The sequence below is a fragment of the Rutidosis leptorrhynchoides genome, chromosome 3 (assembly GCF_046630445.1).
Source record: "Rutidosis leptorrhynchoides isolate AG116_Rl617_1_P2 chromosome 3, CSIRO_AGI_Rlap_v1, whole genome shotgun sequence".
In the NCBI taxonomy this organism is placed as follows: domain Eukaryota; kingdom Viridiplantae; phylum Streptophyta; class Magnoliopsida; order Asterales; family Asteraceae; genus Rutidosis; species Rutidosis leptorrhynchoides.
Window position 1 is genome coordinate 81,155,624 of NC_092335.1, and position 1,153,433 is coordinate 82,309,056.

Sequence of the window (1,153,433 nt, forward strand, 5' to 3'; positions counted from 1 at the left end):
TAGTCTAGGATCTTTAAGATCTAACAAAGATCTAAGTTCTACAACTTAAGATCTTGATTATTTAGTTTACTTTCAAGTTTGTAGCTTAATATTATTAGTAGAACACTTGTATGTGTCGGATCTAAGATCTTGATGTAACTTTGGTTCAACAAACTACATGCAACCCTTAATTGTGTTGTGCTACATATCTTAGACTTGCACTAGTGTTATGATGGTCAAAACTTGGTAAATATAATGTAAACCCATCAACGAGTTGTACACTTGAAGCTACAAGCATCAAGGATGAGAACCGTGATGAGCATCAAGCACCAAGAACCCACCGGAACACTTTACCTTCTGTTTTATGGGTCTGACCTGACCACCTGGGCTACTGTAAAGTTGATTTTAAGTTATCTCTGTTCGATTAGATAATTTTTCGTTTAAGACTCATCTTAATCCGAGTTACGGTTTAGGATCTATGGCCCTCCGAATGTCACTATGTCCTTTTAACGTTGTGCTGAAAATTCTGACCTACTCGCACTTAAACCGTCACCACGGTCAAACGAAGACGAGCTTGGTTCTGGAAATTGGTCAGCCTCTATGGGACTCATATACGGAGCCATGGCCACTGGTCTCACCTCAATTCAGTTTGTTTAGAGGCCGTGGCGACTGATCGAAGTCATCCTTTGTTTTAAACCTTGTTCTTTGAATGAGACTTACTTTACACTTTTTGTTTAATGATGAATGATGATGATACTTAAGACCTAATTTATATACTTATAAACCTATTGGGACGATTTACTGACTTAGTAACGTTTTACTTAGGTTGAGGACCTTTTCGGACAAACATACTTGCTTACCTTTCCCGTGTCAACTTTACTACTACTTTACCACTGTGAGTTATAGCATCCTTTTTTACTTTAACTATTTGGGACTGAGAATTACTTGCGCATTTTACATTTTACATACTAGGCATGAGTACTTAAACTTTATATATGTTTGGGTTATACAACGGCATAAACATTCCCTTTAGCTCGGTAACGTTTAGTCATTGGTTTTTGAACCGGTGAACGCGAATCTTAGATATGGATCCATAGGGTTTGACATCCCCACTCGGGCTAGTCGCGCTAGCATTTAACGGGTGTTTAATACTTCGTAAACATACGCACTCGCCAAGTGTACTTTTAGGGGGTTATAAACGTTAAGTTAGTTACCAAGTGCCCACGGTTAAACATATACTTCATCATACTGTTTTGAAACGCTCTTTGTAGCACTGAAATCTCGTGGCCTACCTTACATTACTGTTATACTTAAACTATAGCTCACCAACCTTTGTGTTGATGTTTTTAAGCATGTTTTTCTCAGGTGCTTAAGGTTGCTTGCTTCCGCTGTTGTACTAGTCATGCCTAGTAGACTCCGCTGCGCTTTTATAGAGATGTCACCGCATGAAACATTTTATCTTGCATTCAAACTTTATTACTTTTGAACAATGATTTGTAACGACCTAAGGGTCACGTATTATTATCTTTGCTTCTATTCATAGAAGCATACTTTTGGTTGTAAAACGTTTGACGTTGGTTATGACGTCACCTTTTATCATGAATGCAAACTTGTTTTAAAAACGCATATAGTGTTTGACCTTGTAATGATCCTGTTGTTGATGGTCCGTACATGTTGATTTAGTACGAGACGTCACATTTGGTATGCTCATGTTTTGGAATATGGACAAAGACCGAGCACCCAAATATTCGAGGTTCAATACTAAATGAAGTCGGAATAGTATAGAATTGGGAAAGAGTATCTTTAGGGGTTTTTGTGCTCAAAACTTTGGTAGGTAAACGGTTGATAAGATAGGTAGCGGAAGCAAGGGCTTCGGGCCAAAAACTCTTCGGAACTTTAGATTCAATTAATAAAGCTCTTGTCATTTCTAAAAGTAGTCGATTTTTTCGTTCGGCTACACCATTTTGTTCGGGAGTATGAGCGTAAAATGTTTGGTGAATAATCCCGTTTTCTTCGCAAAAATGTTTCATTGAAGTATTGACAAACTCACTCCCATTATCGGATCTCAAAATTTGTATATTTTATTAAACTGGGTTTTATCATTTTATAAAAATGGGAAAATTTTTCAAACACTTCTGATTTCTGAGTTAAAAAGTAAATGCAGGTCATGCGTGAATGGTCATCAATAAATAGGACAAAATATCGAAAGTTCTTCCCCCCAATAACCGGTGCAGGACCCCATACATCCGAATGAATTAAAGAAAACGGTAAATCTTTCCTTGTAATACTCGGTTTAAAAGTACTTCGGTGGCTTTTAGCAAAATACAAGTTTCACAATTTAATTTAACATTTGATGGAAAAAGACTTGGAAATAAGGCATGTAAGTATCCGACCGATGGGTGACCCAACCTTCTATGCCATAACCAAGCTTCCCTCGTAGGTGTTTCGTGAGCAAGCATCACGGTACCTTGTTGGGTTACTTCATTTACATAGTACAACCCGCCCCGTTCGGTACCACGCCCAATAATCACCCCAGTTCTGATATCTTGAAGGATACAGAAAGTGGGATGTAATAAAACAGAACAGTTTAATTCTTTTGTAACGTGACTCACGGATAAAAGTTTATGGGACATGGTTGGAATATATAAACAATTAGATAAGTTCATAGTCAGAGTAATTTCAATTTTCCCACCCCCTTCTACTTGTACAACACCTCCATTGGCCGTTTGAATTTTACTAACCCGAGGTTGTGATTCGTCATAAAAGTCGGATTTTTCAAAACTCATAGTGTGGGTAGCACCGCAGTCAAAAATCCATTCGTTATTTTTATTGTTATTTGAAACGGTATTAGCTTTTCCGATAAAACAATCGTTATGTTTATTTTCCAAGAAAAAAGAGGTTTAGGCCTGTTTAAGGTTGTTAATCATACTTTGGCTCTGGGTTAAATCACAACAAACTTTTCTGGTAAGCCCATTTTGTCTATTAAACCCATTCTTATTTATTTTATTTTGGGCCTGATTGTTGTTAGACAAACATTGGGCTGTTTTAAAACTATCCACTTGTTCTTTTTTCTTAACCCACTTCCTTTTATCTCCATTCCCAACCGTAATTTTATCCGAGAACACCTTATTTCCACTTGTATCGATGAAACCCAAATTAGGGTTCATCACAGTCGGGTTATCTTTCTTTCTTAATTCTTCTGGGGTTAAATTGGGTTTTAATTCTTCTTCTTCTCTAATCAGTTCCTGTAAGCAACTAAATCGATTGTGATTTGTTACTCCCATCGGTTTACAGTGGTTAGGGTTTACCCTAATCACTTTAATCGATTATTTTGATGCAATAACAGGGTTTGAAGGTTTTACCTTCACCCACGTGTTCGATTTATGAGGTAAATTGATGGTAGTGTTACCTCGTGTAGTTGCCGTTGCAGGTGACCTGTGGTTGCCGTTGCAGGTGACCGGTGGTTGCCGCCGGTGACTATTCGACTGCTGCCGGTTTCCTCTGCCATCACACCTCTACCAGGTTCCGGTTTGTGCAACCATTTGGGATATCCAAGAAGTTTAAAGCAATTGATTATCGTGTGTCCTGGAATTCCACAATAAACACAACTCAGATGGTGGTTTGTGATGACGGTTTCAGTTTTAGTTTCAGTTTTGGTTAATGGTTGACAGAGAATATCCAGGTAACTTCTTCCATTATATGTTGAGCTACCGTCTAAAATCGACATGGCAGCTTGATTTACTGAGCTACCGTCGATTTGAGACATGGTGGCTTTATTTTGGTAGATGATTGAGCCATAAATCGTTGCTATGATCAACAATCCCGCTCTGATACCATGATAATTTTGAAAGAATTAACAGATTTCTGAATGTATTGATCAGTTTGTATATAATAAACTTGAATTAATTCTTTACAGATCCATTTACAAGTGTGTTTTATAAACACATTACATAACCGTCTAAAGGGAATGGGTCCAATTGTACTTTGGAACCTCCTTTTACATATATGGAAATAAACTGTTTTTACTTGGTTGTTGTAGCCGTTGAACTCACTTATGTTATCTTGTGACCTTCCATAAAGGGAAATGATGAAGTCAACACTTCTGATCCCAAAGTCAAATTACCCAAAAAAGGTAATTTGACACTTGACCTCAATTGATTTTGTTATTCTAACATGAATTATATCCGAAAAAATGTTTTTTGACAACTAATAAATCTATTTCACAATTTGCCTCTGGTATATATTTGTATGAAAGTTCCAATAGTTATAATAAACAAAAATCACACCAGAAATTAGAATAGATGATTATTGTAATTAACCAAGATAGTAACCTTCTTTCTGCTTTAAATTAGTGTTCAATTCCTCAAAATGGTCACCGAATTTGGCACCACAGTTCTCTCCACATATCACCAAAATCAAATTAGTAACAGGTTTTATTATTAAAATGGTATTTTTAATATTGAACTGACAGGATATATAAATCAATGTTAGCATTACTTTTAACCAAATGTAGTGAACTTATATTCTAACAACGAGATTCTAACATGAGTTATGCTAATACTAAATTCCTAGCAGTTGTCTTCATTTTAAACATGTTTGGCAGATACTTTAGCGTCTTTGAAAAATAATGATCCATAATCTTTGCGCCACCACTTCACGTTCTCTCGGAATGTATGTACAGTTTCGTGGGATTCGTTTTACTGAGTGATTGTGTGTTTTTTGTTGTACATGAAAATATATAAAATAAATTTGTTTTTGAAGAAGAATAAATTGATGTATAAAAAAGACGTTAGGCTGTAATGCCTTGAAGGCTTGAAACAATAGCATCGTGACTCGTGGCAATAACTAGCGTCAATATTGCCTTTGTATAGGGGCCTCATTTTCGCTGTTTTTCGCCAGCTCTGAGGCATTTTTAAAAAGCACCGGTTATAAGAAGCAGTCTAGCCCCACAGCACCTAACTGGCCTATGCTCAACCCCTAGTCGAGAGATAAATTATGAGGGGAAGACTTCTATTTCTTATTGATACTAGTACTAGTATATTTAGTTATTTACGTCTCCTACTCTCCTATTATCCTCCTATAAGTTTAAGTTGGGCTTTGGCTCAAATATGGTTACAGTTTGCAACATAATATGGGCCAGGGCATTACACCATTAATGCATCGTCTCAAAACTCACAATTGTATTCCGTATTTAATTAAAGCGATCAGGGGTTTTAAGCAATTTTAAGATATTTACGTGTTTTACATTTTCAAGCGATCAGAGTAATCAATCTTCAAATTTATTTACTTCAAGCGATCAGGGGTTTTGAGCAATTCAAGCGATTCTCTAATTCCTCTAATCTTTGATTTGATCCGTTTTGGTGTCTTGATTTGCCCTTGCCTTCAGCAACGATGAGAAGTAAGACATTGAGAAGCATGACGGTGACGGTTTTGAGCTCTGACGGGTCAGCCTTGCCTACTCAAGTCACCGTGACTGTTCCAATAAAAGGAGTAAACAACGATCTTATTCGGGCTTTGAGCACCGCCTGTTCTTTGAGAGACGATGAAACTCTATTGGTGGCTATGGTATGTACCATAAGAAGCCTTATTCTCCGAGCTTAATTAATTTTGGGGTTTTTTTTCAAAGATATGACAAGTTTATAAGTATAGTATAATTATTTTTTTCGTGTGTGCAGACATTCCTCAACAGCATAACTCATTTCTTGGATAGATTAGATGAGTCATTAGATGTAGTCTTGGATTCTAGAGTGCTCGTTGCTTATAGGCTACTTAAGAATGAGGATTCATGGCCCATGGTCGTGTTTATACATAATAGTGGTGAATATCTCGAAAGGTTTGGGATTCCTATGGTAGCCAGGATTCATCCAGATCATTGCAACGGTGTCGAGATGCGTCCGAAATTTCTCGAGTTAGTCAATCCATTTCATGTTGGAGAAGCATCATCTTGTGTAAATGAAAGATTTGAATTCTTTATGACTATCGACCGCTTTACTTTAGAAGTATCAGACACGGTGATGGATAATGAATTATTAGTGGTCCCATCATCTGGTGAAATTTGTGTGTTTGCTGCGTGGCCTGATGAAATGTTGAAACAATATGATACTGAAATTCTTAGCCATTCACCTCCAAACGATGAGCTACCAGATAATGTGGTATCATTGTATCAATGTCTTGAAAGGTTGTTGAGGGAAACAACTGAAAGTAAAAAATCTTTGGAGCAATCGATTGATGGCAATGATACCGATTTGGAACTAAACGAGTGGTGGTATTTGCAGAGTGTGAAACATCAAAAACATATTTTGATTCGTGGTGATTGCCGATTTATGTCGATTTATGTATTCGTGGTGGGTTTTTGTCAAATGTTGCGATGCAGGCTTTTTCGTTTAGATTGCTTCGAGAGTGAGTTTTAGAATCGTGGATGTTGTAGTTGTCAACTAATCTTGTATTGTTTTAGTTGATTCGTGTTGAAGTCATTACGTTGTAGAATGTCGGAGGTCGTGTTATGTAATCCCTAGCATCTTGCTAATTTAATTAATTTAATATAATTATTGCCTTTCGAAAAAAAAAGATGCTTGAGAAATGTATGAGAAGAGAAATATATTTGGAAAAAAGGGTGAGTGAGTTAACTCGAGTTGAACACAAAGAGGAAGGTGAACATGTGTTAGAGGAGTTGTATGAAGCAAGCAACACATCTTTGGTTTTAATGGAAACTTGTAGAGAATTATTATTTGAAATGCAGATGTTAGAGGTCTATCATAACTGGGAAGTTCACCAAGGAGCAGAATCTAAAGATGAGATACAGAAACTTAAAGGTTATTTAACTGAAGCAGAGTGCTTGGTTGAAAAATATCAAGACAAGTGTTCGGAACTCGAGGATGAATGCAAGAAGGTGATTTCGGTTGAGAAAGAGGTTAATGATGTTAAAGTTAAGCTACAACACGCAGAGGCATGCCATGAAGCTATTAAGGATGAGAAAAACATGTTACGCTCTGCATTTGAAGAAATGAAGAAGAATAATAAATTTTCACAATTTGAGGCGAAGAAGGAAATTAGGTCAGTTACGGATAGGATTAAAAGCTTAGAGACGACTTTGCATCGAATGGAGGAAGCCAGCAAGGCATCTGCTAAAGACACAAGTCTTTGCAGTAAAATGTTGACATATGTGGTTATGCATCAGATGTCACTTGAAAGAGAACGACAACAGTAGCAGGTTCAAATATAAATATAATGCACCACACATACTCAGTATTGATTTATTTTCTATTTTTTCCATTATTATTATCAACAAATTATGTACGAATGCTGAATGCTGATATCTATGTTGAAAGATGACAACTTTTTCTTGGTGAATAGCTTAAAGAAAACAGACCCAGGTCCTGAATTTTGGGCAGCTGGCTCTTCGAAAATTTTTGGGTCATCATATTTTTTAATACACACACTATTATCACACTTTAGACACTTTCAATCATTCTAACTATTCAACTATAGCCAACTTCTTTCCACTCGTATGACCCATAAGTGACACACACAAACCAAATTATTCTATTCTTAAGCAAACGGGTCAAAATCACATAACTAAAGATATGATCATCTCCTGAGTAATGTTTAAAGGTTTTTGTTACCATTGTTGAAAATTCCGAGTCATGTCCAAAATCCAAATGGTAATTTCAAAACTACCCTTGTATACCCTGTAATGTAAGAAGCTTTGCCACTGGCACTACGAATCACAACCTGGGGCGGACTTAAGTGGGGGCAGGGGGCGCCCGCCTCCAGTTGATTTTGAAATTTTAGTGGAAAAATTTTGGATTTTTCGACTTTTTCCCGGGGTTATCCACCCCCCCCCCCCCCTCTCTCCTCTCAAAACATATATATTTTGTCCCCAAACCTTAAAGTTTTTCCCAAAAATCTCTAAATTTTGCCCTAAAACCTTCAAATTTTGTCCACAAACCTTCAAATTTTACCCAAATAACTCATATTTTACCTAAAATGTTAATCGACAACTAAAACAATCTATTTGACAATTTGCCTCATGTAGATATTCGTATGAAAGTTCCAATAGTTACAGTAAACAAATCCCACAAGAAATTAGATTAGAAAATTATTGTAATTAACCACGAAAGTAAATTTTTTTCTGCTTTAAATTAGTGTCCAATTCCTCAAAATCGTCGCCAGAATTTGGCACCTCAGTTCTCTCTCCACATATAACCAAAATAACACTATTAACATAGGTTTTAATTTAAAACGGTATTTTTAATTCTTAATAGGGACTATCACTAAAATGCTCATTTTTGTTCACCTTTTTGCGTTGGAGCCCAAATTTTTTTTTTTTTTGCCAAATTGCCCGCGCAAGGCGCAAGGTGCCTTGCGCCTTGCGTCCTTGCACCTGGGGGTGCCTATTGCGACCTTGCTTCCCGGGGACGCAAGGTGCCTTTTGCGACCTTGCTTCCGGGGGACGCAAGGACGCAAGGTGCCTCTTGCTCCTGCCTGATCGTTTTCCTTCAGACATTTCATCGAACACCTTATTATGTGCATGCACAAAATGTAAATGTAATGCACCACACATCTGCTGCTAAAGAAACAAGTATTTGTTGCAAACTGTTGACGTATGTGGTTATGCATCAGCTGTCACTTGAAAGAGAACGCCAACAGTAGTAGCAGGTTCTAATATAAATGTAATGCACCACACATTGTTAGTATTGATTTATTTTCTATTTTTTTCATTATTATTATTATCAACAAATTATGTATGAATTTTGTTGCAAACTGTTGACGTATGTGGTTATGCATCAGCTGTCACTTGAAAGAGAACGCCAACAACGCCAACAGTAGCAGGTTCTAATATAAATGTAATGCACCACACATTGTTAGTATTGATTTATTTTCTATTTTTTTCATTATTATTATTATCAACAAATTATGTATGAATTTTGTTGCAAACTGTTGACGTATGTGGTTATGCATCAGCTGTCACTTGAAAGAGAACGCCAACAGTATGTGATTTATCTTCCACGCCTTGGGAAGGAAGACTTTCGATATAAGGCACCATGGCTCCATTATCGTTGGCACCACGCCTAGCTCTGATGCCATTTGTAAGATCGCATAGTCCAAACACAATATGTGTGCAATATAAGCCTAAGAGTCCATCCTTTTCTAAAACAAATTGGTATTAGAGGGACTTCCCCTTTGACTTATATACATACATTTGTTTTTGTCTCCCTCCTATGTGGGATAGGTTTGCACCCCAACAATTTATGTTGAAACATGACAACTTTTCTTGGTGAATAGCTTAAAGACAACAGACACAGGTCCTGAATGATGTGTTGGTTATTTACTGGAATTATTATGCAGTATTTCAGCTTCTTGGTTAAATAAGACACGCAACATGTCTGTAATGCAGTCCACTGAGACTATAAGATACATTCAAGGTCAACTAATAGGTGTACTTCAAGAGTTCATTGTCAAGGTTCGTTAAGTCTAGGTAATTCATATAGATGGTTTTGGGCAGCTGGTTCTTCCAAAATCTTAGGTCATCATATAATTTTGTAATACGTATTATAATCACACTTCAGCTGATTTTCAAGCATTCTAACTATTCAATTGTAGTGAACTTCATTCCACTTATTTGACCCATAAGTGACAAACACAACCCAAATTGACACATACGTCGCAAGATATTTCAGTGGCTGGGGCCTGATATCCTTGCAAGAGGTAAGGTTTGAATCTTGTAGTGGCCAGAGAAGGGTAAGAAACAACGTACATTATAGTATGGGGTTGGATTCTCACCCTTTCGGCTAATCTGAACGGGAAAAAGCTTATAACTTTAAGCAAACGGCTCAAAAACTCATAACTAAAGATTTGATCCTTATCCGAGTAATGTTTAAAGGTTTTTATTACCTCAGCAGAAAATTCCGAGTCATAGCCAAATGGTTTTTCCGCAACTACTGTTGTATACCATGTATTGGAAGAAGCTTTGCCACTGGTACTAGAAATCACATTTACAACAATGTTGATTGACAACCAAAACAATCTCTTTGACAATTTACCTCCTGTATATATTTGTATAAAAGTTCCAATAGTTTTAATAAACATATCACACATGAAAATTGGTTAAAGAATCACACATGAAAATTGGTTCAAAAAATTATACTAACTATCAAAGAAAGTAAACTTCTTTCTGCTTTTAAATTAGTGTCCAATTCTTCAAAATTGTAACCGAAATTTGGCACCACAGTTCTCTCCACATATAGCCAAAATCACATTAGTAACATAGGTCTTATTTTAAACAATTTTTTTTAATATTGAACTGAAAGCCTATATAAATCAATGTTAGCATTACCTTTAACCAATTGTTGTGAATGAAAATTTTTAACAGGAGATTCTAACATAAGTTAAATTTCAAGCAATCGTCTTCATTTCATATTGCTTGAATTTGTACAATTTTTTTTATCGTAACTTATTCAAAGTATGCTCACTAACTTGATTACTATTCTCGCCTCTAATTTTAACATGTAATATGCGCATATCTGCACATGCGGAATTCGAGCAGATAATTACGCTTAAACGCAGTCAAAGGTATTTGGCGCGCAAGTTGTTCTTATTTATTGCACGCCAGTTCACCAATATTACATGAGCGTGTATTTCTCATGCGGTTGCGTGGCAGGCGCACATCACCTGTTGAGTCGGTTAACAATTTTTATTCTGGCGAAGATACTTTTTATAATTATACTCAAATATCTTGAGAGTTTGTTATGGATGGGATATGGTTGTTTGGATGGTTCTAGAATTAGAGTTTGATTATGAGTATGAACCTTAGACCTCCACAAAACATACAACAATCGACATAGCTTTTACTCTATCAGATTAACTTAAAATTCCAGGTTTCTCTAAGGTTTCTAGGTCAGTCACTCTTGGCGGTAACTTACTAACCGTTTCTTGGTCATTGGCCAACGAACGTTGTTAATGACGGGCTTAAAATTTAACCACCATATCAATATCTTCATACCGTTTTGGCCATCCATGATTTATGAACTAGAAAGTTAAATCTTAAGATACTTAAATCCGACATTGCAATCAAAGATATATTTGCCCTTCGACAAATAGTTAAAATACATTCTTAATCAACATGTCTTGTGTCAGGCTTATGTTGACATGGGTTGTGATATAATACGAACAACAAATTATTAGGGGAGGCTTGTGTTTATTATTAGCATATTCACATTCTGCAATGTAAATGAGCCTAAATTACGAATGGAGTCCAGAATATGGAAAATTGGTTAAAATGACCCAATTTTTGAAAGTGTTTAACAATATAACTTCAAAAATTGGAAATTGTAAAAATGCTCTGTGACCACGCATCACGCACCACACATGATGCGTGTAACATGGTGTGTGATGCTTGTATACGAGATAATGACCGAGACATGAATTTTCCTCACGAACACGCACCACGTACGGTGCAAGGTGCTTTTTTTGCTTTTTGGTGCAAAAATGTCATATCTTTGAATGGTCGTATCTTTTAACTCGTAGCTTCGATTTAGTCACTGTTTTTTTAAAATCATGTATTTTTTCGAACACCTTCAGTTTTGCTATTTTTTTTTTAAAAAAAATTTGATATTCAAACGTACTTTTGACCGCTGATATTTTGATATAAAACATACTAGTTTGTGATTCGTTAATTGTATCACCAATGTATACTCAAAGTACATGAAAACGGCTTGTTATCAGCGGTCAAATATGCGTTTAAAAGTGGATAAAAAAATACAAGATTGAAGGTCTTCGAGTTGTCGTTTCGAAATTTTTGGGGACAAACCGACTACGACAGTTTGCCAATGGATAGATCTCCAAAAAAAAATACATAAATTCAAATTTTGAGACAATTTTAGTAAACACTTTCGGACGGAAATGAGGGCATTTTTTCCCGCGGTATATTTACATCTCTTATTATCCTCTTACAAATTTAAGTTGGGTTTGGGCTAAACAAGGTTACAGAGCTCGCTCAATGTTTTTCTACTGAAGGAACATCTTTATGAGATGAACGTAATCTATATATCTCCTTTCTGAACAATTCAATAGCTTGCTTTAGGGGGCTTAACATCGAATCACACATAGCGAGCGGCTACTACTTTCTTTCCTGTAGCAGCTTCGCTTTAGGGGCCATGGCATTACACCTATAATAATGCATCGTCTTCGACGAAAACTCACAATTCTATTCCGTATTTCAAGCGATGAGGGGTTTAAAGCGATTTACGTAATCCAAATTTCCAAGCGATCGGAGCAATCCTTCTTCATAATTTCTTCTCTTCAAATTTTTATTTGTATTTATTTTTTCGTACTTGTATTGTATTATATTTTTGCTTAAATAAATAAGAAGCACTATCTTAACTTTGATCCGTTGTCGTGCGTGTCTTACTTTGACATTGATTTCAACAACGAAGACGTATAACGTTGATGGTTTTGAGCACTGATGGGGCAACCCAAGTCACCGTTACTGTTCCCTTACATGGTAAAAACATGGATCTTATTAGGGCTTTGAGCACTGCTTGTTGTTTGGGAGATGATGAAACTTTATTGGTAGCTCGGTATGTACCATAGATAATCTAGTTTAGGATTGATATAATTACCTTTTATAGATTATCTAGTTTCCTTGTATAGTGGCTAGTCAGTTACATATTATGTACGATGATGTTTCATGGATAACAGATTCAAGAGTTATCCTCTAATAAGAAGCCAAGTTCTTCGAGAGATTTTGTGTGTTTCCTGTTAGACGGATTAAGTTAGGCCCAAGTTCGTTTGTGGGCTTGGGTCCATTAGGGTTGAATTAGTTGCTAGGGTTTATATGTACACTATAAATACGCTTCGATAATGAATAAGAATTCACGGGTTTACATTATTCAACATGGTATCAGAGCTTTCGGGATTTCGCCGTTCGGACTGCGGGGGAGTGTTAGACGGATTAAGTTAGGCCCAAGTCCGTTTGTGGGCTTGGGTCCATTAGGGTTGAATTAGTTGCTAGGGTTTATATGTACACTATAAATAAGCTTCGATAATGAATAAGAATTCACGGGTTTACATTATTCAACATTTCCTACTATGAGAAATTTATCATGCTTTTTTGTGCAGATATTTCACAGCCGCATAATTGAATTCATGAATGAATTAGAGGACTCATTACGTTTAGTCCGTGATAATTATGTGCTTGTTATTTACAGGCTACTTAAGGATGAGGATTCGTGGCCCTTGGTCGTGTTTATGCATCGTTGTGCACAGTAAGCATTTATTTCTCTGTTAGTATAGATCTTTAAGATCACTTACTTGGGTCGGGTCGAAGGTAATAGAATGTTGGTTGGGACTTCGTGTTTGGTTGTTGACCTACCTATATATACAGTTACACCTACACGAACGGAATGCGTGTTAAAATACAATGCAAATTTAATAATATGGATATAGAAAATGTATAAAAGAAAATTCTAGATAGTAGAATGTAAAAGAAAAATCTAGATAGTTGTATATGGTAGAAAAATCTAGATATTTTCATGTGTAGGAAATATCTAGATATTTATATATCCATGGAAATATCTAGTGTCTAGAAAGTTCCATGGAGTAGTATAGATATGGGTGGAGTTTTCATTTGTGAGGTGTGAAGAAGTGAAGTAAGAGTTGTGAGGAAGTAAAAAGAGTGTGAGTTAGAGAAGAAAAAACTTATAAGTAAGTAATATTGTAATTGTATTTTGTATTAATAAAAGCGTTCTTTGTTAAGTTTCCCGGTTAAGTCTTAGTTCGTGTTTAAGTTCTTAGTGCACTTGTGTTATTTTTATTATATGGCGGCTCTGCCGCCTAAGTGATATATGGTCGGTTATACCGCCTGAATGATATATGATCGGCACTGTCGCCTAAGTATTATTGTGCACTAAAGATTTATAAAATTAAAGGCTAACCAACGTCAAAGTGTTGGTGTAGTGAGTCTAGTATAGTCTAGATCCTCAATAGTGGGTGTGTTGGACTCGTCGAAGCTTCTAACAATTGGTATCAGAGCAGGTCGTTTCGGGACCTTTTCTAGTGGAGGAAATCGGTAAACGTTAGACGTTTACATCGACTTGTTTTCACCAAGGCTCTAAGGGAGATTCTGTCGGTGCACAGTTAGGAACTGTGAAAGCTCATCGGTCAGGGACCAAGCTTACTGGACGTTGGACGTCATGATGACAGATCTTGCAAGTACGAGCAGTGGAATCAAGAGTCTCAATAACCACAACTATGGTTATTGGCGGACCTGTATAGAATCCTACCTACAAGGACAGGATTTATGGGAAATAGTTGCTGGCAGTGACACAACGCCTCCACCGAAAGAAAATGCCGAAGCCTTGAGAAAATGGAACATCAAGGCCGGGAAGACTTTATTTATATTGAAGACTACAATCGAGGAGGATCTATTGGAGTACATTCGTGACGAGAAAACACCAAAGGCCGCTTGGGAAACTTTTGAAAAATTATTTTCAAAGAAGAATGAAGAACGCCTCCAGCTCTTGGAAAATGAGCTTGCGGGTATCTCACAAGGAAGTCTATATATTTCTCAATATTTTACCAAGGTGAAATATATTTGTCGTGAAATATCTCAACTTGCTCCTGAAGAAAAAGTGTGTGATGCAAGGATGAAGAGAATTATCATCCACGGCTTAAGATCCGAGTATAATGGATTTATAGCCGCTGTGAGAGGATGGCCTACTCAACCATCATTAATAGAGCTGGAGAATTTATTGGCTAATCAAGAGGCAGTAGCCAAGCAGATGAATGAAGTAACCATAAAAGACGGAGAAGATGCACTCTTCACCAATAAGAAGAAAGCAACATCTCGAAGACAAAAGGCGATGAAAGAAAGTAAGGCATATGGGTGGAAGGGTCACCCAAAATCAAAAGGCAACGCTTCAGGGGGAGCTCAACAAGGAAGAAGAGATCATCGCAAACAATAATGGGAAAATGATAAGAGAAAGAATGGTGAATGCTTCAATTGTGGTAAGAAGGGTCATTTTGCTCGAGATTGTAGATTCCCTAGAAGGCGAACTTTCGAAGGAAATGTGGCCGCCACAAGAGATGAGAAGAAAGAGGTCACATTCGAAGAAACCATTAATGAGGAAACATGGGATGCAGAAGTTGGACTCTCTGTTGAAGCTGACATAGATGATCAAGCTCTTACAACAACTTTAAAATCAAAAATAAACTACAAAGATGATTGGATCATCGATTCTGGGTGCTCAAATCATATGACCAACGATGGAACGAAGCTACAAGAAATGGAGGATTACAAAGGAAAGAGAGTCGTGTTGACAGCTGACAAATCAAGGTTGTCTATTTCTCACATTGGAAAGACAATAATTCCAAATGAAGGCGACTCTCATAAGCTCTAACTCGAGAAGGTGTATCTTGCCCCTGACTTAAAAAAGAATTTACTCTCAGTACCACAATTAAGAGCAGAAGGGAACTATGTGCTCTTTGGACCAGAAGATGTGTTCGTATTCAAGAGAGTAAAGGTAGTTGGCAATCCAATTATGCAAGGAAGAAGAATAGAGTCGGTCTATGTACTATCTGCTGAAACGGCATATGTCGATAAGACTCGAAAGAATGAGACGGCTGATCTTTGGCATGAACGTCTTGGGCATGTGGGCTACAACAAGTTAAAGGAGATATGGTGAAACACATAGTAAATGGCCTTCCTCAAATTGATATCCGAACAGATACAATATGTGCTGGATGTCAATTTGGAAAATCTCACCAATTGCCATTCAAGGAGTCACAACATCAGTCTAAGACACCACTAGAGCTCATACACTCAGACATCTTTGGCCCAGTGAAACAAACATCAAATGGAGGAATGAAGTATATGGTGACATTCATTGATGACTTCTCAAGGTATGTGTGGGTTTACTTCATGAAGAAAAAGTCGGAGACTTTTCAGAAGTTTAAAGAGTTCAAGAAGAAGATAGAAAGTGAGCTCAATAATAAGATTAGGTGCTTACGCACAGATAATGGAGGAGAATATTTATCGACTTAGTTCAATATCTATCTTGAGAAGCACAAGATTAGAAGACAATTAACTTGTCCCAATACTCCACAACAGAATGGAGTCGCAGAACGCAAGAATCGTCACCTTGCCGAAACTTGTAGAAGTATGCTTCATGGTAAGAATGTGCCAGGAAGATTTCGGGCTGAATGTATGAGAAAGACATCATATGTGATAAATAGGCTTCCATAAACAAAGTTGGGGCATATTTCACTTTATGAAAGATTTTGGAAGATCAAGCCAACCGTCAATCATCTCAAGGTTTTTGGATGTGTATGCTATGTCTTCATACCGGATCATCTACGAAGCAAATTTGATAAGAAGTCAATTCGTTGCATTTTTGTCGGTTATGATGAATCAAGAAAAGGATGGAGATGTTGCGATCCAAATACTGGAAAGTGTCATACTTCAAGAAATGTAGTATTTGATGAAGCTTCTTCATGGTGGTCACCTCAAAAGATAGAGCTTCTAGAATCTCATGGATTAAAAGAAGTTCCAGAAGAAAAAGAAGAACGTAAAGAGCAAATAGTGGATCCAACTAAAGAAGGAGAAGAGTTGTACTCTAAGGAAACGAGTCCATGGAAAACTGGTGTGCATCAATCTGTATCCGAGGAGGTTCGTCCAAGCCAAATGGATATAGAGGAGCATGTACAAGAATTACGGAGATCAACAAGACCGAGGCAACCTAATTCGAGGTATGCCAATGCTGCTCATGTGGATGAATCAATACCTATTGAGCCTTCCACTTATGAAGAAGCAGCACAAAGTCGAGAGTGGCAGAAAGCGATGGAAGAAGAAATTAATACACTAACAGAAAATCAGACATGGAATTTAGTTCCAAAGCCAAAAGATGTGAAACCAATATCTTGTAAGTGGGTTTACAAGGTGAAGACTCAATCCGATGGCTCCATTGAAATGTATAAAGCTCGACTTGTTGCTCGAGGATTTTCTCAACAATATGGGCTGGATTATGAAGAAACATTTAGTCCGGTGGCAAAGATCACAACAATTCTAGTTCTACTAGCTTTAGCTGCTAGCAAATCTTGGAATTTGTGGCAGATGGATGTCAAGAACGCTTTCTTACATGGAGAACTTGACAAAGACATTTATATGGAGCAACCAAGAGACTTTGAGAACAAGATCCATCCTGAGCATGTCTGCAAATTAAATAAGGCACTATATGGCTTGAAGCAGGCTCCAAGAGATTGCTACGGGAAAATTAGTGAGTTCTTGGTACAAAGTGGTTTTACAGTTGCTCCTTCAGATTCTAGTTTATTTGTGAATCAAGATCAAGGAAAACTAGCTATAGTGCTAGTAAATGTGGATGACTTAATCATCACGGGAGATCACTATGAGGAGATCCAAAGAACAAGAGAGAATCTGTCTATCAGATTTCATATGAAGGAGTTTGGAGAACTCAAACATTTTCTTGGACTCGAAATAGAGCAGAAAAGAGAAGGATTATTTCTGGGACAACAGAAATATGCGCGAGATCTTTTACAAAAGTACAGAATGCTTAATTGCAAACCTATCTCAACTCATATGGATCCGAATATAAAACTACGAGCAGATGAAGGAAAAAGTCTAGAAGATGTTACTATGTATCGAAAGTTGGTCGGAAGTCTTATTTATCTCACGTTAAGCCGACCAGACATATCCTATGCAGTTGGAGTGGCTAGTCGATACATGAGCAATCCAAGGAAGCCTCACCTTGATGTTGTACGACGCATCTTAAGGTATGTTAAAGGCACTATTAACTTTGGCATTTTGTACAAGAAAACAAAAGATTGTCACGTGACTGGATATTGTGACGCCGATTATGCTGGAGACTATGATATGTGTGACCACCCGGGAATTTCCGATCAAATTTAAACTTTATCTTTATATTAATTCGACACGATAAGCAAAGTCTATAATGTTGAGTCTTAAAAATTTTGAAACTATGTTTCATATATTCAGTTACCCTTTGACTATTCCCGACGATTCACGAACATTGGTGTGTAGATAAAATGTATATATATATAAATAATCAAGTTGTAATTAAAAAAAAGAATCTATATATATAAATATATGACTTCTATATATAATTATCATTATATGTATATTTTAATATATGTTAGAATATATAAAACTTAATACTTACGATAACTTATTATATAATGTATAATATAAAGATGTATTGCCGAAACAATAATATATAATATTAAAATATAAGATTTTATTATAAATATAGTTATTATAATAATGTTATTATTACCTTCAATATTAAAATAAATACTAGTGTTATTAATATTATCTAAATATATGAACTTGATATATAAGTTGATATAGTATCATTATTATTACTAATATTATATTATTATTATTATTATTATTATTATTATTATTATTATTATTATTTTTATTATTATTATTATTAGTATTATTATAATTAGTATTATTATTATTATTAATATTATTATTCATATAAATTGTATAGCTATTATTATTATCATCATTAATAATATTATTATTATTACTAGTATAGTATTATAAATTTTTATTATCATTATTTATAAAACTAAAAGTATTATTAAAATAGTTATGTTTAATAATTAATAAGATTTATTATAAACCAAAAATAGAGATATATAAATATGGATTTATACAAATTATATAAATACATATATATGTACATAAAATACTGAATATAACACGTTTATTCCATCTCATTCTATTTTTATTTTATTTTTAGTTTTCCTCACATGCTTTCTGTTTACCCGTGAGGAGTTGTAGAAATAATTCAGGATACAAACAAGGCCATCAATTTTTAGTACTACCAACCCCATTGATCACTTACTTATAATCGATTTATGCAAAACAAAATTGATTAATAGAATTTTTTTTTATAAAACCCGGCGGTTCCTCTGTATTCCATTTTTTTAGCCAAAAATTCAAAACAAATCAATTATCCAAATCCTTAAATGCCTTCATGTTAGGAATCATCTGTTTAATCTATCTGCAAAATATGAAATTCCAATTCTTCAAATCAAAGATGAATTTTTGAAGTCAAAGTTTATTTTCTAAAAAGTCAACCTTGTGTTCATCCCAAAATTCGAACCTGTTTCGGTGTTTCTGATGAATTTAACGATACATAAAGTTTTTAATGATGAATTACAACACATTTCATGTTGTAAATATTATGTAAAACATCTTCAAAATTTGAAAGCAATATTTTTTTTAAAACGCGACGGGCACAGCAACATGTATTTTTTTATTTTATTTTTTTCTTTTCTATTAAGTTCAATCACATATTATTTTTTCCTTTTCGATTTCACAGTCTATTTCAAACCTGAAAATTTGCTAATATGATTATTGAAAATATTTCCAGTCGATTGATTTTGAGGATGATGAAGGAGAAGATAGAACACGAATGTGGGTTAAATAAATAAAAATTAGGTTATTATAACAGAAAGACAGAAGTGGTCGACTGGTGTCGAATGTTAGGGGTGTTCGAGAGGTCTCGGGTTCAAGTCCCGGCATGGACAGTTTTTTTTTTTTACACATTCCAATTAAGGTAGACTTCTTATTATAGTTTCATCATTATTATTATTATTATTATTATTATTATTATTATTATTATTATTATTATTATTATTATTATTATTATTATTATTATTATTAGTATTACTATGATTATTATTATTATTGTTATTATTAGTATTATTGTAAATGCTATTATTAATATCATAGTTATAAGAATTATAGGTATTACTAATGTTATTATTATTATCATTAAAGGTTATGAATATTATAACTATTATTATAATTATTACTATCATTAGGTACTAGAATTATAATTATTATTAATATTATTATTAGTATTATTATAAGTATTACTAAAAGCATAATTTTTACCATTTTAGTATTTTTATCAAAATTATGATTATGATAATTATCAACATGAAAATAATACACAATTATTATTATTTTCGTAAATATTAGTATTAGTATCTGTTTACAAATAATAGGATTGTTAATATTAACATAAGTATTATTATTATTATTATTATTATTATTATTATTATTATTATTATTATTATTATTGTTATTATTATCACGAGTATTATTATTATGTAATTACTAAAAATCAATATCATAAATATCATTAACAATAAAATTAATATTTTTACAAGTATTATTATTAATATCATTATTATTATCACTAATAGAGCTATTATTAACATAAGTATATTATTAATGTTATTATCATTATTTTTTTACTAATATTTACTTAATATAATTTGAACTACTATTTTGATAAACAAATGAAATACATAAATATATATATTTAACACACATAACATAACACAATGTTTTATTATATAAAAGGAATATAGGAAATATAAATATATATTTAATATAAAAATAATATCATTAATAGGTTATATATATAAACTTATTCGACTACAATTATGTGTATTAATATATATACACGAATGATATAGGTTCGTGAATCCGAGGTCAACCCTACACTTGTTCAATGTTGTTCTATGTATTTTTACTACAAAATACATTAGATGAGTTCATTTGATTCCCTTTTACTCTTTACATTTTTGGGACTGAGAATACATGCTCTACTTTTACAACTGCTTTATTAAATGATTTTGAAATACATTTTGAACTGCGAATACATGAAATGCTTTTATAAATGTTTGACGAGATAGACACAAGCAAAACATTCCTCGAATGAATTATGTGGACGTGATAATTGCCACCATTAAATTATGTGGACGTGATAATTGCCACAATTGATATGAATATTTTTCCCCTGATTATTATTGCTTGGTAACCTAAGAATTAGGGAACATCACTAATTTTGAGAATTAGTGCACGCCTAATTGACGCGAATCCTAAAGGTAGCTACCGGGTTTAACACCCCCACCCAGAATGTTCACTAGACGGAAGGGCTAGTGGGCGTGGTGTTTAGTACTTCGAAGTTTATATGATTATTATACAGACGAGATGTTCTGTTTTGGGGATATTATTATGCGCATTATATGTTAAGGTCGGTTACCAAGCCAAACTATGAAAGCAATGAAAAGTTAATGTTATGTATCGAGAGAATGATTTTATACACAGATTATGTGTATGTTATTTTTGTGCACAAGATATGTGTACGGTTACTAAGATTTATGAAAGATGATTTCGTACACGAGAAAGGTGTACTGTATTTAAAAGATATCGCATGTACATTACAGGTGGGTATAGGATTCGAGCCCATTTGTACCATACAGGATTTAAATCTTGTGGTCTATCAAATTGATGAATTTTATTGTTTTATGATAAACCTATGAACTCACCAACCTTTTGGTTGACACTTGAAAGTATGTTTATTCTCAGGTATGAAAGAAATCTTCCGCTGTGCATTTGCTCATTTTAAAGACATTACTTGGAGTCGATCATCGCAATGTGACCAGATGTTGATGACTTCGTCCAAATGGATTAGGACGGGGTATGACATGTGGTATCAGAGCGGTGGTCTTAGCGAACCATGTCTTGCATTAGTGTGTCTAACTGATAGTTGTTTAGATGCATTAGTGAGTCTGGACTTCGACCGTGTCTGCATGTCAAAAGTTTTGCTTATCATTTTGTGTCGAAAATTACCTGCTTATCATTCTTAGGGAATCATTTGCTTATCATCTTAAGGTCTAGACACGTCTTACTGCCTCTATTGCATAGACAGTGTATAGATAAATTCATATCTTAGCGTATCTGTTATTGTTACCTTTGCCTGACAGCTTCAGTAGATTTCTCCGTAACTTATGGAATTTTAGTATTATATATGCATATGTAGATTATGTATTGTAGGGTACTAATCTACATCCTATAATCTATTTCTTATCAAAAATCCTTCATCTGATCGTACGAGATGAATCCCTCAACCAGTTCGAGTCCCTCAGATTTCGATAGCTATTCCGATAGTTATTCCGACAGCTATTCCGATATGGATGTTCACCTAAGCTCCGAAAGCAGCGTCGCCAGAATGAATCAATCAATCAGCCATCCCTAATTCATCTGATGGGGTCGTAGTCGACTTAACCGATGGAGACGAGAAAAAGGCGATCCTTTCCACCCACCAACCTGCACTCTTGGCAAGGAACCTGGAGCACTTACCGGCGAACCTATTCGAAACATCATTTTCATATTCCTTTCCAGAGTATATCACCACGATTATATTCTATCTAAAATTCTAGATCTTATTCATCCGCTCGTCCGAACCGACAATCATCCCGGAATAATGGAAGAAGTCAACGAACTTCGCGCTCGAGTAATCAATTTGGAAAACGTGGTGCAAAACCTACCAGCTTCAGCAACAACACCGGCAACACCAGTACCACCAACAACCCAAGTTTCAACATCACACGCCTCAATATCACCATCTGTACTTCGAGTATAATCTTCGTTCTATGCATCGTTCTACCTCATTTATCTTTATTAGAGATTATATATATTCTCGTTCTAACGGTAAACTAAATGAGTTTAATATCATATTGACTCATTAAATCCATGATTACATATGAAGAAAATATATATGTATATATGTTTTAATAAAGATGGTAATTAAAAATTATTTTGTACAAACTGTTAATGGTGAAAATATTTTAACGGGTAGGTAATACCCGAGGAATATTTAGATTTCACATTAATAAGTTACACTGTACATTCTTTCAAATCTGATTCAACATGCATTTATTATCCTACTTACATCTACAGAGATACGAATCCGTTCACCGCAGAATAACCATATTCATCCAATTTCATATTTGGATTTTGATTTACCAGAATCCAACAAGTGGCATAATGAAGAAAACATTGGGCAAAATATTTTTTTTTAGAAACAAACGAATTAACTATGAGAAATTTTGTTAAGAATCCACGCTAATTGTTCCTAGTTAACTGTTCCTAGCTAACTGATTACATTTTAATTATCACAATTTATATTCTTGTAATTTTATTTATCGTCATTTAATTTCTGTTATTTATTTTACGCACTTTAAATATCGGGACACGTATACAAAGTTTTGACATATCATATCGACGCATCTATATATATTATTTGGAATAACCATAGACACTCTATATGTAGTAATGCGAGAGTTAGCTATACAGGATTGAGGTTAATTCTACAATAATATATATAGTTTGAGTTGTGATTGAGTCTGAGACATGTACACGGGTCACGATACATATAAATTAATTCGAATATTATATATTAAACTATATATGAATTATTGGACTTTCAACTGTGGACTGATAATATTGAACAATTAAAATGAATTAAAATATTGATTATAACATATGAAACTAAATATTTCTTCAAGTTTGCCACTTGATTTCATCTTAAACCTCATTTGTATCTTGACGATTACAATCTGCGTTCAAACCTTTCATAATTCTTGAAAACACCTCAATTGAGAGGATGAACCAACTGCACCTCATCTACGGAAGGAAAGATTTATGCATATAGTTATGCACCTGAAGAACTCTCGGAACCTGAGTAAACATTTAACACGTATCGGTACTAGCTCCTTTGGCATTGTTATTTTCAAAAATAACAATGCAAATCCTTTTCAAATTAGTCAATTTTGTCACAGCTCCAACAAGTCAACTTCGACTTTTCGTTCGAAACCATCTTATTATAACCTTGATGTATACGTTTTTTTTTCCGTCACCATTACTGAAGAACCGTTTATATCTCACCAGGTTAGCAGTAAACTTACCAACAACTTCGTTAATCTTTGAATTTCTAAAAAATCATTATATTCATCGAAACCCTATCATATATTCACTCGCACCCTGCAACGAGAATTGCCATACCAATTACCAGTAATCAGCAATCTGTATTTCGAATCTCGCAGCATTTCTACATCAATAGTTATATGTATACATATAACATTTATCTATTAGAATTATGATCTTCCATTATGAAATTTTGAAAAGCACCCAGTCTACGAATCAATACTCGGAATGTTGAAAAAGCTAAATGAAGCACTAAAAAAAAAAACTGTAAACAATCTTAACAGCCAGAAGTTTGATAATAAAGAATAGTATGTTGGTAAAGCTCAGAAAAGTGGGAACTGGAAAACGAATTGAGCAAACCATGAAGGAGGTCGTGGACAAATCACAAGGGCTAAACTTGTACATAAAGAATCCAGATAATTCTGTATCCGATGAAATCTTTAGAAAATACCTTACTCCTGACTCTAAACTCTTGTGGACAAATTTTCTTCATCAACCTTCGATTTTAGAAATTCCAAAATATCGTCATAAATATCTACGATATTTCTGAAGATATTTTCATAACTATCCTTATCTGAAATCATTTATTTTTTCGTGATATCAGTGTTACATCATATAGGAAACTGTTTAGTTTCTATATTCTATAAACTTTCTAGTTTAAACTATGAATGTTTTTGAAGTAGTGTTGGGAACTGATGCACGAGTTAGTATAATATAATGACACTTGATCAACGTGATTATATTAAAGTAAGTCATGCTGAGTTTCTAGTGAAACGTGATGATTCACAGACTATAACGTCATCATGTGCCATGTTACACGACTCTTACATTCTATCTAATCTCTAAACATATCAAGAACATATCTTCCTGATAGTTCTATCTTTTATATTAAATTCTAATAATTTAACCAATCAAGATCGTGCTGTTACAATCTCTCTCTTAGAACATTAGTCGTGTCCATTCGAAACTCCATACCTATGAATTCTGGGCCATTATCCGCTTGACTTGAAGCCGGGAAGAGAAAGCAAGAGCATGGAGCTCCGAAATATAAAAAGAAATATAAAACTCAACAATAATACAGAAGTTACAAACCGTGGATGTTAATACGAATAGCAATATAAAGACACAGTATAATCAAGAATAGTATCACCCCAAGGTAAAAGTAGAAGTAAACAGATTTTTCTGGTGAAAGATTAAAAAGAAGGATGACAGAAATGATAACTAGAAAAATATCAAGGATTAGAATGGGATTAAGCATTTTCACAATCTTTTGGATGTATGAACTAAGAAAGAAAGTATATGAATGGTGAGAATAATGGAACGGAAGACTTTAATTTATAGTGGGAATATCAGACAGAGTAATCGAGGCAAGATGACCGCATTTAATTAAAGAGATCTTAAATCCCTTAAATCCCGAAGAATCAGATCTTATAGATTTCGAAGATTTTCTTTAATTCCTTGAATTCCGGAATTCAACCCTGACTCTGTCAAAAGTTAAGATGAATCTTTACTTTCCTATTTCAATCTTTAGTGATAGCTTCATTCGTACTCTTCGAATAATCGAATTATTTTTATCCATATTACTCAATGATGATAAAACTCAACTTATCAACTCATATTCGTCATGAAAACATTTTTATTGTTATCAATGACCATTCCACTCAAATTTCGGGACGAAATTTCTTTAACGGGTAGGTACTGTGACGACCCGGGAATTTCCGATCAAATTTAAACTTTATCTTTATATTAATTCGACACGATAAGCAAAGTCTATAATGTTGAGTCTTAAAAATTTTGAAACTATATTTCATATATTCAGTTACCCTTTGACTATTCCCGACGATTCACGAACATTGGTGTGTAGATAACATTTATATATATATAAATAATTAAGTTGTAATTAAAAAAAAAGAATCTATATATATAAATATATGACTTCTATATATAATTATCATTATATGTATATTTTAATATATGTTAGAATATATAAAACTTAATACTTACGATAACTTATTATATAATGTATAATATAAAGATGTATTATCGAAACAATAATATATAATATTAAAATATAAGATTTTATTATAAATATAGTTATTATAATAATGTTATTATTACTTTCAATATTAAAATAAATACTAGTGTTATTAATATTATCTAAATATATGAACTTGATATATAAGTTGATATAGTATCATTATTATTACTAATATTATTATTATTATTATTATTATTATTATTATTATTATTATTATTATTATTATTATTATTATTATTATTATTATTATTATTATTATTATTATTAATATTAATATTAGTATTATTATAATTAGTATTATTATTATTATTATTATTAATATTATTCATATAAATTGTATAGCTATTATTATTATCATCATTAATAATAATATTATTATTACTAGTATAGTATTATAAATTTTTATTATCATTATTTATAAAATTAAAGTATTATTAAAATAGTTATGTTTAATAATTAATAAGATTTATTATAAACCATAAATAGAGATATATAAATATGGATTTATACAAATTATATAAATACGGATATATGTACATAAAATACTGAATATAACGCGTTTATTCCATCTCATTCTATTTTTATTATTATTTTTTTTAGTTTTCCTCACCTGCTATCTGTTTACCCGTGAGGAGTTGTAGAAATAATTCAGGATACAAACAAGGCCATCAATTTTTAGTACTACCAACCCCATCGATCACTTACTTATAATCGATTTCTGCAAAACAAAATTGATTAACAGGATTTTTTTTTATAAAACCCGGCGGTTCCTCTGTATTCCATTTTTTTTAGCCAAAAATTCAAAACAAATCAATTATCCAAATCCTTAAATGCCATCATGTTAGGAATCATTTGTTTAATCTATCTGCAAAATATGAAATTCCAATTCTTCAAATCAAAGATGAATTTTTGAAGTCAAAGTTTATTTTCTAAAAAGTCAACCTTGTGTTCATCCCAAAATTCGAACCTGTTTCGGTGTTTCTGATGAATTTAACGATACATAAAGTTTTTAATGATGAATTACAACACATTTCATGTTGTAAATATTATGTAAAACATCTTCAAAATTTGAAAGCAATATTTTTTTTTTAAACGCGACGGTCACAGCAGCAGGTATTTTTTTTATTTTTTATTTTCTTTTCTATTAAGTTCAATCACATATTATTATTTCCTTTTCGATTTCACAGTCTATTTCAAACCTGAAAATTCGCTAATATGATTATTGAAAATATTTCCAGTCGATTGATTTTGAGGATGATGAAGGAGAAGATAGAACACGAATGTGGGTTAAATAAATAAAAATTAGGTTATTATAACAGAAAGACAGAAGTGGTCGACTGGTGTGGAATGTTAGAGGTGTTCGAGAGGTCTCGGGTTCAAGTCCCGGCATGGACAGTTTTTTTTTTTTACACATTCCAATTAAGGTAGACTTCTTATTATAGTTTTATTATTATTATTATTATTATTATTATTATTATTATTATTATTATTATTATTATTATTATTATTATTATTATTATTATTATTATTATTATTATTATTATTATTATTATTGTTATTACTATGATTATTATTGTTATTGTTATTATTAGTATTATTATTGTTATTATTAGTATTATTGTAAATACTATTATTAATATCATAGTTATAAGAATTATAGGTATTACTAATGTTATTATTATTATCATTAAAGGTTATGAATATTATAACTATTATTATAATTATTATTATCATTAGGTACTAGAATTATAATTATTAGTAATATTATTATTAGTATTATTATAAGTATTACTAAAAGCATAATTTTTAGCATTTTAGTATTTTTATCAAAATTATGATTATGATAATTATCAACATGAAAATAATACAAAATTATTATTATTTTCGTAAATATTAGTATTAGTATCTGTTTACAAATAATAGGATTGTTAATATTAACATAAGTATTATTATTATTATTATTATTATCACGAGTATTATTATTATGTAATTACTAAAAATCAATATCATAAATATCATTAACAATAAAATTAATATTTTTACAAGTATTATTATTAATATCATTATTATTATCACTAATAGAGCTATTATTAACAACAACAACAACAACAACAATACCCAATTCCACTATAGTGGAGTATGGGGGAGGTTAGATGTAGACAGTCTTTCCTCTACCCTAGAGTAAAAGGGAAGTCATTCCTCCCCCCACGGATACCTATCGGTCCACGGGTAGAGGAAGTCGTCCCTCCCTATACTATAGGGCAGAGAGGCTGCTTCCCAAGGACCTCCGGCCAGAAGAACCATGAAATCCGTTAAATGAAGTAACTAAAAGCAAGTAAAGTAGATAAAAAAGAAACCTTAGCATGTAAAATGTAAAGATAAATATGGCATGTAACAAAGTAAAGTAAAAGAACATATAAGTGAAAAATGTAAGTGTCAAATATGCAAGTATAATAAGTCGTGTAAGTATAATATGTGTATGTAAGCATGTAGGTATAAAGCAGGTAGTTATAATATGCAGTATAAAACATATAAGTAAACTATGTAAACATAAAGACATGTAGCATGTAAATACGTGTAGTTTAATGTGATATAATGTAATGCAACATGTAACGGTATAGTGCAATAACACATGTAAATAAGTATAATGTAATGCACACAACAAATTGCGAAATGCTACAATAAGTATAAGTATAGTATGTGAAAAAAAAAAAAAAAACAAACAAAAACATGGAAATACAAAGCATATATGAAGCACAAAAGCAAGTAGGCAAAAAGTCATACGATAAAAATATATAAAACTAATTAGAAAATTAAAAATAGGAAAATAAAATAAAATAAAATAAATATACAACCTAGTCATCAATCCTAATTCTACTCCTCCACAAATTTCTATCAGAAGTCATGTCCTCGGTCAATAAAAGCTCCTTCATGTAAAGCTTCAGTCTATCCTCCAACCTACGTGTAGGTCTACCTCTTCTCCTTACGCCGCCAACCGTGAGGGCTTCCACTCTCCTGACCGGTGCTGTGGGTGGCCGCCTCCTTACATGGCCAAACCATCTAAGCCGTCCTTCTCTCATCTTGTTGACGATATTCCCAACTTTTAAGTTCTTTCTAAAAATTTCATTAGGTATCATGTCTAGCATGGTCTTACCACACGTCCACCTAAGCATCCTCATTTCTGCCACCTCCATCCTCCTCTCTTGGGCCTTCGTCATTGGCCAACACTCCGATCCGTACAACATGGCCGGTCTAATCGCTACCTTGAAGAATTTCCCCTTCAATTTAAGGGGTATCTTCTTGTCGCACAAAACCCCTTTCGCAGCTCTCCACTTCAACCATCCTACTCTTATACGGTGAGACACATCCTCATCTATCCTTCCCGATTTGTGTAGCATTGATCCTAAGTATCTAAAGGAATCCTGTGGATGTAAGACCTGATCCCCAATACGAATATCCACAGTATCATTGTGATCTTCGATCCTCCCATAGTCGCATCTAAGATACTCCGATTTAAGTCTACTAATCCGCAGTCCATTTTGTTCCAGGGCATTCCTCCATTGCTCCAGCCTTCTGTTTAGCTCATCCTGGGATTCCGATACTACAACAATATCATCGGCAAAAATCAAGCACCAAGGGATACTCCCTTGTATCCTTTGAGACAGGTCGTCTAAGACTAAAGCGAAAAGAAAAGGGCTAAGAGCAGATCCTTGATGTAAACCTACTTCTACTGGGAAATACTCTGTGTATCCTACTGTCGTCCGAACGCGAGTTTTCGCCCCCTGGTACATGTCCATAATAGCTCTTATATACCTACCTGGGATACCTCTACTATTAAGGATCTTCCAAATCAACTCTCGTGGGACACTATCATAAGCTTTTTCCAAGTCTAAGAAAGCCATGTGTAGGTTCTTTTGTTTCTCTCTATACTTCTCCATAAGACTTCTAATAATGTGGATTGCCTCCATCGAGGAGCATCCTGGCATGAACCCAAATTGATTCTCTGACACCTTTGTCTCGCGTCTAAGCCTATTCTCAATCACTCTCTCCCATAGTTTCATGGTATGGCTAAGTAACTTTATACCTCTATAGTTACTACACGTCTGCGCATCCCCTTTGTTCTTGTAAATGGGAATAACCTCGCTCAGTCTCCACTCCATTGGCATTTTTGCGCTTCTAAACGTCGTGTTGAAAAGGTTTGTCAACCACCTAACCCATCATTGCCTAAGCACCGCCACGCCTCTATAGGGATTTGGTCCGGTCCTACTGCTTTGTTTCTCCCCATCTTGCGTAGGGCCACTCTAACTTCCCCATGGTTGATCCTCGTGCAGAAACAGTTGTTTTGGTATTGTGGGGCCATATCATAGCCATGTGGCTCTCCATTCCTAGTCCTTCCCCCATCGAAAAGGGATGAGAAATATTCTTCCCATCGTTTCCTAATTTTGTCTTCCTTCACTATGCTTTAACCTGCTTCATCCTTGATATATTTGATGTTAACCAGGTCTCTTCGCCGACGTTCCCTAGCTTTGGCTATCCTGTAGATGTAGTTTGCCCCTTCTTTAGAGTCTAGTCTCTTATATAAGTCTTCGTAAGCTTTATCTTTTGCACGTGTAACGGCGATCTTTGCTTCTCTCTTGGCTTCTTTATAACTATTTTCTATGCTAGTTCTGTCTACTAGTGTACCCCCTCTAAAGGAGGTGAGCTCCCGAAACCTCACTTGTTTAAGCGCGACTTTAGTTTGGACCTCGTCGTTAAGCCACCATGATTCTCTACAACCATTTTGGGCTCTCGACGTCCCAACTGCCACTCCCAAGGATTCTTTTGCCACCCCTCTAATAGTGGACGCTAGGTTGTTCCACATCTGATCTGCATCAATAAAGGCTACATTTTCCATTTCAGCACCCATTCTTTCAACAACATTAGCTCTAAAAGTCTCCGCCTTCTCTCCATTTAAGTTCTTCCAGAGGATTCTGGGTTGTTGTACCTCTCTCGCCCTCCTGTTTACCCGTCCCTGGGTACCTAACTCCATGACCAACAATCTATGCTGGGATGAACAAGTCCAGGTTGGGAGGACCTTACAGTCCTTACAGTTCCTAAGGTCACCCCTGCGAAGAAGGAAAAAGTCAATTTGGGTACTATGACCCCCACTATGGAAGGTGGCTAGCTGAGCATCCCTCTTCTTGAAGAAAGAGTTTGCAACAACCAGATCATGGGCAATGGCGAACTCGAGAATTGAGCGCCCTTCTTCATTTCTAACCCCATACCCAAAGCCCCCATGGGCTCCCCTATATCCCTCTACCTCCGCTCCTATATGACCATTAAGATCGCCCCCTATAATCAATCGATGGTCCGCTGGACATCCCCTTACAACCTCATCTAACAATTCCCAAAAACTCTTCTTCTCCGCTTCTCCTAAACCTACGTGGGGTGCGTAAGCGCTAATGACCGTGAACGTCTCCTCATTAATTATAAATGTAACCGACATAATCCTATCGCTAAACCTACCCACATCAACAACATGATCCTTGTGTGTTGGACCTAAAAGGATTCCTACTCCATTTCGAGCTGTCCTAGAGCCCGAGTACCACAACCTGTAGTTATTAATGTCCACCGCCTCCTGTCCCTTCCATCTAGTCTCTTGAACGCACACTATTTCCACCTTACACTTAAGAAAGATATCCACAAGCTCAATCCTCTTGCCCGTCAAAGTTCCTACGTTCCAACTTCCCACTCTAATGTTATTATCATTATTTTTTTACTAATATTTACTTAATATAATTTGAACTACTGTTTTGATAAACAAATGAAATACATAAATATATATATTTAACACACATAACATAACACAATGTTTTATTATATAAAAGGAATATAGGAAATATAAATATATATTTAATATAAAAATAATATCATTAATAGGTTATATATATAAACTTATTCGACTACGATTATGTGTATTAATATATATACACGAATGATATAGGTTCGTGAATCCGAGGTCAACCCTACACTTGTTCAATGTCGTTCTATGTATTTTTACTACAAAATACATTAGGTGAGTTCATTTGATTCCCTTTTACTCTTTACATTTTTGGGACTGAGAATACATGCGCTACTTTTACAACTGCTTTATTAAATGATTTTGAAATACATTTTGAACTGCGAATACATGAAATGCTTTTATAAATGTTTGACGAGATAGACACAAGCAAAACATTCCTCGAATGAATTATGTGGACGTGATAATTGCCACCATTAAATTATGTGGACGTGATAATTGCCACAATTGATATGAATATTTTTCCCCTGATTATTATTGCTTGGTAACCTAAGAATTAGGGAACATCACTAATTTTGAGAATTAGTGCACGCCTAATTGACGCGAATCCTAAAGGTAGCTACCGGGTTTAACACCCCCACCCAGAATGTTCACTAGACGGAAGGGCTAGTGGGCGTGGTGTTTAGTACTTCGAAGTTTATATGATTATTATACAGACGAGATGTTCTGTTTTGGGGATATTATTATGCGCATTATATGTTAAGGTCGGTTACCAAGCCAAACTATGAAAGCAATGAAAAGTTAATGTTATGTATCGAGAGAATGATTTTATACACAGATTATGTGTATGTTATTTTTGTGTATGTGTACGGTTACTAAGATTTATGAAAGATGATTTCGTACACGAGAAAGGTGTACTGTATTTAAAAGATATCGCATGTACATTAGAGGTGGGTATAGGATTCGGGCCCATTTGTACTATACAGGATTTAAATCTTGTGGTCTATCAAATTGATGAATTTTATTGTTTTTTGATAAACCTATGAACTCACCAACCTTTTGGTTGACACTTGAAAGCATGTTTATTCTCAGGTATGAAAGAAATCTTCCGCTGTGCATTTGCTCATTTTAAAGACATTACTTGGAGTCGATCATCGCAATGGGACCAGATGTTGGTGACTTCGTCCAAATAGATTAGGACGGGGTATGACAATACGCGACGATCAACAACTGGATACATGTTTAGTATTGGATCGGGAGTAATATCATGGTGCAGCAAGAGACAACCAACAGTATCCTTATCAAGCACTGAAGCAGAATATCGATCGGCAGCATCAGCAACACAAGAAATTATGTGGTTGAAGCAACTAATGGAAGATCTTCATCAATCAACAGATTATCAAGTAAAGCTTTTCTGCGATAACCTATCAGCTATTCGTCTATCAGAGAATCCAGTCTTTTATGCAAGAACAAAACATATAGAAGTGCACTATCACTATGTTCGCGAGAAAGTCCTTGAAGGGGAAATCAAGATGGTGCCTACAAAGACAGATGAACAAGTTGCAGATATATTCACTAAGAGTTTAAGTAAACCAAAGTTTGTAAAATTTAGAGAAGCACTTGGAATGGTCTGCAAGTCACCGATGGAAGAAAATTTGTATTGAGGGGGAGTGTTAAAATACAATGCAAATTTAATAATATGGATATAGAAAATGTATAAAAGAAAATTCTAGATAGTAGAATGTAAAAGAAAAATCTATATAGTTGTATATGGTAGAAAAATCTAGATATTTTCATGTGTAGGAAATATCTAGATATTTATATATCCATGGAAATATCTAGTGTCTAGAAAGTTCCATGGAGTAGTATTGATATGGGTGGAGTTTTCATTTGTGAGGTGTGAAGAAGTGAAGTGAGAGTTGTGAAGAAGTAAGAAGAGTGTGAGTTAGAGAAGAAAAAACTTACAAGTAAGTAATATTGTAATTGTATTTTGTATTAATAAAAGCATTTTTTGTTAAGTTTCCCGGTTAAGCCTTAGTTCGTGTTTAAGTTCTTAGTGCACTTGTGTTATTTTTATTATATGGTCGGCTCTGCCGCCTAAGTGATATATGGTCGGTTATACCGTCTGAATGATATATGGTCGGCACTGTCGCCTAAGTATTATTGTGCACTAAAGATTTATAAAATTAAATGCTAACCAACGTCAAAGTGTTGGTGTAGTGAGTCTAGTATAGTCTAGATCCTCAATAGTGGGTGTGTTGGGCTCGTCGAAGTTTCCAACAATGCGTATTCAAGCATGTTGTTTTGTACTGTATATTTTTTTTAATCTTTTGTATATTGCTAAAAAAAATGAACTTAACTAAAACTTAACAAGATGATCAAGATACTTGAATTGAATAATGTTAAGCGGTATGGAAATGTTGGGGTGCAAACCTATCCCACATAAGAGGGAGACAAAAACAAATGTATGTATATAAGTCTAAGGGGAAGTCCCTCTAATACCAATTGGTTTTAGAAAAGGATGGACTCTTGGACTTATATTGCAGGACATTGTATTTGGGCTATGCGATCTAACAGGAAATGCCTTGGCTTATATTTAAAGAGATGAATGTTGGATCAATCCCTTAAATACCTCACATATATATTAGTTTGAACTAACAATAAATAAGTAAAAAACGAATGTTGTGTTTACACAATTGTGATATGCAATAAATATGAAGGAATTAGTAACCAAAAATCACTTCTTTATTCACAACTGACCAAGGCCAAAAATTACTTGTTTGAAATATACACTATAGCGTCTGTAAAAAAAATAAAAAACTAAAATAAAAAAAAAAATTACAATATAGTTTGGGTTAAGTAATAATAATAATAGATTCAAATGAAAACGAACACACATGATTCTTGCAATTAATCAATTAATTGTTTACATTTGGTTATAGATTCAGATCAACGGTAACAGAGTTTTCACTTTTCAGAGGGTTTGGGATTCCTATGGTATCCAGGATTCATCCAGATCATTGCATTGCAACGGTATCGAGACACGTCAGAAATATCTCAAGTTACTCAAACCGTTTCGTGTCCTAGAAGCATCTTATATATATGAAGGCTTTAAATTCCATTTGACACCCGGCCGTCTTTCTTTAGAAGAAGTATCCGAGATGGCAATGAATGAAGAATTATTAGTGGTCCCGTCATCGGGTGAAATTTGTGTGTTTGTTACGTGGCCTGATGAGATGTTGAAACAATATCGTACTGATATTCTTAGTCATTTACCTCGAACTTGTGAGCGGCTTCCAGAGTCGTCAGTATCGTTATACGAAGAATATGATGAAGATTTCTCTAAGGATGACCCCACCAATTATGAAGAAGAAGCATCTCTTGAGTCCAGTGGTGTTTCTGAAAAATCCTTGGAGCAATCGTTTGAAGAAACCCTAACGATGAGGCTGCACTTGTTACAAGGACAAGTAAATTATGCTAACAGGAAGGTGAAGGGGTGTTAGAGAAGTTGTATGAAGCAGACAACACATCTGTCGTCTTAATGGAAACTTTTAGAGAATTATCAGATGAAATGAAGTTGTTACAGTTCTATCTTCACAGGACAGTTCGCCGAGAAGCTAAATTTGAAGATAAGTGTCGGGAACTCGAGGATGCGCGTGAGAAGGTGATTTTGGTTGAGAAAGAGGTTAATGATGTTAAAGTTAAGCTACACCATGCAGAGGCATGTAATGAAGCTATTAAGAATGAGAACAGCATGTTACGTTCTACAATTGAAGACATGAAGAATAATAAATTTGCACAAGTTGATGATGTAATGGAGGATAAGTGTATTCTATGTTCAGAGTCAAATGCAGAGATGAAGAAGGAAATTAGGTCTGTTACGGATAGGGTTAAATGCTTGGAGACGTCTTTGCATCAAATGGAGGAAGCCAACAAGGCATCTGCTAAAGACAATAATCTTCAGTACAGAAAACAAAGAAGTTTGTTAGTTTCTTGTCATTTGGTAACTTTGTTATTGGCCTTTGCTCAAGTTCTGCGTGTTCAAAAATTAACAAATACTGTGTAGATTGCTCGAATTCTTTTAAATTTGTTAACATTGGGGTCTGATTAATCGTATATGCAGGGGCGAAAGTGTGTAGGGGCAGAGGGGGCGGCCGCCCCCAGTGGATTTTTTTTTTCAGTGTAAAATTTTTGGGTTTTTCGACTTTGTCCCCGGCAAATTTTTTTTTTTGCCCCGAAAACTACAAATTTTGCCCCAAAACCTTCAAATTTTGTCCCAAATTCTCCAACTTTTGCCCCCAAATCTCCAACTTTTGCCACACAATCTTCGAATTTTGTTTAAAAAAATTGCTACGGTTTAATTTTTTTTGTGTGCCCCCGGTGAAAAAAATCCTAGTTTCGCCTCTGCGTATATGTCTTTATGTTTTCATTCAATTTAAGTGCGTGTAAGCATGCATGCCAGTAATTACTGAATGATATGTTTGGTCATTTACTGGAATTATTATCACGTGGTATGCAATGTTTATAGTAGTATATTATGCAGTATTTAAGCTTCTCGGCTAGACAAGACATGCAACGAATCTATAATGCAGTCCACTGAGACTACGAACCACATCTGCAAAAATGTTCATCGACAACTAAAACAATCTATTTGACAATTTGCCTCTTGTATGTATTTCTATGAAAGTTCCAATTGTTTGTTAAAATACAATGCAAATTTGGTATTATAAAATATGGAATTAATAGATGTATATATGTAAAATATCTAGATATTAATATGTATAAGAAAATATCTAGATATTATAATATAAAAGAAAATTTTAGATAATTTAGATATTTATAAGTGAAAGAAATATCTAGATATTTATCCATGGAAATATCTAGTGTGTAGAAGTTTTTATGGAGTAGTATAAATAGAGGTGAGGAGTTCATTTGTTAGTTGTGAGAGTGAAATAAGAAGTGAGTTGTGAAGAAGAGAAGAAGAGTGTGAGTTAGCGAAAGTAGAGAAGAGAAAGCTTGTAAGTAATATTGTAATTGTAATTTAATATAAGTGTTTTTGTTAAGTTTCCCGATCAAGCCTTAGTTTGTGTTTAAGTTCTTAGTGCACTTTTGTTGTTCTTATTATATGGTCGGCTCTGCCGCCTAAATAATACATGGTCGGTTATACCGCCTAAAGATATATGGTCGACACTGTCGCCTAAGTACATTGTGCACTAAGGATTTATAAAATTAAAGGCTAACCAACGTCAAAGTGTTGGTGTAGTGAGTCTAGTATAGTCTAGATCCTCTATAGTGGGTGTGTTGGGCTCGTCTAAGCTTCCAACAATTGGTATCAGAGCCAGGTTGTTCGGGACCATTGCTAGTGGAGGTACTCATCGGTAAACGTTGGACGTTTACATCGTCTTGTTTACACCAAGGCCCTAAGGGAGATTCTGTCGGAGCACAGTTAGGAACTGTGAAAGCTCATCGATCTGGGACCAAGTTTATTGGACGTTGGACGTCTTGATGGCAGATCTTGCAAGTACGAGCAGTGGAATTAAGAGTCTCAATAACCACAACTATGGTTATTGGAGTACTTGTATAGAATCCTACCTACAAGGACAGGATTTATGGGAAATAGTTGCTGGCAGTGACACAACGCCTCCACCGAAAGAAAACGTCGAAGCCTTGAGAAAATGGAACATCAAGGCCGGGAAGGCTTTATTTATACTGAAAACTACAATCGAGGAGGATCTATTGGAGCACATCCGTGACGAGAAGACACCAAAGGCAGCGTGGAAAACTTTTGAAAAATTATTTTCAAAGAAGAATTAAGCACGCCTCCAGCTCTTAGAAAATGAGCTCGCAGGTATCTCACAAGGAAGCCTATCTATTTCTCAGTATTTCACCAAGGTGAAATCTATTTGTCGTGAGATATCTCAACTTGCTCCTGAAGAGAAAGTGAGTGATGCAAGGATGAAGAGAATTATCATCCATGGCTTAAGATCCGAGTATAATGGATTTATAGCCGCTGTAAGAGGATGGCCTACTCAACCATCATTAATAGAGCTGGAGAATTTATTGGCTAATCAAGAGGCATTAGCCAAGCAGATGAATGAAGTAACCATAAAAGACGGAGAAGATGTACTCTTCACCAATAAGAAGAAAGCAACATCTCGAAAACAAGAGGCGATGAAAGAAAGTAAGACATATGGGTGGAAGGGTCACCCAAAATCAAAAGGCAACGCTTCAGGGGGAGCTCAAAGAAGAGATCATCGCCAATAATACGGGGAAAATGATAAGAGAAAGAATGGTGAATGCTTCAATTGTGGCAAGAAGGGTCATTTTGCTCGAGATTGTAGATTCCCCAGAAGGCGAAATTTCGAAGGAAATGTGGCCGCCGCAAGAGATGAGAAGAAAGAGGTCACATTCGAAGCAACCATTAATGAGGAAACATGGGATGCAGAAGCTGGACTTTCTGTTGAAGCTGACATAGATGATCAAGCTCTTACAACAACTTTAAAATCAAAAATAAACTACAAAGATGATTGGATCATCGATTCTGGGTGCTCAAATCATATGACCAACGATAGGACAAAGTTGCAAGAAATGGAGGATTACAAAGGAAAGAGAGTCGTGTTGACAGCCAACAATTCAAGGTTGTCTATTTCTCACATTGAAAAGACAATAATTCCAAATGAAGGCGACTCTCAAAAGCTCTAACTCGAGAAGGTGTATCTTGTCCCTGGCCTAAAGAAGAATTTACTGTCAGTACCACAATTAACAGTGAAATGTCCCGTTCTTATTGATTAAAAACGTTCCATATTAATTGATTTTGTTGCGAGGTTTTGACCTCTATATGAAACGTTTTTCAAAGACTGCATTCATTTTTAAAACAAACCATAACCTTTATTTCATAGATAAAGGTTTTAAAAAGCTTTACGTAGATTATCAAATAATGATAATCTAAAATATCCTGTTTACACACGACCATTACATAATGGTTTACAATACAAATATGTTACATCAAAATAAGTTTCTTGAATGCAGTTTTTACACAATATCATACAAGCATGGACTCCAAATCTCGTCCTTATTTAAGTATGCGACAGCGGAAGCTCTTAATAATCACCTGAGAATAAACATGCTTAAAACGTCAACAAAAAATGTTGGTGAGTTATAGGTTTAACCTATATATATCAAATCATAATAATAGACCACATGATTTCATATTTCAATACACATCCCATACATAGAGATAAAAATCATTCATAAGGTGAACACCTGGTAACCGACATTAACAAGATGCATATATAAGAATATCCCCATCATTCCGGGACACCCTTCGGATATGATATAAATTTCGAAGTACTAAAGTATCCGGTACTTTGGATGGGGTTTGTTAGGCCCAATAGATCTATCTTTAGGATTCGCGTCAATTAGGGTGTCTGTTCCCTAATTCTTAGATTACCAGACTTAATAAAAAGGGGCATATTCGATTTCGATAATTCAACCATAGAATGTAGTTTCACGTACTTGTGTCTATTTTGAAAATCATTTATAAAACCTGCATGTATTCTCATCCCAAAAATATTAGATTTTAAAAGTGGGACTATAACTCACTTTCACAGATTTTTACTTCATCGAGAAGTAAGACTTGGCCACTGGTTGATTCACGAACCTATAAGAATATATACATATATATCAAAGTATGTTCAAAATATATTTACAACACTTTTAATATATTTTGATGTTTTAAGTTTATTAAGTCAGCTGTCCTCATTAGTAACCTACAACTAGTTGTCCACAGTTAGATGTATAGAAATAAATCGATAAATATTATCTTGAATCAATCCACGACCCAGTGTATACGTATCTCAGTATTGATCACAACTCAAACTATATATATTTTGGAATCAACCTCAACCCTGTATAGCTAACTCCAACATTCACATATAGAGTGTCTATGGTTGTTCCGAAATATATATAGATGTGGCGGCATGATAGGTCGAAACATTGTATACGTGTTTATGGTATCTCAAGATTACATAATATACAATACAAGTTGATTAAGTTATGGTTGGAATAGATTTGTTACCAATTTTCACGTAGCTAAAATGAGAAAAATTATCCAATCTTGTTTTACCCATAACTTCTTCATTTTAAATCCGTTTTGAGTGAATCAAATTGCTATGGTTTCATATTGAACTCTATTTTATGAATCTAAACAGAAAAATTATAGGTTTATAGTCGAAAAAATAAGTTACAAGTCGTTTTTGTAAAGGTAGTCATTTCAGTCGAAAGAACGACGTCTAGATGACCATTTTAGAAAACATACTTCCACTTTGAGTTTAACCATAATTTTTGGATATAGTTTCATGTTCATAATAACAATCATTTTCTCAGAATAACAACTTTTAAATCAAAGTTTATCATAGTTTTTAATTAACTAACCCAAAACAGCCCGCGGTGTTACTACGACGGCGTAAATCCGGTTTTACGGTGTTTTTCTTGTTTCCAGGTTTTAAATCATTAAGTTAGCATATCATATAGATATAGAACATGTGTTTAGTTGATTTTAAAAGTCAAGTTAGAAGGATTAACTTTTGTTTGCGAACAAGTTTAGAATTAACTAAACTATGTTCTAGTGATTACAAGTTTAAACCTTCGAATAAGATAGCTTTATATGTATGAATCGAATGATGTTATGAACATCATTACTACCTTAAGTTCCTTGGATAAACCTACTGGAAAAGAGAAAAATGGATCTAGCTTCAACGGATCCTTGGATGGCTCGAAGTTCTTGAAGCAGAATCATGACACGAAAACAAGTTCAAGTAAGATCATCACTTGAAATAAGATTGTTATAGTTATAGAAATTGAACCAAAGTTTGAATATGATTATTACCTTGTATTAGAATGATAACCTACTATAAGAAACAAAGATTTCTTGAGGTTGGATGATCACCTTACAAGATTGGAAGTGAGCTAGCAAACTTGAAAGTATTCTTGATTTTATGTAACTAGAACTTGTAGAATATATGAAGAACACTTAGAACTTGAAGATAGAACTTGAGAGAGATCAATTAGATGAAGAAAATTGAAGAATGAAAGTGTTTGTAGGTGTTTTTGGTCGTTGGTGTATGGATTAGATATAAAGGATATGTAATTTTGTTTTCATGTAAATAAGTCATGAATGATTACTCATATTTTTGTAATTTTATGAGATATTTCATGCTAGTTGCCAAATGCTGGTTCCCACATGTGTTAGGTGACTCACATGGGCTGCTAAGAGCTGATCATTGGAGTGTATATACCAATAGTACATACATCTAAAAGCTGTGTATTGTACGAGTACGAATACGGGTGCATACGAGTAGAATTGTTGATGAAACTGAACGAGGATGTAATTGTAAGCATTTTTGTTAAGTAGAAGTATTTTGATAAGTGTATTGAAGTCTTTCAAAAGTGTATAAATACATATTAAAACACTAAATGTATATACATTTTTACTGAGTCGTTAAGTCATCGTTAGTCGTTACATGTAAGTGTTGTTTTGAAACCTTTAGGTTAACGATCTTGTTAAATGTTGTTAACCCAATGCTTATAATATCAAATGAGATTTTAAATTATTATATTATCATGATATTATCATGTATGAATATCTCTTAATATGATATATATACATTAAATGTCTTTACAACGATAATCGTTACATATATGTCTTGTTTAAAAATCATTAAGTTAGTAGTCTTGTTTTTACATATGTAGTTCATTGTTAATATACTTAATGATATGTTTACTTATCATAGTATCATGTTAACTATATATATATATATATATCCATATATATGTCATCATATAGTTTTTACAAGTTTTAACGTTCGTGAATCACCGGTCAAATTGGGTGGTCAATTGTCTATATGAAACATATTTCAATTAATCAAGTCGTAACAAGTTTGATTGCTTAACATGTTGGAAATATTTAATCATGTAAATATCAATCTCAATTAATATATATAAACATGGAAAAGTTCGGGTCACTACAGTACCTACCCGTTAAATAAATTTCGTCCCGAAATTTTAAGCTGTTGAAGGTGTTGACGAATCTTCTGGAAATAGATGCAGGTATTTCTTCTTCATCTGATCTTCACGCTCCCAGGTGAACTCGGGTCCTCTACGAGCACTCCATCGAACCTTAACAATTGGTATCTTGTTTTGCTTAAGTCTTTTAACCTCACGATCCATTATTTCGACGGGTTCTTCGATGAATTGAAGTTTTTCGTTGATTTGGATTTCATCTAACGGAATAGTGAGATCTTCTTTAGCAAAACATTTCATCAAATTCGAGACGTGGAAAGTGTTATGTACAGCCGCGAGTTGTTGAGGTAACTCAAGTCGGTAAGCTACTGGTCCGACACGATCAATAATCTTGAATGGTCCAATATACCTTGGATTTAATTTCCCTCGTTTACCAAATCGAACAACGCCTTTCCAAGGTGCAACTTTAAGCATGACCATCTCTCCAATTTCAAATTCTATATCTTTTCTTTTAATGTCAGCGTAGCTCTTTTGTCGACTTTGGGCGGTTTTCAACCGTTGTTGAATTTGGATGATCTTCTCGGTAGTTTCTTGTATAATCTCCGGACCCGTAATCTGTCTATCCCCCACTTCACTCCAACAAATCGGAGACCTGCACTTTCTACCATAAAGTGCTTCAAACGGCGCCATCTCAATGCTTGAATGGTAGCTGTTGTTGTAGGAAAATTCTGCTAACGGTAGATGTCGATCCCAACTGTTTCCGAAATCAATAACACATGCTCGTAGCATGTCTTCAAGCGTTTGTATCGTCCTTTCGCTCTGCCCATCAGTTTGTGGATGATAGGCAGTACTCATGTCTAGACGAGTTCCTAATGCTTGCTGTAATGTCTGCCAGAATCTTGAAATAAATCTGCCATCCCTATCAGAGATAATAGAGATTGGTATTCCATGTCTGGAGACGACTTCCTTCAAATACAGTCGTGCTAACTTCTCCATCTTGTCATCTTCTCTTATTGGTAGGAAGTGTGCTGATTTGGTGAGACGATCAACTATTACCCAAATAGTATCAAAACCACTTGCAGTCCTTAGCAATTTAGTGATGAAATCCATGGTAATGTTTTCCCATTTCCATTCCGGGATTTCGGGTTGTTGAAGTAGACCTGATGGTTTCTGATGCTCAGCTTTGACCTTAGAACACATCAAACATTCTCCTACGTATTTAGCAACATCAGCTTTCATACCCGGCCACCAAAAATGTTTCTTGAGATCCTTGTACATCTTCCCCGTTCCAGGATGTATTGAGTATCTGGTTTTATGAGCTTCTCTAAGTACCATTTCTCTCATATCTCCAAATTTTGGTACCTAAATCCTTTCAGCCCTATACCGGGTTCCGTCTTCCCGAATATTAAGATGCTTCTCCGATCCTTTGGGTATTTCATCCTTTAAATTTCCCTTTTTTAAAACTCCTTGTTGCGCCTCCTTTATTTGAGTAGTAAGGTTATTATGAATCATTATATTCATAGATTTTACTCGAATGGGTTCTCTGTCCTTCCTGCTCAAGGCATCGGCTACCACATTTGCCTTCCCCGGGTGGTAACGAATCTCAAAGTCGTAATCATTCAATAATTCAATCCACCTACGCTGCCTCATATTCAGTTGTTTCTGATTAAATATGTGTTGAAGACTTTTGTGGTCGGTATATATAATACTTTTGACCCCATATAAGTAGTGCCTCCAAGTCTTTAATGCAAAATCAACCGCGCCTAATTCCAAATCATGCATCGTATAATTTTGTTCGTGAATCTTCAATTGTCTAGACGCATAAGCAATCACCTTTGTTCGTTGCATTAATACACAACCGAGACCTTGCTTTGATGCGTCACAATAAATCACGAAATCATCATTCCCTTCAGGCAATGACAATATAGGTGTCGTAGTTAGCTTTTTCTTCAATAACTGAAACGCTTTCTTTTGTTCATCATTCCATTCAAATTTTTTCCCTTTATGCGTTAATGCAGTCAAGGGTTTTGCTATTCTGGAAAAGTCTTGGATGAACCTTCTGTAGTAACCAGCTAGTCCTAAAAACTGGCGTATGTGTTTCGGAGTTTTCGGGGTTTCCCACTTTTCAACAGTTTCTATCTTTGCCGGATCCACCTTAATACCTTCTTTGTTCACTATGTGACCGAGGAATTGAACTTCTTCCAACCAAAATGCACACTTTGAAAACTTAGCGTACAATTCTTCCTTCCTCAATACTTCTAACACCTTTCTCAAATGTTCACCGTGTTCTTGGTCATTCTTTGAGTAAATAAGTATGTCATCAATGAAAACAATGACAAACTTGTCAAGGTATGGTCCACACACTCGGTTCATAAGGTCCATGAACACAGCTGGTGCATTAGTTAAACCAAACGGCATGACCATAAACTCGTAATGACCGTAACGTGTTCTGAAAGCAGTCTTTGGAATATCATCTTCTTTCACCCGCATTTGATGATACCCGGAACGTAAGTCAATCTTTGAATAAACAGACGAGCCTTGTAGTTGATCAAATAAGTCGTCAATTCTCGGTAGTGGGTAGCGGTTCTTGATGGTAAGTTTGTTCAACTCTCGGTAGTCGATACACAACCTGAATGTACCATCTTTCTTTTTGACAAACAAAACAGGAGCTCCCCACGGTGATGTGCTTGGTCGAATGAAACCACGCTCTAAAAGTTCTTGTAATTGGCTTTGCAGTTCTTTCATCTCGCTGGGTGCGAGTCTGTAAGGAGCACGAGCTATTGGTGCAGCTCCTGGTACAAGATCTATTTGAAATTCAACGGATCGATGTGGGGGTAATCCCGGTAATTCTTTCGGAAATACATCGGAAAATTCTTTTGCAATGGGAACATCATTGATGCTCTTTTCTTCAGTTTGTACTTTCTCGACGTGTGCTAGAACAGCATAGCAATCTTTTCTTATTAGTTTTTGTGCCTTCAAATTACTAATAAGATGTAGCTTCGTGTTGCCCTTTTCTCCGTACACCATTAAGGGTTTTCCTTTTTCTCGTATAATGCGAATTGCATTTTTGTAACAAACGATCTCTGCTTTCACTTCTTTCAACCAGTCCATACCGATTATCACATCAAAACTCCCTAACTCTACTGGTATCAAATCAATCTTAAATGTTTCGCTAACCAGTTTAATTTCTCGATTCCGACATATATTATCTGCTGAAATTAATTTACCATTTGCTAATTCGAGTAAAAATTTACTATCCAAAGGCGTCAATGGACAACTTAATTTAGCACAAAAATCTCTACTCATATAGCTTCTATCCGCACCCGAATCAAATAAAACGTAAGCAGATTTATTGTCAATAAAAAACGTACCAGTAACAAGCTCCGGGTCTTCCTGTGCCTCTGCCGCATTAATATTGAAAACTCTTCCGCGGCCTTGTCTATTCGTGTTCTCCTGGTTCGGGCAATTTCTAATAATGTGGCCCGGTTTTCCACATTTATAACAAACTACATTGGCCTAACTTGCTCCGACACTACTTGCTCCGCCATTACTCGTTCCGACACCATTTGTTCCTTTCGTTCTATTAACCCCTGGTCCGTAGACCTCACACTTCGCCGCGCTATGACCATTTCTTTTACACTTGTTGCAAAATTTGGTGCAGAACCCCGAGTGATACTTTTCACACCTTTGGCATAGCTGCTTCTGATTGTTGTTGTTGTTGCGGTTATTATTGTTGTTGGGATGATTGTTGTAGTTGTTGTTGTTGTTGTTGTTGTTGGGCCGTTTGTTGTAGTTGCGATTGATGTTGCGATTGTTGGGATAATTGTTGCGATTATTGTTGTAATTGTTGTTGTTGTTGTATTGGTGATTCTTATCACCGTTTTCCGCCCACTTTCTTTTGACTTGCTTCACATTGGCCTCTTCAGCAGTCTGTTCTTTAATTCTTTCTTCAATCTGGTTCACTAGTTTGTGAGCCATTCTACATCCTGTTGTATGGAGGCGGGCTCGTGTGAACTTATATCTTCTTGGATTCTTTCCGGTAATCCTTTCACAAACGCGTCGATCTTCTCTTCCTCATCTTCGAATGCTCCCGGACACAATAGGCACAATTCTGTGAATCGTCTTTCGTACATGGTAATATCAAATCCTTGGGTTCGTAACCCTCTAAGTTTTGTCTTGAGCTTATTGACCTCGGTTCTGGGACGGTACTTCTCGTTCATCAAGTGCTTGAATACTGACCACGTTAGTGCGTACGCATCGTCTTGTCCCACTTGCTCTAGATAGGTATTCCACCATGTTAACGCAGAACCTGTGAAGGTATGTGTAGCGTACTTCACTTTGTCCTCTTCAGTACACTTACTTATGGCAAACACCGATTTGACCTTCTCGGTCCACCGTTTCAATCCGATCGGTCCTTCGGTTCCATCAAATTCCAAAGGTTTGCAGGCAGTGAATTCTTTGTACTTGCATCCTATACGATTCCCTGTACTGCTAGATCCAAGGTTATTGTTGGTATGTAGAGCAGCCTGTACTGTGGCTATGTTTGAAGCTAGAAAAGTACGGAATTCCTCTTCATTCATATTCACGGTGTGTCGAGTAGTCGGTGCCATTTCCTTCAAAATAGTCAAATGGAACAAGTTAATCATACAAAATATTAAGAGTAGTTAATAGTATTTCGTAGCATAATATGAACTCATTTATAAAAGCTTTTTCTTCATATTAGCGTTTTATAAGTTTAAATTCGGGTAGTACCTACCTGTTAAGTTCATACTTAGTAGCTAATATACAATTCAACTACTACAATTCTATATGAAAAACTGATTATAATAATATTTCGCGTTCAAACTTTTACACAATATTTTACAAACTTACAATACCGCTTATTTTACATATAGCATGAAATATAGCACATAATAAATTTGATACAAGATGGTTGTGAAGATAATTGTAGCTAGTACACAAGTCGTTCAGCAAAGGCAATAAAGACACGTAATTCATACGTCCAGAAACAAGTCATGCATTCTGGTTTTACTAGGATTACTTCCCATCCTTGGTCTTGTGGAACATAACCGTTATGGCCGTTGATAAGACAGCGTGTTGTAACATCGTCAAAGGGACGAGGGTTACGTAGTGTCCAACAGTCCCGTAACAATCTAAAAACCTCATTTCTTACCCCAATTACCGACTCCGTCACTTGTGGAAACGTTTTGTTTAATAGTTGTAGCCCGATGTTCTTGTTCTCACTTTGGTGAGAAGCGAACATTACTAATCCGTAAGCATAACATGCTTCTTTATATTGCATGTTAGCCGCTTTTTCTAAATCACGAAGTCCAATATTCGGATATATTGAGTCAAAATAATTTCTTAACCCATTGCGTAAAATAGCATTTGGGTTCCCCGCAATATATGCGTCAAAGTAAACACATCGTAACTTATGGATTTCCCAATGTGATATCCCCCATCTTTCGAACGAAAGCGTTTTATAAACCAAGGCATTCTTGGAACGTTCTTCGAATGTCTTACAAACTGATCTCGCCTTAAATAGTTGTGCAGAAGAATTCTGACCGACTCTAGACAAGATTTCATCAATCATGTCTCCGGGTAGGTCTCTTAAAATATTGGGTTGTCTATCCATTTTGTGTTTTTATACTGTAAAATAGACAAGAGTTAGATTCATAAAAAAAAAATACTTATTAATACAAGCAATTTTTACATATATCATAAAGCATAAGCACACTATATTACATATATTACACCACACGAATACAACTATCTTATTCCGACTCGCTTGTTTCTTCTTCTTCGGTTTTGGTTCGTTTTGCCAAGTTTCTAGGGATATATGATGTTCCCCTAATACGAGCCGTCGTTTTCCACATTGGTTTAGAAAAACCTGGTGGTTTAGAGGTTCCCGGGTCATTGTTACAACTTAAGGACTTCGGGGGTTGACGATACATATAAAGTTCATCGGGGTTGGAATTAGATTTCTCTATTTTTATGATCTTTCCCTTATTATTTTCTTTTGCCTTTTTAAATTTAGTTGGGGTAATTTCTATAACATCATCGGAATTCTCGTCGGAATCCGATTCATCGGAGAATTGGTAATCCTCCCAATATTTTGCTTCCTTGGCGGAAACACCATTGACCATAATTAACCTTGGTCGGTTGGTTGAGGATTTTCTTTTACTTAACCGTTTTATTATTTCCCCCACCGGTTCTATTTCTTCATCCGGTTCCGATTCTTCTTCCGGTTCCGATTCTTCTTCCGGTTCCGACTCTTCTTCCGGTTCCTCTTCGAGAACTTGTGAATCAGTCCACGAATCATTCCAATTTACATTTGACTCTTCATTATTATTAGGTGAGTCAATGGGACTTGTTCTAGAGGTAGACATCTATCACATAATATCAAACGCGTTAAGAGATTAATATATCACATAATATTCACATGTTAAAAATATATAGTTTCCAACAAAATTTGTTAAGCAATCATTTTTCAAGTAAACACGGTCGAAGTCCAGACTCACTAATGCATCCTAACAAACTCGATAAGACACACTAATGCAAAATTCTGGTTCTCTAAGACCAACGCTCGGATACCAACTGAAATGTCCCGTTCTTATTGATTAAAAACGTTCCATATTAATTGATTTCGTTGCGAGGTTTTGACCTCTATATGAGACGTTTTTCAAAGACTGCATTCATTTTTAAAACAAACCATAACCTTTATTTCATAGATAAAGGTTTTAAAAAGCTTTACGTAGATTATCAAATATTGATAATCTAAAATATCCTGTTTACACACGACCATTACATAATGGTTTACAATACAAATATGTTACAACAAAATAAGTTTCTTGAATGCAGTTTTTACACAATATCATACAAGCATGGACTCCAAATCTCGTCCTTATTTAAGTATGCGACAGCGGAAGCTCTTAATAATCACCTGAGAATAAACATGCTTAAAACGTCAACAAAAAAATGTTGGTGAGTTATAGGTTTAACCTATATATATCAAATCATAATAATAGACCACAAGATTTCATATTTCAATACACATCCCATACATAGAGATAAAAATCATTCATATGGTGAACACCTGGTAACCGACATTAACAAGATGCATATATAAGAATATCCCCATCATTCCGGGACACCCTTCGGATATGATATAAATTTCGAAGTACTAAAGCATCCGGTACTTTGGATGGGGTTTGTTAGGCCCAATAGATCTATCTTTAGGATTCGCGTCAATTAGGGTGTCTGTTCCCTAATTCTTAGATTACCAGACTTAATAAAAAGGGGCATATTCGATTTCGATAATTCAACCATAGAATGTAGTTTCACGTACTTGTGTCTATTTTGTAAATCATTTATAAAACCTGCATGTATTCTCATCCCAAAAATATTAGATTTTAAAAGTGGGACTATAACTCACTTTCACAGATTTTTACTTAATCGGAAAGTAAGACTTGGCCACTGGTTGATTCACGAACCTATAACAATATATACATATATATCAAAGTATGTTCAAATTATATTTACAACACTTTTAATATATTTTGATGTTTTAAGTTTATTAAGTCAGCTGTCCTCGTTAGTAACCTACAACTAGTTGTCCACAGTTAGATGTACAGAAATAAATCGATAAATATTATCTTGAATCAATCCACGACCCAGTGTATACGTATCTCAGTATTGATCACAACTCAAACTATATATATTTTGGAATCAACCTCAACCCTGTATAGCTAACTCCAACATTCACATATAGAGTGTCTATGGTTGTTCCGAAATATATATAGATGTGTCGACATGATAGGTCGAAACATTGTATACGTGTCTATGGTATCTGAAGATTACATAATATACAATACAAGTTGATTAAGTTATGGTTGGAATAGATTTGTTACCAATTTTCACGTAGCTAAAATGAGAAAAATTATCCAATCTTGTTTTACCCATAACTTCTTCATTTTAAATCCGTTTTGAGTGAATCAAATTGCTATGGTTTCATATTGAACTCTATTTTATGAATCTAAACAGAAAAAGTATAGGTTTATAGTCAAAAAAATAAGTTACAAGTCGTTTTTGTAAAGGTAGTCATTTCAGTCGAAAGAACGACGTCTAGATGACCATTTTAGAAAACATACTTCCACTTTGAGTTTAACCATAATTTTTGGATATAGTTTCATGTTCATAATAATAATAATTTTCTCAGAATAACAACTTTTAAATCAAAGTTTATCATAGTTTTTAATTAACTAACCCAAAACAGCCCGCGGTGTTACTACGACGGCGTAAATCCGGTTTTACGGTGTTTTTCGTGTTTCCAGGTTTTAAATCATTAAGTTAGCATATCATATAGATATAGAACATGTGTTTAGTTGATTTTAAAAGTCAAGTTAGAAGGATTAACTTTTGTTTGCGAACAAGTTTAGAATTAACTAAACTATGTTCTAGTGATTACAAGTTTAAACCTTCGAATAAGATAGCTTTATATTTATGAATCGAATGATGTTATGAACATCATTACTACCTTAAGTTCCTTGGATAAACCTACTGGAAAAGAGAAAAATGGATCTAGCTTCAACGGATCCTTGGATGGCTCGAAGTTCTTGAAGCAGAATCATGACACGAAAACAAGTTCAAGTAAGATCATCACTTGAAATAAGATTGTTATAGTTATAGAAATTGAACCAAAGTTTGAATATGATTATTACCTTGTATTAGAATGATAACCTACTGTAAGAAACAAAGATTTCTTGAGGTTGGATGATCACCTTACAAGATTGGAAGTGAGCTAGCAAACTTGAAAGTATTCTTGATTTTATGTAACTAGAACTTGTAGAATATATGAAGAACACTTAGAACTTGAAGATAGAAATTGAGAGAGATCAATTAGATGAAGAAAATTAAAGAATGAAAGTGTTTGTAGGTGTTTTTGGTCGTTGGTGTATGGATTAGATATAAAGGATATGTAATTTTGTTTTCATGTAAATAAGTCATGAATGATTACTCATATTTTTGTAATTTTATGAGATATTTCATGCTAGTTGCCAAACGATGGTTCCCACATGTGTTAGGTGACTCACATGGGCTGCTAAGAGCTGATCATTGGAGTGTATATACCAATAGTACATATATCTAAAAGCTGTTTATTGTTCGAGTACGAATACGGGTGCATACGAGTAGAATTGTTGATGAAACTGAACGAGGATGTAATTGTAAGCATTTTTGTTAAGTAGAAGTATTTTGATAAGTGTATTGAAGTCTTTCAAAAGTGTATAAATACATATTAAAACACTAAATGTATATACATTTTAACTGAGTCGTTAAGTCATCGTTAGTCGTTACATGTAAGTGTTGTTTTGAAACCTTTAGGTTAACGATCTTGTTAAATGTTGTTAACCCAATGTTTATAATATCAAATGAGATTTTAAATTATTATATTATCATGATATTATCATGTATGAATATCTCTTAATATGATATATATACATTAAATGTCTTTACAACGATAATCGTTACATATATGTCTCGTTTAAAAATCATTAAGTTAGTAGTCTTGTTTTTACATATGTAGTTCATTGTTAATATACTTAATGATATGTTTACTTATCATAGTATCATGTTAACTATATATATATATATATATATATATATATATATATATATATATATATATATATATATATATATATATATATATATATATATATATATATATATATATATATATATATATATATATATATATATATATATCCATATATATGTCATCATATAGTTTTTACAAGTTTTAACGTTCGTGAATCACCGGTCAAATTGGGTGGTCAATTGTCTATATGAAACATATTTCAATTAATCAAGTCGTAACAAGTTTGATTGCTTAACATGTTGGAAATATTTAATCATGTAAATATCAATCTCAATTAATATATATAAACATGGAAAAGTTCGGGTCACTACAAACAGCAGAAGGGAACTATGTGCTCTTTGGACCAGAAGATGTGTCCGTATTCAAGAAAGTAAAGGTGGTTGGCAATCCAGTTATGCATGGAAGAAGAATAGATTCGGTCTATGTATTATCTGCTGAAACAGCTTATGTGGATAAGACTCGAAAGAATGAGACGGTTGATCTGTGGCATGAACGTCTTGGGCATGTGGGATACAATAAGTTAAAGGAGATGATGGTGAAACGCATAGTAAATGGGCTTCCTCAAATTGATATCCAAACATATACAATATGTGCTGGATGTCAATTTGGCAAAGCTCACCAATTGCCATTCAAGGAGTCACAACATCAGTCCAAGACACCACTAGAGCTCATACACTCAGACGTCTTTGGCCCAGTGAAACAAACATCACTTGGAGGAATGAAGTATATGGTGACATTCATTGATGACTTCTCAAGGTATGTGTGGGTTTACTTCATGAAGGAAAAGTCGGAGACTTTTCAGAAGTTTAAAGAGTTCAAGAATAAAGTAGAAAGTGAGCTCAATTATAAGATTTGATGCTTACGCACAGATAATGGATGAGAATATTTATCAACCGAGTTCAATATCTTTCTTGAGAAGCACAAGATCAGAAGGCAATTAACTTGCCCAAATACTCTACAACAGAATGGAGTGGCAGAACGCAAGAATCGTCACCTTACTGAAACTTGTCGAAGTATGCTTCATGGCAAGAATGTACCAGGAAGATTTTGGGCTGAATGTACGAGAACGGCTTCATACGTGATTAACAGACTCCCACAAACAAAGTTGGGATATATTTCACCATATGAAAGATTATGGAAGATCAAGCCAATCGTCAACCATCTCAAGGTTTTTGGATGTGTATGCTACGTCTTCGTGCCAGATCATCTCCGGAGCAAATTTGATAAGAAGGCAATTCGGTGCATTTTTGTCGGTTATGATGAATCAAGAAAAGGATGGAGATCTTGTGATCTAAATACTGGAAAGTGCCATACTTCAAGAAATGTGGTATTTGATGAAGCGTCTTCATGGTGGTCACCTCAAAAGATAGAGCTTCCAGAATCTCATGGATTAGAAGAAGGTCCAAAAGAAAAAGAAGAACCTAAAGAGCAGATATTGGATCCAATAAAAGAAGGAGAAGGGTCGTACTCTAAGGAAAAGAGTCCATGGAAAACTGGTGTGCATCAATCTGTATCCGAGGAGGTTCGTCCTGAAATGTCCCGTTCTTATTGATTAAAAACGTTCCATATTAATTGATTTCGTTGCGAGGTTTTGACCTCTATATGAGACGTTTTTCAAAGACTGCATTCATTTTTAAACAAACCATAACCTTTATTTCATCAATAAAGGTTTAAAAGCTTTACGTAGATTATCAAATAATGATAATCTAAAATATCATGTTTACACACGACCATTACATAATGGTTTACAATACAAATATGTTACAACAAAATAAGTTTCTTGAATGCAGTTTTTACACAATATCATACAAGCATGGACTCCAAATCTTGTCCTTATTTAAGTATGCGACAGCGGAATCTCTTAATAATCACCTGAGAATAAACATGCTTAAAACGTCAACAAAAATGTTGGTGAGTTATAGGTTTAACCTATATATATCAAATCGTAACAATAGACCACAAGATTTCATATTTCAATACACATCCCATACATAGAGATAAAAATCATTCATATGGTGAACACCTGGTAACCGACATTAACAAGATGCATATATATAAGAATATCCCCATCATTCCGGGACACCCTTCGGATATGATATAAATTTCGAAGTACTAAAGCATCCGGTACTTTGGATGGGGTTTGTTAGGCCCAATAGATCTATCTTTAGGATTCGCGTCAATTAGGGTGTCTGTTCCCTAATTCTTAAATTACCAGACTTAATAAAAAGGGGCATATTCGATTTCGATAATTCAACCATAGAATGTAGTTTCACGTACTTGTGTCTATTTTGTAAATCATTTATAAAACCTGCATGTATTCTCATCCCAAAAATATTAGATTTTAAAAGTGGGACTATAACTCACTTTCACAGATTTTTACTTCGTCGGGAAGTAAGACTTGGCCACTGGTTGATTCACGAACCTATAACAATATATACATATATATCAAAGTATGTTCAAAATATATTTACAACACTTTTAATATATTTTGATGTTTTAAGTTTATTAAGTCAGCTGTCCTCGTTAGTAACCTACAACTAGTTGTCCACAGTTAGATGTACAGAAATAAATCGATAAATATTATCTTGAATCAATCCACGACCCAGTGTATACGTATCTCAGTATTGATCACAACTCAAACTATATATATTTTGGAATCAACCTCAACCCTGTATAGCTAACTCCAACATTCACATATAGAGTGTCTATGGTTGTTCCGAAATATATATAGATGTGTCGACATGATAGGTCGAAACATTGTATACGTGTCTATGGTATCTCAAGATTACATAATATACAATACAAGTTGATTAAGTTATGGTTGGAATAGATTTGTTACCAATTTTCACGTAGCTAAAATGAGAAAAATTATCCAATCTTGTTTTACCCATAACTTCTTCATTTTAAATCCGTTTTGAGTGAATCAAATTGCTATGGTTTCATATTGAACTCTATTTTATGAATCTAAACAGAAAAAGTATAGGTTTATAGTCGGAAAAATAAGTTACAAGTCATTTTTGTAAAGGTAGTCATTTCAGTCGAAAGAACGACGTCTAGATGACCATTTTAGAAAACATACTTCCACTTTGAGTTTAACCATAATTTTTGGATATAGTTTCATGTTCATAATAAAAATCATTTTCTCAGAATAACAACTTTTAAATCAAAGTTTATCATAGTTTTTAATTAACTAACCCAAAACAGCCCGCGATGTTACTACGACGGCGTAAATCCGGTTTTACGGTGTTTTTCGTGTTTCCAGGTTTTAAATCATTAAGTTAGCATATCATATAGATATAGAACATGTGTTTAGTTGATTTTAAAAGTCAAGTTAGAAGGATTAACTTTTGTTTGCGAACAAGTTTAGAATTAACTAAACTATGTTCTAGTGATTACAAGTTTAAACCTTCGAATAAGATAGCTTTATATGTATGAATCGAATGATGTTATGAACATCATTACTACCTTAAGTTCCTTGGATAAACCTACTGGAAAAGAAAAAAATGGATCTAGCTTCAATGGATCCTTGGATGGCTCGAAGTTCTTGAAGCAAAATCATGACACGAAAACAAGTTCAAGTAAGATCATCACTTGAAATAAGATTGTTATAGTTATAGAAATTGAACCAAAGTTTGAATATGATTATTACCTTGTATTAAAATGATAACCTACTGTAAGAAACAAAGATTTCTTGAGGTTGGATGATCACCTTACAAGATTGGAAGTGAGCTAGCAAACTTGAAAGTGTTCTTGATTTTATGAAACTAGAACTTTTGGAATTTATGAAGAACACTTAGAACTTGAAGATAGAACTTGAGAGAGATCAATTAGACGAAGAAAATTGAAGAATGAAAGTGTTTGTAGGTGTTTTTGGTCGTTGGTGTATGGATTAGATATAAAGGATATGTAATTTTGTTTTCATGTAAATAAGTCATGAATGATTACTCATATTTTTGTAATTTTATGAGATATTTCATGCTAGTCACCAAATGATGGTTCACACATGTGTTAGGTGACTCACATGGGCTGCTAAGAGCTGATCATTGGAGTGTATATACCAATAGTACATACATCTAAAAGCTGTGTATTGTACGAGTACGAATACGGGTGCATACGAGTAGAATTGATGATGAAACTGAACGAGGATGTAATTGTAAGCATTTTTGTTAAGTAGAAGTATTTTGATAAGTGTCTTGAAGTCTTTCAAAAGTGTATGAATACATATTAAAACACTACATGTATATACATTTTAACTGAGTCGTTAAGTCATCGTTAGTCGTTACATGTAAATGTTGTTTTGAAACCTTTAGGTTAACGATCTTGTTGAATGTTGTTAACCCATTGTTTATTATAACAAATGAGATATTAAATTGTTATATTATCATGATATTATGATATATAATATATCTCAGTATGATGTATATACAGTTAAATGTCATTACAACGATAATCGTTACATATATGTCTCGTTTCGAAATCATTAAGTTAGTAGTCTTATTTTTACATATGTATTTCATTGTTAATACACTTTATAATATATTTAATTATCATTTAACATAATTAACCAAGTGTATCAATATCTTAATATGATTCATATGTACCTAGTAAGACGTTGTTATAACGATAATCGTTATATATATCGTTTTCGAGTTTCTTAAATTAATAGTCTCATTTTTATGTATATAACTCATTGTTAAAATACCTAATGAGATACATACTTATAATAAAAACATGTTAACTATATATATAACCATATATATGTCATCGTATAGTTTTTACAAGTTTTAACGTTCGTGAATCACCGGTCAACTTGGGTGGTCAATTGTCTATATGAAACATATTTCAATTAATCAAATCTTAACAAGTTTGATTGCTTAACATGTTGGAAACATTTAATCATGTAAATATCAATCTCAATTAATATATATAAACATGAAAAAGTTCGGGTCACTACACGTCCAAGCTAAATGGATGTCGAGGAGCATGTACAAGAATTACGGATATCAACAAGACCGAGGCAACCTAATCCAAGGTATGCCAATGCTGCTCATGTGGATGAATCAATAACTATTGAGCCTTCTACTTATGAAGAAGCAGCACAAAGTCGAGAGTGGCAGAAAGCAATGGAAGAAGAAATTAATGCACTAAAAGAAAACCAGACATGGAGTTTAGTTCCAAAGCCAAAAGATGTAAAACCAATATCTTGTAAATGAGTTTACAAGGTGAAGACTCGGTCAGATGGATCCATTGAAAGGTATAAAGCTTGACTTGTTGCTAGAGGTTTTTCTCAACAATATGGGCTGGATTATGAAGAAACTTTTAGTCCAGTGGCGAAGATCACAATAATTCGAGCTCTACTAGCTTTAGCCGCAAGCAAATCTTGGAAGATGTGGCAGATGGATGTCAAGAACGCTTTCTTACATGGAGAACTTGACAAAAACATTTATATGGAGCAACCAAGAGGCTTTGAGAACAAGATCTATCCTGAGCATGTCTGCAAATTAAAGAAGGCACTATATGGCTTGAAGCAGGCTCCAAGAGCTTGGTACGGGAAGATTGGTGAGTTCTTGGTTCAAAGCGGTTTTACAGTTGCTCCTTCAGACTCTAGTTTATTTGTGAAACATGATCAAGGAAAACTAGCCATAGTGCTAGTATATGTGGATGATTTAATCATCAAGGGAGATCATTATGAGGAGATCCAAAGAACAAGGGAGAATCTTTCTATCAGATTTCATATGAAGGAGCTTGGAGAACTCAAACATTTTCTTGGACTCGAAATAGAGCGAAAAAGAGAAGGATTATTTCTTGGACAACAAAAATATGCGCGAGATATTTTACAGAAGTACGGAATGCTTAATTGCAAACCTATCTCAACTTCGATGGATCCGAATACAAAACTACGAGCAGATGAAGGAAAAAGTCTTCAAGATGTTACCATGTATCGAAAGATGGTAGGAAGTCTTATTTATCTCACACTAAGCCGGCTAGACATATCTTATGTAGTTGGAGTGGTTAGTCGATACATGAGCAATCCGAAGAAGCCTCACCTTGATGTTGTACGACGCATCTTAAGGTATGTTAAAGGCACTATTAACTTTGGTATTTTATATAAGAGAACAAAAGAATGTCGAGTAACTGGATATTGTGACACCGATATATATATATATATATATATATATATATATATATATATATATATATATATATATATATATATATATATATATATATATATATATATATATATATATATATAAATGCGCTGGAGACTATGATACACGACGGTCAACAACTGGATACATGTTTAGTCTTGGATCGGGAGTAATATCATGGTGTAGCAAGAGACAACCAATAGTATCCTTATCAAGCACTGAAGCAGAATATCGATCGGCAGCATCAGCAACACAAGAAATTACTTGGTTAAAGCAACTAATGGAAGATCTTCATCAATCAGCAGATTATCAAGTAAAACTTTTCTGCGATAATCTATCAGCTATTCGATTAGCAGAGAATCCAGTCTTCCATGCAAGAACAAAACATATAGAAGTGCACTATCACTATGTTCGCGAGAAGGTCCTCGAAGGGGAGATCAAGATGATGCCAACAAAGACAGATGAACAGGTTGCAGATATATTCACCAAGAGCCTAAGTAAACCGAAGTTTACAAAATTCAGAGAAGCACTTGGAATGGTCTGCAAGACGTCGTTGGAAGAAAATTTGCATTGAGGGGGAGTGTTAAAATACAATGCAAATTTGGTATTATAAAATATGGAATTAATAGATGTATATATGTAAAATATCTAGATATTAATATGTATAAGAAAATATCTAGATATTATAATATAAAAGAAAATTCTAGATAATTTAGATATTTATAAGTGAAAGAAATATCTAGATATTTATCCATGGAAATATCTAGTGTGTAGAAGTTTCCATGGAGTAGTATAAATAGGGGTGAGGAGTTCATTTGTTAGTTGTGAGAGTGAAATAAGAAGTGAGTTGTGAAGAAGAGAAGAAGAGTGTGAGTTAGCGAAAGTAGAGAAGAGAAAGCTTGTAAGTAATATTGTAATTGTAATTTAATATAAGTGTTTTTTGTTAAGTTTTCCGATCAAGCCTTAGTTTGTGTTTAAGTTCTTAGTGCACTTTTGTTGTTCTTATTATATGGTCGGCTCTGCCGCCTAAGTAATACATGGTCGGTTATACCGCCTAAAGATATATGGTCGACACTGTCGCCTAAGTACATTGTGCACTAAGGATTTATAAAATTAAAGGCTAACCAACGTCAAAGTGTTGGTGTAGTGAGTCTAGTATAGTCTAGATCCTCTATAGTGGGTGTGTTGGGCTCGTCGAAGCTTCCAACATAGTTATATTATAATAATAAACATATCACACTAGATAAATTAGTAGATCGGAAATATTTTGTAATTAACCGAGAATACCTCTTTCTGCTCGGCTATAAATTAGTGTCCAATTCTTTAAAATTGTCACCCGGATTTGGCATCACAGCTCTCTCCACATCTCACCCATATCTCATTAGCATACCTGGAAAACGGGTCAGGTTGAGTTGGTTTGGGTAACGGGTCAAAATGGTTTTGGGTTGAAATGGGTCATGGGTCAAACGGGAAAAAATTTAAACGGATCCAAACGGGTCAGGTTGAGTCGGTTTGTGTAACAGGTCGAAACGGGTAATGGGTCAAACTTGTTGGAAAACAAGGTAATTTGAGCACTACTTGTTTGGGAGATGATGAAACTCTACTGGTGGCTGAGGTATGTATCAAAAAAGCGTTGTTCGAGATCTTCAATTTAGGTGTTTCCTTATATGAGAAGTTTATTACTCCACATATTTTTTGTGTGCAGATATTATGCAATGGCATACTCCATCTCTTGGATGAATTAGAGGACTCATTAGATATAATCACGGATTAATTGTTTACGTTTGGTTATAGATTCAGATCAATCAGACCAGGGGGTTCACTTCATACAAGGTTTAGGATTCCTCTAGTAGCCAGGATTCCTCCCGATTGTAGCAACCGTATTGAGACATGTCAGAAGTATCTCAAGTTACTAAAGCCGTTTTGTATTCGAGAAGAATCTTGCGTAGACGCTTTTGTAAATGGAAGCTTTGAATTCCATTTGACACCGGACCGCCTTTCTTCTGTATTATCTGAGATGGTGATGGATCAAGTATTAATCCCGTCATCGGGTGAAATTTGCGTGTTTGTTACGTGGCCTGATGAAATGTTGAAATGATATGATACTACAATTCTTAGCTATTTACCTTCAACTACAAGCAAGCTTTGAGAGTCGGTATCTTTATATAAAGGTCTTAAAGCTTTATCGAAAGAAGAACCGTTGGGGCCTGAAGACATGTGGTACGTCATGCTACTTTCATTTTATTGTTACTAAACCTAAAGGCTGCCATTTTGTCACATTTTGTTTATACTGATGGCTCAAATAAATGAATTAGTCTGAAAAGGGAAACATGTCAAATTGGTTAGAAGTTGTCAAAGGTGCATTGGCCTTCTATTATCTTTTAGTAACAGATTTTAAGAGCTTATTAACTACTGTAATTGATTATCAGTAAAAAATGGACAAAAGACGTGTGCTGGTTAACCAAAGTTACATTGGTTCGTCTATTTTGACATTTCCAGATACATGTTTTGACACAAAACCGAGGGGTTTGTTACACAACATTATCGGCTCGACTTTTTTGCCACCTCTACTGAAGTCTTTTTGATGTGGTTGGTACATTTCTTGTGGGTAATACTTACGGTGAATTTATGTTTAATATATTCATATTGTCCTAAATGCGAGATACATCACCAAGTTAGCATAAAGTTGAATCTTTGGCAGCTAAAGCAACTATTTTCACATTCTACTCCTGTTTATCTCAATCTTGAAACTATTGAATTTCTTTTTATATAGAAAACTCTCATATTGACACTGATTTTTGTTTGGATAAGCGTCTTCATAAACACAAATATATTATATTTAGATATTAAGAGGAATCCCAATGGTGGGTTCCTCCCCTCCGCCCAACAATCCGTCCGGAAGGGCACCATTGGCAGCAAGGATTGCTGCTACTCGCCCAGGTGCCGCGCTTCACGGTCGCCCTCCTCAATGTGTTTCTGAAGCATATCTCATGATGGAAGAGTATGTTAAATGTATGATATTTTTTTACTTCTTTACTTGTACATTTAATTAATTAATTAATATAGTGGGTACCAAGTTATTTGAAGAAGTATGTCATTGTTGCTAGTGTTTAGTCCTGAGAAGGAAGTGCTGATGTGACGTTGATGTGTCAGCTAGTCTTGGGGATCACTCTAAGAAGTGTATGCGTTAAAACTCAGTCGCAACTCGCAATATACTTGCAAACAAACTGGTCATATGAAGAACAATCAAAGTATCTAATACAATTTTTTATGAATTAGACATGGTTTTTACGGCCTAGTTTCTTGCAACTCTTGATGATCGTCAACGTTGAGATAGTTTTGCAAACTTTAATCATTTTAATGAAAAGTTATTTAGATAATTAACAACAGAACTTTAGTACCACTAATCTTGTATAATATGAAATCAGATAAATGATTTTGTGCTGCATGAATGAATTGAATGCAATGAAAACAAATAATTGGAAAAATATTTTGTGAACTTTAAAAACCTTTAACACTCTGTTTCGGCTATTATTTGCAGAAAATATGGAAAAAATTGTGACCTTTTAGCATTGTTTATCTCAATCTTGAAACCATTGCAACTCTTGACTGTGTGATTCGGCTATTATTTGCGGAAAATATAGAAAAAATACGAAGCTGCCGGGGATCGAACCCGGGTCACCAGCGTGATAGGCGGGAATACTTACCACTGTACTACAACGACTTTTTGTATTTTATTTGCTTTGCGGACTATTAGAGTAGTGGAGTATTATATTACGCTTTTAGTTTATAATCAATAAAATCAAATTTATATTTTAAATGTAAAACTAATACAGTAACATTTTCAGTCAGAAGATAGGTATTTCAACTGAAATGAAGATGTTTACAACTACAACAAAGAAAGAAAGGTATAACATAAACAAGTAACAGTTTAAACATGTTCAAAAATTAAAACTTATAACTATTCAAGTTTGATTGAGTGGCCACCGAGTTGCCCAATGAAGCACACCATCCGGGTTTAATTCCTGGCTATGCCAAATTATTCAAAAATGGAGTGTGACTAGAGGGTGCGTATAATGCGCAATTCACCCGGTACCATGCCTTGCGCTCGGGAGGTTTGATTACCCGAGGTTTTACCTTCTATGGGGGAGTCAATATACTCGTTCATAGGAGAGTTTCCTCGCTTACAAAAAAAAAAAAAAAAAAAAAAAAATTAAAACTTATACTGAGATCAATCAAATAAAAGATCCAAAATACTACTAGAAGATGGAATAGTAATAAAAGTATGAATCTCAAAAACAAATTGCTCAAAAGTATATCAAGGCCTATTTTGAACTGTTTCAGCAACTCAAATGCTCACACCGTCCCAAAAGAAAAAAAAAAAAGGTGTTTTTCGATCCCAATCACTTGCAATCACAATCTGAGGTGTTTTTCTATCCCAATCACTTGCAATCACAATCTCATGGTCTCCTATTTATTTGCTGTTTGTTACTAATCTCTATTCTGTAAATTAAGGCCAAATGGTAGTCTTTTGTAAATAGAGTAATACGCATCACTCAAATAAACCCATAATAAAAGGACTGTTGCGTTTTGATGCTTCCAAACTTGATAGATGAATCCATCCCTCCATAAATCTCCTCCACTAGATAAATTATCGTCTAGGCTTATAAATCATCTTTGGTAAGGTATGATTTAATTTTCATGCTTAAACCTATGTGTGTTTTATCCATTTTTTATATTATGTTTTCCAGAGGTCCTTCTGAAAGTAGTATCTATGCCCTCAGCTCTCAGATAGACGGAGGATGACTTTTTCTACTCGTAAGTAGAAAATTGATTTTCTTTATCTATGAGTGACTAGAGGGATGACTTCTCCTTTATCTACGACTCTATGATGTGACGACCCGGAAATTTCCGACTAAATTTAAACTTAATGTTTATATGATTTCGATACGATAAGCAAAGTATGTAATGTTGAGTCTAGAAAATTTTGAACTGTTTCATATATTCAATTGACCTTCGACTGTTCTCGACGATTCACGAACAACTATTTGTAAATAGATACATATATATGTGCGTGTATATAAATGTGTATATAAATACTACTTGGAAATATATAAAATAATATTAAATCTATTTGTTTAAAAATATATAATATATATTTATGTGATAAAACTTGTTATTTAAAACTGATTATATATAGAGAGAGTAAATGGAAAATGGGAATGATTTCGAGCTTAATTGGCAAACGTCGGTAACACTCGGTTGATGTTTTGTTAGTTTTAATATAGATATTGTACATGTTCATGAAGGATTGAAATAAAAGTTGAACTGTAAATTGATTACGAAGATTTTAGATTAGTCAAAAATATTTTTTATCTTTTTAGTTTAAATTTTAGTACCCCGTACATGTTATTTGGTACAGAAAATAAATAATTACCGAACCCTTTTGATCAGGTTTCAAACAGTTAATGAGTGAAATAATTAAATATATTTAATCTAAAAATTTAGGATTTTTAGGAACACTTTTAGACGTTAACTGTTTAGCAATGAGCACGATATAGCCAATCCGGAATAAACTGTCGGTAGCATTCAAACACTTAAAAGTCACGGGAATCAAAAGTTGTTACTAGTTTACTGTATTCAATTAATCACACAAATTATGATTAGATTTTAATTAAATATTATATTACTTTATTTACTTTATATATTATATATATATATATATATATATATATATATATATATATATATATATATATATATATATATATATACATTACCATACTGCATATTGAAGGTATACTCATATGCAATGTGTTTTTCTGTTCGACAAGAGTCACAACATCACTACACCACCGTGACATCCCTCACCACTCAACCGGTCGTTCATCATCTTCCCCATCACCACCACCTCCGGTCACCATCTCAACCGCCACCATCTTCTTGAACAAAACACCTTCTTTGCAAAATTGATCGACAAACACTAAACCCACCATAAACCCCCACTATCACCAACTTTAACCACATACTATCAACATGGTAAACCCATTTAAAACCCACCTTCACCATCACGTCCATCCTGCAAACCTATTACCATCTCACTTCTCCTCTCTCTCTCCCTCTCTAATTGTAAACCGTCACCACCTTACCAAATTTTTTTTCTTCTGAAAATCACAAACCACCAAGAACCCCTATCACCGCAATCGAACTTCACCACCACCCAACTCATCGACAACCTGCTACAAACCGCCACCTACACTTGCTATTTCTGTTTTAATGTATAACCAAACCGATGTAACTCTTTCCTTGTTTCTTCTATTTCTTTTTCTGTTGCAAACAACTCAAAACCAAATCCATACATCACCGTAAATATTGCATCTACTAGCTCATGTTTCGCTCCTATAATTTTTTTTTTTTATGTTTCAACCGTAAATCACCAATAAACTACTACAAGTTGCTGTTAATGCTATATTACTGCTGCTACTGTTCGAATATAGAGATAACAAAGAAGAATATGCGAAACAATAAAATTGATAAATAAGGAAGACGATGAACAGTGATGTTTCTGTGAGGAATAGCTGCGAACGACGATGATAACCTGATGATTAGATGATGATTCATGTTAAAAGAAAGATGATAAGAGAAGGAAGAATGATGAAGATATTAGTCGATGTGATGATATAGCGAGAAGGACCGACACCCTTTTTATTTATTTAATTTTTTTTTCTTTTTCTCACGACCTCTGCTATTCGTGAAACTACCTGGACACCAAAACCTAAATACATCCTGGGCTGGGATCCGTTCTCTGTTGGGCCGAGGTCCATTGTATGAATTGGGTTGTTGGGCCGAAAAGAAAAGAAGGAGGGTTAAATATATTCGGGTATGATATATTTCAACAAGTAACCAATGGCTCGACGGTTAGGGGTGTTTACGTAGAACGATAGGTCTCAAGTTCAAATCTAGGCAGTGACACATATATTTTTTTTTACATGAAAGCTACAACACACTTAAGGTAGTAATATCATTATTATTATAGTTACTATTGTTATTATTTGAATTATCATTATTATCACTAAAAAGATTATTACTAATATTAATATTATTATCATTATTGTTATTGTTAAAATATTAAAAGTGTTATCATATTTAAAAAGTATCATTTTCATTAAAATTAACATTTTTATTAAAATTAACATTTTTATTAAAATTAACATTTTATTAAAAATTGACATGTTTATTAAAAATATCATTATTATTAACATTATTATTATATTTATTATCATTATTATTATTCTTATTATTATTTTTAAGATTAATATTATTATTCATATTATTATTATTATTATTATTATTATTATTATTATTATTATTATTATTATTATTATTATTATTACAATGAATTATTTTAGTATTATTATAATTATTTTTTTTACAAATAAAAAGTATTTATAAATAAAATGAATATAACTAATTAACTAACAAATTAATAATACAAGAAGTATATTAATAATATTAATATATAAAGTAGATAATTGTCATTATATGTTTTAATATATATATATATATATATATATATATATATATATATATATATATATATATATATATATATATATATATATATATATATATATATATATATATATATATATATATATATATAGGTTCGTGAATTCGAGGCCAACCCTGCATTTTTTCAGTTGTTCATTATCGTCATATGTATTTTTACTACAAAATACAATAGGTGAGTTTCATTTGCTCCCTTTTTACTCATTACATTTTTGGGCTGAGAATACATGCAAATGTTTTATTAACTGTTTGACAATATTTATATGCGTGAGTTTCATTTGATTCCCTTTTACTCTTTACATTTTTGGGACTGAGAATACATGCGCTGTTTTTACAACTGCTTTATTAAATGCTTTTGAAATATATTTTGAACTGCGAATACATGAAAAGCTTTTATAAATGTTTGATGAGATAGACACAAGCAAAACATTCATCGAATGAATTATTATGCAGACAGAAGTTCTGCGGTTTATTATTGAATTATGTGGACATGAAAATTGCCACCATTGAATTATGTGGACATGATAATTGCCACCATTGAATTATGTGGACATGATAATTGCCACCAGTTGATGTGAATGTTATATATCGTGAGAATGATTTTATACACAGATTATGTGTATGTTATTTTTGTGCACAAGATATGTGTACGGTTACTATGATTTATGAAAAATGATTTCGTACACGAGAAAGGTGTACTGTATTTAAAAGATATCGCATGTACATTACAGGTGGGTATAGGATTCGGGCCCATTTGTAGCATGCAACATTTAAATCTTGTGGTCTATCAAAATGATAAATTTTAATGTTTTATGATAAACTTATGAACTCACCAACCTTTTGGTTGACACTTTAAAGCATGTTTATTCTCAGGTATGAAAGAAATCTTCCGCTGTGCATTTGCTCATATTACATGGAGTCGTTCATGGCATATAAAGGTCAGAACCTCGCAATGGGACCAAGTATTGAAGACTTCGTCCAGATGGATTAGGACGGGTCATTTCAGTTGGTATCAGAGCGGTGGTCATTAGTGTGTCTAACTGATAAGTCGTTAGGATGCATTAGTGAGTCTGGACTTCGACCGTGTCGGCATGTCAAAAGTTTTACTTATCATTTAGTGTCGAAAATTAATTGCTTATCATCCTTAAAGTCTAGACACGTCTTACTGCCTCTATTGCATAGACAGTGTATAGATAAATTCATATCTTAGCGTATCTGTTATTGTTACCTTTGTGTGACAACTTCCGTAGATTCCTCCGTAACTTATGGGATTTTAGTATTAGATATGCATATGTAAATTATGTATTGCAGGGTACTAATCTACATTCTATAATCTATTTCTTATCGAAAATCGTTCATCTGATCGTACGAGATGAATCCCTCAACCAGTTCGAATTCCTCGGATTCCGACAGCTATTCCGATATGGATGTTCACCTAAGCTCCGAAAGCGGTGTCACCAGAATGAATCAATCAATCAGCCATCCCCAATTCATTTGATGGGTTCGTAGTCGACTTAATCAATGGAGACGCGAAGAAGGCGATCCTTTCCACCAACCGAATTCACCTCTTGGCGATGAACATGAAGCATTTACCGACGAACCCATTCGAAACACCATTTTCACACTCGTTTCCAGAGTATCTCGCCACGATTATATTTTATCAAAAATTCTAAACCTTATTCATCCGTTCATTCTGACCGACAATCATCCCAGAATAATAGAAGGAGTCAACGAGCTTCGTGCTCAAGTAATCAATTTAGAAAACATGGTGCAAAACTTACCAGCTTCAGCAACATCACCGGCACCAATAGTACCATCAACAACCCAAGTCTCAACATCACATGCCTCAACGACTCATTCTGTACTTCGAGTATAATCATCGTTCTACATGACGTTATACGTCATTTATCTTCGTTCGACATGGAGATTATGTAATCTCTAATGTTTTAGAGATTATATATATTCTTGTTCTAACGGTAAACCAAATGAGATTAATAGCATATTAACTCATTAAATCTATATTACATCTGAAGAAAATATATATGTATATATATTTTTTCATAAAGATTGTAATTTAAAATTCTTTCGTACAAACTGTTAATGGTGAAAAATATTTTAACGGGTAGGTAGTACCCGAGGAATATTTAAATTTCACATTAATAAGTACACTGTACATTCTTTCAAATCTGATTCAACAGTCAATTACTATCCTACTTACATTGATATTGCTCAATAATATTATATATATCTATCGCAATATCGTGTAAAATACTCTCGAATCAAGGATAATGAAAGCGTTTCTACAAGTGATAGGCCAAGATATGCAAATTTGTATCGGAGAGTGATTTGTAAAGAGTTTTGATGATTTATGACCGTGGTTGATCCCGATATAAGTTAAGGTCAAATTAGCGCTCTAAAATGGTAAAACAAGGCTTCAGATGGTTGGGACTTCGTCCATTTGAAGTGAGATTGCAAGAAAACGAAACAGTAAACTTCAGTACAATGGGACGCCGTCCAAACACATGGGACGCCGTCCAGATTTTCACACTTGGACGCCGTCCAAGATTGTGGGACACCGTCCAAACCTTAACAATGGGATGCCGTCCAAAAGCCAGGACGCCGTCCAGAAGTAGGTTTCAGCCTACTTTTGACTTTCTGACCTACTTTCTCCACTTTAAAAAGCTACTGATTGAAGACCAGTTTACCAGTTACGAACCAGAGAGTACAGAGACGAATTTTGGAAGCAATATTGGAGAACTCCATGCTCTTGGAAGAGGCTCAACATCAAGGCATCAAAGATCAAAACCTTCTTCATCCAAGAACTCATTGTTCTTGTAGGTTATTTCTTGTTCTAAAGCAATGATTTCCATTGATAATCTGATTGTTATGTTGTCTGTTACCATGATTGTTGGCTAGTTTCTATAATGTTTGTCTAGATTAATAACCGAGGTATTGGATGTAATCTTATTGATTGGATGTACTATGTGTGAAAGATTGAAGCTTGATTTAAAGAACCATGCTTATTGATGTTTAATCATTTGTATCTAGTTAATTGATGTGTTGTTGATAAAGAGAACTCTTGTTGATGTATCATATCGATTTATAATCAACTTGTCTTAGATTGATTGTTTACTAAACCGGACCAAAGGGTAAATTAGATCAATACGATTAAACGATATAGGAATGAATTGTGTAGAGCGAACGCAAAGACAATTGTTATTTAAGTCTTTGATCTTGCTAATCAAATAGTCACAAACGAAAAGGTCTAGGTAATAGGGAACCCTCACTTAGTACTTCTAGTTTGAGTACTCGCTAAAGAGAACTATTGGCGGGTCGATTTAGGTGATTAGCATATTTCATAGTTATTTGATTACAAACACAAGAACTTTAGAGAAAAGGGAACCCTTGATCTTGTAATTATGTTTGCGTGTTTATTTAAGAGAACTCTTAGTAAACCTATTAGATAACTTACACACATAATCATTCAATCGGGCCTTAATAGCAAAACTTACATCCAATACCGAGGGTAAAATATCTAGATGAACATTTCATCTCTTTGATCCAAATCAAACTATCTTACTTGCTTTCTTTGCACTTATTTTCATTATATAAACTTAAAAGACCAAAAAAAAATATTGTTTTTACTTTTTAACCTTCTCTGATTTGGCTAAATCGTTAAATAGCCACAAAAATATAATATCTTGTACCTTTAAGTTTCATTTACTTAGTTAATCATAATATAGTTTCTAATTCTAGTTTGGCTAATACAACTGTCCTTGGAACGATACACGAAACTAAACCATTATTTATACTACTACACGATCGGGTACACTGCCCGTTAATGTGTAACAGTCTTTTTAACCGGTATTTTTCCATACAATAATTTATATACCTGATTTCGCACATCAAGTTTTTGGCGCCGCTGCCGGGGACAGTTTTGTGTCAAAATTAGAATTGTTAAATAATTTGTGATTAAGTAGTTCTTAATTATTTTAAATTATTAATAGTCTTTGAATTTTAAACTTATAGAATCGGTGCATTTAATAGTTTTGTTAGTTGTGTGATTGACAGATTTTAGGTTGCATATGCCACATACCCGAAGTTCAGATTCTCCATTACTTACACCGCTTACGGAACCTGATAGAAAGCTTGGTAGGATCCCGAAAGAAGTACTTGAACTTTTTGAATCTTCATCAAAGCAGAAAACTTTTGAGTCAGAATCAAGTACAACTAAGCCGAGATATTCTGAATTTGGTGAGCCCGTTCCTCCTCCAAAATTTGAAATGGAAGGAGAAGCAAGACCGGTGGTACAAAGACAATCAATGGCGGCCAAGATGAAGGCAACCCGAACCGGGCAAGGTAGTGCCATTACTCTGCCCACTGGTGAGGTAAATTTTGAAATAAAAGGACCTATTCTCCAAATGATTAATAACAGGTGTCAATTTTGTGGTGGTTCAAATGAAGATGCAAACGAACATATTCGTCTCTTTCAAGAGATATGTCTTCTTTTCAAACTTAAACCAGACACTGACCAGGCTATATTTTTAAGACTTTTTCCATGGACACTCCACGGGGAAGCACGAAGTTGGTTAGATTCATTGGCAGAGGCTACGATAGAAACTTGGGATGGTATGTTGGAAAAATTTCTTAAGAAATATTTTCCAGCATCTAAGTCCGCGAGACTCCAACACGAAATTACTCAATTCTGTCAAAAGCCGATGGAAACCTTGTACGAAGCATGGAATCAATTTTCCAAAATGCTAAGAGGTTGTCCAAACCATGGTTTGGATACCTTCCAAAAAGTTCAAATCTTTTACAAGGGTTTTGATGTTGCAACCCGAATTTCCATTGATCAAGCGGCCGGAGGTTCACTCATGGACAAAATGAGCAAGAGGCTTATGAGATAATCGAGAAGCTAGCCGATTATTCTCATGAGTGGCATCAAGAATGACCAATTACTCGTAATGCTCAAGTCCAAAGCGCCGGTGCTTATGATGACCTTAGTTCCCTAAGTGTGAAAATAGACGGTGTTGCTCGAAACATGGACAAAATCACCAAGGAAATTCATAGTATGAAAGTAGGTTGTGAATACTGTGGTGGACTCCATTTAGGAAAAGATTGTGATGCCGGTCTAACAATGGCTCAAAAAGAAGAAGTAGCTTTCATAAGCCAAAGAAATAATAATCAATTTCAAGGAAGAGCTCAATTTAACCGAAACTTCAACAACCCCTACAACCCTAAAGATCAAAATTCTAATTACCAACAAGAGTCAAGTAGTGGGTTCCAATAATAAACTCTGGGTTTTTATCAAAAACCCCATCAAGAAGAGAAAAAGTCAAATATGAAGAGTTTGTTGGAGAAGTTAATTGCATCTCAAACCCAGCTTGTCACCAATATAAGTCAAACAAACGAGAAGAACGAACACCAATTTAAAAAACCAACAAGCTGCGATTCAGAATCTGGAGAAACAAATGAGTGGTTTAGCTAGTTTACTTAGCGAAAGAAAACCAGGGAGTTTACCGGGGGATACTAATAAGAACCCCCAAAATGAACACGCCAATGTTATCACCACACAGAGTGGTCTAGCATACGAAGCTCCAAAAATGCCCGAAGATTCTGATTTCAGTGTTCCGTTGAACAAAAATAATGACCCGGTTAAGGACCCAGAACAAGTGGTTGAGAAGGAAGAACGGGAGAAACCCGTAGTGAAGCCATATCAACCACCGCTCCCATACCCAAGAAAGCAACAACAAGAAAGGCTCGAAGCCGAAAGGTTAAAATTTCTAGATATGTTTAAACAAATTAACATAAATATGCCTTTCATTGATGTGATTTCTGGTATGCCCAAGTATGCTAAGTTCTTGAAAGACTTACTTACTAACCGCAAGAAGATGGAAAGCGTTTCGTCAGTCATTTTAAATGCTAGATGATCAGCGCTGGTGTCCAACACACTTCCTGAAAAGCTGCAGGATCCAGGTTGTTTTACTATTCCATATCTAATGGGTGACCTCGACTGTATGAGGGCATTGGCCAATTTGGGGGATAGTATCAATTTAATGCCCTATTCGATTTACCTTAAACTAGCCCCTGGGGAACTCAAGACCACACGAATGGCTATTCAACTAGCTGATCGCTCTATAAAATTCCCTCGAGGAATCATAGAGAATTTGTTAGTTAAGACCGGGAATCTGATTTTTCCGGCAGACTTTGTGGTTTTAGACATGGAAGTTGATGAAAGAATACCAATTATTTTAGGTCGACCATTTTTGAATACTGCTAGGTGTGTCATTGATGTTTATGACCAGCAGTTGACCCTTAGAATTGGTGAAGCTAGTGTGATTTTTGCAATTGACAAGTCATTAAAATATCTCGAATCTTCAGATGATACTTGTTATTTTATGCAAAGCATAGATTCGCATTCTGAGTTCTTGCAGGAATTTCCCGAATCAGATGAAACAGGTGTATACGATTTGGCGAGTGGAGAAGAAGCATTTTCTGTTAAAGAAATGGATGTGATGGCCACTTTGATGGCAAATGGGTATGAACCAACTAGGGAGGAGATAGAACAGATGAACAAGGATAGCGAGTACAGGAGTAAATCCTCAATTAAGGAACCTCCAATTTTAGAGCTTAAGCTGCTCCCTGATCATCTTGAGTACGCTTTCCTTCAGGAAGATTCGAAGCTTCCGGTAATTATCTCCTCACTTCTTTCTGAACATGAAAAAGAACATCTTGTTTCCTTGCTACAGGCCCACAAACCGGCCATTGCATGGAAAATCCATGATATAAAATGAATTAGTCCTTCTTATTGCACACACAAGATCTTAATGGAAGAAAATTCCAAACCAGTGGTGCAACGTCAAAGGAGACTAAATCCTCATATGCAAGATGTTGTCAAAAAGGAAATCATTAAATTGCTAGATGCAGGTCTAATCTACCCAATCTCAGACAGTCCGTGGATAAGCCCGGTCCATTGTGTTCCTAAAAAGGGTGGTATAACTGTTATCACCGATGATAAAGACGAGCTTATCACAACACGAACAGTCACGGGGTGGTGAGTTTGTATAGATTATCATAAGCTAAACGATGCCACGAGAAAAGACCATTTTCCGCTACCATTCATTGATCAAATGTTAGAGAGATTAGCAGGAAATAGCTTTTATTGTTTCCTAGATGGTTTTTCGGGGTACTTTCAAATTCCCATCTCCCCCGAAGATCAAGAAAAGACTACCTTCACGTGTCCCTATGGCACCTTTTCATACCGCCGAATGTGTAACGACCCATCAAAATCGCTATTGACGCAGCACGTTAATCATTGATTCCACAGTGAGGTTTTGACCTCTATATGATACGTTTTGATAAAATATTGCATTCATTAAAATAAGTGACTTTCTAAACATAGAAAGTTATAAACATGTGGGCGAGTGCTTAGGTATAAGCAAAACCCCAAAATACATAAGTCTTTAATTTACAGGTTGACTTCACAGTCTAATTATTTATTACACAACGCAGTTTTATTTTGAATACAATAAACTTTGTACAAAGCATGAGAGACTCCATGCAGGTAACAAGCACATCACAGCGGAAGCAGTCTAAGGACCTGAGAATAAAACATGCTAAAAAGTCAACACGAATGTTGGTGAGTTATAGGTTTAATTGCTCGAGTCATAAACATATATAAAGATAGACCACAAGATTTCATCAAAAGTTTATCAATAGATTCTACGTAACAGAGCACCCTGGTAACTAAACTCAACGCTATAGTGCTAATTACCCCATTCGTTTTAATACGCGCAAACCAACGTGTCTTAAACTCAAATAACATACGTCCGTTAAAAGGCTAGCGCTCTAGCTCGGACGGGGATGTCAAGCCCTATGGATCCATATACAATTATTCGCGCCCACCAGTCCATATCCTATGTACTAGCAGCTACTAGTTACCAAAGCTAAGAGATTTTCGGTTTAACTTATTGTAGAATTTTGTATGTACTTGTGTCTTATTGCGTTTAAAATAAATTGCATGTATTCTCAGCCCAAAAATATTTAAAGTATTTAAAAAGGGAGACTATAACTCACAGTTCAATATTGCGATTCAATATTGTAGGCAAATTGCGTAGACGTAATGATGGTAAACGACTGTATGGTTGGTCTTGGATTCAAGAACAATACCCCGAACAATACCCAATATTTCCTTATTTTAAAACGGTTTGAAACGCGAATTAAAAATACCCTCTAATATACTTTATTATTATTAAACTTAAAATTAAAATTATAATTATAATTATAAATATAAAATTTACATACAGAAATGATTATGAAAAATTCGTCGAGCAAAACTGACCTTTTATAGTACTTTTCGATTTACTGTAACTCATGCGATCGCATGAGTTTTCAGTGTTTTTGCCATGCGATCGCATGGCCGCCTTTTCCATTTTTGTTTGCTAGTTCGTCGACATCAAATAGTATTTTACTGTAGCAAATAGTGTTTACTGTAGCAAATAGTGTTTACTGTAGCAAATAGTGTTTACTGTAGCAAATAGTGTTTACGGTAGCAAATCACTGTAGCAAAGTCGTTTTCACTGTAGCACTGTAGCAAAATAGTGTTTTACTGTAGCAAAGTCATTTTTACTTGTACACATATATATATATATATATATATATACATATATATATATATATATACATATATATATATATATATATATATATATATATATATATATATGTATATTTACATAGTATTAAATCATATAGAGAATTGGTTTAAATTAGTCAAAATTTTCCGGGTCATCACAGAATGCCCTTTGGTCTATGTAATGCTCCCTCAACATTCCAAAGGTGCATGATGGCCATTTTCTATGATATGATTGAAGAATGCATGGAAGTGTTTATGGATGACTTTTCAGTCTTCAGTGACACGTTCGATTCATGCCTTCTAAATTTGGATAAAATGCTGATTAGGTGTGAGAAATCAAACTTAGTGCTAAATTGGGAAAATGCCACTTTATGGTAAAAGAAGGCATTGTATTGGGGCACAAAATCTCAATTGTTGGTATTCAGGTGGATCCAGCAAAGGTTGACGTCATTACCAACCTTCCACCTCCTTCAAATGTGAAGGGTGTTAGAAGTTTTCTTGGGCATGCCGGATTTTACCGGCGATTTATTAAAGATTTTTCAAAAATTGCAACGCCATTGAATAAACTTCTCGAAAAAGATGCACCCTTTGTTTTCAAAAGTGAATGCACTAAGGCATTCAATGTTTTAAAACAAAAACTTGTCAACGCACCAATAATCATAGCTCCAAATTGGTCACTACCTTTCGAGCTAATGCGCGATGCATCGGATTTTGCAGTTGGTTCAGTTTTGGGCCAACGGGTTGAGAAACGTTTTCAACCCATTTATTATGCAAGTAAGACTTTACAAGGAGCTCAATTAAACTACACAACCACAGAAAAGGAGCTCCTTGCTATCGTCTTTTCTTTTGACAAATTTTGATCATATCTTGTCCTATCGAAGACAATCGTCTTCACCGATCATTCGGCATTGAAATATCTTTTCTATAAGCCGGATGCAAAACCTCGATTGCTAAGATGGGTCTTGCTTCTGCAAGAATTTGATATTGAGATTAAGGACAAGAAAGGCGCCGAAAACCTAGCAGCTGACCATCTTTCTAGACTTGAAAATCCCAATCTTGAAGTGCTCCATGAATCGAGTATTAAAGATGATTTTCCCGGTGAATTCCTCATGAGAGTAGAGAAGGTGGAAGACCCGTGGTAAAAATACGGTTTCACTGTAGCAAATAGTGTTTTACTGTAGCAAAATAGTGTTTTACTGTAGCAAAGTCATTTTTACTTGTACATATATATATATATACATACATATATATATATATATATATGTATATTTACATAGTATTAAATCATATAGAGAATTGGTTTAAATTAGTCGAAATTTTCCGGGTCATCACATAACCTCCCCGTTAAAGAAAATTTCGTCCCGAAATTTTGAGTAGTACCTGTTTCATGAGCGATATCAGTGAACAAATGTGGATACTTTTGCTTCATTTGATCCTCACATTCCTAAGTAAACTCGGGTCCTCGTCTAGCTTTCCAACGAACCCTAACTATCGGTATTTTGCTTTGTTTTAATTGTTTGACCTCACGGTCCATGATTTCAACAGGTTCTTCGATAAAATGGAGTTTATCATTGATTCGTATTTCGTCAAGAGGAATTATGACATCCTCTTCAGCTAAACATTTCTACAAATTTGACACGTGAAATGTGTTGTGAACACTACTAAGTTCTTGCGGTAGCTTTAATCGATAAGCAACTGTTCCAACTCTTTCTGTGATTTCAAAGGGTCCTACGTACCTAGGACTTAACTTTCCTCGTTTACTGAATCGTACTACGCCTTTCCAGGGTGACACTTTCAACATGACTTTGTCGCCCACTTGAAATTCTAGCATTTTCTTCTTACATCAGCATAACGTTTTTGGCGACTCATGGCCGTTTTCAATCGCTGTTGTATTTGAATGATCTTTTCGGTGGTTTCATGAATAATTTCTTGTCCAGTAAGTTGTCTTTCTCCTACTTCACTCCAACAGATAGGAGATCTGCACTTTCTACCGTAAAGTGCTTCAAATGGCGCTGCGTTGATGCTCGTATGATAGCTGTTATTGTATGAAAATTCTGCCAACGGTAAGTGTCGATCCCAACTGGTTCCAAAGTCAATCACGCATGCCCGTAATATGTCTTCCAATGTTTGTATTGTTCTTTCACTTTGACCATCTGTCTGTGGGTGATAAGCGGTGCTCATATCTAATCGAGTTCCCAATGCTTTTTGTAATGACTGCCAGAAACGTGATGTGAATCGGGTGTCGCGATCAGATATGATATAGATGGGTACACCATGCCTGGAAACTACTTCCTTCAAATATAGGCGTGCTAATTTCTCCATACTGTCTGTCTCCTTTATTGGTAGAAAGTGAGCTGATTTAGTTAGACGATCAACTATCACCCAAATAGTATTATGACTACTTGCATTCCTTGGCAATTTCGTAATGAAATCCATGGTTATTCTTTCCCATTTCCACTGAGGAATTTCTGGTTGTTGCAGTAATCCTGACGGCTTTTGGTGCTCAGCTTTGACCTTTACACACGTTAAACATTTGCTTACATAAGTAGCAATTTCTGTTTTCATATTAGGCCACCAATAGAACTTCTCGAGATCGTGGTACATTTTTCCATTTCCTGGGTGAATTGAGTACCTCGTTTTGTATGCTTCATCCAGTACTAGTTGCCTTAGGTTACCATGTCTTGGTACCCATATCCTACCAGCAAAATACAGGGTTCCATCGGCTTTTACTTCAAGCTGTTTTTCTAACCCTCTGCTCATTTCGCCTTTTTCATTTTCTTCTTTTAAAGCTTCTAACTGTACTGCTTGAATTTGCTTTGTGAGATCGGTACGAATTGTAATATTCAAAGCTCGGACCCTAAGAGGTTTTACTCTTTCTTTTCGACTTAGGGCATCAGCTACAACATTAGCCTTTCCGGGGTGGTAACGGATTTCACAATCGTAATCGTTTAACAACTCTACCCAGCGACGTTGCCTCATATTGAGTTGTTTTTGATCAAAAATATGCTGAAGACTCTTATGGTCGGTGTACACTATACACTTGGTGCCATATAGATAGTGTCTCCATATTTTGAGTGCAAAAACTACAGCTCCAAGTTCCAAATCGTGTGTCGTATAGTTCTTTTCATGAATTTTTAGTTGTCGTGAGGCATATGCGATAACTTTTGTGCGTTGCATTAATACACATCCTAAACCTTGGTGCGAAGCGTCACAATAGATCACGAAATCATCATTTCCTTCTGGTAATGACAAAATGGGTGCAGACGTTAACTTCTTCTTTAATAACTGGAATGAGGATTCCTGTTCCGTGGACCAATCATACTTCTTTCCCTTTTGAGTCAATGAAGTTAAGGGTTTGGCGATTCTAGAGAAATCTTGAATGAATCTTCGGTAGTAACCAGCAAGACCTAAGAATTGGCGGATTTGTGTTTGAGTCTTCGGTGTTTCCCATTTACTAATGGCTTCGATCTTGGCAGGGTCAACTTTAATTCCATGTTTACTGACAACATGTCCCAAAAATTGTACTTCTTGTAACCAGAAATCACACTTCCAAAATTTTGCGTACAATTCTTCTTTCTTGAGTATCTCTAGTACCAGTCTTAAGTGTTGCTCATGTTCTTCCTTGTTCTTCGAGTAAATCAATATGTCGTCGATAAAAACAATGACAAATTTGTCTAAATACGGTCTACAGATGCGATTTATTAGATCCATGAATACTGCTGGAGCATTAGTCAATCCAAAAGGCATGACTAGAAATTCATAGTGATTGTAACGGGTTCTGAACGCGATTTTAGGAACATCTTCTTCCTTCACTCTCAGCTGATGATATCCGGAGCGTAGATCAATCTTGGAATAAACACCTGATCCTTGTAATTGATCAAACAAATCATCAATCCTCGGTAATGGGTACCGATTCTTGATCGTTAATTTGTTTAATTCTTGGTAATCTATGCACATTCTCATAGATCCATCCTTCTTCTTGACGAACAGAATAGGAGCACCCCAAGGTGAAAAACTGGGACGAATAAATCCACGATCCGATAATTCTTGCAACTGGTCTTGTAATTCTTGCATTTCTGAAGGTGCAAGTCTATATGGAGATCGGGCTACAGGTGCGGCTCCTGGTATAAGATCAATCTGGAATTCTACACATCTGTGTGGAGGTAGCTCGGTAATTCTTCTGAAAATACTCCAGGATATTCTCTTACAATCGGCATGTCATCAATGCTTCTTTCTTCAGTATCGATCTTCTTTACGTGTGCCAGAATAGCATAACAACCTTTTCTTTTAAGTTTCTGAGCCTTCATACAGCTGATAAGGTTCAGCTTCGAGTTGCTCTTCTCCCCATAAATCATTAATGACGTTTCATCCTTTCGAGGGATGCGGATCGCTTTCTCAGCGCAAACAACTTCCGCTCTTGTTTTGGACATCCAGTCCATGCCAACGATTACGTCAAAACTTTCTAATTCTACGGGTATCAAATCGATTTTGAAGGTTTCACCAGCGAGATTTATTTCGCAACCATGGCAAATTTTATCGGCTTTTATCAGTTTACCATTAGCTAATTCAATAGTATATTTATCGTCTAGAGGCAATGATGCACATTTTAGTTTAGAACTAAAGTCTTTACATATATAACTTCTATCAGCACCTGTATCAAACATAATAGAAGCTAGTTGATTATTAACGGTAAACGTACCCGTGACAAGATTAGGATCCTCACGTGCTTCACTGGTACTAACATTAAATGCCCTTCTACGTGCGGGTTCTTTGTTCTTCTCCTTATCAGGGCATTGATTTATAAAGTGACCAGACTTCCCGCATCAAAAACATTTCTTGACATCGGTCGGTTTTGTCTTTACTTCAGAAACGGTGGCATAACAATCTTTCGCCACATGTCCTTTCTTGTTGCACTTATCACAGACCACTTGGCAATAACCTGCATGATGTGTGTAACATCTTTTGCAGAACGAATGGGGTCCCTTATAGTTTGGACTAGCAGTTGCCCCATCTTGTTTACCTTTAAATGTTTCTTGTTTCTTCAGTTGAGTACTTTTACCCTTATAGTCTTCCCATTTCCTCTTTCCTTCAGTTGTCTTGACTTCGGTAATTGGTGCCTTAATCGAACTCTCTGTGATCTGGTCCATGAGTTGGTGTGCCATTGTCATGGCTTCCTGCATCGTATTTGGTTTGGACGATGTAACATTTCCTTTGATATTGATTGATAAACCGTCAATATACATTTCTATCTTTCGTTTCTCATTTGGCACCAATTCGGGTCACAACAAGGCTAGTTCCATGAAACGCTTTTCATAGTTATTGAGATTCGCGCCGATAACCTTCAGATTACGTAACTCAGATTCCATTTTTCTGATCTCGTTTCGAGGACAGTACTCCTCGATTAGCATCTTTTTCAGTTCTTCCCAAGAGATATCATATGCCGTATCTATTCCTTCTGCTTTAGCATAATTGTTCCACCAAGTAAGTGCACCATCTTGCAACGTGCACGAAGCATACTTTGACTTGTCTCCGTTCGCACAATTACTGATTTTGAAAACGGACTCCATCTTTTCAAACCATCGGGTTAGACCGACTGGTCCCTCGGTTCCACTAAACGTCTGTGGTTTGCATCCTTGAAAAGTTTTGTATGAGCATCCATTTCGTGAGTTTGTGTTTACGGCTGCTGCTTTGGCTGCTGCTTCGACTGTTGCTTTTGCTGCCTCGGCTGCAGCAATTCTTTCATTCACACGTTTCTCGACTACTTGCTCAAACTCAGCATCCGACATTTGAGAGATGTTTTTTCAATAAACACAACAGATATAATTTAATCATATAGAATATTATAGGTAAAATGAGTTGTCAATAGTTAATCGTAGCATATTAATAATATGAACCGATTATTATAAAAGCCTTTTCTTCTTATTAGCATTTTATAATTATTTCTAGGGTATTACCTACCTGTTAAGTTCATACATAATAGCTAGTACAAGGAATTAACTACTAAAATCCTAATAATATTCCACTATGAAAAATTATAGCGAGTTACTACGTTATTATGTAATAATAATAATAAGTATTAATAATACAAATAATCATTCCATGCATTTATTATTAATAAACCAAAATAATACAATACCATACAATACCGATATTTTACATATGATTATTCTACATAACAAGATAGAGTAGCACACATAAGCAATAGAATAGCGCATGGAAGATTTATGATTGCGAGGTCGTTTATTCAGAACTATCAGAAACTTCTTCCCATTTGGTTCTCTCTGCCAATTGTTTGTGTGCACATGGTCCGACCGATATTCTGGCAGTGTATTTTATTTTTGGTTGGGGTTTTGAGGTACCCGTTACCTCAGTGGGTTTAATACAATAAGGGTGGTTACGGATCGAATGGTCCTGTTCCTTTTTAATAATTAAGGACTTTTTATTATTGTGGTTGTTTTTATTATCTATAGCAAGTTGGAATTTCTCCTTAGTGATCTCTTTTATTTCATTAGCGAAATCCTCCTCCTTACTGATCTCATCTGATGACGAACTGTCTGAGTCATGTGTAGGAGAATATGATGACGAACTGCGAGAATATGTACCGGTGGTCATGAACCGAAATCTGCCAGGCGTAATCGGCACAACCCGACCGTCGGCGGTATATCTGGACCAATGTCCATATTTGTTTAGAAATGGACGATCCTCGTTTACTCCAGGGATCATGGGTCCATGCCAACGATACTGTGGCTCCGGAAAACTAGAGTTGGGTGGAGCTGCAACCTCCTCTGGGTTTACCGGGAGTTGAGATTCCCCGGCTAACACAATTTCTTCTTTAATAGGTATTGGAACGCCCTTTTCAGTTGTGGATAGAATAGATTCAGTGTCCGATTTCGAGTCGTACAAAATGATAGGATTAGAAGAAGTCATCTATCACATAATTGAAACAACAATTACGTTAGCATATAAATATATCACATATAATGTTTTTGACCAAATGATAAGCAAAATTCAGTAAAAACAAATATGATCATAGTCGAGACTCACTAATGCATCCTAACAATTACCAGTTAAAAACACTAATGTAATTTCTGGTTCCCTATGACCTCAAGCTCGGATACCAACTGTAACGACCCGTCAAAATCGCTATTGACGCAGCATGTTAATCATTGATTCCACAGTGAGGTTTTGACCTCTATATGATACGTTTTGATAAAATATTGCATTCATTAAAATAAGTGACTTTCTAAACATAGAAAGTTATAAACATGTGGGCGAGTGCTTAGGTATAAGTAAAATCCCAAAATACATAAGTCTTTAATTTACAGGTTGACTTCACAGTCCAATTATTTATTACACAACGGAGTTTTATTTTGAATACAATAAACTTTGTACAAAGCATGAGAGACTCCATGCAGGCAACAAGCACATCACAGTGGAAGCAGTCTAAGGACCTGAGAATAAAACATGCTAAAAAGTCAACACGAATGTTGGTGAGTTATAGGTTTAATTGCTCGAGTCATAAACATATATAAAGATAGACCACAAGATTTCATCAAAAGTTTATCAATAGATTCTACGTAACAGAGCACCCTGGTAACTAAACTTAACGCTATAGTGATAATTACCCCATTCGTTTTAATACGCGCAAACCAACGTGTCTTAAACTCAAATAACATACGTCCGTTAAAAGGCTAGCGCTCTAGCTCGGACGGGGATGTCAAGCCCTATGGATCCATATACAATTATTCGCACCCACCAGTCCATATCCTATGTACTGGCAGCTACTAGTTACCAAAGCTAAGGGATTTTCGGTTTAACTCAGTGTAGAATTTTGTATGTACTTGTGTCTTATTGCGTTTAAAATAAATTGCATGTATTCTCAGCCCAAAAATATTTAAAGTATTTAAAAAGGGAGACTATAACTCACAGTTCAATATTGCGATTCAATATTGTAGGCAAATTGCGTAGACGTAATGATGGTAGACGACTGTATGGTTGGTCTTGGATTCAAGAACAATACCCCGAACAATACCCAATATTTCCTTATTTTAAAACGGTTTGAAACCCGAATTAAAAATACCCTCGAATATACTTTATTATTATTAAACTTAAAATTAAAATTATAATTATAATTATAAATATAAAATTTACGTACAGAAATGATTATGAAAAATTCGTCGAGCAAAACTGACCTTTTATAGTACTTTTTGATTTACTGTAGCTCATGCGATCGCATGAGTTTTCAGTGTTTTTGCCATGCGATCGTATGGCCGCCTTTTCCGTTTTTGTTTGCTAGTTCGTCGACATCAAATAGTATTTTACTGTAGCAAATAGTGTCTACTGTAGCAAATAGTGTTTACTGTAGCAAATAGTGTTTACGGTAGCAAATCACTGTAGCAAAGTCGTTTTCACTGTAGCACTGTAGCAAAATAGTGTTTTACTGTAGCAAAGTCATTTTTACTTGTATATATATATATATATATATATATATACATATATATATATATACATATATATATATATATATACATATATATATATATACATATATATATATATATATATATATATATATATATATATATATATATATATATATATGTATATTTACATAGTATTAAATCATATAGAGAATTGGTTTAAATTAATCGAAATTTTCCGGGTCATCACAGAATGCCCTTTGGTCTATGTAATGCTCCCTCAACATTCCAAAGGTGCATGATGGCCATTTTCTACGATATGATTGAAGAATGCATGGAAGTGTTTATGGATGACTTTTCAGTCTTCAGTGACACGTTCGATTCAAGCCTTCTAAATTTGGATAAAATGCTGATTAGGTGTGAGAAATCAAACTTAGTGCTAAATTGGGAAAAATGCCACTTTATGGTAAAAGAAGGCATTGTATTGGGGCACAAAATCTCAAGTGTTGGTATTCAGGTGGATCCAACAAAGGTTGACATCATTACCAACCTTCCACCTCCTTCAAATGTGAAGGGTGTTAGAAGTTTTCTTGGGCATGCCAGATTTTACCGGCGATTTATTAAAGATTTTTCAAAAATTGCAACGCCATTGAATAAACTTCTCAAAAAAGATGCACCCTTTCTTTTCAAAAGTGAATACACTAAGGCATTCAATGTTTTAAAACAAAAACTTGTCAACGCACCAATAATCATAGCTCTAAATTGGTCACTACCTTTCGAGCTAATGTGCGATGCATCGGATTTTGCAGTTGGTTCAGTTTTGGGCCAACGGGTTGAGAAACGTTTTCAACCCATTTATTATGCAAGTAAGACTTTACAAGGAGCTCAATTGAACTACACAACCACGGAAAAGGAGCTCCTTGCTATCGTCTTTTCTTTTGACAAATTCTGATCATATCTTGTCCTATCGAAGACAATCGTCTTCACCGATCATTCGGCATTGAAATATCTTTTCTCTAAGCCGGATGCAAAACCTCGATTGCTAAGATGGGTCTTGCTTCTGCAAGAATTTGATATCGAGATTAAGGACAAGAAAGGTGCCGAAAACCTAGCAGCTGACCATCTTTCTAGACTTGAAAATCCCAATCTTGAAGTGCTCCATGAATCGAGTTTTAAAGATGATTTTCCCGGTGAATTCCTCATGAAAGTAGAGAAGGTGGAAGACCCGTGGTATGTTGACTTCGCCAATTACATTGTTGGGGGGGTACCTAGAAACCGGTTGGTCACATCAGAAAAGAAAGAAATTCTTTAGTGACCTAAAATACTATTTTTAGGAAGACCCTTATCTATTTAGGCGATGTGCGGATGGAGTTATTCGCAGGTGTGTTTCAAGGAAGGAATGCACAGAAATTCTGCTTGATTGTCACCTTGGTTCAACAGGTGGGCACTTTGGTCCCCAAATCACGGGGAGGAAAATTTATGAGGCCGGTTTTTAATGGCCTACAATATTCAAAGATGCCTACGCCATTTGTAAGGCTTGTGACGCGTGCCAACGGGCCGGTCAAATCACTAAACGGGATGAAATGCCTCAACAAAGCATCCAAGTATGCGAGGTGTTCGATGTTTGGGGAATTGACTTTATGGGGCCCTTTCCAAAATCTCATTCTTATCTCTACATATTGGTTGCCATAGACTATGTTTCAAAATGGGCGGAGGCAAAACCTCTCCCCACAAATGATGGCTGAGTTGTAGTAACCTTTTTGATGGAACTTTTCTCAAGGTTTGGCACACCAAAAGCCCTTATCAGTGACCGGGGCACCCACTTTTGCAATAAGCAATTGGAAAAGGTGTTGAAAAGATATGGAGGATCCATAAAATTTCAACATCCTATCATCCCCAAACCAGTGGGCAAGTGGAGAATACCAACAGGTCGTTAAAACGCATACTTGAAAAGACCGTTGGTGCGAATCCAAAAGAGTGGTCATTTAAGTTAAATGATGCATTGTGGCCTTTCGCACGGCTTACAAAACACCCATTGGAACCACTCCTTTCCATATGGTATATGGAAAAGCATGCCATCTCCCTTTGGAGATTGAACACAAAGCGCATTGGGTGCTAAGGGCATGTAATTTGGATTACCAAGAGGCGGGTCGGTTACGTTTGACCCAGTTAAATGAATTAGACGAGCTGAGGCTTGAAGCCTATGACAACTCTCTAATTTACAAAGAAAAAACCAAACAATGGCACGATAACAGATTGAAAAATCTAAAGGAATTCATGGAAGGAGATTGTGTCCTTGTTTACAATTCCCGTTTCAAGTTATCACCCGGAAAGCTTAAGTCCCGATGGACGGGACCATTTGTTGTAAGAAAGGTGTACCCTTATGGTACAATTGAAATGGTGAACTGGAAGGGTGATACTTTTAAAGTGAATGGCCACCGGGTCAAGCACTATGTTGATGGTCCCCTGAAAATCGAAGATGAGGTTAGCCTCAACTTCGACAACAAAGCATAAATCGATATGGGGACGAGTTGGGTGAACGACTCGTTAAAAAAATGGTTCACAAGTGTAAATATTTTGAATTGTGTGTACGATTGTTTTTTGTTTTGTGCAAAATGATTTACGTATGGATTTTAAACTGACGAGTGTCGAAAAATCAGGACAGTAAGTTGTAGTTCAATTGGACGCCGTCCCACCTGTCTGGATGCCGTCCCATTTTTCAAACTTGGACGCCGTTCCAAAAATCAAGACACCGTCCCACTCTTCAAAGTTGGACGCCGTCAAGCAATCTGGACGCCGTCCAACACGTCTGACTCAGAAAAAAAATACGCGTTTTAAGGGTTATCCAACCCATTTTTCATCCACAAAACACACTTCTATCATATTTTCTCTGCCAAACACGAACCAACTCCCCAAAACCCTAATTTCTTACTTCAAATTCGTGATTTCTTCTATCAAATTCCAAGCTTCAATCATGTTTTCTAGGGTATGATTACTTCATTTTCACACTTTTCTTTCTCAATTACTTGAATTGTATGTTTATATGTATACATTGGTAAAAGATAAGTGTGAGGTGTTTGATTTTCATGATTTATGTTTAGATTAACATACCTTAGTTGTTTAATTACCCATATTGTCTTGATTTTGCAAAAATTACATGTTTTTAGGGGTATGCTCATGATTATAGGGTTTGTAGTAATTGAATCCGAATTTAGGGTAATTAAGTCAAGATATTGAGTTAGTGTATGATGTTAATGAAGCTTGTAAAGTGTTTAATTGTTGTTGGTGATATAGATGTCAATTTGGCCGGGTCATAATTTGAATGTTCTTGAATTTTTAGCATTTTTTTGAATTGTAATGAACTTATGAAATATGTATGCTTGACTTTCACTTGTTTAGGCCTGTTGAAGTAGATTGATGGTATGGAATTCTATAATGTAGTGGCGTTATAATGGTCCTTTTGAGCTAAAATTGTGAAAATTTGTGCTATGATTTGTGATAAATATAATTTGAGTACAAGTTTAAATGCTATGACCTATGAACGCAACATGCTTGAGTCCTAAGTTGATGCTAAATTGTGAATTTGTGATCTTCATTTTTTTGAAAGTGTATTAGCAAGTTTATGTTGACTTTGGTTAAAAATTTTGAACATACGCTTTTGTTTAAATGAATCATAATGCTTATGAACTATGAATGGAATGACTAAGTGCTCTTGCTATCCGGTTATGTTTTTAGCTAACATTAACACAACGGTCCTTATGTTCTTTTGGTTTGGTGTTATTATGTTTTGCAGGGACAATCTAGCCGAAGAGGACAACCAAAGAGAGGCAGGACCTCAGGTTTGGTTCCACCACCACCACCACCACCACAACAACATTCATCATCATCATCTGGCGAAGAAGAAGAGGAGGATCTAAATGATCCTCGAGTTTGGTTGAGTCAGGTTCAAAACGACAACGATTACGCAGAAACATTTGATAGGATAACCAGTAGGCCTATAAATGCCACGTGGTACTTTATTTGGGGCCCATTGGATGAGGCAAATATGCACCAACATGTTTCCCGTTTACTAGCCATCCCCTACGATAGGATCGTTACCTACGCATGGGAACACATTTTTAGCATCCGCGAACCAATTTTTCCGGTGTTGCTAAAAGAATTTTACTCAACTGTACGGTTTAATAATGTTCGGGATTATTTGTCGAATGATTTTCTTCGATTTCGGTTAGGGGACGAATATAGAGGGATAAGCAGATTTGAGTTGTGCAGAGTGTTGGGGATTTTTGAGGAACTTACCGACAACCAATTGGGTGATTACTTGCGGGGTTCCGATTACGTTTGTCGAGTTCCCTTTAATGAGATTGCTTATTGGCGAAGAATTTGTGGGCCAAATGAATCTACACCATTCAAATCGAGCAGACACAGGTATAATGAGATTGCATCCCAGGATGATAGACTTCTTCATCGACTTATCGCATGCACTTTCAATGCAAGAGTCGAAGGCAACGAAGAGGTTAAAACGTTGGATCTATAGATAATGGATCAAATAAAACGGGGTTGCTATACTGATATTCCTGGATTGATAGGAAACTATTTTTTGGCCATCGCTACCGAGACACGGAGAGAAAAGCTGCTTCTTGGAGGCCACTATATCACGAGGATTGCTCGTCACTTCAACATAGATTTCAGCCAATTGATAGAGTGTACTAACGTCATGAAACCATTAAAGAAAATTTCTTATATCAACGCTGAAATTCTTATGAAGGATGGAAATGGGCATTTAGTGCCTTTTGTGGCAGGTGGCGCGAGTAGTAGTGGAGCAAACGTGCAGCAGGAACAGCAGGCAGAGGAAGAAGCAGAAATGGAAGCCCAGACAAATGTTCAAGGTCAAAGTCCTTGGTATCCGTCTCAATCTGGTTGGGATGATTTGGTAAACAGTATGAACAATATTAGGTTGGGTTAGCAAGATATGGAGCAATGCCAGATTGCTCAAGTACATAACCAGGGATGGAACAGTTATGGTATTGATTGGAATAACCATAACACCGAGTTATATTATTCCAACCCCGATCAGTACTATGGCACAACACGTCTGACACCCCAATACTACACTGATCCAGAACACCCACCTCCGCCTTACCCAATTTATAATACTAACGATGCGATGCAGGATTCCAGGAGCCGATTTGAGCAGGAATACCCACGAGGACGCCGAAGCAGAGATGGCTCAGAAAACTACTTTTGGCCTTACGATAACTGAAGGCCTGCGAGCCTTTGATCATCTTGTTACATTTTCAAACAATCTAGTTATTTGTTATGGTGTGTATTAAAACAATATTTGGTTTGTAATATTAACTAATCGTGTAGTTTGATAAACGGTTGTGGTTGTAAAAAAACCGTTATTTTTATTATTATTTGTGTAGTTTGTTATTTTGTGCAGCGTGGTTGAACTTCAAAGACTGGCATTAAGTTCAGCAACATTTGATATTATGATGTATGTATGTTGATAACCGAGGAATGGACGATGCTCTTATGCTGGCAGTAAGTTCAGCGGCATTCGTCTACATGTTCCACGATTTACAGGTCAAAATTTTGATAATTTCTAAAAACACCCTATCACTTTGCCCTCTAAATTTAATCATTTTTCTGATTTCATGCAATGAGGGCCTTGCATGATCTTAAGTGTGGGGTGGGAGATAGAAATTTATCGGGAATTCGTTTTACAAAAATTAAGGTGTTTATGATAAAAATTTTAAAATTTTCAGGTAGCCTTAGAAACAAAAATGGTCCAAAACCATTTTACATACATTGTGTTCTAAAACTAGAAAAGAAATGTTGAGTTATGTTTTAAATTATTAATAGTCTTTGAAGTTGTACTATCATTCAATTATTTGAATGAAAATCCTACTAGTTTAGTAGAGCTAACTTGTAGGTCACTTGTACCAAAACGAGTGTAAACCGTGAGTGAGCAGTGATTGTATAGCGTGGTCGGAAACCGGATCTCGCGCCAAATCGAAAACCCTAAGGACGATCCTCATTGTTTCTCCTAACAAGGACAATGTTGCATCCGACCACTTCTTATGACCAATAGGATGTATCTATTTCATCCTCAAGGAAGTAAAGTCTTCCGAATGACACACTTACTGATTCAATTCAGAAGATGTAGTCCAGACCAGTTGTAGGGTGACGAAAAATCTTGAAAAGTCATTGCTAAAATCGACTGGAAATCTACCAGGCCTCAACATCAAACAGGGAAACTGGTAGTCAAAGCTTTTCTCAATGAGGGAGAATTGCTGGCCAAATGGGAAGCGCACCATGATACACAAAATGTTAGTGAATTGATCAGATTCCCAGTGGATAACCTCCGGAAAGGTAAGATATCAGCTTTTAAGCCTGATGAGCCTCAATATTTATGATTGATTTAACGGATTAGATGATTACCTCATAATTGTCAATGATATCCGGACGTAATGTGTATCCTCCTAAGCACATTATTTTCTTACCGACATCTCATGATGTTAGGTACCGTGGGAGGGATTGGCTTGACCAGTAGCGGGAAACCCGCACTCATTTTTCAAAAATTCAGAAAATGTGAAAAAATCGGAAAACGTGCCTAGTATTAAAACTAGCATGATATTTTCAAAACCATAAAACGTTTTCATCAAGGTCCTGATTTTCCTAGGATCAAATTTTTCGGATACCTGGCTCTAATCTCTCAAAAATGTGTGTGTGTTTTCATTATGTATATAGCGTGAGTGTGATTACAATAAAGGTGTTTTATACTTAAAACGTGTGTTTCATATAGCGTGAGTTGCGTTTCAAAAGAACGTGTGTGTTTCGTGTGCTTCGAGTGATTTGTGTAATGTTTGTAATCTATATTATGTGAGTGTGTGTGATATTGTTCTACTTTGTAAAGAAAGAATTGCTTGAGGACAAGCAAGGTTTAAGTGTGGGGTGTTTTGATATTGCTCAATAATATTATATATATCTATCGCAATATCGTGTAAAATACTCTCGAATCAAAGATAATGAAAGCGTTTCTACAAGTGATAGGCCAAGATATGCAAATTTGTATCGGAGAGTGATTTGTAAAGAGTTTTGATGATTTATGACCGTGGTTGATCCCGATATAAGTTAAGGTCAAATTAGCGCTCTAAAATGGTAAAACAAGGCTTCAGATGATTGGGACTTCGTCCATTTGAAGTGAGATTGCAAGAAAACGAAACAGTAAACTTCAGTACAATGGGACGCCGTCCAAACACATGGGACGCCGTCCAGATTTTCACACTTGGACGCCGTCCAAGATTGTGGGATGCCGTTCAAGCCTTAACAATGGGATGCCGTCCAAAAGCCAGGACGCCATCCAGAAGTTGGTTTCAGCCTACTTTTGACTTTCTGACCTACTTTCTCCACTTTAAATAGCTACTGATTGAAGACCAGTTTACCAGTTACGAACCAGAGAGTACAGAGACGAATTTTAGGAGCAATATTGGAGAACTCCAAGCTCTTGGAAGAGGCTCAACATCAAGGCATCAAATATCAAAATCTTCTTCATCCAAGAACTCATTGTTATTGTAGGTTATTTCTTGTTCTAAAGCTATGATTTCCATTGATAATCTGATTGTTATGTTGTCTGTTACCATGATTGTTGGCTAGTTTCTATAATGTTTGTCTAGATTAATAACCGAGGTATTGGATGTAATCTTATTAATTGGATGTACTATGTGTGAAAGATTGAAGCTTGAATTAAAGAACCATGCTTATTGATGTTTAATCATTTGTATCTAGTTAATTGATATGTTGTTGATAAAGAGAACTCTTGTTGATGTATCATATTGATTTACAATCAACTTGTCTTAGATTGATTGTTTACTAAACCGGACCAAAGGGTAAATTAGATCAATACGATTAAACGATATAGGAATGAATTGTGTAGAGCGAACGCAAAGACAATTGTTATTTAAGTCTTTGATCTTGCTAATCAACTAGTCACAAACGAGAAGGTCTAGGTAATAGGGAACCCTCACTTAGTACTTCTAGTTTGAGTACTCGCTAAAGAGAACTCTTGGCGGGTCGATTTAGGTGATTAGCATATTTTATAGTTATTTGATTACAAACACGAGAACTTTAGAGAAAAGGGAACCCTTGATCTTGTAATTGTGTTTGCGTGTTTATTTAAGAGAACTCTTAGTAAACCTATTAGATAACTTACACACATAATCATTCAATCGGGCCTTAATAGCAAAACTTACATCCAATACCGAGGGTAAAATATCTAGATGAACATTTCATATCTTTGATCCAAATCAAACTATCTTACTTGCTTTCTTTGCACTTATTTTCATTATATAAACTTAAAAGACCAAAAAAAATAATATTGTTTTTACTTTTTAACCTTCTCTGATTTGGCTAAATCGTTAAATAGCCACAAAAACATAATATCTTGTACCTTTAAGTTTCATTTACTTAGTTAATCATAATATAGTTTCTAATTCTAGTTTGGCTAATACAACTGTCCTTGGAACGATACACGGAACTAAACCATTATTTATACTACTACACGATCGGGTACACTGCCCGTTAGTGTGTAACAGTCTTTTTAACCGGTATTTTTCCATACAATAATTTATATACCTGATTTTGCACATCATACATCCACAGATATACGAATCCGTTCATCACAAAATAACTATTTTCATCCAATTTCATATTTGAATTTTGATTTATCAGAATCCAACAAGTGGCATAATGAAGAAAACATTGGACAAAATAAAATTTGTTAGAAACAAACAAATTAACTATGAGAAATTTTGTTAAGAATCCACGCTAACTGTTCCTAGCTAACTGTTAATTCCGTGTTATTTTTTTATTATTTATCGCAATTTAATTATCGCAATTTTATTTATCGTCATTTAATTTCTGTTATTTATTTTACGCACTTTAAATATCGGGACACGTATACAAGGTTTTGGCATATCATATCGACACATCTGTATATATTATTTGGAATAACCATAGACACTCTATATGCAGTAATGACCGAGTTAGCTATACAGGGTTGAGGTTGATTCTACAATAATATATATAGTTTGAGTTGTGATCGAGTCTGAGACATGTACACGGGTCACGATACGAATTAATTAATTCGAATATTATATATTAAACTATATATGAATTATTGGACTGTTACTGTGGACTATCGACTGTGGACTAAGAACATTGGACAATTAAATTGAATTAAAATATTGATTATAACATATGAAACTAAACAATTCTTCAAATTTGCCACTTGATTTCATCTTAAACCTCGTTTGTATTTTGATGATTACATACTGCGTTCAAACCTTTCATGATTCTTGAAGACACCTCAATCGAGAAGATGAACCAACCGCATTTCATCTACAGAAGGAAAGATTTATGCATATAGTTATGCACATGAAAAACTCTCAGAAATTGAGTAAACGTTTATCACGTATATGTGCTAGCTCCTTTGGCGTTGTTATTACCAAAAATAACTTTGCAATCCCTTTTAAAATTAGCCAATTTTATCACAGCTCCAGTAAACCAACTTCGACTTTCATTCGAATAAACCTTATTATAACTTTGATATATAAGTTTGTCTTTTGTCATCGTTACTGGGGAACCTTTTATATTCCATCATATTACCAGCAGACGTACCAGCAACCTCTTTGCTCCTTGGCTTAAAACTCTCCAACAAATCACTATATTTATCTATTGAAGTCTTATCATGTACTCATCCGCATCTTGTAACAAGAATTGCCATACCAATTACCGAAAATCAGTAAATCTGTATTGTGAGTCTCGCAACGTTTCCACAACAACAGTTATATGTATCCATATAACATTTATCTCTTAGAACTATGATCTCCATTCTGAAATTCTGAAAAGCACCCAGTCTGCGAATTAATACTCTGAATTTTGAAAAGTTGAATGAAGCAACAAAAACTATAAATGACCTCAACAGCCAAAAGTTGATGATAAAGAATTGTATGTTGGCAAAGCTCAGAAAAAGTTTGAAACTGAAAAACTGATTGAGCAAACTACGAAGGAGTCTCTGAACAAATCACAAGGACTAAACTTGTACATTAAGAATCCTGATGATTCTATTTCTGATGAAATCTTTAGCAAATACCTTACTTCCAACTCCAAACTCTTGCGGACAAATTTTCTTCACCATCCTTCGATATAAGAAATTTCAAAATATCATCGTATCTTTCATTATAAATATCCTCCATATTTCTGAAGATATTTTCATAACTATTCTTATCTGAAATCATTAATCTCTTAGTGCTATCAATGTTACATCATATAGAAACTGTTAGTTTCTATATTCTGTAAACTCTCGAGCTTAAAATATGAATGCTATTGAAGTAATGTTGGGAACTGATGCATGAGTTAGTATAATATAATGACACTTGATCAACGTGATTATATTACAGTAAGTCATGCTGAGTTTCTAATGGAATGTGATGATTCACAGATCATAACGTCATCATGTGTCATGTTACACGACTCTTGTATTCTATTTAACCTCAAAAATATCAAGAAAATATTTTCTTGATGATTCGGTCTTTTCCGGATATTCTGGTAATTTGATAAATCAAATCGTGCTAATGCATTCCTTTCTGCTTAGAATACTATAATCATTCGAAACTCTATATCTACGAATTCTGGACCATTATTCGCTTGATTTAAAGTCAAGAAAAGAAGACAAGAGCATGAAACTCTGATATATAAGGGAAAATACAAAGCCCAACAACAACACCGAAATTACAAACCGTGGATATCAGTGCGTATAGCAATATAAAGACACGGAAGGATTATAAATACAATAATCACTAGAGCATAGTAGAAATAAACAGATTCTTCCGGTGGGAGTTGGAAAAGAAGGACGATCATTGCGATTGTCAGAATGAGAACAAGGATGAGAACCGGATTAAGCATTATTATAATCTTTTGATATATGAACTGAGAAAGAAAGTATAGAAGTGATGAGGATAATAAAATGGAAGAAGTTAATTTATAATGGAAACATCAGACATAGCAATCGAGACAGATGATCGCATTTAATTATAGAGATCTTAATTTCCTTAAATCTCGAAGAATCAGATCTTATAGATTTCCAAGATCTTCTTTTAAATCCTTTGAATTCCGGAATTCAACCATGACTACGTCAAAAGTTAAATCTCTATCTAAGTCTTCTGTGATAGCGTCACACGTACGCTTCGAGTAATCGAATTATTCTATAAATATTACTCAATGTTGATAAAACTCCATTTATCAACTTGTATTCTCATAAAAACATTTTTATTGTTAGCCATGACGACCTCACTCAAATTTCGGGACGAAATTTCTTTAACGGGTAGGTACTGTGACGACCCGGGAATTTCCGACTAAATTTAAACTTAATCTTTATATGATTTCGATACGATAAGCAAAGTATGTAATATTGAGTCTAGAAAATTTTGAACTGTTTCATATATTCAATTGACCTTCGACTGTTCTCGATGATTCACGAACAACTATTTGTAAATAGATACATATATATGTGCGTGTATATAAATGTGTATATAAATACAACTTGGAAATATATAAAATAATATTAAATCTATTTGTTTAAAAATATATAATATATATTTATGTGATAAAACTTGTTATTTAAAACTGATTATATATAGAGAGAGTAAATGGAAAATGGGAATGATTTCGAGCTTAATTGGCAAACGTCGGTGATGTGCGTAGAGGTGTACTAGGAAATGGTATTATTTTTACAATGAAATACTATTAAATATGATACAATTTTACACAAGATATTTATTTATTTATAGAATGGATATATCTAAACCTTGCTACAACACTTATAGGCAGTGTACCTAATCGTACAGTAGTGTAGTTTTTAGTAAGTCCGGTTCGTTCCACAGGGAAAATTAAACAAGCTTAACGCTATATTAGTTTTAACTTATAAAAATACAAATATATATAAGTAATATTATTATTATAAAGGGGGTTTTTACCGTTTAATGACCGGTTTGTTGATTTTAAAACTTTAGTCGCAGTTAAAACCTAATGTAAAATATTAAAAATAAAAATAACTTAATTTAAAGCGTAAAGTAAATAACGATAATGAAATTGCGATAAATAAAAGTGCGATAAAATTGCGATAATTAAAAAGTACGATAATTAAAAGTGCAATTAAATACAATAACAATAAATAAAAGTGTGATAATTAGAAGTGCAATTAAATATGAAAATAAAGGAATTATGCTTATTTAAACTTCCGTAATCATGATGTTTGACGTGTTGATTTTAGTTTATTTCCATGGGTTAATTGTCCTTTGTCCTGGATTATTTAATATGTCCGTCTGGTTTTTGTCCATAACAGTCCATTAGTCATAAATATAAAGTGAGAGTGTCCTCGTCAAATTATCCTTATATCTGAAGTCAAATATTCCAACTAATTAGGGACTTAAACTGTAACAAGGTCTTAATACTTTGTTTAATAATTACACCAGGATATCGACTGCGTGTAACCCAAGGTTTTAATACTTTGTTAACAATTACGCCAAGTGTCCTTGTACATAATTTTCACCCCTATTTTAATAAGTCTATTAACTATTAATCCATTCCCGTGTCCGGTTAAATGAACGATTATTCGTACTTATAAATATCCCGCCCATCGTGTCCGATCGAGTGCATATGGTTATTTATAGGTACGTCCAATTGTAAATCTTTATATTAAAATTAACAAACTATCATTTAGTTAAACAAATATAAAGCCCATTAATAGCCCATAGTCTAATTTCCACAAGTGTCGTTCTTTTGTTCAAACCCTAATTATGGTACAAAGCCCAATTACCCAATTTTAAATATTTTAGTCCAATATCATGATTACTTCGTTTTAAATAAGCATAATAATAACTTAGCTACGAGACATTAAATTAAAAATAATATTAACCATAACTTACAGTGATTAAAAATAGCGTAGCGTTACACGGACATAATTTCGACTTACACCCTTACAACATTCGCTAACATACCCTTATTATTAGAATTTAAAATTAAAATTAAAATTAAAATATAATATATATATTTACGTATATAGATAGAGAGATGGATGGATATTTGATAAAACTGAGCCAAAACCGCGAAATTTATAGCAACGCTATATAAAAAAAAAAAAATTTGGCGCAAAACCGACAAAAATGAGAGTAACATCAAGTATTTTTGGCGCCGCTGCCGGGGACACTAAAACACCGAAAGCGTAACGCTATATAAAAAAATTAAGTTTTAGTTTACTTTTATAAAAATACGCTTTTGTAAAAATACGTTTAAAAAATATATATATACGAAAATATAAAAAGAAAAACAAAAATTATATATATTTAAGAGTTTGTTACATATATATATATATATATATATATATATATATATATATATATATATATATATATATATATATATATATATATATATATATATATATATATATATATATATATATATATATATATATATAATTATAAAGTTTCTTTATCTTTATTTTTAGTTTTTAAGAATTAAGTTTTTATTTAATTTATATAAATATTTATTTATTTTAAAAACAGCAAAACAAAAAAAAATATAAAACTACTCGGCCCATTACTGTAGCAGCCCAAAGTTTGGCCCGAAACCCTTATCCATGCGACCGCATGGATTTTTAACGTGAGGACCATGCGATCGCATGGCCCTGTCTGACACGCCACATTTGACCTAAATCTGCATTAATTACGGAGTATTATTTATTATTATTACTATAAAACCTAATTAGGGTTATATTTTTATATTATTTAGTATTAGTTTTAATTAATTTGTATTTTTAGTTTAATTAGTTTAATTACTTTATAAAACTTAATACTTTTATGAAATAATAATATAAAAATAATATTTTTATAAAAATTGTACTTTTTACAACTTTAAGATTATTTTTAGCGTAATATTTGTATTTTTTTTGCTCGTATTTAGTTTTAATTCATAGTTTTTGCCAGAGTTTTTTTTTAATTCTAGATTTTTAGGATTTGCCGTAAAATCCCTTAAGTGCTTTTTCTTTAGACTAAGATTTAAGTGTTTTAGAATTTTGCGATGCCATTTTAAGATTTTAGTACCTTTTTAAGTTATTGCCATTTGGGATATAGTATTTCTTTTAAGCTTTAATATTTTTAGACGCAACTTTTAATTCTTAGTTTTTAGTTCCTTTTTAAGTTTCGACGCGCTACTTTCTTATTTTTATTTTTCGACGTTTTTCGACGTGCTCTTTTTCTTTCTTATTTCTCGACATTCTAGTTTTTAGGACATAGAATTTTCTATTTCTTCTCTAAAATTTCTTTAAAATTCAACGAAAAATTATTTTAAGTGGTTAAATGGATAGACATCCAAATTTTCTGCTTCGTAGAAATAGTTGAATTTGTTAGTGGCTGAGTTGTGAGCTTCCGATTTAAAGGGTTCTGGCTCCCTGCTGCATCTATTGGCTATTCGAAACGTGGGCAAAAGCAGAAAAGTCTATTATTTTGATAACTTATATAATTTTTATTTTTATAACTAATAGGATATTCAGTGAATGCACCGAGCAAAACGTTCACCACCTTTTTTACGTTCACCACCTGTAACTCGATCAAGACATCTAGCAAATATTGTCGCCGTTGATTTTTATTTAGAATCGTCATCCAGTCAACCAAGTACTCCAATTCAAATTTCCGATAATCCATTTTTTGAACCCGACCTCACAATTGAGAATCCGGAGAATATTCAGGGACAATTCATAGATCCTGAACCACTAATCTTTCATCCGGAACCACCAATCATTCAAACAGAGATTGTTGAGGAACCAACCATTAAATCAGAATCCTCTAGTGATTCAGATTTAACAAATTCAATTATGGAGAATCTGGAACCTTTAAGTATGGAAGACCGAATGCGAGCTAAACGCACTGGCCAAGGTCACGCAATTAGTCAACCAGACATTAATGCGCCAGATTATGAAATCAAAGGACAAATTCTACACATGGTGACTAATCAATGCCAATTTAGTGGTGCGTCGAAGGAAGATCCAAATGAACATCTTCGTACATTTAATAGGATCTGCACTCTATTTAAAATTCGAGAAGTGGAGGATGAACAGATATATCTCATGTTATTTCCCTGGACTTTAAAGGGAGAAGCCAAAGATTGGTTGGAATCGTTACCTGAAGGGGCGATTGATACATGGGACGTTTTAGTTGAAAAATTTCTTAAACAATTCTTTCCGGCATTTAAAGCCGTAAGACTTCAAGGAGAAATTGTTACGTTCACGCAAAAGCCAAACGAAACTCTATATGAGGCATGGACAAGATTTGGAAAGTTATTAAGAGGATGTCCGCAACATGGTTTAGACACTTGTCAAATAGTACAAATATTCTACCAAGGATGCGACATCACTACAAGGAAAGACATAGATATAGCAGCTGGTGGTTCCAATATGAAGAAAACAGCAACTGATGCTTACAAAATTATTGATAACACTGCTTCCCACTCACATGAGTGGCACCAAGAAAAAGATATCGTTAGATCATCTAAAGCAGCTAGAGCCGATTCTAGCCATGACTTAGATTCCATTTCCGCAAAGATAGATGCTGTCGAGAGACGAATGGAAAAGATGACTAAGGATATTCACTCAATACGAATTAGTTGTGAGCAGTGTGGAGGACCACATTTAACAAAAGATTGTCTCAGTATTGAACTAACAATGGAACAAAGAGAGAATGTTTCATACATAAACCAAAGGCCTGGAAATAATTATCAGAATAATTATCAACCGCCAAGGCCGATCTACAATCAAAACCAGAATTATAACCGAAATGTTCCATACAACAACCAACAAGGTTCTAGTAATCAACAAATATCCAATAATACTTACAATCATCAAAGACCTAATTTTCAAAACAAACCACCACAAACCGATGATAAAAAGCCAAATTTTGAAGATATGATGTCGAAGCTAGTTGAATCTCAAACTCAGTTTTTCACATCGCAGAAACAAACCAATGAACAAAATGCTCAAGCATTTAGAAATCAACAAGCTTCTATTCAAAATCTGGAACAAGAAGTAAGTAACCTAGCAAGGTTAATAGGTGAAAGAAAACCGGGAAGTCTACCTAGCGATACAAAAGCTAACCCACGGAATGAAACAGCTAAAGCCATTACCACAAGAAGTGGTATTACACTTAAACCACCTGAAATACCTGTAATTTCTGATGAAGCTATTCTTACTCCACAAGAACCACAATCTGATCAAGATAAGGAAAAAAAACGGTAGTTGAAAAGGTTAATGAAGATAACACAGTTAAGGCAAAACTTTATGTTAAACCATACCAACCTCCACTTCCTTACCCGAGTAAAATGAGAAAAGAGAGACTTGATGCCGAGCAATCCAAATTCTTGGATATGTTTAAACAGATAAATGTAAATCTTCCTTTTATTGATGTGATTTCAGGAATGCCTAGATATGCTAAATTTCTGAAAGATCTAATCACAAATAGAAAGAAAATGGAAGAACTCTCGGCTGTTACTATGAATGCTAATTGTTCAGCAGTGCTGTTGAATAAGATACCAGAAAATGAAATGTCCTGTTCTTATTGATTAAAAACGTTCCATATTAATTGATTTCGTTGCGAGGTTTTGACCTCTATATGAGACGTTTTTCAAAGACTGCATTCATTTTAAAACAAACCATAACCTTTATTTCATCAATAAAGGTTTAAAAACCTTTACGTAGATTATCAAATAATGATAATCTAAAATATCCTATTTACACATGACCATTACATAATGGTTTACAATACAAATATGTTACAACAAAATAAGTTTCTTGAATGCAGTTTTTACACAATATCATACAAGCATGGACTCCAAATCTCATCCTTATTTAAGTATGCGACAGCGGAAGCTCTTAATAATCACCTGAGAATAAACATGCTTAAAACATCAACAAAAATGTTGGTGAGTTATAGGTTTAACCTATATATATCAAATCATAATAATAGACCACAAGATTTCATATTTCAATACACATCCCATACATAGAGATAAAAATTATTCATATGGTGAACACCTGGTAACCGACATTAACAAGATGCATATATAAGAATATCCCCATCATTCCGGGACACCTTTTGGATATGATATAAATTTCGAAGGACTAAAGCATCCGGTACTTTGGATGGGGTTTGTTAGGCCCAATAGATCTATCTTTAGCATTCGCGTCAATTAGGGTTTCTGTTCCCTAATTCTTAGATTACCAGACTTAATAAAAAGGGGCATATTCGATTTCGATAATTCAACCATAGAATGTAGTTTCACGTACTTGTGTCTATTTTGTAAATCATTTATAAAACTTGCATGTATTCTCATCCCAAAAATATTAGATTTTAAAAGTGGGACTATAACTCACTTTCACAGATTTTTACTTCGTCGGGAAGTAAGACTTGGCCACTGGTTGATTCACGAACCTATAACAATATATACATATATATCAAAGTATGTTCAAAATATATTTACAACACTTTTAATATATTTTGATGTTTTAAGTTTATTAAGTCAGCTGTCCTCGTTAGTAACCTACAACTAGTTGTCCACAGTTAGATGTACAGAAATAAATCGATAAATATTATCTTGAATCAATCCACGACCCAGTGTATACGTATCTCAGTATTGATCACAACTCAAACTATATATATTTTGGAATCAACCTCAACCCTGTATAGCTAACTCCAACATTCACATATAGAGTGTCTATGGTTATTCCGAAATATATATAGATGTGTCGACATGATAGGTCGAAACATTGTATACGTGTCTATGGTATCTCAAGATTACATAATATACAATACAAGTTGATTAAGTTATGGTTGGAATAGATTTGTTACCAATTTTCACGTAGCTAAAATGAGAAAAATTATCCAATCTTGTTTTACCCATAACTTCTTCATTTTAAATCCGTTTTGAGTGAATCAAATTGCTATGGTTTCATATTGAACTCTATTTTATGAATCTAAACAAAAAAAAGTATAGGTTTATAGTCGGAAAAATAAGTTACAAGTCGTTTTTGTAAAGGTAGTCATTTCAGTCGAAAGAACGACGTCTAGATGACCATTTTAGAAAACATACTTCCACTTTGAGTTTAACCATAATTTTTGGATATAGTTTCATGTTCATAATAAAAATCATTTTCTTAGAATGACAACTTTTAAATCAAAGTTTATCATAGTTTTTAATTAACTAACCCAAAACAGCCCGCGGTGTTACTACGACGGCGTAAATCCGGTTTTAGGTATTTTTCGTGTTTCCAGGTTTTAAATCATTAAGTTAGCATATCATATAGATATAGAACATGTGTTTAGTTGATTTTTAAAGTCAATTTATAAGGATTAACTTTTGTTTGCGAACAAGTTTAGAATTAACTAAACTATGTTCTTGTGATTACAAGTTTAAACCTTCGAATAAGATAGCTTTATATGTATGAATCGAATGATGTTATGAACATCATTACTACCTTAAGTTTCTTGGATAAACCTACTGGAAAAGAGAAAAATGGATCTAGCTTCAACGGATCCTTGGATGGCTCGAAGTTCTTGAAGCAGAATCATGACACGAAAACAAGTTCAAGTAAGATCATCACTTGAAATAAGATTGTTATAGTTATAGAAGTTGAACCAAAGTTTGAATATGATTATTACCTTGTATTAGAATGATAACCTACTGTAAGAAACAAAGATTTCTTGAGGTTAGATGATCACCTTACAAGATTGGAAGTGAGCTAGCAAACTTGAAAGTATTCTTGATTTTATGTAACTAGAACTTGTAGAATATATGAAGAACACTTAGAACTTGAAGATAGAACTTGAGAGAGATCAATTAGATGAAGAAAATTAAAGAATGAAAGTGTTTGTAGGTTTTTTTGGTCGTTGGTGTATTTATTAGATATAAAGGATATGTAATTTTGTTTTCATGTAAATAAGTCATGAATGATTACTCATATTTTTGTAATTTTATGAGATATTTCATGCTAGTTATCAAATGATGGTTCCCACATGTGTTAGGTGACTCACATGGGCTGCTAATAGCTGATCATTGGAGTGTATATACCAATAGTACATACATCTAAAAGCTGTGTATTGTACGAGTACGAATACGGGTGCATACGAGTAGAATTGTTGATGAAACTGAACGAGGATGTAATTGTAAGTATTTTTGTTAAGTAGAAGTATTTTGATAAGTGTATTGAAGTCTTTCAAAAGCTTATAAATACATATTAAAACACTACATGTATATACATTTTAACTGAGTCGTTAAGTCATCGTTAGTCGTTACATGTAAGTGTTGTTTTGAAACCTTTAGGTTAATGATCTTGTTAAATGTTGTTAACCCAATGTATATAATATCAAATGAGATTTTAAATTATTATATTATCATGATATTATCATGTATGAATATCTCTTAATATGATATATATATACATTAAATGTCTTTACAACGATAATCGTTACATATATGTCTCGTTTAAAAATCATTAAGTTAGTAGTCTTGTTTTTACATATGTAGTTCATTGTTAATATACTTAATGATATGTTTACTTATCATAGTATCTTGTTAACTATATATATATATATATCCGTATATATGTCATCATATAGTTTTTACAAGTTTTAACGTTCGTGAATCACCGGTCAACTTGGGTGGTCAATTGTCTATATGAAACATATTTCAATTAATCAAGTCTTAACAAGTTTGATTTCTTAACATGTTGGAAACATTTAATCATGTAAATATCAATCTCAATTAATATATATAAACATGGAAAAGTTCGGGTCACTACAGTACCTACCCGTTAAATAAATTTCGTCCCGAAATTTTAAGCTGTTGAAGGTGTTGACGAATCTTCTGGAAATAGATGCGGGTATTTCTTATTCATCTGATCTTCACGCTCCCAGGTGAACTCGGGTCCTCTACGAGCATTCCATCGAACCTTAACAATTGGTATCTTGTTTTGCTTATGTCTTTTAACCTCACGATCCATTATTTCGACGGGTTCTTCGATGAATTGAAGTTTTTCGTTGATTTGGATTTCATCTAACGGAATAGTGAGATCTTCTTTAGCAAAACATTTCTTCAAATTTGAGACGTGGAAAGTGTTATGTACAGCCGCGAGTTGTTGAGATAACTCAAGTCGGTAAGCTACTGGTCCGACACGATCAATAATCTTGAATGGTCCAATATACCTTGGATTTAATTTCCCTCGTTTACCAAATCGAACAACGCCTTTCCAAGGTGCAACTTTAAGCATGACCATCTCTCCAATTTCAAATTCTATATCTTTTCTTTTAATGTTAGCATAGCTCTTTTGCCGACTTTGGGTGGTTTTCAACCGTTGTTGAATTTGGATGATCTTCTCGGTAGTTTCTTGTATAATCTCCGAACCCGTAATCTGTCTATCCCCCACTTCACTCCAATAAATCAGAGACCTGCACTTTCTACCATAAAGTGCTTCAAACGGCGCCATCTCAATGCTTGAATGGTAGCTGTTGTTGTAGGAAAATTCTGCTAACGGTAGATGTCGATCCCAACTGTTTCCGAAATCAATAACACATGCTCGTAGCATGTCTTCAAGCGTTTGTATTGTCCTTTCGCTCTGCCCATCAGTTTGTGAATGATAGGCAGTACTCATGTCTATACGAGTTCCTAATGCTTGCTGTAATGTCTGCCAGAATCTTGAAATAAATCTGCCATCCCTATCAGAGATAATAGAGATTGGTATTCCATGTCTGGAGACGACTTCCTTCAAATACAGTCGTGCTAACTTCTCCATCTTGTCATCTTCTCTTATTGGCAGGAAGTGTGCTGATTTGGTGAGACGATCAACTATTATCTAAATAGTATCAAAACCACTTGCAGTCCTTGGCAATTTAGTGATGAAATCCATGGTAATGTTTTCCCATTTCCATTCCGGGATTTCGGGTTGTTGAAGTAGACCTGATGGTTTCTGATGCTCAGCTTTGACCTTAGAACACGTCAAACATTCTCCTACGTATTTAGCAACATCGGCTTTCATACCCGGCCACCAAAAATGTTTCTTGAGATCCTTGTACATCTTCCCCGTTCCAGGATGTATTGAGTATCTGGTTTTATGAGCTTCTCTAAGTACCATTTCTCTCATATCTCCAAATTTTGGTACCTAAATCCTTTCAGCCCTATACCGGGTTCCGTCTTCCCGAATATTAAGATGCTTCTCCGATCCTTTGGGTATTTCATCCTTTAAATTTCCCTCTTTTAAAACTCCTTGTTGTGCCTCCTTTATTTGAGTAGTAAGGTTATTATGAATCATTATATTCATAGATTTTACTTGAATGGGTTCTCTGTCCTTCCTGCTCAAGGCATCGGCTACCACATTTGCCTTCCCCGGGTGGTAACGAATCTCAAAGTCGTAATCATTCAATAATTCAATCCACCTACGCTGCCTCATATTCAGTTGTTTCTGATTAAATATGTGTTGAAGACTTTTGTGGTCGGTATATATAATACTTTTGACCCCATATAAGTAGTGCCTCCAAGTCTTTAATGCAAAAACAACCGCGCCTAATTCCAAATCATGCGTCGTATAATTTTGTTCGTGAATCTTCAATTGTCTAGACGCATAAGCAATCACCTTCGTTCGTTGCATTAATACACAACCGAGACCTTGCTTTGATGCGTCACAATAAATCACAAAATCATCATTCCCTTCAGGCAATGACAATATAGGTGCCGTAGTTAGCTTTTTCTTCAATAACTGAAACGCTTTCTCTTGTTCATCATTTCATTCAAATTTCTTCCCTTTATGTGTTAATGCAGTCAAGGGTTTTGCTATTCTAGAAAAGTCTTGGATGAACCTTCTGTAGTAACCAGCTAGTCCTAAAAACTGGCGTATCTATTTCGGAGTTTTCGGGGTTTCCCACTTTTCAACAGTTTCTATCTTTGCCGGATCCACCTTAATACCTTCTTTGTTCACTATGTGACCGAGGAATTGAACTTCTTCCAACCAAAAAGCACACTTTGAAAACTTAGCGTACAATTATTCCTTCCTCAATACTTCTAACACCTTTCTCAAATGTTCACCGTGTTCTTGGTCATTCTTTGAGTAAATAAGTATGTCATCAATGAAAACAATGACAAACTTGTCAAGGTATGGTCCACACACTCGGTTCATAAGGTCCATGAACACAGCTGGTGCATTAGTTAAACCAAACGACATGACCATAAACTCGTAATGACCGTAACGTGTTCTGAAAGCAGTCTTTGGAATATCATCTTCTTTCACCCGCATTTGATGATACCCGGAACGTAAGTCAATCTTTGAATAAACAGACGAGCCTTGTAGTTGATCAAATAAGTCGTCAATTCTCGGTAGTGGGTAGCGGTTCTTGATGGTAAGTTTGTTCAACTCTCGGTAGTCGATACACAACCTGAATGTACCATCTTTCTTCTTGACAAACAAAACAGGAGCTCCCCACGGTGATGTGCTTGGTCGAATGAAACCACGCTCTAAAAGTTCTTGTAATTGGCTTTGCAGTTCTTTCATCTCGCTGGGTGCGAGTCTGTAAGGAGCACGAGCTATTGGTGCAGCTCCTGGTACAAGATCTATTTGAAATTCAACGGATCGATGTGGGGGTAATCTCGATAATTCTTTCGAAAATACATCAGGAAATTCTTTTGCAATGGGAACATCATTGATGCTCTTTTCTTCAGTTTATACTTTCTCGACGTGTGCTAGAACAGCATAGCAACCTTTTCTTATTAGTTTTTGTGCCTTCAAATTACTAATATGATGTAGCTTCGTGTTGCCCTTTTCTCCGTACACCATTAAGGGTTTTCCTTTTTCTCGTATAATGCGAATTGCATTTTTGTAACAAACGATCTCTGCTTTCACTTCTTTCAACCAGTCCATACCGATTATCACATCAAAACTCCCTAACTCTACTGGTATCAAATCAATCTTAAATGTTTCGCTAACCAGTTTAATTTCTCGATTCCGACATATATTATCTGCTGAAATTAATTTACCATTTGCTAATTCGAGTAAAAATTTACTATCCAAAGGCGTCAATGGACAACTTAATTTAGCACAAAAATCTCTACTCATATAGCTTCTATCCGCACCCGAATCAAATAAAACGTAAGCAGATTTATTGTCAATAAGAAACGTACCCGTAACAAGCTTCGGGTCTTCCTGTGCCTCTGCCGCATTAATATTGAAAACTCTTCCGCGGTCTTGTTCATTCGTGTTCTCCTGGTTCGGGCAATTTCTAATAATGTGGCCCGGTTTTCCACATTTATAACAAACTACATGGGCATAACTTGCTTCGACACTACTTGCTCCGCCATTACTCGTTCCGACACCATTTGTTCCTTTCGTTCTATTAACCCCTGGTCCGTAGACCTCACACTTTGCCGCGCTATGACCATTTCTTTTACACTTGTTGCAAAATTTGGTGCAGAACCCCGAGTGATACTTTTCACACCTTTGGCATAGCTGCTTCTGATTGTTGTTGTTGTTGCGGTTATTATTGTTGTTGGGATGATTGTTGTAGTTGCTGTTGTTGTTGTTGTTGTTGGGCCGTTTGTTGTAGTTGCGATTGATGTTGCGATTGTTGGGATAATTGTTGCGATTATTGTTGTAATTGCTGTTGTTGTTGTATTGGTGATTCTTATCACCGTTTTCCTCCCACTTTCTTTTGACTTGCTTCACATTGGCCTCTTCAGCAGTCTGTTCTTTAATTCTTTCTTCAATCTGGTTCACTAGTTTGTGAGCCATTCTACATGCCTGTTGTATGGAGGCGGGCTCGCGTGAACTTATATCTTCTTGGATTCTTTCCGGTAATCCTTTCACAAACACGTCGATCTTCTTTTCCCCATCTTCGAATGCTCCCGGACACAATAGGCACAATTCTGTGAATCGTCTTTCGTACGTGGTAATATCAAATCCTTGGGTTCGTAACCCTCTAAGTTCTGTCTTGAGCTTATTGACCTCAGTTCTGGGACGGTACTTCTCGTTCATCAAGTGCTTGAATGCTGACCACGGTAGTGCGTACGCATCGTCTTGTCCCACTTGCTCTAGATAGGTATTCCACCATGTTAACGCAGAACCTGTGAAGGTATGCGTAGCGTACTTCACTTTTTCCTCTTCAGTACACTTACTTATGGCAAACACCGATTCGACCTTCGCAGTCCACCGTTTCAATCCGATCGGTCCTTCGGTTCCATCAAATTCCAAAGGTTTGAAGGCAGTGAATTCTTTGTAGGTGCATCCTACACGATTTTCTGTACTGCTAGATCCAAGGTTATTGTTGGTATGTAGCGCAGCCTGTACTGCAGCTATGTTTGAAGCTAGAAAAGTACGGAATTCCTCTTCATTCATATTCATGGTGTGTCGAGTAGTCGGTGCCATTTCCTTCAAAATAGTCAAATGGAACAAGTTAATCATACAGAATATTAAGAGTAGTTAATAGTATTTTGTAGCATAATATGAACTCATTTATAAAAGCTTTTTCTTCATATTAGCGTTTTATAAGTTTAAATTCGGGTAGTACCTACCCGTTAAGTTCATACTTAGTAGCTAATATACAATTCAACTACTACAATTCTATATGAAAAACTGATTATAATAATATTTCGCGTTCAAACTTTTACACAATATTTTACAAACTTACAATACCGCTTATTTTACATATAGCATGAAATATAGCACACAATAAATTTGATACAAGATGGTTGTGAAGATAATTCTAGCTAGTACACAAGTTGTTCAGCAAAGGCAATAAAGACACGTAATTCATACATCCAGAAACAAGTCATGCATTCTGGTTTTACTAGGATTACTTCCCATCCTTGGTCTTGTGGAACATAACCGTTATGGCCGTTGATAAGACAGCGTGTTGTAACGTCATCAAAGGGACGAGGGTTACGTAATGTCCAACAGTCCCGTAACAATCTAAAAAACTCATTTCTTACCCCAATTACCGACTCCGTCACTTGTGGGAACATTTTGGTTAATAGTTGTAGCCCGATGTTCTTGTTCTCACTTTGGTGAGAAGTGAACATTACTAATCCGTAAGCATAACATGCTTCTTTATGTTGCATGTTAGCCGCTTTTTCTAAATCACGAAGTCCAATATTCGGATATATTGAGTCAAAATAATTTCTTAACCCATTGCGTAAAATAGCATTTGGGTTCCCCGCAATATATGCGTCAAAGTAAACACGTCGTAACTTATGGGTTTCCCAATGTGATATCCCCCATCTTTCGAACGAAAGCCTTTTATAAACCAAGGCATTCTTGGAACGTTCTTCGAATGTCTTACAAACTGATCTCGCCTTAAATAGTTGTGCCGAAGAATTCTGACCGACTCTAGACAAGATTTCATCAATCATGTCTCCGGGTAGGTCTCTTAAAATATTGGGTTGTCTATCCATTTTGTGTTTTTATACTGTAAAATAGACAAGAGTTAGATTCATAAAAAAAAAATACTTATTAATACAAGCAATTTTTACATATATCATAAAGCATAAGCACACTATATTACATATATTACACCACACGAATACAACTATCTTATTCCGACTCGCTTGTTTCTTCTTCTTCGATTTTGGTTCGTTTTGCCAAGTTTCTAGGGATATATGATGTTCCCCTAATACGAGCCATTGTTTTCCACATTGGTTTAGAAAAACCTGGTGGTTTAGAGGTTCCCGGGTCATTGTTACAACTTAAGGACTTCGGGAGTTGACGATACATATAAAGTTCATCGGGGTTGGAATTAGATTTCTTTATTTTTATGCCCTTTCCCTTATTATTTTCTTTTGCCTTTTTAAATTCAGTTGGGGTAATTTCTATAACATCATCGGAATTCTCGTCGGAATTCGATTCATCTGAGAATTGGTAATCCTCCCAATATTTTGCTTCCTTGGCGGAAACACCATTGACTATAATTAACCTTGGTCGGTTGGTTGAAGATTTTCTTTTACTTAACCATTTTATTATTTCCCCCACCGGTTCTATTTCTTCATCCGGTTCCGATTCTTCTTCCGGTTCCGATTCTTCTTCCGGTTCTGACTCTTCTTCCGGTTCCTCTTCGGGAACTTGTGAATCAGTCCACGAATCATTCCAATTTACATTTGACTCTTCATTATTATTAGGTGAGTCAATGGGACTTATTCTAGAGGTAGACATCTATCACATAATATCAAACGCGTTAAGAGATTAATATATCACATAATATTCACATGTTAAAAATATATAGTTTCCAACAAAATTTGTTAAGAAATCATTTTTCAAGTAAACACGGTCGAAGTCCAGACTCACTAATGCATCCTAACAAACTCGATAAGACACACTAATGCAAAATTCTGGTTCTCTAAGACCAACGCTCGGATACCAACTGAAATGTCCCGTTCTTATTGATTAAAAACGTTCCATATTAATTGATTTCGTTGCGAGGTTTTGACCTCTATATGAGACATTTTTCAAAGACTGCATTTATTTTAAAACAAACCATAACCTTTATTTCATCAATAAAGGTTTAAAAAGCTTTACGTAGATTATCAAATAATGATAATCTAAAATATCCTGTTTACACACGACCATTACATAATGGTTTACAATACAAATATGTTACAACAAAATAAGTTTCTTGAATGCAGTTTTTACACAATATCATACAAGCATGGACTCCAAATATCGTCCTTATTTAAGTATGCGACAGCGGAAGCTCTTAATAATCACCTGAGAATAAACATGCTTAAAACGTCAACAAAAATGTTGGTGAGTTATAGGTTTAACCTATATATATCAAATCATAATAATAGACCACAAGATTTCATATTTCAATACACATCCCATACATAGAGATAAAAATTATTCATATGGTGAACACCTGGTAACCGACATTAACAAGATGCATATATAAGAATATCCCCATCATTCCGGGACACCCTTCGGATATGATATAAATTTCGAAGTACTAAAGCATCCGGTACTTTGGATGGGGTTTGTTAGGCCCAATAGATCTATCTTTAGGATTCGCGTCAATTAGGGTGTCTGTTCCCTAATTCTTAGATTACCAGACTTAATAAAAAGGGGCATATTCGATTTCGATAATTCAACCATAGAATGTAGTTTCACGTACTTGTGTCTATTTTGTAAATCATTTATAAAACCTGCATGTATTCTCATCCCAAAAATATTAGATTTTAAAAGTGGGACTATAACTCACTTTCACGGATTTTTACTTCATCGGGAAGTAAGACTTGGCCACTGGTTGATTCACGAACCTATAACAATATATACATATATATCAAAGTATGTTCAAAATATATTTACAACACTTTTAATATATTTTGATGTTTTAAGTTTATTAAGTCAGCTGTCCTCGTTAGTAACCTACAACTAGTTGTCCACAGTTAGATGTACATAAATAAATCGATAAATATTATCTTGAATCAATCCACGACCCAGTGTATACGTATCTCAGTATTGATCACAACTCAAACTATATATATTTTGGAATCAACCTCAACCCTGTATAGCTAACTCCAACATTCACATATAGAGTGTCTATGGTTGTTCCGAAATATATATAGATGTGTCGACATGATAGGTCGAAACATTGTATACATGTCTATGGTATCTCAAGATTACATAATATACAATACAAGTTGATTAAGTTATGGTTGGAATAGATTTGTTACCAATTTTCACGTAGCTAAAATGAGAAAAATTATCCAATCTTGTTTTACCCATAACTTCTTCATTTTAAATACATTTTGAGTGAATCAAATTGCTATGGTTTCATATTGAACTCTATTTTATGAATATAAACAAAAAAAGTATAGGTTTATAGTCGGAAAAATAAGTTACAAGTCGTTTTTGTAAAGGTAGTCATTTCAGTCGAAAGAACGACGTCTAGATGACCATTTTAGAATACATACTTCCACTTTGAGTTTAACCATAATTTTTGGATATAGTTTCATGTTCATAATAAAAATCATTTTCTCAGAATAACAACTTTTAAATCAAAGTTTATCATAGTTTTTAATTAACTAACCCAAAACAGCCCGCGGTGTTACTACGACGGCGTAAATCCGGTTTTATGGTGTTTTTCGTGTTTTCAGGTTTTAAATCATTAAGTTAGCATATCATATAGATATAGAACATGTGTTTAGTTGATTTTAAAAGTCAAGTTAGAAGGATTAACTTTTGTTTGCGAACAAGTTTAGAATTAACTAAACTATGTTCTTGTGATTACAAGTTTAAACCTTCGAATAAGATAGCTTTATATGTATGAATCGAATGATGTTATGAACATAATTACTACCTTAAGTTCCTTGGATAAACTACTTGAAAATAGAAAAAAGGATCTAGCTTCAACGGATCCTTGGATGGCTCGAAGTTCTTGAAGCAGAATCATGACACGAAAACAAGTTCAAGTAAGATCATCACTTGAAATAAGATTGTTATAGTTATAGAAGTTGAACCAAAGTTTGAATATGATTATTACCTTGTATTAGAATGATAACCTACTGTAAGAAACAATGATTTCTTGAGGTTGGATGATCACCTTACAAGATTGGAAGTGAGCTAGCAAACTTGAAAGTATTTTTGATTTTATGTAACTAGAACTTGTAGAATATATGAAGAACACTTAGAACTTGAAGATAGAACTTGAGAGAGATCAATTAGATGAAGAAAATTGAAGAATGAAAGTGTTTGTAGGTGTTTTTGGTCGTTGGTGTATGGATTAGATATAAAGGATATGTAATTTTGTTTTCATGTAAATAAGTCATGAATGATTACTCATATTTTTGTAATTTTATGAGATATTTCATGCTAGTTGCCAAATGATGGTTCCCAAATGTGTTAGGTGACTCACATGGGCTGCTAATAGCTGATCATTAGAGTGTATATACCAATAGTACATACATCTAAAAGTTGTGTATTGTACGAGTACGAATACGGGTGCATACGAGTAGAATTGTTGATGAAACTGAACGAGGATGTAATTGTAAGCATTTTTGTTAAGTAGAAGTATTTTGATAAGTGTATTGAAGTCTTTAAAAAGTGTATAAATACATATTAAAACACTACATGTATATACATTTTAACTGAGTCGTTAAGTCATCGTTAGTCGTTACATGTAAGTGTTGTTTTGAAACCTTTAGGTTAACGATCTTGTTAAATGTTGTTAACCCAATGTTTATAATATCAAATGAGATTTTAAATTATTATATTATCATGATATTATCATGATATTATCATGTATGAATATCTCTTAATATGATATATATATATATACATTAAATGTCTTTACAACGATAATCGTTACATATATGTCTCGTTTAAAAATCATTAAGTTAGTAGTCTTGTTTTTACATATGTAGTTCATTGTTAATATACTTAATGATATGTTTACTTATCATAGTATCATGTTAACTATATATATATATATATCCATATATATGTCATCATATAGTTTTTACAAGTTTTAACGTTCGTGAATCACCGGTCAACTTGGGTGGTCAATTGTCTATATGAAACATATTTCAATTAATCAAGTCTTAACAAGTTTGATTTCTTAACATGTTGGAAACATTTAATCATGTAAATATCAATCTCAATTAATATATATAAACATGGAAAAGTTCGGGTCACTACAGAAAAATTATCAGATCCAGGAAGTTTCACAATTCCATGTTTTCTGGGTAGTCTTAGTTCAATAGAAGCATTGGCAGACTTAGGTGCTAGTATAAATTTAATGCCGTATTCACTATACGCTAAACTAGGCCTTGGAGAATTGAAACCAACACGAATAAGCATACAACTAGCCGATAGATCAGTAAAATATCCTAGAGGGATAATGGAGAACATGCTAGTTAAAGTTGGTACTTTAGTATTTTCAGTAGATTTTGTTATTCTGAACATGGAAGAAGATTCTCAAGTTCCTCTCATATTAGGAAGACCATTCTTAAACACGGCTAAAGCAATGATAGACGTGTTCGGTAAGAAATTGACCCTAAGTATAGAGGACGAGAGTGTTATCTTTTCTGTTGATAGAGCAATGCAACAACCGCAATCTGCAGATGATACATGTTATTATATTCAAACTATAGATTCACATGCAGAATTGTTAGAAGAATTTCCAGAATTACAAGGAACAGGAGAATGTCTTTAGGAGAAGGAACTGAACCAATTGATGAAACTGAAATGTTAGTTGCACTAATGGCTAATGGATATGAACCAACAACAGAAGAAATTCAAATGCTAAAAGAAGAAGACAGATATCGATACAAATCATCGATAGAAGAACCACCGACATTAGAGTTAAAGCCACTTCCTAACCATTTGGAATACGCTTATTTACATGGTGAATCTGAATTACCTGTAATAATATCATCTTCTCTTACTGAAAATGAAAAATCTCAACTCATTTCTGTGCTGAAAGCTCATAAACCAGCTATTGCATGGAAGATTCATGACATTAAAGGAATAAGTCCTTCGTATTGCACACATAAAATCCTTATGGAAGAAGGTCATAAAACGTATGTGCAACGCCAACGAAGACTAAATCCTAATATGCAACATGTTGTTAAGAAATAAATAATTAAACTGCTTGATGCAGGTTTAATTTATCCAATCTCTGATAGTCCATGGGTAAGCCCAGTTCAATGCGTGCCTAAGAAGGGTGGCATGACTGTCATTACAAATGAGAAAAATGAGCTTATTCCTACTAGGACTGTAACAGGATGGCGTGTTTGTATTGATTATAGAAAATTAAATGATGCCACCAGAAAAGATCACTTTCCCTTACCTTTCATTGATCAAATGTTAGAAAAATTAGCCGAAAATAGTTACTATTGTTTTCTTGATGGTTTTTCCGGATATTTTCAAATTCCAATAGCACCCGAGGACCAAGAGAAAACCACATTAACGTGCCCTTATGGTACTTTTGCTTACAAACGAATGCCATTTGGACTTTGCAATGCCCCTGCAACTTTTCAAAGGTGCATGATGGCGATTTTTCACGACATGATAGAAGAATGCATGGAAGTTTTCATGGATGACTTTTCAGTCTTCGGTGATACATTTGAATCATGTCTAGTTAATCTTGAACGAATGCTTATTAGATGCGAACAATCAAATCTATTTCTTAATTGGGAAAAATGCCATTTCATGGTTAAAGAAGGCATCGTTCTTGGACATAAGATTTTAAAGGAAGGAATTGAAGTGGATAGAGCTAAAGTAGATGTAATTGCTAAACTTTCACATCCCACTAATGTTAGAGGAGTTAGGAGTTTTCTAGAGCATGCCGGTTTTTACCGACGTTTCATAAAAGATTTTTCTAAAATTGCCACTCCTATGAATAAACTCCTAGAAAATGATGCTCCATTCATCTTTTCAGATGAATGTATCAAATCTTTTAATATTCTTAAAGAAAAACAAACTAATGCACCAATTATGATAACACAAAATTAGAATCTACCATTCGAACTAATGTGCGATGCAAGTGATTTTGCAATGGGAGCCGTTTTAGGACAAAGGATTGAAAAACGATTTCAACCTATATATTATGCTAGTAAGATGTTACAAGGAGCACAAACGAACTATACAACTACTGAAAAAGAACTCCTTGCTATTGTCTTTGCTTTTGACAAATTTCGTTCATATCTCGTTCTAGCTAAAACGGTGGTCTATACCGACCATTCTGCTCTTAGATACCTATTTTCAAAACAAGATGCCAAACCAAGATTAATCCGTTGGATCTTACTCTTACAAGAGTTTGATATTGAAATCCGAGATAAAAAGAGAGCAGAAAATCTCGCCGCTGATCATCTTTCTCGTCTTGAAAATCCCAAATTAGAAGTTCTAAATGAATCGGCCATACAAGACAACTTTCCTGATGAATATCTATTGAAGATAGATTATAATGAAATTCTATGGTTTGCAGACTATGTAAACTACTTAGTATGTGGATTCCTTAAAAAAGGATTATCGTACCAAAAACGAAAGAAATTCTTTAGTGATATAAAGCACTATTTCTGGGAAGATCCACATTTGTTTAAAAGTTGTCCCGATGGAATAATACGCCGATGTGCATTTGGAGATGAAGCTAGTCAAATTTTAACCATTGTCACACAGGACCAACAGGAGGGCATTATGGGCCTCAACTCACAGCAAGAAAAGTTTACGATGCTGGATTCTATTGGCCTACAATTTTCAAAGACGCACACCTTCTTTGCAAATCCTGTGATGCTTGTGAAAGGGCCTGAAAAATAAGTCAACGTGATGAAATGCCACAAAATGTCATTCAAGTATGTGAAGTATTTGACATTTGGGGTATTGACTTTATGGGTCCATTTCCAAAATCTCATAATAATCTCTACATTCTCGTTGCCATTGATTATGTATCTAAATGGGTGGAAGCACAAGCTCTCCCAACTAACGATGCACGAGTTGTAGTCAACTTTTTAAAACGTCTTTTTGCAAGGTTTGGAACACCGAAAGCTTTAATAAGTGATCGGGGTACTCATTTTTGTAATAATCAACTTGAGAAAGTTCTTAAAAGATATGGAGTAACTCATAAAATCTCCACCGCATATCATCCACAAACAAGTGGAAAAGTTAAAAATACCAACCGAGCTTTAAAACGTATTCTAGATAAAACCGTAGGATCAAATCCGAAGGAATGGTCCATGAAATTGGAGGATGCACTCTGGGCTTTTAGAACAGCCTACAAAACTCCAATTGGAACCACACCTTTTAGACTCATTTATGGAAAAGCATGTCATCTTCCAGTAGAAATTGAACACAAAGCATTTTGGACTTTGAAGACATGTAATCTTGATTTACATGAAGCCGGACGTCTACGATTAAGTCAACTAAACGAATTAGAAGAATTGAGACATGAAGCATACGAAAATTCGTTAATCTATAAATAAAGAATGAAGAAATGGCATGATAAAAGAATCAGAAGTTCAAAAGAATTTAAAGAAGGAGACAGAGTTCTTCTTTTCAATTCACGATTCAAGCTATTCCTGAAAAATTGAAATCAAGATGGTCTGGACCATTCATAGTCAAAAGAGTTTTCCCATACGGAACAGTAGAATTAATAAATTCAAATGGGATTGAATGTAAGGTTAATGGTCACAGAGTTAAACATTACATAGATAGTCCGATGAAAGTCGACAACGAAGTTAATCACAATTTCAACACCACAGCTAACTAAGTGTGGGGAGAATCAAGTCTTTAAAGGATAATATGTATTTCTGTTAAAGTTAGTTGTTCTGTTTTCGTGTAGTTCTCGAGAATGGAATCCGAATGGTCTTTCCCTAGCAGACCCTAAAGAACTAGTCTTCTCCCCCCATTCTGAATTTTTATTTTTTTTAGGTTTTACGAGATGAAGACTTCCTGTGAACTAAACCATGGTCTAATGCTACACGCTTTGATCACTAAACGTAATAATGACACCCTTCCAAGTGAATTGGTATCATTAATCAGAGGTAAATTGGACGGAGTAAGAAAAGAATCCAGGAACGAAAATAATAAGTTACATTTTGGTAAAGGAAAATCAAAATCCGCAGCGAAAAGAAGAGCACGACACCTTGAAAGATGTCACAAATGTGGAAAATGGTCACACGAAGGAAAATGCTCGACGAATCAGACATATTCCAATATCGAATTCGTTACTTTATGCAGAGATGGACCGTTCATATGTTTTGAAGAAAAAACGTTGAATGCTCGAGGTTATGCCTATGTAGCTATGGAAAACCAATTAGTCCGACTATCTTATGAGTGGGCTAAAACAGGTCACTGAGAATTCTATTTCACAGGTAAGTATGTACAGTTTTATTTTTTATTTTTATTGCTTTTAACCTTTTGATAATAAACGCTAAATCGTTCGCTATAAAGTATTAAATTGGTATTCAATAAAATTAGGTTTTGCGACCGAAATTATTGATATCATACAACAATTTATTACATCACTGCGAAATTTACCGTTTATTCTTAAGGTATAAATATCTTTAATCAATCAACCCAAAATATTACAAAAATTCGTCATGAGTTAAACTAGGTTATGGAACCGAAATTACTTTACCGAAAAGAGGGGCGTATATTTTTGATAATATTTGATTGATTAAAGTGGGATAAAAGACCAAAAAGATTTTTAATTTTATTTTTACTTTGTTTTTAAAATTAATATTAAATTCTTATTGTAAACTTTTTAAAATCAATATATTTAAGTTTGTAAATATTTGAAAAAATTAATATTTTTAATATAAGTTTGTATTTATAAAAACAAAAATATAATAAAAATTTGGTGTGAATTTTTAATTTTAATAATATGAATTTTTTGCATTTTAAATTTAAGTTTGGTGTGAATTTAAAAACAAAAATTTACTTTATTTCGCTAAGTTAAAAATTTGATTTTTAAAATTCGTCGTGAGTTGAAAACTAGGTCGTTGAACCGAAATTGCTCTACTCAAGGGAGGGACGAGAACTTTTATTATCATTATTTTTAATCTTATTGAATTAAAGTATGCCAAAAACATTTAAAAAAAACCAAAAACCTTTGCTTTTAAAACTGCGCTTAAAATTGACAAATTTTAAAATTTTGTCAAGGAACGGACTAGGACATCATTCCAAAACGCCCTCATCCTAAAAAGAAACAAATTTTTAAAATTTAATTTAATTATATGTTTTAAAAAGTGTAAGGTTTTATAAAAAATAAAAATAAAAATACCAGACCCATGTGATCGCATGGGTTTTGAACTGCAACTCCATGCGATCGTATGGAGCTGGATTCCAGGCCAGGAACAAAAGTCCCAGTCACCTGTTTCTGCACTCCACTTCACACACACATATACACACAAACACATACACCAATTCACCTCTAAAATCACCATTTTTTCACCAAATTCAACTAAATTTCTCACAAAACTTCACTACAATCATGCCTAGGTTCGGATTCTTCAACAAAAAGGTAAAAATTACACCCCTAAACTCTAAAATTTCCTAGTTTTTGTGATAATTACCAATATTTTACCTAATGCAATTTTGTTAATTTCTAGTGTAATTAGTGTTAAATTGATAGTATTTTATGCATGTATAACCTAGATTGATGCTATTTAACATAATTTGAAGCCAAAAACTTCAAAAATTTTAGAAATCTAGGGTTTGTGTTCTTGAGCAATTTGGGACTTTTTGATATAAACGGGTTATGCCGATTTTTGTCATGAATTATTGCTAAATTAAGCAGTGTAACATGTTTAGGTAGCTAAATGATCCAAACATTGATCCTAAACATGATTTTTGGAGATTAAAGTAGACTTTTTAGGTACAAAATTCATGAACTTGATTAATTTGATATAATTGTCATTTGAGACTTGTTTAATTGCTAGTAAAGGTTGTTTTAACATGTTATTTGAGTTGAATGCTTATGAACTTTGTAAACATTTTCATATATGCTTCTTTGAAAAAGTGCAGAATTGTAAAAAATGTGAAAATGTGTATAAGTTTAATTTTGATTGAACATGTTATTGTGGTTAAATTAAGTTGTTATTTTGCTAACACTAATGCATATTTGGATGCACAAATTTTGTGTTTAATATGTTTTGCAGAAAACCGATACTGCTGGTGCTTCATCATCATCTAGACAACCACAGCAGGAACCTGAACCAGAATATGAGCCGTAATACGAGCCAGAACCCGAACAAGAACCACAACAGGAACCACAACAACAACCTAATCAACACGTACCTTATTATGATCCGATACAGTCTGTTGATGACTTCATAGTATTTTCGAGGTATCCGCCAGTAGAATACCCAACGATTCCTGAACATACGTTGCATCCTAATCTGAGATTCGATAGAAGCTGGAGAGATTACTCGGCATATCAAAGTAATAAATTCAAATTAGTAACAAAAGAGGTAGAGGTGCCTAGGGTAATTGATTGGAATCCTTTGGAAACGGTACATCTAGCTGACCGTGTTAGGGAGCATCTGATTCAAAGGTATGGCAGTTCTTCTTTTTCCGATTGGGAACGTCTATTCACCATTCGTAGACCTGTATATAAGGAATGGTGTGTTGAGCTAATGAGTACTATAGCATTAAATGTAGATGTAGATAGATTAGATGATAGAAGTTTTCTTAGGTTTATACTTGGCCGTAGGATGTACAGGATGTCCATGCTGGACATGGCCAGGGCATTACAGATTTACACTCCTAGTGAATTGCTACTACCCGATTGTATGAGTTTGATTTATCGTAGTGAAAGGGTAGATAGGAATTTTAACGCAAACGCCGTTTGGAGGCGTATGTCAAACTATAATGTTTTTACACTGGGAGGAAAACACTCCTACTTACATATTAACAAAGCCGAACTTCGTATAATTCATAGATTTCTGGCTAACTCGATTACACAAAGAGGTCACAACAAGGAGAAAATGACCTTACATGATTTATTTTACCTAAAGTGTATTCGAGACCCGAGAAGCTTTGTTAATATCCCTTACTGTGTTGGTTTTTATTTATCTAAGATGGTTGAAGGAATACAGGAAGGGGTGATAATTGGAGGAGGTATTTTTGTTACTCTCATTGGAGAGTATTTAGTTGTAGATAAGGACCAAGGGGGTCCACTTTTGGAATGTAAGGAATAGGTTGAGCCTTTAGGATTGAGGGTTTATGCGGGTGCTAAGGTATTAAGGAGTAGACGCAACCAGGCAGTACCGTATGAAGGTAATCATCCTCAGGTAGAGAGAGGTTCAGACGAAGAAATGGAGGAAACGGATGACATTAGGGATGTCATTTGGGAGGCTATGACTGATGTCTACCAGCATATAGATGAGGTAGATATGACAAACGCGGAGAGATTTCGTCGGATGGAGCAGTGGCAAGCCCAGAATGATTACGAGCATTCCAGGCAACGACAGCATGATAGATGGGACTATCATCAGCGTCAGATTATGAGCCGGCTGTCACCTCAAGATCACTACGTTCCGACCCGACCAGCTTACTATCCTCCATACCAGCCCGAGATGAGACCGCCATTTACTCTCTACGACCCTAACCAGGCATACCAGTACACATATCACCAACCATGGAACCCGGACGACGACATGAACTGGAACCCCTATCCAGATTGATTTAGTTCCGGTTGGTAATTTATATGATTTTTAATTTTTATTATTTCTGTTTATTTATGTTTAAACACATTATATTATGATACTTTTATTGTAATGTTTAATATTTTTATTTGTTGTACTAATGTTTTATATTTGATTTGAAAGTGGGATTTTAAGTCCCATTTCAAATTACCATGCATGTTTATATTTGTATTGTATGTATATTGTCGATTGTACAAAACAGGGTAAAACAGCGCATTTTCAAAGACTGGCATTAAGTTCAGCAAAAGCTAGTACTTTTGACGACAAAACGAAAAATAAACATGATGTAACAACAAGACGGAATGAACAAATGATGTGCACCATTTATCATTCAGCATACAAACGCCAATATGTTTGAAAACTTTGGTAAAATTTAATAATTTTTCTACGCTAATCACCCTCAATAATTTAAATTGTTACTGATTTCTTGCAAATGAGGGCATTGCAAGATCTTAAGTGTGGGAAGGGGTTAAATTCTTTCAGATTTTTAAAATTTTAAATTTAACACTTGGTTACCATTAAAAATACTAGTAACGCAGTAGTTGTATTAGAATCTAGTGCTCTCTGATAATAAAGAACAGGCCTAGTTTTATATACTGACTACCCAATTCTAATAAAAATTTTCAAAATTTTCAATTAAATGAACTCAAAATCATGTTTATACATATTTATGAACGATAAAACTAGGTGTTAACACCGAAATTATTGTTACCTCAGAAAGGACATAAATTGAGAAACAAACCAAAATATTAGAATTCATTTAAAATGGAATAGAGGACAATAAAAAGGCAAATAAAAGAAAATAAAAGCCAAGTTTGAGAAAATTTACCAAATTATTTTGAACATATGTCACATATTTTTTGTAACAAATAATTGAAAATACTTTTGCTTTGGACTAAACTAATTAGTTTTACCCGATTTAATATAATATATTTGAAAGAATAGATGGATCTGCACGATGATCAATTCCATCATTAAAAGGAAGTAAAGTCTTCCGAAAAAGAAACGCGCTTCTTGATTTAGGTCATGAAGTTGTCGTTCAGACCAGCTGTAGGTTGACGAAAAATCTAGAAAAGTCATCTCTAAAATCAGCAGGAAATCCACGGACCTCAGCATCAAACTGGGTCGCCAAGTGGTCAGACTTATCCTAACCATGAGAGGATCTGTCTCGTAAAATGGGGAGGACACCGTGCAAATTAGCTGGATAAGACTAATGAATCAGACCCCCAGAAAAGGATAATCTCCTTAAAAGATCAAAAATTAGCTTTTAAGCCTGATATTACTCAATCCTTGAGATTGACCTTAAAGATTGAGAATTACAAACTCATGGAATTCAATTATATCTAAACTCGAGCTTGAATGAGAAAATATTTTGATCAAAATTACAAACCGATTTGTTTTCTGAAAACCCATTTTCAATGCGTTCATTACCATTGAACGTAAAATCCTAGGAATTCACCTGGAATTCATTAGGTCACCTGAACCAAATCGGGTGTCAACGTAAGAACGGTGGTTGCATAGTATGGTCAAAGACACGACTTTGTACCAGACCGGAAAATTATAAGGGTGAGCCTTACTATTGCTCCTACCAAGGATAGTAATTGCATCCGACATGTTATACACCATAATTAAAAGCATGTCAGGGGACATTGCCTTAATAGTTGCTTGTTCAACGCTTTCCTTTACAACCAGACGGTAGTTTACCAAAAGGTAATATACGGAGCAAGTATACTGGCCGTGTTGCTTTCCCAATACAAGGTTAGCAAGTGGGTGACACAAAACCGCAAGTTTTGAGCTAAAATTTTCAAATATGAAACCCGCCAAACCCACAAAAACATTTTACAAACATCGGTGAAGGGTTATTCCTGAAAACTTATCTAGTGTAAAAGCTAGATTGTATTTTCAAAAGATCAAATGTTTTCATAAAGATCCAATTTCCTTAAAGGATCTAAATTTTTATAGTCATGTGGGACTGTAAACCACATCGTTACTACCATTGTTTATACCGCCGTATAGAAATCACTGATGTACAAAGTGTGAAGAATAAAGAAGTGATTCTAGTATTTTTATTTCAAGACTATATTGCTTGAGGACAAGCAACGCTCAAGTGTGGGAATATTTGATAATGCTAAAAACGAACATATATTTCATAGCATTATCCCTCAAGACAGATAAGCTTTTAGTTGCAATTGTTCTATTTACAAGTGATATTCGTTTAAATAATAAAATGTGAAGACAAAAGATAGATTCGACAAATTGAAGACACAAACGACCAAAAATCTCAAAAGTACAAAATACAATCAAAGTGGTTCCAATTATTGATAAGAAACGTCTCAAAATTACAAGAATACAAGACACAAAACGCAAAGTACAAGATATTAAATTGTACGCAAGGAAGTTCGAAAAATCGGAACCGGGACCAAAGTCAACTCTCAACGCTCGACGCAACGGACTAAAAATTATGAGTCAACTATGCACAAGAATATAATATAATATTTAAATAATTATATAAATTATTTATATATTATATTATATATTATAAACGTCGGCAAACAAGAAAACAAAGGAGTGTGAGCTGTTACCTACCACCACGTGATTGCATGGCCTGTAGGCATATTTTTCATGCGATCGCATGGCCCTGAAAAGTTGGCCACATGCTATAAATTTCGCGGTTTTGGCTCAGTTTTATAATATATAATATAATATATAAATAATTTATATAATTATTTAAATATTATATTATATTCTTGTGCATAGTTGACTCATAATTTTTAGTCAGTTGCGTCGAGCGTTGAGAGTTGACTTTGGTCCCGGTTCCGGTTTTTCGAACGTCCTCGCGTACAATTTAATATCTTGTACTTTACGTTTTGCGTCTTGTAATTTTGAGACGTTTCTTATCAATAATTGGAACCACTTTGATTGTATTTTGTACTTTTGAGCTTTTTGGTTGTTTGCGTCTTCAATTTGTCGAATCTGTCTTTTGTCTTCACCTTTTATTATTTAAACGAATATCACTTGTAAATAGAACAATTGCATCTAAAAGCTTGTCTTTCTTGAGGGATAATGCTATGAAATATATGTTCGTTTTTAGCATTATCAATCGGTAACACTCGGTTGATGTTTTGTTAGTTTTAATATAGATATTGTACATGTTCATGAAGGATTGAAATAAAAGTTGAACTGTAAATTGATTACGAAGATTTTAGATTAGTCAAAAATATTTTTTATCTTTTTAGTTTAAATTTTAGTACCCCGTACATGTTATTTGGTACAGAAAATAAATAATTACCGAACCCTATTGATCAGGTTTCAAACAGTTAATGAGTGAAATAATTAAATATATTTAATCTAAAAATTTAGGATTTTTAGGAACACTTTTAGACGTTAACTGTTTAGCAATGAGCACAATATAGCCAATCCGGGATAAACTGTCGGTAGCATTCAAACACTTAAAAGTCACGGGAATCAAAAGTTGTTACTAGTTTACTGTATTCAATTAATCACACAAATTATGATTAGATTTTAATTAAATATTATATTACTTTATTTACTTTATATATTATTATATTTATATATATATATATATATATATATATATATATATATATATATATATATATATATATATATATATATATATATATATATATATATATACATTACCATACTGCATATTGAAGGTATACTCATATGCAATGTGTTTTTCTGTTCGACAAGAGTCACAACATCACTACACCACCGTGACATCCCTCACCACTCAACCAGTCGTTCATCATCTTCCCCATCACCACCACCTCCGGTCACCATCTCAACCGCCACCATCTTCTTGAACAAAACACCTTCTTTGCAAAATTGATCGACAAACACTAAACCCACCATAAACCCCCACTATCACCAACTTTAATCACATACTATCAACATGGTAAACCCATTTAAAACCCACCTTCACCATCACGTCCATCCTACAAACCTATTACCATCTCACTTCTCCTCTCTCTCCCTCTCTAATTGTAAACCGTCATCACCTCACCAAATTTTTTTTCTGGAAATCACAAACCACCAAGAACCCCTATCACCACAATCGAACTTCACCACCACCCAACTCATCGACAACCTGCTACAAACTGCCACCTACACTTGCTATTTCATTTTTTTGTATAACCAAACCGATGTAACTCTTTCCTTGTTTCTTCTATTTCTTTTTCTATTGCAAACAACTCAAAACCAAATCCATACATCACCGTAAATACTGCATCTACTAGCTCATGTTTCGCTCCTATATTTTTTTTTGTTTATGTTTCAACCGTAAATCACCAATAAACTACTACAAGTCACTGTCAATGCTATATTACTGCTGCTACTGTTCGAATATAGAGATAACAAAGAAGAATATGCGAAACAATAAAATTGATAAATAAGGAAGACGATGAACATTGATGTTTCTGTGAGGAATAGCTGCGAACGACGATGATAACCTGATTATTAGATGATGATTCATGTTAAAAGAAAGATGATAAGAGAAGGAAGAATGATGAAGATATTAGTCGATGTGATGATATAGAGAGAAGGACCGACACCCTTTTTATTTATTTAATTTTTTTTCTTTTTCTCACGACCTCTGCTATTCGTGAAACTACCTGGACACCAAAACCTAAATACATCCTGGGCTGGGATCCGTTCTCTGTTGGGCCGAGGTCCATTGTATGATTTGGGTTGTTGGGCCGAAAAGAAAATAAGGAGGGTTAAATATATTCGGGTATGATATATTTCAACAAGTAACCAATGGCTCGACGGTTAGGGGTGTTTACGTAGAATGATAGGTCTCAAGTTCGAATCTAGGCAGTGATACATATATTTTTTTTACATGGAAGCTACAACACACTTAAGGTAGTAATATCATTATTATTATACTTATTATTGTTATTATTTGAATTATCATTATTATCACTAAAAAGATTATTACTAATATTAATATTATTATCATTATTGTTATTGTTAAAATATTAAAAGTGTTATCATATTTAAAAAGTATCATTTTCATTAAAATTAACATTTTTATTAAAATTAACATTTTATTAAAAATTGACATGTTTATTAAAAATATCATTATTGTTATAATTTAGGAGTTTATAACTACCTTTGATGGCTTGGTTCTTGACAATAGATTACAAATATTAAAGAAGATAGAAGTAGAGAGCAAAACATAATTTTGTTCAAAATGATGGGGTGATAAATATGGTAGTTTACACCCATATTTATAGCAAATAAGTTATAGTACATGGTAGGTGATACAGTAATAAAATATATAATATTGTCAGCCACAATTGACTTTACAACACTCCCTCTTGGATAACAATTTTAGTTCATTATAGAGCAACTAGTACTGCCTCATTAAAAACCTTGCTAAAGAAAAACCCAGTGGGATAAAAACTTTAGTCAAGGGAAAAAGAGTGCAGTATAGAGTTGACTTCCCCTCAAGTAGATATCGCTTCAGCTGTTACATCTTTTGAACATGTCTCATGCAAATGTTATGAACGTGTGTTCTGAAAATAGCAGTTGGAAGTGCTTTGGTGAAAAGATCAGCAGAGTTTTTGTTGGATTGTATATATCTCATTTCAATCTGGTTGTCCTTAATGAGATTTTGAATGTATGAGAAGAATCTAGGAGGTATGTGTTTTGTTCGGTCACTTTTGATATACCCTTCTTTCATTTGTGCTATGCAAGCCGCATTATCTTCATAGATAGTTGTTGGACTTTTATCGCATTCTAGTCCACAAGAATCAGTAATGAGTTGTGTCATTGATGTCAACCAAAAACATTCCCGAGTAGCTTCATGTAATGCAATCACTTCGCCATGATTTAATGATGTTGCAACAAGTGTTTGTTTTTGAGAACGCCATGATATTGCAGTACCTCCATTTAGGAATACATATCTATTTTGAGATTTAGCTTTATGTGGATCAGATAAATAACCTGCATCTGCATAACCAACCAAATTTTGTTTTGATTCATTAGAATAAAATAATCCTAAATCAGTAGTTCCTCGAAGGTATCGAAATATGTGTTTGATCCCATTCCAGTGTCTTTTGGTAGGGCTGTGAGCTGAACATTGCCAACAAATAAAATGCAAAATAAATGTCAGTTCTTGTACAATTTGTAAGATATATAAGAGCCCCAATTTCACTAAGATATGGAACTTCTAATCCAAGAAGATCTTCACGGGGACGAAATTGATCTGTGTCAATATTTAGTGATCTAACAACCATATGAGTACTTAATGATTTTGTCTTGTCCATATTAAAATGTTTTAAAATCTTTTCTGTATAAGTTGTTTGATATACAAGTAGGTCATTAGACATATGCTCAATTTGCAAACCAACGTAATACTTGGCTTTTCCAAGATTTTTCATTTCAAACTCTTTCTTTAGAAGTTGAATGAATTCATAGATTTCTTTATTTAAGATAATTGACATAAATAACTACCATCACATATCCGAACATTTTTTTTAATAAAAACACATGTTCAAATAAGATTATTTGTATACCCTTTTTCTTATCAAGTAATCACTTAATCAGTTATACTATTATATCAACCCATATAAAAATCTTTGTGATTCAATGGAATACATTTCTTTGGGTTTTACATTAGATGTTTCTGATACCTTAAACCTTTCATGGATATTCATGTATATATCACTATCAAGTGATTCATTTAAATAAGTAGTAATAACATCCATGAGATGCATTTCTAAATTTTAGAAACTGTTAGGCTGATTAAGTATCTAAAAGCAATTGCATCCCTAACAGGAGAATAAGTTTTTTTCATAATCCATTCATGGTCTCTGACAGAAATCTTGAGTTACAAGTCTAGCTTTATCATGTAACTTCATTTTTTCTCATTTCTTTTTTTGATAAAAATTTATTTGTATCCCATACGTTTCACATCTTTAAAAGTGATAACTATTGATCCGAAAACTTTTCTTTTATTGAGCGATTCAAATTTAGCTCGTACTGCTCTTTTCTAATGATCCCAATCATGTCTATTTTTCATGACAGATTTTGGTTCTGGATCATCATGATCATTCATGATGTCATATGCAACATTATATGAAAATATCTCATCAAGATTTTTCATGTCATTTCGGTTCCATAATATTTTTTGAATGTGCATAATTGATTGCAATTTTCATATTGACATCATCAATCTCCTCTGCAGAAGGAGTATTGATTTGTGGTTCTTCTTGAACACTTTCTTTTACCTCATTATCAGCTGATTTTCTTTTTCGAGAATTTTTTTTAATCTTTGGAACCAATTGGTCTCCCACATTTCTGGCGTGGTAAAGACTCATGAGTGACATTATTGTCAGCTTTTAGAATTTCAATTCTAGCTGAAGCATTTACTGCTAGTATATATGATTTAGTCACTACTTTTTGTATCTGTAAATACATCGGGTAATTTATTTGCAAGTTCTTGCATATGTATTATTTTTGAACTTTCTTTTCGAATTCTTTTGTGCGATGATCAAGATACATTAATTTATGTTCACATCATGAAACATCTTTTTCTTTATTTTTCATTTCTCCCCCTAATATAGGGAACAATTTTTCATTATAATGACAATCAGCAAAATGTGCTGTAAAAATATCACCGTCATGGGTTCAATATATCTTATAAATGAATATGTTTCATATCCAACATATATTCTCATCCTCCTTTGAGGACCCATTTTAGAGCGTTGTGGTTGTGCAACTAGAACATACACTGCACAATCAAATGTCTTAATGGTGTGAAATATTTGGCTCTTGGCCAAGATCAAGTTGTAGAGGAGAATATTTATGAGTCGCACTTTGTTTAATGTGAAATAAAGTCGCAACATGTAAATTTGCATGTCCTCATATAAATTCTGAGAGTTATGTACTCATTTTTAATGGTTTAGCTATTAGTTGCATGCTTTTAATTATTGATTCAGCTATACCAATTTTTTTTATGCACATGAGCAACTGGATGTTCAATAACAATCCCTTTAGACATATAATAATCATAAAATGCTTGAGATGTTGACTCACCAACATTATCAAGTCTCACCCTTTTAATGGTGTAATCGATAAATGTGCTCTCAATTTAATAATTTGTGCAAGAAACTTTGCAAATGTCATATTACGGCTTGATAACACACAAACATGAGACCATCAACTAGATGTGTCTATTAGAACCATGAAATATCAAAATGGTCCACATGATGGATGAATTGGTCCATATATATAACCTTGAATTCTTTCAAGAAACATTGGTGATTCTTTCTCAATATTTTTTTCATTAATCACCATATGTGCTTTTCATTAATCACCATATGTGCTTTTTCATTAATCACCATATGCGCTTTTCATCATATATCCTTTTCACCATATGTGCTTTTAATCATATGCGCTGCGCTTTTCATCATATGCACTTTTCATCATATGCGTTTTTAATCATATGCGCTGTGCTTTTAATCATATGCGCTGCGCTTTTCATCATATGCGCTTTTCATCATATGCGCCTTTTTATCATATGCGCTTTTTAATTATATGTGTTGCGCTTTTTATCATATGCGCTTTTTACCATATCCATTATGATATATATCAGTGAAACTTAACAAATTTCTCTTTGATTTTGGGAGAAAACAAAGCATTTTTTATCAGAAAATTCGTACCATTTGGTAATATGAATTTTTTTTTCCTTTTCCGTTCATTATCCATAATATCATTTGTAGTGACCCGAACTTTTCCATGTTTATATATATTAATTGAGATTGATATTTACATGATTAAATGTTTCCAACATGTTAAGCAATCAAACTTGTTAAGACTTGATTAATTGAAATAGGTTTCATGTAGACAATTGACCACCCAAGTTGACCGGTGATTCACGAACGTTAAAACTTGTAAAAACTATATGATGACATATATATGGTTATATATATAGTTAACATTATATTATGATAATTAAACATATCATTAAGTATATTAACAATGAACTACATATATAAAAACAAGACTACTAACTTAATAATTTTGAAACGAGACATATATGTAACGATTATCGTTGTAACGACATTTAATGTATATATATCATATTAAGAGATATTTGTACATCATAATATCATGATAATATAATAATTTAAAATCGCTTTTGAAATTATAAACATTGGGTTAACAACATTTAACAAGATCGTTAACCTAAAGGTTTCAAAACAACATTTACATGTAACGACTAACGATGACTTAACGACTCAGTTAAAATGTATATACATGTAGTGTTTTAATATGTATTTATACACTTTTGAAAGACTTCAATACACTTATCAAAATACTTCTACTTAACAAAAATGCTTACAATTACATCCTCGTTCAGTTTCATCAACAATTCTACTCGTATGCACCCGTATTCGTACTCGTACAATACACAGCTTTTAGATGTATGTACTATTGGTATATACACTCCAATGATCAGCTCTTAGCAGCCCATGTGAGTCACCTAACACATGTGGGAACCATCATTTGGCAACTAGCATGAAATATCTCATAAAATTACAAAAATATGAGTAATCATTCATGACTTATTTACATGAAAACAAAATTACATATCCTTTATATCTAATCCATACACCAACGACCAAAAACACCTACAAACACTTTCATTCTTCAATTTTCTTCATCTAATTGATCTCTCTCAAGTTCTATCTTCAAGTTCTAAGTGTTCTTCATAAATTCCAAAAGTTCTAGTTTCATAAAATCAAGAATACTTTCAAGTTTGCTAGCTCACTTTCAATCTTGTAAGGTGATCATCCAACCTCAAGAAATCTTTGTTTCTTACAGTAGGTTATCATTCTAATACAAGGTAATAATCATATTCAAACTTTGGTTCAATTTCTATAACTATAACAATCTTATTTCAAGTGATGATCTTACTTGAACTTGTTTTCGTGTCATGATTTTGCTTCAAGAACTTCGAGCCATCCAAGGATCCATTGAAGCTAGATCCATTTTTCTCTTTTCCAGTAGGTTTATCCAAGGAACTTAAGGTAGTAATGATGTTCATAACATCATTCGATTCATACATATAAAGCTATCTTATTCGAAGGTTTAAACTTGTAATCACTAGAACATAGTTTAGTTAATTCTAAACTTGTTCGCAAACAAAAGTTAATCCTTCTAACTTGACTTTTAAAATCAACTAAACACATGTTCTATATCTATATGATATGCTAACTTAATGATTTAAAACCTGGAAACACGAAAAACACCGTAAAACCGGATTTACGCCGTCGTAGTAACACCGCGGGCTGTTTTGGGTTAGTTAATTAAAAACTATGATAAACTTTGATTTAAAAGTTGTTATTCTGAGAAAATGATTTTTATTATGAACATGAAACTATATCCAAAAATTATGGTTAAACTCAAAGTGGAAGTATGTTTTCTAAAATGGTCATCTAGACGTCGTTCTTTCGACTGAAATGACTACCTTTACAAAAACGACTTGTAACTTATTTTTCCGACTATAAACCTATACTTTTTCTGTTTAGATTCATAAAATAGAGTTCAATATGAAACCATAGCAATTTGATTCACTCAAAACGGATTTAAAATGAAGAAGTTATGGGTAAAACAAGATTGGATAATTTTTCTCATTTTAGCTACGTGAAAATTGGTAACAAATCTATTCCAACCATAACTTAATCAACTTGTATTGTATATTATGTAATCTTGAGATACCATAGACACGTATACAATGTTTCGACCTATCATGTCGACACATCTATATATATTTCGGAACAACCATAGACACTCTATATGTGAATGTTAGAGTTAGCTATACAGGGTTGAGGTTGATTCCAAAATATATATAGTTTGAGTTGTGATCAATACTGAGATACGTATACACTGGGTCGTGGATTGATTCAAGATAATATTTATCGATTTATTTCTGTACATCTAACTGTGGACAACTAGTTGTAGGTTACTAACGAGGACAGCTGACTTAATAAACTTAAAACATCAAAATATATTAAAAGTGTTGTAAATATATTTTGAACATACTTTGATATATATGTATATATTGTTATAGGTTCGTGAATCAACCAGTGGCCAAGTCTTACTTCCCGACGAAGTAAAAATCTGTGAAAGTGAGTTATAGTCCCACTTTTAAAATCTAATATTTTTGGGATGAGAATACATGCAGGTTTTATAAATGATTTACAAAATAGACACAAGTACGTGAAACTACATTCTATGGTTGAATTATCGAAATCGAATATGCCCCTTTTATTAAGTCTGGTAATCTAAGAATTAGGGAACAGACACCCTAATTGACGCGAATCCTAAAGATAGATCTATTGGGCCTAACAAACCCCATCCAAAGTACCGGATGCTTTAGTACTTCGAAATTTATATCATATCCGAAGGGTGTCCCGGAATGATGGGGATATTCTTATATATGCATTTTGTTATTGTCGGTTACCAGGTGTTCACCATATGAATGATTTTTATCTCTATGTATGGGATGTGTATTGAAATATGAAATCTTGTGGTCTATTGTTACGATTTGATATATATAGGTTAAACTTATAACTCACCAACATTTTTGTTGACGTTTAAAGCATGTTTATTCTCAGGTGAATACTAAGAGCTTCCGCTGTTGCATACTAAAATAAGGACAAGATTTGGAGTCCATGTTTGTATGATATTGTGTAAAAACTGCATTCAAGAAACTGATTTCGATGTAACATATTTGTATTGTAAACCATTATGTAATGGTCGTGTGTAAACAGGATATTTTAGATTATCATTATTTGATAATCTACGTAAAGCTTTTTAAACCTTTATTTATGAAATAAAGGTTATGGTTTGTTTTAAAAATGAATGCAGTCTTTGAAAAACGTCTCATATAGAGGTCAAAACCTCGCAACGAAATCAATTAATATGGAACGTTTTTAATCAATAAGAACGGGACATTTCAGTTGGTATCCGAGCGTTGGTCTTAGAGAACCAGAAAATTTACATTAGTGTGTCTTATCGAGTTTGTTAGGATGCATTAGTGAGTCTGGACTTCGACCGTGTTTTCTTTAAAAATGATTGCTTAACATTTTTGTTGGAAACTATATATTTTTAACATATGAATATTATGTGATATATTAATCTCTTAACGTGTTTGATATTATGTGATAGATGTCTACCTCTAGAACAAGTCCCATTGACTCACCTAATAATAATGAAGAGTCAAATGTAAATTGGAATGATTCGTGGACTGATTCACAAGTTCCCGAAGAAGAACCGGAAGAAGAGTCGGAACCGGAAGAAGAATCGGAACCGGAAGAAGAATCGGAACCGGAAGAAGAATCGGAATCGGTGGGGGAAATAATAAAACGGTTAAGTAAAAGAGAATCCTTAACCAACCGACCAAGGTTAATTATGGTCAATGGTGTTTCCGCCAAGGAAGCAAAATATTGGGAGGATTACCAATTCTCCGATGAATCGGATTCCGACGAGAATTCCAATGATGTTATAGAAATTACCCCAACTGAATTTAAAAAGGCAAAAGAAAATAATAAAGGAAAGGGCATAAAAATAGAGAAATCTAATTCCAACCCCGATGAACTTTATATGTATCGTCAACCCCCGAAGTCCTTAAGTTGTAACAATGACCCGGGAACCTCTAAACCACCAGGTTTTTCTAAACCAATGTGGAAAATTACGGCTCGTATTAGGGGAACATCATATATCCCTAGAAACTTGGCAAAACGAACCAAAACCGAAGAAGAAGAAACGAGCGAGTCGGAATAAGATAGTTGTATTCGTGTGGTGTAATATATGTAATATAGTGTGCTTATGCTTTATGATATATGTAAAAATTGCTTGTATTAATAAGTATTTTTTTTTTATGAATCTAACTCTTATCTATTTTACAGTTTAAAAACACAAAATGGATAGACAACCCAATATTTTAAGAGACCTACCCGGAGACATGATTGATGAAATCTTGTCTAGAGTCGGTCAGAATTCCTCAGCACAACTATTTAAGGCGAGATCAGTTTGTAAGACATTCGAAGAACGTTCCAAGAATGTCTTGGTTTATAAGAGACTTTCGTTTGAAAGATGGGGGATATCACATTGGGAAACCCATAAGTTACGATGTGTTTACTTTGACGCATATATTGCGGGGAACCCAAATGCTATTTTACGGAACGGGTTAAGAAATTATTTTGACTCAATATATCCGAATATTGGACTTCGTGATTTAGAAAAAGCGGCTAACATGCAACATAAAGAAGCATGTTATGCTTACGGATTAGTAATGTTCGCTTCTCACCAAAGTGAGAACAAGAACATCGGGCTACAACTATTAAACAAAACATTTCCACAAGTGACGGAGTCGGTAATTGGGGTAAGAAATGAGGTTTTTAGATTGTTACGGGACTGTTGGACATTACGTAACCCTCGTCCCTTTGATGACGTTACAACACGCTGTCTTATCAACGGCCATAACGGTTATGTTGCACAAGACCAAGGATGGGAAGTAGTCCTAGTAAAACCAGAATGCATGACTTGTTTCTGGACGTATGAATTACGTGTCTTTATTGCCTTTGCTGAACGACTTGTGTACTAGCTAGAATTATCTTCACAACTATCTTGTATCAAAGTTATTGTGTGCTATATTTCATGCTTTATGTAAAATAAGCGGTATTGTAAGTTTGTAAAATATTGTATAAAAGTTTGAACGCGAAATATTATTATAATCAGTTTTTCATATAGAATTGTAGTAGTTGAATTGTATATTAGCTACTAAGTATGAACTTAACGGGTAGGTACTACCCGAATTTAAACTTATAAAACGCTAATATGAAGAAAAAGCTTTTATAAATGAGTTCATATTATGCTACGAAATACTATTAACTACTCTTAATATTCTGTATGATTAACTTGTTCCATTTGACTATTTTGAAGGAAATGGCACCGACTACTCGACACACAGTGAATATGAATGAAGAGGAATTTCGTACTTTTCTAGCTTCAAACATAGCCGCAGTACAGGCTGCGCTACATACCAACAATAACCTTGGATCTAGCAGTACAGGAAATCGTGTAGGATGCACCTACAAAGAATTCACTGCCTGCAAACCTTTGGAATTTGATGGAACCGAAGGACCGATCGGATTGAAACGGTGGACCGAGAAGGTCGAATCGGTGTTTGCCATAAGTAAGTGTACTGAAGAGGACAAAGTGAAGTACGCTACGCATACCTTCACAGGTTCTGCGTTAACATGGTGGAATACCTATCTAGAGCAAGTGGGACAAGACGATGCGTACGCACTACCGTGGTCAGCATTCAAGCACTTGATGAACGAGAAGTACCGTCCCAGAACCGAGGTCAATAAGCTAAAGACAGAACTTAGAGGGTTACGAACCCAAGGATTTGATATTACCACGTATGAAAGACGATTCACAGAATTGTGCCTATTGTGTCCGGGAGCATTCGAAGATGAGGAAGAGAAGATCGACGCGTTTGTGAAAGGATTACCGGAAAGAATCCAAGAAGATATAAGTTCACACGAGCCCGCCTCCATACAACAGGCATGTAGAATGGCTCACAAACTAGTGAACCAGATTGAAGAAAGAATTAAAGAACAGACTGCTGAAGAGGCCAATGTGAAGCAAGTCAAAAGAAAGTGGGAGGAAAATGGTGATAAGAATCACCAATACAACAACAACAGCAATCGCAACAATTATCCCAACAATCGCAACATCAATCGCAACTACAACAAACGGCCCAACAACAACAACAACAACAACAACAGCAACTACAACAATCATCCCAACAACAATAATAACCGCAACAACAACAACAATCAGAAGCAGCTATGCCAATGGTGTGAAAAGTATCACTCGGGGTTCTGCACCAAATTTTGCAACAAGTGTAAAAGAAATGGTCATAGCGCGGCGAAGTGTGAGGTCTACGGACCAGGGGTTAATAGAACGAAAGGAACAAATGGTGTCGGAACGAGTAATGGCGGAGCAAGTAGTGTCGGAGCAAGCTATGCCAATGTAGTTTGTTATAAATGTGGAAAACCGGGCCACATTATTAGAAATTGCCCGAACCAGGAGAACACGAATGGACAAGGCCGCGGAAGAGTTTTCAATATTAATGCAGCAGAGGCACAGGAAGACCCGGAGCTTGTTACGGGTACGTTTCTTATTGACAATAAATCTGCTTACGTTTTATTTGATTCGGGTGCGGATAGAAGCTATATGAGTAGAGATTTTTGTGCTAAATTAAGTTGCCCATTGACGCCTTTGGATAGTAAATTTTTACTCGAATTAGCAAATGGTAAATTAATTTCAGCAGATAATATATGTCGGAATCGAGAAATTAAACTGGTTAGCGAAACATTTAAGATTGATTTAATACCAGTAGAGTTAGGGAGTTTTGATGTGATAATCGGTATGGACTGGTTGAAAGAAGTGAAAGCAGAGATCGTTTGTTACAAAAATGCAATTCGCATTATACGAGAAAAAGGAAAACCCTTAATGGTGTACGGAGAAAAGGGCAACACGAAGCTACATCTTATTAGTAATTTGAAGGCACAAAAACTAATAAGAAAAGGTTGCTATGCTGTTCTAGCACACGTCGAGAAAGTACAAACTGAAGAAAAGAGCATCAATGATGTTTCCATTGCAAAAGAATTTCCCGATGTATTTCCGAAAGAATTACCGGGATTACCCCCACATCGATCCGTTGAATTTTAAATAGATCTTGTACCAGGAGCTGCACCAATAGCTCGTGCTCCTTACAGACTCGCACCCAGCGAGATGAAAGAACTGCAAAGCCAATTACAAGAACTTTTAGAGCGTGGTTTCATTCGACCAAGCACATCACCGTGGGGAGCTCCTGTTTTGTTTGTCAAGAAGAAAGATGGTACATTCAGGTTGTGTATCGACTACCGAGAGTTGAACAAACTTACCATCAAGAACCGCTACCCACTACCGAGAATCGACGACTTATTTGATCAACTACAAGGCTCGTCTGTTTATTCAAAGATTGACTTACGTTCCGGGTATCATCAAATGCGGGTGAAAGAAGATGATATTCCAAAGACTGCTTTCAGAACACGTTACGGTCATTACGAGTTTATGGTCATGCCGTTTGGTTTAACTAATGCACCAGCTGTGTTCATGGACCTTATGAACCGAGTGTGTGGACCATACCTTGACAAGTTTGTCATTGTTTTCATTGATGACATACTTATTTACTCAAAGAATGACCAAGAACACGATGAACATTTGAGAAAGGTGTTAGAAGTATTGAGAAAGGAAGAATTGTACGCTAAGTTTTCAAAGTGTGCATTTTGGTTGGAAGAAGTTCAATTCCTCGGTCACATAGTGAACAAAGAAGGTATTAAGGTAGATCCGGCAAAGATAGAAACTGTTGAAAAGTGGGAAACCCCGAAAACTCCGAAACACATACGCCAGTTTTTAGGACTAGCTGGTTACTACAGAAGGTTCATCCAAGACTTTTCCAGAATAGCAAAACCCTTGACTGCATTAACGCATAAAGGGAAGAAATTTGAATGGAATGATGAACAAGAGAAAGCGTTTCAGTTATTGAAGAAAAAGCTAACTACGGCACCTATATTGTCATTGCCTGAAGGGAATGATGATTTTGTGATTTATTGTGATGCATCAAAGCAAGGTCTCGGTTGTGTATTAATGCAACGAACGAAGGTGATTGCTTATGCGTCTAGACAATTGAAGATTCACGAACAAAATTATACGACGCATGATTTGGAATTAGGCGCGGTTGTTTTTGCATTAAAGACTTGGAGGCACTACTTATATGGGGTCAAAAGTATTATATATACCGACCACAAAAGTCTTCAACACATATTTAATCAGAAACAACTGAATATGAGGCAGCGTAGGTGGATTGAATTATTGAATGATTACGACTTTGAGATTCGTTACCACCCGGGGAAGGCAAATGTGGTAGCCGATGCCTTGAGCAGGAAGGACAGAGAACCCATTCGAGTAAAATCTATGAATATAATGATTCATAATAACCTTACTACTCAAATAAAGGAGGCGCAACAAGGAGTTTTAAAAGAGGGAAATTTAAAGGATGAAATACCCAAAGGATCGGAGAAGCATCTTAATATTCGGGAAGACGGAACCCGGTATAGGGCTGAAAGGATTTGGGTACCAAAATTTGGAGATATGAGAGAAATGGTACTTAGAGAAGCTCATAAAACCAGATACTCAATACATCCTGGAACGGGGAAGATGTACAAGGATCTCAAGAAACATTTTTGGTGGCCGGGTATGAAAGCCGATGTTGCTAAATACGTAGGAGAATGTTTGACGTGTTCTAAGGTCAAAGCTGAGCATCAGAAACCATCAGGTCTACTTCAACAACCCGAAATCCCGGAATGGAAATGGGAAAACATTACCATGGATTTCATCACTAAATTGCCAAGGACTGCAAGTGGGTTTGATACTATTTGGGTAATAGTTGATCGTCTCACCAAATCAGCACACTTCCTGCCAATAAGAGAAGATGACAAGATAGAGAAGTTAGCACGACTGTATTTGAAGGAAGTCGTCTCCAGACATGGAATACCAATCTCTATTATCTCTGATAGGGATGGCAGATTTATTTCAAGATTCTGAAAGACATTACAGCAAGCATTAGGAACTCGTCTAGACATGAGTACTGCCTATCATCCACAAACTGATGGGCAGAGTGAAAGGACGATACAAACGCTTGAAGACATGCTACGAGCATGTGTTATTGATTTCGGAAACAGTTGGGATCGACATCTACCATTAGCAGAATTTTCCTACAACAACAGCTACCATTCAAGCATTGAGATGGCGCCGTTTGAAGCACTTTATGGTAGAAAGTGCAGGTCTCCGATTTGTTGGAGTGAGGTGGGGGATAGACAGATTACGGGTCCGGAGATTATACAAGAAACTACCGAGAAGATCATCCAAATTCAACAACGGTTGAAAACTGCCCAAAGTCGACAAAAGAGCTACGCTGACATTAAAAGAAAAGATATAGAATTTGAAATTGGAGAGATGGTCATGCTTAAAGTTTCACCTTGGAAAGGCGTTGTTCGATTTGGTAAACGAGGGAAATTAAATCCAAGGTATATTGGACCATTCAAGATTATTGATCGTGTCGGACCAGTAGCTTACCGACTTGAGTTACCTCAACAACTCGCAGCTGTACATAACACTTTCCACGTCTTGAATTTGAAGAAATGTTTTGCTAAAGAAGATCTCACTATTCCATTAGATGAAATCCAAATCAACGAAAAACTTCAATTCATCGAAGAACCCGTCGAAATAATGGATCGTGAGGTTAAAAGACTTAAGCAAAACAAGATACCAATTGTTAAGGTTCGATGGAATGCTCGTAGAGGACCCGAGTTCACCTGGGAGCGTGAAGATCAGATGAAGAAGAAATACCCGCATCTATTTCCAGAAGATTCGTCAACACCTTCAACAGCTTAAAATTTCGGGACGAAATTTATTTAACGGGTAGGTACTGTAGTGACCCGAACTTTTCCATGTTTATATATATTAATTGAGATTTATATTTACATGATTAAATGTTTCCAACATGTTAAGCAATCAAACTTGTTAAGACTTGATTAATTGAAATAGGTTTCATGTAGACAATTGACCACCCAAGTTGACCGGTGATTCACGAACGTTAAAACTTGTAAAAACTATATGATGACATATATATGGTTATATATATAGTTAACATTATATTATGATAATTAAACATATCATTAAGTATATTAACAATGAACTACATATGTAAAAACAAGACTACTAAATTAATAATTTTGAAACGAGACATATATGTAACGATTATCGTTGTAACGACATTTAATGTATATATATCATATTAAGAGATATTCGTACATCATAATATCATGATAATATAATAATTTAAAATCTCTTTTGATATTATAAACATTGGGTTAACAACATTTAACAAGATCGTTAACCTAAAGGTTTCAAAACAACATTTACATGTAACGACTAACGATGACTTAACGACTCAGTTAAAATGTATATACATGTAGTGTTTTAATATGTATTTATACACTTTTGAAAGACTTCAATACACTTATCAAAATACTTCTACTTAACAAAAATGCTTACAATTACATCCTCGTTCAGTTTCATCAACAATTCTACTCGTATGCACCCGTATTCGTACTCGTACAATACACAGCTTTTAGATGTATGTACTATTGGTATATACACTCCAATGATCAGCTCTTAGCAGCCCATGTGAGTCACCTAACACATGTGGGAACCATCATTTGGCAACTAGCATGAAATATCTCATAAAATTACAAAAATATGAGTAATCATTCATGACTTATTTACATGAAAACAAAATTACATATCCTTTCTATCTAATCCATACACCAACGACCAAAAACACCTACAAACACTTTCATTATTCAATTTTCTTCATCTAATTGATCTCTCTCAAGTTCTATCTTCAAGTTCTAAGTGTTCTTCATAAATTCCAAAAGTTCTAGTTTCATAAAATCAAGAATACTTTCAAGTTTGCTAGCTCACTTTCAATCTTGTAAGGTGATCATCCAACCTCAAGAAATCTTTGTTTCTTACAGTAGGTTATCATTATAATACAAGGTAATAATCATATTCAAACTTTGGTTCAATTTCTATAACTATAACAATCTTATTTCAAGTGATGATCTTACTTGAACTTGTTTTCGTGTCATGATTTTGCTTCAAGAACTTCGAGCCATCCAAGGATCCATTGAAGCTAGATCCATTTTTCTCTTTTCCAGTAGGTTTATCCAAGGAACTTAAGGTAGTAATGATGTTCATAACATCATTCGATTCATACATATAAAGCTATCTTATTCGAAGGTTTAAACTTGTAATCACTAGAACATAGTTTAGTTAATTCTAAACTTGTTCGCAAACAAAAGTTAATCCTTCTAACTTGACTTTTAAAATCAACTAAACACATGTTCTATATCTATATGATATGCTAACTTAATGATTTAAAACCTGGAAACACGAAAAACACCGTAAAACCAGATTTACGCCGTCGTAGTAACACCGCGGGCTGTTTTGGGTTAGTTAATTAAAAACTATGATAAACTTTGATTTAAAAGTTGTTATTCTGAGAAAATGATTTTTATTATGAACATGAAACTATATCCAAAAATTATGGTTAAACTCAAAGTGGAAGTATGTTTTCTAAAATGGTCATCTAGACGTCGTTCTTTCGACTGAAATGACTACCTTTACAAAAACGACTTGTAACTTATTTTTCCGACTATAAACCTATACTTTTTCTGTTTAGATTCATAAAATAGAGTTCAATATGAAACCATAGCAATTTGATTCACTCAAAACGGATTTAAAATGAAGAAGTTATGGGTAAAACAAGATTGGATAATTTTTCTCATTTTAGCTACGTGAAAATTGGTAACAAATCTATTCCAACCATAACTTAATCAACTTGTATTGTATATTATGTAATCTTGAGATACCATAGACACGTATACAATGTTTCGACCTATCATGTCGACACATCTATATATATTTCGGAACAACCATAGACACTCTATATGTGAATGTTGGAGTTAGCTATACAGGGTTGAGGTTGATTTCAAAATATATATAGTTTGAGTTGTGATCAATACTGAGATACGTATACACTGGGTCGTGGATTGATTCAAGATAATATTTATCGATTTATTTCTGTACATCTAACTGTGGACAACTAGTTGTAGGTTACTAACGAGGACAGCTGACTTAATAAACTTAAAACATCAAAATATATTAAAAGTGTTGTAAATATATTTTGAACATACTTTGATATATATGTATATATTGTTATAGGTTCGTGAATCAACCAGTGGCCAAGTCTTACTTCTCGACGAAGTAAAAATCTGTGAAAGTGAGTTATAGTCCCACTTTTAAAATCTAATATTTTTGGGATGAGAATACATGCAGGTTTTATAAATGATTTACAAAATAGACACAAGTACGTGAAACTACATTCTATGGTTGAATTATCGAAATCGAATATGCCCCTTTTATTAAGTCTGGTAATCTAAGAATTAGGGAACAGACACCCTAATTGACGCGAATCCTAAAGATAGATCTATTGGGCCTAACAAACCCCATCCAAAGTACCGGATGCTTTAGTACTTCGAAATTTATATCATATCCGAAGGGTGTCCCTGAATGATGGGGATATTCTTATATATGCATTTTGTTATTGTCGGTTACCAGGTGTTCACCATATGAATGATTTTTATCTCTATGTATGGGATGTGTATTGAAATATGAAATCTTGTGGTCTATTGTTACGATTTGATATATATAGGTTAAACCTATAACTCACCAACATTTTTGTTGACGTTTAAAGCATGTTTATTCTCAGGTGAATACTAAGAGCTTCCGCTGTTGCATACTAAAATAAGGACAAGATTTGGAGTGCATGTTTGTATGATATTGTGTAAAAACTGCATTCAAGAAACTGATTTCGATGTAACATATTTGTATTGTAAACCATTATGTAATGGTCGTGTGTAAACAGGATATTTTAGATTATCATTATTTGATAATCTACGTAAAGCTTTTTAAACCTTTATTTATGAAATAAAGGTTATGGTTTGTTTTAAAAATGAATGCAGTCTTTGAAAAACGTCTCATATAGAGGTCAAAACCTCGCAACGAAATCAATTAATATGGAACGTTTTTAATCAATAAGAACGGGACATTTCATCATTTTCCATCGATCTATCCTCATTCTTGTTACCATTTACCATATCATCATCATTAAATCTTGTTATCATTTAAGCACTAATACAATTCAATATTATTTGCATCATCTATGACCCACCATTATTTATAAATCATCGAAATAATAATTAAAAAATTATCGATTGACTATGTTGCATTTCAATTGCAAAAGATAGATTTATTTCTTTTTCCTTACCCCACTTAAAAAAGTTGACAACCTCTCCACTTGAAGTGAAAACTAAAATACAGAGCAATAATATGAATCAAGAAACAAATTTGAACCTCAAGTTTCAATATTTTTATTTTGCTATCACAAGTGTACCATGAACCAAAAGTAGAAGTAACAAAAACAAACGATAAAATGATATTCCTTCATTTGATTTAAATCAATGAAATATTTCTTATATTTGATCATAGTGTGTATGCTACCATTATCTACAATACATAGGTCTTTACACTTTACCCTATATTATATGCAAAAGAAATTGAGAGTGGAATTAATCAAGGACTTGTGGGTCTAACTTTAATCAATGATACGGAGTATATTATGAGGACAAAGGCTACTACGAAGAGGGATCGATCAACCACACACGAAGCAAAAATACTTTGCTTATATGTTTTTTTTTATTGTTGAAAAATGTATGGTTAAATGGATTTATGTGTTTCAAGTTTTATCAATATTTTATTTTGGGATTTTTTTTTATTTGGATAGCCCTCTTAAATATTATACGAAAGTCAAAACAAATTGTGACATGATTTTAACCGCTTCTTTTCCAGTTGCTTTAACTAATTATACACTTCTTTTACGTGTTTTCGTTTGATATCTTCTCAATTATTGATGTCAAACTCACTAGTCAATAATTCAATATGAACATCATCTTTTTTCTATATTTATATTTAAATGGCTATTTTCAAGATCTGAGATATATATATATATATATATATTTAGTGTATATATATATATTTAGTATATATATTTAGTATATGCAGCATAATAAATTTAAAAGTTATGTGTACAAATTAATATTTACTCTCCCAATAAATTGATGGTGTTTGTGATTATCGAGATAAAAGACGATAGACGACTGAGTGTAAATCTAGACAAACTAATTTAATTATTTGTTGGTCTAACAACTCAAACCCAATAGTTATCCTTGTGTATCCCTTTTCTCAATTGACGATTCAGTTTGTTTTCATATTTTAATTACATCAATAAACCAAAAATTATCTCATAGCTACAACTATTCTCTACTCCTCCCTTCTTGTATCTATTGAAGTGTTGGATGTATTATCTTCCCACAAAAATTCCTTTAAAAGATTGATAAAGGTGATTAACTGATTTATTTAATCTTTCTTTTCATTCATCGTGCATATTTTGAATTTTTAACAACTATTGTAAAAGAAATTCATGGTGATGAACTGACTTCTTCAACTTTTAAAATTTGATAGTTTAACTTTTTTTTTTTTTACAAACGATAATATGCATCTTCAGACTTTTAACAAGGTAATTTGTTCCATTTCAATATTCCATTTATATCTACTATTTTTTTTTTAAACTAGTAATCTTCTTTAGCAAACATCATGTTCCCTTCTTCAAATTATTTAACGAGCTCGAACTTTGTTTTACGAGTCGAACAAAATTTAGTTTAGATAATTAACGAGCTTATAACGAGTTATAATTCAGGCAGTATAACCGACCATATATAACTTAAATAACATAAATATAAATGTTAGTGAAGTTAATAAAAGTTAGATTACATAAATATAATTCAGGCGGTATAACCGACCATATATAACTTAAATAACATAAATATAAATGTTAGTGAAGTTAATAAAAATTAGATTACAGAAATATAATTCAGGCGGTATAACCGACCATATATAATTTAATAACATAAATATAAATGTTAGTAAAGTTAATAAAAGTTAGATTACATAAATATAATTCAGGTGGTATAACCGACCATATATAACTTAAATAACATAAATATAAATGTTAGTGAAGTTAATAAAAGTTAGATTACAGAAATATAATTTTACTTATGATGATAATAATATTTACCTTACTAATAAATAATAAAAGATATCGTTAAAGAATTTCTTACCTTGATTAGTGACTTGTGCTTGCTTAGATAAACCTTGATTATACGGAGCACTTCGTGCTAATAACATGTTATAATTTAGGAGTTTATAACTACCTTTGATGGCTTGGTTCTTGACAATTGTGACGACCCGAAAATTTCCGACCAAATTTAAACCTAACCTTTATATGTTTCCGACACGATAAGCAGAATTTGTAATGTTGAATCTCAAAAAGTTTGGAACTACATTCATGTAATCAATTACCCTTTGACCGTGTTCGACGATTCACGAACAATTGTGTGTATATAGATCTGTATATATAATATATAATAACTGAAAACATTAACAAAGTATTTGATATATATGATACTTTACATGAACGTATTTGTTTCGATATATTTATCGACAGAATTAAGAGATAATATCAAATGATTGAATTATCAGATACATTATGATATGATTACGGGCCAATGTTATGAGGTCCACTGTGATTTAAGAAATCTATTCTTTTTGACAATATTCGGAAAATGGTAAAGTGATCTATAAGTAAGAACGTGGAGTGTAAATAACTTAGATGTTGGATATCGACAAGTTAAGTAACTCGACATTTTTCATTAAGATGATTTCATACGTTTATTAAACCTTTGGACTTTATCCCATGCTTCACCAACAGACTGTAATTTAAAAACTTGAAACCTATTATGAATATATATAATTCTACTTTTCTAAAATGTTTTATGATATAACGATTTAAATTAATATTAAATATATTTATACGCGTATTATACGTACATAGTTTTATACTTTTACTATACTATAACTTTACCTTTACTTTACCTTTACTTTACTTTTACTTTACTTTTACTTTACTTTAACTTTAATAATTCACTTTAATAATTCATACTTTAATAATTCACTTTAATAATTCATACTTTAATAATTCACTTTAATAATTCATACTTTAATAATTCACTTTAATAATTCATACTTTAATAATTCACTTTAATAATTCACTTTAATAATTCATACTTTAATAATTCACTTTAATAATTCAAAAATCTATTATAAATAGAATTCAATAGGTTTTATTATTTCATAGAAACTTGAAAATATATTTCTCTAAACTCTCTCAATCGAATTACACATATATATTTTCTTTGTATTATTTCAAGATATTATTAGTATACATAAAATACTACGACGGAGTTATATTCAGACGATTTTAAAATAAGTTTTCAAACGGAATAGAGCTAAGGAAATTATGGGTTATAGCTATGGAGGTTATGGGTATTGATCGAGGGTATTGCTCGTGAGGTCAACCTAACATTTATCATTTTCGTTTCGTCTACGTACTTTCCTGCAATATTGAATCTCAATATTGATACGTGAGCACTCATAACTTAACTTTTATATTTCAATAGTGTATCCCTGACTAGTGCTCGAGTATATAGGATTATGCATGCTTGTACATTCGATATTGTCCTTAGATAGGTTTGTTGAATCCTGAATTAGATACATATGCTACTGAGATAGGGTATATGATATGCATGTCATTGGAAAGCTAGCAAAAAATTAAGAACTTTTCATTTAGATATCAAATGGTTTCGATGAACGGATTAGAAGTTATAGTCAACTGAATTTTAGTATTATTGTTAAAATGATTATTATTACTATCGTCGTTATTATTTTAATAGAAATATCATTGTTATTATAAAATATCATTATTACTATTATGTTAGTATTATCATTTTATCATAATAACATTTTTAGTAAATATAAATATTGTTATTTTTTTAGAATAATAATAATTATTATTACAAAATAATACAACTTTTACTTATTATTATTATGATCAATATTATTTTATCAAATAAATAGGGGATACAAAGATATTTTTCACCAAGCGTAATATAATTACATTAATAATACTTACCACTATAGTTTTACGATATTAAGTGAACTTTATAAATTTTACTACTTAAGATATATAAAAGTATATTTTATCATATATAAACGTTAATATAAATTTTTATTAATAAATGACTTTTATTATTATAAAATCTAATAAATATATTTAAATATATAAAATGACTATAGTTAAGTTATATAATAAACACGTATAAATTTTAGAAGTCATTTTGGGTTAAGTTGACTTTTGTTGACTTTTGCATATTAGTCTCGAGCATTAGGATTCTGGTACACTACGACTTGACCTAAATTGTTAGACAGATATTGACCAACATATAAATATATATACTTAATATAGGTTCGTGAATCCGAGGCCAACCTTGCACTTGTTAAATGACGTTATATGTATTTTTACTATGAAATACAGTATGGTGAGTTTCATTTGCTCCCTTTTATATATATTTTTGGGACTGAGAATACATGCGCTGTTTTTATAAATGTTTTACGAAATAGGCACAAGTACTAAAACTAATTCTACGTGGGTTTAAACCAGAAATATACCCTTAGCTTGGTAACATTAAACTACTTGTCTATGTACGGTAGGCGCGAATCCTAAAGATAGATCTATTGGGCCTGACAAACCCCATCCTGACTATGGGATGCTTTAGTACTTCGAGGTTATTTTAAACACACCTGATCTGGTGTACTTTAGAGGGTAAAACATGAACGTTAAGGCTTGTTACCGGGTGCCTACAACTTATAGAATACTTTTATACACTTGCGAGTGTACGGATATTTATAGAAACTGAAATCTTGTGGTCTATTACTATTACGAAAATGATTGATTATGATAAACTAATGAACTCACCAACCTTTTGGTTGACACTTTAAAGCATGTTTATTCTCAGGTATTAAAGAAATCTTCCGCTGTGCATTAGCTCATTTTAAGGATATTACTTGGAGTCATTCATGACACACTTTGAAAGACGTTGCATTCGAGTCGTTGAGTTCATCAAGATTAATATTAAGTCAATTATAGTTGGATGTAATATGAAATGGTATGCATGCCGTCAATTTTTGATGTAAAGAAAGTTTGTCTTTTAAAAACGAATGCAATGTTTGTAAAACGTATCATATAGAGGTCAAATACCTCGCGATGTAATCAACTATTGTGAATCGTTTATAATGTATATGAACGGATCCTTTCAGTTGGTATCAGAGCGGTGGTCTTAGCGAACTAGGTCTTGCATTAGTGTGTCTAACTGATAGTTGTTAAGATGCATCAGTGAGTCTGGACTTCGACCGTGTCTGCATGTCAAAAGTTTTGCTTATCATTTTTAGTCTGAAATCATCTACTTACCACTCTTAGGAAATTACCTGCTTATCATTCTTAAGTCTAGATGCGTTTTTCTACATTTATTGCATAATAGTGTATAGACGAATTCTTATCTTAGCATATCTGTTACTGTGAACTTTGACTGACATCTTTCAAAGATTCCTCCGTAATTTATGGGATTTTGGTATTATATATACATATGTAAATTATGTATTGAAGAATACCAAATCTAAATTCTACAATCTATTTCATACAAAAAAATTCTTTCCCTGATCATACAAGATGGATCCCTCAACCAGTTTGAGTTCCTCGGATTCCGACAGCTATGCCGATATGGATTTCCACATGAGCTCCGAAAGCAGCGTGACCGTAATGGATCAACCAATTAGCCATCATCTATTCTGGATGAATTGGGGATGGGTTCGTAATCTACTTAACCATTGGAGACAAGAAGAAGGTGATCCCTTTCATCCACCACATTGCCCTCTTGGCAATGAACCTGAAGCACTTACTGGCGAACCTGTCCGAAACACCATTTTCTCTCTCATTTCCAGAGTATCTCGTCATGATTATATACTACACCAAATTCTAGATCTTATTTATCCGCTCGTCCGAACCGACAATCACCCCGGTGTAATAGAAGAAGTCAACGAGCTTCGCGCTCGGGTAGTGGCTTTGGAGAATATGGTGCAAAGGTTACAAACACCAGCAGCATAACCAGTACCACCATCAACAACATCAACAGTACCATTACCACCACCAACAACAACCGCATCGCAAATCTCAACTTCACAATCTATCCCACGAGCATCGACGTCATACGCCATGTAGATACCAAGGAATACCACAACGATTAAGTATTGATTCATAACTTCATTGGGGAAACATTCTACGGCGATTATGTAATTTCTAAAGTTTAGAAATTATCTATCCTAGCCTTAACCATAAATCAAATGAGTTTAATTTAATATTAACTCATTAAATCTATATTACATCTGAAGAAATATACACATATATATTTCCATAAAGACTGTACTAAAATTCTTTTGTACAAAATATTAATTGTGAAATATTTTTTAACAGGTAGGTAATACCCGAGAGATATATAAATTCACAATTAATATGTTACATTCTTCAAATCAGATTCAGCAAATCATCCATTATACTCCCTTCTTTCACAACAATATACATTCTTTTATAGAAATCAAAACAACCATACTCATTCAAAATCTAATTACATATTCTGATTTTGAAATCTCAGAATTCGATTCAAGATATAACCGAAATCATCACTCTTAGATTTCTACATCTTTCAAAACTATACTTTGACTTCAAAACTGTCCTGGAACCTCATTTCTATTCATGGAACTCACAAAATATTTGTATCATTCAAAAATCTTAGAACATCATATGTATATTAACAATTACAATATGTGTTCAAACACTTCAAAATTCTTAAAGACATGCGAGATGATGATCCAACCACACATTACCCACTGTCATGCACCTAAAAAGCTCTCGAAACCAAAGTTATAGTTTAACATGTATCCTTGTCAGATCCTTTGATATTTATTACTAAATATAATTTTTCAATCTCTTTCCAAAATAGACAGTTTTGTCATAGCTTCAACAAATCACCTTCATTTGTTTATACGAATAAACCTTATTATAACAATTACCCCTTCATCATTGTTACCGGGGAACCTTTCATATCTCGCCACATTAGCAGTAAACTTATCAACAACTTCATTAACCTTCGACTTAAGCCTCTCCGAAAAGCCACTATACTTATTCATTAAAACCACATCATGTACTCACCTACATCCTGTAACAATAATTGTCACACCAACTACTGGGAATTAGCAATCAGTATTTTGAATTCCGCGACAATTTTACGTCAAAAGTTATATGTATACATATAACGTCTATCTCCTAGACTTACATACTTCGAATGTGAATTTTCTGAAAAACATCCCAAACTATGAACTAGTTCTCCGAAATTGGAAAAATGCTGATGAAGCAGCAAAAACTGTAAACGACTTTAACAGTCAAAAGTTTGATGATAAAGAATAGTATGGTGGTAAAGCTGAGAAAAAGAGAAGGTTTGATACTGGAAAACGGATTGAGCAGACCATGAAGGAGGCTGTGGACAAATCACAAAGACTAAACCTGCCTTCAAAGGATCCAAATGATTCAGTGTCTACTGAAATCGTTAGCAAACACCTTACTTCTTATTCTAAACCTTCACAGACAAATCTTCTTCATCATCCATCTATGTTAAGAATTCTAAGATATCATCGTATCTTTTATTATAAATATCTTCGATATTCCTGAAGATATTTTCACAACTATTCTTATCCGAAATATTCTATCTATTCACAATATCTGCGTTACAACATAAAAAGAAACTGTGTTAGTTTCTAAATTCTGAAGAAAAAAAAATTCGAATTTAAAATAGGAATGTTTTTGAAGTAGTGTTGGGAACTGAAGCATGAGTTAGTATAATATAATGACACTTGATCAATGTGATTATATTACAGTAAGTCATACTGAGTTTCTAATGGAACGTGATGATTCACAGAACATACCGTCATCATGTACTATTTACACGACTCTTACATTCTACCTAATTTCCAAACATATTAAGAACATATCATCTTGATAGCTCTATATTTTCGGATATTCTGGTAATTTGTCAAATCAAGATCGTGCCATTACGATTTTCTTCTTGGAACATTAACTATGTTCATCCAAAAATTCATATCTACAAATTCTGGACCATTATCCACTTGACTTAAGGTCGGGAAGAGAAAACGAAAGTATGAAGCTCCGAAATATAATGGAGAATATAAAGCCCGATAACAACCCCGAAATTACAAACCTTGTATATCAATGCGTATAGCAATATAAAGACACGGGAGAATGAAAAACACAATAACCCCAAGGTAATGGTATAAGAAAATAACTTCCTCCGGTGGTAGATGAAAAAGAAGAATGACAGATATGAAAGTTAAGAGTATATCAAGAATCAATACTGGATGAAGCATATTAACGAATGCTTTAAAGTATGAATTGGGGAGAAAGACTAGAAGGTGTGAGCTGTGAAATAAAGAAACGAAGGGGGTGGATTTATAGTAAAATATCAGACAGAGAAATCGAGACAGAATATCGCATTTAATCAAATAAGATCATGATTTCCTTAATCGCCGAAGAACCAAATCTTATTGCAAAGATTTTCTTTAAATTCCATGAATTCCGAAAATCAATCATAACTACGTCATCGGTTAAAACGAATATACGTTTACTCATTTCACTCTCTTGCGATAACTTCACTTATACTCTTCGCGTAATCAAATTGTTTTATCTATATTACTCAATGATGATAAAACTCTATTTATCAACTCATATTCGTCATAAAAACATTTTTAAAGTTAGCCATGACGACCTCGATCAAATTTCGGGACGAAATTTCTTTAACGGGTAGGTACTGTGACGACCCGAAAATTTCCGACCAAATTTAAACCTAACCTTTATATGTTTCCGACACGATAAGCAGAATTTGTAATGTTGAATCTCAAAAAGTTTGGAACTACATTCATGTAATCAATTACCCTTTGACCGTGTTCGACGATTCACGAACAATTATGTGTATATAGATCTGTATATATAATATATAATAACTGAAAACATTAACAAAGTATTTGATATATATGATACTTTACATGAACGTATTTGTTTCGATATATTTATCGACAGAATTAAGAGATAATATCAAATGATTGAATTATCAGATACATTATGATATGATTACGGGCCAATGTTATGAGGTCCACTGTGATTTAAGAAATCTATTCTTTTTGACAATATTCGGAAAATGGTAAAGTGATCTATAAGTAAGAACGTGGAGTGTAAATAACTTAGATGTTGGATATCGACAAGTTAAGTAACTCGACATTTTTCATTAAGATGATTTCATACGTTTATTAAACCTTTGGACTTTATCCCATGCTTCACCAACAGACTGTAATTTAAAAACTTGAAACCTATTATGAATATATATAATTCTACTTTTCTAAAATGTTTTATGATATAACGATTTATATTAATATTAAATATATTTATACGCGTATTATACGTACATAGTTTTATACTTTTACTATACTATAACTTTACCTTTACTTTACTTTTACTTTACTTTAACTTTAATAATTCACTTTAATAATTCATACTTTAATAATTCACTTTAATAATTCATACTTTAATAATTCACTTTAATAATTCATACTTTAATAATTCACTTTAATAATTCATACTTTAATAATTCACTTTAATAATTCACTTTAATAATTCATACTTTAATAATTCACTTTAATAATTCAAAAATCTATTATAAATAGAATTCAATAGGTTTTATTATTTCATAGAAACTTGAAAATATATTTCTCTAAACTCTCTCAATCGAATTACACATATATATTTTCTTTGTATTATTTCAAGATATTATTAGTATACATAAAATACTACGGCGGAGTTATATTCAGACGATTTTAAAATAAGTTTTCAAACGGAATAGAGCTAAGGAAATTATGGGTTATAGCTATGGAGGTTATGGGTATTGATCGAGGGTATTGCTCGTGAGGTCAACCTAACATTTATCATTTTCGTTTCGTCTACGTACTTTCCTGCAATATTGAATCTCAATATTGATACGTGAGCACTCATAACTTAACTTTTATATTTTAATAGTGTATCCCTGACTAGTGCTCGAGTATATAGGATTATGCATGCTTGTACATTCGATATTGTCCTTAGATAGGTTTGTTGAATCCTGAATTAGATACATTTGCTACTGAGATAGGGTATATGATATGCATGTCATTGGAAAGCTAGCGAAAAATTAAGAACTTTTCATTTAGATATCAAATGGTTTCGATGAACGGATTAGAAGTTATAGTCAACTGAATTTTAGTATTATTGTTAAAATGATTATTATTACTATCGTCGTTATTATTTTAATAGAAATATCATTGTTATTATAAAATATCATTATTACTATTATGTTAGTATTATCATTTTATCATAATAACATTTTTAGTAAATATAAATATTGTTATTTTTTTAGAATAATAATAATTATTATTACAAAATAATACAACTTTTACTTATTATTATTATGATCAATATTATTTTATCAAATAAATAGGGGATACAAAGATATTTTTCACCATGCGTAATATAATTACATTAATAATACTTACCACTATAGTTTTACGATATTAAGTGAACTTTATAAATTTTACTACTTAAGATATATAAAAGTATATTTTATCATATATAAACGTTAATATAAATTTTTATTAATAAATGACTTTTATTATTATAAAATCTAATAAATATATTTAAATATATAAAATGACTATAGTTAAGTTATATAATAAACACGTATAAATTTTAGAAGTCATTTTGGGTTAAGTTGACTTTTGTTGACTTTTGCATATTAGTCTCGAGCATTAGGATTGTGGTACACTACGACTTGACCTAAATTGTTAGACAGATATTGACCAACATATAAATATATATACTTAATATAGGTTCGTGAATCTGAGGCCAACCTTGCACTTGTTAAATGACGTTATATGTATTTTTACTATGAAATACAGTATGGTGAGTTTCATTTGCTCCCTTTTATATATATTTTTGGGACTGAGAATACATGCGCTGTTTTTATAAATGTTTTACGAAATAGGCACAAGTACTAAAACTAATTCTACGTGGGTTTAAACCAGAAATATACCCTTAGCTTGGTAACATTAAACTACTTGTCTATGTACGGTAGGCGCGAATCCAAAAATAGATCTATTGGGCCTGACAAACCCCATCCTGACTATGGGATGCTTTAGTACTTCGAGGTTATTTTAAACACACCTGATCTGGTGTACTTCAGAGGGTAAAACATGAACGTTAAGGCTTGTTACCGGGTGCCTACAACTTATAGAATACTTTTATACACTTGCGAGTGTAGGATATTTATAGAAACTGAAATCTTGTGGTCTATTACTATTACGGAAATGATTGATTATGATAAACTAATGAACTCACCAACCTTTTGGTTGACACTTTAAAGCATGTTTATTCTCAGGTATTAAAGAAATCTTCCGCTGTGCATTAGCTCATTTTAAGGATATTACTTGGAGTCATTCATGACATACTTTGAAAGACGTTGCATTCGAGTCGTTGAGTTCATCAAGATTAATATTAAGTCAATTATAGTTGGATGTAATATGAAATGGTATGCATGCCGTCAATTTTTGATGTAAAGAAAGTTTGTCTTTTAAAAACGAATGCAATGTTTGTAAAACGTATCATATAGAGGTCAAATACCTCGCGATGTAATCAACTATTGTGAATCGTTTATAATGTATATGAACGGATCCTTTCAACAATAGACTACAAATATTAAAGAAGATAGAAGTAGAGAGCAAAACATAATTTTGTTCAAAATGATGGGGTGATAAATATGGTAGTTTACACCCATATTTATAGCAAATAAGTTATAGTACATGGTAGGTGATACAGTAATAAAATATATAATATTGTCAGCCACAATTGACTTTACAACAATTATTATTAACATTATTATTATATTTATTATCATTATTATTATTCTTATTATTATTTTTAAGATTAATATTATTATTCATATTATTATTATTATTATTATTATTATTATTATTATTATTATTATTATTACAATGAATTATTTTAGTATTATTATAATTATTTTTTTTACAAACAAAAAGTATTTATAAATAAAATGAATATAACTAATTAACTAACAAATTAATAATACAAGAAGTATATTAATAATATTAATGTATAAAGTAGATAATTGTCATTATATGATTTAATATATATATATATATATATATATATATATATATATATATATATATATATATATGAATAATATAGGTTCGTGAATCTGAGGCCAACCCTGCATTTTTTCAGTTGTTCATTATCGTCATATGTATTTTTACTACAAAATAAATAGGTGAGTTTCATTTGCTCCCTTTTTACTCATTACATTTTTGGGCTGAGAATACATGCAAATGCTTTATTAACTGTTTGACAATATTTATATGCATGAGTTTCATTTGATTCCCTTTTACTCTTTACATTTTTGGGACTGAGAATACAGGCGCTGTTTTTACAACTGCTTTATTAAATGTTTTTGAAATATATTTTGAACTGCGAATACATGAAAAGCTTTTATAAATGTATGACGAGATAGACACAAGCAAAACATTCATCGAATGAATTATTATGCAGACAGAAGTTCTGCGGTTTATTATTGAATTATGTGGACATGATAATTGCCACCATTGAATTATGTGGACATGATAATTGCCACCATTGAATTATGTGGACATGATAATTGCCACCAGTTGATGTGAATGTTATATATCGTGAGAATGATTTTATACACAGGTTATGTGTATGTTATTTTTGTGCACAAGATATGTGTACAGTTACTATGATTTATGAAAAATGATTTCGTACACGAGAAATGTGTACTGTATTTAAAAGATATCGCATGTACATTACATGTGGGTATAGGATTCGGGCCCATTTGTAGCATGCAACATTTAAATCTTGTGGTCTATCAAAATGATGATTTTTAATGTTTTATGATAAACTTATGAACTCACCAACCTTTTGGTTGACACTGTAAAGCATGTTTATTCTCATGTATGAAAGAAATCTTCCGCTGTGCATTTGCTCATATTACATGGAGTCGTTCATGGCATATAAAGGTCAGAACCTCGCAATGGGACCAACTGTTGAAGACTTCGTCCAGATGGATTAGGACGGGTCATTTCATATGAGTGAGTAGAGGGGCGACTTCTCCTATAGGCGTATTAGTAATATAAAAAAAATAGTCAAAGTCCATTTGAATTCGAATTCAATTCTATTTCACAAGTGTTTTGACTAGTGACTAAAAGCCCAGACGTACCATGTGGCGGAACGAGAAATATTTGATTAGGTGGGCAAAAAAAAGAAGTAAATGTAGTACATTACAAAAGGAGTTAATGTACTACGGTGAAAACAGTTCGGTTCGACGGCATTTAAGCATTTTAAAATTATCAATAACAACAGGAGTTAAATTTTTCGGCAATTTTACATTCAACATATATCAACTTCAACTTCAACTTCAACTTTACTTTACAATGCGTAGTTGTTTAAGCTAATTCTTATCTTCAATACAGAGCTTTCACACACAACAGTCAACCGGTGTATTTTATTTTAAACAAAATATATCATACTCCACTAAAGACCCTATGTGGTGCAATCGTGACTCGTGAGCAAATGTTAACATATTCTGGGCTTAGGTTCGATACACAACTTTCAAGTAAAGAGAATCGAATATGAAGATAATTGAATATAAAGAGAATTGAATTGAACAAAGTAGTAAAAAGATACCCGAGTATTATAATTGAATTTTGGAATTGTCGTCTACTCGTCTTGTCGATATTCGATAGCAGTTTCAAGTTTGGAATTGGAAGGTGTATTTTGATTATTGAAGAAAACTAGTTGTGGAGCTCTCGCTTCGCGCCAGGGGCTCCGTTTTGAATGCGAGTTAAAAAAAAAAAGTCTTGATCTATTTTGTAAAAAAAAAATTTTTCGACATAACATTGAAGGCTGTTCCTTTTGTGAAAGTTGCTTCTTTTAGCGTTCAGGTTTTATTTAAAAAAAAAAAAAGTTAGTAAAGTGGGGGTTCGATTTGTATTTTAATAAAAGTTAGTGGGTTAAGTTTGTGAAATTTGAAAAAAACTTTACGTATAAAGTGGGGGTTCGATTTGTATTTTAATAAATGATAGGGGGTTAAGTTTGTGAAAATTGAATATTAGTAAAAAAAAAAGTTAGTAAAGTGGGGGTTCGATTTGTATTTTAATAAAAGTTAGGGGGTTAAGCTTGTGAAATTTGGGGAAAAATATACGTGTAAAATGGGGGGTTCGATTTGTATTGTAATGAAAGTTAGGGGATTAAGTTTGCGAAAGTGAAAAAATGAATAGTACTATTCCGTTTCACTTTAACTTTTAGATATAGGTATATAATACGTACGGTAGTTTACCAATTGGGGCTAATTAGATCAATTAAAAAATAAGGCTTGCAATTTAAGGAGGCCCATTAAGTTAAGATATAAATAATATTAGCCCATGAAAAATTATAAAAAGATGCCAACTTTATTTCCTCACACTCCGTTTCCTTTACAAAACCCCCTGAAACTCACGGTTGCTTTCTTTAGCACAATTTCAAACAACTGTAATCCAACATTATCACAATCATCATCAACAATGTCAAATTCGGATCTTAACCCGGATTCAACCTCATACCTCTCATTCGATTCATCTCTCCAAGACGGAACCACCCGAGTCATCACCACCCTCGCCGCCGCCGTTGAGGTCCGTTCACTTTCTCTTAATCCCCTCCGGCAACTGACCGGAAGTTTACTAGATATAAAGCAAGATGTAGTTACAGTTATACTCAATTGCAGAAAAGACATTTGGGATGATCATCAGTTGTTCTTATTAGTTAAAGATTACTTCGAACTCACCTTACAAACCCTAGATTTCTGCACATCACTTAACAATTGTTTGAAAGAATTTCGATCCACTTTATCAGTTTTTGAACTTGCGATTGATCGATACAATGCCGGTACTAATCACTTAACAACTATTGAACAATTCAAAGAATTTAAAGAATTAGACCGCCCGTTTACTAACGAGTTTTTCGGACGGTTTGAATCTGTTAATAACAAGCAAATTACTTTGTTAAAGAGTCTGCGAGGTCAAAGGGGTAAAGTTGATAAGAAATTGAAGTCAACAGAAAATTGGAGGAAATTGAGTATTATGGTATTTGCGATAGCGTTTATTGCGGGTTTTTTTTGGTTGGTGATGGTTACCTCTATTTCTGCACCACCTTTAGTGATGGCATTGATGCCGTTATTGATTCTGACAGTTGCAGCGCAGCTAGGGTGGTCGATGGGGAAATGGGTTAATTCGTTGTGGGATAAGTATGAAAAGGTGTTTAGGGATCAAATGGAAATTATTATTGCGATGGATGTAGGGAGTAATGTGGCGATCAAATATCTGGATAAGGTCAAAGTTCATGTTGATAAATTGGGCGAATATATGGAAACTATGTTGAAGAATGTCGATTTTGCGATTAACGACAAGGGTCAGGAGGCGATGGGGATGGTGGTGGATGAGATGAAGAGTACGATGAATGTGTTTGCGAAAACAATTGGGGATTTGAGTGAGCATTCGGGTAAGTGTATAAGGGATGTAAGGAACGCAAGAACTATGATTTTGAAGAGGATTATTAAGCATTCTAGTGAGTCATTTTAGGGTGATATGTTGTTTTCTAATGAAAAATCTTATGCATTAGCTATTAGCATAGATATGTTAGGTCATGAATAGTGTCTTTGGATGCTGGGAATCAAAAAGAGAGAACAATTACAAGAAAGTAGTTAACTTTGTAGATTTTATAGTTTGAGTATGATATGGTAAATCCGAGTAGGGGTTAGCAGCTAGCTTATTTCAAAGACAACATGCTCATTAAATGTTAGTTTACATTTTTAAAAAAAATATTGTACGATATATGTCATAATTTGTTTGGGTATGAAGATTGAAGAGGTGGTTATCAGTTAGATAACATGCTAAGCTAGAAGAGTGTGGATCAAAAGAACCAAAACTGCCTATTAGTATTTATGAATTCAACCAAATCCATGAGTTAGTTAAAATTACTAAAGATATATAAATAATACAGTGAATGAGTGAATTCTTTTTGCTAATTTCAGTCTCTAGCCTGAACTGATATTCATTTTTCTTGTATAGTAAATTTGATGAAGTTGTAAAAACAAAGTGGGAGAGCCATAAAATAGGAGAGAAAATAGAAGAGAATGTAGGTATTTGGGGGAAATTAGTGGGCAACATGCATTCCTTTATTTTAGTGAGTAATGCTCCATTAATTAGTTTAAGGTGATGAATATTCTTATTGCAGATAACCACACAACCTTAATGATTATTAAACTCATTCTCTAATGTTAAATACTCTCAACCAAGCATATGCCCGTTCTTGTTTTCAAATAACATTTATAGCAGATAGCAGAATAAGTAAATATTGTTCTTTTTCTCAAATACATCTGTTGGACGGTGGTCCAAATAAGTGACAAACATTTATTAAGATAAATTGGAATTGTCTTTTGCTAGAAAAGTTGAAAATTGCATTTGCATGAAATGCATGTGGCTTACTAATTGAGAATAGTGTTTACCAACCATTTTGGTGTCATGCATGTTGAAAGTCAAAGAAAGAAGGCTGATTTTCTTATAGCTTTTCACATGGGGTAGGTATGGGTGATAATTAGCGATGAATATGCATGTAAATGTGCATTATAAATAGAGGTTCATGCAGAAGGTTATATGCATCCAAGAGCGGGATCAAGTGATCCGGAGAGGATTAAAGTATCACAAAGGAAAACACAGTTGATCGATAATATTAACGGAGAGTGTGTATTTGTGAGGTTGAGAGTTTTATTCTTGTAAGGAGTGTAAAAGAGTGTACGAGAAACTTAGATTTTATACTAAAATCTAAGGGGCTTGGGTTTGGGTTTAACTCATATTGTACTTTTTTCTTGTACCGGATTCTTTTATATTATAAGAATAAAGGAGACTCTTGGGGTGGACGTAGGCAGAGTTTTGCCGAACCGCGTTAAATCGTCGTGTTATCAGTTACTTTATTTTGCATTATATTATTTCTCGCAAGTTTGTCTCAAACAAATTATATCCTAGCTTCCGCTAGTGTGAGTGCGCTAGACAAATTGTCATAACAAGTGGTATCAGAGCATCCAGGTGTTTCGGATAGTTTTTTTTGTTTGGAGATGGCGAGAAACGGCGGTATGCAATTTAAGATGGAGCCATTTGAGATGGCAGATGACGATTGGTATATTATTGAACACATGGATGTGTTTAATGGTCTGGTTAATCAACTTGAATAAGTTGAGGTTTAAAGGAGGAAGAAGATAAGACCCTTATTCTTCTTGCCTCTCTTCCCAGTTCGCAGGATAAGAGACGAAGATTCGATGACCGTTTTGAGCATGAGTTTGCTATGGTTGGTCATGGAAGGGGAAGGTTTGCCGAGAAGAGATCTAGTGATAACAGTAGGTCTAGATCAGGAGACGGCGTGAAGGGTATCCAGTGCTTCAAATGTCAAGAGTGGGGTCACTACAAGAAGGATGTCCACTCTGGAAGAATGGTGAAGGTAAATCTGGGGGTTCATCGGCTGCGGTAGCAGTTAATGTACCGGTGGGAGATGTTCTCACAGTCTTCAAAAGTTCTACTTCTGCTCAAGATGAGGTCCTGATGACGGGAGAGAAGTATGAGAGTTTATATCGCCTAGTAGCGAGTACAAGATGTACTCATGTCTCGAAGGTTTTGAAAGTATGCATGCGGGAAACAGGTCGGGAACATGTTGGGACATGTTTGACTGAGGTAGACGATGATGAGAAGGAAAATCCTACTGTAGTGGAAGAGGTAATTCGAGACTCCTCTCCTGTGTCAACTAGGTAAGTTGACAGGGTCAGCTGCTGTGACAACCCGAAAATTTTTGACCAAATTTAAACTTTATCTTTAAATGATTTAATGTTTTCGACACGATAAGCAAAGTCTGTAATGTTGAGTCACGAAAGTTTTGGAACTATATTCATGTAATCAATTATTCTTTGACTGTTCTCGACGATTCACGAACAATATATATATATATATATATATATATATATATATATATATATATATATATATATATATATATATATATATATATATATGATTTCAAGTTATTTAGTAAAAGATAGTAACATTCGATTATTGATTCGATTAATATTTAGATAAGTTAACTAAAACGTTTAAGACAAACCAGTAAAACACTAATTTGCTACAGTATTTTCGAATTGCTACAGTACCCTAAAAGCTACAGTGTTTTCGAAAATCACTATTTGCTACAGTAAAACTCTCAACCTCACAAATACACACTCTCCGTTGATATTATCGATCAACTGTGTTTTTCCTTTGTGATACTTTGATCCTCTCCGGATCACTTGATCCAAGAGCGGGATCAAGTGATCCGGAGAGGATCAAAGTATCACAAAGGAAAAACACAGTTGATCGATAATATCAACGGAGAGTGTGTATTTGTGAGGTTGAGAGTTTTATTCTTGTAAGGAGTGTAAAAGAGTGTACGAGAAACTTAGATTTTATACTAAAATCTAAGGGGCTTGGGTTTGGGTTTAACTCATAGTGTAATTTTTTCTTGTACCGGGTTCTTTTATATTATAAGAATAAAGGAGACTCTTGGGGTGGACGTAGGCAGGGTTTTGCCGAACCACGTTAAATCATCGTGTTATCAGTTACTTTATTTTGCATTATATTATTTCTCGCAAGTTTGTCTCAAACAAATTATATCCTAGCTTCCGCTAGTGTGAGTGCGCTAGGCAAATTGTCATAACAAGTGGTATCAGATCATCCAGGTGTTTCGGATAGTTTTTTTGTTTGGAGATGGCGAGAAACGGCGGTATGCAATTTAAGGTGGAGCCATTTGAGATGGCGGATGACGATTGGTATATTATTGAACACATGGATATGTTTAATGGTCTGGTTAATCAATTTGAATAAGTTGAGGTTTAAAGGAGGAAGAAGATAAGACCCTTATTCTTTTTGCCTCTTTTCCCAGTTCGCAGGATAAGAGACGAAGATTCGATGACCGTTTTGAGCATGAGTTTGCTATGGTTGGTCATAGAAGGGGAAGGTTTGCCGAGAAGAAATCTAGTGATAACAGTAGGTCTAGATCAGGAGACGGCGTGAAGGGTATCCAGTGCTTCAAATGTCAAGAGTATGGTCACTACAAGAAGGATGTCCACTCTGGAAGAATGGTGAAGGTAAATCTGGGGGTTCATCGGCTGCGGTAGCAGTTAATGTACCGGTAGGAGATGTTCTCACAGTCTCCAAAAGTTCTACTTCTGCTCAAGATGAGGTCCTGATGACGGGAGAGAAGTATAAGAGTTTATATCGTCTGGTAGCGAGTACAAGATGTACTCATGTCTTGAAGGTTTTGAAAGTGTCCATGCTGGAAACAGGTCGGGAACATGTTGGGACATGTTTGACCGAGGTAGACGATGGTGAGAAGGAAAATCCTACTGTAGTGGAAGAGGTGATTCGAGAGTCCTCTCCTGTGTCAACTAGGTAAGTTGACAGGGTCAGCTGCTGTGACAACCCAGAAATTTTTGACCAAATTTAAACTTTATCTTTAAATGATTTAATGTTTTCGACACGATAAGCAAAGTCTGTAATGTTGAGTCACGAAAGTTTTGGAACTATATTCATGTAATCAATTATTCTTTGACTGTTCTCGACGATTCACGAACAATATATATATATATATATATATATATATATATATATATATATATATATATATATATATATATATATATATATATATATATATATATATATATATATATATATGATTTCAAGTTATTTAGTAAAAGATAGTAACATTCGATTATTGATTCGATTAATATTTAGATAAGTTAACTAAAACGTTTAAGACAAACCAGTAAAACACTAATTTGCTACAGTATTTTCGAATTGCTACAGTACCCGAAAAGCTACAGTGTTTTCGAAAATCACTATTTGCTACAGTAAAACTCTCAACCTCACAAATACACACTCTCCGTTGATATTATCGATCAACTGTGTTTTTCCTTTGTGATACTTTGATCCTCTCCGGATCACTTGATCACTTGAAATAATAAAATATGTTCGATTGCCATGATAATTCAAATATAATATAGCTCCTGAAATAAATAATATTTTGAGTTTGATAAACTATAAACTCGTTCAATTATCAAGACTTATACTATGATAATAAACATGTATAGATTTAAAGATCATATTGGGTCAGGTTGACTTTTGAGATGACTTTTGTTAACTTTTGCATGTCGGTCTCGAGCATTAGGATTGTGATACACTATGACCCGACCTATCTTATTAGACATGTATTGATCAACATATGTTCTCTAGGTTGAGATCTACGATTAATTTTGCATTCCGAGTTTCGGTCACATTTCAGTGAATGACCTTATGTGCTGCTGATTGGTGTCGAAGGGCCGGTCAAAAATAGCCTAATTGCTCTACTTTAGATAGGGATTGTAGGATTCGTTCCACGGGAAGCTATGGTCAACTAGCAAGCAATTTCAGGATTTGTTTGTTTGTGATTAACTAAAATTAACTAAAGTAAAGACTAGATTAACAATTACTAAGCAAGTGTAAACTTTGAGTATTTAAGAGCATAAACAATGAGCTAATTAAAAAGGTTGTAATCAATTGGATGGAAGTCTTTATCCCTTCACAATCCCAATCTAACATGCATTCATTCAAACAAGTATTATGTTTAGCAAGTATTGATCAAATCTCATAGACAAGATTTCTTAGGCTTATCAATTCTAACTATCTTGGGATTGAATCATGCAACCTAGACACTATGTCTTTATCCTTAATCTAATTAACACTAAGTTGGATCAAGAACACAATGTTAAATCACTATAATTCAACTTGCAATAATCACAATCAATAATACTTGAATTGATCAATAAACAATTGGTTTATAATATCACAATTCAAAAGACATAAGTTTCATAACATTACAAACCACATAAACTTGAATGAAAAGAATACATGTATCAATTGTTCATGGAAGGAATAAAGTGAAAGAAACTAGCCAAGCATGTTGGTGATGATGATCATGGTTGCTTCTTGAAGTTGCATGAAGAACACTCCTTGAAACCTAGCTTGAATCTTGATTTGATGATGATTAATGGTGCGTTTTTGTGTGTTTGGTGCTCTAAAAACTGATGGAAGATGCCCCCAAATTCGTAGCCTAGGGTTTCTATTATATAGGGGTGAAATAGGGTAAACCCCAAGCATTAAATCCCTCAAATTCGGCCTTAAATTTTATCCAAAAATAGCTTCAGCCGCAAATTACGCTCACCGGGCGCCTACATGCGCCCAGCCGCAAAAACCAGCCGCCTCCTTTTGTCAGTTTTTCACCTGAAAGTGTTTTTGGTACCAGTCAGGCGCCTACATGCGCCCCCAGCCGGCTCCTTGCGGCTGGGCTTCAGTTTTTGCCTTTCTTGCTTGTTTTTACCATCGTTTTCGCGTTCTCGTCCCAAATCGTTACTCATTATAAAAACCTCATGAAATAACTTTTTAAACCTCAAATATACACATATTATTCACCTCTTAACATCAATGATGATCAGCTTTTAAGACCCGATCAACTCCCCCACACTTATCATTGTTTGTCCTCAAACAATTCCAAACAAAATCTTCGACTCAAACCTTTAATTAAGCTTTTTAACAACTGATAAATCTTCAAAGGATTGTATAAAATCGCAACGTCTTGAACTCAATGTGAAACATAAATTCTTCCGACGTGGCTCTCACTTAATCAACATTAACTTCTCGATTATGTGAACATCTCGTCTCGAGCAAATACTTCAAAAATGTAACAAAACTTCAAACTTGGTGATCTTCAAATAAAACATAAGTCAAGTGAGAGCCATCTGCCATATGAACTAGATAAAAGAACCATATACCGTCAATTCCATATTTTGTTTTAAAGGTTGGTGTGCCAGAGTGTCCGAAGACACCCTTTTTGGTTCTCCCGGTGTTTTAGGATCACGGCACTCATCTCATGCCCCAACAACTCCTCCGGTGACTCTCAGAGCAGGGTGGACAATCGACGAAGGGGCGTGGAATTTAAGTCCCACGTGACTTATAATGAGAAATAATTTTTGTGGATTTAGCCCCATCTAGCTCTATTTTTAGCGGTATTATACGCCCCAACAAGGCTCTCGTGTAAAAATATTTATCCAGCCCCTATGCTGGCTGTTTTATGGATTTGGCTCCATCGAGCTCTCGTTTTGTGGTTTTAGCCCCAAGCATGGCTCTCGTGTAGGAATATTTATCCAGCCCCTAAACTGGCTGTTTTGCAGCGAACTGCGGGTATGGCTAGTGTCATCCACAGCTAATCTTGGTTTTGGATAGCGACACAGAACAAGTTCAAGCACTAGCATTTGTTCCCGGTATCGAAACAAAATGTGAATGAACAGGAAATGACATTTTTTACCTTTCACTTTCGTCAATTCATGGGTAAAAAGCTGCACTAAAAAGTGCTTGCGAAGCGTAAATCGGAAGACTTTACTTTTTAACTTTACCATTTGAAAAATCTTTATTAATTTAAGTGCTAACAACCAACTTCTTCTTAATACCCAATAACACCATACCACTTCACTTATTCTTTCAACTCTTTTTCTTTTTCTTTTTTTTCACAGAAATCACACTTGATTTATTATAAAATTATGATTAAAAATTTTGTTCAATCGCAATAATCATAATGTTTTTAAAAATTAAGCTTCAAACCCCAAGTAATGTATCTCAAAAAGAAAATTTTAATTTTTCCCTCTCCCCCACACTTGAATCATGCTACGCCCTCGTACGCATGTGTAGAGTATTATAATATTTATGTAAAAAGTAAAAAGGGAAAATCTAACACATTACCGAGATAATCGCAAGTCATCCAATAGTAACCATCGCACATCATTTTGATTCATCATCACACATTCCATTTTATTACGTTTATCCTTCCATTACAACTTAGAAAAGAAAAACAAAAGAAAAAGTGTAAAATCTAACTAGCCCACTTTCGGAGGGATCCGCTTTAAACCACCCGATTCCCTCGGGTGGACAAGTTTTTTCTCGTGAGGGCTTGCAGTGAACATACCCACAAAGTTCATTTACCTACTAAATAAGAAAAATAAATAAATAAAATAAAAGAAAAGAAAAGAAAATTGTACATACGGATTTTATTACACACGGAGCACCGGACCTGAATTGAATCAGTGAGGCTCATCCCGTCCTATGATCGGGACCAAATACACTTTCGAAGATGGCTCTTGGACAATGCCGACATGTCAAACACACTCTTCCTTCCTTCCTCTCTAGCACGCTCCATATGGTCGGGAAGTGATTCCGGCTGTTGGAAAAATAACGGTGGGTCGATACACGGTGCAGGTGGTTCAACATACTCCGCTTCTTCAGGAAGAGATGAAGCATAGTTAATATAATCAACCGGCTCATAATAAGGAGTAACCATACGGCCATTCATTACATCGTCATATTGTCGTCTACGATTATCCCGAACATAATCCCGTTGCCTATAATACTCGGTCAAATAAAGTTGAGCCCGGGCGGTCTCAAGAGCTCTAGCACTATTCTCTTCCATCCAAATCAACCTTTCTTCCTCAATCATAACATACCGGTTTCTCCTTCTGCTCGTACCTTCCTCATTCGGGTCGTAATCCTCGTCACCCACGTCATCCGCTCTTGCTACACCTTCCCTAATACACTCCTCCGTACTCATTGAATGTGCTTCCTCATTATCCGATCCTAACACATAGTCATTCGCTAGCCTATGAATATGAATCTCCTCATTATCCCAATCCTCAATTCTATACACATTCCCTTGGTGGTTAAAAGTCAACCCAACAACGTTATCCCTCATATATTGTATCTTTGCTACGAAGGGTATTGTACTTGTTGGAACTCCTTGATTTTTAAACAAGAAAAACGACAAAAATCGGGCATATGGAATAATAGCCCTTGACTTCACCAAATCTCGACACTCCCAAATCCAGCACATCATCAATAACCTCAAGGATGGCACCACCGAATTAGTAACCATGGCATATAACAAAGGAAGCTCATACAACCGAACCTCAGTTAAGTCACTTCTTCGAGGCAGTATGTTACTTGTAATCACCGTTAAGAGAAGTTTGGGCACTATCTTTAACCGCTTCTTTTCTAGCGTGAACCTATGCATTAGCATACCCGGTGGCACATGGAACAACTCCCGAATCATTTCATCATATCTATCCGCTGGGGGTTCAAACAGTTGCTCCCTTGTGGGATAATCATATTCAGTTCGGCCTTGTAAATCAATACCCGCATCATATTGCAATTTCGAGTGTGCTAATTGGTTGAACGTCTCCATTATTAGTGGAATCTCCATGTTATTCACTTTCCCAACTAATCTAAGTGTCATAGGGAAATCATCTCCTTCTTCCCATTTCAACGTGGACATCCACTTAAGAACATGATTCGGATAACCTACATTATACTTGATCGGGATTTGATTGTCATCCCAACCACATATCACTGGCTTAAGTGCCGCCTCCCAACCTCACTTTTGAAAAACCGTAAAGACACCATACCTTCTCCATGATACCCGAGTTAAATCCCTCTCATATAACATCCCTTTTAACAACATGGTCTTTCTTTGCAAGTATAATTGGGCTTGTGCCTCATACGGTGCCTCTTTAAGCCTTGGAAAATCCGCCAAGTCCAAGTTAGAATTTGAAGCCTCAACTACTTCTTTACCTTTACCTCCTCGTGCTCGTTTCATTATTCCTGAAAAACAACACTTAATCACACAATTAGTATCCCAATAAACGTTCACTCTACATGTAGTTGCTTAAATAATAATCATTGAAGTTACAAAGCAATACATGCATTCTTAACTTTTATCTTCGAATCTTATTTCAACTACAATTACAAAATCATGCACTTTTAACTTCTAAAACACCCCACTTCATCACTTCTAAACTCCTAAAGCCATATACATCTACTTATTCATGCTTGCTTCAAGAGATATCATACTTATGCCACTAAATTTCTTTATCATCATCAAGGTATGCAATAAACACAAAAGAAACTCACAATACATAATTGATTTAATCTTAAGAAGTCAAACCTAGTCAACTACTATCAAGTAATTTCTCAAGTTCACCCTAAATCATGAAACAATTATGTAAACATAACCTAACACATGCTATTAAATAAAACAAGTCTAATTTAACAATGAATCAACAAAACACTAACAATTTCAAACTTAGACATACCCTAAAACATCCAATTAGACAAACAAAATTAAATAAAATAAGGCATGAACAAGCATACTAGTAAATTCGGACCTTACACAAACCCTAAACATAATTAACATCAACAATTAAAATTAAACAAAGAAAAAGAGAAAAGAACATAGGAATTGAAGTACCTTGATGAATGATTGAAACAAACTACTCAATTATTGGCAAAATTTACCCAAACTTGAAAACCCTTGAATTTAGGTTTAATTAAACCCAAAAATCTTTGATTTTGATGATAGTTTGATGTTTAGATGATGTTATGTTATGGTTATTTGATGGATTATAAGTAGATTTGGTGAAAAAAAATCAAAAATCTTGAGTTTTTGGGTGAGAGCCGTCGACTAGCGGTAGGATAGAAGTGGGTTTTAATTTTTTTTTTTTCATAAGAGCTGTCGGGATTAATTTTTTCTTTGACCCCCTCCCATACTTAGAGCAAAGCATTATCCTCAATACTATAAAATAGAGATAGTGCATAAGTTTAACCCGACTCCCTCATAAATGTGGTCCTTTTTCCGCCCGTATGTACGAAAAATAAAAACAAAAACAAAAATAAAGCTTACAAACTTTACAAGAGGGTGCGGTATTTATTTTCGAGTCGCGCACTCGACTCCTCTTCCGTATTTAGCAATTGTTGGGATCCTCGACTCCGGTGGTGCTAGAGCCGAATCCATCTTCCATACGGAGCGTGATCATGTTATCTTCATCTTTAATTATCAAAGTCCCCGTATCAAAATCTAGTGACATCCTTGCGGTTGCTAGAAATCCTCGTCCCAATACAATTGGAGTGTTTGCATCCGGTTCACAATTCATAATGAAGAAATCTTCTTTATAACCAACACCGTGAATAATGAAAAGAACATCTTCTGCAACCATGATTGGGTCATCAACCGTTTGATTTCCAAATCGAATACTCGTATTAGTTCGAACCAACTCCCGGATGCCTATTGATTTTGCAACCTTAGTTAGCATCATATTAACACTTGCACCCAAATCTAGCAAAGCCCTGTAAGTCTTTTTCTTTTTAAATTGACACATAACCAAAAACTCGCCCGGATCTCTATACTTAATGCGAGGTTTGAATTCACATTTTGGTTTGGATTCACTTTTTGGTTTGGACTCAACGTATTCAACTTCAATTGTCCACCCCTCATCATCAACAAAAGATGTTTTGGTGTTGTTCATGAATCTTTCCGTGTTTTCTTTTCCCCACATACTTTCAAGCGTCTTATAAATCTCCTCTATATCCACATCCGGTTCTTTTTCTACTTTGGGTGTTTCCGTAACCGTGTTAACATAAATGGTTTCATCTTTGCTCGAACCCTCATCACTCGTCGTCTTCAATTTTCTTTCCCAGTAGAGATGAAAAGACTTTTCTTCTTCAATTATTTCTAGAAGTACTTCACGTTCTTCCGGACTTAACTCGAACAATATCTTCTCGGTTAACTTGTGGTCACTCCTATCTTTCTTGAACTCCTTACACTTTTGTTTCATGGAGTCATACATAATTTTAGCTCGTTCATCTTCGCTTAACTCAAAGTCTAAGCGTTGATCGAAGCGAATACCTCCACACTCAACACTTTGATAGATTTCGTCCATGTCTATAGTATCCTATACCATTTCTTCACTAACTACTTTATTTGTGTTAACCTATTGTATCCCAAGCATCATACAATAACCCTCATCAAATTCTCTCTCAACTATATATGCCGAAGGAAAACGCATATTTTTCGAATTACAAAATCTAAAAGTTCCGTTTCCTCCTTCAAAAGTGATAGAACCTGCACCCGGGTCTATTTTACAATCCGCGGTTGCAATGAATCCACGCCCAACTAACAATGGAACATCTTCATCCGTAGGCATATAAAAATGGTGAATGGTACTTCAAGGAAAACACCTTTCACACTAACCATCACATCACGAAGTACACCAAGTGCCTGACACTTAGTATTGTTGCCAAGTGTGATGACCGCATCAGATTTAGTCAACGAACATAAAGAACATTTGTCATGAAATAATTGCTTGTACGTCACGTATGACATGATATTAATTGTAGATCCCGTATCGGCAATCACCTTGAATTCACGATGATTGTTAGCAAAGTGGGGTAAGACCCCAATGAAACTCAATTCGAACAATACTTCCCCTGGATCTTCTTCTTGACGACGGAACTCCGGCCTTACCTTAACATCTTCTTCCAATGACAACTTTTCATAAAACTCATCAAAACATTCATCTGAAATAACCTCAGACACCTCATCCTCGGGCGCATCATCAAATCGCCCATCATCATCCCAAACGTCACAATTGGGCATACGAATAATAGTAACATTTTGATCAAGCCACGCATCAATGTTCTCTTTACTAACATAATTCTTTGATTCATTCACCCGACTTGTTCTAAGTTGATGGACTTTCATGGGTTTAAACCGAATTGTTTCAACTACCCTAGCATCATCAAGCGACAAACCGGAAGCAATTTTCAATCGTTGCCCATTAACTAAGAACAGTTCCCCACCTTTTGGATCTTTTATTTCAATTGCCCCATACGGAGTAACCTTGGTAACCACATAGGGACCGTTCCACTTACTTCTCAACTTACCCGCAAATAACTTTAGCCTTGAATTAAACAACCACACATTTTGCCCCACTTCAAACATCCGTCTTACAATTTGCTTATCATGAAATGCTTTCGTTTTCTCTTTGTAAATTTTTAAACTTTCATAAGCATCGCGTCTCAACTCATCCATCGCCGATAGGTCTAACTTTCTTGCTTTTCCTGCCTCATCCATGTTCATGTTCACCTGTTTAATAGCCCATTCTGCACGATGCTCAATTTCAACAGGTAAGTGACATGCCTTCCCATAAACAAGTTGATAAGGTGAAGTACCAATAGGAGTTTTATAAGCTGTCCGGTAAGCCCAAAGTGCATCGTCTAGTCTTAAAGACCAATCTTTGCGATTAGGATTTACGGTTTTTTCTAAAATCCTTTTTAATTCCCTATTAGATACTTCCACTTGCCCACTTGTTTGGGGGTGGTAAGGCGTAGCAATTCGGTGATTTACCCCATAATCCCTTAAAAGTTTAGCAAAATGCGAGTTCTTAAAGTGCGAACCCCCTTCACTAATTATGGCCTTAGGTACACCATGACGACAAAAAATATTTTTCTTAACAAACTTTAGGACAACTTTGTGGTCATTAGTCCGAGTAGCCTCAGCCTCCACCTACTTGGACACATAATCAACGGCTACTAGTATATACTCAAACCCAAAAGAAGGTGGAAAGGGTCCCATAAAATCTATGCCCCAAACATCAAAGATTTCACAAACCAAAATTGGGTTCATGGGCATTTCATTACGCTTATAGATTCCCCCTATCCTTTGACACCTAGCACAATTTTTAACATACTCACATGCGTCTTTAAAAATGGTAGGCCAAAAGAAACCTGAGTCGAGTACTTTGTACCCGGTATTCTTGACTCTGTAGTGTCCTCTGACTCCGTAGTGTCCTCCACATGCAAAAGTATGACAATGAGCTAGAATGTCCTTATGCTCATCTTCCGCCACACATCTTCTTATGATTTGATCGGGTCCAATTCGGTAAAGAACCGGGTCCTCCCAAATATAATGCTTAACATGCGATAAAAAGTAATCCCTCTTGTGCTTGTTCCAATGTTCCGGTATCTTGTTAGTAACCAAATAGTTAACCATATGCGCGAACCAAGGTACCTGCACAACACTAAACAAACACTCGTCCGGGAAATTCTCCTGGATCGGTTTAGCAGGGTCAAATGGTGGCGGGGGTATCCTAGATAAATGGTCGGCTACCACATTCTCTATACCCTTTTTATCCCTTATTTCCAAATCAAACTCTTGTAGCAACAAAATCCACCTAATTAATCTAGGCTTAGACTTTTTCTTCTCAAGCAAGTGCCTTAGGGCACTATGGTTCGAAAAGACAACTACCTTAGACCCCCACAAATATGATCTAAATTTTTCTAAGGCAAACACTACTGCTAATAATTCTTTCTCGGTTGTGGTATAATTCACCTGGGCATTCGAGAACGTCTTACTAGCATAATAGATAACAACCGGTTTCCTATCAACTCTTTGACCCAAAACAGCCCCAGCCACAAAATCACTAGCGTTGCACATAATTTCAAATGGTTTGGCCCAATCTGGTGATTGCAAAATGGGTGCTTCGGTCAACTTACGCTTAAGGGTGTTAAAGGCCTCCTTACATTGGTCATCAAAGTCAACAAGTGCGTCTTTTAATAACAAATTACACAATGGTTTAAATATAACGCTAAAATCTTTGATAAACCTACGATAGAATCCCGCATGTCCCAAAAACGATCTTACCCCCTTAACATTGGTTGGTGGAGGTAATGTGAAAATAAGTTGCACTTTTACCCTATCGACTTCGAATCCCCGTTCAGACACAATGTGTCCCAAAACCACCCCTTCCCTTACCATAAAGTGGCTCTTTTCCCAACTAAGGACAAGGTTGGTCTCGGTACACCTCTGATGTGTGCAGAGGTGTATACGAAATAGTTATATTTTTATTTCAAAATACTATTAAATGCGATACAATTTTACACAAGTTATTTATTTATTTATAGAGTGGATATACCTAAACCTTGCTACAACATTTATAGGCAGTGTACCTAATCGTACAGTAGTGTAGTTTTTAGTAAGTCTGATTCGTTCCACAGGGAGCTAGCCAAGTTTAACGCTATATTTCTAAAACTATATTTGTGTGTATATATATATATATATATATATATATATATATATATATATATATGAGTCGTGTTATTATTATTATTATAAAAAGGGGGGTTTTACCGTTTAATGACCGTTTTGTCGATTTTAAAACTTAATTCGCAATTAAAACCTAATGTAAAATATTAAAAATAAATATAACTTAATTTAAAGCGTAAAGTAAATGACAATAATTAAAGTGCGATAAATAAAATGACGATAAATAAAATTACGATAATTAAAAAGTACGATAATTAAAAAGTGAAATAATTAAAATGACAGTAAATAAAAGTGCGATGAAATATGAAATAAAGGAATTATGCTTATTTAAACTTCCGTAATCATGATGTTTGACGTGTTGATTTTAATTTATTACCATGGGTTAATTGTCCATTGTCCTGGATTATTCGATATGTCCATCTGGTTTTTGTCCATAACAGAATATATATATATATATATATATATATATATATATATATATATATCCATCAGTCATAAATATAAAGTGCGAGTGTCCTCGTCAAATTATCCTTATATCCGAAGTCAAATATTTCAACTAATTGGGGACTTAAACTGTAATAAGGTTTTAATACTTTATTATCAATTACACCAAGGGTCCTTGCATGTAATCCACCCCTGTTTTAATGAGTCCATTGACTATTAATCCATTCCCATGTCCGGTCAAATGAACGATTGTTAGTACTTATAAATATCCCGCCCATCGTGTCCGATCGAGTGTATATGGTTATTTATAGATACGTCATATTGTAAATCTCTATATTAAATTAACGAACTATCATTCAGTTAAACAAATATAAAGCCCATTAATAGCCCATAGTCCAATTTTCACAAGTGTCGTTCTTTTGTCCAAACCCCAATTATGGTACAAAGCCCAATTACCCCGTCTTTAATATTTAGCCCAGCATCATGATTATTTCGATTTTAATAAGCATAATAATAACTTAGCTACGAGACATTAATTTAAAAAGGTTGAACATAACTTACAATGATTAATAATAGCGTAGCATTACACGGACAGAATTTTGACTTACACACTTACAACATTCGCTAACATAACCTTATTATTATTAATCTTAAATTAAAATTAAAATTATAATATATATATATATATATATATATATATATATATATATATATATATATATATATATATATATATCGTGAGAGAGAGATTGAAAAAGGAGTGAATAAATCGGCCAAAAACGTTGCAATTTATAGAATGTGGGCAGCTACAGGAGCTCATGCGATCGCATGACTTTTATTCCTCCAGGCCATGCGATCGCATGGCCTGCTTTTCCAGCTCATGATGATTTGTTTGCTAGTTTGCCGACGGTTTTATTAAATATATATAATATATATATATAATTTTAAGAATTATTTATATATTATATTTATGTGCATAGTTGACTTGTAATTTTAGCTCCGTTGCGTCGCGCATTGAGAGTTGGCTCTGGTCCCGGTTCCGGATTTTTGAACGTCCTTGCGTACAATTTAATATCTTGTACTTTGTGTTTCACGGCTCGTACCCTTGTAACTTTTAGACGTTTCTCATCAATAATTTGAACCACTTTGATTGTACTTTGTACTTTTTAGCTTTTTGGTCGTTTGCGTCTTCAATTCGTCGAATCTGTCTTTTGTCTTCACCTTTTATTATTTAAACGAATATCACTTGTAAATAGAACAATTGCAACTAAAAGCTTGTCTTTCTTGAGGGATAATGCTATGAAATATATGTTCGTTTTTAGCATTATCAAATATTCCCACACTTGAGCGTTGCTTGTCCTCAAGCAATATAGAACTTGAATATAAACATACTTGAATCACTTCTTTATTCTTCACACTTTGTACATCAGTGATTTTAATACGGCGGTATGAACAATGATAGTAACGTTGTGGTTTACAGTCCCACATGACTATGAAAATTTAGATCCTTAAGGAAATTGGATCTTTATGAAAACATTTGATCTTTTTGAAAATTCAATCTAGAATTTAACCTAGACAAGTTTTCCGGAATAACCCTTTACCGGTGTTTGCAAAATGTTTTTGTGGGTTTGGTGGGTTTCAGATTTGAAAATTTTAGCTCAAAACTTATGGTTTTGTGTCACCAACTTGCTAACCTTATATTAGGAAAGCAACACGTCCAGTATACTTGCTCCGTATATTACCTTTCGGTAAACTACCGTCCGATTGTAAAGGAAAGCGTTGAACAAGCAACTATTGAGGCAATGTCCCGTGACATGCTTTTGATTATGGTCTATATCGTGTCAGGTGCAATTACCATCTTTTGTAGGAGCAATAGTAAATATCACCCTATAGTTTTTCGGTCTGGCACAAGGTTCTGTCTTCGACCATGCTATGCAACCACCGTTCTTACGGTTGACACCTGATTTGGTTCAGGTGACCTAATGAATTTCAGGTGAATTCCTAGGATTTTACGTTCAATGGTAATGAACGCATTAAAAATGGGTTTTCAGAAAACAAATCGGTTTGTAATTTTGATCAAAATATTTTCTCGTTCAAGCTCGAGTTTAGATATCATCGAATTCCATGAGTTTGAATTCTCAATCTTTAAGGTCAATCTCAAAGATTGAGTAATATCAGTCTTAAAAGCTGATTTTTGATCTTTAAGGAGATTATCCTTTCTGGGGATCTGATTTATTAGTCTTATAAGCTAATTTGTACGGTGCCCCCCATTGTACGAGACAGATCCTCTCATGGTTAGGATAAGTCTGACCACTTGGCGACCCTGTTTGATGCTGAGGTTCGTGGATTTCCAGCTGATTTTCGAGAAAACTTTTCAAGGTTTTTCGTAGACTCTACAACTGGTCTGGACGACAACTTCCTGACCTAAATCAAGAAGAGCGTGTATTTTTCTCTCGGAAGACTTTACTTCCTTTTAAATTTCATTTATATTACAATAAACTGGGTAAAACTGATTAATATCGTCTAAAGCAAAAGTATCTTCAATTATTTGTACAAAAATATGTGACATATATTCTAAATAACTTGGTAAATTTTTCCCACACTTGGCTTTTATTTTCCTTTCTTTGCCTTTTTATTTTTCTCTATTCAATTTTAAATGAATTCTAACATTTTGGGTTGTTTCTCAATTTATGTCCTTTACGAGGTAACAATAATTTCGGTGTCAATACCTAGTTTTATCGTTCATAAATATGTATAAACATAATTTTGAATTCATTTATTTGAAATTTTTTGAAAAATTTACTAGAATTGGGAGTCAGTATATAAAACTAAGGCTGTTCTTTATTATCAGAGAGCACTAGATTCTAATACAACTACTGCGTTACTAGTATTTTTAATGGTAACCAAGTGTTTAAATTTAAAATTTTTAAAAATCCGAAAGAATTTAACCCCTTCCCATACTTAAGATCTTGCAATGCCCTCATTTGCAAGAAATCAGTAGCAATTTAAATTATTGAGGGTGAGTAGCGTAGAAAAATGATTAAATTTTTACCAAAGTTTCCAAACATATTGGTGTTTGTTTGTTGAATGATAAATGGTGCACATCATTTGTTCATTCCATCTTGTTGTTACATCACATTTGTTTTTCGTTTTGTCGTCAAAATTAGTAGCTTTTGCTGAACTTAATGCCAGTCTTTGAAAGTTCGTTGTTTTACCATGTTGTGTACATGAGATAAACTACAAACAATACAAATATAAACATGCATGTAATTTGAAATGGGACTTAATATCCCACTTTCAAATTACAAAAATAAAATATTAGTATACAAAATAATAAAAATATTAAAACTTACATAAAAGTATCACAATATTATATGTTTAAACATAAATAAATAAAAAAAATAAAAAGATAAAAATCATAGAAATCACCAACGGAACTATATCAATCTGGATAGGGGTTCCAGTTCATGTCGTCGGTCGGGTTCCACGGTTGGTTATAGGTGTGCTGATAGGCTTGGTTGGGGTCGTAGAGAGTAAATGGTGGTCGCATATCGGGTTGGTGTGGAGGATAGTAAGCAGGTCGGGTTGGTACGTAGTTATTTGGTACCTGAGGTGATAGCTGGCTCATGATCTGATGCTGATGATAGTGCCATCTATCATGCTGTCGTTGCCTAGAATGCTCGTACACATTCTCGGCGTGCCACTGCTCGTACTGACTATGTCTAGCCTCGTTTGTCATTTATACCTCATCTATACGCTGGTAAACGTCAGTAACAGCCTCCCTAATGACATCCCTAATGTCATCCGCTCCCTCTATTTCCTCATCTGAACCTCTCTCTACCTGTGGATGACGGCCCTCATATGGTACTGCCTGATTGCGTCTGCTTTTTAATACCTTTGCACCCTGATAGACCCGCAATCCTAAAGTCTCAACCTGTTCCCTACACATCATCAGTGGACCCCCTTGATCCCTATCTACACCCAAATACTCTCCAATGAGAGTAACAAAAATACCTCCTCCTATTATTCCCCCGTCCTGTATTCCTTCTACCATTTTGGACAGATAAAAACCAACACAGTAGGGGATATTAACAAAGCTTCTAGTGTTTCGAATACACTTAAGGTAAAATAAATCGTGTAAGGTCATTTTCTCCTTGTTGTTACCTCTTTGTGTAATCGAATTAGCTAAAAATCTATGTATAATGCGAAGCTCTGCTTTGTTAATATCTAAATAGGAGTGTCTTCCTCCCCGCGTAAAAACATTATAATTTGACATACGCCTCCAGACGGCGTCAGCGTCAAAATTCCTATCTACCCTTTCACCATGATAAATCAAATTTGTACAATCAGGTAGTAGTAATTCACCAGGAGTGTAAATCTGTAAAGCCCTGGCCATGTCCAGCATGGACATCCTATACATCCTACGGCCAAGTAAAAATCTAAGAAAATTCCTATCGTCTAACCTAACTACATCCATATCAAGTGATATAGTACTCATAAGCTCAACACACCATTCCTTATATACAGGCCTACGAATGGTAAATAAACGTTCCCAATCAGGAAAAGAAGAGTTCCCATACCTTTGGATCAGATGCTGCCTAACTGAGTTAGCTAGTTGGACCCTTTTCAAAGGCTCCCAATCGATTACCCTCGGTACTTCTACATTTTTCGGTACCAGTTTAAATTTGTTACTTTGGTACGTCGGGTAATCTCTCCAACTTCGATCAAATATCAAATTGGGATGCAAAAGCTCTTCATCAATCGTTGGGTGTTCTATTATTAGATGAATCGGAAATTTACGTAGGCATTAACATATTCTTGTTGCGGATCATAATATGGTATGTGTTGATCATTATGATATTGTTATTCTTGTTGTTGTTCCTGTTCAGGTTCTGGTTCATATTGTGGCTCATATTGCATTTCTGGCTGTGGTTCGTTTTCTGGATGATGATGCACCGCCAGATTCGGTATATTTCTGCAAAACACATTAAACATAAAATTTGTACATCCAAATATGCATTAGTGTTAGCAAAATAACAACTTGAAACAATTACAATGACATGTTTAATCCATATTAAACTCATGCTCAAAATAGTATTTTGATATCAATTCTACACTTTTTCAAATAAGCATATATGAAAATGTTTACAAAGTTTATAAGCATTCAACTCAAATAACATGTTAAAATAACCATTACTAGCAATTGAACAAGTTTCAAATGGCATTTATATCAAATTAATCAAGTTCATGAATTTTAGACTTAAAAAGTCCACTTTAATTCTCAAAAATCATGTTTAGGATCAAAGTTTGGATCATTTAGCTACCTAAATATGTTACACTACTTAATTTAGCAATAATTCATGACAAAATTCGGCCATAACCTGTTTATATCAAAAAGCCCCAAATTGCTCAAGAACACAAACCCTAGATTTCTAAATTTTTTGAAGTTTTTGGCTTCAAATCATGTTAAATAGCATCAATCTAGGTTATACATGCATAATATACTAACAATTTAACTCTAATTACACTAGAAATTAACAAAATCAAATTAGGTAAAAATTAGCTCAAGAACACTAAAATTCGAATTTAAAGAGTTTTAGGGGTGAAATCTTTACCTTCCTGCCTCCCCATCTGAATATAGGCATAATTATAGCGGATTATTGTGAGAAATTTGGTAAATTTTGGTGAAAAATGGCGAATTTTTGAGAGGGTTTTGATGGTTGTTCGTGTATGTGTGTGTTAAATATGGGGAAGACAGAAGCGCACTGGGACTTTTTGTTCCTGACCAGTTATCTAGCCTCATGCGATCGCATGAGGTTACAGGGTAAATCCCATGCGATCGCATGGGTCCCTGCTCTTTTTTTTATATAAAAACCTTATACTTTTAAAACAAATAATTATTTAAAAATTAAAAATTTTGTTTCTTTTTAGGATGAGGGCGTTTCGGATCATTATCCTAGTTCGTCTCTCGGCAAAATTTTAAAATTTGTCATTTTAAGCGTTGTTTTAAAAGCAAAGATTTTTTGGGTTTTTTTTAATGTTTTTTGACATACTTTAGATCAATGAGATTAAAAATAATGATAATAAAATTTCTCGTCCCGCACTCGGGTAAAGCAATTTCGGTTCAACGACCTAGTCTTCAACTCACGACGAATTTTTAGAAATCACATTTTTAACTTAATGAAATAAAGTACATTTTTGTTTTTAAATTCACATGAAACTTAAATTTAAAATGCATAAAATTAAAAATTCTTATAAATATCATTAATATTTTTATACATTAATTTTAAAAACTTATATTAAAAATATTAATTTTTAAAATATTTAAAAACTTAAATATATTGATTTAAAAATTTACGATAATAATATAATATTAATTTAAAAATAAGGTAAAAATTAAAATTAAAAATCTTTTTGGTCTTTTATCCCACTTTAATCAATCAAATATTAACAAAAATATACGCCCCTCTTTTCGGTAAAGTAATTTTGGTTCCATAACCTAGTTTTACTCCTGATGAATTTTTGAAATATTTTGGGTTGATTGATTAAAGATATTTATACCTTAAGAATAAACGGTAAATTTCGCAATGATGTAATAAATTTTTGTATGATATCAATAATTTCGGTTTCGCATACCTAATTTTATTGAATATCAATTTAATAGTTTATAGCGAACGATTCAGCGTTTATTAACAAAAGGTTAAAAACAATAAAATAAAATAAAAACTGTACATACTTACCTGTGAGATAGAATTCTCAGAGATCTGCTTTAGCCGACTCATAGGAGAGTCGTGTGATTTGGTTTTCCATAGCTACATAAGCATAACCTCGATTCTTCAATAGCTTTTCTTCTAAACACATGAATGGTCCTCTGCATAGAGTAACAAATTCGGTATTTGAATATGTTTGATTGTTTGAACATTTACCTTCGTGTGACCATTTTCCGCATTTATGACATCTTTCAAGGTGTCGTGCTCTTCTTTTTGTTGTGGATTTTGATTTTCCTTTACCAAAATGTATCTTATGATGATCTTTCCTGAGTTCTTTCCTTACTTCGTCCATTTGTCCTCTTATGAAGGATACCAGTTCACTCGGGAAAGTGTTATTATTACGTTTAGTAATCATAGCGTGTAGTAGTAGACCATGGTTCAGATCAAAGGAATTCTTCATCTCGTAAAACCTAAAAAAATAAAAATTCAGAATTGAGGGAGAAGACTAGTTCTTTAGGGTCTGCTAAGGAAAGACCATTCGGATTCCATTCTCGGAAACTACACAAAAACAGAATATCTAACTCTAACAGAAATATATATTATACTTAAAAGATTCGAACCTTCCCACACTTAGTTAGCTGTGGTGTCAAAATTGTGATTTACTTCATCTTCAACTTCCATTGGATTATCTGTGTAATGTTTAACTCTGTGACCATTAACCTTAAATTCAATCCCATTTGAATTTATTAATTCTACTGTTCCATATGGGAAAACTCTTTTGACTATGAATGGTCCAGACCATCTTGATTTCAATTTTCCAGGAAATAGCTTGAATCGTGAATTGAAAAGAAGAACTCTGTCTCATTCTTTAAATTCTTTTGAACTTCTGATTCTTTTATCATGCCATTTCTTCGTTCTTTCTTTATAAATTAACGAATTTTCGTATGCTTCATGTCTTAATTCTTCTAATTCGTTTAGTTGACTTAACCGTAGACGTCCAGCTTCATGCAAATCAAGATTACATGTCTTCAAAGCCCAAAATGCTTTATGTTCAATTTCTACTGGAAGGTGATATGCTTTTCCGTAAACAAGTCTAAAAGGTGTGGTACCAATTGGAGATTTGTAGGCTGTTCTAAAAGCCTAAAGTGCATCCTCCAATTTCATGGACCATTCCTTTGGATTTGATCCTACGGTTTTCTCTAGAATACGTTTTAAAGCTCGGTTGGTATTTTCAACTTATCTACTTGTTTGTGGATGATAAGAGGTTGAGATTTTATGAGTTACTCCATATCTTTTGAGAACTTTCTCAAGTTGATTATTACAAAAATGAATACCCCGATCACTTATTAAAGCTTTCGGTATTCCGAACCTAGCAAAAATATGTTTTAAGAAGTTGACTACAATTCGTGCATCGTTAGTTGGGAGAGCTTGTGCTTCCGCCCATTTACATACATAATCAATGGCAACGAGAATGTAGAGATTATTATGAGATTTTGGAAATGGACCCATAAAGTCAATACCCCAAACTTCAAATACTTCACATACTTGAATGACATTTTGTGGCATTTCATCACGTTGACTTATTTTTCTGGCCCTTTGACAAGCATCACAGGATTTACAGAGAAGGTGTGCGTCTTTGAAAATTGTAGGCCAATAGAATCCAGCATCGTAGACTTTTCTTGCTGTAAGTTGAGGCCCATAATGCCCTCCTGTTGGTCCTGTGTGACAATGGTTTAAGATTTGACTGGCTTCATCTCCGAATACACATCGGCGTATTATTCCATCGGAACAACTTTTAAACAAATGTGGATCTTCCCAGAAATAGTGTTTTATATCACTAAAGAATTTCTTTCATTTTTGATACGACAACCCTTTTTCAAGGAATCCACATACTAAATAGTTTGCATAGTCTGCAAACCATGAAATTTCATTATAATCTATCTTCAATAGATATTCATCAGGAAAGTTATCTTGTTTGGCCGATTCATTTAGAACTTCTAATTCGGGATTTTCAAGACGAGAAAGAAGATCAGCGGCGAGATTTTCTGCTCCCTTTTTGTCTCGGATTTCAATATCGAACTCTTGTAGGAGTAAGATCCAACGGATTAATCGTGGTTTGGCATCTTGTTTTGAAAATAGGTATCTAAGAGCAGAATGGTCGGTATAGACCACCGTTTTAGCTAGAACGAGATACGAACGAAATTTGTCAAAAGTAAAGACAATAGCAAGGAGTTCTTTTTCAGTAGTTGTGTAATTTTTTTGTGCTCCTTGTAATGTCTTACTAGCGTAATAAATAGGTTGAAATCATTTTTTCAATCCTTTGTCCTAAAACGGCTCCCATTGCAAACTCACTTGCATCGCACATGAGTTCAAATGGTAGATTCCAATTTGGAGTTATCATGATCGGTACATTAGTGAGTTTTTTTTTAAGAATATTAAAAGATTGGATGCATTCATCTGAAAAGATGAATGGAGCATCCTTTTCTAGGAGTTTATTCATAGGAGTGGCAATTTTAGAAAAATCTTTTATGAAACGTCGGTAAAACCCGGCATGCCCTAGAAAACTCCTAACCCCTCTAACATTGGTGGGATGTGGAAGTTTAGCAATTACATCTACTTTAGCTCTATCTACTTCAATTCCTTCCTTTGAAATTTTGTGACCAAGAACGATGCCTTCTTTAACCATGAAATGGCATTTCTCCCAATTAAGTACTAGATTTGATTATTCGCATCTAATAAGCATTCGTTCAAGATTAACTAGACATGATTCAAATGTATCACCGAAGACTGAAAAGTCATCAATGAATACTTCCATGCATTCTTCTATCATGTCGTGAAAAATTGCCATCATGCACCTTTGAAAGGTTGCAGGGGCGTTGCAAAGTCCAAATGGCATGTGTTTATAAGCAAAAGTACCATAAGGGCACGTGAAAGTGGTTTTCTCTTGGTCCTCGGGTGCTATTGGAATTTGAAAATATCCAGAAAAATCGTCAAGAAAACAATAGTAACTATTTCTGGCAAATCTTTCCAACATTTGATCAATGAAAGGTAAGGAAAAGTGATCTTTTCTTGTGGCGTCATTTAATTTTCTATAATCAATACAAACACGCCATCCTGTTACAGTCCTAGTAGGAATAAGCTCATTTTTTTCATTTATGATGACAGTCATGCCACCCTTCTTAGGTACGCATTGAACTGGGCTTACCCATGGACTATCAGAGATTAGATAAAATAAACCTGCATCTAGCAGTTAAATAATTTCTTTTTAACAACATCTTGCATATTAGGATTTAGTCTTCGTTGGCGTTGCACATACGTTTTATGGCCTTCTTTCATAAGGATTTTATGTGTGCAATACGAAGGACTTATGCCTTTAATGTCATGAATCTTCCATGCAATAGCTGGTTTATGAGCTTTTAGTACAGAAATGAGTTGAGAATTTTCATTTTCCGTAAGAGAAGACGATATTATTACAGGTAATTCAGATTCACCATGTAAATAAGCATATTCCAAATGATTTGGAAGTGACTTTAACTCTAATGTCGGTGGTTCTTCTATCGATGATTTGTATCGATATCCGTCTTCTTCTTTTAACATTTGAATTTCTTCTATTGTTAGTTCATATCCATTAGCCATAAGTGTAGCTAACATTTCAGCTTCATCAATTGGTTCAGTTCCTTCTCCTAAAGAACATTCTCCTGTTCCTTGTAATTCTGGGAATTCTTTTAACAATTCTGCATGTGAATCTATAGTTTGAATATAATAACATGTATCATCTGCAGATTGCGGTTGTTGCATAGCTCTATCAACTGAAAAGGTAACACTCTCATCCTCTATACTTAGGGTCAATTTCTTACCAAACATGTCTATTATTGCTTTAGCCATCTTTAAGAATGGTCTTCCTAATATGAGAGGAACTCGAGAATCTTCTTCCATGTCCAGAATAACACAATCTACTGGAAATACTAAAGTACCAACTTTAACTAGCATGTTCTCCATTATCCCTCTAGGATATTTTACTGATCGATCTGCTAGTTGTATACTTATTCGTGTTGGTTTCAATTCTCCAAGGTCTAGTTTAGCGTATAGTGAATATGGTATTAGATTTATACTAGCACCTAAATCTGCCAATGCTTCTATTGAACTAAGACTACCCAGAAAACATGGAATTGTGAAACTTCCTGGATCTGATAATTTTTCTGGTATCTTATTCAACAGCACTGCAGAACAATTTGTATTCATAGTAACAGCCAAAAGTTCTTCCATTTTCTTTCTATTTGTGATTAGATCTTTCAAGAATTTAGCATATCTAGGCATTCCTGAAATCACATCAATGAAAGGAAGATTGACATTTATTTGTTTAAACATATCCAAGAATTTAGATTGCTCGGCTTCAAGTCTTTCTTTTCTCATTTTACTCAGATAAGGAAGTGGTGGTTGGTTTGGTTTAACATAAGGTTTAGCCTTAACTGTGTTTTCTTCATTAACCTTTTCAACTACCGGTTCTGTTTCTTTCTCTTGCTCAGGCTGTGATTCTTGTGAAGTAGGAATAGAATCATCAAAAATTACAGGTATTTCAGGTGGTTTAAGTGTGATACCACTTCTTGTGGTAATGGCTTTAGCTATTTCATTTCGGGGGTTAGCATTTGTATCACTAGGTAGACTTCCCGGTTTTCTTTCACCTATCAACCTTGCTAGGTTACTTACTTCTTGTTCCAGATTTTGGATTGAAGCTTGTTGATTTCTAAATGCTTGAGCATTTTGTTCATTGGTTTGTTTCTGAGATGTGAAAAATTGAGTTTGAGATTCAACTAGCTTTGACATCATGTCTTCTAAATTTGGCTTTTTATCATCGATTTATGGTTGTTTATTTGGAAAAATAGGTCTTTGCTGATTGTAAGTATTATTGGATACTTGTTGATTGCTAGGACCTTGTTGGTTGTTGTATGAAACATTCCGGTTATAATTCTGGTTTTGATTGTAGATTGGTCTTGGCGGTTGATAATTATTCTGATAATTATTTCCAGGCCTTTGGTTCATGTATGAAACATTCTCTCTTTGTTCCATTGTTTGTTCAATACCGAGACAATCTTTTGTTAAATGTGGTCCTCCACACTGCTCACAACTAATTCACATTGAGTGAATATCCTTAGTCATCTTTTCCATTCGTCTCTCGACAGCATCTATCTTTGCGGAAATGGAATCAAAGTCATGGCTAGAATCGGCTCTAGCTGCTTTAGATGATCTAACGATGTCTTTTTCTTGATGCCACTCATGTGAGTGAGAAGCAGTGTTATCAATAATTTTGTAAGCTTCAGTTGTGGTTTTCTTCATAATGGAACCACCAGCTGCTATATCGATGTCTTTTCTTGTAGTGATGTCGCATCCTTGATAGAATATTTATACTATTTGATAAGTGTCTAAACCATGTTGCGGACATCCTCTTAACAACTTTCCAAATCTTGTCCACGCCTCATATAGAGTTTTATTTGGCTTCTGTGTGAACGTAACAATTTTCCTTGAAGTCTTACGGCTTTAGATGCCGGAAAGAATTGTTTAAGAAATTTTTCAACTAAAACGTCCCATGTATCAATCGCCCCTTCAGCTAACGATTCTAACCAATCTTTGGCTTCTCCCTTTAAAGTCCAGGGAAATAACATGAGATAGATCTGTTCATCCTCAACTTCTCTGATTTTAAATAGAGTACAGATCCTATTAAAGGTACGAAGATGTTCGTTTGTATCTTCCTTCGGCGTACCACTAAATTGGCATTGATTTGTTACCATGTGTAGGATTTGTCCTTTTATTTCATAATCTGGCGCATTAATGTCTGGTTGAGTAATTGCGTGACCTTGGCCAGTTCGTTTAGCTCTCATTCGGTCTTCCATACTTAGAGGTTCCAGATTTTCCATGATTGAATTTGTTGAATCTGAATCACTAGAGGATTCTGACTTAATGGTTTCTTCCTCGACAATCTCTGGATGAGTAATTTGTGGTTCAAGAGGAATGATTAGTGGTTCAGGATCTCTGAATTGTCCCTTCGGGTTCAAAAAATGGATTATCGGAAATTTGAATTGGAGTACTTGGTCGACTAGATGAGGATTCCAAAGAAAAATCAACGGCGACAATATTGGCTAGATGTCTTGATCTAGTTACAGGTGGTGAACGTATGAAAGGTGGTGAACGTTTTGCTCGGTGCATTCACAGAATATCCTATTAGTTATAAAAATAAAAATTATATAAGCTATCAAATTAATAGACTTTTCTGATTTTTCCCACGTTTCGAATAGCCAATAGATGCAGCAGGTAGCCAGGACCTTTTAAATCGGAAGCTCATAACTCGCCACTAACAAATCCAACTATTACTACGAACCAGAAAATTTTGGATGTCTATCAATTTAACCGCTTAAAATAATTTTTTTCAAAGTTTAAAGAAGATAAAGAAAATCTATGTCCTAAAAACTAGAGCGTCGAGAAATAAGAAAGAAAAAGAGTGCGTCGAAAAACGTCGAAAAATAAAAGGTCGAAAAATAAGCATCGAAAAACAAGCAGTCGAAAAATAAAAATAAGAAAATAAGCGTCGAAACTTAAAATTCTAAAAACTAAAAATTAAAACTTACGTCTAAAGGTATTAAAGCTTAAAATGAATTCTATATCCAAAACGGCAATAACTTAAAAGGTACTAAAATCTTAAAACGGCGTCGCAAAATTCTAAAGCACCTAAATCTTAATCTAAAGAAAAAGCACTTAAGGGATTTTACGGCAAAGTCTAAAAATCTAGAAATAAAAATAACTACGGCAAAAACTATAGCTTAAACTAATTACGAACGATAAATATATAATTTACGAATAAACGATTAAAAAGATACGAAATATAAAAAGATATAAAAAGTGATAAAATTACTTATTTTTATAAAAATATTATTTTTATATTTATTTTATAAAAGTATTAATTTATATAATTAATAATAATATTAAAACTTAATATTACTAAATATAAATTAAGACTAAATTTAAAAACTAATTAATTAATTAAAACCTAATTAGGGTTAATTAATAATAATAAATAATAAAACCCTACTGCGTAATAATTGAAGGGATCAGACCTGTCAGACAGCCTCATGCGATCGCATGAGTGTTATGTGGCTGGGCCATGCGATCGCATGGCTTCGGATACCAGGCCAGGTCTTGGGCTGCTACAATACCAGGCCCGAATGCTTATTTATATTTATTTTTTTACGTTTTACCTTTTTTTTTTTTTTACTTTTTAATCTTTACAAATTAATATAAGTAAAAATTTATTAAAGTAAACTTAAATTATTTTTTAAAAACTAAAGAAAAATACTTGTATACTTTTATAAAAATATATTTTCTTTTTATCTAAACACTTAAATATATATATATATATATATATATATATATATATATATATATATATATATATATTATTTTTAATATATTTTATATTTCAATATTTATATGAAAAATATTTTTACAAAAATAACTTAAAACTTAAAATATTTTTTTTATAGCGTTTCGCTTTCGGGTCCCCGGCAGCAGCGCCAAAAATACTTGATGTGTGCAGAGGTGTATGCGAAATAGTTATATTTTTATTTCAAAATACTATTAAAAGCGATACAATTTTACACAAGTTATTTATTTATTTATAGAGTGGATATACCTAAACCTTGCTACAACACTTATAGGCAGTGTACCTAATCGTACAGTAGTGTAGTTTTTAGTAAGTCCGGTTCATTCCACAGGGAGCTAGCCAAGTTTAACGCTATATTTTTAAAACTATATTTGTATATATATATATACAAATATATATATTCCACAGGGAGTCGTGTTATTATTATTATTATAAAAAGGGGTTTTTTACCGTTTAATGACCGGTTTGTCGATTTTAAAACTTAAGTCGCAATTAAAACCTAATGTAAAATATTAAAAATAATTATAACTTAATTTAAAGCGTAAAGTAAATGACAATAATTAAAGTGCGATAAATAAAATGACGATAAATAAAATTGCGATAATTAAAAAGTACGATAATTAAAAAGTGTGATAATTAAAATGACAGTAAATAAAAGTGCGATGAAATATGAAATAAAGAAATTATGCTTATTTAAACTTCCGTAATCATGATGTTTGACGTGTTGATTTTAATTTATTGCCATGGGTTAATTGTCTTTTGTCCTGGATTATTCGATATGTCCATCTGGTTTTTGTCCATAACAGTCCATCAGTCATAAATATAAAGTGCGAGTGTCCTCTTCAAATTATCCTTATATTCGAATGTAACACCCCGTTTTTCAGTTACGCGTTATTTTGGACATCATTCGAGTTACGAGGTATGTAAGCGTATATTTGGATCCCAAATAAAGTTTGAGTTGATGTTTCAAAACCTTACCATTAGAAAGAAAATCTCATTACGTTTCCAACGATATTTGATTCGTCGAAAACGGAGTTACGGTTTGAGAGTTACGACCAAAACAAAATGCTGCTTCTGTCCTAGTGCATTTGGACGCCGTCCAACCTTTTTGGACGCCGGCCAAAAGGCCTGACGGGCCCGCAACTGTATTTTACTTAAATTAAAGAGGGTACTTTGGTCTTTTCACTTGGGGTCGGTTTGGGATCATCAAAACTGATCTAGAACTCATTTGGAGCTCATTCTCACCCACACAAAATACTCCCATCTTATTTTAGAGAGAGAGGGTGAATGTTAGAGTGAGAAAGCTTGGTTTTGAGAAGAAGAAGTGGAAATCTCACCAAAGTGCTAGTATTATAGTTGTTCCTTTCGTTCACGGCTACATTTTGGTAGTGTTGGTAAGCTCTAACCCCGAATTTAATTGTTATGATTCTTGTTCATGTAGGGTTTGAGCTTGTTAGGGTTCTAAACCCCATTTCTCATGAAATTTGGGGGTTTTGTTGTATTGCTAGTGTAAGTGAACTCGATTATTGTGGGTTTAGGGTTAGATGACAAATGTGGAAGTATTTGTCAATGGTTTGGGCGTTAATCACTAGATTTTATATGTATTGGTGACTTAGATGTTCATAAGAACGTGTTAGTTGGTTAAAATGGGTGTTAACCTTGATTTGGAGTCAAACTAAGATATGAGGTCAAGATTTGATGAACCAAGTATATAAATATTTAATTTAGGTGTTAATTGGTGTTTTGAAATTATAATCACTAGTCGTTAGTGATTAAAGATATTTTTGGGACTTATGTCAAAACGGGTGAAATGAGATGGGTCAAATTTGGTAATGACTTTAATTTTGGATTAATTGGTTGATAAGCAATTTTGTTAAGACCTATGTGGGCTTAAATGGTGTCAAGTATAATTTTGGTTAAATTGTACTTGTTGGATGGGTCGAAATTACCACCCGTAGTGGTAATTGATAAAGTCCACTTTAGGTGTCTAAATGGGCGGTTTGTGGAGGTAGGTACAAACCCTTGGTTAAGGGTGTTAAAGTCGAATTCTCTCGTAGAGAATGTATGTTGATTGTTTGTATATCTATATGCACATTATAGGTAAAAGGTTTGCTCGGTTGTGTTTGGAGGCGATTTACATATATGACTTGTGCGGGCATTTCGAGGTGAGTGGAATGATTATATGCATATGTATGTAATGTATTTATTTGTATGCTATGGTATGAACCAAAGAGCCGGTAGTGCCATAGTATGTGCGGGCGTGCTATGATGTGAACCAAAGAGCCGGTAGCGTCATAGCACGTGTGTTGTAGTGGGAACCAAAGAGCCGGTAGCACTATTGCATGATTTGTTAGGGTGTGAACCAAAGAGCCGGTAGCACCTTAGCGTTGTTAGAGTGTGAACCAAAGAGCCGGTAGCACTTTAGCGTGAGTAAGACTCGAGTTGTGATGTGAACCAAAGAGCCGGTAGCATCACGACAAATGCGTATGGTGTGAACCAAAGAGCCGGTAGCACCATGATGCGAGAATGGTTAACCATATTGTGTGTGTTGTTTATTTAGCATTTAATATTGTGATGAATATATGCTATTTGTTATGCTAGCTTACGGTATGGGAGATTATTAGCTTTATACTTGCAATGGTATGCTAATTAGATTGCTAGCATGTATGCGGTATTTGTGTAAGTGTTTGCAGGTAAGTAGATTATATATGTATATGTATAATTATTGCATTCGCTAAGCGTTAGCTTACCCCTCTCGTTGTTTACCTTTTTTTTACAGGTAATATGGTTTGAAGCTAGCTAGCTTGTTAAACTAGATGCATAGTAGCGTTTGGGCTCGATGGGGTAGCTTTTGGATATTGAACGTGGATTGGGGATTTGGTAGTCCCCGGGATTGTGCTCTTGGTATCGGGTTGGGTTGTAGAGTCCTAATCCGTCTAAAGTTATAAATGGGTCGAAATCGCTATATTATTTGTAAAACGGGTCATTGTGGGCCCGGTGTTGTAAAACTTATTTTCATTGTGGAAATCTCTTAGTTTTACTTAATATGATGTGTTGTGAAAGTTGTTTCATTTAAAAGTGTCGGGAAGCGGGTTTTCCGCTCGCGTGAAATTGAAAAACTGATCAGGAACTTTTAGTTCATTTGGACGCCGTCCCAAGGGCTTGGACGCCGTCCAGTCCTTCAGAGCTGGAAGCCGTCCAGATGTACTGTCCCAGAAATTTTTTTTAGAGGCGTGTTTTTGGTAAAACGAAGTTGGGTTGTTACAAGTGGTATCAGAGCATAGTCTAAGGGAATTAGGTGACCTTGGAATAGGTGCCTAGTCTTAGACTTATTGACAGTTATGCATTATTTACAGGACTTGTAAGAATACGGGTCGGATTGAGAATTGTTAGTGCCTTAGAGTAGGTGACTAACTAGGACTTGTTTTTGTCCAAAGTGTGATTATGTGGGGCCTTATTTCGTGTATAAATTAGTGCCTTAGATAGCTAGTGCCTAATGTAAGTAGGTGAACTTGGACATTGTTTTAGTGATAGTCACCTAGGATGTAGGTTGACTTGTGGCTACGGTGTACTTGTGTACATTTATTATTATATTGTATATAGGTGTATATATACAGGTATCTTTTGTGCGGTATCCTAGGGATGAATCTATTGGAGAGATTTGTATGTTTGGCGGTTTTGAGTGATCAAGTTCACGGTAAGGACTTTGGTCATTCGGGTACTTGGAGTTATCTCGTGTTATTTCATGTGAATGTTGCGTCAGTCCGGGTAAAGTACTTTGCGTGACCATGTGAAACTGGTAAGGTACACATTTGTAATAATGACCGATCACCATTATTACGAAAGTGTATCTTGACATCAAGCATGACATGACGAGTACCAAACGGAGGAAACGTGGCATGGTTGGGGTAGATTCAGGATAAATGAGGAATCTTTATTGGTTCCTAGGTGATAGTTGTCTCGGGTGATGTGCTTGTTGTCATATCGTGTTCTTTGCGAGCCGGGAAGTGTTACGGTGGATTCGGTTAGTTAAGGTGAGTGAGCAAACTCACGAGTTCGGCGCGTACCTAGTCACCCTAAGTAGTGGGTGCGCTATTGAGACTGTTATTGGTTGTAGCTACTCATCGTAACTAGGATGACCGATTTATGTGCGTGCGTGTGTACGTCGATGGACTTGAATTCCGTAAAGGAATGCGACAAGTCTGATGATTGTAGTTGGGTTACACTCGGTAGAGTGTGTGTGGTTAGATAATCGTGTTAGGATTCTAATTGTGAGTCACCTTGGAATTGGCGAATCGAGGAGTCTTCGGGTCATTAAACTCATGGGAGTGGGACTCGTACGACGGTAATTGCGTTAGTGTGTTAGCGTGTTGTGGATTATAGAGTAACATTCCTAACGGAATATCCCTTGTAGTGGTGGATGTGTCGATGTGTGAAAGGGTGTAAGACTTGGTGTTATCAAGCATCTCTTTAGTGTTAGATGAAAGGTTTCGCGAGGCTATATCGTTTGGCCTTGTGGAGATTGCGGGCAGCGTGTGATCGCTAGGAACTTTTGATAAGACAATAAACCATAAGGTTGTCGGGTAAGTATGACTTCGGGTCATTATTATAGAGAGATGGGTGTATGGAACCTAAAGATCGATTTTCTAAAATTCGATTGATTGGGGTGGGAGTCTGCATGACACTGCGTCAGGTGTCTTTTTATACATGCTAGTGTAATGTTCAACTCCGGTAGTGGTGTGATCACTTTGTGCTTAGGGTGCCCGTGAAATTCCCTTGGAAGCATCGGAGATTATAATAGTGATCGACGGGTGATAGTAATTCGACAGTTGCGAAAGTCGAAGTTTAAGAGCATTGTGATGAATACTTCTTATGAAGTGACGGATGAACGAATCTTGTTGCTCTTAAGTGATGGATGGGTAAAGATGACCGGTGAGCCGGTGATGTACTTAATCTTCGGTTAGGCCGAAGATTATGATGAATTGTTGATATTGTGGCCGACGCAATTATCGTGTCGGATTGGTCACTCTTCACCATGAGAGTGAGCCATTGTTGATAAAGGTTCGTTGAGTGGAAGGTCGGGTGATCTCGAATGAGATGCACGACTGATTAAGCGGAGTGGCATATGCCTAGTCGTAGAGGCGTATGTGAGACCTTAGTGGAGTTTGCTTTGCAAACGATTAAGGACTGTTAATAGTAATTATGGTATGAAGGTGCCATGTTATCGCGTGTACGTCACTTCAAGCGAATGTGTATGTCGGCTCTGAGAGCCCGAAGTGATTTCGTGGTGATTTGGGGTGGATGACCAGTGATGAGAATGGTCATGTGTTTCGTGGAATTCTAATTCCCCAGGATGTTATCATCTTGGCGGTGAGAATGTGGAGCCACATTTCTAAGTGGGGGAGTTTTTACTGCCGCCCAAGGAAGCTCCGGTGGTGTTATATATAGCGAAGTGTCCGAGTGTACTGTGCTAAGCCTTAATAGGTATTCGGAGTTCCTAACGAGGAAGAGTGACGGGTTTTGATGTCGACTCGAGATCATGCATTATGATTGTGAGTTATTGTTTCAGGAATGTTATGCGTGAAGATTGTGATGATGGGATCGAAGGAAGTGTAAGACTTCCTATGTAAGGTGGTCGTATAGTACCAATGTGAGGTACGAGACCAAATGTGAATCTTGAGATCTCGGGGTGAGAGAATGAAGCTGTCATTGCGGGTGCTCTCGTAGTGAAAAATCTGGGTCGTCATGAAACCCGGATAGGATTAGTGGATGGGAACGAGTTCGATATCGTGGCTAATGCTGTATTTTCCCTGTCGGGAAAAGTGATCTTAGAAATTGTCAGTGGATCATTCCACTTTATGGACGATTGTGAGGCAGAGAGTGTCGGTTCTGACTGTCTCCCGTAGAGACACGCGGATGTTGTTTGTTTGCGAGAGTGTTTACCCTAGTGATGTGACCGTAGGTTGCATTGAAATGTCGAGGCTATCCTTAACGGCCGGTTAGGTAGGAAGGTTCACCCGGCGTTGGTAAATATTCTATGAGTCGTGTGGCGAACTGCGGAAATTTCGTGATGATAATTCGCCATTGACGGGATTCTAGTATACGATTAGTCTCCATGCTAGTACTAGGAAGCCGTCTTGTGTGGTTGTGTGGTGGGTTTTAAAGGAGGAACCCTGCGTCGAGTGTTGATGTTTTGCTCTGCACATGGTGTATTATTGTTGTCCTGGATTAATCCAGTGACGGATGGTCGCGTGCGGATCGATTGATTGAGTGATATGGTTATGAATGTAGCTTGTTGCGAGTTGTAGCTAGAACTTGAAGGGATATGTGGTGTTTTTCGTATTTTCCTAAATGGAAATTCTGGACGTTGAGTGTGTGAGATATCGCTTGTTGTGGTAGTGCACGCTAGTGATTATTAGCGTGTGGTGAGATCTTAGAATTCACGGAAGATGTTATGGATGTCGGTCTTGGTTGTGTTTCGTAGGATTGAAAGGCACGACGACTATGGTTGTCGGTGAAATGCTCTACTTTTAAGACGATTGTGAAGAGTATAGTACAAGTTTGGATACTCGGCGTAGGAGCAAACAGTTGTAGTTGTTTTGACTCGAGGGTTGATTACCCGATATTGTTGTTAAATGATTGAGTCAGTGCACAAAGTGAGAATACGGGTGCGTGATTACTACATGTGTGACTTCGCGTTGGAAGCGGAAATGTTCGAGGGAGAAGTGCTTAACTTCTAGTGTTGGTGCGGATCATGAGGACGTGATCTAATTTAAGTGAGGGAGAGTTGTGACACCCCATTTTTCAGTTACGCGTTATTTTGGACGTCATTCGAGTTACGAGGTATGTAAGCGTATATTTGGATCCCAAATAAAGTTTGATTTAATGTTTCAAAACCTTACCATTAGAAAGGAAATCTCATTACGTTTCCAACGATATTTGATTCGTCAAAAACGGAGTTACGGTTTGAGAGTTACGACCAAAACAAAATGCTGCTTCTGTCCTAGTGCATTTGGACGCCGTCCAACCTTTTTGGACGCCGTCCAAAAGGCCTGACAGGCCAGCAGCTGTATTTTACTTAAATTAAAGAGGGTACTTTGGTCTTTTCACTTGGGGTCGGTTTGGGATCATCAAAACTGATCTAGAACTCATTTGGAGCTCATTCTCACCCACACAAAACACTCCCATCTTATTTTAGAGAGAGATGGTGAATGTTAGAGTGAGAAAGCTTGGTTTTGAGAAGAAGAAGTGGAAATCTCACCAAAGTGCTAGTATTATAGTTGTTCCTTTCGTTCACGGCTACATTTTGGTAGTGTTGGTAAGCTCTAACCCCGAATTTAATTGTTATGATTCTTGTTCATGTAGGGTTTGAGCTTGTTAGGGTTCTAAACCCCATTTCTCATGAAATTGGGGGTTTTGTTGTATTGCTAGTGTAAGTGAACCCGATTATTGTGGGTTTAGGGTTAGATAACAAATTTGGAAGTATTTGTCATTGGTTTGGGCGTTAATCACTAGATTGTATATGTATTGGTGACTTAGATGTTCATAAGAACATGTTAGTTGGTTAAAATGGGTGTTAACCTTGATTTGGAGTCAAACTAAGATATGAGGTCAAGATTTGATGAACCGAGTATATAAATGTTTGATTTAGGTGTTAATTGGTGTTTTGAAATTATAATCACTAGTCGTTAGTGATTAAAGATGTTTTTGGGACTTATGTCAAAACGGGTGAAATGAGATGGGTCAAATTTGGTAATGACTTTAATTTTGGATTAATTAGTTGATAAGCAATATAGTTAAGACCTATATGGGCTTAAATGGTGTCAAGTATAATTTTGGTTAAATTGTACTTGTTGGATGGGTCAAAATTACCACCCGTAGTGGTAATTGGTAAAGTCCACTTTAGGTGTCTAAATGGGCGATTTGTAGAGGTAGGTACAAACCCTTGGTTAAGGGTGTTGAAGTCGAATTCTCTCGTAGAGAATGTATGTTGATTGTTTGTATATCTATATACACATTATAGGTAAAAAGTTTGCTCGGTTGCGTTTGGAGGCGATTTACATATATGACTTGTGCGGGCATTTCGAGGTGAGTGGAATGATTATATGCATATGTATGTAATGTATTTATTTGTATGCTATGGTATGAACCAAAGAGCCAGTAGTGCCATAGTATGTGCGGGCGTGCTATGATGTGAACCAAAGAGCCGGTAGCATCATAGTACGTGTATTGTAGTGTGAACCAAAGAGCCGGTAGCACTATAGCATGATTTGTTAGGGTGTGAACCAAAGAGTCGATAGCACCTTAGCGTTGTTAGAGTGTGAACCAAAGAGCCGGTAGCACTCTAGCGTGAGTATGACTCGAGTTGTGATGTGAACCAAAGAGCCGGTAGCATCATGACAAATGCGTATGGTATGAACCAAAGAGCCGGTAACACCATGACGCGAGAATGGTTAACCATATTGTGTGTGTTGTTTATTTAGCATTTAATATTGTGATGAATATATGCTATTTGTTATGCTAGCTTACGGTATGGGAGATTATTAGCTTTATACTTGCGATGGTATGCTAATTAGATTGCTAGCATGTATGCGGTATTTCTGTAAGTGTTTGCAGGTAAGTAGATTATATAAGTATATGTATAATTATTGCATTCACTAAGCGTTAGCTTACCCCTCTCGTTGTTTACCTTTTTTTACAGGTAATATGGTTTGAAGCTAGCTAGTTTGTTAAACTAGATGCATAGTAGCGTTTGGGCTCGATGGGGTAGCTTTTAGATATTGAACGTGGATTGGGGATTTGGTAGTCCCCGGGATTGTGCTCTTGGTATCGGGTTGGGTTGTAGAGTCCTAATCCGTCTAAAGTTATAAATGGGTCGAAATCGCTATATTATTTGTAAAACGGGTCATTGTGGGCCCGGTGTTGTAAAACTTATTTTCATTGTGGAAATCTCTTAGTTTTACTTAATATGATGTGTTGTGAAAGTTTTTTCGTTTAAAAGTGTCGGGAAGCGGGTTTTCCGCTCACGTGAAATTGAAAAACTGATCAGAAACTTTTAGTTCATTTGGACGCCGTCCCAAGGGCTTGGACGTCGTCCAGTCCTTCAGAGCTGGACGCCGTTCAGATAACTGGACGCCGTCTAGATGTACTGTCCCAGAATTTTTTTTTTAGAGGCGTGTTTTTGGTAAAACGAAGTCGGGTTGTTACATCGAAGTCAAATATTCCAACTAATTGGGGACTTAAACTGTAATAAGGTTTTAATACTTTATTATCAATTACACCAAGTGTCCTTGCATGTAATCCACCCCTGTTTTAATGAGTCCATTGACTATTAATCCATTCCCGTGTCCGATCAAATGAACGATTATTAGTACTTATAAATATCCAGCCCATCGTGTCCGATCGAGTATATATGGTTATTTATAGATACGTCAAATTGTAAATCTCTATATTAAATTAACGAACTATCATTCAGTTAAACAAATATAAAGCCCATTAATAGCCCATAGTCCAATTTCCACAAGTGTCGTTCTTTTGTCCAAACCTCAATTATGGTACAAAGCCCAATTACCCCGTCTTTAATATTTAGCCCAACATCATGATTATTTCGATTTAAATAAGCATAAAAATAACTTAGCTACGAGACATTAATTTAAAAAGGTTGAACATAACTTACAATGATTAATAATAGCGTAGCGTTACACGGACAGAATTTTGACTTACACACTTACAACATTCGCTAACATAACCTTATTATTATTAATCTTAAATTAAAATTAAAATTATAAATATATATATATATATATATATATATATATATATATATATATATATATATATATATATATATATATATATATATATATATATATATATATAGTGAGAGAGATATTGAAAAAGGAGTGAATAAATCGGCCAAAAACGTTGCAATTTATAGAATGTGGGCAGCTACAGGAGCTCATGCGATCGCATGACTTTTACTCCTCCAGGCCATGCGATCGCATGGCCTGCTTTTCCATCTCATGATGATTTGTTTGCTAATTTGCCGACGGTTTTATTAAATATATATAATATATATATATAATTTTAAGAATTATTTATATATTATATTATATTTATGTGCATAGTTGACTTATAATTTTAGCTCCGTTGCGTCGCGCGTTGAGAGTTGACTCTGGTCCCGGTTCTGGATTTTTGAACGTCCTTGCGTACAATTTAATATCTTGTACTTTGTGTTTCACGGCTCGTACTCTTGTAACTTTTAGACGTTTCTCATCAATAATTTGAACCACTTTGATTGTACTTTGTACTTTTTAGCTTTTTGGTCGTTTGCGTCTTCAATTCTTCGAATCTGTCTTTTGTCTTCACCTTTTATTATTTAAACGAATATTACTTGTAAATAGAACAATTGCAACTAAAAGCTTGTCTTTCTTGAGGGATAATGCTATGAAATATATGTTCATTTTTAGCATTATCAACCTCTTTAAAACTTTTTCCAACATATTCAAACATGACTCAAAAGACTTGCCAAATATTGAAAAATCATCCATGAAAATTTCTAAGGACTCGCCTATTAACTCTGAGAAAATACTCATCATACACCTTTGAAAAGTAGCAGGTGCATTACATAAACCAAAAGGCATTCATCTAAAAGCATAAGTTCCATAAGGACAAGTAAAAGTCGTTTTTTCTTGGTTATTAGGGTGAAGAGGTATTTGATTATATCCCGAATACCCATCTAAGAAACAATAAAATTTCTGACCTGACAACTTTTCGATGATTTGATCAATAAAAGGCAAGGGAAAGTGATCTTTTGAAGTCGCAGCATTCAGTTTCCTGTAAGCAATACATACTCGCCAACCCGTCACGGGACGGGTTGTGATCTTTTCACCTTCCTCAGTTTCCATTACCGTTATCTCAGCTTTCTTTGGCACTGTTTGCGTGACCCACTGACTATCTGAAATAGGGAAAATAATCCCTGCATCTAACCACTTGAGAACTTCCTTCTTTACAACTTCCTGCATATTCGGGTTTAACCTGCGTTGCGTATCATGAGCAGGTTTAACCTCCGGATCTGTAACTATCCTATGCATACACACTGAGGGACTTATCCCTTTCAAATCAGCTATCGTCCACCCTACTGCAACCTTGTACTTATGAAGCACTTCCATCAAGGCTTTTTCCTGCACACTTGTCAAATCTGAAGAAATAATAACTGGCAAAGTGCCGTCAGTACCTAAAAATGCATACTTCAAATGAGAAGGTAAGGGTTTTAACTCAAGAGTCGGTGGTAACTCTAGTGAAGGTCTCGTATTAGTATCAATGGATTTAGGTAGTGGCTCATATTTATGAGTCCACGGTGGCAACCTAGCATCCATTGTACTTGCTACTGCTAATTCTACTGCCTTAACCTCTTCACATTCAACATCCTCTTCGTCACCTAAGCAAAATATTTCTACTGGGTCATTGGTTATTAGGTGAGAAGTATGTTTTTCCACTAATTCATCAATCACATCTATCCGATAGCATTCATGGACATTTGAGGTGTGAAGAGAATTAAAGATATTAATTCTCGTTTTGCTTTTCCCGAATGATATGTCCATGGCACCCGTTCGACAATTAATGTGAGCACTAATGGTGGCCAAGAACGGGCGTCCCAAAATTATAGTGGGTTGGGCATCTCTATTCCTAGGTTCAATATCCATAACAACAAAGTCAACTGGGTAATAGAAATCCTCCACTTTTACAATCACATCTTCTAATATCCCCCTAGGCGTTTTGATTGACTGGTTCGCTAGTTGAATAATTATGTCAGTTCTTTTCATTAAAACCAATTCAAATCGGTCAACTAGACAAAAAGGTAAAATATTAATGCTAGCTCCTAGGTCCAATAACGCCTGTTTCACATTCACGTTTCCTACAGTCACAGCTATCAACGGGGTCCCTGGGTCCTTAAACTTAGGTGGAAGTATACCTGAAACAACCGCACTTAGGTTCTCGGTTAACTCCACCTTTTTGGGTAAAGTCGCCCTTTGCTTCCTCTTTTGAGTGCAAAGGTCCTTTAAAAATTTAGCGTAAGACGGGACTTGCCTAATAGCATCGAGGAGGGGTAAATTTATCTTAACCTATTTAAACGTTTCCCACATGTCCTCTTGTTGTGGTCCCTTTTTCCTATAAGGGAATTGGTTTGGGGACTCTAAGGCCTTGGGAAATGGGACGGATTTTGATTCTGTCTCCGGTTTCCCGGTCTCAATAACAATTGGGTCCTTATTTTTCACCCCTTTTCCCTGGTCATCAACTTCACTTACCTCTTCCTCATCAAGAACAATAAGAGACTTACTTGACTCTGGTTGCACTACCTCTTTTTCACCAACCTTATGTTCATACTTCTTTCCGCTTCTTAAGGTACCTACCATATTAACACTATGCCCTTTTCCTTGATCCTTATGATTTGGATTTAGACCGTGTAGCTTGGAATTGTACCTGGTTCCCTATTTCCCTTACTTTCCGCTACGTTACCGATCTCCTTAGCCAATGCACCAATCAACTTGTTTTGCACTTCTATCATTTTTCGCATTTCGGAGATGAACGCATTCATCTTACCATCCGAGCTAGATGGTTGATTGGTTGAAGTACTGTTTTGATTTTGGTTTTGGTTTTGGCCTTGGTTTTGATAATTGTTTTGGTTTTGGTTTCGGTTGTTGGGATAAGGATTTTGATAGTTTCTTTGGTAGTTGCCTTGGTTCTGAAAGTTACTGTAACACCCCAAATTTCAAGATATATTTCTAGTAATTAATAAGTAACTTTTATTAACGTTTTATATGTATGATCTAAGAATAAATGTAAAAGAAAGGTTAGAAGTGACTTGAAATATTATTATTTATTAATAATAATAAGTGTTGGTGGTCGTGGGCCAAAAATATTAAGTAGAAATGCTTAACGGTTAACTTTTCGATAAGTTGTCATTTTGGAGCTGTTTCGTAAAACGAGCATAACTTGCTCATATTTTCTCGGATTGAGGTGATTAAAAACCCAGACGTCCGTAATTAAATATGTGACAACTTTCGTGTTTTAATTTTTTCAAAATTCTGCTCCGATTGACGGGAAACGGGCCAAATACGAGTTAAAGTGGGGTTTGACAGCTTTTGTATATTGAGGGACTGAAAGTGTAAAATGCCTAAAAACGTTTTTGGCCATCAAAATCAGTCTTGAGAGCTCATTTTCCAGCTCTAACAACTTCTGGAAATTTACTCTCATTTTAGAGAGAGAGTGGGGCGTTTTTAGAGAGAGAAAGAGGAAGAACATGGAGAAAACAGAGTGATCTTGACTCACTTGACTTGGATTCTTGTTCTAGCTATCTAGGGCTTCAATTTTAATGCTTTGGTAATTTCTTAATCCGAATTTTATGTTTTAATTTTGTTCTTGAGGTTGAATTAGGGTTCTTGGTGAGTTAAACATCTAGTAAGTTGTAGTGTTGCTTCTTTTGGGGCATGCATGTATGGTATTTGATGAAATGCCTCAAAGAAGAGTTGATGTTGATGATGATGATTTTAATTGTTAAAAATGAATCTTTGATGATGCTTATGTTTAATTATTCATGAATTTGAGTTTCATAAGTGATATTATGGATTAAAGACTTATTGTTGTGATGTTAAAGAACATGACAAACTTATGCATATAAGGTGTTTGTTAAAATGCCTAAGAGAAGAACTAATAATGTTCATGATGTTATTAGCCATGTATGATGATTAAATTGTGTTAAAAATCATTCATAATAGTGTCATTAGTATATGTAAGTAGCTTGGTTTTGTTGGAAATGTTTTTGTGTTGAATTGACTTGAAAATGGAGTCAATGATGTCAAACCCGTCACTAAGAAAAACTGTACAAAACTTGATTTTGTAAAAATCATATAAAATCAACCGTAGCTCCGTTTAGGGCGTGTGAGCACTTTTCGGAAAGGACTTTGAGTGTCCTTTCCAATGAACAAGTCTTTAAATGCTGAACAGAGACTTAAATGGGTCAGAATATGCTGTGAATGTAGGGCTGTCCAAATGGTAGAATTGTGTAAAGTTTGTATAAAGTATTATTGTTTGGAATTTTGGGCATGTTGTAAGTGTCCATGTTATTAGGGAGTTATTTGGACATGAGTTACCACTTGTAGTGTAGTGGTTCAAGTTCCTTTCTTGAGTCAAAATCGGTCAAAAGCTTAATTGGGTTAAAATTAAGCTAGTAGACACTTTGATGCCTAATGGCGTTATGAGCGGATTTATGTGTTAAGCAAGTTATTAATGTGATTAGCATTGTGATTAGGATCTAATCAAGGGAAGAAAAGCGGTCAAGTGTGCAAAAGAGGCCAAGGTGAGTACATAGGTAAATTTATGTTCAATTAACGATTTAATTATGTATTCGATATTATGATGTGTTTTTCGTTGTATCATGAATATTGTGATCGAGTAGAACAAGTATTTTGTTTACGGTAAGTTATCAAATTAAAGATTTTGATGAAGTCAATTTTATTAGTTTATGTTACGGTTGTTAATGGGTACTTAATGATGAATGTGGTAGATGATATTATGATGTGTTAAGTTTGCTAATACAATTTCAAGATGTTAAAGAAGTCTTTCAAGAATTTTTTTAATAGCAAGGGAATTCGAGTAGAGTGACGAGATATGAGTCTATGATAAACCAATGAAGAAGGAATTACACCGTGACAAGCCGATCATGAGGGCCACGATAGGTAAGTGGGGATACAATTGTACATACATGGGTGCGCAAGGTAAGTATTATATGATTGATGATTTATGATTAGTGTTGAGTTCTTTTATGAATGTAATATGTTGTAGATATGTATTGTTATGATGTATTAGTGATGAAGTGTATGATGTGTTCGTGAAGCAAGGACATACAAACTCTCCTAAAAGAGAATAGTTACCAAGAAGACGGGTTACGAAGGATAATTATTGTTATTTATAGTGTGCCAAGTTTATGGACACTTATTCTTAATTCTCTATGTTACTCACTAAGCATTGAGCTTACCCATATTCATTGTTGTCATGTATGTAGGTTCTTGAAAGCGGCGAGAGATCATAAAGTAGACTTTTACGAATGTATTGGGACAAGTGAAGGAAACGGATCTTGCATGTTCCTAAAGGGTATATAGCAAGCGTCGAAGAAGTAGCGGTTTTGCAAGAAATTTAAGTAAGAAGTTAGCTCAAGTAAGTAAAAGCAACTTTCTGAATCTTACTTTTATTATTATGATGATCTATGTTATTGAATGCGGATGATCATGTGTTCAAATGTTCACAATTCAAGGTTGTTTTGCTTTAGAGTTTTCAAGTATGATCAAATTGGTTTTGTAAGTGGAATTGTGAGTCTCGAAATTGGATCATGCTTTAGGTAATTACATGTGTTGACGTTTTTAGTTATGTCCGTTAAACGTTTTGGAATAAACTAGTAGTCAAAGATATTGTAATAAGGTTAATGAAAGGCTTAAGTATGTTCAAATGAAGCGTGATAGATAATGGAATGAGTCGAAATGGATCAAGTTTGACATATAAGACGATATGGGTCCCGGAATAGGATTAAAAGATCCCGGAATGGGATCAAAGGTGATTTTCAAGAAATTTGATCAGAATCTAATCCCATAGTGGGATGATGGGATCCCGTAGTGGGATCTTAAAAAAAAAAATGAAAAGTTGGTATCAGAGCGGTGGTTTAAGAGAATTAGATAATCCACCTTAGGATTATTTAGACTTAAACCGAGGTATATTTATGCTTAGACATGTATGATTGCATGATTATTATGATTAACAGCTTTTAACTATTATTACTCTAAACGAATGATATGTGACTATATGATTATTAAATGGAATAAATTTTGGACGCATGAAGTTTAATTCAATAATGGTATGCATCATATGGAATAAGTTAACAAGGAGCTAGTTCCGAGAAGACTATGCACTTGTGATGTGATGTATGATAGTGGTTTGATGCACCCGAATTGCATCCGTGCAAGAGGGTGATGATCAAACCCACTAAGTGATGAAGCTTGGATCCATGTCAATGACGACCAGCTTGGACTTGTGTCCATGTCAATGACGATTAGCTTGGATTTGTGTCCATGTCAATGATGATAAGCTTGGATTTGTGTCCATGTCAATGATGATAAGCTTGGATTTGTGTCCATGTCAATGATGACTAACTTGGACTTGTGTCCATGTCAATGACGATAAGCTTGGATTTGTGTCCATGTCAATGACGACTAGCTTGGACTTGTGTCCATGTCAATGACGATTAGCTTGGATTTGTGTCCATGTCAATGATGATAAGCTTGGATCCATGGTAAAGTTAATGAGCTTGGACTTGCGTCCATGGTAAATTTAATGAGCTTGGACTTGCGTCCATGGTAAAGTTAATGAGCTTGGACTTGTGTCCATGGTAAAGTTAATGAGCTTTGACTTGTATCCATGGTGAAGTTAATGAGCTTGGACTTGTGTCCATGGTGATGTTAGTAAGCCTGAACTTACGTCCATATTCATGATGATGAGCTTAGACTTATGTTCATGTAAATTGTGATAAGTGTAGGCCATATGTCTATAGATGATATAATTAAATTAGATTTTAGAAGGAAACTTTCGAGTCGAAAGGTTATGATTATGTATGAAAGAATGCTTATAATTCTATCATGAACATGAAATATGATGTCATGAGTGACTTGATGCTCCCGAATTGCATCCGTGCAAGAGGGTGACGATCAAGATCACTAGGTGAAAAGCTTAGACTTATGTCTATGTTAATGTGATGAGCTTAGACTCGACATCCATGTTAAATTTTGATGAGTCTAGACCTTATGTCTATGGGTATATATGTTTAGCTTAGGCACAATCCTAGGTCATTGCGTCTATGGTGTGGTATGATCGGATCCGATACAAGAAAGAAACTTTCGGGTTGACAGGTTATGTTTTTGGTTATGATTATGCTAATGCTAAAAGTGCTCTTGGGTTTTTGTGACCACGAATTCTATATAGGATGATGTAAGTTGCAAGTTTAGGATGAACAAACACATGAATAGGTGTAAGAATTAGCGTGAGACTAAGCAAAAAAAAATTGAATGAATAGAAACTGTCATGTAAAGTAGTTGTCAAAAGTATAATGAATGTACCCTTAAGTGATGATGACTAATAACGATGTAACGATAATGTGCTAAACAAGTTTTGACTTAGTTGAATGGTGTTTAAGAACGAGTCGATAAGAAATGTTAAATGAGTTAAAGTTGTATGCTTGATAAAAAGTTAAAATTGTGAAAGGTAGACTTAAGTCTCTGGATGGCACCGAGCAAGGGATTCTTTATGGTTATACGAAAAGTCAGAGTTGCAAAGATATAAATGTTAATGTGGTCGTTAAATGATATTTATGTAAATGATGAAATCTAAGTTTTATATCAAAGAATACGTAAGGTGTAAGGATCATAAGGTGCAGGAACTATGAAATGCATAATTGATGGAGACAACTGACGGGCTCTATCGATCAGAGTATTAATGTTTGAAAGAGCTTTACTTTAAGTGTGGAAGGACATGTAATAAAGGACTACCAAATTCATGTCGTGCACACATTAAGCAAGGTTCGATTTCTTGTAAGTTATGTTAATTATTCATATGAATGATGATACGATTGAGAAGTATAGATAATGGTCATTAAAGCGCAAAGACAGGAACCTGCAATGGCTAAGTGAATGTGAATCCGTACATTTGGAACACTCAACGCGATGACAAGATAAGTAAATTTTATACTATACATGATGTTGATTATATGTATATTTTGATTTAAGAAAACCCGAGGGTTGTATTTATGATAAATATTATCACACAAGTGTTGTGAGATTACAAATGTTAAGAAAGTTTAGCATGATTAACGGTAATCATGAGATGAAGGAACTAATCACTAAACAATGTATATAGATAGACTTTTAACTAAAGGGAATACTGAGATAGAGAGGAAGTATGGCCTTAAGGTAGAATGGACTTAGAAATGTAATATATTATGCCAGAGAAGAATAAATATTATCCTTAAAATAAACGTGTGAGTTAACACGCCAAAATGCCATGATGGGTGCCCTTATTCTATGCTTACGCGTTTAATTTTAGGTAAATGAAGATAGTTAGCAAGATTTTCCTTAATAAATAAGAATGTTTAAATTGTCACGAAAGTTACATGATGAAGCTAAAAAGAAAACGGTGATTCCATAATTGAATATGATTAGTTGTAATTAATTGAAAACGAGTAAGAGTAGACGGGAAGTCACTTTAACGTTTCTGTTTTGATAGAACAGATTCAAAGAGGATGTACCACACGGTGTAAATGAATTTTATGCAAGTAATTGGGAAGAAATAGAGTGAGATAAATGTACGCTACCACAAATAAGAAAATAATTAAGTTATGTAGAGTCGTTGAACTAAAGTCATATTGTTGTAAATTGAAAGAAGTAAGGAAATACCAAGGAACTTGACGTATTTTTATGACATCTTTCGTGTATTTTCATAAGAAAATGCATTTGATAGAAATAGCTCTTAAAATATGGTTATTGATTGAGATGTTGATTTAAGAGAAACCGTTTAAAAGAAGAGAAATCATGATTAGCACAGTAAAAGTTATGTTAAAGACTAGTGAACAGTGTAGTGGTATAAAGGAAAGTGATGTGAATTCACTTCGTTTATGTGTAATAAATGATGGTTAGCTATGATTGGTATTATAGAATCGGTTCATGAGGACACAAACCATCCAACGAGGGGAGAGTTGTAACACCCCAAATTTCAAGATATATTTCTAGTAATTAATAAGTAACTTTTATTAACGTTTTATATGTATGATCTAAGAATAAATGTAAAAGAAAGGTTAGAAGTGACTTGAAATATTATTATTTTTTAATAATAATAAGTGTTGGTGGTCGTGGGCCAAAAATATTAAGTCGAAATGCTTAACGGTTAACTTTTCGATAAGTTTTCATTTTGGAGCTGTTTCGTAAAACGAGCATAACTTGCTCATATTTTCTCGGATTGAGGTGATTTAAAAACCCAGACGTCCGTAATTAAATATGTGACAACTTTCGTGTTTTAAGTTTTTCAAAATTCTGCCCCGATTGACGGAAAACGGGCCAAATACGAGTTAAAGTGGGGTTTGACAGCTTTTGTATATTGAGGGACTGAAAGTGTAAAATGCCTAAAAACGTTTTTGGCCATCAAAATCAGTCTTGAGAGCTCATTTTCCAGCTCTAACAACTTCTGGAAATTTACTCTCATTTTAGAAAGAGAGTGGGCGTTTTTAGAGAGAGAAAGAGGAAGAACATGGAGAAAAAAGAGTGATCTTGACTCACTTGACTTGGATTCTTGTTCTAGCTATCTAGGGCTTCAATTTTAATGCTTTGGTAAGTTCTTAATTCGAATTTTATGTTTTAATTTCGTTCTTGAGGTTGAATTAGGGTTCTTGGTGAGTTAAACATCTAGTAAGTTGTAGTGTTGCTTCTTTTGGAGCATGCATGTATGGTGTTTGATAAAATGCCTCAAAGAAGAGTTGATGTTGATGATGATGATTTTAATTGTTAAAAATGAATCTTTGATGATGTTTATGTTTAATTATTCATGAATTTGAGTTTCATAAGTGATATTATGGATTCAAGACTTATTGTTATGATGTTAAAGAACATGACAAACTTATGCAAATAAGGTGTTTGTTAAAATGCCTAAGAGAAGAACTAATAATGTTCATAATGTTATTAGCCATGTATGATGATTAAATTGTGTTAAAAATCATTCATAATAGTGTCATTAGTATATGTAAGTAGCTTGGTTTTGTTGGAAATGTTTTTGTATTGAATTGAGTTGAAAATGGAGTCAATGATGTCAAACCCTTCACTAAGAAAAACTGCACAAAACTTGATTTTGTAAAAATCATATAAAATCAACCGTAGCTCCGTTTAGGGCGTGTGAGCACTTTTCGGAAAGAGCTTTGAGTGTCCTTTCCAATGAACAAGTCTTTAAATGCTGAACAGAGATTTAAATGGGTCAGAATATGCTGTGAATGTAGGGCTGTCCAAATGGTAGAATTGTGTAAAGTTTGTATAAAGTATTATTGTTTGGAATTTTGGGCATGTTGTAAGTATCCATGTTATTAGGGAGTTATTTGGACATGAGTTACCACTTGTAGTGTAGTGGTTCAAGTTCCTTTCTTGAGTCAAAATCGGTCAAAAGCTTAATTGGGTTAAAATTAAGCTAGTAGACACTTTGATGCCTAATGGCGTTATGAGCGGATTTATGTGTTAAGCAAGTTATTAATGTGATTAGCATCGTGATTAGGAGCTAATCAAGGGAAGAAAAGCGGCCAAGTGTGCAAAAGAGGCCAAGGTGAGTACATAGGTAAATTTATGTTCAATTAACGATTTAATTATGTATTCGATATTATGATGTGTTTTTCGTTGTATCATGAATATTGTGATCGAGTAGAACAAGTATTTTGTTTACGGTAAGTTATCAAATTAAAGATTTTGATGAAGTCAATTTTATTAGTTTATGTTACGGTTGTTAATGGGTACTTAATGATGAATGTGGTAGATGATATTATGATGTGTTAAGTTTGCTAATACAATTTCAAGATGTTAAAGAAGTCTTTCAAGAATTTTTTTAATACCAAGGGAATTCGAGTAGAGTGACGAGATATGAATCTATAATAAACCAATGAAGAAGGAATTACACCTTGACAAGCCGATCATGAGGGCCACTATAGGTAAGTGGGGATACACTTGTACATACACGGGTGCACAAGGTAAGTATTATGTGATTGATGATTTATGATTAGTGTTGAGTTCTTTTATGAATGTAATATGTTGTAGATATGTATTGTTATGATGTATTAGTGATGAAGTGTATGATGTGTTCGTGAAGCAAGGACATACAAACTCTCCTAAAAGAGAATAGTTACCAAGAAGACGGGTTACGAAGGATAATTATTGTTATTTATAGTGTGCCAAGTTTATGGACACTTATTCTTAATTCTCTATGTTACTCACTAAGCATTGAGCTTACCCATATTCATTGTTGTCATGTATATAGGTTCTTGAAAGCGGCGAGAGATCATAAAGTAGACTTTCACGAATGTATTGGGACAAGTGAAGGAAATGGATCTTGCAAGTTCCTAAAGGGTATATAGCAAGCGTCGAAGAAGTAGCGGTTTTGCAAGAAATTTAAGTAAGAAGTTAGGTCAAGTAAGTAAAAGAAACATTCTGAATCTTGCTTTTATTATTATGATGATCTATGTTATTGAATGCGGATGATCATGTGTTCAAATGTTCACAATTCAAGGTTGTTTTGCTTTAGAGTTTTCAAGTATGATCTAATTGGTTTTGTAAGTGGAATTGTGAGTCTCGAAATTGGATCATGCTTTAGGTAATTACATGTGTTGACGTTTTTAGTTATGTCCGTTAAACCTTTTGGAATAAACTAGTAGTCAAAGATATTGTAATAAGGTTAATGAAAGGCTTAAGTATGTTCAAATGAAGCGTGATAGATAATGGAATGAGTCGAAATGGATCAAGTTTGATATATAAGACGATATGGGTCCCGGAATGGGATTAAAAGATCCTGGAATGGGATCAAAGGTGATTTTCAAGAAATTTGATCAGAACCTGATCCCATAGTGGGATGATGGGATCCCGTAGTGGGATCTTAAAAAAAAAAAATCGTTCTAGGGCGTTAAAGTTACCCTGGTTTTGAAAGTTGTTTTGTGGTCTAAGTTGGTTCCCCTGGTTAGCATTCAGAGCGTTTTTATTGCTCAAACTGAAAATAGGATGATTTCTCCAACCCAGATTATACGTGTTGGAGTATGGATCAAATCTCCGTCCCTGAACCTCGTTAACTTGTTCTTCCACTATGTGCTGATTTACCGGTGGAATCCCATTTCTACATCCGTATGCAAAGTGAGAAGGATCTCCACAAATCTCACATACTTCCTGAACCTGCGAAACATTACAAGCAAGACCCTAGTTTGGGTTGTTAAATATAAGCATTTTCAAATCATCAAATTCCTGCTCTAAGTTCCTAGATGAACCACCCGAATTGGAAACATGATTCACTCGAGAGGTACTAGGTTGTTTACGATTAACTGAAGCTTGGGTTTTTGAACCCTTGCTTAACTGTTCAAAGAACGTCCATTCATCATCACTAGACCAAGTTAAGAATGCCCCACCACTAGCAGCCAAAAGAAACTGCCTGTTTTGGGAATCTAAACTATCATAGAAAACTTTAACTAATTCTCACGTGGGTATCTCATGGTGTGGGCATGCCTTAAGTAACTCCTTCAGACGTTCATACGCTTAATGAAATAATTCACCCGGTAATTGTTTAAAAGATTTTATTTGCGTACGCATGTCTGAAGTTTTACTTATTGGATAAAATTCCACTAAAAATCGTTTTTTCATTTCCACCCAAGTATTAATACTCCGGGCGGGCAAGGAGAGAAACCAACTTTTTGCCTTATCCTTAAGTGAATAAGGAAATAATCGAAGACGTACCTCATCATCAGTGAAACCGTTTACCTGATTAGTAGTACATATCCCATTAAATTCAGTGATGTGTTCATATGGCTCCTCATTAGCTATGAATGAAAAACCAGGGGAACCAACTTAGACCACAAAATTAACTGATTAGTAGCACCTCTAAGTTAGTAGCACTTCCGAGAGGGATTTAACTCTGGTATCATGGAGAAGGTATGGTGTCTTTACGATTTTTCAAAAGTGGGGTTGGGAGGCGGCGCTTAAGCCAGTGATATGTGGTTGGGATGACAATCAAATCCCGATCAAGTATAATGTAGGTTATCCGAATCATGTTCTTAAGTGGATGTCCACGTTGAAATAGGAAGAAGGAGATGATTTCCCGAGGACACTTAGATTAGTTGGGAAAGTGAATAACAGGGAGATTCCACTAAAAATGGAGACGTTCAACCAATTAGCACACTCGGAATTGCAATATGATGCGGGTATTGATTTGCAAGGCCAAACTGAGTATGATTATCCCACAAGGGAGCAACTGTTTGAACCCCCAGCGGATAGATATGATGAAATGATTCGGGAGTTGTTCCATGTTCCACCGGGTACGCTAATGCATAGGTTCACGCTAGAAAAGAAGCGGTTAAAGATAGTGCCCAAACTTCTCTTAACGGTGATTACAAGTAATATACTGCCTCAAAGAAGTGACTTAACTGAGGTTCGGTTGTATGAGCTTCTTTTGTTATATGCCATGGTTACTAATTCGATGGTGCCATCCTTGAGGTTATTGATGATGTACTGGATTTGGGAGTGTCGAGATTTGGTGAAGTCAAGGAGTTCCAGCAAGTACAATACCCGGTTTTTGTGTCGAGATTTGGTGAAGTCAAGGAGTGTCGAGATTTACTAATTCCATATGCCCGGTTTTTGTCATTTTTCTTGTTTAAAAACCAAGGAGTTCCAGCAAGTACAATACCCTTCGTAGCAAAGATACAATATATGTGGGATAACGTTGTTGGGTTGACTTTTAACCACCAAGGGAATGTGTATAGAATTGAGGATCGGGATAATGAGGAGATTCACATTCATGGGCTAGCGAATGACTATGTGTTAGGATCGGATAATGAGGAAGCACATTCAATGAGTACGGAGGAGTGTATTAGGGAAGGTGTAGCAAGAGCGGATGACGTGGGTGACGAGGATTACTACCCGAATGAGGAAGGTACGAGCAGAAGGAGAAACCGGTATGTTATGATTGAGGAAGAAAGGTTGATTCGGATGGAAGAGAATAGTGCTAGAGCTCTTGAGACCGTCCGGGCTAAACTTTATTTGACCGAGTATTATAGGCAACGGGATTATGTTCGGGATAATCGTAGACGACAATATGACGATGTAATGAATGGCCGTATGGTTACTCCTTATTATGAGCCGGTTGATTATATTATCTATGCTTGATCTCTTCCTGAAGAAGCAGAGTATGTTGAACCACCCGCACCGTGTATCGACCCACCGTTGTTTTTCCAACAGCCGGAATCACTTCCCGACCATATGGAGCGTGCTAGAGAGGAAAGAAGGAAGAGTGTGTTTGACATGTCGACATTGTCCAAGAGCATCTTCGAAAGTGTATTTGGTCCCGATCATAGGACGGGATGAGCCTCACTGATTCAATTCAGGTCCGGTGCTCCGTGTGTAATAACATCCGTATGTACAATTTTCTTTTCTTTTCTTTTATTTTATTTATTTATTTTTCTTATTTAGTAGGTAAATAAACTTTGTGGGTATGTTCACTGCAAGCCCTCACGAGACAAAACTCGTCCACCCGAGGGAATCGGGTAGTTTAAAGCGGATCCTTCCGAAAGTGGGCTAGTTAGATTTTACACTTTTTCTTTTGTTTTTCTTTTCTAAGTTGTAATGGAAGGATAAACGTAATCGAATGGAATGTGTGATGATGAATCAAAATGATGTGCGATGGTTACTATTGGATGGTGAACTTACGAGTATCTCGGTAATGTGTTAGATTTTCCCTTTTTACTTTTCACATAAATATTATAATACTCTACACATGCGTACGAGGGCGTAGCATGATTCAAGTGTGGGGGAGAGGGGAAAATTAAAATTTTCTTTTTGGGATACATTACTTGGGGTTTGAAGCTTAATTTTTAAAAACATTATGATTATTGCTATTGAACAAAATTTTTAATCATAATTTTATAATAAACCAAGTGTGATTTTTGTGAGAAAAAAAAAAGAAAAAGAGTTGAAAGAATAAGTGAAGTGGCATGGTGTTATTGGGTATTAAGAAGAAGTTGGTTGTTAGCACCTAAATTAATAAAGATTTTTCAAATGGTAAAGTTAAGAAGTAAAGTCTTCCGATTTACGCTTCGCAAGCACTTTTTAGTGCAGCTTTTTACCCATGAATTGACGAAAGTGAAAGGTACAAAATGTCATTTCCTGTTCATTCACATCTTGTTTCGATACCGGGAACAAATGCTAGTGCTTGAACTTATTCTGTGTCGCTATCCAAAACCAGGATTAGCTGTGGATGACACTAGCCATACCCGCAGTTCGCTGCAAAACAGCCAGTTTAGGGGCTGGATAAATATTCCTACACGAGAGCCATGCTTGGGGCTAAAATCATAAAACGAGAGCTCGATGGAGCCAAATCCATAAAACAGCTAGTATAGAGGCTGGATAAATATTCCTACACGAGAGCCTTGTTGGGGCGTATAATACCGCTAAAAATAGAGCTAGATGGGGCTAAATCCACAAAAATTATTTCTCATTATAAGTCACGTGGGACTTAAATTCCACGACCCTTCGTCGATTGTCCACCCTGCTCTGAGAGTCACCGGAGGAGTTGTTGGGGCATGAGATGAGTGTCATGATCCTAAAACACCAGGAGAACCAAAAAGGGTGTCTTCGGACACTCTGGCACACCAACCTTTAAAACAAAATATGGAATTGACGGTATATGGTTCTTTTATCTAGTTCATATGGCGGATGGCTCTCACTTGACTTATGTTTTATTTGAAGATCACCACGTTTGAAGTTTTGTTACATTTTTGAAGTATTTGCTCGAGACGAGATGTTCACATAATCGAGAAGTTAACGTTGATTAAGTGAGAGCCATGTCGGAAGAATTTATGTTTCACATTGAGTTTAAGACGTTGCGGTTTTATACAATCCTTTGAAGATTTATCAGTTGTTAAAAAGCTTAATTAAAGGTTCGAGTCGAAGATTTTGTTTGGGATTGTTTGAGGACAAACAATGATAAGTGTGGGGGAGTTGATCGGGTCTTAAACGCCGATCATTATTGATGTTAAGAGGTGAATTTTATGTGTATATTTGCGGTTTAAAAAGTTATTTCATGAGGTTTTTATAATGAGTAACGATTTGGGACGAGAACGCGAAAACGATGGTTAAAACAAGCAAAAAAGGCAAAAACTGAAGCCCAGCCGCAAGGAGGCGGCTGAGGGCGCATGTAGGCACCTGACTGGTGCCAAAAACACTTTCAAGTGGAAAACTGACAAAAGGAGGCGGCTGGTTTTTGCGGCTGGGCGCATGTAGGCGCCCGGTGAGCGTAATTTGCGGCTGGAGCTATTTTTGGATAAAATTTAAGGCCGAATTTAAGGGATTTAATGCTTGGGGGTTACCCTACTTCACCCCTATATAATAGAAACCCTAGGCTACGAATTTGGGGCATCTTCCATCAGTTTTTAGAGCACCAAACACACAAAAATTAACTAGGTTCCCCCAAGCAACTACATGTGTTTGAAATGTTATAAGCCCCAATATTTGATCATCAGTGATGTGTTTGCAGCGGCGCCAAAATTTGATCGGTGTCGAAGGGCCGGTCAAAAATAGCCTAATTACTCTACTTTAGATAGGGTAAGCAGGATTCGTTCCACGGGAAGCTATGGTCAACTAGCAAGCAATTTCAAGATTTGTTTGTTTGTGATTAACTAAAATTAATTAAAGTAAAGACTAGATTAACAATTACTAAGCAAGTGTAAACTTTGAGTATTTAAGAGCATAAACAATGAGCTAATTAAAAAGGTTATAATCAATTGGATGGAAGTCTTTATCCCTTCACAATCCCAATCTAACATGCATTCATTCAAACAAGTATTATGTTTATCAAGTATTGATCAAATCTCATAGACAAGATTTCTTAGGCTTATCAATTCTAACTATCTTGGAATTGAATCATGCAACCTAGACACTATGTCTTTATCCTTAATCTAATTAACACTAAGTTGGATCAAGAACACAATGTTAAATCACTATAATTCAACTTGCAATAATCACAATCAATAATACTTGCATTGATCAATAAACAATTGGTTTATAATATCACAATTCAAAAGACATAAGTTTCATAACATTACAAACCACATAAAATTCAATGAAAAGAATACATGTATCAATTGTTCATGGAAGGAATAAAGTGAAAGAAACTAGCCAAGCATGTTAGTGATGATGATCATGGTTGCTTCTTGAAGTTGCATGAAGAACACTCCTTGAAACCTAGCTTGAATCTTGATTTGATGATGATTAATTGTGTGTTTTTGTGTGTTTGGTGCTCTAAAAACTGATGGAAGATGCCCCCAAATTCGTAGCCTAGGGTTTCTATTATATAGGGGTGAAGTAGGGTAACCCCCAAACATTAAATCCCTCAAATTTGGCCTTAAATTTTATCCAAAAATAGCTCTAGCCGCAAATTACGCTCACCGGGCGCCTACATGCGCCCAGCCGCAAAAACCAGCCGCCTCCTTTTGTCAGTTTTCCACCTGAAAGTGTTTTTGGCACCAGGCAGGCGCCTACATGCGCCCCCAGCCGCCTCCTTGCGGCTGGGCTTCAGTTTTTGCCTTTTTTGCTTGTTTTAACCATCGTTTTCGCGTTCTCGCCCCAAATCGTTACTCATTATAAAAACCTCATGAAATAACTTTTTAAACCTCAAATATACACATAAAATTCACCTCTTAACATCAATAATGATCGGCGTTTAAGACCCGATCAGCTGCTAAGGTGAGTTTCATTTGCTCCCTTTTTAATTGCTTTTGCAATCTATATTTTGAGCTGAGAATACATGCACTTTATTTTAAACGTAATGGATACAAGTACATACTAAATTCTACACCGAGTTTGAACCGAAAATTCCTTAGCTTTGGTAACTAGTAACTGCCAGTTATAAGAACTGGTGGGCGCGAGTAGTAGTATATGGATCCATAGAGCTTGATATCCCCGTCCGAGCTAGAGCACTAGCCTTTTAACTGACGTATGCTATTTGAGAAGCGTACACGTTGGTTTGCGTGTATTATTAAGATGATTATACAAAGGGTATAAATTATATATACGTTAAGTTTAGTTACCAGGGTGCTCAATTTCGTAGAGTATTTTGATAAACGTTTCTGGATGAAACAACTGAAAACTTGTGATTCACCTTTATATACAGATTATGCGAAACATTAAAACTATGAACTCACCAACCTTTGTGTTGACACTTTTAAGCATGTTTATTCTCAGAATCCTAGAAGTCTTCCGCCGTTTGCTTATACGTTATACAAGCTATGTGCATGGAGTCATAGATGCTTTATTCAAGAAAACTTTGCATTCACAAAATCATCACCATGTATCTTATTTTGACTGCATTGTCAACGGATGTAGTATTGTAAACTATTATATACGATGATTGTCTATACGTAGAAATCATCAGATGTCGAAAACCTTAGATTTATATATTCATTTATGGTATGCCTTTTCAAAAGAATGCAATGTTTACAAAACGTATCATATAGAGGTCAAAACCTCACTGTGAAATCAATGAATGATGTATTCGTCCAAGTGAATTTGGACGGGTCATCACAGTTGCAAATGGATATTGGCCAGTTTTATTTGAGTCAGGTTCAGGACCGAGGTGATTCAAGGTGTGTGTAGCGGTGGTAACGGAGGCCAATGGTGAAAATACTTGGTGTTGATATTTTCGATGACAAAGAAGATAAATGTTCGTCAAGGTGGAGATTGGTGGACGGTGGTCCAAATAAGTGACAAACAGTTATTAAGACAAATTGGAATTGTCTTTTGCTAGAAAAGTTGAAAATTGCATTTGCATGAAATGCATGTGGCTTACTAATTGAGAATAGTGTTTACCAACCATTTTGGTGTCATGCATGTTGAAAGTCAAAGAAAGAAGGCTGATTTTCTTATAGCTTTTCACATGGGGTAGGTATGGGTGATAATTAGCAACGAATATGCATGTAAATGTGCATTATAAATAGAGGTTCATGCAGAAGGTTATATGCATCCAAGAGCGGGATCAAGTGATCCGGAGAGGATCAAAGTATCACAAAGGAAAAACACAGTTGATCGATAATATCAACGGAGAGTGTGTATTTGTGAGGTTGAGAGTTTTATTCTTGTAAGGAGTGTAAAAGAGTGTACGAGAAACTTAGATTTTATACTAAAATCTAAGGGGCTTGGGTTTGGGTTTAACTCATAGTGTACTTTTTTCTTGTACCGGGTTCTTTTATATTATAAGAATAAAGGAGACTCTTGGGGTGGACGTAGGCAGGGTTTTGCCGAAGCACGTTAAATCGCCGTATTATCAGTTATTTTATTTTGCATTATATTATTTCTCGCAAGTTTATCTCAAACAAATTATATCCTAGCTTACGCTAGTGTGACTGCGCTAGGCAAATTATCATAACAACATCAGGTAACGTTATCGCACTAAAAGACAAGCAGAAACCTTTGTATATAATTAATTTTGACACCCTCCGAATTCACAACTTATATAGCCACATTTTTTATGCTTATAGTTGAATTGATCATTAACTCTCCAGAAATAGTACGAAACTGAGTGAGATTCGAGATCAATCGGGGATTTATAATTTAAAAGTATGAGTTATTTGTCGTGGGGTTATTGATGAATAATCATAAAATACTAGGTTAGTTTTATAGGGACCGATTAGACTGCTAATATAATTGGATTAGGAAAAATAGTTGAGTATCTTGATTCATGGCCCCAATCGGTGAGTATTCAAAACAGACTGGCATCGTGAGGGCTGACGTGTAATGCTTACGTGGTCATACTTAGGCTGACGTGTGATGCATCCATTTCATTATGGATCTCATAAGGTTTGAGTACGCAATTCGGGAGAGAGATATCGAGAAGATCAAGAACGTACGTGATACGTCAACTATGTAGGATCGATTTTAGCCTAAGACTGTTTCTAACCCCTGCCTGTGACATCACATGCAGATTTGTACTTTTTGGCTCAAAAAGTGCATCTGCCTGTGACATGGCAGTGTCAAATTTTGACTCCCCGATAACCCCAAATGTCAAATGCCAGTGTCAAATTCAGTAGGGTCCACCAGGTTTTTTGTTTTTTTTAAACAAACAAATGTATGCTTATAAGCCCAGAACCTCCCTCCATTACCAAATGGTTTTAGAGCACTTAGACACTCATTATCAAATTATTTTTAGAGCACTTTAGACTGTTTCCAACGCGGCGTCAGAAGGGCCCGCGTCAGACTAGCTGGCAGTAGGTGACGCCCCTGACGCCATTAACGGGTCGTCAGATTCTGACGCTTGGGGGCGTCAATCTAAGATTTGACTGAAAAAAACGGGCTTCAAATGGTGTGCTGTCTTCATCTGATTGGATGGGGTAATATATCCGTTACCCAACGGATATATACCTGTTTTTTTTTTTTTTTTTTAAATTCAATTTTTACTCCATTTTACTCCTATTTAAACCCCAACAATCATATCAATTTTCACACAATTCATTTTTACTTACTCTATTTTTTTCTACTTTTTTTTTTCTTTCACAAAAGTCTCTTAGTTTACAAATGGGTTCGAGGTTACGGGGGTCTAATTCTGACTCCGAAGATTTGCGGATTGTTTAATTAATTCAAGAAATAGAAGATGATGATTCCGAAGTCGAATCGGCACCATCTATTCCTAGAGTTAGAGGTTACATCCCTAGGAAACGGGAGGTTGCTGCACAACGTTTGTGGATTTAGTATTACTAATCATCGAGATCTGCACAACCAACTCACCGAGGATTTAGTCGAGCATATTTGGAACCTTCCACCGACTTTTCGCAATGCGAATTAGTTTTTTTTTTAATCTATGTAATCGTCAATCTATGTACTTTTAAATTCTTATCAAAAATTAATTATGCATTTTTTTTATTAATGTTATTTATTTTATTTTGTTGTATTTATTTACCATTTTAATGTAATTTTTTTATTTTGTTGTATTTATTTACCACTTTAAATCATTTGAAAATTTTTCGATGTGAGACATAATTAACCGATTAGCTTCAACAAATCACTAGGCTATCGTGTGAGCTATCGTGTGAAATTGTGAAAGTGTAACAAAAGCTCATTAAATCTAGTTATTCGAAAACATTGAAATATGTCATTACCAACTATATTCGATTAACATTCTTAGCAAAGCGCATTTTATGTATTTTGTTTTAATATATGAATGAACTAGGGACTAGGGTTAAGGATACTTCTGTCAAAATAAATTAATGGCATTTAAGGAGAAGTCTCATGTAAGCAGGGGCCGGCCCGTTGGGGAAGCAACATGTGCATTTTTTATTTTATTTTTTAACTAACTAATAAGCCTAGTACGTTTAATTGTTATAAACATTTATTTTTATTATTATTATTATTATCAAGCCTAAAGTTGAATACATATGGCCTAAGGAAATAAGACCAATCATCTACGATTTGTTATTACAGTCCAAGCCCTTTGAAATTTATAGAGTATTTTGTTTATATAGTCCACCGATGTGGGATCAAATGAATTATCTTAGAATTTAAAATTGAGTCAGTTACATGTGAATATGTTGTTACTAACTCAACAGATTGAAGTTTCGTGAATTATATATATTTTATAATTGTTATTATTTGATCAGTGCTATTGCTTTATAATTTCTTGTTGACATTAACAAAATGTATTCTAAGTTTTAGCCAACATGTTAAAATAAATTATATAATCCCACGTCATTGAGAAATACGTAATAAAAATAAGATTAATACAGTAATAGCGAAGCATGCGATTTATTATTAGCGGAAAACGATTTAGGGATGTTTGTTTTTAATGATGTATTTTTATGTTTATTGATATGACGTTTAGTTGTCGTTTTTTATATAGCTTATATTATTCGTTAGCAACTAAGGACCATTTTTCACATCGTCCTTGGTACTTAAATTCTCAGGACCAACCCTATTAGTACTGATTTTATTTGTCCCAACTAATGGCCCAACGAGTTTGTTTCAAGAAAGAACTAAGACATCATTTTAGGTATACTCCTTTAGAAGGGGGCCTTTTTTCTCGACTCGCTCAGGGCCTCGGATTCCATAGGACCGGCCCTGACTGTAAGGGCTAAAATTTTCGCTCAACAACGATTCACACCTTCAATATCTTATGTTAATCACCAAGACGATCATAACAATCAGCATTCAGACGAGAAAGCCAAGAGTTTTCTCCAAAATCGGTTGTATGGTGTCTTGCCTAATTACACCAATACTTTGAGGATTAATGGTGCAGGCAGTAATGGTGTGAGTTTTCAAGATCCAAAATGGTCTCAGGTTTATCATCAGGCGTCAACGACAACAAGTGCATTCTTGTTAGCGAGAAATATATATAATTTTTTTTTTTGGCAAAAATAACGAAAACTTTATAGATGGCACCTTCATCGAAAGATGAAGATCCAAATCGAGACATACAATATAAAATCCGGCGGGCTCGAAACTAAACGTCACAAATCGACATTAACTCCAACCGATCCACGCTATGACAACTAAACGAAATACCATTATAACCAAACCAAAATACCTGCCTAGCAAACGCAAAGTGATAAATCTATTACACAACAACAAGGACATAAAAATAAAAGGACACCGAAATTAAGAAGACATGTTACCATTCCTTTCGTCCGGTCGTGTAGACGATCTAGGACCTTAGATTAAACGGTATACCTAGAGTAGAGGCGGAAAACACTAAGCTAGGATGAATCGAATACGTTGTTCACTTTGGGATCAATCTAACCAATGAAATATTGATAGAATCGACGCCTAGATGATTGTATTCGGTTGGGGTATGGTCTGGGACAATGGTAACAGCGAAAATACGACAGCTAGAGGGTGTAGGGTGTGTAACCTCACAATGATACCCAACACCCGTATTTATATATAGTCACAGCGACCATCGGCCGGTGGTCTCTGACCTACGGCCGATGGTGATAGTCCCTCGGTCGATGGTCTCTACCATCGGTCGATGGTCTGAGCTGCCAACCAAACAGCTCGAACCATTTCACGTCATTATATTTAAACAATCTAAACACAATGTATTAATGAAGATATCCTTACACGACTGAAATAGTAAGCACAATACGAATAGAACATATTACATGATAGAACTCGGGATTATGCACCAACAAACTCCCCCTAAGACCTAGTTCTATATCAAAAGTCTTCAGTCGTCATCCAATTCATTCGTACGGATCGATTACCATGTTATTCAAGTAGCACAGCTTAGCTACTTTCACATATTGTTCAGCCTGCACCTTGTTCTCTCGTCGATAAAGCATACGATTATAATACAACGTGAAAATATCAGCCTCGGTACAGTTTCTTAACTAAATCGGATCCAACACACGAATGCACTCAATATCATCCTCTTTCATCTTATCCAAAACAATCACAGCTTCTTCAGAACGATCATCGTAAAACCACCATCTGAACCTCTGACTCCAATTTTGCGGCAATTTCCTCAATGGTACCTTCTTCATAGTCTTTGCCCGCTTGTACTTTACAATTCTTCGAGATTCACCAGTTCTAGAATTAACTTTGTAACTAATCCTAGGAAACTGTGGCCTAAAACCTTCCCAATTCTTTGAATTAAATGCAATTCGAATCTTCTTCACCAGTAACGAAGATCGATCGTTCATTCTACAATACAACATCCTTAACCTGGCAATCTGCATTAGCTCAAAATACGGTAGTGACTTGAATTCGTGTCCATGTTTAAAATAATCAACACCAAATTCTCGTTTAACTGCAAACATGTTGAATTCTTCAATATATGCCCAGGCTAGAATTCTCCCTTTCGCACTCTTTCTCAGATTAATCATCTTCAAATACTTCGGCTCAAGCTTCGATTTCTCATAATACTTTCTAATCCTCAAGATATCTCTCCAATCAGCTTCCAACTTCTCAAGTGATTTATCATTATATTTAACAGGTAAGAAACCTTCAGGCAAAACTTCAGTTCTCTCCTTCTCTTTACACCTTCTATTCAAAATCTCATCATTAGTCTTAAACAATTCATCAAAACCAGGAAGATCTTCATTCTTATCATTTTGATATGTAGGAAAATCTTCATGAGTAACATCCTCAACTAAATCACTTACATCTCTATCGCTAAAACCCTCTGTAACCTCAGGACCAAAAGAGTCATCCTCAGATGGAGGATCTTCGGACTGTGCGTCAGCTGCTTTAGCTTCTTCTTGCTCTAGACGCACCAGTTCGTCCAGCTCAGCTCTAGTGAAGTTGTGAGGGATCTCTCCCTCTTCTAAATCATCATAAACAACAGAATGCTTGAGCTCATCCTGTTTAGAAAAGAAATCACTAAAACTATAATCAATTTTAAGAGAAATTACTGACAGTGTTGTAGCTTTGGAGAGCCTCTACCAATCTGTTTTCAGGCTCATCCTCAGGCATCTCAACCAAATCAAACTTTTTTTCCCAAGCAGTCACCTTAGCAAGAGCTGATGCAGCCAACTCCTTAGCTTGTGAAGCTTCTCTTTTCGCATCAGTCAATAACAATGACTGATCACCAACTTTCTTTTGCAACAGATCAACTTGCAACGTTAACCATGCAACATCCTCAGACTTAACACGATTCTCCTCCTTCAACTGCTCAACCTTTTCATCCATTTCCTTTCTCATTCTCAAGTTATCAGCCATAGCTTGAATATATAAATCGTTCAAAGTATGAAGAGTCGAGGAACTAACACCTCCTTCTGCCCCAGTATGTAGAGGAGCATCAGGAGTTAGAGTAGAAACAGTCTCCTGAGACACTTGTTGTGCCACAGGCGGTGATTGATGAGTTGATTGGGTTTGTTGAAGTGGAGGTTGTTGTCCTTGAGTTTGTGAAGGTTGAGTTCCCTGGGTAGCACCAGTAGCAGATCCACCGGGATTTTTATAAACCAATCTAAACCTCTTCTTCGGTCTTAGCTTGGTTGACACCTGTGAACCCTCATCTTCAACCAATCTCCTTCGTTCACCTCTCGAAGCTTCCTCAACACCAACATTAAGATTAACATCACCAATCTCATCAACTAATCCACCAGCACATGAACCACCAGCAGCTTGAGTATTCACTGGTTGTTCAACTTCTTCATCACTGTTTGCCACCTCAAAATCAGGCTCTCGATCAGATAAACTATTTTCATTTCTCCACTTCTTCCCTGGAGGACATTGATAGTTCTCTCTCGCAAGATGACACACAAGCTTGCCATCATTAGCACTTTTCTTCTGATTCAGTCGATTGAAAGTAAGATATGTTATATGTTTCAACTCAATGATATCTTTTTTCAATCTTGGCAAGTCAACAGTTTGACGATTGATCATGATCTGTAAAAACCTCGGATAAATCAAATATAACTGGCTCGTCACATTCTCCACCAGTAGATCAAAGATAACCCCCGAGAAATTGAAATCAGCTTTCAAAACCAACGCATCAAACATTCCTTGATAGATCTCGCCCAGTTCATCAAACCCGCCTTGTAACAGACTTAAACATTTAACCACAACCAGTGATAAGTATCTGTATGGTGGAGTGAACCCACTTCTCTTGATTGTAGCTCGAGTAATATCACCAGTATACTTACACCTTAACATACACCCAGTAATCTTTGTCTTGGACAACTTCTTGGGCATATCCTCATCATCCTCAAACAGAAATGTGTTGCGAATCGTGTCTTTAGAAATCTTAACCTCTTGACCACACACAGAACTCACAATCACCTTTTGGTCATCTACAGTCTCAACTTTTGCCTTCTCCCAGAATTCTCTCTGATGAGAATAATAAGCAGTACACGGCATGGATACAGCTGCAAAGGTTCTAGAACGCTTTAGAAACTCTATCACTCCCTTGTATTTACCAGCATTCGGACCCTTATCACTCAGACAAGCAGTCAAGTTTGAACCATTGCAGGCTTTCAATCCTGGAAGATCAGCTGATTCTAGTCCACCTGACGATTCAGTTTCAGATCCATGGACTACCTGCTCTTGATCTATTTGAGCACCTGACAAGATTAACAATAACTGCAAACACAATTTCAAGTCAGTATTATATATTCATGACTTTATATATATCACAGTTTGATCATCACAAGAATATATTACATTAATCAGACTAACAGATCAAGATCCCGATTACACGATTACATGTCCAAAGTAAGATTATTACAGACATAGAATAGTGTATCAATGCTATCAAGCTAGCATCATCAAATTACATACCAAGCAGAAAATTCATAATAATAAAGACAAACACAAAAACATAAACTTAGAATCACTTATCCCACAATGGGATTCTCTGGCACTAGCTTTTCCTCATATTGAACCACACCAAGTTTCTCAAACAAATTATGCAATAAGGCTGCATAAGGAAATGGTTCTTCCATCTCAAGAAAATCTTTCATGACATGTATCACACCCCCAGTTAGGGCCTGGGCGAAATGTGACTTAATATCAAAATATACCAACATATTATAATAACGAGAACAATACTAAATGAGAAAGTTAAATTTTATGGAGTACGCAACGGAAAATGAAATGTCGTTACAAAGGAGTAAAGTAAATGTTTAAATGCAATGGTAATAAATGCGATAATCTCTTGATCCTATGTCCAAGTAGCATCACATAAGCAGTAGCTAAGTAAGCTTGAATCAAACAGCACCTGAGACAAAACATGCTAAAGTGTCAACCAAAAGGTTGAGTGAAGTTCATAGGTTTAACAAAGGTTTGACCGTTGTTTTAGACCACAAGATTTAGTTTGTAAAGTTGATCTCCCGCAGGATCAAAAAGTTATGCCAAAGCGTGATATGTAGACTAAACGTTCAAGTTTGCCCCATGACAAGTTGTGTCTGTCCTTGTCGGTTTAATTTCATTATCAAGTAATACAAAGACTTAGTCAAATGTATCGGGGATGTTGCTCCCGATAGGCCTACCCCCAATAATTAAGCATGCAGCAGCAATTAAAAATATCACTGTAGGGACTTAGTCGGACATAGCCGGGTATAGCATAGTTTAACAGTTTGGTACTTGTGTCTAAATTGTAAAAAGTAAAAACAGCATGTGTCTCACCCCAAGTAAAGTAAGTAAGTTTGCTAGTAATAAAGAGGGGCTATGAATTCACCTTAAATAGCAGTTGAAGTATTCCACACAAGAAGGAAAGTAAAGCAAGTAAGTGATCTGGATATCAACCTAGAGGAAAATAAAGAGGGGCTATGTTTATTAATATAGCAACTATATTGACAGTGACGATTTTCGAGAAAAGTTCCTATTTCTCAAAAGTTTCTATTTTTGAAAACTTACTAGTTATGGAAAACATTCACTTATAGTAAGCTTCTAGTTTAAGAATGTTCGGGTTATAATTCTTAACAAAGTTGTTGTACAATCTCGCCCAAACTTCATTGCTAACATGCAAGTCACTCGAATGATCTATTGTTACCGAGTGGCCCAGGATCTCTTGACCAGAATCTAACTCTTGGCATTCGAGATCCACAAGCGTCCCATAATGGTAACAAGGATCACCCTAGGCCACAAGTAGCGGTGATGTTTATAGTCTTTGTACGCTATCTTTAATTATAACCTTCGCGTTAGGTGCGTATATACATATATATATTCATTAATTCGATTTTAATTATAATTCCTATATATATTAATTCATAAAAATACTTTTATAATTTTTAGTAACATATATTACTAATTATAACATGTTATTTATTTTATTTTTAATTGCATATAATTTATAACATTATTTACATGTTTTGGTAAAAAAAAAAATAAACCGAAGTAAAAAGTAAAAAGTAAAAAGTAAAAATTAAAAAGTAAGAAAAGAATACTTACTAGTAGTAATTCTTCAAAGAGAGAATGAGAGAAATTTTAGTGTGAGTTTGAATGAGAAATGAGGGGTATTTATACTTGAAATAATTAGATAAAAAAATAAAATAATTAAAAGAAAAAGAAATATTTTAATTTTTAATGGGATTTTAAAATTCATAAATATTAAATGTTAGGTCATGGGATAATGCACAAAATAAAATAATAAAAGTAGTTTTTCCATTATAATTTTTTAATTAAAAAGTAATTTATTTTTTTCTTATTTTTTTTTATTTTTATTTAATTTATTTTAAGGATTTTTTTAATATAAATAAACAAATTGATTTAGTGCTTTTCCAAGAATATTTGTCAATATTTTTTTTTAATTAATAAATACAAATTTTGCATAAAAATAATAAATAATTCGGTATTTTGTATTTTTAATAATAATTATGATTTTAATTATTAAACTATAGTTTTAGTAAATTTGTAAATATTATTACATTTATATATAATTGGATTTATTATATAGTTAAATATATAATACATTAACTAAATAATAAAAGTGATACAAAGTTTATATACTTAGTTAAATTATGTCAAATTATATAAATTAATAATATATTATTTATTTAAGCGTACATTGTTGACTAAAAATTACTATTCGGTCAATATTTAATTGTATATAACAACCCTTAATACATATAGTCAGGCAGATAACCCTAGGGTTAATTCAGTAAATTTAGAAGTCGAAAAGTGAGGGTTGTTACAGTACCTCCCCGTTAATAAAAACTTCGTCCCGAAGTTTTAGGTAGACTTCTCGGATGCATCAGCGGTTGAGAAGAGATGGGGATATTTCGGTTTCATTTGGTCTTCACATTCCCAGGTATACTCGGGGCCACGTCGTGAATTCCAACGGATCTTAACAATAGGTATGGTGTTTTGTTTTAAGCGTTTAGCATATCGGTCCATGACTTCTACGGGTTCCTCTATAAAGTGCATTTTATCATCAATGCGAATGTCATCCAAAGGAATAACGAGAGTGTCATCAGCAATACACTTTTTAAGATTTGAGACATGAAACACATCATGTACTTGACTGAGTTCGGTTGGTAGTTCTAATCGATATGCCACGGGACCAATTCTTTCAGTAATTGTGAAAGGTCCAACATATCGTGGACTGAGTTTACTTCGTTTACCGAAACGGACAGCACCTTTCCAAGGGGATACTTTCAACATGACTTTATCTCCAACTTGGTATTTGATGTCCTTTCGTTTCTTATCGGCATAACTGTTCTGTCGGCTACGGGCAGTTTTTAACGTTGCCTGATTTGAACGATCTTTTCGGTAGTTTCGTGAATAATTTCAGGACCAGTTAAATGTATTTCCTTAAGTTCATCCCAACACAGAGGGGATCTACACTTCCGTCCATATAGAGCTTCAAAAGGTGCAGCTTTAATGCTAGAGTAATAACTGTTGTTATAAGAAAATTCATCCAAAGGCAGATGTCTATCCCAGCCTTTGCTGAAGTCAATAACACAAGCGCGAATCATATCTTCCAATGTTTGAATGGTTCGTTCACCTTGGCCATCGGTTTGCGGATGATAAGCAGTACTCATGTCGAGTTGAGTTCCAAGAGCAGTTTGTAAGGATTTCCAGAATCTGGAAGTGAATCTACTGTCGCGATCGGATATGATTGATATAGGAACACCATGACGAGAGACAATTTCTTTGATATACAGTTGTGACAATCTCTCCATCTTGTCGGTCTCCTTGATCGGTAAGAAATGAGCAGATTTAGTAAGACGATCTACTATGACCCATATAGTATCATTTCCACTAGAAGTCTTGGGAAATTTAGTAATAAAGTCCATAGCGATACATTCCCACTTCCACTGTGGAATATCGGGTTGTGTCAACAGACCAGAAGGCTTTTGATGTTCAACCTTGACTTTCAAACAAGTGAGACACTTACTAACATAAGTAGCAATGTCGGTTTTCATGTTAGGCCACCAGTAGAATTCCTTCACATCATGGTACATCTTACTGGAACCCGGATGAATAGAATACCTAGTCTTATGCGCTTCATCCAAGACTAGTTCACGGAGATTACCGAAGCGAGGAACCCAAATTCTGTTGCCAAAGTACCATGTACCATTAGCTTTCACTTGGAGTTGGTTTTCAAAACCAATAGGTCCTTCACCTTCGATAATTGTTGGTTTAATAGCTTCTAATTGAGCTTCACAGATTCGTGAGATAAGATTCGATTTGTTTTTTAGATTCAGAGCACGAACACGTTTAATGTCGTCTTTTTGACTAAGGGCATCTGCAACTACATTCGCCGTGCCAGGATGATATTTCAGTTCACAGTGATAATCGTTCAATAACTCGAGCCATCGACTTTGCCTCATATTCAGCTGTTTTTGATCAAAGATGTGTCGAAGACTTTTATGGTCAGTGTACACCGTAAACTGGGTACCATATAGATAATGTCTCCATATCTTTAATGCAAATACCACGGCACCTAACTCATGGTCATGTGTGGTATAGTTCTCCTCGTGTTTCTTCAACTGTCTAGATGCGTAGGCAATAACCTTTTCACGTTGTATTAAAACGCAACCAAAGCCTTGCTTTGAGGCATCGCAGTAAACAACAAAATCGTCAGTACCTTCAGGTAAAGATAGAATCGGGGCTGTGGTCAATTTCTCCTTCAGAATCTTGAAAGCATATTCCTGTTCTTCGGACCACTGAAATTTCTTCCCTTTTTGAGTTAGCTTCATAAGAGGTTTAGCAATGAGAGAAAAATCTTTTATGAACCTTCGATAGTAACCGGCAAGTCCCAAAAACTGGCGAATATGTTTCGCAGTCTTTGGTATCTCCCAGTTCCGAATAGCAGTAATCTTAGCTGGATCGACATGTATTCCGTCTCTATCAACAACATGTCCAAGGAATTGTACGGTCTTGAGCCAAAACTCGCATTTAGAAAATTTAGCATAGAGTTGTTCATTTCTTAAGAGTTCAAGAATCATACGCAAATGTTGCTCATGTTCTTTCTCACTCCTGGAATAGATCAAGATATCGTCAATGAACACAATAACGAATTTATCGAGGTAAGGCTTGCAGACACGATTCATAAGATCCATGAATACAGCAGGAGCATTGGTCAAACCAAAAGGCATGACACAGAATTCATAATGTCCATATCGAGTACGTGATAGTTAAAGCTAAGGGGTATAAAATACTATTAAATTTTACAAGGAAATACTATTAAATACGATACAATTTTACACAAGATATTTATTTATTTATAGAATGGATATACTTAAACCTTGCTACAACACTTATAGGCAGTGTACCTAATCGTACAGTAGTGTAGTTTTTAGTAAGTCCGGTTCGTTCCACAGGGAAAATCTTTAAACAAAGCTTAACGCTATATTAGTTTACTTTTATAAAAATACAAATATATATATAAGTAATATTATAATTATAAAGGGAGTTTTTACCGTTTAATGACCGGTTTGTCGATTTTAAAACTTTAGTTGCAGTTAAAACAAAATGTAAAAATATTAAATAAATAAAAGACTTAATTTAAAGCGTAAAGTAAATAACGATAATGAAATTGCGATAAATAAAAGTGCGATAAAATAAACTTGCGATAATTAAAAAGTACGATAATTAAAAGTGCAATTAAATACAATAACAATATATAAAAGTGCTATAATTAGAAGTGCAATTAAATATAAAATAAAAAGAATTAAATATGAAATAAAAGAATTATGCTTATTTAAACTTCCGTAATCATGATGTTTGACGTGTTGATTTTAGTTTTATGCCCATGGGTTAATTGTCCTTTGTCCTGGATTATTTAATATGTCCGTCTGGTTTTTGTCCATAACAGTCCATCAGTCATAAATATAAAGAGCGAAAGCCTTCGTCAAATTATTCTTATTCCCGAAGTCAAATATTTCAACTAATTGGGGATTCGAATTGTAACAAGGTTTTAATACTTTGTTTAATGAATACACCAGGTTATCGACTGCGTGTAAACCAAGGTTTTACTACTTTGTTAACAATTACACCAATTACCCTTGAATGTAATTCACCCCAGTTTCAACAAGTCTATTAACTATTAATCCAGTTCCGTGTCCGGTAAAATGAATAATTATTGGTATTTATAGATATCCCGCCCACCGTACCCAGTCAAGCGTATGTGGTTATATATAAATACATCGAATTATAAGTTTGTATATTAAATTAACAAGGTATTGTTTAGTTAATATAAAACCCATTAATAGCCCATAGTCTAATTTCCACAAGTGCCGTTCTTTTATCCAAACCCCAATTATGGTACAAGATCCAATTACCCAATTTTAGTAATTAGCCCAACATCATGATTACTTCGGATTAAATAAGCATAATAATAACTTAGCTACGAGACATTAAATTAAAAAGGTTGAACATAACTTACAATGATTAAAAATAGCGTAGCGTTACACGGACAGAATTTCGACTTACACCCTTACAACATTCGCTAACATACCCTTATTATTAGGATTAAAATTAAAATATAAATATAAATATATTTACGTATACATATATAGAGAGAGATTGAATTATGGATGGTTTTTGCGATCAAACTGCGTTTGCTTTTATAGGGAATTGAGTCCAGGTGAGCTCCGCGACTCGCGCCCTTTTTGCTCTTCAAACTCCGCGAGTCGCGGAGTTTGTAATTACAGCTCACTCCATTTTGGCTCTTTGTTTACCGACAGTTTTATTATATAAATATAATATATATATAATTTATATAATTAATTATATATTATATTATATTTATATACATAGTTAACTTGTAATTTTTAGTCCGTTGCGTCGAGCGTTGAGAGTTGACTCTGGTCCCGGTTCCGGATTTTCGAACGTCCTTGCGTACAATTTAATATCTTGTACTTTGCGTTTTGAATCTTGTACTCTTGTAATTTTGAGGCGTTTCTTATCAATAATTGGAACCTCTTTGATTGTATTTTGTACTTTTGAGCTTTTTGGTCGTTTGCGTCTTCAATTCGTCGAATCTGTCTTTTGTCTTCACCTTTTATTATTTTAAACGAATATTACTTGTAAATAGAACAATTGCAACTAAAAGCTTGTCTTTCTTGAGGAATAATGCTATGAAATATATGTTCGTTTTTAGCATTATCAAATATTCCCATACTTGAGCGTTGCTTGTCCTCAAGCAATATAGTCTTGAAATACTAGAATCACTTCTTTATTCTTCACACTTTGTACATTAGTGATTTCTTTACGGCGGTATAAACAATGGTAGTAACGATATGGTTTACAGTCCCACATGACTATAAAATTTAGATCCATTAAGGAAATTGGATCTTTATGAAAACATTTGATCTTTTGAAAATTAAATCTAGTTTTTACCCTAGATAAGTTTTCCAGAATAACCCTTCACCGGTGTTTGCAAATTGTTTTTGTGGGTTTGGTGGGTTTCAGATTTGAAAATTTTGGCTCAAAACTTATGGTTTTGTGTCACCCACTTGTTAACCTTGTATTAGGAAAGCAACACGTCCAGTATACTTGTCCCGTATATTACCTTTCGGTAAACTACCGTCCGGTTGTAAAGGAAAGCGTTGAACAAACAACTGTTAAGGCAATGTCCCCTGACATGCTTTTAATTATGGTCTATAACGTGTCGGACGCAATTACTATCCTTGGTAGGAGCAATAGTAAAGCTCACCCTTATGATTTTTCGGTCTGGCACAAGGTCCTGTCTTTGACCATGCTATGCAACCACCGTTCTTACGGTTGACACCCGATTTAGTTCAGGTGACCTAATGAATTCCAGGTGAATTCCTAGGATTTTACGTTCAATGGTAATGAATGCATTGAAAATGGATTTTCAGAAAACAAATCGGTTTGTAATTTTGATCAAAATATTTTCTCGTTCAAGCTCGAGTTTAGATATCATCGAATTCCATGAGTTTGTAATTCTCAATCTTTAAGGTCAATCTCTAGGATTGAGTAATATCAGGCTTAAAAGCTGATTTTTAATCTTTAAGGAGATTATCCTTTCTAGGGATCTGATTTATTAGTCTTATCAAGCTAATTTGCACGGTGCCCTCCCCATTTTACTAGATAAATCCTTCTCATGGTTAGGATAAATCTGACCACTTGGCGACCCTGTTTAATGCTGAGGTCCGTGGATTTCCTGCTGATTTTAGTGATGACTTTTCTAGGTTTTTCGTCAACCTACAGCTGGTCTGGACGACAACTTCTTGACTAAATCAAGAAGCGCGTGTCTTTTTCGGAAGACTTTACTTCCTTTTAATGATGGAATTGATTCATCGTGTAGATCCATCTCTTCTTTTCTTTCATCGGGTAAAACAGTTTAGTTTAGTCCAAAGCAAAAGTATTTTCAGTTATTTGTTACAGAAATATGTGACATATGTTTAAAATATCTTGGTAAATTTTCCCACACTTGGCTTTTATTTTCCTTTTTATTGTCCTCTATTCCATTTTAAATGAATTTTAACATTTTGGTTTGTTTCTCAATTTATGTCCTTTCCGAGGTAACAATAATTTCGGTGTTAACAACTAGTTTTATCGTTCATAAATATGTATAAACATGATTTTGAGTTCATTTAGTTGAAAATTTTTTAAAAATTTTACTAGAATTGGGTAGTCAGTATATAAGACTAGGGCTGTTCTTTATTATCAGAGAGCACTAGATTCTAATACAACTACTGCTTTACTAGTATTTTTAATGGTAACCAAGTGTTTAAGATAAAAATTTTAAAAATCCGAAAGAATTTAACCCCTGGAAAATTTATGGGTGAATTTGTACTATTTGACAGGTGTCTAAACCATGTTGCGGACATCCTCTTAATAACTTTCCAAATCTTGTCCACGCCTCATATAGAGTTTCATTTGGCTTCTGTGTGAACGTAACAATTTCTCCTTGAAGTCTTACGGCTTTAGATGCCGGAAAGAATTGTTTAATAAATTTTTCAACTAAAACGTCCCATGTATCAATCGCCCCTTCAGGTAACGATTCCAACCAATCTTTGGCTTCTCCCTTTAAAGTCCAGGGAAATAACATGAGATATATCTGTTCATCCTCAACTTCTCTTATTTTAAATAGAGTGCAGATCCTATTAAAGGTACGAAGATGTTCATTTGGATCTTCCTTCGGCGCACCACTAAATTCGCATTGATTAGTCACCATGTGTAGAATTTGTCCTTTGATTTCATAATCTGGCGCATTAATGTCTGGATGAGTAATTGCGTGACCTTGGCCAATGCGTTTAGCTCTCATTCGGTCTTCCAAACTTAAAGGTTCCAGATTCTCCATAATTGAATTTGTTGAATCGGAATCACTAGAGGATTCTGATTTAATGGTTCGTTCCTCAACAATCTCTGTTTGAATGATTGGTGGTTCCGGAGGAAAGTTTAGTGGTTCAGGATCTATGAATCGTCCCTGAATATTCTCCGGATTCTCAATTGTGAGGTCGGGTTCAAAAAATGGATTATCGGAAATTTGAACTGGAGTACTTGGTCGACTGGATGACGATTCTAAAGAAAAATCAACGGCGGTAATATTTGATAAATATCTTGATCTAGTTACAGGTGGTGAACGTATAAAAGGTGGTGAACGTCTTGCTCGGTGCATTCACTGAATATCCTATTAGTTTTTTAAAAAGGAAAGAAAAATTATATAAGTTATCCAATCAATAGACTTTTCTGATTTTGCCCACGTTTCGAATAGCCAAAAGATGCAGCAGAGGGGCAGGATTCGTTTGGTCTCAATATAATTGAGGACTGTTTGGCTCCAATAACCCGGTCCACGTACAAATCCAACTATTACTACGAACCAGAAAATTTTGATGTCTATCAATTTAACCACTTAAAATAAATTTTCGTAATTTTAAGAAATTTAGATAAGAAGTAGAATAAAAAATCTATGTCCTAAAAACTAGAATAGCGAGAAATAAGAAAAAAAAAAGAGCGTGTTGGAAAAAGATTGAAAAATAAAAATAAGAAAGAAAAAGAGTAACTTATAGAACTTAAAAACACTCGACTAACCCAACCTTATTACTATCACTAACTTAAAATTATAATCGTAAATTGAGATTACTAATTGAAATGATAATTGATGCATAGGTAAAAGGTGTCTAAAAATATTAAAGCTTACAAGTAAAACTATATCCCAAATGGAAATAACTTAAAAAGGTACTAAAACTTAAAAAGGCGTTGCAAAATTCTAAAGTACATAAATCTTAGTCTAAAGAAAAAGCATTTAAGGGATTTTACGGCAAAGCCTAAGAATCTAGAAGTAAAAAAATAACTATGGCAAAAACAAAGTTTAAAACTAAAAACTAGCAAAAAATACAAATATTACGCTAAACCAATTAAAAAGGGACAAAATATAAAAATATACTAAAAGTTGTAAAAATTACAATTTTTATAAAAATATTATTTTTATATTATTTATTTTATAAAACTATTAATTTTTATATATAATAAAACTAATTAAAATTTAAAATACAATTTAATTTAAAAACTTAAACTAATTATAATAATAATTAAGTAATTAGGGTTTATTAATAATAATTAATAATTACTCCGTAATTAATGCTGATTAGGGTTCCTGTGTGGCCGTGTCAGACGGCTCCGCGAGTTGCGGTATTTGAAGCTGCAAACTCCGCGAGTCGCGGAATATGAAAATTCAGATGACAGGCTGGTTTCGACAGGTTTCGTTTTTCTTTTTTTTTATATATTCTGTTTAAATATTTAAATAAAATATTTATAAAAACTAAATAAAAACTTATGTTTTAAAAACTAAAATAAAAATAGAAATACTTTATAATAAAAATCTTAAAACTAGATTTATATATTTATTTATTTATTTTTTTTTCGGTTTTTAATTTTATGTTCTAAATAAACACAAAATATTTAAATAAAACTTATATTTTTATAAAATAAAAATAAAGAAACTTTATAAAACTTAAATATTTAATAACTCTTAAAAATATTTATATTTTTGTTTTTCTTTTCTATGTTTTCGAATATTTAAAACGTATTTTTACAAAAACGTATTTTTATAAAAGTAAACTAAAAATAAAAATCTTTTTTTTTTTTAATATTTAGCGTTGCGCTTTCGGCGTTTAAGATTCCCCGGCATGGGCGCCAAAAATACTTTGATAGTTAAAGCTAAGGGGTATAAAATACTATTAAATTTTACAAGGAAATACTATTAAATACGATACAATTTTACACAAGATATTTATTTATTTATAGAATGGATATACTTAAACCTTGCTACAACACTTATAGGCAGTGTACCTAATCGTACAGTAGTGTAGTTTTTAGTAAGTCCGGTTCGTTCCACAGGGAAAATCTTTAAACAAAGCTTAACGCTATATTAGTTTACTTTTATAAAAATACAAATATATATATAAGTAATATTATTATTATAAAGGGGGGTTTTTACCGTTTAATGACCGGTTTGTCGATTTTAAAACTTTAGTTGCAGTTAAAATAAAATGTAAAAATATTAAATAAATAAAAGACTTAATTTAAAGCGTAAAGTAAATAACGATAATGAAATTGCGATAAATAAAAGTGCGATAAAATAAACTTGCGATAATTAAAAAGTACGATAATTAAAAGTGCAATTAAATACAATAACAATAAATAAAAGTGCTATAATTAGAAGTGCAATTAAATATAAAATAAAGAGAATTAAATATGAAATAAAAGAATTATGCTTATTTAAACTTCCGTAATCATCATGTTTGACGTGTTGATTTTAGTTTTATGCCCATGGGTTAATTGTCCTTTGTCCTGGATTATTTAATATGTCCGTCTGGTTTTTGTCCATAACAGTCCATCAGTCATAAATATAAAGAGCGAAAGCCTTCGTCAAATAATTCTTATTCCCGAAGTCAAATATTTCAACTAATTGGGGATTCAAATTGTAACAAGGTTTTAATACTTTGTTTAATGAATACACCAGGTTATCGACTGCGTGTAAACCAAGGTTTTACTACTTTATTAACAATTACACCAATTACCCTTGAATGTAATTCACCCCAGTTTCAACAAGTCTATTAACTATTAATCCAGTTCCGTGTCCGGTAAAATGAATAATTATTGGTATTTATAGATATCCTGCCCACCGTACCCAGTCAAGCATATGTGGTTATATATAAATACGTCAAATTATAAGTTTGTATATTAAATTAACAAGGTATTGTTTAGTTAATATAAAACCCATTAATAGCCCATAGTCTAATTTCCACAAGTGTCGTTCTTTTATCCAAACCCCAATTATGGTACAAGGCCCAATTACCCAATTTTAGTAATTAGCCCAACATCATGATTACTTCGGATTAAATAAGCATAATAATAACTTAGCTACGAGACATTAAATTAAAAATATTGAACATAACTTACAATGATTAAAAATAGCGTAGCGTTACACGGACAGAATTTCGACTTACACCCTTACAACATTCGCTAACATACCCTTATTATTAGGATTAAAATTAAAATTAAAATATAAATATAAATATAAATATAAATATATTTACGTATACATATATAGAGAGAGATTGAATTATGGATGGTTTTTGCGATCAAACTGTGTTTGCTTTTATAGGGAATTGAGTCCAGGTGAGCTCCGCGACTCGCGCCCTTTTTGCTCTTCAAACTCCGCGAGTCGCGGAGTTTGTAATTACAGCTCACTCCATTTTGGCTCTTTGTTTACCGACGGTTTTATTATATAAATATAATATATATATAATTTATATAATTAATTATATATTATATTATATTTATATACATAGTTAACTTGTAATTTTTAGTCCGTTGCGTCGAGCGTTGAGAGTTGACTCTGGTCCCGGTTCCGGATTTTCGAACGTCCTTGCGTACAATTTAATATCTTGTACTTTGCGTTTTGAATCTTGTACTCTTGTAATTTTGAGACGTTTCTTATCAATAATTGGAACCTCTTTGATTGTATTTTGTACTTTTGAGCTTTTTGGTCGTTTGCGTCTTCAATTCGTCGAATCTGTCTTTTGTCTTCACCTTTTATTATTTTAAACGAATATTACTTGTAAATAGAACAATTGCAACTAAAAGCTTGTCTTTCTTGAGGAATAATGCTATGAAATATATGTTTGTTTTTAGCATTATCAGTACGAAAAGCAGTCTTAGGAATATCGGATTCCTTGACTCTAAGTTGGTGATATCCGGATCTCAAATCAATCTTTGAATAAACACTTGACCCTTGAAGTTGGTCGAATAGATCATCAATACGTGGCAACGAATAACGGTTCTTGATAGTAAGCTTATTAAGTTCGCGGTAATCAATGCACATCCTTAACGTACCATCCTTCTTTTTAACAAATAGAATAGGAGCTCCCTGTGGGGATGAGCTAGGACGAATGAAACCTTTATCTAATAGTTCTTGGAGCTGGTTGGATAATTCCTTCATCTCGGAGGGTGCTAAACGATACGGCGCTTTAGCAATAGGAGCAGCACCAGGAGTTAAATCAATTTGAAATTCAACTTGTCGAGGAGGTGGAAGACCAGGAAGATCTTCGGGAAACACATCGGGAAAGTCTTTAACCACTGGTACATCTTCAATACGCTTCTCTTTCGATTCAATCATCTTAACGTGAGCTAGAATAGCTGGATAACCTTTCATAAGGTATTTGCGAGTTTTAATACAGGAGATGATATTGAGATTGGAACCACTCTTTTCACCTTGGATGATGAGAGTCTCTCCATTTCCCAATGGAACATTAACAGTTTTATCGTAACACGTGATATATATATATATATAAAACACTTTATATTATTAAGGAACGAGACATTAAATAAACCTTTTAGTGCACGATTCGGAAATAGAAATAGTTTTAAGGCAAAGCCTTTACATAGATAGAAAATGGAAAAATAACTAAAGAATATTAAGATTGAAGTAGTCTTCATGTCTCTTCTTCTCTTCCTCAAACTGCTTCATCACTCTTTCCATGTTATCCTTCACAAGTTTCTCTAGCCTTTCAGTTTGAGATTCGAGAGATTCTTTGATAAACTTATCATATCGCTCATTTTTTCCTTTTTGCTTTTCGTAGAGGTACTCGAGATTGTCGTAAAGGGTGGTAACACGACTGTTAATGGCATTGATGTTGTATTCCCTTAAGGCAAGTGGTTTGTCGACTCGGCTTCTCTCCATTTTCATTCGGAAGTTAACATCCTCCTGGAGATGAGCAAGTGATTGCTTTCCCCAACGAGTGTTGCGTTCTTCCTCGTACTTTAGGAGCCTTAATTCTTTTCTTAGTTCAACATTTTCCTCCACCAACTTCTTAATTTCGCGGTCCTTCTCATCCATACGAACCTCCATTCTCGCCACGTGGCGAAGCAAACCTTCCAAGTTTCTCTCGGTATCTTTTCGCAGGCTCATGATCTCATACTTAGCAGCATCATCATAAGAAGGAGATCGGACTCTTTTCCTTGACGGACTAGTTTCCTCAGGAAGTTTCCCCTTGTCTTCAGTTTTCGGGTTCATGTAGTGATCAGGAGAATTAGGTAAAGTATCCGGACTATAGTTTGGTGAACGAGGACCACCAAAGCCATAAGGTGGACTTTGAGCTGGTCTTTCAGTGGAAGACCATTTAGTATCTTCTTCGGTCGGCTTGAAAAGAGTCATTTTGTTCGCTTGATAAAAATTAGACATTCTAACATTAGGAAAGAGACTTCGATTAGCATTTTAAGCCAAGATTATCAAAGCAAGGTTGTTAAGATTATAAGGTAATCCTAAGTGCTTTAAGTCTAAGGCAGGAAAGGTTATAGTTTCCTAGATTGCTAAGGCACCCTAGCTAACACATAAGGCATACACAAAAATGCAATCATGGTTCTCTATAACAGTCTGGTTATGCTCTGATACCAATCTATCACACCCCCAGTTTGGGCCTGGGCGAAATGTGAATTAATATCAAAATATACCAACATATTATAATAACGAGAACAATACTAAATGAGAAAGTTAAACTTTATGGGGTACGCAGCGGAAAATGAAATGTCGTTACAAAGGAGTAAAGTAAATGTTTAAATGCAATGGTAATAAATGCGATAATCTCTTGATCCTATGTCCAAGTAGCATCACATAAGCAGTAGATAAGTAAGCTTGAATCAAACAGCACCTGAGACAAAACATGCTAAAGTGTCAACTAAAAGGTTGAGTGAAGTTCATAGGTTTAACAAAAGTTTGACAGTTGTTTTAGACCACAAGATTTAGTTTGTAAAGTTGATCTCCCGCAGGATCAAAAAGTTATGCCAAAGCGTGATATTTAGACTAAACGTTCAAGTTTGCCCCATGACAAGTTGTGTCTGTCCTTGTCCGTTTAATTTCATTATCAAGTAATACAAAGACTTAGTCAAATGTATCGGGGACGTTACTCCCGATAGGCCTACCCCTAATAATTAAGCATGCAGCAGCAATTAAAAATATCACTGTAGGGACTTAGTCGGACATAGCCGGGTATATCATAGTTTAACAGTTTGGTACTTGTGTCTAAATTGTAAAAAGTAAAAATAGCATGTGTCTCACCCCAAGTAAAGTAAGTAAGTTTGCTAGCAATAAAGAGGGGCTATGAATTCACCTTAAATAGCAGTTGAAGTATTCCACGCAAGAAGGAAAGTAAAGCAAGTAAGTGATCTGGATATCAACCTAGAGGTATAACGTTTGATTAGTTAATGTCTAACTAACATAAAGTATGTTTATTAATATAGCAACTATATTGACAGTGACGGTTTTCGAGAAAAGTGTCTATTTCTCAAAAGTTTCTATTTTTGAAAACTTACTATTTATGGAAAGCTTCCACTTATAGTAAGCTTCTAGTTTAAGAATGTTCGGGTTATAATTCTTAACAAAGATGTTGTACAATCTCGCCCAAACTTCATTGCTAACATGCAAGCCACTCGAATGATCTATTGTTACCGAGTGGCCCAGGATCTCTTAACCAGAATCTAAGTCTTGGCATTCGAGATCCACAAGCGTCCCATAATGGTAACAAGGATCACCCTAGGCCACAAGTAGCGGTGATGTTTATAGTCTTTGTACGCTATCTTTAATTATAACCTTCGCGTTAGGTGCGTATATACATATATATATTCATTAATTCGATTTTAATTATAATTCCTATATATATTAATTCATAAAAATACTTTTATAATTTTTAGTAACATATATTACTAATTATAACATGTTATTTATTTTATTTTTAATTGCATATAATTTATAACATTATTTACATGTTTTGGTAAAAAAAATAAACCGAAGTAAAAAGTAAAAAGTAAAAAGTAAAAAGTAAAAAGTAAAAAGTAAAAAGTAAAAAGTAAAAAGTAAAAAGTAAGAAAAGAATACTTACTAGTAGTAATTCTTCAAAGAGAGAATGAGAGAAATTTTGGTGTGAGTTTGAATGAGAAATGAGGGGTATTTATACTTGAAAAAATTAGGTAAAAAGAATAAAATAATTAAAAGAAAAAGAAATATTTTGATTTTTAATGGGATTTTAAAATTTAAAAGTATTAAATGTTAGGTCATGAGATAATGCACAAAATAAAATAATAAAAGTAGTTTTTCCATTATAATTTTTTAATTAAAAAGTAATTTATTTATTTATTTTTTATTATTTATTTAATTTATTTTGAAGGATTTTTTTTATGTAAATAAACAAATTGATTTAGTGCTTTTCCAAGAATATTTGTCAATATTTTTTTTAATTAATAAATACAAATTTTGCATAAAAATAATAAATAATTCAGTATTTTGTATTTTTAATAATAATTATGATTTTAATTATTAAACTATAGTTTTAGTAAGTTTGTAAATATTATTACATTTATATATAATTGGATTTATTATATAGTTAAATATATAATACATTAACTAAATAATAAAAGTGATACAAAGTTTATATACTTAGTTAAATTATGTCAAACTATATAAATTAATAATATATTATTTATTTAAGCGTACATTGTTGACTAAAAATTACTATTCGGTCAATATTTAATTGTATATAACAACCCTTAATACATATAGTCAGGCAGATAACCCTAGAGTTAATTCAGTAAATTTAGAAGTCGAAAAGTGAGGGTTGTTACAACATGAATGAGAAAGTGGCCCATATTCACTTGAATACCCTCTAGTAGGTAATACAAAAATATAGCTTCAGTACCAGACAACAGATTATCTCCTTCTCTCCTAAAGGTCACATTACTTTTGATTATTCTTAAGGGTATCTCATGTTGTTGTGACACCTTGTCATCACTAATCTCAACCCTACCAGCATTAACTACTTTCCCTGGTTGGCATAACCTTGCAATTATGTCAGACAGTTTGAATCTGTTGGAAATCTTTCGTAGATCTTTGCTAGGATATAGTATTTTAACCCCAGTGTAAGGAACATTCAACAGGTTTGAGAATTCCTCCATGGTCCACTTATACTGTTGATCAAATAAGCCTGAGTGGACAAATTTCTTCTTGCTATCTTCTAAGGCAACATTGGCATAAAATTCCCACAACAAATCAGGACAAAAGTAATCCCCAATGTCTAAGAATGCTTGACATCCAATTTGTTCCCAAAGGCTATAGGTCTGTCGAGTCGCAATGACCTTTTGTTCCACTAAGATGGGTCGTCCACTAGCTAGAATTCTCCTACGGTTGATGTTAAACATCTATTGCCCAACAAAGGAACCACCTGACATTCTAATACAGATTACAAGCACTAGCATTAGATATGCATAACAAAGATTATCAAAGACCTAAAATTCATTCAGATTAAACATAAAAACCCACCATCGGTTCAATTAAGTGACCATCGGTCGATGGACTAGACCATCGGTCCGATGGTCTAGACCTACGGCAGTTGGTCTAAACACACCACCAAAAATCTAACAACTGATCAACTTGGGGACCTACGGCCGAGTGTAGAGACATACGGCCGAGTGTAAGACACCATCGGTCAATGGTCAGAGACCATCGGCCGAGTGTAGTTCATCAGATCTGTTTTTACTCAATAATTTAATTCGATCAATCTGTTGTTTCTGGGTCAATTCCTGGTCACAATAGTCTCTAAAGGGGCCGATTAACACAAATATATCAACAATTTTAACAGATAATGTCCAAAAATCACTCGATTGAAAGTTTATACATCGAACATGAAATTAACGATTTAAAACAGATGAAAGCGAGTTAGAGTTCCTCGTTAACGGCGTTGGAATCACACAGAAAAGATGCACCCAACTATCGGACAAAAACTCCTTTCTCTTTCACTTGAAAATCGAAGGTAAAATCTCACAAATTCGCACAAAGTGACTGACCCGATCGACTTTGGCCCTTTTATACTCTGTCAGTGACCATCGGCTAATGGTCTAATCCTTCAGCCCGATGGTCCAGACACTCGGTCGAGTGTCAGAGTCCTTTGGCCGAGGGTAAATACAGTCGACCGGTGGTCTGATGCTTTGAAAATTTTAAAACTTTACACTTTTCTCATTCAAACTTTACCTTCTTTTTCACATTCACTCCCCCTGGGACTGATCTCCACAGTATAAAACAAACACGCTTTGTACCGTTAAGCTCTAAACAACTTGTTTTCAAATTTAACGAAAGACATAGGATTCCTTTTACAGTAAACCTTTCTGAGAACTGAGTTGTTAAGCTTACTATATGAAACAGAAATGCACATGCAACTAACTTATGAATGCAAACATTCTCAGATATGCATGCACATGCAAATACACAAAGCAAATTACTGTACAAGATCCAGTGTGTCATGATTAGCAATATTATAACATACATATTCAGTAACATTTAACCTTTTAGATCTGTAATAAATCAACTTCTAACATCAGTTTCATTAAACAATAGCATAAGAAGAGTATATGATATTATCAGCATAGGAACAAGTAATACTGCTTATCATGAATCACACTGCAAGGGGCACAACACATCTTTTTGTGAGTTGACATATCCAATTGATTAAATCTTTTGATTCGGGGATCAGAACTGAACTATATTGACATGTTATTCCACAGTTCATTCATTAACTTATTCGATAAAGCATATACAGAACAACTTTCAAATATATCAGTAAACGTTTACCAACTTTCACCCTAGACTTCGTTGATCATGTTATATTAATTACATTAACATTTTTCAATGTTAGATTTTGATCACAAAGTCAGTCCTCATTTAAGATCGCACGATGTTTTAGGTAGAACAATTGAGCACAACATGTTGACACTGTCCTCTTATCACATCAATGTACTTTCAATTTGATTGAACAGAACCATCTCACGATGTTTCTAGCAACCCTGTCAGCCATGAGCTTCTACCTTAAACTTACACTTTTCGTTTCAGATAACGTTGTTAATCTCAAATTTATTTCATACTTTGTTAAGGCGCATACCGGCCGCTATAAACCCCACACTTAAACGGAAATAGTATGATGTATGATGTTGGATGGATGGAAGTGATATATATATATATATATATATATATATATATATATATATATATATATATATATATATATATATATATATATATATATATATATATATATATATATATATATATATATATATATATATATATATATATTTGAGTGATGGAACGCTAAGATATCCTCCAGAAGATATTCCCTCTATCCAGGTCAATCAGTACAATCCCATACCACAGACAAAAGATGTAAAGTCCACCAAATGTGATGTGAACTGAATGATTTAAGTTCTCTATATCTAATGATCTGATAAATTCTCCCCCTCGAATGTAGATAACTAAATTGTCCAAATAATTCTCCGATTGGAATATCTGTGGTCTCAGACTTAGATAACGTAAGAATTTTCGAAGCTGTATTCAATTCTTGATCCATGATTCTCTTGCAGTAATGTGGTGCATCATGTTATTTACAACTTTAAATAAATAAACAGAGACATAACATAACTTGCATTTTTTTTTAAATAAATAAATGAATACAACTATACATGATGATGATGCACCACAGTCTTTGACTTTAGTAGTAACTGCACGGAAAACCAATCTTCTGATGTTGAAATCTAGAACCCGATGACGTTGCAATATACAAATCATTCTGTGTCTGTGATACAAGACTGCACTTCTCAACCCTTTTAGAGAAAACACCTCCCTTTGGGTACCCGATATGTATGTTGTTGAATTTCGGTCCAAGTAATAAAGGTAAATAGAAACAAGTATGCATCCTAGACAAAGTATGCTCACCTTGGGGACTTACAAAATTATCATTTGCTACCAAGTATAAATCGTAGTAGGGGAGACCTCAACCGTCTGTTGAGTTTCTGAACAATCATTTCTCAGTACATATTCAGTGATAAGTAGGTGACTACCCTTAACCGCTGTAAATCTTTCCATGATTTCCTCATCATGATATTTACGCTTTGTTAGTGTGATCATCTCTATCTAGAATTAGGCCAATAAAGTCTACTAACACATTATCAATCATCCTGTATTACTTGTTTTTCACAACTTACATGTCAGTTCAGTATTGCAATCACTTCCCCACAAACATAATAAGCAACTCATTTTCAGGCTTTTCAATTTTTTTTATGGATTTTCCATTTTTCAATTTTTTTTTGTTTTTCTTGTTTTTCTGATTTTTATGGCTTTTCTATTTTCTCTGTACAAAAGCATAAAACTATCTAAAAATATAAGCAAACATGCAGAAATATCATCAAATACTAATCTATCATGCAAATGGGAAGTAAACATGCAAATGATCTACAAACTACCATGCATAACTACACATACTATAAAAGCAGTTTCAATCCATTCACAACTCAGTCTCTTGGTTAGGTTCCTCTGTGTTAGGAACCTCAGTTTCAGGAACCACGTCAGTAAGTAATTTAATACCTATTTCTTTCAACAGAAAATCAAAGCGTGGTTTATCAAAAGCTTTAGTGAAGAGATCAGCCCTTTGAGCTGTAGTGTCTATCTGCACTACATCTATCAACTTTTCCTCATCGCAATCTCTAATGAAATGGTATTTAATCCCTATAAGTTTCGTTTTAGAATAATTTACGGGATTTTTAGTGACAGCTATGGCAGCTGATAATGCTAAAAACGAACATATATTTCATAGCATTATCCCTCAAGAAAGACAAGCTTTTAGTTGCAACTGTTCTATTTACAAGTGATATTCGTTTAAATAATAAAAGGTGAAGACAAAAGACAGATTCGACGAATTGAAGACGCAAACGACCAAAAAGCTCAAAAGTACAAAGTACAATTAAAGTGGTTCAAATTATTAATGAGAAACGTCTCAAAATTACAAGAGTACAAGACGCAAAACGCAAAATACAAGATGTTAAATTGTACGAAAGGACGTTTGAAAATCCAGAACCGGGACCAAAGTCAACTCTCAACGCGCGACGCAACGGACTAAAAATTACAAGTCAACTATGCACAAGAATAAAATATAATATTTAAATAATTATATAAATTATTTATATATTATATATTATAATAAAAACCGTCGGCAGAATGCAAACAAAGATGTGAGCTGGATTCCAGGGCCATGCGATCGCATGGCTAGCATGACCATTTTCCATGCGATCGCATGGCTAACAGTATCAGGTCAGGTCCTATAAAGTTCGCGAGTTTTGGACGAATTTTTACACAATATCCATCATCTCTCTATCTATCACTCGTATATATATATATATATATATATATATATATATATATATATATATATATATATATATATATATATATGTATTATAATTTTAATTTTAATTTTAAATTCTAATAATAAGGGTATGTTAGCGAATGTTGTAAGGGTGTAAGTCAAAATTCTGTCCGTGTAACGCTACGCTATTTTTTCACTGTAAGTTATGGTTAATGTTATTTTTAAATTAATGTCTCGTAGCTAGGTTATTATTATGCTTATTTAATGCTGAAGTAATCGTGATGTTGGGCTAAATACTAAAATTGGGTAATTGGCCTTTGTACCATAATTGGAGTTTGGATAAAAGAACAACACTTGTGAAAATTAGACTATGAGCTATTAATGGGCTTTATATTAACTAAATGATACCTCATTAATTTAATATATAGACTTATAATTTGACATATTTATATATAACCACATACACTCGATCGGACAAGGTGGGCGGGATATCTATAAATACCAATAATTATTCATTTTACCGGACACGGAAATGGATTAATAGTTAATAGACTTGTTGAAACAGGGGTGGATTACATTCAAGGGTAATTGGTGTAATTGTTAACAAAGTAGTAAAACCTTGGTTTACACGCAGTCGATAACCTGGTGTATTCATTAAATAAAGTATTAAGACCTTGTTACAATTCGAATCCCCAATTAGTTGGAATATTTGACTTCGAAAATAAGAATAATTTGACGAAGACTTCCGTATTTTATGATTATGACTGATGGACTATTATGGACAAATCCGTATGGTCATATTGAATAATCCAGGATAAAGAACAATTAACCCATGGGAATAAACTAAAAATCAACACGTCAAACATCATGATTATGGAAGTTTAAATAAGCATAATTCTTTTATTTCATATTTAATTGCACTTTTAATTATCGCACTTTTATTTATTGACATTGCATTTAATTGCACTTTTTACTTTCGTACTCTTTTAATTATCGCACTTTTATTTATTGACATTGTATTTAATTGCACTTTTAATTGTCGTATCTTTTATTTATCGCACTTTTATTTATCGCAATTTTATTATCGTTATTTACTTTACGTTTTAAATCAAGTATTTTATTTTTAATATTTTACATTAGGTTTTAACTGCGACTAAAGTTTTAAAATCGACAAACCGGTCATTAAACGGTAAAAACCCCCTTTTTATAATAATAATACTATTTATATATATTTTTTTATTTTTACAAATATAAGTTAAAAATATAGCGTTAAGCTTGTTTAAAAGATCCCTGTGGAACGAACCGGACTTACTAAAAACTACACTACTGTACGATTAGGTACACTGCCTATAAGTGTTGTAGCAAGGTTTAGGTATATCCACTCTATAAATAAATAAATCACTTGTGTAAAATTGTATCGTATTTAATAGTATTTCGTAGTAAAATTAATACTATTTCATATACCCCTCGCATAACATCAAGTATTTTTGGCGCCGCTGCCGGGGAAATTCTTGCTTAAACGCCGGAAGCGCAGCGCTATATAAAAAAAAAATTATTAATTTTTAGTTTACTTTTATAAAAATACGCTTTTGTAAAAATACGTTTTAAATATATGAAAATATAAAAAGAAAACAAAATATTTATATATTTTTAATAGTTTGTTATATATATATATAAAATTATAAAGTTTCTTTATTTTTATTTTAGTTTTTAAAATACAAGTTTTTATTTATTTATATAATTATTTATTAAAACAGAAAAACAGAAAAAAAAAAAAAAATATATATATATATATATATATATATATATATATATATATATATATATATATATATATATATATATATATATATATATATATATATATATATATATATAAAAGTTTACGGGCTACACTGTAGCAACCCAACCCCCTGGCCCGAAAACCTAGCCCATGCAATCGCATGAGCTCGAAGGCAAAATTTCATGCGATCGCATGAGGGGTTCTGACACGCCCTAATTGATTCTCGTACAACATTAATTACGGAGTAATAATTATTATAATTATTATTAAACCCTAATTAGGGTATAATTATTATATTATTTAGTTTTAATTTTATTATTTTGTATTATTTAGTTTTAATTTAATTTTATTAGTTTTAAAATTAATAGTTTTATAAAATAAATAATATAAAAATAATATTTTTATAAAAATTGTACTTTTTTCAACCTTAAGTTTATTTTTATATTTTGTATCTTTTTATTCGTTTTAGCTTAATATTTGTATTTTTCGCTCGTTTTTAGTTTTAATATAGTTTTTGCCATAGTTATTTTTATTTCTAAGATTTGCCGTAAAATCCCTTAAGTGCTTTTTCTTTAGACTAAGATTTAGGTGCTCTAGAATTTTGTGACGCTGTTTATAAATTTTAGTTCCTTTTTAAGTTTCGACGCACTACGTTCTTATTATTATTTTTCGCCTTTTATTTTTCGACGTTTTTCGACGCGCTCTTTTTCTTTCTTATTTCTCGACATTCTAGTTTTAGGACATAGAATTTTCTTTTCTTCTCTAAAATTTCCTTAAATTTCAACGAAAAATTATTTTAAGCGGTTAAATTGATAGACATCCTAAATTTTCTGGTTCGTAGTAATAGTTGGATTTGTTAGTGGCGAGTTGTGGGCTTCTGATTTAAAGGGTTCTGGCTACCTGCTACATCTATTGGCTATTCGAAACGTGGACAAAATCAGAAAAGTCTATTAATTTGATAACTTATATAATTTTTATTTTTTTAACTAATAGGATATTCAGTGAATGCACCGAGCAAAACGTTCACCACCATTTGTACGTTCACCACCTGTAACCAGATCAAGACATCTAGCAAATATTGTCACCGTTGATTTTTCTTTAGAATCGTCATCCAGTCGACCAAGTACTCCAATTCAAATTTCCGATAATCCATTTTTTGAACCCGACCTCACAATTGAGAATCCGAAGAATATTCAGGGACGATTCCGAGATCCTGAACCATTAATCTTTCCTCTGGAACCACCAATCATTCAAACAGAAATTGTTGAGGAACCAACCGTTAAATCAGAATCCTCTAGTGATTCAGATTCAACAAATTCAATCATGGAGAATCTGGAACCTCTAAGTATGGAAGACTGAATGCGAGCTAAACGCACTGGCCAAGGTCACGCAATTACTCAACCAGACATTAATGCGCCAGATTATGAAATTAAAGGACAAATCCTACACATGGTAACTAATCAATGTCAATTTAGTGGTGAGCCGAAGGAAGATCGAAATGAACATCTTCGTACGTTTAATAGGATCTGTACTCTATTTAAAATTCGAGAAGTTGAGGATGAACAGATATGTCTCATGTTATTTCCCTGGACTTTAAAGGGAGAAGCCAAAGATTGGTTAGAATCGTTACCTGAAGGGGCGATTGATACATGGGATGTCTTAGTTGAAAAATTTCTTAAACAATTCTTTCCGGCATCTAAAGCCGTAAGACTTCAAGGAGAAATTGTTACGTTCACACAAAAGCCAAATGAAACTCTATATGAGGCATTGACAAGATTTGGAAAGTTATTAAGAGGATGTCCGTAACATGGTTTAGACACCTGTCAAATAGTACAAATATTCTACCAAGGATGCGACATCACTATAAGAAAATACATCGATATAGCAGCTGGTGGTTCCATTATGAAGAAAACCGCAACTGATGCTTACAAAATTATTGATAACACTGCTTCCCACTCACATGAGTGGCACCAAGACAAAGATATCGTTAGATCATCTAAAGCAGCTAGAGCCGATTCTAGCCATGACTTAGATTCCATTTCTGCAAAGATAGATGTTGTCGAGAGACGAATGGAAAAGATGACTAAGGATATTCACTCAATACGAATTAGTTGTGAAAGTGTGGAGGACCACATTTAACAAAAGATTGTCTCAGTATTGAACTAACAATGGAACAAAGAGAGAATGTATCATACATAAACCAAAGGCCTGGAAATAATTATCAGAATAATTATCAACCACCAAGATCAATCTACAATCAAAATCAGAATTATAACCGAAATGTTTCATACAACAACCAACAAGGTCCAAGCAATCAACAAGTATCCAACAATACATACAATCAGCAAAGACTATTTTTCAAAACAAACCACCACAAACCGATGATAAAAAGCCAAATTTAGAAGATATGTGAAATGTCCCGTTCTTATTGATTAAAAATGTTCCATATTAATTGATTTCGTTGCGAGGTTTTGACCTCTATATGAGATGTTTTTCAAAGACTGCATTCATTTTTAAAACAAACCATAACCTTTATTTCATAAATAAAGGTTTAAAAAGCTTTACGTAGATTATCAAATAATGATAATCTAAAATATCCTGTTTACACACGACCATTACATAATGGTTTACAATACAAATATGTTACATCGAAATCAATTTCTTGAACGCAGTTTTTACACAATATCATACAAACATGGACTCCAAATCTTGCCCTTATTTTAGTATGCAACAACGGAAGCTCTTAGTATTCACCTGAGAATAAACATGCTTTAAACGTCAACAAAAATGTTGGTGAGTTATATGTTTAACCTATATGATCAAATTGTAACAATAAACCACAAGATTTCATATTTCAATACACATCCCATACATAGAGATAAAAATCATTCATATGGTGAACACCTGGTAACCGACATTAACAAGATGCATATATAAGAATATCCCCATCATTCCGGGACACCCTTCGGATATGATATAAATTTCGAAGTACTAAAGCATCCGGTACTTTGGATGGGGTTTGTTAGGCCCAATAGATCTATCTTTAGGATTCGCGTCAATTAGGGTGTCTGTTCCCTAATTCGTAGATTACCAGACTTAATAAAAAGGGGCATATTTGGTTTAATAATTCAACCATAGAATGTAGTTTCACGTACTTGTATCTATTTTGTAAATCCTTTATAAAACCTGCATGTATTCTCATCACAAAAATATTAGATTTTAAAAGTGGGACTATAACTCACTTTCACAGATTTTTACTTCGTCGGGAAGTAAGACTTGGTCACTGGTTGATTCACGAACCTATAACAATATATACATATATATCAAAGTATGTTCAAAATATATTTACAACACTTTTAATATATTTTGATGTTTTAAGTTTATTAAGTCAGCTGTCCTCGTTAGTAACCTACAACTAGTTGTCCACAGTTAGATGTACAGAAATAAATCGATAAATATTATCTTGAATCAATCCACGACCCAGTGTATACGTATCTCAGTATTGATCACAACTCAAACTATATATATTTTGGAATCAACCTCAACCCTGTATAGCTAACTCCAACATTCACATATAGAGTGTCTATGGTTGTTCCGAAATATATATAGATGTGTCGACATGATAGGTCGAAACATTGTATACGTGTCTATGGTATCTCAAGATTACATAATATACAATACAAGTTGATTAAGTTATGGTTGGAATAGATTTGTTACCAATTTTCACGTAGCTAAAATGAAAAAAATTATCCAATCTTGTTTTACCCATAACTTCTTCATTTTAAATCCGTTTTGAGTGAATCAAATTGCTATGGTTTTATATTGAACTCTATTTTATGAATCTAAATAGAAAAAGTATAGGTTTATAGTCGGAAAAATAAGTTACAAGTCGTTTTTGTAAAGGTAGTCATTTCAGTCGAAAGAACGACGTCTAGATGACCATTTTAGAAAACATACTTCCACTTTGAGTTTAACCATAATTTTTGGATATAGTTTCATGTTCATAATAAAAATCATTTTCCCAGAATAACAACTTTTAAATCAAAGTTTATCATAGTTTTTAATTAACTAACCCAAAACAGCCCGCGGTGTTACTACGACGGCGTAAATCCGGTTTTACGGTGTTTTTCATGTTTCCAGGTTTTAAATCTTTAAGTTAGCATATCATATAGATATAGAACATGTGTTTAGTTGATTTTAAAGTCAAGTTAGAAGGATTAACTTTTATTTGCGAAAAAGTTTAGAATTAACTAAACTATGTTCTAATGATTACAAGTTTAAACCTTCGAATAAGATAGCTTTATATGTATGAATCGAATGATGTTATGAACATCATTACTACCTTAAGCTCCTTGGATAAACCTACTGGAAATGAGAAAAATAGATCTAGCTTCAAAGGATCCTTGGATGGCTTGAAAGTTCTTGAAGCAGAATCATGACACGAAAACAATTTCAAGTAAGATTTCCACTCGAAATAAGATTGTTATAGTTATAGAAATTGAATTAAAGTTTGAATATGATTATTACCTTGTATTAGAAAGATAACCTACTGTAAGTAACAAAGGTTTCTTGATCTTGGATGATTATTTGGAATGGATTTAGAAAACTTGGAAGTAAACTTGCAATCTTGGAAGTATTCTTGATTTTATGAAACTAGAACTTTTGGAATTTATGAAGAACACTTAGAACTTGAAGATAGAACTTGAGAGAGATCAATTAGATGAAGAAAATTAAAGAATGAAAGTGTTTGTAGGTGTTTTTGGTCGTTGGTGTATGGATTAGATATAAAGGATATGTAATTTTGTTTTCATGTAAATAAGTCATGAATGATTACTCATATTTTTGTAATTTTATGAGATATTTCATGCTAGTTGCCAAATGATGGTTCCCACATGTGTTAGGTGACTCACATGGGCTTCTAAGAGCTGATCATTGGAGTGTATATACCAATAGTACATACATCTAAAAGCTGTGTATTGTGCGAGTACGAATACGGGTGCATACGAGTAGAATTGTTGATGAAACTGAACGAGGATGTAATTGTAAGCATTTTTGTTAAGTAGAAGTATTTTAATAAGTGTCTTGAAGTCTTTAAAAAGTGTTATGAATACATATTAAAACACTACATGTATATACATTTTAACTGAGTCGTTAAGTCATCGTTAGTCGTTACATGTAAATGTTGTTTTGAAACCTTTAGGTTAACGATCTTGTTGAATGTTGTTAACCCATTGTTTATTATAACAAATGAGATGTTAAATTGTTATATTATCATGATATTATGATATATAATATATCTTAGTATGATATATATATACAGTTAAATGTCGTTACAACGATAATCGTTACATATATGTCTCGTTTCGAAATCATTAAGTTAGTAGTCTTATTTTTACATATGTATTTCATTGTTAATACACTTTAAATATATTTACTTATCATTTAACATAATTAACCAAGTGTATCAATATCTTAATATGATTCATATGTACCTAGTAAGACGTTGTTATAACGATAATCGTTATATATATCGTTTTCGAGTTTCTTAAATTAATAGTCTCAATTTTATGTATATAACTCATTGTTAAAATACCTAATGCGATACATACTTATAATAAAATCATGTTAACTATATATATAACCATATATATGTCATCGTATAGTTTTTACAAGTTTTAACGTTCGTGAATCACCGGTCAACTTGGGTGGTCAATTGTCTATATGAAACCTATTTCAATTAATCAAGTCTTAACAAGTTTGATTGTTTAACATGTTGGAAACACTTAATCATGTAAATAACAATTTCATTTAATATATATAAACATGGAAAAGTTCGGGTCACTACAATATGATGTCAAAGCTAGTTGAATCTCAAACTCAGTTTTTCACATCTCAGAAACAAACCATTGAACAAAATGCTCAAGCATTTAGGAATCAACAAGCTTCTATTCAAAATTTGGAACAAGAAGTAAGCAACCAAGCAAGGTTGATAGGTGAAAAAAACCGGGAAGTCTACCAAGTGATACAAATGCTAACCCCCGAAATGAAACAGCTAAAGCCATTACCACAAGAAGTGGTATTACACTTAAACCACCCGAAATGCCTGTAATTTCTGATGAAGCTATTCCTACTCCACAAGAACCACAATCTGAACAAGATAAGGAAAAAGAACCGGTAGTTGAAAATGTTAATGAAGATAACACAGTTAAGGCTAAACCTTATGTTAAACCATACCAACCACCGCTTCCTTACCCTAGTAAAATGAGAAAAGAAAGACTTGAAGACGAGCAATCCAAATTCTTGGATATGTTTAAACAAATAAATGTAAATCTTCCTTTCATTGATGTAATTTCAGGAATGCCTAGATATGCTAAATTTCTGAAAGATCTAATCACAAATAGAAAGAAAATGAAAAAACTCTCGGCTGTTACTATGAATGCTAATTGTTCTGCAGTCCTGTTGAATAAGATACCAGAAAAACTATCAGATCCAGGAAGTTTCACAATTCCATATTTTCTGGGTAGTCTTAGTTCAATAGAAGCATTGACAGACTTAGGTGCTAGTATAAATTTAATGACGTATTCACTATACGCTAAACTAGACCTTGGAGAATTGAAATCAACACGAATAAGCATACAACTAGCCGATCGATCACTAAAATATCCTAGAGGGATAATGGAGAACATGCTAGTTAAATTTGGTACTTTAGTATTTTCAGTAGATTTTGTTATTCTGGACATGGAAGAAGATTCTCGAGTTCCTCTCATATTAGGAAGACCATTCTTAAACACGACTAAAGCAATAATAGACGTGTTCGGTAAGAAACTGACCCTAAGTATAGAGGACGAGAGTATTACCTTTTCAGTTGATAGAGCCATGCAACAACCGCAATCTGTAGATGATACATGTTATTATATTCAAACTATAGAATCACATGCAGAATTGTTAGAAGAATTTTCAGAATTACAAGGAACGGGAGAATGTTCTTTAGGAGAAGGAACTGAACCAATTGATGAAACTGAAATGTTAGCTACACTTATGGCTAATGGATATGAACCAACAACAGAAGAAATTCAAATGCTAAAATAGGAAGACAGATATCGATATAAATCATCGATAGAAGAACCACCGAAATTAGAGTTAAAGCCACTTCCAAACCATTTAGAATATGCTTATTTACATGGTGAATCTGAATTACCTGTAATAATATCGTCTTCTCTTACTGAAAATGAAAAATCACAACTCATTTCTATGCTAAAAGCTCATAAACCAGCCATTGCATGGAAAATTCATGATATTAAAGGAATAAGTCCTTCGTATTGCACACATAAAATCCTTATGGAAGAAGGTTATAAAACGCATGTGCAACGCCAATGAAGACTAAATCCTAATATGCAAGATGTTGTTAAGAAAGAAATTATTAAACTGCTTGATGCAGGTTTAATTTATCCAATCTCTGATAGTCCATGGGTAAGCCCAGTTCAATGCGTACCTAAGAAGGGTGGCATGACTGTCATCACAAATGAGAAAAATGAGCTTATTCCTACAAGGACTGTAACAGGATGGTGTGTTTGTATTGATTATAGAAAATTAAATGACGCCACCAGAAAAGATCACTTTCCCTTACCTTTCATTGATCAAATGTTGGAAAGATTAGCCGGAAATAGTTACTATTGTTTTCTTGATGGTTTTTCCGGATACTTTCAAATTCCAATAGCACCCGAGGATCAAGAGAAAACCACATTCACGTGCCCTTATGGTACTTTTGATTATAAACGCATGCCATTTGGACTTTGCAACGCCCCTGCAACCTTTCAAAGGTTCATGATGGCGATTTTTCAAGACATGATAGAAGAATGCATGGAAGTTTTCATGGATGACTTTTCAGTCTTCGGTGATACATTTGAAACATGTCTAGTTAATCTTGAACGAATGCTTATTAGATGCGAACAATCAAATCTAGTTCTTAATTGAGAAAAATGCCATTTCATGGTTAAAGAAGGCATCGTTCTTGGACATAAAATTTCAAAGGAAGGAATTGAAGTGGATAGAGCTAAAGTAGATGTAATTGCTAAACTTCCACATCCCACCAATGTTAGAGGAGTTAGGTGTTTTCTAGGACATGCCGGTTTTTACCGACGTTTCATAAAAGATTTTTCTAAAATTGCCACTCCTATGAATAAACTCCTAGAAAAGGATGCTCCATTCATCTTTTTAGATGAATGTATCAAATCTTTTAATATTCTTAAAGAAAAACTCACTAATGCACCGATCATGATAACTCCAAATTTTAATCTACCGTTTGAACTAATGTGCGATGCAAGTGATTTTGCAATGGGAGCCGTTTTAGGACAAAGGATTGAAAAACGATTTCAACCTATATATTATGCTAGTAAGACGTTACAAGGAGCACAAACGAATTATACAACTACTGAAAAAGAACTCCTTGCTATTGTCTTTGCTTTTGACAGATTTCGTTCATATCTCGTTCTAGCAAAAACGGTGGTCTATAATAACCATTCTGCTCTTAGATACCTATTTTCAAAACAAGATGCTAAACCAAGATTAATCTGTTGGATCTTACTCTTACAAGAGTTCGATATTGAAATCCGAGATAAAAAGGGAGCAGAAAATCTCGCCGCTAATCATCTTTCTCGTCTTGAAAATCCCGAATTAGAAGTTCTAAATGAATCGGCCATACAAGACAACTTTCCTGATGAATATCTATTGAAGATAGATTATAATGAAATTCCATGATTTGCAGACTATGCAAACTACTTAGTATGTGGATTCCTTGAAAAAGGATTATCGTACCAAAAACGAAAGAAATTCTTTAGTGATATAAAACACTATTTCTGGGAAGATCCACATTTGTTTAAAAGTTGTCCCGATGGAATAATACGCCGATGTGTATTCGGAGATGATGTAACACCCCAGCTTAACATGACCACAATATTGTCCGCTTTGCCCTTAGGCGCACGGCTTTTTTCTTGGCGACCACACACGAGAAGCACTTTCCCAGGAGGTCACCCATCCTAGTAGTGCTCTCGCCCGAGCACGCTTAACTGCAACGTACTCGCACATCTTCTCTGCATGTGATCCCAAAACGCGTTGTGTCATTTAAGCTTGAGTATTACCTTATAATCCCATGATCACTCATGTCTGTGGGCGATGTAGGATTTGCCGAGGGTGTTACATTCACCCCCCCTCAGGGACTCATCGTCCTCGATGAGGTTTGCCCCACCACCCCCAACGGAATATGAGTGGCTCTGATACCATTCTGAAATGTCCCGTTTTTATTGATTAAAATTCCATATTAATTGATTTCGTTGCGAGGTTTTGACCTCTATATGAGACGTTTTTCAAAGACTGCATTCATTTTAAAACAAACCATAACCTTTATTTCATCAATAAAGGTTTAAAAAGCTTTACATAGATTATCAAATAATGATAATCTAAAATATCCTGTTTACACACGACCATTACATAATGGTTTACAATACAAATATGTTACAACAAAATAAGTTTCTTGAATGCATTTTTTACACAATATCATACAAGCATGGACTCCAAATCTCGTCCTTATTTAAGTATGCAACAACGGAAGCTCTTAATAATCACCTGAGAATAAACATGCTTAAAACGTCAACAAAAATGTTGGTGAGTTATAGGTTTAACCTATATATATCAAATCATAATAATAGACCACAAGATTTCATATTTCAATACACATCCCATACATAGAGATAAAATTCATTCATATGGTGAACACCTGGTAACCGACATTAACAAGATGCATATTTAAGAATATCCCCATCATTCCGGGACACCCTTCGGATATGATATAAATTTCGAAGTACTAAAGCATCCGGTACTTTGGATGGGGTTTGTTAGGCCCAATAGATCTATCTTTAGGATTCGCGTCAATTAGGTTGTCTGTTCCCTAATTCTTAGATTACCAGACTTAATAAAAAGGGGCATATTCGATTTCGATAATTCAATCATAGAATGTAGTTTCACGTACTTGTGTCTATTTTGTAAATCATTTATAAAACCTGCATGTATTCTCATCCCAAAAATATTAGATTTTAAAAGTGGGACTATAACTCACTTTCACAGATTTTTACTTCGTCGGGAAGTAAGACTTGGCCACTGGTTGATTCATGAACCTATAACAATATATACATATATATCAAAGTCTGTTCAAAATATATTTACAACACTTTTAATATATTTTGATGTTTTAAGTTTATTAAGTCAGCTGTCCTCGTTAGTAACCTACAACTAGTTGTCCACAGTTAGATGTACAGAAATAAATCGATAAATATTATCTTGAATCAATCCACGACCCAGTGTATACGTATCTCAGTATTGATCACAACTCAAACTATATATATTTTGGAATCAACCTCAACCCTGTATAGCTAACTCCAACATTCACATATAGAGTGTCTATGGTTGTTCCGAAATATATATAGATGTGTCGACATGATAGGTCGAAACATTGTATACGTGTCTGTGGTATCTCAAGATTACATAATATACAATACAAGTTGATTAAGTTATGGTTGGAATAGATTTGTTACCAATTTTCACGTAGCTAAAATGAGAAAAATTATCCAATCTTGTTTTACCCATAACTTCTTCATTTTAAATCCGTTTTGAGTGAATCAAATTGCTATGGTTTCATATTGAACTCTATTTTATGAATCTAAATAGAAAAATTATAGGTTTATAGTCGGAAAAATAAGTTACAAGTCATTTTTGTAAAGGTAGTCATTTCAGTCGAAAGAACGACGTCTAGATGACCATTTTAGAAAACATACTTCCACTTTGAGTTTAACCATAATTTTTGGATATAGTTTCATGTTCATAATAAAAATCATTTTCTCATAATAACAACTTTTAAATCAAAGTTTATCATAGTTTTTAATTAACTAACCCAAAACAGCCCGCGGTGTTACTACGACGGCGTAAATCCGGTTTTACGGTGTTTTTCGTGTTTCCAGGTTTTAAATCATTAAGTTAGCATATCATATAGATATAGAACATGTGTTTAGTTGATTTTAAAAGTCAAGTTAGAAGGATTAACTTTTGTTTGCGAACAAGTTTAGAATTAACTAAACTATGTTCTAGTGATTACAAGTTTAAACCTTCGAATAAGATAGCTTTATATGTATGAATCGAATGATGTTATGAACATCATTACTACCTTAAGTTCCTTGGATAAACCTACTGGAAAAGATAAAAATGGATCTAGCTTCAACGGATCCTTGGATGGCTCGAAGTTCTTGAAGCAGAATCATGACACGAAAACAAGTTCAAGTAAGATCATCACTTGAAATAAGATTGTTATAGTTATAGAAATTGAACCAAAGTTTGAATATGATTATTACCTTGTATTAGAATGATAACCTACTGTAAGAAACAAAGATTTCTTGAGGTTGGATGATCACCTTACAAGATTGGAAGTGAGCTAGCAAACTTGCAAGTATTCTTGATTTTATGTAACTAGAACTTGTAGAATATATGAAGAACACTTAGAACTTGAAGATAGAACTTGAGAGAGATCAATTAGATGAATAAAATTGAAGAATGAAAGTGTTTGTAGGTGTTTTTGGTCGTTGGTGTATGGATTAGATATAAAGGATATGTAATTTTATTTTCATGTAAATAAGTCATGAATGATTACTCATATTTTTGTAATTTTATGAGATATTTCATGCTAGTTGCCAAATGATGGTTCCCACATGTGTTAGGTGACTCACATGGGCTGCTAAGAGCTGATCATTGGAGTGTATATACCAATAGTACATACATCTAAAAGCTGTGTATTGTACGAGTACGAATACGGGTGCATACGAGTAGAATTGTTGATGAAACTGAACGAGGATGTAATTGTAAGCATTTTTGTTAAGTAGAAGTATTTTGATAAGTGTATTGAAGTCTTTCAAAAGTGTATAAATACATATTAAAACACTACATGTATATACATTTTAACTGAGTCGTTAAGTCATCGTTAGTCGTTACATGTAAGTGTTGTTTTGAAACCTTTAGGTTAACGATCTTGTTAAATGTTGTTAACCCAATGTTTATAATATCAAATGAGATTTTAAATTATTATATTATCATGATATTATCATGTATGAATATCTCTTAATATGATATATATATATATTAAATGTCTTTACAACGATAATCGTTACATATATGTCTCGTTTAAAAATCATTAAGTTAGTAGTCTTGTTTTTACATATGTAGTTCATTGTTAATATACTTAATGATATGTTTACTTATCATAGTATCATGTTAACTATATATATATATATCCATATATATGTCATCATATAGTTTTTACAAGTTTTAACGTTCGTGAATCACCGGTCAACTTGGGTGGTCAATTGTCTATATGAAACATATTTCAATTAATCAAGTCTTAACAAGTTTGATTGCTTAACATGTTGGAAACATTTAATCATGTAAATATCAATCTCAATTAATATATATAAACATGGAAAAATTCGGGTCACTACAGATGAACCTTGTCAAATCTTAAACCGTTGTCACACAGGACCAACAGGAGGGCATTATGGGCCTCAACTCACAGCAAGAAAAGTTTACGATGCTGGATTCTATTGGCCTACAATTTTCAAAGACGCACACCTTCTTTGCAAATCCTGTGATGCTTTTCAAAGGGCCGAAAAAATAAGTCAACGTGATGAAATGCCACAAAATGTCATTCAAGTATGTGAAGTATTTGACATTTGGGGTATTGACTTTATGGGTCCATTTCTAAAATCTCATAATAATCTCTACATTCTCGTTGCCATTGATTATGTATCTAAATGGGCGGAAGCACAAGCTCTCCCAACTAACGATGCACGAGTTGTAGTCAACTTTTTAAAATGTCTTTTTGCAAGGTTTGGAACACCGAAAGATTTAATAAGTGATCGGGGTACTCATTTTTGTAACAATCATCTTGAGAAAGTTCTTAAAAGATATGGAGTAACTCATAAAATCTCCACTGCTTATCATCCACAAACAAGTGGACAAGTTGAAAATACCAACCGAGCTTTAAAACGTATTCTAGAGAAAACCGTAGGATCAAATCCGAAGGAATTGTCCATTAAATTGGAGGATGCACTCTGGGCTTTTAGAACAGCCTACAAAACTCCAATTGGTACCACACCTTTTAAACTCGTTTACGGAAAAGCATGTCATCTTCCAGTAGAAATTGAACACAAAGCATTTTGGGCTTTGAAGACATGTAATCTTGATTTACATGAAGCCTGACGTCTACGATTAAGTCAACTAAACGAATTAGAAGAATTAAGACTTGAAGCATATGAAAATTCGTTAATCTATAAAGAAAGAACAAAGAAATGGCATGATAAAAGAATCAGAAGTTCAAAAGAATTTAAAGAAGGAGACAGAGTTAAACATTACATACATGGTCCGATGGAAGTTGACAATGAAGTCAATCATAATTTCACCACCCAAGAAAACCTTCAAAATGAAAACATAAAAATGTTATCAACAACATATGAAAAATCAAAATTGGAAAATAGGGAGGATTCAAATTGGAGTGATGAAGAAGAATTCTTATACAAACCTCCCATTCCAAGAAACGAAGAAAAATGTTAACAATAAGTTCAATTAGAAGTGAAAGAACACTCGAAAAAGGTTTACAAACCAACTCGACTTCATAAAGCAGGAGACCCGGGTGAATTCATCATTTCTTGCTTGCTTAATGATGGTGATGTATATAATGGACTCGCAGATTTAGGAGCAAGTGCAAATATTATGCCTCTTTCCTTATACAAAAGATTAGGTATGGGTAAATTAAAACCAACCAAAATAGGTGTTCAATCATTTGACCTAACCATTAAACACCCGGTTGGAATATCAAATAATTAACTTTTTAACGTGGGAAGTTTGACCTTTGTTGCAAACTTCATAGTGATTAATATGGAGGAAAACCTTGATATTCCTCTGATTTTAGGTCACCCATTTTTAGCAACCACCGAGGCATTCATTGATGTAAGAGAAGGTAGAATGACACTTAGGGATGGTGATAAATCGATCACCTTTGTGAACCGAAAGTTTAGATTTCCACCAACCAAAACTGTTAGACCAATAAAAATACATAAGTGTGGGGAAGATGAAGAAACACTTAATGATGATCCGATCACAAAGAACCCCGTTGATAATAAGAAAATAGATGAACCCATTTTTAACAGTTCAACGAAGAAACTTTATAAACGGATTCACGATGCTAGAATTAAGGGAAACTTTAAGTTATGTAACCGATTAATATCCAATTTATCGCCAAAAGAAAAGGCGATGTTAGTTGAATTTGTGAAAGTTACGGAGCAAATCAACAAATGGATTGAAGTAAAAGTCAAAGATATACAAGTTGTTGATGATCCAATTGAAAATAACGTTAATCACAATTTTAACTAAGTGTGGGGAGGTTCGAATCTTTTTAGGGTAATATGTATTTCTGTTAGAGTTAGATTTTCAGCTTTCGTGTAGTTCTCGAGAATGGAATCCGAATGGTCTTTCCCTAGCAGACCCTAAAGAACTAGTCTTCTCCCCTCATTCTAAATTTTTATTTTTTTTAGGTTTTACGAGATGAAGACTTCCTGTGAACTAAACCATGGTCTAATGCTACACGCTTTGATCACTAAACGTAATAATGACACCCTTCCAAGTGAATTGGTATCATTAATCAGAGGTAAATTGGACGGAGTAAGAAAAGAATCCAGGAACAAAAATAATAAGTTACATTTTGGTAAAGGAAAATCAAAATCCGCAGCGAAAAGAAGCGCACGACACCTTGAAAGATGTCACAAATGCGGAAAATGGTCACACGAAGGAAAATGCTCGACGAATCAGACATATTCCAATACCGAATTCGTTACTTTATGCAGAGATGGACCGTTCATATGTTTCGAAGAAAAAACGTTGAATGCTCGAGGTTACGCCTATGTAGCTATGGAAAACCAATTAGTCCGACTATCTTATGAGTGGGCTAAAACAAGTCACTGAGAATTCTATTTCACAAGTAAGTATGTACAGTTTTTATTTTTATTTTATTATTTTTAACCTTTTGATAATAAACGCTAAATCGTTAGCTATAAAGTATTAAATTGGTATTCAATAAAATTAGGTTTTGCGACCGAATTTATTGATATCATACAAAAATTTATTACATCACTGCGAAATTTACCGTTTATTCTTAAGGTATAAATATCTTTAATCGATCAAACCAAAATATTTCAAAAATTCGTCATGAGTTAAACTAGGTTATGGAACCGAAATTACTTTACCGAAAAAAGGGGCGTATATTTTTGATAATATTTGATTGATTAAAGTGGGATAAAAGACCAAAAAGATTTTTAATTTTATTTTTACTTTGTTTTTAAAATTAATATATAAATATTAAATTAATATTATAAACTTTTTAAAATCAATATATTTAAATTTGTAAATATTTGAAAAATTAATATTTTTAATATAAGTTTGTATGTATAAAAACAAAAATATAATTTAAGTTTAGTGTGAATTTTTAATAATAATATGAATTTTTAATTTTATGCATTTTAAATTTAAGTTTGGTGTGAATTTAAAAACAAAAATTTACTTTATTTCGCTAAGTCAAAAATATGATTTTTAAAATTCGTCGTGAGTTGAAAACTAGGTCGTTGAACCGAAATTGCTCTACCCAAGGGAGGGACGAGAACTTTTATTATCATTATTTTTAATCTTATTGAATTAAAGTATGCCAAAAATATTTAAAAAACCCCAAAACCTTTGCTTTTAAAACTGCGCTTAAAATTGACAAATTTTTAAATTTTGTCGAGGGACGGACTAGGACATCGTTCCGAAACACCCTCATCCTAAAAAGAAATAAATTTTTAAAATTTAATTTAATTATATGTTTTAAAAAGTGTAAGGTTTTATTAAAAAAAAAAAAAAAAGAAGCCAAAATACACTGTACCCGAACTCCATGCGATCGCATGGGATTTGGCCTTCCAGTCCATGCGATCGCATGGAGCTGAAATTTTGGCCAGGATCAAATATCAGTCGACTGGTCTGTCTCCTCACAAACACACACACACATATCACGAAAATACACCCAAATAATCTCTAAAAATCGCAAATTTTTACCGTAATTCGTCAAATTTCTTGCTCTAATCATGTCTAGGTTCGGATTTTTCAACAAAAAGGTAAAAATTACACCCCTAAACTGATAATTACCAATATTTTACCTAATGCAATTTTGTTAATTTCTAGTGTAATTAGTGTTAAAATGTTAGTATTTTATGCATGTATAACCTAGATTGATGCTATTTAACATGATTTGAAGCTAAAAACTTCAAAATTTTTAGAAATCTAGTGTTTGTGTTCTTGAGCAATTTGGAGCTTTTTGATATAAACAGGTTATGGCCGATTTTTGTCATGAATTATTGCTAAATTAAGTAGTATAACATGTTTAGGTAGTTAAATGATCCAAACTTTGATCCTAAACATGATTTTTGGAGATTAAAGTGGACTTTTTAAGTCTAAAATTCATGAACTTGATTAATTTGATGTAAATGCCATTTGAGACTTGTTTAATTGCTAGTAATGACTATTTTGACATGTTATTTGAGTTAAATGCTTATGAACTTTGTATACATTTTCATATGTGCTTATTTGAAAAAGTGTAGAATTGTAAAAAATGTAAAAATGTGTATAAGTTTAATTTTGATTGAACATGTTATTGTAATTGTTTCAATTTGTTATTTTGCTAACACTAATGCATATTTGGATGCACAAATTTTGTGTTTAATGTGTTTTGCAGAAAACCGATACTGCTGGTGCTTCGTCATCATCTAGACAACCACAACAAGAACCTGAACCAGAATATGAGCCGCAATACGAGCCAGAACCCGAACAAGAACCACAACAGGAACAACAACATCAGCCTGATCAACATGTACCTTATTATGATCCGCTACAGTTTGTTAATGAATTCATAGTGTTTCCGATACATCCGCCAGTAGAATACCCAACGATTCCTGAACATACATTGCATCCTAATCTGAGATTCGATTGAAGCTGGAGAGATTACCCGGCATATCAAAGTAATAAATTCAAATTAGTAACAAAAGATGTAGAGGTGCCTAGGGTAATTGATTGAGATTCTTTGGAAAGGGTCCAACTAGCTAACTCAGTTAGAGAGCATCTGATCCAAAGGTATGGCAATTCTTCTTTTACCGATTGGGAACATCTATTCACCATTCGTAGACCTGTATATAAGGAATGGTGTGTTGAGCTGATGAGTACTATAGCATTAAATGTAGATGTAGAAAGGTTAGCTGATAGAAGTTTTCTTAGGTTTATACTTGGCCGTAGGATGTACAGGATGTACATGCTGGACATGGCCAGGGCATTACAGATTTACACTCCTAGTGAATTGCTACTACCCGATTGTATGAATTTGATTTATCGTGGTGAAAGGGTAGATAGGAATTTTGACGCGAACGCCGTCTGGAGGTGTATGTCAAACTATAATGTTTTTACACTATGAGGAAAACACTCCTACTTACATATTAACAAAGCCGAGCTTCGTATAATTCATAGATTTTTGGCTAACTCGATTACACAGAGAGGTCACAATAAGGGGAAAATGACCTTACATGATTTATTTTACCTAAAGTGTATTCGAGACCCAAGAAGCTTTGTTAATATCCCCTACTGTGTTGGTTTTTATTTGTCTAACATGGTGGAAGGAATACAGGAAGAGGGGATAATAGGAGGAGGTATTTTTGTTACTCTCATTGGAGAGTATTTAGGTGTAGATCGGTGTAGTGACCCGAACTTTTCCATGTTTATATATATTAATTGAGATTAATATTTACATGATTAAATGTTTCCAACATGTTAAGCAATCAAACTTGTTAAGACTTGATTAATTGAAATATGTTTCATATAGACAATTGACCACCCAAGTTGACCGGTGATTCACGAACGTTAAAACTTGTAAAAACTATATGATGACATATATATGGATATATATATATATAGTTAACATGATACTATGATAAGTAAATATATCATTAAGTATATTAACAATGAACTACATATGTAAAAACAAGACTACTAACTTAATGATTTTTAAACGAGACATATATGTAACGATTATCGTTGTAAAGACATTTAATGTATATATATCATATTAAGAGATATTCATACATGATAATATCATGATAATATAATAATTTAAAATCTCATTTGATATTATAAACATTGGGTTAACAACATTTTACAAGATCGTTAACCTAAAGGTTTCAAAACAACACTTACATGTAACGACTAACGATGACTTAACGACTCAGTTAAAATGTATATACATGTAGTGTTTTAATATGTATTTATACACTTTTGAAAGACTTCAATACACTTATCAAAATACTTCTACTTAACAAAAATGCTTACAATTACATCCTCGTTCAGTTTCATCAACAATTCTACTCGTATGCACCCGTATTCGTACTCGTACAATACACAGCTTTTAGATGTATGTACTATTGGTATATACACTCCAATGATCAGCTCTTAGCAGCCCATGTGAGTCACCTAACACATGTGGGAACCATCATTTGGCAACTAGCATGAAATATCTCATAAAATTATAAAAATATGAGTAATCATTCATGACTTATTTACATGAAAACAAAATTACATATCCTTTATATCTAATCCATACACCAACGACCAAAAACACCTACAAACACTTTCATTCTTCAATTTTCTTCATCTAATTGATCTCTCTCAAGTTCTATCTTCAAGTTCTAAGTGTTCTTCATAATTTCCAAAAGTTCTAGTTTCATAAAATCAAGAATACTTCCAAGATTGCAAGTTTACTTCCAAGTTTTCTAAATCCATTCCAAGTAATCATCCAAGATCAAGAAACCTTTGTTACTTACAGTAGGTTATCTTTCTAATACAAGGTAATAATTATATTCAAACTTTAATTCAATTTCTATAACTATAACAATCTTATTTCGAGTGGAAATCTTACTTGAAATTGTTTTCGTGTCATGATTCTGCTTCAAGAACTTTCAAGCCATCCAAGGATCCTTTGAAGCTAGATCTATTTTTCTTATTTCTAGTAGGTTTATCCAAGGAACTTGAGGTAGTAATGATGTTCATAACATCATTCGATTCATACATATAAAGCTATCTTATTTGAAGGTTTAAACTTGTAATCACTAGAACATAGTTTAGTTAATTCTAAACTTGTTCGCAAATAAAAGTTAATCCTTCTAACTTGACTTTTAAAATCAACTAAACACATGTTCTATATCTATATGATATGCTAACTTAATGATTTAAAACCTGGAAACACGAAAAACACCGTAAAACCGGATTTACGCCGTCGTAGTAACACCGCGGGCTGTTTTGGGTTAGTTAATTAAAAAATATGATAAACTTTGATTTAAAAGTTGGAAAATGATTTTTATTATGAACATGAAACTATATCCAAAAATTATGGTTAAACTCAAAGTGGAAGTATGTTTTCTAAAATGGTCATCTAGACGTCGTTCTTTCGACTGAAATGACTACCTTTACAAAAACGACTTGTAAATTATTTTTTCGACTATAAACCTATACTTTTTCTGTTTAGATTCATAAAATAGAGTTCAATATGAAACCATAGCAATTTGATTCACTCAAAACAGATTTAAAATGAAGAAGTTATGGGTAAAACAAGATTGGATAATTTTTCTCATTTTAGCTACGTGAAAATTGGTAACAAATCTATTCCAACCATAACTTAATCAACTTGTATTGTATATTTTGTAATCTTGAGATACCATAGACACGTATACAATGTTTCGACCTATCATGTCAACACATCTATATATATTTCGGAACAACCATAGACACTCTATATGTGAATGTTGGAGTTAGCTATACAGGGTTGAGGTTGATTTCAAAATATTTATAGTTTGAGTTGTGATCAATACTGAGATACGTATACACTGGGTCGTGGATTGATTCAAGATAATATTTATCGATTTATTTCTGTACATCTAACTGTGGACAACTAGTTGTAGGTTACTAACGAGGACAGCTAACTTAATAAACTTAAAACATCAAAATATATTAAAAGTGTTGTAAATATATTTTGAACATACTTTGATATATATGTATATATTGTTATAGGTTCGTGAATCAACCAGTGGCCAAGTCTTACTTCCCGACGAAGTAAAAATCTGTGAAAGTGAGTTATAGTCCCACTTTTAAAATCTAATATTTTTGGGATGAGAATACATGCAGGTTTTATAAATGATTTACAAAATAGACACAAGTACGTGAAACTACATTCTATGGTTGAATTATCGAAATCGAATATGCCCCTTTTTATTAAGTCTGGTAATCTAAGAATTAGGGAACAGACACCCTAATTGACGCGAATCCTAAAGATAGATCTATTAGGCCTAACAAACCCCATCCAAAGTACCGGATGCTTTAGTACTTCGAAATTTATATCATATCCGAAGGGTGTCCCGGAATGATGGGGATATTCTTATATATATGCATCTTGTTAATGTCGGTTACCAGGTGTTCATCATATGAATGATTTTTTATCTCTATGTATGGGATGTGTATTGAAATATGAAATCTTGTGGTCTATTGTTATGATTTGATATATATAGGTTAAACCTATAACTCACCAACATTTTTGTTGACGTTTAAAGCATGTTTATTCTCAGGTGAATACTAAGAGCTTCCGCTATTGCATACTAAAATAAGGACAAGATTTGGAGTCCATGTTTGTATGATATTGTGTAAAAACTGCATTCAAGAAACTGATTTCGATGTAACATATTTGTATTGTAAACCATTATGTAATGGTCGTGTGTAAACATGATATTTTAGATTATCATTATTTGATAATCTACGTAAAGCTTTTTAAACCTTTATTTATGAAATAAAGGTTATGGTTTGTTTTAAAAATGAATGCAGTCTTTGAAAAACGTCTCATATAGATGTCAAAACCTCGCAACGAAATCAATTAATATGGAACGTTTTTAATCAATAAGAATGGGACATTTCAGTTGGTATCCGAGCGTTGGTCTTAGAGAACCAGAAAATTTGCATTAGTGTGTCTTATCGAGTTTGTTAGGATGCATTAGTGAGTCTGGACTTCGACCGTGTTTTCTTTAAAAATGATTGCTTAACGTTTTTGTTGGAAACTATATATTATTAACATGTATATATTATGTGATATATTAATCTCTTAACATGTTTGATATTGTGTGATAGATGTCTACCTCTAGCACAAATCCCATTGACTCACCTAATAATAACGAAGAGTCGAATATATATTGGACTGATTCACAAGTTCTCGAAGAGGAACCGGAAGAAGAATCAGAACCGGAAGAAGAATTAGAACCGGAAGAGGAGGAACCGGAGGAGGAAATAGAACCGGTGGGGGAAATAATAAAATGGTTAAGTAAAAGAAAATCCTCAACCAACCGACCAAGGTTAATTATGGTCAATGGTGTTTCCGCCAAGGAAGCAAAATATTGGGAGGATTACCAATTCTCCGATGAATCGGATTCCGACGAGAATTCCGATGATGTTATAGAAATTACCCCAACTGAATTTAAAAAGGCAAAAGAAAATAATAAGGGAAAGGGCATAAAAATAGAGAAATCTAATTCCAACCCCGATGAACTTTATATGTATCGTCAACCCCCGAAGCCCTTAAGTTGTAACAATGACCCGGGAACCTCTAAACCACCAGGTTTTTCTAAACCGTTGTGGAAAACGACAGCTCGTATTAGGGGAACATCATATATCCCTAGAAACTTGGCAAAATGAACCAAAACCGAAGAAGAAGAAACGAGCGAGTCGGAATAAGATAGTTGTATTCGTGTGGTGTAATATATGTAATATAGTGTGCTTATGCTTTATGATATATGTAAAAATTGTTTGTATTAATAAGTATTTTTTTTTATGAATCTAACTCTGGTCTATTTTACAGTATAAAAATACAAAATGGATAGACAACCCAATATTTTAGAAGACTTACCCGGAGACATGATTGATGAAATCTTGTCTAGAGTCGGTCAGAATTCCTCGGCACAACTATTTATGGCAAAATCAGTTTGTAAGACATTCGAAGAACGTTCCAAGAATGCCTTGGTTTATAAAAGGCTTTCGTTCGAAAGATGGGGGATATCACATTGGGAAATCCATAAGTTACGATGTGTTTACTTTGACGCATATATTGCGGGGAACCCAAATGCTATTTTACGCAATGGGTTAAGAAATTATTTTGACTCAATATATCCGAATATTGGACTTCGTGATTTAGAAAAAGCGGCTAACATGCAACATAAAGAAGCATGTTATGCTTACGGATTAGTAATGTTCGCTTCTCACCAAAGTGAGAACAAGAACATCGGGCTACAACTATTAAACAAAACATTCCCACAAGTGACAGAGTTAGTAATTGGGGTAAGAAATGAGGTTTTTAGATTGTTACGGGACTGTTGGACATTACGTAACCCTCGTCCCTTTGACGACGTTACAACACGATGTCTTATCAACGGCCATAACGGTTATGTTCCACAAAACCAAGGATGGGAAGTAATCCTAGTAAAACCAGAATGCATGACTTGTTTCTGGACGTATGAATTACGTGTTTTTATTGCCTTTGCTGAACGACTTGTGTACTAGCTAGAATTATCTTCACAACCATCTTGTATCAAATTTATTGTGTGCTATATTTCATGCAATATGTAGAATAAGCGGTATTGTAAGTTTGTAAAATATTGTGTAAAAGTTTAAACGCGAAATATTATTATAATCAGTTTTTCATATAGAATTGTAGTAGTTGAATTGTATATTAGCTACTAAGTATGAACTTAACGGGTAGGTACTACCCGAATTTAAACTTATTAAACGCTAATATGAAGAAAAAGCTTTTATAAATGAGTTCATATTATGCTACGAAATACTATTAACTACTCTTAATATTCTGTATGATTAACTTGTTCCATTTGACTATTTTGAAGGAAATGGCACCGACTACTCGACACACCGTGAATATGAATGAAGAGGAATTCCGTACTTTTCTAGCTTCAAACATAGCCGCAGTACAGGCTGCGCTACATACCAACAATAACCTTGGATCAAGCAGTACAGGAAATCGTGTAGGATGCACCTACAAAGAATTCACTGCCTGCAAACCTTTGGAATTTGATGGAACCGAAGGACCGATCGAATTAAAACGGTGAACCGAGAAGGTCGAATCGGTGTTTGCCATAAGTAAGTGTACTGAAGAGGACAAAGTGAAGTACGCTACGCATACCTTCACAGGTTCCGCGTTAACATGGTGGAATACCTATCTAGAGCAAGTGGGACAAGATGATACGTACGCACTACCGTGGTCAGCATTCAAGCACTTGATGAACGAGGAGTACCGTCCCAGAACCGAGGTCAATAAGCTCAAGACAGAACTTAGAGGGTTACGAACCCAAGGATTTGATATTACCCCGTACGAAAGACGATTCACAGAATTGTGCCTATTGTGTCCGGGAGCGTTCGAAGATGAGGAAGAGAAGATCGACGCGTTTGTGAAAGGATTACCGGAAAGAATCCAAGAAGATATAAGTTCACACGAGCCCGCCTCCATACAACAGGCATGTAGAATGGCTCACAAACTAGTGAACAAGATTGAGGAAAGAATTAAAGAACAGACGGCTGAAGAGGCCAATGTGAAGCAAGTCAAAAGAAAGTGGGAGGAAAACGGTGATAAGAATCACCAATACAACAACAACAGCAATTACAATAATAATCGCAACAATTATCCCAACAATCGCAACATCAATCGCAACTACAACAAACGGCCCAAGTAGTGTCGGAGCAAGTTATGCCAATGTAGTTTGTTATAAATGTGGAAAACCGGGCCACATTATTAGAAATTGCCCGAAGCAGGAGAACACGAATGGACAAGGCCGCGGAAGAGTTTTCAATATTAATGCGGCAGAGGTACAGGAAGACCCGGAGCTTGTTACGGGTACGTTTCTTATTGACAATAAACCTGCTTACGTTTTATTTGATTCGGGTGCGGATAGAAGCTATATGAGTAGAGATTTTTGTGCTAAATTAAGTTGTCCATTGACGCCTTTGGATAGTAAATTTTTACTCGAATTAGCAAATGGTAAATTAATTTCAGCAGATAATATATGTCGGAATCGAGAAATTAAAATGGTTAGCGAAACATTTAAGATTGATTTGATACCAGTAGAGTTAGGGAGTTTTGATGTGATAATCGGTATGAACTGGTTGAAAGAAGTGAAAGCAGAGATCGTTTGTTACAAAAATGCAATTCGCATTATACGAGAAAAAGAAAAATCCTTAATGGTGTACGGAGAAAAGGGCAACACGAAGCTACATCTTATTAGTAATTTGAAGGCACAAAAACTAATAAGAAAAGGTTGCTATGCTGTTCTAGCACACGTCGAGAAAGTACAAACTGAAGAAAAGAGCATCAATGATGTTCCCGTCGCAAAAGAATTTCCCGATGTATTTCCGAAAGAATTACCGGGATTACCCCCACATCGATCCGTTGAATTTCAAATAGATCTTGTACCAGGTTAAACTCAAAGTGGAAGTATGTTTTCTAAAATGGTCATCTAGACGTCGTTTTTTTGACTGAAATGACTACCTTTACAAAAATGACTTGTAAATTATTTTTATGACTATAAACCTATACTTTTTCTATTTAGATTCATAAAATAGAGTTCAATATGAAACCATAGCAATTTGATTCACTCAAAACGGATTTAAAATGAAGAAGTTATGGGTAAAACAAGATTGGATAATTTTTCTCATTTTAGCTACGTGAAAATTGGTAACAAATCTATTTTCCAACCATAACTTAATCAACTTGTATTGTATATTATGTAATCTTGAGATACCATAGACACGTATACAATGTTTCGACCTATCATGTCGACACGTCTATATATATTTCGGAACAACCATAGACACTCTATATGTGAATGTTGGAGTTAGCTATACAGGGTTGAAGTTGATTCCAAAATATATATAGTTTGAGTTGTGATCAATACTGAGATATGTATACACTGGGTCGTGGATTTATTCAAGATAATATTTATCAATTTATTTCTGTACATCTAACTGTGGACAACTAGTTGTAGGTTACAAACGAGGATAGCTGACTTAATAAACTTAAAACATCAAAATATATTAAAAGTGTTGTAAATTTATTTTGAACATACTTTGATATATATGTATATATTGTTATAGGTTCGTGAATCAACCAGTGGCCAAGTCTTACTTCCCGACGAAGTAAAAATCTGTGAAAGTGAGTTATAGTCCCACTTTTAAAATCTAATATTTTTGGGATGAGAATACATGCAGGTTTTATAAATGATTTACAAAATAGACACAAGTACGTGAAACTACATTCTATGGTTGAATTATCGAAATTGAATATGCCCCTTTTTATTAAGTCTGGTAATCTAAGAATTAGGGAACATACACCCTAATCGACGCGAATCCTAAAGATAGATCTATTGGGCCTAACAAACCCCATCCAAAGTACCGGATGCTTTAGTACTTCGAAATTTATATCATATCCGAAGGGTGTCCCGGAATGATGGGGATATTCTTATATATATGCATCTTGTTAATGTCGGTTACCAGGTGTTCACCATATGAATGATTTTTATCTCTATGTATGGGATGTGTATTGAAATATGAAATCTTGTGGTCTATTGTTACGATTTGATATATATAGGTTAAACCTATAACTCACCAACATTTTTGTTGACGTTTAAAGCATGTTTATTCTCAGGTGAATACTAAGAGCTTCCGCTGTTGCATACTAAAATAAGGACAAGATTTGGAGTCCATGTTTGTATGATATTGTGTAAAAACTGCATTCAAGAAACTGATTTCGATGTAACATATTTGTATTGTAAACCATTATGTAATGGTCGTGTGTAAACAGGATATTTTAGATTATCATTATTTGATAATCTACGTAAAGCTTTTTAAACCTTTATTTATGAAATAAAGGTTATGGTTTGTTTTAAAAATGAATGCAGTCTTTGAAAAACGTCTCATATAGAGGTCAAAACCTCGCAACGAAATCAATTAATATGGAATGTTTTTAATCAATAAGAACGGGACATTTCAATAGGGACCAAGGGGGTCCACTTTTGGAATGTAGGGAACAGGTTGAACCTTTAGGATTGAGGGTTTATGCGGGTGCTAAGGTATTAAAGAGTAGACGCAATCAGCCAGTACCCTATGAAGGTAATCATCCTCAGGTAGAGAGAGGTTCAGACGAGGAAATGGAGGAAGCAGATGACATTAGGGATGTCATTCGGGAGGCTATGACTGACGTCTACCAGCATATAGATGAGGTATATATGACAAACGCGGAGAGATTTCATCGGATGGAGCAGTGGTAAGCCCAGAATGATTACGAGCATTCCAGGAAACGACAGCATGATAGATGGGACTATCATCAGCATCAGATTATGAGCCGGCTGTTACCTCAGGATCACTACGTACCGACCCGACCCGCTTACTATCCTCCACACCAGCCCGAGATGAGACCACCATATACTCTCTACGACCCTAACCAGGCTTACCAGTACACCTATCACCAACCATGGAACCCGGACGACGACATGAATTGGAACCCCTATCCAGATTGATATAGTTCCGTTCGTGATTTCTAAGATTTTTATTTATTATTTTTATTTATGTTTAAACATATGATATTGTGATACATTAATGTATTGTTTAATATTTTTATTATTTTATACTAATATTTCATATTTGATTTGAAAGTGAGATTTAAAGTCTCATTTCAAATTACCATGCATGTTTATATTTGTATGTATGTATATTGTCAATTGTACACAACATGGTAAAACAGCGCATTTTCAAAGACTGGCGTTAAGTTCAGCAAAAGCTACTAATTTTGACGATGAAACGAAAAACAAATGTGATGTAACAACAAGACGGAATGAACAAATGATGTGCACCATTTATCATTCAACAAACAAACGCCAATATGTTTGGAAACTTTGGTAAAATTTAATCATTTTTCTACGCTAATCACCCTTAATAATTTAAATTGTTACTGATTTCTTGCAAATGAGAGCATTGCAAGATCTTAAGTGTGGGAAAGGGTTAAATTCTTTCGGATTTTTAAAATTTTAAATTTAAACACTTGGTTACCATTAAAAATACTAGTAAAGCAGTAGTTGATTAGAATCTAGTGCTCTCTGATAATAAAAAGAGCCCTAGTCTTATATACTGACTACCCAATTCTAGTAAAATTTTCAAAATTTTCAATTAAATGAACTCAAAATCATGTTTATACATATTTATGAACGATAAAACTAGGTGTTAAACACCGAAATTGTTTTTACCTCGGAAAGGACATACATTGAGAAACAACCCAAAATGTTAGAATTCATTTAAAATGGAATAGAGGACAATAAAAAGGCAAAGAAAGGAAAATAAAAGCCAAGTGTGGGAAAAATTTACCAAGTTATTTAAAACATATATCACATATTTTTGTACAAATAACTGAAGATGCTTTTGCTTTAGACTGAACTAATCAGTTTCACCCGATTTACTGTAACATATTTGAAAGAAAGATGGAGCTACACGATGAATCAATTCCATCATTAAAAGGAAGTAAAGTCTTCCGAAAAAGACACTCACTTCTTGATTTAGGTCAGGAAGTTGTCGTCCAGACCAGCTGTAGGTTGACGAAAAATCTAGAAAAGTCATCTCTAAAATCAGCAGGAAATCCACGGACCTCAGCGTTAAACAGGGTCACCAAGTGGTCAGACTTATCCTAACCATGAGAGGATCTGTCTCGTAAAATGGGGAGGGCACCGTGCAAATTAGCTTGATAAGACTAATGAATCAAATCCCCAGAAAGGATAATCTCCTTAAAAGATCAAAAATCAGCTTTTATGACTGATATTACTCAATCCTTGAGATTGACCTTAAAGATTGAGAATTACAAACTCATGGAATTTGATGATATCTAAACTCGAGCTTGAACAAGAAAATATTTTGATAAAAATTACAAACCGATTTGTTTTCTGAAAACCCATTTTTAATGTGTTCATTACCATTGAACGTAAAATCCTAGGAATTCACCTGGAATTCATTAGGTCACCTGAACCAAATCGGGTGTCAACCGTAAGAACGGTGGTTGCATAATATGGTCAAAGACATGACCTTGTGCCAGACCGAAAAATTATAAGGGTGAGCTTTACTATTGCTCCTACCAAGGATAGTAATTGCATCCGACACGTTATAGACCATAATTAAAAGCATGTCAGGGGACATTGCCTTAACAGTTGCTTGTTCAACGCTTTCCTTTACAACCGGACGGTAGTTTACCGAAAGGTAATATACGGAGCAAGTATACTGGACGTGTTGCTTTCCAAATACAAGGTTAGCAAGTGGGTGACACAAAATCGCAATTTTTGAGCTAAATTTTAAAATCTGAAACCCACCAAACCCACAAAAACATTTTGCAACACCGGTGAAGGGTTATTCCGGAAAACTTATCTAGGGTAAAAGTAGATCGTATTTTCAAAAGATCAAATGTTTTCATAAAGATCCAATTTCCTTAAGGATCTAAATTTTTATAGTCATATGGGACTGTAAACCACATCGTTACTACCATTGTTCATACCGCCGTATAGAAATCACTGATGTACAAAGTGTGAAGAATAAAGAAGTGATTCTAGTATTTTTATTTCAAGACTATATTGCTTGAGGACAAGCAACGCTCAAGTGTGGGAATATTTGATAATGCTAAAAACGAACATATATTTCATAGCATTATCCCTCAAGAAAGACAAGCTTTTAGTTGCAACTGTTCTATTTACAAGTGATATTCGTTTAAATAATAAAAGGTGAAGACAAAAGACAGATTCGACGAATTGAAGACGCAAACGACCAAAAAGCTCAAAAGTACAAAGTACAATCAAAGTAGTTCAAATTATTAATGAGAAATGTCTCAAAATTACAAGAGTAAAAGACGCAAAACGCAAAATACAAGATATTAAATTGTACGAAAGGACATTCGAAAATCCGGAACCGGGACCAAAGTCAACTCTCAACGCGCGATGCAACGGACTAAAAATTACAAGTCAACTATGCACAAGAATAAAATATAATATTTAAATAATTATATAAATTATTTATATATTATATATTATAATAAAAACCGTCAGCAGAATGCAAACAAAGATGTGAGCTGGATTCCAGGGCCATACGATCACATGGCCAGCATGACCATTTTCCATGCGATCGCATGGCTAACAGTATCAGGTCAGGTCCTATAAAGTTCACGAGTTTTGGACGAATTTTTACACAACATCCATCATCTCTCTATCTATCACTTGTATATATATATATACATATATATATATATATATATATATATATATATATATATATATATATATATATATATATATATATATATATATATATATATATATATATATATATATATATATATATATATATATATATATATATTTATATTATAATTTTAATTTTAATTTTAAATTCTAATAATAAGGGTATGTTAGCAAATGTTGTAAGGGTGTAAGTCGAAATTCTGTCCGTGTAACGCTACGCTATTTTTTCACTGTAAGTTATGGTTAATGTTATTTTTAAATTAATGTCACGTAGCTAAGTTATTATTATGCTTATTTAATGCCGAAGTAATTGTGTTGTTGGGCTAAATACTAAAATTGGGTAATTGGGCTTTGTACCATAATTGGGGTTTGGATAAAAGAACGACACTTGTGAAAATTAGACTATGGGCTATTAATGGGCTTTATTTTAACTAAATGATACCTCGTTAATTTAATATATAGACTTATAATTTGACGTATTTATATATAACCACATACACTCGATCGGACACGGTGGGCGGGATATCTATAAATACCAATAATTATTCATTTTACCGGACACGGAACTGGATTAATAGTTAATAGACTTGTTGAAACAGGGGTGGATTACATTCAAGGGTAATTGGTGTAATTGTTAACAAAGTAGTAAAACCTTGGTTTACACGCAGTCGATAACCTGGTGTATTCATTAAACAAAGTATTAAGACCTTGTTACAATTCGAATCCCCAATTAGTTGGAATATTTGACTTCGGGAATAAGAATAATTTGACGAAGACTTCCGTATTTTATGATTATGACTGATGGACTATTATGGACAAATCCGTATGGACATATTGAATAATCCAGGACAAAGAACAATTAACCCATGGGAATAAACTAAAAATCAACACGTCATACATCATGATTATGGAAGTTTAAATAAGCATAATTCTTTTATTTCATATTTAATTGCACTTTTAATTATCGCACTTTTATTTATTGACATTGTATTTAATTGCACTTTTAATTTTCTTACTCTTTTAATTATCGGACTTTTATTTATTGACATTGTATTTAATTGCACTTTTAATTGTCGTACCTTTTATTTATTGCACTTTTATTTATCGCAATTTTATTATCATTATTTACTTTACGTTTTAAATCAAGTCTTTTATTTTTAATATTTTACATTAGGTTTTAACTGCGACTAAAGTTTTAAAATCGACAAACCGGTCATTAAACGGTAAAAACCCCCTTTTTATAATAATAATACTACTTATATATATTTTTGTATTTTTACAAATATAAGTTAAAAATATAGCGTTAAGCTTGTTTAAAAGATCCCTGTGGAACGAACCGGACTTACTAAAAACTACACTACTGTACGATTAGGTACACTACCTATAAGTGTTGTAGCAAGGTTTAGGTATATCCACTCTATAAATAAATAAATCACTTGTGTAAAATTGTATCGTATTTAATAGTATTTCCTTGTAAAAATTAATAGTATTTTATACCCCTTTGCTTTAACATCAGCAGCAGTATTATCAACATAAATAGGAGTGTTAGAAATTTGCAAACCGTAGTCACGTAGTTGCTGTTGAATCCAGATGACCTGTGATATACAGCTGGCCGCGGCAATGTATTTTGCTTCACAAGTGGACTGAGCCACTGGTGTCTGCTTCTTACACTGCCAGGTAACTAGTTTGCTACCCAGAAATTGACAACCCCCTGATGTTGACTTAAAATCTTTCTTACAACCTCCATAGTCAGAATCACTATACGCTGTGAGATCAAAACCATCCTCACATGGATACCATAACCCTAAACTCGGTGTATCTTTCAAATACCTCAGAATCTTCTTAACCACTAACATATGATGAACATTAGGATTTGCCTGATAACGGGCACACAGATAAACCGCAAACATGATATCTGGTCGAGAAGCTGTAAGATACATTAGAGAACCTATGATTTCCCTGTATAACGTTTGGTCCACTGAAGCACCCTCACAATCAGGTGATACCCCATGATTCACAGACAATGGAGTCTTAGCTGGTCTTTCTGCTTCCATTTGAAACCTCTTCAGAATATCAGCAACATACTTGGTTTGATGCAAAAAGATGCCTTTATCCGTCTGAGCTACCTGCAGACCTAAGAAAAACTTTATCGATCCCATTGAACTCATTTTGAACTTCTGCTGCATGACCTTCTCAAACTCATCAACCATTCCCTTATCTGTTGACCCGAAGATAATATCATCAACATAAACCTGCACTAACATAAGATGTTGTCCCTTCTTCTTGATGAAAAGTGTTTGATCAATGACACCTCTCCTAAAATCGTTTTCAAGCATATAGTTGGACAACGTTGCATACCATGCTCTCGGAGCTTGGTGAAGACCATAAAGTGCATTTTCAAGTCGATAAACCTTTTCTGGGAAATGCGGGTCTTCGAAACTGGGTGGTTGTTCAACAAACACTCTTTCATTGATCTCTCCGTACAAAAATGTGCTTTTTACATCCATCTAAAAAACTTTAAATCCCATGAAAGATGCAAAGGCCAAGAAAATCCTAATAGCCTCCAGTCTCGCTACCAGAGCAAATACCTCATCATAGTTAATTTCAGGGATCTTTTGATATCCCTTCACCACCAATCTAGCTTTGTTTCTGATAACAATACCCTGTTCATCCTTCTTATTTTTCAAAACCCATCGAAGACCATAGGGAACACAACCATGTGGTGGATTGACTAGCTTCCAAACCTTTAAATGTTTAAATTGTAACAGCTCCTCTTGCATTGCACTAATCCACTCGTCATACTTCAATGCCTCATAAGCATCTTTAGGTTCGATTTGACACACATAACATGAGTGAGCATGCACAAATATTTTTCATGTCTTATTCAGTGATGAATAAAAGGCTGTCACTACATTTGCACTCTCTGTCTGAACCTTGTCTGCTACTATTGAACTTACACTTGTCACGGGAACCTCTGATGTAGTCAGAACTCCAGATGTAGAAGCTTCATTAGACTTCGCTTGAGGAATACTAATGTGAGGAATGCCTCTTGAATCCACATAATAATCATCAAGACGTCTAGGTGGTAGAATAACACGATTGGATCTACGTACACCTCCTGCTTCAGTTGGCGGTTCAGGCACTGTTACAGTTGGTGGTTGATTATATAGAGGATTAAGATGTTCCTCTGTCAGACGCGTTCGACTAACTTCCTCGCCATCTTCAAGCTCACTATCTTCATCTGTATATACTACCCCGTCCTCATTTGAATCAAAATTACCTCTAACACTCTGCGGACTTGGTTGCAAGCTAGAAACCGTATTCTGAACTTGCCCTGGAATAGTAATAACATTCTCAGTAGAGTTTTGAGAATCAAACAATATCTGACTTAGAATTTCTTCCTCTGTGGCATCTGGTGGAAGATTGAAGGAATCAAATAACTTATCATATTCAAACTGCCATGCGAACCCTTTACTCACACGAGAGACAACCTTTGAATTAAATTTCCCTCCAGCGTCTCGTACCAGAATAGTACAAGAAGCACCAAAAGGTTTAAAATGCTTAATGTTAGGCTTTCTCTTGTGTAACAGCTCATAACACATTTTTTCATGTCTCTTCACCACTAGAACCCTATTCATCACATAACATGCTGTACTCACGGCTTCACCCTAGAAAACTATCGGTAGACTTGAATCAGCTAGCATAGTTCTTGCGGTTTTAATCAAAGTCCTATTCTTTCTTTCAGCAACACCATTTGACTGTGGTGTATAGGCAGGACTGAACTGTTGTTGTATCCCCTTCTCATTGCAAAACAGCAGCATCTGATTGTTCTTAAATTCCATACCATTATCAGTACGAATCTTCCTAACCTTTAACTTATATAAACTTTCAAGCTTCAGAATCAAACCTTTAATATGATCGAAAGTATCTGAATTATGTTTCAACATCACAATCTACGAGAAACAAGAATATTCATCTGTAACTACCAAGCAATAAGACTCTCCGGTGAGAGTTTTACAGTTAACTGGACCAAAGAGATCCATGTGCAACAACTCCAAATGAATATTAACTGAATGATGCTTCTTGGCAGTATGTGACTTTTTAGTCTGTTTCCCTTACTTACACTGAAGACAACCTTCAGGAATTTGAAAACTCTTAACATACACACCTTCAACTAATTCATTGTGGACTAGATTATTCATCTTCCTTAGACTCAGATGACCCATGCGCTTGTGCCAGATAATCGACTCCTGTTCAGTAGCCTTAGAAACGAAGGCTTGATGGCCTGTAGCTGCTTTAACTTGAGCCTTACGCATATCAAGAATATAGAGATCCTTGCACCTTGGAGCCTTCATCAGAATCATATCTTCCGGAATTACAAACTCTTTTCTCAAAATATAACAAAACTTATCATCAAAAGTAACAGTATACTTTTTGTCAGCAACTTGTGAAACTGAAAGTATATTGTTCGACATCTGCTCTACATAATTAACTTTATCAAAGCTGACGTTTTCATTAGCAATAACACCCTGAGCAGTAATAAATCCTCCTTCACTACCTGTAAAAGAAACTGGTCCTCCATCTACTGTTTTCACATTAGAAAGCAAAGACAAGTTCCCTGTCATGTGCCTGGACACCCCACTATTAATAATCCAAGTACTGTAATGTGGATTGTAGGCGACCTTCACATTAAAGTAAGAGGATTAGTTAGAAAGGGCCACCCATGCCCTAATGGCAGTGGGTTTCCCATTAACGCCAACAACTGGCAACTCCACCCATTGTCCTTTAGATCCAAAAGGACCTTCAGGATTTTGAACACCCTTAACTTTTAATTTAGGTTTCCAAACTGTATTTTTCGGTAATGGTTTTCTATAGTAATCATTAGTTTGAAAAACCTTTATTTCATTTGTTTTCACAGAAGAAGATTTAAACACTGGTGAAGGTGATCACCTATTAAAGGAATGATTTGGACTAAGATTAACCATCCTTCGGGGTGGCTGTTGAATGGGTCTACAACTTACAGCCCTGTGTCCCAATATCCCACAATTAAAGCAGTTAACATTATCAAAATCATGAGAATTAAACAATTTGCGTCTAATTGGTGAAAACTGTCTCCTTGGTGGTTCAGTATGTTGTCTAGTCGTAGGGGGTGACGAGACTTGTTGCTTACCAGTCTGTCGTTGACTAGGCGGAACATACTTTGACACAATACCAGAATTAGAACTCTCACCTTTTGGTGGTTGTTCTACCTTAGGACATGTTCCGTCTAACATTCCATTACTGACAAACTTAGGTGACACTCCCTGAGTGTTCTTCTTCTTATTTTGTTTGGGAGTCACAGTGCTCTTGGACTAAGCCTTTTGACTTTCAGTCACCTTACTATCATTAGCAGGGTTTTTCAGAATGGTAATCGATTTAGTGACAAGCTTAAAAGGTCTGTTGTCTTTCTCAGTGTCGATATCAGTATCTAACTCTATTTCATAGACAACATCTATAGGTTTCGTTGACTCAACTACCTTACTAGAACTCTTAACAGGTGTTTCCTTAGTCTTACCATATCCTGGTTCTACAACCGGACCCTTACATTTCTCAACTGGTTTGTTAATATAATCACCCATAAGTGGTGGGGCAACCTGGTCATAACCTAAACCCTGCTGGTTAGGATGATTAAGAGTCTGTTTCACATAAGACATCCTCTGCCAATTGTCAATCCTAGCTTTCTCAGACTCATATTTCAACTTAAAGGAATCCTTTTCTGCCTTAAGGGTCTCTATCTGTCCCAAATACATAGTAATCACTTTTCCATCATCTATAACAGTTGATTTTAAGTGACCTACCTGATTTTCTAAAGACTTAATTACATCAACATAGTCTTTCTGTTTGTTGAGGTAGAAAAGTGCATCATCATAGTTCTTTTTATTAGTCTGATTCTCTAAACTTAGGTTTTTAAGTTCAACTCTAAGCTTAGGGTAGGTCTCACATGTAACAGATATCTCATTAAGCTTAGAAATCACACATTCAAGCCTCTCAATTTCCTGTTCATAATCAATGCATTTAGAATAATTAGAAACTGAGTCATTACATACCTTATCATTACCGGACGTGTTAGCCATGAATGCATAGTCATTTCTTCCAACCTGAGAATCTACATCTGATTCTAATTCAGACTCTAAGCTCGTACTATCCGAGTAATCAGCCTCATAACCTCCTTTACCTTCACCTTGATCTGAACAAACTGGACTCTGAACCGTAACAATATTCTCATCACCACTCTTAAGATCACAGTTGAGCAAATGCTCCAGCTCTTTCCTGAACCAAGTACCAACATGACAACTTATCCCTTCCTCTTCATCAGACGAATCAGTAGTAAACTTAAGATCTGATAAGTCCTTAGCTCTGCGAAACTTATCATACAACTGATCCTTAATCCTCTTCCTGAAGCACAGTTTCATAAGCTCTTCTGCTCTCTTTAACCTATGTAACATCCCGTTTTCCTTATACGTGGTCTAAAGGTACGTATTTTACCTTGTAGACATTTAATATAGACCATAAACGAATGTTTATAGTTTAATTGTTTGAAAATGTAGAAAATGGTTTGATCAGGCATCCTGTCGCGTTTTGGGAGGTTCCATCGCGTTCTGGTCTGTCGCGAAATGTGACAAATCTAGCTGGAACGCGACAGCTTCAATATCCCTGACCTGTCCCCTTTATCGCGTTTGAGTAGTGTATATCGCGTTTGGGTGTCGTGAAATGCGACATATGTCGCTGTTTGACATTTTTGACCCAATTAAATGGCATCTTTTTTGGGTGTTTTGGTCTTTTCACTTATGGACGGTTTTGGATCTAGAAAACTGATACAAGGGTTATCATAACTCATTTAATACATTTTCAACTACATCCCATTCAATTTTAGAGAGAGAGAGTTAGGGTTTAGTGAGAGAGAGCTCACTTGAAGAAGAAGAAGAAGACCAAATCCCACCCAAGTCCGAGTTTTTAAGTTGTTCTCTACGTCTCTAGCTACGTTGTGATTGTATTGGTAAGTCTTAACTCTATGTTTTGAGTTTTAATTGGTTTATGGCTAGGGTTTTGTGTACTTGAGGCTTGTATGACCATTTGGGGTTTAAATGGGTGAATTCGGGTCATATTGATGAAAGGAAAACCCTAATAGCTATAACCTAGGGCTTGGTCTTGTAGTTTGAGATTTGTAAGTGTTAAATGTGTTGTTAGGCACTAATACACTTGTTAAATGTTGAAAGATTTGTAAATGGGTTAAGTTTGACTAAATTTGTAAGTTTAAGTGTCAAAATGGGTCAAATGGATAATGTTGACCTAGTTTGGGCAAGATGGGTATGAAAATACCCTAGATGGTGTTAGTTGTTGATATTGGACTATAATCACTAGCTTTTGGGGATTTATAATGGGTCTTGGCCATTAATGGGCGGTTTTGGTGTAAATGAGTCATTTAATGCAATTGGGTCATTAAATGCTCAAGTGGTAAATGTTGGTGTCTAGACCAACTAGTTTGTGTATTGAAAGTGTACTTAATGTAATAGGTACGTTGCATTGAAGGTTGCGAGCTTGATTCCTTAGTTCACCAATGAAGATAAGGTGAGTGGAGTAATTATACGTATGTGTATATGACGTGTTTATTTATGGGTGTTATGGTATGAACCATCGAGCCGGTAGTGCCATAACATGTGTGCGATAATATGTAAACCACGAGCCGGTAGCATCGAGTGTGAACCACGAGCCGGCAGCACTATAAAATAAGATGTGAACCACGAGCCGGTAGCATCGAGTGTGAACCATGATCCGATAGCACTATAAAAGAGTATGACTCAATTGCGTATGGTGTGAACCACGAGCCGGTAGCACCATAGCGTTTATGGTTAACCATATTGAGATTGTCGATTATTTAGCATATTGTTTATATATATTCATTGTGTTGAGTATATGCTAATGCGGTTTTATGATAACGTACGACTTGTTAAGTGTTTTGGGTACGATGTCATGCTAATTGAGTTACAAGTTCGTATGAGGTATTTAGTGAATGTGATTGCAAATAGATGGGTTATATATGTGTATGTGTAATTATTGCATTCACTAAGCTTTAGCTTACCCTCTCGTTGTTTATCTTTTTATAGGCTCCGGCGTGGACAAGGGTAAGGGCATTCGGTTGGATTAGAGATCCCGCTTTGTTTGTTAGGGGACGCTTTTGGATTTGTTAGCTTTTGAAGTTGGCCTAACGTTTTGGATAGTTTAGTCCCAAACCATGCTCGAAGTGTCGTTTGGATTATAAACTATCATTTGTAGTGGGGCAAACTTTTATTAAACTTAATTAATGGCCTTCATGCCTTGTAAACATTTAAATTGTGGTGCGTTTTAAATGGAACTTGTGGAATGGTTTACATATTTTATTGGCGCGTAAATGTGTATTATAAAAAAAAATTCGTATGGAATACGGGTTGGGTTATTTCAAATGGTATCAGAGCATGGTCTAAGGGATTTAGGCGACTTGAGATAGGTGCCTAGACTTAGATTTATTTGTGTATGCGTTTTATGCGGGACTTGTAGGAGACGGGTCGGACTGGGTGTTGATTAGTGTTTAGGTTTATGTGAACTAACCTTGCGCTAATTGTTTTGTGTTGTGTTAGCAATCATCAAGCGAGATAGACGTTGTACTAGCAAGTTAATGCGACGTGCTCGCGTAACAATGATTAGCTACCATTGTTACGGGTTCAAATCGTGTCAAACAAGCGATGTACGACGATTGTTGAGCGAGATGGGGCGGTAAGGTGTTTACGTGTGTGTGTCATGAATTTTTGTTCGTTGTTTAATCTATTTCATTTTATAAAATGAAGATGAGAAATGGACACGACACCAATGACGGAAGTACGAGTGAGGACATTGAACTCACGGCCAAGGTTGAGGCCATCTTTAAAAGGCTAAAAAAGTATTTTCTTGACGATGTTCTGTAACGACCAGGATTTTTCCAATCATTTTATACTTATGAGATTAATATTTACATAAATTAAACCTTACCAACATGATAAGCAATCCAAATTATTGAGACTTGTGTTTTTGAAAAGAGTTTTACACAACGTTTGACCGTCCAATTTGACCGATGATATCACGAACTATATAACATATGATAATTATACATTTGTGTATATATATGTATTTATATATATTTAACATGATGTAAGGATGGTTTAACATCTCATTGTGTACTAATGACAATGAGTTATAAGTATATTTTGAAACTACTAACTTAAGTTTTCAAAACGATAACTATACGTAACATTCTTTGATATATATACAACCTATAATGCTTATACATGTATCGTATATATAATGTATCTAATCACTTTTTAAGGACTTAAATACATAAAACAATATAATTATATTCACAAAAGATAGCTATATTTGAATTCTCATTCCGTTTCCTCAAGATTTCTATACGTATATCTAGGGTATATGTACCCGTATCATACCCAGCTTCTATATGTATTTACTATTGGTATATACACATCAAATCAACATCCTAATCAACATTATTACTGCCCTAGATATGAGGTAACTAGGATTTGTCAAGTAGCATGAATTATTAGTATGAAAACAAAATTAGGAATCCTTTTCTTTCTTTATAAACTAAAAACGTTTTTATGAATGAACACCATTTCTTCACTCCATTTTCTCATACCTACACCCTCATTTCTCTCTCAAAATACTCCTAACTTCGTACTTGATCATCTCCAAGCATTCTCCCCATCATTTAGCTTCAATTACAAGCCTTAAACACCATAAGAAAACTCTTTCAAGAACATATCAAAATAACCACCCATTTGAAGAAGTATACTTCCAACCTTTTGATCTAACTCCACCATTCTTTGATTCCAAGATTTTTTATTATCTCTTACAGTAACTTTGTCCAAGTAACTTGAGGTAGTAACCTTGTTCATAATCTTGTTCGATTCATAATTATATAGCTATCTTATTTTATGTTGTAAAATTTTAACAACAAGAACATAGTTTGAATGATTTCAAACTTGTTTGCAAACTAAATAGATCCTTCTAACTTAACTTTTAAAACACTTCAAGACCTGTAATATATCATAATAATATGCTAACTTAACAAGATATAACTTGGTTTTACAAAGAACACCTTAAAAACTGAATCTACGTCGTCGGAGTGCAACCGGGGGCTGTTTTGGGTTGGATAATTAAAAATCATCTTGAACTTTGAATTGGAAGTTCATGTTCTGGAAAAATGATATTTCTTATGAATATGTTAACACATAAAAATTTCATGGTTTAACTCAAAGTGTAAGTATTTTTAGAAAAATGATCATTAAATGTTGTTTTTATGATAGAAAATGATCACTTTCATAAGTTTTACCAAAGTTTGACCTATAACCTGTGATTTAGAATACAAACTAAGGTATTTTCAGTTCATATTCTTAAAATTTGACTCGATCCAAGGAAGTGGCAAGTTGAACCAACAAAAACAGAGTTGTAATGAAGAAACTACGACTAAAACAAGATTGGGTATCCGAAGCTAGTTTAGCTACAAAAATATTTGGAGATAAAGTAAATTAATCATATCTTTTCTAATTAATATGATATTTTATATATAATTACTTATGATTTGATTTTATATATTTCAGGACCACCCGTAAACAACACGAGAAGATTAATCATAAGACCTCATGATTGTACGCAACACGTCATTTGACAACACGGTACTTTATGTACGCAACACGTCATTTGACAAAATGGTACCATGGGTCGAGATTAATTCTGATCAATACGAATACGATGGGGTCTTTATTTATTTTATTGAGCAACTAATTGTGGACTACTAACATCGGACTGCTAACTACGGACTAAGAAAATATTAAAAATATTATAAGTATATATATATATATATATATATATATATATATATATATATATATATAACGATTACTTGAAAAGAAAATATGTTGATATATTATATATATATGGTTAGGTTCGTGATATCTATCGGAGACCAAGTCGAGTTAAATACCTTCAAGGCAAAAGTGAGTATATAGTCCCACTTTTAAACTCTAAATATTTCGTGATGAGAATACATGCATTTTATGATTTATGTTATGGACACAAGTGATTAAAAATATATATTCTACGTTGAGTTATACCACTTGCATACTTCCCTGTAACTTGGTAACTACTATTTACATGAGGTATTGTAAACGCGAATCCTGTTGATAGATCTATCGGGCCTGACAACCCTGATGTTATGCGAGGTGTATATAAAATAGTTATTAATTTTAGCAGAAAACACTATTAAATACGATACAATTTTACACAAGATATTTATTTATTTATAGAATGGATATACTTAAACCTTGCTACAACACTTATAGGCAGTGTACCTAATCGTACAGTAGTGTAGTTTTTAGTAAGTCCGGTTCGTTCCACAGGGAAATCTTTAAACAAAGCTCAACGCTATATTAGTTTACTTTTATAAAAATACAAATATATATATAAGTAATATTATTATTATAAAGGGGGGTTTTTACCGTTTAATGACCGGTTTGTCGATTTTAAAACTTTAGTCGCAGTTAAAACCTAATGTAAAATATAAAATAAATACAAGACTTAAATTAAAGCGTAAAGTAAATAACGATAATGAAATTGCGAATAATAGAAGTGCGATAAAATAAAATTGCGATAATTAAAAAGTACGATAATTAAAAGTGCGATTAAATATAATAACAATAAAAAATGCGATAATTAGAAGTGTAATTAAATATAAAATAAAGGAAATTAAATATGAAATAAAAGAATTATGCTTATTTAAACTTCCGTAATCATGATGTTTGACGTGTTGATTTTAGTTTTATGCCCATGGGTTAATTGTTCTTTGTCCTGGATTATTTAATCTGTCCGTCTGGTTTTTGTCCATAACAGTCCATCAGTCATAAATATAAAGTGCGAGTGTCCTCATCAAATTATTCTTATACCCGAAGTTAAATATTCCAACTAATTGGGGATTCGAATTGTAACAAGGTTTTAATACTTTGTTTAATGAATACACCAGGTTATCGACTGCGTGTAAACCAAGGTTTTACTACTTTGTTAACAATTACACCAATTACCCTTGAATGTAATTTCACCCCTGTTTTAATTATTCTAGTGGCTATTAATCCATTCCCGTATCCGGTTAAATGAACGATTATTCGTACATATAAATACCCCGCTCATCGTGTCCGATCGAGTGTATATGGTAATTTATAGGGACGCCCAATTGTAAATCTTTATATTAACATTAACAAACTATCATTTAGTTAAACAAATATAAAGCCCATTAATAGCCCATAGTCTAATTTCCACAAGTGTCGTTCTTTTGTCCAAACCCCAATTATGGTACAAAGCCCAATTACCCAATTTTAGTAATTAGCCCAACATCATGATTACTTCGTTTTAAATAAGCATAATAATAACTTAGCTACGAGACATTAATATAAAAAGGTTGAATATAACTTACAATGATTAAAAATAGCGTAGCGTTACACGGACAGAATTTCGACTTACACCCTTACAACATTCGCTAACATACCCTTATTATTAGAATTAAAATTAAAATTAAAATATAAATTATATATATATATATATATATAAATTTTACGTATGATAAGAGAAGAAAAAGATATGAAAAATGATCAGAATTCGGTTTGCTTTATAGGCAGAGTTGATTTTTGGGGCTCCGCGACTCGCGGCAAAATCCTCTTCAAACTCCGCGAGTCGCGGAGAATGAATTTACAGCTCACACCCTTGGAGTCTTTCTCTGCAGACGGTTTTATAATATATATATAATATATATAATTAATATAATTAATTATATATTATATTATATTTATATACATAGTTAACTTGTAATTTTTAGTCCGTTGCGTCGAGCCTTAAGAGTTGACTCTGGTCCCGGTTCCGGATTTTCGAACGTCCTTGCGTACAATTTTATATTTTGTACTTTGCGTTTTGAATCTTGTACTCTTGTAATTTCGAGACGTTTCTTATCAATAATTGAAACCTTTTTGATTGTCTTTTGTACTTTTGAGCTTTTTAGTCGTTTGCGTCTTCAATTCGTCGAATCTGTCTTTTGTCTTCACCTTTTATTATTTAAACGAATATCACTTGTAAATAGAACAATTGCAACTAAAAGCTTGTCTTTCTTGAGGAATAATGCTATGAAATATATGTTCGTTTTTAGCATTATCAAATATTCCCACACTTGAGCGTTGCTTGTCCTCAAGCAATATTGTCTTGAAATACTAAATCACTTCTTTATTCTTCACACTTTGTACATCAGTGATTTCTATACGGCGGTATAAACAATGGTAGTAACGATATGGTTTACAGTCCCACATGACTATAAAAATTTAGATCCATTAAGGAAATTGGATCTTTATGAAAACATTTGATCTTTTGAAAATTAAATCTAGTTTTTACCCTAGATAAGTTTTCCGGGATAACCCTTTACCGGTGTTTGCAAAATATTTTTGTGGGTTTGGTGGGGTTCAGAATTGAAAATTTTAGCTCAAAACTTGCTGTTTTGTGTCACCCACTTGCTAACCTTGTATTAGGAAAGCAACACGTCCAGTTTACTTGTTCCGTATATTACCTTTCGGCAAACTACCGTCCGGTTGTAAAGGAAAGCGTTGAACAAGCAACTATTGAGGCAATGTCCCGTGACATGCTTTTGATTATGGTCTATATCGTGTCAGATGCAATTACCATCTTTTGTAGGAGCAATAGTAAATATCACCCTATAGTTTTTCGGTCTGGCACAAGGTTCTGTCTTCGACCATGCTATGCAACCACCGTTCTTACGGTTGACACCCGATTTAGTTCAGGTGACCTAATGAATTCCAGGTGAATTCCTAGGATTTTACGTTCAATGGTAATGAACACATTGAAAATAGGGTTTTCAGAAAACAAATCGGTTTGTAATTTTGATCAAAATATTTTCTCGTTTAAGCTCGAGTTTAGATATCATCGAATTCCATGAGTTTGTAATTCTCAATCTTTAAGGTCAATCTCTAGGATTGAGTAATATCAGTCTTAAAAGCTGATTTTTAATCTTTAAGGAGATTATCCTTTCTGGGGATCTGATTCATTAGTCTTATCCAGCTAATTTGCATGGTGCCCCCCCATTGTACGAGATAAATCCTTCTCATGGTTAGGATAAATCTGACCACATGGCGACCCTGTTTAATGCTGAGGTTCGTGGATTTCCTGCTGATTTTAGTGATGACTTTTCTAGATTTTTCGTCAACCTACAGCTGGTCTGGACGACAACTTCATGACCTAAATCAAGAAGCGCGTGTCTTTTTCGGAAGACTTTACTTCCTTTCAATGATGGAATTGATTCATCGTGTAGATCCATCTCTTCTTTTCTTTCATCGGGTAAAACAGTTTAGTTTAGTCCAAAGCAAAAGTATTTTCAGTTATTTGTTACAGATATATGTGACATATGTTTAAGATAACTTGGTAAATTTTCCCACACCGTCCTCTATTCCATTTTAAATGAATTTTAACATTTTAGTTTGTTTCTCAATTTATGTCCTTTCCGAGGTAACAATAATTTCGGTGTTAAAACCTAGTTTTATCGTTCATAAATATGTATAAACATGATTTTGAATTCATTTAATTGAAAATTTTGAAAAATTTTACTAGAATTGGGTAGTCAGTATATAAGACCAGGGCTGTTCTTTATTATCAGAGAGCACTAGATTCTAATACAACTACTGCTTTACTAGTATTTTTAATGGTAACCGAGTGTTTAAGATAAAAATTTTAAAATCCGAAAGAATTTAACCCCTTCCCACACTTAAGATCTTGCAATGCCCTCATTTGCAAGAAATCAGTAACAATTTAAATTATTGAGGGTGATTTGTGTGAAAATGATTAAATTTTACCAAAGTTTCCAAATATATTGGCGTTTGTTTGCTGAATGATAAATGGTGCACATCATTTGTTCATTCCGTCTTGTTGTTATTTCACATATATTTTGCATCTTGTCGTCAAAATTAGTTGCTTTTGCTGAACTTAATGCCAGTCTTTGAAAATGCGTTTTTTTACCCTGTTGTGTACATAAGATAAACTGCAAACATATATACATATTTTTGAAGTTTGGTATATTACCCCACATTCAAAAATTATTAAAATCTAAGAATAAAAGTTAGATAATTATAAAAATGATTACAATATTAACAAAAGTATTAAACGTATCAATAATTACAAATTACAAAATAAAAAAAAATAAAAAATAATAAGTAAACTAAGGATGATATTGGTACCAATAGGGGTTCCAGGCATAACCATAGGTGCTATAGAATGCTTCGGCAGGGTCATACGTAGGATATGGTGGCTGCATCTCTATCGACCAAGGAGGGAAGATGGGTTTCGGTGTAGGAATATAGTTTCTACCTATATGTTGGCAATGAGCTATGATTTGGTTCTGATGAACTTGCCAATCTTCAAATGCTCTCTGTCTAGCATTTTCGTATTCCTGAGAAGCTATAAACCTATGCATTTCTTGCATCTCATTCCCCCCTCCTACATTACCTTGCTGCTGGTTTCTCTCCACCTGTGGATGTCTACCATGGTATCGTACTGCTACGTTATTCCGCCTCTTCAAAACTTTCGCACCATGGTATACATTTAAACCTATAGTATCGCGGGGTTCCGGCTCTTCTAGTAATAATCCCCCCCGACTTATATCCACACCGAGATATTCACCAATCAAAGTAATAAAAATACCACCTCCTATTATGCTATGTGGTCGCATCCCCCGAACCATAGCTGATAAATAATAACCCACACAATATGGTATACTTACAGCGCTTTGTGGGTCTCGAATACACATATGGTAAAACAAATCCTGTTCATTTACTTTTTCTTTGTTCTTACCCCTTTGTGTAATCGAATTAGCTAAAAACCTATGTATCACTCTTAATTCGGCTCTATCTATATCCAAATAAGAGTAATTTCCCCCTTTGAAACGGTGATGGCTTGTCATTTGACTCCACACACCGTGTGTATCAAAATTCTCATCTATCTTTCTACCGTTTAGTATCAATCCTCTACAATCGGCAGACGCTAACTCCTCAGGCGTATATATACGTAAAGCCTGAGCCATGTCCAGTAAAGACATGTGGCGCATCGAACCGCCTAACAAAAATCTAATAAAAGAACGATCGGTTAAACTAGCTACCCGATCATTCAACTCTATACTACATAACAATTCTTCACACCATACTTTATATACAGGTCTACGTATGGTGAATAAACATATCCAGTCATTAAAAGAAGAATTACCATACCTCTGTACAAGTAATTCCCTAATTGGCCCGGCCAATTCTACAGCTTCTAAGGGTCCCCATTCTATGACCCTTGGTACCTCAACAACCTTAGAATGAAGAGTATGCAAACCCCGTTGATATTTTGGATAATCTATCCAAAGTCTGTCAAATCTCAGGTTCGGGTGCAACTCTTCCAAGTGCATATCAGAAAAGGTCATGACTGGATGAGGTATATCCTGCTTGTAGTAGTTATCCACCTCCTGTTGTTCCAAATTCTCAGCAGGAGCATTGCGGGCTTGGGATGAAGATTCACCCCTTTCATTCTGCAAAACACATCAAACACAATTTTTGTGCATCCAAATATGCATTAGTGTCAGCAAAATCATCAATCAAAATAATTACAATGACATTATCAATTTATATCAAACTTAAGCTCATTTTCACATTTTTATCAAATCTACACTTTTTCAAATAAGCATATACGAAAATTTTCGCCAAGTTCATAAGCATTCAACTCAAATAACATGTCAAAATAATCATTACTAGCAATTAAACAAGTCTCAAACGGCATTATCTTTCAAAAATCAAGTTCATGAATTTTAGACTTGAAAAAGTCCACTTTAATTCTCAAAATCATGTTTAGGCTCAAAGTTTGGATCATTTAACTACCTAGACATGTTACACTACTCAATTTAGCAACAATTCATGACAAAAATCGGCCATAACCTGTTTATATCAAAAAGCCCCAAATTTGCTCAAGAACACAAACCCTAGATTATTCAAAATTTGAAGTTTAAGGCTTCTAATCATGTTAAACAGCATCAATCTAGGTTATACAAGCATAATACATAAACAATTTAAGTCTAATTACACTAAAAAGCATCAAAATCAAATTGGGGAAAAAATAGCTCAAGAACATCAAATTTCGGATTAAATGGTGTTTAGGTGTAGAAATTTACCGTTTTTCTTGAGTAATTCTTAGATAGCATCCTTCTCAACATGATTTTAGCAAAAGATTTGGTGATTAACGGTTAAAAATTGTGATTTTGGGGGGTTTTTTTCGTATTTTTCGGGTGCAGTTTTTCGAGCTGTATTTTTGGGTTGAGGAGTATGAAACTGATCAGTTTGCAGCTCTTATTTTTTTTCTGTAATCCGGCTCCTCCGCGAGTCGCGGGGATTTACCCTCCAAACTCCGCGACTCGCGGAGTTTTTTTTTTTTTTTTTTTTTTTTTATAATCATTAATTTTTTAAACAATTAAGTACTTAATTTTAAAATTTTGTTTCCCTTGTTATTTAGGACGAGGTCGTTTCGGATCGATGTCCTAGTCCGTCCCTCGACAAAATTTTAAAATTTGTCTTTTTGTAGCGATTGTTTTAAAAGCTAAGATTTTTGGGTTTTTTTAATGTTTTTGGCATACTTTAAATCAATAAGATTAAAAATAATGATATTAAAAGTTCTCGTCCCTCCCTCGGGTAAAGCAATTTCGGTTCAAAGACCTAGTCTTCAACTTACGACGAATTTTAAAAATCATATTCTTAACTTAATGAGATAAAGTAAATTTTTGTTTTTAAATTCACACAACTTAAATATGAAATTCAAAATTAATATTAAAAATTCACACCAAACTTAAAATTTGAAATGCATAAAATTAAAAATTTATATTTTAAAAATTCACACCAACTTTAATTTAAAAATTTATAAATTTATATCAAACTTATATTAATAATTCAAATATTTACAATTTTAAATATATTGTTTTTACAAAGTTTACAATATTAATTTAAGATTTATATATTAATTTTAAAAATATGGTAAAAATAAAATTAAAAATCTTTTTGTCTTTTTATCACACTTTAATCAATCAAATATTATCAAAAATATGCGCCCCTCTTTTCGGTAAAGTAATTTCGGTTCCAAGACCTAATTTAACTCATGACGAATTTTTGAAATATTTTGGTTTGATTGATTAAAGATATTTATACCTTAAGAATAAACGTTAAATTTCGCAGTGATGTAATAAATTTTTGAATGATATCAATAATTTCAGTCGCCAAACCTAATTTTATTCAATACCAATTTAATACTTTTTAGCGAACAAATTAGCGTTTATTATCAAAAGGTTAAAAATAAAAATAAAAACTGTACAGACATACCTGTGAAATAGATTTCTTAGTTATATGATCTATCCCATTCATAAGATAGTCGGTTTAATTGGTTTTCCATAGCTACATAGGTGTAACCTCGAGCATTCAGTGTCTTTTCTTCTAAACATATGAACGGTCCGTCTCTACATAAAGTAACAAATTCGGTATTTGAATAGGTTTGATTATTTGAACATTTACCTCCATGTGACCATTTTCCGCATTTGTGACATCGTTCTAGGTGTCGTGCTCTTCTTTTCGCTGCGGATTTTGATTTTCCTTTACCAAATTGTAACTTATTATCTTCGCATCTGGATTCTTTTCTAACTCCGTCCATTCTTTCTCTGATTACTGATACTATTTCACTCGGGAGTATGTCATTATTACGTTTAGTGATCAAAGCGTGTAGCATTAGACCATGGTTTAGTTCACAGGCAGTCTTCATTTCGTAAAAACCTAAAAAAATAAAAATTCAGAATGGGGGGAGAAGACTAGTTCTTTAGGGTCTGCTAGGGAAAGACCATTCGGGTTCCATTTTCGAGAACTACACGAAAACAGACAATCTAACTCTAACAGAAATACATATTATCCTTTAAAGACTTGATTCTCCCCACACTTAGTTAGCTATGGTGTCGAAATTGTGATTAACTTCGTTGTCGACTTCCATCGGACCATGTATGTAATGTTTAACTCTGTGACCATTAACTTTAAATTCAATCCCATTTGAATTTATTAATTCTATCGTTCCGTATGGGAAAACTCTTTTGACTATGAATGGTCCAGACCATCTTGATTTCAATTTTCCAGGAAATAGCTTGAATCGTGAATTGAAAAGAAGAACTCTGTCTCCTTCTTTAAATTCTTTTGAACTTCTGATTCTTTTATCATGCCATTTCTTCGTTCTTTCTTTATAGATTAACGAATTTTCGTATGCTTCATGTCTTAATTCTTCTAATTCGTTTAGTTGACTTAATCGTAGACGTCCAGCTTCATGTAAATCAAGATTACATGTTTTCAAAGCCCAAAATGCTTTGTGTTCAATTTCTACTGGAAGATGACATGCTTTTCCATAAACAAGTCTAAAAGGTGTGGTTCCAATTGGAGTTTTGTAGGCTGTTCTAAAAGCCCAGAGTGCATCCTCCAATTTAATGGACCATTCCTTCGGATTTGATCCTACGGTTTTCTCTAGAATACGTTTTAAAGCTCGGTTGGTATTTTCAACTTGTCCACTTGTTTGTGGATGATATGCGGTGGAGATTTTATGAGTTACTCCTTATCTTTTAAGAACTTTCTCAAGTTGATTATTACAGAAATGAGTACCCCGATCACTTATTAAAGCTTTCGGTGTTCCAAACCTTGCAAAAAGACGTTTTAAAAAGTTGACTACAACTCGTGCATCGTTAGTTGGGAGAGCTTGTGCTTCCGCCCATTTAGATACATAATCAATGGCTACGAGTATATATAGATTATTATGAGATTTTGGAAATGGACCCATAAAGTCAATACCCCAAATGTCAAATACTTCACATACTTGGATGACATTTTGTGGCATTTCATCACGTTGACTTATTTTTCCGGCCCTTTGACATGCATCACAGGATTTGCAAAGGAGGTATGCGTCTTTGTAAATTGTAGGCCAATAGAATCCAGCTTCATAAGCTTTTCTTGCTGTTAGTTGAGGCCCATAATGCCCTCCTGTTGGTCCTGTGTGACAATGGTTTAAAATTTTACTAGCTTCATCTCCAAATACACATCGGCGTATTATTCCATCGGGACAACTTTTAAACAGATGTGGATCTTCCCAGAAATAGTGTTTTATATCACTGAAGAATTTCTTTCGTCTTTGGTACGATAATCCTTTTTCAAGGAATCCACAAACTAAGTAGTTTGCATAGTCTGCAAACCATGGAATTTCTTTATAATCTATCTTCAATAGATATTCATCAGGAAAGTTGTCTTGTATGGCTGATTCATTTAGAACTTCTAATTCGGGATTTTCAAGACGAGAAAGATGATCAGCGGCGAGATTTTCTGCTCCTCTTTTATCTCGGATTTCAATATCAAACTCTTGTAAGAGTAAGATCCAACGGATTAATCTTGGTTTAGCATCTTGTTTTGAAAATAGGTATCTAAGAGCAGAATGGTCGGTATAGACCACCGTTTTTGCTAGAACGAGATATGATCGAAATTTGTCAAAAGCAAAGACAATAGCAAGGAGTTCTTTTTCAGTAGTTGTATAGTTTGTTTGTGCTCCTTGTAATGTCTTACTAGCATAATATATAGGTTGAAATCATTTTTCAATCCTTTGTCCTAAAACGGCTCCCATTGCAAAATCACTTGCATCGCACATTAGTTCAAATGGTAGATTCCAATTTGGTGTTATCATGATCGGCGCATTAGTGATTTTCTCTTTAAGAATATTAAAAGATTTGATACACTCATCTGAAAAGATGAATGGCGCATCCTTTTCTAGGAGTTTATTCATAGGAGTGGCAATTTTAGAAAAATCTTTTATGAAACGTCGGTAAAAACCGGCATGCCCTAGAAAACTCCTAACTCCTCTAACATTGGTGGGATGTGGAAGTTTAGCAATTACATCTACTTTAGCTCTATCCACTTCAATTCCTTCTTTTGAAAGTTTATGTCCAAGAACGATGCCTTCTTTAACCATGAAATGACATTTCTCCCAATTAAGTACTAGATTTGATTTTTCGCATCTAATTAGCATTCGTTCCAGATTAACTAGACATGATTTAAATGTATCACCGAAGACTGAAAAGTCATCCATGAATACTTCCATGCATTCTTCTATCATGTCGTGAAAAATTGCCATCATACACCTTTGAAAGGTTGCAGGGGCGTTACAAAGTCCAAATGGCATGCGTTTGTAAGCAAAAGTACCATAAGGGCACGTGAATGTGGTTTTCTCTTGATCCTCGGGTGCTATTGGAATTTGAAAATATCCGGAAAATCCATCTAGAAAACAATAGTAGCTATTTCCGGCTAATCTTTCCAACATTTGATCTATGAAAGGTAAGGGAAAGTGATCTTTTCTGGTGGCGTCATTTAATTTTCTATAATCAATACATACACGCCATCCTGTTATAGTCCTAGTAGGAATAAGCTCATTTTTCTCATTTGTAATGACAGTCATGCCACCCTTCTTAGGTACGCATTGAACTGGGCTTACCCATGGACTATCAGAAATTGGATATATCAAACCTGCATCTAGCAGTTTAATAATCTCTTTCTTAACTACATCTTGCATATTAGGATTTAGTCTTCGTTGGCGTTGCACATACGTTTTATGACCTTCTTCCATAAGGATTTTATGTGTGCAATACGAAGGACTTATTCCTTTAATATCATGAATCTTCCATGCAATGGCTGGTTTATGAGCTTTCAACACAGAAATGAGTTGTGATTTCTCATTTTCAGTAAGAGAAGACGATATTATTACAGGTAATTCAGATTCACCATGTAAATAAGCGTATTCCAAATGGTTTGGAAGTGGCTTTAACTCTAATTTTGGAGGTTCTTCTATCGATGATTTATATCGATATCTGTCTTCTTCTTTTAGCATTTGAATTTCTTCTGTTGTTGGTTCATATCCATTAGCTATTAGTGTAGCTAACATTTCAGCTTCATCAATTGGTTCATTACCTTCTCCTAAAGAACATTCTCCTGTTCCTTGTAATTCTGGAAATTCTTCTAATAATTCTGCATGTGCATCTATAGTTTGAATATAATAACATGTATCATCTGCAGATTGTGGTTGTTGCATTGCTCTATCAACTGAAAAGGTAACACTCTCATCCTCTATACTTAGGGTCAGTTTCTTACCGAACACGTCTATCATTGCTTTAGCCGTGTTTAAGAATGGTCTTCCTAATATGAGAGGAACTTGAGAATCTTCTTCCATGTCCAGAACAACAAAATCTACTGGAAATACTAAAGTACCAACTTTAACTAGCATGTTCTCCATTATCCCTCTAGGATATTTTATTGATCTATCGGCTAGTTGTATGCTTATTCTGGTTGGTTTCAATTCTCCAAGGTCTAGTTTAGCGTATAGTGAATACGGCATTAGATTTATACTAGCACCTAAGTCTGCCAATGCTTCTATTGAACTAAGACTACCCAGAAAACATGGAATTGTGAAACTTCCTGGATCAGATAGTTTTTCTGGTATCTTATTCAACAGCACTGCTGAACAATTAGCATTCATAGTAACAGCCGAGAGTTCTTCCATTTTCTTTCTGTTTGAGATTAGATCTTTCAAGAATTTAGCATATCTTGGCATTCCTGAAATCACATCAATGAAAGGAAGATTTACATTTATCTGTTTAAACATATCCAAGAATTTGGATTGCTCGGCTTCAAGTTTTTCTTTCTTCATTTTACTTGGGTAAGGAAGTGGTGGTTGGTATGGTTTAACATAAGGTTTATCCTTAACTGTGTTATCTTCATTAACCTTTTCAACTACCGGTTCTTTTTCCTTATCTTGATCAGGTTGTGGTTCTTGTGGAGTCGGAATAGTTTCATCAGAAGTTACAGGTAATTCAGGTGGTTTAAGTGTTGTACCACTTCTTGTGGTAATAGCTTTAGCTGTTTCATTTCTGGGGTTAGCATTTGTATCACTAGGTAGACTTCCCGGTTTTCTTTCACCTATTAACCTTGCTAGATTACTTACTTCTTGTTCCAGATTTTGAATAGAAGCTTGTTGATTTCTAAATGCTTGAGCATTTTGTTCATTAGTTTGTTTTTGAGATGTGAAAAACTGCGTTTGAGTTTCAACTAGCTTCGTCATCATATCTTCTAAATTCGGTTTTTTATCATCGGTTTGTTGTGGTGGTTTGTTTTGAAAATTCGGTCTTTGCTGATTGTAAGTATTATTGGATACTTGTTGATTGCTAGGACCTTGTTGGTTGTTGTATGGAATATTTCGGTTATAATTCTGGTTTTGATTGTAAATCGGTCTTGGCGGTTGATAATTATTCTGATAATTATTTCCAGGCCTTTGGTTTATGTATGAAATATTCTCTCTTTATTCCATTGTTAATTCAATACTGAGACAATCTTTTGTCAAATGTGGTCCTCCACACTGCTCACAACTAATTCGTATTGAGTGAATATCTTTAGTCATCTTTTCCATTCGTCTCTCCACAGCATCTATCTTTGCGGAAATGGAATCTAAGTCATGGCTAGAATCGGCTCTAGCTGCTTTAGATGATCTAATGATATCTTTTTCTTGGTGCCACTCATGTGAGTGGGAAGCAGTGTTATCAATAATTTTGTAAGCATCAGTTTCGGTTTTCTTCATAATCGAACCACCAGCTGCTATATCTATGTCTTTTCTTGTAGTGATGTCGCATCCTTGGTAGAATATTTGTACTATTTGACAGGTGTCTAAACCATGTTGCGGACATCCTCTTAACAACTTTCCATATCTTGTCCACGCCTCATATAGAGTTTCATTTGGTTTCTGTGTAAACGTAACAATTTCTGCTTGAAGTCTTACGGCTTTAGATGCAGGAAAGAATTGTTTAAGAAATTTGTCAACTAAAACATCCCATGTATCAATCGCCCCTTCAGGTAACGATTCCAACCAATCTTTGGCTTCTCCCTTTAAAGTCCAGGGAAATAACATGAGATATATCTGTTCATCCTCCACTTCTCGGATTTTAAATAGTGTGCAGATCCTATTAAAGGTACGTAGATGTTCATTTGGATCTTCCTTCGGCGCACCACTAAATTGGCATTGATTAGTCACCATGTGTAAAATTTGTCCTTTGATTTCATAATCTGGCGCATTAATGTCTGGATGAGTAATTGCGTGACCTTGGCCAGTGCGTTTAGCTCTCATTCGGTCTTCCATACTTAAAGGTTCCAGATTCTCCATAATTGAATTTGTTGAATCGGTATCACTAGATGATTCTGATTTAATGGTTCGTTCCTCAACAATCTCTGTTTGAATGATTGGTGGCTCCAGAGGAAAGTTTAATGGTTCAGGATCTACGAACCGTTCCTGAATATTTTCCGGATTCTCAATTGTGAGGTCGGGTTCAAAAAATGGATTATCGGAAATTTGAACTGAAGTACTTGGTCGACTGGATGACGATTCTAAAGAAAAATCAACGGCGGTTATATTTGCTAAATGTCTTGATCTAGTTACAGGTGGTGAACGTACAAAAGGTGATGAATGTCTTGCTCGGTGCATTCACTGAATATCCTATTAATTCTTAAAAGGAAAGAAAAATTATAATAAGTTATCCAACCAATAGACTTTTCTGATTTTGCCCACGTTTCGAATAGCCAAAAGATGCAGCAGAGGGGCAGGATTCGTTTGGTCTCAATATAATTGAGGACTGTTTGGCTCCAATAACCCGGTCCACGTACAAATCCAACTATTACTACGAATCAGAAAATTTTGATGTCTATCAATTTAACCACTCAAAATAAATTTTCGTAATTTTAAGAAATTTAGATAAGAAGTAGAATAAAAATCTATGTCCTAAAAACTAGAATAGCGAGAAATAAGAGAGAAAAAGAGTTCGTCGAAAAAGGTCGAAAAAGAAAAATGGTTGAAAAAAAAATAAAATAAAAGGTGACGGAAAAATAAAAGAAACTTATAAAAACTTAAAAATACTTAACTAACCTGACCTTATTACTACAACTAACTTAAAATTATAATCGCAAATTGAAATTACTAATTGGAATGATAATTGATACATAGTAAAAGGTGTCTAAAAATATTAAAGCTTACAGGAAAAACTAAATCCCAAATGGAAATAACTTAAAAAGAAACTAAAAGTTAAAAAGGCGTCGCAAAATTTTAAAGTACCTAAATCTTAGTCTAAAGAAAAAGCACTTAAGGAATTCTACGGCAAAGCCTAAAAATCTAGGAGTAAAAATAACTATAGCAAAAACTAAGTTTAAAATTAAATATGAGCTAAAAATACAAATATTACGCTACAACGATTAAAAAGGGACAAAATATAAAAATATATAAAAAGTTGTAAAAAGTACAATTTTTATAAAAATATTATTTTTATATTATTTATTTAATAAAACTACTAATTTTATAATTTAATTAAACTTATTTAAACTAAAATATAAATTAAATAAAACTTAAATTAAAATAAAACTTAATTATAATATTAATTAGGGTTAATAATAATAATAATAATTAATAATCCGTAATAAATGCTGAATTAGGGCTTCTGTCCGTGTGTCAGGTAAGTCGCGGTAATTAATGCAGAAAACCCCGCGAGTCGCGGAGTTCAAAAATTCAGATGACAGCTTTAAATTCGACGCGTTTTTTCTTTATTTATTTTTTTTTATTTTCTGTTTTTAATTTTTTTTCTATAAATAAAAGATATTTAATAAAACTTATATTTTTATAAATTAAAATAAGAATAAAGAAACTTACAAAACTTAAATATTTAAAAAAAATACTAAAAAATACTTATATTTTTGTTTTTTTCTTTTTATATTTTTGAATAATTAACACGTATTTTTATAAAAATGAATTTTAATAAAAGTTAACTAAAAATCTTTTTTTTTTTTATATTTTAGCGTTGCGCTTCCGGCTTTTAAGAGGATCCCCGGCAGCGGCGCCAAAAAAACTTGATGTTATGCGAGGTGTATATAAAATAGTTATTAATTTTAGCAGAAAACACTATTAAATACGATACAATTTTACACAAGATATTTATTTATTTATAGAATGGATATACTTAAACCTTGCTACAACACTTATAGGCAGTGTACCTAATCGTACAGTAGTGTAGTTTTTAGTAAGTCCGGTTCGTTCCACAGGGAAATCTTTAAACAAAGCTCAACGCTATATTAGTTTACTTTTATAAAAATACAAATATATATATAAGTAATATTATTATTATAAAGGGGGGTTTTTACCGTTTAATGACCGGTTTATCGATTTTAAAACTTTAGTCGCAGTTAAAACCTAATGTAAAATATAAAATAAATACAAGACTTAAATTAAAGCGTAAAATAAATAACGATAATGAAATTGCGAATAATAGAAGTGCGATAAAATAAAATTGCGATAATTAAAAAGTACGATAATTAAAAGTGCGATTAAATATAATAACAATAAAAAATGCGATAATTAGAAGTGCAATTAAATATAAAATAAAGGAAATTAAATATGAAATAAAAGAATTATGCTTATTTAAACTTCCGTAATCATGATGTTTGACGTGTTGATTTTAGTTTTATGCCCATGGGTTAATTGTCCTTTGTCCTGGATTATTTAATCTGTCCGTCTGGTTTTTGTCCATAACAGTCCATCAGTCATAAATATAAAGTGCGAGTGTCCTCATCAAATTATTCTTATACCCGAAGTTAAATATTCCAACTAATTGGGGATTCGAATTGTAACAAGGTTTTAATACTTTGTTTAATGAATACACCAGGTTATCGACTGCGTGTAAACCAAGGTTTTACTACTTTGTTAACAATTACACCAATTACCCTTGAATGTAATTTCACCCCTGTTTTAATTATTCTAGTGGCTATTAATCCATTCCCGTGTCCGGTTAAATGAACGATTATTCGTGCATATAAATACCCCGCCCATCGTGTCCGATCGAGTGTATATGGTAATTTATAGGGACGCCCAATTGTAAATCTTTATATTAACATTAACAAACTATCATTTAGTTAAACAAATATAAAGCCCATTAATAGCCCATAGTCTAATTTCCACAAGTGTCGTTCTTTTGTCCAAACCCCAATTATGGTACAAAGCCCAATTACCCAATTTTAGTAATTAGCCCAACATCATGATTACTTCGTTTTAAATAAGCATAATAATAACTTAGCTACGAGACATTAATATAAAAAGGTTGAACATAACTTACAATGATTAAAAATAGCGTAGCGTTACACGGACAGAATTTCGACTTACACCCTTACAACATTCGCTACCATACCCTTATTATTAGAATTAAAATTAAAATTAAAATATAAATTATATATATATATATATAAATTTTACGTATGATAAGAGAAGAAAAAGATATGAAAAATGATCAGAATTCGGTTTGCTTTATAGGCAGAGTTGATTTTTGGGGCTCCGCGACTCGCGGCAAAATCCTCTTCAAACTCCGCGAGTCGCGGAGAATGAATTTACAGCTCACACCCTTGGAGTCTTTCTCTGCCGACGGTTTTATAATATATATATAATATATATATAATTAATATAATTAATTATATATTATATTATATTTATATACATAGTTAACTTGTAATTTTTAGTCCGTTGCGTCGAGCGTTAAGAGTTGACTCTGGTCCCGGTTCCGGATTTTCGAACGTCCTTGCGTACAATTTTATATTTTGTACTTTGCGTTTTGAATCTTGTACTCTTGTAATTTCGAGACGTTTCTTATCAATAATTGGAACCTTTTTGATTGTCTTTTGTACTTTTGAGCTTTTTGGTCGTTTGCGTCTTCAATTCGTCGAATCTGTCTTTTGTCTTCACCTTTTATTATTTAAACGAATATCACTTGTAAATAGAGCAATTGCAACTAAAAGCTTGTCTTTCTTGAGGAATAATGCTATGAAATATATGTTCGTTTTTAGCATTATCAAACCCCAACCGGACTGGACGACCAGTATTCAACGGTTGCACAGTACTTCGTTTCGGTGACTACACTTGGTATAGTGTAGTAAGATTTCATAATAAAGGGAATATGCGACGTTGATTAAATGTTAAGTATGGTTATCAAGTGCTCAACAACTTAGAATATTTTTATTAAAACGTTTATGTATATGAAATCTTGTGGTCTATATTTATAACGCTGCTAGCATTAAACCTATATCTCACCAACTTTATGTTGACGTTTAAAGCATGTTTATTCTAAGGTTCCTAGAAGTCTTCCGCTGTTTGAATATATGTTAGAGAAACCATGTGCATGGAGTCATACATGTATTATTTGAGGAAGCATTGCATTCACAAAATCATCACCGTGTATTTATTTTGACTGCATTGTTGTAACGTCCTCCCAATAGGGTCTGGAAGAAACGTTACTAATATCAAATAAACCAACATATTATAATACGAGAACAATACTAAATGAGAAAATTTAACTTTATTGAGTACGCAGCGGAAAATGAAATGTCGTTACAATAATGGAAATAACGATAAAGTAATTGTTCATATGCAGAAGTAATAAATGCGATATCTCTTGATCCTAAGTCCAAGTAGCATCACATAAGTAGTAGATAAGAAAGCTTGAATCAAACAGCACCTGAGACAAAACATGCTAAAGTGTCAACCAAAAAGGTTGAGTGAAGTTCATAGGTTTAACAAAAGTAGTTATCGTTGTTTTTAGACCACAAGATTTAGTTGTAAAGTTGATCTCCCGCAGGATCAAAAAGTAGATCTCGCAGATCCAAAAGTTATGCCAGTGCGTGATATTTAGACTAAACGTTCAAGTTTGCCCCATGACAAGTTGTGTCTGTCCTTGTCGGTTTAAATTTCATTATCAAGTAATACAAAGACTGAGTCAAATGTATCGGGGACGTTACTCCCGATAGGCCTACCCCCAATAAATAAGCATGCCGCAGCACTTAAAAATATCACTGTAGGGACTTAGTCGGACGTAGCCGGGTATAGCATAGTTTTAGCAGTTGGTACTTGTGTCTAAATTGTAAATAGTAAAAGCAGCATGTGTCTCACCCCAAATAAGTTAAATAAGTTTGCTAGCAATAAAGAGTGGGGCTATGAATTCACCTTAGTAAGTAGAGAGAGTTATTCCTCGGAATAGAGAGTTGAACGAGTGAGCAGGAAAGTCAACCTATTGACATTTAAGAGTAGTTAAGTGTTTTGCCCATGTTTAAGTTTAAGTATGTGTTTAAGTATAGTTTGTTTTACTAAGTTTCTATTCCTAGTAAGTTACTATTTTTATAAAGTTTCTATTTTTAGAAAGTTTCTTATTTTACTAAGTTTCTATGACTAGAGAGTTTCTACTTTTATGAGTGTTTCCATTTTAGGATACTTGCCGTATTAGATAAGCTTCCAATCACCCCTTTCCCTTCGAATGGCTAATTTAGATCTAGGGGCTTGAGCCATAGGACCCTTTAAATCGGAAATCCAAACCCTCTGCCTAGAATCTCGTAGAAACCATTCGTCAAGAAAGTTCGAAGATCTATACATCTCTAATACATATCCCAAAATATTTTTGTGCTACAATATAATTAGTAGGTTATAGGTGCTAGTAATAGTAATAGTGTATACATGTTAAGTACTAGTATAAGTAGTATTAGGGTTTCATTAATTAGGGTTAGTTAATTAAAGTAGTAATTAATAACTAGGGTTTAGTAATTAATGTCCTAGGGTTTCATAAATGTTTAGAGTTTAATTAATTAGGGTTTAAGAATTATAGTTTAGGTGTAATTAGGGTTTAAGGTTTTAATATGTATATGTATATATAATTCGTATATATATGTATATATATATAAAAATATTTTTTTTACATGTATATATGTATATATAAATCTAGGTGTGTTTATGTATATACTTATGAATAACAAGTTTATAATATGAATATGAATTATCAAAGATCAAAGTTTATGTAAATAGTTTAGGGTTTATGTTATACCTTTGAAGATTCAAGATAATTAACAAAGAAAAGATGAACACGATGAAGATGGAAGATCAAAGCCTTGAAAATCTTGAAGAACTCCTTGAAGATTCTTGAAGAACACGAAGAACAAGCTTGAAGATCCGAATACCACAAGAGAGGGAGAGGGAGAGATTGTTTTTGAGAGAGGATTTTGGTGTGATTTGTGAATGAGAAACTAGGTGTTTATATAGTGCAAGTATTAGAGTGTTAGTCAACATAAGGATGTTCTAATTAATGATTTTATTTTGTTTTATAATTTTTAGTCAACAATAGGTGGTACTAGTTTATAATTAGTCAACATAAGGATGTACTAGTTTACACTTTATTTTTAGTCAACATAAGGATGTAAGATTTTTTTAGTCTCATTATTATTACTATTATTATTATTATTATTATTTTTACATTTACTACATGATAAGTATTATTTTCTTTTTACTAATTCATGACTTGTATATATTTAGTTCCCAATTGTTTTATTATTTATATAAATGTCACTTTTTATTTATTACTTATAGGTTATTAGTTATAATATTACATAAATGCATAAATTTTAATTAGCAGTGAGTGTCGACTAACAGTTTATTATTTTCATCTTTTATTAACTTGTCAATTTTTGTACAAAGTTAATTAATATGTTTTCTAACTCTTAACACTTAACAATTGTTGATTAAAGTTTAATCATTAAGTTTTAATTATATTGTTTGGGCTTTTAATATTGGAAAAATATAGAATGGAAAAAATGAGGGTCGTTATAGTACCTCCCCGTTATTGAAAACTTCGTCCCGAAGTTTTTAGGTAGTTTCCTCGTTTGCATCAGCAGTTGAGAAGAGATGGGGATATTTCCGTTTCATATGGTCTTTGCGTTCCCAGGTATATTCGGGGCCTCTACGCGAATTCCAACGGACTTTAACGATAGGTATATTGCTTTTACGCGTTTGTTTGACCTCTCCTTCCATGATTTCTATAGGTTATTCAACGAAGTGCATTTTATCATTAATGCGAATATCATTCAAAATGATGATGTTATACAAGTCATTTCAGTAAATTGGATACATGAAATGTGTTATGAATAGTACTGAGCTCATTTAAAACCTTGAGCATTTTATGCCACAATATTAGGGCAGACAAACAAAGAGGAGTTCGTGAAAATCACAGTCATGAAATTTGATAGAGATCTTCATTGTTTACAACAAGAATATTTTAATGATGAATATAAGTTGAAAAATAAAGTTTTATCACTATTGAATAATATGGATAAAACGATTCGTTTATAGGAAGAGTATAAATGAAGCTATCATAAAAGAGTGAAATGAGAAAATTAAATGTTCGCCTTAACTTTTGACGTAGTCACGATTGATTTTCGGAATTCAAGGAATTAAAGGAAATCTTCGTAATCTATAAGATTTGATTCTCCGGTATTTACGAAATTTTGAGATTTGTTTGATTAAATGCGGTGATTTGCCTCGATTGATGTGTTTGGAATTTTGCTATAAATTAGCTTCTTTCGTTTCATTATCTTCACCACTTCTATACTTTCTTTCTCAATTCAAACTTTCAAAAGATTAAGAAAATGCTTAATCCAGTTCTGATCCTGGTTATTATATTGACCATCTATGCAGTCATTCTTCTTTTTCTTTTACCGCCAGAGGAATCTGTTTACTTCTACTATGCTCTTGGGGTTATAGTGTTTTTAATTATCCCGTGTCTTTATATTGCTATACGCATTGATATACACGGTTTGTAATTTCGGAGTCGTTATCGGGCTTTATATTTTCCCTTATATGTCGGAGCTTTATGCTTTTGTTTCTTCTTCCCGACTTCAAGTCAAGCGAGTAATGGTCCAGAATTCATAGGTATGAAGTTTCGAATGATCATAATATATAAAGTAGAAAGGAAATGTAATAGCACGATTTGATTTGTCATATTACCAGAATATCCGGAAAAGACCGAATCATCAAGAAAAATATGTTCTTGATATATTTAGAGGTTAAATAGAATGTAAGAGTCGTGTAACATGGAAAATGATGATTATAAAATCTATGAATCATCATCTTCCATTAAAAACTTAGCATGACTTACTGTAATATAATCACGTTGGCCTGACGTCATTATATTATACTAACTCATGCTTCAATTCCCAACACTTCTTCAAAGCATTTATAATTTAAACTCGAATTTTACAGAATATAGAAACTAAAACAGTTTCCTTTATAAAGATATCGCAAAGAGATACTTAATTGCGGACATGAATCGTTATGAAGATATCTTTCGAAATATAGAGGATATTTATGATGATATTTTGGAATTTCTAAGTTCGAAAGTTGATGAAGAAAAATTTTCCGCAAGCTTTTAACATGACTTCGGAGCAAGATATTCTCTAAAGATTTCACCGGATCCAAAATTACCTGGATTCTTTGAATATAGGGTTTGACCCTTGTGTTTGTCCTTGGTCTCCTCCATGGTTAGCTCAATCCGTTTTTCAGTTCCAAATTTTCTTTTGAGCTTTTCCAACGTACCATTCTTTATTATCAAACTGTTGGCCCTTAAGACCATCTACAATTTTTCTGTTTCCTCTGCATTTAATGCAGCCATATTTGAATCATCGGTTATCAATCCGAAATGGTTTCAAGAAATTTCATTTTTAGATGATTAAACGCTGATTGCGATCGTCAAGATTCAAAGGATGTTTTCAAGAATTTTAAATTTGAAGTGTTTAAGCGTAAGATGCATCCATCAATGGATCTAACGGTTGACGAAGAAATGTTGTGATTTTCAAAAGTAAGGAATGGTAAGTTCGGTGGTTTGATTTGATAATTCATCATAGAATACGAATGAATATAATTCATGAATGTAGTGATCTTTAGGAAGATAACACTTGCTAAAGCTTTACTTAAGTTTCGATATGTCAAAATCAGAGTATGTAACTGAATTTGTATGAAAATGGTTTTTCTTTGGTGAACATATACATATATCATGTGAATGTAAGTAGTATAGTTAACAACTGCTGAATCAGAATGGAAGAATGTACAATGTAACATATTTATATGAGATATGAATATCTCTCGGGTTTTACCTACCCGTTAAAATATTTTTTACAATTAACAGTTTGTACAAAAGAGAAGATATACGTTCATATATGTATTCTTCAGATGTAATCATGGTTTTAATGAGCTAATATAATATTAAACTCATTTGATTTGCTGTTGAAACGAGAATAAATAATCTCCAAAACCTTAGAGATTTCATAATTGTCGTGAAATATTTCGCTAATGAAGTTATGAATTAATACTTCATCGTTCATTGTTATTGATATACTTCGGTATATGATGTTGGTGCTCTTGGAATTCTTGTGAAATTCATAAGGCACTATTGATATTTTCTAGAAAGTTTCGAGTACATCGAAAATTAAAGTATACAATCAATCATATATTTGAGTAATACACTTGGTTTATTACGAAATGGAGTTTATTGTATTGAAGCAATGATTAACGATTGTTAAGTTATTAACAAAAGATGTACATCATAGCATATTGTGATATGAATTAACCATGTAGTACATACTAGTTAAGATTCACACGTAATAGCTTAGTACGAAAAGATTTATTATTGTTCCAATCCATATATATAAAGTATACATATGTAATTCTTCAGGAAGAATGAGTCAATACATCTTAACTCATTATTAATAATATTCCTTGGTATCTATGGGGCGTATGATGTTGATGTTTGAGGTACTGAGTGCGATGTTGAGGCGTGGAATGCGGATGTTGTCGTTGGTGAAGCTGGTGATGTTGGTGGTGATGTTGGTGGTGATGCTGATGGTACTGGTGGTACTGGTTATGCTGCTGGTGCTGCTGCTGGTGTTCGTAGGTTTCGCACCATATTCTCCAGAGCCACTACTCGAGCGCGAAGCTCGTTGACTTCTTCTATTATTCCGGGATGATTGGCGGTTCGGACAAGTGGATGAATAAGATCTAAAATTTTAGATATTATATATTCGTGACTGGATATCCTGGAAATGAGGGTGAAAATAGTGTTCCGAACGGGTTCGCCAGTAAGTGCTTCAGGTTCTTCACCAAGAGGTGAATTCGGTTGGTGGAAGGGATCACCTTCTTCTTGTCTCCATTGATTAAGTTTACTACGAACCCATCCCCAATTCATCCAAAATAGATGATGGCTGATTGGTTGGTTCATTCCGGTTACGCTGCCATTGGAGCTCGAAGAGTTCGAGGAATCCATATTATATGTTTGGAATTAGGGTTTTTGATATGAGATTAGTGTTGAATACTGGATGATATATTCGTCTCCTCGAATACGTGTATATAGCAAAAAGATTTCCGTAATTTACGGAGGGAATTTAGGAAAAGTGTTAGACAAAATCTATTGGGATAGATACGATAAGATATAATAAGATATGATGTGTCTATACTTTAATAATGGCAGTATGACGTGTCGAGATCATAAAGTGATAAGTATGTAATCTAATAATCTTTTGATTAAAGACTTTCAATTCGTATACTGTGATAACCCAATGACATTTTTCGATTCATAAACCGATGCATAAAGGCATAAGGCATATAGGTACGTGATATAACAGGGAGTTATATACGTTTGTGTGTGAGTAGTAACAATTATAAGAGTTTCAAAATCATGGATAATATTTCATGTAATACATATGTAATACACATAACCATGATAGATGACTTATGAATGTCAAGAATTTCTGAAATCATTGTGTCGCATTTAGATGCGGTGGTGTAATTGGATAGTACTCAGGAAAGTGAGCAGAGTTCTTAGATTAGCTCGTCATTCTAAGATAAGTAAAGTTTATAAAGTATAGTGTAGCATTTAACAGTTAAAGGCAACAATTAAAGGCACTATGGTCAAGAAAAGTTGTAGTCCTACATTAGGAAAGAGACTTTGATTAGAATCTTTAAGTCAAGTTTGGTAAAGCATGATTGTTAAGATTATAAGGTAATCCTAAGTGCTTTAAGTGTAAGGCAGGAAAGGTTATAGTTTCCTAGATTGCTAAGGCACCCTAGCTAGCAAGTAAGGCACACATAAAATTGCAATCCTGGTTCTCTATAACAGCCTGGTTATGCTCTGATACCAATCTGTAACGTCCTCCCAATAGGGTCTGGAAGAAACGTTACTAATATCAAATAAACCAACATATTATAATACGAGAACAATACTAAATGAGAAAATTTAACTTTATTGAGTACGCAGCGGAAAATGAAATGTCGTTACAATAATGGAAATAACGATAAAGTAATTGTTCATATGCAGAAGTAATAAATGCGATATCTCTTGATCCTAAGTCCAAGTAGCATCACATAAGTAGTAGATAAGAAAGCTTGAATCAAACAGCACCTGAGACAAAACATGCTAAAGTGTCAACCAAAAAGGTTGAGTGAAGTTCATAGGTTTAACAAAAGTAGTTATCGTTGTTTTTAGACCACAAGATTTAGTTGTAAAGTTGATCTCCCGCAGGATCAAAAAGTAGATCTCGCAGATCCAAAAGTTATGCCAGTGCGTGATATTTAGACTAAACGTTCAAGTTTGCCCCATGACAAGTTGTGTCTGTCCTTGTCGGTTTAAATTTCATTATCAAGTAATACAAAGACTGAGTCAAATGTATCGGGGACGTTACTCCCGATAGGCCTACCCCCAATAAATAAGCATGCCGCAGCACTTAAAAATATCACTGTAGGGACTTAGTCGGACGTAGCCGGGTATAGCATAGTTTTAGCAGTTGGTACTTGTGTCTAAATTGTAAATAGTAAAAGCAGCATGTGTCTCACCCCAAATAAGTTAAATAAGTTTGCTAGCAATAAAGAGTGGGGCTATGAATTCACCTTAGTAAGTAGAGAGAGTTATTCCTCGGAATAGAGAGTTGAACGAGTGAGCAGGAAAGTCAACCTATTGACATTTAAGAGTAGTTAAGTGTTTTGCCCATGTTTAAGTTTAAGTATGTGTTTAAGTATAGTTTGTTTTACTAAGTTTCTATTCCTAGTAAGTTACTATTTTTATAAAGTTTCTATTTTTAGAAAGTTTCTTATTTTACTAAGTTTCTATGACTAGAGAGTTTCTACTTTTATGAGTGTTTCCATTTTAGGATACTTGCCGTATTAGATAAGCTTCCAATCACCCCTTTCCCTTCGAATGGCTAATTTAGATCTAGGGGCTTGAGCCATAGGACCCTTTAAATCGGAAATCCAAACCCTCTGCCTAGAATCTCGTAGAAACCATTCGTCAAGAAAGTTCGAAGATCTATACATCTCTAATACATATCCCAAAATATTTTTGTGCTACAATATAATTAGTAGGTTATAGGTGCTAGTAATAGTAATAGTGTATACATGTTAAGTACTAGTATAAGTAGTATTAGGGTTTCATTAATTAGGGTTAGTTAATTAAAGTAGTAATTAATAACTAGGGTTTAGTAATTAATGTCCTAGGGTTTCATAAATGTTTAGAGTTTAATTAATTAGGGTTTAAGAATTATAGTTTAGGTGTAATTAGGGTTTAAGGTTTTAATATGTATATGTATATATAATTCGTATATATATGTATATATATATATAAAAATATTTTTTTTACATGTATATATGTATATATAAATCTAGGTGTGTTTATGTATATACTTATGAATAACAAGTTTATAATATGAATATGAATTATCAAAGATCAAAGTTAATGTAAATAGTTTAGGGTTTATGTTATACCTTTGAAGATTCAAGATAATTAACAAAGAAAAGATGAACACGATGAAGATGGAAGATCAAAGCCTTGAAAATCTTGAAGAACTCCTTGAAGATTCTTGAAGAACACGAAGAACAAGCTTGAAGATCCGAATACCACAAGAGAGGGAGAGGGAGAGATTGTTTTTGAGAGAGGATTTTGGTGTGATTTGTGAATGAGAAACTAGGTGTTTATATAGTGCAAGTATTAGAGTGTTAGTCAACATAAGGATGTTCTAATTAATGATTTTATTTTGTTTTATAATTTTTAGTCAACAATAGGTGGTACTAGTTTATAATTAGTCAACATAAGGATGTACTAGTTTACACTTTATTTTTAGTCAACATAAGGATGTAAGATTTTTTTAGTCTCATTATTATTACTATTATTATTATTATTATTATTTTTACATTTACTACATGATAAGTATTATTTTCTTTTTACTAATTCATGACTTGTATATATTTAGTTCCCAATTGTTTTATTATTTATATAAATGTCACTTTTTATTTATTACTTATAGGTTATTAGTTATAATATTACATAAATGCATAAATTTTAATTAGCAGTGAGTGTCGACTAACAGTTTATTATTTTCATCTTTTATTAACTTGTCAATTTTTGTACAAAGTTAATTAATATGTTTTCTAACTCTTAACACTTAACAATTGTTGATTAAAGTTTAATCATTAAGTTTTAATTATATTGTTTGGGCTTTTAATAGTGGAAAAATATAGAATGGAAAAAATGAGGGTCGTTATAATTGTCAACGGAAGTATTCTTGTAAACTGTTATTTACGGTAATTGTCTATATGTAGAAATCATTAGATGTCGAAAACATTGAATTTTAAATATTTATTTATGGTATATCTTTTCAAAAGAATGCAATCTTTATAAAACGTATCATATAGAGGTCAAATGCCTCGCGATGTAATCATATGTTATTGTATTCGTCCCTATGGATTGGGTCGGGTCATTTCATGTGGTATCAGAGCGGTGGTCTTAGCGAACCAGGTCTGCATTAGTGTGTCTAACTGATAAGTCGTTAGGTTGCATTAGTGAGTCTGGACTTCGACCGTGTCTGCATGTCAAAATTTTGCTTATCATTTTGTGTCGAAAATCATCTACTTATCATCTGTAAGAAATTACCTACTTATCATCTTAAGTCTAAACGCGTCTTACTGCATTCATTGCATGAATGGTGTATAGACAAAATTCATATCTTAGCGTATTTGCTAATTCATATCTACGCGTATCTGTTACTGTAAACTTTGTCTGACATATTCCTTAAATCCCTCCGTAATCTATGAGATCTTTTGTTCTATATATGTGGATATTCTATATAATTAGAATACCACCTGATAGCCGGAAAATCATTTCATATCGAAAAATCCTTTATTCAATCATACAAAATGGAACTCGTCACTAGTTGAAGTCCCTCGGATTCCGATATGGAATACCGCTCAAGCTTCGAAAGCAGTGTGACCGGAATGGATCAACCAATCAGTCATCATCTATTTTGGATGGATTGGGGATGGGTTCGTAGCCTCCTCAATCATTGGAGACAAGAAGAAGGTAATCCCTTCCATCCACCAAATTGCCCTATTGACGATGAACCTGAAGCACTTACCGGCGAACCTGTTCGAGAAACCATTTTCTCTCTCATTTCCAGAGTATCTCGTCACGATTATATACTACATCAAATTCTAGATTTTATTTATCCGCTCGTCCGAACCGATAATCACCTCGGTGTAATAGAAGAAGTCAACGAGCTTCGCACTCGGGTAGTGGCTTTGGAGAATACGGTACGAAGGTTACAAACACCATCAGCAGCATCAGCAGCATAACCAGTACCGTCAATAACATCAACATCGCAAGCCTCAATACCCTAAGCACCAGCAGCATCACCAGCATCAACTTTATCACCATCATCAACATCAACAGGATCATTACCACCACCAACAATCACATCCGCATCACACGCCTCAATATCACCATCCGTACCTCGGATATCAACGTCACACGCACCATAGATACCAAGAAGTACCAACAACAACAAACGATGAAGTATTGATTCATAACTTCATCGGAGAAACATTCTATGGTGATTATGTAATCTCTAAAGACATAGAGATTACCTATTTCTGCCTTAACCATAAATCAGATGAGTGGACAGAAATGATAAAAGGAAGAGTAGAAACCCCGACAAGAATGATGCGTAAGGTACAAGCTAGACTTGTTTTACCAACATCATCAGCAGTACCCTTAGCCTCACTAACACAGTCAGTGTTGTCAACATCGTTAGAATCGTCAGCAACTTTAACATCACAAGCTCCACCAGTTCAAGAATCACCGTGGACATCATCAATAACGCGTATATTGCATCAACGAGTTATAAAGTATTAACTCATTCTTCTGAAGAATTTATATAAATATTTTATATATATGAATTCGGAAACCAAATAAATCTTTTCGTACTAAGCTATTAAGTATGAATTGAAAAAGGGTAGATACTACTCGTTTAAATTCATACTACAAATATGCAATGATGTACGTCCTTCGTCAGCAACTTAATCATCGTTACCTACAATCCCTGTTTCAATTCAATGAATTCCGTTTTATAATAAACCAAGTGTATTATTCAATAATATGTTTGATTTTACACTTTCATCTTCAATGTACTCGAAGTTTACTGGGAAACAACATTCATATCTTGCGAAGTTAGCAAGAGTTCAATGAGTATCAGCATGATTCACTAAGGAAATATATATAAGAATAAATAATGAAGTATTGATCCATAACTTCTTTAATATTCTGTGAAGAATATGTGGTTCCTAATCGTTTTAGAGATTACTTATTCTAGCTCAAACCGAAAATTAAATGAGTCTAAAATTATATTGACTTATTAAATTCATGATTACATCTGAAGAAGATATATATGTACATATATTTTCATAAAGATTGTAATAAAATTCTCTGGTACAAAACATTACTTGTGAATTTTTTTTTAACGGGTAGGTAATACCCGAGATATATATAAATTCACAATTAATATGATTATATTCTTCGACTCTGATTCAACAATCATCAACTATACTCACTACCTTCACAATAATATACATTCTTTCATAGAAATCAAAACAGCCATTCTCATCCAAATTTGATTACGACAAAACGAAATCCAAGTCAAGACTTAACAGAAGACATCACTCTTAGGACTTTTACATCTTTCAAAACTATACTTTGACTTCAAAACTATGCTAGAACATCATTCGATTCTTGGAACCCAGAAAAATATTTGTATCATTCAAAGTCCTAAAACATCATATGTATATTAACAATTACAATCTATGATCAAACCCTTCGAAATTCCTGAAGACACTTCAAATAATGGACAATCGAGATGATGATCCAACCACACATTACCCGCAGTCTTGCATTTGAAAAGCTCTCGAAACCAAGGACATAATTTAACACGTATCCGCGTTAAATCTTTTAGCATTTATTAGCAAAAATAACTTTGCGATTCCTTTTCAAAATAGCAAATTTTGTCACAGTTTCAGCAAGTCAACCTCGACTTTCCATTCGAAGTAGCCTTATTATAACCTGTAATACATACGATTACCCTTTTGTTACCAGGGAACCTTTTATATTCCACGACATTATCAGCAGATGTACCAGCAACTCGTTACCCCTTTGGCGGAATCAACAATTGGTATTTTGAAATCTCGCAGCATTTCTATTTCGGCAGTTATATATATATATATATATATATATATATATATATATATATATATATATATATATATATATATATATATATACAACGTCTATCCCCAAGAATTACATATTTCAAATGTGAAGTTTCTGAAAAATGCTCCAGTCTACGAATTAGTGCTATTAAGTTTTGGAAAAGACTGATAAAGTGGTAAAGACAGTAGACAACAATTACGGTCAGAAGTTTGACAATAAAGAATAATAGATTGGAAAAGCTCGAACGAAAAATTTGGTACTGAAAAACGGATTGAGCAAAGTATAAAGGAGGTCGTGGACAAATCACAATGACGAAATCTACCTTCAAAGGATTCAAATGATTCAGTGTCTGCTGAAACCGTTAGTAAGAACCTTACTCCTTATTCTAAACCTTCACAGACAGATTTTCCACGTCATTCCCTGATCTTAGATATTCTAAGATATCATCGTATTTTTCATTATAAATATCTCCGATATTCCTGAAGATATATTCCCAACTATCCACATCAAAAATCATTTATCTCTTCACAATATTTGCATTACAACATAAAAGAAACTGTGTTAGTTTCTAAATTCTGAAAAATTCGAGTTTAAAATATGAATGTTTTGAAGTAGTGTTGGAAACTGAAGCATGAATTAGTATAATATAATGACACTTGATCAACGTGATTATATTACAGTAATTCATGCTGAGTTTATAAATGGAACATAATGATTCACAGATCATAACGTCATCATGTGCCATGTTACACAACTCTTACATTCTACCCAATCTCCAAACATATTAAGAACATATCTCCTTGATAATTCTATCTTTTCGGACATTCTGGTAACTTACCAAATCAAGATCGTGCAATTACTATTTTCTTCTTAGAACATTAACTATGTTTATTTCAAAATCCATACCTACGAATTCTGGACCTTTATTCGCTTGACTCGAAGTCGGGAAGAGGAAACAGAAGTATGGAACTGTTGAATATAAAAGAAAATATAAAGCTCGACAACAGAAAATAAATTACAAACCGTGTATATCAATACGTATTGCAACGTAAAGGCACGGTAGAATTAACAATACTATAACCCCAAGGTAATAGTAGAAATAAATAAAATCCTCCGGAGGTAGATGAAAAAGAAGAATGACAGAGATGAAAGTTAAGAGTATATCTAGGATCAGTACTGGATGAAGCATACTAATAAATGTTTTAAAGTATGAATTGAGGGAGGAAGAATAGAAGGTATGAGTTGTAAGGAAATGAAAGGAGGTGGATTTATAGTAAAAGATCCGATAGAGCAATTAAAATAGATAATCGCATTTAAAGCGGATTCTAATTTCCTTGATTATCGAATAATCAAATCTCATTATGAAGATTTTACTCCAAATCTCGTGAACTTGGAAATCAATCCTATCTACGTCAAAAGATATGACGAATCTATACCTACTCATTTCACCCTTTGGTGATAGCCTCACTCGTACTCTTCACAAAAATCAAATTGCTTTATCAATATTACTTGATGATAATAAAACTCTAATTTCCAACTCGTATACGTCATGAAAACATACTTATTGTCAGCCATGACCATCCCATTCAAATTTCGGGACGAAATTTATTTAACGGGTAGGTACTGTAACGACCCGGATTTTTCCAATCATTTTATACTTATGAGATTAATATTTACATAAATTAAACCTTACCAACATGATAAGCAATCCAAATTGTTGAGACTTGTGTTTTTGAAAAGAGTTTTACACAACGTTTGACCGTCCAATTTGACCGATGATATCACGAACTAGATAACATACGATAATTATACGTTTGTGTATATATATGTATTTATATATATTTAACATGATGTAAGGATGGTTTAACATCTCATTGTGTACTAATGACAATGAGTTATAAGTATATTTTGAAACTACTAACTTAAGTTTTCAAAACGATAACTATACGTAACATTCTTTGATATATATACTTATAACCTATAATGCTTATACATGTATCGTATATATAATGTATCTAATCACTTTTTAAGGACTTAAATACATAAAACAATATAATTATATTCACAAAAGATAGCTATATTTGAATTCTCATTCCGTTTCCTCAAGATTTCTATACGTATATCTAGGGTATATGTACCCGTATCATACCCAGCTTCTATATGTATTTACTATTGGTATATACACATCAAATCAACATCCTAATCAACATTATTACTGCCCTAGATATGAGGTAACTAGGATTTGTCAAGTAGCATGAATTATTAGTAAGAAAACAAAATTAGGAATCCTTTTCTTTCTTTATTAACTAAAAACGTTTTTATGAATGAACACCATTTCTTCACTCCATTTTCTCATACCTACACCCTCATTTCTCTCTCAAAATACTCCTAACTTCATACTTGATCATCTCCAAGCATTTTCCCCATCATTTAGCTTCAATTACAAGCCTTAAACACCATAAGAAAACTCTTTCAAGAACATATCAAAATAACCACCCATTTGAAGAAGTATACTTCCAACCTTTTGATCTAACTCCTCCACTCTTTGATTCCAAGATTTTTTCTTATCTCTTACAGTAAATTTGTCCAAGTAACTTGAGGTAGTAACCTTGTTCATAATCTTGTTCGATTCATAATTATATAGCTATCTTATTTTATGTTGTAAAATTTTAACAACAAGAATATAGTTTGAATGATTTCAAACTTGTTTGCAAACTAAATAGATCCTTCTAACTTAACTTTTAAAACACTTCAAGACCTGTAATATATCATAATAATATGCTAACTTAACAAGATATAACTTGGTTTTACAAAGAACACCTTAAAAACTGAATCTACGTCGTCGGAGTGCAACCGGGGGCTGTTTTGGGTTGGATAATTAAAAATCATCTTGAACTTTGAATTGGAAGTTCATGTTCTGGAAAAATAATATTTCTTATGAATATGTTAACACATAAAAATTTCATGGTTTAACTCAAAGTGTAAGTATTTTTAGAAAAATGATCATTAAATGTTGTTTTTATGATAGAAAATGATCACTTTCATAAGTTTTACCAAAGTTTGACCTATAACCTGTGATTTAGAATACAAACTAAGGTATTTTCAGTTCATATTCTTAAAATTTGACTCGATCCAAGGAAGTGGCAAGTTGAACCAACAAAAACAGAGTTGTAATGAAGAAACTACGACTAAAACAAGATTGGGTATCCGAAGCTAGTTTAGCTACAAAAATATTTGGAGATAAAGTAAATTAATCATATCTTTTCTAATTAATATGATATTTTATATATAATTACTTATGATTTGATTTTATATATTTCAGGACCACCCGTAGACAACACGAGAAGATTAATCATAAGACCTCATGATTGTACGCAACACGTCATTTGACAACACGGTACTTTATGTACGCAACACGTCATTTGACAAAATGGTACCATGGGTCGAGATTAATTCTGATCAATACGAATACGATGGGGTCTTTATTTATTTTATTGAGCAACTAATTGTGGACCACTAACATCGGACTGCTAACTACGGACTAAGAAAATATTAAAAGTATTATAAGTATATATATATATATATATATATATATATATATATATATATATATATATATATATATATATATATATATATATATGTAACGATTACTTGAAAAGAAAATATGTTGATATATTATATATATATGGTTAGGTTCGTGATATCTATCGGAGACCAAGTCGAGTTAAATACCTTCAAGGCAAAAGTGAGTATATAGTCCCACTTTTAAACTCTAAATATTTCAGGATGAGAATACATGCATTTTATGATTTACGTTATGGACACAAGTGATTAAAAATATATATTCTACGTTGAGTTGTACCACTTGCATACTTCCCTGTAACTTGGTAACTACTATTTACATGAGGTATTGTAAACGCGAATCCTGTTGATAGATCTATCGGGCCTGACAACCCCAACCGGACTGGACGACCAGTATTCAACGGTTGAACAGTACTTCGTTTTGGTGACTACACTTGGTACAGTGTAGTAAGATTTCATAATAAAGGGAATATGCGACGTTGATTAAATGTTAAGTATGGTTATCAAGTGCTCAACAACTTAGAATATTTTTATTAAAACATTTATGTATATGAAATCTTGTGGTCTATATTTATAACGCTGCTAGCATTAAACATATATCTCACCAACTTTATGTTGACGTTTAAAGCATGTTTATTCTCAGGTTCCTAGAAGTCTTCCGCTGTTTGAATATATGTTAGAGAAACCATGTGCATGGAGTCATACATGTATTATTCGAGGAAGCATTGCATTCAAAAAATCATCACCGTGTATTTATTTTGACTGCATTGTCAACGGAAGTATTCTTGTAAACTGTTATTTACGGTGATTGTCTATATGTAGAAATCATCAGATGTCGAAAACATTGAATTTTAAATATTCATTTATGGTATATCTTTTCAAAAGAATGCAATGTTTATAAAACGTATCATATAGAGGTCAAATGGGTCGCGATGTAATCATATGTTATTGTATTCGTCCCTATGGATTGGGTCGGGTTGTTTCATGTTCGAAAGGTCTTCCAAGAGTCGGTTGATGGACAAGTGACTGAAATGATCAATGAACGAATGAAATCCGAGATAGAGGAGGCTTTAGAAGCTAGAAACATTTATCCTCGAGGCGAAGGGGGTGAAGGTAATGATGGGGGTGGAAGGCGAGACTTCCACTACAAAAATTTCAAGGATACTCAACCTCTGATGTTTAATGGGCTAAGGGATCCATTGAAAAGCACTTATTGGATTTCTGATATCGAGGGGGCGTTCCGTACCGCGGAGTGTCCTCCCGAGAAGAAGACGAGGTATGGGTCTAGCATGTTGCGCGAAGAGGGAAAGTTGTGGTGGGACGATAAAATCAAATTATATGGTGAAGAGCAATGCATGTGCTTGACATGGGAAGAGTTTAAGAAGGAATTTTTCCAAGAATACCGAACTTCTTCCGATCTTGATAAAATCCGGGACGAGTTGCACAATTTGCGACAAGGTTCAATGGACTTGGTTACTCTCAAGTCTACCTTCTCGACAAAGACTCGTTTTTGTCTGGAGTATGTTGGTGCTGATCACAAGTTGATGCTAGATTTCTACCGTACTTTAAGTGATGAGTTGAAGGGTAAGATTAGCCGGGGAATGGCTAAGTCTTTTAAAGATTTATACGAATTGGCTAGGGGTTTTGAGCCGGAGGTTCCAAGAAAAAGCGATTTCACTTTTTCAAAGAGAAAGTTTGAAGGTTCGAGTTATTCGAACTTTTCAAATAAAAAAACAAGAAAGGCTCCGAAAGCGCTAATAGTGTGAAGAAGGGTGCTTCCGGGGGTTTCGGACCCACGTGTTATAATTGTAATCAAAGAGGGCACATAGCCCGTGATTGTACCAAGGCGTCGACCAAGCTTACTTGTTATAATTGTGGTAAAGAAGGACACAAGAGGCCGGAATGTCCCGATTTGAATAATGATCATGTGAAGAAGTTGGAGAGAGCGGCGGGTACGGCTAGGAGTCGCAATTACTTGATGACCAATGATGAGGCCAAGCAATCCAACGAAGTTGTCTCAGGAACTTTTATGGTTAACTCAAATCCGGCAAGGATTCTATTTGATAGCGGTGCAAATTTGTCGTTTGTATCTCTAAAATTTGTGCCTAGACTTAATAGACGATTAGCTAAGTTAAGTCGTCCGGTAGAAGTCAAAATAGTGGACGACAAGACGGTGCTAGTGGTTGATGTGTGTAAAAATTGTGATGTCATTTTTGGTGCTGAAAACTTTAAGATTGATCTTATCCCGATGACTTTGGGTGATTTCGATATCGTTGTTGGTATAGATTGGCTCGATCATAATAGAGCCGATATTGCATGCCATGAAAAATTTATTCGCGTGTAGACCCCAAGTGGAGGAGGGTTAATTATTCACGGTGATAAGCGTAGAAGACTTGTGTCGATATGCACTTTTGCACGGGCACGTCGTTTCCTTGATAGTGGTGGCATGGCTTTTCTTGCCCATGTTGTTGATACTCGTGATGAGCCACCACCCATTCGTGAAATTCCGGTGGTTAGTGAATTCGAAGACGTTTTTTCGGACGAGTTACCGGGTATCCCGGCGAAAAGACAAGTAGAATTTCGCATTGAGTTGGTTCCGGGGGCTACCCCCATTGCTAAAACTCTTTATCGTTTAGTGCCGACGGAAATGCAAGAGTTGTTAAATCAAACCCAAGAGCTACTTGAGAAGGGTTTCATTCGACCGAGTGCTTCGCCATGGGGTGCTCCGGTTTTATTCGTAAAGAAGAAGGATGGTAGTATGCGGATGTGCGTCGATTATCGGGAGTTAAATAAAGTGACGATCAAGAATCGTTATCCATTACCTCGGATTGACGATTTGTTTGACCAACTCCAAGGTGCAACGTATTTCTCTAAAATCGACCTACGATACGGCTATCACCAAATGCGGGTCTGTGAGGAAGATATTGAGAAAACGGCTTTTCGAACGCGTTATGAGCATTTTGAGTTTGTAGTTATGCCTTTTGGTCTTACGAATGCACCGGCGGCATTCATGGACCTTATGAACCGAGTGTGCTAACCTATGTTGGAAAAGTCGGTAATTGTGTTCATTGACGACATACTTGTCTATTCGAAAAGTATGAAGGAACATGAACATCATTTGCGTGGTGTGTTGAAGACGTTGCGGAAGGAGATGTTGTATGCAAAATTCTCCAAATGTGAATTTTGGCTAAGGAAAGTTCAATTCCTTGGCCATATTGTGAACCAAGATGGTATTCAAGTAGATCCGGGGAAGATTGAGACGGTAAAGAGTAGGGGACGACCGACTACGCCTACGAAAATTCGAAGTTTTCTCGGATTGGCCGGTTATTATCGTCGGTTTATCCAAGACTTTTCTAAGATTGCTTCTCCATTGACGAAATTGACGAGGAAGAATGCTAGATTTAATTGGGAAAATGAGCAAGAGATCGCTTTCCAATTGTTAAAAGAGAAGTTGTATCAAGCTCCGGTGTTAGTGTTGCCGGAAGGTGTGGAGGATATGACGGTCTATTGTGATGCTTCATTAAATGGACTCGGTTGTGTTCTAATGCAAAGAGGTAAAGTCATCGCTTACGCCTCTCGACAACTAAAGGAACACGAAATGAGATATTCGACTCATGATCTTGAGTTGGCGGCGGTTGTGCATGCGTTGAAAATCTGGCGCCATTACTTGTATGGTGTTAAGAGTACGATTTATTCGGATCATAAGAGTTTGAAACACCTCTTCAATCAACGAGATTTGAATTATCACCAACGTAGGTGGATGGATGTGGTAGAAGATTATGATTGTGAAATACTTTATCATCCGGGCAAGGCGAATGTGGTCGCGGATGCGTTAAGTTGAAAGAGTCACCACCCGGCGTTACGATTGGGATTGTTACGTATGATTATTACTAACGATTTTCTTGAAAAACTTGGTGTGATTCAAATAGAGGCCTACGTTCACAACAAGCATGCGGAACGAATAGTGGAGCAATCGGAGTTCATTACTATAGGCTCGCATGGTTTGTTGTCTTTTCAAGAAAGAGTGTGGGTGCCTAAGATGGGGGATTATCGAAGAGTGTTACTTGATGAAGCACATAAGTCAAAGTATTCCATTCATCCGGGCGCAACAAAAATGTACCTTGATTTAAGGAAGGAGTATTGGTGGCCGGGCATGAAACGTGATGTTGTTAAGTATGTTGAGCAATGCGTCACGTGTTTGCAAGTTAAAGCCGAACACCAAAAGCCGTATGGTAAGTTACAACCGTTAGAAATCCCGAAGTGGAAATGGGAGCACATTACCATGGATTTTATCACAAAGTTACCAAAGACGGCGAGAACCCAATTTGATTCAATTTGGGTGATAGTTGACCGATTGACAAAAAGTGCTTTGTTTCTTCCCATTCGGGAAGCGATATCGTCGGAGACCTTGGCTAAGTTGTTCATCAAGGAAGTCATCTCTCGACACGGTGTTCCTATATCTATTATTTTGGATCGAGATACCCGTTTTACATCTCGGTTTTGGGAAAAGTTTCACGAAGATATGGGTACACAATTAAAATTGAGCACGGCGTATCATCCTCAAACGGACGGTCAAACCGAACGTACGAACCAAACTTTGGAGGATATGTTACGGGCGTGTATTATTGATTTTGGTGGTAGTTGGGACGAGCACTTACCTTTGGTGGAATTCTCGTACAATAATAGTTATCATACTAGTATCGGGATGCCACCATATGAGATTCTTTATGGGCGGAGGTGCCGAACTCCGATTTGTTGGGGTGAAATTGGTCAAAGAGAAATCGGGAGTACCGATTTGGTCTTAGAAACGAATAGCAATATTGATATGATTCGGGATCATTTGAAAAAGGCTCAAGATAGACAAAAGTCGTATGCCGACAAACGAAGGTGACCGATCGAATTCCAAGAGGGCGACATGGTGATGCTTAAGGTTTCGCCATGGAAAGGAGTTATTCGGTTTCAAAAACGAGGAAAGTTAGCTCCTCGGTTTATTGGTCCGTTTAAGATTTTAGCTCAAATTGGCGAAGTTGCGTATCATTTGGAATTACCCGAAGAGCTTGCGAGGATCCATAATACATTCCATGTTTCCCATCTCCGTAAGTATCTTGCGGATGATTCTTCATGGGTGCCGTTAGACGAGATTGAATTAAACAACAAATTAGAGTATGTTGAGAAGCCGATTGCTATACTCGATGAGAAATAAAGAGGTGAGAACTTTTAAAGTTCAATGGAGTCGTAGTAAAGGTTCTGAGTTTACATGGGAACCCGAAGAATTTGTATTGGTGTATCTTCCAGCTTGTCATGCGGCTTGGATCGTGAGGACGCGCTCCGATTCAAGTGGGGGAGAGTTGTAACATCCCATTTTCCTTATACGTGGTCTAAAGGTACGTATTTTACCTTGTAGACATTTAATATAGACCGCAAATGAATGTTTATAGTTTAATTGTTTGAAAATGTAGAAAATGGTTTGATCATAGTAATCATTAGTTTGAAAAACCTTTGTTTCATTTGTTTTCACAGAAGAAGATTTAAACACTGGTGAAGGTGATCTCCTATTAAAGGAATGATTTGGACTAAGATCAACCTTCCTTCGAGGTGTCTGTTGAATGGGTCTACAATTTACAGCCCTGTGTCCCAACATCCTATAATTGAAGCAGTTAACATTATCAAAATCATGAGAATTAAACAATTTGCGTCTAATTGGTGAAAACTATCTCCTAGGTGGTTCAGTATGTTGTCTAGTCGTGGGGGTGACGAGACTTGTTACTTACCAGTCTGTCGTCAACTAGGCGGAACATACTTTGACACATTACCAGAATTAGAACTCTCACCTTTTGGTGGTTGTTCTACCTTAGGACCTGTTCCGTCTAACATTCCCTTACTGACAAACTTAGGTGACACTCCCTGAGTGTTCTTCTTCTTATTTTGTTTGGGAGTCACAGTGCTCTTGGACTAAGCCTTTTGACTTTCAGTCACCTTACTATCATTAGCAGGGTTTTTCAGAATGGTAACCGATTTAGTGACAAGCTTAAAAGGTCTGCTATCTTTCTCAGTGTCGATATCAGTATCTGACTCTGTTTCATAGACAACATCTATAGGTTTCGTTGACTCAACCACCTTACTAGAACTCTTAACAGGTGTTTCCTTAGTCTTACCATATCCTGGTTCTACAACCGGACCCTTACATTTTTCAACTGGTTTTGTTAATATACTCACCCATAAGTGGTGGGGCAACCTGGTCATAACCTAAACCCTGCTGGTTAGGATGATTAAGAGTCTGTTTCACATAAGACATCCTCTGCCAATTGTCAATCCTAGCTTTCTCAAACTCATATTTCAACTTAAAGGAATCCTTTTCTGCCTTAAGGGTCTCTATCTGTCGCAAATACATAGTAATCACTTTTCCATCATCTATAACAGTTGATTTTAAGTGACCTACCTGATTTTCTAAAGACTTAATTACATCAACATAGTCTTTCTGTCTGTTGAGGTATAAAAGTGCATCATTATAGTTCTTTTTATTAGTCTGATTCTCTAAACTTAGGTTTTTAAGTTCAACTCTAAGCTTAGGGTAGGTCTCACATGTAACAGATATCTCATTAAGCTTAGAAATCACACATTCAAGCCTCTCAATTTCCTATTCATAATCAATGCATTTAGAACAATTAGAAACTGAGTCATTACATACCTTATCATTACCGGACGTGTTAGCCATGAATGCATAGTCATTTCTTCCAACCTGAGAATCTGCATCTGATTCTAATTTGGACTCTGAGCTCGTACTATCCGAGTAATCAGCCTCATAACCTCCTTTACCCTCACCTTGATCTGAACAAACTGGACTCTGAACCGTAACAATATTCTCATCACCGCTCTTAAGATCACAGTTGAGAAAATGCTCCAGCTCTTTCCTGAACCAAGTACCAACATGACAACTCATCCCTTCCTCTTCATCATACGAATCAGTAGTAAACTCAAGATCTGATAAGTCCTTAGCTTTGCGAAACTTATCATACAACTAATCCTTGATCCTCTTCCTGAAGCACAGTTTCATAAGCTCTTCTGCTCTCTTTAACCTATGTAACATCTCGTTTTCCTTATACGTGGTCTAAAGGTACGTATTTTACCTTGTAGACATTTAATATAGACCTCAAATGAATGTTTATAGTTTATATGTTTGAAAATGTAGAAAATGGTTTGATCAGGCATCCTGTCGCGTTTTGGGAGGTTCCATCGCATTTTGGTCTGTCGTGAAACACGACAAATCTGGCTGGAACGCGACAGCTTCAATATCCCCGACCTGTCCCCTTTATCGCATTTGAGTAGTGTATGTCGCGTTTGGGTGTCGCGTAACGCGACAGACTATCGCGAAACGCGACATATGTCGCTGTTTGACATTTTTGACCCAATTAAATGGCATCTTTTGGGGGTGTTTTGGTCTTTTCACTTATGGACAGTTTTGGATCTAGAAAACTGATACAAGAGTTATCATAACTCATTTAATACATTTTCAACTACATCCCATTCAATTTTAGAGAGAGAGTTAGGGTTTAGTGAGAGAGAGCTCACTTGAAGAAGAAAAAGACCAAATCCCACCCAAGTCCGAGTTTTAAAGTTGTTCCCTACATCTCTAGCTATGTTGTGATTGTATTGGTAAGTCTTAACTCTATGTTTTGAGTTTTAATTGGTTTATGGCTAGGGTTTTGTGTACTTGAGGCTTATATGACCATTTGGGGGTTAAATGGGTGAATTTGGGTTATATTGATGAAAGGAAAACCCTAATAGCTATAACCTAGGGCTTGGTCTTGTAGTTTGAGATTTGTAAGTGTTAAATGTGTTGTTAGGCACTAATACACTTGTTAAATGTTGAAAGATTTGTAAATGGGTTAAGTTTGACTACATTTGTAAGTTTAAGTGTCAAAATGGGTCAAATGGATAATGTTGACCTAGTTTGGGCAAGATGGGTATGAAAATACCCTAGATGGTGTTAGTTGTTAATATTGGACTATAATCACTAGATTTTAGGGATTTATAATGGGTCTTGGCCATTAATGGGCGGTTTTGGTGTAAATGAGTCATTTAATGCAATTGGGTCATTAAATGCTCAAGTGTTAAATGTTAGTGTCTAGTCCAACTAGTTTGTGTATTGAAAGTGTACTTAATGTAATAGGTACTTTGCATTGAAGGTTGCGAGCTTGATTCCCTAGTTCACCAAAGACGATAAGGTGAGTGGAGTAATTATACGTATGTGTATATGACGTGTTTATTTGTGGGTGTTATGGTATGAACCATCGAGCCGGTAGTGCCATAACATGTGTGCGATAAGATGTGAACCACGAGCCGGTAGCATCGAGTGTGAACCACGAGCCGGTAGCACTATAAAATAAGATGTGAACCATGAGCCGGTAGCATTGAGTGTGAACCACGAGCCTGTAGCACTATAAAAGAGTATGACTCAATTGCGTATGGTGTGAACCACGAGCCGGTAGCACCATAGCGTTTATGGTTAACCATATTGAGATTGTCGATTATTTAGCATATTGTTTATATATATTCATTGTGTTGAGTATATGCTAATGCGGTTTTGTGATAACGTACGACTTGTTAAGTGTTTTGGGTACGTTGTCATGCTAATTGAGTTACAAGTTCGTATGAGGTATTTAATGAATGTGATTCCAAATAGATGGGTTATATATGTGTATGTGTAATTATTGCATTCACTAAGCTTTAGCTTACCCTCTCGTTGTTTATCTTTTTATAGGCTCCGGCGTGGACAAGGGTAAGGGCATTTGGTTGGATTAGAGATCCCACTTTGTTTGTTAGGGGATGCTTTTGGATTTGTTAGCTTTGGAAGTTGGCCTAACGTTTTGGATAGTTTAGTCCCAAACCATGCTCGAAGTGTCATTTGGATTATAAACTATCATTTGTAGTGGGGCGAACTTGTATTAAACTTAATTAATGGCCTTCGTGCCTTGTAAACATTTAAATTATGGTACGTTTTAAATGGAACTTGGGGAATGGTTTACATATTTTATTGGCGCGTAAATGTGTATTATAAAAAAAAATTCGTATGGAATACGGGTTGGGTTGTTTCAACCTAGCATCACATTTGCACACATAGCATGTACAATTTGGATTATCCTTACAAGTACAACCTGCATTTTTTCGAACAATTCTTTCTTCTTCAATTTCAGCTTCACTTTTACCTAAAAACACAACGTTAGCTTTCTGTGTATCTACTGAGATGGACCAGTCACATACTTCATCAGCATATGTTGTAGTCAAAGCTTTAGATTGAACAGAACCCGAATATTCTTTCTCTACAATTACATGTTGTGGAGTAACTGAGATGGTTGTATTGTGAAAAGGATCATGAAAACCGGGCTTGGGTGGTCTCGTGCAAGTTTTCTTAAAGTGACCATATTCATCACAATTGTAGCACCTACCCTTTGACATGTCAAAACCAAACTTCGAATCGTGATTTAAACTCAACGACCTTTGTCCTGTTCTCTTTAAGTACTTTCTAGCACATCTCACAATGCTACCCATACAGTAGAGTATATCCATCCTCTTAAGCTCGTCCTCATCAATCTGATCATAGTCTTCGTTTTCAAGATGACTATTAAGCACTTGTCCACTAATCATATCATTGTATGAGTTCACAACGATAGCTGCCAAAGCCATATTTTCCTGAATAGATTCGATAGATCTCTTCTTGATATTCTCAGTTTGAAACACAGGAGTCTGAGTCTGAGTTTGAGTCTGTTGAATCGGAGAAGCCTCAATCATCTTAATTGTAGAATTCTGAGCTTGTAATTTAGCATTAAAGTAGCCGAACTGAGACGATGGTGCAGACATTTGTGAAGCATTGGCTGTTATGTATGCTGTCTGTAGTGGAGCATGAGTACCAGAAGATGTCCCAATAGTGGATGCCGCATCAGCTACAAAACCAAGCCTATTTCTCTTTGCTTCAACCTGAATGTCCTTCTCCATCAACTTCGAAGTAAAAGCTGTCAGTGTTAATGTACGACCTGATGAACTGTACCTATTCTGAATCTTTTCTATCTCATGATCCCACTTTTCTAGAAGACCATCTTTCAACACCCTGACTGCCTTATCATCAGGCACCTCAATCCCATAATCTGCCATCTCTGCAACCAATAACCGATATCTCTCCAAAGTTTGTCCTAGAGATTCTGATGGAAGAGCTGCAAACACTCTCCATTCATCCATCAAAACCTTACCCTTAGTCGCACGATAAGTAGCTGTACTGTGACGATCGCTCCAAATCCATATGGACAACACGTCATCCATCGATTTCATTGCGAGGTATTTGACCTCTATATGATATGTTTTGTAAACATTGCATTCTTTTGAAAAGGCTCACCATAAATGAATATTTAAATCAAAGGTTTTCGATATCTAATGATTTCTACATATAGACAATCACCGTAAATAATAGTTTACAATAGTACTTCCGTTGACAATGCAGTCAAAATAAGATACTTGGTGATGATTTGGTGAATGCAACGTTTCCTTGAAAAATATGCCATGTAAGACTCCATGCACATAGCTTGTCTAACATATAAGCAAACAGCGAAAGACTTCTAGGGAACCTGAGAATAAACATGCTAACAAGTGTCAACACAAAGGTTGGTGAGTTCATAGTTTTAATGTTTTGCATAATCTGTACATAAAGGTGGATCACAAGATTTCAGTTGTTTCATCTAGAAACGTTTATCAAAATATGCTACAAGATTGAGCACCCTGGTAACTAAGCTTTAACGTTATAATAAGTCCCCCTGTTTTAACATACATGCAACCAACATGTACAATACACGCAAACCAACGTGTACTAAACTCAAATAGCATACGTCTGTTTAATAGTTCAGGCTAGGGTTTCTAAACCTGGAACAGACGGGGATTTCAAGCCCTATGGATCCATATATAACTACTCGCACCCACCAGTTCTTATAACCGGCAGTTACTAGTTACCAAAACTAAGGGATTTTTGGTTCAAACTCGGTGTAGAATTTAGTATGTACTTGTATCCATTGCGTTTAAAATAAAGTGCATGTATTCTCAGCCCAAAAATATAGATTGCAAAAGCAACTAAAAAGGGAGCAAATGAAACTCACCTTAGCAGCATATAAAGTCGTTCACCAAAATGTGACAGAAACTCGGATTACCAAATAACTGTAGATCTCAACCTAGAGAACATATGTTGGTCAATAAATGTCTATCAAGCTAAGTCAGGTCATAGTGTATCACAATCCTAATGCTCGAGATCGACATACAAAAGTTATCCAAAGTCGTTTCAAAAAGTCAATTTTGACAATAGTTCAACAAAACGAGACGTACCTTATATAAGGATTCATTTACTCGGTTGGTAATATTCAAAAATCCAATTTATCAATCTTATAAACAAGTTATTTAAATATTAATTGCAGATTCAAAAGCAATTCTAATTAACGTCAATCATAATTCAGTTGATCATATCTTTTGATTCGTTCATCGAAATTACGCGATTTCTAAATGAAAAGTTATTGATTTTTCGCCAGCTTTCCAAAAACATGTATATCATATACCTTTTACTAGTAATATATGTATTTAATTCGTGATTCATTATAAACTGTTTAATGACGAAATTTAGCATACAAGCATGCATAAATATATATACTCGAGCACTAGACATGGATACACAATTAATATATAAAAGATAAAATATGAATGCTCACGTATCAATATCGTGATTCAATATTGCAGAGAAGTACGTAGACGCAACAGAGATGATAAACACTAGGTTTGACTTGCCAATAATACCCACGTACATTACCCATAACCTCCATAGCTATAACACATAATTTCCTTAACTCTATCCCGCTTGAAAACCCATTTTAAAAGTGACACGCTCATGACTTCGTCGTAGTATTTTAAGTATAATAATAATACTAATAATAATACTAATAATAATAATATTAATCTTAATAATAATAATAATAATAATAATAATAATAATAATAATAATAATAATAATAATAATAATAATAATAATAATAATAATAATTAAATAAATAAATACAGAGTAAGATGGATGATATATGTGTGTGTCCAATTCAGTGAACGAGCTCGACTTTTATAGGCCTTTCCTGAAATTTTACCTCATGCGATCGCATGGTTTCGAAGGCCTTTGGCCATGCGATCGCATGGCCTCTTTTTACAGCTCACATTATTTTGTTGTTTTGCTTGTCGACGTATTTAAATATAATATATATAATATATTTAATTTATATAATTAATTATATATTATATTATATTCACGTGCATAGTTGACTTGTAATTTTTGGTCCGTTGACTCGTACGTTGTCACTCGACTTATGTCCCGGTTCCGGTTTCTCGAATGCATTTTCGTACGCTTAGAAAACTAGTACTTTTCGTTACGCGATGTGTACCTTTATCAAAAATTAAACTTAATCATTGATAAACTATGTCACTCGAAGTGTGGCTTCAATCAATTAAGTGTTTTGGTTATTTGCTTCTATAAATCATCGTCTCATAGTATATACATATACATATATACATTTTCATTTTAAAATAGTGTTTTACTGTAGCAAAGTTACTGTAGCAAATAGTGATTTTCGAAAACACTGTAGCTTTTCGGGTACTGTAGAAATTCGAAAATACTTTAGCAAATTAGTGTTTTACTGGTTCATCTTAAACGTTTTAGTTAACTTATATAAATATCAATCAAATCAATAATCGAATGTTACTATCGTTTACTAAATAACTTAAAATCATATATATATATATGCACATTAAGTTATATATATATATTGTTCGTGAATCTTCGAGAACAGTCAAAGAATAATTGATTACATGAATATAGTTCCAAAACTTGAGACTCAACATTACAGACTTTGCTTATCGTGTCAAAAACATTAAATCATTTTAAAGATAAAGTTTAAATTTGGTCAGAAATTTTCGGGTCGTCACAGTACCTAGCCGTTAAAGAAATTTCGTCCCGAAATTTGAGTGAGGTCATCATGGCTAACAATAAAAATGTTTTCATGACGAATATGAGTTGGTAAATAGAATTTTAACACCGTTGAATAATATGGATAAAATAATTCGATTTCTCGAGGCGTATGAGAGAAGTTATCGTAAAAGAGTGAAATGAAAGAATAGAGATTCGTCTTAACTTTTGACGTAGTTACGATTGATTTCCGGAATTTAAGGAATAGAAAATCTTCATAATCTAAATAAGATTTGATTCTTCAAAATTTAAGGAAATTAAGATTTCTTTTAAATGCGTAATCTGCCTCGATTGCTATGTCTGATATTTTGCTATAAATTAACCACTTCCGTTTCATTATTTTCACCACTCCTACATCTTCTTCCTTATTTCATACTTTCAAAAGATTGTGAAATGCTTAATCCAGTTCTGATTCTTGATATTTTCTTGGCTATCGTTTCCTTCATTCTTCTTTTTTCATCTGCCACCAGAGGAAATTATTTTCTTCTACAATTACCTTGGGGTTATAGTATTTTTCATTCTCCCGTGTCTTTATATTACTATACGTATTGATATACATGGTTTGTTATATATGTGTTGTTGTCAGGCTTTATATTTTCCCTTATATTTAGGAGCTCCATGCTTTCGTTTTTCCTTCCCGACTTCAAGTCAAGCGAATAATGGTCCAGAATTCGTAGCTATACATTTCGGAATGAACATAATTAATGTTCTAAGAAAGAAATTTTAATGGCACGATCTTGATTTGTCAAATTACCAGAATATCTGGAAAGACCGAATCATCAAGAAAAGTATTTTCTTGATATATTTAGAGATTAAATAGAATGAAAGAGTTATGTAACATGGTTCATGACGAGGGTATGATCTGTGAACCTTTATCACGTTCCATTAGAAGCTCAGCATAACTTACTGTAATATAATCATGTTGATCAAGTGTCATTATATTATACTAACTCATGCTTCAGTTCCCAACACTACTTCAGAAACATTCATATTTTAAACTCGAAGGTTTCAGAATTTAGAAACTAAAATAGTTTCTTTTATGATTTTACACAGATAGCACGAAGAAGTAAATGATTTTGGATAACAATAGTTATGAAGATATCCTCAGAAACAATGAAGATATTTATAATGAAAGATATGATGATATCTTAGAACTTCTAATATCGAAAGATGATGAAGAAGATTTTGTCCGTAAAAGTTTAGAGTCAGGAGCAAGGTATTCGTTAATGACTTCAGCAGACAATGAATCATTTGGAATCTTTGAAGGCAGGTTTAGTCTTTGTGATTTGTCCACAGCCTCCTTCATGGTTTGCTCAATTTGTTTTCCAGTACCAAATTTTTCTCTTTTTCTATGCTTTTCCAACACACTACTCTTTATCATCAAACTTTCGACTGTTAAAGTCGTTTACAGTTTTTGTTGCTTCATCAGCATTTTTCTTTAAGATTTTGAGAACTAGTTCGTAGTTTAGGGTGTTTTTCAGAAACTTCACATTCGAAGTCTGTAAGTCTTGAAGGTAAATGTTATATGTATATATATAACTGTTGGCGAAAAATTGCTACGAAATTCAAAATACTGAATTGCTAATTCCCAGTAGTTGGTATGACAATTGTTGTTACAAGTTGTATATGGGTACTTGATAGAGTTTCAATGAATAATTATCGTGATTTTTCGGAGAGGCTTAATGATCAATGAAGTTGTTGATAAGTTTACTGCTAATGTGGTGGAATATGAAAGGTTCTGTAGTGACCCGAACTTTTCCATGTTTATATATATATTAAATGAAATTGTTATTTACATGATTAAGTGTTTCCAACATGTTAAGCAATTAAACTTGTTAAGACTTGATTAATTGAAATAGGTTTCATATAGACAATTGACCACCCAAGTTGACCGGTGATTCACGAACGTTAAAACTTGTAAAAACTATACGATGATATATATATGGTTATATATATAGTTAACATGATTTTATTATAAGTATGTATCTCATTAGGTATTTTAACAATGAGTTATATACATAAAAATGAGACTATTAATTTAAGAAACTCGAAAACGATATATATAACGATTATCGTTATAACAACGTCTTACTAGGTACATATGAATCATATTAAGATATTGATACACTTGGTTAATTATGTTAAATGATAAGTAAATATATTATTAAGTGTATTAACAATGAAATACGTATGTAAAAATAAGACTACTAACTTAATGATTTCGAAACGAGATATATATGTAACGATTATCGTTGTAACGGCATTTAACTGTATATATATCATACTAAGATATATTATATATCATAATATCATGATAATATAACAATTTAACATCTCATTTATTATAATAAACAATGGGTTAACAACATTCAACAAGACCGTTAACCTAAAGGTTTCAAAACAACATTTACATGTAACGACTAACGATGACTTAACGACTCAGTTAAAATGTATATACATGTAGTGTTTTAATATGTATTCATACACTTTTTAAAGACTTCAAGACATTTATCAAAATACTTCTACTTAACAAAAATGCTTACAATTACATCCTCGTTCAGTTTCATCAACAATTCTACTCGTATGCACCCGTATTCGTACTCGTACAATACACAGCTTTTAGATGTATGTACTATTGGTATATACACTCTAATGATCAGCTCTTAGCAGCCCATGTGAGTCACCTAACACATGTGGGAACCATCATTTGGCAACTAGCATGAAATATCTCATAAAATTACAAAAATATGAGTAATCATTCATGACTTATTTACATGAAAACAAAATTACATATCCTTTATATCTAATCCATACCAACGACCAAAAACACCTACAAACACTTTCATTCTTCAATTTTCTTCATCTAATTGATCTCTCTCAAGTTCTATCTTCAAGTTCTAAGTGTTCTTCATAATTTCCAAAAGTTCTAGTTTCATAAAATCAAGAATACTTCCAAGATTGCAAGTTTACTTCCAAGTTTTCTAAATCCATTCCAAGTAATCATCCAAGATCAAGAAACCTTTGTTACTTACAGTAGGTTATCTTTCTAATACAAGGTAATAATCATATTCAAACTTTAATTCAATTTCTATAACTATAACAATCTTATTTCGAGTGGAAATCTTACTTGAAATTGTTTTCGTGTCATGATTCTGCTTCAAGAACTTTCAAGCCATCCAAGGATCCTTTGAAGCTAGATCTATTTTTCTCATTTCTAGTAGGTTTATCCAAGGAACTTGAGGTAGTAATGATGTTCATAACATCATTCGATTCATACATATAAAGCTATCTTATTTGAAGGTTTAAACTTGTAATCACTAGAACATAGTTTAGTTAATTCTAAACTTGTTCGCAAATAAAAGTTAATCCTTCTAACTTGACTTTTAAAATCAACTAAACACATGTTCTATATCTATATGATATGCTAACTTAATGATTTAAAACCTGGAAACACGAAAAACATCGTAAAATCGGATTTACGCCGTCGTAGTAACACCGCGGGCTGTTTTGGGTTAGTTAATTAAAAACTATGATAAACTTTGATTTAAAAGTTGGAAAATGATTTTTATTATGAACATGAAACTATATCCAAAAATTATGGTTAAACTCAAAGTGGAAGTATGTTTTCTAAAATGGTCATCTAGACGTCGTTCTTTCGACTGAAATGACTACCTTTACAAAAAAGACTTGTAACTTATTTTTTCGACTATAAACCTATACTTTTTCTGTTTATATTCATAAAATAGAGTTCAATATGAAACCATAGCAATTTGATTCACTCAAAACGGATTTAAAATGAAGAAGTTATGGGTAAAACAAGATTGGATAATTTTTCTCATTTTAGCTACGTGAAAATTGGTAACAACTCTATTCCAACCATAACTTAATCAACTTGTATTGTATATTTTGTAATCTTGAGATACCATAGACACGTATACAATGTTTCAACCTATCATGTCGACACATCTATATATATTTCAAAACAACCATAGACACTCTATATGTGAATGTTGGAGTTAGCTATACAGGGTTGAGGTTGATTCCAAAATATATATAGTTTGAGTTGTGATCAATACTGAGATACGTATACACTGGGTCGTGGATTGATTCAAGATAATATTTATCGATTTATTTCTGTACATCTAACTGTGGACAACTAGTTGTAGGTTACTAACGAGGACAGCTGACTTAATAAACTTAAAACATCAAAATATATTAAAAGTGTTGTAAATATATTTTGAACATACTTTGATATATATGTATATATTGTTATAGGTTCGTGAATCAACCAGTGGCCAAGTCTTACTTCCCAACGAAGTAAAAATCTGTGAAAGTGAGTTATAGTCCCACTTTTAAAATCTAATATTTTTGGGATGAGAATACATGCAGGTTTTATAAATGATTTACAAAATAGACACAAGTACGTGAAACTACATTCTATGGTTGAATTATCGAAATCGAATATGCCCCTTTTTATTAAGTCTGGTAATCTAAGAATTAGGGAACAGATACCCTAATTGACGCGAATCCTAAAGATAGAACTATTGGGCCTAACAAACCCCATCCAAAGTACCGGATGCTTTAGTACTTCGAAATTTATATCATATCCGAAGGGTGTCCCGGAATGATGGGGATATTCTTATATATATGCATCTTGTTAATGTCGGTTACCAGGTGTTCACCATATGAATGATTTTTTATCTCTATGTATGGGATGTGTATTGAAATATGAAATCTTGTGGTCTATTGTTACGATTTGATATATATAGGTTAAACCTATAACTCACCAACATTTTTGTTGACGTTTAAAGCATGTTTATTCTCAGGTGAATACTAAGAGCTTCCGCTGTTGCATACTAAAATAAGGACAAGATTTGGAGTCCATGTTTGTATGATATTGTGTAAAAACTGCATTCAAGAAACTGATTTCGATGTAACATATTTGTATTGTAAACCATTAAGTAATGGTCGTGTGTAAACATGATATTTTAGATTATCATTATTTGATAATCTACGTAAAGCTTTTTAAACCTTTATTTATGAAATAAAGGTTATGGTTTGTTTTAAAAATGAATGCAGTCTTTGAAAAATGTCTCATATAGAGGTCAAAACCTCGCAACGAAATCAATTAATATGGAACGTTTTTAATCAATAAGAACGGGACATTTCAGTTGGTATCCGAGCGTTGGTCTTAGAGAACCAGAATTTTGCATTAGTGTGTCTTATCGAGTTTGTTAGGATGCATTAGTGAGTCTGGACTTCGACCGTGTTTACTTGAAAAATGATTGCTTAACAAATTTTGTTGGAAGCTATATATTTTTAACATGTGAATATTATGTGATATATTAATCTCTTAACGCGTTTGATATTATGTGATAGATGTCTACCTCTAGAACAAGTCCCATTGACTCACCTAATAATAATGAAGAGTCAAATGTAAATTGGAATGATTCGTGGACTGATTCACAAGTTCCCGAAGAGGAACCGGAAGAAGAGTCGGAACCGGAAGAAGAGTCGGAACCGGAAGAAGAATCAGAACCGGAAGAGGAGGAACCGGAGGAGGAAATAGAACCGGTGAGGAAATAATAAAACGGTTAAGTAAAAGAAAATCCTCAACCAACCGACCAAGGTTAATTATGGTCAAGGGTGTTTCCACCAAGGTAGCAAAATATTGGGAGGATTACCAATTCTCCAATGAATCGGATTCTGACGAGAATTTCGATGATGTTATAGAAATTACCCCAACTGAATTTAAAAAGGCAAAAGAAAATAATAAGGAAAAGGGTATAAAAATAGAGAAATCTAATTCCAACCCCGATGAACTTTATATGTATCGTCAACCCCCGAAGTCCTTAAGTTGTAACAATGACCCGGGAACCTCTAAACCACCAGGTCTTTCTAAACCAATGTGGAAAACGACGGCTCGTATTAGGGGAACATCATATATCCCTAGAAACTTGGCAAAACGAACCAAAACCGAAGAAGAAGAAACGACCGAGTCGGAATAAGATAGTTGTATTCGTGTGGTGTAATATATGTAATATAGTGTGCTTATGCTTTATGATATATGTAAAAATTGCTTGTATTAATAAGTAATTTTTTTTTATGAATCTAACTCTTGTCTATTTTACAGTATAAAAACACAAAATGGATAGACAACCCAATATTTTAAGAGACCTACCCGGAGACATGATTGATGAAATCTTGTCTAGAGTCGGTCAGAATTCTTCGGCACAACTATTTAAGGCGAGATCAGTTTGTAAGACATTCGAAGAACGTTCCAAGAATGCCTTGGTTTATAAAAGGCTTTCATTCGAAAGATGGGGGATATCACACTGGGAAATCCATAAGTTAAGATGTGTTTACTTTGACGCATATATTGCGGGGAACCCAAATGCTATTTTACGCAATGGGTTAAGAAATTATTTTGACTCAATATATCCGAATATTGGACTTCGTGATTTAGAAAAAGTGGCTAACATGCAACATAAAGAAGCATGTTATGCTTACGGATTAGTAATGTTCGCTTCTCACCAAAGTGAGAACAAGAACATCGGGCTACAACTATTAAACAAAATGTTCCCACAAGTGACGGAGTTGGTAATTGGGGTAAGAAATGAGGTTTTTAGATTGTTACGGGACTGTTGGACATTACGTAACCCTCGTCCCTTTGACGACGTTACAACACGCTGTCTTATCAACGGCCATAACGGTTATGTTCCACAAGACCAAGGATGGGAAGTAATCCTAGTAAAACCAGAATGCATGACTTGTTTCTGGACGTATGAATTACGTGTCTTTATTGCCTTTGCTGAACGACTTGTGTACTAGCTAGAATTATCTTCACAACCATCTTGTATCAAATTTATTGTGTGATATATTTCATGCTATATGTAAAATAAGCGGTATTGTAAGTTTGTAAAATATTGTGTAAAAGTTTGAACGCGAAATATTATTATAATCAGTTTTTCATATAGAATTGTAGTAGTTGAATTGTATATTAGCTACTAAGTATGAACTTAACGGGTAGGTACTACCCGAATTTAAACTTATAAAGCGCTAATATGAAGAAAAAGCTTTTATAAATGAGTTCATATTATGCTACGAAATACTATTAACTACTCTTAATATTCTGTATGATTAACTTGTTCCATTTGACTATTTTGAAGGAAATGGCACCGACTACTCGACACACCGTGAATATGAATGAAGAGGAATTCCGTACTTTTCTAGCTTCAAACATAGCCGCAGTACAGGCTGCACTACATACCAACAATAACCTTGGATCCAGCAGTACAGGAAATCGTGTAGGATGCACCTACAAAGAATTCACTGCCTGCAAACCTTTGGAATTTGATGGAACCGAAGGACCGATCGGATTGAAACGGTGGACCGAGAAGGTCGAATCGGTGTTTGCCATAAGTAAGTGTACTGAAGAGGACAAAGTGAAGTACGCTACGCATACCTTCACAGGTTCCGCGTTAACATGGTGGAATACCTATCTAGAGCAAGTGGGACAAGACGATGCGTACGCACTACCGTGGTCAGCATTCAAGCACTTGATGAACGAGAAGTACCGTCCCAGAACCGAGGTCAATAAGCTCAAGACAGAACTTAGAGGGTTACGAACCCAAGGATTTGATATTACCACGTACGAAAGACGATTCACATAATTGTGCCTATTGTGTCCGGGAGCATTCGAAGATGAGGAAGAGAAGATCGATGCGTTTGTGAAAGGATTACCGGAAAGAATCCAAGAAGATATAAGTTCACACGAGCCCGCCTCCATACAACAGGCATGTAGAATGGCTCACAAACTAGTGAATCAGATTGAAGAAAGAATTAAAGAACAGACTGCTGAAGAGGCCAATGTGAAGCAAGTCAAAAGAAAGTGGGAGGAAAACGGTGATAAGAATCACCAATACAACAACAACAGCAATTACAACAAAAATCGCAAAAATTATCCCAACAATCGCAACATCAATTGCAACTACAACAAACGGCCCAACAACAACAACAACAACAACAACAACAGCAACTACAACAATCATCCCAACAACAATAATAACCGCAACAACAACAACAATCAGAAGTAGCTATGCCAAAGGTGTGAAAAGTATCACTCGGGGTTCTGCACCAAATTTTGCAACAAGTGTAAAAGAAATGGTCATAGCGCGGCGAAGTGTGAGGTTTACGGACCAGGGGTTAATAGAACGAAAGGAACAAGTGGTGTCGGAACGAGTAATGGCGGAGCAAGTAGTGTCGGAGCAAGTTATGCCAATGTAGTTTGTTATAAATGTGGAAAACCAGGCCACATTATTAGAAATTGCCCGAACCAGGAGAACACGAATGGACAAGGCCGCGGAAGGGTTTTCAATATTAATGCGGCAGAGGCACAGGAAGACCCGGATCTTGTTACGGGTACGTTTCTTATTGACAATAAATTTGCTTACGTTTTATTTGATTCGGGTGCGGATAGAAGCTATATGAGTAGAGATTTTTGTGCTAAATTAAGTTGTCCATTGACGCCTTTGGATAGTAAATTTTTACTCGAATTAGCAAATGGTAAATTAATTTCAGCAGATAATATATGTCGGAATCGAGAAATTAAACTGGTTAGCGAAACATTTAAGATTGATTTGATACCAGTAGAGTTAGGGAGTTTTGATGTGATAATCGGTATGGACTGGTTAAAAGAAGTGAAAGCAGAGATCATTTGTTACAAAAATGCAATTCACATTATACGAGAAAAAGGAAAACCCTTAATGGTGTACGGAGAAAAGGGCAACACGAAGCTACATCTTATTAGTAATTTGAAGGCACAAAAACTAATAAGAAAAGGTTGCTATGCTGTTTTAGCACACGTCGAGAAAGTACAAACTGAAGAAAAGAGCATCAATGATGTTCCCATTGCAAAAGAGTTTCCCGATGTATTTCCGAAAGAATTACCGGGATTACCCCCACATCGATCCGTTGAATTTCAAATAGATCTTGTACCAGGAGCTGCACCAATAGCTCGTGCTCCTTACAGACTCGCACCCAGCGAGATGAAAGAACTGCAAAGCCAATTACAAGAACTTTTAGAGCGTGGTTTCATTCGACCAAGCACATCACCGTGGGGAGCTCCTGTTTTGTTTGTCAAGAAGAAAGATGGTACATTCAGGTTGTGTATTGACTACTGAGAGTTGAACAAACTTACCATCAAGAACCGATACCCACTACCGAGAATCGACGACTTATTTGATCAACTACAAGGCTCGTCTGTTTAATCAAAGATTGACTTACGTTCCGGGTATCATCAAATGCAGGTGAAAGAAGATGATATTCCAAAGACTGCTTTCAGAACACGTTACGGTCATTACGAGTTTATGGTCATGCTGTTTGGTTTAACTAATGCACCAGCTGTGTTCATGGACCTTATGAACCGAGTGTGTGGACCATACCTTGACAAGTTTGTCATTGTTTTCATTGATGACATACTTATTTACTCAAAGAATGACCAAGAACACGGTGAACATTTGAGAAAGGTGTTAGAAGTATTGAGGAAGGAAGAATTGTACACTAAGTTTTCAAAGTGTGCATTTTGGTTGGAAGAAGTTCAATTCCTCGGTCACATAGTGAACAAAGAAGGTATTAAGGTGGATCCGGCAAAGATAGAAACTGTTAAAAAGTGGGAAACCCCAAAAACTCCGAAACACATACACCAGTTTTTAGGACTAGCTGGTTACTACAGAAGGTTCATCCAAGACTTTTCCAGAATAGCAAAACCCTTGACTGCATTAACGCATAAAGGAAAGAAATTTGAATGGAATGATGAACAAGAGAAAGCGTTTCAGTTATTGAAGAAAAAGCTAACTACGGCACCTATATTGTCATTGCCTGAAGGGAATGATGATTTTGCGATTTATTGTGATGCATCAAAGCAAGGTCTCGGTTGTGTATTAATGCAACGAACGAAGGTGATTGCTTATGCGTCTAGACAATTGAAGATTCACGAACAAAATTATACGACGCATGATTTGGAATTAGGCGCGGTTGTTTTTGCATTAAAGACTTGGAGGCACTACTTATATGGGGTCAAAAGTATTATATATACCGACCACAAAAGTCTTCAACACATATTTAATCAGAAACAACTGAATATGAGGCAGCGTAGGTGGATTGAATTGTTGAATGATCACGACTTTGAGATTCGTTACCACCCGGGGAAGGCAAATGTGGTAGCCGACGCCTTGAGCAGAAAGGACAGAGAACCCATTCGAGTAAAATCTATGAATATAATGATTCACACTAACCTTACTACTCAAATAAAGGAGGCGCAACAAGGAGTTTTAAAAGAGGGAAATTTAAAGGATGAAATACCCAAAGGATCGGAGAAGCATCTTAATATTCGGGAAGACGGAACCCGGTATAGGGCTGAAAGAATTTGGGTACCAAAATTTGGAGATATGAGAGAAATGGTACTTAGAGAAGCTCATAAAACCAGATACTCAATACATCCTGGAACGGGGAAGATGTACAAGGATCTCAAGAAACATTTTTGGTGGCCGGGTATGAAAGCCGATGTTGCTAAATACGTAGGAGAATGTTTGACGTGTTCTAAGGTCAAAGCTGAGCATCAGAAACCATCAGGTCTACTTCAATAACCCGAAATCCCGAAATGGAAATGGGAAAACATTACCATGGATTTCATCACTAAATTGCCAAGGACTGCAAGTGGTTTTGATACTATTTGGGTAATAGTTGATTGTCTCACCAAATCAGCACACTTCCTGCCAATAAGAGAAGATGACAAGATGGAGAAGTTAGCACGACTGTATTTGAAGGAAGTCGTCTCCAGACATGGAATACCAATCTCTATTATCTCTGATAGGGATGGCAGATTTATTTCAAGATTCTGGCAGACATTACAGCAAGCATTAGGAACTCGTCTAGACATGAGTACTGCCTATCATCCACAAACTGATGGACAGAGCGAAAGGACAATACAAACGCTTGAAGACATGCTATGAGCATGTGTTATTGATTTCAGAAACAGTTGGGATCGACATCTACCGTTAGCAGAATTTTCCTACAACAACAGCTACCATTCAAGCATTGAGATGGCGCCGTTTGAAGCACTTTATGGTAGAAAGTGCAGGTCTTCGATTTTTTGGAGTGAAGTGGGGGATAGACAGATTACGGGTCCGGAGATAATACAAGAAACTACCGAGAAAATCATCCAAATTCAACAAAGATTGAAAACCGCCCAGAGTCGACAAAAGAGCTACGCGGACAGTAAAAGTCGTTTACAGTTTTTTCTATGCTTTTCCAACACACTACTCTTTATCATCAAACTTTCGACTGTTAAAGTCGTTTACAGTTTTTGTTGCTTCATCAGCATTTTTCTTTAAGATTTTGAGAACTAGTTCGTAGTTTAGGGTGTTTTTCAGAAACTTCACATTCGAAGTCTGTAAGTCTTGAAGGTAAATGTTATATGTATATATATAACTGTTGGCGAAAAATTGCTACGAAATTCAAAATACTGATTTGCTAATTCCCAGTAGTTGGTATGACAATTGTTGTTACAAGTTGTATATGGGTACTTGATAGAGTTTCAATGAATAATTATCGTGATTTTTTGGAGAGGCTTAATGATCAATGAAGTTGTTGATAAGTTTACTGCTAATGTGGTGGAATATGAAAGGTTCTGTAGTGACCCGAACTTTTCCATGTTTATATATATATTAAATGAAATTGTTATTTATATGATTAATTGTTTCCAACATGTTAAGCAATCAAACTTGTTAAGACTTGATTAATTGAAATAGGTTTCATATAGACAATTGACCACCCAAGTTGACCGGTGATTCACGAACGTTAAAACTTGTAAAAACTATACGATGACATATATATGGTTATATATATAGTTAACATGATTTTATTATAAGTATGTATCTCATTAGGTATTTTAACAATGAGTTATATACATAAAAATGAGACTATTAATTTAAGAAACTCGAAAACGATATATATAACGATTATCGTTATAACAACGTCTTACTAGGTACATATGAATCATATTAAGATATTGATAAACTTGGTTAATTATGTTAAATGATAGGTAAATATATTATTAAGTGTATTAACAATGAAATACGTATGTAAAAATAAGACTACTAACTTAATGATTTCGAAACGAGATATATATGTAACGATTATCGTTGTAACGGCATTTAACTGTATATATATCATACTAAGATATATTATATATCATAATATCATGATAATATAACAATTTAACATCTCATTTATTATAATAAACAATGGGTTAACAACATTCAACAAGATCGTTAACCTAAAGGTTTCAAAACAACATTTACATGTAACGACTAACGATGACTTAACGACTCAGTTAAAATGTATATACATGTAGTGTTTTAATATGTATTCATACACTTTTGAAAGACTTCAAGACACTTATCAAAATACTTCTACTTAACAAAAATGCTTACAATTACATCCTCGTTCAGTTTCATCAACAATTCTACTCGTATGCACCCGTATTCGTACTCGTACAATACACAGCTTTTAGATGTATGTACTATTGGTATATACACTCCAATGATCAGCTCTTAGCAGCCCATGTGAGTCACCTAACACATGTGGGAACCATCATTTGGAAACTAGCATGAAATATCTCATAAAGTTACAAAAATATGAGTAATCATTCATGACTTATTTACATGAAAACAAAATTACATATCCTTTATATCTAATCCATACACCAACGACCAAAAACACCTACAAACACTTTCATTCTTCAATTTTATTCATCTAATTGATCTCTCTCAAGTTCTATCTTCAAGTTCTAAGTGTTCTTCATAATTTCCAAAAGTTCTAGTTTCATAAAATCAAGAATACTTCCAAGATTGCAAGTTTACTTCCAAGTTTTCTAAATCCATTCCAAGTAATCATCCAAGATCAAGAAACCTTTGTTACTTACAGTAGGTTATCTTTCTAATACAAGGTAATAATCATATTCAAACTTTAATTCAATTTCTATAACTATAACAATCTTATTTCGAGTGGAAATCTTACTTGAAATTGTTTTCGTGTCATGATTCTGCTTCAAGAACTTTCAAGCCATCCAAGGATCCTTTGAAGCTAGATCTATTTTTCTCATTTCTAGTAGGTTTATCCAAGGAACTTGAGGTAGTAATGATGTTCATAACATCATTCGATTCATACATATAAAGCTATCTTATTTGAAGGTTTAAACTTGTAATCACTAGAACATAGTTTAGTTAATTCTAAACTTGTTCGCAAATAAAAGTTAATCCTTCTAACTTGACTTTTAAAATCAACTAAACACATGTTCTATATCTATATGATATGCTAACTTAATGATTTAAAACCTGGAAACACGAAAAACATCGTAAAACCGGATTTACGCCGTTGTAGTAACACCGCGGGCTGTTTTGGGTTAGTTAATTAAAAACTATGATAAACTTTGATTTAAAAGTTGGAAAATGATTTTTATTATGAACATGAAACTATATCCAAAAATTATGGTTAAACTCAAAGTGGAAGTATGTTTTCTAAAATGGTCATCTAGACGTCGTTCTTTCGACTGAAATGACTACCTTTACAAAAATGACTTGTAACTTATTTTTTCGACTATAAACCTATACTTTTTCTGTTTAGATTCATAAAATAGAGTTCAATATGAAACCATAGCAATTTGATTCACTCAAAACGGATTTAAAATGAAGAAGTTATGGGTAAAACAAGATTGGATAATTTTTCTCATTTTAGCTACGTGAAAATTGGTAACAAATCTATTCCAACCATAACTTAATCAACTTGTATTGTATATTTTGTAATCTTGAGATACCATAGACACATATACAATGTTTCGACCTATCATGTCGACACATCTATATATATTTCGGAACAACCATAGACACTCTATATGTGAATGTTGGAGTTAGCTATACAGGGTTGAGGTTGATTCCAAAATATATATAGTTTGAGTTGTGATCAATACTGAGATACGTATACACTGGGTCGTGGATTGATTCAAGATAATATTTATTGATTTATTTCTGTACATCTAACTGTGGACAACTAGTTGTAGGTTACTAACGAGGACAGCTGACTTAATAAACTTAAAACATCAAAATATATTAAAAGTTTTGTAAATATATTTTGAACATACTTTGATATATATGTATATATTGTTATAGGTTCATGAATCAACCAGTGGCCAAGTCTTACTTCCCAACGAAGTAAAAATCTGTGAAAGTGAGTTATAGTCCCACTTTTAAAATCTAATATTTTTGGGATGAGAATACATGCAGGTTTTATAAATGATTTACAAAATAGACACAAGTACGTGAAACTACATTCTATGGTTGAATTATCGAAATCGAATATGCCCCTTTTTATTAAGTCTGGTAATCTAAGAATTAGGGAACAGACACCCTAATTGACGCGAATCCTAAAGATAGATCTATTGGGCCTAACAAACCCCATCCAAAGTACCGGATGCTTTAGTACTTCGAAATTTATATCATATCCGAAGGGTGTCCCGGAATGATGGGGATATTCTTATATATATGCATCTTGTTAATGTCGGTTACCAGGTGTTCACCATATGAATGATTTTTTATCTCTATGTATGGGATGTGTATTGAAATATGAAATCTTGTGGTCTATTGTTACGATTTGATATATATAGGTTAAACCTATAACTCACCAACATTTTTGTTGACGTTTAAAGCATGTTTATTCTCAGGTGAATACTAAGAGCTTCCGCTGTTGCATACTAAAATAAGGACAAGATTTGGAGTCCATGTTTGTATGATATTGTGTACTGATTTCGATGTAACATATTTGTATTGCAAACCATTATGTAATGGTCGTGTGTAAACATGATATTTTAGATTATCATTATTTGATAATCTACGTAAAGCTTTTTAAACCTTTATTTATGAAATAAAGGTTATGGTTTGTTTTAAAAATGAATGCAGTCTTTGAAAAACGTCTCATATAGAGGTCAAAACCTCGCAACGAAATCAATTAATATGGAACATTTTTAATCAATAAGAACGGGACATTTCAGGTTCCCCGGTAACAATGATGAAGGGGTAATCGTTATAATAAGGCTTATTTAAATGAACAATTGAAGGTGATTTTGCTGGAGTGGTGACAAAACTCTCTATTTTGAAAAGGGATTGAAAAGTTATTTTAGCTAATAAATGCCAAAGGGTCTGACACGGATACGTGTTAAACTATGACTTTGATTTCGAGGGTTTTTCAGGTATAAGACTGCGGTAACATGAGGTTGGATCATCATCTCGATGATTCATTATTTGAAGTGTCTTCAGGAATTTCGAGGGATTTGAACATAGATTGTAATCGTTAATATTCATATGATGTTCTAGGAATTTGAATGATACAAATACTTTTCTGGGTTCTATGATGTTCTAGCACAGTTTTGAAGTCAAAGTATAGCTTCGAAAGATGTAGAAATCTAAGAATGATGTCTTTTGTTAAATCTTGACTTGGATTTTGATTTGTCAAAATCAAAATATGTAATCAAATTTGGATGAGGATGGTTGCTTTGATTTTTATAAAAGAATATTTATTGTTGTGAAAGTAGTGAGTATAGTTGATAATTTGTTGAATCAGAATCGAAGAATGTAACATATTAATTGTGAATTTATATATCTCTCGGGTATTACCTACCCGTTAAAATATTCTCACCATTAACAGTTTGTACAAAAGAATTTTCTTAATTACAATCTTTATGAAAATATACCTACATATATATTTTCCTTAGATGTAATCATGGATTTAATGAGTTAACATAATATTAATCTCATCTGGTTTTCGACTAGGACTAGAATATATAATCTCTAAAACTTTTAGAAACTACATATTCTCTGCAAAATATTTCTTCGATGAAGTTATGAATCAATACTTCATCGCTTGTTGTTGTTGGTATTCCTTGGTATCTATGGTGCGTATGACGTTAATGTTTGAGGTACAGATTGTGATGTTGAGGTGTGGGATGAGGATGTTGTTGTTGGTGGTAGTGATGGTACTATTGGTGTTGCTGATGGTGGTACTGTTGCTACCGGTGCTACTGCTGGTGCTCGTTGACTTCTTCTATTACACCGGGGTGATTGTCGGTTCGGACGAGTGGACGAATAAGATCTAGAATTTGAGATAATATATAATCGTGATGAGACACTCTAGAAATGAGAGAGAAAATGGTGTCTCGAATAAGTTCGCCGGTAAGTGCTTCAGGTTCTTCGCCAAGAGGGCAATGTGGTGGATGGAAGGGATCACCTTCTTCTTGTATCCAATGACTAAGCAGGCTACGAACCCATCCCCAATTCATCCAGAATAGGTGATGGCTGATTAGTTGATCCATTCCGGTTACACTGTCTTCGGAATTCAGGTGAATATCCATATCGGAATAGCTGTCGGAGTTTAAGGAATTTGAACTAGATACGGGATCCATCTTGAATAATTAGGGAGATAATTTTTGATATGAATTAGATTATAGAATTTAGTTTGGTATTCTTCAATACATAATTTACATATGTATATATAATACCAAATTCCATAAATCACGGAGAAATTTTCGGAAGGTGTCAGGAAAAGTTTACCGTAACAGATACGCTAAGATATGAATTTTTGTCTATACACTATTTATGCAATAAATGCAGGAAAACGTGTCTAGACTTTAAGAATGATAAGCGTGTAATTTCCGACAAGAAATAATAAGCAAAACTTTTAACATGCAGACACGGTCGAAGTCCAGACTTACTAATGCATCTTAACAACTATCAGTTAGACACACTTATGCAAGACCTGGTTCGCTAGGACCAATGCTCTGATACCAACTGAAGGCTTCAGTTAGGGACAACACACGTCCCACCCAGTGCCTTCCCAGCTAACCACCTAGTGACCACTTGTAACACCCTAGATTTTTTTTTTTTTTTTTTTGAATCACAGCGGAAGACTGAGTTTACACAAATACCCTTAGTTAGTTACAAACATGATTATCACAAATCATAAGTTAATTACGTTATTACAAACCACAGGTGTTACGTTAAACAACTAGTTACATATTTACAAAACTTAAAACATCAGAATTCGTCCTGTCAAACATATCGTCAGCCCGACTCTCGTCCCATCAGCACTAAGATCCAAAACCTGCAAGGGATGAGGTGAGGGGTTAGCACAAGGCTAAGTGAATGGAACTATCAAAAGGTCTAGCAAACAGTACCAACTTGTACTCCTATATCAACAGCTATATGCAACCACATACAACAAACAACAACCAGCAACTGTGCTCCAACTAGAGGATCGGCGGCTTGTACGGGCACACGACCACTAGCTGATCAGTCTAGCGTCTACCGATAGTCTTTACTACTGAATCCCCAGTATAGTCATCAACACATAGGTGATGCGTCATTCAGTACTATACTCAACAAACAGTAGCCAACTAGACCCAACCACAACAAGGTTGACCTCTCTGAGCTGAACCTAACAACAATAGGTTCCAACAACAACAACTTGTGCACATACAACCAGTCAACTACTACTACTACTACAGGCAACTAATACTACTAAAAGCATGTCAACCTTAACTGCAGTCAACTATACAACATAACTACTAATCATGGCAACTATCAACAATATAAACATAGTAGAGCAACTTGCTACTCTATACTACACCCAGAGATAATCCCACTCACCGATTACCAGCAGCCAGCTCAGATAAACTATCACTGAGCTTCTTCCTTATCCTTATCACCTGAACATAAGGCAAATCAAGTTAGTTTCTATCCGTTAACACAAAACAACACAGTACATAAATCAGTCACAAAAAGCGCCGCTAAAAGTCCACGTAACACTTATGCACTTTCAAAATTTACATCCTGAACACCAAAATACAAACGGGCAGCATAACGGCTAGAAAAAGGCACTTTGGTAAAACATTCTGCCCTGGACACATAGTCGGTCGACTGTCTCCTCAATCGGTCGACTGACATAGACAGTCGGTCGACTGTAGACACAACCGGTCGACTGACTTTCCCAATCGGTCGACTTATTTGGTATCACCACAATCGGCCGAAAGTCGAACTCATTCGGTCGGTTCACTAGCCAGTCGGTCGACTGTCGATCGACAGTCGGCCGACTGTGTTCATCATCTGCAGATTCTGAACACAACCTATGGACATCAAGCTAAATTCACCAAAACTCGATCTAGAGCTCGTTTTCGACACCAAAACTTACCACAACTCAAATACTACATGTTATAGACTATAAACCCACAAAGTTTTGACCATAACAACATCAAATCCATGGATTTTGACACAAAATCAAGCTTTTTACAAAACTCACACAAAACCATGAATTTAACAACGAATTGAGCACAAAAACACATGTTACTTACCTTGATAGACTCAGTAAACGATAACAATCACGATTCTAACACCAATTTGAGCTCAAGATCAATGTTTAAGGATTAGGGTTTGGTAGATAGGAGGGATGAAGGTACGGTGTTAATTAGGAAGCTTCAAGAAAAAGAGAGAAGAAGCTGACTTCTTCCTTTTATATTTAGGTTATATACAATACCCCATCACACACGGGTATTTACCAGTTATCTAATAACTTACGTACCTCGTTAGGCGGCCCTAACGGAGTCCAAATTAAACAAACGAATCTGTTCTGTGACCCTTGTCACAAGCTGGTCTCAACTAAACAACCAAATAATTATAAACAAATAATTATTAAAATCACTAATTACGCCATACCCAAGGGTACACTGGTCATTTCAACTAGGCCCAAAACGCGGATGTTACAAATCTACCCTCCTTAAAAGAGATTCCGTCCTCGGAATCGGGTCAACTATGGTCGACAAACCCAAAATTATTACTCGAACCGCCAAAACACACGATCAACTTTATCGATCTGATCCCCGATACCGACATTATCCACGACAATTGCATAGGAAAACGAGATTCTTGACGTCAATACACTCCCTATACAAAATAATTTATCACAATCCTCATCGATCAACGTTCGTTAATCCACTTAAGCCCACAAATTACACTATCAAGTCTAATAATCAGAGTCAAATTCATGTTTCTTCGCCATTCTGTATCATAAATTTCACGATCTGTCATCAAATTCAACTCTTTATACAGTCCACTTTTCCCAATTATCCAAGGCTTAGGTAATAGAATTAGTCATCATGCTAAAATCTATACCCATATCCACGAAATTGTCTCGTAAGTCAACAGAACTTCTCAGCTTATTCGTCTCATATCCATTCACATCACAACCAATATAGCACAGGCCACCTAATTCTCCTTCAGCTTCCCAGAAATTCTGTATGATTTATCATAATATACTTCTGTTGGCCGGACGCAAGCATATTATCCTAAATCATACCTTCATTCTGAGTTGCTCGAAAAGGAAAAAAATTCTACTTGTCTCATTTACTAACTTATGTCCAATCAATCTCCTCAATAAGCATCGGTAATTAATTTAACTACTTTATAATTAATCAATTGTACCATCTGTCCAATCATGGATATTAAAACACTGTTCATCAAATGTTCAACTATAATCTACCAACATCATTACACATCCAACAAGCATAGGAAATATCTGGTCAATAAAGTCCACTATCGGCATATCACTCATACTCGTGTCACTATCTAACAAATTTCTGTCATCCAAATGTCCACTCCATAAAGATACCAAACACATCACTATCAAAGTCACGGTCTTCAATCCCAAAAAGTCAACCTAAGGGTCACCCTTACCCCACATGGCACACAAGGGTCGCAACCAAAACATAAACAACATAATGCAACAAAATAAATCTTACACTACAATCAAGATCTACCAATCTACACACACACATATATATATACACAATCACATACGTATATACAACTAAACAGTACGAGGATTTTGAAGCATACCTGTATTCACATCATATTCAACATCTGCATCTGCAACCATCTGATAAGCTCTTGCTGTTGCCGTAGGTGGATTCTTTCTTTTCTGCCCAACTGGAGAACCAGAAGATCCACCTATTGATCCCGACTGCGCTCCTGGCCCTGCCCCAGAACCTGATCCTCTTACATATGGACACTGAGCTGACCTATGCCCCACTTGATGACATTTCCAACATACATCCTCTTGGAACGAACACATCCGAATCTCGTGCCCCACAATACCACATCTCAAACATCTTTTGGTTAAATCTGAACAAGGGCCACTATGAGATGATCTACAACTATAACACCAAGAATTCTGACTTGATGCTGTCCCACTCTGTTCTGACCCACCTTTCTGTTTCAACTTAACTGGCTTCTTTGACCTATTGTCCGACTGACTCATCACCTGATCTTGTTGTGGCATCTCATAACCTACTATTCTATTCCTTGCTGCTCTGACGTCATCCTCTACCATCTTGGCCATAACAAATGCTTGCGATAACGTCGTCGCCATCCTAACCATTGTTCTGTACTCTGGTAAAATTATATTAACAAAGTGCTGAATTCTGGACTGCTCATCTGGAACCCACTGTTGCACAAACCTTGATGTATCCATATACTGCTCAATCACCTCATCGATTGTCATCTGAGGTGTCATTTTCATTGCCAAAAATTCTGTCTTAATTCGATTAAGATCGTAGGACAAACAATACTGCTCACAAACTTTACTATAAAATTGTTCCCAAGTAATCATGTTCACTTGCTCTTTCGGTATACTAGAAATAACTGTATCCCACCAAACCATTGCCCTATTTTTTAACATACGACTAGCATAAATAACCTGTAATTCTGGTTCGCACTGACAGGCCTCAAAAACCTTTTCTATCTCTCTTAACCAGTTAAGGGTTACCGTTGGGTTAGAACTTCCTGAGTACTCTGGTGGATTACAATTCAGAAACTGTTTGAAGGTACATTTCTTCGGTTGTTGAAACGTCGGCATCTGATAAGGACCCCACATCTGATTTGTGAACTGTTGATTAAACTGAGGTGGTACCTGATACTGTGGAGGAAAGTGACACTAAGGTGGTAACCATTGTTGTTGTTGGAAAGCACTTCCTGTTTGCTGGTAAATATTTGACTGCATCGGATACCCACTAAACATCTGATTCGGTACACTACCACCGGGATTCACTGTTAACTGGCGTTGTTCTAATTCCCTTATTCGGTCACGTGCTTCCTTTAACTTACTTTCTAAATCTAGAATTTGTTCCTGCGGATCCTCTTCTGACACATACCCGTCTTTATCTGGGGCTCTGAATGTTCCGGGGGCTGATGGACCAGTTGCGTTTCCTGTATTATCTGCCGTATCTGCACTACCACAACAACTCATACAAACGCTTAGTGGAAAACATGTTAGTACCTATCAACTAACGCATGTAATCCCTACAATCACTTAACCCGTCCCCTCATATATGTTTGACACAACACAAGGTTTGGGAACATGACATTCAACACAATCTACATGCGGCCAAACCTGGCTCTGATACCAAGTTGTAACACCCTAGATTTTTTTTTTTTTTGAATCACAGCGGAAGACTGAGTTTACACAAATACCCTTAGTTAGTTACAAACATGATTATCACAAATCATAAGTTAATTACGTTATTACAAACCACAGGTGTTACGTTAAACAACTAGTTACATATTTACAAAACTTAAAATATCAGAGTTCGTCCTGTCAAACATATCGTCAGCCCGACTCCCGTCCCATCAGCACTAAGATCCAAAACCTGCAAGGGAGGAGGTGAGGGGTGTGATAACCCGGAAATTATCAACCAAATTTAAACTTTAATCTTTATATGTTTCCGACACGATAAGCAATATTTGTTAAGTTAAATTTAAAGAATTTTAAACTATGTTCATACATTCATTCAACCTCGACCAAGTTCCAACGATTCACGAACCATTAAACGAATATGATTATATATGTATATGTGTATATATATTATAACTTGAAACGTAAACAAAATATTAGATTAAATACTTTACATGATTGTATCTGTTTCAAAATGTTTATCAATGGAATTAGAAGATAATATCAAATGATTGAATTATCAGATATATTGAATTATGATTACAAGTCTCTGTTGAAAGGCCCACGTTGATTTGAGAAATCTTTCCATTTTAACAATATTCGGAAAATGGTAAAGTGATTTATAAATAAGAACAAATTGTCAATCATTGAGAACTAGACATAGGATAGTGGAAGATTGAATCTCATAAAGACTCGATTGATCTATTTAGTTTCAAACGTACAAAAACGTTTTCAGTTTAAAAAGAACTTTATTATTAAAACGTATATAACTTTTATAAATATCTAGAACCACTTCTGACAGCTCATTACTTGACTAGAATGATAAAGATAACGATATTTATATTTTATTTTATTAAATATATATAACGATTTAAATTAATATTATATATATTTATACGCGTATTATACGTACATAGTTTTATACTTTTACTATACTTAAACTTTACCTTTACTTTATTTTTACTTTACTTTAACTTTAATAATTCACTTTAATAATTCATACTTTAATAATTTACTTTAATAATTTATACTTTAATAATTCACTTTAATAATTCATACTTTAATAATTCACTTTAATAATTCATACTTTAATAATTCACTTTAATAATTCATACTTTAATAATTCAAAAATCTATTATAAATAGAATTCAATAGGTTTCATTATTTCATAGAAACTTAAAAATATTTTTCTCTAAACTCTCTCAATCGATTTACATATATATATTTACTCCGTATTATTTCAAGATATTATTAGTATACATAAAATATTACGACGGAGTGCTGTCCGAGTGATTTCGAAATTGTTTTTAGAGTAGGATAGGATTAAGGAAATTATGGGTTATAGCTATGAAGGTGATTGAGTATGGTTCATGGGTATGCTCGTGAGGTCAATATAGTGTTTATCATTTTCGTTGCGTCTACGTACCTTTCCTGCAATATTGAATCTCAATATTGATACGTGAGTACTCATAATTTAACTTTTAAATACTAATAGTGTATCCCTGACTAGTGCTCGAGTATTTAGGATTATGCATGCTTGTACTTTAGATATTGCCCTTAGACAGGTTAGGTTGAATTTTGAATTAGTTACACTTGCGGTTGAGATAAGGTATAAGATATGCATGTCCTTGGAAAGCTAGCGAAAAATTAAGAACTTTTCCTTTAGATATCGAATGGTTTCGATGAACGGATTAGAAGTTATAATCAATTGAATTTTTGATATTTTTATTAAAAATGATTATTATTATCGTCGTTTTTATCGTCATTCTAGTTTTATCTTATTATTATCATTATTATTATCTTTATCAATAAAAGGGATTTATCATTAAAAAATGTTATTTTTTTTTATTATTACTATCGTTATTATCGTTAAAGTTATAATTAGTATTATTATTATTATCCAATTATTATTATTATTAGTATTATTATGATTATTATCATTATTAATATATATATCATTATTTAAAAATAGTTATTGTTATTGTTATTATTATTATTATTATTACTATATTATCATTAAGATAATTATTAGTATTATCGTTAATAATGTTATAGTAACTATCATTATTAATATTAGTGTAATTAAAACAAATATTTGTAACACCTAGTTATTTTGATTACTATTATTATCATTATTATTGATAATGCTAAAAACGAACATATATTTCATAGCATTATTCCTCAAGAAAGACAAGCTTTTAGTTGCAATTGTTCTATTTACAAGTGATATTCGTTTAAATAATAAAAGGTGAAGACAAAAGACAGATTCGACGAATTGAAGACGCAAACGACCAAAAAGCTCAAAAGTACAAAAGACAATTAAAAAGGTTCCAATTATTGATAAGAAACGTCTCGAAATTACAAGAGTACAAGATTCAAAACGCAAAGTACAAAATATAAAATTGTACGCAAGGACGTTCGAAAATCCAGAACCGGGACCAGAGTCAACTCTTAACGCTCGACGCAACGGACTAAAAATTACAAGTTAACTATGTATATAAATATAATATAATATATAATTAATTATATTAATTATATATATATTATATATATATTATAAAACCGTCGGCAGAGAAAGACTCCAAGGGTGTGAGCTGTAAATTCATTCTCCGCGACTCGCGGAGTTTGAAGAGGATTTTGCCGCGAGTCGCGGAGCCCCAAAAATCAACTCTGCCTATAAAGCAAACCGAATTCTGATCATTTTTCATATCTTTTTCTTCTCTTATCATACGTAAAATTTATATATATATATATAATTTATATTTTAATTTTAATTTTAATTCTAATAATAAGGGTATGTTAGCGAATGTTGTAAGGGTGTAAGTCGAAATTCTGTCCGTGTAACGCTACGCTATTTTTAATCATTGTAAGTTATGTTCAACCTTTTTACATTAATGTCTAGTAGCTAAGTTATTATTATGCTTATTTAAAACGAAGTAATCATGATGTTGGGCTAATTACTAAAATTGGGTAATTGGGCTTTGTACCATAATTGGGGTTTGGACAAAAGAACGACACTTGTGGAAATTAGACTATGGGCTATTAATGAGCTTTATATTTGTTTAACTAAATGATAGTTTGTTAATGTTAATATAAAGATTTACAATTGGGCGTCCCTATAAATTACCATATACACTCGATCGGACACGATGGGCGGGGTATTTATATGTACGAATAATTGTTCATTTAACCGGACACGGGAATGGATTAATAGCCACTAGAATAATTAAAACGGGGGTGAAATTACATTCAAGGGTAATTGGTGTAATTGTTAACAAAGTAGTAAAACCTTGGTTTACACGCAGTCGATAACCTGATGTATTCATTAAACAAAGTATTAAAACCTTGTTACAATTCGAATCCCCAATTAGTTGGAATATTTAACTTCGGGTATAAGAATAATTTGACGAGGACACTCGCACTTTATATTTATGACTGATGGACTGTTATGGACAAAAACCAGACGGACAGATTAAATAATCCAGGACAAAGGACAATTAACCCATGGGCATAAAACTAAAATCAACACGTCAAACATCATGATTACGGAAGTTTAAATAAGCATAATTCTTTTATTTCATATTTAATTTCCTTTATTTTATATTTAATTGCACTTCTAATTATCGCATTTTTTATTGTTATTATATTTAATCGCACTTTTAATTATCGTACTTTTTAATTATCGCAATTTTATTTTATCGCACTTCTATTATTCGCAATTTCATTATCGTTATTTACTTTACGCTTTAATTTAAGTCTTGTATTTATTTTATATTTTACATTAGGTTTTAACTGCGACTAAAGTTTTAAAATCGACAAACCGGTCATTAAACGGTAAAAACCCCCCTTTATAATAATAATATTACTTATATATATATTTGTATTTTTATAAAAGTAAACTAATATAGCGTTGAGCTTTGTTTAAAGATTTCCCTGTGGAACGAACCGGACTTACTAAAAACTACACTACTGTACGATTAGGTACACTGCCTATAAGTGTTGTAGCAAGGTTTAAGTATATCCATTCTATAAATAAATAAATATCTTGTGTAAAATTGTATCGTATTTAATAGTGTTTTCTGCTAAAATTAATAACTATTTTATATACACCTCGCATAACATCAAGTATTTTTTGGCGCCGCTGCCGGGGACATCTCTTAAAAGCCGGAAGCGGAACGCTAATATAAAAAAAAAAAAAAATTTAGTTTACTTTTATTAAAAATTCGTTTTTGTAAAAATACGTTTTAATTATTCAAAAATATAAAAAGAAAAACAAAAATATAAGTATTTTTTTTTAAGATTTTGTTAAATATTTAAGTTTTATAAGTTTCTTTATTTTTATTTTAATTTATAAAAATATAAGTTTTATTAAATATCTTTTATATATAAAAAAAATAAAAAAAACAGAAAACAGAAAATAAAAAAAAAATAAATAAAGAAAAAACGCGTCGAATTTAAAGCTGTCATCTGAATTTTTGAACCCCGCGACTCGCGGGGTTTGAAGCATTAATTACCGCGGCTCGCGGAGGGTACCTGACACACGGACAGAAGCCCTAATTCAGCATTAATTACTGGTTTTAATTAATTATTATTATTATTTAACCCTAATTATTATTATTATTATTATTAGTTTTATTTTTACTTTTACTTTTTATTTATGTATTTAGTATTAATTAGTTTAATTAAATTGTAAAATTAGTAGTTTTATTAAATAAATAATATAAAAATAATATTTTTATAAAAATTGTACTTTTTACAACTTTTTATATATTTTTATATTTTGTCCCTTTTTAATCATTGTAGCGTAATATTTGTATTTTTAGCTCATATTTAATTTTAAACTTAGTTTTTGCAATAGTCATTTTTACTACTATATTTTTAGGCTTTGCCGTAGAATTCCTTAAGTGCTTTTTCTTTAGACTAAGATTTAGGTGCTTTAGAATTTTGCGACGCCATTTTAAGTTTTAGTTTCTTTTTAAGTTATTTCCATTTGGTATTTAGTTTTTCCTGTAAGCTTTAATATTTTTAGACCTTTTACTATGTATCAATTATCATTCCAATTAGTAATTTCAATTTGCGATTATAATTTTAAGTTAGTTGTAGTAATAAGGTTAGGTTAGTCAAGTATTTTTAAGTTTTTTATAAGTTTCTTTTATTTTTCCGTCACCTTTTATTTTTCAACCATTTTTCTTTTTCGACCTTTTTCGACGAACTCTTTTTCTCTCTTATTTCTCGCTATTCTAGTTTTTAGGACATAGATTTTTATTCTACTTCTTATCTAAATTTCTTAAAATTACGAAAATTTATTTTGAGTGGTTAAATTGATAGACATCAAAATTTTCTGGTTCGTAGTAATAGTTGGATTTGTACGTGGACCGGGTTATTGGAGCCAAACAGTCCTCAATTATATTGAGACCAAACGAATCCTGCCCCTCTGCTGCATCTTTTGGCTATTCGAAACGTGGACAAAATCAGAAAAGTCTATTGGTTGGATAACTTATTATAATTTTTCTTTCCTTTTAAGAATTAATAGGATATTCAGTGAATGCACCGAGCAAGACATTCATCACCTTTTGTACGTTCACCACCTGTAACTAGATCAAGACATTTAGCAAATATAACCGCCGTTGATTTTTCTTTAGAATCGTCATCCAGTCGACCAAGTACTTCAGTTCAAATTTCCGATAATCCATTTTTTGAACCCGACCTCACAATTGAGAATCCGGAAAATATTCAGGAACGGTTCGTAGATCCTGAACCATTAAACTTTCCTCCGGAGCCACCAATCATTCAAACAGAGATTGTTGAGGAACGAACCATTAAATCAGAATCATCTAGTGATACCGATTCAACAAATTCAATTATGGAGAATCTGGAACCTTTAAGTATGGAAGACCGAATGAGAGCTAAACGCACTGGCCAAGGTCACGCAATTACTCATCCAGACATTAATGCGCCAGATTATGAAATCAAAGGACAAATTTTACACATGGTGACTAATCAATGCCAATTTAGTGGTGCGCCGAAGGAAGATCCAAATGAACATCTACGTACCTTTAATAGGATCTGCACACTATTTAAAATCCGAGAAGTGGAGGATGAACAGATATATCTCATGTTATTTCCCTGGACTTTAAAGGGAGAAGCCAAAGATTGGTTGGAATCGTTACCTGAAGGGGCGATTGATACATGGGACGTTTTAGTTGACAAATTTCTTAAACAATTCTTTCCTGCATCTAAAGCCGTAAGACTTCAAGCAGAAATTGTTACGTTCACACAGAAGCCAAATGAAACTTTATATGAGGCGTGGACTAGATATGGAAAGTTGTTAAGAGGATGTCCGCAACATGGTTTAGACACCTGTCAAATAGTACAAATATTCTACCAAGGATGCGACATCACTACAAGAAAAGACATAGATATAGCAGCTGGTGGTTCGATTATGAAGAAAACCGAAACTGATGCTTACAAAATTATTGATAACACTGCTTCCCACTCACATGAGTGGCACCAAGAAAAAGATATCATTAGATCATCTAAAGCAGCTAGAGCCGATTCTAGCCATGACTTAGATTCCATTTCCGCAAAGATAGATGCTGTGGAGAGACGAATGGAAAAGATGACTAAAGATATTCACTCAATACGAATTAGTTGTGAGCAGTGTGGAGGACCACATTTGACAAAAGATTGTCTCAGTATTGAATTAACAATGGAACAAAGAGAGAATATTTCATACATAAACCAAAGGCCTGGAAATAATTATCAGAATAATTATCAACCGCCAAGACCGATTTACAATCAAAACCAGAATTATAACCGAAATATTCCATACAACAACCAACAAGGTCCTAGCAATCAACAAGTATCCAATAATACTTACAATCAGCAAAGACCGAATTTTCAAAACAAACCACCACAACAAACCGATGATAAAAAACCGAATTTAGAAGATATGATGACGAAGCTAGTTGAAACTCAAACGCAGTTTTTCACATCTCAAAAACAAACTAATGAACAAAATGCTCAAGCATTTAGAAATCAACAAGCTTCTATTCAAAATCTGGAACAAGAAGTAAGTAACCTAGCAAGGTTAATAGGTGAAAGAAAACCGGGAAGTCTACCTAGTGATACAAATGCTAACCCCAGAAATGAAACAGCTAAAGCTATTACCACAAGAAGTGGTACAACACTTAAACCACCTGAAATACCTGTAAATTCTGATGAAACTATTCCGACTCCACAAGAACCACAACCTGATCAAGATAAGGAAAAAGAACCGGTAGTTGAAAAGGTTAATGAAGATAACACAGTTAAGGATAAACCTTATGTTAAACCATACCAACCACCACTTCCTTACCCAAGTAAAATGAAGAAAGAAAAACTTGAAGCCGAGCAATCCAAATTCTTGGATATGTTTAAACAGATAAATGTAAATCTTCCTTTCATTGATGTGATTTCAGGAATGCCAAGATATGCTAAATTCTTGAAAGATCTAATCTCAAACAGAAAGAAAATGGAAGAACTCTCGGCTGTTACTATGAATGCTAATTGTTCAGCAGTGCTGTTGAATAAGATACCAGAAAAACTATCTGATCCAGGAAGTTTCACAATTCCATATTTTCTGGGTAGTCTTAGTTCAATAGAAGCATTGGCAGACTTAGGTGCTAGTATAAATCTAATGCCGTATTCACTATACGCTAAACTAGACCTTGGAGAATTGAAACCAACCAGAATAAGCATACAACTAGCCGATAGATCAATAAAATATCCTAGAGGGATAATGGAGAACATGCTAGTTAAAGTTGGTACTTTAGTATTTCCAGTAGATTTTGTTGTTCTGGACATGGAAGAAGATTCTCAAGTTCCTCTCATATTAGGAAGACCATTCTTAAACACGGCTAAAGCAATGATAGACGTGTTCGGTAAGAAACTGACCCTAAGTATAGAGGATGAGAGTGTTACCTTTTCAGTTGATAGAGCAATGCAACAACCACAATCTGCAGATGATACATGTTATTATATTCAAACTATAGATGCACATGCAGAATTATTAGAAGAATTTCCAGAATTACAAGGAACAGGAGAATGTTCTTTAGGAGAAGGTAATGAACCAATTGATGAAGCTGAAATGTTAGCTACACTAATAGCTAATGGATATGAACCAACAACAGAAGAAATTCAAATGCTAAAAGAAGAAGACAGATATCGATATAAATCATCGATAGAAGAACCTCCAAAATTAGAGTTAAAGCCACTTCCAAACCATTTGGAATACGCTTATTTACATGGTGAATCTGAATTACCTGTAATAATATCGTCTTCTCTTACTGAAAATGAGAAATCACAACTCATTTCTGTGTTGAAAGCTCATAAACCAGCCATTGCATGGAAGATTCATGATATTAAAGGAATAAGTCCTTCGTATTGCACACATAAAATCCTTATGGAAGAAGGTCATAAAACGTATGTGCAACGCCAACGAAGACTAAATCCTAATATGCAAGATGTAGTTAAGAAAGAGATTATTAAACTGCTAGATGCAGGTTTGATATATCCAATTTCTGATAGTCCATGGGTAAGCCCAGTTCAATGCGTACCTAAGAAGGGTGGCATGACTGTCATTACAAATGAGAAAAATGAGCTTATTCCTACTAGGACTGTAACAGGATGGCGTGTATGTATTGATTATAGAAAATTAAATGACGCCACCAGAAAAGATCACTTTCCCTTACCTTTCATAGATCAAATGTTGGAAAGATTAGCCGAAAATAGCTACTATTGTTTTCTAGATGGATTTTCCGGATATTTTCAAATTCCAATAGCACCCGAGGATCAAGAGAAAACCACATTCACGTGCCCTTATGGTACTTTTGCTTACAAACGCATGCCATTTGGACTTTGTAACGCCCCTGCAACCTTTCAAAGGTGTATGATGGCGATTTTTCACGACATGATAGAAGAATGCATGGAAGTATTCATGGATGACTTTTCAGTCTTCGGTGATACATTTAAATCATGTCTAGTTAATCTGGAACGAATGCTAATTAGATGCGAAAAATCAAATCTAGTACTTAATTGGGAGAAATGCCATTTCATGGTTAAAGAAGGCATCGTTCTTGGACATAAAATTTCAAAAGAAGGAATTGAAGTGGATAGAGCTAAAGTAGATGTAATTGCTAAACTTCCACATCCCACCAATGTTAGAGGAGTTAGGAGTTTTTTAGGGCATGCCGGTTTTTACCGACGTTTCATAAAAGATTTTTCTAAAATTGCCACTCCTATGAATAAACTCCTAGAAAAGGATGCGCCATTCATCTTTTCAGATGAGTGTATCAAATCTTTTAATATTCTTAAAGAGAAACTCACTAATGCGCCGATCATGATAACACCAAATTGGAATCTACCATTTGAACTAATGTGCGATGCAAGTGATTTTGCAATGGGAGCCGTTTTAGGACAAAGGATTGAAAAACGATTTCAACCTATATATTATGCTAGTAAGACATTACAAGGAGCACAAACAAACTATACAACTACTGAAAAAGAACTCCTTGCTATTGTCTTTGCTTTTGACAAATTTCGATCATATCTCGTTCTAGCAAAAACGGTGGTCTATACCGACCATTCTGCTCTTAGATACCTATTTTCAAAACAAGATGCTAAACCAAGATTAATCCGTTGGATCTTACTCTTACAAGAGTTTGATATTGAAATCCGAGATAAAAGAGGAGCAGAAAATCTCGCCGCTGATCATCTTTCTCGTCTTGAAAATCCCGAATTAGAAGTTCTAAATGAATCAGCCATACAAGACAACTTTCCTGATGAATATCTATTGAAGATAGATTATAAAGAAATCCCATGGTTTGCAGACTATGCAAACTACTTAGTTTGTGGATTCCTTGAAAAAGGATTATCGTACCAAAGACGAAAGAAATTCTTCAGTGATATAAAACACTATTTCTGGGAAGATCCACATCTGTTTAAAAGTTGTCCCGATGGAATAATACGCCGATGTGTATTTGGAGATGAAGCTAGTAAAATTTTAAACCATTGTCACACAGGACCAACAGGAGGGCATTATGGGCCTCAACTAACAGCAAGAAAAGTTTATGAAGCTGGATTCTATTGGCCTACAATTTACAAAGACGCATACCTCCTTTGCAAATCCTGTGATGCATGTCAAAGGGCCGGAAAAATAAGTCAACGTGATGAAATGCCACAAAATGTCATCCAAGTATGTGAAGTATTTGACATTTGGGGTATTGACTTTATGGGTCCATTTCCAAAATCTCATAATAATCTATATATACTCGTAGCCATTGATTATGTATCTAAATGGGCGGAAGCACAAGCTCTCCCAACTAACGATGCACGAGTTGTAGTCAACTTTTTAAAACGTCTTTTTGCAAGGTTTGGAACACCGAAAGCTTTAATAAGTGATCGGGGTACTCATTTCTGTAATAATCAACTTGAGAAAGTTCTTAAAAGATATGGAGTAACTCATAAAATCTCCACCGCATATCATCCACAAACAAGTGGACAAGTTGAAAATACCAACCGAGCTTTAAAACGTATTCTAGAGAAAACCGTAGGATCAAATCCGAAGGAATGGTCCATTAAATTGGAGGATGCACTCTGGGCTTTTAGAACAGCCTACAAAACTCCAATTGGAACCACACCTTTTAGACTTGTTTATGGAAAAGCATGTCATCTTCCAGTAGAAATTGAACACAAAGCATTTTGGTCTTTGAAAACATGTAATCTTGATTTACATGAAGCTGGACGTCTACGATTAAGTCAACTAAACGAATTAGAAGAATTAAGACATGAAGCATACGAAAATTCGTTAATCTATAAAGAAAGAACGAAGAAATGGCATGATAAAAGAATCAGAAGTTCAAAAGAATTTAAAGAAGGAGACAGAGTTCTTCTTTTCAATTCACGATTCAAGCTATTTCCTGGAAAATTGAAATCAAGATGGTCTGGACCATTCATAGTCAAAAGAGTTTTCCCATACGGAACGATAGAATTAATAAATTCAAATGGGATTGAATTTAAAGTTAATGGTCACAGAGTTAAACATTACATACATGGTCCGATGGAAGTCGACAACGAAGTTAATCACAATTTCGACACCACAGCTAACTAAGTGTGGGGAGAATCAAGTCTTTAAAGGATAATATGTATTTCTGTTAGAGTTAGATTGTCTGTTTTCGTGTAGTTCTCGAAAATGGAACCCGAATGGTCTTTCCCTAGCAGACCCTAAAGAACTAGTCTTCTCCCCCCATTCTGAATTTTTATTTTTTTTAGGTTTTTACGAAATGAAGACTGCCTGTGAACTAAACCATGGTCTAATGCTACACGCTTTGATCACTAAACGTAATAATGACATACTCCCGAGTGAAATAGTATCAGTAATCAGAGAAAGAATGGACGGAGTTAGAAAAGAATCCAGATGCGAAGATAATAAGTTACAATTTGGTAAAGGAAAATCAAAATCCGCAGCGAAAAGAAGAGCACGACACCTAGAACGATGTCACAAATGCGGAAAATGGTCACATGGAGGTAAATGTTCAAATAATCAAACCTATTCAAATACCGAATTTGTTACTTTATGTAGAGACGGACCGTTCATATGTTTAGAAGAAAAGACACTGAATGCTCGAGGTTACGCCTATGTAGCTATGGAAAACCAATTAAACCGACTATCTTATGAATGGGATAGATCATATAACTAAGAAATCTTTTTCACAGGTATGTCTGTACAGTTTTTATTTTTATTTTTAACCTTTTGATAATAAACGCTAATTTGTTCGCTAAAAAGTATTAAATTGGTATTGAATAAAATTAGGTTTGGCGACCGAAATTATTGATATCATTCAAAAATTTATTACATCACTGCGAAATTTAACGTTTATTCTTAAGGTATAAATATCTTTAATCAGTCAAACCAAAATATTTCAAAAATTCGTCATGAGTTAAATTAGGTCTTGGAACCGAAATTACTTTACCGAAAAGAGGGGCGCATATTTTTGATAATATTTGATTGATTAAAGTGTGATAAAAAGACAAAAAGATTTTTAATTTTATTTTTACCATATTTTTAAAATTAATATATAAATCTTAAATTAATATTGTAAACTTTGTAAAAACAATATATTTAAAATTGTAAATATTTGAATTATTAATATAAGTTTGATATAAATTTATAAATTTTTAAATTAAAGTTGGTGTGAATTTTTAAAATATAAATTTTTAATTTTATGCATTTCAAATTTTAAGTTTGGTGTGAATTTTTAATATTAATTTTGAATTTCATATTTAAGTTGTGTGAATTTAAAAACAAAAATTTACTTTATCTCATTAAGTTAAGAATATGATTTTTAAAATTCGTCGTAAGTTGAAGACTAGGTCTTTGAACCGAAATTGCTTTACCCGAGGGAGGGACGAGAACTTTTAATATCATTATTTTTAATCTTATTGATTTAAAGTATGCCAAAAACATTAAAAAAAACCCAAAAATCTTAGCTTTTAAAACAATCGCTACAAAAAGACAAATTTTAAAATTTTGTCGAGGGACGGACTAGGACATCGATCCGAAACGACCTCGTCCTAAATAACAAGGGAAACAAAATTTTAAAATTAAGTACTTAATTGTTTAAAAAATTAATGATTATAAAAAAAAAAAAAAAAAAAAACTCCGCGAGTCGCGGAGTTTGGAGGGTAAATCCCCGCGACTCGCGGAGGAGCCGGATTACAGAAAAAAAAATAAGAGCTGCAAACTGATCAGTTTCATACTCCTCAACCCAAAAATACAGCTCGAAAAACTGCACCCGAAAAATACGAAAAAAACCCCCCAAAATCACAATTTTTAACCGTTAATCACCAAATCTTTTGCTAAAATCATGTTGAGAAGGATGCTATCTAAGAATTACTCAAGAAAAACGGTAAATTTCTACACCTAAACACCATTTAATCCGAAATTTGATGTTCTTGAGCTATTTTTTCCCCAATTTGATTTTGATGCTTTTTAGTGTAATTAGACTTAAATTGTTTATGTATTATGCTTGTATAACCTAGATTGATGCTGTTTAACATGATTAGAAGCCTTAAACTTCAAATTTTGAATAATCTAGGGTTTGTGTTCTTGAGCAAATTTGGGGCTTTTTGATATAAACAGGTTATGGCCGATTTTTGTCATGAATTGTTGCTAAATTGAGTAGTGTAACATGTCTAGGTAGTTAAATGATCCAAACTTTGAGCCTAAACATGATTTTGAGAATTAAAGTGGACTTTTTCAAGTCTAAAATTCATGAACTTGATTTTTGAAAGATAATGCCGTTTGAGACTTGTTTAATTGCTAGTAATGATTATTTTGACATGTTATTTGAGTTGAATGCTTATGAACTTGGCGAACATTTTCGTATATGCTTATTTGAAAAAGTGTAGATTTGATAAAAATGTGAAAATGAGCTTAAGTTTGATATAAATTGATAATGTCATTGTAATTATTTTGATTGATGATTTTGCTGACACTAATGCATATTTGGATGCACAAAAATTGTGTTTGATGTGTTTTGCAGAATGAAAGGGGTGAATCTTCATCCCAAGCCCGCAATGCTCCTGCTGAGAATTTGGAACAACAGGAGGTGGATAACTACTACAAGCAGGATATACCTCATCCAGTCATGACCTTTTCTGATATGCACTTGGAAGAGTTGCACCCGAACCTGAGATTTGACAGACTTTGGATAGATTATCCAAAATATCAACGGGGTTTGCATACTCTTCATTCTAAGGTTGTTGAGGTACCAAGGGTCATAGAATGGGGACCCTTAGAAGCTGTAGAATTGGCCGGGCCAATTAGGGAATTACTTGTACAGAGGTATGGTAATTCTTCTTTTAATGACTGGATATGTTTATTCACCATACGTAGACCTGTATATAAAGTATGGTGTGAAGAATTGTTATGTAGTATAGAGTTGAATGATCGGGTAGCTAGTTTAACCGATCGTTCTTTTATTAGATTTTTGTTAGGCGGTTCGATGCGCCACATGTCTTTACTGGACATGGCTCAGGCTTTACGTATATATACGCCTGAGGAGTTAGCGTCTGCCGATTGTAGAGGATTGATACTAAACGGTAGAAAGATAGATGAGAATTTTGATACACACGGTGTGTGGAGTCAAATGACAAGCCATCACCGTTTCAAAGGGGGAAATTACTCTTATTTGGATATAGATAGAGCCGAATTAAGAGTGATACATAGGTTTTTAGCTAATTCGATTACACAAAGGGGTAAGAACAAAGAAAAAGTAAATGAACAGGATTTGTTTTACCATATGTGTATTCGAGACCCACAAAGCGCTGTAAGTATACCATATTGTGTGGGTTATTATTTATCAGCTATGGTTCGGGGGATGCGACCACATAGCATAATAGGATGTGGTATTTTTATTACTTTGATTGGTGAATATCTCGGTGTGGATATAAGTCGGGGGGGATTATTACTAGAAGAGCCGGAACCCCGCGATACTATAGGTTTAAATGTATACCATGGTGCGAAAGTTTTGAAGAGGCGGAATAACGCCGCAGTACGATTCCATGGTAGACATCCACAGGTGGAGAGAAACCAGCAGCAAGGTAATGTAGGAGGGGGGAATGAGATGCAAGAAATGCATAGGTTTATAGCTTCTCAGGAATACGAAAATGCTAGACAGAGAGCATTTGAAGATTGGCAAGTTCATCAGAACCAAATCATAGCTCATTGCCAACATATAGGTAGAAACTATATTCCTACACCGAAACCCATCTTCCCTCCTTGGTCGATAGAGATGCAGCCACCATATCCTACGTATGACCCTGCCGAAGCATTCTATAGCACCTATGGTTATGCCTGGAACCCCTATTGGTACCAATATCATCCTTAGTTTACTTATTATTTTTTATTATTTTTTATTTTGTAATTTGTAATTATTGATACGTTTAATACTTTTGTTAATATTGTAATCATTTTTATAATTATCTAACTTTTATTCTTAGATTTTAATAATTTTTGAATGTGGGGTAATATACCAAACTTCAAAAATATGTATATATGTTTGCAGTTTATCTTATGTACACAACAGGGTAAAAAAACGCATTTTCAAAGACTGGCATTAAGTTCAGCAAAAGCAACTAATTTTGACGACAAGATGCAAAATATATGTGAAATAACAACAAGACGGAATGAACAAATGATGTGCACCATTTATCATTCAGCAAACAAACGCCAATATATTTGGAAACTTTGGTAAAATTTAATCATTTTCACACAAATCACCCTCAATAATTTAAATTGTTACTGATTTCTTGCAAATGAGGGCATTGCAAGATCTTAAGTGTGGGAAGGGGTTAAATTCTTTCGGATTTTAAAATTTTTATCTTAAACACTCGGTTACCATTAAAAATACTAGTAAAGCAGTAGTTGTATTAGAATCTAGTGCTCTCTGATAATAAAGAACAGCCCTGGTCTTATATACTGACTACCCAATTCTAGTAAAATTTTTCAAAATTTTCAATTAAATGAATTCAAAATCATGTTTATACATATTTATGAACGATAAAACTAGGTTTTAACACCGAAATTATTGTTACCTCGGAAAGGACATAAATTGAGAAACAAACTAAAATGTTAAAATTCATTTAAAATGGAATAGAGGACGATAAAAAGGAAAATAAAAGCCAAGTGTGGGAAAATTTACCAAGTTATCTTAAACATATGTCACATATATCTGTAACAAATAACTGAAAATACTTTTGCTTTGGACTAAACTAAACTGTTTTACCCGATGAAAGAAAAGAAGAGATGGATCTACACGATGAATCAATTCCATCATTGAAAGGAAGTAAAGTCTTCCGAAAAAGACACGTGCTTCTTGATTTAGGTCATGAAGTTGTCGTCCAGACCAGCTGTAGGTTGACGAAAAATCTAGAAAAGTCATCACTAAAATCAGCAGGAAATCCACGGACCTCAGCATTAAACAGGGTCGCCATGTGGTCAGATTTATCCTAACCATGAGTAGGATTTATCTCGTACAATGGGGGGCACCATGCAAATTAGCTGGATAAGACTAATGAATCAGATCCCCAGAAAGGATAATCTCCTTAAAGATTAAAAATCAGCTTTTAAGACTGATATTACTCAATCCTAGAGATTGACCTTAAAGATTGAGAATTACAAACTCATGGAATTCGATGATATCTAAACTCGAGCTTAAACGAGAAAATATTTTGATCAAAATTATAAACCGATTTGTTTTCTGAAAACCCTATTTTCAATGCGTTCATTACCATTGAACGTAAAATCCTAGGAATTCACCTGGAATTCATTAGGTCACCTGAACTAAATCGGGTGTCAACCGTAAGAACGGTGGTTGCATAGCATGGTCAAAGACAGGACCTTGTGCCAGACCGAAAAATTATAAGGGTGAGCTTTACTATTGCTCCTACCAAGGATAGTAATTGCGTCCGACACGTTATAGACCATAATCAAAAGCATGTCACGGGACATTGCCTTAACAGTTGCTTGTTCAACGCTTTCCTTTACAACCGGACGGTAGTTTGCCGAAAGGTAATATACGGAACAAGTAAACTGGACGTGTTGCTTTCCTAATACAAGGTTAGCAAGTGGGTGACACAAAACAGCAAGTTTTGAGCTAAAATTTTCAATTCTGAACCCCACCAAACCCACAAAAATATTTTGCAAACACCGGTAAAGGGTTATCCCGGAAAACTTATCTAGGGTAAAAACTAGATTTAATTTTCAAAAGATCAAATGTTTTCATAAAGATCCAATTTCCTTAATGGATCTAAATTTTTATAGTCATGTGGGACTGTAAACCATATCGTTACTACCATTGTTTATACCGCCGTATAGAAATCACTGATGTACAAAGTGTGAAGAATAAAGAAGTGATTTAGTATTTCAAGACAATATTGCTTGAGGACAAGCAACGCTCAAGTGTGGGAATATTTGATAATGCTAAAAACGAACATATATTTCATAGCATTATTCCTCAAGAAAGACAAGCTTTTAGTTGCAATTGTTCTATTTACAAGTGATATTCGTTTAAATAATAAAAGGTGAAGACAAAAGACAGATTCGACGAATTGAAGACGCAAACGACCAAAAAGCTCAAAAGTACAAAAGACAATCAAAAAGGTTCCAATTATTGATAAGAAACGTCTCGAAATTACAAGAGTACAAGATTCAAAACGCAAAGTACAAAATATAAAATTGTACGCAAGGACGTTCGAAAATCCGGAACCGGGACCAGAGTCAACTCTTAACGCTCGACGCAACGGACTAAAAATTACAAGTTAACTATGTATATAAATATAATATAATATATAATTAATTATATATATATTATATATATATTATAAAACCGTCGGCAGAGAAAGACTCCAAGGGTGTGAGCTGTAAATTCATTCTCCGCGACTCGCGGAGTTTGAAGAGGATTTTGCCGCGAGTCGCGAAGCCCCAAAAATCAACTCTGCCTATAAAGCAAACCGAATTCTGATCATTTTTCATATCTTTTTCTTCTCTTAACATACGTAAAATTTATATATATATATATAATTTATATTTTAATTTTAATTTTAATTCTAATAATAAGGGTATGTTAGCGAATGTTGTAAGGGTGTAAGTCGAAATTCTGTCCGTGTAACGCTACGCTATTTTTAATCATTGTAAGTTATGTTCAACCTTTTTACATTAATGTCTCGTAGCTAAGTTATTATTATGCTTATTTAAAACGAAGTAATCATGATGTTGGGCTAATTACTAAAATTGGGTAATTGGGCTTTGTACCATAATTGGGGTTTGGACAAAAGAACGACACTTGTGGAAATTAGACTATGGGCTATTAATGGGCTTTATATTTGTTTAACTAAATGATAGTTTGTTAATGTTAATATAAAGATTTACAATTGGGCGTCCCTATAAATTACCATATACACTCGATCGGACACGATGGGCGGGGTATTTATATGTACGAATAATCGTTCATTTAACCGGACACGGGAATGGATTAATAGCCACTAGAATAATTAAAACGGGGGTGAAATTACATTCAAGGGTAATTGGTGTAATTGTTAACAAAGTAGTAAAACCTTGGTTTACACGCAGTCGATAACCTGGTGTATTCATTAAACAAAGTATTAAAACCTTGTTACAATTCGAATCCCCAATTAGTTGGAATATTTAACTTCGGGTATAAGAATAATTTGACGAGGACACTCGCACTTTATATTTATGACTGATGGACTGTTATGGACAAAAACCAGACGGACAGATTAAATAATCCAGGACAAAGGACAATTAACCCATGGGCATAAAACTAAAATCAACACGTCAAACATCATGATTACGGAAGTTTAAATAAGCATAATTCTTTTATTTCATATTTAATTTCCTTTATTTTATATTTAATTGCACTTCTAATTATCGCATTTTTTATTGTTATTATATTTAATCGCACTTTTAATTATCGTACTTTTTAATTATCGCAATTTTATTTTATCGCACTTCTATTATTCGCAATTTCATTATCGTTATTTACTTTACGCTTTAATTTAAGTCTTGTATTTATTTTATATTTTACATTAGGTTTTAACTGCGACTAAAGTTTTAAAATCGACAAACCGGTCATTAAACGGTAAAAACCCCCCTTTATAATAATAATATTACTTATATATATATTTGTATTTTTATAAAAGTAAACTAATATAGCGTTGAGCTTTGTTTAAAGATTTCCCTGTGGAACGAACCGGACTTACTAAAAACTACACTACTGTACGATTAGGTACACTGCCTATAAGTGTTGTAGCAAGGTTTAAGTATATCCATTCTATAAATAAATAAATATCTTGTGTAAAATTGTATCGTATTTAATAGTGTTTTCTGCTAAAATTAATAACTATTTTATATACACCTCGCATAACATCAATTATGAACACGATATAAAAGATGATTAAAAGCTATTAAACGAAACGATTAGGAAATAATGAGTAAGAGTATCATGATGAAATTAAAATATTATATGATATTGATTTAGATAAAATTATCGTTCTTATTATTTTTTATCATTACTATTATTATTAAAAGTATCGTTAGTATTAAAACTATCATTTTAACAAAAATTATCATTTTAATAGAAATGTCATTGTTACTATAAAATATCATTATTGTTATTATTTTAAATAGAATTATTATTTTAAAGATAATATTAAAAATTATCGTAAATATTAAAGTTATCATAATTAGAATTATCGTTTTATCATAATGTCATCTTAGTAATTATAAATATTGATATTTTTATAATAATAATTATTATTACAAAATAATACAACTTTTACTTACTATCATTATAGATATTATTTTATCAAATAAATATGTGATACAAACATATTTTACTACGTGTAATAACTTACTTTAATAATACCTATCATATTATCTTTATGATATTAAATGAACCCTATAAATTTTATTACTTAATATATATAAAAGTATATTTTATTATATAAATTTAATATAAAATTTTATTTATTAATAAATAAATTATATTATTTACTCTAATAAATCTTTTAAAAATATTTAAAAATATAAAACGACGATATTTAAACTATATATTAATCATGTATAGATTTTTGGAAATTATTTTGAGTCAAATTTACTTTTGTTGACTTTTGCATATTAGTCTCGAGCATTAGGATTGTGGTACACTATGACTTGACCTAATTTGTTAGACAAATATTGACCAACACATAAATATATATAATTAATTTAGGTTCGTGAATCCGAGGCCAACCTTGCACTTGTTCAATGACGTTATATGTATTTTTACTACGAAATACAGTATGGTGAGTTTCATTTACCTTTTTACCCTTTATATTTTTGGGACTGAGAATACATGCGCTTTTATAAATGTTTGACGAAATAGACACAAGTAATTGAAACTACATTCTATGGTTGAATTATCGAAATCGAATATGCCCTTTTTTATTAAAGTCTGGTAATCTAAGAATTAGGGAACAGACACCCTAATTGACGTGAATCCTAAAGATAGATCTATTGGGCCTAACAAACCCCATCCAAAGTACCGGATGCTTTAGTACTTCGAAATTTATATCATGTCCGAAGGAGGATCCCGGAATGATAGGGGATATTCTTATATGTATCTAGTTAATGTCGGTTACCAGGAGTTCACCATATGAATTATTATTTTTGTCTCTATGCATGGGACGTATATTTATGAGAACTGGAAATGAAATTCTTGTGGTCTATTAAAATGATGGAAATAAATGATTATGATAAACTAATGAACTCACCAACCTTTTGGTTGACACTTTAAAGCATGTTTATTCTCAGGTGTTAAAGAAATCTTTCGCTGTGCATTTGCTCATTTTAAAGATATTACTTGGAGTCTTTCATAGCATATTTCGAAGAACGTTGCATTCGAGTCATTGAGTTCATCAAAGATTATTATTAAATCAATTTATAGTTGGATAGTGGATATTATGAAATGGTATGCATGCCTGTCAATTTTCGATGTAAAGAAAGTTTGTCTTTTAAAAATGAATACAATGTTTGTAAAATGTATCATATAGAGGTCAAATACCTCGTAATGTAATCAACTATTGTGAATCGTTTATATTGTATATGAACGGGTCCTTTCAGTTGGTATCAGAGCGGTGGTCTTAGCGAACCAGGTCTGCATTAGTGTGTCTAACTGATAAGTCGATAGGATGCATTAGTGAGTCTGGACTTCGACCGTGTCTGCATGTCAAAAGTTTTGCTTATCATTTTGTGTCGAAAATTAACTACTTATCATCCTCAGGAAATTACCTTCTTATCATTTTTAGTCTAAGACACGTTTTGCTGCATTGATTGCATGAATAGTGTATAGACAAAAATTCATATCTTAGCATATCTGCTAAATCATATCTTATCGTATCTGTTACTTTAAACTTTGCCTGACATATCCCGCAAAGTCCTCCGTAATCTACGAAATCTTTTGATCTCTATATAATTAGAATACCATCCGTTAGCCAAAATCATTTCATATCGGAAAAAAAAAATCCTTTATCCAATCGTACGAAATGGAATTCGTCATCAGTTCAAGTCACTCAGATTCCGAAATGGAATCCCATTCAAGTTCCGAAAGCAGTGTGACCGGAATAGATCAACCAATCAGTCATCACCTATTCTGGATGAATTGGAGATGGGTTCGTAGCCTCCTCAATCATTGGAGACAAGAAGAAAGTGATCCCTTCCATCCACCACATTGCCCTCTTGACGAAGAACCTGAAGCACTTACCGGCGAACCTGTCCGAAACACCATTTTCTCGCTCATTTCCAGAGTGTCTCGTCACGATTATATATTACATCAAATTTTAGATTTTATTTATCCGCTCGTCTGACCGACAATCACCCCGGTGTAATAGAAGAAGTCAACGAGCTTCGCGCTCGGGTAGTGGCTTTGGAGAATATGGTGCAGAGATTACAAACACCAGCAGCAGCATCAGCAGCATAACCAGTACCACCATCATCAACACCAACAGTACCATTACCACCTTCAACCACAACCGCGTCATAAACCTCAACTTCACAATCTGTCCCACGAGCATCAACGTCATACACACCATAGATACCAAGGAGTACCAACAACAATAACTGACGAAGTATTAATTCATAACTTCAATGAAGAAACATTTCGCGGTGATTATGTAATCTCTAAAGTCTTAGATATTATCTAATCTAGCCCTAATCATAAATCAGTTAAGCGAACCAAAATGATAGAAGGAAGAGTAGAAACCCTGACAAAAATGGTGTGTGATTAACAAGCTAAACTTGCTTTACCAACAACATCAACAGTACCGTCAGCGTTACCAGCATCGTTAGTACAGTCAACATCTGAATCAACAACACCGATAACATCACAAACTCCATCAGTTCAAGAATCACTGTGGACATCATTACGAATCAATAACGTGTATATTGTATCAACGAGTTATGAAGAATTAACTCATTCCCTCTGAAGAAATTATATGTATATTATATATTTATATATATTTTGAAATAAATCTTTCCATGCTAAGCTATTGTGTGTGAATCTTAACTACTCGGTTAATTCATATTACAAATATGCAATAATGTACGTCCTTCGGCCGCAACTTAACCAGCATTAACTACAATCTCTGTCGCAATTCAACAAATTCCAATTCATAATAAATCAAGTATATATTTGATTTTACACTTCCATCATCGATGTACCCGAAACTTTTCAGATAACATCATTCGTACTTTGCGAAATTCACAAGAATTCCACGAACCGAACATCATACATCAACGAATAACGAAGTATTGATTCATAATTTCAATGTCATTAAAGAAATACTGCGTAAAAGTTATGTACTTTTTAAAGCCTTTAGGGATTATTCAATTCTAGTTTCAACCGTAAATCTAATGAGTTTAATTTAACATTAACTCATTAAATCTATGTTACATCTGAAGAAAATATACATATATATATTTTCATAAAGACTGTAATAAAATTCTTTTGTACAAAATATTAATTGTGAAATTTTTTTTTAACGGGTAGGTAATACCTGAGAGATATATAAATTCACAATTAATATGTTACATTCTTCGAATCTGATTCAGCAAATCATCCATTATACTCCCTACTTTCACAACAATATACATTCTTTTATAGAAATCAAAACAACCATACTCATTCAAAATTTAATTACATATTATGATTTTGAAATCACAAAATTCAACTTGAGATATGACCAAAATCATCACTCTTAGATCCTTACATCTTTCACAAGCTATATTTTGACTTCAAAACTGTGTTAGAACATCAAATGTATGTTAACGATTACAATCTGTGTTCAAACCCTTCAAAAATTTCTGAAGACACTTCGAATGATGAGCAATCGAGATGATGATCCAACCACATGTTACCCACAGTTATGTACCCGAAAAACTCTTGAAAACCAAAGTAAAAGTTTAAACAACGTATCCGCGTCAGATTCTTTGGCATTTATTAGCAAAAATAACTTTGCGACTCCTATTCAAAGTAGCCAGTTTTGTCACAACTCCAGCAAGTCAACTTCGACTTTTCAGTTAGACTAACCTTATTATAACCTTGAGATATACACGATCGTTACCAGGGAACCTTTTACATTCCACCACATTATTAGCAGATGTACCAAAAACTTCATTACCCTTTGACTTTAGCCTCTCCAAAAAGTCATTATAATTATTCATTGAAACCCCATCATTTACTCATTCGCATCTTGTAATGATAATTGCCATACGAATCATTGGAAATTAGCAATCAGTATTTTGAAATCTCGCAGCATGTCTACGCCAACAGTTATATGTGTATATATAACGTCTATCTTCTGGACTTAATTGGAATGTGAAGTTTCTGAAAAACACTCCGAACTACGAATTGGTTTTTCGAAAATGGAAAAAATGCTGATGAAGCAGCAAAAACTATAAACGACTTTAAACGGTAAAAGCTGGATGATAATGATGAAGTGTGCTGGCAAAGCACAGAAAAAGAGAAGTTTTGGAACTGGAAAACGGATTGAGCAAAGTAGGAAGGAGGCTGTGGACAAATTACAAAGACTGAACCTGACTTCAAAGAATCCAAATGATTCAGTACCTGCTGAAGTCATTAACGAATACCTTGCTCCTGACTCTAAACCCCTGCGGACAATATTCTTCATCATCCTCTGATATTAGAAATTCTAAAATATGATCATATCTTTCATTATAAATATCCTCCATATTTCTGAAGATATTTTCTTAATTTTTCTTATTTGAAATCATTTACCACTTCGCGCTATCTGTATTACATCATAAAAGAAACTATTTTAGTTTCTAAATTCTGAAACATTCAAGTTTAAAATAGGAATATTTTGAAGTAGTGTTGGGAACTGAAGCATGAATTAGTATAATATAATGACACTTGATCAATGTGATTATATTACAGTAAGTCATGCTGAGTTTCTAAATGGAACGTGATAACTCACAGATCATAACATCATCACGTACCATGTTATACGACTCTTGTATTCTATTTAACCTCTAAAATATCAAGAAAATATTTCTTGATGATTCGGCCTTTTCCAAGGTATTCTAGTAATTTGACAAGTCAAGATCGTGCCATCACAATTTCCTTCCTAGAACATTAACAATGTTCATTCTGAAATTCATATCTGTGAATTCTGGACCATTACAAGCGGTGCTTAATCGCAAGAAGAAGAAACGAAAGGACAAAACTCCGAAATAGAAATTGGGGTATAAATTGCAGCAAATAAAAGAGAGCATTATGTCATAACCCGTCCTTAACCATAAGAACGTGTTAGATAACGTATGATTTCATTGCGAGGTATTGACCTCTATATGCGACATTTTTTAAAAAGGAAAACTGCATATATTATACATTACAAACCAAACCATTATTTTTGTTACAAGCTTTAGACAATAAAAAGATGATTATCGTTTAACGATAATCTTCGACTTACAAACTTTACAAATGATAATAACAACACGATTTCTAGCATATTTTACAACACACGTCCTCGGATATGCAGTTTTATTTTTGACACAAATATGAGTACGCATGATCCTGCTTAGATTCAACATAATGCAGCGGAAGCTTTAATTATCACCTGAGAATAAACATGTTTAAAAACGTCAACACAAAGTTGGTGAGATATAGGTTTAGTGCGCAGCAATATATATATATAGACCACAAGATTTCGTATATAAACATTTTAATAAAAATATTCTAAGTGGTTGAGCACTTGGTAACCATACTTAACATTTAATCACGTCGCATATTCCCTTTATTATGAAATCTTACTACACCGTACCAAGTGTAGTCACGAAACGAAGTACTGTGCAACCGTTGAATACTGGTCGTCCAGTCCGGTTGGGGTTGTCAGGCCCGATAGATCTATCAACAGGATTCGCGTTTACAATACCGCTGTAAATATTAGTTACCAAGCTACAGGGAAGTATGCCAGTGGTACAACTCAACGTAGAATATATTTTTCAGTTACTTGTGTCCATAGCGTAAAACATAAATTACATGTATTCTCATCCCGAAATATTTAGAGTTTAAAAGTGGGACTATATACTCACTCTTGTCTTGATGATATATATAATTTGACTCGGTCTTCCGGTTGATATCACGAACCTATCCATATATAATATATCAATATGTTTTCATTTTTAAACAAACGTTATAAATATATACTTGTTATACTTTTAATACTTTGAATAATTCCTTAGTCCGTAGTTAGCAGTCCGATGTTAGTAATTCAATTTTAATGGTTCATTTTTAGATGTTTAATATACCCGCAATGAAATAAATAAAACCCCCAACGAAATCAACAAAACCCCATCGTATATGTGTTGGTCGAGATTAATCTTGACCCACGGTACCGGTGTTGTCAAATGACGTGTTGCGTACATAAAGTACCGGTGTTGTCAAATGACGTGTTGCGTACAAACATGGGATCTTATGATTAATCTTCTCGTATTGTTTACGGGTGATCCTGAACCATATAAAATTGAATTATAAGTACATATATATAAAATATCATGTTATCTTAGAAATATGTGATTTATATCATTTTTTTCCAATTGATCCCGTAGTTGAAATGATCTAGGATAACCAATTTTGTTTCGGTCATAGTTTCTTCGTTACAAATCCGTTTTCGTTGATTCAAATTGCCATCTTCTTGGATCGAGTTCTTCTTTAAGACTATGAACTGTAAATACCTTGGTTTGTATTCAAAATCATACGGCATAAGTGAAACATTAGTGAAACATATGAAGTTAAACATTTTTGTTACAACAAAATCATTTAATGACCATTTTTCTAAAAATACTTATACTTTGAAAAACCAAGTTTTACCTTGTTAAATTAGTATATACATAAGTTATATTACAGGTCTTGAAGTATTTTAAAAGTTAAGTTAGAAGGATCTATTTAGTTTGCAAACAAGTTTGAAAACATTCAAACTATGTTCTTGTTGTTAAACTTTTGTACCACAAAATAAGATAGCTATATATATATGAATCGAATAAGGTTATGAACATAGATTCTACCTCAAGTTCCTTGGATGAAGTTGCTGTAAGAGAGAAGTAAGAAGCTAGAATCAAAAGGGTGATGGAAGTGGATGAAAGATTGGAAGTAAGTTGGTGTTCTTGGAGGGTTTTCTTGAAGTGTTTTTGTATGGTTTTCTTATGGTGTTTTAGTATGGTTTTTGAAGCTAGATCTTTATGGAACTTTGCTGGATTGTTATGGAGTTTAGAGAGTAAGAAAGAGTGTGTGTTTTTAGTTAAGAGATTGAAGTAAAAATGAATCAAAAATGATGATACATATATACTCCTAAAAATGTGATCTTTAAGGATAACATGACAAAATTCTAGTTTGTATTTTTGTAATTAGTCTTGCAATGATTCAAAAGTAATTACCTAGCTCTAAGGGCATGAATAATGGCTGGTTAGGTGGTGATTTTGATGTGTATTTACTATTAGTAAATACGTATAGGAGCTAGGTATGATACGAGTACAAATACTCTAAATATACGTATAGAAATTTTGTGAAAAATGGAATGAGGATTCAAATATAGCTATCTTTTGTGAATACACTTATATGGTTTTATGTATTTAAGTTCTTTAAAAGTAATTAAATACATTACTTATACAATATATGTATAACATTATAAGTCTTAAGTATATATGTCAAATAACGTTACGTATTGTTATCGTTTTGAAAACTTAAGTTAGTAGTTTCAAAATACACATATAACTTGTTGTTATTAATATAAAATGAGGTATTAAATCATTCTTTAATCATGTTAAATATGTATATATACATATATATACACAGACGTATAATTATCATATATTGTATAGTTCGTGATATCATCGGTCAAACTAGACGGTCAAACGTTGTATAAAACTCTTTTCGGAAATATAAGTCTCAACAATTTGGATTACTTATCATGTTGGTAAGGTTTAATTTATGTAAATATCAATCTTATAAGTATAGAACGATCGAAAAAGTGCGGGTCGTTACATTACCTCCCCGTTAAATAAATTTCGTCCCGAAATTTTAAAATTGTACCTATTTTGCGTTATCGAGAAACAAGTGCGGATACTTTCGTTTCATCTGATCCTCGCGTTCCCAAGTAAACTCGGGACCTCTTCTAGCATTCCAACGAACCTTAACAATCGGTATATTACTCTGTTTGAGCTGTTTAACTTCACGGTCCATGATTTCGATTGGTTCTTCGACGAATTGTAGTTTCTCGTCGACATGGATTTCTTCAAGAGGAATGGTGAGGTCTTCCTTTGCAAGACACTTCTTAAGGTTTGAGACGTGAAAGGTATTATGTACTCCGGCGAGTTGTTGCGGTAACTCGAGTCGATAAGCTACCGGTCCAATGCGTTCGATGATCTTGAACGGGCCTACGTACCTTGGGTTCAGTTTACCCCTTTTGCCGAAACGTATTACACCTTTCCAAGGTGACACCTTTAGCATAACCATGTCCCCGACCTGAAACTCTAATGGTTTCCTTCGGATATCGGCGTAGCTCTTTTGGCGACTACGGGCTGTTTTCAATCTCTCCTTGATTTGCACTATCTTCTCAGTCGTTTCATGTATGATCTCGGGACCAGTTAAATGTCGATCTCCTACTTCATTCCAACAGATAGGAGATCTACACTTCCTTCCGTACAATGCTTCGAATGGCGCAGCTCCAATGCTCGCATGATAACTATTATTATACGAGAATTCTGCTAACGGTAGATATTTATCCCATCCGTTTCCAAAATCGATCACACATGCCCTGAGCATGTCTTCGAGAGTCTGAATCGTTCTTTCACTCTATCCATCGGTTTGTGGATGATATGCGGTACTCATATCCAACCGAGTTCCTAGTGCCTCCTGTAGTGATTGCCAGAATTTTGAGGTAAATCTACTATCACGATCGGATATAATGGAAATAGGTATTCCATGCCTTGAAACAACTTCCTTTATATACAATCGTAATAGTTTCTCCATTCTATCCGTTTCCTTTATAGGCAAGAAATGTGCAGACTTGGTGAGACGATCAATAATCACCCAAATGGTGTCGTATCCCCAGGCAGTCTTTGGTAACTTCGTGATGAAATCCATGGTAATACCGTCCCATTTCCATTCTGGAATTTCTGGTTGTTGAAGTAACCCTGACGGCTTCTGGTGTTCTGCTTTAACCTTGGAACAAGTTAAACACTCCCCAACGTATGTTGCAACGTCTGTTTTTAAATTAGGCCACCAATAATGCGTCTTAAGATCTTGGTACATCTTTCCAACTCCAGGATGTATCGAATATCTTGTCTTATGTGCCTCGTTCAATATCAACTTCCTTAATCCACCCAACTTCGGTACCCAAATACAATTTGCAAAATATCGAATTCCATCTTCCCGCATAACGAGTTGCTTCGCATACTTCTTCATTATTTCATTTCCTATATTTTCTTTAGTAAGTGCTTCTCGTTGAACTTCTTTGATTTGTGAGTTGAGATTCATGCGAATTTTTATGTTCATCGCTCGTACTCGAATTGGTTCTCGTTCCTTTCTGCTTAAAGCATCAGCCACCACATTCGCCTTCCCGGGATGATAACGAATTTCACAATCATAGTCGTTTATTAACTCGACCCACCTACGTTGCCTCATGTTCAATTGTTTCTGATCAAAAATATGTTGAAGGCTTTTATGATCAGTAAACACAGTGAATTTAACCCCATACAAGTAGTGTCTCCACATCTTCAATGCAAACACGACTGCTCCCAATTCTAGATCATGCGTCGTATAATTTCGCTCGTGAATCTTCAATTGTCGGGATGCAAATGCAATAACTTTCTTCCGTTGCATAAGAACACAACCAAAACCTTGTCGCGAAGCGTCACAATATATTTCAAAATCATCGTTCCCTTCTGGTAACGATAAAATAGGCGCCGTAGTTAACTTCTTCTTCAGTATTTGAAATGCGTTCTCCTGCTCCGAGGTCCATTCGTATTTCTTCCCTTTTTGCGTTAATGCTGTCAACGGCTTAGCTATTCGGGAAAAATCTTGAATAAACCTTCTATAATAACCGGCTAAACCCAAAAATTGGCGTATCTGCATTGGTGTCTTAGGAGTCTCCCATTTTTCAATGGCTTCAATTTTTGCTGGATCAACCTGAATTCCTTTGCTACTAACAACGTGGCCAAGAAATTGTACTTCTTTCAACCAGAAAGCACACTTAGAAAATTTAGCATAAAGTTGTTCTTTTCTCAACAACTCCAGTATCAACCTTAAATGCTCTTCATGCTCTTGCTCACTCTTGGAATAGATAAGAATATCATCAATGAAAACGATAACAAACTTATCTAAATACGGACTACAAACTCGATTCATGAGGTCCATGAATACAGCTGGCGCATTCGTCAATCCAAACGGCATGACCAAAAATTCGTAATGACCATAACGTGTCCGAAAAGCAGTTTTCGGAATATCCTCTTCTTTGACGCGTAGTTGATGATAGCCCGATCTTAAGTCGATTTTCGAATAAACACATGATCCTTGCAATTGATCAAATAAGTCATCAATTCTCGGTAGTGGATACCGATTCTTGATAGTTAACTTATTTAATTCACGATAATCTATACACATTCGGAAAGATCCGTCTTTCTTCTTAACAAACAAAATTGGAGCTCCCCACGGTGAAGTACTCGGTCGTATGAATCCACGGTCCAGTAATTCTTTTAACTGACTTTGAAGTTCTTTTAACTCGGACGGTGCAAGTCTATATGGAGCACGAGCCACTGGTGCAGCTCCTGGTACTAAATCTATTTGAAATTCTACCGATCTAAATGGAGGTAATCCCGGCAATTCTTCCGGAAAAACTTCAGGAAAATATCTTGCCACAGGCACGTCGTTGATGCACTTTTCTTTCTTTTCGAATTTATTAACATGTGCTAAAATAGAATAACATCCCTTTTCTAAACACTTCTTGGCTTTCAAACAGCTAATGAGTTTTAGCTTTGAATTACCCTTCTCTCCATAAATCATCACTGGCATTTTATCCTTACCAGGAATACGAATTGCCTTCTTGGCACAAACAACTTCCGCTCCTATTTTGGACATCCAGTCCATGCCGACTATTACATCAAAACCTCCTAATTCTACGGGTATTAAGTCGATTTTAAACGTTTCTCCAGCTAGATTTATTTCACAATCACGACAAATTTTATCGGCTTTAATTAGCTTACCATTAGCTAACTCAATCAAGTACTTAGCATCTAGAGGTAATGATGAACAATTCAATTTAGTGTAAAAATTTATACACACGTAGCTTCTATCGGCGCCAGTATCAAATAAAATAGATGCTGATAAGTTATTAATGGTAAACGTACCCGTAACAAGCTCCGGGTCTTCTCGTGCCTCTCTAGCATTAATAACAAACGCTCTTCCACGTGCAGGTCCGCCATTCTGATTCGGGCACTGGCTCTTATAGTGACCTTGTTTTCCACACCCAAAACAAGTAATGTTAGCCAAAGCAGTTCTATTTGCGTTGGTGGCAGGAGTCTTGTTGCCATTTGTAACGAGAGCCTTACAATCTTCAGCAAGATGTCCCTGTCTATTGCATTTAGTGCACAACACACTACAGTAACCAAAATGATGTTTGTGACAACGGTTGCATAAAGGACTTTGTCCTTTGTAACCAAAGCCTGAACCGCTACCCGCACCTTGCGTGTTTTCTTGTTTCTTAAAAGATTGTTGTTGGTTACCTCGATCATAACTTCCATTCCACTTTTTCTTGTTTCCCAATACCTTCACCTCAGTATTGAATGCTTTCTTGTCCAAAATGACCTGATCCATTAGCTCGTTTGCCATGGTTATAGCTTCATGAATTGTCTTAGGTTTCGATGCTGTAACATTTGCCTTGACCTTTTTGGGCAAACCAGCTTTGTACATTTCAATCTTCCGTTCTTCGGTTGGAACCAATTCAGGACATAGCAAAACTAATTCCATGAATCGCTGGTTGTAGTTGGTGATTTCAGTACCAACCACCTTCAAACTTCGTAACTCATCTTCTAACTTAATAACCTCATTCCTTGGACAATACTCGGTGATTATCATCGCTTTGAATTCTTCCCATGGAGTATCATAAGCTACATCTCCTCCTACCGCCTTCACATAATTCTTCCACCATGTGAGTGCACTATCTTGTAAAGTGCACGATGCATACTTGGTCATGTCTTTTTCATCACAACCACTGATTTTGAACACCGTCTCCATCTTTTCTATCCATCGGGTTAAACCGATAGGTCCTTCCGTTCCACTGAATGATGATGGCTTGCAAGCTTGGAACGTCTTGTAGGAGCATCCTACACGAGGATTTGGGTTAACTGCAGCACCTCTTGCAGCCTCGACCCATAACATTCTGTCGTTCACTCGCTGGTTGATGAGTTCCTCGAGTTCTTGTTCCGTCATTCGATTCAATCGCGCCATTTCCTAATGAAAGAAAATAATTATTCACATGGAATATTATAGATGTAGTGTGTATTTATAGTACATTTATAGCTTGTTAATAATATGAACCAGGTATTATTATAAAAGCCTTTTCTTCTTATTGGCGTTTTATAATTATATCTTGGGTAGTACCTACCCGTTAATGTTCATACTTAATAGCTTAGTACAGAATCAATTACTACAATCTAAATAATACTTAACCATGGAAAATTATTGCATTTCATACTTCAATATTTTACATATGCTTATCTTACATCGAACATTAAGCAAACCACACTATTAATATTATACAAAACATTATTCGGTTCCATGGTTTGACACAGCAGCGCATCGTTTGATCTATTTTCTAGGACGTTTAGACACAAAGATTTGCTTAACGCTTATCCTAACTGTCTGCCTATATTTTGGCTGTGGGACTGAAGAACTGGATGCCGGGACAGAACGAATAGGAATAGCGGGGATAGGGGTGGTAGTGTTGAGTGGAATTGGTGCCACATCATCCTCATTAAACTCGGGATTTGGATTTTCTAATTCATTAGCCTTTCGTTTCTTTCCTAGTTCGAACTCGTCTTTTGTAATTTCCTGTATTTCTTCCTCGGGTTCACTTTCCTCCTCGGGTTCACTTTCCTCCTCGGGTTCACTTTCCGGGTTCTCTATAGTTGGTTCATCCGGAATTTGTGAGTCTTCCCCAAAAATACCACTTTCGTCATCGGATATGTTAATGACTGGAACGCCATCTGAAGATTCTGATTCGGAGTCGTTGATTGTGATAACAATTTTTGAGCTCGACATCTATCACACAACAACTAACCCATTAGTACTTATATAATATTTACATATAAATTTTAACCAACAGTGATAAGCAATGGTTTTTTTTTTTTAAATCAGACCCGGTCAAAGTCCAGACTTACTAATGTATCCTAACGACTTATCAGTTAGACACACTAATGCAAACCTGGTTCGCTAAGACCACCGCTCTGATACCACATGTCATAACCCGTCCTTAACCATAAGAACGTGTTAGATAACGTATGATTTCATTGCGAGGTATTGACCTCTATATGCGACATTTTTTTAAAAAGGAAAACTGCATATATTATACATTACAAACCAAACCATTATTTTTGTTACAAGCTTTAGACAATAAAAAGATGATTATCGTTTAACGATAATCTTCGACTTACAAACTTTACAAATGATAATAACAACACGATTTCTAGCATATTTTACAACACACGTCCTCGGATATGCAGTTTTATTTTTGACACAAATATGAGTACGCATGATCCTGCTTAGATTCAACATAATGCAGCGGAAGCTTTAATTATCACCTGAGAATAAACATGTTTAAAAACGTCAACACAAAGTTGGTGAGATATAGGTTTAGTGCGCAGCAATATATATATATAGACCACAAGATTTCGTATATAAACATTTTAATAAAAATATTCTAAGTGGTTGAGCACTTGGTAACCATACTTAACATTTAATCACGTCGCATATTCCCTTTATTATGAAATCTTACTACACCGTACCAAGTGTAGTCACGAAACGAAGTACTGTGCAACCGTTGAATACTGGTCGTCCAGTCCGGTTGGGGTTGTCAGGCCCGATAGATCTATCAACAGGATTCGCGTTTACAATACCGCTGTAAATATTAGTTACCAAGCTACAGGGAAGTATGCCAGTGGTACAACTCAACGTAGAATATATTTTTCAGTTACTTGTGTCCATAGCGTAAAACATAAATTACATGTATTCTCATCCCGAAATATTTAGAGTTTAAAAGTGGGACTATATACTCACTCTTGTCTTGATGATATATATAATTTGACTCGGTCTTCCGGTTGATATCACGAACCTATCCATATATAATATATCAATATGTTTTCATTTTTAAACAAACGTTATAAATATATACTTGTTATACTTTTAATACTTTGAATAATTCCTTAGTCCGTAGTTAGCAGTCCGATGTTAGTAATTCAATTTTAATGGTTCATTTTTAGATGTTTAATATACCCGCAATGAAATAAATAAAACCCCCAACGAAATCAACAAAACCCCATCGTATATGTGTTGGTCGAGATTAATCTTGACCCACGGTACCGGTGTTGTCAAATGACGTGTTGCGTACATAAAGTACCGGTGTTGTCAAATGACGTGTTGCGTACAAACATGGGATCTTATGATTAATCTTCTCGTATTGTTTACGGGTGATCCTGAACCATATAAAATTGAATTATAAGTACATATATATAAAATATCATGTTATCTTAGAAATATGTGATTTATATCATTTTTTTCCAATTGATCCCGTAGTTGAAATGATCTAGGATAACCAATTTTGTTTCGGTCATAGTTTCTTCGTTACAAATCCGTTTTCGTTGATTCAAATTGCCATCTTCTTGGATCGAGTTCTTCTTTAAGACTATGAACTGTAAATACCTTGGTTTGTATTCAAAATCATACGGCATAAGTGAAACATTAGTGAAACATATGAAGTTAAACATTTTTGTTACAACAAAATCATTTAATGACCATTTTTCTAAAAATACTTATACTTTGAAAAACCAAGTTTTACCTTGTTAAATTAGTATATACATAAGTTATATTACAGGTCTTGAAGTATTTTAAAAGTTAAGTTAGAAGGATCTATTTAGTTTGCAAACAAGTTTGAAAACATTCAAACTATGTTCTTGTTGTTAAACTTTTGTACCACAAAATAAGATAGCTATATATATATGAATCGAATAAGGTTATGAACATAGATTCTACCTCAAGTTCCTTGGATGAAGTTGCTGTAAGAGAGAAGTAAGAAGCTAGAATCAAAAGGGTGATGGAAGTGGATGAAAGATTGGAAGTAAGTTGGTGTTCTTGGAGGGTTTTCTTGAAGTGTTTTTGTATGGTTTTCTTATGGTGTTTTAGTATGGTTTTTGAAGCTAGATCTTTATGGAACTTTGCTGGATTGTTATGGAGTTTAGAGAGTAAGAAAGAGTGTGTGTTTTTAGTTAAGAGATTGAAGTAAAAATGAATCAAAAATGATGATACATATATACTCCTAAAAATGTGATCTTTAAGGATAACATGACAAAATTCTAGTTTGTATTTTTGTAATTAGTCTTGCAATGATTCAAAAGTAATTACCTAGCTCTAAGGGCATGAATAATGGCTGGTTAGGTGGTGATTTTGATGTGTATTTACTATTAGTAAATACGTATAGGAGCTAGGTATGATACGAGTACAAATACTCTAAATATACGTATAGAAATTTTGTGAAAAATGGAATGAGGATTCAAATATAGCTATCTTTTGTGAATACACTTATATGGTTTTATGTATTTAAGTTCTTTAAAAGTAATTAAATACATTACTTATACAATATATGTATAACATTATAAGTCTTAAGTATATATGTCAAATAACGTTACGTATTGTTATCGTTTTGAAAACTTAAGTTAGTAGTTTCAAAATACACATATAACTTGTTGTTATTAATATAAAATGAGGTATTAAATCATTCTTTAATCATGTTAAATATGTATATATACATATATATACACAGACGTATAATTATCATATATTGTATAGTTCGTGATATCATCGGTCAAACTAGACGGTCAAACGTTGTATAAAACTCTTTTCGGAAATATAAGTCTCAACAATTTGGATTACTTATCATGTTGGTAAGGTTTAATTTATGTAAATATCAATCTTATAAGTATAGAACGATCGAAAAAGTGCGGGTCGTTACACATTAACTGTGAATGATAATGATTATAGAAGATAGAAGCAGAGACTTTGAAATATAAGGGAACATATAAAGCCCAACGACAAACCAGAAATTATAAACCATATATATCGATGCATATAGCAATATAAAGACACGGGAGAACTAGAAACACTATAAACCCAAGAGTATAGTAGAAGTAAATAGATTCTTCCGGCGGTAGATGAAAAAGAAGAATGACCGATATGAAAGTTAGAAGTATATCGAGAATCAGAACTGGATGGAGCATATTGATGAATACTTTAAAATATGAGTTGAGGGGGAAAGAATAGAAGGTGATGAAACATGACTAGGAACTTAGAAATCAACAGATTTAACTCACACAATGGCGGAATAAGTGAATCAAACCCTCTAGTGAATAGGTAAAGTTTTTTTTTTGATTAATTTAGTCAAACCACAACTAAATCAAGTGTGATTAGATCAACACCTAGAGCTATTATTCACCACCTGGGTAATTTGGACTGAGAGAGAATCGAAGGAGCTCACTAGATCTGAGTGTGTGTAACAAATGAGAGGCTTAACCTAAAATGAAGAACATAAGACTTTATATACCCCTGCTATTGACTCACCCATATGATTCATTCATCACACGTATGAGTTGGCTTCATCAGCCGTACGGGTGATCACTCACTCGTGTCTTCTCATTTAGGTTGTAATTGTGACTTAGCTCAGCATCAACCGTGCGTATGAGCCTGTCAGCCGTACTAGTGAGGCTTCACTCGTACGTCTAACTAAGTCTAACATAGTCAAACATCTAAATCTCATTCCTGCAGTTCCTGTAACCACATATAAACACGGATAGGAAAATAACGAGCAATCATGGTGGCCTGTAAACTGTTGTACCTGCAATGGACGTGGGTAGATGTCTAGGGACTTGCATAAAATGCATCAACAGAAGGTGTGAGTTGTAAGGAAACGAAGGAGGTGAATTTATAAGAAAATCTCCGACAGAATAATTAAAATGGACGATCGCATTTAAAGCAGATCCTAATTCCCTTGATTACCGGAGAGTCAAATCTTATTAAGAATATTTTCTTCAAATCCCTTGAAATCTGGGAATCAATCATATCTACGTCAAATGATAAGATGAATCTACACTTACTCATTTCACTCTTCTATGTTAGCTTCATTCGTACTCTTCATATAAATGGATTGTTTATCCAAATTATTCGCTGATGATAAAACTCTAATTTTCAGCCCGTATGCATCATGAAAACATACTTATTATCATTCACGACCTTTCCACTCAAATTTCGGGACGAAATTTCTTTAACGGGTAGGTACTGTGACAACCCGGAAATTTCCAACCAAATTTAAACTTTAATCTTTATATGTTTCCGACACGATAAGCAATATTTGTTAAGTTAAATTTAAAGAATTTTAAACTATGTTCATACATTCATTCAACCTTGACCAAGTTCCAACGATTCACGAACCATTAAACGAATATGATTATATATGTATATGTGTATATATATTATAACTTGAAACGTAAACAAAATATTAGATTAAATACTTTACATGATTGTATCTGTTTCAAAATGTTTATTAATGGAATTAGAAGATAAGATCAAATGATTGAATTATCAGATATATTGAATTATGATTACAAGTCTCTGTTGAAAGGCCCACGTTGATTTGAGAAATCTTTCCATTTTAACAATATTCGAAAAATGGTAAAGTGATTTATAAATAAGAACAAATTGTCAATCATTGAGAACTAGACATAGGATAGTGGAAGATTGAATCTCATAAAGACTCGATTGATCTATTTAGTTTCAAACGTACAAAAACGTTTTCAGTTTAAAAAGAACTTTATTATTAAAACGTATATAACTTTTATAAATATCTAGAACCACTTCTGACAACTCATTACTTAACTAGAATGATAAAGATAACGATATTTATATTTTATTTTATTAAATATATATAACGATTTAAATTAATATTATATATATTTATACGCGTATTATACGTACATAGTTTTATACTTTTACTATACTTAAACTTTACCTTTACTTTATTTTTACTTTACTTTAACTTTAATAATTTTCTTTAATAATTCATACTTTAATAATTTACTTTAATAATTCATACTTTAATAATTTACTTTAATAATTCATACTTTAATAATTCACTTTAATAATTCATACTTTAATAATTCACTTTAATAATTCATACTTTAATAATTCAAAAATCTATTATAAATAGAATTCAATAGGTTTCATTATTTCATAGAAACTTAGAAATATTTTTCTCTAAACTCTCTCAATCGATTTACATATATATATATTTACTCCGTATTATTTCAAGATATTATTAGTATACATAAAATATTACGACGGAGTGCTGTCCGAGTGATTTCGAAATTGTTTTTAGAGTAGGATAGGATTAAGGAAATTATGGGTTATAGCTATGGAGGTGATTGAGTATGGCTCATGGGTATGCTCGTGAGGTCAATATAGTGTTTATCATTTTCGTTGCGTCTACGTACCTTTCCTGCAATATTGAATCTCAATATTGATACGTGAGTACTCATAATTTAACTTTTAAATACTAATAGTGTATCCCTGACTAGTGCTCGAGTATTTAGGATTATGCATGCTTGTACTTTTGATATTGCCCTTAGACAGGTTAGGTTGAATTTTGAATTAGTTACACTTGCGGTTGAGATAAGGTATAAGATATGCATGTCCTTGGAAAGCTAGCGAAAAATTAAGAACTTTTCCTTTAGATATCGAATGGTTTCGATGAACGGATTAGAAGTTATAATCAATTGAATTTTCAATATTTTTATTAAAAATGATTATTATTATCGTCGTTTTTATCGTCATTCTAGTTTTATCTTATTATTATCATTATTATTATCTTTATCAATAAAAGGGATTTATCATTAAAAATTGTTATTTTTTTTATTATTACTATCGTTATTATCGTTAAAGTTATAATTAGTATTATTATTATTATCCAATTATTATTATTATTAGTATTATTATGATTATTATCATTATTAATATATATATCATTATTTAAAAATAGTTATTGTTATTGTTATTATTATTATTACTATATTATCATTAAGATAATTATTAGTATTATCGTTAATAATGTTATAGTAACTATCATTATTAATATTAGTGTAATTAAAACAAATATTTGTAACACCTAGTTATTTTGATTACTATTATTATCATTATTATGAACACGATATAAAAGATGATTAAAAGCTATTAAATGAAACGATTAGAAAATAATGAGTAAGAGTATCATGATGAAATTAAAATATTATAAGATATTGATTTAGATAAAATTATCGTTCTTATTATTTTTTATCATTACTATTATTATTAAAAGTATCGTTAGTATTAAAACTATCATTTTAACAAAAATTATTATTTTAATAGAAATGTCATTGTTACTATAAAATATCATTATTGTTATTATTTTAAATAGAATTATTATTTTAAAGATAATATTAAAAATTATCGTAAATATTAAAGTTATCATAATTAGAATTATCATTTTATCATAATGTCATCTTAGTAATTATAAATATTGATATATTTATAATAATAATTATTATTACAAAATAATAAAACTTTTACTTACTATCATTATAGATATTATTTTATCAAATAAATATGTGATACAAACATATTTTACTACGTGTAATAACTTACTTTAATAATACCTATCATATTATCTTTATGATATTAAATGAACCCTATAAATTTTATTACTTAATATATATAAAAGTATATTTTATTATATAAATTTAATATAAAATTTTATTTATTAATAAATAAATTATATTATTTACTCTAATAAATCTTTTAAAAATATTTAAAAATATAAAATGACGATATTTAAACTATATATTAATCATGTATAGATTTTTGGAAATTATTTTGAGTCAAATTTACTTTTGTTGACTTTTGCATATTAGTCTCGAGCATTAGGATTGTGGTACACTATGACTTGACCTAATTTGTTAGACAAATATTGACCAACACATAAATATATATAATTAATTTAGGTTCGTGAATCCGAGGCCAACCTTGCACTTGTTCAATGACGTTATATGTATTTTTACTACGAAATACAGTATGGTGAGTTTCATTTACCTTTTTACCCTTTATATTTTTCGGACTGAGAATACATGCGCTTTTATAAATGTTTGACGAAATAGACACAAGTAATTGAAACTACATTCTATGGTTGAATTATCGAAATCGAATATGCCCTTTTTTATTAAAGTCTGGTAATCTAAGAATTAGGGAACAGACACCCTAATTGACGCGAATCCTAAAGATAGATCTATTGGGCCTAACAAACCCCATCCAAAGTACCGGATGCTTTAGTACTTCGAAATTTATATCATGTCCGAAGGAGGATCCCGGAATGATAGGGGATATTCTTATATGTATCTAGTTAATGTCGGTTACCAGGTGTTCACCATATGAATGATTATTTTTGTCTCTATGCATGGGACGTATATTTATGAGAACTGGAAATGAAATTCTTGTGGTCTATTAAAATGATGGAAATAAATGATTATGATAAACTAATGAACTCACCAACCTTTTGGTTGACACTTTAAAGCATGTTTATTCTCAGGTGTTAAAGAAATCTTTCGCTGTGCATTTGCTCATTTTAAAGATATTACTTGGAGTCTTTCATAGCATATTTCGAAGAACGTTGCATTCGAGTCATTGAGTTCATCAAAGATTATTATTAAATCAATTTATAGTTGGATAGTGGATATTATGAAATGGTATGCATGCCTGTCAATTTTCGATGTAAAGAAAGTTTGTCTTTTAAAAATGAATACAATGTTTGTAAAATGTATCATATAGAGGTCAAATACCTTGTAATGTAATCAACTATTGTGAATCGTTTATAATGTATATGAACGGGTCCTTTCAAGGGGTTAGCACAAGGCTAAGTGAATGGAACTATCAAAAGGTCTAGCATACAGTACCAACTTGTACTCCTATATCAACAGCTATATGCAACCACATACAACAAACAACAACCAGCAACTGTGCTCCAACTAGAGGATCGGCGGCTTGTACGGGCACACGACCACTAGCTGATCAGTCTAGCATCAACCGATAGTCTTTACTACTGAATCCCCAGTATAGTCATCCACACGCAGGTGATGCGTCATTCAGTACTATACTCAACAAACAGTAGCCAACTAGACCCAACTACAAATAGGTTGACCTCTCTGAGCTGATCCTAACAACAATATGTTCCAACAACAACAACTTGTGCACATACAACCAGTCAACTACTACTACAGGCAACTAATACTACTAAAAGCATGTCAACCTTAACTGCAATCAACTATACAACATAACTACTAATCATGGCAACTATCAACAATATAAACATAGTAGCGCAACTTGCTACTCTATACTACACCCAGAGATAATCCCACTCACCGATTACCAGCAGCCAGCTCAGATAAACTATCACTGAGCTTCTTCCTTATCCTTATCACCTGATCATAAGGCAAATCAAGTTAGTTTCTATCCGTTAACACAAAACAACACAGTACATAAATCAGTCATAAAAAGCGCCGCTAAAAGTCCACGTAACACTTATGCACTTTCAAAATTTACATCCTGAACACCAAAATACAAACGGGCAGCATAACGGCTAGAAAAAGGCACTTTGGTAAAACATTCTGCCCTGGACACACAGTCGGTCGACTGTCTCCTCAATCGGTCGACTGACATAGACAGTCAGTCGACTGTAGATACAACCGGTCGACTGACTTTCCCAATCGGTCGACTTATTTGGTATCACCACAATCGGCCGAAAGTCGAACTCATTCGGTCGGTTCACTAGCCAGTCGGTCGACTGTCGATCGACAGTCGGCCGACTTTGTTCATCATCTGCAGATTCTGAACACAACCTATGGACATCAAGCTAAATTCACCAAAACTCGATCTAGAGCTCGTTTTCAACACCAAAACTTACCACAACTCAAATACTACATGTTATAGACTATAAACCCACAAAGTTTTGACCATAACAACATCAAATCCATGGATTTTGAGACAAAATCAAGCTTTTTACAAAACTCACACAAAACCATAAATTTAACAACGAATTGAGCACAAAAACACATCTTACTTACCTTGATAGACTCAGTAAACGATAACAAACACGATTCTAACACCAATTTGAGCTCAAGATCAATGTTTAAGGATTAGAGTTTGGTAGATGGGAGGGATGAAGGTACGGTGTTAATTAGGAAGCTTCAATAAAAAGAGAGAAGAAGCTGACTTCTTCCTTTTATATTTAGGTTAGATACAATACCCCATCACACACGGGTATTTACCAGTTATCTAATAACTTACGTACCTCGTTAGGCGGCCCTAACGGAGTCCAATTTAAACAAACGAATCTGTTCTGTGACCCTTGTCACAAGCTGGTCTCAACTAAACAACCAAATAATTATAAACAAATAATTATTAAAATCACTAATTATGCAATACCCAAGGGTACACTGGTCATTTCAACTAGGCCCAAAATGCGGATGTTACACCACTAAGTGTACCTCAGATACTGATTTTAGGGTCTGCCTCTCGGCTACTGCCAACCCTCGTAAGGGATCACAAGGAGTAAGATCCAATGCTTTGTCACAGGTAACACTGTGATAACCTCCTTTACGACTAACCTGTCACACATGGACGGCGTTATACCAGCTATGATGCCAACTGTGACGATCGCTCCAAATCCATATGGACGAACACGTCATCCATCGATTTCATTGCGAGGTATTTGACCTCTATATGATACGTTTTGTAAACATTGCATTCTTTTGAAAAGGCTCACCATAAATGAATATTTAAATCAAAGGTTTTCGATATCTGATGATTTCTACATATAGACAATCACCGTAAATAATAGTTTACAATAGTACTTCCGTTGACAATGCAGTCAAAATAAGATACATGGTGATGATTTAGTGAATGCAACGTTTCCTTGAAAAATATGCCATGTAAGACTCCATGCACATAGCTTGTCTAACATATAAGCAAACAGCGGAAGACTTCTAGGGAACCTGAGAATAAACATGCTAACAAGTGTCAACACAAAGGTTGGTGAGTTCATAGTTTTAATGTTTTGCATAATCTGTACATAAAGGTTGTAACAACCCAAACCAAACCACGACCAACCAGCGTAAAAATATCAAATAAAATAAAATAATTTTTTTTGCTGGAACAGCATATGACGCAGCGCGCCATATGGCCGCGCGGCGCGCCAAACTGGTCTGTCCAAAAATTCATGAAACGCGAAAAAGATCAGCCACTTCCCGACATAGTTAGACAAAACGCTTTTAACAACATATTCAATCATGTAAAACTAACACAATTCAAACATAAAATAAGTTTTACAAAGCGGGGCCCACTTCGGCCGTTTTACGAGTTTAATACTAAATATGAGTTTCGACCATCAAAAAGTTTAAGTACCAAACTACATTACGAGCATGGTGTTTAGGATTAAACTACCCAAGTCTCGGTCAAACTCCAAAAGCTAATATTCCAAAAGCGTTCTCTAACAACGACAGGATCTTTAATCCAAGATGATGCCCTTACCCTTGTCCACAACCGAACCTATAAAAGGGTAAAAAATGAGAGGGTAAGCAAAGCTTAGTGAATGCAATAATTGCACATACATATATATAACTCATCTATTTGCAATCACATTCACCAAATACCTCATACGAACTTGTAACTCAATTAGCATGTCATCGTACCCAAAACACTTATCAAGTCGTACATTAACACAAAATCACGTTAGCATATACTCAACACAATGTATATATATATAAACAATATGCTAAATAATCGACAATCTCAATATGGTTAACCATAAACGCTATGGTGCTACCGGCTCGTGGTTCACACCATATGCAATTGAGTCATACTCTTTTATAGTGCTACCGGCTCGTGGTTCACACTCGATGCTACCAGCTCGTGGTTCACATCTATTTTTATAGTGCTACCGGCTCGTGGTTCACACTCGATGCTACCGGCTCGTGGTTCACATCTATTTTTATAGTGCTACCGGCTCGTGGTTCACACTCGATGCTACCGGCTCGTGGTTCACATCTATTCACACACATGTTATGGCACTACCGGCTCGATGGTTCATACCATAACACCCACAAATAAACACGTCATATACGTATAATTACTCCACTCACCTCAAATTCTCTTGTGAAAGATAATCAAGTCCGAGAATCTTCAATGTAACGTACCTATTACATTATACATAATATCAATCACATACTCAAGTTGGTCAACCCACTAAAACTCCATTCTAGGGTTATCATGACCCATGGTGCAATTTTGACCCATTTGCACACTTAACCCTAATATTTGGGTTAACATCCCCTAAACCCTAATCGTTAGCCAAGTTAGGTCCTAAGACACTTTTCAATACAAAGTCCATGCATCAAAACACATACACTAACCCACTTATGTCCATTATGACCCATTTGACCATTTAAAGGTCAATACACCCATTTCGGGTCATCCACCAACCCACTTAACACCCATTTACATATATATAAGTGTGCTAGTAAATTAACTAACCAATTTAAGCTCATAAACATAATTTAATACTTTGAAAACCCTAGTTGGTCATCTTTGGGTCTACATGACCCAAATTCACCCAAAACACCTAATTTACCAACAAAGTGGGTTTTAAGTTCACCATTAACCCTAACACTAACCCTTTCCCAAAATTAAATTAGGAAATCAAGATTAGAGCATACCACTATGATCAAAACGTAGCTAGAGGATAGATGAACAACTTTAATGCTTGCACTTAGACCCGAAATCGGCTTCTTCTTCCTTGATTTGAGTTCTCTCTCTCTCTAGAAAACCCTTTCTCTCACTAAATTAATTTGGAAGAGGTGAAGTAGGTGAAAATGGTGTTATGAGGCTCACCAAACTGAATCTAGGGCTTTAAAGTCGGCCCTCTAGTGAATTTACCAATTTGCCTCAAAATATCTAATTAAAAAGAAAAGGAATCTGTCACAGACCAATGGCGCGGCGCGCCAAACGCCCAGACCAGTTTTCTTCATTCTTTTTAATATGTACAACCAAAACCCCACTTCAAGTACATTAACTACACTTATGTACACTACAAATAAACGGGTCTTACAAAGGTGGATCACAAGATTTCAGTTGTTTCATCCAGAAACGTTTATCAAAATATTCTACAAGATTGAGCACCCTGGTAACTAAGCTTTAACGTTATAATAAGTCCCCCTGTTTTGACATACATGCAACCAACATGTACAATACACGCAAACCAACGTGTACTAAACTCAAATAGCATACGTTTGTTTAATAGTTCATGTTAGGGTTTCTAAACCTGGAACAGACGGGGATGTCAAGCCCTATGGATCCATATATAACTACTCGCGCCCACCAGTTTTTATAACCGGCAGTTACTAGTTACCAAAGCTAAGGGATTTTTGGTTCAAACTCGGTGTAGAATTTAGTATGTAATTGTATCCATTGCGTTTAAAATAAAGTGCATGTATTCTCAGCCCAAAAATATAGATTGCAAAAGCAACTAAAAAGGGAGCAAATGAAACTCACCTTAGCAGCATATAAAGTCGTTCACCAAAATGTGACAGAAACTCGGATTACCAAATAACCGTAGATCTCAACCTAGAGAACATATGTTGGTCAATAAATGTCTATCAAGCTAAGTCAGGTCATAGTGTATCACAATCCTAATGCTCGAGATCGACATACAAAATTTATCCAAAGTCGTTTCAAAAAGTCAATTTTGACAATAGTTCAACAAAACGAGACGTACCTTATATAAGGATTCATTTACTCGGTTGGTAATATTCAAAAATCCAATTTATCAATCTTATAAACAAGTTATTTAAATATTAATTGCAGATTCAAAAGCAATTCTAATTAACGTCAATCATAATTCAGTTGATCATATCTTTTGATTCGTTCATCGAAATTACGCGATTTCTAAATGAAAAGTTATTGATTTTTCGCCAGCTTTCCAAAAACATGTATATCATATACTTTTTACTAGTAATATATGTATTTAATTCGTGATTCATTATAAACTGTTTAACGACGAAATTTAGCATACAAGCTTGCATAAATAAATATACTCGAGCACTAGACATGGATACACAATTAATATATAAAAGATAAAATATGAATGCTCACGTATCAATATTATGATTCAATATTGCAGAGAAGTACGTAGACGCAACAGAGATGATAAACACTAGGTTTGACTTGCCAATAATACCCGCGTACATTACCCATAACCTCCATAGCTATAACACATAATTTCCTTAACTCTATCCGCTTGAAAACCCATTTTGAAAGTGACACGCTCATGACTTCGTCGTAGTATTTTAAGTATAATAATAATACTAATAATAATACTAATAATAATAATATTAATCTTAATAATAATAATAATAATAATAACAATAATAATAATAATAATAATAATAATAATAATAATAATAATAATAATAATAATAATAATAATAAAATAAATACAGAGTAAGATGGATGATATATGTGTGTGTGCAATTCAGTGAACGAGCTCGACTTTTATAGGCCTTTCCTGAAATTTTGCCTCATGCGATCGCATGGTTTCGAAGGCCTCGCATGGCCTCTTTTTACAGCTCACATTATTTTGTTGTTTTGCTTGTCGACGTATTTAAATATAATATATATAATATATTTAATTTATATAATTAATTATATATTATATTATATTCACGTGCATAGTTGACTTGTAATTTTTGGTCCGTTGACTCGTACGTTGTCACTCGACTTATGTCCAGGTTCCGGTTTCTAGAATGCATTTTCGTACGCTTAGAAAACTAGTACTTTTCGTTACGCGATGTGTACCTTTATCAAAAATTAAACTTAATCATTGATAAACTATGTCACTCGAAGTGTGGCTTCAATCAATTAAGTGTTTTGGTTATTTGCTTCTATAAATCATCGTCTCATAGTATATACATATACATATATACATTTTCATTTTAAAATAGTGTTTTACTGTAGCAAATAGTGATTTTTGAAAACACTGTAGCTTTTCGGGTACTGTAGAAATTCGAAAATACCTTAGCAAATTAGTGTTTTACTGGTTCATCTTAAACATTTTAGTTAACTTATCTAAATATCAATCGAATCAATAATCGAATGTTACTATCGTTTACTAAATAACTTGAAATCATATATATATATATATATGCACATTAAGTTATATATATATTGTTCGTGAATCTTCGAGAACAGTCAAAGAATAATTGATTACATGAATATAGTTCCAAAACTTGAGACTCAACATTACAGACTTTGCTTATCGTGTCGAAAACATTAAATCATTTTAAAGATAAAGTTTAAATTTGGTCAGAAATTTCCGGGTCGTCACATGTGTAGTGACCCGAACTTTTCCATGTTTATATATATTAATTGAGATTGATATTTACATGATTAAATGTTTCCAACATGTTAAGCAATCAAACTTATTAAGACTTGATTAATTGAAATATGTTTCATATAGACAATTGACCACCCAAGTTGACCGGTGATTTACGAACGTTAAAACTTGTAAAAACTATATGATGACATATATATGGATATATATATATATAGTTAACATGATACTATGATAAGTAAACATATCATTAAGTATATTAACAATGAACTACATATATAAAAACAAGACTACTAACTTAATGATTTTTAAACGAGACATATATGTAACGATTATCGTTGTAAAGACATTTAATGTATATATATCATATTAAGAGATATTCATACATGATAATATCATGATAATATAATAATTTAAAATCTCATTTGATATTATAAACATTGGGTTAACAACATTTAACAAGATCGTTAACCTAAAGGTTTCAAAACAAAACTTACATGTAACGACTAACGATGACTTAACGACTCAGTTAAAATGTATATACATGTAGTGTTTTAATATGTATTTATACACTTTTGAAAGACTTCAATACACTTATCAAAATACTTCTACTTAACAAAAATGCTTACAATTACATCCTCGTTCAGTTTCATCAATAATTCTACTCGTATGCACCCGTATTCGTACTCGTACAATACACAGCTTTTAGATGTATGTACTATTGGTATATACACTCCAATGATCAGCTCTTAGCAGCCCATGTGAGTCACCTAACACATGTGGGAACCATCATTTGGCAACTAGCATGAAATATCTCATAAAATTACAAAAATATGAGTAATCATTCATGACTTATTTACATGAAAACAAAATTACATATCCTTTATATCTAATCCATACACCAACGACCAAAAACACCTACAAACACTTTCATTCTTCAATTTTCTTCATCTAATTGATCTCTCTCAAGTTCTATCTTCAAGTTCTAAGTGTTCTTCATATATTCTACAAGTTCTAGTTACATAAAATCAAGAATACTTTCAAGTTTGCTAGCTCACTTCCAATCTTCTAAGGTGATCATCCAACCTCAAGAAATCTTTGTTTCTTACAGTAGGTTATCATTCTAATACAAGGTAATAATCATATTCAAACTTTGGTTCAATTTCTATAACTATAACAATCTTATTTCAAGTGATGATCTTACTTGAACTTGTTTTCGTGTCATGATTCTGCTTCAAGAACTTCGAGCCATCCAAGGATCCGTTGAAGCTAGATCCATTTTTTTCTTTTCCAGTAGGTTTATCCAAGGAACTTAAGGTAGTAATGATGTTCATAACATCATTCGATTCATACATATAAAGCTATCTTATTCGAAGGTTTAAACTTGTAATCACTAGAACATAGTTTAGTTAATTCTAAACTTGTTCGCAAACAAAAGTTAATCCTTCTAACTTGACTTTTAAAATCAACTAAACACATTTTCTATATCTATATGATATGCTAACTTAGGGATTTAAAACCTGGAAACACGAAAAACACCGTAAAACCGGATTTACGCCGTCGTAGTAACACCGCGGGCTGTTTTGGGTTAGTTAATTAAAAACTATGATAAACTTTGATTTAAAAGTTGTTATTCTGAGAAAATGATTTTTATTATGAACATGAAACTATATCCAAAAATTATGGTTAAACTCAAGGTGGAAGTATGTTTTCAAAAATGGTCATCTAGACGTCGTTCTTTCGACTGAAATTACTACCTTTACAAAAATGACTTGTAACTTATTTTTCCGACTATAAACCTATACTTTTTCTGTTTAGATTCATAAAATAGAGTTCAATATGAAACTATAGCAATTTGATTCACTCAAAACGGATTTAAAATGAAGAAGTTATGGGTAAAACAAGATTGGATAATTTTTCTCATTTTAGCTACGTGAAAATTGGTAACAAATCTATTCCAACCATAACTTAATCAACTTGTATTGTATATTATGTAATCTTGAGATACCATAGACACGTATACAATGTTTCGACCTATCATGTCGACACATCTATATATATTTCGGAACAACCATAGACACTCTATATGTGAATGTTGGAGTTAGCTATACAGGGTTGAGGTTGATTCCAAAATATATATAGTTTGAGTTGTGATCAATACTGAGATACGTATACACTGGGTCGTGGATTGATTCAAGATAATATTTATCGATTTATATCTGTACATCTAACTGTGGACAACTAGTTGTAGGTTACTAACGAGGACAGCTGACTTAATAAACTTAAAACATCAAAATATATTAAAAGTGTTGTAAATATATTTTGAACATACTTTGATATATATGTATATATTGTTATAGGTTCGTGAATCAACCAGTGGCCAAATCTTACTTCCCGACGAAGTAAAAATCTGTGAAAGTGAGTTATAGTCCCACTTTTAAAATATAATATTTTTGGGATGAGAATACATGCAGGTTTTATAAATGATTTACAAAATAGACACAAGTACGTGAAACTACATTCTATGGTTGAATTATCGAAATCGAATATGCCCCTTTTTATTAAGTCTGGTAATCTAAGAATTAGGGAACAGACACCCTAATTGACGCGAATCCTAAAGATAGATCTATTGGGCCTAACAAACCCCATCCAAAGTACCGGATGCTTTAGTACTTCGAAATTTATATCATATCCGAAGGGTGTCCCGGAATGATGGGGATATTCTTATATATGCATCTTGTTAATGTCGGTTACCAGGTGTTCACCATATGAATAATTTTTATCTCTATGTATGGGATGTGTATTGAAATATGAAATCTTGTGGTCTATTATTATGATTTGATATATATAGGTTAAACCTATAACTCACCAACATTTTTGTTGACGTTTTAAGTATGTTTATTCTCAGGTGATTATTAAGAGCTTCCGCTGTCGCATACTTAAATAAGGACGAGATTTGGAGTCCATGCTTGTATGATATTGTGTAAAAACTGCATTCAAGAAACTTATTTTGTTGTAACATATTTGTATTGTAAACCATTATGTAATGGTCGTGTGTAAACAGGATATTTTAGATTATCATTATTTGATAATCTACGTAAAGCTTTTTAAACTTTTATTGATGAAATAAAGGTTATGGTTTGTTTTAAAATGAATGCAGTCTTTGAAAAACGTCTCATATAGAGGTCAAAACCTCGCAACGAAATCAATTAATATGGAATGTTTTTAATCAATAAGAACGGGACATTTCAGTTGGTATCCGAGCGTTGGTCTTAGAGAACCAGAATTTTGCATTAGTGTGTCTTATCGAGTTTGTTAGGATGCATTAGTGAGTCTGGATTTCGACCGTGTTTACTTGAAAAATGATTGCTTAACAAATTTTGTTGGAAACTATATATTTTTAACATGTGAATATTATGTGATATATTAATCTCTTAACGCGTTTGATATTATGTGATAGATGTCTACCTCTAGAACAAGTCCCATTGACTCACCTAATAATAATGAAGAGTCAAATGTAAATTGGAATGATTCGTGGACTGATTCATAAGTTCCCGAAGAGGAACCGGAAGAAGAGTCGGAACCGGAAGAAGAATTGGAACCGGAAGAAGAATCGGAACCGGATGAAGAAATAGAACCGGTGGGGGAAATAATAAAACGGTTAAGTAAAAGAAAATCCTCAACCAACCGACCAAGGTTAATTATGGTCAATGGTGTTTCCGCCAAGGAAGCAAAATATTGGGAGGATTACCAATTCTCCGATGAATCGGATTCCGACGAGAATTCCGATGATGTTATAGAAATTACCCCAACTGAATTTAAAAAGGCAAAAGAAAATAATAAGGGAAAGGGCATAAAAATAGAGAAATCTAATTCCAACCCCGATGAACTTTATATGTATCGTCAACCCCCCGAAGTCCTTAAGTTGTAACAATGACCCGGGAACCTCTAAACCACCAGGTTTTCTAAACCAAGGTGGAAAACGACGGCTCGTATTAGGGGAACATCATATATCCCTAGAAACTTGGCAAAACGAACCAAAACCGAAGAAGAAGAAACAAGCGAGTCGGAATAAGATAGTTGTATTCGTGTGGTGTAATATATGTAATATAGTGTGCTTATGCTTTATGATATATGTAAAAATTGCTTGTATTAATAAGTATTTTTTTTATGAATCTAACTCTTGTCTATTTTACAGTATAAAAACACAAAATGGATAGACAACCCAATATTTTAAGAGACCTACCCGGAGACATGATTGATGAAATCTTGTCTAGAGTCGGTCAGAATTCTTCGGCACAACTATTTAAGGCGAGATCAGTTTGTAAGACATTCGAAGAACGTTCCAAGAATGCCTTGGTTTATAAAAGGCTTTCGTTTGAAAGATGGGGGATATCACATTGGGAAATCCATAAGTTACGATGTGTTTACTTTGACACATATATTGCGGGGAACCCAAATGCTATTTTACGCAATGGGTTAAGAAATTATTTTGACTCAATATATCCGAATATTGGACTTCGTGATTTAGAAAAAGCGGCTAACATGCAACATAAAGAAGCATGTTATGCTTACGGATTAGTAATGTTCGCTTCTCACCAAAGTGAGAACAAGAACATCGGGCTACAACTATTAAACAAAACGTTCCCACAAGTGACGGAGTCGGTAATTGGGGTAAGAAATGAGGTTTTTAGATTGTTACGGGACTGTTGGACATTACGTAACCCTCGTCCCTTTGACGACGTTACAACACGCTGTCTTATCAACGGCCATAACGGTTATGTTCCACAAGACCAAGGATGGAAAGTAATCCTAGTAAAACCAGAATGCATGACTTGTTTCTGGACGTATGAATTACGTGTCTTTATTGCCTTTGCTGAACGACTTGTGTACTAGCTAGAATTATCTTCACAACCATCTTGTATCAAATTTATTGTGTGCTATATTTCATGCTATATGTAAAATAAGCGGTATTGTAAGTTTGTAAAATATTGTGTAAAAGTTTGAACGCGAAATATTATTATAATCAGTTTTTCATATAGAATTGTAGTAGTTGAATTGTATATTAGCTACTAAGTATGAACTTAACGGGTAGGTACTACCCGAATTTAAACTTATAAAACGCTAATATGAAGAAAAAGCTTTTATAAATGAGTTCATATTATGCTACGAAATACTATTAACTACTCTTAATATTCTGTATGATTAACTTGTTCCATTTGACTATTTTGAAGGAAATGGCACCGACTACTCGACACACTGTGAATATGAATGAAGAGGAATTCCGTACTTTTCTAGCTTCAAACATAGCCGCAGTACAGGCTGCGCTACATACCAACAATAACCTTGGATCTAGCAGTACAGGAAATCGTGTAGGATGCACCTACAAAGAATTCACTGCCTGCAAACCTTTGGAATTTGATGGAACCGAAGGACCGATCGGATTGAAACGGTGGACCGAGAAGTTCGAATCGGTGTTTGCCATAAGTAAGTGTACTGAAGAGGACAAAGTGAAGTACGCTACGCATACCTTCACAGGTTCTGCGTTAACATGGTGGAATACCTATCTAGAGCAAGTGGGACAAGACGATGCGTACGCACTACCGTGGTCAGCATTCAAGCACTTGATGAACGAGAAGTACCGTCCCAGAACCGAGGTCAATAAGCTCCAGACAGAACTTAGAGGGTTACGAACCCAAGGATTTGATATTACCACGTACGAAAGACGATTCAAAGAATTGTGCCTATTGTGTCCGAGAGCATTCGAAGATGAGGAAGAGAAGATCGACGCGTTTGTGAAAGGATTACCGGAAAGAATCTAAGAAGATATAAGTTCACACGAGCCCGCCTCTATACAACAGGCATGTAGAATGGCTCACAAACTAGTGAACCAGATTGAAGAAAGAATTAAAGAACAGACTGCTGAAGAGGCCAATGTGAAGCAAGTCAAAAGAAAGTGGGAGGAAAACGGTGATAAGAATCACCAATACAACAACAACAGCAATTACAACAATAATCGCAACAATTATCCCAACAATCACAACAATCAATCGCAACTACAACAAACAGCCCAACAACAACAACAACAACAACAGCAACTACAACAATCATCCCAACAACAATAATAACCGCAACAACAACAACAACAACAACAACAATCAGAAGCAACTATGCCAAAGGTGTGAAAAGTATCACTCGGGGTTCTGCACCAAATTTTGCAACAAGTGTAAAAGAAATGGTCATAGCGCGGCAAAGTGTGAGGTCTACGGACCAGGGGTTAATAGAACGAAAGGAACAAATGGTGTCGGAACGAGTAATGGCGGAGCAAGTAGTGTCGGAGCAAGTTATGCCAATGTAGTTTGTTATAAATGTGGAAAACCGGGCCACATTATTAGAAATTGCCCGAACCAGGAGAACACGAATGGACAAGGCCGCGGAAGAGTTTTCAATATTAATGCGGCAGAGGCACAGGAAGACCCGGAGCTTGTTACGGGTACGTTTCTTATTGACAATAAATCTGCTTACGTTTTATTTGATTCGGGTGCGGATAGAAGCTATATGAGTAGAGATTTTTGTGCTAAATTAAGTTGTCCATTGACCCCTTTGGATAGTAAATTTTTACTCGAATTAGCAAATGGTAAATTAATTTCAGCAGATAATATATGTCGGAATCGAGAAATTAAACTGGTTAGCGAAACATTTAAGATTGATTTGATACCAGTAGAGTTAGGGAGTTTTGATGTGATAATTGGTATGGACTGGTTGAAAGAAGTGAAAGCAGAGATCGTTTGTTACAAAAATGCAATTCGCATTATAGGAGAAAAAGGAAAACCCTTAATGGTGTACGGAGAAAAGGGCAACACGAAGCTACATCTTATTAGTAATTTGAAGGCACAAAAACTAATAAGAAAAGGTTGCTATGCTGTTCTAGCACACGTCGAGAAAGTACAAACTGAAGAAAAGAGCATCAATGATGTTCCCATTGCAAAAGAATTTCCCGATGTATTTCCGAAAGAATTACCGGGATTACCCCCACATCGATCCGTTGAATTTCAAATAGATCTTGTACCAGGAGCTGCACCAATAGCTCGTGCTCCTTACAGACTCGCACCCAGCGAGATGAAAGAACTGCAAAGCCAATTACAAGAACTTTTAGAGCGTGGTTTCATTCGACCAAGCACATCACCATGGGGAGCTCCTGTTTTGTTTGTTAAGAAGAAAGATGGTACATTCAGGTTGTGTATCGACTACCGAGAGTTGAACAAACTTACCATCAAGAACCGCTACCCACTACCAAGAATCGACGACTTATTTGATCAACTACAAGGCTCGTCTGTTTATTCAAAGATTGACTTACGTTTCGGGTATCATCAAATGCGGGTGAAAGAAGATGATATTCCAAAGACTGCTTTCAGAACACGTTACGGTCATTACGAGTTTATGATCATGCCGTTTGGTTTAACTAATGCACCAGCTGTGTTCATGGACCTTATGAACCGAGTGTGTGGACCATACCTTGACAAGTTTGTCATTGTTTTCATTGATGACATACTTATTTACTCAAAGAATGACCAAGAACACGGTGAACATTTGAGAAAGGTGTTAGAAGTATTGAGGAAGGAAGAATTGTACGCTAAGTTTTCAAAGTGTGCATTTTGGTTGGAAGAAGTTCAATTCGTCGGTCACATAGTGAACAAAGAAGGTATTAAGGTGGATCCGGCAAAGATAGAAACTGTTGAAAAGTGGGAAACCCCGAAAACTCCGAAACACATACGCCAGTTTTTAGGACTAGCTGGTTACTACAGAAGGTTCATCCAAGACTTTTCCAGAATAGCAAAACCCTTGACTGCATTAACGCATAAAGGGAAGAAATTTGAATGGAATGATGAACAAGAGAAAGCGTTTCAGTTATTGAAGAAAAAGCTAACTACGGCACCTATATTGTCATTGCCTGAAGGGAATGATGATTTTGTGATTTATTGTGACGCATCAAAGCAAGGTCTCGGTTGTGTATTAATGCAACGAACGAAGATGATTGCTTATGCGTCTAGACAATTGAAGATTCACGAACAAAATTATACGACGCATGATTTGGAATTAGGCGCGGTTGTTTTTGCATTAAAGACTTGGAGGCACTACTTATATGGGGTCAAAAGTATTATATATACCGACCACAAAAGTCTTCAACACATATTTAATCAGAAACAACTGAATATGAGGCAGCGTAGGTGGATTGAATTATTGAATGATTACGACTTTGAGATTCGTTACCACCCGGGGAAGGCAAATGTGGTAGCCGATGCCTTGAGCAGGAAGGACAGAGAACCCATTCGAGTAAAATCTATGAATATAATGATTCATAATAACCTTACTACTCAAATAAAGGAGGCGCAACAAGGAGTTTTAAAAGAGGGAAATTTAAAGGATGAAATACCCAAAGGATCGGAGAAGCATCTTAATATTCGGGAAGACGGAACCCGGTATAGGGCTGAAAGGATTTGGGTACCAAAATTTGGAGATATGAGAGAAATGGTACTTAGAGAAGCTCATAAAACCAGATACTCAATACATCCTGGAACGGGGAAGATGTACAAAGATCTCAAGAAACATTTTTGGTGGCCGGGTATGAAAGTCGATGTTGCTAAATACGTAGGAGAATGTTTGACGTATTCTAAGGTCAAAGCTGAGCATCAGAAACCATCAGGTCTACTTCAACAACCCGAAATCCCGGAATGGAAATGGGAAAACATTACCATGGATTTCATCACTAAATTGCCAAGGACTGCAAGTGGTTTTGATACTATTTGGGTAATAGTTGATCGTCTCACCAAATCAGCACACTTCCTGCCAATAAGAGAAGATGACAAGATGGAGAAGTTAGCACGACTGTATTTGAAGGAAGTCGTCTCCAGACATGGAATACCAATCTCTATTATCTCTGATAGGGATGGCAGATTTATTTCAAGATTCTGGCAGACATTACAGCAAGCATTAGGAACTCGTCTAGACATGAGTACTGCCTATCATCCACAAACTGATGGACAAAGCAAAAGGACGATACAAACGCTTGAAGACATGCTACGAGCATGTGTTATTGATTTCGGAAACAGTTGGGATCGACATCTACCGTTAGCAGAATTTTCCTACAACAACAGCTACCATTCAAGCATTGAGATGGCGCCGTTTGAAGCACTTTATGGTAGAAAGTGCAGGTCTTCGATTTGTTGGAGTGAAGTGGGGGATAGACAGATTACGGGTCCGGAGATTATACAAGAAACTACCGAGAAGATCATCCAAATTCAACAACGGTTGAAAACCGCCCAAAGTCGACAAAAGAGCTACGCTGACATTAAAAGAAAAGATATAGAATTTGAAATTGGAGAGATGGTCATGCTTAAAGTTGCACCTTGGAAAGGCGTTGTTTGAAAGGACCCGTTCATATACATTATAAACGATTCACAATAGTTGATTACATTGCGAGGTATTTGACCTATATATGATACATTATACAAACATTGCATTCGTTTTTAAAAGACAATCTTTCTTTACATCGAAAATTGACAGGCATGAATACCATTTCATAATATCCACTATCCAACTATAAATTGATTTAATAATAATCTTTGATGAACTCAATGACTCGAATGCAACGTTCTTCGAAATATGCTATGAAAGACTCCAAGTAATATCTTTAAAATGAACAAATGCACAGCGGAAGATTTCTTTAACACCTGAGAATAAACATGCTTTAAAGTGTCAACCAAAAGGTTGGTGAGTTCATTAGTTTATCATAATCATTTATTTCCATCATTTTAATAGACCACAAGAATTTCATTTCCAGTTCTCATAAATATACGTCCCATGCATAGAGACAAAAATAATCATTCATATGGTGAACACCTGGTAACCGACATTAACTAGATACATATAAGAATATCCCCTATCATTCCGGGATCCTCCTTCGGACATGATATACATTTCGAAGTACTAAAGCATCCGGTACTTTGGATGGGGTTTGTTAGGCCCAATAGATCTATCTTTAGGATTCGCGTCAATTAGGGTGTCTGTTCCCTAATTCTTAGATTACCAGACTTAATAAAAAGGGGTATATTCGATTTCGATAATTCAACCATATAATGTAGTTTCGATTACTTGTGTCTATTTCGTAAACATTTATAAAAATTGCGCATGTATTCTCAGCCCAAAAATATAAAGGGTAAAAAGGCAAATGAAACTCACCATACTGTATTTCGTAGTAAAAATACATATAACGTCATTGAACAAGTGCAAGGTTGGCCTCGGATTCACGAACCTAAATTAATTATATATAATTATGTGTTGGTCAATATTTGTCTAACAAATTAGGTCAAGTCATAGTGTACCACAATCCTAATGCTCGAGACTAATATGCAAAAGTCAACAAAAGTAAATTTGACTCAAAATAATTTCCAAAAATCTATACAAGATTAATATATAGTTTAAATATCGTTGTTTTATATTTTTAAATATTTTTAAAAGATTTATTAGAGTAAATAATATAATTTATTTATTAATAAATAAAATTTTATATTAAATTTATATAATAAAATATACTTATATATATATATTAAGTAATAAAATTTATAGGGTTCATTTAATATCATAAAGATAATATGATAGGTATTATTAAAGTAAGTTATTACACGTAGTAAAATATGTTTGTATCACATATTTATTTGATAAGATAATATATATAATGATAGTAAGTAAAAGTTGTATTATTTTGTAATAATAATTATTATTATAAAAATATCAATATTTATAATTACTAAGATGACATTAGATAAAACGATAATTCTAATTATGATAACTTTAATATTTACGATAATTTTTAATATTATCTTTAAAATAATAATTCTATTTAAAATAATAATAATAATGATATTTTATAGTAACAATGACATTTCTATTAAAATGATAATTTTTGTTAAAATGATAGTTTTAATACTAACGATACTTTTTTATTTAATAATAATAGTAATGATAAAAATAATAAGAACGATAATTTTATCTAAATCAATATCTTATAACATTTTAATTTCATCATGATACTCTTACCCATTATTTCCTAATCGTTTCGTTTAATAGCTTTTAATCGTCTTTTATATCGTGTTCATAATAATGATAATAATAGTAATCAAAATAATTAGGTGTTACAAATATTTGTTTTAATTACACTAATATTAATAATGATAGTTACTATAACATTATTAACGATAATACTAATAATTATCTTAATGATAATATAGTAATAATAATAATAACAATAACAATAACCATTTTTAAATAATGATATATATATTAATAATGATAATAATGATAATAATAATAATACCAATAATAATAATAATAATAATTGGATAATAATAATAATACTAATTATAACTTTAACGATAATAACGATAGTAATAATAAAAAAAATAACAATTTTTAATGATAAATCCCTTTTATTGATAAAGATAATAATAATGATAATAATAAGATAAAACTAGAACGACGATAAAAACGACGATAATAATAATTATTTTTTAATAAAAATATCGAAAATTCAATTGATTATAACTTCTAATCCGTTCATCGAAACCATTCGATATCTAAAGGAAAAGTTCTTAATTTTTCGCTAGCTTTCCAAGGACATGTATATCTTATACCTTATCTCAACCGCAAGTGTAACTAATTCAACATTCAACCTAACCTGTCTAAGGGCAATATCAAAAGTACAAGCATGCATAATCCTAAATACTCGAGCACTAGTCAGGGATACACTATTAGTATGTAAAAGTTAAATTATGAGTACTCACGTATCAATATTGAGATTCAATATTGCAGGAAAGGTACGTAGACGCAACAGAAATGATAAATACTATATTGACCTCACGAGCATACCCATGAACCATACTCAATCACCTCCATAGCTATAACCCATAATTTCCTTAATCCTATCCCACTCGAAAAACAATTTTGAAATCACTCGGACAGCACTCCGTCGTAATATTTTATGTATACTAATAATATCTTGAAATAATACGGAGTAAATATATATATGTAAATCGATTGAGAGAGTTTAGAGAAAAATATTTTCAAGTTTCTATGAAATAATGAAACCTATTGAATTCTATTTATAATAAATTTTTGAATTATTAAAGTGAATTATTAAAGTGAATTATTAAAGTATGAATTATTAAAGTGAATTATTAAAGTATGAATTATTAAAGTGAATTATTAAAGTATGAATTATTAAAGTGAATTATTAAAGTATGAATTATTAAAGTGAATTATTAAAGTATGAATTATTAAAGTGAATTATTAAAGTTAAAGTAAAGTAAAAATAAAGTAAAGGTAAAGTTTAAGTATAGTAAAAGTATAAAACTATGTACGTATAATACGCGTATAAATATATATAATATTAATTTAAATCGTTATATATATAAAATATAAATATCGTTATCTTTATCATACTAGTTAAGTAATGAGTTGTCAAAAGTGGTTCTAGATATTTATAAAAGTTATATAAGTTTTAATAATAAAGTTCTTTTTAAACTGAAAACGTTTTTGTACGTTTGAAACTAAATAGATCAATCGAGTCTTTATGAGATTCAATTTTCCACTATCCTTTGTCTCGTTCTCAATGATTGACAATTTATTCTTATTTATAAATCACTTTACCATTTTCCGAATATTGTTAAAATGGAAAGATTTCTCAAATCAACGTGGGCCTTTCAACAGAGACTTGTAATCATAATTCAATATATCTGATAATTCAATCATTTGATCTTATCTTCTAATTCTATTGATAAACATTTTGAAACAGATACAATCATATAAAGTATTTAATCTAATATTTTGTTTACGTTTCAAGTTATAATATATATACACATATACATATATAATCATATTCGTTTAATGGTTCGTGAATCGTTGGAACTTGGTCGAGGTTGAATGAATGTATGAACATAGTTTAAAATTCTTGAAATTTAACTTAACAAATATTGCTTATCGTGTCGGAAACATATAAAGATTAAAGTTTAAATTTGGTTGGAAATTTCCGGGTTGTCACAGTACCTACCCGTTAAAGAAATTTCGTCCCGAAATTTGAGTGGAAAGGTCGTGAATGATAATAAGTATGTTTTCATGATGCATACGGGCTAAAAATTAGAGTTTTATCATCAGCGAATAATTTGGATAAACAATCCATATATATGAAGAGTACGAATGAAGCTAACATAGAAGAGTGAAATGAGTAAGTGTAGATTCATCTTATCATTTGACGTAGATATGATTGATTCCCAGATTTCAAGGGATTTGAAGAAAATCTTCTTAATAAGATTTGACTCTCCGGTAATCAAGGGAATTATGATCCGCTTTAAATGCGATCGTCCATTTTAATTGTTCTGTCGGAGATTTTCTTATAAATTCACCTCCTTCGTTTCCTTACAACTCACACCTTCTGTTGATGCATTTTATGCAAGTTCCTAGACATCTACCCACGTCCATTGCAGGTACAACAGTTTACAGGCCACCATGATTGCTCGTTATTATCCTATACGTATTTGTATGTGGTTACAGGAACTGCAGGAACGAAATTTAGATGTTTGACTATGTTAGACTTAGTTAGACGTACGAGTGAAGCCTCACTAGTACGGCTGACAGGCTCATACGCATGGTTGATGCTGAGCTAAGTCACAATTACAACCTAAATGAGAAGACACGAGTGAGTGATCACCCGTACGGCTGATGAAGCCAACTCGTACGTGTGATGAATGAATCGTATGGGTGAGTCAACATTAGGGGTATATAAAGTCTTATGTTCTTCATTTTATGTTAAGCCTCTCATTTGTAACACACACTCAGATCTAGTGAGCTCCTCCAATTTTCTCTCAGTCCAAATCACCCAGGTGGTGAATAATAGCTCTAGGTGTTGATCTAATCACACTTGATTTAGTTGTGGTTTGACTAAATTAATAAAAAAAAAAAAATTAACCTATTCACTAGAGGGTTTGATTCACTTATTCCTCGATTGTGTGAGTTAAATCTGTTGATTTCTAAGTTCCTAGTCATATTTTATCACCTTCTATTCTTTCCCCCTCAACTCATATTTTAAAGTATTCATCAATATGCTCCATCCAGTTCTGATTCTCGATATACTTCTAACTTTCATATCGGTCATTCTTCTTTTTCATCTACCGCTGGAAGAATCTATTTACTTCTACTATACTCATGGGTTTATAGTGTTTCTAGTTCTCCCGTGTCTTTATATTGCTATATGCATCGATATATATGGTTTATAATTTCTGGTTTATCGTTGGGCTTTATATGTTCCCTTATATTTCAAAGTCTCTGCTTCTGTCTTCTATAATCATTATCATTAACAGTTAATGCTCTCTTTTATTTGCTGCAATTTATACCCCAATTTTTATTTCGGAGTTTTGTCCTTTTGTTTCTTCTTCTTGCGATTAAGCACCGCTTGTAATGGTCCAGAATTCACAGATATGAATTTCAGAATGAACATTGTTAATGTTCTAGGAAGGAAATTGTGATGGCACGATCTTGACTTGTCAAATTACTAGAATACCTTGGAAAAGGCCGAATCATCAAGAAATGTTTTCTTGATATTTTAGAGGTTAAATAGAATACAAGAGTCGTATAACATGGCACATGATGATATTATGATCTGTGAATCATCACGTTCCATTTAGAAACTCAGCATGACTTACTGTAATATAATCACGTTGATCAAGTGTCATTATATTATACTAATTCATGCTTCAGTTCCCAACACTACTTCAAAATATTCCTATTTTAAACTTGAATGTTTCAGAATTTAGAAACTAAAATAGTATCTTTTATGATGTAATACAGATAGTGCGAAGAGGTAAATGATTTTAAATAAGAAAAATTAAGAAAATATCTTCAGAAATATGGAGGATATTTATAATGAAAGATATGATGATATTTTAGAATTTCTAATATCAGAGGATGATGAAGAATATTGTCCACAGGGGTTTAGAGTCAGGAGCAAGGTATTCGTTAATGACTTCAGCAGGTACTGAATCATTTGGATCCTTTGAAGTCAGGTTCAGTCTTTGTAATTTGTCCAAAGCCTCCTTCCTACTTTGCTCAATCCGTTTTCCAGTTCCAAAACTTCTCTTTTTCTGCGCTTTGCCAGCACACTTCATCATTATCATTCAGATTTTACCGTTTAAATTCGTTTTTAGTTTTTGCTGCTTCATCAGCATTTTTCCATTTTCGGAGAACCAATTCTTAGTTCGGAGTGTTTTTCAGAAACTTCACATTCAAATTAAGTCCAGAAGATAGACGTTATATATACACATATAACTGTTGGCGTAGACATGCTGCGAGATTTCAAAATACTGATTGCTAATTCCCAATGATTCGTATGGCAATTCTCATTACAAGATGCGAATGAGTAAATGATGGGGTTTCAATAAATAATTATAATGACTTTTTGGAGAGGCTAAAGTCAAAGGGTAATGAAGTTGTTGGTACATCTGCTAATAATGTGGTGGAATGTAAAAGGTTCCCTGGTAACGATGGTGTATATCTCAAGGTTATAATAAGGTTAGTCTGACTGAAAAGTCGAAGTTGACTTGCTGGAGCTGTGACAAAACTGGCTACTTTGAATAGGAGTCGCAAAGTTATTTTTGGTAATAAATGCCAAAGAATCTGACGCGGATACGTTGTTTAAACTTTTACTTTGGTTTCAAGAGTTTTTCGGGTACATAACTGTGGGTAACATGTGGTTGGATCATCATCTCGATTGCTCATCATTCGAAGTGTCTTCAGAAATTTTCGAAGGGTTTGAACACAGATTGTAATCGTTAACATACATTTGATGTTCTAACACAGTTTTGAAGTCAAAATATAGCTTGTGAAAGATGTAAGGATCTAAGAGTGATGATTTTGGTCATATCTCAAGTTGAATTTTGAGATTTCAAAATCAGAATATGTAATTAAATTTTGAATGAGTATGGTTGTTTTGATTTCTATAAAAGAATGTATATTGTTGTGAAAGTAGGGAGTATAATGGATGATTTGCTGAATCAGATTCGAAGAATGTAACATATTAATTGTGAATTTATATATCTCTCGGGTATTACCTACCCGTTAAAAAAATTCACAATTAATATTTTGTACAAAAGAATTTTATTACAGTCTTTATGAAAATATATATATGTATATTTTCTTCAAATGTAACATAGATTTAATGAGTTAATGTTAAATTAAACTCATTTGATTTACGGTTGAAACTAGAATTGAATAATCCCAAAAGGCTTTAAAAAGTACATAACTTTTACGCAGTATTTCTTTAATGACATTGAAATTATGAATCAATACTTCGTTATTTGTTGATGTATGATGTTCGGTTCGTGGAATTCTTGTGAATTTCGCAAAGTACGAATGATGTTATCTGAAAAGTTTCGGGCACATCGATGATGAAAGTGTAAAATCAAATATATACTTGATTTATTATGAATTGGAATTTGTTGAATTGCAACAGAGATTGTAGTTAACGCTGGTTAAGTTGCGGCCGAAGGACGTACATTATTGCATATTTGTAATATGAATTAACCGAGTAGTTAAGATTCACACACAATAGCTTAGCACTGAAAGATTTATTTCAATATATATATATATATATATATATATATATATATATATATATATATATATATATATATATATATATATATATATATATATATATATATATATATATATAATATACATATAATTTCTTCAGAGGGAATGAGTTAATTCTTCATAACTCGTTGATACAATATACACGTTATTGATTCGTAATGATGTCCACAGTGATTCTTGAACTGACGGAGTTTGTGATGTTATCGGTGTTGTTGATTCGGATGTTGACTGTACTGACGATGCTGGTAACGCTGACGGTACTGTTGATGCTGTTGGTAAAGCAAGTTTAGCTTGTTAATCACACACCATTTTTGTCAGGGTTTCTACTCTTCCTTCTATCATTTTGGTTCGCTTAACTGATTTATGGTTAGGGCTAGATTAGATAATCTCTAAGACTTTAGAGATTACATAATCGCCGCGGAATGTTTCTCCAATGAAGTTATGAATTAATACTTCGTCAGTTATTGTTGTTGGTACTCCTTGGTATCTATGGTGCGTATGACGTTGATGCTCGTGGGACAGATTGTGAAGTTGAGGTTTACGACGCGGTTGTGGTTGGAGGTGGTAATGGTACTGTTGGCGTCGATGATGGTGGTACTGGTTATGCTGCTGATGCTGCTGCTGGTGTTTGTAATCTCTGCACCATATTCTCCAAAGCCACTACCCGAGCGCGAAGCTCGTTGACTTCTTCTATTACACCGGGGTGATTGTCGGTTCGGACGAGCGAATAAATAAAATCTAAAATTTGATGTAATATATAATCGTGACGATATACTCTGGAAATGAGCGAGAACATGGTATTTCGGACAGGTTCGCCGGTAAGTGCTTCAGGTTCTTCGTCAAGAGGGCAATGTGGTGGAAGGAAGGGATCACCTTCTTCTTGTCTCCAATGATTGAGGAGGCTACGAACCCATTCCCAATTCATCCAGAATAGGTGATGACTGATTGGTTGATCTATTCCGGTCACACTGCTTTCGGAGCTTGAATGGGATTCCATTTCGGAATCTGAGTGACTTGAACTGATGACGAATTCCATTTCGTACGATTGGATAAAGGATTTTTTTTTTCGATATGAAATGATTTTGGCTAACGGATGGTATTCTAATTACATAGAATATATATATATATATATATATATATATATATATATATATATATATATATATATATATATATATATATATATATATATATATATATCAAAAGATTTCGTAGATTACGGAGGACTTTGCGGGATATGTCAGGCAAAGTTTAAAGTAACAGATGAGATAAGTTATGATTTAGAAGATATGCTAAGATATGAATTTTTGTCTATACACTATTCATGCAATCAATGCAGCAAGACGTGTCTTAGACTAAAAATGATAAGCAGGTAATTTCCTGAGGATGATAAGTAGTTAATATTCGACACAAAATGATAAGCAAAACTTTTGACATGCAGACACGGTCGAAGTCCAGACTCACTAATGCATCCTATCGACTTATCAGTTAGACACACTAATGCAGACCTGGTTCGCTAAGACCACCGCTCTGATACCAACTGAAATGACCCGTTCATATACATTATAAACAATTCACAATAGTTGATTACATTGCGAGGTATTTGACCTATATATGATACATTATACAAACATTGCATTCGTTTTTAAAAGACAATCTTTCTTTACATCGAAAATTGACAGGCATGAATACCATTTCATAATATCCACTATCCAACTATAAATTGATTTAATAATAATCTTTGATGAACTCAATGACTCGAATGCAACGTTCTTCGAAATATGCTATGAAAGACTCCAAGTAATATCTTTAAAATGAGCAAATGCACAGCGGAAGATTTCTTTAACACCTGAGAATAAACATGCTTTAAAGTGTCAACCAAAAGGTTGGTGAGTTCATTAGTTTATCATAATCATTTATTTCCATCATTTTAATAGACCACAAGAATTTCATTTCCAGTTCTCATAAATATACGTCCCATGCATAGAGACAAAAATAATCATTCATATGGTGAACACCTGGTAACCGACATTAACTAGATACATATAAGAATATCCCCTATCATTCCGGGATCCTCCTTCGGACATGATATACATTTCGAAGTACTAAAGCATCCGGTACTTTGGATGGGGTTTGTTAGGCCCAATAGATCTATCTTTAGGATTCGCGTCAATTAGGGTGTCTGTTCCCTAATTCTTAGATTACCAGACTTAATAAAAAGGGGTATATTCGATTTCGATAATTCAACCATATAATGTAGTTTCGATTACTTGTGTCTATTTCGTAAACATTTATAAAAATTTCGCATGTATTCTCAGCCCAAAAATATAAAGGGTAAAAAGGCAAATGAAACTCACCATACTGTATTTCGTAGTAAAAATACATATAACGTCATTGAACAAGTGCAAGGTTGGCCTCGGATTCACGAACCTAAATTAATTATATATAATTATGTGTTGGTCAATATTTGTCTAACAAATTAGGTCAAGTCATAGTGTACCACAATCCTAATGCTCGAGACTAATATGCAAAAGTCAACAAAAGTAAATTTGACTCAAAATAATTTCCAAAAATCTATACAAGATTAATATATAGTTTAAATATCGTTGTTTTATATTTTTAAATATTTTTAAAAGATTTATTAGAGTAAATAATATAATTTATTTATTAATAAATAAAATTTTATATTAAATTTATATAATAAAATATACTTATATATATATATTAAGTAATAAAATTTATAGGGTTCATTTAATATCATAAAGATAATATGATAGGTATTATTAAAGTAAGTTATTACACGTAGTAAAATATGTTTGTATCACATATTTATTTGATAAGATAATATATATAATGATAGTAAGTAAAAGTTGTATTATTTTGTAATAATAATTATTATTATAAAAATATCAATATTTATAATTACTAAGATGACATTAGATAAAACGATAATTCTAATTATGATAACTTTAATATTTACGATAATTTTTAATATTATCTTTAAAATAATAATTCTATTTAAAATAATAATAATAATGATATTTTATAGTAACAATGACATTTCTATTAAAATGATAATTTTTGTTAAAATGATAGTTTTAATACTAACGATACTTTTTTATTTAATAATAATAGTAATGATAAAAATAATAAGAACGATAATTTTATCTAAATCAATATCTTATAACATTTTAATTTCATCATGATACTCTTACCCATTATTTCCTAATCGTTTCGTTTAATAGCTTTTAATCGTCTTTTATATCGTGTTCATAATAATGATAATAATAGTAATCAAAATAATTAGGTGTTACAAATATTTGTTTTAATTACACTAATATTAATAATGATAGTTACTATAACATTATTAACGATAATACTAATAATTATCTTAATGATAATATAGTAATAATAGTAATAACAATAACAATAACCATTTTTAAATAATGATATATATATTAATAATGATAATAATGATAATAATAATAATACCAATAATAATAATAATAATAATTGGATAATAATAATAATACTAATTATAACTTTAACGATAATAACGATAGTAATAATAAAAAAAATAACAATTTTTAATGATAAATCCCTTTTATTGATAAAGATAATAATAATGATAATAATAAGATAAAACTAGAACGACGATAAAAACGACGATAATAATAATTATTTTTTAATAAAAATATCAAAAATTCAATTGATTATAACTTCTAATCCGTTCATCGAAACCATTCGATATCTAAAGGAAAAGTTCTTAATTTTTCGCTAGCTTTCCAAGGACATGTATATCTTATACCTTATCTCAACCGCAAGTGTAACTAATTCAACATTCAACCTAACCTGTCTAAGGGCAATATCAAAAGTACAAGCATGCATAATCCTAAATACTCGAGCACTAGTCAGGGATACACTATTAGTATGTAAAAGTTAAATTATGAGTACTCACGTATCAATATTGAGATTCAATATTGCAGGAAAGGTACGTAGACGCAACAGAAATGATAAATACTATATTGACCTCACGAGCATACCCATGAACCATACTCAATCACCTCCATAGCTATAACCCATAATTTCCTTAATCCTATCCCACTCGAAAAACAATTTTGAAATCACTCGGACAGCACTCCGTCGTAATATTTTATGTATACTAATAATATCTTGAAATAATACGGAGTAAATATATATATGTAAATCGATTGAGAGAGTTTAGAGAAAAATATTTTCAAGTTTCTATGAAATAATGAAACCTATTGAATTCTATTTATAATAAATTTTTGAATTATTAAAGTGAATTATTAAAGTGAATTATTAAAGTATGAATTATTAAAGTGAATTATTAAAGTATGAATTATTAAAGTGAATTATTAAAGTATGAATTATTAAAGTGAATTATTAAAGTATGAATTATTAAAGTGAATTATTAAAGTTAAAGTAAAGTAAAAATAAAGTAAAGGTAAAGTTTAAGTATAGTAAAAGTATAAAACTATGTACGTATAATACGCGTATAAATATATATAATATTAATTTAAATCGTTATATATATAAAATATAAATATCGTTATCTTTATCATACTAGTTAAGTAATGAGTTGTCAAAAGTGGTTCTAGATATTTATAAAAGTTATATAAGTTTTAATAATAAAGTTCTTTTTAAACTGAAAACGTTTTTGTACGTTTGAAACTAAATAGATCAATCGAGTCTTTATGAGATTCAATTTTCCACTATCCTTTGTCTCGTTCTCAATGATTGACAATTTATTCTTATTTATAAATCACTTTACCATTTTCCGAATATTGTTAAAATGGAAAGATTTCTCAAATCAACGTGGGCCTTTCAACAGAGACTTGTAATCATAATTCAATATATCTGATAATTCAATCATTTGATCTTATCTTCTAATTCTATTGATAAACATTTTGAAACAGATACAATCATATAAAGTATTTAATCTAATATTTTGTTTACGTTTCAAGTTATAATATATATACACATATACATATATAATCATATTCGTTTAATGGTTCGTGAATCGTTGGAACTTGGTCGAGGTTGAATGAATGTATGAACATAGTTTAAAATTCTTGAAATTTAACTTAACAAATATTGCTTATCGTGTCGGAAACATATAAAGATTAAAGTTTAAATTTGGTTGGAAATTTCCGGGTTGTCACATTGTTCGATTTGGTAAACGAGGGAAATTAAATCCAAGGTATATTGGACCATTCAAGATTATTGATCGTGTCGGACCAGTAGCTTACCGACTTGAGTTACCTCAACAACTCGCGGCTATACATAACACTTTCCACGTCTCGAATTTGAAGAAATGTTTTGCTAAAGAAGATCTCACTATTCCGTTAGATGAAATCCAAATCAACGAAAAACTTCAATTCATCGAAGAACCCGTCAAAATAATGGATCGTGAGGTTAAAAGACTTAAGCAAAACAAGATACCAATTGTTAAGGTTCGATGGAATGCTCGTAGAGGACCCGAGTTCACCTGGGAGCATGAAGATCAGATGAATAAGAAATACCCGCATCTATTTCCAGAAGATTCGTCAACACCTTCAACAGCTTAAAATTTCGGGACGAAATTTATTTAACGGGTAGGTACTTTAGTGACCCGAACTTTTCCATGTTTATATATATTAATTGAGATTGATATTTACATGATTAAATGTTTCCAACATGTTAAACAATCAAACTTGTTAAGACTTGATTAATTGAAATATGTTTCATATAGACAATTGACCACCCAAGTTGACCGGTGATTTACGAACGTTAAAACTTGTAAAAACTATATGATGACATATATATGGATATATATATATATAGTTAACATGATACTATGATAAGTAAACATATCATTAAGTATATTAACAATGAACTACATATATAAAAACAAGACTACTAACTTAATGATTTTTAAACGAGACATATATGTAACGATTATCGTTGTAAAGACATTTAATGTATATATATCATATTAAGAGATATTCATACATGATAATATCATGATAATATAATAATTTAAAATCTCATTTGATATTATAAACATTGGGTTAACAACATTTAACAAGATCGTTAACCTAAAGGTTTCAAAACAACACTTACATGTAACGACTAACGATGACTTAACGACTCAGTTAAAATGTATATACATGTAGTGTTTTAATATGTATTTATACACTTTTGAAAGACTTCAATACACTTATCAAAATACTTCTACTTAACAAAAATGCTTACAATTACATCCTCGTTCAGTTTCATCAACAATTCTACTCGTATGCACCCGTATTCGTACTCGTACAATACACAGCTTTTAGATGTATGTACTATTGGTATATACACTCCAATGATCAGCTGTTAGAAGCCCATGTGAGTCACCTAACACATGTGGGAACCATCATTTGGCAACTAGCATGAAATATCTCATAAAATTACAAAAATATGAGTAATCATTCATGACTTATTTACATGAAAACAAAATTACATATCCTTTATATCTAATCCATACACCAACGACCAAAAACACCTACAAACACTTTCATTCTTCAATTTTCTTCATCTAATTGATCTCTCTCAAGTTCTATCTTCAAGTTCTAAGTGTTCTTCATATATTCTACAAGTTCTAGTTACATAAAATCAAGAATACTTTCAAGTTTGCTAGCTCACTTCCAATCTTGTAAGGTGATCATCCAACCTCAAGAAATCTTTGTTTCTTACAGTAGGTTATCATTCTAATACAAGGTAATAATCATATTCAAACTTTGGTTCAATTTCTATAACTATAACAATCTTATTTCAAGTGATGATCTTACTTAAACTTGTTTTTGTGTCATGATTCTGCTTCAAGAACTTCGAGCCATCCAAGGATCCGTTGAAGCTAGATCCATTTTTTTCTTTTCCAGTAGGTTTATCCAAGGAACTTAAGGTAGTAATGATGTTCATAACATCATTCGATTCATACATATAAAGCTATCTTATTCGAAGGTTTAAACTTGTAATCACTAGAACATAGTTTAGTTAATTCTAAACTTGTTCGCAAACAAAAGTTAATCCTTCTAACTTGACTTTTAAAATAAACTAAACACATGTTCTATATCTATATGATATGCTAACTTAATGATTTAAAACCTGGAAACACGAAAAACACCGTAAAACCGGATTTACACCGTCGTAGTAACACCGCGGGCTGTTTTGGGTTAGTTAATTAAAAACTATGATAAACTTTGATTTAAAAGTTGTTATTCTGAGAAAATGATTTTTATTATGAACATGAAACTATATCCAAAAATTATGGTTAAACTCAAAGTGGAAGTATGTTTTCTAAAATGGTCATCTAGACGTCGTTCTTTCGACTGAAATGACTACCTTTACAAAAACGACTTGTAACTTATTTTTCCGACTATAAACCTATACTTTTTCTGTTTAGATTCATAAAATAGAGTTCAATATGAAACCATAGCAATTTGATTCACTCAAAACGGATTTAAAATGAAGAAGTTATGGGTAAAACAAGATTGGATAATTTTTCTCATTTTAGCTACGTGAAAATTGGTAACAAATCTATTCCAACCATAACTTAATCAACTTGTATTGTATATTATGTAATCTTGAGATACCATAGACACGTATACAATGTTTCGACCTATCATATCGACACATCTATATATATTTCGGAACAACCATAGACACTCTATATGTGAATGTTGGAGTTAGCTATACAGGGTTGAGGTTGATTCCAAAATATATATAGTTTGAGTTGTGATCAATACTGAGATACGTATACACTGGGTCGTGGATTGATTCAAGATAATATTTATCGATTTATTTCTGTACATCTAACTGTGGACAACTAGTTGTAGGTTACTAACGAGGACAGCTGACTTAATAAACTTAAAACATCAAAATATATTAAAAGTGTTGTAAATATATTTTGAACATACTTTGATATATATGTATATATTGTTATAGGTTCGTGAATCAACCAGTGGCCAAGTCTTACTTCCCGACGAAGTAAAAATCTGTGAAAGTGAGTTATAGTCCCACTTTTAAAATCTAATATTTTTGGGATGAGAATACATGCAGGTTTTATAAATGATTTACAAAATAGACACAAGTACGTGAAACTACATTCTATGGTTGAATTATCGAAATCGAATATGCCACTTTTTATTAAGTCTGGTAATCTAAGAATTAGGGAACAGACACCCTAATTGACGTGAATCCTAAAGATAGATCTATTGGGCCTAACAAACCCCATCCAAAGTACCGGATGCTTTAGTACTTCGAAATTTATATCATATCCGAAGGGTGTCCCGGAATGATGGGGATATTCTTATATATGCATCTTGTTAATGTCGGTTACCAGGTGTTCACCATATGAATGATTTTTATCTCTATGTATGGGATGTGTATTGAAATATGAAATCTTGTGGTCTATTATTATGATTTGATATATATAGGTTAAACCTATAACTCACCAACATTTTTGTTGACGTTTTAAGCATGTTTATTCTCAGGTGATTATTAAGAGCTTCCGCTGTCGCATACTTAAATAAGGACGAGATTTGGAGTCCATGCTTGTATGATATTGTGTAAAAACTGCATTCAAGAAACTTATTTTGTTGTAACATATTTGTATTGTAAACCATTATGTAATGGTCGTGTGTAAACAGGATATTTTAGATTATCATTATTTGATAATCTACGTAAAGCTTTTTAAACCTTTATTGATGAAATAAAGGTTATGGTTTGTTTTAAAATGAATGCAGTCTTTGAAAAACGTCTCATATAGAGGTCAAAACCTCGCAACGAAATCAATTATTATGGAACGTTTTTAATCAATAAGAACGGGACATTTCAACATGTACCCTATGTTGCAGATTGAAGAGCCAACCAGATAGTATACGAGGTTTTGTTTCTGTTCTTAAATTGCTGAAAAATCTCAAGCTTGGGTTAGCTGAGCATAACATCTACACTCAAGATTGTACTCTTCACGCTCTATAGGACTAAACTGTGTAGTTTCTTTGGGTTCACCATCTGCTCCGCATGGCCATACATACGGATTCTCAATACATTCTCAAAGTCTAGAATCGACACCGTTTAAGTAAATAACAAACCTAACTTTCCAGTCCAAGAAGTTTTTAAGATTGTCAAGTCTAGGTACTTTGTTTGATGAACCAGATACACTTTCATTAAGTAATAGTTTTTGTAGTCCAGGTGCAATTACTAACGCACTATATTCATTTGTCACTTGTTCGTTTGTGTCAGACATTTTAACTAATTGAGTATTAAATTAAATGTAGTTATAAGATTCTGTCTCAAAAGAGGATCGGCCGACGGACAAGACAATCGGTCGGAGGTCTATGACAATCGGTCGGAGGTCTATGACTAACGGCCGATGGTGTAATCTTTGGAACTGAATCTTAGAATTGAGACCTTCGGTCGATGGGAGCTACTATCGGTCGATGGTAGTGGACAATCGGTCGATGGTCAAGAGACGAACGGCCGATGGTAAAGACAAACGGTTCTATGATATGAAAAACTGTCCTCCGGTTCAATATGAGACTATCGGTCGAATGAGTCTGACGAACGATCGATGGTCGAGACAAACGGTCGATGGTCAATGACGATCGGCCGAGGGTAGTTCTTACGAATTCTGGGCAGGAAAAACTAGGGTTTTCGCTAAAACTTCAATTTTGATCGATTTTTGACGTTCTAGACTTAAACCAAACCGGTAGAAACCTAGATAATACACCCAGAGACACAAAGAAACACAAAAACACGAGATTTAAACGTAAAAATATCAACTTTTAATCAAAAACCCGTTTTGACCAAAAAACCTTAAAATTGAAAACAAATAATTCGATTCAAAAACGTTTAGATCAGCAAGCCTATGCTCTGATACCACTTTGTAGACGATCTAGGACCTTAGATTAAACGTTATACCTAGAGTAGAGGCGGAAAACACTAAGCTAGGATGAATCGAATACGTTGTTCACTTTGGGATCAATCTAACCAATGAAATATTGATAGAATCGACGCCTAGATGATTGTATTCGGTTGGGGTATGGTCTGGGACAATGGTAACAGCGAAAATACGACGGCTAGAGGGTGTAGGGTGTGTAACCTCACAATGAAACCCAACACCCGTATTTATATATAGTCACAGCGACCATCGGCCGGTGGTCTCTGACCTACGGCCGATGGTGATAGTCCCTCGACCGATGGTCTCTACCATCGGTCGATGGTCTGAGCTGCCAACCAAACAGCTCGAACCATTTCACGTCATTATATTTAAACAATCCAAACACAATGTATTAATGACGATATCCTTACACGACTGAAATAGTAAACACAATACGAATAGAACATATTACATGATAGAACTCGGGATTATGCACCAACAGGTCGATTTGTGAATCAGTCAATGGTATCGATGTGTACCCCTTTACCACCACGGGATTTGAAATTATAAGAAATAATCTTGGACGACGAGCACCCAATACGTTTCCCGGGTACCCAAGGCATTCCTTGATCCTTAAACTGTTGAAAAAAACTATTTTGCTCAAGACCCGAAGAACCTCCGTCATTTGATTCCATGAAGGACCGTTGTATCTTCTCAAGCTTCTGTTGTTAATAATGAAGTTGCTGCTGCTATGGCCGACTCATCGTTCCCAGTTGCAGCTATGCAGTGGGCCATTAATGGAGTTCACAACTTTACAGGGCTTAATTGGTAACCAGCTATGTTGAAATGTGCACTTTTATAAAAGGGTTTTGATAACGTGTGCCTTTCTGGCACACGTTAGTAGAACCCCTTCTAATCTAACAATTAAATAAATTACATTTTTAGTAGTTAAATGCACATTGACGTGTGCTACTAGAAGCATACGCTAGCAAAACTCTATACAAAGTTGTTATACGAGTATAATACGATATTTCTTATAATTTGTGATATTCACAAGCTTGTTATAACCATGATATTCTTTTGGATACATATATTGTGAGAATTATTTATGTGTCTCAAATTTTGTTAGGTGGGCCAGCATAGTAATAGCATCTGTCATAATCGAGACGTGTAGAAGTCCACTTCGGATGTATACGTTGATGTATTTAGAAAAGGCAGTTGATTCGTACACCACCTCTATTCTGCCATACACCACTAAATAAATTTTCTGGACATTTTTACCCTTCCTTTTGTTCACCACCAACTCCCCCTAACTTCTCAAAGGAAGGGTAAAACTGTCTAAATAATTATTTTGGTGGTGTATGACAAAAACAAGGTGGTGTACGGATCAACTCCCTTTAGAAAAGTATGTGCTTCCCCATTACCAGCTGTAAGTTCCACGCATTACATAAATTTTTCATAAATCTTTAGTAACTAGAAATAGGGTGGGCCCGCTTCACTCAACCAAAGACACATAAAAAAAATGTAACGGGTGAGATGATTATCATCGTACAAAACTATATATTTTTTATTAAAATATGTTACTCGTACCATCAATAACAAAATTATTAAGAAAACCCACTTAAACGTACGAATTCACGCAATTTAATTTTCTATAATTTAACCAATCGAACCACATAATTTAGTTGTTTGAAATTACATTAATTACATATCATTATATACCTTAGTAACATATCACACAAAATACTTAAGTGAAGTTTGCTATGTTTGAAATTACATTAATTACATATCATTATATACCTTAGTAACATATCACACAAAATACTTAATTGAAGTTTGCTACACAATATTTAGATCGAGCAAAAAATCAAGTGCAATATCACACAATTGGTTAAAACATATACCCTCTTCGTCCAAATTTAATAGTCCTCAAACAAAAAATATGTAGTTTTAAAAAATTCCATTAACTTCATTCTTCACTAATTTAATATTTTCTCTCCACTATAATCTTTTTATATTGATTTGAATACAAATGGACTCTTAATTTGAAACATAATCAAGCCTATTAAGAGGAGTATAAATCAAAATATATTATAAATTATAAAAAGTATTCAGAATATAGGTAAGGATAAAGGGATGTGGATAGATAATTGTTAGTGGGTAAAATTTGCATTCGAAAAAAAAAAAAAAAAAAAAAAAAAAAAAAAGTGGGTGGCACAATTGTTTTCAATCATTGCCCACAATATTTGACCAAGGGTAGTAAAACGACATCTAGTATAAAACATAAAACGGCATTCCAACCCCTCTGTTGTTATATAATAGGTAAATTATATTGATACATCAGTGATTGATTGTCATTGCTTCTTAATAGTAGAATTTTTGTTTCTAGTTAATAGTTTGTTCAAGATAAGTTAAAGATAACATACAACTGTTTTAGGGTCATAAACGGTCACGGTAACCCGATACATTTGAGTACAATTACACTCTTGGTAATCTAAAAGGAAAACCACTTTCATCTAACCATTTATATAACTCTTGTTGCAATTGTTATATTTTCCTTTTTTTTTCTCATCAAGCAAAACTGTACACCATTCTAAATTTTTTATCCTACGATGCTATTATATTACATATAGACAGTAGACCAGTAGTCATGTGATTAGTTATTCAAGGCTGAGGAAGGTCATAGATTTACTACCTTCATGTGCCCTTAATACCTGTTGACTGAATTGTTGACCATTTTCTTAAAGATTTAAAGTAGATAAACGGATGAGGTATGTACCTGCCCAGGTTATTAGGGGGAGGACGAGTGTTTTTAATTTGATGTATGCATCTTAAACGAGTTATTCCGTGATCATTTCAACCCTTTCCAACTCTTTTTCTAGCGACCCCAAGAAGATGTGCTTGGTAGTAAGATTTGAACTTGATACTTCTTATAAGGATATCACGATGTCAATCATTAGAGCATCTTGTGAAAGTTTTAAAAAAAAATTACTTAGATACACTCATAATTTTTAAGAATTTCACTAATCACTGCTCTTATATTAATTGTATATTCAGAGCGGAGAGTGGGTAATTCAGGGCTGCAGAAACTGGCAAGTCTTTAAGAAGATGTAAGCAGTTTTCCTCACTCCTTACTTCACAAATATATATATATATATATATATATATATATATATATATATATATATATATATATATATATATATATATATATATATATATGGGCAGGATCAATGGGGAAGTAACCAATGGGGGGAAGCGGGGGGAAACAATTTTTTTTTTTTCCATTTTTTTGGAATTTTTTTTCCGGCATCAAGATCACACGAAAATGTGAACATTTAGAAGACACTTCTTGATGAATGTTATTATTTAGGCGGAAAAACGATCGACAAAAATAACATTCAAGATAATATTGTTTGTGAAGAATATGAACGTTTTTTTTTTCATGTTTTGTGAAGTAAAATTTAACCCGACTTAGAGTTTAGGGTTTAGGGTTTATGGTTTAGGGTTTGGTGTTTTGGGTTTATTCCATAAACCCAAAACACCAACCCCTAAACCCTAAACCCTAAACTCTAAACCGTTCGTGTTAAAAACTCAATCTAAACCCTAAGTCTAAACCCTAAACTCTAAATTTCTAAACCCTAATATCTAAACCCTAATATCTAAACCCTAATAGCTAAACCCCAATAGCTAAAACCTCAACATACGCTCGAAAAACACGATAATTGTTATATATTACTTCTTCGAGCGTTTTTCCGCCAAAATAAAAACATTTATCACAGAGTCTCTCTACTAAATGTTCATATTTTCATCCCATCTATAATGTTCGTGAACAAGGTTTTTTCAAAAAACGAAAAAAAAAAATATTATTCCCCCCGATTGGTTACTTCCCTCTTGATCCTACCACTATATATATATATATATATATATATATATATATATATATATATATATATATATATATATATATATATATACTTATATGTTTTTGGAATTTATATTTTTTGCAGAGCTGGGAAGCATCTCATCATCTATTTTTCTGTCGATTATTGTTTTCTCTTAGCTGCAAGTGTAAACATTATATCCTTAATGATGTCTTTAAACTATTATAAATCTTGGTTCACATTCTAGTAAAAAATGGGTAAACGGTAAACATAGGAGGTTTTCCACTTCATGTTACTGGGTACCACGTGTATTTTTATTTAATGTACACAGTTTAACCAGGTTATTATATGACCATTTCATAGTAGCTATGTCAAGATGTGTTGTCATTAAGGTTTGAATTTAAAACCTCTTGCGAAGATATTAGAAGGTAGATTACTAGGCCTTCTTGTGAAATTTGGTTCACATTTTTGTAAACATGACATTATTTGCAGGGCCGGTCCTGAGAATTCAATGGCCTAGTGCGAGACGGAAAAAAGGCCCCCTAGGCCCTACCGAACAATCTAATCTCTTTAAAAATACTACAACTAACGTCATCACAATAAACATAAAAAAATATAGGTTTAGACTTACATACCGTAATGGCTAACAAATGATTCTTGAAGCCCTTTTCGCATTCTTGGTAGCAAATTATTTACTTAGCTCTTCACAATGTATACTCTCTAAGATTTCAAAATCAATAATTATCATCACCAATTCACTCGGTCTTTGTTGAGACATGTGGATCGTAGATAATATTTTAAATAAGAGTAAATAATAAAATATTGTTTGTTCCTACTAATCCATGAAACAAGTGAATCAAATTATTATTTGAAGTTGTACATATAAATATAAATATATACACTAGTGGGATTGTAAAAAGGAGTCATTTTTTATTGCGTTCATATACAATCTTAATTTGCATAAAATATAGATATATTTATCCCACATCGAAGAGCAACAAAAGTTGCTTATCATTTAAATTAACTTGAATTAAAACATAAATCATATTACTAGCTGTTAAGGTACTAATTACAATTGGGCCATGTAATATTTACACTCATGTTTTAATTCCGTATTGGGCCGTTTGGAAATAATGGGTATTCGGTAGCCTAGGCTATAATGGGCCCTTAAAAATATTGAGCCATGAGCAGTTGCACACTTTGAACATGCTTTGGGCCGGGCCGGGCCTGATTATTTGAATGTGATGTTCATCTACATTTGGTTAAACTACCATATCTTTCTATAATTGTATGGAACTACTGGATTACAAATTCTAATTTTGTTTTTATTTATTTATTTTCTTTTGCACATAGATTGCGAAGATGGTGCAAAAGGTTCCATCTTTTAAAAATGGTGGTGCATCTTGGTTCCTGGATCTTACAACTCCTGATCTTTTATATTTTCCTTTGATTTATCTTTCAACAATGGTATGCTTTTACCCTAAATTAACTTTTTATCTAATCACTTACTGCTGTTTTACATAAATTTTATGTATCTTAAACATCATTATATCCTAAGTGATGTACATTCACTGATCCATACTGATGTCAGTTATGGTATTTAATTATGAGCGTCCTCCCGGGTTATTTACTCACCATGATTTGTTTGTTACAGTTCTAGAATAAAACCTGTAAGTTGTGTTCCTCAGATTACATTGGGGAAAAGTAAGGATAACGATTCTCATGATCGCTATAAGATTTTGAATAATATGTTTTATTCTCTTCTTCTACTCCCCGTTGTACCATTTTTACCAAAGGTACATATGACAAAACAGTGAAACACTGTGTTCCAATAAATTACATATACATTTTCAATTTCAGGATTTTCTCATACTTATTTTATTTTATTCTCATTAAAAGGTAGCTTTATTCATTCACATTTGTGCAGGCTTACTATCTTTATTGCATTACTCATAGATTGTTTATCATTGTATATCTACGACGTAAGTTAATTTTAACGTACACATTGCTTATTATTATCATTTTGTTTCTGTTATTAGCAGATAGTTTGGACAATATGAGTTGACTCGAAGAAGTTCATATATGCATCAATCTTCTTTTAATTTGCATATTTTTGTTCTTGCTACTTGCTCCAATAACATTTGTTTGTGACTGGACTAAATTCTACTTGCAAATATTGTAGTCGTTAACTTTTAATCGTGTAAAATTTTTCTAGTGAGAACGGAGTCGTTCTCTAGGCGGTCAGTTTACCCCATTAGGTAGAGAGGATAAGTTACTTTCTCTACCTGGTGGTACAGAAACGACTTTCATTTTATTTTAGGATAAATGAATGATTACATACATCTCACCTTCACATACCTTTCATTCGTGAAAATTGAGTATTATTGTTGATATTGTATTGTTAATCATCTAATTTGTACTTATGATTTATTCAGTTCTTAAAAACCGGGGTGTGTAGAAGTTCTTGCAGTGAAAAATCGACATGTAACTTGTTCAGAAGACAATTAGACAATTTCAGAAGAAGAACATCACCAATTATTGTTGGTTTATTCTTTAGCAATTGTATTAATGGAGATTGATAGTTTTATTTATAGGACACTTGTTTAATGTATTTGAGTTTTTTTAATTGATAATGTGTTGCACTTTTTAAATCGATTAAGGTTTGAATGAAAATTCAGCAAATCGGACACTTGGTGCGTGTTTGTGTATTTTGTGCGTTAGAGCACTGGGAGTGGTGACCGAGGTCATATGATAATTAATAACTTGCTAGAATAGAAGTTTAGTAAACAAAATATGAACAAAGAATGTAAAAACTTGAAGTGTATTGTAAATGGTTTTCCTTATTTTCAAATGTTACATACTACCTCTTTAAATACAAGAGAAATATTAAATGCATAATAAATGCAAACCAACTATACCTAAGAAACATTAAATGCTAGATATAAAAGAGATATCCTACAATCTCTATATTAAATGCAAGATATCTATAATTTGGAAATATCCCATAAATCAAGGGATTATGTTGCACTAATTTTAACACTCCCCCTTAGTGCAAACTCTTGATCAAAAATTCCCAACGCTTCTCGAAATTCCATGAACTTAGTTTTCATCAAAGCTTTAGTAAAGACATCACCCGTCCTTACATTTGTGAGCTTGATATCGCCGCTACGAACCTTTTCACGAATAAACCAACAAAGAATTTCTATATGCTTAACATGTGAACAAAACACCGGATTCGAAGCTACATTGATTGCACTTTCGTTTTGACAATTCATCTTGACAACCCATATACTTGTTGAAGTATATCACCAATCAGTTTCTTTAACCAAGTAAACTCTTTTGGCTCCTTTCCACAACCTTTCTCTTGCTTGAGGTTTGGTTCCATTGAAGTTGTCATGTGTCTTGACTCCCCCATGTTGGAATGCTCCAAGATACCCCTTGCATAACCCTTGTTAGAGATTAAAAGACCGTCTTCTAGCTTACCGGTTTCCACCCCTAGAAAACAACCAATCTCCCACACGTTCTTCATTTTACAATGAACCGAAAGGTCATCACTAAACCGAGCCTTGAACCTATTTATGGTTCCATATGAGTTCTTCTTCAAGAGGTTAGCCCACTTACAAGTAACCAGATTATTTGCTTCCGGCTTCTTATCAACTTCCCATGTTTCAATCTTCTCCAATACATCATTCTTCTCTTGCATTGCTATTCTCCAATCAAGAGAATCTTTGGCTTCCTTGAAACTTGTCGGTTCCTTGGAAACGTCACCTGAAGATAAACATGTAAATACCTTGTTGATGTTCATTTCATCATCAGTGAAATGCCCGGGTTGTCTTTTCTCCTTTGTTGATTTTCTCTCTTCCGATTTTTCAGCTACTTCTCCATTTTTAATTCCATTTTCAGCATCATAACACTTTGATTCTGAAATTTGTGAAGAGTATTCACCATGAGAAGTTCCAACCGAATCATCAACCTTAATAGATAGACAATGCACCCAACTTTCATCAACACTAGAATCCTTCTTTTCATTTGCGAAAAGAACACCGCCAATAATCTCCTTATCACAAAGGATAGTTTCATCACCGGTTGTACAATGAGAGCTACCGGAATCAAAATCCCATTGATTCGTCTTCCTTACCGTGTCAACGGTAAAACATTGCTCCCATTTCACTTCATCATCATCGTTGCTTGAACAAGCCACATTTGCTTTTGTGACTTTAGAACGACAAAATCTTTTGATATGACCAACCTTTCCACATTTGTAACATGTGGGAGGTTTCCTTCCTTTGTATTCACTTTCATCATCACTTGACGACTCTTCCCCCTCTTCATTCTGCTTGCGGAATGAATCTTCCTTGTCGTCTTTGTTGGATGATAACTTCTTCTTGCTCTTTCCTTTCGAGAACAACACCGCATCGGATTCAAAACTCATGGCCATTTGCTTAGCCAAAGCTTCTTGATTAGAGAGAAGATTCTCTAATTCTTGAACCGAAGGTTGAGTAGCCCACCCCTGAATAGAGGTTATGAACGGGACATACTCCTTCTTCAATCCACGAATCAAGTACTGACGCAAACGAGATTCACTAATCTTCTCGTTATCATCAATCTCTGAAATTTATGAACAAAGAGTTTTCACCCGTAAGAAATATTCAGAAACTAACATACCTTCTTGTCTTGAGATTGCTAACTCATTTTCCAAGAATTGCAACCATGCGGTATTCTTCTTGGTAAAGAGTTTCTCAAGAGTATCCCAAACCTCCTTTGGCGAGTTAAGATCGCGAACGTGTTCTATGAACTCTTTGCTAATTGATGTCCTCAACGCAAAGAGAGCCTTCCCACACTTGATCTTCCATTTTCTTCGTGACTCGCCTTGCTCAAGAGTTTCTACGGGAATTATAGCATCGCTTCCGACCACAAGTTCCCATAGATCTTGACCTTGGAGATAAACCTCCATACACATCTTCCAATACTTGTAGTTGTTGCCTACAAGTCTTTCCATACCATTGAACATACCTCCATTGTTTACATTTGAGACTTCCATTTTTGATTAGCAAGAAACTAGTTTACACTTTGAGTAATTGCACACAAAGTTTAACTTAGGACTAAACTTATAACCAAGTTTATAACCAAGCTCTTGATACCATATGATAATTAATAACTTGCTAGAATAGAAGTTTAGTAAACAAAATATGAACAAAGAATGTAAAAACTTGAAGTGTATTGTAAATGGTTTTCCTTATTTTCAAATGTTACATACTACCTCTTTAAATATAAGAGAAATATTAAATGCATAATAAATGCAAACCAACTATACCTAAGAAACATTAAATGCTAGATATAAAAGAGATATCCTACAATCTCTATATTAAATGCAAGATATCTATAATTTGGAAATATCCCATAAATCAAGGGATTATGTTGCACTAATTTTAACAGGTCACTTGGCATGTCATGCGTGATTTGTTGAGTCAGAAAAAATGGGGAGTGGGAGGTATGTCAGTTAGTGTGTTAGTTGGTTTGTTAAAATAATATTTTATTATATTTAATAAGAATATTTCATTGAAAAAGAAAAGAAAAATAAAATAAATTAGGAGTATGTTCCGTCACCTACACGACTGACATGGGGGAGACGAGAACTTGCGACGGGGTGGGGGAGTGGTGGAACTTGCGACGAGGCCGACGACGAGGTGGAGACTTGCTCCCACTCCCAGTGCTCTTATGCGTTCAAATATAGACATGTGCGCCCTTTTGATCAAGCAACATGCATGGTGCGTGTTGCTGGTAATTTCAATTTTTTAAGACTGTTAAACACTTTGAAATATTGGGTGACTAATTCCCAATTATAGCAGCCTAGCAAGCTTAATAACAAGCCCAAGGTTGAATGGACTGTATTAGAAAGAAATGTTGGGTCATCTTTAAACAAATAATAAGTACCCCAAATCAATCCCTTAAAGTTTAAACAGGTACTCCCTCCGTTACAAAAAAAAAATATCGTCTAGGAATTTTTGTTGGATTTGTTATAATTCAGTAGGCTTATAACTACCTTTAGTGGTTTGGTTCGTGTTATAATCCAGTAGGCTTATAACTACCTTTAGTGGTTTGGTTCGTGTTATAATTCAGTAGGCTTATAACTACCTTTAGTGGGTTTGTTCTTAACTATAGGCTACTAATAAACATAAAATAAGATAGAGTAAAAGAATGGTGATATATGTAATATATTCTATGTGTGTATCTTATGCAAATCACATTCTTTGGTATTTATAATACAATAATTTACTGTACAGTTAGGTAGAATAATAATACACCCGTGATTTAATTCAAATTTGTCAGCCACATGTTTTGTCTTTATCACAACACTCCCCCTTGGATGACAAATTGTATTAAAGAGCAACTTAGTACTGCCTCGTTAAAAACTTTGCTAAAGAAAATCCATTGGGAAAAACTTTAGCTAAGGGAAAAAGAGTGCAACATAGAGTTGACTCCCCCTCAAGTAGACATCGTTGATCTTTTACATCTTTTGAACATGTCTCATTCCAATATTGTGAACGTGTGTTCTGAAAATAGCAGTTGGTAGTGCTTTGGTGAAAAGATCAGCAGAGTTTTTGCTGGATTGAACATATCTCATTTTAATCTGGTTGTTCTTAATGAGATCTTGAGTGTATGAAAAGAATCTAGGAGGTATGTGTTTTGTTCGGTCACTTTTGATATACCCTTCTTTCATCTGTGCTATGCAAGCTGCATTATCTTCATAGATAGTTGTTGGACTTTTATCGCGTTCTAGTCCACAAGAATCAGTAATGAGTTGTGTCATTGATCTCAACCAAAAACATTCCCGAGTAGCTTCATGTAATGCAATCACTTCGGCATGATTTGATGATGTTGCAACAAGTGTTTGTTTTTGAGAACGCCATGATATTGCGGTACCTCCAATTAGGAATACATATCCATTTTAAGATTTAGCTTTATGTGGATCAGATAAATAACCTGCATCTGCATAACCAACCAAATCTTGTTTTGATTCATTAGAATAAAATAATCCTAAATCAGTAGTTCCTCGAAGGTATCGAAATATGTGTTTGATCCCATTCCAGTGTCTTTTGGTAGGAGCGGAGCTGAACCTTGCCAACAATTTAACTGCAAAAGAAATGTCAGGTCTTGTACAATTTGTAAGATACATAAGAGCTCCAATTACACTAAGATATGGTACTTTTGGTACCAGGATATCTTCATGATCTTCAAGGGGACGAAATGGATCAGTGTCAACATTAAGTGATCTAACAACCATAGGAGTACTTAATGGTTTTGCCTTGTCCATATTGAAACGTTTTAAAATCTTTTCCGTATAAGTTGTTTGATGTACAAGTAAACCATTAGGCATATGCTCAATCTGCAAACCAAGGCAATACTTGGTTTTACCGAGATCTTTCATTTCAAATTCTTTCTTTAGAAGTTGAATGGCTTCATGGATCTCTTTATTTGTACCTATGATGTTAAGATCATCGGCATAAACGCCTATGATCACTTATCCGGATGTTGTTTTCTTAATGAATACACATGGGCAAATAAGATTATTGGTATACCCTTTGCATATCAAGTAATCACTTAATCATTTATACCACATGCGACCCGATTGTTTCAACCCATATAAAGACCTTTGTAACTTGATTGAGTACATTTCTTTGGATTTTGCATTGGTTGCTTCTGATACCTTAAATCCTTCAGGTATCTTCATATATATATATATATATATATATATATATATATATATATATATATATATATATATATATATATATATATATATATATATATATATATATATATCACTATCAAGTGATCCATATAGATAAGCAGTCACAACATCCATGAGATGCATTTCTAAATTTTTAGAAACTGCCATACTGATTAAGTATCTAAAAGTAATTGCATCCATAACAGGAGAATAAGTTTTCTCATAATCAATTCCTGGTCTTTGAGAAAAACCTTGAGCTACAAGTCTAGCTTTATACCTTGTAACTTCATTTTTCTCATTTCTTTTTCGTACAAAAACTCATCTATATCCCACAGGTTTCACATCTTTAGGTGTGAGAATGATAGATCCAAAAACTTTTTCTTTTATTGAGCGATTCAAATTCAGCTTGTATTGCTCCTTTCCAATGATCCCAATCATGTCTATTTTGACATTCCATGACAGATTTTGGTTCTGGATCATCATCATCATTCATGATGTCATATGCAACATTATATGAAAATATCTCATCAAGATTTTTCATTTCATTTCAGTTCCATAATATTTTTGAATGTGCATAATTGATTGAAAATTCCGTATTGACATCATCAATCTCCTCTGCAGAAGGAGTATTGATTTGTGGTCCTTCTTGAACACTTTCTTTTACCTCATTATCATCTGATTTTCTTTTTCGAGGATTTTTATCTTTGGAACCAATTGGTCTCCCACGTTTCAAGCGTGGCAAAGACTCAAGAGCGACATTATTGCCAGCTTTTGGAATTTCAATTCGAGCTGGAGCATTTGCTGCTGGTATATATGATTTAGTCACTCTTTTTGTATCTGTAAATGCATCAGGCAATTTATTCGCAAGTTCTTTCATATGCATTATTTTTTGAACTTCGGTCTCGCATTCTTTTGTGCGAGGATCAAGATACATTAATTGAGGTTCACACCATGAAACATCATTTTCTTTATTTTTTATTTCTCCCCCTAATCTAGGGAATAATGTTTCATTAAAAGGACAATCAGCAAAACTTGCTGTAAAAACATCACCCGTCATGGGTTCAATATATCTTATGATTGAAGATGTTTCATATCCAACATATATTCCCATCCTTCTTTGAGGACCCATTTTAGTGCGTTATGGTGGTGCGACAGGAACATAAACCGCACAACCAAATGTTCTAAGGTGGAAAATATTTGGCTGATGGCCAAAAGCAAGTTGCAAAGGAGAATATGTATGACTTGCACTTGGTCTAATACGAATTAATGATGCAGCATGTAAAATTGCATGACCTCATACAGATACTGGGAGTTTTGTTCTCATTATCAATGGTCTAGCTATTAACTGCAATCGTTTGATTAGTGATTCGGCTAAACCATTTTGTGTATGCACATGGGCAACAGGATGTTCAACAACAATCCCCATAGACATGCAAAAATCATTAAATGCTTGAGATGTAAACTCAACAGCATTATCCAATCTCACCCTTTTAATAGTATAGTCAGGGAAATGTGCTCTCAATTTAATAATTTGAGCAAGAAATTTTGCAAATGCAACATTTCGACTTGATAATAGACAAACATGAGACCATCTACTAGATGCGTCTATTAGGACCATGAAATATCTAAATGGTCCACATGGTGGATGAATTGGTCCACATATATCACCTTGAATTCTTTCAAGAAACATTGGTGATTCTTTTTCAACCTTAAGAGGTGATGGTATTATTATCAATTTTCCAAGTGAGCATGATGTACATGGGATAATTGCATCGTGAGGGATCTTTTGATCCGTCAATGGATGTCCATGTGTATTTTGAATTATTCGTTTCATCATTGTTGATCCTGGGTGGCCTAATCTTTCATGCCACAAATTGATCATTACATGATCACATGCCTTTTCATTAACTACCATGTGTGTTTCTGGTACATTTATATATGTATAATGTAAACCAGAACTAAGTCTTGGTAGTTTTTCAATCACATGCTTCTTGTCAGTGATACTTAAATATTTATCATTTTCTGTAGTCACTGACTGATATGTAACGACCCGGCAAAATCGTCATTGACGGCGCCGTTAACTTAGGTCCCGTTGCGTGGTCATAGTCCCTAAATGAGACGCGTTTGACCAAAATTATGTCGCATTCATTTGAAACGTGTAAGACTTACAAAGTTTAGTTACCAAACGGTTCGACAAAGAGTTTAAGTATACAAAAGTTATAAAGTATAAATGAAATAACTTGCGACATAATTAGTTGAAAATCACGGTTGCTATAAATAGCGTAAGTATGTATGCTTTAAGTTAAATCCAAAGGTGCTATCACTAGCATATGCATGTATGCTTGACCCCAAGCAAGTAATCAAAGTGTGTGGAAGCATGTATTAAGTAGCCAAATATGAACCTGAAAAATATATAGAAAACTGTCAACGAAAAACGTTGGTGAAATCATAGGTGTATTTGTAAACGTTGTTTTGAACCACAAGATTTTGTATTTCCATAACGTTGATTATCTTAATCGTTTGCATACCAAAAGTATGTTCGCGAGCACCCAATTATCAAACTTAACTGTTTTATACCCTGTTACGTAGTGTTAGAACATACACTATACTCGAAAATATATTTCATCCGCTAACGGTAGCGAACCGTCCCAATGAGGGCTCGTCAAGCCCATGTGATCACATAACATAAGTTCACGTTTACACCCAGCAAGTGTAACTAATGATAATTGAATTGAGGCTTTTTGTTCTAACTCACTGTGGAATGTTTGTTTTCGTACTTGTGTTCAACGCATAAAAGTATGATACGTATATGTTTCTCATTCCATAGTTTAAAGAGTAAAAGTTGTTGAAAAGGTGGGACTATGATCTCACCTCGAGTGCACGAGTATAAATGTACTTCACAAAGTAAACGTGTGCATGAAAGTTGCTTAGCCTTGCCCTAAACAATTAAGTTGTATCAATTAACCGGTTACGACACAAGGTCGGGCGAAATGTGTTCAATTAGTCCTATGGCTCGTTACGACTCGAATATACAGCATGTGAGTCACATTGTCAGGTTTCATGCAAGAATCAAGTATAAAATAAGATTGGAACGATTGCATAAGTATTTGGTTAAGTTTGACTAAAAGTCAAACTTTGGTCAAAGTCAACGAAAAAGTCAACGTGTTTGGGTCGGGTCTCAGACAATTTTTCTAAGCTTAGAAGTCATATATAAGCATGTTGGCCAAGTTTCATGTCAATCGGAATTGCGTAGTATAGTTAGAATTTTACGAAAATTAGAAATTTTGGACAGCCCAATTTCCACGCTTTAAGCTGCACCGTGGCTAGAGGAGCCGCGCCGCGGCTTAACACACAAAAAAAATGCTGGTCTGTTTCATGTATATGCTCGAACCAAACTTCAAACAAACATAACTTATGAACCGTAAACATTCAAAACACGTATCTTATATCGTTGGAAAGGTAATTTAACAAGGAATACAACTAAACACATTTAATTAAACAAAAACATCATTTACAATAACCAAAATCTCGCCGAAAGATCATTATTTAACTTTTCAAGCTCAAAAATGCAAATGGTGATTCGGGAATCCAATTTACACATACGATACGCCGTTTTGAAGGTAATTAAACATACAATACAACTAAACACTTACTAACAATATTTCATAGCATTCAATGCATCAAAAATCCATTTTAAAGTTCATCAAACCCTAACCAAGAATCATGAATACATCAATTTTGTTTATGAAGTTTTTCTAAGTCAACCAACATACCAAATTGAAGCTAATGATGCTAGTAACACATTTAATACATGAACTTTAACATTTAAACAACATTTAATCAACCAAAATCAAAGATTAAACTAACCCATTTTCAAGTTCATGTAAGTTTCTCCAAAACAATAAATCGAGCAAACAAATCACATATTCATGTTAGACTCGAGCCATAGACACTAACTAACACCATTTCAAGTTCATAAAATCGAATTAGAGAAATCTAGAGTTTTTAGAAACCTTACCCCAAGTAGTGAAATTGGTACCAAATTGAAGAGGATGAAGAGAGGATCACGAATATATAATTTGTTTTAATGTTTGCTTGCTTGAATTGAAATAGATGATGATTTAATGAATTGGGTGAGATGAGTGTTCTTGTAACTAGAGAGAAAAGATGTGCTGGGGAGGTAGAAGTGAATGAGTGGAGATGAGATGGGGTTTGACTAGTTGACCTAGTCACTAGTTTGGCCCCTTGGCAACTTTGATCCCTCGAGCTTGAAAGCGGGAGCGTGAATTATCAAACGAATTATTTTATATATACGAGAATAAACGGGAGATGTTTAATCCAATAACGAAAATGTTAAGAACGTTAGTTAACGGAAGGTACGAATATAGGTGACGAAAGATTATTTTAAAAAAAAAAACGGGCGTTAAAATGAATTAACGGAAAAATGCGGGATGTTACATTACCTACACCTTAAAAGAAATTTTGTCCCGGAATTTATTTAGAAGTAGTAGTCGTTGTTTCTTCCTTGAAATCTTACGTTGCCAATTCTACGAATGAGTGAAGGTACTTCCTTGGGCATTTCAACGAACTTGACAGTCGGGATTTTACGTTGTTTAAAAGTTTGGTTTCACGATTCATAATTTCAAATGATTCTCCTATGGAGTGGAGTTTGTCATCGAGAGTAAGTGTGATGACCCGAGAATTTCTGACTAAATTTAAACTTAATCTTTATATAGTTTCGACACGATAAGCAAAGTCTATTAAACCGAATCTCAAAATTTTTGAACTATTTATATGGATTCATCTAACCATTGACTATTCCCCACGATTCACGAACAATTATGAGTAATTAAATAAGTAAATCATATATAGATATAAATATAAATATAAATATAAATGTATATAATGTTTTTAAATTAATAAAGTATACTTAATCATTTGTAATTAAAAATGTAAAATAATCAATAGAATAGATAAATTACTATTATACATATATAAATATATATATACTATTGAGAATTTATATATATGATTTTTATGTATAAATAAAAATATTGTATTATATATAAAATGTATAATTAATAAATATTTAATAAAAGTTATTACATATGATTAATATTACATCGTTAATAAGTTGAATATAATTGTTATCCTAATATTTGTATCATTAAATTATTATCTTTACTTATATTATTATTATTACTTTCATTATTATTATTAAAGAAAGTATTAAATATTAACAGTAGTGTTATTATTGTGAACATATATATAATACATGAATAAGAAATTTGATATGTATATGTTGTTATATTATTATTATTATTATTATTATTATTATTATTATTATTATTATTATTATAACTAATAATATTAATATTACTATAGGTAGTGTTATTATTAGCATTATTAATAATAATATTATTATTATTATTATTGTTATTATTAGTATTAGTTTTATCATAAATATTATTATAAATATTATCATTAAAATGATTATTTAGTATTATCACTATAAATATAAGTACTATTATTAGTATTATTATTATTATTAGTAATTGTATTATTATTAATATTAATAAAAATATAATTATTAATTTATATTAAATTCATACGTATGCATCCAAGGAGATAATCCAAAATCAGTTTCACGTTTTAATCAACTGTCATTGATTTTGTTTTTTGTCTCTAAAATCATATAACATCCTAATCATTCGTACAAATCAATTGAATTTCATAACCAAGTTTATTTTTTTATTTATTTCCTGATTAAATTGTAGCAGACGACCAACTGAGCTATAAACAATCAAGTTGTTTAGTGTTTTAGGTAAAACTCACTAAGTCCTTTCATTACCATTATCAATTATCAAATAAACTCGCCCAATTTATCAAAATTAAATAGAAATCAGTGAAGAACCCAGTCAACTGCTCTGTTCGTGGCCATTTAAATTAAAAGCTCGATTTCAAACAAATTTTCAAAATCTACAAATGCAGAGTTATTGTAAATCATCCATTTAAACTATCTGGAAAGCCTCAACTTCCAATTTTTCAAAACAAGATCGAATTTTGAAGTCAAACTTTTAAAATCAAAAAGTCAACCTTTGTTCTTCATCAAAATTTGGATTCGTTTTTATGTTTCATACTAAATTGATGGTCCAAAAAGTTTGTAGGAACGATTTAAAACATATTCCATTTAGGAATCGTGATCTATAACATCTTAATTTTCGAGTTTGTTGTTTGAGTTCACGTTTCTAATAAAAACACTGTAAGTGATATTTTATTCATAATTTCTTTCTGTATATTGATTCAAACGTATTTACAATGTTTCTGTTTCAAATTATATCACGTAATGTAAATTGATAACTTGTAATTAAGATTGATTTTTGGTTCTGATCGGATTCAGTATATGGAAGATGATGAACATACGAATACGAGTTATAATTAATAGTGAGGGTATTAAAACATAATAACGGGTCACAGCCCAATGGTTTAAGGTGTTAATGAGTTTTCGAGAGGTCGGGGGTTCGAGCCTCGTATGAGACATTTTTTTTAAACCCTTCTTCTAAGGTAGTTTCCTATATTATTATTATTATTATTATTATTATTATTATTATTATTATTATTATTATTATTATTATTATTATTATTATCATTATTATTATTATTATTATTATTATTATTATTATTATTATTATTATTATTATTGTTATTATTATTATTATTTTTATTATTATTATTATTATTATTATTATTATTATTATTATTATTATTATTATTATTATTATTGTTATTGTTATTATTATTAGTATTATTATTATTGATATTATCCCTAAGTATTAATATTAAGTGTTAGTAGTTTTTATATTACTATCATAGTGAAAATATAATATATCTAACATTAATATTAGTAGTATCATCACGATTGTATTTATTATTATTATAAGTATTATAAGTATTATAAGTATTACTAATGTTAATATCATTATTGATTGTTATGAATACTATGATTAGTATTATTATTATTATTATTATTACTACTAATATCCTTACTATTAGAATAAGAATCGTTATTATGATTATTAACAAATGTATGTTTAAGATTACCATTAATAATAAGATCGTTATAATTATTATTATCAAGTAATAAGTATTAATATCAAAAATTAATATTTTTTCAGTATCATTATTATTAGATTATCCATTTTTATTAAAAACTACTGATACAATATTATTATGAGATTTATTCTTAAAAAAAATTATCATTTATACTCGTATTAATACAATTATAAATAATATCAACATATTTATTAGTATTATCACTACTAATATTTCAAATATTATCTTAGTATTACTAAATTACTGTTTTAACAAACGAATGATATAAATATATTTATTTCATATAACATAACAAAATTTATACTTTTATTTAAAGTATATAGAATGAAAATATAATTAAGTAACTAAGTTATTGATATAAAAACTATATCATTAATAATAATATATAATTTGTTCGATTACGATTATATGTATTATTATATATATGAATGATATAGGTTCATGAATCCGAGGCCAACCCTGCATTGTTCAGTTGTTCAATATCGTCATATGTATTTTTACTACAAAATACAGTATTGTGATTTTCATTTGCTCCCTTTTTAAATGCTTTTGCAATATATATTTTTTGGGACTGAGAATACATGCGCTGCTTTATAAATGTTTGACGAGATAGACACAAGTACTTAAAACTACATTCTGTGGCTGAATTATTAAACCGAATATGCCCCTTTTTAGTCTGGTAATCTAAGAATTAGGGAACAGACACCCTAATTGACGCGAATCCTAAAGATAGATCTATTCGGCCCAACGAGCCCCATCCAAAGTACCGGATGCTTTAGTACTTCGAATTCATCATGTCCGAAGGGAGTCCTAGAATGATAGGGGATATTCTATATGCATCTTGTTAAGGTCGGTTACCTGGTGTTCACCATATGAATGATTATTTTTGTCTCTATGCATGGGACGTATATTTATGAGAAATGAAAATCTTGTGGTCTATTAAAATGATGGAAATGAATGATTATGATAAACTAATAAACTCACCAATCTTTTGGTTGACACTTTAAAGCATGTTTATTCTCAGGTATGAAAGAAATCTTCCGCTGTGCATTTGCTCATTTTAAAGATATTACTTGGAGTCATTCTTGGCATATTTCAAAAGACGTTGCATTCGAGTCATTGAGTTCATCGAGATTATTATTAAGTCAATTATAGTTGGATATATTATGAAATGGTATGCATGCCGTTAACTTTCGATGTAATGAAAGTTTATCTTTTAAAAACAAATGCAATGTTTGTAAAATGTATCATATAGAGGTCAAGTACCTCGCGATGTAACCAAATGTAATGTATTCGTCCAGATGAATTAGGACGGGTCATTATAGGTGGTATCAGAGCGGTGGTCTTAGCGAACCAGGTCTTGCATTAGTGTGTCTAACTGATAGTTATTTAGATGCATTAGTGGGTCTGGACTTCGACCGTGTCTGCATGTCAAAAGTTTTGCTTATCATTTCGTGTCAAAAATAATCTACTTATCATCCTTAGAAAATTACCTGGTTATCAATCTTAGTCTAGACACTTCTTATGGCATTAATTGCATGAATAGTGTAGAGATAAAATTCAGATCTTAGCGTATCAATTACTGTAGACTTTATCTGACACGTTTCCTTATTTTCCTCCGTAATCTACGGGATCTTCTGTACTATACATAGATATTCTATGTAATTAGAATATCATACGATATCCGAAAATCATTTCATAAAATCCTTTACCTAACCGTGCAAGATGAATTCCGCAACCAGTTCAAGTTCCTCGGATTCCGACAGCTATTCCGATATGGATTTCCACTCGAACTCCGAAAGCAGTGTAACCGGAATGGATTAACCGATTAGCCATCATCTATTCTGGATGAATTGGAGCTGGGTTCGTAGCCTCCTCAATCATTGGAGACAAGAAGAAGGTGATCCTCTTCATCCACCACATTGCCCTCTTGGAGAAGAACCTGAAGCACTTACCGACGAACCTGTCCGAAACACCATTTTCTCTCTCATTTCCAGAGTATCTTATCATGATTATATACTATACCAAATTCTAGATCATATTTATCCGCTCGTCCGAACCGACAATCACCCTGGTGTAATAGAAGAAGTCAATGAGCTTCGTGCTCAGGTAGTGGCTTTGGAGAATATGGTGCAAAGGTTACAAACACCAGCAGCAGCATCAGCAGCATAACCAGTACCACCATCATCAACGCCAACAGTACCATTACCACCACCAACAACAACCGCATCGCCAAACCTCAACTTCACAATCTGTTACACGAACATCAACGTCATACGCAACATAGATACAAAGGAGTACCAACAACAATGAACGATGAAGTATTAATTCATAACTTTATTGAAGAAATATTCTGCGAAGAATATGTGATTTCTAAAAGTTTTAGAGATTATATATTCTTGTTCTAACCGTAAATCAAATGAGTTAAATATCATATTGACTCATTAAATCCATGATTACATCTGAAGAAAATATACATATGTATATATGTTTTCATAAAGTTTGTAATTAAAAATTCTTTTGTACATACTGTTAATGGTGAAAATATTTTAACGGGTAGGTAATACCCGAAGAATATTCAAATTTCACATTAATAAGTTACACTGTACATTCTTCGAATCTGATTCAATAGTCATTTACTATTCTACTTACATCCACAGCTATACGAATACGTTCACCACATAATAACCATTTTCATTCAATTTCATATTTGGATTTTTACCTATCAGAATCCAACAAGTGGCATAATGAAGAAAACATTGGACAAAATAAAATTTGTTAGAAACAAATAAATTAACTATGAGAAGAATTTTGTTAAGAATCCACGCTAACTGTTCCTAGCTAATTGATTACATTTTATTTATCGCAATTTAATTATCGCAATTTATATTCTCGCAAATTTATTTGTCGTCATTTTATTTCTGTTATTTATTTTACGCACTTTAAATATCGGGACATGTATACAAGGTTTTGACATATCATATCGACGCATCTATATATATTATTTGGAATAACCATAGACACTCTATATGCAGTAATAATCGAGTTAGCTATACAGGGTTGTGGTTGATTCTACAATAATATATATACTTTGAGTTGTGATCGAGTCTGAGACATGTACACGGGTCACGATACGTATTAATTAATTCGAATATTATATATTAAACTATATATGAATTATTGAATTGCTAACTGTGGACTATCAACTGAGGACTACCAACATTGGACAATTAAAATGAATTAAAATATTGATTATAACATATGAAACTAAACAATTCTTCAATTTTGCCACTTGATTTAATCTTAAACTTTATTAGTATCTTGACGATTACAATCTGCGTTTCAATCTTTCATGATTCTTGAAAACACCTCAATCGAGAGGATAAACCAACCGCACTTCATCTATGGAAGAAAAGATTGATGCACATAGATATTGTAGTGACCCGAACTTTTCCATGTTTATATATATTAATTGAGATTGATATTTACATGATTAAATGTTTCCAATATGTTAAGCAATCAAACTTGTTAAGACTTGATTAATTGAAATATGTTTCATATAGACAATTGACCACCCAAGTTGACCGGCGATTCACGAACGTTAAAACTTGTAAAAACGACATGACGATATATATATGGATATACATATGGTTAACATGAGATTATGATAAGTAAGTATCTCCATAAGTATATTAACAATGAGTTATATACATATAAACAAGACTACTAACTTAAGGATTTCGAAACGAGACATATATGTAACGATTATCGTTGTAACGACATTTAAATGTATATATATCATATTAAGATATATTAATATATCATAATATCATGATAATATAATAATTTAACATCTCATTAGATATAATAAACAATGGGTTAACAACATTAATTGAGATCGTTAACTTAAAGGTTTCAAAACAACACTTACATGTAACGACTAACGATGACTTAACGACTCAGTTAAAATGTATATACATGTAGTGTATTTAGATGTATTAAAATACTTTTGGAAGACTTCAAGACATATATCAAAACACTCATACTTAACGAAAATGGTTACAGTTACTTTCCCATTCTTTTCTTTCATCAAGAATTCTAGTCGTATTCTTACCCGTATTATACACAGCTTCAAAACGTACTTACTATGGGTATATACCAATAGGAACTAGCATGGGATTCCACTCTTGATTATGTCATGTATGACTAATCAATTTTAACTTCTACCATGAGCTAGTCAACTAACTAGAACTCCTTTTAACCCCACTCACCACTCACCAATTACCACTCATCATTCACTCCATTTCACTTCCAATTCTCTTTCTAATTCTCTCTCAACACACCCACACTATTATGAACGTATTTTTCCAGTAGTTAATCATCATCTTCATCAAAAATCACTTCAAGAATCAAGCTATAATCATCATAGGAAGAACACTTCAAGAACACTTCAAAAATCCCTTCAAGTTTACTAATTTACTTCCAAGCTTTCTAATCCATTCCAAGTAATCATCTAAGATCAAGAAACCTTTGTTATATACAGTAGGTTATCTTTCTTATTCAAGGTAATATTCATATTCAAACTTTGATTCAATTTCTATAACTATAAACTATCTTAATTCGAGTAAAAATCTTACTTGAACTTGTTTTTGTGTCATGATCCTACTTCAAGAACTTTCAAGCCATCCAAGATCCTTTGAAGCTAGATCATTTCTTGTCACTTCCAGTAGGTTTACCTACTAAACTTGAGGTAGTGATGATGTTCATAACATCATTCGATTCATATATATAAAACTATCTTATTCGAAGGTTTAAACTCGTAATCACTAGAACATAGTTTAGTTAATTCTAAACTTGTTCGCAAACAAAAGTTAATCCTTCTAACTTGACTTTTAAAATTAACTAAACACATGTTCTATATCTATATGATATGCTAACTTAATGATTTAAAACCTGGAAACACGAAAAACACCGTAAAACCGGATTTACGCCATCGTAGTAACACCGCGGGTTGTTTTGGGTTAGTTAATTTAAAACTATGATAAACTTTGATTTAAAAGTTGTTATTCTGAGAAAATTATTTTTATTATGAACATGAAACTATATCCAAAAATTATGGTTAAACTCAAAGTGGAAGTATGTTTTCTAAAATGGTCATCTAGACGTCGTTCTTTCGGCTGAAATGACTACCTTTACAAAAATGACTTGTAACTTATTTTACGACTATAAACCTATACTTTTTCTGTTTAGATTCATAAAATATAGTTCAATATGAAACCATAGCAATTTGATTCACTCAAAACGGATTTAAAATGAAGAAGTTATGGGTAAAACAAGATTGGATAATTTTTCTCATTTTAGCTACGTAAAAATTGGTAACAAATTTATTCCAACCATAACTTAATCAACTTGTATTGTATATTATGTAATCTTGAGATACCATAGACACGTATACAATGTTTCGACCTATCATGTCGACACATCTATATATATTTCGGAACAATCATAGACACTCTATATGTGAATGTTGGAGTTAGCTATACAGGGTTGAGGTTGATTCCAAAATATATATAGTTTGAGTTGTGATCAATACTGAGATACGTATACACTGGGTCGTGGATTGATTCAAGATAATATTTATTGATTTATTTATGTACATCTAACTGTGGACAACTAGTTGTAGGTTACTAACGAGGACAGCTGACTTAATAAACTTAAAACATCAAAATATATTAAAAGTGTTGTAAATATATTTTGAACATACTTTAATATATATGTATATATTGTTATAGGTTCGTGAATCAACAGTGGCCAAGTCTTACTTCTCGACGAAGTAAAAATCTGTGAAAGTGAGTTATAGTCCCACTTTTAAAATCTAATATTTTTGGGATGAGAATACATGCAGGTTTTATAAATGATTTACAAAATAGACACAAGTACGTGAAACTACATTCTATGGTTGAATTATCGAAATCGAATATGCCCCTTTTTATTAAGTCTGGTAATCTAAGAATTAGGGAACAGACACCTGTAACATCCCGCGTTTTTCCGTTAAATTTAATTTTAACACCGTCTTTTTTTTTTAAAAAACATAATCTTTCGTATTTAAATTAATAGTTTCCGTGAGTAACGTTCATTATATTCCCGCTATTTAATTTTGACATCACCCGTTTACTCGAGCGTTTTAAAATATTCGTTTGGTTAATTACCGCTCCCGCTTTGAAACTTGAGGGACCAATCTCGTCATTTGGCCAAATTGGGGCAACTAGTCACCACCTCCCCACCTTCCTCACCATTCAACCATCTCCCTCTCTCTCTCTTTCTCTCTAGCAAGAACACACACACAAACCCCAACTTCATAAAATCATCATCTAAATTCGGATCGGGAAGCAAACTTCAAAACAAATTACATATTCGTGATCCTCTCTTCATCCTCTTCGATTTGGTACCAATTTCATCCGTTTTGGGTAACTTTCTAAAATCACTAATTCTCTTTAAATTCGTGTTTTTGACTTGAAATTGTGTTAGTTAGTGTCTATGGCTCGTGTCTAGCATGAATATATGTTTTACTTGCTCGATTTGTTGTTTTGAGTAACTAGTAAGAACAATTGAAATGGGTGTGCTTAATCTTTGATTTTGGATGATTTAATGTTGATAAATTGTTAAAGTTCATGTTTTAATTGTGTTACTAGTATCACTAGCTTCAATTTGGTGTGTAGGTTGATTTGGAAAAACATCACTAACATGATTATTGATTTTGTGATTCTTGGCTAGGGTTTGATAGCTCTTAAAATGGACTTTTGATGCTTGAATGCCATGAAATGTTAATTGTTAGTGTTTAGTAGTAATGTATGCTTCATTACCTTCAAAACGGCATATCGTATGTGTAAATTGGATTCCCGAATCATAAAATACGTTTTACGAACTTGAAACTTTGAAAATAAACCTTTCTTGATCAATTGACGAGTTTTCGGTTATTGTAAATGATGTTTTTGCTTGATGAAAAGTGGTTAGTTGTATTCCTTGTCAAAATACCTTTCCAACGATATAAGATACTTGTTTTGGATGTTTACGGTTTAGGATTTATGGGTATTTGAAGTTGGATTCGTGCATAAGTTGAAAACTGCAGAAAATAGCTGAACAGCATGGTGCGCGGCGCGCACCTCACCCCGCGCGGCGCGCAAATGGGTCTGGCCAGATTCTGCTCACTTTGTCACTTTTCACGCGAAATGTTTGACTAGCTATCGACCTCCGATTCACATGAAACTCGTTTTAATATACTTGTATATGAATAACTAGCATAGAAAAATAGTCCGGGACCCGACCCGAACGTGTTGACTTTTTCGTTGACTTTGACCAAGTTTGACTTTTAGTCAAACTTAACCAAACTTTTATGCAAACGTTCTAACATGCTTTTATACGTGATTCTTGCATGAAACTTGACAACGTGATTCACATGCTATACTATTCGAGTCGTAACGAGCCATAGGACTAATTGAACACATTTCACCCGACCTTGTGTCGTAACCGGTTAATTGATACAACTTACTTGTTTAGGTCAAGGCTAAGCAACTTTCATGCACACGTTTACTTTGTGAAGTACCTTTATACTCGTGCACTCGAGGTGAGATCATAGTCCCATCTTTCAACAACTTTTATACTTTTAAATTATGGGATGAGAAACATATACAGTTTTATACTACATACTTTTATACTTTGAACACAAGTACAAGGAAACAAACATTCCACAGCGAGTTAGAACAAAAATCCTCAATTCGATTATCATTAGTTACACTTGCAGGGTGTAAGCGAGAACTTATATTGTGTGGCCATACGGGTTTGACAAACCCTCATTACGGACGGTTCGCTACCGTCTACGGATGAAATATATTTTCGAGAAACAGTGTATGTTCTAACACTATTGTGATGGGGTTCTATGGGAGGAAACGTTAAGTCTTGATAATTGGGTGCTCGCGAACAATACTTTTGGAATGCAAACGATTTTGATAATCAACTATGGGAATACTAAATCTTGTGGTTCAAAAACAACGTTTACAAACACCTATGATTTCACCAACGTTTTTCGTTGACAGTTTTCTATATGTTTCTCAGGTTCATACTCGGCTACTTGATACATGCTTCCGCACACTTTGATAACTTGCTTGGGGTCAAGCATACATACATGCATACGCTAGTGATAGCACCTTTGGATTCAAACTTTTGTTTACATACTTACGCTATTTACAGCAACTGTGTTTTTAAACTAATTATGTCGCAAGTTATTTCATTTATACTTTATGACTTTTGTAAACTTAGACTTGTTGTCGAACGGTTTTGTAAACTAAACTTGCAAGTCTTGTACCTTTCAAATGAATGCGACATAATTTTGGTCAAACGAGTCTCATATAGGGACTACGACCACGCAACGGGACCTAAGTTAACGGCGCCGTCAATAACGGTTTTGGTCGGGTCGTTACAACACCCTAATTGACGCGAATCCTAAAGATAGATCTATTGGGCCTAACAAACCCCATCCAAAGTACCGGATGCTTTAGTACTTCGAAATTTATATCATATCCGAAGGGTGTCCCGGAATGATGGGGATATTCTTATATATGCATCTTGTTAATGTCGGTTACCAGGTGTTCACCATATGAATGATTTTTATCTCTATGTATGGGATGTGTATTGAAATATGAAATCTTGTGGTCTATTGTTATGATTTGATATATATAGGTTAAACCTATAACTCACCAACATTTTTGTTGACGTTTTAAGCATGTTTATTCTCAGGTGATTATTAAGAGCTTCCGCTGTCGCATACTTAAATAAGGACGAGATTTGGAATCCATGCTTGTATGATATTGTGTAAAAACTGCATTCAAGAAACTTATTTTGTTGTAACATATTTGTATTGTAAACCATTATGTAATGGTCGTGTGTAAACAGGATATTTTAGATTATCATTATTTGATAATCTACGTAAAGCTTTTTAAACCTTTATTGATGAAATAAAGGTTATGGTTTGTTTTAAAATGAATGCAGTCTTTGAAAAACGTCTCATATAGAGGTCAAAACCTCGCAACGAAATCAATTAATATGGAACGTTTTTAATCAATAAGAACGGGACATTTCAGATATGCACCTGAAAATACTCGAAACTTGAGTAAACGTTTAACACGTATCTGTGCTAGCTCCTCTGGCATCGTATTACCGAAAAATAAATTTTGCAATCCTTTTCCCAAGTAGCTAATTTTGTCACAGCTTCAGCAAATCCATTTCGAATTTTTATTCGAATGAACTCTACTATAACAATGATATTTAAGTTACCTTTCGTAATCATTATCGGGGAACCGTTTATACCTCACCACATTAGCAGAAATTACCAGCAACTTCATTACTCATCGGATTAAGTCTCTCTAAAGAAACTATTATATTTGTTCATTAAAACCCTATCATGTACTCATCCGCATCTTATAACGAGAATTGCTATACCAATTACCGAGAATCAGCAATCAGTATTTCGATTCTCGTAGCATTTCTACATCAATAGTTATATGTATACATATAACAATTATCTCCTAGAATTACAATCTTCAATTCTGAAATTTTGAAAAGCACTCAGACTACGAATCAATACATTGAACTTTGAAAAAGCCGAATGAAGCAGCACAAACTGTAGGTAACCGTAAACGACCTTAATCGTTGGAAGTTTAATGATAAAGAGTAGTATGCTGGAAAAGCTCAAAAAAGTTGGAACTGGAAAATGGATTGAGCTAACCACGAAGGAGACCAAGGACAAATACAAGGACCATACCATATATTCAAAGAATCCAGGTAATTCTGGATCCGTTGAAACCTTCAACGAATATCTTGCTCTGTACTCATGTTAAAATCTTGCGAAAAATCTTTCTTCATCAACAATCGAACTTAGAAATTCCAAAATATCATCAAAAATATCTTCGATATTTCTGAAGATATTTTCATAAATATCCTCGTCCGAAATTATTTATCTCTTCGTGCTATCTATATTACATCATAAAGGAAACTACTTTAGTTTCTAAATTTCTTTAAAATTTGAGTTTGAATTATGAATGATTTTGAAGTAGTGTTGGAGATTGATGCATGAGTTAGTATAATATAATGACACTTGATCAACGTGATTATATTACAGTAAGTCATGCTGAGTTTTTAATGGAACGTGATGATTCACAGATCATAACGTCATCACGTGCCATGTCACATAACTCTTTCATTCTGTTTAACTTCTGAACATATCAAGAAAGTATATTCTTGATAGTTCTATTCTCAGTAATTCTGGTAATTTGACAAATCAAATCATGCGATTACTTTCTCTCTTGTTTGGAACATTAAGCCTATTCAAAATTTCATACTTACGAATTCTGGACCATTACTCGCTTTACCAGAGGTCGAGAGGATAATAAAAAGGCAAAGAGCTCCAAAATATAAGAGAAAATATAAAGCCCAATAACAACACGGAGGTTACAAACCGTGGATATTAATACGAATAGCAATATAAAGACACTGTAGAATTAAGAATAGTATCACCCCAAGGTAATAATAGAAGTAAACAGATTTTTTTCTGGTGGAAGATTGAAAAGAAGGATGACAGAAATGATAATTAGGAAAATATCAAGGATTAGAACTGGATTAATCATTTTCACAATCTTTTGGATGTATGGACTAAGAAGGAAAGTATAGGAATGGTGAGAATAATGGAACGGAAGAGTTTAATTTATAATGGAAATGAGACGACCCGTCCTAATCCATAAGAACGAATACAATAACATATGATTACATCGCGAGGTATTTGACCTCTGTATGATACATTTTACAAACATTGCATTCGTTTTAAAAGACAAACTTTCATTACATCGAAAGTTGACAGACATGCATACCATTTTATAATATCCATCTATAAATGATCTAATCAGTCATTTACTTAATCATAATCTTTACTGAACTCAACAACTCGAATGCAACGTCTTTCGAAATATGCCATGAATGACTCCAAGTAATATCCTTAAAATGAGCTAATGCACAGCGGAAGATTTCTTTAATACCTGAGAATAAACATGCTTTCAAGTGTCAACCAAAAGGTTGGTGAGTTCATTAGTTTATCATAAACATTCATTTTCATCATTTTAATAGACCACAAGATTTTCATTTCTCATAAATATACGTCCCATGCATAGAGACAAAAATAATCATTCATATGGATTAAACACCTGGTAACCGACATTAACAAGATGCATATAAGAATATCCCCTATCATTCCGGGAAATCCTTCGGACATGATAAAACAACATCGAAGTACTAAAGCATCCGGTACTTTGGATGGGGTTCGTTAGGCCCAATAGATCTATCTTTAGGATTCGCGTCAATTAGTAGACTGGTATACTAATTCTTAGGTTACCAAGTAAAAGGGGCATATTCGGCTTCGATCATTCAACCTTATAATGTAGTTTCGATTACTTGTGTCTATTTCGTAAAACATTTATAAAAGCAGCGCATGTATTCTCAGTCCCAAAAATATATATTGCAAAAGCATTTAAAAAGGAAGCAAATGAAACTCACAATACTGTATTTTGTAGTAAAAATACATATGACGAAACTGAACAATGCAGTGTTGGCCTCGGATTCACGAACCTATATCAATTGTATATCTATTAAAACATATAATAGAAATCACATAATTTCCTTTATTAATTATATATTATTTATGTGTTTGTAGTTTATATAATTTATATTAAATTTCATTTAAAAATATATACTTATATTATATTTTAAAGTATATGTTATATATATTTATTTTATATATATTTAAAATGATTAGAATCTATACATTTAGTTATATTAATATATCCATATATATATATATATATATATATATATATATATATATATATATATATATATATATATATATATATATATATATATATATATATATATATATATATATATATATATATATATATATAGTATTATATTAAAAATATCAAATTTGTTGTATGTCGGTATTTATATAAGAAATGTTAATATGTCTTGTATATAGTTATATAGATTATTAATATAGTTGTAGTATATATAATAAGTAGGTTTTATGTACCAAATATCTATTTGTTAAAAATGATAGTTTTGATATTAATGATTTTACTAATAATAGTCCTACTAATAATAACTTTATTAATAATGATAATACTAATAATAAAAATGATAATGATAATAATGATAATACATATGTTAATAATGATTCTAATAATACTAATAAGTACATAATGATACTAATACTAATATGAATAATAATAATAACAGTTTGTGTTATTTTGATAATAATAATAATCCTAATCATAATAATAGTAATAATACACATATTAGTAATAATAATAATGATAAAAATTATAATTTTAGTAACAATAACAATAATAATAATAATAATTTTGGTAATGAAATCTACCTTCCAAATCTTTTCTAAAAAAACATGTCTCGAACAGGGCTCGAACCCGAGACCTCTCGCTCAAGCGCAAACACCCTTAACCATTCCCTCTGTCTTGTTTATCTGATTTATAATACAACCCAAAGTATTTATCTAGTACATATTTCAACCCACTTCATCTTCTTCACCAAAATTCCAAACGATCATACAACTTCATTCTTAATAGTCAATCATCAAAATGGTTTTAGAACTTTTAAACAAACACGAAACAAAAAATAAAAGTGTTCTTGTAATTAAGAAAATTAAAAAAAAAATTGAAAAACAACCTACTGCTGAAGCTTGTAGCTTCCTTAAAAAAAATTGTTTTCAATTTTGAGTTCGTTTTGGACAATCTTTACAACATGAAATATGTTTCAAATCATTCCTAAAAACTATTGGAATCGTCAATTGAACTTAAAACATCAAAACAAGCTCTAATTTATCGATGAACAAATTAGTTGACTTTTGACAAAATAACTTTGACTCGCAAACTCGAATTCGTTATTAAGAATTGGAACTTGAGATTTTACAGAAAGTTTAAGTAAATGATTCCTAACAACTCTGCATTTTTAGTTTTTGAAATATGTTTCGAATTCAAGTTTGTGTATCTCACTATCAAGAACACATAAGCTCAAAATTTGGTTTTGAGATTAAGAATGTTATAGGTTATGATTATGTAACGACCCGCATTTTTTCGATCATACTATACTTATAAGATTAATATTTACATAAATTAAACCTTGCCAACATGATAAGCAATCCAAATTGTCGAGATTTATATTTCCGAAAAGAGTTTTACGCAACGTTTGACCGTCTAGTTTGACCAATGATATCACGAACTATACAATATATAATAATTATACGTTTGTGTATATATATGTATATATACATATTTAACATGATTAATAAATGTTTTAATATCTCATTTTGTATTAATAACAACAAGTTATAAGTATATTTTGAAACTACTAACTTAAGTTTTCAAAATGATAACAATACGTAACGTTAATTGACATAAATACTTAAGACTTATAATGTTTATACATATATTGTATAAGTAATGTATTTAATCACTTTTAAAGACTTAAATACATAAAATCATATAAGTGTATTCACAAAAGATAGTTATATTTGAATCCTCATTCCATTTTTCACAAAATTTCTATACGTATACCTAGAGTATTTGTACTCGTATCATACCAAGCTTCTATACGTATTTACTAATAGTAAATACACATCAAATCACCACCTAACCCACCCTTGTTACTGCCCTTAGAGCAAGGTAATTGGATTTTGGATGCATGCATGAATTATTACACAAAAATACAACATGTGAACTTGTCCATCATCATCATCATTCACGTTTTTATGGTGTATATATACATGATCATTTTGCTTCATTTACTACTTCAATTTCCTAGCTAAAACACACACTCTTTCTTACTCTCTAAACTCCATAACAACCCAGCAAAATTCCATAAAGATCTAGCTTCAAAAACCATACTAAAACACCATAAGAAAACCATACAAAAACACTTCAAGAAAACCCTCCAAGAACACCAACTTACTTCCAATCTTTCATCCACTTCTATCACCCTTTTGATTCTAGCTTCTTACTTCTCTTTTACAGCAACTTCATCCAAGGAACTTGAGGTAGAATATATGTTCATAACCTTATTCGATTCATATATATATAGCTATCATATTTTGTGGTATACAAGTTTAACAACAAGAACATAGTTTGAATGTTTTCAAACTTGTTTGCAAACTAAATAGATCCTTCTAACTTAACTTTTAAAATACTTCAAGACCTGTAATATAACTTATGTATATGCTAATTTAACAAGGTAAAACTTGGTTTTTCAAAGTATAAGTATTTTTAGAAAAATGGTCATTAAATGATTTTGTTGTAACGAAAATGATTAACTTCATAAGTTTCACTAAAGTTTGACCTATGCCGTGTGATTTTGAATACAAACTAAGGTATTTACAGTTCATAGTCTTAAAGAGGGACTCGATCCAAGGAGATGGCAAGTTGAATCAACGAAAACGGACTTGTAACGAAGAAACTATGACCGAAACAAAATTGGTTATCCAAGGCTTAAATGACTTCGGGATTCATTGGAAAAATTTACATAAAATCACATACTTCTAAGATAACATGATATTTTATATATATGTACTTATAATTCAATTTTATATGGTTCAGGATCACCCGTAAACAACACGAGAAGATTAATCATAAGATCCCATGATTGTACGCAACACGTCATTTGACAACACCGGTACCATGAGTCAAGATTAATCTCGACCAATACATATACGTTGGGGTTTTATTTATTTCGTTGGGGGTTTTATTTATTGCGGGTATATTAAACATCTAAAAATGAACCATTAAAAATTGAATTACTAACATCGGAATGCTAACTTCGGACTAAGGAAATATTCAAAGTATTAAAAGTATAACAAGTATATATATATATGTAACGTTTGTTTAAAATGAAAACATATTGATATATTATATATGGATAGGTCCGTGATATCAACCGGAAGACCGAGTCAAATTATATATATCATCAAGACAAGTGTGAGTATATAGTCCCACTTTTAAACTCTAAATATTTCGGGATGAGAATACATGTATTTTATGTTTTACGATATGGACACAAGTAACTGAAAAATATATTCTACGTTGAGTTGTACCACTGGCATACTTCCCTGTAGCTTGGTAACTGTTATTTACAGCGGTATTGTAAACGCGAATCCTGTTGATAGATCTATCGGGCCTGACAACCCCAACCGGACTGGACGACCAGTATTCAACGGTTGCACAGTACTTCGTTTTGTGACTACACTTGGTACGGTGTAGTAAGATTTCATATTAAAGGGAATATGCGACGTGAAAATGTTAAGTATGGTTACCAAGTGCTCAACCACTTAGAATACTTTTATTAAACTGATTATATACGAAATCTTGTGGTCTATATATATATTGCAGCCGGCATTAAACCTATATCTCACCAACTTTATGTTGACCTTTTTAAACATGTCTATTCTCAGGTGATTTCTAAAGCTTCCGCTGCATCATGTTGGATCTAACCAGGATCTTGCGTACGCATGTTTGTGTCAAAAATAAAACTGCATATCCAAGATGTTGTACTGTAAAATATGCTAGAAACCGTGTTGTTGTCATCATTTGTAAAGTTTGTAAATCGAAGATTATCGCTAAACGTTAATCTTCTTTTTATTGTCTTAAGTTTGTAACAAAAATAATGGTTATGGTTTGTAATGTATAATATATGCAGTTTTCTTTCAAAAATGTCTCATATAGAGGTCAATACCTCGCAATGAAATCATACGTTATCTAACGCGTTCTTATGGTTAAGGACGGGTTATGACATGTGGTATCAGAGCGGTGGTCTTAGCGAACCAGGTTTGCATTAGTGTGTCTAAACCGATAAGTCGTTAGGATACATTAGTAAGTCTGGACTTTGACCGGGTTTGATTTTAAAAAAAAAAAAAACCATTGCTTATCACTGTTGGTTAAAAATTCATATGTAAATATTATGTAAGTACTAATGGGTTAGTTGTTGTGTGATAGATGTCGGGCTCGAAACTTATTATCACATTCAGCGACTCCGAATCAGAATCTTCAGATTGTGTTTCAGTCATTAACATATCCGATAACGAAAATGGTATTTTTGGGGAAGACTCACAATTTCCAGATGAACCAACTATAGAAATATCGGAAAGTGAACCCGAGGAGGAAAGTGAACCCGAAGAGGAAAGTGAACCCGAAGAAGAAAGTGAACCCGAGGAAGAAATACTAGAAATTACGAAAGAAAAATTCGATCAAGGAAAGAAACGAAAAGCGAATGAATTAGAAAATTCAAATCCCGAACTTAGTGAGAATGACGTAGCACCAATTCCACTCAACACTACCACCCCTATTCCCGCTATTCCTATTAGTGCTATCCCCGCATCTAGTTCTTCGGCTCCTCAGCCAAAACGTAGGCAGACAGCTAGGATAAGCGTTAGGCCATTCATTGGAACTAAACGCCCTAGAAAATAGACCGAACGATGCACTGCCGTATTAAGCCATGGAATCATATAATGTTTTGTATAATATTATTAGTGTGGTTTGCTTAAAGTTTGATGTAAGATAAGCATATGTAAAATAGCGAAGTATGAAATGCAATAATTTTCCATGGTTAAGTATTATTTAGATTGTAGTAATTGATTCTGTACTAAGCTATTAAGTATGAACATTAACGGGTAGGTACTACCCAAGATATAATTATAAAACGCTAATAAGAAGAAAAGGCTTTTATAATAATACCTGGTTCATATTATTAACAAGCTATAAATGTACTATAAATACATACTACATCTATAATAATCCATGTGAATAATTATTTTCTTTCATTAGGAAATGGCGCGATTGAACCGAATGACGGAACAAGAAGTCGAGAACTTCATCAATCAGCGAGTCAACGATAGAATGCTATGGGTCGAAGCTGCAAGAGCTACTGCAGTTAATCCAAATCCTCGTGTAGGATGCTCCTACAAGACGTTTCAAGCTTGCAAACCTTCATCATTCAGTGGAACGGAAGGACCTATCGGTTTAACCCGATGGATAGAAAAGATGGAGACGGTGTTCAAAATCAGCGGTTGTGATGAAAAAGACATGACCAAGTATGCATCGTGCACTTTACAAGATAGTGCACTCACATGGTGGAAGAATTATGTGAAGGCGGTAGGAGGAGATGTAGCTTATGATACTCCATGGGAAGAATTCAAAGCAATGATAATCACCGAGTATTGTCCAAGGAATGAGGTTATTAAGTTAGAAGATGAGTTACGAAGTTTGAAGGTGGTTGGTACTGAAATCACCAACTACAACCAGCGATTCATGGAATTAGTTTTACTATGTCCTGAATTGGTCCCAACCGAAGCACGGAAGATTGAAATGTACAAAGGTGGTTTGCCCAAAAAGGTCAAGGCAAACGTTACGGCGTCGAAACCTAAGACAATTCATGAAGCTATAACCATGGCGAACGAGCTAATGGATCAGGTCATTTTGGACAAGAAAGCATTCAATACTGAGGTGAAGGTATTGGGGAACAAGAAAAAGTGGAATGGAGGTTATGATCGAGGTAACCAACAACAACCTTATAAGAAACAAGAAACCACGAAAGGTGCGGGTAGCGGTTCAGGCTTTGGTTACAAAGGACAAAGTCCTTTATGCAACCGTTGTCACAAACATCATTTTGGTTACTGCAGTGTGTTGTGCACCAAATGCAATAGACAGGGACATCTTGCTGAAGATTGTAAGGCTCTCGTTACAAATGCAAATGGTAACAAGACTCCTGCCACCAACGCAAATAGAACTGCTTTGGCTAACATTACTTGTTTTGGGTGTGGAAAACAAGGTCACTATAAGAGTCAGTGCCCGAATCCAGAAAAGAATGGCGGACCTGCACGTGGAAGAGCGTTTGTTATTAATGCTAGAGAGGCACGAGAAGACCCGGAACTTGTTACGGGTACGTTTACCATTAATAACTTATCAGCATCTATTTTATTTGATACTGGCGCCGATAGAAGTTACGTGTGTATAAATTTTTACACTAAATTGAATTGTTCATCATTACCTCTAGATGCTAAGTACTTGATTGAGTTAGCTAATGGTAAGCTAATTAAAGCCGATAAAATTTGTCGTGATTGTGAAATAAATCTAGCCGGAGAAACGTTTAAAATCGACTTAATACCCGTAGAATTAGGAGGTTTTGATGTAATAGTCGGCATGGACTGGATGTCCAAAATAGGAGCGGAAGTTGTTTGTGCCAAGAAGGCAATTCGTATTCCTGGTAAGGATAAAATACCGGTGATGATTTATGGAGAGAAGGGTAATTCAAAGCTAAAACTCATTAGCTGTTTGAAAGCCAAGAAGTGTTTAGAAAAGGGATGTTACGCTATTTTAGCACATGTTAATAAAGTCGAAAAGAAAGAAAAGTGCATCAACGACGTGCCTGTGGCAAGAGATTTTCCTGAAGTTTTTCCGGAAGAATTGCCGGGATTACCTCCATTTAGATCGGTAGAATTTCAAATAGATTTAGTACCAGGAGCTGCACCAGTGGCTCGTGCGCCATATAGACTTGCACCGTCTGAATTAAAAGAACTTCAAAGTCAGTTAAAAGAATTATTGGACCGTGGATTCATACGACCAAGTACATCACCGTGGGGAGCTCCAATTTTGTTTGTTAAGAAGAAAGATGGATCTTTTAGGATGTGCATAGATTATCGTGAATTAAATAAGTTAACTATCAAAAATCGGTATCCACTACCGAGAATTGACGACTTATTTGATCAACTCCAGGGATCATGTGTTTATTCGAAAATCGACCTAAGATCGGGCTATCATCAACTACGTGTCAAAGAAGAGGACATTCCGAAAACTGCTTTTCGAACACGTTATGGTCATTACGAATTTTTGGTCATGCCGTTTGGGTTGACAAATGCGCCAGCTGTATTCATGGACCTCATGAATCGAGTTTGTAGTCCGTATTTAGATAAGTTTGTTATCGTTTTCATTGATGATATTCTTATCTATTCCAAGAGTGAGCAAGAGCATGAGCAGCATTTAAGGTTGATATTAGAGTTGTTGAGAAAAGAACAGCTATACGCTAAATTTTCTAAGTGTGCTTTTTGGTTGAAAGAAGTGCAATTTCTTGGTCACGTTGTTAATAGCAAAGGAATTCAGGTCGATCCAGCAAAAACTGAAGCTATTGAAAAATGGGAGACTCCTAAGACACCAACACAGATACGCCAATTTTTGGGTTTAGCCGGTTATTATAGAAGGTTTATTCAAGATTTTTCCCGAATAGCTAAGCCGTTGACAGCATTAACACAAAAAGGGAAGAAATACGAATGGACCTCGGAGCAGGAGAACGCATTTCAATTACTGAAGAAGAAGTTAACTACGGCGCCTATTTTATCGTTACCAGAAGGGAACAATGATTTTGAAATATATTGTGACGCTTCGCGACAAGGTTTTGGTTGTGTTCTTATGCAACGGAAGAAAGTTATTGCATTTGCATCCCGACAATTGAAGATTCACGAGCGAAATTATACGACGCATGATCTAGAATTGGGAGCAGTCGTGTTTGCATTGAAGATGTGGAGACACTACTTGTATGGGGTTAAATTCACTGTGTTTACTGATCATAAAAGCCTTCAACATATTTTTGATCAGAAACAATTGAACATGAGGCAACGTAGGTGGGTCGAGTTAATAAACGACTATGATTGTGAAATTCGTTATCATCCCGGGAAGGCAAACGTGGTGGCTGATGCTTTAAGCAGAAAAGAACGAGAACCAATTCGAGTTCGAGCAATGAACATAAAAATTCGTATGAATCTCAACTCACAAATCAAAGAAGTTCAACGAGAAGCACTTACTAAAGAAAATGTAGGAAATGAAATAATGAAGAAGTATGAGAAGCAACTCATTATGCGGGAAGATGGAATTCGATATTTTGCAAATCGTATTTGGGTACCGAAGTTGGGTGGATTAAGGAAGTTGATATTGAACGAGGCACATAAGACAAGATACTCGATACATCCTGGAGTTGGAAAAATGTATCAAGATCTTAAGACACGTTATTGGTGGCCTAATTTAAAAACAGACGTTGCAACATATGTTGGGGAGTGTTTAACTTGTTCCAAGGTTAAAGCAGAACACCAAAAGCCGTCAGGGTTACTTCAACAACCAGAAATCCCAGAATGGAAATGGGATGGTATTACCATGGATTTCATCACGAAGTTACCAAAGACTGCCTGGGGATACGACACCATTTGGGTGATTGTTGATCGTCTCACCAAGTCTGCACATTTCTTGCCTATAAAGGAAACGGATAGAATGGAGAAACTATTACGATTGTATATAAAGGAAGTTGTTTCAAGGCATGGAATACCTATTTCCATTATATCCGATCGTGATAGTAGATTTACCTCAAAGTTTTGGCAATCACTACAGGAGGCACTAGGAACTCGTTTGGATATGAGTACCGCATATCATCCGCAGACCGACGGGCAGAGTGAAAGAACAATTCAGACTCTTGAAGATATGCTCAGGGCATGTGTGATCGATTTTGGAAACGGATGGGATAAGTATCTACCGTTAGCAGAATTCTCGTATAATAATAGTTATCATGCGAGCATTGGAGCTGCACCATTCGAAGCATTGTATGGAAGGAAGTGTAGATCTCCTATCTGTTGGACTGAAGTAGGAGATCGGCATTTAACTGGTCCCGAGATCATACACGAAACGACCGAGAAGATAGTACAAATCAAGGAGAGATTGAAAACAGCCCGTAGTCGCCAAAAGAGCTACGCCGATGTCCGAAGGAAACCATTAGAGTTTCAGGTCGGGGACATGGTTATGCTAAAGGTGTCACCTTGGAAAGGTGTAATACGTTTCGGCAAAAGGGGTAAACTGAACCCAAGGTACGTAGGCCCGTTTAAGATCATCGAACGCATTGGACCGGTAGCTTATCGACTCGAGTTACCGCAACAACTCGCTGGAGTACATAATACCTTTCACGTCTCAAACCTTAAGAAGTGTCTTGCAAAGGAAGACCTTACCATTCCTCTCGAAGAAATCCATGTCGACGAGAAACTACAATTCGTCGAAGAACCAATCGAAATCATGGACCGTGAAGTTAAACAGCTCAAACAGAGCAATATACCGATTGTTAAGGTTCGTTGGAATGCTAGAAGAGGTCCCGAGTTTACTTGGGAACGAGAGGATCAGATGAAGCAAAAGTATCCACACTTGTTTCTTGATGACGCAAAATAGGTACAATTTTAAAATTTCGGGACGAAATTTATTTAACGGGGAGGTAATGTAACGACCCGCATTTTTTCGATCATACTATACTTATAAGATTAATATTTACATAAATTAAACCTTGCCAACATGATAAGCAATCCAAATTGTCGAGATTTATATTTCCGAAAAGAGTTTTACGCAACGTTTGACCGTCTAGTTTGACCAATGATATCACGAACTATACAATATATAATAATTATACGTTTGTGTATATATATGTATATATACATATTTAACATGATTAATAAATGTTTTAATATCTCATTTTGTATTAATAACAACAAGTTATAAGTATATTTTGAAACTACTAACTTAAGTTTTCAAAATGATAACAATACGTAACGTTAATTGACATAAATACTTAAGACTTATAATGTTTATACATATATTGTATAAGTAATGTATTTAATCACTTTTAAAGACTTAAATACATAAAATCATATAAGTGTATTCACAAAAGATAGTTATATTTGAATCCTCATTCCATTTTTCACAAAATTTCTATACGTATACCTAGAGTATTTGTACTCGTATCATACCAAGCTTCTATACGTATTTACTAATAGTAAATACACATCAAATCACCACCTAACCCACCCTTGTTACTGCCCTTAGAGCAAGGTAATTGGATTTTGGATGCATGCATGAATTATTACACAAAAATACAACATGTGAACTTGTCCATCATCATCATCATTCACGTTTTTATGGTGTATATATACATGATCATTTTGCTTCATTTACTACTTCAATTTCCTAGCTAAAACACACACTCTTTCTTACTCTCTAAACTCCATAACAACCCAGCAAAATTCCATAAAGATCTAGCTTCAAAAACCATACTAAAACACCATAAGAAAACCATACAAAAACACTTCAAGAAAACCCTCCAAGAACACCAACTTACTTCCAATCTTTCATCCACTTCTATCACCCTTTTGATTCTAGCTTCTTACTTCTCTTTTACAGCAACTTCATCCAAGGAACTTGAGGTAGAATATATGTTCATAACCTTATTCGATTCATATATATATAGCTATCATATTTTGTGGTATACAAGTTTAACAACAAGAACATAGTTTGAATGTTTTCAAACTTGTTTGCAAACTAAATAGATCCTTCTAACTTAACTTTTAAAATACTTCAAGACCTGTAATATAACTTATGTATATGCTAATTTAACAAGGTAAAACTTGGTTTTTCAAAGTATAAGTATTTTTAGAAAAATGGTCATTAAATGATTTTGTTGTAACGAAAATGATTAACTTCATAAGTTTCACTAAAGTTTGACCTATGCCGTGTGATTTTGAATACAAACTAAGGTATTTACAGTTCATAGTCTTAAAGAGGGACTCGATCCAAGGAGATGGCAAGTTGAATCAACGAAAACGGACTTGTAACGAAGAAACTATGACCGAAACAAAATTGGTTATCCAAGGCTTAAATGACTTCGGGATTCATTGGAAAAATTTACATAAAATCACATACTTCTAAGATAACATGATATTTTATATATATGTACTTATAATTCAATTTTATATGGTTCAGGATCACCCGTAAACAACACGAGAAGATTAATCATAAGATCCCATGATTGTACGCAACACGTCATTTGACAACACCGGTACCATGGGTCAAGATTAATCTCGACCAATACATATACGTTGGGGTTTTATTTATTTCGTTGGGGGTTTTATTTATTGCGGGTATATTAAACATCTAAAAATGAACCATTAAAAATTGAATTACTAACATCGGAATGCTAACTTCGGACTAAGGAAATATTCAAAGTATTAAAAGTATAACAAGTATATATATATATGTAACGTTTGTTTAAAATGAAAACATATTGATATATTATATATGGATAGGTCCGTGATATCAACCGGAAGACCGAGTCAAATTATATATATCATCAAGACAAGTGTGAGTATATAGTCCCACTTTTAAACTCTAAATATTTCGGGATGAGAATACATGTATTTTATGTTTTACGATATGGACACAAGTAACTGAAAAATATATTCTACGTTGAGTTGTACCACTGGCATACTTCCCTGTAGCTTGGTAACTGTTATTTACAGCGGTATTGTAAACGCGAATCCTGTTGATAGATCTATCGGGCCTGACAACCCCAACCGGACTGGACGACCAGTATTCAACGGTTGCACAGTACTTCGTTTTGTGACTACACTTGGTACGGTGTAGTAAGATTTCATATTAAAGGGAATATGCGACGTGAAAATGTTAAGTATGGTTACCAAGTGCTCAACCACTTAGAATACTTTTATTAAACTGATTATATACGAAATCTTGTGGTCTATATATATATTGCAGCCGGCATTAAACCTATATCTCACCAACTTTATGTTGACCTTTTTAAACATGTCTATTCTCAGGTGATTTCTAAAGCTTCCGCTGCATCATGTTGGATCTAACCAGGATCTTGCGTACGCATGTTTGTGTCAAAAATAAAACTGCATATCCAAGATGTTGTACTGTAAAATATGCTAGAAACCGTGTTGTTGTCATCATTTGTAAAGTTTGTAAGTCGAAGATTATCGCTAAACGTTAATCTTCTTTTTATTGTCTTAAGTTTGTAACAAAAATAATGGTTATGGTTTGTAATGTATAATATATGCAGTTTTCTTTCAAAAATGTCTCATATAGAGGTCAATACCTCGCAATGAAATCATACGTTATCTAACGCGTTCTTATGGTTAAGGACGGGTTATGACAGATTACAACACGAATTGTGTTGCAAATCATTCCTATAATCTTTATGGATCATCAAATTAACTGGAAACATCAAGACAAACTCGAATTTGATTCAAGAACACTTAGTTGACTTTTAAAACCCAAAACTTTGACTCTCAAATTAGAGATTAATAGAAAGAATTGAGGATTGAAAACTTACAGATAGTTTTGATAGACAATTCCTAACAAGACTTTATTATTACATTTTGAAAATTCATTCGAAATCAAAATATGGTTAAAAAGATGAATGTACAGAGTGTCGAGCTTATTTAGTGATTTTCTCAGTTTGATTCATTCACTGGATGCAAGAGACAATATATAGCACAAGATTTCTGTCTTGAATTATGATTGAGAATGACTGGTAACAAATTGGAGAAAGAAACAAAATTCAATTACAGTGTTGATAGATACCTGCAACTGATTTTAATTCTTTGTAATTCAATTTAATAAATATTAATTGTAATTGTACTAATAATATTAATAATAATTATATTAATAATAATAATAATAATTCTTTAAAATAACTAAATACTAGTAATAATATTATGAAAATGATAATAAAAATATAAGAATTCATTTAAATCATAAATAAATTTTAATCTTAATTATCTTCATCATTCTTATAATATTGATAACAATAATACTATTAGTGTTGTATTATTTTCTATTAATAATAATTACTATAATAATAATAATAATGCTTTTTTTTAAACAACAATAACACATTAATATCCTAAATTACATGTATTAACTTTTATATGTAATAATAGTAATATTCATAATACTGAGATTAATAATAACACTTATTTTTAATGAAAGTAATAATAACCCTATTAATATAATAACTTTTATTGATTATTTATTATTTCTAATATTTTTATATATTACAATATACACATAATAATAATTATGCATAGAAATCATATGTATTTATATATAGATTCATTTTAAATTGTACTTACTTATTTTGTATCTCATTTTACATATTTATTTCTAATGTTAATATTATATTTTATAATTTCAAATTATAATATAAACTTATATTTATATATATACATATTTATTTACAAACAATTATTCGTGAATTGTCAAGCACAGTCAAAGGGTAATTGATTACATAAATATAATTCCAAAATTTTTGAGACTTAACATTACAGACTTTGCTTATCGTGTCGGAATTATATAAAGATTAAGTTTAAATTTGGTCAGAAATTTTCGGGTCGTCACAGTACCTACCCGTTAAAGAAATTTCGTCCCGAAATTTGATCGAGATCGTCATGGCTAACAATAAAAATATTTTTATGACGAATATGAATTGATAATTAGAGTTTTATCATTATTGAGTAATATAGATAAAATAATTCGATTATTCGAAGCGTACGAGTGAAGCTATCATGAAAGAGTGAATTGAAGAAATAAAGTTTCATCTTAACTCTTGACATAGTCACGTTTGAATTTAGAAAGTAAGGTGCATCTTAACTTTTGACATTGTCTTGGTTGAATTCCGAAATTCAAGGGATTCAAAAGGAAATCTTGGAAATCTATAAGATTTGTTTCTTCGGAGAATAAGGAATTTAATATCTCTATAATTAAATACGGTGATCTGTCTCGATTACTCTGTCTGATATTTCCATTATAAATTAAACTCTTCCGTTCCATTATTCTCACCATTCCTATACTTTCTTTCTTAGTTCATATATCCAAAAGATTGTGAAAATGCTTAATCCCGTTCTAATCCTTAATATTTTCTAATTATCATTTCTGTCATCCTTCTTTTCAATCTTCCACCAGAAAACTCTATTTACTTCTACTATTACCTTGGGGTGATACTATTCTTAATTATACCGTATGTTTATATTGTTATTCGTATTTATATCCACAGTTTGTAACTTCTGAGTTGTTGTTGGGTTTTTATATCTTCCTTTATATTTCGATGTCTCTGCTTCTGTCCTTCTGTAATCATTGACATCCACAGTTAATACTCTCTCCAATTTACTGTGATTTATATTCTCATTTTTATTTTAGATCTTCATTATTTTGTTTTCTCTTCCCGATTTTAAATCAAGCGAATAATGGTTCAGAATTCAAAGGTATGGAGTTCCGAATAATCCTAATGTTCTAAGTAGAAATGGACGTAATAGCACGATCTTAATTGGTTAAATTATCAGAAGCTACGGGAAAAGATAGAACTATCAAGAATATTTTTCTTGTTATGTTCAGAAGTTAAGCAGAATGAAAGAGTTATGTAACATGGCACATGATGACGTTATGATCTATGAATCAACATGTCCCATTAGAAACTCAGCATGAATTACTATAATATAATCACGTTGATCAAGTATCATTATATTATACTAATTCATGCATCAATTTCTTTACATTTCTCCAGAATTCATTCATAATTTAAACTTAAATTTTACAGAAGTTTCCAATATAATGAAACACATGAAGCACGAAGAGGTATATAATTTCGGATGAGAATATTTATGAAAATATCTTCAGAAATATCGAAGATATTTATGATGATATTTTGGAATTTCCAAATTCGAAGGTTGATGAAGAAAAATTTTCCGCAAGATTTTAACATAACTTCGGAGCAAAATATTCTCTAAAGATTTCAACGGATCCAGAATTACCTGGATTCTTTGAATATAGGGTATGGTCCTTGTATTTATCCTTGGTCACCTTCGTGGTTAGCTCAATCCGTTTTCCAGTTCCAACTTTTCTGAGCTTTTCCAACATACTATTCTTTATCATCAAACTTTCGACTATTAAGGTCGTTTACGGTTGCCTACAATTTCTGCTGCTTCATTCAGCTTTTTCAAAGTTCAATGTACTGATTCGTAGGCTGGTGTAATGACCCGCACTTTTTCGATCATTCTATACTTATAAGATAAATATTTACATAAATTAAACCTTACCAACATGACAAGCAATCCAAATTGTTGAGACTTATGTCTTCGAAAAGAGTTTTACACAACGTTTGACCGTCTAGTTTGACCGATGATATCACGAACTATACAATATATGATAATTATACGTTTGTGTATATATATGTATATATACATATTTAACATGATCTAAGAATGTTTTAATACCTCATTTTGTATTAATAACAATAAGTTACAAGTATATTTTGAAACTACTAACTTAAGTTTTCAAAACGATAACCATACATAACGTTATTTGACATAAATACTTATGACCTATAATGTTTATACATATATCGTATAAGTAATGTATTTAATCACTTTTTAAGGACTTAAATACATAAAACAATATAAGTGTATTCACAAAAGATAGCTATATTTGAATTCTCATTCCATTTTTCACAAAATTTCTATACGTATATCTAGAGTACATGTACTCGTATCATACCTAGCTTCTATACGTATTTACTATTGGTATATACACATCAAATCACCACCAACTAGCCCTTGTTCAATGCCTTGTGTATAAGGTAATTGGTATTTGGAAGTTTGTTGACTAAATACATAAAATTACAAACTAAAATCTTGTCCTTGTACCCCATGGATCACGTTTTTTAAAGACATGGGAGGATCTCCATTTTGATTCATTTTCTCTTCCATTTTCTTAGCTAAAACACACACACTTTTAAGAGCCTTAACCTCCATAACCATTCAGCTAATATCCATGAAGATCTAGCCATAAAAACATCACTTAATCACCATAAGAAAACTCTTACAAAAACACTTCAAGAATCCTTCCAAGAACACAAGTTTACTTCCAATCTTTCATCCAATTCCATCACCCTTTTGGTTCTAGGTTCTTACTTCTCTTTTACAGCAATCTTGTCCAAGTAACTTGAGGTAGTAACTTTGTTCATAACCTTATTCGATTCATATATATATAGCTATCTTATTTTGTGGTATAAAATTTTAACAACAAGAACATAGTTTGAATGTTTTCAAACTTGTTTGCAAACTAAATAGATCCTTCTAACTTAACTTTTAAAATACTTCAAGACCTGTAATATAACTTAAATATATGCTAATTTAACAAGGTATAACTTGGTTTTTCAAAGAACATCTTAAAAACTGTTTTTACGACGTCGGAGTGCAACCGGGGGCTGTTTTGGGTTGGATAATTAAAAACCATCTTAAACTTTGAATTGGAGGTTTATTTTCTGGAAAAATGATTTTTACTATGAATATGATAACACATAAAAATTTCATGATTTAACTCAAAGTATAAGTATTTTTAGAAAAATAATCATTTAAGGTTGTTTACATGATGGAAAATGATTAACTTCATAAGTTTCACTAAAGTTTGACCTATGACCTGTGATTTCGAATACAAACTAAGGTATTTACAGTTCATAGTCTTAAAGAGGGACTCGATCCAAGGAAGTAGCAAGTTGAACCAACGAAAACGGAGTTGTAACGAAGAAACTACGACCAAAACAAAATCAGATATCCATGACTAGTTTAGCTACGAAAATAATTGGAGAAAATTAAATAAATCACATCTTTTTAAAATAACATGATATTTTATATATATGTACTCATAATTTAATTTTATATGGTTCAGGATCACCCGTAAACAATACGAGAAGATTAATCATAAGATCCCATGATTGTACGCAACACGTCATTTGACAACACCGGTACTTTATGTACGCAACACGTCATTTGACAACACCGGTACCGTGGGTCAAGATTAATCTCGACCAATACATATACGATGGGGGTTTTATTTATTTCGTTGGGGGTTTATTAAACACCTAAAAATGAACCATTTAAAATTGAATTACTAACATCGAACTGCTAACTACGGACTAAGGAATTATTAAAAGTATTAAAAGTATTATAAGTATATATATGTGACGATTGTTTAAAAAGAAAAGGTATTGATATATTATATATGGTTAGGTTTGTGATATCAATCGGAGACCAAGTCAAAATTACATATCTTCAAGACGAAAGTGAGTATATAGTCCCACTTTTAAACTCTAAGTATTTCGGGATGAGAATACATGTATTTTATGTTTTACGTTATGGACACAAGTAACTGAAAAATATATTCTACGTTGAGTTGTACCACTGGCATACTTCCCTGTAGCTTGGTAACTATTATTTACAGCGGTATTGTAAACGCGAATCCTTTTGATAGATCTATCGGGCCTGACAACCCCAACCGGACTGGACGACCAGTATTCAACGGTTGCACAGTACTTCGTTTCGTAACTACACTTGGTACGGTGTAGTAAGATTTCATAATAAAGGGAATATGCGACGTGATTAAATGTTAAGTATGGTTACCAAGTGCTCAACCACTTAGAATATTTTTATTAAAATGTTTACATATGAAATCTTGTGGTCTATATTTATACCGCTGCCGGCATTAAACCTATATCTCACCAACTTTATGTTGACGTTTTAAACATGTCTATTCTCAGGTGATAACTAAAAGCTTCCGCTGCAACATGTTGAATTTAAGCAAGATCTTGAGTATGCATATTTGTGTCAAAAATAAAACTGCATATCCGAGGAATTGTAATGTAAAATATGCTAGAAATCGTATTGTTATCATCACATGTAAAGTTCGTAAGTCTAAGATTATCGCTAAATGATAATCATCTTTATATTGTCTAAAGCTTGTATTAATATAAGAGTTATGGTTTGTAATGTAAAATAAATGCAGTTGTTCTTTTAAAAATGTCGCATATAGAGGTCAATACCTCGCAATGAAATCATACGTTATCTAACTCGTTCTTATGGTTAAGGACGGGTTATGACATGTGGTATCAGAGCGGTGGTCTTAGCGAACCAGGTTTGCATTAGTGTGTCTAATTGATAAGTCGTTAGGATACATTAGTAAGTCTGGACTTTGACCGGGTCTGATTTAAAAACCATTGCTTATCATTGTTGGTTAAAATTTATATGTAAATATTATGTAGTACTAATGGGTTAGTTGTTGTGTGATAGATGTCGGGCTCAAAACTTGTTATCACATTCAGCGACTCCGAACCAGAATCTTCAGATGGTGTTCCAGCCATTAACCTATCCGATGACGAAAATAATATCTTTGGGGAAGACTCACAAATTCCGGATGAACCGACTATAGAGAACCCGGAAAGTGAACCCAAGGAGGAAAGTGAACCCGAGGAGGAAAGTGAACTCGAGGAAGAAATACAGGAAATTACAAAAGACAAGTTCGAACTAGGAAAGAAACGAAAGGCTAATGAATTAGAAAATTCAAATCCCGAGTTTAGTAAGGATGATGTGGCACCAACTCCACTAGACACTACCACCCCTATTCCCGCTATTCCTATTCGTTCTATCCCGGCATCCAGTTCTTCAGTCCCATAGCCAAAATATAGGCAGACAGCTAGGATAAGCGTTAGGCGATTCATTGAACCTAAACGTCTTAGAAAATAGACCAAACGATGCGCTGCCGTATTAAACCATGGGATCATATAATGTTTTGTATAATATTATTAGTGTGGTTTGCTTAATGTTCGATGTAAGATAAGCATATGTAAAATAGTGAAGTGTGAAATGCAATAATTTTCCATGGTTAAGTATTATTTAGATGGTAGTAATTGATTCTGTACTAAGCTATTAAGTATGGACATTAACGGGTAGGTACTACCCTAGATATAATTATAAAACGCTAATAAGAAGAAAAGGCTTTTATAATAATACCTAGTTCATATAATTAATAAGCTATAATGTATTGTAAATATACACTACATCTATAATATTCCATGTGAATAATTATTTTCTTTTCATTCTTATAGAAGAATATGGCGCGATTGAACCGAATGACGGAACAAGAAATCCAGGAACTCATCAATCAGCGAGTGAACGACAGAATGTTATGGGTCGAGGCTGCAAGAGGTGCTGCAGTTAACCCAAATCCTCGTGTGGGGTGCACTTACAAAACTTTTCAAGCTCGCAAGCCCTCATCATTCAGTGGAACAGAAGGACCGATCGGTTTAACCCGGTGGATAGAAAAGATGGAGACTGTGTTTAAAATAAGTGGTTGTGTTGAAAAGGACATGACCAAGTATGCATCGTGCACTTTACAAGATAGTGCACTCACGTGGTGGAAAAATTATGTGAAGGCTGTAGGAGGAGATGTAGCTTATGATACTCCTTGGGAAGAATTCAAAACAATGTTAATCAACGAGTATTGTCCAAGGAACGAGGTTAGGAAGTTGGAAGATGAATTACGAAGCCTGAAGGTTGTTGGTACTGAAATCACCAACTACAATCAGCGATTCATGGAATTAGTTTTGCTATGTCCTGAATTGGTTCCAACCGAAGAACGGAAGATTGAAATGTACAAAGATGGTTTGCCCAAAAAGGTCAAGGCAAATGTTACAGCATCGAAACCTAAGACAATTCATGAAGCTATAACCATGGCAAACGAGCTAATGGATCAGGTCATCATGGATAAGAAAGTATCCAATACTGATGTGAAGGTATCAGGTAACAAAAGAAAGTGGAATGGAAATTATGATCGAGGTAACCAACAACAATCTTTTAAGAAACAAGAAATCACGCAAGGTGCGGGTAGTGGTTTAAGCTTTGGTTATAAAGGACAAAATCCTTTATGCAACCGATGCCACAAACATCACTCTGGTTACTGTAATGTGGTATGCAACAAATGTAATCGAAAGGGTCATCTTGCTGAAGATTGTAGGGCTCTCGTTACAAATACAAATGGTACCAAGACTCCTGCCACTAATGCAAATAGAACTACTTTGGCTACTGTTACTTGTTATGGATGTGAGAAACAGGGTCATTATAAGAGCCTGTGCCCGAATCCAGAGAAGAATATCGGACCTGCACGAGGGAGAGCATTTGTTATTAATGCTAGAGAGGCGTGTGAAGACCCGGAGCTTGTTACGGGTACGTTTACCATTAATAACTTATCCGCATCTATTATATTTGATACTGGTGCTGATAGAAGTTACGTGTGTAGAGACTTTCACGCTAAATTGAATTGTTCATCATTACCTCTAGATGCTAAGTACATGATTGAGTTAGCTAATGGTAAACTAATTAAAGCCGATAAAATTTGCCGTGATTGTAAAATAAATTTAGCCGGAGAAACATTTAAGATTGATTTGATACCCATAGAATTAGGAAGTTTTGATGTAATAGTTGGCATGGACTGGATGTCCAAAATAGGAGCTGAAGTTGTGTGCGCCAAGAAGGCAATTCGCATTCCTCGTAAGGATAAAACGCCAGTAATGATTTATGGAGAGAAGGGTAACTCAAAGCTAAAACTCATTAGTTATTTGAAAGCTCAAAAGTGCTTGAAGAAAGGGTGCTATGCTATCTTAGCACATGTTAATAAAGTCGAAAAGAAAGAAAAAGAGAAGTGCATCAATGACGTGCCTGTGGCAAGAGATTTTCCTGAAGTATTTTCGGAAGAGTTGCCGGGATTACCTCCATTTAGATCTGTAGAATTTCAAATAGATCTTGTACCAGGAGCTGCACCGGTTGCCCGTGCTCCATATAGACTTGCACCGTCCGAGTTAAAAGAACTTCAGAGTCAGTTAAAAGAATTACTGGATCGTGGATTCATACGACCAAGTACTTCACCGTGGGGAGCTCCAATTTTATTCGTCAAGAAGAAAGACGGATCTTTCCGAATGTGTATAGATTATCGTGAATTAAATAAGTTAACTATCAAGAATCGGTATCCACTATCGAGAATTGACGACTTATTTGATCAACTCCAAGGATCATGTGTGTACTCGAAAATTGACCTAAGATCGGGCTATCATCAATTACGTGTCAAAGAAGAAGATATACCGAAAACTGCTTTTCGGACACGTTACGGTCATTACGAATTTTTGGTCATGCCGTTTGGATTGACGAATGCGCCAGCTGTATTCATGGACCTCATGAATCGAGTTTGTAGTCCATATTTAGATAAGTTTGTTATTGTTTTTATTGATGACATTCTTATCTATTCCAAGAGTGAGCAAGAGCATGAGCAGCATTTAAGGTTGATATTAGAGTTGTTGAGAAAAGAACAGCTATATGCTAAATTTTCTAAGTGTGCTTTTTGGTTGAAAGAAGTGCAATTTCTTGGCCACGTTGTTAGTAGCAAAGGAATTCAGGTTGATCCAGCAAAAATTGAAGCCATTGAAAAATGGGAGACTCCTAAGACACCAATGCAGATACGCCAATTTTTGGGTTTAGCCGGTTATTATAGAAGGTTTATTCAAGATTTTTCCCGAATAGCTAAGCCGTTGACAGCGTTAACGCAAAAAGGGAAGAAATATGAATGGACTTCTGAGCAGGAGAGTGCATTTCAATTACTGAAAAAGAAGTTGACTACGGCGCCTATTTTATCGTTACCTGAAGGGAATGATGATTTTGAAATATATTGTGACGCTTCGCGACAAGGTTTTGGTTGCGTTCTTATGCAACGGAAGAAAGTTATTGCATACGCATCCCGACAATTGAAGATTCACGAGCGGAATTATACGACGCATGATCTAGAATTGGGAGCAGTCGTGTTTGCATTGAAGATGTGGAGACACTACTTGTATGGGGTTAAATTCATTGTGTTTACTGATCATAAAAGTCTTCAACATATTTTTGATCAGAAACAGTTGAACATGAGGCAACGTAGGTGGGTCGAGTTAATAAATGACTATGATTGTGAAATTCGTTATCATCCCGGGAAGGCGAACGTGGTGGCCGATGCTTTAAGCAGAAAGGAACGAGAACCAATTCGAGTTCGAGAGATGAACATAAAAATTCGCATGAATCTCAACTCGCAAATCAAAGAAGTTCAACGAGAAGCACTTACTAAAGAAAACATAAGAAATGAAATAATGAAGAAGTATGAGAAGCAACTCGTTATACGGGAAGACGGAATTCGATATTTTGCAAATCGTATTTGGGTACCGAAGTTGGGTGGATTAAGGAAGTTGATATTGAACGAGGCACATAATACAAGATACTCGATACATCCCGGAGTCGGAAAGATGTATCAAGATCTTAAGACACATTATTGGTGGCCTAATTTAAAGACAGACGTTGCAACATATGTTGGGGAATGTTTAACTTGTTCCAAAGTCAAAGCTGAACACCAAAAGCCGTCAGGGTTACTTCAACAACCAGAAATCCCAGAATGGAAATGGGATGGTATTACCATGGATTTCATCACGAAGTTACCAAAGACTGCCTGGGGATACGACACCATTTGGGTGATTGTTGATCGTCTCACCAAGTCTGCACATTTCTTGCCTATAAAGGAAATGGATAGAATGGAGAAACTATTACGATTGTATATAAAGGAAATTGTTTCAAGGCATGGAATACCTATTTCCATTATATCCGATCGTGATAGTAGATTTACCTCAAAGTTCTGGCAATCACTACAGGAGGCCCTAGGAACTCGTTTGGATATGAGCACCGCATATCATCCGCAAACTGACGGGCAGAGTGAAAGAACAATTCAGACTCTTGAAGACATGCTCAGGGCATGTGTGATCGATTTTGGAAACGGATGGGATAAGTATTTACCGTTAGCAGAATTCTCGTATAATAATAGTTATCATGCGAGCATTAAAGCTGCGCCATTTGAAGCACTGTATGGGAGGAAGTGTAGATCTCCTATCTGTTGGAATGAAGTAGGAGATCGACAATTAACTGGTCCCGAGATCATACATGAAACTACTGAAAAGATAGTACAAATCAAGGAGAGATTGAAAACAGCCCGTAGTCGCCAAAAGAGCTACGCCGATGTCCGAAGGAAACCATTAGAGTTTCAGATCGGTGACATGGTTATGTTAAAGGTGTCACCTTGGAAAGGTGTAATACGTTTTGGAAAAAGGGGTAAACTAAACCCAAGGTATGTAGGCCCGTTTAAGATCATCGAACGCATTGGACCGGTAGCTTATCGACTCGAGTTACCGCAACAACTCGCCGGAGTACATAATACCTTTCACGTCTCGAACCTTAAGAAGTATCTTGCAAAGGAAGACCTCACCATTCCTCTTGAAGAAATCCATGTCGACGAGAAACTACAATTCATCGAAGAACCAATCGAAATCATGGATCGTGAAGTTAAACGGCTCAAGCAGAGCAACATACCGATCGTTAAGGTTCGTTGGAATGCTCGAAGGGGTCCCGAGTTTACTTGAAAACAAGAGGATCAAATGAAACAAAAGTATCCACACTTGTTTCCCGATGACGCAAAATAGGTACAATTTTAAAATTTCGGGACGAAATTTATTTAACGGGTAGGTACTGTAATGACCCGCACTTTTTCGATCATTCTATACTTATAAGATTAATATTTACATAAATTAAACCTTACCAACATGACAAGCAATCCAAATTGTTGAGACTTATGTCTTTGAAAAGAGTTTTACACAACGTTTGACCGTCTAGTTTGACCGATGATATCACGAACTATACAATATATGATAATTATACGTTTGTGTATATATATGTATATATACATATTTAACATGATCTAAGAATGTTTTAATACCTCATTTTGTATTAATAACAATAAGTTACAAGTATATTTTGAAACTACTAACTTAAGTTTTCAAAACGATAACCATACGTAACGTTATTTGACATAAGTACTTATGACCTATAATGTTTATACATATATCGTATAAGTAATGTATTTAATCACTTTTTAAGGACTTAAATACATAAAACAATATAAGTGTATTCACAAAAGATAGCTATATTTGAATTCTCATTCCATTTTTCACAAAATTTCTATACGTATATCTAGAGTACATGTACTCGTATCATACCTAGCTTCTATACGTATTTACTATTGGTATATACACATCAAATCACCACCAACCAGCCCTTGTTCAATGCCTTGTGTATAAGGTAATTGGTATTTGGAAGTTTGTTGACTAAATACATAAAATTACAAACTAAAATCTTGTCCTTGTACCCCATGGATCACGTTTTTTAAAGACATGGGAGGATCTCCATTTTGATTCATTTTCTCTTCCATTTTCTTAGCTAAAACACACACTCTTTTAAGAGTCTTAACCTCCATAACCATTCAGCTAATATCCATGAAGATCTAGCCATAAAAACATCACTTAATCACCATAAGAAAACTCTTACAAAAACACTTCAAGAATCCTTCCAAGAACACAAGTTTACTTCCAATCTTTCATCCAATTCCATCACCCTTTTGGTTCTAGATTCTTACTCCTCTTTTACAGCAATCTTGTCCAAGTAACTTGAGGTAGTAACTTTGTTCATAACCTTATTCGATTCATATATATATATAGCTATCTTATTTTGTGGTATAAAATTTTAACAACAAGAACATAGTTTGAATGTTTTCAAACTTGTTTGCAAACTAAATAGATCCTTCTAACTTAACTTTTAAAATACTTCAAGACCTGTAATATAACTTAAATATATGCTAATTTAACAAGGTATAACTTGGTTTTTCAAAGAACATCTTAAAAACTGTTTTTACGACGTCGGAGTGCAACCGGGGGCTGTTTTGGGTTGGATAATTAAAAACCATCTTAAACTTTGAATTGGAGGTTTATTTTCTGGAAAAATGATTTTTACTATGAATATGATAACACATAAAAATTTCATGATTTAACTCAAAGTATAAGTATTTTTAGAAAAATAATCATTTAAGGTTGTTTACATGATGGAAAATGATTAACTTCATAAGTTTCACTAAAGTTTGACCTATGACCTGTGATTTCGAATACAAACTAAGGTATTTACAGTTCATAGTCTTAAAGAGGGACTCGATCCAAGGAAGTAGCAAGTTGAACCAACGAAAACGGAGTTGTAACGAAGAAACTACGACCAAAACAAAATCGGATATCCAAGACTAGTTTAGCTACGAAAATAATTGGAGAAAATTAAATAAATCACATCTTTTTAAAATAACATGATATTTTATATATATGTACTCATAATTTAATTTTATATGGTTCAGGATCACCCGTAAACAATACGAGAAGATTAATCATAAGATCCCATGATTGTACGCAACACGTCATTTGACAACACCGGTACTTTATGTACGCAACACGTCATTTGACAACACCGGTACCGTGGGTCAAGATTAATCTCGACCAATACATATACGATGGGGGTTTTATTTATTTCGTTGGGGGTTTATTAAACACCTAAAAATGAACCATTTAAAATTGAATTACTAACATCGAACTGCTAACTACGGACTAAGGAATTATTAAAAGTATTAAAAGTATTATAAGTATATATATGTGACGATTGTTTAAAAAGAAAAGGTATTGATATATTATATATGGTTAGGTTTGTGATATCAATCGGAGACCAAGTCAAAATTACATATCTTCAAGACGAAAGTGAGTATATAGTCCCACTTTTAAACTCTAAGTATTTCGGGATGAGAATACATGTATTTTATGTTTTACGTTATGGACACAAGTAACTGAAAAATATATTCTACGTTGAGTTGTACCACTGGCATACTTCCCTGTAGCTTGGTAACTATTATTTACAGCGGTATTGTAAACGCGAATCCTGTTGATAGATCTATCGGGCCTGACAACCCCAACCGGACTGGACGACCAGTCTTCAACGGTTGCACAGTACTTCATTTCATAACTACACTTGGTACGGTGTAGTAAGATTTCATAATAAAGGGAATATGCGACGTGATTAAATGTTAAGTATGGTTACCAAGTGCTCAACCACTTAGAATATTTTTATTAAAATGTTTACATATGAAATCTTGTGGTCTATATTTATACCGCTGCCGGCATTAAACCTATATCTCACCAACTTTATGTTGACGTTTTAAACATGTCTATTCTCAGGTGATAACTAAAAGCTTCCGCTGCAACATGTTGAATTTAAGCAAGATCTTGAGTATGCATATTTGTGTCAAAAATAAAACTGCATATCCGAGGAATTGTAATGTAAAATATGCTAGAAATCGTATTGTTATCATCACATGTAAAGTTTATAAGTCTAAGATTATCGCTAAACGATAATCATCTTTATATTGTCTAAAGCTTGTATTAATATAAGAGTTATGGTTTGTAATGTAAAATAAATGCAGTTGTTCTTTTAAAAATGTCGCATATAGAGGTCAATACCTCGCAATGAAATCATACGTTATCTAACTCGTTCTTATGGTTAAGGACGGGTTATGACAGCTGGGTGCTTTTCAAAATTTCAGAATTGACGATCGTAATTCTAGAAGATAATTGTTATATGTATACATATAACTATTGATGTGGAAATGCTACGAGATTCAAAATACTGATTGCTGATTCTCGGTAATTGGTATGGCAATTATTGTTACAGGGTATAGATGAATACACGATGGGGTTTCAATGAATATAATGATTTTTCGGAAAGTCCAAATTCATTGAAGTTGCTGGTAAGTTTACTGCTAATGTGGTGGAATATAAACGGTCCCCCGATAACGATGACGATAGGCGAACTTATATATCGAGGTTATAATAAGGCTAATTCGAATGGAAGTTGAAGTTGATTTGCTAAAGCTGTGACAAAATTGGCTAATTTGAAAAAGAGTTGCAATGTTATTTTCGGTAATAACAATGCCAAATGAGCTAGCACAGACACGTGTTAAACGTTTACACAAGTTCCGAGTGTTTTCAGGTGCATAACTATATGCATCAATCTCTTCTTCCGTAGATTAAGTGCGGTTGGTTCATCCTATCGATTGAAGTATTTTCAAGAATTATGAAAGGTCTGAATCGCAAATTGTAATCGTCAAGATACAAATGAGGTTTAAGATGAAATCAAGTGGCAAGCTTGAAGAATTGTTTAGTTTCATATGTTATAGTAAATATTTTAATTCATTTTAATTGTCCAATGTTGGTAGTCCATAGTTGATAGTCCACAGTTAGCAGTTTAATAATTTAATATATAATATTCAAATTAATTAATATGTATCGTGACCCGTGTACATGTCTCAGACTCGATCACAACTCAAATTATATATATTATCATAGAATCAACCTCAACCCTGTATAGCTAACTCGATCATTACTGCATATAGAGTGTCTATGGTTATTCCAAATAATATATATAGATGCGTCGATATGAGATGTCAAAACCTTGTATACGTGTCCCGATATTTAAAGTGCGTAAAATAAATAACAAAAAATAAAAGACGATAAATAAAATTGCAAGAATTAAAATTGTGATAAATAAAATGTAATCAGTTAGCTAGGAACAATTAGCTAGGAACAGTTAGCGTGGATTCTTAACAAAAATTTTCTCGTAGTTAATTTGTTTGTTTCTAACAGGTTTTATTTTGTCCAGTGTTTTCTTCATTATGCCACTTGTTGGATTCTGATAAGTCAAAATCCAATATGAAATTGAGTGAAAATGGTTATTCTGCGGTGAACGGATACGTATATCTGTGGATGTAAGTAGGATAGTAAATGACTGTTGAATCAGATTCGAAGAATGTAACGTGTAACTTTTTAATGTGAAATCTAAATATTCCTCGGGTATTACCTACCCGTTAAAATATTTTCACCATTAACAGTTTGTACAAAATAATTTTTAATTACAATCTTTATGAAAATATACATAGATATATATTTTCTTCAGATATAATCATGAATTTAATGAGTTAATATAATATTAAACTCATTTGCTTTTCGGTTTGAGCTAGAATAAGTAATCTCTAAAACTTTTAGAAATCACATATTCTTCGCAGAATATTTCTTCAATGAAGTTATGGATCAATACTTCATCGTTCATTGTTGTTGGTATTCTTTGATATCTACGGTGCGTATGATGTTGATGTTCGTGGGACAGAATGTGTAGTTGAGGTTTGATGTGGTTGTTGATGGTAGTGATGATACTGTTGATGTTGTTGATGGTAGTATTGGTTATGCTACTGGTGTTGCTGCTGGTGTTTGTAACCTTTGCACCATATTCTCCAAAGCCACTACCCGAGCGTGAAGCTCGTTAACTTCTTCTATTACGCCGGGATGATTGTCGGTTCGGACAAGAGGATAAATAAGATTTAGAATTGTGGATAGAATATAATCATGACGGGATATTCTGGAAATGAGAGAGAAGATGGTGTTTCGGACAGGTTCATCGGTAAGTGCTTCAGGTTCTTCACTGAGTGGGCAATTTGGTGGGTGGAAAGGATCGCCTTCTTCTTGTCTCTATTGATTTAGTCGGCTACGAACCCATCAGATGAATTGGGGATGGCTCATTGGTTGATTCATTCTGGTGACGCTGCTTTCGGAGCTTAGGTGAATATCCATGTCGGAATAGCTGTCGGAATAACTATCGAAATAGCTATCGGAATCTGAGGGACTCGAAATGGTTGAGGGATTCATCTCGTACGATCAGATGAAGGATTTTCGATAATAAATAGATTATAGGATGTAGATTAGTACCCTGCAATACATAGTATACATATGCAAATATAATACTAAAATCCCATAAGTTACGGAGGAATCTACGGAAGCTGTCAGGCAAAGGTAACAATAACAGATACGCTAAGATATGAATTTTGTCTCTATACTATTCATGCAATCAATGCAATAAGAAGTGTCTGGACTAAGAATTATAAGCAGGTAATTTCCTAAGGATGATAAGTAGATGATTTTCGACACAAAATGATAAGAAAAACTTTTGACATGCAGACACGGTCGAAGTCCAGACTCACTAATGTATCCTAACGGCTATCAGTTGGACACACTAATGCAGACCTGGTTCGCTAAGACCACCGCTCTGATACAACATGAGACGACCCGTCCTAATCCATAAGAACGAATACAATAACATATGATTACATCGCGAGGTATTTGACCTCTGTATGATACATTTTACAAACATTGCATTCGTTTTAAAAGACAAACTTTCATTACATCGAAAGTTGACAGGCATGCATACCATTTTATAATATCCATCTATAAATGATCTAATCTGTCATTTACTTAATCATAATCTTTACTGAACTCAACGACTCGAATGCAACGTCTTTCGAAATATGCCATGAATGACTCCAAGTAATATCCTTAAAATGAGCTAATGCACAGCGGAAGATTTCTTTAATACCTGAGAATAAACATGCTTTCAAGTGTCAACCAAAAGGTTGGTGAGTTCATTAGTTTATCATAAACATTCATTTTCATCATTTTAATAGACCACAAGATTTTCATTTCTCATAAATATACGTTCCATGCATAGAGACAAAAATAATCATTCATATGGATTAAACACCTGGTAACCGACATTAACAAGATGCATATAAGAATATCCCCTATCATTCCGGGAAATCCTTCGGACATGATAAAACAACATCGAAGTACTAAAGCATCCGGTACTTTGGATGGGGTTCGTTAGGCCCAATAGATCTATCTTTAGGATTCGCGTCAATTAGTAGACTGGTATACTAATTCTTAGGTTACCAAGTAAAAGGGGCATATTCGGCTTCGATCATTCAACCTTATAATGTAGTTTCGATTACTTGTGTCTATTTCGTAAAACATTTATAAAAGCAGCGCATGTATTCTCAGTCCCAAAAATATATATTGCAAAAGCATTTAAAAAGGAAGCAAATGAAACTCACAATACTGTATTTTGTAGTAAAAATACATATGACGAAACTGAACAATGCAGTGTTGGCCTCGGATTCACGAACCTATATCAATTGTATATCTATTAAAACATATAATAGAAATCACATAATTTCCTTTATTAATTATATATTATTTATGTGTTTGTAGTTTATATAATTTATATTAAATTTCATTTAAAAATATATACTTATATTATATTTTAAAGTATATGTTATATATATTTATTTTATATATATTTAAAATGATTAGAATCTATACATTTAGTTATATTAATATATCCATATATATATATTTAGTATTATATTAAAAATATCGAATTTATTGTATGTCGGTATTTATATAAGAAATGTTAATATGTCTTGTATATAGTTATATAGATTATTAATATAGTTGTAGTATATATAATAAGTAGGTTTTATGTACCAAATATCTATTTGTTAAAAATGATAGTTTTGATATTAATGATTTTACTAATAATAGTCCTACTAATAATAACTTTATTAATAATGATAATACTAATAATAAAAATGATAATGATAATAATGATAATACATATGTTAATAATGATTCTAATAATACTAATAAGTACATAATGATACTAATACTAATATGAATAATAATAATAACAGTTTGTGTTATTTTGATAATAATAATAATCCTAATCATAATAATAGTAATAATAATAATGATAAAAATTATAATTTTAGTAACAATAACAATAATAATAATAATAATAATAATAATAATAATAATAATAATAATAATAATAATAATAATAATAATAATAATAATAATAATAATAATAATAATAATAATAATAATAATAATAATAATAATAATAATAATAATAATAATAATAATTTTGGTATTGAAATCTACCTTCCAAAGCTTTTCTAAAAAAAACATGTCCCGAATAGGGCTCGAACCCGAGACCTCTCGCTCACCTGCAAACACCCTTAACCATTCCCTCTGTCTTGTTTATCTGATTTATAATATAACCCAAAGTATTTAACTAGTACATGTTTAAACCCACTTCATCTTCTTCACCAAAATCCAAACGATCATACAACTTCATTCTTAATAGTCAATCATCAAAATAGTTTTAGGACTTTTAAACAAACATGAAACAAAAAATAAAAGTGTTCTTGTAATTAAGAAAATTCAAAAAAAAACTGAAAAACAACCTACTGCTGAAGCTTGTAGCTTCCTTAAAAAAAATTATTTTCAATTTTGAATTCGTTTTGGACAATCTTTACAACATGAAATATGTTTCAAATCATTCCTAAAAACTATTGGAATCGTTAATTGAACTTAAAACATCAAAACATGCTCTAATTTCTCGATGAACAAATTAGTTGACTTTTGACAAAATAACTTTGACTCGCAAATTCGAATTCGTTATTAAGAATTGGAACTTGAGATTTTACAAAAAGTTTAAGTAAATGATTCCTAACAACACGGCATTTTTAGTTTTTGAAATATGTTTTGAATTCAAGTTTGAGTATCTCACTGTCAAGAACACATGAGCTCAAAATTTGGTTTTGAGATTAAGAATGTTATAGGTTATGATTACAACATGAATTGTGTTGCAAATCATTCCTATAATCTTTATGGATCATCAAATTAATTGGAAACATCAAGACAAACTCGAATTTGATTCAAGAACACTTAGTTGACTTTTAAAACCCAAAACTTTGACTCTCAAATTAGAGATTAATAGAAAGAATTGAGGATTGAAAACTTATAGATAGTTTTGATAGACGATTCCTAACAAGACTGTATTATTACATTTTGAAAATTCATTCGAAATCAAAATATGGTTAAAAAGATGAATGTACAGAGTGTCGAGCTTATTTAGTGATTTTCTCAGTTTGATTCATTCACTGAATGCAAGAGACAATATATAGCACAAGATTTATGTCTTGAATTATGATTGAGAATGACTGGTAACAAATTGGAGACAGAAACAAAATTCAATTACAGTGTTGATAGATACCTGCAACTGATTTTGATTCTTTGTAATTCAATTTAATAAATATTAATAGTAATTGTACTAATAATATTAATAATAATTATATTAATAATAATAATAATAATAATTCTTTAAATAACTAAATACTAGTAATAATATTATGAAAATGATAATAAAAATATAAGAATTCATTTAAATCATAAATAAATTTTAATCTTAATTATCTTCATCATTCTTATAATATTGATAACAATAATACTATTAGTGTTGTATTATTTTCTATTAATAATAATTACTATAGTAATAATAATGCTTTTTTTTTAAACAATAATAACACATTAATATCCTAAATTACATGTATTAACTTTTATATGTAATAATAGTAATATTCATAATACTGAGATTAATAATAACACTTATTTTTAATGAAAGTAATAATAACCTTATTAATATAATAACTTTTATTGATTATTTATTATTTCTAATATTTCTATATATTACATTATACACATAATAATAATTATGCATAGAAATCATATGTATTTATATATAGATTCATTTTAAATTGTACTTACTTATTTTGTATCTCATTTTACATATTTATTTCTAATGTTAATATTATATTTTATAATTTCAAATTATAATATAAACTTATATTTATATATATACATATTTATTTACAAACAATTATTCGTGAATCGTCGAGCACAATCAAAGGGTAATTGATTACATAAATATAATTCGAAAATTTTTGAGACTTAACATTACAGACTTTGCTTATCGTGTCGGAATTATATAAATATTAAGTTTAAATTTGGTCGGAAATTTTTGGGTCGTCATAGGAAATATCAGACAGAGTAATCGAGGCAGATCACCGTATTTAATTATAGAGATCTTAATTTCCTTACTCTCCGAAGAATCAAATCTTTTAAGATTTCGAAGATTTTCTTTAAACCCCTTGAATTTCGGAATTCAACCAAGACAATGTCAAAAGTTAAGACGAAACTCTATTTAATTCATTTCACTCTTTTGTGATAACTTCACTCATACGCTTCGAATAATTGAATTGTTTTATCCATATTACTCAATGATGATAAAACTCTATTTATCAACTCACATTCGTCATGAAAACACTTTTCTTGTTAGCCATGACCACCTCACTCAAATTTTGGGACGAAATTTCTTTAACGGGTAGGTACTGTGACGACCCGAAAATTTCCGACTAAATTTAAACTTAATCTTTATATAGTTTCGACACGATAAACAAAGTCTATTAAACCGAGTCTCAAAATTTTTGAACTATTTATATGGATTCTTCTAACCATTGACTATTCCCGACGATTCACGAACAATTATGAGTAATTAAATAAGTAAATCATATATAGATATAAATATAAATATAAATGTATATAATGTTTTTAAATTAATAAAGTATACTTAATCATTTGGAATTAAAAATGTAAAATAATCAATAGAATAGATAAGTTACTATTATACATATATAAATATATATATATATATATATATATATATATATATATATATATATATATATATATATATATACTATTGAGAATTTATATATATGATTTTTATGTATAAATAAAAATATTGTATTATATATAAAATGTATAATTAATAAATATTTAATAAAAGTCATTACATATGATTAGTATTACATCGTTAATAAGTTGAATATAATTGTTATCCTAATATTTGTATCATTAAATTATTATCTTTACTAATATTATTATTATTACTTTCATTATTATTATTAAAGAAAGTATTAAATATTAACAGTAGTGTTATTATTGTGAACATATATATAATACATGAATAAGATATTTGATATGTATATGTTGTTATATTAAATTATTATTATTATTAATATTATTATTATAACTAATAATATTAATATTACTATAGGTAGTGTTATTATTAGCATTATTAATAATAATATTATTATTATTATTGTTATTATTAGTATTAGTGTTATCATAAATATTATTATAAATATTATCATTAAAATGATTATTTAGTATTATCACTATAAATATAAGTACTATTATTAGTATTATTATTATTATTAGTAATTGTATTATTATTAATATTAATAAAAATATAATTATTAATTTATATTAAATTCATACGTATGCATCCAAGGAGATAATCAAAAATCAGTTTCACGTTTTAATCAACTGTCATTGATTTTGTTTTTTGTCTCTAAAATCATATAACATCCTAATCATTCGTACAGATCAATTGAATTTCATAACTAAGTTTATTTTTTTATTTATTTCCTGATTAAATTGTAGCAGACGACCAACTGAGCTATAAACAATCAAGTTGTTTAGTGTTTTAGGTAAAACTCACTAAGTCCTTTCATTACCATTATCAATTATCAAATAAACTCGCCCAATTTATCAAAATTAAATAGAAATCAGTGAAGAACCCAGTCAACTGCTCTGTTCGTGGCCATTTAAATCAAAAGCTCGATTTCAAACAAATTTTCAAAATCTACAAATGCAGAGTTATTGTAAATCATCCATTTAAACTATCTGGAAAGCCTCAACTTCCAATTTTTCAAAACAAGATCGAATTTTGAAGTCAAACTTTTAAAATCAAAAAGTAAACCTTTGTTCTTCATCAAAATTTGGATTCGTTTTTGTGTTTCATACTAAATTGATGGTCCAAAAATTTTGTAGGAACGATTTAAAACATATTCCATTTAGGAATCATGATCTATAACATCTTAATTTTCGAGTTTGTTGTTTGAGTTCACGTTTCTAATAAAAATACTGTAAGTGATATTTTATTCATAATTTCTTTCTGTATATTGATTCAAACGTATTTACAATGTTTCTGTTTCAAATTATATCACGTAATGTAAATTGATAACTTGCAATTAAGATTGATTTTTGGTTCTGATCGGATTCAGTATAGGGAAGATGATGAACATACGAATACGAGTTATAATTAATAGTGAGGGTATTAAAATAGAAAAACGGGTCACAACCCAATGGTTCAAGGTGTTAATGAGTTTTCGAGAGGTCGGGGGTTCGAGCCTCGTATGAGACATTTTTTTTTAAAGCCTTCTTCTAAGGTAGTTTCCTATATTATTATTATTATTATTATTATTATTATTATTATTATTATTATTATTATTATTATTATTATTATTATTATTATATTATTGTTATTATTATTATTATTATTATTGTTATTGTTATTAGTATTATTATTATTGATATTATCCCTAAGTATTAATATTAAGTGTTAGTAGTTTTAATATTACTATCATAGTGAAAATATAATATATCTAACATTAATATTAGTAGTATCATCACGATTGTATTTATTATTATTATAAGTATTATAAGTATTACTAATGTTAATATCATTATTGATTGTTATGAATACTATCATTAGTATTATTATTATTATTATTATTATTATTATTATTATTATTATTATTATTATTATTACTAATATCCTTACTATTAGAATAAGAATCTTTATTATGATTATTAACAAATGTATGTTTAAGATTACCATTAATAATAAGATCGTTATAATTATTATTATCAAATAATAAGTATTAATATCAAAAATTAATATTTTTTCAGTATCATTATTATTAGATTATCCATTTTTTATTAAAAACTACTGATACAATATTATTATGAGATTTATTCTTAAAAAAATTATCATTTATATTCGTATTAATAAAATTATAAATAATATCAACATATTTATTAGTATTATCACTACTAATATTTCAAATATTATCTTAGTATTACTAAATTACTGTTTTAACAAACGAATGATATAAATATATTTATTTCATATAACATAACAAAATTTATACTTTTATTTAAAATATATAGAATGAAAATATAATGAAGTAACTAAGTTATTGATATAAAAACTATATCATTAATAATAATATATAATTTGTTCGATTACGATTATATGTATTAATATACATATGAATGATATAGGTTCGTGAATCCGAGGCCAACCCTGCCTTGTTTAGTTGTTCAATATCGTCATATGTATTTTTATTACAAAATACAGTATTGTGAGTTTCATTTGCTCCCTTTTTAAATGCTTTTGCAATATATATTTTTTGGGACTGAGAATACATGCGCTGCTTTATAAATGTTTGACGAGATAGACACAAGTACTTAAAACTACATTCTATGGCTGAATTATTAAACCGAATATGCCCCTTTTTAGTCTCGTAATCTAAGAATTAGGGAACAGACACCCTAATTGACGCGAATCCTAAAGATAGATCTATTCGGCCCAACGAGCCCCTTCCAAAGTACCGGATGCTTTAGTACTTCGAATTCATCATGTCCGAAGGGAGTCCCGGAATGATAGGGGATATTCTATATGCATCTTGTTAAGGTCGTTTACCAGGTGTTCACCATATGAATGAATATTTTTGTCTCTATGAATGGGACGTATATGAAATGTCCCGTTCTTATTGATTAAAAACGTTCCATATTAATTGATTTCGTTGCGAGGTTTTGACCTCTATATGAGACGTTTTTCAAAGACTGCATTCATTTTAAAACAAACCATAACCTTTATTTCATCAATAAAGGTTTAAAAAGCTTTACGTAGATTATCAAATAATGATAATCTAAAATATCCTGTTTACACACGACCATTACATAATGGTTTACAATACAAATATGTTACAACAAAATAAGTTTCTTGAATGCAGTTTTTACACAATATCATACAAGCATGGACTCCAAATCTCGTCCTTATTTAAGTATGCGACAGCGGAAGCTCTTAATAATCACCTGAGAATAAACATGCTTAAAACGTCAACAAAAATGTTGGTGAGTTATAGGTTTAACCTATATATATCAAATCATAATAATAGACCACAAGATTTCATATTTCAATACACATCCCATACATAGAGATAAAAATCATTCATATGGTGAACACCTGGTAACCGACATTAACAAGATGCATATATAAGAATATCCCCATCATTCTGGGACACCCTTCGGATATGATATAAATTTCGAAGTACTAAAGCATCCGGTACTTTGGATGGGGTTTGTTAAGCCCAATAGATCTATCTTTAGGATTCGCGTCAATTAGGGTGTCTGTTCCCTAATTCTTAGATTACCAGACTTAATAAAAAGGGGCATATTCGATTTCGATAATTCAACCATAGAATGTAGTTTCACGTACTTGTGTCTATTTTGTAAATCATTTAAAAAACCTGCATGTATTCTCATCCCAAAAATATTAGATTTTAAAAGTGGGACTATAACTCACTTTCACAGATTTTTACTTCGTCGGGAAGTAATACTTGGCCACTGGTTGATTCACGAACCTATAACAATATATACATATATATCAAAGTATGTTCAAAATATATTTACAACACTTTTAATATATTTTGATGTTTTAAGTTTATTAAGTCAGATGTCCTCGTTAGTAACCTACAACTAGTTGTCCACAGTTAGATGTACAGAAATAAATCGATAAATATTATCTTGAATCAATCCACGACCCAGTGTATACGTATCTCAGTATTGATCACAACTCAAACTATATATATTTTGGAATCAACCTCAACCCTGTATAGCTAACTCCAACATTCACATATAGAGTGTCTATGGTTGTTCCGAAATATATATAGATGTGTCGACATGAAAGGTCGAAACATTGTATACGTGTCTATGGTATCTCAAGATTACATAATATACAATACAAGTTGATTAAGTTATGGTTGGAATAGATTTGTTACCAATTTTCAAGTAGCTAAAATGAGGAAAATTATCCAATCTTGTTTTACCCATAACTTCTTCATTTTAAATCCGTTTTGAGTGAATCAAATTGCTATGGTTTCATATTGAACTCTATTTTATGAATCTAAACAGAAAAAGTATAGGTTTATAGTCTGAAAAATAAGTTACAAGTCATTTTTGTAAAGGTAGTCATTTCAGTCGAAAGAACGACGTCTAGATGACCATTTTAGAAAACATACTTCCACTTTGAGTTTAACCATAATTTTTGGATATAGTTTCATGTTCATAATAAAAATAATTTTCCCAGAATAACAACTTTTAAATCAAAGTTTATCATAGTTTTTAATTAACTAACCCAAAACAGCCCGCGGTGTTACTACGACGGCGTAAATTCGGTTTTACGGTGTTTTTCGTGTTTCCAGGTTTTAAATCATTAAGTTAGCATATCATATAGATATAGAACATGTGTTTAGTTGATTTTAAAAGTCAAGTTAGAAGGATTAACTTTTGTTTGCGAACAAGTTTAGAATTAACTAAACTATGTTCTAGTGATTACAAGTTTAAACCTTCGAATAAGATAGCTTTATATGTATGAATTGAATGATGTTATGAACATAATTACTACCTTAAGTTCCTTGGATAAACCTACTAGAAAAGAAAAAAATGGATCTAGCTTCAACGGATTCTTGGATGGCTCGAAGTTCTTGAAGCAGAATCATGACACGAAAACAAGTTCAAGTAAGATCATCACTTGAAATAAGATTGTTATAGTTATAGAAATTGAACCAATATTTGAATATGATTATTACCTTGTATTATAATTATAACCTACTGTAAGAAACAAAGATTTCTTGAGGTTGGATGATCACCTTACAAGATTGGAAGTGAGCTAGCAAACTTGAAAGTATTTTTGATTTTATGTAACTAGAACTTGTAGAATATATGAAGAACACTTAGAACTTGAAGATAGAACTTGAGAGAGATCAATTAGATGAAGAAAATTGAAGAATGAAAGTGTTTGTAGGTGTTTTTGGTCGTTGGTGTATGGATTAGATATAAAGGATATGTAATTTTGTTTTCATGTAAATAAGTCATGAATGATTACTCATATTTTTGTAATTTTATGAGATATTTCATGCTAGTTGCCAAATGATGGTTCCCACATGTGTTAGGTGACTCACATGGGCTGCTAAGAGCTGATCATTGGAGTGTATATACCAATAGTACATACATCTAAAAGCTGTGTATTGTACGAGTACGAATACGGGTGCATACGAGTAGAATTGTTGATGAAACTGAACGAGGATGTAATTGTAAGCATTTTTGTTAAGTAGAAGTATTTTGATAAGTGTATTGAAGTCTTTCAAAAGTGTATAAATACATATTAAAACACTACATGTATATACATTTTAACTGAGTCGTTAAGTCATCGTTAGTCGTTACATGTAAGTGTTGTTTTGAAACCTTTAGGTTAACGATCTTGTTAAATGTTGTTAACCCAATGTTTATAATATCAAATGAGATTTTAAATTATTATATTATCATGATATTATCATGTATGAATATCTCTTAATATGATATATATACATTAAATGTCTTTACAACGATAATCGTTACATATATGTCTCGTTTAAAAATCATTAAGTTAGTAGTCTTGTTTTTACATATGTAGTTCATTGTTAATATACTTAATGATATGTTTTATTATCATAGTATCATGTTAACTATATATATATATATCCATATATATGTCATCATATAGTTTTTACAAGTTTTAACGTTCGTGAATCACCGGTCAACTTGGGTGGTCAATTGTCTATATAAAACATATTTCAATTAATCAAGTCTTAACAAGTTTGATTGCTTAATATGTTGGAAACATTTAATCATGTAAATATCAATCTTAATTAATATATATAAACATGGAAAAGTTCGGGTCACTACAGTACCTACCCGTAAAATAAATTTCGTCCCGAAATTTTAAGCTGTTGAAGGTTTTGACGAATCTTCTGGAAATAGATGCGGGTATTTCTTCTTCATCTGATCTTCACGCTCCCAGGTGAACTCGGGTCCTCTACGAGCATTCCATCGAACCTTAACAATTGGTATCTTGTTTTTCTTAAGTCTTTTAACCTCACGATCCATTATTTTGACGGGTTCTTCGATGAATTGGAGTTTTTCGTTGATTTGGATTTCATCTAACGGAATAGTGAGATCTTCTTTAGCAAAACATTTCTTCAAATTCGAGATGTGGAAAGTGTTATGTACAGCCGCGAGTTGTTGAGGTAACTCAAGTCAGTAAGCTACTGGTCCGACACGATCAATAATCTTGAATGATCCAATATACCTTGGATTTAATTTCCCTCGTTTACCAAATCGAACAACGCCTTTTCAAGGTGCAACTTTAAGCATGACCATCTCTCCAATTTCAAATTCTATATCTTTTCTTTTAATGTCAGCGTAGCTCTTTTGTCGACTTTGGGCGGTTTTCAACCGTTGTTGAATTTGGATGATCTTCTCGGTAGTTTCTTGTATAATCTCTGGACCCGTAATCTGTCTATCCCCCACTTCACTCCAACAAATCGGAGACCTGCACTTTCTACCATAAAGTGCTTCAAACGGTGCCATCTCAATGCTTGAATGGTAGCTGTTGTTGTAGGAAAATTCTGCTAACGGTAGATGTCGATCCCAACTGTTTTCGAAATCAATAACACATGCTCGTAGCATGTCTTCAAGCGTTTGTATCGTACTTTCGCTCTGCCCATCAGTTTGTGGATGATAGGCAGTACTCATGTCTAGACGAGTTCCTAATGCTTGCTGTAATGTCTGCAAGAATCTTGAAATAAATCTGCCATCCCTATCAGAGATAATAGAGATTGGTATTCCATGTCTGGAGACGACTTCCTTCAAATACAGTCGTGCTAACTTCTCCATCTTGTCATCTTCTCTTATTGGCAGGAAGTGTGCTGATTTGGTGAGACGATCAACTATTACCCAAATAGTATCAAAACCACTTGCAATCCTTGGCAATTTAGTGATGAAATCCATGGTAATGTTTTTCCATTTCCATTCTGGGATTTCGGGTTGTTGAAGTAGACCTGATGGTTTCTGATGCTCAGCTTTGACCTTACAACACGTCAAACATTCTCCTACGTATTTAGCAACATCGGCTTTCATACCCGGCCACCAAAAATGTTTCTTGAGATCCTTGTACATCTTCCCCGTTCCAGGATGTATTGAGTATCTGGTTTTATGAGCTTCTCTAAGTACCATTTCTCTCATATCTCCAAATTTTGGTACCCAAATCCTTTCAGCCCTATACCGGGTTCCGTCTTCCCGAATATTAAGATGCTGCTCCGATCCTTTGGGTATTTCATCCTTTAAATTTCCTTCTTTTAAAACTCCTTGTTGCGCCTCCTTTATTTGAGTAGTAAGGTTATTATGAATCATTATATTCATAGATTTTACTCGAATGGGTTCTCTGTCCTTCCTGCTCAAGGCATCGGCTACCACATTTACCTTCCCCGGGTGGTAACGAATCTCAAAGTCGTAATCATTCAACAATTCAATCCACCTACGCTGCCTCATATTCAGTTGTTTCTGATTAAATATGTGTTGAAGACTTTTGTGGTCGGTATATATAATACTTTTGACCCCATATAAGTAGTGCCTCTAAGTCTTTAATGCAAAAACAACCGCGCCTAATTCCAAATCATGCATCGTATAATTTTGTTCGTGAATCTTCAATTGTCTAGACGCATAAGCAATCACCTTCGTTCGTTGCATTAATACACAACCGAGACCTTGCTTTGATGCGTCACAATAAATCACAAAATCATCATTCCCTTCAGGCAATGACAATATAGGTGCCGTAGTTAGCTTTTTCTTCAATAACTGAAACGCTTTCTCTTGTTCATCATTCCATTCAAATTTCTTCCCTTTATGCGTTAATGCAGTCAAGGGTTTTGCTATTCTGGAAAAGTCTTGGATGAACCTTCTGTAGTAACCAGCTAGTCCTAAAAACTGGCGTATGTGTTTCGGAGTTTTCGGGGTTTCCCACTTTTCAACAGTTTCTATCTTTGCCGGATCCACCTTAATACCTTCTTTGTTCACTATGTGACCGAGGAATTGAACTTCTTCCAACCAAAATGCACACTTTGAAAACTTAGCGTACAATTCTTCCTTCCTCAATACTTCTAACACCTTTCTCAAATGTTCACCGTGTTCTTGGTCATTCTTTGAGTAAATAAGTATGTCATCAATGAAAACAATGACAAACTTGTCAAGGTATGGTCTACACACTCGGTTCATAAGGTCCATGAACACACCTGGTGCATTAGTTAAACCAAATGGCATGACCATAAACTCGTAATGACCGTAACGTGTTCTAAAAGCAGTCTTTGGAATATCATCTTCTTTCACCCGCATTTGATGATACCCGGAACGTAAGTCAATCTTTGAATAAACAGACGAGCCTTGTAGTTGATCAAATAAGTCGTCGATTCTCGGTAGTGGGTAGCGGTTCTTGATGGTAAGTTTGTTCAACTCTCGGTAGTCGATACACAACCTGAATGTACCATCTTTCTTCTTGACAAACAAAACAGGAGCTCCCCACGGTGATGTGCTTGGTCGAATGAAATCACGCTCTAAAAGTTCTTGTAATTGGCTTTGCAGTTCTTTCATCTCGCTGGGTGCGAGTCTGTAAGGAGCACGAGCTATTGGTGCAGCTCCTGGTACAAGATCTATTTGAAATTCAACGGATCGATGTGGGGGTAATCCCGGTAATTCTTTCGGAAATACATCGGGAAATTCTTTTACAATGGGAACATCATTGATGCTCTTTTCTTCAGTTTGTACTTTCTCGACGTGTGCTAGAACAGCATAGCAACCTTTTCTTATTAGTTTTTGTGCCTTCAAATTACTAATAAGATGTAGCTTCGTGTTGCCTTTTCTCCGTACACCATTAAGGGTTTTCCTTTTTCTCATATAATGCGAATTTCATTTTTGTAACAAACGATCTCTGCTTTCACTTCTTTCAACCAGTCCATACCGATTATCACATCAAAACTCCCTAACTCTACTGGTATCAAGTCAATCTTAAATGTTTCGCTAACCAGTTTAATTTCTCGATTCCGACATATATTATCTGCTGAAATTAATTTACCATTTGCTAATTCGAGTAAAAATTTACTATCCAAAGGCGTCAATGGACAACTTAATTTAGCACAAAAATCTCTACTCATATAGCTTCTATCCGCACCCGAATCAAATAAAACGTAAGCAGATTTATTGTCAATAAGAAACGTACCCGTAACAAGCTCCGGGTCTTCCTGTGCCTCTGCCGCATTAATATTGAAAACTCTTCCGCGGCCTTGTCCATTCGTGTTCTCCTGGTTCGGGCAATTTCTAATAATGTGGCCCGGTTTTCCACATTTATAACAAACTACATTGGCATAACTTGCTCCGACACTACTTGCTCCGCCATTACTCGTTCCGACACCATTTGTTCCTTTTGTTCTATTAACCCCTGGTCCGTAGACCTCACACTTCGCCGCGCTATGACCATTTCTTTTACACTTGTTACAAAATTTGGTGCAGAACCCCGAGTGATACTTTTCACACCTTTGGCATAGCTGCTTCTAATTGTTGTTGTTGTTGCGGTTATTATTGTTGTTGGGATGATTGTTGTAGTTGCTGTTGTTGCTGCTGTTGTTGTTGTTGGGCCGTTTGTTGTAGTTGCGATTGATGTTGCGATTGTTAGGATAGTTGTTGCGATTATTGTTATAATTGCTGTTGTTGTTGTATTGGTGATTCTTATAACCTTTTTCCTCCCACTTTCTTTTGACTTGCTTCACATTGGCCTCTTCAGCAGTCTGTTCTTTAATTCTTTCTTCAATCTGGTTCACTAGTTTGTGAGCCATTCTACATGCCTGTTGTATGGAGGTGGGCTCGTGTGAACTTATATCTTCTTAGATTCTTTCCGGTAATCCTTTCACAAACGCGTCGATCTTCTCTTCCTCATCTTCGAATGCTCCCGGACACAATAGGCACAATTCTGTGAATCGTCTTTCGTACGTGGTAATATCAAATCCTTGGGTTCGTAACCCTCTAAGTTCTGTCTAGAGCTTATTGACCTCGGTTCTGGGACGGTACTTCTCGTTCATCAAGTGCTTGAATGCTGACCACGGTAGTGCATACGCATCGTCTTGTCCCACTTGCTCTAGATAGGTATTCCACCATGTTAACGCAGAACCTGTGAAGGTATGCGTAGCGTACTTCACTTTGTCCTCTTCAGTACACTTACTTATGGCAAACACCGATTCAACCTTCTCGGTCCACCGTTTCAATCCGATCGGTCCTTCAGTTCCATCAAATTCCAAAGGTTTGCAGGCAGTGAATTCTTTGTAGGTGCATCCTACACGATTTCCTGTACTGCTAGATCCAAGGTTATTGTTGGTATGTAGCGCAGCCTGTACTGCGGCTATGTTTGAAGCTAGAAAAGTACGGAATTCCTCTTCATTCATATTCACGGTGTGTCGAGTAGTCGGTGCCATTTCCTTCAAAATAGTTAAATGGAACAAGTTAATCATACAGAATATTAAGAGTAGTTAATAGTATTTCGTAGCATAATATGAACTCATTTATAAAAGCTTTTTCTTCATATTAGCGTTTTATAAGTTTAAATTCGGGTAGTACCTACCCGTTAAGTTCATACTTAGTAGCTAATATACAATTCAACTACTACAATTCTATATGAAAAGCTGATTATAATAATATTTCGCGTTCAAACTTTTACACAATATTTTACAAACTTACAATACCGCTTATTTTACATATAGCATGAAATATAGCACACAATAAATTTGATACAAGATGGTTGTGAAGATAATTCTAGCTAGTACACAAGTCGTTCAGCAAAGGCAATAAAGACACGTAATTCATACGTCCAGAAACAAGTCATGCATTCTGGTTTTACTAGGATTACTTCCCATCCTTGGTCTTGTGGAACATAACCGTTATGGCCGTTGATAAGACAACGTGTTGTAACGTCGTCAAAGGGACGAGGGTTACGTAATGTCCAACAGTCCCGTAACAATCTAAAAACCTCATTTCTTACCCCAATTACCGACTCCGTCACTTGTGGGAACGTTTTGTTTAATAGTTGTAGCCCGATGTTCTTGTTCTCACTTTGGTGAGAAGCGAACATTACTAATCCGTAAGCATAACATGCTTTATTATGTTGCATGTTAGCCGCTTTTTCTAAATCACGAAGTCCAATATTCTGATATATTGAGTCAAAATAATTTCTTAACCCATTGCGTAAAATAGCATTTAGGTTCCCCGCAATATATGCGTCAAAGTAAACACATCGTAACTTATGGATTTCCCAATGTGATATCCCCCATCTTTCGAACGAAAGCCTTTTATAAACCAAGGCATTCTTGGAACGTTCTTCGAATGTCTTACAAACTGATCTCGCCTTAAATAGTTGTGCCGAAGAATTCTGACCGACTCTAGACAAGATTTCATCAATCATGTCTCCGGGTAGGTCTCTTAAAATATTGGGTTGTCTATCCATTTTGTGTTTTTATACTGTAAAATAGACAAGTGTTAGATTCATAAAAAAATACTTATTAATACAAGCAATTTTTACATATATCATAAAGCTTAAGCACACTATATTACATATATTACACCACACGAATACAACTATCTTATTCCGACTCGCTTATTTCTTCTTCTTCGGTTTTGGTTCGTTTTGCCAAGTTTCTAGGGATATATGATGTTCCCCTAATACGAGCCGTCGTTTTCCACATTGGTTTAGAAAAACCTGGTGGTTTAGAGGTTCCCGGGTCATTGTTACAACTTAAGGACTTCGGGGGTTGATGATACATATAAAGTTCATCGGGGTTGGAATTAGATTTCTCTATTTTTATGCCCTTTCCCTTATTATTTTCTTTTGCCTTTTTAAATTCAGTTGGGGTAATTTCTATAACATCATCGGAATTCTCGTCGGAATCCGATTCATCGGAGAATTGGTAATCCTCCCAATATTTTGCTTCCTTGGCGGAAACACCATTGACCATAATTAACCTTGGTCGGTTGGTTGAGGATTTTCTTTTACTTAACTGTTTTATTATTTCCCCCACCGGTATTATTTCTTCATCCGGTTCCGATTCTTCTTCCGGTTCCGATTCTTCTTCCGGTTCCGACTCTTCTTCCGGTTCCTCTTCGGGAACTTGTGAATCAGTCCACGAATCATTCCAATTTATATTTGACTCTTCATTATTATTAGGTGAGTCAATGGGACTTGATCTAGAGGTAGACATCTATCACATAATATCAAACGCGTTAAGAGATTAATATATCACATAATATTCACATGTTAAAAATATATAGTTTCCAACAAAATTTGTTAAGCAATCATTTTTCAAGTAAACACGGTCGAAGTCCAGACTCACTAATGCATCCTAACAAACTCGATAAGACACACTAATGCAAAATTCTAGTTCTCTAAGACCAACGCTCGGATACCAACTGAAATGGCCCGTTCTTATTGATTAAAAACGTTCCATATTAAATGATTTCGTTGCGAGGTTTTGACCTCTATATGAGACGTTTTTCAAAGACTGCATTCATTTTAAAACAAACCATAACCTTTATTTCATCAATAAAGGTTTAAAAAGCTTTACGTAGATTATCAAATAATGATAATCTAAAATATCATGTTTACACACGACCATTACATAATGGTTTACAATACAAATATGTTACAACAAAATAAGTTTCTTGAATGCAGTTTTTACACAATATCATACAAGCATGGACTCCAAATCTCGTCCTTATTTAAGTATGCGACAGCGGAAGCTCTTAATAATCACCTGAGAATAAACATGCTTAAAACGTCAACAAAAATGTTGGTGAGTTATAGGTTTAACCTATATATATCAAATCATAATAATAGACTACAAGATTTCATATTTCAATACACATCCTATACATAGAGATAAAAATCATTCATATGGTGAACACCTGGTAACCGACATTAACAAGATGCATATATAAGAATATCCCCATCATTCCGGGACACCCTTCGGATATGATATAAATTTCGAAGTACTAAAGCATCCGGTACTTTGGATGGGGTTTGTTAAGCCCAATAGATCTATCTTTAGGATTCGCGTCAATTAGGGTGTCTGTTCCCTAATTCTTAGATTACCAGACTTAATAAAAAGGGGCATATTCGATTTCGATAATTCAACCATAGAATGTAGTTTCACGTACTTGTGTCTATTTTGTAAATCATTTAAAAAACCTGCATGTATTCTCATCCCAAAAATATTAGATTTTAAAAGTGGGACTATAACTCACTTTCATAGATTTTTACTTCGTCGGGAAGTAAGACTTGGCCACTGGTTGATTCACGAACCTATAACAATATATACATATATATCAAAGTATGTTCAAAATATATTTACAACACTTTTAATATATTTTGATGTTTTAAGTTTATTAAGTCAGCTGTCCTCGTTAGTAACCTACAACTAGTTGTCCACAGTTAGATGTACAGAAATAAATCGATAAATATTATCTTGAATCAATCCATGACCCAGTGTATACGTATCTCAGTATTGATCACAACTCAAACTATATATATTTTGGAATCAACCTCAACCCTGTATAGCTAACTCCAACATTCACATATAGAGTGTCTATGGTTGTTCCGAAATATATATAGATGTGTCGACATGATAGGTCGAAACTTTGTATACGTGTCTATGGTATCTCAAGATTACATAATATACAATACAAGTTGATTAAGTTATGGTTGGAATAAATTTGTTACCAATTTTCACGTAGCTAAAATGAGGAAAATTATCCAATCTTGTATTACCCATAACTTCTTCATTTTAAATCCGTTTTGAGTGAATCAAATTGCTATGGTTTCATATTGAACTCTATTTTATGAATCTAAACAGAAAAAGTATAGGTTTATAGTCTAAAAAATAAGTTACAAGTCATTTTTGTAAAGGTAGTCATTTCAGTCGAAAGAACGACGTCTAGATGACCATTTTAGAAAACATAATTCCACTTTGAGTTTAACCATAATTTTTGGATATAGTTTCATGTTCATAATAAAAATCATTTTCCCAGAATAACAACTTTTAAATCAAAGTTTATCATAGTTTTTAATTAACTAACCCAAAACAGCCCGCGGTGTTACTACGACGGCGTAAATTCGGTTTTACGGTGTTTTTCGTGTTTCCAGGTTTTAAATCATTAAGTTAGCATATCATATAGATATAGAACATGTGTTTAGTTGATTTTAAAAGTCAAGTTAGAAGGATTAACTTTTGTTTGCTAACAAATTTAAAATTAACTAAACTATGTTCTAGTGATTACAAGTTTAAACCTTCGAATAAGATAGCTTTATATGTATGAATCGAATGATGTTATGAACATCATTACTACCTTAAGTTCCTTGGATAAACCTACTAGAAAAGAAAAAAATGGATCTAGCTTCAACGGATTCTTGGATGGCTCGAAGTTCTTGAAGCAGAATCATGACACGAAAACAAGTTCAAGTAAGATCATCACTTGAAATAAGATTGTTATAGTTATAGAAATTGAACCAATGTTTGAATATGATTATTACCTTGTATTATAATGATAACCTACTGTAAGAAACAAAGATTTCTTGAGGTTGGATGATCACCTTACAAGATTGGAAGTGAGCTAGCAAACTTGAAAGTATTTTTGATTTTATGTAACTAGAACTTGTAGAATATATGAAGAACACTTAGAACTTGAAGATAGAACTTGAGAGAGATCAATTAGATGAAGAAAATTGAAGAATGAAAGTGTTTGTAGGTGTTTTTGGTCGTTGGTGTATGGATTAGATATAAAGGATATGTAATTTTGTTTTCATGTAAATAAGTCATGAATGATTACTCATATTTTTGTAATTTTATGAGATATTTCATGCTAGTTGCCAAATGATGGTTCTCACATGTGTTAGGTGACTCACATGGGCTGCTAAGAGCTGATCATTGGAGTGTATATACCAATAGTACATACATCTAAAAGCTGTGTATTGTACGAGTACGAATACGGGTGCATACGAGTAGAATTGTTGATGAAACTGAACGAGGATGTAATTGTAAGCATTTTTGTTAAGTAGAAGTATTTTGATAAGTGTATTGAAGTCTTTCAAAAGTGTATAAATACATATTAAAACACTACATGTATATACATTTTAACTGAGTCGTTAAGTCATCGTTAGTCGTTACATGTAAGTGTTGTTTTGAAACCTTTAGGTTAACGATCTTGTTAAATGTTGTTAACCCAATGTTTATAATATCAAATGAGATTTTAAATTATTATATTATCATGATATTATCATGTATGAATATCTCTTAATATGATATATATACATTAAATGTCTTTACAACGATAATCGTTACATATATGTCTCGTTTAAAAATCATTAAGTTAGTAGTCTTGTTTTTACATATGTAGTTCATTGTTAATATACTTAATGATATGTTTACTTATCATAGTATCATGTTAACTATATATATATTGTAGTGACCCGAACTTTTCCATGTTTATATATATTAATTGAGATTGATATTTACATGATTAAATATTTCCAACATGTTAAGCAATCAAACTTGTTAAGACTTGATTAATTGAAATATGTTTCATATAGACAATTGACCACCCAAGTTGACCGGTGATTCACGAACGTTAAAACTTGTAAAAACTATATGATGACATATATATGGATATATATATATATAGTTAACATGATACTATGATAAGTAAACATATCATTAAGTATATTAACAATGAACTACATATGTAAAAACAAGACTACTAACTTAATGATTTTTAAACGAGACATATATGTAACGATTATCATTGTAAAGACATTTAATGTATATATATCATATTAAGAGATATTCATACATGATAATATCATGATAATATAATAATTTAAAATCTCATTTGATATTATAAACATTGGGTTAACAACATTTAACAAGATCGTTAACCTAAAGGTTTCAAAACAACACTTACATGTAACGACTAACGATGACTTAACGACTCAGTTAAAATGTATATACATGTAGTGTTTTAATATGTATTTATACACTTTTTAAAGACTTCAATACACTTATCAAAATACTTCTACTTAACAAAAATGCTTACAATTACATCCTCGTTCAGTTTCATCAACAATTCTACTCGTATGCACCCGTATTCGTACTCGTATAATACACAGCTTTTAGATGTATGTACTATTGGTATATACACTCCAATGATCAGCTCTTAGCAGCCCATTTGAGTCACCTAACACATGTGGGAACCATAATTTGGCAACTAGCATGAAATATCTCATAAAATTACAAAAATATGAGTAATCATTCATGACTTATTTACATGAAAACAAAATTACATATCCTTTATATCTAATCCATACACCAACAACCAAAAACACCTACAAACACTTTCATTCTTCAATTTTCTTCATCTAATTGATCTCTCTCAAGTTCTATCTTCAAGTTCTAAGTGTTCTTCATATATTCTACAAGTTCTAGTTACATAAAATCAAGAATATTTTCAAGTTTGCTAGCTCACTTCCAATCTTGTAAGGTGATCATACAACCTCAAGAAATCTTTGTTTCTTATAGTAGGATATCATTCTAATACAAGGTAATAATCATATTCAAACTTTGGTTCAATTTCTATAACTATAACAATCTTATTTCAAGTGATGATCTTACTTGAACTTGTTTTCGTGTCATGATTCTGCTTCAAGAACTTCGAGCCATCCAAGGACCCGTTGAAGCTAGATCCATTTTTCTCTTTTCCGGTAGGTTTATCCAAGGAACTTAAGGTAGTAATGATGTTCATAACATCATTCGATTCATACATATAAAGCTATCTTATTCGAAGGTTTAAACTTGTAATAACAAGAACATAGTTTAGTTAATTCTAAACTTGTTCGCAAATAAAAGTTAATCCTTCTAACTTGAATTTTAAAATAAACTAAACACATGTTCTATATCTATATGATATGCTAACTTAATGATTTAAAACCTGGAAACACGAAAAACACCGTAAAACCGGATTTACGCCGTCGTAGTAACACCGCGGGCTGTTTTGGGTTAGTTAATTAAAAACTATGATAAACTTTGATTTAAAAGTTGTTATTCTGAGAAAATGATTTTTATTATGAACATGAAACTATATCCAAAAATTATGGTTAAACTCAAAGTGGAAGTATGTTTTCTAAAATGGTCATCTAGACGTCGTTCTTTCGACTGAAATGACTACCTTTACAAAAACGACTTGTAACTTATTTTTATGACTATAAACCTATACTTTTTCTGTTTAGATTCATAAAATAGAGTTCAATATGAAACCATAGCAATTTGATTCACTCAAAACGGATTTAAAATGAAGAAGTTATGGGTAAAACAAGATTGGATAATTTTTCTCATTTTAGCTACGTGAAAATTGGTAACAAATCTATTCCAACCATAACTTAATCAACTTGTATTGTATATTATGTAATCTTGAGATACCATAGACACGTATACAATGTTTCGACCTATCATGTCGACACATCTATATATATTTCGGAACAACCATAAACACTCTATATGTGAATGTTGGAGTTAGCTATACAGGGTTGAGGTTGATTCCAAAATATATATAGTTTGAGTTGTGATCAATACTGAGATACGTATACACTGGGTCGTGGATTGATTCAAGATAATATTTATCGATTTATTTCTGTACATCTAACTGTGGACAACTAGTTGTAGGTTACTAACGAGGACAGCTGACTTAATAAACTTAAAACATCAAAATATATTAAAAGTGTTGTAAATATATTTTAAACATACTTTGATATATATGTATATATTGTTATAGGTTCGTTAATCAACCAGTGGCCAAGTCTTACTTCCCGACGAAGTAAAAATCTGTGAAAGTGAGTTATAGTCCCACTTTTAAAATCTAATATTTTTGGGATGAGAATACATGCAGGTTTTATAAATGATTTACAAAATAGACACAAGTACGTGAAACTACATTCTATGGTTGAATTATCGAAATCGAATATGCCCCTTGTTATTAAGTCTGGTAATCTAAGAATTAGGGAACAGACACCCTAATTGACGCGAATCCTAAAGATAGATCTATCGGGCCCAACAAGCCCCATCCAAAGTACCGAATGCTTTAGTACTTCGAAATTTATATCATATCCGAAGGGTGTCCCGGAATGATGGGGATATTCTTATATATGCATCTTGTTAATGTCGGTTACCAGGTGTTCACCATATGAATGATTTTTATCTCTATGTATGGGATGTGTATTGAAATATGAAATCTTGTGGTCTATTATTATGATTTGATATATATAGGTTAAACCTATAACTCACCAACATTTTTGTTGACGTTTTAAGCATGTTTATTCTCAGGTGATTATTAAGAGCTTCCGCTGTCGCATACTTAAATAAGGACGAGATTTGGAGTCCATGCTTGTATGATATTGTGTAAAAACTGCATTCAAGAAACTTATTTTGTTGTAACATATTTGTATTGTAAACCATTATGTAATGGTCGTGTGTAAACAGGATATTTTAGATTATCATTATTTGATAATCTACGTAAAGCTTTTTAAACCTTTATTGATGAAATAAAGGTTATGGTTTGTTTTAAAATGAATGCAGTCTTTGAAAAACGTCTCATATAGAGGTCAAAACCTCGCAACGAAATCAATTAATATGGAACGTTTTTAATCAATAAGAACGGGATATTTCATATATATCCATACATATGTCATCATATAGTTTTTACAAGTTTTAACGTTCGTGAATCACCGGTCAACTTGGGTGGTCAATTGTCTATATGAAACATATTTCAATTAATCAAGTCTTAACAAGTTTGATTGCTTAATATGTTGGAAACATTTAATCATGTAAATATCAATCTTAATTAATATATATAAACATGGAAAAGTTCGGGTCACTACAGTATATTTATGAGAAATGAAAATCTTGTGGTCTATTAAAATGATGGAAATGAATGATTATGATAAACTAATGAACTCACCAACCTTTTGGTTGACACTTTAAAGCATGTTTATTCTCAGGTATGAAAGAAATCTTCCGCTGTGCATTTGCTCATTTTAAAGATATTACTTGGAGTCATTCTTGGCATATTTCAAAAGATGTTGCATTCGAGTCGTTGAGTTCATCGAGATTATTATTAAGTCAATTATAGTTGGATATATTATGAAATGGTATGCATGCCGTCAACTTTCGATGTAATGAAAGTTTGTCTTTTAAAAACAAATGTAATGTTTGTAAAATGTATCATATAGAGGTCAAGTACCTCGCGATGTAACCAAATATAATGTATTCGTCCAGATGGATTAGGACGGGTCATTATAGTAAGCTCATCGAAAGGAATGACAAGTTCTTGTTCTGCAAGACACTTCCTTAAGTTTGATATATAGGATGTAGGATGAACGGAATTTGATTGAGTCGGGAGTTAAAATGGTAAGCAACGGGTCTAATACGCCCCAAGAATTCAAAAGGATCAAAATATCACGGATTTAGCTTTCTATGTTTCCCGAAACAGATTACACTTTTTCAAGGTGCGACTTTCAACATTACGCGGTCACCTGTTGGGAATTCGAGAGGTTTACGTCTAACATTGGCATAGTGGCGGTTACGGGCCGTCTTGAGCCTTTCTTGGGTTTGAACGATCTTAACGGTTATTTCGTGAATGAGTTCGGGTCCGGTGGTTTGCTTGTCACCTACTTCGGCTCAACGAATAGGAGAACGACATTTGCGGCCATATAGAGTTTCGAAAGGTGTGGCATTAAGACTCGAATGATAGCTATCGTTGTAAGAGGAATCAATTAAAGGCAATAATACAAGTTCATGATATGTTTTTCAAAGGTTTGAATCGTACGTTTGCTAGGTCTGTCGGTTTGTGGATGATACGCGGTACTCATGTTTGAACGGGTCCCCGAGGTTTCTTGTAAGGCACTCCGAAATTTAGAAGTGAAACGAGTATTTCGATCCGAAATTTAAATGGCAATGGTACGCCGTGCCGAGATAGAATTTCTTTAAAATATGTTTGAACAAGTTTTCGTTTCTCAAGAATTTCGCGCCGCGGAAGATTTATCGGTTTCCGGAAATGTTTGTTAGAGCAAGTTTCTTATCGGTTTCTGAAAACGTTCGTTAGGACTATTCACCCTCGAGGCGAATACTAGTATAACGTGAAGAGTCTCTCTCCATTTAGAATTTAGATAAAAGATTTCCTTACACGGAAGTGCGAGTGTAATGCGAGAGAAGTTTCCGCCTCGATGTGAGCATTTCAAGCGTTTCGTAGTTCGTCGATAAAAATGTGCGAAGACGAGATAGTATACACGTGTAACATATGTTTTGAAGTTGAAAGAATTGGTCATTCGTTCAGAAGCATAGATATGGTTCAACAATAATCGAAGGTGTGTCCCTGGTATGGTTGTTATCAATACTCTCGGAGTTTTCGGATGTCCAACAAGAAAAATGAAGTCATGTACATGGCACATGGTGGTGATTAGGTTGATTGAGTCCAATCACCATCACGTGTCATTAGAACTTTGGTATGACTCACCATAATATAACCACGTTGATCGAGTGTCGTTATATTATGCTAACTCATACCTCCATTCTCACATCACACCATAAATTCAAGTTCGTGTAATCATAAAGATTTAAAATGAATAGTGTGTAATGGCATCTCTAACGTGACTTGTATCGAATCGAAAGGATTTGTGTAACTCTGAAGAAACGTTTCCTGAGGGAAGTGTATAAATGATTGTTCACGTCAATGCGGTTCAAGTCAACCAATAATGTCTTTAGGTACGAAAGGAGTAACGAATTATGATAACGAGTAGTACGTAATCGTAGTGATAAGTATTGATGAAGATACTCTCCTAGAGTATTGGGGGTAGTAACAAGAAGTGGTAGATAGTGAAGAACACCGGTGTAATATCGGTAGTGGCTAGTGATTTCCATAGTGGTGGAAACTTTATAGTACTCGTGGATAGTAAGCTGGGACGGTGGTGAATAACAACCCGGGAGACAAAGTTCCCGAACTAGTGCAACGAATGAAGTCGTCGTTATCCTTACGCGTATAAATCTTGAATTTACGTGTGTTATCAGAAAGTGGCAGAGTACGAGTTCGTATGATGAAAATTTGGTACCATTAAGAAGTTCGCCTAAGAATGATTCAAGTATAAATGCACAAGTAGTCAAGTAAGAGCTACCTATAGCAAATGCAAGTCAGAATGCAATGATTAACTATCCGGTTGTAGTCTAGATTCATTAATGCGTCCTAACGACTCTGTCAGACACACTAATGCATATCCTAGTTCCCTACAACCAACGCTCTGATACCATCTGTAACGACCCGGAAAAATCGTCATTGACGGCACCGTTAACTTAGGTCCCGTTGCGTGGTCATAGTCCCTAAATGAGACGCGTTTAACCAAAATTATGTCGCATTCATTTGAAACGTGTAAGACTTACAAAGTTTAGTTACCAAACGGTTCGATAAAGAGTTTAAGTTTACAAAAGTTATAAAGTATAAATGAAATAACTTGCGACATAATTAGTTGAAAATCATGGTTACTATAAAAAGCGTAAGTATGTATGCTTTAAGTTGAATCCAAAGGTGCTATCACTAGCGTATGCATGTATGCTTAACCCCAAGCAAGTAATTAAAGTGTGCGGAAGCATGTATCAAGTAGCTAAATATGAACCTGAGAAACATATCGAAAACTGTCAACGAAAAACGTTGGTGAAATCATAGGTGTATTTGTAAACGTTGTTTTGAACCACAAGATTTTGTATTTCCATAACGTTGATTATCTGAATCATTTGCATTCCAAAAGTATGTTCGCGAGCACCCAATTATCAAACTTAACTATTTTGTACCCTGTTACGTAGTGTTAGAACATACACTATACTCGAAAATATATTTCATCCACTAACGGTAGCGAACCGTCCGAATGAGGGCTCATCAAGCCCATGTGATCACATAACATAAGTTCACGTTTACACCCTGCAAGTGTAACTAATGATAATTGAATTGAGGCTTTTTGTTCTAACTCGCTGTGGAATGTTTGTTTTCGTACTTGTGTTCAAAACATAAAAGTATGATACGTATATGTTTCTCATTCCATAGTTTAAAGAGTAAAAGTTGTTGAAAAGATGGGACTATGATCTCACCTCGAGTGCACGAGTATAAATGTACTTCACAAAGTAAACGTGTGCATGAAAGTTGCTTAGCCTTGCCCTAAACAATTAAGTTGTATCAATTAACCGGTTACGACACAAGGTCGGGCGAAATGTGTTCAATTAGTCCTATTGCTCGTTACGACTCGAATATACAACATGTGAGTCACGTTGTCAAGTTTCATGCAAGAATCAAGTATAAAATAAGATTGGAACGATTGCATAAGTATTTGGTTAAGTTTGACTAAAAGTCAAACTTTGGTCAAAGTCAACGAAAAAGTCAACGTGTTTGGGTCGGGTCTCGGACAATTTTTCTAAGCTTAGAAGTCATATATAAGCATGTTGGCCAAGTTTCATGTCAATCGGAGTTGCGTAGCATAGTTAGAATTTTACGAAAATTGGAAATTTTGGACAGCCCACTTTCCACGCTTTAAGCAGCGCCGTGGCTAGAGGATCCGCGTCGCGGCTTAACACACAAAAAAAAATGCTGGTCTGTTTCATGTATATGCTCGAACCAAACTTCAAACAAACATAACTTATGAACCGTAAACATTCAAAACACGTATCTTATATCGTTGGAAAGGTAATTTAACAAGGAATACAACTAAACACATTTCATTAAACAAAAACATCATTTACAATAACTGAAATCTCGCCGAAAGATCATTATTTAACGTTTCAAGCTCAAAAATGTAAATGGTGATTCGGGAATCAATTTACACATACGATACGCCGTTCGAAGGTAATTAAATATACAATACAACTAAACACTTACTAACAACATTTCATAGCATTCAATGCATCAAAAATTCATTTTAAAGTTCATCAAACCCTAACCAAGAATCATGAATTCATCAATTTTGTTTATGAAGTTTTTCTAAGTCAACCAACATACCAAATTGAAGCTAATGATGCTAGTGTAGTGACCCGAACTTTTCCATTTTTATATATATTAAATGAAATTGATATTTACATAATTAAGTGTTTCCAACATGTTAAGCAATCAAACTTGTTAAGACTTGATTAATTGAAATAGGTTTCATATAGACAATTGACCACCCAAGTTGACCGGTGATTCACGAACGTTAAAACTTGTAAAAACTATATGATGACATATATATGGATATATATATATATATATATATATATATATATATATATATATATATATAACTAACATGATAAATGATAAGTAAACATATCATTAAGTGTATTAACAATGAACTTCATATGTAAAAACAAGACTACTAACTTAATGATTTCGAAACGAGACAGACATATATGTAATGATTATCGTTGTAACGACATTTAACTGTATATATATCATACTAAGATATATTATATATCATAATATCATGATAAAGTAATAATTTAACATCTCTTTAGATATAATAAACAATGGGTTAACAACATTTAACAAGATCGTTAACCTAAAGGTTTCAAAACAACACGTACATGTAACGACTAACGATGACTTAACAACTCAGTTAAAATGTATTTACATGTAGTGTTTTAATATGTATTCATACACTTTTGAAAGACTTCAAGATACTTATCAAAATACTTCTACTTAACAAAAATGCTTACAATTACATTCTCATTCATTTTCATCAACAATTCTACTCGTATGCGCTCGTATTTGTACTCGTACAATACACAGCTTCTAAATGTATTTACTATTAGTATATACACTCCAATGATCAGCTCTTAGCAGCCCATGTGAGTCACCTAACCATGTGGGAACCATCATTTAACATCTAGCATGAAATATCTCACAAAATAACAAACTAATGGAGCCTATATGACAAGCCAATATTCACGTGAACTTTGGTGTACACAAACACATTCACTGCAATTTTCTTGAATCAAATTACTCTCTCTCAAGTGTTCTTCCTTTGTTCTAAGTGTTCTTCATCATCTTCAACAAAATCTAGCTCAATCTAGTTCATAAATCCATACATAAACCAAGATACAAAACAACTACTCAAGAACACACCAACAACACTTCCAAGTTTGCTAGCTTACTTCCAATCTTGCAAATCCACTTTGAGTGATCATACAACCTCAAGAAATCTTTCTTATTTACAGTAAGATATCTTTCTAATACAAGGTAATACTCATATTCAAACTTTGATTCAATTTCTATAACTATAACAATCTTATTTCGAGTGGAAATCTTACTTGAACTTGTTTTCGTGTCATGATTTTGCTTCAAGAACTTTCAAGCCATCCAAGGATCCTTTGGAGCTAGATCTAATTTTCTCATTTTCAGTAGGTTTACCTACTAAACTTGAGGTAGTAATGATGTTCATAACATCATTCAATTCATACATATAAAACTATCTTATTCGAAGATTTGAACATGTAATCACTAGAACATAGTTTAGTTAATTCTAAACTTGTTCGCAAACAAAAGTTAATCCTTCTAACTTGACTTTTAAAATCAACTAAACACATGTTCTATATCTATATGATATGCTAACTTAATGATTTAAAACCGGAAAACACGAAAAACACCGTAAAACCGGATATACGCCGTCGTAGTAACACCGCGGGCTGTTTTGGGTTAGTTAATTAAAAACTATGATAAACTTTGATTTAAAAGTTGTTCTTCTGATAAAATGATTTTTCTTATGAACATGAAACTATATCCAAAAATCATGGTTAAAGTCAAAGTGGAAGTATGTTTTCCAAAATGGTCATCTAGACGTCGTTCTTTCGACTGAAATGACTACCTTTACAAAAACGACTTGTAACCTGTATTTCCGACTATAAACTTATACTTTTTATGTATAGATTCATAAACTTAAGTTCAATATGAAACCATAGCAATTGGATTCACTCAAAACGGATTTAAAACGAAGAAGTTATGGGTAAAACAAGATTGGATATTTTTGCTTGTTGTAGCTACGTGAAAATTGGTAACAAATCTATATTAATCATATCCTAGCTAAATCATATTGTATTATACATGTATTCTAATATATTATGTAATCTTGGGATACCATATACACGTATGCAAATGTTTGACATATCATATCGACCCATGTATATATGTTATTTGGAACAACCATAGACACTCTATATGCAGTAATATTGGAGTTAGCTATACAGGGTTGAGGTTGATTCCAAAAATATATATACTTTGAGTTGTGATCTAGCCAGAGATGTGTATACACTGGGTCGTGGATTGATTCAAGATAATATATATCGATTTATTTCTGTACATCTAACTGTGGACAACTAGTTGTAGGTTACTAACGAGGACAGCTGACTTAATAAACTTAAAACAGTAAAACGTATTAAAAATGTTGTAAATATATTTTGAACATACTTTGATATATATGTACATATTTGTTATAAGTTCGTGAATCGACCAGTGGCCAAGTCTTACTTCTCGACGAAGTAAAAATCTGTGAAAATGAGTTATAGTCCCACTTTTAAAATCTAATATTTTGGGATGAGAATACATGCAATTTTATAAATGTTTTACGAAATAGACACAAGTAAATGAAACTACATTATATGGGTGAATGATCGAAACCGAATATGCCCCTTTTTGCTTGGTAACTTAAGAATTAGTAAACCGATCTACTAATTGACGCGAATCCTAAAGATAGATCTATTGGGCCTAACGAACCCCATCCGTTGTAGCGGATGCTTTAGTACTTCGATGTTGTTTTATATCATGTCCGAAGGATTTCCCGGAAAGATAGGGGATATTTTTATATGCATCTTGTTAATGTCGGTTACCAGGTGTTCACCATATGAATGATTTTTATCTCTATGTATGGGATGTATATTGAAATATGAAATCTTGTGGTCTATTATTATGATTTGATAAATATATAGGTTAAACCTATAACTCACCAACATTTTTATTGACGTTTAAAGAATGTTTATTCTCATGTGATTATTAAGAGTTTTCGCTGTTGCATGCTATATATGGACAAGATTTGGTGTCAGCATGCTTGTATAATATTGTTTAAAACTGCATTCGAGATTTACTTTGTTGTAACATATTAATATTGTAAACCAATATGTATTGGTAGTGTGTAAGTGTGATATTTTTAGATTATCATTTTTGGATAATCTAGGTGGTGTCTTTTTTTAACCTTGTCGATAAAATAAAGGTTATGGTTTGTTTTAAAAACGAATGCAGTCTTTGAAAAACGTCTGATATAGAGGTCAAAACCTCGCAACGAAATCAATTAATATGGAACGTTTATAATCAATATGAACGGGACATTTCAGCTAGTAACACATTTAAACAACATTTAATCAACCAAAATCAAAGATTAAACTAACCCATTTTCAAGTTCATGTAAGTTTCTCCAAAACAACAAATCGAGCAAACAAATCACATATTCATGTTAGACTCGAGCCATAGACACTAACTAACACCATTTCAAGTTCATATAATCGAATTAGAGAAATCTAGAGTTTTTAGAAACCTTACCCCAAGTAGTGAAATTGGTACCAAATTGAAGAGGATGAAGAGAGGATCACGAATATATAATTTATTTTGATGTTTGCTTGCTTGAATTGAAATAGATGATGATTTAATGAATTGGGTGAGATGAGTGTTCTTGTAACTAGAGAGAAAAGATGTGGTGGGGAGGTAGAAGTGAATGAGTGGAGATGAGATGGGGTTTGACTAGTTGACCTAGTCATTAGTTTGGGTCCTTGGTAACTTTGGTCCCTCGAGCTTGAAAGCGGGTGCGTGAATTATCAAACGAATTATTTTAAATATGCGAGAATAAACGGGAGATGTTATAATCCAATAACGGAAATGTTAAGAACGTTAGTTAACGGAAGGTACGAATATAGGTGACGAAAGATTATTTAAAAAAAAAAAGACGGACGTTAAAATGAATTAACGGAAAAATGCGAGATGTTACATGATAATCATATCCATTTTGGTATATGTCATAGAAGCTTAACAAATTTCTCTTTGACATGGGAGAAAATAAGGCATTTTTTATCAGAAAATTTGTACCATTTGGTAACATGAATTTTGCTTTTTCCATTCCTTTTATTAAATCCGCAGGACCTGATATAGTATGTACCGTTCCTTCTGTTGCTTTAAAATCAGTGAAATATTTTTTAGATTTTAGTATAGTGTGTGTGGTACCACTGTCTGCAATACAAAGATCCCCACCATTTGACTGATTTTGCATTCCAGTAGTGTACATCATGAACTTGATTAGTGACTTGTGCTTGCTTATATAAACCTTGATTATACGGAGCACTTCGTGCTGATAACGTGTTATAATTCAGTAGGCTTATAACTACCTTTAGTGGTTTGGTTCGTGTTATAATTCAGTAGGCTTATAACTAAGTGTTATAATTCAGTAGGCTTATAACTACCTTTAGTGGGTTTGTTCTTAACTATAGGTTACTAATAAACATAAAATAAGAGAAAGTAAAAGAATGGTGATATATGAAATATATTTTATGTGTGTATCTTATGCAAATCACATCCTTCGATATTTATATTACAATAATTTACTGTGCAGTTAGGTAGAATAATAATACACATTTAATTTAAATTTGTCAGCCACAACATGTTTTTTCTTTTATCACAACAGGATTAAATTAGTAAAGCTACACTAGTTTTCAACTTCCTCATTACCTGGAAATTGCAATACACATCCTTCAAGATAGCAAAAAAGATGACCTTTTCAAAGTCTTCCCCTAACGTTGACTTAGATAATCATATTTTAACATCATTCATGGTCACCCACCATCATTTCATCATACTTAACCACTCAAATCAATTCATCTAACGAAGACTTTTTCAATTCAAAACCTTGCTTACTTACTAACTACATATAATATTATCTTAAACCTTTTGATTCTCTGTCTACATCATATAATTAATTAAAAAATTAATCCTTTCTTGCTATTCAATCAATTTAAGTTTTCTGTGTTTCATCTTTCAACAGAAAACATGTCATCCCTGCATCTTTTATTGGTTCTTATCTTAATCTGTCCACAAATTTTGATCCAAGCCCAGCAACCATACATTAGAAAAGCAAACACAGATTGTACAATCAGAAATGTTTCAACTTCTGTTCTTGGTTATGCCTGTAACGGTGTTAACAAAACATGTCAAACTTATCTCACTTTCCGATCCAAACCACCTTACAACACCGTCACTTCGATTTCCAAGCTGTTAAAAGCGGACCCCACTCAGCTTTCACAACTCAACTCAGTTTCTGAAACTGCTAATTTTAAAACCGGTGAAACAGTTCTCGTGCCCACCACGTGTTCGTGTCTTGGTCAATTCTATCAAGCTAATGCAAGTTACATCACCCAGGCTGCAGATACACCTTTCTCGATTGCAAACAATACGTTCGAAGGTCTGTCCACGTGTCATGCTATACAAGTTGAACGAACCGATCTTACTAGTAATATATACACCGGTTCGAAACTTACTGTGCCATTAAGATGTGCTTGTCCAACTGAAAAACAAGCTGCTGCTGGTGTTAAGTATTTGTTATCTTATTTGGTCACTTGGGGACAATCTGTTTCAGCCATAAGTGCGATATTCGAGGTTGATACCGGGCTAACTCTCGATGCGAATCAGTTATCAGAACAAGATTTTACTGTTTATCCTTTTACAACCCTTTTAGTTCCACTGTCTAACCAACCTTCGAGATCTCAAACGCTAGCGCCACCGCCGCCACCGACAACATCGTCACCGCCAAAACCGCCGCCACCAACCACCACGTCCAGTGATCATAAATGGGTGTATATGCTGATCGGAGTATTGGGAGGGGTTGGTGTCACGTTCACCGTTGGGTTCGGTTTTTTCTGGTTTTGTTTATCAAAAAGAAAGCGAACAATTAATCATCGACCTGCGGTTTCTTCGGCTTCTCAGAGTTTCGAAGCGATTGAGAAGCCATTGGTTAAGAATTTGGATGTCGATGATGAATCCGAATTCATGGAGAGTTTAAATAGCATTGCACAATCACTAAAAGTTTACAAATTTGATGAACTTAAGTTAGCTACACAAGATTTTAGTCCTGATTGTTTGATTAAGGGGTCTGTTTATAAAGGTAAAATTAACGAGGACTTTGTTGCCATCAAGAAAATGCACGGAGACGTATCGAAAGAGATTCAGTTACTTAACACTATTCACCATCATAATCTTATTCGTTTATCTGGCGTTTGTTTTAACGATGGTCATTGGTACCTTGTTTACGAATTTGCAGACAACGGTCCCTTAAGTGATTGGATCTATTACAGTGGGTTAAACAGTAACAAATCGTTAAACTGGATACAAAGAATACAAGTGGCGTTAGATGTAGCAAACGGGCTTAATTACCTGCACAGCTACACCACCCCTCCGTACGTTTACAAGAATCTAAAGAGCAGCAATATCCTTCTTGATGCCGAATTTAGAGCCAAGATTACTAATTTTGATCTGGCAAGATCGGCTGAAGGGCAAGATGGTCAATTCGCTTTGACACGGCACATTGTTGGTACTCGAGGTTACATGTCTCCTGAGTATTTGGAAAACGGTTTGATCTCTACGAAGCTTGATGTTTATGGGTTAGGTGTTCTGATACTCGAGATAGTGACAGGAAAACATGTTTCTGATCTCTCGGAGAAGGTAAATAAGAACTTATCAGATATTTTGGAAGAGGTTCTTTTTGAAGAAGATAATAAGAAGTTGACCGATATCTTTGACCCGCGTCTGCAAGGGAATTATCCTCCAGAAATAGTTATGGCTGTGGTCAGATTAACATACGGTTGCCTCGATAAAGATCCATCAGCTCGTCCCGATATGAATGAGGTTTCACACAGTCTTTCGAGAATTCTGACCACTTCACAGGCTACAGATATGTCAGATTAACCATTTCTGTTTAAGATGATTTTGGTTCATGGTTCATTTTGTAAATTATCATATTTCGACATCAATAATATATCTCTTTAGTTCTTTAGTGTCTATGTATGGTGTAAAGCTGCAATTTTGGTTATATCATACATCTATGTTTATGGTTCACTGAACCATTCAGCACCATATGTTATTCACAGATAGAAACAAACACGTTGAATGCTTAATGTTCAGCATTCACATTCAATTAAGAGGTAATCAAACGATGGGTCGCATAAAAAAGTACATAACTGAGGTATATTTCTATATCATATTTAGTTATTTTTCCTTGTATATAAAACAAAATACAAACTGAAAAACCTGTAATGCATGTTTCCAAAAACTTGATTATTTGATGTTTGGATTCTAGCATGGGAATCTTCCAGTAAGTTGAATATGATCAAGAGTGGTTCTGAGACCGTACTTGAGCACGGCCTTGTTGCCATCTCTGAATCCATCTCCATAAGCTGCAGACGTATCTGATTCGATCTGGTGTTTGAAAAACTCACCTAATTGCTTCTCAAACGCAGACCTTTTGCCTTTTTTTGATGATGTGGGTGCAGGTGCAGATGAAGACGATGAAGCAACATTAGTGGCACTAGAACCAGCCAAAATCTCAGTGTCCAACCACATATGAGCAAGCACTTGACATATCCCCTCTTCAACATCAGGAGGCAGATTAGAGTACCCTGTTTTTTTCCAAATTATTAGACTAAAATTTGAAAATATAATTTTAATATCTTATAGATAATTTTCAAATGATTAAAATATATTGAAAATGAGTAAATTAGAGATTAGATGTTTGATTGATGCTCACATATTGGAATAAGAGACTTCCCTAATTAAAGTCTCGTGTAAAAAAAGTAGATTAATAATTTTAATTATATTTTATAATTTAAGACTCAACACATGAAGATGTTTTATACGAGTATATACTACTTCGTATTAGATCAACCCCAGTTACGGACAAAGAAATATTTAGGATAGAATGGAAGCAGAATGAACGTTTTCGTCATTATATTTGACAAAAAAAAGAAAGGAAAAGCAACCTTTAAGTCGAAGCCATGCATGCATCATCTCATGTGCCAGAATTGATCCCGTTAATAACCTGACATCATGAAGGTTTAAGGTACTGGATTGTCTCAACAAGCAGGATTCATACCAATACGTATCAGAGGTGGCAAAATGAACAGATGGGTTGGGCAATGGGTCAACATATGCTCAGAAAAAATGGGTCATTTCTTAGTACATGTCGAAAAAGATTAGACTGAAACCTTTTTTCGATATGTTATAAAATCTATAGATAATCAAAATGCATTATATATGATTAAAATTTTCTCAATGGCGTGTTTTGGGAAGTTTATGCAGTAAATATACAATTTGACCAACTTTCAACCCATCTGACCCAATTCAACTTTTCCAGTTTCATTATTAGCTTTATTTATTTTGTGTTTTAGGAAGGAAAGGTAAGAAAGTACCTAGGGAGACCGTATAAAATGAGAATGGCGGTCACTTCACATCTACGAACGAGCCTATAAGGCTCTGTAAACATGTCCATTATCCGACCTGCACCAATCCTTGGCCTCCCCATTATCTGTTTTTATTTTTTTAGTAAACAAACCATAAACACCGAATAGAGCTTGTGGGCAGAAAAAATAAACTGAAATTTAGTGCAACAGGAAAGCATAAACACAAGTTACTGTAGATGTTATTATAATTCTTACAGTGCGAATCGTTTGTTCTTCAGAAAGGCACAGTCCTCTAGTTTCAGACATGTGATGATGACCCTACCACCAAAAAAAAACTGAATCTTCAGACCAAGGTTGTAAAAAGTCGCAATCGGGGACGAGTCGGTCAAATTGAGGACGAGTCAGGAATTGACCAACATTGACTTTTAGTAATAAATAAACTAAATGTATATATATTATACATAAATGTATCAAACATATAACGTAAACTTTCAAACATAAATAATTGGCACAAAATCTAATTTTAAAAAATAGGAATTTTTTTACCTAACTTTGACTTTGACCAACTTTGACCTACTCAGAACGACTTTTTTTTTAAACAAGAAGATTGGAGTCACTAACGGGGACCACCAATGAGAGTTCCTACACGTGTCAAGGATGTTCCACCGAACAACTGCCATAAGACAAGCTCTGCGTAGGACAGGCTCTGCGTGTAGTCACCCTTAGGAAGCACCCCCTGAACAACTGCCACAGGATAGGCTCAGACAGTGATGCCTCCAGAGGACTCCATAACCAACTGCAAAGAAAATTGCATTATGAAATCCCTAGGTGAGACTCGAACTCGAGACCTCACGGACACCCAGAAAGACGGTAACCACTCAGCTAAATGGAGATGGTTTACTCAGACCGACTTTGACCCGACTTTTAGCGTTGGCCGACATTTTAAGACGTTTTTGGGCGACTCGGGACGGGCGAGTCCCCAAACCGACGCGTCGACCGACTTTTTAAGACGTTTTTGGACGACTCGGGACGGGCGAGTCCCCAAACCGACGCGTCGACCGACTCGAATGACTTTTACAACAGTGCTTGAGACCGACATGACAACTAAAAAGTATCATAACCAAGTTATTGACAATACAATTACTTTTAACCTTACATGCTTTTCTCCTTCCATAGCTTCATTCAGAGCTTGTCTCTCAACCAACAGCAATGGAACTTGTTGCTCAATTTTCATGTTTAATCCTTCATAAAAATCTTGAATTTCAAGATAAAGGGGTTGACATTCATGAGTATCCATTATAGCAGAATCAAGACACTCAAGGCACAGTTTTCGACCATCATCTAAAGATAAATATTTAGTGTCCCTCGGTTCCATTCTTTCACAGCTACAACATCGAGGAGTCCGATCACGCTCATGCGCAGGGCAGTACTTCTGTTGCCAAAACGGATGTGCTCGGTACTCAATCAGACCACCTGCATTTGTTGGGATCTGCACAAATTTTAAAGATTCTATCTTTATATACAACTGCATACTAAAGTGGTATCGTGAAAACTATTGACTGATACTTACAAACTTCTTGCAAACATCGCATTTTGGGTGATGGTGCTCTTTATAACATGATTTATGGAATGGACGGTTTCCGGACATGGAAAACTACATAGAAAAAGCAAGACAAGTTCAAGTCAAACTAACTATGTGAAATAAAAACTGTTGCTTGACAGAGAAAAATCTGTATTTTGAACCAAATTTGACAACTTGTTATAAAAATTCAACCTTTATAAAGTGATAAAGATCTTAAATTCAGAGAGAATATAAGAACACCTTGTTAAAGAGCTGTTAACGATAAGTTTGACTTGGAGTAGAGTTGGACCTCATAATCAGATATCGGTAAGTTGCATGCATGACAACGAAAACATTCTGGATGCCAAACTCCACCCATACAACTCAGAAATCGCCCGTAACCAATTTCTCTTTTGCAACCAGCACATATCCTACAGTCACATAATTCCATGGATTTTGATTAACCGAAATACGCAGCAACTAATGATTTGTTAAATCTTAACCGAAATGTGGGAAAACAACAAAATGTCGGTACCAGAATAACTACCTGTGTACACCTTGCAAAAAACTTGGCAAAGGAGGAAATATGGTTCCACGGTTAATTCGTGGTGGTGAGTCAACGTTTAAGCTTTCTTGAATAGCTTTAGCAAGTTGTTCATCGTCCTCCAAAGAATACTCCTCGTCTAATATAAAAGTATTCTCACTTCATATCATGTTTTAATAAATTATTAATCCCTCCATCCCAATTTAAGAGTCTTAGTTTTCATTTATACCCTTCTTTTATGCATATAAAAGAAAAACGTAGATAAAAAGTAAGAGATAAAGCTGAAAAGTGAATAAAAAGTACCATGTGATGATGACATTTCTTAAATTGTGTGTTTTTTTTTTCTGGTGACTATTGAATTGGGACGGGGGAGTATCTAAAAAGTTTAAAGAGTCAAAATTTCTCAAAAACAAAATTAAGAGCAAAGACAACCTACCAATTACTTTTTTCCCTTTCGTATCCGTTTCATCGGATACTCCATTACGTTCTTCGTCCTCTGGAGACGAAACAGAACCATCTTCTTCAACACTCGAACGCGCACTTCTTCTTTCGTCTTCTACAGTGGAAGTTAAACTTCTCTCATCTTCTTCAGCAAGAGAAAGTGCAATAGCTCGATCGAGTTCTTCAATATCAATATCAGAAAATGCATCCTACATAGCACATAGTGCAATAGTAGACATAACACAAACATTAAGATAAATTGTTGCCATAAACTCGTGATATATTAACTAACACGTAACGAAAGTGTCAACTACCGTAGGAGACTCGTCCCGAATTCCATCATCATCAAATCTTTCATGCTGGCCTTCAGTCACTTTGTGACTCGAGCTGAAGCTTGACCCCTTTAATATCTTAGTTAGCCAACCCATTCTTCAAAATCTTGTGTCAAATTAGACTTGTAAATCGTTTCTGCAATCATAAAATCTCTTTTTGTATAAAGTTGAAAGTAATGAGATGAATTAAAGTGTTGATAAAGATTAATTCTTTACAGCAAGAGTAATGATTTACCAAAGACGAAACTGCAATCGGGATATGAAGATTAACCAATCGGAAATTGAAATTTATGTTCTTGGCCAAAATTAAAAAACTGAGCCAACTAGCCAAGAATTACAGTTTGCAATCTTAAATAATAAGCAAAATCCAAAAATCTAGGTTTTTCAAAGACATCCAAATTACAACCAGACAATATTTCCAAGTAATCAATCAAACTTAACTGTTATTAGACCATAAAAATGCAATCTTTTTTATCATAAATCCATAATAACTACCCTCAACTTCCACCAACTCAATCAAGTATTAACAACTTAACAAGGCTCAAATGCTCAACCGATACATATAAACTTTATAAACTTATGATGATGTCATACTCATAGATAATGTTTGTGAAAGTCAAAATCTGACCTGTACACAATTCAGTGAGTCTGCAGAAACCAATGAAGCTAATTACTTCATAAATCATTAAAGAAATCAAGTTCACTTATAAGCATAAGAATCCAATTCACGATTGACTTCTCACATTCTCCCAACAATCACAACCTGCTGATAACATCATCAATCATCAATGAAGTAAAGATTTTGAATGAACATATCACAAGTTTGAACAACAGTCGAGCAATAACAGCAAAATTAATTGGGCCAATCTAAAATTTAGGGTAAGTAGAATCTGGATCGTGTAGAAAAGAATAAAGTTGGAATTTTTACCACTTCATAAAGTATAAAAAGATGAATTAATTAAGATGTTGGTTGAGGCGAGAGGATAATACAAAGGGGCAACACAAAAAGTGAGTTGAAATTTTTGGCACTTGGTGTATCATGCTATCAAGATGTGGGACCCATTGGTTATGAAATTTCCAGATTCGTCTGCTACATGTCAAAATTGTGAAAACAACTGCTTACCTTTGGTTCCGTCCATTGATGAAAAAAGGCACAAGTGAGATGAAGCTTGGTCCTTTCACTTCTTTCAAGTATGTGCTAATTTTTGCGTTATATAACTAAAAAAACATTTTTTTAATACTCCCTATTAAACTACTACATATTTTAGCATAATACAAATACAAAATACAAAAAGATAATAATAATAAAATAAGAATATTAAGGGTACATTTGGTTTATTACCTGAAATCATTATGGATATAGTTACAGATTTGGAGTGAATGGGTATGAGTTATGGATCTTTTACGCATATAATTGACTTTTTTATTTCGTTCGTTCTTTGATTATACACCATTTTACAATCAGTGTTCCTCAATTTTATTTTATTATTGTATTTAGAATCTCTTGATTTTCAAAAAGTACAATCAGTGTCCCCGTCCGACTTTCATTAAATAAGTCTGTTAAGTCTAGGGTAAATTCGTCATTTTACTCTCTTTCTTCATCTTCTTCATCTTATCTCTTATTCTTCTTCATTTTCATCGTCTACCTCATTTTCTTCTTCATTCATCCCAAAATCACAAGTTCTAACATCAATCCAAATTCAAATCCATAACCAAATTAAAATTTGAATTTAGGTTGGGGCTTCACATCGGTCAAACAAAAGTTGCTACCTTCTATTACTGTAAAAAAAACACAATTGAACAAAAGTTGGGACATCGTTGGGAGTTCCATTAGAAGTCGTTTTAACATGCTTATCAGCTATCTGCTTCATAAATTATACATTGTAAAAAGTCAAAGTTATAATAAAAGTGCATAGATCAATAATAAGAATCAGATATCAAAATTATAAACCTTTCTCTAGAAAGACACCGTTGGTTTTAAATCAGCATAATTATTTATTGGCTTGGGAAATCTCTTCGATGAAGATGGTTTTTGATCTGCAAGCACCAACTAAATCAGATGCTTATTATACTCACTAAAAGCATCTTAAACAAATATGTATATAGATTCATAGATCGAACTATGGATCCTTGTGCAACCAACATGATTAGCTTCACTTCTTATTTGACATACTTGTGCAACGAACATTAACTATTCAATTAACTATTTACATAGATGATCGACTAAACGCACCGTCAATTAGCAGATTTTAGTGTCTATGGAAGGGACATCAAACCTCTCCTTGTTTCACTTTCATCCAATAGCCTTTGAGCTTTCTTCTTTGCAATGTACATGTCAAGATTTAGCGGACTTATTTAACGAAAGTTAGACGGAGGAACTCTTATTGTACTTCTTTGGAAATCAAGGGATTCTAAATACTAATAAAAACTTGAGAGACTCTGATTGCAAAATTGCGTATAATTAAAGGACGAACGGAGATACCACTTAATCTTCCGATAACGATGAGAACATGGACTCTCTTCGATCTTTGTTAGCGTGTGGTTAGTTTTTTTTAGATTGCTTAGTTGGGTCTAGTTTTCTTGGAGTGCTCGGGTTCTTTAGCTTCAGTTGCCTTTCTTTTAAGTTGTCCTCGAGTTTTTTAATCTCCTTTGTTTGGTTTGTACGTTGCTGACTTTCATTGAATTGATAAAAAGTGTCCTTTGTTTAATATATAGTTCTTGTTTTATCAGTAAAAATATGATAAAACCTATTTATTGGGAATTTCAGGCAAATTTAAAATCTATGAAAATTTAATTCTACCATTTTCATAGCGTCTCATTTTTTTATTTTTTATTTTTTAAAAAATTTTCTTACTTATAGGTCGGAGGTTCTTTTGGAAGCAATTTCTCTATCCATTGAACATTGAGAGGGATGACTTTCTCTACTCTTGGGAGTGTTTCACTTCGATTGGAGAAATGACTTGTCTTTATTCTATAATATGGGAAGGATTGTCTACATCTTACCTCCCCTATACCTCGCATATGCGGGATTGGATTTTGTTGTTGTTGTTGTTGTTGAAATTAAACTTACCTTCTTAGATGTGCTTGAGTCTATGAGTAGCAGCAGGGCCGTCTCAACAATTCGAAGGCCCTAGGCGAAAATAAAAATAGGCCCTCACACAGGTTTAATTTTTTAATACATATAAAAAGATGCTGCTTAAATTTATCAATTTGTACTTACAATGCATTTAACTATTTAAAATAACAATATTAAACTTTAATTGACAATTTTTTATTTAACTAAATAGAATATTTTGAAATATATATATATATATATATATATATATATATATATATATATATATATATATATATATATATATATATATATATATATATATATATATATATATATATATATAATTTTGAGCCCTTCAAACTTTTTGAGCCTTAGGTGGTTGCCTATCTTGCTTATGTCCAAAGACGCCTCTGAGTAGCAGCCCACTTTTTAATTTCTAAACCTGATAAATAAATACTTTTAAAAAACAAACTGTCACATTTTTAACGTTTAAAAGTGTCTTTTTTCAATGTTAATTATAATTTCTTTTTGTTTTGGTTGTATAATATGTGAAGAAAATTATATCAATGAATACAAATTTACAAACAATCAATTATATAAATTTCATTAAATATATATAAAGTCAAAATTGTTAAACAGACACTTTTAAAAAACAATTACAATATTTTTAGAATGAAATAGTAAAAGTTAGCACTTTCAGTTTCATTTGTTTACATTCTAATCAAACGCCCTATAAGTTTATGACACAAATTACTCCATAAATAAGGTTAGTAATGAACATGGATTGAAAAGAAAGTAATCGAGAAAAATGTATAATATCATTTCAATGTTAATGTTAATGTTAATTATAGAACTTATAATTTATAATCTATTTAATGTTTAATTATAAAAAAATAGAAGGAATAAAATAGAAAGAAGAAGAAAATGCACTCCTTTTCTGTAAACTCGTAGATTTTGTTGTGCTTAAAAAACATTCAACAAACTAAAACTCAATCAATATTTTTTGTTGCAATGTTGTAAAGTGTAACTAAGTGAAAATTGAACTTAGAATATTCTTTTGAGGTTCTCAAGAATCAAGATCCAACTAGACTACCATATGAAGTTAAAACCCAATTAATTGTAAAGACCATTTTCTACTTTAATATTTAGAGCACTAGGAGTCGTTCAATATTAAATATCAGTGTTAAACTTAACATTGGATTTAACACTAAAGTCAAAACAGGGGAAATCGTTCAGTGTTAAATCTCAGCGTTAAATCATTATTTAATTATGTTAGCTAGGCAACGGTGGTGCCCAACGGTGGTGTTTAACGCCGATTTAACGGCGGGTGGGTGTCGGGGATCCCTCCGTCCCCACCGTTAAATTTGTTTAACGCCGAAAAAATTATGTGACTCCTGATGCTCTTACAGTTCCACATCCGTTCTCAAAAGTAAGAATCCTTAAAAAAAAAACACATTTACTCCGTAATAAATAAAATCTCGCTCCCAAGTACTCTGTATTATCTATTCAAACAACTGAACAAGTATCAAATCACAGTACATTTAAAACGTGGAACAGTCATTATGAATTCTCTCTCTGTACAAGGTAAACAACAGTCACAATTCAACCCAAAAACCCTTTCCGTTTCCGTTCCCCTTCCCTCCCCCAATTCACCCAAAAATCACTGTAATCCTACACAACCTTCCCCAAACAATCAACCTCCACCATTGACTCATTCCTTTGCTGAGGCATTGGTGGGGAAGAGTCCTGTGAAAAAGTCAGATGAAGATACAGGGGCTAAGCCAAGTCAATTTGGTTACAATCAAAGACAAACTGACCAAAAGCAAGAGATTAAAATTTCTACTGTGTATATGGGAAATATTACTAGAAGGATCAATCCTATGGTGATTAGTAACGCCTTTAGGAGATTTGGGTGGATACTAAACATTGTTTGGAGATAAGGACGTAATTTCGCTTTCATTAAATTTGATAACAACGAACAAGCGGCTAAAGCGGTTCAATATATGAATGGCAGAATATTGTTGGGCAACAAGATAAGAGTTGGTTTTGCAAAGTTTGATAAAACTTGGAGTCATGGCAAGAATCAAACTACTTAAACCAATTTCTTTTCTTCTAACAATAACTCTTTTGCTTCAAAAAAGGCAGAGAATAACAAATTGATTGCTCTTCAATTGAACGAGGAGGTTGGTAATGGGTTGGGCAGATCAGTTATGGTCATTGATAAGGTGGAGTTCTCGACGAACAAACTAGCGGAATGGCTTATTAATCGAGAGGTATTGATAGATAAATGTTCCCTCTGTGGTAAATATGGTTGCTTGGTGAGGTGTGCAGATGATGCAAATTTTCACAAGATGTGTCACGTTGTTAGTCATAAAGGACAATGTGGTGACTTCTTGAGAATCGTTCCGATGAAAGAAAGATTGGAGAAATATGTAAGAGCTGCTTGGGTCGAAATCAGAGGCTTTCCAGTTGAATATGTTTGTATGGAAAATGTCATGACATCAGTTAAAGAGTTAGGAGAGGTTCTGTACTATTCCAAAATCTCCTATAACCTTATTCAAGCAGAATCGTTGTTCGTATTTATGGAAGTTCAAGAAGTGAAACACATTGACAGAATGGTTTCGGCTGAATTGAAAAACAAAGTACTCATTGGTGTATGGGTTCATGAGGTCGATAATGAATTCAATCCTTCAGATCATATTAATGTTGAGGGGAATGAAGAATTCATCAACGGGGTCAATAAAGAGATTTTGGGCAAGGATGAGGTGAAGAGTGATGGTCCAAAAACACCAAAGAAAGCTCCTTCACCGGAAAAGGAGTTTAGTACGCCGGAGAAGAACAATGGTAGGGATTACGATGCAGGCTGTTCACACAGGGTTACACCAAAAGAACGTATGAAGGATGTCTTTGGACCAGTGGATAATAGTGGTACCCCAAATTCAAATTTGAATTTAGAGGTGTATGAAAAGTACAAGGGTAGTGTTTTGAAAAAGAAGACAACATCAGTGCCGACAAAAGAGGTGATGCAGAGTCTTTTTAGGGAGAAGATAACAAACATTCCCAAAGTCAACCATGAAAGTACTTTTAGTGTTTCTATTCCTAGGTTGGGTGTGTCCAATCCCATTGAAAACAACACAAAATGCACAGTTGGTTCCCCATGCCCATCCAACGTAAACAAACAGCCCATCAATCTTGACAAGGGGGCTGTGAATAAAAAGCCCAAGTCTTGTGCACAGGGACAAAATGTTTCTGTATTTGATGTTGAAAGGACCCGTTCATATCGATTATAAATGATTCACAATAGTTGATTACATCTCGAGGTACTTGACATCTATATGATACATTTTACAAACATTGCATTCATTTTTAAAAGACAAACTTTCATTACATCGAAAGTTAACAGCATGCATACCATTTCATAATATATCCAACTATAATTGACTTAATAATAATCTTGATGAACTCAACGACTCGAATGCAACGTCTTTTAAAATATGTCATAAATGACTCCAAGTAATATCTCTAAAATGAGCAAATGCACAGCGAAAGATTTCTTTCATACCTGAGAATAAACATGCTTTCAAGTGTCAACCAAAAGGTTGGTGAGTTCATTAGTTTATCGTAATCAATTATTTTCATAATTTTAATAGACCACAAGATTTCCTTTATTCAATAATCATACACTAGCAAGTGTTTAAAATCATTCATATGGATTGAACACCTGGTAACCGACATTAACATAATGCATATAGAATATCCCTAAAACAGAAATCCATCTGTATTAATATAAACTCGAAGTACTAAAGCATACCATTTTCCAGTATGGGGGTGTTAGTGCCCGTAGATTTACCTTTAGGATTCGCGTCAATTAGGGTGTTTGTTCCATAATTCTTAGGCTACCAAGCTAAAAGGGGTGATATTCGATTCGATAATCCAACCATAGAATGTAGTTTCGATTACTTGTGTCTATTTCGTAAAGCATTTATAAAAGTAGCGCATGTATTCTCAGTCCCAAAAATATATATTGCAAAAGCATTTAAAAGGGGAGCAAATAAAACTCACAATACGATATTTTGTAGTAAAAATATGCAAATGACGGAACTGAACAATGTAGGGTTAGCCTCGGATTCACGAACCTATATTCAATCATGTATATTAATACATGTACTGGTAATCTAACAATTATATATATTATTAGTGATTTTATTTGTTATTTTATATTATGTGTTTTATTAATAACTAAATTAACTATACTTATTTTATATACTTTAGATAAATAATTAGTATTTATTATGAAAATATTAATGTTGTTATGTGATGTGTTTTAAATATATTCTTATATAGCTATTTGTTTGGCATAATAATATCAAATAATAAATAAAAATTTATATCCTTTTATGATAATAATAATAATAATAATACTAAAAGTAGTTAGATTTATAATGATTCTGATTTTAATAGACTTGATAATAATACTAATAATAAAAGTAATGTTAGTAATAATAATAATTTTAAGAAAAATGATAATAACGATAAGATAAAAATGTTAGTTTTCATAGAAATAATATTTTAAACAATAATGGTACTTTTAATAAGGATGATGATTTTAATAGAAATTTTTAATAATATTACCAATATTAATGCGAAATGATAATTCTAATACTATTATTAATAATAATGATACTTTTAGTAATGATAGTCACAATAATAATACTTATGATAATCATAATACTAATACTCATATTAATAATAATAATATATATTTTAGTAATAATAATAATGATAATAATATTATTTACTAATAATCTTATTTTTAATATTGGTAATAATAATAATTACTTAATAAAAATCAATAATAAATAATAAATAATATTAATATAATAATAATAATAATAATAATGAAATAATAATAATAATAATAATAATAATAGTAATAATAATAATAATAATAATAATAATAATAATAATAATAATAATAATAATAATAATAATAATAATAATAATAATAATAAGGGTATTAGTAATAACTACCTCAAAGGAGTAGCCCTTAAAAAAATGCCCAAGTCCGGGTTTGAACCCGCGACGTCCCGCTAACCCGATAACATCCTTAATCACTACTCCATTTCAGTTTTTCTGAAATAATATCACCTAAATATATATGTAGCTTGTTCTTTCTGTTTTTACTTTTTCTTCTTCTTTAAAAAAAATAAAATGTGCCAGAACCGGGACTCGAACCCGTGACCTATCATTCACCCTACCAACACCCAACCATCTGCTCCATCACATTTTTCTGTTGTAATAGCCATTTTAATTTCTTTTATATCATTTTTTAGTTTTCTTCATCTTCTTCATAACATAATACAAAACTGAGGCAACATCATCATCATTAATTATTACCGAAACATTATCATCATCAACACTATCATCAATAATTCGTCATCATCTTAATCATCCTCACTAATGCATCATCATCTATAATCTTAACATCATCATAGGATCATCACCATCATATCGTTACATCATCTTTATCACAGTCTCATGAATCATCATTATCCCGCGATTATCATAATTCAATCATCATCATTATCATGTGTTTACAGGCTTCATCATCTCTTCTCATCATTGATATCACATAACGTCCATACTTCCATCATCGTTTATTATCCAACATAGCAGCCCAACATAAAAGCCTGACAAGACCCAATAATATAAACATAATCACGACCCAATAATTAAAGGTTTAAGTGGCCCTGTAAGAATTAATGTTTTGGTTTACTAGGTTAATACGACAGAAAAAGAAAAAAAATAGCAGGTCATCGTCATACCCTCGGTTCTTCATCATCATCGTTTTCTAATCATCATAATACCATCATCTTCTTCGTGATCTTTCTCATACCCCATCGTTCACATCATCATACATCCATATCATCATCACTTTCGTGATTATAATCATCATCATCGTTTATCTCTCTATCACCATCATCACGTCATCAACATCATCTACGCATCATCATCATCATTTGTAATTGTGTTTCATCATACATCATCATTAAGTTATCACCATGAAACCATCATCATCCTATCTTCATCAACATCATCCATGTTTATGTTGGAAACACAGAAGCTAAAATATATATATATATATATATATATATATATATATATATATATATATATATATATATATATATATATATATATATATACAACATAGCAACCAGTTCACGTTGTGTGGTGTTCGAATTGGGTTGTTCCTGGTGGTGGCGATGGACTTTCGGTCAGACACAGAAAGAATAGTAGCTGCAAAATAGATACTGCAAAAGTTGTAAATCGAAAGTATTGGTGGTGTTTTGGTTATGGTAGTCATGGTGAATGAAGGGTGGTTCACGTAGGGTGAAGGATTGGTGGTGCTAGGTGGGTGGTGAAGGGTGTTGATCAAGTTAGTAGGGTGAAGGTTGAGCCGAAGGTGAAACAGACAACGAGAAGGTTGAGGGTGAAGGCGGTGAAGGAATCCTTTCAATAAGAATGAGATATAAAGAAAAATGCAAATGGGTTTGTGGGTTTTTTTGTGAATTCTCTGGATACGCATATGCATATGTATAGAATGTATCCGTATGATTAAATATAGATAAACAAATCACTAATAGTGATTAGAATAGTAATTCTCAATTAGGCACAGTGATCACATAATAATTCAGAGTTCTCGTGATCTTTAATTATAATCATACTATCGACAGTTTTCCCCGGATGGTTATATTGTAGCGACCGGACAAAATCGTCATTGATGGCGCCGACTACTTAGGTCCCGTTACGTGGTCATAAGTCTGTAAAGATAACGTTTGACCAAAATATGTCGCATTCATTTCAAAAGTAAAGTTTGTTTCCAAGTTTACAAGAATTGTTCAACCAAAAGTTGTGTTACAAGTTATAAGTACAATTGAAACCGATGCGACACAATTTTAAGTAAAGTCAAAAGACGCTCCATGTATGCACATATACTCGACATCCAATGAAAGTATCAAAATAATGAGCGGAATCATGTATCACCTAATGTTCAAGGACCTGAGAAAAACATAGAAATCTGTCAACGAAAATGTTGGTGAAATCATAGGTTTAAGTAAGTAAGTACAAATGAACCACAAGATTTAATAAATGTAAACCATTCCAAAAATTGTTTCACGAGCACCCAATTATCAAGGCTTAACGTACCAAGAACCCCATCACAATAGTGTTAGAACATACACTGTTTCTCGAAAATATATTTCATCCGAATAACGGTAGCGAACCGTCCGAATGAGGGTTTGTCAAACCCATATGGCCATACAACATAAGTTCTCGCTTACACCCGGCAAGTGTGAAGACCCGTCCTAATCCATCTGGACGAAGTCCATATCGATTATAAACGATTCACAACAGTTGATTACATCGCGAGGTACTTGACCTCTATATGATACATTTTACAAACATTGCATTCGATTTTAAAAGACAATCTTTCTTTACAACGAAAGTTGACGACATGCATACCATTTCATAATATATCTAAACTACAAATAACTTGATAATATTCTTGATGAACTCAATGACTCGAATGCAACATCTTTTGAAATATGTCATGAATGACTCCAAGTAATATCTCTAAAATGAGCAAATGCACAGCGGAAGATTTCTTTCGTACCTGAGAATAAACATGCTTTCAAGTGTCAACCAAATGGTTGGTGAGTTCATTAGTTTATCATAAATAATCATTTCATAATTTTAATAGACCACAAGATTTCATATTTCCATTTCTCATAAACATACGTCCCATGCATAGAGATAAAAATATCATTCATATGGATTGAACACCTGGTAACCGACATTCACAATATACATATAAGAATATCCCCATCATTCCGGGATCCTCCTTCGGACATGATATAAATTTCGAAGTACTAAAGCATCCGATACTTTGGATGGGGCTTGTTGGGCCCGATAGATCTATCTTTAGGATTCGCGTCAATTAGGGTGCCTGTTCCCTAATTCTTAGATTACCAGACTAAAAATGGGCATATTCGGTTTAATAATCCAGCCATAGAATGTAATTTTAAGTACTTGTGTCTATTTCGTCAAACATTTATAAAAGTAGCGCATGTATTCTCAGTCCCAGAAATATATATTGTAAAAGCATTTAAAAAGGGAGCAAATGAAACTCACCTAATGTATTTTGTAGTAAAAATACATATAACTATATTGAACAACTGAACAATGCAGGGTTGGCCTCGGATTCACGAACCTATATCATTCATATATGTATTAAAACATATTCTTGTAATCGAATAATATATTATTATTAGTGATATAATTGTTATTTTTAATAATTTATATGTTTCATTATTAACCTCATTATATATATTTATATTTTATATACTTTAACTTACTAATTAATTAATATTTATTATAAAAATATTAGTATAGCTATGTGTTATGTCATAAATATATTTTAATATAGAAAGTATTTATTTGATATACTAATAATAAAAATGATAAAAATGTTATATGATAATATAATGATAATAATAATAATAGAGTGATAAATTAATAATAATAATAATAATAATAATAATAATAATAATAATAATAATAATAATAATAATAATAATAATAATAATAATAATAATAATAATAATAATAATAATAATGTTAGTAATGAATAAAAAAATAATAATACTTATAATGATAATGAAAATGATAATTTTCTAAAAAAATACTTTTGTTAATAATAATAATTTAAAAATTAGTAATTTTTAAGGATAATACTAATAATAGTAATAATAATAATAATAATAATAATAATAATAATAATAATAATAATAATAATAATAATAATAATAAGTATAATTATAAAAATGATAGTAATAATAATGATTAACTTAACAGAAATAATACTAATAATAACAATGATTTTAAAATTATAAACTACCTTAGAAACCCTTTTTTTTAAAAAGAAATTGCACTAAGTAGGAATTGAATCCGAGACCTCTAGGTTAACACCCATGCTCTTAACCATCAGGCTATATCTATTTTCTGATATATTATGAGGCTTAATTATATTTATATTAAATATCATAACAATAATAAAGACATAGATAATTTATATATATATAAAAAATCTTCTTTATACCTAATAAAAAAGGGAAAGGGGTCGGCTCAAAAACAGGTCGAGGATAGCAGAAAAAAAATATGGCGATTCAAGGTTCATCAAATTCATCAATCACACTATCGATCAAAAGACAATAACCAATGTTTAACAGTTCATCGATTGATTTGTTCGAGTAGGAGAAGAACCCATTCACAAGAACACGAACCATGATGATCCCAACCATCGTCATCAGTTTTTGTCATTGATTAAATTGAGTAATCGGTTCATCAATCGATCATTTAGGTAATCGATTCTTTGATATTTTATTAATTTCTGTAATCCCTTTATAATTTCTGTAAAATTATTTGATAGAACAATCGTAGCAATAATTGATGTTGTTGATGATTTGATGATGGTAATTGTTAAAGAAATTTATGAGATTGTTTGACAGTAATTGTTTGATGTTGTTTGGGTGGTTCATGTTTGAAATAGAAAACCATTTGCATACAACAATCGTATTGATAACGATTTGGGCGTGGTGTTTTGGGCTGTAGAAGAAAGAAATGAGCAGTAGCACAAGCTCTATTGATGATGATTATATCGAGCAGGTATATTACACGAATATCAGTGGTTTTGTTGGGTTTTTGTTGGCGGAACAGAAAATAGCAGCAAGTATATCACAAGTTTTGTTGAATTGGTTGAATGATTTCAATAAAAATATAATCATAGGTACTGATGATGGTCATAGTGTGGTGATGTCTGGTCTTAAGCTTGAAACAGGAAAAGAAATAATAAATAACCTGAAGTGTTAGATTGTGCACAGAAACAACAAGCAGTATGTTGCAGTAATTTTTGTGGATTTAATGGTGTTAGTTTAATGGATCTGTGATGACGGTTGGGTCTTGAACTGACATAATAGTTTGGTCACGTTTTGGGGTTTGTCGAATTGAATAGAACATAAAAGTATAGTAATTGTAGCTGTGGTTGATGGTTGTTATGTTGGTTCGACGGTGATCATGGGTGGTGATTGTTAGATGGCCTTCGTGATGGAGATGGGGTGATGAATGGTGTTTGTCTAGGGTGAAAGAGAGTTAGTGATTGTTATGAGAAACTAGCTTGACGATTGAGAATTTAGATTTGAAAAAAAAAATTATGTTGTTCACATGGTAAGACACACAAAAGAAAAACACACACCTGTACAAATGCATATTGATTGTATGTAAAGTTTTGATTAGACAGAGATATTTCTTTGCATTATTATTGATATCCGTGATTAAATTTTAGCTTTTCTCTTATAAAAACTTTCTCTTTATAATTAGTCACATTATTAAATTGCAATCGAATATATACGTGTCTTTATAAAACACTAAAGCTTCCATCCATTTCGTACCTATATTTGAAATAATATAAATGATGTTATACCATTATTATTGCTAGTCACTATTGAGTTATCATAATGACATTTAGTAGTGTAAAGTTGAATTTAAAAAGGAAAGGTGGTGAGAATATAGGTTTGGTGGAATTGATATGCACTTAAGAAATCGGAAAAACAAAATGGTGATGGAATGAATAAAATCTGCAAGTTGTGTTTGTATGAATATTATGTAAGTGGACAAGACAAGAATTTATTTGTGAGGTAATGTATGTATATATATATTATATAAAGTTGTAATCAAATCATAAGAAATACAAAGTAGAATATTACGTCTAAGATAATGGGTTGGTGAGGAAATAAACAAAAAGGAATGGATGAATTTAACTTACTTAATATCAATCGGAACATCAACGAGTGCTATTATCATTTAACAAATAAATTCGAAACCATATAAACATATATTCAATATACATTATATATATATATATATATATATATATATATATATATATATATATATATATATATATATATATATATATATCTAATTACAAATAGTGGCTCGTGAATCGTCGGAATTAGTCGAAGGGTATTTGCATATATGATAACAGTTAAAAATATTGAGACTCAGTATTACAGACTTTGCTTATCGTGTAGGAATCATTAAAAGATTAAGTTTAAATTTGGTCAGAAATTCCCGGGTCGTCACAGTACCTACCCGTTAAAGAAATTTCGTCCCGAAATTTGAGTGTGGTCGTCATGGCTAACAATAAGAATGTCTTCCTGACGAATATGAGCTGATAAATAGAGTTTTATCATTAATGATAAATACAGATAAAATAATTCGATTTTTCGAAAAACACGAATGAAGCTATCACAAAAAAAAATGAAATGAATAAATGAAGTTTCGTTTTAACTGTTGACGTTGCCTTGGTTGAATTCCGGAATTCAAGGAATTTAAAGAAAATCTTCGAAATTCAAAAGATTTGATTCTTCGACGAAAAAAGGAAATGAAGATCTCTATAAATAAATACGGTGATCTGCCTCGATTACTCTGTCTGATATTTTCATTATGACTTAAGCTCTTTCGTTCCATTATTCTCACCATTACTATACTTTCTTTCTTAGTTCATACATCCAAAAGATTGTGAAAATGATTAATCCCGTTCTAATCCTTGATATTTTCCTAATTATCATTTCTGTCATCCTTCTTTTCGATCTTCCTCCAGAAGAATCTGTTTACTTCTACTATTACCTTGGGATGATACTATTCTCAATTATACCGTGTCTTTATATTGCTATTCGTATTAATATCCGCGTTTTGTAATCTTCGTGTTGTTATTGGGCTTTATATTTCTCTTATATTTTGGAGCTCTTTACCTTTTTATTCTCTTCTCTACCTCTAGTAAAGCGAGTAATGGTCAAGAATTCGTAAGTATGGAGTTTCGAATGAACTTAATGTTCTAAACGAGAAAGAACGTAATAACCCGATTTAATTTGTCAAATTACCAGAATCACCGAGAATAGAACTATCAAGAATATATTCTCTTGATATGTTCAGAAGTTAATCAGAATGAAAGAGTTATGTAACATGACACATGATGACGTTATAATCTGTGAATCATCATGTTTCATTTAGAAACTCAGCATAACTTACTGTAATATAATCACGTTGATCAAGTGTCATTATATTATACTAACTCATGCATCAGTTCCCAACATTACTTCAATAACATTCATATTTCAAGTTCGAAAGTTTACAGAATATAGAAACTAACAGTTTCTATATGATGTAATACTGATAGCACGAAGAGATTAATGATTTCAGATAAGAATAGTTATAAAAATATCTCCAGAAATATGGAGGATATTTATAATGAAATATACGATAATATCTCGGAATATCTAAGATCAGAGGATGATAGAAACTATTATCTGCAAGGGTTTAAAGTAAGAAGCAAGATATTCACTAAAGACTTTAGCAGACATTGAATCATTTGGATTCTTTGAAGTCAACTTATTCTTTGTGATTTGTCTACGGCTTTCTTCATAGTTTCACATAATCTGCGTTTCGGTACTAAATTTTCTATTAAATGTTCCCAATATAATGATACACAGGAAGCACGAAGAGTTATATAATTTCGGACGAGAATATTTATAAAAATATCCTCAGAAATATCGAAGATATTGATGATGATATTTTAGGAATTTCTAAGTTTGATGGTTGATGGAGAAAGATTTTTCACAAGATTTTAACATGACTTCGGAGCAAGATATTCTCTAAAGATTTAAACGGATCCAGAATTATCTGGATTCTTTGAATATAGGGTATGGTCCTTGTATTTGTCCTTGGTCTCCTTCATGGTTAACTTTATCCGTTTTCCAGTTCCAACGTTTCTGAACTTTTCCAACATATTATTCTTTATCATCAAACTTCCGACGACTAAGGTCATTTACGGTTGCCTACAGTTTCTGCTGCTTTATTTAGCTTTTTCAACATTCAGAGAATCGATTCGTAAACTGGGTGTGATAATGCTAAAAACGAACATATATTTCATAGCATTATTCCCCAAGAAAGACAAGATTTTAGTTGGTATTGTTCGATTTACAAGCAATATTCGTTTAAATATTAAAAAGTGAAGACAAAAGGCAGATTCGACAAATTGAAGACAAAAAGGTCCAAAGAGCTAAAAAGTACAAGATACAACTAAAAAGGTTCAAAATATTGATGAGGAACGTCTCAAAATGACAAGAGTACAAGTTACAAGACGCAAAGTACACGATATAAAATAATACGCGAAGACGTCCGAAAATCCAGAACCGGGACCTGAGCCAAGAAGAAACGCCCGACGCAACGGACCAAAAATATCTAGTCTACTATGCACAAGAATATAATATAATATATATATAATTATATATAATTATATATTATATATATTATTATTATTATATTACGTCGGCAAGAAGAAAACAAATCAATTTGGCTGGATCCAGGGTGGCCATGCGACTCGCATGGCCAGAGGCACAAATCCATGCGAGTCGCATGGAGTGAAATTGCTGGTCAGGTCCTATAAAAAGCCAGTTTTCTGCCGAGTTTTACACATAATTTTTCTTCTCTTATCATACGATATATTTATAATTTATATTTTAATTTTAATTATAATTCTAATAATAAGGGTATGTTAGCGAATGTTGTAAGGGTGTAAGTCGAAATTCTGTCCGTGTAACGCTACGCTATTTTTAATCATTGTAAGTTATGTTCAACCTTTTTATATTAATGTCTCGTAGCTAAGTTATTATTATGCTTATTTAAAACGAAGTAATCATGATGTTGGGCTAATTACTAAAATTGGGTAATTGGGCTTTGTACCATAATTGGGGTTTGGACAAAAGAACGACACTTGTGGAAATTAGACTATGGGCTATTAATGGGCTTTATATTTGTTTAACTAAATGAAAGTTTGTTAATGTTAATATAAAGATTTACAATTGGGCGTCCCTATAAATTACCATATACACTCAATCGGACACGATGGGCGGGGTATTTATATGTACGAATAATCGTTCATTTAACCGGACACGGGAATGGATTAATAGCCACTAGAATAATTAAAACAGGGGTGAAATTACATTCAAGGGTAATTGGTGTAATTGTTAACAAAGTAGTAAAACCTTGGTTTACACGCAGTCGATAACCTGGTGTATTCATTAAACAAAGTATTAAAACCTTGTTACAATTCGAATCCCCAATTAGTTGGAATATTTATCTTCGGGTATAATAATAATTTGACGAGGACACTCGCACTTTATATTTATGACTGATGGACTGTTATGGACAAAAACCAGACGGACATATTAAGTAATCCAGGACAAAGGACAATTAACCCATGGGCATAAAACTAAAATCAACACGTCAAACATCATGGTTACGGAAGTTTAAATAAGCATAATTCTTTTATTTCATATTTAATTTCCTTTATTTTATATTTAATTGCACTTCTAATTATCGCACTTTTATTTATTGTTATTTTATTTTATCGCACTTTTAATTATCGTACTTTTTAATTATCGCAATTTTATTTTATCGCATTTTTATTATTCGCAATTTCATTATCGTTATTTACTTTACGCTTTAATTTTAGTCTTGTATTTATATTTTACATTAGGTTTTAACTGCGACTAAAGTTTTAAAATCGACAAACCGGTCATTAAACGGTAAAAACCCCCCTTTATAACAATAATATTACTTATATATATATTTGTATTTTTATAAAAGTAAACTAATATAGCGTTGAGCTTTGTTCAAAGATTTCCCTGTGGAACGAACCGGACTTACTAAAAACTACACTACTGTACGATTAGGTACACTGCCTATAAGTGTTGTAGCAAGGTTTAAGTATATCCATTCTATAAATAAATAAATATCTTGTGTAAAATTGTATCGTATTTAATAGTTTTTCCTAGTAAAATATAAGCTATTTTATATACACCTCGCTTCACATCAAGTTATTTTTGGCGCCGCTGCCGGGGAATGTTCGCCGAAGCGAAAAGACATATTTTTAATTTTTAAGTTATAATTAGTTTTTGTAAAATTTATATTTTTGTTTAAAAATTAAAAAATATAAAAAAAAAAAAAGAGCTTTTAAAATCGAAAAAAAAAAAAAATATTTTAAGTATATTTTTAAGTTTTTCTTTTATTTTTACAAAATTATAAAGTATTTTAAGTTTATTTTTAAGTTTTTATTTTAATTATATATATATATTTTATTTAAATTTAAAACAGAAAAAAAAAAATAAATAAAATATTAAATATTACGTGACCTGTCATTTGAACCAGTCCAATTGAACCAGTTCAGGGTATCCATGCGACTCGCATGACCCACCCCCTTAAACCATGCGACTCGCATGAGGGGTCTGACAGGGCCACAAACAAACCCTAAAAACGCATTTATTACGGATATTATTTTATTATTATTAAACCCTAATTTGATTTTATTATTATTAATTAAGTTTTTAGTTTAATTAATTTTAACTACTTTTAATTAGTTTTATTATATTTAAAACTTAATACTTTAATATAATTAATATAAAAATAATATTTTTATAAAAATTGTACTTTTTACAACTTTTTGTATATTTTGATATTTTGTCCCTTTTTAATCGTTGTAGCGTAATATTTGTATCTTTTAGCTCATATTTAATTTTAAACTTAGTTTTTGCTATAGTTATTTTTACTCCTAGATTTTTAGGCTTTGCCGTAGAATTCCTTAAGTGCTTTTTCTTTAGACTAAGATTTAGGTGCTTTAGAATTTTGCGACGCCTTTTTAAGTTTTAGTTTCTTTTTAAGTTATTTCCATTTGGGATTTAGTTTTTCCTGTAAGCCTTAATATTTTTAGACGACCTTTTACTATGTATCAATTATCATTCCAATTAGTAATTTCAATTTGCGATTATAATTTTAAGTTAGTTGTAGTAATAAGGTTAAATTAGTTAAGTATTTTTAAGTTTTTATAAGTTTCTTTTATTTTTCCGTCACCTTTTATTTTTCAATCATTTTTCTTTTTCGACCTTTTGCGACGAACTTTTTTTCTCTCTTATTTCTCGCCATTCTAGTTTTTAGGACTTAGAATTTTTTTCTACTTCTTATCTAAATTTCTTAAAATTACGAAAATTTATTTTAAGTGGTTAAATTAATAGACATCAAAATTTTCTGGTTCGTAGTAATAGTTGGATTTGTACGTGGACCGGGTTATTGGAGCCAAACAGTCCTCAATTATATTGAGACCAAACGAATCCTGCCCCTCTGCTGCATCTTTTGGCTATTCGAAACGTGGGCAAAATCAGAAAAGTCTATTGATTGGATAACTTATTATAATTTTTCTTTCCTTTTAAAAACTAATAGGATATTCAGTGAATGCACCGAGCAAGACGTTCATCACCTTTTGTACGTTCACCACCTGTAACTCGATCAAGACATCGTTTAACAAATATAACCGCCGTTGATTTTTCTTTAGAATCGTCATCCAGTCGACCAAGTACTTCAGTTCAAATTTCCGATAATCCATTTTTTGAACCCAACCTCACAATTGAGAATCCGGGGAATATTCAGGAACGGTTCATAGATCCTGAACCATTAAACTTTCCTCCGGAACCACCAATCATTCAAACAGAGATTGTTGAGGAACGAACCATTAAATCAGAATCATCTAGTGATTCCGATTCAACAAATTCAATTATGGAGAATCTGGAACCTTTAAGTATGGAAGACCGAATGAGAGCTAAACGCACTGGCCAAGGTCACGCAATTACTCATCCAGACATTAATGCGCCAGATTATGAAATCAAAGGACAAATTCTACACATGGTGACTAATCAATGCCAATTTAGTGGTGCGCCGAAGGAAGATCCAAATGAACATCTACGTACCTTTAATAGGATCTGCACACTATTTAAAATCCGAGAAGTGGAGGATGAACAGATATATCTCATGTTATTTCCCTGGACTTTAAAGGGAGAAGCCAAAGATTGGTTGGAATCGTTACCTGAAGGGGCGATCGATACATGGGATGTTTTAATTGACAAATTTCTTAAACAATTTTTTCCTGCATCTAAAGCCGTAAGACTTCAAGCAGAAATTGTTACGTTCACACAGAAGCCAAATGAAACTCTATATGAGGCGTGGACAAGATATGGAAAGTTATTAAGAGGATGTCCGCAACATGGTTTAGACACCTGTCAAATAGTACAAATATTCTACCGAGGATGCGACATCACTACAAGAAAAGACATAGATATAGCAGCTGGTGGTTCTATTATGAAGAAAACCGAAACTGATGCTTACAAAATTATTGATAATACTGCTTCCCACTCACATGAGTGGCACCAAGAAAAAGACATCATTAGATCATCTAAAGCAGCTAGAGCCGATTCTAGCCATGACTTAGATTCCATTTCCGCAAAGATAGATGCTGTGGAGAGACGAATGGAAAAGATGACTAAGGATATTCACTCAATACGAATTAGTTGTGAGCAGTGTGGAGGACCACATTTGACAAAAGATTGTCTCAGTATTGAATTAACAATGGAACAAAGAGAGAATATTTCATACATAAACCAAAGGCCTGGAAATAATTATCAGAATAATTATCAACCGCCAAGACCGATTTACAATCAAAACCAGAATTATAACCGAAATATTCCATACAACAACCAACAAGGTCCTAGCAATCAACAAGTATCCAATAATACTTACAATCAGCAAAGACCTAATTTTCAAAATAAACCACCACAACAAACCGATGATAAAAAGCCGAATTTAGAAGATATGATGACAAAGCTAGTTGAAACTCAAACGCAGTTTTTCACATCTCAGAAACAAACCAATGAACAAAATGCTCAAGCATTTAGAAATCAACAAGCTTCTATTCAAAATCTGGAACAAGAAGTAAGTAACCTAGCAAGGTTAATAGGTGAAAGAAAACCGGGAAGTCTACCTAGTGATACAAATGCTAACCCCCGGAATGAAACAGCTAAAGCTATTACCACAAGAAGTGGTACAACACTTAAATCACCTGAAATACCTGTAACTTCTGATGAAACTATTCCTACTCCACAAGAACCACAACCTGATCAAGATAAGGAAAAAGAACCGGTAGTTGAAAAGGTTAATGAAGATAACACAGTTAAGGATAAACCTTATGTTAAACCATACCAACCACCACTTCCTTACCCGAGTAAAATGAAGAAAGAAAAACTTGAAGCCGAGCAATCCAAATTCTTGGATATGTTTAAACAGATAAATGTAAATCTTCCTTTCATTGATGTGATTTCAGGAATGCCTAGATATGCTAAATTCTTAAAAGATCTAATCACAAATAGAAAGAAAATGGAAGAACTCTCGGCTGTCACTATGAATGCAAATTGTTCAGCAGTGCTGTTGAATAAGATACCAGAAAAACTATCTGATCCAGGAAGTTTCACAATTCCATGTTTTCTGGGTAGTCTTAGTTCAATAGAAGCATTGGCAGACTTAGGTGCTAGTATAAATCTAATGCCGTATTCACTATACGCTAAACTAGACCTTGGAGAATTAAAACCAACCAGAATAAGCATACAACTAGCCGATAGATCAATAAAATATCCTAGAGGGATAATGGAGAATATGCTAGTTAAAGTTGGTACTTTAGTATTTCCAGTAGATTTTGTTGTTTTGGACATGGAAGAAGATTCTCAAGTTCCTCTCATATTAGGAAGACCATTCTTAAACATGGCTAAAGCAATGATAGACGTGTTCGGTAAGAAACTGACCCTAAGTATAGAGGATGAGAGTGTTACCTTTTCAGTTGATAGAGCAATGCAACAACCACAATCTGCAGATGATACATGTTATTATATTCAAACTATAGATGCACATGCAGAATTATTAGAAGAATTTCCAGAATTACAAGGAACAGGAGAATGTTCTTTAGGAGAAGGTAATGAACCAATTGATGAAGCTGAAATGTTAGCTACACTTATAGCTAATGGATATGAACCAACAACAGAAGAAATTCAAATGCTAAAAGAAGAAGACAGATATCGATATAAATCATCGATAGAAGAACCTCCGAAATTAGAGTTAAAGCCACTTCCAAACCATTTGGAATACGCTTATTTACATGGTGAATCTGAATTACCTGTAATAATATCGTCTTCTCTTACTGAAAATGAGAAATCACAACTCATTTCTGTGTTGAAAGCTCATAAACCAGCCATTGCATGGAAGATTCATGATATTAAAGGAATAAGTCCTTCGTATTGCACACATAAAATCCTTATGGAAGAAGGTCATAAAACGTATGTGCAACGCCAACGAAGACTAAATCCTAATATGCAAGATGTAGTTAAGAAAGAGATTATTAAACTGCTAGATGCAGGTTTAATTTATCCAATCTCTGATAGTCCATGGGTAAGCCCAGTTCAATGCGTACCTAAGAAGGGTGGCATGACTGTCATTACAAATGAGAAAAATGAGCTTATTCCTACTAGGACTGTAACAGGATGGCGTGTATGTATTGATTATAGAAAATTAAATGACGCCACCAGAAAAGATCACTTTCCCTTACCTTTCATAGATCAAATGTTGGAAAGATTAGCCGGAAATAGTTACTATTGTTTTCTAGATGGATTTTCCGGATATTTTCAAATTCCAATAGCACCCGAAGATCAAGAGAAAACCACATTCACGTGCCCTTATGGTACTTTTGCTTACAAACGCATGCCATTTGGACTTTGTAACGCCCCTGCAACCTTTCAAAGGTGTATGATGGCGATTTTTCACGACATGATAGAAGAATGCATGGAAGTATTCATGGATGACTTTTCAGTCTTCGGTGATACATTTAAATCATGTCTAGTTAATCTGGAACGAATTCTAATTAGATGCGAAAAATCAAATCTAGTACTTAATTGGGAGAAATGCCATTTCATGGTTAAAGAAGGCATCGTTCTTGGACATAAAATTTCAAAAGAAGGAATTGAAGTGGATAGAGCTAAAGTAGATGTAATTGCTAAACTTCCACATCCCACCAATGTTAGAGGAGTTAGGAGTTTTCTAGGGCATGCCGGTTTTTACCGACGTTTCATAAAAGATTTTTCTAAAATTGCCACTCCTATGAATAAACTCCTAGAAAAGGATGCGCCATTTATCTTTTCAGATGAGTGTATCAAATCTTTTAATATTCTTAAAGAGAAACTCACTAATGCACCGATCATGATAACACCAAATTGGAATCTACCATTTGAACTAATGTGCGATGCAAGTGATTTTGCAATGGGAGCCGTTTTAGGACAAAGGATTGAAAAACGATTTCAACCTATATATTATGCTAGTAAGACATTACAAGGAGCACAAACGAACTATACAACTACTGAAAAAGAACTCCTTGCTATTGTCTTTGCTTTTGACAAATTTCGATCATATCTCGTTCTAGCAAAAACGGTGGTCTATACCGACCATTCTGCTCTTAGATACCTATTTTCAAAACAAGATGCTAAACCAAGATTAATCCGTTGGATCTTACTCTTACAAGAGTTTGATATTGAAATCCGAGATAAAAGAGGAGCAGAAAATCTCGTCGCTGATCATCTTTCTCGTCTTGAAAATCCCGAATTAGAAGTTCTAAATGAATCGGCCATACAAGACAACTTTCCTGATGAATATCTATTGAAGATAGATTATAAAGAAATCCCATGGTTTGCAGACTATGCAAACTACTTAGTTTGTGGATTCCTTGAAAAAGGATTATCGTACCAAAGACGAAAGAAATTCTTCAGTGATATAAAACACTATTTCTGGGAAGATCCACATCTGTTTAAAAGTTGTCCCGATGGAATAATACGCCGATGTGTATTTGGATATGAAGCTAGTAAAATATTAAACCATTGTCACACAGGACCAACAGGAGGGCATTATGGGCCTCAACTAACAGCAAGAAAAGTTTATGAAGCTGGATTCTATTGGCCTACAATTTACAAAGACGCACACCTTCTTTGCAAATCCTGTGATGCATGTCAAAGGGCCGGAAAAATAAGTCAACGTGATGAAATGCCACAAAATGTCATCCAAGTATGTGAAGTATTTGACATTTGGGGTATTGACTTTATGGGTCCATTTCCAAAATCTCATAATAATCTATATATACTCGTAGCCATTGACTATGTATCTAAATGGGCGGAAGCACAAGCTCTCCCAACTAACGATGCACGAGTTGTAGTCAACTTTTTAAAACGTCTTTTTGCAAGGTTTGGAACACCGAAAGCTTTAATAAGCGATCGGGGTACTCATTTCTGTAATAATCAACTTGAGAAAGTTCTTAAAAGATATGGAGTAACTCATAAAATCTCCACCGCATATCATCCACAAACAAGTGGACAAGTTGAAAATACCAACCGAGCTTTAAAACGTATTCTAGAGAAAACCGTAGGATCAAATCCGAAGGAATGGTCCATTAAATTGGAGGATGCACTCTGGGCTTTTAGAACAGCCTACAAAACTCCAATTGGAACCACACCTTTTAGACTTGTTTATGGAAAAGCATGTCATCTTCCAGTAGAAATTGAACACAAAGCATTTTGGGCTTTGAAGACATGTAATCTTGATTTACATGAAGCCGGACGTCTACGATTAAGTCAACTAAACGAATTAGAAGAATTAAGACATGAAGCATACGAAAATTCGTTAATCTATAAAGAAAGAACGAAGAAATGGCATGATAAAAGAATCAGAAGTTCAAAAGAATTTAAAGAAGGAGACAGAGTTCTTCTTTTCAATTCACGATTCAAGCTATTTCCTGGAAAATTGAAATCAAGATGGTCTGGACCATTCATAGTCAAAAGAGTTTTCCCATACGGAACGATAGAATTGATAAATTCAAATGGGATTGAATTTAAAGTTAATGGTCACAGAGTTAAACATTACATACATGGTCCGATGGAAGTCGACAACGAAGTTAATCACAATTTCGACACCACAGCTAACTAAGTGTGGGGAGAATCAAGTCTTTAAAGGATAATATGTATTTCTGTTAGAGTTAGATTGTCTGTTTTCGTGTAGTTCTCGAAAATGGAACACGTATGGTCTTTCCCTAGCAGACCCTAAAGAACTAGTCTTCTCCCCCCATTCTGAATTTTTATTTTTTTTAGGTTTTTACAAAATGAAGACTGCCTGTGAACTAAACCATGGTCTAATGCTACACGCTTTGATCACTAAACGTAATAATGACATACTACCGAGTGAATTAGTATCAGTAATCAGAGAAAGAATGGACGGAGTTAGAAAAGGATCCAGATGCGAAGATAATAAGTTACAATTTGGTAAAGGAAAATCAAAATCCGCAGCGAAAAGAAGAGCACGACACCTAGAACGATGTCACAAATGCGGAAAATGGTCACATGGAGGTAAATGTTCAAATAATCAAACCTATTCAAATACCGAATTTGTTACTTTATGCAGAGACGGACCGTTCATATGTTTAGAAGAAAAGACAATGAATGCTCGAGGTTACGCCTATGCAGCCATGGAAAATCAATTAAACCGACTATCTTATGAATATAATAGATCATATAACTAAGAAATCTATTTCACAGGTATGTATGTACAGTTTTTATTTTTATTTTTATTTTTAACCTTTTGATAATAAACGCTAATTTGTTCGCTAAAAAGTATTAAATTGGTATTAAATAAAATTAGGTTTGGCGACCGAAATTATTGATATCATTCAAAAATTTATTACATCACTGCGAAATTTAACGTTTATTCTTAAGGTATAAATATCTTTAATCAATCAACCCAAAATATTTTAAAAATTCGTCATGAGTTAAATTAGGTCTTGAAACCGAAATTACTTTACCGAAAAGAGGGGCGCATATTTTTGATAATATTTGATTGATTAAAGTGGGATAAAAAGACAAAAAGATTTTTAATTTTATTTTTACCATGTTTTTAAAATTAATATTTAAATCTTAAATTAATATTGTAAACTTTGTAAAAACAATATATTTAAAATTGTAAATATTTGAAAAAAAAAAATTAATATAAGTTTGGTGTGAATTTTTAATTTTTAAAATATAAAATTTTAATTTTATGCATTTCAAATTTTAAGTTTGGTGTGAATTTTTAATATTAATTTTGAATTTTATATTTAAGTTGTGTGAATTTAAAAACAAAAAATTTACTTTATCTCATTAAGTTAAAAATATGATTTTTAAAATTCGTCGTAAGTTGAAGACTAGGTCTTTGAACCGAAATTGCTTTACCCGAAGGAGGGACGAGAACTTTTATTATCATTATTTTTAATCTTTTTGATTTAAAGTATGCCAAAAAAATTAAAAAATCCAAAAATCTAAGCTTTTAAAACAATCGCTTGAAAATGACAAAATTTTAAAATTTTGTCGAGGGACGGACTAGGGCATCGTCCCGAAACGACCTCGTCTTAAAAAAGAAACAAAATTTTTAAAATTTTATATTAATTCTAAGTTTTAAAAGTATAAGGTTTTTATATAAAAAAAAAAAAAAAAAAAAAATTAAAATACCAGAAATCAGACCCCATGCGACTCGCATGGGGGTAAGAGCTAAATCATGCGACTCGCATGACTTCCAAAAACTGGCCAGAATAGAAAAACCCAGCAATCTGTTCTCTGTCTTCAAAAAAAAAAAAAAAATACACATACACAAACACGAAAATCTCTCAAAACTCTCTCAATTTTTCACCAAAATTCACCAAATTTCTTGCAAAACTTCACAACAATCATGCCTAGATTCAGTAGTCTCAACCCCTTCAGGAGAAAGGTAAAGATTTCACCCCTAATCTCTTTAAATTCGAATTTTTGTGTTCTTGAGCTAGAAATTTTATATTTTGATTTTGTTAAATTTAGGTGTAATTAGAGCTAAATTGTTGTTATATTATGCATGTATATCCTAGATAGAAGCTATTTAACAGGAATTGAAGCTAAAAACTTCAAATTTTTAAGAATCTAGGGTTTGTGTTCTTGAGCAATTTGGGGCTTTTTGATATAAACAGGTTATGGCCGATTTTTGTCATGAATTGTTGCTAAATTAAGTAGTGTAACATGTTTAGGTAGTTAATTGATCCAAACTTTGAGCCTAAACATGTTTTTGAGAATTAAAGTGGACTTTTTAAGTCTAAAAATTCATGAACTTGGATAATTTGATATAAAGGCCATTTGAAACTTGTTTCATTGCTAGTAGTGATTATTTTGGCATGTTATTTAAGATAAATGCTTATGAACTTGATGTACATTTTTCGTATATGCTTATTTGACAAAGTGTAGACTTGACAAAAATATGAAAATGAGCACTAGTTTGATTTGAATGCCATGTAACAAGTGTTTAATTGCTATAATGATTATTGTTGACATGTTTAAGAGTTTAAATGTGATAAAACATTGTATACATTTTCGTATGTAAAAATGTAGAATTGTTATTGTTAAGAAAATGTGTATAAAATGTGTTATGAATTGAACATGTCATCATAATTGTTTCAAGTTATTATTTTGCTAACACTAATGCATATTTGGATGCACAATTTTTGTGTTTAATGTGTTTTACAGAGAGCCGATACTGGAGGTTCAGGAGCATCATCGTCCAGGCAACCAGAGCCCGAACCGGAAATGTTTCATGAACAAGAACAACATATGCAACAAGAAGAAGAAGAACAGGAGGAGCAACATATTCCATATCACGATCAAGATCAATTATTCATGAATCAGTTTCGTCAATTCGCTCCACATCAAATGATTCTGAGCTTAGACATTAATGAAGATCAGTTACACCCAAATCTAAGATTTGATCGATGTTGGATAGAGTATCCAGATTATCAAAAGAACATGCACATTCTCTACTTTAAGGTTGTTGAAATGCCAAGGGCAATTGACTGGGTACCTTTGGAAACAGTTAACCTTGCCGAACCGATTCGGGAATTATTGGTGCAAAGGTATGGTAATTCTCAGTTTAACGATTGGATGCGCCTATTTTCCATTCGTAGAACCATATATAGGGAATGGTGTATAGAATTACTTAGTACTATTAAGTTAAACAGTGATGTTAGGAGGATAGATGATAGAAGCTTTATTAGATTTCTGTTAGGTGGACGCATGTACAGAATGTCCATGATAGATTTAGCCAGGGCCTTACAGATTTACACCCCTGCTGAACTTTTGAGCCCCGACTGTAATAGCCTGATTGCCCAAGGAGAAAGGGTAGATAGGGAATTTGATATTAACGCCATCTGGAGGCGTATGTCCCACTTTAATGAATTTCACGCCAGTGGAAATCATACATACTTAGATATAGACAGAGCTGAACTCCGGGTGATTCATAGATTCTTAGCAAACACAATTACACAAAGGGGAAGAAATAAGGAGAAATTGACCGTAAACGATTTGTTCTACCTCAAGTGTATTAGAGACCCGAGGAGTTTCGTTAACATTCCCTATTGTGTTGGTTATTATCTCGCTAATGTAGTTTCGGGGATGAAATCGGGGAGTATTATAGGTGGTGGTATTTTCATTACTCTCATTGGAGAGTATTTAGGTGTAGATAAGCACCAAGGGGGTCCAATGAACGAAATAGAGGACGGAGGTGAAACTATAAGTTCAAACCTTTATCACGGTGCAAGGGTATTATTGATGAGACGTGGTCGGGTATATCGATACGAGGGACCTCAGCGACAGGTAGAAAGAGGTTCGGATGATGAAATGGAAGAGGCGAACAACATTATAGGAGTTGTTCGGGAGACTGCTCTTGATTTAGGCGTTCGTATGGAGGATGAATACATGACGAACTATGATAGGCATATGCAGTACGAGGCATGGCAACGTCGGAATGACTACGAGCATTCCCGGCAACGAGAGCATGGCCGATGGGATTATCATCAGCGCCAAATTATAAGCCAGTTGCAGCCTGGCGAGATGTATTATCCGACCCGACCCGCATACTATCCCGCACATCAGCCAGAAATGAGACCACCCTATGATTCATATGATTATGACGCAGCATACCAGTTCACCTATAATCAGCCATGGAACCCGGACGCGAACATGAATTGGGATCCTTATCCTAATTTTCCTCCTAACCCACCTCCTGATCAGTAGAGATAAGTTGGTAATTTTTATTTTTATTTTAAACACTTAACATTTTATTACGTTTATGTAATGTTTGATATTCTTATTATTATTGTGTACTAATATTTTTCTTATAGTTTGAAAGTGGGATGCTAAAGTTCCATTTCAAATTGCATGTATGATTATATTTGTATTGTATGTATTCTCTTTTATGCACAAAACAGGGTAAAACAACGCATTTTCAAAGACTGGCATTAAGTTCAGCAAAAGCAACAAATTTTGACGACAAGATGAAAAATATATGTGAAATAGCAACAAGACGGAATGAACAAATGATGTGCACCATTTATCATTCAGCAAACAAACGCCAATATATTTGGAAACTTTGGTAAAAATTTAATCATTTTCACACAAATCACCCTCAATAATTTAAATTGTTACTGATTTCTTGCAAATGAGGGCATTGCAAGATCTTAAGTGTGGGAAGGGGTTAAATTCTTTCGGATTTTAAAATTTTTTTTACTTTATACACTTGGTTACCATTAAAAATACTAGTAAAGCAGTAGTTGTATTAGAATCTAGTGCTCTCTGATAAAAAAAGAACAGCCCTAGTCTTATATACTGACTACCCAATTCTAGTAAAATTTTTCAATTAAATGAATTCAAATCATGTTTATACATATTTATGAACGATAAAACTAGGTTTTAACACCGAAATTATTGTTACCTCGGAAAGGACATAAATTGAGAAACAAACTAAAATGTTAAAATTCATTTAAAATGGAATAGAGGACGATAAAAAGGAAAATAAAAGCCAAGTGTGGGAAAATTTACCAAGTTATTTTAAACATATGTCACATATATCTGTAACCAATAACTGAAAATACTTCTGCTTTGAACTAAACTAAACTGTTTTACCCGATGAAAGAAAAGAAGAGATGGATCTACACGATGAATCAATTCCATCATTAAAAGGAAGTAAAGTCTTCCGAAAAAGACACGCGCTTCTTGATTTAGGTCATGAAGTTGTCGTCCAGACCAGCTGTAGGATTGACAAAAAATCTAGAAAAGTCATCACTAAAATCAGCAGGAAATCCATGGACCTCAGCATTAAACAGGGTCGCCAAGTGGTCAGATTTATCCTAACCATGAGAAGGATTTATCTCGTACAATGGGGAGGCACCGTGCAAATTAGCTTGATAAGACTAATGAATCAGATCCCCAGAAAAGGATAATCTCCTTAAAGATTAAAAATCAGCTTTTAAGACTGATAATACTCAATCCTAGAGATTGACCTTAAAGATTGAGAATTCAAACTCATGGAATTCGATGATATCTAAACTCGAGCATGAACGAGAAAATATTTTGATCAAAAATACAAACCGATTTGTTTTCTGAAAACCCTATTTTCAATGCGTTCATTACCATTGAAGGTAAAATCCTAGGAATTCACCTGGAATTCATTAGGTCACCTGAACTAAATCGGGTGTCAACCGTAAGAACGGTGGTTGCATAGCATGGTCAAAGACAGGACCTTGTGCCAGACCGAAAAATTATAAGGGTGAGCTTTACTATTGCTCCTACCAAGGATAGTAATTGCGTCCGACACGTTATAGACCATAATCAAAAGCATGTCACGGGACATTGCCTTAACAGTTGCTTGTTCAACGCTTTCCTTTACAACCGGACGGTAGTTTACCGAAAGGTAATATACGGGACAAGTAAACTGGACGTGTTGCTTTCCAAATACAAGGTTAGCAAGTGGGTGACACAAAACCGCAAGTTTTGAGCTAAAATTTTCAAATCTGAAACCCACCAAACCCACAAAAATATTTTGCAAACACTGGTAAAGGGTTATTCCGGAAAACTTATCTAGGGTAAAAACTAGATTTAATTTTCAAAAGATCAAATGTTTTCATAAAGATCCAATTTCCTTAATGGATCTAAATTTTTATAGTCATGTGGGACTGTAAACCAAATCGTTATTACCATTGTTTATACCGCCGTATAGAAATCACTGATGTACAAAGTATGAAGAATAAAGAAGTGATTCTAGTATTTCAAGACAATATTGCTTGAGGACAAGCAACGCTCAAGTGTGGGAATATTTGATAATGCTAAAAACGAACATATATTTCATAGCATTATTCCCCAAGAAAGACAAGATTTTAGTTGGTATTGTTCGATTTACAAGCAATATTCGTTTAAATATTAAAAAGTGAAGACAAAAGGCAGATTCGACAAATTGAAGACAAAAAGGTCCAAAGAGCTAAAAAGTACAAGATACAACTAAAAAGGTTCAAAATATTGATGAGGAACGTCTCAAAATGACAAGAGTACAAGTTACAAGACGCAAAGTACACGATATAAAATAATACGCGAAGACGTCCGAAAATCCAGAACCGGGACCTGAGCCAAGAAGAAACGCCCGACGCAACGGACCAAAAATATCTAGTCTACTATGCACAAGAATATAATATAATATATATATAATTATATATAATTATATATTATATATATTATTATTATTATATTACGTCGGCAAGAAGAAAACAAATCAATTTGGCTGGATCCAGGGTGGCCATGCGACTCGCATGGCCAGAGGCACAAATCCATGCGAGTCGCATGGAGTGAAATTGCTGGTCAGGTCCTATAAAAAGCCAGTTTTCTGCCGAGTTTTACACATAATTTTTCTTCTCTTATCATACGATATATTTATATTTATAATTTATATTTTAATTTTAATTATAATTCTAATAATAAGGGTATGTTAGCGAATGTTGTAAGGGTGTAAGTCGAAATTCTGTCCGTGTAACGCTACGCTATTTTTAATCATTGTAAGTTATGTTCAACCTTTTTATATTAATGTCTCGTAGCTAAGTTATTATTATGCTTATTTAAAACGAAGTAATCATGATGTTGGGCTAATTACTAAAATTGGGTAATTGGGCTTTGTACCATAATTGGGGTTTGGACAAAAGAACGACACTTGTGGAAATTAGACTATGGGCTATTAATGGGCTTTATATTTGTTTAACTAAATGAAAGTTTGTTAATGTTAATATAAAGATTTACAATTGGGCGTCCCTATAAATTACCATATACACTCGATCGGACACGATGGGCGGGGTATTTATATGTACGAATAATCGTTCATTTAACCGGACACGGGAATGGATTAATAGCCACTAGAATAATTAAAACAGGGGTGAAATTACATTCAAGGGTAATTGGTGTAATTGTTAACAAAGTAGTAAAACCTTGGTTTACACGCAGTCGATAACCTGGTGTATTCATTAAACAAAGTATTAAAACCTTGTTACAATTCGAATCCCCAATTAGTTGGAATATTTATCTTCGGGTATAATAATAATTTGACGAGGACACTCGCACTTTATATTTATGACTGATGGACTGTTATGGACAAAAACCAGACGGACATATTAAGTAATCCAGGACAAAGGACAATTAACCCATGGGCATAAAACTAAAATCAACACGTCAAACATCATGGTTACGGAAGTTTAAATAAGCATAATTCTTTTATTTCATATTTAATTTCCTTTATTTTATATTTAATTGCACTTCTAATTATCGCACTTTTATTTATTGTTATTTTATTTTATCGCACTTTTAATTATCGTACTTTTTAATTATCGCAATTTTATTTTATCGCATTTTTATTATTCGCAATTTCATTATCGTTATTTACTTTACGCTTTAATTTTAGTCTTGTATTTATATTTTACATTAGGTTTTAACTGCGACTAAAGTTTTAAAATCGACAAACCGGTCATTAAACGGTAAAAACCCCCCTTTATAACAATAATATTACTTATATATATATATTTGTATTTTTATAAAAGTAAACTAATATAGCGTTGAGCTTTGTTCAAAGATTTCCCTGTGGAACGAACCGGACTTACTAAAAACTACACTACTGTACGATTAGGTACACTGCCTATAAGTGTTGTAGCAAGGTTTAAGTATATCCATTCTATAAATAAATAAATATCTTGTGTAAAATTGTATCGTATTTAATAGTTTTTCCTAGTAAAATATAAGCTATTTTATATACACCTCGCTTCACATCAGGGTGCCTTTTCAAAATTTCAGAATTGAAGATCGTAATTCTAGGAGATAATTGTTATATGTATACATATAACTATTGATGTAGAAATGCTACGAGATTCGAAATACTGATTGCTGATTTCCGTTAATTGGTATGGCAATTATTGTTACAGGGTATAGATGAATACAAGATGGGGTTTCAATGAATATAATGATTTTTCGGAAAGTCCAAATTCATTGAAGTTGCTGGTAATTTTACTGCTAATGTGGTGAAATATAAACGGTTTCTCCGGTAACGATGACGACAGGCAAACTTATATATCGAGGTTATAATAAGGCTAATTCGAATGGAAGTTGAAGTTGATTTGTTGAAGCTGTGATAAAATTGGCTAATTTTGAAAAAGAGTTGCAATGTTATTTTCGGTAATAACAATGCCAAAGGAGCTAACACAGACACATGTTAAACTTTTACTTAGGGTCCAGGAGTTTTCAGGTGCATAACTATATGCGTCAATCTTTTCTTCCATAGATGAAGTGCGGTTGGTTCATCTTCTCAGTTGTTTCTTAATTGAGAGGTTTCAAGAATCATGAAAGATTTGAAGATTGTAATCGTCGAGATACAAATGAAGTTTAAGATGAATTCAAATGGCAAACTTGAAGAATGTTTAGTTTCATATGTTATAATCAATATTTTAATTCTTTTTAATTGTCCAATGTTATTAGTCCACAGTCGATAGTCCACAGTAACAGTCCAATAATTCATATATAGTTTAATATACAATATTCGAATTAATTAATACATGTCGTGACCCGTATACGTCTCAGACTCGATCACAACTCAAATTATATATATTATTGTAGAATCAACCTCAACCCTGTATAGAGAACTCGATCATTACTGCATATAGAGTGTCTATGGTTATTCCAAATAATATATATATAAATGCGTCGATATGATATGTCAAAACCTTGTATACGTGTCCCGATATTTAAAGTGCGTAAAATAAATACAGAAATTAAATGACTATAAATAAAATTGCTAGAATATAAATTGCGATAAATAAACTGCGATAAATAAATTGCGATAATTAAATTGTGATAAAATAAAATGTAATATGGAATTAACAGTTAGCTAGGAACAGTTAGCTAGGATCTTGTCAGCGTGGTTTCTTAACAAAATTTCATATTGTTAATTAGTCTGTTGCTAATCAATTTTTATTGTGTCCATTATTTCTTCATTATGCCACTTGTTGGATTCTGATAGATCAAAATCCAAATATGAAATTGAATGAAAATGATTATTTTATGGTGAACGGATTCTTATAACTGTGGATGTAAGTAGGATAGTAAATGATTGTTGAATCAGATTCGAAGAATGTACAGTATAACTTATTAATGTGAAATCTAAATATTCCTCGGGTATTACCTACCCGTTAAAATATTTTCATCATTAACAGTTTGTACGAAAGAATTTTTAATCACAATCTTTATGAAAACATATATACATATATATTTTCTTCAGATGTAATCATGGATTCATTGAGTTAATATGATATTAAACTCATTTGGTTTACCGTTATAACTAGAATACATAATCTCTAAAACATTTAGAGATTACTTAATCGCCATGAAGAACGAAGATAATCGATGTAGAACGATACGTAGAACGATGATTATATTCGAGGTACAGAATGAGATGTTGAGGCATGGATTGTTGATGGTACTGGTGCTGTTATTGATGGTACTGTTGGTGCAGGTGATGTTGCTGAAACTGGTACATTTTGCACCATATCCTCCAAATTTATTTTTCGAGCGCTAAGTTTGTTGACTTCTTCTATTATTCCGGGTTGATTATCGGTTGGAACGAGCGAATGAATAAGGTTTAGAATTTTAGATAGAATATAATCGTGACGAGATATCCTGGGAATAAGGGTGAAAATGGTGTTTCGGGCTGATTCGCCGGTAAGTGTTTCAGGTTTTTCGCCAAAAGGTGAATTCGGTTGGTGGAAGGGATCGCCTTCTTTGCGTCTCCATCGGTTAAGTCGTCTACAAACCCAACAGATGAATTGGGGATGGCTGATTGATTGATTCATTCTGGTGACGCTGCTTTCGGAGCTGGAGTGGGACTCTATATCGGAATCCGAGGGACTTGAACTAGTTGTGAGTTCCATTTCGTTCGATTGAATGAAGGATTTCTCGATATGAAATGATTTTCGGATATCGGATGATATTCTACTCACATAGTATATCTATATATATAGAACAAAAGATTTCGTAGATTACGGAGGAATTTACGAAATATATCAGGCATAGTTTATGGTAACAAATACGCTAAGATATGAATTAGCAGATACGCTAAGATATGAATTTTGTCTATACACTATTCATGCTATCAATGCAGTAAGATGTGTCTAGACTAAGAATGATAAGCAGGTAATTTTTTTTACAAGAAATGATAAGCAAAACTTTTGACATGCAGACACGGTCGAAGTCCAGACTCACTAATGCATTCTAACGACTATCAGTTAGACTCACTAATGCAAGACCTGGTTCGCTAAGACCACCGCTCTGATACCAACTGTGAATACCCGTCCTAATCCATCTGGACGAAGTCTATATCGATTATAAATGATTCACAACGGTTGATTATATCGCGAGGTACTTGACCTCTATATGATACATTTTACAAACATTGCATTCGATTTTAAAAGACAATATTTCTTTGCAACGAAAGTTGACGACATGCATACCATTTTATAATATATCTAAACTACAAATAACTTGATAATATTCATGATGAACTCAATGACTCGAATACAACGTCTTTTGAAATATGTCATGAATGACTCCAAGTAATATCTCTAAAATGAGCAAATGCACAGCGGAAGATTTCTTTCGTACCTGAGAATAAACATGCTTTCAAGTGTCAACCAAAAGGTTGGTGAGTTCATTAGTTTATCATAAATAATCATTTCATAATTTTAATAGACCACAAGATTTCATATTTCCATTTCTCATAAACATACGTCCCATGCATAGAGACAAAAATATCATTCATATGGATTGAACACCTGGTAACTGACATTCACAATATACATATAAGAATATCCCCATCATTCCGGGATCCTCCTTCGGACATGATATAAATTTTGAAGTACTAAAGCATCCGATACTTTGGATGGGGCTTGTTGGGCCCGATAGATCTATCTTTAGGATTCGCGTCAATTAGGGTGTCTGTTCCCTAATTTCTTAGATTACCAGACTAAAAAGGAGCATATTCGGTTTAATAATCCAGCCATAGAATGTAGTTTTAAGTACTTGTGTCTATTTCGTCAAACATTTATAAAAGTAGCGCATGTATTCTCAGTCCCAAAAATATATATTGTAAAAGCATTTAAAAAGGGAGCAAATGAAACTCACCTAACGTATTTTGTAGTAAAAATACATATGACTATATTGAACAACTGAACAATGCAGGGTTGGCCTCGGATTCACGAACCTATATTATTCATATATGTATTAAAATATATTCTTGTAATCGAATAATATATTATTATTAGTGATATAATTGTTATTTTTAATCATTTATATGTTTCATTATTAACCTCATTATATATATTTATATTTTATATACTTTAACTTACTAATTAATATTTATTATAAAAATATTAGTATAGTTATGTGTTATGTCATAAATATATTTTAATATAGAAAGTATTTATTTGATATACTAATAATAAAAATGATAAAAATGTTATATGATAATATAATGATAATAATAATAATAATAATAGAGTGACAAATTAATAATAATAATAATAATAATAATAATAATAATAATAATAATGTTAGTAATGAATAAAAAATAATAATACTTATAATGATAATGAAAATGATAATTTTCTAAAAAAATACTTTTGTTAATAATAATAATTTAAAAATTAGTAATTTTTAAGGATAGTACTAATAATAGTAATAATAATAATAATAATAATAATAATAATAATAATAATAATAATAATAATGATGATGATGTTTTAGCAGAGTAGTATATAAAATAGCTATTATTTTTACAGGAAATACTATTAAATACGATACAATTTTACACAAGATATTTATTTATTTATAGAATGGATATACTTAAACCTTGCTACAACACTTATAGGCAGTGTACCTAATCGTACAGTAGTGTAGTTTTTAGTAAGTCCGGTTCGTTCTACAGGAAATCTTTTTAAACAATGCTTAACGCTATATTAGTTTACTTTTATAAAAATACAAATATATATATAAGTAATATTATTATTATAAAGGGGGGTTTTTACCGTTTAATGACCGGTTTATCGATTTTAAAACTTTAGTCGCAGTTAAAACCAAATGTAAAATAATAAATAAATACAAGACTTAATTTAAAGTGTAAAGTAAATAACGATAATGAAATTGCGATTAATAAAAATGCGATAAAATAAACTTGCGATAATTAAAAAATACGATAATTAAAAGTGCAAATAAATAAAATAACAATAAAAATGCGATAATTAGAAGTGCAATTAAATATAAAATAAAGGAAATTAAATATGAAATAAAAGAATTATGCTTATTTAAACTTCCGTAATCATGATGTTTGACGTGTTGATTTTAGTTTTATGCCCATGGGTTAATTGTCCTTTGTCCTGGATTATTTAATATGTCCATACGGATTTGTCCATAATAGTCCATCAGTCATAAATATAAAGAGCGAAAGCCTTCGTCAAATTATTCTTATTCCCGAAGTCAAATATTCTAACTAATTGGGGATTCGAATTGTAACAAGGTTTTAATACTTTGTTTAATGAATACACCAGGTTATCGACTGCGTGTAAACCAAGGTTTTACTACTTTGTTAACAATTACACCAATTACCCTTGAATGTAATTCACCCCTGTTTCAACAAGTCTATTAACTATTAATCCAGTTTCGTATCCGGTAAAATGAATAATTATTGGTATTTATAGATATCCCGCCCACCGTACCCAGTCAAGCGTATGTGGTTATATATAAATACGTCAAATTATAAGTTTGTATATTAAATTAACAAGGTATTGTTTAATTAATATAAAACCCATTAATAACCCATAGTCTAATTTCCACAAGTGTCGTTCTTTTATCCAAACCCCAATTATGGTACAAAGCCCAATTACCCAATTTTATAATTAGCCCAACATCATGCTTACTTCAGATTAAATAAGCATAATAATAACTTAGCTACGAGACATTAAATTAAAAAGGTTGAACATAACTTACAATGATTAAAAATAGCGTAGCGTTACACGGACAGAATTTCGACTTACACCCTTACAACATTCGCTAACATACCCTTATTATTAGGATTTAAAATTAAAATTAAAATTAAAATATAAATTATAAATATATATTACGTATATATTGAGAGAAGAAGGAAAAAAAGATGGTTTTTGCGATCAGAATTCGGTTGCTTTTATAGGGAGTTTCAGAAATTGGGGCTCCGCGACTCGCGGCCCTTTTGGCCTTCAAACTCCGCGAGTCGCGGAGTTTGTAAATACAGCTCACCAGCTTTTGGAGTCTTTCTTGCCGACGATTTATTTATAAATATAATATATATATATATATAATTAATATAATTAATTATATATTATATTATATTTATATACATAGTTAACTTGTAATTTTTAGTCCGTTGCATCGAGCGTTGAGAGTTGACTCTGGTCCCGGTTCCGAATTTTCGAACGTCTTTGCGTACAATTTTATATTTTGTACTTTGCGTTTTGAATCTTGTACTCTTGTAATTTCGAGACGTTTCTTATCAATAATTGGAACCTCTTTGATTGTATTTTGTACTTTTTAGCTTTTTGGTCGTTTGCGTCTTCAATTCGTCGAATCTGTCTTTTGTCTTCACCTTTTATTATTTAAACGAATATCACTTGTAAATAGAACAATTGCAACTAAAAGCTTGTCTTTCTTGAGGAATAATGCTATGAAATATATGTTCGTTTTTAGCATTATCAAATATTCCCACACTTAAGCGTTGTTTGTCCTCAAGCAATATCATCTTGAAATACTAGAATCACTTCTTTATTCTTCACACTTTGTACATCAGTGATTTCTATACGGTGGTATAAACAATGGTAGTAACGATATGGTTTACAGTCCCACATGACTATAAAAATTTAGATCCATTAAGGAAATTGGATCTTTATGAAAACATTTGATCTTTTGAAAATTAAATCTAACTTTTACCCTAGATAAGTTTTCCGGAATAACCCTTTACCGGTGTTTGCAAAATATTTTTGTGGGTTTGGTGGGTTTCAGATTTGAAAATTTTAGCTCAAAACTTACGGTTTTGTGTCACCCACTTGCTAACCTTGTATTTGGAAAGCAACACGTCCAGTTTACTTGTCCCGTATATTACCTTTCGGTAAACTACCGTCCGGTTGTAAAGGAAAGCGTTGAACAAGCAACTGTTAAGGCAATGTCCCCTGACATGCTTTTAATTATGGTCTATAACGTGTCGGACGCAATTACTATCCTTGGTAGGAGCAATAGTAAAGCTCACCCTTATAATTTTTCGGTCTGGCACAAGGTCCTGTCTTTGACCACTATGCAACCACCGTTCTTACGGTTGACACCCGATTTAGTTCAGGTGACCTAATGAATTCCCGGTGAATTCCTAGGATTTTACGTTCAATGGTAATGAACGCATTGAAAATGGGTTTTCAGAAAACAAATCGGTTTTATCTTTGATCAAAATATTTTCTCGTTCAAGCTCGAGTTTAGATATCATTGAATTCCATGAGTTTGTAATTCTCAATCTTTAAGGTCAATCTCAAGGATTGAGTAATATCAGGCTTAAAAGCTGATTTTTGATCTTTTAAGGAGATTATCCTTTCTGGAGATCTGATTCATTAGTCTTATCCAGCTAATTTGCATGGTGCCCCCCATTGTACGAGATAAATCCTTCTCATGGTTAGGATAAATCTGACCATTTGGCGACCCTGTTTAATGCTGAGGTCCGTGGATTTCCTACTGATTTTAGTGATGACTTTTCTAGATTTTTCGTCAACCTACAGCTGGTCTGGACGACAACTTCATGACCTAAATCAAGAAGCGCGTGTCTTTTTCGGAAGACTTTACTTCCTTTTAATGATGGAATTGATTCATCGTGTAGATCCATCTTTCTTACAGTAAATCAGGTAAAACTTTTTAGTTTAGTCCAAAGCAAAAGTATTTTCAGTTATTTGTACAAAAATATGTGATTTTGAATAACTTGGAGAATTTTCCCACACTTGGCTTTTTATTTTCTTTTTTATTGTCCTCTATTCCATTTTAAATGAATTTTAACATTTTGGTTTGTTTCTCAATTTATGTCCTTTCCGAAGTTACAATAATTTCGGTGTTAAAACCTAGTTTTATCGTTCATAAATATGTATAAACATGATTTTGAGTTCATTTAATTGAAAATTTTGAAAAATTTTACTAGAATTGGGTAGTCAGTATATAAGACTAGGGCTGTTCTTTATTATCAGAGAGCACTAGATTCTAATACAACTACTGCTTTACTAGTATTTTTAATGGTAACCAAGTGTATAAAGTAAAAATTTTAAAATCCGAAAGAATTTAACCCCTTCCCACACTTAAGATCTTGCAATGCCCTCATTTGCAAGAAATCAGTAACAATTTAAATTATTGAGGGTGATTTGTGTGAAAATGATTAAATTTTTACCAAAGTTTCCAAATATATTGGCATTTGTTTGCTGAATGATAAATGGTGCACATCATTTGTTCATTCCGTATTGTAGTTATTTCACATAGATTTTGCATCTTGTCGTCAAAATTAGTTGCTTTTGCTGAACTTAATGCCAGTCTTTGAAAATGCGTTGTTTTACCCTGTTGTGTACATAAGATAAACTGCAAACATATATACATATTTTTGAAGTTTGGTATATTACCCCACATTCAAAAATTATTAAAATCTAAGAATAAAAGTTAGAAATTTATAAAAACTATTACAATATTAACATAATTATTAAACGTATCAACATTACAAATTACAAAATAAATATAAAAAAAAACTAAGTAGACTAGGGATGATACTGATACCAATAGGGGTTCCAGGCATAACCATAGGTGCTATAGAATGCTTCGGCAGGGTTATACGTAGGATACGGTGGTTGCATCTCTATAGACCAGGGAGGGAATATGGGTTTCGGTGTAGGAATATAGTTTCTACCTATATGTTAGCAATGAGCTATGATTTGGTTCTGATGAACTTGCCAATCTTCAAATGCTCTCTGTCTAGCATTTTTGTACTCCTGTGAAGCTATAAACCTTTGCATTTCTTGCATCTCATTTCCCCCTCCTACATTACCTTGCTGTTGGTTTCTCTCAACCTGTGGATGTCTACCATGGTATTGTACTGCGGCGTTATTTCGCCTCTTCAAAACTTTCGCACCATGGTATACATTTAAACCTATAGTATCGCGGGGTTCTGGTTCTTCGACTAATAATCCCCCCCGACTTATATCCACACCGAGATATTCAGCAATCAAAGTAATAAAAATACCACCTCCTATTATGCTATGCGGTCTCATCCCCCTAACCATAGCTGATAAATAATAACCCACACAATAAGGTATACTTACAGCGCTTTGTGGGTCTCGAATACACATATGGTAAAACAAATCCTGTTCATTTACCTTTTCCTTGTTCTTACCTCTTTGTGTAATCGAATTAGCTAAAAACCTATGAATCACTCTTAATTCAGCTCTATCTATATCCAAATAAGAGTAATTTCCTCCTCTGAAACGGTGATGGCTTGTCATTTGACTCCATACACCGTGTGTATCAAAATTTTCATCTATCTTTCTACCATTTAGTATCAATCCTCTACAATCAGCAGATGCTAACTCCTCAGGCGTATATATACGTAAAGCCTGAGCCATGTCTAGTAAAGACATGTGGCGCATCGAACCTCCTAACAAAAATCTAATAAAAGATCGATCGGTTAAACTAGCTACCCGATCATTCAACTCTATACTACACAACAATTCTTCACACCATACTTTATATACAGGTCTACGCATGGTGAATAAACGTACCCAGTCATTAAAAGTAGAATTACCATACCTCTGTGCAAGTAATTCCCTAATTGGCCCGGCCAATTCTACAGCTTCTAAGGGTCCCCATTCTATGACCCTCGGTACCTCAACAACCTTAGAATGAAGAGTATGCAAACTCCTTTGGTATTTTGGATAATCTATCCAAAGTCTGTCAAATCTCAGGTTCGTGTGCAATTCTTCCAAGTGCATATCAGAAAATGTCATGACTGGGTGAGGTATATCTTGCTTGTAGTAGTTATCCACCTCCTGTTGTTCCGCATTCTCAGCAGGAGCATTGCGATCTTGGGATGAAGATTCACCCCTTTCAGTCTGCAAAACACATCAAACACAATTTTTGTGCATCCAAATATGCATTAGTGTCAGCAAAATCATCAATCAAAATAATTACAATGACATGATCAATTTATATCAAACTTAAGCTCATTTTCATATTTTCATCAAATCTACACTTTTTCAAAATAGCATATACGAAAATGTTCGCCAAGTTCATAAGCTTTTAACTCAAATAACATGTCAAAATAATCATTACTAGCAATTAAACAAGTTTCAAATGGCATTATCTCTCAAAAATCAAGTTCATGAATTTTAGACTTGAAAAAGTCCACTTTAATTCTCAAAATCATGTTTAGGCTCAAAGTTTGGATCATTTAACTACCTAAACATGTTACACTACTTAATTTAACAACAATTCATGACAAAAATCGGCCATAACCTGTTTATATCAAAAAGCCCCAAATTTGCTCAAGAACACAAACCCTAGATTACTCAAAATTTGAAGTTTAAGGCTTCTAATCATGTTAAACAGCATCAATCTAGGTTATACAAGCATAATACATAAACAATTTAAGCCTAATTACACTAAAAAGCATCAAAATCAAATTGGGGAAAAAATTTGCTCAAGAACACTAATTTCGGATTAAATGGTGTTTAGGTGTAGAAATTTACCGTTTTTCTTGAGTAATTCCTTGATAGCATCCTTCTCAACATGATTTTAGTAAAAGATTTGATGATTAACGGTTAAAAATTGTGATTTTTGGGGGTGTTTTTCGTGTATTTTCGGCAGTATGTTTGCAGTGTTTTGTGTTTGAGGTGTGCAACTGAGCTGTTTCAGCTCTTTTTATTTTTTCTGTAATCCGATACCTCCGCGACTCGCGGTGAATTACCCTTCAAACTCCGCGAGTCGCGGAGTATGCTTTTTTTTTTTATATATATCTTATACTAATTAAAACAATTAAGTAATTAATTTTTAAAATTTTGTTTCCCTTGTTATTTAGGACGAGGTCGTTTCGGATCGATGTCCTAGTCCGTCCTTCGACAAAATTTTAAAATTTGTCTTTTTGTAGCGATTGTTTTAAAAGCTAAGATTTTTGGGTTTTTTTAATGTTTTTGGCATACTTTAATTCAATAAGATTAAAAATAATGATAATAAAAGTTCTCGTCCCTATCTCGGGTAAAGCAATTTCGGTTCAAAGACCTAGTCTTCAACTTACGACGAATTTTTAAAAATCATATTTTTAACTTAATGAGATAAAGTAAATTTTTGTTTTTAAATTCACACAATTTAAATATAAAATTTAAAATTAATATTAAAAATTCACACCAAACTTACAATTTAAAATGCATAAAATTAAAAATTCATTTTTTAAAAATTAAAAATTCTCACCAAACTTAATTTAAAAATTCATATTATAAATTCACACCAAACTTATATTAATTTTTCAAATATTTACAATTTTAAATATATTGATTTTACAAAGTTTACAATATTAATTTAAGATTTATATATTAATTTTAAAAAAAACATGGTAAAAATAAAATTAAAAATCTTTTTGGCTTTTTATCCTACTTTAATCAATCAAATATTATCAAAAATATACGCCCCTCTTTTCGGTAAAGTAATTTCGATTCCAAGACCTAATTTAACTCATGACGAATTTTTGAAATATTTTGGGTTGATTGATTAAAGATATTTATACCTTAAGAATAAACGTTAAATTTCGCAGTGATGTAATAAATTTTTGAATGATATCAATAATTTCGGTCGCCAAACCTAATTTTATTCAATACCAATTTAATACTTTATAGCGAACAAATTAGCGTTTATAATCAAAAGGTTAAAAATAAAAATAAAAAATTAAAAACTGTACAAACATACCTGTGAAATAGATTTCTTAGTTATATGATCTATCCCATTCATAAGATAGTCGGTTTAATTGGTTTTCCATGGCTACATAGGCGTAACCTCGAGCATTCAGTGTCTTTTCTTCTAAACATATGAACGGTCCGTCTCTGCATAAAGTAACAAATTCGGTGTTTGAATAGGTTTGATTATTTGAGCATTTACCTCCATGTGACCATTTTCCGCATTTGTGACATCTTTCTAGGTGTCGTGCTCTTATTTTCGCTGCGGATTTTGATTTTCCTTTACCAAATTGTAACTTATTATCTTCGCATCTGGATTCTTTTCTAACTCCGTCCATTCTTTCTCTGATTACTGATACTATTTCACTCGGAAGTGTGTCATTATTACGTTTAATGATCAAAGCGTGTAGCATTAGACCATGGTTTAGTTCACAGGCAGTCTTCATTTCCTAAAAACCTAAAAAAAATAAAAATTCAGAATGGGGGGGGAGAAGACTAGTTCTTTAGGGTCTGCTAGGGAAAGACCATTCGGGTTCCATTTTCGAGAACTATACGAAAACAGACAATCTAACTCTAACAGAAATACATAAACCCCCTATACTTAGTTAGCTGTGGTATCGAAATTGTGATTAACTTCATTGTCTTCTTCCATCGGACCATGTATGTAATGTTTAACTCTGTGGCCATTAACTTTAAATTCAATCCCATTTGAATTTATTAATTCTATCGTTCCGTATGGGAAAACTCTTTTGACTATGAATGGTCCAGACCATCTTGATTTCAATTTTCCAGGAAATAGCTTGAATCGTGAATTGAAAAGAAGAACTCTGTCTCCTTCTTTAAATTCTTTTGAACTTCTGATTCTTTTATCATGCCATTTCTTCGTTCTTTCCTTATAGATTAACGAATTTTCATATGCTTCATGTCTTAATTCTTCTAATTCGTTTAGTTGACTTAATCGTAGACGCCCGGCTTCATGTAAATCAAGATTACATGTCTTCAAAGCCCAAAATGCTTTGTGTTCAATTTCTACTGGAAGATGACATGCTTTTCCATAAACAAGTCTAAAAGGTGTGGTTTCAATTGGAGTTTTGTAGGCTGTTCTAAAAGCCCAGAGTGCATCCTCCAATTTAATGGACCATTCCTTCGGATTTGATCCTACGGTTTTCTCTAGAATACGTTTTAAAGCTCGGTTGGTATTTTCAACTTGTCCACTTGTTTGTGGATGATATGCGGTGGAGATTTTATGAGTTACTCCATATCTTTTAAGAACTTTCTCAAGTTGATTATTACAGAAATGAGTACCCCGATCACTTATTAAAGCTTTCGGTGTTCCAAACCTTGCAAAAAGACGTTTTAAAAAGTTGACTACAACTCGTGCATCGTTAGTTGGGAGAGCTTGTGCTTCCGCCCATTTAGATACATAATCAATGGCTACGAGTATATATAGATTATTATGAGATTTTGGAAATGGACCCATAAAGTCAATACCCCAAATGTCAAATACTTCACATACTTGGATGACATTTTGTGGCATTTCATCACGTTGACTTATTTTTCCGGCCCTTTGACAAGCATCACAGGATTTGCAAAGAAGGTGTGAGTCTTTGTAAATTGTAGGCCAATAGAATCCAGCATCATAAACTTTTCTTGCTGTTAGTTGAGGCCCATAATGCCCTCCTGTTGGTCCTGTGTGACAATGGTTTAATATTTTACTAGCTTCATCTCCAAATACACATCGGCGTATTATTCCATCGGGACAACTTTTAAACAAATGTGGATCTTCCCAAAAATAGTGTTTTATATCACTGAAGAATTTCTTTCGTCTTTGGTACGATAATCCTTTTTCAAGGAATCCACAAACTAAGTAGTTTGCATAGTCTGCAAACCATGGAATTTCTTTATAATCTATCTTCAATAGATATTCATCAGGAAAGTTGTCTTGTATGGCCGATTCATTTAGAACTTCTAATTCGGGATTTTCAAGACGAGAAAGATGATCAGCGGCGAGATTTTCTGCTCCTCTTTTATCTCGGATTTCAATATCAAACTCTTGTAAGAGTAAGATCCAACGGATTAATCTTGGTTTAGCATCTTGTTTTGAAAATAGGTATCTAAGAGCAGAATGGTCGGTATAGACCATCGTTTTTGCTAGAACGAGATATGATCGAAATTTGTCAAAAGCAAAGACAATAGCAAGGAGTTCTTTTTCAGTAGTTGTATAGTTCGTTTGTGCTCCTTGTAATGTCTTACTAGCATAATATATAGGTTGAAATCGTTTTTCAATCCTTTGTCCTAAAACGGCTCCCATTGCAAAATCACTTGCATCGCACATTAGTTCAAATGGTAGATTCCAATTTGTTGTTATCATGATCGGCGCATTAGTGAGTTTCTCTTTAAGAATATTAAAAGATTTGATACACTCATCGGAAAAGATGAATGGAGCATCCTTTTCTAGGAGTTTATTCATAGGAGTGGCAATTTTAGAAAAATCTTTTATGAAACGTCGGTAAAAACCGGCATGCCCTAGAAAACTCCTAACTCCTCTAACATTTGTGGGATGTGGAAGTTTAGCAATTACATCTACTTTAGCTCTATCCACTTCAATTCCTTCTTTTGAAATTTTATGATCAAGAACGATGCCTTCTTTAACCATGAAATGGCATTTCTCCCAATTAAGAACTAGATTTGATTGTTCGCATCTAATAAGCATTCGTTCCAGATTAACTAGATATGATTCAAATGTATCACCGAAGACTGAAAAGTCATCCATGAAAACTTCCATGCATTCTTCTATCATGTCATGAAAAATCGCCATCATACACCTTTGAAAGGTTGCAGGGGCGTTGCAAAGTCCAAATGGCATGCGTTTGTAAGCAAAAGTACCATAAGGGCACGTGAATGTGGTTTTCTCTTGGTCCTCGGGTGCTATTGGAATTTGAAAATATCCGGAAAATCCATCTAGAAAACAATATTAACTATTTCCGGCTAATCTTTCCAGCATTTGATCAATGAAAGGTAAGGGAAAGTGATCTTTTCTGGTGGCGTCATTTAATTTTCTATAATCAATACACACACGCCATCCTGTTACAGTCCTAGTAGGAATAAGCTCATTTTTCTCATTTGTAATGACAGTCATGCCACCCTTCTTAGGCACGCATTGAACTGGGCTTACCCATGGACTATCAGAGATTGGATAAATTAAACCTGCATCTAGCAGTTTAATAATCTCTTTCTTAACTACATCTTGCATATTAGGATTTAGTCTTCGTTGGCGTTGCACATACGTTTTATGACCTTCTTCCATAAGGATTTTATGTGTGCAATACGAAGGACTTATTCCTTTAATATCATGAATCTTCCATGCAATGGCTGGTTTATGAGCTTTCAACACAGAAATGAGTTGTGATTTCTCATTTTCAGTAAGAGAAGACGATATTATTACAGGTAATTCAGATTCACCATGTAAATAAGCGTATTCCAAATGGTTTGGAAGTGGCTTTAACTCTAATTTCGGAGGTTCTTCTATCGATGATTTGTATCGATATCTGTCTTCTTCTTTTAGCATTTGAATTTCTTCTGTTGTTGGTTCATATCCATTAGCTATAAGTGTAGCTAACATTTCAGCTTCATCAATTGGTTCATTACCTTCTCCTAAAGAACATTCTCCTGTTCCTTGTAATTCTGGAAATTCTTCTAATAATTCTGCATGTGCATCTATAGTTTGAATATAATAACATGTATCATCTGCAGATTGCGGTTGTTGCATTGCTCCATCAACTGAAAAGGTAACAATCTCATCCTCTATACTTAGGGTCAGTTTCTTACTGAACACGTCTATCATTGCTTTAGCCGTATTTAAGAATGGTCTTCCTAATATGAGAGGAACTTGAGAATCTTCTTCCATGTCCAGAACAACAAAATCTACTGAAAATACTAAAGTACCAACTTTAACTAGCATGTTCTCCATTATCCCTCTAGGATATTTTATTGATCTATCGGCTAGTTGTATGCTTATTCTGGTTGGTTTCAATTCTCCAAGGTCTAGTTTAGCGTATAGTGAATATGGCATTAGATTTATACTAGCACCTAAGTCTGCCAATGCTTCTATTGAACTAAGACTACCCAGAAAACATGGAATTGTGAAACTTCCTGGATCAGATAATTTTTCTGGTATCTTATTCAACAGCACTGCTGAACAATTAGCATTCATAGTAACAGCCGAGAGTTCTTCCATTTTCTTTCTATTTGAGATTAGATCTTTCAAGAATTTAGCATATCTAGGCATTCCTGAAATCACATCAATGAAAGGAAGATTTACATTTATCTGTTTAAACATATCCAAGAATTTGGATTGCTCGGCTTCAAGTTTCTCTTTCTTCATTTTACTCGGGTAAGGAAGTGGTGGTTGGTATGGTTTAACATAAGGTTTAGCCTTAACTGTGTTATCTTCATTAACCTTTTCAACTACCAGTTCTTTTTCCTTATCTTGTTCAGGTTGTGGTTCTTGTGGAGTAGGAATAGCTTCATCAGAAGCTACAGGTATTTCAGGTGGTTTAAGTGTTGTACCACTTCTTATGGTAATGGCTTTAGCTGTTTCATTCCGGGGGTTAGCATTTGTATCACTAGGTAAACTTCCCGGTTTTCTTTCACCTATTAACCTTGCTAGGTTACTTACTTCTTGTTCCAAGTTTTGAATAGAAGCTTGTTGATTTCTAAATGCTTGAGCATTTTGTTCATTAGTTTGTTTCTGAGATGTGAAAAACTGTGTTTGAGTTTCAACTAGCTTCGTCATCATATCTTCTAAATTCGGCTTTTTATCATCGGGTTGTTGTGGTGGTTTGTTTTGAAAATTAGGTCTTTGCTGATTGTAATTATTATTGGATACTTGTTGATTGCTAGGACCTTGTTGGTTGTTGTATGGAATATTTCGGTTATAATTCTGGTTTTGATTGTAAATTGGTCTTGGCGGTTGATAATTATTCTGATAATTATTTCCAGGCCTTTGGTTTATGTATGAAATATTCTCTCTTTGTTCCATTGTTAATTCAATACTAAGACAATCTTTTGTCAAATGTGGTCCTCCACACTGCTCACAACTAATTCGTATTGAGTGAATATCTTTAGTCATCTTTTCCATTCGTCTCTCGACAGCATCTATCTTTGCGGAAATGGAATCTAAGTCATGGCTAGAATCGGCTCTAGCTGCTTTAGATGATCTAACGATATCTTTTTCTTGGTGCCACTCATGTGAGTGGGAAGCAGTGTTATCAATAATTTTGTAAGCATCAGTTTCGGTTTTCTTCATAATAGAACCACCAGCTGCTATATCTATGTCTTTCCTTGTAGTGATGTCGCATCCTTGGTAAAATATTTGTACTATTTGACAGGTGTCTAAACCATGTTGCGGACATCCTCTTAACAACTTTCCATATCTAGTCCATGCCTCATATAGAGTTTCATTCGGCTTCTGTGTAAACGTAACAATTTCTGCTTGAAGTCTTACGGCTTTAGATGCAGGAAAGAATTGTTTAAGAAATTTTTCAACTAAAACGTCCCATGTATCGATCGCCCCTTCAGGTAACGATTCCAACCAATCTTTGGCTTCTCCCTTTAAAGTCCAGGGAAATAACATGAGATATATCTGTTCATCCTCAACTTCTCGGATTTTAAATAATGTGCAGATCCTATTAAAGGTACATAGATGTTCATTTGGATCTTCCTTCGGCGCACCACTAAATTGGCATTGATTTGTCACCATGTGTAGAATTTGTCCTTTGATTTCATAATCTGGCGCATTAATGTTTGGATGAGTAATTGCGTGACCTTGGCCAGTGCGTTTAGCTCTCATTCGGTCTTCCATACTTAAAGGTTCCAAATTCTCCATAATTGAATTTGTTGAATCGGAATCACTAGAGGATTCTGATTTAATGGTTCGTTCCTCAACAATCTCTGTTTGAATGATTGGTGGTTCCGGAGGAAAGTTTAGTGGTTCAGGATCTACGAATCATTCATGAATATTCTCCGGATTCTCAATTGTGAGGTCGGGTTCAAAAAATGGATTATCGGAAATTTGAACTGAAGTACTTGGTCGACTGGATGATGATTCTAAAGAAAAATCAACGGCGGTAATATTTGCTAAATGTCTTGATCTAGTTACAGGTGGTGAACGTACAAAAGGTGGTGAACGTCTTGCTCGGTGCATTCACTGAATATCCTATTAGTTTTTAAAAGGAAAGAAAAATTATAATAAGTTATCCAATCAATAGACTTTTCTGATTTTGCCCACGTTTCGAATAGCCAAAAGATGCAGCAGAGGGGCAGGATTCGTTTGGTCTCAATATAATTGAGGACTGTTTGGCTCCAATAACCCGGTCCACGTACAAATCCAACTGTTACTACGAACCAGAAAATTTTGATGTCTATCAATTTAACCACTTAAAATAAATTTTCGTAATTTTAAGAAATTTAGATAAGAAGTAGAATAAAAATCTATGTCCTAAAACTAGAATAGCGAGAAATAAGAAAGAAAAAGAGTTCGTCGAAAAAGGTCGAAAAAGAAAAATGGTTGAAAAATAAAAGGTGACGGAAAAATAAAAGAAACTTATAAAACTTAAAAATACTTGACTAACCTAACCTTATTACTACAACTAACTTAAAATTATAATCGCAAATTGAGATTACTAATTGGAATGATAATTGATACATAGGTAAAAGTCGTCTAAAAATATTAAAGCTTACAGGAAAAACTAAATCCCAAATGGAAATAACTTAAAAAGAAACTAAAACTTAAAAAGGCGTCGCAAAATTCTAAAGCACCTAAATCTTAGTCTAAAGAAAAAGCACTTAAGGAATTCTACGGCAAAGCCTAAAAATCTAGAAGTAAAAATAACTATGGCAAAAACTAAGTTTAAAACTAAATATGAGCGAAAAATACAAAAGTTACGCTAAAATGATTAAAAAGGGACAAAATATAAAAATATACAAAAAGTTGTAAAAATTACAATTTTTATAAAAATATTATTTATTTTATAAAAGTATTACTTTTATAAACTAATTAAACTAATTAAAACTAAATAAAACAAATTAAATAAATAAACTAAACTAATTAATAAATAAATAAAACCTATTTAGGGTTTTTAATTAAATAATAATAATAATTATTACACCGTAATTAATGCCTGATTAGGGCTTCTATCGGCGTGTCAGGTTAGCTCCGTGAGTTGCGGTATTCCACGAAGCAAACCCCGCGAGTCGCGGGGTTCAGAAATTTAATTGACAGCTTGTTTAAAAATTGACGCGTTTTTATATTTTTTCTTTTTTTTATATTTTTTTTATTTCTATTTTTATATTTTCTGTTTATATTGTATAATAATAACTTATAATTAAAAACTTAAATAAAAATAGAACTTACTTTATAATTTTTAAAAATATCTTAAAAATAGATTTATATATATTAAATTTTTTTATTTTTTCGGTTTTTTTATATTTTTTATGTTTTAAATAAAAACAAAATACTTAAATAAAACTTATATATAAAAATAAAGAAACTTTATAAAACTTAAATATTTAACAAAATCTTAAAAATATATAAATTTTTGTTTTTCTTTTTATATTTTCGAATATTTAAAACGTACTTTTATAAAAACGAATTTTAATAAAAGTAAAATAAAAATCTTTTTTTTTCTTTTTTTTATGTAGCGTTGCGCTTCCGGCTTTTAAGAGGTTCCCCGGCAGCGGCGCCAAAAATACTTGATGTTTTAGCAGAGTAGTATATAAAATAGCTATTATTTTTATAGGAAATACTATTAAATACGATACAATTTTACACAAGATATTTATTTATTTATAGAATGGATATACTTAAACCTTGCTACAACACTTATAGCCAGTGTACCTAATCGTACAGTAGTGTAGTTTTTAGTAAGTCCGGTTCGTTCCACAGGGAATCTTTTTAAACAAAGCTTAACGCTATATTAGTTTACTTTTATAAAAATACAAATATATATATAAGTAATATTATTATTATAAAGGGGGGTTTTTACCGTTTAATGACCGGTTTGTCGATTTTAAAACTTTAGTCGCAGTTAAAACCAAATGTAAAATAATAAATAAATACAAGACTTAATTTAACGTGTAAAGTAAATAACGATAATGAAATTGCGATTAATAAAAATGCGATAACATAAACTTGCGATAATTAAAAAAATACGATAATTAAAAGTGCAAATAAATAAAATAACAATAAAAATGCGATAATTAGAAGTGTAATTAAATATAAAATAAATGAAATTAAATATGAAATAAAAGAATTATGCTTATTTAAACTTCCGTAATCATGATGTTTGACGTGTTGATTTTAGTTTTATGCCCATGGGTTAATTGTCCTTTGTCCTGGATTATTTAATATGTCCATACGGATTTGTCCATAATAGTCCATCAGTCATAAATATAAAGAGCGAAAGCCTTCGTCAAATTATTCTTATTCCCGAAGTCAAATATTCCAACTAATTGGGGATTCGAATTGTAACAAGGTTTTAATACTTTGTTTAATGAATACACCAGGTTATCGACTGCGTGTAAACCAAGGTTTTACTACTTTGTTAACAATTACACCAATTACCCTTGAATGTAATTCACCCCTGTTTCAACAAGTCTATTAACTATTAATCCAGTTTCGTATCCGGTAAAATGAATAATTATTGGTATTTATAGATATCCCGCCCACCGTACCCAGTCAAGCGTATGTGGTTATATATAAATACGTCAAATTATAAGTTTGTATATTAAATTAACAAGGTATTGTTTAATTAATATAAAACCCATTAATAACCCATAGTCTAATTTCCACAAGTGTCGTTCTTTTATCCAAACCCCAATTATGGTACAAAGCCCAATTACCCAATTTTAGTAATTAGCCCAACATCATGATTACTTCGGATTAAATAAGCATAATAATAACTTAGCTACGAGACATTAAATTAAAAAGGTTGAACATAACTTACAATGATTAAAAATAGCGTAGCGTTACACGGACAGAATTTCGACTTACACCCTTACAACATTCGCTAACATACCCTTATTATTAGGATTTAAAATTAAAATTAAAATTAAAATATAAATTATAAATATATATTACGTATATATTGAGAGAAGAAGGAAAAAAAGATGGTTTTTGCGATCAGAATTCGGTTGCTTTTATAGGGAGTTTCAGAAATTGGGGCTCCGCGACTCGCGGCCCTTTTGGCCTTCAAACTCCGTGAGTCGCGGAGTTTGTAAATACAGCTCACCAGCTTTTGGAGTCTTTCTTGCAGACGATTTATTTATAAATATAATATATATATAATTAATATAATTAATTATATATTATATTATATTTATATACATAGTTAACTTGTAATTTTTAGTCCGTTGCGTCGAGCGTTGAGAGTTGACTCTGGTCCCGGTTCCGGATTTTCGAACGTCTTTGCGTACAATTTTATATTTTGTACTTTGCGTTTTGAATCTTGTACTCTTGTAATTTCGAGACGTTTCTTATCAATAATTGGAACCTCTTTGATTGTATTTTGTACTTTTGAGCTTTTTGGTCGTTTGCGTCTTCAATTCGTCGAATCTGTCTTTTGTCTTCACCTTTTATTATTTAAACGAATATCACTTGTAAATAGAACAATTGCAACTAAAAGCTTGTCTTTCTTGAGGAATAATGCTATGAAATATATGTTCGTTTTTAGCATTATCAAATAATAATAATAATAATAATAATAATAATAATAATAATAATAATAATAATAATAAGTATAATTATAAAAATGATAGTACTAATAATGATTAACTTAACAAAAATAATACTAATAATAATAACGATTTTAAAATTATAAACTACCTTAGAAACCCTTTTTTTTAAAAAGAAATTGCACCAAGTAGGGATTGAACCCGAGACCTCTAGGTTAACACCCATGCTCTTAACCATCAGGCTATATCTATTTTCTGATATATTATGAGGCTTAATTATATTTATATTAAATATCATAACAATAATAAAGACATAGATAATTTATATATATATATAAAATCTTCTTTATACCTAATAAAAAAGGGAAAGGGGTCGGCTCAAAAACAGATCGAGGATAGCATAAAAAAATATGGCGATTCAAGGTTCATCAAATTCATCAATCACACTATCGATCAAAAGACAATAACCAATGTTTAACAGTTCATCGATTGATTTGTTCGAGTAGGAGAAGAACCCATTCACACGAACACGAACCATGATGATCCCAACCGTCGTCATCAGTTTTTGTCATTGATTAAATTGAGTAATCGGTTCATCAATCGATCATTTAGGTAATCGATTCTTTGATATTTTATTAATTTCTGTAATCCCTTTATAATTTCTGTAAAATTATTTGATAGAACAATCGTAGCAATAATTGATGTTGTTGATGATTTGATGATGGTAATTGTTAAAGAAATTTATGAGATTGTTTGACAGTAATTGTTTGATGTTGTTTGGGTGGTTCATGTTTGAAATAGAAAACCATTTGCATACAGCAATCGTATTGATAACGATTTGGGCGTGGTGTTTTAGGCTGTAGAAGAAAGAAATGAGCAGTAGCACAAGCTCTATTGATGATGATTATATCGAGCAGGTATATTACACGAATAGCAGTGGTTTTGTTGGGGTTTTGTTGGCGGAACAGAAAATAGCAGCAAGTAACCCACAAGTTTTGTTGAATTGGTTGAATGATTTCAATAAAAATATAATCATAGGTACTGATGATGGTCATAGGGTGGTGATGTCTGGTCTTAAGCTTGAAACAGGAAAAGAAATAATAAATAACCTGAAGTGTTAGATTGTGCACAGAAACAACAAGCAGTATGCTGCAGTAATTTTTGTGGATTTAATGGTGTTAGTTTAATGGATCTGTGATGACGGTTGGGTCTTGAACTGACAGAATAGTTTGGTCACGTTTTGGGGTTTGTCGAATTGAATAGAACATAAAAGTATAGTAATTGTAGCTGTGGTTGATGGTTGTTATGTTGGTTCGACGGTGATCATGGGTGGTGATTGTTAGATGGCCTCCGTGATGGAGATGGGGTGATGAATGGTGTTTGTCTAGGGTGAAAGAGAGTTAGTGATTGTTATGAGAAACTAGCTTGACGATTGAGAATTTAGATTTGAAAAAAAAAATTTATGTTGTTCACATGGTAAGACACACAAAAGAAAAACACACACCTGTACAAATGCATATTGATTGTATGTAAAGTTTTGATTAGACAGAGATATTTCTTTACATTATTATTGATATCCGTGATTAAATTTTAGCTTTTCTCTTATAAGAACTTTCTCTTTATAATTAGTCACATTATTAAATTGCAATCGAATATATACGTGTCTTTATAAAACACTAAAGCTTCCATCCATTTCGTACCTATATTTGAAATAATATAAATGATGTTATACCATTATTATTGCTAGTCACTATTGAGTTATCATAATGACATTTAGTAGTGTAAAGTTGAATTTAAAAAGGAAAGGTGGTGAGAATATAGGTTTGGTGGAATTGATATGCACTTAAGAAATCGGAAAAACAAAATGGTGATGGAATGAATAAAATCTGCAAGTTGTGTTTGTATGAATATTATGTAAGTGGACAAGACAAGAATTTATTTGTGAGGTAATGTATGTATATATATATATTATATAAAGTTGTAATCAAATCATAAGAAATACAAAGTAGAATATTACGTCTAAGATAATGGGTTGGTGAGGAAATAAACAAAAAGGAATGGATGAATTTAACTTACTTAATATCAATAGGAACATCAACGAGTGCAATTATCGTTTAACAAATAAATTCGAAACCATATAAACATATATTCAATATACATTATATATATATATATATATATATATATATATATATATATATATATATATATATATATATATATATATATATATATATATATATATATATATCTAATTACAAATAGTGGCTCGTGAATCGTCGGAATTAGTCGAAGGGTATTTGCATATATGATAACAGTTAAAAATATTGAGACTCAGTATTACAGACTTTGCTTATCGTGTCGGAATCATTAAAAGATTAAGTTTAAATTTGGTCGGAAATTCCCGGGTCGTCACATCAAGTGTAACTAATGATAATCGAATTGAGGATTTTTGTTCTAACTCGTATGTAGAATGTTTGTTTTCGTACTTGTGTTCACTTTGCAAAATGAAACGTTTATGTTTTCTCATCCCAAATGTAAGTTTAAAAGAGTAAAAGTGGGACTATGATCTCACCTTGAGTGCACGAGTAATAAAGTACCTCACAAGGTAACGTGTGCAAGGACGAGTGCTAGTCTTGACATAGACAAGTAGGTTGTATCAATAACGGTAAACACGGTTGGTCAAAGATGTTCAATTAGTCCTATGGCTCATTACGACTCGATTAATGTAGCATGTGAATCAAATTGTCAAGTTTCATGCAAGATTCAAGTATAAAAGCATGTTAGAAACGATTGCATAAGTATTCGGTTAAGTTTGATTAAAAGTCAAACTTGGTCAAACTTGGTCAAAGTCAAAGTCAACGGGGTCGGGTCGGGTATCTGACAATTTTTCTATGAAATATAAGCATATATAAGTATGTTGGCCAAGTTTCATGTTAATCGGACATGTATAGCATAGCGGGAATTAAACGAAAAACGAAAAATAAAAATCGGACAGCAGCCTTCAGATGCGCCGCATCTGCAAGTGATGCGCCGCATCTGCAGCAGATGCGCCGCATCCCAGGTCATATGCGCCGCATCCCAGGTCATATGCGCCGCATCTGTACCTGAGTCAGTGTGACTGCTTTAAAAACTTACAAGTCTCGAACCAAACTTCAATTTAACACAATTTATGATCCGTAGACATCTAAAACATTTATCTTATATCGTTGGAAAGGTAATTTGATAAGGAACACAACTAAACATATTTCAACAAACAATTCAATACTTGCAATAACCCAATTCACATTCAATGCTCATCATTTAATGCACTCAAGTTCATAAATGCAACTCAATGATTCGGGCAACCAATTTACATGAATGACATGCCGTTTCGAAGATAATTAAACATACAACACAACTAAACACTTACAAACAACATCTCATGTCATTTAATGCATCAAAAGTTCATTTCAAGTTCATCAAGCCCTAACCCAAATTCACCAAAATCAATAATCAAGTTTATGAAGTTTTCTAAAGCAACCTACACATCAAATTGAAGCTAGTGATACTAGAAACACATTTAATACTTGCACTTTTAACATCTAACAACATTTAAACATCCAAAACTCAAATTCAAACACACCCATTTCAAGTTCAAGCTAGTTACATCCAAATGTCAAGAACAAGCATATAAATCATATTTTCATGTTAGACTTGAGCCATAGACTCTAATTAACAACTTTATAAGTTAAAACATCAAGAATACAAAATCTAGTGATTTTAGAAAGTTACCCAAACTTGATGAAATTGGTATGGAATCGAAGAGGAAGATGCGAGGATTCCGAATATGTAATTTGTTTGGATTGATGCTTGCTCGATTTGATTTAGATGATGAATCTTTGTATTGGAGATTTAGAGAAAATGTGAAAGTATGAAAAGAAAATGGAAATGGAAAATGGATAAATGAATGGAGGAGGAAGAGTGTTGACCACTTTGACCTAGTCAAATCTTTGGCACTTTGGCAAGTTTAGTCTCTCATCTTTGAATCGGGTGCGTGAATTACCTAAACGAGATAATTTAAAACGCGTATCAACGGAAGATGTTATAAATATATAACAGACTCTAAATAGTTAAACGGAAAGTAAACGGAAAAAGGCGGGATATTACATATATCACGTCCATTGCTAAACAGTTAACGTATAGAAGTGTTCCTAAAAATTCCAAAATTTTAAATTAACTATATTTATTTATTTTGGTCATTATGGTATAAAATTCGATCATTAATTTATTAAATAAAAATTACATCAACTGTCCCTCTCATTTATGGGTGAAATATAAAAGTGTTAAAACTTAACAAATAGTTCCTAAATACATTTTTAATAAGCCTAAATTTTATAGAACTCATTTTCGTATCACCGTTTATTTTAAAATTACATAAGTTTGAATTTAACTTGCTTAATATCAATCGAAACATCAAACGAGTATTACAATCATTTAATATTTATTTTTAATATACTTTATTTATATATAGAGATATATTTTAAATAATAATTATTATAATATCCTATTTTTTATTTTAATTTACATAAATAAATTTTAGTAACAACAACATACAATATTTAAAATTTATGTTTCCAATTATTATTTATATATGTATATATGTATGTATGTATATATATATATATATATATATATATATATATATATACACCTATCAAGTTACATTTAATTGTTCGTGAATCGTCGGGAATGGTCAAAGGTCAAATGCATTCATGAAAAATAGTTCAAACATTTTGGAACTCGGTTTAATAGACTTTGCTTATCGTGTCGGAATTTTATAAGGATTAAAGTTTAAATTTGGTCGAAAATTTCCGGGTCGTCACAGATGTGGAAAAACCAGACGACCCGACTTTCTTCCACTTGGCTCGATTTTCTCACGATAAATTAGATTCCCATATATGCCCTACGGTTAATTGCAGATCATCTTGTGTAATATCTAAAAAGTCTTCGCTAAAATCTAAAGCGGAAGTGCACAAAGTTAAGGATGTAAAAGCGAAACGTAGTCCTCCTAAAAGTAACAGAAAAAAGAAAGGAAAAACAAGAGCACTTTCAGATGATATTGAAGCAGGAGAGGATCTGTTTTCAGACGATGTACAAATTGATCTTGATCAAGAGGAGGACTCGGACGAATACACTCCTAAACCTGTCAAAGTTTATGGTAAGTTATTGAACTCTAATAATTCGATTTACAGTAAAGATGATAAAGAAAAATTTGGAAACTTTTTAGAGGGGATGTTCGATGGTAACGAACGTCCCAACAAACCTAAACTATGAAAATTGATACATGGAACACTAGGGGCTTGGGGAATAAATATAAAGGGAGAAGAGTATTTAATTTGATTAATAAGTTTCAAGTGCAATTTATGGCTATTCAAAAAACAATATTTGAATATGTATCCCCTAGTATTCTTAGAGAAGTATGGAAAGGTATTACTTATGGTGGTGTGCAAGTTTCTTCGCGGGTAGATTCGGAGGATTGGTTTCAAGTTGGAACAAATGGGTGGTGCTTATCATGGTAATCTTCTGCCAGATGTTCCGAGCATATATAAGAAAAATCTATCATGTGTTTGGCGTGATATTTTAAAGCTTCAACAAACTGACGAGTTATTCAATATTCTTAGTCCGCAAAGTTGTCAATGGAAGATTGGAAAAGCGCTTCAAGGTGGTGTTCCGGTAAAGGAGGTTTTGTGTTATAGGCACTTCCTTCGTAGTGGTTACTGGATCGGATGATAAGTGTGGACGGTGTATGTTACATGTTGAATCGATTGTCTATCTTCTACTTCATTGTTCATGGTCTCGTAATGTTGGGTCGGGGCTATTTAATTGGTGGAATGTGGTGTGGGTTATGCCTTTGTCTCTTATGGAATTCTCACTTGATTGTTATCACAACTACGCCTAAATGAAAAAAATCTTGGAGTCTTATTGGTCCAGCCACATATTGTTTTATTTGGCTTGCTAGAAACGATTTGATTTTTAATGGAACTCTCAAAAGTGAGGCAGGTGTGGTCGAACTCATTAAGTTAAAAAAAATAATTCAATGGTTGATAAATGCATACAATGTCTAAGGTCATCAATTTTCATTTGGAGAGAACAATTGTGGGCTTTATTGTGGCATAGCTTCTCAACAAAGAAAATGAAAGATAGTCAAGGCGCATGTAGAAGTTTGAAGTTGACATATTTTGTTTATTATGTAAATGTAATGTCTCTCTAATGTTTTGTTAAATTATGGGGTTTTGGGTCTGAATTGAGCTTGTTAATGAGGCCCAAATTATGAGGTTTATTTCGTTTGGGTTATTAAGCCCATGTAGTGGGGTTGTATTTCTTATTTTCATTTTTTTTGAAAAAATTTAATATATTTAAGGTTTTTTGCTATAAAAAAAAAAAAAAAAATTAAATCACAGTACAAATTAGTGGGAAAAGTAATAAAAAAAGTTCAACGTTTATTTTGAAATGTGATCATTACTATGGGGTGTAATGTGTTATAAAGCCCGTTAGATATCCCTCATCATATAATGGGCCGATTTCAATAAATCATCCACGAATATGGACCAAATTCAACACTTAAAAGCCCAAGTAATTAATCGAACATTTTAATTACACGCAAAATAAAATAAAATAAAAAATAATCAAGGTAATTATGGCATAAACCATTTCAAATAAGTTTTAATCTACTCGGTAGTCATATACTTTTATTTTTATTCTAATATAACATATAAGCTATATATCCAGAAAAATACTATTGTAGGCTATGTATTTTAAAAAAGTGTGCTAACGTAAACAAAAGGTGATCGGTTACCTATTAGACCGGTTAAACTGATTATGTGTCACCACCGAACTATTGGTTGAGTGGTAAAAAGCCTCAGTGGGTTCTGAGCTTGTATCCTTAAAAAAATAGGTGCATGTTCAAATCCTGAGGGGGAGTTTTCTCTATAAGTTGTGCCTCTGGTATCCTTACTCTGTGCGAGTCAAACAGTTAACCTAAAGCATTCCGGGTATGCTTTGAGCGATGGATGCGAGGAATTTCTTCCTAACGGGTGTGTGAGTGGCAAATGAGAGGGTTCGATGCCAAAATTGCAGTTTGAAAAAAAAAACTGATTATGTGTCATTTTTTAAATTGAAAACACTACACTTACAGTCCCTGTGGTTTGTTTATTTTGCATATGCAGTCCTTAAAGTTAACGGGTGTTTGATCCAGTAACATCGACGGTTGAAGGTTTGAGATCCAAAAATCAAACTTCGAATTTTAGATGTTTTAAGTCATGATTCCTTAACAAACAAATGTTGTAAACTCATCACTCAATGCTCGTCGATCATCATTGCTTGAAACACCATATAGCTCATGAATTCGATCGAAGAACAATAATTTGACTTTGTTGCTTTGAACTTTGACTGAAAAATTAGAGCTCAAATCATGAAGTTTGTAGTATCACGATATCATTATTCACACATCAGCATTTTTACTTTTTTTCAAAACATATTTGAGTTGTGCCGGAGGCCTCACCAGTTCGTAACAGTTAAACTTAATGAGTTTTTGATTTTCAGCAAAATTTGTTGTTGTTAATCATGAATTGATTAATAACGAATGAAAAGTTGAAGATGAAGATGGGGTTTTTCTCTAAAATGACGATGACGAGGATGAAGATATGAAACATGTATGAATTAAAAAGTTTGAGGACCAACCAATAATTTTTTCCAACAAATACCTTATTTATCAGGTTAGCAAGTTAAGTTAATTTACATCAACATACTTTTTTATAATACGTAGTCTACAATAGTATTTTAATTGGGTATATAGCCTACATTGGAACAAAAATAAAAGTATATGACTAGTGAGTAGCTTAATCCCTTTCAAATAATATTTAATATAAATTAAAATGTTAAACTATTTGGGATTTAAATAAAAAAAAATCAAATGTTCATTGATCGAAGGTAAACACACCCTTTAGTTCACGACGAGTTGTGGTGAGCTCGCGTTGTTGGACAAAAACTAAATATACAAAATGAAAAAAACAGAACGTCATTTCTCATATAAAAAAGCTTTATAATAACGTATAAGACAACTTAAAAAAGGAGAAAAATATAGCTACGGAATAAAGACAAGAAGCTTTATAATAATTTAATTAAGCTTAACAATCTAGTAAAAAGATAAAAAAAATTATCCTTGTGTTGTTAGTCTAGTGGTAATGGCCATACATCTTTGTTAGAGGTTGGGAGTTCGATTTTCTGAAGTGACAACACTGCACAAGGGTATTCCCTTGATCTTGAAATCCATCCAAATCCGTCTTTCGCACATTGCGTTGCAGGGGAAGCGTGGTGGGGGTATTACCGACCTTGCCCCCGGATTGATCCGGATTTCCTTTAGGGCAGCAATTGGGGACATGTTATGAAAATGCGAAAGATGATCGCGTGAGTGGTTTAGTTCTCCCTAAGTGATCCTAAAGTGTTGTTTAAAAAAGAAGAAGAAATTAAATGTTAATGAACAAGGGAAAGGGAAGAAAAAAAAAAACTTTGGTAAAAACGAATAGCTTCTTTCAAATAATGTTATTGAAAAATAACATAACCTACACAAGTTATAGTGAATGGTAAAATGACATGAGTTTTTAGTATGTACGGTAATTGTATTTTATATATTTATATTTAATATAGTGCGAATTATTTATTTGAATTCTTAATTTCGCTTAAAATCGTACAATCACATGTGATTAGATCTTACAATCACATGTGATTGTCATGACAATCAGATTTGATTGTCTCGCGTTTTTAATCATAGTCAATCACATGTGATTGTTTCGTATTTTTAATCATAGTCATTATTTATATTGATTCAAATGCTGAGATTTATTCCATGATTTTTAAGTAAAGTTAAGGATGACAAATGAATATTTTCCTTAGTATACTCAAACATTTTTAACCAATATGTTTTTAAGGAGATTTTAGATTGTAAAGGACTTATATACGTTAATTACCAATATTTGATTTGATTTGATTTGATTTATCTGTTAAAAATTATTTTAGTTTGATACTACGTATAACACTATTTTTACTTACTCCGATACGAATATAGCCACCTTTTTATCCTGTCTTTTGTCCTGTTGCTTGTTTTCTTTCATGCGACGTCTTGATCAAAGTACGCAATTATTTCCTTATCTACTGGTTCTGCTTTTACTAAAATTATTTTACATAGAAAGTCATTATGCTAAATTACAAGATTCAGATAATTTAAAGTAACTTTCAGAGTGAAAAAACTCATCAACCCGAAAACGACACTAATATTCCCATTTCAAAAGTCTTTCCCAATAGACAGCAATATAATTCTCATTAATAAACATCATGTTACGATTATATAAAATACTCCGTATACATTTAAACAGATCTAAAAGGGTTTAATAATTCATATAAAATCTGTTTACTTTTTGCTCAAGTTGCAAGTACAATGATGAAAATAAAGATATTATGCGCATTGTAAATTAAGCCACATTCAATGGAGCAGATCAAAGGAAGCTGCGTACCAATAACTTCAATGTCTAGCCACTGTTTTCCTTTCCTCTTTAAGGAATTTATGTAAATTTTAATCAGTTAATTAAGTAATATATCATACTTCATTCAGAACTGTAGTATATTTATATTATACCAACAAATTTCATGAAAGATTAATACGTAGTTTTAATATGACTCGCAATAAATCTTGAAAATTAAAAAATCGCATCAAAATTTGTCATTTCAGGTAAAAGAATGCCACATCTATATGTAAAGGGTGATAATACCTAGATAGCCAACTTTTATCCGTACACAACTAAACATGCTTTAATGTGTTATCTGTACAACACTACTGTACAACATCATGAAACATATTTGGTTGTGTACAAATAAAAATAAGTTTTGTACGGATCACTCCCTATATGCAAAATGTAGTGTTACGTTACTAATCAACGTCCTACGTGCAATTTGCGACTACAATTGACCACACAGATGTATAGTAGTCGTGTACTCGTGTAGGATTGGTACACATACAAGGTTGGTTAAGAAGGTTTTATACTTATGCTAATAATTGTGTTTTTTGGGTAAAATATAGGTTATGTTAACGTAGACATATCGTCGCATGTGTTATTTTAGGTAAGATGCCTAATTCAAAATGTGAGATTAATTTCTGTTTTTGACGTAATCAAATAAAATCAAAAACCGGCAAAGTAGAAAAGATATTATACGTTGTCGTTAATTTGGCTTATGATAACCTCGAGATAATTGGGCGACATAATGACCTACAAAACGATTTTTATTCATAATAATTAGAATGCTCATATCGATTAATCAATCGTAGTGCTGCTATTTGTAGTGTTGATTATGACGTGACAAATTAACGGGAAGTTTTTGAATTGGTATGATCGTGACGTGACATTATGGTGTAGTGAATAAGGTAGTGAGTGATGTGACAATATATGATTGAGATTTAGACCATTTGTATCGGTATGAAGCAATGACGTTTGTTGTCTAGGTGTCACAAGCCACGCCCCTTAAAATGGGTAATGGTGCGTGAGTGCAGGGCATGGGGTGGAAACCCGTGGGAATCCAACACCAAAAGCAACGGTCGTGAGTTCAATTTTATTAATTTTATATTATTTAAAAAATATTATTTTTATCCTTTTTACTACTTTATCAATCATATTCTAACACATTATCACAATACTCCTCACACACACACCACCGTTACTCCAAAAAAAAAAAAAAATTAAAAAAAAAAATCCACATTGCCAAATAAGCAAAACAATGCAAAAAAAAAAAAAAAAAAACTCAAACAAGCAACTCACGAAATGATCTTAAGAGAAAAATGAAAAATAAAAAAATTAAGATTGTTGAACGTTGCGAACCATATTCATTGTTTCTTGCCAAACACTGTGAACCATGGAGCCTATGACGCCCCCATTAAAAGCGTTCAGGGTGTTGTATACGTCAACGGTGCTGACGAAACATCAAAGCAAAAATGATCTTAATTAGGGTTTAATATGATTGATCTTTTCAAAAATGATATTTTGTAAACATATACTAAAAACGATATTGGTAATCATAAATTGAATATATGATCAAATGAAAACATATACTCCGTCTTTGTATATGTCAAAAATGGTCTTAATTAGGGTTTAATATGATTAATCTTTTCAAAAATGATATTTTGTAAACATATAATAAAAACGATATTGGTAATCATAAATTGAATATATGATCAAATGGATCTCAATTCTACGTTTGGGATCATAACCCGACTTTATTATGTTATTAGTGTTTCTTTCAATTTGTATATTTTTGTATGGACCGAGTTCTACTCCGTCTTTGTATCCTTCATATTATCTTCATCGATTTGATGAAGATCGCTTCAATATATACAAGTATCTTCTTCGCCAAACAAAGAAAAAAAAAAAAATAATGAAAACATATACGGAGTATTCATTAATCCGATACCTAATCACATCATATGTCACGTGTTAATAAAATTCAAAATAGAAATTTGACAAGCTAGTTTGATATGATGTATGGTATGGTACTTCATGTTCATAATCATCATCATCATCATCATCATCATCATATATCATCCATAATCGGAACCAGCTGTATGATGTTGTACGTATGGGTATATCTCAACAAGTTACATACTTACATGGTCCCAAATGTACAACTTTCAGTAGCAGGCCAACCCATTAGCATGGACATATACCTAAACGACATGTCTGTTTGTTTGGCCATTGGACTATTAGAGCATATGCTTCACGAGTTGTATTAGATATAAAATTTTCATTTACATCCCTGGGATACTATAATTACCAAACAAAGCCCAAATATTACGACCACTTTTGGATAAAACTTGAATCTAGCGAAATTATCATGTACTCACTTTTTCCTAAAATAAACGCTATGATTGACTTAGTTCCACATTGCATGTATATGGTAGTTATTAGCTTTTGACAATAAGTAAGTTTATATAGAAATTTACTAAAAATCCAAGTTATTTGAAAATAGTTTGCTATGAAATTCAAGGAATATTACTGTTGGTAATTCTCATTAAATTTCATATATCGTACCCCGTAATATTCATTTTTGATTAAGTGCTCAATTTTTTTTAACAGTTTAAATGTTAGTTACTTGGAACAATATGATTGGATGATGAAAATTGAGGTCTAATAAGCCATTGTTTGATAGGTAGGAATTTATGTACAGTGAAATGATCCGTGAAATCACGGGTTTATTTAAACGAAACAGTTTAATGATATGTTTTAAGTATTAAGTGAATGTAAATGCTAAAGTCATTTAGTTTAATGACCCGTGGAACCACAGATTCAGACTAAGAAACTTACAACATTTTAATGACCCATGGAACCACAGAATAAATGAACTACAATTATTCTTCCACCACCTTGTTCCAATTTTCATCACAATTATTATTTTTTGACATAAAAGCTACATTACAACATTTTTATTAAGACATGTATTTCGCATACATATGTAACGTAATTAATCCCGTAAAGATGACACAGTTTTGAGTAATAATAATATAATAATAATAAAGTTTGCTCTAAAATTGAGTACCTATATTTATAATAATAATTATTAGTAATAAAAAATGTCCCTTTAATTTTATTTTAAAAAAAAACTAAAATACAATTATTATATGAAGGCTGTACAATATGCTTCAAAATTTGTATATGTGTTCATGAGGTGTTTTATCATAAAGTTGTATATAATGTTTCAAATATTGTACATATGGTCATGGGAGTGTTTTACCATAAGGTTGTACATATTGCTTCAAATATTGTACATATGGTTATGGGGGTATTTTATCATAAAGTTATACATAATGATTCATATATTATACAACTAACATATTAATAATTTTATTTAAATTAATTAATTATTTTAATGACATCAAGTTAGTTACTATAAATACAATTTTTTTTAATTATAAAATATTTAGGATTAATGACATCATTTAAGTAGCCTAGATTTTTTTCTTTTTATTTTTTCTTTTTTCTTAACAAAGGAATTAGTCTAATAATGATATTATCATTTTAGTATTTTAATAGAAACTATAGATTGGATTGTAGGATAACTTTAGTTTCAAAGTATATAACATAAAAAGGGATTTAGTGGCCTTTTCTTCTATTGACTTTTGACTTTATTTCTTTAAAAGATATTGATTATTTTTTTGGTAATATATATATATATATATATATATATATATATATATATATATATATATATATATATATATATATATATATATATATATATATATTGATTATTTGATGAAGGTTGAACTACATAAATTTATTAAGACCTTTTTTATCGTGCTCGGCAAACACCACATGTGTCACCAGCACGCCATTAACGCGACGTGTTGGTGGCTTTTTTCTCCGGCGTGCTGGAACCAGGCACGGAGAGGATGGAGTGCCTATTTGATTCTGTCGACGTGGCCAATTTCAATTGGGGGTTTGGTGCAATGTTTGAAATCAACGGGTAGTTTGACCAGTGACTATGGTTATTAAAAAAATTAAATATAAACTTAATAAAAATTAAATAAATTATATAATTCTTATCTACTCCCCCCGATTCAGATTAATTGTCCAGTATTTCTTTTCGGTCTGTTCCAAATTAATTGCCCACTTTCAAAAATGGAAAGTAAATTTACCGAAGTTTACAATATTGTCCCTAATGAATTAATTAAATTACAAAAGTTAGAGGGCTTTTTGATTAATTGATTGAGGATAAAACTATAAAGTTAAAAAACAAATATACATAAAAAGTAAAGTGTGATAATGACATTTCTTAAACTGTATGTTTTTTGTCTAGGAAATAATCTCGGACAGAGGGAGTATATAATAACATTTTAAACGGCGCTGGCGTGGGCTAGGTAGTTTTTCAATTTGAATTGTTTATTTGGATCTTCATTTGTTTGATGAAGCTTCCATTTAGTTATATAAAATACATCTTTTTTCGTAAGTATATATATATATATATATATATATATATATATATATATATATATATATATATATATATATATATATATATATGTATGAGTGAAACATTTTTTTAAGGGAAAGAGAAGTAAATATTATTTTAATTTTTTTTATTACAAACATTAAGATTACGTGAAATATAAACATTTAAAAAAAAGCTTTATGATAAATGTTATTATTTTGACTAGAAAATGCTTGAAGAAATAACATTCATCGATAAATGTTATTTCTGATAACATTCATCGTGATGCATGTTATTCTTCATGCATTTTTTTAATGTTTATAAATTAAGGTTTAGGGTTTAGATTGAGTTTTTAACACGAACAGTTTAGAGTTTAGAGATTTGGTTTTATAGACTAAACCTAAAACACTAAACCCTAAAACTTAAACTCTAAATCGAGATAAATTTTGAAAAAAAGTTCACAGAAGATGGAAAAAAAAAGCTCGAAGAATAACATGCATCACGACGAGTCTTATCAGGAATAACATTTATCGATAAATGTTATTTTTTCGAGCGTTTTCTGGTCAATATAGGTTATATAATAATAAAAAAACAAAACTAATGTAGCTGATATACTCATTGTTTTACGTAATTTCATAATGAATACTTGCAATAGGACGAAAGGGTAATTATTTTTAGAAAGTTAAGAAAATTAAAGTTGAATTGTAACACTTTCTTTTGATAAAGTTAATATATAATAAAAGTTTTAACATATAATATTACATTAATTTTGAACAAATCGCTTTTTTATTTTTTTTCTTCTTTCTGTCATTCAAGAAATGTCACGTAAAATTAAAATAAAAATGTCACATAATTAGTTTTACTAATATAACAGATAACATTTTACATTTTATTTTATTTAATACATATTTTGAAAGTTTATGATCTACAATGATATTTTTAAGGTATATAACCTATATCGCAAAAAATCTGAAACTATATGATTAATTTGTAACTTTCATCCTATATATCATTCCCTCCGTCCTAAGATAACGGTCAACCTTACTACTTTAGTTTGTCTCTGAAAAATTGTCCATTACTTAATATAACAATAAAGATCCTGAAAGTTTCAATTATATCATCTCTATTTTTGAAGAGATACAATCAAATATGATAACTAGTTACTATTATAAGCAATCATTAGTTATAACTATTAACTAAATGAAGGGCAAAAAAAAAATACTTCACACATCACTACTACATTTCTCGTCATTTAGACGTGTTAGATCAGCTAATTAGACATGTTTTTCAACACGTCTAGATGGAGAAGCACTAATTGCTAGAGGTCATCTAGTGCGGTCCACAGAACCGGTCTAAAAACTCTATTAGACATGTTCCTGGTTTCTCAAATTGACGTGTTGAACATATCTAATTGATTATATTAACACGTCTAATTGCTTAAATTAACACGTCTAATTGATAATTAGACGTGTTCCTTTTTTGTCAATTAGACGTTGTAAATATTAACCCTGGTTAAAATCTCAAATATTTTAAATAATACCCGTCAAATTCTCGAATATTTTAAATAATACCCGCTAAATATCAAATGCACCAAATATACTAAATCAAATTTACAACGAAACCAAACTATATATATATATATATATATATATATATATATATATATATATATATCTTTAAAGTATTTATAAAAAAGTTATAAATGTTATTTACAATGGAGAAAACTCTAAACTAAAAAAAAACTTTGTAGCTATAGCTGGTTATTTGAGCACACATCCAACATGCTATCCTTTTGCCAGCAGTCCTCAAAAAGCAAGAAGTCTAATTCAACAATGCCTTCTCACATCCTGCAAAATATGAAGTTCATTAACACTAATTCTCTTGGGACATGATCAAATTTCAATAAACAACTTACAGTTACAAATAATAAAAACAAGTTGAAAAGTGTTCTGTGACGACCCGAAAATTTCCGATCAAATTTAAACTTAATCTTTATATGATTTCGATACGATAAGCAAATTCTGTAATGTTGAGTCTCAAAATTTTCAAACTGTTTTCACGAATTCAATTACCCTTCGACCGCTTCCGACGATTCATGAACAATTGGATGTAATTAAATATGTATTTAAATAGATAAATAAATATAAAAGTAAATATACATAATAATTAAATATAATTGAAACATTAAAATTAAATATTTAAAATAATATATAAGATGATATGGTTATTATTAATATAAAAATATATAAACATATATGAAATCTGTACATTATATGTATATTGTACTATATACAAAATATGTAAATATTAAATATTCAAATATGTTATTACTTAATATATAAGTATTACATAATTATAATATGTAATATTAATAGATTAAATTTAATAACAAGTTAAAATATAATTGTTATATAAATATTATTACTTTCATTAATTATTAATATAATCATTAATATTAATATCAGGTTTGATACATGTAATTTGATATATTATTATTAATATTATTAGTATTATTTGTTATCATTATTTATATCATTGTTATTAGTACAATTATAATCTTAGTTATTATTATGATTACTAAAAGTATTATTGTTAATCTGATTACTAAAATTACCATTTAAGGTTATGATTATCATTATTCTTATTATTATTATTTCTATTATTATTATTATTATTATTATTATTATTATTATTATTATTATTATTATTATTATTATTATTATTATTATTATTATTATTATTATTAGTTTCATTATTGTTATTAATATTAATGTTAAATATTAATGTTGTATTATTAATATATATTATGTTTCTTTAATATGTAGAATACATATATAATTAGATATATAGATATATAGATATAATATACTGATATATACAGATTACATATACAGATATATATACATATAATTACAGTTGTAAAATTATATAATCATACGCATTTTTTTTAAAGTCAATATATGAGTTTTATATTTTTGTTTTCTGTTACTCTGTGATCACATGTCGACTAACAAACACTAACCAATAATTAAATTACTGCTTCAAATGTTGAATTAACATTTGTATTATTGTTATATAACGACTGAAGCAGCTAATTAATAGGGATGAAAACAAAAATTTATTTAACGAAACCATTTTATTCTCTGTTATTCAACTTTTTAGCTAAATTTTCAAAACGAACCAATTATCAAAATCCTTAAATGTAATATTGTTATAAATCATTCACTCGATCTTTCTTCAAAATCTCCGGTCTCAACTCGTTATGTCGAGCTTGAATTTTGGAGTCAAAGTGTTTTTTATCTAAAAAGTCAACCTTCTTGTTCATCACAAAAATTCGCTTTTGTTCTAACGTTTCTGTTAAAATTAATGATCCAGAAACTTTCTGATGTTATAGCGAGGGGGTACGTAATAGTTATTATTTTACTACGAAATAATATTAAATACGATACAATTTTACACAAGTTATTTATTTATTTAAAGAATGGATATACCTAAACCTTGCTACAACACTTATAGGCAGTGTACCTAATCGTAGAGTAGTGTAGTTTTTAGTAAGTTCGGTTCGTTCCATAGGGAGCTAATTGAAAACGTACTATATTTTTATACAACTATATTTATATAAATGTATATAATTATATATAGGTAGTATTATTATTATTATTATAAAAAGGGGGTTTTACCATTTAATGACCGGTTTGTCAATTTTATATTTTTAGGTGTAAAGATAAATGACAATAATTAAAGTGCATAAAATAAATAACGATAAATAAAATGCTATATATAAAATTGTGAGTAATAAAATGACGGTAAATAAAAGTACGATGAAATATGAAATAAAAGTATTATGCTTATTTAAACTTCCGTAATCATGATGTTCGACGTGTTGATTTTAATTTATTATCATGGGTTAATTGTCCTTTGTCCTGGTTTATTCGATATGTCCATACGGTTTTTGTCCATAACGGTCCATCGGTCATAAATATAAAGTGCGAGTGTCCTCGTCAAATTAATCTTATACCCGAAGTCAAATATTCCAACTAATTGGGGATTCGAACTGTAACAAGGTTTTAATACTTAGTTTAATGAATACACCAGGTTATCGACTGCGTGCAATCCAAGGTTTTAATACTTTGTTAACAATTACACCAATTATCGTTGTATGTAATCAACTCCTGTTTTAATGAGATATGAATATTAATTTATCCAATTGATCAGTTTGAATAATCAATTACCCAACCCGAATAATTAATTAAATGATTGTAAAGGATGTCGTATAAACGTCACTAAATAGGACATTCGTAATCATTTTAATAATTATTAGATTAACTAATTTGAAGATAGGTTCTACAGATTTCAATGAGTTATCGCTTAATTAGACAATACCCCCCATCTATTAATAGTCATAGTCCAATGTCCACAAGTGTCGGTCTTTTGTCCAAACCCGAATTATGGTACAAAATCCAATAACCCAATCTTAATATTTAGCCCAACATCACGATTACTTCGATTTAAATAAGCATAATAATAACTTAGCCACGAGACGTTAATTTAAAAAGGTTGAACATAACTTACAATGATTAATAATAGCGTAGCATTACACGGACAGAATTTCGACTTACACCCTTACAACATTCGTTAACATACCCTTATTATTATTAAATTAAAATTAAAATTAAAATTATAGATTATATATATATATATATATATATATATATATATATATATATATATATATATATATATATATATATATATATATATATATATATATATATATATCATAGAGATTGAGAGATAGATTCGAAAAAGGTGTGTTTTTTCGTGCAGAATTCGATGGCTTTTATAGGCCCACATTTTACTGTGCAGCTCCACGAGTGCGGAGCTTTTGTTCTTCCAAACTCCGCAAGTGCGGAGGTTCGCATTCCAGCTCACACAAATTGGATCCTAGGCTGCCGACGTTTTTTTTTTATAATATATAAATATAATATATATATAATTTACATAATTAATTATATATTATATTATATTTATGTGCATAGTTGACTTGTAATTTTAGGTCTGTTGCGTCGTGCATTGAAAGTTAGTTCATGTCTCGGTTCCAGATTTTCGAACGCCTTTTCGTACGATTTAATATCTTGTACTTTACGTTTCACGGCTTGTACTCTTGTCATTTTTAGGCGTTTCTCATCAATAATTTGAACCTCTTTGATTGTACTTTGTACTTTTTGGCATTTTGGTCATTTGCGCCTTCAATTCGTCGAATCTGCCTTTTGTCTTCACCTTTTATTATTTAAACGAATATCACTTGTAAATAGAACAATTGCAACCAAAAGCTTGTCTTTCTTGAGGGATAATGCTATGAAATATATGTTCGTTTTTAGCATTATCAAATATTCCCACACTTGAGCGTTGCTTGTCCTCAAGCAATATAGAACTTTGAATAAAAACATACTTGAATCACTTCTTTATTCTTCACACTTTGTACATCAGTGATTTCAATACGGCGGTATGAACAATGATAGTAACGATGTGGTTTACAGTCCCACATGACTATGAAAATTTAGATCCTTAAGAAAATTGGATCTTTATGAAAACATTTGATCTTTTGAAAATTTAATCTAGCTTTTACCCTAGATAAGTTTTCCGGAATAACCCTTCACCGGTGTTTGCAAAATATTTATGTGGGTTGTGTGGGTTTCAGATTTGAAAATTTTAGCTCAAAACTTATGGTTTTGTGTTACCCACTTGCTAACCTTGTATTGGGAAAGCAACACGTCCAGTTTACTTGCTCCGTATATTACCTTTCGGTAAACTACCGTCCGGTTGTAAAGGAAAGCGTTGAACAAGCAACTGTTAAGGCAATGTCCCGTGACATGCTTTTGATTATGGTCTATATTATGTCGGATGCAATTACTATCCTTTGTAGGAGCAATAGTAAAGATCACCCTATAATTTTTTGGTCTGGCACAAGGTCCTGTCTTCGACCATGCTATGCAACCACCGTTCTTACGGTTGACACCCGATTTGGTTCAGGTGACCTAATGAATTACGGTGAATTCTTAGGATTTTACGTTCAATGGTAATGAGCGCACTGAAAATGGGTTTTTAGGAAACAAATCGGTTTGTAATTTTGATCAAAATATTTTCTCGTTCAAGCTCGAGTTTAGATATCATCGAATTCCATGAGTTTGTAATTCTCAATCTTTAAGGTCAATCTCTAGAATTGAGTAATATCAGGCTTAAATGCTGATTTTTAATCTTTAAGAAGATTATCCTTTCTGGGGGTCTGATTCATTAGTCTTATCAAGCTAATTTACACGGCACCCTCCCCATTTTACGAGACAGATCCTCTCATGGTTAGGATAAGTCTGACCACATGGCGATCCTGTTTGATGCTGAGGTCCGTGGATTTCCAGCTGATTTTCGAGATGACTTTTCTAGATTTTTCGTCAACCTACAGCTGGTCTGGACGACAACTCTCTGACCTAAATTAAGAAGCGTGTGTCTTTTTCCTCGGAAGACTTTACTTCCCTTTAAATCAAGTGGTACATTTCTTTCAAATATATTATAAGCAATCGGGTAAAACTGATAAAATCATTCAAAACAAAAGTATCTTCAATTATTTGTACAAAAATATGTGATATGTAATTTGAATAACTTGGTAAATTTTTCCCACACTTGGCTTTTATTTTATTTTCTTTGTCTTTTTATTGTCCTCTATTCCATTTTAAATGAATTCTAACATTTTAAGTTGTTTCTCAATTTATGTCCTTTACGAGGTAACAATAATTTCGATGTTAACACCTAGTTTTATCGCTCATAAATATGTATAAACATGATTTTGAGTTCATTTAATTGAAAATTTTGAAATTTTTTACTAGAATTGGGTAGTCAGTATATAAGACTAGGGCTATTTTTTATTATCAGAGAGCACTAGATTCTAATACAACTACTGCGTTACTAGTATTTTTAATGGTAACCAAGTGTATAAGTCAAAAAAATTTTAAAAATCCGAAAGAATTTAACCCCTTCCCACACTTAAGATCTTGCAATGCCCTCATTTGCAAAAATCAATAACAATTTAAATTATTGAGGGTGATTAGCGTAAAAAGATGATTAAAATTTTACCAAAGTTTCCAAACATATTATTGTATGCTTTGAATGATAAATGGTGCACTTCATTTGTTCATTCCGTCTGTTGTTACATCACATTTGTTTTTCGTTTTGTCGTCAAAATTATTGCTTTTGCTGAACTTAATGCCAGTTTTTGAAAGTTCGCTTTTCCTTGGTATTTAGGACGAGGTCGTTTCGGTACGTTTACCTAATCCGTCCCTCGACAAAATTTTAAAATTTGTCATTTTAAAGCGATTGTTTTAAAAGCAAAGATTTTTGGGTTTTTTAAATGTTTTTGGCATACTTTAAATCAATAAGATTAAAAATAATGATAATAAAATTTCTCGTCCCGCCCTCGGGTAAAGCAATTTCGGTTCAACGACCTAGTCTTTAACTCACGACGAATTTTAGAAATCATTTTTTAAACTTAATGAAATAAAGTAAATTTTGTTTTTAAATTCACACAAAACTTAAATAAAGAAAACATATAAATTTTAAATAAGACCTACAAAAAAAAAAAAAAAAAAATTCAGAATGGGGGGAGAAAACTAGTTCTTTAATGTCTGCTAGTGGAAAAGACCAATAGGATTCCATTCTCGGAACTACACGAGAACAGAACAACTAACTCTAGACAACATTTTCTTTTTAGAACATTTGAATCTCCCCACACTTAGGTAGCTGTGGTGTCAAAATTGTGATTAACTTCATCGTCAATTTCTCTTGGACCATAATCAACTTGCATATCTGTGACTTTTGCTTTAAGCCATTGGTTGGATTCTTGTGTAATATCCACAAATTCAACTAGTTTCGCCTTTTCTTTGGGCGATAGATTGGATACTAACCGGTTACATAACTTAAAGTTCCCCTTGGTTCTAGCATCGCGAATCCGTTTAATAAGTTTCTTCATTGAACTATTAATAACGGGGTCATTTAATTTCGCATCAACAACGGGGTTCTTTGTTATCAAGTCATCATTAGGTGTTACTTCATCTTCCCCACACTTAGGCGTTTTATTATTGTTAAGCACTACCGTTGAAGTTGGTAAAACAATGTGCTTCTCATCGAACATTTTTACTGGTTCAACGATTTTGGTTGGTGGAGATTTAGACTTTCGACTCATAAAGGTGATCGATTTTTCACCATCACTAAGTGTCATTCTGTGACGATCGCTCTAAATCCATATGGACGAACACATCATTCATCGATTTCATTGCGAGGTATTTGACCTCTATATGATAAGTTTTGTAAACATTGCATTCTTTTGAAAAGGCACACCATAAATGAATATTTAAATCAAAGGTTTTCGACATCTGATGATTTCTACATATAGACAATCACCGTAATATAATAGTTTACAACAGTACTTCCGTTGACAATGCAGTCAAAATAAGATACATGGTGATGATTTGGTGAAAGCAACGTTTCCTTGAAAAATATGCCATGTATGACTCCATGCACATAGCTTGTCTAACATATAAGCAAACAGCGAAAGACTTCTAGGAAACCTGAGAATAAACATGCTAACAAGTGTCAATACAAAGGTTGGTGAGTTCATAGTTTTATTGTTTCGTATAATCTGTATATAAAGGTGGATCACAAGATTTCATTTGTTTCATCCAGAAACGTTTATCAAAATATTCTACGAAATTGAGCACCCTGGTAACTAAGCTTTAACGTTATAATAAGTACCCATGTTTTAGCATACATGCAACCAACATGTACAATACACGCAATCCAACGTGTACTAAACTCAAATGGTATACGTCTGTTTTATAGTTCAGGCTAGGGTTTCTATACCTGGAACAGACGGGGATGTCAAGCCCTATGGATCCATATACAACTACTCGCGCCCACCAGTTCTTATAACCGGAAGTTACTAGTTACCAAAACTAAGGGATTTTCGGTTCAAACTCGGTGTAGAATTTAGTATATACTTGTATCCATTGCGTTTAAAATAAAGTGCATGTATTCTCAGCCCAAAAATATAGATTGCAAAAGCAATTAAAAAGGGAGCAAATGAAACTCACCTTAGCAGCATATAAAGTCGTTCACCGAAATGTGACCGGAACTCGGAATATCAAATAACCGTAGATCTCAACCTAGAGAACATATGTTGGTCAATAAATGTCTATCATGCTAGGTTGGGTCATAGTGTATCACAATCCTAATGCTCGAGATTGACATACAAAAGTTATCAGAAGTCATTTCAAAAAGTCAACCTGACCCAATATGATCTTTCAAAATCTATACTATAGTTTGAATGATCATGGTAATCGAAAATAGTTTAACATTTCACATGGTTTCCCAATACTTGAATAATTAGACTATAGTTTTATAAAGCTTTAAAATATGATAAAACAGTCAATTTTGACAATTGTTCAACAAATCGAAACGTGCCTTATATAGAAATTCATTTACTAGATTAGTAATATTTGAAAATCTAAATTATCAATCTTATAAACAAGTTATTTAAATATCAATTGCAGATTCAAAAGAAATTTCAATTAATGTTAATCATAATTCAGTTGTCCATATCTTTTAATTCGTTCATCGAAATTACGCGATCTCTAAATGAAAAGTTATTGATTTTTTGCCAGCTTTCCAAAAACATGCATATCATATACCTTATATCAGCAATATATGTATTAAATTCGTGATCTATCATAAACTATTTAACGACAAAATTAATCGTACTAGCATGCATAATCCTATATACTCGAGCACTAGTCAGGGATACACTGTTAATATATAATAGATAAGATATAAATGCTTACGTATCAATATTGTGATTCAATATTGTAGGAAAGTACGTAGACGCGACGGAAATGATAAATGCTAGGTTGACCTTTGACTCATGATCATAACCCCCAAGTAATACCCATAACCTCCATAGCTATAACCCATAATTTTCTTAGCTCTATCCCGCTCGAAAAGCTTGTTTTGAAAATAACTTGCTCATGACCTCGTCGTAGTATTTTATGTATAATAATACTAATAATAATACTAACACTACTAATAATAATAATAAGATTTATAATAATAATAATAATAATAATAATAATAATAATAATAATAAATAATAATAATAATAATAATAATAATAATAATAATAATAAATAATAATAAATATAGAGAGCATAGATGGAGAGATATATGTGTGTGCGTGTCGACAAACTGTCCAATTTATAGAAGAATTCTGATTTCTGACCCCCATGCGATCGCATGGGTTTTATGCCTATTTCTCATGCGATCGCATGGCCCTCTGCTCCAGCTCACAATCATTTGTTGTTTTGTTTGTCGACATATTTAAATATAATATATATAATATATATAATTTAAAAAATTAATTATATATTATATTAAATTCATGTGCATAGTTGACTTGTAATTTTCGTTCCGATGACTCGTACGTTGTCACTCGACTTATGTCCAGGTTCCAGTTTCTCGAACGGATTTTCGTACACTTAGAAAACTCGCAATTTACGTTTTGTGACTCGTACCTTTGTCAAAATATAATCTTAAATTATTAATAAACTATATCATTCAAAGTGTATCTTAAACTTTCGAGTGTTTTGGTCATTTACTTCTATAAATCATTGTTTCGCTATTTGTTAATATATATATAATAACAAATCGTTTTATGACCAAGTTAATATATATTTTCAACATTCATAAACACGTTTTAAATATACGTCGCAAGTTATTCATACAATTAATATTCCAACTTATCATATATATTCAAATAAATATTTAAACCAATAAGTTTAATGTACGGTATCAAACAATTAATACATTGTTACGTTTTCAAGTTATAGTATATATATATGTATCTATATACATATAATTGTTCGCGAATCGTCAAGAAAAACCGAAAGGTATTTGAATATATGAAAGTAGTTCAAAAATTTTGAGATTCAATTTTACAGACTTTGCTTATCGTGTCGAAAATATTAAATCATTTAAAGATAAAGTTTAAATTTGGTCAGGAAATTTCTGGGTCATCACAGTACCTACCCGTTAAAGAAATTTCGTCCCGAAATTTGAGTGAAGTCGTCATGGCTAACAATATAAATGTTTTCATGACGAATATGTGGTGATAAATAGTGTTTTATCACCGTTGAATAATATGGATAAAACAATTCAATTACTCGAAGCGTATGAGAGAAGTTATCGTAATAGAGTGAAATGAAGGAATAGAGATTCGTCTTATCTCTTGACGTAGTAACGATTGATTTCCGGAATTTAAGGAATAGAAAATCTTCATAATCTAAATAAGATTTGATTCTTCGGGAATTAAGGAGATTAAAATCTTCTTTAATTATATGCGGTCATCTACCTCGATTGTTCTGTCTGATATTTCGCTATAAATTGACCTCTTCCGTTTCATTTATTTTCACCACTCCTATAAGCTTCTTCCTTATTTCATACTTTCTAATACATTGTGAAAATGCTTAATCCAGTTCTGATTCTTGATATTTTCTTGGCTATCGTATCCTTCATTCTTCTTTTTCATCTACCACCAGAGGAGGTTATTTTCTTCTACTATTACCTTGGGGTTATAGTATTTTTTATTCTCCCGTGTCTTTATATTGCTATACGCATTGATATACACGGTTTGTAATTTCGGAGTTTTTATCGGTTTTTTTTTTATTTTTTATTTTTTACTTCGGAGCTTCATGCTTTTATTTTCTCTTCCCGACCTTAAGTCAAGCGGATAATGGTCCAGAATTCGTAGTTATGCATTTCGGAATGAACATAGTCAATGTTCTAAGAAAGAAATTGTAATGGCACAATCTTGATTTGTCAAATTACCAGAATATCCGAAAAAGACCGAATCATCAAGAAAAATATTTTCTTAATATATTTAGAGGTTAAATAGAATGAAAGAGTTATGTAACATGGTTCATGATGAGGGTATGATCTGTGAATCTTTATCACGTTCCATTAGAAACTCAGCATGACTTACTGTAATATAATCACGTTGATCAAGTATCATTATATTATACTAACTCATGCTTCAATTCCTAACACTACTTCAAAAACATCCATTTTTCAAAATTTTTCGGATTTAGAAACTAAAATAGTTTCTTTAATGATGTAATACAGATAGCGCAAAGAGATAAATGATTTCAGATAAGGATAGTTGTGAAAATATCTTCAGGAATAGCGAAGCTATTTATAATGAAAGATACGATGATATCTTAGAATTTCTAATATTGAAGGATGATGAAGAAGATTTGTTCGTAAAGGTTTAGAGTCAGGAGCAAGGTATTTGTTAATGACTTCAGCAGACACTGAATCATTTGGATTCTTTAAAGGTAGGTTTTGTCTTTGTGATTTGTTCACAGCCTCCTTCATGGTCTGCTCAATCCGTTTTTCAGTTCCAAACCTTCTCTTTTTCTGAGCTTTGCCAGCACACTATCCTTTATCATCAAACTTTTTACTGTTAAGGTTGTTTATAGTTTTTGCTGCTTCATCAGCATTTTTCAAGATTTCGAGAACTAGTTCGTAGTTTAGGGTGTTTTTCAGAAACTTCACATTCGAAGTCTGTAAGTCTTGAAGGTAAACGTTATATGTATATATATAACTATTGGAAAAAAATTGCTACGAAATTCAAAATACTGATTTGCTAATTCACAGTAGTTGGTATGACAATTGTTATTACAAGTTGTATATGAGTACTTGATAGAGTTTCAATGAATAATTATCGTGATTTTTCGGAGAGGTTTAATGATCAATGAAGTTGTTAATAAGTTTACTGCTAATGTGATGGATATGAAAGGTTCCTCGGTAATAATGATGAAGGGTAATTGTTATAATAAGGCTTATTCGAATGAACAATTGAAGGTGATTTGCTGGAGTGGTGACAAAACTGTCTATTTTGAAAAGGGATTGAAAAGTTATTTTAGCTAATAAATGCTAAAGGTTCTGACATGGATACGTGTTAAACTATGACTTTGATTTCGAGGGTTTTTCAGGTACAAGACTGCGGTAACATGTGGTTGGATCATCATCTCGATGATTCATTATTTGAAGTGTCTTCAGGAATTTTGAGGGATTTGAACATAGATTGTAATCGTTAATATTCATATGATGTTCTAGGAATTTGAATGATACAAATACTTTTCTGGGTTCTATGATGTTCTAGCACAGTTTTGAAGTCAAAGTATAGCTTCGAAAGATGTAGGAATCTAAGAATGATGTCTTTTGTTAAATCTTGACTTGGATTTTGATTTGTCAAAATCAAAATATGTAATCAAATTTGGATGAGGATGGTTGCTTTGATTTTTATAAAAGAATATATATTATTGTGAAAGCAGTGAGTATAGTTGATGATTTGTTGAATCAGAATCGAAGAATGTAACATATTAATTGTGAATTTATATATCTTTCGGGTATTATCTACCCGTTAAAATATTTTCACCATTAACAGTTTGTACAAAAGAATTTTCTTAATTACAATCCTTATGAAAATATACCTATATATATATTTTCCTTAGATGTAATCATGGATTTAATGAATTAACACAATATTAATCTCATCTAGTTTTCGACTAGGACTAGAATATATAATCTCTAAAACTTTTAGAAACTACATATTCTCTGCAAAATATTTCTTCGATAAAGTTATGAATCAATACTTCATCGTTTGTTGTTGTTGGTATTCCTTGGTATCTATGGTGCGTATGACGTTGATGTTCGAGGTACAGATTGTGATGTTGAGGTGTGGGATGCGGATGTTGTTGTTGGTGGTGGTTATGGTACTGTTGGTGTTGCTGATGGTGGTACTGTTGCTGCCGGTGCTGCTGCTGGTGCTTGTAACCTTTGCACCACATTCTCCAAAGCCACTACCCGAGCGCGAAGCTCGTTGACTTCTTCTATTACACCAGAATGATTGGCGATTAGATCCAGAATTTGAGATAGTATATAATCATGATGAGATACTCTGGAGATGAGAGAGAAAATGGTATTACGAACAGGTTCGCCGGTAAGTGCTTCAGGTTCTTCGCCAAGAGGGGAATGTGGTGGATGGAAGGGATCACCTTCTTCTTGTCTCCAATGACTAAGTAGGCTACGAACCCATCCCCAATTCATCCAGAATAGGTGATGGCTGATTGGTTGATCCATTCCGGTTACACTTTCTTCGGAGTTCAGGTGAATATCCATATCGGAATAGCTGTTGGAGTTTAAGGAATTTGAACTAGATACAAGATCCATCTTGTATAATTAGAGAGATGATTTTTGATATAAAATAAATTATAGAATTTATATTGGTACTCTTCAATACATAATTTACATATGTATATATAATACCAAAATTCCATAAATCACGGAGGTATTTTCGGAAGATGTCAGGAAAAGTTTAGAGTAACAGATACGCTAAGATATGAACTTTTGTCTATACACTATTTATGCAATAAATGCAGGAAAACGTGTCTAGACTTAAGAATGATAAGCATGTAATTTCCGACAAGAAATGATAAGCAAAACTTTTAACATGCAGACACGGTCGAAGTCCAGACTTACTAATGCATCCTAACAACTATCTGTTACACACACTCATGCAAGACCTGGTTCGCTAGGACCAACGCTCTGATACCAACTGTGACGATCACTCCAAATCCATATGGACGAACACGTCATTCATCGATTTCATTGCGAGGTATTTAACCTCTATATGATACGTTTTGTAAACATTGCATTCTTTTGAAAAGGCACACCATAAATGAATATTTAAATCAAAGGTTTTCGACATCCGATGATTTCTACATATAGACAATCACCGTAATATAATAGTTTACAATAGTACTTTCGTTGACAATGCAGTCAAAATAAGATACATGGTGATGATTTGGTGAATGCAACGTTTTCTTGAAAAATATGCCATGTATGACTCCATGCACATTGCTTGTCTAACATATAAGCAAACAACAGAAGACTTCTAGGAAACCTGAGAATAAACATGCTGACAAGTGTCAACACAAAGGTTGGTGAGTTCATAGTTTTATTGTTTCGTATAATCTGTATATAAAGGTGGATCACAAGATTTCATTTGTTTAATCCAGAAACGTTTATCAAAATATTCTACGAAATTGAGCACCCTGGTAACTAAGCTTTAACGTTATAATAAGTACCCATGTTTTAGCATACATGCAACCAACATGTATAATACATGCAATCCAACGTGTACTAAACTCAAATAGTATACGTCTGTTTTATAGTTCAGGCTAGGGTTTCTATACCTGGAACAGATGGGGATGTCAAGCCCTATGGATCCATATACAACTACTCGCGCCCACCAGTTCTTATAACTGGCAGTTACTAGTTACCAAAGCTAAGGGATTTTCGGTTCAAACTCGGTGTAGAATTTAGTATATACTTGTATCCATTGCGTTTAAAATAAAGTGCATGTATTCTCAGCCCAAAAATATAGATTGCAAAAGCAATTAAAAAGGGAGCAAATGAAACTCACCTTAGCAGCATATAAAGTCGTTCACCGAAATGTGACCGGAACTCGGAATATCAAATAACCGTAGATCTCAACCTAGAGAACATATGTTGGCCAATAAATGTCTATCATGCTAGGTTGGGTCATAGTGTATCACAATCCTAATGCTCGAGATTGACATACAAAAGTTATCAGAAGTCATTTTAAAAAGTCAACCTGACCCAATATGATCTTTCAAAATCTATACTATAGTTTGAATGATCATGGTAATCAAAAATAGTTTAACATTTCACATGGTTTCCCAATACTTGAATAATTAGACTATAGTTTTATAAAGCTTTAAAATATGATAAAACATTCAATTTTGACAATTGTTCAACAAATCGAGACGTGCCTTATATAGAAATTCATTTACTAGATTAGTAATATTTGAAAATCGAAATTATCAATCTTATAAACAAGTTATTTAAATATCAATTGCAGATTCAAAAGAAATTTCAATTAATGTTAATCATAATTCAGTTGTCCATATCTTTTAATTCGTTCATCGAAATTACGCGATCTCTACATGAAAAGTTATTGATTTTTCGCCAGCTTTCCAAAAACATGCATATCATATACCTTATATCAGTAATATATGTATTAAATTTGTGATCTATCATAAACTATTTAACGACAAAATTAATCGTACTAGCATGCATAATCCTATATACTCGAGCACTAGTCAGGGATATACTATTAATATATAATAGATAAGATATAAATGCTTACGTATGAATATTGTGATTCAATATTGTAGGAAAGTACGTATACGCGACGGAAATGATAAATGCTAGGTTAACCTTTGACTCATGATCATAACCCCCCAAGTAATACCCATAACCTCCATAGCTATAACCCATAATTTCCTTAGCTCTATCCCTCTCGAAAAGCTTGTTTTGAAAATAACTTGCTCATGACCTCGTCGTAATATTTTATGTATAATAATACTAATAATAATACTAACATTACTAATAATAATAAGATTTATAATAATAATAATAATAATAATAATAATAATAATAATAATAATAATAATAATAATAATAATAATAATAATAATAATAATAAATAAATAATAATAAATATAGAGAGCATAGATGGAGAGATATATGTGTGTGCGTGTTGACAAACTATCCAATTTATAGAAGAATTCTGATTTCTGACCCCCATGCGATCGTATGAGAAGCGATCGCATGGGTTTTATGCCTATTTCTCATGCAATCGCATGGCCCTCTGATCCAGCTCACAATCATTTGTTGTGTTGTTTGTCGACATATTTAAATATAATATATATAATATATATAATTTAAATAATTAATTATATATTATATTAAATTCATGTGCATAGTTGACTTGTAACTTTCATTCCGATGACTCGTACGTTGTCACTCGACTTATGTCCCGGTTCCGGTTTCTCGAACGCATTTTCGTACGCTTAGAAAACTCGCAATTTACGTTTTGTGACTCGTACCTTTGTCAAAATATAATCTTAAATTATCAATAAACTATATCATTCAAAGTGTATCTTAAACTTTCGAGTGTTTTGGTCATTTACTTCTATAAATCATTATCTCTCTATTTGTTAATATATATATAATAACAAATCGTTTTATGACCAAGTTAATATATATTTTCAACATTCATAAACATGTTTTAAATATACGTCGCAAGTTATTCATACAATTAATATTCCAACTTATCATATATATTCAAATAAATATTTAAACCAATAAGTTTAATGTACGATATCAAACAATTAATACATTGTTACGTTTTCAAGTTATAGTATATATATATATATGTATCTATATACATATAATTGTTCGCGAATCGTCAAGAAAAGGTATTTGAATATATGAAAGTAGTTCAAAAATTTTGAGATTCAATTTTACAGACTTTGCTTATCGTGTCGAAAACATTAAATCATTTAAAGATAAAGTTTAAATTTGGTCAGGAAATTTCCGGGTCATCACACATTCTACCCTTTCTTACATCAATAAACACCTCGGTGGACGCTAAGAATGGTTGACCTAAAATTAAAGGAATGTTCGAGTCCTCTTCTATGTCAATAACAACAAATTCGACTAGAAATGTTAAATTACCCACTTGAACGGGTAGGTTGTCAGCAATTCCAACTGGGTGCCTAATGGTTTGATCAAAGAGTCGAACACTCATTTTCGTTGGACTTAACTCACCTACTCCTAATCTCTTATATATGAAAGAGGCATAACACTCACACTCGCACCTAAATCTGCTAGTGCATCATACATGACACAATCACTAAGTAGACAAGGAACAATAAATTCACCCGGATCACGCAACCTTGGTGGAGGTTTTGGTGGATCTGTCTTTACCGGGTTTACTTTTACGGTTTTTGTTTCTTGCACTTTCTTATTCTTCTTCTTCTTTCCAGAGGTATCACAAACTTTATTACCTATTACTTGCTCATACTCAACTCCTTTTCTTGGAAATGGGATGGGTGGTCTGTATGGTGCCACCACTGGCTTTACATACTCGGGTGGTGGTGATGGCGTAACTTCTTCATTGTTACTCACATCTAAAACCTTCCCATCTTCTGATGATGGTTTTTCAGAATTTGTTGACACCATATTAACATTCTCATTCCGAGGATTTACTTCAGTATTACTCGGTAGCTTTTCTTGTTCCCTCTCACTCATCAAGCTAGCAAGAGTACCTACGTGTTTTTCTAGATTCAAAATGGAAGCTTGTTGAGTTCTTAATGACTGATCAAAACTCTCATTCGTTTGGGTTTGAGATGTAATGAATTGTGTTTGAGATTCCATTAGCTTTGCCATCATTTCTTCCAGATTTGGCTTTTTCTCTTCGGTTTGTTATGGTGGTTTATACAAGCTAGGTCTTTGTTGATTGAAAATATTGTTTTGAGTTGGTTGGTTATTTGGACCTTGTTGGTTGTACGAGTTATTGTTGGGTCCATTTGGATTGTAAAGAATGTTTTGATTTCGATTGAAGTTTGGCCTTGGCGGTTGATAATTATTTTGATAATTATTTCCCGGCCTTTGGTTCATGTAGGAAACATTCTCACGTTGTTCCATTGTTTGCTCAATGTGACAATCTTTCGTTAAGTGTGGTCCACTACATTGCTCACAACTGATTCGTATTGCGTGAATATCTTTAGTCATCTTTTCCAATAGTCTTTCGAAAGCATCTATTTTTTCGGAAACGGAATCAAAGTCATGGCTAGAATCGGCTCTAGCCGCTTTAGATGAACGAAAAATATCTTTTTCCTGGTGCAACTCATGCGAGTGGGAAGCTGTGTTATCAATGATTTTGTGAGCTTCGGTTGCGGTTTTCTTCATAATGGAACCACCAGCTGCTGTGTCGATGTCTTTTCGTGTAGCAACGTTGACACCTTAGTAGAATATTTGTACTATTTGATAAGTGTCTAAACCATGTTGTGGACATCCTCTCAACAACTTTCCAAATCTTGTCCACGCCTCATATAGAGTTTCATTTGGCTTTTGTGTGAACGTAACTATTTCTCCCCGAAGTCTCACGGCTTTAGATGCCGGAAAGAATTGTTTAAGAAAATTTTCAACTAAAACATCCCATGTATCAATCGCCCCTTCAGGTAACGATTCTAACCACTCTTTGGCTTCTCCCTTTAAAGTCCAGGGAAATAACATGAGATATATCTGTTCATCCTCAACTTCTCGGATTTTAAATAGTGTACAAATCCAATTAAAGGTACGAAGATGTTCGTTTGGATCTTCTTTTGGCGTACCACTAAATTGGCATTGGTTAGTTACCATGTGTAGGATTTGTCCTTTGATTTCATAATCTGGTGCATTAACATCTGGCTTAATAATGGCGTGACCTTGGCCAGTGCGTGTAGCTCTCATTCGGTCTTCCATACTTAGAGGTTCTTGATTTTCCATGATTGGATTTGTTGAATCTGAATCACTAGAGGATTCTGATTTAATGGTTTCTTCCTCGACAATCTCTGGATGAGTGATTTGTGGTTCAGGAGGAATGATTAGTGGTTCAGGATCTCTGAATTGTCCTTGAATATCCTCCGGATTCTCAATTGTGAGGTTGGGTTCAAAAAATGGATTATCGGAAATTTGAATTGGATTACTTGGTCGACTTGATGACGATTCTAAAGAAAAATCAACGGCGACAAAATTGGCTAGATGTCTTGATCGAGTTACAGGTGGTGAACGTATGAAAGGTGGTGAACGTTTTGCTCGGTGCATTCACAGAATATCCTATTAGTTATAAAAAGATAGAAAAATTATATAAGTTATCAAATTAATAGACTTTTCTGCTTTTGCCCACGTTTCGAATAGCCAAAAGATGTAGCAGGGAGCCAGAACCTTTTAAATTGGAAGCTCACAACTCAGCCACTAACAAGTCCAACTATTACTACGAAGCAGAAAATTTGGATGTCTATCAATTTAACCGCTTAAAATAATTTTTCGTTTTGAATTATTAGAGAAGAAATAGAAAAAATTCTTAGTCCTAAAAACTAGAGCGGCGAGAAATAAGAAAGAAAAAGAGTAGCGTCGAAAAACGTCGAAAAATAAAAAAATTGAAAAATAAAATAAGAAAGTAGCTCGTCGAAACTTAAAATTCTAAAAATTAAATATTAAAAGTTGCGTCTAAAGGTATTAAAACTTAAAAGAAATTCTATATACAAAACGGCAATATCTTAATTAGGCACTAAATTTTATTAAATACTAAAACGATAAGCGACGTCGTAAAATTCTAAAGCACCTAAATTTTAGTCTAAAGAAAAAGTACTTAAGGGATTTTACGGCAAATCCTAAAAATCTAAAAGTATAAAAATAACTACGGCAAAAACTATAACTTAAACTAATTACGAGCGAAAAATATAAATATTACGAATAAACGATTAAAAAGATACGAAATATAGAAATAATACTTAAAGTTATGAAAATACAATTTTTATAAAAATATTATTTTTATTATTGTATAAAAGTATTTATAAAACTAATTAACACTTAAAACTTAAAATACAACTTTAATTAAACTATGACTAATTAATATTAAATATAAACCATAATTAGATTAATTAATAAAAATAATAATTAAATTAAACCCTAAAACGTAATTAATGCAGTCTGAGGTTCAGGCGTGTCAGGCAACTCCGCGAGTGCGGAGGTCTGCTGCCCAAAAACTCTGCGAGTGCAGAGGATGCAGATTCAAACGAGCTGCAGGCCCAAATTACGCAGGTCCAGTTTTTTTTTTTTTTACTTTATAATCTTTACAAAATTAATATAAGTAATATTTATTAAAGTAAACTTATGTTTTTAAGAACTAAAAACAATACTTTTATACTTTATATAAATTATATAAAAATATATTTTCTTTTTTTTACTTGAACACTTAAATAGATATATATATATATATTATTTTTTTTTTCTTTTTAATGTTTTTAATAGTTATTATAAATACAAAATATTTTTACGAAATACGAAATAATATATTTTTACAAAAATATAGTTTACAAAAATATAGCGTTTTACTTCGCGTCCCCAACAGCGGCGCCAAAAACTTGATGTTATAGTGAGGGGGTACGTAATAGTTATTATTTTACTACGAAATAATATTAAATACGATACAATTTTACACAAGTTATTTATTTATTTAAAGAATTGATATACCTAAACCTTGCTACAACATTTATAGGCAGTGTACCTAATCGTAGAGTAGTGTAGTTTTTAGTAAGTCCGGTTCGTTCCACAGGGAGCTAATTGAAAACGTACTATATTTTTATACAACTATATTTATATAAATATATATAATTATATATAGGTAGTATTATTATTATTATAAAAAGGGGGTTTTACCATTTAATGACCGGTTTGTCTATTTTATATTTTTAGGTGTAAAGATAAATGACAATAATTAAAGTGCGTAAAATAAATAACGATAAATAAAATGCGATATATAAAATTGCGAGTAATAAAATGACGGTAAATAAAAGTACGAAGAAATATGAAATAAAAGTATTATGCTTATTTAAACTTCCGTAATCATGATGTTCGACATGTTGATTTTAATTTATTATCATGGGTTAATTGTCCTTTGTCCTGGTTTATTCGATATGTCCATACGGTTTTTGTCCATAACGGTCCATCGGTCATAAATATAAAGTGCGCGTGTCCTCGTCAAATTAATCTTATACCCGAAGTCAAATATTCCAACTAATTGGGGATTCGAACTGTAACAAGGTTTTAATACTTAGTTTAATGAATACACCAGGTTATCGACTGCGTGCAATCCAAGGTTTTAATACTTTATTAATAATTACACCAATTATCGTTGTATGTAATCCACTCCTGTTTTAATGAGATATGAATATTAATTTATCCAATTGATCAGTTTGAATAATCAATTACCCAACCCGAATAATTAATTAAATGATTGTAAAGGATGTCGTATAAACGTCACTAAATAGGACATTCGTAATCATTTTAATAATTATTAGATTAACTAATTTGAAGATAGGTTCGACAGATTCCAATGAGTTGTCGCTCAATTAGACAATACCCCCCATCTATTAATAGTCATAGCCCAATGTCCACAAGTGTCGGTCTTTTGTCCAAACCCGAAATATGGTACAAAATCCAATAACCCCATCTTAATATTTAGCCCAACATCACGATTACTTCGATTTAAATAAGCATAATAATAACTTAGCTACGAGACATTAATTTAAAAAGGTTGAACATAACTTACAATGATTAATAATAGCGTAGCATTACACGGACATAATTTCAACTTACACCCTTACAACATTCGTTAACATACCCATATTATTATTAAATTAAAATTAAAATTATAAATTTTATATATTTATATATATATATATATATATATATATATATATATATATATATATATATATATATATATATATATATATATATCGTAGAGATTGAGAGATAGATTAGAAAAAGGTGTGTTTTTTTTTGTGCAGAATTCGATAGCTTTTATAGGCCCACATTTTACTGTGCAGCTCCGCGAGTGCGGAGCTTTTGTTCTTCCAAACTCCGCGAGTGCGGAGGTTCGCATTCCAGCTCACAGAAATTGGATCCTAGGCTGCCGACGTTTATTTTTATAATATATAAATATAATATATATATAATTTACATAATTAATTATATATTATATTATATTTATGTGCATAGTTGACTTGTAATTTTAGGTCCGTTGCGTCGTGCATTGAAAGTTGGTTCATGTCTCGGTTCCGAATTTTTGAACGCCTTTTCGTACGATTTAATATCTTGTACTTTACGTTTCACGGCTTGTACTCTTGTCATTTTTAGACGTTTCTCATCAATAATTTGAACCTCTTTGATTGTACTTTGTACTTTTTGGCGTTTAGGTCATTTGCGTCTTTAATTCGTCGAATCTACCTTTTGTCTTCACCTTTTATTATTTAAACGAATATCACTTGTAAATAGAACAATTGCAACCAAAAGCTTGTCTTTATTGAGGGATAATGCTATGAAATATATGTTCGTTTTAGCATTATCACTTTCTATGAATGATTTAGAAACTATTTCATGTTATAATCTTAGGCCATTACGCGACCAAATTCGAAAATCAATTTTTTTTCTTCTTCTTTATATAGCGACTGCAGCAGCACCCTTATCTATTTTTTTATATTTTTTTTCTTTTCATATACAAACAACCATAACTGATTACTGATTATCAAATTATGAATTAATTCAAACGATAAACTAGTTAATATGTTTGTTGATTGGATATATGGGTCGACTAGTTCAATATAGAAGAAGAAGGAATAAAAAAAAAGAGAAACGACTTAAGTTTATAAGGGGTGATACAAATTCAGAAAAACAGGATTGGATGAATGGTAGAGGGTGTTGCGAGTGGGCGAGTGGTCTCGGGTTCGAGCCCGGTTCGGGGCGTTTTCTTTTTAGAAAGAGGTTTTGAGGTAGTTATCATTTTAAAAAATTATTATTATTACTATTTTTATTATTATTATTGAATTGTTGATGTTAATTTTATTATTGTTGTTATTGATATTAAAACTAATAATTGTTAATATTATCATTATTTGTTAGTATTATTATTATGTACAATGAAACTTAGAGTTATTATTATAATTACCATTATTAATTAGTGTTATTATTATAATTATTAATACTATTATTATTACTAATATATGTATTATTATTATTAATATTATTAGGCCTATTATTAGTATTATGATAAAAATAATAAAAGTTACCATTTATTATTACTAACAAGTAAAAATTACAAATATTACTACTTTTATTATTATCATTATCATTACTAGTAATATTATATTAGTATTAATATTATCATTAGCATTACTAAAAGTAAATACTAATATTATTAATCTTACCATTTTAATAATATTATTAATATTATGAATATGATTAGTATTATTAATATTATTATAAAAATGATACAATTTATTAGTACTTTCATAAAAATTAGTATTATTATCATTTTAAAAATAGTATAACTATTATAATTAACATAAGTATATTAATAAGGTTATTATCATTATTTTTATCATTACTAATATTAACTTAGTATAATTAGAACTACTGTTTGGATAAATGAATGAAATACATAAATATATATATTCAGCACATATAACATAACAAAATATATTTTTTATTATATAAAAGGAATATATGAAATATAAATATATTATTAATATAAAAATAACATCATTAATAAGTTATATATATAAACTTATTCGATTACGAGAATGTGTGTTAATATATATACAAATGATATAGGTTCGTGAATCCAAGGCCAACCTACACTTGTTCAATGTCGTCATATGTATTTTTACTACAAAATACATTAAGTGAGTTCATTTGATTCCCTTTTACTCTTTACATTTTTGGGACTGAGAATACATGCGCTGTTTTTACAACTGCTTTATTAAATGCTTTTGAAATATATTTTGAACTGCGAATACATGCAATGCTTTTATAAATGTTTGACGAGATAGACACAAGCAAAACATTCCTCGAATGAATTATTATGCAGACAGAAGTTCTGTGGATTATTATTGAATTATGTGGACATGATAATTGCCACCATTGAATTATGTGGACATGATAATTGCCACCATTGAATTATGTGGACATGATAATTGCCACCAATTGATGTGAATTTTATGTATCGAGAGAATGATTTTTATACACAGGTTATGTGTATTATATTTTGTACACGAGATATGTGTACGATTACTAAGATTTATGAAAAAGGATTTTGTATACGAGAAAGGTGTACTGTATTTAAAAGATATCGCATGTACATTACAGGTGGGTATAGGATTCGGGCCCATTTGTACCATGTAGCATTTAAATCTTATGGTCTATCAAAATGATGAATTTTATTATTTTATGATAAACCTATGAACTCACGAACCTTTTTGGTTGACACTTGAAAGTATGTTTATTCTCAGGTATGAAAGAAATCTTCCGCTGTGCATTTGCTCATTTTAGAGATATTACTTGGAGTCATACATGACATATTTCAAAAGACGTTGTATTCGAGTCGTTGAGTTCATCAAGATTATTATTAAGTCAATTATAGTTGGATACATTATGAAATGGTATGCATGCCGTCAACTTTCAATGTAACGAAAGTTTGTCTTTTAAAAACGAATGCAATGCTTGTAAAATGTATCATATAGAGGTCAAGTACCTCGCGATGAAATCAACTAATGTGAATCGTTTATAATGTATATGAACGGGTCCTTTTAGTTGGTATCAGAGGGGTGGTCTTAACGAACCAGGTCTTGCATTAGTGTGTCTAACTAGTAGTTGTTAGGATGCATTAATGATTCTGGACTTCGACCATGTCTACATGTCAAAAGTTTTGCTTATCATTTCTAGTTGGAAATTATCTGCTTATCATCCTTAGGAAATCACTTGCTTATCATTCTTAATCTAGACATATCTTACTGCCTAGATTGCATGAATAGTGTATAGACAAAATTCATATCTTAGCGTATTTGCTAATTCATATCTTAGCGTATCTTTTACTGTAAACTTTGTCTGACATATTCCGTAAATTCCTCCGTAATCTACAAAATCTGTTGTTCTATATATACGGATATCCTATGTAATTATGATACCATTCAATAGCCGAAAATCCTTTCATATCGAAAAATCCTTCATTCAATCGAATGAAATGGAACTCGTCACTAGTTCAAGTTCCTCGGATTCTGACAGCTATTCCAACATGGATGTTCACCTAAGCTCCGGAAGCAGCATCACCAGAATGAATCAACCAATCAGCTATCCCCAATTCATCTGATGGGTTCGTAGTCTACTTAATCAATGGAGACGCGAAGAAGGTGATCCCTTCCACCAACCGAATTCACCTCTTGGTGAAGAACCTGAAGCACTTACCGGCGAACCAGTCCGAAAAACTATTTTCACCCTCATTTCCGAATATCTCACCATGATTATATACTGTCTCAAATTCAAAAATTTATTTAACCGCTCGTTCCGACCGACAATCATCCTGGAGTAATGGAAGAAGTCAACGATCTTCGCGCTCGAGTAATCAATTTGGAAAACATGGTGCAAAACTTACCAGCTTCAGCAACATCACCGGCACCAACAGTACCACCAACATCAATACCAGTACCACCAACAACCTAAGTTCCAACATTACACGCCTCAACATCTCATTCTGTACATTGAGTATAATCATCATTCTACTTATCGTTCTATATCAATTATTTTCGTTCTCCATGGAGACTATGTAATCTCTAATGTTTTAGAGGTTATATATTCTAGTTTTAACGGTAAATCAAATGAGAATAATATCATATTGACTCATTAAATCCATGATTACATCTGAAGAAAATATATATGTATATATGTTTTCATAAAGATTGATTAAAAAAAAATTCTTTTGTACAAACTGTTAATGGTGAAAATATTTTAACGGGTAGGTAATACCCGAAGAATATTTAAATTTCACATTAATAAGTTACGCTGTACATTCTTCCAATATGATTCATGTCATACCCCGTCCTAATCCATCTGGACGAAGTCACCAACATCTGGTTCCATTGCGATGATCAACTCCAAGTAATATCTCTAAAATGAGCAAATGCACAGCGGAAGATTTCTTTCATACCTGAGAATAAACATGCTTTCAAGTGTCAACCAAAAGGTTGGTGAGTTCATAAGTTTATCATAAACAATAAAATTCAGCATTTTGATAGACCACAAGATTTAAATACAGTACACCTATCTCGTGTATAAAACCATTTTTCATAATGCTTAGCAGAGTAGGTTCGTATCCCTTTCTCCCCCGTAGGTTGCCTCGCGATTTTTTAATAATAACCGTGCACATATCTCATGTTCAAAATAACATACACATAACCTGTGTATAAAATCATTCTCTCGATACATAACATTCACTTTGCTTTCATTGCTTGGCTTGATAACCGACCTTAACATATAATGCGCATCAATAATATCCCCAAAATAGAACATCTCGTCTATATAAAATATAAACTTCGAAATACTAAACACCACGCCCACTAGCTCTTCCGTCTAGTGAACATTCTGGGTGGGGATGTTAAACCCGGTAGCTACCTTTAGGATTCGCGTGAATTAGGGCCATACCCGATTCTAATTCTTAGGTTACCAAGCAATAATAATCAGGGGAAATATTCGTATCAATTGGTGACAATTATCATGTTCACATAATTCAATAATAATCCACAGAACTTCTGTCTGCATAATAATTCATTCGAGGAATGTTTTGCTTGTGTCTATCTCGTCAAACATTTATAAAAGCATTTCATTTATTCGCAGTTCAAAAATATATTTCAAAAACATTTAATAAAGCAGTTGTAAAAAAAGCGCATGTATTCTCAGTCCCAAAAATATAAAGAGTAAAAGGGAGCAAATGAACTCACGATACTGTATTTCGTAGTAAAAATACATATGACGTCATTGAATAAGTGTAAGGTTGGCCTCGGATTCACGAACCTATATTCAATCATGTATATTAATACATGTAATGGTAATCGAACAAATATATAGATTATTATTGATTTTATTTGTTATTTTACTAAATTATGTGTTTCATTAATAACTTAATTAAATGTATTTATTTTATATATTTAAATAAATAAAAATGTTAATATAGTTTAGTTAAGTATATTTCTATATGTCCAATTTTTATTGTAGTAATGATAATAATCTTAGTAGTAATATTGATAATAATAATAATAATATGGTTGTTATAAAAATAATAATGATACTAGTAATAATAAAAAATGATAATAATACTAATAATGTAAAAATAATAATATTAATGTTAAAAATAATAATAATGGGGATAATAAAATAATGATAAAAATAATGATAATCCTAATAATAATAATAACTTAATAATAATAATAGTAGTTTTAATAATAATAATATTAATAATTTTCAAAGATAATATTAGGTATTTGTCATAAACTTAATCATACTTTTTCTTAATAATCATAATCATATCATTAACTTATTTTAAATCATAAACTTAATCCTAACTTTTATTATTATTATTATTATTATTATTATTATTATTATTATTATTATTATTATTATTATTATTATTATTATTATTATTATTATTATTATTATTATTATTATTATTATTATTTTTAAACCTAACCTTAATATTTTAATAACATTAATAATAATAATAATAATAATAATAATAATAATAATAATAATAGTAATAATAATAATAATAGTAATAATAATAATAATAATAATAATAATAATAATAATAATAATAATAATAATAATAATTATGAGTAATAAGTAAACTACCTCAAAGAAGTAGTTCTTAAAAAAATGCCCAAGTCCGGGTTTGAACTCGCGACGTCCCGCTAACCCGATAACTCCCTTAACCTTTTGACTATTTTTGAATTAATCCCACACTTAATTAATTTAACCTGCTGTTTCATCATCTTTATGAACATCATCATCATCATATTTTATGAACATCATCATATATATCCATTCATTTTCGTCTTCACTGCATCATCACCTTTCTTTGTGTCATCAACTCTATTAATTACCAATACAAAATGTGAACAAGAAATCTTGCGCAGTTTAACAAGGGTACCAAAGTGGCGAGCATGTGTTGAAATACCAAACTGCAAGATGACTAGTTCACTAAACTACATGGGCCGTTGCAGCCCAACAACATTTACAACCCATCTATTTATTAAAAAGGCCCATGATGTTGTTTTAATTAACCCACCGATTGATTGAAGTTTTGTCTGGAATAGAAATAATAAACGCGTCACTATCCTACCTCATTCCATCATTTATCATTAAACATCACGATTTTCTTTGTACACATCATCACCTTGTCACTTTCCAATATCACGATTATAATAGACGAGTTACTAGCAAAAATGATAAACTTTACAGCTCATTATTTTATCATCAACTTTTATCATTATATTCTCATCTAACCTTATTATTACATCAAACAGAAAAATTGAACAGGAGAACTTAGTGAAGGTCATAACCGTGGCAGCAGCAGTGTTATCGTCGAGTATAAATAGTAGAATAAAGAAACGACCTGAGCAACAGCTCTATGATGATGATGGTGGTTAATTGTGGTGGTTTACGATGGTGGTAGTGTCCTTTGTTGACTGCATTAGTAGCAGAAAACATCCATAGCAATCGCAGCACTTCAGCAGTAATGGCGAGATGGTATTGGGTTTTATCTTTGGTTAATCAACAAAGCAAGAAGTGAGTGCAGCTGCAGAAGTTGCTGTTCGAGCTGCTGCCTGAACAGAAAGACATCAACAGGTTTGGTTCGTGCAGCAGGTAGGAGATTAATGGTGGTTCTTGAATAAAAGAGAGAGATAGAGAAAGAAAGAGGAAGTCTGCGGTGGTGAGTATGAAGGAGTGGTGATTTCCTGCGAACAAAATCATGCTAGCTCTTGTAACAGAGAAAGGAAAATAACGAAGACGATGACGTGTTAATGGTATTCGATTGGTGTCTGAGTTTGAGGGTTCCGATTGTTGATGATGATGGGTTCGTGATGACTATCAATAAGGTGATGGGTGTAGTAATGGAGTGGAGAAGGAAGAAGGATAAAATAGGTATTCTACTTGATAGTGGTTTTGATGGTGGGCTTGATGCTTGTCGAGACAGAAATAAATAGAAAAGAGAAAGTGGTGTGGTTGTTGGAGATATATATATCTCATATACAAGTTTATATATCTATATATATTGAATGAGAAGGTGGATAAAAATAGTGAATTCATAATTATTACTCAATTATCTACATAGAATGTGTGTTGATTTCATTCCACCAATTGCGTGCAGAAAGATACACCTATATATTAATATAATACTTTACAACGATTAAGAATTCAAAAGTAAACAGTGAAGCATAATAATCTCAAAGAATTTATCAATTAGGTATAGTAATAAATTATGATATTGACACACAACAGAATATAAAGATGTCAGTGAACAAGCCACCTTCAATTATTCCTTTACGACTAGATTTCGTGCCCCGTTGTTAATCAGTGGCGGATAAAAAGTACTCAGAAAAATCTCAAATTTTTACCTTAATTATATTTATTCATTTCAGTCATTATGGTATAAAATTCGATCCTTAATTTGTTAAATAAAAATTACATCAACTGTCCCTCTCAATTCTGGGTAAAATATAAAAAATGTTAAAACTTAACAAATAGTTCCTAAATACATTTTTAATAAGCCTAAAGTTTATAGAACTCATTTTCGTATCACCGTTTATTTTAAAATCATATAAGTTTGAATTTAATTTACTTAATATCAATCGGGATATCAAATGAGTATTACAATCATTTTATATTTATTTTTAATATACTTTATTTATATATATAAATATATTTTAAATAATAATTATTATAATATCCTATTTTTATTTTATTTTACATAATTAAATTTTAATAGCAATAACATATAATATTTCAAATTATATTTTCAATTACCATTTATATATATACGCACATATCTATTTACAATTAATGGTTCGTGAATCGTCGAAACTGGTCGAAAGTAATTGAATACATGAACATAGTTTCAAATTTTTTGAGACTCAACATTACAGACTTTGCTTATCGTGTCGAAATCATATAAAGATTAAGTTTAAATTTGGTCGGAAATTTCCGGGTCGTCACAGTACCTACCCGTTAAAGAAATTTCGTCCCGATATTTGATTGTGATTGTCATGGCTGACAATAAGTATGTTTTCATGACGAGTATGAGTTGATATATATAGTTTTATCATCATTAGATAAAACAATCCGATTACTCGAAGCGTACGGATGAAGCTATCACAAAATAGCGAAATGAGTAAATACAGATGCGTTCTAACTGATGACGTAGTCACAGTTGATTTTCGGAATTCAGGGGATGTAGAGAAAATCTTCGTAATAAGATTTGATTCTTAAGGAAATTAGAATCCTTCTTGGTTAAATGTGATGATCTGTTTCAATTGCTCTGTCGGATATTTCACTATAAATTTACTCCCTTCATTTCCTTTATATTTTGGAGATCCATACTTTTGTTTTCTCTTTCAGACTTCAAGTCAAGCGAATAATGGTCCAGAATTCGTAGGTATGAAGTTTCGAATGAACATGACTAATGTTCTAAAAGAGATATTGTAATAGCACGATCTTGATTGGTTGAATTACCAGAATTCAAGAGAAAAGATAGAACTATCAAGAAATTATGTTCTTGATATGTTTATATATCAGATAGAATGTAAGAGTCGTATAACATGGCACATGATGACGTTATGATCTGTGAATCATCACGTTCCATTAGAAACTCAGCATGACTTACTGTAATATAATCACGTTGATCAAGTATCACTATATTATACTAACTCATGCTTCAGTTCCCAACACTACTTCAAAAACATTCATATTTTAAATTCGAATTTTTTTTTCAAAATTTAGAAACGAAAACAGTTTCCTTTCTGATGTAACACTGATATCGCGAAGAGATAAGTGATTTCAGATAAGAATAGTTATGAAAATATCTTCAGAAATATCGAGAATATTTATAATGGAAGATACGATGATATCTTAGAATTTCTAATATCGATGGATGATGAAGAAAATTTATCCGCAAGAGTTTAGAGTCAGAAGCTAGGTATTCGTTAATGACTTCAGCAGGTACTGATCATTCGGATTCTTTGAGGGCAGGTTTAGTCTTTGTGATTTGTCCACCGCCTCCTTCATGGTTTGCTTAATTCGTTTTCCAGTTCCAACTTTTCTAAGCTTTGCCAACACACTTATTCTTTATCTTTATACCTTCGACTGTTAACGACGTGTACAGTTTTTGCTGCTGTATTCAGCTTTTTCAGAATTTGAGGTATTGGTTTGCAAACTGGGTGCTTTTCAGAATTTCAAAATAGAAGATCATACTTCTAAGAGATAAAGATTATATGTATACATATAACTGTTGATGTAGACATGCTGCGAGATTTCAAAATACTGATTGCTGATTCCTGGTAATTCGTATGACAATTCTCATTACAAGATACGGATGAGTATATGATAGGGTTTCAATGAATATAATGGTTTTTCGAAGAGACTTAATCTAGTGAGTAATGAAGTTGCTGGTAAGTTTACTGCTAATGTGGTGGGATATAAACGGTTCCCCGGTAATGATGACGAAAGGCAACTCATACATCAAGGTTATAATTAGGCTAATTCAAATGAAAATTGAAGTTGATTTGCTGGAGCTGTGACAAAATTGGCTAATTTGAAAAAGAATTGCAATGTTATTTTCGGTAATAACAATGCCAAAGGAGCTAGCACAGATACGTGTTAAACGCTTACTCAGGTTTCGAGTGTTTTCAGGTGTATAACTATAAGCATCAATCTTTTCTTCTGTAAATGAGATGCAGTTGGTTCATTCTCTCGATTGAGGTGTTTTCAAGAATCATGAAAGGTTTGAACGCAGATTGTAATCGTCAAGATACAAACGAGGTTTAAGATGAAATCAAGTGGCAAACTTGAATAATTGTTTAGTTTCATATGTTATAATCAATATTTTAATTCATTTTTAATTGTCCAATGTTGGTAGTCCACAGTTAGTAATTTAATAATTCATATATAATATTCGAATTAATTAATACGTATCGTGACCCATTGTATACATGTCTCAGACTTGATCACAACTCAAAGTATATATATTATTGTAGAATCAACCTCAACCCTGTATAGCTAATTCAAGCATTACCGCATATAGAGTGTCTATGGTTATTCCAAATAATATATATAGATGCGTCGATATGATATGTCAAAACCTTGTATACGTGTCCCGATATTTAAAGTGCATAAAATAAATAACAGAAATTAAATGACGATAAATAAAATTGTGAGAATATAAATTGCGATAAATAAAATGTAATCAGTTAGCGAGGAACAGTTAGCGTGGATTATTAACAAAATTTCTCATAGTTAATTTGTTTGTTTCTAACAAATTTTATTTTTGTCCAATGTTTTCTTCATTATGCCACTTGTTGGATTCTGATAGGTCAAAATCCAAATATGAAATTGAATGAAAATAGTTATTCTGCGGTGAACGGATTCGTATGTTTGTAGATCTAAGTAGGATAGTAAATGAATATTGAATCAGATTTGAAGAATGTACAGTGTAACTTATTAATGTAAAATCTAAATATTTCTCGGGTATTACCTACCCGTTAAAATATTTTCACCATTAACAGTTTGTATAAAAGAATTTTTAATTACAATCTTTATGAAAAAATATATACATATATATTTTCTTCAGATGTAATCATGGATTTAATGAGTTAATATAGTATTAAACTCATTTGGTTTACTGTCAAAACTAGAATACATAATCTCTAAAACATTAGAGATTACATAATTGCCATGAAGAACGAAGATAATTGATGTAGAACGATACGTATAATGATGATTATACTCGATGTACAGAATGAGATGTTGAGGCATGGATTGTTGATGGTACTGGTGCTGTTACTGATGGTACTGTTGGTGCCGGTGATGGTGTTGAAGCTGGTAAATTTTGCACCATATTCTCCAAATTGATTACTCGAGCGCGAAGTTTGTTGACTTCTTCTATTATTCCGGGATGATTGTCGATCGGAACAAGCGGATGAATAAGGTTTAGAATTTTAGATAGAATATAATTGTGGCAAGATATTCGGAAAATGAGAGAGAAAATGGTGTTTCGAACAGGTTCGCCAGTAAGTGCTTCAGGTTCTTCGCCAAGAGGGAAAGTCGGTGGATGAAAAGGATCGCCTTCTTCTTGTCTCCAATGATTAAGTAGGCTACGAACCCATCAGATGAATTGGGGATGGCTGATTGGTTGAATTCATTCTAGTCACACTGCTTTCGGAGCTTGAGTGGGACTCCATGTCGGAATCCGAGGGACTTGAACTAGTGGCGAGTTCCATTTCGTATGATTGAATAAAGAATTTTTTCGATATGAAATGATTTCCGGCTATCGGGTGGTATCCTAATTATATAGAGTATCTATATATATAGAACAAAAGATTTTTGTAGATTACGGAGGAATTTACGGAATATGTCAGGCAAAGTTTATAGTAACAGATACGCTAAGATATGAATTTTGTCTATACACTATTCATGCAATCAATGCAGTAAGATGTGTCTAGACTAAGAATGATAAGCAAGTGATTCCATAAGAATGATAAGCAGGTAATTTTCGACACGAAATGATAAGCAAAACTTTTGACATGCAGACATGGTTGAAGTCCAGACTCACTAATGCTTCTAAACAACTATCAGTTAGACACACTAATGCAAGACCTGGTTCGCTAAGACCACCGCTCTGATACCACATGTCATACCCCATCCTAATCCATCTGGACGAAGTCACCAACATCTGGTTCCATTACGATGATCGACTCCAAGTAATATCTCTAAAATGAGCAAATGCACAGCGAAAGATTTCTTTCATACATGAGAATAAACATGCTTTCAAGTGTCAACCAAAAGATTGAAGAGTTCATAAGTTTATCATAAACAATAAAATTCATCATTTTGATAGACCACAAGATTTAAATACAGTACACATATCTCGTATACAAAATCATTTTTCATAATGCTTAGCAGAGTAGGTTCGTATCCTTTTCTCCCCCGTAGGTTGCCTCGCGATTTTTTAATAATAATCGTACACATATATCGTGTACAAAATAACATACACATAACCTGTGTATAAAATCATTCTCTCGATACATAACATTCACTTTGCTTTCATTGCTTGGCTTGGTAACCGACCTTAACATATAATGCACATCAATAATATCCCCAAAATAGAACATCTCGTCTGTATAATATATAAACTTCAAAGTACTAAACACCACGCCCACTAGCTCTTCCGTCTAGTGAATATTCTGGGTGGGGGTGTTAAACCCGGTAGCTACCTTTATGAAAGGATCCGTTCATATACATTATAAACGATTCATAATAGTTGATTACATCGCGAGGTATTTGACCTCTATATGATACATTTTACAAACATTGCATTCGTTTTTAAAAGACAAACTTTCTTTACAACGAAAGTTGACGGCATGCACACCATTTCATAATACATCCAACTATAATTGGCTTAATAATAATCTTGATGAACTCAATGACTTGAATGCAATATCTTTCAAAATATGCCATGAATGACTCCAAGTAATATCCTTAAAATGAGCTAATGCACAGCAGAAGATTTCTTTAATACCTGAGAATAAACATGCTTTAAAGTGTCAACCAAAAGGTTGGTGAGTTCATAGGTTTATCATAACAATCATTTCAATATATTAATAGACCACAAGATTTCCGTTTATAAATATATGTACACTCGCAAGTGTATAAAAGTATTCTATAAGTTGTAGGCACCCGGTAACAAGCCTTAACATTCATGTTTTACCCTCTGAAGTACACCAGATCCGGTGTGTTTAAAATAACCTCGAAGTACTAAAGCATCCCATAGTCAGGATGGGGTTTGTCAGGCAAAATAGATCTATCTTTAGGATTCGCGCCTACCGTACATAGACAAGTATTTAATGTTACCAAGCTAAGGGTATATTTCTGGTTTAAACCCACGTAGAATTAGTTTTAGTACTTGTGCCTATTTCGTAAAACATTTATAAAAACAGCGCATGTATTCTCAGTCCCAAAAATATATATAAAAGGGAGCAAATGAAACTCACAATACTGTATTTCGTAGTAAAAATACATATAACGTCATTTAACAAGTGCAAGGTTGGCCTCGGATTCACGAACGTATCAATATTGAGATTCAATATTGCAGGAAAGTACGTAGACACAACGGAGATGATAAACACTAGATTGACCTCATGAGCATACCCATGAACCATACCCATCACCTCCATAACTATAACCCATAATTTCCTTAGCTTCGACTCATTCAAAAAAAACTATTTTGAAATCACTCGGACAGCACTCCGTCGTAATATTTTATGTATACTAATAATATCTTGAAATAATACAGAGAATATATATATATATATATATATATATATATATATATATATATATATATATATATATATATATATATATATATATATATATATATATATATAAATCGATTGAGAGAGTTTAGAGAAATATATTTTCAAGTTTCTATGAAATAATGAAACCTATTGAATTCTATTTTTAATAGATTTTTGAATTATTAAAGTGAATTATTAAAGTATGAATTATTAAAGTGAATTATTAAAGTATGAATTATTAAAGTGAATTATTAAAGTATGAATTATTAAAGTGAATTATTAAAGTATGAATTATTAAAGTGAATTATTAAAGTATGAATTATTAAAGTGAATTATTAAAGTATGAATTATTAAAGTGAATTATTAAAGTTAAAGTAAAGTAAAAGTAAAGTAAAGGTAAAGTTAAAGTATAGTAAAAGTATAAAAACTATGTATGTATAATACGCGTATAAATATATATAATATTAATTTAAATCGTTATATATATTTAATGAAATAAAATATAAATATCGTTATATTTATTATACTGGTTAAGTAATGTGTTCTCAAAAGTAATTCTAGATATTTATAAAAGTTATATACGTTTTAATAATAAAGTTCTTTTTAAACTGAAAACGTCTTTGTACGTTTGAAAATAGATTAATAGAATATTATGGAAACCAATTCTCCACTAACTTTTGTCTAACTTTCGTAAATGACACTTTTTGTTTTTATTTATAAATAGCTTTACAAATTATTCTGAATATCGTTAAGAGGAATAGATTTTCTCATATCATAGTGGACCTCTCAACAGAGACTTGTAATCATAATACAATGTTTCTGATAATTCAATCATTTAATATATTTTTTTAATTTCGTTGAAAATCATATTGAAACAAATACGTTCGTGTAAAGTATTATACGTTTAATACTTTATTAATATTCTCAAGTAATAATATATATATACATATACATATCTATTTATATATAACGGTTCGTGAATTGTCGGAATTTGGTCGAGGTTATAATGAATGTATGAACATAGTTTAAAATTCTTGAGATTTAACTTAACAAACTTTGCTTATCGTGTCGGAATAATATAAAGATTAAAGTTTAAATTTGGTCGGAAATTTTCGGGTCGTCACGGATCCTTCTCGTTAAAGAAATTTCGTCCCCGAAATTTGATAGAGGTCATCATGACTAACAATGAGAATGTTATTATAACGATTATAGAGTTTTATCATGTTCAAGAAGAATGGATAAAATAATTCGATTACTCAAAGCGTGTGAGTGAAGTTATCATAAATGAATGAAATAAGATAATAGTGATTCGTCGTATCTTTTGACGTCATCACGATTGATCTCCGAAAAGAAAATCTTTGTAATCTATATTGGATTTGATTATTCGGCGATTAAGGAAATTATGATCCTCTTCGAATTAATGCGATAATCCATTTTGATTTCTCTGTCAGATATTTCACTATAAATCCACCTCATTTGTTTTCTTACAACTCACACCTTCTCAACTCATATTTTAAAGTATTTGTCAATATGCTTCATCCAGTGCTGATTCTTGATATACTCCTCACTTTCATATCTGTCGCTCTTCTTTTTCATCTGCCTCCGGAAGAATATATTTACTTCTACTATACTCTTGGTTTTATAGTGTTTTTAGTTCTCCCGTGTCTTTATATTGCTATATACATTGATATATACGGTTTGTGATTTCTGGGTTGTTGTTGGGTTTTATATCTTTCCTTATATTTCAAAGTCCTTGCTTCTTCTATAATCATTGTCATCCACAGTTAATGCTCTCTTCTATTTGCTATGATTTATACTCCCATTTCTAGTTCGGAGCTTTGTCCTTTCGTTTCTTCTTCTTGCGATTAAGCACCGCTTGTAATGGTCCAGAATTCGCAGATATAAATTTTGGAATGAACATTGTTAATGTTCTAGGAAGGAAATTGTAATGGCACGATCTTGACTTATCAAATTACCAGAATACCTCGGAAAAGGCCGAATCATCAAGAAATATTTTCTTGATATTTAGAGATCAAAGAGAATACAAGAGTCGTGTAACATAGCACATGATGACGTTATGATCTGTGAATCATCATGTTCCATTTAGAAACTCAGCATGAATTACTGTAATATAATCACGTTGATCAAGTGTCATTATATTATACTAACTCATGCTTCAGCTCCCAACACTTCTTCAAGAATATTCCTATTTTAAACTCGAATGTTTCAGAATTTAGAAACTAAAATAGTTTCTTTTATGATATAATACAGATAGCGCGAAGAGGCAAATGATTTTAGATAAGAATAATTATAAAAATATCTTCAGAAGTATGGATGATATTTATAATGAAAGATACGATGATATCTTAGAATGTCTAATATCAGAGGATGATGAAGGATATTGTCCGTAGGGGTTTAGAGTCAGGAGCAAGGTATTCGTTAATGACTTCAGTAAGTACTGAATCATTTGGATTCTTTGAAGGCAGGTTCAGCCTTTGTGATTTGTCCACAGCCTCCTTCATACTTTGCTCAATCCATTTTCCAGTTCCAAAGCTTCTCTTTTTCTGAGCTTTGCCAATATACTATCCTTTATCATCCAACTTTTTACTGTTAAGGTCGTTTACAGTTTTTGCTGCTTCATCAGCATTTTTTAAAATTTCGAGAATTGGTTCGCAGTTTAGGGTGTTTTTCAGAAATTTCTCATTCAAAGAATGTAAGTCTTGGAGGTAGACGTTGTGTGTGTATGTAATTGTTGATGTAGACATGCTGCGAGGTTTCAAAATACTGATTGCTGATTCTCAATAATTGGTATGACAATTCTTGTTATAAGGTACGAACGAGTATATGATAGGGTTTCGATAATTATAATGATTTTTTTTTTGGAAAGTCAAAGATCAGTGAAGTTGTTGGTAAGTTAATTGCTAATGTGGTGAATATAAACGATTCCCCGGTAACGTTGGCGAAAGAGCAACGTATCTATCGAGGTTATAATAAGACTGTTTTGATTGAGAAGTCGAAGTTGACTTGCTGAAGCTGTGACAAAACTGTCTATTTTGAAACGGAATTGAAAAGTTATTTTAGCTAGTAAATGCCAAAGGGTCTAACACGGATACGTGTCGAACTATGACTTGGGTTTTGAGAGTTTTTCAGGTGTATAACTGTGGGTAACATGTGGTTGGATCATCATCTCGATTGTTCCTTAGTTGAAGTGTCTTCAGGAATTTCGAAGGGTTTGAGCACATATTGTAATCGTTAATACATATGATGTTCTAACACAGTTTTGAAGTCAAAGTATAGCTTTGAAAGATATAGGAATCTAAGAGTGATGATACTGGTTATATTTCGAATTGAATTATGCGATTTCAAAATCAGAATATGTAATTGAATTTGAATGAGTATGATTGTTTTGATTTATATGAAAGAATGGATATTGTTGTGAAAGTAGGGAGTATAGTTGATGATTGCTGAATCAGTTTCGAAAAATATAATATATTAATTGTGAATTTATATATCTCTCGGGTATTACCTACCCGTTAAAAAAAATTTCACAATTAATATTTTGTACAAAAGAAGTTTATTACAGTCTTTATGAAAATATATGTGTATATTTTCTTTAGATGTAATATAAATTTAATGAGTTAATATTAAATTAAACTCATTTGTTTTATGGTTGGAACTAGAATTGAGTAATCCCTAAAACTTTAAAAATTGCATAAGTATTTCTTCAATAATATTGAAATTATGAATCATTACTTTGTTATTTGTTGATTTTCGTGAAATTCTTGTAAACTTCGCAAGGTACGAATGATGTTATTTGAAAAGTTTCGAGTACATCGATGATGAAAGTGTAAAATCAAACATATATTCGAATAATACACTTGATTTATTATGAATTAGATTTTTATTGAATTGAGACAGAGATTGTAATTAACGATGGTTAAGTTGCGAACGAAGGACGAACATCATTGCATATTTGTAATATGAATTAACTGTGTAGTTAAGATTCACACATAATAGCTTAGTACGGAAAGATTTATTATGGTTTAAAAATTTATACATATAAAATATACATATAAATCTTTCGATCGGAAATGAGTTAATACTTCATAACTCGTTGATACAATATATTTGTTGTTGATTCGTAATGATGTCTACAATGATTCTTGAACTGACAGAGTTTGTGATGTTACAGGTGCTGTTGATTCTGACGATACTGACGGCACTGACTGTGTTGATGATGCTACGGTCCTGTTGATGCTGTTGGTAAAACAATTCTAGCTTGTAAATCGTACACCATTTACGATCAAAGTTTCTACTCTACCATCTCCGTTCACTCATCTGATTTACGGTCAGAATTAAATAATCTCTAAGATTTTGGAGATTACATAACTGCCGCAGAGATATCTCTTCAATGAAGTTTATGAATTAATACTTCATCATTTGTTGTTGTTGATATTCCTGGATATTTACAGGGCGTATGACGTTGATGTTTGAGATACAGATTGTGATGTTGCGGTGTGGTATGTGGATGTTGTTATTGGTGGTGGTGATGGTACTGTTGGTGTTGCTGATGGTGGTACTATTTATGCTGCTGGTGCTGCTGCTGGTGTTTGTAACCTTTGCACCATATTCTCCAAAGCCACTACCTGAGCGCGAAGCTCGTTGACTTCTTCTATTACACCGGGGTGATTGTCGGTTCGGACGAGCGGATAAATAAAATCTAGAATTTGGTGTAGTATGTAATCGTGACGAGATACTCTAGAAATAAGAGAGAAAATGGTGTTTCAGATAGGTTCGCCGGTAAGTGCTTCAGGTTCTTCGCCAAGAGGGCAATGTGGTGGATGGAAGGGACCAACTTCTTCTTGTCTCCAATGATTAAGGAGGCTACGAACCTATCCCCACTTCATCCAGAATAGATGACGACTAATTGGTTGATCCATTCCGGTCACACTGCTTTCGAAACTTGAGTGGGATTCCATTTCGGAATCCGAGGGACTTGAACTAATGACGAATTCCATTTCGTACGATTGAATAAAGAATTTTTTGATATGAAATGATTTTCCGGCTATCGGATGGTATTCTAATTATATAGAGCAAAAGGTTTCGTAGATTACGGAGGAATTTACGGAATATGTCAGGCAAAGTTTACAGTAACAGATACGCTAAGATATGAATTAGCAGATACGCTAAGATATGAATTTTGTCTATACACTATTCATGCAATCAATGCAATAAGATGTGTCTAGACTAAGAATGATAAGCAGGTAATTTTCGACAAAAATGATGAGCAAAACTTTTGACATGCAGACACGGTCAAAGTCCAGACTCACTAATGCATCCTAACGACTATCAGTTAGACACACTAATACAGACCTGGTTCGCTAAGACCACCGCTCCGATACCAACTGAAAGGACCCGTTCATATACATTATAAACGATTCACAATAGTTGATTACATTGCGAGGTATTTGACCTCTATATGATACATTTTACAAACATTGCATTCGTTTTTAAAAGACAAACTTTCTTTACAACGAAAATTGACGGCATGCACACAATTTCATAATACATCCAACTATAATTGGCTTAATAATAATCTTGATGAACTCAATGACTTGAATGCAACGTCTTTCAAAATATGCCATGAATGACTCCAAGTAATATCCTTAAAATGAGCTAATGCACAGCAGAAGATTTCTTTAATACCTGAGAATAAACATGCTTTAAAGTGTCAAACAAAATGTTGGTGAGTTCATAGGTTTATCATAACAATCATTTCAATATATTAATAGACCACAAGATTTCTGTTTATAAATATATGTACACTCGCAAGTGTATAAAAGTATTCTATAAGTTGTAGGCACCGGGTAACAAGCCTTAACATTCATGTTTTACCCTCTGAAGTACACCAGATCCGGTGTGTTTAAAATAACCTCGAAGTACTAAAGCATCCCATAGTCAGGATGGGGTTTGTCAGGCCCAATAGATCTATCTTTAGGATTCGCTCCTACCGTACATAGACAAGTAGTTTAATGTTACCAAGCTAAGGGTATATTTCTGGTTTAAACCCACGTAGAATTAGTTTTAGTACTTGTGCCTATTTCGTAAAACATTTACAAAAACAGCGCATGTATTCTCAGTCCCAAAAATATATATAAAAGGGAGCAAATGAAACTCACAATACTGTATTTCGTAGTAAAAATACATATAACGTCATTTAACAAGTGCAAGGTTGGCCTCGGATTCACGAACGTATCAATATTGAGATTCAATATTGCAGGAAAGTACGTAGACGCAACGGAGACGATAAACACTAGATTGACCTCACGAGCATACCCATGAACCATACCCATCACCTCCATAGCTATAACCCATAATTTCCGTAGCTTCGACTCATTCAAAAAAACTATTTTAAAATCACTCGGACAGCACTCCGTCGTAATATTTTATGTATACTAATAATATCTTGAAATAATACAGAGAATATATATATATATATATAAATCGATTGAGAGAGTTTAGAGAAATATATTTTCAAGTTTCTATGAAATAATGAAACCTATTGAATTCTATTTATAATAGATTTTTGAATTATTAAAGTGAGTTATTAAAGTATAAATTATTAAAGTGAATTATTAAAGTATGAATTATTAAAGTGAATTATTAAAGTATGAATTATTAAAGTGAATTATTAAAGTATGAATTATTAAAGTGAATTATTAAAGTATGAATTATTAAAGTGAATTATTAAAGTTAAAGTAAAGTAAAAGTAAAGTAAAGGTAAAGTTAAAGTATAGTAAAAGTATAAAAACTATGTATGTATAATACGCGTATAAATATATATAATATTAATTTAAATCGTTATATATATTTAATGAAATAAAATATAAATATCGTTATATTTATTATACTGGTTAAGTAATGAGTTGTCAAAAGTAATTCTAGATATTTATAAAAGTTATATACGTTATAATAATAAAGTTCTTTTTAAACTGAAAACGTATTTGTACGTTTGAAAATAGATTAATAGAATATTATGGAAACCAATTCTCCACTAACTTTTGTCTAACTTTCGTAAATGACACTTTTTGTTTTTATTTATAAATAGCTTTACAAATTATTCTGAATATCGTTAAGAGGAATAGATTTTCTCATATCATAGTGGACCTCTCAACAGAGACTTGTAATCATAATTCAATGTTTCTGATAATTCAATCATTTAATATATTTTTTTTAATTTCGTTGAAAATCATATTGAAACAAATACGTTCGTGTAAAGTATTATACGTTTAATACTTTATTAATATTCTCAAGTTATAATATATATATATACACATATACATATCTATTTATATATAACGGTCCGTGAATTGTTGGAATTTGGTCGAGGTTATAATGAATGTATGAACATAGTTTAAAATTCTTGAGATTTAACTTAACAAATTTTGCTTATCGTGTCGGAATAATATAAAGATTAAAGTTTAAATTTGGTCGGAAATTTCCGGGTCGTCACACTTTAGGATTCGCGTGAATTAGGGCCATACCCGATTCTAATTCTTAGGTTACCAAGCAATAATAATCAGGGGAAATATTCATATCAATTGATGGCAATTATCATGTACACATAATTCAATAATAATCCACAGAACTTCTGCCTACATAATAATTCATTCAAGGAATGTTTTGCTTGTGTCTATCTCGTCAAATATTTATAAAAGCATTTCATGTATTCGCAGTTCAAAAATATATTTCAAAAATATTTAATAAAGAAGTTGTAAAAACAGCGCATGTATTCTCAGTCCCAAAAATGTAAAGAGTAAAAGGGAGCAAATGAACTCACGATACTGTATTTCGTAGTAAAAATACATATGACGTCATTGAACAAGTGTAAGTATAACACCCTAGATTGTTTTTTTAATACAGCGGAAGACCAATTTAACTAATACATAAGTTAAAAATGTATATATACATATATAATCCACTTAATAATAAGACGTTAATAAATAAACGACCGGGTGTTATATTAAAACGTAAATACTACTTTAATAGAAAAGACGCGACATCAGAGTTTCCGGCTTTGTCAAACATATCTTCCAACATCCCATCTTCGCCCTGATAACTAGCATACAACAAATCCATAACTTGCAGGGAAGATGTGGGTGATTAGCACGAAGCTAAGTGAGTACAACTAACTACAGGCAATAGTATACAGGAACTGTCATTCTAATCATGTCACATAGTCTGACACATAAACATCACCCAAGTGCCGTCTACAGAGACTCTGGCGGCTCGGCCAAACCATTAACCACCAGCTGATCGGACTGGGGCTTACCAGAAGTTCCTCCACCACCGTATGTATATATATAATCCACACGCGACGGACGCGTCATTCACATATATATACACCACGATTGTCTAGGCCACCACATGAGGAACCCAATCCGCAGGTTGATCTCTCCTACCGAGGCTACCACACAATAGGGACGCACTGGGCTCCAGCAGACAAGCATCAACTAACATGCAGTCATCACAATGTACTAACTAACCACAATAATAAGTATATCTAACAAACATGGCAATCATAATATAACATGCTTCTCTATACTATATTCTCCAGTTAGTCCCACTCACCGATACTGACATCACTCGGTTGTCTAATGTCATCGAGTCTTCTCCTCGTCTGTATCACCTGAAAACAATACTCACAAGTTAGTTATAATATTATGATCATCAATATATAAACGGGCAGTATAACGGCTAAAAAATCAACACTTAGTAAAATTTTACACTGCCAAAGACAATCAGTCGACTGTCAGAGACAGTCAGCCGACCGTCAACACTCACTCGGCCAACTGTCTAGACACTCGGTCGATGGTTTCTCACAGACACACTCGGCCGATGGTCGAGTCAATCGGTCGATGGTCGAGTCAGTCGGTCGATTGTCAAGAGACAGTCGGCCGACTGTGTTTATCTGCAGAAGCTGAAGAACAAAGTGACGGGTTTCACCCAAAATCGACCAATTCTTGCTCTAGAGCTCGATTACGACCTCAAAACTAACCAAATCGAAGATACTAAACATGTAGAAACATAAACTCACAAGATTTGGACTCAAACAACATCAAATCTAACCATTTTGACCCAAATTACACACTTTGTAAAAACTAACACAAAACTCCATTTTCTCTAAGATTAAAGCATGAAGGCTTGTGATTCTTACCTTGTTAGAATCAGTAGACAACAAAGAACACGATTCTAAGATCAATTGGAGCCCAAGAATAAGTTTTGATGGTTAGGGTTTGGTGAGATAGAGATGAACGTATGGGAGTAATATTTGGGGAAGAATCTAGAAAAATGAAGATAATTCTCCCAACCTACACACTAAGGGTTAAAAACCCATACATCACAACACACAGATATTTATCAGTTATCTGAATTCTTTCGTATCTCATTTAGTGACCCAAACGAAGTCCAAATTAAATAAACAAACCTGTTCTGTGACCCTTGTCACAAACTGGTCCTATCCACAACATTAAAATAATACAAAATATAAAATTAGAATAAAAGCATATAATAACACCACACAACCTGAGGGCAAAATAATAATCTAACAGCTAGTCCCGCTTCGAGGGTGTTACAAATCTACCCCCTTAAAGAGATTCCGTCCTCGAAACCTACTAAGTCATAGCCAACACGGGCCACAGGTAACAAATACCAACACAATTGGTCACACCGGTAGCTACACCAAAACACATCCTAAGATAACAAGCATTACCAAGGTTCATTAGTTTTCTCATCTGCCAACCTATAAGCGAAAATCATTAATTTAAAAACTCACCGTCACTAAGTCAATGCTAACCCTTTCTGTTACGACCAACTCCAATCATGCAACACAACATTCAGATAATTTATCCCGCAATTGTTTATAGCATCACAATTATCGCTTGAAGGGGTAACCAAGTACCAATAATCAACTGTTTAACAAGGTTCGTGCACGTCATCTTTTATCCTAGAGCTATGCTAAGAGGATAACGATTAAATAATTCAACACTAGATGCAATCAACATTCATTCAAATACTAGACAACCCAAAAGTATTATATAGACCCATCATCAACTTAATTGACTTCCACAAAAAGTTTCACGTCAAACTGTCACGTCACCCCACTTTCTGAAGATACCAACGGTTATACACTGTCAATTTCATTGAATCGGACTGATCCATCAAATTTTGAGATTACCCATAAAGTTAACCCATCAAATCTTATATTCATTTTATTCTAAGTCATCAGTCTGTTGTCAACGTGTCACATGAAGACGTAACTTAGTTAAGCCCACAATTCTACATTACCAAATCAACAAAGGTCATGGGTATTACAAACCACCACAACGGGCCACAACGTGAACTAAGTCAAATCATGTCCTACTGTCATACGCCTTACAAAGCTCCGTTCATTCTCGTAGGTCAAAAGTTATCTTATCGGTCTAAGTCAAACACACCATCTACTAGTCTACTACCCAGGGGTCAGGACCCGCTATATGCCGATCTGCAAACTTACTTACTTACACTACACGACATCCGAATCGTTCTTTACATTCTGGTCTAGAAAACAGTCTTTACCACTAGCTAAAGAAATTCAATGCTGACAACCTGCCGCTATCTAATAACTGAACAAGTATAATTTCGTCTGAATTCCAAACTTGATCTATCAATAATCTTACGAAATACCACGAAAATTCCATCTCATGTCTAGGTTTTACACACTAACTCCCGAGTCACTACTAATGACCCATTACATTATATTTGTCAATCATGATTTGAGATTATTCTCGAGTCACTTTCATCGAATTTCCTAGATCAACTCACTCTAAAACACTGAATAATGGCTATCATTTACCTTAGAATACACAAACTTAGCTAATTTCATCACTACAACATAGCCAAATCAACTCGGATTACACTAATTTACCCAAATTCCGTAATTTAATACTTGTTTCAATCCCGATATTCAAGAATCTAGTTGAAATTCGCTTATCTGGTTCAATGTTCCCCAATTATTCAACGACTAAATCGTTATTCTGATCAACTCAATCATAGTAGAAATGATTACCAACCCAATTTCAAATCAATTCAATCATTACATCACAAATCTTGAGTAAAGAATAATCGTCCACACATTCTGAAAGTAGATATCTAAGTATTAATTTTTCTCAAGTAACATCAATACACATGCCCAACACTACTACAGTTACATCAGAAAGGTCGTCACTTGGTTAAAGTGCTACCAGAACACACAATTAAATACCTAATTCAAATTCGATATTTAAGGATTTCGTCATAAATAACTTATCTAGGTTGATACTTACCCAAAATTCATCACTTAAAGTATGACTTTATTCATATCATCCTTAAAAGAAACACTTACAAATGCAATATTAACCCAACATTAATCATTCGAACATGGATTTCAAGTCAACAATATCCACTACCACAAGCAATAAACATCCATCTAACAATTAAGTCCGTCAAATGATATCAATACACGCGTTTGACACCACTAAAACTATCTCTGCATCGACTTTATTTTGCTTCGAACTTTATCAAAATTCAAAACTAAGGCTTATTCGATCATCAATAGCCTAGGTCCAAATATTGTTCAACTAACATTACTATGTTAGAAAAGTCTACACTCGGTCAACAGTTCATCGAAAATCACATTCATCGTCAAATAACACCCGATCTACACTCGTTACATCTCTTCCGACTCTCAAAACTACTGTATGATTTACTATAATGTATTTCAGTTGGCCAAACGTAGTACATCATTCTAAATCACACTTTCATTTCGAGTATTTTGGAACGAGATCTTAGTCGAGTTCATCAAAACAACACGGTCTATCTTCTTAAGTCACCGGTAGTTATAAATCTCCACTATATCCCAAACTAATAGATTTTAAAATCTAAGGCTATCAAAACCGCAAAAGTCTTGAAAGAAAACACCTAACTCGGTTCTAATTCGATGTTAATTCTACTAAGTCCTCTTTAGTAACCACGTTAGTAACTCTGATCCAACATCCAATAAACTATACCTACTTACTTCGTCTTATTTGCAAATGCTATTATTGTCCGTCCTCGACCTTATATTCAAATCTTCAAAAGATAAAATATTCACAACAGTCACTATTGAACTACCAGATCAATGCTTCTATCTTAACAGTAATATGATCAATATTCTAATCACGTCTCCCGACCTAGTCAAGATTCATCATAATTCAGCTTGAACTGAATTTCTATTCCCGTTAATTTCTGCTCTACTTCCAAGAAAGTCACTAAACGAACATCTTACATACTGACATCTAATGAGTCATATAAATCCACAAAAAAATCAACAACTTCTCAGGACAACTCTACAGGTCCTACTTAGCTAGTCAAATCCTGCAACAGTACATCCAGGCTAATAATACTCCTCACATAACGACAAAACACGGTTTTCCTATTTTCAGTTAAGACTACATGGAAAACTCCATTCAAACTTACTTCCAAAAGGTCACCACTAACTCACATTAGTCTATGGTGGGAAAACAATTCTTCAAAGTCTTACTACGGCCACAATCATCTAAACCAAAAGTCAACATCATACGTGACACGCAAACCACCTACATATGACAACAACAAATAGGGTCCGGATCCTCTTATGAGAAGACAAGGAAACTACTACTCTATTTCAATCCTTAAGGGCCACTACATGTGTCCTGTCGATCCATGGGAAAGAATTACATTTCACCTAAGTCCAACACAACAAGTCCCGTCATACTATAATATCATAGGGTCCGTCATCTACTGGTTCAGTCACGGTCGCCAAGCATGAAGACTACACTTCACATAGTTACATAATAGGGTTCGAAACTTTCACTACTCATCAAGGGGTCACTACCCTAATCAGTCTTTATGGGTCACTACGTGTGTCCCATAAGTCAACGGTCAGAAAATGACTTCATATTCGTCTTTTGTTAATACTACAAATCATTCACTTCAATTCTTCTAGTCTAGGCCAACAATAATCTCACATATAGTACAACAGGCCATATAACAAACAATTCACAATAGCATGACACCATATCACAAAGGTCATATCTATAAAGTCTCATAGAATATAATAGTCAGTCTAAGGGAATAAAATCCCGATAGTGGCAGGGTAGCTCTAGACACAGCCGCCGTAACTGTGTCCGTCAACTGTCATCTACTTCTATCTTACAAGTATAATTAATCAATCGTAACTTGAAACACTAATCGTCACAAATTATCATTACAACAAACACCAAATTTGACAAAGACAGGAACACAATCTACAAGTACAATAATAACAATTACAACAATGTAACAAGAATGTACCTTTATAAATAAGAAGACATCTTCTGTATCTATCAACACCTCGATCGCACCCGCACCCTTAACCCTTATCAACTCTGCAACTGAATCCTCATCATTGGAGCCATGTCAACTAATACGCGTCAAGTCCTTCATCCAAATTGACATCAAACGCATCCACCGAAGTTCTGTCAGTACTGAGGGTCAACAGGGCACCAGCAGGGTGGAATCGATCTTCATACCTGTCTTAACAAAACATCTCACACACAAAGCTTAGTAGATAATCTGTTAGTTTCCGCCAACTAACTTGTTAATACCTACTTCACTCACTTAACCCACCCCAAGATATGTTTGACTCGACACACAGTTTGGGAACATGTCACTTCCGTGCACCTGCTGCCAAACCTACGCTCTGATAGCAACTTATAACACCCCAGATTTTTTTATTTAATACAGCGGAAGACCAATTTAACTAATACATAAGTTATAAATGTATATATACATATATAATCCACTTAATGATAACACGTTAATAAATAAACGACCGGGTGTTATATTAAAACGTAAATACAACTTTAATAGAAAAGATGCGACATCAGAGTTTCCGGCTTTGTCAAACATATCTTCCAACATCCCATCTTCGCCCTGATAACTAGCATACAACAAATCCATAACCTGCAGAGAAGATGTGGGGGATTAGCACGAAGCTAAGTGAGTATAACTAACTACAGGCAATAGTATACAGGAACCGTCATACTAATCATGTCACATAGTCTAACACATAAACATCACCCAAGTGCCATCTACAGAGACTCTGGCGGCTCGGCCAAACCATTAACCACTAGCTGATCGGACTGGGGCTTACCAGAAGTTCCTCCACCACCGTATGTATATATATAATCCACATTCGACGGACGCGTCATTCACATATATATACACCACGATTGTCTAGGCCACCACATGAGGAACCCAACCCGCAGGTTGATCTCTCCTACTGAGGCTACCACACAATAGGGACGCACTGGGCTCCAGCAGACAAGCATCAACTAACATGCAGTCATCACAACGTACTAACTAACCACAATAATAAGTATATCTAACAAACATGGCAATCATAATATAACATGCTTCTCTATACTATATTCTCCAGTTAGTCCCACTCAATACCGACATCACTCGGTAGTCTAATGTCACCGAGTCTTCTCCTCTTTTGTATCACCTGAAAACAATACTCACAAGTTAGTTATAATATTATGATCATCAATATACAAACGGGCAGTATAACGGCTAAAAAATCAACACTTAGTAAAATTTTACACTGCCAAAGACAATCGGTCGACTGTCAGAGACAGTCAGCCGACCGTCAACACTCACTCGGCCGACTGTCTAGACACTCAGTCGATGGTTTCTCACAGACACACTCGGTCGATGGTCGAGTCAGTAGGTCGATGGTCGAGTCAGTCAGTTGATGGTCGAGTCAGTCGATCGATTGTCAAGAGAAAGTTGGCCGACTGTGTTTATCTGAAGAAGCTGAAGAACAAAGTGACGGGTTTCACCCAAAATTGACCAATTCTTGCTCTAGAGCTCGATTACGACCTCAAAACTGACCAAATCGAAGATACTAAACATGTAGAAACATAAACCCACAAGATTTGGATTCAAACAACATCAAATCTAACTATTTTGACCCAAATTACACACTTTGTAAAAACTAACACAAAACTCCATTTTCTCAAAGATTAAAGCATGAAGGCTTGTGATTCTTACCTTGTTAGAATCAGTAGACAACAAAGAACACGATTCTAAGATCAATTTGAGCTCAAGAACAAGTTTAGATGATTAGGGTTTGGTGAGATGGAGATGAACGTACGGGAGTAATATTTGGGGAAGAATCTAGAAAAATGAAGATAATTCTCCCCACCTACACACTTAAGGGTTAAAAACCCATACATCACAATACACGGGTATTTATCAGTTATCTGAATTCTTTCGTATCTCATTTGGTGACCCAAACGAAGTCCAAATTAAATAAACAAACATGTTCTGTGACCCTTGTCACAAACTGGTCCAATCCACAACATTAAAATAATATAAAATATAAAATTAGAAAAAAAGCATATAATAACACCACACAACCTGAGGGCAAAATAGTAATCTAACAGCTAGGCCCGTTTCGAGGGTGTTACAGTAAGGTTGGCCTCGAATTCACGAACCTATATTCAATCATGTATATTAATACATGTAATGGTAATCGAACAAATATATAGATTATTAGTGACTTTATTTGTTATTTTACTAAATTATGTGTTTCATTAATAACTTAATTAAATGTATTTATTTTATATATTTAAATAAATAAAAATGTTAATATAGTTTAGTTAAGTATATTTCTATATGTCCAATTTTTATTGTAGTAATGATAATAATCTTAGTAATAATATTGATAATAATAATAATAATAATATTGGTAGTTATAAAAATAATAATGATACTAGTAATAATAAAAAATGATAATAATACTAATAATGTAAAAATAATAATATTAATGTTAAAAATAATAATAATGGGGATACTAAAATAATGATAAAAATAATGATAATCCTAATAATAATAATAATAACTTAATAATAATAATAGTTGTTTTAATAATAATAATATTAATAATTTTCAAAGATAATATTAGGTATTTGTCATAAACTTAATCATACTTTTTCTAAATAATCATAATCATAACATTAACTTATTTTAAATCATAAACTTAATCCTAACTTTTATTATTATTATTATTATTATTTTTTAAACCTAACCTTAATATTTTAATAACATTAATCATAATAATAATAATAATAATAATAATAATAATAGTAGTAGTAGTAATAATAATAATAATAATAATAATAATAATAATAATAATAATAATAATAATAATAATAATAATAATAATAATAATAATAATAATAATTATGAGTAATAAGTAAACTACCTCAAAGAAGTAGTTCTTAAAAAAATGCCCAAGTCCGGGTTTGAACCCGCGACGTCCCGCTAACCCGATAACTCCCTTAACCATTTGACTGTTTTTGAATTAATCCCACACTTAATTAATTTAACCTGCTGTTTCATCATCATCATCTTTTATGAACATCATCATATATATCCATTCATTTTCGTCTTCACTGCATCATCACCTTTCTTTATTGTCATCAACTCTATTGATTACCAATGCAAAATGTGAACAAGAAATTTTAACAAGGGTACCAAAGTGGCGAGCATGTGTTGAAGTACCAAACTGCAAGATGACTAGTTCACTAAACTACATGGGCCGTTGCAGCCCAACAACATTTACAACCCATCTATTTATTAAAAAGTCCCATGATGTTGTTTTAATTAACCCACCGATTGATTAAAGTTTTGTCTGGAATAGAAATAATAAACGCATCACTGTCCTACCTCATTCCATCATTTATCATTAAACATCATGATTTTCTTTGTACACATCATCACCTTGTCACTTTCCAATATCACGATTATAATAGATGAGTTACTAGCAAAAATGATAAACTTTATAGCTCATTATTTTATCATCAACTTTTATCATTATATTCTCATCTAACCTTATTATTACATCAAACAGAAAAATCAAACAGGAGCACTTAGTGAAGGTAATAACCGTGGCAGCAGCAGTGTTGTCGTCGAGTATAAATAGTAGAATAAAAGAAACGACCTCAGCAACAGCTCTATGATGATGATGGTGGTTAATTGTGGTGGTTTACGATGGTGGTGGTGTCCTTTGTTGACTGCAGTAGTAGCAGAAAACATCCATAGCAATCGCAGCACTTCAGCAGTAATGGCGAGATGGTATTGGGTTTTATCTTTGGTTAATCAACAAAGCAGGAAGTGAGTGCAGTTGCAGAAGTTGCTGTTCGAGCTGCTGCCTGAACAGAAAGACATCAACAGGTTTGGTTCGTGCAGAAGGTAGGAGATTAATGGTGGTTCTTGAATAAAATAGAGAGATAGAGAAAGAAAGAGGTGATTTCCTGCAAACAAAATCATGCTAGCTCTTGTAACAGAGAAAGGAAAATAACAAAGACGATGACGTGTTAATGGTATTTGATTGGTGTCTGAGTTTGAGGGTTTCGATTGTTGATGATGATGGGTTCGTGATGACTATCAATAAGGTGATGGGTGTAGTAATGGAGTGGAGAAGGAAGAAGGACAAAAGAGGTATTCTACTTGATAGTGGTTTTGATGGTGGGCTTGATGCTTGTTGATGTGCGTAGAGGTGTATACAAAATAGTTATATTTTTACTACAAAATACTATTAAATACGATACAATTTTACACAAGTTATTTATTTATTTATAGAGTGGATATACCTAAACCTTGCTACAATACTTATAGGCAGTGTACCTAATCGTACAGTAGTGTAGTTTTTAGTAAGTCCGGTTCATCCACAGGGAACTCGCCAAGCTTAACGCTATATTTTTAAAACTATATTTGTATAAATATAAATATATATATATATATATAAGTACTATTATTATTATTATAAAAGGGGGTTTTTACCGTTTAATGACCGGTTTGTTGATTTTAAAACTTTAGTCGCAGTTAAAACCTAATGTAAAATATTAAATATATAAAAGACTTAATTTAAAGCATAAAGTAAATAACGATAATGAAATTGCGATAAATAAAAGTACGATAATTAAAATGACAATAAATTAAAGTGCGATAATTAAAAGTGCAATTAAATATGAAATAAAGGAATTATGCTTATTTAAACTTCCGTAATCATGATGTTCGACGTGTTGTTTTTAGTTTAGTACCATGGGTTAATTGTCCTTTGTCCTGGATTATTTGATATGTCCATACGGTTTTTTCCATAATAGTACATCAGTCATAAATATAAAGTGCGAGAGTCTTCTTCAAATTATCCTTATACCCGAAATCAAATATTCCAACTAATTGGGGATTCGAATTGTAACAAGGTCTTAATAATCTGTTTAATGAATACACCAGGTTATCGACTGCGTGTAATCCAAGGTTTTATTACTTTGTTAACAATTACACCAATTACCCTTGAATGTAATCCACCCCTGTTTCAACTAGTCCATTAACTATTAATCCAGTTCCGTGTCCGGTAAAATGAACAATTATTGGTATTTATAGATATCCCGCTGATAATGCTAAAAACGAACACATAATTCATAGCATTATTCCTCAAGAAAGACAAGTTTTTAGTTTCAATTGTTCTATTTACAAGTGATATTCGTTTAAATAATAAAAGGTGAAGACAAAAGACAGATTCGACGAATTGAAGACGCAAACGACCAAAAAGCTCAAAAGTACAAAATACAATCAAAGTGGTTCCAATTATTGATGAGAAACGTCTCAAAACTACAAAAGTACAAGACACGAAACGCAAAATACAAAATATTAAATTGTACGCAAGGACGTTCGAAAATCCGGAACCAGGACCGAAGTCAACTTTCAACGCACGACGCAACGGAGCGAAAATTACAAGTCAACTATGCATATAAATATAATATAATATATAAATAATTCTTAAAATTATATATATATTATATTTATTTATTAAAAAATCTGTCGGCAAGCTAGGAGCCAAACTTGGATGAGCTGTAATCCACTACTCCGCGATCGCGGAGCTTTAAAGGAGAAACCCTTCGAGATCATGGAGCTCACCAAAACTGAAATGGGGCCTATAAAAGACAACGCATTCGATCGATATTTTATCATCTTTTTCTTTCCTTTCTATCATATGTAAATATATATATATATATATATATATATATATATATATATATATATATATATATATATATATATATATATTATAATTTTAATTTTAATTTTAATTTTAAATTCTAATAATAAGGGTATGTTAGCGAATGTTGTAAGGGTGTAAGTTGAAATTCTGTCCGTGTAACGCTACGCTATTTTTAATCACTGTAAGTTATGGTTAATGTTATTTTTAAATTAATGTCTCATAGCTAAGTTATTATTATGCTTATTTAATACCGAAGTAATCATGATGTTGGACTAAAAATATTAAAATTGGGTAATTGGGCTTTGTACCATAATTGGGGTTTGGATAAAAGAACGACACTTGTGGAAATTAGACTATGGGCTATTAATGGGCTTTATATTAACTAAATGATACCTCGTTAATTTAATATATAGACTTATAATTTGACGTATTTATATATAACCACATACGCTTGACTGGGTACGGTGGGCGGGATATCTATAAATACCAATAATTGTTCATTTTACCGGACACGGAATTGGATTAATAGTTAATAGAATTGTTGAAACAGGGATGGATTACATTCAAGGGTAATTGCTGTAATTGTTAACAAAGTAGTAAAACCTTGGTTTACACGCAGTCAATAACCTGGTGTATTCATTAAACAAAGTATTAAAACCTTGTTACAATTCGAATCCCCAATTAGTTGGAATATTTAACTTCGGGAATAAGAATAATTTGACGAAGACTTTCGCACCTTATGATTATGACTGATGGACTATTATGGATAAATCTGTATGGACATATTGAATAATCCAGGACAAAGAACAATTAACCCATGGGAATATACTAAAATCAACACGTCAAACATCATGATTATGGAAGTTTATATAAGCATAATTCTTTTATTTCATATTTAATTGTACTTTTAATTATCGCACTTTTATTTATTGTCATTGTATTTAATTGCACTTTTAATTATCGTACTTTTTAATTATCGCAATTTTATTTTATCGCACTTTTATTTATCGCAATTTCATTATCGTTATTTACTTTACGTTTTAAATTAAGTCTTTTATATTTTTAATATTTTACATTAGGTTTTAACTGCGACTAAAGTTTTAAAAATCGACAAACCAGTCATTAAACGGTAAAAACCCTCTTTTTATAATAATAATATTACTTATATATATTTGTATTTTTATAAATTTAAAACTAATATAGCGTTAAGCTTGTTTAAAAGATTCCATGTGGAACGAACCAGACTTACTAAAAACTATACTACTCTACGATTAGGTACACTGCCTATAAGTGTTGTAGCAAGGTTTAGGTATATCCATTCTATAAATAAATAAATATCTTGTGTAAAATTGTATCGTATTTAATATTATTTCGTTGTAAAAATAATACTATTTCTTAGTACACCTCGCAGACATCAAGTATTTTTGGCGCCGCTGTCGGGGAGCATTCTTGCTTAAACGCCCGAAGCGAAACGCTATATAAAAAAAAGATTTTTATTAAGTTTTAATTAGTTTTGTAAAAATACGTTTTTAAATATTAAAATTCAAAAACATAAAAAGAAGAAGAAATTTTTTTTTTTATTTATTTCTAAAAGTTTGTTCAAAATATATAATATATAAAATTATAAAGTAATTTTATTTCTATTTTACTTTTTAAAATTAAGATTTTATTTAATTTATATAAATATTTTATATAAATATCAAAAACAGAAAAATATATATTTAAAACTAAGAATTGGGCCGAAACCCGTCGAAGCCTAACACTGTTTTCAATAAAATATTAAATTGGGCCGAATTATTTTAGCCCATTTTTTTATCTGGTAAAATTGAACTCCGCGATCTCGGAGTAGACAACGTAGAAAGCTAAGCGATCGCGTAGCACACCCTGACACGCCTGGTCAAACCCTAATTCTGCATTAATTACGGAGTATATATTATTATTATTATCTAAACCCTAATTAGGGTTGTTTATTTAATATTAATATTTAGTTTAGTTTTAATTATTTAATTTGTATTTTTAGTTTATAAGTTTTAATAAAGTATAAAATTAATAGTTTTATAAAATAAATAATATAAAAATAATATTTTTATAAAAATTGTACTTTTTACAACTTTAAGTAAATTTTTATATTTTGTACCTTTTTAATCGTTTATTTGTAATATTTGTATTTTTCGCTCATTTTTAGTTTTAATATAGTATTTGCCGTAGTTATTTTTATTTCTAGATTTTTAGGCTTTGCCGTAAAATTCCTTAAGTACTTTTTCTTTAGACTAAGATTTAGATGCTTTAGAATTTTGCAACGCCTTTTTATATTTTAGTACCTTTTTAAGTCATTGCCATTTGGGATATAGTATTCCTTTTAAGCTCTAATATTTTCAGACGCCACTTTTAATTCTTAAATTTTAGTGCCTTTTAAGTTACGACGCGCTACTTTCTTATTTTTATTTTTCGACGCCTATTATTTTTCGATCTTTTATTTTTCGACCTTTTTCGACGCGCTCTTTTTATTTCTTATTTCTCGACATTCTAGTTTTTAGGACATAGAATTTTTCTATTTCTTATCTAAAAATTTCTTTAAATTTAAACGAAAAATTATTTTAAGTGGTTAAATTGATAGACATCAAAATTTTCTGGTTCGTAGTAATAGTTGGATTTGTACGTGGACCGGGTTATTGGAGCCAAACAGTACTCAATTATATTGAGAGCAAACGAATCCTGCCCCTCTGCTGCATCTTTTGGCTATTCGAAACGTGAGCAAAATCAGAAAAGTCTATTAATTTGATAACTTATATAATTTTTCTTCCTTTTTAAAAACTAATAGGATATTCAGTGAATGCACCGAGCAAAACGTTCACCACCTTTTGTACGTTCACCATCTGTAACTCGATCAATACATCTAGCAAATATTATCACCGTTGATTTTTCTTTAGAATCGTCATCCCGTTGACCAATTACTCCAAATCAAATTTTCGATAATCCATTTTTTGAACCCGACCTCACAATTGAGAATCCGGAGAATATTCAGGGACAATTCATAGATCCTGAACCACTAATCTTTCCTCCGGAACCACCAATCATTCAAACAGAGATTGTTGAGGAACTAACCATTAAATCAGAATTCTCTAGTGATTCAGATTCAACAAATTCAATTATGGAGAATCTGGAACCTTTAAGTATGAAAGACCGAATGAGAGCTAAACGCACTGGCCAAGGTCACGCAATTACTCAACCTGACATTAATGCCCCAGATTATGAAATCAAAGGACAAATTCTACATATGGTAACTAATCAATGCCAATTTAGTGGTGCACCGAAGGAAGATCCAAATGAACATCTTCGTACATTTAATAGGATCTGTACACTATTTAAAATCAGAGAAGTTGAAGATGAACAGATATATCTCATGTTATTTCCCTGGACTTTAAAGGGAGAAGCCAAAGATTGGTTAGAATCGTTACCTGAAGGGGCGATTGATACATGGGACGTTTTAGTTGAAAAATTTCTTAAACAATTCTTTCCGGCATCTAAAGCCGTAAGACTTCAAGGAGAAATTGTTACGTTCACACAAAAGCCAAATGAAACTTTATATGAAGCTTGGACAAGATTTGGAAAGTTATTGAGAGGATGTCCGCAACATGGTTTAGACACTTGTCAAATAGTACAAATATTCTACCAAGGATGCGACATCACTACAAGGAAAGACATAGATATAGCAGCTGGTGGTTCCATTATGAAGAAAATAGCAACTGATGCTTACAAAATTATTGATAACACTGCTTCCCACTCACATGAGTGGCATCAAGAAAAAGATATCGTTAGATCATCTAAAGCAGCTAGAGCCAATTCTAGCCATGACTTAGATTCCATTTCTGCAAAGATAGATGCTGTCGAGAGACGAATGGAAAAGATGACTAAAGATATTCACTCAATACGAATTAGTTGTGAGCAGTGTAGAGGACCACATTTGACAAAAGATTGTCTCAGTATTGAATTAACAATGGAACAAAGAGAGAATGTTTCATACATAAACCAAAGGCCTGGAAATAATTATCAGAATAATTATCAACCGCCAAGACCGATCTACAATCAAAATCAGAATTATAACCGAAATGTTCCATACAACAACCAATAAGGTCCTAGCAATCAACAAGTATCCAATAATACTTACAATCAGCAAAGACCTGTTTTTCAAAACAAACCACCACAAATCGATGATAAAAATCCAAATTTAAAAGATATGATGTCGAAGCTAGTTGATTCTCAAACTCAATTTTTCACATCTCAGAAACAAACCAATGAACAAAATGCTCAAGCATTTAGAAATCAACAAGCTTCTATTCAAAATTTGGAACAAGAAGTGAGCAACCTAGCAAGGTTGATAGGTGAAAGAAAACCGAGAAGTCTACCTAGTGATACAAATGCTAACCCCCGAAATGAAACCGCTAAAGCCATTACCACGAGAAGTGGTATTACACTTAAACCACCTGAAATACCTATAATTTCTGATGAAGCTATTCCTACTCCACAAGAACCACAATCTGATCAAGATAAGGAAAAAGAACCGGTAGTTGAAAAGGTTAATGAAGATAACACAGTTAAAGCTAAACCTTATGTTAAACTATACCAACCACCACTTCCTTACCCGAGTAAAATGAGAAAAGAGAGACTTGAAGCCGAGCAATCCAAATTCTTGGATATGTTTAAACAGATAAATGTCAATCTTCCGTTCATTGATGTGATTTCAGGAATGCCTAGATATGCTAAATTTCTGAAAGATCTAATCACAAATAGAAAGAAAATGGAAGAACTCTCGGCTGTTACTATGAATGCTAATTGTTCTGCAGTACTGTTGAATAAGATACCAGAAAAATTATCAGATCCAGGAAGTTTCACAATTCCATGTTTTCTGGGTAGTCTTAGTTCAATAGAAGCATTGGCAGACTTAGGTGCTAGTATAAATCTAATGTCGTATTCACTATACACTAAACTAGACCTTGGAGAATTGAAACCAACAAGAATAAACATACAACTAGCCGATCGATCAGTAAAATATCCTAGAGGGATAATGGAGAACATGCTAGTTAAAGTTGGTACTTTAGTATTTACAGTAGATTTTGTTATTCTGGACATGGAAGAAGATTCTCGAGTACCTCTCATATTAGGAAGACCATTCTTAAACACGGCTAAAGCAATAATAGACGTGTTTGGTAAGAAACTGACCATAAGTATAGAGGACGAGAGTGTTACCTTTTCAGTTGATAGAGCCATGCAACAACCGCAATCTGCAGATGATACATGTTATTATATTCAAACTATAGAATCACATGCAGAATTGTTAGAAGAATTTCCAGAATTACAAGGAACAGGAGAATGTTCTTTAGGAGAAGGAACTGAACCAATTGATGAAACTGAAATGTTAGCTACACTTATGGCTAATGGATATGAACCAACAACAGAAGAAATTCAAATGCTAAAAGAAGAAGACAGATATCGATATAAATCATCGATAGAAGAACCACCGACATTAGAGTTAAAGCCACTTCCAAACCATTTGGAATACGCTTATTTACATGGTGAATCTGAATTACCTGTAATAATATCGTCTTCTCTTACTGAAAATGAAAAATCTCAACTCATTTTTGTGTTAAAAGCTCATAAACCAGCCATTGCATGGAAGATTCATGATATTAAAGGAATAAGTCCTTCGTATTGCACACATAAAATCCTTATGGAAGAAGGTCATAAAACGTATGTGCAACGCCAACGAAGACTAAATCCTAATATGCAAGATGTTGTTAAGAAAGAAATTATTAAACTACTAGATGCAGGTTTAATTTATCCAATTTCTGATAGTCCATGGGTAAGCCCAGTTCAATGCGTACCTAAGAAGGGTGGCATGACTGTCGTCACAAATGAAAAAAATGAGCTTATTCCTACTAGGACTGTAACAGGATGGCGTGTTTGTATTGATTATATAAAATTAAATGACGCCACCAGAAAAGATCACTTTCCCTTACCTTTCATTGATCAAATGTTGAAAAGATTAGCCGAAAATAGTTACTATTGTTTTCTTGATGGGTTTTCCGGATATTTTCAAATTCCAATAGCACCCGAGGACCAAGAGAAAACCACACTTACGTGCCCTTATGGTACTTTTGCTTACAAACGCATGCCATTTGGACTTTGCAACGCCCCTGCAACCTTTCAAAGGTGCATGATGGCGATTTTCACGACATGATAGAAGAATGCATGGAAGTTTTCATGGATGACTTTTCAGTCTTCGGTGATACTTTTGAAACATGTCTAGTTAATCTTGAACGAATGCTTATTAGATGCGAACAGCCAAATCTAGTTCTTAATTGGGAGAAATGCCATTTCATGGTTAAAGAAGGCATCGTTCTTGGTCATAAAATTTCAAAGGAAGGAATTGAAGTGGATAGAGCTAAAGTAGATGTAATTTCTAAACTTCCACATCCCACCAATGTTAGAGGAGTTAGGAGTTTTCTAGGGCATGCCGGTTTTTACCGACATTTCATAAAAGATTTTTCTAAAATTGCCACTCCTATGAATAAACTCCTAGAAAAGGATGCTCCATTCATCTTTTCAGATGAATGCATCAAATCTTTTAATACACTTAAAGAAAAACTCACTAATGCACCGATCATGATAACTTCAAATTGGAATCTACCATTTGAACTTATGTGCGATGCAAGTGATTTTTCAATGGGAGCCGTTTTAGGACAAAGGATTGAAAAACGATTTCAACCTATATATTATGCTAGTAAGACGTTACAAGGAGCATAAACGAACTATACAACTACTGATAAAGAACTCCTTGCTATTGTCTTTGCTTTTGACAAATTTCGTTCATATCTCGTTCTAACTAAAACGGTGGTCTATACCGACCATTCTGCTCTTAGATACCTATTTTCGAAACAAGATGCTAAACCACGATTAATCCATTAGTTCTTACTCTTACAAGAGTTCGATATTGAAATTCGAGATAAAAAGGGAGCAGAAAATCTCGCCGCTGATCATCTTTCTCGTCTAGAAAATCCCGAATTAGAAGTTCTAAATGAATCGGCCATACAAGACAACTTTCTTGATGAATATCTATTGAAGATAGATTATAATGAAATTCCATGGTTTGCAGACTATGCAAACTACTTAGTATGTGGATTCCTTGAAAAAAGGTTGTCGTACCAAAAACGAAAGAAATTCTTTAGTGATATAAAACACTATTTCTGGGAAGATCCACATTTGTTTAAAAGTTGTCCCGATGAAATAATACGTCGATGTGTATTCGGGGATGAAGCTAGTCAAATCTTAAACCATTGTCACACAGGACCAACAGGAGGACATTATGGGCCACAACTTACAGCAAGAAAAGTTTACAATGCTGGATTCTATTGGCCTACAATTTTCAAAGATGCACACCTTCTTTGCAAATCATGTGATGCTTGTCAAAGGGCCAGAAAGATAATTCAACATGATGAAATGCCACAAAATGTCATTCAAGTATGTGAAGTATTTGACATTTGGGGTATTGACTTTATGGGTCCATTTCCAAAATCTCATAATAATCTCTACATTCTCGTTGCCATTGATTATGTATCTAAATGGGCGGAAGCACAAGCTCTCCCAACTAACGATGCACGAGTTGTAGTCACCTTTTTAAAACGTCTTTTTGCAAGGTTCGGAACACCGAAAGCTTTAATAAGTGATCGGGGTACTCATTTCTGTAATAATCAACTTAAGAAAGTTCTCAAAAGATATGGAGTAACTCATAAAATCTCCACTGCATATCATCCACAAACAAGTGGACAAGTTGAAAATACCAACCGAGCATTAAAACGTATTCTAGAAAAAACTGTAGGATCAAATCCGAAGGAATGGTCCATGAAATTGGAGGATGCACTCTGAGCTTTTAGAACAGCCTACAAAACTCCAATTGGAACCACACCTTTTAGACTCGTTTATGGAAAAGCATGTCATCTTCCGGTAGAAATTGAACACAAAGCATTTTGGGCTTTGAAGACATGTAATCTTGATTTACATGAAGCCGGACGTCTACGATTAAGTCAAGTAAACGAATTAGAATAATTAAGACATGAAGCATATGAAAATTCCTTAATCTATAAGGAAAGAACGAAGAAATGGCATGATAAAAGAATCAGAAGTTCAAAAGAATTTAAATAAGGAGACAGAGTTCTTCTTTTCAATTCACGATTCAAGCTATTTCCTGGAAAATTGAAATCAAGATGGTCTGGACCATTCATAGTCAAAAGAGTTTTCCCGTACGGGACGATAGAGTTAATAAATTCAAATGGGATTGCATTTAAAGTTAATGGTCACAGAGTTAAACATTACATACATGGTCCGATGGAAGTTGACAATGAATTCAATCATAATTTCACCACCCAAGAAAACCTTCAAAATGAAAACATAAATATGTTATCAACAACATATGAAAAATCAAAATTGGAAAATAGGGAGGATTCAAATTGGAGTGATGAAGAAGAATTCTTATACAAACCTCCCATTCCAAGAAATGAAGAAAAATATGAACAAGAAGTTCAAATAGAAGTGAAAGAACCAAGAAAAGAACACCCGAAAAAGGTTTACAAACCAACTCGACTTACTAAAGCAGGAGACCTGGGTGAATTTATCATTTCTTACTTGCTTAATGATGGTGCTGTATATAATGGACTCGCAGATTTAGGAGCAAGTGCAAATATTATGCCTCTTTCCTTATACAAAAGATTAGGTATGGGTAAATTAAAATCAACCAAAATAGGTGTTCAATCATTTGACCTAACCATCAAACACCCGGTTAGAATAGCAAATAATTTACTTGTTAACGTGGGAATTTTGACCTTTGTTACAAACTTCATAGTGATTAATATGGAGGAAAACCTTGATATTCCTCTAATTTTAGGTCGCCCATTTTTAGCAACCACCGAGGCATTCATTGATGTAAGAGAAGGTAGAATGACACTTAGGGATGGTGATAAATCGATCACCTTTGTGAACCGAAAGTTTAGATCTCCACCAACCAAAACTGTTAAGCTAATAAAAACGCATAAGTATGGGGAAGATGAAGAAACACTTAATGATGATCCGATCACAAAGAACCCCGTTGATGATAAGAAATTAGATGAACCCGTTTTTAACAGTTCAACAAAGAAACTTTATAAACGGATTCACGATGCTAAGATTAAGGGAAACTTTAAGTTATGTAACTGATTAATATCCAATTTATCGCCAAAAGAAAAGGCGATGTTAGTTGAATTTGTGAAAGCTACGGAGGAAATCAACAAATGGATTGAAGAAAAAGTCAGAGATATACAAATTGTTGATAATCCAATTGAAAATAACGTTAATCATAATTTCAACACCACATCTAACTAAGTATGGGGAGGTTTGAGTCTTTAAAGGATAATATGTATTTCTGTTAGAGTTAGATTTTCTGTTTGCGTGTAGTTCTCGAAAATGGAACCCGAATGGTCTTTCCCTAGCAGACCCTAAAGAACTAGTCTTCTCCCCCCATTCTGAACTTTTATTTTTTTTAGGTTTTACGAGATGAAGACTTCCTGTGAACTAAACCATGGTCTAATGCTACACGCTTTGATCACTAAACGTAATAATGACACCCTTCCAAGTGAAATAGTATCATTAATCAGAGGTAAATTGGACGGAGTCAGAAAAGAATCCAGGAACGAAAATAATAAGTTACAGTTTGGTAAAGGAAAATCAAAATCCGCAGCAAAAAGAAGAGCTCGACACCTTGAAAGATGTCACAAATGCGGAAAATGGCCACACGAAGGAAAATGTTCGACGAATCAGACATATTCCAATACCGAATTTGTTACTTTATGCAGAGATGGACCGTCCATATGTTTAGAAGAAAAAACGTTGAATGCTCGAGGTTACGCCTATGTAGCTATGGAAAATCAATTAGTCCGACTATCTTATGAGTGGGCTAAAGCATATCACTAAGAATACTATCTCACAGGTAAGTATGTACAGTTTTTATTTTTATTTTTATTTTTAACCTTTTGATAATAAACGCTAAATTGTTCGCTATAAAGTATTAAATTGGTATTCAATAAAATTAGGTCTTGCGACCGAAATTATTGATATTATACAAAAATTTATTACATCACTGCGAAATTTACCGTTTATTCTTAAGGTATAAATATCTTTAATTAATCAACCCAAAATATTTCAAAAATTCGTCATGAGTTAAACTAGGTTATGAAACCGAAATTACTTTACCGGAAAGATGGGCGTATATTTTTGATAATATTTGATTGATTAAAGTGGGATAAAAGACCAAAAAGATTTTTAATTTTAATTTTTACCATGTTTTTAAAATTAATATTTAAAAATTAAATTAATATTGTGAACCTTTTTAAAATCAATATATTTCAATTTGTAAATATTTGAAAAATTAATATTTTTAATATAAGTTTGTATGTATAAAAACAAAAATATAATTTAGATTTGGTGTGAATTTTTAATTTTATGCATTTTAAATTTAAGTTTGGTGTGAATTTAAAAACAAAAATTTACTTTATTTCGTCAAGTTAAAAATTTGATTTTTAAAATTCGTCGTAAGTTTAAGACTAGGTCGTTGAACCGAAATTGCTTTACCCAAGGGAGGGACGAGAACTTTTATTATCATTATTTTTAATCTTATTGAATTAAAGTATGCCAAAAACATTTAAAAAACCCAAAAATCTTTGCTTTTAAAACTGAGCTTTGAATTGACAAATTTTAAACTTTTGTCGAGGGACGGACTAGGACAACGATCCGAAACGCCCCCATCCTAAAAAGAAACAAAATTTTAATTTTTAATTAATAATATGTTTTATTAGTATAAGATTTTTCATTAAAAAAAAGGGGAAGCTTCGAGATCGCGAAGTTCGAAAGGTATACACCTTCGAGATCGCGGAGCAACAGAAATACAGTCTTAAATTCGCCATTTTTTTCTGCGAAAAACCCACGAAAAAACACACACAAATCGCCATTTTGCACTGTTTTTCATCAAATTTGTTGCTAAAAATTGATGTGGAGATTCCTACCTAGATCCCTTTCAAGAAGAATGGTAATTCCTACACCCCTAACACTCTTAAATTCGAATTTTTAGTGTTCTTGAGCTAAATTTACCTAATTTGATTTTGTTAATTTCTAGTGTAATTAGAGTTAAATTGATGATATATTATGCATGTATAACCTAGATTGATGCTATTTAACATGATTTGACGCCAAAAACTTCAAAAATTTTAGGAATCTAGGGTTTGTGTTCTTGAACAATTTGAGGCTTTTTGATATAAACAGGTTATGGCCGATTATTGTCATGAATTATTGCTAAATTAAGTAGTGTAACATGTTTAGGTAGTTAAATGATCCAAACTTTGATCCTAAACATGATTTTTGGAGATTAAAATGGACTTTTTAGGTGAAAAATTCATGAACTTGATTAATTTGATATAATTGCCATTTGAGACTTGTTTAATTGCTAGTAATGACTATTTTGACATGTTATTTGAGTTAAATGCTTATGAACTTTGTCTACATTTTCATATGTGCTTATTTGAAAAAGTATAGAATTGATAAAAATATGAAAATGTGTATAAATTTGATTCTAATTAAACAAGTCATGTTAGTTATTTTTAATTGTTATTTTGCTAATACCAATGCATTTTTGGATGCACAATTCCTTTTTGTTTAATGTGTTTAGCAGAATGAACGAGGTGAATCTTCATCCGCGCCACAAAATTTGAATACTTATAATGAAAGTGACGAGGATCAAGATCTCAGTGAACAATACAAACAGAATCAACCGCATCCTTTAATTTCATTGTCGCGATCAATTGAAGCAAATCTACACCCTAACTTACGATTTGATAGATTTTGGATAGACTATCCAAAATATCAGAGGAACTTGAGCATTCTTTATCCCAAAGATGTTAAAGTGTCCAGGGTGATAGATTGGGCACCATTAGAGATAGTGGGATTGGCCGAGCCAATAAGAGAATTACTTACACAAAGGTATGATAATTCTACTTTCAATGATTGGATTAATCTATTCACTATACGTAGACCTGTGTATAAGGAATGGTGCGTTGAGTTAATAAGTACTATTGAACTAAATGATGAAGTAACTAGTTTAACGGATAGAAGTTTTATTAGATTTCTATTAGGAGGTGTGATGCGCCGTATGTCTTTATTAGATATGGCTGAAGCTTTGTGTATTTATACGGCTGAAGAATTATTAACTAATGATTGTAGACAGTTAATAAGTAATGGTAGAAGGGTTGATTATGATTTTGATAAGAATGAGTTGTGGAGTATAATGACTAGTCATAATCGTTTTCGTGGAGGTCATTATTCTTATACTGATATACATAGAGCTGAGCTTAGGGTAATCCATAGATTCATTTCCAAGTCTATTACACAAAGGGGTAGAAATAAAGATAAAGTGACTGAAGATGATTTATTTTATCTAATGTGTATTAGAGACCCACAGAGCTTTGTAAATATTCCTTTGTAAATAGTATTATAGGAGGTGGTATTTTTGTGACTTTAATTGCCGAGTACCTCGGTGTGGATATTACTCGGGGGAGGGAGTTAGTACAAGTACCCATTCCTCGTGATCGGATTGATATGCGGGTATATGCTGGTGCAAAGGTTTTGCTGAAAAGAAATAAAGTTGCACTCCCATATCAAGGGAATCATCCACAGGTAGAAAGAGGTCAACAACAAGGTAATGTGGGAGGAGGAAACCAAATGACCGATATACAAAGAATAATGTCCCAAACTGAATACCAACGGGCTATGCAACAAGAGTATCAGGCTTGGCAATATCATCAAGAATATATCAAAGCCTATTTAGCCTCCCAAGGTAGGACCTACATTCCTACTGAGCCAGTCCATTTTCCTCCGTGGACCGAGGATACGAGACCACCTTTTCCTACCTATGACCCATTTCAAGCATATCAAGATAGATGCAATGAACCATGGAACCCCTACTGGTTTCAGAATCAACCCTAGTTTACTTAGTCTTATTTATCTTATTTATTTGTAATGTTGCTATATTTTAATACTTATGTTGGTATTGTATTAGTTTTTATAATTTTCTAACTTTTATTATTATATTTTAATAATTTTTGAATGTGGGGTAATATACCAAACTTCAAAAATATGTATATATGTTTGCAGTTTATCTTATGTACACAACAGGGTAAAACAACGCATTTTCAAAGACTGACATTAAGTTCAGCAAAAGCTACTAATTTTGATGACAAGATGCAAAATAAATGTGATGAAACAACAAACGGAATGAACATATGATGTGCACCATTTATCATTCAACAAACAAACGCCAATATGTTTGGAAACTTTGGTAAAATTTAATCATTTTTCTACGCTAATCACCCTCAATAATTTAAATTGTTACTGATTTCTTGCAAATGAGGGCATTGCAAGATCTTAAGTGTGGGAAGGGGTTAAATTCTTTCGGATTTTAAAAAAAAAAAAAAAAAATTTACACTTGGTTACCATTAAAAATACTAGTAACGCAGTAGTTGTATTAGAATCTAGTGCTCTCTGATAATAAAGAACAGCCCTAGTCTTATATACTGACTACCTAATTCTAGTAAAATTTTTCAAAATTTTCAAATAAATGAATTCAAAATCATGTTTATACATATTTATGAACGATAAAACTAGGTGTTAACACCGAAATTATTGTTACCTAGGAAAGGACATAAATTGAGAAATAAACCAAAATGTTAGAATTCATTTAAAATGGAATAGAGGACAATAAAAAGGCAAAGAAAGGAAAATAAAGGCCAAGTGTGGGAAAACTTTACCAAGTTATTTAAAACATAAGTCACATATTTTTGTAACAAATAACTAAAGATACTTTTGCTTTAGACTAATCTAAACAGTTTTACCCAATTTACTGTAATACATTTGAAAGAAAGATGGATCTACACGATGAATCAATTCCATCATTTAAAGGAAGTAAAGCTTTCCGAAAAAGAAACGCGCTTCTTGATTTAGGTCATGAAGTTGTCATCCAGACCAGCTGTAGGTTGACGAAAAATCTAGAAAAGTCATCTCTAAAATCAGCAGGAAATCCACGGACCTCAGCATCAAACAGGGTCGCCAAGTGGTCAGACTTATCCTAACCATGAGAGGTCGCCAAGTGGTCGCCAAGTGGTTTAATGAATACACCAGGTTATCGACTGCGTGTAATCCAAGGTTTTATTACTTTGTTAACAATTACACCAATTACCCTTGAATGTAATCCACCCCTATTTCAACTAGTCCATTAACTATTAATCCAATTCCGTGTCCGGTAAAATGAACAATCATTGGTATTTATAGATATTCCGCTGATAATGCTAAAAACGAACACATAATTCATAGCATTATTCCTCAAGAAAGACAAGTTTTTAGTTGCAATTGTTCTATTTACAAGTGATATTCGTTTAAATAATAAAAGGTGAAGACAAAAGACAGATTCGACGAATTGAAGATGCAAACGACCAAAAAGCTCAAAAGTACAAAATACAATCAAAGTGGTTCCAATTATTGATGTGAAACGTCTCAAAACTACAAAAGTACAAGACACGAAATGAAAAATACAAAATATTAAATTGTACGCAAGGTCGTTCGAAAATCCGGAACCAGGACCTAAGTCAACTTTCAACGCACGACGCAACGGAGCAAAAATTACAAGTCAACTATGCATATAAATATAATATAATATATAAATAATTCTTAAAATTATATATATATTATATTTATTTATTAAAAAATCCGTCGGCAAGCTAGGAGCCAAACTTGGATGAGCTGTAATCCACTACTCCGCGACCGCGGAGCTTTGAAGGAGAAACCCTTCAAGATCGCGGAGCACACCAAAACTGAAATGGGGCCTATAAAAGGCAACGCATTCGATCGATATTTTATCAACTTTTTCTTTCCTTTCTATCATATGTAAAATATATATATATATATATATATATATATATATATATATATATATATATTATAATTTTAATTTTAATTTTAATTTTAAATTCTAATAATAAGGGTATGTTAGCGAATGTTGTAAGGGTGTAAGTCAAAATTCTGTCCGTGTAACGCTACGCTATTTTTAATCACTGTAAGTTATGGTTAATGTTATTTTTAAATTAATGTCTCGTAGCTAAGTTATTATTATGCTTATTTAATACCGAAGTAATCATGACGTTGGACTAAAAATCTTAAAATTGGGTAATTGGGCTTTGTACCATAATTGGGGTTTGGATAAAAGAACGACACTTGTGGAAATTAGACTATGGGCTATTAATGGGCTTTATATTAACTAAATGATACCTCGTTAATTTAATATATAGACTTATAATTTGACGTATTTATATATAACCACATACGCTTGACTGGGTACGGTGGGCGGGATATCTATAAATACCAATAATTGTTCATTTTACCGGACACGGAATTGGATTAATAGTTAATAGAATTGTTGAAACAGGGGTGGATTACATTCAAGGGTAATTGGTGTAATTGTTAACAAAGTAGTAAAACCTTGGTTTACACGCAGTCGATAACCTGGTGTATTCATTAAACAAAGTATTAAAACCTTGTTACAATTCGAATCCCCAATTAGTTGGAATATTTGACTTCGGGAATAAGAATAATTTGACGAAGACTTTCGCACCTTATGATTATGACTGATGGACTATTATGGACAAATTTGTATGGACATATTGAATAATCCAGGACAAAGAACAATTAACCCATGGGAATAAACTAAAATCAACACGTCAAACATCATGATTATGAAAGTTTAAATAAGCATAATTCTTTTATTTCATATTTAATTGCACTTTTAATTATCGCACTTTTATTTATTGTCATTGTATTTAATTGCACTTTTAATTATCATACTTTTTAATTATCGCAATTTTATTTTATCGCACTTTTATTTATCTTCATTATCGTTATTTACTTTACATTTTAAATTAAGTCTTTTATATTTTTAATATTTTACATTAGGTTTTTAACTGCGACTAAAGTTTTAAAAATTGACAAACCGGTCATTAAACGGTAAAAACCCCCTTTTTATAATAATAATATTACTTATATATATTTGTATTTTTATAAATTTAAAACTAATATAGCGTTAAGCTTGTTTAAAAGATTCCCTGTGGAACGAACCGGACTTACTAAAAACTATACTACTCTACGATTAGGTACACTGCCTATAAGTGTTGTAGCAAGGTTTAGGTATATCCATTCTATAAATAAATAAATATCTTGTGTAAAATTGTACCGTATTTAATAGTATTTTGTTGTAAAAATAATACTATTTCCTAGTACACCTCGCAGACATCACCCGCCCACCGTACCCGATTAAGCGTATGTGGTTATTTATAGATACGTCAAATTAACCTTTATTTTAAATTAACGAGGTATCGTTAAGTAAATATAAAACCCATTAATAGCCCATAGTCTAATTTCCACAAGTGTCGTTCTTTTATCCAAACCCCAATTATGGTCCAAAGCCCAATTACCCAATTTTAATATTTAGCCCAACATCACGATTACTTCGGCATTAAATAAGCAAAATAATAACTTAGCTACGAGACATTAATTTAAAAAGGTTGAACATAACTTACAATGATTAATAATAGCGTAGCGTTACTCGGACAGAATTTCGACTTACACCCTTACAACATTCGCTAACATATCCTTATTATTAAAATTAAAATTAAAATTATAATAGAAATTTATATATATATATATATATATATATATATATATATATATATATATATATATATATACATACTACTCGGACAGAATTTCGACTTACACCCTTACAACATTCGCTAACATACCCTTATTATTAAAATTAAAATTAAAATTATAATAGAAATATATAGATATATATATATATATACACATATATATACATATATAGATATATATACATATATATATATATATACATATATATATATATATATATACATATATATATATATACATATATATATATATATATATATATTACGTGAGATAGAGACATAGATGGTCTTTTTTTGTTCGATCACCAAACTGCGAATTTATAGGGGTGTGGCCAGAAAAAGTGACCCATGCGATCGCATGGAAATTGCACTTCCAGGCCATGCGATCGCATGGCCTGCTTTTCCAGCTCACATGATTTTGTTTACTTCTTGCTGACGGTTTAATAAATAAATATAATATATAAATAATTTTAAGAATTATTTAAATATTATATTATATTTATGTGCATAGTTGACTTGTAATTTTCGCTCCGTTGCGTCGCGCGTTGAGAGTTGACTCTGGTCACGGTTCCGGATTTTCGAACTCCTTTTCGTACAATTTAATATCTTGTATTTTGCGTTTTGCGGCTCGTACTCTTGTAACTTTTAGACGTTTCTCATCATTAATTTGAACCACTTTGATTGTATTTTGTACTTTTGAGCTTTTTGGTCGTTTGCGTCTTCAATTCGTCGAATCTGTCTTTTCTCTTCACCTTTTATTATTAAACAAATATCACTTGTAAATAGACAATTGCAACAAAAAGCTTGTCTTTCTTGAGGGATAATGCTATGAAATATATGTTCGTTTTTAACATTATCAAATATTCCCACACTTGAGCGTTTCTTGTCCTCAAGCTATATAGTCTTAAAATAAAAATACTAGAATCACTTCTTTATTCTTCACACTTTGTACATCAGTGATTTTTATACGGCGGTATGAACAATGGTATTAACGATGTGGTTTACAGTCCCACATGACTATGAAAATTTAGATCCTTTAGTAAATTGGATCTTTATGAAAACATTTGATCTTTTGAAAATTCAATCTAGTTTTTACCCTAGATAAGTTTTCCGGAATAACCCTTCACCGGTGTTTGCAAAATGTTTTTGTGGGTTTGGTGGGTTTCAGATTTGAAAATTTTAGCTCAAAAATTGCGGTTTTGTGTCACCCACTTGCTAACCTTGTATTGGGAAAGCAACATGTCCAGTTTACTTGCTCCGTATATTACCTTTCGGTGAACTACCGTTCGGTTGTAAAGGAAAGCGTTGAACAAGCAACTGTTAAGGCAATGTCCCGTGACATGCTTTCGTTCATGGTCTAAAACGTGTCGGATGCAATTACTATCCTTTGTAGGAGCAATAGTAAAGATCACCCTATAATTTTTCAGTCTGGCACAAGGTCATGTCTTCGACCATGCTATGCAACCACCGTTCTTACGGTTGACACCCGATTTGGTTCAGGTGACCTAATGAATTCCAGGTGAATTCCTAGGATTTTACGTTCAATGGTAATGAACGCATTAAAAATGGGTTTTCAGAAAACAAATCGATTTGTAGTTTTGATCAAAATATTTTCTCGTTCAAGCTCGAGTTTAGATATCATCGAATTCCATGAGTTTGAATTCTCAATCTTTAAAAGTCAATCTCAAGGATTGAGTAATATCAGTCTTAAAGGCTGATTTTTGATCTTTTAAGGAGATTATCCTTTCTGGAGATCTGATTCATTAGTCTTATCAAGCTAATTTGCACGACGCCCTCCCCATTTTACGAGACAGATCCTCTCATGGTTAGGATAAGTCTAACCACTTGGCGACCATGTTTGATGCTGAGGTCCGTGGATTTCCTGTTGATTTTAGAGACGAATTTTCTAGATTTTTCGTTAACCTACAGCTGGTCTGGACGACAACTTCATGACCTAAATCAAGAAGCGCGTTTCTTTTTCGGAAGGCTTTACTTCCTTTAAATGATGGAATTGATTCATTGTGTAGATCCATCTTTCTTTCAAATGTATTACAGTAAATTGGGTAAAACTGTTTAGATTAGTCTAAAGCAAAAGTATCTTTAGTTATTTGTTACAAAAATATGTGACTTATGTTTTAAATAACTTGGTAAAGTTTTCCCACACTTGGCTTTTATTTTCCTTTCTTTGCCTTTTTATTGTCCTCTATTCCATTTTAAATGAATTCTAATATTTTGGGTGGTTTCTCAATTTATGTCCTTTCCGAGGTAACAATAATTTCGGTGTTAACACCTAAATTTATCGTTCATAAATATGTATAAACATGATTTTGAATTCATTTATTTGAAAATTTTGAAAAATTTTACTAGAATTGGGTAGTCAGTATATAAGACTAGGGCTGTTCTTTATTATCAGAGAGCACTAGATTCTAATACAACTACTGCGTTACTAGTATTTTTAATGATAACCAAGTGTATAAGTTAAAATTTTAAAATCCGAAAGAATTTAATCCCTTCCCACACTTAAGATCTTGCAATGCCCTCATTTGCAAGAAATCAGTAACAAATTAAATTATTGAGGGTGATTAGCGTAGAAAAATGATTAAATTTTACCAAAGTTTCCAAACATATTGGCGTTTGTTTGCTGAATGATAAATGGTGCACATTATTTGTTCATTCTGTCTTGTTGTTACATCACATTTATTTTTCGTTTTGTCGTAAAAATTAGTAGCTTTTGCTGAACTTAATGCCAGACTTTGAAAATGCGCTGTTTTACCCTGTTGTGTATATGAAATAAAATACATACAATACAAATATAAACATGCATGGTAATTTGAAATGGGACTTAAAATCCCACTTTCAAATCAAATATAAAACATTAGTACAACATAATAAAAATATTAAACAATACATTAATGTATCACAATATCATATGTTTAAACATAAATAAATAGAAATAATAAAAAGATAAAAATCAAAGAAATCACCAACGGGAACTAAATCAATCTGGATAGGGGTTCCAGTTCATGTCGTCGTTCGGATTCCATGGTTGGTGATAAGTGTACTGGTAGGCCTGGTTAGGGTCGTAGAGAGTAAACGGTGGTCTCATCTCGGGCTGGTGTGGAGGATAGTAAGCGGGTCGGGTTGGTACGTAGTGATCCTGAGGTGATAGCCGACTCATGATCTGACGCTGATGATAGCCCCATCTATCATGCTGTCGTTGCCTGAAATGCTTGTAATCATTCCAGGCTTGCCACAGCTCTAACCGACTAAATCTATCCTCGTTTGTCATTTCTACCTCATCTATACGCTGGTGGCCTTCCTAATGACATCCCTAATGTCATCCGCTTCCTCCATTTCCTCATCTGAACCTCTCTCTACCTGTGGATGATTACCATCATAGGGTACTGCCTGATTTCGTCTGATCTTTAATACCTTAGCACCCTGATAGACCCTCAATCCTAGAGGCTCAACCTGTTCTTTACATAACAAAAGTGGACCCCCTTGTTCCCTATCTACACCCATATACTCTCGAATGAGAGTAAAAAAAAATACCTTCTCCTATTACTCCCCCTTCCTGTATTCCTTCCACCATCTTAGACAAATAAAAACCAACACAGTAAGGGATATTAACAAAGCCTCTTGGGTCTCGAATACACTTTAGGTAAAATAAATCATGTAAGGTCATTTTCTCATTGTTGTGACCTCTCTGTGTAATCGAGTTAGTCAGAAATCTATGAATTATACGAAGTTCGGCTTTGTTAATATGTAAGTAGGTGTGTGCTCCTGCCCTCCCAAAAACATTATAATCTGACATACGCCTCCAGACGGCGTTAGCATCAAAATTCCTATCTACCATTTCACCATGATAAATCAAGTTTGTACAATCGGGTAATAGCAATTCAGCGGGCATATATATCTGTAAAGCCCTGGCCATGTACAGCATGGACATCCTGTACATCCTATGGCCAAGTATAAATCTAAGAAAACTTCTATCATCTAATCTATCTACATCCGCATTTAACGCTATAGTACTCATAAGCTCAACGCACCATTCCTTATATACAGGCCTACGAATGGTGAATAAACGTTCCCAATCGGGAAAAGAAGAGCTGCCATACCTTTGGATCAGATGGAGTCTAACTCGGTTAGCAAGTTGGACCCTTTCCAAAGGCTCCCAATCGATTACCCTTGGTACTTCTACATTTTTCGGTACCAGTTTAAATTTGTTTCTTTGATATGATGGGTAATCTCTCCAACTTCGATCAAATCTCATATTTGGATGCAACTGTTCTTCATGAATTGTTAGGTGTTGTACTATTGGATGCATTGGAAATACTATGTAGGCATCAACATATTCTTGTTGCGGATCATAATAAGGTACGTGTTGATCAGGTTGTTGTTGTTGTTCCTGTTGTTGCTCCGGTTCAGGTTCATATTGCATTTCTGGTTCAGGTTCTGGAGCAGGTTGTCTAGATGATGATGATGCACCATCAGTATTAGTAAATCTCTGCAAAACACATTAAACACAAATTTTGTGCATCCAAATATGCATTAGTGTTAGCAAAATAACAACTTAAAACAATTACAATAACATGTTTAATCAAAATTAAACTTATATACATTTTCACAATTTTAACAATTCTACACTTTTTCAAATAAGCATATATGAAAATGTTTACAAAGTTCATAAGCATTCAACTCAAATAACATGTTAAAACAACCATTACTAGCAATTAAACAAGTTTCAAATGGCATTTACATCAATTTAATCAAGTTCATGAATTTTATACCTAAAAAATCCACTTTAATTCTCAAAAATCATGTTTAGGATCAAAGTTTGGATCATTTAGCTACCTAAACATGTTACACAACTTAATTTAGCAATAATTCATGACAAAAATCGGCCATAACCTGTTTATATCAAAAAGCCCCAAATTGCTCAAGAACACAAACCCTAGATTCCTAAAAATTTTGAAGTTTTTGGCTTCAAATCATGTTAAATAGCATCAATCTAGGTTATACATGCATAATATACTAACAATTTAACTCTAATTACACTAAAAATTAACAAAATCAAATTAGGTAAAATATAGCTCAAGAACACTAAAAATCAAATTTAAAGAGGTTTAGGTGTGAAATTGTTACTCTTCTTGATAAACTTCTTATCAAATTCATGATTAGAGCGGATTATAGCAAGAAATTTGGTTGAATTTGGTGAAAAATGGCGATTTTTGGGTGATTTTATGGATGTGTTCGTATGTATGTGTGTGTGTGGAATGGGACAGAGAGCAGCTCGTTGGGATTTTTGATCCTGACCAGAATTTAGGCCTCATGCGATCGCATGAGGTTGAAGGCCAAACCCCATGCGATTGCATGGGGGTCTGGTGTTTTTTTTTTTATTTATAAAAACCTTATACTTTTTTAAAAAAATATTTAAATATTTAAATTTTGTTTCTTTTAAAATTTGTCACTTTTTAAGCGTCGTTTTAAAAGCAAAGATTTTTGGGTTTTTTTTAATATTTTTGGCATACTTTAATTTAATAAGATTAAAAATAATGATAATAAAAGTTCTCATCCCTCCCTTGGGTAAAGCAATTTCGGTTCAATGACCTAGTTTTCAACTCACGACGAATTTTAAAAATCATATTTTTAACTTAGTAAAATAAAGTAAATTTTTGTTTTTAAATTCACAACAAATTAAAATTTAAAATGCATAAAATTAAAAATTAAAAATTCACACCAAACTTTATATTATATTTTTGTTTTTATACATACAAACTTATATTAAAATTATGAATTTTTTAAATATTTACAAACTTAATTATATTGATTTTAAAAAGTTTACAATAATAATTTAATATTAATTTTAAAAATAAAGTAAAAATAAAATTAAAAATCTTTTTGGTCTTTTATCCCACTTTAATCAATCAAATAGTATTATCAAAAATATACACCCCTCTTTTCGGTAAAGTAATTTCGGTTCAACGACCTAGTTTTACTCCTGACGAATTTCTGAAATATTTTGGGTTGATTGATTAAAGATATTTATATCTTAAGAATAAACGGTAAATTTCGCAGTGATGTAATAAATTTTTGTATGATATCAATAATTTCGGTTACGCATACCTAATTTTATTGAATACCAATTTAATACTTTATAGCGAACGATTCAGCGTTTATTATCAAAAGGTTAAAAGCAATAAAATAAAAATAAAAATAAAAACTGTACATACTTACCTGTGAGAAAGAATTCTCAGAGACCTGCTTTAGCCGACTCATAGGAGAGTCGTGTGATTTGATTTTCCATAGCTACATAAGCATAACCTCGAATCTTCAATATCTTTTCTTCTAAACATATAAACGGTCCTTCTCTGCATAGAGTAACAAATTTGGTATTTGAATATGTTTGATTATTTGAACATTTACCTTCGTGTGACCATTTTCCGCATTTATAACATCTTTCAAGGTGTCGTGCTCTTCTTTTTGTTGCGGATTTTGATTTTCTTTTTCCAAAATGTATTTTATGATGATCTTTCATGAGTTCTTTTCTTACTCCGTCCATTTTATCTCTTATGAATGATACCAGTTCACTCGAAAGTGTGTCATTATTACGTTTAGTAATCATAGCATGTAGCATTAGACCATGGTTCAGATCAAAGGAATTCTTTATCTCGTAAAACCTAAAAAAATTAAAAATTCAGAATGGGGGGAGAGGACTAGTTCTTTAGGGTCTGCTAGGGAAAGACCATTCGGATTCCATTCTCGGAAACTACACAAAAACAGAATATCTAACTCTTAACAGAAATATATATTACCCTAAAAAGATTTGAACCTTCCCACACTTAGTTAGATTTGGTGTCGAAATTGTGATTAACTTCGTTTTCAATTGGACTATCAACAACTTGTATATCTTTGACTTTTACTTCAAGCCAATTGTTGATTTCCTCTGTAACTTTCACAAATTCAACTAACATTGCCTTTTCTTTAGGCGACAAATTGGATACTAATAGGTTACATAACTTAAAGTTCCCCTTAATCCTAGCATCTTGAATCCGTTTATAAAGTTTCTTTGTTGAACTGTTAAAAACGGGTTAATCTAATTTCGTATCATCAACAGGGTTCTTTGTTATCGGATCATCATTAAGTATTTCTTCATCTTCCCCACACTTATGCGTTTTTATTGGTTTAACAGTTTTGGTTGGTGGAGATTTAAACTTTCGGTTCACAAAGGTGATCGATTTATCACCATCCCTAAGTGTCATTCTACCTTCTCTTACATCAATGAACGCCTCGGTGGTTGCTAAAAATGGGCAACCTAAAATTAGAGGAATATCAAGGTTTTCCTCCATATTAATAACTATGAAGTTTGCAACAAAGGTCAAACTTCCCACGTTAACAAGTAAATTATTTGCTATTCCAACCGGGTGTTTAATGGTTAGTTCAAATGATTGAACACCTATTTTGGTTGGTTTTAATTTACCCATACCTAATCTTTTGTATAAGGAAAGAGGCATAATATTTGCACTTGCTCCTAAATCTGCGAGTCCATTATATATAGCACCATCATTAAGCAAGCAAGAAATGATAAATTCACCCGGGTCTCCTACTTTAGTAAGTCGAGTTGGTTTGTTAACCTTTTTCGGGTGTTCTTTTCTTGGTTCTTTCACTTCTACTTGAACTTCTTGTTCACATTTTTCTTCGTTTCTTGGAATGGGAGGTTTGTATAAGAATTCTTCTTCATCACTCCAATTTGAAGCTTTCCCGTCTTCCAATTTTGGTTTTTCATATGTTGTTGATAACATATTTATGTTGATAACGTATCGGAAAACTCTTTTGACTATGAATGGTCCAGACCATCATGATTTCAATTTTCCAGGAAATAGCTTGAATTGTGAATTAAAAAGAAGAACTTTATCTCCTTCCTTAAATTCTTTTGAACTTCTGATTCTTTTATCATGCCATTTCTTCGTTCTTTCCTTATAGATTAACGAATTTTCATATGCTTCATGTCTTAATTCTTCTAATTCGTTTATTTGACTTAATCGTAGACGTCCAGCTTCATGTAAATCAAGATTACATGTCTTCAAAGCCTAAAATTCTTTGTGTTCAATTTCTACTGGAAGGTGACATGCTTTTCCGTAAACGAGTTTAAAAGGTGTGGTTCCAATTGGAGTTTTGTAGGCTGTTCTAAAAGCCCAGAGTGCATCCTCTAATTTCATGAACCATTCCTTCGGATTTGATCCTACGGTTTTCTCTAGAATACGTTTTAAGGCTCGGTTGGTATTTTCAACTTGTCCACTTGTTTGTGGATGATAAGCGGTTGCGATTTTATGAGTTACTCCATATCTTTTGAGAACTTTCTCAAGTTGATTATTACAGAAATGAGTACCCCCGATCACTTATTAAAGCTTTCGGTGTTCCAAACCTTGTAAAAAGACTTTTTAAAAAGTTGACTACAACTCGTGCATCGTTAGTTGGAAGAGCTTGCGCTTCCGCCCATTTAGATACATAATCAATGGCAACGAGAATGTAGAGATTATTACAAGATTTTGAAAATGAACCCATAAAGTCGACACCCCAAATGTCAAATACTTCACATACTTGAATGACATTTTGTGGCATTTCACCACGTTGACTTATTTTTCCGGCCCTTTGACAAGCATCACAGGATTTGCAAAGAAGGTGTGCGTCTTTGAAAATTGTAGGCCAATAGAATCCAGCGTCGTAAACTTTTCTTGCTGTGAGTTGAGGCCCATAATGCCCTCATGTTGGTCCTGTGTGACAATGGTTTAAGATTTGACTAGCTTCATCCCCGAATACACAACGGCGTATTATTCTATCGGGATAAATTTTAAACAATGTGGATCTTCCCAGAAATAGTGTTTTATATCACTAAAGAATTTCTTTCGTTTTTGGTATGACAATCCTTTTTCAAGGTATCCACATACTAAGTAGTTTGCATAGTCTGCAAACCATGGAATTTCATTATAATCTATTTTCAAAAGATATTCATCAGGGAAGTTGTCTTGTATAGCCGATTCATTTAGAACTTCTAATTCGGGATTTTCAAGATGAGAAAGATGATCAGCGGCGAGATTTTCTGCTCCCTATTTATCTCGGATTTCATTATCGAACTCTTGTAAGAGTAAGATCCAACGGATTAATCTTGGTTTAGCATCTTGTTTTGAAAATAGGTATCTAAGAGCATAATGGTCAATATAGACCACCGTTTTAGTTAGAACTAGATATGAACGAAATTTATCAAAAGCAAAAACAATGGCAAGGAGTTCTTTTTTAGTAGTTGTGTAATTCGTTTGTGCTCCTTGTAACGTCTTACTAGCATAATATATAGGTTGAAATCGTTTTTCAATCCTTTGTCCTAAAACGGCTCCCATTGCAAAATCACTTGCATCGCACATAAGTTCAAACGGTAGATTCCAATTTGGAGTTATCATGATCGGCGCATTAGTGAGTTTTTCTTTAAGAATATTAAAAGATTTGATGCATTCATCTAAAAAGATGAATGGAGCATCCTTTTCTAGGAGTTTATTCATAGGAGTGGCAATTTTAGAAAAATCTTTTATGAAACGTCGGTAAAAACCGGCATTCCCTAGAAAACTCCTAACTCCTCTAACATTGTTGGATGTGGAAGTTTAGCAATTACATCTACTTTAGCTCTATCCACTTCAATTCCTTCCTTTGAAATTTTATGACCAAGAACGATGCCTTCTTTAACCATGAAATGGCATTTCTCCCAATTAAGAACTAGATTTGATTGTTCGCATCTAATAAGCATTCGTTCAAGATTGACTAGACATGATTCAAATGTATCACCGAAGACTGAAAAGTCATCCATGAAAACTTCCATGCATTCTTCTATCATGTCGTGAAAAATCGCCATCATACACCTTTGAAAGGTTGCAGGGGCGTTGCAAAGTCCAAATTGCATGCGTTTGTAAGCAAAAGTACCATAAGGGCATGTGAACATGGTTTCTCTTGATCTTCGGGTGCTATTGGAATTTGAAATATCCGTAAAATCCATCAAGAAAACAATAATAACTATTTTCGGCTAATCTTTCCAACATTTGATCAATAAAAGGTAAGGGAAAGTGATCTTTTCTGGTGGCGTCATTTAATTTTCTATAATCAATACATACACGCCATTCTGTTACAGTCCTAGTAGGAATAAGCTCATTTTTTTCATTTGTAATGAAGTCATGCCACCCTTCTTAGGCACGCATTGAACTGGGCTTACCCATGGACTATCAGAAATTGGATAAATTAAACCTGCATCTAGCAGTTTAATTATTTCTTTTTTAACAACATCTTGCATATTTGAATTTAGTCTTCGTTGGCGTTGCACATACGTTTTATGACCTTCTTCCATAAGGATTTTATGTGTGCAATACGAAGGACTTATTCCTTTAATATCATGAATCTTCCATGCAATGGCTGGTTTATGAGCTTTTAACACAGAAATGAGTTGTGATTTCTCATTTTCAGTAAGAGAAGACGATATTATTACAGGTAATTCAGATTCACCATGCAAATAAGCGTATTTCAAATGGTTTGAAAGTGGCTTTAATTCTAATGTCGGTGGTTCTTCTATCGATGATTTATATCGATATCTGTCTTCTTCTTTTAGCATTTGAATTTCTTCTGTTGTTGGTTCATATCCATTAGCTATTAGTGTAGCTAACATTTCAGCTTCATCAATTGGTTCATTACCTTCTCCTAAAGAACATTCTCCTGTTCCTTGTAATTCTGGAAATTCTTCTAACAATTCTGCATGTGAATCTATAGTTTGAATATAATAACATGTATCATCTGCAGATTGCGGTTGTTGCATTGCTCTATCAACTGAAAAGGTAACACTCTCATCCTCTATACTTAGGGTCAGTTTCTTACCAAACACGTCTATTATTGCTTTAGCCGTGTTTAAGAATGGTCTTCCTAATATGAGAGGAACTCGAGAATCTTCTTCCATGTCCAGAATAACAAAATCTACTGAAAATACTAAAGTACCAACTTTAACTAGCATGTTCTCCATTATCCCTCTAGGATATTTTACTGATCGATCGGCTAGTTGTATGCTTATTCGTGTTGGTTTCAATTCTCCAAGGTCTAGTTTAGCGTATAGTGAATATGGCATTAAATTTATACTAGCACCTAAATCTGCCAATGCTTCTATTGAACTAAGACTACCCAGAAAACATGGAATCGTGAAACTTCCTGGATCTGATAATTTTTCTGGTATCTTATTCAACAGTACTGCAGAACAATTAGCATTCATAGTAACAGCCGAGAGTTCTTCCATTTTCTTTCTATTTGTGATTAGATCTTTCAAGAATTTAGCATATCTAGGCATTCCAGAAATCACGTCAATGAAAGGAAGATTGATATTTATTTGTTTAAACATATCCAAGAATTTGGATTGCTCGGCTTCAAGTCTTTCTTTTCTCATTTTACTCGGGTAAGGAAGTGGTGGTTGGTATGGTTTAACATAAGGTTTTTCCTTAACTGTGTTATCTTCATTAACCTTTTCAACTACCGGTTCTGTTTCCTTATCTTGCTCAGATTGTGGTTCTTGTGGAGTAGGAATAGAGTCATCAGAAATTATAGGTATTTCAGGTGGTTTAAGTGTAATATCACTTCTTGTGGTAATGGCTTTAGCTGTTTCATTCCGGGGGTTAGCATTTGTATCACTAGGTAGACTTCCCGGTTTTTTTTCACCTATTAACCTTGCTAGGTTGCTTACTTCTTGTTCCAAATTTTGAATAGAAGCTTGTTGATTTCTAAATGCTTGAGTATTTTGTTCATTGGTTTATTTCTGAGATGTGAAAAACTGTGTTTGAGATTTAACTAGCTTCAACATCATATCTTATAAATTTGGCTTTTTATCATCGTTTTGTGGTGGTTTGTTTTGAAAAATAGGTCTTTGCTGATTGTAAGTATTATTGGATACTTGTTGATTGATAGGACCTTGTTGGTTGTTGTATGGAACATTTCGGTTATAATTCTGACTTTGATTGTAAATTGGTCTTGGCGGTTGATAATTATTCTGATAATTATTTCCAGACCTTTGGTTCATGTATGAAACATTCTCTCTTTGTTCCATTGTTGGTTCAATACTGAGACAATCTTTTGTCAAATGTGGTCCTCCACACTGCTCACAACTAATTCGTATTGAGTGAATATCTTTAGTCATCTTTTCCATTCGTCTCTCGACAGTATCTATCTTTGCGGAAATGGAATCTAAGTCATGGCTAGAATCGGCTCTAGCCGCTTTAGATGATCTAATGATATCTTTTTCTTGGTGCCACTCATGTGAGTGGGAAGCAGTGTTATCAATAATTTTGTAAGCGTCAGTTGCAGTTTTCTTCATAATGGAACCACCGGCTGCTATATCTATGTCTTTTCTTGTAGTGATGTCGCATCCTTGGTAGAATATTTGTACTATTTGACAAGTGTCTAAACCATGTTGCGAACATCCTCTCAATAATTTTCTAAATCTTGTCCACGCTTCATATAGAGTTTCATTTGGCTTTTGTGTGAACATAACAATTTCTCCTTGAAGTCTTACGGCTTTAGATGCCGGAAAGAATTGTTTAAGAAATTTTTCAACTAAAACGTCCCATGTATCAATCGCCCCTTCAGGTAACGATTCTAACCAATCTTTGGCTTCTCCCTTTAAAGTCCAGGGAAGTAACATGAGATATATCTGTTCATCCTCAACTTCTCGAATTTTAAATAAAGTACAGATCCTATTAAAGGTACGAAGATATTCATTTGGATCTTCCTCCAGTGCACCACTAAATTGGCATTGATTAGTTACCATGTGTAGGATTTGTTCTTTGATTTCATAATCTGGTGCATTAATGTCTGGTTGAGTAATTGCGTGACCTTGGCGAGTGCGTTTAGCTCTCATTCGGTTTTCCATACTTAGAGGTTCTAGATTTTCCATTATTGAATATGTTGATTCTGAATCACTAGAGGATTCTGATTTAATGGGTTGTTCCTCAACAATCTCTGTTTGAATGATTGGTGGTTCCGGAGGAAAGATTAGTGGTTCAGGATCTCTGAATTGTCCCTGAATATCCTCCGGATTCTCAATTGTGAGGTCAGGTTCAAAAAATGGATTATCGAAAATTTGAATTGGAGTACTTGGTGGACTAGATGACGATTCTAAAGAAAAATCAACGGCGACAATATTGGCTAGATGTCTTGATCGAGTTACAGGTGGTGAACGTATAAAAGGTGGTGAACGTTTTGCTCGGTGCATTCACTGAATATCCTATTAGTTATAAAATATAAAAATTATATAAGTTATCAAATTAATATACTTTTCTGCTTTTGCCCACGTTTCGAATAGCCAAAAGATGTAGCAGGGAGCCAAAACCCTTTAAATCGGAAGCTCACAACTCAGCCACTAACAAATCTAACTATTACTACGAAGCGGAAAATTTAGATGTCTATCAATTTAACCACTTAAAATAATTTTTCGTTGAAATTTAAAGAAATTTTAGAGAAGAAATAGAAAATTCTATGTCCTAAAAACTAGAGCGTCGTGAAATAAGAAAGAAAAAGAGTACGTCGGAAAAACGTCGAAAAATAAATGGTCGAAAAATAATAAAAAGAACGTAGCGCGTCGAAACTTAAAAGTCTAAAAACTAAAAATTAAAAGTTACGTCTAAAGATATTAAAGCTTAAAAAGAATTCTATATCCAAAACGGCAATAACTTAAAAAGGTACTAAAATTTATAAAACAGCGTCGCAAAATTCTAAAGCACCTAAATCTTAGTCTAAAGAAAAAGCACTTAAGGGATTTTACAGCAAAGCCTAAAAATCTAGAAATAAAAATAACTATGGCAAAAACTATGACTTAGAACTAAATACGAACGAAAAATACAAATATTACGCTAAAATAAATAAAAAGTTATAAAATATAAAAATAAACTTAAAGTTGTAAAAAGTACAATTTTTAAAAAAAAATATTATTTTTATATTATTTATTATATAAAAGTATTAATTTTATAATTTATTAAAACTAATTAATACTAAAAATACAAATTAAATAAATAAAACTAAAACTAAATAATTAAATACACTAACCCTAATTAGGGTTTTAATTAATAATAATATCAATAATTACTCCGTAATTAATGCAGTACCAGGTCACATGTGGCGTGTCAGATCAGGCCATGCGATCGCATGGTCTTTGCGTTATAAATCCATGCGGTCGCATGGAGTAGGGTTTCGGGCCAGATATTGGGCTGCAACAGTGTCGGGCCGAGTGGTTTTTACTTTTTTTTTATATTTAATTTTATGTTTTTATAACTTATATTTTAAGAACTAAAATAAAGAAACTTTATTATAATTTTATATATATTTAACAAACTATTAAAAATATATAATTTTTTTGTTTTTGTTTTTATATTTTTGTATTTTTAATAATTAAAACGTATTTTTACAAAAGCGTATTTTTACAAAAGTAAACTAAGAATCTTTTTTTTATATATAGCGTTTCGCTTACGGGGTTTAAGTAGTCCCCTGCAGCGGTGCCAAAAATACTTGATGTGCGTAGAGGTATATACAAAATAGTTATATTTTTACTACAAAATACTATTAAATACGATACAATTTTACACAGGTTATTTATTTATTTATAGAGGGGATATACCTAAACCTTGCTACAACACTTATAGGCAGTGTACCTAATCGTACAGTAGTGTAGTTTTTAGTAAGTCCGGTTCGTCCACAGGGAACTCGCCAAGCTTAACGCTATATTTCTAAAACTATATTTGTATATATATATATATATATATATATATATAAGTAGTATTATTATTATAAAAAGGGGTTTTTACCGTTTAATGACCGGTTTGTCGATTTTAAAACTTTAGTCGCAGTTAAAACCTAATGTAAAATATTAAATATATAAAAGACTTAATTTAAAGCGTAAAGTAAATAACGATAATGAAATTGCGATAAATAAAAGTACGATAATTAAAATGACAATAAATTAAAGTGCGATAATTAAAAGTGCAATTAAATATGAAATAAAGAAATTATGCTTATTTAAACTTCCGTAATCATGATGTTCGACGTGTTGTTTTTAGTTTAGTACCATGGGTTAATTGTCCTTTGTCCTGGATTATTTGATATGTCCATACGGTTTTGTCCATAATAGTACATCAGTCATAAATATAAAGTGCGAGAGTCTTCGTCAAATTATCCTTATACCCGAAATCAAATATTCCAACTAATTGGGGATTCGAATTGTAACAAGGTCTTAATACTTTGTTTAATGAATACACCAGGTTATCGACTGCGTGTAATCCAAGGTTTTATTACTTTGTTAACAATTACACCAATTACCCTTGAATGTAATCCACCCCTGTTTCAACTAGTCCATTAACTATTAATCCAGTTCCGTGTCCGCTAAAATGAACAATTATTGGTATTTATAGATATCCCGCCCACCGTACCCGATTAAGCGTATGTGGTTATTTATAGACACGTCAAATTATAACCTTTATATTAAATTAATGAGGTATCGTTAAGTTAATATAAAACCCATTAATAGCCCATAGTCTAATTTCCACAAGTGTCGTTCTTTTATCCAAACCCCAATTATGGTCCAAAGCCCAATTACCCAATTTTAATATTTAGCCCAACATCACGATTACTTCGACATTAAATAAGCATAATAATAACTTAGCTACGAGACATTAATTTAAAAAGGTTGAACATAACTTACAATGATTAATAATAGCGTAGCGTTACACGGACAGAATTTTGACTTACACCCTTACAACATTCGCTAACATACCCTTATTATTAAAATTAAAATTAAAATTAAAATTAAAATTAAAATTATAATATAAATATATATATATTACATGAGATAGAGAGATAGATGGTCTTTTTTTGTTCGATCACCAAACTGCGAATTTATAGGGGTGTGGCCAGAAAAAGTGACCCATGCGATCGCATGGAAATTGCACTTCCAAGCCATGCGATCGCATGGCCTGCTTTTCCAGCTCACATGATTTTGTTTACTTCTTGCCGACGGTTTAATAAATAAATATAATATATAAATAATTTTAAGAATTATTTAAATATTATATTATATTTATGTGCATAGTTGACTTGTAATTTTTGCTCCGTTGCGTCGCGCGTTGAGAGTTGACTCTGGTCCAGGTTCCCGATTTTTGAACGCCTTTTCGTACAATTTAATATATTGTATTTTGCGTTTTGCGGCTTATACTCTTGTAACTTTTAGACGTTTCTCATCATTAATTTGAACCACTTTGATTGTATTTTGTACTTTTGAGCTTTTTGGTCGTTTGCGTCTTCAATTCGTCGAATCTGTCTTTTCTCTTCACCTTTTATTATTTAAACAAATATCACTTGTAAATAGACAATTGCAACTAAAAGCTTGTCTTTCTTGAGGGATAATGCTATGAAATATATGTTCGTTTTTAACATTATCAAATATTCCCACACTTGAGCGTTGCTTGTCCTCAAGCAATATAGTCTTAAAATAAAAATACTAGAATCACTTCTTTATTCTTCACACTTTGTACATCAGTGATTTTTATACTGCGGTATGAACAATGGTATTAACGATGTGGTTTACAGTCCCACATGACTATGAAAATTTAGATCCTTTAGGAAATTGGATCTTTATGAAAACATTTGATCTTTTGAAAATTCAATCTAGCTTTTACCCTATATAAGTTTTCCGAAATAACCCTTCACCGGTGTTTGTAAAATGTTTTTGTGGGTTTGGTGGGTTTCAGATTTGAAAATTTTAGCTCAAAAATTGAGGTTTTGTGTCACCCACTTGCTAACCTTGTATTGGGAAAGCAACACGTCCAGTTTACTTGCTCCGTATATTACCTTTCGGTAAACTACCGTCCGGTTGTAAAGGAAAGCGTTGAACAAGCAACTGTTAAGGCAATGTCCCGTTGTTAATCAGTGGCGGATAAAAAGTACTCAGAAAAATCTCAAATTTCTACCTTAATTATATTTATTCATTTCAGTCATTATGGTATAAAATTCGATCCTTAATTTGTTAAATAAAAATTACATCAACTGTCCCTCTCAATTCTGGGTAAAATATAAAAAGTGTTAAAACTTAACAAATAGTTCCTAAATACATTTTTAATAAGCCTAAAATTTATAGAACTCATTTTCGTATCACCGTTTATTTTAAAATCATATAAGTTTGAATTTAATTTACTTAATATCAATCGGGACATCAAATGAGTATTACAATTATTTTATATTTATTTTTAATATACTTTATTTATATATATAGATATATTTTAAATAATAATTATTATAATATCCTATTTTTATTTTATTTTACATAATTAAATTTTAATAGCAATAACGTATAATATTTCAAATTATATTTTCAATTACCATTTATATATATATATACACACATATCTATTTACAATTAATGGTTCGTGAATCGTCGAAACTGGTCGAAGGTAATTGAATACATGAACATAGTTTCAAAAATTTTGAGACTCAACATTACAGACTTTGCTTATCGTGTCAAAATCATAAAAAGATTATGTTTAAATTTGGTCGGAAATTTCCGGGTCGTCACAATTCAACAGTCATTTACTATCCTACTTACATCCACAGATATACGTATCCGTTCATCGCAGAATAACCATTTTCATTCAATTTCATATTTAGATTTTTACCTATCAGAAACCAACAAGTGGCATAATGAAGAAAACATTTGACAAAATAAAATTTGTTAGAAACAAATAATTTAACTATGATAAATTTTGTTAAGAATCCACGCTAACAAAAATCCTAGCTAACTGTTCCTAGCTAACTGCTAATTCCTTATTACATTTATTTATCGCAATTTATTTATTGCAATTTTAATTTTCGAAATTTTAGTTATCATCATTTAATTTCTGTTATTTATTTTACGTACTTTAAATATCGGGACACGTATACAATGTTTTGACATATCATATTGACGTCATCTATATATATTATTTGGAATAACCATAGACACTCTATATGCTGTAATGCTAGAGTTCACTATACAGGGTTGAGGTTGATTCTTAAATAATATATATACTTTGAGTTGTGATCGAGTCTGAGACATGTATATAATGGGTCACGACAAGTATTAATTGATTCGAATATTATATATTAAACTATATATGAATTGTTGAGCTACAAATTGTGGACTACTAACTGTGGATTAATAACATTGGACAATTAAAATAAATTAAAATATTGATTATAACATATGAAACTAAACATTTCTTCAAGTTGCCACTTGATTTCATCTTAAACCTCGTTTGTATCTTGACGATTACAATCTGCGTTCAAACCTTTCATGATTCTTGAAAACACCTCAATCGAGAGGATGAACCAACCGCACTTCATCTACGGAAGAAAAGATTGATGCATATAGTTATGCACCTGAAAACACTCGGAACTTGAGTAAACGTTTAACACGTATCTGTGCTAGCTCCTTTGACATTGTTATTAGCAAAAATCACTTTGCAATCCCTTTCCAAAGTAGCCAGTTTTGTCACAGCTTCAGCAAGTCAACTTCGACTTTTTATTCGGATTAATCTTATATTATAACTTTGACATAAAAGTTTCCCTTTATTTTTATCGGGAAACCTTTTATATTCCACCATGATAACAACAGACTTATCAACAATCTCATTGCTCTTTGGTATAAATATCTCAGAAAAATCACTATATATATTCATTGAAATTCTATCATGAACTCATCCGCACCTTGTAACGAGAATTGCCATACCAATTACCAAGAATCAGTAATCAGTATTCTGAATATTGAAGCGTTTCTACATCAACAGTTATATGTATACATATAACATTTATCTCTTAGAATTATGATCTTCCATTCTGAAATTCTGAAAAGCACCCAGTCTACGAATCAATACTCGGAATCTTGAAAAAGCTGAATGAAGCAACTAAAACTGTAAACGACCTTAATAGCCAAAAGTTTGATGATAAAGAATAGCGTTTTGGCAAAGCTCGGAAAAAGAGAAGGGTTGGAACTGAAAAACGGATTGAGCAGATCATGAAGGAGGTTGTGGACAAATCACAAAGACTAAACCTGCCTTCAAAGAATCCAAATGATTTAGTATCTGCTGAAGTCATTAATGAATACTTTGCTCCTGACTCTAAACCCTTACGGACAAATCTTCCTCATCATTCTTAATATTAGAAATTCTAAGATATCATCATATCTTTCATTATAAATATCCTCGATATTCTTGAAGATATATTTATAAATATTCACATCTGAGATTATTTATCTCTTCGCGCTATTTGTGTTACATTTTAAAGGAAACTGTTTTAGTTTTTAAACATCTGAAATCTTTGAATTTAAAATATGAATGTTTTGAAGTAGTGTTGGGAACTGAAGCATGAGTTAGTATAATATAATGACACTTGATCAACGTGATTATATTACAGTAAGTCATGCTAAGTTTCTAATGGGACATGATGATTCACAGATCATAACGTCATCATGTGCCATGTTACATAACTCTTTCATTCTGCTTAACTTCTGAACATATCAAGAAAGTATTTCTTGATAGTTGATAGTGCTCCAAATGAACATATATTTAGGCACAATATCCTTCCAGTATGTAAAGCTTTTAGTTACTATTGTTCTATTTTTAAGTAATAATCGTTTAAATAAATAAGTGCGAAGACAAAAGAAGAAAACGAATATTTGAAGACGCAAATGACCAAAAAGCTCAAATGTACAAGATACAATCCAAGTGGTTCAATTTATTGATGAGAAACGTCTAAAATTGACAAGAGTACAAGCCGCGAAATGCAAAGTACAAGATATCTAAGCATACGAAAAGGCGTTCGAAAATCCGGAACCGAGACATGAACCAACTATCAACGTATGACTCAACGGAGCTAAAATTATAAGTCAACTATGCACAAGAAATATAATATAATATATAATTATATATATATATATATGTATATATATATATATATATATATATATATATATATATATTATATTTATTTAGCAGCCCATGTTTTGTATTTATTGGATGAGCTGGATTTCGAACCTCCGCAATTGCGGAGCTCCAAGGCACAAAAGTACCACGATCGCGGAGCTGCCTGGGACAGAATTGCCTATAAAAGCCAACGCATTCGGACGATCAAATGCACCCCTTTTTCTTTCTTTCTCTCTATGTAATATATATTTATAATTTTAATTTTAATTTAAGTTTAATAATAATTGGGTTACTGTAAGAAATGTTTTACGGGTTTTAAAGTCGGAGTTCTGTACGTGTAACGCTACGCGATAAATAATCATTGTAAGCTATGTTCTTCCTTTTTAAATTAATGTCTCGTAACTAAGTTATTATTATGCTTATTTGTGCCGAAGTAATCGTGATGTTGGGCTAACTATTAAGATGGGGTTATTGGATTTTGTACCATAATTCAGGTTTGGACAAAAGACCGACACTTGTGAACATTGGACTATTGACTATTAATAGGTAGGGGGTATTGTCTAATTGAATGACAACTCATTGGAACCTGTCGAACCTATCTTCAAATTAGTTAATCTAATAATTATTAAATTGATTACGAATGTCCTATTTAGTGACGTTTATACGACATCGTTTACAATCATTTAATTAATCAATTGGATTGGGTAATTGATTATTCATTTTGGCCAAGTGGATAAATTAATATATCATGGACTAATTAAAATAGGGGTGGATTACAAACAAGGGTAATTGGTGTAATTGTTAACAAAGTATTAAAATCTTGGATTACACGCAGTCGATAACCTGGTGTAATTATTAACAAAGTATTAAAACCTTATTACAGTTTGAATCCCTAATTAGTTGGAATATTTGACTTCGGGAATAAGGTAAATTTGACGAGCATTTTATAATTATGATCGATGGACTATTATGGACAAAAACCAAATAGGTATCAAATAATCCAGGACAAAGGACAATTAACCTAGGGTAACAATTAATTAAAATCAAATTGTCAAACATCATGATTACGGAAGTTTAAATAAACATAATTATTTTATTGTATTTCTCATCGTACTTTTAAATACTGTCATTTAATTTATTGCAATTTTATTTTACGCATTTTAATTATTGTCATTTATCTTTACGCTTAAAATATAAAATCGACAAACCGGTCATTAAACGGTAAAACCCCCTTTTTATAATATATATATATATATATATATATATATATATATATATATATATATATATATATATATATATATATATATATATATATATATATATATTGTTGTTAAAAATATAGTACGTAATCACTAGCTCCCTGTGGAACGAACCGGACTTACTAAAAACTACACTACTCTACGATTAGGTACACTGCCTATAAGTATTGTAGCAAGGTTTAGGTATATCCCATCTATATAAATAAATAAAACCTGTATCATATTTCGCCGTATTTCATATTAAAAATAATACTATTTCGTACTACACCTCGCACAAATCAAGTTTTTGGTGCCACTGCCGGGGAACTTCGAAAGCGAAACACTATATTTTTAATCTATTTTTGTAAAAATATAATTTTATATAAGTTTTAAATAAAAAAATAAAAAATATATATTTTTGAGATTTTTGTATTTTAATTTTAAGTTTTTAAAATATAAATTATTTTTATTTTATAAAATTTAGCTATTTTTTATTTTATAAAATTTAAAATCTAAAAAAAATATATATATATATATATATATAAAAAATAAAATCGAACTGGGCCAAAAGCTTATTCGTAGCCCAAAATAATTATAATTTAAGATTGGGTCGTACTGTTTTAGCCCAACAATCGAGTCCAGTATTGTTGACCTCCACGACCGCGGAGTAAAGCAAGTAGACAGCTATGCGATCTCGTAGTCTGTTCTGACACTGAAACCTAGTACGTATTTAATGCAGAATTAGGGTTTTTAATTTATAATTATTTATTATAAAACCTAATTAGGGTTTTTAGTTAATATATTTAATTCTAGTTTTATTATTTAATTTGTATTTTTAAGTTTAATTATTTGTATTAATTATATAAAATAATATTTTTATAAAATTTGTATTTTTATCATTTTAGTTATAATTTGTATTTTTATCGTTTATTTCGTAATATTTGTCGCTCGTAATTAAGTTTTAAACTTAGTATTTTGCCGTAGTTATTTTATATTTCTAGATCTTTAAGTTTTGCCGTAAAATCCCTTAAGTGCTTTTTCTTTAGATTAAGATTTAGGTGCTTTAGAATTTTGTGACGCCGTTTTAAGATTTAAGTGCCTAATTAAGTTATTGCCGTTTTGGATGTAGAATTCCTTTTAAGCTTTAATACCTTTAGAAGTAAGTTTTAATATTTAGTTTCTAGACTTTTAAGTTTCGACGCTTTACGTTCTTATTATTATTTTTCGACTTTTTGTTTTTCGACGTTTGTTTTTCGACGCGCTTTTTCTTTCTCATTTCTACGCTCTAGTTTTTAGGACATAGAATTTTCTTTATCTTCTTTAAATTTCGACGAAAAATTATTGTAAGAAATTAAATTAATAGACATCCAAATTTTCTGGTTCGTAGTAATAGTTGGATTTATTAGTGGCGAGTTGTGGGCTTTCGATTTAAAGGGTCCTGGCTACCTGCTAGCATCTATTGGCTATTCAAAACGTGGGCAAAATCAAAAAAATCTATTAATTTGATAAATTATATAATTTTTATATTTATAACTAATAGGATATTCAGTGAATGCACCGAGCAAGACGTTCACCACCTTTCATACGTTCACCTCCTGTAACCCGATCAAGACATCTAACTAATATTGCCGCCGTTGATTTTTCTTTAGAATCATTATCTAGTCGAACGAGTACTCCAATTCAAATTTCCGATAATCCATCTTTTGAACCCGAATTCAAAATTGAAAACCCGGAGGATATTCAAGGACAATTCCAAGATTCTGAACTACTAATCATTCCTCCTGAACCACAAACCATTAAATCAGAATCCTCTAGTGATTCGTATTCAACAAATTCAATTATGGAAGTAACTGAACCTTAAAGTATGGAAGACCGAATGAGAGCCACACGCACGGGCCAAGGTCACGCTATTATTAAGCCAGATGTTAATGCGCCAGATTATGAAATCAAAGGACAAATTCTACACATGGTAACTAATCAATGCCAATATAGTGGTACGCCAAAAGAAGATCCAAACGAACATCTCTGAACCTTTAATAGGATTTGTACTCTATTTCAAATCAGAGAAGTTGAAGATGAACAGATCTATCTCATGTTATTTCCCTGGACTTTAAAGGGAGAAGACAAAGATTGGTTAGAATCGTTACCTGAAGGAGCAATTGATACATGGGATGTTTTAGTTGAAAATTTTCTTAAAAGATTCTTTCCAGCATCTAAAGCCGTGAGACTTCAAGGAGAAATTGTTACATTCGCGCAAAAGCCAAATGAAACATTATATGAGGCGTGGACAAGATTCGGAAAGTTGTTGAGAGGATGTCCTCAACACGGTTTAGACACTTATCAAATAGTACAAATATTCTACCAAGGTGTCGATGTTGCTACACGAAAATACATCGACACAGCAGCTGGTGGTTCCATTATGAAGAAAACCGCAACCAAAGCTCACAAAATTATTGATAACACAGCCTCCCACTCGCATGAGTGGCATCAAGAAAAAGATATCTTTCGTTCATCTAAAGCGGCTAGAGCTGATTCTAACCATGACTTTGATTCCGTTTTCGCAAAAATAGATGCATTCGAGAGACGTATGGAAAAGATGACTAAAGATATTCACGCAATACGAATCAGTTGTGAGCAATGCGGTGGACCACACTTAACAAAAGATTGTCACATTGAACAAACCATGGAACAACGTGAGAATGTTTCCTACATGAACCAAAGGTCGGGAAATAACTATCAAAGTAATTATCAACCGCCAAGGCCAAACTTCCATCGAAATCAAAACATTCTTTACAATCCAAATGGACCCAACAATAACTCGTACAACCAACAAGGTCCGAATAACTAACCAACTCAAAACAACACTTTCAATCAATAAAGACCTGACTTGTACAAACCACCACAACAAACCGAAGAGAAAATGCCAAATCTGGAAGAAATGATGGCAAAGCTAATGGAATCTCAAACACAATTTATTACATCTCAAACCCAAACGAATGAGAGGTCTGATCAGTCACTAAGAACTCAACAAGCTTCCATTTTGAATCTAGAAAAACAAGTAGGTACTCTTGCTAACATGATGAGTGAGAGGGAACAAGGAAAGCTGCCGAGTAATACTGAAGTAAATCCTCGGAATGAGAATGTTAACATGGTGTCAACAAATTCTAAAAAACCAGCACCAGAAGATGAGAAGGTTTTAGATGTGAGTAACAATGAAGAAGTTACAACACCACCACCACCCGAGTATGTAAATCCTGTGGTGACACCATACAAACCAACCATCCCGTTTCCAAGAAAAGGAGTTGAGTATGAGCAAGTGATAGGTAATAAAGTTTGTGATACCTCTGGAAAGAAGAAGAAGAAGAAGAATAAGAAAGTGCAAGAAACAAAAATCGTAAAAGTAAACCCGGTGAAGACAGTTCCACCAAAATCTCCACCTAGGTTGGGTGATCTGGGTGAATTTATTGTTCCTTGTCTACTTAGTGATTGTGTCATGTATGATGCACTAGCAGATTTAGGTGCAAGTGTAAGTGTTATGCCTCTTTCATTATATAAGAGATTAGGAGTAGGTGAGCTAACTCCAACGAAAATGAGTATTCGACTCCTTAATTAAACCATTAGGCATCCAGTTGGAATTGCTGACAACCTACCCGTTCAAGTGGATAATTTCACCTTTCTAGTCAAATTTATTGTCATTGACATAGAAGAGGACTCAAACATTCCTCTAATTTTAGGTCGACCATTCTTAGCGTCCACCGAGGCGTTATTTGATGTAAGAGAGGGTAGAATGACACTTAGTAATGGTGAAAAATTGATCACCTTTATGATTCGAAAGTCTAAATCTCCACCAACTAAAACCGTTGAACCAATAAAAATGATTGGTAAGAACCATATTGTTTTACCAACTCCAACGGTAGTGCTTAATAGTAATAAAACACCTAAGTGTGGGGAAGATGAAGTAACACCTAATGATGACCTGATAACAAAGAACCCCGTTGTTGATGCGAAATTAAATAACCCCGTTATTAACAGTTCAATGAAGAAACTTATTAAACGAATTCGCGATGCTAGAACCAAGGGGAACTTTAAGTTATGTAACCGGTTAGTATCCAATCTATCGCCTAAAGAAAAGGCGAAACTAGTTGAATTTTGGATATTATGAAATGTCCCGTTCTTATTGATTAAAAACGTTCCATATTAATTGATTTCGTTGCGAGGTTTTGACCTCTATATGAGACGTTTTTTTCAAAGACTGCATTCATTTTTAAAACAAACCATAACCTTTATTTCATAAATAAATGTTTAAAAAGCTTTACGTAGATTATCAAATAATGATAATCTAAAATATCCTGTTTACATACGACCATTACATAATGGTTTACAATACAAATATGTTACATCGAAATCAGTTTCTTGAATGCAGTTTTTACACAATATCATACAAATATGGACTCCAAATCTTGTCCTTATTTTAGTATGCAACAGCGGAAGCTCTTAGTATTCACCTGAGAATAAACATGCTTTAAACGTCAACAAAAATGTTGGTGAGTTATAGGTTTAACCTATATATATCAAATCGTAACAATAGACAACAAGATTTCATATTTCAATACACATCTCATACATAGAGATAAAAATCATTCATATGGTGAACACCTGGTAACCGACATTAACAAGATGCATATATAAGAATATCCCCATCATTCCGGGACACCCTTCGGATATGATATAAATTTCGAAGTACTAAAGCATCCGGTACTTTGGATGGGGTTTGTTAGGCCCAATAGATCAATCTTTAGGATTCGCGTCAATTAGGGTGTCTGTTCCCTAATTCTTAGATTACCAGACTTAATAAAAAGGGGCATATTCGATTTCGATAATTCAACCATAGAATGTAGTTTCACGTACTTGTGTCTATTTTGTAAATCATTTATAAAACCTGCATGTAATCTCATCCCAAAAATATTAGATTTTAAAAGTGGGACTATAACTCACTTTCACAGATTTTTACTTCGTCGGGAAGTAAGACTTGGCCACTGGTCGATTCACGAACCTATAACAAATATGTACATATATATCAAAGTATATTCAAAATATATTTACAACACTTTTAATACATTTTGATGTTTTAAGTTTATTAAGTCAGCTGTCCTCGTTAGTAACCTACAACTAGTTGTCCAACGTTAGATGTACAGAAAAAAAAAATGATATATATTATCTTGAATCAATCCACGACCCAGTGTATACACGTCTCAGGCTAGATCACAACTCAAAGTATATATATTTTTGAAATCAACCTCAACCCTGTATAGCTAACTCCCACATTACTGCATATAGAGTGTCTATGGTTGTTCCAAATAATATATACACATGGGTCGATATGATATGTCAAAACATTTGCATACGTGTCTATGGTATCCCAAGATTACATAATATATTATAATACATGTATAATACAATATAAGTTAGCTAGGATATGATTAATATAGATTTGTTACCAATTTTCACGTTGCTACAACAAGAAAAATTATCCAATCTTGTTTTACCCATAACTTCTTCATTTTAAATCCGTTTTGAGTGAATCAAATTGCTATGGTTTCATATTGAACTAAATTTTATGAATCTAAACAGAAAAAGTATAGGTTTATAGTCAAAAATATAAGTTACAAGTCGTTTTTGTAAAGGTAGTCATTTCAGTCGAAAGAACGACGTCTAGATGACCATTTTAGAAAACATACTTCCACTTTGAGTTTAACCATGATTTTTGGATATAGTTTCATGTTCATAAGAAAAATTATTTTCCCAGAAGAACAACTTTTAAATCAAAGTTTATCATAGTTTTTAATTAACTAACCCAAAACAGCCCGCGGTGTTACTACGACGGCGTAAATCCGGTTTTACGGTGTTTTTCGTGTTTCCAGGTTTTAAATCATTAAGTTAGCATATCATATAGATATAGAACATGTGTTTAGTAGATTTTAAAAGTCAAGTTAGAAGGATTAACTTTTGTTTGCGAACAAGTTTAGAATTAACTAAACTATGTTCTAGTGATTACAAGTTTAAACCTTCGAATAAGATAGCTTTATATGTATGAATCGAATGATGTTATGAACATCATTAATACCTCAAGTTTTCTGGATAAATCTACTGAAAATGAGAAAAATTGATTTAGCTTCAAAGGATCCTTGGATGGCTTGAAAGTTCTTGAAGCAGAATCATGACACGAAAACAGTTCAAGTAAGATTTTCACTCGAAATAAGATTGTTATAGTTATAGAAATTGAATCAAATTTTGAATATGAGTATTACCTTGTATTAGAAAGATATCTTACTGTAAATAAGAAAGATTTCTTGAGGTTGGATGATCACTCTACAAGATTGGAAGTAAGCTAGCAAACTTGGAAGTATTCTTGAATTTATGAAACTAGAACTTGTAGAATTTATGAAGAACACTTAGAACTTGAAGATAGAACTTGAGAGAGATCAATTAGATGAAGAAAATTGAAGAATGAAAGTGTTTGTAGGTGTTTTTGGTCGTTGGTGTATGGATTAGATATAAAGGATATGTAATTTTGTTTTCATGTAAATAAGTCATGAATGATTACTCATATTTTTTGTAATTTTATGAGATATTTCATGCTAGTTGCCAAATGATGTTCCCATATGAGTTAGGTGACTCACATGGGCTGATAAGAGCTGATAATTGGAGTGTATATACCAATAGTACATACATCTAAAAGCTGTGTATTGTACGAGTACGAATACGGGTGCATACGAGTAGATTTGTTGATGAAACTGAACGAGGATGTAATTGTAAGAATTTTAGTTAAGTAGAAGTATTTTGATAAGTGTCTTGAAGTCTTTCAAAAGTGTATGAATACATATTAAAATACTACATGTATATACATTTTAACTGCGTCGTTAAGTCATCGTTAGTCGTTACATGTAAATGTTGTTTTGAAACCTTTAGGTTAACAATCTTGTTAAATGTTGTTAACCCAATGTTTATAATATCAAATGAGATTTTAAATTATTATATTATCATGATATTATGATGTACGAATATCTCTTAATATGATCTATATACGTTAAATGTCGTTACAACGATAATCGTTACATATATGTCTCGTTTCAAAATCATTAAGTTAGTAGTCTTATTTTTACATATGTAGTTCATTGTTAATACACTTAATGATATATTTACTTATTATTTAACATAATTAACCAAGTGTATCAATATCTTAATATGATTCATATGTACCTAGTATGACGTTATAACGATAATCGTTATATATATCGTTTTCGAGTTTCTTAATTTAATAGTCTCATTTTTATGTATATAACTCATTGTTAAAATACCTAATGAGATACATAATTATAATAAAATTATGTTAACTATATATATAACCATATATATGTCATCATATAGTTTTTACAAGTTTTAACGTTCGTGAATCACCGGTCAACTTGTGTGGTCATTTGTCTATATGAAACCTATTCCAATTAATCAAGTCTTAATAAGTTTGATTGCTTAACATGTTGAAAACACTTAATCATGTAAATATAAATTTCATTTAATATATATAAACATGGAAAAGTTCGGGTCACTACAGTACCTACCCGTTAAATAAATTTCGTCCCGAAATTTTAAGCTGTTGAAAGTGTTGACGAATCTTCTAGAAATAGATGCGGGTATTTCTTCTTCATCTAATCTTCATGCTCCCAGGTGAACTCGGGTCCTCTACGAGCATTCCATCGAACCTTAACAATCGGTATCTTGTTTTGTTTAAGTCTCTTAACCTCACGATCCATTATTTCGACGGGTTCTTCAATGAATTGAAGTTTTTCATTGATTTGGATTTCGTCCAACGGAATAGTGAGATCTTCTTTAGCAAAAAATTTCTTCAAATTTGAGACGTGGAAAGTGTTATGTACAGCCGCGAGTTGTTGAGGTAGCTCCAGTTGGTAAGCTACTGGTCTGACACGATCTATAATCTTGAATGGTCCAATGTACCTTGGATTTAGTTTCCCCCGTTTACCAAATCGAACAACGTCTTTCCAAGGTGAAACCTTAAGCATGACCATTTCTCCAATTTCAAACTCTATATCTTTTCTTTTACTGTCCGCGTAGCTCTTTTGTCGACTCTGGGCGGTTTTCAATCTTTGTTGAATTTGGATGATTTTCTCGGTAGTTTCTTGTATTATCTCCGGACCCGTAATCTGTCTATCCCCCACTTCATTTCAACAAATCAGAGACCTGCACTTTCTACCATAAAGTGCCTCAAACGGTGCCATCTCAATACTAGAATGATAACTGTTGTTGTAGGAAAATTCTGCTAAAGGTAGGTGTCGATCCCAACTGTTTCCGAAATCAATAACACATGCTCGTAGCATGTCTTCAAGCGTTTGTATCGTACATTCGCTCTGCCCATTAGTTTATGGATGATAGGCAGTACTCATGTCTAGACGAGTTCCTAATGCTTGCTGTAATGTCTGCCAGAATCTTGAAATAAATCTGCCATCCCTATCAGAGATAATAGAGATTGGTATTCCATGTCTGGAAACGACTTCCTTCAAATACAGTCGTGCTAACTTATCCATCTTGTCATCTTCTCTTATTGGTAGGAAGTGTGCTGATTTGGTGAGACGATCAACTATTACCCAAATAGTATCAAAACCACTTGCAGTCCTTGGCAATTTAGTAATGAATCCATGGTAATGTTTTCCCATTTCCATTCCGGGATTTCAGGTTGTTGTAGTAGACCTGATGGTTTCTGATGTTCAGCTTTGACCTTAGAACACGTCAAACATTCTCCTACATATTTAGTAATATCGGCTTTCATACCTGGCCACCAAAAATGTTTCTTAAGATCCTTGTACATCTTCCCCGTTCCAGGATGTATTGAGTATCTGGTTTTATGAGCTTCTCTAAGTACCATTTCTCTCATATCTCCAAATTTTGGTACCCAAATCCTTTCAGCCCTATACCGGGTTCCGTCTTCCCGAATATTAAGATGCTTCTCCGATCCTTTGGGTATTTCATCCTTTAAATTTCCCTCTTTTAAAACTCCTTGTTGCGCCTCCTTTATTTGAGTAGTAAGGTTATTGTGAATCATTATATTCATAGATTTTACTCGAATGGGTTCTCTGTCCTTCCTGCTCAAGGCGTCGGCTACCACATTTGCCTTCCCCAGGTGGTAACGAATCTCAAAGTCGTAATCATTCAAAAATTCAATCCACCTACGCTGCCTCATATTCAGTTGTTTCTGATTAAATATGTGTTGAAGACTTTTGTGGTCGGTATATATAATACTTTTGACCCCATATAAGTAGTGCCTCCAAGTCTTTAATGCAAAAACAACCGCGCCTAATTCCAAATCATGCGTCGTATAATTTTGTTCGTGAATCTTCAATTGTCTAGACGCATAAGCAATCACTTTCGTTCGATGCATTAATACACAACCGAGACCTTGCTTTAATGCGTCACCATAAATCACAAAATCATCATTCCCTTCAGGCAATGACAATATAGGTGCCGTAGTTAGCTTTTTCTTCAATAACTGAAACGCTTTCTCTTGTTCATCCTTCCATTCAAATTTCTTCCCTTTATGCGTTAATGCAGTCAAGAGTTTTGCTATTCTGGAAAAGTCTTGGATGAACCTTCTGTAGTAACCAGCTAGTCTTAAAAATTGACGTATATGCTTCGGAGTTTTCGGGGTTTCCCACTTTTCAACAGTTTCTATCTTTGCCGGATCCACCTTAATACCTTCTTTGTTCACTATGTGACCGAGGAATTGAACTTCTTCCAACCAAAATGCACACTTTGAAAACTTAGCGTACAATTCTTCCTTCCTCAATACTTCTAACACCTTTCTCAAATGTTCACCGTGTTCTTGATCATTCTTTGAGTTAATAAGTATGTCATCAATGAAAACAATGACAAACTTGTCAAGGTATGGTCCACACACTCGGTTCATAAGGTCCATGAACACAGCTGGTTCATTAGTTAAACCAAACGGCATGACCATAAACTCATAATGACCGTAACATGTTCTGAAAGCAGTCTTTGGAATATCATCTTCTTTCACCCGCATTTGATGATACCCGGAATGTAAGTCAATCTTTGAATAAACAGACGAGCCTTGTAGTTGATCAAATAAGTTGTCGATTCTCGGTAGTGGGTAGCGGTTCTTGATGGTAAGTTTGTTCAACTCTCGGTAGTCGATACACAACCTGAATGTTCCATCTTTCTTCTTGACAAACAAAATAGGAGCTCCCCACGGTGATGTGCTTGGTCGAATGAAACCACGCTCTAAAAGTTCTTGTAATTGGCTTTGCAGTTCTTTCATCTCGCTGGGTACGAGTCTGTAAGGAGCACGAGCTATTGGTATAGCTTCTGGTACAAGATCTATTTGAAATTCAATGGATCGATGTGGGGGTAATCCGGGTAATTCTTTCGGAAATACATCGGGAAATTCTTTTGCGACGGGAACATCATTGATGCTCTTTTCTTCAGTTTGTACTTTCTCGAAGTGTGCTAGAACGGCATAGCAACCTTTTCTTATTAGTTTTTATGCCTTCAAATTACTAATAAGATGTAGCTTCGTGTTGCCCTTTTCTCCGTACACCATTAAGGGTTTTCCTTTTTCTCGTATAATGCGAATTGCATTTTTGTAACAAACAATCTCTGCTTTCACTTCTTTTAACCAGTCCATACCGATTATCACATCAAAACTCCCTAACTCTACTGGTATCAAGTCAATCTTAAATGTTTCGCTAACCAGTTTAATTTCTCGATTCCGACATATATTATCTGCTGAAATTAATTTACCATTTGCTAATTCGAGTAAAAATTTACTATCCAAAGACGTCAATGGACAACTTAATTTAGTACAAAAATCTCTACTCATATAGCTTCTATCCGCACCTGAATCAAATAAAACGTAAGCAGATTTATTGTCATTAAGAAACGTACCCGTAACCAGCTCCGGGTCTTCCTGTGCCTCTGCCGCATTAATATTGAAAACTCTTCCGCGGCCTTGTCCATTCGTGTTCTCCTGGTTTGGGCAATTTCTAATAATGTGGCCCGGTTTTCCACATTTATAACAAACTACATTGGCATAACTTGCTCCGACACTACTTGCTCCGCCATTACTCGTTTCGACACCATTTGTTCCTTTCGTTCTGTTAACCCCTGGTCCGTAGACCTCACACTTCACCGTGCTATGACCATTTCTTTTACACTTGTTGCAAAATTTGGTGCAGAACCCCGAGTGATACTTTTCACACCTTTGACATAGCTGCTTCTGATTGTTGTTGTTGTTGCGGTTATTATTGTTGTTAAGATGATTGTTGTAGTTGCTGCTGCTGCTGCTGCTGTTGTTGTTGTTGTTGTTGTTATTGTTGTTGGGCCGTTTGTTGTAGTTGCGATTGATGTTGCGATTGTTATGATAGTTGTTGCGATTATTGTTGTAATTGCTGTTGTTGTTGTATTGGTGATTCTTAACACCGTTTTCCTCCCACTTTCTTTTAACTTGCTTCACATTGGCCTCTTCAGCAGTCTGTTCTTTAATTCTTTCTTCAATCTGGTTTACTAGTTTGTGAGCCATTCTACATGCCTGTTGTATGGAGGCGGGCTCGTGTGAACTTATATCTTCTTGGATTCTTTCCTGTAATCCTTTCACAAATGCGTCGATCTTCTCTTCCTCATCTTCGAACGCTCCCGGACACAATAGGCATAATTCTGTGAATCGTCTTTCGTACGTGGTAATATCAAATCCTTGGGTTCGTAACCCTCTAAGTTCTGTCTTGAGATTATTGACCTCGGTTCTGGGACGGTACTTCTCGTTCATCAAGTGCTTGAATGCTGGCCACGGTAGTGCGTAAACATCATCTTGTCCCACTTGCTCTAGATAGGTATTCTACCATGTTAACGCAGAACCTGTGAAGGTATGCGTAGCGTACTTCACTTTGTCCTCTTCAGTACACTTACTTATGGCAAACACCGATTCGACCTTCTCGGTCCACCGTTTCAATCCGATCGGTCCTTCGGTTCCATCAAATTCCAAAGGTTTGCAGGCAGTGAATTCTTTGTAGGTGCATCCTACACGATTTCCTGTACTGCTAAATCCAAGGTTATTGTTGGTATGTAGCGCAGCCTGTACTGCGGCTATGTTTGAAGCAAGAAAGGCACGAAATTCCTCTTCGCTCATATTCAAGGTGTGTCGAGTAGTCGGTGCCATTTCCTTCAAAATAGTCAAATGAAACGAGTTAATCATATAGAATATCAAGAGTAGTCAATAGTATTTCGTAGCGTTATATGAACTTATTTATAAAAACTCTTTCTTCATATTAGCGTTTTATACTCTTTAATTCGGGTAGTACCTACCCGTTAAGTTCATACTTAGTAGCTAACATACCATTTCAACTACTACAATTCTATATGAAAAACTAATCACAAAAACAAAAAAAATATATCATATTCAAGCCTTTATACAATAACTTACAAACTTACAATACCGCTATTTTACATATAGCATGAAATATAGCACATAAAACTTTGATACAAAGTAGTTGCGAAGATAATTCTAGTTAATAAATAAGGCGTTCAGCAAAGGCAATAAAGACACGTAATTCATACGTCCAGAAACAAGTCATGCATTCGGGTTTTACTAATACCACTTCCCATCCTTGGTTTTGTGGAACATAACTGTTGTGATCGATAGTAAGACAATGTGTTGTAACGTCGTCAAAAGGATGAAGGTTACGTAATGACCAACAGTCTCGTAATAACCAAAAAACCTCATTTCTTACCCCAATTACCGACTCCGTCACTTGTGGGAACGTTTTGTTTAATAGTTGTAGCCCGATGTTCTTTTTCTCACTTTGGTGACAAGCGAACATTACTAACCCGTAAGCATAACATGCTTCTTTATGTTGCATGTTAGCCGCTTTTTCTAAATTATGAAGTCCTATATTCGGATACATTGAGTCAAAATAATTTCTTAACCCGTTGCGTAAAATAGCATTTGGGTTCCCCGCAATATATGCATCAAAGTAAACACATCGTAACTTATGGATTTTCCAATGTGATATCCCCCATCTTTCGAACGAAAGCCTTTTATAAATCAAGGCATTCTTGGAACATTCTTCGAATGTCTTACAAACTGATCTCGCCTTAAATAGTTGTGCCGAGGAATTCTGACCGACTCTAGACAAGATTTCATCAATCATGTCTCCGGGTAGGTCTCTTAAAATATTGGGTTGTCTATCCATTTTGTGTTTTTATAGTGTAAAATAGACAAGAGTTAGATTCATAAAAACAAATACTTATTAATACAAGCAATTTTTACATATATCATAAAGCATAACCACACTATATTACATATATTACACCGCACAAATACAACTATCTTATTCCGACTCACTCGTTTCTTCTTTTTCGAACTTGGTTCTTTTTGCTAAGTTTTTAGGGATATATGATGTTCCTCTAATATGAGCCGTCATTTTCCACATTGGTCTAGAAAAACCTGGTGGTTTAGAGGTTCCCGGGTTATTGTTACAACTTAACAAATACGGGTGTTGACGATACATATAAAGTTCATCGGGGTTGGAATTAGATTTCTCTATTTTTATGCCCTTTCCTTTATTGTTCTCTTTTGCCTTTTTAAATTCAGTTGGGGTAATTTCTATAACATCATCGGAATCCTCGTCGGGATCCGATTCATCAGAGAATTGGTAATCCTCCTAATATTTTGCTTCCTTGGCGGAAACATCGTTGACCATAATTAACCTTGGTCGGTTGGTTGAGGATTTTCTTTTACTTAACCGTTTTATTATTTCTCCCACCGGTTCTATTTCTTCTTCCGGTTCCTCCTCCTCCGATTTCGATTCTTCTTCCGGTTCCGAGTCTTCTTCCGGTTCCTCTTCGGGAACTTATGAATCAGTCCACGAATCATTCCAAATTACATTTGACTCTTCATTATTATTAGGTGAGTCAATGGGACTTGTATTAGAGGTAGACATCTATCACATAATATCAAACACGTTAAGAGATTAATATATCACATAATATTCACATGTTAAAAATATATAGTTTCCAACAAAATTTGTTAAGCAAACATTTTTCAAGTAAACACGATCGAAGTCCAGACTCACTAATGCATCCTAACAAACTCGATAAGACACACTAATGCAAAATTCTGGTTCTCTAATACCAACGCTCGGATACCAACTGAAATGTCCCGTTCTTATTGATTAAAAACGTTCCATATTAATTGATTTCGTTGCGAGGTCTTGACCTCTATATGAGACGTTTTTTTCAAAGACTGCATTCATTTTTAAAACAAACCATAACCTTTATTTCATAAATAAATGTTTAAAAAGCTTTACGTAGATTATCAAATAATGATAATCTAAAATATCCTGTTTACACATGACCATTATATAATGGTTTACAATACAAATATGTTATATCGAAATCAGTTACTTGAATGCAGTTTTTACACAATATCATACAAATATAGACTCTAAATCTTGTCCTTATTTTAGTATGCAACAGCGGAAGCTCTTAGTATTCACCTGAGAATAAACATGCTTTAAACGTCAACAAAAATGTTGGTGAGTTATAGGTTTAACCTATATATATCAAATCGTAACAATAGACCACAAGATTTCATATTTCAATACACATCCCATACATAGAGATAAAAATCATTCATATGGTGAACACCTGGTAACCGACATTAACAAGATGCATATATAAGAATATCCCCATCATTCCGGGACACCCTTCGGATATGATATAAATTTCGAAGTACTAAAGCATCCGGTACTTTGGATGGGGTTTGTTAGGCCCAATAGATCTATCTTTAGGATTCGCGTCAATTAGGGTGTCTGTTCCCTAATTCTTAGATTACCAGACTTAATAAAAAGGGGCATATTCGATTTCGATAATTCAACCATAGAATGTAGTTTCACGTACTTGTGTCTATTTTGTAAATCATTTATAAAACCTGCATGTATTCTCATCCCAAAAATATTAGATTTTAAAAGTGGGACTATAACTCACTTTCACAGATTTTTACTTCGTCAGGAAGTAAGACTTGGCCACTGGTCGATTCACGAACCTATAACAAATATGTACATATATATCAAAGTATATTCAAAATATATTTACAACACTTTTAATACATTTTGATGTTTTAAGTTTATTAAGTCAGCTGTCCTCGTTAGTAACCTACAACTAGTTGTCCAACGTTAGATGTACAGAAAAAAATTGATATATATTATCTTGAATCAATCCACGACCCAGTGTATACACGTCTCAGGCTAGATCACAACTCAAAGTATATATATTTTTGAAATCAACCTCAACCCTGTATAGCTAACTCCCACATTACTACATATAGAGTGTCTATGGTTGTTCCAAATAATATATACACATGGGTCGATATGATATGTCAAAACATTTGCATACGTGTCTATGGTATCCCAAGATTACATAATATATTAGAATACATGTATAATACAATATAAGTTAGCTAGGATATGATTAATATAGATTTGTTACCAATTTTCACGTTGCTACAACAAGAAAAATTATCCAATCTTGTTTTACCCATAACTTCTTCATTTTAAATCCGTTTTGAGTGAATCAAATTGCTATGGTTTCATATTGAACTAAATTTTATGAATCTAAACAGAAAAAGTATAGGTTTATAGTCGGAAATATAAGTTACAAGTCATTTTTGTAAAGGTAGTAATTTCAGTCGAAAGAACGACGTCAAGATGACCATTTTAGAAAACATACTTCCACTTTGAGTTTAACCATGATTTTTGGATATAGTTTCATGTTCATAAGAAAAATTATTTTCCCAGAAGAACAACTTTTAAATCAAAGTTTATCATAGTTTTTAATTAACTAACCCAAAACAGCCCGCGGTGTTACTACGACGGCGTAAATCCGGTTTTACGGTGTTTTTCGTGTTTCCAGGTTTTAAATCATTAAGTTAGCATATCATATAGATATAGAACATGTGTTTAGTAGATTTTAAAAGTCAAGTTATAAGGATTAACTTTTATTTGCGAACAAGTTTAGAATTAACTAAACTATGTTCTAGTGATTACAAGTTTAAACCTTCGAATAAGATAGCTTTATATGTATGAATCGAATGATGTTATGAACATCATTAATACCTCAAGTTTTCTGGATAAATCTACTGAAAATGAGAAAAATGGATCTAGCTTCAAAGGATCCTTGGATGGCTTGAAAGTTCTTGAAGCATAATCATGACACGAAAACAGTTCAAGTAAGATTTTCACTCGAAATAAGATTGTTATAGTTATAGAAATTGAATCAAAGATTGAATATGAGTATTACCTTGTATTATAAAGATATCTTACTGTAAATAAGAAAGATTTCTTGAGGTTGGATGATCACTCTACAAGATTGGAAGTAAGCTAGCAAACTTGGAAGAATTCTTGAATTTATGAAACTAGAACTTGTAGAATTTATGAAGAACACTTAGAACTTGAAGATAGAACTTGAGAGAGATCAATTAGATGAAGAAAATTGAAGAATGAAAGTGTTTGTAGGTGTTTTTGGTCATTGGTGTATGGATTAGATATAAAGGATATGTAATTTTGTTTTCATGTAAATAAGTCATGAATGATTACTCATATTTTTGTAATTTTATGAGATATTTCATGCTAGTTGCCAAATGATGGTTCCCACATGTGTTAGGTGACTCACATGGGCTGCTAAGAGCTGATAATTGGAGTGTATATATCAATAGTACATACATCTAAAAGCTGTGTATTGTACGAGTACGAATACGGGTGCATACGAGTAGATTTGTTGATGAAACTGAACGAGGATGTAATTGTAAGCATTTTTGTTAAGTAGAAGCATTTTGATAAGTGTCTTGAAGTCTTTCAAAAGTGTATGAATACATATTAAAACACTACATGTATATACATTTTAACTGAGTCGTTAGGTCATCGTTAGTCGTTACATGTAAATGTTGTTTTGAAACCTTTAGGTCAACAATCTTGTTAAATGTTGTTAACCCAATATTTATAATATCAGATGAGATTTTAAATTATTATATTATCATGATATTATGATGTACGAATATCTCTTAATATGATCTATATACATTAAATGTCGTTACAACGATAATCGTTACATATATGTCTCGTTTCAAAATCATTAAGTTAGTAGTCTTATTTTTACATATGTAGTTCATTGTTAATACACTTAATGATATATTTACTTATCATTTAACATAATTAACCAAGTGTATCAATATCTTAATATGATTCATATGTACCTAGTAAGACGTTATAACGATAATCGTTATATATATCGTTTTCGAGTTTCTTAATTTAATAGTCTCATTTTTATGTATATAACTCATTGTTAAAATACCTAATGAGATACATACTTATAATAAAATCATGTTAACTATATATATAACCATATATATGTCATCATATAGTTTTTACAAGTTTTAACGTTCGTGAATCACCAGTCAACTTGGGTGGTCATTTGTCTATATGAAACCTATTCCAATTAATCAAGTCTTAATAAGTTTGATTGCTTAACATGTTGGAAACACTTAATCATGTAAATATCAATTTCATTTAATATATATAAACATGGAAAAGTTCGGGTCACTACATATTACACAGGAATTCGACCAATGGCTTAAAGCAAAAGTCACATATATGAAAGTTGATTATGGTCCAAGAGAAATTGACAATGAAGTTAATCACAATTTCGACACCACAGCTACCTAAGTGTGGGGAGATTCAAATGTTCTAAAAGAAAATGCTTTCTAGAGTTAGTTGTTCTGTTCTCGTGTAGTTTCGAGAATGGAATCCGATTGGTCTTTTCCACTAGCAGACACTAAAGAACTAGTTTTCTCCCTCCATTCTGAATTTTTTGTTTTTTAGGTTTTGTATGAAATTAATACGCTTTTTAAATTTATGTTTTGTGTGAATTTAAAAACAAAATTTGCTTTATTTCACTAACTTAAAAAAAAGGTTTCTAGAATTCATCGTGAGTTAAAGACTAGATCATATAATCGAAATTGCTTTGCCCAAAGACGGGGCGAAAAATTTTGTTATCATTATTTTTAATATTATTGATCTAAAGTATGCAAAAAAAAAAATTAAAAACCCAAAAATCTTTATTTTTAAAACAATCGCTTTAAAACGACAATTTTTAAATTTTGTCGAGGGATGGACTAGGTAAACGTACCGAAACTACGTCTACCTAAAGTAAAAGGAAACAAAATTTTAAAAAAATTATTCATTTAAATTGTTTTAATTAATAAAGGTTTTATAAAAAATAATAATATATGTATATATATGTTTGTAGTTTATCTTATGTAAAACAGGGTAAAACAGCGCACTTTCAAATACTGACATAAGTTCAGCAAAAGCTACTAATTTTGACGATAAAGCGCAAAACATATGTGAAATTACAACAACAGGAATGAACGATGAGGCGCGCCATCTATCATTCAATGAGCTTAGTAATTACAAACTGGGTATTTTTAATCACTTTTCTACACTAATCACCCTCATGAATTTATAATTATAGTCTAATTTCATGCAAATGAGGGCATTGCATGATCTCAAGTGTGGGAAAGGGTTATAAATTCTCTTGGGTTTACACTTGATTTAATTGCCAAATTTTGTGAAAATTTGAAAAATTTTCAACTAAATGAATTCAAAATCATGTTTATACATATTTATGAACGATAAAACTAGGTGTTAATGCCGAAATTATTGTTACCTCGGAGAGAACATAAATGGAGAAATAACCCAAAACGCTTGAATTCATTAAAAATGGAATAAAGGAGAATAAAATGGCAAAGAAAAGAATAAATAAAAGCTAAGTGTGGAAAGAATTTACCAAGTTCTTTAAAACAGATATCACATATTTTTGTACAAGATTATTGCAGGTACTTTTGTTTTGGACGATACTAATCAGTTTTACCCAATATACTATAATATAAATAAAAGAAAGATGGATCTACACGAGGAATCAATTCCATCATTAAAAGGAAGTAAAGTCTTTCGAAAAAGAAATGCGCTTCTTGATTTAGGTCAGGAAGTTGTCGTCCAGACCAGCTGTAGGTTGACGAAAAATCTAGAAAAGTCATCTCTAAAATCAGCAGGAAATCCACGGACCTCAGCATCAAACAGGGTCGCCAAGTGGTCAGACTTATCCTAACCATGAGAGGATCTGTCTCGTAAAATGAGGAGGGCGCCGTGCAAATTAGCTTGATAAGACAAATGAATCAGACCCCCAGAAAGGATAATCTCCTTAAAGATTAAAAATCAGCATTTAAGCCTGATATTACTCAATCCTTGAGATTGACTTTAAAGATTGAGAATTACAAACTCATGGAATTTGATGATATCTAAACTCGAGCTTGAACGAGAAAATATTTTGATCAAAGTTACAAACCGGTTTGTTTTCTGAAAACCCATTTTCAATGCGTTCATTACCATTGAACGTAAAATTCTAGAAATTCACCTGGAATTCATTAGGTCCCCTGAACCAAATCGGGTGTCAACCATAAGAACGGTGGTTGCATAGCATGGTCGAAGACAGGACCTTGTGCCAGACCGAAAAATTACAGGGTGATCTTTACTATTTCTCCAACAAAGGATAGTAATTGCATCCGACATGTTATGGACTGATGTTATGCGAGGTGTATATAAAATAGCTTATATTTTACAAGGAAATACTATTAAATATGATACAATTTTACACAAGATATTTATTTATTTATAGAATGGATATACTTAAACCTTGCTACAACACTTATATGCAGTGTACCTAATCGTACAGTAGTGTAGTTTTTAGTAAGTCCGGTTCGTTCCACAGGGAATCTTTTTCACAAAGCTTAACGCTATATTAGTTTAAATTTATAAAAATACAAATATATATATATATATATATAAGTAATATTATTATTATAAAGGGGGGTTTTTACCGTTTAATGACCGGTTTGTCGATTTTAAAAACTTTAGTCGCAGTTAAAACCAAATGTAAAATATTAAAAATAAATAAAAGACTTAATTTAAAGCGTAAAGTAAATAACGATAATGAAATTGCGATAAATAAAAGTGCGATAATTAAAAAGTACGATAATTAAAAGTGCAATTAAATACAATAACAATAAATAAAAATGCGATAATTAGAAGTGCAATTAAATATAAAATAAATGAAATTAAATATGAAATAAAAGAATTATGCTTATTTAAACTTCCGTAATCATGATGTTTGACGTGTTGATTTTAGTTTTATGCCCATGGGTTAATTGTCCTTTGTCCTGGATTATTTAATATGTCCGTCTGGTTTTTGTCCATAACAGTCCATCAGTCATAAATATAAAGTGCGAGTTTCCTCGTCAAATTATCCTTATACCCGAAGTCAAATATTCAAACTAATTGGGGACTTAAACTGTAACAAGATTTTAATACTTTGTTTAATAATTACACCAGGATATCGACTGAGTGTAACACAAGGTTTTAATACTTTGTTATCAATTATGCCAAGTGTCCTTGTACATAATTTCACCCCTGTTTTAATAATTCTAGTGGCTATTAATCCATTCCCGTGTCCGGTTAAATGAACGATTATTCGTACATATAAATATCCCGCCCATCGTGTCCGATTGAGTGTATATGGTTATTTATAGGGACGTCCAATTGTAAATCTTTATATTAAAATTAACAAACTATCATTTAGTTAAACAAATATAAAGCCCATTAATAGCCCATAGTCTAATTTTCACAAGTGTCGTTCTTTTGTCCAAACTCCAATTATGGTACAAAGCCCAATTACCCAATTTTAGTAATTAGCCCAACATCATGATTACTTTTTTTTAAATAAGCATAATAATAACTTAGCTACGAGACATTAAATTAAAAAGGTTAAACATAACTTACAATGATTAAAAATAGTGTAGCTTTACACGGACAGAATTTCGACTTACACCCTTACAATATTCGCTAACATACCCTTATTATTAGAATTAAAATTAAAATTAAAATTAAAATTAAAATATAAATATAAATATAAATATTTACGTATAGATATAGAGAGATTGATATTTTTTGGATATTTTTGCGATCAAACTGCGTTTGCTTTTATAGGGATTTGAGTTCAGGTGAGCTCCGCGACTCGCGGCCTTTTCCCTCTTTGAACTCCGCAAGTCGCGGAGTTCGATTTTACAGCTCACACCATTTTGGAGCCTTTCTTGCCGACGGATTATTATATAAATATAATATATATATATATAATTTATATAATTAATTATATATTATATTATATTTATATACATAGTTAACTTATAATTTTTAGTCCGTTGCGTCGAGCGTTGAGAGTTGACTCTGGTCCCAGTTCCGGATTTTCGAACGTCTTTGCGAATAATTTAATATCTTGTACTTTGCGTTTTGAATCTTGTACTCTTGTAATTTCGAGACGTTTCTTATCAATAATTGGAACCTCTTTGATTGTATTTTGTACTTTTGAGCTTTTTGGTCTTTTGCGTCTTCAATTCGTCGAATCTGTCTTTTGTCTTCACCTTTTATTATTTTAAACGAATATTACTTGTAAATAGAACAATTGCAACTAAAAGCTTGTCTTTCTTGAGGAATAATGCTATGAAATATATGTTCGTTTTTAGCATTATCAAACACTTGAGCGTTGCTTGTCCTCAAGCAATATAGTCTTGAAATACTAGAATCACTTCTTTATTCTTCACACTTTGTACATCAGTGATTTCTATACGGCGGTATAAACAATGGTAGTAACGATATGGTTTACAGTCCCACATGACTATAAAATTTAGATCTTTTAAGGAAATTGGATCTTTATGAAAACATTTGATCTTTTGAAAATTTTAATCTAGCTTTTACCCTAGATAAGTTTTCCGGAATAACCCTTCACCGGTGTTTGCAAAATATTTTTGTGGGTTTGGTGGGTTTCAGATTTGAAAATTTTAGCTCAAAACTTGCGATTTTGTGTCACCCACTTGCTAACCTTGTATTAGGAAAGCAACACGTCCAGTATACTTGCTCCATATATTACCTTTCGATAAACTACCGTCCGGTTGTAAAGGAAAGCGTTGAACAAGCAACTGTTAAGGCAATGTCCCCTGACATGCTTTTAATTATGGTCTAAAACGTGTCGGACGCAATTACTATCCTTTGTAGGAGCAATAGAAAAGGTCACCCTTATAATTTTTCGGTCTGGCACAAGGTCCTGTCTTTGACCATGCTATGCAACCACCATTCTTACGGTTGACACCCGATTTGGTTCAGGTGACCTAATGAATTCCAGGTGAATTCCTAGGATTTTACGTTCAAAGGTAATGAACGCATTGAAAATGGATTTTCAGAAAATAAATCGGTTTATAATTTGATCAAAATATTTTCTCGTTCAAGCTCGAGTTTAGATATCATTGAATTTCATGAGTTTGAATTCTCAATCTTTAAGGTCAATCTCAAGGATTGAGTAATATCAGTCTTAAAAGCTGATTTTTGATCTTTAAGGAGATTATCCTTTCTGGGGATCTGATTCATTAATCTTATCCAGCTAATTTGCACGGTGCCCCCCCATTTTACGAGATAAATCCTTCTCATGGCTAGGATAAATCTGACCACTTGGCGACCCTGTTTTATGCTGAGGTCCGTGGATTTCCTGCTGATTTTAGAGATGACTTTTCTAGATTTTTTGTCAACCTACAGCTGGTCTGGACGACAACTTCCTGACCTAAATCAAGAAGCGCGTTTCTTTTTCGGAAGACTTTACTTCCTTTTAATGATGGAATTGATTCATCGTGTAGATCCATCTCTTCTTTTCTTTCATCGGGTAAAACAGTTTAGTTTAGTCCAAAGCAAAAGTATTTTCAGTTATTTGTTACAGAAAATGTGACATATGTTTAAAATATCTTGGTAAATTTTCCCACACTTGGCTTTTATTTTCCTTTTTATTGTCCTCTATTCCATTTTAAATGAATTCTAACATTTTGGTTTGTTTCTCAATTTATGTCCTTTCCAAGGTAACAATAATTTCGGTGTTAACACCTAGTTTTATCGTTCATAAATATGTATAAACATGATTTTGAGTTCATTTAATTGAAAATGTTGAAAAATTTTACTAGAATTGGGTAGTCAGTATATAAGACTAGGGCTGTTCTTTATTATCAGAGAGCACTAGATTCTAATACAACTACTGCTTTACTAGTATTTTTAATGGTAACCAAGTGTTTAAGATAAAAATTTTAAAAATCCGAAAGAATTTAACCCCTTCTCACACTTAAGATCTTGCAATGCCCTCATTTGCAAGAAATCAGTAACAATTTAAATTATTGAGGGTGATTAGCGTAGAAATGATTAAATTTTACCAAATTTTCCAAACATATTGTTGTTTGTGTTGAATGATAAATGGTGCACATCATTTGTTCATTCCTTCTCGTTGTTATTTCACTTATATTTTGCATCTTGTCGTCAAAATTAGTTGATTTTGCTGAACTTAATGCCAGTCTTTGAAAATGCGTTGTTTTTCCCTGTTATGTACATAAGATAAACTGCAAACATATATACATATTTTTGAAGTTTGGTATATTACCCCACATTCAAAAATTATTAAAATCTAATAATAAAAGTTAGAAAATTATAAAAACTATTACAATATTAACATAAGTATTAAATGTATCAACATTACAAATAATAAAATAAATAAAACTAAGTAGACTAGGGATGATACTGATACCAGTAGGGGTTCCATGCATAACCGTATGTGTTATAGAATGCTTCGGCTGGGTTATACGTAGGATACGGTGGTTGGATCTCTATAGACCAGGGAGGAAATACGGGCGATGGAGTAGGAATATAGTTTCTACCTACATGTTGGCAATGAGCTATGATTTGGTTTTGATGAACTTGTCAATCTTCAAATGCTCGATGTCTAGCATTTTCATACTCTTGTGAAGCTATAAACCTTTGCATTTCTGTCATTTCATTTCCTCCTCCCACATTACCTGGCTGTTGGTTTCTCTCAACCTGTGGATGTCTACCATGGTATTGTACTGCGGTGTTATTTCGCCTCTTCAAAACCTTCGCACCATGGTATACATTTAAACCTATTGTATCGCGGGGTTCTGGTTCTTCGACTAATAATCCCCCCCGACTTATATCCACACCGAGATATTCAGCAATCAAAGTAATAAATATACCACCTCCTATTATGCTATGCGGTCTCATCCCCCTAACCATAGCTGATAAATAATAACCCACACAATAAGGTATACTTACAGCGCTTTGTGGGTCTCGAATACACATATGGTAAAACAAATCCTGTTCATTTACCTTTTCCTTATTCTTACCTCTTTGTGTAATCGAATTAGCTAAAAACCTATGAATTACTCTTAACTCTGCTCTATCTATATCCAAATAAGAGTAATTTCCCCCTTTAAATCGGTGATGGCTAGTCATTTGACTCCATACACCATGCGTATCAAAATTCTCATCAATTTTCCTACCATTTAATATCAACCCTCTACAATCGGCAGATGCTAACTCCTCAGGCGTATATATACGTAAGGCCTGAGCCATGTCTAGTAAAGACATGTGGCGCATCGAACCTCCTAACAAAAATCTAATAAAAGATCGATCGGTTAAACTAACTACCCGATCATTTATTTCTATACTACACAATAATTCTTCACACCATACTTTATATACAGGTCTACGCATGTTGAATAAATGTACCCAATCGTTAAAAGTAGAATTACCATACCTCTGTGTAAGTATTTCTCTAATTGGCCCGGCTAATTCTACAGCTTCTAACGGTGCCCATTCTATTACCTTAGGTACTTCAACAGCTTTAGAATGAAGAGTATGCAAACCCCTTTGGTATTTTGGATAATCTATCCAACGTCTGTCAAATCTCAAGTTCGGGTGCAACTCTTCCAAGTGCATATCTGAAAATGTCATGACTGGATGAGGTATATCTTGTTTGTAGTAGTTATCCACCTCCTGTTATTCTGCATTCTTAGCAGGAGCATTGCAAGCTTGGGATGAAGATTCACCCCTTTCAGTCTGCAAAACACATCAAACACAATTTTTGTGCATCCAAATATGCATTAGTGTCAGCAAAATCATCAATCAAAATAATTACAATGACATGTTCAATTTATATCAAACATAAGCTCATTTTCATATTTTTATCAAATCTACACTTTTTCAAATAAGCATATACGAAAATGTTCACCAAGTTCATAAGCATTCAACTCAAATAACATGTCAAAATAATCATTACTAGCAATTAAACAAGTTTCAAATGGCATTATCTCTCAAAAATCAAGTTCATGAATTTTAGACTTGAAAAAGTCCACTTTAATTCTCAAAATCATGCTTAGGCTCAAAGTTTGGATCATTTAACTACCTAAACATGTTACACTACTTAATTTAGCAACAATTCATGACAAAAATCGGCCATAACATGTTTATATCAAAAAGCCCCAAATTTGCTCAAGAACAAAAACCCTAGATTACTCAAAATTTGAAGTTTAAGGCTTCTAATCATGTTAAATAGCATCAATCTAGGTTATACAAGCATAATACACAAGCAATTTAAGCATAATTACACTAAAAAGCATTAAAATCGAATTGGGGAAAAAATTGCTCAAGAACACTAATTTTCGGATTAAATGGTGTTTAGGTGTAGAAATTTACCGTTTTCCTTGAGTAATTCCTTGATAGCATCCTTCTCAACATGATTTTAGTAAAAGATTTGATGATAAACGGTCAAAAATTGCGAATTTGGTGTGTGTTTTTCTGGTGTTTGCGCAGTCTGGAGTGGGTGGGTGTGTGCAGCTGAGCTGTTCAGCTCGTTTTATTTTTTTCTGGGTTTTGGTCTCTCCGCGAGTCGCGGCATTTGACTCTTTCAAACTCCGCGAGTCGCGGTGTTTGGTTTTTTTTTTTTCTTCTTATATAAGCCTTAACTTATAAAACAAATATAAAATAAATTTAAAATTTTGTTTTCCTTTGTTTTAGGACGAGATCGTTTCGGATCGATGTCCTAGTCCGTCCTTCGACAAAATTTTAAAATTTGTCTTTTTGTAGCGATTGTTTTAAAAGCTAAGATTTTTTGGGTTTTTTTTAATGTTTTTGGCATACTTTAAGTCAATAAGTTTAAAAATAATGATAATAAAAGTTCTCGTCCCTCCCTCGGGTAAAGCAATTTCGGTTCAAAGACCTAGTCTTCAACTTACGACGAATTTTAAAAATCATATTTTTAACTTAGCGAAATAAAGTAAATTTTTGTTTTAAAATTCACACCACTTAAATTTAAAATGCATAAATAAAATTAAAAATTCATATTTTAAAAATTAAAAATTCACACTAAACTTAATTTAAAAATTAATATTATAAATTCACACCAAACTTAAATTATATTTTTGTTTTTATACATGCAAACTTATATTAAAAATATTAATTTTTCAAATATTTACAATTTTAAGTATATTGATTTTAAAAAGTTTACAATATTATTTTAATATTAATTTTAAAAACAAAGTAAAAATAAAATTAAAAATCTTTTTGGCTTTTATCCCACTTTAATCAATCAAATATTATCAAAAATATGCGCCCCTCTTTTCGGTAAAGTAATTTCGGTTCCATGACCTAATTTAACTCATGACGAATTTTTGAAATATTTTGGGTTGATTGATTAAAGATATTTATACCTTAAGAATAAACGTTAAATTTCGCAGTGATGTAATAAATTTTTGTATGATATCAATAATTTCGGTCGCCAAACCTAATTTTATTCAATACCAATTTAATACTTTATAGCGAACAAATTAGCGTTTATTATCAAAAGGTTAAAAATGAAAATAAAAAAAAATAAAAACTGTACAGACTTACCTGTGAGATAGTATTCTTAGTGATATGATCTATCCCACTCATAAGATAGTCGGTTTAATTGATTTTCCATAGCTACAAAGGCGTAACCTCGAGCATTCAGTGTTTTTTCTTCTAAACATATGAACGGTCCGTCTCTGCATAAAGTAACAAATTCGGTGTTTGAATAGGTTTGATTATTTGAACATTTACCTCCATGTGACCATTTTCCGCATTTGTGACATCTTTCAAGGTGTCGTGCTCTTCTTTTCGCTGCGGATTTTGATTTTCCTTTACCAAATTGTAACTTATTATCTTGGCATCTGGATTCTTTTCTTACTCCGTCCAATCTTTCTCTGATTACTGATACTATTTCACTCGGAAGTGTGTCATTATTACGTTTAGTGATCAAAGCGTGTAGCATTAGACCATGGTTTAGTTCACAGGCAGTCTTCATTTCGTAAAAACCTAAAAAAATAAAAATTCAGAATGGGGGGAGAAGACTAGTTCTTTAGGGTCTGCTAGGGAAAGACCATTCGGGTTCCATTTTCGAGAACTACACGAAAACAGAAAATCTAACTCTAACAGAAATACATATTATCCTTTAAAGACTTGATTCTCCCCACACTTAGTTAGCTGTGGTGTCGAAATTGTGATTAACTTCGTTGTCGACTTCCATCGGACTATCTATGTAGTGTTTAACTCTGTGACCATTAACCTTAAATTCAATCCCATTTGAATTTATTAATTCTATCGTTCCGTATGGGAAAACTCTTTTGACTATGAATGGTCCAGACCATCTTGATTTCAATTTTCCAGGAAATAGCTTGAATCGTGAATTGAAAAGAAGAACTCTGTCTCCTTCTTTGAATTCTTTTGAACTTCTGATTCTTTTATCATGCCATTTCTTCGTTCTTTCCTTATAGATTAACGAATTTTCGTATGCTTCATGTCTTAATTCTTCTAATTCGTTTAGTTGACTTAACCGTAGACGTCCAGCTTCATGTAAATCAAGATTACATGTCTTCAAAGCCCAAAATTGTAGTAACCCGTCCTTATCCCCCTGGACGGAGTCATCAACAGTTGGTCCCATTGCGATGATCGACTCCAAGTAATGTCCTTAACATGAGCAAATGCACAGCGGAAGACTTAATTTATACCTGAGAATAACATGCTTTAAAAAGTCAACATAATGTTGGTGAGATATATAGATTTGATGCTAGCAGCGTTATAACTAAGGACCACAAGATTTTATATACATACATAATACACTCGCAAGTGTATGGAAAAGTCGTTGAGCACTTGGTAACCATACTTAACATTTAAATCACAGCAGCATATTCTTAAATAAACCCTACACCGTACCAAGTGTAGTAACGAAACGAAGTACTGTGCAACCGTTTAAAACTGGTCGTCCAGCCCGATTGGGGTTGTCAGGCCCGATAGATCTATCAACAGGATTCGCGTTTACGCTCCTCACGTAAATATTAGCTACCAAGTATAAAGAGATATGCCATGGTACAACTCAACGTAGATTTTATTTTTGATCACTTGTGTCCATAACGTAAATCATTTATAAAAACAGCGCATGTATTCTCAGCCCAAAAATATTTAAAGTTTAAAAGGGAACTATATACTCACCATACTGTATTTTGTAGTAAAAATACATATAACATCATTGATCAAATATAAGGCTGGCCTCGGATTCACGAACCTATATCAAGTATATATATGTTAACACTTCTAGTTGTAATCGAACAGATTTATATATATTAGATCTATATATTATAAATGTTATCCTAGTAGATTAGGTGTTTCATTAGTAACTTAATTAAATGTATTTATTTTATTTCTTTACAGAAATGAATATATTAATATAGTTTTGTTAAATATATTTTTATATGACTAATTTTTATAGTCATTTTGATAATAATATTAATAGTAGTATTGATAATAGTAATATAATGATAATAATAATTTTAGTAGTAAAAATAATAATAATAATAATAATGATAGTAATAATAGTAATAATAATAAATAATAAAAATGTAAATTTTTAATAAGGATAAATATAATAACTTTACTAATAATGTTAAATTTTGATAAAAATGATAGGTTTAATAAAAATGGTAACTTTGATAATTTTAGTTATAATAATACCTTTAATAGAAATGTTAATAATAACAATTTTAACAGTAATAATAAAAATGATAATTTCTGTAAAAAAAAAATGATAATAAAGATAATAGTTTTAATGATACTTATATTAATAATAGTAATAATAATAATATAACTAATAAAACTAATAATAATAATAGTATTACTACCTCAAGAAACAAATGTTCCAAAAATAAAATGTCACTTCCCAGGTTTGAACCCACGACCTCTCGGTTAAACACACACTCTCCTTAACACTCGACCGTTTCTGTTGTTCTTGATATATTACTCCGAAGAAAAATATATGACCTATATATCTGTTACTTTTTCATCACCTACTACCTCACAACTCATCATTTCACTTCATCATCCATTTTCATTTCTCGTTACCATGAACGTATATCACCAACATCGTAATTATCTCGATCAATATCAATATTATTCATCGTCAACTCATCCTAAACATAAGTGTATTGTCTTCAAATGATTAACAAGTGAGTTCTTGTTATGGCCCAAGAAAGGAAAACGGTCCAACAGAAACCGAGACTATGTCCCGGCCCAAGATCAAAACGGTTCCATGGCCCAAAGAAAATTAGCATATAGTGGTCCAAATTGTGATAATCAAATAAAATAATTATCGGTTGTTTTAAAAAACCCATTTCAGCAACTAGTTGACCGATTGACTCTTTTCATCTCATCACAGTTGAACTAATTAAATAAAAGAAGTAGAATTCGAGTGGCCAGTTGTAATATCACAATATTATCTCCTCCATTTCCAATATTTTATTTAAACTTCACCCTTAACTTACCAAGTGGGTTATATGTCGGCCAACAAACCAAAAAGGAAAAGGATGCACTTGTTTGTTTTATTGCTTTATCATATCAAAAGATTATTCAATTATCAATGTGTCGATCAAAAAGAAAATTGGAAAAAAAGATATATGTTGTTGCAATGAACCAACTATTGTGTTGAGGTCAAAGTGGTGATGGGTTTTAATGATGGGTCTTGGCTTCGGTTTTCCTTTATAAACATTGATGATATTGGTGGTTTTGAGTAGAACAAAAGACAGAAGTAGTAGCGAGTAGTATGCATTTTAGGGTGGCTATTTGAGTGGTTCACGATGATGGTTTCAACTGTAAACATGAAGGCATTTTGTGAGTTCAAATGGTGAAGTTGATCAAAGTTGTTCAGGGTGTGTTCGTTGTATAACAAAACAGAATGATGATGATGGGTTAGTATTGTAGAAGGTGGTTTTGTGGTGTTAGTAAAACAGAATAGAAAAACGTACACAGTAGCGTTTTTGTTGGTTGAAGGAAACAGCAAGACAGAGTTACAATTCGCTAGAGAATCCATGGTGGTGTTTGGTGGCCGTGGTGCTTTGAATGGTGAAGAAGAAAGGTGGTGGTTTAATGGGTGTAAGGTTTGATCAAAGAGAGGAGAGATTGATGGATTTGAGTTTTGATTTCCTTAAGCATGTTTTAATGTGTGTGTTATATATGTATCAATTACTTAGATGTTGAATAAAGTAAAATAAATAGATTATGACGTTTTTGTTTTCTATAACAATCATAAAGGAGAAGTTGAATTGGAGGTACTTGATTGATAATCCAGGTTCACGGATAAATATTTAGGGGGACAGGAAAAATAAACTGAGAGTGATGTATAACAATATATACCACATATCCGTTCTTTTGTTCTAATAATTAAATTAATATTAATAATTATAATTATAATAATAAAGAAAGTAATAATAATATTTGTACAACACTTATATTTCTAATTTGTATCTATATTTAATGTATTAACCATACATTTTATTAATTATATAATATATATATAATATGATCACACATATGTATAAACACATACTTATCTATTTACACACAATTGTTCGTGCATCGTCAGGCATGGTCAAAGGGTAACTAATTATCCAAATATAGATTTCAAACTTTCTAGACTCAATATTAGGGTTTTTGCTTATCGTGTCGGAATCATATAGAGATTAGAGTTTAAATTTGATCGGAAATTTCCGGGTCGTTACAGTACCCACCCGTTAAAGAAATTTCGTCCCCGAAATTTGGTAGAGGTTGTCATAAATAACAACAGGAATGTTTTCATGACGAATATGAGGTAATAATAGAGTTTTATCATTATTGAGAAATATAGATAAAACGATTCGATCATGTGAAGCGTACAAGTGAAGCTATCATAAAAGAGTGAGATGAGTAAATATAGAATCGTTTTAACCGATGACGTGGTTAGGATTGATTTCCGGAATTTAAGGGATTTAAAGAAAATCTTACGTAATAAGATTTAGTTCTTCGGCGATCAGGATCTTCTTTGATTTAATGCGGCAATCTGTTTCAATTTCTCTGTCAGATATTTCTCTATAAATCTACTTCTTCGTTTCCTTATTTTCCACAACACACATCTTCTATCATTTCTCCCTTGATTCATACTTTAAAGCATTCATCAATATGCTTCATCCAGTCCTGATTCTTGATATACTCTTAACTTTCATATCTGTAATTCTTCTTTTTCATCTACCACCAGAAGAATCTATTTACTTCTACTATACTCTTGTGTTTATAGTGTTTCTAGTTCTCCCGTGTCTTTATATTGCTATATGCATTGATATACACGGTTTGTAGTTTCTAGGCAGTTGTTGGGTTTTATATTTTCCCTTATACTTCGATGTTCCTGTTTCTCTCTTCTATAATCATTGTCATCCACAGTTAATGCTTTCTCCTATTTGCTGGAATTTATACCCCAATTTCTATTTCGGGGTTTTGTCCCTTCGTTTATTCTTCCCGTCCTCAGGTCAAGCGAGCAATGATCCGGAATTTGTAGGTATAGAATTCGAAATGAACCTAGTTAATGTTCTAAAAAGAATTGATAATGGCACGATTTTTGATTTGTCAAATTACCAGAATACCCTGGAAAAGACCGAATCATCAAGAAAATTATTTTCTTGATTTGTTTAAAGAGTTGATAGAATGTAAGAGTCGTGTAACATGGCACGTGATGATGGTACTGTGAATCATCACATTCCATTAGAAACTCAACATGACCTACTGTAATATAATGAAGTTGATCAAGTTTCATTATATTATACTAATTCATGCATCAGTTCCCAACACTTTTTCAAAACATTCATATTTTAAACTTGAAGGTTTCAAATTGTAGAAACTAAAATAGTTTCTTTTATGATGTAGTACAGATAGAGCGGAGAGATAATTAATATCGGACGAGGATATTTTAAAGATATCTTCAGAAGTATTGAAGATATTTTCAATGAAAGATACGATAATATCTTGGAATTTATAATATCAAAGGATGATGATGAAGATTTACCTGTATAGGTTTAGATTCGGAAGCAAGGTGTTCGTTAAAGATTACATCAGATACAGAATCATCTGGATTCTTTGAATATAGGGTTTGATCTTAGTATTTGTTCTTTGTTTCCTTCAGGGTGTGCTCAATTCGATTTTTCAGTTCCATATTCTTTATCGAGCGTTCCTAATACTGCCTTCTTTATCATCAAACTTTTGGCCATTTAGGCCATCTAAAATTTTACTGTTTCCTCTGCATTTAATGTAGTCATATCTGAATCGTCGATTATCAATCCGAGGTGTTTTTGGGCGAATTGTGTTTTTAGATGATTAAATGCTGATGATAAAATGGCGGAGTATGAAAGGTTCCCCGGTAACGATGAGGAAAACCAATCGTATATATCAAAGTTATAATAAGACTTTTTCGAATGAAAGGTCGAAGTTGTTCTGCTGAAGCTGTGACAAAATTGGCTACTTTGAAAAGGAATCGTAAGGTTGTTTTTGCTAATAAATGCTAAAGAATTCGTCGCGGTACGTGTTAAACTATGACTTTGGGTTCAAGAGTTTTTCATGTGTATAGATCTTTTCTTCTGTAGATGAAGTGCGGTCGGTTCAACTTCTCGATTGAGGTATTTCAAGAATCCTGATAGGTTTGTACGCGGATTGTAAACGTCGAGATACAAATGAGGTTTAGGATGAACTCAAGTGGCAAACTTGAAGAATTGTTTAGTTTCATATGTTATAATCAATATTTTAATTCATTTTAATTGTCCAAAGTTAGCAGTCTAATTGTCCAATGGTCCAATGATCCAATATATTCATATATAATTTAATATATAATATTCGAATTAAATAATACGTATCGTGACCCGTGTACCGGTCTCAATGTCGATCACAACTCAAAGTATATATATATTTTGGAATCAACTCCGACCCTGTATAGCCAACTCCCACCTTCACATATAGAGTGTCTATGGTTGTTCCGAAATATATATATAGATGGGTCAATATGATAAGTCGAAACCTTGTATACGTGTCCCGTTATTTAAAGTGCGTAAAAGTAAATAACAGAAATTAAATGACGATAAATAAAATTGCGAGAATGTAAATTGCGATAAATTAAATGTTAGCCGGGAACAGTTAGCTAGGAACAGTTAGCGTGGATTCCTAACAATATTTCAATTTATTTAACTCGTCTGTTTCTAACAAATTTTATTTTGTCCAATGTTTTCTTCGTTATGCCACTTGTTGGATTCTGATAGGTCAAAATCCAAATATGAAATTTGAATAGAAATGGTTATTCTGGAATGAACGGATACGTACAACGATGATTAGGCTCGAGGTACAGAATGAGATGTTGAAGCAGGTGATGTTGAAACTTGGGTTGTTGGTGGTACTGGTGTTGATGTTGGTGCCAGTGATGTTGCTGGAGCTGTTAAGTTTTGCACCATATTTTCCAAAACTACTACTCGAGCGCGAAGTTCGTTGACTTCTTCTACTAACCCTGGCCGGTTATTAGTGTGAGATGGAGGTTGGATATCTTCTCTAGTTCCGTTAATGGTAGCCTCAAGACGAAAAATTCTTGCAACGAGGGTATAAACAGTATTGCGAACAGGTTCACCGGTGAGCGGGTCGAGTACTCCGACATTAGGCGGTAGATTCGGCTCATGATATGGAGTACCTTCTTCATTTCTCCATAGAGTAAGTATTTCGCGAACCCATCCCCACTTTCTAAAGAAATCTCGGTAGTTGATCGGTTGATGCGCTCCCGTCACACTATCTTCGGAGTCAGAGGAACTTTGTCGATTCGTGGAGGCCATCGTACGCGATCACAGAAAGATTTTTGGTATGAAAAGCTTAGTGAGAGCAATGAGAGTTGGATGGTATACTCAATGCATAATATGCATAAATATATATAGTACCAGGATTCCTTAAATCACGGAGAAATTTACGGAAAATATTAGGCAAAGTTTACCGTAATAGATACGCTAAGATATGAATTTGTCTATACACTATCAATGCAGTAAATGCAATAAGACGTGTCTAGACTTAAGCAGGCAATTCCTAAAGATGATAAGCAGATAGTTTCCGACTAGGAATGATAAGCAAAACTTTTTGTCATGCAGACACGGTCAAAGTCCAGACTCACTAATGTATCCTAACAACTACTAGTCAGACACACTAATGCAATGCCTGGTTCGCTAAGACCACCGCTCTGATACCATCTGTAGTAACCCGTCCTTATCCCCCTGGACGGAGTCATCAACAGTTGGTCCCATTGCGATGATCGACTCCAAGTAATGTCCTTAACATGAGCAAATGCACAGCGGAAGACTTAATTTATACCTGAGAATAACATGCTTTAAAAAGTCAACATAATGTTGGTGAGATATATAGATTTGATGCTAGCAGCGTTATAACTAAGGACCACAAGATTTTATATACATACATAATACACTCGCAAGTGTATGGAAAAGTCGTTGAGCACTTGGTAACCATACTTAACATTTAAATCACAGCAGCATATTCTTAAATAAACCCTACACCGTACCAAGTGTAGTAACGAAACGAAGTACTGTGCAACCGTTTAAAACTGGTCATCCAGCCCGGTTGGGGTTGTCAGGCCCGATAGATCTATCAACAGGATTCGCGTTTACGCTCCTCACGTAAATATTAGCTACCAAGTATAAAGAGATATGCCATGGTACAACTCAACGTAGATTTTATTTTTGATCACTTGTGTCCATAACGTAAATCATTTATAAAAACATCGCATGTATTCTCAGCCCAAAAATATTTAAAGTTTAAAAGGGAACTATATACTCACCATACTGTATTTTGTAGTAAAAATACATATAACATCATTGATCAAATATAAGGCTGGCCTCGGATTCACGAACCTATATCAAGTATATATATGTTAACACTTCTAGTTGTAATCGAACAGATTTATATATATTAGATCTATATATTATAAATGTTATCCTAGTAGATTAGGTGTTTCATTAGTAACTTAATTAAATGTATTTATTTTATTTCTTTACAGAAATGAATATATTAATATAGTTTTGTTAAATATATTTTTATATGACTAATTTTTATAGTCATTTTGATAATAATATTAATAGTAGTATTGATAATAGTAATATAATGATAATAATAATTTTAGTAGTAAAAATAATAATAATAATAATAATAATAATGATAGTAATAATAGTAATAATAATAAATAATAAAAATGTAAATTTTTAATAAGGATAAATATAATAACTTTACTAATAATGTTAAATTTTGATAAAAATGATAGGTTTAATAAAAATGGTAACTTTGATAATTTTAGTTATAATAATACCTTTAATAGAAATGTTAATAATAACAATTTTAACAGTAATAATAAAAATGATAATTTCTGTAAAAAAAATGATAATAAAGATAATAGTTTTAATGATACTTATATTAATAATAGTAATAATAATAATATAACTAATAAAACTAATAATAATAATAGTATTACTACCTCAAGAAACAAATGTTCCAAAAATAAAATGTCACTTCCCAGGTTTGAACCCACGACCTCTCGGTTAAACACACACTCTCCTTAACACTCGACCGTTTCTGTTGTTCTTGATATATTACTCCGAAGAAAAATATATGACCTATATATCTGTTACTTTTTCATCACCTACTACGTCACAACTCATCATTTCACTTCATCATCCATTTTCATTTCTCGTTACCATGAACGTATATCACCAACATCGTAATTATCTCGATCAATATCAATATTATTCATCGTCAACTCATCCTAAACATAAGTGTATTGTCTTCAAATGATTAACAAGTGAGTTCTTGTTATGGCCCAAGAAAGGAAAACGGTCCAACAGAAACCGAGACTATGTCCCGGCCCAAGATCAAAACGGTTCCATGGCCCAAAGAAAATTAGCATATAGTGGTCCAAATTGTGATAATCAAATAAAATAATTATCGGTTGTTTTAAAAAACCCATTTCAGCAACTAGTTGACCGATTGACTCTTTTCATCTCATCACAGTTGAACTAATTAAATAAAAGAAGTAGAATTCGAGTGGCCAGTTGTAATATCACAATATTATCTCCTCCATTTCCAATATTTTATTTAAACTTCACCCTTAACTTACCAAGTGGGTTATATGTCGGCCAACAAACCAAAAAGGAAAAGGATGCACTTGTTTGTTTTATTGCTTTATCATATCAAAAGATTATTCAATTATCAATGTGTCGATCAAAAAGAAAATTGGAAAAAAAGATATATGTTGTTGCAATGAACCAACTATTGTGTTGAGGTCAAAGTGGTGATGGGTTTTAATGATGGGTCTTGGCTTCGGTTTTCCTTTATAAACATTGATGATATTGGTGGTTTTGAGTAGAACAAAAGACAGAAGTAGTAGCGAGTAGTATGCATTTTAGGGTGGCTATTTGAGTGGTTCACGATGATGGTTTCAACTGTAAACATGAAGGCGTTTTGTGAGTTCAAATGGTGAAGTTGATCAAAGTTGTTCAGGGTGTGTTCGTTGTATAACAAAACAGAATGATGATGATGGGTTAGTATTGTAGAAGGTGGTTTTGTGGTGTTAGTAAAATAGAATAGAAAAACGTACACAGTAGCGTTTTTGTTGGTTGAAGGAAACAGCAAGACAGAGTTACAATTCGCTAGAGAATCCATGGTGGTGTTTGGTGGCCGTGGTGCTTTGAATGGTGAAGAAGAAAGGTGGTGGTTTAATGGGTGTAAGGTTTGATCAAAGAGAGGAGAGATTGATGGATTTGAGTTTTGATTTCCTTAAGCATGTTTTAATGTGTGTGTTATATATGTATCAATTACTTAGATGTTGAATAAAGTAAAATAAATAGATTATGACGTTTTTGTTTTCTATAACAATCATAAAGGAGAAGTTGAATTGGAGGTACTTGATTGATAATCCAGGTTCACGGATAAATATTTAGGGGGACAGGAAAAATAAACTGAGAGTGATGTATAACAATATATACCACATATCCGTTCTTTTGTTCTAATAATTAAATTAATATTAATAATTATAATTATAATAATAAAGAAAGTAATAATAATATTTGTACAACACTTATATTTCTAATTTGTATCTATATTTAATGTATTAACCATACATTTTATTAATTATATAATATATATATAATATGATCACACATATGTATAAACACATACTTATCTATTTACACACAATTGTTCGTGCATCGTCAGGCATGGTCAAAGGGTAACTAATTATCCAAATATAGATTTCAAACTTTCTAGACTCAATATTAGGGTTTTTGCTTATCGTGTCGGAATCATATAGAGATTAGAGTTTAAATTTGATCGGAAATTTCCGGGTCGTTACAAAAATGCTTTGTGTTCAATTTCTACTGGAAGATGACATGCTTTTCCGTAGAAGAGTTTAAAAGGTGTGGTTCCAATTGGAGTTTTGTAGGCTGTTCTAAAAGTCCAGAGTGCATCCTCCAATTTAATGGACCATTCCTTCGGATTTGATCCTACGGTTTTCTCTAGAATACGTTTTAAAGCTCGGTTGGTATTTTCAACTTGTCCACTTGTTTGTGGATGATATGCGGTGGAGATTTTATGAGTTACTCCATATCTTTTAAGAACTTTCTCAAGTTGATTATTACAGAAATGAGTTCCCCGATCACTTATTAAAGCTTTCGGTGTTCCAAACCTTGCAAAAAGACGTTTTAAAAAGTTGACTACAACTCGTGCATCGTTAGTTGGGAGAGCTTGTGCTTCCGCCCATTTAGATACATAATCAATGGCTACGAGAATATAGAGATTATTATGAGATTTTGGAAATGGACCCATAAAGTCAATACCCCAAATGTCAAATACTTCACATACTTGAATGACATTTTGTGGCATTTCATCACGTTGACTTATTTTTCCGGCCCTTTGACAAGCATCACAGAATTTGCAAAGAAGGTGAGCGTCTTTGTAAATTGTAGGCCAATAGAATCCAGCATCATAAACTTTTCTTGCTGTTAGTTGAGGCCCATAATGCCCTCCTGTTGGTCCTGTGTGACAATGGTTTAAAATTTTACTAGCTTCATCTCCGAATACACATCGGCGTATTATTCCATCGGGACAACTTTTAAACAAATGTGGATCTTCCCAGAAATAGTGTTTTATATCACTGAAAAATTTCATTCATTTTTGGTACGATAATCCTTTTTCAAGGAATCCACATACTAAGTAGTTTGCATAGTCTGCAAACCATGGAATTTCAGTATAATCTATCTTCAATAGATATTCATCAGGAAAGTTGTCTTGTATGGCCGATTCATTTAGAACTTCTAATTCGGGATTTTCAAGACGAGAAAGATGATCAGCGGCGAGATTTTCTGCTCCTTTTTTATCTCGGATTTCAATATCAAACTCTTGTAAGAGTAAGATCCAACGGATTAATCTTGGTTTGGCATCTTGTTTCGAAAATAGGTATCTAAGAGTAGAATGGTCGGTATAGACCACCATTTTTGCTAGAACGAGATATGAACGAAATTTGTCAAAAGCAAAGACAATAGCAAGGAGTTATTTTTCAGTAGTTGTATAGTTCGTTTGTGCTCCTTGTAACGTCTTACTAGCATAATATATAGGTTGAAATCGTTTTTCAATCCTTTGTCCTAAAACGGCTCTCATTGCAAAATCACTTGCATCGCACATTAGTTCAAACGATAGATTCCAATTTGGTGTTATCATGATCGGCGCATTAGTGAGTTTCTCTTTAAGAATATTAAAAGATTTGATACATTCATCTGAAAAGATGAATGGAGCATCTTTTTCTAGGAGTTTATTCATAGGAGTGGCAATTTTAGAAAAATCTTTTATGAAACGTCGGTAAAAACCGGCATGCCCTAGAAAACTCCTAACTCCTCTAACATTGGTGGGATGTGGAAGTTTAGCAATTACATCTACTTTAGCTCTATCCACTTCAATTCTTTCTTTTGAAATTTTATGTCCAAGAACGATGCCTTCTTTAACCATGAAATGGCATTTCTCCCAATTAAGAACTAGATTTGATTGTTCGCATCTAATCAGCATTCGTTCAAGATTAGCTAGACATGTTTCAAAAGTATCACCGAAGACTGAAAAGTCATCCATGAAAACTTCCATGCATTCTTCTATCATGTCGTGAAAAATCGCCATCATACACCTTTGAAAGGTTGCAGGGGCGTTGCAAAGTCCAAATGGCATGCGTTTGTAAGCAAAAGTACCATAAGGGCACGTGAACGTGGTTTTCTCTTGATCTTCGGGTGCTATTGGAATTTGAAAATATTCGGAAAATCCATCAAGAAAACAATAATAACTATTTCCGGCTAATCTTTCCAACATTTGATCAATAAAAGGTAAGGGAAAGTGATCTTTTCTGGTGGCGTCATTTAATTTTCTATAATCAATACATACACGCCATCCTGTTACAGTCCTAGTAGGAATAAGCTCATTTTTTTCATTTGTAATGACAGTCATGCCACCCTTCTTAGGCACGCATTGAACTGGGCTTACCCATGGACTATCAGAAATTGGATAAATTAAACCTGCATCTAGCAGTTTAATTATTTCTTTTTTAACAACATCTTGCATATTCGGATTTAGTCTTCGTTGGCGTTGCACATACGTTTTATGACCTTCTTCTATAAGGATTTTATGTGTGCAATACGAAGGACTTATTCCTTTAATATCATGAATCTTCCATGCAATGGCTGGTTTATGAGCTTTCAACACAGAAATGAGTTGTGATTTCTCATTTTCAGTAAGAGAAGACGATATTATTACCGGTAATTCAGATTCACCATTCAAATAAGCGTATTCCAAATGGTTTGGAAGTGGCTTTAATTCTAATGTCGGTGGTTCTTCTATCGATGATTTATATCGATATCTGTCTTCTTCTTTTAGCATTTGAATTTCTTCTGTTGTTGGTTCATATCCATTAGCTATTAGTGTAGCTAACATTTCAGCTTCATCAATTGGTTCATTACCTTCTCCTAAAGAACATTCTCCTGTTCCTTGTAATTCTGGAAATTCTTCTAACAATTCTGCATGTGAATCTATAGTTTGAATATAATAACATGTATCATCTGCAGATTACGGTTGTTGCATTGCTCTATCAACTGAAAAGGTAACACTCTCATCCTCTATACTTAGGGTCAGTTTCTTATCAAACACGTCTATCATTGCTTTAGCCGTGTTTAAGAATGGTCTTCCTAATATGAGAGGAACTTGAGAATCTTCTTCCATGTCCAGAACAACAAAATCTACTGGAAATACTAAAGTACCAACTTTAACTAGCATGTTCTCCATTATCCCTCTAGGATATTTTATTGATCGATCGGCTAGTTGTATGCTTATTCTTGTTGGTTTCAATTCTCCAAGGTCTAGTTTAGCGTATAGTGAATACGGCATTAAATTTATACTAGCACCTAAGTCTGCCAATGCTTCTATTGAACTAAGACTACCCAGAAAACATGGAATTGTGAAACTTCCTGGATCAGATAATATTTCTGGTATCTTATTCAACAGCACTGCTGAACAATTAGCATTCATAGTAACGGCCGAAAGTTCTTCCATTTTCTTTCTATTTGTGATTAGATCTTTCAACAATTTAGCATATCTAGGCATTCCTGAAATCACATCAATGAAAGGAAGATTTACATTTATCTGTTTAAACATATCCAAGAATTTGGATTGCTCGGCTTCAAGTTTCTCTTTCTTCATTTTACTCGGGTAAGGAAGTGGTGGTTGGTATGGTTTAACATAAGGTTTATCCTTAGCTGTGTTATCTTCATTAACCTTTTCAACTACCGGTTCTTTTTCCTTATCTTGATCAGGTTGTAGTTCTTGTAGAGTAGGAATAGCTTCATCAGAAGTTACAGGTATTTCAGGTGGTTTAAGTGTTGTACCACTTCTTGTGGTAATGGCTTTAGCTGTTTCATTCCGGGGGTTAGCATTTGTATCACTAGGTAAACTTCCCAGTTTTCTTTCACCTATTAACCTTGCTAGGTTACTTACTTCTTGTTCCAAGTTTTGAATAGAAGTTTGTTGATTTCTAAATGCTTGAGCATTTTGTTCATTAGTTTGTTTTTGAGATGTGAAAAACTGCGTTTGAGTTTCAACTAGCTTCGTCATCATATCTTCTAAATTCGGATTTTTATCATCGGTTTGTGGTGGTTTGTTTTGAAAATTAGGTCTTTGCTGATTGTAAGTATTATTGGATACTTGTTGATTGCTAGGACCTTGTTGGTTGTTGTATGGAACATTTCTGTTATAATTCTGGTTTTGATTGTAGATCGGTCTTGGCGGTTGATAATTATTCTGATAATTATTTCTAGGCCTTTGGTTTATGTATGAAATATTCTCTCTTTGTTCCATTGTTAATTCAATACTGAGACAATCTTTTGTCAAATGTGGTCCTCCACACTGCTCACAACTAATTCGTATTGAGTGAATATCCTTAGTCATCTTTTCCATTCGTCTCTCGACAGCATCTATCTTTGCGGAAATGGAATCTAAGTCATGGCTAGAATCGGCTCTAGCTGCTTTAGATGATCTAACGATATCTTTTTCTTAGTGCCACTCATGTGAGTGGGAAGCAGTGTTATCAATAATTTTGTAAGCATCAGTTTCGGTTTTCTTCATAATGGAACCACCAGCTGCAATATCTATGTCTTTCCTTGTAGTGATGTCGCATCCTTGGTAGAATATTTATACTATTTGACAGGTATATAAACCATGTTGCGGACATCCTCTTAATAACTTTCCAAATCTTGTCCACGCCTCATATAGAGTTTCATTTGGCTTCTGTGTGAACGTAACAATTTTTCCTTGAAGTCTTACGGCTTTAGATGCCGGAAAGAATTGTTTAAGAAATTTTTCAACTAAAACGTCCCATGTATCAATCGCCCCTTCAGGTAACGATTCCAACCAATCTTTGGCTTCTCCCTTTAAAGTCCAGGGAAATAACATGAGATATATCTGTTCATCCTCAACTTCTCTTATTTTAAATAGTGTGCAGATCCTATTAAAGGTACGAAGATGTTCATTTGGATCTTCCTTCGGCGCACCACTAAATTGGCATTGATTAGTCACCATATGTAGAATTTGTCCTTTGATTTCATAATCTGGCGCATTAATGTCAGGATGAGTAATTGCGTGACCTTGGCCAGTGCGTTTAGCTCTCATTCGGTCTTCCATACTTAAAGGTTCCAGATTCTCCATAATTGAATTTGTTGAATCCGAATCACTAGAGGATTCTGATTTAATGGTTCGTTCCTCAACAATCTATGTTTGAATGATTGGTGGTTCCGGAGGAAAATTTAATGGTTCAGGATCTATGAATTGTCCCTGAATATTATCCGGATTCTCAATTGTGAGGTCGGGTTCAAAAAATGGATTATCGGAAATTTGAATTGGAGTACTTGGTCGACTGGATGACGATTCTAAAGGAAAATCAACGGCGGTAATATTTGCTAGATGTCTTGATCTAGATACAGGTGGTGAACGCACAAAAGGTGGTGAACGTCTTGCTCGGTGCATTCACTGAATATCCTATTAGTTTTTAAAAGGAAAGAAAAAAAATTATATAAGTTATCCAATTAATAGACTTTTCTGATTTTGCCCACGTTTCGAATAGCCAAAAGATGCAGCAGAGGGGCAGGATTCGTTTGGTCTCAATATAATTGAGGACTGTTTGGCTCCAATAACCAGGTCTACGTACAAATCCAACTATTACTACGAACCAGAAAATTTTGATGTCTATCAATTTAACCACTTAAAATAAATTTTCGTAATTTTAAGAAATTTAGATAAGAAGTAGAATAAAAATCTATGTCCTAAAACTAGAATGGCGAAAAATAAGAAAGAAAAAGAGCGCGTCGAAAAAGGTCGAAAAAGAAAAGATCGAAAAAATAAGAAAGAAAAAGAGTGACTTATAAAACTTAAAAATACTTGACTAACCCAACCTTATTACTATCACTAACTTAAAATTATAACCGCAAATTGAGATTACTAATTGGAATGATAATTGATACATAGGTAAAAGGCGTCTAAAAATATTAAAGCTTACAAGTAAAACTGTATCCCAAATGGCAATATCTTAAAAAGGAACTAAAACTTAAAAAGGCGTCGCAAAATTCTAAAGCACCTATATCTTAGTCTAAAGAAAAAGCACTTAAGGGATTTTACGGCAAAGCCTAAAAATCTAGAAATAAAAATAACTATGACAAAAACTATGAATTAAAACTAAATACGAGCGAAAAATACAAATATTACGCTAAAAACAATTAAAAAAATAAAATATAAAAATATACTAAAAGTTGTAAAAAGTACAATTTTTATAAAAATATTATTTTTATATTATTTATTTATTAAGAGTGTTAATTTTATAATTTATTTAAATTAATTAAACTAAATATACAAATTAAATAAATAAACTAAACTTAATTAATTAAAAATTAAAACCTAATTAGGGTTTTTAATTAATTAATAATAATAATAATTACGTAATTAATGCGAAATTAGGATTCTGTGTAACCCGTGTCAGACGGCTCCGCGAGTTGCGGTATTCCAGGCAACAAACTCCGCGAGTCGCGGGGATCGAAATTTCAGATGACAGGCTGTTTCGTTTCAGTTTTTTGACGTAATTATTTTTTTTTTATTTTTTTATTTTTGTTTTTAATTTAATTAATATATTTATATAATTTAAATAAAACTTATCTTAAAAAACTAAAATAGAAATAAAATACTTTATAATTTTATAAATAAAAATCTTAAAACTAGATTTATATATATATATTTTTTTCGGTTTTTTTATGTTTTAATAAAAACAAAATATTTAAATAAAACTTATAATTTTTTTATAAAATAAAAATAAAGAAACTTTATAAAACTTAAATATTTAACAAACTCTTAAAAATATTTATATTTTTGTTTTTCTTTTTATATTTTTGAATATTTAAAACGTATTTTTACAAAAGCGTATTTTTTTTTATATTAGCAAACTAAAAATAATTTTTTTTTATTAGCGTTGCGCTTTCGGCGTTTAAAATCCCCGGCAGCGGCGCCAAAAATACTTGATGTTATGCGAGGTGTATATAAAATAGCTTATATTTTACAAGGAAATACTATTAAATATGATACAATTTTACACAAGATATTTATTTATTTATAGAATGGATATACTTAAACCTTGCTACAATACTTATAGGCAGTGTACCTAATCGTACAGTAGTGTAGTTTTTAGTAAGTCCGGTTCGTTCCACAGGAAATCTTTTTCACAAAGCTTAACGCTATATTAGTTTAAATTTATAAAAATACAAATATATATATATATATAAGTAATATTATTATTATAAATGGGGGTTTTTATCGTTTAATGACCGGTTTGTCGATTTTAAAAACTTTAGTCGCAGTTAAAACCAAATGTAAAATATTAAAAATAAATAAAAGACTTAATTTAAAGCGTAAAGTAAATAACGATAATGAAATTGCGATAAATAAAAGTGCGATAATTAAAAAGTACGATAATTAAAAGTGCAATTAAATACAATAACAATAAATAAAAGTGCGATAATTAGAAGTGCAATTAAATATAAAATAAAGGAAATTAAATATGAAATAAAAGAATTATGCTTATTTAAACTTCCGTAATCATGATGTTTGACGTGTTGATTTTAGTTTTATGTCCATGGGTTAATTGTCCTTTGTCCTGGATTATTTAATATGTCCGTCTGGTTTTTGTCCATAACAGTCCATCAGTCATAAATATAAAGTGCGAGTGTCCTCGTCAAATTATCTTTATACCCGAAGTCAAATATTCCAACTAATTGGGGACTTAAACTGTAACAAGATTTTAATACTTTGTTTAATAATTACACCAGGATGTCGACTGAGTGTAACCCAAGGTTTTAATACTTTGTTATCAATTATGCCAAGTGTCCTTGTACATAATTTCACCCCTGTTTTAATAATTCTAGTGGCTATTAATCCATTCCCGTGTCCTGTTAAATGAACGATTATTCGTACATATAAATATCCCGCCCATCGTGTCCGATTGAGTGTATATGGTTATTTATAGGGACGTCCAATTGTAAATCTTTATATTAAAATTAACAAACTATCATTTAGTTAAACAAATATAAAGCCCATTAATAGCCCATAGTCTAATTTCCACAAGTGTCGTTCTTTTGTCCAAACCCCAATTATGGTACAAAGCCCAATTACCCAATTTTAGTAATTATCCTAACATCATGATTACTTCGTTTTAAATAAGCATAATAATAACTTAGCTACGAGACATTAAATTAAAAAGGTTGAACATAACTTACAATGATTAAAAATAGCGTAGCGTTACACGGACAGAATTTCGACTTACACCCTTACAATATTCGCTAACATACCCTTATTATTAGAATTAAAATTAAAATTAAAATTAAAATTAAAATTAAAATATAAATATAAATATTTACGTATAGATATAGAGAGATTGATATTTTTTGGATATTTTTGCGATCAAACTGCGTTTGCTTTTATAGGGATTTGAGTCCAGGTGAGCTCCGCGAGTCGCGGCCTTTTCCCTCTTTGAACTCCGCAAGTCGCGGAGTTCGATTTTACAGCTCACACCATTTTGGAGCCTTTCTTGCCGACGGATTATTATATAAATATAATATATATATAATTTATATAATTAATTATATATTATATTATATTTATATACATAGTTAACTTGTAATTTTTAGTCCGTTGCGTCGAGCGTTGAGAGTTGACTCTGGTCCCGGTTCCGGATTTTCGAACGTCTTTGCGAATAATTTAATATCTTGTACTTTGCGTTTTGAATCTTGTACTCTTGTAATTTCGAGACGTTTCTTATCAATAATTGGAACCTCTTTGATTGTATTTTGTACTTTTGAGCTTTTTGGTCTTTTGCGTCTTCAATTCGTCGAATCTGTCTTTTGTCTTCACCTTTTATTATTTTAAACGAATATTACTTGTAAATAGAACAATTGCACTAAAAGCTTGTCTTTCTTGAGAAATAATGCTATGAAATATAAGTTCGTTTTTAGCATTATCATGGACCATGAACATCTACATGTCATTAGACATTGCCTTAACAGTTGGTTGTTCATCGCTTTCCTTTACAACCGGATAGTAGTTTACTGAAAGGTAATATACGGAGCAAGTAAACTGAACGTGTGCTTTCCTAATACAAGGTTAGCAAGTGGGCGACACAAAACCACAAGTTTTGAGCTAAAATTTTAAAATATGAAACCCACAAAAACATTTTGCAAACACCGGTGAAGGGTTATTCCGGAAAACTTATCTAGGGTAAAAGCTAGAATGAATTTTCAAAAGATCAAATGTTTTCATAAAGATCCAATTTCCTTAAGGATCTAAATTTTCATAGTCACGTGGGACTTTAAACCGCCTTTCAAATGTGCACTTTGCTTTGGAAACCGAAAGTAAATCAGCTATTTGATTGCAAGTGTCGTTGACCTGAACCCGATGCAACTGTGGATGGCACACCCACCTTTAACCATGGTTCTGTTGTTACTATCATTGTTCATACCACTGTATCAAAATCACTGATGTATACAGTGTGAGAAAAAAAAGTGATTCGAGTGAAGTGTGATTTTATTTCAAGTTCTGTATTGCTTGAGGACAAGCAACGTTCAAGTGTGGGGATATTTGATAGTGCTCCAAATGAACATATATTTAGGCACAATATCCTTCCAATATGTAAAGCTTTTAGTTAATATTGTTCTATTTTTATGTAATAATCGTTTAAATAAATAAGTGCGAAGACAAAAGAAGAAAACGAAGATTTGAAGACGCAAATGACCAAAAAGCTCAAATGTACAAGATACAATCCAAGTGGTTCAATTTATTGATGAGAAACGTCTAAAATTGACAAGAGTACAAGCCGCGAAACGCAAAGTACAAGATATCTAAGCATACGAAAAGGCGTTCAAAAATCCGAAACCGAGACATGAACCAACTATCAACGTACGACTCAACAGAGCTAAAATTACAACTCAACTATGCACAATAATATAATATAATATATAATTAATTATATATACATATTAAATTATATATTTATTCAGCAGCCCACGTTTTGTATTTATTGGATGAGCTGGATTTCGAACCTCCGCAATCGCGGAGCTCCAAGGCACAAAAGTACCACGATCGCGGAGCTGCCTGGGACAGAATTGCCTATAAAAGCCAACGCATTCGGACGATCAAACGCACCACTTTTTCTTTCTTTCTCTCTATGTAATATATATTTATAATTTTAATTTTAATTTAAGTTTAATAATAATTGGGTTACTGTAAGAAATTTTTACGGGTTTTAAAGTCGGAGTTCTGTCCGTGTAACGCTACGCGATAAATAATCACTGTAAGCTATGTTCTTCCTTTTTAAATTAATGTCTCCTAACTAAGTTATTATTATGTTTATTTGAGCCGAAGTAATCGTGATGTTGGGCTAACTATTAAGATAGGGTTACTGGATTTTGTACCATAATTCGAGTTTGGACAAAAGACCGACACTTGTGAACATTGGACTATTGACTATTAATAGGTAGGGGGTATTGTCTAATTGAATGACAACTCATTGGAACCTGTCGAACCTATCTTCAAATTAGTTAATCTAATAATTATTAAATTGATTACGAATGTTCTATTTAGTGACGTTTATACGGCATTGTTTACAATCATTTAATTAATCAATTGGATTGGGTAATTGATTATTCATTTTGGCCAAGTGGATAAATTAATATATCATGGACTAATTAAAACAGAGATGGATTACATACAAGAGTAATTGGTGTAATTGTTAACAAAGTATTAAAACCTTGGATTACACGCAGTCGATAACCTGGTGTAATTATTAACAAAGTATTAAAACCTTGTTACAGTTTAAATCCCTAATTAGTTGGAATATTTGACTTCGGGAATAAGGTTAATTTGACGAGCATTTTATAATTATGACCGATGGACTATTATGGACAAAAACCAAATAGGTATCAAATAATCCAGGACAAAGGACAATTAACCCAGGGTAACAATTAATTAAAATCAAATTGTCAAACATCATGATTACGGAAGTTTAAATAAGCATAATTCTTTTATTGTATTTCTCATCGTACTTTTAAATACTGTCATTTAATTTATCGCAATTTTATTTTATGCATTTTAATTATTGTCATTTATCTTTACGCTTAAAATATAAAATCGACAAACCGGCCATTTAAATAAATATAGTTGTTAAAAATATAGTACGTAATCACTAGCTCCGTGTGGAACGAACCGGACTTACTAAAAACTACACTACTCTACGATTAGGTACACTGCCTATAAGTGTTGTAGCAATGTTTAGGTATATCCCATCTATATAAATAAATAAAACTTGTATCATATTTCGCCGTATTTCATATTAAAAATAATACTATTTCGTACTACACCTCGCACAAATCAATAGTTCTATTCTCAGTGATTCTGGTAATTTGACAAATCAAATCGTGCTATTACGTTCTTTCTTGTTTAGAACATTAAGTTCATTCGAAACTCCACACTTACGAATTCTGGACCATTACTCGCTTTACTAGAGGTCGAGAGGAGAATAAAAAGGCAAAGAGCTCCAAAATATAAGAGAAAATATAAAGCCCAATAACAACACGGAGGTTACAAACCGTGGATATTAACACGAATAGCAATATAAAGACACGGTAGAATTAAGAATAAGTATCACCCCAAGGTAATAGTAAAAGTAAACAGATTTTTCTGGTGGAAGATTGAAAAGAAGGATGACGGAAATGATAATTAGGAAAATATCAAGGATTAGAACTAGATTAAGCATTTTCACAATCTTTTGGATGTACGAACTAAGAAAGAAAGTATAGGAATGGTGAAAATAATGGAACGGAAAAGGTTTAATTTATAATGAAAATATCAGACAGAGTAATCGAGGCAGATCACCGTATTTAATTATAGAGATCTTAATTTTCTTATTCGCCGATGAATCAAATCTTTTAGATTTCGAAGATTTTCTTTTAAATCCCTTGAATTTCGGAATTTAACCATGACTAGTCAAAAGTATTATGAAACTTGTCTTTCTCATTTCACTATTTAGTGATAGCTTCATTTGTACGCTTCGAATAATCGAATCGTTTAATCTATATTATTTAATAATGATAAAACTCTATTTATCGGCTCATATTTGTCATGAAAACATTTTTATTGTTAGCAATGACAACCTCACTCAAATTTCGGGACGAAATTTCTTTAACGGGTAGGTACTGTGACGACCCGGAAATTTTTGATCAATTTTAAACTTAATCTTTATATGATTTTGATACGATAAGCAAAGTCTGTAATGTTGAGTCTTAAAATTTTCAAACTGTTTTCACGAATTCAGTTACCCTTCGACCGCTTCCGATGATTCACGAACAATTGGATGCAATTAAATATGTATTTAAATAAATAAAAAAATATAAAAGTAAATATACATAATAATTAAATATAATTGAAATATTAAAATTAAATATGTAAAATAATATACAAGATGATAAGGTTGTTATTAATATAAATCTATATAAACATATATGAAATCTGTACATTATATTTATATTGTACTATATACAAAATATGTAAATATTAAATATTCAAATATGTTATTACTTAATATATAAGTATTACATAATTATAATATGTAATATTAATAGATTAAATTTAATAACAAATTAAAATATAGTTGTTATATAAATATTATTACTTTCATTATTAATATAATCATTAATATTAATATCAGGTTTGATACATGTAATTTGATATATTATTATTAATATTATTAGTATTATTTGTTGTCATTATTTATATCATTGTTGATAGTACAATTATAATCTTAGTTATTATTATGATTACTAAAAGTATTATTGTTAATCTGATTACTAAAATTACCATTTAAGGTTATGATTATCATTATTCTTATTATTATTATTATTATAATAATATCATTAATATTATTATTATTTATATTATTATTATTATTATTATTATTATTATTATTATTATTATTATTATTATTATTATTATTATTATTATTATTATTAGTTTCATTATTGTTATTAATATTAATGTTAAATATTGATGTTGTATTATTAATAAATATTATGTTTCTTTAATATGTAGAATACATATATAATTAGATATACAGATATACATATATAATATACTGATATATACAGATTACATATACAGATATATATACATATAATTACAGTTGTAAAATTATATAATCATACGCATTTTTTTTAAAGTCAATATATGAGTTTTATATTTTTGTTTTCTGTTACTCTGTGATCACATGTCGACTAACAAACACTAACCAACAATTAAATTACTGCTTCAAATGTTGAATTAACATCTGTATTATTGTTATATAACGACTGAAGCAGCTAATTAATACGGATGAAAACAAAAATTTATTTAACGAAACCATTTTATTCTCTATTATTCAACTTTTTAGCCAAATCTTCAAAACGAACCAATTATCAAAATCCTTAAATGTAATATTGTTAGAAATCATTCACTCGATCTTTCTTCAAAATCTCAGGTCTCAACTCGTTATACCGAGCTTGAATTTTGGAGTCAAAGTGTTTATCTAAAAAGTCAACATTCGTGTTCATCACAAAAATTCGCTTTTGTTCTAACGTTTCTGTTAAAATTAATGATCCAGAAACTTTCTATGAATGATTTAGAAACTATTTCATGTTATAATCTTAGACCATTACGCGACCAAATTCGAAAATCCATTTTTTTTTCTTCTTCTTTATACAGCGACGGCAGCAGCACCCTTATCTATTTTTTTATATTTTTTTTCTTTTCATATACAAACAACCATAACTGATTACTGATTTTCAACTTATGAATTAATTCAAACCATAAACTAGTTAATATGTTTGTTGATTGGATATATGGGTCGACTAGTTCAATATAGAAGAAGAAGGAATCAGAAAAAAAAAAAATAAACGATTTAAGTTTATAAGGGGTGATACAAATTCAGAAAAACAGGATTGGACGAATGGTAGAGGGTGTTGCGAGTGGGCGAGTGGTCTCGGGTTCGAGCCCAGTTCGGGGCGTTTTCTTTTTAGAAAGAGCTTTTGAGGTAGTTATCATTTTTAAAAATTATTATTATTACTATTTTTATTATTATTATTGAATTGTTGATGTTAATTTTATTATTGTTGTTATTGATATTAAAATTAATAATTGTTAATATTATCATTATTTGTTAGTATTATTATTATGTATAATGAAACTTAGAGTTATTATTATGATTACCATTATTAATTAGTGTTATTATTATAATTATTAATACTATTATTATTACTAATATATGTATTATTATTATTAATATTATTAGGCCTATTATTTGTATTATGATAAAAATAATAAAAGTTACCATTTATTATTACTAACAAGTAAAAATTACAAATATGACTACTATTATTATTATCATTATCATTACTAGTAATATTATATTAGTAGTAATATTATCATTAGCATTGCTAAAAGTAAATACTAATATTATTAATCTTACTATTTTAATATTATTATTAATATTATGAATATGATTGGTATTATTAATATTATTATAAAAATGATACAATTTATTAGTACTTTCATAAAAATTAGTATTATTATCATTTTAAATATAGTATAACTATTATAATTAATATAAGTATATTAATAAGGTTATTATCATTATTTTTATCATTACTAATATTAACTTAGTAAAATTAGAACTACTGTTTGGATAAACGAATGAAATACATAAATATATATATATTTAACACATATAACATAACAAAATATTTTTTTATTATATAAAAGGAATATATGAAATATAAATATATTATTAATATAAAAATAACATCATTAATAAGTTATATATATAAACTTATTCGATTACGAGTATGTGTGTTAATATATATACAAATGATATAGGTTCGTGAATCCAAGGTCAACCTTACACTTGTTCAATGTCGTCATATGTATTTTTAGTACAAAATACATTAAGTGAGTTCATTTGATTCCCTTTTACTCTTTACACTTTTGGGACTGAGAATACATGCGCTGTTTTTACAACTGCTTTATTAAATGCTTTTGAAATATATTTTGAACTGCGAATACATGCAATGCTTTTATAATGTTTGACGAGATAGACAGAAGCAAAACATTCCTCGAATGAATTATTATGCAGACAGAAGTTCTGTGAATTATTATTGAATTATGTGGACATGATAATTGCCACCATTGAATTATGTGGACATGATAATTGCCACCATTGAATTATGTGGACATGATAATTACCACCATTGAACTATGTGCACATGATAATTGCCACCAATTGATGTGAATGTTATGTATCGAGAGAATGATTTTTATACACTGGTTATGTGTATTATATTTTGTACACGAGATATATGTACGATTACTAAGATTTATGAAAAAGGATTTCGTACACGAGAAAGGTGTACTGTATTTAAAAGATATCGCATGTACATTATAGGTGGGTATAGAATTCAGGCCCATTTGTACCATGCAGCATTTAAATCTTGTGGTATATCAAAATGATGAATTTTATTGTTTTATGATAAACCTATGAACTCACCAACCTTTTTGGTTGACACTTGAAAGCATGTTTATTCTCGGGTATGAAAGAAATCATCCGCTGTGCATTTGTTCATTTTAGAGATATTACTTGGAGTCATACATGACATATTTCAAAAGACGTTGCATTCGAGTCGTTGAATTCATCAAGATTATTATTAAGTCAATTATAGTTGGATACATTATGAAATGCTATGCATGCCGTCAACTTTCAATGTAACGAAAGTTTGTCTTTTAAAAACGAATGCAATGCTTGTAAAATGTATCATATAGAGGTCAAGTACCTCGCGATGAAATCAACTAATGTGAATCGTTTATAATATATATGAACGGGTCCTTTCATGTTTGGGTTGTAATTTGTCATAACTATTGTATACACCTTTTAAAACTTACATATGAATCAATCTTTAATTGTCACTGATTTGAGGCAGACGAGCCTCAACGAGAGACAAAGCTATGACAAAAAAGCTATAACACATAAATAAAAAAATTAATACATGTTATAGTAAAAACATGAAACTAGCTTTAGTTCATAACAAATTGGTTACACAAGTAAAGGAAACAAAAATCTTCACTAGAAACACATAAAATTGGAGTTTATTATCAAACCTGCATATTCTCTACTCCAAAAGATGTCCAATAGCTTTACGAAAGTTTTTTTCCTGTAAAACATATGATAACATGTATCTATCACTTTGAACGATAAATATCATATACAACACACAAACAATTGATTCCAACTTGTTTCAAGGAAAGCATCAATATGAGACTTACATATAACACAAAAATAACTAAAAAAAACTGCGCCTTATGCTATTATTTCTTGATACTGTTTAAATTGTAGTGGTCTCTATGAGGTGATAGTACATGCATTTACAAAAAGGAAATAAATATACATACATAAATAAGTAGATACAAATAAATCAAAAAGTGTGTGAATATACCTTTCAACCTTCTATACTTGTAGTCTCGAAACATAGTATTATTTCTTCAGACTGTTCAAATTGTGGTGGTCTCTGGAGGTGATAGTACCTGCATTTTCTATTAACTTCTTTTGGCTAATTCAATTACGTAAAATTAAAGTCTAGAGATTAATATTATGCCAAATTTTGTCCCTGTGACCTCCTTTGCAGGTGATGCGCGAAGCTGGAATTCCTGCATAAATACGTAAATTGTTGGATAACTAAAGCATAAACATTGAAGAAATAGAAATGCACGTCTTATTAGAAACAGGGATCGTGGAATTATTCTAGATAATTTCGTAATGGGACTTTGATGATTAGCAGCATAAACATTAGAGAAATAGACATGCAAATGGTATCAGGATTAACAGCTACAATTTCAACATATAACAGAAATTACTCATCAATTACAAATAAAACTCTACCAGAAATGAGAGCATTGAAACATTTTAATGTAGCAATTAGATACCTAAATTTTATAATTCAATCTCCCATGAAGTGATGCAATCAAAGGTCTAGTGTGCACTAGTGTGCACTAACAGTGCCCAAAATTGGAGACTGTTATCCATACTTGAGTAATTTGAAGGTCCTCTCTCACAGGCATTTCATCATACACTTTCTGTGCATCCTTTAAATAAAAAAAACTTCACATAAAAAAATCAATCGATCAAAACATCACACAAAAGGCCATAAAAGCTACAACATCTCAAAATCGGCATGTAAGTTGCAATATTAAAATTGTAGTAAACAAAATTAATAAAAAAAACATCTATAAATTTTGAATCACCAATATGTCTTCATGACCAACAATCACCATCTTTTTTGCATAATTGGAATCAATAATCATTCAAAGTTACGACTGTGTGCGGAGATATGATGCCCATGGAAAGAACACATGACATCGCCATGTTATCTGCCTGTACGATTATATGTTATCGATTCTCAAGAAATAGTATGTGAAAGGATTCAAGGACGTCGGGATCGGAGAATATGCTTTTGAAACTCTAGGTAACCTAGGTATCTTTTTCTTTGACAATGATATGAGTGATATATTTACAAATAATTCATGTTACCTAGGTATCTTTTTCTTTGACAATGATATGAGTGATATATTTACAAATAATTCATGTGGTTTACATCTGAGGTTAGGAAGAGGGAAGGATAAAAAGGTTAAAAGTGATTTAGAGGGAAAAAGTCCGGCTAAAAAATTTAATAAATTTAAGGCGTCAACACGTCTACATAATAATATATTTAGACGTGTTCCTCACATTTGGCCAATTAGACGTGTCAACACGTCTAAATAATATGTTAATTAGAGATATTCCGCCCTTTTTATCATTAACACGTCTAAATATATCAATTAGACGTGTTGACACGTCTAACTAACACGTTAATTAGAGGTGTTCCGTCTTTTTTATATTTAGACATGTTACTTTTTAAATATAGACGTGTTAATTTGTAAACACCTCTAAATAAGGGCCTCTAATTGACGAGAAATGTAGTAGTGCATGTCTAATCTAATCAAATGTCAAAAAAGCAAGACAAACTTTATGGAACGGATGGAGTACTATACTTTATAGAAAATATGAACCATTATGCTACTGAAGGTTAATGGCCAAGCGGCAAGCGGTGTTAACTCGTTAACCTCGAAGTTGTTAGTAGAAGTTAAAAGCAAATTTATTTGTAAATATTGTAAATATTTGTTTTTTGATGGGTGGATCACTTTCAACGGCTTATCTTTCACGAGTCTTCATCAATAGTTACAGGTTATTCCCGCAGTGGGGGATGATGATATGGCAATAAGCCACGCTCCATTTTAGTATTACGGGGCATGAATGTGAAACGTCAGTTAGGCGTAAGTGAGTTTTCAATTGGGTAAGTAATGAGCTTGGCTAAAATTTGATTGATACGAATTTTTTTTTAGTATTTTGTTTTCATTTTATAAATTTTGTTTTTATTATTATACCCTTTTTAGCTTAACTTCCAATTTATCACATTATAACGACATTCTAGTCACTACTTCTAACCTAAACCACCATAATACAAAGTTTTCAACACACAGTCACACACTATCATGTAATCAAAAAAGCTCACCCCCATAACGAATGATATTAAAAAAACATGCCCTGCATTTCGTCTTTGTCAAGCAATAATTTATGAGGTGTTATTTTTCATTTCTTCGTGCTACATGCATAAAATTTATACGTTTACTTAAAAGGATTCTCATCATTACGTTATTAGTTAGTTATTGGGCCTGTCATCGATAACAACCGATGACCTTGTCTAGCCGTCGCTTAGTTATATACTTTTAGCCGTTAAAACCAAAGATTCTTCAGAAAGCGTAATGGATAATGCTGTGTGACGCTTCACTTTATAATTTTTTGCTGTACATTGTGATTAAGTATATGTACTATGGTAAAATAAATTAATTTAGTGATTGAGGAAATGTGTTAGAGATGGTATTGATTAATTTATATTTTAGTGATAGAGAGAAAGTGTTGACGTGACCTTAACGTGTAAGTCAATTATGTAGTTAGGGTGACACTAATCTTCTATAGTTTCTATTAAAATCCTACAATGATGATGTCATTATTAGGCTAATTCATTTGTTAGGAAAAAATCAAAAAGAAAAAAAAATCTAAGCCCTTAAAGTGATGTCATTAATCTAATTAATAATAATTAATTAAATTAAATCTACTTATTTATTTATTTCATGTTTTTCAGAAAAAAATTTACTCTCATTAATTATTATTATATTATTAATTATTATTCAAATTCAAATATAAGTTTTCTTTACGAGATTAATTACGTTATATATGTATGCGAAATACACGTTTCAATAGAAAAAGGTTCTATATAAGTTTTTATGACAATGAAAATAGTAATTGTAATGAAAATTGAAAGATGATGGTGAGAGAATATATGTAGTTCATTTATTCCGACCAAGTTAAGTACATCAATGTGTCTGTAAAAATAACGAGAAGTTTCTTAGTCGGAATCCGTCAGGTTATTAAACTAAATGATTTTAGCGTTTAAATTCACTTGATACTTAAAATATATTATTAAACTGTTTCTTTTAAATAAACTCGTGGTTTCACGAGTTATTTCACTGGTATAAGAATTAATTATTGAATAAAGTAGTTTTTCAAATAATAATATCATGGAAGCGTAGTCATTTTTCGGTCTTTACAGGAAATAAAACACATCATGGTTGGGATTGGTGTTAAGTGAATTGCCTTAAAATAACCATTTCCACTTACCAAAACACATCATGGTTGAGTTTACTTTTTTTTTTTTACAAGTCTTAATGACTTTTTTAAGCAACCTCAGTTCATAATTAATTTTTGACATCGATACCACTTTGTAATTATCGATCAATTGCACACGTTTTCTTTTATAATTGATATGTACACAATTCATTTTTATTATTTACATTTTTGTTATTTACGTAACCATCATATTATTTACAAAAATGAATTGTGTACATATCATTATCCAAAATTAATACTCGTATCAGCCAAATTCTATAATTATATACTCGTAAGATTTTTGTTGAATAGGATGGCCGATGTAGAACTGCATGCAACGTGGATTTTTTAATTAATGCTCCGTAATTAATTAATTAATTAATTAATGCTAATAAAATTACATTCAGGGGTAAAAATTGTGAAGGTACCCAGAATGAAACTCACTCAACAAAATATTTACAAACTTATTTAATAAAATCTACTCAGGTATCGCACTCAACATTGTTGTAAAATTACGCCGTCTACTACCAACACCATTTCTAGATCCGACACTTCCTGCATCCGAAACCCGACCCGAACTTTTTGTATACCCATGCCCACCCGAACACGAAGTAGGTGTTGTAAAGTAAATATTTTTACGTCTACAACCACATTTTTCACCGCCACTTTTAGACAATGCTGAGCTGGCTTTCACCGCCAATGCCGCCATTTCTTCCGGTTGAAGCGGCCGTCGTAAACGGTTCAACGGTAACGCGAAGTAAAGCTGGCCGGGTTGAAGTACGTCTTCTTCACGAATAGCGGAAACGACGTCGTCAAATTCCATCTCATCGGCGTTGCAAATGAAAGTGGAAGGATGTTTTTGTAACACGTAGGAAACTTTGACAGGGTACGAGAATTCTTGTAGAGTTCCGTCGAGTAAGATTAATTTAGCGGTGGCGACAGCTGTTGAATCGCATGAACTGCAAATTCCCATTTTGTTTTTGTAGAGAGAGAGAGAAAAGTAGAAGCTGAAAAATTAAAATTGAGGGTGTTGAAATAATGGGGATGTATATATATAGTGAAATGAAAATGAAATGCAAGGGAGTACACGTCAGTAGATGGCAAAAGTGTAATTAAATGGAGATGGTGGGGACAAGAATAGCTGTGAGTTGTGGATGACAGGCTGGGAGAATCAATGAATAGTAAATTTAAAACGCGATTAAACGGAGAATTTACATTGAAGGGACCGGTGGAAGATGGCGGCTGACATAAGCACATATGCAGCTGCTTTGATATCATTTTTTAATTTTGGAGAAAATGTTTTAATGTCTTGGAAGCAACTTAATAAATAGTGACGAATTAAGGATGAAAATTCAATAAAATATTTAAAAAAAAAATAAAATTATTTATATTTGAAAAACTTAATGGTTATTTATTTTTAAAAAACCATACATTCTAAAAATATATAAAGTACTATAGTTAAATTTAGTGTTGTCCTGTATAATTTGAAGTATATATTATATAAAAAAACAATTAACTTAAAACTTTTGATTCATCTTAAATCATCTTTCAAATTTAGCATATTCGATTTGTTGTTATCTTTTAATAAAAATTCCAATAACTTTAAAACAATATAAACATGACTATAAAATGCAAATCAACAAATTGAACCGAAACCAAAACACCAACAAACACACAAATCAAGGAAACCAACATGAGACATACATGAACTCACATTGCATTGTTGGAAGTGTATATTCTACTCCATATAAAACTTATGATTTTTTTTTTTTTTTTTGTCAAAAAATAACCATGGTGTTTCATCAACAGATAAAAGAACCAAACTAACAACAGAAGAGAGTCATTTGGCACGCCATACCTCTAAAAAATGAACCTAAACACCAACCTAATCAAAAGCGAGTCAAGCAACACAAGCAAACGAGTGATCGGGCACCAAGCTACTTAACCACGCAAACAACAAGAACCAGAGACAAAACTGTGAGCTATAACATCTGTGATAATTTCAACTTATTTACAATAATCGTGATCACCATCATCTGAGTGTACGATTGTATATAAAATTGTGAAAGCCCAAAGATCGATTGCAACGTTGTTAGAATCGGTTATAAAATCGCAAATAGAACCGTTATATCGTTTTTAAAATTACATCTTAGATGTCTAGTAAAAATTTTACGTTCACGACCCATTTTACAACCTTCATTTAGAAATATAAAAACGATTTCAATGTACTGAACTCCCACTACTAAAAATATAATTCTATTACTTATATTATAAACAGTGTAATATATAGTTTAATTTACAATGCATCAGCCATTAAGTTTTTTTATGATTTCATCCTTAAATATGTTTACAAATTTAAGAATTAAGTGATTATCGTTATACTTAATATCTACACAAATGAAGTTACAATATGTAGACATGCATATAATTCAAATCAAATATTTGTATATATTAAAGGTAAAAGCATCTCACTTAGATTTATGTTAATGCATAATTATTATTTTTAATGCAAACTTACACACCGAATACAAATTTACATTACAAATATATAATTGCCTACTACAAGGCTTGAACCCTCAATCTTCTTAATTTAAGCCGGGCTATTCACATATTGCTAGGCATTAAGTCCTTTGATTAACACATAAATTAATACAGTAGTTTATATTCAACTCATACAAGTATTTTATAGGCATAAGTTAACAATAGTAATACACATGCGCATTTTATTTAGGCAATAAAAATGTGTAGTCTATACTAATATAAATAAATTCTCAGCTGACAGGAATATATATTATGGTGTACATTATTTATGAAAATTAAGCTTAAATAATTTAACGTTGTATTAACTTATACCCTTACCCTTACGTCTTTAAGGCATTAGTTAGCATTTCTCATTATCATTTATATTACGGATATAATACCAGTATATTATATATCGGATATATGTGGATTAATATATTTGGTTTATTAATTTAAAGATTCGTTTGTATCATTGATTGTATATATAGGGTTCAATAACATTTTATTAGAACTTTATTAAGGGAACTTTGACGATCGATAACATTACATCTAAGTTATATATGGTGTTTGTCATATCATAAAAGTCGTATGAGAAATGCTTATAAAGTGTTAAATTTATATGCAAATATTGAATAATCGAGTGTATAAGGCTTTTAAGCTATAAAGTGGGTCTTTTCGTGGAACAAGGAATAAAGCCAAATTATGCTTTTTAGATATGGTATACCAATTTGAATTTGAAATAATAAACGGCTGTGTTTTTTTTTTGATACATATATAAATATAATAGATATGTAAATACAAATATATATATAATATATTTTTTTTGAAAAGCATATATAATATATAATATAATAAGAATTACTCCGTAAATGATTTAATTTTGAAACTTTATATAGACATACAAAGTAATCGAAAATGCAATCTTATGAGTACATATTAAGTTTATTATACTCCTTAATTATCTCCTATAACAAGTGTCATGTTTTACTTTTGAAAGTCAATTTTGTCAACTTAATGTAACCTTCATATATCTTTATATTTGATATATAATTGTTAATGAAACTTATATTAACAAAGTGTACATTTAAAACTCAATTCGCTAATATATTTTTCATCAAATATTATACAACATAAACAGATATATCTAAAGTCAACGTTGAGAAAATAAAGATTTTGAAAAATCAAAACATGACACTTATTATGATTTAGTACTATAACTAACAATAATCTTAAAAATTATTATTGACATGTTTAATATTTATATAATTTAATAACCACCACCTTAGTATTAATATATAATTGTCATGTACAATTATTAAGCATGTTAATGACATCTATTGAAACTTCAATCGAAAAAATCTTAAATTTATTATAAGATATGATAATTAAGTCGAATGTTAACTTATCATTGAAGTAGCGAGTCAAATGACAAGATATCTATTATCAAATCAAATCAATGTTATATTTCGTAACCACCGGCAAAACTACTACAAGATAATGGTGGCAGCCGCTCCTAGTGGATTTATAATTTTTAATGTAAAAATTTTAAATTTTTTGATTTAGTCCTGAGTGCTTTATTTGCCCAAAAGTCTATTATTTTGCCCCCAAAATCTCTATATTTTTCCCAACGTTCTTCATATTTTGCTCAAAAGCTTCGTATTTTGTTCAAAAATCTTCATATTTTGCCGAAAAAGGTGTTACGCTTTTAAAAATATATTCACTCCCGGTTAAAAAAATTCTGATTTCACCACTGATCATAACATGATAATTTTAACATAAAACTAACTCGCTAAGATGCAAATAATTAACATTTGATTATCTTAAATATAAGATTTTATAGCTAATATAATATACGTATTAAAATTTTTTGTATTATTTAATAAGTATTTTAAATATAAATAATACTCTGTAATATTTTTATATTTAATTAAATACACATGTGAATAATAATTATCTATATAGTCTAATAAACCTCTAAAACGATGACATCACCATTAAGTTAAATTACTCTTTTCTTTTTATAATGATGATATCATAATTATTTATTAATTTAATTAAAAAATAATACAAAATTTTTTATAAAAGAAAATATTAATCTCTCATAAATTGTAATTTTATTTTTCTAAAAAAATTTAAAAAACATTTATTATTATTAATAATTATTATTATTATTAAAAATATAAATATTCAACTTTCATCGAACTTTATGTTTGTAAAATCAACGACAAGTTTCTTAGTCAGAATCCGTAGTTCTACGGGACAATAAACTAAATGACTTTAACATTTACACTTAATACCTAAAACATATCATTAAACTGTTTCGTTTAAACAAACCCGTGTTTACACGGGTCTAAAACCCGTAAAAACCAAAGTAGAGTTGTAAGGTATAATTTTCAAATCAACAAATTGAAGCATAGGAATTTATTCGCTAATAAGCTTTACCGCCAATATTTCTTTTGTCACACCTGATGGTACAAGGGTTGAATCCAGAGGTTGTACACGGGGAATCATCTACTCGTAAACTTGCTTCCACCGTCAACTTATTTCTATTCCGATTATCCTTTTTTCTCACGTCAACTTTATCAACTTTCATTTTATACGGAGTAGTTTTTAATTAAATAACATTCAAATACGTATCTAACTTAGTAATTTCAACACATAACTAACATCTACATAACCATTACGTATACACGCATATTAGACGTACAAGTACACAAAAACCTATATTTAGATTATATACACGTATACGTACGATCATGTATAAATAGAGCATTTCTTTTTCATGTTTACTTTTTTTAAATCCCTACGCGACGTACCGATTATCATGACGTGGTTTTGGGCGTCATTTGATTTCTAAAAATACAATGTGCTGTTGAAACTAACGACAAAGTTATTGGTGAGTGTATTTCTGTAAATTTGGCCAAGTAGAGTGGCGATAGTAAGATGACACACGTGGCAAACCTCAAATGACCATAGAGCCACGGTGCAATGGAAATAAACGGCCACGTGGACATGAGCCACAATGTGGCACCGTTAGCGTTTACGCACACCAAACAACCTCACCCAATACCAATTTACGTTTATACCCACTACTTGATCAGTGTTCAGTCACTTTTTTTCCTTTATTGAAGAAACGACAAATTTATTTTGTTCAAAGAAAAAGAATAATAGAGAAGTGTGCATAATTATGAATGCGACTACTAAAGCATTTAGATCTTTTTATGAAACTTTTGATTTCTATTTTAAAGGCACGATTTTTTATAATCTGTCGTTTATGGTAAGCTTGGATCAACAATCCTTGGGACGATTTGATTTATTTCTTTATCGTGATATGAAACTAGTTTTAACATGTTATAAATTTATAATACATAGATCAATTTATAAAATTATATTGCACACTCGCGAATGTAAATAATTAATAACTATAAATAGTAGAAGTAATTAATATGGTGTAGTGATAGTGGCAGTGGTAAAAAAATGGGAAAATTGATTCAAAATGCATGTAACTTTCCACCAATTCCTATTGTATGCATCGATCTTTCAAACCTCCTATTGTATGCATTAAACTTTGTATTTTCTCCTATTGTATGCATCCTGTCACCCTTGTATCAGGTTACCGGTTACTACATGGGTTTTTTTACGTGGTTGGTCCCTTGACTTAACACTCGTTAAATTTTTCCGTTAAGTCTAAAATTGAATCTTCAATGGTTTAGGTGCAATTTTAATTTCCAAAAATTCAAAGTTTAATTCAAAAATTCAACAAACATAATTGATGAGTTAAACATCATCATCTTAAACTCTTGAACCAATTTTACAAATATTCATTATATCTATAACAATAATTTATTAACTCGATTTGATATGTATTTATTCATCTTAAACTCTTGAAATTCTTGAAGTTCATCATCTTCATTCAGCCTATCAATATTACGAATTCAAAATTCTTTATAAACCCTAATTTGATATGTTTTTTCTCAAATCAAAATCAAGACCTTTAAATCAAAAATTACACTTATAATTACACTTATAATTCAAATAGCTTGACGAGAAGTTTGAAGATGATATCATCTGATCTAGGTGTGGTTCTTTTAGTCTACTTGCTCTTGGAACAATTTCTCAGAACTGTGAATTATCATCCCACTTGGAACAAGTAAACTTTATCGTCAATATTGATGTGAATAAAAAATGTAACGATAGAGGCAAAATCCAAATTCTTTTCAGAATTAGAAACATCAAACCAAATACAATTTCAGAAACATAAACCATCTAACGTGTACATATCTGGGTTTTAAAAAAAATACAAATTCGTTTCAGAATCAGAAACATCGAACCAGAAAATCGCAGATCTGATGGTGGTTGGATTCCGGAGAACCATCGTTCTTGTTCCTGAAAATCGCTTCATCCCTAAATCGTAGATATGTTTAGACTTCTTCAAATCGATTTTTAGATCTAGAGTTGTACTTCTTCAAATCGATTCTCAAAACAATTCTCAGATCTGCTTCTGTTTCTCCTTCACCATACTTCTTCTAATCAGGTGTTTCCACATCGGAGATCATTTTGGAGGTAGTCGTAGACATTTGGTATGCAGCTTGTTTATTTGAAGTTTAGTGATTGTGTTGAATAAAGTGATTTTAATTTGGATGGTGGTTGTAGATTAAGAAAGAAGAATAGTATTTGATTTTTAGGATTTTTGATCTTTAACATTTGTTGAAGATGATCCAGGTTAAAGAAACATAATGGACTGATAATGTAAATGACCAATCTAACTGAGGGATCAATGAAATTAGGTTTTACAAAAATGAGGGACCAATGATGTAAATGTTTAGAAATGGTGACTTGAAGGTAACCTATTATAACAGGTAAAATGCATACAATAGGAGAAAATACAAAGTTTAATGCATACAGTAGGAGGTTTGAAAGATGGATGCATACAATAGGAATTGGTGGAAAGTTCGATGCATTTTGAATCAATTTTCCCTAAAAAAAATCCTTTCAATGAAATCCTCTCAACCTTTCAAACCCTCTTTCCCCAATTCCATTCCACTCAAACCTAATCATCCAAATTTTCAATCAACCTTCCCAAATACCTTCAAGAATCACAATTCCTATTCACAAAAATCTACCATATTTTTGGGAAACCTCTCACGCTTCACGAATCCTTTTACAATCCGAAATATCCTCCAAGATTATGGGTCAATTCTGGGCATAGCATGGAAAAAGGGCAGATCGTTCGCTTTCGCCAAATTGGACAACAGCCACCAAGCTTCTAATGTGGTGAAATCACTAAATGGCATTATTTTAAATGGTATGACTCTAACAGTGAATTTTGCAAAACACTATCTTAACATTGGCACTCAATCAACAATCCCTGTTAAAGTGTTCCCCAAAAAAACTCTTCCAATCTCACCTTCTATTAATTTATCCAAGAACATGGAAACCTGCAAACGATTACATTTAACCGCCCTCATTGTTGATAAGATCCCGATTTCCGCTATGAAGTTGTTTAAATGGCTAAAGAGTCGATTCATTGCCATTGATTCAATCTCTGCTTGGGGATTATTTGGCTACATTGTTCAATGTTCGGACGAAGAGAGTTTCAAGAGAATGACGATGGGACCAACTTTAAGTAAAGAAGAATTCATTGAAGTCATCCCGATGGTGCAAAGAAAAAACACATATTCAATGATAGCCAAAGTGGCGATTTCAGGTATTCCCCTTGATTGTGCTTCTTCCGATTGTGCTATTGAAGTTGCAAAAAACTTTGGGAGAGTTATGCAAATAAATAGCAACATCCACAATCTCAAAAGATCGGATGTTATGTTTGCTTTAATCGAAATTAACAATCTGGGACCCATCGAAAAAATGGCTTCAGCTAATGTAGCCAATGTCTCAACTTGTAATGTATGGGTTGAAGAAATAAGTTATGATGGGGTTATTGAAATTGTCCCTGATGAGGCTATTTTCAAGTATAATGAGGATCTACAGCAAGCCATTAAAGAGGTTGAAAAACTAAAAAAGCCTAAACCTTTTGATTCTCCGATTCCTACTGTCCATATTGAAACTCCGGTGTCTGAAAGATGCCATGTTTGCCCGGAACCACCATTGGAGGAAGGTGAGTTTGTTGTTACCGTTGGAAATTCAAATTACCACACACCCCAAAAAAATAGTACAAAAGTTGATGTTCACAATTCCATAGAAAAACTGACAAAAGCTATGTTGTCTCAAAAAGTCAACAAGCATGGCTCTAAGTTGGTAGCAGAGTAAATCAAAAGGACATTGTTTAAACCTTTTGACAATTTGGATAAAAATAAAAATTCACTTTCGGCTGTTGACAACACCAATGAAATTTCCCGTTCTTATTGATTAAAAACGTTCCATATTAATTGATTTCGTTGCGAGATTTTGACCTCTATATGAGACGTTTTTCAAAGACTGCATTCATTTTAAAACAAACCATAACCTTTATTTCATCAATAAAGGTTTAAAAAGCTTTACGTAGATTATCAAATAATGATAATCTAAAATATCCTGTTTACACACGACCATTACATAATGGTTTACAATACAAATATGTTACAACAAAATAAGTTTCTTGAATGCAGTTTTTACACAATATCATACAAGCATGGACTCCAAATCTCATCCTTATTTAAGTATGCGACAGCGGAAGCTCTTAATAATCACCTGAGAATAAACATGCTTAAAACGTCAACAAAAATGTTGGTGAGTTATAGGTTTAACCTATATATATCAAATCATAATAATAGACCACAAGATTTCATATTTCAATACACATCCCATACATAGAGATAAAAATCATTCATATGGTGAACACCTGGTAACCGACATTAACAAGATGCATATATAAGAATATCCCCATCATTCCGGGACACCCTTCGGATATGATATAAATTTCGAAGTACTAAAGCATCCGGTACTTTGGATGGGGTTTGTTAGGCCCAATAGATCTATCTTTAGGATTCGCGTCAATTAGGGTGTCTGTTCCCTAATTCTTAGATTACCAGACTTAATAAAAAGGGGCATATTCGATTTCGATAATTCAACCATAGAATGTAGTTTCACGTACTTGTGTCTATTTTGTAAATCATTTATAAAACCTTCATGTATTCTCATCCCAAAAATATTAGATTTTAAAAGTGGGACTATAACTCACTTTCACAGATTTTTACTTCGTCGGGAAGTAAGACTTGGCCACTGGTTGATTCACGAACCTATAACAATATATACATATATATCAAAGTATGTTCAAAATATATTTACAACACTTTTAATATATTTTGATGTTTTAAGTTTATTAAGTCAGCTGTCCTTGTTAGTAACCTACAACTAGTTGTCCACAGTTAGATGTACAGAAATAAATCGATAAATATTATCTTGAATCAATCCACGACCCAGTGTATACGTATCTCAGTATTGATCACAACTCAAACTATATATATTTTGGAATCAACCTCAACCCTGTATAGCTAACTCCAACATTCACATATAGAGTGTCTATGGTTGTTCCGAAATATATATAGATGTGTCGACATGATAGGTCGAAACATTGTATACGTGTCTATGGTATCTCAAGATTACATAATATACAATACAAGTTGATTAAGTTATGGTTGGAATAGATTTGTTACCAATTTTCACGTAGCTAAAATGAGAAAAATTATCCAATCTTGTTTTACCCATAACTTCTTCATTTTAAATCCGTTTTGAGTGAATCAAATTGCTATGGTTTCATATTGAACTCTATTTTATGAATCTAAACAGAAAAAGTATAGGTTTATAGTCGGAAAAATAAGTTAAAAGTCATTTTTGTAAAGGTAGTCATTTCAGTCGAAAGAACGACGTCTAGATGACCATTTTAGAAAACATACTTTCACTTTGAGTTTAACCATAATTTTTGGATATAGTTTCATGTTCATAATAAAAATCATTTTCTCAGAATAACAACTTTTAAATCAAAGTTTATCATAGTTTTTAATTAACTAACCCAAAACAGCCCGCGGTGTTACTACGACGGCGTAAATCCGGTTTTACGGTGTTTTTCGTGTTTCCAGGTTTTAAATCATTAAGTTAGCATATCATATAGATATAGAACATGTGTTTAGTTGATTTTAAAAGTCAAGTTAGAAGGATTAACTTTTGTGTGCGAACAAATTTAGAATTAACTAAACTATGTTCTAGTGATTACAAGTTTAAACCTTCGAATAAGATAGCTTTATATGTATGAATCGAATGATGTTATGAACATCATTACTACCTTAAGTTCCTTGAATAAACCTACTGGAAAAGAGAAAAATGGATCTAGCTTCAACGGATCCTTGGATGGCTCGAAGTTCTTGAAGCAGAATCATGACACGAAAACAAGTTCAAGTAAGATCATCACTTGAAATAAGATTGTTATTGAAATGTCCCGTTCTTATTGATTAAAAACGTTCCATATTAATTGATTTCGTTGCGAGGTTTTGACCTCTATATGAGACGTTTTTCAAAGACTGCATTCATTTTTAAAACAAACCATAAACTTTATTTCATCAATAAAGGTTTAAAAAGCTTTACGTAGATTATCAAATAATGATAATCTAAAATATCTTGTTTACACACGACCATTACATAATGGTTTACAATACAAATATGTTACATCGAAATCAGTTTCTTGAATGCAGTTTTTTTTACACAATATTATACAAACATGGACTCCAAATCTTGTCCTTATTTTAGTATGCAACAGCGGAAGCTCTTAATATTCACCTGAGAATAAACATGCTTTAAACGTCAACAAAAATGTTGGTGAGTTATAGGTTTAACCTATATATATCAAATCGTAACAATAGACCACAAGATTTCGTATTTCAATACACATCCCATACATAGAGATAAAAATCATTCATATGGTGAACACCTGGTAACCGACATTAACAAGATGCATATATAAGAATATCCCCATCATTCCGGGACACCCTTCGGATATGATATAAATTTCGAAGTACTAAAGCATCCGGTACTTTGGATGGGGTTTGTTAGGCCCAATAGATCTATCTTTAGGATTCGCGTCAATTAGGGTGTCTGTTCCCTAATTCTTAGATTACCAGACTTAATAAAAAGGGGCATATTAGATTTCGATAATTCAACCATAGAATGTAGTTTCACGTACTTGTGTCTATTTTGTAAATCATTTATAAAACCTGCATGTATTCTCATCTCAAAAATATTAGATTTTAAAAGTGGGACTATAACTCACTTTCACAGATTTTTACTTCGTCGGGAAGTAAGACTTGACCACTGGTTGATTCACGAACCTATAACAATATATACATATATATCAAAGTATGTTCAAAATATATTTACAACACTTTTAATATATTTTGATGTTTTAAGTTTATTAAGTCAGCTGTCCTCGTTCGTAACCTACAACTAGTTGTCCACAGTTAGATGTACAGAAATAAATCGATAAATATTATCTTGAATCAATCCACGACCCAGTGTATACGTATCTCAGTATTAATCACAACTCAAACTATATATATTTTGGAATCAACCTCAACCCTGTATAGCTAACTCCAACATTCACATATAGAGTGTCTATGGTTGTTCCGAAATATATATAGATGTGTCGACATGGTAGGTCGAAACATTGTATACGTGTCTATGGTATCTCAAGATTACATAATATTCAATACAAGTTGATTAAGTTATGGTTGGAATAGATTTGTTACCAATTTTCACGTAGCTAAAATGAGAAAAATTATCCAATCTTGTTTTACCCATAACTTCTTCATTTTAAATCCGTTTTGAGTGAATCAAATTGCTATGGTTTCATATTGAACTCTATTTTATGAATCTAAATAGAAAAATTATAGGTTTATAGTCGGAAAAATAAGTTACAAGTCGTTTTTGTAAAGGTAGTCATTTCAGTCGAAAGAACGACGTCTAGATGACCATTTTAGAAAACATACTTCCACTTTGAGTTTAGCCATAATTTTTGGATATAGTTTCATGTTCATAATAAAAATCATTTTCTCAGAATAATAACTTTTAAATCAAAGTTTATCATAGTTTTTAATTAACTAACCCAAAACAGCCCGCGGTGTTACTACGACGGCGTAAATCCGGTTTTACGGTATTTTTCGTGTTTCCAGGTTTTAAATCATTAAGTTAGCATATCATATAGATATAGAACATGTGTATATTTGATTTTAAAAGTCAAGTTAGAAGGATTAACTTTTGTTTGCGAACAAGTTTAGAATTAACTAAACTATGTTCTAGTGATTACGAGTTTAAACCTTCGAATAAGATAGTTTTATATATATGAATCGAATGATGTTATGAACATCATTACTACCTCAAGTTTAGTAGGTAAACCTACTAGAAGTGACAAGAAATGATCTAGCTTCAAAGGATCTTGGATGGCTTGAAAGTTCTTGAAGTAGGATCATGACACAAAAACAAGTTCAAGTAAGATTTTTACTCGAATTAAGATAGTTTATAGTTATAGAAATTGAATCAAAGTTTGAATATGAATATTACCTTGAATAAGAAAGATAACCTACTGTATATAACAAAGGTTTCTTGATCTTAGATGATTACTTGGAATGGATTAGAAAGCTTGGAAGTAAATTAGTAAACTTGAAGGGATTTTTGAAGTGTTCTTGAAGTGTTCTTCCTATGATGATTATAGCTTGATTCTTGAAGTGATTTATGATGAAGATGATGATTAACTACTGGAAAAATACGTTCATAATAGTGTGTGTGTGTGTTGAGAGAGAATTAGAAAGAGAATTGGAAGTGAAATGGAGTGAATGATGAGTGGTAATTGGTGAGTGGTGAGTGGGGTTAAAAGGAGTTCTAGTTAGTTGACTAGCTCATGGTAGAAGTTAAAATTGATTAGTCATACATGAAATAATCAAGAGTGGAATCCCATGATAGTTCCTATTGGTATATACCCATAGTAAGTACGAATTGAAGCTGTGTATAATACGGGTAAGAATACGACTAGAATTCTTGATGAAAGAAAAGAATGGGAAAGTAACTGTAACCATTTTCGTTAAGTATGAGTGTTTTGATATATGTCTTAAAGTCTTCCAAAAGTATTTTAATACATCTAAATACACTACATGTATATACATTTTAACTGAGTCGTTAAGTCATCGTTAGTCGTTACATGTAAGTGTTGTTTTGAAACCTTTAAGTTAACGATCTCAATTAATGTTGTTAACCCATTGTTTATTATATCTAATGAGATGTTAAATTATTATATTATCATGATATTATGATATATTAATATATCTTAATATGATATATATACATTTAAATGTCGTTACAACGATAATCGTTACATATATGTCTCGTTTCGAAATCCTTAAGTTAGTAGTCTTGTTTATATGTATATAACTCATTGTTAATATACTTATGGAGATACTTATTTATCATAATCTCATGTTAACCATATGTATATCCATATATATATCGTCATGTCGTTTTTACAAGTTTTAACGTTCGTGAATCGCCGGTCAACTTGGGTGGTCAATTGTCTATATGAAACATATTTCAATTAATCAAGTCTTAACAAGTTTGATTGCTTAAAATGTTGGAAACATTTAATCATGTAAATATCAATCTCAATTAATATATATAAACATGGAAAAGTTCGGGTCACTACAGTACCTACCCGTTAAATAAATTTCGTCCCGAAATTTTAAGCTGTTGAAGGTGTTGACGAATCTTCTGGAAATAGATGCGGGTATTTCTTCTTCATCTGATCTTCACGCTCCCAGGTGAACTCGGGTCCTCTACGAGCATTCCATCGAACCTTAACAATTGGTATCTTGTTTTGCTTAAGTCTTTTAACCTCACGATCCATTATTTTGACGGGTTCTTCGATGAATTGAAGTTTTTCGTTGATTTGGATTTCATCTAACGGAATAGTGAGATCTTCTTTAGCAAAACATTTCTTCAAATTCGAGACGTGGAAAGTGTTATGTACAGCCGCGAGTTGTTGAGGTAACTCAAGTCGGTAAGCTACTGGTCCGACACGATCAATAATCTTGAATGGTCCAATATACCTTGGATTTAATTTCCCTCGTTTACCAAATCGAACAACGCCTTTCCAAGGTGCAACTTTAAGCATGACCATCTCTCCAATTTCAAATTCTATATCTTTTCTTTTAATGTCAGCGTAGCTCTTTTGTCGACTTTGGGCGGTTTTCAACCGTTGTTGAATTTGGATGATCTTCTCGGTAGTTTCTTGTATAATCTCCGGACCCGTAATCTGTCTATCCCACACTTCACTCCAACAAATTGGAGACCTGCACTTTCTACCATAAAGTGCTTCAAACGGCGCCATCTCAATGCTTGAATGGTAGCTGTTGTTGTAGGAAAATTCTGCTAACGGTAGATGTCGATCCCAACTGTTTCTGAAATCAATAACACATGCTCGTAGCATGTATTCAAGCGTTTGTATCGTCCTTTCGCTCTGCCCATCAGTTTGTGGATGATAGGCAGTACTCATGTCTAGACGAGTTCCTAATGCTTGCTGTAATGTCTGCCAGAATCTTGAAATAAATCTGACATCCCTATCAGAGATAATAGAGATTGGTATTCCATGTCTGGAGACGACTTCCTTCAAATACAGTCGTGCTAACTTCTCCATCTTGTCATATTCTCTTATTGGCAAGAAGTGTGCTGATTTGGTGAGACGATCAACTATTACCCAAATAGTATCAAAACCACTTGCAGTCCTTGGCAATTTAGTGATGAAATCCATGGTAATGTTTTCCCATTTCCATTCCGGGATTTCGGGTTGTTGAAGTAGACCTGATGGTTTCTGATGCTCAGCTTTGACCTTAGAACACATCAAACATTCTCCTACGTATTTAGCAACATCGACTTTCATACCCGGCCACCAAAAATGTTTCTTGAGATCCTTGTACATCTTCCCCGTTCCAGGATGTATTGAGTATCTGGTTTTATGAGCTTCTCTAAGTACCATTTCTCTCATATCTCCAAATTTTGGTACCCAAATCCTTTCAGCCCTATACCGGGTTCCGTCTTCCCGAATATTAAGATGCTTCTCCGATCCTTTGGGTATTTCATCCTTTAAATTTCCCTTTTTTAAAACTCCTTGTTGCGCCTCCTTTATTTGAGTAGTAAGGTTATTATGAATCATTATATTCATAGATTTTACTCGAATGGGTTCTCTGTCCTTCCTGCTCAAGGCATCGGCTACCACATTTGCCTTCCCCGGGTGGTAACGAATCTCAAAGTCGTAATCATTCAATAATTCAATCCACCTACGCTGCCTCATATTCAGTTGTTTCTGATTAAATATGTGTTGAAGACTTTTGTGGTCGGTATATATAATACTTTTGACCCCATATAAGTAGTGCCTCCAAGTCTTTAATGCAAAAACAACTGCGCCTAATTCCAAATCATGCATTGTATAATTTTGTTCGTGAATCTTCAATTGTCTAGACGCATAAGCAATCACCTTCGTTCGTTGCATTAATACACAACCGAGACCTTGCTTTGATGCGTGACAATAAATCACAAAGTCATCATTCCCTTCAGGCAATGACAATATAGGTGCCGTAGTTAGCTTTTTCTTCAATAACTGAAACGCTTTCTCTTGTTCATCATTCCATTCAAATTTCTTCCCTTTATGCGTTAATGCAGTCAAGGGTTTTGCTATTCTGGAAAAGTCTTGGATGAACCTTCTGTAGTAACCAGCTAGTCCTAAAAACTGGCGTATGTGTTTCGGAGTTTTCGGGGTTTCCCACTTTTCAACAGTTTCTATCTTTGCCGGATCCACCTTAATACCTTTTTTGTTCACTATGTGACCGAGGAATTGAACTTCTTCCAACCAAAATGCACACTTTGAAAATTTAGCGTACAATTCTTCCTTCCTCAATACTTCTAACACCTTTCTCAAATGTTCACCGTGTTCTTGGTCATTCTTTGAGTAAATAAGTATGTCATCAATGAAAACAATGACAAACTTGTCAAGGTATGGTCCACACACTCGGTTCATAAGGTCCATGAACACAGCTGGTGCATTAGTTAAACCAAATGGCATGACCATAAACTCGTAATGACCGTAACGTGTTCTGAAAGCAGTCTTTGGAATATCATCTTCTTTCACCCGCATTTGATGATACCCGGAACGTAAGTCAATCTTTGAATAAACAGACGAGCCTTGTAGTTGATCAAATAAGTCGTCGATTCTCGGTAGTGGGTAGCGGTTCTTGATGGTAAGTTTGTTCAACTCTCGGTAGTCGATACACAACCTGAATGTACCATCTTTCTTCTTGACAAACAAAACATGAGCTCCCCACGGTGATGTGCTTGGTCGAATGAAACCATGCTCTAAAAGTTCTTGTAATTAGCTTTGCAGTTCTTTCATCTCGCTGGGTGCGAGTCTGTAAGGAGCACGAGCTATTGGTGCAGCTCCTGGTACAAGATCTATTTGAAATTCAACGGATCGATGTGGGGGTAATCCCGGTAATTCTTTCGGAAATACATCGGGAAATTCTTTTGCAATGGGAACATCATTGATGCTCTTTTCTTCAGTTTGTACTTTCTCGACGTGTGCTAGAACAGCAGAGCAACCTTTTCTTATTAGTTTTTGTGCCTTCAAATTACTAATAAGATGTAGCTTCGTGTTGCCCTTTTCTCCGTACACCATTAAGGGTTTTCCTTTTTCTCGTATAATGCGAATTGCATTTTTGTAACAAACGATCTCTGCTTTCACTTCTTTCAACCAGTCCATACCGATTATCACATCAAAACTCCCTAACTCTACTGGTATCAAATCAATCTTAAATGTTTCGCTAACCAGTTTAATTTCTCGATTCCGACATATATTATCTGCTGAAATTAATTTACCATTTGCTAATTCGAGTAAAAATTTACTATCCAAAGGCGTCAATGGACAACTTAATTTAGCACAAAAATATCTACTCATATAGCTTCTATCCGCACCCGAATCAAATAAAACGTAAGCAGATTTATTGTCAATAAGAAACGTACCCGTAACAAGCTCCGGGTCTTCCTGTGCCTCTGCCGCATTAATATTGAAAACTCTTCCGCGGCCTTGTCCATTCGTGTTCTCCTGGTTCGGGTAATTTCTAATAATGTGGCCCGGTTTTCCACATTTATAACAAACTACATTGGCATAACTTGCTCCGACACTACTTGCTCCGCCATTACTCGTTCCGACACCATTTGTTCCTTTCGTTCTATTAACCCCTGGTCCGTAGACCTCACACTTCACCGCACTATGACCATTTCTTTTACACTTGTTGCAAAATTTGGTGCAGAACCCCGAGTGATACTTTTCACACCTTTGGCATAGCTGCTTCTGATTATTGTTGTTGTTGCGGTTATTATTGTTGTTGGGATGATTGTTGTAGTTGCTGTTGTTGTTGTTGTTGCTGTTGTTGTTGTTGTTGTTGTTGTTGGGCCGTTTGTTGTAGTTGCGATTGATGTTGCGATTGTTGGGATAATTGTTGCGATTATTGTTGTAATTGTTGTTGTTGTTGTATTGGTGATTCTTATCACCGTTTTCCTCCCACTTTCTTTTGACTTGCTTCACATTGGCCTCTTCAGCAGTCTGTTCTTTAATTCTTTCTTCAATCTGGTTCACTAGTTTGTGAGCCATTCTACATGCCTGTTGTATGGAGGCGGGCTCGTGTGAACTTATATCTTCTTGGATTCTTTCCGGTAATCCTTTCACAAACGCGTCGATCTTCTCTTCCTCATCTTCGAATGCTCCCGGACACAATAGGCACAATTATGTGAATCGTCTTTCGTACGTGGTAATATCAAATCCTTGGGTTCGTAACCCTCTAAGTTCTGTCTTGAGCTTATTGACCTCGGTTCTGGGACGGTACTTCTCGTTCATCAAGTGCTTGAATGCTGACCACGGTAGTGCGTACGCATCGTCTTGTCCCACTTGCTCTAGATAGGTATTCCACCATGTTAACGCAGAACCTGTGAAGGTATGCGTAGCGTACTTTACTTTGTCCTCTTCAGTACACTTACTTATGGCAAACACCGATTCGACCTTCTCGGTCCACCGTTTCAATCCGATCGGTCCTTCGGTTCCATCAAATTCCAAAGGTTTGCAGGCATTGAATTCTTTGTAGGTGCATCCTACACGATTTCCTGTACTGCTAGATCCAAGGTTATTGTTGGTATGTAGCGCAGCCTGTACTGCGGCTATGTTTGAAGCTAGAAAAGTACGGAATTCCTCTTCATTCATATTTACGGTGTGTCGAGTAGTCGGTGCCATTTCCTTCAAAATAGTCAAATGGAACAAGTTAATCATACAGAATATCAAGAGTAGTTAATAGTATTTCGTAGCATAATATGAACTCATTTATAAAAGCTTTTTCTTCATATTAGCGTTTTATAAGTTTAAATTCGGGTAGTACCAACCCGTTAAGTTCATACTTAGTAGCTAATATACAATTCAACTACTACAATTCTATATGAAAAACTGATTATAATAATATTTCGCGTTCAAACTTTTATACAATATTTTACAAACTTACAATACCGCTTATTTTACATAAAGCATGAAATATAGCACACAATAACTTTGATACAAGATAGTTGTGAAGATAATTCTACCTAGTACACAAGTCGTTCAGCAAAGGCAATAAAGACACGTAATTCATACGTCCAGAAACAAGTCATGCATTCTGGTTTTACTAGGACTATTTCCCATCCTTGGTCTTGTGGAACATAACCGTTATGGCCGTTGATAAGACAGCGTGTTGTAACGTCGTCAAAGGGACGAGGGTTACGTAATGTCCAACAGTCCCGTAACAATCTAAAAACCTCATTTCTTACCCCAATTACCGACCCCGTCACTTGTGGGAACGTTTTGTTTAATAGTTGTAGGCCGATGTTCTTGTTCTCACTTTGGTGAGAAGCGAACATTACTAATCCGTAAGCATAACATGCTTCTTTATGTTGCATGTTAGCCGCTTTTTCTAAATCACGAAGTCCAATATTCGGATATATTGAGTCAAAATAATTTCTTAACCCATTGCGTAAAATAGCATTTGGGTTCCCCGCAATATATGCGTCAAAGTAAACACATCGTAACTTATGGATTTCCCAATGTGATATCCCCCATCTTTCGAACGAAAGCCTTTTATAAACCAAGGCATTCTTGGAACGTTCTTCGAATGTCTTACAAACTGATCTCGCCTTAAATAGTTGTGCCGAAGAATTCTGACCGACTCTAGACAAGATTTCATCAATCATGTCTCCGGGTAGGTCTCTTAAAATATTGGGTTGTCTATCCATTTTGTGTTTTTATACTGTAAAATAGACAAGAGTTAGATTCATAAAAAAATACTTATTAATACAAGCAATTTTTACATATATCATAAAGCATAAGCACACTATATTACATATATTACACCACACGAATACAACTATCTTATTCCGACTCGCTTGTTTCTTCTTCTTCAGTTTTGGTTCGTTTTGCCAAGTTTCTAGGGATATATGATGTTCCCCTAATACGAGCCGTCGTTTTCCACATTGGTTTAGAAAAACCTGGTGGTTTAGAGGTTCCCGGGTCATTGTTACAACTTAAGGACTTCGGGGGTTGACGATACATATAAAGTTCATCGGGGTTGGAATTAGATTTCTCTATTTTTATGCCCTTTCCCTTATTATTTTCTTTTGCCTTTTTAAATTCAGTTGGGGTAATTTCTATAACATCATCGAAATTCTCGTCGGAATCCGATTCATCGGAGAATTGGTAATCCTCCCAATATTTTGCTTCCTTGGCAGAAACACCATTGACCATAATTAACCTTGTTCAGTTGGTTGAGGATTTTATTTTACTTAACCGTTTTATTATTTCCCCCACCGGTTCTATTTCTTCATCCGGTTCCGATTCTTCTTCCGGTTCCGATTCTTCTTCCGATTCCGACTCTTCTTCCGGTTCCTCTTCGGGAACTTGTGAATCAGTCCACGAATCATTCTAATTTACATTTGACTCTTCATTATTATTAGGTGAGTTAATGGGACTTGTTCTAGAGGTAGACATCTATCACATAATATCAAACGCGTTAAGAGATTAATATATCACATAATATTCACATGTTAAAAATATATAGTTTCCAACAAAATTTGTTAAGCAATCCTTTTTCAAGTAAACACGGTCGAAGTCCAGACTCACTAATACATCCTAAAAAACTCGATAAGACACACTAATGCAAAATTCTGGTTCTCTAAGACCAACGCTCGGATACCAACTGAAATGTCCCGTTCTTATTGATTAAAAACGTTCCATATTAATTGATTTTGTTGCGAGGTTTTGACCTCTATATGAGACGTTTTTCAAAGACTGCATTCATTTTTAAAACAAACCATAACCTTTATTTCATCAATAAAGGTTTAAAAAGCTTTACGTAGATTATCAAATAATGTTAATCTAAAATATCTTGTTTACACATGACCATTACATAATGGTTTACAATACAAATATGTTACATCGAAATCAGTTTCTTGAATGCAGTTTTTTTTACACAATATTATACAAACATGGACTCCAAATCTTGTCCTTATTTTAGTATGCAACAGCGGAAGCTCTTAATATTCACCTGAGAATAAACATGCTTTAAACGTCAACAAAAATGTTGGTGAGTTATAGGTTTAACCTATATATATCAAATCGTAATAATAGACCACAAGATTTCGTATTTCAATACACATCCCATACATAGAGATAAAAATCATTCATATGGTGAACACCTGGTAACCGACATTAACAAGATTCATATATAAGAATATCCCCATCATTCCGGGACACCCTTCGGATATGATATAAATTTCAAAGTACTAAAGCATCCGGTACTTTGGATGGGGTTTGTTAGGCCCAATAGATCTATCTTTAGGATTCGCGTCAATTAGGGTGTCTGTTCCCTAATTCTTAGATTACCAGACTTAATAAAAAGGGGCATATTCGATTTCGATAATTCAACCATAGAATGTAGTTTCACGTACTTGTGTCTATTTTGTAAATCATTTATAAAACCTGCATGTATTCTCATCCCAAAAATATTAGATTTTAAAAGTGGGACTATAACTCACTTTCACAGATTTTTACTTCGTCGGGAAGTAAGACTTGGCCACTGGTTGATTCACGAACCTATAACAATATATACATATATATCAAAGTATGTTCAAAATATATTTACAACACTTTTAATATATTTTGATGTTTTAAGTTTATTAAGTCAGCTGTCCTCGTTAGTAACCTACAACTAGTTGTCCACAGTTAGATGTACAGAAATAAATCGATAAATATTATCTTGAATCAATCCACGACCCAGTGTATACGTATCTCAGTATTGATCACAACTCAAACTATATATATTTTGGAATCAACCTCAACCCTGTATAGCTAACTCCAACATTCACATATAGAGTGTCTATGGTTGTTCCGAAATATATATAGATGTGTCGACATGATAGGTCGAAACATTGTATACGTGTCTATGGTATCTCAAGATTACATAATATACAATACAAGTTGATTAAGTTATGGTTGGAATAGATTTGTTACCAATTTTCACGTAGCTAAAATGAGAAAAATTATCCAATCTTGTTTTACCCATAACTTCTTCATTTTAAATCCGTTTTGAGTGAATAAAATTGCTATGGTTTCATATTGAACTCTATTTTATGAATCTAAATATAAAAATTATAGGTTTATTGTCGGAAAAATAAGTTACAAGTCGTTTTTGTAAAGGTAGTCATTTCAGTCGAAAGAACGACGTCTAGATGACCATTTTAGAAAACATACTTCCACTTTGAGTTTAACCATAATTTTTGGATATAGTTTCATGTTCATAATAAAAATCATTTTCTCAGAATAACAACTTTTAAATCAAAGTTTATCATAGTTTTTAATTAACTAACCCAAAACAGCCCGCGGTGTTACTACGACGGCGTAAATCCGGTTTTACGGTGTTTTTCGTGTTTCCAGGTTTTAAATCATTAAGTTAGCATATCATATAGATATAGAACATGTGTTTAGTTGATTTTAAAAGTCTAGTTATAAGGATTAAATTTTGTTTGCGAACAAGTTTAGAATTAACTAAACTATGTTCTAGTGATTACGAGTTTAAACCTTCGAATAAGATAGTTTTATATATATGAATCGAATGATGTTATGAACATCATTACTACCTCAAGTTTAGTAGGTAAACCTACTGGAAGTGACAATAAATGATCTAGCTTCAAAGGATCTTGGATGGCTTGAAAGTTCTTGAAGTAGGATCATGACACAAAAACAAGTTCAAGTAAGATTTTTACTCGAATTAAGATAGTTTATAGTTATAGAAATTGAATCAAAGTTTGAATATGAATATTACCTTGAATAAGAAAGATAACCTACTATATATAACAAAGGTTTCTTGATCTTAGATGATTACTTGGAATGGATTAGAAAGCTTGGAAGTAAATTAGTAAACTTGAAGGGATTTTTGAAGTGTTCTTGAAGTGTTCTTCCTATGATGATTATAGCTTGATTCTTGAAGTGATTTATGATGAAGATGATGATTAACTACTGGAAAAATACGTTCATAATAGTGTGTGTGTGTGTTGAGAGAGAATTAGAAAGAGAATTGGAAGTGAAATGGAGTGAATGATGAGTGGTAATTGGTGAGTGGTGAGTGGGGTTAAAAGGAGTTCTAGTTAGTTGACTAGCTCATGGTAGAAGTTAAAATTGATTAGTCATACATGACATAATCAAGAGTGGAATCCCATGCTAGTTCCTATTGGTATATACCCATAGTAAGTACGTTTTGAAGCTGTGTATAATACGGGTAAGAATACGACTAGAATTCTTGATGAAAGAAAAGAATGGGAAAGTAACTGTAACCATTTTCGTTAAGTATGAGTGTTTTGATATATGTCTTGAAGTCTTCCAAAAGTATTTTAATACATCTAAATACACTACATGTATATACATTTTAACTGAGTCGTTAAGTCATCGTTAGTCGTTACATGTAAGTGTTGTTTTGAAACGTTTAAGTTAAAGATCTCAATTAATGTTGTTAACCCATTGTTTATTATATCTAATGAGATGTTAAATTATTATATTATCATGATATTATGATATATTAATATATCTTAATATGATATATATACATTTAAATGTCATTACAACGATAATCGTTACATATATGTCTCGTTTCGAAATCCTTAAGTTAGTAGTCTTGTTTATATGTATATAACTCATTGTTAATATACTTATGGAGATACTTATTTATCATAATCTCATGTTAACCATATGTATATCCATATATATATCGTCATCTCGTTTTTACAAGTTTTAACGTTCGTGAATCGCCGGTCAACTTGGGTGGTCAATTGTCTATATGAAACATATTTCAATTAATCAAGTCTTAACAAGTTTGATTGCTTAACATGTTGGAAACATTTAATCATGTAAATATCAATCTCAATTAATATATATAAACATGGAAAAGTTCGGGTCACTACAGTTATAGTTATAGAAATTGAACCAAAGTTTGAATATGATTATTACCTTGTATTAGAATGATAACCTACTGTAAGAAACAAAGATTTCTTGAGTTTGGATGATCACCTTACAAGGTTGGAAGTGAGCTAGCAAACTTGAAAGTATTCTTGATTTTATGTAACTAGAACTTGTAGAATATATGAAGAACACTTAGAACTTGAAGATAGAACTTGAGAGAGATCAATTAGATGAAGAAAATTGAAGAATGAAAGTGTTTGTAGGTGTTTTTGGTCTTTGGTGTATGGATTAGATATAAAGGATATGTAATTTTGTTTTCATGTAAATAGGTCATGAATGATTACTCATATTTTTGTAATTTTATGAGATATTTCATGCTAGTTGCCAAATGATGGTTCCCACATGTGTTAGGTGACTCACATGGGCTGCTAAGAGCTGATCATTGGAGTGTATATACCAATAGTACATACATCTAAAAGTTGTGTATTGTACGAGTACGAATACGGGTGCATACGAGTAGAATTGTTGATGAAACTGAACGAGGATGTAATTGTAAGCATTTTTGTTAAGTAGAAGTATTTTGATAAGTGTATTGAAATCTTTCAAAAGTGTATAAATACATATTAAAACACTACATGTATATACATTTTAACTGAGTCGTTAAGTCATCGTTAGTCGTTACATGTAAGTGTTGTTTTTAAAACCTTTAGGTTAACGATCTTGTTAAATGTTGTTAACCCAATGTTTATAATATAAAATGAGATTTTAAATTATTATATTATCATGATATTATCATGTATGAATATCTCTTAATATGATATATATACATTAAATGTCTTTACAACGATAATCGTTACATATATGTTTCGTTTAAAAATCATTAAGTTAGTAGTCTTGTTTTTACATATGTAGTTCATTGTTAATATACTTAATGATATGTTTACTTATCATAGTATCATGTTAACTATATATATATCCATATATATGTCATCATATAGTTTTTACAAGTTTTAACGTTCGTGAATCACCGGTCAACTTGGGTGGTCAATTGTCTATATGAAACATATTTCAATTAATCAAGTCTTAACAAGTTTGATTGCTTAACATGTTGGAAACATTTAATCATGTAAATATCAATCTCAATTAATATATATAAACATGGAAAAGTTCGGGTCACTACAGTACCTACCCGTTAAATAAATTTCGTCCCGAAATTTTAAGCTGTTGAAGGTGTTGACAAATCTTCTGGAAATAGATGCGGGTATTTCTTCTTCATCTGATATTCACGCTCCCAGGTGAACTCGGGTCCTCTACGAGCATTCCATCGAACCTTAACAATTGGTATCTTGTTTTGCTTAAGTCTTTTAACCTCACGATCCATTATTTCGACGGGTTCTTCGATGAATTAAAGTTTTTCGTTGATTTGGATTTCATCTAACGGAATAGTGAGATCTTCTTTAGTAAAACATTTCTTCAAATTTGAGACGTGGAAAGTGTTATGTACAGCCGCGAGTTGTTGAGGTAACTCAAGTCGGTAAGCTACTGGTCCGACACGATCAATAATCTTGAATGGTCCAATATACCTTGGATTTAATTTCCCTCGTTTACCAAATCGAGCAACGCCTTTCCAAGGTGCAACTTTAAGCATGACCATCTCTCCAATTTCAAATTCTATATCTTTTCTTTTAATGTCAGCGTAGCTCTTTTGTCGACTTTGGGCGGTTTTCAACCATTGTTGAATTTGGATGATCTTCTCGGTAGTTTTTTGTATAATCTCAGGACCCGTAATCTGTCTATCCCCCACTTCACTCCAACAAATTGGAGACCTGCACTTTCTACCATAAAGTGCTTCAAACGGCGCCATCTCAATGCTTGAATGGTAGCTGTTGTTGTAGGAAAATTTGGATAACGGTAGATGTCGATCCCAACTGTTTCCAAAATCAATAACACATGCTCGTAGCATGTCTTCAAGCGTTTGTATCGTCCTTTCGCTCTGCCCATCAGTTTGTGGATGATAGGCAGTACTCATGTCTAGACGAGTTCCTAATGCTTGCTGTAATGTCTGCCAGAATCTTGAAATAAATCTGCCATCCCTATCAGAGATAATAGAGATTGGTATTCCATGTATGGAGACGACCTCCTTCAAATACAGTCGTGCTAACTTCTCCATCTTGTCATCTTCTCTTATTGGCAGGAAGTGTGCTGATTTGGTGAGACGATCAACTATTACCCAAATAGTATCAAAACCACTTGCAGTCCTTGGCAATTTAGTGATGAAATCTATGGTAATGTTTTCCCATTTCCATTCCGGGATTTCGGGTTGTTGAAGTAGACCTGATGGTTTCTGATGCTCAGCTTTGACCTTAGAACACGTCAAACATTCTCCTACATATTTAGCAACATCGGCTTTCATACCCGGCCACCAAAAATGTTTCTTGAGATCCTTGTACATCTTCCCCGTTCCAGGATGTATTGAGTATCTGGTTTTATGAGCTTCTCTAAGTACCATTTCTCTCATATCTCCAAATTTTGGTACCCAAATCCTTTCAGCCCTATACCGGGTTCCGTCTTCCTGAATATTAAGATGCTTCTCCGATCCTTTGGGTATTTCATCCTTTAAATTTCCCTCTTTTAAAACTCCTTGTTGCGCCTCCTTTATTTGAGTAGTAAGGTTATTATGAATCATTATATTCATAGATTTTACTCGAATGGGTTCTCTGTCCTTCCTGCTCAAGGCATCGGCTACCACATTTGCCTTCCCCGGGTGGTAACGAATCTCAAAGTCGTAATCACTCAATAATTCAATCCACCTACGCTGCCTCATATTCAGTTGTTTCTGATTAAATATGTGTTGAAGACTTTTGTGGTCGGTATATATAATACTTTTGACCCCATATAAGTAGTGCCTCCAAGTCTTTAATGCAAAAACAACCGCGCCTAATTTCAAATCATGCGTCGTATAATTTTGTTCGTGAATCTTCAATTGTCTAGATGCATAAGCAATCACCTTCGTTCGTTGCATTAATACACAACCGAGACCTTGCTTTGATGCGTCACAATAAATCACAAAATCATCATTCCCCTCAGGCAATGACAATATAGGTGCCGTAGTTAGCTTTTTCTTCAATAACTGAAACGCTTTCTCTTGTTCATCATTCCATTCAAATTTCTTCCCTTTATGCGTTAATGCAGTCAAGGGTTTTGCTATTCTGGAAAAGTCTTGGATGAACCTTCTGTAGTAACCAGCTAGTCCTAAAAACTGGCGTATGTGTTTCGGAGTTTTCGGGGTTTTCCACTTTTCAACAGTTTCTATCTTTGCCGGATCCACCTTAATACCTTCATTGTTCACTATGTGACCGAGGAATTGAACTTCTTCCAACCAAAATGCACACTTTGAAAACTTAGCGTACAATTCTTCCTTCCTCAATACTTCTAACACCTTTCTCAAATGTTCACCGTGTTCTTGGTCATTCTTTGAGTAAATAAGTATGTCATCAATGAAAACAATGACAAACTTGTCAAGGTATGGTCCACACACTCGGTTCATAAGGTCCATGAACACAGCTGGTGCATTAGTTAAACCAAACGGCATGACCATAAACTCGTAATGACCGTAACGTGTTCTGAAAGCAGTCTTTGGAATATCATCTTCTTTCACCCGCATTTGATGATACCCGGAACGTAAGTCAATCTTTGAATAAACAGACGAGCCTTGTAGTTGATTAAATAAGTCGTCGATTCTCGGTAGTGGGTAGCGCTTCTTGATGGTAAGTTTGTTCAACTCTCGGTAGTCGATACACAACCTGAATGTACCATCTTTCTTCTTGACAAACAAAACCGTAGCTCCCCACGGTGATGTGCTTGGTCGAATGAAACCACGCTCTAAAAGTTCTTGTAATTGGCTTTGCAGTTCTTTCATCTCACTGGGTGCGAGTCTGTAAGGAGCACGAGCTATTGGTGCAGCTCCTGGTACAAGATCTATTTGAAATTCAACGGATCGATGTGGGGGTAATCCCGGTAATTCATTCGGAAATACATCGGGAAATTCTTTTGCAATGGGAACATCATTGATGCTCTTTTCTTCAGTTTGTACTTTCTCGACGTGTGCTAGAACAGCATAGTAACCTTTTCTTATTAGTTTTTGTGCCTTCAAATTACTAATAAGATGTAGCTTCGTGTTGCCCTTTTCTCCGTACACCATTAAGGGTTTTCCTTTTTCTCGTATAATGCGAATTGCATTTTTATAACAAACGATCTCTGCTTTCACTTCTTTCAACCAGTCCATACCGATTATCACATCAAAACTCCCTAACTCTACTGGTATCAAATCAATCTTAAATGTTTCGCTAACCAGTTTAATTTCTCGATTCCGACATATATTATCTGCTGAAATTAATTTACCATTTGCTAATTCGAGTAAAAATTTACTATCCAAAGGCGTCAATGGACAACTTAATTTAGCAGAAAAATCTCTACTCATATAGCTTCTATCCGTACCCGAATCAAATAAAACGTAAGCAGATTTATTGTCAATAAGAAACGTACCCGTAACAAGCTCCGGGTCTTCCTGTGCCTCTGCCGCATTAATATTTAAAACTCTTCCGCGGCCTTGTCCATTCGTGTTCTCCTGGTTCGGGAAATTTCTAATAATGTGGCCCGGTTTTCCACATTTATAACAAACTACATTGGCATAACTTGCTCCGACACTACTTGCTCCGCCATTACTCGTTCCGACACCATTTGTTCCTTTCATTCTGTTAACCCCTGGTCCGTAGACCTCACACTTCGCCGCGCTATGACCATTTCTTTTACACTTGTTGCAAAATTTGGTGCAGAACCCCGAGTGATACTTTTCACACCTTTGGTATAGCTGCTTCTGATTGTTGTTGTTGTTGCGGTTATTATTGTTGTTGGGATGATTGTTGTAGTTGCTGTTGTTGTTGTTGTTGTTGTTGTTGTTGTTGGGCCGTTTGTTGTAGTTGCGATTGATGTTGCGATTGTTGGGATAATTGTTGCGATTATTGTTGTAATTGCTGTTGTTGTTGTATTGGTGATTCTTATCACCGTTTTCCTCCCACTTTCTTTTGACTTGCTTCACATTGGCCTCTTCAGCACTCGTATCTTTAATTCTTTCTTCAATCTGGTTCACTAGTTTGTGAGCCATTCTACATGCCTGTTGTATGGAGGCGGGCTCGTGTGAACTTATATCTTCTTGGATTCTTTCCGGTAATCCTTTCACAAACGCGTCGATCTTCTCTTCCTCATCTTCGAATGCTCCCGGACACAATAGGCACAATTCTGTGAATCGTCTTTCGTACGTGGTAATATCAAATCCTTGGGTTCGTAACCCTCTAAGTTCTGTCTTGAGCTTATTGACCTCGGTTCTGGGACGGTACTTCTCGTTCATCAAGTGCTTGAATGCTGACCACGGTAGTGCGTACGCATCGTCTTGTCCCACTTGCTCTAGATAGGTATTCCACCATGTTAACACAGAACCTGTGAAGGTATGCGTAGCGTACTTCACTTTGTCCTCTTCAGTACACTTACTTATGGCAAACACCGATTCGACCTTCTCGGTCCTTTGGTTCCATCAAATTCCAAAGGTTTGCAGGCAGTGAATTCTTTGTAGGTGCATCCTACACGATTTCCTGTACTGCTAGATCCAGGGTTATTGTTGGTATGTAGCGCAGCCTGTACTGCGGCTATGTTTGAAGCTAGAAAAGTACGGAATTCCTCTTCATTCATATTCACGGTGTGTCGAGTAGTCGGTGCCATTTCCTTCAAAATAGTCAAATGGAACAAGTTAATCATACAGAATATTAAGAGTAGTTAATAGTATTTCGTAGCATAATATGAACTCATTTATAAAAGCTTTTTCTTCATATTAGCGTTTTATAAGTTTAAATTCGGGTAGTACCTACCCGTTAAGTTCATACTTAGTAGCTAATATACAATTCAACTACTACAATTCTATATGAAAAACTGATTATAATAATATTTCGCGTTCAAACTTTTACACAATATTTTACAAACTTACAATACCGCTTATTTTACATATAGCATGAAATATAGCACACAATAAATTTGATACAAGATGGTTGTGAAGATAATTCTAGCTAGTACACAAGTCGTTCAGCAAAGGCAATAAAGACACGTAATTCATACGTCCAAAAACAAGTCATGCATTCTGGTTTTACTAGGATTACTTCCCATCCTTGGTCTTGTGGAACATAACCGTTATGGCCGTTGATAAGACAGCATGTTGTAACGTCGTCAAAGGGACGAGGGTTACGTAATGTCCAACAGTCCCGTAACAATCTAAAAATCTCATTTCTTACCCCAATTACCGACTCCGTCACTTGTGGGAACGTTTTGTTTAATAGTTGTAGCCCGATGTTCTTGTTCTCACTTTGGTGAGAAGCGAACATTACTAATCCGTAAGCATAACATGCTTCTTTATGTTGCATGTTAGCCGCTTTTTCTAAATCACGAAGTCCAATATTCAGATATATTGAGTCAAAATAATTTCTTAACCCATTGCGTTAAATAGCATTTGGGTTCCCCGCAATATATGCGTCAAAGTAAACACATCGTAACTTATGGATTTCCCAATGTGATATCCCCCATCTTTCGAACGAAAGCCTTTTATAAACCAAGGCATTCTTGGAACGTTCTTTGAATGTCTTACAAACTGATCTCGCCTTAAATAGTTGTGCCGAAGAATTCTGACCGACTCTAGACAAGATTTCATCAATCATGTCTCCGGGTAGGTCTCTTAAAATATTGGGTTGTCTATCCATTTTGTGTTTTTATACTGTAAAATAGACAAGAGTTAGATTCATAAAAAATACTTATTAATACAAGCAATTTTTACATATATCATAAAGCATAAGCACACTATATTACATATATTACACCACACGAATACAACTATCTTATTCCGACTCGCTTGTTTCTTCTTCTTCGATTTTGGTTCGTTTTGCCAAGTTTCTAGGGATATATGATGTTCCCCTAATACGAGCCGTCGTTTTCTACATTGGTTTAGAAAAACCTGGTGGTTTAGAGGTTCCCGGGTCATTGTTACAACTTAAGGACTTCGGGGGTTGACGATACATATAAAGTTCATCGGGGTTGGAATTAGATTTCTCTATTTTTATGCCCTTTCCCTTATTATTTTCTTTTGCCTTTTTAAATTCAGTTGGGGTAATTTCTATAACATCATCGGAATTCTCGTCGGAATCCGATTCATCGGAGAATTGGTAATCCTCCCAATATTTTGCTTCCTTGGCGGAAACACCATTGACCATAATTAACCTTGGTCGGTTGGTTGAGGATTTTCTTTTACTTAACCGTTTTATTATTTCCCCCACCGGTTCTATTTCTTCATCCGGTTCCGATTCTTCTTCCGGTTCCGATTCTTCTTCCGGTTCCGACTCTTCTTCCGGTTCCTCTTCGGGAACTTGTGAATCAGTCCACGAATCATTCCAATTTACATTTGACTCTTCATTATTATTAGGTGAGTCAATGGGACTTGTTCTAGAGGTAGACATCTATCACATAATATCAAACACATTAAGAGATTAATATATCACATAATATTCACATGTTAAAAATATATAGTTTCCAACAAAATTTGTTAAGCAATCATTTTTCAAGTAAACACGGTCGAAGTCCAGACTCACTAATGTATCCTAACAAACTCGATAAGACACACTAATGCAAAATTCTGGTTCTCTAAGACCAACACTCGGATACCAACTGAAATGTCCCGTTCTTATTGATTAAAAACGTTCCATATTAATTGATTTCGTTGCGAGGTTTTGACCTCTATATGAGACGTTTTTCAAAGACTGCATTCATTTTAAAACAAACCATAACCTTTATTTCATCAATAAAGGTTTAAAAAGCTTTACGTAGATTATCAAATAATGATAATCTAAAATATCCTGTTTACACACGACCATTACATAATGGTTTACAATACAAATATGTTACAACAAAATAAGTTTCTTGAATGCAGTTTTTACACAATATCATACAAGCATGGACTCCAAATCTCGTCCTTATTTAAGTATGCGACAGCGGAAGCTCTTAATAATCACCTGAGAATAAACATGCTTAAAACGTCAACAAAAATGTTGGTGAGTTATAGGTTTCACCTATATATATCAAATTATAATAATATACCACAAGATTTCATATTTCAATACACATCCCATACATAGAGATAAAAATCATTCATATGGTGAACACCTGGTAACCGACATTAACAAGATGCATATATAAGAATATCCCCATCATTCCGGGACACCCTTCGGATATGATATAAATTTCGAAGTACTAAAGCATCCGGTACTTTGGATGGGGTTTGTTAGGCCCAATAGATCTATCTTTAGGATTCGCGTCAATTAGGGTGTCTGTTCCCTAATTCTTAGATTACCAGACTTAATAAAAAGGGGCATATTCGATTTCGATAATTCAACCATAGAATGTAGTTTCACGTACTTGTGTCTATTTTGTAAATCATTTATAAAACCTGCATGTATTCTCATCCCAAAAATATTAGATTTTAAAAGTGGGACTATAACTCACTTTCACAGATTTTTACTTCGTCGGGAAGTAAGACTTGGCCACTGGTTGATTCACGAACCTATAACAATATATACATATATATCAAAGTATGTTCAAAATATATTTACAACACTTTTAATATATTTTGATGTTTTAAGTTTATTAAGTCAGCTGTCCTTGTTAGTAACCTACAACTAGTTGTCCACAGTTAGATGTACAGAAATAAATCGATAAATATTATCTTGAATCAATCTACGACCCAGTGTATACGTATCTCAGTATTGATCACAACTCAAACTATATATATTTTGGAATCAACCTCAACCCTGTATAGCTAACTCCAACATTCACATATAGAGTGTCTATGGTTGTTTCGAAATATATATAGATGTGTCGACATGATAGGTCGAAACATTGTATACGTGTCTATGGTATCTCAAGATTACATAATATACAATACAAGTTGATTAAGTTATGGTTGGAATAGATTTGTTACCAATTTTCACGTAGCTAAAATGAGAAAAATTATCCAATCTTGTTTTACCCATAACTTCTTCATTTTAAATCCGTTTTGAGTGAATCAAATTGCTATGGTTTCATATTGAACTCTATTTTATGAATCTAAACAGAAAAAGTATAGGTTTATAGTCAGAAAAATAAGTTACAAGTCATTTTTGTAAAGGTAGTCATTTCAGTCGAAAGAACGACGTCTAGATGACCATTTTAGAAAACATACTTCCACTTTGAGTTTAACCATAATTTTTGGATATAGTTTCATGTTCATAATAAAAATAATTTTCTCAGAATAACAACTTTTAAATCAAAGTTTATCATAGTTTTTAATTAACTAACTCAAAACAGCCCGCGGTGTTACTACGACGGCGTAAATCCGGTTTTACGGTGTTTTTCGTGTTTCCAGGTTTTAAATCATTAAGTTAGCATATCATATAGATATAGAACATGTGTTTAGTTGATTTTAAAAGTCAAGTTAGAAGGATTAACTTTTGTTTGCGAACAAGTTTAGAATTAACTAAACTATGTTATAGTGATTACAAGTTTAAACCTTCGAATAAGATAGCTTTATATGTATGAATCGAATGATGTTATGAACATCATTACTACCTTAAGTTCCTTGGATAAACCTACTGGAAAATAGAAAAATGGATCTAGCTTCAACGGATCCTTGGATGGCTCGAAGTTCTTGAAGCAGAATCATGACACGAAAACAAGTTCAAGTAAGATCATCACTTGAAATAAGATTGTTATAGTTATAGAAATTGAACCAAAGTTTGAATATGATTATTACCATGTATTAGAATGATAACCTACTGTAAGAAACAAAGATTTCTTGAGTTTGGATGATCACCTTACAAGATTGGAAGTGAGCTAGCAAACTTGAAAGTATTCTTGATTTTATGTAACTAGAACTTGTAGAATATATGAAGAACACTTAGAACTTGAAGATAGAACTTGAGAGAGATCAATTAGATGAAGAAAATTGAAGAATGAAAGTGTTTGTAGGTGTTTTTGGTCATTGGTGTATGGATTAGATATAAAGGATATGTAATTTTGTTTTCATGTAAATAGGTCATGAATGATTACTCATATTTTTGTAATTTTATGAGATATTTCATGCTAGTTGCCAAATGATGGTTCCCACATGTGTTAGGTGACTCACATGGGCTTCTAAGAGCTGATCATTGGAGTGTATATACCAATAGTACATACATCTAAAAGCTGTGTATTGTACGAGTACGAATACGGGTGCATACGAGTAGAATTGTTGATGAAACTGAACGAGGATGTAATTGTAAGCATTTTTGTTAAGTAGAAGTATTTTGATAAGTGTATTGAAGTCTTTCAAAAGTGTATAAATACATATTAAAACACTACATGTATATACATTTTAACTGAGTCGTTAAGTCATCGTTAGTCGTTACATGTAAGTGTTGTTTTTAAAACCTTTAGGTTAACGATCTTGTTAAATGTTGTTAACCCAATGTTTATAATATCAAATGAGATTTTAAATTATTATATTATCATGATATTATCATGTATGAATATCTCTTAATATGATATATATACATTAAATGTCTTTACAACGATAATCGTTACATATATGTCTCGTTTAAAAATCATTAAGTTAGTAGTCTTGTTTTTACATATGTAGTTCATTGTTAATATACTTAATGATATGTTTACTTATCATAGTATCATGTTAACTATATATATCCATATATATGTCATCATATAGTTTTTACAAGTTTTAACGTTCGTGAATCACCGGTCAACTTGGGTGGTCAATTGTCTATATGAAACATATTTCAATTAATCAAGTCTTAACAAGTTTGATTGCTTAACATGTAGGAAACATTTAATCATGTAAATATCAATCTCAATTAATATATATAATCATGGAAAAGTTCGGGTCACTACAACCAAACCCCAAAAGTCACCTTTTAATTTAAATGTAAAGGACTATCCTACCCTTGAACATTTATCTCCTAATTCATCTCCTAAATTATCTCTTTCAACTGCTAAAACCCCTCCAGTTCTCAATTCCTTTATCGATAACCACTGCTCCTTTGTCGATATGCTTAACACACAATCAACACCTCCCATAATAACAGAAGATCAATGTATCGGGTCAGCCTGTCGTAATTCTTGTAATGAAATTAAAGCTCGTTGTTTCCACCCCAATAACTCCAAGGAAATTTTTCTTGAACCCAAAGTTAATAGAAGAAACAGTGGCCATAAGTTAGGGAACAGTTGGCTTGATAATGTCCCTAATTTAGCCAACATGTTTGACACAACGAGTGAAATAAAATATGAAACCGGGCAAGGTTCGGTTCAACAGGTGGATATAGATGAGGTTATTCAGTTCGGTTCTAGAAAAATGTCTTACAAGGAGGAGTTGCAGAATTTTGGGCTTTTTATGAATAATATGACGGATGACGACACGCCTATCAAACTTTCAAAACCATGAGGCTTGCCTCATGGAACATACGCGAGCTTAGGTAATATGTCAAGAGGTCGTATGACAGGATCTTTTGTTAATCGTCTTCAAGTTCAATTCTTAGCTTTTCAAGAAACCATGGTTAAAGAAGTAAACCATCCCGTTTTAAACGAATTTTGGAATTATTTTGCTTTCGAGTCAATTCAAGTCGGGGCAAATGGAAGATTGGGAGTCCTTGTTTCAATTTGGTGAACGGACATTTTTTCGTTACTTATGTCTTAAGAGAGGAAACTTTGGATCGCTACCGTTTTGACGATAAATGTTCTAGAGACAGTGGTGAAAAAGTGTTGTGTCAAAGTGATGTTGCAGAGTAGGAGAGTTGAGAGATGACAGCTATTAGTCCCTGCTCCTCATTGTTCTGTTTGCTTTTATCAATCTGGATACTATCTTATCTCAAGTTAAGGTATGCATCTTCAATAGGAAATTCACTTGTCGTTCTATCGTGGTTCGTAATTTCAAGTTAAAGATGTTTCTTTGGGCTTCTATTCTCGCTCTCGTTCACGGTCTTCAAGCCTACATATGGGAGAAAAACTCGTATCTACTTTGCCAATAGACTTGCTCTTAATCTTTTACAAGTTTTTGTTAATGTATTCCTTGCATTAGTCCAAGTGTTTCTTTATTTCCTTGTACTTGTTTCCGATAATTTTCATCGTTTCGATGAAGTTATTGTGTTTCTAATAAATTTTTCATTCTTCGCCGTAAAAAAAAAAGTGGTAGATACTAGATAGGAGCAGAGCTAAAATTTAATTATATAGAGTTAATAAATAATTACAAATATTAGCTGATTATGTGAATGACAAACCATTATTTCATGATATAACCTATAAATAAAGTTAAAACACGTTAAATATGAATAAAAATATAGTAAAACTCTAAAGACTCTACCACAATAATATATTTGTGTGTACTTCTCATATACGATTTTTCTTTTAATGACAACTTTAAAGGTTGTTATTAAAAGATTAAGATGTAATACCCCGTCAAAATGAAACTATGATGTGCTGTATTACCAGAGGTTAAAGTCCGGTATTCGTACTCTATATGCTTTAATCCTTAGTTTCCATGCTTGACCTCTAACATTTCTTCTATTGCGGAAGCATAGCTAAAGTAGATTACCTGAGAATAACATGCTAAAAACGTCAACACAAAGGTTGAGTGAATCATAGGTTTAGGTAGTATAAATTGTAGAGTATAGACCACAAGATTTCGTTTTCATGCTCACAAGCACCTTTAAAAATAATAAAAGATTCTATAAGTTTGAGCACCCGATAACTAAGCCTTAACGTTCGTTTAGTACCCCTGTTGTTATGTACACCTAACCAAAATGTACCACCTCAAATAGTATACGCCCGTTAAGTTTAGGTTAGTTTCTAACCCGGACGGACGAGGATGTCAAGCCCTATGGATCCATATACACCTATTCTCGCCCACCAGTTCCAAAACTGGTATTTACTAGTTACCAAAGCTAAGGGATTTTCGGTTATAACTTAGCATAGAATGTAAGTTTAATACTTGTGTCTACATTGTAAAACTAGAAAAAGACATGTATTCTCACCCCAAAAACAGTTTATAAAACAATTAAAAAGTTGGGGCTATGACTCACCTTATGAACACAGTAACAGTGTGATAGCAAATAGCAACGGTGGTCCAAAGTTGTCAACCTATCATCATTAGGTTTAAGTTAGTTGGATCATCATGGTCATCACCATCATCATTATAGTTATGTGTTTGATATATATATATATATATATATATATATATATATATATATATATATATATATATATATATATATATATATATATATATATATATATACATATATATATATATATATTACCGGTTATAACAACCCTCATATTTCCATACCTGAATTGACTAATTTGACTATAGGGTTGTTATCCATACGTAATATATAATTAAATTTGACATTGATCAAATATTTATTTTTAGTCGTCACTTTTTGTTAACTAAAGTTTACACTAATTATATAAAATAACTTTAGTTAATATTAATATTAATGCGTATTATATTTAAAGCTATATGAAACATAATTATTAATTAAATGATAAGTTATTTTAATCATTATATATATATTTTTAGCTTATAAAAAAAGAGAATTTTTTATAAATTAAATAATGAGCCCATGAATTTTGACTAAATATTTTCAAAAACAAAAACTTATTAAAAACATTTTTAACATGTTTTTATTTTTTATCAAAATTGGCACCTTTATTTTATTTATATTTTTTCTTTTCACCAACCATTTTTTTCCTATAAATACCCACTTCCATTTCATAAAAACTTATATCAAATCTTTGGAAAAACTCTCTCACAAACTTGGGAAAGTACTTGAGGTATTTTCTGTATTTTTTATCGAAATGCTTTTATTTTTTTGTATATTCTTTAAAAATTCGAATTTAATATATATAAATTATTTTTACATGTTATAATTAGTATTATAAGTATTATGATGTATAAAAATAATTTTGATAATTTATGGAATATTATTTATAATTAAATACGAATTATGTAGTATTTAAACATAAAAACAATATAAAATTAGTAATAAAATATTAAATAGTAATAAAAATAATTATAATTTTTTATTGAGATTATTATATTTTTATAAACAATAGAAAATTATAAAAATTAAATAAATGGGACGATTAGTATTTAAAAAGAATTTACTTTTGCATTATTCTAAACCGATAGAAATAATAAAGAAAATACAAAATAAATACAAACGTGTATTAAATATTTTTATAAAATTTTTATAAGATTAGTAGCATCAATAGATACTTTAAAAAAATATAAAAATTATTTTTCCTATTTATTTAATTATAGGCCGATTACAATGGTTAAATAATTAGAAAACATTAAATAATAATATTTTGATATAAAATTTGATTTAATAATTTTTATAAAATTTTTACATAATATAGAACCTGTAAAAAATATAAAATTATTTATTTAGGTCAATTTAATATTTATTACCTAATTAAATTTGATTAATATAAACCGAGTATATATATAAAGAAAAGTGGAAAATAAATACAAAAACTTGATAAAATTATTTTTATAAAATATCCTACTGAATTGTATAATTAACTAAGTTTACAAAAATTATAAATATAATATTTAATGAATTAATATTCGAATTAACATATATTAGTATGATTTTCGATTAACATAAGCATATTACATATACTAAATTAATATTATTATTATAACTTACGGTTAATAACTAAGTATACTATATAATAAAGTATAATGCTTATAATGTAAGTTAATAACAATACATTATTAATAAACACTTATTTTATAACTATACTAATTTAATAATAATAACTTATAGTATATAATATAAGATAATCAAATTGTTAATACATTAATAAATATAATATAACATATATAATAACATATTAACCTAAAGTGAAGGTTAATCAAATATAATGTACAATTCATGTGAACTTCATCGCTACTCACGGTCGTAAGTGAATGATGTCTAAGTTGCCATTTATGGGTAAACTTGTGGATCTCGAATGCCATGACTTAGATCCTGGTTAAGAGTCCTGAGCCCTCGGTTACATCTGGTCATTCCTGACTTATTTGATAGCAACAAAGTTTGAGTAAAGTTATACAACATCTTGCTAAAGATTAACCCGAACTTTCTAAAATTGGAAAATTACTATAAGTGGAAACTTTCCATAAATAGTAACCTTCCGAAAATGGAAATTCTTTAGTGAACCATTACTATCAATATAGTACTATATACTATTGTCTGTTAGGCAATGTCTGATCATACGTTCTATCTCTAGGTTGAGATCTCGGTCACGTCCTTCCGTTCAATTCTTTCGTGAAATACTCTTTTGTGCTACTAAGGTGATTTTCATAGCCCCACTTTTACTGTTTACTTAACTATTTATAACTTTTGGGGTAAGACACATGCTTGCTTTATAACTGATTTACGCTTAGACACAAGTACTAAATTGTTAACTATGCTGTCATGCTTTGATTCATGCTAAATCCCTACCGTAATATCGTCAATTGCTACGTTTAAATGCAAACTTAATTATTGTGAGTAGGCCTATTGAGAGTAACGTCTCTAACCATTCGACCGTTAGTCTTTGGTTACATAATAATGATTCCACGACACTGACAGTACAAGGTGTCATAGGGTAAACTTGTTTAGTAGCGATATTACAAAATGCAAGCAACACTTTTAGATTGATATTTCTATATCAATCAACTTTAAACTAAATCTTGTGGTCTAAAACTTTGGATATTATTTATAAACCTGTGAATGTCACTCAACCTTTTTGGTTGACACTTTAAGCATGTTTTGTCTCAGGTGATGATTGAGCTAGCTGTTTGCAACTTTGTGATGATAGATTTGATGCTTGCATGGAGTCCACATCGCATATTATATTTTAGTTCATAAACATTTATTTTACGTTTTAATAATAATGTAAACATGTATTACTGCTTCCGCTGTTTTATTAACAAAAGTTTTATTTAAAAAGTCTCATATAGAGTCGTTCTCATTTATACAACTGTGTTATGATATGATTGGTCACAATTACCCCTGGTCCATTTTGAGGGGTGTGACACCGGTGTTCTTTTAAGAGTTTTCAATACTATCCATTCTCAAAGTTTAGATGTTGTATAACTCAAATGATCCTCGTTGCTATCAAGTAAGTCAATGGATATCCAGATGTAACTGGGGGCCAGGACTCTTGATCCGAATTTAAGTCGTGACATTCGAGATCCACAACCATATCCCAACTGGCAACCTAGACACCATCCATGACCATAAGTAGCGGTGAGACTCATGAAAGTCATACGTTATCCGTTTGTGATTATAGTTCATTATATACTTGTATAATTCATATGTGTCTATCTATGTATTATATGTTCATATGTATTCCTTGTGTGTATAGGGATACATCACAAGTATTATGTTCCATATATGTCATATAATGTGCATGATTTAACGCCCCGTCCTAATCCATCCGGACGAAGTCCATATCGATTATAAACGATTCATAATAGTTGATTTCATCACGAGGTACTTGACCTCTAAATGATACATTTTACAAACATTGCATTCATTTTTAAAAGACAAACTTTCATTTCATCGAAAGTTGACAGGTATGCATACCATTTCATAATATCCAATCTATAAATGACCTAATCTGTCATTTACTTAATAATCATCTCTAATGAACTTCAACGACTCGAATGCGACGTCTTTTGAAATATGTCATGAATGACTTCAAGTAATATCCCTAAAATGAGCTAATGCACAGCGGAAGATTTCTTTCAAACCTGAGAATAAACATGCTTTCAAGTGTCAACCAAAAGGTTGGTGAGTTCATTAGTTTATAGTAATCATTTCATTTTCATCATTTTAATAGACCACAAGATTTTAAATATTATAAAACGTGCAGAAGTCCCATTCCAACTGCACCAAAAAATATCTTTCATATGAAGGACACCTGGTGAGGATTCAAAATATAATAGTAACCATCTGTGCCGGTCTTTCACCCCATGGCTGAATACATGTGCCTTCAAAATATAGAACCTCTGTGCCGGTCTTTACACCCTACGGCTGAACACATGTTTATAAAATATAGGACAACCGGTGCCAAAATGTCGTAAATAATAAACCATCCACCCGGCTCGGGAGCTCATACGCTCTAACGGAAACCGGGGGGCTAATGCGTGTCATAACAATCATCCCCAATCCCAGATAATTCTATCATAGAATGCAGTTAAGGTACTTGTGTCTATTACATCAAACATTTATAAAAGCGCATGTATTCTCAGTCCCAAAAATGTAAAGAGTAAAAAGGGAGCAAATGAAACTCACCATACTGTATTTCGTAGTAAAAATACATATAACATCATTGAACAAATGTAAGGTTGGCATCGGATTCACGAACCTATATCATTTGTATATATATTAAAACATATACTCGAAATCGAATTAAATCTATATATTCTTATTAATGATGTGTTTATTATATTTAATAGTTTATAAGTTTTCATTACTTATTTATATGTTTTTATTTTGTACATAATAATATTAATATAGTTAAGTTATGTATTTTTAAATATATCTTTATATATATAATCTTCAATTTTTATACTTATAATCTTAATCATGTCTTTTAACTTTTATTTTCATAATTATAGTCATTTTAATAAATAATAGTAATATAGATATTACTGATAATAATAATCATGATAGTTTTATTGAAAACAGAAATATAGTTTTAGTAATATTAGTCATAATAATAATAATAACAATATTAATAATGATAGTTATGTTAATAATAATAATAATAATGATAATATTTATAATAGTACATATGTTATTAATAATAATAACAAATTTTATGATTTTCATAGTAATAACAATCATAATCATAATAATGATAGTAATAATAATAGTTTTAAGAAAGATGATAATTTTAAAAGTTATGATTCTTTTAATAATAATGATTATATTACTACTTATATTTATAATAAGAATACTAAAAATAATATTTATGAAAATATTAACAATTTGTATTATTTCATAATGATAGTAATATTAGTAATCCTAATCATAACAATAATAATAACTAGTAGTTCATAATTAATATCAATAATAATTATAATAGCACTAATAGTAATAATTATAATACTTGTAATAAAACTAATTAATAATAACAACATTAATAATAATAATAATAATAATAATAATAATAATAATAATAATAATAATAATAATAATAATAATAATAATAATAATATATTGAAAACTACCTTAAAAACGGATTTCTAAAAAGAGTTGCCCCAGACCGGGCTCGAACCCGAGACCTCTCGCTCACACTCAACACTCCCTAACCACGGCTCCATTTATGCTTTTTCTGATTATTATGCTTTCTGTTATGATATAACCCGTATTACATGATTCTTATCTTCTTCTTCCTCCTCAACTTTCAATTTTTCGTTCGATTCACATCCTAATTCTTAACCTCATTGAGTATTTGGTGTAACAGAAAAGATATATAATCGTGATCTTCATTAACAGAAAAAAATTAATTAAAACAAAATAAATAAAGAAGAAGAACAGCAGACCCTTCGTCGCTGTTATGAACTTAAAAAAAAAAATTTGATTGCTATCATATGTACGTATTAGACAAATATTAAAACACAAGATATATTTCAAATCAATCCTAGAAACTTTTGAAATCGTTAATCTAACTGGACTCTTCAAAACAAATCAGAATTTCACCAAGAACAAAGGTGTTGACTTTTTGTTTTAAAAGTTTGACTCAGAAATTTGAAGTCGATATAACGAATTGGAATTTGGTATTTTGCAGAAAGTTTGAGTGTGTGATTCCTAACACAACTGCAATTCTAGTTTTTGAAATTAATTTTAATTTAGGCATTTGATAAAAAAAGTATAATACAGAGGTGTCGCGCTTTATAAAACCTGAGTTTTCTGTTTTTAGTTTTACACAATGTCGTGGTTTAACATATAAATGGAACTGAATGATTAAAGTAGAACTGATGTGATTGATTTTTGTTGTCTTGCACTGTGATATCGATGGGTAACAGTATTAGACAGAATATTACGTAACAGAAAGAGGTAAAATATATAAAGGTGATTACTACTTGTAACAGATTTTTGGATTGTCTCTGATAATTGATTCTAATTGGTATGAGTTTAATAGTAAATGGACAAATTAATCTCAATGGAACTGTGAAAGAAAAACTGATTACGTATCCGATTTATTTCCTGAATATATCCATTCGTATATCTATAATAATATATCTGTTTGTTAATAAATCTGTATTTTATAAATCTAATTATCTATATATGAATTTATATGTATATATATCTGTAATTTAGATAGGTTTATGTATCTATCTATTTAGTTGTATTTATATACTTGTATTTATTTATATATCTGTTATTATTATTTATTATAAATATTAACCTATTATTGATAACATTGTTGTTAATAATTATAATAATAATAATCAATAATAGTAATAATAATAGTATTAATGGCAATGATATTAATAATAATAATATTAATGTTAATAATAATATTAATATCAAATTAATTAAATACAAATAATAATATTAATAATCATGATATTATTTTTATCATGGTACTTATGCTAATAATAAATATAAGAATAATGCTAGAAAAATCTTATTTGTAACTACAGTCTTAATAATAATAATAATAAATGAAGTTTCTATCTTAATACTTATACTAGTAATAATAATCTTAATAATTATTAGATTTACAATTTTACTAATAACAATGATATTAATAATGTTAATATTAAGATTTATTTTTGAAAATAATATTAACAATATTAATAACTATATTTTAACCTTTAATTATTTTTACAATTTATTAATTGTATCAAATTTCATGTTTATGTATTTTACATCATAAAGATGATAACACTCATATTAATATTAATATTTACTTTAATATTAATAGTTAAGGTAATAATAATATTTGTAAAGATAACAATTTAAATGCATTAACTTTCATATCTATATAATATTTATAATAATATAACTATTACTGATATTAACTATTAATATTAACATTAGTATCAATAATAATGTAAAAGTAGTAATAATATTACTATAACAATTATATTTTAACTTGTTAATAATATATTATTACTTATGTAATATTTAATAATCATATAACATTATATAACAACTTTTATTGAATAGTTATTATTTATTCATTATAAATTTATTACATTATTATAATAATCATACATAAAATATCTATAGTTTCATTTCTAATAACAACTTTTTATCTTGTATAATATTTTACATAATTAAGTCATTTGATTAAGTTGTATTATATTATTTGGATTTAGTATATAAACTGATATTTGTATATATATATATATATCTAATTACAATATTCGTTCGTGAATCGTCGGGAATAGTCAAGGGTCAAATGAATATATGAACATAGTTACAAAGTTTTCGAGACTCAACATTACATACTTTGCTTATCGTATCGAAATCATATGAAGATTAAGTTTAAATTTGGTCGAAAATTCCCGGGTCATCACAGTACCTACCGTTAAAGAAATTTCATCCCGAAATTTGAGTGAGGTGGTCATGGCTAACAATAAAAATGTTTTCATGACGAATATGAGTTGATAAATAGAGTTTTATCATTATTGAGTAATATAGATAAAACAATTTGATTACGCTAAAAGTATAAGTGAAGATTTTGCAAGAGAGTGAAATGAGTAATTGTAGATTCATTTTAACCAGTAATAAAAATAATTAAACAGTAAACACGAAAACACGAAAACTATGAAAAATTCGTAATAAAATATTAAACAGTAATAAAAATAATTATAATTTTTTTTGAGATTAATATATTTTTATAAACAAGCAAAAATTATAAAAATTAAATAAATAGGTTGATTAGTATTTAAATAGAATTTACATTTGCATTATTCTAAACCGAGAGAAATAATAAAGAAAATAAAAAATAAATACAAAAGTGTATTAAATCTATTTTTATAAAATTTTTATATGATTAGTAGCATCACTAGATACTGTAAAAAAAATATAAAAATTAATTTTAAATTGTTTTTCCTATTTATTTAATTATAGGCCGATTAGAATGGTTAAATAATTAGAAAACATTAAATAAATAATATTTTGATATAAAATTTGATTTAATAATTTTTATAAAATTTTTACAGAATATAGAACCTGTAAAAAATATAAAATTATTTATTTAGGTCGATTTGATATTTATTACCTAATTAACTTTGATTTAATCTAAACCGAGAACATATGCAAAGAAAAATGGAAATAAATATAAAAACTTGGAAAAATTATTTTTGTAAATGTTTCTACTGGTTCATATACCTAACTAGAGTTATAAAAATTATGAACATATTTTTTAGGTGACTAATGGAATTAATCAATAAATTAAATCGTATATGTATATAATTCGGCTAAACTAATTAAATACATTAATATTATATTGTTACTATTATTATAAAACATCAAAATAATACTTATAATAACTAATTGATTCCTTTCCCTATTATACATACATATACTTTATTAATTCATAAAATACAATAATATATATAATAATAAACCTAAACTTATATACACTTAAATAAATAACAAAGATAATCGAATTATTAATACGATAACAATAAATTATTAATATCATATTATTAATACATAAACATGTCGTATTTCTATACTCACATAATGGGTGAAGGTTATGATCAAAAGATAACGTATGACTTATACGAACTCACCGCTATTTACGGTAAAGTGGATGATGTCTAGGTTGCCATAATGGGAATAAGGTTTTGGATTAAACGAAAGGTTGTAGACTTATAGTCCAACTGAAAGTTCCTGACCCCCGGTTACATCTGGTCATCCCGACTTACTTAATAGCAACGAAGTTTGGACGAAGTTGTACAACGTCTTAATGTGGAGGATTATAACCCAAACGTTCTAAAACTATAAACCTGCTTTAAATGGAAACTTTTCAAAAGTAGAAACTCTTACTATAAATTGTCACTATTAATATAATCCTTATATTAATAAACATACTTTTTTGTCTGTTAGAACATAACTGACTAAACGTTATATCTCTAGGTTGAGATCTCCGTTACTTACTTCCGTCATTTCTTTTCTGTGTGGATTATCTTCAACTGCTATTTAAGGTGAACTTCATACCCCCACTTTTTACTGTTTCATAACTGTTTTACAACTTTTGGGGTGAGACACATGCTTGCTTTATAACTGTTTTACGCTTAGACACAAGTACTAAATTGTTAACTATGCTGTCATGCTTTGATTCATGCTAAATCCCTACTGTAATATCGTTAATTGCTACGTTTAAATGCAAACTTAATTATTGTGAGTAGGCCTATTGAGAGTAACGTCTATAACCATTCGATCGTTGGTCTTTGGTTACATAATAATGATTCCACGACACTGACAGTACAAGGTGGCATAGGGTAAATTGTTTAGTAGCGATATTACAAACTGCAACAACACTTTTAGATTGATATATCTATATTGATCAACTTTAAACTAAATCTTGTGGTCTAAAACTTTGGATATTATTTATAAACCTATGAATTTCACTCAACCTTTTTGGTTGACACTTTAAGCATGTTTTGTCTCAGGTGATGATTGAGCTAGCTGCTACTTGCTTCTAGATGATTGATGTATGCTTTGCTGCTTGCATGGAGTCCATCATTCATATTTATCATGTTATTTAGACATTTCCCATTTACTGTACTCTTATGATGTAAAACTTTGAATAATGCTTCCGCTGTTTATTTAATAAATAAAACGTCTCATTTAGAGTCGTTCTTGCTTATACACTTGTGTTATGATATTAGTTAGTCACAGTTACCCCCGGTTCCATTTAGGGGGGGGGGGGTGTCAAACACCAGCAACATAACCAGCACCACTAGTACCAACAATACCACTAACATCACCAACACCACAAGCATTGTAAGAACCATCAGCATCACCACCAACAGCATCAGCATCACCAACAACAACATCTGCATTTTACGCCTCAACATCACACTCAGTACCTCGGATATCAACATCATACGCCCCATAGATACCAAGGAATATTAGTAATAATGAGTTAAGATGTATTGACTCATTCTTCCTGAAGAATTATATATGTATACTTTATATATATATGGTTTGAAACAATAATAAATCTTTTCGTACTAAGCTATTACGTGTAAATCTTAACTAGTATGTACTACTTGGTTAATTCATATCACTAATATACTATAATGTACATCCTTTGTTAATGACTTAATGATCGTTAATCACTGCTTCAGCACAATAAACTCCATTTCATAATAAATCAAGTGTATTATTCAAATACATGTCTGATTTTACACTTTCATTTTCGATGTACTCGAAACTTTTTAGAAAACATTATTTGTGTCTTGTGAATTTCACAAGAATTCCACGAGCACCAACATCATATACCGAGGTATATCAATAACAATGAACGATGAAGTATTGATTCATAACTCCATTAAAGAAATATTCCGCGACGATTATGTAATCTCTCAGGTTTTGAAGATTATTTATTCTTGTTCCAACAGCAAATCAAATGATTTTAATATTATATTAACTCATTAAATCTATATTATATTTGAAGAATACATATATGAACGTATATCTCCATAAAGATTGTAATTAAAGTTCTTTTGTACAAACTGTTAATTGTGAAAATATTTTAACGGGTAGGTAATACCCGAGAAATATTTATATCTCACATTAATATGTTGCATTGTACATTCTTCAATTCTGATTCAATAATCAGTAACTATACTACTTACTTTCACAAGATATATGTATCCGTTCACTAAAGAACAACCTTTTTCGTAAAAATTCAATTACATATTCTAATTTTGACATATCAGAATCCAAGTAAAGCTTTAGCATGTGTTATTCCTAAAGATTACTAAATTCATATATATATTCATTCGTATTTTGTGATGAATTATCACGTCAAACCACCAAAATTAGAACCATTGATGGTTACATCCTACGCTTAAACACTTCAAATTCAAAATTCTTAAAAACACCTCGGATTGATAATCAATGATTCAGATTCGTTAACCTTGAGAATGCTGACGAAGCAGCAAAAGCTATAGGTGGTCTTAATGGCCAAAAGTTTTATGATAAAGAATGACATATTGAAAAAGCTCAGATTTAGAACTAAAAAACAGATTGAGCTAACCATGAAAGAGACAATGGACAAATCACAAGGACTAAACCTGTAATCAAAGAATCTAGATGATTCGAATTCTGATGAAAACCACAAAAGATCTCCTTACGCATTCTAAATCCTTACAGAAGAATTTTCCTCTTTATCATTGGATCTTAGAAAATTCTAAGATATCATCGTATCTTTCGTTATAAATATCCTCTATATTTCTGAAGATACCTTCATAACTATTCTTGTCCGAAATTATTTATCACTTCGCACTATCTGTGTTACATAATAAAGGAAACTGTTTTAGTTTCTATATTTCTATAACATACAAGTTTAAATTTTGAATGTTTTGAAGAAATGTTGGAAATTAAAGCATGAGTTAGTATAATATAATGACGTCAGGCCAACGTGATTATATTACGGTAAGTCATGCTAAATTTTTAATGGAAGATGGTGATTCATAGACTTTATAATCATCATTTGCCATGTTACACGACTCTTACATTCTACTTAATCTTTGAACATATCAAGAACATATATTCTTGATAGTTCTATCCTCAGTAATTCTGGTAATTTACCAAATCAAATCGTGATATTACGCTTAGAACATTAGGTTCATTCGAAACTTCATACCTACAAATTCTGGACCATTACTCGCTTAAATTAGAGTCGAGAGCAGAATAAAAAGATAAAGAGCTCCAACATATAAGGGAAAATACAAAGCCTGATAACAACACGGAAATTACAAATCGTGTATATCAATGCGTATAGCAACATAAAGACACGGGAGAATTAAAACACTATAACCCCAAGAGCATAGTAGAAGTAAACAGATTCCTCTGGTGGTAAAAGAAAAAGAAACATGACTGCATATATGGTCAATATAATAACAAGTATCAATACGGGATTGAGCATATTAACAAATCTTTTGGAAGTATGAATCTAGGAAGAAAGTATAGAAGTGGTGAAGATAATGAAACGGAAGAAGCTAATTTATAGTAAAATTTCTAGACACAACAATCAAGGCAATTTTAATTTCCTTAATTACCAGAGAATCAAATCTTATAGATTACGAAGATTTCCTTTAATCCCTTGAATTCCGGAAATCAATCGTGACTACGTCAAAAGTTAAGGCGAACATTTAATTTACTCATTCACTCTTTTACGATAGCTTCGTTTATACTCTTCCTATAATCGAATTGTTTTATCCATATTATTCAATAGTGATAAAACTTTATTCTTCAACTTATATTCATCATTACAATATTCTTGTTGTAAACAATGATGATCTCTATCAAACTTCATGACTATAATTTTCATGAACTACTCTCTGTTTTGTCTACCCTAATATTGTGGCATAACCACTCAAGGTTTTAAATGAGCTCGATATTATTCATAACACATTTTATATATCCAATTTACTGAAATGACTTGTATAACATCATCATTTTGAATGATCTCCACATTAATAATAAAATGCACTTCTTAGAAGAACTTGTAGAAATTATGGTTTGTATGATTTTTATTCTTGAAACAGAACAATATTCTATCCGTTGGAATTCACGCAAGGCCCGAGCATACCTGGGAACGTGAAAACCAAATAAAACTTAAATATCCTCGTGTATGTACGAACAACACCAATTAATGGCAACAACTAAATTTCGGGACGAAATTTCTTTTAATGGGTAGGTACTATAACAACCCTCATATTTCCATACCTAAATTGACTAATTTGACTGTCGGGTTGTTATCCATATGTAATATATAATTAAATTTGACATTGATCAAATATTTATTTTTAGTCGACACTTTTTGTTAACTAAAGTTTACACTAATTATATAAAATAACTTTAGTTAATATTAATATTAATATTAATGCGTATTATATTTAAAACTATATGAAATATAATTATTAATTAAATGATAAGTTATTTTAATCATTATATATATATATTTTTAGCTTATAAAAAAAGTGATTTTTTTTATAAATTAAATAATGAGCCCATGAATTTTGACTAAATATTTTCAAAAACAAAAACTTATTAAAAACATTTTTAACATGTTTTTATTTTTTGTCAAAATGGCACCTTTATTTTATTTATATTTTTTCTTTTCACCAACCATTTTTTTCCTATAAATACCCACTTCCATTTCATAAAAACTTATATCAAATCTTTAGAAAAACTCTCTCACAAACTTGGGAAAGTACTTGAGGTATTTTCTGTATTTTTTATCGAATTGCTTTTATTTTTTTGTATATTCTTTAAAAATTCGAATTTAATATATATAAATTATTTTTACATGTTATAATTAGTATTATAAGTATTATGATGTCATACCCCATCCAAAATCCTCTTGGACGAATACAATAACATCTGGTACCATTGCGATGAACGGACCTCTATATGCCATGAACGACTCCATATAATATGACCAAATGCACAGTGGAAGGTTTCTTTCGTACCTGAGAATAAACATTCTTTAAAGTATCAACCAAAAGATTGGTGAGTTCATAGGTTTATCATAAAACAATAAAATTCATCATTTTGATAGACCACAAGATTTAAATCATGCATGGTACAAATGTGCCCGAATTCTATACCCACCTGTAATGTACATGCTATATCTTTAAATACAGTACATCTTTCTCGTGTACAAAATCATCTTTCATAAATCTTAGTAACCGTACACATATCTCGTGCACAAAAATAACATACACATAACCTGTGTATAAAATCATTCTCTCGATACATAACATTCATATCAATTGGTGGCAATTATCATGTCCACATAATTCAATGGTGGCAATTATCATGTCCACATAATTCAAGGGTGGCAATTATCATGTCCACATAATTCAACGGTGGCAATTATCATGTCCACATAATTCAACAATAATCCGCAGAACTTCTATCTGCATAATAATTCATTCGAGGAATGTTTTTCTTGTGTCTATCCCGTCAAACATTTATAAAAGCATTTCATGTATTCGCAGTTTAAAATATATTTCAAAAGCATTTAATAAAGCAGTTGTAAAAACAGCGCATGTATTCTCAGTCTCAAAAATATAAAGAGTAAAAGGGAGCAAATGAACTCACAATACGATATTTTGTAGTAAAAATATGCATACGACAGAACTGAACAATGCAGGGTTGGCCTCGGATTCACGGACCTTTGAAGAAAAGCCCAAAAAATGCCACTGCCGGGACTCGAACCCATGACCTCCCCCGCTCACTCATCAACACCCCTCACCAATCGGCCAATTCGATTTTTCTGAAATATTGTTAACATAATATTTATTTAACACGTATTATCTTCTTCCATCCTCATAATCAAACATCTTGGCCCAACAATTAAAACAAGTCTCCTGCCCAATTAGTTTGTTGACGAGCCCAAAATAAAAAACAGGCCTCTCGTTTTAATCTGGTAACTTTTGAATAGAAAAAAATAAAATAAATAAACGCAGACATGTCCCTTCTAAACTTCATCATATATCATCCCTAACGTCATTATATATCACCTCACTGTATCAACAAATACCACGATCATCATTATTTCGTTACAATTTTTCTGTCTTCTTCGTGGGTTTCACGTAGGTGGTGGGTTTCGAATAGAAACAAGGACCGAAGCAATTAGCAAGAGATATTATTTGGTTATTGATTGACAAAGCAAGGATGTAGCGAAGTAAAACAGTGGGTGTAGCAGGACCCTATTGCAGTAGTTGTATCGCAGAAAAAAAATAGTAGGGTTTTGTTTTGAACCGTAAACAAAAACAGGAAGCTGATAGCAGCGGTGGTGATTTTGATCAAGAGGGATATAGTGACATTCGACTGGTAATTAGAAAACAAGAGAGAGAAGACAGATGGAAGTGAGAGATAGAGACAAGTGGTTCGAAGGTGGGTTGATGGTGGCTGTAGGATGGTGGTTTTTGATGTTAGTGATGAAGGTTAGGGTGTTGGGTTGTAACCTGAACAGGAACCGAAACAAACAGCTGAAACAGATGTAAAATCGATGTGTTTTAGTGGTTGGATCGAGCTGGTACAATTCTGAAGTGGCAATAGTAGCAGTGACTGTATTACGGTGGTTGTAAATGATGGTTTGTGATGGTTATACTGCAAAACAGGCGGTGGACTGCAGCTGTAACAAAATCACACAGTAATAACCACAACTTCGGATAATAAGGGAGTCCATGGTGATCTTGTTCGTTGTCTGATCATCGAGTAATAGAAGTAATCAACCTAACTCCGATTAGTAGTAGACTGATTACGAAAGTAAGTGGGTTTTGGTTTGATTTAAGTTTAACAACAGCAGTAATAAGAAAGTGAGCAGTTGCAAGAGAGAGATGGGAGGGTTGTGATCAAAATAATGTGGGTGTCGGCTAATACATAGAAGGGAAAAAAGTTTGTGGTTTTTCCTGTGTGCACATATAAGTATATTATATATATAGAGTAAGGAAGGTGGATATATTATATATTATATTAGATATATATCATTCATGTATCACTTATATATATATATATATATATATATATATATATATATATATATATATATATATATATATATATATATATATATATAGAGAGAGAGAGAGAGAGAGAGAGAAATAGATTATTGAGTGCTTGACAACAAGAAAAGAAATAGAAAATTTATTTGGTGGTGGGTTTCGTGGTGATTGTAGGTGGTGGCGGGAGGTGATGCTTGATGATGGTTTTAAAATGGTGGCGTGTGGCGAATTCAAGATGGTGATAAAGCTTTAAAAAAAATATCGATATATGACGGATGAAGTTGACCAAGGTAGGTGATGATGTGTTCAAATGCATACTTACTGCATATATATATATATATATATATATATATATATATATATATATATATATATATATATATATATATATATATATATATATATATATATATATATATAAATAAAATATAACATGTATATAGATATTGAATATATTATAGGATAATGGAGTGTAATAATATTCAACAAAGAAACAGTAATTACATGAATGTCAAGAATTTAAAAGTGTCGAATAGTACTCCCCAATTATTCAATCGAGTGATTTGTTTATTTGTACCGACAGTTTTCACGGAATGCTATATCGCTCTCCGTTGTTAAATCAGTGGCGGATAAAAAGGTTTCAGAAAAATTCCAAACTTTTAAATTAAATTCCTTTATTTATTTCAGTCATTATGGTATAAAATTCGATCATTAATTTATTAGATAAAAATACATCAATTGTCCCTCTCAATTCTGGGTAAAATATAAAAAGTGTTAAAATTTAATAATTAGAACCTAAATGTACATTTAATAAGCCTATAACTTATATAACTCATTTTCGGATCACCTTTTATTTTAAAATCATATTAGTTTAAATTTAACTTGCTTAATATCGATCAACTGACAAACGAGTGCTATTATCGTTTACTAAATAAATTCGAAACCATATAAATATACATTCAATATATCTTACATATATATATAGATATATTTTAATATCATATATTATTTTATTTACATAGTTAATTAACTCATATAATATTTTAATTTATAATAGTTAATGTATATATATATATATATATATAAATATATATATATATATATATATATATATATATATATATATATATATATATATATATATATATATATATATATTTATATACACATAATGGTTCGTGAATCGTCGGGAAATAGTCGAAGGTTAATTGAATATATGAACGTCGTTCCAAAATTTTTGAGACCCAACATTACAGACTTTACTTATCGTATCGAAATCAAATAAAGATTAAGTTTAAATTTAGTCGGAAATTCCCGGGTCGTCACAGTACCTACCCGTTAAAGAAATTTCATCCCGAAATTTGAGTGAGGTGGTCATGGTTAACAATAAAAATGTTTTCATGACGAATATGAGTTGATAAATAGAGTTTTATCATCATTGAGTAATATGTATAAAATGATTCGATTAATCGAAGCGTGTGAATGAAGCTATCACAAAAGATCGAGATGAAGAAATGGAGATTTTCCATAACTTTTAACGTAGTCGCGATTGAATTCCGGAATTCAAGGGATTTAAAAAAATCTTCGAAATCTGAGAGATTTGATTCTTCGGAAAATAAGGAGATTAAGATCTCTATAATTAAATACGGTGATCTGCCTCAATTACTCTGTCTGATATTTCCATTATAAATTAAACTCCTCCGTTTCATTATTCTCACCATTCTTATACTTCCTTTCTTAGTTCATACATCCAAAAGATTTTGAAAATGCTTAGTCCAGTTCTAATCCCTAATATTTTCCTAATTATCATTTCTGTCATCCCTCATTTCAATCTTCCACCAGAAAAATCTGTTTACTTTTAATATAACCTTGGGGTGATACTATTCTTAATTATGCCGTGTCTTTATATTGCTATTTCTATTAATATCCACGGTTTGTAACTTCTGTGTTGTTATTGAGCTTTATATTCTCCTTTATATTTTGGAGCTCCATGCTTTTTGTTTTCTCTTCTCGAATTCAAGTGAACAAAGTAATGGTCCCAAATTCTTAGGTATGAAATTTCGAATGATTATAATATATTAAACAAAAAGAAAGGTAATAGCACGATTTGATTTGTCAAATTACCAGAATCACTGAGAACAGAATTATCAAAAATATATTTTGTTGATATGTTCAAAAGTTAAACAGAATGAAAGAGTTATGTAACATGGCACATGATGATGGTAGGGTCTGTGAATCATCACGTTCCATTAGAAGCTCAGCATGACTTACTATAATATAATCACGTTGATCAAGTGTCATTATATTATACTAACTCATGCATCAGTTCCTAACATTACTTCAATAACATTTATATTTTAAGCTCGAAAGTTTACAGAATATAGAAACTAACAGTTTCTATATGATGTAACACTGATAGCACAAAGAGATTAATGATTTCAGATAAGAACATTTATGAAAATATCTTCAGAAATATGGAGGATATTTATAATGAAAGATACGATGATATCTAGAAATTTCTAATATCGAATGATGGTGAAGAAAATTCCGCAAGAGTTTGGAGTCAGAAGCAAGGTATTCGCTAAAGATTTCATCAGAAACAGAATCATCAGGATTCTTAATGTACAAGTTTAGTCCTTGTGATATGTTCAGAGACTCCTTCGTATTTTGCTCAATCAATTTTTCAGTTTCAAACTTTTTCTGAGCTTTGCCAACATACAATTCTTTATCATCAACTTTTAGCTGTTGAGGTCGTTTACAGTTTTTGTTGCTTCATTCAACTTTTCAAAATTCAGAGTATTAATTCGTAGACTGGGTGTGTTTTAGAATTTCAAAATGGAAGATCTTAGTTCTAAGAGATAAATGTTATATGGATACATATAACTGTTGATGTGGAAACGTTGCGAGACTTACAATACAGATTTGCTGATTCCCGGTAATTGGTATGGTAGTTCTCGTTACATGATGCGGATGAGTATATGATAGGGTTTCAATGAATAAATATAATGATTTATCGGAGAGATTTAAACCAAGGAGCAACGAGGTTGCTGGTACGTCTGCTGGTAATATGGTAGAATATGAAAGGTTCCCCGGTAACAATAAAAGAGCACGCATATATATCAAGGTTATAGTAAGGCTAATCCGAATGAAAAGTCGAAGTTGATCTGCTGGAGCTGTGACAAAATTGGCTAATTTGGAAAGGTATTGTAAAATTATTTTAGATAATAACAACGTCAAGGGGATCGAGCACATATACGTGTTAAACGTTTACTCAGGTTCTGAGTGTTTTCATGTGCATAACTATATGCATCAATATTTTCTTTTGTCGATAAAGTGTGGTTGGTTCATCCTCTCGATTAAGGTGTTTTCAAGAATCATGAAAGGTTTGAACGCATATTGTAATCGTCAAGATACAAATGAGGTTTAAGATGAAATCAAGTGGCAAACTTGAAGAATTGTTTAGTTTCATATGTTATAATCAGTATTTTAATTCATTTTAATTGTCCAATATTATTCGTCCACAGTTAACAGTCCAATAATTTATATATAGTTTAATATATAATTTTGAATTGATTAATACGTATCGTGACCCGTGTACATGTCTCAGACTCGATCACAACTCAAAGTATATATATAATTATAGAATCAACCTCAACCCTGTATAGCGAACTCGATCATTACAGCATATAGAGTGTCTATGGTTATTCCAAATAATATATATATATATATATATATATATATATATATATATATATATATATATGCGTCGATATGATATGTCAAAACCGTGTATACGTGTCCCGATATTTAAAGTGCGTAAAAATAAATAACATAAATTAAATGATGATAAATAAAGTGCGTAAAGTAAATAACAGAAATTAAATGAAGATAAATAAAATTGCGAGAATGTAAATTGCGATAAATAAAATATAATCAGTTAGCTAGGAACAATTAGCTAGGATCAGTTAGCGTGAATTCTTAACAAATTTCCTCATAGTTAATTTGTTTGTTTCTAACAAATTTTATTTTTGTCAAATGTTTTCTTCATTATGCCACTTGTTGGATTCTGATAAATCAAAATCCAAATATGAAATTGGATGAATATGGTTATTCTGTGGTGAACGAATTTGTATATCGGTGGATGTAAGTAGGATAGTAAACGACTGTTGAATCAGCTTCGAAGAATGTACAGTGTAACTTATTAATGTGAAATCTGAATATTCCTCGGGTATTACCTACTCGTTAAAATATTTTCACAATTAACACTTTGTACGAAAGAATTTTTAATTACAATCTTTGTGAAAACATATATACATATATATTTTCTTCAGATGTAATCATGGATTCATTGAGTTAATATGATATTAAACTCATTTGGTTTACCGTTAGAACTGGAATACATAATCTCTAAAACATTTAGAGATTACATATCCATCACGTCGTACGAAGATAAATGTTGTAGAATATCATATAGAACGATGATTATGCTCAAAGTACAGAATGAGATGTTGAGACATGGATTGTTGATGGTACTGGTGCTGTTACTGATGGTACTGTTGGTGCCGGTGGTGTTGCTGAAGCTGGTAAATTTTGCACCATATTCTCCAAATTGATTACTCGAGCGCAAAGTTCGTTGACTTCTTCTATTATTCCGGGATGATTGTCGGTCAGAACGAGCGGATGAATAAGGTTTAGAATTTTAGATAGAATATAATCTTGGTGAGATATTCGGGAAACGAGAGAGAAAATAGTATTACAAACAGGTTCGCCGGTAAGTGTTTCAGGTTCATCGCCAAGAGGTAAATTCAGTTGGTGGAAGGGATCGTCTTCTTCGCGTCTCCATTGATTAAGTCGACTACGAACTCATACCCAATTCATCTAGAATGGATGATGGCTAATTGGTTGATCCATTCCGGTCACACTGCTTTCGGATCTTAGGTGGACATTCATGTCGGAATGGCTGTCGGGTTCCGGAGAACTTGAACTAATGACGAGTTCCATTTCGTACGATTAGATAAAGGGTTTTCGATATGAAATGATTTTTGGATATCGGATGATATTCTAATTACATAGAATATTTATGTATAGTACAGAAGATCCCGTAGATTACGGAGGAAATTAAGGAAACGTGTCAGATAAAGTCTACAGTAACAGATACGCTAAGATATAAGTTAGCAGATACGCTAAGATATGAATTTATCTATACACTATTTATACAATCAATGCAGTAAGATGTGTCTAGACTAAGAATGATAAGCAAATGATTCCCTAAGATTGATAAGCAGGTAATTTTCGACACGAAATGATAAGCAAAACTTTTGACATGCAGACATGGTCGAAGTCCAGACTCAGTAATGCATCTAAACAACTATCAGTTAAACACACTAATGCAAGACCTGGTTCGCTAAGACCACCGCTCTGATACCACATGTCATACCCCGTCCAAAATCCTCTTGGACGAATACAATAACATCTGGTAATACAGCGGAAGGTTTCTTTCGTACATGAGAATAAACATGCTTTAAAGTGTCAACCAAAAGGTTGGTGAGTTCATAGGTTTATCATAAAACAATAAAATTCATCATTTTGATAGACCACAAGATTTAAATCATGCATGGTACAAATGGGCCCGAATCCTATACTCACCTGTAATGTACATGCTATATCTTTTAAATACAGTACACCTTTCTCGTGTACAAAATCATCTTTCATAAATCTTAGTAACCGTACACATATCTCGTGCAAAAAAATAACATACACATAACCTGTGTATAAAATCATTCTCTCGATACATAACATTCATATCAATTGGTGGCAATTATCATGTCCACATAATTCAATGGTGGCAATTATCATGTCCACATAATTCAATGGTGGCAATTATCATGTCCACATAATTCAACGGTGGCAATTATCATGTCCACATAATTCAACGGTGGCAAATATCATGTCCACATAATTCAACAATAATCCGTAGAACTTCTGTCTGCATAATAATTCATTCGAGGAATGTTTTGCTTGTGTCTATCTCGTCAACATTTATAAAAGCATTTCATGTATTCGCAGTTCAAAATATATTTCAAAAGCATTTAATAAAGCAGTTGTAAAAACAGCGCATGTATTCTCAGTCCCAAAAATATAAAGAGTAAAAGGAAGCAAATGAACTCACAATACGATATTTTGTAGTAAAAATATGCATACGACGGAACTGAACAATGCAGGGTTGGCCTCGGATTCAAGAACCTTTGAAGAAAAGCCCAAAAAAATGCCACTGCCGGGACTCGAACCCATGACCTCCCCCGCTCACTCGTCAACACCCCTCACCAATCGGCCAATTCGATTTTTCTGAAATATTGTTATTATAATATTTATTTAACACGTATTATCTTTTTCCATCCTCATAATCAAACATCTTGGCCCAACAATTAAAACAAGTCTCCTGCCCAATTAGTTTGTTGACGAGCCCAAAATAAAAAACAGGCCTCTGGTTTTAATCTGGTAACTTTTGAATAGAAAAAAATAAAATAAATAAATGCAGACATGTCCCTTCTAAACTTCATCATATATCATCCCTAACATCATTATATATCGCCTCACTGTATCAATAAATACCACGATTATCATTATTTCGTTACTATTTTTCTGTCTTCTTCGTGGGTTTCACGTAGGTGGTGGCTTTCGAATAGAAACAAGGACCGCAACGATTAGCAGGAGATATTATTTGGTTATTGATTGACAAAGCAAGGATGTAGCGATGTAAAACAGTGGGTGTAGCAGAACCCTATTGCAGTAGTTGCATCGCAGAAAAAAAATAGTAGGGTTTTGTTTTGAACCGTAAACAAAAATAGGAAGCTGATAGCAGCGGTGGTGATTTTGATCAAGAGGGATATAGTGACATTCGACTGGTAATTAGAAAACAAGAGAGAGAAGACAGATGGAAGTGAGAGATAGAGACAAGTGGTTCGAAGGTGGGTTGATGGTGGCTATAGGATGGTGGTTTTCGATGTTAGTGATGAAGGTTAGGGTGTTGGGTCGTAACCGAAATAGGAACTGAAACAAACAGATGAAACAGATGTAAAATTGATGTGTTTTAGTGGTTGGATCAAGCTGGTACAGTTCTGAAGTGGCAATAGTAGCAGTGACTGTATTACGGTGGTTGTAAATGATGGTTTGTGATGGTTATACTGCAAAACAGGCGGTGGACTACAGCTGTAACAAAATCACACAGTAATAACCACAACTTCGGATAATAAGGGAGTCCATGGTGATCTTGTTCGTTGTCTGATCATCGAGTAATAGAAGTAATCAACCCAACTTCGATTAGTAGTAGACTGATTACGAAAGTAAGTGGGTTTTTGTTTGATTTAAGTTTAACAACAGCAGTAATAAGAAAGTGAGCAGTTGCAAGAGAGAGATGGGAGGGTTGTGACCAAAATAATGTGGGTGTCGGCTAATACATAGAAGGGAAAAAAGTTTGTGGTTTTTCCTGTGTGCACATATAAGTATATTATATATATAGAGTAAGGAAGGTGGAAATATTATATATTATATTAGATATATATCATTCATGTATCACTTATATATCATCATCATATATATATATATATATATATATATATATATATATATAGAGAGAGAGAGAGAGAGAGAAATAGATTATTGAGTGCTCGACAACAAGAAAAGAAACAGAAAATTTATTTGGTGGTGGGTTTCGTGGTGATTGTAGGTGGTGGCGGGAGGTGATGCTTGATGATGGTTTTAAAATGGTGGCGTGTGGCGAATTCAAGATGGTGATAAAGCTTTAAAAATATATAGATATATGACGGATGAAGTTGACCAAGGTAGGTGATGATGTGTTCAAATGCATACTTACTGCATATATATATATATATATATATAATAAAATATAACATGTATATAGATATTGAATATATTATAGGATAATGGAGTGTAATAATATTCAACAAAGAAACAATAATTACATGAATGTCAAGAATTTAATAGTGTCGAATAGTACTCCCCAATTATTCAATCGAGTGATTTGTTTATTTGTACCGACAGTTTTCACAGAATGCTATTGATAATGCTAAAAACGAACATATATTTCATAGCATTATTCCTCAAGAAAGACAAGCTTTTAGTTGCAATTGTTCTATTTACAAGTGATATTCGTTTGTATAATAAAAGGTGAAGACAAAAGACAGATTCGACGAATTGAAGACGCAAACGACCAAAAAGCTCAAAAGTACAAAAGACAATCAAAAAGGTTCCAATTATTGATAAGAAACGTCTCGAAATTACAAAAGTACAAGATTCAAAACGCAAAGTACAAGATATTAAATTGTACGCGAGGACGTTCGAAAATCCGGAACCGGGACCAGAGTCAACTCTTAACGCTCGACGCAACGGACTAAAAATTACAAGTTAACTATGTATATAAATATAATATAATATATAATTAATTATATTAATTATATATATATATATATTATATATATAATAAAAACCGTCGGCAGAGAAAACTCCAAGATGTGAGCTGTAATTTCTATCTCCGCGACTCGCGGAGTGTGAAGGCCAAAAGGGCCGCGAGTCGCGGAGCCCCAAAAATCACAAATCCCTATAAAGCAAACCGAATTCTGATCAAAATTTCATATTCTATTTTCTCTCTTCTCTATCTATACGATATATATATATATATAATTTATATTTTAATTTTAATTTTAATTATAATTCTAATAATAAGGGTATGTTAGCGAATGTTGTAAGGGTGTAAGTCGAAATTCTGTCCGTGTAACGCTACGCTATTTTTAATCATTGTAAGTTATGTTCAACCTTTTTATATTAATGTCTCGTAGCTAAGTTATTATTATGCTTATTTAAAACGAAGTAATCATGATGTTGGGCTAATTACTAAAATTGGGTAATTGGGCTTTGTACCATAATTGAGGTTTGGACAAAAGAACGACACTTGTGGAAATTAGACTATGGGCTATTAATGGGCTTTATATTTGTTTAACTAAATGAAAGTTTGTTAATGTTAATATAAAGATTTACAATTGGGCGTCCCTATAAATTACCATATACACTCGATCGGACACGATGGGCGGGGTATTTATATGTATGAATAATCGTTCATTTAACCGGACACGGGAATGGATTAATAGCCACTAGAATAATTAAAACAGGGGTGAAATTACATTCAAGGGTAATTGGTGTAATTGTTAACAAAGTAGTAAAACCTTGGTTTACACGCAGTCGATAACCTGGTGTATTCATTAAACAAAGTATTAAAACCTTGTTACAATTCGAATCCCCAATTAGTTGGAATATTTAACTTCGGGTATAAGAATAATTTGACGAGGACACTCGCACTTTATATTTATGACTGATGGACTGTTATGGACAAAAACCAGACGGACATAATAAGTAATCCAGGACAAAGGACAATTAACCCATGGGCATAAAACTAAAATCAACACGTCAAACATCATGATTACGGAAGTTTAAATAAGCATAATTCTTTTATTTCATATTTAATTTCCTTTATTTTATATTTAATTGCACTTCTAATTATCGCACTTTTATTTATTGTTATTTAATCGCACTTTTAATTATCGTACTTTTTAATTATCGCAAGTTTATTTTATCGCACTTTCATTATCGTTATTTACTTTACGCTTTAATTTAAGTCTTGTATTTATTTTATATTTTACATTAGGTTTTAACTGCGACTAAAGTTTTAAAATCGACAAACCGGTCATTAAACGGTAAAAATCCCCCTTTATAATAATAATATTACTTATATTTTTATAAAAGTAAACTAATATAGCGTTGAGCTTTGTTTAAAGATTTCCCTGTGGAACGAACCGGACTTACTAAAAACTACACTACTGTACGATTAGGTACACTGCCTATAAGTGTTGTAGCAAGGTTTAAGTATATCCATTCTATAAATAAATAAATATCTTGTGTAAAATTGTATCGTATTTAATAGTTTTTCCTAGTAAAATATAAAGCTATTTTATATACACCTCGCATAACATCAAGTAATTTTTGGCGCCGCTGCCGGGGAATCATCTTAAAAGCCGGAAGCGCAACGCTAATATAAAAAAAAAAAAAAATTTTAGTTTACTTTTATTAAAATTCGTTTTGTAAAAATACTTTTTAAATATTCGAAAAATATAAAAAGAAAAACAAAAATATAAGTATTTTTAAGATTTTGTTAAATATTTAAGTTTTATAAGTCTCTTTATTTTTATTTTAGTTTATAAAAATATAAGTTTTATTTTAAAATCTTTTATTTATTTAAAAAAAAACAGAAAACAGAAAATAAAATAAAAAAAAAAATAAATAAAGAAAAAACGCGTCGAATATTGCAAGCTGTCAACTGAATTTCTGAACCCCGCGACTCGCGGGGTTTAAAGCTTTAATTGCCGCGACTCGCGGAGCTTCTCTGACACGCGACAGAAACCCTAATCCTGCATTAATTACGGGATTTAATTAATTATTATTATTATTTAACCTAATAATTATTATTATTATTATTATTAGTTTTATTTTTACTTTTACTTTTTATTTAATTTATGTATTTAGTATTAATTAGTTTTATTAAATTGTAAAATTAGTAGTTTTATAAAAAAAAATAATATAAAAATAATATTTTTATAAAAATTGTACTTTTTACAAATTTTTGTATATTTTTATATTTTGTACCTTTTTAATCGCTGTAGCGTAATATTTGTATTTTTTCGCTCATATTTAATTTTAAACTTAGTTTTTGCCATAGTTATTTTTACTCCTAGATTTTTAGGCTTTGCCGTAGAATTCCTTAAGTGCTTTTTCTTTAGACTAAGATTTAGGTGCTTTAGAATTTTGCGACGCCTTTTTAAGTTTTAGTTTCTTTTTAAGTTATTTCCATTTGGGATTTAGTTTTTCCTGTAAGCTTTAATATTTTTAGACCTTTTACTATGTATCAATTATCATTCCAATTAGTAATTTCAATTTGCGATTATAATTTTAAGTTAGTTGTAGTAATAAGGTTAGGTTAGTTAAGTATTTTTAAGTTTCTTTTATTTTTCCGTCACCTTTTATTTTTCAACCATTTTTTTTTCTTTTTCTACCTTTTGCGACGAACTCTTTTTCTTTCTTATTTCTCGCTATTCTAGTTTTAGGACTTAGAATTTTTTTTTCTACTTCTTATCTAAATTTCTTAAAATTACGAAAATTTATTTTAAGTGGTTAAATTAATAGACATCAAAATTTTCTGGTTCGTAGTAATAGTTGGATTTGTACGTGGACCGGGTTATTGGAGCCAAACAGTCCTCAATTATATTGAGACCAAACGAATCCTGCCCCTCTGCTGCATCTTTTGGCTATTCGAAACGTGGGCAAAATCAGAAAAGTCTATTGATTGGATAACTTATTATAATTTTTCTTTCCTTTTTAAAACTAATAAGATATTCAGTGAATGCACCGAGCAAGACGTTCATCACCTTTTGTATGTTCACCACCTGTATGCCTTTCAAAAAAAAAAAAAAAAAAAAAAAAAAAAAAAAATGTTCACCACCTGTAACTAGATCAAGACATTTAGCAAATATAACCGCCGTTGATTTTTCTTTAGAATCGTCATCCAGTCAACCAAGTACTTCAGTTCAAATTTCCGATAATCCATTTTTTGAACCCAACCTCACAATTGAGAATCCAGAGAATATTCAGGAACGGTTCATAGATCCTGAACCATTAAACTTTCCTCCGGAACCACCAATCATTCAAACAGAGATTGTTGAGGAACGAACCATTAAATCAGAATCATCTAGTGATACCGATTCAACAAATTCAATTATGGAGAATCTGGAACCTTTAAGTATGGAAGACCGAATGAGAGCTAAACGCACTGGCCAAGGTCACGCAATTACTCATCCAGACATTAATGCGCCAGATTATGAAATCAAAGGACAAATTCTACACATGGTGACTAATCAATGCCAATTTAGTGGTGCGCCGAAGGAAGATCCAAATGAACATCTACGTACCTTTAATAGGATCTGCACACTATTTAAAATCCGAGAAGTGGAGGATGAACAGATATATCTCATGTTATTTCCCTGGACTTTAAAGGGAGAAGCCAAAGATTGGTTGGAATCGTTACCTGAAGGGGCGATCGATACATGGGATGTTTTAATTGACAAATTTCTTAAACAATTCTTTCCTGCATCTAAAGCCGTAAGACTTCAAGCAGAAATTGTTACGTTCACACAAAAGCCAAATGAAACTCTATATGAGGCGTGGACAAGATATGGAAAGTTGTTAAGAGGATGTCCGCAACATGGTTTAGACACCTGTCAAATAGTACAAATATTCTACCAAGGATGCGACATCACTACAAGGAAAGATATAGATATAGCAGCTGGTGGTTCTATTATGAAGAAAACCGAAACTGATGCTTACAAAATTATTGATAACACTGCTTCCCACTCACATGAGTGGCACCAAGAAAAAGATATCATTAGATCATCTAAAGCAGCTAGAGCCGATTCTAGCCATGACTTAGATTCCATTTCCGCAAAGATAGATGCTGTGGAGAGACGAATGGAAAAGATGACTAAGGATATTCACTCAATACGAATTAGTTGTGAGCAGTGTGGAGGACCACATTTGACAAAAGATTGTCTCAGTATTGAATTAACAATGGAACAAAGAGAGAATATTTCATACATAAACCAAAGGCCTGGAAATAATTATCAGAATAATTATCAACCGCCAAGACCGATTTACAATCAAAACCAGAATTATAACCGAAATATTCCATACAACAACCAACAAGGTCCTAGCAATCAACAAGTATCCAATAATACTTATAATCAGCAAAGACCAAATTTTCAAAACAAACCACCACAACAAACCGATGATAAAAAGCCGAATTTAGAAGATATGATGACGAAGCTAGTTGAAACTCAAACGCAGTTTTTCACATCTCAGAAACAAACCAATGAACAAAATGCTCAAGCATTTAGAAATCAACAAGCTTCTATTCAAAATCTGGAACAAGAAGTAAGTAACCTAGCAAGGTTAATAGGTGAAAGAAAACCGGGAAGTCTACCTAGTGATACAAATGCTAACCCACGAAATGAAACAGCTAAAGCTATTACCACAAGAAGTGGTACAACACTTAAACCACCTGAAATACCTGTAACTTCTGATGAAACTATTCCTACTCCACAAGAACCACAACCTGATCAAGATAAGGAAAAAGAACCGGTAGTTGAAAAGATTAATGAAAATAACACAGTTAAGGATAAACCTTATGTTAAACCATACCAACCACCACTTCCTTACCCAAGTAAAATGAAGAAAGAAAAACTTGAAGCCGAGCAATCCAAATTCTTGGATATGTTTAAACAGATAAATGTAAATCTTCCTTTCATTGATGTGATTTCAGGAATGCCAAGATATGCTAAATTCTTGAAAGATCTAATCACGAATAGAAAGAAAATGGAAGAACTCTCGGCTGTTACTATGAATGCTAATTGTTCAGCAGTGCTGTTGAATAAGATACCAGAAAAATTATCTGATCCAGGAAGTTTCACAATTCCATGTTTTCTGGGTAGTCTTAGTTCAATAGAAGCATTGGCAGACTTAGGTGCTAGTATAAATCTAATGCCGTATTCACTATACGCTAAACTAGACCTTGGAGAATTGAAACCAACAAGAATAAGTATACAACTAGCCGACCGATCAGTAAAATATCCTAGAGGGATAATGGAGAACATGCTAGTTAAAGTTGGTACTTTAGTATTTCCAGTAGATTTTGTTGTTTTGGACATGGAAGAAGATTCTCAAGTTCCTCTCATATTAGGAAGACCATTCTTAAACACGGCTAAAGCAATGATAGACGTGTTCGGTAAGAAACTGACCCTAAGTATAGAGGATGAGAGTGTTACCTTTTCAGTTGATAGAGCAATGCAACAACCACAATCTGCAGATGATACATGTTATTATATTCAAACTATAGATGCACATGCAGAATTATTAGAAGAATTTCCAGAATTACAAGGAACAGGAGAATGTTCTTTAGGAGAAGGTAATGAACCAATTGATGAAGCTGAAATGTTAGCTACACTTATAGCTAATGGATATGAACCAACAACAGAAGAAATTCAAATGCTAAAAGAAGAAGACAGATATCGATATAAATCATCGATAGAAGAACCTCCGAAATTAGAGTTAAAGCCACTTCCAAACCATTTGGAATACGCTTATTTACATGGTGAATCTGAATTACCTGTAATAATATCGTCTTCTCTTACTGAAAATGAGAAATCACAACTCATTTCTGTGTTGAAAGCTCATAAACCAGCCATTGCATGGAAGATTCATGATATTAAAGGAATAAGTCCTTCGTATTGCACACATAAAATCCTTATGGAAGAGGGTCATAAAACGTATGTGCAACGCCAACGAAGACTAAATCCTAATATGCAAGATGTAGTTAAGAAAGAGATTATTAAACTGCTAGATGCAGGTTTGATATATCCAATTTCTGATAGTCCATGGGTAAGCCCAGTTCAATGCGTACCTAAGAAGGGTGGCATGACTGTCATTACAAATGAGAAAAATGAGCTTATTCCTACTAGGACTGTAACAGGATGGCGTGTATGTATTGATTATAGAAAATTAAATGACGCCACCAGAAAAGATCACTTTCCCTTACCTTTCATAGATCAAATGTTGGAAAGATTAGCCGGAAATAGTTACTATTGTTTTCTAGATGGATTTTCCGGATATTTTCAAATTCCAATAGCACCCGAAGATCAAGAGAAAACCACATTCACGTGCCCTTATGGTACTTTTGCTTACAAAAGAATGCCATTTGGACTTTGTAACGCCCCTGCAACCTTTCAAAGGTGTATGATGGCGATTTTTCATGACATGATAGAAGAATGCATGGAAGTATTCATGGATGACTTTTCAGTCTTCGGTGATACATTTAAATCATGTCTAGTTAATCTGGAACGAATGCTAATTAGATGCGAAAAATCAAATCTAGTACTTAATTGGGAGAAATGCCATTTCATGGTTAAAGAAGGCATCGTTCTTGGACATAAAATTTCAAAAGAAGGGATTGAAGTGGATAGAGCTAAAGTAGATGTAATTGCTAAACTTCCACATCCCACCAATGTTAGAGGAGTTAGGAGTTTTCTAGGGCATGCCGGTTTTTACCGACGTTTTATAAAAGATTTTTCTAAAATTGCCACTCCTATGAATAAACTCCTAGAAAAGGATGCGCCATTCATCTTTTCAGATGAGTGTATCAAATCTTTTAATATTCTTAAAGAAAAACTCACTAATGCACCAATCATGATAACACCAAATTGGAATCTACCATTTGAACTAATGTGCGTTGCAAGTGATTTTGCAATGGGAGCCGTTTTAGGACAAAGGATTGAAAAACGATTTCAACCTATATATTATGCTAGTAAGACATTACAAGGAGCACAAAAAAACTATACAACTACTGAAAAAGAACTCCTTGCTATTGTATTTGCTTTTGACAAATTTCGATCATATCTCGTTCTAGCAAAAACGGTGGTCTATACCGACCATTCTGCTCTTAGATACCTATTTTCAAAACAAGATGCTAAACCAAGATTAATCCGTTGGATCTTACTCTTACAAGAGTTTGATATTGAAATCCGAGATAAAAGAGGAGCAGAAAATCTCGCCGCTGATCATCTTTCTCGTCTTGAAAATCCCGAATTAGAAGTTCTAAATGAATCGGCCATACAAGACAACTTTCCTGATGAATATCTATTGAAGATAGATTATAAAGAAATCCCATGGTTTGCAGACTATGCAAACTACTTAGTTTGTGGATTCCTTGAAAAAGGATTATCGTACCAAAGACGAAAGAAATTCTTCAGTGATATAAAACACTATTTCTGGGAAGATCCACATCTGTTTAAAAGTTGTCCCGATGGAATAATACGCCGATGTGTATTTGGAGATGAAGCTAGTAAAATTTTAAACCATTGTCACACAGGACCAACAGGAGGGCATTATGGGCCTCAACTAACAGCAAGAAAAGTTTATGAAGCTGGATTCTATTGGCCTACAATTTACAAAGACGCACACCTTCTTTGCAAATCCTGTGATGCATGTCAAAGGGCCGGAAAAATAAGTCAACGTGATGAAATGCCACAAAATGTCATCCAAGTATGTGAAGTATTTGACATTTGGGGTATTGACTTTATGGGTCCATTTCCAAAATCTCATAATAATCTATATATACTCGTAGCTATTGATTATGTATCTAAATGGGCGGAAGCACAAGCTCTCCCAACTAACGATGCACGAGTTGTAGTCAACTTTTTAAAACGTCTTTTTGCAAGGTTTGGAACACCGAAAGCTTTAATAAGTGATCGGGGTACTCATTTCTGTAATAATCAACTTGAGAAAGTTCTTAAAAGATATGGAGTAACTCATAAAATCTCCACCGCATATCATCCACAAATAAGTGGACAAGTTGAAAATACCAACCGAGCTTTAAAACGTATTCTAGAGAAAACCGTAGGATCAAATTCGAAGGAATGGTCCATTAAATTGGAGGATGCACTCTGGGCTTTTAGAACAGCCTACAAAACTCCAATTGGAACCACACCTTTTAGACTTGTTTATGGAAAAGCATGTCATCTTCCAGTAGAAATTGAACACAAAGCATTTTGGGCTTTGAAGACATGTAATCTTGATTTACATGAAGCCGGACGTCTACGATTAAGTCAACTAAACGAATTAGAAGAATTAAGACATGAAGCATACGAAAATTCGTTAATCTATAAAGAAAGAACGAAGAAATGGCATGATAAAAGAATCAGAAGTTCAAAAGAATTTAAAGAAGGAGACAGAGTTCTTCTTTTCAATTCACGATTCAAGCTATTTCCTGGAAAATTGAAATCAAGATGGTCTGGACCATTCATAGTCAAAAGAGTTTTCCCATACGGAACGATAGAATTAATAAATTCAAATGGGATTGAATTTAAAGTTAATGGTCACAGAGTTAAACATTACATACATGGTCCGATGGAAGTCGACAACGAAGTTAATCACAATTTCGACACCACAGCTAACTAAGTGTGGGGAGAATCAAGTCTTTAAAGGATAATATGTATTTCTGTTAGAGTTAGATTGTCTGTTTTCGTGTAGTTTTCGAAAATGGAACACGTATGGTCTTTCCCTAGCAGACCCTAAAGAACTAGTCTTCTCCCCCCATTCTGAATTTTTATTTTTTTAGGTTTCTACGAAATGAAGACTGCCTGTGAACTAAACCATGGTCTAATGCTACACGCTTTGATCACTAAATGTAATAATGACATACTACCGAGCAAATTAGTATCAGTAATCAGAGAAAGAATGGACGGAGTTAGAAAAGAATCCAGATGCGAAGATAATAAGTTACAATTTGGTAAAGGAAAATCAAAATCCGCAGCGAAAAGAAGAGCACGACACCTAGAACGATGTCACAAATGCGGAAAATGGTCACATGGAGGTAAATGTTCAAATAATCAAACCTATTCAAATACCGAATTTGTTACTTTATGCAGAGACGGACCGTTCATATGTTTAGAAGAAAAGACACTGAATGCTCGGGGTTACGCCTATGCAGCCATGGAAAACCAATTAAACCGACTATCTTATGAATGGAATAGATCATATAACTAAGAAATCTATTTCACAGGTATGTCTGTACAGTTTTTATTTTTATTTTTATTTTTAACCTTTTGATAATAAACGCTAATTTGTTCGCTAAAAAGTATTAAATTGGTATTAAATAAAATTAGGTTTGGCGACCGAAATTATTGATATCATTCAAAAATTTATTACATCACTGCGAAATTTAACGTTTATTCTTAAGGTATAAATATCTTTAATCAATCAACCCAAAATATTTCAAAAATTCGTCATGAGTTAAATTAGGTCTTGGAACCGAAATTACTTTACCGAAAAGAGGGGCGCATATTTTTGATAATATTTGATTGATTAAAGTGGGATAAAAAGACAAAAAGATTTTTAAATTTATCTTTACCATGTTTTTAAAATTAATATTTAAATCTTAAATTAATATTGTAAACTTTGTAAAAACAATATATTTAAAATTGTAAATATTTGAAAAATTAATATAAGTTTGGTGTGAATTTATAATATGAATTTTTAAATTAAGTTTGGTGTGAATTTTTAATTTTTAAAATATGAATTTTTAATTTTATGCATTTCAAATTTTAAGTTTGGTGTGAATTTTTAATATTAATTTTGAATTTCATATTTAAGTTGTGTGAATTTAAAAACAAAAATTTACTTTATCTCATTAAGTTAAGAATATGATTTTTAAAATTCGTCGTAAGTTGAAGACTAGGTCTTTGAACCGAAATTGCTTTACCCGAGGGAGGGACGAGAACTTTTATTATCATTATTTTTAATCTTATTGATTTAAAGTATGCCAAAAACATAAAAAAAAAAACCAAAAATCTTAGCTTTTAAAACAATCGCTACAAAAAGACAAATTTTAAAATTTTGTCGAGAGACGGACTAGGACATCGATCCGAAACGACCTCGTCCTAAATAACAAGGGAAACAAAATTTTAAAATTAAATACTTAATTGTTTTATAAGTTAAAGATTATAAAAAAAAAAAAAAAAAAAAGAGCAAACTCCGCGACTCGCGGAGTTTGAAAGGGAAACCTCCGCGACTCGCGGAGGGACCAAAACCCAGAAAAAAAAAATAAAACGCAAAAACAGATCAGTTTACTCCCCACAAAAAAAACACACTGCAAAAATACAGCTCGAAACTGCACCCGAAAAACACGAAAAAACCCCCAAAAATCCCAATTTTTAACCGTTAATCACCAAATTTTTTGCTAAAATCATGTTGAGAAGGATGCTATCTAAGAATTACTCAAGAAAAACGGTAAATTTCTACACCTAAACACCATTTAATTCGAAATTTGATGTTCTTGAGCTATTTTTTCCCCAATTTGATTTTGATGCTTTTTAGTGTAATTAAGCTTAAATTGTTTATGTATTATGCTTGTATAACCTAGATTGATGCTGCTTAACATGATTAGAAGCCTTAAACTTCAAATTTTGAGTAATCTAGGGTTTGTGTTCTTGAGCAAAATTGGGGCTTTTTGATATAAACAGGTTATGGCCGATTTTTGTCATGAATTGTTGCTAAATTGAGTAGTGTAACATGTCTAGGTAGTTAAATGATCCAAACTTTGAGCCTAAACATGATTTTGAGAATTAAAGTGGACTTTTTCAAGTCTAAAATTCATGAACTTGATTTTTGAAAGATAATGCCATTTGAGACTTGTTTAATTGCTAGTAATGATTATTTTGACATGTTATTTGAGTTGAATGCTTATGAACTTGGCGAAAATTTTCGTATATGCTTATTTGAAAAAGTGTAGATTTGATAAAAATGTTAAAATAAGCTTAAGTTTGATATAAATTGATAATGTCATTGTAATTATTTTGATTGATGATTTTGCTGACACTAATGCATATTTGGATGCACAAAATTTGTGTTTGATGTGTTTTGCAGAATGAAAGGGGTGAATCTTCATCCCAAGCCCGCAATGCTCCTGCTGAGAATTTGGAACAACAGGAGGTGGATAACTACTACAAGCAGAATGTACCTCATCCAGTCATGACCTTTTCCGATATGCATTTGGAAGAGTTGCACCCGAACCTGAGATTTAACAGACTTTGGATAGATTATCCAAAATATCAACGGGGTTTGCATACTCTTCACTCTAAGGTTGTTGAGGTACCGAGGGTCATAGAATGGGGACCCTTAGAAGCTGTAGAATTGGCCGGGCCAATTAGGGAATTACTTGTACAGAGGTATGGTAGTTCTTCTTTTAATGACTGGATATGTTTATTCACCATACGTAGACCTGTATATAAAGTATGGTGTGAAGAGTTGTTATGTAGTATAGAGTTGAATGATCGGGTAGCTAGTTTAACCGATCGTTCTTTTATTAGATTTTTGTTAGGCGGTTCGATGCGCCACATGTCTTTACTAGACATGGCTCAGGCTTTACGTATATATACACCTGAGGAGTTAGCGTCTGCCGATTGTAGAGGATTGATACTAAACGGTAGAAAGATAGATGAGAATTTTGATACACACGGTGTGTGGAGTCAAATGACAAGCCATCACCGTTTCAAAGGGGGAAACTACTCTTATTTGGATATAGATAGAGCCGAATTAAGAGTGATACATAGGTTTTTAGCTAATTTGATTACACAAAGGGGTAAGAACAAAGAAAAAGTAAATGAACAAGATTTGTTTTACCATATGTGTATTCGAGACCCACAGAGCGCTGTAAGTATACCATATTGTGTGGGTTATTATTTATCAGCTATGGTTCGGGGGATGCGACCACATAGCATAATAGGAGGTGGTATTTTTATTACTTTGATTGGTGAATATCTCGGTGTGGATATAAGTCGGGGGGGATTATTACTAGAAGAGCCGGAACCCCGCGATACTATAGGTTTAAATGTATACCATGGTGCGAAAGTTTTGAAGAGGCGAAATAACGCCGCAGTACGATACCATGGTAGACATCCACAGGTGGAGAGAAACCAGCAACAAGGTAATGTAGGAGGGGGGAATGAGATGCAAGAAATGCATAGGTTTATAGCTTCTCAGGAATACGAAAATGCTAGACAGAGAGCATTTGAAGATTGGCAAGTTCATCAGAACCAGATCATAGCTCATTGCCAACATATAAGTAGAAACTATATTCCTACACCGAAACCCGTCTTCCCTCCTTGGTCTATAGAGATGCAGCCACCATATCCTACGTATGACCCTGCCGAAGCATTCTATAGCACTTATGGTTATGCCTGGAACCCCTATTGGTACCAATATCATCCTTAGTTTACTTATTATTATTTTTTTTTATTTTGTAATTTGTAATTATTGATACATTTAATATTTTAGTTAATATTGTAATCATTTTTATAATTATCTAACTTTTATTCTTAGATTTTAATAATTTTTGAATGTGGGGTAATATACCAAACTTCAAAAATATGTATATATGTTTGCAGTTTATCTTATGTACACAACAGGATAAAATAACGCATTTTCAAAGACTGGCATTAAGTTCAGCAAAAGCAACTAATTTTGACGACAAGATGCAAAATATATGTGAAATAACAACAAGACGGAATGAACAAATGATGTGCACCATTTATCATTCAGCAAACAAACGCCAATATATTTGGAAACTTTGGTAAAAATTTAATCATTTTCACACAAATCACCCTCAATAATTTAAATTGTTACTGATTTCTTGCAAATGAGGGCATTGCAAGATCTTAAGTGTGGGAAGGGATTAAATTCTTTCAGATTTTAAAATTTTTATATTAAACACTTGGTTATCATTAAAAATACTAGTAAAGCAGTGGTTGTATTAGAATCTAGTGCTCTCTGATAAAAAAAGAACAGCCCTAGTCTTATATACTGACTACCCAATTCTAGTAAAATTTTTCAAAATTTTCAATTAAATGAATTCAAAATCATGTTTATACATATTTATGAACGATAAAACTAGGTTTTAACACCGAAATTATTGTTACCTCGGAAAGGACATAAATTGAGAAACAAACTAAAATGTTAAAATTCATTTAAAATGGAATAGAGGACGATAAAAAGGAAAATAAAAGCCAAGTGTGGGAAAATTTACCAAGTTATTTTAAACATATGTCACATATATCTGTAACAAATAACTGAAAATACTTTTGCTTTGGACTAAACTAAACTGTTTTACCCAATGAAAGAAAAGAAGAGATGGATCTACACGATGAATCAATTCCATCATTAAAAGGAAGTAAAGTCTTCCGAAAAAGACACGCGCTTCTTGATTTAGGTCATGAAGTTGTCGTCCAGACCAGCTGTAGGTTGACGAAAAATCTAGAAAAGTCATCACTAAAATCAGCAGGAAATCCACGGACCTCAGCATTAAACAGGGTCGCCAAGTGGTCAGATTTATCCTAACCATGAGAAGGATTTATCTCGTACAATGGGGGGGCACCATGCAAATTAGCTGGATAAGACTAATGAATCAGATCCCCAGAAAGGATAGTCTCCTTAAAGATTAAAAATCAGCTTTTAAGACTAATATTACTCAATCCTAGAGATTGACCTTAAAGATTGAGAATTACAAACTCATGGAATTCGATGATATCTAAACTCGAGCTTAAACGAGAAAATATTTTGATAAAAATTACAAACCGATTTGTTTTCTGAAAACCCTATTTTCAATGCGTTCATTACCATTGAACGTAAAATCCTAGGAATTCACCTGGAATTCATTAGGTCACCTGAACCAAATCGGGTGTCAACCGTAAGAACGGTGGTTGCATAGTGGTCAAAGACAGGACCTTGTGCCAGACCGAAAAATTATAAGGGTGAGCTTTACTATTGCTCCTACCAAGGATAGTAATTGCGTCCGACACGTTATAGACCATAATCAAAAGCATGTCACGGGACATTGCCTTAACAGTTGCTTGTTCAACGCTTTCCTTTACAACCGGACGGTAGTTTGCCGAAAGGTAATATACGGAACAAGTAAACTGGACGTGTTGCTTTCCAAATACAAGGTTAGCAAGTGGGTGACACAAAACAGCAAGTTTTGAGCTAAAATTTTCAAATCTAAAACCCACCAAACCCACAAAAATATTTTGCAAACACCGGTAAAGGGTTATTCCGGAAAACTTATCTAGGGTAAAAACTAGATTTAATTTTCAAAAGATCAAATGTTTTCATAAAGATCCAATTTCCTTAATGGATCTAAATTTTTATAGTCATGTGGGACTGTAAACCATATCATTACTACCATTGTTTATACCGCCGTATAGAAATCACTGATGTACAAAGTGTGAAGAATAAAGAAGTGATTCTAGTGTTTCAAGACGATATTGCTTGAGGACAAGCAACGCTCAAGTGTGGGAATATTTGATAATGCTAAAAACGAACATATATTTCATAGCATTATTCCTCAAGAAAGACAAGCTTTTAGTTGCAATTGTTCTATTTACAAGTGATATTCGTTTGTATAATAAAAGGTGAAGACAAAAGACAGATTCGACGAATTGAAGACGCAAACGACCAAAAAGCTCAAAAGTACAAAAGACAATTAAAAAGGTTCCAATTATTGATAAGAAACGTCTCGAAATTACAAAAGTACAAGATTCAAAACGCAAAGTACAAGATATTAAATTGTACGCGAGGACGTTCGAAAATCCGGAACCGGGACCAGAGTCAACTCTTAACGCTCGACGCAACGGACTAAAAATTACAAGTTAACTATGTATATAAATATAATATAATATATAATTAATTATATTAATTATATATATATATTATATATATAATAAAAACCGTCGGCAGAGAAAACTCCAAGATGTGAGCTGTAATTTCTATCTCCGCGACTCGCGGAGTGTGAAGGTCAAAAGGGCCGCGAGTCGCGGAGCCCCAAAAATCACAAATCCCTATAAAGCAAACCGAATTCTGATCAAAATTTCATATTCTATTTTCTCTCTTCTCTATCTATACGATATATATATATATATATATATATATATATATATAATTTATATTTTAATTTTAATTTTAATTATAATTCTAATAATAAGGGTATGTTAGCGAATGTTGTAAGGGTGTAAGTCGAAATTCTGTCCGTGTAACGCTACGCTATTTTTAATCATTGTAAGTTATGTTCAACCTTTTTATATTAATGTCTCGTAGCTAAGTTATTATTATGCTTATTTAAAACGAAGTAATCATGATGTTGGGCTAATTACTAAAATTGGGTAATTGGGCTTTGTACCATAATTGAGGTTTGGACAAAAGAACGACACTTGTGGAAATTAGACTATGGGCTATTAATGGGCTTTATATTTGTTTAACTAAATGAAAGTTTGTTAATGTTAATATAAAGATTTACAATTGGGCGTCCCTATAAATTACCATATACACTCGATCGGACACGATGGGCGGGGTATTTATATGTATGAATAATCGTTCATTTAACCGGACACGGGAATGGATTAATAGCCACTAGAATAATTAAAACAGGGGTGAAATTACATTCAAGGGTAATTGGTGTAATTGTTAACAAAGTAGTAAAACCTTGGTTTACACGCAGTCGATAACCTGGTGTATTCATTAAACAAAGTATTAAAACCTTGTTACAATTCGAATCCCCAATTAGTTGGAATATTTAACTTCGGGTATAAGAATAATTTGATGAGGACACTCGCACTTTATATTTATGACTGATGGACTGTTATGGACAAAAACCAGACGGACATATTAAGTAATCCAGGACAAAGGACAATTAACCCATGGGCATAAAACTAAAATCAACACGTCAAACATCATGATTACGGAAGTTTAAATAAGCATAATTCTTTTATTTCATATTTAATTTCCTTTATTTTATATTTAATTGCACTTCTAATTATCGCACTTTTAATTATCGTACTTTTTAATTATCGCAAGTTTATTTTATCGCACTTTCATTATCGTTATTTACTTTACGCTTTAATTTAAGTCTTGTATTTATTTTATATTTTACATTAGGTTTTAACTGCGACTAAAGTTTTAAAATCGACAAACTGGTCATTAAACGGTAAAAATCCCCCTTTATAATAATAATATTACTTATATTTTTATAAAAGTAAACTAATATAGCGTTGAGCTTTGTTTCAAGATTTCCCTGTGGAACGAACCGGACTTACTAAAAACTACACTACTGTACGATTAGGTACACTGCCTATAAGTGTTGTAGCAAGGTTTAAGTATATCCATTCTATAAATAAATAAATATCTTGTGTAAAATTGTATCGTATTTAATAGTTTTTCCTAGTAAAATATAAAGCTATTTTATATACACCTCGCATAACATCAGCTATATCGCTCTCCGTTGTTAAATCAGTGGCGGATAAAAAGGTTTCAGAAAAATTCCAAACTTTTAAATTAAATTCCTTTATTTATTTCAGTCATTATGGTATAAAATTCGATCATTAATTTATTAGATAAAAATACATCAATTGTCCCTCTCAATTCTGGGTAAAATATAAAAAGTGTTAAAATTTAATAATTAGAACCTAAATGTACATTTAATAAGCCTATAACTTATATAACTCATTTTCGGATCACCTTTTATTTTAAAATCATATAAGTTTAAATTTAACTTGCTTAATATCGATCAACTGACAAACGAGTACTATTATCGTTTACTAAATAAATTCGAAACCATATAAATATACATTTAATATATCTTACATATATATATATATATATATATATATATATATATATATATATATATATAGATATAGATATATTTTAATATCATATATTATTTTATTTACATAGTTAATTAACTCATATAATATTTTAATTTATAATAGTTAATATGTGTGTGTGTGTATATATATATATATATATATATATATATATATATATATATATATATATATTTACACATAATGGTTCGTGAATCGTCGGGAAATAGTCGAAGGTTAATTGAATATATGAACGTCGTTCCAAAATTTTTGAGACCCAACATTACAGACTTTGCTTATCGTATCGAAATCATATAAAGATTAAGTTTAAATTTAGTCGAAAATTCCCGGGTCGTCACATATGATGTATAAAAATAATTTTGATAATTTATGGAATATTATTTATAATTAAATACGAATTATGTAGTATTTAAACATAAAAAAAATATAAAATTCGTAATAAAATATTATACAGTAATAAAAATAATTATAATTTTTTTTGAGATTATTATACTTTTATAAACAAGTGAAAATTATAAAAATTAAATAAATGGGACGATTAGTATTTAAAAAGAATTTACTTTTGCATTATTCTAAATCGGGAGAAATAATAAAGAAAATACAAAATAAATACAAACATGTATTAAATATTTTTATAAAATTTTTATATGATTATTAGCATCACTAGATACTTTAAAAAAATATAAAAATTAATTTTAAGTTTTTTTTCCTATTTATTTAATTATAGGCCGATTACAATGGTTAAATAATTAGAAAACATTAAATAAATAATATTTTGATATAAAATTTGATTTAATAATTTTTATAACATTTTTACATAATATAGAACCTGTAAAAAATATAAAATTATTTATTTAGGTCGATTTAATATTTATTACCTAATTAAATTTGATTAATATAAACCGAGTATATATATAAAGAAAAGTGGGAAATAAATACAAAAACTTGATAAAATTATTTTTATAAAATATCCTACTGAATTGTATAATTAACTAAGTTTATAAAAATTATAAATATAATATTTAATGAATTAATATTCGAATTAACATATATTAGTATGATTTTCGATTAACATAAGTATATTACATATACTAAATTAATATTATTATTATAACTTACGGTTAATAACTAAGTATACTATATAATAAAGTATAATGCTTATAATGTAATTTAATAACAATACATTATTAATGAACACTTATTTTATAATTATACTAATTTAATAATAATAACTTATAGTATATAATATAAGATAATCAAATTGTTAATACATTAATAAATATAATATAACATATATAATAACATATAAACCTAAAGTGAAGGTTAATCAAAGATAATGTACAATTCATGTGAACTTCATCGCTACTCACGGTCGTAAGTGAATGATGTCTAGGTTACCATTTATGGGTAAGCTTGTGGATCTCGAATGCCATGACTTAGATTCTGGTCAAGAGTCATGGGCCCCCGGTTACATCTGGTCATTCCTGACTTATTTGATAGCAACGAAGTTTGAGTAAAGTTATACAACGTCTTGCTAAAGATTAACCCGAACTTTCTAAAATTGGAAAATTACTATAAGTGGAAACTTTCCATAAATAGTAACCTTCCGAAAATGGAAATTCTTTAGTGAACCATTACTATCAATATAGTACTATATACTATCGTCTGTTAGGCAATGTGTGATCATACGTTCTATCTCTAGGTTGACATCTCGGTCACGTCCTTCCGTTCAATTCTTTCGTGGAATACTCTTTTGTGCTACTAAGGTGATTTTCATAGCCCCACTTTTACTGTTTACTTAACTATTTATAACTTTTGAGGTAAGACACATGCTTGTTTTATAACTGTTTTACGCTTAGACACAAGTACTAAATTGTTAACTATGCTGTCATGCTTTGATTCATGCTAAATCCCTACCGTAATATTTTCAATTGCTACGTTTAAATGCAAACTTAATTATTGTGAGTAGGCCTATTGAGAGTAACGTCTCTAACCATTCGACCGTTGGTCTTTGGTTACATAATAATGATTCCACGACACTGACAGTACAATGTGTCATAGGGTAAACTTGTTTAGTAGCGATATTACAAAATGCAGCAACACTTTTAGATTGATATTTCTATATCAATCAACTTTAAACTAAATCTTGTGGTCTAAAACTTTGGATATTATTTATAAACCTGTGAATTTCACTCAACCTTTTTAGTTGACACTTTAAGCATGTTTTGTTTCAGGTGATGATTGAGCTAGCTGTTTGCAACTTTGTGATGATAGATTTGATGCTTGCATGGAGTCCACATCGCATATTATATTTTAGTTCATAAACATTTATTTTACGTTTTAATAATAATGTAAACATGTATTACTGCTTCCGCTGTTTTATTAACAAAGGTTTTGTTTAAAAAGTCTCATATAGAGTCGTTCTCGTTTATACAACTGTGTTATGATATGATTGGTCACAATTACCCCTGGTCCATTTTGGGGGGTGTGACACCGGTGTTCTTTTAAGAGTTTTCAATACTATCCATTCTCAAAGTTTAGATGTTGTATAACTCAAATGATCCTCGTTGCTATCAAGTAAGTTAATGGATAGCCAGATGTAACCGGGGGCCAGGACTCTTGATCCGAATTTAAGTCATGACATTCGAGATCCACAACCATATCCCAACTGGCAACCTAGACACCCTCCATGACCATAAGTAGCGGTGAGACTCATGAAAGTCATACATTATCCGTTTGTGATTATAGTTCATTATATACTTGTATAATTCATATGTGTCTATCTATGTATTATATGTTCATATGTATTCCTTGTGTGTATAGGGATACATCACAAGTATTATGTTCCATATATGTCATATAATGTGCATGATTTAACGCCCCGTCCTAATCCATCCGGACGAAGTCCATATCGATTATAAACTATTCATAATAGTTGATTTCATCACGAGGTACTTGACCTCTAAATGATACATTTTACAAACATTGCATTCGTTTTTAAAAGACAAACTTTCATTTCATCGAAAGTTGACAGGTATGCATACCATTTCATAATATCCAATCTATAAATGACCTAATCTGTCATTTACTTAATAATCATCTCTAATGAACTTCAACGACTCGAATGCAACATCTTTTGAAATATGTCATGAATGACTTCAAGTAATATCCCTAAAATGAGCTAATGCACAGTGGAAGATTTCTTTCAAACCTGAGAATAAACATGCTTTCAAGTGTCAACCAAAAGGTTGGTGAGTTCATTAGTTTATAGTAATCATTTCATTTTCATCATTTTAATAGACCACAAGATTTTAAATATTATAAAACGTGCAGAAGTCCCATTCCAACTGCACCAAAAAATATCTTTCATATGAAAAACACCTGGTGAGGATTCAAAATATAATAGTAACCATCTGTGCCGGTCTTTCACCCCACGGCTGAATACATGTGCCTTCAAAATATAGAACTTCTGTGTCGGTCTTTACACCCCACGGCTGAACACATGTTTATAAAATATAGGACAACCGGTGCCAAAATATCGTAAATAATAAACCATCCACCCGGCTCGGGAGCTCATACGCTCTAACGGGAACCGGGGGCTAATGCGTGTCATAACAATCATCCCCAATCCCAGATAATTCTATCATACAATGCAGTTAAGGTACTTGTGTCTATTGCGTCAAACATTTATAAAAGCGCATGTATTCTCAGTCCCAAAAATGTAAAGAGTAAAAAGGGAGCAAATGAAACTCACCATACTGTATTTCGTAGTAAAAATACATATAACATCATTGAACAAATGTAAGGTTGGCCTCAGATTCACGAACCTATATCATTTGTATATATATTAAAACATATACTCGAAATCGAATTAAATCTATATATTCTTATTAATGATGTGTTTATTATATTTAATAGTTTATAAGTTTTCATTACTTATTTATATGTTTTTATTTTGTACATAATAATATTAATATAGTTAAGTTATGTATTTTTTAATATATCTTTATATATATAATCTTCAATTTTTATACTTATAATCTTAATCATGTCTTTTAACTTTTATTTTCATAATTATAGTCATTTTAATAAATAATAGTAATATAGATATTACTGATAATAATAATCATGATAGTTTTATTGAAAACAGAAATATAGTTTTAGTAATATTAGTCATAATAATAATAATAACAATATTAATAATGATAGTTATGTTAATAATAATAATAATGATAATATTTATAATAGTATATATGTTATTAATAATAATAACAAATTTTATTATTTTCATAGTAATAACAATCATAATCATAATAATGATAGTAATAATAATAGTTTTAAGAAAGATGATAATTTTAAAAGTTATGATTCTTTTAATAATAATGATTATATTACTACTTATATTTATAATAAGAATACTAAAAATAATATTTATGAAAATATTAACAATTTGTATTATTTCATAATGATAATAATATTAGTAATCCTAATCATAACAATAATAATAACTAGTAGTTCATAATTAATATCAATAATAATTATAATAGCACTAATAGTAATAATTATAATACTTGTAATAAAACTAATTAATAATAACAACATTAATAATAATAATAATAATAATAATAATAATAATAATAATAATAATAATAATAATAATATATTGAAAACTACCTCAAAAGCGGATTTCTAAAAAGAGTTGCCCCAGATCGGGCTTGAACCCGAGACCTCTCGCTCACACTCAACACTCCCTAACTACGGCTACATTTATGCTTTTTCTGATTATTATGCTTTCTGTTATGATATAACCCGTATTACATGATTCTTATCTTCTTCTTCCTCCTCAACTTTCAATTTTTCGTTCGATTCACATCCTAATTCTTAACCTCATTGATTATTTGGTGTAACAGAAAAGATATATAATCGTGATCTTCATTAACAGAAAAAAATTAATTAAAAAAAATAAAGAAGAAGAACAGCAGACCCTTCGTCGCTGTTATGAACTTTTTTATAAAAAAAAATTTGATTGCTATCATATATACGTATTAGACAAATATTAAAACACAAGATATATTTCAAATCAATCCTAGAAACTTTTGAAATCGTTAATCTAACTAGACTCTTCAAAACGAATCTGAATTTCACCAAGAACAAAGGTGTTGACTTTTTGTTTTAAAAGTTTGACTCAGAAATTTGAAGTCGATATAACAAATTGGAATTTGGTATTTTGCAGAAAGTTTGAGTGTGTGATTCCTAACACAACTGCAATTCTGGTTTTTGAAATTAATTTGAATTTAGGCATTTGATAAAAAAAAGTATAATACAGAGGTGTCGAGCTTTATAAAACCTGAGTTTTCTATTTTTAGTTTTACACAATGCCGTGGTTTAACATATAAATGGAACTGAATAATTAAATTAGAACTTATGTGATCGATTTTTGTTGTCTTGCACTGTGATATCGATGGGTAACAGTATTAGACGGAATATTACGTAACAGTAAGAGATAAAATATATAAAGGTGATTACTACTTGTAACAGATTTTTGGATTGTCTCTGATAATTGATTCTAATTGGTATGAGTTTAATAGTAAATGGACAAATTAATCTCAATGGAACTGTGAAAGAAAAACTGATTACGTATCCGATTTATTTCCTGAATATATCCATTCGTATATCTATAATAATATATCTGTTTGTTAATAAATATGTATTTTATAAATCTAATTATCTATATATGAATTTATATGTATATATATCTGTAATTTAGATAGGTTTATGTATCTATCTATTTAGTTGTATTTGTATACTTGTATTTATTTATATATCTGTTATTATTATTTATAATAAATATTAACCTATTATTGATAACATTGTTGTTAATAATCAATAATAATAATAATATTAATGTTTATAATAATATTAATATCAAATTAATTAAATACAAATAATAATATTAATAATCATGATATTATTTTTATCATGGTACTTATGCTAATAATAAAGATAAGAATAATGCTAGAAAAATCTTATTTGTAACTACAGTCTTAATAATAATAATAATAAATGAAGTTTCTATCTTAATACTTATACTAGTAATAATAATCATAATAATTATTAGATTTACAATTTTACCAATAACAATGATATTAATAATGTTAATATTAAGATTTATTTTTAAAAATAATATTAACAATATTAATAACTATATTTTAACCTTTAATTATTTTTACAATTTATTAATTGTATCAAATTTCATGTTTATGTATTTTACATCATAAAAATGATAACACTCATATTAATATTAATATTTACTTTAATATTAGTAGTTAAGGTAATAATAATATTTGTAAAGATAACAATTTAAATGCATTAACTTTCATATCTATATAATATTTATAATAATATAACTATTACTGATATTAACTATTAATATTAACATTAGTATCAATAATAATGTAAAAGTAGTAATAATATTACTATAACAATTATATTTTAACTTGTTAATAATATATTATTACTTATGTAATATTTAATAATCATATAACATTATATAACAACTTTTATTGAATAGTTATTATTTATCCATTATAAATTTATTACATTATTATAATAATCATGCATAAAATATCTATAGTTTCATTTCTAATAACAACTTTTTATCTTGTATAGTATTTTACATAATTAAGTCATTTGATTAAGTTGTATTATATTATTTTGATTTATTATATAAACTAATATTTGTATATATATATATATATATATATATATATATATATATATATATATATATATATATATATATATATATATATATATATATATATATATCTAATTACAACATTCGTTCGTGAATCGTCGGGAATAGTCAAGGGTCAAATGAATATATGAACATAGTTACAAAGTTTTCGAGACTCAACATTACATACTTTGCTTATCGTATCGAAATCATATAAAGCTTACGTTTAAATTTAGTCAGAAATTCCCGGGTCATCACAGTACCTACCCGTTAAAGAAATTTCGTCCCGAAATTTGAGTGAGGTGGTCATGGCTAACAATAAAAATGTTTTCATGACGAATATGAGTTGATAAATAGAGTTTTATCATTATTGAGTAATATAGATAAAACAATTTGATTACGCAAAAAGTATAAGTGAAGATTTCTCAAGAGAGTGAAATGAGTAATTGTAGATTCGTTTTAACCGATGACGTAGTTATGGTTGATTTTCAGAATTCATGGGATTTAAAGAAAATCTTCGTAATAAGATTTGGTTTTTTGGAAATTAAGGAAATCAGGATCCTCTTTGATTAAATGCGATAATCGGTTTCGATTGCTCTGTCGAATATTTCACTATAAGTCTACCCCTTTCGTTTCCTTATTTCCATATCTCACATCTTCTATTCTTTCTCCTTTAATTCATACTTCAAAACATTCGTGAATATGCTCCATCCCATTCTGATCCTTGATATACTTCTAACCTTCATATCTGTCATTCTTTTCTTTCATCTACCACCGTAGGATTTTATTTACTTCTACTATTATCTTGGGGTTATAGTATTATTAATTTTTTCGTGCCTTTACGTGGCAATACGTATTGATATGCACGGTTTGTAATTTCGGGTTTATTATCAGGCTTTTAAATTCTCCATTATATCTCGGAGCTTCATGCTTTCATTTTCTCTTCCCGACTTCGAGTCAAGCGAGTAATGGTTCAGAATTCGTAGATATGAAGTTTTGGATGAACATGGTTAATGTTCTAAGAAGGAACTTATAATGGTACAATCTTGATTTGGTAAATTACCAGAATATCCGAAAAGATAGAACTATCAATAAGATATGTTATTAATATGTTTAGAGATTGGGTAGAATGTAAGAGTCGTGCAAATGGCACATGATGACGGTATGTTCTGTGAATCATCACATTCCATTAGAAACTCAGCATGAATTACTGTAATATAATCACGTTGATCAAGTGTCATTATATTATACTAACTCATGCATCAGTTCCCAACACTACTTCAAAAACATTCATATTATAAACTCGAAGGTTTACAGAATATAGAAACTAAATAGTTTCCTTTATGATATAACACAGATAGAGCGGAGAGATAATTAATATCGACAAGAATATTTATGAAGATATCTTCAGAAATATTGAGGATATTTATAATGAAAGATACGATGATATCTTAGGATTTTAGAATTAAATTGTGATGAGGAAATTCATTACGATGATTTAGAGCGATTAAGGAGCAAGGTATTCGTTAAAAATTTCATCAGAATATAATCATCAGGATTCTTTATGTACAAGTTTAGTCCTTGTAATTTGTTCAGAGTCTCCTTCATGGTTTCACATAATTCGCTTTTCAATACTAAATTTTCTATTGAGCGTTTCCAACACTTCCTTGTTTATCTTCATACTTTTGACTGTTAATGTCATCAACAGTTTTCGCTGCTTTATCAGCTCTCTCAAAATTCGAAGAACTGATTCGTAGACTAGAGCGTTGTTCAGAATTTCAGAATAGGAAATCATAATTCTAAGAGATAAATGTTATATGTATACATATAACTGTTGATGTAGAAACGTTGCGAGATTCGAAATACTGATTGCGGATTCTCGGTAATTGGTATGGGAATTCTCGTTATAAGATGTGAATGAGTATATGAATAGGTTTTAACGAACAACTATAGTGGTTCTTCGAAGAGACTTAAGTCAATGAGTAATGAAGTTGCTGGTAAGTTTAATGCTAATGTGGTGGAATATAAACGGTTCCCCGGTAACGATGACGAAAGGTAAACTTATAAATCAATGTTATAATAAGGCTAATTCGACTGAGAAGTTGAAGTTGCCTTGCTGGAGCTGTGACAAAATTGGCTACTCGAACAGGAGTTGCAAAATTATTTTGGGTAATAATAGCACTAAAGGAATTAGCACAGATACGTGTTAAACGTTTACTCAGGTTTCGAGAGTTTTCAAGTGCATAACTATATGCATCAATATCTTCTTACGTAGATGAAGTGCGGTTGGTTCATCCTCTCGATTGAGGTGTTTTCAAGAATCACGATAGGTTTGAACGCATATTGTAATCATCAAGATACAAATGAGGTTTAAGATGAAAATCAAGTGACAATCTTGAAGAATTGTTTAGTTTCATATGTTATAATCAATATTTTAATTCATTTTAATTGTCCACTGTTGGTAGTCCTCAGTTGATTAGTCCACAGTTAGCTAGGAACAGTTAGCTAGGATTTTGTTAGCGTGGATTCTTAACAAAATTTCTCATAGTTAATTTGTTTGTTTCTAACAAATTTTATTCCGTCAAATGTTTTCTTCATTATGCTACTTGTTGGATTTTGATAGGTCAAAATCCAAATATGAAATTTGAATGGAAATGGTTATTCTGAAGTGAATGGATACATATATTTGCGGATACAAACAGGATAGTAAATGACTGTTGAATCAGATTGGAAGAATGTACAGTGTAACTTATTAATGTGAAATCTAAATATTCCTCGGCTATTACCTACCCGTTAAAATATTTTCATCATTAACAGTTTGTACGAAAGAATTTTTAATCACAATCTGTATGAAAATATATATACATATATATTTTCTTCAGATGTAATTATGGATTTAATGAGTCAATATAATATTAGAATGATTTGAGTTTTGATTTGAGCTAGAATAAGTAATCTCTAAAACTATTAGGATCCACATATTCTTCGCAGAATATTAATGAAGTTATGAATTGTTAATTGATGTTGGTACTCCTTGGTATCCATGGTGCGTATGATGTTGATGTTCGTGGAACAGATTGTGATGTTGAGGTGTGGGATGCAGATGTTGCTGTTGGTGATGGTGGTACTGTTGATGTTACTGAAGCTGGTACATTTTGCATCATATTTTTCAAGGCTACAACTCGTGTGCGAAGCTCGTTGACTTCTTCTATTATTCCGGGATGATTGTCGGTCGGAACGAGCGGATGAATAAGGTTTATAATTTTAGATAGAATATAATCATGGCGAGATATTCGGGTAATGAGAGTGAAAATGGTGTTTCGGATTGGTTCGCCGGTGAGTGCTTCAGGTTCATCACCAAGAGGTGAATTCGGTTGGTGAAAATGATCGCCTTCTTCTCGTATCCATTTATTAAGTCGACTAAAACCCATCAGATGAATTGAGGATGGATGATTGATTGATTCATTCTGGTGACGCTGCTTTTCGGAGCTGGAGTGGGACTCCATATCGGAATCCGAGGGACTTGAACTAGTGGTGAGTTCCACTGCGTACGATTGAATAAAGGAGTTTTCGATATGAAATGATTTTCGGATATCGAATGATATTCTAGTTACATAGAATACCTATACATAGTACAGAAGATCCCGTAGATTGCGAAGGGAATTAAGGACACGTATCAGATAAAGTCTACAGTAACAGGTACGCTAAGATATGAGTTAGCAGATACGCTAAGATATGAATTTTGTCTATACACTATTCATGCAATCAATGCAGTAAGATGTGTCTAGACTAAGAATGATAAGCAGGTAAATTTTGACAAGAATGATAAGCAAAACTTTTGACATGCAGACCAGGTTCAAGTCCAGACTCATTAATATAACCTAACAACTACTAGGTCGAAGTCCAGACTTCACTAATGCATCCTAACAACTACCGGTTAGACACACTAATGTTGACCTGGTTCGCTAAGACCACCGCTCTGATACCAACTTTAACGCCCGTCCTAATCCATCCGGACGAAGTCCATATCAATTATAAATGATTCATAATAGTTGATTTCATCACGAGGTACTTGACCTCTAAATGATACATTTTACAAACATTGCATTCGTTTTTAAAAGACAAACTTTCATTTCATCGAAAGTTGACAGGTATGCATACCATTTCATAATATCCAATCTATAAATGACCTAATCTGTCATTTACTTAATAATCATCTCTAATGAACTTCAACGACTCGAATGCAACGTCTTTTGAAATATGTCATGAATGACTTCAAGTAATATCCCTAAAATGAGCTAATGCACAGTGGAAGATTTCTTTCAAACCTGAGAATAAACATGCTTTCAAGTGTCAACCAAAAGGTTGGTGAGTTCATTAGTTTATAGTAATCATTTCATTTTCATCATTTTAATAGACCACAAGATTTTAAATATTATAAAACGTGCAGAAGTCCCATTCCAACTGCACCAAAAAATATCTTTCATATGAAAAACACCTGGTGAGGATTCAAAATATAATAGTAACCATCTGTGCCGGTCTTTCACCCCACGGCTGAATACATGTGCCTTCAAAATATAGAACTTCTGTGTCGGTCTTTACACCCCACGGCTGAACACATGTTTATAAAATATAGGACAACCGGTGCCAAAATGTCGTAAATAATAAACCATCCACCCGGCTCGGGAGCTCATACGCTCTAACGGGAACCGGGGGCTAATGCGTGTCATAACAATCATCCCCAATCCCAGATAATTCTATCATACAATGCAGTTAAGGTACTTGTGTCTATTGCGTTAAACATTTATAAAAGCGCATGTATTCTCAGTCCCAAAAATGTAAAGAGTAAAAAGGGAGCAAATGAAACTCACCATACTGTATTTCGTAGTAAAAATACATATAACATCATTGAACAAATGTAAGGTTGGCCTCGGATTCACGAACCTATATCATTTGTATATATATTAAAACATATACTCGAAATCGAATTAAATCTATATATTCTTATTAATGATGTGTTTATTATATTTAATAGTTTATAAGTTTTCATTACTTATTTATATGTTTTTATTTTGTACATAATAATATTAATATAGTTAAGTTATGTATTTTTTTAATATATCTTTATATATATAATCTTCAATTTTTATACTTATAATCTTAATCATGTCTTTTAACTTTTATTTTCATAATTATAGTCATTTTAATAAATAATAGTAATATAGATATTACTGATAATAATAATCATGATAGTTTTATTGAAAACAGAAATATAGTTTTTGTAATATTAGTCATAATAATAATAATAACAATATTAATAATGATAGTTATGTTAATAATAATAATAATGATAATATTTATAATAGTATATATGTTATTAATAATAATAACAAATTTTATTATTTTCATAGTAATAATAATCATAATCATAATAATGATAGTAATAATAATAGTTTTAAGAAAGATGATAATTTTAAAAGTTATGATTCTTTTAATAATAATGATTATATTACTACTTATATTTATAATAAGAATACTAAAAATAATATTTATGAAAATATTAACAATTTGTATTATTTCATAATGATAATAATATTAGTAATCCTACTCATAACAATAATAATAACTAGTAGTTCATAATTAATATCAATAATAATTATAATAGCACTAATAGTAATAATTATAATACTTGTAATAAAACTAATTAATAATAACAACATTAATAATAATAATAATAATAATAATAATAATAATAATAATAATAATAATAATAATAATAATAATAATAATAATAATAATAATATATTGAAAACTACCTCAAAAGCGGATTTCTAAAAAGAGTTGCCCCAGACCGGGCTTGAACCCGAGACCTCTCGCTCACACTCAACACTCCCAAACTACGGCTCCATTTATGCTTTTTCTGATTATTATGCTTTCTGTTATGATATAACCCGTATTACATGATTCTTATCTTCTTCTTCCTCCTCAAATTTCAATTTTTCATTCGATTCACATCCTAATTCTTAACCTCATTGATTATTTGGTGTAACAGAAAAGATATATAATCGTGATCTTCATTAACAGAAAAAAAATTAATTAAAAAAAATAAAGAAGAAGAACAGCAGACCCTTCATCGCTGTTATGAACTTTTTTATAAAAAAAAATTCGATTGCTATCATATGTACGTATTAGACAAATATTAAAACACAAGATATATTTCAAATCAATCCTAGAAACTTTTGAAATCGTTAATCTAACTGGACTCTTCAAAACGAATTCGAATTTCACCAAGAACAAAGGTGTTGACTTTTTGTTTTAAAAGTTTGACTCAGAAATTTGAAGTCGATATAACAAATTGGAATTTGGTATTTTGCAGAAAGTTTGAGTGTGTGATTCCTAACACAACTGCAATTCTGGTTTTTGAAATTAATTTGAATTTAGGCATTTGATAAATAAAAGTATAATACAGAGGTGTCGAGCTTTATAAAACCTGAGTTTTCTATTTTTAGTTTTACACAATGCCGTGGTTTAACATATAAATGGAACTGAATAATTAAATTAGAACTTATGTGATCGATTTTTGTTGTCTTGCACTGTGATATCGATGGGTAACAGTATTAGACGGAATATTACGTAACAGAAAGAGATAAAATATATAAAGGTGATTACTACTTGTAACAGATTTTTGGATTGTCTCTGATAATTGATTCTAATTGGTATGAGTTTAATAGTAAATGGACAAATTAATCTCAATGGAACTGTGAAAGAAAAACTGATTACGTATCCGATTTATTTCCTGAATATATCCATTCGTATATCTATAATAATATATCTGTTTGTTAATAAATCTGTATTTTATAAATCTAATTATCTATATATGAATTTATATGTATATATATCTGTAATTTAGATAGGTTTATGTATCTATCTATTTAGTTGTATTTGTATACTTGTATTTATTTATATATCTGTTATTATTATTTATAATAAATATTAACCTATTATTGATAACATTGTTGTTAATAATTATAATAATAATAATCAATAATAGTAATAATAATAGTATTAATGGCAATGATATTAATAATAATAATATTAATGTTAATAATAATATTAATATCAAATTAATTAAATACAAATAATAATATTAATAATCATGATATTATTTTTATCATGGTACTTATGCTAATAATAAAGATAAGAATAATGCTAGAAAAATCTTATTTGTAACTACAGTCTTAATAATAATAATAATAAATGAAGTTTCTATCTTAATACTTATACTAGTAATAATAATCATAATAATTATTAGATTTACAATTTTACCAATAACAATGATATTAATAATGTTAATATTAAGATTTATTTTTAAAAATAATATTAACAATATTAATAACTATATTTTAACCTTTAATTATTTTTACAATTTATTAATTGTATCAAATTTCATGTTTATGTATTTTACATCATAAAAATGATAACACTCATATTAATATTAATATTTACTTTAATATTAGTAGTTAAGGTAATAATAATATTTGTAAAGATAACAATTTAAATGCATTAACTTTCATATCTATATAATATTTATAATAATATAACTACTACTGATATTAACTATTAATATTAACATTAGTATCAATAATAATGTAAAAGTAGTAATAATATTACTATAACAATTATATTTTAACTTGTTAATAATATATTATTACTTATGTAATATTTAATAATCATATAACATTATATAACAACTTTTATTGAATAGTTATTATTTATCCATTATAAATTTATTACATTATTATAATAATCATGCATAAAATATCTATAGTTTCATTTCTAATAACAACTTTTTATCTTGTATAGTATTTTACATAATTAAGTCATTTGATTAAGTTGTATTATATTATTTTGATTTATTATATAAACTGATATTTGTATATATATATATATATATATATCTAATTACAACATTCGTTCGTGAATCGTCGGGAATAGTCAAGGGTCAAATAAATATATGAACATAGTTACAAAGTTTTCGAGACTCAACATTACATACTTTGCTTATCGTATCGAAATCATATGAAGATTAAGTTTAAATTTAGTCAGAAATTCTCGGGTCATCACAGTACCTACCCGTTAAAGAAATTTCGTCCCGAAATTTGAGTGAGGTGGTCATGGCTAACAATAAAAATGTTTTCATGACGAATATGAGTTGATAAATAGAGTTTTATCATTATTGAGTAATATAGATAAAACAATTTGATTACGCAAAAAGTATAAGTGAAGATTTCGCAAGAGAGTGAAATGAGTAATTGTAGATTCGTTTTAACCGATGACGTAGTTATGGTTGATTTTCAGAATTCATGGGATTTAAAGAAAATCTTCGTAATACGATTTGGTTTTTCGGAAATTAAGGAAATCAGGATCCTCTTTGATTAAATGCGATAATCGGTTTCGATTGCTCTGTCGAATATTTCACTATAAGTCTACCCCTTTCGTTTCCTTATTTCCATATCTCACATCTTCTATTCTTTCTCCTTCAATTCATACTTCAAAACATTCGTGAATATGCTCCATCCCGTTCTGATCCTTGATATACTTCTAACCTTCATATCTGTCATTCTTTTCTTTCATCTACCACCGGAGGATTTTATTTACTTCTACTATTATCTTGGGGTTATAGTATTATTAATTTTCCCGTGCCTTTACGTGGCAATACGTATTGATATGCACGGTTTGTAATTTCGGGTTTGTTATCAGGCTTTTAAATTCTCCATTATATCTCGGAGCTTCATGCTTTCATTTTCTCTTCCCGACTTCGAGTCAAGCGAGTAATGGTTCAGAATTCGTAGATATGAAGTTTTGGATGAACATAGTTAATGTTCTAAGAAGGAACTTATAATGGTACAATCTTGATTTGGTAAATTACCAGAATATCCGAAAAGATAGAACTATCAATAAGATATGTTCTTAATATGTTTAGAGATTGGGTAGAATGTAAGAGTCGTGTAAATGGCACATGATGACGGTATGTTCTGTGAATCATCATGTTCCATTAGAAACTCAGCATGAATTACTGTAATATAATCACGTTGATCAAGTGTCATTATATTATACTAACTCATGCATCAGTTCCCAACACTACTTCAAAAACATTCATATTATAAACTCGAAGGTTTACAGAATATAGAAACTAAATAGTTTCCTTTATGATATAACACAGATAGAGCGGAGAGATAATTAATATCGGACAAGAATATTTATGAAGATATCTTCAGAAATATTGAGGATATTTATAATGAAAGATACGATGATATCTTAGGATTTTAGAATTAAATTGTGATGAGGAAATTCATTACGATGATTTAGAGCGATTAAGAAGCAAGGTATTCGTTAAAAATTTCATCAGAATAGAATCATCAGGATTCTTTATGTACAAGTTTAGTCCTTGTAATTTGTTCAGAGTCTCCTTCATGGTTTCACATAATTCGCTTTTCAATACTAAATTTTCTATTGAGCGTTTCCAACACTCCCTTGTTTATCTTCATACTTTTGACTGTTAATGTCATCAACAGTTTTCACTGCTTTATCAGCTCTCTTAAAATTCGAAGAACTGATTCGTAGACTAGAGCGTTGTTCAGAATTTCAGAATAGGAAATCATAATTCTAAGAGATAAATGTTATATGTATACATATAACTGTTGATGTAGAAACGTTGCGAGATTCAAAATACTGATTGCGGATTCTCGGTAATTGGTATGGGAATTCTCGTTATAAGATGTGAATGAGTATATGAATAGGTTTTAACGAACAACTATAGTGGTTCTTCGAAGAGACTTAAGTCAATGAGTAATGAAATTGCTGGTAAGTTTAAGGCTAATGTGGTGGAATATAAACGGTTCCCCGGTAACGATGACGAAAGGTAAACTTATAAATCAATGTTATAATAAGGCTAATTCGACTGAGAAGTTGAAGTTGCCTTGCTGGAGCTGTGACAAAATTGGCTACTCGAACAGGAGTTGCAAAATTAATTTGGGTAATAATAGCACTAAAGGAATTAGCACAGATACGTGTTAAACGTTTACTCAGGTTTCGAGAGTTTTCAAGTGCATAACTATATGCATCAATCTCTTCTTATGTAGATGAAGTGTGGTTGGTTCATCCTCTCGATTGAGGTGTTTTCAAGAATCACGATAGGTTTGAACGCATATTGTAATCGTCAAGATACAAATGAGGTTTAAGATGAAAATCAAGTGACAATCTTGAAGAATTGTTTAGTTTCATATGTTATAATTAATATTTTAATTCATTTTAATTGTCCACTGTTGGTAGTCCTCAGTTGATTTGTCCACAGTTAGCTAGGAACAGTTAGCTAGGATTTTGTTAGCGTGGATTCTTAACAAAATTTCTCATAGTTAATTTGTTTGTTTCTAACAAATTTTATTCCGTCAAATGTTTTCTTCATTATGCCACTTGTTGGATTTTGATAGGTCAAAATCCAAATATGAAATTTGAATGGAAATGGTTATTCTGAAGTGAATGGATACATATATTTGCGGATACAAACAGGATAGTAAATGACTGTTGAATCAGATTGAAAGAATGTACAGTGTAACTTATTAATGTGAAATCTAAATATTCCTCGGGTATTACCTACCCGTTAAAATATTTTCATCATTAACAGTCTGTACGAAAGAATTTTTAATCACAATCTTTATGAAAATATATATACATATATATTTTCTTCAGATGTAATTATGGATTTAATGAGTCAATATAATATTAGAATGATTTGAGTTTCGATTTGAGTTTCGATTTGAGCTAGAATAAGTAATCTCTAAAACTATTAGGATCCACATATTCTTCGCAGAATATTAATGAAGTTATGCATTGTTAATTGCTGTTGGTACTCCTTGGTATCCATGGTACGTATGATGTTGATGTTCGTGGAATAGATTATGATGTTGAGGTGTGGGATGCGGATGTTGCTGTTGGTGATGGTGGTACTGTTGATGTTGCTGAAGCTGGTACATTTTGCATCATATTTTTCAAGGCTACAACTCGTGTGCGAAGCTCGTTGACTTCTTCTATTATTCCGGGATGATTGTCGGTCGGAACGAGCGGATGAATAAGGTTTATAATTTTAGATAGAATATAATCATGGCGAGATATTCGGGTAATGAGAGTGAAAATGGTGTTTCGGATTGGTTCGCCGGTGAGTGCTTCAGGTTCATCACCAAGAGGTGAATTCGGTTGGTGAAAAGGATCGCCTTCTTCTCGTATCCATTTATTAAGTCGACTAAAACCCATCAGATGAATTGAGGATGGATGATTGATTGATTCATTCTGGTGACGCTGCTTTTCGGAGCTGGAGTGGGACTCCATATCGGAATCCGAGGGACTTGAACTAGTGGTGAGTTCCACTGCGTACGATTGAATAAAGGAGTTTTCGATATGAAATGATTTTCGGATATCGAATGATATTCTAGTTACATAGAATACCTATACATAGTACAGAAGATCCCGTAGATTGCGAAGGGAATTAAGGACATGTGTCAGATAAAGTCTACAGTAACAGGTACGCTAAGATATGAGTTAGCAGATACGCTAAGATATGAATTTTGTCTATACACTATTCATGCAATCAATGCAGTAAGATGTGTCTAGACTAAGAATGATAAGCAGGTAAATTTTGATAAGAATGATAAGCAAAACTTTTGACATGCAGACCAGGTTCAAGTCCAGACTCATTATTATAACCTAACAACTACTAGGTCGAAGTCCAGACTTCACTAATCCATCCTAACAACTACCGGTTAGACACACTAATGTTGACCTGGTTCGCTAAGACCACCGCTCTGATACCAACTTTAACGCCCCGTCCTAATCCATCCGGACGAAGTCCATATCAATTATAAACGATTCATAATAGTTGATTTCATCACGAGGTACTTGACCTCTAAATGATACATTTTACAAATATTGCATTCGTTTTTAAAAGACAAACTTTCATTTCATCGAAAGTTGACAGGTATGCATATTTCATAATATCCAATCTATAAATGACATAATCTGTCATTTACTTAATAATCATCTCTAATGAACTTCAACGACTCGAATGCAACGTCTTTTGAAATATGTCATGAATGACTTCAAGTAATATCCCTAAAATGAGCTAATGCACAGCAGAAGATTTCTTTCAAACCTGAGAATAAACATGCTTTCAAGTGTCAACCAAAAGGTTGGTGAGTTCATTAGTTTATAGTAATCATTTCATTTTCATCATTTTAATAGACCACAAGATTTTAAATATTATAAAACGTGCAGAAGTCCCATTCCAACTGCACCAAAAAATATCTTTCATATGAAGAACACCTGGTGAGGATTCAAAATATAATAGTAACCATCTGTGCTGGTCTTTCACCCCACGGCTGAATACATGTGCCTTCAAAATATAGAACCTCTGTGCCGGTCTTTACACCCCACGGCTGAACACATGTTTATAAAATATAGGACAACCGGTGCCAAAATGTCGTAAATAATAAACCATCCACCCGGCTCGGGAGCTCATACGCTCTAACGGGAACTGGGGGCTAATGCGTTTCATAACAATCATCCCCAATCCCAGATAATTCTATCATAGAATGCAGTTAAGGTACTTGTGTCTATTGCGTCAAACATTTATAAAAGCGCATGTATTCTCAGTCCCAAAAATGTAAAGAGTAAAAAGGGAGCAAATGAAACTCACCATACTGTATTTCGTAGTAAAAATACATATAACATCATTGAACAAATGTAAGGTTGGCCTCGGATTCATGAACCTATATCATTTGTATATATATTAAAACATATACTCGAAATCGAATTAAATCTATATATTCTTATTAATGATGTGTTTATTATATTTAATAGTTTATAAGTTTTCATTACTTATTTATATGTTTTTATTTTGTACATAATAATATTAATATAGTTAAGTTATGTATTTTTAAATATATCTTTATATATATAATCTTCAATTTTTATACTTATAATCTTAATCATGTCTTTTAACTTTTATTTTCATAATTATAGTCGTTTTAATAAATAATAGTAATATAGATATTACTGATAATAATAATCATGATAGTTTTATTGAAAACAGAAATATAGTTTTTGTAATATTAGTCATAATAATAATAATAACAATATTAATAATGATAGTTATGTTAATAATAATAATAATGATAATATTTATAATAGTACATATGTTATTAATAATAATAACAAATTTTATTATTTTCATAGTAATAACAATCAAAATCATAATAATGATAGTAATAATAATAGTTTTAAGAAAGATAATAATTTTAAAAGTTATGATTCTTTTAATAATAATGATTATATTACTACTTATATTTATAATAAGAATACTAAAAATAATATTTATGAAAATATTAACAATTTGTATTATTTCATAATGATAGTAATATTAGTAATCCTAATCATAACAATAATAATAACTAGTAGTTCATAATTAATATCAATAATAATTATAATAGCACTAATAGTAATAATTATAATACTTGTAATAAAACTAATTAATAATAATAATAATAATAATAATAATAATAATAATAATAATAATAATAATAATAATAATAATAATAATAATAATATATTGAAAACTACCTCAAAAACGGATTTCTAAAAAGAGTTGCCCCAGACCGGGCTCGAACCCGAGACCTCTCGCTCACACTCAACACTCCCTAACCACGGCTCCATTTATGCTTTTTCTGATTATTATGCTTTCTGTTATGATATAACCCGTATTACATGATTCTTATCTTCTTCTTCCTTCTCAACTTTCAATTTTTCGTTCGATTCACATCCTAATTCTTAACCTCATTGATTATTTGGTGTAACAGAAAAGATATATAATCGTGATCTTCATTAACAGAAAAAAATTAATTAAAAATAAAAAAAATAAAGAAGAAGAACAGCAGACCCTTCGTCGCTGTTATGAACTTTTTAAAAAAAAAATTGATTGCTATCATATGTATGTATTAGACAAATATTAAAACACAAGATATATTTCAAATCAATCCTAGAAACTTTTGAAATCGTTAATCTAACTGGACTCTTCAAAACGAATCCGAATTTCACCAAGAACAAAGGTGTTGACTTTTTGTTTTAAAAGTTTGACTCAGAAATTTGAAGTCGATATAACGAATTGGAATTTGGTATTTTGCAGAAAGTTTGAGTGTGTGATTCCTAACACAACTGCAATTCTAGTTTTTGAAATTAATTTGAATTTAGGCATTTGATAAAAAAAGTATAATACAGAGGTGTCGAGCTTTATAAAACCTGAGTTTTCTGTTTTTAGTTTTACACAATGTCGTGGTTTAACATATAAATGGAACTGAATAATTAAAGTAGAACTTATGTGGTCGATTTTTGTTGTCTTGCACTGTGATATCGATGGGTAACAGTATTAGACAGAATATTACGTAACAGAAAGAGATAAAATATATAAAGGTGATTACTACTTGTAACAGATTTTTGGATTGTCTCTGATAATTGATTCTAATTGGTATGAGTTTAATAGTAAATGGACAAATTAATCTCAATGGAACTGTGAAAGAAAAACTGATTACGTACCCGATTTATTTCCTGAATATATCCATTCGTATATCTATAATAATATATATGTTTGTTAATAAATCTGTATTTTATAAATCTAATTATCTATATATGAATTTATATGTATATATATCTGTAATTTAGATAGGTTTATGTATCTATCTATTTAGTTGTATTTGTATACTTGTATTTATTTATATATCTGTTATTATTATTTATAATAAATATTAACCTATTATTGATAACATTGTTGTTAATAATTATAATAATAATAATCAATAATAGTAATAATAATAGTATTAATGGCAATGATATTAATAATAATAATATTAATGTTAATAATAATATTAATATCAAATTAATTAAATACAAATAATAATATTAATAATCATGATATTATTTTTATCATGGTACTTATGCTAATAATAAAGATAAGAATAATGCTAGAAAAATCTTATTTGTAACTACAGTCTTAATAATAATAATAATAAATGAAGTTTCTATCTGAATACTTATACTAGTAATAATAATCTTAATAATTATTAGATTTACAATTTTACCAATAACAATGATATTAATAATGTTAATATTAAGATTTATTTTTGAAAATAATATTAACAATATTAATAACTATATTTTAACCTTTAATTATTTTTACAATTTATTAATTGTATCAAATTTCATGTTTATGTATTTTACATCATAAAAATGATAACACTCATATTAATATTAATATTTACTTTAATATTATTAGTTAAGGTAATAATAATATTTGTAAAGATAACAATTTAAATGCATTAACTTTCATATCTATATAATATTTATAATAATATAACTATTACTGATATTAACTATTAATATTAACATTTGTATCAATAATAATGTAAAAGTAGTAATAATATTACTATAACAATTATATTTTAACTTGTTAATAATATATTATTAGTTATGTAATATTTAATAATCATATAACATTATATAACAACTTTTATTGAATAGTTATTATTTATCCATTATAAATTTATTACATTATTATAATAATCATACATAAAATATCTATAGTTTCATTTCTAATAACAACTTTTTATCTTGTATAATATTTTACATAATTAAGTCATTTGATTAAGTTGTATTATATTATTTTGATTTATTATATAAACTGATATTTGTATATATATATATATCTAATTACAACATTTGTTCATGAATCGTCGGGAATAGTCAAGGGTCAAATGAATATATGAACATAGTTACAAAGTTTTCGAGACTCAACATTACATACTTTGCTTATCGTATCGAAATCATATGAAGATTAAGTTTAAATTTGGTCGGAAATTCCCGGGTCATCACACATGATATATATATATATATATATATATATATATATATATATATAAGTTTGTGCGTTGTCTATAGTTACATATATGTAATATTTATGTATTTCAAGCTGTATTGGACTTATACATAACATATATGTTATTAGTTCATGTTACAATATTACTTATGATAAAGTTTAAATCTTTATCTTCTTAACCTTTATACTTATCAATATCATTATCACATTATTATCATATTAGATCATAACTATAACCTTTAACCATTTATATATTTATAAATTATATAACTTCATCAATAATCTTCAAGTTCATGATTCATACTTCATAATCTTTAATTCATAACTTATAATATTAATGTATGCTTAGTCTTGAATTATTATTCATATTACACATTAACCATCTTCATAACTATATTACTTCCATGTTTATATGTATGTTCAAGTTGTTATCATCAAGTTCTTAACCATGTTCATCATGTTATTAGCATATTCTTATCATGTTCTTATCATTATCATCAAAGTTTACATCTTTTACTGAATCTATATCAATATTAAACTATATTCATATTCATTATGTTCATCACATTTACTCATGTAAAAACAACATGTATTAACCATATAAATTAAAGATTACGTATATATAAAGTGTGTATTTAATCTAGAGTTTATGAGCTACCTTTAGGAGTAAACGATGAAGAAAACGAGTGTGTTTGGGTGTGTTTAGAAACCGGACAGCAGCAGCAGCAGCAAAATAGGAGCAAAACAGCACGAAAAAGTGGTTGTTTATGGTTGTTTTGGGTGGCGGACTGTAGCAGCAAACATGGATAACAATTACCACGTTTTTGGGGTGGTTTGAGGTGATGTTTGGCGGCCAAAAATAGCAGAAAAAGCTGGTGCAGGTGGCGGTGGATGGCAGCAGCAGAATAGCAAAACTAGTGGCGGTTTATGGTGGTTTTGAGTGGCAGTTTGAACCAAAAAATAGGACCAGTAACAGGACCGAATATCGGGCTGTTGTGGGTGTTTTTTGGTGCGCAGAAACAGCAGCAACAACCGCGAGTTATGGGTGAGTGTCGACTGCAAAAACGCAGCAGCAAGTGGCGGTGATGGTGGGTGTTGGGTGGCAGCCGAAGGTGGTGATGGTGGTATGCTTGGCCGACGCAAAAGAGGGAGAGGAGAGGGAGTTTTTGGTTAGTGATTTGTGAATTGTGAATGAGGAATGGGTAAGTCTAGGGGGTTTATATAGGGTAACAATTAGAGTGTGATTAGGATTAGTATTTGCTTAGGAGTTATCCTTTAGAACTTTGAAGAACATTAGGATTTCTAGGATTAGGATAAACTTCAAGTATTGGAGTGTAGTTAGGATTCTAATTAGCTTAGTCATTATCCTTAATTTTTTTTAATTTAATTATTATTATTATTATTATTATTTAATTACTCCGTATATATATATATATATATATATATATATATATATATATATATATATATATATTATTTTTTTGGTTTTTAATTATATATATATTTATATATATTTTTGATTTTTACTAATTTAATTAATGTGCATTTTAGTCCCCGCACATTTCATTTCTCGTTAGTCCTTTGTTAATTATTTATATATATTTCGATGATGATAACCCATGATAGTTTGTTTCGGGTAACCTCGTTACCCATTTTGTTACTTTCAATAGTTTCGGTTTTCTAACCGAACACGTTTGCGTTGGACCACCTAAGTTTCAAGTTCGTTCGTTAAGTATAAAAATGATCGAAAAAGTTGAGTTGTTATATAAGACATGCGAGAAAGACTTAAAAAAAAAAAATCAACCACTTTCTAAATAAATTATCACCTCATGTACCACCACTTTACGTATTAATTTAATTCTTAATGACAACCTTATGTAGCGACCCGACCAAATCATGTTTGACGGCGCCGTCTACGTAGGTCCCATTACTTGGTCATAAGTCCTTAAGACAAAGTTTGACCGAAAATATGTCGCATTCATTTCATAATTTTGGATGTTTCAAAGTTTACAAAAGTAGTTTCCATAACTAGTACATAACAATGTTTAAAGTACAAATGAAACACGTGCGACACAGTTTAAAGTAGTCAAAAGACGCTCCAACTATGCAAGTATACTCGACATCCAAAGCAAGTATCAAAAAGAATGTGCGGAAGCATGTATCACCTAATGTTCAAGGACCTGAGAAAAACATAGAAATCTGTCAACGAAAACGTTGGTGAAATCATAGGTTTAAGTAAGTAAGTATGTAAAAGTAAGTCGAACCACAAGATTTGCATCATTGATAAATAGTAATACATTCTAAAATTTAATATTCACGAGCACCCAATTATCAAGGCTTAACGTTTCCTTCCATAGAACCCCATCACAATAGTGTTAGAACATACACTGTTTCTCGAAAATATATTTCACCCGTAGACGGTAGCGAACCGTCCGAAGTGAGGGTTTATCAAACCCATATGGCCATACAACATAAGTTCACGCCTACACTTACACCCTGCAAGTGTAACTAATGATAATCGAATTGAGGATTTTGTTCTGAACTCATATGTAGAATGTTTGTTTTCATGTACTTGTGTTCACTTAGTTAAAAGAATTGTTTATGTTTTCTCATCCCAAAAGTAAGTTCAAAAGAGTAAGAGTGGGACTATGATCTCACCTTGAGCGAAAGAATAAATAAGTACTTCGACAAGTAACGTGTGCAAAGAACAATGCTAGCCTTGACCTAAACAAATAGGTCGTATCAACAACGGTAAACACAAAAGGTCAAAGATGTTCAATTAGTCCTATTGCTCGTTACGACTCGATTACGTAGCATGTGAATCAATTTGTCAAGTTTCATGCAAGATACAAGTATAGAAACAAGTTAGGAATGTTGCATAATCATTTGGTTAAGTTTGACAAAAAGTCAAACTTTGGTCGGTCAAAGTCAACGAAAAAGTCAACACGTTCGGGTCGGGTCCCGAACTATTTTTCTGAGGTTTTTAATCATATATGAGCATGTTAGAATAAGTTACATGTGAATCGGAGGTGCGTAGCATAGCAAACATTTTCCAAAAATGGACAAAGTTAGACAGCCTACTTTGGCGCGCCGCGCGGGTATATGGCTCGCCGCGCCATTACCTGTGCAGAGAAAACTGGCAGTTTTTAAGTTTTATGCACGAACCTAACTTCAAACAATCACCATTTATGACCCGCAAACAACCAAAGCATGTATCTTATATCATCGGAAAGGTATTTTGACAAGGAAAACAACTAAACACATTTCATCAATCACTTTTACATTTACAACAACCAAAATCACATTCAAAGCTCCTCATTAAATGCATTCAAGTTCATAAATGAAATTCGATGATTCGGCAACCAATTTACATGAATGATATGCCGTTTCGAAGGTGATCAAGCGTACAATACAACCTAACACTTACAAATAACATTTTATGTCATTCAAAGCATCAAAAGTCCATTTCAAGTTCATCAAACCCTAACCCAAATCCACCAAAACCAATAATCGAGTTTATGGAGTTTTCTCAAGCAACCTACACATCAAATTGAAGCTAGTGATACTAGGAACACATTTAATACATGCATTTTTAACATTTAACAACATTCAAGCAACCAAATCACCAAATCAAACACACCAAAGTTCATACTCAAGCTAATTACTTCAAATAACGAAATCGAGCATATAAATCATATATTCATGTTAGACTTGAGCCATAGACACTAATTAACAACTTTATAACTTAAAAACATCAAGAACACAAAATCTAGTGATTTTAGAAAGTTACCCAAATGAGATGTAATCGGTATGGAATCGAAGAGGAAGTTGCAAGGATTCCAAATATGTAATTAGTTTAGATTGAAGCATGCTAGATTTTGATTAGATGATGAATCTTTGAAATGGTGTTTGAGAGAATTTGTGAAAGTATTAGAGAAAAATGGAAAAGAAAAGAAATAATGAATGGAGGAGGAAGAGTGTTGACTCTTTGACCTAGTCACCTCTTTGCTCCTTTGTCAAACTTAGTCCCTCAACTTTGGAAACGGGTGCGGGAATTACCTAAATGAGATAATTTGAAACGCGTATTAACGGGAGATGTTATAAACATATAACGGAGTTTAAAATAGTATAACGGAAAAGTAAACGGAAAAAGGCGGGATGTTACATTACCTACTCCTTAAAAGAAATTTCGTCCCGAAATTTAAGTAGGCGTAGTAGTCGTTGTTGCTCCCTCGAAATCTCGCGTTTCCGGAACAGGGAACAAGTGGGGGTATTTCTTTTGCATTTTATCTTGCCTTTCCCAAGTAAACTCGGGTCCTCTTTTGGCATTCCAACGAACCTTGACAATCAGAATTCGGCTTTGTTTCAACGTCTTGACGGAGGTGTCCACAATTTCAACCGGTTCTTCCACAAAATGGAGTTTATCATCAATAGTAAGTTCCTCGAGAGGGATGACGATATCGGGTTCGGCAAGACACTTTTTCAAGTTAGATACATGGAAGGTAGGATGAACGGAGTTCAATTGAGGCGGAAGATCTAAACGATAAGCAACGGTTCCAATACGCTCCAAGATTTCGAAAGGACCAAAACGGATTACACCTTTCCAAGGTGTGACTTTTAACACTACTCGGTCACCGACTTGAAATTCAAGGTCGTTGCGTCATTTGTCGGTATAGCTCTTTTGACGACTCCGGGCCGTCCGAAGCCTATCTCGGATTTGTACGATCTTCTCGGTGGTTTCGTAAATGAGTTCGGGTCCGGTGATTTGCACGTCACCTACCTCGGCCCAACAAAGAGGTGAACGACATTTTTGGCCATATAGTGCTTCAAAAGGTGCGGCTTTAATACTCACGTGATAACTATTGTTGTAAGAGAACTCGGCGAGAGGTAAGTGCTTGTCCCAAGCTTTTCCAAAATCAACCACGCAAGCTCGTAACATGTCCTCTAAAGTTTGAATTGTGCGTTCGCTTTGCCCATCGGTTTGAGGATGATATGCGGTGCTCATGTCTAAACGCGTTCCCAATGCTTCTTGTAAAGTACGCCAAAATCTGGAAACAAAACGGCCATCTCGGTTGGAGATAATCGATAAAGGTACACCGTGTTGGGCTACGATCTCCTTGATGTAAAGTTGTGCAAGTTTCTCCATTTTGTCGGTCTCCTTCATGGCGAGAAAGTGTGCAGATTTGGTGAGACGGTCAACAATAACCCAAATGGTATCATAACCGCTCGTCGTTTTTGGTAGTTTGGTGATAAAATCCATCGTTATCCTTTCCCACTTCCATTGCGGGATCTCGGGTTGTTGAAGTAGTCCGGACGGTCTTTGGTGTTCGGCTTTGACTTTGGAACATGTCAAACACTTGGAAACATAAGTAGCTACGTCCCTTTTTATGTTCGGCCACCAATATTGTTGTTTAAGGTCGTGGTACATCTTATTGGCACCGGGGTGAATCGAGTATCGTGACTTATGGGCTTCATCTAAAATAAGACTTCGTAGGTCCCCATAACTAGGCACCCAAATCCTTCCGGCGAAATATCGGAGTCCGGTTTCCTTAGTTTCAAATCGAGAGACAAGAATGTTCAAGAGCTCGTGTGAAACGTTTTCATCCTTGAGAGCTTCATCTTGGGCTACCCGAATTTGGCTATTAAGGTTTGTGTGGATGGTGATGTTTAAGGCTCGGACACGAAGAGGCACCGCTCTTTCTTTTCGACTTAAGGCATCGGCTACTACATTTGCCTTTCCGGGATGGTAACGAAGCTCGCAATCGTAATCGTTTAAGGTTTCAATCCACCTTCGTTGTCTCATGTTTAGTTGCTTTTGATCGAAGATGTGTTGGAGACTTTTGTGATCGGTAAAGATAGTACTCTTGGTTCCATAAAGATAGTGTCTCCACATTTTAAGTGCAAAGACAACGGCTCCGAGTTCGAGATCATGCGTCTTGTAGTTTCGTTAATGAATTTTGAGTTGTCGAGAAGCATAAGCAATGACTTTCGTTCGTTGCATCAATACACACCCAAAACCATGTTTCGAGGCATCGCAATATACAACAAAGTCATTATTGCCTTCGGGAAGTGACAAGATAGGAGCGGTGGTTAGCTTCATTTTCAAGATTTGGAATGCGGATTCATGTTCGGTTGCCCAAACGAATTTTCTTCCCTTATGAGTTAACGTGGTTAGAGGACGAGCGACCAAAGAGAAATCTTTGATGAATCTACGATAGTATCCGGCGAGACCCAAGAATTGACGAATGTGAGTAAGAGTAGCAGGAGTCTCCCATTTACTAATGGCTTCGATTTTTGATGGATCGACTTTAATACCTTGATCACTTACCACATGACCAAGAAATTGAACTTCCTTCAACCAAAATTCGCACTTGGAGAATTTGGCATAGAGTCGTTCTTGTCTTAAAAGTTCAAGCACAAGTCGGAGGTGTTCCTCGTGTTCTTCTTCGCTTTTAGAATAAACCAAAATATCATCGATGAACACGATAACGAATTTGTCAAGATACGGTTTGCACACGCGGTTCATAAGATCCATGAACACCGCCGGTGCGTTAGTGAGACCAAATGGCATGACAAGGAATTCATAACTACCATAATGAGTTCGGAAAGCAGTTTTGGAGACATCTTCCCCCTTAACCCTTAATTGATGATAACCCGAGTGGAGATCGATTTTCGAATATACACAAGACCCTTGTAGTTGATCAAAGAGGTCGTCGATGCGAGGAAGAGGATATCGGTTCTTAACCGTCAGTTTGTTTAGTTCACGATAATCAATGCACATTCGTAGGGATCCATCTTTCTTTTTAACAAACAAAATCGGAGCGCCCCAAGGTGAATGGCTAGGTTGGATAAAACCACGATCAAGTAGTTCTTGGATTTGACTTTGAAATTCTTGCATTTCGGATGGAGCGAGTCTATATGGTGCACGTGCTACGGGTGCGGCTCCCGGAATAAGATCGATTTGGAATTCAACTGGTCGATGAGGTGGAAGACCCGGCAATTCGTCGGGAAATACATCGGAATAGTCACTAACAATTGGCACATCATCGATGTGCTTCTCATTGGACTCGACTTTCTTAACGTGAGCAAGGATCGCAAAACAACCCTTACGGAGTAGTTTTCTAACTTTAATGCATGAAACGAGGTTGAGTCCGGTGCAACTCTTATCGCCATAGACGATCAAAGGTTCACCATTCTCGATAGGAATTCGGATTGCGTTAAGATCACAAAGGATGTGAGATTTCATTTTGGCTAGCCAATTCATACCGATTATTACATCGAAGCTTCCTAGTTCCATGGGTATCAAGTCAATTTCAAACTCATTACCCAAAATGTTTAACGTACACCCCCGGTAATATGTGTCGGCACTCAATAGTTTCCCGTTGGCTACTTCAATGGTATAAGTGGTATCTAGTGGAAGTGGTGGAGTGTTTAAAGAATGAGTCAAAGTCTTGGATGCAAAACTCTTATCGGCGCCCGAATCGAATAAACAAGTAACATAAGTGTTGTTGAGAAGAAACGTACCCGTGACTAATTCATTGTCATCTCGGGCTTCCTCGGTGTTGATGTTGAAAGCTCGGCCGCGCGTATTGGGGTTATCTTTCCTCTTCGGGTATGCATTTCTATAGTGGCCCTTTTGGCCACATTCATAACAAGTGCCCGTTTTTGGTGCATTGGACCCCTTTCGAGCGATGGGGGCAACACTTTTACACTCATTGGCCTTATGACCAACTCCTTGGCACCGGTGGCAAATTAACTTGCCACATTCACCAAAGTGATGCTTGTTGCATTTATTGCAAAGAGGTAGGTTCCCGACATAACTCTTCTTGCCGTCGGAGGTGTAAGGCTTCTTAGCAAAGTTGTTGTTGCTTGATTGGGAGGGTTCCCACTTTCTTTTGTTGCCGCCCGATTTATCCTCGGCCTTAGGTGCCGGAACTACGATTTCGTCAACCGTTTCGATCAATTGGCGGGCCATGTTCAAAGCTTGTTGTAGGTTAGCGGGTTTGGATAACATCACCCCTTGTTTGATGCTCTTTGGAAGACCATACATATAAAGTTCGACCCTTTGAGATTCGGGGTTCACGAGGTTTGGACACATCAAGGATAGTTCGGCGAATCGTTGATTATAGGCCTTGAGATCGTTTCCGACCGCCTCTAAGGTTCTTAGCTCTTGTTCGAGCTTTCGGGTTTCTTCGCGAGGGAAATATTCGATGACCATCTTTTCCCTTAAATCGGCCCAAGAGAGGGCGTGAGCTTCATCGGTACCCACCGATTGTACATAAGTATTCCACCATGTAAGAGCGACACCGGCGAAGGTGTGAGTGGAGTATTTGACCTTGTCTTGGTCCCGACAACCGCTTATGCTAAAGACGGCCTCCGTTTGCTTAAACCATCGGGTGAGCACAACCGGTCCCCCGGTTCCATCAAAAGTGTGAGGTTTGCACCCCATGAAGGATTTGTAGGAGCACCCTTCGTTTGAGTTACCGGCTCCATTGTTGTTGTTGTTGTGGTTGTTGTTATTGGATGAGTGACCGGCCATGGCCGCATCCACGGCGGTAGCTATCATGCGTTGTAAGGCTTGTTCGGGAGTTTCATTGCGTCGTACACGACGAGGGGCCATTGTTCCTTCAAAACACATGAATATCGTTGATTAGTATCCTTAATAATACTAACCGTGATATGGAATAAGGATAGAGAGAAATTTTCCTTGACTCGCCTTAAATTCTTTATGTCGAAATGTCGGAACGTCCATGTGAATCACCGTAATATAATCCCGGAAATTATACTACCCTGGTTCACATGTGCATTTAACATTACTTCATAAGGTCAAGGTGGCGCGTCAACAAAATTTATCAGCGTAAGATCAAGATCGAACAAGAGTTAGATATGATAGGAGAATTCGAGTATGATGCACAAGTAGTCAAATAATTCCTACTTCAAGTCTATATGCCGGTTGTAGTCTAGATTCACTAATGTACCCTATGACGCGGGGTAGACACAAATGAACTCTAAATCCCTACAACCAAAGCTCTGATACCATCTGTAGCGACCCGACCAAATCATGCTTGATGGCGCCGTCTACTTAGGTCCCATTACATGGTCATAAGTCCTTAAGACAAAGTTTGACCGATAATATGTCGCATTCATTTCATAATTTTGGATGTTTCAAAGTTTACAAAAGTAGTTTCCGTAACTAGTACATAACAATGTTTAAAGTACAAATGAAACACGTGCGACACAGTTTAAAGTAGTCAAAAGACGCTCCAACTATGCAAGTATACTCGACATCCAAAGCAAGTATCAAAAAGAATGTGCGGAAGCATGTATCACCTAATGTTCAAGGACCTGAGAAAAACATAGAAATCTGTCAACGAAAACGTTGGTGAAATCATAGGTTTAAGTAAGTAAGTATGTAAAAGTAAGTCGAACCACAAGATTTGCATCATTGATAAATAGTAATACATTCTAAAATTTAATATTCACGAGCACCCAATTATCAAGGCTTAACGTTTCCTTCCATAGAACCCCATCACAATAGTGTTAGAACATACACTGTTTCTCGAAAATATATTTCACCCGTAGACGGTAGCGAACCGTCCGAAGTGAGGGTTTATCAAACCCATATGGTCATACAACATAAGTTCACGCCTACACTTACACCCTGCAAGTGTAACTAATGATAATCGAATTGAGAATTTTGTTCTGAACTCATATGTAGAATGTTTGTTTTCATGTACTTGTGTTCACTTAGTTAAAAGAATTGTTTATGTTTTCGCATCCCAAAAGTAAGTTCAAAAGAGTAAGAGTGGGACTATGATCTCACCTTGAGCGAAAGAGTAAATAAGTACTTCGACAAGTAACGTGTGCAAAGAACAATGCTAGCCTTGACCTAAACAAATAGGTCGTATCAACAACGGTAAACACAAAAGGTCAAAGATGTTCAATTAGTCCTATGGCTCGTTACGACTCGATTACGTAGCATGTGAATCAATTTGTCAAGTTTCATGCAAGATACAAGTATAGAAACAAGTTAGGAATGTTGCATAATCATTTGGTTAAGTTTGACAAAAAGTCAAACTTTGGTCGGTCAAAGTCAACGAAAAAGTCAACACGTTCGGGTCGGGTCCCGAACTATTTTTCTGAGGTTTTTAATCATATATGAGCATGTTAGAACAAGTTACATGTGAATCGGAGGTGCGTAGCATAGCAAACATTTTCCAAAAATGGACAAAGTTAGACAGCCTACTTTGGCGCGCCGCGCGGGTATATGGCGCGAAGCGCCATTACCTGTGCAGAGAAAACTGGCAGTTTTTAAGTTTTATGCACGAACCTAACTTCAAACAATCACTATTTATGACCCGCAAACAACCAAAGCATGTATCTTATATCATCGGAAAGGTATTTTGACAAGGAAAACAACTAAACACATTTCATCAATCACTTTTACATTTACAACAACCAAAATCACATTCAAAGCTCCTCATTAAATGCATTCAAGTTCATAAATGAAATTCGATGATTCGGCAACCAATTTACATGAATGATATGCCGTTTCGAAGGTGATCAAGCATACAATACAACCTAACACTTACAAATAACATTTTATGTCATTCAAAGCATCAAAAGTCCATTTCAAGTTCATCAAACCCTAACCCAAATCCACCAAAACCAATAATCGAGTTTATGGAGTTTTCTCAAGCAACCTACACATCAAATTGAAGCTAGTGATACTAGGAACGCATTTAATACATGCATTTTTAACATTTAACAACATTCAAGCAACCAAATCACCAAATCAAACAGACTAGAGTTCATACTCAAGCTAATTACTTCAAATAACGAAATCGAGCATATAAATCATATATTCATGTTAGACTTGAGCTATAGACACTAATTAACAACTTTATAACTTAAAAACATCAAGAACACAAAATCTAGTGATTTTAGAAAGTTACCCAAATGAGATGTAATCGATATGGAATCGAAGAGGAAGTTGCAAGGATTCCAAATATGTAATTAGTTTAGATTGAAGCTTGCTAGATTTTGATTAGATGATGAATCTTTGAAATGGTGTTCGAGAGAATTTGTGAAAGTATTAGAGAAAAATGGAAAAGAAAAGAAATAATGAATGGAGGAGGAAGAGTGTTGACTCTTTGACCTAGTCACCTCTTTGCTCCTTTGTCAAACTTAGTCCCTCAACTTTGGAAACGGGTGCGTGAATTACCTAAACGAGATAATTTAAAACGCGTATTAACGGAAGATGTTATAAACATATAACGGAGTTTAAAATAGTATAACGGAAAAGTAAACGGAAAAAGGCGGGATGTTACACCTTAATTGTTATTACTAGACGCAAATCCAATAAAACTAAAAGAGATCAACTTCCTACATATAACCTATTTTATTTGTTTAATATGTAGATAACTAGTTTAAGAAACTTCAATACCTATTATACAATAAAAAATACGTACTACTATAAAATTTGCAGAGTTAAAACTGTTATGGTCTAATTAATAATTGATAAGTAAACTTGTACGATATACAACAACAAAAAAATTCAATACCACATAAGTAGTGTATAGGGGATGTGAAACTTGTACGATATGTTTTAGTTAATATAATTTAGGTTTGGTAGTCTAGTAACCTAAACATTGATTGTAATAGGGTTAGATGAATAATTGAGGGAGACTAACCCCAATGGGTGGCTTGGTGGTAAGATACTTGGAAAGTTTTAAAGGGACCCAGGTTCAATCTACACCTGCTACACTTTGGGGGGCTTGCCTTTTAAAAAAAAAGATAAATAAAAAATAATAATAATTGAGGGAGACTTAGTTAAAACAATTAAATATTAGCTATTGATATTTATTACAATTGTGCATATTGTAAGGGCTAGACTGAGCACCCCTCTACCTTCTCCATATCTCCGCTAGTGGTGGTGGTGATAGATGGTCGTGGTAAGAATGATATATAAGTTTAAATAGTTACAAGCATAACGAGAGCGGGTTAGTCGTCTAAAAATTTCATGCACGTCTTAGTTGCCACTTGCCTGGTCTCTTCAATGTTGTGAGTTATGTCAATCGAATTCGTTGCATCGGTGACAAATGTTTACTTATTTATTATTTTTGTATCTATTTCATGCTTAGTTTTTTACTTTTATATGTTTTTATATAATATAGATATTATATTATATTTAGATATTTTTATTTTTATATGTTTGATTTAAGATATTATAATTTTTATTTTGAGATTTTAGAGGGCGTTGTTAATCACACCACAAGATGGGATGGAGACTTTAAAAAGTTTTCAAGTTATATAATTAGAGACTTTCTTTATTATTAGTGATGTTAATTTTTATTTTATTTATTAATTTGCAGATAGTTTTCATTTATTTAGTCATTTTAATTGTTAAATACTTTTTGTAAAAAGACTGATTGACTCAGAAATCACTCGTCACTTTTTTTTAGCTAAATCAATCACTTAATGATTAAGTCACCAGTCAAGTGCTCTAATGGTGTATCATAGGGGATACACGCATAAAAACATCGTTTTTATACAGCAGAATAGATTAAAAAGCATAAAAGATGACAACATTTGGCAGTTTTTAGCATAACCCGTTCAGCGTTCAGCAGGTTGCCCAGCGTTATGCGTAAGCCCTGCAGACAGCTTCTATGTTTAAGCCCTTTGATTAAGCACGTGAGCGGCACGCAGCCACGTCAGCACAAGCCAAAGGCGGTTCCGGATATATCGCATAACTGAATTAATCAGCGTTTGACACGTGTTCCCGAGAATTTCGGACATTCTACGCCTATAAATAGACCCCGTGGGTCACCACATTTCACATCTGAACTTCAGTCAGAGAGAAGTACACTTTATCTCTCACACAGTTCTTTCTCACTCTAAAACATTAACCGCTTAGCAACAGAACGCTAGACGGATCAAGTATAGATTGATCTAAAGACTGATTGAGGCCACTCCACAGATCTTTCATCCATGTTCCGGGTCTGTAGGGATTACTTCCCGAAGGCAAACATCAGTCAGCATCATATCGCTCAACGCTAGGCTGTTATTGTCATGTATTGGTACCTTTCACCCGCTATACGGAAAATAGTGAACATGCTCTAAGAGGACTTATCATCATTGGAATTTATTGTTAGATAAATAGGAATAAAAATGTATAGTTAATACAGTATATTGTTAAGGCACATAAATACTAACGGCTATTAAGAAGAACCGTTCAAAATTTGACACGCAGAGCTCACGTTACGACTCGCAATTGGGTCTTAGTGTCCGCTTCAATATATGTACTATCTAGTAAACAAAAAACATGTTACCCATCCAAATCTGACCCTACTTTTATATATTCAACCTGAACCCATTTGGGTGGCCCATTTTACCACCACTACAACGTTTTTAATACTCTGTATATTAGAATCAGAACTTTTGCAACATTTAAATGACGATGTCACTTAGGCTAAAGAAGTTAAAAGTCTTTCCCCAATTATTTTTCAAATGAATAACCTTACATAGGCCGGCTCTATATATTTTGGTTTTGGTACCATTCTTAAATTCTTTTTTAAGAATTAATCATTGCTTTATATATACTAATAATTTTTATGCCAAATAAGCATAAAGCATGCATCAAGGAAGTTTCCCCAAAACATACTATAACTCCACTATCTACATTACACATTAGTCTTACCAAAGTTATTAAAAAATAAGTTATATATATTATTCTATTTATATTACATATGAAAAAAAAATCATGTGCAGCCTGCAAAGCTAAGCTGTATTAGACTCACTAGCTACCAGTAATCTTCATTTAGTATAAAAACTCAATTTTTATATCATTAAACAATTCATAAATCTCAAGGATCTACACTGCACAGATTCCATATAGAGGCAATTTCTACCCAATTCTGACTGGATTTCAAGGATTTAATCAGTTGCCACGTTGAGCAGTTTATGGAACAACCGGCAAAATGACAAAAAACTCCAATAGCAATGACTAGGACGACATTTAAGAAATACCCCATTCCTAATCATGTTCCTGTGCATGTAACTGTTGGTCTTGTATATATATGTTTTTTACTATATGCTTATCTGTGATGTCTGAAAATGAGCAACAAGATAGAAGGTGGTGATTCATGCAGGTTTTGAAATTATCAATGTGATCTGAGGCTCTGAGCTGGTCAAACTTATACATCAAATAATATACATGTATATCCACACGTATGGGTGATTATTGAATAAATGTCAATGATGAATGTGCTACACAGAGTTTTAGTTGTCCTTCTTCTGTAGTGTTGGTTGTTAATTATTAAAATGATTTATAAATTATAATGATTATTATATATGCATGGTATGGTATTTCTAAGCTTACCACTTGCCTAATTAAACAAGTTATTGTGAGCTTTTTGAACAACAATCAATTAATGAAAGAATATAATATAGAGGATAGTTTCTGAGCTTCAGAGAATTGTCCCCATAGTGCACATAACATGGTCATTTATGCTAGCTATGCAAAAAAATGAAAATAAATTATAATAATCATGTGTTCAGCAGGAACCAAAGAAGAATGTAGAGTCTCTATGGAAAGTATCTGCAGGTTTAACAAGGAAAAAAAAAAAAAAAAAAAAAAAATGAGACCAAAGTAGAACCAGAGCAAAAAACTTTAATTCTCATAGTTACAAGAAATCCATATAAGATTAGTTATATTTCTGGAAAGTTAGCTGGTAACTCAAAATTTGAAATCAGTTTCCAACATCTTCAGTTATGGTACTTAACATCTTCAGTACTTAGATAAGTGTGTCTATGTGGGGCTGCCCCAATATGAGCCTCTTATTCAACAATTCAAGTATAACATTCATGTCATCCACTTGACTTAGCTATAGAGATTATGATCCTTAAATGTACTCGATCATTAGTCGTAGTTTATAATCTAATTGACCATATTTTTTTTGAACGGCGATTTTATTAAAAAATGAAAGACCAACAAGAAGCTAGCTAACAAGAACGATTACAAGGAAATTACATGGGATTATCAAGCCAAGTTGCCCAGCTGCAAACTTGCTCCTAGACTTTAACCAAGAAAAAGCAAAAAATCGTTTATATGTATTAACTGAGTATACCTAAGTTAATATGAATATTACTTGTAGGTAGTGTTAGACTATATTATTATTCTAGCCCATGTATTATGCTTGTCGGGCTTAGCCCATTATACTTTGCTAGGGTGATAATATAGCATCTGATTAAGAAGGGTGTTGGATCTGCAAATCATGATGATAAAAAATAGAAAGTAATTGCTTAAGAATCCTCCTCAAATCACAAGTGGATGTGGCAAGAAAAATAATAAAGTGCTTAATAAATCACATTTGGAGTATCTAGAAAGCCAAAAATGTTGTTTCTATTCTCTTTAGGACCATAATGCATGCTACTATCCCTAGCTTAACTTGTTTGCAATTTCTAGTTGTGTCATCCTCTTCTTAAGTTCGTCGATATCATCTTTCATCTTTAAAATGTAATTCGTCTCACTAATTTCACACAATATTTTCAGATATTCCCTCCTCCTTTCAATCCTCTTTTGTTTCATCTTTTCTATTTCTGATTTTATAGCATTTTTCTTTTCTTCTATTATTTTTATCTTAACATTCTCTGCCTCCTCATTAGTCTTTGAAAGCAACCGGTTCACCTCAATTTCATGCTTCAACTTTTTTATTTCTTCATCTTTCATTCTATTTAGTGCTTCAACATCTTCTTTCTCCTTCATTATTGTTTCAATATGTTTCTCCGTAACGCTTTTTGCTTGTTGTTGTTGATGATTATGTATGTTTAACTTCTTTCCTTCTTGCTCATCACTTTTTACTCCCTTTTTTAATTTGTCAACTTCATTTAAATTTGCAACTTTATCTTCAAGCTCTTTCTTCTCCTGTACCCAATCTTCCTTTTCTTTGGTCAACAAGGCTACCTGGGTTCTCAATTCTTGTTTCTCCATTAACCAATCCGTGCGGAATTGCACCAAATCTTTCCGAGCCCGTTCCAATTCCAATTCTCCGGCCATTTTATAACCTAACCACAACATCTTGGATCATCCCTCAAAAACTCAAAAATACTAAGTATAGACAGGAGGAAAATAAAGGCTACGTTTAACGGAATGCAAATATGAAGAGACTTGGAATAAAAATGTACTATTGCATGTTTTATTCAAAGCAAATAGATTATTTATAGATTTAAAGAATCAGTACAGGACACTCCCACTCCAACGTTTACCCTCAAATTTGATCAAACTGATTACTAATTCCAACAAACTAAAACAATTACAGTAATTAAACATATAGCTAACATTAAACATGAATACTAAAATAACTAATCCATACTTAGGGTAAAATATTAAACCAAACCAATTACACCAACACAACAAACCTCTAAAAATTGTAGATTTGTCTGTTAGATTGTTGAAAGTTTATAATTCCCAGTATTTTATTTGAGTTAGATAGCAATATTAAACTCGTTACCAAATACCAACACGAGAAATAAATACAATATCCCGGTATTGTTGATACTATTATTATAAATTATAAACTATGTTTCGAGTTTGCAATCCCTACAAATAGGTATATACTTTTAATTGTCATAAACCTAATCACATTCACATTAATATATAATATAAGTAAAAAAATTGAATGTCAAAAACCATATCATATTACTCGATAAGATATGTTGTGTAAAAACAGTAGTAAGTAAACAAAAATATATATATATATATATATATATATATATATATATATATATATATATATATATATATATATATATATATATATATATATATATATATATATATATATATATGCGCTAAATTACCACTAATTATGATGCAACTACTACAAAACTTATAAAATACAACAGTAGAGAAAGAAATAATATCCTTAAGCTATAATTTTCTGAATCAGAAAATATCATACACAAGTAACTAAAGCCTACTCCGCATCATATTGATCGTCCAATATATTAATCGATCAATATAATAAACTCGAGACCAATAATCAATTAATCATTTATCAACTTCTTCATTCTTCATACATCATACATATTATAATAACACGCAATTTTTGATAAGAAAAATCGACATAACCACGAATATATACACATCAATCACATCTGAAATAGATTCAGACTAATGCAGAGTATCTTACCAGAACTAGGGCAGCGGAGGACAAGAGGATTTGTGTGTAAAACTGAGAAGGTTTGAGAAGTCTGTAATCTGTAAACGCTTTATGATTTACGTATTAAAAAAATAGAAATATTCTAGATTTTACACTTAATGCCTTTCATTATCTCTATTTTCTAATTCTGCCCCAAATATAGTAATTACATAAGTATTTTTTAGAAGTTCTTAGTTACACTACCAATAAAATCTGCTTTTTTGGTTGCTTAAACCATGAACCTAAGTTGCTTAATTTCATTAAAAGTACTCCGTATTAAATTAGAAAGCTCAGTCAACTATGTTAACGAAATCTAAGACAACTAATTGGTAACGATTAACGATAACATTTTTCAGCTAGGGATGGAATGGGCGCGAATAAACGATACACTCAAGACCGCGTATCCGTGCATGTGATGGGCATGTAAATTGAAAAATATTTCACTCACGGGGGCATATTGAATAAAATTTTGTACGTGTTGGGTCGCAGGCGGATCGTGGGTATAATATACATGTCGCGTGTAAAATCCGACCCGCGAACCCGTGATACTTATTAGAGAATCCTGCAAGTATACTCGTTAACCCGAATAAATATATTAAATTACACACTAATATACTTAAATTTTTAATACAAATCATTAATAATTCATGGGTTTACCCGCGGATTTATCTGCGAGTCATGGTATCTGGAAGCATATATAGTTGTAAAATGTATATTTAATAAACCGCAGGTTTTCCCGCGAGTCGTGAGTATCAGTGGGTCACGGGTACGTGCGAAAAATTTATTCGTTGACGGGTAGACATGCCTTAATGGGTAAAGAAAAATTATTGCTGGCAGGTCATGGGTTTAAAGGATATGTGCCCATTAGTCGCATGTGTCATCCCTATTTCCAGCGATCAAGGAGAGCAAGTATATTACACAAATAGAAAAAACTTACTGGTTATAAAATTGTTGTTTGCTAAAAGTTGTCCCTTACAATCATAATCGTTCTCTATGTTGGATGTGAAGAATATCAAAACACAGGGGAGGCGCGTCGCGGCCTTGGAAGGCGCGACGCGGCCTAGCACTTGAAACAGAGCATCAGTTTTGAAAAACGATTGTCCGGAGAATAGCCTTGGAGGCGCGGCGCGGGTACATATGGCGCGGTGCGGCTTCGTCTGGCGAGAAGTTTCCAAATTTATGTTTTTTCTTGTTCTCCAAGATGTTTTGGCCTATATAAAGCATCCTAATGTAACCCTCATTTGTATCTACGAATTATATCAATAAAATCTCTCTAGTTGGTCCGTGGATTAAAGTAATCGACATTCGATTACATATAACCACGTTAAATCTCGTGTTCTTTAATTTTCTTGTTTTATTGTCTTTCGTTTGTCGAAGTGGGTGATTAATCTCAGTGATTAATCTTATTGTTTGAGTCCTATAATCCTTACAATTGGTATCAGAGCTCAAGGTTCGAGTTAGGAACGATGGCGGAAGACGGTAAATTAAAGATCGAGCGATTTGATGGTAAAAACTTCGCTTTTTGGAAGATGCAAATAGAAGACTACTTGTATCAAAAGAAACTTCACCAAACCAGAAGGCATGAACGATGCCGATTGGATGCTCTTGGATCGTCAAGCTTTGGGTGCAGTTCGTCTTGCACTCGCCAAGAATGTTGTTGGTAATATCATGAATGAAAAGACAACTTTAATTGTTTGAAGGCGCTCTCCAACATGTATGAGAAACCTACGGCGGCGAATAAGGTTTTTCTCATGCGACAATTGTTCAACACGAAGACGAAGGAAGGTATGAGTGCAACGGATCATATCAACGAATTCAACAATCTTGTTTCAAGATTAGAGTCGGTTGAAATCAAGTTTGATGATGAACTAAAAGCACTAATCTTGCTTTCATCATTACCGAAAAGTTGGTCGGGTACGGTTACCGCAGTTAGTAGCTCTACCGGTACTACTAAGCTTGCGTATGAAGGAATTAGGGATTTAATTCTCGGAGAAGACACTTTGTAACATCCTCTACTGGGCCTAGATGTAAGATTACTAATTTGCCCTTAAGTTAGTATTGTGTTACTATATACTTTTATTTTTATTTAATAATTATTATTAAATAATGATGTGGCTAGGACCAGTTTGTGACAAGGGTCACAGAACAGGTTTGTTTATTTAATTTGGACTTCGTTTGGATTGCCAAATGATGTACGAAAGATATCGGATAACTGATAAATACCCGTGTATTGCACAGTGTGGGATTTTAACCCACTTTAGATGACTAGTGAGCTGTGTTCTTCTCATTTTCCATACTCTTTCACACACTCCCGTACCTTCATCTCTTTCACCTAATTAACCCTAATCTTTAATTCTTGTTTTAGGGCTCAAATCATTTACATTATCTTGTTCCTTGTGTTTTACTGATTCTATCAAAGTAAGAATCACAAGTTTTCATGCTTTAATCTTTGAGAAAATGGAGTTTTTGTGTTAGTTTTTACAAAGTGTGTATTTTGGGTCAAAAGAGTTAGATTTGATGTTGTTTGAGTCCAAATCTTGTGAATTTATGTTCCTACATGTTTAGTGTCTTCAATTTGGTAAGTTTTGAGGTTAAAAACGAGCTCTAGATAGAGAATTAGTGAGTTTGGTGAGAAACCCGTCACTTTGGTAGCTGCTGCTGCAGATGAACTACCATCAGCCGATTGTCTCTGACCACCGACCGATGGTGTGTGACGATCGGTCGATGGACTAGACTATCGACCGATGGTGGAAGTCCTTCGACCAACGGTGGAAGTCCTTCGACCAACGGTTGTAATTTTAACGATCTGCCGATAGTGTGGTCGATCGGCCGATGGTGTAGTGACAATCGGCTGGTCGTCTTTGACTATCGACCGATGGTCTATGCAGTAGAAATTTTTACTAAGTGTTGAGTTTTAGCCGTTATGCTGCCCGTTTGTATTTTGATGATATTGATGTAAATTTTGAAAGTGCATAAGTGTTATATTGTGTTAAGCAAAAAATTTTAGCGGATACTTTTTCTGACAAAAATTTATATATTGTGTTATTTGGTGTTAATAGACAATAACTAACTTGATTTGCCTTATGTTCAGGTGAAAAAGATAAGGAAGCCGCTCAGTAGTAGATTATCTGAGCTGGTTGCTGGTATTTGGTGAGTGAGACTAACTGGAGAATATAGTATATAGAAGCATGTTATATTATTATTGTCATGCTTGTTAGATATACTTATTATTGTAGTTAGTTAGTACTTTGTGATGACTGCATGTAGTTGATGCTTGTCTGCTGGAGCCCAGTGCGTCCCTATTGTGTGGTAGCCTCGGTAGGAGAGATCAACCTGCGGGTTGGGTTCCTCTGTGGTAGCCTAGACAACCGTGGTGTATATATATGTGAATGACGCGTCCGTCACGTGTGGATTATGTATATACATACGGTGGTGGAGGAACTTCTGGTAAAACCCAGTCCGATCAGCTGGTGGTTAATGGTTTGGCCGAGCCGCCAGAGTCTCTGTAGACGGCACTTGGGTGATGTTTGTGTGTTAGACTATGTGACATGATTAGTATAACACTTATGTATGCTATGGCCTGTAGTTAGTTGTACTCACTTAGCTTCGTGCTAAATCCCCTCCATCTCCTCCCTGCAGGTTGATAGCTTTTGTAGATTGTGCTTTTTGGAAGAAGACAGACATGGTGATGTTATGTTTGACAGGAGTCAACTCTGATGTTGTGTTGTTTTGTTTAAACAGTGATACTTTGTAAATGTATTGTAAATACGTCTTCTCCATATAAATAAGTATTTTGTAATGACACGTGACACTGGTTGTATTAACAATAGTTAATGTTTATTATGTAATTAATAAATAAATGCTTCCGCCACGTATAAAAATTTTTTTTTAGCGGTGTCACACACTCGTAGGAGAAGTTCAGGGGAATTGTTATCCGGTTCTTTGTTAAGTACCGACAACCGTGGTAGGAAAGTTGATCGCAGTGTGAAGAAGAGTAAAGGGAAGTTCAAGAAGAGGTATCCATCGAAAGACCGAAGTGACGTTATTTGTTGGGGTTGCAATCAAAGGGGGCATTATCAAAGATATTGTAAGAATGCACCGGTTAAAGATGTTAACTTGACCGCAGAAGATACGGAGGATACACTACTATGTAGTGTTGAAAGTTCGGTGGAGTCTTGGGTCTTGGATTCGGGAGCTTCGTTTCACGCTAAACCCACTAAGAGCGTGATGAGGAATTTTTGGGCGTATCAAGGTAAAGTTAGATTGGCAAACAACAAAAGTCTCGAGATTAAAGGTATAGGAGATGTTGTATTGAAGACTACTCTTGGATCTAATTGGACTTTGAATAACGTGAGGTTTATTCCTAAGTTAAAGAGGAAGTTAATCTCGGTTGGTCAATTAGATGAAGAAGGTAATGGGGTTACTTTCAAGAATCGCCAATGGGAGGTGATTAAGGGTAGTAATGTCGTAGCTCGTGGACATAAAAGAGGAACTCTTTATATGGTTGAGGTGTTTGAAGAAGACACGGTGATTGCTACGGTTGATGTTGGGGCTAGTTCTACTCTATGGCACCGAAGACTCGGGCATATGGGTGAGAAGGGTATGAAGGTTCTTAGTTCGAGTGGGAGGATTCCGGATTTGAAAAAAGATAGAGCTTGGGTTTTGCGAACCATGTACTTATGGGAAGCAAAAAGAATTAAGAGAATCGGAGCTAAAACAAAGATTCTAGAGCGAAAACGGTGAAAAACAAGAAATCAAGTTACGATCCAGGGATTTCAGCTGACCAGGCAAGCCAAACGGCCTTCCAAACGGTCTGCCAAACGGCTTGCCTGGCTCACAAACGGCCTTCCAAACGGGTCAGACAAACGGCCTGCCAAACGGGTCAGACAAACGGCCCTTGCAAAAGGCTTGGCTTGGCAAACGGCCCCAGCAAACTGTAACACCCCAGCTTAACATGACCACAATATTGTCCGCTTTGCCCGCAGGCGCACGGCTTTTTCTTGGCGACCACACACGAGAAGCACTTTTGAAACGTCCGCGACTAATCCTCCCGGACGGAATCTTCAACAGTTGGTCCCATTGCGTTGATCGACTCCAAGTAATGTCCTTAAAATGAGCAAATGCACAGCGGAAGACTTAATTCGTACCTGAGAATAAACATGCTTTAAAACGTCAACATAAAGTTGGTGAGATATATAGGTTTGATGCTAGCAGCGTTATAACAATGGAACACAAGATTTCATATATAAACATTTTAATAAAAATATTCTAAGTGGTTGAGCACTTGGTAACCATACTTAACATTTAATCACGTCGCATATTCCCTTTATTATGAAATCTTACTACACCGTACCAAGGTGTAGTCACGAAACGAAGTACTGTGCAACCGTTGAATACTGGTCGTCCAGTCCGGTTGGGGTTGTCAGGCCCGATAGATCTATCAACAGGATTCGCGTTTACAATACCGCTGTAAATATTAGTTACCAAGCTACAGGGAAGTATGCCAGTGGTACAACTCAACGTAGAATATATTTTCCAGTTACTTGTGTCCATAACGTAAAACATAAAATACATGTATTCTCATCCCGAAATATTTAGAGTTTAAAAGTGGGACTATATACTCACCTAATGTATTTTGTAGTAAAAATACATATAACATCATTGAACACGTATAAGGTTGGCCTTCGATTCACGAACCTAAATCAATTATATAAATTAAGTATGCAATATTCACACAAGTTTATTTATTAACATTGATATACTTGTTATCTTGATAGTTTATATATTATTTTAATAAAATATCAACTAAATATACTTATAATATAGGTAATAATTATATATATATATATAAATATATATATATATATATTTTTTTTTAAAATTAACTTTTGTTTGTTTAATTATAATTATGATAATACTAATAATATAATAATATTAATAATAATAGTTTGTTTTTTTTTTTTTAAAATGATTTACTAATAATAATAACTTTCTTGATAATGTCAATACTAATAACGATATTGTAAAAAAAATATTTATATTAATAATAGTAATAATATTTATAATTACGAAAATGATATTATTACTAATATTAGTGAAACTAATTATAATTTGTATCACTTTTATGATAACAATAATAATAATAATAATCCTAGTCATAATTATAATTATAATAACAATAATACATTTGTAGTAATATTAGTATTAATAATATTTTTAACAATAATAATTAATACTAGTAAAAACAATAACAATAACAATAATAATAATAATAATAATAATGAAAAATGAAAAGAAATGGTATACCCTAAAAAGAAATGCACCCAGTGGGACTCGAACCCATGACCTCCTGAACACCCGCATACCCCCGAAACCATTCCTCTGTCGCCTGTTTATCTGATTTATATCAGGTTCCAGTAATTATAAACCGAACGTTTTCTGTTTCCTAATATTCATCCTCTTCCTCAAAATTTTACACGACCTAAATCCTCTTGATCTTAATAATACTTATCAATTTGATTTTAGGATTCAATATTCACAACATGGATAAGTAAACGAGTTCACAGTAAAAAAAAATGTAATCAGGGAGACAAAACTCCCACTGTTCGTCGAACATAAATAAGAAAAAAAAATAATTTCTCCAATTTGATTTTGACTTCGTTTTTAGACCACGCAATCTTCATGAAATAGTTTGCAATTCATACCCATATACTAATGAAATCGTTAATTGGACTTGAAATTACCAAACGAATTCGAATTCCTCCAAGAACAAAAACAGTTGACTTTTTCATTATGAACTTTGACCCAACAATTCGAATTCATTTTAAAGATTTGGTAGCTGAAATTTTGAAGAAAGTTTGTTCACCACATTCCTAATAAAACTGCTCTTTTAGATTTTTAAATGGTGATCAAATTCGAATTATGGTATAAATTTTCAAGAGCAGAGGTTAAAGATAAAATAGAGAAGATAGAATAAATGATTTTGAAAAAGTCTGATATAATACAGTGAAGGGATCGGATGCTTTTTCTTTTTCCAAAACACAATAGGATCGACTTTGTATTATAGCAGGGAAAGTTTGATTGTTAGTTTCTTCAGCAGACAAAAGGTCACGCACAAACAGAAAAAAAAATAAGATTGCCTAAAGCAGAAAATGATTAATTTATATAATATTTGGACCAGATTTCCTAATTCTGCTAGTAATATAACGTAATTTTAGTTAATCCACTTTAATTATCAACTTTATTATTATTAATATACGAATTTATATAATCTATTGTATTTGTATGTATATCACGTTATATATATGATTTTTTTTTTATATTTTTTTTATATTTATTTGTATTTATATCTTAGCATGTATCTCTATGTATTTACATATTATATTTACTCTTACTAATAATATAATTATGATAATAATACACTTTAACATAATAGTAACAAAAATTTATAATAATATACTAAACATAATAAATTATAATAACAAAAATACATTTAGTTCTTTTAGTAATACTGATATAACAATAATTACAATAATACTAACATTGATAAGAATATATATATAATTTCACTGTTAAGATAAAAACAATCATTTATATTACTGTTTATATCAAATATATGTATATATATAAATATTAATCACTTTTCGAAAATATAGTTTTATCAATGTAGTGCTCGAAGTCATTTATATTTAATATACTCTCTCTATATATATAAACAATGCTTAAAAACAAGTTTTACTACACAAATATATATATATATATATATATATATATATAAATAGATTTAATATAATTTTATATATGTTCAAGTAATATTTATATACATATATATACCCATCAACAATTAGTAGTTCGTGAATCGTCAAGCATGGTCAAAGGGTAACTTGATTATCTGAATATAGATTTTCGACGTTTCTAAACTCAACATTAGGGTTTTTGCTTATCGTGTCGGAAACATATAGAGATTAGGGTTTAAATTTGGCCGGAAATTTCCGGGTCGTTACAGTACCCACCCGTTAAAGAAATTTCGTCCCCGAAATTTGATAGAGATTGTCATAGATAACAATAGAAATGTTTTCATGACAAATATGAGATAATAACGGAGTTTTATCATTATCGAGAGATATAGATAAAACGATTCGATCATTTGAAGCGCACGAGTGAAGCTATCACAAAAATGAAATGAGTAAATATGAAATCGTTTTAATCGATGATGTGGTTATAATTGGTTTCCGGGATTTAACGAATTTAAGGAAAATCTTACGTAATAAGATTTGATTCTTCGGCGATCAAGGTCTTCTTTGATTTAACACGGCAATCTGTTCCGATTTCTCTGTCGAATATTTCACTATAAATTCACCCCTTCGTTTCCTTATTTTCTACAACTCCCATTTTTTTACTCTTTCTCCTTAGTTCCTATTTTAAGACATTCGTCAATATGCTCCATCCCATTCTGATCTTTGATATACTCTTAATTTTCACATCTGTCATTCTTCTTTTTCATCTACCACCAGAAGAATCTATTTACTTCTACTATACTCTTGTGTTTATAGTGTTTCTAGTTCTCTCGTGTCTCTATATTGCTATTTGCATCGATATACACGGTTTGTAAATTCTGAGTGATTGTTGGGTTTTATATCTTCCCTTATACTTCGATGTTCCTGCTTCTGTCTTATATAATCATTGTCATCCATAGTTAATGCTCTCTCCTAATTGCTGCGATTTTTACCCCAATTTCTATTTCGGGGCTTTATCCCTTTGTTTCTTCTTCCCGTTCTCGAGTCAAGCGAGCAATGATCCGGAATTCGTAGATATGAAATTTGAAAAGAACATAGCTAATGCTCTCAGAAAGAAATGGTAATGGCACGATTTTAATTTGTTAAATCTATCAAGTTGATATATTCTTGATATGTTTGGAGATTGGATAGAATGTAAGAGCAGTGTAACATGGCACATGATGATGGTACTGTGAATCATCACATCCCATTAGAAACTTATCATGAGTTACTGTAATATAATGACGTTGATCAAGTGTCATTATATTATACTAATTCATGCATCAGTTCCCAACATTACTTCAAAACATTCATACTTTAAATTCGGAGGTTTCAGAATTTAGAAACTAACACAGTTTCTTTTATGATGTGATACAGATAGCGCGAGAAGATAGATGATTTCCGATAAGAATAGTTATAAAAATATCTTCAGAAACATTGAGGATATTTATAATGAAAGATATGATAATATCTTGGAACTTCTAATGCCGAAGGATGATGATGAAGAATAGTGTCAGCAAAGATTTTAGAGTAAGGAGTAGGGTATGTACTAAGGATTTCAGCAGGCACTGAATCTTTTAAATTCTTTAAAGTCAAACTTATTCTTTGTGATTTGTCCACGGCTTACTTCATAGTTTCGCATAATCCGCTTTTTGATACTAAATTTTCTATTGAGTGTTTCCAATACTCCGTTCTTTATCATCAACTTTTGGCTATTAAGACCATCTACCACATGCTGCTTCGTCAGCATTCTCAAAGTTAACGGATCTGGGTCATCGGTTATTAAACTGAGGTGGTTTCAGGAGAATTGTGTTTTTAGATGGTTAAACGCTGATGATGAAATATAAAAGATTCTCCGCTAACGACAGCGAAAGAATAACATGTATATATATCGAAACTAACCTTTCTGAGAAGTCGAGGTTAACTTGCTGGAGCTGTGACAAAATTGGCTAATTTGAAAAGGGATTGCAAAGTTATTTTGGGTAATAATAACACTAAAGAAATTAACACTGCTGCGTGTTAAACGTTGACTCAGTCTCCGAGAGTCTTACAGGAGCATAAGTCTTTTCTTCCGTAGATGAAACGCGGTTGGTTCATTCTCTCGATTGAGGGGTTTTCAAGAATCATGAAAAGATTTGAACGCGGATTGTAATTTGTCGAGATACAAATGAGGTTTAGGATGAAATCAAGTGGCAAACTTGAAGAATTGTTTAGTTTCATATGTTATAATCAACATTTTATCTCATTTTAATTGTCCAATGTTAGCAGTCCAATAGTCCGATAGTTCAATAATATATATATATATATATATATATATATATAATATTCGAATTAAATAATACATATCGTGACCCGTGTACCGGTCTCTGTGTCGATCACAACTCAAAGTATATATATTTTGGAATCAACTCCGACCCTGTATAGCCAACTCCCACCTTCACGTATAGAGTGTCTACGGTTGTTCCGAAATATATATAGATGGGTCAATATGATAAATCGAAACCTTGTATACGTGTCCCGTTATTTAAAACGCGTAAAAGTAAATAACAGAAATTAAATGACGATAAATAAAATTGCGAGAATATAAATTGCGATAATATAAATTGCGATAAATTAAATGTTAATCAGTTAGCTGGGAACAGTTAGCTGGAACAGTTAGCGTGGAATCCTTAACAGATTTTCAATTAGTTAATTCATGTGTTTCTAACAAATTTTTATTTTATCCAATGTTTTCTTCATTATGCCACTTGTTGGATTCTGATAGGTCAAAATCCAAATATGAAATTGAATGGAAATGGTTATTCTGTGGTGAACGAATACATATATCGGTGATTGTAAATAGAATAGCAATTGACCGTTAAATCAGATTCGAAGAATGTACAGTGTAACTTATTAATGTGAATTCTGAATATTTCTCGGGTACTACCCACCCGTTAAAATATTTTCATCATTTAACAGTTTGTACGAAAGAATTTTTAATTACGATCTTTATGAAAATATACTTGCATATATATTTTCTTCAGATGTAATTATGGATTTACTGAGTCAATAAGGTTTTATACTCATTTGATTTATTGTTAGCACTTGATTACATGATCTCTAAAACTTTAGAGATTACATAATTGTCATGCCGGACGAAGGTAAATGAGGTAGAACAATACGTAAAACGAAATTAATCGATGTAGAATGATATGTAAAACAAGGAGTATACTTGAAGTACAGATGATGATATTGAGGCGTGAAATGTTGATATCCGAGGTATAGTTTGTGATGTTGAGGTTTACGACGCGGTTGTAATTGAGGGTGATAAGGGTATTGTCGGCGTTGATGATGGTGATGCCGTTGATGCTGATGATGATGCTGGTACTGAAGATTGCGATGTTGATGTTACTGAAGGTACTGGTTATGCTACCAGTGCTGCCGTTGGTGTTTGTAACTTTCGCACCAGGTTCTCCAAAGTCGTCACACGAGCGCGTAGTTTGTTAACTTCTTCTATTACTACGGGATGATTAACGGTTGAAGCGAGCGAATGAATAAGATTCGAAATATGGGATAGTATGTAATCGTGATGAAATACTCGGAAAAAGGGGAGAGAAAATGGTTTCTCGAACAGGTTCGCCGGTAAGCGCTTCAGGTTGAAAAGGGCAATTTGGTGAATGGAAGAGATCTTCGATGTGAAATGATTTTTCGGATGTCGGATGATATTCTAGCTAAATAGAATATCTATATATAATACCAAAGATTAAATAAACTACAGAGGAATTTACGGCATATGTCAGGCAAGTCTACAGATGCGCTAGGATATGAATTTTGTCTATACACTATCGATGCACTAATGCAGTAAGACGTGTCTAGACTTATGAATGATAAGCAAGAAATTCCCTAGGGATGATAAGCAGATGATTTCCGACTAGAATGATAAGCAAAACTTTTTGACAGGCAGACACGGTCGAAGTCCAGACTCACTACTGTATCCTAACAACTACTAGTCAGACACACTAATGCAAGGCCTGGTTCACTAAGACCAACGCTCTGATACCAACTGAAACGTCCGCGACTAATCCTCCCGGACGGAATCTTCAACAGTTGGTCCCATTGCGTTGATCGACTCCAAGTAATGTCCTTAAAATGAGCAAATGCACAGCGGAAGACTTAATTCGTACCTGAGAATAAACATGCTTTAAAACGTCAACATAAAGTTGGTGAGATATATAGGTTTGATGCTAGCAGCGTTATAACAATGGAACACAAGATTTCATATATAAACATTTTAATAAAAATATTCTAAGTGGTTGAGCACTTGGTAACCATACTTAACATTTAATCACGTCGCATATTCCCTTTATTATGAAATCTTACTACACCGTACCAAGGTGTAGTCACGAAACGAAGTACTGTGCAACCGTTGAATACTGGTCGTCCAGTCCGGTTGGGGTTGTCAGGCCCGATAGATCTATCAACAGGATTCGCGTTTACAATACCGCTGTAAATATTAGTTACCAAGCTACAGGGAAGTATGCCAGTGGTACAACTCAACGTAGAATATATTTTCCAGTTACTTGTGTCCATAACGTAAAACATAAAATACATGTATTCTCATCCCGAAATATTTAGAGTTTAAAAGTGGGACTATATACTCACCTAATGTATTTTGTAGTAAAAATACATATAACATCATTGAACACGTATAAGGTTGGCCTTCGATTCACGAACCTAAATCAATTATATAAATTAAGTATGCAATATTCACACAAGTTTATTTATTAACATTGATATACTTGTTATCTTGATAGTTTATATATTATTTTAATAAAATATCAACTAAATATACTTATAATATAGGTAATAATTATATATATATATAAATATATATATATATATATTTTTTTTAAAATTAACTTTTGTTTGTTTAATTATAATTATGATAATACTAATAATATAATAATATTAATAATAATAGTTTGTTTTTTTTTTTTTTTAAAATGATTTACTAATAATAATAACTTTCTTGATAATGTCAATACTAATAACGATATTGTAAAAAAAATATTTATATTAATAATAGTAATAATATTTATAATTACGAAAATGATATTATTACTAATATTAGTGAAACTAATTATAATTTGTATCACTTTTATGATAACAATAATAATAATAATAATCCTAGTCATAATTATAATTATAATAACAATAATACATTTGTAGTAATATTAGTATTAATAATATTTTTAACAATAATAATTAATACTAGTAAAAACAATAACAATAACAATAATAATAATAATAATAATAATGAAAAATGAAAAGAAATGGTATACCCTAAAAAGAAATGCACCCAGTGGGACTCGAACCCATGACCTCCTGAACACCCGCATACCCCCGAAACCATTCCTCTGTCGCCTGTTTATCTGATTTATATCAGGTTCCAGTAATTATAAACCGAACGTTTTCTGTTTCCTAATATTCATCCTCTTCCTCAAAATTTTACACGACCTAAATCCTCTTGATCTTAATAATACTTATCAATTTGATTTTAGGATTCAATATTCACAACATGGATAAGTAAACGAGTTCACAGTAAAAAAAAATGTAATCAGGGAGACAAAACTCCCACTGTTCGTCGAACATAAATAAGAAAAAAAAATAATTTCTCCAATTTGATTTTGACTTCGTTTTTAGACCACGCAATCTTCATGAAATAGTTTGCAATTCATACCCATATACTAATGAAATCGTTAATTGGACTTGAAATTACCAAACGAATTCGAATTCCTCCAAGAACAAAAACAGTTGACTTTTTCATTATGAACTTTGACCCAACAATTCGAATTCATTTTAAAGATTTGGTAGCTGAAATTTTGAAGAAAGTTTGTTCACCACATTCCTAATAAAACTGCTCTTTTAGATTTTTAAATGGTGATCAAATTCGAATTATGGTATAAATTTTCAAGAGCAGAGGTTAAAGATAAAATAGAGAAGATAGAATAAATGATTTTGAAAAAGTCTGATATAATACAGTGAAGGGATCGGATGCTTTTTCTTTTTCCAAAACACAATAGGATCGACTTTGTATTATAGCAGGGAAAGTTTGATTGTTAGTTTCTTCAGCAGACAAAAGGTCACGCACAAACAGAAAAAAAAATAAGATTGCCTAAAGCAGAAAATGATTAATTTATATAATATTTGGACCAGATTTCCTAATTCTGCTAGTAATATAACGTAATTTTAGTTAATCCACTTTAATTATCAACTTTATTATTATTAATATACGAATTTATATAATCTATTGTATTTGTATGTATATCACGTTATATATATGATTTTTTTTTATATTTTTTTTATATTTATTTGTATTTATATCTTAGCATGTATCTCTATGTATTTACATATTATATTTACTCTTACTAATAATATAATTATGATAATAATACACTTTAACATAATAGTAACAAAAATTTATAATAATATACTAAACATAATAAATTATAATAACAAAAATACATTTAGTTCTTTTAGTAATACTGATATAACAATAATTACAATAATACTAACATTGATAAGAATATATATATAATTTCACTGTTAAGATAAAAACAATCATTTATATTACTGTTTATATCAAATATATGTATATATATAAATATTAATCACTTTTCGAAAATATAGTTTTATCAATGTAGTGCTCGAAGTCATTTATATTTAATATACTCTCTCTATATATATAAACAATGCTTAAAAACAAGTTTTACTACACAAATATATATATATATATATATATATAAATAGATTTAATATAATTTTATATATGTTCAAGTAATATTTATATACATATATATACCCATCAACAATTAGTAGTTCGTGAATCGTCAAGCATGGTCAAAGGGTAACTTGATTATCTGAATATAGATTTTCGACGTTTCTAAACTCAACATTAGGGTTTTTGCTTATCGTGTCGGAAACATATAGAGATTAGGGTTTAAATTTGGCCGGAAATTTCCGGGTCGTTACAACTTTCCCAGGAGGTCACCCATCCTGGTAGTGCTCTCGCCCGAGCACGCTTAACCACAACGTACTCGCACTTCTACTCAGCCTGTGATCCCAAAACGCGTTGTGTCATTTAAGCGTGAGTATTACCTTATAATCCCATGATCACTCATGTTCGTGGGCGATGTGGGATTTGCCTAGGGTGTTACATTCACCCCCCCTTAGGGACTCATCGTCCTCGATGAGGTTTGCCCCACCACCCCCAACGGCACATGAGTGGCTCTGATACCATTCTGTAACACCCCAGCTTAACATGACCACAATATTGTCCGCTTTGCCCGCAGGCGCACGGCTTTTTCTTGGCGACCACACACGAGAAGCACTTTCCCAGGAGGTCACCCATCCTGGTAGTGCTCTCGCCCGAGCACGCTTAACCACAACGTACTCGCACTTCTACTCAGCCTGTGATCCCAAAACGCGTTGTGTCATTTAAGCGTGAGTATTACCTTATAATCCCATGATCACTCATGTTCGTGGGCGATGTGGGATTTGCCTAGGGTGTTACACAAACGGCCTGCCAAATGGCCTGCCAGCCGTTTGCAGGGAAAATTTAGGCTTATTTAAAGGGTCTTTGTCATTCATTCCAACACACACTTCAATTCATTTCTTTCTTTCTCTTGTACAATATTAGTCATACTTTCAAGGTCTTCGACTCCGTGCGGGAAACCTAGTACCCGGAGAAGAACGTCGAAGATTGTATTAGGAGCAGTTTAGATTCTTGAAGTTGTCACTTTTGTATTCGGAACTCGTTTAATCTACTGGTACTTCTATCCTTTATCTTTATATAATGTCTTCTATGAAATGTCCCGTTCATATTGATTATAAACGTTCCATATTAATTGATTTCGTTGCGAGGTTTTGACCTCTATATGAGACGTTTTTCAAAGACTGCATTCATTTTTAAAACAAACATAACCTTTATTTTATCAATAAAGGTTTCAAAAGCATTACGTAGATTATCAAATAATGATAATCTAAAATATACTGTTTACACACGACCATTATATAATGATTTACAATAGAAATATATTACATCGACATATGTTTCTTGAATGCAGTTTTTACACAATATCATACAAACATGGACTCCAAATCTTGTCCTTATTTTAGTATGCAACAGCGGATGCTCTTAGTATTCACCTGAGAATAAACATGCTTTAAACGTCAACAAAAATGTTGGTGAGTTATAGGTTTAACCTATATATATCAAATCGTAACAATAGACCACAAGATTTCATATTTCAATATACATCCCATACATAGAGATAAAAATCATTCATATGGTTAACACCTGGTAACCGACATTAACAAGATGCATATATAAGAATATCCCCATCATTCCGGGACACCCTTCGGATATGATATAAATTTCGAAGTACTAAAGCATCCGGTACTTTGGATGGGGTTTGTTAGGCCCAATAGATATATCTTTAGGATTCGCGTCAATTAGGGTGTCTGTTCCCTAATTCTTAGATTACCAGACTTAATAAAAAGGGGCATATTCGATTTCGATAATTCAACCATAGAATGTAGTTTCACGTACTTGTGTCTATTTGTAAATCATTTATAAAACCTGCATGTATTCTCATCCCAAAAATATTAGATTTTAAAAGTGGGACTATAACTCACTTTCACAGATTTTTACTTCGTCGGGAAGTAAGACTTGGTCACTGGTCGATTCACGAACCTATAACAAATATGTACATATATATCAAAGTATGTTCAAAATATATTTACAACATTTTTAATACGTTTTACTGTTTTAAGTTTATTAAGTCAGCTGTCCTTGTTAGTAACCCACAACTAGTTGTCCATAATTAGATGTACAGAAATAAATCGATATATATTATCTTGAATCAATCCACTACCCAGTGTATACACGTCTCAGGATAGATCACAACTCAAAGTGTATATATGTTTTGGAATCAACCTCAACCCTGTATAGCTAACTCCAACATTACTGCATATAGAGTGTCTATGGTTGTTCCAAATAAAATATATACATGGGTCGATATGATATGTCAAAACATTTGCATACGTGTCTATGGTATCCCAGGATTACATAATATATGTTAGAATACATGTATAATACAATATAAGTTAGCTAGGATATTATTTGTATAGATTTGTTAAACATTTCCTGTAGCTAAAAAGATCAAAAATATCCAATCTTGTTTTACCCATAACTTCTTCGTTTTAAATCCGTTTTGAGTGAATCCAATTTCTATGGTTTCATATTGAACTTAAGTTTATGAATCTATACAGAAAAAGTATAAGTTTATAGTCGGAATTACAAGTTACAACTCGTTTTTGTAAAGGTAGTCATTTCAGTCGAAAGAACGACGTCTAGATGACCATTTTGGAAAACATACTTTCACTTTAAGTTTAACCATGATTTTTGGATATAGTTTCATGTTCATAAGAAAAATCATTTTCCCAGAAGAACAACTTTTAAAAGCTGTGTATTGTACGAGTACGATTGCGGGTGCATATGAGTAGAATTGTTGATGAAACTGAACGAGGATGTAATTGTAAGCATTTTTGTTAAGTAGAAGTATTTTGATAAGTGTCTTGAAGTCTTTCAAAAGTGTATGCATACATATTAAAACACTACATGTATATACATTTTAACTGAGTCGTTAAGTCATCGTTAGTCGTTAGATGTAAATGTTGATTTGAAACCTTTAAGTTAACGATCTTGTTAAATGTTGTTAACCCAATGTTTATTATATCTAATGAGAAGTTAAATTATTATATTATCATGATATTATGATATATTAATATATCTTAATATGATATATATACATTTAAATGTCGTTACAACGATAATCGTTACATATATGTCTCGTTTCGAAATCATTAAGTTAGTAGTCTTGTTTTTACATATGTAGTTCATTGTTAACACACTTAATGATATATTTAAATATCATTTTATCATGTTAAATAAAGTGTATCAATATCTTAATATAATACATATGTATTTAGTAGACGTTATCATAACGATAATCGTTATATATATCATTTCGAGTTTCTTAACTTAGTAATCTCATTTCTTATGTATATCACACATTGTTAATATACTTTGTGAGATACTTACTCATCATAATCTCATGTCAACCATATATATATGTCTATATATACCACAACATGTAGTTTTTACAAATTTTTAACGTTCATGAATCGCCGGTCAACTTGGGTGATCAATTGTCTATATGAAAAACTTATTTCATTTAATCAAGTCTTAACAAGTTTGATTGCTTAACATGTTGGAAACATTTAGTCATGTAAATATCAATCTCAATTAATATATATATAAACATGGAAAAGTTCGGGTCACTACATTCTATCATTATGTTCTGCGATATTGTTGCCATGATTAGCGAGTAGTTATCTTTAGTGTATGCTATGATGTAAGCAGTTATAATGCTGAAATAATGTTATAGTTTGTGTATGTTATTGAAATGCTTTCCGATTATGCTTTAAACTCAATCGCTTTTCCAACTAATAGAACGTAGTTATTGGCTCTGTTATTGGGATGTCGCGAACCCCGATTCAGAGTACACTATTTGTGTCACCCCTTGGTAAGAGAAGTCTATCAGATACAACGTAAGATCGAATGAGGCACAACGGTTGTAGTAAGTCTATCAAGCTTTGGATTCCGACTGAGGACTCTTTCATAGTGAAACATCTGACTAGAACCTTAGTACATTGTCGGTCCCAGACCATGCTAGTGTAGTCACCAAGCATATAAACTTCGTACGTGCCTGCTGTAGTCACCGAACGTGTTCATGGAAGTCAGCTTGACTTGGCCATGGTGTTCTTTATGGTTGAACTCTTTTTAAGGGCCTAACTATCTTTTAAAACCAATCATTAACGAAAGCATTGAAACACATCACGTCTCTCGGATATGATAAACCATGTATTCTATTATGCTTAAGAAAGTTTAGACCTTTGTGGAATGTTAATACGTCACCCAACCGAGTCGCTCAATTGGATGAGCCGTCTGAACGTGTATGCCTGTAGTCAGACTGCCCGGGCGTCAGGGGTAAGGGACGTTGCTGTCTATTCAGAATCTTCAAGTTTAGCGCATTACCCAGTGACATGTCTTACGACAGGGCCATTTAGGACCAGTGTAATAAATACAAGGCCTCTGCCTATTCATGAGCCAACATTCCATAATCTCGACATAATAACTGATGAAATCATAGTATGCACTTACTTTAACCTTATCTGAATTATGAATTTTATCTAATTTACTTTATCTGTCTTATAAATTAGAAAATCCAAAAATTAAGTAACCACTACTCCTTCATAACTATCTTAGGATTAAATATAGGTTCGATTCTACTGATATCTCAAAAATACGACTCTAGATCATACTTCCCTTACTCATACTAAGAGGTAGTACAATTTAGGCCCCGCTAAATATAAATTTAAAACAGTACCCCTATCTTGGTGGTTGATTCTGACGTGTTGCGACCTAACGACGCCGCACAAATAAAATCGTCCATTTTGGCCATATCAAAACTTGAAGCTAAGTCAAAGAAGTGTACGTTCATTGGTTACGGTTCGGATGAGATGGCTATCGTTGTTGGGATAATGAAGCTAGAAAGGTTATTCGATCGCGTGATGTTACCTTTGATGAAGATTCGGTCTATGGCAAACCAAAAACGCGGAGTCATGAAATGTCCCGTTCATATCGATTATAAACGTTTCATATTAATTGATTTCCTTATGAGGTATTGACCTCTATATGAGACGTTTTTCAAAGAATGCATTCGATTTTTAAAACAAACCATAACCTTTATTTTATTGATAAAGGTTTAAAATATTATGACGTTTATCAAACAATGATAATCTAAAATATAGCGTTTTCACATGACCATTACATAATGGTTTACAATAATATTACACAACAATATAAGTCTTCGAATGCAGTTTTTAAACAATATTATACAAGCATGCAGACTCCAATCTTGTCTTTATTTAGTATGCAACAGCGGAAGCTCTTAATAATCACTTGAGAATAAACATGCTTTAAATGTCAACAAAAATGTTGGTGAGTTATAGGTTTAACCTATATATTTATCAATTCGTAATAATAGACCACAAGATTTTCAATTTCCATTTCTCAATAACATGCAAATTGCATAAAAATCATTCATATGATGAACACCTGGTAACTGACCTTAACAGGATGCATTCCATCGAACCTTAACAATCGGTATCTTGTTTTGCTTAAGTCTCTTAACCTCACGATCCATTATTTCGACGGGTTCTTCAATGAATTGAAGTTTTTCATTGATTTGGATTTCGTCCAACGAAATAGTGAGATTTTCTTTAGCAAAACATTTCTTCAAATTCGAGACGTGGAAAGTGTTATGTACAGCCGCGAGTTGTTGAGGTAGCTCCAGTTGGTAAGCTACTGGTCTAACACGATCTATAATCTTGAATGGTCCAATGTACCTTGGATTTAGTTTCCCCAATTTTCCAAATCGAACAACGTCTTTCCAAGGTGAAACCTTAAGCATGACCGTTTCTCTAATTTCAAACTCTATATCTTTTCTTTTACTGTCCGCGTAGCTCTTTTGTCGACTCTGGGCGGTTTTCAATCGTTGTTGAATTTGGATGATTTTCTCGGTAGTTTCTTGTATTATCTCCGGACCCGTAATTTGTCTTTCCTCCACTTCATTCCAACAAATCGGAGACCTGCACTTTCTACCATAAAGTGCCTCAAATAGTGCCATCTCAATACTAGAATGATAACTGTTGTTGTAGGAAAATTCTGCTAACGGTAGGTGGCGATCCCAACTATTTTTGAAATCAATAACACATGCTCGTAGCATGTCTTCAAGCGTTTGTATCGTCCTTTCGCTCTGCCCATCAGTTTGTGGATGATAGGCAATACTCATGTTTAGACGAGTCCCCATTTCTTATTGCAATGTCTGCCAGAACCTTGAAACAAATCTACCATCCCTATCAGAGATAATAGAGACGGGTATTCCATGTCTGGAGACAACCTCCTTCAAATACAATCGCGCCAACTTCTCCATTTCGTCATCTTCTCTCATTGGCAGGAAGTGTGCTAACTTGGTGAGACGATTAACTATTACCCAAATAGTATCATAACCACTTGCAGTCCTTGGCAATTTAGTAATGAAATCCATGGTAATGTTTTCCCATTTCCATTCTGGGATTTCAGGTTGTTGTAGTAGGCCTGATGGTTTCTGATGTTCAGCTTTGACCTTAGAACACGTCAAACATTCTCCTACATATTTAGCAATATCGGCTTTCATACCCGGCCACCAAAATTGTTTCTTGAGATCTTTATACATCTTCCCCGCTCCAGGATGTATTGAATATCTGGTTTTATGTTCTTCTTTAAGTACCATTTCTCTCACATCTCCAAACCTTGGTACCCAAATTCTATCAGCCCTATATCGGGTTCCGTCTTCCCGAATATTAAGATGTTTCTCTGATCCTTTGGGTATCTCATTCTTCAACTTTCCTTCTTTTACAACCCGCTGTTGCGCCTCCTTTATTTGAGTAGTAAGGTTAGTACGAATAATTATTTTCATAGCTTTTACCCGTATAAGTTTTCTGTCCTTTCTACTCAAAGCGTCGGCTACCACATTCACCTTCCCCGGGTGGTATCGAATCTCAAAATCATAATCATTCAACAGTTCAATCCACCTGCGTTGTCTCATATTCAGTTGCTTCTGATTAAATATATGTTGGAGACTTTTGTGGTCGGTATATATAATACTTTTGACTCCATATAAATAATGCCTCCAAGTCTTTAATGCAAAAACAACAGCACCCAATTCCAAATCGTGAGTTGTATAATTTTGCTCGTGAATCTTCAATTGTCTAGACACATAAGCAATCACCTTCGTTCGTTGCATTAATACACAACCGAGACCTTGCTTTGATGCATCACAATAAATCAAAAAATCATCATTCCCTTCAGGCAATGACAATATAGGTGCCGTAGTTAGCTTTTTCTTCAACAACTGAAACGCCTTCTCTTGTTCATCCTTCCATTCAAATTTCTTCCCTTTATGAGTTAATGCAGTCAAGGGTTTTGCTATTTTGGAGAAATCTTGGATGAATCTTCTGTAGTAACCAGCCAATCCTAAAAATTGACGTATATGCTTCGGAGTTTTTGGGGTTTCCCACTTTTCAACGGTTTTGATCTTTGCCGGGTCCACCTGGATACCTTCTTTGTTCACTATGTGACCGAGGAATTGAACTTCTTCCAACCAAAATGCACACTTTGAAAACTTAGCGTACAGTTTTTCTTTCCTCAATACTTCTAGCACTTTTCTCAAATGTTCTTCGTGCTCTTGATCATTCTTTGAGTAAATAATTATGTCATCGATGAAAACAATGACAAACTTGTCAAGATATGGCCCACACACTCGGTTCATAAGGTCCATGAACACAGCTGGTGCGTTAGTCAATCCAAACAGCATAACCATAAACTCGTAATGACCATAACGCGTCCTAAAAGCAGTTTTTGGAATATCATCCTCCTTTACTCGCATTTGATGATATCCAGAACGTAAATCAATTTTCGAATAAACCAACGAGCCTTATAGTTGATCAAATAAGTCATCAATTCTCGGCAGTGGATAACGGTTTTTGATGGTAAGTTTGTTCAACTCTCGGTAGTTGATACACAATCTGAATGTACCATCCTTCTTTTTGACAAACAAAACAGGAGCTCCCCATGGTGATGTGCTTGGTCGAATGAAACCACGTTCTAATAGTTCTTGCAGTTGGCTTTGCAGTTCTTTCATCTCGCTGGGTGCGAGTCTGTAAGGAGCACGAGCTATTGGTGCAGCTCCTGGTACAAGATATATTTGAAATTCAATGGATCTATGTGGGGGTAATCCCGGTAATTCTTTCGGAAATACATCGGGAAATTCTTTTGCGACGGGAACATCATTGATGCTCTTTTCTTCAGTTTGTACTTTCTCGACGTGTGCTAAAACAGCATAACAACCTTTTCTTATTAGTTTTTGTGCCTTCAAATTACTAATAAGATGTAGCTTCGTGTTGCCGTTTTCTCCGTACACCATTAAGGGTTCTCCTTCTTCTCGTACAATGCGAATTGCATTTTTGTAACATACGATCTCTGCTTTCATCTCCTTCAGCCAGTCCATGCCAACTATTACATCAAAACTCCCTAACTCTACTGGTATCAAATCAATCTTAAATATTTCGCTACCCAGTTTATTTTCTCGATTCCGGCATATATAATCTGCTGAAATTAATTTACCGTTTGCTAATTCGAGTAAAAATTTACTATCCAACGGCGTCAATGGACAACTTAATTTAGCACAAAAATCTCTACTCATATAGCTTCTATCCGCACCCGAATCAAATAAAACGTAAGCAGATTTGTTGTCAATAAGAAACGTACCCGTAACAAGCTCCGGGTCTTCCTGTGCCTCTGCCATATTAATATTGAAAACTCTTCCGTGGCCTTGTCCATTCGTGTTCTCCTGGTTCGGGCAATTTCTAATAATGTGGCCCGGTTTTCCACATTTATAACAAACTACATTGGCATAACTTTCTCCGACACTACTTGCTCCGCCATTACTCGTTCCGACACCATTTTTCCTTTCATTTTGTTAACCCCTGGTCCGTAGACCTCACACTTTGCCGCGCTATGACCATTTCTTTTACACTTGTTGTAAAATTTGGTGCAGAACCCCGAGTGATACTTTTCACACCTTTGGCATAGCTACTTCTGATTGTTGTTGTTGCTGCGGTTGTTATTGTTGTTGGGATGATTGTTGTAGTTGTTGTTGTTATTATTTTGCCGTTTGTTGTAGTTGCGATTGATGTTGCGATTGTTGGGATAGTTGTTGTTGTTTTGGTGACTCTTATCACCGTTTTCCTCCCACTTTCTTTTGACTAGCTTCACGTTGGCCTCTTCGGCCGCCTGTTCTTTAAGTCTTCCCTCAATCTGGTTCACTAGTTTGTGAGCCATTCTACATGCCTTTTGTATGGAGGCAGGCTCGTGTGAACTTATATCTTCTTGGATTCTCTCCGGTAACCCTTTCACAAACGCGTCGATCTTCTCTTCCTCATCTTCGAACGCTCTCGGACACAATAGGCACAATTCTGTGAATTGTCTTTCGTACGAAGTAATATCGCATCCCTGTGTTCGTAACCCTCTAAGTTCTGACTTGAGCTGATTGACCTCGGTTCTAGGACGGTACTTCTCGTTCATCAAGTGCTTGAATGCTGACCACGGTAGCGCGTAAGCAGCATCTTGTCCCACTTGCTCTAGATAGGTATTCCACCATGTTAACGCAATACCTGTGAAGGTATGCGTAGCGTACTTCACTTTGTCTCCTTCAGCACACTTACTTATGGCAAAGACCGATTCAACTTTCTCGGTCCACCGTTTCAATCCGATTGGTCCTTCGGTCCCATCAAATTCTGAAGGTTTGCAGGCAGTGAATTCCTTGTAGGAGCATCCTACACGATTTCTTGCGCCGTTAGCTGTATTGCTAGATTCAGAGTTATTGTTGGTATGTAGCGCGACCTGTACTGCGGCTATGTTTGAAGCAAGAAAGGCACGAAATTCCTCTTCGCTCATATTCAAGGTGTGTCGAGTAGTCGGTGCCATTTCCTTCAAAATAGTCAAATGAAACAATTTAATCATACAGAATATTAAGAGTAGTCAATAGTATCTCGTAGCATAATATGAACTCATTTATAAACGATTTTTCTTCATATTAGCGTTTTATAAGTTTAAATTCGGGTACTACCTACCCGTTAAGTTCATACTTAGTAGCTAATATACAATTCAACTACTACAATTTCATATGAAAAACTGAGTATAATAATATATCACATACAAATATTCTTCAAACTTACAACTTCGCTATATTACATATAACATGAAATATAGTACACTATGATACATGACAGTTTTGAAGATAAATCTAGTTAATACGCAAGTTGTTCAGCAAATGAAATAAAGACACGTAATTCATAAGTCCAGAAACAAGTCATGCATTCTGGTTTTACTAAGACAACTTCCCATCCTTGGTCTTGTGGAAAATAACCGTTATGACCATTGGTTAGGCAGCATGTTGTAATGTCGTCAAAAGGACGAGGGTTTCGTAATGTCCAACAGCCCCGTAATAATCTAAAAACCTTGTTTCTCACCCCAACTACTAAATCCGTCACTTGTGGAAAAGTTTTATTTAAAAGCTGCAATCCGATGTTCTTTTTCTCACTTTGGTAAGAAGCGAACATCACTAATCCGTAAGCATAACATGCTTCTTTATATTGCATGTTAGAAGCTCTTTCTAATTCACGAAATCCTATGTTGGGATATGTTGAGTCAAAATAGGTTCTTAACCCGTAGCGTAAAATTGCATTTGGGTTCCCCGCATTTAACGCTTTAAAGAAAACACGGCGTAACTTACGGTCTCCCCAATGTGATATACCCCACCTATCAAAGGAAAGCCTTTTATAAACTAAGGCATTTCTGGAAAGTCTTTCAAATATTTGACAAGTTAATTTCGCCATAACTAAATGTGCTGACGAATTCTGACCGACTCTAGACAAGATTTCCTCAATCATATCCTCTGGTAGGTCTTCTAAAATATTCGGTTGTCTACCCTTAACGTCCATTTTTTCTTTTATACTGTAAAATAGACAAGGATTAGATTCGTAAAAACAAACAATACAAGCAATTTTTACATAGAACATAAAAGTACAAGCACAGTACAATACATTTATTACACAACATGTTCACACCCCTCTAATCTAAATCACTGGTTTCTTCTTCTTCGGACTTGGTTCGTTTTCCTAATCTTCTAGGGATATATGATGTTCCTCTAATACGAGTCGTCATTTTCCACATTGGTTTAGAAAAACCTGGTGGTTTAGAGGTTCCCGGGTTATTGTCACGATATTGAAAATACGGGTGTTGACGGTACATATAAAGTTCATCGGGGTCGGAATCAGATTTCTCTATTTTGATGCCTTTTTCCTTATTATTTTCTTTTGCCTCATTAAATTGGGTTGGGGTAATTTCTATAACATCATCGAAATCCTCATCAGGATCCGATTCATCGGAAAATTGGTAATTATCCCAATATTTTGCTTCCTTACCGGAAACACCATTGACCATTATTAACTTTGGTCCATTGGTTGAGGTTTTTCTTTTATTTGACCGGTTTTCTGTAGTTCCTACTATTCCCCCCTCCGAAACCTCTTCTTCTTCTGGTTCCTCTTCTTCCGATTCCTCTTCTTCCGGTTCCGTTTCCTCTTCTTCCGGTTCTTCGGGAACTTGTGAATCTTACCAATATATATTCGACTCTTCGTTATTATTAGGTGAGTCAATGGGATTTGTGCTAGAGGTAGACATCTATCACACAATATCAAACATGTTAAGAGATTAATATATCACATAATATTTACATGTTAATAATATATAGTTTCCAACAAAAATGTTAAGCAATCATTTTTAAAGAAAACACAGTCGAAGTCCAGACTCACTGATAATGCTAAAAACGAACATATATTTCATAGCATTATTCCTCAAGAAAGACAAGCTTTTAGTTGCAATTGTTCTATTTACAAGTGATATTCGTTTAAATAATAAAAGGTGAAGACAAAAGACAGATTCGACGAATTGAAGACGCAAAAGACCAAAAAGCTCAAAAGTACAAAAGACAATCAAAGAGGTTCCAATTATTGATAAGAAACGTCTCGAAATTACAAGAGTACAAGATTCAAAACGCAAAGTACAAGATATTAAATTGTACGCAAGGACGTTCGAAAATCCAAAACCGGGACATGAGTCAACTCTCAACGCTCGACGCAACGGACTAAAAAGTACAAGTTAACTATGTATATAAATATAATATAATATATAATTAATTATATTAATTATATATATATTATATTTATAAATAAATCGTCGGCAAGAAAGACTCCAAAGAATGTGAGCTGTATTTTCAATCTCCGCGACTCGCGGAGTTTGAAGGCCAAAAATGCCGCGAGTCGCGGAGCCCCAAGTTTTGAAACTCCCTATAAAGCCAACCGAATTCTGAGCATTTTTAATCATCTTTTTCTTCTTCTCTCATAATACTACGTAAATATTTATATTTATATTTTAATTTTAATTTTAATTTTTATTATAATTCTAATAATAAGGGTATGTTAGCGAATATTGTAAGGGTGTAAGTCGAAATTCTGTCCGTGTAACGCTACGCTATTTTTAATCATTGTAAGTTATGTTCAACCTTTTTACATTAATGTCTCGTAGCTAAGTTATTATTATGCTTATTTAATCCGAAGTAATCATGATGTTGGGTTAATTACTAAAACTGGGTAATTGGGCTTTGTACCATAATTGGGGTTTGGATAAAAGAACGACACGTGTGGAAATTAGACTATGGGCTATTAATGGACTTTATATTTGTTTAACTAAATGATAGTTTGTTAATGTTAATATAAAGATTTACAATAGAGCGTCCCTATAAATTACCATATACACTCAATCGGACACGATGGGCGGGGTATTTATATGTACAAATAATCGTTCATTTAACCGGACACGGGAATGGATTAATAGCCACTAGAATAATTAAAACAGGGGTGAAATTATATACAAGGACACTTGGTATAATTGATAACAAAATATTAAAACCTTGGATTACACTCAGTCGACATCCTGGTGTAATTATTATACAAAGTATTAAAATCTTGTTACAGTTTAAGTCCCCAATTAGTTGGAATATTTAACTTCGGGTATAAGGATAATTTGACGAGGACACTCGCACTTTATATTTATGACTGATGGACTGTTATGGACAAAAACCAGACGGACATATTGAATAATCCAGGACAAAGGACAATTAACCCATGGGCATAAAACTAAAATCAACACGTCAAACATCATGATTACGGAAGTTTAAATAAGCATAATTCTTTTATTTCATATTTAATTTCCTTTATTTTATATTTAATTGCACTTTTAATTATCGTACTTTTTAATTATCGCAAGTTTATTTTATCGCACTTTTATTATTCGCAATTTCATTATCGTTATTTACTTTATGCTTTAATTTAAGTCTTGTATTTATTTTTAATATTTTACATTTGGTTTTAACTGCGACTAAAGTTCTAAAATCGACAAACCGGTCATTAAACGGTAAAAACCCCCCTTTATAATAATAATATTACTTATATATATATTTGTATTTTTATAAAAGTAATATAGCGTTAAGCTTTGTTTAAAGATTTCCCTGTGGAACGAACCGGACTTACTAAAAACTACACTACTGTACGATTAGGTACACTGCCTATAAGTGTTGTAGCAAGGTTTAAGTATATCCATTCTCTAAATAAATAAATATCTTGTGTAAAATTGTATCGTATTTAATAGTATTTCCTGCTAAAATTAATAGCTATTTTATATGCACCTCGCATAACACCAAGTATTTTTGGAGCCGCTGCCGGGGACCAATCTAGCTTAAAAGCCGGAAGCGCAACGCTAATAATAAAAAAAAAAGATTTTTATTTTACTTTTATTAAAATTCGTTTTTATAAAAATACGTTTTAAATATTCGAAAATATAAAAAGAAAAACAAAAATTTATATATTTTTAAGAGTTTGTTAAAAGTTTTATAAGTTTCTTTATTTTTATTTTAGTTTATAAAGATATAAAGTTTTATTTAAATATCTTTTATTTATTTAAAAACAGAAAATTAGAAAACATAAAAAAAAAAAAAAAAACGCGTCGAATTTTAAAGCTGTCAGTTGAATTTTTGAACCCCGCGACTCGCGGAGGTTTACAGCTTCAAATACCGCAACTCGCGGAGTAAACCTGACACGCTGACAGAAACCCTAATTCAGTATTAATTACGAGTAATTATTGATAATTATTATTTTAAACCCTAATTAATTATTATTATTATAATTAGTTTTATTATAATTAGTTTTACTTTTTATTTAATTTGTTTTATTTAGTTAAATTAGTTTAATTAAATTGTAAAATTAGTAGTTTTATTAAATAAATAATATAAAAAAATAATATTTTTATAAAAATTGTACTTTTTACAACTTTTTGTATATTTTTATATTTTGTCCCTTTTTAATCGTTGTAGCGTAATATTTGTATTTTTAGCTAGTTTTTAGTTTTGAACTCAGTTTTTGCCATAGTAATTTCTACTTCTAGATTTTTTGGCTTTGCCGTAGAATTCCTTAAGTGCTTTTTCTTTAGACTAAGATTTAGGTGCTTTAGAATTTTGCGACGCCTTTTTAAGTTTTAGTTTCTTTTTAAGTTATTTCCATTTGGGATATAGTTTTTCCTGTAAGCTTTAATATTTTTAGACACTTTTTACTATGTACCAATTATCATTCCAATTAGTTATCTCAATTTGCGATTATAATTTTAAGTTAGTTGTAGTAATAAGGTTAGGTTAGTCAAGTATTTTAAGTTTTATAAGTTTCTTTTATTTTTCCGTCACCTTTTATTTTTCAACCATTTTTCTTTTTCGACCTTTTCCGACGAACTCTTTTTCTTTCTTATTTCTCGCTATTCTAGTTTTAGGACATAGATTTTTATTCTACTTCTTATCTAAATTTTCTTAAAATTACAAAAATTTATTTTAAGTGGTTAAATTGATAGACATCAAAATTTTCTGGTTCGTAGTAATAGTTGGATTTGTACGTGGACCGGGTTATTGGAGCCAAACAGTCCTCAATTATATTGAGACCAAACGAATCCTGCCCCTCTGCTGCATCTTTTGGCTATTCGAAACGTGGACAAAATCAGAAAAGTCTATTGATTGGATAACTTATTATAATTTTTCTTTCCTTTTAAAAAACTAATAGGATATTCAGTGAATGCACCGAGCAAGACGTTCACCACCTTTTGTACGTTCACCACCTGTAACTAGATCAAGACATTTAGCAAATATTACTGCCATTGATTTTTCTTTAGAATCGTCATCCAGTCGACCAAGTACTTCAGTTCAAATTTCCGATAATCCATTTTTTGAACCCGACCTCACAATTGAGAATCCGGAGAATATTCAGGAACGATTCGTAGATCCTGAACCACTAAACTTTCCCCCGGAACCACCAATCATTCAAACAGAGATTGTTGAGGAACGAACCATTAAATCAGAATCATCTAGTGATACCGATTCAACAAATTCAATTATGGAGAATCTGGAACCTTTAAGTATGGAAGACCGAATGAGAGCTAAACGCACTGGCCAAGGTCACGCAATTACTCATCCAGACATTAATGCGCCAGATTATGAAATCAAAGGACAAATTCTACACATGGTGACTAATCAATGCCAATTTAGTGGTGCGCCGAAGGAAGATCCAAATGAACATCTACGTACCTTTAATAGGATCTGCACACTATTTAAAATCCGAGAAGTGGAGGATGAACAGATATATCTCATGTTATTTCCCTGGACTTTAAAGGGAGAAGCCAAAGATTGGTTGGAATCGTTACCTGAAGGGGCGATTGATACATGGGACGTTTTAGTTGAAAAATTTCTTAAACAATTCTTTCCGGCATCTAAAGCCGTAAGACTTCAAGCAGAAATTGTTACGTTCACACAGAAACCGAATGAAACTCTATATGAGGCGTGGACAAGATATGGAAAGTTGTTAAGAGGATGTCCGCAACATGGTTTAGACACCTGTCAAATAGTACAAATATTCTACCAAGGATGCGACATCACTACAAGAAAAGACATAGATATAGCAGCTGGTGGTTCTATTATGAAGAAAACCGAAACTGATGCTTACAAAATTATTGATAATACTGCTTCCCACTCACATGAGTGGCACCAAGAAAAAGATATCGTTAGATCATCTAAAGCAGCTAGAGCCGATTCTAGCCATGACTTAGATTCCATTTCCGCAAAGATAGATGCTGTCGAGAGACGAATGGAAAAGATGACTAAAGATATTCACTCAATACGAATTAGTTGTGAGCAGTGTGGAGGACCACATTTGACAAAAGATTGTCTCGGTATTGAATTAACAATGGAATAAAGAGAGAATATTTCATACATAAACCAAAGGCCTAGAAATAATTATCAGAATAATTATCAACCGCCAAGACCGATTTACAATCAAAACCAGAATTATAACAGAAATATTCCATACAACAACCAACAAGGTCCTAGCAATCAACAAGTATCCAATAATACTTACAACCAGCAAAGACCTAATTTTCAAAACAAACCACCACAACAAACCGATGATAAAAAGCCGAATTTAGAAGATATGATGACGAAGCTAGTTGAAACTCAAACGCAGTTTTTCACATCTTAGAAACAAACTAATGAACAAAATGCTCAAGCATTTAGAAATCAACAAGCTTCTATTCAAAATCTGGAACAAGAAGTAAGTAACTTAGCAAGGTTAATAGGTGAAAGAAAACCGGGAAGTCTACCTAGTGATACAAATGCTAACCCCCGAAATGAAACAGCTAAAGCCATTACCACAAGAAGTGGTACAACACTTAAACCACCTGAAATACCTGTAAATTCTGATGAAGCTATTCCTACTCCACAAGAACCACAACCTGATCAAGATAAGGAAAAAGAACCGGTAGTTGAAAAGGTTAATGAAGATAACACAGTTAAGGCTAAACCTTATGTTAAACCATACCAACCACCACTTCCTTACCCGAGTAAAATGAAGAAAGAGAAACTTGAAGCCGAGCAATCCAAATTTTTGGATATGTTTAAACAGATAAATGTAAATCTTCCTTTCATTGATGTGATATCAGGAATGCCTAGATATGCTAAATTCTTGAAAGATCTAATTTCAAATAGAAAGAAAATGGAAGAACTCTCGGCTGTTACTATGAATGCTAATTGTTCAGCAGTGCTGTTGAATAAGATACCAGAAAAACTATCTGATCCAGGAAGTTTCACAATTCCATGTTTTCTGGGAAGTCTTAGTTCAATAGAAGCATTGGCAGACTTAGGTGCTAGTATAAATTTAATGCCGTATTCACTATACGCTAAACTAGACCTTGGAGAATTAAAACCAACCAGAATAAGCATACAACTAGCCGATAGATCAATAAAATATCCTAGAGGGATAATGGAGAACATGCTAGTTAAAGTTGGTACTTTAGTATTTCCAGTAGATTTTGTTGTTCTGGACATGGAAGAAGATTCTCAAGTTCCTCTCATATTAGGAAGACCATTCTTAAACACGGCTAAAGCAATGATAGACGTGTTCGGTAAGAAACTGACCCTAAGTATAGAGGATGAGAGTGTTACCTTTTCAGTTGATAGAGCAATGCAACAACCACAATCTGCAGATGATACATGTTATTATATTCAAACTATAGATGCACATGCAGAATTATTAGAAGAATTTCCAGAATTACAAGGAACAGGAGAATGTTCTTTAGGATAAGGTAATGAACCAATTGATGAAGCTGAAATGTTAGCTACACTTATAGCTAATGGATATGAACCAACAACAGAAGAAATTCAAATGCTAAAAGAAGAAGACAGATATCGATACAAATCATCGATAGAAGAACCTCCGAAATTAGAGTTAAAGCCACTTCCAAACCATTTGGAATACGTTTATTTACATGGTGAATCTTGAATTATCTGTAATAATATCGTCTTCTCTTACTGAAAATGAGAAATCACAACTCATTTCTGTGTTGAAAGCTCATAAACCAGCCATTGCATGGAAGATTCATGATATTAAAGGAATAAGTCCTTCGTATTGCACACATAAAATCCTTATGGAAGAAGGTCATAAAACGTATGTGCAACGCCAACGAAGACTAAATCCTAATATGCAAGATGTAGTAAAAAAGAGATTATTAAACTGCTAGATGCAGGTTTAATTTATCCAATTTCTGATAGTCCATGGGTAAACCCAGTTCAATGCGTGCCTAAGAAGGGTGGCATGACTGTCATTACAAATGAGAAAAATGAGCTTATTCCTACTAGGACTGTAACAGGATGGCGTGTATGTATTGATTATAGAAAATTAAATGACGCCACCAGAAAAGATCACTTTCCCTTACCTTTCATAGATCAAATGTTGGAAAGATTAGCCGAAAATAGTTACTATTGTTTTCTAGATGGATTTTCCGGATATTTTCAAATTCCAATAGCACCCGAGGACCAAGAGAAAACAACGTTCACGTGCCCTTATGGTACTTTTGCTTACAAACGCATGCCATTTGGACTTTGCAACGCCCCAGCAACCTTTCAAAGGTGTATGATGGCGATTTTTCACGACATGATAGAAGAATGCATGGAAGTATTCATGGATGACTTTTCAGTCTTCGGTGATACATTTAAATCATGTCTAGTTAATCTGGAACGAATGCTAATTAGATGCGAACAATCAAATCTAGTTCTTAATTGGGAGAAATGCCATTTCATGGTTAAAGAAGGCATCGTTCTTGGTCATAAAATTTCAAAAGAAGGAATTGAAGTGGATAGAGCTAAAGTAGATGTAATTGCTAAACTTCCACATCCCACCAATGTTAGAGGAGTTAGGAGTTTTCTAGGGCATGCCGGTTTTTACCGACGTTTCATAAAAGATTTTTCTAAAATTGCCACTCCTATGAATAAACTCCTAGAAAAAGATGCTCCATTCATCTTTTCAGATGAGTGTATCAAATCTTTTAATATTCTTAAAGAAAAACTAACTAATGCGCCGATCATGATAACACCAAATTGGAATCTACCATTTGAACTAATGTGCGATGCAAGTGATTTTGCAATGGGAGCCGTTTTAGGACAAATGATTGAAAAACGATTTCAACCTATATATTATGCTAGTAAGACGTTACAAGGAGCACAAACGAACTATACAACTACTGAAAAAGAACTCCTTGCTATTGTCTTTGCTTTTGACAAATTTTGATCATATCTCGTTCTAGCAAAAACGGTGGTCTATGCCGACCATTCTGCTCTTAGATACCTATTTTCAAAACAAGATGCTAAACCAAGATTAATCCGTTGGATCTTACTCTTACAAGAGTTTGATATTGAAATCCGAGATAAAAGAGGAGCAGAAAATCTCGCCGCTGATCATCTTTCTCGTCTTGAAAATCCCGAATTAGAAGTTCTAAATGAATCGGCCATACAAGACAACTTTCCTGATGAATATCTATTGAAGATAGATTATAAAGAAATTCCATGGTTTGCAGACTATGCAAACTATTTAGTATGTGGATTCCTTGAAAAAGGATTATCGTACCAAAGACGAAAGAAATTCTTCAGTGATATAAAACACTATTTCTGGGAAGATCCACATCTGTTTAAAAGTTGTCCCGATGGAATAATACGCCGATGTGTATTTGGAGATGAAGCTAGTAAAATATTAAACCATTGTCACACAGGACCAACAGGAGGGCATTATGGGCCTCAACTAACAGCAAGAAAAGTTTATGAAGCTGGATTCTATTGGCCTACAATTTACAAAGATGCACACCTTCTTTGCAAATCCTGTGATGCATGTCAAAGGGCCGGAAAAATAAGTCAACGTGATGAAATGCCACAAAATGTCATCCAAGTATGTGAAGTATTTGACATTTGGGGTATTGACTTTATGGGTCCATTTCCAAAATCTCATAATAATCTATATATACTCGTAGCCATTGATTATGTATCTAAATGGGCGGAAGCACAAGCTCTCCCAACTAACGATGCACGAGTTGTAGTCAACCTTTTAAAACGTCTTTTTGCAAGGTTTGGAACACCGAAAGCTTTAATAAGTGATCGGGGTACTCATTTCTGTAATAATCAACTTGAGAAAGTTCTTAAAAGATATGGAGTAACTCATAAAATCTCCACCGCATATCATCCACAAACAAGTGGACAAGTTGAAAATACCAACCGAGCTTTAAAACGTATTCTAGAGAAAACCGTAGGATCAAATCCGAAGGAATGGTCCATTAAATTGGAGGATGCACTCTGGGCTTTTAGAACAGCCTACAAAACTCCAATTGGAACCACACCTTTTAGACTTGTTTATGGAAAAGCATGTCATCTTCCAGTAAAAATTGAACACAAAGCATTTTGGGCTTTGAAGACATGTAATCTTGATTTACATGAAGCCGGACGTCTACGATTAAGTCAACTAAACGAATTAGAAGAATTAAGACATGAAGCATACGAAAATTCGTTAATCTATAAAGAAAGAACGAAGAAATGGCATGATAAAAGAATCAGAAGTTCAAAAGAATTTAAAGAAGGAGACAGAGTTCTTCTTTTCAATTCACGATTCAAGCTATTTCCTGGAAAATTGAAATCAAGATGGTCTGGACCATTCATAGTCAAAAGAGTTTTCCCATACGGAACGATAGAATTAATAAATTCAAAAGGGATTGAATTTAAAGTTAATGGTCACAGAGTTAAACATTACATACATGGTCCGATGGAAGTTGACAACGAAGTTAATCAAAATTTCGACACCACAGCTAACTAAGTGTGGGGAGAATCAAGTCTTTAAAGGATAATATGTATTTTTGTTAGAGTTAGATTATCTGTTTTCGTGTAGTTCTCGAAAATGGAACCCGAATGGTCTTTCCCTAGCAGACCCTAAAGAACTAGTCTTCTCCCCCCATTCTGAATTTTTATTTTTTTTAGGTTTTTACAAAATGAAGACTGCCTGTGAACTAAACCATGGTCTAATGCTACACGCTTTGATCACTAAACGTAATAATGACATACTACCGAGTGAACTAGTATCAGTAATCAGAGAAAGAATGGACGGAGTTAGAAAAGAATCCAGATGCGAAGATAATAAGTTACAATTTGGTAAAGGAAAATCAAAATCCGCAGCGAAAAGAAGAGCACGACACCTAGAAAGATGTCACAAATGCGGAAAATGGTCACATGGAGGTAAATGTTCAAATAATCAAACCTATTCAAATACCGAATTTGTTACTTTATGCAGAGACGGACCGTTCATATGTTTAGAAGAAAAGACACTGAATGCTCGAGGTTACGCCTATGTAGCTATGGAAAACCAATTAAACCGACTATCTTATGAATGGGATAGATCATATAACTAAGAAATCTATTTCACAGGTATGTCTGTACAGTTTTTATTTTTTTTTTATTTTTTTTAACCTTTTGATAATAAACACTAATTTGTTCGCTAAAAAGTATTAAATTGGTATTGAATAAAATTAGGTTTGGCGACCGAAATTATTGATATCATTCAAAAATTTATTACATCACTGCAAAATTTAACGTTTATTCTTAAGGTATAAATATCTTTAATCAATCAACCCAAAATATTTCAAAAATTCGTCATGAGTTAAATTAGGTTTTGGAACCGAAATTACTTTACCGAAAAGAGGGGCGCATATTTTTGATAATATTTGATTGATTAAAGTGGGATAAAAAGCCAAAAAGATTTTTAATTTTGTTTTTACCATGTTTTTAAAATTAATATTTGAACCCTTTATAAATATTGTAAACTTTGTAAAATCAATATTTTTAAAATTGTAAATATTTGAAAAATTAAAATAAGTTTGGTGTGAATTTATGATATGAATTTTTAATTTTTAAAATATGAATTTTTAATTTTATGCATTTCAAATTTTAAGTTTGGTGTGAATTTTTAATATTAATTTTGAATTTTATAATTAAATTGTGTGAATTTAAAAACAAAAATTTACTTTATCTCATTAAGTTAAAAATATGATTTTTAAAATTCGTCGTAAGTTGAAGACTAGGTTTTTGAACCGAAATTGCTTTACCCAAGGGAGGGACGAGAACTTTTATTATCATTATTTTTAATCTTATTGAATTAAAGTATGCCAAAAATATTAAAAAACCAAAAATCTTAGCTTTTAAAACAATCGCTACAAAAAGACAAATTTTAAAATTTTGTCGAAGGACGGACTAGGACATCGATCCGAAACGACCTCGTCCTAAATAACAAGGGAAACAAAATTTTAAAATTAATTACTTAATTGTTTTATAAGTTAAAGATTATAAAAAAAAAAAATATACCAAACTCCGCGACTCGCGGAGTTTGAAGGGTCCAAACACCGCGAGTCGCGGGAAGACCAAAATATAGAAAAAAATATAAATGCACAAACTGATCAGTCCACACCCTCAAAACAAAAAACACTGCGAAATACTCCGAAAAAACACCCAAAAACACCCCCAAAATCACAATTTTTGACCTTTAATCACCAAATTTTTTACTAAAATCATGTTGAGAAGGATGCTATCTAGGAATTACTCAAGAAAAATGGTAAATTTCTACACCTAAACACCATTTAATTCGAAATTTGGTGTTCTTGAGCCATTTTTTCCCCAATTTGATTTTGATGCTTTTTAGTGTAATTATGCTTAAATTGTTTATGTATTATGCTTGTATAACCTAGATTGATGCTATTTAACATGATTAGAAGCCTTAAACTTCAAATTTAGAGTAATCTAGGGTTTGTGTTCTTGAGCAAATTTGGGGCTTTTTGATATAAACAGGTTATGGCCAATTTTTGTCATGAATTGTTGCTAAATTAAGTAGTGTAACATGTCTAGGTAGTTAAATGATACAAACTTTGAGCCTAAACATGATTTTGAGAATTAAAGTGGACTTTTTCAAGTCTAAAATTCATGAACTTGATTTTTGAGAGATAATGCCATTTGAAACTTGTTTAATTGCTAGTAATGATTATTTTGACATGTTATTTGAGTTGAATGCTTATGAACTTGGCAAACATTTTCGTATATGCTATTTTGAAAAAGTGTGGATTTGATGAAAATATGAAAATGAGCTTAAGTTTGATATAAATTGATCATGTCATTGTAATTATTTTGATTGATGATTTTGCTGACACTAAAGCATATTTGGATGCACAAAAATTGTGTTTGATGTGTTTTGCAGACTGAAAGGGGTGAATCTTCATCCCAAGCCCGCAATGCTCCTGCTGAGAACGCGGAACAACAGGAGGTGGATAACTACTACAAGCAGGATATACCTCATCCAGTCATGACCTTTTCTGATATGCACTTGGAAGAGTTGCACCCGAACCTGAGATTTGACAGACTTTAGATAGATTATCCAAAATACCAAAGGGGTTTGCATACTCTTCATTCTAAGGTTGTTGAGGTACCGAGGGTCATAGAATGGGGACCCTTAGAAGCTGTAGAATTGGCCGAACCAATTAGAGAATTACTTGTACAGAGGTATGGTAATTCTACTTTTAATGACTGGGTACGTTTATTCACCATGCGTAGACCTGTATATAAAGTATGGTGTGAAGAATTGTTGTGTAGTATAGAGTTGAATGATCGGGTAGCTAGTTTAACCGATCATTCTTTTATTAGATTTTTGTTAGGCGGTTCGATGCGCCACATGTCTTTACTAGACATGGCTCAGGCTTTACGTATATATACGCCTGAGGAGTTAGCATCTGCCGATTGTAGAGGGTTGATACTAAATGGTAGAAAGATAGATGAAAATTTTGATACACACGGTGTGTGGAGTCAAATGACAAGCCATCACCGTTTCAAAGGGGGAAATTACTCTTATTTGGATATAGATAGAGCTGAATTAAGAGTAATTCATAGGTTTTTAGCTAATTCGATTACACAAAGGGGTAAGAACAAGGAAAAAGTAAATGAACAGGATTTGTTTTACCATATGTGTATTCGAGACCCACAAAGCGCTGTAAGTATACCGTATTGTGTGGGTTATTATTTATCAGCTATGGTTCAGGGGATGAGACCGCATAGCATAATAGGAGGTGGTATTTTTATTACTTTGATTGGTGAATATCTCGGTGTGGATATAAGTGGGGGGGGGGGATTATTAGTAGAAGAACCAGAACCCCGCGATACTATAGGTTTAAATGTATACCATGGTGCGAAAGTTTTAAAGAGGCGAAATAACGCCGCAGTACAATACCATGGTAGACATCCACAGGTTGAGAGAAACCAACAGCAAGGTAATGTAGGAGGGGGGAATGAGATGCAAGAAATGCAAAGGTTTATAGCTTCTCAGGAGTACGAAAATGCTAGACAGAGAGAATTTGAAGATTGGCAAGTTCATCAGAACCAAATCATAGCTCATTGCCAACATATAGGTAGAAACTATATTCCTACACCGAAACCCATCTTCCCTCCCTGGTCTATAGAGATGCAGCCACCGTATCCTACGTATAACCCTGCCGAAGCATTCTATAGCACCTATGGTTATGCCTGGAACCCCTATTGGTATCAATATCATCCCTAGTCTACTTATTTTTTATTTTATTTTGTAATTTGTAATGATTGATACGTTTAATACTTTTGTTAATATTGTAATAGTTTTTATAATTGTCTAACTTTTATTCTTAGATTTTAATAATTTTTGAATGTGGGGTAATATACCAAACTTCAAAAATATGTATATATGTTTGCAGTTTATCTTATGTACACAACTGGGTAAAACAACGCATTTTCAAAGACTGGCATTAAGTTCAGCAAAAGCAACTAATTTTGACGACAAGATGCAAAATATATGTGAAATAACAACAAGACGGAATGAACAAATGATGTGCACCATTTATCATTCAGCAAACAAACGCCAATATATTTGGAAACTTTGGTAAAAATTTAATCATTTTCACAAAAATCACCCTCAATAATTTAAATTGTTACTGATTTCTTGCAAATGAGGGCATTGCAAGATCTTAAGTGTGGGAAGGGGTTAAATTCTTTCGGATTTTAAAATTTTTATCTTAAACACTTGGTTACCATTAAAAATACTAGTAAAGCAGTAGTTGTATTAGAATCTAGTGCTCTCTGATAATAAAGAACAGCCCTAGTCTTATATACTGACTACCCAATTCTAGTAATATTTTTAAAAATTTTTTTCAATTAAATGAACTCAAAATCATGTTTATACATATTTATGAACGATAAAACTAGGTTTTAACACCGAAATTATTGTTACCTCGGAAAGGACATAAATTGAGAAACAAACCAAAATGTTAAAATTCATTTAAAATGGAATAGAGGACGATAAAAAGGAAAATAAAAGCCAAGTGTGGGAAAATTTACCAAGTTATCTTAAACATATGTCACATATATCTATAACAAATAACTGAAAATACTTTTGCTTTGGACTAAACTAAACTATTTTACCCGATGAAAGAAAAGAAAGATGGATCTACACGATGAATCAATTCCATCATTAAAAGGAAGTAAAGTCTTCCGAAAAAAAACGCGCTTCTTGATTTAGGTCATGAAGTTGTCGTCCAGACCAGCTGTAGGTTGACAAAAAATCTAGAAAAGTCATCACTAAAATCAGCAGGAAATCCACGGACCTCAGCATTAAACAGGGTCGCCAAGTGGTCAGATTTATCCTAACCATGAGAAGGATTTATCTCGTAAAATGGGGGGGCACCATGCAAATTAGCTGGACAAGACTAATGAATCAGATCCCCAGAAAGGATAATCTCCTTAAAGATTAAAAATCAGCTTTTAAGCCTGATATTACTCAATCCTAGAGATTGACCTTAAAGATTGAGAATTCAAACTCATGGAATTCAATGATATTTAAACTCGAGCTTGAACGAGAAAATATTTTGATCAAAATTATAAACCGATTTATTTTCTGAAAACCCTATTTTCAATGCGTTCATTACCATTGAACGTAAAATCCTAGGAATTCACCTAGAATTCATTAGGTCACCTAAACCAAATCGGGTGTCAACCATAAGAACGGTGGTTGCATAGCATGGTTAAAGACAAGACCTTGTGCCAAACCGAAAAATCATAAGGGTGAGCTTTACTATTGCTCCTACCAAGGATAGTAATTGCGTCCGACACGTTATAGACCATAATTAAAAGCATGTCAGGGACATTGCCTTAACAGTTGCTTGTTCAATGCTTTCCTTTACAACCGGACGGTAGTTTACCGAAAGGTAATATACGGGACAAGTAAACTGGACGTGTTGCTTTCCAAATACAAGGTTAGCAAGTGGGTGACACAAAACCGGAAGTTTTGAGCTAAAATTTTCAAATCTGAAACCCACCAAAACCCACAAAAATATTTTGCAAACACGGGTAAAGGGTTATTCCGGAAAACTTATCTAGGGTAAAAACTAGATTTAATTTTCAAAAGATCAAATGTTTTCATAAAGATCCAATTTCCTTAATGGATCTAAATTTTTATAGTCATGTGGGACTGTAAACCATATCGTTACTACCATTGTTTATACCGCCGTATAAAAATCACTGATGTACAAAGTGTGAAGAATAAAGAAGTGATTCTAGTATTTCAAGACGATATTGCTTGAGGACAAGCAACGCTCAAGTGTGGGAATATTTGATAATGCTAAAAACGAACATATATTTCATAGCATTATTCCTCAAGAAAGACAAGCTTTTAGTTGCAATTGTTCTATTTACAAGTGATATTCGTTTAAATAATAAAAGGTGAAGACAAAAGACAGATTCGACGAATTGAAGACGCAAACGACCAAAAAGCTCAAAAGTACAAAAGACAATCAAAGAGGTTCCAATTATTGATAAGAAACGTCTCGAAATTACAAGAGTACAAGATTTAAAACGCAAAGTACAAGATATTAAATTGTACGCAAGGACGTTCGAAAATCCAGAATCGGGACATGAGTCAACTCTCAACGCTCGACGCAACGGACTAAAAAGTACAAGTTAACTATGTATATAAATATAATATAATATATAATTAATTATATTAATTATATATATATTATATTTATAAATAAATCGTCGGCAAGAAAGACTCCAAAGAATGTGAGCTGTATTTTCAATCTCCGCGACTCGCGGAGTTTGAAGGCCAAAAATGCCGCGAGTCGCGGAGCCCCAAGTTTTGAAACTCCCTATAAAGCCAACCGAATTCTGAGCATTTTTAATCATCTTTTTCTTCTTCTCTCATAATACTACGTAAATATTTATATTTATATTTTAATTTTAATTTTAATTATAATTCTAATAATAAGGGTATGTTAGCGAATATTGTAAGGGTGTAAGTCGAAATTCTGTCTGCGTAACGCTACGCTATTTTTAATCATTGTAAGTTATGTTCAACCTTTTTACATTAATGTCTCGTAGCTAAGTTATTATTATGCTTATTTAATTCGAAGTAATCATGATGTTGGGTTAATTACTAAAACTGGGTAATTGGGCTTTGTACCATAATTGGGGTTTGGATAAAAGAACGACACGTGTGGAAATTAGACTATGGGCTATTAATGGGCTTTATATTTGTTTAACTAAATGATAGTTTGTTAATGTTAATATAAAGATTTACAATTGGGCGTCCCTATAAATTACCATATACACTCAATCGGACACGATGGGCGGGGTATTTATATGTACGAATAATCGTTCATTTAACCGGACACGGGAATGGATTAATAGCCACTAGAATAATTAAAACAGGGGTGAAATTATATACAAGGACACTTGGTATAATTGATAACAAAATATTAAAACCTTGGATTACACTCAGTCGACATCCTGGTGTAATTATTAAACAAAGTATTAAAATCTTGTTACAGTTTAAGTCCCCAATTAGTTGGAATATTTAACTTCGGGTATAAGGATAATTTGACGAGGACACTCGCACTTTATATTTATGACTGATGGACTGTTATGGACAAAAACCAGACGGACATATTAAATAATCCAGGACAAAGGACAATTAACCCATGGGCATAAAACTAAAATCAACACGTCAAACATCATGATTACGGAAGTTTAAATAAGCATAATTCTTTTATTTCATATTTAATTTCCTTTATTTTATATTTAATTGCACTTTTAATTATTGTACTTTTTAATTATCGCAAGTTTATTTTATCGCACTTTTATTATTCGCAATTTCATTATCGTTATTTACTTTATGCTTTAATTTAAGTCTTGTATTTATTTTTAATATTTTACATTTGGTTTTAACTGCGACTAAAGTTCTAAAATCGACAAACCGGTCATTAAACGGTAAAAACCCCGCTTTATAATAATAATATTACTTATATATATATTTGTATTTTTATAAAAGTAATATAGCGTTAAGCTTTGTTTAAAGATTTCCCTGTGGAACGAACCGGACTTACTAAAAACTACACTACTGAACGATTAGGTACACTGCCTATAAGTGTTGTAGCAAGGTTTAAGTATATCCATTCTCTAAATAAATAAATATCTTGTGTAAAATTGTATCGTATTTAATAGTATTTCCTGCTAATATTAATGGCTATTTTATATACACCTCGCATAACATCACTCACTAATGCATCCTAACAAACTCGATAAGACACACTAATGCAAATTTTCTGGTTCTCTAAGACCAACGCTCGGATATCAACTGAAATGTCCCGTTCATATTGATTATAAACGTTCCATATTAATTGATTTCGTTGCGAGGTTTTGACCTCTATATGAGACGTTTTTCAAAGACTACATTCATTTTTAAAACAATCATAACCTTTATTTTATCAATAAAGGTTTCAAAAGCATTACGTAAATTATCAAATAATGATAATCTAAAATATACTGTTTACACACGACCATTATATAATGGTTTACAATAGAAATATATTACATCCACATATGTTTCTTGAATGCAGTTTTTACACAATATCATACAAACATGGACTCCAAATCTTGTCCTTATTTTAGTATGCAACAGTGGATGCTCTTAGTATTCACCTGAGAATAAACATGCTTTAAACGTCCACAAAAATGTTGGTGAGTTATAGGTTTAACCTATATATATCAAATCGTAACAATAGACCACAAGATTTCATATTTCAATATACATCCCATACATAGAGATAAAAATCATTCATATGGTGAACACCTGGTAACCGAAATTAACAAGATGCATATATAAGAATATCCTCATCATTCCGGGACACCCTTCGGATATGATATAAATTTCGAAGTACTAAAGCATCCGGTAGTTTGGATGGGGTTTGTTAGGCCCAATAGATCTGTCTTTAGGATTCACGTCAATTAGGGTGTCTGTTCCCTAATTCTTAGATTACCAGACTTAATAAAAAAGGGCATATTCGATTTCGATAATTCAACCATAGAATGTAGTTTCACGTACTTGTGTCTATTTTGTAAATCATTTATAAAACCTGCATGTATTCTCATCCTAAAAATATTAGATTTTAAAAGTGGGACTATAACTCACTTTCACAGATTTTTACTTCGTCGGGAAGTAAGACTTGGCCACTGGTCGATTCACAAACCTATAACAAATATGTACATATATATCAAAGTATGTTCAAAACATATTTACAACATTTTTAATACGTTTTACTGTTTTAAGTTTATTAAGTCAGCTGTCCTTGTTAGTAACCTACAACTAGTTGTCCATAATTAGATGTACAGAAATAAATCGATATATATCATCTTGAATCAATCCACGACCATGTGTATACACGTCTCAGGCTAGATCACAACTCAAAGTATATATATTTTTTGGAATCAACCTCAACGCTGTATAGCTAACTCCAACATTAATACATATAGAGTGTCTATGGTAGTTCCAAATAATATATATACATGGGTCGATATGATATGTCAAAACATTTGCATACGTGTATATGGTATCCCAAGATTACATAATATATTAGAATACATGTATAATACAATATAAGTTAGCTAGGATATGATTTGTATAGATTTGTTAAACATTTCCCGTAGCTAAAAAGATCAAAAATATCCAATCTTGTTTTACCCATAACTTCTTCGTTTTAAATCCGTTTTGAGTGAATCCAATTGCTATGGTTTCATATTGAACTTAAGTCTATGAATCTATACAGAAAAAGTATAAGTTTATAGTCGGAATTACAGGTTACAACTCATTTTTGTAAAGGTAGTCATTTCAGTCGAAAGAACGACGTCTGGATGACCATTTTGGAAAACATATTTCCACTTTGAGTTTAACCATGATTTTTGGATATAGTTTCATGTTCATAAGAAAAATCATTTTCCCAGAAAAACAACTTTTAAATCAAAATTTATCATAGTTTTTAATTAACTAACCCAAAACAGCCCGCGGTGTTACTACAACGGCGTATATCCGGTTTTACGGTGTTTTTCGTGTTTTTCGGTTTTAAATCATTAAGTTAGCATATCATATAGATATAAAACATGTGTTTATTTGATTTTAAAAGTCAAGTTAGAAGGATTATGAAAGGACCCATTCATATACATTATAAACGATTCACAATAGTTGATTACATCGTGAGGTATTTGACCTCTATATGATACATTTTACAAACATTGCATTCGTTTTTAAAAGACAAACTTTCTTTACAACGAAAGTTGACGGCATGCACACCATTTCATAATACATCTAACTATAATTGACATAATAATAATCTTGATGAACTCAATGACTCGAATGCAACGTCTTTCAAAATATGCCATGAATGACTCCAAGTAATATCCTTAAAATGAGCTAATGCATAGCGGAAGATTTCTTTAATACCTGAGAATAAACATGCTTTAAAGTGTCAACCAAAAGGTTGGTGAGTTCATAGGTTTATCATAACAATCATTTTAATATATTAATAGACCACAAGATTTTTGTTTATAAATATATGTACACTCGCAAGTGTATAAAAGTATTCTATAAGTTGTAGGCACCCGGTAACAAGCCTTAACGTTCATGTTTTACCCTCTGAAGTACACCAGATCAGGTGTGTTTAAAATAACCTCGAAGTACTAAAGCATCCCATAGTCAGGATGGGGTTTGTTAGGCCCAATAGATCTATCTTTAGGATTCGCGCCTACCGTACATAGACAAGTAGTTTAATGTTACCAAGCTAAGGGTATATTTCTGGTTTAAACCCACATAGAATTAGTTTTAGTACTTGTTCCTATTTCGTAAAACATTTATAAATCAGCGCATGTATTCTCAGCCCAAAAATATATATAAAAAGGGAGCAAATGAAACTCACAATACTGTATTTCATAGCAATTATGTATATGACGGCACTGAACAACTGCAGGGTTTGTCTCGGATTCACGAACGTATCAATATTATGATTCAATATTGCAGGAAAGTACGTAGACGCAACGAAAATGATAAACGTTAGGTTGACCTCACGAGCAATACCCTCGATCAATACCCATAACCTCCATAGCTATAACCCATAATTTCCTTAGCTCTATCCCGTTTGAAAACTTATTTTGAAATCGTCTGAGTATAACTCCATCGTAGTATTTTATGTATACTAATAATATCTTGAAATAATACAAAGAAAATATATATATGTAATTCGATTGAGAGAGTTTAGAGAAATATATTTTCAATTTCTATGAAATAATGAAACCTATTGAATTCTATTTATAATAGATTTTTGAATTATTAAAGTGAATTATTAAAGTATGAATTATTAAAGTAAATTATTAAAGTATGAATTATTAAAGTGAATTATTAAAGTGAATTATTAAAGTATGAATTATTAAAGTGAATTATTAAAGTGAATTATTAAAGTATGAATTATTAAAGTGAATTATTAAAGTATAAATTATTAAAGTTAAAGTAAAATAAAAGTAAAGTAAAGGTAAAGTTAAAGTATAGTAAAAGTATAAAACTATATACATATAATACGCGTATAAATATATATAATATTAATTTAAATCGTTATATATATTTAATAAAATAAAATATAAATATCGTTATCTTTATCATACTGGTTAAGTAATAAGTTGTCAAAAGTGGTTCTAGATATTTATAAAATATATATACGTTTTAATAATAAAGTTTTTTTTAAACTGAAAACATTTTTTGTACTTTTGAAACTAAATCAAATAAATATTATAATTTTGTTTTCCAAAACTAAATATATTTAAGAATCATTTTGTTAAAAGGTTAAAATAATGGAAATCGTTATATCACAAAACATTTTAGAAAAGTAGAATTATATATATTCATAATAGGTTTCAAGTTTTTAAATTACAGTCTGTTGGTGAAGCATGGGATAAAGTCCAAAGGTTAAATAAACGTATGAAATCATCTTAATGAAAAATGTCGAGTTACTTAACTTGTCGATATCCAACATCTAAGTTATTTACACTCCACGTTCTTATTTTCATATTAAATAAAATGAAAGTTAACATAGTTATCTTATTAAGGTCACGAGGAAAATATTATAAAACATGCCTTGGAAATTAAACAGGAATTTCCACTAACCCTTGTCTAGTTCCCGTTAATTGATACATTTGTTCTTATTTATAAATCACTTTACCATTTTCTGAATGTTGTCAAAAAGAATAGATTTCTTAAATCACAGTGGACCTCATAACATAGGCCCGTAATCATATCATAATGTATCTGATAATTCAATCATTTGATATTATCTCTTAATTCTGTCGATAAATATATCGAAAAAAATACGTTCATGTAAAGTATCATATATCTAATACTTTGTTAATGTTTTCAGTTAATATTATATATTATATATACATATCTATATACTCATAATTGTTCGTGAATCGTCGAACACGGTCAAAGGGTAATTGATTACGTGAATGTAGTTCCAAACTTTTTGAGATTCAACATTACAAATTCTGCTTATCTTGTCGGAAACATATAAAGGTTAATTTTAAATTTGGTCGAAAATTTCCGGGTCGTCACAGTACCTACCCGTTAAAGAAATTTCGTCCCGAAATTTGATCGAGGTCGTCATGGCTAACAATAAGAATGTTATTATGACGAATATAAGTTGATTCATAGGGTTTTATCATGATTGAGAAATATGGATAAAATAATTCGATTACTCGAAACGTATGAGTGAAGCTATCATAAAAGAGTGAAATGAGAAAATAGGGATTCGTCTTATCTTTTGACGTCATCACGGTTGATCTCCGGATTAAATAAAATCTTTGTAATCTATATAGGATTTGATTCTTCGGTGATTAAGGAAATTATGATCCTCTTCGATTTAATGTGATGATTCATCTCGATTTTTCTGTCGGATATTTCACTATAAATCCACCTCCTTCGTTTCCTTTTAATTCACACCTTCTATTCTTTCTCCCTCAATTCTTACTTTAAAATTATTCGTCAATATGCTTCATCCAGTGCTGATTCTCGATAACTTTCATATCTGTCGTTCTTCTTTTTCATCTACCTCCGGAAGAATCTATTTACTTCTACTATACTCTTGGTTTTATAGTGTTTTTAGTTCTCTCGTGTCTTTATATTGCTATATGCATCGATATATACGGTTTATAGTTTCTGGGTTGTTGTTGGGTTTTATATCTTCCTTTATATTTCGATGTCCCTGCTTCTGTCTTCTATAATCATTGTCATCCCCAATTAATGCTCTCTTTTATTTGCTGCGATTTATACCCCAATTTCTATTTCGGAGTTTTGTCCTTTCGTTTCTTCTTCTTGCGATTAAGCACCGCTTGTAATGGTCCAGAATTCGCATATATGAATTTCGGAATGAACATTGTTAACGTTCTAAGAAGGAAATTGTAATGGCACGATCTTGACTTGTCAAATTACTAGAATACCTCGGAAAAGGCCGAATCATCAAGAAATATTTTCTTGATATTTTAGAGGTTAAAGAGAATACAAGAGTCGTGTAACATAGCAAATGATGACGTTATGATCTGTGAATCATCACGTTTCATTTAGAAACTCAGCATGACTTACTGTAATATAATCACGTTGATCAAGTGTCATTATATTATACTAGTTCATGCTTCAGTTCCCAACACTACTTAAAAAATATTCCTATTTTTAAATTCGAAAGTTTCAAAATTTAGAACCTAAAATAGTTTCTTTTATGATGTAATACAGACAGCACGAAGAGGTAAATGATTTCAGATAAGAATAATTATGGAAATATCTTCAGAAATATGGAGGATATTTATAATGAAAGATACGATGATATCTTAAAATTTCTAATATCAGAGGATGATGAAGAATATTGTCCGTAAGGGTTTAGAGTCAGGAGCAAGGTATTCGATAATGACTTCAGCAGACACTGAATCATTTGGATTCTTTGAAGGTAGATTTCGTCCTTGTGATTTATCCACAGCCTTCTTCATGGTTTGCTCAATCCGTATTTTTCAGTACCAAATCTTCTATTTTTCTGACCTTTGCCAACACACTACTCTTTATCATCAAACTTTTTACTGTTAAGGTCGTTTATAGTTTTTGCTGCTTCATCAGTATTTCGAGAACTAGTTCGCAATTTAGGGTGTTTTTCAGAAACTTCACATTCAAAGTATATAAGTCCAGAAGATAGACACATATAATTGTTGGCGTAGACATGCTGCGAGATTTCAAAATACTGATTGCTAATTTTCGATGATTCGTATGACAATTCTCGTTACAAGATGCAGATGAGTAAATGATGGGGTTTTGATAAATATAAAGATTTTTCGCAAAGTCAAAGATCAATGAGGTTGTTAATAAGTTTACTGCTAATGTGGCGAGATATGAAAGGTTCCCCGGTAATAATGATGAAGGGGTAATCATTATAATAAGGCTTATTCGATTGAATAATTGAAGTTGGTTTGCTGGAGCTGTGAAAAAACCGTCTATTTTTAGAAGGGATTGAAAAGTTATTTTAGCTAGTAAATGCCAAAAGGTCTGACATGGATACATGTTAAATTATGACTTTGGTTTCAAGAGTTTTTCAGGTACGTAACTGTGGATAACATGTGGTTGGATCATCATCTCGATTGTTCATTATTTGAAGTGTCTTCAGGTATTTCGAAGGGCTTGAACACAGATTATAATCGTTAATATACATACGATGTTCTAACACAGTTTTGAAGTTAAAGTATAGCTTTGAAAGATGTAAGAATCTAAGAGTGATGATAAGGGTTATAACTTGAATTGAATTCGGCGATTTCAAAATCAGAATATGTAATTAGATTTTTGAATGAGTATGGTTGTTTTGATTTCTATAAAAGAATGTATATTGTTGTGAAAGTAGGGAGTATAATGGATGATTTGCTGAATCAGATTAGAAGAATGTGACATATTAATTGTGAATTTATATATCTCTCGGGTATTACCTACCCGTTAAAAAAAATGTCACAATTAATATTTTGTACAAAAAAATTTTATTACAGTCTTTATGGAAATATATGTGTATATTTCTTCAGATGTAATATAGATTTAATGAGTTAATATTAAATTAAACTCACTTGATTTATGGTTAAGGCTAGGATAGATAATTTCTAAACTTTAAAAATTACATAATCGTCGTAGAATGTTTTCCCAATGAAGTTATGAATCAATACTTCATCGTTGTGGTATTCCTTAGTATCTACAGGGCGTATGACGTCGATGCTCATGGGACAGATTGTGAAGTTGAGGTTTACGATGCGGTTGTTGTTGGTGGTGGTAATGGTACTGTTGATGTTGTTGATGGTGGTACTGGTTATGTTGCTGGTGCTGCTGCTGGTGTTTGTAACCTTTGCACCATATTCTCCAAAGCCACTACCCGAGCGCGAAGCTCGTTGACTTCTTCTATTACACCGGGGTGATTGTCGGTTCGGACGAGCGGATAAATAAGATCTAGAATTTAGTGTAGTATATAATCATGACGAAATACTCTGGAAATGAGAGAGAAAATGGTGTTTCGAACAGGTTCGCCGGTAAGTGCTTCAGGTTCATTGCCAAGAGGGCAATGTGGTGGATGGAAAGGATCGCCTTCTTCTTGTCTCCAATGATTAAGGAGGCTACGAACCCATCCCCAATTCATCCAGAATAGATGATGGCTGATTGGTTGATCCATTCCAGTCACACTGCTTTCGGAGCTTGAGTGGGATTCCATTTCGGAATCCGAGGAACTTCAACTGATGACGAATTTCATTTCGTACGATTTGATAAAGGATTTTTCGATAGGAAATGATTTTCCGGCTATTGGGTGGTATTCTAACTAGATAGAATATCAATATATATAGATCAAAAGATTTCATAGATTACGGAGGAATTTACGGAATATGTCAGGCAAAGTTTACGGTAATAGATACGATATGATATGATTTAGCAGATACGCTAAGATATGAATTTTGTCTATACACTATTCATGCAATCAATGCAGCAAGACGTGTCTAGACTAAGAATGATAAGCAGGTAATTTCCTAAGGATGGTAAGTAGATGATTTCCGACTAAAAATGATAAACAAAACTTTTGACATGCAGACACGGTCGAAGTCCAGACTCACTAATGCATCTTAACAACTATCAGTTAGACACACTAATGCAAGACCTGGTTCGCTAAGACCACCGCTCTGATACCAACTGAAAGGACCCGTTCATATACATTATAAACGATTCACAATAGTTGATTACATCGCGAGGTATTTGACCTCTATATGATACATTTTACAAACATTGCATTCGTTTTTAAAAGACAAACTTTCTTTACAACGAAAGTTGACGGCATGCACACCATTTCATAATACATCTAACTATAATTGACATAATGATAATCTTGATGAACTCAATGACTCGAATGCAACGTCTTTCAAAATATGCCATGAATGACTCCAAGTAATATCCTTAAAATGAGCTAATGCACAGCGGAAGATTTCTTTAATACCTGAGAATAAACATGCTTTAAAGTGTCAACCAAAAGGTTGGTGAGTTCATAGGTTTATCATAACAATCATTTTAATATATTAATAGACCACAAGATTTTCGTTTATAAATATATGTACACTCGGAAGTGTATAAAAGTATTCTATAAGTTGTAGGCACCCGGTAACAAGCCTTAACGTTCATGTTTTACCCTCTGAAGTACACCAGATCAGGTGTGTTTAAAATAACCTCGAAGTACTAAAGCATCCCATAGTCAGGATGGGGTTTGTTAGGCCCAATAGATCTATCTTTAGGATTCGCGCCTACCGTACATAGACAAGTAGTTTAATGTTACCAAGCTAAGGGTATATTTCTGGTTTAAACCCACATAGAATTAGTTTTAGTACTTGTGCCTATTTCGTAAAACATTTATAAATCAGCGCATGTATTCTCAGCCCAAAAATATATACAAAAAGGGAGCAAATGAAACTCACAATACTGTATTTCATAGCAATTATGTATATGACGGCACTGAACAACTGCAGGGTTTGTCTCGGATTCACGAACGTATCAATATTATGATTCAATATTGCAGGAAAGTACGTAGACGCAACGAAAATGATAAACGTTAGGTTGACCTCACGAGCAATACCCTCGATCAATACCCATAACCTCCATAGCTATAACCCATAATTTCCTTAGCTCTATCCCGTTTGAAAACTTATTTTGAAATCGTCTGAGTATAACTCCGTCGTAGTATTTTATGTATACTAATAATATCTTGAAATAATACAAAGAAAATATATATATGTAATTCGATTGAGAGAGTTTAGAGAAATATATTTTCAATTTCTATGAAATAATGAAACATATTGAATTCTATTTATAATAGATTTTTGAATTATTAAAGTGAATTATTAAAGTATGAATTATTAAAGTGAATTATTAACGTATGAACTATTAAAGTGAATTATTAAAGTGAATTATTAAAGTATGAATTATTAAAGTGAATTATTAAAGTGAATTATTAAAGTATGAATTATTAAAGTGAATTATTAAAGTATGAATTATTAAAGTTAAAGTAAAATAAAAGTAAAGTAAAGGTAAAGTTAAAGTATAGTAAAAGTATAAAACTATATACATATAATACGCGTATAAATATATATAATATTAATTTAAATCGTTATATATATTTAATAAAATAAAATATAAATATCTTTATCTTTATCATACTGGTTAAGTAATAAGTTGTCAAAAGTGGTTCTAGATATTTATAAAATATATATACGTTTTAATAATAAAGTTTTTTTTAAACTGAAAACGTTTTTTGTACTTTTGAAACTAAATCAAATAAATATTATAATTTTGTTTTCCAAAACTAAATATATTTAAGAATCATTTTGTTAAAAGGTTAAAATAATGGAAATCGTTATATCACAAAACATTTTAGAAAAGTAGAATTATATATATTCATAATAGGTTTCAAGTTTTTAAATTACAGTCTGTTGGTGAAGCATGGGATAAAGTCCAAAGGTTAAATAAACGTATGAAATCATCTTAATGAAAAATGTCGAGTTACTTAACTTGTCGATATCCAACATCTAAGTTATTTACACTCCACGTTCTTATTTTCATATTAAATAAAATGAAAGTTAACATAGTTATCTTATCAAGGTCACGAGGAAAATATTATAAAACATGCCTTGAAAATTAAACAGGAATTTCCACTAACCCTTGTCTAGTTCCCGTTAATTGACACATTTGTTCTTATTTATAAATCACTTTACCATTTTCTGAATGTTGTCAAAAAGAATAGATTTCTTAAATCACAGTGGACCTCATAACATAGGCCCGTAATCATATCATAATGTATCTGATAATTCAATCATTTGATATTATCTCTTAATTCTGTCGATAAATATATCGAAACAAATACGTTCATGTAAAGTATCATATATCTAATACTTTGTTAATGTTTTCAGTTAATATTATATATACATATCTATATACTCATAATTGTTCGTGAATCGTCGAACACGGTCAAAGGGTAATTGATTACGTGAATGTAGTTCCAAAATTTTTGAGATTCAACATTACAAATTCTGCTTATCGTGTCGGAAACATATAAAGGTTAATTTTAAATTTGGTCGAAAATTTCCGGGTCGTCACAGATTAACTTTTGTTTGCGAACAAGTTTAGAATTAACTAAACTATGTTCTAGTGATTACAAGCTTAAACCTTCGAATAAGATAGCTTTATATGTATGAATCGAATGATGTTATGAACATCATTACTACCTCAGGTTTTCTGGATAAAACTACTGGAAATGAGAAAAATGGATCTAGCTTCAAAGGATCCTTGGATGGCTTGAAAGTTCTTGAAGCAGAATCATGACACGAAAACAGTTCAAGTAAGATTTTCACTCGAAATAAGATTGATATAGTTGTAGAAATTGAATCAAAGTTTGAATATGAGTATTACCTTGTATTAGAAAGATATCTTACTGTAAATAAGAAAGATTTCTTGAGGTTGGATGATCACTTTACAAGATTGGAAGTAAGCTAGCAAACTTGGAAGTATTCTTGATTTTATGAAACTAGAACTTATAGAATTTATGAAGAATACTTAGAACTTGAAGATAGAACTTGAGAGAGATCACTTAGACGAAGAAAATTGAAGAATGAAAGTATTTGTAGGTGTTTTTGGTCGTTGGTATATGGATTAGATATAAAGGATGTGTAATTTTGTTTTCATGTAAATAAGTCATGAATGATTACTCATTTTTTTGTAATTTTATGAGATATTTCATGCTAGTTGCCAAATGATGGTTCCCACATGTGTTAGGTGACTCACATGGGCTGCTAAGAGATGATCATTAGAGTGTATATACCAATAGTACATACGTCTAAAAGCTGTGTATTGTACGAGTACGAATACGGGTGCATACGAGTAGAATTGTTGATGAAACTGAACGAGGATGTAATTGTAAGCATTTTTGTTAAGTAGAAGTATTTTGATAAGTGTCTTGAAGTCTTTAAAAAGTGTATGAATACATATTAAAACACTACATGTATATACATTTTAACTGAGTCGTTAAGTCATCGTTAGTCGTTAGATGTAAATGTTGATTTGAAACCTTTAAGTTAACGATCTTGTTAAATGTTGTTAACCCAATGTTTATTATATCTAATGAGATGTTAAATTATTATATTATCATGATATTATGATATATTAATATATCTTAATATGATATATATACATTTAAATGTCATTACAACGATAATCGTTACATATATGTCTCGTTTCGAAATCATTAAGTTAGTAGTCTTGTTTTTACATATGTAGTTCATTGTTAACACACTTAATGATATATTTAAATATCATTTTATTATGTTAAATAAAGTGTATCAATATCTTAATATGATACATATGTATTTAGTAGACGTTATCATAACGATAATCGTTATATATATCATTTCGAGTTTCTTAACTTAGTAATCTCATTTCTTATGTATATCACCCATTATTAATATACTTAGTGAGATACTTACTCATCATAATCTCATGTCAACCATATATATATGTCTATATATACCACAACATGTAGTTTTTACAAATTTGTAACGTTCGTGAATCGCCGGTCAACTTGGGTGATCAATTGTCTATATGAAACTTATTTCATTTAATCAAGTCTTAACAAGTTTGATTGCTTAACATGTTGGAAACATTTAGTCATGTAAATATCAATCTCAATTAATATATTTAAACATGGAAAAGTTCAGGTCACTACATTCTATCATTATGTTCTGCGATATTGTTGCCATGATTAGCGAGTAGTTATCTTTAGTGTATGCTATGATGTAAGCAGCTATAATGCCGAAATAATGTTATGGTTTGTGTATGTTGTTGAAATGCTTTCCGATTATGCTTTAAACTCAATCACTTTTCCAACTAACAGAACGTAGTTATTGGCTCTGTTATTGGGATGTCGCGAACCCCGATTCAGAGTACACTATTTGTGTCACCCCTTGGTAAGAGAAGTCTATCAGATACAACGTAAGATCGACTGAGGCACAACGGTTGTAGTAAGTCTATCAAGCTTTGGATTCCGACTGAGGACTCTTTCATAGTGAAACATTTGACTAGAACCTTAGTACATTGTCGGTCCCAGACCATGCTAGTGTAGTCACCAAGCATATAAACTTCGTACGTGCATGTTGAAGCACAGCGGTTGTTGTAAGCTGTACCTCTGCTAAGTAAAGCCATGGAACCCGGTCAGTGTTGATTAGTACACTACACCATAACGCGGTCTCAAGCATTACAGCCCGCTTGAGGGATTCTTAGTTAATTAAGGAACTGTTTGTTTAGACACATGAAGAATTGGATCGTTAGGATAATCGAACGTGTTCATGGAAGTCAGCTTGACTTGGCCATGGTGTTCTTTATGGTTGAACTCTTTTTAAGGGCCTAACTATCTTTTAAAACCAATCATTAACGAAAGCATTGAAACACATCACGTCTCTCGGATATGATAAACCATGTATTCTATTATGCTTAAGAAAGTTTAGACCTTTGTGGAATGTTAATACGTCACCCAACCGAGTCGCTCAATTGGATGAGCCGTCTGAACGTGTATGCCTGTAGTCAGACTGCCCGGGCGTCGGGGGTAAGGGACATTGCTGTCTATTCATAATCTTCAAGCCTAGCGCATTATCTCGACATAATAACTGATGAAATACAAGGCCTCTGCCTATTCATGAGCCAGCATTCCATAATCTCGACATAATAACTGATGAAATCATAGTATGCACTTACTTTAACCTTATCTGAATTATGAATTTTATCTAATTTACTTTATCTGTCTTATAAATTATAAAATCCGAAAATTAAGTAACCACTACTCCTTCATAACTATCTTAGGATTAAATATAGGTTCAATTATACTGATATCTCAAAAATACGACTCTAGATCATACTTCCCTTACTCATACTAAGAGGTAGTACGATTTAGGCCCCGCTAAATATAAATTTAAAACAGTACCCCCATCTTGGTGGTTGATTCTGACGTGTTGAGACCTAACGACGCCGCACAAATAAAATCGTCCGTTTCGGCCATATCAAAACTTGAAGCTAAGTCAAAGAAGTGTACGTTCATTGGTTACGGTTCGGATGAGATGGCTATCGTTGTTGGGATAATGAAGCTAGAAAGGTTATTTGATCGCGTGATGTTACCTTTGATGAAGATTCGGTCTATGGCAAACCGGAACGGGGAGTCATGAAATGTCCCGTTCATATCGATTATAAACGTTTTATATTAATTGATTTCCTTACGAGGTATTGACCTCTATATGAGACGTTTTTCAAAGACTACATTCGACTTTTAAAACAAACCATAACCTTTATTTTATCGATAAAGGTTTAAAATATTATGACATTTATCAAACAATGATAATCTAAAATATAGCGTTTTCACATGACCATTACATAATGGTTAACAATAATATTACACAATAATATAAGTCTTCGAATGCAATTTTTAAACAATATTATACAAGCATGCAGACTCCAATCTTGTCTTTATTTAGTATGCAACAGCGGAAGCTCTTAATAATCACCTGAGAATAAACATGCTTTAAATGTCAACAAAAATGTTGGTGAGTTATAGGTTTAACCTATATATTTATCAATTCGTAATAATAGACCACAAGATTTTCAATTTCCATTTCTCAATAACATGCAAATTGCATAAAAATCATTCATATGATGAACACCTGGTAACCGACCTTAACAAGATGCATATAGAATATCCCCATCATTCCGGGACTATCATCGGACATGATAAATCGAAGTACTAAAGCATCCGTAACTCGGATGAGGCTTGTTGGGCCAAATAGATCTATCTTTAGGATTCGCGTCAATTGGTGGCAATTATAATAAACACCAATTCTTAGGCTACCAAATAAAGACATTTATAAAACTGCATGTATTCTCATCCCAAAATAATAGATTTTAAAAGTGAGACTATAACTCACTTTCACAGATTTTTACTTCGTTGGGAAGTAAGACTTGGCCACGGGTTGATCCGCGAACCTATAACAAATGTATACATATATATCAAGGTATGATCGAAATATATTCACAACATTTTTTTATTACGTTTTAACGATTTAAGTTTGTTAAGTCAGCAGTCCAACGTTAGTAATCTACAACTAGTTGTCCACAGTTAGATGTACAGAAATAAATCAATATATATTATCTTGAATCAATCCACGACCCAGTGTATACAAGTATTGGGCTAGATCACAACTCAAAGTATATATATTATTTTGGAATCAACCTCAACCCTGTATAGCTAACTCCAGCATTACTGCATATAGAGTGTCTATGGTTGTTCCAAATAATATATATAGATGGGTCGATATGATATGTCAAAACATTGTATACTTGTCTATGGTATCCCAAGATTACATAATATATGTTAGAATACATGTATAATACAATATAAGTTAGTTAAGTTATGATTTGTATAGATTTGTTACAAATTTCACGTAGCTACAACAAGCAAAATTATCCAATCTTGTTTTACCCATAACTTCTTCGTTTTAAATCCGTTTTGAGTGATTCAAGTTGCTATGGTTTCATAATGAACTGAAATTTATGAAACTAAACAGAAAAGGTATAAGTTTATAGTCAGAAATAAAGGTTACAAGTCAATATTGTAAGAGGTAGTCATTTCAGTCGAAAGAACGACGTCTTGATGACCATTTTGAAAAACATACTTCCACTTTGAGTTTAACCATGATTTTTGGATATAGTTTCATGTTATTAAGAAAAATCATTTTCTTAGAAGAACAACTTTTAAATCAAAGTTTATCATAGTTTTTAATTATCAAACCCAAAACAGCCCCCGGCTTCACTACGACGGCGTATGTCTGGTTTTAAGGTGTTCTTCGTGTTTTCGGGTTTTAAATCATTAAGTTAGCATATCATATAGATATAGAACATGTGTTTATTTAATTTTAAAAGTTAAGTTATAAGGATTAACTTTATTTGCGAACAAGTTTAAAATTAACTAAACTATGTTCTAGTGATAACATATTCAAATCTTCGAATAAGATAGTTTTATATATATGAATAGAATGATGTTATGAACATCATTACTACCTAAAGTTTAGTAGGTAAACCTACTGGAAGTGACAAAAATTGATCTAGCTTCAAAGGATCTTGGATGGCTTGAAAGTTCTTGAAGTAGAATCATGACATGAAAACAAGTTCAAGTAAGATTATCACTCGAATTAAGATTGTTATAGTTATAGAAATTGAATCAAAGTTTGAATATGAGTATTACCTTGATTTAAAAAGATAACCTACGATAAATAACAAAGGTTTCTTGATCTTAGATGATTATTGGAATGGATTAGAAAGCTTGGAAGTAGACTTGCAAACTTGAAAGTATTCTTGATTTTATGAAACTAGAACTTTTAGAACTTATGAAGAACACTTAGAACTTGAAGATAGAACTTGAGAGAGATTAATTAGATGAATAAAATTGAAGAATGAAAGTGTTTGTATGTGTTTTTGGTCGTTGGTATATGGATTAGATATAAAGGATGTGTAAGTTTGTTTTCTTGTAAATAAGTCATGAATGATTAATAATATTTTTGTAATTTTGTGAGATATTTCATGCTAGTTGCTAAATGAAGGTTCCCACATGTTTGATGACTCATTAAGGGCTTCTAAGAGCTGATCATTGAATGTATATACCAATAGTATATACAATTAGAAGCTGGGTATTGTACGAGTACGAGTACCGAACGAATACGAGTAGAATTCTTGGTGAAAATGTATGAGAATGCAATTGTAACCAATTGTGTTAAGTACAAGTATTTTGATATGTGTCTTGAAGTCTTCCAAAAGTATATTCATACATCTTAATACACTACATGTATATACATCTTAACTGAGTCGTTAAGTCATCGTTAGTCGTTACATGTAAGTGTTGTTTTGAAACCTTTAAGTTAACGATCTCATTTAATGTTGTTAAACCATTGTTTATTATATCTTATGAGATGTTAAATTATTACATTATCATGATATTATTATATATGAATATATCCTAATATGATATATATACATTAAAACGTCGTTACAACGATAATCGTTACATATATGTCTCGTTTTGAAATTCTTAAGTTAGTAGTCTTATTTTACATATGTAGTTCATTGTTAACATACTTAATGATATATATATAATTATCATTTTATCATGTTAAATATAGTGTAACAATATCTTAATATGATACATATGTATTTAATAAGACGTTGTTATAACGATAATCGTTATATATATCATTTCGAGTTTCATAACTTAGTAGTCTCATTTTTATGTATATAACTCATTATTACTATACCTATTGAGATACTTACTTATCATAATATCATGTGAACTATATATATACATATTCATATATATATCATCATATAGTTTTTACAAGTTTTAACGTTCGTGAATCGCTCGTCAACTTGGGTGGTCAATTGTCTACATGAAACCTATTTCAATTAATCAAGTCTTAACAAGTTTGATTGCTTAACATGTTGGAAACATTTAATCATGTAAATATAGTTTTCATTTAATATATGTAAACATGGAAAAGCTCGGGTCACTACATTACCTACCCGTTAAATAAATTTCGTCCTGAAATTTTAAGCGGTCGAAGGTGTTGACGCATCTTCAGGAAATAAGTGCGGGTATTTCAGCTTCATCTGATCTTCACGCTTCCAGGTTCTATGAGCATTTCATCGAACCTTAACAATCGGTATTTTATTTTGCTTAAGTCTTTTAACCTCACGATCCATTATTTCGACGGGTTCTTCGATGAATTGAAGTTTTTCATTGATTTGGATTTGGTCTAATGGAATAGTGAGATCTTCTTTAGCAAAACATTTCTTCAGATTCAGGACATGAAAGGTATTATGTACCCCGGCGAGTTGTTGAGGTAAGTCAAGTCGGTAAGCTACTAGTCCGACACGATCTATTATCTTGAATGGTCCAATGTACCTTGGATTTAGTTTTTCCCGTTTACCAAATCGAACAACATCTTTCCAAGGTGAAACCTTAAGCATGACCATCTCTCCAATTTCAAATTCTATATCTTTTCTTTTAATGTTCGCGTAGCTCTTTTGTCGACTTTGGGCGGTTTTCAACCGTTGTTGAATTTGGATGATTTTCTCTGTAGTTTCTTGAATTATCTCCGGACCCGTGATCTGTCTATCCCCCACTTCACTCCAACAAATCAGAGACCTGCACTTTCTACCATAAAGTGCTTCAAACGGTGCCATCTCAATACTCGAGTGATAACTGTTGTTGTAGAAAAACTCTGCTAATGGTAGATGTCGATCCCAACTATTTCCAAAATCAATAACACATGCTCGTAGCATGTCTTCAAGCGTCTGTATCGTTCTTTCACTCTGCCCATCAGTTTGTGGATAATAGGCAGTACTCATAAATAGACGAGTTCCCATTGCTTGTTGTAATGTCTGCCAAAACCGTGAAACAAATCTGCCATCCCTATCAGAGATAATAGAGACTGGTATTCCATGTCTGGAGATAACTTCCTTCAAGTATAATCGCACCAACTTCTCCATTTTATCATCTTCTCTCATTGGCAGAAAGTGTGCTGACTTGGTGAGACGATTAACTACTACCCAAATAGTATCATAACCATTTGCAGTCCTTGGCAATTTAGTAATAAAATCCATGGTAATGTTTTCCCATTTCCATTCTGGGATTTCGGGTTGTTGAAGTAGACCTGATGGTTTCTGATGTTCAGCTTTGACCTTAGAACACGTCAAACATTCTCCTACATATCTAGCAATATCGGCTTTCATACCCGGCCACCAAAAGTGTTTCTTGAGATCTTTGTACATCTTTCCCGCTCCTAGATGTATTGAGTATCTAGTTTTATGTGCTTCCTTAAGTACCATTTCTCTCACATCTTCAAACTTTGGTACCCAAATTCTTTCAGCCATATACCGGGTTTCGTCTTCCCTAATATTAAGATGTTTCTCCGAACCTTTGGGTATTTCATTCTTCAAATTTCCCTCTTTTAAAACTCCTTGTTGCGCCTCCTTTATTTGAGTAGTAAGATAGTACGAATAATTATATTCATAGCTTTTACCCGCATAGGTTCTCTGTCCTTTCTACTCAAAGCGTCGGCTACCACATTTGCCTTCCCCGGGTGGTAACGAATCTCAAAATTGTAATCATTTAACAATTCAATCCACCTACGCTGCCTCATGTTCAGTTGTTTCTGATTAAATATATGTTGAAGACTTTTGTGGTCGGTATATATAATACTTTTGACTCCATATAAGTAGTGCCTCCAAGTCTTTAATGCAAAAATAACAGCATCTAATTCCAAATCGTGAGTCATATAATTTTGCTCGTGAATCTTCAATTGTCTGGACGCATAGGCAATTACCTTCGTTCGTTGCATTAATACACAACTGAGGCCTTGCTTTGAGGCGTCACAATATATCACAAAATCATCATTCCCTTCAGGCAATGACAATATAGGTGCCGTAGTTAACTTTTTCTTCAACAATTGAAACGCTTTCTCCTGCTCATCCTTCCATTCAAATTTCTTCCCTTTACGCGTTAATGCAGTCAAGGGTTTTGCTATTTTGGAAAAATCTTGGATGAACCTTCTGTAGTAACCAGCCAGTCCTAAAAATTGGCGTATATACTTCGGAGTTTTCGGGGTTTCCCACTTTTCAACGGTTTCAATCTTTATCGGATCTACTTGAATACCTTTTTTGTTCACTATGTGATCGAGGAATTGAACTTCTTCCAACCAAAATGCACACTTTTAAAATTTTGTGTACAGTTGTTCCTTCCTCAATAATTCTAGCACTTTTCTCAAATGTTCTTCGTGCTCTTGATCATTCTTTGAGTAAATGAGTATGTCATCGATGAAAACAATGACAAACTTGTCAAGATATGGCCCACACACTCGGTTCATGAGGTCCATGAACACAGCTGGTGCGTTAGTCACTCCAAACGGCATAACCATAAACTCGTAATGACCGTAATGCGTTCTGAAAGCAGTCTTTGGAATATCATCCTCCTTCACCCGCATTTGATGATACCCGGAACGTAAATCGATCTTCTAATAAACTGACGAGCCTTGTAGTTGATCAAATAAGTCGTCGATTCTCGGTAATGGATAACGGTTCTTGATGGTAAGTTTGTTCAACTCTCGGTAGTTGATACACAATCTGAATGTACCATCCTTCTTTTTGACAAACAAAACAGGAGCTCCCCATGGTGATGTACTTGATCGTATGAAACCACGTTCTAAAAGTTCTTGTAGTTGGCTTTGGAGTTCCTTCATTTCACTGGTGTGAGTCTGTATGGAGCACAAGCTATTGGTGCAGCTCCTGGTACAAGGTCTATTTGAAATTCAACGGATCGGTGTAGAGGTAGTCCCGGTAATTCTTTCAGAAATACATCGGGAAATTCTTTTGCGACGAGAACATCATTGATGTTCTTTTCTTCGGAATTGACTTTCTCGATGTGTGCTAGAACAGCATAGCAACCTTTTCTTATTAGCTTTTGCGCCTTCAAATTACTAATAAGATTTAGCTTCGCGTTGCTCTTTTCTCCGTACACCATTAAGGGTTTTCCTTCTTCTCGTACAATGCGAATTGCATTTTTGTAACATACGATCTCTGCTCTCTCCTTTTTCAACCAGTCCATGCCAATTATCACATCAAAACTCCCTAACTCTACTGGTATCAAATCAATCTTAAACGTTTCGCTAACCAGTTTAATTTCTCGATTCCGACATATTTTATCTGCCGAAATTAATTTACCGTTTGCTAATTCGAGTAAAAATTTATTATTCGTAGGCATTAATGGACCACTTAATTTAGCACAAAAATCTCTACTCATATAGCTTCTATCCGCACTCGAATCAAATAAAACATAAGCAGGTTTTTCATCGATAAGAAACGTACCCGTAACAAGCTCCGGGTCTTCCTGCGCTTCTTCCGTATTAATGTTAAAAACTCTCCCACGGCTTTGACCATTATTATTTCCCTGGTTTGGGCACGTAATTTTGTAGTAGCCCTTCTTCCCGCATCCGAAACAAGTAATGTGGGCAGTATTTGTTCTTTTAGTCACTGGTCCGAAAGCTTCACACTTCGTTGTAGCATGACCCTTCCTATTACATTTGGTACATACTACTTCACAAAATTTACCCGGATGATATCCTTCACACCTATAGCATGGAATTTTCTGATTGTTGTTGTCATTGTTGTTATTGAGATTGTTATTGGGATTGATGTGGTTGTTATTATTATTAGGACGGTTGTTGTAGTTGTTGTTGTTGGGACGTTTGTTGTAATTATTGTTGGGATTTCAATTGTTGTTGTTGCGATTGATGTTGCGGTTGTTGGGATAGTTGTTGCGATTGTGGTTGTGATTGTTGTTATTGTTGTATTGGTGACCTTTGTCACTGGTTTCTTCCTACTTTCTCTTGACTTGTTTCATGTTGGCTTCTTCGGCCGCTTGCTCTTTAATTCTTACCTCAATTTGGTTTATGAGTTTATGAGCCATTCGACTTTCCTTTTGTATGGAGGTGGGCTCGTGTGAACTCACATCTTCTTGAATTCTTTCTGGTAACCCTTTCACAAACGCATCGATCTTTTCTTCTTCATCTTCGAACACTCTTGGACACAATAGGCACAACTATGTGGATCTTTGTTCGTACGTAGTAATGTCGAAACCTTGTGTTCGTAATCCTCTAAGCTCTACCTTGAGTTTATTGACCTTGTTTCTGGGACGGTAGTGCTCATTCATCGAGTGCTTGAATGCTGACCACGGTAGTGCGTAAGCAGCATCTTGTCCCACTTGTTCTAGATAGGTATTCCACCATATTAACGCAGTACCTGTGAAGGTATGCATGGCGTACTTCACCCTATCTTCTTCAGTACATTTACTTATGGCAAACACCAATTCGACCTTCTCGGTCCACCGTTTCAATCCGATTGGTCCTTCGGTTCCATCAAATTTCAAAGGTTTGCAGGCAGTAAATTCTTTGTAGGAGCATCCTACACGATTTCTTTTGGCGTTAGTTGCATTGCTAGATTCAGAGTTATTATTGTTGTTTTGCATTGCAGCCTGTACAGCGGCTATGTTGGCAGCAAGAAAAACACGGAAGTCTTCCTCGCTCATGTTCAAGTTCTGACGAGTAGTCGGTGACATTTCCTTCAAAAATAGCCAGAAGAATTAAGTTAATCATATAGAATATTAAGAGTAGTTAATAGTATTTCGTAGCATAATATGAACTTATTTATAAAATCTTTTTCTTCATATTAGCGTTTTATAAGTTTTAATTCAGGTAGTACCTACCCGTTAAGTTCATACTTAGTAGCTAACATACAATTCAACTACTACAATTCTATATGAAAAACTGATTATAATAATATTTCACGTTCAAACTTTTATACAATATTTTACAAACTTACAATACCGCTATTTTACATATAGCATGAAATATAGCACATAATAACTTTAATACAAGGCAGTTGCGAAGACAATTCTAGTTAATACGCAAGTCGTTCAGCAAAGGCAATAATGACACGTAATTCATAAGCCCAGAAACATGTCATGCATTCGGGTTTTACTAGTATTATTTCCCATCCTTGGTCTTGTGGAAAATAACCGTTGTGACCGTTGACTAGGCAGCATGTTGTAACGTCGTCAAAAGGACGGGGGTTACGTAATGCCCAACAGCCCCATAACAATCTAAAAACCTTGTTTCTCACCCCAACTACCGAATCCGTCACTTGTGGGAAGGTTTTATTTAAAAGTTGCAACCCAATGTTCTTTTTCTCAATTTGGTGAGGGGCGAACATCATTAACCCGTAAACATAACATGCTTCTTTAAGTTGCATGTTGGAAGCTCTTTCTAAAGAACGAAGTCCTATGTAAGGATAGGTTGAGTCAAAATAGGTTCTCAACCCGTAGCGTAAAATTGCATCTGGGTTTCCCGCACTAAATGCCTTAAATAAAACTCGGCGTAACTTAAAGTCTCCCCAATGTGATATGCCCCATCTTTCAAAGGAAAGCCTCTTATAAACTAAGGCATGCCTGGAATGTCTTTCAAACGTTTGACAAACTAATTTCGCCGTAAATAATTGTGCCGATGAATTCTGCCCGACTCTAGACAAGATTTCATCAATCATATCCCCTGGTAGGTCTTCTAAAATTTTTGGTTGTCTATCCTTAACGTCCATTTTTGTTTTTATACTGTAAAATAAACAAGGATTAGATTTGTAAAAGATAATTAACAAACAATACAAGCAATTTTTACATATATCTTAAAAGTACAAGCACACTACAAATTATATATTAGACAGCATGATTACAACTCTTTATTTCGACTCACTCATTTCTTCTTCTTCAGACTTGGTTCGTTTGGCTAATTTCCTAGGGATACATGGTGATCCTCTAATACGAGTCGTCATTTTCACAAATGGTTTAGAAAAAACCTGGTGGCCTAGATGTTCCCGGATTATTGTTAAAATTTAAGAAATATGGGCGTTTACGATACACATAAAGTTCATCGGGGTCGGAATCAGGTTTCTCTATTTTGATGCCTTTCCCTTTATTATTTTCTTTTGCTTTTTAAAATTGGTCGAGGTAATTTCTATAACATCATCGAAATCCTCATCGGGATCCGATTCATCAGAAAACTGGTAATTTTCCCAATATTTTGCTTCCTTGGCGGAAACACCATTGACTATTTTTAACTTTGGTCCATTGGTTAAGGATTTTCTTTTATTTAACCATTTTTCTGTACTTATTAATATTTCTTCCTCCAGAACCTCTTCTTCTTCCGGTTCCTCCTCTTCCGGTTCTTCCTCTTCCGGTTCCTCCTCTTCCGGTTCTTCCTCGGGAATTTGTGAATCTTCCCAAAATATATTCGACTCTTCATTATTATTAGTTGAGTCGATGGGATTTGTACTAGAGGTAGACATCTATCACACAATATCAAACACGTTAAGAGATTAATATATCACATAATATTTACATGTTAATAATATATAGTTTCCAACAAAAAGTGTTAAGCAATCGTTTTTAAAGAAAACACGGTCGAAGTCCAGACTCACTAATGCATCCTAACAAACTCGGTTAGACACACACTAATGCAATTTCTTGTTCTCTAAGACCAACGCTCGGATACCAACTGAAATGTTCCGTTCATATTGATTATAAACGTTTCATATTAATTGATTTTCTTGCGAGGTATTGACCTCTATATGAGACGTTTTTCAAAGACTGCATTCGATTTTTAAAACAAACCATAACCTTTATTTTATCGATAAAGGTTTAAAATATTATGACATTTATCAAACAATGATAATCTAAAATATAGCGTTTTCATATGACCATTACATAATGGTTTACAATAATATTACACAACAATATAAGTCTTCGAATGCAGTTTTTAAACAATATTATACAAGCATGCAGACTCCAATCTTGTCTTTATTTAGTATGCAACAGCGGAAGCTCTTAATAATCACCTGAGAATAAACATGCTTTAAATGTCAACAAAAATGTTGGTGAGTTATAGGTTTAACCTATATATTTATCAATTCGTAATAATAGACCACAAGATTTTCAGTTTCCATTTCTCAATACCATGCAAACTGCATAAAAATCATTCATATGATGAACACCTAGTAACCGACCTTAACAGGATGCATATAGAATATCCCCATCATTCCGGGACTCTCATCGAACATGATAAATCGAAGTACTAAAGCATTCGTAACTCGGATGAGGCTTGTTGGGCCAAATATATCTATCTTTAGGATTCGCGTCAATTGGTGGCAATTATAATAAACACCAATTCTTAGGCTACCAAGCTAAAAAGGGGCATATTCGGTTCGATAATTCAACGTAGAATGTAATTTCGATCACTTGTGTCTATTTTATAAAACATTTATAAAACTGCATGTATTCTCATCCCAAAATAATAGATTTTAAAAGTGGGACTATAACTCACTTTCATAGATTTTTACTTCGTCGGGATGTAAGACTTGGCCACGGGTTGATTCACGAACCTATAACAAATGTATACATATATATCAAAGTATGATCGAAATATATTCACAACATTTTTTTATTACGTTTTAACGATATAAGTTTGTTAAGTCAGCAGTCCAACATTAGTAATCTACAACTAGTTGTCCACAGTTAGATGTACATAAATAAATCAATATATATTATTTCGAATCAATCCACGACCTAGTGTATACAAGTCTCAGGCTAGATCACAACTCAAAGTATATATATTATTTTGGAATCAACCTTAACCCTGTATAGCTAACTCCAGCATTACTGCATATAGAGTGTCTATGGTTGTTCCAAATAATATATATATAGATGGGTCGATATGATATGTCAAAACATTGTATACGTGTCTATGGTATCCCAAGATTACATAATATATGTTAGAATATATGTATAATGAAATATAAGTTAGTTAAGTTATGATTTGTATAGATTTGTTACAAATTTCACGTAGCTACAACAAGCAAAATTATCCAATCTTGTTTTACCCATAACTTCTTCGTTTTAAATCCGTTTGAAGTGATTCAAGTTTCTATGGTTTCATAATGAACTGAAATTTATGAAACTAAACAGAAAAAGTATAAGTTTATAGTCAAAAATACAGGTTACAAGTCAATATTGTAAGAGGTAGTCATTTCAGTCGAAAGAACGACGTCTTGATGACCATTTTGAAAAACATACTTCCACTTTGAGTTTAACCATGATTTTTGGATATAGTTTCATGTTATTAAGAAAAATCATTTTCTCAGAAGAACAACTTTTAAATCAAAGTTTATCATAGTTTTTAATTATCAAACCCAAAACAACCCCCGGTTTCACTACGACGGCGTATGTCCGATTTTAAGGTGTTCTTCGTGTTTTCGAGTTTTAAATCATCAAGTTAGCATATCATATAGATATAGAACATGTGTTTAGTTGATTTTAAAAGTTAAGTTAGAAGGATTAACTTTGTTTGCGAACAAGTTTAGAATTAACTAAACTATGTTCTAGTGATAACATGTTCAAATCTTCGAATAAGATAGTTTTATATATATGAATCAAATGATGTTATGAACATCATTACTACCTCAAGTTTAGTAGGTAAACCTACTGGAAGTGACAAAAATTGATCTAGCTTCAAAGGATCTTGGATGGCTTGAAAGTTCTTGAAGTAGAATCATGACATGAAAACAAGTTCAAGTAAGATTATCACTCGAATTAAGATTGTTATAGTTATAGAAATCGAATCCAAGTTTGAATATGAGTATTACCTTGATTTAAAAAGATAACCTACTGTAAATAACAAAGGTTTCTTGATCTTAGATGATTACTTGGAATGGATTAGAAAGCTTGGAAGTAGACTTGCAAACTTGAAAGTATTCTTGATTTTATGAAACTAGAACTTTTAGAATTTATGAAGAACACTTAGAACTTGAAGATAGAACTTGAGAGAGATCAATTAGATGAATAAAATTGAAGAATGAATGTGTTTGTATGTGTTTTTGGTCATTGGTATATGGATTAGATATAAAGGATGTGTAAGTTTGTTTTCTTGTAAATAAGTCATGAATGATTAATAATATTTTTGTAATTTTGTGAGATATTTCATGCTAGTTGCCAAATGATGGTTCCCACATGTTTGATGACTCATTAAGGGCTACTAAGAGCTGATCATTGAATGTATATACCAATAGTATTTATAATTAGAAGCCGGGTATTGTACGAGTACGAGTACCGAACGAATACGAGTAGAATTCTTGATGAAAATGTATGAGAATGCAATTGTAACCAATTTTCTTAAGTACAGGTATTTTGTTATATACATCTTAACTGAGTCATTAAGTCATCGTTAGTCGTTACATGTAAGTGTTGTTTTGAAACCTTTAAGTTAACGATCCCATTTAATGTTGTTAACCCATTGTTTATTATATCTTATGAGATGTTAAATTATTACATTATCATGATATTATGATATATGAATATATCCTAATATGATATATATACATTAAAATGTCGTTACAACGATAATCGTTACATATATATCTCGTTTCGAAATTCTTAAGTTAGTAGTCTTGTTTTACATATGTAGTTCATTGTTAACATACTTAATGATATATATAATTATCATTTTATCATGTTAAATATAGTGTAACAATATCTTAATATGATACATATGTATTTAATAAGACGTTGTTATAACGATAATCGTTATATATATCATTTCGATTTTCATAACTTAGTAGTCTCATTTTTATGTATATAACTCATTATTACTATACCTATTAAGATACTTACTTATCATAATATCATGTGAACTATATATATACATATCCATATATTTATCATCATATAGTTTTTACAAGTTTTAACGTTCGTGAATCGCCGGTCAACTTGGGTGGTCAATTGTCTACATGAAACCTATTTCAATTAATCATGTTTTAACAAGTTTGATTACTTAACATGTTGGAAACATTTAATCATGTAAATATAGTTTTCATTTAATATATGTGAACATGCAAAAGATCGGGTCACTACAAGTCAAAAACCAGATCATGTTATTCTTGACGATGTTTCTCTTGATGATCTTGCGGGTTCTAGTGGGAGTTCAAGGAACAATGAATTGCCGATTAATGGTGATGGGTCGGATCTTGACAAAGATGGGGATAGTTATCTTGACAAAGATGGGGATAGTTCGGATAGCGGTGATAATTCCAAACATAGTGCGAGTTCTAGTAATGAGGAAGCTAATGAAATCGGTCCAACCATACCGTTTGCTCCTATACTTAGACGCTCAACTAGAGTGCCCAAACCAAATCCTAGGTATTCTCCATCAATAAACTAGTTGCTCTATACCGAGAATGGTGAACTTGAAAGTTACTTTGAAGCAAGAAAGTCTAAAGAATCCATACAATGGGAGCTTGCTATGAAAGAGGAGATGGGGTCACTTGAGAAGAACAAGACTTAGTCACTAGTGAAATTACCTCATGATAAAAAGGCGCTGCAAAACAAATGGGTGTATAGAATAAAGAATGAGGTGGATGGCAAGAAGATGTACAAAGCACGGTTAGTGGTTAGAGGGTTTGAACAAAGGAAATGGGTTGATTACCAAGAGATATTCTCACTGTTGGTGAAGATGACGACTATTCGTTTGGTGCTTTCGTTGGTCGCATCCGAGGACTTACATCTACTACAACTAGATGTGAAGACTGAATTCTTACACGGGGATCTTGACGAAGAGATCTACATGAGGCAACCCGAGGGCTTTGAGGTAAAAGGTAAAGAGAAGTGGATTTGTATGTTAAAGAAAAGTTTGTATGGATTGAAGCAATCACCTCGGCAATAATACTTGAGATTTGATGAGTTTATGAAGAAGGTTGGTTTTGTAAAATGTGAAGCGGGCCATTGTTGTTACTTGAAGAAATTCAAGTCTTCTTACATAATCTTATTGTTATACGTTGATGACATGTTGCTTGTGGGTTTGGACATGTTCGAGATCAATAAGTTGAAAGGTATGCTTTCAAAAGAGTTCGAGATGAAGGATCTTGGTAGTGTTAAGCAAATACTTGGAATGAGTATTGAGCGTGATCGTGTTAAAGGTGTTCTATACTTGTCTCAATCCAAGTATATTGAGAAAGTAGTAGAAAAGTTTAATGTTGATAAAGCAAAGGCTCGTACTATGCCTTTAGGTAGCGCGATAAAGTTATCGAAGAGTCAATCACCTAAAACGGAAGAAGACAAAGTGGAGATGGAAAAGGTTCCGTATAGATCGACTGTGGGAAGTATTATGTATGCCATGGTTTGTACGAGACCGGATATAGCTCATGCATTGGGAGTTGTAAGCCGTTATATGTCTAATCCGGGGAAGGAGCATTTGGAAGCAGTCAAATGGTTGCTTAGTTATTTGAAAGGTACTTCTAGTATGTGATTGTGTTTTACTAAAAGAAATGTTATACTTAGAGGTTATGCGGATGCAAATTTGGGTGGATTTGGTGATTCAGGTAAGAGTACTACGGGATATGTGTTCATGGTTTGTAAGACGGTGGTTACTTGGATGTCTAGACTACAAAGGAGTGTTGCTTTGTCGACCACCGAGGCTGAGTATATTGCTATTGCAGAAGCTTCTAAAGAGCTTGTTTGGTTGAAGAACTTCTTGTGTGAGTTGGGTAAAAGACAAGACAATTACGTCTTATATTGTGACAATCAAAGTGCAATCAATCTCGCGAAGAATTCGGTGTTTCATAATCGTACGAAACATATTGATTTGAGGTATCATTTTATTCGAGAACGTATTGAAGATGGTACTTTGATATTAGAGAAAGTCCTTGGTATGAAGAATCCCGCGAATATGTTTACTAAGGTGGTGTCAATGGATAAGTTGAAGTTTTGCATAGCTTCAACGGGTCTTCTCATGAACTAATGAGAAGGTGGTGACCGACTAGGGAGATAGAGAGATGATGATTCGATTCTAAAATACCTAATGAGATACCTACTTATCATAATCATGTTAACTATATATATAACCATATATATAACCATATATATGTCATCATATAGTTTTTACAAGTTTTAACGTTCGTGAATCACCGGTCAACTTGGGTGGTCAATTGTCTATATGAAACCTATTTCAATTAATCAAGTCTTAACAAGTTTGATTGCTTAACATGTTGGAAACACTTAATCATGTAAATATCAATTTCATTTAATATATATAAACATGGAAAAGTTCGGGTCACTACAGTACCTACTCGTTAAATAAATTTCGTCCCGAAATTTTAAGCAGTTGGAGGTGTTGTCGTATCTTCTGGAAATAAGTGAGGGTATTTCTTCTTCATCTGATCTTCTCATTCCCAGGTGAACTCGGGTCCTCTATGAGCATTCCATCAAACCTTAACAATTGGTATTTTGTTTTGCTTAAGTCTTTTAACGTCACGATCCATTATTTCGACGGGTTCTTCAATAAATTGAATTTTTTCGTTGATTTAGATTTTGTCTAATGGAATAGTGAGATCTTCTTTAGCAAAACATTTCTTTAAATTCGAGACGTGGAAAGTGTTATGTACAGCCGCGAATTGTTGAGGTAACTCAAGTCGGTAAGCTACTGGTCCGACGCGATCAATAACCTTGAATGGTCCAATATACCTTGGGTTTAATTTCCCTCGTTTACCAAATCGAACAACGCCTTTCCAAGGTTCAAATTTAAGCATGACCATCTCTCCAATTTCAAATTCTATATCTTTTCTTTTAATGTCAGCGTAGCTCTTTTGTCTACTTTGGACGGTTTTCAACCGTTGTTGAATTTGGATGATCTTCTCGGTAGTTTCTTGTATTATCTCCGGACCCGTAATCTGTCTATCCCCCACTTCACTCCAAAAAATCAGAGACCTGCACTTTCTACCATAGAGTGCTTCAAAAGGCGCCATCTCAATGCTTGAATGGTAGCTATTGTTGTAGGAAAATTCTGCCAACGAAAGGTGTCGATCCCAACTGTTTTCGAAATCAATAACACATGCTCGTAGCATGTCTTCAAGCGTTTGTATTGTCCTTTCACTCTGCCCATCAGTTTGTGGATGATAAGCAGTACTCATGTCTAGACGAGTTCCTAATGCTTGCTGTAATGTCTGCCAGAATCTTGAAATAAATCTGCCATCCCTATAAGAGATAATAGAGATTGGTATTCCATGTCTGGAGACGACTTCCTTCAAATACAATCGTGTTAACTTCTCCATCTTGTCATATTCTCTTATTGGTAGGAAGTGTGCTGATTTGGTGAGACGATCAACTATTACCCAAATAGTATCAAAACCACTGGCAGTCCTTGGCAATTTAGTGATGAAATCCATGGTAATATTTTCCCATTTCCATTCTGGGATTTCGGGTTGTTGAAGTAGACCTGATGGTTTCTGATGCTCTGCTTTGACCTTAGAACACGTCAAATATTCTCCTACGTATTTAGTAACATCAGCTTTCATACCCGGCCACCAAAAATGTTTCTTGAGATCCTTGTACATCTTCCCCGTTCCAGGGTGTATTGAGTATCTGGTTTTATGAGCTTTTCTAAGTACCGTTTCTCTCATATCTCCAAATTTTGGTACCTAAATTCTTTCAGCCCTATACCGGGTTCTGTCTTCCCGAATATTAAGATGCTTCTCCAATCCTTTGGGTATTTCATCCTTTAAATTTCTCTCTTTTAAAACTCCTTGTTGCGCCTCCTTTATTTGAGTAGTAAGGTTATTATGAATCAGTATATTCATAGCTTTTACTCGAATGGGTTCTCTGTCCTTTCTGCTCAAAGCGTCGGCTACCACATTCGCCTTCGCCGGGTGGTAACGAATCTCAAAGTCGTAATCATTCAACAATTCAATCCACCTGCGCTGCCTCATGTTCAGTTGTTTCTGATTAAATATGTCTTGAAGACGTTTGTGGTCGGTATATATAATACTTTTGACTCCATATAAGTAGTGCCTCTAAATCTTTAATGCAAAAACAACAGCACCTAATTCTAAATCGCGAGTCGTATAATTTTGCTCGTGAATCTTCAATTGTCTGGACGCATAGGCAATTACCTTCGTTCGTTGCATTAATACACAACTGAGGCCTTGCTTTGAGGCGTAACAATATATCACAAAATCATCATTCCCTTCAGGCAATGACAATATAGGTGCCGTAGTTAACTTTTTCTTCAACAATTGAAACGCTTTCTCCTGCTCATCCTTGCATTCATATTTCTTCCCTTTACGTGTTAATGCAGTCAAGGGTTTTGCTATTTTGGAAAAATCTTGGATGAATCTCCTATAATAACCAGCTAGCCCTAAAAATTGGCGTATGTGTTTCGGAGTTTTCAGGGTTTCCCACTTTTCAGCGGTTTCAATCTTTGCTGGATCCACCTGAATACCTTCTTTGTTCACTATGTGACCGAGGAATTGAACTTCTTCCAACCAAAATGCACACTTTGAAAACTTAGCGTACAGTTTTTCTTTTCTCAACAACTCTAGCACTTTTCTCAAATGTTCTTCGTGTTCTTGATCATTCTTCGTGTAAATAAGTATGTCATCGATGAAAACAATGACAAACTTGTCAAGATATGGCCCACACACTCGGTTCATGAGGTCCATGAACACAGCTGGTGCGTTAGTCAATCCAAACGGCATAACCATAAACTCGTAATGGCCATAACGTGTCCTAAAAGCAGTCTTTGGAATATCATCCTCCTTCACCCGCATTTGATGATATCCAGAACGTAAATCGATCTTCGAATAAACCGACGAGCCTTGTAGTTGATCAAATAAGTCGTTTATTCTTGGTATTGGGTTGCGATTTTTAATGGTAAGTTTGTTCTACTCTCGGTAGTCGATACACAACCTAAATGTACCATCCTTCTTCTTGACAAACAAAACAGGAGCTCCCCATGGTGATGTACTTGGTCGAATGAAACCACGCTCTAAAAGTTCCTGTAACTGACTTTGCAATTCTTTCATTTCACTAGGTGTGAGTCTGTATGGAGCACGAGCTATTGGTGCAGCTCCTGGTACAAGGTCAATTTGAAATTCAACGGATCGATGTGGGGGTAATCCCGGTAATTCTTTCGGAAATACATCGGGAAATTCTTTTGCGACGGGAACATCACTGATGTTCTTTTCTTCAGGTTTAACTTTCTCGATGTGTGCTAGAATGACGTAACAACCTTTTCTTATTAGTTTTTGCACCTTCAAACTACTAATAAGATTTAATTTCGCGTTGTTCTTTTCTCCGTACACCATTAAAGGGTTTTCTTTTTCACGCATAATGTGAATCGCATTTTTGTAACAAACGACTTCTGCTCTCACCTTTTTCAACCAGTCCATGCCAATTATTACATCAAAACTCCCTAACTCGACTGGTATTAAATCAATTTTAAACGTTTCATCCCACAGTTTAATTTCTCTCCCCCGACATATATTATCTGCTGAAATTAATTTACTGTTTGCTAATTCGAGTAAAAATTTACTATCCAATGGCGTCAATGGGCAACTTAATTTAGCACAAAAATCTCTACTCATATAGCTTCTTTCTGCACCCGAATCAAATATAACATAAGCAGATTTATCGTCAATAAGAAACGTACCCGTAACAAGCTCCTGGTCTTCCTGCGCTTCTGCCGCATTAATATTGAAAACTCTTCCATGGCCCTGCCCATTAGTATTCCCCTGATTCGGGCAATTTCTAATAATGTGACCCGGTTTTCCACATTTAAAACAAACAGCGTTGGTATTACTTGCTCCGACACTATTCGTTCCAGCATTACTTTTTCCGAAACTATTTGTTCCCTTAGTTCTGTTAAACTTTGGTCCGTAGACCTCACACTTTGTCGCGCTATGACCATTTCTTTTACACCTGTTGCAAAATGTCGTGCAAAACCCCAGGAGATTTTCTTCACACCTATGACATGGCTGTTTTTGGTTTTTGTTGCCGTTGTTATTATTGAGGTTGTTGTTGGGATTGTTATTGTTGTTGAAATCGTTGTTGTAGTTGATGTTATTGTTGGGATGTTTGTTGTAGTTATTGTTAGGATTGCAGTTATTGTTGCGATTATTGTTGCGGTTGTTGGGATAGTTGTTGCGATTGTGGTTGTAATTGTTGTTGTTGTTGTTGTTGTTGTTGTTGTTGTTGTTCTAGTGACTCTTGTCACCATTTTCCTCCCACTTCCTCTTGAGTTGTTTTGTGTTGGCTTCTTCGGCCGCCTACTCTTTAATCCTTCCCTCAATCTGATTTATGAGTTTATGAGCCATTCGACTTGCCTTCTGTATAGAAGCGGGCTCGTGTGAACTCACATCTTCTTGAATCCTTACTGGTAACCCTTTTACAAATGCATCGATCTTCTCTTCTTCATCTTCGAACGCTCCCGGACACAATAGGCACAACTCCGTGAATCGTCGTTCATATGTGGTAATGTCGAACCCTTGTGTTCGTAACTCTCTAAGTTCTGCCTTGAGCTTATTGACTTCGTTTCTAGGACGGTACTGCTCGTTCATCAATTGCTTGAATGCCGACCACGGTAGTGCGTAAGCAGCATTTTGTCCTACCTGTTCAAGATAGGTGTTCCACCACGTTAATGCAGTACCTGTGAAGGTATGCGTAGCGTACTTAACTTTGTCCTCCTCAGTACACTTACTTATGGCAAACACTAATTCGACTTTCTCGGTCCACCGTTTCAATCCAATTGGTCCTTCGGTTCCATCAAATTCCAAAGGTTTGCAGGCAGTGAATTCTTTGTAGGAGTATCTTGCACAATTTCTTGTGGAATTAGTTCCACTGCTAGATCCAGAATTATTGTTATTTTGCATCGCAGCTTGTACTGCGGCTATGTTTGCTGCTAGGAAAACACGGAAGTCTTCCTCACTCATGTTCAAATTCTGACGAGTCATCGGTGCCATTTCCTTCAAAAATAGCCAAAAGAAATGGGTTAATCATATAGAATTTAAGAGTAGTCAATAGTATTTCGTAGCATTATATGCACTTATTAATAAAAGCTTTTTCTTCATATTAGCATTTTATAGTTTTTAATTCGGGTAGTACCTACCCGTTAAGTTCATACTTACTAGCTACTATACAACTCAACTACTACGCTTCTATATGAAAAACTTATTACAATAATATTTCGCGTTCAAACTTTATACAATATTTTACAAACTTACAATACCACTATTATACATATAGGATGAAATATAGCACATAATAATTTGCTACTCGGTAGTTATAAAGGCAATTCTAGCTAATACACAAGTTGTTCAGCAAAAGAATTAAAGACACGTAATTCATAAGTCCAGAAACAAGTCATGCATTCAGGTTTTACTAAGACGACTTCCCATCCTTGATCTTGTGGAGAGTAACCGTTATGACCATTGACTAGGCAGCATGTTGTCATGTCGTCAAAAGGACAAGGGTTTCGTAATGTCCAACAGCCCCGTAATAATCTAAAAACCTTGTTTCTCACCCCAACTACTGAACCCGTCACTTGTGGGAAGGTTTTATTTAAAAGTTGTAACCCGATGTTCTTTTTCTCACTTTGGTAAGAAGCGAAGATCACTAACCCATAAGTATAAGATGCTTCTTTATGTTGCATGTTAGAAGCTCTTTCTAACTCACGAAATCCTATGTTAGGATATGTTAAGTCAAAATAGGTTCTTAACCCGTAGCGTAAAATTGCATTTGGGTTCCCCGCATTTAACGCTTTAAAAAAAACACGGTGTAACTTACGGTCTCCCCAATGTGATATACCCCACCTATCAAAGGAAAGCATTTTATAAACTAAGACATTTCTAGAAAGTCTTTCAAATGTTTGACAAGTTAATTTCACCATAACTAAATGTGCTGATAAATTTTGACCGACTCTAGACAAGATTTCCTCAATCATATCCTCTGATAGGTCTTCTAAAATATTCGATTGTCTACCCTTAACGTCCTTTTTGTTTTTATACTGTAAAATAGACAAGAATTAGATTCGTAAAAGATAATTAACAAACAATACAAGAAATTTTTACATAGAACATAAAAGTACAAGCACACTACAATACATATAATACACAACATGATTATAACCCTCTAATCTGAATCACTGGTTTCTTCTTCTTCGGACTTGGTTCGTTTTCCTAATTTTCTAGGGATATATGGTGTTCCTCTAATACGAGCCGTCATTTTTCACAATGGTTTAGAAAAACCTGGTGGTTTAGAGGTTCCCAGGTTATTGTTACAATTTAGGAAATACGGACGTTGCCGATACATATAAAGTTCATCGGGGTTGGAATCAGATTTCTCTATTTTTATACCTTTTCCCTTATTATTTTCTTTTGCTATATTAAATTGGGTCGAGGTAATTTCTATAACATCATCGGAATCCTCATCGAGATCAGATTCATCAGAAAATTGGTAATCTTCCCAATATTTTGCTTCCTCGGCGGAAACACCATTGACCATTTTTAACTTTGATCCGTTGGCGGTGGATTTACTTTTATTTAATCGATTTACTGTAGGTATCAATATTTCTTCCTTCGAAACCTCTTCTTCTTCCGGTTCCTCCTCTTCCGGTTCCTCCTCTTCCGGTTCCTCTTCTTTCAGTTCCTCCTCTTCCGGTTCCTCTTCGGGAATTTGTGAATCTTCCCAAAGTATATTCGACTCTTCATTATTATTAGGTGAGTCGATGGAATTTGTACTTTGGATGGGGTTCGTTATGTAGTGACCCGAACTTTTCCATGTTTATATATATTAATTGAGATTGATATTTACATGACTAAATGTTTCCAACATGTTAAGCAATCAAACTTGTTAAGACTTGATTAAATGAAATAAGTTTCATATAGACAATTGATCACCCAAGTTGACCGGCGATTCACGAACGTTACAAATTTGTAAAAACTACATGTTGTGGTATATATAGACATATATATATGGTTGACATGAGATTATGATGAGTAAGCATCTCACTAAGTATATTAACAATGTGTGATATACATAAGAAATGAGATTACTAAGTTAAGAAACTCGAAATGATATATATAACGATTATCGTTATGATAACGTCTACTAAATACATATGTATCATATTAAGATATTGATACACTTTATTTAACATGATAAAATGATATTTAAATATATCATTAAGTGTGTTAACAATGAACTACATATGTAAAAACAAGACTACTAACTTAATGATTTCGAAACGAGACATATATGTAACGATTATCGTTGTAACGACATTTAAATGTATATATATCATATTAAGATATATTAATATATCATAATATCATGATAATATAATAATTTAATATCTCATTAGATATAATAAACATTGGGTTAACAACATTTAACAAGATCGTTAACTTAAAGGTTTCAAATCAACATTTACATGTAACGACTAACGATGACTTAACGACTCAGTAAAAATGTATATACATGTAGTGTTTTAATATGTATTTATACACTTTTGAAAGACTTCAAGACACTTATCAAAATACTTCTACTTAACAAAAATTCTTACAATTACATCCTCGTTCAGTTTCATCAACAATTCTACTCGTATGCACCCGTATTCGTACTCGTACAATACACAGCTTTTAGATGTATGTACTATTGGTATATACACTCTAATGATCAGCTCTTAGCAGCCCATGTGAGTCACCTAACACATGTGGGAACCATCATTTGGCAACTAGCATGAAATATCTCATAAAATTACAAAAATATAAGTAATCATTCATGACTTATTTACATGAAAACAAAATTACACATCCTTTATATCTAATCCATATACCAACGACGAAAAACACCTACTGTGACGACCCGGAAATTTCCGACCAAATTTAAACTTAACCTTTATATGTTTCCGACACGATAAGCAGAATTTGTAATGTTGAATCTCAAAAAGTTTGGAACTACATTCATGTAATCAATTACCCTTTGACCGTGTTCGATGATTCACGAACAATTATGTGTATATAGATATGTATATATAATATATAATATTAATCGAAAACATTAACAAAGTATTAGATATATGATACTTTACATAAACATATTTGTTTCGATATATTTATCGACAGAATTAAGAGATAATATCAAATGATTGAATTATCAGATACATTATGATATGATTACGGGCCTATGTTATGAGGTCCACTGTGATTTAAGAAATCTATTTTTTTGACAACTCATTACTTAACCAGTATGATAAAGATAACGATATTTATATTTTATTTTATTAAATATATATATATATAACGATTTAAATTAATATTATATATATTTTTATACGCGTATTATACGTACATAGTTTTATACTTTTACTATACTTTAACTTTACCTTTACTTTACTTTTACTTTACTTTAACTTTAATAATTCACTTTAATAATTCATACTTTAATAATTCACTTTAATAATTCATACTTTAATAATTCACTTTAATAATTCATACTTTAATAATTCACTTTAATAATTCATACTTTAATAATTCACTTTAATAATTCATACTTTAATAATTCACTTTAATAATTCAAAAATCTATTATAAATAGAATTCAATAGGTTTCATTATTTCATAGAAACTTGAAAATATATTTCTCTAAACTCTCTCAATCGAATTACATATATATATATATATATATATATATATATATATATATATATATATATATATATATATATATATATATATATATATATATATATATATATATATATATATATATATATATATATATATATATATTTACTTAGTATTATTTCAAGATATTATTAGTATACATAAAATACTACGACGGAGTTATATTCAGACGATTTCAAAATAAGTTTTCAAATGGGATAGAGCTAAGGAAATTATGGGTTATAGCTATGAAGGTTATGGGTATTGATCGAGGGTATTGCTCGTGAGGTCAACCTAACGTTTATCATTTTCGTTGCGTCTACGTACTTTCCTGCAATATTGAATCACAATATTGATACGTGAGCATTCATATCTTATCTTTTATATATTAATAGTGTATCCCTGACTAGTGCTCGAGTATATATGATTATGCATGTTTGTATGCTTAGTTTCATCTTTAAATAGTTTATGATAAATCACGAATTTGATACATATGCTACTGAGATAAGTTATATGATATGCATGTCGTTGAAAATCTGAAGAAAAAATTAATAACTTTTCATTTAGAAATCGTGTGGTTTCGATGAACGGATTAAAAGATATGGTCAACTGAATTATCATTAATTTTAATATTATTATTAAAACGATTATTATAACTGTTATCAGTTGATGTTATTACTAAAATTATCTTTATTACTAAAAATTAATATTTTTATTGAAACTATCATTTTATTATTTTTATCATTATTATTATTATCAATATTATTTTATCAAATAAATATGCGTAGAAAGATATTTTTACCACACGTAATGTAATTACATTAATAATACATACCACTATATTTTTATGATATTAAGTGAATTTTATAAATTTTATTATTTGAGATATATAAAAGTATATTTTTATCATATATGAATTTTAATATAAATTTTTATTTATTAATAAATGACTTGTATTATTTAGTATAATAAGATCTGATAAATATATTTAAATATATAAAACTACTATATATAAGTTATATAATAAACATGTATAGATTTTGGAAGTCATTTTAGGTCAAGTTGACTTTTGTTGACTTTTGCATGTCGGTCTCGAGCATTAGGATTGTGATACACTACGACTTGACCTAAATTGTTAGACAGATATTGACCAACATATAAATATATATACTTAATATAGGTTCGTGAATCCGAGACAAACACTGCACTTGTTCAGTGCCGTCATATACATAATTGCTACGAAATACAGTATTGTGAGTTTCATTTGCTCCCTTTTTATATATATTTTTGGGCTGAGAATACATGCGCTGATTTATAAATGTTTTACGAAATAGGCACAAGTACTAAAACTAATTCTATGTGGGTTTAAACCAGAAATATACCCTTAGCTTGGTAACATTAAACTACTTGTCTATGTACGGTAGGCGCGAATCCTAAAGATAGATCTATTGGGTCTGACAAACCCCATCCTGACTATGGGATGCTTTAGTACTTCGAGGTTATTTTAAACACACCTGATCTGGTGTACTTCAGAGGGTAAAACATGAACGTTAAAGCTTGTTACCGGGTGCCTACAACTTATAGAATACTTTTATACACTTGCGAGTGTACGGATATTTATAGAAACTGAAATCTTGTGGTCTATTACTATTACGAAAATAATGGATTATGATAAACTAATGAACTCACCAACCTTTTGTTTGACACTTTAAAGCATGTTTATTCTCAGGTATTAAAGAAATCTTCCGCTGTGCATTAGCTCATTTTAAGGATATTACTTGGAGTCATTCATGGCATATTTTGAAAGACGTTGCATTCGAGTCATTGAGTTCATCAAGATTATTATTAAGCCAATTATAGTTGGATGTATTATGAAATGGTGTGCATGCCATCAACTTTCGTTGTAAAGAAAGTTTGTCTTTTAAAAACGAATGCAATGTTTGTAAAATGTATCATATAGAGGTCAAATACCTCGCGATGTAATCAACTATTGTGAATCATTTATAATGTATATGAACGGGTCCTTTCACCTACAAACACTTTCATTCTTCAATTTTCTTCATCTAAGTGATCTCTCTCAAGTTCTATCTTCAAGTTCTAAGTGTTCTTCATAAATTCTATAAGTTCTAGTTTCATAAAATCAAGAATACTTTCAAGTTTGCTAGCTTACTTCCAATCTTGTAAAGTGATCATCCAACCTCCAGAAATCTTTCTTATTTACAGTAAGATATCTTTCTAATACAAGGTAATACTCATATTCAAACTTTGGTTCAATTTCTATAACTATAACAATCTTATTTCGAGTGATGATCTTACTTGAATTTGTTTTCGTGTCATGATTCTGCTTCAAGAACTTTCAAGCCATCCAAGGATCCTTTGAAGCTAGATCCATTTTTCTCATTTCCAGTAGTTTTATCCAAAAAACTTGAGGTAGTAATGATGTTCATAACATCATTTGATTCATACATATAAAGCTATCTTATTCGAAGGTTTAAACTTGAAATCACTAGAACATAGTTTAGTTAATTCTAAACTTGTTTGCAAACAAAAGCTAATCCTTCTAACTTGACTTTTAAAATCAATTAAACACATGTTCTATATCTATATGATATGCTAACTTAATGATTTAAAATTGGAAAACACGAAAAACACCGTAAAACCGGATATACGCCGTTGTAGTAACACCGCGGGCTGTTTTGGGTTAGTTGATTAAAAACTATGAAAAATTTTGATTTAAAAGTTTTTCTTATGGGAAAATGATTTTTCTTATGAACATGAAACTATATCCAAAAATCATGGTTAAACTCAAAGTGGAAGTATGTTTTCCAAAATGGTCATCTAGACGTCGTTCTTTCGACTGAAATGACTACCTTTACAAAAATGACTTGTAACCTGTAATTCTAACTATAAACTTATACTTTTTCTGTATAGATTCATAAACTTAAGTTCAATATGAAACCATAGCAATTGGATTCACTCAAAACGGATTTAAAACGAAGAAGTTATGGGTAAAACAAGATTGGATATTTTTGATCTTTTTAGCTACGGGAAATGTTTAACAAATCTATACAAAATCATATCCTAGCTAACTTATATTGTATTATACATGTATTCTAATATATTATGTAATCTTGGGATACCAGAGACACGTATGCAAATGTTTTGACATATCATATCGACCCATGTATATATATTATTTGGAACAACCATAGACACTCTATATGCAGTAATGTTGGAGTTAGCTATACAGGGTTGAGGTTGATTCCAAAAATATATATACTTTGAGTTGTGATCTAGCCTGAGACGTGTATACACTGGGTCGTGGATTGATTCAAGATAATATATATATCAATTTATTTCTGTACATCTAATTATGAACAACTAGTTGTAGGTTACTAACAAGGACAGCTGACTTAATAAACTTAAAATAGTAAAACGTATTAGAAATGTTGTAAATATATTTTGAACATACTTTGATATATATGTACATATTTGTTATAGGTTCGCGAATCGACCAGTGGCCAAGTCTTACTTCCCGACGAAGTAAAAATCTGTGAAAGTGAGTTATAGTCCCACTTTTAAAATCTAATATTTTTAGAATGAGAATACATGAAGGTTTTATAAATGATTTATAAAATAGACACAAGTACGTGAAACTACATTCTATGGTTGAATTATCGAAATCGAATATGCCCCTTTTTATTAAGTCTGGTAATCTAAGAATTAGGGAACAGACACCCTAATTGACGCGAATCCTAAAGATAGATATATTGGGCCTAACAAACCCCATCCAAAGTACCGGATGCTTTAGTACTTCGAAATTTATATCATATCCGAAGGATGTCCCGGAATGATGGGGTTATTCTTATATATGCATCTTGTTAATGTCGGTTACCAAGTGTTCACCATATGAATGATTTTTATATCTATGTATGGGATTTATATTGAAATATGAAATCTTGTGGTCTATTGTTACGATTTGATTTATATAGGTTAAACCTATAACTTACCAACATTTTTGTTGACGTTTAAAGCATGTTTATTCTCAGGTGAATACTAAGAGCTTCTGCTGTTGCATACTAAAATAAGGACAAGATTTGGAGTCTATGTTTGTATGATATTGTGTAAAAACTGCATTCAAGAAACATATGTCGATGTAATATATTTCTATTGTAAACCATTATGTAATGGTCGTGTGTAAATAGTATATTTTAGATTATCATTATTTGATAATCTACGAAATGCTTTTAAAACTTTTATTGATAAAATAAAGGTTATGGTTGTTTTAAAAATAAATGCAGTCTTTAAAAAACGTCTCATATAGAGGTCAAAACCTCGCAATGAAATCAATTAATATGGAACGTTTATAATCAATATGAACGGGACATTTCAGTTGGTATCAGAGCGTTGGTCTTAGAGAACCAGAAAATTTGCATTAGTGTGTCTTATCAAGTTTGTTAGGATGCATTAGTGAGTCTGAACTTCGACCGTGTTTTCTTTAAAAATGATTGCTTAACATTTTTGTTGGAAACTATATATTATTAACATGTAAATATTATGTGATATATTAATCTCTTAATATGTTTGATATTGTGTGATAGATTTCTACCTCTAGCACAAATCTTATTGACTCACCTAATAATAACGAAGAGTCGAATATATATTGGCAAGATTCACAAGTTCCCGAAGAACCGGAAGAAGAGGAAACGGAACCGGAAGAAGAGGAACCGGAAGAAGAAGATGTTCCGGAGGGGGGAATAGTAGGAACCACAGAAAACCGGTCAAATAAAAGAAAATCCTCAATCAATGGACCAAAGTTAATAATGGTCAATGGTGTTTCTGCTAAGGAAGCAAAATATTGAGAAAATTACCAATTTTCCGATGAATCGGATCCTGATCAGGATTCCGATGATGTTATAGAAATTACCCTGACCCAATTTAATGAGGCAAAATAAAATAATAAGGGAAAAGGCATCACAATAGAGAACTCTGATTCCGACCCCGATGAACTTTATATGTACCGTCAACACCCGAATTTTCAATATCGTGATAATAACTCGGGAACCTCTAAATCACCAGGTTTTTCTAAACCAATGTGGAAAACGACGACTCGTATTAGAGGAACATCATATATCCCTAGAAGATTAGAAAAAAGAACCAAGTCCGAAGAAGAAGAAGAAACCAGTGATTCAGATTAGAGGGGTGTGAGCATGTTGTGTAATAATTGTATTGTAGTGTGCTTGTACTTTTATGTTCTATGTAAAAATGGCTTGTATTGTTTGTTTTTACGAATCTAATCCTTGTCTATTTTACAGTATAAAAACAAAATGGACGTTAAGGGTAGACAACCGAATATTTTAGAAGACCTACCAGAGGATATGATTGAGGAAATCTTGTCTAGAGTCGGTCAGAATTCATCAGCACATTTAGTTATGGCGAAATTAACTTGTCAAACATTTGAAAGACTTTCCATAAATGCCTTAGTTTATAAAAGGCTTTCCTTTGATAGGTGGGGTATATCACATTGGGGAGACCGTAAGTTACGCCGTGTTTTCTTTAAAGCGTTAAATGCGGGGAACCCAAATGCAATTTTACGCTACGGGTTAAGAACCTATTTTGACTCAACATATCTCAACATAGGATTTCATGAATTAGAAAGAGCTTCTAACATGCAACATAAAGAAGCATGTTATGCTTACGGGTTAGTGATGTTCGCTTCTTACAAAAGTGAGAAAAAGAACATTGGATTGCAGCTTTTAAATAAAACTTTCCCACAAGTGACGGATTCAGGAGTTGGGGTGAGAAACAAGGTTTTTAGATTATTACGGGGCTGTTGGACATTACGAAACCCTCGTCCTTTTGATGACATTACAACATGCTGCCTAGCTAATGGTCATAACGGTTTTTTTCCACAAGACCAAGGATGGGAAGTCGTCTTAGTAAAACCAGAATGCATGACTTGTTTCTGGACTTATGAATTACGTGTCTTTATTTCCTTTGCTGAACAACTTGCGTATTAACTAGATTTATCTTCAAAACTGTCCTGTATCATAGTGTACTATATTTCATGTTATATGTAATATAGCGAAGTTGTAAGTTTGAAGAATATTTGTATGTGATATATTATTATAATCAAGTTTTTCATATGGAATTGTAGTAGTTGAATTGTATATTAGCTACTAAGTATGAACTTAACGGGTAGGTAGTACCCGAATTTAAACTTATAAAACGCTAATATGAAGAAAAAGCTTTTATAAATGAGTTCATATTATGCTACGAGATACTATTGACTACTCTTAATATTCTGTATGATTAACTTGTTTCATTTGATTATTTTGAAAAAAATGGCACCGACTACTCGACACACCTTGAATATGAGCGAAGAGAAATTTCGTGCCTTTCTTGCTTCAAACATAGCCGCAGTACAGGCCGCGCTACATACCAACAATAACTCCGAATCTAGCAATACAGCTAACGGCGCAAGAAATCATGTAGGATGCTCCTACAAGGAATTCACTGCCTGCAAACCTTCAGAATTTGATGGGACCGAAGGACCAATCGGATTGAAACGGTGGACCGAGAAAGTTGAATCGGTCTTTGCCATAAGTAAGTGTACTGAAGGAGATAAAGTGAAGTACGCTACGCATACCTTCACAGGTATTGCATTAACATGGTGGAATAACTATCTAGAGCAAGTGGGACAAGATGCTACTTACGCGCTACCGTGGTCAGCATTCAAGCACTTGATGAACGAGAAGTGCCGTCCTAGAACCGAGGTCAATAAGCTCAAGTCAGAACTTAGAGGGTTACGAACACAGGGATTCGATATTACTTCGTACAAAAGACGATTCACAGAATTGTGCCTATTGTGTCCGAGAGCGTTCGAAGATGAGGAAGAGAAGATCGACGCGTTTGTGAAAGGGTTACAGGAGAGAATCCAAGAAGATATAAGTTCACACGAGCCTGCCTCCATACAAAAGGCATGTAGAATGGCTCACAAACTAGTGAACCAGATTGAGGGAAGAATTAAAGAACAGGCGGCCGAAGAGGCCAACGTGAAGCTAGTCAAAAGAAAGTGGGAGGAAAACGGTGATAAGAGTCACCAAAACAACAACAACTATCCCAACAATCGCAACATCAATCGCAACTACAACAAATGGCAAAACAACAACAACAACAACAACAACAACTACAACAATCATCCCAACAACAATAACAACCGCAACAACAACAACAACAATCAGAAGTAGCTATACCAAAGGTGTGAAAAGTATCACTCGGGGTTCTGCACCAAATTTTGCAACAAGTGTAAAAGAAATGGTTATAGCGCAGCGAAGTGTGAGGTCTACGGACCAGGGGTTAGCAGAACGAAAGGAACAAATGGTGTCGGAATGAGTAATGGCGGAGCAAGTAGTGTCGGAGCAAGTTATGCCAATGTAGTTTGTTATAAATGTGGAAAACTGGGCCACATTATTAGAAATTGCCCGAACCAGGAGAACACGAATGGACAAGGCCGCTGAAGAGTTTTTAATATTAATGCGGCAGAGGCACAGGAAGACCCGGAGCTTGTTACGGATACGTTTCTTATTGACAATAAATTTGCTTACGTTTTATTTGATTCGGGTGCGGATAGAAGCTATATGAGTAGAGATTTTTGTGCTAAATTAAGTTGTCCATTGACGCCGTTGGATAGTAAATTTTTACTCGAATTAGCAAACGGTAAATTAATTTCAGCAGATTATATATGCCGGAATCGAGAAATTAAACTGGGTAGCGAAATATTTAAGATTGATTTGATACCAGTAGAGTTAGGGAGTTTTGATGTAATAGTTGGCATGGACTGGCTGAAGGAGATGAAAGCAGAGATAGTATGTTACAAAAATGCAATTCGCATTGTACGAGAAGAAGGAGAACCCTTAATGGTGTACGGAGAAAAGGGCAACACGAAGCTACATCTTATTAGTAATTTGAAGGCACAAAAACTAATAAGAAAAGGTTGCTATGCTGTTAGAGCACATGTCGAGAAAGTACAAACTGAAGAAAAGAGCATCAATGATGTTCCCGTCGCAAAAGAATTTCCCGATGTATTTCCGAAAGAATTACCGGGATTACCCCCACATCGATCCGTTGAATTTCAAATAGATCTTGTACCAGGAGCTGCACCAATAGCTCGTGCTCCTTACAGACTCGCACCCAGCAAGATGAAAGAACTGCAAAGCCAACTGCAAGAACTATTAGAACGTGGTTTCATTCGACCTAGCACATCACCATGGGGAGCTCCTGTTTTGTTTGTCAAGAAGAAGGATGGTACATTTAGGTTGTGTATTGACTACAGAGAGTTGAATAAACTTACCATCAAAAACCGTTATCCACTGCCGAGAATTGATGACTTATTTGATCAACTACAAGGCTCGTCGGTTTATTCGAAAATCGATTTACGTTATGGATATCAAATGCGAGTAAAGGAGGATGATATTCCAAAAACTGCTTTTAGGACGCGTTATGGTCATTACGAGTTTATGGTTATGCCGTTTGGATTGACTAACGCACCAGCTGTGTTCATGGACCTTATAAACCGAGTGTGTGGGCCATATCTTAACAAGTTTGTCATTGTTTTCATCGTTGACATACTTATTTACTCAAAGAATGATCAAGAGCACGAAGAACATTTGAGAAAAGTGCTAGAAGTATTGAGGAAAGAAAAACTGTACGCTAAGTTTTCAAAGTGTGCATTTTGGTTGGAAGAAGTTCAATTCCTCGGTTATATATTGAACAAAGAAGGTATCCAGGTGGACCCGGCAAAGATCGAAACCGTTGAAAAGTGGGAAACCCCAAAAACTCCAAAACATATACGTCAATTTTTAGGATTGGCTGGTTACTACAGAAGATTCATCCAAGATTTCTCCAAAATAGCAAAACCATTGACTGTATTAACGCATAAAGGGAAGAAATTTGAATGGAAGGATGAACAAGAGAAGGCGTTTCAGTTATTGAAGAAAAAGCTAACTACGGCACCTATATTGTCATTGCCTGAAGGGAATGATGATTTTGTGATTTATTGTGACGCATCAAAGCAAGGTCTCGGTTGTGTATTAATGCAATGAATGAAGGTGATTGCTTATGCATCTAGACAATTGAAGATTCACGAGCAAAATTATACAACTCACGATTTGGAATTGGGTGATGTTGTTTTTGCATTAAAGACTTGGAGGCATTATTTGAAATGTCCCGTTCTTATTGATTAAAAACGTTCCATATTAATTGATTTCGTTGCGAGGTTTTGACCTCTATATGAGACGTTTTTCAAAGACTGCATTCATTTTAAAACAAACCATAACCTTTATTTCATCAATAAAGGTTTAAAAAGCTTTACGTAGATTATCAAATAATGATAATCTAAAATATCCTGTTTACACACGACCATTACATAATGGTTTACAATACAAATATGTTACAACAAAATAAGTTTCTTGAATGCAGTTTTTACACAATATCATACAAGCATGGACTCCAAATCTCGTCCTTATTTAAGTATGCGACATCGGAAGCTCTTAATAATCACCTGAGAATAAACATGCTTAAAACGTCAACAAAAATGTTGGTGAGTTATAGGTTTAACCTATATATATCAAATCGTAACAATAGACCACAAGATTTCATATTTCAATACACATCCCATACATAGAGATAAAAATCATTCATATGGTGAACACCTGGTAACCGACATTAACAAGATGCATATATAAGAATATCCCCATCATTCCGGGACACCCTTCGGATATGATATAAATTTCGAAGTACTAAAGCATCCGGTACTTTGGATGGGGTTTGTTAGGCCCACTAGATCTATCTTTAGGATTCGCGTCAATTAGGGTGTCTGTTCCCTAATTCTTTGATTACCAGACTTAATAAAAAGGGGCATATTCGATTTCGATAATTCAACCATAGAATGTAGTTTCACGTACTTGTGTCTATTTTGTAAATCATTTATAAAACCTGCATGTATTCTCATCCCAAAAATATTAGATTTTAAAAGTGGGACTATAACTCACTTTCACAGATTTTTACTTCGTCGGGAAGTAAGACTTGGCCACTGGTTGATTCACGAACCTATAACAATATATACATATATATCAAAGTATGTTCAAAATATATTTACAACACTTTTAATATATTTTGATGTTTTAAGTTTATTAAGTCAGCTGTCCTCGTTAATAACCTACAACTAGTTGTCCGCAGTTAGATGTACAGAAATAAATCGATAAATATTATCTTGAATCAATCCACGACCCAGTGTATACGTATCTCAGTATTGATCACAACTCAAACTATATATATTTTGGAATCAACCTCAACCCTGTATAGCTAACTCCAACATTCACATATAGAGTGTCTATGGTTGTTCCAAAATATATATAGATGTGTCGACATGATAGGTCGAAACATTGTATACGTGTCTATGGTATCTCAAGATTACATAATATACAATACAAGTTGATTAAGTTATGGTTGGAATAGATTTGTTACCAATTTTCACGTAGCTAAAATGAGAAAAATTATCCAATCTTGTTTTACCCATAACTTCTTCATTTTAAATCCGTTTTGAGTGAATCAAATTGCTATGGTTTCATATTGAACTCTATTTTATGAATCTAAACAGAAAAAGTATAGGTTTATAGTCGGAAAAATAAGTTACAAGTCATTTTTGTAAAGGTAGTCATTTCAGTCGAAAGAACGACGTCTAGATGACCATTTTAGAAAACATACTTCCACTTTGAGTTTAACCATAATTTTTGGATATAGTTTCATGTTCATAATAAAAATCATTTTCTCAGAATAACAACTTTTAAATCAAAGTTTATCATAGTTTTTAATTAACTAACCCAAAACAGCCCGCGGTGTTACTACGACGGCGTAAATCCGGTTTTACGGTGTTTTTCGTGTTTCCAGGTTTTAAATCATTAAGTTAGCATATCATATAGATATAGAACATGTGTTTAGTTGATTTTAAAAGTCAAGTTAGAAGGATTAACTTTTGTTTGCGAACAAGTTTAGAATTAACTAAACCATGTTCTAGTGATTACAAGTTTAAACCTTCGAATAAGATAGCTTTATATGTATGAATCGAATGATGTTATGAACATCATTACTACCTTGAGTTCCTTGGATAAACCTACTGGAAAAGAGAAAAATGGATCTAGCTTTAACGGATCCTTGGATGGCTCGAAGTTCTTGAAGCAGAATCATGACACGAAAACAAGTTGAAGTAAGATCATCACTTGAAATAAGATTGTTATAGTTATAGAAATTGAACCAAAGTTTGAATATGATTTTTACCTTGTATTAGAATGATAACCTACTGTAAGAAACAAAGATTTCTTGAGGTTGGATGATCACCTTACAAGATTGGAAGTGAGCTAGCAAACTTGAAAGTATTCTTGATTTTATGTAACTAGAACTTGTAGAATATATGAAGAACACTTAGAACTTGAAGATAGAACTTGAGAGAGATTAATTAGATGAAGAAAATTGAAGAATGAAAGTGTTTGTAGGTGTTTTTGGTCGTTGGAGTATGGATTAGATATAAAGGATATGTAATTTTGTTTTCATGTAAATAAGTCATGAATGATTACTCATATTTTTGTAATTTTATGAGATATTTCATGCTAGTTGCCAAATGATGGTTCCAACATGTGTTAGGTGACTCACATGGGCTGCTAAGAGCTGATCATTGGAGTATATATACCAATAGTACATACATCTAAAAGCTGTGTATTGTACGAGTACGAATACGGGTGCATACGAGTAGAATTGTTAATGAAACTGAACGAGGATGTAATTGTAAGCATTTTTGTTAAGTAGAAGTATTTTGATAAGTGTATTGAAGTCTTTCAAAAGTGTATAAATACATATTAAAACACTACATGTATATACATTTTAACTGAGTCGTTAAGTCATCGTTAGTCGTTACATGTAAGTGTTGTTTTGAAACCTTTAGGTTAACGATCTTGTTAAATGTTGTTAACCCAATGTTTATAATATCAAATGAGATTTTAAATTATTATATTATCATGATATTATCATGTATGAATATCTCTTAATATGATATATATACATTAAATGTCTTTACAACGATAATCGTTACATATATGTCTCGTTTAAAAATCATTAAGTTAGTAGTCTTGTTTTTACATATGTAGTTCATTGTTAATATACTTAATGATATGTTTACTTATCATAGTATCATGTTAACTATATATATATATATATCCATATATATGTCATCATATAGTTTTTACAAGTTTTAACGTTCGTGAATCACCGATCAACTTGGGTGGTCAATTGTCTATATGAAACATATTTCAATTAATCAAGTCTTAACAAGTTTGATTGCTTAACATGTTGGAAACATTTAATCATGTAAATATCAATCTCAATTAATATATATAAACATGGAAAAGTTCGGGTCACTACAGTACCTACCCGTTAAATAAATTTCGTCCCGAAATTTTAAGCTGTTGAAGGTGTTGACGAATCTTCTGGAAATAGATGCGGGTATTTCTTCTTCATCTGATCTTCACGCTCCCAGGTGAACTCGAGTCCTCTATGAGCATTCCATCGAACCTTAACAATTGGTATCTTGTTTTGCTTAAGTCTTTTAACCTCACGATCCATTATTTCGATGGGTTCTTCGATGAATTGAAGTTTTTCGTTGATTTGGATTTCATCTAACGGAATAGTGAGATCTTCTTTAGCAAAACATTTCTTCAAATTCGAGACGTGGAAAGTGTTATGTACAGCTGCGAGTTGTTGAGGTAACTCAAGTCGGTAAGCTACTGGTCTGACACGATCAATAATCTTGAATGGTCCAATATACCTTGGATTTAATTTCCCTCGTTTACCAAATCAAACAACGCCTTTCCAAGGTGCAACTTTAAGCATGACCATCTCTCCAATTTCAAATTCTATATCTTTTCTTTTAATGTCAGCGTAGCTCTTTTGTCGACTTTGGGCGGTTTTCAACCGTTGTTGAATTTGGATGATCTTCTCGGTAGTTTCTTGTATAATCTCCGGACCCGTAATCTGTCTATCCCCCACTTCACTCCAACAAATCGGAGACCTGCACCTTCTACCATAAAGTGCTTCAAACGGCGCCATCTCAATGCTTGAATGGTAGCTGTTGTTGTAGGAAAATTCTGCTAACGGTAGATGTCGATCCCAACTGTTTCCGAAATCAATAACACATGCTCGTAGCATGTCTTCAAGCGTTTGTATCGTCCTTTCGCTCTGCCCATCAGTTTGTGGATGATAGGCAGTACTCATGTCTAGACGAGTTCCTAATGCTTGCTGTAATGTCTGCCAGAATCTTGAAATAAATCTGCCATCCCTATCAGAGATAATAGAGATTGGTATTCCATGTCTGGAGACGACTTCCTTCAAATACAGTCGTGCTAACTTCTCCATCTTGTCATCTTCTCTTATTGGCAGGAAGTGTGCTGATTTGGTGAGACGATCAACTATTACCCAAATAGTATCAAAACCACTTGCAGTCCTTGGCAATTTAGTGATGAAATCCATGGTAATGTTTTCCCATTTCCATTCCGGGATTTCGGGTTGTTGAAGTAGACCTGATGGTTTCTGATGCTCAGCTTTGACCTTAGAACACGTCAAACATTCTCCTACGTATTTAGCAACATCGGCTTTCATACCGGGCCACCAAAAATGTTTCTTGAGATCCTTGTACATCTTTCCCGTTCCAGGATGTATTGAGTATCTGGTTTTATGAGCTTCTCTAAGTACCATTTCTCTCATATCTCCAAATTTTGGTACCCAAATCCTTTCAGCCCTATACCGGGTTCCGTCTTCCCGAATATTAAGATGCTTCTCCGATCCTTTGGGTATTTCATCCTTTAAATTTCCCTCTTTTAAAACTCCTTGTTGCGCCTCCTTTATTTGAGTAGTAATGTTATTATAAATCATTATATTCATAGATTTTACTCGAATGGGTTCTCTGTCCTTCCTGCTCAAGGCATCAGCTACCACATTTGCCTTCCCCGGGTGGTAACGAATCTCAAAGTCGTAATCATTCAATAATTCAATCCACCTATGCTGCCTCATATTCAGTTGTTTCTGATTAAATATGTGTTGAAGACTTTTGTGGTCAGTATATATAATACTTTTGACCCCATATAAGTAGTGCCTCCAAGTCTTTAATGCAAAAACAACCGTGCCTAATTCCAAATCATGCGTCGTATAATTTTGTTCGTGAATCTTCAATTGTCTAGACGCATAAGCAATCACCTTCGTTCGTTGCATTAATACACAATCGAGACCTTGCTTTGATGCGTCACAATAAATCACAAAATCATCATTCCCTTCAGGCAATGACAATATAGGTGCCGTAGTTAGCTTTTTCTTCAATAACTGAAACGCTTTCTCTTGTTCATCATTCCATTCAAATTTCTTCCCTTTATGCGTTAATGCAGTCAAGGGTTTTGATATTCTGGAAAAGTCTTGGATGAACCTTCTGTAGTAACCAGCTAGTCCTAAAAACTGGCGTATGTGTTTCGGAGTTTTCAGGGTTTCCCACTTTTCAACAGTTTCTATCTTTGCCGGATCCACCTTAATACCTTCTTTGTTCACTATGTGACCGAGGAATTGAACTTCTTCCAACCAAAATGCACACTTTGGAAACTTAGCGTACAATTCTTCCTTCCTCAATACTTCTAACACCTTTCTCAAATGTTCACCGTGTTCTTGGTCATTCTTTGAGTAAATAAGTATGTCATCAATGAAAACAATGACAAACTTGTCAAGGTATGGTCCACACACTCGGTTCATAAGGTCCATGAACACAGCTGGTGCATTAGTTAAACCAAACGGCATGACCATAAACTCGTAAAGACCGTAACGTGTTCTGAAAGCAGTCTTTGGAATATCATCTTCTTTCACCCGCATTTGATGATACCCGGAACGTAAGTCAATCTTTGAATAAACAGACGAGCCTTGTAGTTGATCAAATAAGTCGTCAATTCTCGGTAGTGGGTAGCGGTTCTTGATGGTAAGTTTGTTCAACTCTCGGTAGTCGATACACAACCTGAATGTACCATCTTTCTTCTTGACAAACAAAACAGGAGCTCCCCACGGTGATGTGCTTGGTCGAATGAAACCACGCTCTAAAAGTTCTTGTAATTGGCTTTGCAGTTCTTTCATCTCGCTGGGTGCGAGTCTGTAAGGAGCACGAGCTATTGGTGCAGCTCCTGGTACAAGATCTATTTGAAATTCAACGGATCGATGTGGGGGTAATTCCGGTAATTCTTTCGGAAATACATCGGGGAATTCTTTTGCAATGGGAACATCATTGATGCTCTTTTCTTCAGTTTGTACTTTCTCAACGTGCGCTAGAACAGCATAGCAACCTTTTCTTATTAGTTTTTGTGCCTTCAAATTACTAATAAGATGTAGCTTCGTGTTGCCCTTTTCTCCATACACCATTAAGGGTTTTCCTTTTTCTCGTATAATGCGAATTGCATTTTTGTAACAAACGATCTCTGCTTTCACTTCTTTCAACCAGTCCATACTGATTATCACATCGAAACTCCCTAACTCTACTGGTATCAAATCAATCTTAAATGTTTCGCTAACCAGTTTAATTTCTCGATTCCGACTTATATTATCTGCTGAAATTAATTTACCATTTGCTAATTCTAGTAAAAATTTACTATCCAAAGGCGTCAATGTACAACTTAATTTAGCACCAAAATCTCTACTCATATAGCTTCTATCCGCACCCGAATCAAATAAAACGTAAGCAGATTTATTGTCAATAAGAAACGTACCCGTAACAAGCTCCGGGTCTTCCTGTGCCTCTGCCGCATTAATATTGAAAACTCTTCCGCGGCCTTGTCCATTCGTGTTCTCCTGGTTCGGGCAATTTCTAATAATGTGGCCCGGTTTTCCACATTTATAACAAACTACATTGGCATAACTTGCTCCGACACTACTTGCTCCGGCATTACTCGTTCCGACACCATTTGTTCCTTTCGTTCTATTAACCCCTAGTCCGTAGACCTCGCACTTCGCCTCGCTATGACCATTTCTTTTACACTTGTTGCAAAATTTGGTGCAGAACCTCGAGTGATACTTTTCACACCTTTGGCATAGCTGCTTCTGATTGTTGTTGTTGCGGTTATTATTGTTGTTGGGATGATTGTTGTAGTTGCTGTTGTTGTTGTTGTTGTTGTTGTTGTTGGGCCGTTTGTTGTAGTTGCGATTGATGTTGCGATTGTTGGGATAATTGTTGCGATTATTGTTGTAATTACTGTTGTTGTTGTATTGGTGATTCTTATCACCGTTTTCCTCCCATTTTCTTTTGACTTGCTTCACATTGGCCTCTTCAGCAGTCTGTTCTTTAATTCTTTCTTCAATCTGGTTCACTAGTTTGTGAGCCATTCTACATGCCTGTTGTATGGAGGCGGGCTCGTGTGAACTTATATCTTCTTGGATTCTTTCCGGTAATCCTTTCACAAACGCGTCGATCTTCTCTTCCTCATCTTCGATGCTCCCGAACACAATAGGCACAATTCTGTGAATCGTCTTTCGTACGTGGTAATATCAAATCCATGGGTTCGTAACCCTCTAAGTTCTGTCTTGAGCTTATTGACCTCGGTTCTGGGACGGTACTTCTCGTTCATCAAGTGCTTGAATGCTGACCACGGTAGTGCGTACGCATCGTCTTGTCCCACTTGCTCTAGATAGGTATTCCACCATGTTAACGCAGAACCTGTGAAGGTATGCGTAGCGTACTTCACTTTGTCCTCTTCAGTACACTTACTTATGGCAAACACCGATTTGACCTTCTCGGTCCACCGTTTCAATCCGATCGGTCCTTCGGTTCCATCAAATTCCAAAGGTTTGCAGGCAGTGAATTCTTTGTAGGTGCATCCTACACGATTTCCTGTACTGCTAGATCCAAGGTTATTGTTGGTATGTAGCGCATCCTGTACTGCGGCTATGTTTGAAGCTAGAAAAGTACGGAATTCCTCTTCATTCATATTCACGGTGTGTCGAGTAGTCGGTGCCATTTCCTTCAAAATAGTAAAATGGAACAAGTTAATCATACAGAATATTAAGAGTAGTTAATAGTATTTCGTAGCATAATAAGAACTCATTTATAAAAGCTTTTTCTTCATATTAGCGTTTTATAAGTTTAAATTCGGGTAGTACCTACCCGTTAAGTTCATACTTAGTAGCTAATATACAATTCAACTACTACAATTCTCTATGAAAAACTGATTATAATAATATTTCGCGTTCAAACTTTTACGCAATATTTTACAAACTTAAAATACCGCTTATTTTATATATAGCATGAAATATAGCACACAATAAATTTGATACAAGATGGTTGTGAAGATAATTCTAGCTAGTACACAAGTCGTTCAGCAAAGGCAATAAAGACACGTAATTCATACGTCCAGAAACAAGTCATGCATTCTGGTTTTACTAGGATTACTTCCCATCCTTGGTCTTGTGGAACATAACCGTTATGGCCGTTGATAAGACATCGTGTTGTAACGTCGTCAAAGGGACGAGGGTTACGTAATGTCCAACAGTCCCGTAACAATCTAAAAACCTCATTTCTTACCCCAATTACCGACTCCGTCACTTGTGGGAACGTTTTGTTTAATAGTTGTAGCCCGATGTTCTTGTTCTCACTATGGTGAGAAGCGAACATTACTAATCCGTAAGCATAACATGCTTCTTTATGTTGCATGTTAGCCGCTTTTTCTAAATCACGAAGTCCAATATTCAGATATATTGAGTCAAAATAATTTCTTAACCCATTGCGTAAAATAGCATTTGGGTTCCCCGCAATATATGCGTCAAAGTAAACACATCGTAACTTATGGATTTCCTAATGTGATATCCCCCATCTTTCAAACGAAAGCCTTTTATAAATCAAGGCATTCTTGGAACGTTCTTCGAATGTCTTACAAACTGATCTCGCCTTAAATAGTTGTGCCGAAGAATTCTGACCGACTCTAGACAAGATTTCATCAATCATGTCTCCGGGTAGGTCTCTTAAAATATTGGGTTGTCTATCCATTTTGTGTTTTTATACTGTAAAATAGAACAAGAGTTAGATTCATAAAAAAATACTTATTAATACAAGCAATTTTTACATATATCATAAAGCATAAGCACACTATATTACATATATTACACCACACGAATACAACTATCTTATTCTGACTCGCTTGTTTCTTCTTCTTCGGTTTTGGTTCGTTTTGCCAAGTTTCTAGGGATATATGATGTTCCCCTAATATGAGCCGTCGTTTTCCACATTGGTTTAGAAAAACCTGGTGGTTTAGAGGTTCCCGGGTCATTGTTACAACTTAAGGACTTCGGGGGTTGACGATACATATAAAGTTCATCGGGGTTGGAATTAGATTTCTCTATTTTTATGCCCTTTCCCTTATTATTTTCTTTTGCCTTTTTAAATTCAGTTGGGGTAATTTCTATAACATCATCGGAATTCTCGTCGGAATCCGATTCATCGGAGAATTGGTAATCCTCCCAATATTTTGCTTCCTTGGCGGAAACACCATTGACCATAATTAACCTTGGTCGGTTGGTTGAGAATTTTCTTTTACTTAACCGTTTTATTATTTCCCCCACCGGTTCTATTTCTTCATCCGGTTCCGATTCTTCTTCCGGTTCCGATTCTTCTTCCGGTTCCGACTCTTCTTCCAGTTCCTCTTCGGGAACTTGTGAATCAGTCCATGAATCATTCCAATTTATATTTGACTCTTCATTATTATTAGGTGAGTCAATGGGACTTGTTCTAGAGGTAGACATCTATCACATAATATCAAACACGTTAAGAGATTAATATATCACATAATATTCACATGTTAAAAATATATAGTTTCCAACAAAATTTGTTAAGCAATCATTTTTCAAGTAAACACGGTCGAAGTCCAGACTCACTAATGCATCCTAACAAACTCGATAAGACACACTAATGCAAAATTCTAGTTCTCTAAGACCAACGCTCTGATACCAACTGAAATGTCCCTTTCTTATTGATTAAAAACGTTCCATATTAACTGATTTCGTTGCGAGGATTTGACCTCTATATGAGACGTTTTTCAAAGACTGCATTCATTTTAAAACAAACCATAACCTTTATTTCATCAATAAAGGTTTAAAAAGCTTTACGTAGATTATCAAATAATGATAATCTAAAATATCCTATTTACACACGACCATTACATAATGGTTTACAATACAAATATGTTACAACAAAATAAGTTTCTTGAATGCAGTTTTTACACAATATCATACAAGCATGGACTCCAAATCTCGTCCTTATTTAAGTATGCGACAGCGGAAGCTCTTAATAATCACCTGAGAATAAACATACTTAAAACGTCAACAAAAATGTTGGTGAGTTATAGGTTTAACCTATATATATCAAATCGTAACAATAGACCACAAGATTTCATATTTCAATACACATCCCATACATAGAGATAAAAATCATTCATATGGTGAACACCTAGTAACCGACATTAACAAGATGCATATATAAGAATATCTCCATCATTCCGGGACACCCTTCGGATATGATATAAATTTCGAAGTACTAAAGCATCCGGTACTTTGGATGGGTTTTGTTAGGCCCAATAGATCTATCTTTAGGATTCGCGTCAATTAGGGTGTCTGTTCCCTAATTCTTAGATTACCAGACTTAATAAAAAGGGGCATATTCGATTTCGATAATTCAACCATAGAATGTAGTTTCACGTACTTGTGTCTATTTTGTAAATCATTTATAAAACCTGCATGTATTCTCATCCCAAAAATATTAGATTTTAAAAGTGGGACTATAACTCACTTTCACATATTTTTACTTCGTCGGGAAGTAAGACTTGGCCACTGGTTGATTCACGAACCTATAACAATATATACATATATATGAAAGTATGTTCAAAATATATTTACAACACTTTTAATATATTTTGATGTTTTAAGTTTATTAAGTCAGCTGTCCTCGTTAATAACCTACAACTAGTTGTTCACAGTTAGATGTACAGAAATAAATCGATAAATATTATCTTGAATCAATCCACGACCCAGTGTATACGTATCTCAGTATTGATCACAACTCAAACTATATATATTTTGGAATCAACCTCAACCCTGTATAGCTAACTCCAACATTCACATATAGAGTGTCTATGGTTGTTCCGAAATATATATAGATGTGTCGACATGATAGGTCGAAACATTGTATACGTGTCTATGGTATCTCAAGATTACATAATATACAATACAAGTTGATTAAGTTATGGTTGGAATAGATTTGTTACCAATTTTCACGTAGCTAAAATGAGAAAAATTATCCAATCTTGTTTTACCCATAACTTCTTCATTTTAAATCCGTTTTGAGTGAATCAAATTGCTATGGTTTCATATTGAACTCTATTTTATGAATCTAAACAGAAAAAGTATAGGTTTATAGTCGGAAAAATAAGTTACAAGTCGTTTTTGTAAAGGTAGTCATTTCAGTCGAAAGAACGACGTCTAGATGACCATTTTAGAAAACATACTTCCACTTTGAGTTTAACCATAATTTTTGGATATAGTTTCATGTTCATAATAAAAATCATTTTCTCAGAATAACAACTTTTAAATCAAAGTTTATCATAGTTTTTAATTAACTAACCCAAAACAGCCCGCGGTGTTACTACGACGGCGTAAATCCGGTTTTACGGTGTTTTTCGTGTTTCCAGGTTTTAAATCATTAAGTTAGCATATCATATAGATATAGAACATGTGTTTAGTTGATTTTAAAAGTCAAGTTATAAGGATTAACTTTTGTTTGCGAACAAGTTTAGAATTAACTAAACCATGTTCTAGTGATTACAAGTTTAAACCTTCGAATAGGATAGCTTTATATGTATGAATCGAATGATGTTATGAACATCATTACTACCTTGAGTTCCTTGGATAAACCTACTGGAAAAGAGAAAAATGGATCTAGCTTTAACGGATCCTTGGATGGCTCGAAGTTCTTGAAGCAGAATCATGACACGAAAACAAGTTCAAGTAAGATCATCACTTGAAATAAGATTGTTATAGTTATAGAAATTGAACCAAAGTTTGAATATGATTATTACCTTGTGTTAGAATGATAACCTACTGTAAGAAACAAAGATTTCTTGAGGTTGGATGATCACCTTACAAGATTGGAAGTGAGCTAGCAAACTTGAAAGTATTCTTGATTTTATGTAACTAGAACTTGTAGAATATATGAAGAACACTTAGAACTTGAAGATAGAACTTAAGAGAGATCAATTAGATGAATAAAATTGAAGAATGAAAGTGTTTGTAGGTGTTTTTGGTCGTTGGTGTATGGATTAGATATAAAGGATATGTAATTTTGTTTTCATGTAAATAAGTCATGAATGATTACTCATATTTTTGTAATTTTATGAGATATTTCATGCTAGTTGCCAAATGATGGTTCCCACATGTGTTAGGTGACTTACATGGGCTGCTAAGAGCTGATCATTGGAGTATATATACCAATAGTACATACATCTAAAAGCTGTGTATTGTACGAGTACGAATACGGGTGCATACGAGTAGAATTGTTAATGAAACTGAACGAGGATGTAATTGTAAGCATTTTTGTTAAGTAGAAGTATTTTGATAAGTGTATTGAAGTCTTTCAAAAGTGTATAAATACATATTAAAACACTACATGTATATACATTTTAACTGAGTCGTTAAGTCATCGTTAGTCGTTACATGTAAGTGTTGTTTTGAAACCTTTAGGTTAACGATCTTGTTAAATTTTGTTAACCCAATGTTTATAATATCAAATGAGATTTTAAATTATTATATTATCATGATATTATCATGTATGAATATCTCTTAATATGATATATATACATTAAATGTCTTTACAACGATAATCGTTACATATATGTCTCGTTTAAAAATCATTAAGTTAGTAGTCTTGTTTTTACATATGTAGTTCATTGTTAATATACTTAATAATATGTTTACTTATCATAGTATCATGTTAACTATATATATATATATATATCCATATATATGTCATCATATAGTTTTTACAAGTTTTAACGTTCGTGAATCACAGATCAACTTGGGTGGTCAATTGTCTATATGAAACATATTTCAATTAATCAAGTCTTAACAAGTTTGATTGCTTAACATGTTGGAAACATTTAATCATGTAAATATCAATCTCAATTAATATATATAAACATAGAAAAGTTCGGGTCACTACATTATTTATATGGAGTCAAAAGTATTATATATACCGACCACAAAAGTCTCCAACATATATTTAATCAGAAGCAATTGAATATGAGACAACGCAGGTGGATTGAACTGTTGAATGATTATGATTTTGAGATTCGATACCACCCGGGGAAGGCGAATGTGGTAGCCGACGCTTTGAGTAGAAAGGACAGAGAACCTATACGGGTAAAAGCTATGAATATAATTATTCGTACTAACCTTACTACTCAAATAAAGGAGGCACAACAGGGGGTTGTAAAAGAAGGAAAGTTGAAGAATGAGATACCCAAAGGATCAGAGAAACATCTTAATATTCGGGAAGACGGAACCCGATATAGGGCTGATAGAATTTGGGTACCAAGGTTTGGAGATGTGAGAGAAATGGTACTTAAAGAAGCACATAAAACCAGATATTCAATACATCCTGGAGCGGGGAAGATGTATAAAGATCTCAAGAAACACTTTTGGTGGCCGGGTATGAAAACCGATATTGCTAAATATGTAGGAGAATGTTTGACGTGTTCTAAGGTCAAAGCTGAACATCAGAAACCATCAGGTCTACTACAACAACCTGAAATCCCGGAATGGAAATGGGAAAACATTACCATGGATTTCATTACTAAATTGCCAAGGACTGCAAGTGGTTATGATACTATTTGGGTAATAGTTGATCGTCTCACCAAGTCAGCACACTTCCTGCCAATGAGAGAAGATGACAAAATGGAGAAGTTGGCGCGATTGTATTTGAAGGAGGTTGTCTCCAGACATGGAATACCCGTCTCTATTATCTCTGATAGGGATGGTAGATTTGTTTCAAGGTTCTGGCAGACGTTGCAACAAGTATTGGGGACTCGTCTAGACATGAGTACTGCCTATCATCCACAAACTGATGGGCAGAGCGAAAGGACGATACAAACGCTTAAAGACATGCTACGAGCATGTGTTATTGATTTCGGAAACAGTTGGGATCGACACATACCGTTAGCAGAATTTTCCTACAACAACAGTTATGATTCTAGTATTGAAATGACGCCGTTTGAGGCACTTTATGGTAGAAAGTGCAGGTCTCCAATTTGTTGGAATGAAGTGGGGGATAAACAGATTACGGGTCCAGAGATAATACAAGAAACTACCGAGAAAATCATCCAAATTCAACAACGATTGAAAACCGCCCAGAGTCGACAAAAGAGCTACGCGGACAGTAAAAGAAAAGATATAGAGTTTGAAATTGGAGAAATGGTCATGCTTAAGGTTTCACCTTGGAAAGGAGTTGTTCAATTTGGAAAATGGGGGAAACTAAATCCAAGGTACATTGGACCATTCAAGATTATAGATCGTGTCGAACCAGTAGCTTACCAACTGGAGCTACCTCAACAACTCGCGGCTGTACATAACACTTTCCACGTCTCGAATTTGAAGAAATGTTTTGCTAAAGAAGATCTCACTATTCTGTTGGACGAAATCTAAATCAATGAAAAACTTCAATTCATTGAAGAACCCATTGAAATAATGGATCGTAAGGTTAAGAGACCTAAGCAAAACAAGATACCGATTGTTAAGGTTCGATGAAATGCTCGTGGAGGACCTAAGTTCACCTGGGAGCATGAAGATCAGATGAAGAAGAAATACCCGCATCTATTTCCAGAAGATTCGTCAACACCTTCAACAGCTTAAAATTTCGGGATGAAATTTATTTAACGGGTAGGTACTGTAGTGACCCGAACTTTTCCATGTTTATATATATTAATTGAGATTGATATTTACATGACTAAATGTTTCCAACATGTTAAGCAATCAAACTTGTTAAGACTTGATTAAATGAAATAAGTTTCATATAGACAATTGATCACCCAAGTTGACCGGCGATTCACGAACGTTACAAATTTGTAAAAACTACATGTTATGGTATATATAGACATATATATGGTTGACATGAGATTATGATGAGTAAGTATCTCACTAAGTATATTAACAATGTGTGATATACATAAGAAATGAGATTACTAAGTTAAGAAACTCGAAATGATATATATAACGATTATCGTTATGATAACATCTACTAAATACATATGTATCATATTAAGATATTGATACACTTTATTTAACATGATAAAATGATATTTAAATATATCATTAAGTGTGTTAACAATGAACTACATATGTAAAAACAAGACTACTAACTTAATGATTTCGAAACGAGACATATATGTAACGATTATCGTTGTAACGACATTTAAATGTATATATATCATATTAAGATATATTAATATATCATAATATCATGATAATATAATAATTTAACATCTCATTAGATATAATAAACATTGGGCTAACAACATTTAACAAGATCGTTAACTTAAAGGTTTCAAATCAACATTTACATGTAACGACTAACGATGACTTAACGACTCAGTTAAAATGTATATACATGTAGTGTTTTAATATGTATTCATACACTTTTGAAAGACTTCAAGACACTTATCAAAATACTTCTACTTAACAAAAATGCTTACAATTACATCCTCGTTCAGTTTCATCAACAATTCTACTCGTATGCACCCGTATTCGTACTCGTACAATACACAGCTTTTAGACGTACGTACTATTGGTATATACACTCTAATGATCAGCTCTTAGCAGCCCATGTAAGTCACCTAACACATGTGGGAACCATCATTTGGCAACTAGCATGAAATATCTCATAAAACTACAAAAATATGAGTAATCATTCATGACTTATTTACATGAAAACAAAATTACACATCCTTTATATCTAATCCATATACTAACGACCAAAAACACCTACAAACACTTTCATTCTTCAATTTTATTCATCTAAGTGATCTCTCTCAAGTTCTATCTTCAAGTTCTAAGTGTTCTTCATAAATTCTATAAGTTCTAGTTTCATAAAATCAAGAATACTTCCAAGTTTGCTAGCTTACTTCCAATCTTGTAAAGTGATCATCCAACCTTAAGAAATCTTTCTTATTTACAATAAGATATCTTTCTAATACAAGTTAATACTCATATTCAAACTTTGGTTCAATTTCTATAACTATAACAATCTTATTTCGAGTGATGATCTTACTTGAATTTGTTTTCGTGTCGTGATTCTGCTTCAAGAACTTTCAAGCCATCCAAGGATCCTTTGAAGCTAGATCCATTTTTCTCATTTCCAGTAGTTTTATCCAGAAAACTTGAGGTAGTAATGATGTTCATAACATCATTCGATTCATACATATAAAGCTATCTTATTCGAAGGTTTAAACTTGAAATCACTAGAACATAGTTTAGTTAATTCTAAACTTGTTCGCAAACAAAAGTTAATCCTTCTAACTTGACTTTTAAAATCAACTAAATACATGTTCTATATCTATATGATATGCTAACTTAATGATTTAAAACCGGAAAACACGAAAAACACCGTAAAACCGGATATACGCCGTTGTAGTAACACCGCGGCCTGTTTTGGGTTAGTTAATTAAAAACTATGATAAATTTTGATTTAAAAGTTGTTCTTGTGGGAAAATGATTTTTCTTATGAACATGAAACTATATCCAAAAATCATGGTTAAACTCAAAGTGGAAGTATGTTTTCCAAAATGGTCATCTAGACGTCGTTCTTTCGACTGAAATGACTACCTTTACAAAAATGACTTGTAACCTGTAATTATGACTATAAACTTATACTTTTTCTGTATAGATTCATAAACTTAAGTTCAATATGAAACCATAGCAATTGGATTCACTCAAAACGGATTTAAAACGAAGAAATTACGGGTAAAACAAGATTGGATATTTTTGATCTTTTTAGCTACGGGAAATGTTTAACAAAACTATACAAATCATATCCTAGCTAACTTATATTGTATTATACATGTATTCTAATATATTATGTAATCTTGAGATACCATAGACACGTATGCAAATGTTTTGACATATCATATCGACCCATATATATATTATTTGGAACAACCTTAGACACTCTATATGCAGTAATGTTGTAGTTAGCTATACAGGGTTGAGGTTGATTCCAAAAATATATATACTTTGAGTTGTGATCTAGCCTAAGACGTGTATACACTGGGTCGTGGATTGATTAAAGATAATATATATCGATTTATTTCTGTACATCTAATTATGGACAACTAGTTGTAGGTTACTAACAAGGACAGCTGACTTAATAAACTTAAAATAGTAAAACGTATTAAAAATGTTGTAAATATATTTTGAACATACTTTGATATATATGTACATATTTGTTATAGGTTCGTGAATCGACCAGTGGCCAAGTCTTACTTCCCGACGAAGTAAAAATCTGTGAAAGTGAGTTATAGTCCCACTTTTAAAATCTAATATTTTTGGGATGAGAATACATGCAGGTTTTATAAATGATTTACAAAATAGACACAAGTACGTGAAACTACATTCTATGGTTGAATTATCGAAATCGAATATGCCCCTTTTTATTAAGTCTGGTAATCTAAGAATTAGGGAACAGACACCCTAATTGACGCGAATCTTAAAGATAGATCTATTGGGCCTAACAAACCCCATCCAAAGTACCGGATGCTTTTGTACTTCGAAATTTATATCATACCCGAAGGGTGTCCCGGAATGATGGGGATATTCTTATATATGCATCTTGTTAATGTCGGTTACCAGGTGTTCACCATATGAATGATTTTTATCTCTATGTATGGGATGTATATTGAAATATGAAATCTTGTGGTCTATTGTTACGATTTGATATATATAGGTTAAACCTATTAATTACCAACATTTTTGTTGACGTTTAAAGCATGTTTATTCTCAGGTGAATACTAAGAGCTTCCGCTATTGCATACTAAAATAAGGACAAGATTTGGAGTCCATGTTTGTATGATATTATGTAAAAACTGCATTCAAGAAACATATATCGATGTAATATATTTCTATTGTAAACCATTATGTAATGGTCGTGTGTAAACAGTATATTTTAGATTATCATTATTTGATAATCTACGAAATGCTTTTGAAACCTTTATTGATAAAATAAAGGTTATGGTTGTTTTAAAAATGAATGCAGTCTTTGAAAAACGTCTCATATAGAGGTCAAAACCTCTCAAGGAAATCAATTAATATAGAACGTTTATAATCAATATGAACGGGACATTTCACGTTAAGCCCAATAGATCTATCTTTAAGATTCGCGTCAATTAGTAGATCGGTTTACTAATTCTTAGGTTACCAAGCAAAAGGGGCATATTCGGCTTCGATCATTCACCCATATAATGTAGTTTCATTTACTTGTGTCTATTTCGTAAAAAATTTATAAAACTGCATGTATTCTCATCCCAAAATATTAGATTTTAAAAGTGAGACTATAACTCACTTTCACAGATTTTTACTTCGTCGGAAAGTAAGACTTGGCCACTGGTCGATTCACGAACCTATAACAAATCTGTACATATATATCAAAGTATGTTCAAAAATATATTTACAACACTTTTAATACATTTTGATATTTTAAGTTTATTAAGTCAGCTGTCCTCGTTAGTAACCTACAACTAGTTGTCCAAAGTTAGATGTACAGAAGTAAATTGATATATATTATCTTGAATCAATCCACGACCCAGTGTATACACGTCTCAGGCTAAATCACAACTCAAAGTATATATATTTTTGGAATCAACCTCAACCCTGTATAGGTAACTCCAACATTACTGCATATAGAGTGTCTATGGTTGTTCCAAATAATATATATACATGGGTCGATATGATATGTCAAAACATTTGTGATAATGCTAAAAACGAACATATATTTTAGAGCATTATCCCTCAAGAAAGACAAGCTTTTAGTTGCAATTGTTCTATTTACAAGTGATATTCGTTTAAATAAAAGGTGAAGACAAAAGACAGATTCGACGAATTGAAGACGCAAATGACCAAAAAGCTCAAAAGTATAAAATACAATCAAAGTGGTTCAAATTATTGGTGAGAAACGTCTCAAAATTACAAGAGTACAAGACGCAAAATGCAAAATACAAGATATTAAATTGTACGCAAGGACGTACAAAAATTCGGAACCGGGACCAAAGTCAACTCTCAACGCTCGACGCAACGGACTAAAAATTACAAGTCAACTATGCACACAAATATAATATAATATTTAAATAATTCTTAAAATTATTTATATATTATATATATTATTATAAACCGTCGGCAAGCAAAGAAACAAGCTCATGTGAGCTGGAAAAGCAGGCCATGCGATCGCATGGCCTGGCAGTTATAAAGCCATGCGATTGCATGACAGTAGGTAGCAGGCCACATTGCTATAAATTCGCGTGTTTTGGTTCAAATATATCCATCTTTTTCTCTTCTCATTCATACGTAAATATATATATATATATATATTTTAATTTTAATTTTAAATTCCAATAATACGGGTATGTTAGCGAATGTTGTAAGGGTGTAAGTCGAAATTCTGTCCGTGTAACGCTACGCTATTTTTAATCACTGTAAGTTATGGTTAATGTTATTTTTAAATTAATGTCTCGTAGCTAAGTTATTATTATGCTTATTTAAGCCGAAGTAATCGTGATGTTGGGCTAAATATTAAAATTGGGTAATTGGGCTTTGTACCATAATTGGGGTTTGGACAAAAGAACGACACTTGTGGAAATTAGACTATGGGCTATTAATGGGCTTTATATTTGTTTAACTAAATGATAGTTTGTTAATTTTAATATAAAGATTTACAATTGGACGTACCTATAAATAACCATATACACTCGATCGGACACGATGGGCGGGATATTTATATGTACAAATAATTGTTCATTTAACCGGACACGGGAATGGATTAATAGTCTATGGAATTATTAAAACAGGGGTGAAATTATGTACAAGGATACTTGGCATAATTGTTAACAAAGTATTAAAACCTTGGGTTACACGCAGTCGGTATCCTGGTGTAATTATTAAACAAAGTATTAAAACCTTGTTACAGTTTAAGACCCCAATTAGTTGGAATATTTGACTTCGGATATAAGGATAATTTGATGATGACACTCGCACTTTATATTTATGACTGGTGGACTGTTATGGACAAAAACCAGACGGACATATTAAATAATCCAGGACAAAGGACAATTAACCCATGGGAATAAACTAAAATCAACACGTCAAACATCATGATTACGGAAGTTTAAATAAGCATAATTCTTTTATTTCATATTTAATTGCACTTTTAATTATCGCACTTTTATTTATTGTCATTTTGTTTAATTGCATTTTTAATTATCGTACTCTTTAATTATCGCAACTTTATTTTATCGCACTTTAGTTATCGCAATTTCATTATCGTTATTTACTTTACGCTTTAAATTTAGTTATATTTATTAGGTTTTAACTGCGACTAAAGTTTTAAAATCGACAAACCGGTCATTAAACGGTAAAAACCCCCCCTTTTATAATAATAATACTACTTATATATATTTTTGTATTTTTACAAATATAGTTTTTAAAAATATAGCGTTAAGCTTGTTTTAAAGATCCCTGTGGAACGAACCGGACTTACTAAAAACTACACTACTGTACGATTAGGTACACTGCCTATAAGTGTTGTAGCAAGGTTTAGGTACATCCATTCTATAAATAAATAAATATCTTGTGTAAAATTGTTTCGTATTTAATAGTATTTCGTTGTAAAAATAATACTATTTCCTAGTACACCTCGCACACATCAAGTATTTTTGGCGCCGCTGCCGGGGAAATCTAAAACGCCGGAAGCGCAACGCTATAAAAAAAAAGATTTTTATTAATTTTTAGTTTACTTTTATAAAAATACGCTTTTGTAAAAATACGTTTTAAATATAGGAAAATATAAAAGAAAAACAATATATATATATATATATATATATATATATATATATATATATATATATATATATATATATATATATATATATATATATATATATATATTTAAGAGTTTGTTACATATATATATAAAATTATAAAGTTTTTTTATTTTTATTTTAGTTTTTTAAAATTAAATTTTTATTTAAGTTATATAAATATTATATATATATATATATTTAAAATAGAAAACTGAAAAACAAATATATAAAATTACTCGGTCCAGTACTGTAGCAGCCCAGACCTGGCCCGAAACCCTACTCCATGCGATCGCATGGATTTTTAACGTGAGGACCATGCGATCGCATGGCCTGATCTGACACGTCAGGTTTGACTGTCTTCTGCATTAATTACGAAGTAATTATTATTATTATTATTTAATCAAAACCCTAATTAGGGTTAGTGTATTAATTTAGTTTTTATTTTAGTTTTAGTATTTAATTTGTTTTATTTTTAGTTTTAATATATAAAATTAATAGTTTTATAAAATAAATAATATAAAAATAATATTTTTATAAAAATTTTACTTTTTACAACTTTAAGTATATTTTTATATTTTGTATCTTTTTATTCGTTTTAGCTTAATATTTGTTTTTTTCGCACGTATTTAGTTCTAAGTCATAGTTTTTTCCGTAGTTATTTTTATTTCTAGATTTTTAGGCTTTGCCGTAAAATCCCTTAAGTGCTTTTTCTTTAGACTAAGATTTAGGTGTTTTAGAATTTTGCGACGCCGTTTTTAAGTGTTTAGTACCTTTTTAAGTTATTGCCGTTTTAGATATAGAATTCCTTTAAAGCTTTAATATTTTTTTAGACGTAACTTTTAATTCTTAGTTTTTAGTTCCTTTTTAAGTTTCGACGCGCTACTTTCTTATTTTTATTTTTCGACGCCTTTTATTTTTTGACGTTTTTCGACGCTCTCTTTTTCTTTCTTATTTTTCGCCGCTCTAGTTTTTAGGACTTAGATTTTTTCTATTTCTTCTCTAAAATTTCTTTAAATTTCAACGAAAAATTATTTTAAGTGGTTAAATTGATAGACATCCAAATTTTCTGCTTCGTAGTAATAGTTGGATTTGTTAGTGGCTGAGTTGTGAGCTTCCGATTTAAAGGGTTCTGGCTCCCTGCTACATCTTTTGGCTATTCGAAACGTGGGCAAAAGCAGAAAAGTCTATTAATTTGATAACTTATATAATTTTTATCTTTTATAACTAATAGGATATTCAGTGAATGCACCGAGCAAAACGTTCACCACCTTTTGTACGTTCACCACCTGTAACTCGATCAAGACATCTATTAAATATTGTCACCGTTGATTTTCCTTTAGAATCGTCATCCAGTCAACCAAGTATTCCAATTCAAATTTCCGATAATCCATTTTTTGAACCAGACCTCACAATTGAGAATCTGGAGAATATTCAGGGACAATTCGTAGATCCTGAACCATTAATCTTTCCTCGGGAACCACCAATCATTCAAACAGAGATTGTTGACGAACCAACCATTAAATCAGAATCCTGAAATGTCCCGTTCTTATTGATTAAAAACGTTCCATATTAATTGATTTCGTTGCGAGGTTTTGACCTCTATATGAGACGTTTTTCAAAGACTGCATTCATTTTAAAACAAACCATAACCTTTATTTCATCAATAAAGGTTTAAAAAGCTTTACGTAGATTATCAAATAATGATAATCTAAAATATCCTGTTTACACGCGACCATTACATAATGGTTTACAATACAAATATGTTACAACGAAATAAGTTTCTTGAATGCAGTTTTTACACAATATCATACAAGCATGGACTCCAAATCTTGTCCTTATTTAAGTATGCGATAGCGGAAGCTCTTAATAATCACCTGAGAATAAACATGCTTAAAACGTCAACGAAAATGTTGGTGAGTTATAGGTTTAACCTATATATTATCAAATCATAATAATAGACCACAAGATTTCATATTTCAATACACATCCCATACATAGAGATAAAAATCATTCATATGGTGATCACCTGGTAACCAACATTAACAAGATGCATATATAAGAATATCCCCATCATTCCGGGACACCCTTCGGATATGATATAAATTTCGAAGTACTAAAGCATCCGGTACTTTGGATGGGGTTTGTTAGGCCCAATAGATCTATCTTTAGGATTCGCGTCAATTAGGGTGTTTGTTCCCTAATTCTTAGATTACCAGACTTTATAAAATGGGCATATTCGATTTCGATAATTCAACCATAGAATGTAGTTTCACGTACTTGTGTCTATTTTGTAAATCATTTATAAAACCTGCATGTATTCTCATCCCAAAAATATTAGATTTTAAAAGTGGGACTATGAAAGGACCCGTCCTAATCCATCCGGACGAAGTCCATATCGATTATAAACGATTCACAACAGTTGATTACATCGCGAGGTACTTGACCTCTATATGATACATTTTACAAACATTGCATTCATTTTGAAAAGACAATCTTTCATTTCATCTGAAGTTGACAGACATGCATACCATTTCATAATATATCCAACTATAATTGACTAAATAATGATCTTGATAAACTCAACGACTCGAATGCAACGTCTTTTGAAATGTGTCATGAATGACTCCAAGTAATATCTTTAAAATAATCAAATGCACAGCGGAAGATTTCTTTCATACCTGAGAATAAACATGCTTTCAAGTGTCAACCAAAAGGTTGGTGAGTTCATTAGTTTAACATAAATAATCATTTAATAATTTTAATAGACCACAAGATTTCATATTTCTATTTCTCATAAACATACGTCCCATGCATAGAGACAAAAATATCATTCATATGGATTGAACACCTGGTAACCGACATTCACAATATGCATATAAAAATATCCTCATCATTCCGGGATCCTCCTTCGGACATGATATAAATTTCGAAGTACTAAAGCATCCGATACTTTGGATGGGGCTTGTTGGGCCCGATAGATCTATCTTTAGAGTTCGCGTCAATTAGGGTGTCTGTTCCCTAATTCTTAGATTACCAGACTTAATAAAAAGGGGCATATTCGATTAGATAATCCAACCATAGAATGTAGTTTCAATCACTTGTGTCCATTTCGTAAAACATTTATAAAAGCAGCGCATGTATTCTCAGTCCCAAAAATATATATTGCAAAAGCACTTAAAAAGGGATTAATGAAACTCACCATACTGTATTTTGTAGTAAAAATACACATTACGATATTTAACAACTGAACAATGCAGGGTTGGCCTCGAATTCACGAACCTATATTAGTACTATATATCAGATAATATCATAAACGTATAATGATAATAAATCAGATATTAATTATATAATATTTATAAAAGTTTTATGTTAATTTCCAATATGTACTTTATTTATTTATTACATCCTTAAATTATATGTTATATATGTGTATTAAATATTTTTGTTTTTATATACATTAATATTAAGTTACCATATTATTCAATTATTAATACAAAGATAGAATTTCTTCTGTAAAATATTTTAATAATTTTATCTATAACTTATTCTAATATATTTATGTTTATGTTATTGATACTGTATTATATTTTAATGTTCACGTAAGGTATATAATGTTTTAATTTATATCTATAAAAGTTTATAATAACGTCTAATTAATATTATATCAATGTTTTATAATATATATATTACAATTTATCTTTTATGAATATATTTAATTAATATATAATAATTATATCCATGTTATTAATAATATTATATGAAAATTTAAATAATATTAATATATTAAATATAATAATTTGTAATGTATTTTGAAATCTTTATATGAAAATTTTAATATTAATAATAATAACTATCATAATGATACACTTTTTAGTGATATTTCTATTAGTAATGTTTATAATAATAATAATAATAATAATAATAATAATAATAATAATAATAATAATAATAATAATAATAATAATAATAATAATAATAAAGATCAGTACGCGTTTGTATCTGTTCCCAATTCAGATCGAGAGAAAAGAATAAAAAGAAAAGCAGAGAAGAACGATTCACAATCTAGGGTTTTTCGATCCATCAACAGATCAATTAATCAATAATCATAAATGTTTAATAGGCATCGATTCATTATCGTCATCGTTCGTTCGTTGTCATCATCGTTCAGAGTCATCATCAATCTTCATTATCATCGTTGTTCATCTTTATCATTAGGTATGAAAATATCTTTTTATTTAGGCTCAAAATTAGTCTCATGGTTTGAAGCTGCAAAATTCCGAATCATTTATCATATCGACATCTTAACTAGCCTTTAAATTTCACTTCTTACCTATGTAATGGAATTACGGTGAAATTAGGGTTTTTGAACTTGATACAAATTGAATTACTTAGTTTAAAGGTATGAGTGTTATATTTGTTCATCAATTATACAGAGTATTTTAGATTTCTGATTGATTTGAGAAATTAGTATTATTATTATTATTTACTTATTTATATATATATATATATATATATATATATATATATATATATATATATTTATTTATTTATTTATATTTTATTTATTTATTTTACTGTGAATATACATTTGCTCAAAGTTAAGTTTGCAGTTTTCAATTTGACAATTTCATAGTTACAATGAGTAAATGAGAAAATCAGATAAATGGATGATTACCTGTATAGGTTCGAAACTGCACCAGCTTCCTCATGGTCTATACTTTCAAACAGAGAACAAAATGGATGATCTAAATAGGAGCAGGTAAACAAGGTGATGTACTTGTTTTGTGTTTTGATTGGAAACAGAAATGTTAGTTGCAATTTCCCAGCTGTTGGTGGTGTCTTTAGGTAAAATCATGGTAGATGTTTGTGGTAATTCGAATGGTGGTTATATGGTTGTAATTACAGCAGCTAAACAACAATTGTGGTATGGTTTGGTTTGTTTGTGTATACCCTCAGAAAAGGAAACAGAAAAATAAACAAAATAACACATGTGATTCTAATGGTTTTAATGATGCAGGTGGTTGATTGCAGGTTGTGGTCGTAGTTTGGATTTTGAACACAACAATACAGTCGATGGTTATGGAGATTGAGAGCTTTGATGGTCATGAACAGCAGTTGAGCTCATAAGTTTAGTAACATCTTTTTCGACTAGACAGAGACATAGCAGCAGGGCAGTACTTGAATCGATGTAGATGTTGCAGGTATGTTTTGTGCTTAAACAGAAATAAGGAAGTAATAAGTAGTATTAGCACAGCAGTTAGTATATCCAGTTGAACGGTTTTCTTTAAAACAAAATCAAAGGTTTATCATGGTGGTTTTATGATTGTTTGGAGATGATGTTTGTATGATATTTTCTAGGTGTTGGTGATGATCGTTGATTTTCTATTATGCAGTGTATTTGTGCATATAGTATAGGATAAAGAGAATAGTTGATAATGGAACCAAAAGCAGATAAAAACACTGATATAATTCCTACTCGTGATTCATGTAGTTGTTAAATCATTTGTTTGTAAAGAATATTAGCTTTATCAATAGTTGTTGATGTTACAAGTGATGTGAGTGTGTTTGTGGCATTTTGTTTTTGGTTATAGAATAAGCAGTAAACGATAATTCCTTCATATTATTATTGTAATTGTGATTCGTATATATATATATAATATATATATATATATATATATATATATATATATATATATATATATATATATATATATAGATGAGGTTGTGGTGTGTTGGTTCTAATAATGGGTTTGTGTTTTTTTTTTTTTTTTTTTTAAATGGACTTGAAGCACGATTAATAAATGAAGAGACATAGTTATGTATGCGGTTTGTTTTCCCTCCCTTTGTAGCTTGGGGATTTTTTGTATATATAATATATAATACACTAAGTGTGATGACAATTTCCACTTGCATAAAGTAATCAAATTTGGACAAGATCAAATATATACAAAAAGATAAATGACCATGATTGTGATATCTAACCGATTCCACTCATATATATCTGCTGTTTAATGTAAATGTAAATAATAAGTAAATATTAATAATAATAATAATAATAATAATAATAATAATAAGTTAACAATACATGTATTAATATTAGAATTTTTAAGAATACTAATAATAATAATTGTAATAGAATTGATAAAAATAATAATATCATAATAATACTAATAATATTAATAATAGATATAATATTAATGGTAATAAAAATAATATGATAACATTAACAACATTGGTATAATAATAATAATAATAATAATGTTATTATTAGTTTAGTAAATCACATGTTTCAAATTTTATATTAACATTTAATATTTATATTTATATTAATAATGAAATATTAATGATATTATATATCAACTATATTTTAACTTGTTATTAAAATTGATATTACATATTATTATATATATATATATATATATATATATATATATATATATATATTAATACATTTAAACATATATGTATCTATTAGTTTGTTCGTGAATCGTCGGAGACAGTCGATGGTCAATTGAATTCATGTAAACAGTTTCCAAAATTTTAAGACTCAACTTTACAGACTTTGCTTATCGTATCGAAATCATATAAAGATTAAGTTTAAATTTAGTCGGAAATTCCCGGGTCATCACAGACTATGACTCACTTTCACAGATTTTTACTTCGTCGGAAAGTAAGACTTGGCCACTGGTTGATTCACGAACCTATAACAATATATACATATATATCAAAGTATGTTCAAAATATATTTACAACACTTCTAATATATTTTGATGTTTTAAGTTTATTAAGTCAGCTGTCCTCGTTAGTAACCTACAACTAGTTGTCCATAGTTAGATGTACAGAAATAAATCGATATATATTATCTTGAATTAATCCACGACCCAGTGTATACATATCTCAGTATTGATCACAACTCAAACTATATATATTTTGGAATCAACCTCAACCCTGTATAGCTAACTCCAACATTCACATATAGAGTGTCTATGGTTGTTCCAAAATATATATAGATGTGTCGACATGATAGGTCGAAACATTGTATACGTGTCTATGGTATCTCAAGATTACATAATATACAATACAAGTTTATTAAGTTATGGTTGGAATAGATTTGTTACCAATTTTCACGTAGCTAAAATGAGTAGTTTTTACCAATTTTGTTTTGCTCGCCATTTCTTCGTTTCTAATCCATTTTGAGTGATTTAAGTGGCCACGGTTTCGTATTGAACTTGAATTTATGGAAATAAACAGAAAAGGTATAGGTTTATAGTTGGAAATACAAGTTACAAGTTGTTTTTGAAAGAGGTAGTCATTTCCGTCAAAAGAACGACATACTTTCACTTTGAGTTTAACCATGATTTTTGGATATGGTTTCATGTTCATAATAAAAATCATTTTCCCAGAAGTATAGCTTTTAAATCAAAGTTTTTCATAGTTTTTAATTATCCAAACCAAAACAGCCCCCGGTTGTAACTACGGCGGCGTAAATCCTGTTTTATGGTGTTTATCGTGTTTCCGGGTTTTAAATCATTAAGTTAGCATATCATATAGATATAGATCATGTGTATAGTTGATTTTAAAAGTGTAGTTAGAAGGATTAACTTTATTTGCGAACAAGTTTAGAATTAACTAAACTATGTTCTAGTGATTACTAGTTTACCACTTCAAATATGATAGCTTTTTATGTATGAATCGAATGATGTTATGAACATCATTACTACCTTAAGTTCCTTGGATAAACCTACTGGAAAATAGAAAAATGGATCTAGCTTCAACGGATCCTTGGATGGCTCGAAGTTCTTGAAGCAGAATCATGACACGAAAACAAGTTCAAGTAAGATCATCACTTGAAATAAGATTGTTATAGTTATAGAAATTGAACTAAAGTTTGAATATGATTATTACCTCGTATTAGAATGATAACCTACTGTAAGAAACAAAGATTTCTTGAGGTTGGATGATCACCTTACAAGATTGGAAGTGAGCTAGCAAACTTGAAAGTATTCTTGATTTTATGTTACTAGAACTTGTAGAATTTATGAAGAACACTTAGAACTTGAAGTTAGAACTTGAGAGAGATCAATTAGATGAAGAAAATTGAAGAATGAAAGTGTTTGTAGGTGTTTTTGGTCGTTGGTGTATGGATTAGATATAAAGGATATGTAATTTTGTTTTCATGTAAATAAGTCATGAATGATTACTCATATTTTTGTAATTTTATGAGATATTTCATGCTAGTTGCCAAATGATGGTTCCCACATGTGTTAGGTGACTCATATGGGCTGCTAAGAGCTGATCATTGGAGTGTATATACCAATAGTACATACATCTAAAAGCTGTGTATTATACGAGTACGAATACGGGTGCATACGAGTAGAATTGTTGATGAAACTGAACGAGGATGTAATTGTAAGCATTTTTGTTAAGTAGAAGTATTTTGATAAGTGTCTTGAAGTCTTTCAAAAGTGTATGAATACATATTAAAACACTACATGTATATACATTTTAACTGAGTCGTTAAGTCATCGTTAGTCGTTACATGTAAGTGTTGTTTTGAAACCTTTAGGTTAACGATCTTGTTAAATGTTGTTAACCCAATGTTTATAATATCAAATGAGATTTTAAATTATTATATTATCATGATATTATGATGTACAAATATCTCTTAATATGATATATATACATTAAATGTCGTTACAACGATAATCGTTACATATATGTCTCGTTTCAAAATCATTAAGTTAGTAGTATTGTTTTTACAAATGAAGTTCATTGTTAATATACTTAATGATATGTTTACTTATCAAAATATCATGTTAACTATATATATGACCATATATATGTCATCATATAGTTTTTACAAGTTTTAACGTTCGTGAATCACCGGTCAACTTGGGTGGTCAATTGTCTATATGAAACCTATTTCAATTAATCAAATCTTAACAAGTTTGATTGCTTAACATGTTGGAAACACTTAATCATGGAAAAGTTCGGGTCACTACAGTACCTACCCGTTAAATAAATTTCGTCCCGAAATTTTAAGCAGTTGGAGGTATTGACGTATCTTCTGGAAATAAATGCGGGTATTTCTTCTTCATCTGATCTTCTCGTTCCCAGGTGAACTCGGGTCCTCTACGAGCATTCTATCGAACCTTAACAATTGGTATCTTGTTTTGCTTAAGTCTTTTAACCTCACGATCCATTATTTCGACGGGTTCTTCGATGAATTGAAGTTTTTCGTTGATTTGGATTTCATCTAACGGAATAGTGAGATCTTCTTTAGCAAAACATTTCTTCAAATTCGAGACGTGGAAAGTGTTATGTACAGCCGCAAGTTGTTGAGGTAACTCAAGTCGGTAAGCTACTGGTCCGACACGATCAATAATCTTGAATGGTCTGATATACCTTAGATTTAATTTCCCTCATTTACCAAATCGAACAACGCCTTTCCAAGGTGCAACCTTAAGCATGACCATCTCTCCAATTTCAAATTCTATATCTTTTCTTTTAATGTCGGCGTAGCTCTTTTGTCGACTTTGGGCGGTTTTCAACTGTTGTTGAATTTGGATGATCTTCTCAGTAGTTTCTTGTATTATCTCCGGACCCATAATCTGTCTATCCCCCACTTCACTCCAACAAATTGGAGACCTGCACTTTCTACAATAAAGTGCTTCAAACGGAGACATCTCAATGCTTGAATGGTAGCTATTGTTGTAGGATAATTCTGCTAACGGTAGATGTCGATCCCAACTATTTCTGAAATCAATAACACATGCTCGTAGCATGTCTTCAAGCATTTGTATTGTCCTTTCACTTTGCCCATCAGTTTGAGGATGATAGGCAGTACTCATGTCTAGACGAGTTCCTAATGCTTGCTGTAATGTCTGCCAGAATCTTGAAATAAATCTGCCATCCTTATCAGAGATAACAGAGATTGGTATTCCATGTCTGGAGACGACTTCCTTCAAATACAGTCGTGCTAACTTCTCCATCTTGTCATCTTCTCTTATTGGCAGGAAGTGTGCTGATTTGGTGAGACGATCAACTATTACCCAAATAGTATCAAAACCACTTGCACTCCTTGGCAATTTAGTGATGAAATCCATGGTAATGTTTTCCCATTTCCATTCCGGGATTTCGGGTTGTTGAAGTAGACCTGATGGTTTCTGATGCTCCGCTTTGACCTTAGAACACGTCAAACATTCTCCTACGTATTTAGCAACATCGGCTTTCATACCCGGCCACCAAAAATGTTTCTTGAGATCCTTGTACATCTTCCCCGTTCCAGGATGTATTGAGTATCTAGTTTTATGAGCTTCTCTAAGTACCATTTCTCTCATATCTCCAAATTTTGGTACCCAAATCCTTTCAGCCCTATACCGGGTTCCGTCTTCCCGAATATTAAGATGCTTCTCCGATCCTCTGGGTATTTCATCCTTTAAATTTCCCTCTTTTAAAACTCCTTGTTGCGCCTCCTTTATTTGAGTAGTAAGGTTATTGTGAATCATTATATTCATAGATTTTACTCGAATGGGTTCTCTGTCCTTCCTGCTCAAGGCGTCGGCTACCACATTTGCCTTCCCCGGGTGGTAACGAATCTCAAAGTCATAATCATTCAACAATTCAATCCACCTACGCTGCCTCATATTCAGTTGTTTCTGATTAAATATGTGTTGAAGACTTTTGTGGTCGGTATATATAATACTTTTGACCCCATATATGTAGTGACCCGAACTTTTCCATGTTTATATATATTAATTGAGATTGATATTTACATGATTAAATGTTTCCAACATGTTAAGCAATCAAACTTGTTAAGACTTGATTAATTGAAATATGTTTCATATAGACAATTGACCACCCAAGTTGACCGGTGATTCACGAACGTTAAAACTTGTAAAAACTATACGATGACATATATATGGTTATATATATAGTTAAAATGTTTTTATTATAAGTATGTATCTCATTAGGTATTTTAACAATGAGTTATATACATAAAAATGAGACTATTAATTTAAGAAACTCGAAAACGATATATATAACGATTATCGTTATAACAACGTCTTACTAGGTACATATGAATCATATTAAGATATTGATACACTTGGTTAATTATGTTAAATGATAATTAAATATATTATTAAGTGTATTAACAATGAAATACATATGTAAAAATAAGACTACTAACTTAATGATTTCGAAACGAGACATATATGTAACGATTATCGTTGTAACGACATTTAACTGTATATACATCATACTGAGATATATTATATATCATAATATCATGATAATATAACAATTTAACATCTCATTTGTTATAATAAACAATGGGTTAACAACATTCAACAAGATCGTTAACCTAAAGGTTTCAAAACAACATTCACATGTAACGACTAACGATGACTTAACGACTCAGTTAAAATGTATATACATGTAGTGTTTTAATATGTATTCATACACTTTTGAAAGACTTCAAGACACTTATCAAAATACTTCTACTTAACAAAAATGCTTACAATTACATCCTCGTTCAGTTTCATCAACAATTCTACTCGTATGCACCCGTATTCGTACTCGTACAATACACAGCTTTTAGATGTATGTACTATTGGTATATACACTCCAATGATCAGCTCTTAGCAGCCCATGTGAGTCACCTAACACATGTGGGAACCATCATTTGGCAACTAGCATGAAATATCTCATAAAATTACAAAAATATGAGTAATCATTCATGACTTATTTACATGAAAACAAAATTACATATCCTTTATATCTAATCCATACACCAACGACCAAAAACACCTACAAACACTTTCATTCTTCAATTTTCTTCATCTAATTGATCTCTCTCAAGTTCTATCTTCAAGTTCTAAGTGTTCTTCATATATTCTACAAGTTCTAGTTACATAAAATCAAAAATACTTTCAAGTTTGCTAGCTCACTTCCAATCTTGTAAGGTGATCATCCAACCTCAATAAATCTTTGTTTCTTACAGTAGGTTATCATTCTAATACAAGGTAATAATCATATTCAAACTTTGGTTCAATTTCTATAACTATAACAATCTTATTTCAAGTGATGATCTTACTTGAACTTGTTTTCGTGTCATGATTCTGCTTCAAGAACTTCGAGCCATCCAAGGATCCGTTGAAGCTAAATCCATTTTTCTCTTTTCCAGTAGGTTTATCCAAGGAACTTAAGGTAGTAATGATGTTCATAACATCATTCGATTCATACATATAAAGCTATCTTATTCGAAGGTTTAAACTTGTAATCACTAGAACATAGTTTAGTTAATTCTAAACTTGTTCGCAAAAAAAAGTTAATCCTTCTAACTTGACTTTTAAAATCAACTAAACACATGTTCTATATCTATATGATATGCTAACTTAATGATTTAAAACCTGGAAACACGAAAAACACCGTAAAACCGGATTTACGCCGTCGTAGTAACACCGCGGGCTGTTTTGGGTTAGTTAATTAAAAACTATGATAAACTTTGATTTAAAAGTTGTTATTCTGAGAAAATGATTTTTATTATGAACATGAAACTATATCCAAAAATTATGGTTAAACTCAAAGTGGAAGTATGTTTTCTAAAATGGTCATCTAGACGTCGTTCTTTCGACTGAAATGACTACCTTTACAAAAACGACTTGTAACTTATTTTTCCGACTATAAACCTGTACATTTTCTATTTAGATTCATAAAATAGAGTTCAATATGAAACCATAGCAATTTGATTCACTCAAAACGGATTTAAAATGAAGAAGTTATGGGTAAAACAAGATTGGATAATTTTTCTCATTTTAGCTACGTGAAAATTGGTAACAAATCTATTCCAACCATAACTTAATCAACTTGTATTGTATATTATGTAATCTTGAGATACCATAGACACGTATACAATGTTTCGACCTATCATGTCGACACATCTATATATATTTCGGAACAACCATAGACACTCTATATGTGAATGTTGGAGTTAGCTATACAGGGTTGAGGTTGATTCCAAAATATATATAGTTTGAGTTGTGATCAATACTGAGATACGTATACACTGGGTCGTGGATTGATTCAAGATAATATTTATCGATTTATTTCTGTACATCTAACTGTGGACAACTAGTTGTAGATTACTAACGAGGACAGCTGACTTAATAAACTTAAAACATCAAAATATATTAAAAGTGTTGTAAATATATTTTGAACATACTTTGATATATATGTATATATTGTTATAGGTTCGTGAATCAACCAGTGGCCAAGTCTTACTTCTCGACGAAGTAAAAATCTGTGAAAGTGAGTTATAGTCCCACTTTTAAAATCTAATATTTTTGGGATGAGAATACATGCAGGTTTTATAAATGATTTACAAAATAGACACAAGTACGTGAAACTACATTCTATGGTTGAATTATCGAAATCGAATATGCCCCTTTTTATTAAGTCTGGTAATCTAAGAATTAGGGAACAGACACCCTAATTGACGCGAATCCTAAAGATAGATCTATTGGGCCTAACAAACCCCATCCAAAGTACCGGATGCTTTAGTACTTCGAAATTTATATCATATCCGAAGGGTGTCCCGGAATGATGGGGATATTCTTATATATGCATCTTGTTAATGTCGGTTACCAGGTGTTCACCATATGAATGATTTTTATCTCTATGTATGGGATGTGTATTGAAATATGAAATCTTGTGGTCTATTGTTACGATTTGATATATATAGGTTAAACCTATAACTCACCAACATTTTTGTTGACGTTTAAAGCATGTTTATTCTCAGGTGAATACTAAGAGCTTCCGCTGTTGCATACTTAAATAAGGACGAGATTTGGAGTCCATGCTTGTATGATATTGTGTAAAAACTGCATTCAAGAAACTTATTTTGTTGTAACATATTTGTATTGTAAACCATTATGTAATGGTCGTGTGTAAACAGGATATTTTAGATTATCATTATTTGATAATCTACGTAAAGTTTTTTTTAAAACCTTTATCTATGAAATAAAGGTTATGGTTTGTTTTAAAAATGAATGCAGTCTTTGAAAAACGTCTCATATAGAGGTCAAAACCTCGCAACGAAATCAATTAATATGGAACGTTTTTAATCAATAAGAACGGGACATTTCAGTTGGTATCCGAGCGTTGGTCTTAGAGAACCAGAATTTTGCATTAGTGTGTCTTATCGAGTTTGTTAGGATGCATTAGTGAGTCTGGACTTCGACCGTGTTTACTTGAAAAATGATTGCTTAACAAATTTTGTTGGAAACTATATATTTTTAACATGTGAATATTATGTGATATATTAATCTCTTAACGCGTTTGATATTATGTGATAGATGTCTACCTCTAGAACAAGTCCCATTGACTCACCTAATAATAATGAAGAGTCAAATGTAAATTGGAATGATTCGTGGACTGATTCACAAGTTCCCGAAGAGGAACCGGAAGAAGAGTCGGAACCGGAAGAAGAATCGGAACCGGAAGAAGAATTGGAACCGGATGAAGAAATAGAACCGGTGGGGGAAATAATAAATCGGTTAAGTAAAAGAAAATCATCAACCAACCGACCAAGGTTAATTATGGTCAATGGTGTTTCCGCCAAGGAAGCAAAATATTGGGAGGATTACCAATTCTCCGATGAATCGAATTCCGACGAGAATTCCGATGATGTTATAGAAATTACCCCAACTGAATTTAAAAAGGCAAAAGAAAATAATAAGGGAAAGGGCATAAAAATAGAGAAATCTAATTCCAACCCCGATGAACTTTATATGTATCGTCAACCCCCGAAGTCCTTAAGTTGTAACAATGACCCGGGAACCTCTAAACCACCAGGTTTTTCTAAACCAATGTGGATCACGACGGCTCGTATTAGGGGAACATCATATATCCCTAGAAACTTGGCAAAACGAACCAAAATCGAAGAAGAAGAAACAAGCGAGTCGGAATAAGATAGTTGTATTCGTGTGGTGTAATATATGTAATATAGTGTGCTTATGCTTTATGATATATGTAAAAATTGCTTGTATTAATAAGTATTTTTTTTTTATGAATCTAACTCTTGTCTATTTTACAGTATAAAAACACAAAATGGATAGACAACCCAATATTTTAAGAGACCTACCCGGAGACATGATTGATGAAATCTTGTCTAGAGTCGGTCAGAATTCTTCGGCACAACTATTTAAGGCGAGATCAGTTTGTAAGACATTCGAAGAACGTTCCAAGAATGCCTTGGTTTATAAAAGGCTTTCGTTCGGAAGATGGGGAATATCACATTGGGAAATCCATAAGTTACGATGTGTTTACTTTGACGCATATATTGCGGGGAACCCAAATGCTATTTTACGCAACGGGTTAAGAAATTATTTTGACTCAGTATATCCGAATATAGGACTTCGTGATTTAGAAAAAGCGGCTAACATGCAACATAAAGAAGCATGTTATGCTTACGGGTTAGTAATGTTCGCTTCTCACCAAAGTGAGAACAAGAACATCGGGCTACAACTATTAAACAAAACGTTCCCACAAGTGACGGAGTCGGTAATTGGGGTAAGAAATGTGGTTTTTAGGTTATTACGAGACTGTTGGTCATTACGTAACCCTCGTCCCTTTGATGACGTTACAACACGCTGTCTTATCAACGGCCATAACGGTTATGTTCCACAAGACCAAGGATGGGAAGTAATCCTAGTAAAACCAGAATGCATGACTTGTTTCTGGACGTATGAATTACGTGTCTTTATTGCCTTTGCTGAACGACTTGTGTACTAGCTAGAATTATCTTCACAACCATCTTGTATCAAATTTATTGTGTGCTATATTTCATGCTATATGTAAAATAAGCGGTATTGTAAGTTTGTAAAATATTGTGTAAAAGTTTGAACGCGAAATATTATTATAATCAGTTTTTCATATAGAATTGTAGTAGTTGAATTGTATATTAGCTACTAAGTATGAACTTAACGGGTAGGTACTACCCGAATTTAAACTTATAAAATGCTAATATGAAGAAAAAGCTTTTATAAATGAGTTCATATTATGCTACGAAATACTATTAACTACTCTTAATATTCTGTATGATTAACTTGTTCCATTTGACTATTTTGAAGGAAATGGCACCGACTACTCGACACACCGTGAATATGAATGAAGAGGAATTCCGTACTTTTCTAGCTTCAAACATAGCCGCAGTACAGGCTGCGCTACATACCAACAATAACCTTGGATCTGGCAGTACAAGAAATCGTGTAGGATGCACCTACAAAGAATTCACTGCCTGCAAACCTTTGGAATTTGATGGAACCGAAGGACCGATCGGATTGAAACGGTGGACCGAGAAGGTCGAATCGGTGTTTGCCATAAGTAAGTGTACTGAAGAGGACAAAGTGAAGTACGCTACGCATACCTTCACAGGTTCTGCGTTAACATGGTGGAATACCTATCTAGAGCAAGTGGGACAAGATGATGCTTATGCACTACCGTGGTCAGCATTCAAGCACTTGATGAACGAGAAGTACCATCCCAGAACCGAGGTCAATAAGCTCAAGACAGAACTTAGAGGGTTACGAACCCAAGGATTTGATATTACCACGTACGAAAGACGATTCACAGAATTGTGCCTATTGTGTCCGGGAGCATTCGAAGATGAGGAAGAGAAGATCGACGCATTTGTGAAAGGATTACCGGAAAGAATCCAAGAAGATATAAGTTCACACGAGCCCGCCTCCATACAACAGGCATGTAGAATGGCTCACAAACTAGTGAACCAGATTGAAGAAAGAATTAAAGAACAGACTGCTGAAGAGGTCAATGTGAAGCAAGTCAAAAGAAAGTGGGAGGAAAACGGTGATAAGAATCACCAATACAACAAAAACAGCAATTACAACAATAATCGCAACAATTATCCCAACAATCGCAACATCAATCGCAACTACAACAAATGGTCCAACAACAACAACAACAACAGCAACAGCAACTACAACAATCATCCCAACAACAATAATAACCGCAACAACAACAACAATCAGAAGCAGCTATGCCAAAGGTGTGAAAAGTATCACTCGGGGTTCTGCACCAAATTTTGCAACAAGTGTAAAAGAAATGGTCACAGCGCGGCGAAGTGTGAGGTCTACGGACCAGGGGTTAATAGAACGAAAGGAACAAATGGTGTCGGAACGTGTAATGGCGGAGCAAGTAGTGTCGGAGCAAGTTATGCCAATGTAGTTTGTTATAAATGTGGAAAACCGGGCCACATTATTAGAAATTGCCCGAACCAGGAGAACACGAATGGACAAGCCCGCGGAAGAGTTTTCAATATTAATGCGGCAGAGGCACAGGAAGACCCGGAGCTTGTTACGGGTACGTTTCTTATTGACAATAAATCTGCTTACGTTTTATTTGATTCGGGTGCGGATAGAAGCTATATGAGTAGAGATTTTTGTGCTAAATTAAGTTGTCCATTGACGCCTTTGGATAGTAAATTTTTACTCGAATTAGCAAATGGTAAATTAATTTCAGCAGATAATATATGTCGGAATCGAGAAATTAAACTGGTTAGCGAAACATTTAAGATTGATTTGATACCAGTAGAGTTAGGGAGTTTTGATGTTATAATCGGTATGGACTGGTTGAAAGAAGTGAAAGCAGAGATCGTTTGTTACAAAAATGCAATTCGCATTATACGAGAAAAAGGAAAACCCTTAATGGTGTACGGAGAAAAGGGCAACACGAAGCTACATCTTATTAGTAATTTGAAGGCACAAAAACTAATAAGAAAAGGTTGCTATGCTGTTCTAGCACACGTCGAGAAAGTACAAACTGAAGAAAAGAGCATCAATGATGTTCCCGTCGCAAAAGAATTTCCTGATGTATTTCCGAAAGAATTACCGGGATTACCCCCACATCGATCCGTTGAATTTCAAGTAGATCTTGTACCAGGAGCTGCACCAATAGCTCGTGCTCCTTACAGACTCGCACCCAGCGAGATGAAAGAACTACAAAGCCAATTACAAGAACTTTTAGAGCGTGGTTTCATTCGACCAAGCACATCACCGTGGGGAGCTCCTGTTTTGTTTGTCAAGAAGAAAGATGGTACATTCAGGTTGTGTATCGACTACCGAGAGTTGAACAAACTTACCATCAAGAACCGCTACCCACTACCGAGAATCGACGACTTATTTGATCAACTACAAGGCTCGTCTATTTATTCAAAGATTGACTTACGTTCCGGGTATCATCAAATGCGGGTGAAAGAAGATGATATTCCAAAGACTGCTTTCAGAACACGTTACGGTCATTACGAGCTTATGGTCATGCCGTTTGGTTTAACTAATGCACCAGCTGTGTTCATGGACCTTATGAACCGAGTGTGTGGGCCATATCTTGACAAGTTTATCATTGTTTTCATCGATGACATACTTATTTACTCAAAGAATGATCAAGAGCACGAAGAACATTTGAGAAAAGTGCTAGAAGTATTGAGGAAAGAAAAACTGTACGCTAAGTTTTCAAAGTGTGCATTTTGGTTGGAAGAAGTTCAATTCCTCGGTCACATAGTGAACAAAGAAGGTATTAAGGTGGATCCGGCAAAGATAGAAACTGTTGAAAAGTGGGAAACCCCAAAAACTCCGAAACACATACGCTAGTTTTTAGGACTAGCTGGTTACTACAGAAGGTTCATCCAAGACTTTTCCAGAATAGCAAAACCCTTGACTGCATTAACGCATAAAGGGAAGAAATTTGAATGGAATGATGAACAAGAGAAAGCGTTTCAGTTATTGAAGAAAAAGCTAACTACGGCACCTATATTGTCATTGCCTTAAGGGAGTGATGATTTTGTGATTTATTGTGACGCATCAAAGCAAGGTCTTGGTTGTGTATTAATGCAACGAACGAAGGTGATTGCTTATGCGTCTAGACAATTGAAGATTCACGAACAAAATTATACGACGCATGATTTGGAATTAGGTGCGGTTGTTTTTGCATTAAAGACTTGGAGGCACTACTTATATGGGGTCAAAAGTATTATATATACCGACCACAAAAGTCTTCAACACATATTTAATCAGAAACAACTGAATATGAGGCAGCGTAGGTGGATTGAATTATTGAATGATTACGACTTTGAGATTCGTTACCACCCGGGGAAGGCAAATGTGGTAGCTGACGCCTTGAGCAGAAAGGACAGAGAACCCATTCGAGTAAAATCTATGAATATAATGATTCACACTAACCTTACTACTCAAATAAAGGAGGCGCAACAAGGAGTTTTAAAAGAGGGAAATTTAAAGGTTGAAATACCCAAAGGATCGGAGAAGCATCTTAATATTCGAGAAGACGGAACCCGGTATAGGGCTGAAAGAATTTGGGTACCAAAATTTGGAGATATGAGAGAAATGGTACTTAGAGAAGCTCATAAAACCAGATACTCAATACATCCTGGAACGGGGAAGATGTACAAGGATCTTAAGAAACATTTTTGGTGGCCGGGTATGAAAGCCGATGTTGCTAAATACGTAGGAGAATGTTTGACATGTTCTAAGGTCAAAGCTGAGCATCAGAAACCATCAGGTCTACTTCAACAACCCGAAATCCCGGAATGGAAATGGGAAAACATTACCATGGATTTCATCACTAAATTGCCAAGGACTGCAAGTGGTTTTGATACTATTTGGGTAATAGTTGATCGTCTCACCAAATCAGCACACTTCATGCCAATAAGAGAAGATGACAAGATGGAGAAGTTAGCACGACTGTATTTGAAGGAAGTCGTCTCCAGACATGGAATACCAATCTCTATTATCTCTGATAGGGATGGCAGATTTATTTCAAGATTCTGGCAGACATTACAGCAAGCATTAGGAACTCGTCTAGAAATGAGTACTGCCTATCATCCACAAACTGATGGGCAGAGCGAAAGGACGATACAAACGCTTAAAGACATGCTACGAGCATGTGTTATTGATTTCGGAAACAGTTGGGATCGACATCTACCGTTAGCAGAATTTTCCTACAACAACAGCTACCATTCAAGCATTGAGATGGCGCCGTTTGAAGCACTTTATGGTAGAAAGTGCAGGTCTCCGATTTGTTGGAGTGAAGTGGGGGATAGACAGATTACGGGTCCGAAGATTATACAAGAAACTACCGAGAAGATCATCCAAATTCAACAACGGTTGAAAACCGCCCAAAGTCGACAAAAGAGCTACGCTGACATTAAAAGAAAAGATAAAGAATTTGAAATTGGAGAGATGGTCATGCTTAAAGTTGCACCTTGGAAAGGCGTTGTTCGATTTGGTAAACGAGGGAAATTAAATCCAAGGTATATTGGACCATTCAAGATTATTGATCGTGTCGGACCAGTAGCATACCGACTTGAGTTACCTCAACAACTCACGGCTGTACATAACACTTTCCACGTCTCGAATTTGAAGAAATGTTTTGCTAAATAAGATCTCACTATTCCGTTAGATGAAATCCAAATCAACGAAAAACTTCAATTCATCGAAGAACCCGTCGAAATAATGGATCGTGAGGTTAAAAGACTTAAGCAAAACAAGATACCAATTGTTAAGGTTCGATGGAATGCTCGTGGAGGACCCGAGTTCACCTGGGAGCGTGAAGATCAGATGAAGAAGAAATACCCGCATCTATTTCCAGAAGATTCGTCAACACCTTCAACAGCTTAAAATTTCGGGACGAAATTTATTTAACGGGTAGGTACTGTAGTGACCCGAACTTTTCCATGTTTATATATATTAATTGAGATTGATATTTACATGATTAAATGTTTCCAACATGTTAAGAAATCAAACTTGTTAAGACTTGATTAATTGAAATATGTTTCATATAGACAATTGACCACCCAAGTTGACCGGTGATTCACGAACGTTAAAACTTGTAAAAACTATAAGATGACATATATATGGTTATATATATAGTTAACATGTTTTTATTATAAGTATGTATCTCATTAGGTATTTTAACAATGAGTTATATACATAAAAATGAGACTATTAATTTAAGAAACTCGAAAACGATATATATAACGATTATCGTTATAACAACGTCTTACTAGGTACATATGAATCATATTAAGATATTGATACACTTGGTTAATTATGTTAAATGATAAGTAAATATATTATTAAGTGTATTAACAATGAAATACATATGTAAAAATAAGACTACTAACTTAATGATTTCGAAACGAGACATATATGTAACGATTATCGTTGTAACGACATTTAACTGTATATACATCATACTGAGATATATTATATATCATAATATCATGATAATATAACAATTTAACATCTCATTTGTTATAATAAACAATGGGTTAACAACATTCAACAAGATCGTTAACCTAAAGGTTTCAAAACAACATTCACATGTAACGACTAACGATGACTTAACGACTCAGTTAAAATGTATATACATGTAGTGTTTTAATATGTATTCATACACTTTTGAAAGACTTCAAGACACTTATCGAAATACTTCTACTTAACAAAAATGCTTACAATTACATCCTCGTTCAGTTTCATCAACAATTCTACTCGTATGCACCCGTATTCGTACTCGTACAATACACAGCTTTTAGATGTATGTACTATTGGTATATACACTCCAATGATCAGCTCTTAGCAGCCCATGTGAGTCACCTAACACATGTGGGAACCATCATTTGGAAACTAGCATGAAATATCTCATAAAATTACAAAAATATGAGTAATCATTCATGACTTATTTACATGAAAACAAAATTACATATCCTTTATATCTAATCCATACACCAACGACCAAAAACACCTACAAACACTTTAATTCTTCAATTTTCTTCATCTAATTGATCTCTCTCAAGTTCTATCTTCAAGTTCTAAGTGTTCTTCATATATTCTACAAGTTCTAGTTACATAAAATCAAGAATACTTTCAAGTTTGCTAGCTCACTTCCAATCTTGTAAGGTGATCATCCAACCTCAAGAAATCTTTGTTTCTTACAGTAGGTTATCATTCTAATACAAGGTAATAATCATATTCAAACTTTGGTTCAATTTCTATAACTATAACAATCTTATTTCAAGTGATGATCTTACTTGAACTTGTTTTCGTGTCATGATTCTGCTTCAAGAACTTCGAGCCATCCAAGGATCCTTTGAAGCTAAATCCATTTTTCTCTTTTCCAGTAGGTTTATCCAAGGAACTTAAGGTAGTAATGATGTTCATAACATCATTCGATTCATACATATAAAGCTATCTTATTCGAAGGTTTAAACTTGTAATCACTAGAACATAGTTTAGTTAATTCTAAACTTGTTCGCAAACAAAAGTTAATCCTTCTAACTTGACTTTTAAAATCAACTAAACACATGTTCTATATCTATATGATATGCTAACTTAATGATTTAAAACCTGGAAACACGAAAAACACCGTAAAACCGGATTTACGCCGTCGTAGTAACACCGCGGGCTGTTTTGGGTTAGTTAATTAAAAACTATGATAAACTTTGATTTAAAAGTTGTTATTCTGAGAAAATGATTTTTATTATGAACATGAAACTATATCCAAAAATTATGGTTAAACTCAAAGTGGAAGTATGTTTTCTAAAATGGTCATCTAGACGTCGTTCTTTCGACTGAAATGACTACCTTTTACAAAAACGACTTGTAACTTATTTTTCCGACTATAAACCTGTACATTTTCTATTTAGATTCATAAAATAGAGTTCAATATGAAACCATAGCAATTTGATTCACTCAAAACGGATTTAAAATGAAGAAGTTATGGGTAAAACAAGATTGGATAATTTTTCTCATTTTAGCTACGTGAAAATTGGTAACAAATCTATTCCAACCATAACTTAATCAACTTGTATTGTATATTATGTAATCTTGAGATACCATAGACACGTATACAATGTTTCGGCCTATCATGTCGACACATCTATATATATTTCGGAACAACCATAGACACTCTATATGTGAATGTTGGAGTTAGCTATACAGGGTTGAGGTTGATTCCAAAATATATATAGTTTGAGTTCTGATCAATACTGAGATACGTATACACTGGGTCGTGGATTGATTGAAGATAATATTTATCGATTTATTTCTGTACATCTAACTGTGGACAACTAGTTGTAGATTACTAACGAGGACAGCTGACTTAATAAACTTAAAACATCAAAATATATTAAAAGTGTTGTAAATATATTTTGAACATACTTTGATATATATGTATATATTGTTATAGGTTCGTGAATCAACCAGTGGCCAAGTCTTACTTCCCGACGAAGTAAAAATCTGTGAAAGTGAGTTATAGTCCCACTTTTAAAATCTAATATTTTTGGGATGAGAATACATGCAGGTTTTATAAATGATTTACAAAATAGACACAAGTACGTGAAACTACATTCTATGGTTGAATTATCGAAATCGAATATGCCCCTTTTTATTAAGTCTGGTAATCTAAGAATTAGGGAACAGACACCCTAATTGACGCGAATCCTAAAGATAGATCTATTGGGCCTAACAAACCCCATCCAAAGTACCGGATGCTTTAGTACTTCGAAATTTATATCATATCCGAAGGGTGTCCCGGAATGATGGGGATATTCTTATATATGCATCTTGTTAATGTCGGTTACCAGGTGTTCACCATATGAATGATTTTTATCTCTATGTATGGGATGTGTATTGAAATATGATATCTTGTGGTCTATTGTTACGATTTGATATATATAGGTTAAACCTATAACTCACCAACATTTTTGTTGACGTTTAAAGCATGTTTATTCTCAGGTGAATACTAAGAGCTTCCGCTGTTGCATACTTAAATAAGGACGAGATTTGGAGTCCATGCTTGTATGATATTGTGTAAAAATTGCATTCAAGAAACTTATTTTGTTGTAACATATTTGTATTGTAAACCATTATGTAATGGTCGTGTGTAAACAGGATATTTTAGATTATTATTATTTGATAATCTACGTAAAGTTTTTTTTTAAACCTTTATCTATGAAATAAAGGTTATGGTTTGTTTTAAAAATGAATGCAGTCTTTGAAAAACGTCTCATATAGAGGTCAAAACCTCGCAACGAAATCAATTAATATGGAACGTTTTTAATCAATAAGAACGGGACATTTCAATATAAGTAGTGCCTCCAAGTCTTTAATGCAAAAACAACCGCGCCTAATTCCAAATCATGCATCGTATAATTTTGTTCGTGAATCTTCAATTGTCTAGATGCATAAGCAATCACCTTCGTTCGTTGCATTAATACACAACCGAGACCTTGCTTTGATGCATCACAATAAATCACAAAATCATCATTCCCTTCAGGCAATGACAATATAGGTGCCGTAGTTAGCTTTTTCTTCAATAACTGAAACGCTTTCTCTTGTTCATCCTTCCATTCAAATTTCTTCCCTTTATGCGTTAATGCAGTCAAGGGTTTTGCTATTCTGTAAAAGTCTTGGATGAACCTTCTGTAGTAACCAGCTAGTCCTAAAAACTAGCGTATGTGTTTCGGAGTTTTCGGGGTTTCCCACTTTTCAACAGTTTCTATCTTTGCCGGATCCACCTTAATACCTTCTTTGTTCACTATGTGACCGAGGAATTGAACTTCTTCCAACCAAAATACACACTTTGAAAATTTATCGTACAATTCTTCCTTCCTCAGTACTTCTAACACCTTTCTCAAATGTTCACCGTGTTCTTGGTCATTCTTTGAGTAAATAAGTATGTCATCAATGAAAACAATGACAAACTTGTCAAGGTATGGTCCACACACTCGGTTCATAAGGTCCATGAACACAGCTGGTGCATTAGTTAAACCAAATGGCATGACCATAAACTCGTAATGACCGTAACGTGTTCTGAAAGCAGTCTTTGGAATATCATCTTCTTTCACCCGCATTTGATGATACCCGGAACGTAAGTCAACCTTTGAATAAACAGACGAGCCTTGTAGTTGATCAAATAAGTCGTCGATTCTCGGTAGTGGGTAGCGGTTCTTGATGGTAAGTTTGTTCAACTCTCGGTAATCGATACACAACCTGAATGTACCATCTTTCTTCTTGACAAACAAAACAGGAGCTCCCCAAGGTGATGTGCTTGGTCGAATGAAACCACGCTCTAAAAGTTCTTGTAATTGGCTTTGCAGTTCTTTCATCTTGCTGGGTGCGAGTCTGTAAGGAGCACGAGCAATTGGTGCAGCTCCTGGTACAAGATCTATTTGAAATTCAACGGATCGATGTGGGGGTAATCCCGGTAATTCTTTCGGAAATACATCGGGAAATTCTTTTGCGACGGGAACATCATTGATGCTCTTTTCTTCAATTTGTACTTTCTCGACGTGTGCTAGAACAGCATAGCATCCTTTTCTTATTAGTTTTTGTGCCTTCAAAATACTAATAAGATGTAGCTTCGTGTTGCCCTTTTCTCCGTACACCATTAAGGGTTTTCCTTTTTCTTGTATAATGCGAATTGCATTTTTGTAACAAACGATCTCTGCTTTCACTTCTTTCAACCCGTCCATACCGATTATCACATCAAAACTCCTTAACTCTACTGGTATCAAGTCAATCTTAAATGTTTCGCTAACCAGTTTAATTTCTCGATTCCGACATATATTATCTGCTGAAATTAATTTACCATTTGCTAATTCGAGTAAAAATTTACTATCCAAAGGTGTCAATGGACAACTTAATTTAGCACAAAAATCTCTACTCATATAGCTTCTATCCGCACCCGAATTAAATAAAATGTAAGCAGATTTATTGTCAATAAGAAACGTACCCGTAACAAGCTCTGGGTCTTCCTGTGCCTCTGCCGTATTAATATTGAAAACTCTTCCGCGGCCTTGTCCATTCGTGTTCTCCTGGTTTGGGCAATTTCTAATAATGTTGCCCGGTTTTCCACATTTATAACAAACAACATTGGCATAACTTGCTCCGACACTACTTGCTCAGCCATTACTCGTTCCGACACCATTTGTTCCTTTCGTTCTGTTAACCCCTGGTCCGTAGACCTCACACTTCGCCGCGCTATGACCATTTCTTTTACACTTGTTGCAAAATTTGGTGCAGAACCCCGAGTGATACTTTTCACACCTTTGGCATAGCTGCTTCTGATTGTTGTTGTTGTTGTTGTGGTTATTATTGTTGTTGGGATGATTGTTGTAGTTGATGTTGTTGTTGTTGTTGTTGTTGTTGTTGTTGTTGGGCCGTTTGTTGTAGTTGTGATTGATGTTGCGATTGTTGGGATAGTTATTGCGATTATTGTTGTAATTGATGTTGTTGTTGTATTGGTGATTCTTATCACCGTTTTCCTCCCACTTTCTTTTGACTTGCTTCACATTGGCCTCTTCAGCAGTCTGTTCTTTAATTCTTTCTTCAATCTGGTTCACTATTTTGTGAGCCATTCTACATGCCTGTTGTATGGAGGCGGGCTCGTGTGAACTTATATCTTCTTGGATTCTTTCCGGTAATCCTTTCACAAACGCGTCGATCTTCTCTTCCTCATCTTTGAATGCTCCCGGACACAATAGGCACAATTCTGTGAATCGTCTTTCGTACGTGATAATATCAAATCCTTGGGTTCGTAACCCTCTAAGTTCTGTCTTGAGCTTATTGACCTCGGTTCTGGGACGGTACTTCTCGTTCATCAAGTGCTTGAATGCTGACCACGGTAGTGCGTACGCATCATCTTGTCCCACTTGCTCTAGATAGGTATTCCACCATGTTAACGCAGAACCTGTGAAGGTATGCGTAGCGTACTTCACTTTGTCCTCTTCGGTACACTTACTTATGGCAAACACCGATTCGACCTTCTCGGTCCACCGTTTCAATCCGATCGGTCCTTCGGTTCCATCAAATTCCAAAGGTTTGCAGGCAGTGAATTCTTTGTAGGTGCGTCCTACACGATTTCCTGTACTGCTAGATCCAAGGTTATTGTTGGTATGTAGCGCAGCCTGTACTGCGGCTATGTTTGAAGCTAGAAAAGAACGGAATTCCTCTTCATTCATATTCACGGTGTGTCGAGTAGTTGGTGCCATTTCCTTCAAAATAGTCAAATGGAACAAGTTAATCATACAGAATATTAAGAGTAGTTAATAGTATTTCGTAGCATAATATGAACTCATTTATAAAAGATTTTTCTTCATATTAGCGTTTTATAAGTTTAAATTCGGGTAGTACCTACCCGTTAAGTTCATACTTAGTAGCTAATATACAATTCAACTACTACAATTCTATATGAAAAACTGATTATAATAATATTTCGCGTTCAAACTTTTATACAATATTTTACAAACTTACAATACCGCTTATTTTACATAAAGCATGAAATATAGCACACAATAACTTTGATACAAGATAGTTGTGAAGATAATTCTAGCTAGTACACAAGTCGTTCAGCAAAGGCAATAAAGACACGTAATTCATACGTCCAGAAACAAGTCATCCATTCTGGTTTTACTAGGACTACTTCCCATCCTTGGTCTTGTGGAACATAACCGTTATGGCCGTTGATAAGACAGCGTGTTGTAATGTCGTCAAAGGGACGAGGGTTACGTAATGACCAACAGTCTCGTAATAACCTAAAAACCTCATTTCTTACCCCAATTACCGACTCCGTCACTTGTGGGAACGTTTTGTTTAATAGTTGTAGCCCGATGTTCTTTTTCTCACTTTGGTGAGAAGCGAACATTACTAACCCGTAAGCATAGCATGCTTCTTTATGTTGCATGTTAGCCGCTTTTTTCTAAATCATGAAGTCCTATATTCGGATACATTGAGTCAAAATAATTTCTTAACCCGTTGCGTAAAATAGCATTTGGGTTCCCCGCAATATATGCGTCAAAGTAAACACATCGTAACTTATGGGTTTCCCAATGTGACATCCCCCATCTTTCAAACGAAAGTCTCTTATAAACCAAGATATTCTTGGAACGTTTGATGTCGTAGCGTGGGGGTACCAAATAGTTTATATTTTTACTAGGAAAAACTATTAAATACGATACAATTTTACACAAAATATGACAAGTTTTAATTATTTATTTACAAATGGGATATACCTAAACCCAAAAATTGGCGTATCTGCGTTGGTGTCTTAGGAGTCTCCCATTTTTCAATGGCCTCAATTTTAGCTGGATCAACCTGAATTCCTTTGCTACTAACAACGTGGCCAAGAAATTGCACTTCTTTCAACCAAAATGCACACTTAGAAAATTTGGCGTATAACTGTTCTTTTCTTAACAATTCTAATACCAACCTTAAATGCTGCTCATGCTCTTGCTCACTCTTGGAATAGATAAGAATATCGTCAATGAAAACGATAACAAACTTATCTAAATACGGACTACAAACTAGATTCATGAGGTCCATGAATACAGCTGGCGCATTAGTCAACCCAAACGACATGACCAAAAATTCATAATGACCGTAGCGTGTCCGAAAATCAGTTTTCAGAATATCTTCTTCTTTGACGCGTAGTTGATGATAGCCCGACCTTAGGTCGATTTTCGAGTAAACACATGATCCTTGCAATTGATCAAATAAGTCATCAATTCTCGGTAGTGGATACCTATTCTTGATAGTTAACTTATTTAATTCACGATAATCTATACACATTCGGAAAGATCCATCTTTCTTCTTGACGAATAAAATCAGAGCTCCCCACGGTGAAGTGCTCGGTCGAATGAAACCACGGTCCAGTAATTCTTGTAACTGGCTTTGTAACTCTTTCATCTCAGATGGTGCAAGTCTATATGGAGCACGAGCCACTGGTGCAGCTCCTGGTACTAGATCTATTTGAAATTCTACAGATCTAAATGGAGGTAATCCCGGCAACTCTTCCGGAAATACTTCAGGAAAATCTCTTGCCACAGGCACGTCGTTGATGCTCTTCACTTTTTCCTTCGTTTCGACTTTATTAACATGTGCTAGGATAGCATAGCACCCTTTCTTCAAGCACTTTTGAGCTTTCAAACAACTAATGAGTTTTAGCTTTGAGTTACCCTTCTCTCCATAAATCATTAATGGCGTTCTATCCTTACGAGGAATGCGAATTGCCTTCTTGGCGCACACAACTTCAGCTCCTATTTTGGACATCCAGTCCATGTCGACTATTACATCAAAACTTCCTAATTCTACGGGTATCAAATCAATCTTAATGTTTCTCCGGCTAAATTTATTTTACAATCACGGCAAATTTTATCGGCTTTAATTAGTTTACCATTAGCTAACTCAATCATGTACTTAGCATCTAGAGGTAATGATGAACAATTCAATTTAGCGTGAAAGTCTCTACACACATAACTTCTATCAGCACCAGTATCAAATATAATAGATGCGGATAAGTTATTAATGGTAAACGTACCCGTAACAAGCTCCGGGTCTTCATACGCCTCTCTAGCATTAATAACAAATGCTCTTCCACGTGCAGATCCATTATTCTTCTCTGGATTCGGGCACTGACTCTTATAATGACCCTGTTTCCCACACCCATAACAAGTAACAGTGGCCAAGGCAGTTCTATTTGCATTGGTGGCAGGAGTCTTGGTACCGTTTGTATTTGTAGCGGGAACCCTACAATCTTCAGCAAGATGACCTTTTCAATTACAATTGTTGCACACCACATTACAATAACCAGAGTGATGTTTGTGGCATCTGTTACATAAAGGATTTCGTCCTTTGTAACCTGAGTTTGAACCGCTACCCGCACCTTGTATGGTTTCTTGTTTCTTGTTGGATTGTTGATGATTACCTTCCCACTTTCTTTTATTTCCCGATGTCTTGACATCGGTGTTCTTATCCAGAGTAATCTGGTCCATCAACTCGTTCGCCATGGTGATAGCTTCATGAATAGTCTTGGGTTTGGATGCTGTAACATTTGCCTTGACCTTTTTAGGCAAACTGTCTTTGTACAGTTCAATCTTCCGTTCTTCGGTTGGTACCAATTCGGGACATAGCAAAGCTAATTCCATGAATCGCTGATTGTAGTTAGTGAGTTCAGTACCAACAACTTTCAGGCTTCATAATTCAGCTTCCAACTTCCTAACCTCATTCCTTGGACAATATTCGTTGATTAGCATTGTTTTAAATTCTTCCCAAGGAGTATCATAAGCTACATCTCCTCCTACGGCCTTCACATAGTTTTTACACCACGTGAGTGCACTATCTTGTAGGGTGCACGATGCATACTTAGCCATGTCCTTCTCAATACAACCACTGATTTTAAACACAGACTCAATCTTTTCGATCCACCGGGTTAAACCAACCGGTCCTTTTGTTCCACTGAATGATGAGGGCTTGCAACCTTGAAAAGTTTTGTAAGTGCACCCCACACGAGGATTTGGGTTAACTGCAGCACCTCTTGCAGCCTCGACCCATAACATTCTGTCGTTCACTCGCTGATTGATGAGTTCCTGGATTTCTTGTTCCGTCATTCGGTTCAATCGCGCCATAATCTTCAACAAGAATGAAAAAAAAAAATTATTCGCATGGAATATTATAGATGTAGTATGTATTTACAGTACATCGTAGCTTATTAATAATATGAACCAGTTATTATTATAAAAACCTTTTCTTCTTATTAGCGTTTTATAATTATATCTAGGGTAGTACCTACCCGTTAAAGTTCATACTTAATAGTTTAGTACGAAAATCAATTACTACCACCCAAATAATACTTAACCATGGAAAATTATTGCATTTCACACTTCACTATTTTACATATGCTTATCTTACATCAAACATTAAGCAAATCACACTAGTAATATTATACAAAACATTATATGATCCCATGGTTTAAAACAACATCGCATCATTTAACCCAAAGCGTTTGTGTTCAAAGAAATCGCTTAAAGGTTATCCTGGTTGTCTCCCTGCGTTTTGGCTGAGGAACCGAAGAACTGGATGTCGGGATAGAACTAATAGGAATAGCGGGAATAAGTGTGGAAGTATCTGGTGGAGTTGGTGCGACAACATTCTCTCTAGACTCGGGATTTAGATTTTCCATTTCAGTAGCCTTTCATTTCTTTCCTCGTTCGAACTTGTCTTTCGTAATTTCCTGTATTTCTTCCTCCTCAGGATCACTTTCTGGTTCCTCTTCAATTGATTCATCCGGAACTTGTGAGTCTTCCCCAAAGGTGTCGTTTTCATCATCGGATAGGTTAATGACTGGAACACCATCTGAAGATTCTGGTTCGGAGTCGTTGAATGTGATAATAAGTTCTAAGCCAGACATCTATCACATAACAACTAGCACGTTAATACCACATAATATTTACATATTAATTTTTAACCAACAAGGATAAGCAATAGTTTTCGAAATCAAACACGGTCAAAGTCCAGACTCACTAATGCATCCTAACAAACTCGATAAGACACACTAATGCAAATTTTCTGGTTCTCTAAGACCAACGCTCTGATACCACATGTCATAACCCGACCTTAACTATAAGGACAAATACAATAACATATGATTTCATCGCGAGGTATTAACCTCTATATGCGACATTCTTCAAAAACTGCATTCGTTTTTACAATACAAACCATAGCTTTTATTACAAATACAAGGTTTAAACAACTTAATAATGATTATCGTTTAGCGATAATCTTAGACTTACAAACTTTACATGTGATAATAACAATACGACCTCCAACATATTTTACATTACAAATCCTCCGATATGCAGTTTTATTTTTGACACAAATATGCATACTCAAGATCTTGCTTAAATTCAACATGTTGCAGCAGAAGCTTTTAGTTATCATCTCAGAATAAACATGCTTAAAACGTCAACATAAAGTTGGTGAGATATAGGTTTAATGCCGGAAGCGTTATAAATATAGACCACAAGATTTCATATATAAACGTTTTAATAAAAATATTCTAAGTTGTTGAGCACTTGATAACCATACTTAACATTTAATCAACGTCGCATATTCCCTTTATTATGAAATCTTACTACACTGTACCAAGTGTAGTCACCGAAACGAAGTACTGTGCAACCGTTGAATACTGGTCGTCCAGTCCGGTTGGGGTTGTCAGGCTCGATAGATCTATCAACAGAATTCGCGTTTACAATACCTCATGTAAATAATAGTTACCAAGCTACAGGGAAGTATGCCAGTGGTACAACTCAACGTAGAATATATATTTTTAATCACTTGTGTCCATAACGTAAATCATAAAATGCATGTATTCTCATCCCGAAATATTTAGAGTTTAAAAGTAGGACTATATACTCACTTTTGCCTTGAAGGTAATAAACACGACTTGGTCTCCGATTGATATCACAACCTAACCATATATATAATATATCAACATATTTTCTTTTCAAGTAATCGTTACATATATATATATATATATATATATATATATATATATATATATATATATATATATATATATATACTTTTAATACTTTTAATATTTTCTTAATCCGTACTTAGCTGTCCGATGTTAGTGGTCCACAATTAGTTGCTTAAATAAAATAAATAAAGACCTCATCGTATTCGTATTGATCAGAATTAATCTCGACCCATGGTACCATGTTGTCAAGTGACGTGTTGCGTACATAAAGTACCGTGTTGTCAAATGACGTGTTGCGTACAATCATGAGGTCTTATGATTAATCTTCTCGTGTTGTTTACGGGTGGTCCTGAAATATATAAAATCAAATCATAAGTAAATATATATTAAATATTATGTTAATTAGCCAAGATATGATTAATCCGATTTTGTCATAATATGATATATTACAGGTCTTGAAGTGTTTTTAAAAATCAAATTAGAAGGATCTATTTAGTTTGCGAACAAGTTTGAAATCACTCAAACTATGTTCTTGTTGTTAAAATTTTACAACACAAAATAAGATAACTATATAAATATGAATCGAATAAGGTTATGAATAAGGTTACTACCTCAAGTTACTTGGACAAAGCTACTAGAAAAGGTAAGAAAAATCTTGGAATCAAAAGAGTGATGGAGTGGAATTGAAAGATTGGAAGTAATCTCCTTGAAATCGGATGACTATATTGATACGTTCTTGAGTAGGTAAATGAAGAGAGATTTGGGAGTGAATTAACTTGAAAAAAAATTGGAAATGAAATTGTATGTGTGTGTGTGTGCAAAATAGCATGATTATGGGATGGATATATAGGAGATTTAGTTTGTTTTCTTGCACAAAAGTCACACATGAGGTTAAATGGCTGGTTCCCACATGTAACATCATGTCTAGTGGCTGATCATTGAAGTTTATTGTTGGTATATACCAATAGTAAATACGTATAGAAGCTGGGTATGATACAGTTACATATACCCTAGATATACTTGTAGAAATTTTGAGGAATCGGAACAAGAATTCAAATATGGACGGGTTTATAACTGTAAAAGAGGCTCAAAAACTGGGCTTTTATTTTTGAGTCAAACCGGGCCAAAATAAAATTTTAAGACATTTTTAATAAAGCAATGTTAGCCCAAAAAAAATTTTCCAAGCTGACCTGCCAGCTCGACCCCAGCCAGGGGCTCTGCCCCTTGGACCCCGCTTATCGGGGGCGCTGCCCCCGAACCCCCGTCATAATCAAGATAAGTTCAAACAAGTTTTCACTCCACACTTCCCCAAACTTGTTTGATATTTATCAAGATTATTTTGGTTACAAATTAATCCCATTACACTTAAATCATATTGGTGACATAGATCACCAACACATTATAGATTGTAAGTATATATGTCAAAGAACGTTACATATAGTTATCGTTTTGAAAACTTAAGTTTGTGGTCTCAAAGTATACTTATAACTCATTGTTGTTAGTTCACAATGAAATGTTAAACCATCCTTAAATCATGTTAAATATGTATAGATATGTACATATACATAATCGTATAATTATCGTGTGTTATATAGTTCGTGATATCATCGGTCAAATTGGACGGTCAAACGTTGTGTGAAACTCTTTTCAAAAACATAAGTCTCAACAGTTTGGATTGCTTATCATGTTGGTAAGGTTTATTTTATGTAAATATTAATCTCATAAGTATAAAACGATTGGAAAATCCGGGTCGTTACAGTACCTACCCGTTAAATAAATTTCGTCCCGAAATTTTAAAATTGTACCTATTTTGCATTGTCAGGAAACAAATGTGGATACTTTTGTTTCATCTGATCCTCTCGTTCCCAAGTAAACTCGGGACCCCTTCGAGCATTCCAACGAACCTTGACGATTGGTATGTTGCTCTGCTTGAGTTGTTTAACTTCACGGTCCATGATTTCGACTGGTTCTTCTATGAATTGTAGTTTCTCGTCGACTTGGATTTCTTCAAGAGGAATGGTGAAATCTTCCTTTGCAAGACATTTCTTGAGGTTTGAGACGTGAAATGAATTATGTACCCCAGCGAGTTGTTGTGGTAACTCGAGTCGATAAGCTACCGGTCCGATGCGTTCGATGATCTTGAACGGGCCTACATACCTTGGGTTCTGTTTACCCCTTTTTCCAAAACGTATTACACCTTTCCAAGGTGACACCTTTAGCATAACCATGTCACCGATCTGAAACTCTAATGGTTTCCTTCAGACATCGGCGTAGCTTTTTTGGCGAATACGGGTTGTTTTCAATCTCTCCTTGATTTGCACTATCTTCTCAGTAGTTTCATGGATGATCTCGGGACCAGTTAATTGTCGATCTCCTACTTCATTCCAACAGATAGGGGATCTACACTTCCTTCCATACAGTGCTTTGAATGGTGCAGCTTTAATGCTCGCATGATAACTATTATTATACGAGAATTCTGCTAATGGTAGATATTTATCCCATCCGTTTCCAAAATCGATCACACATGCCCTGAGCATGTCTTCAAGAGTCTGAATTGTTCTTTCACTCTGCCCGTCAGTTTGCGGATGACATGCGGTGCTCATATCCAAACGGGTTCCCAGGGCCTCCTGTAGTGATTTCCAAAACTTTGATGTAAATCTACTATCACGATCGGATATAATGGAAATAGGTATTCCATGCATTGAAACAATTTACTTTATGTATAATCGTAATAGTTTCTCCATTCTATCCATTTCCTTTATAGGCAAGAAATGTGCAGATTTGGTGTGACGATCAACTATTACCCAAATGGTGTCATAACCCCAGGCAGTCTTAGGTAACTTTGTGATGAAATCCATGGTAATACCATCCCATTTCCATTCTGGGATTTCTGGTTGTTGAAGTAACCCTGACGGGTTCTGGTGTTCTGCTTTGACTTTGGAACAAGTTAAACATTCCCCAACGTATGTTACAACATCTGTCTTTAAATTAGGCCACCAATAATGCGTCTTAAGATCTTGATACATCTTTCCAACTCCAGGATGTATCGAGTATCTTGTCTTATGTGCCTCGTTCAATATCAACTTCCTTAATCCACCCAACTTCGGTACCCAAATACGGTTTGCGAAATATCGAATTCCGTCTTCCTGTATAACGAGTTGCTTCTCATACTTCTTCATTATTTCATTTCCTATGTTTTCTTTAGTAAGAGCTTCTCGTTGAGCCTCTTTGATTTGTGAGTTGAGATTCATGCGAATTTTTATGTTCATTGCTCGTACTCGAATTGGTTCCCGTTCCTTTCTGCTTAGAGCATCGGCCACTACATTCGCTTTCCCGGGATGATAGCGAATCTCACAATCATAGTCGTTTATCAGCTCGACCCACCTACGTTGCCTCATGTTCAGCTGTTTCTGATCAAAAATATGTTGAAGGCTTTTATGATCAGTAAACACAGTGCATTTAACCCCATATAAATAGTGTCTCCATATCTTCAATGCAAACACTACTGCTTCCAATTCTAAATCATGCGTCGTATAATTCCGCTCGTGAATCTTCAATTGTCGGGATGCGTATGCTATAACTTTCTTCCGTTGCATAAGGACGCAACCAAAACCTTGTCGCGAAGCGTCACAATATATCTCAAAATCATCGTTCCCTTCAGGTAACGATAAAATAGGTGATGTAGTCAACTTCTTCTTCAGTAATTGAAATGCACTCTCTTGCTCAGAAGTCCATTCATACTTCTTCCCTTTTTGCATTAACGCTGTTAATGGTTTAGCTATTCGGGAAAAATCTTGAATAAACCTTCTATAATAACTAGCTAAACCCAAAAATTGGCGTATCTGCGTTGGTGTCTTAGGAGTCTCCCATTTTTCAATGGCCTCAATTTTAGATGGATCAACCTGAATTCCTTTGCTACTAACAACGTGGCCAAGAAATTGCACTTCTTTCAACCAAAATGCACACTTAGAAAATTTGGCGTATAACTGTTCTTTTCTTAACAATTCTAATACCAACCTTAAATGCTGCTCATGCTCTTGCTCTCTCTTGGAATAGATAAGAATATCGTCAATGAAAACGATAACAAACTTATCTAAATACGGACTACAAACTCGATTCATGAGGTCCATGAATACAGCTGGCGCATTAGTCAACCCAAACGGCATGACCAAAAATTCATAATGACCGTAGCATGTCCGAAAAGCAGTTTTCGGAATATCTTCTTCTTTGACGCGTAGTTGATGATAGCCCGACCTTAGGTCGATTTTCGAGTAAACACATGATCCTTGCAATTGATCAAATAAGTCATCAATTCTTGGTAGTGGATACCGATTCTTGATAGTTAACTTATTTAATTCACGATAATCTATACTGATGTTTCGCGAGGTGTATATAAAATAGCTTATATTTTTACAGGAAATACTATTAAATACGATACAATTTTACACAAGATATTTATTTATTTAGAGAATGGATATACTTAAACCTTGCTACAACACTTATAGGCAGTGTACCTAATCGTACAGTAGTGTAGTTTTTAGTAAGTCTGGTTCGTTCCACCGGGAATCTTTTTAAACAAAGCTTAACGCTATATTAGTTTACTTTTATAAAAATACAAATATATATATAAGTAATATTATTATTATAAAGGGGGGTTTTTTACCGTTTAATGACCGGTTTGTCGATTTTAAAACTTTAGTCGCAGTTAAAACCAAATGTAAAATAATAAATAAATACAAGACTTAATTTAAAGCGTAAATTAAATAACGATAATGAAATTGCGAATAATAAAAGTGCGATAAAATAAACTTGCGATAATTAAAAAGTACGATAATTAAAAGTGCAATTAAATACAATAACAATAAAAATGCGATAATTAGAAGTGCAATTAAATATAAAATAAAGGAAATTAAATATGAAATAAAAGAATTATGCTTATTTAAACTTCCGTAATCATGATGTTTGACGTGTTGATTTTAGTTTTATGCCCATGGGTTAATTGTCCTTTGTCCTGGATTATTTAATATGTCCGTCTGGTTTTTGTCCATAACAGTCCATCAGTCATAAATATAAAGTGCAAGTGTCCTCGTCAAATTATCCTTATACTCGAAGTTAAATATTCCAACTAATTGGGGACTTAAACTGTAACAAGATTTTAATACTTTGTTTAATAATTACACCAGGATGTCGACTGAGTGTAACCCAAGGTTTTAATATTTTGTTATCAATTATACCAAGTGTCCTTGTATATAATTTCACCCCTGTTTTAATTATTCAAGTGGCTATTAATCCATTCCCGTGTCCGGTTAAATGAACGATTATTCGTACATATAAATACCCCGCCCATCGTGTCTGATCGAGTGTATATGGTAACTTATAGGGACGCCCAATTGTAAATCTTTATATTAACATTAACAAACTATTATTTAGTTAAACAAATATAAAGCCCATTAATAGCCTATAGTCTAATTTTCACAAGTGTCGTTCTTTTGTCCAAACCCCAATTATGGTACAAAGCCCAATTACCCAATTTTAGTAATTAGCCCAACATCATGATTACTTCGGATTAAATAAGCATAATAATTACTTAGCTACGAGACATTAAATTAAAAAGGTTGAACATAAATTACAATGATTAAAAATAGCGTAGCGTTACACGGACAGAATTTCGACTTACACCCTTACAATATTTGCTAACATACCCTTATTATTAGGATTTAAAATTAAAATTAAAATTAAAATATAAATTATATATATATATATATATATATTACGTATATATTGAGAGAAGAGAAAGATAGATTGATTTTGTGGTGCACCAAAGCTCGATTTTTATAGGCATGTGGGCTGGAACTGGGGCTCATGCGATCGCATGGATTTATGCCTTCCAGGCCATGCGATCGCATGGCCAGCTGGGGAGGCTCATATTTGGTTGTTTTCTTCTACCGACGGTTTTATAAATAAATATAATATATTAAATAATTATAAGAATTATTTAAATATTATATTTATGTGCATAGTTGACTTGTAATTTTTAGTCCGTTGCGTCGAGCGTTGAGAGTTGACTCTGGTCCCGGTTCCGGATTTTCGAACGTCCTTGCGTACAATTTAATATCTTGTACTTTGCGTTTTGAATCTTGTACTCTTGTAATTTCGAGACGTTTCTTATCAATAATTGAAACCTCTTTGATTGTATTTTGTACTTTTGAGCTTTTTGGTCGTTTGCGTCTTCAATTCGTCGAATCTATCTTTTGTCTTCACCTTTTATTATTTAAACGAATATCACTTGTAAATAGAACAATTGCAACTAAAAGCTTGTATTTCTTGAGGAATAATGCTATGAAATATATGTTCGTTTTTAGCATTATCAAATATTCCCATACTTGAGCGTTGCTTGTCCTCAAGCAATATCGTCTTGAAATACTAGAATCACTTCTTTATTCTTCACACTTTGTACATCAGTGATTTCTATATGGCGGTATAAACAATGGTAGTAACGATATGGTTTACAGTCCCACATGACTATAAAAATTTAGATCCATTAAGGAAATTGTATCTTTATGAAAACATTTGATCTTTTGAAAATTAAATCTAGTTTTTACCCTAGATAATTTTTCCGGAATAACCCTTTACCGGTGTTTGCAAAATATTTTTGTGGGTTTGGTGGGTTTCAGATTTGAAAATTTTAGCTCAAAACTTGCGGTTTTGTGTCACCCACTTGCTAACCTTGTATTAGGAAAGCAACACGTCCAGTTTACTTGTCCCGTATATTACCTTTCGGTAAACTACCGTCCGGTTGTAAAGGAAAGCGTTGAACAAGCAACTGTTAAGGCAATGTCCCCTGACATGCTTTTAATTATGGTCTATAACGTGTCGAACGCAATTACTATCCTTGGTAGGAGCAATAGTAAATCTCACCCTTATAATTTTTCGGTCTGGCACAAGGTCCTGTCTTTGACCATGCTATGCAACCACCGTTCTTACGGTTGACACCCGATTTAGTTCAGGTGACCTAATGAATTCCAGGTGAATTCCTAGGATTTTACGTTCAATGGTAATGAACGCATTGAAAATAGGGTTTTCAGAAAACAAATCGGTTTGTACTTTTGATCAAAATATTTTCTCGTTCAAGCTCGAGTTTAGATATCATTGAATTCCATGAGTTTGTAATTCTCAATCTTTAAGGTCAATCTCAAGGATTGAGTAATATCAGGCTTAAAAGCTGATTTTTGATCTTTTAAGGAGATTATCCTTTCTGGGGATCTGATTCATTAGTCTTATCAAGCTAATTTGCATGGTGCCCCCCCATTGTACGAGATAAATCCTTCTCATGGTTAGGATAAATCTGACCACTTGGCGACCCTGTTTAATGCTGAGGTCCGTAGATTTCCTGCTGATTTTAGTGATGACTTTTCTAGATTTTTCGTCAACCTACAGCTGGTCTGGACGACAACTTCTTGACCTAAATCAAGAAGCGCGTGTCTTTTTCGGAAGACTTTACTTCCTTTTAATGATGGAATTGATTCATCGTGTAGATCCATCTCTTCTTTTCTTTCATCGGGTAAAATAGTTTAGTTTAGTCCAAAGCAAAAGTATTTTCAATTTATTTATTACAGAAATATGTGACATATGTTTAAGATAACTTGGTAATTTTTCCCACACTTGGCTTTTATTTTCCTTTTTATCGTTCTCTATTCCATTTTAAATGAATTTTAACATTTTGGTTTGTTTCTCAATTTATGTCCTTTCCGAGGTAACAATAATTTCGGTGTTAACACCTAGTTTTATCGTTCATAAATATGTATAAACATGATTTTGAGTTCATTTAATTGAAAATTTTGAAAAATTTTACTAGAATTGGGTAGTCAGTATATAAGACTAGGGTTGTTCTTTATTATCAGAGAGCACTAGATTCTAATACAACTACTACGTTACTAGTATTTTTAATGGTAACCAAGTGTATAAAGATAAAAATTTTAAAAATCCGAAAGAATTTAACCCCTTCCCACACTTAAGATCTTGCAATGCCCTCATTTGCAAGAAATCAGTACAATTTAAATTATTGAGGGTGATTAGCGTAGAAATGATTAAATTTTACCAAAGTTTCCAAACATATTGGCGTTTGTTTGCTGAATGATAAATGGTGCATATCATTTGTTCATTTCGTCTGTTGTTACATCACATTTATTTGTCATCTTGTCGTCAAAATTAGTAGCTTTTGCTGAACTTAATGCCAGTCTTTGAAAATGCTCTGTTTTACCCTGTTTTGTTCAATCGACAATATACATACATACAAATATAATCATGCATGGCAATTTGAAATGGGACTTAATATCCCACTTTCAAATTCTAAATATGAAATATTAGTACACAATAATAATAAAATAATAAAAATTACACAAATATATCCAATAACATAAGTTTAAACATGAAAAAGTCAAAAGATAAAAACATAAAAATCATAAAAATAACCAAATGGAACTAAATCAGTCTGGATAGGGGTTCCAGTTCATCTCATCGGGTGGGTTCCATTATTGGTTATAGGTGTTCTGATAGGCTTGGTTATAGTCATACCGGTTAAAGGGTGGTCGGATATCGGGGCTATGTGGCGGAAAATGAGCAGGTCGAGTAGGTACATAGTTATTTGGTACCTGATATGATAGCTGGCTCATGATTTGGTGCTGATGAACTAACCAGCTATCATGTTGGCGTCGCCTATAATCCTCGTATACTCGCTCGGAGTTCCACTGCTCATACATACTATGTCTGGCCGCGTTTGTCATTGCTTCCTCATCTATACGAACGTGGACGTCAAGAATAGCATCTCGAAAGACATCCCTAATGTCTTCCGCCTCCTCCATTTCCTCGTCTGAGCCTCTCTCTACCTGAGGATGAGATCCCTCATAGGGTACTGCCTGGTTACGTCTACTTTTCAATACCTTAGCACCCACATAAACTTTCAATCCTAAGGGCTCAACCTGTTCTCTACAAATCTGTAATGGACCCCCTTGGTTCCTATCAACACCTAAATACTCTCCAATGAGAGTAACAAAAATACCTCCTCCTATTATACTCCCGTCCTTCATTCCCTCTACCATTTTAGATAAATAAAAAGCAACACAGTAAGGGATATTGACAAAGATTCTAGGATCCCGAATACACTTTAGGTAGAATAAATCATATAAGGTAATTTTTTCTTTATTATGACCTCTTTGTGTAATCGAGTTAGCCAAAAATCTATGAATAATACGAAGCTCGGCTCTGTCAATATGTGTATAGGAGTGTCCTCATGCTCGTGTAAAAACATCAAAATGTGACATACGCCTCCAAATGGCGTCAGCGTCAAAGTTACTATCTACCCGTTCACCATAATGAATCAAGTTTGTACAATCGGGTAATAGCAACTCACCAGGAGTATATATCTGTAAGGCCCTGGCCATGTCCAGCATGGACATTCTGTACATTCTACCGCCAAGGATAAACCTAAGAAATCTTCTATCATCTATTCTAACTATATTTGTATCAAGTGATACAGTACTCATCAACTCAACACACCATTCCTTATATACAGGTCTACGAATGGTGAAAAGACGTTCCCAATCTGTAAAAGAAGAACTACCATACCTTTGAACTAAAAGCTGTCTAACACGGTCAGCTAGATGGACCGTTTCCAAAGGGGCCCAATCAATTACCCTTGGCACCTCTACATTTTTTGTTACCAATTTGAATTTGTTCCTTTGATATGTCTCGTAATCTCTCCATCTTCTATCAAATCTCAGATTAGGATGTAGAGTGTGCTCAGGAATCGTTGGAAATTCTACTGGCGGCCTCATTGGGAATACTATGAATTCATCAACAAACTGTACCGGATCATAATAAGGTATGTGCTGATCAGGCTGTTGTTGTTCCTGTTGTGGTTCTTGTTCGTGTTGCATTTCTGGTTCTGGTTCTGGTGCTGGTGCTGGTCGTCTAGATGATGATGCTCCTGAACCTCCAGTATCGGCTTTCTGCAAAACACATTAAACACAAAATTTGTGCATCAAAATATGCATTAGTGTTAGCAAAATAACAACTTAAAACAATCACTATAACATGTTAAATCAAAATTAAACTTATACACATTTTCACAATTTTTCACAATTCTACACTTTTTAAATAAGCACATATGAAAATGTATACAAAATTCATAAGCATTTAACTCAAATAACATGTCAAAATATTCATTACTAATAATTAAAAAAGTCTCAAATGGCAAATATATCAAATTAATCAAGTTCATGAATTTTGGACTTAAAAAGTCCACTTTAATCTCCAAAAATCATGTTTAGGATCATTGTTTGGATCATTTAACTATCTAAACATGTTACACTACTTAATTTAGCAATAATTCATGATAAAAATCGGCCATAACCTGTTTATATCAAAAAGCCCCAAATTGCTCAAGAACACAAACCCTAGATTTCTAAAAATTTTGAAGTTTTTGGCTTCAAATCATGTTAAATAGCATCAATCTAGGTTATACATACATAAAATACTAACAATTTAACACTAATTACACTAGAAATTAATAAAATTGCATTAGGTAAAAAAAAATTGGTAATTATCACAAAAACTAGGAATTTATAGAGTTTAGGGGTGTAATTTTTACCAATTTGCTGAAGAATGAGAATCTAGGCATGATTAGAGCAAGAAAAATGACGAATTATGGTGAATTTTGGCGAAATTTGGTGAAGATTTGAGAGTTTTTTCGGGTGTATGTGTGTGTTTTGTGTGAAGAACAGACCCGCTGGAACTTCTTGTATCTGACCTGGATTTCAGCTCCATGCGATCGCATGGAGTTGAAGTGTAAAACCCATGCGATCGCATGGGGGTCCGGGTATAGTGTTTTCAGCTTTTTTTTTTTTTTTTATATAAAACCTTATACTTTATAAAACTTATAATTAATTAAATTTTAAAAATTTTGTTTTCCTTTAGGAGCGAGGGCGTTTCGGATCGTTGTCCTAGTCTGTCCCTCGACAAAATTTTAAAATTTGTCAAATCAAAGCGCGGTTTTTAAAAGTAAAGATTTTTGGGTTTTTTAATGTTTTTGGCATACTTTAATTCAATAAGATTAAAAATAATGATAATAAAAGTTCTCGTCCCTCCCTCGGGTAAAGCAATTTCGGTTCAAAGACCTAGTCTTCAACTTACGACGAATTTTAAAAATCATATTTTTAACTTAATGAGATAAAGTAAATTTTTGTTTTTAAATTCACACAACTTAAATATAAAATTCAAAATTAATATTAAAAATTCACACCAAACTTAAAATTTGAAATGCATAAAATTAAAAATTCATATTTTAAAAATTAAAAATTCACACCAAACTTAATTTAAAAATTCATATTATAAATTCACACCAAACTTACAATTTAAAATGCATAACATTAAAAATTCACACCAAACTTATATTAATTTTTTCAAATATTTACAATTTTAAAAATATTGTTTTTGCAAAGTTTACAATATTAATTTAAGATTTATATATTAATTTTAAAAACATGGTAAAAATAAAATTAAAAATCTTTTTGGCTTTTTATCCCACTTTAATCAATCAAATATTATCAAAAATATGCGCCCCTCTTTTTGGTAAAGTAATTTCGGTTCCAAGACCTAATTTAACTCATGACAAATTTTTGAAATATTTTGGGTTGATTGTTTAAAGATATTTATACCTTAAGAATAAACGTTAAATTTCGCAGTGATGTAATAAATTTTTGAATGATATCAATAATTTCGGTCGCCAAACCTAATTTTATTCAATACCAATTTAATACTTTATAGCGAACAAATTAGCGTTTATTATCAAAAGGTTAAAAATAAAAAAATAAAATAAAAACTGTACAAACATACCTGTGAAATAGATTTCTTAGTTATATGATCTATCCCATTCATATGATAGTCTGTTTAATTGGTTTTCCATAGCTACATAGGCGTAACCTCGAGCATTCAGTGTCTTTTCTTCTAAACATATGAACGGTCCGTCTCTGCATAAAGTAACAAATTCGGTATTTGAATAGGTTTGATTATTTGAACATTTACCTCCATGTGACCATTTTCCGCATTTGTGACATCTTTCTAGGTGTCGTGCTCTTCTTTTTGCTGCGGATTTTGATTTTCCTTTACCAAATTGTAACTTATTATCTTCGCATCTGGATTCTTTTCTAACTCCGTCCATTCTTTCTCTGATTACTGATACTATTTCACTCGGAAGTGTGTCATTATTACGTTTAGTGATCAAAGCGTGTAGCATTAGACCATGGTTTAGTTCACAGGCAGTCTTCATTTCCTAAAAAAAATAAAAATTCAGAATGGGGGAGAAGACTAGTTCTTTAGGGTCTGCTAGGGAAAGACCATTCGGGTTCCATTTTCGAGAACTACACGAAAACAGACAATCTAACTCTAACAGAAATACATAAACCCCTTGATTCTCCCCACACTTAGTTAGATGTGGTGTCAAAATTGTGATTAACTTCATTGTCGACTTCCATCGGACTATCTATGTAGTGTTTAACTCTGTGACCATTAACTTTAAATTCAATCCCACTTGAATTTATTAATTCTATCGTTCCGTATGGGAAAACTCTTTTGACTATGAATGGTCCAGACCATCTTGATTTCAATTTTCCAGGAAATAGCTTGAATCGTGAATTGAAAAGAAGAACTTTGTCTCCTTCTTTAAATTCTTTTGAACTTCTGATTCTTTTATCATGCCATTTCTTCGTTCTTTCCTTATAGATTAACGAATTATCGTATGCTTCATGTCTTAATTCTTCTAATTCGTTTAGTTGACTTAATCGTAGACGTCCGGCTTCATGTAAATCAAGATTACATGTCTTCAAAGCCCAAAATGCTTTGTGTTCAATTTCTACTGGAAGATGACATGCTTTTCCATAAACAAGTCTAAAAGGTGTGGTTCCAATTGGAGTTTTGTAGGCTGTTCTAAAAGCCCAGAGTGTATCCTCCAATTTAATGGACCATTCCTTCGAATTTGATCCTACGGTTTTCTCTAGAATACGTTTTAAAGCTCGGTTGGTATTTTCAACTTGTCCACTTGTTTGTGGATGATATGCGGTGGAGATTTTATGAGTTACTCCATATCTTTTAAGAACTTTCTCAAGTTGATTATTACAGAAATGAGTACCCCGATCACTTATTAAAGCTTTCGGTGTTCCAAACCTTGCAAAAAGACGTTTTAAAAAGTTGACTACAACTCGTGCATCGTTAGTTGGGAGAGCTTGTGCTTCCGCCCATTTAGATACATAATCAATGGCTACGAGTATATATAGATTATTATTAGATTTTGGAAATGGACCCATAAAGTCAATACCCCAAATGTCAAATACTTCACATACTTGGATGACATTCTGTGGCATTTCATCACGTTGACTTATTTTTCCGGCCCTTTGACAAGCATCACAGGATTTGCAAAGAAGGTGTGCGTCTTTGTAAATTGTAGGCCAATAGAATCCAGCATCATAAATTTTTCTTGCTGTTAGTTGAGGCCCATAATGCCCTCCTGTTGGTCCTGTGTGACAATGGTTTAATATTTTACTAGCTTCATCTCCAAATACACATCGGCGTATTATTCCATCGGGACAACTTTTAAACAGATGTGGATCTTCCCAAAAATAGTGTTTTATATCACTGAAGAATTTCTTTCGTCTTTGGTACGATAATCCTTTTTCAAGGAATCCACAAACTAAGTAGTTTGCATAGTCTGCAAACCATGGTATTTCATTATAATCTATCTTCAATAGATATTCATTAGGAAAGTTGTCTTGTATGGCCGATTCATTTAGAACTTCTAATTCGGGATTTTCAAGACGAGAAAGATGATCAGCGGCGAGATTTTCTGCTCCTCTTTTATCTCGGATTTCAATATCAAAATCTTGTAAGAGTAAGATCCAACGGATTAATCTTGGTTTAGCATCTTGTTTCGAAAATAGGTATCTAAGAGCAGAATGGTCGGTATAGACCACCATTTTTGCTAGAACGAGATATGAACGAAATTTGTCAAAAGCAATGACAATAGCAAGGAGTTCTTTTTCAGTAGTTGTATAGTTCGTTTGTGCTCCTTGTAACGTCTTACTAGCATAATATATAGGTTGAAATCGTTTTTCAATCCTTTGTCCTAAAACGGCTCCCATTGCAAAATCACTTGCATCGCACATTAGTTCAAATGGTAGATTCCAATTTGGTGTTATCATGATCGGTGCATTAGTGAGTTTCTCTTTAAGAATATTAAAAGATTTGATACATTCATCTGAAAAGATGAATGGAGCATCTTTTTCTAGGAGTTTATTCATAGGAGTGGAAATTTTTGAAAAATCTTTTATGAAACGTCGGTAAAAACCGGCATGCCCTAGAAAACTCCTAACTCCTCTAACATTGGTGGGATGTGGAAGTTTAGCAATTACATCTACTTTAGCTCTATCCACTTCAATTCCTTCTTTTGAAATTTTATGTCCAAGAACGATGCCTTCTTTAACCATGAAATGGCATTTCTCCCAATTAAGAACTAGATTTGATCGTTCGCATCTAATAAGCATTCGTTCCAGATTAACTAGACATGATTCAAATGTATCACCGAAGACTGAAAAGTCATCCATGAAAACTTCCATGCATTCTTCTATCATGTCGTGAAAAATCGCCATCATACACCTTTGGAAGGTTGCAGGGGCGTTGCAAAGTCCAAATGGCATGCGTTTGTAAGCAAAAGTACCATAAGGGCACGTGAATGTGGTTTTCTCTTGGTCCTCGGGTGCTATTGGAATTTGAAAATATCCGGAAAATCCATCTAGAAAACAATAGTAACTATTTCTGGCTAATCTTTCCAACATTTGATCTATGAAAGGTAAGGGAAAGTGATCTTTTCTGGTGGCGTCATTTAATTTTCTATAATCAATACACACACGCCATCCTATTACAGTCCTAGTAGGAATAAGCTCATTTTTCTCATTTGTAATGACAGTCATGCCACCCTTCTTAGGCACGCATTGAACTGGGCTTACCCATGGACTATCAGAGATTGGATAAATTAAACCTGCATCTAGCAGTTTAATAATCTCTTTCTTAACTACATCTTGCATATTAGGATTTAGTCTTCGTTGGCGTTGCACATACGTTTTATGACCTTCTTCCATAAGGATTTTATGTGTGCAATACGAAGGACTTATTCCTTTAATATCATGAATCTTCCATGCAATGGCTGGTTTATGAGCTTTCAACACAGAACTGAGTTGTGATTTCTCATTTTCAGTAAGAGAAGACGATATTATTACAGGTAATTCAGATTCACCATGTAAATAAGCGTATTCCAAATGGTTTGGAAGTGGCTTTAACTCTAATTTCGGAGGTTCTTCTATCGATGATTTGTATCAATATCTGTCTTCTTCTTTTAGCATTTGAATTTCTTCTGTTGTTGGTTCATATCCATTAGCTATTAGTGTAGCTAACATTTCAGCTTCATCAATTGGTTCATTACTTTCTCCTAAAGAACATTCTCCTATTCCTTGTAATTCTGGAAATTCTTCTAATAATTCTGCATGTGCATCTATAGTTTGAATATAATAACATGTATCATCTGCAGATTGTGGTTGTTGCATTGCTCTATCAACTGAAAAAGGTAACACTCTCATCCTCTATACTTAGGGTCAGTTTCTTACCGAACACGTCTATCATTGCTTTAGCCGTGTTTAAGAATGGTCTTCCTAATATGAGAGGAACTTGAGAATCTTCTTCCATGTCCAAAACAACAAAATCTACTGGAAATACTAAAGTACCAACTTTAACTAGCATGTTCTCCATTATCCCTCTAGGATATTTTATTGATCTATCGGCTAGTTGTATGCTTATTCTGGTTGGTTTCAATTCTCCAAGGTCTAGTTTAGCGTATAGTGAATACGGCATTAAATTTATACTAGCACCTAAGTCTGCCAATGCTTCTATTGAACTAAGACTACCCAGAAAACATGGAATTGTGAAACTTCCTGGATCAGATAGTTTTTCTGGTATCTTATTCAACAGCACTGCTGAACAATTAGCATTCATAGTAACAGTTGAGAGTTCTTCCATTTTCTTTCTATTTGAGATTAGATCTTTCAAGAATTTAGCATATCTAGGCATTCCTGAAATCACATCAATGAAAGGAAGATTTACATTTATCTGTTTAAACATATCCAAGAATTTGGATTGCTCGGCTTCAAGTTTCTCTTTCTTCATTTTACTCGGGTAAGGAAGTGGTGGCTGGTATGGTTTAACATAAGGTTTAGCCTTAACTGTGTTATCTTCATTAACCTTTTCAACTACCGGTTCATTTTCCTTATCTTGATCAGGTTGTGGTTCTTGTGGAGTATGAATAGCTTCATCAGAAATTACAGGTATTTCAGGTGGTTTAAGCGTTGTACCACTTCTTGTGGTAATGGCTTTAGCTGTTTCATTCCGGGGATTAGCATTTGTATCACTAGGTAGACTTCCCGGTTTTCTTTCACCTATTAACCTTGCTAGGTTACTTACTTCTTGTTCCAGATTTTGAATAGAAGCTTGTTGATTTCTAAATGCTTGAGCATTTTGTTCATTGGTTTGTTTTTGAGATGTGAAAAACTGCGTTTGAGTTTCAACTAGCTTTGTCATCATATCTTCTAAATTCGGCTTTTTATCATCGGTTTGTTGTGGTGGTTTGTTTTGAAAATTTGGTCTTTGCTGATTGTAATTATTATTGGATACTTCTTGATTGCTAGGACCTTGTTGGTTGTTGTATGGAATATTTCGGTTATAGTTCTGATTTTGATTGTAAATAGGTCTTGGCGGTTGATAATTATTCTGATAATTATTTCCAGGCCTTTGGTTTATGTATGAAATATTCTCTCTTTGTTCCATTGTTAATTCAATACTGAGACAATCTTTTGTCAAATGTGGTCCTCCACACTGCTCACAACTAATTCGTATTGAGTGAATATCTTTAGTCATCTTTTCCATTCGTCTCTCGACAGCATCTATCTTTGCGGAAATGGAATCTAAGTCATGGCTAGAATCGGCTCTAGCTGCTTTAGATGATCTAATGATATCTTTTTCTTGGTGCCACTCATGTGAGTGGGAAGCAGTGTTATCAATAATTTTGTAAGCATCAGTTTCGGTTTTCTTCATAATAGAACCACCAGCTGCTATATCTATGTCTTTCCTTGTAGTGATGTCGCATCCTTGGTAGAATATTTGTACTATTTGACAGGTGTCTAAACCATGTTGCGGACATCCTCTTAACAACTTTCCATATCTTGTCCATGCCTCATATAGAGTTTCATTTGGCTTCTGTGTAAACGTAACAATTTCTGCTTGAAGTCTTACGGCTTTAGATGCCGGAAAGAATTGTTTAAGAAATTTGTCAACTACAACATCCCATGTATCAATCGCCCCTTCAGGTAACGATTCCAACCAATCTTTGGCTTCTCCCTTTAAAGTCCAGGGAAATAACATGAGATATATCTGTTCATCCTCCACTTCTCGGATTTTAAATAGTGTGCAGATCCTATTAAAGGTACGTAGATGTTCATTTGGATCTTCCTTCGGCGCACCACTAAATTGGCATTGATTAGTCACCATGTGTAGAATTTGTCCTTTGATTTCATAATCTGGCGCATTAATGTCTGGATGAGTAATTGTGTGACCTTGGCCAGTGCGTTTAGCTCTCATTCGGTCTTCCATACTTAAAGGTTCCAGATTCTCCATAATTGAATTTGTTGAATCGGAATCACTAGAGGATTCTGATTTAATGGTTCGTTCCTCAACAATCTCTGTTTGAATGATTGGTGGTTTCGGAGGAAAGTTTAATGGTTCAGGATCTATGAATCGTTCCTGAATATTCTCCGGATTCTCAATTGTGAGGTCGGGTTCAAAAAATGGATTATCGGAAATTTGAACTGGAGTACTTGGTCGACTGGATGACGATTCTAAAGAAAAATCAACGGCAGTAATATTTGCTAAATGTCTTGATCTAGTTACAGGTGGTGAACGTACAAAAGGTGGTGAACGTCTTGCTCGGTGCATTCACTGAATATCCTATTAGTTTTTAAAAGGAAAGAAAAATTATAATAAGTTATCCAATCAATAGACTTTTCTGATTTTGCCCACGTTTCGAATAGCCAAAAGATGCAGCAGAGGGGCAGGATTTGTTTGGTCTCAATATAATTGAGGACTGTTTGGCTCCAATAACCCGGTCCACGTACAAATCCAACTATTATTACGAACCAGAAAATTTTGATGTCTATCAATTTAACCACTTAAAATAAATTTTCGTAATTTTAAGAAATTTAGATAAGAAGTAGAATAAAAATCTATGTCCTAAAACTAGAATAGCGAGAAATAAGAAAGAAAAAGAGCTCGTCGAAAAAGGTCGAAAAAGAAAAATGGTTGAAAAATAAAAGGTGACGGAAAAATAAAAGAAACTTATAAAACTTAAAACACTTGACTAACCTAACCTTATTACTACAACTAACTTAAAATTATAATCGCAAATTGAGATTACTAATTGGAATGATAATTGATACATAGTAAAAGGTGTCTAAAAATATTAAAGCTTACAGGAAAAACTAAATCCCAAATGGAAATAACTTAAAAAGAAACTAAAACTTAAAAAGGCGTCGCAAAATTCTAAAGCACTTAAATCTTAGTCTAAAGAAAAAGCACTTAAGGAATTCTACGGCAAAGCCTAAAAATCTAGAAGAAAAAATAACTATGGCAAAAACTATGAATTAAAACTAAATATGAGCGAAAAATACAAATATTACGCTAAAACTATAAAAATATACAAAAAATTGTAAAAAGTTCAATTTTTATTAAAAATATTATTTTTATATTATTTATTTTATAAAACTATTAATTTTACAATTTAAATAAACTAATTAAACTAAAAATACAAATTAATTAATATCTAAAATTAATTAATATAATAACTAACCCTAATTAGGGTTTAATATTAATAATAATTAATAATAATCCGTAATTAATGCTGTCGGCAGGTTCAGTAGGGCGTGTCAGATGGGCTCATGCGATCGCATGAGTCCTCAGTTGCCCAGCCATGCGATCGCATGGGCTAGGGTTTCGGGCCACAGAGTGGGCTGCTACAGTACAGGCCGATTAAAATTTTTTTTTTTTGCTGTAAAATATAAAATATATTTATTAATTAAATAAAACTAATATTTTTACAAACTAAAAAAAATAGAAATAAAGAAACTTTATAAAACTTAAATATTTACCAAACTCTAAAAAAAAATATTTATATTTTTGTTTTTCCTTTTATATTTTCGAATATTTAAAACGTATTTTTATAAAAACGAATTTTAATAAAAGTAAACTAAAAATCTTTTATATATATATATATATATATATATATATATATATATATATATATATATATATATTAGCGTTGCGCTTCCGGCGTTTAAGAGTTCCCCGGCAGCGGCGCCAAAAATAACTTGATGTTTCGCGAGGTGTATATAAAATAGCTTATATTTTTACAGAAAATACTATTAAATACGATACAATTTTACACAAGATATTTATTTATTTAGAGAATGGATATACTTAAACCTTGCTACAACACTTATAGGCAGTGTACCTAATCGTACAGTAGTGTAGTTTTTAGTAAGTCCGGTTCGTTCCACAGGGAATCTTTTTAAACAAAGCTTAACGCTATATTAGTTTACTTTTATAAAAATACAAATATATATATAAGTAATATTATTATTATAAAGGGGGGTTTTTTACCGTTTAATGACCGGTTTGTCGATTTTAAAACTTTAGTCGCAGTTAAAACCAAATGTAAAATAATAAATAAATACAAGACTTAATTTAAAGCGTAAAGTAAATAACGATAATGAAAACGATAATGAAATTGCGAATAATAAAAGTGCGATAAAATAAACTTGCGATAATTAAAAAGTACGATAATTAAAAGTGCAATTAAATACAATAACAATAAAAATGCGATAATTAGAAGTGCAATTAAATATAAAATAAAGGAAATTAAATATGAAATAAAAGAATTATGCTTATTTAAACTTCCGTAATCATGATGTTTGACGTGTTGATTTTAGTTTTATGCCCATGGGTTAATTGTCCTTTGTCCTGGATTATTTAATATGCCCGTCTGGTTTTTGTCCATAACAGTCCATCAGTCATAAATATAAAGTGCGAGTGTCCTCGTCAAATTATCCTTATACCCGAAGTTAAATATTCCAACTAATTGGGGACTTAAACTGTAACAAGATTTTAATACTTTGTTTAATAATTACACCAGGATGTCGACTGAGTGTAACCCAAGGTTTTAATATTTTTTTATCAATTATACCAAGTGTCCTTGTATATAATTTCACCCCTGTTTTAATTATTCTAGTGGCTATTAATCCATTCCCGTGTCCGGTTAAATGAACGATTATTCGTACATATAAATACCCCGCCCATCGTGTCCGATCGAGTGTATATGGTAACTTATAGGGACGCCCAATTGTAAATCTTTATATTAACATTAACAAACTATCATTTAGTTAAACAAATATAAAGCCCATTAATAGCCTATAGTCTAATTTTCACAAGTGTCGTTCTTTTGTCCAAACCCCAATTATGGTACAAAGCCCAATTACACAATTTTAGTAATTAGCCCAACATCATGATTACTTCGGATTAAATAAGCATAATAATTACTTAGCTACGAGACATTAAATTAAAAAGGTTGAACATAACTTACAATGATTAAAAATAGCGTAGCGTTACACGGACAGAATTTCGACTTACACCCTTACAATATTCGCTAACATACCCTTATTATTAGGATTTAAAATTAAAATTAAAATTAAAATATAAATTATATTTATATATATTACGTATATATTGAGAGAAGAGAAAGATAGATTGATTTTGTGGTGCACCAAAGCTCGATTTTTATAGGCATGTGGGCTGGAACTGGGGCTCATACGATCGCATGGATTTATGCCTTCCAGGCCATGCGATCGCATGGCCAGCTGGGGAGGCTCATATTTGGTTGTTTTCTTCTGCCGACGGTTTTATAAATAAATATAATATATTAAATAATTATAAGAATTATTTAAATATTATATTATATTTATGTGCATAGTTGACTTGTAATTTTTAGTCCGTTGCGTCGAGCGTTGAGAGTTGACTCTGGTCCCGGTTCCGGATTTTCGAACGTCCTTGCGTACAATTTAATATCTTGTACTTTGCGTTTTGAATCTTGTACTCTTGTAATTTCGAGACGTTTCTTATCAATAATTGGAACCTCTTTGATTGTATTTTGTACTTTTGAGCTTTTTAGTCGTTTGCGTCTTCAATTCGTCGAATCTGTCTTTTGTCTTCACCTTTTATTATTTAAACGAATATCACTTGTAAATAGAACAATTGCAACTAAAAGCTTGTCTTTCTTGAGGAATAATGCTATGAAATATATGTTCGTTTTTAGCATTATCATATACACATTCGGAAAGATCCATCTTTCTTCTTGACGAATAAAATCGGAGCTCCCCACGGTGAAGTGCTCGGTCGAATGAAACCACGGTCCAGTATTATTATTAATATGTTTTTTAAACTTGCAGAATTTGTGGCCTTTTATAGGGATTTCTGATTTTTCAAACTCCGCGAGTCGTGGAGTTTTTGGCCTTCAAACTCCGCGAGTCATGGAGTTTGATTTTCCAGCTCACAAACTTTTGGCTCCTAGCTTGTCGACATAATAAATATATAAATATAAAATATAAATAATTAATATAATTATTTATATATTATATTATATTCTTGTGCATAGTAGACTTGTAATTTTTTCACCGTTGCGTCGCGCGTTGAGAGTTGACTCATGTCCCGGTTCCGGATTTTCGAACGTCCTTGCGCACAATTTAATATCTTGTACTTTGCGTTTTGTAACTTGTACTCTTGTCATTTTTAGACGTTTTTCATCAATAAATTGAACCACTTGGATTGTATCTTGTACATTTGAGCTTTTTGGTCATTTGCGTCTTCAAATCGTCGTTTTTGCCTTTTGTCTTCGTACTTATTTAATATAAACGATTACAACTTAAAATAGGTCAATTACAACTAAATAATTTACATATTGGGAGGATATTTCTACAAAATATATATTTATTTGGAGCACTATCAAATATCCCCATACTTGAACGTTGCTTGTCCTCAAGCAATACATAACTTGAAATAATATTATACATCACACGAATCACTTCTTTATTCTTCACACTTTGTACATCAGTGATTTTGATATGGTGGTATAAACAATGATAGTAACGATAGAACCATGGTTAAAGGTGGGTGTGTCATCCACAGTTGCCTCGGGTTTAGGTCAACGACACTTGCAATCAAATAGCCGATTTACTTTCGGTTTCCAAAGCAAAGTGCACATTTGAAAGGCGGTTTACAGTCCCACATGACTATGAAAATGTAGATCCTTAAGGAAATTGGATCTTTATGAAAACATTTGATCTTTTGAAAATTCAATCTAGCTTTTACCCTAGATAAGTTTTCCGGAATAACCCTTCACCGGTGTTTGCAAAATATTTTTGTGGGTTGTGTGGGTTTCAGATTTGAAAATTTTAGCTCAACACTTGTGGTTTTGTGTTACCCACTTGCTAACCTTGTATTAGGAAAGCAACACGTCCAGTTCACTTGTTCCGTATATTACCTTTCGGTAAACTACCGTCCGGTTGTAAAGGAAAGCGTTGAACAAGCAACTGTTAAGGCAATGTCCCCTGACATGCTTTTAATTATGGTCTATAACATGTCGGACGCAATTACTATCCTTTGTAGGAGCAATAGTAAAGCTCACCCTTATAATTTTTCTTTCTGGCACAAGGTCCTGTCTTCGACCATGCTATGCAACCACCATTCTTACGGTTGACACCCGATTTGGTTCAGGTGACCTAATGAATTCCAGGTGAATTCCTAGGATTTTACGTTCAATGGTAATGAACGCATTGAAAATGGGTTTTCAGAAAACAAATCGGTTTATAATTTGATCAAAATATTTTCTCGTTCAAGCTCGAGTTTAGATATCATTGAATTTCATGAGTCTGAATTCTCAATCTTTAAGGTCAATCTCAAGGATTGAGTAATATCAGGCTTAAAAGCTGATTTTTGATCTTTTAAAGAGATTATCCTTTCTGGGGATCTGATTCATTAGTCTTATCAAGCTAATTTGCACGGCGCCCTCCCCATTTTACGAGACAGATCCTCTCATGGTTAGGATAAGTCTGACCACATGGCGACCCTGTTTGATGCTGAGGTCCGTGGATTTCCTGCTGATTTTAGAGATGACTTTTCTAGATTTTTCGTCAACCTACTGCTGGTCTGGACGACAACTTCTTGACCTAAATCAAGAAGCGCGTGTCTTTTTCGGAAGACTTTACTTCCTTTTAATGATGGAATTGATTCATCGTGTAGATCCATCTTTTCTTTCAAATATATTACAGTAAATCGGGTAAAACTAATTAAAATCGTCCAAAACAAAAGTACCTGCAATAACTTTACAGAAACATGTGATAGATAGTTTTTAATTGAATAACTTGGTACATTCTCCCCACACTTAGTTTCTTTCTTTGCCTTTTTATTCTCCTTTATTCCATTTTAAATGAATTCAAGCGTTTTTAGGGTGTTTCTCCATTTATGTCCTTTCCGAGGTAACGATAATTTCGGTATTAACACCTAATTTTCATCGTTCATAAATATGTATAAACATGATTTTGAATTCATTTAGTTGAAAATTTTTCAAATTTTTATAAAATTTGGCAAATAAACCAAGTATAAACCCGAGAGAATTTATAACCCTTCCCCACACTTGAGATCATGCAATGCCCTCCTTTGCATGAAATCAGACTATAATTATAAATTCATTAGGGTGATTAGTGTAGAAAAGTAGTTAAAGATACCATAGATTTGTAGTTACAAAGCTCATCGAATGATAGATGGCGCGCCTCATCGTTCATTCCTTCTTGTTTTATCACACATGCTTTTTTTCAAAAACGGCTGCTTTTCTGAACTGTTTACTAATATTTGAAAAAGCGTCTTTTACCCTAATTATGCATTTTTATTAATGAGTTATGCACTAACCCGAACCCCTAATTTAACGTTAAGTGGGGTTAGACTTCCCCATACTTAGCTGACGACATGTGAAGTCGGTAGAATAAGTTCCACGAATTAAAATAGTGAGCCAGTTATTTACATCTCGGGTGGTGTATAATATATCAATGGATTTAAAGTTTAGACTCACCCGATTATCACTACTTAATTCTTTTTTAAATGTAGCTTTTAGTAAATGGATATGTCTCTTTTCTGGTTCTTGGTCAAATGGATCGATATACACCGACATATATATTATAGGTGGACAATTCCTAACATTTCCTTCCTTTTATTCTCGGGATCAAATTTTTCACCTCTATTACCCAATTGGGTGAAATCCGAGGTGTCATTATCTATTACAGCTCGTAGTTCATCTTTGGTAGATGACTCGTCTATTGAGAATATTGGGTTGAAAAGTTGTGGAATAGTGAATTTCGGGATCGAAGCAAATTCTTCTTCATTAATGGTACTTATTGGTCTCACCATTTTGGTCTCGGGGGTAAAATTTTCAACGTTATCGTTTTACCAAGAGTACCAATTTGTCACCCTTACTTCTTCTTCTTCATCCATTGATGGATCGTTGATTTCATCGGTAGAGGCTAATGTGTCGATATGTTGTGAAATAGGTAAAGCTGAATAAAAAATATCATCGGGATAGTTGGTGATTTCGGAGCTCTCGAATTCATCAAAATTCGATGATATGAGATTTTCTTGCACAATACTCCTCAGATCAACAGGTGTGTAGTCTGATAGAGTTTCAGCTTGCCGGGGTACAAACTCTCTCATTTGTTCATTTTGAGCATTGAGTTCTTCGAGTTTGATTTTCATATTGTCTAATAAATTTTCAGACACGTAATTTTCCTCGTCTACTGGTTGTTGAGTTTGGAAATATTCTTGGCAATAATCCCAATTTGAATTGTATTCTTCATAATCATTCCATTCAGGTTCCGTGGGTGCGTAATTTTCTATAGGAACGTAATAATAACATTCCCATGTTGAGTGATAATCTCCACAGATTTCACAACCAGTTATTGTTTCGTCATTCGTGATCCAAGATTGACCGAACGAATTGTCATCAACACCCGTTTGAGAGTATTGATTTAATTGATTTTGGATATCAAAAAGAGTTTCCATAGCCTTGTTTTCAAAATTTTCCATTTTATTGCGATGGCCAAATTTTAGCTACAATGTGGTGCATTTACTAATTATCCTATTAGTTATAAAAATAGAAAAACTTATATAAGTTGTCCAATTAATAGACTTTTCTGCTTTTGCCCACGTTTCGAATAGCCAAAAGATGCAGCAGGGAGCCAGAACCCTTTAAATCGGAAGCTCACAACTCAGCCACTAACAAATCCAACTATTACTACGAAGCAGAAAATTGTCAACGTCCATTAATTTAATCACTTAAATAATTTTTCTTTCCGTTTGAGATATTAGATAAGAAATAGAGAAAATTTTTAAGTCCTAAAAACTAGCGTGTCGAGAAATAAGAAAGAAAAAGAGTGCGCGTCGAAAAACGTCGAAAAATAAAAGTAAGAAAGATAGCGCGAAAAACGGCGTCGCAAAATTCTAAAGCACCTAAATCTTAGTCTAAGGAATAAGCACTTAACGGATTTTACGGCAAAGCCTAAAAATCTAGAAATAAAAATAAGCTACGGCAAAATACTAAGCTTAAAACTAGATATAAACGATAAAAATACAAATATTACGATTAAATAATTAAAAAGATACAAAAATGATAAAATTACTAATTTTATAAAAAATATTATTTTTATATTTATTTTATAAAAGTATTAATTTTTATATATAATAAAACTAATTATAATTAAAATACAATTTAATTAAAAATTAAACTAATTATATTAAACTAATAAAGTAATTAGGGTTTAAAAATAATAATAAATAATATAAATAATATTACTCCGTAATTAAAGCGAAAATAGGGTTTCTGTCAGCGCGTCAGGACGGCTCCGCGAGTCGTGGAGTTTTAAGCCTGCAAACTCCGCGAGTCGTGGAGTTTGAAAAAAAAACGTTTTTTTTTATATTGTTTTTCTAAAATGATATATAAATATATTTATACAAAAATAAATTAAAAATATAGCGTTTCGTCGAGTCCCCGGCAGCGGCGCCAAAAACTTGATGTCGTAGCGTGGGGGTACCAAATAGTTTATATTTTTACTAGGAAAAACTATTAAATACGATACAATTTTACACAAAATATGATAAGTTTTAATTATTTATTTACAAATGGGATATACCTAAACCTTGCTACAACACTATAGGCAGTGTACCTAATCGTAGAGTAGTGTAGTTTTTAGTAAGTCTGGTTCGTTCCACAGAGAGCTGGCTTATTTCACACTATATTTTAAACAATTATATTCGTACAAAATATATTATATTAATAATATATAAAATGGGGTTTTACCGTTTAATGACCGGTTTGTCGATTTTATATTTTAAGCGAAGCGTAAAGTAAATGACGATATTTAACTAACAATATAAAATAAATAACAATAATTAAAATGACAATAAATAAAAGTACGAGGAAATATGAAATAAAATATATTATGCTTATTTAAACTTCCGTAATCATGATGTTTGACGTGTTGATTTTTAGTTTATTCCTATGGGTTAATTGTCCTTTGTCCTGGATTATTTAATATGTCCGTCTGGTTTTTGTCCATAACAGTCCATCGATCATAAATTTAAAGTGCGAGTGTCCTCGTCAAATTATTCTTATACCCGAAGTCAAATATTCCAACTAATTGGGGACTTAAACTGTAACAAGGTTTTAATATTTTGTTTAATAATTACACCAGGATATCGACTGCGTGTAACCCAAGGTTTTAATACTTTGTTATCAATTATGCCAAGTGTCCTTGTACATAATTTCACCCCTGTTTTAATAATTCCATAGACTATTAATCCATTCCCGTGTCCGGTTAAATGAACGATTATTCGTACATATAAACACTCCGCCCATCGTGTCCGATCGAGTGTATATGGTTATTTATAGGTACATCCAATTGTAAATCTTTATATTAAAATTAACAAACTATCATTTAGTTAAACAAATATAAAGCCCATTAATAGCCCATAGTCTAATTTCCACAAGTGTCGTTCTTTTGTCCAAACCCCAATTATGGTACAAAGCCCAATTATCCAATTTTAATATTTTTAGCCCAACATCATGATTACTTCATCTTAAATAAACATAATAATAACTTAAGTACGAGACATTAATTTAAAAAGGAGAACATAGCTTACATTGATTATTTATCGCGTAGTGTTACACGGACAGAGCTCCGACTTTAAAACCCGTAAAAATAACTTTTACATAACCCAAACTAATCTAATATAACACTAATCTATACTATATATATATATATATATATATATATATATATATATATATATATATATATATATATATATATATTTATCTTATACTACGGAGTATTATTATTAATATGTTTTTTAAACTTGCAGAAATTGTGGCCTTTTATAGGGATTTCTGATTTTTAAAACTCCGCGAGTCGTGGAGTTTTTGGCCTTCAAACTCCGCGAGTCGTGGAGTTTGATTTTCCAGCTCACAAACTTTTGGCTCCTAGCTTGTCGACATAATAAATATATAAATATAAAATATAAATAATTAATATAATTATTTATATATTATATTATATTCTTGTGCATAGTAGACTTGTAATTTTTGCACCGTTGCGTCGCGCGTTGAGAGTTGACTCATGTCCCGGTTCTGGATTTTCGAACGTCCTTGCGTACAATTTAATATCGTGTACTTTGCGTTTTGTAACTTGTACTCTTGTCATTTTCAGACGTTTTTCATCAATAAATTGAACCACTTGGATTGTATCTCGTACATTTGAGCTTTTTGGTCATTTGCGTCTTCAAATTGTCGTTTTCGCCTTTTGTCTTCGCACTTATTTAATATAAACGATTACAACTTAAAATAGGTCAATTACAACTAAATAATTTACATATTGGGAGGATATTTCTACTAAATATATATTTATTTGGAGCACTATCAACGTTCTTCGAATGTCTTACAAACTGATTTTGCCATAAATAGTTGTGCCGAGGAATTCTGACCGACTCTAGACAAGATTTCATCAATCATGTCTCCGGGTAAGTCTTCTAAAATATTGGTTTGTCTATCCATTTTGTGTTTTTATACTGTAAAATAGACAAGAGTTAGATTCATAAAAGATACTTATTAATACAAGCAATTTTTACATATAACGTAAAGCATAAGCACACTATATTACATATATTACACCGCACAAATACAACTATCTTATTCCGACTCACTCGTTTCTTCTTTTTCGAACTTGGTTCTTTTTGCTAAGATTTTAGGGATATATGATGTTCCCCTAATATGAGCCGTCGTTTTCCACATTGGTTTAGAAAAACCTGGTGGTTTAGAGGTTCCCGGGTTATTGTCACAACTTAAGAAATACGGGTGTTGACGATACATATAAAGTTCATCGGGTTTGGAATCAAATTTCTCTATTTTTATGCCCTTTCCCTTATTGTTCTCTTTTGCCTTATTAAATTGTTTTGGGGTAATTTATATAACATCATCGGAATCCTTGTCGGGATCCGATTTATCGGAGAATTGGTAATCCTCCCAATACTTTGCTTCCTTGGTGGAAACACCATTGACCATAATTAACTTTGGTCGGTTGGTTGAGGATTTTCTTCTACTTAACCGTTTTATTATTTTCCCCACCGGTTCTATTTCCTCCTCCGGTTCCTCCTCTTCCGGTTCTGATTCTTCTTCCGGTTCTGATTCTTCTTCCGGTTCTTCTTCGGAAACTTGTGAATCAGTCCAATATATATTCGACTCTTCGTTATTATTAGGTGAGTCAATGGGATTTATGCTAGAGGTAGACATCTATCACACAATATCAAACATGTTAAGAGATTAATATATCACATAATATATACATGTTAATAATATATAGTTTCCAACAAAAATGTTAAGCAATCATTTTTAAAGAAAACACGGTCGAAGTCCAGACTCACTAATGCATCCTAACAAACTCGATATGACACACTAATGCAAATTTTCTGGTTCTCTAAGACCAACGCTCGGATACCAACTGAAATGTCCCGTTCTTATTGATTAAAAACGTTCCATATTAATTGATTTCGTTGCGAGGTTTTGACCTCTATATGAGACGTTTTTCAAAGACTGCATTCATTTTAAAACAAACCATAACCTTTATTTCATCAATAAAGGTTTAAAAAGCTTTACGTAGATTATCAAATAATTATAATCTAAAATATCCTGTTTACACGCGACCATTACATAATGGTTTACAATACAAATATGTCGTAACGAAATAAGTTTCTTGAATGCAGTTTTTACACAATATCATACAAGCATGGACTCCAAATCTCGTCCTTATTTAAGTATGCGACAACGGAAGCTCTTAATAATCACCTGAGAATAAACATGCTTAAAACGTCAACAAAAATGTTGGTGAGTTATAGGTTTAACCTATATATTATCAAATCATAATAATAGACCACAAGATTTCATATTTCAATACACATCCCATACATAGAGATAAAAATCATTCATATGGTGATCACCTGGTAATCAACATTAACAAGATGCATATATAAGAATATCCCCATCATTCCGGGACACCCTTCGGATATGATATAAATTTCGAAGTACTAAAGCATCCGGTACTTTGGATGGGGTTTGTTAGGCCCAATAGATCTATCTTTAGGATTCGCGTCAATTAGGGTGTCTGTTCCCTAATTCTTAGATTACCAGACTTTATAAAAGGGGCATATTCGATTTCGATAATTCAACCATAGAATGTAGTTTCACGTACTTGTGTCTATTTTGTAAATCATTTATAAAACCTGCATGTATTCTCATCCCAAAAATATTAGATTTTAAAAGTGGGACTATAACTCACTTTCACAGATTTTTACTTCGTCGGGAAGTAAGACTTGGCCACTGGTTGATTCACGAACCTATAACAATATATACATATATATCAAAGTATGTTCAAAATATATTTACAACACTTTTAATATATTTTGATGTTTTAAGTTTATTAAGTCAGCTGTCCTCGTTAGTAACCTACAACTAGTTGTCCACAGTTAGATGTACAGAAATAAATCGATATATATTATCTTGAATTAATCCACGACCCAGTGTATACATATCTCAGTATTGATCACAACTCAAACTATATATATTTTGGAATCAACCTCAACCCTGTATAGCTAACTCCAACATTCACATATAGAGTGTCTATGGTTGTTCCGAAATATATATAGATGTGTCGACATGATAGGTCGAAACATTGTGTACGTGTCTATGGTATCTCAAGATTACATAATATACAATACAAGTTGATTAAGTTATGGTTGGAATAGATTTGTTACCAATTTTCACGTAGCTAAAATGAGTAGTTTTTACCAATTTTGTTTTGCTCGCCATTTCTTCGTTTCTAATCCGTTTTGAGTGATTTAAGTGGCCACAGTTTCGTATTGAACTTGAATTTATGAAACTAAACAGAAAAGGTATAGGTTTATAGTTGGAAATACAAGTTACAAGTCGTTTTTGAAAGAGGTAGTCATTTCCGTCGAAAGAACGACATCTTGATGACTGTTTTGAAAAACAGACTTTCACTTTGAGTTTAACCATGATTTTTGGATATGGTTTCATGTTCATAATAAAAATCATTTTCCCAGAAGTATAGCTTTTAAATCAAAGTTTTTCATAGTTTTTAATTATCCAAACCAAAACAGCCCCCGGTTGTAACTACAGCGGCGTAAATCCTGTTTTATGGTGTTTATCGTGTTTCCGAGTTTTAAATCATTAAGTTAGCATATCATATAGATATAGATCATGTGTATAGTTGATTTTAAAAGTGTAGTTAGAAGGATTAACTTTATTTGCGAACAAGTTTAGAATTAACTAAACTATGTTATAGTGATTACTAGTTTACCACTTCGAATATGATAGCTTTTTATGTATGAATCGAATGATGTTATGAACATCATTACTACCTTAAGTTCCTTGGATAAACCTACTGGAAAAGAGAAAAATGGATCTAGCTTCAACGGATCCTTGGATGGCTCGAAGTTCTTGAAGCAGAATCATGACACGAAAACAAGTTCAAGTAAGATCATCACTTGAAATAAGATTGTTATAGTTATAGAAATTGAACTAAAGTTTGAATATGATTATTACCTCATATTAGAATGATAACCTACTGTAAGAAACAAAGATTTCTTGAGGTTGGATGATCATCTTACAAGATTGGAAGTGAGCTAGCAAACTTGAAAGTATTCTTGATTTTATGTTACTAGAACTTGTAGAATTTATGAAGAACACTTAGAACTTGAAGTTAGAACTTGAGAGAGATCAATTAGATGAAGAAAATTGAAGAATGAAAGTGTTTGTAGGTGTTTTTGATCGTTGGTGTATGGATTAGATATAAAGGATATGTAATTTTGTTTTCATGTAAATAAGTCATGAATGATTACTCATATTTTTGTAATTTTATGAGATATTTCATGCTAGTTGCCAAATGATAGTTTCCACATGTGTTAGGTGACTCATATGGGCTGCTAATAGCTGATCATTGGAGTGTATATACTAATAGTACATACAACTAAAAGCTGTGTATTGTACGAGTACGAATACGGGTGCATACGAGTAGAATTGTTGATGAAACTGAACGAGGATGTAATTGTAAGCATTTTTGTTAAGTAGAAGTATTTTGATAAGTGTCTTGAAGTCTTTAAAAAGTGTATGAATACATATTAAAACACTACATGTATATACATTTTAACTGAGTCGTTAAGTCATCGTTAGTCGTTACATGTAAGTGTTGTTTTGAAACCTTTAGGTTAACGATCTTGTTAAATGTTGTTAACCCAATGTTTATAATATCAAATGAGATTTTAAATTATTATATTATCATGATATTATGATGTACAAATATCTCTTAATATGATATATATACATTAAATGTCGTTACAACGATAATCGTTACATATATGTCTCGTTTCAAAATCATTAAGTTAGTAGTCTTGTTTTTACAAATGAAGTTCATTGTTAATATACTTAATGATATGTTTACTTATCATAATATCATGTTAACTATATATATGACCATATATATGTCATCATATAGTTTTTACAAGTTTTAACGTTCGTGAATCACCGGTCAACTTGGGTGGTCAATTGTCTATATGAAACCTATTTCAATTAATCAAATCTTAACAAGTTTGATTGCTTAACATGTTGGAAACACTTAATCATGTAAATAACAATTTCATTTAATATATATATAAACATGGAAAAGTTCGGGTCATTACAAATCCTCTAGTGATTCAGATTCAACAAATTCAATCATGGAAAATCTGGAACCTCTAAGTATGGAAGATCGAATGAGAGCTAAACGCACTGGCCAAGGTCACGCAATTACTCAACCAGACATTAATGCGCCAGATTATGAAATAAAAGGACAAATTCTACACATGGTGACTAATCAGTGCCAATTTAGTGGTGCACCAAAGGAAGATCCAAATGAACATCTTCGAACATTTAATAGGATATGTACTCTATTTAAAATTCGAGAAGTTGAGGATGAACATATATATCTCATGTTATTTCTATGGACTTTAAAGGGAGAAGCCAAAGATTGGTTGGAATCATTACCTGAAGGGGCGATTGATACATGGGATGTTTTAGTTGAAAATTTTCTTAAACAATTCTTTCCGGCATCTAAAGCCGTAAGACTTCAAGGAGAAATTGTTACGTTCACACAAAATCCAAACGAAACTCTATATGAGGCGTGGACAAGATTTGGAAAGTTATTAAGAGGATGTCCGCAACATGGTTTAGACACTTGTCAAATAGTACAAATATTCTACCAAGGATGCGACATCACTACAAGGAAAGACATCGATATAGCAGCTGGTGGTTCCATTATGAAGAAAACAGCAACTGACGCTTATAAAATTATTGATAACACTGCTTCCCACTCACATGAGTGGCACCAAGAAAAAGATATCGTTAGATCATCTAAAGTAGCTAGAGCCAATTCTAGCAATGACTTAGATTCCATTTCTGCAAAGATAGATGCTGTCGAGAGACGAATGGAAAAAATGACTAAAGATATCCACTCAATACGAATTAGTTGTGAGCAGTGTGGAGGACCACATTTAATAAAAGATTGTCTCAGTATTGAACTAACAATGGAACAAAGAGAGAATGTTTCATATATAAACCAAAGACCGGGAAATAATTATCAGAATAATTATCAATCGCCAAGACTGATCTACAATCAAAACCAGAATTATAACCGAAATGTTCCATACAACAACTAACAAGGTCCTAGCAATCAACAAATATCCAACAATACTTACAATTAGCAAAGACCTATTTTTCAAAATAAACCACCACAAACCGATGATAAAAAGCCAAATTTTGAAGATATGATGTCGAAGCTAGTTGAATCTCAAATACAGTTTTTCACATCTCAGAAACAAACCAATGAACAAAATGCTCAAGCATTTAGAAATCAAAAAGCTTCTATTCAAAATCTGGAACAAGAAGTAAGTAACCTAGCAAGGTTAATAGATGAAAGAAAACCGGTAAGTCTACCTAGTGATACAAATGCTAACTCCCGAAATGAAACAGCTTAAGCCATTACCACAAGAAGTGGTATTACACTTAAACCACCTGAAATACCTGTAATTTCTGATGAAGCTATTCCTACTCCACAAGAACCACAATCTGAACAAGATAAGGAAAAAGAACCGGTAGTTGAAAAGGTTAATGAAGATAACACAGTTAAGGCGAAACCTTATGTTAAACCATACCAACCACCACTTCCTTACCAGAGTAAAATGAGAAAAGAGAGACTTGAAGTCGAGCAATCCAAATTTTTGGATATGTTTAAACAAATAAATGTCAATCTTCCTTTCATTGATGTGATTTCAGGAATGCCTAGATATGCAAAATTCTTGAAAGATCTAATCACAAATAGAAAGAAAATGGAAGAACTCTCGGCTGTTACTATGAATGCTAATTGTTCTGCAGTGCTGTTGAATAAGATACCAGAAAAATTATCTGATCCTGGAAGTTTCACAATTCCATGTTTTCTGGGAAGTCTTAGTTCAATAGAAGCATTGGCATATTTAGGTGCTAGTATAAATTTAATGCCGTATTCACTATACGCTAAATTAGACCTTGGAGAATTGAAACCAACACGAATAAGTATACAACTAGTTAAAGTTGGTACTTTAGTATTTCCAGTAGATTTTGTTATTCTGGACATGGAAGAAGATTCTCGAATTCCTCTCATATTAGGAAGACCATTCTTAAATACGGCTAAAGCAATAATAGATGTGTTCGGTAAGAAACTGACCCTAAGTATCGAGGACGAGAGTGTTACCTTTTCAGTTGATAGAGCAATGCAACAACCGCAATCTGCAGATGATACATGTTATTATATTCAAACTATAGAATCACATGCAGAATTGTTAGAAGAATTTCTAGAATTACAAGGAACAGGAGAATGTTCTTTAGGAGAAGGAACTGAACCAATTAATGAAACTGAAATGTTAGCTACACTTATGGCTAATGGATATGAACCAACAACAGAAGAAATTCAAATGCTAAAAGAGAAAGACAGATATCGATACAAATCATCGATATAAGAACCACCGACATTAGAGTTAAAGCCACTTCCAAACCATTTGGAATATGCTTATTTACATGGTGAGTCTGAATTACCTGTAATAATATCGTCTTCTCTTACTGAAAATGAAAAATCTAAACTCATTTCTGTGTTAAAAGCTCATAAACCAGCCATTGCATGAAAAATTCATGACCTTATGGAAGAAGGTCATAAAACGTATGTGCAACGCCAACGAAGACTAAATCCTAATATGCAAGATGTTGTTAAGAAAGAAATTATTAAACTGCTTGATGCAGGTTTAATTTATCCAATTTCTGATAGTCCATGGGTAAGCCCAGTTCAATGCGTACCTAAGAAGGGTGGCATGACTGTCATCACAAATGAGAAAAATGAGCTTATTCCTACTAGGACTGTAACAGGATGGCATGTTTGTATTGATTATAGAAAATTAAATGACGCCACCAGAAAAGATCACTTTCCCTTACCTTTCATTGATCAAATGTTGGAAAGATTAGCCGGAAACAGTTACTATTGTTTTCTTGATGGTTTTTCCGGATATTTTCAAATTCCAATAGCACCCGAAGATCAAGAGAAAACCACATTCACGTGCCCTTATGGTACTTTTGCTTACAAACGCATGCCATTTGGACTTTGCAACGCCCCTGCAACCTTTCAAAGGTACATGATGGCGATTTTTCACGACATGATAGAAGAATGCATGGAAGTTTTCATGGATGACTTTTCAGTCTTCGGTGATACATTTGAATCATGTTTAGTTAATCTTGAACGAATGCTTATTAGATGCGAACAATCAAATCTAGTACTTAATTGGGAGAAATGCCATTTCATGTTTAAAGAAGGCATTGTTCTTGGTCATAAAATTTCAAAGGAAGGAATTGAAGTGGATAGAGCTAAAGTAGATGTAATTGCTAAACTTCCACATCCCACCAATGTTAGAGGAGTTAGGAGTTTTCTAGGGCATGCCGGTTTTTACCGACGTTTCATAAAAGATTTTTCTAAAATTGCCACTCCTATGAATAAACTCCTAGAAAAGGATGCTCCATTCATCTTTTCAGATGAATGCATCAAATCTTTTAATATTCTTAAAGAGAAACTCACTAATGCACCGATCATGATAACTCCAAATTGGAATCTACCATTTGAACTTATGTGCGATGCAACTAATTTTGCAATGGGAGCCGTTTTAGGACAAAGGGTTGAAAAACGATTTCAACCTATTTATTATGCTAGTAAGACGTTACAAAGAGCACAAACGAATTATACAACTACTGAAAAAGAACTCCTTGCTATTGTCTTTGCTTTCGACAAATTTTGTTCATATCTCGTTCTAGCTAAAACGGTGGTCTATACCGACCATTCTGCTCTTAGATACCTATTTTCAAAACAAGATGCCAAGCCACGATTAATCCGTTGGATCTTACTCTTACAAGAGTTCGATATTGAAATCCGAGATAAAAAGGGAGCAGAAAATCTCGCCGCTGATCGTCTTTCTCGTCTTGAAAATTCCGAATTAGAAGTTCTAAATGAATCGGCCATACAAGACAACTTTCCTGATGAATATCTATTGAAGATAGATTATAATGAAATTCCATGGTTTGCAGACTATGCAAACTACTTAGTATGTTGATTCCTTGAAAAAGCATTATCGTACCAAAAACGAAAGAAATTCTTTTGTGATATAAAACACTATTTCTGGGAAGATCCACATTTGTTTAAAAGTTGTCCCGATGGAATAATACGCCGATGTGTATTCGGAGATGAAGCTAGTCAAATCTTAAACCATTGTCACACAGGACCAACAGGAGGGCTTTATGGGCCTCAAATCACAGCAAGAAAAGTTTACGATGCTGGATTCTAATGGCCTACAATTTTCAAAGACGCACACCTTCTTTGCAAATCCTGTGATGCTTGTCAAAGGGCCGGGAAAATAAGTCAACGTGATGAAATGCCACAAAATGTCATTCAAGTATGTGAAGCATTTGACGTTTGGGGTATTGACTTTATGGGTCCATTTCCAAAATCTCATAATAATCTATATATTCTCGTTGCCATTGATTATGTATCTAAATGGGCGGAAGCACAAGCTCTCCCGACTAATGATGCACGAGTTGTAGTCAATTTTTTAAAACGTCTTTTTGCAAGGTTTGGAACACCGAAAGCTTTAATAAGTGATCGGGGTACTCATTTTTGTAATAATCAACTTGAGAAAGTTCTTAAAAGATATGGAGTAACTCATAAAATCTCCACTGCTTATCATCCACAGACAAGTGGACAAGTTGAAAATACCAACCGAGCTTTAAAACGTATTCTAGAGAAAACTGTAGGATCAAATCCGAAGGAATGGTCCATGAAATTGGAGGATGCACTCTGGGCTTTTAGAACAGCCTACAAAACTCCAATTGGTACCACACCTTTTAAAATCGTTTACGGAAAAGCATGTCATCTTCCAGTAGAAATTGAACACAAAGCATTTTGGGCTTTGAAGACATGTAATCTTGATTTACATGAAGCCGGACGTCTACGATTAAGTCAACTAAACGAATAAGAAGAATTAAGACATGAAGCATACGAAAATTCGTTAATCTATAAGGAAAGAACGAAGAAATGGCATGGTAAAAGAATCAGAAGTTCAAAAGAATTTAAAGAAGGAGACAGAGTTCTTCTTTTCAATTCACGATTCAAGCTATTTCATGAAAAATTGAAATCAAGATGGTCTGGACCATTTATAGTCAAAAGAGTTTTCCCATATGGAACAATAGAGTTAATAAATTCAAATGGGATTGAATTGAAAGTTAATGGTCACAGAGTTAAACATTACATAGATAGTCCGATGGAAGTTGACAACGAAGTTAATCACAATTTCAACACCACAGCTAACTAAGTGTGGGGAGGTTTGAATCTTTTTAGGGTAATATGTATTTCTGTTAGAGTTAGATATTCTGTTTTTTTGTAGTTCTCGAGAATGGAATCCGAATGGTCTTTCTCTAGCAGGCCCTAAAGAACTAGTCTTCTCCCACCATTCTGAATTTTTATTTTTTTAGATTTTACGAGATGAAGACTTCCTGTGAACTAAACCATGGTTTAATGCTACACGCTTTGATCACTAAACGTAATAATGACACCCTTCCAAATGAATTGGTATCATTAATCAGAGGTAAATTGGACGGAGTAAGAAAAGAATCCAGGTTCGAAAATAATAAGTTACAGTTTGGTAAAGGAAATCAAAATCCGCAGCGAAAAGAAGAGCACGACACCTTGAAAGATGTCACAAATGCGGAAAATGGTCACACGAAGGAAAATGCTCGACGAATCAGATATATTCCAATACCAAATTCGTTACTTTATGCAGAGATGGACCTTTCATATGTTTCGAAGAAAAAACATTGAATGCTCGAGGTTACGCCTATGTAGCTATGGAAAACCAATTAGTCCAACTATCTTATGAGTGGGCTAAAGCAGGTCACTAAGAATTCTATTTCACAGGTAAGTATGTACAGTTTTTATTTTTATTATTTTTAACCTTTTGATAATAAACGCTAAATTGTTCGCTATAAAGTATTAAATTGATACTAAATAAAATTAGGTTTTGCGACCGAAATTATTGATATCATACAAAAATTTATTACATCACTGCGAAATTTACCGTTTATTCTTAAGGTATAAATATCTTTAGTCAATCAACCCAAAATATTTCAAAAATTCGTCAGGAGTAAAACTAGGTAATATATCCGAAATTACTTTACCGAAAAGAGGGGCGTATATTTTTGATAATATTTGATTGATTAAAGTGGGATAAAATACCAAAAAGATTTTTAATTTTATTTTTACTTTGTTTTTAAAATTAATATATAAATATTAAATTAATATTATAAACTTTTTAAAATCAATATATTTAAAATTGTAAATATTTGAAAAATTAATATTTTTAATATAAGTTTATATGTATAAAAACAAAAATATAATATAAGTTTGGTGTGAATTTTTAAATTTAATAATATGAATTTTTAATTTTATGCATTTTAAATTTAAGTTTGGTGTGAATTTAAAAACAAAAATTTACTTTATTTCGTTAAGTTAAAAATTTGATTTTTAAAATTCGTCGTGAGTTGAAGACTAGGTCGTTGAACTGAAATTGCTCTACCCAAGGTGAAATGTCCCGTTCTTATTGATTAAAAACGTTTCATATTAATTGATTTCGTTGCGAGGTTTTGACCTCTATATGAGACGTTTTTCAAAGACTGCATTCATTTTAAAACAAACCATAACCTTTATTTCATCAATAAAGGTTTAAAAAACTTTACGTAGATTATCAAATAATGATAATCTAAAATATCCTGTTTACACACGACCATTACATAATGGTTTACAATACAAATATGTTACAACAAAATAAGTTTCTTGAATGCAGTTTTTACACAATATCATACAAGCATGGACTCCAAATCTCGTCCTTATTTAAGTATGCGACAGTGGAAGCTCTTAATAATCACCTGAGAATAAACATGCTTAAAATGTCAACAAAAATGTTGGTGAGTTATAGGTTTAACCTATATATATCAAATCATAATAATAGACCACAAGATTTCATATTTCAATACACATCCCATACATAGAGATAAAAATCATTCATATGGTGAACACCTAGTAACCGACATTAACAAGATGCAAATATAAAAATATCCCCATCATTCCGGGACACCCTTCGGATATGATATAAATTTCGAAGTACTAAAGCATCCGGTACTTTGGATGGGGTTTGTTAGGCCCAATAGATCTATCTTTAGGATTCACGTCAATTAGGGTGTCTGTTCCCTAATTCTTAGATTACCAAACTTAATAAAAAGGGGCATATTCGATTTCGATAATTCAACCATAGAATGTAGTTTCACGTACTTGTGTCTATTTTGTAAATCATTTATAAAACCTGCATGTATTCTCATCCCAAAAATATTAGATTTTAAAAGTGGGACTATAACTCACTTTCACAGATTTTTACTTCATCGGGAAGTAAGACTTGGCCACTGGTTGATTCACAAACCTATAACAATATATACATATATATCAAAGTATGTTCAAAATATATTTACAACACTTTTAATATATGTTGATGTTTTAAGTTTATTAAGTCAGTTGTCCTCGTTAGTAACCTACAACTAGTTGTCCACAGTTAGATGTACAGAAATAAATCGATAAATATTATCTTGAATCAATCCACGACCCAGTGTATACGTATCTCAGTATTGATCACAACTCAAACTATATATATTTTGGAATCAACCTCAACCCTGTATAGCTAACTCCAACATTCACATATAGAGTGTCTATGGTTGTTCCGAAATATATATAGATGTGTCGACATGATAGGTCGAAATATTGTATACGTGTCTATGGTATCTCAAGATTACATAATATACAATACAAGTTGATTAAGTTATGGTTGGAATAGATTTGTTACCAATTTTCACGTAGCTAAAATGAGAAAAATTATCCAATCTTGTTTTACCCATAACTTCTTCATTTTAAATCCGTTTTGAGTGAATCAAATTGCTATGGTTTCATATTGAACTCTATTTTATGAATCTAAACAGAAAAAGTATAGGTTTATAGTCGGAAAAATAAGTTACAAGTCGTTTTTGTAAAGGTAGTCATTTCAGTCGAAAGAACGATGTCTAGATGACCATTTTAGAAAACATACTTCCACTTTGAGTTTAACCATAATTTTTGGATATAGTTTCATGTTCATAATAAAAATCATTTTCTCAGAATAACAACTTTTAAATCAAAGTTTATCATAGTTTTTAATTAACTAACCCAAAACAGCCAGCGGTGTTACTACGACGGCGTAAATCCGGTTTTACGGTGTTTTTCATGTTTCCAGGTTTTAAATCATTAAGTTAGCATATCATATAGATATAGAATATGTGTTTAGTTGATTTTAAAAGTCAAGTTAGAAGGATTAACTTTTGTTTGCGAACAAGTTTAGAATTAACTAAACTATGTTCTAGTGATTACGAGTTTAAACCTTCGAATAAGATAGTTTTATATATATGAATCGAATGATGTTATGAACATCATTACTACCTCAAGTTTAGTAGGTAAACCTACTGGAAGTGACAAGAAATGATCTAGCTTCAAAGGATCTTGGATGGCTTGAAAGTTCTTGAAGTAGGATCATGACACAAAAACAAGTTCAAGTAAGATTTTTACTCGAATTAAGATAGTTTATAGTTATAGAAATTGAATCAAAGTTTGAATATGAATATTACCTTGAATAAGAAAGATAACCTACTGTATATAACAAAGGTGTCTTGATCTTAGATGATTACTTGGAATGGATTAGAAAGCTTGGAAGTAAATTAGTAAACTTGAAGGGATTTTTGAAGTGTTCTTGAAGTGTTCTTCCTATGATGATTATAGCTTGATTCTTGAAGTGATTTTTGATGAAGATGATGATTAACTACTGGAAAAATACGTTCATAATAGTGTATGTGTGTTGAGAGAGAATTAGAAAGAGAATTGGAAGTGAAATGGAGTGAATGATGAGTGGTAATTGGTGAGTGGTGAGTGGGGTTAAAAGGAGTTCTAGTTAGTTGACTAGCTCATGGTAGAAGTTAAAATTGATTAGTCATACATGACCTAATCAAGAGTGGAATCCCATGCTAGTTCCTATTGGTATATACCCATAGTAAGTACATTTTGAAGCTGTGTATAATACGGGTAAGAATACGACTAGAATTCTTGAAGAAAGAAAAGAATGGGAAAGTAACTGTAACCATTTTCGTTAAGTATGAGTGTTTTGATATATGTCTTGAAGTCTTCCAAAAGTATTTTAATACATCTAAATACACTACATGTATATACATTTTAACTGAGTCGTTAAGTCATCGTTAGTCGTTACATGTAAGTGTTGTTTTGAAACCTTTAAGTTAACGATCTCAATTAATGTTGTTAACCCATTGTTTATTATATCTAATGAGATGTTAAATTATTATATTATCATGATATCATGATATATTAATATATCTTAATATGATATATATACATTTAAATGTCGTTACAACGATAATCGTTACATATATGTCTCGTTTCGAAATCCTTAAGTTAGTAGTCTTGTTTATATGTATATAACTCATTGTTAATATACTTATGGAGATACTTAATTATCATAATCTCATGTTAACCATACGTATATCCATATATATATCGTCATGTCGTTTTTACAAGTTTTAACGTTCGTGAATCGCCGGTCAACTTGGGTGGTCAATTGTCTATATGAAACATATTTCAATTAATCAAGCCTTAACAAGTTTGATTGCTTAACATGTTGGAAACATTTAATCATGTAAATATCAATCTCAATTAATATATATAAACATGGAAAAGTTCGGGTCACTACAGTACCTACCCGTTAAATAAATTTCGTCCCGAAATTTTAAGCTGTTGAAGGTGTTGACGAATCTTCTGGAAATAGATGCGGGTATTTCTTCTTCATCTGATCTTCACGCTCCCAGGTGAACTCGGGTCCTCTACGAGCATTCCATCGAACCTTAACAATTGGTATCTTGTTTTGCTTAAGTCTTTTAACCTCACGATCCATTATTTCGACGGGTTCTTCGATGAATTGGAGTTTTTCGTTGATTTGGATTTCATCTAACGGAATAGTGAGATCTTCTTTAGCAAAACATTTCTTCAAATTTGAGACATGGAAAGTGTTATGTACAGCCGCGAGTTGTTGAGGTAACTCAAGTCGGTAAGCTACTGGTCCGACACGATCAATAATCTTGAATGGTCCAATATACCTTGGATTTAATTTCCCTCGTTTACCAAATTGAACAACGCCTTTCCAAGGTGCAACTTTAAGCATGACCATCTCTCCAATTTCAAATTCTATATCTTTTCTTTTAATGTCAGCGTAGCTCTTTTTTCGACTTTGGGCGGTTTTCAACCGTTGTTGAATTTGGATGATCTTCTCGGTAGTTTCTTGTATAATCTCCGGACCCGTAATCTGTCTATCCCCCACTTCACTCCAACAAATTGGAGACCTGCACTTTCTACCATAAAGTACTTCAAACGTCGCCATCTCAATGCTTGAATGGTAGCTGTTGTTGTAGGAAAATTCTGCTAACGATAGATGTCGATCCCAACTGTTTCCGAAATCAATAACACATGCTCGTAGCATGTCTTCAAGCGTTTGTATCGTCCTTTCGCTCTGCCCATCAGTTTGTGGATGATAGGCAGTACTCATGTCTAGACGAGTTCCTAATGCTTGCTGTAATGTCTGGCAGAATCTTGAAATAAATCTGCCATCCCTATCAGAGATAATAGAGATTGGTATTCCATGTCTGGAGACGACTTCCTTCAAATACAGTCGTGCTAACTTCTCCATCTTGTCATCTTCTCTTATTGGCAGGAAGTGTGCTGATTTGGTGAGACGATCAACTATTACCCAAATTGTATCAAAACCACTTGCAGTCCTTGGCAATTTAGTGATGAAATCCATAGTAATGTTTTCCCATTTCCATTCTGGGATTTCAGGTTGTTGAAGTAGACCTGATGGTTTCTGATGCTCAGCTTTGACCTTAGAACACGTCAAACATTCTCCTACGTATTTAGCAACATCGGCTTTCATACCCGGCCACCAAAAATGTTTCTTGAGATCCTTGTACATCTTCCCCGTTCCAGGATGTATTGAGTATCTGGTTTTATGAGCTTCTCTAAGTACCATTTCTCTCATATCTCCAAATTTTGGCACCCAAATCCTTTCAGCCCTATACCGGGTTCCGTCTTCCCGAATATTAAGATGCTGCTCCGATCCTTTGGGTATTTCATCCTTTAAATTTCCTTCTTTTAAAACTCCTTGTTGCGCCTCCTTTATTTGAGTAGTAAGGTTATTATGAATCATTATATTCATAGATTTTACTCGAATGGGTTCTCTGTCCTTCCTGCTCAAGGCATCGGCTACCACATTTACCTTCCCAGGGTGGTAACGAATCTCAAAGTCGTAATCATTCAACAATTCAATCCACCTACGCTGCCTCATATTCAGTTGTTTCTGATTAAATATGTGTTGAAGACTTTTGTGGTCGGTATATATAATACTTTTGACCCCATATAAGTAGTGCCTCCAAGTCTTTAATGCAAAAACAACCGCACCTAATTCCAAATCATGCGTCGTATAATTTTGCTCGTGAATCTTCAATTGTCTAGACGCATAAGCAATCACCTTCGTTCGTTGCATTAATACACAACCGAGACCTTGCTTTGATGCGTCACAATAAATCACAAAATCATCATTCCCTTCAGGCAATGACAATATAGGTGCCGTAGTTAGCTTTTTCTTCAATAACTGAAACGCTTTCTCTTGTTCATCCTTCCATTCAAATTTCTTCCCTTTATGCGTTAATGCAGTCAAGGGTTTTGCTATTCTGGAAAAGTCTTGGATGAACCTTCTGTAGTAACCAGCTAGTCCTAAAAACTGGCGTATGTGTTTCGGAGTTTTCGGGGTTTCCCACTTTTCAGCAGTTTCTATCTTTGCCGGATCCACCTTAATACCTTTTTTGTTCACTATGTGACCGAGGAATTGAACTTCTTCCAACCAAAATGCACACTTTGAAAATTTAGCGTACAATTCTTCCTTCCTCAATACTTCTAACACCTTTCTCAAATGTTCACCGTGTTCTTGGTCATTCTTTGAGTAAATAAGTATGTCATCAATGAAAACAATGACAAACTTGTCAAGGTATGGTCCACACACTCGGTTCATAAGGTCCATGAACACAGCTGGTGCATTAGTTAAACCAAATGGCATGACCATAAACTCATAATGACCGTAACGTGTTCTGAAAGCAGTCTTTGGAATATCATCTTCTTTCACCCGCATTTGATGATACCCGGAACGTAAGTCAATCTTTGAATAAACAGACGAGCCATGTAGTTGATCAAATAAGTCGTCGATTCTCGGTAGTGGGTAGCGGTTCTTGATGGTAAGTTTGTTCAACTCTCGGTAGTCGATACACAACCTGAATGTACCATCTTTCTTCTTGAAAAACAAAACAGGAGCTCCCCACGGTGATGTGCTTGGTCGAATGAAACCATGCTCTAAAAGTTCTTGTAATTGGCATTGCAGTTCTTTCATCTCGCTGGGTGCGAGTCTGTAAGGAGCACGAGCTATTGGTGTAGCTCCTGGTACAAGATCTATTTGAAATTCAACGGATCGATGTGGGGGTAATCCCGGTAATTCTTTCGGAAATACATCGGGAAATTCTTTTGCGACGGGAACATCATTGATGCTCTTTTCTTCAGTTCGTACTTTCTCGACGTGTGCTAGAACAGCATAGCAACCTTTTCTTATTAGTTTTTGTGCCTTCAAATTACTAATAAGATGTAGCTTCGTGTTGCCCTTTTCTCCGTACACCATTAAGGGTTTTCCTTTTTCTCGTATAATGCGAATTGCATTTTTGTAACAAACGATCTCTGCTTTCACTTCTTTCAACCAGTCCATACCGATTATCACATCAAAACTCCCTAACTCTACTGGTATCAAGTCAATCTTAAATGTTTCGCTAACCAGTTTAATTTCTCGATTCCGACATATATTATCTGCTGAAATTAATTTACCATTTGCTAATTCGAGTAAAAATTTACTATCCAAAGGCGTCAATGGACAACTTAATTTAGCACAAAAATCTCTACTCATATAGCTTCTATCTGCACCCGAATCAAATAAAACGTAAGCAGATTTATTGTCAATAAGAAACGTACCCGTAACAAGCTCCGGGTCTTCCTGTGCCTCTGTCGCATTAATATTGAAAACTCTTTCGCGGCCTTGTCCATTCGTGTTCTCCTGGTTCAGGCAATTTCTAATAATGTGGCCCGGTTTTCCACATTTATAACAAACTACATTGGCATAACTTGCTCCGACACTACTTGCTCCGCCATTACTCGTTCCGACACCATTTGTTCCTTTCGTCCTATTAACCCCTGGTCCGTAGACCTCACACTTCGCTGCGCTATGACCATTTCTTTTACACTTGTTGCAAAATTTGGTGCAGAACCCCGAGTGATACTTTTCACACCTTTGGCATAGCTGCTTCTGATTGTTGTTGTTGTTGCGGTTATTATTGTTGTTGGGATGATTGTTGTAGTTGCTGTTGCTGTTGTTGTTGTTGTTGTTGTTGTTGTTGTTGTTGTTGTTGTTATTGTTGTTGGGCCGTTTTTTGTAGTTGCGATTAATGTTGCGATTGTTGGGATAATTGTTGCGATTATTGTTGTAATTACTGTTGTTGTTGTATTGGTTATTCTTATCACCGTTTTCCTCCCACTTTCTTTTGACTTGCTTCACATTGGCCTCTTCAGCAGTCTGTTCTTTAATTCTTTCTTCAATCTGGTTCACTAGTTTGTGAGCCATTCTACATGCCTGTTGTATGGAGGCGGGCTCGTGTGAACTTATATCTTCTTGGATTCTTTCCGGTAATCCTTTCACAAATGCGTCGATCTTCTCTTCCTCATCTTCGAATGCTCCCGGACACAATAGGCATAATTCTGTGAATCGTCTTTCGTACGTGGTAATATCAAATCCTTGGGTTCGTAACCCTCTAAGTTCTGTCTTGAGCTTATTGACCTCGGTTCTGGGACGGTACTTCTCGTTCATCAAGTGCTTGAATGCTGACCACGGTAGTGCGTACGCATCGTCTTGTCCCACTTGCTCTAGATAGGTATTCCACCATGTTAACGCAGAACCTGTGAAGGTATGCGTAGCGTACTTTACTTTGTCCTCTTCAGTACACTTACTTATGGCAAACACCGATTCGACCTTCTCGGTCCACCGTTTCAATCCGATCTGTCCTTCGGTTCCATCAAATTCCAAAGGTTTGCAGGCAGTGAATTCTTTGTAGGTGCATCCTACACGATTTTCTGTACTACTAGATCCAAGGTTATTGTTGGTATGTAGCGCAGCCTGTACTGCGGCTATGTTTGAAGCTAGAAAAGTACGGAATTCCTCTTCATTCATATTCACGGTGTGTCGAGTAGTCGGTGTCATTTCCTTCAAAATAGTCAAATGGAACAAGTTAATCATACAGAATATTAAGAGTAGTTAATAGTATTTCGTAGCATAATATGAACTCATTTATAAAAGCTTTTTCTTCATATTAGCATTTTATAAGTTTAAATTCGGGTAGTACCTACCCGTTAAGTTCATACTTAGTAGCTAATATACAATTCAACTACTACAATTCTATATGAAAAACTGATTATAATAATATTTCGCGTTCAAACTTTTACACAATATTTTACAAACTTACAATACCGCTTATTTTACATATAGCATGAAATATAGCACACAATAAATTTGATACAAGATGGTTGTGAAGATAATTCTAGCTAGTACACAAGTCGTTCAGCAAAGGCAATAAAGACACGTAATTCATACGTCCAGAAACAAGTCATGTATTCTGGTTTTACTAGGATTACTTCCCATCCTTGGTCTTGTGGAACATAACCGTTATGGCCGTTGATAAGACAGCGTGTTGTAACGTCGTCAAAGGGATGAGGGTTACGTAATGTCCAACAGTCCCGTAACAATCTAAAAACCTCATTTCTTACCCCAATTACCGACTCCGTCACTTGTGGGAACGTGTTGTTTAATAGTTGTAGGCCGATGTTCTTGTTCTCACTTTGGTGAGAAGCGAACATTACTAATCCGTAAGCATAACATGCTTCTTTATGTTGCATGTTAGCCGCTTTTTCTAAATCACGAAGTCCAATATTCGGATATATTGAGTCAAAATAATTTCTTAACCCATTGCGTAAAATAGCATTTGGGTTCCCCGCAATATATGCGTCAAAGTAAACACATCGTAACTTATGGATTTCCCAATGTGATATCCCCCATCTTTCGAACGAAAGCCTTTTATAAACCAAGGCATTCTTGGAACGTTCTTCGAATGTCTTACAAACTGATCTCGCCTTAAATAGTTGTGCCGAAGAATTCTGACCGACTCTAGACAAGATTTCATCAATCATGTCTCCGGGTAGGTCTCTTAAAATATTGGGTTGTCTATCCATTTTGTGTTTTTATACTGTAAAATAGACAAGAGTTAGATTCATAAAAAAAATACTTATTAATACAAGCAATTTTTACATATATCATAAAGCATAAGCACACTATATTACATATATTACACCACACGAATACAACTATCTTATTCCGACTCGCTTGTTTCTTCTTCTTCGGTTTTGGTTCGTTTTGCCAAGTTTCTAGGGATATATGATGTTCCCCTAATACGAGCCGTCGTTTTCTACATTGGTTTAAAAAAACCTGGTGGTTTAGAGGTTCCCGGGTCATTGTTACAACTTAAGGACTTCGGGGGTTGACGATACATATAAAGTTCATCGGGGTTGGAATTAGATTTCTCTATTTTTATGCCCTTTCCCTTATTATTTTCTTTTGCCTTTTTAAATTCAGTTGGGGTAATTTCTATAACATCATCGGAATTCTCGTCAGAATCCGATTCATCGGAGAATTGGTAATCCTCCCAATATTTTGCTTCTTTAGCGGAAACACCATTGACCATAATTAACCTTGGTCGGTTGGTTGAGGATTTTCTTTTACTTAACCGTTTTATTATTTCCCCCACCAGTTCTATTTCTTCATCCGTTCCGATTCTTCTTCCGGTTCCGATTCTTCTTCTGATTCCGACTCTTCTTCCGGTTCCTCTTCGGGAACTTGTGAATCAGTCCACGAATCATTCCAATTTACATTTGACTCTTCATTATTATTAGGTGAGTCAATGGGATTGTTCTAGAGGTAGACATCTATCACATAATATCAAACGCGTTAAGAGATTAATATATCACATAATATTCACATGTTAAAAATATATAGTTTCCAACAAAATTTGTTAAGCAATCATTTTTCAAGTAAACACGGTCGAAGTCCAGACTCACTAATGCATCCTAACAAACTTGATAAGACACACTAATGCAAAATTCTGGTTCTATAAGACCAACGCTCGGATACCAACTGAAATGTCCCGTTCTTATTGATTAAAAACGTTCCATATTAATTGATTTCGTTGCGAGGTTTTGACCTCTATATGAGACGTTTTTCAAAGACTGCATTCATTTTAAAACAAACCATAACCTTTATTTCATCAATAAAGGTTTAAAAAACTTTACGTAGATTATCAAATAATGATAATCTAAAATATCCTGTTTACACACGACCATTACATAATGGTTTACAATACAAATATGTTACAATAAAATAAGTTTCTTGAATGCAGTTTTTACACAATATCATACAAGCATGGACTCCAAATCTCGTCCTTATTTAAGTATGCAACAGCGGAAGCTCTTAATAATCACCTGAGAATAAACATGTTTAAAACGTCAACAAAAATGTTGGTGAGTTATAGGTTTAACCTATATTAACCTATATATATCAAATCATAATAATAGACCACAAGATTTCATATTTCAATACACATCCCATACATAGAGATAAAAATCATTCATATGGTGAACACCTGGTAACCAACATTAACAAGATGCATATATAAGAATATCCCCATCATTCCGGGACACCCTTCGGATATGATATAAATTTCAAAGTACTAAAGCATCCGGTACTTTGGATGGGGTTTGTTAGGCCCAATAGATCTATCTTTAGGATTCGCGTCAATTAGGGTGTCTGTTCCCTAATTCTTAGATTACCAGACTTAATAAAAAGGGGCATATTCGATTTCGATAATTCAACCATAGAATGTAGTTTCACGTACTTGTGTCTATTTTGTAAATCATTTATAAAACCTGCATGTATTCTCATCCCAAAAATATTAGATTTTAAAAGTGGGACTATAACTCACTTTCACATATTTTTACTTCGTCGGGAAGTAAGACTTGGCCACTGGTTGATTCACGAACCTATAACAATATATACATATATATCAAAGTATGTTCAAAATATATTTACAACACTTTTAATATATTTTGATGTTTTAAGTTTATTAAGTCAGTTGTCCTCGTTAGTAACCTACAACTAGTTGTCCACAGTTAGATGTACAGAAATAAATCGATAAATATTATATTGAATCAATCCACGACCCAGTGTATACGTATCTCAGTATTGATCACAACTCAAACTATATATATTTTGGAATCAACCTCAACCCTGTATAGCTAACTCCAACATTCACATATAGAGTGTCTATGGTTGTTCCGAAATATATATAGATGTGTCGACATGATAGGTCGAAACATTGTATACGTGTCTATGGTATCTCAAGATTACATAATATACAATACAAGTTGATTAAGTTATGGTTGGAATAGATTTGTTACCAATTTTCACGTAGCTAAAATGAGAAAAATTATCCAATCTTGTTTTACCCATAACTTCTTCATTTTAAATCCGTTTTGAGTGAATCAAATTGCTATGGTTTCATATTGAACTCTATTTTATGAATCTAAACAGAAAATGTATAGGTTTATAGTCGGAAAAATAAGTTACAAGTCGTTTTTGTAAAGGTAGTCATTTCAGTCGAAAGAACGACGTCTAGATGACCATTTTAGAAAACATACTTCCACTTTGAGTTTAACCATAATTTTTGGATATAGTTTCATGTTCATAATAAAAATCATTTTCTCAGAATAACAACTTTTAAATCAAAGTTTATCATAGTTTTTAATTAACTAACCCAAAACAGCCCGCGGTGTTACTACGACGGCGTAAATCCGGTTTTACGGTGTTTTTCGTGTTTCTAGGTTTTAAATCATTAAGTTAGCATATCATATAGATATAGAACATGTGTTTAGTTTATTTTAAAAGTTAAGTTAGAAGGATTAACTTTTTTTTGCGAACAAGTTTAGAATTAACTAAACTATGTTCTAGTGATTACGAGTTTAAACCTTCGAATAAGATAGTTTTATATATATGAATCGAATGATGTTATGAACATCATTACTACCTCAAGTTTAGTAGGTAAACCTACTGGAAGTGACAAGAAATGATCTAGCTTCAAAGGATCTTGGATGGCTTGAAAGTTATTGAAGTAGGATCATGACACAAAAACAAGTTCAAGTAAGATTTTTACTCGAATTAAGATAGTTTATAGTTATAGAAATTGAATCAAAGTTTGAATATGAATATTACCTTGAATAAGAAAGATAACCTACTGTATATAACAAAGGTTTCTTGATCTTAGATGATTACTTGGAATGGATTAGAAAGCTTGGAAGTAAATTAGTAAACTTGAAGGGATTTTTGAAGTGTTCTTGAAGTGTTCTTCCTATGATGATTATAGCTTGATTCTTGAAGTGATTTTTGATGAAGATGATGATTAACTACTGGAAAAATACGTTCATAATAGTGTATGTGTGTTGAGAGAGAATTAGAAAGAGAATTGGAAGTGAAATGGAGTGAATGATGAGTGGTAATTGGTGAGTGGTGAGTGGGGTTAAAAGGAGTTCTAGTTAGTTGACTAGCTCATGGTAGAAGTTAAAATTGATTAGTCATACATGACATAATCAAGAGTGGAATCACATGCTAGTTCCTATTGGTATATACCTATAGTAAGTACGTTTTGAAGCTGTGTATAATACGGGTAAGAATACGACTAGAATTCTTGATGAAAGAAAAGAATGGGAAAGTAACTGTAACCATTTTCGTTAAGTATGAGTGTTTTGATATATGTCTTAAAGTCTTCCAAAAGTATTTTAATACATCTAAATACACTACATGTATATACATTTTAACTGAGTCGTTAAGTCATCGTTAGTCGTTACATGTAAGTGTTGTTTTGAAACCTTTAAGTTAACGATCTCAATTAATGTTGTTAACCCATTATTTATTATATCTAATGAGATGTTAAATTATTATATTATCATGATATTATGATATATTAATATATCTTAATATGATATATATACATTTAAATGTCGTTACAACGATAATCGTTACATATATGTCTCGTTTCGAAATCCTTAAGTTAGTAGTCTTGTTTATATGTATATAACTCATTGTTAATATACTTATCGAGATACTTACTTATCATAATCTCATGTTAACCATACGTATATCCATATATATATCGTCATGTCGTTTTTACAAGTTTTAACGTTCGTGAATCGCCGGTCAACTTGGGTGGTCAATTGTCTATATGAAACATATTTCAATTAATCAAGCCTTAACAAGTTTGATTGCTTAACATGTTGGAAACATTTAATCATGTAAATATCAATATCAATTAATATATATAAACATGGAAAAGTTCGGGTCACTACACAAGGGAGGGACGAGAACTTTTATTATCATTATTTTTAATCTTATTGAACTAAAGTATGCCAAAAACATTTAAAAAACCCAAAAATCTTTACTTTTAAAACCGCGCTTAAAATTGACAAATTTTAAAATTTTGTCGAGGGACGGACTAGGACAATGATCCGAAACGCCCTCACTCCTAAAAAGAAATAAAATTTTAATTTTTAATTAATTATATGTTTTATTAGTGTAAGGTTAAAAAAAAAACAGACCCCATGCGATCGCATGGGGTTCCTTCACAAACTCCATGCGATCGCGTGGAGCTGGATTCCAGGCCAGAAACAAAAGCTCAGCGAGCTGTTCTGTCTCACACCAACACACACACAACACATACGAAAACACACTCAAATCCTCACCAAAAATCACCATTTTTCACCGTAATTCATCAAATTTCTTGCTCTAATCATACCTAGGTTCGGATTCTTCAACAAAAAGGTAAAAATTACACCCCTAAACTCTTAAAATTTCTAGTTTTTGTGATAATTACCAATATTTTACCTAATGCAATTTTGTTAATTTCTAGTGTAATTAGAGTTAAATTGTTAGTATTTTATGCATGTATAACCTAGATTGATGCTAATTAACATGATTTGAAGCCAAAAACTTCAAAATTTTTAGAAATCTAGGGTTTGTGTTCTTGAGCAATTTGGGGCTTTTTGATAAAAACAGGTTATGGCCGATTTTTGTCATAAATTATTGCTAAATTAAGTAGTGTAACATGCTTAGGTAGCTAAATGATCCAAACATTGATCCTAAACATGATTTTTGGAGATTAAAGTAGACTTTTTAGGTACAAAATTCATGAACTTGATTAATTTGATATAATTGTCATTAGAGACTTGTTTAATTGCTAGTAAAGGTTGTTTTGACATGTTATTTGAGTTAAATGCTTATGAACTTTGTATACATTTTCATATGAGCTTATTTGAAAAAGTGTAGAATTGTAAAAAAAAAATGTGAAAATGTGTATAAGTTTAATTTTGATTGAACATGTTATTGTGGTTAATTTAAGTTATTATTTTGCTAACACTAATGCATATTTGGATGCACAAATTTTGTGTTTAATGTGTTTTGCAGAAAACCGATACTGCTGGTGCTTCATCATCATCTAGACAACCACAACAAGAACCTGAACCAGAATATGAGCCGCAATACGAGCCAGAACCCGAACAAGAACCACAACAGGAACAACAACATCAGCCTGATCAACATGTACCTTATTATGATCCGCTACAGTTTGCTAATGAATTCATAGTAGTTCCGATGCATCCGCCAATAGAATACCCAACGATTCCTGAACATACATTGCATCCTAATCTGAGATTTGATAGAAGCTGGAGAGATTACCCGGCATATCAAAGTAATAAATTCAAATTAGTAATGAAAGATGTAGAGGTGTCTAGGGTAATTGATTGGAATCCTTTGGAAAGGGTCAAACTTGCTGACCGTGTTAGGGAGCATTTGATCCAAAGGTATGGCAGTTCTTCTTTTACTAATTGGGAACGCTTATTCACCATTCATAGACCTATATATAAGGAATGGTGTGTTGAGCTGATGAGTACTATAGCATTAAATGTAGATGTAGATAGATTAGATGATAGAAGTTTTTTTAGGTTTATTCTTGGCCGTAGGATGTACAGGATGTCCATGTTGGACATGGCCAGGGCTTTGCAGATATATACGCCCACTGAATTGCTACTACCCGATTGTATGATTTGATTTATCGTGGTGAAAGGGTAGATAGGAATTTTGACGCGAACGTCGTCTGGAGGCGTATGTCAGATTATAATGTTTTTGGGCGGGCAGAAACACATACCTACTTACATATTAACAGAGCCGGGCTTCGTATAATCCATAGATTTTTGGCTAACTCAATTACACAGAGAGGTCACAACAAGGAAAAATTGACCTTACATGATTTATTTTACCTAAAGTGTATTCGAGACCCAAGAGGCTTTGTTAATATCCCTTACTGTGTTGGTTTTTATTTGTCTAAGATGGTGGAAGGAATACAGGAAGGGGGGATAATTGGAGAAGGTATTTTTGTTACTCTCATTGAAGAGTATTTAGGTGTAGATAAGGACCAAGGGGGTCCACTTTTGGAATGTAGGAAACAGGTTGAGCTTTTAGGATTGAGGGTTTATGCGGGTGCTAAGGTATTAAAGAGTAGACGCAACCAGGCAATACCCTATGAAGGTAGTCATCCTCAGGTAGAGAGAGGCTCAGATGAGGAGATAGAGGAAGCGAATAACATTAGGGATGTCATTCGGGAGGCTATGACTGATGTCTACCAGCGTGTAGATGAGGTAGATATGACAAACGCGGAGAGATTTCGTCGGATGGAGCAGTGGCAAGCTCGGAATGATTACGAGCATTCCAGGCAACGACAGCATGATAGATAGGACTATCATCAGCGTCAGATTATGAGCCGGCTGTCACCTCAGGATCACTACGTTCCGACCCGACCCGCTAACTATCCTCCACACCAGCCCGAGATTAGACCACCATATACTCTCTACGACCCTAACCAGGCCTACCAGTACACCTATCACCAAGCATGGAACCCAGACGACGACATGAACTAGAACCCCTATCCAGATTGACATAGTTCCAGTTGGTAATTTCTATGATTTTTCATCTTTTTATTATTTTTATTTAATTATGTTTAAACATATGATATTGTGATACATTAATGTATTGTTTAATATTTTTATTATGTTGTACTAATATTTCATATTTGATTTGAAAGTGGGATTTTAAGTCCCATTTCAAATTACCATGCATGTTTATATTTGTATGTATGTATATTGTCAATTGTACAAAACAGGGTAAAACAGCGCATTTTCAAAGACTGGCATTAAGTTCAGCAAAAGCTAGTAATTTTGACGAGAAAACGAAAAACAAATGTGATGTAACAACAAGACGGAATGAACAAATGATGTGCACCATTTATCATTCAACAAACAAACGCCAATATGTTTGAAAACTTTGGTAAAATTTAATCATTTTTCTACGCTAATCACCCTCAATAATTTAAATTGTTACTGATTTCTTGGAAATGAGGGCATTGCAAGATCTTAAGTGTGGGAAGGGGTTAAATTCTTTCGGATTTTAAAAATTTTTGACTTATACACTTGCTTACCATTAGAAATACTAGTAACGCAGTAGTTGTATTAGAATCTAGTGCTCTCTGATAATAAAGAACAACCCTAGTCTTATATACTGACTACCCAATTCTAGTAAAAATTTTCAAAATTTTCAATTAAATGAACTCAAAATCATGTTTATACATATTTATGAACAATAAAACTAGGTCTTAACACCGAAATTATTGTTACCTCGAAAAGGACATAAATTGAGAAACAAACTAAAATGTTAGAATTCATTTAAAATGGAATAGAGGACAATAAAAAGGAAAATAAAAGTCAAGTGTGGGAAAAATTTACTAAGTTATTTTGAACATACATCACATATTATTGTACAAATAACTGAAGATACTTTTGTTTTGGACAATTTTATCAGTTTAACCCAATTTATTGTAATATATTTGAAAGAATAGATGGATCTACACGATGAATCAATTCCATCATTAAAAGGAAGTAAAGTCTTCCGAAAAAGACACGCGCTTCTTGATTTAGGTCATGAAGTTGTCGTCCAGACCAGCTGTAGGTTGACGAAAAATCTAGAAAAGTCATCACTAAAATTAGCAGGAAATCCACGGACCTCAACATCAAACAGGGTCGCCAAGTGGTCAGACTTATCCTAACCATGAGAGGATCTATCTCGTAAAATGGGGAGGACGCCGTGTAAATTAGCTTGATAAGACTAATGAATCAGATCCCCAGAAAGGATAATCTCCTTAAAAGATTAAAAATCAGCTTTTAAGACTGATATTACTCAATCCTTGAGATTGACTTTAAAGATTGAGAATTACAAACTCATGGAATTCAATGATATCTAAACTCGAGCTTGAACGAGAAAATATTTTGATCAAAATTACAAACCGATTTGTTTTCTGAAAACCCATTTTCAATGCGTTCATTACCATTGAACGTAAAATCCTAGGAATTCACCTGGAATTCATTAGGTCACCTGAACCAAATCGGGTGTCAACTGTAAGAACAGTGGTTGCATAGTATGGTCGAAGACAGGACCTTGTGCCAGACCGAAAAAACTATAGGGTGAGCTTTACTATTGCTCCTACCAAGGATAGTAATTGCATCCGACACGTTATAGACCATAATTAAAAGCATGTCAGGGGACATTGCCTTAACAGTTGCTTGTTCAACGCTTTCCTTTACAACCGGACGGTAGTTTACCGAAAGGTAATATACAGAGCAAGTATACTGGACGTGTTGCTTTCCCAATACAAGGTTAGCAAGTGTGTGACGCAAAACCACAAGTTTTGAGCTAAAGTTTTCAAATCTGAAACCCACCAAACCCACAAAAACAATTTGCAAACACCGGTGAAGGGTTATTCCGGAAAACTTATCTAGGGTAAAAGCTAGATTGAATTTTCAAAAGATCAAATGTTTTCATAAAGATCCAATTTCTTTAAAGGATCTAAATTTTTATAGTCATGTGGGACTGTAAACCACAACGTTACTACCATTGTTTATACCGCCGTATAGAAATCACTGATGTACAAAGTGTGAAGAATAAAGAAGTGATTCTAGTATTTTTATTTCAAGACTATATTGCTTGAGGACAAGCAACGCTCAAGTGTGGGAATATTTGATAATGCTAAAAACGAACATATATTTCATAGCATTATCCCTCAAGAAAGACAAACTTTTAGTTGCAATTGTTCTATTTACAAGTGATATTCGTTTAAATAAAAGGTGAAGACAAAAGACAGATTCGGCGAATTGAAGACGCAAACAACCAAAAAGCTCAAAAGTACAAAATACAATCAAAGTGGTTCAAATTATTGGTGAGAAACGTCTCAAAATTACAAGAGTACAAGACGCGAAACGCAAAATACAAGATATTAAATTGTACGCAAGGACGTTCGAAAATCCGGAACCGGGACCAAAGTCAACTCTCAACGCTCGATGCAACGGACTAAAAATTACAAGTCAACTATGCACACGAATATAATATAATATTTAAATAATTCTTAAAATTATTTATATATTATATATATTATTAAAAACCATCGGCAAGCAAAGAAACAAGCTCATGTGAGCTGGAAACTAAGCCATGCGATCGCATGGCAGTAGGTAGCAGGCCACATTGCTATAAATTCGCGTGTTTTGGTTCAAATATATCCATCTTTTTCTCTTCTCATTCATACGTAAATATATATATATATATATATATATATATATATATATATATATATATATATATATATATATATATATTTTAATTTTAATTTTAATTTTAATTTTAAATTTCAATAATAAGGGTATGTTAGCGAATGTTGTAAGGGTGTAAGTCGAAATTCTATCCGTGTAACGCTACGCTATTTTTAATCACTGTAAGTTATGGTTAATGTTATTTTTAAATTAATGTCTCGTAGCTAAGTTATTATTATGCTTATTTAAGCCGAAGTAATCGTGATGTTGGGCTAAATATTAAAATTGGGTAATTGAGCTTTGTACCATAATTGTGGTTTGGACAAAAGAACGACACTTGTGGAAATTAGACTATGGGCTATTAATGGGCTTTATATTTGTTTAACTAAATGATAGTTTGTTAATTTTAATATAAAGATTTACAATTGGACGTACCTATAAATAACCATATACACTCGATCGGACACGATGGGCGGGATATTTATATGTACAAATAATAGTTCATTTAACAAAACACGGAAATGGATTAATAGTCTATGGAATTATTAAAACAGAGGTGAAATTATGTACAAGGACACTTGGCGTAATTGTTAACAAAGTATTAAAACCTAGGGTTACACGTAGTCAATATCCTGGTGTAATTATTAAACAAAGTATTAAAACCTTGTTACAGTTTAAGTCCCCAATTAGTTGGAATATTTGACTTCGGATATAAGGATAATTTGACGAGGACACTCGTACTTTATATTTATGACTGATAGACTGTTATGGACAAAAACCAGACGGATATATTAAATAATCCAGGACAAAGGACAATTAACCCATGGGAATAAACTAAAATCAACACGTCAAACATCATGATTACTGAAGTTTAAATAAGCATAATTCTTTTATTTCATATTTAATTGCACTTTTAATTATCGCACTTTTATTTATTGTCATTTTGTTTAATTGCATTTTTAATTATCGTACTCTTTAATTATCGCAACTTTATTTTATCGCACTTTATTTATCGCAATTTCATTATCGTTATTTACTTTACGCTTTAAATTTAGCTATATTTATTAGGTTTTAACTGCGACTAAAGTTTTAAAATCGACAAACCGGTCATTAAACGGTAAACCCCCCCCCCCCCTTTTATAATAATAATAATACTACTTATATATATTTTTGTATTTTTACAAATATAGTTTTTAAAAATATAGCATTAAGCTTGTTTTAAAGATCCCTGTGGAACGAACCGGACTTACTAAAAACTACACTATTGTACGATTAGGTACACTGCCTATAAGTGTTGTAGCAAGATTTAGGTATATCCATTCTATAAATAAATAAATATCTTGTGTAAAATTGTATCGTATTTAATAGTATTTCGTTGTAAAAATAATACTATTTCCTAGTACACCTCGCGCACATCAATTTGCATACGTGTCTATGGTATCCCAAAATTACATAATATATTAGAATACATGTATAATACAATATAAGTTAGCTAGGATATGATTAATATAGATTTGTTACCAATTTTCACATAGCTACAACAAGAAAAATTTTCCAATCTTGTTTTACCCATAACTTCTTCGTTTTAAATCCGTTTTGAGTGAATCAAGTTTCTATGGTTTCATATTGAACTTAAGTTTATGAATATAAACATAAAAAGTATAATTTTATAGTCAGAAATACAGGTTACAAGTCATTTTTGTAAAGGTAGTCATTTCAGTCGAAAGAACGACGTCTAGATGGCCATTTTGGAAAACATACTTCCACTTTGAGTTTAACCATAATTTTTGGATATAGTTTCATGTTCATAAGAAAAATCATTTTCCCAGAAGAACAACTTTTAAATCAAAGTTTATCATAGTTTTTAATTAACTAACCCAAAACAGCCCGCGGTGTTACTACGACGGCGTATATCCGGTTTTACGGTGTTTTCGTGTTTTCAGGTTTTAAATCATTAAGTTAGCATATCATATAGATATAGAACATGTGTATAGTTGATTTTAAAAGTCAAGTTAGAAGGATTAACTTTTGTTTGCGAACAAGTTTAGAATTAACTAAACTATGTTCTAGTGATTACAAGTTTAAACCTTCAAATAAGGTAGTTTTATATATATGAATCGAATGATGTTATGAACACCATTACTACCTCAGGTTTTGTGGATAAACCTACCGGTAATGAGAAAATTAGATCTAGGTCCAAAGGATCCTTGGATGGTTTGAAAGTTCTTGAAGCAAAATCATGACACAAAAACAAGTTCAAGTAAGATTTCCACTCAAAATAAGATTGTTTAAGTTATAGAAATTGAATCAAAGTTTGAATATGAGTATTTCCTTATGTTAGAAAGATATCTTACTGTAAATAAGAAAGATTTCTTGAGGTTGGATGATCACTCAAAGTGGATTTGCAAGATTGGAAGTAAGCTACCAAACTTGGAAGTGTTGTTGGTGTGTTCTTGAGTAGTTGTTTTATAACTTGGTTTATGTATGGATTTATGAACTAGATTGAGCTAGATTTTGTTGAAGATAATGAAGAACACTTAGAACAAAGTAAGAACACTTGAGAGAGAGTAATTTTATTCAAGAAAAATTGAAAATGAATGTGTTTGTGTACTCCCCATTTCACGTGAACTAGCATGAGTCATATAGTCTCCATTAGTTTGTTATTTTATGAGATATTTCATACTAGATGTTAAATGATGGTTCCCACATGGTTAGGTGACTCACATGGGCTACTAAGAGCTGATCATTGGAGTGTATATACCAAGAGTAAATACATTTAGAAGCTGTGTATTGTACGAGTACAAATACGAGTGCATATGAGTAGAATTGTTGATGAAAATGAATGAGGATGTAATTGTAAGCATTTTTGTTAAGTAGAAGTAATTTGATAAGTGTCTTGAAGTCTTTCAAAAGTGTATGAATATGTATTAAAACACTACATGTATATATATTTTAACTGAGTCGTTAAGTCATCGTTAGTCGTTACATGTATATGTTGTTTTGAAACCTTTAGGTTAACGGTCTTGTTAAATGTTGTTAACCCATTGTTTATTATATCTAAAGAGATGTTAAATTGTTACATCATCATGATATGATGATATATAATATATCTTAGTATGATATATATACAGTTAAATGTCGTTACAACGATAATCGTTACATATATGTCTCGTTTCGAAATCATTAAGTTAGTAGTCTTATTTTTACATATGTAGTTCATTGTTAATACACTTAATGATATATTTACTTATCATTTAACATAATTAACCAAGTGTAACAATATCTTAATATGATTCATATGTACATAGTAAGACGTTGTTATAACGATAATCGTTATATATATCGTTTTCGAGTTTCTTAATTCAATAGTCTCATTTTTATGTATATAACTCATTGTTAAAATACCTAATGAGATACCTACTTATCATAATATCATGTTAACTATATATATAACCATATATATGTCATCATATAGTTTTTACAAGTTTTAACGTTCGTGAATCACCGATCAACTTGGGTGGTCAATTGTCTATATGAAACCTATTTCAATTAATCAAGTCTTAACAAGTTTTATTGCTTAACATGTTGGAAACACTTAATCATGTAAATATCAATTTCATTTAATATATATAAACATGGAAAAGTTCGGGTCACTACATTATTAAGATTAATATTATTATTAATCTTATTATTATTATCAGTAGTATTAATATTATTATTATTAGTATTATACATAAAATACTACGACGAAGTACTGCTCAAATGATTTCAAACCGAGTTTTCAAATGAGTTAAAGCTAAGGAAACTATGGGTTATAGCTATGGAGGTTATGGGTAATGTTCATGGGTATTGTTCGCAAGTCAAACCAAGTGTTTATCATCTCCGTTACGTCTACGTACTTTCCTACAATATTGAATGACAATATTGATACGTGAGCATTCATATCTTATCTTTTATACATTAATAGTGTATCCAGGTCTAGTGCTCGAGTATATATGTTTATACATGCTTGTATGCTTTAATTTTGTCATTAGATAGTTTATGATGAATCACGAATTTGATACATATTATACTGATATAAAGTATATGATATGCATGTCGTTGGAAAGCTATCGAAAAATTAATAACTTTTCATTTAGAAATCACGTGATTTCGATGAACGGATTAAAAGATATGGTCAACTGAATTATGTTTGACGTTAATTGAAATTGTGTTTGAAAATGTAAACTAATATTTAAACAACTTGTCTATGAGATTGATAAATTGGATTTTTAGATATTACTAATCGAATAAATGAATTTCTATATAAGACACGTCTCGTTTTGTTGAACAATTGTCAAAGTTGACCGTTTTATCATGTTTTAAAGCTTTATAAACACTATAATCTGATTCTACAAGTATTGAAAAAACTATGTGAAATTATAAAATATTTTCGATTGCCATGATAATTCAAATATAATATAACTCCTGAAATAAATAATATTTTGAGTTTGATAAACTATAAATTCGTTCAATTATCAAGACTTATACTATGTTAATAAACATGTATAGATTTAAAGATCATATTGGGTCATGTTGACTTTTGAGATGACTTTTGTTAACTTTTGCATGTCGGTCTCGAGCATTAGGATTGTGATACACTATGACCTGACCTAGCTTGTTAGACATGTATTGACCAACATATGTTCTCTAGGTTGAGATCTACGCTTATTTGCATTCCAAGTTTCGGTCACATTTCGGTGAATGACCTTATGTGCTGCTAAGGTGAGTTTCATTTGCTCCCTTTTTAATTGCTTTTGCAATCTATATTTTTGGGCTGAGAATACATGCACTTTATTTTAAACGAAATGGATACAAGTACATACTAAATTCTACACCGAGTTTGAACCGAAAATCCCTTAGCTTTGGTAACTAGTAACTGCCGGTTATAAGAACTGGTGGGCGCGAATAGTTGTATATGGATCCAAAGGGCTTGACATCCCCGTCTGTTCCAGGTATAGAAACCCTAGCCTGAACTATAAAACAGACGTATGCTATTTGAGTTTAGTACACGTTGGTTTGCGTGTATTGTACATGTTGGTTGCATGTATGTTAAAACATGAGTACTTATTATATATACGTTAAAGCTTAGTTACCAGGGTGCTCAATCTTGTAGAATATTTTGATAAACGTTTCTAGATGAAATAACTGAAATCTTGTGATTCACTTTTATATACAGATTATGCGCAACATTAAAACTATGAACTCACCAACCTTTGTGTTGACACTTTTAAGCATGTTTATTCTCAGGTTCCTAGAAGTCTTCCGCTGTTTGCTTATACGTTATACAAGCTATGTGCATGGAGTCATACATGCTTTATTCGAGAAAACTTTGCATTCATAAAATCATCACCATGTATCTTATTTTAACTACATTGACAACGGATGTATTATGGTAAACTATTATTTACGGTGATTGTCTATATGTAGAAATCATCAGATGTCGAAAACCTTGGAATTTGATATTTAATTATGGTGTGCCTTTTCAAAAGAATGCAATGTTTACAAAACGTATCATGTAGAGGTCAGTACCTCACTGTGAAATCGATGAATGATGTATTCGTCCAAAGGGATTTGGACGGATCATCACATATAACTTGGGCACTGCCAACCCAGGTTCAATTCTCACTCCAAACAGAGAGTTACCAACCTTTGATGGTAATGTCAACAACAATGCGATTGGGGGAAGGTCTCTTGGAGGGGGGAGGGGGTTTCCAACCTTCAATGGTATTGCCAACATCGTCGCGAATTGGGTTTCCTCCTAACGCGTGTGTGAGTGAAAAATGAGAACATTCGATGTTGATATCGTCGTTAAAAAAGACTCGAATAGAGTGTGCTTGTGCTTGATGAAGCCCCCTTGCCGGATGGCATTTGTTGCTTGATTCCATAGGCGAAGCCAAGTACACAAGACTGGTGGCCCATGCCACCAGTGAATTAGATTGGACCCTAAAATCTATTATGGGCTTTCTATAAGAGATAACTTTGATATAACGTTGTGCAACCATTGAAATTTTATAGTGCACCTAACTAAGTCCAACCCAACACTTCAAATTACTAATTTTAGCCCATTATTAACATGAGAACCTAATCGGAGTTGTGGCGATATATTATTAAAATTAGGGATAAGGTATCTATATAAGTGAGTTTGTTTTGTTGATTGGTGAGAATTGTGGAGATATATTATTAAAATTAGGGTTAGGGTATCTATATAAGTGAGTTTGTTTTTGTAACGACCTGACTTTTTCGACTTATATTTATACTTATTACTTTCACAAAATTGCGTATTTATGCGTACTGAGCTATATTATATTCTGGGATATTTATTCATGTTAATTACTTTTATTAATATCTTACAACGTATTATTAAGTGCGTAATCACTTAACTTGATCCTCGAATGCTTTTACGACCGTTAGTGTCACTTGTTGTTTAAAACGAGCTATGTACTTTGTACACGTTAAACTTTTGTCATAATTGGAATATTATGACTACGTAATACTAATTTTTATTTTCTAATGACAATTACTTAGCTTATTGGATGCTTAATTACGTGTAGTGTTTTACTAATGCACACTAGTTAGTCTTAATGGACTTTTTACCTTAATGGACTTAAGCCCACCCTACTCTAGCTAATGGACTTTTAAGTTAGCCTAATTTTAATGGATTTATGACCCATTAAGATATAAAACAAAAATCCATTAAGATAAGCCAACATATAAGCATACTTTTGTACCATTCCTACACTTTGTTGCATGGGATCCCAACATACAAGCACCACCTTTGTACTACCACCATGCAAAAGCAAAATGGTCCCCCCATCCCCACCCACCATGACCGTCGGCCTAGGGGACAACCACTGTAGTGACCCGAACTTTTTCATGTTTATATATATTAATTGAGATTGATATTTACATGACTAAATGTTTCCAACGTGTTAAGCAATCAAACTTGTTAAGACTTGATTAAATGAAATAAGTTTCATATAGACAATTGATCACCCAAGTTGACCGGCGATTCATGAACGTTACAAATTTGTAAAAACTATATATTGTGGAATATATAGACATATATATGATTGACATGAGATTATGTTGAGTAAGTATCTCACTAGGTATATTAATGATGTGTGAGATACATAAAAGTGAGACTTACTAAGTTAAGAAACTCGAAATGATATATATAACGATTATCGTTATGATAACGTCTACTAAATACATATGTATCATATTAAGATATTGATACACTATAGTTAACGTGGTAAAATGATATTTAAATATATCATTAATTGTGTTAACAATGAACTACATATGTAAAAACAAGATTACTAACTTAAGAATTACGAACAGAGACATATATATAACGATTATCGTTGTAACGATGTTTTAATATATATATATATATATATATATATATCATATTGAGATATATTCATACATCATAATATCATGTTAATGTGATAATTTAACATATCATTAGATGTAGTAAACAATGGGTTAACAACAATAAATAGGACCATTAACTTAAAGCTTCCAAAACAACACTTACATGTAACGACTAACGATGACTTAACGACTCCGTTAAAATGTATATACATGTAGTATTTTAAGATGTATTTATACACTTTTGAAAGACTTCAAGACATGTATCAAAGTACCTCTACTTAGTAAAAATGCTCACAATTACATTCTCATTCGTATTCGTCAACAATTCTATTCGTATACACCAGTATTTGTACTCATACAATACGCAACTTTTAGATGTATTTACTATTCATCTATACCAATAAAAATCTGCTCCTTAGCAGCCTTAAATGATTAGTCAACTTGTGGAGCCAACCATTTTGGCAGCTTGCTAGAATTATTACACTAAAAATCAAATTACAACTTGCATATATAGAAGGCCTAGTTCACGTTTTCTAACACACACATATACACTTTCATTTGCAATTTTTTTTCATCCATTTGATCTCTCTCTTATTCTATGATGAAGTTCTAAGTGTTCTCCAGCATATTCAACAAGATTTACATCAATCTAGCTCCTAAAACCAACCTTTGATCAACTTACAAAACAACTACTCAAGAACACACCAAAAACACTTCCAAGTTTGCTAGCTTACTTTTAATCTTGCAAATCCATTCCAAGTGATCATCCAACATCAATAAATCTTTCTTATTTATAGTAATATATCTTCTTAATACAAGGTAATACTCATATTCAAACTTTGGTTCAATTTCTATAACCATAACAATCTTATTTCAAGTGATGATCTTACTTGAACTTGTTTTCGTGTCATGATTCTGCATCAAGAACTTTCAATCCATCCAAGGATCCTTTAAAGCTAGATCCATTTTCCACTCTTCCAGTAGCTTTATCCACAAAACTTGAGGTAGTAATGATGTTCATAACATCATTCGATTCATATATATAAAGCTATCTTATTCGAAGGTTTAAACTTGTAATCACTAGAACATAGTTTAGTTAATTCTAAACTTGTTCGCAAACAAAGATTAATCCCTCTAACTTGACTTTTAAAATCAAGCAAACACATGTTCTATATCTATATGATATTCTAACTTAATGATTTAAAACCTGGAAATACGATGAACACCATAAAACCGGATATACGCCGTCATAGTGAAACCGGGGGCTGTTTTAGTTTGGATAATTAAAAACTATGATAAACTTTGATTTAAAATTTGTTCTTCTGGGAAAATGATTTTTCATATGAACATGAAACTGTATCCAAAAATCATGGTTAAACTCAAAGTGAAAGTATGTTTTTCAAAATAGTCATCAAGATGTCGTTCTTTCGACGGAAATGACTATCTCTTTAGTAATTGACATGTAACTTAAATTTTAGACTATAAACCTATAATTTTTCTGTTTAGATTCTTAAACTAGAGTTCAATATGAAACCATAGCAATTTGATTCACTCAAAACGGATATAAAATGAAGAAGTTATGGGTAAAACAAGATTGGATATTTTTGATCTTTTTTAGCTACGGGAAATGTTTAACAAATCTATACAAATCATATCCTAGCTAACTTATATTGTATTATATATGTATTCTAATATATTATGTAATCTTGGGATACCATAGACACGTATACAAATGTTTTGACATATCATATCGACCCATGTATATATATTATTTGGAACAACCATAGACACTCTATATGCAGTAATGTTGGAGTTAGCTATACAGGGTTGAGGTTGATTCCAAAAATATATATACTTTGAGTTGTGATCTAGCCTGAGACGTGTATGCACTGGGTCGTGGATTGATTCAAGATAATATATATATCGATTTATTTCTGTACATCTAACTGTGGACAACTAGTTGTAGGTTACTAACAAGGACAGCTGACTTAATACACTCAAATCTTTAAAACATAATAAAAATGGTTGTAATTATATTTTGATCATACTTTGATATATATATATGTACATATTTGAATAGGTTCGTGAATCGATCCGTGGCTAAGTCTTATTTTCCGAGGAAGGAAATATCTGTGAAAGTGAGTTATAGTCCCACTTTTAAAATCTAATATTTTTGGGATGAGAATACATGCAGGTTTTATAAATGATTTGCAAAATAGACACAAGTAAGTGAAACTACATTCTATGTTTGAATTATCGAAATTGAATATGCCCCTTTTTATTAAGTCTGGTAATCTAAGAACTAGGGAACAGACACCCTAATTGACGCGAATCCTAAAGATAGATCTATTGGGCCTAACAAATCCCATCCAAAGTACCGGATGCTTTAGTACTTCGAAATTTATATCATATCCGAAGGGTCTCCCGGAATGATGGGGATATTCTTATATATGCATCTTGTTAATGTCGGTTACCAGGTGTTCACCATATGAATGATTTTTATCTCTATGTATGGGATGTGTATTGAAATATGAAATCTTGTGGTCTATTGTTACAATTTGATATATATAGGTTAAACCTATAACTCACCAACATTTTTGTTGACGTTTAAAGCATGTTTATTCTTAGGTGAATACTAAGAGCTTCAGCTATTGCATACTAAAATAAGGACAAGATTTGGAGTCCATGTTTGTATGATATTGTGTAAAAACTGCATTCAAGAAACATATGTCGATGTAATATATTTCTATTGTAAACCATTATGTAATGGTCGTGTGTAAACAGTATATTTTAGATTATCATTATTTGATAATCTACGTAATGTTTTTAAAACCTTTATTGATAAAATAAAGGTTATGGTTGTTTTAAAATGAATGCAGTCTTTGAAAAACGTCTCATATAGAGGTCAAAACCTCGCAACGAAATCAATTAATATGGAACGTTTATAATCAATATGAACGGGACATTTCAGTTGGTATCCGAGTGTTGGTCTTAGAGAACCATAAAATTTGCATTAGTGTGTCTTATCGAGTTTATTAGGATGCATTAGTGAGTCTGGACTTCGACCGTGTTTTCTTTAAAAATGATTGCTTAACATTTTTGTTGGAAACTATATATTATTAACATGTAAATATTATGTGATATATTAATCTCTTAACATGTTTGATATTGTGTGATAGATGTCTACCTCTAGCACAAATCCCATTGACTCTGTTGGGATTTAACAAGTTTCATGATACATAAAACCTTTTAAGAATCAAATTAAAGCGGAAGCATGTTGTTATTACCATTTAAACTTGTTAATCTTTAACCAATTAACGTTAAATCCCAATTAGGATCAAGTTATGAAGTATGCTTACAAACTACAAGCAAGTAAAGAGTTTATACCTACTCCAAGCTTGTAAGTGATGATGAAGATGTTGAAGAATGGAGCTTTAAAATGAACCCTCAAGTGTGCAATACCCTAATCCTTTGATGAACCAACACCACCCTTTAAGTTAGTTAAGATTTAGACACTTAACTAGCTAATTAACCAAGCTTAAAACCCTTTTATTTGCACCCAAAATTCTGATCAGCAGCAACTAGAAAGATGATGGTGAATGGAGCCTCAAAACTATGAAACCTCAAGAGATAATACCCCAAACTTTTACCCAACACCTAATACTATGGTTAGGATTTATTGACACTTGAAGACAAGCTTCCAAACAAGCTCAAGGACTCTCTATTCTAGCTCCAAAATTCGGCCAGAATGCAGCAAGTTTGAAAAAGAGAGTGTTTTTGCATGTATGGATGTATTATGTATTCTCTCTTTAGTCAAGGACTTGATACCCGTGTACCTTAATACTTGTGTTATGTTAAAAGTAACAAAACAAGCATGGGATGCTTGTCTTGGAGTCCCAAAATCTGCATTCCACTTCACATGGGTTTTATATAAAATAACCCTTTTATTTTTATAAAACTTGTATAAAAAAAACATGACTTGTTAAGTTACATACATATTTATTTTATAAACCTTTTATAAAATATAACACAATGTATTGTTTATCCTTATAAACAATTAAGTCCTTAATTTACAAATTATCCAAATAATTTATCTCAAGTAATAATATTTTAGAAAACCGATTTTCAAAAATCCAAGTGTCCCGTATTGATTTAATGATCCATTCATTAAGATCAAATACGATTAAGGTGTCGGTAAGCTTGTTATTGGGTATGACCCGACTTGGATCATAACATATTAGCCACATTAATTAAATATGTCTCTCGGGCATACGAAAACCTTCAATCTCCCACTTGCACGAGAAACATAAGAAATTAATGCAAGTGATGGATACCACCTAACGACCGTCCATCACCCCCAATATGTTATGACTTTGTGCCATTCAATAACATCATCCCTTTCGAGTTCCCATATCGAATATGAATAGGTGAATCTTTCATCACATCCTTTCGTCCTAGATGTCATGTTAAATCCAAGAGATACAGAGTGATCACTCTCTTTTAGATTTAACTTTATCAGGCCTTAGACATCTGACTCTCAACGAATAAGAGGGACAAATTCCATCTTGACTACATACGTCCTAAATATATACCTTGCATTATACCTGAGCTCTTCCTTATGAACTACCATATTTCAGAATAGCGAAGGAAAGAATCAAGGCACAATACTCGATAAATATTCGAACCCAATATGTATCTCAGGTCAGAGGATACAATGATATTCGCCTTTACTCAAGATTACACGTGATCAACCACAAAGGCTCCATTCAGTAAATCTTGAGGGCGGGTCTTCCAATATTTGTATCCCACAAATATCTATGAACCTTGGTTGCAACCTTGCCCCACATTCATTCCGTGAATGTATACCAATCCAAGTTCATAATAGTCTAAACCTCACACTTGCTCCCACAAATGTGATCGACTACGGAATTTAGAATAATAGCTTATTCATGGATAAAATATGCAAAATAGGAACCTGACTCATGATTAATAAATTAACACCATAATTATATTAATGAGTTTGAACAAATTTCGTTCCGTTACAATACTTAAAACAGATCATGACCAATCACTAGAATATCGAAGCCCTAATGCACAAACATGTCCTGCATGTTTTGCTCCATGTAAGAGCTTCGTGAGAGGATCCGCTATATTAAGATCTGTGTGAACTTTGCGAATACATATCTTTCCCTTTTCAACTTCATCCCTTATGTAGTTGAATCTTCGCTCAATGTGACGGGTCTTTTGGTGAGCACGAGGTTCCTTGATTTGAGCAATCGCACCCTCGTTGTTACAAAAGATCTCAAGAGGGTCCTGAATGGAAGGGACTACTCCTAAGTCGTTGATGAATTTCTTCATCCATGCAGCTTCCTGAGCTGCCAATGAGGCGGCAATGTACTCCGACTCTGTAGTGGATAATGCAACAACATCCTGTTTTGAACTCTTCCAAGAGACCGCACCTCCATTTAATGTGAAGACATAACCGGATTGTGATCGAGAATCATCACGATCAGTTTGGAAACTCGCGTCCACGTAACCTTTCACAGTGAGCTCCTCCTCACCAGACCCATATATTAGAAACATATCCTTAGTCCTCCTAAGGTATTTCAATATACTTTTAACAGCAATCCAATGACTGTTTCCTGGGTTATTCTGGTATCTACTTGTCAGGCTAAGAGCGCATGACACATCCGGTCTAGTGCATATCATTGCATACATGATTGACCCAATAGCAGACGCATATGGGACTTTCTTCATTCTTTCCTGTTCATCTTTTGTGGTGGGACACTGAGATGAACTAAGGAGCGTTCCTCTTTGAATAGGTACCAAACCTTTCTTAGAGTTCTCCATCTTGAACCTTTTCAAGATCTTTTCAATGTATGCACTTTGATTCAAACCTATCAATTTCTTGGATCTATCCCTGTAGATCCTAATCCCCAAAATGTATTGTGCTTCTTCAAGATCCTTAATGGAGAAGCAGCTTTTCAGCCAAGTCTTAACACCTTGCATTGTCGGAATATCGTTTCCAAATAACAATATATCATCCACATATAATACAAGGAACATGATAGTGCTCCCACTAGCTTTCTTGTATACACAAGCTTCATCACCATTTTTAATGAAGCCAAATTTCTTGGCTTCCTCATTAAAACGATGATTCCACATTCTAGATGCTTGTTTTAATCCGTAGATTGATTTCTTTAACTTACATACTTTGTTAGGATGTTTCGGATCGATAAAACCCTCAGGCTGAACCATATAGACATCTTCCTCAAGATATCCATTTAGGAAAGCGGTTTTGACATCCATTTGCCAAATTTCATAATCATAATGAGCAGCAATGGCAAATAATATCCTAATAGACTTTAGCATTGCCACAGGCGAAAAGGTTTCATCATAGTCAACCCCTTGAGTTTGAGTGAAACCTTTTGCTACAAGTCTGGCTTTATATGTATTTAAGTTTCCATGCATGTCGGTTTTCATCTTGAAAATCCATTTACAATCAACTAACTTGGAGCTAGCAGGTTGTACAACTAGTTCCCAAACTTGGTTGTCATACATGGATTGCATCTCAGCGTTCATGGCTTCCTGCCATTTATCTTTATCAATCCTTGATAAAGCATATTGGTAGTTAGTTGGTTCATCCAAATCAACCACATGGCAATCATCCATGAGAAACCCATATCTCTCAGGAGGATTACTAATCCTACCAGATTTGCGAATGTCTTGTATACTTTGATCATCCATTTGATCATTCTCAACATTTTCATGTTGAGTGCTAGTTTCAACCAATTGTGTATCATCTACTTGATCTTGAACCTCTTCAAGATCTATCTTCCTTTCACTATTACCTTCCATTAGGAACTTAGTTTCAAGGAATTCCGCCTTCCGAGCAACAAATACATTCTGCTCAGAAGGATCATAGAAATAATATCCCATATCATCCTTGGGATATCCTATGAAGATACACTTCGTGGATCGAGCATTCAACTTATTAGGGATGTAACGCTTAAGATAAGCTTCACATCCCCATACCTTTAAGTATGATAGAGATGGAGGTTTTCCAAACCACATCTCATGAGGAGTTCGTTCCACTTTCTTGGTTGGGGCCATATTTAAAATACGAGCCGCGGAGCATAGACAATAACCCTAAAATGATAGAGGTAATGAGGTTCTAGCCATCATAGATCGAACCATATCCATTAGGGTTCGGTTCCTCCTTTCGGAAACTCCATTAAGTTGGGGTGTTCCAGGAGGAGTAAGTTGCGAGATAATCCCACAACTTTTAAGATGATCTTGGAAAGCATCGCTTAGGTATTCACCTCCTCTATCGGTACGAAGTACCTTGATTGTCTTATTGAGTTGATTTTGTACTTCGTTTTGATATTCCTTGAATGCTTCAAAAGTTTCGTCCTTGTGTCTTAATAAGTAGACATATCCGAAACGACTGAAGTTATCAATGAAAGTAACGAAGTATCTTTCACCGTTCCTAGTTATGGGCTTAAAGGGTCCACATACATCCGAATGTATTAATCCCAATAAGTCCTTAGCCCTTTCATAGGCCCCTTTGAAAGGTGCTTTAGTCATTTTGCCTTGTAAACAAGATTCACATACATCAAACGAGTCTAGTTCATTTGATTTCAAAAGGCCATTCTTTTGAAGTGTATGCATTCGATTCTTGTTTATGTGACCAAGGCGACAATGCCATAAGTAGGAATTACTCAAATCTCTTTTGAGTTTCTTGGTGTTTGCATGGAACATTGAGCTATTGTATGATGTGTCATCATGAACCAATTCATAAATACCATTCGAAGGTGAAGCCTTAAAATAGAACACATTATCTAAAGAAATATGGATATCATCATTACTGAAATTAAGATTAAAACCATATTGTTTCAAACGGGATACAGAAATAATGTTTCGAGATAAATCGGGTGCATACAAAACATTTTTCAAAATAAGCTCCAAACCACTTGGTAGCTTCAAAACAAAGTCTCCTTGAGCTTTCACTTGCACCCTTGCTCCATTTCCCATAAAGAGACTTGTTGTTCCCGCTTCTTGATCACTTCTTTTGAACCCCTACAAAGAATTGCAAATATGAGTTCCACATCCTGTGTCTAATACCCATGTATTAGAAGAAGTAATACTAAGCTCAATGTATACCATATATACATTACCTGAGGTTTGCCCTGCATCCCTCTTTTCTTTCAACTCTTTTAGGTAGACCGGGCAATTGCGTTTCCAGTGACCCATTTCACCGCAACCAAAGCACGGATCTTCCTTGGGGTTAGCCTTTCCGGAAACCTTTTGCTTCTTGTTGTTATTGGTTGGGGTAACCATCTTCCCCTTTCCCTTGCCCTTGCCTTGGTAGGTGGGTCCTTTCCTCTTAGCCGCCTTCGGCTTAGAAGTGTTATTGTTTTTGGACCCGCCTTCATTGATCATATATATGGGTGAAGCCCTTTTACCCATGCTTGCTTCGGCCGTCTTAAGCATGGCATGTAATTCGACAATGCTTTTATCCCAACCATTCATGTTGTAATTCATTACAAATGTGTCAAACCTTTTTGACAATGAGTTGAGAATAAGGTCCGTGGCTAATTCATTAGACACGTTGCAATTTAGACGGTTTGCTCGATCAATAAGGCTTTTCATCTTAAGGACATAAGATGAAACGGATTGGGAGTCATCCATCCGACATGCATGAAGCGCTCAGACCGTTTCAAAGCGCTCGACACGAGCTTGTTGAAGGAACATCTCCTTCAACTGTGTGATCATGTCATATGCACTATGATGCTCGAAGTCCTTTTGGAGTTCGGGTATCATAGTCCCAAGCATGAGGCAAGAAACTTGCAACGAATCGGTGCAATATTTCTCCCAATAGGCCATGCCTTCCGTATCATCCTCGTCCAGTTGATCAGGAATGGGGTCTTCCAACACATACGCCCTATCCTCAAGTTTGAGGACAATTCTTAGATTGCGGAACCAATCCATGAAGTTCGTATGGTTAAGTTTTTCTTTTTCGAGGATTGACCTCAACGATAGGTTGTTAAAGTTGATTGGTGCGTTTGGAATGTTGTTGTTATTGGCGGCCATCTACAAAATTTAACAAAGTTGTTTAAGTATCAATTTTAATTTAACAATCAATACCCTTTAAATCCAATTGATATTTATTAAATTTTAGAAACCAACGGTAAACCAAATTTCGGTTAGGTGACCTTTATCCGTCATTTGATTTAGCTAGGTAGTCATTGTATGACAATTGCAATCCTTTTGCAACTTCTAAGTTATGGAATCATGCAATCCTTTTGCATGGCATATTTATCCCATCAACGCCTATTTGTTCCTCATGCTTCGGTGACCCTAAGTTCATGATTCTCAAATCAAGTCATCCTACTTATGTAAACGTGTAAATCTAACATACAAGTGGTTAGGTGACCTTTATCCCACAAGTGTGCCAAATTTACCTTAATCATATTAGTTTGCTCATAACGGTTAGGTGACCTTTATCCCATTATGAGTTCCCTAATATTTTTAAGTGTCACACAAAAGGATGGCATTTAACTTGTTTGCCTTGTTAATAAGGGATTTTAAGTTTTCATTAATTCTAGTTTGAGAAAACTTTTACACCATACACCAACATGCATTTAGTGTATGGTTTGTATGAAAATCCATTTTCATGTCTTGTAATTAAGCCAATTACATGATTTGATATAAACCATTTTATATGTGTTTTAATAACCATTTATTATGTATTCTTATTAACTGTTTATTAATGTCCTTTTGCCATTTCAATTTAACCATTTAAATTGTCGTTTTGCATGTTGTTAATAATGTTTAATTTAACCAATTAAATTGCCATTTTGCTTGTTGTTTTACTTGTGTGATTAACTTGTAGCACACAAACATGCAATTCACAATCATACAAAAAACAACCATGCATGCAAAACAAATATGTTCACAATCAAGCCAATTTGGTAGACATTTGTTTAGCCGAAAACAAATGCCACCGGTAATGGTTATAACATAAAGTAGGAGATTTCAAATCTCCCACTTAATCTTGCATCCAAATGCATGTGTTCTTCCTTTGCACCATCTTGTGCATCTTCATTCTCTTTACAAAAAATATATCCTAATACATTTTTCTCTAGAAAATGAAATACAACCTAATCTATTTTACATACCAAATATAAAATAAATTACATAACAAATGAATGAATAAATTACATGCCAAAAGAATAATTAATATTACATACCAAATGAATAATTAATCAACCAAATAAGCATGCAACCAAACACAAGGTCAAGGCTTAGATTGTGAACATTTACATACAACCAAAATATGACCAAAATGGAAGAACCCAAACCCACTTTTGGGTCTCCCAAATTCGGCCAAAACATACACCCACCCAAAACCGAAAATTTTTGCATTCTACTATCATGCATGTTCATAAAATGCAAAAATCTAGCGGGTTTAAAAAAACATCTCGAAGCATATTTCAACAACTTCGGCTCTAGATACCATTGTTAGGATTTAACAAGTTTCATGATACATAAAACCTTTTAAGAATCAAATTAAAGCGGAAGCATGTTGTTATTACCATTTAAAGTTGTTAATCTTTAACCAATTAAAGTTAAATCCCAATTAGGATCAAGTTATGAAGTATGCTTACAAACTACAAGCAAGTAAAGAGTTTATACCTACTCTAAGCTTGTAAGTGATGATGAAGATGTTGAAGAATGGAGCTTTAAAATGAACCCTCAAGTGTGCAATACCCTAATCCTTTGATGAACCAACACCACCCTTTAAGTTAGTTAAGATTTAGACACTTAACTAGCTAATTAACCAAGCTTAAAACCCTTTTATTTGCACCCAAAATTCTGATCAGCAGCAACTAGAAAGATGATGGTGAATGGAGCCTCAAAACTATGAAACCTCAAGAGATAATACCCCAAAATTTTACCCAACACCTAATACTATGGTTAGGATTTATTGACACTTGAAGATAAGCTTCCAAACAAGCTCAAGGACTCTCTATTCTAGCTCCAAAATTCAGCCAGAATGCAGCAAGTTTGAAAAAGAGAGTGTTTTTGCATGTATGGATGTATTATGTATTCTCTCTTTAGTCAAGGACTTGATACCCATGTACCTTAATACTTGTGTTATGTTAAAAGTAACAAAACAAGCATGGGATGCTTGTCTTGGAGTCCCAAAATCTGCATTCCACTTCACATGGGTTTTATATAAAATAACCCTTTTATTTTTATAAAACTTGTATAAAAAAAACATGACTTGTTAAGTTACATACATATTTATTTTATAAACCTTTTATAAAATATAACACAATGTATTGTTTATCCTTATAAACAATTAAGTCCTTAATTTACAAATTATCCAAATAATTTATCTCAAGTAATAATATTTTAGAAAACCGATTTTCAAAAATCCAAGTGTCGCGTATTGATTTAATGATCCATTCATTAAGATCAAATACGATTAAGGTGTCGGTAAGCTTGTTATTGGGTATGACCCGACTTGGATCATAACATATTAGCCACATTAATTAAATATGTCTCTCGGGCATACGAAAACCTTCAGACTCACCTAATAATAACGAAGAGTCGAACATATATTGGCAAGATTCACAAGTTCCCAAAGATCCGGAAGAAGAGGAAACAGAACCGGAAGAAGAGGAACCGGAAGAAGAGGAACCAGAAGAAGAGGAACCGGAAGAAGAAGAGGTTCCGGAGGGGGGAATAGTAGGAACCACATAAAACCGGTCAAATAAAAGAAAATCCTCAACCAATGGACCAAAGTTAATAATGGTCAATGGTGTTTCCGCTAAGGAAGCAAAATATTGGGAAAATTACCAATTTTCCGATGAATCGGATCCTGATGAGGATTCTGATGATGTTATAGAAATTACCCCGACCCAATTTAATGAGGCAAAATAAAATAATAAGGGAAAAGGCATCAAAATAGAGAAATCTGATTCCGACCCCAATGAACTTTATATGTACCGTCAACACCCGTATTTTCAATATCGTGACAATAACCCGGGAACCTCTAAACCACCAGGTTTTTCTAAACCAATGTGGAAAACGATGACTCGTATTAGAGGAACATCATATATCCCTAGAAGATTAGGAAAAAGAACCAAGTCCGAAGAAGAAGAAACCAGTGATTCAGATTAAAGGGGTGTGAGCATGTTGTGTAATAAATGTATTGTAGTGTGCTTGTACTTTTATATTCTATGTAAAAATTGCTTGTATTGTTTGTTATTACGAATCTAATCCTTGTCTATTTTACAGTATAAAAACAAAATGGATGTTAAGGGTAGACAACCGAATATTTTAGAAGACCTACCAGAGGATATGATTGAGGAAATCTTGTCTAGAGTCGGTCAGAATTCATCAGCACATTTAGTTATGGTGAAATTAACTTGTCAAACATTTGAAAGACTTTCCAGAAATGCCTTAGTTTATAAAAGGCTTTCCTTTGATAGGTGGGTATATCACATTGGGGAGACTTTAAGTTACGCCGTGTTTTCTTTAAAGCGTTAAATGCAGGGAACCCAAATGCAATTTTACGCTACGGGTTAAGAACCTATTTTGACTCAACATATCCCAACATAGGATTTCGTGAATTAGAAAGAGCTTTTAACATGCAACATAAAGAAGCATGTTATGCTTATGGGTTAGTGATGTTCGCTTCTTACCAAAGTGAGAAAAGGAACGTCAGATTGCAGCTTTTAAATAAAACTTTCCCACAAGTGACGGATTCAGTAGTTGGGGTGAGAAACAAGGTTTTTAGATTATTACGGGGCTGTTGGACATTACGAAACCCTCGTCCTTTTGATGATATTACAACATGCTGCCTAGCTAATGGTCATAATGGTTATTTTCCACAAGACCAAGAATGGGAAGTCGTCTTAGTAAAACCAGAATGCATGACTTGTTTCTGGACTTATGAATTACGTGTCTTTATTTCCTTTGCTGAAAAACTTGCGTATTAACTAGATTTATCTTCAAAACTGTCCTATATCATAGTGTACTATATTTCATGTTATATGTAATATAGCGAAGTTGTAAGTTTGATGAATATTTATATGTGATATATTATTATAATCAGTTTTTCATATGGAATTGTAGTAGTTGAATTGTATATTAGCTACTAAGTATGAACTTAAGGGGTAGGTAGTACCCGAATTTAAAATTATAAAATGTTAATATGAAGAAAAAGCTTTTATAAATGAGTTCATATTATGCTACGAGATACTATTGACTACTCTTAATATTCTGTATGATTAAATTGTTTCATTTGACTATTTTGAAGGAAATGGCACCGACTACTCGACACACCTTGAATATGAGTGAAGAGGAATTTCGTGCCTTTCTTGCTTCAAACATAGCCGCAGTACAGGCCTCGCTACATACCAACAATAACTCTGAATCTAGCAATACAGCTAACGGCGCAAGAAATCGTGTAGGATGCTCCTACAAGGAATTCACTGCCTGCAAACCTTCAGAACTTGATGGGATCGAAGGACCAATCGGATTGAAACGGTGGACCGAGAAAGTTGAATCGGTGTTTGCCATAAGTAAGTGTGCTAAAGGAGACAAAGTGAAGTACGCTACGCATACCTTCACAGGTATTGCGTTAACATGGTGGAATACCTATCTAGAGCAAGTGGGACAAGATGCTGCTTACGCACTACCGTGGTCAGCATTCAAGCACTTGATGAACGAGAAGTACCGTCCCAGAACCGAGGTCAATAAGCTCAAGTCAGAACTTAGAGGGTTACGAACACAGGGATTCGATATTACTTCGTACGAAAGACGATTCACAGAATTGTGCCTATTATGTCCGAGAGCGTTCGAAGATGAGGAAGAGAAGATTGACGCGTTTGTGAAAGGGTTACCGGAGAGAATCCAAGAAGATATAAGTTCACACGAGCCTACCTCCATACAAAAGGCATGTAGAATGGCTCACAAACTAGTGAACCAGATTGAGGAAAGAATTAAAGAACAGGCGGCCGAAGAGGCCAACGTGAAGTTAGTCAAAAGAAAGTGGGAGGAAAATGGTGATAAGAGTCCCCAAAACAACAACAACTATCCCAACAATCGCAACATCAATCGCAACTACAACAAACGGCACAACAACAACAACAACAACAACAACAACAACAACAACAACAACAACAACAACAACAACAACAACAACAACAACAACAACAACAACAACCATCCCAACAACAATAACAACAGTAACAACAACAACAACAATCAGAAGCAGCTATGCCAAAGGTGTGAAAAGTATCACTCGGGGTTCTGCACCAAATTTTACAACAAGTGTAAAAGAAATGGTCATAGCACGGTGAAGTGTGAGGTCTACGGACCAGGGGTTAACAGAATGAAAGGAACAAATGGTGTCGGAACGAGTAATGGTGGAGCAAGTAGTGTCGGAGCAAGTTATGACAATGTAGTTTGTTATAAATGTGGAAAACCGGGCCACATTATTAGAAATTGCCCGAACTAGGAGAACACGAATGGACAAGGCCGCGGAAGAGTTTTCAATATTAATGCGACAGAGGCACAGGAAGACCCAGAGCTTGTTACGGGTACGTTTCTTATTGACAATAAATCTGCTTACGTTTTATTTGATTCGGGTGCGGATAGAAGCTATATGAGTAGAGATTTTTGTGCTAAATTAAGTTGTCCATTGACGCCGTTGGATAGTAAATTTTTACTCGAATTAGCAAACGGTAAATTAATTTCAGCAGATTATATATGCCGGAATCGAGAAATTAAACTGGGTAACGAAATATTTAAGATTGATTTGATACCAGTAGAGTTAGGGAGTTTTGATGTAATAGTTGGCATGGACTGGCTGAAGGAGATGAAAGCAGAGATCGTATGTTACAAAAATGCAATTTGCATTGTACGAGAAGAAGGAGAACCCTTAATGGTGTATGGAGAAAAGGGCAACACGAAGCTACATCTTATTAGTAATTTGAAGGCACAAAAACTAATAAGAAAAGGTTACTATGCTGTTCTAGCACACGTCGAGAAAGTACAAACTGAAGAAAAGAGCATCAATGATGTTCCCGTCGCAAAAGAATTTCCCGATGTATTTCCGAAAGAATTACCGGGACTACCTCCACATCGCTCTGTTGAATTTCAAATAGATCTTGTACTAGGAGCTGCACCAATAGCTCATGCTCCTTACAGACTCACACCCAGCGAGATGAAAGAACTGCAAAGCCAACTACAAGAACTATTAGAACGTGGTTTCATTCGACCAAGCACATCACCATGGGGAGCTCCTGTTTTGTTTGTCAAGAAGAAGGATGGTACATTTAGGTTGTGTCTTGACTACAGAAAGTTGAATAAACTTACCATCAAAAACCGTTATCCACTGCCGAGAATTGATGACTTATTTGATCAACTACAAGACTCGTCGGTTTATTCGAAAATCGATTTACGTTCTGGATATCATCAAATGCAAGTAAAGGAGGATGATATTCCAAAAACTGCTTTTAGGACGCGTTATGGTCATTACAAGTTTATGGTTATGCCGTTTGGATTGACTAACGCACCAGCTGTGTTCATGGACCTTATGAACCGAGTGTGTGGGCCATATCTTGACAAGTTTGTCATTGTTTTCATCGATGACATACTTATTTACTCAAAGAATGATCAAGAGCATGAAGAACATTTGAGAAAAGTGCTAGAAGTATTGAGGAAAGAAAATTTGTACGCTAAGTTTTCAAAGTTTGCATTTTGGTTGGAAGAAGTTCAATTCCTCGGTCACATAGTGAAAAAAGAAGGTATCCAGGTGGACCCGGCAAAGATCGAAACCGTTAAAAAGTGGGAAACCCCAAAAACTCCGAAGCATATACGTCAATTTTTAGGATTGGCTGGTTACTACAGAAGATTCATCCAAGATTTCTCCAAAATAGCAAAACCCTTGACTGCATTAACGCATAAAGGGAAGAAATTTGAATGGAAGGATGAACAAGAGAAGGCGTTTCAGTTATTGAAGAAAAAGCTAACTACGGTACCTATATTGTCATTGCTTGAATGGAATGATGATTTTGTGATTTATTGTGACGCATCAAAGCAAGGTCTCGGTTGTGTATTAATGCAACGAACGAAGGTGATTGCTTTTGCGTCTAGACAATTGAAGATTCACGAGCAAAATTATACCACTCACGATTTGGAATTGGGTGCTGTTGTTTTTGCATTAAAGACTTGGAGGCATTATTTATATGGGGTCAAAAGTATTATAAATACCGACCACAAAAGTCTCCAACATATATTTAATCAGAAGCAACTGAATATGAGACAACGCAGGTGGATAGAACTATTGAATGATTATGATTTTGAGATTCGATACCACCCGGAGAAGGCGAATGTGGTAGCCGACGCTTTGAGTAGAAAGGCCAGAGAACCTATATGGGTAAAAGCTATGAATATAATTATTCGTACTAACCTTACTACTCAAATAAAGGAGGCGCAACAGGGGGTTGTAAAAGAAGGAAAGTTGAAGAATGAGATACCCAAAGGATCAGAGAAACATCTTAATATTCGGGAAGACAAAACCCGATATAGGGCTGATAGAATTTGGGTACCAAGGTTTGGAGATGTGAGAGAAATGGTACTTTAAGAAGCACATAAAACCAGATATTCAATACATCCCGGAGCGGGAAAGATGTATAAAGATCTCAAGAAACACTTTTGGTGGCCGGGTATGAAAGCCGATATTGCTAAATATGTAGGAGAATCTTTGACGTGTTCTAAGGTCAAAGCTGAACATCAGAAACCATCAGGTCTACTACAACAACCTGAAATCCCAGAAAGGAAATGGGAAAATATTACCATGGATTTCATTACTAAATTACCAAGGACTGCAAGTGGTTATGATACTATTTGGGTAATAGTTGATCGTCTCACCAAGTCAGCACACTTCCTGCCAATGAGAGAAGATGACAAAATGGAGAAGTTGGCGCGATTGTATTTAAAGGAGGTTGTCTCCAGACATGGAATACCTGCCTCTATTAGCTCTGATAGGGATGGTAGATTTGTTTCAAGGTTCTGGTAGACATTACAACAAGCATTGGGGACTCGTCTAGACATGAGTACTACCTATCATCCACAAACTGATGGGCAGAGCGAAAGGACGATACAAACGCTTGAAGACTTGCTACGAGCATGTGTTATTGATTTCGGAAACAGTTGGGATCGACACCTACCGTTAGCAGAATTTTCCTACAACAACAGTTATCATTCTAGTATTAAGATGGCGCCATTTGAGGCACTTTATGGTAGAAAGTGCAGGTCTCTGATTTGTTGGAATGAATTGGGGGATAGACAGATTACGGGTCCGGAGATAATACAAGAAACTACCGAGAAAATCATCCAAATTCAACAACGATTGAAAACCGCCCAGAGTCGACAAAAGAGCTACGCGGACAGTAAAATAAAAGATATAGAGTTTGAAATTGGAGAAATGGTCATGCTTAAGGTTTCACCTTGGAAAGGCATTGTTCGATTTGGTAAACGGGGGAAACTAAATCCAAGGTACATTGGACCATTCAAGATTATAGATCGTGTCGGACCAGTAGCTTACCAACTGGAGCTACCTCAACAACTCGCGGCTGTACATAACACTTTCCACATCTCGAATTTGAAGAAATGTTTTGCTAAAGAATATCTCACTATTCCGTTGGACGAAATCCAAATCAATGAAAAACTTCAATTCATTGAAGAACCCGTCGAAATAATGGATCGTGAGGTTAAGAGACTTAAGCAAAACAAGATACCGATTGTTAAGGTTTGATGGAATGCTCGTAGAGGACCCGAGTTCACCTGGGAGCATGAAGATCAGATGAAGAAGAAATACCAGCATCTATTTTCAGAAGATTCGTCAACACCTTCAACAGCTTAAAATTTCGGGACGAAATTTATTTAACGGGTAGGTACTGTAGTGACCCGAACTTTTTCATGTTTATATATATTAATTGAGATTGATATTTACATGACTAAATGTTTCCAACGTGTTAAGCAATCAAACTTGTTAAGACTTGATTAAATGAAATAAGTTTCATATAGACAATTGATCACCCAAGTTGACCGGCGATTCATGAACGTTACAAATTTGTAAAAACTATATATTGTGGAATATATAGACATATATATGATTGACATGAGATTATGTTGAGTAAGTATCTCACTAGGTATATTAATGATGTGTGAGATACATAAAAGTGAGACTTACTAAGTTAAGAAACTCGAAATGATATATATAACGATTATCGTTATGATAACGTCTACTAAATACATATGTATCATATTAAGATATTGATACACTATAGTTAACGTGGTAAAATGATATTTAAATATATCATTAATTGTGTTAACAATGAACTACATATGTAAAAACAAGATTACTAACTTAAGAATTACGAACAGAGACATATATGTAACGATTATCGTTGTAACGATGTTTTAATATATATATATATCATATTGAGATATATTCATACATCATAATATCATGTTAATGTGATAATTTAACATATCATTAGATGTAATAAACAATGGGTTAACAACAATAAATAAGACCATTAACTTAAAGCTTCCAAAACAACACTTACATGTAACGACTAACGATGACTTAACGACTCCGTTAAAATGTATATACATGTAGTATTTTAAGATGTATTTATACACTTTTGAAAGACTTCAAGACATGTATCAAAGTACCTCTACTTAGCAAAAATGCTCACAATTACATTCTCATTCGTATTCGTCAACAATTCTATTCGTATACACCCGTTTTTGTACTCATACAATACGCAACTTTTAGATGTATTTACTATTCATCTATACCAATAAAAATCTGCTCCTTAGCAGCCTTAAATGATTAATCAACTTGTGGAGCCAACCATTTTGTCAGCTTGCTAGAATTATTACACTAAAAATAAAATTACAACTTGCATATATGGAAGGCCTAGTTCACGTTTTCTAACACACACATATACACTTTCATTTGCAATTTTATTTCATCCATTTGATCTCTCTCTTATTCTATGATGAAGTTCTAAGTGTTCTCCAGTATATTCAACAAGATTTACATCAATCTAGCTCCTAAAACCAACCTTTGATCAACTTACAAAACAACTACTCAAGAACACACCAAAAACACTTTCAAGTTTGCTAGCTTACTTTTAATCTTGCAAATCCATTCCAAGTGATCATACAACATCAATAAATCTTTCTTATTTACAGTAAGATATCTTCTTAATACAAGGTAATACTCATATTCAAACTTTGGTTCAATTTCTATAACCATAACAATCTTATTTCAAGTGATGATCTTACTTGAACTTGTTTTCGTGTCATGATTCTGCATCAAGAACTTTCAATCCATCCAAGGATCCTTTGAAGCTAGATCCATTTTCCACTCTTCCAGTAGCTTTATCCACAAAACTTGAGGTAGTAATGATGTTCATAACATCATTCGATTCATATATATAAAGCTACCTTATTCGAAGGTTTAAACTTGTAATCATTAGAACATAGTTTAGTTAATTCTAAACTTATTGCAAACAAAGGTTAATCCCTCTAACTTGACTTTTAAAATCAAGCAAACACATGTTCTATATCTATATGGTATTCTAACTTAATGATTTAAAACCTGGAAATACGATGAACACCATAAAACCGGATATACGCCGTCATAGTGAAACCGTGGGCTGTTTTAGTTTGGATAATTAAAAACTATGATAAACTTTGATTTAAAATTTTTTCTTCTGGGAAAATAATTTTTCATATGAACATGAAACTATATCCAAAAATCATGGTTAAACTCAAAGTGAAAGTATGTTTTTCAAAATAGTCATCAAGATGTCGTTCTTTCGACGGAAATGACTACCTCTTTAGTAATTGACATGTAACTTAAATTTTTGACTATAAACCTATACTTTTTCTATTTAGATTCGTAAACTAGAGTTCAATATGAAACCATATCAATTTGATTCACTCAAAACGGATTTAAAATGAAGAAGTTATGGGTAAAACAAGATTGGATATTTTTGATCTTTTTTAGCTACGGGAAATGTTTAACAAATCTATACAAATCATATCCTAGCTAACTTATATTGTATTATACATGTATTCTAATATATTATGTAATCTTGGGATACCATAGACACGTATACAAATGTTTTGACATATCATATCGACCCATGTATATATATTATTTGGAACAACCATAGACACTCTATATGCAGTAATGTTGGAGTTAGCTATACAGGGTTGAGGTTGATTCCAAAAATATATATACTTTGAGTTGTGATCTAGCCTGAGACGTGTATACACTGGGTCGTGGATTGATTCAAGATAATATATATCGATTTATTTCTGTACATCTAACTGTGGACAACTAGTTGTAGGTTACTAACGAGGACAGCTGACTTAATACACTCAAATCTTTAAAACATAATAAAAATGATTGTAATTATATTTTGATCATACTTTGATATATATATGTACATATTTGTATAGGTTCGTGAATCGATCCGTGGCCAAGTCTTATTTTCCGAGGAAGGAAATATCTGTGAAAGTGAGTTATAGTCCCACTTTTAAAATCTAATATTTTTGGGATGAGAATACATGCAGGTTTTATAAATGATTTACAAAATAGACACAAGTAAGTGAAACTACATTCTATGGTTGAATTATCGAAATCGAATATGCCCCTTTTTATTAAGTCTGGTAATCTAAGAATTAGGGAACAGACACCCTAATTGACGCGAATCCTAAAGATAGATCTATTGGGCCTAACAAACCCCATCCAAAGTACCCGATGCTTTAGTACTTCGAAATTTATATCATATCCGAAGGGTGTCCCGGAATGATGGGGATATTCTTATATATGCATCTTGTTAATGTCGGTTACCAGGTGTTCACCATATGAATGATTTTTATCTCTATGTATGGGATGTGTATTGAAATATGAAATCTTGTGGTCTATTGTTACGATTTGATATATATAGGTTAAACCTATAACTCACCAACATTTTTGTTGACGTTTAAAGCATGTTTATTCTCAGGTGAATACTAAGAGCTTCCACTGTTGCATACTAAAATAAGGACAAGATTTGGAGTCCATGTTTGTATGATATTGTGTAAAAACTGCATTCAAGAAACATATGTCAATGTAATATATTTCTATTGTAAACCATTATGTAATGGTCGTGTGTAAACAGTATATTTTAGATTATCATTATTTGATAATCTACGTAATGTTTTTAAAACCTTTATTGATAAAATAAAGGTTATGGTTGTTTTAAAATGAATGCAGTCTTTGAAAAACGTCTCATATAGAGGTCAAAACCTCGTAACGAAATCAATTAATATGGAACTTTTATAATCAATATGAACGGGATCTTTCAACCACCACCACCACCACCACTTTAAATACAAGCTTCATTTCACACTTCATTTCATTTTCTCAAAAACACACACTTACTCTCTAATTTTCTCTCTAGTTTTTCTCACACTAAAAGCTTGTAAGTTTCTTGATCTTCTTCTTCTTTTCTCTTCTTAATCACGACATCATCATCATCATCATCAAAGGATCAAACTTTTTAGCTTTTTGATCTTGTTATATCTTGTAGATTCAAACTTTGATTTAAATCCTTCAAGAACATGAAAGATTCAAGCTTTTTAGCTTTGAATCTTCACTTTTTTATTGGATCTAAGTTTTGTAGCTTAAGATCACTTTATTTTGTTAAAAGATCAAAACTTGTGTTTATGATCTTCATGAAACTTGAAGATCTAACTTTTTGCTTTAAAGATCTTCAAGAACATTAAAGATCCAAGCTTTCTAGTTTAGGGTTTCATTATTTTGTTTGGATCTAAGCTTTTTAGCTTATGATCTCATTACTTTTTACTAGATCTTAGCTTTCTAGCTTATGGTCTCATTAATCTTGTAAAAAAAATCCAAGCTTTCTAGCTTAGAGTTTCTTAACACTTGAGATCTAAGTTATTATTGTAGATCTCACTTACTTGGAACCTTTCTATGATTTTTGTGGTGATAAAAATCAAGTCTTCATAATCTCATATGATGAAGATGCATAAACTTGTATCAAAAAGACAAAGGTTGAAGCTTTATTGTGTTTATACAATAAAGAGACAACTTTTATGTTCAAAACTTATAGAAAGTTAGCTTTTACTTTTAGTTGTGTATTGATGGTTGAAACTTGGTCAAAATGATGTTAAAACATTAAAGAGTTGTACACTTGAGGCTTACACGCATCAAGGATGAGAACCGTGATGAGCATCAAACACCAAGGAACCCACCGGAGCACTTGTTTCTATTTTTCAGGGTCTGATCAGATTCATCAGGCTTCTGGAAAGTTGATTTCTAGATAGTTCAGTTCGAGTAGATGACTTTTCGTTTAAGACTCCCCTAAATCCGATATACTGTTTAGGATTTATAGCCTTCCGAAAATCACTACGCCTTTGTAACGACGTGCTAAAATTTCTGACCTACTCGCGCTTGAACCGTCGCCACGGTCAAACGACATCGAGTTAGGATCTAAAAATTGGAAATCAGTAAGAGGACTCACAAACGGAGCCTTAGCCACTAGCCGCGCATCATTTCAGTTTGTATATAGGTTGTAGCAGCTGTCCGAAGTCAGCGCTTTGTTCCGATCTCTATTCTTGTTGAAAACTTACTTTATCTTTTACGTATGATGATAATGATGATACTTATGACTTAACTTACGTACTTTTAAACCTTTTGGGACGATTTACTGGCTTAGTAACCTTTGACTTAGGGTGAGGACCTTTCGGACCGACATACTACTTGCTTACGTTTTCGTATTGATTTTACCACACATTCACTATGAGTTATAGCTCCCTTTTTACTTTAACTATTTTTGGGACTGAGAATACATGCGCTTTTTATGTTTTACATACTGGACACGAGTACTTTAACTTTATATATGTGTGGGTGACATAACAGCACAAACTTTCCCCTTAGCTCGGTAACGTTAGTCATTGGTTTATGAACCGGTGAACGCGAATCTTAGATATGGATCCATAGGGTTTGACATCCCCACTCGGGCTAGTCGCGCTAGCATTTAATGGGTGTTTAATACTTCGTCTGTTTTAACACACTCGCCAAGTGTACTTTTAGGGGGTGATATATTATTTTACGTTAAGTTAGTTACCAAGTGCCCACGGTTAAGCATATAATTTTCATACTGTTTTGAATACGAAATCTCGTGGTCTACATTACATTGTTGTTTACAATAAAACTATAGCTCACCAACATTCGTGTTGACGTTTTAAAGCATGTTATTTCTCAGGTGCTTAGACGAATTTGCTTCCGCTGTATTAGACTAGCTGTGTTAGACTTCCGCTGCATTGTTTAGAGATGTCTCAATCATGGAACTTTTATTTTGCATTCACAACTTATGTTATTTTCGAACTATGGTTTTGTAATGACCTTAGTGTCACTTACTTATGTTAATGCTTTCTATTCGTAGAAGCACGTTATCTTTTGTAAAACATTCGACGTTGGTAAAAATGTTATCTTTTATGAATGCAAAAACTCTGTTTTAAACTAGCATATAATGTTGTAACCGTGTAATGGACATGTTGTTGATGATCCGTACACGATGGTTTTGGACGGGTCATCACAGTTTTGTTGATTGGTGAAGATTATCTTTCTAAACAATTTTAGTTTGTTACAGTAGTTTGTAGTTGTGGTATCCAGGTAAAATACATATCTATATCTATATCTATATCTATATCTATATCTATATCTATATCTATATCTATATCTATATCTATCTATCTATCTCTATATCTATAGTAATTGAGTCCTAGAATCATAAGTATGGTGTATTAAATATGTTTAACTCAATAAAATTTACCCATGCAATTTAATAGATCGGGAAAAAAAAGTTAAACATTATTATGGTAAAAATATAAAAAATAAAAAATAAAAACCATATTAAATAAAAATGTCATAAATAAATTTGAAGTAATTAATAATCAATAAATATATAAACCTTTCATTTTCTAAGTAACGTTAGTTATTTTGTTTAGTTTATAAATATGTAATATCTTCAAAAATTATTCTATATATATATATATATATATATATATATATATATATATATATATATATATATATATATATATATATATATAACGATATCTATCAATATAAATATGAAAAATGAGAAGTTTGAAACTATTGTTATTATTTATATCATAGCTTAATTTTTAATTTATGACAAAATTATGATAAGGAAAATGAAAAGATTAAAACTAATCATATAATTTATGACATATAAATTTTACTTTTTATGAATGAATGTTTATAACTAAATTTAAATTAAGAAAAATAAAAAGATAATAATTATTGAAAAGTTTATAACGTAACTCTTGGTGGTGTTACATATATTTATTATAATAGTTAACAAATAATTGTTAATTTCATATCAATTGTTATTCAATATTATGAATCTCCAATTTTATTCTATTCACAAGTTTTATATTGTGTGGTGTAGTCAAACGTAATGGTTCATGTATAGATTTGAAGTTTTTATGTACTCCAATTATTATGTAACTAGTAAAGTGGACCGCGCTTGGTTTGAAAAAAATTCCGCGCGTCGCAGTAGATGTTTTTCGATACATAGTGCGTGTTTTACATTCATCGTTTTTTATCTTACATACGTATATTTTAACCATCGTAAAATGTAAGTTTGTTTTTCAAACTGCTTTGTTGTTTACGAAATTTATTCTTTGTTGTTTCTAACTATATTTTTTTAATAAAAATATTTTAAAGTTAATTAACATAACATAACGTAAGAGACAATAATTGTTTTAGCATACAAGTAGTTATTACAATTTACCTTATATACTAAATGTCCATCAAATTTTGATCCTTTCACGTCTTTTTCATTTGATTTCGTTTGATTAGATACTAATTATTTATTTATTATATGGTAATAACGGAGTATATATAAATAATAATAATAATAAATAGAAATAGAATGAAACTTAAAAATAAATTGAAGGTTGATGGAATGTAATAATGGGCCCAGTCAACAGATATACTTCGTATATTGATAAATGTATTGAATAATATATACTCCGTATATTGGTTTGTAATAAAGAAAACCACTATGTAAAACTATGGGCATATTTTGTTAACCAAACCCTCATTTCCTACCTACTCTCATATCTTTTACAACCATGTAACACCATCACAAAGACTTGAAAAAATCTGCCACTTATTTGCTTATATCTACTCTGTACTTTTTTTTTGGTGTGTTAGATTAAGAGAAATCACCATTTTTTTCCCCCTCAAATCACAACCCTAATTTTCTATTAAACAAAGAGTTTAAACTAAAACTTTTTTTCAAAAAAAATTAGTTAACTTTGTTACTTATATGTAACTAACAAAATATCAAAGTATTAATATGTTGATCTTTTAAAATAATGCACAAAAATTATAATTTCCTACTTCCTTTTCCGTCTCCCTTTTTTCGGCTTCAACGCTGCCGACCACCGCTATCCGCTGTTGTCAATATATATTTTTTTTTTACTTCAAATCGTTATGGATAGATCTGTGGATGGTTTAGAGTATTAAACCATATCTGTAGATTTTTTGTTAATGTTTAATCCGTTACCTATATTCAGTTCTCGTGTCATTTATTTCAGATCTGAAGTATTATTGCAGATCTGGTGGTGTTTGGTATTTTTTCCGGCGGTGGTGATAGTTTCCGTCAGCGTTAGAGATGCTCAGGCAAGATCAATATTTTTGTTTTAATTTACGTTATTCTAGGGGTCTTATATCTATATTTTTTTGTTTTTTAGATCTACTTGCTGCCGGTTGTGTTTGGTGGTGATCGGCGACGGCGGTAGCGCCAGATCTGTTTGTAAATTTAGGTTATCTTTTATTAGATCTGTTAGTTTTTGTTAAAATATTGTTAATTTTGTGTTTTTTTGTATGTAAGTGTATCAAGTAAAGAGGTTTTTAAGAGTTTGTTTTAATTTTTTTTTTTATCTTGTTTCAAGATCGTTGGTAATCTTTGTTAAAAGATGTTTGTTAATGTTTGTTGTTTCAAGACCTATGGTTTTTTTTGGGGGGGGGGGGGGGGGGGGGGGGGGGAATTGATACAGTATCCAAGGATCAAGTAGTGAGCCAGAAAAAAAAAGGGCTATACAGTTGAACAGTAAGTGGAGGTGGGTTCGGCCAATAGGATTGGAGGATTTTTTACGCAAATTAGTATATATAGTAATTACTTATTGTCACATATGAGGTCATAAAGAGATACCTTCAAAATTTTAATGGTTAATTGTAAAGGTAATATATGTTTTAATGTTATGAATCATACTACAATATTTATAGTTTATAACGTATTTTGACATCATTTTTTAACTCATTTGACCACCTTTAGTAAACTTTTGTTTATATATAGTTACATTAGTACATATGACCCGAATGTGCAGATTTTTATAGTGGCAAACAAAACATATGCACAAAATCTTACTTGACCACTTGCATAATGGGACCAACATCAACTTTCACTTCAAGGTTAATATGTTTTCAATTCTCGCCATGACTCTAACCATTCGGAACACGAATTTAAAAATAGTAAAATGTGAGACAAGACGTGCAACGCACGGGCATTGCCTTCTAGTGTTTACTTATGCCTCAATTTGATTTGATTTAATTTACTAAATAATACTAATGTTTAATGTTTAATGTTATTGCTTTTACTATAGACTCTTTTTTGTGCCGTTGGTGTAGAGACCCGTCCTAATCCACCTGGACGAAGTCTTCATCAGATGGTCCCATTGCGAGGTTATGACCTCTATATGCCATAACGACTCCATGTCTTATCTTTAAAATGAGCAAATGCACAGCGGAAGATTTCTTTAGTACCTGAGAATAAACATGTTTTAAAGTGTCAACCAAAAAGGTTGGTGAGTTCATAGGTTTATTATAAAACAATAAAATTCATCATTTTGATAGACTACAAGATTTAAATCCTGCATGGTACAAATAGGCCCGAATCCTATACCCACCTATAATGTACATGCGATATCTTTTAAATACAGTACACTTTTCTCGTGTACGAAATCATCTTTCATAAATCTTAGTAACCGTACACATATCTCATGCACAAAAATAACATATACATAACCTGTGTATAAAATCATTCTCTCGATACATAACATTCACTTTTCATTGCTTTCATAGCTTAGCTTGGTAACCGACCTTAACATATAATGCGCATAAATAATATCCCCAAAACAGAACATCTCGTATGTATAATAATCATATAAACTTCGAAGTACTAAACACCACGCCCACTAGCCCTTCCGTCTAGTGAACATTCTGGGTGGGGGTGTTAAACCCGGTATATATATTTATATTATATCTTAAATTATATGTTATATATATTTATTTTATATATATATATATTTTAAAATGATTAATATCTATTCATTTAGTTATATTAATATATATATATATATATATATATATATATATATATATATATATATATATATATATATATATATATATATATATATATATATATATATATATATATATATATATATATATATATATATATATATATATATATATATATATCCATATATATCCATATATATACATGTATTATTATTATGTTTGAAAACCAATAATTTATTACATGTAATTATTTATCTAGAAAATGTTAATATATATAGTTATATGAAATATTAATATAGTTATAGTATATGTACTAAATACATTTTATATATAAAATTATTTATTTGTTAAAAATGATAGTTTTGACATTAGTGAGTTACTAATAATAATAAATTTATTAATAATGATAATACTAATAATAGCAATGATATTGTTAATGATGATAATAATAATATAAAAATGATACTAATTAAAGAAAAAAATAATAAATTTTATTGTTTTCATATTAATGATAATTCTACTAATGATATTAATATTAGTATTAGTAACGAAAATAATAATTTTAGTGATATAATGTCAATAATAATACTAGTAACTATAGTAATAATTTTATTGATAACGATAATAGGAATAATAATAATGTTAATAATTAATAATAATGATACTAATAAAAATTCTTAAGTTAATAATAATACTAGTAATTATAATGATAATAGTAATAATAATAACAATAATAATAATAATAATAATAATAATAATAATAATAATAATAATAATAATAATAATAATAATAATAATAATAATAATAATAATAATAATAATAATAATAATAATAATAATAATAATAATAATAATAATAATAATAATAATAATAATAATAATAATAATAATAATAATAATAGAAATAGAATAAAAGTGTATACCCTTCTAAATTGCTTTTCTAAAAAGAAATGCTCCAAACGGGACTCGAACTCGAGACCTCTCGCTAAATCGACACATCCCTTAACCACTCGTCCCTCTCAATTTTTCTGTCTTAATATCGAATCCTAATACTATAACCCATATCATCATCATATCCATACCATAGTTCAACTTACTTCAGCCCAACAGCAACCTCATAAGCCCAACTAGGAATTCGGCCCAACACAGAAAACTGGCGGTCCAACAGATTTGTTGTTAATTTAAAAAAACAAAAATTTGCCATGGCCGGGGATTGAACCCACGACCTCCTATTAAACACAAGCACTAATAACCACTGCACTTCTACCAGTTTTGTGTTTTGATTCATCTACTAAATCCTTTTAATTCGATCGTGCCTATTTCTTTTTCCTTTAAACAAAACCCATTTAACCTTGGCAATTTATCATCATCATTTAAATATGTTCGATCATAAACGCTTCCATTATTATCATCTTTATCATGTGAGCATCATCATAATACATCATATATCATCATCAACTTATCATCGTTAACCATAATCATCTTCATTACTTATCATCTAATCATCATTAACCTTGGGTCACAGCCCAAATAAATCGTACAGCCCAATACCTAAACTAAAAGGAATTCGGCCCATGATTAGATCGACCCAACAGACAAATAGATCTATAAGCCCAATTGATGTTTGCGTTCAAAATAGTACCAGATAAGACATCGTAGGGAACAAGCCAACATAATTACTTTAATTGTTTTCATTCTCATCCTAGTCACGATACCATTATCATTATTATATAGCAATCATCCTAATCCTTATCGTCAAATTATTATATCTTTATCGTAATATCCATATTATAATTTTAGAAAAATAAATATGATTGTTGTGGCCTGGAACAGTGGCTGTGGTGTGATTGGGTCTTTATCAAACGTTATGAATTCTAGGTGTTCATAGTTGCTGCAGGTACAAGCGGAGTGTGGTGATGTCTAAATGAAATAGAAACGAATGAAGTAGCAACAAGAGGATTTTTGTGGTGGTGTTTATGGTTGATTTTTCATCTAATCCGAAACAGTTAATCGAATAGCAGAGAGAGCAGTGATATAGTAGTTGTTATTATTTGTTGTGATTGTGGGTTAATGAAATAAGGATACTGAATGGATGAAATTTTTTTTTGACGGGTCTAATACAAAAAAAAAAAATAGAACGTGGAGTTCTTAAGTAAAGAAGTCATAACCCAGATTTGTGGACTGATAACAGCCATAATGTCAGCCTCCATGTATTTCAACGTGTTAGCAGTGAATAGCAAGAATTTGCAACAGTTTTTGTGGGTTTCGAGTGTGATATAAACAGACAATATCGCTTAGATGATGATGGAAGATTGTTTGGGTTTTGTTCAACTGTTACAGCAGCAACGTTTATAGTAACTGCATGGTTTAACCGCTAGCTTTGGGTGGTTTGTGATGGTTTCAACGTAAACATAAAAGATAAAATAAAAGTGAGTTCTTTATGGGTTCCCGTTGGTTAATGGTGGTGGTTTAATAATGGTTTGATAGAGGTTTAGGATAGTGATTGTTTGTAGAGTGATAAAGGTGGTGAGGTTCTAATGGTGGTGTTAGAGGTGGTGAAGGGAGGTTGTCGTTTATTATGGTGAAGGTGTTTGGTGCTCTCAAGCAAGAAGGAAAACAGAAGGAGAAAGAAAAGTGGGGATACTCTATCCCTATAATGCATATACATATATATATATATATATATATATATATATATATATATATATATATATATATATACTCGGTAATGTTAGATTGTGAGAAAGAGAAAAGATAACAGTGAACTCAATTTAATCATTCAACAACTCAAACAATCAAGAATAGTGCAGTGAAAGAAGGAAAAGGATAGATGGTGGGATGTATGTAGTTGATGTATGCATTTATATGCATTTGTCAAAAGATGATTGCAATCTAAAACAGTGAGAAATAATTGAACTTAAATTGTGTTAATTAGGTAAAGCAGCCGACACTTTAGATATTTTAATTCACGGCCGGATTTCGTGATCCGTTGTTAATTAGTGGCGGATAAAAAGTGTTCAAAAAAATCCCATATTTTTAAATTAAATAGTTTTATTTATTTTGGTCATTATGGTATAAAATTTGATCATTTATTTATTAAATAAAAATTACATCAACTGCCCCTCTCAATTCTGGGTAAAGTATAAAAAGTGTTAAAACTTAACAAATAGTTCCTAAATATATTTTTAATAAGCCTAAAATTTATAGAACACATTTTCGTATCACCGTTTATTTTAAAATTACATAAGTTTGAATTTAACTTGTTTAATATCAATCGGAATATCAAACGAGTATTACAATCATTTAATATTTATTTTTAATATACTTTATTTATATATAGAGATATATTTTAAATACTAATTATTATAATATCCTATTTTTATTTTATTAATTTTTAATAACAACAACATATAATACTTCAAATTATATTTCGAATTATTATTTATATATACATACACACATATCTATTTACAATTAATTGTTCGTGAATCGTCGAAAGCAGTCGAAGGGTAATTTATTACAGGAATAAAAATCCAAAATTTTTGAGATTCAACATTACAGACTTTGCTTATCGTGTCGAAATCATATAAAGATTAAGTTTAAATTTGATCGGAAATTTTTCGGGTCGTCATAGTGCCTACCCGTTAAAGAAATTTCGTCCCTGAAATTTGATAGAGATCATCATGGCTAACAATATGTATGTTTTCATGACGAATCTGAGTTGTTAAATAGAGTTTTATTACTATTGAGTTATATAGATAAAACGATTTGATTACTCAAAGCGTACGAATGAAGCTATCACTAAATAGTGAAATGAGATAGACAAGTTTCATCATAACTTTTCACTAGTCATGGTTGAATTCCGGAATTCAAGAAATTTAAAGATAATATTCGAAATCTATATAAGATTTGATTCTTCGGTAATTCAGGAAATTAGGATCTCTTGAATTAAATGCGGAGATCTATCTTGATTTATTTATCAGATATTTCACTATAAATTAACTTCTTCCGTTCCATTACTTTTACAACTCTCATCTTTTATACTTCAATTCATATTTCCGAAACATTTGTCAAATTATCAGAAATCACTGGAAAAGATAGAACTATCAAGAAATATATTCTTGATTTTGTTTAGAGATTTAGTAGAATGTAAGAGTCGTGTAACATGACACATGATGACGTTAGGGTCTGTGAATCATCACGTTCCATTAGAAACTCAGCATGACTTACTGTAATATAATCACGTTGATCAAGTGTCATTATATTATACTAACTCATGCTTCAGTTCCCAACATTACTTCAATATCATTCATATTTTAAATTCGAATAATTTTCAGAATTTAGAAACTAAAATAGTTTCTTTTCTGCTGTAACACTGATATCACGAAGAGATAAGCGATTTTAGATAAGAATAGTTATGAAAATATCTTCAGAAATATCAAAGATATTTATAATGAAAGATACGATGATATCTTAGAATTTCTAATATCGAAGGATGATGATGAAGATTTGTCCGTAAGGGTTTAGAGTCAGGAGGAAGGTACTCGTTAATAACTTTAGCAAACACTGAGTCATTTGGATTCTTTGAAGGCAGGTTTAGTCCTTGTGATTTGTTCAGAGTCTCCTTCTTGGTTTGCTCAAATCATTTTTCAGTATCAAAATCTTTTAGCTTACTCCATTCTTTATCATCAAACTTTTGGTCGTTTAGACCATCTACAATTTTTCTGTTTCCTCTGCATTTAATGCTACAATATCTGAATCATCGGTTATCAATCCAAGGTGGTTTCAGGAGAATTGTATTTTTAGATGATTAAACGCTGATGGTAATATGGTGGAATATAAAAGGTTCTCCGGTAACAATAAAAGAGCACACATATAAATCAAAGTTATAATAAGGTTGTTTCGAACGAAAATTCGAAGTTGACTTGTTGGAGCTGTGACAAAATTGGCTAAATTGAAAAGGAATTGTAAAGTTATTTTTGGTAATAACAACGCCAAAGGAGTTAGCACAGATACGTGTTAAACGTTTACTCAGGTTCCGAGTGTTTTCGAGTGCATAACTATATGCATTAATCTTTTCTTCCGTAGATGAAGTGCGGTTGGTTCACCCTATCAATTGAGGTATTTTCAAGAATCATGAAAGGTTTGAACGCAGTTTGTAATCGTCAAAATACAAATGAGATTTAAGATGAAATCAAGTGGCAAACTTGAAGAAATGTTTAGTTTCATAAGTTATAATCAATATTTTAATTCATTTTAATTGTCCAACGTCATTAGTCCACAGTTCGTAGTCCACAAATTGTAGTACAACAATTCATATATAGTTTAATATATAATATTCGAATTAATTAATACGTATCATGACCCGTGTACATGTCTCAGACTAGATCACAACTCAAAGTATATATATTATTGTAGAATAAACCTCAACCCTGTATAGCTAACTCAAGCATTACTGCATATAGAGTGTCTATGGTTATTCCAAATAATATATATAAATGCGTCGATATGATATGTCAAAACCTTGTATACGTGTCTCGATATTTAAAGTTCGTAAAATAAATAACAGAAATTAAATGACGATAAATAAAATTGAGAGAATATAAATTGCGATAAATAAAATGTAATCAGTTAGCTAGGAACAGTTAGCTAGGAACAGTTAGCGTGGATTCTTAACAAAATTTCTCATAGTTAATTTGTTTGTTTCTAACAAAATTTATTTTTGTCCAATGTTTTCTTCATTATGCCACTTGTTGAATTCTGATAGGTCAAAATTCAAATATGAAATTGAATAAAAATGGTTATTTTGCGGTGAATGGATACATATATCTGTGGATGTAAGTAGGATAGTAAATGACTGTTGAATCAGATTCGAAGAATATACAGTGTAACTTATTAATGTGAAATCTAAATATTCCTCGGGTATTACCTACCCGTTAAAATATTTTCACCATTAATCGTTTGTACAAAAGAATTTTTAATTACAATCTTTATGAAAATATACTTACATATATATTCTCTTCAGATGTAATCATGGATTTAATGAGTCAATATGATATTAAACTCATTTGATTTACCGTTAGAACAAGAATATATAATCTCTAGAACATTAGAGATTACATAATCGTCATGTCGTACGAAGATAAATGATGTAGAACGTCATGTAGAACGATGATTATGCTCAAGGTACAGATTGTGATGTTGAGGCGTGTGTTGTTGTGGTTTGTGTTGTTGCTGGTGGTACTGTTGATGCTGTTGATGTTGATGTTGCTGAAGCTGGTACGTTTTGCACCATATTTTTCAAGGCTACAACTCGGGCGCGAAGCTCGTTGACTTTATTACTCCGGGATGATTGTCGGTAGGAACGAGCGAATGAATAAGGTTTAGAATCTGACTTGTGATATAGTCGTGGTGAGATACTCCGGAAATGAGAGAGAAAATGGTGTTTCGGATTAGTTTGCCGGTAAGTACTTCAGGTTCTTCACTGAGAGGGCAATAAGGTGGATGGAAGGGATCGCCTTCTTCTTGTCTTCAATGATTAAGTAGGCTACGAACCCATCAGATGAATTGGGGATGGCTAATTGATTGATTCATTCTGGTGATGCTGTTTCCGGAGCTTAGGTGAACATCCATATCGGAATAGCTGTCGGAATCCGAGGAACTTGAACTGGTTGTGAGTTCCATCTTGTGTGGTTGGATAAAGGATTTTCGATATGAAATGATTTTTGGATATCAGATGATATTCTAATTACCTAGAATACCTATACATAGTACAAAAGATCCCGTAGATTACGGAGGGAATTACGGGAACGTGTCAGATAAAGTCTACAGTAACAGATACGCTAATATATGGATTAGCAGATACGCTAAGATATGAATTTGTCTATACACTATTCATGCAATCAATGCAGTAAGATGTGTCTAGACTAAGAATGGTAAGCAGGTAATTTCCTACGGATGATAAGTAGACAATTTTCGACTAGAAATGATAAGCAAAACTTTTGACATGCAGACACGGTCGAAGTCCAGACTCACTAATGCATCTAATCAACTATCAATTAGACACACTAATGCAAGACCTGGTTCGCTAAGACCACCGCTCTGATACCACCTGTAGAGACCCGTCCTAATCCACCTGGACGAAGTCTTCATCAGATGGTCCCATTGCGAGGTTCTGACCTCTATATGCCATAACGACTCCATGTCTTATCTTTAAAATGAGCAAATAGCGGAAGATTTCTTTAGTACCTGAGAATAAACATGCTTTAAAGTGTTAACCAAAAAGGTTGGTGAGTTCATAGGTTTATTATAAAATAATAAAATTCATCATTTTGATAGACCACAAGATTTAAATCCTGCATGGTACAAATGGGCCCGAATCCTATACCCACCTGTAATGTACATGCGATATCTTTTAAATACAGTACACCTTTATCGTGTACGAAATCATCTTTCATAAATCTTAGTAACCGTACACATATCTCGTGCACAAAAATAACATATACATAACCTGTGTATAAAATCATTCTCGATACATAACATTCACTTTTCATTGATTTCATAGCTTGGCTTGGTAACCGACCTTAACATATAATGCGCATAGATAATATCCCCAAAACAGAACATCTCGTCTGTATAATAATCATATAAACTTCGAAGTACTAAACACCACGCCCACTAGCCCTTCCGTCTAGTGAACATTCGGGGTGGGGGTGTTAAACTCGGTAGCTACCTTTAGGATTCGCGTGAATTAGGGCCATACCCGATTCTAATTCTTAGGTTACCAAGCAATGATAATCAGGGAAAAAATATTCACAACAATTAGTGGCAATTATCACGTCCGACTAATTCAATAATAATCCACAGAACTTCTGTCTGCATAATAATTCATTCGATGAATGTTTTGCTTGTGTCTATCTCGTCAAACATTTATAAAAGCATTTCATGTATTCGCAGTTCAAAATATATTTCAAAAGCATTTAATAAAGCAGTTGTAAAAACAGCGCATGTATTCTCAGTCCCAAAAATGTAAAAAGTAAAAGGGAGTAAATGAACTCACAATACTGTATTTTGTAGTAAAAATACATATGACGACATTGAACAAGTGTAGGTTGGTCTTGGATTCACGAACCTATATCATTTATATGTATATTAAAACATATAATGGAAATCACATAATTTTATTTGTTAATATATATTATTTATATATATATATATATATATATATATATATATATATATATATATATATTTGTAGTTATATAGGATTTATTTTAAATTCCATTAAAAAAACATATACTTATATTATATCTTAAATTATATGTTATATATATTTATATATATATATATATATATATATATATATATATATATATATTTTAAAATGATTAATATCTATTCATTTAGTTATATTAATATATATGTATCCATATATATACATGTATTATTATTATGTTTGAAAACCAATAGTTTGTTACATGTAATTATTTATCTAGATAATGTTAATATATATAGTTATATGAAATATTAATATAGTTATAGTATATGTACTAAATACATTTTATATACAAAATTATTTATTTGTTAAAAATAATAGTTTTGACATTAGTGAATTACTAATAATAATAACTTTATTAATAATGATAATACTAATAATAGCAATGATATTGTTAATGATGATAATAATAATATAAAAATGATACTAATAAAAGAAAAAAAAATTATTGTTTTCATATTAATGATAATTCTACTAATGATATTAATATTAGTATTAGTAATGAAAATAATAATTTTAGTGATATAATGTCAATAATAATACTAGTAACTATAGTAATAATTTTATTGATAACGATAATAGGAATAATAATAATGTTAATAATTAATAATAATAATTCTTAAGTTAATAATAATACTAGTCATTATAATGATAATAGTAATAATAATAACAACAACAACAACACTAATAATAATAATAATAATAATAATAATAATAATAATAATAATAATAATAATAATAATAATAATAATAATAATAATAATAATAATAATAATAGTAATAATAATAATAATAATAATAATAATAATAATAATAATAATAATAATAATAATAATAATAATAATAATAATAATAATAATAATAATAATAATAATAATAATAATAATAGAAATAGAATAAAAGTGTATACCCTTCTAAATTGCTTTTCTAAAAAGAAATGCTCCAAACGAGACTCGAACTCGAGACCTCTCGCTAAATCGACACATCCCTTAACCACTCGTCCCTCTCAATTTTTCTGTCTTAATACCGAATCCTAATACTATAACCCGTATCATCATCATATCCATACCATAGTTCAACTTAATTCAGCCCAACAGCAACCTCATAAGCCCAACTAGGAATTCGGTCCAACAGATCTGTTGTTAATTTAAAAAAAAAAATTTGCCATGGTCGGGGATTGAACCCGCGACCTCCTGTTAAACACAAGCACTACTAACCACTGCACTGCTACCAGTTTTCTATTTTGATTCATCTACTAAATCCTTTTAATTCGATCGTGCCTATTTCTTTTTCCTTAAAACAAAACCCATTTAACCTTGGCAATTTATCATCATCATCTAAATATGTTCGATCATAAACGCTTCCATTATTATCATCTTTATCATGTGAGCATCATCATAATACATCATATATCATCATCATCAACTTATCATCGTTAACCATAATCATCTTCACTACTTATCATCTAATCATCATTAACCTTGGGTCACAGCCCAAATAAACCGTACAGCCCAATACCTGAACTAAAAGGAATTCGGCCCATGATTAGATCGACCCAACAGACAAATAGATCTATAAGCCCAATTGATGTTTGCGTTCAAAATAGTACCAGAGAAGACATCGTAGGTAACAAGCCAACATAATTACTTTAATTATTTTCATTCTCATCCTAGTCACGATACCATTATCATTATTATATAGCAATCATCCTAATCCTTATCGTCAAATTATTATATCTTTATCGTAATATCCATATTATAATTTTAGCAAAATAAATATGATTGTTGTGGCCTGGAACAGTGGCTGTGGTGTGATTGGGTCTTGATCAAACGTTATGAATTCTAGGTGTTCATAGTTGCTGCAGGTACAAGCGGAGTGTGGTGATGTCTAAATGAAATAGAAACGAATGAAGTACCAACAGGAGGATTTTTGTGGTGGTGTTTATGGTTGATTTTTTATCTAATCCGAAACAGTTAATCGAATAGCCGAGAGAGCAGTGATATAGTAGTTGTTATTATTTGTTGTGATTGTGGGTTAATGAAATAAGGATACTGAATGGATGAAAAAAAATTTTGACGGGTCTAATACAAAAAAAAAATTAAATAGAACGTGGAGTTCTTAAGTAAAGAAGTCATAACCCAGATTTGTGGACTGATAACAGCCATAATGTCAGCCTCCATGTATTTCAACGTGTTAGCAGCGAATAGCAAGAATTTGCAACAGTTTTTGTGGTTTTCGAGTGTGATATAAACAGATAATATCGCTTAGATGATGATGGAAGATTGTTTGGGTTTTGTTCAACTGTTACAGCAGCAACGCTTACAGCAACTGCATGGTTTAACTGCTAGCTTTGGGTGGTTTGTGATGGTTTCAACGTAAACAGAAAAGATAAAATAAAAGTGAGTTCTTTATGGGTTCCCGTTGGTTGATGGTGGTGGTTTAATAATGGTTTGATAGAGGTTTAGGATGATGATTGTTTATAGAGTGATAAAGGTGGTGAGGTTCTAATGGTGGTGTTAGAGGTGGTGAAGGGAGGTTGTCGTTTATTATGGTGAATGTGTTTGGTGCTCTCAAGCAAGAAGGAAAACAGAAGGAGAAATTTCAGAATTTTTACTACTACGTTGTTGATGCGGAAGTGTTTAATTTTAGGATCGTGAGGATCCATGTAATATTTACTAGTATTTAATATGAATGCATAATGGATGGTGATTAATGCAATATTCCATGATAGTGGAGAATCTCATATTTCTTGATTTGTAAATGAACGGATGCTAGAAAGAATATAGATAGTGGTGTGCCTTTATGTTAATGGATGATTATACGATATTTGATGAATGATGAATTGTGTTCAATTATATAATGCTCAGATAGGTGTCGCTATTCAGAATCCGTTAGGACTCAACGACGATAGCTCTGCTATTCAGAATCTAAAAGACTCAACAGAGAAAACCAAGTGAGGTTTATTATCAAAATACAACCTGATTACAACTGATGACCGAGGCTTCCTTTTATAGGCGAGCCATAGAACTATTTACAGATGCCCTGGACCCGCGCACTACCTATACATAATTGCGCACTGAGGCTTATTTAATTCTACACCGCACACGTAGCTAACATTATTGGATCCTATGGCCTACATGGCCCACACACTAAACACGCGTATGTACAATACAATTATTACAAGGACACGTTATCTATATTACATTATTGGTATGGCCCACGTGGGACCCACTTGATTATCTTTCTTTTGTCTACATCCTCCCCACGCCGAAAAAGCTAGCGTTCTGGGTTTTATATTCCCTTTTCTGAATCAACAAAGTCTCTCCATTCTTCTGGTAGTTTGTTTGCTGTATGATCTTCCTCTGATATCCAATCGGTCGGAGTTGGAGTTGGACTGCTGTCTGCTTGTTGCATCCCATATTTTGTCCAGAATTTGAACCCGTTGTTTCCTTCTGAATGAACTGCCCATTTGTTGCCTCTTTTGTCAATGTATTCATCTTGTGAATATTGTTTCAAGAATTTTACGACCTTTGCGTCTGTTTCTTCCGTTCCGTTTTGAGGTTTGGAGTATAACCTCGAAGTTGTTTCTTCAAAAATAGTGTTTTGCATTATGTGTTTCGATTTTTGTTTTGATTTGTGGTTTTCTGTAAGGAGCGCGAAAATTTTTTGTAGTTCCTCCTCCTCCTCCTGAAAAATTGATATTTGTTGCTGAAGTTCTTGGATTTGTGCTTGTTTTCGTTGTACTTGTTGAAGAACATATTCTAGGACTGCTTCCATTCTCGAGTAAGTGTGTCTGCAATGATGTTGTCGTTACTTTTAATATATCGAATATATGGGTGATATTGGTGTAGTTGTAGTTGCCATCGTATTAAACGGCCTCTACAGTGATCTGCATGTAATTTATATCTCCAGAATCCTGTTACATATTTTGAATCTGTACGTAACTCGAATCTTGTTTGTAAGAGTTCGACTTTCCATTTCTTGAGAGTCCTGAGACAGGCTAAAGTTTCTTTTTCATGAGTGCTGTATTTTTGCTCTGTAGATGTGAATGTTCCTGAAATATATTTGCATAATTTTTGTTCGTGCTTATCTGTTTTTAAGACAGAGGATTGTCCTGTGCTCGTCTGAGCTATTGCATGAGTGGAATCGACATGATTTCCATCAATGTCTAATTCCAATAATTGCTTGCCATTTTTTATTGCTTTCATACAACCGGCCCATGTATCATCAGAGGCATCAGTTTCTATTATCAAGAAATCTTTTGCTTCGGAATTATATAATGCTGGAAGATATTGTACTGATTTTTTGATTTTTTGTACTAATTCAGTGTCAGACTGTGACCAATTCCACTTAATTTTTTCTGAAAGTTTTTTCTGTAAAATTCTTCTTTCCTTAGCTAAATTTTTTAGAAAACCTTGTTCAGCAATATAGTTTAGACATCCAAGAAATCTTTGGATTTGTTTTCGATCTTCTAATTTATCTGGAAAAAGGTTTAATTTTTCTTGTGTGGTGTTAGTTAAAGAAATTATTCCATTTTTTGTAATGTTTAATCCTAGATATTCCACTTCTGTTTGTAAAAGTTTTGATTTTTTCTGGGACAAAATTATTCCTTTTTCTTTTATTCTTTGTAGAACTCTAAAAACTGCATCGATGTGTTCCTGCTCATTTCCGTTAGTAAAAACTATAATATCATCAATATAAACAAGACATATTTCTTCTAATCCTTGTAAACTATTATCCATGAACCTTTGAAAAATTGATGGTGCTTGTTTTAGTCCGAATGGTAGTACGTTCCATTCGTAATGCTTTTGAGGAGGGCAAGAAAAAGCCGTTAAGGGTTTAGTATCTTCGTCTAATCTTAATTGCCAATATCCAGATTTTGCATCAAAAGTACTGAAGAATGTGCTTCCTTTTATTTTTTCTAAAATGTAATCTTTTCGGGGTAATTTGTATGAGTCTCCAATTGTCACTTCATTCATTTTTTTATAGTTTATAACCATTCTTCTTTTGCCACGTTTTATTTCATTTTTGTTTTCTACATAGAAAGCGGGTGCTGAATGAGGGCTCTTGCTTTCTCTTATGATTCCTTTTTCAAGAAGATTTTGACATTCTTCTTTAAATTCTTTTACATCTTTTATACTATAAGGTATCTTATTTGGTACATTTATTTCATCTTGTGGATTTTTTAGTTTTATTGTGACTAATTGGTTGTTTGTGTTTTTAATATCTAAAGGATTTTCACTACAAACATCTTTTAGAGTTTCTTCCAAATTTTCTTTTGTTATTGAATATAATAATTCTATTTGAAATTTTATGTTTTGTGTTATGGATCGTATGACTTCTTTTGTGTTTTTAATTGGTATAATAATCATTTTATTTGTTCTAGGGTGTCTTAAGCTAATATTTTCAGTTGTTTGTACAAATGGTTGATATAATTTTAAAAAATTATTTCCTAGTATTAAATCAACTCCCGAATCATGCATATAAATGGTTGGTGCAATAAATGTATGTTTTTCTATGATTAAAGGGACCATTTTGGTGACATACCAAATATTGTGTATAGATTTATCTGCGATGATAACTTCTAAAGGTTTTTTCAATTTTTCCCAGTTTTTAAATAATTTTTTCTTTCCAAAACACATGGTTGCTCCAGAGTCTATATATGTTAATAGAGGTTTTTTATTAACTAAAACGGTAATAAAAGTAGCGTTTGGATTAACTTCTTTTTTATTCATCGTCACTAGTGTAAGCATAAATTTCTATGTCTGAATTTATTTCGGAATCTTCTAAAGGTTCATATCCTAAATCGTAGGCAATTTTTAATATTTCGGTTTCTTTTTTCTCTCCTTTTTTTGGACAATTATTTGTGTAATGTCCTATTTCATGACATAACCAACATCTACAATCTTTTTTCTTGGATGGACAATACTGTTCTTTAGAACTTTCTTGTTTTGGATATTTTTGTCTATGTTGGTTTCTATTTCTAAAATATCGTTGTTCATTATTTTTATATGATTTTTTATATCGTGATTTATATGGTCTTTTTTTCCATCGTTTTGGTTTATCGCAACCATATCTTCCAATTTGATTACTTTGTGCATCACAATATAGTTTTATATGTGCTTCTCTTCTGGCTGTTTCTTGAAGACATTCGCCTTTCATCCACATTTTAACCGCAGTGATACGTGCACCTAAACTGTCTTCTATTTTTGTTTTATCTCTAGTGTTGAAATCGTCTTTTACTTTTATTGCTACAGATTCTGGTAATTTATTAAAAAACATATCTAATGCTATTTTTTGTTTTGTAGTATCTAGTTTATAATATTGTTCTGAAAATTCACATATGAATGGTTCGAGATAGTACATATTACATATTCTTAGATTAGTTATATGCCAAAAAGCCATTTCTTTAAAAATTTCATTAGATACTTCAACTTTGGGATTCCTTCCAGTAAATTCTTGAATAATTTTTTCTACTATATTTTTGAATGTTGTTATAGCATCAACTGTAGCTATTTTAATTCTTTCTTCTTGATTCCATGATTCTAAATATCTAAAAACGTTTCCTGAAGTTTTATGAATTACAAAATTTAATAATTCTATGGGAGAAAGATCTTTTAATTCTTCTGTTAATTGAATTTGTGCACTCATTTTGTTATTCCAATCTTGTATTTTTTCTTCTATATTTGCTTCACAATCAATGTTTAGAATTTCATCGTTCGTTTTTATTATAGGTACTTTAGGTATATATTGAGATGGTACATGTTCCCATTTATATATTTTACTTTTAACCATACCTTGTCGATATAAATAGTTTTCTGTTGGTGATGGTGGCTTATAATCGAATTGTCTTAAATTTTCTTCTTCAATATCAGACTTTTTACGTTTTTGAGCAAAATTATATTGTGTATAAGGGTTTTCTTCTTCTTCTGAACTATAATCATATATTACATCTGTTTCTTCATTTGTTTCAGGTATATCAAGAGCTGCCATAAGTTTGGTTAATGTTTCTACTTGTTCTTCTAAATTACTCATTTTTCGATTTTAAAGTTTTATTATTTTAGTTATAAGTTTTAGAAAATATACCTGAGAGTTTCTTCTTGATTATTTTTGATGTAGATTTCTGGGCGTGCAAGTACTTCTCTTGATGTTGCGTTTTTCTGCAAGGCTTCTGAATCGTGCTGCTTGGTTCTTGAATCGTACTACAAAGCTCTGAGACCAGAATTTTTACTACTACGTTGTTGATGCGGAAGTGTTTAATTTTAGGATCGTGAGGATCCGTGTAATATTTACTAGTATTTAATATGAATGCATAATGGATGGTGATTAATGCAATATTCCATGATAGTGGAGAATCTCATATTTCTTGATTTGTAAATGAACGGATGCTAGAAAGAATATAGATAGTGGTGTGCCTTTATGTTAATGGATGATTATACGATATTTGATGAATGATGAATTGTGTTCAATTATATAATGCTCGGATAGGTGTCGCTATTCAGAATCCGTTAGGACTCAACGACGATAGCTCTGCTATTCAGAATCTAAAAGACTCAACAGAGAAAACCAAGTGAGGTTTATTATCAAAATACAACCTGATTACAACTGATGACCGAGGCTTCCTTTTATAGGCGAGCCATAGAACTATTTACAGATGCCCTGGACCCGCGCACTACCTATACATAATTGCGCACTGAGGCTTATTTAATTCTACACCGCACACGTAGCTAACATTATTGGATCCTATGGCCTACATGGCCCACACACTAAACACGCGTATGTACAATACAATTATTACAAGGACACGTTATCTATATTACATTATTGGTATGGCCCACGTGGGACCCACTTGATTATCTTTCTTTTGTCTACATCCTCCAATAATGTAATATAGATAACGTGTCCTTGTAATAATTGTATTGTACATACGCGTGTTTAGTGTGTGGGCCATGTAGGCCATAGGATCCAATAATGTTAGCTACGTGTGCGGTGTAGAATTAAATAAGCCTCAGTGCGCAATTATGTATAGGTAGTGCGCGGGTCCAGGGCATCTGTAAATAGTTCTATGGCTCGCCTATAAAAGGAAGCCTCGGTCATCAGTTGTAATCAGGTTGTATTTTGATAATAAACCTCACTTGGTTTTCTCTGTTGAGTCTTTTAGATTCTGAATAGCAGAGCTATCGTCGTTGAGTCCTAACGGATTCTGAATAGCGACACCTATCTGAAAACAAATAAGCGATAGAATTAAACAAATGAATGAAAAGGATAGAACTAAAATAGCTTATGTACACATATCGACTATACAAATTATATTTAAAAGTACCTTCATGGGATGTAATACACCTATTGAATTAGAATTAAGAGACGATAGAATAATTGATAAAAATGAAAGTATAATAGCAAAAGGAAAAGGAAATTTGTCCGAAGGAAAAATTAAATTTGATGTAAATATTCAATTAGGAAGGGAGGTTGTCGTTTATTATGGTGAATGTGTTTGGTGCTCTCAAGCAAGAAGGAAAACAGAAGGAGAAAGAAAAGTGAGGATACTCTATCCCTATAATGCATATATATATATATATATATATATATATATATATATATATATATATATATATATATATATATATATATATATATATATATATATATACTCGGTAATGTTAGATTGTGAGAAAGAGAAAAGATAACAGTGAACTCAATTTAATCATTCAACAACTCAAACAATCAAGAATAGTGCATTGAAAGAAGGAAAAGGATAGATGGTGGGATGTATGTAGTTGATGTATGCATTTATATGCATTTGTCAAAAGATGATTGCAATCTAAAACAGTGAGAAATAATTGAACTTAAATTGTGTTAATTAGGTAAAGCAGCCGACACTTTAGATATTTTAATTCACGGTCGGATTTCGTGATCCGTTGTTAATCAGTGGCGGATAAAAAGTGTTCAGAAAAATCCCATATTTTTAAATTAAATAGTTTTATTTATTTTGATCATTATGGTATAAAATTTAATCATTTATTTATTAAATAAAAATTACATCAACTGTCCCTCTCAATTCTGGGTAAAATATAAAAAGTGTTAAAACTTAACAAATAGTTCCTAAATATATTTTTAATAAGCCTAAAATTTATAGAACACATTTTCGTATCACCGTTTATTTTAAAATTACATAAGTTTGAATTTAACTTGTTTAATATCAATCGGAACATCAAACGAGTATTACAATCATTTAATATTTATTTTTAATATACTTTATTTATATATAGAGATATATTTTAAATACTAATTATTATAATATCCTATTTTTATTTTATTAATTTTTAACAACAATAACATATAATACTTCAAATTATATTTCGAATTATTATTTATATATACATACACACATATCTATTTACAATTAATTGTTCGTGAATCGTCGAGAGCAGTCGAAGGGTAATTTATTACAGGAATAAAAATCCAAAATTTTTGAGATTCAACATTACAGACTTTGCTTATCGTGTCGAAATCATATAAAGATTAAGTTTAAATTTGATCGAAAATTTCCGGGTCGTCACAGTTGGTCCCTTCATTATACATCAAAAAGCTAATAGCGTCCCCCCCCCCCCGTTTTTTTTTTGTTGCTAATAATATCCTTCCATTATCCCATTTTAACATACCGAGTCCCTCCGTCAAAATTCCGTTAAAAATCCCGTTAACACTTGGCATGTGCATTGCATGCGAGGGGATTTCAGTCATTTACCTAAATGTTTAATTTTTACCTTTTTCTTTTCTATTAATCACCTCTGCTCCATCTTCCCCAAATAAAATAAACAGCTTGAAAATCAATTGCAACTAAATTAGACGATTCAATGTTTCCCGCTTTAAACAATCCGTCAATTTTTTTTTTTGGGAAGCAGAAATATATATCCCACTGAAAAAGAATCAAATGTACAGGAGGATAGCAATAGAAGTATCCAAAATCCCTCGTATGTTACATATATATTATAACATAATCTAGCACTAAAACATAGAGTAAGAAACACAAAATGAGGGAAACACATCAGGCCTCAAACTGACTATGGCTTGAGCAACGGATAGAAAAATTAACCAATATTATCACGAAGTTGACGAACACCAAAAATCAAATCGTCGTATTTGAAGTTCCAAATTAACAGCAAACGATTCCTATAGCCTCGTTTTGCATCTTTCGTGAAGAATTAGGAGCCCAAACTACAGTCATCTGCAACATCGATTGAAGAACAGACACAAACGTTTTAGCATGAACTTGAAATTTGAATATGTGATTTAGTGTAGATCAGGTGATGATGTTAACATGAATGTTGTTAGAAATCATGTTATGAATGGTCGATAAACAACAGAATAACATGAATTAAAACATCTCGTTCGAATTCGAAGGAAGAAGAACAATTTGACTTTTGATCTTCGAACTTCGACTTCGAAATTCGGATTCGATTTTGAGAGTTGGCGCTTGAGCTATTGTAGATACATTCACGAATATAATATGAAGATTTCTGCATTTTTACATTTCATCAAATCATTCCAAATCAATCCGGAGGCCAAAAATTGGTTAAGGTTTCGGTTAAGGATTGTGCTCTACCATTTTCTTAGGAGTAAATTGGTCAAAGCAATTACTTGTAGTGGTAGTGTACTTGTGTATATGGCTGTAAATGGTAGCATCTTTATTGTTTTATTTTATTTTTATTTTAATTTTCAAATTAGGGTTTGTAATTTTGGGGAAGAACAAGTTGACTAGGAGCAAGGCTTCAAGGCTTGGAATGAATGTGATCACATTAACATCCAATTTTAACGGTGTAACATCCGTCCCACATTGGTTGGAGAGGGGAACGAAGCATGTCTTATAAAGGTGCTCGGGCGAAAACACTACCGGGATGGGTGACCTCCGTGGCTGGACTGTTGCACCTAGGAATCCCCTGGGCTCGGTCGTTACAAACGGATGGTTAACGGAGAGACTCAGTATGTTTAAATGGGATAATAGAAGGACGTTATTAGCAAAAAAAAAATACTACTTGTAATAAAAAAAAATTTAAATTAATGGTGTCCCGTGACCCCACAGACAGTGGCGGATCCAGGATTTTTTTCGCCGGGGGCGAAATTTTTGTTAAAACCATAGCAATATTTTTAGTGAAATATGGAGGTTTTGAGCAAAAAATTGAAGTTTTTAGGCAAAATTTGAAGGTTTTGGAGCAAAATTTGGAGAATTTTGGACAAAATTTGAAGGTTTTGAGGCAAAATATATAGGTTTTGGGGCAAAAAAAAAAATCCACCGGGGGCAAAGTCGAAAAATCCAAAATTTTTACACTAATGCCGATTTTAAGCCGCGACTTAGAATTCTCGACCATGACAAAAATATTTATGCCTATCTTAGAAAATGAAAATAATATAACAAAAACACTTATGCCAATTTTAACTTAATACTATATACTATATGGGTTACACCTACAAAGATTTTGTAAAACTTTCTTCTTTTTGAATTTTACACAAACCAAATTACACAAACAATCATCAAATACAAACATATTATAAATATATTCATATATTTTTCTATGTGAGATTTAAAGCATTGAGTGATCCAACAACAACTTCACCTTGCTTTGTATTGATATATTCATATGTATTTCTCTTCACCGTATACTCGCATGCAATTAAGCAGCCGAGCACAACAAACTCTAAATGAGTAGGCATATACAGTGTTGTAAAAGTCGGTCGACTTGGCCGACGCGTCGGCCGATGCGTCGTTTTTTTAGGTTCTCCGTCCCGTTTTTTCTGAAAACGACTCAAAAGATGGTCAAAGCTAAAAGTTCGGTTAAAGACGGTCAAAGTTGGTTAAAAACGGTCAAAATCATTCAAATTTTTGTCAAGATGTGATATGTTTTAAAAATAGGGTACATTTTCATTTTTTGAGCCGCTCTTTTCTCTGTATCCTTACTGATTATGTACTCGGTAACATTAATTAAGTTTGAAGTTTGATTGTATTTAATTTCAAATTCTTATTTAAGAAAGTTATAGTACAGAATCAACTATTTTATACATATATAAATATATATTTAAGAAATTATCAATAAAGTCAACGTCGGTCAACGACCGATGCGTCCCCGATGCGTCCCCGACTCGGCCGACGCGTCCTTTTTAGGTCTCGACCGATGCGTCCCCGACTCGCGACTTTTACAACCTTGGGCATATAAGATTCATTAAAATATAAAGAACATTAACTTAAACAGATTAAGAGAACGTTGTTTGTGTTCTAAGATATATATGCCTAAAATATCATCTATTTACAACATTATATATAGAAGTATATGTACAACATAGGACATACACTATATCGGCTATGTTCTCTTTACAAAATGCATTATCATCAGTGGCGGAACTTGAACCCGACCACATATGGGGCGAGTGCAAAAATTTATTCAATTTTTCATTGAAGCTGGGACGAACACTAAAAAAAACCTTATTTTTTAATATAAATTTTTTTTGTGTAAATTAAGAAGGAAAAAAAAAACAGCTGGGGCGAATGCCCCGCCCTGTCTCCACAATGCTCCGCCCCTGATTATCATCTGTTTCAACGTGAATTTAGTGCTTTTGATATCGTGATCCCATAAAATGCTTTCAAATCACACAAGTAAATTTGAAATCATTAAAAGGCCTATTTGATTATTGCTTATATTTTCATCAGTAAGGCAGGAAATATATATATGTAATATACAAACGGAATAGAAACAGATTCATATACCTTCCTAACGTACTCTCGTTTGACAGTTTCAAAGGGTGTTCTTTCGGGGTGAAAAATTGAAGTATTCCATAGAGATCCTCTAGCAACCATCACAAACGAAGCACCTACGATATCATCATAACCCTAAGAAAATCATTGTCTTAATAAATTTCTTTATTATTTTTAAATATATAAATCAAATTAGCAAGACATTAGCAGCTAGCGTTTCCACACAAATATCATTCAACAATGAATATTAGATAGCTTACCTGTGACAGTACAAATGCGTTTAAAATCCTCATACTCCTTGCAGTTCTGGTACTAAACATAAGTTAGATGTGTGTGTCTCAATGGCTGCCGGAATATGGGTTTCTTATTCAAAATTTCAAGTACAGCATTCCAAGTCATCCACTTCACACGCTAACACTTTTAAAAGATATATTAATTGATCAAGTAACTCATATACATCGCTCGACGACTCATTTCTTTGGTCATTAACCATAAACTCATATGCGCACCCATTAACTTGAACGGAGCTAACGGCTTTTATCTTCTTGATGCCTTGATCCTTCATTAATCACCTTATGTTCTTAACATATTGCCATCTTTTAGCTTCATAGAATATGTTTGATACCAGCACATAGACTCCTGAAGTATACAGTACAAGTTCCTGCACATGTTTCAAAACTTGCTTCCCGATTTCAACATTCCATGAATTCTACAAGGCATCCCAGATTACAACATCGGGTGATTGAACCTAATATTCAAGGATATAAGTTCAAGTGCTAAATTAGGGGAAAAGGGATTGATTGATGGTTTTATCTCCGGTAGTCATCAAAACCCAATCCGAATCTAGATTCGCGAGGGTGTAAAATAAATTAAGGGATTAATCTACTCAATTAGATTGATAATTTATATCTAAAGCGATGGATTCCGGCTAAGGAGATCGGAATTTGATCGGAGTAATGAACTTAAGTCTGAGAGTGAATTTCTGCAAAGTGTGTTGTGTGTGAAGATGATCCATTTGAATGACCAAGGGGACTATTTATAGGCAGAAAAGTTTTTTACTTGAATGGCGACTAACGTGGCACACGTACCACTTGTGTGCGTAAAACACTTTCCAAAATAATCGGACTGACGTGGCACACTGCCTAGATATTTTGGGGCTAACATTGTCGGCTACCGGATAGCGAATGTCTAAGGCAAAGGGCTTAAGTCCAACACATCCTAGATATTTTTCAAGTATTCGTGTCCGGTCATCTGGTCACGTTAGCCAGAATATTTCTAAAATTGAGTAGCACAATCCTCACTCATGCTTTCCACACCTTTAATGTCCTTTGATGTAATCTCGCTCCGTCTTCTGGCTAAAAACATTCACTCTTCACGTTAAATGATTTATTGGAGATGGTTTTTCAGGCAATCGATAAGGCGTATCATTATCGGGCTTCATTGGCATTTCTCTTGTTAGTTTGAAAGCATCTCCAAATAGCCCAACCCGCCCAAACAGATCAATCATGCAAGCATAATGTTCAATTTCATGTGGTACTCCATACATAAGAGTCGGTCTGTCAAAGTAGTATTTACCTATATATATGTGAGACCACTATGACAACAAGCGGAAAGCAAACATGTGAATGTCATCTCATCAGCATGCGTCTCACCAACCCGCATGCTCTCGAAGTGTTCAACTGAAGTGCTCCTATCATCTATATACGATCTCGTCATCTATGTACTATCTCGTGGAACTGGTTGAATAACCAATATTTCAGACGATGTTGTTATCTTATCCGATTAGAACAAAGATAGTCTTTTAAACACGGTTCAAGTGTTTAATGAGGTTTATCATTTTTCGGGTTTGAAGATAAATTATGTCAAGGCCCATCTTTTTGGTCTAGGGTGCGTTTCATTGGTGGATGATTATGTGTGAGTTTGGTTTCTCTAGGGGTACGCTCCCGTTTTCTTATATAGGATTACCTATAGGGGTTAGTAATATGAACAACATTACGAATTGGAAGGGATTGTGCGGTCGGTTTCTTAAAAAGTTGTCCAGGTTTTAACTTTTTTAAAACTCTTCTAGAACATTTTTTTTAACTCAGTATCTATTAAAAGGTTTGTAGCAATTGTCGATATGTTTATTTTATTTATAAACTACTTAAACGGCATTTAATTTATAGAGTGAAAACATGTACTACTACAAAAAAAAATTTCTACAATATATGAGATTATATATAAGGCGATCAATAGTCAATTTACTTTCATTAAAAGGTGCGAAAGTTTTTTCAAGTCCCTTCATATTTTCATTCAGTAAATACTAAACATAACCTTTATTTTTTCTATTTGAACTTAAATTTTTAGAGTTCTTAAGAAACTAATCCAACAATTATGGAGGAAGAATAGAAAAAATCTCACAAAGAACTTGAGAAAGCTCGGAAAGATATTCAAGATCAAGAGCTATTGGGCGAGGAATCGAGTAAGAAGATACAAGCCTTTGAAACATTATACATCGATTGTCTCATGGAAAGACAAGGCATGAAGATGAAATGAAATGGTGGGAAAGTAAAAAAAAAAAAAAAAAACAGTTTCGAGCCTTGTTGAACGAAGAAAATATAGCATGTGAAATGAAGATGAAAGACTGGAAATATGAGAAGAAACAAGTTCAAGAAAACTGTGCAAAACTTACAAAAAAAAAGCTTTTAAAAAGGTTAATAAAAGGAATACAACCGTTGTAAATATTGTAAAGAACATTAAAGTTTAACAGGAATCAGCACAGGAAATTAGCGAAAATATACTTGATGGACTAGTAATAGATTAAAAACACGATTTAGAGGTGATTAGGAAGGATATAGATAGACAGCGTATAATATTCCATTCATATGTGGAAGACTTGAAAGATGAAGTTCTCAATTTAAATAAGAATGTAAAAACAGAGCATAAAGAAAAGAAATCAGTTATAGTGAACCATAACTATGCAAAAATGCTTTTCGAAGATATTTGTTTAACCATTTGAAAAATGTATGCAAAAGCTGAATGATGAAATGGAGAAGAACCGCTTTTCAAAGACCGGTAAGGCAAAAGGAACATAGAAAATCTAAGAAAAGAAAAATGATATAAAAGCAAAACTCGAAAGTGTCGAACTAAAGAAGGTTGAAAGAATAAAGGTATATCATGATGCGAGTGAAATTGGTAAGATTAATATCATTGTAAAGATGTATAATACAAATGAAGACCTTCACATGAGGGTGTCATTGCAAGGAAATTCAAGTTAAGTTGTTGCAGTTGAAATACCATATCAATTTTGAATACATGTTATCAACTTGAATTATTGTTTATCTTTTAGCATAATGATGATTGAAGATTTTGTATTTCTATTTTCTTGATTACCCATAAATCATTTCAGAATAAGAAATAACCGAAACCTTAAATAATCTTTAATGCTATAATAAAAACCATAATGGTATTTCACTTGCAATAACTTAACTTGAACTTTCGTGTCATAACACCCTCCTCTAAAGGTCTTCAATGACATTAAACATCTTTAAAATGAAATCGATTTACTGATGTCACTCAACTTCTTCTGATATCCTTTCCTTCTTTAAACTTCCTTAGTTCTACACTTCGTGGTACTGCTTTTATATCGTTTTTCTTTTTGATTTCTATTGCTTCTGCCTCACAAGTAGTCTTTAAAAACCGTACTCCTTCATTTCACTATTCAACTTTTGCATATTTTTCAAAGGATTTAACATATTCCTCCAAAAAAACATTTTCCACTGTTATGGTTCAATATAATTGATGTGTTTTATTTTTATTTTTCAATATAATTGATGTGTATTCTTTTTATTTTGTTTTTACATTGCTCTTTAAATTGAAAACCTCATCTTTCAAACCTCATCTTTCAAACCTTCCAGATTTGACCATATCCTCCATAATTCTCTCTAAATTGTGCTCATATATTCTATTAATAGCTCGACAAGTATATTGTTGTAGATTCGCTGCCGATTCATGATTAACTTTAACTTTGTTTACAATATTTGCAACGATTGTTTTCTCATCATTAACATTTTTAAAGGTTTCTTTTAATTTTGCCCAATTTTTTTGAAGTGGTCTCTTCTCATATTCTCAATCTTTAATCTTCTTTTCACGTTACATTTTCTTCAGTCGACAAGACTTGAAAATGTTCCTTTTCACTTTTCACTTTTTACTCTTTCTTTTCACTTTTCACTTTTTACTCTTTCTTTTCACTTTTCACTTTTTACTCTTTCTTTTCCTCTTCACACTTTGTCTTTGCATGGGACAACCGGTGTATAGTGTTTATGAAGTCTTGTATTTTTTTTTTACTCAATTCATCGCCCAATGGCTGTAGATCCTCAATCTTTTTCTAAGCTTTCTCGATATTTTTCCGAGTTTTCTCGAGATATTTCTGATTCGTCCATAAATATTGGATTAGTCCTTTAAGAACTACAAAAAACTAAGTTTAAAAAGAAAAAATAAAGTTTCTACTACATACTATGAAATGTGTTAAACCATGACATCACTTCATAATTTTGACCATAGCTTAAAAAAATTAAAGGGACACTTGGCACATTCTAAAATAGCCTTGCTTACATCATCTTTTATATCCCAAATTTTATTTTATAAAAAAAAACAAAAAAAAAAACAAACGAATTTAAAAAAAAAACACCGGACAATACAAAAAAAAACTGAAAACATTAAATACAAAAAAAAAATCTGTTTTCGATATGGAATAAATCTGTTTTCGTTGATACGCATGCTACTTGAAAACAGGTACTGCAAATTTGTATCTTGCACGCCATCTATAACTCTTCAACCAAGAATTCAAATTAGGAATAAATCTTTGATTACTTCATTCAACTTCCAGAAAATTTTCATTTTCTCCCATCATAGTTGTCTTTTTCTTTTATATTTTAGTAAATACATATACTTTCTACAAATTGGGTTATCAGATCATATCGAGAAATGGTTATTGTCATGAAGCAGCGATTCACGTTGATGAAACAATTAAATCGATCAAGTTGGTGCGTAGAAGATGCTCCGATCAATCTCAAGAATTCGAATAGTATTGGATTAGTCAATTTGCACTAATTTTTACTTTTTGAAGAAATCTTCCAAATACAAGTATGTCGACTTGCTGAAAGGTTAGTCGATTTCTTTACTCTGATTTCATGTTATATTGCTACTTAGGGTTTTGATTTGTACTTTAATGACTGTTAAATAAAGGTTTGGAACAGATTTGAGGTATTATTATATTTTGTATATTTAATATAAACTGTGGCATCATTTGAATTCTAAATATAAACTAATTATGTTGTTTTCATTTATAATTCGTGTGCAGGTCCTTCAATTTGTTTGGACTGGATCCTACTGAAGGTATGTGTTGATATTTGATACCGAATCTGTTTTGTAAATTGATTTTTTATTCGATAATATATAAAGTTATGCTATGTATTATCTTTTATTATTGTTAGTTGTTAATGCCAATTGAAATTTGAACATTTAGATTGTGAATAACACTTGATGTAATATTACTTTAACTGAACAAGATATATGATAGATATAACGAAAGGTAATTGAAATTCGTTATTTGGTATTTGAAGTTGTGTTTATATTTGTTAGTTTTGTGTTTATATTTGTTTTTACAGCAAGTGAAAATTTTTGGAGATCCCTTTTTCTGGTAATTCATAAAAATGTTATAGAGAAACAAAATAGTATTGTTTCTTTGATGGTTCTTTCTGTTTTGTTTATAATTTGTGTAAATTATAAAGATTTTGTTGTAGATAGCAATGTTTGGATTGGTGTTGTTGATGATAGGGTTCTTGGTGTAGATATCTATGATGTAGTGAAGCCCTACATCATAGATATCTATGATAGGGTTTTGAAAAGTTATGGCTTAGCATAATGAAGTTATGTTTTGTAATAACATGTGTATATAGCTTTTTATGACAATCTGGCCCATTTAATTTTGATGAAAGATTATGTCTATAGATTTGTGTACTGAAGTTTTGTTTTGAACTGTGGCTTGCTTAGGTCTTGCAATGTGACTCTTAGATGTGACGTCACTGATTTCATTATCTTGCTGAAAGGTTAGTACTATTTCATGCTTTTTCCCCTTTTTTCTTCAAATTTATATTCAGTAGTTGATAGTTATTTAGTGTTTTAGTTTTAATTGGCAAAAGATAAAAGATACAGAGATTTCTTTTGTTAATTTCGTGTTTGTTTAACGATGGAGTTTTATTGCATTGTCTTTACAACAAATGGATTCATAGGTTTGAATCATAATCCAGTTTGTATATGAATGATTTGTGTTGCCCACTAAATGTTCAATGAAATGCCTTAATGAATTTGTTTGAATTTTACAGGTTTGGGCACCCAAGCGGAGATAAGTTTTATACATCATATCCCACAACCTATACGAATGATGATGGTGGCATGGTAAACAAGCCTGAGGTTAGCTGCATCTTTTGCTTTTTGTTTGAAATTTGATTATGCTCATCATAATAGGATTTGGTCCAAGCTCTTATTTTAGATAGTTGATCAAGTTCACCCTTTAAGTTTACATGTATAATTTACGTTTATAATTCCTAATAACCCTGACTTTGTGGGCTTGAATGCTATGCATGTTACTATGATATTATCCTTTTAGCAGACTTAAAGGTTGCATGATGTATACTTAGTGTTCATGATTAAAGGTAAAATTTGACCCATCTACTAATTACCATGTCAATGTTAGTTGTGTATGATCTCAAACATGTCAAATGGGTCCGATCCAAATGCTAAATCGTAATGAGGAACAAGTTGAAACGGTTGAAGGGTGCTCAAAGTCTATTTTCCCTTACATATAAGATCTTAAACCATACTCCATGTTGTTTAATACGAGTATATGTCTAATGTTTAATTTCTTCATATTCTTTTCTTTTTGTTGTAGTGGAGTTTTTAGCACCTAAATATCACAGGAGCCTTCTCATATCTTGATGGGTATCCTACAAGGTGACTCTAATATGTCTTTGTCCCTACTCATTGATGCCTGCTTCAGGATGGATTTTAGCTTATAAGATGACGAGGGAGCATCAACTGAGGTTTATATGTGAGTTGACTTTTTCTTTCCAAAGTCGACAGATGTAACACTAATGGGGTTTTTGATGATGTACATTGTTACTTCATTCACATTTATTTTGTTCACATTTAGGAGATATCATATATGTGGAGCCAAATTATAGTTGAAAGCATCCGGTAAAGAAAGACTTTCAGAAACTTATTTCATTATTTGCTTCTCGATTTTAGTTAACATAAATGGCAATCTTTTTTTTTTTTTGACATTTATGTTTTAATCTTATTTTCAATTTTTTGAGACGATAGAAATAACTTAACAAAGGTGAAGTTGCAAGCATGAACTAGGCATATGTATATACATATTTCAGTGAAGAGGTATAGGTAGTATTTTATGTGACATTAGGTTATATCATCGGTCTTCTTATTTGTTTCAGGTTTGATAATGCTTGAGGTTGTTCTTCTATATGTTTCACATGTTCCTACATTATCAAATGATCAGGTAATATCATATTATAGCGCATTGTGATTTCTGTTAATTCAATGTTTCAGTGTAACATATAGATATTTCAGTATTTTGCTATTTATTCTATACTAATTGGAGTAGGATAGCAAAAGGATTTGTTTACAAACACGTTGTAAATTGAAATTGGAATCTACGTGACTACGTTGGAGATGCGATTTGTCCGGGAATCTTAGTATGGAAGCTAATCCCCAGGTAATTTGTTTTTGGATAACTTTATCATGCTGAATATTTTCAACCCATTTTACCAGTCTCATAACTTTATTACATTGGAATATAATTTATGATGCAAGATAACCATTGTTAATTAATGAATCCAGTATGCTTTCTTTTTTTCTTTTTTTTTTTCTTTTTTTTTATCATTTTGGTATTTTGTAAAATACTCAATTGTGTGATGAATCTCATAATTGATGAACCGTTAATGTATCAAGTATGTTTTTGTTTTCTATTTTCCCACCTTTTTCTCCATATCTATCTCCCCCTTAATATGGATTCTACATACTAATCAAATATCTTAATTTATATAAAGGTAGTCTGTAATGTTACAATTAAGTTATACAATGTTTGAAGGATTCGACACTGAACTCAGAAACTGTGTAAGTTATTTGTCTATTTTTTATTTCTTTTAGCTTTTATTTTTATTGAACTTGGATTATTTCATCTTTAATTTTGATTGTTATCTATTATGTGGTGTTTGATGTAAATTACAATCAATTATGAAAGTGTTGATGAATAAGATTTCAAGATCTTAAAGAAAGTCAATAACAAAGTTATGCTGAAGGTGTTTATAGATTATATTGTGAGATTGATAATTAGTGTGCTTATTATGTAGGTAGCATTATTCTCATACGGTATGAAAGTGACATATTGGTATAGCTCGATGACTTGAGTGAAGGAAAAGCTTTAGCTGACATTGTGCAAGGGTGAAGGATAATAAAAAGGAAAGCTTAATTCCTTATCTATACAATACTTTCTAAACATTTTTGTCAGTTAACATAGTAACATGTAAGAAGTAATGCTATGGGTTTGAAATCTTTTAAACACATCATTCAATAATCTTTCAGTGTTTAAGATATTGAATAACCTTTTGAAAAATTAAGAAATTCAGTTGTTTAGACATATTTGGGTTGTATTTTTATTGTATGTAATGTAATAGGTTGTATTGTTTGTGATCTTTTCTAAATGGGTGTAGGACAAAATTGGATCATCTAATCTAATGCAAGTTTATATAAAGAATGGAACTGCCACATGGTGTAATGATTTTGTCATATACTATTTTTATCTTTTTATTAAACTCATATGATACTGAAAGTCTTATTTCATCACCAATTTTGATTTAAAGATCATATTTTGATAATGAGTTATATCACTTTTGAGTTTTTAAGAGTCTAAGTGTAACCTTTGTGTATGTGTATGGGTCAATATCTTTATCATTTTGCCTTTGGTATCTTTGTTAAAGATGATCCATTTATTATCATTTAACCTTACCTCTAATATACAATGCTTATATCCTTATACCATACATCAATATCTTTATAATTTTGTTTGTTTATATTGTCTAATATCAAGTAGCCTATTAAAGGAGATTTCCATGTGAAATGAAGAAGGTTTATATAAAATATATGTGAAGCTTTTGTGGTTTGCTCTAATAACAAATAACGTGTGCACATAGTGATTGTATACATATATTTTACGAGTATAAATGTTGTCACAATAATGCTCGTGGATTCCTGTTTTTAATTGTTGTTCTTTCAAGTATTTGTTTAAACATTGTTGTTTTCTATCTCATATAACTTGATGTATGTCACTTGAAAGAAAGTTGCATTTTTTTGTAAACATAAACATTCACCGTTTTTATTGCCGTTCTACCAAGTATTTGTTTAAACAATGTTGTTTTCTATCTAATATTACTCGATGAATTTCGTTAGTTTATTTGCACGTTTGTTATATAACGTATCATTATAAAAAAAATTCTTGAAAATCCCGTGAAACCACGGGTCCCTTCACTAGTATGTTTAACAATTGTGGAATGAAAATATGATTTAATCAAAACAAATATACTATTGATGGCCTTAAAGGAGACCACGTGCATACGTTAGTGCTACATACCTAATCACATTAATATGAAATACACCTGAAAAACGGGTCAGAGTGGGTCGGTTTAGGTAACGGGTTAAAACGCGTTTGGGTCGAAACGGGTCATGGATCCAAAAGTTTAACGGACCAAAAAGGTGAAATTGGTTGCGAGGAAAAACATCCCTGAAGGTCTGTGATACCCGTTTGAAGAATCCATGAATATGGAAGTGTAGTTAATTGAAGATTTGTACTCCCTTATTTGTTATGCTTTATATTTCAGTACAATTAATAATAAATACTACGTAATTACTAATTACTAACATTAAAATCTTAAATCTATAACGAATAGTTATCGATCATTAATGAGAACGCTGAACGCCCTAACCAAGATCAAAACGTGAACCAAACCAAACACCAGTGACTTCACCTAGCCAAACCGCGCAGCTGGGAATTTAAACAATTGCAGTGGAGTCTTTAGTAAGACCAGATAAACTAAGAAGGGTGAGCGATAATACCTGCCAAGGGTGACCAAAGAACAAGTGACAGTAATGCGAGGGTGGAACGGCAAAGATGAAGATGCGATGAGGATGCAACGATTCCGGCGAAACAATCCGGTGAAACAAGCACACCTAACCGAGCATCATCCTTCAACTACCAACAGGAAAATGTCACCTCAGAAACGGTGACGACTAAAAGTGTTACGCCGACGGCAAGCCGAAGAGGTGAAACTTGAAGCTCCGGTAGGATTGTGAATAACCGGCGGGAGAAAACGGCGGTAACCTCCTGCTGGAGGAAACCTAGAAGGAAGTGAAGATAAATGAGGGTTTAAAGAAAGCCGGACCACCGGCGAGATTGATAGTAAGTTGGCGGCGCTGTTTTTTAGGTTTAGGGTAGAAGTTTGAAAAGGGGTGAGTTTGAGAAAGAGAATTGTAGTTGTGATAAATAAATGTGACCTATGGGATGTACCCCAAATATACAAGTACAGTATTTTTTAAAACTTTTTTTTTAAGTTATAAAAGTGCTTTCAAGCTCCTATACTATTTTCTCACCGGAACTAACCGTCACGCATGGGAGGCTCGGAGAGGGATCAAAGTGATCGATCGCTCATGGCCTATGATTTTCAAGGGCCCAATTTTTATATATATGCAGACATAATCAGATATTTGAGAAGTAAAATTGAAAGGACCCGTTCATATACATTATAAACGATTCACAATAGTTGATTACATTGCGAGGTATTTGACCTCTATATGATACATTTTACAAACATTGCATTCGTTTTTAAAAGACTATCTTTCTTTACATCGAAAATTGACAGGCATGCATACCATTTCATAATATCCACTATCCAACTATAAATTGATTTAATAATAATCTTTGATGAACTCAATGACTCGAATGCAATGTTCTTCGAAATATGCTATGAAAGACTCCAAGTAATATCTTTAAAATGAGCAAATGCACAGCGGAAGATTTCTTTAACACCTGAGAATAAACATGCTTTAAAGTGTCAATCAAAAGGTTGGTGAGTTCATTAGTTTATCATAATCATTTATTTTCATCATTTTAATAGACCACAAGAATTTCATTTCCAGTTCTCATAAATATACGTCCCATGCATAGAGACAAAAATAATCATTCATATGGTGAACACCTGGTAACCGACATTAACTAGATACATATAAGAATATCCCCTATCATTCCGGGATCCTCCTTCGGACATGATATAAATTTCGAAGTACTAAAGCATCTGGTACTTTGGATGAGGTTTGTTAGGCCCAATAGATCTATCTTTAGGATTCGCGTCAATTAGGGTGTCTGTTCCCTAATTCTTAGATTACCGGACTTAATAAAAAGGGGCATATTCGATTTCGATAATTCAACCATATAATGTATTTTCGATTACTTGTGTCTATTTCGTAAAACATTTATAAAATTTGCGCATGTATTCTCAGCCCAAAAATATAAAGGGTAAAAAGGCAAATGAAACTCACCATACTGTATTTCGTAGTAAAAATACATATAACGTCATTGAACAAGTGCAAGGTTGGCCTCGGATTCACGAACCTAAATTAATTATATATATTTATGTGTTGGTCAATATTTGTCTAACAAATTAGGTCAAGTCATAGTATACCACAATCCTAATGCTCGAGACTAATATGCAAAAGTCAACAAAAGTAAATTTGACTCAAAATAATTTCCAAAAATCTATACTTGATTAATATATAGTTTAAATATCGTTGTTTTATATTTTTAAATATTTTTAAAAGATTTATTAGAGTAAATAATATATTTTATTTATTAATAAATAAAATTTTATATTAAATTTATATAATAAAATATACTTTTATATATATTAAGTAATAAAATTTATAGGGTTCATTTAATATCATAAAGATAATATGATAGGTATTATTAAAGTAAGTTATTACACGTAGTAAAATATGTTTGTATCACATATTTATTTGATAAAATAATATCTATAATGATAGTAAGTAAAAGTTATATTATTTTGTAATAATAATAATTATTATAAAAATATCAATATTTATAATTACTAAGATGACATTATGATAAAACGATAATTCTAATTATGATAACTTTAATATTTACGATAATTTTTAATATTATCTTTAAAATAATAATTCTATTTAAAATAATAATAATAATGATATTTTATAGTAACAATGACATTTCTATTAAAATGATATTTTTTGTTAAAATGATAGTTTTAATATTAACGATACTTTTAATAATAATAGTAATGATAAAAATAATAAGAACGATAATTTTATCTAAATCAATATCTTATAATATTTAAATTTCATCATGATACTCTTACCCATTATTTCCTAATCGTTTCGTTTAATAGGTTTTAATCTTCTTTTATATCGTGTTCATAATAATGATAATAATAGTAATCAAAATAATAAGGTGTTACAAATATTTATTTTAATTACACTAATATTAATAATGATAGTTACTATAACATTATTAACGATAATACTAATAATTATCTTAATGATAATATAGTAATAATAATAATAACAATAACAATAACCATTTTTAAATAATGATATATATATTAATAATGATAATAATAATAATAATACCAATAATAATAATAATAAAAATAATAATAATAATAATAATAATTGGATAATAATAATAATAATACTAATTATAACTTTAACGATAATAACGATAGTAATAATAAAAAAAAAATAACAATTTTTAATGATAAATCCCTTTTATTGATAAAGATAATAATAATGATAATAATAAGATAAAACTAGAACGGCGATAAAAACGACGATAATAATGATCATTTTTAATAAAAATATCGAAAATTCAATTGATTATAACTTCTAATCCGTTCATCGAAACCATTCGATATCTAAAGGAAAAGTTCTTAATTTCTCGCTAGCTTTCCAAGGACATGCATATCTTATACCTTATCTCAACCGCAAGTGTAACTAATTCAACATTCAACCTAACCTGTCTAAGGGCAATATCAAAAGTACAAGCATGCATAATCCTAAATACTCGAGCACTAGTCAGGGATACACTATTAGTATGTAAAAGTTAAATTATGAGTACTCACGTATCAATATTGAGATTCAATATTGCAGGAAAGGTACGTAGACGCAACGGAAATGATAAACACTATATTGACCTCACGAGCATACCTATGAACCATACTCAATCACCTCCATAGCTATAACCCATAATTTCCTTAATCCTATCCCACTCGAAAAACAATTTCGAAATCACTCGGACAGCACTCCGTCGTAATATTTTATGTATACTAATAATATCTTGAAATAATACGGAGTAAATATATATATGTAAATCGATTGAGAGAGTTTAGAGAAAAATATTTTCAAGTTTCTATGAAATAATGAAACCTATTGAATTCTATTTATAATAGATTTTTGAATTATTAAAGTGAATTATTAAAGTATGAATTATTAAAGTGAATTATTAAAGTATGAATTATTAAAGTGAATTATTAAAGTATGAATTATTAAAGTGAATTATTAAAGTATGAATTATTAAAGTGAATTATTAAAGTATGAATTATTAAAGTGAATTATTAAAGTTAAAGTAAAGTAAAAATAAAGTAAAAGTAAAGTTTAAGTATAGTAAAAGTATAAAACTATGTACGTATAATACGCGTATAAATATATATAATATTAATTTAAATCGTTATATATATTTAATAAAATAAAATATAAATATCGTTATCTTTATCATACTAGTTAAGTAATGAGTTGTCAAAAGTGGTTCTAGATATTTGTAAAAGTTATATACGTTTTAATAATAAAGTTCTTTTTAAACTGAAAACGTTTTTATACGTTTAAAACTAAATAGATCAATCGAGTCTTTATGAGATTCAATCTTCCACTATCCTTTGTCTAATTCTCAATGATTGACAATTTGTTCTTATTTATAAATCACTTTACCATTTTTCGAATATTGTTAAAATGGAAAGATTTCTCAAATCAACGTGGGCCTTTCAACAGAGACTTGTAATCATAATTCAATATAACTGATAATTCAATCATTTGATCTTATCTTCTAATTCCATTGATAAACATTTTGAAACAGATACAATCATATAAAGTATTTAATCTAATATTTTGTACGTTTCAAGTTATAATATATATACACATATACATATATAATCATATTCGTTTAATGGTTCGTGAATCGTTGGAACTTGGTCGAGGTTGAATGAATGTATGAACATAGTTTAAAATTCTTGAAATTTAACTTAACAAATATTGCTTATCGTGTCGGAAACATATAAAGATTAAAGTTTAAATTTGGTTGGAAATTTCCGGGTTGTCACAGTACCTACCCGTTAAAGAAATTTCGTCCCGAAATTTGAGTGGAAAGGTCGTGAATGATAATAAGTATGTTTTCATGATGCATACGGGCTGAAAATTAGAGTTTTATCATCAGCGAATAATTTGGATAAACAATCCATTTATATGAAGAGTACGAATGAAGCTAACATAGAAGAGTCAAATGAGTAAGTGTAGATTCATCTTATCATTTGACGTAGATATGATTGATTCCCAGATTTCAAGGGATTTGAAGAAAATCTTCTTAATAAGATTTGACTCTCCGGTAATCAAGGGAATTAGGATCCGCTTTAAATGCGATCGTCCATTTTAATTATTCTGTCGGAGATTTTCTTATAAATTCACCTCATTCGTTTCCTTACAACTCACACCTTCTGTTGATGCATTTTATGCAAGTCCCTATACATCTACCCACGTCCATTGCAGGTACAACAGTTTACAGGCCACCATGATTGCTCGTTATTATCCTATCCGTGTTTGTATGTGGTTACAGGAACTGCATGAACGAGATTTAGATGTTTGACTATGTTAGACTTAGTCAGACGTACGAGTGAAGCCTCACTAGTACGGCTGATAGGCTCATACGCACGTTTGATGCTGAGCTAAGTCATAATTACAACCTAAATGAGAAGACACGAGTGAGTGATCACCGGTACGGCTGATGAAGCCAACTCATACGTGTGATGAATGAATCGTATGGGTGAGTCAACATCAGGGGTATATAAAGTCTTATGTTCTTCATTTTAGGTTAACCCTCTCATTTGTTACACACACTCAGATCTAGTGAGCTCCTCCGATTTTCTCTCAGTCCAAATCACCCAGGTGGTGAATAATAGCTCTAGGTGTTGATCTAATCACACTTGATTTAGTTGTGGTTTGACTAAATTAATCAAAAAAAAACTTAACCTATTCACTAGAGGGTTTGATTCACTTATTCCGCCATTGTGTGAGTTAAATCTGTTGATTTCTAAGTTCCTAGTCATGTTTCACCACCTTCTATTCTTTCCCCCTCAACTCATATTTTAAAGTATTCATCAATATGCTATATCCAGTTCTAATTCTCGATATACTTCTAACTTTCATATCGGTCATTCTTCTTTTTCATCTACCGCCGAAAGAATCTATTTACTTCTACTATACTCTTGGGTTTATAGTGTTTCTAGTTCTCCCGTGTCTTTATATTGCTATATGCATCGATATATATGGTTTATAATTTCTGGTTTATCGTTGGGCTTTATATGTTCCCTTATATTTCAAAGTCTCTGCTTCTGTCTTCTATAATCATTATCATTCACAGTTAATGCTCTCTTCTATTTGCTGCAATTTATACCCCAATTTCTATTTCGGAGTTTTGTCCTTTTGTTTCTTCTTCTTGCGCTTAAACACCGCTTGTAATGGTCCAGAATTCACAGATATGAATTTCGGAATGAACATTGTTAATGTTCTAGGAAGGAAATTGTGATGGCACGATCTTGACTTGTCAAATTACTAAAATACCTTGGAAAAGGCCGAATCATCAAGAAATATTTTCTTGATATTTTAGAGGTTAAATAGAATACAAGAGTCGTATAACATGGCACATGATGATATTATGATCTGTGAATCATCACGTTCCATTTAGAAACTCAGCATGACTTACTGTAATATAATCACGTTGATCAAGTGTCATTATATTATACTAATTCATGCTTCAGTTCCCAACACTACTTCAAAATATTCCTATTTTAAACTTGAATGTTTCAGAATTTAGAAACTAAAATAGTTTCTTTTATGATGTAATACAGATAGTGCGAAGAGGTAAATGATTTCAAATAAGAAAAATTAAGAAAATATCTTCAGAAATATGGAGGATATTTATAATAAAAGATATGATGATATTTTAGAATTTCTAATATCAGAGGATGATGAAGAATATTATCCGCAGGGGTTTAGAGTCAGGAGCAAGGTATTCGTTAATGACTTCAGCATGTACTGAATCATTTGGATCCTTTGAAGTCAGGTTCAGTCTTTGTAATTTGTCCAAAGCCTCCTTCCTACTTTGTTCAATCCGTTTTCCAGTTCCAAAACTTCTCTTTTTCTGCGCTTTGCCAGCACACTTCATCATTATCATCCAGCTTTTACCGTTTAAAGTCGTTTTTAGTTTTTGCTGCTTCATCAGCATTTTTTCCATTTTCGGAGAACCAATTCTTAGTTCGGAGTGTTTTTCATAAACTTCACATTCAAATTAAGTCCAGAAGATAGACGTTATATATACACATATAACTATTGGCGTAGACATGCTGCGAGATTTCAAAATATTGATTGCTAATTTCCAATGATTCGTATGGCAATTCTCATTACAAGATGCGAATGAGTAAATGATGGGGTTTCAATAAATAATTATAATGACTTTTTGGAGAGGCTAAAGTCAAAGGGTAATGAAGTTGTTGGTACATCTGCTAATAATGTGGTGGAATGTAAAAGGTTCCCTGGTAACGATGGTGTATATCTCAAGGTTATAATAAGGTTAGTCTGACTGAAAAGTCGAAGTTGACTTGCTGGAGCTGTGACAAAACTGGCTACTTTGAATAGGAGTCGCAAAGTTATTTTTGCTAATAAATGCCAAAGAATCTGACGCAGATACGTTGTTTAAACTTTTACTTTGGTTTCAAGAGTTTTTCGGGTACATAACTGTGGGTAACATGTGGTTGGATCATCATCTCGATTGCTCATCATTCGAAGTGTCTTCAGAAATTTTCGAACGGTTTGAACACAGATTGTAATCGTTAACATACATTTGATGTTCTAACACAGTTTTGAAGTCAAAATATAGCTTGTGAAAGATGTAAGGATCTAAGAGTGATGATTTTGGTCATATCTCGAGTTGAATTTTGAGATTTCAAAATCAGAATATGTAATTAAATTTTGAATGAGTATGGTTGTTTTGATTTCTATAAAAGAATGTATATTGTTGTGAAAGTAGGGAGTATAATGGATTATTTGCTGAATCAGATTCGAAGAATGTAATATATTATTTGTGAATTTATATATCTCTCGGGTATTACCTACCCGTTAAACAAAAATTTCACAATTAATATTTTGTACAAAAGAATTTTATTACAGTCTTTATGAAAATATATATATGTATATTTTCTTCAGATGTAACATAGATTTAATGAGTTAATGTTAAATTAAACTCATTTGATTTACGGTTGAAACTAGAATTTAATAATCCCTAAAGGCTTTAAAAAGTACATAACTTTTACGCAGTATTTATTTAATGACATTGAAATTATGAATCAATACTTCGTTATTTGTTGATGTATGATGTTCGGTTCGTGGAATTCTTGTGAATTTTGCAAAGTACGAATGATGTTATCTGAAAAGTTTCGGGTACATCGATGATGAAAGTGTAAAATCAAATATATACTTGATTTATTATGAATTGGAATTTGTTGAATTGCGACAGAGATTGTAGTTAACGCTGGTTAAGTTGCAGCCGAAGGACGTACATTATTGTATATTTGTAATATGAATTAACCGAGTTGTTAAGATTCACACACAATAGTTTAGCACGGAAAGATTTATTTCAAAATATATATATATATATATATATATATATATATATATATATATAATATACATATAATTTCTTCAGAGGGAATGAGTTAATTCTTCATAACTCGTTGATACAATATACACGTTATTGATTCGTAATGATGTCCACAGTGATTCTTGAACTGACGGAGTTTGTGATGTTATCGGTGTTGTTGATTCGGATGTTGACTGTACTGACGATGCTGGTAACTCTAACGGTACTGCTGATGCTGTTGGTAAAGCAAGTTTAGCTTGTTAATCACACACCATTTTTGTCAGGGTTTCTACTCTTCCTTCTATCATTTTTGGTTCGCTTAACTGATTTATGGTTAGGGCTAGATTAGATAATCTCTAAGACTTTAGAGATTACATAATCGCCGCGGAATGTTTCTCCAATGAAGTTATGAATTAATACTTCGTCAGTTATTGTTGTTGGTACTCCTTGGTATCTATGGTGCGTATGACGTTGATGCTCGTGGGACAGATTGTGAAGTTGAGGTTTACAACGCGGTTATGGTTGGAGGTGGTAATGGTACTGTTGGCGTTGATGATGGTGGTACTGGTTATGCTGCTGATGCTGCTGCTGGTGTTTGTAATCTCTGCACCATATTCTCCAAAGCCACTACCCGAGCGCGAAGCTCGTTGACTTCTTCTATTACACCGGGGTGATTGTTGGTTCGGACGAGCGGATAAATAAAATCTAAAATTTGATGTAATATATAATCGTGACGAGATACTCTGGAAATGAGCGAGAACATGGTGTTTCGGACAGGTTCGCCGGTAAGTGCTTCAGGTTCTTCGTCAAGAGGGCAATGTGGTGGATGGAAGGGATCACCTTCTTCTTGTCTCCAATGATTGAGGAGGCTACGAACCCATCCCCAATTCATCCAGAATAGGTGATGACTGATTGGTTGATCTATTCCGATCACACTACTTTCGGAGCTTGAATGGGATTCCATTTCGGAATCTGAGTGACTTGAACTGATGACGAATTCCATTTCGTACGATTGGATAAAGGATTTTTTTTCCCGATATGAAATGATTTTGGCTAACTGATGGTATTCTAATTACATAGAATATATATATATATATATATATATATATATATATATATATATATATATATATATATATATATATATATATATATATATATATATATATATATATATATATATATATATATATATATATATATATATATATAGATCAAAAGATTTCGTAGATTACGAAGGACTTTGCGGGATATGTCAGGCAAAGTTTAAAGTAACAGATACGATAAGATATGATTTAGCAGATATGCTAAGATATGATTTTTTGTCTATACACTATTCATGCAATCAATGCAGCAAGACGTGTCTTAGACTAAAAATGATAAGCAGGTAATTTCCTGAGGATGATAAGTAGTTAATTTTCGACACAAAATGATAAGCAAAACTTTTGACATGCAGACACGGTCGAAGTCCAGACTCACTAATGCATCTTATCGACTTATCAGTTAGACACACTAATGCAGACCTGGTTCGCTAAGACCACCGCTCTGATACCAACTGAAAGGACCCGTTCATATACATTATAAACGATTCACAATAGTTGATTACATTGCGAGGTATTTGACCTCTATATGATACATTTTACAAACATTGCATTCGTTTTTAAAAGACAATCTTTCTTTACATCGAAAATTGACAGGCATGTATACCATTTCATAATATCCATTATCTAACTATAAATTGATTTAATAATAATCTTTGATGAACTCAATGACTCGAATGCAATGTTCTTCGAAATATGCTATGAAAGACTCCAAGTAATATCTTTAAAATGAGCAAATGCACAGCGGAAGATTTCTTTAACACCTGAGAATAAACATGCTTTAAAGTGTCAACCAAAAGGTTGGTGAGTTCATTAGTTTATCATAATCATTTATTTTCATCATTTTAATAGACCACAAGAATTTCATTTCCAGTTCTCATAAATATACGTCCCATGCATAGAGACAAAAATAATCATTCATATGGTGAACACCTGGTAACCGACATTAACTAGATACATATAAGAATATCCCCTATCATTCCGGGATCCTCCTTCGGACATGATATAAATTTCGAAGTACTAAAGCATCCGGTACTTTGGATGGGGTTTGTTAGGCCCAATAGATCTATCTTTAGGATTCGCGTCAATAAGGATGTCTGATCCCTAATTCTTAGATTACCAGACTTAATAAAAAGGGGCATATTCGATTTCGATAATTCAACCATATAATGTATTTTCGATTACTTGTGTCTATTTCGTAAAACATTTATAAAAATTGCGCATGTATTCTCAGCCCAAAAATATAAAGGGTAAAAAGGCAAATGAAACTCACCATACTGTATTTCGTAGTAAAAAATACATATAACGTCATTGAACAAGTGCAAGGTTGGCCTCGGATTCACGAACCTAAATTAATTATATATATTTATGTGTTGGTCAATATTTGTTTAACAAATTAGGTCAAGTCATAGTGTACCACAATCCTAATGCTCGAGACTAATATGCAAAAGTCAACAAAAGTAAATTTGACTCAAAATAATTTCTAAAAATCTATACATGATTAATATATAGTTTAAATATCGTTGTTTTATATTTTTAAATATTTTTAAAAGATTTATTAGAGTAAATAATATATTTTATTTATTAATAAATAAAATTTTATATTAAATTTATATAATAAAATATACTTTTATATATATTAAGTAATAAAATTTATAGGGTTCATTTAATATCATAAAGATAATATGATAGGTATTATTAAAGTAAGTTATTACACGTAGTAAAATATGTTTGTATCACATATTTATTTGATAAAATAATATCTATAATGATAGTAAGTAAAAGTTGTATTATTTTGTAATAATAATTATTATTATAAAAATATCAATATTTATAATTACTAAGATGACATTATGATAAAACGATAATTCTAATTATGATAACTTTAATATTTACGATAATTTTTAATATTATCTTTAAAATAATAATTCTATTTAAAATAATAATAATAATAATATTTTATAGTAACAATGACATTTCTATTAAAATGATAATTTTTGTTAAAATGATAGTTTTAATACTAACGATACTTTTAATAATAATAGTAATGATAAAAATAATAAGAACGATAATTTTATCTAAATCAATATCTTATAATATTTTAATTTCATCATGACACTCTTACCCATTATTTCCTAATCGTTTCGTTTAATAGCTTTTAATCTTCTTTTATATCGTGTTCATAATAATGATAATAATAGTAATCAAAATAATTAGGTGTTACAAATATTTATTTTAATTACACTAATATTAATAATGATAGTTACTATAACATTATTAACGATAATACTAATAATTATCTTAATGATAATATAGTAATAATAATAATAATAACAATAACAATAACCATTTTTAAATAATGATATATATATTAATAATGATAATAATAATAATAATACCAATAATAATAATAATAATAATAATAATAATAATTGGATAATAATAATAATAATAATACTAATTATAACTTTAATGATAATAACGATAGTAATAATAAAAAAAATAACAATTTTTAATGATAAATCCCTTTTATTGATAAAGATAATAATAATGATAATAATAAGATAAAACTAGAATGACGATAAAAACGACGATAATAATGATCATTTTTAATAAAAATATCGAAAATTCAATTGATTATAACTTCTAATCCGTTCATCGAAACCATTCGATATCTAAAAGAAAAGTTCTTAATTTTTCGCTAGCTTTCCAAGGACATGCATATCTTATACCTTATCTCAACCGCAAGTGTAACTAATTCAACATTCAACCTAACCTGTCTAAGGGCAATATCAAAAGTACAAGCATGCATAATCCTAAATACTCGAGCACTAGTCAGGGATACACTATTAGTATGTAAAAGTTAAATTATGAGTACTCACGTATCAATATTAAGATTCAATATTGCAGGAAAGGTACGTAGACGCAACGGAAATGATAAACACTATATTGACCTCACGAGCATACCTATGAACCATACTCAATCACCTCCATAGCTATAACCCATAATTTCCTTAATCCTATCCCACTTGAAAAACAATTTCGAAATCACTCGGACAGCACTCCGTCGTAATATTTTATGTATACTAATAATATCTTGAAATAATACGGAGTAAATATATATATGTAAATCGATTGAGAGAGTTTAGAGAAAAATATTTTCAAGTTTCTATGAAATAATGAAACCTATTGAATTCTATTTATAATAGATTTTTGAATTATTAAAGTGAATTATTAAAGTATGAATTATTAAAGTGAATTATTAAAGTATTAATTATTAAAGTGAATTATTAAAGTATGAATTATTAAAGTGAATTATTAAAGTATGAATTATTAAAGTGAATTATTAAAGTATGAATTATTAAAGTGAATTATTAAAGTTAAAGTAAAGTAAAAATAAAGTAAAGGTAAAGTTTAAGTATAGTAAAAGTATAAAACTATGTACATATAATACGCGTATAAATATATATAATATTAATTTAAATCGTTATATATATTTAATAAAATAAAATATAAATATCGTTATCTTTATCATACTAGTTAAGTAATGAGTTGTCAAAAGTGGTTCTAGATATTTGTAAAAGTTATATACGTTTTAATAATAAAGTTCTTTTTAAACTGAAAACGTTTTTGTACGTTTGAAACTAAATAGATCAATCGAGTCTTTATGAGATTCAATTTTCCACTATCCTTTGTCTAGTTCTCAATGATTGACAATTTGTTCTTATTTATAAATCACTTTACCATTTTCCGAATATTGTTAAAATGGAAAGATTTCTCAAATCAACATGGGCCTTTCAACAGAGACTTGTATTCATAATTCAATATATCTGATAATTCAATCATTTGATCTTATCTTCTAATTCCATTGATAAACATTTTGAAACAGATACAATCATATAAAGTATTTAATCTAATATTTTGTACGTTTCAAGTTATAATATATATACACATATACATATATAATCATATTCGTTTAATGGTTCGTGAATCGTTGGAACTTGGTCGAGGTAGAATGAATGTATGAACAAAGTTTAAAATTCTTGAAATTTAACTTAACAAATATTTCTTATCGTGTCGGAAACATATAAAGATTAAAGTTTAAATTTGGTTGGAAATTTTCGGGTTGTCACTAAAATGAACTTTAGATCTAAGGGTCTTTCAATATGTTATACGTCACCTCGTTAATTTCCATTGATCTGTATTCATAGGGGCTTTTTTTTTACCGCCTCGCTCGGGGCACTGAAAAACTCAGGATCGGCTTGCCGTCACGTCATCACTTTTTCACCCGAACAAACTAAGGACTAAACACTTCTGTGACGACCCGGAAAATTTCGATTTATTTTGAACCAAAACTATAAATGTTTCCGACATGATAAGTAATGAATTATGACAAGTTTTAAAACTTTTGAAAATGAGTTTTTATATAACGGTTGACCACCCTGTTTGTTCGACGATTCACGAACGTCGTAACTTATGATAATTATATAATTGTATATATATATATATATATATATATATATATATATATATATATATATATATATATATATATATATATATATACGGAAACATAAGAATAACATTTATATACGAAATGATAAAAATTTACTATTGAATGATGCAGTTTCAAATTAAAAAGTTTACGTATATAATCGTTTTATTTTTATGATGTATTTTTTTTTAGTTTTTAAGAAGACATGAAGTTAAATCAAAGATGTACAAGTTTTAAAGCATAACTTACAACAACGTAACTTAAATAGTTGAATCGAAATTAATTCATTTACTATTCATATGAATAGTAAATGAAACAAAATTAATTAATTTACTATTCACATGAACGTGACATGATAGAAATCATTAATTATAAGTTACATAAAATACCCCTGAAGTATTTAATAAATACGACTTTTTAAAATATTAAAATTCGTTAATTCGACGAATTCAGTAATTTACGGTGGCACATAATGATCAGCAGACTAGTACGTACACTCTACGTCGAACGTATATAGTAATTTTATAAATAAATGAACCTTTTTACAACTAGTTTTATAAAGCTTAAGACCAAAATAAATATATGTATTCAATTATAAAAAGTGAAATATTTTTTATTTATACTTTTACCCGTCAATTATTAGCAACAGAGTACGAAATACCGGTCCACAGAAACTGTCGGCAGATATTATTAAATGTTAATTGTCACGTTTTTATTTTCTTTATTATTATTATTATTATATATATATATATATATATATATATATATATATATATATATATATATATATATATATATATATATATATATATATATATATATATATGTTTATTCGATCAATCATGCCGAACCATTTCACAATTCAATCTATCTCTCTATCTAATTCACATACTCTATAGTATATTTATTTTTATTTATATTATTATTATTATTATTATTATTATTATTATTATAATTAAGATTAATATTATTATTAATCTTATAGTTAGGAGTATTATTATTAGTAGTATTATACATAAAATACTACGACGAAATTCTGCTCAAATGATTTCAAACCAAGTTTTCAAATAAGTCAAAGCTAAGGAAATTATGGGTTATAGCTATGGAGGTTATGGGTAATGTTCGTGGGTATTGTTCGCAAGTCAAACCTAGTGTTTATCATCTCCGTTGCGTCTACGTACTTTCCTGCAATATTGAATCGCAATATTGATATGTGAGCATTCATATCTTATCTTTTATATATTAATAGTGTATCCATGTCCAGTGCTCGAGTATATATGTTTATGCATGCTTGTATGCTTTAATTTTTTCGTTAGATAGTTTATGATGAATCACGAATTTGATACATATGCTAGTGATATAAAGTATATGATATGCATGTCGTTGGAAAGCTATCGAAAAATTAATAACTTTTCATTTAGAAATCGCGTGATTTCGATGAACGGATTAAAAGATATGATCAACTGAATTATGTTTGACGTTAATTGAAATTGTGTTTAAAACTGTAAACTAATATTTAAACAACTTGTCTATGAGATTGATAAATTGGATTTTTAGATATTACTAATCGAGTAAATGAATTTCTATATAAGGCACGTCTTGTTTTGTTGAACAATTGTCAAAGTTGACTGTCTTATCATGTTTTAAAACTTTATAAACACTATAATCTGATTTTACAAGTATTGAAAAACTATGTGAAATAATAAAATATTTTCGATTGCCATGATAATTCAAATATAATATAGCTCCTGAAATAAATAATATTTTGAGTTTGATAAATTATAAATTCGTTCAATTATCAAGACTTATATGTTAATATAATAAACATGTATATATTTAAAGATCATATTGGGTCAGAATGACTTTTGAGATGACTTTTGTTAACTTTTGCATGTCGATCTCGAGCATTAGGATTGTGATACACTATGACCCGACCTGGCTTGTTAGACATTTATTGACCAACATATGTTCTCTAGGTTGAGATCTATGGTTACTTTGCATTCCGAGTTTCGGTCACATTTCGGTGAATGAATTTATGTGCTGCTAAGGTGAGTTTCATTTGATCCCTTTTTAATTACTTTTGCAATCTATATTTTTGGGCTGAGAATACATGCACTTTATTTTAAACGCAATGGATACAAGTACATACTAAATTCTACACCGAGTTTGAACCGAAAATCCCTTAGCTTTGGTAACTAGTAACTGCCGGTTATAAGAACTGGTGGGCGCGAGTAGTTATATATGGATCCATAGAGCTTGACATCCCCGTCTGTTCCAGGTATAGAAACCCTAGCCTGAACTATAAAACAGACGTATGCTATTTGAGTTTAGTACACGTTGATTTGCGTGTACTGTACATGTTGGTTGCATGTATGTTAAAATAGGGGTACTTATTATATATACGTTAAGTTTAGTTACCAGGGTGCTCAATTTCGTAGAATATTTTGATAAACGTTTCTGGATGAAACAACTGAAATCTTGTGATCCATCTTTATATACAGATTATGCGTGTAACGACCCTGGATTTTCTAACGTTTACTTATTAATATTTATTATTAATACTTGTGATTAAATGAATGTATTGTTATTACATTTACTTGTTACCGCGATTAACTTTGAATGCCCGACACGTCTTTGTGACACACGAAACTTTCACGAATAATATTTTCAGGTATTATTTACATTCATGATTAATTTTTATTAATCATTTTTAATTAACTATGGTTACTAGTTAATTACTTGGGCTTTTACTTGAATTATTATTTATTTGGACTTGGACTCATGATTAGTGGACTTAAGAGCCCACCCTACACACTTAATGGGTTAATTAGCCCATTACTTCCATGTAAGTATTACTTAAGGCTTAACTAGTTGATTAATGCATAAGGAATCTAGTTACTTGTTTAGTTACATCATGTTCCCATGCATACACCCTTTATTAACCAACTTTTGAGACATTTACATGCAATAAACTAGTGGACTAATCCCTCCCCCCTTTTGATTCCCCAAACCATCGACCTATGTGGTGTGGAGGGAGTTTTTGGTTTCATTTTTGTATTACTTCATTCATTTGTATTCTCTCATTCTCACACACACTCTTACTTGCATTTTTCTCTCAAACATTTCTCTCATCTTTTGCTCTCAAAGTGTGAGTTTCTTTCAAGTTTTCTCTCTTCTTTCCCTTGCTTAAAACCGTAACATATATACTCTCACATCATCATCTTTTGCTTGTTTGATTACTTGTCTTTGATTGTTGTTTGATTACTTGTAGTTGTTGTTACTTACTAGTTACAAGAATCAAACTACCTAGTTTAATTCTTCATATTATCTTGTTTACAAGAACACACAAGAACCTAACTTACTAGTTATGTTCTACATTTAATGTTTTGAAAGATTTAAGTTCATGTGTTGTAATCATACTTGAAGTTCATGTTGTAAACTTAAAAGTTTACTTCCTTAAAGATCAAGACTTTGGCTTGAATCTTTAAAAGTTTGAGAACCATGAACTTATTACTTGATTAATTAGTTTATTTCTTCATTTTCTTGCACATAAAATTCGTGATTATTGTTATAATGGTCAAGTGTTACTAGTTAATCTTGATCTCATACTTTCTTGAACTAAAGTTAACTTTATTACTTAGGATTTAACTTAATAACTTTAGATCTAGACTTTTGGGTCTTGGATCTTCAAGATCTAACTAAGAACTATGTTCTACAACTTAAGATCTTGATTAGTTAGTTTACTTTCAAGTTTGTAGTTCAATATTACTTTTATAGTTCATGTATGTGTCGGATCTAAGATTTTGATGTAACTTTGGTTCATCAAGCTACTTGCAACACTTAAATGAGTTGTGCTACATGTCTTAGACTTACACAAGTGTTATTATGGTCAAACCTTGGTTAAGATGATGCAAACATATCAACGAGTTGTACACTTGAAGCTATATGCATCAAGTATGAGAACCGTGATAAGCATCGAGCACCAAGAACCCACTCAAACCTACTGTTTACTATTTTCTGGAATAGACCCGAATACTTGGGCTACTGTAAAGTTGATTTTCAGTTATATCTGTTCGAGTAGATAATTTTTCGTTTAAGACTCGTCTTAATCCGAGTTACGGTTTAGGATCTATGGCCCTCCGAGTGTCACTATGTCCTTTAACGTTATGCTGAAAATTCTGACCTACTCGCACTTAGACCGTCGCCACGGTCAACCGAAGACGATTTTGCTTCTAGAATTTTTACCACAACTAAAGGACTCATATACGGAGCCATGGCCACTGGTCTCGCCTTATTTCAGTAGGTATAGAGGCCGTGGTGACTGATCGAAGTCAGCCTTTGTTTTAAACTCTTTTCATGAACGAAACTTACTTTACACCTTTTGTTTGATGATGAATGATGATGACCCTTAAGACCTAATTTACATACATTTAAACCTATTGGGACGATTTACTGACTTAGTAATATTTGACTTAGGTTGAGGACTTTCCGGACCTACATACTTGCTTACTTCCCGACTCGACTTTACTACTACTTTACACTGTGAGTTATAGCATCCCTTTTTACTTTAACTATTTTGGGAACTGAGAATACATGCGCATTTTAAGTTTTACATACTAGGCACGAGTACATAAACTTTATATATGTGTGGGTTATACAGCGGCATAAACATTCCCTTTAGCTCGGTAACGTTTAGTCATTGGTTTTTGAACCGGTGAACACGAATCTTAGATATGGATCCATAGGGTTTGACATCCCCACTCGGGCTAGTCGCGCTAGCATTTAACGAGTGTTTAATACTTTGTAAACATACGCACTCGCCAAGTGTACTTTCAGGGGGTTATAAATGTTAAGTTAGTTACCAAGTGCCCACGGTTAAACATATACTTTATCATACTATTTTGAAACGCTCTTTGTAGCACTGAAATCCCGTGGCCTACCTTACATACTGTTATACTTAAACTATAGCTCACCAACCTTTGTGTTGAAGTTTTTAAGCATGTTTTTCTCAGGTGCTTAAGGTTAGCCGCTTTCGCTGTTGTACTAGTCTTGCTGTAGACACCCGCTGCTTTAGAGATGTCACCGCATGAACGTTTATCTTGCATTCATAAACATTATTACTTTTAAAACTATGATTTGTAACGACCTATGGGTCACATACTATTATCCTTGCTTCTATTCATTGAAGCATACTTTTGGATGTAAAACATTTGACGTTGTTTATGACATTACCTTTTAACATGAATGCAACTTGTTTTGAAAACGCATATAGTGTTTGACCTTGTAATGATCCTGTTGTTGATGATTCGTATACGATGGTTTTGTACGGGGCATCACATTTGGTATCAGAGCATTGGTTGTAGGGAATTAGGTTGCATTAGTGAGTCTGGACCGACTCGAGTAGGATTCACTAATAGGACTAATCTACAACTTGCTAGTTTACTTGTTTCTGCGAAACTTGCTGCATGCTGCTGCCTACTTTTACTACTATATGCCGTATGCTATTACATGATTTCACTACTGCATGCTATTATCTGCTTTCGATTGCATGATACTTGTCGTTATTGCCATGCTACTTACCGTTGCACATGATCTAGACTGTTGTAGTTACTTGGCCTAATACGTGCTTGCTTTATGACTTACTGACATGGAAAATTTATTTTTCCTTGTTCAGATGTCGGATATTCCACCTGCTATCATTTTGGGCAGCGATTCAGACACTTCAGCCACTTCACCTACCACTGTTGCCGATCCCCCAATCCCGTCGGTGACACACTCTAGTGACCCAGGCGCTTCGTCCTCCAGAGATAGTAGTCATGCGCCTGCCCCAGTGGGTACTGCAGACGGAGCCCATGACCTCCCGGAGATTCCAGCTCCACTAGCCCCAGTACCTCAGGAGCCACAGCCCCGCCCCGGTGGTGTTGTGATTCCCGCGGAATTTGGGGAAGGTCCATTCCATAATCAGTATCGCCATTGGTGCCGACGCCTTCCTGATGGAAGTTTGGTGCCAATCCCGCCTTTCAGATACCGACATATGATGGCCGACCGAGGAGATCCAGTTCAGCCACCCGTGCAGCCACCTCCACATGATTCAGATGACCTATCATCCGACGACTCATCCACAGACGACTCTAGTGACGATGACTCCGATGAGGAGGACCCTGATGATGCACCTATACAGCCACCCTCAACCCCGCCGAAGAAGCGGTACCATTTCGATGGTACCATCATTCCAGGGATTAATGGAGGTCGAGCATTCATTGACGCATATGGTCAGCGTCGTAGGGTTACCGCCTATAAGCGGCTTATGCCGTATCCTGCTGATCCCTTCATCCGTAAGCCTTACCGCTTTACAGCCTCTACTTCTGGAGCCGGACTGTCTACGCCACCAGCTCCACCAGCACCACCCGTACTGACTGCACCGCCTGCCCCACCATCTCCCTCGGTCGAGGAACTGATGAGGGAGGTGGAGATCCTCCGTGCTCGGGTAACTGAGCTCGAGGACCAAATGTCTCATGTATTGGATATCCTACACCCACCTTCACCGTAGGATCTTTGTAGTCGATTTCATTATGTAATCTAGTTGTAGTTTTATGTATTACTTATGTATTGTACGAATCTATGTGGATGTATGAAACTTATTATTAATGAATGGAACTTTATGTTATTTACTTTTTGCACAAGTGTTCTGTTTACGTTATTGTACGATGGTTTTGTGATATCAGTATCTAGTTGCTCTACTTAATTAACATGTGTTGTGCTGTTTACATGTTGGTTGTTGTATACTGTATTATTGAAGGCTGGATTTTGACTTGAGTCAAAATTTTTGTTTAAAACACCATGGCCAACGGACGATCAACACCTACCGCAGCCCAAATCGAGGATATGATCAATGAACGAGTCACCGCAGCTTTAGCAGAAAGGAACCTCCAAGCTCCACCACCACCACCACCGGTTAATCAGCCCATTCGTAATGGGTGCACGTACAAAGAGTTCCAAAGCTGCAAACCCCACAACTTCAGTGGAACAGAGGGGCCGGTTGGTCTCACTAGATGGTTCGAGAAATTAGAATCTGTGTTTCGAGTTAGTAACTGCTCAGAAGCGAATAAAACCAAGTTTGCTTCATGCACTCTGTCTGACGGCACACTAACGTGGTGGAACACGTTGGCTCAAGCAAAAGGTATTGATGAGGCGTTTGCTACTCCATGGGAGGAATTCAAAGGGGCCCTGATTGAGGAATATTTCCCTAGGACCGAGATCCAGAAGATGGAGATTGAGTTTATGCAGTTGAAGGTCATGTGGAACGATCTCGATGGTTACAATCGTAGATATTTGGAACTAGCCCTGATGTGTCCTACCATGGTCACCCCAGAATTCAAGCGTATGGAGAGATATTTGTGGGGACTTCCTAAGTCCATTAAGGGAAACGTCACCTCGTCCAAACCACCCAATGTCCTGGAAGCGATGCGCATGGCGCATACTTTAATGAACCAAATCATTAGCGATGAACCGGAGAAGGCCAAGTCTGAAGCGGGTAGTAGTGAGAAGCGCAAATGGGATAACAACAGGGAAGGACCTATGATCAAAACTCGGCGAAACGACATGAGGGTTTCAGAGGAAACAACAACGGTGGAAACCCCAATCCGAACACCAACTCAAACCCCAACTACAAGGGTACTCTACCACAATGCAAGAGGTGCTACAAGCACCATACTGGGTATTGTAACGTTGTTTGTGAAAAGTGCCAACGGACTGGACATATCGGTAAGGACTGCAAGGTCACCACCCTGAATATGAAGGCGAACCCCAATGGACCGAAAAAGTGCTACGAATGCGGACAGACGGGCCATTTCAGAAATGCGTGCCCCAACAAGCAAAAAGACGGCGGACCACTGCGTGGTAGAGCTTTCAATGTTAATGCAAGGGATGCACGCGAGAATCCCGACTTGGTGACAGGTATATTCACTATCAAAAATTTATTAGCTTCTGTCCTATTTGATACTGGTGCCGATAGAAGTTATGTATGTAGACACTTTTGCTATAAGATTAATTGGTCGTTAGTCCCTTTAAAAGAGAGTATGCTTATCGAGGTCGCCAATGGAAAACTTGAGAAAGTTAACCATATTATTCGAGGAGCTATTATCAACATAGCTGGTGTAGATTTCGAGATTGATTTGATACTCATTAAGTTGGGAAGCTTTGATGTTATTGTCGGTATGGACTGGTTGACCAAGATAAAGGCTGACATTATCTGTGGAGATAAAGCTCTTCGTATACCACATGGAGAGGGCGAGCCACTGGTTATTTACGGAGAGAGATGTACCTCGAAGCTGAACCTCATTAGTTGCGTGAAAGCGCAAAAGATCATGAAGAAGGGACGTCTTACTGTCCTAGCACATGTGAAAACGGTAGAAACCGAGGTGAAGAGTGTGAACGACGTTCGAATTGTGAATGAATTTTCCGATGTCTTCCCTGAAGAATTGCCTGGATTACCGCCGCCGAGAGCAGTAGAGTTTCAGATCGATTTAGTACCAGGAGCTGCACTTGTAGCTCACGCACCTTATCGACTCGCACATTCCGAGATGCAATAATTACAGAGCCAACTACAAGAACTGCTAGACCGTGGATTTATCCAACCAAGTTTCTCGCCTTGGGGCGCACCTGTGTTGTTTGTGAAGAAGAAGAATGGATCCTTCCGTATGTGTATCGACTACCGTGAACTCAACAAATTGACGATCAAGAATCGGTATCCTCTTCCTCGTATTGACGATCTTTTTGATCAACTACAAGGATCGAGCATTTACTCAAAGATCGATTTGCGATCCAATTATCACCAGTTGAGGGTGAAGGAAAGTGACGTGATGAAAACTGCATTCAGAACCCGTTATGGTCATTATGAGTTTCTCGTGATGCCATTCGGTTTAACCAACGCACCTGCCGTGTTCATGGATCTTATGAATCGTGTCTGCAAGCCGTACCTGGATAAGTTCGTTATCGTCTTCATAGATGATATCCTCATCTAATCCAAGAGCGAAGAAGAGCATGAACAACATCTTCGTCTAGTGTTGGAACTCTTGAGACAAGAGCAACTTTATGCCAAATTCTCCAAGTGTGAATTTTGGTTGAAGGAAGTCCAATTTATGGGTCATGTTGTGAGCGACCAGGGTATCAAGGTCGATCCCGCCAAGATTGAAGCTATCAGCAAATGGGAGATCCCCACTACTCCAACTCACATTCGCCAATTCCTAGGTCTCGCCGGTTACTACCGAAGATTTATTGAGGGATTTTCTCTGATTGTGCGTCCTTTAACCGCACTGACTCACAAAGGGAAGAAGTTCATTTGGGAACCCGCACACGAATCAGCATTTCAAACTTTGAAGAAGAAGTTAACCACTGCACCTATCTTATCACTTCCTGAGGGCAGTGACGACTTTGTTATTTATTGTGATGCATCGAAAAGTGGTTTTGGTTGTGTACTGATGCAAAGATCAAAGGTTATTGCCTATGCTTCTCGTCAACTGAAGATTCATGAACGGAATTACACTACTCACGATCTCGAACTTGGAGCAGTTGTCTTTGCGCTCAAATTGTGGAGACACTATTTGTATGGAACTAAGAGCACTATCTTCACCGACTAATGATACCGCAGCCCGCATGCGCATGTAACATACACACGGGCATGCGCTATGGTGCGTATGCGGGGTGCTCTCATGCGTCATGCGGCATGCGGATCCGTATCTGGTCCCTTTACCGCGGTTGCTTAGCTAACAAGCAAATATCTTTTCCATAATTATATCCGTGATTCGGGGGAGATGGTTATGGAAACGATTATCACTATCCTATGACGGTTCTAGAATTAGGGTTTGCCTATAAATACAAACCCTAATCGTCGTTAGCAACATACCACGTTACGTAGCCATCTTCTACCACACATCCTACGTAACTTACATCCTCTATCATCT

The 1,153,433-nt window shown here is 33.0% G+C and overlaps 8 protein-coding genes and 1 pseudogene across 11 annotated transcripts; 4 read left to right on the plus strand and 5 right to left on the minus strand.

The window, feature by feature from the left end:
• The first annotated feature begins 3,124 nt into the window (after nucleotides 1-3,124).
• LOC139896401 (ubiquitin carboxyl-terminal hydrolase 8-like) lies at nucleotides 3,125-6,397 on the plus strand. 2 transcript variants are annotated; one of them, XM_071879035.1, is made up of 3 exons: nucleotides 3,125-3,661; nucleotides 4,851-5,544; nucleotides 5,655-6,397. In XM_071879035.1, the coding sequence occupies exons 2-3, from the start codon at nucleotides 5,371-5,373 to the stop codon at nucleotides 6,387-6,389; spliced, it is 909 nt and encodes a 302-aa protein (XP_071735136.1). In that variant the 5' UTR covers nucleotides 3,125-3,661; nucleotides 4,851-5,370; the 3' UTR covers nucleotides 6,390-6,397. The 2 variants fall into 2 exon arrangements, with proteins under 2 accessions (XP_071735136.1, XP_071735135.1); XM_071879034.1 differs by having other exon boundaries at nucleotides 5,366-5,544.
• Nucleotides 6,398-6,547: 150 nt separating this feature from the next.
• Nucleotides 6,548-7,186, plus strand: LOC139900136 (uncharacterized). Its single transcript, XM_071882936.1, has one exon. It carries the CDS (start codon nucleotides 6,548-6,550, stop codon nucleotides 7,184-7,186), a length of 639 nt encoding a protein of 212 aa, XP_071739037.1.
• A 19,361-nt stretch (nucleotides 7,187-26,547) lies between these two features.
• LOC139900137 (uncharacterized) lies at nucleotides 26,548-30,016 on the minus strand. Its single transcript, XM_071882937.1, has 3 exons — nucleotides 29,813-30,016; nucleotides 29,288-29,632; nucleotides 26,548-26,568 (listed from the first exon to the last, which is right to left on the minus strand). The coding sequence occupies exons 1-3, from the start codon at nucleotides 30,014-30,016 to the stop codon at nucleotides 26,548-26,550; spliced, it is 570 nt and encodes a 189-aa protein (XP_071739038.1).
• Nucleotides 30,017-30,312: 296 nt separating this feature from the next.
• On the minus strand, nucleotides 30,313-31,335 carry LOC139900138 (uncharacterized). The gene has a single exon (XM_071882938.1). It carries the CDS (start codon nucleotides 31,333-31,335, stop codon nucleotides 30,313-30,315), a length of 1,023 nt encoding a protein of 340 aa, XP_071739039.1.
• A 124,440-nt stretch (nucleotides 31,336-155,775) lies between these two features.
• Nucleotides 155,776-158,597, plus strand: LOC139900139 (UPF0496 protein At2g18630-like). The gene is made up of 2 exons (XM_071882939.1): nucleotides 155,776-156,868; nucleotides 158,443-158,597. The coding sequence occupies exons 1-2, from the start codon at nucleotides 155,776-155,778 to the stop codon at nucleotides 158,595-158,597; spliced, it is 1,248 nt and encodes a 415-aa protein (XP_071739040.1).
• A 9,654-nt stretch (nucleotides 158,598-168,251) lies between these two features.
• Nucleotides 168,252-171,115, minus strand: LOC139900140 (uncharacterized; annotated as a pseudogene).
• A 348,298-nt stretch (nucleotides 171,116-519,413) lies between these two features.
• Nucleotides 519,414-521,543, plus strand: LOC139900552 (lysM domain receptor-like kinase 4). The gene has a single exon (XM_071883318.1). The coding sequence runs from the start codon at nucleotides 519,549-519,551 to the stop codon at nucleotides 521,457-521,459; it is 1,911 nt and encodes a 636-aa protein (XP_071739419.1). The 5' UTR covers nucleotides 519,414-519,548; the 3' UTR covers nucleotides 521,460-521,543.
• An 89-nt stretch (nucleotides 521,544-521,632) lies between these two features.
• On the minus strand, nucleotides 521,633-526,981 carry LOC139900553 (protein DA1-related 1-like). 3 transcript variants are annotated; one of them, XM_071883321.1, is made up of 12 exons: nucleotides 526,951-526,981; nucleotides 526,456-526,590; nucleotides 525,810-525,963; nucleotides 525,491-525,704; nucleotides 525,058-525,193; nucleotides 524,821-524,941; nucleotides 524,520-524,603; nucleotides 524,106-524,438; nucleotides 523,205-523,267; nucleotides 522,959-523,074; nucleotides 522,530-522,588; nucleotides 521,633-522,169 (listed from the first exon to the last, which is right to left on the minus strand). In XM_071883321.1, the coding sequence occupies exons 3-12, from the start codon at nucleotides 525,921-525,923 to the stop codon at nucleotides 521,847-521,849; spliced, it is 1,563 nt and encodes a 520-aa protein (XP_071739422.1). In that variant the 5' UTR covers nucleotides 525,924-525,963; nucleotides 526,456-526,590; nucleotides 526,951-526,981; the 3' UTR covers nucleotides 521,633-521,846. The 3 variants fall into 3 exon arrangements, with proteins under 3 accessions (XP_071739422.1, XP_071739421.1, XP_071739420.1); XM_071883320.1 differs by lacking the exon at nucleotides 526,951-526,981 and adding an exon at nucleotides 526,756-526,797 and having other exon boundaries at nucleotides 526,456-526,593; XM_071883319.1 differs by lacking the exon at nucleotides 526,951-526,981 and having other exon boundaries at nucleotides 526,456-526,722.
• A 218,359-nt stretch (nucleotides 526,982-745,340) lies between these two features.
• LOC139900141 (uncharacterized) lies at nucleotides 745,341-745,835 on the minus strand. The gene has a single exon (XM_071882940.1). It carries the CDS (start codon nucleotides 745,833-745,835, stop codon nucleotides 745,341-745,343), a length of 495 nt encoding a protein of 164 aa, XP_071739041.1.
• Between the last annotated feature and the right edge of the window lie 407,598 nt (nucleotides 745,836-1,153,433).

What these genes read in the sequence shown, in the direction of transcription:
- LOC139900136 (XM_071882936.1), top strand. Translation starts at nt 6,548, where the DNA reads ATGCTTGAGAAATGTATGAGAAGAGAAATATATTTGGAAAAAAGGGTG.
- LOC139900138 (XM_071882938.1), bottom strand. Translation starts at nt 31,335, where the DNA reads ATGTCGGTTACATTTATAATTAATGAGGAGACGTTCACGGTCATTAGC.
- LOC139900552 (XM_071883318.1), top strand. Translation starts at nt 519,549, where the DNA reads ATGTCATCCCTGCATCTTTTATTGGTTCTTATCTTAATCTGTCCACAA.
- LOC139896401 (XM_071879034.1), top strand. Translation starts at nt 3,640, where the DNA reads ATGGTTGACAGAGAATATCCAG. An exon ending in GGTTGACAGAGAATATCCAG is followed by an intron (nt 3,662 to 5,365) that starts GTAACTTCTTCC and finishes CCTTGCCTTCAG; the next exon opens with CAACGATGAGAAGTAAGACA. An exon ending in AAACTCTATTGGTGGCTATG is followed by an intron (nt 5,545 to 5,654) that starts GTATGTACCATA and finishes TCGTGTGTGCAG; the next exon opens with ACATTCCTCAACAGCATAAC.
- LOC139900141 (XM_071882940.1), bottom strand. Translation starts at nt 745,835, where the DNA reads ATGGGAATTTGCAGTTCATGCGATTCAACAGCTGTCGCCACCGCTAAA.
- LOC139900553 (XM_071883321.1), bottom strand. Translation starts at nt 525,923, where the DNA reads ATGGGTTGGCTAACTAAGATATTAAAGGGGTCAAGCTTCAGCTCGAGT. An exon ending in TTCGGGACGAGTCTCCTACG is followed by an intron (nt 525,705 to 525,809) that starts GTAGTTGACACT and finishes TGTGCTATGTAG; the next exon opens with GATGCATTTTCTGATATTGA. An exon ending in ATTTTATACGGTCTCCCTAG is followed by an intron (nt 522,589 to 522,958) that starts GTACTTTCTTAC and finishes TCATGATGTCAG; the next exon opens with GTTATTAACGGGATCAATTC.
- LOC139900139 (XM_071882939.1), top strand. Translation starts at nt 155,776, where the DNA reads ATGCCAACTTTATTTCCTCACACTCCGTTTCCTTTACAAAACCCCCTG. An exon ending in GGATTTGAGTGAGCATTCGG is followed by an intron (nt 156,869 to 158,442) that starts GTAAGTGTATAA and finishes AAGTGGTATCAG; the next exon opens with AGCATCCAGGTGTTTCGGAT.
- LOC139900137 (XM_071882937.1), bottom strand. Translation starts at nt 30,016, where the DNA reads ATGCCAATGGAGTGGAGACTGAGCGAGGTTATTCCCATTTACAAGAAC. An exon ending in CAGGATGCTCCTCGATGGAG is followed by an intron (nt 29,633 to 29,812) that starts GCAATCCACATT and finishes GACATGTACCAG; the next exon opens with GGGGCGAAAACTCGCGTTCG. An exon ending in ATATTCGTATTGGGGATCAG is followed by an intron (nt 26,569 to 29,287) that starts GTCTTACATCCA and finishes TTTGTTTTGCAG; the next exon opens with AAATCGATTATAAGTAAGTG.